This window comes from Pleurodeles waltl, chromosome 2_1, assembly GCF_031143425.1.
Source record: "Pleurodeles waltl isolate 20211129_DDA chromosome 2_1, aPleWal1.hap1.20221129, whole genome shotgun sequence".
NCBI lineage: Eukaryota > Metazoa > Chordata > Amphibia > Caudata > Salamandridae > Pleurodeles > Pleurodeles waltl.
The window spans coordinates 511883146-512780006 of record NC_090438.1 but is presented as its reverse complement, the minus strand read 5'-3'; the positions used below and the strand labels follow the sequence as shown (position 1 = coordinate 512780006).

At 46.6% G+C, this 896861-nt stretch overlaps 1 protein-coding gene across 1 annotated transcript; it reads left to right on the top strand.

Moving 5' to 3' along the window:
• Positions 1 to 151230: 151230 nt before the first annotated feature.
• On the top strand, positions 151231 to 827627 carry LOC138259921 (uncharacterized). Its single transcript, XM_069207908.1, has 9 exons — positions 151231 to 151330; positions 334915 to 335140; positions 427241 to 428296; positions 489467 to 489530; positions 613377 to 613549; positions 731506 to 731682; positions 799525 to 799613; positions 821103 to 821279; positions 827439 to 827627. The coding sequence occupies exons 2-9, from the start codon at positions 334984 to 334986 to the stop codon at positions 827625 to 827627; spliced, it is 2082 nt and encodes a 693-aa protein (XP_069064009.1). The 5' UTR covers positions 151231 to 151330; positions 334915 to 334983.
• The last annotated feature ends 69234 nt before the right edge of the window (positions 827628 to 896861 follow it).

Sequence of the window (896861 nt, the reverse complement as noted above, 5' to 3'; positions counted from 1 at the left end):
AGAAAAGCTGCAAGACCAATTCCCTTCTTAATGGTGGAGGGTAACAAACTCATTATTCATTGAGACTTTGCAGAAAACTGTGGCCCTCTCTAAGCAATTTTTAGCTCTCTGAGCCAGACTGAAACACTCCTGCTTCAAATATGGTCTTGTCAAACCATTGACAATGCAGAGCTTGAAAATTGATGCCTTCAAATCTATATCTCCACTGAATTTGATTGCATACAGGGACCAATGTGATCCTGTTAAATTCCTTTAACGCTTTAGAAAGCCTTAACAACATCACTATCCCCATCATTCCTTGTGTCTTTTCGCAATAACATGTTACTTTTGCCTGTGGTGTCTTGCATCTCTGTTCCTCAGTGTTCTATTTCTTTTCTGTCCATGTTAGGAGCTTTCAGTGTTGTATTTGTTTTACTCGTCTGTTTGCATGGAATACTAGTTTCTCCAATTTCATATAATGTTTCTATATACTTTTTTCCTTTCTAATGTATCTTGTTCCTAGCTAACCAGTATTGTGTAAAAATGGGCAAATGAATGTAAATATTTTACAACATCCTAGTAAGAGGCAGACATTTTAGCTTATTTGTATATGATTGATTGATATAGTTTTTCCACAATAGCGTCTGTTGACAATAACAATATAGCTAATAAGACTAAAGAATAGATTGCCACTTCTGTTCCATCAGCATCAATAGAACTAAAAAAAAAAAGTGTTGGCATTCTTTTCTTGTAAATTACAATTCAGCTTTCCTAACCATGTCAATGATTAAAATGGAAGATTTGACTGTGCTCAAATTCTATATGCTATATCTGCTTTTTACCTAGTCAATATTTATGATTCTATACATGGAGGTCTTATGTTTTTAAAGAGAATGTTCCTAAGAAGTTAAGATTCACAAAGTTCATCTTATTCTTGATCACAAATTATTTGAAGTTACATTTCGTCCTATAGGATCTCTGCTTTATTTACAGTCTTTTTTGCAAACAAAAGTTTGTTGATCATTGGAGACATACCTATCCAACAACTGAAGAATTCACTTTTTTCCAAGGCTGCCAGTGTCATAATTCTAGAATTCATAAAATGCTTATTTCTAGAAATATTGGCATATGATTTCTGGTCCCAGGATTGAACCATTTGATGCCTTAATTCCTACTTTGGAGAACTTCTTTACTCTTTTTACGAAATAGAGAATGAATATGAACATTGTATTAAAGTATGATAATTCTAATAAACTCCTGTTAACTAGCTCTAATTATTTCAGTAACATTACAACTGAGGGAGCGCTACTTAAAAAAATAATTGGGGTGCCTTTAGGCTTCTGTAAGTGGGGCACTGTACTCATTATGACACACAATATATTTTTTTTATTCCAGAGTTTCAACTTTCAAAAATTTATATCCTCAAACGACCAAACAAAAATATAAACTCCAAAAACTCACAAATGGATACAATTCCTTTCTTAGTAAAACAGCTGATATTCATATTCTAATGTAAAAGCTAATTATCATTTAGTACCAATTAATCTGATGGTATTTTTGCTCCTTATTTACGAATTAAAAACAAATAAAGAATGAGTAAATCTGCTGGTATATTAGTATTGTCTGTTACTAAAGGTGCTTGCTAGTGATATAGCCAAAGAATAAAGGTCATTCTGTTCTACACGGTCTGAAAATCCTCTAAATATTCAAGAAGCTTTCTTGATAATATTTTGCTAGAATGCAATTTACCTCAGTGGAGGATTTTTTGAACCTCCTACAAGCCTAGGGAAGTTTACTGCAGCCGTTAATATGTTGACCTTGAAGGAGTCTCCTGGTGGTATCCTGGCTGAATTTCATAAATCATTCCAAACACAAATTTCATGTTTCACTTTTGTTGTTCTGTGGCTTAGCAAAAATGTATGTTTCCTTTAGCGAAGTAATATTTGTTTTACCTAAGCCTTAGACAGACCATCTTCATATTTCTAATTATCAGCCTATATCACCTATAAATCAGGATTATAAAATGTGTGCCAAAATACCGTGTAGGATGATGGCTTGGTGCGTGGTGGGTACCTATGATACTTATACCAGGCTGAGGTATCCCTTTTTAGTGTAGTGTAGTCAGTGTCTAGCCAGGCTCTCTCTATAGGTAGCTATGTATGAGCAGCCAAGGCTTATATAGGAGACATACAAAGCTCATGAAATATCACTGGAGTCACACTTAGTACTTACACACATAAAAGAAAACACTCAGTGTTACAAAAATATAGGTACTCTATAATGGTGACACAAATACCAAAAATACCATAGAGGCTATACTCCCTTAGGAGGTACGTAATGCACAAGTTATATGCACTAGTATGCAGAAATAGGCATAACAGTTAGAAAACCGTGTAATTAGTGAAAATCAAAATAAGGGAGAAATAGGCCTAAGGGGAGAACAAACCATATAATAAAAAATGGAATGCGAAAGTCGGTGCCCCACCTAGGTAACTGTAGTGTGTAGAGTGGAGCTTGGACTACTACGAAAGGCCAAAGGTAAGTACCACAACCCACCCCAGCAACCATGAAATCAGGAGTAAATCACAGTACGTTTCCCAGAACACGCACAAAGAAGTAAAGAAGAATATTGCAAAACCCAGAAGAGACTGCAAGACACCAACAGTGGATTCCTGAACAAGATGACCTGTGGAAGAAATGGGGGGGGGGGGGGGGGGGGGGACAAGTCCAAGAAGCACATCAGAGTCTAGTAAGGGCGGGAGCCCCCTACCCACCAGGATGAAGGTGCAAGAAGTGAACCACCGGTGAAGAAGAAGCATCAGCACTGCACCCAAGAAGACAAGGTTGGGTTCCTGGAGGATGCAGGTGATGTCCCACGCCGGATGGAGGATTGCAATCTGGTTTGCATCTTTCTGTTCCGCCAACTAGCCTCGGCACATGCAAAACTCGCGGAAAGTGGAGCTTCCGGGGACCAAAAAGGACCAGGTGGATTCTACCTAGGAGGAGGAGTCAGAGGGGGCCCTCCGCGACACAGAGCTCACAGAACCCCAGGCAGCGCCCACAGGACAGGACAGGCAAGTCACAGCAGAGGCCCACGCAGCACTACCAGAAAGGCTCCCATGCCACCGGAGAACCACTCGGGGAACTGTGCGTCACAGGAAGGAGTGAGCTTTAAGATGCCTGAAGATCTTGTGGAAAGGATGCCAACAAGCCTTGACAGCTGCAAAGTACACGGTGCATGGGGGTACTGTCCTGCGTGGGCAGGCAAAGGCTTACCTCCACCCAAGTTGGACAGCTGGAAGAGAGGACCGCTGGGGCCACTTCAGTCCACCACCCATGATGCAGGATCTACGCAACTCAGCAGGAGAGGGGGTCCATGCAGCCGGTCGTCCTCGCAGCCTTCTTTCTTCTGATGCAGGTTGAAGATGGGCTGTCCTAAGAGGATGCACAACCGGGAAAATGTTGCAGTAGCTGGAAGGAGCCAGAGATACAACGTTGCAGAATACATCTTGCTTCTTTGTTGCAGCTTTTAGTGTCCTGAAGAGTCCAGATACAGTTCCTTTGATCAGAAGTCGCAGTGGAGGGTGCAGAGGATTCCTGCTGGAGTCTTGCAATCCGAATCTGAGGAACCACCCAAAGGAGAGACCCTAAATAGCCCTGAAATGGTGATTAGTCACCTAGCTGAGTGACCACCTATCAGGAGGGTCTCTAATGTCACCAGCTGGCACTGGCCACTCAGATGCTCCCAGAGTTCCCTGCCTACCTAGAATTCAAGATGGCGAAACCCAGGGACCCCCTGGAGGAGCTCTGAGCACCACCCCTGGGGAGGTGATGGACAGGGAAGTGGTCACTCTCCTTTCTTTTGTCCAGTTTTGCACCACAGCAGGGACTTGGGGTCCCTGAACCGGTGTAGATTGGTTTATGCAAGGAGGGCTCCAAATGGGTCCTTCAAAGAATTTCCAGTGGCTTGGGAAGGCTCCCCCTCCCAAGCCTGTAACACCTATTTCCAAAGGGAGAGGGTGTACCATCCCTCTCCCAAAGGAAATCCTTTATTCTGCCTTCCTGGGCTCAAGCTTTTCAAGCAATGGGAGGGCAGAAACCTGCCTGGAAGGTGGCAGCAGCTTGGGCTTCCTGGAAACCCTCAGAAGGTTGAAATGGCAATTCTGGGGGTCCTCTAATGAGCCCCGAGAGTGCATGGAATCATACAACCAATGCTTGCAAAAGCCTTGGGGTATGATTTCAACATGTTTGATACCAAACATGTATGTGTTTGGAGTAAACATTATGTAGCTGGACGTAGGTAGTGACCTATGTCCAGTATGTGCGTAAAAATGGTGTTCCCGCACTCACGAAGTCCAGGAAAATGGAGCTGGAGTTCATGGGGGCACCTCTGCTAGTGCAGGGGTGCCCTCACACACAGGTACTTGGCACCCTGCCCTCTGGGCTGGAAGGCTTGCTATAGGGGAGACTTATAAGTGACCTGGTGTAGTGAAAGGGTGCTTGCACCTTTTCACGCAGGTTGAAATGGCAGTCCTGCAGATCCCTTTGCTTGGGCTCCCTATGGGTGGCAAAGTATATGCTGCAGCCCAGAGGGATCCCCTGGAACCTCAGTGCCCTGGGTACCATATACTAGGGACTTATAATGGGGCACCAGTGTGCCAATTGTGGGTGAAATACAGAATTTTGGGAGGGGGAGCATAATCACTGGGGTCCTGGTTAGCAGGATCCCAGTGAACACAGTCAAACACTGACATCAGGAAGAAAAAGGGGGTAACCATGCTAAGAAAGAGGGTACTTTCCTACATATTGGCAACTACATTAACTCCAGTTCTGCATTCTATTATGCAACCTGACGAAACAGGCGTTATGAAAGGTAGTCTGGTAGTCTGGTCTCTAATCATACAAGTCATTATTTATCATGTTCTTTATTTTATTGACAGTATGAAGTCTTATCTTGTTAGATGGCAGTTTTGATTTAAATAAATGCTGTCTTTCCACTTTGGCCTCCATTTATTTTCACATGTGATTAAGCATTGTATGCTTCTCCATATACAGAAATCTGTTACTGTTTTTCTTTACACTACCTTTAATGTTTATAGAGGGTTAGGCAAGGTTGGTTCCTTTCCCTCTCCAGTTTTTATTAGTTAATGTACAATTGTTAATAACTCAAATAAAAGCATCATGATTAGAGAGAGTGTTAAAAGCTTCAGCATGTGGTTATGATTATTATTATTTATCTGTGAGACTTCTAGCTGCAGATTCCTTGTCTTAGAATTTTCCCCAGGCACTGGACTTGATCCAGAAATTTTCATTCAGTACTCCCCTGAGCGCTGGTAGATGGTGCTGTTCGGCTTAGCGTCGTCCATGCCGGAAGTGATGTGCACAGTGCCTATATACACTCCACTCCAGCGCGCTGATGTCAGTTCTTTTCTTTACGCCCCACCAGCGCCGATCCAGAGAGACCTATACCCATTCATTTTTTGACTGACATTGTGGCAAAGGTTTTTTGAACTTTTCACCTCTTGTTGTGTCAGCGATACCCGTAAAAGCGAACAGGCTTTAAACCGTGTGGTGCCGGTCACAAGCAGCTGTCTGTGACCGGCCCTTATTTGGTTTGCCTATGGTGTTTGTAGCTAGACCATTATTCCAAGACCTGTGAGGACTGCCGCATCATAAATCAGAAGGTGCTGAGGGAATTGTCCCTGAATCTCCTCAACGTCGGACGACTCCAAAATGTTTTCGATCCTGTTTGCCCGGAAGGCCACAGGACTACTTTTGCTGCCATTCCCGATGATGGTAGTCAGGATCCAAGTCGTCGAGTAATTACCATAAGCGTAAGAAGACTAAGAGGTTAAAGCCGATTTTGACTTCCCTGCACCGGGCCAAGTCATCACCCTTGGCATGGGAATGTTTGCACTCCAGGCCTTGCTCTTTGGTGCAGCCTGTGTAAAGGTCCGCTGGACACCCCTCAGATTTTTGAGCCGGAGCGACCCTCGCCCAAATCAAGGACTTAAATGAGGTTGTGCACCTCATATCAGGGCAGCCCAGCCCCTCTGGGAGCACCTTTAGGCCCCACTGGTGCAGAAGTGACCCCTACTGGTTCTCAGCCAGCAGGTACCCCTTCAGCGCCAGGTGACTTCCATGGATCCGGTGCAGGTTCTAGAGCAGAGTCCTCTGCAAGACTGCAGCATTTTTCAGTGCCCACACCAGTGTCATCACTCATGGTGCCACTGATGCCCCGCAATGGCGCAGGCTCCATAGTCATTCCCTACTCTGACACATAGCCGGATGGGTGTCATCTGACTCCGGCGCTTACCAGTACCATGCCTTCCGAGCTGGAACCATGACCTTTTTCCTTTGACAGGCTTGGAGAGGTTTATGATTGGGAGATGTCAGAGGACCCTTATTGCTGCCATCGTACCCTTGATGACACACATAACTAGTACGAGGAACTGGAAGATGTCAATGGTTTGGACACCTTACCTGACAATGGCCTGGTCTCTCCCCCTATCATGGCTATGGAGGGGGGTGCGTGCTTCATTCACAGTGGTGGTGCAGAGGGCAGCTGAGGTCTTGGACCTTCAGTTGCCCACAGTTGCAATCAAGACAGGGGTGAAGCCCTTACAGATGCCCCCCTTGGAACCTGGTCCAAGCCCTGAACAGAGGCTCTTGTGCGAAGGACAATTGCTTGTCACCATCGGGATGCTTCTGGCGACCCCAGTTTCCTCACCCCGCATCCCAGCCCGTAGGTCTTGGTGATCCAAGCCTCCACTTCCATGATCAATCCTAGCAGGTTCACTTCACTCCTCCAGATAGGAAACACAAAAAGGCTGGATACCCTTCGGTAAGAGGATTTTCTCTTTTACCACACTAACACTGCGGTTGGTAAACACTGCGTGCTATAGGGCCAGCACCAACACACTATGTGGGATTTGGATGTGCAAGTGCTGCCTATGGTCTCTTAGAAGGCCGGAGCCATATTCTTCCTAGATAATTCTGATGGGGGAGATGCTGAAAGTTCTCCGTCAGATGTGTACTTGACGCGACTGATTCGCTGGGCAGGACGATATCATTGACATTGTTACTGAGATGCCACACCTGAATGAAAACTGGTTTCTCAGGGGATGTGCAAGCTTCACTTAATGACATGGCCTTTGATGGGTCTCGCGTCTTTGGTGAGAAGGTGGACTCCGTGTTGGAGTGTTTTAAGAATAGCAGCGCTATGGCCAGAGCTTTTCTGTGGGCCCAAGCCAACCCCAGTCAGGGCTACCAAGTGTCTCTTTTCTCAACCGGTCAGCAAGGCCAACAGACCTCCCAGCCTTTTTGTGGCCATAGATGCGATCCCGCACAGACCACATGGGACCACTAGCCCAGCCAGAGGTCAGGTCAGTCTTCCTGCATCCCCTGTCCTGCAGCCTCCAAACTCCTTTAGTTTGCCCTTATTCCAGCACAGATACCCAGATGGGGAGAGGAATCGGCCATCACCTGCCTCGGTGAAAGTCAATAACAAATAGGTTTTGTAAATCGCCCAGGAAGGCTTCTCCATCCCCTCTATGTAACCCCACCAGTCGTGCCATCCACTTATGACCAGCTAGTGGAGAACAATCTTTCCTTGACCAAAGGAGCCATTGAGAGGTCAGAAGTAGATTGTGGTTGCTATTCCCGCTACTTTCTGGTGCCCAAAAAGGAAGGAGATCTTTGTCCTGTCCTAGACCTGCACATTTTCAACTTCTACCTGAAAAATGAGAAGTTCAAGATACTCACCTCAGCTCGGGTTCTGTCTGCCCTCTACCCTGGAGACTGGATGGTAGTGTTGGTCTTGTAGGACACATATTTTCACATCCCCGTCCTGGCTGCAGTTCAAGGTGGGCCAAGAGGACTTTGTTTGCCATACTTCCATTTGACCTCACCAATGCCCCTCTGGTGTTCACAAAAGTGTTGGTGGTTGTTGCAGCACATCTGCGGAGGTCAAGGGTTACAGTCTTCCTTTACCTCGAAGATTGGCTGTTGAAGGTGGTCTTGCTCTCTGTAGTCGCTTTCCACCTCAAGACTGCGGCAGACTACTGGGGTTCACTATCGATGTGACAGTCACACCTGACTCCCTCTCAGATGCTCTCTTTCATTGGGGTTGTTCTGGGCCAGTGCAGTTTTAGGCATATTCTACCAAATCCAAAATATTCAGGGATTGATACCAATGTTTCAGCCTCTATCTTCGATTTCTGTGAGGCTGACTCTGAGGCTGTTGGGCCTCATGGCTTCTTGCATCTTTCTTGTGACACATACCTGATGACATATGACAACTCTTCAGTGGGACTTGAAGTTCCATGGGCACAGCATAAAGGGAAACTCTCCGACCTGGTTCAGATCTCAAAGGGAACTATGAAAAACCTGCAGTAGTGGCTGACAAACCGTGATTGAGTCAGTGGCAGACACCTCTCTCTTCCCCAGCCAGAGCTGACTGTAGTGACAAAGGCTTGGGCGACCATCTGGGAGATAAGAAGACTCTGGTCTCCAGACTTGACATCAGCCTGCAGGAGCTCCAGGCAATCAGGTTGGCATTAAATGCCTTTCTTCGTTAGATCAAGGATAGGCTAGTACAGGTGTTCACAGACAGCATCACTGCCACATGGTACTTCAACAAACAGTGCAGGCTGGGGTCGTTGATGGTTTATCAAAAGGTCCTGCACCTCCGGATATGTCTGGAAGATCGGGCATTTCCCTGATGATTCAGCACCTGGTGGGCTCATTAAACATCAGGGCAGACAAACTTAGCCGTCGATGCCTGGTGGATCTCGAATGGAGTTTCATTATGATGATGGTGTAAAGTCTCTCTCAAAAGTGGAGAGAGCCCTAGTTAGATCTGTTCGCCACAACCGAGACTGTGCAGTGTTAACAGTTTTGTGCACTGGTTTCCAAGGTGAGACTCGCTCAGTGACTTTTTTTCTCCTCAAGTGGTCCTCCTGCCTCCGATACTCCTTTCTGCCTATACCACTCCTGCCCAGAAGTCTGATGTAGATCAGGAATGACTGGACTCAAGTCATTCTTGTGGCTCTGAATTAGGCACAGAAAGTCTAGTATTCTAAGCTTGACCATTGGGCCTTGGCTCTGGCTGCCTCTTTAGGAGGATCTTCTGTCGCAGCAGCAGGGCAGGGTCCTGCACTCAAACCTGCGCTCCACCTTCATGATTTGAGATTGAGTAGTGACAGTTGACAGCTTTCGACCTTCCTCCAGAAGTCTATGATGTTATTCTGGCATCTCGGTGTCCCTCCACCAAGACAGTATACCCCGGATGTTGGTACAAGTTTGTGGCATGGTATGCATCCAAGAATACTGATCTCTTTGTGCCCTTATCCTAAGTTTTATTGTTTATTCTAGCTCTGGCCCAGCAGGGCTCTGCTCTGGGCACTGTTAAGGGTTACTTGGCTGCCATTTTAGCGTTCTTGAGGTTGGCGGACCAACCATTTGTGTTAAAGTCACCTGCTGTGTCTCAAAGGTCTCCAGCACATGTTCCCTCCCAGGCAAATCATCGTGCCCCAGTGGGTTCTTGACCTGGTCTTGACTTTTCTTGTGTGAGCCTTCCAAGCCACTACACAGCTACTGACTTGTCCTGCTTATCATCAATAGAGATTTTCTGGATCTATGCTTCCATTCTCAGGAAGGTTGTGACACCTTTTCATGTAGGTCAGAACATCACCTTGCCTACATCCTTTTCTCCGTCTCACCCTTATAAAGAAAAAGAGACCCCATCACCTAGACCCAAGAATAACATTAATATTCTACCTCTCTCAAAAATGTTCGAGGTGGACAATCAATTCTTTGTAGGGTTTCTCAGGGCTAAGAAAGAAAAAGCTGTGCAAAAAAGGACCATCTCACGATGGATAGTTCTCTGCATAAGGATATGCTACACACTGGCCAGAAAGCAATCCTGTAGGGCTGAGTGTTCAGTCTACCAGTCCCTGTTGTGGACATCTATCAGGCACTTTGCCTGTTTGGTCCTGCAGGACTTTTTGGTGTAATCTGTATAGCAGCCCTACGTTTTGGGAGGTACTTATTCTAAAGTAAGAAACCTGCAGTTGGAAGTCTCTGTCAGATGAACAATTTAGGTGCCTTTGGTAACGCCTTATCTGGTAGAGACTCTATCTAGCCAAAGATTTGTTACCGACAGACCCTCCCTGTCTACATGCTCTGTGGATTGATTTCAAAGTCACCCTTCTAAGGACCTTAGAACTACAAACTAGTGTGTCGTTAATTCTTGGAGGCCCTGCACATCTACATGGAAATTCACAAAAAGAAACTGATGTCAGGGTGCTGGGGGTGTGCCTATATAGGCACCATACAGTCACTTCATGCTTAAACGACGCAGGACCAAATGACCCCACCTACCGACGCGCAATGGTACTGCTCAAATATTTCCAGATACAGTCTTGCGACTGAAGAGCATTCTAAAGTAAGGACTTGGATACGGTCTGTACCAGATAAGGCCTTACCGAAGTTAAGTAACTTGTTCATTGGTAATCCACCTGCAACAGTCCCTATTATACTTCACCTTATTAACCACTATTCTCAAATTTCTGGATATACATTAAGCATTAGCAAAAACTGATTTCACACCCCTTAAAAGGTCTTTATAATCCTGATATACATGAATTGATGTATTATTTGGTGCTCATTTAACTTAAAATATGTTGGAATTATTCTTTCCAACTCTATTAAATATGAATTAAATTGTGAAAGAACAATTTTAAAAATCAAGGAAAAGATAAGTACATGGCCATCCTTTCACTGAACTTGGTTGGTTTGAATAGCGTCTATTTAGATGGTTTTCACTCCAAAAATGTTGTTTGCTATCCATGCTTCCATTCTTTTTCCATCTTTTTTTATATTTTCAATTCGTTGGATTGTTTATTGGCATAACAAATCTCCCAGTATTCATTATTATGTGTTTATTATTATGTATTAGTTCTAAAACTTTACAAGCTATTATTATTTGAATAGTTTGTATAAATGCTGGTATTTTCTATGTCCAGTACATTTGTCTAGGTGATATGTCTGTCCCCTTTTAAGCGTACAAGATGAGTTTAATATTGCCTCTTCAGGGTTTCATAAATATGAACTGGTGTGCAGCGCTATTCTCAGCACAGATAATATAGTTCTCATACATTGCTAAAATTCCATATTTAGAGCTATGCCATAATATTCACATGGCTGCCACATAGCCTCCAGTAGTATTTGAAATACATATTTTTCCAATGTTATTAACCTTTCTAAAATTAGAGATTCATGGCATTCTGCATGTAACGTTCTACTTAACATAGAGCAGTGGAGAAATGTAAGGCTATACAGTATGTCAGGTTGGTTACATGTCTTGTTATATCAGGCTATTAAGTTTATATTATATACTTGTTCATGGACTCTTGCTAAATTGTTGAAAGCAATATTTCTTTGTACTCCTAATCTGTGCGTAAATGTATTTAGGTTAATTAAAACCATAATCATTTAACGTGTAATACAACATTTCATAATGTAAAACCTTTATAGAGAGCCTTGCCAGTTAGAATAATTGCATTATGTTAAAAATGTTTTTTTTTTGTTTTAAAAAAAGGCTTTTCGAGTATGATTAACCTAATGTGTGACTTTAGCAATGTGCAGGAGGGAGAACAATCGTCTTTGCATCTGTTATGTAAAGCATCAAAAGTTTGTGTTTAACTAGCAACCTGCTCCCAACAGACAGTTTATTGCAACTACCACAGGCATGGTAATTAAAATGCAATACTACAAATTTGCGGCAAGATAAACAGTACTTGTTGTGTAGCTGGTGGGTCTACTTTCTTAGCACTTCTTGGAGATGTAATAATCGCAATCCAACCATAAAGAGACATTTTATAAGTCCACCAGCTGAATTTTCCTGTGTTGTGACAATATAAAAAGCCCTAGGGTGCTCATCCCCCAACTTTTTGCCTTCCTTCCTACACTTTTCTGACACTGTTTGTGCTGGCTGTAGGACTCTGCACACTTTACCACTGCTAACCAGTGCCAAAGTGCATATGCTTTCTCCCTTAAAACATGGTAACATTGGTTCATCCCTAATTGGCATATTTGATTTACTTATAAGTCCCTAGTAAAGTGCATTACATGTACCTAGGGTCTGTAAATTAAAGGCTACTGGTGTGTCTGCAACACTGATTGTGCCACCCACATAGGTAGCCCCTTAACCATGTCTCAGGCCTGCCATTGCAAGGCATGTGTGTGCGGCGTAAGAAGCTGTCTGTCTACATGCTATATAAAAATGAGATAGTGTGCACAGAGTCCAGGGGATCCCCAGAGGCTTAACAGAGGCTAAAGTATATAATACTAATGCTCTCTTTTTTGGTAGTGTGGTCGAGCAATTAGGCTTATCAGAAGGTAGTGCAAAGCATTTGTTGTACACACACAGACAATAAAAGAAGCACACCCTCCATGACTTAACTCCAGACCAATGTTTTTTAAATTTCAAAAATATATTTTCTTAGTTTATCTTTAGAACCACAAGATTCAAGTTGCAGGTAAGTAATTCAATAGATTCAGATTTCACACATTTATCAAAGTACTTTGTTTGAAATCGATAAGTTATACAGTTCTTGAAATATTGGCAATAATCTGTTTTAAAAATGGACACACTGCAATTTTCAGAAACAGTTCCTTGGGGGGAAGAAAAGTTATATTGTTTTACAGGTAAGTACAACACTTACAGTTCCAGTCTCTGGAGGTTTGGAATTCCACAGGTTGGTGTTCAAGTTAACCCCAAACACCCACCATCAGCAACACAGGCTGGCCGGGTGCAGAGGTCAGAGTGTAGGTAAAATTACCATGGGCTCCTGGGGGCACTCGGATTCAGATCTTCAGACAGTACCCGTGACGTCGGAGGGCAGACATGGGGGGTTTAGCGGAGCAGTGGGGGAGGGGGGTCACAAGTAGGCACCAAATATACACCCTCAGCTGTACTAGGGCAGCCAGTTGCAGGGTGCAAACAAGATGTCTGGTCTCCTATGATTCTCTATGAGGGAACCCCGGGGGTCACGCAGAGGCTGCAGGCGAGGTCTAGGAGGCCGTGTCAGGCACACCACCAGTTGGACCGGGAGGAGGGCCACCTGCTGAACATGGTTGCACTTGGAGTCTGTTTCCTTTGGCGTCGGATATCTTCATCTGGAGCTTTCCCGGTCAGGGGGTCCTCGGGATTCCCTCTGTAGGCGTCTTCGTGGAGGGGTGGAGAGGTCAACCCAGGGTGGGCACTTGCTTGGAATCGCATAGGAATACTCTCTAGCTGGTTGGGCCACCTGGCCCGGGCCGTGGGCCTCATTTGTAGAGTGGTTAAGACTCACGTATTTGGAGTGAGGTTAGATTCCTTTGTTGTTGGTTTCTTCTTGGACAGGGCCACTGTCCACTGGAGTTTTTGGTCCTTTTGGGTGCAGCGCAGTCCTCGAACTTGGCAGAGGTCACTGTTCCCGCTGGATCTGTCGCTGTTCTTTGCAGGTTCTTTGAAGCAGTAGACAGGCCGGTAGGGCTGGTGCCAAATAAGTTGTCATCTTCCTTCTTCTCTGCTGGTGGTTTCAGCTATGCAATCCTTCTCGTCAGGTTGCCAGGAATCTGACAACTTGGGTTCAGGGAGGTCCTTAAATCCTGGATTTAGGTGTGTTTTAGGGGTCAGAGGGCAGTAGCCAACGGCTACTGTCCCTGAGGGTGGCTACACCCTGACTGTACCCACTCCCTCTGGGGAGTGGGTCACAAACCTAATCCTATTGGTCCCTGTCCTCCAAACCAAGATTGAGGATTCTGCAGGGAGGGGGTCACCTCAGCTCCAGACACCTTAGGGCTGGTCCTGGCTGGGGTGGTCATGCCTCCCTGTTTTCCCTAAATTTCCCACCTGACTTGCCAGCAGAAGTGGGGCTTTGTCCAGGGGGTGGCCAGCTGCACTAGCTGGAGTGCCCTGGGGCACTGTAATCCGAAGCTTGAGCCTTTTAGGCTAAACACCAGGTGTTAAAGTTGCTGTAGGGGGGAGGTGTGGAGCACCTCCAAACACGACAGGCTTTGTTTCTGACCACAAAGTGCAGAAAGACTCTCACCCCATGTGGTTGGAAACTTGTCTGAAAGTGGCAGGCTGGCACAGACCAGTGTGTCCCACACTAGCAGCTTCGCTAACATACAAGAGGCATCTCTAAGATGCCCTTTGTGTGCATTTTTTCAATAAATCCCACACTAGCATCATTGTGGGTTTTTTTATGCTGAGAAGTTTGATACCAAACTTCCCAGTATTTAGTGAAGCCATTATGGAGCTGTAAAGTTCGTAATGACAAACTCCCAGACCATATACTTCTTATGTCTAAGAATGGACTTAGGCATTGTAGGGGCATATTGCTCATGCAGCTATGCCCTCACCTGTTCTATAGTGCACCATGCCTTAGGGCTGTAAGGACTGCTAGAGTGTCGACTTACCTATGCCACAGGCAGTAGTTTGTGGTCATGGCACCCTGAAAAGGGTGCCATGTCGACTTAGTCTTTTTCTTCCCAGCAGCACACACAAGCTGCAAGACAGTGTACCTGTGATTGGTGAGAGGTCCCATAGCGTGGCATAATACATGCTGCAGCCCTTAGGGACCTTCCCTATTGCCAATTGTGGAAGCAAAGGTACAGATTTTGGGAAAGAACACTGGTGCTGGGGCCTGGTTAGCAGGATCCCAGCACACTTTCAATCAAAGTTGGCATCAACACTAGGCAAAACGTATTGGGGGGGGGGGGGGGAACCATGCCAACAGTGGCACTTTCCTACATGCCGTTTCACTGACACTTCGACTTGGCATTTAAAAGTACTTGCCAATCCTTAAACTCCCCTTTTTCTACTTTTAAAGCACCCCTAAGATAGGTCCTAGGTAACCCATAGGGCAGGGTGCTCTGTAGGTAAAATACAGGACATGCACATATGCACATAGAGTCTAGGGGATGGCTTCCACACTGGTTTTGGAGGGGGCATTGTGCGCAGTTATCTTCATCCTGGGAAGGATGCGGTGAGTGGATGGCTTCTCCACTGTTTCTGGAGGGGGCATTGTGCCCAGTGAGCTTCATCCTGGGAGGATCGGGTGAGTCGATGACTTCTTCCACTGGTTCTGGAGGGGGCATTGTGACCTGTGATACAGATCTTGGGAAGTGCAAGCTCACAGTCTCTCACCTGGGTGTCAGACCCACTGGATTTGCAGGGGCCAGGCCACACAACAGCCCATGGATGCAGGACTACACACTGTCCGCCGGCGGTGACGGCTTCTCAGTGGTGGCAGTGGTGGTGCTGGTGTCAGTGCTAGCAGTGGTGGGGGAGGCTCAGGCCCTTTCCCTGAAGCCTCGGACAGCTACCCACTCGGGCCGCTGCTGCTGGCAGTGGGGAGGGGAGGCTTCAGCCCTTCCCCTGCAGCCTCGGATAGCTGCCCACTCAGGCTTCTGGCAGTGGTGCTGGTGGCGGTGCTCGCAGTGGTGTGGGGGAGGCTCCAGCCCTTCCCCTGCAGCCTCGGACGGCTGTCCACTTGGGATGCTGCTGCTGGCAGTGGTGCTGGTGGCTGTGCTGGCAATGGTGGGGGGAGACTCCAGCCCATCCCCTGCAGCCTCGGACGGCTGACCTACCATGGTTGGTGGTGGGGGCTCCGACTGAGTCCCAGCACCAGGCCTCTTGTCCTTTTTGCCTGCTGGTGCAGGCCCCTTGCTCTTCCTGCCAGCAGCTTGGGATGGCTCCTTGCTCCTCTTGGCAGCAACTGGGGACTGCTCCTTGCCCTTCCTATTACCAGCTGGGGGTGCCTCCTTGCCCGTCTTTGCAGCAGCTGGGGGTGCCTCCTTTCCCTTCTTTGCAGCAGCTGGGGGTGCCTCCTTGCCCTTCCTTGCAGCACTTGGTGCAGGCACCCTATCATTGTGGCTTCCTGGTGCCCAGGTTCCTCTCCCGCCTGGTGTAGCTGTGGATACTGCTGTGCCCCTGGAATGGGTGGCTTAGTTGCTTGCCTGGGTTCTGACCACCCTGGCCTGGCCTGACATGAGGGATGGGGTGGGGGAGGGCTAGGGAAGAGGTCAAAGGTGGCGAGGAAAAGCTTCTTGGGGACATTGGGGCGGGAAGAGGTAGATGGTCTGGGAGTGGAGGTAGAGGGAGTGGTTGTAGGAGGTGTCTGTCTGCTGTGTTTGGGTGCTGGTGCATGGACTGGATGCTGTTGTGAGGTGGATGGCTGTTTGGTGTCTGAGTGCTTGTGTTTGTGTACTTTGGGAGGAGGGGGCACGGCCAAAGTGGGAGAGGACACAGGGGATGTGTTCATGGATGTGGGGGTTGTGACTGCCAGTGAGGGGCGTGTGCTGATAGGTGTGCTGGTGATGGGGGTAGTGGATGAGGATGTAGTGCATGCAGGTGTGAGTGTAGATGTAACTGGGAGGGAGGTGGACAACGAGGAGGAGGGGCCATAGTGAATGTTGGTATGTCTGCATTTGGATGGTGTTTGTGTGAGTGCCTGTGGGATGAAGTGTGGTGCTTGTGTTTGCCATGTGCACTCTTTGTGTGTTGTCCTGGGTGCATGCTCATCTGACTGTGCTTGGGATAGGTTGGGGTTGAGGGGAATGGGATTGGGTAGAGGAAGTTGGAGTGGGGAGGCTAGAAACGGGGACAATGGCTGCCATCAGAGAGGAGGCCATAGCCTGGATTGATCTCTGTTGGGCCTCCATGCCAGTGTGAATGCCCTCCAGGAATGCATTTGTCTGTTGCAATTGGGCTGCTAGCCCCTGGATGGCATTCACAATGGTTGACTGCCCAACAGAGCTGGATCACAGGAGGTCAATAGCCTCCTCACTCAGGGTGGCAGGGCTAACTGGGACAGCCCTGAGGTGCCTGAGGCGAAAGAGATGCCTATCCTCCTGGGTCAGCGGGCATGGGAAACACGCTGAGGGGCTGCTGGGAGGGCAGTGCTGGTACGGGGGTGGCGCCTGTAGCTGGGGTGGGCACAGAGGTGTCCGCCACCACCAGGGAGCTTCCATCGGAGGAGGAATCCATGTCAGTACTGTCCCCTCCAATCTCCGCCGTGATGCTCTCCTCGCCCTCCATCCCACTGGTACCCTCACCGTCGGTGGATTCAGCCTCCTGAGCCATGTGGGATGCAGCTCCCTCCGTCACCGGTGCCTCAGCTCCTCCGCCAGATGATGCTAATGCAAATAAGGACAGGGTGACAAAACAAAAAGAGGGGGGCTAGACAAAGCATTCACTTGGTCAGTGGTGCAAACAACACAAAACGTTGGCGTACTCGACACACACACACACAGGGAACAGCCCTACGCACTAGGCAATGCACTACCAGTCACAATGCTAGTCACCAGTCCAGGGATAGGAACACCTAATGCCACTTGCAGCATACCTGAGTCCCAAAGACCTGTGCCCAGTAGTGGATGCCTACTAGCTTGGTTCGAGGTATTTTACATCAGAACCCTGCCCAACATGGGACCTATGCTGCAATTTCAGGCCTGGCCTAGAGGCACCCACAGGTGCACATCCCCAACCTGGATACCACCCCACCATGCACAAGTTGTATATTGGGACACTGTACTCACCCCCTTGTGGCTTCTGTGATGCCCCCAACTGCCCATTCAGCTCCGGATAGGCCACCAACAGTATGCGGGCCATCAGGGGGGGGGTCAGGGTTCGACGGGCACCCCTTCCTCATTGGGAGGCCATCCCCTGCTGGTCCTCCGTGCCCAGCATCTCGGGTCCTCCAACCGTTTGCGACAGATGATGCTCCACCTGCCGTAGACCCTCAGGGTCCACACGTCTTTTGCGATGGCACACCGTATACCTTTTTCCTCATAGGCGCTGACCTGCAGGGAAATTGACACAGGGAAAGATATTAGTCCGACCGTCCTGCCTGTTACACTCATGGCCCACCATGGCCCTTCCCATCCCCATTATCACAGACATGGCCCATCATACATGCAGCATGCTGCCCAGGGCCCATTCACCAACCCCCCATCCCCGCCCACATGAGGCCTTCACACACAGCACTCCATGCATACACGCCCTATGCATCATACTCACGGTGTACTCACCTGTTGGTCTGGAGGCCCATACAGCATTCGGTATTGGGGTAAGACCCAATCCATCAGTCTCTCCAACTCCTCTGAGGTGAAGTTTGGGGCCCTTTACCCAGTGACACAAGCCATGGTATGTTCCAGACACAGCTCACAGCAGCACTTGCAGTGTAGGTCCTCTCCTGTTGAAAGTCAGGTAGCAAGTGAATGAACAGATATAAAATGGCAGTGACGTCCACGGCGGTGCATACCGTAACCCCCCCCAATACATCCCCATAGGCCACTGTAACCCATAGGGCCCAATGTTAACCAATGAGGAGGTGCACTGCAGTTTTGGACCGCCTCCCGCAACGACACACAACGTCAGCGGAATTACCTCATTTCCACCTGTCCTTCCAAACAGGACAGGCGGACGCCATTTCGGGGGTGGGAGGGAGCAGGCCATGGCTCCTAACTGGGTCACAGTACACATATGCACCATTTAGACCCCTCCAACAAAATACTGTTACAATCACAACATGCATTAAAGTGTAGTGGTTGGAAATAAGAGATACTAACCAGCTCCTCACCATTTTGCCTCATAGATTGCAACCGCTGCGGATGAATAGGAGATGGAGACATACCGCCATGTACAGACCCCTGGCGGACTTTGCAACAATAGAGGGACCGGCACATTATCCTCACCTATAGACTGGAGAGGGCCACAGTCACAGAGCTGTGTGCCCAATTTGAGGCTGACCAGATATCTGCTATCCGTCACCCCACTGGGATCCCCCCCTCTTGTGCAAGTGCTATCAGTGCTCCATTTCCTGGCAACTGGCTCCTTCCAAGTGACAGTGGGCTTGGCAGCAGAAATGTCTCAGGCAATGTTGTCAACAGTACTGACCAGAGTGTTGTCTGCCCTGATTAAACACATGCGCAGCTACATCGTTTTCCCCCAGGTGGAGGATTTGGCAACAGTGAAAGCTGACTTCTATGCAATGGGACATATTCCCAACATTATTGGGGCAATTGATGGTACACATATAGCATTTGCGTCCCCCTGGCGAAATGAACATGTGTTCAGAAATCAAAAGAGATTTTACCCCATGAATGTGCAGATGGTGTGCCTGGCAGACCAGTACATCTCCCACGTCAATGCGAAATATCCTGGGTCTGTGCATGATGCCTTTATCCTGAGGAATAGCAGAATCCCATATGTGATGGCTCAACTCCAGAGGAGCAGGTTGTGGCTAATAGGTGAGCCCTGGTTCCCACCCAGTGGGTGTTGGTGTATGGGTATGGTCTGGGCCCTAAAGGTTGGTGTGTGGATAACAGTTGTCCCTCGATATTTGCAGGTGACTCTGGTTACCCCAACCTCTCATTTGTTGTGAGGAATGCCAGGACAAGGGCAGAGGAACGTTACAATGAGGCACATGGCCGAACTAGAAGAATAATAGAAAGGACATTCGGCCCCCTGAAGGCCAGGTTTCGTTACATCCATCTAACAGGTGGATTCCTGTACTACTCACTCAAGAAGGTATGCCAGAACATCGTGGCATGCTGTATAATGCACAACCTTGCCTTACGTCGCCAAGTGCCTTTTCTGCAGGAGATGAGGCTGGAGATGGCCGTGTGGCATCAGTGGACAGTGGAGATGAGGAGGCAGAGGATGAGGATGAGTACAACAGAAGTGCAATAATTCGTCAATACTTCCAATGACACACAGGCCAGAAAGTGTAACTTTACATTTAATTGACATTTTTGTATTTGACATTATCACTGGCAGGCTGTTTTTCCCACTGATATGGCCACTCACTGTAGCCTTTGGCATCTTTATTTGCAGATATTTGTGCCTCACTATCGCTCCTGGTGTGTAGACTGCAGCCAACTACAGATCATTCCTATGTTTACATTTCTGTACAGTTGATTTTCAATGTTTAAACCTTGTTGAACTAATACATACTTAATTTATTTGACATACTCCAGACTTGTATTTTTTCAAAGGGTGTTTATTTAAGTGCTAAGAGGTAGAAAGGGATGTGCAGTGGGCTGGGGTGATGATGGAGGAAAGTCCAGGGTATAGTTCCAGTCTAATTGTATCACAGGTGCATTGTCCAAGCGGGCATAGGAAGGTGAGCAATGGCAGTTCAAGGTGGACAGTGTGACGGAGTGGGACACAAGGGTGACAATCAGGAGAATCTTATATCCTGGCTGAGGTCTTGGCAATAGTCTCTGGCTTCTGCCTGGATCACAGGGAACTTTTGCAGGATGGTTCTCCTTCTGCAGGGGGAGGGGTGCTGGTGGCCTGTTGGTCATCTGGTGTTGCCTCCTGTCCACTTGTGGAGGTGGAGGGCTGTTAATCGGTTTGGCTAGTGGCAGAGGCCCGGTGGGGTGCCACTGCCTCCCTCATCGTGTTAGCCATGTCTGCCAGCACCCCTGCAATGGAGACCAGGGTGGTGTTAATGTTCTTCAAGTCCTCCTTGATCCCCAAGTACTGTCCCTCTTGCAGCCGCATGTTCTCCTGCAACTTGTCCAGTACCTGGCCCATCATCTCCTGGGAATGGTGGTATGCTTCCAGGATCGTGGTGAGTGCCTCCTGGAGAGTCAATTCCCTAGGCCTGTCCTCCCCCTGTTGCACAGCAGTTTTCCCTTTTGTCCTGTGCCTCTGTCCCCTGAACCGTGTGCCCACCGCCACTAACCCCAGGTCCCTGGTCGTCCTGTGTTTGTGGGGTGGCCTGGGGTCCCTGTAGTGGTGGACACAATGCTGATCGACGTGTCCTGGGGACAAAGGTATGGGCCCGCTGTGTGGGTGCTCTGGTGGTGTTTCCTGAGGGGGGAGGGTCTGTGGTGGTGTGTGTGTGTGTGCCTGGGTAACTGACTGTCTGGAGATCCCTGATGGGCCAGGTTGGTCATCCTGATGATGAACAGAGCTGCTGTCATCACTGTGGGTCTCTTCTGGGGAGGGGGAACTGGATGTTGCTGGCACCTCTTCTCCGGTGACATTGGCTGGGGGACATGTTGGGATGTAAATGCAGTGTTATTGTTTCAGCGTGTGACACCATGTGCATGGGTGTGTTGCCCTCTATAGTTGTTGTTGCCCTGGCAGATTTGCCTTTGTGCGAGTTGCTATTTGGTGGGCTAGGTGATTCTCTCCAGTGTGCATGCAGTGGTGATAGGTGTCAATGCAGGTCTGTGAGGGGTGTCCATGCATTGGTGTTAAATGCAGGGCTTGGTATTGGGATGAGTGGGTTGTGATGGTGGGGTATGTGGGAGGTGGTGAAGTGATGGGAGTGAGGGTACAGGTGGGGGTTTGTGATGGCATGCAGGTAGGGGGGGTGATAATAATAGAGATTTGCCTTACCAGAGTCCAGTCCTCCTCCTCCTGCCAGGCCCTCAGGACGTATGATTGCCAAGACTTACTCCTCCCATGTTGTTAGTTGTGGGGGTCCCCACCAGTCCTCTGTTCAGCTAGTTGGTGTCTTGCTGCTGTGGAACGTATCCTTCCCCGTAGGTTGTTCCACCTCTTCATGATGTCGTCCCTTGTTATGGGGTGCTGTCCCACGGCGTTAACCCTGTCCACAATTCTCCGCCATAGCTCCATCTTCCTAGCAATGGATGTCTGCTGCACCTGTGCTCTAAATAGCTGTGACTCTACCCGGATGATTTCCTCAACCATGACCCTCAGCTCCTCATCAGAGAATCTGGGGTGTTGTCGTGGTGCCATGGGTGAAGTGTGAGTGGTGAGGATGTGTGGGGTGATGTGTTGGGGTGTGTGATGTAAAGTGTGTGGACGGTGTATAGGTGGTGATGTTATGTGGCTCTGGTTGTGTGGGTACTCTTGCTGTCTCTCTCTGGTATCATTTGTTTCTAGTCGTAAAGGGTTGTGAGTAGTGTGGGTGTGTGTTTTATAGTGATGTGAGTGTGGTGTGTGTATGTGTGTCAGGTGTATGTAGTTTGAATTGTCCAATGTGGTGCTGTTTTGTTAGTGTGTGTGTATTTTGAGCTGGGCGGTATGTACTGCCAATGGTTTACCGCCATTGAATGTCCGACGCGGTGATTTGTGGTTCATAATGCTGTGGGCTTAGTTCTGTTGACGTAATGGTGTGGGTTTGGATACCGCCAGTTTATCACTGATGTTTGTGCTGGCGGACTTGTGGGTGTGGCTGTATAGTGACGGATTGGTGTGTCTGTGTCATAATATGCTTGGAGGTTATCCTCCGTGGCGGCTTTATGTTGGCGGCAGTTGGCATGACAGTAAGCAGGATTTAATGCCAAGGTCATAATGAGGGCCAAAGTATATAGTATGGAAAGTGTAGCCCTCTGTGCAAATGGTATTCTCTTAGCGCGCAAGCTAAGTTCAGCGACCAATGTATACAGCAAGGGAGACAGGGGGCAAGCCTGCCTGGTTCCTCTCTATAGGGATAGGGGGAGTCACTATGTCATTCAGTCATAGTCTGGCCACAGGCCGCGTGTACAGCATCCTGACCAGTTGTAGAAATATAACTCCTACTCCCACCCACCAAAGAACTGCCTGCACAAATCCCCATTCCACTACGTTGAATGCTTTTTTGATATCTAAAAACACCACAACTGCTTTAACACCCTGGTCTAATTGCTGCATTGCACTGAAAAAGGTTAGTAAATTACATGATGAGTTACGTCCTGATAGGAACCCAGTCTGTTCCATGCCCACCACCTGTAGCAGAAGGTGTGCCAACCTATTCACCAGTATTTTGGCAAACAGCTTAGCATCCACATTCATGAGGGACAGCGGGCCTGTATGAGGACCAACAATCTGCCGTTTTTCCCAGACTTCAGTAGAACCACCAGCAAGGCCTCACACATAGAGGGGGGCATACAGCCATCATCTGCCATTTCTCAAACAGTGTTGCCAGGTGCGGCATAAGGATGTTATGGTAGGCTTTATAAAAGTCCAGTGTGAGCCCGTTGGTGTCAGGCGCTTTGCCCACATGCTTATCCGCCACAGCAACCCTGATCTCTTCCGGCTTCAGTGGGGCCTTTAATCATGCTCTGTGATCACCTGTGAGCCATGACATGGCAATGTGGGTGAGATAATCTGTGACTGCAGCTGCATCATGCTGGGAGCGTGACATATGTAAGCCTGTATGATAATCATGAAACTTCGCCGCCACGGATGCGGCATCCCTCCACACCCCGCTATTGTCATCCTGAATTTGTGATAATGCATTATGCTCTCGTCGGGGAGGAGTGATGCCAATGTGGCCCCTAGCCACTCCCCCTCACCATAACTACGGGCCACCGCATATTTCCCCATGTGCATCACCTCATCTTGAGCTACCTTGTGAAATTCTGTCAATCTGTCACGTATCGTGTACAATCAATCAAATTCGGCTCAAAAGAGCCATAAAAGATTCAATCGATTACAAACATCATAATCATGATAAATACTTAATAAATAGAGGTAAGTAACAATATCAGATATAAAAAATAAAAAAAAATGATTACGAAATTGAATAGCAGCATTTATAAAATTTAGGTCCGCCTCTCCTCTCTGCCCAGGTCCTGTAAATAAAAAAGGCAGGATAACTACGTCTGATACCCAAGAGAAGGAGGGCCGGGCTTAAAAACATTCTTCTGGGGTATAAATTACAAAAAAAGATAAAATGAAAAGTGCTTTGATGCGATCTACCATCATAGCCACATGGAGGCAGTTTCTTGAACCAGGTGCCTTGAGTAGGAAATGCCAATAAAAAATGTATGGATTTCAGACAAAACCTAGTAAGTAAAAACCTATGCAGTTCAGAAGTAATCATACTGAGATATAACTTTGGAAATAGTGGCTTTAGTGACAAACGCTTCCGGGCCCCAGGCATGTTACCAGTTAAATCCGAGTTATGATTAAAGTGCAAATACAGGTCCTTAGTTCTCTGTATAGCCCCCACCCCCTGACAAGGAGGTGGGATCCAGGAAATAATCCTTTGCCCAAGGCACGAGAACATGAGATTCACGTATCTGATCCAAGGGATATCCACAGAGCGCGTCAATGAGAGACAATCCCTGATCACAAAGCTGCATAAATGAGCTTCAGGTTTTGTCCATACTTCTAACCAAGGCAGTAAAGGTTGCACTCTTATATAATCGGCTCTGTCCCTTAACAAAACGCAGCTGGAGTGGATTGAGGGACTGCCAACAATCTTCTCATAAACGTAGAATTGTATACAACAATCCTGCTCCACCTGTTTGGTTTCTCGGTCCGCTATTTTTGCTTCTAGTTTACGGAGATGATTGTGCAGTGCTCACAGCACTCCTGCATGCTTGGCTATGGTGACACCACGTATATATAGACTTTAAATGCCTCCCAGACTGTAGAAAACTTTTTCACTGTCCCCACATTTAAAGCTAAATATTTTTATGTCCCGGCCCAGTTCCTCCCTGAACGTGTCATCCAGAATTCGGAGGGAACCTCCAAGAAAAGGCAAGCGGGGTGACATGGAGAGATCAAGCCCCAAAAGAATTGGTGAATGATCTGAATATGTGTGAGGTAAAACCTCACAAACCTAGATCTAGGGGGCTAACTGTCAAGTGCATAACCAGTAGTCTATGTGGGTGTGTATATCATGCACTGTTGAGTAGTAAGTGTATCCCGGGATCATTGGGCATCGATGTGCCAAAACATCGATCAACCCTTCCTGACTTAAAATCTCAGTGAGAGGCCAGGCCACCCTTGATTGACGTCTTGAGGGGCCCGATGATCAATCTTGATCGGGGTTCAACACACAATTTAGATCTCCTCCCCATAACTGTGGGAGATCAGCCCATTGTTGCAGCCGGGTGCTCAGGTTGTAATAGGAACTAGGGTCATCGTAGTTGGGGCATAAACGCCCACTAACAGCAGTGCACACTTCCCTATAATACATTTAGCCACCACATAGCGACCAGCCGGATCCGTACACACTTCCTGCACCCAGTGCCCACCCCCTTCCTGACCCAGATAAGCACCCCCCTCCTATGGGCGTGAAGCCAGCCGTGCATACCAACCCCTGCATCCTCCGCTGCATTGTATCTTTATCGCCTGGAGCTAAATGTGTCTTCTGAAGGACTGCCATATCTACAGCGTGGTGGCACAGATATACAACCACTTTGCGGATCTTTCTGTTATCATTGAGGCCGCGAACATTCCAGGTGAGTAACCGCAGAAGCTTATATCTTGCATGACATTTCGCAAAGGAGAATTGGATGTTAGATGTACAGTGTCGTGCAAACCTTTACAAATCTGCGAGCGCACATTACTAGCATAGCACAGGTCAACTGCCAGTTAGGATTGCATTTCAACTTAACCCAGTTACCCTCCCCACCCATGCTGTAGTGTCCACAACTTGCACAATCCGCACTTAACTCCTCTGACCTCCTACAATATCCTGTATCCACAACATTCAACTTGAACGTGGTGCAAACTCGGAGGCCGATAAAGCCCAGCATCTCACCCTACCCATGACCATTACTATGGCCGTATATGTTCTCCTCCAGTTCTATATGCATTAAGGGTCCCACTAAAAGAATTCAATGTCTTGCACCCGGGGTCCACAACCCCTCTCTACATGCCCCGTTCAAGGGGGCCAACTGAACACTGCACTGTATGTCAATGCGAACCCCCGACCACAGCGCTTGTACACTCACTTCCCAATCCCATATGTTCCAGTTCACATAAGGACAATAGCACACTAGAGTTCCGAGCAATTGCATCTGACAGCACAGGCCCTGTATCACATGAACCCAGCTTGGAGCTGACAGGGCCCGCAGGCACTATGGGTGCCACCAATCACCACTGTGGCGGCGAAGGTCAGGGCCTTCTCGCCCGCGACCCCAGCCTCACTCCACCTCATCCATGTTTTCCGGTGCATCTCCAACTCTAGCCGCCTGTGCATTCTGCCTCTGTCCCTTGACCTCTCTCTTGGCAAAGAATTGCTGCAGTTTTTGTGGGTCAGTGGATATTCTGGCCTTTCCACCTACCATCACTCTTGGATGCGACGGATACATCATGTTATATTTTTTTTGTTTCAGATCTCGGAGCTTCCGCTTGTCCTGCAGAAATTTTCACCTTGTTTCCTGCACTTACTGGGTGAAGGTTGGGAAAAGTGATACTGTGGTACCCTCATGCTGCAGATCCCCCAGATAGTGGGCCCTCCAGAGCGCCACATCTCTATCCCTGTAATTGAGGAGCCTTGCTATGATGGGGCGTGGTGGGGCCCCCGGCGGGTGTGCAGCGTCAGCGAGTTGTGGGCCTGCTCCTCAACATTCTTGTCTGAGAAAGTTTCACGGCCCAGCAGACTGGCCATAGTTTTTCTGCATACCGATCCATATTGTCAATTTGAGTCTACTCTGCTATACCCACAATGCGCACCTTGTTTCTGCGGGGCGTGCCTCCAAGTCCTCTGCCTTGCTTTGCATGTAAGGAGAAGTTTGTTTACTGTCTTCTGGGCAATGTGCTATGCTCATCTTCCACCTCTGACACTCTTCATTCCAACTAGTACATGCGTTCAGTGTGCTCATCAAGCCTGTCCGTCATTCGGTCTGTCCGCTACTTAAGGGCGTCTACTTTCCAGTTAATTTTTTTGAGGCTCTTTTGCATAGGTGTCAAGATTTGCGTCAAGTCTGAGGCCGATTCTCCCCGCTCCTTCCAGCGCCTCTCCTGGTGCAGTCACTCCTTCACTTCGCGCCTTGTGAGCCTTCCTCGACTCGAACTATAGCTTGGCCTTTACTTTGTCTAATTTTCTAATGGCGCAGCCCTAGCCTGGCAATCTCACCGTCTGAGATGGGGGCAGTGTAATGGTGCTACAGTGTCTATTGCCGTCCCTTATCTACAGGGCCTGCACAGCAGGATTGTAGGATTGCCAAGCATAATTGTGAGCCTAAGGTAAATATTAAATTTTCATAACATTCGTTGCATGTCTTACCAGGGTGGAGCCAAAATTAGTTAACAAATATTGTAGTAAACAATTATCTGCCAGCAAGTGGGCCCCGCATGTTGTCACAGTATTATTGCAGGCAAGACTCGCCGCACAATTGATCAACCCATCCATGATGTAGAGTGGAGTGTGTCATTTATATTTTCCTTGCCGTCTAGGTGCGCTCTAATAGCTGACATATAGGCCTCTCACAGTGCCTGCAGCCGACCAAGGATGAAGTAGTAAACCCATTTCCCCCCACCCTCCCTAACAAGCTTTAACCTGCTCTGCTCCTCGTAGGTCTGCTTCAGTATACGTGGTGCTGTGTGGGAAGGGAGTGGACCCCAACTGTTGGAAGTTGGCTCTGTATATACTATTTCAAAGTAAAAAATAGTGTGCACAGAGTCCAAGGGTTCCCCTTAGAGGTAAGATAGTGGCAAAAAGAGATAATTCTAATGCTCTGTTTTGCGATAGTGTGCTCGAGCGGTAGGCTTATCGGCGGGAAACGTGTGGTCTTCAAAAGTTGCTTCTTTGTTTCAAAAAGTTGCAGTTTCTTGAACAGGGCCGCTGTTCTCTGGAGCTTCTTGGTCCTTTAGATGCAGGGTAGTCCTCTGAGGCTTCAGAGGTCGCTGGACCCTGTTGGATACGTCGCTGTTGCAGTTTTCTTCGAAGTAGGGAGACAGGCCGGTGGGGTTGGGGCCAAATCAGTTGTTGTCTTCGTCTTCACTGCAGGGCTTCAGGTCAGCAGTCCTTCTTCTTTAGGTTGCAGGAATCTATCTTCATCGATTCTGGGAGCCCCTAAGTACTCAATTTAGGGGTGTGTTTAGATCTGGGAGGGCAGTAGCCAATGGCTACTGGCCCTGAGCGTGGCTACACCCTCTTTGTGCCTCCTCCCGGTGGGGAGGGGGGCACATCCTAATCCTATTGGGGGAATCCTCCTTCTACAAGATGGAGGATTTCTAAAGGTAAGAGTCACCTCAGCTCAGGACACCTTAGGGGCTGTCCTGACTGGGGAGTGACTCCTCCTTGTTTTCCTCAATATCTCCTCCAGCCTTGCTGCCAAAAGTGGGGGGGGGGGGCAGTGGCCGGAGGGGCGGGCATCTCCACTAGCTGGGATGCCCTGTGGTGCTGTAACAAAAGGGGTGAGCCTTTGAGGCTCACCGCCCCAGGTGTTACAGTTCCTGCAGGGGGAGGTGAGAAGCACCTCCACCCAGTACAGGCTTTGTACCTGGCCACAGAGTGACAGGCACTCTCCCCATGTGGCCAGCAACATGTCTGGTGTGTGGCAGGCTGGCAAAAACTAGTCGGCCAACACTGGAAGTCGGGTATGTTTTCAGGGGGCATCTCTAAGATGCCCTCTGGGTGTATTTCACAATAAAGTGTACACTGGCATCAGTGTGCATTTATTGTGCTGAGAAGTTTGATACCAAACTTCACAGTTTTCAGTGTAGCCAATATGGTGCTGTGGAGTTCGTGTTTGACAGACTCCCAGACCATATACTCTTATGGCTCCCCTGCACTTACAATGTCTAAGGTTTTCCTTAAACACTGTAGGGGCATAGTGCTCATGCACATATGCCCTCACCTGTGGTATAGTGCACCCTGCCTTAGGGCTTTAAGGCCTGCTAGAGGGGTTGCTTATCTATGCCATAGGCAGTGTGAGGTTGGCATGACACTCTGAGGAGATTGCCATGTCGACTAAGTCATTTTCTCCCCACCAGCACACACAAGCTGGCAAGCAGTGTGTATGTGCTGAGTGAGGGGTCCCCAGGGTGGCATAAGACATGATGCAGCCCTTAGAGACCGTCCCTGGTATCAGGGCCTTTGGTACCAGGGGTACCCGTTACAAGGGACTTACCTGGGTGCCAGGGTTGTGCCAATTGTGGAGACAAAGGTACAGTTTAGGGAAAGAACACTGGTGCTGGGGCCTATTTAGCAGGGTCCCAGCACACTTTCAAATCATAACTTGGCATCAGCAAAAGGCAAAAAGTCAGGGGGTAACCATGCCAAGGAGGCATTTCCTTGCACCAACAATCTAGCTCCGCCCCCCAGTATTGTGAATAGGCATAATAATGTGTTGGGATAGGGTTCGCGAGCTGTGTAAACCAGGGGATTACAGTTCAGCCAGTCCTGTTGACATCTGCAGCATCTGCAGTTCCCTGAGTGTCATTTGAACCAAGTTGTCGAAGGTGATCCAGCAACACCCCCCATTCTGTTGATATGGGACATTTCCGTAGTCCTCTGTATTCCTTCCTACATAGGGCCACACCTTCCGCCTCCTCCCAACTGGGCAAGTCCATTTTACATGTTAGATCTGATGGTGGAGTCTGGGACTTCCAGCGGATTGTTATTAGTTGATTGTCTAGTATAAATGCTAGGTCTACAAATCTAGGAGCTACTACAGCCTTCAGATGTCTGGGATAAAGGTCTAATATGCAGTGATCTGCTGAGTCCAATAGGAGGGTACCGTGATTTTGCAAAGTGTTACTGATTCCAGTCAATATTGTCTAAGGGACGGACAGGCCCACAGCATTTGGAGGAGGTCAGCCTCCTCAGCATGGCAACGGGGGCATGTAGATTTTGCGGTTGGGAAAAGAGAGTGTACTCTTTGAGGAGTCAAGTAGGCTCTTTGGAATATTGCCAATTGGATAAATTTGAACCGTGCATTGTGTGGTATACGTGATGCGTGTTCCAACAGGAATTTCCACTCTTTATCGTGTAATGGGCGTGCCAAGTATGTTTCACATTTGTCCTGGAGAGGTGTCAAAGTTACACGAAAACGTGAGCATCACGCTCTATACAGCCATTTAACCAGATGCCTCCCTGACCCCAGAGCCTGTACTAGAGCATGTGTCTGGGGCACTTCGCCAGTCGGAGTACATTGTTGGCATATAAAATGCAGTATATTGGCATGTGTTAGAAATAGGGTATCTGGGGTCTGGATTTGGGCTATAAACTGTGTGGAACGATAGATGGCCCTTCTCAAAGATATCCCCCAGGGTGGAAAAACTGTTCTCCTCCCAATGGCTCAGCTGTGCCATGGAAAGAATTCCAGATGAGGTGGGAAAACCGCTTAAAGGCATATTCAGAGCATATGGCCCACTGTCTTGGTTAGTCTAAGTGCCATGCGCTAATACCATAGCGCATTCTGCAACAGCACAGGCAGTCGCCGTTTGCGAGCAGGGCTTCCGGGCAGGACCAGCATTTGAAAATCACCTTTGTCCAATTGTGCCTGTGTATAGTTTATTTCCTGCAGGTGAATACCAGCCAGCCAGTGTGCCAACCATTGCAGCTGCGCTGCTATGCAGTATGTTTGGAAATCGGGTGTTAGTTCTGTCAATAATGTGTTCAATGTTCTAAAGGTCGATTGTGGTAAGCAAATTAGGAGATTCACAAAGTAGTACAGTAACCTGGGGAGCATCACCATCTTGGCCAGTGCTGAGCGCCCAGCTATTGAGAGGGGCAATGAGGTCCAGAATTTGATCTGTGCTTGTGAGGACATTATCACTTTATTCAAATTACCCTCTAGTAGGTCAGTAGGGGAGCGATATATTTGTATACCCAGATATCTAAATGTCTGTTGAGCCACAGGGATCTCGAGTGTGCCCAAGAGGATTGTATCAGTGGAAAGCAATCCCTCTCGGAATGAAAACAATAGGGATTTTGAATGGTTTACTTTCAAGCCCTAGATTGCACCAAATTGTTTGAGGGTGTGACTCACTCGGCCAAGCTCCTTATTCATGTTGCGTACATATAGAAACATGTCATCAGCATAGAGGGATACTGTATGTATCTGATCCCCGTCGGGTATTCCCCAGTAGCCTTCTTCCGGTCTCAGCTTTTGAGCGACGGATTCCTTTGCCAGTATGAACAGTAATGGGGATAGTGGACAGCCCTGCCACGTTCCCTGAAATGTATGGTATGGTGGAGAGAGATGTTTGCCCGTCTTCCCTCTCGCTGTGTGGTGGGAATATAATACTTTAACCCAACTAATGTACTCCTGCGGTATATTGAATTTCCGGAGTACCATGTGTAGAAAGCTGGCTCTGTATATACTATATCAAAAATGACATATAGTGTGTACAGAGTCCAGGGGTTCCCCAAGAGCCTTGACAGAGGCAATAATAGATAATACTAATGCTCTATTTGTAGTAGTGTGGTCGAGCAGTTAGGCTTATCAGAGAAGTAGTGTTAAGCATTTGTTGTACACACACACGCAATAAGTGAAAACTCACACTCAGTGACTAACTCCAGGCCAATGGTTTTTATATAGAAAAATATTCTTTCCTAATTTATTTCTAGAACCACAAGATTAATTTAGCAGGTAAGTACATTAAATGAAAGGTACTTTGCATAGTAATGCATAGAACTTTAATGGAATCAACAATGTACACAGTTTTCTTTAAAATTGCAAAAAGCTATTTTAAAAGTGGACACTGCAATTTTCAACAGGTAAGTAAAGTACTGTTTTTGAAGTAAGTAGGAAACTTACGGGTTCAGTCTCTGGGGCATAGGTAGCCCACTGTTGGGGGTTCAAGATAACCCCAAACACCAAGCACCAGTAACACAGGGCCTGTTAGGTGCAGAGGTCAAACAGGAGCCAAAATAACATGGGCGCCTATAGAGACGGGTGTACTCCAGTTCTGGTCTGCTTGCATGTAAGTACCCGCGTTGTCGGAGGGCAGACCAGGGTGGTTTAGAGGAGCACTGGAGGGGCCGCAAGTAGGCACCACACACGCACCCACAGCGCCACTGGGGCGGCCGGGAGCAGGGTGCAAACAGGGCGTCGGGTTCACAATGGAACTCAATGAGCGGACCCGGGGGGGGTCACTTAGGCGCTGCAGGCAGGGCACGGGGGAGGCTTCTCAGGCAAGCCACCGACTGGTTAGGGAGCCACCGACTGGTTAGGGATCTGTATTAAAAACAGGTAGGTTTGACCACTGACTTTGTGTTGCACTACTTTGCATAATAGTTGTTCAGTGTTCACCAGTTGCAGATTACATTTTGTTTTCAGTTTAGCTGCCTATTGGCTTTATCGTGGCGTTAGACATTGCAGTTGAGCTGTGTTTTTCCACATGGTAAACTAAGCTTGTTTCTTCGTATTTTTCCTCACCGAACACGAACAGTTCATGATAAGAGAGCACATATTTTTTGTTTTCTTCAGTGCAGGGAACAGGTCGGCCTTGGAAGGAGAGCATTGAAAGGCCGGCCAGTTTTCAACATTTGTTTTCCAACTCTGACCTACAGTAGCCAGCATGTTTGAAAATTTCCATTTGAGAGGAGGGGTTTTCTCCTGGAAGCCCTTTAGTTTTTTAAAGGTATATAAAGGTGGCCCTGCTCAGTAGCGAGGGAATTTCCAAGACCTCGGTCAGGATTGGACGTCAAATGCCTGACACTTGTCCTGTGAGGGTTCAGATCTCTGTCTCGCAGTTGAATGGGGTCATCTTTTTGCTGCCATGAGAAAGATGAAGAGCTTGGCAGGCCCTACGGTGATGAATTTTTACTTTATTCTTTGCTTTGCAATTCTACTATAATATAATCATATATATTTGCTGTGTACATTGCAATTGTGAATCACTTTGATATATTTTCTTTTCATTGCTGTTACTATTTTTAAATGTGTGCTTTCGACCTACTAATCGCCTTCATTTTTCGTGGTGAAGTGATAATAAATGCCTTCTTTGAACTAAGAAGTGCATTCTAGAGATTTTTGTCAGCTCGGTCATTAGTGAAAGCAAAACAGGAGCCCACCAACTAGTTAGCTGCTGGTCACTGCTGCACCGGTGGACGATTTCTTTTGAGTCTGGGGACGGCGGGTGCAGTGCTTCTCCAGGCATTCAACATCTTCATCTTGGGCAGTCATGGTCAGGGGGATCCTCGGGATTCCCTCTGCAGGCGTCATTGTGGGGGGTGTGGTGAGAGGTCAGCCAAGGGTGGACACTTGGTCGGAGTCGCCTGGAGGTCTTCTCTGGCTGGTTGACATGGACCAGGGGCGTCGGGAACAAAGAAATTTGGACTCAAGCTTGTGGAGTGAGGTGAATCCCTTTGAAGATGGTTTCTTTGTCTTCTCGTTGGGCAGGTCTGCTGTCCACAGGACTTTTTTGGTCCTCGGTGATGGAGGCAGTCCCCTGGAGGCTTTTCAGGGGTTGATGGTCCTGCAGGACGCGTTGCTTCTTTTCTTGCAGCTTTTTGAAGCAGGAGACGGACCAGTAGGGCTGGGGCCGAATCACTTGTTTTCTCCTTCTCTTCTCTGCAGGATTTTCAGCTCGGCAGTCCTTCTTTCATGAGGTAGTGAGGAACCTGAAGAGCTGGGTTCAGGGTCACCCCTAAATACTAAATTTAGTGGTGTGTTAGGGTTAGGGGGGCAGTAGCCAATGGCTACAGTCCCTGAGGGTGGCTACACCCTCCTTGTGCCCACTCACTCTGGGGAGGGTGGCACATCCCCATACCTGATCCTCCAAAGCAAGATGGAGGATTTCTCAAGGAGGGGGGGGGGGTTCACTTCATCTCTGGACACCTCAGGGGTGGTCCTAGCTGAGGGGGTGACTTCTCCTTGTTTTTCTCATTATCCCTCTGACTTGCTGCCAAAAGTGGGGGCTCATTCAGGGGGCGGGCATCTCCACTGACTGGAGTGCCCTGGGGCACTCTAACACAAGGCCTGAGCCTTTGAGGCTCTCCTCCAGGTGTTACAGTTCCTGAAGGGGGAGGTGTGAAGCACCTCCACCCAGGGCAGGCTTTGTTTCTGACCACAGAGTGCACAAAGGCACTCACCCCACTCGACTGGAAGTGGCAGGCTGGCAGAGACTGGTCAGTCCTACACTACCAGGCTGGCTGACATACAGGATCTATCTGTAAGATGCCCTCTGTGAGCATTTTTCAATAAATCCCACACTGGCATCAGTGTGGGTTTATTGTGCTGAGACTTTTGGTCCCAAATTTCCCTGTATTCAGTGTAGCCATTATGGTGCTGTGGAGTTAGTAATGATGAATTCCCAGACCATATACTCAGTATGGCTACCCCGCAATTACAATGTCTAAGAATTGACTTAGACACTGTAGGGGCATAGTGCTCATGCAGCTATGCCCCCACCTGTGGTATAGTGAACCCTGCCTTAGGGCTGGAAGGCCTGCTAGAGGGGTGGCTTACCTATACCATAGGCAGTGGTTGGTGGGCATGGCACTCTGAGGGGAGTGCCATATCGACTTTGTCTTTTCTCCCCACTAGCACACTCAAGCTGCAAGGCAGTGTGCATGTACTGAGTGAGGGGTGCCTTGGGGTGGCAAAATACATGTTGCAGCCCTTTAGGGACCTTCCTGGACACAGGGGCCTTGGTACCAGGGGTACCTTTTACAAGGGACTTAACTGTGTTCCAGTGCTGAACCACTTGGGTAAACAAAGGTACAGTTTTGGGAAAGAACACTGGTGCTGGGGGCTGGTTAGCAGGATCCCAGCACACTTCCAATAAAAGCTGGCAACAATACTAGGCAAAACGTGAGGGGGTAACCGTGCCAACAGCGGTATTTTCCTACATCATGTGTAGATATTCACATTCTAAGGAGTGAGTCGAACAGCTGCTGCAAGTCCAAGGAGTACCATCCCACCGTTGGAAAGGCAGGAAGTGCCACTTCCATCACCTGATACAGGTGACTGATATTTAGGGAAGTGCTCCTATGGGGTATAAAGCCACATTGATCAATTTCGATCAGTTGAGGGAGGAGCGACAGTAGCCTCTGAGCAAGCACCTTACTGAGTATTTTGTAATACGTAGTTAATATCAACAGCGGTCTATAGGAGGAAAGCTTGTTTGGTGTACGTCCTGGCTTCAGTAAAGAAGTGACCAGGGCCTGACTTGATGACGCTTGGAGCATCCCGAGTTCAATCGCAGTTTCGTCTATTTTCAGCAGTTTTGGGATGAGCTGTGGGACAAATGTCAAGTAGAATTTGAAGGGCAGTCCTTCCATTTCCGGGGACTTATTGCGAGGCATCTCCCTAATGGCCATCCGTACCTTCTCTACTGTTATAAGTCCCACCAATTGTGTACAGCATTCAACGGGAAGGCGGGGAAGTCTGAGGTCCCAGAGGAAGTCTGCACAGTTCTTGGAATGCCTGAATCACCTTGAGTTGTGTGGCGCATAGCTGACCTGAATACAATATTACCTGTAGGACCGGAGATGGGTGGCTGTATCAAGCGTGCTAGTAAAGTACCAGCTTTTCAATGAGCTCTGCATGTTGTTTTTTGTAACTGATGAGTATGTCAGGTAATAGGTTGGGGTCATCTATGGCCTCCTGCTTCAATCTACCCATCTGATTCTCTGTGTCAGCCAACTCACGAAGTGTTTGGTTTCTGGCCCCCACTGAGGTTTTAGTGGCTACTCCCCTGACAACCACCTTGAATGCCTCCCACTCAACAAGTCCTGTCAAGGCTGTACCGTCATTCATGGAAAAATATTATTCAATGGCCTTGTTTATAGTGTCGAAAAAGGCTGCATCCTCTAATTGAGTTGGCTGCATGCGCCATGTAGGAACTGGTGCGGGGACACGACCCCATTGGAGTGTTACTTTGAGTGGGTTGTGATCTGAGAAGGTTTTACCTAAATATGAAGAGTCAGTGAATCACCCTGCCATTTGGGTTGGACATAAGATTCGATTTAATCGGGTACGCACCATGTGTGGTGGGGAAAAGAAGGAATATCGCTTATCCCCACATACTGTGTTCTTCACACATCCACAAGATCCCAATGAGTGGTCCAAGGCACTTGCGCATGTTTAACTGAATTGATGTGAGATAGCGGTGGATGTCAGCCATCTAGCGTGATATCCAACATTGATTTAAAATCCCCTCCTATGACCCAGGGAATATGTGACCATTCTGCTAATGGTGTGGACAAGTGTTGCAAAAACACATCCTGTTCTCTGTTGGGGCCGTATGTGCTCCCCAGAACAACCTGCGTACCATGTAAGTGACCTATAGCAAGGGCATATCAACCCAGGGTGTCTATTTTAGTATTCATAATCTGAAAGGGGACTCCTGCCCGAATCCAGATGGCAGCACCTCTAGCGAAGCCCGAATAAGAGGTGGCTACTACTTGACCTCTCCACTTAGCCTTAAGCCGGGTAACACGGGTAAGGATAAATGTGTTTCTTGCAGGTAAACAATAGATGCCTTATGGCGATGCAACTGGGCTAGCACCATGTGTCGCTTTTGAGCCAAACCTAATACTCATTCCATGTCATAATGTTCTAATGATGTGGTGTCAATGCCATTATTCTGATGTGCAGACCGCTTTGTCTATGTCCCCGCCCTCTTTACCACCCGAGCATCACTTGGCAGGAAAAGTAACAGTTTGTATACCCCAATTTTTAGGTCCAACATAAAACCTCTATTCGACCAAACTTCAACCTTAATTCCAATTAACTGAAGAATATAACCAGTTTTGCCATGGCAAATGGGCGTGCCCAAACAAGGGTCGTGCCAGAAGGGCTCTGGTTGGTCCATAGCGTGCTGAACGGTGAGTTCATGGCATATTGGAAGCCAGGGCCTTCCCCATGACAGTGTGTAGAGATGTAAGCTGTGCTCAGTCCAGCCGAGGGATGCCAGGGAAGCTAAACACATGCTTGTTCTTGGAGACCTTGTTCATTACCTGTACAGTCAGATGATGATGTCTGCGGTCTGTAGAATAATGGAAGGGAAGAAGGCTATACTGGAGTGTGACTCTGCATCCGATAGGCAGGTAGTAGAGTGACAGGAGGGTGTTCTACTGTGTCTGGCCTCCATGTTCCTCGCTGCCTGTAGTGATAATACCCTACCCTCCTGGGCCACCCGGGGCGAGGGGGCAGTTGTCGATACATCTTTGCTTGCGCTGTCCGGGTCTCCTGCGGATTCAGGTCCGGGTCCCCCCTCTCATGCCTGCCGGCAAGCCGTAGGATATGTTCGCTCAAGCCAGTCCCATGCTGCCTCCAGAGTCTCAAAAAACAGAGCAGTCATTGTGTAGGATTTTCAATTGCGCTGGAAATGTTTCAGTCCCTCTTCACATGGCTGTTTTTTCACAGACTGGTATGATGCACAGCATCTTTGCATTTCCAGGATGTAGTCCGGGAACAATGACACCATTACGTTGTTTACCTTAATGAGTGACGCTTTCTGAGCCATCCGCAGTAAATGGTCACGATCACTATAGTTCAGGATCCGCACCATCATAGGGTGGGGCGGAACCCCTGGAAGTGGTTGACGCGAAGGCACACGGAACAACAAAATAGGCAATAGACCCTGTGGTGCCACTGCAGATCGAAACCACTCCTCAGTGAACTGGGTGGGTTCCTCTCCCTCAGGCATGCCTACTATTCTCACGTTATTACGCTGTGCTCGGCCCTCGGCATCTTCTGCGCGATCATGTAGTTTTTGGATGTGACATTGTAGGTCAGAGATGGTGTCAGTATTCACAGTGTCCTGTGGGGCTAGTTCAGTCAGAGTGTCCTCTGCTGCATGTACCTTATTGGCTAGTTTTTGGTGGTTGACTTTTAGGATGCTGAGGTATGCGGCAATTGTGTTCATGCAATGCTAGATAGCAGCTCGCGACTCATGGATTTCTTGTAGGATCAGGTCCAGTTTATCTGTAGGGCAAGGAGAATTGGTAGGGGGAATGCAGTCCCCAGACCCTGATCTGGTACGCCCCTCTGCCTGTGTCGGGGGCACTCCAGAGTTAAACGGTTGGACGGAGTGCGGGCCGCCTTGTTGCGCTGCATCATTCTGGCACCCTTCAAGCGATGTAATGCCTGGACTGGAGGTGCTGGAGCAGTGCTCTTCTTCACCTGGGAGCACCGCTCCAGGGCAGCGAGCAGTAATAGCCACAACAGTTTCCAGACAGTCAAGATACTACGGAGGAACCAGCCAGGAGACTCCCTCTCACTTATCTCAGTCTGGGGAGGGGGGGTGCATCCAGGCAGCGCAACGCTCCTCTGCCACACAGACCCTGGTCTCATCCGTCAATGCGGTGCTCCTCTACCTCTGTCGCCCGGCCGTGCATCTTCCTCAGCGCTCCACAGCTCCAAAAAGGGAAGGAGGAGCCCTAAGCCTTTGTCCGTGGCTCTGCTCCTCTCAGGGGCCACCCTGGCCACAACCACTAGTCACGCAGGCCATCTCCATCTCGGTTTCCCCTCCAGTGCCAGGCCTGCTCTCGATATCCTGGCATCCGTATGTGCTGTCTCAACTGCCGCGGGAAGGGGGTGTACCCTATGCACCTGGCAGTTGGATCGTGGAGGCCCCCTGAGGCTCTTCCCAGGCGGGTGGTGAGGAGGCAGCAGGCCAGTCCTGGCTAGGCCTCACCGCTCCCATCCTCGGACAGCAAGGGTCTGACAGTCGGAGGCCCTCGACGAGGGCGAGGGGGCCAAGAAGCTTTCACGGGTCCCTGCAGGTCTCCCTTTTCATCTCTGCTGTGTGCCACGGCTAGATTTGCGGGATGATTTGACTCTCGGGTGGACCGCAGGAGCGCTACCGAGTCACGTCCGCCATGGTTAGTGTTCGGTCACGCCCCTCCTTGTAGGCTGAGTAATGGGGTTAGGGAACAAGGTGGCTGGTTAAAGGGCCAGGGTTTCCGGCACTGGGCAGGATGCGGATAGACGCATATGCGTTTGCCTTTGGCACACCAGTGTAGTGCCCAAAGCACGTTGCCATTCTGCTTTTGCCATTTTCAAGATCCTTAGGAAGGAGGTGGAGATCCATGGGTGTGGGGCAAGCACTCAAGAGACTCACGAGGGGAGACACAAAAAGCACCAAGTAAGCAGAAGTATTAGGGGTGATGGGGGGGGGTACAAAAAAAAGGCAAAGAACAAAATAAAGAGAAAAGGAGGAGCCAAAATAATGGAACGGGGCAAAACACGAGAACCAAAGCAGAAAAAAGTCAAAAACTAGCTAGAAAAGTGAGAGGAAAGGGTAGAGCGAGTCTGGAAAGCCTCAGAAGTGCTGAGGGCAGTCCGAAAGGGACTGAGCCTGGTCGGAGGACGAGGCAAGGGCGCAAGAGCAAGGTCAGGCAAGGCCAGGCCTTATAAACAATTAGCAATTTGGATTCTGTGAGCAAAATGCACCAGGCTTTGATCAGAGACAGGTGTAACCCCAAAATGGTTTCTTTTTCTCTGTGTGACCCTCACAAGGTGGCTGTTCAAAGAGGGAGAGATGTTGAGAAGTTGATGGGGATGGTGGCGCTCAGGTGCTGGACGGTGGTCAAGAAACAGTTTCCACCTCAAGATGGAGACTAATTTGAGGAGTAACATGGAAAGGGCTTGTTAGTTATAAAAGTGCCATAACGTGTCTGTCTCTGCCAGTGACCATAAAACAGACGCCACTAAACTACACCTTCCATCTGATCATTTTAGTTGAGTGTTAACCACGTTAATGGATTGTTTACTGTAATGTTTGATCGAAATACCAGGGATGATAAATAATTAACTCACAATCTTCAAACATGATGATTGGCAACTCACTTAACATGACCTAATCACCAAATTTAGGAAATCCTTTATGCTCCTTGAAATCTACTTTATCACGGTTTCGACATGCCATTTTTAGATGATTTGCCATACATGGCTAACCCGTTCAGTGGTGAATATATCTCAACACAAAAATGCCTATAATTCTAGTTTTACTCGCTGACCAAAGCATGTTGTTTGAGTAATTGCTAATCAGGCCCGGCAGGGGTCCGGGTGGGCCAGGCCCACCCAAGCACGACCTTTGGCCCACGCAGTCACGGCAGAAGAGGCCATGGACAAGGCACCTGTTCAATGCTTCCTCAAGCTCAACGTCGGAAAGTTATGTTGTTTTCACTATCTTTAAAACTGCAACTGAGCGGTGTGTTTGGGGTAGAGGTGGGCAAGCCAACAAATGAACAGGGAGAGCCAAGATAAGGGTCTGGCTTAGAGCCCATGCATGAGCCAAGGCCTGAAAATGTTTGTTTTGTAAAACAGACAACACATCAAATATGATAATCTCTTCAGAATAGAACCAAGTTGTATTTCTTTAATACATAGAAGCTTTGACATAATATGTCACAACATTCCTGCCGCCCTCCTCACACTTGTGACAGTGCAATTAGTGCGCAACACAACAAATCAAACACAACAGCTTTTTGTATAATTAGTTTTCTGATTCATGAATTTGAACGTGATTTCATGCACAAATATGAAGAAAAACGAGTTTTGATGATATAAAATATTTGCCCAAGATCACAAATTGGAGTTAAGTAGCTGCAATTTATCCAGGTTTTATTTTTTAATTTTGTACAAATCAGCCACTAAATGGCTGTTTGTCGCTCCTTTTTATATTAATGTTTGTTTTTACCTCTTTGTGCAGTTTTCTGCTGTTTGTATATAGTGCAAATCCATAAGTTAATTGACCTCATGCAGCATGGCAAGGGTGGAGTCCCAATATCCCTGCAATGTGGGGCAGGACCATAGGACATGTTTAAGGTCTGTGTCCGGGGTGGGATATACGCCTAGATAATATTGGTTCAGTCGTGCTGGGGAACGATATGCCCTATGCAGGGCATAAATTGAATGTTCTTGAAACTTGAGTTCTTTGAAACCTGTTGTGGGTGTAAGAGTGCCTGCTTTCTTTCCTTATCGTGTGTGGTCCTCCTGATATCCTTCTCCCATTTGTGTCATAGCGCAATAAGAGGGGGACATCCAAGAGGATTCGTATGGCTTTGTAGAGCCAGGTAACTAAATTGTGGCCTGCACCCATTGTCAATATAGCCTGGAAAACTGGATAGGCATGGAGTTCTGGATCTAGTGGACCGCACAAGGTGCTGCAGGTATTGCTGAGTTGCCTATACATTAGAAACTGACCAGTGGGAAGGCTGTAGTGGGTGGTAAGTTGAAGGAAAGGAACTGACCTTCAGAGTACAGGTCGCCCATTGTGAATATGGAGTTAGAAGTCCATGATGTCTCTGGAGGAGTAAAAGCTCAAGAAGCGCGGGAGCCCGCTGGCGGGGCGAGTTAGGCGCATTTGTAGGTTTGCAATGGAAAAGACAATGAATCCTCTGCATACAGGTATGTGCGACTGTAACCTGGAGGAGCTAAGGAGTGCGGGCAGCACTCCAGGGAGGAGAAGTTTGCGCATGGTCTCAGTTGGGAGGACACCTTGAGTGCCACAAGTCTCTCCTGTGTAACTCCCTGCTGTACAGTGGTAGAGCCACTGTAGCTGTGCAGGTAGGAAGTGTGCTTCACAGGAAGGCACACCCAGTCTGCCTTGACCTACTAGGAGCTGTAACTTCTGTAGGGCCACTCGGTGTCAGTTAAGGCACCATATGAGTGGGGATAATAGGGAGTCAAGTTATGCAAAAAAGGATAGCGGTGACACCACATGAAGGTTGGCAAAGTAGTAGAGTAATCTGGGTAAGACATTCATCTTGGCTAGCGCTATCTTGCCAATCGGTGCAAGTAGAAGAGATTGCCAAAATGTTGATTTGATAATTACAGTTGTTGTTCTCTGTGTCCTCCTGTCCAGTAGCCCATGTTGTTTTATATCAAATGTTGATCAGCTACCTTGTTTATACACACATCCCAGTCGTCTAGCTACTTAATTTAGTTGGTTTGCTATGCATGTGCTGGTGTGGAGGGCTCCTCTAGCGTGTGTGTGTCCCACTGCCTTATTCACCAGCCCCCCCCTTTGAGGCGCTTCTCTCATAATTCAGGGAGTCTTCATGTTTTATGGTTTATCCCCGTTTTCTTCTCCCCCCCCTATAGTTTTGAAACTTTTATTCTTCCAGGTCATGTTCCCTCCTACAGTGTATCCCAACCTCTGGATGTTAGATAGACCACGGTTACTCCTTACACCAAATAGTTCATCTTGGCCTTCTATGTCTGACTTATGTCCACACTGAAAATAATTTATCTTAACATGAAAGGGCTCAATCACCCAGTAAAGTGCAGGAAAGTCTCTGATTTCTGCCACACTCTTGAATTACACCATCTGAAATACAGTAATGTTGTACTCTGTGCATGTGGTATTGCAATAGCTGTCAACAAAGAGTGATCATCCCCTGCGTATCACCACCATGAACTCCAACTTATCCTATTACGTCTCGGCCAGTGTTAAGTGTAAAGAAATACACGCTGAGAACCTTAAGCGTCTCAGTTGGAGCTCAACTGTCAGTGGTAACATCATGGCAGAATGTACACAGTTCATGGCTGAAGATAGGGGTAGGCAACAGGTCCCCGTTCACAGAATGTAAGAGCCTCAGCACTCGACTGCTCAGTAAATTCCAATTAATGACTCAAAGTCCCAGTACCTTCAAGCCAATTGCCATTTCGGCAACAATTCAGGTTTTAAAGAAAGCCTTTAATAAGGCTATGAAGGGCACGCAGAAGAATCCTTGAACAAATGAGCTAAGTGGCGCATTTAAACTGGTGCAGAAAACCTGTAGGCAGGCAATCTTTGCAGAGAAATGAAAACGTCTCCAGCAATTTTGGACAATCCTCGTATATGAGAGCAGAAAGTGTAACTCCCTGAACTTTTGGGCCCTACTGAGCAGGCAAATTAATGGAAACAATGGGCTGGGAAGCATGAATATCACTAGGCCAGAATGGGCATCCTTTCTTACCAGGTACTTGTCAAGAGGGAAGGAGGCCTGTTAATCAGACAGGGGCCTTCAAAGCCCTACCGTAATCTCCACTCCAACCCTGCCTCGCATTCAAGTTTGTTCGCTCTCCCCAGCCAGGGAAATGCCCCTTCCTACAACTTGGCTTGACCATGTAATATTGAAGGCATGGACGGATAGGGCCCCTGGGCCTAATGGCCTGCCCCATGCCTTTTTAAACAGGATGTTTTGTTTTGGGCTGGACATCTCTCCATATTTTTCGATTATTGCCTGAGGAGCCCAACCATACCAGCCTCATGGCATGGGGCTATCATTCACCCCATTCATAAAGGTGACTGCTGATCAGACCAGAGAAATTATAGGTTAATTGTGCTCCCTTATAATGAAGGTATTATGCAGGCCTTCTCCTGGAGGATCTATGGTTGTGGGTGGAGTCTAATAGGCTCATCCCGAGAAATCAAACTGACTTTACAACAAAGTCTGGTACACTAACCAATTTGTTAGCAATATTAATCGTGATGAATAAAGCAACTTATTCACATTCCCTGCTGCACTGCTTTTTTGTGGACATCTAGGTAGCGTTTGACCGTGTACCAAGGGAGGCTTTATGGGCCAAATTAAAGAAGTGAGGAATCATTTTTAAACTCTTGGAGCACATAATCCAGCTGCATACTAACAACATGGATTTTTATCAATTTAAGGGATGGTGTCTATCTATCCAGGAAAATCCCCACATCACGAGGTGTGAAACAGGGGTGCGTGCTAGCCCCCCTACTTTTTAACCTGCTTATCGCTGATCTGCCACAACTTCTTGATTCAGTCAACAGCCACCCCCGTAAGGTGTCATTTGGATCAGTAATTTGCTGTATGCTGATGATGCTGATGTAGCCCTTTTCAGTTGTATGAGAGTTAGGTTACAATGTCTGCTTAACCAGTTACATACCTATACCTTCATTAATAATCTGGAGGTAAGTCTGAAGAAAACTACGGTAGTCATGTTTGGAAGAAAAAAAGTACCAGAGGCATGTTGTTTTACTGCGGCATAAAGGTTAGGGTGGAACAATCGTACAGATACTTGGGGTTGATTATGGATGCCAAGGGCTTTTTTTACAAGGCAATGGAAGAAAGTTGAAGCAGAGGTCCTGACCTGCAGTGTCTCTATTGAAACTATTAAAATCACTATTGGGGCCATGCCTCAAACCCCTATTGGAAGTTATGAGAGCCAAAATGTCCCCTTCGTTGACCTATGGTAATGAAATCCTGTTGGCAAGGATAGCAGTTTATTAAATACAATTATTACAAAGATATACAAATGCGTCCTCTGGCTGCCAAAGTCTTCATCGCTGCCTAGATCAGATAGCTGATTACCTGTTTGGGCCTCCCTGATCAGCATGCAGTCAGTGCCAGTGCCTATCTTAACCGGTCACAAGCTGTGGGGGGCTAGGGCTGACGGTCTAAAGGCATTGCTGTGGGCCAAGAACTCCAGGGGAGAAAGTCCCTGTCTGAAGAAAAACAAGAAACAACAAAGGACTCTCACCTCACTCTGGAAGTGCAAGTTATGACCCCTGTGCACCCGACGCCCACGGCCCATGTCCAGGTGGCCCAACTAGCCAGAGAGGATCCCAGGTGATTCTGAGCAACTGCTCACCCTGGGCTAACCTCTCCATCCCTCCAAAGCAACGCCTGCAGAGAGAACATCGAGGGTCCCCTTGACCGCGACTGTCCCGGCCAAAGATAACCGACTGTAGGAGGCTGCCGTGGTTTGTAATGGGTACCTAAGGTACTTAAACCTTCTACCAGGTCCAGTTATCCCTTGTTAGTGAAATGTAGGCAGTGTTTTAGCAGCTTAGGCTTTCTAGAGGTAGCTGTAGCAGAACAGCTTAGGCTGAACTGGGAGACATGCAAAGCTCCTGAAATACCACTATAGTTGCACAGTACTTATACACAATATAAGACAATACTCAGTGTTACCAAAAATAAAGGTACTTTATTTTAGTGACACAAGGCCAAAAATATCTTAGAGGCAATACTCCTTCTGGAGGTAAGTATTATACACAAAATATACACTAGTAACCAAAATCAGGTAAGTAAACCGTTCTAGAATAGTGCAAACAGTAGAAAATACAATAGATTGCAATGAGCCTAGGGGCAACACAAGCCATATACTAAAATAGTGGAATGCGAATCCCGAATTTCCCCCTAGGCAAGTGTGTAGAGGGGCGCTAGGAGTGTAGGAAAATACCAAAGGTAAGTAAAGTCCCCCACCACAGAGCCCAGGAAAGCAGGAGTAAAGTACAGCAAGTTTCCTCAGGGCACACTACAAGTCGTGATAATAGATTTTGCAAGAACCAAGCAAGACTGCAATCAACAATCAATGGATTCCAGGACCTGAAGACCTGTGGAGAGAGGAGACCAAGTCCAGAAGTCAAAGAAGAGTCCAGGAAGGAGAGGACCCCCTGCCAACCTAGAAGATGGTGCAAAAGTGGATTCTCCGGTAAGAAGAATACAGAAGAGCACCAAAGATGATGGCTGTGGGTTCCTGCTTGGTGCAGGTGATGTCCCACGTCAAGTTGTTGGATGCAGGTTGTTTGCGTTGCTGAATTTGACAAACAAGCTTTGTTTCACGCAAGTTTGCGTCAAAATGGAGCTGCCTGGACCCAGGAAGGATCTGGGGGTCTCAACTTGGACTGAAGAGACAGAGGGGGCTCTCAGCACTTCAGAGAGCCCACAGAAGACCAGGCCGCACCCACGGGAGTCCCAGCACACGGGGACAAAGAAGATGTAAAGTGCAGTCGTTGCAGCACTACAAAGGAAGGTCCCACGCCGCCGGAGGACAACTCAGTGAGTTGTGTGGCGCAGGATGGAGTGCTGGGGACCTGAGCTACACTGTGCACGAAGGATTGTTGGAAGAAGTGCACAGAAGCCCAAGGAACTGGAGAAGATGCAGTGCACAATGGTACTGTTGCAGCACGGGGAGGCAAGCTCTTACCTCCACCAAATTTGGACAGCTGGACCTTAGGACAGTCTGGGTCACGTCAGTCCACCACCTGTGTTGCAGGGAGCACGCTCGTCGTCAGGAGAGTAGTTTGAGTACTGGTTGTCGTCGCAGAAGGGTACCTGCAGAAGCAGGGAAGTGACTCCTTAACTTCACAGGAGATTCCTTCGGTTCTTCTGGTGCAGGATGAAGACGGGCAGTCCTCACAGCATGCACACCTTGGAAACTGTTGCAAATGCTGGTTGGAGCTGAAGTTGCAGGTCACAAGAGTCGTCCTGGATACTTTGTTGCAGTTATATGGGTTCCTGGAGCAGTCTGCTGTTGATCCGATGGTCAGAACCTGAAGCAGAGGATTCAGAGGATTCCTGGAGGAGTCTTGCAAGCTGAATCTGAGGAAGGACCCATAATAGAGACCTTAAATAGCCCTGAGAGGGGGATTGGCTACCCACCCAGGTATGCACCTATCATAAGGGGTCTCTGACGACACCTGCTAGAACTGGCCACTCAGAGGTCTCCAGAGTGTCCCCACACCTTGGAAAACAAGATGGCTAACACCAGGGACACACTGGAGGAGCTCTGGGCACCACCCCTGGAGTGGTGATGGACAGGTGAGTGGTCACTCCCCTTTCCTTTGTCCAGTTTAGCACCTGAGCAGGGACTGGGGTCCCTGAACCTGTGTAGACTGGCTTATGCAAGGATGGCACCATCTGTGTCCTTCAAAGCATTTCCAGAGGCTCTGGGAGGCTACCCCTCCCAAGCCTGTAACACCTATTTCTAAAGGGAAATGCATTGTTCTGCCTTCCTGGGATTGAGCTGCTAAGTCCCCTGGAGGGCAGAAACCTGTCTGTAAGGTGGCAGCAGGTGTAACAGCAGTGCAAGCCTCAGAGAGCTGGTTTGGCAGTACTGGGGGTCCATGGTGGAGCCCCCAGGGTGCATGGGACTGGCCCCCCAATACCATATTTAGACACCTCACAAGGCCATCTTCGGAGTTAACATTGTGAAGCTACATATATGTACATATATGTAGTGCACTCGTGTAATGGTATCCCTGCACTCACTAAGTCCGGGGAATTGGCCCTGGACAACGTGGGGGCACCTTTGCTAGTTCAAGGGTGTCCTCACACATAGTAACTTTGCACCTAGCCTTCAATAAATGAAGGTTAGACATGTAGGTGACCTATAAGTTGCTTAAGTGCAGTGAAAATGGCTGTGAAATAGTGTGGGCAATTTTTTCACTCAGGCTGCAGTGGCAGTCCTGAAGAAAGGTTTGTCTGAGCTCCTTATGGGTGGCAAAAGAAATGCTGCAGCCCATAAGAATCACCTGGAGCCCCAATGCCCTGGGTACCTAGGTACCATATACTAGGGACTTGTAAGGGGGGTCTAGTGTTCCAATTAGAATTGGAATATGGAGTCACTAAACTATAGTGACAAATTTGGTAAGTAGAGAGAGCATAAGTACTGAAGTTCTGGTTAGCAGAAATTCAGTGACACAGTTAAGCATACTGACAACACACACATAGGCCACAAACTATGTGCACTGGGGTTCTGGCTAGCAGGATCCCAGTGAGACAGGCAAAACATACTGACAAACAGGCAGAATTTGGGGGTAACATGCCAAGAAAGATGGTACTTTCCTACACAGACGCCTGAAAATCCACTGCACCTACAGCCTCCAGGCTTAAGAGAAACCGACCACTGATGCAGCATGAGCTAGCAGGTGGCCCTCCTCCCTGTCCAGCCGGTGGTTTCCCCCAAGAAGCCCCCCTGGACCTTGCCTGCAACCTCTGAGTGACCCCCAGCGTCTCCTCGTATACCAGCATTGGAAACCCGACACCCTGTTTGCACCCTGCAGTGTTTGGTGCCTACTTGGGGCCCCTCCAGTGCTCCTCTAAACGCCCCAGGTCTGCCTTTTGAAATCACTGGTATTTAACCGCTAGCAGACCAGGTTCTAAGTGCCCCTGAAATCGCTGGTATTTAACTGCTAGCAGACCAGGTTCCGAGTGCCCCTGTCTCCATAGGAGCCCACGTTAATTTGGCTCCTCTTTGACCTCTGCACCCGACCGGCCTTGTGTTGCTTGTGGTGGGTGTTTGGTGTTACTTGGAACCCCCAATGGTGGACTACCTAAAACCCGGAGACAAGAACTGTAAGTTGTATACTTACCTGCAAAACTATATTGACTTTTTTACCCAGGAACTGTTGAAAATGCACCATATTCACTTTTACAAAAGCTTTTTCCCCATTTTAAGGAAAACTGTATACATTTTCGATTCCATTCAAAGTCTTAAGAATATACATGCAAATTACCTTTAATCTTATGTACTTACCTGCAAACTGAATCTTGTGGTTCTAAAAATAAATTAAGAAAATATATTTTTTATATTTAAAAACAATTGGTCTGGAGTTAAGTCCTTGAGAGTGGGCTTCTTCTATTTTCTGTGTGTGTGTACAACAAATGCTTTGCACTACGCTCTGATAAGACTAACTGCTCAACCACACTACCACAAAAAAGTGAATTAGTATGATCTACTTCAGCCTCTCTTAAGCTTCAGGAAAACCCCTAGACTCTGTGCACACTATATCTCATTTTGATATAGTATATACAGAGCCAGCTTCCTGCTTTGGTGGCAGCGGTGGGATCTACGACTTTGCATTTGCTGGGCTACTTCACCATTACCTGATCACACGACTAAATTCCAAAATTGCCTTTAGAAAAACTGCTTTTTGAGTTTGGCTATTTTTTCTACATTTTTAAAAGTCCTGCTAGGGCCTTGGTTAAGTCCCCATAGCATCTCTTTTTTAAATTTAAACGTTATTTTAAAGTTAGGGTTTCATTAGTAGAAATAGTTTTAATAAACTTTTAGTAACATAATGAGCAGCTCAGAGGAAATAGTGGTGGAACTCAACATCACCCCTTGCTCCATCTATGGATGACAGAGTTAAGGTCCCTCTGTAAGCTGAGAAAAATAAAAACAGGTTCCAACCCTACCAAGGTTAAACTCCAGGAGCTCTTGGTAGAGTACAACAGGGACCACCCTGTTAAGGAGGAAGAACTCCACTCAGACAGGGAAGATGTGAGAGTTGAGGAGGATGACCTCCCCCACTCCTCACCTAACTAGGGAGACAAGGATCCCAAGATCCCTGTCTCCAGGGATAGAACTCACTGGATCGGGATTTTCCACAGTGGGAGTCCAGCTCCTCTGGGAACATTGAGGGCAGCCTCAATGAAGAGGACATCCTTTTAGTGAAGATGGCGAAAAGGTTCCCTTTGGACCAGCAACTCCTAGCTATAGAACTGGAGACTTTGACTATAACAGTGGAGGAATGTGTGCTGAAATTTTCGAATAATTGAATGTGATTCACATTGGACTGTATCGGAGATTTTTTACCAGCGATAGACTCTTTGCTGATTGACGATACGTCTTTTCCATTATTTGCATTACTTCGACATAATACTGCCTGCCATTGAATGGCTAAGCAGCTTATAGGCTAAGATATAACGGTGCTCAAAGGAAGTATGATTCATTTGTTTTTAATATTACTTTGTTTTTGTACAGCACTTCTATTTTGCTTTTTGATATTTAACCCTCTGTGTGCCCAGGACGAGGTGATCTCATCCAAGGCTAGCGCTCCCCCGATGGCCAGGCACACCCCTCCCCTAGGCAGGGATGGAAGGGGAATCGCTTCCCCTTCCACCCTCGCCCCCCGTGAGCACCCTGTGGTGTCTGATGACGTCAGCACGCTTTTGCGCGCTGACCTCATCAGAGGCCTTCCCTCCGGTTCCAGCGCCCGATCGGATGAGAAATGCAAAGCATTTCTTCTCCAATCACGTGGAGGGGATCAGAGAAGCCTGAAAGGAGAGGAAAGGCGTTTCCTCTCCTTTCAGCCTTCTCTGAGCATTTCTGCAGCCCGAATGTGATGCGATTGGGCAGCAGAAATGCCACTAGGCACCAGGGAATTTTTTTTATTTTTATTTACTAGATAAGGAGAGCGGCCCCTTGGGGAAGGGCCGCTCTCCAGGGGGGGCAATTTGTTTTTTGGCTGTTTCTGCCCCCCCCCCTGGGGGCAGATCGGCCTAAAATTATTAGGCCAATCTGCCCCCGGGGGAAGGGGGCAGAAAACCACTAGACACCAGGGATAATTATTATTATTATTTTTTTTAAATGTTTGGGGAGCGACCCCTTGGGCAAGGGTCGCTCCCGGGGAGGCAAATTATTATTAGGCTATTTCTGCCCCCAGGGGGGGCAGAAACCACAAGACACCAGGGCCACTCGGGGGGGGGCAAAATATTTTTAGGCCTTTTCTGCCCCTCCCCCCCGGAGGCAGATCGTCCTAATATAATTAGGCGGATTTGCCCCCAGGGGGGGAAGAAACCTCTAGACACCAGGGATATATATATTTTTATTTACCTTATTTTTTTTATGTAAGGGGGATCGACCCCTTAGACGAAGGTCGCTCCCCTGGGGGGCAAATTGTATTTAGGCCATTTCTGCCCCACTTGGGGGCAGATCAGCCTATTTTTGTAAGGCCAATCTGCCCCCTTTGGGGCAGAAACCTACAGACACCATGGATTGGTGTGTGTGTGTGTGTATGTATATTTGTGTGTTTTGTTCGGAGGGGGAAGCCCCTTGGGCAAGGGTCTCTCCCCATGGGGGCATATTACTGTTGGCCATAACTGCCCCCCTTGGGGGAAGACGGGCCTATTTTGAATGGCCCATCTGCCCCCAAGGGGGGCACAAAGCCCACCAGAGACCAGGGAAGATTTTTTTTTTTCAAAATAAGAGGTTGGGGGTATGGTCATACCCGCACCCCAAATAAATGGGGCCAAAGATGTTCTGCCTACCAGTGGGCAGATTGGGCAGTTACCCCCGATCCACACCCCGGAAGGACAGAAAGTCTACTAGATGCCAGAGAATACATTTTTTTTTAAAGAAAATGGTGGGGTGGTGGCTACCAACCAGTATGGGCCTGGTTATGCCCCCACCCGAACTGAAGGAGCTAACAGTCTTTCAGCTCTACCCCGCACACTAAAACATCTTATCCCATGGCAAGCAAGAGGACATTTGATTATTTTTGTTTTTTGTTTTACATTTGGGCCATGAGAGCTTGGTAACTCTCAAAATCGTCCCACTTGGAATGGTGAGGGCTGCACTTTTTTTTTTACTTTGGGACGCTGCCATGTAGAAAAATCCACATGACCTAGACACATCTGAAAACTAAACATCTAGTTGATTCCAGGGTGGTGTGCTTCACATGCACCCCGCACCATTTCCTTACCCACAATGCCCTGCAACTTTTCTGGAAAGCACACATTTTTCCCACATTTTTGTGATGGAACCTTCCGGAATCTGCAGTAATCCACAAAATTCCTACCACCCAGCATTGTCTCATCTCTGTTGATCAAATTTCTGCTGCACTTGTCAGCCTAAAAATGTTTTTTTTCAAACTGCCCTTTTGGACCCACTTTGGTTCCCCCTCAATTTCAATGTGTTTTTGGCTCTTCCCTGTCACAAACACTTGGCCCACCTACACAAGTGAGGTATCATTTTTACCGGGAGACTGAGGGGAACGTTGGGTGGTAGGAAATTTGTCCTGGTGCAGTGATACCACACAGAAATGTGTGGAAAAATGTGATTTTTTTAGCTAGATTTGTGGCTTTCTGAGGATTCTGGGTAAGAAAATATTGGGGGATCCACGCAAGTCACACCTCCCTTGACTCCCTCGGGTGTCTAGTTTTCAGAAATGTCTGGGTTTGGTAGGTTTCCCTAGATGGCTGTTGAGCCCAGGACCAAAAACTCAGGTGCGCTTGTTCCCATTTTGGAAATACAAAGGTTTTCTTGATACCTATTTTTGACTCTTTATATTTCAACAAATGAATTGCTGTATACCCGGTATAGAATGAAAACCCACTGTAAGGTGCAGCTCATTTATTGGCTCTGGGTACGTAGGATTCTTGATGAACCCACAAGCCCTATATATCCCTGCAACCAGAAGAGTCCAGCAGACGTAACAGTATATTGCTTTCAAAAACTGACATCGCAGGAAAAAGTTAGAGTAAAAGGTAGAGAAAAATGGCTGTTTTTTTTTCACCTCAATTTCAATAATTTTTTATTTCAGTTGTTATTTTCTGTAGGAAACCCTTGTATGATCTAAACAAATTACCCATTGCTGAATTCAGAATTTTGTCTACTTTTCCGAAATGTTTAGGTTTCTGGCATCCAGCATTGGTTTCACACCCACTTCTGTCACTGACTGGAAGGAGGCTGAAAGCACACAAAATAGTAAAAATGGGATATGTCCCAGTAAAATGCCAAAATTGTGTTGAAAAATTGGGTTTTCTGATTCAAGTCTGCCTGTTCCTGAAAGCTGGGAAGCTGGTGATTTTAGCACCGCAAACCCTTTGTTGATGCCATTTTCAGGGGAAAAAACACAAGCCTTTTTTTTTTTTCAGCCCTTTTTTCAAATTTTTAAAAACAAAAACAAAATTTTCACCGTATTTTGGCTAATTTCTTGGTCTCTTTCAGGGGAACCCACAAAGTCTGGGTACCTCTAGAATCCCTAGGATGTTAGAAAACAAGGACGCAAATTTGGCGTGGGTAGCTTATGTGGACAAAAAGTTATGAGGGCCTAAACAAGAACTATTCCAAATAGGCAAAAAAAAGGCCTGGAACAGGAGGGGGAAAAGGCCTGGCAGCGAAGGGTTTAACAATTTTTTGTTTGTATATTTTATTTGGTGATTGTAGGGTTTTGTTAGTTGTCACACAGTTGTGAGAGTGTGACCTGTAGACACTAAGCATAATCTAATTTAATTGATTTACTTTGAATAAATAAATATATTCTCCCAGTGAATAATTTATGTTTTCACTGAGTTATTTGGTTCTGTATCTGTCCCTACTGGATTCTTGTATTTTGCCTCTGTTACTGTCCCTGGTCCAGTGGGGTTAAAGGGTTTCCCCTCTTTGTTTATTGTTTATAGAAAGGGAGAGACCAGAAATGGCCTTAGCACTCAGTGGTGGTAGCAACATAAATAGGGCCGGAGAGAATACTAACATCCTAAAAGTCCCTAAAGGGATTGTCTCAAAATATGAAGAAGGTGATGATATCACCAAGTCGTTCACAGCTTTTGAGAGGGCTTGTGCAACCATAAAGTTAAACAGATCTCACTGGGGAGCTCTCCTTTGGGAACTGTTCACTGGTAAATATATAGATAGACTCCTCACACTCTCTGGGAAAGATGCAGAATCCTATGACCACATGAAGGCTACCCTGATTGAGGGCTTCGGATTCTCATCTGAGGAGTATAGAATGAGGTTGGGGTGGGGGGCTCAAAAAACCTTGAGCCAGTCCTGGGTTGATTTTGTTGACTACTCTGTGAAACACTGAATGGTTGGATAACTGGCAGTGGAGTGCATGAGTATAATGGGCTTTATAATTTGTTTAAGAAGGAACACCTGTTAAGTAACTGCTTCAATGACAAGTTGCATCAACATCTGATAGACCTAGGTCCAATTTCTCCCCAAGAATTGGGAAAGAAGGCAGACCTCTGGTTTAAGACTAAGGTGACCAAGACTTCCACAGGGGTGACCAAAAGGAAAGGGTCACAAAGCCTCCCCAGGGGGAGGGTGGTGAGGTACCTAAGGACAAAAACAAAGAGTCTTCTTAAGGGCCCCAAAAACCTGCTCAGGAGGGTGGGCCCGAGCCTCTTCACAGTCTACAAATGTGTACAAGGGTAAAACTTTGATCCCAAGATGGCCTGGTGTCACAACTGTAAGCAGCATGGACACCAAACTGGAGACATGGCCTTTCCCAAGAAAAGTCACACAACTTCTACTCCAGTTAGCACTGGAATAGCCAGTCTATGAGTGGGATCAACAGTGTGCCCAGAGCAAATCAGGGTCCACACTGAAGCTACTTTAGTCTCCGAGGGTGGGGTGGATATAGCCACACTAGCCACCTGGCCGCTTAGCATGCAAAAATACAGGCAGTAGCTCTTGATAAATGGAACAAAGGTGGAAGCCCTGAGGGATACAGGTGCCAGTGTCCCCATGGTAACAGAAAAACTGGTTTCCCCAGAACAGTGTTTGGTTGGAAAAACATAGACCTTCACCAGTGCTGACAATGAAACAAATGTCCATCCCATGGCAATGGTGACTTCAGAATGGGGAGGTGTTGCTGGCCTGAAACAGTTAGTGGTCTCTTCTGCAATCCCAGTAGAATGTTTGCTAGGGAATTATCTGGAGTTCTCAGCATGGGCTGAGGTAGCACTCAAAACCCATACAGGCATGCTGGGTATCCCTGAACTGGTGTGTGTAAAAGCAAGAGCGCAGAGCACAGGGTGAAAAAGAAGTGTTGAAGCCTGGAATAATGGCCCAACCTTCCAAGAGAAAATGTAAGAGGACTCGGGACCAGCCTCTGAACAGCAAAAGAAACAGGACCTCGCTTCCCAGGAAGATGTCCCTGAGGGAACGGAGTTCATATACCTGGGACCTTATCAGGTGGAACTCTTGGGCTCTGGGGGGCCCACAAGGAAACAGCTGTGCCAGGGACAAAAGACGTGTCCCAATCTTGAAGGAGAAAAGGGAAAGGAAGATGTCAGTGGCTCCCACAAGGTCTATTGTGAGGGGGGACTCCTTTACACTGAGGCAGAAGATCCCAAACCTGGTGCCAATGGGGGATTGGTAGTGCCTCAGGAGTTTAGAGAGCTGATCCTCACATTGGCCCATGTCATCCCCCTAGCTGGGCATTTAGGACAAGCCAAAATGTGGAGTAGACTTGTGAACCTTTTTTACTGGCCCAATATGTCCCAGAAAGCAAAGGAGGTTTGCAGCTCCTGTATCACCTGTCAAGCCAGTGGCAAGACGGGTAGCCACCCAAAGGCCCCTCTCATTCCCCTTCCAGTGGTGGGGGTGCCCTTTCAAAGGGTTGGTGTGGACATTGTGGGTCCACTTGAGCCACCCACAGACTCAGGGAACTAATACATACTGGTAGTAGTGGATCATGCTACCAGATACCCTCAAGCAATTCCCCTTAGGTCAACTACTGCCCCTGTAGCAGCCAAAACCCTAATTTTTACCTGAGTGGGTTTCCCTAAGGAAGTGGTTTCTGACAGAGGTACACATTTCATGTCAGCTTACCTAAAACACATGGAATTATTGTAGGGTGACTTACAAATATACCACACTATACCATGCACTGACCAATGGAGTTCTTGAGAGATTCAACAAGACATTGAAGGGTATGATCATGGGGCTCCCTGAAAAACCCAAAAAGAGATGGGATGTCCTCCTGCCATGCCTGCTTTTCGCCTACAGAGAGGTGCCTCAGAAGGGAGTAGGGGGGTTTCCCCTTTGAACTTCTGTTTAGCCATCCTGTAAGGGGACCATTGGCACTTGTTAAAAAAAAAAGGCTGGGAGAGACCTCTCCATGAGCCTAAACAAGATGTGGTGGACTATGAACTTGGCCTCCGCTCTAGGATGGCTGAGTAAATGGAAAATGCATCCAAAAACCTTGAGGCCAGCCAATAACTCCAGAAGTTGTGGTATGTCCAAAAGGCTGCAATGGTTGAGTTCCTGCCAGGACAAAAAGTCTGGGTTCCGGATCCTGTGGCTCCCAGCGCACTACAGGACAGATGGAGTGGCCCTTACCCAGTCCTAGAAAAGAAGAGCCAGGTCACTTACTTAACCGCCTGAAACTCTATAATGATAGGGCAGTTATAACCATGCTGATGCTTACTGATGAGGATCAGGAAGCAGAAAGTGAACCCTCTCCCTGACCTCCTCTCAACTGACCAAAAGGATGGGTCAGTAGATGGAGTTGTCTATCCAGACACCCTCTCTGCCCAACTGCAAGCTGACTGCAGGCACGCTCTACAGCAGTCTGCTGAGTTCTTCTCTTTGACCCCTGGTCAGACACACCTGTGTACCCATAATGTGGACACAGGACCCAGTTTACCTGTCAAAAACAAAATATATAGACTCTTTGACTTGGTCAAAGAGAGCATCAAAGTGGAAGTCCAACAGATGTTGGAGTTAGGGGTAATATAGCACTCTGACAGACCCTGGGCTAGCCCAGTGGTCTTTGTCCCCAAACCTCATACCAAAGATGGCAAGAGAGAGATGAGGTTCTGTGTGAACTAGAGAATGCTCAACTCTATCATGAGGTCAGATGCACTCCCCATGCCCAGAGCTGATGAATTGATTGACAACCTGGGTGCCACCAAATTTCTAAGTACATTTGACTTAACTGCAGGGTACTTGCAAATTAAGATGACACCTGGAGCCAAAGAAAAGACAGCATTCTCTACACCTGATCAGTGGGACGGAGGGCGAGGGGAGCACCACTGCAGGGACTGGAGGGGACAATACAGACTCTGAAACCTCCTCCGATGGGAGCTCCCTCGTGGTGGTGGACACCTCTGTGACCACCCCAGCTACAGGTACAGCCGCCACACCCTGTACCAGCACGGCCCTTCCAGTAGCCCTCAGTGAGTTGCCCATGCCCGCTCACCCAGGAGGGTGGGTATCTCCTTCGCCCCAGGTACCTCAGGCCGTGCCCCAGTGAGCTCTGCTGCCCTGAGTGAGGAGGCTATTGACTTGCTGAGATCCATCTCTGTAGGGCAAACAACCATTGTGAATGCCATCCAGGGGCTGGCAGCCCAGCTGCAGCAATCTAATGCATTCCTCGAGGGCATTCACAGTGGATTGGCCCAACAGAGATCGATTCAGGCTCTGGCCTCCTCTCTGATGGCAGCCATTGTCCTTGTTTTAACCGTTCCCCCCCTCTCCAACTTCCACTTCTCAGTCCCATTCTCCTCAACCCCAACCCATCCCAAGCACACAGGCAGACGAGCATGCACACAAGACAACACACAAGGGTGTCACAGGCAAACACAAGCACCACACTTCATCCCACAGGCACTCAATCAAACACCATTCAGTTGCAGACATAATATCCATTATCTCTGCTGTCTCCTCCTCCTCCTCCGCCCCTCACCCAGTTGCGTCTACACTCACAGCTGCATGCACTACATCAATATCCACTACCAGCATCATCACCACAACAAGCAGAACACACACCTCACTGACAGACACCTCCACCACATCCATGCACACGTCCCCTGTGTCTCTCCCACTGTCTGTCCCCCCTTCCTAAAGTACACAAGCACTCAGACACCCAACAGCCATCCACCTCACAACAGCATACAGCCCATGCACCTGCACCCAAATCCAGCAAACCCCTCCAACAACCACTCCCTCATCCTCCAATCCCATTACTCCTCCCTCTTCCTGCCCCATTGCCCCTAAAAAGCTTTTCCTTTCCCAGATTGACCTCTTCCCTACCCTCCTGCATGTACAGCCAGGGTAGAAAGGACCCAGCCCAGCACCTCAGCCAAACAGTCCACGGGCCCAGTGGTAGCACCACTTACTCGTGGTGGTAGGGATTCCAGGCCAACAATGCTGAAGGGGAAGGAGCCTGCACCGGCTGCTAAGAGGGGGAAGGAGCCTGCACCAGCTGCTATAAAGGGGATGGAGCCTGCACCAGCTGGAAAGAAGGGAAAGGAGCCTGCATCAGCTGCTAAGAAGGGGAAGGAGCCTGCACCAGCTGGAAAGAAGGGGAAGGAGCCTGTACCAGCTGCAAAGAAATGGAAGGAGCCTGCACCAGCAGGCAGAGGGGGGAAGAGCTCATCCACCAGTGCCAGGAAGGTGTAAGGGGTCCCCATCCCATGAGCAGGAGGAGAGGAGGCAATCTACGCCAGCAGAAGCTGCCAGCCAAACACCGCCACTACCAGCAGCTGTCAGAGGGCCCCCTCCTCCAGCAGTGGTTGTGCAGCCATCAGGGGGTTTCAGGGGCTGAGCAGGAGCCTCCCACAACCGCTACCACAATGCAGCCATCACAGGGTGCAGGGGCTGAGCAGGAGCCTCCCCAACCACCACCACGGTGCAGCCATCAGAGGGTGCAGGAGCCTCCCACATCCACCATCACAGTGCAGCCATCACTGCTGGTGGACGCCATGTAGTCCGTCCTCAAAGGGCTGCTGTGCGCCTGCCCCCACCAGAATCAGTGAGAATGTCACCCACTCCAGAGACTGTGGCCTTGCACTCCCCAGGACAGAGCAATGGGCATGTTGCCCCCTCCAGAACCAGTGGGAAAGTCACCCACTCAAAAGAATGTGGCCTGGCACTCCCCAGGACAGAGCAGTGGGGCATGGAGCCCCTTCCAGAACCAGTGGGCTTGTTCCCGCATCCGGCTGAGGTGCCTGCCTATTTGACATTTGATGCCCCTGCAGTGTTCTTTCCGAATTGGTACAGGATTCGAGTGGGGCCTTGGATTGTGGCCATGTGGGCCCATTGAACTATGAACTGGACTGTGTACCTTTTTTTTTTATACAAGTGTACAGATCTGTTTCATGGCCAAATCGGATAGTTTATTTTATTGTTGGACTGATTACAATCATTTTTGTAAATTCGTGTTGCCTTTGCATTATTCTGCAGATTTCCGTGGTCAAATTGTTATTGTAATGCATCTGGTTGTGTGTATGGCGTGTCTGTGTTGTGCGTGTGTGTCACTCTCGTTTTCCTCCCATCCTCACTTGTGTGGTAGGCAGCTGTACTCACCGTTGTCGTCTTTGCCTGCGTTGGTGTTCCAGGTGGAGCATAACGTAGAAGATCATCGGAAAGACTTGCAGCTCTGGTTCCATAACAGCGTGGTTCTTCCCTGTGTCTCCAGAGGTGAGTCCTTTTACTTCTATGATGTGTTTCCGCCAGGCTTTTGATGGCGTTGGTACCGCCCCGGAAAAGGTGGCGGTTTGCAGGGTCCTAATATGGTGGGCGGTACTTTGTTTTCCACCTTGGTGACTGTTGTTTCCGCCCTGGTGGTCGGTGTGGTACATTGGCTGTCAATCGGAGATATCCCTGCCACTGTCATAATTTGGCAGTACTTACCGCAAGCCTGTTGACTGTATTACCGCCACTTTATCACGACCGCCAGGGTCGTAATAAGGGCCTATATCTCATTTTGATATAGTGTATACAGAACCAGCTTACTACACGATGGATAACTTGCTTCAATATCTTTTGCACCGGTTTTAGTGCCACATTCTCTCTCACCACTAAATCAAAGAAGTGAGCTTCCTCAAAATGTCTTGAAAGGCCTGTGCTGTGCACTTTTGGTTATCTGCAGTAATCATCTAAAGGCATTGATGCCTTTATTGTATTAATGTTGTCCTCCCCTGCTCCAGAACTCTGACCCTTTACGCTAAAAGGACATGACATCGGAACCATTGCTCCAGCTCACTGTTCAGCTTACCTTGTAAGCTTATCGGGGGGCAGTTTCCACCTCAGGTTTACCCCCAGTAGGCCTAGCCTAGCTCTCCTTGCCTTCAGGATGGCTAACTAATTGCTAGTTTGTTGTTTCATTCTTCACACTGGCATATTGTCAGTCTTTTACTTTTGTAGAAATGTTGATTCTTGGAAAGTTTTTGTGTGTCTGCAAAACATATCACTAGCTCTTCTGTGATGTAATTTTTATGCAATGCTGGTATTTAGACAGGCCTTTTGTGTTTCCATTATGTGCCATTAACTTTGGCGCCATCTAATTTTGATGTTGACAACCTTAACAGACAGTTTGCTGCTATATCCTCTACTCTAGCATTTGTGAAATATTGTCTCTCACCAATAGTTTAGGTATGTTTTTTTGTAAATTGTTTTAGATGGCCTCCGTGCTAGGCAAATTCGATTGATTGCACTTTTGATCTTTCGCATTGATGTTTTCATTACTTTTATTAAGCCTTCCCTTGCACTAGCACTTTGGTCTTTTAAAGCGACATGACATTGACTCCACTGTATTAGCTTATTGTATTGTTTTATTCTGCGCTAGTTCTTTTGATACCTCATTCTTTCTTTTGAAAATTGTAATAGTTTTTAATAACTGCATACAATAAAGATGATTATTATCATTATTGAATAAGAATATAGGGGGTCATTACGACCCTGGCGGTTGGCGATAATGTGAGGTAAGTACTGCCAACAGGCTGGCGGTACTAACTGCCACATTATGGCATTGGCGGGTTGGCTGAAGCCAACCCAGCAATGTACCACTCCGACCACCACAGCGGTAACAGCCGCCGGCCTGGAGATATTCATCTCCAGCCCGGTGGCCGCCATTGTTCCACCTGCTGGATTATGACCCCGCCCACCGCCATGGTTTTCGTGGCCTTCGTAATACCACGAAAACCATGGCGGTAGGCCATATTAGTGACAGGGAACTCCTTCCCAGTCACTGATAGGGGTCTCCTCCCCCACGCCCCCCACCTCTCCAGTTACTCCCCCACTCCCCTCTACATCCACACCTCTCCCTACACACACACACACGCATGCACACTCATTCACACATACATACATGCATGCATACATCCAATCACACACACGTCCGCACACACTTCCAAACATACACGCACACATTCACATTTCACAACATACACACACTCACACTTCCATACATGCACACATGCATTCAACACACACCCGCATTCACGCACACACATACATTCACACACACACACAACACCCCCCTCCCCTGTCGGAGACCTGACTTACCTGGATCCCTGGGTCCTCCATCAGGAGACGGGACGCTGCTACCGCCAGCAGAACACGGCAGGCCGTATTTGTCATAATACGGCAGGCAGCAGTCTACTGGCGTAGCGCTGCTGGTGGTAGCAGCACCACCTTACCGCCATCCGCTGACCTGGCCACAGCTGGATTTCCGCCATTCTTTTGGCGGAAATCCAGGTATGGTCATAATATGGCAGACTGCTGGTAGCCGCGGCAACGGTCTTTTGGTGGCCGTTGCCACGGCCTTTTTTACTGCTAGAGTTAAAATGAGGGCCATAGTGTTTCTACAGGAAAAAAAGATATGACACAAAGAAGCACTTTCTATGCGAAATGGCTGGGGGTAGATAGGTGATTACCTGATTCAAGGTTGGAGACTCAGGATTGTTTGCAATCAACACATATGCTAAGAACATTGACAGCCCTGTCTTCTGGTCCAAGATGGCTGCCAAACTTGCTCTTCTCCCCATGAAGCCCTATATCATTTTGAGAGTGAACTTTAATTCACCAGTGGGTACTATCTCAGATAGTAATTCAGCCTTTAAATACAGAACTCCTAAAGCTCATTAGGCAATGTGCTCACTTTGTACTTCGTATGTCCTAGTAGATGCATGGAGGCTGCATAATTCCACTAGAATTACTTGACCTTCTGCCCCTCCCAAAACACACAATATTTTCTGGAGAATTAATTATATATTAGTCAACATTACACTATTACAAGAAGCATTCACCAATTCTATCAAGCCTATCACCTTTTCTGACCATGTAGGGATCTCTGTTTCTCTTAGGATCTTGCCTCTCAAACCAAAATCTGATCATGGTGCATGAACACTGAGATTCTGGAGAATGAAACATATGTACAGGAATTAGGCAAAGAGATAGTATTGTTCCTTGAAGACAAAAAATCCTCTGTTTCCTCTCCAGTTACTCTTTGGGACACTTAGAACTGGTTTTTTTCGGGGGCCGGTAATAAGCCGTTAGAAAAATAAATTAAACGTTCCCTGGAGAAATTAGCTGCTAATATCAAGTCCCAACAAATTCTATTCAGAGGTTCAAAAGACTCTTCTGTTATGGCAGCACTAAAACAAAAACTGGAATATGATAGAATTTTGAGTAAACATGCAAACTTGTGGGTCCAGGCACAGAAAAGTTAAAAATTAGTTTACCTAAACAAAGCTGGGAAAATACTAGCCGCTTATTTAAAAATTAACAGGCACTCCACATTGATTTCTAATATTAAAGACTGCTTGGGCTCCATCAAAACAAAAGCAAGTGATATCAAGTTTTCAGAATTTCTTAACTGATCTATACTTCCCCTCAGTCTCCTCTCCCAAAGACACCTGTTTAAAATGTCTGTGTTTTTGCAGATAAAATCCCTTCCTGCTGAGGATAGCATAAGACTGAATTCAGCTAATAGAGCATAGCAAGGTCTGTAAGGTGATTAAGCTAATTGCATCCAGAAAGGTCCTAGGTACATATGGGCACCCATAGTGGTCTACACAACATTTGAGTCCCCAGTTATGGTCCCCTTGGAGAATGTGTTAAACAACTTTGTGTCCTCCTGGTGGTGGGGGGAGGTGGGTTAGGGACCTTTGATCCAACCAACGTTAGACTGATTTTCTTAATAAACATGGAAACCGAAAGGGGCCATGAAAGCACACCATTATCTATAGCAGTCTTAATAAAACTGTGCTCCAATCTCCAAAGAACACTCATTCAGATCAATATTTTATTCAAACCACCACAGTACTGCCACATTCACCCCAGTTATCCAAACTGCTCCTATCCAGATCATGGGAAAATGATGTCTTACAGTGGAAATCAGCACCCACTCCACTATAAGAGGCACCTCTGTAATCAAATTTAGTGACCTATGCCCTTATTCAACACAAATTACACAATGAAGAAAGTTCCCCTTTATCATAAACAAAATAATTCAGCGACCAAAGGGCTTGGCTACCTGTATATAGTATAGGTCAGGACATAAAGCATTAAAAGGCAAATTGAAAAAAGCAAGTCAACGTTAAGAAATGATTCCAGTTAAAATAAATGAGCTACTCTAATGTCAATCTACTTAAGTAGAGGCTCAGTTTTCAGTTTCAATACTGGACGGCATAAACTGGATTCCTACTCTTTAGGGCCCCAAACAGAATACACAAAGCAGTCAAAAGCTCCATGTCAAACTATTCTAGTCCACAGGATAACCTTGCTGCAAACTCACTTTGTTAATGGACATGAAAACATGAAAGACTTCATTGAAAAGACGTCTTACAAGTGATCAAGTTTTACGGCCTCTTGACTTTTACTAATAAAAATAGCAAAGTGGGAGCAGCAAGGAAGGCAGGAATTGTGAATGGTCATCCAGATACAAAGCAGTTTGTGGTCAGTTGTACTTAGTGAATTGGTTAACAATGCAAGATCAGAAAAACTTACTGTTGGAAATGGCCTTTTTTTGCCCTTCTCCTCTTATTTTTTTAATCCTTTTTTTGTTGGCTGTTGGACTCTGGGCACTTTACCACTGCCTGCTAATCAGTGCTAAAGTGCATGTGCTCTCTCCCCTACAACTTGGTACAATTGGCTTATACCTGTTTGGCTTGTTTCATTTACTTGTAAGACCCTTGCAAAGTGGTATGCCATATACCCAGGGCATGTGAATAAAATGCTACTAGTGAGACTATAGCACAGATTGCCCCACCCACAGAAGTAGCCTTTGAAACTTGTCTTAGGCCTACCACTGCCGGGCCTGTGTGCACAGTTTACTGGCACACTGACTTAGCAAGTCAAACTACTTGCCTAGCCCTAACTCCATTTTTACTAAACCTAAGTCACCCCTAAGGTAGGCCCTAGATAGCCCTATGAGCAGTTTGCTGTGTATGTGAAAGGTAGGACATATATTCTTATGTGTTACATGTCGTAATAGTGACAAACAGTCTACTTAGTTTTTCACTACTTTGAATGTTGCTCCTCTCATAGGTTTACATTGGAAATCTCCTTACACATATCTAAGTGGTAATTTCTGATCTGTAAGGGGTAGTGTGGGCATGTTTGGAACGGAAGTGAGAAATCCAACTTAATGGTGTAGTTGGATTTTACATTTTACATTACTATTTTAGAAATGCCTCTTTTACAAAGTGGGCATTTATCTGTTCTTATAACTCCAGTGCTTTGCAGCCTGACTCCAGTCCCCATCTGTGGCAGAGTGACAGGCTGAGTCCTGCCCTCACACAATGGACTGATTACTCCCTTCTGATGTCTGGAGAAGGCCTGGGTTAGATGGGTGTTGTGCTTCACTTGAAGTTCTTTTGAAGTTACCCCCTTGACAAAGGCATTTTTGGAGTATAGGTACAGGGGCTCTGACCGCATGGTTTAGAGAACACGTTGGAACTGGGACTCAACCTCTGTCAGAGGGACTGCTGGACTGCACAGAGGACTCATCTGGACTGCTCTTCTGCTGTTGCTCTGCCACCTGCTGCTGCTGGGTGGCATAAAGGGCTCACTAGGATTGATGTTTCTGCTTTTTCCCCCGCTGCCAGCTGCTCCCTGACTCTGGACTACCTAGGCACTGCTGGACTGTAGAATGAGCTGCCATTTGTTATTTTAAAGTATTTGCCAACTGCATCCCAGTGCCCGAAGCATTCTCCCAGGAGACCAGCACGTGGTGAGGTGAGCATTGGTTGCTGCCCTGGCCCTGAATTTATAGTGCATGGTGAGTGTTCCTATTTTTGCTTTACTGGGGCAATTGTGGCACAGTTGGAGCACTTCAATTTCGCCCAGGACCTGCAGCCCAGCGCTTAGCATTTTCCCTGGTCTTTCCTGTATGTGGAGGGGGAGTACGCCCCATACCCAGCGCTTTGTGTGTTGCACCAGTGTGTGGTGTGCGCACAGATTAATTGCACCAACACCTGGGAAGTATCCCGAAACGTCTAGTGAACGATGTTATGAGGTCCCCCCCGGTCCAGCGTAGCACGTTGTCATACGGTTCTTTGATTGGATTCCCTCAGGAGCAGAAGAAAGATCCTCAGTCCCATTCCATGCTACTCGCAATTAATGAAGTTCTCCATTTGGAGCTCCGTTGAGGAGGAAAGGGGAATGGGACAAAGAGAGACTGCCTCAGAGGTCTGCTTCTTCTTCAGTTCAGTCAGTCAAACTCTTCCTTCTCTTTTCTAGGAAGCAATACCTGAAAGATTACAAGCACAATTACTAGGGACACTCTTCTATATACAATCTACAGCATTGGACTATTAATTAATCATATTTACTTCTGAGCCCTTGACCTGAATCTTCTAAGGAATTTGCTTCTCTCTTTTATTTGATAGGTGTTAATTTTATATACACTTATATCAAGGTTGTTCTTGGAATTGAAGTTAAGTTAATCAGATTTTTTCTTTATGAATAATTCTGTCTCTTTTCGAGTATGTTTCAATTAGTTTTGCTTTACTTCCTTTTGATTGAATTATTGCTGTGTGTATATATATATATATATATATATATATATATATAATTACATAAGGCCTTATGACTTGTGATGATGCAATTTAATTGATTCTTTTCTCAGAAATCCTTTTTTAGTCGCTATATCCTTAGGTCTCAAACGCTAGTGTTGTATTAAATACCTCTGAATGAACTCCAGAACTCTGTCGACTTCAACTGTCTCAGAAACATAGTTTGTAGATTATTATAAGAATTCGCATTACTGAAATCATGCCAGAACTTTTCTATATCGAGGTTAATACAGTTATAGTCATTGGTGATTGTAATATTTGTTTTCTGTGGTAAACTTGGATGTTCTTATATTTTCCGCATTACAGAGACCTTGCTGAATCTCTCTCTATATTTTCACGAATGAACTGTGAACCTTTAACCTGTATACTGTAATATTAATGGCTTACTTGATAAATTCTTCTGTTTCTGTGATACAGAACCGCACTGGAAACTCTACCTCATGAAATGCGCTCTCCTCAGACACTGTGTGAGACTGTCCGTATCCCTGTCAAAACACAGTGGAAGTGCGTGGCGCCTGAGCCGCGCAAGCGTATTTTCAACTCGATCTCAACTCAATCTCAACTCAATCAAAACACTAGACCTCCAAACTAGTAGTTGGATTACCTGGACACCATCTTGGATTTTTCTCTCAATTCTTCCCTTGTAATGTCTGCAAAACAACTCTTACAACTCTATGTCCTTATTTGCCAATAAGGACATAGTCTTTTCCACTGTGTATTTTCTTGACCAGTAGGCTTTTCACTTTACTATCAAACCCCACAGGAGTCAGGGGATAGCAACTTTGAGGATTCTTGACAGTACTCCCCCTCAAAGAGCGGCCATACAGTTTGGGTGTGTCTGGATGCATCTTGTGAAAATGGTTGATTAATCTTAAGGCATGCACATTGTTATGAGGTTCCAAAGATCTTTCTTCCCGGCCATATCCTCTCCAGTCAATTAAATAGTACAATTTGCCCTTTCTTATTTTGGAATCCAAGATCTGATGTACCTCATACTCGTCTGTAGAGTTAATCTGAATTGGAGTTGGAGGAATATTTACTCTTAAACCTGGAGGCCTGTTCTTTAACAACAAAACATGAAAAACTGGATGTATTTTCAACTGTGAACGTAACTGCAATTTAACTACCATTGGATTGATAATTTTGTCCACTTTGAAATGAACCAATGAACCAAGACTGGAACTTGCGATTTCCTTTGAGGTGTAAATGACGTGTGGATACCCAGATCTTATAATAAATATGTACACTGTTCCAAAGGAAAAGAAATAAAGAGGGCGAGGAGGAAAGACTGGAAAGCTGATATTGTAAGGGTTGTAGGAGTGCCCTCAAGCTTCACTAGGGGGACGCGGCCTGGGGACATTATTCCCTGATTACTCCTACCAGTTTTTAACCTTGGCCTGACCCGCATTATATACATAAAATTGAGTTATCAGGTGCTCATAGCCAATTTTACTTTTCTCTCTCCTTTTCTCCTCTGTCAGCATTTTCTGCGGAGTTGAGCTGATCTGTAGAACCACCTTCCGGTTGAAGAGCCACTACCTCTGTGTGGTGGCCTGTCAGATATTGCAGTGCCAGTCTGGCGAGGAGTCAGCCCAATGATGATGCCTAGCATCTTATAGTGATGCTTGAGGGCACTCCTACAACCCTTACAATATCAGCTTTCCAGTCTTTCCTCCTCGCCCTCTTTATTTCTTTTCCTTTGGAACAGTGTACATATTTATTATAGGTTTACGTATAGGGAGAAAGTACACTGGACCAGCTTAATCTCCCAGTCCTCCTTGTTAAACTAGGATACCCAGATCTTGTCACCTTTTGTAAAAATAGGACACTCTCTTCTGATTTTTTTATCTGCCTGGTTTTATATGACATTTTTGCTTTTATTTTTGTTTTTTTCTTGGCTTTCCCTAAGGTAGTCTGAAATCTTTTTACTAAATCCTATACTGCTGGAACTGTGTTATCCTCTTTACCCAAAATTACGTTAGGATGTTTACCTTGATTTAGGTAAAAGGGAGTAAACCAGGTGGTGGAGGGCATAGCATTATTATAAGCAAATTCAGCTGCCCAGACCAACTCTGGCCATTCCTCCTCTTGATCAAATAAATAGAGTCGCAAATATTGTTCTAACTCTTGGTTTACTCTCTCTGTTTTCCTAACTGTTTCTGAGGGATAACTTGTAGAAGAACATGTCTCGATTCCTAGTCGCTTAGCAAAGGCTCTCCAAAAGTGGGAAATGAATTGGAATTCGCGATCAGAAACTAGAATTTTTGGAATTCCATGAGCCCGTACAGGATGTTGTGTAAATAACTGAGCAACTTGTGGGGCTCGGAGAATCTTATTTACTATGAGATCCATGGTAACTGTATGACAAGGTTGAGGAGCAGTGGGTAAAGGTCATAAAAGACCCTGGGGAGCTGACCTGCTGGATTTTCCTTTTTGACACTTTTCGCAAGTTGACACATATTGTCTTAATCTGAGTTTTCATTTTAGGCCACCAGAAACTTCTCTGTATCAATTCTTGACTCGTAGGCACCCCTTTGTGACCAGCCAATTGATCGTGACAAGCCTTAAGGACCTGTTCTTGCATTTCTAAAGTTGGTAAGTACAATGCATCTTTATAATAAGGCAATCCTTCCTTGATCAATCTTTCTGGTGCTTCGTTGGACCACTTCAATATTTCTTCTTCTGTTAAGGCTTCTCGGATCCCCTTAGCTAAATCTGCATAATGAATTGTTAACACAAACGTCTCCTTTGTAATAATCAAACTCTTTTCTGGAATTTCTTTAGAAGGATTGACATCTATCCTGGACAGTGCATCCGCCTTGCCATTGGCCGCTCCTGGTCGAAAGGTGATGACAAAATCAAAGTCTGCAAAATAAAGGGACCAACGCAATTGCCTTTCTGTTAAGGTGCGGGCTGATTTTAGAAATTGTAAGTTCAGCTGGTCAGTATAAACAGTTATCTTATGCCGTGCTCCCAATAGGTAGTGTTTCCATTCGCGAAAAGTCTCTTTGACTGCCAAAAGTTCCTTAATTGCAATGGAATAATTTATTTCAGGCGAAGTCAATTGTCGAGAAAAGTCTACTGGATGCAGTTGTCCTGTATTTTTATGACGCTGAGAAGGAATACCCCCAAAGCCATTAATATTACAGTAACCTGTATAATGTAATATTAATGGCTTACTTGATTAAAGCCGCACTGGAAATGCTGCCTCATGAATTGCGCTCTCCTCAGACACTGTCTGAGACTGTCCGTGTCCCTGTCAAAACACAGTTGAAGTGCACGGCGCCTGAACCGCGTAAGCGTATTCTCAACTTGATCTCAATGAATAAAAATAAGACCTGCAAACTAGTAGTTGGATTACCTGCCGGCCATCTTGGATTTCTCTCACAGTTCTTCCCTTGTGATATCTGCAAAACAACTCTAAGAACAATCTGCCGGTAAGGACATCGACTTTTCCCCTGTGGATATTTCTTGACCTTTTCAGTTTTCTATCATACCCCACAGGAGTCAGAGCATAGCAGTTTTGAGGGTTCTTGACACGTGGTGACTAGCTGTTTGTCACCATGCAGGGTTGAGAGAGATCCCCAGAGGCCTCTGGTGTTTGCACAGAGCTTTGTTCCTCGCTGACCAGATTGATTACTTAACAGAACTCTTTATTTCTTTTTGGAGCTCAGCCTCTCCAAGCCTGGGAAAATCGAGGACCATTGTCCAGGAAACTGTCCCCAGCAGTTTTCTGCAAGCCATGTAGTAGGTGCAGTGATGATCCTGCACCCTCCATATCTTCTCTTTTCTTGACATCTTTAATCGCCAGTGTCCCTTGGCTTTACCATATATCCTTGAAGAAGAGTGCAGGGATACTGTGCCCAGTGGAACTATGATCACTCACGTGTTACCCCAAAGCCACTTCACTGTACTGGTGCCCATACGAGTTTTCATGTGCTTTAGGGCCTCCCACCCTGTCACATGATATATATTCTTGAAATACGTCATTGGAGTTAAGTGTTTGGGGAGACACCTAGTAAGCTGTGAGTTTATTGCTGCATTTAATGCCTTGACATGATAGTGCCTATTGTCTTTGGATGTTCACAGTGTCAGGACAAGTAACATTTTGGTAATGGCTTAATATGCACAATGCTTATTATGTAATGACATCCTTGGACTATGGGGGGGGGGTGTGTGTGTGTGTGTATATATATATATATATATATGCACATACATACACACACATGTATTCTTGTGTGGGGTCTCTTTTGTGGTGTATTTTATTGTGTCACTGGTGTGAGTGTGTTCCACAAATGCTTTACACATGCCCTCTGGGGATAACCCTGACTGCTCTGTGCCTAGTTAGCAGAGGGTGAGCACAGATTATCTTTGGTGTGTATCTTACTTGCCGTTGCTAGAGTGGTGGTTTCTGCCTGGCTGAGTTGCATACCCTAGCCAACCAGAAACCCCATTTCTAATACTCACCAAGAAGCAAGGTCTACACAAGTCTAAAGTGAACCAAAATAATGTTATGGTTGCAGTTTTAGAAAAACACTTGTGGCACAATAATACTCCTCTACCTTGAAATTGTTAAGGTATTAAAATGAAGGGTGCAATGCAACCACCAAAGGCAGACACTCTAAACTGCGGCTTTTATTCTTAAAAAACAAAATAAAACCATGTTCAAATTTAAGAGATGGCATCATTGAACTACTCTCTAAGCCAGTGGTTTCCTATCTGTGGCCAGGAGACCCCGGGGGGTCCGTAAAGCCTCCTCAGAAGGTCCACGACTACTTGAAAATTAAATAGATTAATAAAGTGTATATAAAGATGCTAAATGTACAATTTTGGAACATTCTGTAAATGTGAGGAATCTTGAATTGGTGGCTACAAATTAAAGTAGTATCCTCAGATTAATTCATGAGAGCAGCAAAGATGCATCAAAAAGAATAGTATGGATGAAAAGTGGCCTCAATTAGAATTTAGAAAAGATACAACCTTTCTATTAACATGAAGGTCTTGTTTTTTTAATTTATGTTTGAGAATTAAATTAATGTGTAATAATTTTGGCATTTGTTTGATGAATGCTTTTTCTGTATTTGTGTATTGTTTTGCGGGTCAAATCATTAAATGTTTAGGCCGGGGTTGCCGGCTTCCAGTAATGACTCAGTTGGGGGTCCCTAGGGTTCCAGTAATGATTCAGTGGGGGTTCGGTCCCCAGAAGTCAAAAGGTTGGAAACCACTCGTCTAAGCAGTTCACATATTTTCTTTTAAATGTTTTTATTGGGTTTTATATTAAAGCAAACAGTGTCAGGGAGACCAGATCGGGGTCTGCGCACGTTCCCAACATGTCCACCACCAGACAGCTCCAAAGCTCCGATAGAAATATTACAGAGCCTGAGAGAGTCCAAGTGGGGGGAAAAGGGGATTAGGTAGGGAACAGCTGGAAAGGAGACCTGTGGGAAGCAAAAGGTTAAACAACGCAATATCAAGATATAATCACATTGACTTTCAATAGACTATGGTTCTAAGTGTTCTCATACTGTAACCATGGATAACCTAAGAAGTGACTATAACTAGATCCCAAGGAATCTAGGTACCTGGAAAAAATCAAGAATGGGTTAATACAATGTTTCATCTGAGCTTTTCATGAAATATCACTTACTGTCTAGAAATACAAGAACCTTCTAGAATAATGTTTCAGAACAAACATTGCATTTTTACATGAGGACAAAAGGTTATCTGAAACATTCCCTGGAAAACAATAGGAATTGTACTAGGGACTTAATATGCACAAAGAATGTCACATTTTGAATTAAGCATCTTCTCAGGAAATCCAAAAGCTCAGGATAAATGTGTGCACCTCAACAAACACAACACACCAAAGTTTTATTTGCCATGAAATGAATGTGCACACTGTTGCAGATCTAAACGTCAAGTTTTATATGCTGGAAATGAATCGCGCACACTACCGATTCGAACAAGATTATGTAAATGCCATGAAATGATTGTGTAAACTGTTGCCGATCTGAACATCAAGTTTTAAATGTGGGAAATGAATTGCGCACACTGCGGATTCAAGCAAGAATATGCAAATGCCATGAAATTATCGCGCAAGCTGTTGCCGATCTGAACATCAAGTTTTAAATGCGAGAAATAAATTGGCGCACACTGCAGATTCAAACAAGAATATGCAAATGTCATGAAATGATTGCACAAGCTGTTGCCGATCTGAATGCCAAGGTTTACATGAGAGCAAATGAATTGCGCACTCTGAAAGTTTCACCAGTAGGCCCAAAACTCAAGAGTCTTTGAGAACGGGGTCGGGGGCCCAACCCGACCTCCGCCTTACCACCCTGCTCAAGGATCACCAATATAATGCGGGGCAGGCCTGGAACATCAAGGTAGGCCTCCGGAACAGGAGCTTAGGGAGTTGCTGCTGCTCTGCACAGGGACTTCTGAATAGTGAGCATGTGGAGCTGGGCTGACACCCTTATATAGAGTCCGGCCCAGCCCACAAACCACACCCAGTCATGCTGCAGTGAAATGAGGAGCAGTGCCAAGGAGCATGGATGAAACCCATTTGCCAAATGTCCTGCTTATTGTTGTAAAACAATAGAAATAGGCACTCAAAGTACACGTATGATCCCCCCAACAGAAGTGGAGTCTTAAACTAGGGGGTGAAGGGGAACAGTTGAGGAACAGTGGCAGGTGGGTCAGTGTGATGGAGAAGCATCAGAGTACATTCAGGTGAGTGGCAGCCACGGAGGTAGAGGTGCTGTAGGGAGTTGGGGCACCAGGACCCCGCATGAACATCAGCAGAGGGCAACAGGGGAGACCCTGGGTGTATAGGCAAGGGGAGAGGATCAGGAAAGGCGTTGATGTAAAGCAGGGTAGGATTCTCTAAATAAAGGAGCTTGGGTTGGTGGTGGGGAGTCCAATAAAGCCAGTGTAGTTCATGGGGGAAGGTCATCCTTACCCACTAGCTGTGAGAATTGGGTGAGAAGAGTATCCCATTGGGGAGAGATAGGACACCTGTGAAGGTGGTGGATCTCCTTGGACCCTAGGTCCTCCTCCGCCCTCCCCCACTTTCACATTGCTCCATGCCACACCCTCACTAGAGGCACAGATGTGACCCTCCATTTGGGGGGTAAGTGCTCTCCTGAGAAGTGGAATCAATACCTGCAAAGCGCATTCATACTTTGTTTCCTATGCTTAAAGATACTTAAAGCATATGCTTTGCATGTGTGAATGCTGGGGAATGCCATGACCTCTCGTAATGTCATGTATTGACTTCTGTTACCCTTGAAGGGGCAGACAGTGTCGTAGGTCAGCATCTGACGAGCGGCAACGGGGCAGCAGAGATGTGTAGTGGGGTAATAGTGATTGAGGTGTGAAGGGGTCAGATTGGCCCGGTGATGGATGAGGAATTGTATGTTCTTAAAGTAGGTGTTCCTAGACTCTCCAATTCTGCATCATGGAAAGCCCCCCGATGTCATTCTCCCACTTACCTCTGTGTGGTTAGGGGTGCTTCGTTGAGCTCCTAAGTGGCCTTATACATCCAAGTAATCAGATGACGGCCCTCCCCCATTGTAAGTACAGCTTGGAGAATGGGGTGGGTGGTGGTATCTGCATCATGTGTCTCAAAGGGTCTGACAGGTTGTGAGCAGTTGCTCAAAGGGGAGGAATTGTCCTGGTGGGATGCCATAGTCTGTGATAAGTTGATCAAATGGAAGGAGTTGCCCATTGGTGAATAGCTCTGGGATTGTGGTGAGTGACTGCTCACGTCAGCACTGCAGCTCCCAGATCGAGAAGAAGCCAGGAAATCGGGGGAGGCCTACCAAAGGGACTGTTGGAATGTACGCAGGGGTTTGACATGTGAGACGGACTCAGGCCAGGCATCTGCGAGCCACTGACACCTGTAAAGACCATAGGGATGGGGGCGTAACTTTGGGAAGCAAAAATCCCTGGATTGTGGCTGGGGACAGAGGCGCATGGTCCTTGACATGTTAGTCTCAAATTGCGACCCGCTATCCAACGCCCCACCCACAGTAACTGCACCACCAGGAAGTAAGCTTTGAAGGAGGCGGCACTCAAGCCGCCCCGGACAACCAATAGCTGCTGTTTTTTTCATTTTTTTTTTCAGAGGGATTTGGGGGGGGGTGTTTTCCCAAATGAGATCACAAAGCAACATATCTAGTTCGCCTAAAGAACATTTGCGGTGGGATTATGGGAAGGATTGAAAAATAATAAAGAAGTCAGGGAAGGATTACCATCGTAGCTACTGCTATCTTACCGACAGGGGCCAGAGGTAGTCCTACAGTAAAGCACCTGGGATTTGATGGCAGTTAAGGCAGTTTAGAGGTTGCCCTCATACAGATCAATGTGGTTGGGATAGTGGCGGATTACAAGACAACAGACTGTAGCCTTACGCCAACCGAGGGGTATCTCAGAGACTAATCTCTGTAGTGTCAAGCCAGGACTGAGTGAATAGACTGACAATTTTGCCCAGTTAACCCAAAGCCCTGCTGCTCGTGCAAAGTCAGTCAGCGTAGCATGAAGTGGGGAGAGATCAGCTTTCCACGTCCTGTAAATACAAAAGTAAATCGTCCGTGTAGAGGAACACTGCATGTGTCTTATCGGCTAGGGGGATGTCCCAGATCTGACCCTCCCTTCGCAGTCTAACAGCAAGGGGTTCTATGGCCATCACAGAAAGTGGGGAGGACAATGGGCATCCTTGCCTGGTTCCTCATCCCACTGGAAAGGAGGGTGGAATAAGACAGCCTAAATGAATCTGGAAGGTGGGACTGGTATATAGTAAGCACTTGCCTATTCTCATTCAAGGAAGGACCTGAAAGAGGTAATCCCATGTTGACAAATCAAACTCCTCCTCAAGATCTAATATCAGGCAGGCTGCATGCGGGAAACACGTCTGCGTCTGGTTCTGAATATGAAATAGGCACCTGATGTTTGGAGAGGTACTGCGCCCTAGAACAAAGCCGTTTTGATCTGGATGAATGAGCTTCGGAGGAACCCGGGCATACCTACTGGGGGGATCTTCCCTAAGATCTTATCATCCACTCTGAGAATAGTGACAGGTCTATATGATGCTAGAGTGGTGGGGTCCATATTCGCTCGAGAATCTGGACCAAGAGGGATTCCTGGAGTGACTGTGGTAGTTCTCAGTACACAGTGCGCCATTAAACATCTCAGCCAGGCAAGGTGCCAGGCTGCCACAAAAGGTATCAGAATATTCTTTTGATAGCCCCTCCAGGCCTGAGGTTTTGCTTCTAAAAAGATCCCGAATTACCAGTTTGATGTCAGATGCAGAGATCACCGCATCCAAGGAGTCTTTGACAGTATTGGGGATACGTGGGAGGATGAGGCCTAATAGAAAGGAATCCACCTCATCTGCAGATGTTTGGGGTGTTTCGTATGCAGTTAAATAATATCTGAGAATTGATTGAAGGATGTAGCCTTTGTGTATGGAGGGTAGTACCTGAGGATGTGACAGCCTCCAAGGTAGGACTCGTGTGTGTCATTTGTTATATCAGCCAAGCAAGAAGGTGACCTAATTTGTTACCCTCTCTATGCATTTTGGTAGCATATATGGCAAAGTTGAAGCACCACAAGTGTACCAGGAAAGCTGTATATTGTGTTTTAACCTTCTGGAGTGCTGGGCGTTGTGTGGCATTGTGGTTGGCATCTTTCTACTTTAAATGCATCCATTCAGTTGTCCTAGTGGAGCCAGTGTTGTGATTTTCCACAAAATATCGCTGAATGTGGGTCTCCTGTTTTTTGTGGAAGACTGGATCTTCAGCGACCATGAAGATGTTGGGGAAGATGGGGGATTCCATCGTAAGTCTATGACATGCACATTTGTGATCAGAGATGATATGACCAAGATAATTGGTGTGGTGAACCGAAGTAAGCAAGGGATAGGAGCAGAGATTACTGTCTAGGCATACGTATAGGTGGTGGGGTGCTGAATAGAACGTGATAGTTGTCTAGCTGGCTCTCAAGTAGCACCAATCTCCCCTTATTGTCTAACTGTGTTGAGTACCAGAAAAGGAGCTCCCAGTCTGATCCAGACCATTGCCTCCCTCGCATACGTGGAGTAGGTAGTAGTGTTGTCACGACTCACGTGCTGCTTGCGCCTGGAATTTGCAGATCTGGTGGCGTGAATCTTCAATGTTCGGCTTTGGCCCAAAAAGGGGCGACTCTTTCTGGTAGCCACGGTGCTGTAGGCAATGGAGACACCAAGAACAGACCGTGCCCTTCAGAAAGTAGCGCCAGAGGGAAAAACCCCTTCCAAAGGGGAAAAACCTCCAAACAGGAAAAGTCCTGGAGAAAAACAAGAACAAACAAACAGGAATCCAAAAGGAGCAAAATTCAGAAAACACAGAATGCTGAGTCCAAAACCAAAAGGCAAGGAAATCAGGAGCGAAGACACCAACTGAGCAGAAAGTGTTGCAGCGCAAGGAAAGAGGAAAAACACAGCCCTTATATACCAACAAACAGGAAGTGACCCACAGGAAGTAAAAGGACACCATCTTAGATAGGGAAACAATATATAGAACAGAATAGTAGAGGAACCATAGAGAATAGGGAACAAGGAATGCTGGGAAAGCACAGGAATCTGGGAAGGAGGAAAAGACATAAAGAAAGGCACACAACAGACTGCAAACAGAAGAAAGGACAAGGAAACGAAGAAAAACAGGTAAGAGGGATCAGAGACCCCTGGGACAGTGAAAGGCAGAAGGAAGAACGAGGCCCCAAGCAAATCTGGGGCCTCGAAACGCGCAGGAGAGGCTGGGGGCGCGCCGCGTCTTAATAACGCGGTGCGCGGCCCGAGCCGAACGCCCGGCCGAAGTCGAGCTCTCGGCTCACGCCGCACCGCGCGGCGCGACAGTAGGTCCCCCTCCCGAAGGCCCAGGTTTAAGAGGGAATAAACAGTGAAAGCGTTGAGTCAGGAGAGGAGCGTGAACGGAAGAGGCATCTTCCCATGAACATTCACTGAGAGGATAACCCTTCCAATGAATCAGATACTGAAGTCGTTTATGAAAAAGACGAGAGTCACAGATTTCCTGCACTTCATATTCAGGAGCATCATTCACAAGGACAGGAGGTGGACAAGGAAACTGACGTGAGTAAGGATCAGGCACATAAGGTTTAAGCTGAGAAACATGAAAAACCGGATGGATCTTCCATGTATGGGGTAAGTGAAGACGGACAGTGACAGGATTGACCAACTGGAGAATACGGAAAGGCCCATAGTAACGAGGTGTGAACTTGTTTTGAGAGAGACGTGAGGGCAAGAATTTGGAGGAGAGCCAGACTTTATCTTGCAGATGATAATTTGGATTGGTTGTACGTCTCTTGTCTGCAGCCTTCTTCATATACCTCTTGGTATGTAACAAATTAGATCGAATTAGTTTATGGAGTTGGAGAAGGCGTTTGGAGAAATAGTTAATAGCAGGTAGAGGAGAGTTGGATTGTGGAGAAGTAGGGAAAGAGGTAGGATGAAAACCATAGGAACAGAAAAAGGGAGTGACCTTGGAGGCACTATGGACTGAGTTATTGTAGGAAAATTCAGCTAAAGAGAGGTAAGTGCTCCAGTTACTTTGGGTAGAATTGCAAAAGCATCGAAGATATTGCTCTAGTCCTTGGTTCAGACGCTCAGTCTGTCCGTTGGTCTGAGGATGGAACCCTGAAGACAGGGCTCTATTCATATTCAGTGTTTTACAAAAATGCTTCCAAAATCGGGAGATGTACTGAGGTCCTCTATCAGAGATTATGGTATGTGGAAGTCCATGGAGACGGAAGACATGATCTATGAATATTTGACCTAGTTCTTGGGAAGTAGGCAGCTTTTTTAGGCCAGTGAAATGAGCCATCTTTGTGAAAGAATCCACTGTGACCATGATAACCCGGTTTCCTGCTGATGGTGGGAGCGAACACATAAAATCAGTAGAGATAGTATGCCATGGGGCCGATGGAACAGGCAAAGGTTGTAGTAATCCTGCCGGTCTGGTGTGAGGTATTTTGACTTGGGCACATATGGGACAGGCCTGAACGTATCTTTCCACATCCAGTTTCCAGGTAGGCCACCAAAAAAATCGTGAAAGTAATTCTTGTGTGGCCTTGATGCCTCTGTGACCAGCTACAGGGGAATCATGGCACATTTGTAATGCTTTCTTTTGCACCTTGTTTGTAGGGAGGAATATCAGGTCTTGGTAATAAAAATATCCTTGTCTTTTGTACAATAATGGTCTTAGTTCTTCTATGTCATGGTCCGATAGGTTGGCGTATTCTTGTTGTACTTCTTCCAGGAAAGACTGAGCCACTCCAATGATCTTACTGGGTTCTAGAAGATACTGGGATGAGGAAGGAGAACACTCTGGATATCGGCGAGACAGAGCATCAGCCAGAATGTTTTGAGATCCTGGAATATATGTAATATAAAAATCGTACTGACTGAAGAAAAAGGCCCAGCGGGCCTGACGACTATTCTGGCATACAAAATTTCTTAAACATTGTAAATTACGGTGGTCTGTCCTCACCTCAAATGGTTCCTTGGAACCCATCAGAAACTGCCTCCACTCAAGGCAGGCTGTTTTCAGAGCCAATAATTCCCTTTCAAGTACGGAATAATGTTGTTCAGCTGTGGAAAGGATATGAGACAAATAGAAAACAGGATGTTCAAGGCCATCATCCTCTTGTCGTTGGAGTAAGACAGCTCCGATGGCTCTCTCAGAAGCATCAGTTACTACTATAAATTGCTTGGTGGTATCTGGATGTCTTAAGATGGGGGCTTGGGTGAAGGCTCTCTTTAAGCTTTGAAAGGCTGCTTCAGCAGCCTCAGTCCAGACAAACCCCTTCTTTAAATTGTCCTTCTTTAAGGTGTGAGTTATGTGGCTAGTCTGACTGGCAAAGTCTAGAATGAATTGTCGATAGAAGTTTGCTAAACCTAGGAAACATTGTGTTTCTTTTATGGTAGAAGGAGAAGGCCACTCTAGGATAGCTTGTACCTTTTCTTGATCCATAGCTATGCCGGTGGGACTTAAATGATAGCCCAGATATTTGACTTCCGTTATGTCGAACTCACATTTCTCTGGTTTGCAAAATAGTTGATGATCACGAAGTCTTTGAAGAACTTGTTTCACATGGGAAGTATGGAGTTCAGGATTTCTAGAATAAATAAGAATGTCATCTAGGTAGATCACGACTGTCTGATTAAGTAGGTCTGAAAACACTGAGTCCATAAATCTCTGGAAGATTGCCGGGGCGTTAGTAAGACCAAACGGCATAACCCTATATTCAAAATGGCCAAATGGGGTCCTGAATGCTGTCTTCCAATCCAGGACGGCTAAACATTTGTTTGAAGCGACTCACAAAGGCGGAATAGTCTGACAATACAGGGTCGTCGGAGGACACCATCGGGGTTGCCCAGGCCAAGGCTGGGCCGGATAAGGCACTGATAAGGTAACCCACCTTGGTCCTGTCGTGGGAGAATTGAGTAGGTCGGAAGGCGAAATACACCGTTAAAGCATCCAAGAACTCGCGAAGCTTGGTTGGTTCACCAGAGAAACAAGGGGTAGAAGCGGAGATTGTCGGAACATCACTGGTGCGGAGGGCCAAAGCCTGTCGTAACGCAGCATTTTCATTACGTAGTTGTTGCAACTCCTGGGCTTGTTGCTGAATCGTGGTTAACAGAGATTGCTCCGGATCTGCAGCAGCCGCCACTGTATTATCCATGGTGTTTGAGGACGTCGGAATGGTTAGGCGCTGCAATCTTCCACGACTCACGTGCTGCTTGCGCCTGGAATTTGCAGATCTGGTGGCGTGAATCTTCAATGTTCGGCTTTGGCCCAAAAAGGGGCGACTCTTTCTGGTAGCCACGGTGCTGTAGGCAATGGAGACACCAAGAACAGACCGTGCCCTTCAGAAAGTAGCGCCAGAGGGAAAAACCCCTTCCAAAGGGGAAAAACCTCCAAACAGGAAAAGTCCTGGAGAAAAACAAGAACAAACAAACAGGAATCCAAAAGGAGCAAAATTCAGAAAACACAGAATGCTGAGTCCAAAACCAAAAGGCAAGGAAATCAGGAGCGAAGACACCAACTGAGCAGAAAGTGTTGCAGCGCAAGGAAAGAGGAAAAACACAGCCCTTATATACCAACAAACAGGAAGTGACCCACAGGAAGTAAAAGGACACCATCTTAGATAGGGAAACAATATATAGAACAGAATAGTAGAGGAACCATAGAGAATAGGGAACAAGGAATGCTGGGAAAGCACAGGAATCTGGGAAGGAGGAAAAGACATAAAGAAAGGCACACAACAGACTGCAAACAGAAGAAAGGACAAGGAAACGAAGAAAAACAGGTAAGAGGGATCAGAGACCCCTGGGACAGTGAAAGGCAGAAGGAAGAACGAGGCCCCAAGCAAATCTGGGGCCTCGAAACGCGCAGGAGAGGCTGGGGGCGCGCCGCGTCTTAATAACGCGGTGCGCGGCCCGAGCCGAACGCCCGGCCGAAGTCGAGCTCTCGGCTCACGCCGCACCGCGCGGCGCGACAAGTGTATGTCGTACCCCTCCCCTTTTTCACAATCGCTCTAGTTCCCAGTGGTGGTGCGGGTCTCTTGGAGGAATATTATTTGTGCTTGCTGATGCTTGATATGAGTGAGTAGAATACCTCTTCCTTCCTGTATGCATGCCTCGCACATCTAGTAGGAGGAATCTGGTGTTGTAGGAAGGAGCCATAGTGAGTATGAGGTTGGAAGTTTGGCTCCCATGGAGAAGATCTCCCCGGGGCCACCTTGGCATGCTGGTGCCATGTTACCATAGCAGTGATCCGCAGGGAGTGTCTGCCTACCCAGGTGGTGTGTGTGAGGGAGGGACGGGGAATGTGGCAACAGAAAAAAACAATAACCTACAGGGCCTACTGGTAATGGCAGTACACCCAAACAGTTCATAATTTGCAACTAGTAACTGGATTTGGAGGCATGAGTGCCCTTTTTGACTGTGTCTGGGATGTACCAGGCCCGGCAATAGTAACATGCGGTGTAAGAGAGTGGGATCTAATTATTGCAAAGCATGGAGTTGGGTGCAAGAGTAGTGGGCTGTGTTGTGGCACAGGAGGAGCATAGAGAAGTGATAGGGACAGGCAACCTTAGTGACCATGTTCAAGCATGAAGGAGCAAGATTAAATCATAGTGCCCACTGTTTGTGGAGTCACCAGTGGCAGGGTCTGAAAGCCCTAGCTGGATTCAACAGATGGACCAGATTACTAATCCTAGGTGAAGATGTGCGACCTTTCTTATTGTCTGTGATATCAACATCTGTCCCAGGGGATGCCGCTACCCGGCGGGCTCGTCGACAATCCTCAGTGATTTGTTCCAGGGCAGGGGACTTGGGTGGAGTTCCCTGGTGGGGGGTAGGAAAGGGGGCAGGAGGGGATTTAAAGAGAGTGGTGGGGAGTGGTTTGGCACAGGAGGAGCACAGGGGACAAGCAACCTTACCGACCATGTCCAAGCATGAAGACACAAGAATGAATTATAGTGCTCACTGTTTGTGAAGTCACAAGTGGTGGGGTCTGAGAATCGTTGAATCGTCAGATGGATCAGATTCCTCATCTGAGCTGAAGATGTGTGTACCTCTCTTATCATCTCTGATCCAACATCTCCCGAGGGATGCCACTGCCTGGGGGCTCGTCGTCAATCGTCAGTGACTAGTTCCAGTGTGAGGGACTTTGTCGGAGCTCCCTGTGGGGGTGGGGGAGGGGTAAAGCAGGCCTCCCAACCCCCTGTCTCCCGCTATTCAGTCCCAAGCAGAGTGCCCGTTCTTGTGGAGGCCTTTGACAGTCGTTTCTTGCCCTGGATACCAGAGTGCGTGGCTCTCAGTGGTCGTAGGATGCACCCACCACAGCCTCAGTCCTCCCTCCCCCCCGCCAACCCCTCCTGCTTCCCTAGGCTCCGATCTAAATGACGACGTAGTCTGCGTAGGGAGTGTCCCCCAGCAGTAATTGTTTGTGTCCTGACTCCTGTTGTGGGCCCTGGCCCAGTTGATCACGGGGCGTGCGCTGCAGGGCTGCCGCTGCATCAGGAGCTTAAATGCTCTGTCCATTTGTGGCCTTAGGAGGGCCCTGTTGCCTTGGTCGGTTGCTGTGGCTCTATTTTCACCGCTATTCTCCGAGCAACGATTTGGGCCATGAGGAGGAGTGTAGTGAGCCGCAGCCTTGCTCAATGAGGAGCCGACCCTCGGCTTCCATTTTGTGCCACGGCTTAGCCTTCCACTGGGCTTCCTATTTGGGGCCTCCACCTTCCAGGCATTGGCAAGTCCTGGGCCTCGGATATCGCCCCAGGTAGAACAGCTGCTGAGCACCGATGGTGAGGGATGGCAGGCAGCTTGGACCTTCCTTAGTCAGGCCCAGGGGTCGGATGATGGTAGGGCCGATGACCGGAGCTGTAGAGATGAGGGTCTGCCATCTTGGCCAGATAATCCACACACCTCTTAGCAGTTCACACATTTTCCAACTTTAGTTCACTGTCCAACATGGATTGCCTTTATAATCTGGAAAAAAACTAGCCTTTCTGATGGATACTTCTAACCGCAGATTCCTTACCTTGTGAATATTTCCTAGGCGTCAGACTGTATCAGGAACTTTGAAACAGTACTCCTGCTTGCTGGTAGATGGTGTAGTACGACTCTGCTCTGACATCTTGCCACTCTGGAAGTGACGAGTTGAGCCACATAGAACCTCAACTAGTATGCGCTGTCTGTTTGTTTCTTTCTGCGCCTTTATAAGCAAATTCTTGGTCTTTACGCTACAAATCGGATCAAATTGTATCATTGTTCAGTAGAAAATGTCACCTTTGACAGGGTTTGATCCATTTAGGGACTGTTACTAACAGATATCTGCAGCAGACCTCGCCAGAAATGTTTCTGGAGTTGATGTATGACTGCAGAGCTTTGGATGACTGACTGTGCCAAGATGAACCTAAAAGCGATACAGGACAGTGAGGCCAAACTTTACGTTGTTAAACACAAGAAGGCTCCACTCCGTGACTGGTCGAAGTCAAACGTATTGTCTCATTCCTGCTCCTGAAGCTGTTTCCTTGCAGATTATTGCAGCAGTTAGTCTTTGGGTAGGTCCAATAAAAAGCATAATAAGTTGAAATTGGAACCCTCCCTATTCCTCTATTCTTGGATTCCTAAGAGGATGCATGTGTGTAAACATGCCTCCTGGTCTAACTCTTGATCTTCAGCGGAGCCGCTTCCAAGTCTGGTCTCGGCGCACCCTACATTTTTGAGTCTAGCAGTGATGTTGAAGCAAGTCAAGGATTTCAGGGAGGCCATACTGTGCATTTTTGGCACTTTACTGGTTCTCTCTGCATGCTTTTGGACCCCGAAGATCTGTAGAGGCCTCCAGTTGGAACTCTGCTAACCGGTCCGCCCCCAGCACCATCTGTGCCCTTTAAACCATATTGGGTCCAGCACTGACTCTGATGGAGACTTCAGTCCCAACGCTGCAGGAGGATGCACAATCCATCATGCTTCCTGAACCCGAGCAGAATCTACTGAAACCTTGACCTAGACAACACCCAGCTAGGACCGACACTCAGCCAATAGGCCGTCCTTCCGATTCTGATACCTTGCTTACTGGGGGTAGGACCCATACTTTACCCAGAAATCTTTTTTCTACTGAATCCGATAATAAAAGTTACAATGACGAGGGTAACTAAGTTAGCTAATATGATCAGGAAAACTGGTATGAAAAACTTCAAGATGCCAGTAGTTTGGATACTGCACCAGATGCAGTGCATGCGGCTCTTCCTTGCCCTGCCATGGAGGAAAGCACCTCCTTCACAGTTGTTAGGCGGTGAGTGTGCAGAAATTCTAGAAATAAAGCTCTCCACTAGGGAAGTCAAAGCTTATGTGCTAACTGATGTACTGCAAATATGCCAGGCTTCTTTAGAGCCCCTGTTACCATTTAAGGAAGCCCCTTCAGATACTCTTTTGGGCATGAGGTCCAAACCACCTAGCAGTTGTCACTCAACACCAGAGAGCTTTGTGGTACAGGAGTCCAAGAAACAAGGTTAACCTCGGCTCTTTTCCTTCCACTTCAGTTGATCGGGAATTAAAAAGGAAAGAGACTTTAAAACATTTTTTTTGTCCTCTTTGAGCAGTACCCCTGAGCTTGGTGATTTGCAAGTGGCACATGTTTTGCTGGCTGCCTCAGGAGATCTTAGAGGCAACCCTTCCACTGTCTATTCAAGATGGTTGTGATGCTGCAAAGTTTCATACGTGCCGTCTTGGGCACCACAAACTACTTGGATGGAACGATGGACACTAGTGTGCCTCTTCTGTGCCACACTAGGATGAGATCCAGGGGCTTCACCAGGGCTGTCTGGGCATCCTTAATGGACACACTATTTGAGGACTCTTGCCTTTTCGGGTGAGTCATGGAGACAGAGCTACAACATGTTCCTTGGGCCTTTCTGGCCCCACAAGACAATTCCTCTAGCAATTTTATCCAATACTTGGCTATAGTCAGTGCTTTCCATTTCTCTAACACCATACTCCTGTCACCAGCCACTAACAGCGTGCCAAAGTGAGACTTGACTCTTTCACAGATGCTCCCCTTCAGCAGAGCTATCCCAGACAGGTAGTTTTGTGTCTTCCTCCAGAGTGGAGACACCAGGACATTCAGACTATGTTCATGATGTTTCAGCCTCTATCCTGGATCTCCGTGAGATGTTGAGGCTTCAAGGGCTCTAGGCCTCCCACAACCTGCCTCCCTGGCATGCCGGTTGACATATTCGTGATCTGCAGTTGGATCTGAATTCCCAGTGGGCAAAGCACCAGGGGAACCTGCTGGATTACATCCAGGTTTTGAAGGACTGAACAAGGTCTGTAGTTGGCTGTGGTCAGGGATGCATCACTACAGGGCTGGTAAGGCCATCGGTGAAGCACCTTTCCACATTGGGCAGGCTTTCACTCTTCTGACTTTCTTTGCCTTGCCCTCAAAAGAGGAAATACTACATTACCCAGTTTTGGATCTTTCATAGATGCACATGCTTGAATCATTCCCAGTCATCAAAGTGGGAGTCCCACGATACCATAGTAAAGCAGTATGGAAGAACTATAATAGGCTGTAATGGCAGTAGGCCATCAGTTCAATAGCCTATCAATGTACGTTTAAAAAAAAGGACCAAACTTGAAGAATGACCAATCAGGTGCTAGCACCCTCTAGAGAAGCTGATTCCCTCAGACTCTCTATTGTACGTTGTGTGAAGGGAGTCTCCCTGAGATCTACTCAGTTTTTTTCCTATGAGAACTAAGTATCTCTGCATCTGCAATGTCTGATTCATCCAAGAAAAGGTTCTCTTTCATTTCTGCAAGTCTTGTGGGAAGGAAAGGCTGAATGCAGATAACCTACCTAGAGACTGTATGTATTGTACCCATAACATCAGTTGAAGGACTGGAAGATATGTCTAACCTTCTTCTCAAAAATGCTGAGACACAGAAGGAAGATTGCTTCTGTCGTTACAGAAGTCCAGTTCTTCAGGTGAGACAGTGATGATACTGCAGAACCCCATAAAAGGTCAAGATCCTCTGACCAAGGGGTTTCTGAGGAGAGCATAAAGGTTTTGAAAACCCACCACAGGGACACTCACAATAAGGAAATAATTCTTACAGTCTCTAAAGGGTCAATGTCTTCATAAACATCCACTCCATCCCTGAAGAAAAAGGACTTGTCTCCGTTCTCCTTCTGAACCATCAAGATCAAGATCCTCACTTAAAACTCTGTTGTTGACGATGCCACAGTCAACGCTAATGTCAACGATGGCTACCACAGCGACCATCACCGTCGTTAACGAGGTCATCATTGTCACCAACATAGTCAGCTTCCATTAATGCTCCCATCCCATCCACTAAGACTGGATTTAACATCCCCACCATCTAAAAAGAAGGTAATGTTGACAAACCAATCTTCAACTAAAGATCAGTCTGTCGCGTAGGCTCTCATTATTCTAATGAGACTACTGGATTTGAGCGGCAGAATCACCTGCGGTGTGGGAGACTGAGTCTTAACCCACTACAGGTGACACCTGTAGCCCTAATCAGGGTTTTGCTCTGGCTAACTAGCAGTGTCTTATCGCTACTCAAAAGCAGGGATGATTGGGCAGCCGAGCGCATGACATAATTGACTCCTCAAGGAAATCACTCAGGTCTCATCCGTTTTCTCTCAGTTACATTAGTCTCACAAACGCAATGACAAACAGAGGCAGCATATATTTCAATAGGGATTTATTGAAGCGACTGCATCTTAGATAAGAAAGCATGTACTGCAATAACCAGGACGATACCGCATGACAGAATTAGAGTTGTGACAAGGAGAGTGAAGCATAGAAATAATGCTATCATATTGTCACTAGAGTCAATAGACTAATTCCTACCTAGGCTATAATAGAGCACAGCATGTTAAGCTCTAGTTCTGCCCTTCAGGTTCACCTGGGAAGACTTCATCCCCCATACCTGAGCAAAGGCCTGAAGTCTGCATAAGCATCTGTAGCGAAGCGTTCAGTAATCAGCATACAGTCGTGGTCCTCTGGCTGGAATCTCCCTCTCAAGTGAGAGGAATTGTTTATATAATATAACAGCTGATGTTCTGAGAAACTGTCCCTACGTAAGGATGTGTGTTTTTCTCTGAACACCAGAGACAAAACTTGTACCATGTTCACCGGCAATCTATCTTACTGCAGCTTTGAAAGAAGCACAGAGTGAAAAAGAATGCCTTGTTTGAAAACGTAGTGCTGGCCTAAGCAAATACAGCGAGATAGAAAGAAATAAAACAAGACCGCAAAAGTGGCTATTGTTAAAATAATAAATGAAGCTGAATAAAATATATCTAGGTTAAAGTGCACAGCGACAGGCCTAGTATAGCTATACCTAAAATGGCTACACAAGTCAATGGCGTCTACATTATCGACAGTTCCACCATCTACGACACCACTGTCAATGACAGCACTGTCGTCGACAACATGGTCGATGAGTCAAATATTGCCTCAACTCCTGAATTTACTATTGCCTCCCCAACATTGTCATCTACTGATCCTACAAATACTATTAGGACCACCAAGGTCGCAAAGACTGCTTTACATCTTGGGGAAACTTCCCCAAACAAAGTTACATTCTTGCTCTCAAGCCACCTCTTAGATTAGGAAGAGTCTGAAGACGAGGGACGTTTTGGGGATGCACATAGTCCCTCTCAACTTCTTGTTAAATATCAAGATGATGACGACGATGATTGAGAGGACCAGCACTGTGATTCCTACTACATCCCACATTATGAACATTATCCCCAAACCCAGACATGATGTTGTGTAGATGCCTGTCTCTCTAGTCCAAGACTTGCAGGCCATGCTGCAAGAATACAGAAGAAGGATCCCATGCTCTAACCAGGATCAGCAGCAGCTGTTGCAACTTCAACCTATCTCTCCGACCACACCGAAGAACATTCCTCCTCTGCCAACACCTGGCTTACACCAGCCTCACCTATTGCGGCACCTCATAGGGAGGATGATACCACCTCGGAGGAAGAGAGGGAATAGGGCGAAATCATTGCGCCACAGCACCCTAACAATGAGTGGGATGACTATTTAGCCCCTACTCCATCTTCTTTATCTCCTCATCCCTCAGGCTCTCCCCCTGAGAAACATTGTGTGTTTCCACAACTTAATGGACAGGGCTGCAATACGTTTTCTTCTGCCAAGTTCCTTGACTCAGTCAGACTGCTTTCTTCATGATTTTAAGGAGCAGTCCAGAAAATCAGTAAGAGCCATCCCTTTCGTGGACTACATCTGGAGAAAGGGGCTTAAAATTATTAAGAATCCAGCTACAGTTCCTCCACTTCCACCTTGTCTGGATAAAAAGTATAATGCCACAGAAGATTGCCCGGCTTGTTTAATTGTCCATTCCAAGCCTGATTGTGTTGTCTCCCATGCTGCTCAAAGACGCTCCAAGAACCCTTCCATTCCGATATCTGCCCCACCAGATAAGGAAGGCAGAAGTCTCGACAATATAGGGAAGAAGTTCTCCCTTATGTCTGCCATGACTGTCCGTGCAAACAGTACCCTAGCAATCCTAGGATGATATAACCGGATGTCCGCAGCTTACTCAACCTCATGCCGGAGGACAAAAGATCAAAGGCAAGGAAGATACTGCAGGAGAGCAAGCATACTTTTCTACGATTGCACCATAAACATCCCTTCCACAGGTTTCCACCAGTTAGCCAGAGCAGAGATTCTATGTAATCAAGGATGATATAAAATCTTGGACATGGCCTAAGATAGCTAAACCTTGTATAAGAAACACATTGACAACGCCTTATTGAAAATTAAAACGGACACTGATACTGCCAGGTCTCTCAGCACTTTACAGTTTAAGAAGTTGCCCTTTCGAGGTGCCAGAGGGAGACGTTTCTCTTCTTACAGAGGTGGCTACCGGCGATCCCAACAATGTCCATCCTAATCCCAATACAAGCCCTACTACCATCAAATTCTTTGATCATAGGCAATTTATTTACAGTCGTCTTTTTCTTCATTCTCACATACAAACGCACCTTCAAATGTGAGCTCATCGTTTTTGCTGCACAAAAAACTCTCTTGTTTGATTAAATCAACAGAATGTTTGCTCTACGTATAATAAGAATCTAGCCCCCATATATATATATATATATATATATATATATATATATATATATATATATATATATATATATATATGATCCGTGACTTACCTCTTAGTTTACTAATAGCATTTCCATGAAGGCAGGAGTGTAAAGTGTGATGTGGTAGCATACTGTCATATACAGACCGTAAATTTCCAAGAAATGTCCAAAAATCTTCCCCCTAACATGCAGCTCTACTGATCAAACTATATAGAGTATTAACAATAATCTATGAAAATTGGGTTTCAGAAAACATTTATCTTTTGCACATCACTAAGCAAAGAGTTCTGATTTGTTTTCGTCCTTTTAAATTATTCTTTTCTTCACACATAAGTACAAAAAACAGGGCTTTCACAACTACTGAAATATATTTTCAAATGTGTGCACAGTTGACTTACTGTGAAATTAAAGACTGTATGGTGTCAGGATTTCCTAACAAACATTTAAAAACTCTTTTTACAGCAGGTCTGAGAAGTTCACCTTACAGAAAGCTGCAGTGAGAAGGGAAATTAATTTCAAGACGAACTGACTTTTGACCTTTTATTTCTACACAGAGCATGTGACAACATAAGGTTTAAAGGGGTCTTTATTACTCCTTTACTTTCTGACTCATTGTCAACTCGCCAGAATGGACAAGAAAGTCCTAAAAATAGCTCGACCTGGTAAAAAATGACTTGCCATAGCGAGGGGTCGAGTACATTTTTTGAAGCCTGCCTTGGATTTGCAGAATGCCTACTTCCACATATCCATTCATTCGAAACTTTGCAAATGCCTCCGCTTTACGGTATCCAGTACCCATTATCAGTTCAGAGTTCTTCCTTTTGGACTAAAACCAGACCCTCAAATTTTCACGAAATGTCTCGCCCTAGGGGCAGCCGCACTTCGCAAACAAGGTTATCAAGTGTTTCCCTACCTAGACGAACGGACACTGAAAGCCTCATCACTGCAACAAGCATCCCAAGCCACCAGGGCTTATCTCTGACTTTTCTGTAGACTGGACCTCACTATAAACTACCAAAACTCTTCTACCACACCAACTCAAAGGATAATCTTTCTGGGTGCCATCCTCGACACAATTGAGAACAAAGCTTCCCTTTCAGAAGACATACAACAAAAACTATCCAGTCTCCCTCTCAAAATCTCCAAATAAATTCAATTTCTGTAAGACTCAAGTTGCTCCTGGGGATGAGCTCCTCTGCTATAAACCTGGTACCTATAGCGCAACTATGGATGAGACCACTACAAGACGAGTTACAGAAGCAATGGATGCAGTCTCATAGCTCCTTTGAGGATTTGTTCACTGTTACCCAAAGAATGGTTAAAGCACTAAAATGGTGGCCCTGTATAGACCATATATCTCAGGGTCTGACATTCCTGACTCCAGTTCCAGACTTCATCACCACAAACAATGCTTCCTTGGAGGGCTGGGACGGTCATTTGCTGGACCTGCAGATCCAAGGAAAATGGTCCAAACATCATATACTGATGAGCATAAACCTCCTGGAATTAAAAGCAATATTCTTCCCTCTACAATCTTTTCTACCACAAATAACAGGCTCCTCCTTGCTGGTCTGCACAGACAACACAACCAACATGTATTACATCAACAAACGGGGAGGAACCTGATCTCTATCCCTTTTTCCAAAAGAGTAAGCTCTTTGGAATTAGCTCACTAATCATCAAAATCTTCAGTCGAGTACTGCTGGGTGTAAACAATACTTTGGCAGAGACACTCAGCAGAACAGAGGACAGTTGCCGTGAGTGGGAAATGGATCAGCTGGAAGTGGACAAGGTCTTCTCACGCTGGGGCAAACCAGCATTAGATTTCTTTGTGACATACAAGAATGCGAAATGCCAGTTCTACGCCAGTCGATAACTCCTCACAGGGTCATGGGGGAATGCCCTTTCAATGTGATGGTCCGGAATCTATGCATACGCTTTTCCCCTCCATCCCATTGCTTCCCAGGATTCTCAGAAAGATGAAAGCCAAGCACTATAACCTCATCTTTATAACTCTCAAATGTCCCAGACAACATTGGTTTACCAAGCTGATTCTGCTGTCCGTGACCCATCCCATCCATCTTCCGAGGAAAGGAACCCTCATATGAGGAACCAGGGCCACATCTCACACCTGGAGCTAGCTTCTCTCCAGTTACATGCATAGCTCCTGAGTTCTATGAGTTACGAAACTTAGCCATTGATCAAGAATGCAGAAATATAGTGTCTAGAGCCGGAGCTGAGAGTACGAATAAGACTTACAGGCTAAAGTAGAATTTGTTCTGTTCTTGGTGCCGGTAAAAAAAAACCTGCACCCGTTTGAGGTCTTTCCTGAACAGATCATAACTTATCGTCTTTCATTGGCCAAGTCTGGCCCTGTTCATGCATCATTTGAAGTTCACCTTGCCGCAATCTCAAGATACCGGTGTTCCGCACAGACTGTATCACTCTGCTCCAGAAGACTCATCAAGCAGTTTATGAAAGTTATTCAGAACTTTTCCTCAGACGCAAGCAACTCCACCAGAATGGCATCTCAATGTGATCCTCTCGCATACGATGAAATCACCTTTTGAAGCAATTCATAAGGCTGAGCTGAAGTTCCTTACATGGAAGATCGTAATTTTACCCGCTCTCATATCCACCAGAAAAGTCAGCGAGTTACAGGCTTTTACATTTGAAGAGCCTTTCCTTCACTTCACCGACGAATTTGTCATTCTGAGAACAAATCCGAGGCTCATGCCAAAGGTTCCTTCCCAGTTTCACCTTAAGGAAAATATCATACTTTGAACTTTTTTTTTTTTTCCTAGTCCTTCTACACCGGCTGAAGAACTCTCCACACTTTAGACATCAAACGGTGTCTCAAGTTCTACCTCCACCGTACTAAACAGATTCGCAAAAAGGATCAACTGCTAATCTCCTATAATCAAGAGCATTGATGGACTGCAGTGACAAAAGCCACAAAAGCATGACGGTTCTCAGCAGCAATTCAGTTTTGCTACTCTAAAGCTGAAAAAGCAAAAAAGAACAGATGATGGAGGGAATGCTGAACAATGCAAACATTCACCCCGTCATAGAGATCTGAGTTTAAGCCATTGTTTTTTTTGCCCACCACGCCACCCCAGTTTGGACCCAGCCATATGCAAATCAGTCTTGACCCTGTTCTACATCTGAACATTCCAGCCCGTACTGCCAGGCCAGGTCCTCCCTGGACCAGAAAAAAGCATCCACAAAGCCGGATACCTCTTGCCGAGGGTCCTTTGAGTCAGATTTCCTGATGCAAGGAAGCTCTGAATGGGAGAACGCTTATTTCCTGCCCCAGATAGGTTGAGCCTTGGTCTAATAGAGCGAGGTGGTTTGTCCTGGTCCCTTTGAGGTCTGGAAGTCTTTAATCATCTTAAGTTCGAGGTTTTCAGGGGTGATAGGAGGAGTCTAGTTAGACACAGCCAAGGGTCCCAGGACCTCGGGAACAACACTTAGGGGTCAAGACATGATCCAGCTGGGGACTTCAGGAAAAGGTGTCTTGCAGTTTTTTGGTAGCCCTGTATCCACACAGGTAGTCAGCCACCTGACCCTTGAAGTCCGTGTTTCAGCCCTAGGTACAAGAGGGAGAAGGTCTTGCCCTTCAGTGGTCCTCTCACATCCCAGACAGAAGATTCAGTCCTCTTCTGCATTCTGTAGGTCCTGAAAGTGTTCTGAAGATGGTGCCTGGGGATGCCACGTTTATGCCTGGCACTAGCTAGTGGCTAAATGTGGCTTGTGCAGAACTCCTGTTCCCAACAAAAGATATAGTCAGGGTAATGAGTAGTCCCCCACCTCTGTGGTCACTTCAGAACCATTCTTGGGACAGCTATCCCTGTACTGGATTTGGTGCCATTCCGACTGGTATGATAAACGCTGGAGCATTTCCAGGAGTCTCATTACATTTGCTTGTGATAGGGAGCCCCCTTTGAAGTAAATTAAGTTCCTAGGCACACAAAAATTGGTCTTCCTGGCGGTGGAAGTTGAAACCCTGCTTCACCCAAAGCCATTTTCTGTTCTTATCAGGGCTAATCATCCACTGGGCTACTGCTGTGAAGCTAATGTAGATTAGCTTCCAAAAGAATTGGGCATGGAAAATGTAACTAGCATAATAAAAGTTACGTTTCCTTAATACATTTAAAAATAAATCTGACTTCTCTATTTTTAAACTTTTAAGAATATTAATAAATAGTGGTTCAATCATATTTCTGTCTTGCCCCGATACAGAGATATCGGAAATAATACTTAACCCTGCTCCTTACTAATTTCTATGGGCCAGCCAGATCCTTCTTACTGTGAAAATAGCTTTTGAGTGCTATTTACTATGAGGACATGCTAAATTTGCATTTCTACATGTCCCTATTTGTGCCTGAAAGACTTACATAGGGGTGACATTAATATTTAAAAGGAAGTTTTTCTCCTGTCAAAAAGGGTTACCTTGACAGATCGCATTGCAAATTTTACACTGCAGAGGGTAGGCCTGACATCATGTTTACCCTGCATTGTAGTGGATGGCACATTAAGTGCTGCAGTCTGCAAGTGACATTTACCTTCTGGGCCACTAGTACCATTTCTACACCATAGAGTAGGGATTTATAGGAAGTTAAGTGACAATTCGCTATAAACCAATTCAACCATGTTTGAAGTGGAAACTCAGGCACTTTACAACTGGTTAGCAGGGGTAAAGTGCACAGAGTTCTAAAACCAGCAAGGCATGCATAGGACAAAATCTGGGGTGAGGATATCGCACAAAAGATGGTGAGTTCCTATGTCTTCTCCCAATCTTGTTGCACACAAAGATGCTATTTTGTCTCCTGCCTGCCCGGTGGCGTAGACTGCATCTGCTTCTGACCACCTGAGACCGATCAGTGAGTAGTGCAGCCCTGCTGACCAGATGATTTGTTTTGACGAACCAGACCCTGATTCTTAAGTAACTGGTTATCACCATTTTCTTAAAGGGCAGGTCTAGTGCAACAGCTCCACCCATGTTTGGGTGTGCAGGACAGGAACCCTGGTCCTGCACATACTCACTGCTCTGCAGCCCCTCACCAGCAGCCTGAGTTAGCTCGACATAAGAAGGCTGTAGGCTGCTGAACATTGCCATTCTCTCAGTCAATGTCACTGTGCTTAGTGGGTCTCTTTACACCCCACGGCCCCATCAGCTCAGTAATTGCTTTCATGGTACAGGCATACTTGTTCTCTCTATGGCGGCAGAGCCGAAGCGCCACATGGACATCTTGGTTCCTACAAGTCTGCTGTAAAAAAACTCACCCATCCCACACTACCACCCAAAGACCCTTAGGACTGGGGAAGTACTAACACCCCAAAGGTAAGTCGTTAGGATTCCTCAGGCTCGGGTTGCAGAGTAGAAATCTCAGGTTAGTATCCATAGGCTAACGTGGGGAAGTTGAGGTTGGAGTTTTAGCATTTTAGGAGCCTTCCCAGAGGACCCCGAGGAAACCTGTTGGGACAAAGGAGGTTGGATAGTGCCCACACCTGTGGATACCCAGGACAGTGGAGTACCTACAACAGGGAGCCCAGGTGCATAGGTGTGAAGTCGTGTCAGAACCTCCTGCTGGAGATTTTGGGACCTCTGTTGTCCAGCTGCTGTCATGACCCATGAACCAGGTAGGTGGAACCCAGGCGTGGAGTCAGGCGGAACACGACCCAAGGAAAGAGGGGACAGTATCCAATCCACCCAGTGGTGCCCAGGCAGCGCAAAAGTGCAATGCCCACCCTTCTCGGTGATTGTTCCTGAAGGATGGTGGACAACGGAGTGCAGCTGTGGAGTCCAGGCGATGCAGGAGGATCCCAGGTGTCATCCACGAGTTTTCCCATACTGTTTGTCGGATTGCAGAGGTGGTTAGTGGTCAGTAGGATCTCTAAAAAGCCTTGGCAAAGGCAAGAAATGTTGTGTGGAGTATGTAGGGGTTTTGGGAACCCGCAAGGTCCAGATGACCCAACCTTGGCTGGTAGGTCAGGGCCAGCCCTCAGCTGTCAGGAGAGCCAGCAGGAATTGTTGGAGCCCTCCAGCAGGACCTTCTGGCCGCAGGCACAGAGAGTCACAGGGAGGCCTCAGACACAGTAGAGAGGGATGCCCATGTCGCAGGAGATGCAGAGAGGATGTCATTCTTGCACCTGGAGAGTGCTGGACGCCAGGGCTTCTTGGAGCTCAGAGGTCTTAATACTGAAGAGCCAACAAACCTTGGCAAAGACAAGCAGAGCCAACAAGCCTTGGCAATGACAAGCAGACACGGGCCACAGGGGGGTTCCAGCCAAGCAGCTCCAGCGAGGTACCACAAACTTCCCAGTTCCAAGGAAGATAGGTCAGACCTCTGGAGAGCCACAGAACCACCAACTGTGTTGCAGAGCCTTGGAGAGTCCATGGGTCAGCAGGATCCACAAGCTGGTTGTTGTCTGTGAGGTGCCTGCAGATGCAGGAGAGTGACTCCTTCACTCGAAGGGAGATTTCTTTCTTGCCTTCCTGAGTGCAAGCAGAGTCCCCAGTGACTCTTGAGGATGCATGACCACAGGGTTGCAGAAGTCTTTGCAGAAAGGGGAAACAAAGTTGCAGCAGGAGCCCTCCTACTGGTTACAAGTTTGCTCTTGATTCCTGAGGTACAGCAGAGATTCTGGTGTCCAGGTTGCTGAAGTGTCTTGCAGAGGAGACTTGCAGTTGGTTCCTGAAGTATTTCAGACAAATCTAAGGACCCACCCTTGGGGGAGCCCTTAAGTAACCCTCAATGGGTTTTGGACACTATCTGGTGTGACCCACCTGGACTAACCAGCCAGATGCTCCCAGAGGCCTCTGCACATCTGTTTTTCAAGATGGCAGGGTCAAGTGTCCACCTGGCAGAGCTCTGTGCACCCCCCTAGGGGAGGAGCTGGACAGGGGAGTGACTACCCCCCTGTCCAGCTCCTCCCCTAGGGGGGTGCACAGAGCTCTGGGGCCCCTAGGGGAGGAGCTGGACAGGGGGGTAGTCACTCCCCTGTCCTTTGTGTGGTTTCGTCTCAGGGCAAGCACCTGGGCTCCTGCACTGGTGCAAACTGGTTTATGCAACAAGGGCACAAGATCTGCCCTTCAAAACAGTCTGGTGGCGCTGAGAGGCACCCCCAGCCTAGAGAACGCTTTTCTAAGGAATAGGTGGTCACACCTCTGTCTTACCGGCAATCCTTTGTTCTGCCTTCCCTGGCTCAAGTTAAACAGGAGGGCAGAACAGTGTCTTGGGTCGGCAGCAGCACAGGCTGGCATGCAGAACCCGCGAGGCTGTACAGGCAGATTTGGGGGATTCCCTAGGGAACACCCAGAGTGCATGGTATCATGCAACTAACATTGGAATCGGTGTAGTTGCATGATTCTAACATGTTTAATACCAAACATGCCTAGGTTCAGTGAAGCCCCTATACAATTGGACTACTTGGGTTGACCAGTGTCCACTACATACTTTAAAATGGCTTCCCCATGCTTAAAAAGCCCAGGAAATGAAGTCTGGGGTTTGTAGGGGCACCTCACAATTGGAACCATGCCTCCTGCCCTTCAGCTAGAGGGCCTACCTTAGGGGGTGACTTACAGGGTCAGAGTGCAGTGACCATGAAATAATGCAATCCTTCTATCTGAGATGAAAGGTGCAGGCACCATTTCACACAGGCAGCAGTGCAGGCCTGCAGTCACAGTTTGCATGGGCCCCCATGGGTGGCAGAGTACATGCTTAAGCCCATGGTGGACCATGGTGTATCAATGCCCTGGGTACGTAAGTACCATATATTTTACCTTACATCTAAACTTAAGCGCCAGAGCACTGGGGTACAGGTTAGCAGAATCCCAGCGTCCTACAGTCTAAATAGACTAGCACCAGGCAAAAAGTGGGGCTAACTGTGCCAGAAAGAGGATATTTTCCTACAGAAACAATGTGTTTGTGAAACGTTTTTGCAGAAAGGAAGGATTCAGAGACCTTAGTGGCTTCTCTGTCGCTGGTTTCTGGAAAATACCAGAGCTTAGCTAAAACTAATCCGTTACCTCCATATTTCCCTTGCATTTGTTCAATCATGCCAAAACCATGGGCCAACCATTTGATTGAACTGAGTTGACATTTTTCCCTCCTCTTGTAAATGTTTCTTATTAGTTTTCTGGCAGATTTTCATAGCCCTCAGTTGTCACTATTGTGGCACACTGTTCATGTACGGCACTTGCCTCCAAATCTGTCTCTGTGTTCAGTTTTTCAGATGATGGCAAATTAGGTACTGTAAAAGTCTGTGGAGGGGGTAGTTGCCGTAAGAGTATTTTAATCACTCCCTTTCTCCTATACTCACTACTTTCTTCTGCAGTCTCTTGGTTACACACTTTCACCTGTACTGGATCCTATTTGGTTTTATTGGGAATCAGAAGATAGCTTAGCCTTCTAGCTTGCAGGCCTGTGCCCCCGTCAACCCAGTGACTTTTAACCTACTGAGCTTTCTCTGTTTTAGCCCATTTATGTAATCATTTCTTCCAAAATGGCTGTTATGTTTGTAGTTAGGAAGATGTTTTAAATTCACATTGAGTGCTACTCTTTGTAGACGTCATTATCAGCATCAAAGACAAGTGATATACGTAGGTATTCCCACCATGTACTTTCCCACTTACGTGTGACAGTAACATAATCTACTTTTCAGGTAATTGTTTATATAATTGCTATCTCAAGCTTGCCTTTTTATCTATTGTTTGGGAACATACCTGTGTCAGGGGTCCTACAAGATCTGTATAAAATCATCTCACCCAGACAAGGTTATCAAGGGATTCCTACCAGATGCCATTAATGCTATCTGTGCTACATGTCGCCTTGATGCAGACCCAGCCTTCATGTTACCACAGAGTCTGATCTAGAGACCTCATTCCATGGTAACAAGGGTTGGGGGTCTCTTCTCATGGACATGGTACTGGTTTTAACACACCTAGCTCTCTTTAGGATGGAGATTAGGTTCTCCGTGCTAGGGCATTAGGGCCTGTTTCACATCTCATGTTGTTTTAAGATGGTGGGGGTCTTTATATTGATGACTCTAGTTTTTAGGATTCTGTTTCTTGCATTGTTCAGTATCCTAATCATTACAGCCCATGCAATTTACAGTAGATTGAAGTCTTGTTAATAAAAATCTATTGAAAACTTTACTGCATCTCCTTCATTGCCGGTGTGTGAGTGAGACTTGTTGCTCATGTGAGAAAAGGGTAAACTCTGTTTAACCACAACTCCCCTGAGATGTCGCACTCTTGAGTCCGTATGTAAAGGCTGCCACAAATTACCTTTTACTATTTGGGCTTTTGGTGAGGTGCTGCTTGTGAGCTGGGAGGGTTTGGCCGGCAGTTGCGTCTTGGTGTAGGATTAACCTAGTCGCTGTAGACCAGGTCTTTCAATTGGCTATATTGTATTGGAAATATGTCCTTATTGCTAAGCAATGTCTATATGTAGTATTTATAGACCTGCGATCTGCTTTTGATCTGGTTCCAAGAGCTAAACTGTGAGAAGTGCTGGACAGACTGGGAGTTCCAGAGGACCTACTACTCCTGCTAAAACGATTACATGAAAATACTTATGCCCAAGTGAGGTGGGGCGAACAAGGCAAATTAACAGAACAGATTCCAGTCAGAAGGGGAGTCCGCCAAGGTTGTGTGCTAGCCCCTCTATTATTCACCCTATTCATCAACGAAGTAGTGAAGGCTGTGTCCTTATGCCAGAATGACGCTCCCTCCTTGAACACACAAAAAATCCCTATCCTGCTTTTTGCAGACGATTCGCTCCTCATTTCCAAGACACCGATGGGGTTACAAATCCTTGTTGATCGATTCAATTCATTTTGTCGCGATCACGGGTTGGAGGTTAACATTAACAAAACTAAACTAATGGTATTATCCAAAGGGCCTAATAAAATACTTTCCATCCACATCAATGGTGTTTTCTTGAAGGAAGTTAGCTCTATAGACTATTTGGGAGTCAGGTTAACTAGTAAACTATCATGGGAAGAGCAGATCACAAAAAGCGCAGGGTTGTTACAACATAGAGCTTCGTCCATACTGCGCTTTTACCAGGGTTCCTTTGCAGAAGCTGTTTCTCCAGCATTAAAGATCTACATAGCCAAGGCATAAGGTGCAGCCCTGTATGGAGCAGGGGTATGGGGTTTCTCCAACTGTAATAAGATCTCGGTTGGAGAAAACAACTTTGCTAGGTCCTTGATAGCGTGTCCACGCTCCACACCCCTCCTCCCAATATTTTTGGATCTGGGGTTAAGTCGAGCAGCAGATTTAGCTATTTTAAGACCTCGCCTGTACTGGATCAGATTATGGACTACCCCTGAACTAGATATATATAAGATCTCATTACTCGATCGATTTAAATGCCAAAATGCCAATACTCTCCCCTGGATTTGCCATGTGTCCCGTTGGTTCCGCTTGTTGGGCTTGGGTGATTTGGGAAAATCCCCACAAACTAGAGAGACGGCATAAAAATGTTTTAAAGTGAACTTATTGGTCTTATGTTGGGGATAACAACATAACCTGTAAATCTCATGGTCGTTTAACTAACTTTTTTATTGATCTTAAATGGACTCCAAAGTTTGAGGCCTATTTGGACATTATACCGGATCTGCACGGCAAAAGCCTATATGCAAGGTTTAGTTTCGGCTCCTTGCCTCTGATGTCATTGATTCACAGGTGGGGGCCGATTGGTCTCCCTGATATATGCCCTGCTTGTGGCAGTACCTCCGAAACCATCGAACACTTTATGTTCTTCTGTCCAGCTTATGCGAACCCGTGATCAAAATGGATCCGCAACACTTGTAAGGCTATGGGATTTAAGATCTGTTGCTTGGCTCTATGGGTATTAAAAAGTCATAATTCAGTTGATGTAATTCTTTCAGTGAGCAAGTATTTAGTGGCAGCCTGGCGCATACGTTGCCACTTTCAAAAAGCAATTTAAGACTATTATCTCTTCTTAGGAAGCTTTGTGTGTAATTTGAGCTTTTACTGTTTTAATGATTCCAAATTAATTTATTGATATGTAGCTGCTGTATTTTATCAAAAATGATTATTTATTCTTGTATTTTTGCTGGCTGTGTTTTATGTCGCAATTGATCGAATAAAGCTGTTGTTGTTGTTGTAACCTAGTCGCCTACAAACAAAAGTGCTGTCATCCCTAAACCAGCAGTCTTGCCTAGAGCAAGAATCCAACTTTAACACACACTGTTTCTTCTAATATCTTTTAAAACAATCCTTCTCTATTTATCACACTTTATCCCTTTCCTCATCCGCATACTCTTAGAAGTGATATTGTGTCTTGGCAAAGGTCTCGGTCATTTTCGAAGTCGAAGAGCCCAGACTTGGTGCCTGGGCTGCTGTCGCGAGTGTTGAACTTCACATTTCGGTTTGGCCCTTTATGCCCAGAATTCACCATTCTCTCAACCCTGCAGTAAATTGAAGACATCAAGGAGTCCATGCTGCACATTTTTGGTGTTCTTATGGCTCTCTCTGGTGCGTCTTTGGGTCTCACTGAATCGCAGGACCCTCCAGTTGGTTTTCTGCCATCAGGTCCCTTCTTGACGCGGTCTCTTGTGGGACCCATTACCAGCCCCTTGCCATTTCTGGAACAGACTTCCAGTCCTGCTCTGAGATCCTCTCCGGTTTCTGCTACCCTGACGCTGGTACCGGTGCTGACGCCAATAATGAATCCCAACCCCACCTAATGACGAATTATGAAATCACAAAAACACAATTGATCGTCATGCTTCCTGGCTCTCACTCTGTGCCTTATGTACTTCACAGCTATCAGCAGATCCTTTATTTTTGTTTGGTTCTGTGATCCTCTGTTAGATCAAGGTGCACCTCAGAATGTTGTTGATGCTGAGGTTCTGGTGTGCTCCCCCTTCATTATTGTAATGATGCATTAGATCTTGATTTACCAAACACCAGTGGGCTTGATACTTCTCCTGAGACAGAGCTTGACTCACCACCTGGGCAACAAATGGAAGAGAATGACTCATTTGTAGTAGTAATTTGGAAGTCAGGTGAGGCACTAGAAATATCACTACCCTTTATTGAGACCAAAATAAATGTTCTGAGAGAAACTTTGCTTCCTGGGCCATCAGTATTTGAGCCCTTACTTCCTTTTAACTATGCCCTCACAGATACTCTAATGGACATTTTCAAAAGCATGTTCCTGCTGTGTCTTCTGATGCGTATCCGAAGCTCTTCTGCTGCATCAGTCAGCCCTTCGGTGACTTCTTAAAAATGAAAAACCACTGTCCTAGGGAACAACATCACCTACTAAAAAAAACATGATTCAACCCATACCGGAATTGCATAAAACAAATGTTGGTCACAGATCAGCAGGAGGTTTGTCTCTGGTGCATGAATTTGAAACAAGTCTCAAATTTGTGCCACAAGTGCATCCTCATGGATTCAAAGGCAGTTCAGGGCCAGAAGGTGAAGCTGTGCAATGCCATACATAACAAGTCGTCCAGATTCTTGAGCAGGTCCCACTTTTGTCCTAGTCATGGATGCTTCTGGGTTTCGCTCTTGGGACTGTTTTTGCGAGAGTTTTACTTCACAGTCGAAGTCCTCCAGTAAGTGCATATAGAAGTCTAAACACAAACATAAAAAAATGAAGCAGGACTCAATGCCATCCTGCCACTCATTGTCAATGGACCAGGCATAAGGGCATCAAGATATTAGTCAGTCCTCTCTTGGCTCTCTGAGTGGAGAGCTAATCCCCTAGCTTGTCCCTGTGTGCCGAAGTTTCCCAGGCCGTCAGCAAAACCTCCACAAGTGTAAGCCTCCAAAGATGCCATGCTGCAGATTGTCGGCACCTCTTTGTCTCTCTCTGGTGCGCCTTCAGACTCCAATCATCTGCAGGGGCTTCCAGTTGGGCTACTGCAGGCAATGCCTCTCCCAGTTCCAGCTGACCCCTTTGGACCAAATCTGGGTCAGATACTCACACTGGCACCTGGAATCTGCTCCATACAGTCACTTTTTGACACCGGTGCCAACGTCACCGGAAGAGGATCTGATTCTAATTCTGACGTCTGACCCTGAACTGACTTCAGCCTGATCCCAACCAATGTTGTGTTGCAAATTCACTATTATACAGCCTGATTCTGAGATAGATTACTAGCCGCAGATTCCTTATCTTCTCAGAATTTCCCTGGCGTCACACTGGATCTGGAAACTTTTCAGCAGTGCCTCAGCATGCGGTCAGGTGGTACCGTGATGCTCCACTCCGGCACCATTTTGCTCCAAAAATGATGTATGGTGCTCATATAAGCACCACGCCTACACTCTGAAGTCAGTTATTTTGGTTCTTCACTGCTAGCTGTGGATCCAGAGCACCATTTGTGTCTCTGGGATATTTGCCTCAAAGGTTTCTTCAATTGTGTAAGGGATGTCACCCCCCAAAAAAGGTTTTACTCCCTGTTGGAACTGTTACAAACAAGTGTCTTTGACATATCTCCACCAGGTATGCTGTTGGGGTCCAGGGTTGAATCAGTACTCCATGGCTTGCAGTGACTGTGCATCGGTGATCTCAGACCATCAAGGACTGCAAGACAAAGCTTTACTTAGCCAAGCACAAGCAGATCCTTCCCCCTGACTGCTGCAAGTCATAGTCCACACCAAAAGGTTGTTTCCAGTTCCGTCCCCTCAGTTGATGTAGCAGTTTGAGAGACCAGACTTCGATTTAAAAAAAAAAAAAAAAAAAAAGTGAAGTGGGATTGTGCCCCCTCGTGCTGCTTGCATTTGCCTGAACAGGTGCGGGGTCATCACCATGACTGTCTTAATGCGCTCCCAGACTCAGCTGACTTTGGAGCTGATCCCGCAGCTGGTTCCTTCACAGCACAAATTTCTAGGCCAACAGCCACACCACACCAGATCGAAGAGTTCTGTGTAGCCATGCTGTGGTTCTTTGGATCCCTACCAACTCATCTGGCGTGCCTTTGGGCCTCAAAGAGCAGAGAGGCCCTCCATCTTGAGTACCAATATCTGGTTCATCCTCTGCACCAGTAGTACCCTCCATGCCTCTCTTGAGTACTGGCTCCACTTCGACCCTGCTTCCAGCACTGTGTTTTTCACTAACCCTGGGGACTTTAATGCCAAAGGACAAGGTCCCAATAGTTCTTTCGGACACCAAAATTACGCCGCTCTGACCTCAAAGTCTCTCCCAATGCCACCGAGGGGCTGCTTCCGCCACCTGACTTGCTGCCTCCACAAGGAATAAAGCAGATACTACACTCCCTTTTTGGCACATACTCTGACAAGGGCTATGACCCGAGTGATGAGTTCACTCAACTCTACCAGAATAACACTAGCTGCCTGTTAGGATAGTATTCCCACACCTTTTGGGACTCAGTGATACAAGTCCTTTATGGTATGCCAGGGGATCTCCAACCTGTTCTCCCTCAGGCGGCCCAAGACTCTCATGATGCAGCCAAGTTTACGATTCATTGTGGCTTGGACACCACTGATTCCATCTGGCGTGCCATCTGCACCAATGTTGCTATTCTCTGCCATGCGTGGTTGCAATCGACTGGGTTCTCCAGCAATGCCAAGTATTCTCTGATGCCATTTGAAGAGACTGAACTGTTTGAGGACAAGGCTGATTCTGCTCTAGGGCATTTTAAAGAGAACAGGGCTACCAGCCACCCTCTGGGCCTTTGTCCCAAAACATTCCCTTACAGGAGCACAGCTACCCAGTGGGGGGGCAGAATCCACTGATTCCTCCCGATTTGGCAGGCTATATAATCAGACATTTGGCTTCTGCAGATATTTCACAGATATGTCCTACCCCATCTCTCTTATCTGCCCTACCCCATCTCTCTTATCTGCCCCAACTTCCACCTTTCCCCCTGCCCCCCAGTGACTGATGGAGGACCATTTCTCCATTTTTGGACAGGGATTGCAATCTGTTTTGACCAATGGGGTGGTCAAGAGGGCGCCAGTGCCAGAAGTAAGATATGGTTGTTGTTCCTATTACATTCTGGTGCCCAAGTAGGACAGAGGTCTTTGTCCAATGTTAGACCTGTGGCCTTCCACAGAAGGAGAAATCCTGAATGCTTACCCTAGCCTAGGTCTTGTATATCCTGGACCCTTGAGACTGAATGGTCACATTGGACCTGCCGGACGCCTACTTTTTAAATCCCTCCTGCCGGCCCATGGATGCTATCTGCGGTTCGTAGCGAGAAAGGAGCATTTTCAGTTCGCTGTGCCCCCCTTTGGCCTCACTAACGCCCCTCGGGTGTTCACAAACTTGATAGCAGTGGTAGCAGCACAACTTAAGAGGTCAGGGGATTTAGTCTTCCCCTACATTTACATCTTACTGCTGAAGAAGGGGGTCTCCCCAGACAAGACGTCAAACACCTCCAGATGGAGGCAAACCTCCTATCATCTTTGGGGTTCCCTTTTAATGTGCCAAAGTCACACATAACTCCCTCTGACATTCTCTCTTTCACCTGTGATATTCTGGACAGGGCTCAGTTGTGTGCCTTTCCAATGGGAAAAAGAGTCCAGGACATTCAGGCTGTGATCCTCATCTTTTAGCCTGTGTCCTGGATTTCTGAGGCTGCAGGAACTGAAGGGCTCCTGCATTCTGTTAGTCTAGCATGCCAGGAGACATATGCAGACCCTGCAGTGGGATCTGAAGTCCCAGTGGGCCCAATATCAAGGGAACCTCTATGGCCACCTTCAGATTTCGAAAGAGACTGCGAAAGACATGCAGCAGTGGTTGCTGGAATGTGATCGGATCAGCGTCAAACTCCCCTCTCTACCCCACCCAGAACTGACAGTGGTGACTGATAAAATTGTTTCTGAGTTGGGTCAGGCATCTGGGAGGGGTGGAGATCAAGGGCCTTGAAGAGCCAGTGGCTGTCCGCTTGGTGCTGAAAGCCTTCCTTCTGCTTGCAGACACCACCACCAGGTTGTATTACAACAAACAGGGCAAGATGTTGTCTTGGATACTGTGCCAGGAGGAGCTGCACCTCTGTAAATGGCTTGGCCACCTAAGAATTTTCCTGGTAGGAAACACCTAGTGGGCTCTTTAAATGCCAGGGTGGACGAACTGAGCCATGGGCGCCTAGCGGATAACCAGTGACAGACCCAAAGGTAGCCTAGGTCTCTTCCCTTGCCTCAAGTGGAACTCAGACTTCCTGTATGCCTTTCCGCTGATACCACTCCTGCCTCGAACTCTCAAAAAGATCTGGAGGGACCAGGCTCAAGTCATCCTAGTGGCTCTAGATTGGGCACGGAAAGTATGATTTCCGGAGCTCCTAGGCTTGAGCATTCATCCTCCAATCAGACTACCCTTCCTTCAGGAAAGACCTACTGTTGCTGCATCAGGACAGGGTTCTGCACCCAGGCCGTCACAATCTCCGCCTTCATGCTTGAAGATTGAGCTTTAGCAGCTCTACACCTTCCTCCAGAAGTTGTTGATGTAATCTTGGCAACCAGACGTCCCTAGATGAAAACTGTATATGCATGTTGTTGGGACAAATTTGTTGCTTGGTGCGGCACACACCAGATTGACTTCTCACATTATTTGATGTTCTGTTATTTGTTCTGTCTCATGCCCAGCCAGCATTTACTTTGGGCACCGTTAAGGGTTATCTTTCAGCCTTACATTTGCCAGAGGACCCCTGATTGTTAAAGTCACCAGTTGTGTTATTGTTTTTGAAAGGGCTACAACATAATTTTGCCCCCTCTTCCTTTGTTATGCCCCAATGAGACCTTAATATGGTCTTTACTTATCTGATGTGCACTTTATTCAAGCCTCTTTACAACTGTCCCTTACGGTTTCTTACCATTAGAACTTTTTCCTCGCCAACTTCACCTCGGCAGAGTGAGTTAGTGACCTTCAAGCTGGCGTTCTGGGCTCCACTTAACTTCTCTAAGGAGGAAAAGAAGCTCCATTGCTTGGATTCCAAAAGAACTCAAGGTGAGCCAGGAGCATTTTCAGTTTTCAGAACTCCACTATGGGCTTACGAGCGCCATTTGGTTGTTAGCAAAGGTGATAGAGGTGGTTGATGCCCATCTTCCGAGGTTAGGAGTACCTAACCCTCTCGTACCTGGATGACTTGCTCCTGAAGGTGGGCTCAATGAAATTGGTCATGGACCACTTCCATACGAAGGATGAACTCTTGACATTGTTAGGGTTCACCGTAAGAGAGTTTAGGTTCTACTTAATTACTTCATAGAGGCTTGCATTCATTGAGGCAGTTTGTACAAAATGGAGTTCAGAGCTTTTCATCTGCAGCAACAAATCCAAGATATCCAGGCTGTGGTCTTGATATTTCAGGCTCAGCCCTGAATCATAGTGAAAGTCGTTCCCGAGATTCTTGGCCTTTTGCATTTTTCTCATTAATGTGCCGGGTGACACGTGTGTGCTCTGCAATGAAAGTGGTGTTCGCAACACTGACCCAGTACAGGCAAATCTGTCTAGCTTCCTTTTGTTTGTTTTCTCTTTAGTCCAGCAGAGCCTTGCAAATTGCACCATAAAAGGTTATTTGTCAGCCCTTTTGTCCTTTCTAGTTTGCCGAACTAACCACAGTTGTTCAAATCTCCAGTTGTTTTGAGGTTTGTAAAAGGTTAAACCCATGTTTACCAGCAAGCCATTTGTGATGCAACAGTGGGACTTTATCCTGACATTTCTCATGTATATGTCCTTCAAGCCGATTCTTAGCTGTATTTCCTGACCTTCAAGACCATATTTCTCATTGTCATTGTAGGAACCTGTTGCATGAATGTACTTAAAGCACCTTCAGGACAATGGTCCATACACCACCTTTTTCTCATAGTTGGTGCTGAAGACTCGGGAGGCCTTCTTACAAAAAAAGTTGTGACACCCTTTCACTTTGATGCAAAACATTGATCCTATGGGACTCATTTAACAAGCTTTCTTACGTACTATATTCCAGGTAGTTGTCATGAATCAGGCACAAATCTGTATCACAGAAGCAACACCTAAATGTTCCTTTCATGTATAATTAACACTTCAAAGCACTTAAGCTGTCAGTCCATCAACTATTCTTTATTCAACATGAGCCATAAAAGACATTAAAAAGCACATATAATACATATTACAAATAATGCTTTCCCAGCTAAAAAATAAAATTATTAAAATATAATTTCATCAACCAGAATAGAAATTGTCGTAAAACAAGATACAAGATCCATACAACAGTCACTAAAGCGGAAGGCGTTGTCAGTTGAAAGACTTTAAAATCATACTGCAAATTTACACCATGTAGTGCAGAGCAGAGTCAGTGGAGATAACATATCTTTTTCTGATTGTTAATGTCCTTCTATTAACATTTATCACCACACAGCATGTTTCTATGGTAAAAATATTCTGTAGAAACACGAGGCCTTCCCTATAAGATCTCAGTTTGTATTGCCATAAAACAGGTGATAAAAGGAGTGTCTAGGTACTGCATTTAGTGGACAGAACAGTATAAAGTGACAAGTGCTTTGTTTTGCTGCCTGGTCACATAAACATAGCAGTAAATCTTGTGACCATGACCATTGAAGGGGGAAGGCGACTTGAAATGTATCATGCAAAGTCTGAAAAGGGTGAGGTAACAGCAGTAGATAGGGTTCATAAACCAGATATGTTTCTAGGTTGGTTGTAGTGGAAATAGTTACATACCTTGAAACTTACACTGTAGGCTGCGCCTTCTGGACTCTTTAGTTCCAAACAGTGGTTAACAAAACGGAATTTGACGACTTTGCATTTAGGAGTAATCATGAGATGATTGTCAAACAACACTTTTATGTCTATCACTTTGAAGGTATCTTTCAGATAAGCAACTCAGGGGATCCGGGCAACCCCATTCAGAGCGAGCTAGACATTCGGCAATGCACAATCTGATTAAAGCAGCCTTGAGGTTTACCCAGGACTTCATACACAACATGAGTGGTGCAAGACCTAACTGATCCTCCAAGTAGGTAAGGCCTAGGTCTTCATGAATAGCGGCCCCCAGGGAAAGCATAAGTAATCGGCGTAAAAAAATATTTTCTACCTTCTGGAGAATTTTTGCATGTGCCTGCCCCCACTGACTTGCTCCATATAACTGCAGAAATTGATTTGCTTTTATACAAATTATTCTATTCTTTAGTGAGTTCCCAGCCTATGAGAGAACTGGAAAATTGCTTCTGTTAAATTGTTGTGCGCTGGCAGTGAAAAGTGATACGTATTTCAGAGGAACTAAAGAGGATTCCTAAATAGTTAAAAACATTCACCTCCTCAAACGCTGATTTCACCATAAAAAAATATCGTTTTTGAATTCATTCTACGAGGCCCTCATTTCATTATGAAAGACTCCGACTAGTTTAACTTTAGACCCAAATCTTCTGTATTAGAGGAAAAGGAATCCAATCAAATGTGTAAACCATTTGCAGTACGGGCAGTTAACAAGGTGCCTTGAGCAAATAAAATAATTGGGATGGGTTGCCTACCTATTCGGGGCGTGTCCTTTCCTACCTCAGCAAGATGTTTAGAGAGCACATTTATATAGAGGAGAAAATGGAAGGGAACAAGAATACAGCCCAGTCCCACCCCCATGTGGGTTTTATTTGATTGGTGGTTTCCCTCTGTAAGCCGTAGTGAACCATCACCACCAAATCGAAGGCGCTAAGCAGATAGAGGGACCTTTTTTTGCCATTACATATTTCCCTACTAACAAATAAAGGTTTAGGCACTGATCTATTGTCCCATCACCAGGTCTAAAGCCAGATTGCACGTTGGACAAAATCCTGTTCTCTGTGGCCCATAATTCCAAACATGCCAAAAGCACCCTTTCTAAAATCATCATACTTTATGCTATCATGGCAGTCGTAAACCTGTTTGTTAAAAGAGGTGCCTATAGGTCCAAGTTGGATTTAAAGATGTCTGCAGGGACATCATCTTGGCTGGTGCTTTTCCAAGTGCACATTTCTTGATGGCACTAATTACTTCATTAACTTTTGTAACAGGGTGGGGGGTTGGTCATGCATTCTTTTAACGGGAAAGTTTGGGGCTGGTGCAGGGAAACTCGGGGCGCATTCACTGGTTTGTGATTGGAAGATTTTTTTCAAAGTGTGCCACCTATAGAACTACTGGGATCAAAACTACAATTTATGGGGTGTCATAATCTGTAGAAAACAGGAGGTTGACAATTTTTTAAAATGTTGCATTATCTCTCACTCTGGCAGCTTTGGAAAGATCCTCCCAGGCTTTAGCCTGTATCTCATTCTTCTTCCCCTCTACGATGGCTTTGTATGAGCTTCTCGCTGCTCTGACCTCAGCTACAAATCATAGATATATATATATTTTTTTAGAGTTGCCTTTAATTGTTTTTAACAGATGCTAAACCATCTGTCTTTTGTTAGGGGCTCTGTTTGAAGTCTTTATCTGAGATTGAGCTACACAAACTCTTAAACCCTCTAATATTGAATGACTTACTGTAGCTAAGTTCTGTGAGACTATCTGCATATTAAAGATCTCTGTACTCCCTTATCCCATTTGATTTTAATGCCTTGCTTGCTGTCCTGCATAATCGTGCACATTTATTTGCTGACTTAATTATCTAATGCTCATATGTACAATATTTATTCAAAAACTTTCTTCAAGTACAGGTGCTCATGGATAAATGAAAATGCAGATGCCCATTTCTCATGAGAAGGTGATAAATTCAGAAAATGCATCAAAACTGTAAAGATAAAACTCAGCCTGGGTATCCTAGAACTAAACAAAGCGAATCCGATCCCATAGTTATAGAGTCAACCAATTTAGACAGAATAACCTAACCAGTGAAGGTGGGTGGCAATGTTTCGACCTGGAAATGATTTGTCAGGTGACATGGTTGTCTGTCTATAGTGCTGAGATTGACTACAAAGTCAGACTTCACAAATATATATCATGATAGTCAAACAGACCTAGGAACCTCTCTGGACCCAGAAAACATTAATGAACTTAGCAATAGCTTAAATCAGTATACCGAAATCCTATCACACACTCCTGGCACCAGACTTTTCTTGCAAAGTGTGGCACTCGGACCAGTGTTTGTATCATATATCTGATAGAGACTTCTAGCTGCAGATTTTAATACTCCCCAGGCATCAGAATGAATCTGGAATACTTTTTTGTGAGCAGTACCCCTGCTCCTTGTCCATCGTCTGCATAGTGCGCACAATATATGAAGTTGCGGTTCCTATATAGACACCACCCAGGCATGCCGACAAAAGTACTTTTCTTTCCGCACAAGAAATCCCACTGATCCGGAGATGAGCTACCCCTCAGTCTTTTTTGACTGGTATTTTTCAAATGTTTGTCCAGTATTTCTTATATTACTCCTGATGTGTTGAGGATGTCATCACGTAAGACTGGTTTTAAGCGCTGCAGAGCCTGTCACCAGCCGATGTTGATGATGGATCTGCACCTCGTCTGTTTGTGGTGTTTGGAGCGGGGCCTCCAGCCGTGCCAATTCCCACCCAGCCACGGTGCAGCACTTGCTGACCAGCCTCTGCATGGATGTGGTATCCACCAACCTCGTGTATCAGGTGGCCAGTGGTCTGGTCAGTCTGCCACCTCTGCAGCAGACCCTACACCCTCCTAGTCTGCCTCTCTACCACCATGGACACCCAGTTGATGGCAGGATTCGCCATCACCTGCCCTGCTGGCAGTCCATAACTTTAAACAGGTGGGTTTTGCAGATCGTGCGAATGGACTATTCCCTCCCCTTCGAGACTAGCCCTCCTTCCATGACACCATCTCATGACCGGATGGCCGAGGATCATCTGTCGCTTCTCCGTGAGGAAGTCGCTGCTCTCTTGGCCAAGTGAGCCATAGAGAGAGTTCCTGTGCCAGAAGTAGGCAGTGTTTGTTAATCCTGCTACACAAAAAGGACAAACGTCTTCATCCTGTTCTACACCTTTGAGCCCTCAACCTCTTCCTCAAGAAGAAGTTGAAAATGCTTGTGAGAAAGTAGCCTCTTTCTAGCCTTGTTACCCCCACTTTTGGCCTGTTTGTGAGTGTATGTCAGGGTGTTTGTCACTGTTTTCACTGTCTCACTGGGATCCTGATAGCCAGGCCCCAGTGCTCATAGTGAAAACACTATGTTTTCAGTATGTTTGTTATGTGTCACTGGGACCCTGCTGGTCAGGACCCCAGTGCTCATAGGTTTGTGGCCTATATGTATGTGTCACTGGGACCCTGTTACACAGGGCCCCAGTGCTCATAAGGGTGAATGTATGTGTTCCCTGTGTGGTGCCTAACTGTCTCACTGAGGCTCTGCTAACCAGAACCTCAGTGGTTATGCTCTCTCATTACTTTCAAATTGTCACTAACAGGCTAGTGACCAATTTTACCAATTCACATTGGCTTACTGGAACACCCTTATAATTCCCTAGTATATGGTACTAAGGTACCCAGGGTATTGGGGTTCCAGGAGATCCCTATGGGCTGCAGCATTTCTTTTGCCACCCATAGGGAGCTCTGACAATTCTTACACAGGCCTGCCACTGCAGCCTGAGTGAAATAACGTCCACGTTATTTTCACAGCCATTTTCACTGCACTTAAGTAACTTATAAGTCACCTATATGTCTAACCTTTACCTGGTAAAGGTTAGGTGCAAAGTTACTTAGTGTGTGGGCACCCTGGCACTAGCCAAGGTGCCCCCACATTGTTCAGGGCAAATTCCCCGACTTTGTGAGTGCTGGGGACACCATTATATGCGTGCACTACACATAGGTCACTACCTATGTGTAGCTTCACAATGGTAACTCCGAATATGGCCATGTAACATGTCTAAGATCATGGAATTGCCCCCTCTATACCATCCTGGCATAGTTGGCACAATTCCATGCTCCCAGTGGTCTGTAGTACAGACCCTGGTACTGCCAAACTGCCTTTTCTGGGGTTACACTGCAGCTGCTGCTGCTGCCAACCCCACAGACAGGCTTCTGCCCTCCTGGGGTCCAGCCAGGCCTGGCCCAGGATGGCAGAACAAAGGACTTCCTCAGAGAGGGGATGTTACACCCTCTCCCTTTGGAAAATGGTGTGAAGGCAGGGGAGGAGTAGCCTCTCCCAGCCTCTGGAAATGCTTTGTTGGGCACAGAGGTGCCCAATTCTGCATAAGCCAGTCTACACCGGTTCAGGGACCCCTCAGCCTTGCCTGGGCTCGAAACTGGACAAAGGAAAGGGGAGTGACCACTCCCCTGACCTGCACCTCCCCTGGGAGGTGCCCAGAGCTCCTCCAGTGTGCTCCAGACCTCTGCCATCTTGGAAACAGAGGTGCTGCTGGCACACTGGACTGCTCTGAGTGGCCAGTGCCCTCTGCTGACGTCAGAGACTCCTTCTGATAGGCTCCTGCAGGTGTTGCTAGCCTATCCTTTGTCCTAAGTAGCCAAACCCTCTTTTCTGGCTATTTAGGGTCTCTTTCTTTGGGGATTCCTTAGATAACGAATGCATGAGCTCAGCCGAGTTCCTCTGCATCTCCCTCTTCACCTTCTGATAAGGAATCGACCGCTGACCGCGCTGGAAGCCTGCAAACCTGCAACATAGTAGCAAAGATGACTACTGCAACTCTGTAACGCTGATCCTGCCGCCTTCTCGACTGTTTTCCTGCTTGTGCATGCTGTGGGGGTAGTCTGCCTCCTCTCTGCACCAGAAGCTCCGAAGAAATCTCCCGTGGGTCGACGGAATCTTCCCCCTGCAACCGCAGGCACCAAAAAGCTGCATTTCCGGTCCCTTGGGTCTCCTCTCAGCACGACGAGCGAGGTCCCTCGAATCCAGCGACACCGTCAAAGTGACCCCCACAGTCCAGTGACTCTTCAGCCCAAGTTTGGTGGAGGTAAGTCCTTGCCTCACCTCGCTGGGCTGCATTGCTGGGAACCGCGACTTTGCAAGCTACTCCGGCCCCTGTGCACTTCCGGCGGAAATCCTTCGTGCACAGCCAAGCCTGGGTCCACGGCACTCTAACCTGCATTGCACGACTTTCTAAGTTGGTCTCCGGCGACGTGGGACTCCTTTGTGCAACTTCGGCGAGCACCGTTTCACGCATCCTCGTAGTGCCTGTTTCTGGCACTTCTCCGGGTGCTACCTGCTTCAGTGAGGGCTCTTTGTCTTGCTCGACGTCCCCTCTCTCTGCAGGTCCAATTTGCGACCTCCTGGTCCCTCCTGGGCCCCAGCAGCGTCCAAAAACGCCAAACGCACGATTTGCGTGTAGCAAGGCTTGTTGGCGTCCATCCGGCGGGAAAACACTTCTGCACGACTCTCCAAGGCGTGGCGGATCCATCCACCAAAGGGGAAGTCTCTAGCCCTTGTCGTTCCTGCAGTATTCACAGTTCTTCATCCTAGGAAGAGCTTCTTTGCACCAACCGCTGGCATTTCTTGGGCATCTGCCCATCTCCGAGCTGCTTGTGACTTTTGGACTTGGTCCCCTTGTTCCACAGGTACCCTCAGTCAGGAATCCATCGTTGTTGCATTGCTGATTTGTGTTTTCCTTGCATTTTCCCTCTAACACGACTATTTTGTCCTTAGGGGAACTTTAGTGCACTTTGCACTCACTTTTCAGGGTCTTGGGGAGGGTTATTTTTCTAACTCTCACTATTTTCTAATAGTCCCAGCGACCCTCTACAAGGTCACATAGGTTTGGGGTCCATTCGTGGTTCGCATTCCACTTCTGGAGTATATGGTTTGTGTTGCCCCTATCCCTATGTTTCCCCATTGCATCCTATTGTAACTATACATTGTTTGCACTGTTTTCTAAGACTATACTGCATATTTTTGCTATTGTGTACATATATCTTGTGTATATTTCTTATCCTCATACTGAGGGTACTCACTGAGATACTTTTGGCATATTGTCATAAAAATAAAGTACCTTTATTTTTAGTATAACTGTGTATTGTGTTTTCTTATGATATTGTGCATAATCATTTGTGGTACTGTAGTAGCTTCACACGTCTCCTAGTTCAGCCTAAGCTGCTCTGCTAAGCTACCATTATCTATCAGCCTAAGCTGCTAGACACCCTATACACTAATAAGGGATACCTGGGCCTGGTGCAAGGTGTAAGTACCCCTTGGTACTCACTACAAGCCAGTCCAGCCTCCTACATTGGTTGTGCAGTGGTGGGATAAGTGCTTTGAGACTACTTACCACTCTTGACATTGTACTTTTCATAAGAGAAAAATATACAAAACAAGTTCAGTGTGTGTACACAGTGCTAAAAAGTTTTGCATTCACTCTTTTCACTCTTTTCTAAGTGCTGAAAAGTACTTCTAAACTTTCTAAAAAGTTCTAAAAAGTTTTAAAAGTTTTTTTTCTGTCTTTCTAAAAGTTCTGAAAAACTTTTTCTTCACTTTTTCTATCACTTAACTCTTTCTAAAAATGTCTGGCACAGGCCAAAATGTTGATCTGTCCAAACTTGCATATGATCACCTTAGCTGGAAAGGAGCAAGGAGTCTCTGCATAGAAAGAGGTTTGAGTGTAGGGAAGAATCCTGCTTTAGAACTGTTATTGAACATGCTTAAAGAACAAGATAAGGCCATAAGTGCCCAATCTGTTGAAAAAGTAGTAGTAGCTAATGGTTCTCAATCTGATCCAGGGACTCCCCAGGAGAAAGATTCAAGAAAGAAACTTCCTAGCCTGCCCATTACTAGACAGTCTAGCATAGTTGGTACTGAAGTGGAGTCACACCATACAGATGGTGTTGTCTCTCATCATAGCAAGAGTATTCCTTCTCACTACAGTAGAAGTGAAGCTCCTGTTGGCCAAGCTGTTAGGGTGCCCTCTGTAAGGGATAGGTCTCCTTCTGTCCATTCCCATCACACTTCTGTTTCTAGAAATGTCCCTCCCACCCACCCTGATGACAGAATGTTGGAAAGGGAGCTCATTAAGTTGAGAGTGGAGACTTCCAGACTGAAGCTTAAGAAGCAACAGCTGGATTTAGATAGACAATCTCTAGAGATTGAAAAGGAAAGACAGAAGCTGGGTTTAACTACCCATGGTGGCAGCAGCAGTATTCCCCATAGTCATCCTGTAAAAGAGCATGATTCCAGGAATCTGCACAAGATAGTTCCCCCTTATAAGGAGGGGGATGACATTAACAAGTGGTTTGCTGCACTTGAGAGGGCTTGTGTTGTTCAAGATGTCCCTCAAAGGCAGTGGGCTGCTATCCTATGGCTATCATTTAGTGGTAAGGGTAGAGACAGACTCCTTACTGTGAAAGAAAGTGATGCCAACAATTTCACTATTCTTAAGAGTGCACTCCTTGATGGTTATGGCTTAACCACTGAACAATACAGGATAAAGTTCAGAGAGACCAAAAAGGAGTCTTCACAAGATTGGGTTGATTTCATTGACCATTCAGTGAAGTCCTTGGAAGGGTGGTTACATGGCAGTAAAGTGACTGACTATGAAGGCCTGTATAACTTGATCCTGAGAGAGCATATTCTTAATAATTGTGTGTCAGATTTGTTGCACCAGTACTTGGTAGACTCTGATCTGACCTCTCCCCAAGAATTGGGAAAGAAGGCAGACAAATGGGTCAGAACAAGAGTGAACAGAAAAGTTCATACAGGGGGTGACAAGGATGGCAAGAAGAAGGATGGTAAGCCTTCAGAGAAAGATGGTGAAAAATCTCAAGATAAGCATGGGGATAAGGGTAAAACCAAACATTCCACTTCAAATCTTAAACACTCTTCAGGGGGTGGAGATAAAACTAATTCTTCCTCTTCTTCTCAACCTACACAATTTAAAAAGCCTTGGTGCTTTGTGTGTAAAAATAGAGGCCATAGGCCAGGGGATAAGTCCTGTCCAGGTAAACCCCCTGAGCCTACCACCACTAATACATCAAGCTCTAGTGCCCCTAGCAGTAGTGGTACTAGTGGTGGGACTGCTGGCAACAGTCAAGCAAAGGGTGTAGTTGGGTTCACTTATGGGTCCATAGTGGAAACTGATGTAATCAGTCCCAAGACAGTTTCTGTCACACCTAGTGGCATTGGCCTTGCCACACTGGCTGCTTGTCCCCTTACAATGGATAAGTACAGGCAGACAGTTTCAATAAATGGTGTTGAGGCCTTGGCCTACAGGGACACAGGTGCCAGTTTCACTTTGGTGACTGAAAACCTTGTGGCTCCTGAACAACACATCATTGGACAACAGTATAAGATTATTGATGTCCATAACTCCACTAAGTTTCTTCCCTTAGCTATAATTCAGTTTAGTTGGGGTGGAGTTACTGGCCCTAAGCAGGTGGTGGTATCACCTAGCTTACCTGTAGATTGTCTCTTAGGTAATGACCTAGAGGCCTCAGGTTGGGCTGATGTAGAGTTTTATGCCCATGCAGCCATGCTGGGCATCCCTGAGGAATTGTTCCCTCTCATTTCAAGTGAAATGAAAAAGCAAAGGAGAGAAGGCCTGAAAACTCAGGATCCCTCTCCATCAACAGGTAAAAAGGGTATCACAGTATCCCCTAACCACCCTACCATTCAGGATACCATTCCTGTGGTGGGAGAAACCTCTCCTGGGGTGGCACCTGTTCCAAGGGAATCATCAGCTGGCAAAGCTGTACTCCCTGAGGTGGAAGTACCTCTCTGCAGGATAACTAACATTGGTGAGAAAAAGAGCACCATTTTAGTTAACATGGAGCATCCCTCCAACCCTCCCAGAGAAACTTTAGTGCAGAAACCCTGCACTGCCTCACAACACTTAGGACAGCATCCCTGCCCTAGTGTGGAGCTCATAGGACAGCATCCCTGCCCTGCTCCAACTCAAGAGAAACAGCATCCCTGTTCTCTCTTCCAGCCATATGGACAAAGTTTTTGCCCAGCTATGGCTTTTCTGAGACAGCATCCCTGTCTGGCATTTCCATCACTACAAATAGGTTCAGTGGACAATTCCCACTGCTCTAAACTAAAACTTACTGATAGAAACTCTGAAAATACATCTTCACATTGTTGCTTAGCTAAAAAACTTCAAACAGGGTGGTTTACATCCCCACAGGGAAGTAACCATATAGTGGATGATAAAGGGAGTAACCAGTCTATTGCAGAGCTACTCTCTACTTATCACCACTTAGACAATAAAGTCTCAACTGGCCAAGGTTAGCCTTATTGTCCTTCGTTTGGGGGGGGGGGTTATGTGAGAAAGTAGCCTCTTTCTAGCCTTGTTACCCCCACTTTTGGCCTGTTTGTGAGTGTATGTCAGGGTGTTTGTCACTGTTTTCACTGTCTCACTGGGATCCTGATAGCCAGGCCCCAGTGCTCATAGTGAAAACACTATGTTTTCAGTATGTTTGTTATGTGTCACTGGGACCCTGCTGGTCAGGACCCCAGTGCTCATAGGTTTGTGGCCTATATGTATGTGTCACTGGGACCCTGTTACACAGGGCCCCAGTGCTCATAAGGGTGAATGTATGTGTTCCCTGTGTGGTGCCTAACTGTCTCACTGAGGCTCTGCTAACCAGAACCTCAGTGGTTATGCTCTCTCATTACTTTCAAATTGTCACTAACAGGCTAGTGACCAATTTTACCAATTCACATTGGCTTACTGGAACACCCTTATAATTCCCTAGTATATGGTACTAAGGTACCCAGGGTATTGGGGTTCCAGGAGATCCCTATGGGCTGCAGCATTTCTTTTGCCACCCATAGGGAGCTCTGACAATTCTTACACAGGCCTGCCACTGCAGCCTGAGTGAAATAACGTCCACGTTATTTTCACAGCCATTTTCACTGCACTTAAGTAACTTATAAGTCACCTATATGTCTAACCTTTACCTGGTAAAGGTTAGGTGCAAAGTTACTTAGTGTGTGGGCACCCTGGCACTAGCCAAGGTGCCCCCACATTGTTCAGGGCAAATTCCCCGACTTTGTGAGTGCTGGGGACACCATTATATGCGTGCACTACACATAGGTCACTACCTATGTGTAGCTTCACAATGGTAACTCCGAATATGGCCATGTAACATGTCTAAGATCATGGAATTGCCCCCTCTATACCATCCTGGCATAGTTGGCACAATTCCATGCTCCCAGTGGTCTGTAGTACAGACCCTGGTACTGCCAAACTGCCTTTTCTGGGGTTACACTGCAGCTGCTGCTGCTGCCAACCCCACAGACAGGCTTCTGCCCTCCTGGGGTCCAGCCAGGCCTGGCCCAGGATGGCAGAACAAAGGACTTCCTCAGAGAGGGGATGTTACACCCTCTCCCTTTGGAAAATGGTGTGAAGGCAGGGGAGGAGTAGCCTCTCCCAGCCTCTGGAAATGCTTTGTTGGGCACAGAGGTGCCCAATTCTGCATAAGCCAGTCTACACCGGTTCAGGGACCCCTCAGCCTTGCCTGGGCTCGAAACTGGACAAAGGAAAGGGGAGTGACCACTCCCCTGACCTGCACCTCCCCTGGGAGGTGCCCAGAGCTCCTCCAGTGTGCTCCAGACCTCTGCCATCTTGGAAACAGAGGTGCTGCTGGCACACTGGACTGCTCTGAGTGGCCAGTGCCCTCTGCTGACGTCAGAGACTCCTTCTGATAGGCTCCTGCAGGTGTTGCTAGCCTATCCTTTGTCCTAAGTAGCCAAACCCTCTTTTCTGGCTATTTAGGGTCTCTTTCTTTGGGGATTCCTTAGATAACGAATGCATGAGCTCAGCCGAGTTCCTCTGCATCTCCCTCTTCACCTTCTGATAAGGAATCGACCGCTGACCGCGCTGGAAGCCTGCAAACCTGCAACATAGTAGCAAAGATGACTACTGCAACTCTGTAACGCTGATCCTGCCGCCTTCTCGACTGTTTTCCTGCTTGTGCATGCTGTGGGGGTAGTCTGCCTCCTCTCTGCACCAGAAGCTCCGAAGAAATCTCCCGTGGGTCGACGGAATCTTCCCCCTGCAACCGCAGGCACCAAAAAGCTGCATTTCCGGTCCCTTGGGTCTCCTCTCAGCACGACGAGCGAGGTCCCTCGAATCCAGCGACACCGTCAAAGTGACCCCCACAGTCCAGTGACTCTTCAGCCCAAGTTTGGTGGAGGTAAGTCCTTGCCTCACCTCGCTGGGCTGCATTGCTGGGAACCGCGACTTTGCAAGCTACTCCGGCCCCTGTGCACTTCCGGCGGAAATCCTTCGTGCACAGCCAAGCCTGGGTCCACGGCACTCTAACCTGCATTGCACGACTTTCTAAGTTGGTCTCCGGCGACGTGGGACTCCTTTGTGCAACTTCGGCGAGCACCGTTTCACGCATCCTCGTAGTGCCTGTTTCTGGCACTTCTCCGGGTGCTACCTGCTTCAGTGAGGGCTCTTTGTCTTGCTCGACGTCCCCTCTCTCTGCAGGTCCAATTTGCGACCTCCTGGTCCCTCCTGGGCCCCAGCAGCGTCCAAAAACGCCAAACGCACGATTTGCGTGTAGCAAGGCTTGTTGGCGTCCATCCGGCGGGAAAACACTTCTGCACGACTCTCCAAGGCGTGGCGGATCCATCCACCAAAGGGGAAGTCTCTAGCCCTTGTCGTTCCTGCAGTATTCACAGTTCTTCATCCTAGGAAGAGCTTCTTTGCACCAACCGCTGGCATTTCTTGGGCATCTGCCCATCTCCGAGCTGCTTGTGACTTTTGGACTTGGTCCCCTTGTTCCACAGGTACCCTCAGTCAGGAATCCATCGTTGTTGCATTGCTGATTTGTGTTTTCCTTGCATTTTCCCTCTAACACGACTATTTTGTCCTTAGGGGAACTTTAGTGCACTTTGCACTCACTTTTCAGGGTCTTGGGGAGGGTTATTTTTCTAACTCTCACTATTTTCTAATAGTCCCAGCGACCCTCTACAAGGTCACATAGGTTTGGGGTCCATTCGTGGTTCGCATTCCACTTCTGGAGTATATGGTTTGTGTTGCCCCTATCCCTATGTTTCCCCATTGCATCCTATTGTAACTATACATTGTTTGCACTGTTTTCTAAGACTATACTGCATATTTTTGCTATTGTGTACATATATCTTGTGTATATTTCTTATCCTCATACTGAGGGTACTCACTGAGATACTTTTGGCATATTGTCATAAAAATAAAGTACCTTTATTTTTAGTATAACTGTGTATTGTGTTTTCTTATGATATTGTGCATAATCATTTGTGGTACTGTAGTAGCTTCACACGTCTCCTAGTTCAGCCTAAGCTGCTCTGCTAAGCTACCATTATCTATCAGCCTAAGCTGCTAGACACCCTATACACTAATAAGGGATACCTGGGCCTGGTGCAAGGTGTAAGTACCCCTTGGTACTCACTACAAGCCAGTCCAGCCTCCTACAATGCTCACATTAGCTCAGGTCTTGTCTGCCCATGACCCAGGAGACTGGATGGTAGCACTGGACTTGCATGACACTTATTTCCATATTCCTGTCCTGCCTAACCACAGACGTTACCTGTCTCCCACCTCCAGACCACGGCAAACCTCCTGCATTTGCTGGGGTTCACTAAAAATGTGCCAAAGTTGAACCTTACTCCCTCTCGGATGCTCTTTTTCACCTGAGCTATTCAGGACAATGTGTAGTTTCAGGCTTGTCCTTCTAAGCGGAGTCCAGGATACTTGGGCTATGATACTAGTGTTTCTGACTCTGTCCTGGATTTAGTTGAGACCGACTCTGAGGCTGTTGGGACTACTAGCCTCCTGCATCCTGCTGGTGACACATGCCAGATTGCATATGCAGGCTCTGCAGTGGGACCTGAAGTTGCAGTGGGCACAGCATCAGAGGAGTCTCACTGTCATGGTCCAGATCTTGGAGTAAACTGAGAAAGATCTGCAGTGATGGCTCACAAAATGTGATTGTGTCAGAGGCAGGTCCTTCTCCCTTCCCCAACCAGTTCTCACAGCAGTGACAGATGCTTCTCTCCTGGGATAGGGTGGCCATCTGGGATCGGTGGTGACCAGAGGATCTCCAGCAGAACCCAGATCTGCTGGAGTTTCAAGCAATCTAACTGGCATTGAAATCCTTTCTACCTTCCATCAAAGGAAGGATAGTGCAGCTGTTCATGGACCACACCACATCCATGCAGTATTGCAACAAACAGCAGGGTGGAGTCATGGACCCTTTGTCAAGAGACTTTGCTCCTCTGGACATGCCTGGAACAGCAGGGCATTTCCCTGGTGGTTCAACACCTGGCGGGGTCTCTGAATACCATAGCAGACAAACTCAGCCACACATGCCGAGAAGGTCACAAATGGCATCTCCATCCAGGGGTGGTGTGAGGTTTCTTTTAGCAGTGACGAGAGCCTTGGTTAGATCTGGTCTCCTCCGCCAAGAACTCGCATTATCAGCAGTTTTGCATGTTGGAGTTTCCAAGGCAGCTCTCACTCAGACGCATTTTGTCTTGAGTGGAGGTCAGACCTCCTGCTTGTGCCCCCCATACCATTGCTGCTCAGAGTTCTCAAGAAGATAAAGAACGACTGGGCCCAAGTCATTGCTTTGGCCCAGGACTGGGCACAGAGAGTCTGGAATCTTGAGCTACTGAGCATGTCCATTTATCCTTCAATTAGACTGCTGAGAGGATCTTCTGTTGCAGCAGCAGGGAAAAGGTCCTCACCTGTACCTTTCCACTCTGCGCATTCTTGCACGGAGATTGAGTGGCAGCAGTTGACAGCTTTTGACCTTCCTCCCAAATTGTGTAACCTCATCTAAGCAGCCAGGCAGCTCTCCACCAAGACGATATACGCCTATTAGAAGACATTTGTGGAATGGTGTGTAGAAAAACGTATTGATCTCCTTTTTGCCCCTCTCTCTGAGGTTTTACTTTTCATTCTTTCCTTTGCCCTGCGGCGCTCTGCCTTGAGCACTTTTAAGGGCCATTTATCTGCTACTTATGCTTTTTTGAGGTTGCCTGATCAACCATCCTTATTTAACTCTCCTATTGTACATAGGTTCCCGAAGGACTTACTCATATTTTACCTCAATCTCCATTCATTATGCCCTAGTGAGATCTTAATTTGGTTCTGACTTCCTTGATGTGCGCAGCTTTCGAGCCACTCCACAATTGTCCCCGCAAGCTTCTCAAATTGAAAACAGCCTTTCTGTTGTCAATTACATCTGCCTGCAAAGTGAGTGAGCTACAAGCCTTATCTAAGCCGACCTACCTCTCTATATATCCAGACAAAGTGCTGCTTTGCACAAAGACCTTTTTTCGGCCAAAAGTAGGCAGGCCTTTTCATGTAGGTCAATATATCACCTTACCTACTTTTTACACACCGCCACATCCTTCTAAGGAAGAGGAGAGACTCCACCGCCGTGACCCAAAACGAGCATTGGCGTTCTACCTTGATCGTACCCATGAGTTCCGGGTGGACAACCAACTCTTCATGGGGTATGTGGGTGCAAAGAAAGGCCGGGCAGTGCAGAAACAAGCCATCTCTCATTGGATGGTGCTCTGCATCATGATCTGCTATGCATTGGCCAAAAATGAACCTCCTGACATTTTGGAGCCTCTTTTCACCAGAGCTAAAGATGCAGCCACTACATTAGCATTAGCAGTTCTAGTCCTGGACATCTGCTTGGCTGCAACATGGGTACTAATATCTAGACAGTCAGGCCCGTTGGGATGGGCACTTAGCCTGTTGGGTCCTGCAGGACTTTCTCTTTTTAAATTGGCTTTCAGACCCACCTCTGGGGGTGGCCTGCCTGCATATCTATTCAAAGGTAAGGAATCTGCAGCTAGAAGTCTCTGTTAGAGGAACAAGTTACTTTCCTTCAGTAACGCCTTATCTCATAAAGACTACATTTAGCTGCAAAATCCTTACCGACCCACCCATCCTTCCAGCTCTGCAAGCAGATTTCAGGGGACAGAATGACCCCTTTCGGACCCTTGTTTTGACACGCTAGTGGTCAGTGTACTTCATGGCTCCATGCTTCTGGCGTGGATAGTCATGAAAAGAAACTGACTTCGGCACATCTGGGGGGCGCCTATATAGGAAACACATCGTCATTTCTGGCACACAAGACTCTGATGACGGAGGTCGACACCGCCAACCGGCGCGCAGGGATACTGCTCACAAATAATCTTCTGGATACAATCTGATGCCTGGGGAGAATTCAAAGGTAAGGGATCTGCAGCTAGATATGGGCCCTCATTATGTCGATAGACCGCCAGGGCTGCTGTAGGGTCTCACTGCCTCGTGACTGGCGATGCAGACTGCCATATTACGACCGCAGCGGTTTGGCTGCTGCCAAACCGCCACGTCCCCGCCCGTTCCGTCCCGCCACTGAAGATTTCCACGTGCAGCCCGACGGGAGTCTGATAACCGCCAAGGTTATTCCGATTAGGGACACCGCCAGCCACAAAAATGGAGGCAGAAAGGTATCCTGATGACACGAACTTGTATTCCTGTTGACGGGATACCACCCCAAACGCCTCTACATACACACACACACACACACACACACACACACACCCCTCACACACACACACACACACACACACACACACACACACCCCTCACACAAGCACTCACAACATTCACCCCATAGACACGCATATACCCATACCCATACACATCACACACGCACGCATACACTCTCCATCCCCTCACCACCTCCTTTCACATACATACATAACCCCGCCCCCACATTCATCTTTACACAACCACACCACCCACACCTCAGTCCTTACCCCACACACATACCATATGCACATACAAACATACACGCACTCACTCCCCCTCTTACTTATTCACCCATGAATACACCCTCTCCCCATCTACATGCATGACACACGCATCAATACATTTACACACAGACGCATGCACGCATGCACAATCACTCCCCCTGCCCCCACATTCATGACACACACACCTATTCGCACCCCCTGCCCTCCTCTCCTTGCGGACATTTACCTCCTCCTACGAGGTGCTCCTACGTGAGGGGATGGGACCCGGCACTCCCATCGCTGGCACTGCCGGACCAGAAAGAGTCCCCCACACAGAATTACTGGTTGTTATTTTATAGGCAGTCTTCTTCTGGCATGGTGGTGTTGGCAGTGGAACAGCCGAAGTGCCGCCGACCACTTTAGTAAATGCCGCCGTATATCCAGCGTGCTGGCGGTGCGGATACACAGTGGCAGTCATAATACGGCATTCGGAAGATCTCCAGCACTGGTGGTCTTCTGCATCCACGGCTGCGGCAGTCTTGGGAAAAGACCGCCCCAGTCATAATGAGGGCCATAGGCTCTACCGCATAAGGGATTACCGAAGGTAAGTAACGTTCTTTAGAGGAATGTAATTTCCCAAACCAAGTTATAACCATTTTAAGTAATCCATATTCTCGTGCTACTGCATGGATTAGAATTGGTGCTTCCCAATTCCTTCTCTGTACTCTCTACTTGTTCTTTTTAGACAAAATATGTTCCATTTTAGAGTGGCTTTTCCATAGAAATGTAAGTGGCAAAAAATGTTACCTCTTTGTCCTTGTGACAATTTTTCGAAACAAAGCACTTGCCACTTTGTTTTATTTTGTTCACTCTGTTCAGCTCCTAGGAAAGCTTTTATACTGCCAATCCTGCGTAAATTACATACTATCTTCCATAAGGAGGCTTTGATTGGTATCCAAAGACTTTCATCTAAACAAATGTGCGGCACAGTCTTGAGTTTTATCGAAACAGCCATTGTTATTAGGAATCGATATGAACTGGTCAATGTACCCATTTAATAACATAATTTTGACTATTTATGATTTTACTCTGTCGATTGGGATTTTAATGTTTGTAAATTTTTAGATTCCGATTTAGAAGGTTTGCAGGATATACTTGATATGCTCTGATAATCAGCCTTGCAATTTTAGTTGGATGAAGATTTTGTATTTTGTTTTAACTTATAAGGATTGTATTTTATTAGTTATTTATATTTTATGTAATGTATATGTGCTTTTATGGCAAAACGCCAAATAAAGATCTTTTGACTGACTGACTGGTGCTAAAGAGATTGAGAAGGTTCTGATCAATCGTGGCACCCATCAGGGGTGTCTTATGTCCCCTCCATATTATTTACTTTTTTTTTATTGAACCTCTTACGGCTACTTTGAAAGGATGAGACAATCTGTCCTGAATCTGAGAGTTGCTAACTGAAAACTATTTGCTGACAGTATCGTTCTATACTTTTAGCAGCGTATGGTTACAACATTGAAATGGCTTTTAAAAGGATTATTCATTTCACAGAGGTGGACCAGTAAAAGTATCAGTCATGTTATTGAAAAACTCTCAAAGTCCTTTTTTATTACTGTGAGGCCTCCCTCTCTCATAGGCCAGAATTGGTAATTCTTTAAGTGTTTTAAAGCTGTCATTCCTGATCAGAGGGGATTAGCTGCATCAGGTTTAGTGTCATTGGAATTGGAATGATAAATCCTCTTTTCTGGAAAATACAGATTTATCATTACTATTTTAGAAATGCCACTTTTTGAAAGTGGGCATTTCCCTGTTTTCTCTGCCCTGTGAGCCCACAGCCTGCCTCCAGTACATGTCTGGCCTGGGCTAGGTGCCAGCTACACTTGTGCATTCCATTCAGACAACCACAACACAGGATATTGAACTGCATCTGAGGTTGGGAAGGGCTCCCACTTACATTTCAAAGGGTAGTGGCTAGATCCCACACAAAGGGGCTGATTATCTCCCAGGAATAGTCTGGAGCCGAGGCTGGGCTGAAAGGGGGACCTGTGCACTTCAGAGAAACCTTTTGAAGTCATCCCCATATCAAAGGCACCTTTTGGTATAAGTACTGGGTCTCTGAAACGCTAAGTTCAGTACACTCTGGACCTGGAAAAATGTATGCTGGATTAGTGGCTGCTGTGCTGGAGGATCACCACCTTGCTGTGCCTGACAGTTTCAAGGAGCCGCTGCTCTGCTGACTACTGCCCTGCAGACAAAAGAACCATCACTACGTGCAAGGTGACTCTTTGCGAGGTCCCAGGGTCATCAAATACCTCCCTCCCTTCATCTTATTTCACCCCTGCCGAGGGTCAGCCTGTGGAGTAAGCACTGTTTGAACGGAGTATGTTGGGCCGCCTCTCACTGTCACCAAGTACGCGCAGCAGGCCCCTTTAACTCTGTTGACTATCGGAGTCGGGGTGGAATCTCTTCTGAGTTGTTTTCCCTTATTGGAGCGTGTGTGGCCACCATGTGCTGCCATCGAGCCCACACAGCAGGTGCCCGTGGCTCTGCGGCCTGTCGGAACCAGAGATGACTATCCCCTAGTTTGCGCTCCCCGACAAGTGCTGCACAGCTTCCACACCACGCTGTTCACCCAGAGTTAGTCCCGAGCAACTCAAGCACCCGCTTCAGACACCACCAGCATCCCAGCAGGTACAGGAAGTGCAGGCCTAATTATCTACAGAAAGGAGTCCTTGCTAACTTCTGTTGTTCCCTGTGACCCGAGGGGCACCTTTCTCCACCACGCTGTGATTTCTCAAAGCTGGAGTCCCGGCTGCTCTACAGAGAAGTGTCTGGCTGGAGTGACTACTGTACTAGCTCTAAAAGAAGCGTATGCACTTTGCAGGGTTCTTCACATTGTTTTGAGCCTTACATTTTGCTAAAAGCAAGGCTTCAATACCTTTAAAAAGTGACTATCTCAGAACTTTCTGGTTGGAGTTTTTTATCATTTTGGTCTCAGATAAATAATCTCTATTTTCATAAACCTGTGTAGAGTCTTTTTGTGGGGTTTTCATTGTGGTTACTCTGTATGTTGCACAAAACCTTGACACATTGCCTCCTAAATTAAGCCTGACTGCTCTGTGCCAAGCTACAAGAGGGTGAGCACAGGTTAATTTAAATTGTGTATCTGACTTACCTGGACTAGGATTGTGGTCCCTATTTGGACAGGGTGCATACCTTTGCTAACTACAGACCCATTTCTAACACATTGACACTATATTTAAATGGGATAGCCTCTCTGATTAAATTGTTGATTTGTCCACAATTCATCTTTTTTTTTTCTCCTAATTTTCCAATAAAAGTTAACAATTCTTATTTTTTGGAAACCAAACTAATTGTTATGCTTATGTTTTGAAGAGGTAAACGTCTCACACTTCTCTTCAAAGCTTGTAATTAAATGTAGAACATGGGGGATTAGCCCTACTTTATTTGAGATTATATTATCAGGCGTTCTTGTTGGATTATTTAGTTTTCCTTACTAAAGATGTTCTAAATTGTGACAATTTCTTTAAGTTGATGTGATCAAGGAAAGAGATATTGAACTGCCAAAAGTTGCAAAGAAGAGCTAGATATAAGATTTAGCATATACTGGAATGCAGTTTAGAGCTAATCTTTAAGGAATTTAAGGTTCCAAACTGTCATTCCTTTTTGTCACTGCCGTACTTGTTTAGTGGTAAAGCTGCAGAGAACGTCTCTATTCGAAGCTGGAGTTAATTTGGCTTCAATACTATGGATGATATTACATGGAATCATGCTTAAAAATTTAGGATCATATTTGTCTATACCCTTGGTGGGGGGGGGGGTAACTCTCAGCAGTGATGTAGTTATGGCTTATCTGAGGTCTGGCTCAAATAAGCAGCTTTTTGAAAGAATAATTTATCTGTTATAGCTGCTATGGCATATTCAATAATCAAATCACTTTTTAAACTGAACCTTTCAGTAAAAGGGCGTTTGTATACAAGTGTACATCTGAAACTCTGTCCCCAGGTCATTCCCATATTTTTAAGGAAAGATAAAAACCTATGAACTGCATGTTTTACCCTCAGCAATGGCAGATAATCTGTTTAATGGGTCATAAACTACTGCGTACAGCCAATTTTAAAAGAATGGCTTTCTTTTCCAGGTGGAACCTTAACTACACTACTTAGTTACTACACAAAGCATTTCCGAATATTTTTCCAAAATGTTTCATATGCAGTTCAGAGTCATTTAGTAATTGACTACGTCTGTTTTAAGTGTTCTGCATTATTTAAATTTCGGAATTACATTTTTGTATTTATAAGCCCTGGGCTTGGTAAAACTATCATGCCTGATTCTTTTGTTTGGATATGCAGGAAATAAGAAATCTTACAAGTTCTGTTCAATTTATTTTAGTGGCCTTGTTCATTGTTCGATATCTTATACTGCAATGCAGGAAATCGATTCTGGTTTCCTCTTGAGTATTGCTTGGCAAAATTACAAAGGGTTTGAAGGTTTGAGTTTGTGTTTGCGTATAAAAATGTATCAGTTGCTAAATTTCCTAAGATCTGTTTGTTGTTGATGGCTAGTTTCGTTTTACTTTATAGTTCCTGTTGGTTATTTGATGGGTTTACATCAATTGAATAATTTTGATCAATGTTTTGTCTGCTTACTCAAGTTGTCAAGACTTTAGATGAGTTATGTGTTCTTATTCTTGATCAGATTTGTATCTTGTAATAAAGATATTTATGAACCTACCTAATAAAGTTTGAAAAAATGTTGGGCTAATGTTTCCATGAAGGGTGATTGAATCAAAAAAGGATTGGTGGTCCTGCTGTGCCCTAATTGAGAAGTGCGGTTCACATGAATGAAGTAGTACATGAATGAGCAGTTACAAAATGGTTGCCTGATTTTTAAAGGGCAATTTCCTGAGGTCTTCAGTGATTATCTGGGCTGCTGAAAGAATTATATTAATTGAACACTGTTTTGGACTAGGCCCTTTGGGTCATCCCCAAACGTTTTGCCTTCATCCTTCTATACGTGAACCCGTTTTTCTTTTCTTTTAGGGACTCTGGCACTGGTTAGCAGTGGTAAACTATGCAAAGTGCATGTGCTCTCTATCCTTAAAACATAGTAGAATTGGCTTACACTAAATTGACAGATTTCATGTAATTTGTAGGTCCTTAGTAAGGTGCCACATTCAGTGCCCAGGGCCTGTAAATTAAATGCTACTAGTAGGCCTGCAGCACTGGTTGCGCCACCAACTTAAGTAGCACTTTAAACGTGTCTCAGGTCTGCCATTGTAGTCTGTGTTCAGTTTTAAGCTGCCATGTCGAAATGACAAAATAAACCTTTTGCCAGGCTCAAACGTTCCTTCTTAATAAATATGTCACTCCTAGGGTAGGCCCTGGACAGCGAAAAAGGGCAGAGTGCAATGTATTTAAAAAGTGGGACATGTACTTACAAGTTTTGCATGTCCTGGTAGTGAAAAAGTCTTAAATTTGTTTTTCACTGCTGCAAGGCCTGCCTCTCCCAGAGGATTGCATTGAAGCTGCCTTATTACAATGAATACACTTTATTTTCCTAATTGGAACAGGTAACCCCTTCATGTTTGGTGTCTCTGGAATTGTAATGAAAAATCCTAAGTTGCAGTGAAGTCAGATTTTAAATTACAATTTTTAAAAATGCCACTTTTTGGAAGTTGACATTTTCTTGCCTTAGCCATTTGATGTCTGCAGCCTGCCTCTGGGTAAGATGACTGGGTGTAGTTGACATTTGGGCTTTGTGTATTCCTCCTAGACAGTCATGCCCAATAGGAGTTTAAGTGTGACTGAATGGGGCATCACTGGCATAATGGGAAGAGCTGGGCCCAGACCCATTTACACTTGAATAGGCTGTTTTCTGTCTCAACCTAAAGGCATGCATACCCCCTGAAGTCAGTCTGGAGTCAGGGCACCTGCACACTTCAAAGGAACAACTGAGTATATGCACTGGACATCAGACCAACTCTTTGGGACACTTCTGAATTTGTATATAATCCACCAGGATGAAGACTCCTGGGCTGATGAAAAGGACTGCCACTCTGCTGGACTGCCACTCTGCTGGACTGCCACTCTGCTGGACTGCCACTCTGCTGGACTGCCTCTCTGCTGCCTGTTTCCCTCTTGCCTGGGTGTGAAGGACTGGAACTGTATCTCTTCAACCTATAACTCAAATTGACGCCAAGGGCTAGTTGGCTGGCCTCCTGATCTGTAGCCACAGGGGTATAACATGCTTCAAACAACCTTGCATCTACACCTAGACTCTGCCATCTCCAAGTCTACCCTGACAAATGGTAACACCCCTGTCCTGGACCGTTGCACGTGGGCTTAAGGTGCTCTGCCAGCCACAGTGGATTCAGCAGAACAGTCACATATACACTGCACTGGGCAAAGACGTGCAGAAGCGACTCATCACTGCTGCGTAGTTTGTACCTGCATTGCAGCCCATCAGAACTGCTGCTGCGCAATGCGTTCTTGGCACAGGTCCTCGCATCCCACATCGGCAGAAGCCTCAACGGCGATGCCGGACTCCGCCTCGCAGCCCTTCGGACCTAAAGTATTGGCTTGACTGCTTGCCGCATCACCAACACCGAACTCTGCATCACAATGCCCTGCTGATGGGATCGTCGACAATGCAGATCTTCCCATTGAAGCATCATCACAAAACAGAACTGACACATCGCTTCTGCTGCACTACACATGTTCGTGGATCTTCATAAAACTCCACAAGCCAGGATTTAGAGTACTTTGTTCAGTGGGCCTAACTGGCTCCCTGTAACCACCGTGCGCTTCATTGCAGTCAGCCTGAACTTGTATCTTTGTCCTGGTCCGGCACAACCAGATACCCACAGTTGGCACTTTGTGCATTTTGGTGCTATTTTCACTCAAATCTTTAAAATTGCCTATGTCTGGTTCTACTGATTAGATTTTTGTCATTTTTGTCTTGGTTTATTTATTAGAGAAAGTCATATTTGGTGTGGGATCCTTTTGCATAATGTTTTCACTTTATTACTGTTTGAAGTGTTGCACAGATACGTTATACATTGTCTCTAGGTTGAGCCTCGCAGCTCTGTGCCAAGCAACCAGAGGGTTGAGCACAGATTAATTTTGAGTGGTTGTTGCTTGACCAGACCTCCCATCCCAGTCAACCAGTAATCCAATTTCTTACAAATACATGTGAAAGATGAAGCTGAGCTAGTGGCTTCAAAGTTAAGGCGATTACATATAGGGGGTTCATGAGGCAGTTAAAGTAGAATTGGACAGTTTTTGTCAAGCTGGTGTTATCATACCTATAGAACAGTCGGGTTGGCTAGCTTCTGTGGTAGTAGTAGCTAAGAAGGCCTCAGGTGAGCTTGTCTTTAAATTGACAGAGAGCACTTCATTGTTACTAATCATTGATAAGTGCCTGTTAGCAAACATTATTGAATTACTCTCAGAACTGGCACGGAGCTAAGTATTTCTAAATGTTGGTTGTGGCCTCTGTTTACCTTCAGGTTCTTTTACATGGAGAATGCCAAGGGTATACTTTTTTCATCACTCCCATGGATGCATTCAAGTTTATTTTTTATTTTTAAACCCTTATTGTGTTTTAGAAGATTATAGTCCTCCTACAACATTGTAGCAAAGCAGGAGAGACTCATTTTACAGTGTATTCATGGTACATGGTTGCAGCCACATATAATTAAGACAAGAGTTACTGATAATATGACATACTTCACTAACAATTCCCTCTGTTCCCTCCCTCCCGATGTCTCTACAACTAATCTGAGTTGCCAATTAAAAGGGTTACAGTGAGGGCTAGGCCTGTGGAGCTGTATAAGAATATACATATAACAATTACAGTCAACAAAGTTTACACACAATAGCATTTCAGAAGTTAAAGATGGTGTGGGGCTAAGCTTGCACAGCTAGACACCTGTTCAGTTATGTGTGGGGGGGTATCGAAAGGGGTAGGGATGGAGTTAATGCACATCTGCACATCTTACCTCATAAGTAAATGTGATGTGACTAGAGTGAGGATTTACACATTTTGCTTCTCTGTTTTTGTCTGTTTGCCCTTTAAACCGCTCTAATAACATATCCCATTCTAAGGAGAAGGTTTTTGTGTAAGCCTCTATATTCTTCTCTATGCAAAGCTCTGCTCTCTGCTAGCCCCCATTCAGTGTCTTCCTCATGCCAGTGTGCTACTAGTGATGATATATCGGGGAATTCCATTGCCTCGTTATTAATCATTTGCCCAGTAGCAGGGCCAGATCCATGAAGCGTGCTGTTACTTTGGCTTTGAGTTCGAAGCTAAAGGCCCAAAATGCAGGATTCTGGCGTCTGCCAGTAGGAATGCCCAATTTGATTGCTGAGTGACTGTGCAATTTCTGCCCAGTATATGGCCAGTACTGAACAGCGCCATAGCATATGTAGAGCATCTGCCTTGTGACAGCAGGGACATTCTGGTGCGGCACCAAGAACCATTTTGTTGATTCTGTGCTGGGTAAGATATGCTCTGTGTAATGTAGAGAACTGAATAAACTTGAATGTAGAGTTGCAGGACACTTTTGTTTGAGGGGATTCCAGCAGAATGCCCCAATCGTTGTCTGTGAAGTCACAGGATAAATCTGTCTCCCATTTGTTTTGTAAGGTCTCCAGAGGGATCCCCAATTGTGCCATAGCATGCTTTTTGTACGCTGGCTATATCATGGACTGTGTCCCATCGTGTGTAGCGCCTGAAGGAAGTCATATGTATTTGGTTCCCTTACAGTCTGGTGCCCAGCATTTTCTGATATAATGTAAGATGCTTGCATGTAATAAAAATTAAGTTAGGCAATCCATGTTTATGTATGAAGTCAGAGTGTGTCATTAATATCCCGTCCGAGAATAATGCAGAAATTGTTAGTGTTCCTGCTCGATCCCACACACCTAATCGCTATGCCGTCAGTGTCCGTATGGCAATTGGAAGACCACGCAACAGTATATTTGGTGCATTTGGGGGAGGCGTGTGCATGTAGCATAGGGCCATCCATCAGTAAGCCAGCGCCACTTGTAGCAGTAATGAAGTAGTTTGGGGAGCTAATTTTCCCGGACATAGTAGTGTATGTAATTGTCCACAGTTAGTCTGAGCTGTTGTGAAGCCTATATCTTTCAGATTATGGCCTGCAAGCCAGTATGCCAGCCATTGCAGTTGTCCCGCAATGCAGTTTGCTTGAAGTTCCTTGGCACCCATGCCACCCCCCACCACTGGTAACTGGAGTTTCGCCAGGCGCACCTTGCGATAGCCTCCTCATGACACCAGTTAGATCAGCAGTGCATTCATCACATGAAATACCCAAGCCGGCATTACTATAGGCAAATTTACAAAGTGATATAGCAACGTTAGGAAAAGGTCAATTTTTGCTAATGCTGTTTGGCTGGCCACCAAAAGAGATAGAGTGGTCCAGAATCCAATTTGGGGTTTGAGAGAGTTAATCGTACGCATGAGATTGCCCTCCAACAGATCTTGCGCATCTCTGTATGTATGGATCCCCAAGTAATGAAAGTTGTGTGGCACTATGTGGAATGAAGTGGGTCCGAACACAAACAGTGATTTCACCAGGGCGCCTGCAAGAGAGAAAGCACAGGATTTGTCAGCATTGACCTTGCAGGCCAGATAATCGTCCAGATTCAGACAGTACTAGGGGTGTGTCCATAATATGTATATGCAGGTCTCTTAAATACAGAATCATGACATATGTGCAGAGAGAGACAGCATATAGTGTACCATTTATAGAACTTTTCCAGTCCGCCTCCGCGACTGTGCTATGGGTTCAGTTGTCAGCACAGAAAGTAGGGGCGATAGGGGACAGCCCTGTCAGGTTCCCAGAGAGATTTTATAGGGCCCTGAAATCTGAGATCACGTTTTTGCCCTCATCATCAGTTCTAAGTATAGGAGTTTTACCCACTTGATATAGGTTGCTGATATTCCATAGTGGGTCAGTTTGTGAGCATAAATTCCCAGCTTAGTGTATCAAAAGCATGACACATGTCTAATGACAGGCAACCAGCATAGGGATAATGCTCCCAATCTGCATCCATTATGTGAAATTTGCAGTATGTATTCAATGATGTATTACGTTTTGGAATGAAGCCACATTGGTCTGTGTGGAGTAGGCTAGAAAGCAGAGGAAGCAGCCAAGATTTTTCTCAATATTTTATATTCTGTATTTAGTAAAGACAAGGGTCTATGTGAGGGCAACTCGAAGGGTGGTTTGTCAGGGATGTAATTATGGCCTGCTGAGTAGTGGTGGGGAAGGCTGCCTTCCTGTAGGAACCCTATGTATCGTTTTTCTAGGTGTTGGCCCAGTTTATCTGCATATTGGGAATAGAGCTCAATAGGAAGGCCATGTGAGCCAGGTGTTTTATTGTGGGTCATTTCTCTGATGGCTCCTCTGACTTCACCTGCCGTAATAGATGCCCCTAAGGCCTACGGGTCAGCAGCTGTCACCGTAGGCAATTGTATCCTAGTGAGGTAGGAGGACACATCATCTGCGGGCAGAGGTGCAGGGGGTGTAAAGTTCTGTGTATTAATCTCAGAAAATCTGTGTTTAATTATGTGTTGTCACGTTGCACTCTCTTGGGGAGTTTATGGATAGGATAGGGGTGTAGGGTAGTGGGTGGGTCAGATAAGCTGGGCCAACAAGGTTCCCAATGTATCAGCTTCTGTATGAGTTGTATGCAGGTATGTTCTGTAATGTATTATTCTGAGACGTTCTAGTTATTCTGAATGGGCTATTCTTTCTGCTTGTAGTTGCTATGAGTCCACTTCTCGCCTCCACTTGTTCTATCAAGGTCATATTTTGTTCAACTCGCTCTAGTGCTTATAGGGTTTCCTGGCGCGCTTCCATTAGTGTACTTTTAGAGGTGCCCCGTATCACCACCTTAAATGCCTCCCACACCAGTAGCAGTGAAGAGGCTGTCCCAGAATTTTCGTCAAAGTAGTTATATATGGTGTTGGCCAGGGAGTTTTGGAAGACTGCATCCTCCAGAAATGACGGTTGCATCCACCAGGTGGATATAGTCAGAGGAACACAACCCCAGACTAGTGTAATTTCCATGGGGTTATGGTCCAAGAATATTTTGACCTGGCATGTTAGTTGCTAGGCTGGAGATGTGAGGAACAGGCAAGTCTATCCAGGCGGGAGGGTAGTGTAGGAGGGTATGAATAAGATGAGTATTCTCATAGGCCCACATTGCGATTCTGCCAGGGATCTATAAGACAAGAGATCAACCTGCCACGCGCTGTTGGAGGGTTCTCACTTGCCTTATAGAAGCCGCACCAGTCAGAGGGTTGGGTGTGAGCGGTCTAGGGAGATATCTAATATAGTGTTGATGTCCCCACCCACGGACAGTGTGCCCAGTTTGCTAGTACAGTTGCTAATTGGGACCAATATTTATCCTGATCTACGTTAGGTGCATATATGTAGCCGAGTATTAAGGGTGTGCCATGTAGTGTCCCCTTCACAAATACTTATCATCCCTGTGTATCAATAAGAGTGTCTTGGGCTGTAAAAGGGATTCCTACCCGGAGCCAGATCACCGCTCCACGAGTAAAGGCTGAGTGGGATGTGTAAAAGAGTTGCCCTCTCCATTTTATTTACAGTTTCTAGGCCTCTATGGTCGTCAGATGTGTTTTTCTGTGAATAAACAATCTATGCTCACCTCCTGTGCAGTTGAGGCAGTGTTCTGTCACATTTATGGATCATATCCAAGCCTGCTCATTCCAGGTGAGAATGTTATGAGTTTGACTCCGTCCCCATGGTATGTGGAGTAGAAAATATGAGATACGGCCTACCTAGCATAGTGCATGTGCTCGGTCTATTGCTGCCTTGTCATTCGACCAAACTGTATAACAAACTCTATTGTTTTGCTTAACAAAAACTATTACCTTCGCACATGGGGTGGCCATAATTAGCCTGTACAAATAACATTTCAGTCTTCTTTAATAAAACTTTAGTGTGGAAAGGGGGAAGGGGCACCCGAGCCTAGGACCCCCAGATAATTAGTGCACTGAAGTGACAGCAGATGTAGGTAATAATAAAACACTTTTTAGGGGTGACATGTACACAGTGACAGGTTCCACACTCTGCAAAGCATCCCAGCATGAACTTCATTGCTCACAGCTATCTTTACCTGTTGATAACAACTACTTATGTCTCTTCTGCCAACTTAGTCATAAGCCATTAGCCATCTGCGGAGTGATGGAGGAAAACAGGGCAACGCTGCTGATGGAGTCTTAGTCAGACTCACTATTGTGTGATGAGCTGGAGCTGTCAAGCACTACTTTGGATCGAAAACTGGATGCTGATCTGATCTCTTCAAGTTGGCCCGCTAAGGCATGTTTCACCTTGGGCCGTGTGACCCCGCTGTTGATGATGCTTCCTTCTCTGTGCCTTTGGAGGTGGGTGGTGGGGATTCCTCTTACGGTCTGCGCCACAAGTTGCTGAGAAATTCTGTTCCAGCCATTCATGTGTTGCATAAGGGGAGTCAAAAAGTGGGCTCGTTGATTGTGCATTATTTTGAGTTTAGCTGAAAATGAGTGCAGCCAATCATAAACATTGTTTTACATTTTGGAAAGAGGAACGACTGCGCTGTACAGCCACAGAATAATCAGGAAAGAGTGAGAGCTTCGTGTTTTCCAGAAGTATTGGTACCTTATCATGGGCAGCTTTTAGTAGCACACCATGGTCTTTTAAAGTTTAATATTTTGGCCACTATGGGACTCATTAATATAGCTGGTACTTTAATTAAAGCTTGGCAACCGCTGGCGTGTAGATTATAGAGGGGTTACTGCAGGGCGAAGTAGGTCACCAGGCCCCCCCACCCCCGTCCGTAGCGCTAGCTCGTCTGCAACACAGGCCTGCCCGGTAAAGCCTCATCAATTGTGCCGGCCTTCCATAAGGAGGACGGCTCCTGTATGTGTCAGAGGAGCAGGCCACCATGCCTCTGCATTCTGAAAGGGCCCACCCACTCCTACTCACCTCTAGTTGCATGGGCGCCGACTGCACTCCAGCTTGAGACATGGACTGGAATCAGGCCGGGCATTGCCACAGTCAGGTCCTCTGTCTTGTGACTGTTGTGGTCTAGAAGGCTGCTCTAGCGGCATGAGGCTTTGCCGCATGAACAGCGGCAGCGTTCAACCATGTTACTTCACTCAGGGCCTCGCTACCTCAAAGGGACAGAAGCACAACTGCCTCCCTGCTCTCCGCTAGACATGTGTGCAGGATCAGAGCCTGAGCTGAGCAGCGTACTGCTCACAAACAGGCCTGGAGGCCTACAGTGCAAACCTGTGATCTGCCACAGTTGCAGCTACTCATGGGCTGCCGCTGACGTACGCCAGCCACATGGAGACCGCTGCAGAACCCCACTTCCCCTCCAAGTCCAGAGAAGCCTTCCACAGCATGCTGAGGCCAGGAGCTATCACCTACAAATGACCCTGCGCCAGAGCCGGGTTCCTGTGAAGGATCCACACTGGGAACATGCAGTGGCTTAGGGTAAGAATCTAAGCCCCTCTGAGTGGGATCCAGCTCCTTCCTCCCTAAACCTCTGCCAAAGACCAGCGCTGGCCTTGGAGAGGTCAGCCCTGACCTGTGGGGGCTCCCATAGCTGGACTTGCATCTTGCTTGCCTGGAAGGGGCACATGCTTGATCCCACAGACACTGTTTAGCTTGCACGTGGACCCTCAAGTGGATGCAGAGTAGCCCTGTTGGCACTGGAAATGCTTTGAAGGGCACAGATGGTGCCCTCCTTGCATAATCCAGTCTACACAGGTTCACGGACCCCCAGTCCCTTCTCTGGTGCGAAACTGGACAAAGGAAAAGAGTGACCCCTCTCCTGTCCAACACCACCCCAGAGGTGATGCTCAGAGCTCCTCCAGAGGGTCCCTGGGTTTTGCCATCTCGGATTGCAAGTTTGCAGGGAACTCTGGGAGCATCTGGGTGGCCAGTGACAGCAGGTGACGTCAGAGCCCTTTCCTGATAGGTGCTTACCTGTGTAGCTGACCAATCCCCCTTTCAGGACTATTTACGGTCTCTCTCTTGGGTGGTTTTTCAGATTCGGATTGCTAGACTCCAGCAGGAATCCTCTGCATCCTTTATTTCACCTTGGACAGCCTGTCTTCAGCCTGCACCAGAAAAACAAAGGAATCTCCCTTTGAATGAAGGAGTCACTCCCCCACTTTCTTAGTATATGGTTTGTGTTTCCCCTAGACCCATTTCTAACTATTGTAATTTTCACTATTTGCACTGTTTTTTATCTGTTTATATAGCTATTTCTGCATACTAGTGTATATATTTTGTGTATGACTTACCTCCTAAGGGAGTATAGTCTCTATGGTAGTTTTGGCATTTGTGTCACCAAAATAAAGTACCTTTATTTTTGTAACACTGAGTATTTTCTTTCATGTGTGTGAGTATTGTGTGACTACAGTGATAGTGCATGAGCTTTGCATGTCTCCTAGTTAGGCTCATCCACACTACCCCTAGAGAGCCTGGCTTCTAGAAACTGTCTACATTTCACTTATAATGGATAACTGGACCTGGTATGAGGTGTAAGTACCTTAGGTACCCACTACAAACCATGCCAGCTTCCTACAAATGGGGCCTTCCCTGTATGGGAGGGTAAGTGAAGAATGCTTCATTCATTGAAAGAAGCTCAACGCCTCCTGAACATTCAGCCTGCCTCTGGAGGAGTGAGCCCACCCAGAACCCCTGACCGGTAGATCCTACAACCTTCCTGATCCACTTTTTGTGTGTCCTCCCCCCCTCCCCCCCCCCCCCAAATTCCCTTCCCTCCACAACGACTGCCTCCGAGCGAAGCAGGGACTGCCAGACTCGTGAAGCCAAGACAGGCATAATGCAGCACTTCTGAAAATGGAAACTCCACCAACACCACTAAGCTGGATGGCAGACACTTGATAATATGCTATACCCTCCATCACCCCCATTGAGTGTTGGTCGGCTACCATCTACATCACGCCACACTACACACCCATAGCCGGCACAGGCACTTGCAGATGAGCGACCTCATCTATAGCCTGGCCTTTTGCGTCTACCTTACTCACCTCTAGATTCCTGGTCAGAGGCGAGTGATGTCTGGCATTTTAGGCTGCCCCTTACTAGCCAGGAGTGTGGATGCAGACACCTCCAGCTTGACTTTGTATTCTTCCATTGACCCTGCCCATCATGGGCCTTTGTGGTCCGATGAGCCACAGGCATACCTTTGCTGTCAGCCTGCCCCCTAAATCCTGATCCATGGGGAATGACTTCTCCTGGTCGGCCGAAGTTGTCACTCGCTGGCCCCATACACTTCTGGATCAACTGTTTGGGCCCAGTTGGCCTGATTTTATTGTTTTACTTACTGTGCACTTCTCCTCATCTAGGCCACATGTTACCCTGGGGATACTCCCACTTCTGTTTCCTGTTGACACATCCCCCACTCATACCCGCACCTCGTCTTGAGGCCAGATTTTCAGATTTTGGCCCATCCACGACTCGCAGCATTGTTTCACCCTTTCTCCTTGTCCCTTACTTACCTTAGGCTGCTTGGCCATGAGGGATACCGCTCTCCAACCTTTACCTTCCCTCTATGACTGCCACCACAGTCAATGTGCAAGGGCTGAGCTTACCCAATAAAAGAAAATAGGTCTAGTAGTATCTCCTCCAACAGTATGTCAATGTAATCTTCTTACAAGAGACGCACCTCTTTCAACAAGACACCCCACGCATGGCACATCCTAAGTACCCCATCCAACATTGGGCTACTGCAACCTCCAAAACAGCTGGAGTTGCGATCTTCTGCAAAACCTCCTTTTACGCAAAACCCTTGCAGGTGGTATGGGATAGGGAGGGTTGCTTCCTAAAACTAACTACAACGTGGGTCGAGCCTCCTCACACTCCTTAATGCCGGTGCTCCCAGCTAGGTGCAAAACTCCTTTCTCAGGTCCATGCTTACGGAACAACTGTCCTGGGAGGGTAGAGATATAATCCTGGAAGGGGGTCTCAGTCTGGTCTGGGACCTATCACTGGATTGGAGTACACCTACATTCCAGGGAACTGGTACCATGTCAGCCGCCCTTACGCGCAAAATGATGGACCTGAATTTGATCGACTCCTGAAGGGACCACTAACCAGATCCTGGAGATTTCTCATTATTTTCCCATGTCCACCAGTCATACTGACACATCAACTACTTTTTCTTCACACACACTCCCTCCTATGCAATCTAGACTCGAAAATCTACCTTGGAGTACCTCTGCAGCTGATAACGTCTAAAGGTTTCCTGGCAGGGATGCTTAAATGCAGTCAAGATGTTCCTCTTGCCAAAAATATTGTATCTCTTCCAATGTCACCCTATGTCGTTTCCCCCCAGGAAGATATCATGCATCTCCAGCGAGTCATCCACTCCTTTAAATGGGTTTGGGGATCCCTTATTAGTGTAGTTTAGTCAGTGTCTAGAAGCCAGGCTCTCTAGAGGTAGCTGTGAATGAGCAACCAAGGCTTATCTAGGAAACATGCAAAGCTCATGCAATACCACTGTAGTCACACCTAGTACTTACACACTTGAAAGAAAACACTCAGTGTTACAAAAGTAAAGTACTTTATTTTGGTGACACAAATACCAAAAATACCATAGAGGCTATACTCCCTTAGGAGGTAAGTAATACACAAATTATATACACCAGTATGCAGAAATAGGCATATAAACAGAAAACAGTGCAATTTCTGAAAATCACAATAGAGAGAAATAAGCCTAGGGGGAGCACAAACATATACTAAGAAAGTGGAATGCGAAAGTCAATCGCTCACCTAGGTAAGTGTAGTGTGTAGAGGGGAGCTAGGAGTACTATGAAAGCCCAAAGGTAAGTACCACAACCCACCCCAGTGACCAGGAAAACAGGAGTAAATTACAGTAATTTTCCCAGAAAACACACAGAAGAAAAGAAGAACTATGCAAAACCCAGAAGAGACTGCAAGACACCAATAGTGAATTCCTGGACAAGAGGATCTGTGGAAGAAGGGGTCCTAATTCAAGAAGCACAACCGAGTCTAGAAAGGGCAGAAGTCTTTACCCACTAGGATAAAGGTGCAAAAGGTGAACCACCCGTGAAGAAGAAGAGTCAGTACTACACTCAAGAAGACGAAGCTGGGTTCCTGGAGGATGTAGGTGATGTCCCACGCCAGAAGGAGGATTGCAGTCGGGTTTGCGTCTTCGGATTCTGCCAACAAGCCTTGGCACAAGCAAAACTCATGGTTACTGGAAAGTGCAACTGCTGGGGAATAGGAAGGACCAGGTGGACTCTACCCAGGAGGGAGAGTCACACGGAGCCCTCAGCGACACGGAGAGCCCAGAAAAGAAGACCAGGCAGCACCCACAGGACGGAGACACAAAAGTTGTACATAGCCCACACAGCACTACAAAAAAGGCTCACACAATGCCGGAGAACCTCTCAGGGAGCTGTGCGTCGCAGGATGGAGTGCTGGGGGCTGGAGCTTCAGGATGCCCAAAGATCTCATTGGAAAAGATGCCAACAAGCCTTGGCAGCTGCAAAGGACATGGTGCACGGGGATTCTGTCCTGCGTGGGCAGGCAAGGGCTTACCTCCACCCAAGAGAGGACCGTTGGGACCACTTCGGTCCACCACCCTTGATGCTGAATCCAAGCAGCTCGGCAGGAGAGATCCACGCAGCTGGTCATTGATGCAGTTGGTGCCTGCAGAAGCAGGGGAGTGACTCCTTCACCCCAAGGGAGATTTCTTCTTTCTTCTGATGCAGGCTGAAGACTGGTTGTCCTCAGAGGATGAACGACCGGGGAAATGTTGCAGTTGCTGGAAGGAGCCAGAGATAAAATGTTGCAGAAGGCGTCTTGCGTCTTTGTTGCAGCTTGTAGGGTCCTGAAGAATCTAGTTGCAGTTTCTTCGGTCAGAGGTTGAAGTGGAGGGTGCAGAGGATTCCTGCTGAAGTCTTGCAATCCAAATCTGAGGAACCACCCAAAAGAGAGACCCTAAATAGCCCTGAAAAGGGGATTGGTCAGCTAGCTGGGTGATCACATGTATGGAAGGGGCTCTGATGTCACCTGCTGGCACTGGCCACTCAGATGCTCCCAGAGTTCCCTACCAACTTTTAATCCAAGATGGCAAAAGCCAGGGACCCTCTGGAGGAGCACTGAGCACCACCCTTGAGGTGTTGATGGACAGAGGAGTGGTCACTCCCACTTCCTTCGTCCAGTTCTGCGTCAGAGCAGGGACTAGAGGTCCCTGAACCGGTGTAGACTGGCTTATGCAAGGAGGGCACCAAATGTGCCCTTCAAAGCATTTCCAGTGGCTTGGTGAAGCTACCTCTTCCAAGCCTGTAACACCTATGTCCAAAGGGAGAGGGTGTAACACTCCTCTCCCAAAGGAAATAATGTGTTCTGCCCTCCTGGGCTTGTGCTTCCCAAGCAACAGGAGGGCAGAAACCTGTCTGGGAGGTGACAGCAGCCTGGGCTGCCTGGAAACACTCAGAAGGCTGTAATGGCAATACTGGGGGTCCTCTAAGGAGCCCCCAGAGTGCATGGAATCATACAACTAATGCTTGCAAAAGCCTTGGGGTATGAGTCCAATATGTTTGATAGCAAACATGCCTATGTTCAGAGTTATCATTATGCAGCTGGACATATGTAGTGACCTATGTCCAGTACACGCATAATATGGCGTCCCCGCACTCACGAAGTCTGGGAAAATGGTCCTGGAGTTCGTGGGGGCATCTCTTGGGGGGAGGGGTGGGGGGAAGGTCAAGCTTCTGCTAATAACAGCTACTGGTTGATCCTGGTCATCTGTATTACGTTGTGAGAGAACTGCCCCAACCCCTACCTCTGAAGCATCAGTCTGAACTATGAACTTCTTGGAGTAGTTTGGGCTCTCTAAAACAGGTGCAGAGCACATGGCCTGTTTGAATTCTTCAAAAGCTTTTTGACAGCTAGCTGTCCACAATATCTTTTTAGGCATTTTCTTGGAGGTGAGGCATTAAGAAGGGCAACAATGGAGCCATAGTTCTTAATGAAACTCCTGTAACATCTAGTAAGACCTAAGAAGGCTCTGACCTGGGTTGGTGTGGTAGGGGGAGTCCAATCCAAAACAGTTTGGATTTTCCCCTCAGGTGGCTGAATCTGTTTCCCATCTCCAAGGTATCCCAGATAAACCACCTCACCCTGCCCTATCTGGCACTTTGAAGGCTTTATAGTGAGACCTGTATTTTGCAGAGCCTCTAAAAACTTCCAGAGGTGGACCAGGGAATCATCCCAGGGGGAGCAAAAGACATCTAGATATGCTGCCCTGAAGGCTTTCAAATCTTGAAGGATTGTGTTCAGCAGCCTCTGAAAAGTGTCAGGCGCATTCTTCAAACCAGAGGGTATTCCTGTAAATTGGTAGTGCCCTCCAATGGTAGAGAATGCAGTTTGAGGTTTACCATCTTCTGAAAACTTAATCTGCTAATAGCCAGCAGTAAGGTCAAAAGTGCTAAGATACTTGGTAGATGCCAGAGTATCTATGAGTTCATCTGCCCTGGGGCTAGGATGAGCCTTAGTTTTGGTTACTGTATTGAGCCCTCTATAGTCAACACAAAACCTAATCTCTCTTTTCACATTCTGAATGTGGTTTCGGGACCAGCACCACTGGGCTAGCCCAGGGGCTATCTGAGTGTGCAGTGACTCCCAGGTGAAGCATCTTTTGCACTTCTGCTGTGATGCAGTCCCTTACATGACCAGGATGTCTATATATTTTACTTTTGACAGGTGGGCTGTCCCCTGTATCAGTGGTGTGTTCACACCATATGGTTTGACCAGGTGTAAGGGGAAACAGTTCAGAGAACTGTCCCCGGAGATTTCTGCAGTCTTCCTTTTGAGAATCAGAAAGGCAGTCTGCTAAGAATAACCACTCAACTGAGCCACGAGCTGCAGAATTTGATGAGAGGTAAGGGAGAGTGTCACTCTCACCCTTCTGTCCCTCATCAGTGGCCAGGAGGAGGGTTAAGTCATCCCTTTCATAGTAGGGCTTTAGGCGATTCACATGAAGTACCCTGAGGGAACTTCTTGGAGTGCCAAGGTCTACAAAATAAGTGACTTCACCCTTCTTTGCCTCTATGATGTGTGGTCCACTCTACTTTTCTTGGAGTGCTCTGCATGCTACAGGCTCGAGGACCGACACTTTTTGCCATGGTTGGGACAGCCTTCTGGTCACGCCATTGTTTTTGCAATCCTTGGCCTTGAAGGTTTTTACTAGCCTTCTTCATATACTCAGCCATTCTTGATCTGAGGCCAATTATATAATCCACTATATCTTGTTTAGAGCGTTTCAGGGGTTGCTCCCAACCCTCTTGCACAAGAGCCTGTGGACCCCTTAAAGGGAGACCAAAGAGGAGTTCAAATGAGCTGTAGCCCACTCCCTTTTGGGGTACCTCCCTATAGACAAAGAGGGCGACATGGTAACAGGACATCCCATCTCCTCTTTTTCTTAGCAATTCCCATTATCATACCTTTGAGTTGTTTTGTTAAAACGCTCAACAAACCATTCCTTTTGGGATGGTAAGGAATGGTGAATGTGTAGGTTACACCACACTATTTCTACATTGCTTTTAAATATGCAGACGTAAGATTGCTACCTCTGTCTGATACAACCTCTTTTGGGAAACCCACCCTGGAAAAGATTCCCAGGAGGGCTTTGGCCACTGCTGGAGCTGTAGTGGTCCTTAGAGGTATGGCTTCTGGATACCTGGTGGCATGGTCCACCACCACCAGAATGAATCTGTTTTCCGAAGCAGTGGGAGGGTCAAGGGGGCCAACAGTGTCAACCCCTATACTTTGAAAGGGTACCCCAACCATTGGAAGTGGAATTAAAGGGGCCGTTGGAGTCCCACCTGTCTTGCCACTGACTTGACAGGTGACAGAGGAGCGACAAAACTCCTTTGTGTCTACTGACATATGGGGCCAGTGAAAGTGAGGGACCAGTGTGTCCCAGGTTTTGCTTTGCCCCAGGTGACCAGCAAGGGGAATGTCATGTGCTAAGGTCAACAAAAACTCTGTATTGCAAAGGTATGACCAATCTTCTGGTAGCACTAGATTTGGGTTCCCTTGGTTCTGAATACAGGAGGTTATTTTCCCAGTACACCCTGTGGGTGCCACTGACATCCCCTGCTTTCTGTTTGACAGATTGCTGTCTCAAACCCTCAAGTATGGGACAAGTCTGTTGAGGCCCACTTAACTCCTCCCTGGCAGACGCCCCTGCCCCTGAGAGTTCAGCTGTGTCAGCTTGAAGTTCTTCAGGTATAGGATCTGTCCAAGGAGTAGATTCCTCCTTCTCCTCCTGAGAGGGGGAATCATTAGGGGAAGGAGGGATAGGGGATAATTTCTTACCCTTTCTACCCCTGCTTTTTGGAAGCTCTTGGTCCATAGTTTGTCTTCAGGTTTCCCTGTTCTCTTTGCTTCTTGGCCCGAGTGAGCCCTAGTCAAAGCAAAGATATGCCCAGCATGGCTGCATGGACATCCAACTCTACTTCAGCCCGAGCTGAAGCCTCCAAGTCATTCCCTGGTAGACACTCTACAGGTACGTCTGTGGACACTACAACGTTTTTAGGACCATTAACCCCCCCCCCACACACACACCACCAACCCCCCAGCTGAGATCAACAACTGCCATGGAGTGGATCACAGTATTGTTGTGGGCGTCAGTCACTTGGTACTGGTGACCAAGTAGGTGTTGCTCATGGGCCACCAGTTTTTCAGTCACCATGGTGACACTGATACCGGTGTCCCTGTAGGCCTCAACCTGAACGCCATTTATTAGGGGTTGTTGCTTGTACTTATCCATATTAAGGGGACCAGCAACAAGGGTGACTAAAACAGCCCCAGTGGTTTCCCTAACTAAACCAGCCCCCACTACACTTCCCAGGGTTAGCCCTGCTACACCCTTGGATTGGCTATTGGTTATATTAGTCTTACCACCACCACTGCTATTGCTAGGGGTACTAGTTGTAGTAGTAGGGATAGTAGTGGTGGGAGGTTTGGTGTTTTTCTTAGGACAGGAGCTGTCTCCTGCCCTATGTCCTTTGTTTCTACAGATACAGCACCAAGACTTTTTATTCTGATTGTTTTGGGAAGAGGATTTAGACCCACTCCCAGAAGAAGTTTGTGGGTCTGATGAAGAGTCTTTCTTTTCTTTGTCCCCCCCGTTGTCATGTGACTTACCATCATTCTTCTTCTCCTTGTCACCACCTGTATGCGCTTTTCTGCTCACCCTTGTTCTGACCCATTTGTCTGCCTTCTTTCCCAATTCTTGGGGAGAGGTAGGATCTGAGTCTACTAAGTACTGGTGCAACAAGTCAGACTCACAATATATTCAAAATATGCTCTCTCAGTAATAGATTATACAAGCCCTCATAGTCAGACACTTTGCTGCCATGTAACCAGCATTCTAAAGCTTTAACAGTACTGTTCACAAAGTCAACCTAATCTTGTGAGGCCTCTTCTCTAGTCTCTCTGAACATGAGTTACCATTATGTAGCTAGACATAGGTTGTGACCTATGTTTAGCACACGCGTAAAATGGTGTCCCCGCACACATGAAGTCCGGTAAAATCAGCCTGGAGTTCATGGGGACACCTCTGCTAGTGCAGGGGTGCCCTCACACACAGGTACTTGGCACCCTGCCCTCTGAGCTAGAGGGCCTGCTATAGGGGTAACTTATAAGTAACCTGGTGTAGTGAAAAGTGGCCGTGAAAGGATGCTTGCTCCTTTTTACGCAAGCTGCAATGGCAGTCCTGCAGAACTGTTTACCTGGGCTCCCTGTGGGTGGGAAAATATATGCTGCAGCCCATAGGGATCCCCTGGAAACCCAATGCCCTGGGTATCTAGGAAACATGTACTAGGGACTTATAATGGGGCACCAGTGTGCCAATTGTGGGTGAAATACAGACTTTCGGGAGAGAGAGCATAATCTCTGAGGTCCTGGTTAGCAGGATACCAGTGTACACAGGCAAACACACTGACATCAGGCAGAAAAAGGGGGTAACATTGCCAAGAAAGAGGGCACTTTCCTACAATGACTTGCCTTTAATCTCTGTAAAACTTGATAATTCAAAGGTTTAGAAAAAATAACTTGTATCATTTAATGTAGAATTCCGATCATTCTTGCCAACATCCTCAAGTAAACTTGGTCCAAACTTAACGTTTTGAATCTCAGAATGAGATTTGACTTAAACCTATGCTATGTAGTAAATTTAGGAAGCTGGCTCTGTATATACTATATCAAAACGAGATATAGTGTGCATAGAGTCGAAGGGTTCAATAGAGGCTTAACAGAGGCAAAAGTAGATAATACTAATGCTGTCTTTTGCTGCAGTGTGGTTGAGCAGTTAGGCTTATCAGAGGGTAGTGCAAAGCATTTGTTGTATACACACAGGCAATAAAGTGAAGCACACAACCCATGACTAACTCCAGGCCAGTGGTTTTTGTATTGCAAAAATAGGTTTTGTTACTTTATTTCTAGAACCACGGGATTCAAGATGCAGGTAAGTACATTTGTAAGTAAGTATCCACCATATGTATCAATACCACTTTTTCAATTTGGCAAGTTATAAGTTTTTTGAATAAATAGCAATAATCTGTTTTAAAAGTTGACAGTGCAATTTTCAGAAACATTTCTAGGGGGAAAGAAAAGTTAGTACTGTTCTGAGGTAAGTACAAGACTTACAGTTCCAGTCCCTGGGTGTTAGGATGTCCACAGGTTGGGGTTCAAGTTTATCCCAAACACCCACCACCAGCAATATGGGGCCAGATGGGTGCAGAGGTCAGAGTGGAGGACGATTTAACTAAGGCTCCTATGGAGACTGGGTCACTCGGAATCAGGCCTGCTTTCAGGTAAGTGCCCATGTCTTAAGATGGCAGACCTGGGGAGTTTACAAATCCTTCAACTCCAATTGAGTCAGCTGATCTCCTTTCTCCAGAATGTCTCTCAATAGATGCATACCTTTCATCTTAAAACCACCTATTCGTTCATATCTTGTAGGTTTACTACAGGACGCATTATTTTGTCCTTTTTCTCTACTAAGATAATGTTGCTAATCAAGCTCTGTCGTATTCCCTTCGATTTTAAAGTAGCACCTTTTATTCCCAATTCCTTTACTACAACTGTCTACCAAAACCTTCTCCTTTTCACTGAAGTCTAACTTTTGGAATTTGGTGCTGAGGTAACCATTCAACAAATCCTGTCTGTACCCGAAGAATTGTAAAACTTAAAGGGTCCTTTGTTATCTGAACCCTCTTCCAATTAATTTGGGCAAGTCTGTCGCCCAACTTAAATGGAATCGAAATATGGTGTTGACATACACCTGCCTGCAAATCCTCTGAGCTACTGTTCCCCACAACTACCTCTACCTAGACTCCTTTGCTTCTATGGGGAAACTCCTGCTCCGGAGAATGGGCCTAGGCACTGGGCTTCCTGAAAGCAGGGTCTAAATCCACAGGAAAAATATCCCCTGGTGACACCTTAACCAGGGAACTGGCCCCATGTTCGTCCTGCTATTCCAAAAACATGATTACTAAACACAGAAGGCACCAACAGATTTCGACTTATCTATCATAAATATTTCCCCAAAAAGTATACTCTGTGCTACTGGTACGACTTCTTTATTAGCCAAATAAACCAGTTGGGATGTAAGTCTTTAGCAGAACACTTTCTCTACTCAAGTTAGTGCTTAACCTGCATTCCCCAACAGACATATACCACCTTCAGTCCATTATCTTAAATCTTCCACATCTTACCTTTTGTTATTGACAAAGGCTCCCTCAGCCATATCAAATGTTTTTGTTACATGACCTACCACCTCAAGGAGTTTATATTGACAGGTATGTTGACTTTTGTATAAACCTTTTGCGGGAATTCCATCCACCTTTTCCAAATAAAAGCAGAAATATTGGTGTTTAATTCCAGAGTACCCATCACTTTATTGGCAAGAGCTGGTCAAGGGCATTCAGATCGTTCACCCTCCTTATGAATTTGTCTGCTCATCCATGATTCAACATATTTTGCAACATGGCTTGGAGGAGACCATTCAGGAGGTAATGGATGGTTCATTAACAGTGAGTCAAACATATTGTAGGAAGCTGTCCTGGTGTGTGGTGGGTACCTATGCTACTTACGCCTTATACAAGGTCCAGATATCCCCTCTTAGTGAAGTGTAGTCAGTGTCTAGAAGCCAGGCTCAATAGAGGTAGCTGTGGATGATCAGCCAAGGCTTATCTAGGAGACAGTCAAAGCTCATGCAACACCACTGTAGTCACACAGCACTTACACACATGAAAGAAAACATAAAGGTACTTTATTTTTGCAACCAATCACCACAAAATACTAGAAAGGTAACTTGCCTTTAGGGGGTAAGTAATACACTAAATATAGACACTAATAATCGGAAACAGGCATAGAAAAGGTAAGAAAACAGTGCAAATACCAATAACCAATAGTGAGCCTAGGGGGAACACAAACCATATACAGAAAAAATGTGAATAAGGTACCCCACCTAAGTAAATAAACTGTGTGGAAGGGAGCTGGGAGTAATAGAAAAGCACAGAGTTGAGTAATACAGTACCCCCCAGCGACCAGGAATGCAGGAGTAAAACACTGGATTTTCCCTAAACCACCCAAAAGGAGGAAAAGAAGAAAAACAAGACACCCAGAGAAGACTGCATGATACTCAGCTGTGGATTCCTGAAGAAAGAAGACGTATGGAGAGAGGGGACCAAGTCCAAGAGTCACAGTGGAGTACAGGAGGAGTAGGAGCTACTACTCACCCAGCTGTGTATGCAGGAGTTGGTCGACTGTGATGAAGAACAGGTCAGCACTGGAGCCGGAGAAGAGTTCATGATGGATACAGAGGAAGTCCTACGGTGGAAATAAGATTGCAGACTGGTGTCGGTGCAGGAATTCCACCAACAAGCTTTGGCAAAGGCAAACTTGTGGTGTGTGGAAAAGTGGTGCTGCCAGAGATCAGCAGGGCCCAAGAGAACTCAACCCAGGAGGGGGAGTCACAGGGGACACTCAGCATTGCAGAGAGTCCACAGGTGCAGAGGCAGTACCCACAGGAGTCCCACAGGATGGGGACACAGGAGTTGCACAAGAAGCCCAAGCAGCACTACAAAACAGGATCCCACGCCGCACGAGAACCATGCAGGAGGCTATGCTTTGCAGGATGGATTGCTGGGGGCTGGAGCTACACGTCGCCCGAAGATCCCTTGGAGTAGATGCAAACAAGCCTTGGCAGCTGCAAGAGACAAGGTGCACAAGGGTACTAGCCTGCGTGGGAAAGCAAAGGCTTCCCTCTACCAAAGGTTAACAGCTAGCAGAGAGGACCAAAAGGACTACTCCGGACCACCACCCGTGATGCAGGATTCATGCACCACAAGATGAGGGGGCATCCATGCAGCCGGTCGTCGCTTGTTGTAGGTGCCTATGGTTGCAGGGGAGTGACTTCTTCACTCCAGGGGAGATTCTTTCTTCTTCTTGTGCTGGCTGAAGAGTTGCAGGAAATGTTGCAAAGCTGGCAGGAGACGTGGAAACAAAGTTGCAGAATAGTCTTAGTTGTAGCAGCGTTTGTCGGTTCCTGGAGGTTCCAGTTGCCGTTCCAGTGGCCAGAAGTCAAAATGAAGGTTGCAGAAGAGTCCTGCTGGAATCTTACAAGCCGAATCTGAGGAACTACCCAAGAGAGAGACCCTAAATTGCCCTGAAAGGGGGATAGGTTGCCCAACCAGGTAAGCCCAGGAGGGGGCTCGGACGTCACCTGCCTGAACTGGCCACTCAGGTGCTCCCAAAGTTCCCTGCCAACATAGGAAACAAGATCGCAGAACCCAAGGGACCCTCTGGAGGAGCTCTGGGCACCATCACTGGGGTGGTGATGGACAGGGAAGTGGTCACTCTCCTTTCCATTGTCCAGTTTCACGCCAGAGCAGGGACTGGGGGTCCCTCAACCAGTGTGGACTGGTTTATGCAGAGAGGGCGTCAAATGTGCCCTTCAAAGCAAAACCAGTGGCTTGGGATGTTGCCTTCCTTTCCCAAAGGAATTCCTTTGTTCTGCCTTCAAGATCAAGCAACAAGAGGACAGAAACCTGTATGGGGTGGGAGAAGCTGGGCTGCACGGAAAACCCTGCAAGACAGGTGATAGCAATGCTGGGGGTCCCATAAGGAGCTCCCAGAGTGCATGGAATCATACTTCCAATACTTGCAACAGTATTGAGGTATGGTTCTGACATGTTTGATACCAAACATGCCCAGGTTTGGAGTTACCATTATGTAGGTGGACATAGGTAGTGAACTATGTCCAGTACATGCATAAGCTCAAAAAATCCAGGAAAATGGATCTGGAGTTTGTGGCTGCTAGTGCAGGGGTGCCCCCACACACAGGTACCTGCCATCTGGGCTGAGAGGGCCTGCCATAGGGGTGACTGATATAGTGACCTGTAGTGAAAATGGGTGCATGCACCAGTTTCACGCAGATTGCAATGGCAGGCCAGCAGAACCCTTTGCATGGGCTCCCTATGGGTGGCAGAATAACTGCTGCAGCCCATAGGGATCCCCTGGAACCCCAATACCTAGGTACCATATAATAAGGACTTACATGGGGGGACCAGTATGCATATTGTGGGGGAAAAAAAGGTACAATTTAGAGGAGAGAGCAAATCTACTGTGGACCTAGTTAGCAGGAACCCAGTAGACACAGTCATACATACTGAGAACAGGCAGAAAATGGGGGTAACCATGCGAAGAAAGAGGGTACTTTCCTACACAAGTTGTTTCCCAACAGATCTGTCAAAGTATCCATAACTTTTCCCTTGCCATCACCTTAAGCGGGCTTCCTTTTTTCGTCCCTTTTCATCTCTTGATCATCTGAGTCAAAAAATTGGGTGATTTTCCTAGTAGTGACTTAATGTGAGAGCAATTGCTCTGTTGTCTCTTGCTGAAGGACTACGAGTGAGAGCTAAACTCCGAAGTGATGGATGAGTTCTTCTCTAAATTGGGGTGTCCTTCCATGGACCTCTTTGCCACAGCTCAGAACCGGATGTAGACTTAGCTTTTGTGCCATACATTTCCCTCTGAATGCTTCCTTGTCTGACCTTTGAGGATCTGCCACGGACCAAAGGACGTGCGCTGCTGATCCATGGTTGGCCTTTATTTGTGCAGTAGCATTATGTTTTCGGCTGGATCAGATGCTTTGTTTTTGCAGTGAGCCGTTTTCTGAAGAAGGGTGGTTTCCACTTGAAAACTACTCCGTTTCGAGGTCCATAGCATTTTCATGATATGCTAAAAGTTTTTCAACTAACAAGCCCGCACTGCGGCTACGCTACTTGTGCATGATAGGGAGTTGTGCTGTGTAGCAACATGAAAAGTTGCCGTTCAACAGTAAAATCATGGCAGTGCTGTATTTTACTAACAGTGACAGAGAGGGAAGCAAAGAAGCCCTTGTATGTCTTTCATTACAGCACATTTAACGCGGCTACTGGTGTTGAGCATGTCCACCTGAATCACTGGACTCAAGCGGTTTCATGTGATGGGCTTACCAGCTTGTAATGGATAGAAAATGCGTGTCCCACACTGGAAATCGTTCAAGATCTACTTCCACAAAGGACTGAAGTAGCTCCCATTCTCTAACCGCAAGGGGAATGGAAATCCCCTTATGTTGTGGGTGGATAGTGGAAGGGGTTTTGCCACAGGGAAAATGTCTCCCCATAGAGAAAATAATGTTTTTGTACAATTTCTTGCTTTTAGAGTTGTACTCTACATAACGCCTTAAAATGTCACACGACATTCCCTGACATCTACCTGAAAAAATGCTACTTATGTATGACTCTGAGAATGTTTGAGAATTTTCAACCTGTGTACAGGAGTAAATGTACTGCTTTTTCATGTAATCCAAGCTGAAATCGTCGAGATCTATTGTCTAAGATCTAGCTCTGTGCTCTGCTCTTCTGAGCAGATCAGACCACACCTGTGTCTCATTTTTGTAAATACTTCCATTTTCATTTTAGAAACTGTTTTCAGAGACAAAAAATAAAAAAAATATTGTATATAAACATTTCTATAATTAGAGATGAAAGGTTTACCACAAATTAGTCCCTTTTGATATATTCATAGGAATGATGCAAACCTGCTGATTTATGTTCTAGGGATTATATGCAAAGAATGGAAAGAAGACACTGCCCCAGATAAGGAAGGCAGGGTCTCAGCAAAAAGTTATCCTTCCTACTAAAAGAGGAAAAGAACGATGCAAGGTAAGTGTTGTAGGGCAGCTATATTACTAATGTTTCAATGGGCGTTGCTTTGCGGCCTTTTTGTGATTGAAGTACGTGAGCTGTTTTGGTTGGAGGTATTTATTATGCAGTGATAAACATTCTTAATGAGGGAGGTAGTCTTACTTGAGGTCCTCTCCTAATGGGAATACGTGCCAAAAACGTAAAGCTGGCGAGGACCAGAAGATGGTAATTGAATCTAGAGCCAACAGACCCAAGCCAGCCAAATTCCTTGCACTTCTACATGCTTCCTTTACCGAATCTCACATATTCGTACATTACAACTCCTGCTCGTGTATGCACGCATACAGCACATTCCGCACTCTTATGTCTCATCCTTATGGTTATCCACCTCTCCCTTTTAGCACAAAGGTTACCTAACTATACTGGTGGCTTTAAGTGGACCGTGTCTATCCGGGCCTCAGACCCAGTAGAAATTAAAAATAAACATTGAAACGGGTCCTTATCGGTTTCTTTAATCGTGCCCTTGACTTTACAGAAAAATCACTGCTGAATTTCTGAACAATGAATGTAAAACACATTAAGGTATTTTAAGTCAGCAGTTTAGTACCCTGTTTTATTTTACAAGTTTTATTTAATCTTTCACTTTATAAAAGTGTTTATTCCTTGGGAGTTGCGTTTCTGTATTTTTTTGAGCAGCACTTTAGTGTTAAATATCACATTTTGAATTGAGTCGCCTAAAGGTGTTTACAGTGGGCCACGATTGAGAGCTCGAGTTGAAGTTGGCGCCAGTATGAGGTTCTCACAGTGTCTCTAGGTGGGTCAGAAAGATGTCCAGAATAGGTGGTCATCCAGTCAATGGCATCTCTGCAGAGCGCCAAGACCAATGGTCATGTGTGCCAGTTGCAATTGTGATTCTGTGTAAATGTGTGTGAAAGTAGTACACAGCTGTCAAAACGCTAACAAGACAAAAGTCGTGCTTACAGGTGAGTGGGTGCCTTGTGTGTTTAAGGAGATACAAGAAAGTGAATTCAGGAGAACATGGAAGGAAAATGCTGACGTGGAAAGGAATGAAGTGTCGGATATGCAGATGGCGGATTTCAGTGGGATGATAAGAGAAAAAGGGCTTAAGTGTTTAACATAGACTGCAGAGGAAAGTGGTGTGAAAGAAAAAATAAGAGTGATTGAGACACTGAAGACCGTTGCCTCTTTCAGAGGTCTCAGTCATGGTTAACTCTCTCATAAGTTTAGAATTGAAACATTTTCAATATTTACAACAAAATCATTGATACTTATTTATCTGATGAAGCTAACAACCATTTGCAAATCCAATAGCCCTGGCTTGTTTTAGGTGCATGTTAGTTGGTACATTTCTGGATGCAGTAACAAAAAGCAAAGAGAAGCAACAAAATACCAGCCATGCAGCTCACTATGAAAGCATAGATTTTAAGTTTACATGTTTAAGCCACATCCCTTGCAGGGACCCCCCTGTAATGTTCATAATAAAGTTATTCTGACACACGTTGTTAAAGAAAAATATGTAGCTATATTCGTTACACCGCGTTCATGGACAGCTGCATCATCTCGCTTCACCCTCAAATCCCAAAATGTCAAAGAATCCATTCAATGTGTTTTTTATTCTACTAGTATTTTTTTATTTGAGTTCATTCGGTCTAGAGATCTAGGCCATTTTGAGTAACAAAGATAACAATCATACATGATAAAATAGTATTTGTTAAAAAAAGACAAGATAACAATAAAAAAACAGTAATAATCAGGACAGTATAACAATAAGATCAACAAGACTTAGTATTTGATTATAGATAAAAAGTACAATAAATAAGACATGGCTAAAATATTAAGGATAAAAAAAGATAAAAACTAGAATATAAAATTCTGTCTAGCATGCCAATGTGTGCAATTGCTTCCCCGTAAGACCTGGCCCTCGTCAATCCTCATGTAGAGGCAAAAAAAAAAAATATAACAGTTGAGACTCCTTCTGGTGACTAATGTCAGGATGGCTCACATGCCCTTTGAAACAATAAGCCTACGCCGGATGTACCAGGCCTCCGCTAAAAATTTGGTAACTGTAATAGCTACCACGGAGGATGAGTCGTATGTACAGATTCTGGTGGCGTTTGCTCTATCATGTAATGACGTATTTTTGCAGAGGGGAATGATCCACCTCCCTCTGGGACTTTTATACAGAGGGCAGAAAAATAGCATATGCTCTATTGTTTCTTTACAATTATGGCAAAAGAAACATCTATCATTTGGAGCGATGTTAGATGACCAGTGAGCCATAAAACCATTAATAGGCAGTGTACCATATCTTAGTTGGAGATATAAAGCACGGGCGTACGGATGCATGGGAAGGTTCAAGAAGTTCTCAGGCCAGGGCTCGTGCTTGAATTGGAGAAATTCCATAGTTAGTCTGCCCGCCCCTTTTTGGTGCGAGGAGTCTTCGTTAACTTTCTCCCAATATCTTTTTGTGACAAGTTTCTTTGCATTATCGGGGATTTGATCCGGATAGTTCCAGTAGGAAGGAAAACCTATTTTGACCCAGGCAGATTTCATTTCCTTTAGCCATGGGATTTTCTCCAGCGCCTGGGGGGCGGCTATGAGCTCTCTTATAGCCAGCCTATATGGTTCGAGTTCAACAGATTTCCATAAGCGAATCCAATAGGAGAGAGGCCTTAGGGCTGCTGTGGTTTTGATACTGTTTAGACCTAGGTCTAGCCTTAGAGGGGTCATTGGTGAGCCCATACCTAGCCGGGCAATCTGTCTAAGGAAATGGTTTTCTTTGGTTTGCAGAGTATCAAGGTTTTTGTGGGACCCCCAAAGTTCCGCTCCATAGAGGGCCGCTGCTCTGATTTGGACATTGTAAATCTCTGCAAGTATGTTCAAGGGGGGACTCAGAGCCTTTCTCAATCTACGGACAAGGGCCCCACCTCTCTGGCTTATGAGAGCCCCTTTGTCAATGGCTGCCATCCATTTGCCTGTGGTCGATAGTCTGAAACCCAAGTAGTCAAACTCTTCTACTTTCTCCAATGGAATCGAGTTCATTTCTATGCTAACGCGCGAACGTTTCTTGGAGGTACTATATATCATGAGTTTTGTTTTCTTAATGTTTACGTCCAGACCATAGTCACTGCAAAAAACACAAAATTGGTTGATCAGGTTTTGGATTCCCATTGGTGATTTAGATATCAAAATTGTGTCATCTGCATATAGCAGACACGGGATTTTTTTTCCCAACCAATTTAGGTGAGTCATTTATACAGTTCTCTAAGTAGTGGATGCAATTATTGATATATAGCAAAAAAAGAGTGGGTGCCAGAACACATCCCTGTCTAACTCCTTTTTTAATAGCTACGGGGTCAGTCAACTCAGCCCCCTGGCCACATCTGATTTGAGCGAAAGTATTTTTATACAGTTGAGCAATGAGTTTCAGGAGACCAGATGGCACTCCCATGTTTGATAATGTTGACCACAGCAGGTTCCTGGGGATCAAATCAAATGCGGCTCTGAGGTCTATGAAGACCACATAGAGATTACCCCTCCCCAGGTCAACATTCTTCCATTTTATTGACATGAATCTTAGGGCTTGGTCAACTGTACTCACTGCAGGTCTAAATCCTGCTTGTAGGTCAGAAAGAGCTTCGGACTCCATAATCCATTCCTCAAGATGGAGCAAAAGATGCTTAGCATAGATTTTTTGGGAGTTATCAAGGAGACTAATCGGACGATAATTGGCAGGGATGTTCGGATTTCCTTTTTTAAAAATGGGTACTATTTCGGCCCCTTTCCAAGTGGGAGGAGCGGGGGCCCCTGCTGCAATAGCATTGCAGATAAGGTTGAGATATGGTGCCCATATATCTGGTCTTGATTTGTATAGGTCGCCTGGGATCTTGTCTGGGCCAGGGGCCTTTCCCCATTTCAATGAGTCTATTGCTGCTCTTGTTTCGGTTAGAGAGAATGTGATCGGGGTAGTCTCATGGTTTATTGGGGCATCAGGGGCCCACAAAGATGCTTCAGAAGGCCCTTCATATAGTTGCCCAAAGTGCTCTACCCATGATGCTGAGAGAATTGAGGAGCCAGGTGCGGCAGGGGAATTGCTACAGTCATCAGTTATTAGTTTCCAGAACCTAGATGTGTCATTAGATTTAGCAGTCTCCAGAATAATAACCCATCTGGCCTCTTCCCAACTTCTGCGTGCCTTAGAACATTCCTTCTTATAAACTTTTCTGGCTGTTCTTAACAGCCCAACATGGCCATCTTTTATTGCTTCCAGGAGAGACAGTTGTGCTTCTCTGCAACAGTTGTCAAACCAAGGAGCGCAGTGCTTTTTGTTAGAATTAATGAGAAACTTTTTTGTGAAAAGATGCTTTAAAGATTGGAACAAGTCAGTGTGGGCTGCTAAGGCTCTGTCACCCTCCCCGTTCTCGTTTAGGCCGATCATACACTCCATCTGGTTGGCAAGCAGGTTGTAAATAGATGGCAGGTGTTTAGGGGAAGAATTAACAGATTCCCATTTTAGGTTGCGTCTGTTATTAGTTAGAGCCAGCTGGGAGGCATGGCTCTTCGAGTAGGGCACAGTAAACAAAGGAAAAAGTCCTCTGGTCGATAAAATCAACGGGTCATGATCACTCTCAATTTGCTTTTGGACCCTCATATCAAACATGTGGCTCCACAGTCGGATGTCAAGAAGTATATAATCGATACGACTGCTGAGCCCTCTGCGCCTAAAGGTAGCTTGTAAATTTACATCCGAGCGTGAGCGACCGTTACAGGCTCGGAGGCCATGGGCTAGTGTGATGTCGGCCAGTAAGCGCGCACATTTATTCAGCCTTGGTCTTTTGTCGGAGACTAGCTGAGGGATGCCCCAATGGGCATCCTCTTCTTTACATATTCCTTGGACTAGAGGATTAGGTTCAAAAGTGACATTAAAATCCCCTCCAATCAAAACAAAGAAGGAAGGATTGTTTTTAAGAAAACTGTCCAAAATGGACAGGACATCAGAATCGGTGTGGGAGCTCACATTCCTGTTATAGATATTAATTAAAAGTAACAGTCTCTCTTCGGAAATCATTATTAATAGGACTTGCAAGTCAGGGCAACCCGTGTCTATTTCTTCTATCTTGCACCTAAGAGAAGTGTTGATCCACACAAGCAGCCCTCCCGATGGTCTCCCAGAAGAGGACTTGCGTGCTGGAACCCAATAGCTTTTAAAGCCTAGTCTATATTTGGGTTCTAATGCCCACGTTTCTTGGAAGAGGCAGATCAGGTGATCATCAATAAGACTGCCCCATCCTGGACTTTGTAATTTGCTTTCCAACCCTGCTATGTTCCAGCTGAGTACCTTATCGAGATCCTCTGTTTTTATGGACCCTGCTTTATTCTGAGGATATTTCCTACAGGGGGAGGAACTGCTAGGAACCATACTAGTTCCCTCAGGTATATTAGGACCAGTGGCTTTCTCGCTATGTGCCATGTGAACCTCGCTGGATGTGGCCCCAGCTATATATGAATTAGGTAGGTTGGACATGCGGGTGGACACCAGAATGTATGGAACAATTGACAGGGACGGAATACATTCCTCGCTGACTTGGCTCGTGGTGCTTATGGGTGATCCCTGGTTAACAGGATCTACCAAGGTCGAAGGGGCAACAGAGTTAGAGATGCTGAGGGCAGTAGGGTGAATGTCCTCAGCCTCGCCATTGCTCAGAGCCACTTCCGAAAGGTCGTCTCCTAGTCAGTCTGTTTCAGAAAGAGATGACGAAGGGCATCTGGGGCCAAATAGAGGGATAGACTGTGTGTGGATAGCCGGGGAAGCCCCGTATGACGTTGGCGGTTGTCTACCCCAAACTGGCACGGGAGGTGGATAAAACACTTGTAACCTGCAAAGGGAGGCTTTTCCAGTTATAGGATAAGGTCTGTTAGCGTTTATAAAGAGCCGTTGGACAAGGTCTGGAGAATTGAAGTTGATAACTATGCAGTCCCCTGAACCGATCTTTGCTAGGGAACCCACCCACCCTACCCTTCTCACCATCAGTATTGAGGGTGTCATGGAAAAAGCAAACCCTGCGTTCACGTGCAACCAATGAATAACCTTGTTTTTAAGTTCGGTAAAAGATTCAGTGGAATGAGGTTTGAGTTCAGGAACATTCGATATAATGAGTGCATAATGACATGATTCTGGTGGCAAATGGAGCACTTTTGGATCTGACAGACCCCTGAACTTGTCGCTCTTCTGGTATTCTGTATGCAGGTGATCCCAAGTGGGGTTGCCATCTCCCGGATTAGTTACAGGGTTATTCCATGTGGCGGTTCCTTTTAAAAGGGGAACTGGAACCATATGGGGCTTATTCATTAAAATACTAGCTGTTTTGACGGAGCTGGACCATTCTTGGTTTAAAGAGGAAAAAGGGATTTTTGCTGTTTGGCCAGTGGGTCTGTTGGCAGTGATGGGGTCATGGTTGACAAGGGGATGGGATTGAATTTCTACGGATGGAGCAATTTTTGGTGGCTGGCTATTGATAAGGCTTTCCAATTTGTCCTCAATCGATTGGAGGCGGGTTAAAATTGGAAGAAATAGTTTGGAAAGCTTGTCTCTTATGAAATCCCTGGTGTACTCATTTGTATGACACTCATTAGTGTTGTGTAAGGGGATTGATACCGTATCCTTATTAGAAGGTTGGGCCGTGTTAGAGGGGCTCAAAGTCCTAGATCGTTTGTTTTTAAAAGCGGGTTCCCTTCGTTTCCTTTTTCCTTTAGTATTGGAATCTGCTAAGGTGAGGGGGCCTTCGTTTTGGGGACTCTGGGCCAGCGGAATAGGTGCAGCACGGGTGGTAATTACAATTGGGGTTTCGTCCTGATTCTCCTGGGAATTTTTAGAGGGGGAAGGGAAAGGGGTAGTCATTACAGACTGTAATTCTGGACGCGGGGAGGGCTGTGGGGCTGAGCTATCATGAACTAGGCTGTTTGTTGAAGAAAGGGGGGCAGCTAAGCGTCGCTGCACTAACTCTATTTCTTTTTCAAGTTCCCCAACAACCTTTTGCAGAAAACCATCTAAGGTTCTGTTAGAGTGCTGCTTACCTTCCAACCCACCCCCCACGTCGACGGCCCATTATTCTTTAAAACAGGGGCCTTTAGTGGGCCCCCGGCTTATAGGGGTGTGTAGGCCTTTGGGACCCAGCCACTGACACTATGGTGTGATTAATAAGCTTCTCAGACCCTACTGTTAACAAATCCCAAAGACAAGACCACAGTAAGATGCCCAAACGTGTATATATAAAGCCTGGCCCAACCACTTATCGGGCACAGACAGGCGTAGAGCGGGTAATGAATTATTGGCTCCTGCCCTTGGGGGAAGAAGAATGGTGCCGCCTCCTTCCACCCTCCAAGAAACGGAATTCAATAAGCAGTTATATGATGAACTGAGATAAATTCAGCTGAGTACACGGATACACCTGCAAGTATCCGGTTTGGGTTAATAGTTTTCCACGTGCTTGATGGGGCCTGGGGCTCTATGGGAGAACTACCCACGCGCCGAGCAGGGGAACTTGAGATCTCCTTCAGGCAGCCATAGACAAGTTTGCTGTATGGACCACGTCTTTGGCTAGATGTCAGGGGGGTGGCCCTGCCCTGCCTCTTCCTGGCAATGACGGGCAAGGACGGGCTTCGCCCGGGCGCGGCCTGCGCGCATCCCGCGACGGCGGGAGCGCGATTCAGTTTTTAAAGGGCTCCTGCCCCTTGACCTCCTCCCGGCACAAAACAGCGCGTCCCGCGACGGCGGGAGCGCGATTCAGTTTTTAAAGGGCTCCTGCCCCTTGACCTCCTCCCGGCACAAAACAGCGCGTAATTTTCTTGTGATTCTACATGTAGAATTACATGCTGAGAACACCACACTTCTCCCTTCCTTATTTTGAAATACATTGACAGCTAAACATATTCAGCACAATGCTAACTGAGATACTAAACAACATGAGAGTATAAATATTCAAAACAACTTTATCCTGTAACAAAATACTTAAGATATCCTGGTGGTACTTTTCTCCGAAGACTTTTTCATCCATTCCATTGTCACACTTGTCTTTTTTATGTCTAATTATCGATTTCACAATTCCCTTATCTCGTTTATTATTATCATGCACCTTGAACAGGAGTTTTGATTTTCACAATATCCCCTATTTTAATGTCTGCATCACAAACACCTTTTCTCTTGATAAAATCCTGTTTACTTTTCAACATAAGTCTCTCCTCTCTGGTCCTCCAAGTGGTCATATCGGGAGTTGTCAGGTTCTTGCTCTAATCCATCCAGCCTGGGCATAAACTAGTATTGGACATTCTTCCTTCAAACACTTCCAATGGTGTTTTCCCAGTTGTCTCGTGGGGTTACAAACGGTAAGATGTTATCCTTTCTTGCAGCTCCTTTTTTCAATCAGATAGTTTACTCTTGCTAACTGTAAACTCTCTCATGTATTTATTAAATCTCTCAATGGCTTCATTAATTTCCTGATGACAAACAACACACTTTTTGTGTATAATGCCACAAGACTTCAAATAGTTTTCCAACTCTTTGGAACAAAACTATGGTCCATTATTGGACAAAATGTTCTTAGGGAAACTTTCTCTCCTGAAAATGTCCTCCATAAATTTTGTTACACCCAGCGATGAAATATATCTTACACTTTTAACCTCCACCCACCTTGAGTACAGATCCATCATCACAATAAGGTAAAATGTGGACTGCTCACCTTGCAAATAACCCACAATATATATGGAAACTTCTTCCCATACCTTGTTAGGTAGTTTCCTGCAGACCATGGGCACATGACAGGTTTTCAGCACTTTGTCACTAGAAGAGCATTCCATAAATTCTCAGACAGCCCGCTTAACCTCCATATCCATTTCTGCCCACCAAAAACTGGCTCTCAAATTTTCTTTTGTCTGTATAATTCGCAGATGACCCACATGAGCCTGTTTTATTACCTTGTCTCTAAAACTCAATGGCAGAATTATTCTGGTTCCACATAACAACAAGGCTCTGTCAATCCCTAGCTCCTCTTTAATTAGATTCCACACTTTTTCTAGTTTTTGAAATTTTCCATGAGTCACTTCTTCCATGGCCTCCACCAATACCTCATCTTTATATAATTCATTTTTCCATTTCTCCTCTGTTATAGTCCCAAGAGTAATCTCATTCACTTCCTAAATGATTTCACATACATCATCTTCCATGTCTTGTTCCATATTTTGTTTATCTTCAGTTTGATTCACAGTAACTAACCTTGAAAGGTAGTCTGCACTAACATTTAGTATGCCAGGTAGGTATTCCACTCTGAACTTAAATTCATGTAATCCAATTATCCACCATCATATTCTCGCAGAAATACAGTCCAGACCCTTATTTTTAAATATTTCAACTACTGGCCTGTGGTCTGACAATACCACAAAATGTGTTCCCCAAATAACATTCTTACATTTTCTGAGAGCCCAGAAAATGGCCAATGTCTCCCTTTGTATTACTGAATAGTTTTTTTTCTGTGACACTTAATGTTTTGGATGCACATGTAATTAATCTTTTCTGTCTATTTTTTTCTTGTGTCAGCACAGCTTCTGAACCTTTGGAGCTTGCACCAGTAATGATGTACATCTCTCTACCAGGGACAAATGCTTGCACTCCCGGTGCCTCTTAACTCTTCTTTTATGCCATGAAATTCTGCTTCACATAACTCACTCAACAGAAACTCTTTACCCTTTTTCAACAACCCCCTCATATTCACTGATTTCTCTGCCAAATGTCTTATGTACCTTCCATAATACTCAACCATCCCAAGAAATTAGCTTAATTCCTCCTCTGACTGTGGTGTTTATAAATTTCTTATGGTATCAACTAATTCTGACTTGGTATTGAAACCATCTCCTGAAATCAGATGCCTTAAGTATCCAACCTCAGTCATGCCAAACTGGCATTTCTTCTGATTGAGAGTAAGACCAGCCTTTTATATCCTCTTTAATAAATTGCAAACACGGCTTTCATGTTCTGCCCCTGTTTTATCAAAAATCAACACATCATCTTGGTAGCACTTTACTCCCTCCAGGTGTTTTAATACTTTGCTCATTATGCATTGAAACACTGATGCTGCCTACACACGACCAAACAGCATTCTTTTGAATTTAAATGCCCCAAAAAGGTGTTCTAAATGCTGTAAGGTCCAGTGACTTCTCATCTAACTCCACTTGATGGTACGCAGATGCTAAATTCAGTGTGGTGAACAGCTTCGCTCTCCTCAATGTCGAAACTATCTCTTCAATGTTGGGAAGAGGGAACCTTCTCCGCCACTACTTCTCTATTTAATTTTCTGAGGTCCACAGAACCTAATGTCCCCATTGCTCTTTTTTTGCCACCACTATAGGGGCTAACCATTCAGTTGCTTACACTTACTCTGTTTATACCTGATGCTTCTAGTCTTTTAAGTTCTGCACTCACTAAGTCTTGCAAAGCCAAGGGGATTTTTCTAACTTTAGCAACAACAAGAATGACATCTCTCTTCAGTCTAATACTATGTTTTCATTTTTTAAGGCAACCTAGAGATTCATTGACTACTTATGGAAACTTCAACACGAAATCCATCCCACTTTTTTGTATCTCCTGAACTTGCACCTGAGGCTGGGCATTAGGATTAAGTACCACACCTAACAATCTTTGGTGTGGCCAACTTAACAGGTTGTCCCCTTTGTTTGAAACATATAGTTGACCTAACATGCATCTCCCACCTAACTCCAAACAATCCTAGCATTTTGATTGGCCGTACCCATACCCTTCAGGGGTCAAATCCATTGCATGCAATTTCTTTCCCTTCACAAAACTTCTTTCGAAACACTGCTTTGAAATAATAGTCAAATGCGAGCAGGAGTCAAATCACATTAGCACCTTCACCACATCCACCATAACCTCTCACTGGGATGTTCATTCTTCTCCGATTACATTTTAACTTGAAACACAACTTCTTGGGACACTTCTTTGACCTCTTCTATAATATTATTTATTTTTTCCTCTTATTATGGCAACATCTGAAAAAATGCCCTTTTTCCCATATCCATTGTATACAACATCCAAAGCTTGAAATTGCTTGCATTAGCTTTATGACCAGTAGTCCCACATCTGAAACATTCTCCTTTCGTACTTCCTTCTCTTTTTCCTTAACCACTTCCTTGTTCTTCACCTCACAGACCACTTCCTCAATTTTCTCTGTGCTCGTTACTTTTTTTGTCTTTAGTAGAACTTAACTCTGTAACACACTTTAACATATGCTAACCTCTCTTTGCCATCATAATCACTTATTCAAAAGGTGGCTCATCCTTCAACGACAACTCTTCTAACATCTTATCACTACTACATTATAAAACAAATTGATCACAAATCCTTTCATCCAGCAGTGCACCTAATTTACATGAGGCTGTTAATTTTCTTAAACTTGTTATGTACTCCTCAACAGACTCATCCGTTCCTTGTTCCCTCTTTCAAAATAATATCTATGATCTTACTCACTCTGCGTAGATAATGTCTATTCATTTTTAATAAACAGATTTCAAATTCATTTAAATTCCTTTTTTCCTCAAAATTGAAATCTGGTAAATTTTCCAAAACCTCTTGCCCTTCACCCCCCCTCCCCCCAGACAATGCATCAATAAAGCATGTTTCCTCTCTGCACTTATCGTGGGTGCACATACTCATTTTCTTCCTTTGCTCCATGGATTTACAGGTTCACCTGGGCTACTTAAGAAAATGGGGGTGGTGTAACATTTTGCATCTTGACTAAATAAAATTGCCTCCCCCTGCAAAATAACAGTTAAATGTTAATTATGTCCCTTGTCACACCTTTGTTTCAGTGCAGACCAACTAACTTTAATGTTGACTTTTCTTATGTCGTGACCCACTAATCTGTTCACCTTCTAAAACAACAGCAAAGTCGGAGTTCTTGGGATGTGATGACAGGCTCTGGTGTGCCTGTCACCAATCTTTATTACAGGCAAGTGTATTAATAGAAGCAGGTGTGCCTGTCATCGCCACTCTGAGTAACCCAGAGTAAATTCACAGGGTAATCTACTCACAGTACATAGTACCACTCAGCATATGCCACAAGTTTCTTTACTTTTCCTCCAAGCTGCGCTCATCCTCTTGTCTTTGTGAAACACTACACCCAAAATGGCCACTGCAACGCCAGTGTAGCGTAATTTTCAAAGATGATGGGCCTCACTCTTCATGTGATAGGCAAACCCCTGAAGGCAGAGTCTTGAGATGGCAATGCGTTCCAATGACAAACATTGACTATTACAAGTAGCACCAGCAGTTCTCTGACGTCAGCGTCTTCATCTTTTTTTGTTTCTTGATACTTCAATCAGTATCTGACGCCCGATGTCCTCAACTCCTCCCAAATGATTCAGTGGCCCTCGATTGGACTACAGGTACCTTGTGATTCTCATTACTCCGCTCTGCTTCTTCAACCTCCGTAAGTACACTCTCACGCTGATGATTGGCATAATTGACAGAATATCTTTGCCATATTGAGGTGTATCTCTCTGTGAGAAAGTAGCCTCTTTCTAGCCTTGTTACCCCCACATTTGGCCTGTTTGTGAGTGTATGTCAGGGTGTTTTCACTGTCTCACTGGGATCCTGCTAGCCAGGGCCCAGTGCTCATAGTGAAAACCCTATGTTTTCAGTATGTTTGTTATGTGTCACTGGGACCCTGCTAGCCAGGACCCCAGTGCTCATAAGTTTGTGACCTATATGTATGTGTTCCCTGTGTGATGCCTTACTGTCTCGCTGAGGCGCTGCTAACCAGAACCTCAGTGGTTATGCTCTCTCTGTACAAATTGTCACTAACAGGCTAGTGACCAATCTACATTGGCATACTGGAACACCCTTATAATTCTCTAGTATATGGTACTGAGGTACCCAGGGTATTGGGGTTCCAGGAGATCCCTATGGGCTGCAGCATTTCTTTTGCCACCCATAGGGAGCTCTGACAATTCTTACACAGGCCTGCCATTGCAGCCTGGGTGAAATAACGTCCACGTTATTTCACAGCCATTTACCACTGCACTTAAGTAACTTATAAGTCACCTATATGTCTAACCTTTACCTGGTAAAGGTTGGGTGCTAAGTTACTTAGTGTGTGGGCACCCTGGCACTAGCCAAGGTGCCCCCACATTGTTCAGGGCAAATTCCCCGGACTTTGTGAGTGCAGGGACACCATTACACGCGTGCACTATACATATGTCACGACATATGTATAGCGTCACAATGATAACTCCGAACATGGCCATGTAACATGTCTAAGATCATGGAATTGTCACCCCAATGCCTTTCTGGCATTGGGGAGACAATTCCATGATCCCCGAGTCTCTAGTACAGACCCTGGTACTGCCAAACTACCTTTCCCGGGGTTTCACTGCAGCTGCTGCTGCTGCCAACCCCTCAGACAGGTTTCTGCCCTCCTGGGGTCCAGCCAGGCTTGGCCCAGGAAGGCAGAACAAAGGACTTCCTCAGAGAGAGGGTGTTACACCCTCTCCCTTTGGAAAATGGTGTCAGGGCTGGGGAGGAGTAGCCTCCCCCAGCCTCTGGAAATGCTTTCATGGGCATAGATGGTGCCCATTTCTGCATAAGCCAGTCTACACCGGTTCAGGGATCCCCCAGCCCTGCTCTGGCGCGAAACTGGACAAAGGAAAGGGGAGTGACCACTCCCCTGACCTGCACCTCCCCTGGGAGGTGCCCAGAGCTCCTCCAGTGTGCTCCAGACCTCTGCCATCTTGGAAACAGAGTTGCTGCTGGCACACTGAACTGCTCTGAGTGGCCAGTGCCAGCAGGTGATGTCAGAGACTCCTTCTGATAGGCTCCTCCAGGTGTTGCTAGCCTATCCTCTCTCCTAGGTAGCCAAACCTCCTTTTCTGGCTATTTAGGGTCTCTGCTTTGGGGAATTCTTTAGATAACGAATGCAAGAGCTCATCAGAGTTCCTCTGCATCTCTCTCTTCACCTTCTGCCAAGGAATCGACCGCTGACTGCTCTGGAAGCCTGCAAAACTGCAACAAAGTAGCAAAGACGACTACTGCGACCTTGTAACGCTGATCCGGCCGCCTTCTCGACTGTTTTCCTGGTGGTGCATGCTGTGGGGGTAGTCTGCCTCCTCTCTGCACTAGAAGCTCCGAAGAAATCTCCCGTGGGTCGACTGAATCTTCCCCCTGCAACCGCAGGCACCAAAAGACTGCATCACCCGTCCTCTGGGTCCCCTCTCAGCACGACGAGCGTGGTCCCTGGAACTCAGCAACTCTGTCCAAGTGACTCCCACAGTCCAGTGACTCTTCAGTCCAAGTTTGGTGGAGGTAAGTCCTTGCCTCCCCACGCTAGACTGCATTGCTGGGTACCCGCGTGATTTGCAGCTGCTCCGGCTCCTGTGCACTCTTCCAGGATTTCCTTCGTGCACAGCCAAGCCTGTGTCCCCGACACTCTAACCTGCAGTGCACGACCTCCTGAGTTGTCCTCCGGCGTCGTGGGACCTTCCTTTGTGACTTCGGGTGAGCGCCGGTTCACTCTTCTTCGTAGTGCCTGTTCTGGCACTTCTGCAGGTGCTGCTTGCTTCTGAGTGGGCTCCTTGTCTTGCTGGGCGCCCCCTCTGTCTCCTCACGCAATTGGCGACATCCTGGTCCCTCCAGGGCCACAGCAGCATCCAAAATCCCTAACTGCGACCCTTGCAGCTAGCAAGGCTTGTTTGCGGTCTTTCTGCATGGAAACACCTCTGCAAGCTTCTTCACGACGTGGGACATCCATCCACCAAAGGGGAAGTTCCTAGTCCTCTTCGTTCTTGCAGAATCCACAGCTTCTACCATCCGGTGGCAGCTTCTTTGCACCCACAGCTGGCATTTCCTGGGCATTTGCCCACTCCCGACTGGATCGTAACTTTTGGACTTGGTCCCCTTGTTCCAGAGGTACTCTTGTCCGGAAATCCATTGTTGTTGCATTGCTGGTGTTGGTCTTCCTTGCAGAATTCCCCTATCACGACTTCTGTGCTCTTTGGGGAACTTAGGTGCACTTTGCACCCACTTTTAAGGGTCTTGGGGTGGGCTATTTTTCTAACCCTCACTGTTTTCTTACAGTCCCAGCGACCCTCTACAAGGTCACATAGGTTTGGGGTCCATTCGTGGTTCGCATTCCACTTTTGGAGTATATGGTTTGTGTTGCCCCTATACCTATGTGTCCTCATTGCAATCTATTGTGACTGTACATTGCTTGCATTGCTTTCTATTGCTATTACTGCATATTTTAGGTATTGTGTACATATATCTTGTGTATATTTGCTATCCTCATACTGAGGGTACTCACTGAGATACTTTTGGCATATTGTCATAAAAATAAAGTACCTTTATTTTTAGTATATCTGTGTATTGTGTTTTCTTATGATATTGTGCATATGACACCAGTGGTATAGTAGGAGCTTCACACGTCTCCTAGTTCAGCCTAAGCTGCTCTGCTAAGCTACCTTTTCTATCAGCCTAAGCTGCTAGACACCCCTCTACACTAATAAGGGATACCTGGACCTGGTGCAAGGTGTAAGTACCCCTTGGTACCCACTACAAACCAGGCCAGCCTCCTACACTCTCCACATTGCTCGTTGCCAATGTAATGTTCATAATAAAGTTATTCCGGCACACCTTGTTGAAGGGAAATATGTAGGTTTATTCGTTTTACCTCATCCTTGGACGGCCTCATCATCTCGCTTCACCCTCAAATCCCAACCATCATAGAATCTGTTCTTTGTGTTCTTTATTCTACTAATCTGTATGTGATTCTACAGGTAGAATCACATGCAGAGAACACTCACCCAACCCCCCAGGTTTTCCAACCTATTTAAAGCCCTGACTAGACATCTCTCACATTCTAATATAACTTGTGAAAAACAACCCTAAGTTACTCCATAAGAAAATGGTGAACGTTCATCATTCATGTATCTTCACCACTCTTTAGTTGTTCTACACTATACTCATGCCTATCAGTTGACCCGAATCCACCGTCTGCTCCGTACTCCTGAGTCACCATTCGCAATCATCGAAAGAGCTGAAAGAGCTAACACAGCATCGCTTGAAACCACCAAACATCCATCCGTCCATTCATCAATCCGATTTAAATGTAGAACTCGATCTGTGTTAATTTGTGAAGACAGTTTTAGTCAGTGTCTCTTTACTAAGTAAAATGGCAGAGGTAAGGAGCTGTTGATCCCTGTAGTGTGCATATAAGAATTTGATTTAGTGAAACCCTGTTTAAACATTTAGCAATGCATTTTGAGTGTCTTAAAGCTGTTTTTTAAATTTGGCCTAGACCCTCAGTGAGATTGACTGATTCAATTTGACCACAATATATCTTGCAGACGAACTGTAGAAATCATTTTGAAATTACTAGACCATAATAATATATTCACCTATTTGATTAGCAGGAAGTCATTCTCTGAAATGTATAATGGTCTTGCGCTTGAGTAAAAAAATATGCTGTGCCCTCAAAGTTTACTGGGCACAAAGAGGTTTTGAGTAGGGGCACCGAGGGCCTGGCCTACCCAAATTTAGCTGATCATTAAAGCTTTAGAATAGTAGATTGTGAATTACAATATCTTCTTGCAAGTGGAAGGGCAATATCTTATTGCATGCAGACTAGCATTTGTAACCCACATGAATATTTCCTTGTAGAGACAACTCACAGCCGTGTGAATACTGTTAGGTTAGATTAGTGGAGCGTGGGGTGAATGAGGTGGCGCTTCTGCGTAATCCACAAAGCATTTCTGATGGATACAACTACCTGTGGATTCCTCACTCATCAAATTTTCCCCCTGCACCAGCTTCCGACAGAAATTTTCTTCCTAGCTTCTGCACGTCGACGAGGACGTCACAGTTGCCCACGCGATGCCGTCTGACGTCAGATAGGCAAGAAGAGGTCCTCGCCGACGTGCGGGCGTCAGTTCCCTTTATTCCGTGCCTTCAAATGACGGTTATTCTTCGAGGGAGCTACTATTTCTACTCTACGTAGTTACAGTTACTGTTTCTTTCTTCAAAAAGAAAAGATGTCTCAGCGAAAGTCGGGATTTAAGCCCTGCAGGGAGTGCGGAGGCAAGATGTCGGTGACAGACCCACACGTGGACTGTTTGTGGTGTCTCAGCTCCGACCACGACGTGTAGAAATGTGACTCCTGTCAATGTATGAACCCAAAGGCGTTGAAGGCGCGCAAGGCGAAACTCTTTTTGGCGAAATCCAAAAAGGAGAAGCGGCATAGGCGCAAACCATCATCACCTAAGTCCCACCGGCGTCACTGTGACTCACGGCGCCGTCATGAATCTCAGCGCCGGTCGAGTAGGGAGCGGTCACGCTCGAGGTCGCCTTCGGTTCGACGCCGAAAGACATGGGAGGTTAGTCCCACCATCACTCCGCAGACGCCTCCTGCATCACCAGCTTCGCCGACTTCGCCTATGACTACACCATCTGTTTTTGAGGTTCCTCAACGTCAGGAGTTCTCACCTGCTTCTCAGACGCCGGGGCTGGCGCCGTTGTCACCTCAAGCTCAGGCTCCGCAGTATCTGGCTTTCCCGGCTCCAGGTGCTGACAGTTCCGCATTTTTAAATGCGATGTTTGCCATTTTCCAACAAATGGCGCCAGGTGGTGGACCGGCTGGTCCTTCGGGGCCATTGGCCTTTAATATGGGTGCTCCGGCTCCTTTACGTCCGGCACCTTTCATGCCCTCCTCCCTTTGGGAGGTGCTGGTTCTGTGCCGGTACCTTTGGCGTCGACTTCACAGCCTGCGACGCCAAGTAGATCTGCTGTTCCAGCGCCGGGGAGTTCTTCTCCTGTTCATCCTTTGCCTCGGTCGGCGCCGAAGAAGTCCACGGCGCCGATCGATCCGGCGTCAGATAGATCGAAGGATCAACGTCAGGCATCGACGTCGGCTGAAGCCCTGTCAACGCCGAGGATTGAAGCCAGACTTCATTCAAGGAGGCTTGCTCTTCGCATCCTTGAGGAGCAAGAGTACCGGAAGCAGGCCCTGGAGGAAGGGGAGATTGAAGAACCTCTGGGAGATCTCCATGGTTTGGATACGGCAAGTGGTTTAGACACCTCTCCAGAGTGGGACTTAACATCTCCTGGAGAATATACAGAGGAGGCTGCTTCTTTCCACTCTGTAATAAGAAAAGCAGCTGACTTTTTGGACCTTCCCTTGCCAGTGTCTCAGTCTAAACCTAATATATTGACGGAGGTGTTACATCCTGCTTCGACAGTTGCAGAGCCACTTCTACCATTTAATGAGGCTCTGTTGGACCCAATTTTAGAGATCTGGAAAAAGCCGGTGTCATCTTCGGCCGTTAATAGATCAGTGGCACGCAGATATCGTGTGGCTCCTGCGGATCCAGGCTTTTTGTCTAGGCACCCGACTCCAGAGAGCCTGGTTGTGCAGGCTTCATGTTCATCTCGCTCTGCCCCAGGCTCTTTTCCGGGGGTGCCTTCTGACAGGGACTCAAAAAAGATGGACCAGTCTTCCAAGAAAGCGTTTTCATCTTGCAGTATGGCTCTCAAGTCTACTAATGCCACATGCATTTTGGGCAGGTACATCTACGCCCTTATGGAAGAGATGGAGGTGTCTCAGGAGGGGTTAAGCCTGGTTTCGGATGCTCAGGCTGCGGCAACCCAAGTAATCCAGTCGGGGCTGGACCCGACTGATTCTGTGGCCAGAGCTATGGGCACTGCTGTTGCTACAAGGAGACAGGCCTGGCTTTGTTCTTCTGGATTTTCATCTGATGTCCAATCAGCCCTGCTGGATCTTCCCTTTGATGGGGATAAACATTTTGGATCCAAGGCGGACTCTGCCCTTGAAAGATTTAAGGAGAGTAGGGCCACAGCGAAACCGTTAGGCTTGCAAGCCTCCTCTTCTGCTTCTTCTAGACTGTTCAGAAGATTTAGGGGGTTTGGTCGTGGCTCATCCTCCTCCTTTCGGGGCAGATTTCAGCAGCAGGCCACCACTGCCCTCCCCTATAGGTCATACAGGGGTAGGGGTGGGGTCCAAACTAGAGGAGCCTCCCAGCAGCACTCTGCCTCTTCCTCTGGAGGGGTGCAGCATGGGAAGCAGCCTTAGTCGTCCACCAATTCCTTTACATACCACTCCTGTAGGGGGAGGTTAATTAGCTTTCTCCACATGTGGGAGGAAATAACATCGGACTCCTGGGCCACCAGCATTGTGGGGAAAGGCTATGCCCTTCCCTTTCTGGAGTTTCCACCCCCATCCCGCCCCGCCCATCCTACTGTTCAGAAGAGCACCTCCTGTTACTAGAACAGGAGGTTCTAGTCCTTCTTTCAAAGGGTGCAGTGGAGTTGGTTCCAGAGCAGGAGAGGGGTCAGGGTTGTTACTCAAGATACTTCCTTGGTACCTCAGACAGGAAAAGTTCAAGATGCTGACCCTAGCTCAGGTGTTTTTGCCGTTGAACGAAGGAGATTGGATGCTGTCGGTCGACTTGCAGGATGCTTACTTTCATATCCCGATACTCAAGTCGCACAGGAATCATCTCCGGTTTGTGGTGGGATCGCACCATTATCAGTTTGCGGTCCTTCCGTTTGGTCTTACTTCAGCACCTCGAGTCTTCACAAAGGTGATGGCGGTGGTTGCAGCAGAGCTCAGAAGGAAAGGATAGCGGTATTTCCTTACCTAGACGATTGGTTGATCAAAGCCAAGACTCCGGAGCTTGTGCTGCGTCACCTGCAGTCGACAACCCAGTTGTTGTTCGACCTGTGAACCTGAGTTCCTTTTCTCTCCCTTCCCGAGGTAGTGGATGTTATTTTATCGGCCAGGTGACACTCCACTAAATCTATCTACGCTAGCAGGTGGGCTAAATTTGTGAATTGGTGTGGAGAGAAGCAAATTGATCCCTTACGTGCCCATTTATCAGATATCTTGTCTTTTGCGTTGTCCCTGGCACAGAGGGGTTGTGCAGTTGCTACAGTTAAGGGCTATTTGTCGACTCTGTCAGCATTTTTGTGTCTTCCAAACCAGCCTTCTTTATTTAAATCTCCTTTAGTACTGAGGTTTTTAAAAGGCCTCATTAATAAATTTCATCCCACTCCTTTCATTATGCCTCAGTGGGATTTGAACTTAGTCTTAACGTTTCTTATGGGCTCACCGTTTAAGCCGATGCATTCTTGCCCCATAAGGTTATTGGTGTTAAAGACTGTTTTCCTTGTTGCAATTACTTCTGCTAGAAGAGTGAGTGAGCTGCAGGCTCTTTCTGTTAAGCCCCCGTATACATCCTTCTATGTTGATAAGGTGGTGTTGAGGACCAAGGCTGCTTTCTTGCCGGAGGTTGTTTCACCCTTTCATATGGGTCAGACTATTACTCTCTCCTCTTTTTATCCTCCACCTCATCCTTCGAAAGAGGAAGAAAAACTACATTGTTTGGACCCGAGAAGAGCGCTGAGCTTCTTCGTAGACAGAACAAAGGAGTTTAGATTGGAGGATCAACTCTTCATCGGGTACGTGGGAAAGAGGAGAGGAAGAGCAGTCCACAAGAGAACACTCTCCAGGTGGGTCATTCTTTGCATTAAGCTGTGTTATTCTCTGGCAAAGAAAGAACCCCCTGATGGAATAAGAGCTCATTCCACCAGAGCTAAGTCGACCTCTTCGGCTTTGGCTAGGGGTGTTCCTGTGGTTGACATCTGCAAGGCCGCAACTTAGTCATCCCTCCACACTTTTGCAAAACATTATTGCTTAGATTCGGAGATTAGGAGGGATGGCCATTTTGCACGGTCAGTGCTGCAGGATTTCTGGGTTTGAACATTCAGGCACCCTCCACCGAGTGCGGTACTGCTTTGGGACTCTATTTGATGAGTGAGGAATCCACAGGTAGTTGTATCCATCAGAAGAACGAGTTACTTACCTTCGGTAACGCCTTTTCTGGTGGATACACTATCTACCTGTGGATTCCTCACGGTCCCACCCGCCTCCCCGTTGCCTGTCTGGTCTTACCAAGTTATCCTTGGGTGAGCTCCTGTTGGTATTTTATTATTTTCATATGTAAAAAAAAAAGAGAGAGAATTTGTGAAGATGCTATACATAGTCTATATGTATATATATTTTGGCGTATTTCCATGTTTGAGCTGATGTTTTATCTATTTGATTTAATTAAATATTGTTGTATAAGTATTTGTTTCAATTGTGTATATATATATTTCGCTGGTATTTGCCTGTTCGTCTCAGAGGCACGTAAAAAATGTTGGTACTGACGTCGGCACGTCAGCGAGGACCTCTTATTGCCTATATGACGTCAGGCGGCGTCGCGTGGGCAATTGTGACGTCCTCGTCGACGTGCAGAAGCTAGGAAGAAATTTTCCGTCAGAAGCTGGTGCAGGGGGAAAATTCGATGAGTGAGGAATCCACAGGTAGCTAGTGTATCCACCAGAAACGGCGTTACCGAAGGTAAGTAACTCGTTCGTTAGGGACTTCTGGAAGGTGACAACAAGACTCTTGTATGCTAGAAGACTATAATGCATCTCGTACCTGCGGATGGCTATAAGTATACAACACATCTGAAATGTATCTCTCCAACAGGCTGCCCGAAGCATGCAATTTCTATTTCATTCCAGAGACTAACGTTACAAGAAATGTAAAGCTCTGTAATGTTAAAAACCCTAAGGGCCAAGTCGCAAATTGATTGTTCATGAAAAATATCATAAGAATGGCATCGCTATTTGGAGAGAAACCTCAACTTAGGTAGTTTAGTTTGTATTAAATGGCATTATTAGTTTATGGTGTCTTCTGCCTTGCAGTGATGAAGTGAAAGGAAGAGGGCAGCTAGTGGAACAGATGTGAATCAGCGTGAGACAGTCCTTGCAGTGAACTGCTCATGGCAGATATGATGATAGCGGAGGTATTTCTCATCAAAAGATGATTTTCATTGAAAACTAAACTACAGTAGACCTACTTGCATTTAAAAAGACCAGCATCAAACAACTCAAAATAATGCTGTGGTCACACAATGTCACACTTAGGGTAGTAGAAGAATTCCAGAGCCAATCCACCCCTTTCTCCTTAAGGTCACCCTGACCTTCTGTCTGTGTGCAAGTGCGTGGACTGACCTCTTAAAAGGAGAAAGGGGGACGAGGTTAGACACTGGGAGAAACACAACAACCTATTGTGTTCAAGACTGGCTTCTTTCAAGCGTCCTATGGCTTATTAAAGGGTAGAAGTGTAAGCTCTCCCGAGCACATTTAATGAAAGGCTATAGAGCACAACTGTTAAGAAACATCTTGTTTACAATGAACAGATACTTGTAAGACACAATATGCCAGGCCTACGTTTCAGTAAGGACTAGTCCCAAAGCATACCACGCTCCCTGCCTAAAGGACCAAAGAAGCACCAATACTTAGTCAAGTAGACATCTCTATTAAGAATTTCTGGAGAGAAGGAAAACAGGAACGGAACTTCTAAGAAAGAGAAGGTTCACCCAGGGATTGAAATAAGTGGAAAAACAACAAAGGTGAGGGAACCCCAGTAGTTGGTGCAAACTAGGATGTGAGAGAGAACCTTAGCTGTTGGTGCCAGACATTAAGATACAAGCGAACTGGATGTGGATGCTCATTCTTTCATGCTTGTCCTGGAAATGTAACTAGCGTGCAGGTGTAACTACCAGCGCTAATGTGGCTGGCGCAGTTTACGCTGTTCTCTGTGACCCAGAAAGGTATTCTTTATACAACCTGTTGGAGGAAAATCTGTTAATGAAAACAAAGACATAATTTGACAAAGTAATAGGGTTTTAACCGGTTGTAACAGCTGGGGAACACCAGTCCTCTCTTTGGAGAAGAAAAGCTGATATTCTGAGGTGCTGCTAACATGCAGCAGTATTTAAGCCAAAAAAACACAAAGTAAAAGGTTACAAGTTCATCATTTACAAAAGCAGTGTTCAAACAGGATATAATAAATAACATCAGTAGGCGTAGTTTTTTCTCTGAAGCAGAAGCGCATCTGTGTGGACCCAGCCTCGCATGATTAGACGAAATCCCTGGTGTGGTTGTAGCTTCTCGGAATTAAACTGTACCAAAGATATATTCATCTAGTTACACAGCACGTGGCCTGAGGCACCTGGCTCCTGTATGGGGTGTACTTTGCTAAGCTTATCTGCTTTGTCTTGAGGGGTACTTGTGGTTTCTACAGAAGTGAATGACCAAGCTATCTGATCTTTAGGTGTGATCTCTGCAGAAGTGTGCACATTTTGTCAGTATGTCAAAAAGTAGGATGTGCACCCGATGTGTCTTCCTGCATGTGTATTGAAGCAAGTGGTGGAAGAAACTGTGAGGGCTTGTACAGAAGAAGCAGACCAGGTGATTGGTGCGTTTCGGCTCATCTCTTCTAGAAGCTAGAGATTGTGGTAACTTATTTTGTGACATCTGCACCAACCACCACTATGCCAGTTTCCTGAAACTTACAGGAAATGTGACCTATTTTCGTGCAGCAGCTCAGTCAGCTAACCAAAGGTGTTTCTTGAAACTGAAGTGGTAGGGGACCTACATATAACCCGCCAATCTCTGCTGAACCCAGTGTTTTCTATTTCAGCACATGTATTTGTTCCCATGTTGGGCCTGTTACTAATTACATAGGTTTAAAACTATCTCTAACGTGAAATAGTCGCATGGGGTCAGGTGTCTTAGATTTATGAGGGTCTCACCACGATGTGTCCCATTTGTCCATGCATCATTCCCCCCCTCTAGTTGATACTTCAACTACCTCTTCTTCCCTCCCTACTTCTGGGGGATCACCTCGTACTCACTATCCTGTCCCCTGAACTTAGCACTTTTCCTAACCATAAACGCTCCTCCCGTCCTAGCTGTCATCCTAGTGCCGCATGCTATTACTACCACATAAATAAGACGTGTCAAGAGCAACAGTACCACCATAGGCAACAAGCCCTTGAACAACCCCGACATTCAGGGCGGCACCCACTCAAACCAAACCAAAAACAACTCATCAAGGACAACTCCTTAGATGACCATTTTCTTTTGTAGGTCATGCAATTTTGAATGGCCTCAACCAGTGTCTGATTGCACAAACCCCACTTCTTTGCTGTCATTATCAACTTTAATTCTGGTTCTACTTCAAAATCAAGTGTGAGGGAGATCACAGGGGGCTACCGCACCTGGGGCTAGCTAGACAGTCTCTGCTCTCCCCGGCTCAACTTTCCGGTTGCAACCCCTAAAGTCTGCGAACATGCTACTTATAACCACTTGTGTCATTGAATTGTCTGAGTTCCTGTGGGACATTTCCCAAACCGCAGTCTCATAGTATTCTGCAGCCCTTTTCTTCCTGTGATGGTGAAGCAAAATCATTGGACAGTTCATGGGATGGTCAGAAATATCAGAGAAGTCCACTCCTGTAATGACCAGGAAGGGGTGTGTAGAGTTATATAAGTAGAGTCCATTCCAGTTCAGGAGTAGTAGCATGTGGAGCCATGCCGCACCCTGCCATTAGTGGTCCATCAGGCTTGAGGTGCCACTTTGCGTATTGGCACTGTATATGGTGGTATTGCAATTGAGGTTACTGCCAACTTTTATTGTCTCACTTACTCTGAAACAAAGAGAAAATTGCATTAACTTCAGTGCTAATCTAGGATGTGTGGTAGTTCCTGCCAATGTCTATTCTGCATATTTGTTGACACTGTCCTATTATCTTATCAAATCTTAAAGGATTGTCTGACTCAGTACCATTCCATAATGATATTGCTCTACATTTGAACTTGGCTGTAGCATGCCATTTGTCATGGGCTAATGCTGATGCAGAGATCTGGTGTCCCTGCGCTGTCAGGGAGTAGGGGGCTTAGCCTTATAATTAGTGTATTTGGACAGTGGTTTCGTTTACGCCTATGATACCCTTGTCTAATATTAATCTTTCCCACTTTGCCTACTCCTATGGCCTGCTTTCGTCATTCTTGATATCTGATCTCCTATCTTGTTTATCTGTCAGGATCTGTAATACGTCAGGAGTGGTATCAGTTGTTAGCTTGCACAGTAACAGGGCTAACGTATTGGTTGCAGCTGTGCTTTTATTCTACAAAAGAGGTGCAAGTGACAGTGTGCAATGCTGGGGAAACCTCTTTAGGATAATTCAGTTTGTCTACTGTGAAGGCATGAGGAATGAAGGAGCATACATAACAGCTAATGTTGGATGTAGATGTGCCTATACTGTGCATATGCTGGTACCACATATTCTCAAACAAAGCAGCCTGGAGAGGGTGATATTCAGTATCAGTGTTGTGTGTGGAATAGTTGGTATAGGAGAAAAGAAATAGAAATGCACCAGGACGAAAATCATCAGTATTAGTACACTGAGGAGAAAAAAACAAAATGAAATACATAACTTGAAATAGATTTTGTTTCATGGTATAGCGGTAGAGGGAGACTTTACTCCGGTTGCTTCTACTGTTCTCCCCCCTCTTTTTAGTGCGTGGTGTCCAAAGGAATGGATAATACAGCTGGGGCCAGGCAAATATGGCTGAGGTGAATCCATGGTTTGTGCTCTTGTACCTTCATGGCTGTAACTGTTTTGTTCAGCAAAGGGAGTGGTCCTTTCACATTCAGAACAAAGTTCTTTATGTAGACTAGACTTCTCACTGGCATGAGCGTCTGTCCATCTTCCGCTGTAGGTGCATTGGTGTGCTTGTCTGATGAACGTGTGACCTGTTCAAAGAAGAACTTTGCGGAACTAGGAATATTCCTCAAATGAAATAAAGTTATTGGGAGGCAGTAGGACCATTTCCCATGTGGTGTTGCACATAGTTTAACAAACCGATCTTGTTGTATGATCACAAATATGTTGTCCCTTGATGTATGTGGAGGAAGGTATAGTTGATTTAGGGCAATGAGGAAGAGGGACTAGGGCATATCCGCCTTGCCTGTGGACACTTGCCTATAGATAATGTCTGGGGCTGTCTGAAAGCATGAAACCTGGCCCTGGACTCCTACAGCTGCTGCTCATGTTCAGGAGCACTTTCCTGTAATTCACTGAGGTGCAAATGTCCAATTTCTGTATATGGTGTAGGAGGATCTGGGCAAGTTACTGGCTGTTGAATTTCTGTGGCAAGTAGTATAGGGTCATTGTGGGTACTGGTGGAAGGGCAGCGTGATGAATGTAATGCTGAATTCGTATCGGCCCAGTTTGCTAGGCATTTCCCTGGATATGAACCACTTTTGGTGGGGCTAAATCTCCTATTAAGACTTCCAAAAAGTTGCAGTACCTGACGGGACTGCCATCTCGTTTAAGGAGCCCCCTTCTATTCTACCTAGTGATAATGAAATGTACTGCGGGTGTGACATCAGCTGAGTCTGAGTATACTGTCATTCTCTCCCATGTCACTTTACTTGATATACTAAGATGTACACCAAAAAGTCCCTTGAACAAAGAAAACAACACAAAACAGAACACAGACATATAAAGAAAAACACAACTCTGCGTCCATGTTCTGAAACCTAGGAAAAAAAATGGAAGGAAAAACTACTTCTGCACCAGCCAGTTATTTTAACCATCAATAATATTTGTATATAAACATCCCTGCGTCTAGGGGGTATGGAAAAAATTCATACAAAGGTTAAAATTAAGCGAATCCAAAAATGTATTATGTATTAACATTCAATTTGTACTTTCGGTTTGCATTCAGCAGTACTGGGAACAAAAGCTAAACCCACTGTGCACAGCAAATTGCTGTTTGTCCGGTTGTAGGATATTGCAACAACAATGTGTGGCCTAGCCCTCGGACAAGAGCCCAGAGTTTGTGGTGAGCATTAAAAGGGAAGTTAAGCTGAATTTAAGCTTAATTTGAAAGCATCTATATCTTTTAATAATTAATTCTGTTAATATTACAACTGATTTCAGTTGCATGAATTGTGGCTATCACACTTTTCACATTACATTAGTGGGAAATTTTTGTACTGTCGGTCTAACAGAAGCATGAGGTACAGATGTTCCTTCCTGTGTACTTCTTTCTTGCTGTGAGGCTCGAGGGTCTGGTGTGCTGCAGCCATCGCTAGCGTCGGGTACCACTTCCCCTTTTTCTACATGTGTAATGTTACACATTTTCTCCTTCCACAGACTGCTAGCACCACAAAAGCAGCTAAAGCTTGTAACATATTCCAGCTACTCTTTTAGGCATCTCGTAACATGAATGTAGATGCATTATTTAAAACCCCCAAACTTTCCTAATGTTTTTAAAATGGAGAATGTCAGCCTTTCCTCGTCAAGAATTAAGTCAAGGAGAAAATTTGGGTCGTCTGTTTTACTCCATATTTCTCTTGATACCATGGGGGTGTACATTCTTTTATTTGTAACTGAAATACTTGGAAATTAAGGCTTTAAAAAAAAAAAATTAAGATAAACATTTGGATAGTACATAGGACATTTGATGTACCTTAGTCCAATATCATTTCACAATCTCCATGTAACAGCCAATGGCCTATCACAATTAAATTCCCCCTCTTTAACCCTATCCCCAACCCCTCCTCCCAATTGCTCCGTCCCTTATGCTGTGCAGTGCTACTCAATTCAACATTTATCAGCCGTATATCCGGTCTCAAGTCCTGCCTAGCTAACATGACCCATTGGTGTTGAACCCCATTGCAAGCCCTGTTTATGTTCCTCTCCCCCACCTACTTTCTATGGGGATCTGGCCTTGAGATGGTCAGCGGAGAGATCAGCTGCCTAAGTTTCTCAACCAGGATCATCCACATCTGGCCCCCTTTGATGGACAGCCCCGCTTCTGGGCCTTCAAGGTCAATATTTCCACTTCATAATCCACCCATTTCAGGAGTTCCTTACACCAAGCACTTGGGGGCCCTGGGTAGTTTTCCAGTTGCGGGCAAATTCCTGTTTGGCCACAATGATTTATTTACTGGTGATTTTAGTCTTGGTGGTATGTGGGAATTCACTTAAGAGGCAATAGGCGAGGTCTCTAGGAACTTCTTTCCACTAGTATTGAGAGGGAGTCCACTATCTCCTGCCAATAGTGAAGGAGCCATGGACAGCTCCAGAACATATGAATAAACTCAGCCCCCTCTTCCGCACATCAGGGACATTTGACTTCAGTCACCGTGAGCAGCTTATTCAACCTATTTGGGGGGTTGGGGGTAGAGGGTCAGTCCAGTACACCCTCCCATCCCTTATCTGTGAAGGGTTTGCCAACATCTGTTTCCCATTTCTGATGCAGGTGGGTCAAGGGTGGTATCGGGTCATGATATATTTTCCGTTATAGGCAGGTAACTGCTTTGTGAGTGCCTGCTGCTGTTGAAATGTATGTGCAGCTCTGGTGAGAGGGAGGTTCCGCCCCACCCGTCCTGGAGTGCTGCTTTATGGTGGTTACTAGGACCCTGTGTATCAGGAAATATTGCGGGCTAAGCATAAACTCAGTCTGCAGGTCGTTATAGGGGTGCAAGGTCCCATCTCTGAACAAGTCCCCTAGTCTGTGTATGCCTGCTTCCTTAATCTGATGCAGTCCCTGCTTGTGATCCTCTTGAAGGAGAGTTGTTAAATAATCAATTGTTCCTGTTCTTTGCAGGCACCTGTGCGAGCAGTATGCCACTGCCTCCTGTTCGTCTGTTTCCCATAGTTACAGGTTTTTCAACCCCAGAAGGAGCCGAATGAGCTGGGACCCAACTGGTGTTCCGATGCGCCTCTCATTGGGCAGGCACTGCTGACTCTTCATCCACTACGTGAAATATTGCAGTTGCACCGCCATGTGATAGGCTTCGTAATTTGGCACCGCCAGCCCTCCTGACATGGTGGGTCATTGCAAGGTGGAAAGTTCCAACCTCTTGCGCCCCGCTCCCCATAAGAATGATTGGGTCATGGAGTCTATTTCCCTGAAAACGACTCAAGGGATTTTAATAGGCAAGATGGTAAAGTAAAAGAGTAAATGCGGCAAAACAATCATCTTCAGCAGCGCCACTCTCCCCATCCCAATTCCCATCCTAGCCCAGTTCCACTAGTGAAGAAGTGTTGCGGCAGACCGGAAACAGGTTGGGCCTCTGGGTCAACTGGAAGAAAACCAATCTGTCTTTGAATGTTTGTAACAGCTACTGGGCCCCAGCTAAGTCTACCCCACTGTCCTGCAGGAACAGCAGTAGGCCATCCACATAGAGTGCAGTATGCTGATATTCAGCTAATACCGTAGGGCCTCTGTAATTGGCCCCTCAGCGAGCTCGCAGCGTGATGGGCTCCATTTGCAGGGTGAACAGCAACAGAGATAGGAGGCATCCCTGCCGAGTGCCTCGTTCTGTCTCATAACTCTGAGAAATATATTTACCAGTCTTTAACTCCTTGCGGCTGCATAAAGAAGTTGGACCCATTTCAAGAACCAATTACCTAGGCGGAAACTAGTGATTACTTCAGCCAGGAAATTCCATTCCAGACTGTCATTTTTTTTTTCGATATCGACCCAAAAAATTGCAGCTCGCGGCGTTGTGATCAGAGCTTTCTCTAGTATTAACAGCAGTCGCATGTTCTGTGCTGTGTTGCAGCCCGGAATGAAGCCCGATTGATCTTTGTGGATCAGCTGGGGCATATGGTGCAGAAGTCTGGCTGCTAGTATTCTACTGAGAATTTTATAATCTGTGTTGAGGATTGATAGCGGGCGATAGACCTTCATGTCATGGCTTGTTTCCTGGGTTTTAGCAGGGGGACCATTAGCGCTTCTCTGGTCGATGGTAAAAGGACCTGTACTTGCCTGGCCTCATTGTACATTTCTACAAATTTAGGTGCCACCTGTTCTATGAATGCAGCATAAAACTCAATTGGGAGCCCATCTGTTTTTCCACGTGCCATATGTTTTATGGCTGCCCTCATTTCCGGTAGAATAAAATCCCCTCATAATAATTCTGCCTCCACCTGCGATAATCTAGGAATCTTGAGCGGTTCGAGAAAGGCCTTAAAGTCTTCTGGGAGATCTGGGATTTGCTCTTGTACAACCAAGCATAGTAGTCATGGAAGGCTCCATTGATCTCAGCTGGCGTAGTCAGTGATAGCCAATGACTGCATAGATCTCTACAATTGGAGTACCTCTAACATTTGGCGAAGCCAACCAGGCCAATAGTCGCCCTGCCTTGTCCACAGATGCGTGGACTTTTCTCATATAGTTTTGGTAGTCATGACAGCAGAGTCATTCCACTAGCTCCGCCACTTGTTCTTTGGCTTGCAGTAGGGCCTCCATATCTGCTCCTCCCCTGCGTGTGCAAGCTCATGGTGCTTCAGTGCAGCTTCATCAGTTTGAATTACCCAAAGGAGGGTTTGCTGCACTCCCACTGACTCGGCTATACAATTACCCCTTAGGACCATCTTAAAAGCACTCCATTCCATGCTCACTGTTTTCTTCTAAATATTGAGAGATGCATGTACCTATTTGTCCCCTAAATGGGGGATCTGATAGTGCTTCTGGCCTAAGCTTTCAGTTGGGAATGGGAGGAGGGTCTCCACACCTCCCCCGTGCAGATGTAGGAGTACCGGGTTATGATCCGATATGGTTCTAGTAAGATACCCTATGTTGAGTATTTTCTGGTGCAGAGGTAGTGTGCTTTGGAATTTATCTAATTGCACATGCAAATTATAAATGGGGGAATAGTATGGGTAGTCCCTTTCTTGCGGGTATAAGATGCGTGTCAGTCGGATTCCAATTTTCCCCCTAGGTCGTGAATGTTTGAGCAAGCCAGCATATCGGGGACTCATCGAACGGGGGTGGGACCTATTTAGGACTGGGTCACCTACACAGTTGAAATCCCCTTCAATTAGGACTTCTCCCATCATGTATAGTGCTAGTTGATGGGAAAGCTCGCCAAAAAAGCTAGCCTGACTGACATTAGGGGCACAAATATTAATGATTGTTATTTCTTTCCCGTTCAGGTGACCCCCTGACTGCCACAAAACGTCCCCCAGGGTCCTCTCTGTGGTCTGTGCACTGGATCGGGACACCAGGCTTCACCCAAATGAGTACCCCCCTGGCATATGCAGAATAATTTGTATAGTACAGTTGGCCCCTCCATCGCCGCTGTAATGCTAGCCCCTCTTTCTGCAGTAGGTGTGTTTCTTGCAGTAATGCCAGCTGGGCCCCTCTGCAGGACAAGTAGGAAAACACCTTATACCGTTTTAAGGAGTGGATACCCCTCACATTCCAGGAGATTGTTAGAACGTGTGGGAACAGGCATATTGGAATGCAGAACCTATGGCTGAGTCTCGGCCAGGCCAACATTATATGAGCAAGATTAGCCTAGGACCAGGCATATGTGACTCTTGGCCGCATTTCTCCCATCTCAATGTATACTGCACATTTCCCCAAGAACCGAAACATCAACATTATGACCCAACTCGCCTTTCCCAGGACTGATCGGTAAGCCCTCCCTGTCTAAACTGCAAAAACAGACACCATGTGTGCGGTATCTTCCACCTCTCTGGGTGAGGGGTGGTTGGGGACCATGAGCCAGTGCAGCACGCTGCACTAACCGTTGCGGTAGGATTCCGGCCGTCCAGGAGTGGCATAGTATCTATTATGATGGCTTTAGGCATCTGGGCTTGACGTGAAGAGATCAGCCCCTTCTTCCCCATCTCCTCTGCTCTTACGGTTATCAATTGTTGCTCATTCCAAGACCTCCTGCCTGCTGTCCTCAGAGGAGGTCATCTGCTATTCTGGGCGTGACTATGGGGAGTTTCAGCTCGGAATGTGATAGTTCAGAGTGGTCAGACTGGGTCGTTACATTACTCAAGGCAGCTCCATTGTCCTCATCCTGCTCTGTCGGGTTCCCGTACTGGGAGGCAGGGCTGGCTAGACCCCCGTTCCAAAAGCCACAAAATCTTCAAGTGCCAGGCCTGCTTCGCCTCCTCGGCAGAGGGGGGCTTCCTAGCGGTCTCCTCATCTTCGCTTTGTGCACTTCATGTTTGGCGATTGCCAGACCTGGGCCTCCATGGAGTCCTGTGCTGGCTGTGTTTCAATCCAGGACCAAACCTCCTGTGGCTTATTGAAGAACAGGGTGACTCCCTTCGATATTATTTTGAGTCGGGCTAGGAAGCTCAAGCATAGGTCACTCCCATTTATCACAGCTTCCGTTTTGCAGTGAGGGACGTGTTTCTACGATTTTGAACTTCTTTCGAGTAGTCTGGGAACACCATAATCCTGCTATTGCCCATCATTATTTTTCCTTTCTTCCGAGCTTGGGCCAATATGGTGTCCGTGACCTTATAGTGCAGGAGCTGCACTATTACCTCTCTAGCTGGGGCCCCCGGTTTTGGCAGGTGCAGAGTGACTCTGCGCATTCTCTCTAGAGCAAAAAACGCAGAAAGTCCAGTTGGCACTAGTTCCTCTTTGAGCCTGGTTTTGAGGAAAAAAAAACATGTCCCGGCCCTCTGATTTTTCAGGAATTCCCAGTATCACTATATCGTTCTTTCTAGAACAATCCTCTGCATCTTCGGATTTCTGCTCAAGTGCTTTGACTTTGTCTTCCAGCGACGACAGTCGCCACTGCGCCGATGTTAGAGGTAGGGATCTCCGCAAATTCTCTCTCTGCTGTAGCAACCCATGTCTGGCGGGGCACCGTCCACCATCTCCTGCATGTTAGCCCTTGGCAGCAGTTCAGCGCGGCATCTGATACAGTTAGTGCTTCTTTTATGATTCTCACCCAGCTCTCAGAAAGTCCTCTTCATCCAGATCTATTGGGCCTCACTATGATGTTAGGTCCCGGCTGCTCGGCCGTTGCTTCCCCGACTGGGTTGCTGTGGTGTGTGCCCTCTCCCCCAGTAATGTCTGGTTCTGTTGTTGACTCTGTCAGTTGCCCCTAGCTAGTTCTGGGCTCCGTTGACAATTGACTCCTGCCCTAGGCTCAGTGGACACCCAGTGGCATCAGGATCATGGTGTCCACTTCGGTGGTGGCTCTGCTCTGCCACTGGGGCTCCTCCCATTTCACCCACATCCCCGGGAGGGGATGCCACTAGTGCCTCTCAGTGTTGTGGCCCGTCATCTGCACCCTCCTGTACTGTTAGTCACCATGGCCTATGGGGGGGGGGTGAAGAGTGCGGAGAAGGAGGCAGGGGCACACAGGATGGCCTACAGCCCCAATTTTCACCAGTTCCACCTGTAGAGTTCCTGGGGGGGTGGGGGGGGAGGGAGAGGACCATTCGCCACCAGAGTGTGTACTGCCCTATTTTGGCCAGGTAGCACACTCCCCATGTGCACAGCACCACCAAGCCGTGCCCGTGTCTCCCCCTCCCCGCCCTCGCTGCATCTAGGGATCCGCTAGAGTGTCTGTCTGCTCCTTCAGCCTTCACTCTTTTTTCAGTCAACCTTGACTCTCTTCTCTGCTTTATAGCCTTTGACTCCTTTTTCACCTCTTTTTTGCCTTTCTGACTTTCCATCTTTTTCTCTTTTGCCTTTCCGATTTCCTTGCTTTTTCGCATTTCCCGCTCCTTTTCCCCGCACCCCCATTGACCCACCCCGCCTGCCTCCCAGCTGCTCCTCCCTCACTTCTTAATGGCGGCTGCTGCGCAACTGCACAGCGGGCACGCCAGAGGCAAGCCCGTCTGCGCCCGTCCGCACCTGGACCGCGCCCAGCGCCAGAACCCCTGGCCCCAGCAATAGCCACCCTGTCAGAATACGCTACAATGCCGACACCCTCCGCTGACTCAACACCGACCGAGACACCACCTGCTTCCAGGCCTCCCCATAGAGCACGCACGGACCCTTCTCTTGCCACAACTGCAGCTTCACTTGCACCAGAGCACACATACCTCCTAGAACCAAGACCAACCACCTCCGCTGCATACTCCTCAACACCCGCTCAGCACGCAAGCACGCCATCGAACTCTGGGACCTGCTCGACTCCACCCCCCCGGACGTGGCCTTTCTAACCGAAACCTGGTGGACTGACTCCTCAGCACCCGACATCGCCATCCCGGACGGATACAAAGTCTCCCGTCGAGACCGCACCAGCAGAACCGGAGGAGGCATAGCCATCGTCCACAAAGCTACCCTCAAAGTCAAGACCACCATGGACGACTCCTTCTGCGCCGCCGAACTCCTACACTTTCAAGTCCACACCGACGCAAACACCACGCTCAGAAGAACACTCATCTATAGACTTCCAGGACCCAGGGCACCGTTCAGCAACACCATCGCCGACCTGGCCAACACCCACTCACTCGCCTCCACGGACTACATCCTCCTCGGGGACCTGAACTTTAACCTCGAAAACAACAATGACACCAACTCCATCACCCTGACAGAAAACCTTGCCAACCTAGGCTTCACACAGCTCGTCAACACACCCACCCACACAGCTGGGCACACTTGACCCCATCTTCTCCATAAGCAACTATGTCACTTTCAACCACACCACCGAACTATACTGGACCGACCACCACTGCATCCATTTCACCTTCAAGAAACAAACAGAACACCACCTCACCAAACATCCACACCCCCCCCCCCCCCGCCGACGATGGGGCAAAATCACCGAAGATCAACTAACCAACGCCCTAGCCCAGAATCCGCCCGCAAACCCCGCCGACCCTGACACCGCCGCACACAACCTCAAGTTAAGGATCAACGACTGCACCGACCGCCTTGCTCCACTCAGAAAACCCTCCAACAAACGTGCCAACAAATAAGCCATCTGGTTCACTGACGACCTCCAAGCCTCCAAACGCCACTGCCGGAAACTCAAGCAAATATGGCTATTCGAACACACTCCAAACAACCACATGGCACTCAAGGATGCTACACGCAAACACCACCAACTCATCAGGCTAGCAAAAAGATCCTCCTTCAAAACCCACCTAGAAAACAATGCCCACGACTGCAAAGAAAATGTCAACATCGTAAAAGAACTCTCCAGCCCAAGCGCCACCGTCAACGACATCACCCCCTCCCAAGAACTATGCGACGCCCTAGCAACCGCCTTCCACCAGAAAATCACTGACATCCACAACAGCTTCGACTCCCTTCATACCTCGGACACCCCTATGCCGCCCTCCACGAACTCCACCCGCTCCAGCCGACTGACCTCCTGGAACAGCATCAGCGATGATGAAACCCGCAAGACAATGAACTCCATCCTCTCCGGATCACCATCAGACCCTGCCCTCACCACATCTTTAATAAAGCAGACACAGCCATCGCTCCACACCTACGGAGAGTCATCAACATCTCCTTCGAAACTGCAAGATTCCCGGAAAGCTGGAAACAAGCCGAAATCAATGCTCTTCTCAAGAAACCAAAAGCGGATCCCACGGACCTAAAAAAAACTTCGGCCCTGCTCCCTTTCCCGGCAAAAGTCATCGAGGAAAATCGTCAACACTCAGCTCACTCGGTACCTCGAAGACAACAACATCCTCGACCCCTCCCAGTCTGGCTTCAGGCGTAACCACAGCACCGAAACCGCCCTCCTCGCAGCCACAGACGACATCAGGAGCCACCTCAACAACAGAGAAACATCAGCCCTCATCCTCCTAGACCTCTCAGCCGCCTTTGACACTGTTTGTCACCACACCCTGAAAGCCTGCCTCCGCAAAGCAGGAATCCAAGACCAGGCCCTCAAATGGACCTTATCCTTCCTCGCCGGCAGAACCCAACGAGTCCGCCTCCCCCGTACCAATCCAAGGCCTTCAACATCATCTATGGCGTACCCCAGGGCTCAGCCCGATGATGATCAACATCTACATGGCCCCCCTCGCACAAGTGGCCTGTCAGCACAACCTCAACATCATCTCCTACGCCGACGACACCCAACTCATCCTCTCCCTTACCAAGGACCCTCGCACTGCTAAAACCAACCTCCACGAGGGACTGAAAGCCATCGCCGACTGGATGAGAGACACCAGGCTAAAACTGAACACGGATAAAACAGAGGTCCTCATCCTTGGGCCCACCCCCTCCACCTGGGGCAACTCATGGTGGCAGACATCGCTGGGTCCCCCACCGACACCCACCGACAGCGCACGAAACTTCGGCTTCACCCTCGACTCATCCCTCTCCATGTCAAAGCAGGTCAACGCCGTCTCCTCCTCCTGATACAACACCCTCCACATGCTCCGCAGAGTCTACAAATGGATCCCAACAGAAACAAGAAAAAAAGTATCCCAGGCCCTCGTCATCAGCAGACTCGACTACGGCAACGTCCTCTATGCCGGCATCCCATCAAAACACCTACAACGCATCCAGAACGCCTCCGCCCGACTCATCCTCAACATCCCTTGCCACAGCCACATCACCCCCCACCTTAGAGACCTTCCCTGGCTCCCCGTCGAAAAGAGGATCACCTTCAAGCTCCTCACCCACGCACACAAGGCACTCCACAACACCGGACCAACATACCTGAACAGCAGACTCAGCTTCTACACCCCTACCAGGCAACTTCGTTCCGCCAACCTCGCCTCCATCCCCTGCATCCCAGTCGGGTGTCGCTAGGTGGGCCCCTGCCTCTACTGGTTTTGGTCCTTCTGACCATCGTCCCCCCTCCAGGCAGATCGTTACTAGAGAGGGACAGGCAGGAGGGCCTCTCGCTGACAGGCTCTCAGGTGGCACCAGGCCCCAGGGCCTACCGTGTCCAACCTCCCGTCCTTTTGTAGCTGATGGCTTCCGGCAAGCCAGCGGTCCAGCTGTTTTTCTTCTCCCGGCGGGAGAGGGCCCGAGGCACTATCAGCTCTGAAGCACACCCCCGCCTCTCCATCCGTGACTTCTCACGTCTTGCCGGGACTCATCTTGGCAAGCACGGGCACGCGGCCGCCACGCATTCTGATAACAGAGCTCCTCCGCTGATCGTTTTTCGTCAGTGAGTGATGGTTGTGAGGGCTCATAGACACCCGGCTCTCAGGATGTTTCAGGCCTTGCCAGGTCCCAGGGGCCCCAGTGCCTGCCTTCTCGCCCGTCTGTCTCTTCAGACAAGCTCTCCTCTTTGCTGGCCGCCTCCCTCTCCAGCCTCGCCAGCCCAGCTGTTCGGCTTCTTCCAGCGGAAGGAGGGCCAGGAGGAGGGGTTAGGAGGGCACCACTGGCCCGAAGTGCTCCTCGCCCGCACTTCAGGAGTCGCTAGACTCTCCCGGTCACTCGCGCTTCACCGGGCCCAGCCTCATTGTCACTGCTGTGAGATAGTATTTTTACTGAATCCCGTGTCTTTAACTCACTTCCAGAAAAACAACACTCAGTGAAGGAGATGTTATAATTATCAGGCTTGTTCTTGTTTCTAAGGCTACCGTCTAACAACATGCTTAAGACTCTAATGTAGTGGTTATAGAGGCCATAAAAGAGGCAAGAGTATTCTTCTGCCCAGTCACGTGATAGGAGCAGTAATTCAGCCAGCTCATCTCGGGAAACCCACAGATGGAGGCCATTGTTAAATTTCAAATTGCGAGTTAGTAAGTTTATCTAACAGTTCTGTACATTCTGTTGTGGCTTTACTGGCAAGCATCTGTATCAGAAGGGGTTTTGCACTCTCATTCTGGTCTCTTTTATTATGGCAGCCTCTACAACTCCTGGAATAAATTGTACTGATACATATGCCACTCTCACATTTTAGTAGCTAATTCCAAAATGAGACAATTAAGTGCAGAGGTCGTCACTGGGGACAGGAAATAAGGATCATCGTATTTTTTAGGCCAGACAAGACCCTATGTCACATAGGTGGGAATTCCTACTTCTTCTTTGGAACACTGATGAATAATATTGTAGAGAACCTGATAACCATCTGTCAAGTCTCTATAAGCAGCCTGAAATACGTTGTACAAGGTGTTCTCATGCATTAAAAGCTTGAAGTCTCTATTTGCAAGTTCTTTATGTGATAATTGAAAAAACACATTTGCTGGATTCAATTTTGGCACCCTAGTACAGGGTTGCGGTCTCTTTGATGCCACTAAATCATCTCTAGACTTGTCTCCAAACCCTGTGCACATGAAATTGTGAGAGAAGAACAGATTGGTGCAGCAGTTTCTTACCCTTGAAACATTTTGAAACTGGCTGTTAACCACCTGAACAGTATGCATGTTTCAAGAACCACCCCAGTAGACTTAGGTCAAGTTTCTGGACAGCCCTTGGTAGCATCTAAAATCCCCTCAGTCATTGATATAGTAACTGTCATTAGGGCATAACAAAAACCTTCATTCACACTGGACAAAGGATTCAGTAGGATTTCTCTGGGGCTAGTTCTCAGAGCTCATATTTATGGTTGACATAGGGAAATCACATTCCTACTTACCTCTTATGCATCCAGCCCTGCACAGTTTTATTAGTAGGAAGCTAGATAGGCACTCAGTTGAATCAACATTCTGGGGACAAGGTCTTGTGACACTAATTCACCATAAGTGTGTATGCGCAACACAAAATTAAAAAATGCCTGTGGTATATACTCAACACAAAATTAGAAATGCCTGGACGTGAACCCACTTTCATTCACATATACATTCATACACAAGGAACTGGGAAGTGACCCTTAGCTAACAACCCAAGAGTGTCTTACACACACATCAGAGGGTCGTCCTAGAGCCCTATCCCTGGAAATAATTGGAAAAGAGGAATAGTTACCTCCTACCAAGAGGGAAATACACACCCACTGGTAAATAAATAAGCTCTATGTACCATGTGGTGATAGTGAAAATGTTAAAATGTACATCATATCTAAATGTGGAGAAGACATAATCAACAACAAAATTGAACCCCCCTTCCCCCTTTTTAACAATGCCAACAAGTGCAATGAATATGAGAGGAATGACCCAATGGAAAACTCAAGTCAATCGGCTGGGATAGAATACCATGAAACCAAAAAAACACCCTCCTCTGAGAACCAGGAACTCACCCATGACTCAATCTGACAAACTCAAAGAAACAGAATAGAAATCACAACATGTAATTATAGTCAACAAAATCAAAAGAACTAGGGGATAGAGTCAACCTTTTATTATTTCTTCCTTATTATTATGATATATGATAAATTGGTCACTTCCCTCTATACTCCTAGAGGGATAAGTCAATTCTTTTCAGGTGTTTGAGGGCTCCTCGCCATCAGTTGGACAACTGGAACAGGTTTCACAACAAACTCCTTTATTCTAACTGTATGAAAGTCCCACTCAGAATCACCTTTAATAGTTATATATATTCCTGTCTGTAATCTTTGATTCTTTTAGTTTCCAATCCTGAGGTGGTGCAGTTCTAGTTCTATCGTGGGGGTAATAGTTATTATCACTATTTGTTATGGTGCTCATGGCACCACTACACTACTGCAACCCTCTGATATAAATGGCAATATCCTTATTGTCTGTTGTGTTGGCATGAACACTTAGTTTTAGAAATGTTTCTAATCAGTTTTTTGGCTGGCTCTTCTAATCACTCAAAAGATCCACTGTTATCACATCAGTGCAGGTCACCATTAGATTAAAGGTGATGTACTTTCAATACCTAGGTGTACAAGAATTTCTACCATTAAGAGATTATTAGGTGGTACTGGTATTGGTAGTCTGCCAGGATCAGTCCCATTGGAAAAGCCACCAACCTGACTGTTGTACAGGACAATTAATCTGGGGACTTGTTGTGATTGATCATTTGAGGACTCTTGAGACATTTTTCTGAGTCAAGTAATTACATAAATTCTTCTTTCCTAACATCACACAACAACCATCACATAATAAAAACACCTAACTTTATACATCACATAACCTAACAACAAAACAACATAAAAACGATATTAATCTCTGGCCACATTTCTGTTTGTGTTTATCAACTCTAAACTACAAAACTACATACTAGGGCAAAGAAAAAACTTTTGGTCACTTCTCTCTGCAGTCAAAAAGGGGTATACTCCTCAGTGTTTTGTGTTTACAGAAAGATGGCATCCAGACTTATGGTCTGGGTAGTATTTTAACTTGAGTGTTCTGCCCTTACTCAGAGTAAAGTCTCCTGAACACAGGTTTGCACCCATCCCTCTGCCACAGCTTCAGAATGTGCACTGGTTGTCCATTCTAGTATCACCTACTGTATTTTGACCACTTTCAACTATTTAGTCGAGTTCCCTGGATCTTCCGGACTTATCACTGGGGTGCTACACACAATTCATACATAATTTTGCATACAAATATCAATATAGTTAATATTACCATGTCAAATGTAACTTATTAACTAAAAAGAACGAAGTCCGCACCAGTCTCACCTTACATGATGCCAACTACTGAGTCATACCTGTCCTCACTGATGAAGAGACCACAAAGGGTTTTTGTTTGACCTAAGCGGTATTCAAACAGGATATACAAAATAACATCAGTAGGTGTAATTTGTGATTTTCTGCAATATACAACAGTAACAACCTGCAACAATCAGGGCTTAGAATCATACCATGACCAACAATACAGTATGAATGACATTACATTTCAATTGATTGTACCCATGATTTGTAGGTTATCAGCCGTCCAGTACCTCCACTTAGATAATAACAGAAAGAGTAATGTGCCTAAAATCCTCTGAGATAATCCCAATCAGAGCCACATAGACATTTCACTCATGCTTATCACCCAAGATGACTGTGCTACTTTTCGCCTTCAGGTTTTCCTGTTTCCTTGCCAATTAAATACATTTGAGACGGTCCCCAAAAGTTTTGTGGGTGGTTCTGTGGTGGAGTTAAGTCGTTATGGGCGTCTTTTTTGAGTATTGCAATACATCATATCAGCATGCCATTCTGTGACAGTGGGTAACCGGCCATGATCCCATCTTTTGGCTACTCTATTCTTTGGTAATAGGAGGCTCATTGCTACTAATTTCCTAACCACCCTTTTCACACCTTTATCATAGCCTAGGAGTGCCAGGAGGGGTGCAGCCACCAGCTTAGATCTTTAAAAACTTGAAACCAGAACCTTTGTACCTCAGGACAGTGCCGTGCCATGTGTAGAAAGCCCGCCTCCCCCTCCCCGGCTGTAGAACTCAGACCATATTTGTTTAGCTGCTGGTGTGCCTCCCATTAAGAGAGATGAAGCTTGTCGCAGAGCAGCAGTATTGCCACTGTGTATCTGTCAAGGCCATACCTAGGTCACCTTGCCAGTCCAACCTTACCTTTTTTGACACCCGGTCTACGTGCTTCCTGGGTGCAGGCATACAATCTGGATACTAATTTTCTGTGTGCTGTCTCTTCTATAATCCTTGAGAGCACCCACATATCCAGCAGCTCTAGTAGCCCATCCCCCAGAAGGTCATAGATTGCGTGCCTTACTCTACACTATTGGTACCGTAAAAGTGGTATAGGTACCTCCATTTGTTCCGTGATCGATTTCCAAGGCCTCACCAGCCCCTCACCATACAAATCCGCAAGTTTCTCTATGCCCATTTCCTGCAATGCTGAGATTGCTCCCTTATCCCCACTCATGGGAAACCAGGAGCACCACGCAAGTTTGATCTGAGGTGAGTACAGGAAATGGAGAGCCTGTTTAATCATAAGATTATGCCAAGCATGTGTGGTGGTGTTCAGTGAGTCAAACATGCTGTGTCGACGCCTAGGGACCACAAATAGTTGATGGGCAGATGGTGGGGTGCAGACATGTCACGCTCTGTGTAAATAGGGTAAGCCAGTGGGACCATGACTCCATGTGTGAGCAAACATGGAGTGAGCTGCCCTATAGTAGTAATCCAACTCAGTAATGTTAAGTCCTCCCATAGCATATGGGAGTGTCAAAACGTGCCACTGGACTCATGGCCGCTTACCCGCCCACATCAGTCGGATCAAGAGTGACCCTATCGTGGGGAATAAATGCTTAATTAATAGTATGTGGATATTCTGAAAAAGAAGCAAAAACCTCAGCAGTACTACCATTTTAATAATGGCAGTGCGCCCAGCTAATGAAAGCGGTAGTTTGATCCAGTGTTCCACTGCATCGGTTAATTTTTGTATGGCTTTCCAGTGGTTATCTGTTACGACAACCGCAGGGTCCGTGTGAATCTATTCCAAAATAACGGACTGAATCGGACTCCCATTTAGGGGGGGAATCCATCAGCATTGGGACTGTGGCTGGGGTATGGGGTAACACAACTTATTCCAGTTAAAATTTAGACCCGACAAGCCTCCAAAGCTCACAACCCCCCTGCTCCCCCCGTCCCCCCTCACACCCAACCCCAAAAGCACAGGCGTGAGGTTGCGAGCTGTATCTTGGATATATAACAGTGTCATCTGCATAAGGGGAGAAGACCAACTTGTAGTCCGGAAGGGGGACACCTATGTGACCATGGTATTCATGCAGCGCACACGCAAGTGGCTCTGCCACTAGCGCATACAGCAACAGTGAAAGCGGCCTCTGGAGATCATTATTGAGCTGGAGATTCCTCCATTGAATCGCACTCTTGCCACCAGGGCAGCATATGTCTGTACCAATTGCATGAACACCTCTCCAACCCCATGCGGTGCAGCACCCTGAACATGAAGACCCACTACACCATGTTAAATGCCTTCTCGGCATCTAAGAAAATTGTCACTGTCCGTACTGTTGGGTCTATATGCTGTATAGTGTCAAATAGAGTTCTAAGATTCAATGTGAGACTATGACCCGAGACAAATCCCCCCCCTTTTCTGACCCCAACATCTTTGGCAGCAGCAGCGCCAGCCTATTCGCATGGATTGTGGCCTAGATATTTTTGTCAAAGTTCACTAAGAGAGAAGTCTGTAAGAGGAGCATTTTTGCGTGGGCTTACCAGCCTTAAGAAGTGTTATGATTAACACCTCTCTCATGGAGGGTGGCATTTCTTTATCCCCAGCCATTTCCTCATAGTGTCATCTGGTGTGGTATCAGAAGGTCCTGATATGCCTTGTAGAAAGCTACTGTAAGCCCATCACGGCCCAGGGCTTTCCTACCGCCATACTTTTAAGGGCCTGACAGATCGCCCCTGGTTGCAGAAGTGCCATTAAGTGTTGCGTTAGTCAGCCAGGGCAGAGCTATGCGTTCTAGATAATCTGATATGGAGGCTGGGTCAGAAGATAATCTGGAAGTGTACAGTGCAGTGTAGTAATCATGGAATCAATTGGCAATATCAATTGGGTCTCTTAGCAGTCTACCCCCTCATCCTGTATCTCCAGAATAGTATAAAGATCCCTGTTGGGGTCCCTCCAGTGTAGCACCTGGGCGATTCCCCCCTCGCCGGATGTACGGGCCATGGCATACTTCCCCACATGTTGGACCTCAGTATGCGGTCTCTCAAAATTCTATAAATGTTTCCTGTAAAAAGTAAGTAGCTGGCCATCCCCAGTGGGCAGGTGTTCTTCCTCTGAATGCGCTATCTCACCCTCTAAACGTACCAGGCGCCTCCACAAGGACTTTAGTACCACTGCGTGCTTTGCAATGGTCATGGTACGTTTATATTCCTTAAAAGTTTCCCACACAGCACTAAATTTAGTGACTGAGACTATATTTGTGCATAAAAAAAATCTTCTATTACTCGGGCAAGATCCTGATGGAAGGCTTTGTCTAGGATTGAGTATGGTGGAAATTGCGACCTGAACCGTGCAACGCGGCTGCCCCACACCTCTAAAGTGAGAAGCACTGGCGCATGGTCTGAGTACATCCTGGTCTAAGGCATAAGACTCCTGGCCCGAGGCTAGTAATCTATCTGGGTGTGCAAATCATGAACTGTTGAGTAATGAGTAAAGCTACCCTTCGCTGGGAAGTTGTCTCCAGATGTCAGCCAGACCAGCGTCTGCCTCTATAGCGTCGACCTCTGGAGCAACAGCAGAGGGCTTCCTGGGAGAACCACTTAAACGATTGACTGCCGGATCCAACACACTGTTAAAATCTCCCACCATATTTGTGGGAGGCCTCCCCACGTTGCTAGTTTTGCAGACAAACCCTGGGAAAACCGTGGATCATCATAATTAGGTCTGTAAAGTCGCACCAATAAGAACGTGAGAACCCCCTTTGTACAGTGAGCTATGATGTACCTACAATTAGTGTCTTTTCCTAGTTCTCGTTGGTAAATCCCTGAGTTCCTACTGCCCAGACCAATACCCCAAATGCATGTGAAGTAAAATCTGCAGTCAAAAACTGACCTTGAAGCCTACAGGTGGTTAGGACAGTGCTGTCTGTGGCCAGATGTTTCTTGTAAAACTGCAAGATCTTTAATGTGACGTTTTAAACCTTCCTATTATTGTTTAAACCCCTGACATTCCACATCAATAGTAGGACCAGAAGGGTCTACCTCATGTTCAGCCACATGACAAACAATGTGTTATTTGTTGTAATTGGTCCAAATAAACAAGTTTCCATCCATTGTTGCATAACTCTTATAAAAACCACAACACTTCCCAACTGAAATGCTGATACCGTTCCCCAACTCTCCCATCTCTGCATACAGAAGCCCACCCGTTCCCTCCCATCTTTGTTATGAGGCACCCCTTTGTTTAACAGTGCGGTGTGGAACATAGAGGTAGATGTAGCCAGGCCACACCCCACAGTGCCCCAGTCTGGTTACCCTGATGCATATCAGTACACCCCTGCTGTACACTTGGCCGGTGCAAACTCTGACCTGGTAGCCCCGCTCCGCCACCAATAGCTTTATAGAACACAAGAGCGTGTGTGACACCTGATCACGCAATCAGAGTAAATCAGCAATAGGTCTATCTTCGTGATCCCATATAACAGTATACATGTATGCTAATAGTCAATCAGTAGTGGCTTTTTAATTCGACTAAGAATATTTTAGGGGGAGTGCTTCCTGTTTCCACCCCGCCGTCAGCAAACAGACAAGAAAATAGAACCACCTGTAATGAAACTAACATTAGCAAAGGACGTTTGTGATATTTAACAACCAGTTAAATTCCCCACTCCCATCAGGGAGTCGAGACCGGTGAATCATGGCGGCCATGTGTTGCAAGAATTGTGTAAGTAGTTTGTGGTCTGCAAACGTCTTTGGCTTCCTGTCCAACATAAGGTGCAACTTTTTTTTTTTTTATATATATTTTTATTAACATTTTGTTGTTACATAGTTTTATACTTTTTCATTTTACATGCATTTTTTGTTTATAATGCTATATTCTACTTTTTGCTCATTGTTTGCACTTTTTATTATCATTAGTCTTAATGTTCTTTATTCAACAAATTGTGTTCATTTACTTGTTAAGGCGTATTTCCTTTCTTCAATTCGCTGTTCTGCATAATAAACAATCAAACAACAAACTTGAACCCCTTCTTCCTTGTAACTTGGGAGGGTGGCATAAGGGGTTAGGTGCAGGAAGATAAGGGTGGTGGGAGGGGAAGAGGAAGGTGGGGGAGAGGGAGAACACGAGGTATGTGATATACAATTTCTGGTGACAATCATATTGGACTAGTTGGAGGTAGGGAAAGGAGGAAGGGGAGAAACAAGAAAACAAAGGACCCCAAAAGGTCAACTTTACGGCTTTGTGCGAATGGCTTTTGTGATTGTTAGCTTGAAGGTACTATAATGTATCTGTTTTTGGGTGGGGGAAGATGTCAACCGATGGGCGCACTGGCGCACCGTGGGGGCGGCGGGTCACTCACGTTGCTTGCTATTACTGTCAGTGGAGTGGGGGTCAGAGGTCCAACTGTCCTCACACCCTTACTCTTGGTGTGATCTGTGTGTGGTTTGGCTCTGTTTTTGGGTGCCTATCTATGTGCTTGCACCATTTGGTTCCATCCTCGGTGTGGATTGGATTACACTGGTTTCTCCTACTGGGCTTGCCAGCCTCTTATTTATACTCTCCCAGATCGTCATTAAATTCTCCCACCCCGGAGCTATAGGAACCTGGCGAATATTCCTGGCTTCTTCTGCTTTTAGGACCTGTAGTTCAGCTCTAGACCATGTTGATATATCCTTTTTCCAGTCGGACAGCAGAGGGTGATCTGTGGTCTTCCAGCCCCTCGAGATTAGTCTCTTATAAAGGGCCAGGGAAAGGTCCAGAAAGCGCCCCTTCACTTTTCCGCAAAGCGCAGCTGGCCTGAGGCCCAGCAGACACAGCTCAGGGGTGGGTCTCAACTCAAACTCAAACAATTCAGTTAGGGTGGGCAATATTTCCCTCCAGCCTGTCTGGATCGCTGGGCAAGTCCAAACCATGTGGTCAAAATCCGCCCCTCCTCCTCCGCATCTCGGGCAAGTCCCCGAAGCCCCTCCATATATACGGAACAGTCTGTGAGGCGTGAGGTACGTTCTGTGTAAATAATTATACTGAATATATCTTAACCGTGTGTTACGTGATACCTTCCGGGGGTAGGCCAGTATTCTCTTCCACTCTGAGTCAGTTAGTTCCCGCCCAATTGTGCCCTCCCACCGTCCTCTCAGCGACCGTAATGGGTCTAAGGCTGCCTCAACTTGGCCCCGATATATTTTGGTGATCAGATGTGATTCCTCCCCTAATGTCAACAGTGAGTGCAGGACCTCATGTGTGGCAGGTTCCGCATTCACCGTGTCCCAGTGAGTCTTAAGAGTGTGTACTAGCCGCCCGTAAAGCAGGAACTGCCCCCCGGGAACACCCTCTTCCGTTAATTCAGCAAATCCCCTCATCACTCCCTCCTTGAAGAGTCCTCCCACCACTTCTATTCCAGCTGACAACCAGGGGCCAAGTCCTGTGTTTCCCGGCCCCCTCCCCCTAGGTTCTATGGCGAGCACCGTCAGAGGCAGAGCTGGGGAATATGGAGGGCCCACTCCCACCCTTTTCGTGCATCTTTTCCAGCATGCCATTGCCACTTTTATCATTATATTGTTCCCAGGGGGGGGTTATCTTTCTGTTCGTCATGCATGCCGCAATCCACGCCGTGTCAATTGCTCCCTGGGCTGTATATAAATCCAGTTGGCCCCGGACCGCAAGCCAGCCGGGTAGCCACTGTAATTGGGATGCCAGGTAGTATGCCTCAAAGTCGGGGGCTCCCAGGCCACCCGTGTTGGGTGGTCTGCAGATAGTTGTAAGTGTAGTTCGCCTGCGCCCATTGTCCCATATTAGTTCTCTGAGTAATGTGTTCAGATCGCGGAACCATGCTTGGGGTATTAACAGTGGCAAATTGGTGAAGTAATAGAGAAGTCGGGGGAGCATGATCATCTTGGAGAGCGCCACTCTGGCCATCACCGACAGTTTCAGAGAGCGCCAAAATTCTACTGAGGATCTCAGGGATCGGAGCGCACTACCAAGGTTGCCCTTTCTTAAGTCTCCCACGTCGTGATAGATCTGGATCCCCAGGTATCTGAATGTCCGTGGGGCCCATTTCAGGTCTGTTGGGCACGTTGCAGGACATCTATATCCAGGCATCAGGGGGAACACATATGTTTTATTACGGTTAAGTCTTAATCCTGACACCTCTCCAAACTCCTCAAGGGCGTTCAGGGCCCAGGGGAGACCACTCGCCCCATCTCTAAGATAGATCAGGATGTCATCTGCATATAGCGAGATAATGTGATCAGTTTGTCCCCACTGAATCCCTCTGCCCACTCCGTCCCCTCGTATCCAGGCCGCCAGGGGCTCCATCGCCAGGGCGAACAACAATGGAGATAGGGGGCATCCCTGTCTAGTTCCTCGGTGCACTGGGTAAGCACTAGAGATTGTCCTACCTGTCTTGACCCTTGCCAGTGGATGATGAGTATAACAGGTCCACCCATTCGACCCAGCCCTCACCCAGACCCATCTTTAACATTGTCACCCTCAGGTAGTCCCATCTAATTGAGTCAAAGGCCTTTTCAAAGTCCACTGCTAACATGGTCCCGGTTGGCGGCTTCGATTCACTGGGCATATGTATGATAGAGAAAATACGCCTAAGGTTTAGAGAGGTGCTGCGACCAGGTATGAAACCGTTCTGGTCAGGATGTATCAGGGTGGGCATAAGAGGTAATAGCCGGTTGGCCAGGATCTTACTGAGGATCTTAAAGTCGCTATTTAGCATTGATAGTGGGCGAAAGTCTGTTACTGATGCCTCCCTGTTGTTTGTTTTAGGAAGTGGCACTACCAATGCCTCACGCAGTGTGCGTGGGAGTTCTCCGTTCTTTGCCGATTCCGTATACATTTCTATCAGTCTGGGGACTAGTAAGGATTTATACTTTTTATAAAAATCCATAGGAAGACCATCTGTACCTTGTGTCTTCCCAGAGGCCAACTGTGCAATTGCTTCAGTTGTCTCATCCGCGGTCACTGGGCCCCCCAAGCCGACCCTGCCCTCCGGGCTCAATACCGGTAGGGGTATCCGAGTTAGGAAATTGTCAAGGGTCCCCGTCCACAAGTCTGTGGCCTTCCTGTATAGGTGTGTATAGTAATCTCTAAATGCGTCGTTAATGGATTCTGGGCTGAGTCTGCGTGTTCCCCCCCCTGTCTAGTACACTTGCAATAGGGTCACTATCTCTGTTCGGGCGCATCAGCCATGCCAAAAGTCTACCGGATCTCCCCTCCTCTGACTGTATGGATGCCAAGTATCTTTGCATACTATGGCATCTAAGTCGCTCTTCAGCTTGGGAGTGCTCTCTACGTGCACGATCGTACTCTTCATCCACTTGCCCTGCGGAGCCCTGCCTCAGCTCCCCCTCATGTATGACCCTCTCCAGTGTGTTTAATTCTCTCTCAAGCGTACGTTTTATCCCCACCGACTGTCCAAGACAGTGACCCCGCGTCCCCACTTTGAGTGTCTCCCACTCTATGCCTCTGGCGGAAGTGTATCCCTGGTTAGTTTCTATATGTTCTGTTAGGTAGCATCGTAATTCCTCCCTGTATGCCTGATCTTCTAGCGCTGTCGGGAGCATTCTCCATGATGGTATGGGGGGTCTGTCCTGTGATACTCTCAATGTCAGTAATAGAGGGTTGTGATCTGATATTGTGCGGGCAAGGTACTCAGCATGGGTCATACTTCGAGCCAGTCCCGCAGTGCAAACTATCCTGTCGATTCTAGTGTGTACCTGGTGGAGACCCGAATAAAACGAATAATCCCTGGTCGCTGGGTGTTGAAACCGCCAAGCATCTACCAGCCCCCAGGCGTCTAGCCACCCAACTAGTTTTTTTGCTGTTTTGGTTGATATTGCTCCCTGTAGTGGGGGGGTAGATCTATCTAAGTCAATGTCGAGCACTGCGTTAAAGTCTCCTCCTATTAGTACTTTCCCCATGTGTTGACGAGTGAGGTGCCTAGACAGGTCCGTCATGAATGATGTTTGGTCCTGGTTGGGGGCGTATATACAACTCAAGGTCAACTGGAGCCCCTGTAATTTCCCTTTCAATATGACAAACCTTCCCTCTCTGTCTATGTTGGAGGAATCAATCGTGAAGGGGACCCCCGCCCTAATCCAAATCAGGACTCCTCTTGCGTAAGCTGAATATTCTGTGGCAAACCCCTGTCCTCTCCATCTCCGCCTTAGTTTCTCTCCCTCTCCGGGTGCGAGATGGGTTTCCTGTAACATAGCTATCTGCACCCCTCTCCTTTTTAGAAAGGAAATAATTCTATGTCTCTTAGCAGGAGTACCCATCCCCCTAACATTCCGAGTTATGATATTGTAGTCCGCCATCCTATTCTCAAGGCCTGTTGTATGTAGGGTCGGCACGCCCATGGCCCCGATCGATTCCCCCATAAGCTTGTACCTTCCTCATGCTCATACCATTTCGCACATGTAGCCGATATAACTAGTAACTGCAAACCCCAACTCCCCATCCCCAGGGCACCTCCGGAACTGTAGGCTGCCCAATAAGTTCTGCAACACTGCAAATTATTCAAACACATCAATGCAATACTCACCAGTCAGGACTGACAGGCAAGAGTCAGGTCCGGCGGAGTGGCCAGGTCCGGAGGGGCCATTTCACTACTTATCTTGTCTCGCCTTTCAGCGCCGGTGCGGGTTCGATCTATGCAAGTTCGTCAGCGGTCTGCGGGGTCACTCTTGGTGTGTAAGTCGCATCCCCAGAGCCATCGGGCGAGGACACCACCGTATCGTCCGATTCTTCTTCAGAGACTTCCCGGGGCGATGACTCTCCACCCACCTTGGCCGCCGCCTGCAGGGCCTCTCTCTTGCCAGTTTCTCTCTGTGTCCGCGTTGGCGGCATTCGCTGGCGGTCTCTGGGTCTTTTCCCCTTCGGGGCCCGCTGGGTCCCGCCCGCTCCGCGGTTCTCCGGTGCAGGTCGCGTCGGCCGTGTCCCAGATCTTTCGAGCCATTCCCATGCCTCCTCTGGAGTTTGAAAGAACGTGGTTTTCGCCTCCGCAATCACTCGTAGTCTTGCTGGGTAGAGCAGCGAGTACTGTATCCCCTCTTCTCGCAAGGTTCTTTTAACGGCTAAGAAGGAGGCGCGCTTGTTTTGGACCTCCAAGGTGAAGTCAGGGAATAATGTTGCTTGGCCATTGGCTACTTTAAACGGGCCCGTTTCACTGGCTTTCTGTAAGAGGATGTCTCTGTCTCTGTAGTGCAGGAGTTTAGCTATTACTGCTCGAGGTGGCCTGCCAGGAGCGAGTGGTCTAGCTGGCACACGGTGTGCTCGCTCCAGTGAGTAAAAGGGGGTCAGACATCCTGGTGCGACAACTGTGCTTAGCCATTTCTCCAGAAACTCCACTACATTCGTCCCCTCGGCCCCCTCAGGGAGGCCCACCACGCGAATATTGTTCCTCCTATTTCTACCTTCTGCGTCTTCAGCTCGTTGTTCGAGCTTCGCCACTCTGCCAGCCAATGAGGTCACCTCCGCTGATACATCTTCTTGTTTTGGGACGACTTCCGCTAGCGTTGCTTCCACTTCTTTTACTCTGTCGGCCAATTTGTGATGATCGGCTCTCAGGAGGCCCACCTCTATTGCCACCTGATTGATGTCACTCTGTAATGTGGATTTGGTGTCCTCAATGGCTCCCAGTATCTTGTCTAGAGTGTCTTGTACTTTGATTTGCGACTGGCTCTGCATGGTCGGTTCATTGTCCCCCAGTGGTGTATGTGTCAGGAGGTCCATGGCTTTGCTCTTATGTCTGCCCTTGGGGGGCATTGGCCAGGCAGGGAGGGGCGACTCAGTGAGTCTAGCGCACAGTTCAGGCACTTATGCTGTTTGCTGTTAATTTGTCTACTAGCCCAGGGCGCCGTTGTCGCGGTCTCTGGGTCTGATCGCTCCAGGGAGAGCCCCAGGCACTCCGCCAGCTACTCCCAGCGCTATAAGCGGCGGCAAGCGGCCGGGTCAAGGGTCTCCACCAACGTTGCGTAGTCCGGTTCCACCGAGGGTCCGTGCCGGCGCCGCAATCAGGTCCCAACGGCCCCTCATGTTCGCGCGGATTACCGCGTCCGTCCCGCGATAGAGGATCGCCCGATCCCATGCGCTCAGGCCTGGGTCCGCCGGTGGCCCCTCGCGGACCAAACGATCATGCGTGCGCCGTGCTCAGTCCCCCGGTCGCGTCCCATCTACTCCATAGAAGAGAAACCAGTCTTGCGCTAAACCGGGGCTGGTGTGCTTTCGTAGATTTGCGTCGTTGTGCGTAGAAGGGATGGGTGCAGCAGGCCCTCAGATCGGCATTGGTCCGGTCAACCAAGGGGGGCTCCGCTCCTGGGAACAAGGGTACCTGGCCCCCAACTATTGTAGACGATGGAGGATGGCGCAGGGCGATTCCACACTGCCCCGCCCCACAAAGGACAATCAATGCTCGTCCTGGGTCGCCCTGGGCGTAGAGTCCCGTCGTCGGCATCCGGGGGTTCCCGGGCAGCAGGCACTGGCGCTCCGATTGTGCGTTCCCCAGGGGGGCGTACCCAAAGCGGACTCCTCACCGGGCAGCCCCGGGGGGCCCCTCGTCTCTGCGTCTCCTCGTTGTATGCAGTCCCGCAGCCAGGAGGCACCAGGCTCCGCCCCCGAGCAGGAGGCCGACTCTCCACCGGCAGGTGCCCCCACCAGACGCTCCGATCTGCACTCCCCCCTTCAGGGTGGGCCCGCGTCCGAATCCGACGCCGGGCGCAGCACACCGCCCAATCCGGGATCACGGCCGCAATCCGGCGGCGAACTTGTGGGTCCAGGCCCGCGCCGGGGCGCACAAGTCCGTCGGAGGCCGCCCCCGGGGCCGTGGCCGCGCTCAAGCAGCCCCAGCCGTACCGGCCGCTCACCTTCAGTGCTCCGACACGGGGAGCCTCCCAGCCCAGCGCGTCCCGGCTCCGCCCGTCGACAGGGCCGCGGCCTCTCCGCAGTCCCGGGCAGCCCCAGTCACTCGGGAGCCCGCTCCAGGGGGTGAGACGGCACTTCCGCGGTCCCCCCCGTCCGCAGCAGTCGTCCCTCTCCTCTCTGGGCACGAGACCGCCCGTTTCAGCGCATCCAGGCACCAATTTAAAGTCGGCCCCTCCGGAGCCGAACAGTTAAGCGTGCGCCATGCTCGGCTCCGTGGCCACGCCCCCCCACCATAAGGTGCAGCTTAGCCAGGTATAGCATATGGCAATGGTAATCCAGACCCAGTTCCCTTAGTTGCCTTTTTTGCCGGGAGAAAGAGTTTTCGTGCTTCCTGCACCTGCCGTGTAAAGTCAGAGTAAAAGGAGATATCAGAGTCCTCATGATGCAGTGTCTTAAGACTTTTCTTAATGCCTCATCTCTATTTCTGTAGTTTAGTATTTTAGCTATCACTGGCCTAGGCGGTGCCCCCAGAGACAGCCTGGGGCCCAGCGACAGATGCACTCCCTCAACTATGAACATGTCAGAGAAAGTGTCACGTTACAGGAGGGTGATAAGCATATGTCTCCCTTTTTGCAGATTAATTGTGTCTCGGCAGTACTCGAGGATGCTTCTTCAGGACCGAGCCTCCAAGTCCTTGAGCCTGGCCTGGAGACCTGGCCTAGCAGTTTGGGCTGGACTGTTCCCATGGGGAACAGGGTCAAGACTGAATTGCATATGGCTTGGTCCAAACTGGAATGGCATGGGCAGCAAAAAAACGATGGATTTAGGCCCAGATCACTGTACTGGGGGTGAATGTTTGACAATGTTCAGCATTCCGTCCATCACTTGTTGTTTTTGCTTTGTCGCCCTAAGTGGGAAGGGTATGCCCAGACGTGGGTCCCGTGCTTCCCATGCCACTGGATTCAAGCTAGCCTGGCTGATGAGGGGTGAAACCCCGAAACCGGTCCCAGTACGCTTGTTTCCAGTCCAGGGAAGACCTGGCCTAGCAGTTCGGGCTGGACTGTTCCCATGGGGAACAGGGTCAAGACTGATTTGCATATGGCTTGGTCCAAACTGGAATGGCATGGGCAGCAAAAAAACGATGGATTTAGGCCCAGATCACTGTACTGGGGGTGAATGTTTGACAATGTTCAGCATTCCGTCCATCACTTGTTGTTTTTGCTTTGTCGCCCTAAGTGGGAAGGGTATGCCCAGACGTGGGTCCCGTGCTTCCCATGCCACTGGATTCAAGCTAGCCTGGCTGATGAGGGGTGAAACCCCGAAACTGGTCCCAGGACGCTTGTTTCCAGTCCAGGGAAGACCTGGCCTAGCAGTTCGGGCTGGACTGTTCCCATGGGGAACAGGGTCAAGACTGATTTGCATATGGCTTGGTCCAAACTGGAATGGCATGGGCAGCAAAGAAACGATGGATTTAGGCCCAGATCACTGTACTGGGGGTGAATGTTTGACAATGTTCAGCATTTTTGCCTGGCCTGGAGAGCAGCAAGTGTTTTGCCCATCTTGGATTGCGTTCAAGCCATGGAAACACGCTTGTCTTTTATATCCTAGATTCTGCAAGTTTATCAAGTGTCTCGGTCATTCTATGCTTTCCAAATAACAACGCAACTATTTTGCCGTTGATTGTAGCAAGGCTGTGTTGCATCGCTGTAAGTATATGTTTAAGATCTGGCTCCGCTTTAGAGTCAGGCTCTGCTGCGTCTTGTCCAGTTTAAGTAAAAAAATCTATTTTATTAGTTAATCAAAAAACCATAAAACCATTTGATCACAGAATAACATCACTCAGGAAAATCAATCAGAAGCCTGCATGGCAGAATTCCAATTCCGAAAGGAAGCAAAACCTATTTAACAATACCATGGGTGTTATCGCCCTCTAGCCCTCCATCAACCCTCCTGTTTCAACAAGGCTTGTGGTAACCCAGTAGGACTAGCTACGCAGTCGGAACGTGATTTTTCAATAACCTTAGTTATTTTGAAGGAAGTAAACATAATAGACTTCAGGACCTTGGGCCCCCAGGCGCCCCTCTCCCATGGAGCCGGGCCAGAGGCGTTTCTTTAAAGTGGGATTTCAAATATCCCACACACGACTCCATGCTAATGTTTGCATTGTTGGCAGCCCTTGGGCCATTTTCAGTGTTGTTAACCAATCTCCAGAAGCATCTGGAGTCTGCAGATGCCAGTGCCTGTTGCACTAGAGCTTCCTGCTTTGATTTTTCTTTTTTTTCTTTTTTTTTAAAGGACCAGATTTCCCTTTTTAAGTGGCTCCTTTCCTTCTGGAGGGTTTTTAGGAGTGTTTCATCTTCCAGATGTTTCTGCAGTTGTCTCAAAAGCCTGCTCACCACCGATTTCCTCATCCGTACTGCTTGTGGCATGAAAATGATCTTATGGTGCCCCAGATGTGCTCCCTTATTCCTTCCTTTCACAGAACCTGGACTATTAAGATTTTTTTAAAATTAGTCTCATACCGAGATCACGTTTGTAGATTCAGTGGTCATGCTTTACAGGGCTGTGACAGCTTCTTCTGCTTGGGCTTTAATCGAGTGAGAGCTCCATTTCAATCGCTTTAAGTTTGCAGTGCGGAGCTCGCCCTTAAGGAGTATTGTTTCTTCCTGCATTCATACTTTACTCTGTACTATAACTGTTTGAGGGTTATGATCACTTTCTGGGCTGTCTTGGATTCTAAAGTCGCTCACATACTTAAATAATGGCACATTTACCAGGGTACGGTCTAGATATGAGCCCACCTTTCCAGATGCTCTTTTCCAAGCAGGGGTAGTGTCAGTCAGGAGTCCCCCATTCAGGGCAAATAAGCCTGTTAACTCGCAGCTCTTGATGAACCTCTCCCATTTTGTCTTTCTTTCTCTGAGGTGGCAGGCTTTGAGTTGGCATCAGAACTGCTATTTGAACGTGTTCCTCGCTTGGAAAGTGGAATAAATTTAGATTAAAATAACCTGAAACAAGCCAATACGCTAGGCTATATGAGTTTGTGGAGTAAATGTTCTAGCAGTTTATTAGCTTCAGTTTCTTTTTGGATTGACATAAACGTTGATTAAAATCAGGGTGTCACTTATATTTTTTGCCCAACCATCCAGATGAACCAACAGAAACAGCTGGTCTTCCCTCTGAAGTTCTGATATCCTAGCCCTGAGTTTAGTGATGATATAAGTTACTAACCCCCTTTTGCCCTTCCAAACGTATTGGATTTCTCTGCTGGCTTATTAAATTCTTCATATCCAATTAAGGGGAGACCAGGATTGCCCATGATTCCTGCAGCGTGAGAATATCAAAGGAGCCCAAAAATTGGATAACTGCCCGGATCTTCCAGCTTTGCCTACAAACCCCCTATGTTCCAGGAACAAATACTCAGTGATCCTTGTGAGGGAGTCATCTGATGAGCTGCTGTTCAACTTTGTTTGAAGTATTCCGGAAGAGAAAACTGTTGGGAGCTAGGTCTATTTGTCCTTGGGGTCATCTCTTGTCAAAGATCTTCTAGTCGGGATCCTTCTTTGCCCCTCCTCTTTCCATAGCTGTACTTTCAGATCTGATTGAGCTGCCGTCCTTTCACCTACATCTTCTTTTACAGCTTCTCCGGTATTAGACCTCCTGTTTGCCCCTCGTAGTACAGACCAGGGAGTTTCTTTTTCCCTTTTCGGCATACAGTCCTGTAATAGCGGTCACAGGTGTCTGTCTCCTTGATATATGATAACCTCACTCCCCCAGGCTTTTAGGAGGTTTTTCCTTTCCATGATGTGCGTGGGGAGATCCGGAGATGCCAATACCACTACAGTTGGATCCATTTGCTGACTTCACAGTGCTTGTATAAATTTGATAGCAGTAATGTTATCTGAGGACACAAGCGCCAAGGCCGGGAGTGCGTTTATTAATTTAAGGACAGTAGAGCGATTAAGCACATCTTGAGGACCTTTGGATTTAAATTCAGGAATCCAGAGTAACTGAAAGCCTTGAGCTGAGCTAGTCAGATATGGGTTATTTCACAAAACATGACTGTTGCATAGAAGTACATGCTTGACTTAACCTCGTGAAGTAATTCCACGTTGTTGATCTAACCCTCCCAACCGCGGGCTCCCAGATACCGTCCCTGCTTGCCTGTCCGTAAGGCCACTGATCTTCTGGCTTGCATCTGTGGGCCGAATTGGGATATTCACTTGCCAATCCTGGGTGAACCTAGCAGCACCTCCTGACTCTGGCCCTTTAATTGCCAGGACAGTGGGAGAAGCCTTCCAGGGGCCGCCTGCTGTTTGTGATGTTCAAGGGGCCCGCACCATATTTTTTCCCTCATATTCGGATTTGCCTTCCACCTCTATGATTGGTTTAGATAAATTGGCCCAAAAAGGAATGGTTTGCTGTTGGGAGCAACTCCCTAACATGTCAAGCTGGTGCATATCTGGTTGCTGACCACCTATTATGGGCGTTGCCACCCCTTCTGTCCCCCTAATACCACTGTCACTGATTTTCTGGTGGAGCTCCACCGACACCCCCCAAGATTGGGCCTGACATGTAAGGATCTACTCTCCAGGATGTTGATGATAGGAGAAAGTGGAACTGGCAGGGAGGGGACTCCTTTACCAACCAACCCCCTCTAAGACCAAAAGCCTGGACCGGGAGAGTGGGAGCTTATTGCTCAGGACCGGGCAAAATCCTCTTGCCACTTATCTTACTCATAACACCAAAATAGTCTATTATTTTATGGCACTTAATTGGAGCTGAGGGTTGGTCAATGTGTTTACCCTCCTAACCATTCTGGTAACTGTCAGTTATTAAGACTCCCATTTCCTTGATATTTTCCAATTTCTTCCCGAAATTTTGCATTGACGGACTCCAGCTAGGCAAGCTGCTTGTGCTAGCACCCCTGGGTTGTCCAGCAGTCTGTACTGCACTATTAGCTCTCCTTTTCAGCGCTGTTTCGGTTAGTACTGACTCCTCCTTCCTTTTCCTCTTGTTAGAAACTGGAACCTTTCCTCTTGTTTTGCCTGTTCTTATTCTCTGCAGTCGGCGTAACAAGGGTTTTGTCTAGATTTTAAAAAGTCTCTAACTCCAGGGAAAACCCAGAGGACCAAGGAGGACCCTGTGAATGCTCAGGGGGTGGTAAGCACAACCACACTGTTCTTCTTCTGAAGGTCCACAGGGGGGTCTAAAAGACAGCGGCCCGAATGGCAATCTCTTACCACCTCAGTCAACTCACTTGACCCTCAGTTACTCCTTAATTGTCTTTGCCTTTTTGGCAGTTTGATAATAGCTGGTAAAAAGTGCTGATGGCACTATTTAGTACAGGTAACTGAAGGTCTCTAGGAGGGGTTACCTGCAGGTTACAAATGAGAGGTCCAACAAGTGTGCAATTCTGGGCTCTGGGGCTGTACTGTCTGGAACTTTATTATTATTAACTCCTGGCAACCTTGCTCTTGTGCTTCACTGTTTGGAATTCTAGTAAAACTGCAACTAAGGGTTGTACTTGTGCTTGTGCTTCTGACTGTCGCTCATCGTGCTTGTCGTAGGTACAAAGCGAGCATGTCTCGCCAGCCGCCCCACAAGCTGCACCCATGCCTAGCTGGGCCTCTTCAGTGGAGGGCCAGGGCGCACACTCAGAGGCAGATATCTAGGACCGCCATGCTCACAATTACGCAGGCTGGATTGCCCTTACCTTGGACTTCATACCAGTGCTGCTGACGTCACAAATGCTGCCCCTGCCTGTATGTGCTTCTCATCTGTATCCTCCCCCTGCCTGTAGGACCTTGTCCCCCTTGACCTCAAGGAATAACTGACCAGTGGGATGGCAACCAGGACGCCGCATAACTACCCTCCCCCTGGCTGGCTGGCAGGCAGGCTAAGATCTGATGCCCGCTATCTGCTGTCCGAGGGGGGTAATGCGATACCACAGTAATGACGGTACTAGCGGCAACACAAAGCCAGACGACTAGGTAGTGGCCCAGCAACAGCCGGCGGACCTCTGTAGTGTCTCAGCGTTCTCCTCGTAGGATGGCGTGGCGTCGGATTGTCCAGTACCATTGTGTTGCTCTTCATGTGCCTTATGTGACTTGGGCTGTTCAAAGTGGAGTGTAGCCTGGGTTTTGTTGCACTGTACTCACATATTGCAACTGTAAGGACCTGTAAGTGGTGTAGTTGGGGCTAATGTCTTATGTCCTTGTGCATCTGCCAGTGAGGTAGGTCCTTTGCCTCTGTCAGGTGCCAGTGCTTTAATTTTGTGCTCCGTGTGAGTTTATGGCAAAGGATGGGCTGCCATTCTCCTGTGGCTCACAAACACAGATGAATAAGCACTCCAGGAGAATCATGGAAGACAATGGGCACGCTGTAGGCTCATGATGTCCAGAACGTGGGCATGTGATAGAGCGTGTTAGGAGTGCTTATGGCTTCACTTACTCTTCTGTAGGGGGTTGCAGAATGCAGACAAGTGCAGTACGAAGTGGGGTAGCCAGTGATGAAGAGGTATGCCCCCAAAACAGCCCAGTACCTCAGCAGCACAATATCTGGGGCTTGAGCAGTCTGCCTTGGGAGACTTCAGTTCAACCTACCAAGCTGTCAAACACACCCCGGCAGGGTCAGTGCGGGCCTGCGCCACGTGTGGCCCACATTTGTAGCTTGTGGTCTCTGCCGCTGTATCTTGGCGTAGCACTGAGCTGGAGGGTGCACAGAAGAACACCTCATCCGGGCCGGCCCACCAGCAGTCTACAAGTCTTGGCAGGGGTCAGGTGACGAGCACCCTCATGTGCTGGCAGTACTTACAGGCAGGGCCGAGGGCAGCCCCAGCACACCTCAGCCTACGCTGCCCATAGCCCTGCTGCTCAATCTCAGCCATCCAGCTCGGCTAAACTCGCCGGACCCCTCAGTCCTGGGTCCACAAGTGCCCAGAGGGTCCAGAGGCAGCAGCGGGGTGGTACAGGCTCCTAGGGTTGTCAACATTGTGGCGGATTGGTGACGCCCGACAGAGCACTCTCAACCTGTGGCCCAGCAAGCTATGTCCCCTCTGCATATATATTTTTTTCTCTGAAGCAGAAGCGCATGTATGTGGACCCAGCCTCTCATAAGCTGAAACACCCTGTGTGGTTTTAGCTTCTCGGAATTTGAACGGTACCAAAGATATATTTATCTAGCTACACAGTGCGTGGTCAGGCCTTGCTACATACTGAGTGGCCCAACCCATCTGGCTCTAGCATGTGGTGTATTTTGCTAAGCTTTTCTTCTTTGTCTTGAGTGTTCTTGTGGTTTCTGCAGAAGCGAGTGACCAGGCTATCTGACCTTTAGGTGTGATCTCTGCAGAAGCATGCACATTTTATCAGTATGTCTTAAATCAAGATGCTCTCCTGATGTGTCTTCCTGCATGTGTATTAAAGCAAGTGGTGGAGGACTTGTACAGAGGAAGCAGACCCTAAGTTGATTGGTGCATCTCTGCTCATCTCTTCCAAGAGTTGTACAGAGGAAGCAGGCCCTAAGGTGATTGGTGCATCTTGGCTCTTCTCTTCTGGAAGATGGAGATTGTAATGACCTATTTTGTGACATTTGCACCAATCGTCACTATTGTGCTAGTTTCTTGAAACTTACAGGGAATGTGACCTATTTTCATGCAGCAGCTCAGTCTGCTAACCACAAGGTGTTTCTTGAAACTCAAGAGTGCTGTGTAAACTACATGTAACCCGCTGATCTCTGCTTAACCCAGTGTTTTCTATTTCAGTATGTATATTTGTTCTCATGTTGTGCCTGTCACCAATCACATAGGTTTAAAAGTATCTCTAACCTGAAATGCTCCCATAGGGGCCTGGTGTCTTAGACCTCTGAGAGTCTCTGAACAATGCATTCCATTTTTCCCTGCATCGAACTTAGCCTTTTTGCCTGCCCCTCTAACTTTTATTGCTCAGTGTGCTACTGTTTCCATGCCCTTGGTCTTTGATATGTACAGACTCTTTGTTGGGAATGTGACTCTCATGTCTTATTTAACCCAAATAGTATCTTGCTGCCTTGAGCTCTGGCACTCTCGGATGAAGTATAAAGCTGAAAAGAATGCCTTTAGCCTCTGTAGAATCTTCTGGAGTTGAATTATACATTATGACTTATAGATGTTACTAGGAACATGGGCTCTGACTTCAGAATAAAACGAGTGTAATACCTTGATTTATCAGTACTTAGACCAAAAGTGTGTCGACTATTTGCAGTTTTTCCTTACGACCTCTAAATCAGGAAGTTACATATTAGTTTGCATCCATCGAACTTACGGTAGCAGGCAAATCCATGCATTCATCATATAATGAATCAAGCTGGCTCTAGCAAAAAAATAATCTAGGTCCCTTGTGCCCCAAATCAGTTCAAAATCAAGTTTATTTGGGCCTTAGTCCATAAAACGTATTAAATCTACAATGCAGTCAGTCAATAATTACAATTATATTTCTTCTTATAATATAAAGTAAATACCAGTAAATATATATCATGTACAGCTTTTAAACATTTTCCCTCTGCATGTCACATCTAAAAAGTGCATGTCAGATCAATTGTTGTGCTTGCATATGAATACTAATACCAAAATGGTTTTAAAAATTGGTGTCTTGTATGATATAATACCAAAAACAATCAAGCACTGTAAGAAGAATTTAACATTTCTTTCCTAAGCCACAATCACATCTCTCATTAGTTCCTTTTATTGCCCTTATTGCTTTGGAGTATGTAAGAGTATAGACCTACCCTGATTTTTCAAAGTGGTTTATATTGGTTCTGATTTTGGTATAGACAAAATATAAATATTTCTCTGTGCCAAGAATTAATAAGTAACATTATTGAACTCTTCCTAGTTGGTTGTTTCAAATCATCTTTGTTTGGGAGTGAATAGAGTTCGATTTTTGACAAACTTGGAGTATCTGGTTCAATCATATTTGGGTAAAAGTAATAGTGTACAATCTTCATTTGCTTTTATACCCTGGGCCACATTATCACACTGTTTAAAATTTCCTTTAATGCAAAACTTGACAATTTTGTGCTGAGGAGCAGCTTATTTCAAAATTGATAAGCTTGGAATGTTGCTTTGTATCTCAACAGTACCAAATCCACCATTAGTGCTTGCCAATGACTGTTGTGACAAGAAGAACATGAACTCAAGCCTACCAGAGTAGCTTGACTGCTGCAGTTTAAACCCAAAGTCCGACATGTCTAAATAACCCTGTATGCAGTGGGAGAAACTTAATAAGTCACCCATAAATAGGACTTGTAGCTCACAGGGTATGGTGCCTAGTATTTGAAAGTGAGACGTGGAAATTTGATGTTGGTATGTCCCTGCATTGACAAGCTCTGAGAAGCTATTTTCAGTGTAGAAGGGGCTTACTGTCCTACTGAGGAAAGCTGGAGTACAGCTTAATGTATTCATTTTCTAACTCTGGTTTGGGACAAGGTAGAGAAATGGTTCGGCTACTATTTAATACAAGGTCTATTTTAGTGGTGAAGTTGAAATTTTAATAAATATTTTGTAAAAGTAATTTTTAGAAAAATGTTAGCTTTTCCCTGCCTGAAGCCCGTGGTGGCTAATTCGTATTAGCTTGCCTGAAGCTGCCCTTGCCAATGATTGATCTTTATTCAGGTTTGAAAACTGCTCCCAGAGCAGGACAGTGGATAGGTCTCTTAGGTAGGATGGGCTGTGGCAAAATTACATCTGTTAGCCCAGGAAGAACAGCTAGGTGGGTTTATTGCTTTAATTTACCTCAGAAGAGCAAGGATAAAGTACACCCATTCACAATGAAATGTAAGAAGAGAGATGAGGAAGGGAAGACCTTTGTTCTTTAGGTACTCTATGGCCAGTTGGCCAAGAACCTTGTAGGAACCAATTGGTCCCAGAACCATTTTGGTGTAGCTGAGGAGGAGGGGAATGGGCATTTCGCTAAACATACTGTGGCTAGCCCACAAGCTCCCTTTAGGGGTAAAAGGCTTGTGCCATCTTGGGAGTTTCCTTATGCTAGTGCACTCTGGGATAGTTTGCATTATGGTATAGTTGCAGTATGGCAAACAAAATGTGTTATTAAAGTGGGTAGTCTTACCCCAAACCATTTTTCTTCTTTGGTTAGGGAGTGTCCAGAATTAACCCCCAGCCACTGGCTACAGAACTGTACAGGAATGGACCTTACCACCAGCACCTCAGAACGCTTTCTGGATCTGTGGAATAACAGAAGAAAGATTGCACCTGTTTAAGACGTGATTAGACCTGAAGGACTCTCTCCACTTATTCCCAGGATAAAGAAGTTGTTAGACCTTTTATTCTTGGGGCAACCTTCCCCCAAACCTTTTGCCTTCTCCCCTCCTGTGTGGCTGAATTTGTTTTTGTTGGCCTTAGGACTCTGTAACCTTCACCACCGCAACCCAGAGCTAAAGTATTTGTGCTCACTCTCTAAAACATTGTGAAATTGGCTTATGCTTGATTGCCAGATTCCTTAGAAAGATGTATACCATATTGGAAGGGCTGGTAAATTAAGTGCTACCAATGAGCCTGCTGCACCTATTGTGCCATCGACTTAAGTAGCCCTTTAAAACATGTCCATGGCCTGCCATTGAAGCTTGTATGCAGTGTTAAACTGTCACATTGGCTTGACAAATTAATCTCTTGCCAGACAGAAAACTCCCTTTTTTAGTGTATATAAGTCAACCCTAAGGTAGGCCCAACACGGCCCGCGGGATGCATTATATTTAAAGAGTTAGACATGTACTCTTAACTTCTACATGTCCCGCTAGTAAAAAACTCAGACTAGGTTTTCATTATTGTGAGTCCTACCTCTCCCATGGGATAACATTGGGTTCCCTTGGTACATTTAATAAGTGCAACTTTTGTTTGGGAGCATGTATAACTAGCAAATGTGATGTCTAAGGAATTGTAATTTAAAATCATCTATAGTAGGTATGTTGGATTTTAAGTCACGATTCCGACAGTGCCACTTTTAGAAAGTTGCCATTTTTTGTCCTGACCATTTGGTGCCTGCAGCCTGTTTCCTGGGTCACATGGCTAGATGTAGTTGGCTATTTGTGTATTCCTCCTAGACAACCACAAGATGAAGCGACTGGGTGTTGGCAGGATGGGCCATCCAACCAGAATTGTTGAGGCAGAGCAGTGCACCGCCCTCCTTGCACTTCAAAGACCCTCACAAACAAACAACATCACACTAGATTTTTGTGCCCTCAGGCAGACTGAGACAAGGGCAGGAAAGGAGTAGATTTCTGACACATGTATGGGAGAAAAACATTACAAGTTTATTCCACTTCATAGCTGGCATCAGGTATAAAATACTTCAGACCCACTATTTAATTAACTTCTGGGCCTGTAAAAGGGCTCTTAGAGGACTGCCAATGCTGCCTTTGGTTTGCTGTGTACTTCAGATGACGGCCTTGCTGCACCAAGAGTACTGCCCTGCTGCCTAAAGCCTGCACTGCTGCTTGAGACCTACTTTCCTGTTTGAACCCATGATTTTTATAGTGACTCCAAGGGGTAGTTGGCTGGCCTCCTGATCACAGCTCAGGAACAGAAAAGGACCCAACATTTCTGAACGCACACTTGGACCCAGTCAGAGAGTCTGACTGCCCAAGAGGTGTTCGTCCAGGCCTAGACCATTGGAAGTGATTCTAAAAATGCACTGATAGCCCAAATGCAAAACTTGTAACTTCGAAAAAAAAAAAAATGCTTCACTGGTCAGCCTGACTTTGCGGCAGCTCCCTCTACTGTCTTTTCTGCAGCAGTAAATCCTGTTTAGCGACTCATCGCACAAGTAGTATTTGGCCTTGTGGATCTCTGGTTTATTCAGCCTGCAGCTTCGTCCTGCTGAAGATTTCGACTTCCAAAAAAAAAGAATAACTCTGAACATAGAAATCTTCACTGCAACTTAATCCAGCGGCTTCCAGGCGATAACACTTCCTTACTCCAGTATTGGAACTTTCATACATGCACATGCTTGAATCCTTCCCCGTCATGAGTCTCCTCGTTATCTTAATCCAACCGTAATCATGTAAGGGGCCGACAATGATAAAATCCATCACGCTGTAAGACAACCGCAGGTAACATAATAAACGAAATGTATAGTTGACTAATTACAAGTATATGCTGTATAATATGCTGCAGTACTGCATTTCATATACATCAACAAATGTGTAATGATATAAGAACGCACACCATACTATGTCAAAACTAAGCAAATGCAAAAACATGAAGCAACATAATGATAAAAATACAAATAAACAGATTTATGAAAAAAAAAAAGTCTCCTCGTTATCTTAAAAAAAGCAGTGTTTTATTACACATATACATTTGAGACCTTAGGCCTTTAGTTTAGTATCCTATCAGTCATTTTTTTTAAAACGACCAAACTTTAAAGTCAACTGTAGGAAAGTACCATGTATCTTGGCATGCTTACCCCAATTTTCTGGCTGTTTGACTGTGTCTACTGGGTTCCTGCTAACCAGGACCCCAATAATTCTGCTCTCTCCTCTAAATTGTACCCTTTTCTTCACACAATTGGCATACTGGTCCCCCCATGTAAGTCCCTAGTATATGGTACCTAGGTACTAGGGCATCGGGATTCTAGGGGATGTCTATGGGCTGCAGAAGTTATTCTGCCACCCTTAGGGAGCCCATGCAAAGGGTTCTGCAGGCCTGCCGTTGGAACGTGCATGAAACGGATGCATGCACCCTTTTTCACTACATGTCACTACACCAGGTCTCTAGAAGTCACACCTAAGGTAGGCCCTCCCAGCCCAGAGGGCAGGATGCAAGTATCTGCATGTGATGGCACCCCTGCACTATCAGAGGTGCCCCCACAAACTCCAGATCCATTTTCCTGCACTTTGTAAGTGCGGGGATGCCATTTTACGCTTGTACTGGACATAGGTCACTACCTATGTTCAGCTACATAATGGTAACTATGAACCTGGTCATGTTAGGTATGATTCCGACATGTTTGATACCAATTACTGTTGCAAATATTGGAAGTATGATTCCATGCACTCTGGGGGCTCCTTAGAGGACCCGCAGTATTACTACCACCAGTCTTACAGGGTTTTCCGGGCAGCCCCGCTGCTGCCACCCCTCAGACAGGTTTCTGACCTCCTGCTGCTTGATCTGATCAAGCCAGGGAAAGCAGAACAAAGGATTTCCGTTGAGAGAGGGAGGTAACACCCTCTTCCTTTGGAAATAGGTGTGACTGGCTTGGGAGGGGTAGCCTCCACAAGCCAGTGGTTTGCTTTGAAGGTCACATTTGGTGCCTTCAGTGCATAAACCAGTTCACACCGGTTCAGGGACCCCCAGTCATTGCTCTGGTGCGAAACTGGACAATGGAAAGGGGAGTGACCACTCCCCAGTCCATCACCACCCCAGGGGTGGTGCCCAGAGCTCCTTCAGAGGGTCCCTGGGTTCTGCCATCTTGTTTCCAAGGTTAGCAGGGAACTCTGGGAGCATCTGAGTGGCCAGGCAGGTGACGTCAGAGCCCCCTCCTGATAGGTGCTTACCTGGTTAGGTGACGAATCCCCATTTCAGGGCTATTTAGGGTCTCTCTTTTGTGGGTCCTCAGATTCATCTTGCAAGATTCCAGCAGGACTTCTCTGCAACCTCTGCTTTGACCTCTGGCCATTGGAACCGCGACTGGACCCTCCAGGAATCGACAAACGCTGCTACAACAAAGAAGGCTCTTCTGCAACTTTGTTTCCACGTCTCCTGCCAGCTTTGCAACATTTCCCCATCTGTGCATCCTCAGAGGACTGCAAATCTTTAGCCTGCACAAAAAGAAGAAGGAATCTCCCGTGGAGTGAAGGAGTCACTTCCCTGCAACCGCAGGCACCTACAGCAAGTGACGACTGACTGCGTGGATCTCCTTTCATCTTGAGATGCGTGGATCCTGCATCACAAGTGGCGGTCCGGAGTAGTCCTCTTGGTCCCTTCTGCCAGGTGCTTTGGTGGAGGTAAGCCTTTGCCTCTCCATGCAGGATAGTACCCCCGTGCATCCCGTCCCTTGCAGCTGCCAACGCTTATTTGCATTTCCTCCAAGGGATCTTTAGGCGACATGTAGCTCCAGCCCCCAGCACTCCATCCTGCAAAGCACAGCCTGCAGCGTGAGATCCTCTTTTGTAGTGCTACGTGGGCTTCCTCTGTGACTCCTGTGTCCCCATCTTGTGGGGCTTCTGTGGGTGCTGCCTCTGCTCCTGTGGACTCTCTGCAACGGAGAGGGTCCCCTGTGACGCCCTCTCCTTGGTTGAGTCCTCCTGGGCCATGCTGGTCTCCGGCAGCACCTCTTTTCCACTAACCGCGAGTTTGCCTTTGCCAAGGCATGTTGGTGGAATTCCTGCACCAACACTCATATGCAATCTTCCTTCCAGCATGGGGCTTCATCTGCATCCCTCAGGAACTTTTCTCCCGCCCCACCGCTTCAGTGCTGACCTGTTCTTCATCACGATCGACCAACTCCTGCATCCACAGCTGGGTGGGTAGTAGCCTCTACACCTCCTGCACTCCACTGTGACTCTTGGACTTGCTCCCCCTCTCCACAACGCTGTTTTTTTTTTTAGCAGTCTTGTCTGGGTGTGTTCTTTCTCTCCTTTTGTGTGGTTTGGGGAAAATCCAGTGTTCTACACCTGCATTCCTGGTCGCTGGGTGCTGTGTTACTTACCTTTGTGGTTTTCTGATACCCCTTGCTCCCCTCTACACATTTTACTTACCTGAGTTGGGGGTACCTTATTAGCATTCCATATTTTTTAGTATATGGTTTGTGCTCCCCCTAGGGTAACTATTGGTTATTGCTACTTGCACTGTTTTCTAACCTTTTTCTATGCCTTTTTCTGATTACTAGTCTATATATTTAGTGTATTATTTACCGCCTAAGGGTGGGTCACCTTTTCTAGTATTTGGTGGTGATTTGTTCCAAAAATAAAGTACCTTCATTTTTTACAACTGTTTTCTTTCATGTGTGTAAGTGCTGTGTGACTATGGTGGTATTGCATGAGCTTTGCATGTCTCCTAGATAAGCCTTGGCTGCTCATCGACAGCTACCTCTAGAGAGCCTGGCTTCTAGACACTGCCTACTCTTCACTAAGAGGGGATACCTGGACCTGGTATAAGGTATAAGTACCATAGGTACCCACCATACCAGACCAGCTTCCTACATCAACTAATCAGGTCAAACACCCTTTAGAGCCCTCCTGAGAGGAGCTGCTTTCCCTCTGGTTTTCCAGCGCACATTGTGTTAAAGATTCTCCACCTAGCTCTGCTCAGTTTTCTTCCAGTCACAGGTGTTTCAGAAGCATTGTTTCCTCATTTTCACTCTTCTACTTCTTAAAAAGCCATTTTCTTCAACTTGGTGCTTCAACCAGACAATATGTCAGAGACACCAAAAAAAGGGATTTTTTTAGGCCTTGTGGCACATGCAACAAGAAAAGGCTGAAAATAGATGATCCTTACAAGGACTGTATATACGGTCTCTCCCTAGATCACAAGACTAGAGACTGTAAGGTATGTTGCACATTTTCTACACAAACTTTAAAAGACCGTGAGGGAAGACGACTTCTTTGGCTGCAAAAGCTAAAATCCAGAGGCAACCATGTCTCTGAGGAAGAAAGTGAAACCTCCTCCACTCCGTCTTCTAGAACACCAGTGAAGTGTGCTAGAGAGGTTCCTGTCACTCTTACCTCTACAGAACCTTCTAAGGAGGTGTCCAAAAAATCTGCTGAGGACACTGCAAAACATCACAGCCCCTCAAATCGCCACGTAAAAGTGCCATACTACCGACTAAGAATCCAAAGAAGTCATATTTCTCTTCAAAATCTAGACAGAAATAGACTTCAGAGCCCCCAACACTACCACCTAAGGTAAAACAGATCTTCAAACAACCGGCCTCTGCACTGCCGACTGATTTATCGGCGACAGTGTCTCCGTCGGTGAGGATATTGACAACTGTTTCTGCAGTCTTCTCTGACACCTACTGTCACCACCATCACAGTGTCAAAGGCGGCATCCTTTGTGTCAGTGATACACATAGGATCACCGTTGATGGAGTCGCCAACAACAGACATCCTGTCTGCTCTCTTGATGACGATTCCCCCGTCGACAGGGCTCTTGTCGACACCTCCACTGTCTACTACAGGGCAGCAACTGTCTACAGTTGATTTAACGATGACAGACTCCAGCAAGTCGTCAATGACTGAATCACTGATGACGAAGCAAAGACCCACCTCCCTGCCTCTATTCTCGATGACAACAAAGTTGAAAACCCAAATATGGCTAAATTCTGTGAAACTCCCTTCACTAACCCCATCTTTAACGTCACCAAGCAAGGCTTGAACAATCCTGCCATCCCACCTGCTAGATGATAATGAGTCTAAGGATGGCCTTTATGGAGCTGCCCGGAGTCCATTTGAACTCCATGTAAAATATCAGGATTATTCTGAGGAAGATGAATATTATAATCAGCAACACAAGAATGTCATCCTCCTTTTCGTCAGCCCTTACATCGGATCTACAATCAATGTTGGAATGTAGAACAGATTTCCCTGCAGTAGCTACTCCTGCGCAACAGGCTCCAGGCTCTACAGATGCTGTTTCACCTCTCATGCTTCCTCCCCAGCCACAGTGTTTGCCTGGAACTCAATTTTCACACCACTCTCCATTGTTGGTGCCACTACATGACCCAACGTTTTCTGAAGAGGAAAGAGAAGAAAGTAATATTCAGGATGAATGGGATGATTACATCTTGCCCACACCAGCATCCCCATCACCACCTGCAGTTGAGTCACCTACAGAGGACACATGAGGTTTCCACAACCTCTTAAAAAGAGTGGCCACATAATTCGACCTGCCCATGCCTACTACACAACAGGAATGTTCCTTTATGACTTTATAGAGCCCTATCCGAAAACAGTCAGGGCGATACCCATTATTGATTGTGTGGAACCAGGGCTTAAAAATTATGTGCAATCCAGCTACAGAATCTGTGGTATTGCCCAAATTTTATAAGGAATACAAAACCCCGGAAAATGCTCCTGCCTAACAGGTCACCCTAAACCTGATTCAGTCATCTCGCAGGCAGCACAACACTGATCAAGAAACCCTTCCACACCTCTGACAGCACCACCAGATAAAGACGGCAGATGTTTTGATAACATCAGCAAATGGGTTTCGTCAATGTCCACCATTACTGGAAGGGCTGCGTATTCCTGAGCGCTCCTCGACAGATATGATAGAAGAGCTATTGTCCGATTTGTCCCAATATTTGAAAGAGCGTCCTGAAAATATCAGAGGCAAAGCAAAGTAGGTGTTGCTGGAGGTCCAACTTTCTTCCTAGGAAATTGACTGTGCATTAGACTATGCCTCAACCGGATTTAGACAGCTGGCTGGAGCGGCAGTTCTATGCCATTAGGGATGGCTTAAGGCTACCAACTTCAAACCGGAAGTTCAAACAAAAATGCTACACTTTCCATATGATGGAGAGGCTTTGTTTGGGAAGCATTTTGATGAAGCTCTCAAAGCTATCAAGTCAGGCACAGACACTGCTTGGTTGCTAGGCATGTTGCAGTACAGGAAAGTGCCTTTTTATGGTCCTGGAGTAAGAGCTCAACCCTTCTTTCACAGAGGATATCACCGGTATTGATATCCAACATGCTCCTCCAGTACTCAACAGATCCGATCTCAGTACCATCAGAGACAACCACCATCAGTTGGGTTCAGTCGACCACCCCCTAGAGGAAAGTCAGCAAGACAGGTCATTGATACTTCCCGCAGACAATGACTGCAACCAGGAGCTGTCTACCACTCTTTCATCCCCATCCAGAGTACAAGGGAGAATTACCAACCACTTACAACGATGGAGTCAGATAACCACAGACCAGTGGGTCCTAGACATAGTTCAATTCAGACACCTTCTGGAATTTGTACAGCCTGCCTTGCCCCCCCACCAACCACCACCACCTCATCAGTGAATATAACAACATATGCGCTTGCTGAAGTTAAAAGGAAAGACTATTTTGCAAAAAGGAGCGATAGAGTTCCCTCCTCCAAAAATGGAAAATGTTTCTATTCCTGGTTCTCCCTAATCCGAAAGAAGTCACAACAACGGAGACCAATTCTTGACTGGAGAGAGCTTGACAAATATCTCAAGAAACAATTGTTTTGCATGGTCACACTCCATGACATTTCGCAGCTCCTCAACAAGGGAGAATACATAACCTCCCAGATGCCTACCTTCACATATCATATCCATTCTTCCGAGGCACAGGAAATTCGTACGGTTTATGGTAGCTGACAAACATTTCCAATTCTGAGTCTGAAGTCTGCTCATCGCATCTTCACCAGATGCCTAGCACCAGTTGTAGCTTATCTCAGGCAACAGGCACCAAGACTTTGCCTATCTTGGCGACTGGTTGGTGAAAGCCTCTACCAATCTGTTCGCAAAGGTGTCCACCACAGATACTTTGCACCTTTTCAACAAACTAGGGCTCACTCTCAACCAGGACAAATCGGTGCTCCAGCCATCACACAGAATAACCTTCCTGGGAGCCATCCTGGATACCAGTGTCAACATGGCTTACCCCATTCTCGAGAGGCAATGAAAGTTAACAACCCTAGCAAGACCACTACAAAAAAGAAAGTCACTTTCAGTTCATCTTTACAAATCTCTCCTGGGTATGATGTCCTCTTGTAGTCATCTCATGCCGTATTGTTGCCTACTTATGCATTATCTTCAGGAAGCACTGGATATGCAATGGAAACAGCCAAAAATATTGTTAGAGGATATCATTCAAGTAACTCTGCTCATAATCAAGTCATTCGACTAGTGGACAAGCCCTGCAAATATCTCAGTTTGCCTACCGTTCTTACCTCAAACCTTCCCACTAGTCATTGCAATGGATGCATCCCTACATGGATGGAGAGCTTACATCCAGGTCAGCGTCACGTGGCCTCCTTCACTTCGGGGTCCACACACAAATCTTCTTGAGTTAAGGGTAGTATTCCTGGCACTGCAAGCCTTTCTTACCAGGATTCAACATTCTAAGGTGCTTGCCAAACAGACAACCCAACAGTGCACTACATAAACAAGCAAGGAGAAAGTTGATCTCACCTACTTCCAAAGACGCTCAGCTGATATGGAGCTGGTGTATTCGTCATGCAGTGCACTTGAAGGCAGAACATGTGCCAGGGCACCAGAACGCCATAGCAGAAACCCTAAGCAGGATGAGAACCACTTGTATCAAGGGGGGATTTGACCAGAAGGATGTTTGATTTGATGTTTCTCCAGTGGGCCAAACTGAATCTGGATCTCTTTGCAACCCCTCCGAATGCCAGATGCCAGTTCTTCGCAAGTTGGCATCCCCACCACCGCCTTTTCGATTGCATGGTTTGGCATATTTGTTTACACCTTTCCTCCAATTTCTCTCCTTCCAAGGGTGCTTGAAAGCTGAGTCAGATCATACTGATTGCCCCGGTCAGGCTCATCAAACAATTTCTCAAGGGATTGTTAAGAGCTTTTCGCCCTGTCAGAGCCCCTCCTCTGACATGGCAATTCAACATAGTATTAGGGCTATTGCTGAAGCTCCGTTCAAGCCTGTCCAGAGAGCGGATATAAAGTATCTTACGTGGAAGATGGCTCTGCTCCTTGCACTCACGTCTGCACTTACGGTTAGTGAGATTCAAGCATTTACCGTCCAACAACCATTCCTTCATTTCAGAGAAAATAATCATTTTGCGTACTAACCCAAAATTCATCCTTAAAGTCCCCTCGGACTTTCGTCTTAATGAGCCTGTAATTCGTAAATCATTCATTCCAACCCTCAGACTGCAACCGAGAGAGCCCTCCACTCGCTAGATCTCAAAAGATGCATCAAGTTCTGCTTAGACAGAACTAAATCCTTCCATAAAACAAATCAGCTCTTTTTAGCTTATATTGCGCCTAGGAAGGGTTGTCCTGTAACAAAACAAACCATATGTAGATGGATTTTACGTTTGATTGTCATCAAAAGGTGAGCCCGCCCTTGAACTCTACAGTGCATGCACATTCCATGAGAGCTATCTCCACGTTTATGGCTTTCGTCACAGGAGTATTGTTGCCTGATGTATGCTGTGCAGCAACATGGAAAAATGCACATACCTTCACTCAACAATATAGTTTGGATATGGAAGTCCTTTGAGATGCAGCAGTGGGACAGGCTGTCTTCCTGCCATCCGCCTACTCTATTTTATGCACAATGTTTCGCTATAGCCTTTGCATCTGCCTTCATTATATGTTGTGTTAAAAAAAAAAAGAGACAAAGAAAAATGTAAAATATGTATTTCTTACTGCTTACTATTCTGATTCAAGCATGAAAGTTCCAATACTGGAGTAAGAAATAAGTTACTTACCTGTAACTGTAGTTCTCAGTATTGGAATCTCTCATAGATTCAGGTGCGACCCACCCGCTTCCCCAGAGAAGCTCACCTTGATTTCCCTCAGTGTTGTACCTTATGAAAATACTAGTGCTTGGAAAATCTGAGAGAAAACAGCTTCTCTCAGGAGGGTTCTAAGGGGTGGTGTGACCTGATTGGTTGACTCTAAAGTTTGGTCCTTTTTAAAAAATGACTGATATATGATGCTAACCTAAATACCTAAGGCCTGCAATGTATATGTCTATTAAGACCTTGCTTTTTTAAGAGACCGGGGAAGAAGGATTCAAGCATGTGAATCTATGAAAGATTCCAATACTGTAGAAATAGAGTTAGAGGTAAGTAACTTATTTCTTCTTGGACACCGCTGGCTGCCTTGCCCTTCTGAAATTCACCTTCTCAGACAATTTTCTTTAAAAATCTTTTCAAGTCCAAAGGTCAGGGGAGACTGGGCCCAATCAACTTTGTGTATCCGAATCGCACTGTTTTAGGTGCTATTTTATACCTAAATCTTTAAAAGATCATAACTCTGGTTCTTCTGATTGGATGTTGTGTTTTCACTGTATTTCTGTTTATGTGTGCCATAAATACTTTACACACTACCTCCAAGTTACGTCTGACTGCCTCTGTCTGAAGCTACCAGAAGGGTAAGCTCAGGTTAATTTTGGGACTTTTTGTGGTTCACCCTAACAAGGATTGTGGCTGTTTCTTGTAGTGTTCCAACCCCCTCATCTAACAACCCAAAGTCTCACAGAAGTGTATTCCAGGGGACAGTTAGCTGAGCTCTGTGGCTACAGGAACACGATAGGCTGCAAGAGAGCTTGTTTCCTAAAGTTTCCACCTTACCAGCTACAACAGGTCGGGTCCTGGACTCTGCAGGTGACCTCTGGTGAAGAACATTCTTACCCCTAAGTGCTGGCCCTGTGACCCTTGACCTTGTCCCTCTGGACTTATTCAACAATGTCTGAAAAGTTTGGTCTTCCAGACCCCCAGAGAACTGGGGCCAACCACTACTAGTCTGACCAACGTGCAACCTTGGCAGTGGACAATTTCAAGGTGGTCCGGCTTCAAGTTTTTACTTCCCAAAAAAACCTGTTCAGCAGACCCTTGTGTGAAGCCTGTTTGACTCAGGTGCAACCTTCCCAGATACAGCCTACAGTGTTGGCCCACTGGAGGAGCCTGAGCTCCAAAAAAGAGAATCCTAAAGAAGAAACCGTGACTGACAAAAATGTGAAAAGTAGGCGGATGATGAGAGGATTTCGTTGTGTGGAAAATTCAAACTTTTCCTGCTCTAAGCTTTTCTCACCAAAATCAGAGACTACAGTGGGGCCTCCTCCAGTGACTATCCTGATTCAAGAGGACTTCGCCAGATACAGTCTTCAACGTTTCCCTGCTGGAGGATTTCAACTTCCATTTTAGAGACAAAGTCGGAAGGTGAAATCTTTGATTGGAACAAACCTGCTTGGTGTATCCTTCTAGCGCTCCCTCATGGTCAGCCTGAAATAGCGGGAGCTGTGATTGCTGCTTGTTGCTTTACATTTACTTGGCACTTTTTCAGTTAAATATTTTAATATTCATTTAGCCGGTTCTTCTTATTGGATTTTTGTCATTTTGCTGTCATTTTCTCTATTAAATTCGTCTTTAGTTATATAAATTAGGATTTTTTTTGTGCTGTTGTAGGAAACTACCATTTGCCTGGCATGTTACCCCCATTTTTTTCTTGTATGCATGTTTGTTTTGCCTGTGTCACTGGGATCCTGCTAGCCAGGACCCCAGTGCTCATAAAGTGTGCCCTGTATGTGTTCCCTGTGTGGTGCCTAACTGTATCACTGAGGCTCTCCTAACCAGACCCTCAGTGTTTATGCTCTCTCTGCTTTTAAAATTGTCACTGCAGGCTAGTGACTAATTTTACCAATTCTGATTGGCACACTGGAACACCCTTATAATTCCCTAGTATATGGTACCTAGGTACCCAGGGTATTGGGGTTCCAGGAGATCCCTATGGGCTGCAGTATTTCTTTTGCCACCCATAGGGAGCTCAGACAATTCTTACACAGGACTGCCACTGCAGCCTGAGTGAAATAAAATCCACGTTATTTCTCAGCCATTTTACACTGCACTTAAATAACTTATAAATCACCTATATGTCTAACCCTCACTTATTGAAGGTTAGGTGCAAAGTTACTTAGTGTGAGGGCACCCTGGCACTAGCCAAGGTGCCCTCACATTGTTTAGGGCAATTTCCCCGGACTTTGTGAGTGTGGGGACACCATTACATGCGTGCACTACATATAGGTCAATACCTATATGTAGCGTCACAATGATAACTCCGAACATAGCCATGTAACATGTCTAGGATCATGGAATTGCCACCCCAATATCATTCTGGTATTGGGGTGGCAATTCCATGCATCCCCGGGGTTCCAGCATAGAGCCTGGGTACTGCCAAACTAACTCTCTGGGGTTTTCTCTGCAGCTACCGCTGCTGCCTACCCTCAGACAGGTTTCTGCCCCCTGGGGCCTGGGCAGCCGAGTCCCATGAAGACAAAACAAAGGATTTCCTCTGAGAGAGGGTGTTACAGCCTCTCCCTTTGGAAATAGGTGTTAAGGGCCTGAGAGGAGTAGCCTCTCCTGGCCTCTGGAAATGCTTTGAAAGGCACAGATGGTGCCCTCCTTGCATAGGCCAGTCTACACCGGTTTAGGAATCCCCCCAGCCCTGCTCTGGCACGAAACTGGACAAAGGAAAGGGGAGAGACCACTCCCCTGACCAGCACCTCCCAAGGGGAGGTGCCCAGAGCTCCTCCAGTGTGTCCCAGACCTCTGCCATCTTGGATGCAGAGGTGTGAGGGCACAATGGACACCTCTGAGTGGTCAGTGCCAGCAGGTGACGTTAGAGACCCCTCCTGATAGGTGCTTACCTTTCTCTGTAGCCTATCCCCCTCTGAGGGCTATTTAGGGTCTCTCCTGTGGGTTTCTCATCAGATGACGAATGCAAGAGCTCACCAGAGGGACTTGGTCCCCTTTCTTTGCAGGTCCTCATGTCCAGGAATCCGTCTTCAGTGCTTTGCAGTCAGTTGTTGTCTTTGCAGAATCCCCTAACTCGACCGTACTGTCTTTCTGGGGTAGTAGGGTAACTTTACTCCTACTTTTCAGGGTCTTGGGGTGGGGTACCTAGGACACCCTTAGTGTTTTCTTACACTCCCAGCGACCTCTACACACTACACTAGGCCTGGGGTCCATTCGTGGCTCACATTCCTCTTTTGGAGTATATGGTTTGTGTTGCCCCTAGGCCTATTGTCTCCTATTGCATTCTATTGTGCTCTACAGTGTTTGCACTACTTTTCTAACTGTTTACGTACCTGATTTTGGTTTGTGTGTATATTTTGTGTATTTTACTTATCTCCTAGGGAGTATATCCTCTGAGATACTTTTGTCATATTGTCACTAAAATAAAGTACCTTTATTTTTAGTAACTCTGAGTATTGTGTTTCTTATGATATAGTGCTATATGATATAAGTGGTATAGTAGGAGCTTTGCATGTCCCCTAGTTCAGCCTAAGCTGCTCTGCTATAGCTACCTCTATCAGCCTAAGCTGCTAGAACACTACAAAACTACTAATAAGGGATAACTGGACCTGGCACAAGGTGTAAGTACCAGGCCAGCCTCCTACAGCTGTGTTCTTGACTTTTCAGCAGTTTCGTATTTTTAATTGTTTAACATATTATCGCTAAGCTATCCCTGCTTGCTTTGTGCCATAGCGGCCAGGCATCTAACTCAGGTTTAAGTTATTAAAACCTTTGTGTTGGAGCTAAAAGGTTGTTGATTTTATTACTTTTGGCAGCCTACCATCCAGCCTAATTACAAATTCTATTCTAAACATGAAAACCTGTTAGTTTTCTCTGCAGCCTTAATTTTGTAACATCTACTATCACCTGCCATAAATGAGGCAAGGGGCATGTATATCCACCACCATTAGAGAATGAGCAACAGTTTGGGATAACGCGAAGGGCAAATCTGCCAAAAAGAGAGCAAATAGGGTAAAAGCCAGAATGTAACCGTGCCTTACACAATTCCTAATTGGGATTTTGTTTGACAAGGCTCTGTCTGGATCTTTCTCTACCGTAGCCTAGTGTGCCTTATGAAGTCCTTTCAAAATTGAAAGGAGACTGAGGGATATTAATTTGTCTCAACTTATCTGATAACAGTTTGCATTTAATCAAGTCAGATGCGCCATTGAAGTTGCTAAAGGCTTCTTGCTGAAAAAATGACTTATAAAGCGCCTCTGTGGATTTTAAGAGGGCAGAAAAAATCTCTGTCTGGGGTGACCACCTTATTATGTCTCTCAGAGGCTATAGTTTCTGCTACAGGGAAGCATGCCATGATTATGCCTTTACATAAAAAGCTACCAGTGACCATAGTACTGAGTCTGCCCTTTTAGGGCATACCAAACTTCTTAGAACAATCTTTTTTTACCCATTTCTTTAAAATTGAAATTGAAACCATAACAAGCTAAACTTAGGCCTGTAGGGTCCACATTTGAGCGCAAGGCATCACACAGGAAAACAATCCATGCTACAAACACAAAAAACTCTCAGGACCAGGGACAAGTGAAATTGTATAACAGAAGGAGCGAGTCATCTGTGCATCTGTTTGCACCTTTGGTCCATGGGACTGGTAAGTCTTATCCACGAGCCCCAAATTCACTCATATTTCTGTGGAATCCCCCATGCTTTGAACACTAGTTTTCACATCGCTACACCGTTATCCATACCTCTAATCCATTAGTGCAGCGGTGGCGCCTGTCCATGCCAGGCTCTTTCTTAGAGCAGTTATGATGGCAGGAGTGGTGCCTTGATTCTTCTTGACCTAAGTGTGGCTTTAGATATGCTTTCTCATTCCATACTACTCGGAAGACTTGCAGAAAGCAACATAGTCAAGGCTTTTGGCTTTACACTGTTTGCCTATGCCGATGACATGCAAATTGTTTTCTCAGTGTCTACCTCAAAGGAAGGCAACAGCACTAGCAAGCTAAGGTCTTGCTTAGCTGCAGTAGCTCATTGAATGAAAAATAACTGCCTAAAATTAAACGTGACCAAAAAGGAAGTCTTGGTTGTGGGCAATCAGCTATAGCTCTAGGGCCCATCAGGATGGCCAGAGGAATTAGGTTGGGTTCCCAATCTTAAACAGGTAGTTGCAGACCTTGGATTCTGACTTGACAGTAAGCTGACATTGGATTTTCAGACTACTAAAGTGTTTGCAAGTTGTTTTGAGCTTTTTAAATATCTGTGAAAAATACCTTGGCTTGTTCCCATTTTAGCTCAAGGGACTGTTGTTTAAGCTCTCATTATTGTACCTTTTTTCTCCAGCCTGGAAGCACGCAAAGAACCATGCCACACACAGAGCTCTCTAACAAATGTCTTTATTCTCCTCAGCATATGATCACACACTACTCTTTGATTACATCATAACCATTAATAACCACACCTTAACACCTCCCAGCAAGTTATCCTCTAATGGTTCTGTCTAGAACCCTGAGGGTCCTAGCGCACATAGTCTCGCAACTCTACATCTCCGCTCTTGTTAATTAAAGAGTATAGATGACCCTTACATTATATTTCATCACTAAGTCATCGAGGCACGTGCAATAGTCAGCCAGATCGAGTGGTATGAGTTAGTTGAGAGGCACTCTGGCTGTGCACTGATGGCACTGGTTCAGATGCTTGATTTGGACTGTTAGGTGGGATAGTCTAATTTGTAATAGCAGGAGCTGACGACGTTGAGGTAGGTGGCTAAAATGTGATGTGATGAATCCTGTGTGATGGACTGTCCAGGATGATGTGCCTGTCACCATGTGTCTTTTGCACGTCACCACGTCACGTCAGAGGATCAACAACAGAGTGTCTGGTTTCCACTTTTGTTTCCGTTAGGCCAGGACCCATTCCCCTTCATCGAAGACTGTTTCTTAAGCTCATGGAGGCCAGTCGGCGTAAGTTTTTATTTTGTACTTTCAAGAAGTGTGTGCAACACAAACCTTATCAGCCTTCAAAGGTTGGTCCACTGTGTCAGTTCGGTTCTCCCAAATAGCAAGGTGGCAGGGTGTAAGAGGTGTGCCTGGTTTGTAGTGGGTACCTAAGGTACTTACACCTTATACCAGGTCCAGTTTCCCTTTATTAGTGAAATGTAGACAGTGTCTAGAAGCCAGGATCTCTAGGGCTAGTGTGGATGAGCAGCCAAGGCCTAACTAGGAGACATGCAAAGCTCATGCAGTATCACTGTAGTCACACAATACTCATGCACATAAAAGAAAATACTCAGTGTTACAAAAATAAAGGTACTTAATTTTGGTGACACAAATGCCAAAAATACCATAGAGACTATACTATTGTGTATATAATACACAAATAATAGACACTATTATGCAGAAATAGCTGTAAAAACAGTTAGAAAACAGTGTAAATAGTGAGAATCACAATAGTTAGAAATCTGCCTAGTGAACACAAACCATATACTAAGAAAGTGGAATGCAAAAGTTGGTTGCCCACCTAGACAAGGGTGTGTAGAGGGGCGCTGGGAGTATTAGAAAGCACCGAAGGTAAGTAATAGAACCCACCCCAGAGCCCAGGAAGGCAGGAGTAAATCACAGTAACTTTCCTAGAGCACACAAGAACATGAGAAAGAAGATAATGCAAGAACCAAAAGAGACTGCAAGACACCGAAAATGGATTCCTGGACCTGAAGACCTGTCGAAGAAGGGGACCAAGTCCAAGAAGTACTGAAGAGTCCAGGGAGAACAGGAGCACCTGCTAACCCGGATGAAGGTGCAAAAGAGAACCCACTGGTGAGCAACAACAGTCAATATTGCACCCAAGAAGACAGATGCAGGTTCCTGGTTGGTGCAGAAGATGTCCCACACCTGATGGATGACTGTAATATGGTTTGCGTCGCTGGATTCCTCCAACCAGCCTTGGCAAACGCAAAGCATGTGGTTAGCAGAAATTGGCGCTGCCCAGGACCAGGAGGGACCTGGTGGACTCTACCCAGGAGGGTGAGTCAGAGAGGGCCCTCAGCAACTCAGAGAGCCCTCAGAAGGCCAGGCAGTGTGCACAGGAGTCAGACAGCACGGGGACAAAGAAGGTGCAAAAGGAGGCCCATGCAGCACTACACAAAGGGATACCACATCGCCGGAGAACCACTCAGGAAGCTGTACGTCACAGGATAAATTGCTGGGGCCAGGAGCTGCACAGTGTACGAAGAACTTCGTGGAAGGATGCCACCAAGCCTTGGCAACTACAAAACACGCAGTGCTTGGGGGTACTGTCTTGTTTGGGGAGGCAAGCTTTAACCTCCACCAAAGTTGGACTTCAGGACAGTCGAGACCACTTCAGTCCACCACCCATGTTGCTGGATCCAATCACTTCTTCAGGAGAGGGGACCCACACCACCAGTCACTGCAGAGGGGTGCCTGCTGAAGCACGGAATTTACTCCTTCACTTCAAGGGAGATTCCTTCGTTCTTCTGGTGCAGGCTGAGGATGCATGATCGGGAAACAGTTGCAGTTGCTGGCAGGGGCTGAAAATACAATGTTGCAGAAGTCGTTTTTGCTTCTTTGTTGCAGTTTGTAGAGTTCCTGGAGGGTCCAGATGCAGTTTCTGCGGTAAGAAGGTGAAGTAAAGGTTGCAGAGGATTCCTGCTGGAGTCTTGCAATCTGAATCATAAGAACCACACAAAAAAGAGACCCTAAATCGCCCTGAAAGGGGGATTGGTCAGCTACCCAGGTAAGCACCTATCAGGGGAGGGCTCTGACGTCACCTGCTGGCACCAGCCACTCAGATGTTCCCAGAGTGCCCTGCTAACTTGGAATCCAAGATAGCAAAACCTAGGGACACTCTGGAGGAGCTCTGAGCACCACCCTTTGTCCATTTTTGCGCCAGAGCAGGGAACCTTGGGATATGATTCCAACATGGTTGATACCAAACATGGCATATTTGGAGTTACCATTGTGAAGCTGTACATAGGTAGTGACCTATGTCCAGTGCACGTGTAAAATGGCATCCCCACACTCACGAAGTCCAGGAAAATGGTTGTGGACGATGTGAGGGCACCTCTGCTAGTGCAGGGGTGCCCTCACAGACAAGAACTCTGCACCCAGCCTTCAGGGTTGGAAGGCCTGACAGATGGGTGACTTATACGTTACCTGGTGCGGTGTAAATGGCAGTAAAAGGTGAATGCACCATTTCATACAGGCTACAATGGCAGTCCTCAAGAAGCCTTTGCATGGGCTCCCTATGGGTGGCAAAAGAAATGCTGCATCCCATAAGGATCTCCTGGAACCCCAATGCCCTGGGTACTTAGGTACCGTATACTAGGGGCTTATTGGGGGGGGGGGCGGTGGGAGGGGGTCCAGTGTGCCAATTGGAATTGGTAACGGAAGTCACTAACTTGTAGTGACTAATTTGGAAGCAGAGAGAACATAAGCACTGAAGTTCTGGTTAGCAGAACTTGAGTGACAGAGTTAAGCACTACTGACAACACACACATTAGGCCCCAAACTATGAGCACTGGGGTCTTGGCTAGCAGGATCCCAGTGAGACAGGCAAAACACACTGACACATAGGGTTTCCACTATGAGCACTGGGGTCCTGGCTAGCGGATTCCAGTGAGACAGTAAAAACACACTGACACACACTCACAAACAAGCTAAAAGTGGGGGTAACCATGCTAGAAAGAGGCTACTTTCTCACATTGTGAAACTCACCCTTTGCTGCGTTTGGAGTTAGACCTCCCTCAGCAAGTAACTTCTAGTTGTGTAAGAGCCTTGACATGCTCTCTTGCATTTCTCCAAATACCAGTATGTCATCACTATAATTAAAAGCTTGCGTGACAGGTTGAACTATTTTTAGGTATAACATCCTGAAATATGTCTGCAGCTGCTTACACTCTAAAACTCAGCCTTTAGTATTTGATCAAACTAATATGAGCCAAAAAAAGTAGTGATATACCTGCAGTTCTCTTTCAACTCCTATCCCTTGTTCAGGTCAGGGTAGGAGAAGATTTGGCACCGTTCAGTTGCATGATCACATCCACTATGTGTGGACCAGGATGTCTTTCTCTCTTGATTGCTTTGTTCCCCTGGTGCATATCAACACAGATGCCCACTGCACCTCCACTGTTCTTTTTTGGCACCACCACTATGGGCAAAACACATGGCGTAGGACTGGTGGAGCGCTTAGTGATGTCATGCATCATCAGTGTTTCAAGTTCTTTCTCAATGGCTTCTTACTAGTGAAAAACAACTCAGTGGTTCTGCTGGGCAACAGGGCGAACATCCAAATTAATGTGAAGTTGCACTTTCATAGTCTTGAGCCTTCCTAGGCAATGAGACAGCAATGGAACCTGACTTAAAATTTGAGATTGAGTGTGAAGTTTGTAATTGAGAGATAGCAATCCCATGTCAGCAGAATTGGCAAAACTGAGTAGGCATGAACTGGACAAAGTTCCTTGAAGAACATGAATTGGAGCTTGCACTGATAATGCTTTATGTCTAATTGTCGCTATGAATGACTCTTGACTCTGCAGTGGTTTAGAATGACTCTGGACTCTGCAGTGCTTTAGAAGCAGCCCACGTGTATACCTTCATGCTTGACGGGTTGAGGTGTGGCACAGGAGAGAAGCTATTGAACTTTTCAACTGGCATGTTAATCGACACACCACTGTCTATGATGAAGGTTATGGGGGCAACCATTTACTTTTAGTGTAATCTTGGGGCAGTGGCCAAATAAATTCAGTTGTTTTGTTTGATTGTTTGCCTTTGTCTTTTGTTCTTCATTGCAAGCAGCCAAACCTACATCTTCCTCTCGTTCAATGGTCGACATCATCATCGCACATCAATCTTCTTCACCAGCCCTTGATAGTGACGTTGAGGAGCCATTATAGGATGAGCTTGATGACAAACAACTTTGTCTAGTTTCTACTTTTTGTAAATGGTGTGGATGTGGCTAAAATGGTTCTGAAACCTTCTGGCCTCCACCTTCTCTTCTCACTGAGACATACTTGGTGTCTCTTTCCCTTTGGAAACTGTTATAAAGTGTTTTTCTTTCTTACTATCTCTGCACGTCTTTCCTGTAGCTGGACATTTACCTTCACGGGGAAATTGAAACCCAAATCGGAAACGCAACTTTTTCTTTGACAACATCGATTTGCTTACTTCCACCTTGTGCTTACTTTCCATGACCATTTTTCGCTGTTCCAGCTTCCATATCAGCAGCTTGTTGATCTGATTTTCTGTTGACTTGCAGCCATTAATATTTTCACCAGACTGAGCGTCTTTCAACATGCGTCTTCTAAAAGAGTCTGAAAGGCAGCCATCAATGACTGAGGTGTATGGCTTCTTTATCTTTAAATGAACTAAATGTGCAATGTTTGATAAGCAAATCCTGTCTTTCAGCAAACTCATCCATCATTTCACCAGCTTGCTGTCTCGCTTGATTGAAAATGTGCCTTTTATAGTCGACATTTGGCATCTGATTGAACTTAGAACCCAGTGCTTGATTTATCTAATGGTAGTATTTTGCATCAGTATGAGACATTTTCTTCAGCACTTCTTTTATTCCGTTACCTGCAAGGTTTTGTAAATACTTAGCGATTTTCTTGTCATCTACGTTTACTAGGGCATCAATGAAGTCATCGAATATCTCAATCCTTGTGGTACATCTGAAGCCAATATGTTGCTTTTTGTCAGCGTCGACGGTGGTGGTGGTTTCAGAAGCACAGCAGCATCTTACTTTATCGTCTTTTCTGCAGCCATTGAAAAAATGTGCTTTTCTAATGGCCTTCAGTGCCCTGGATGCCCCTTGCCGCTTTGCATGCATCGGCTTCTCAATCGGCTTGGAGCGTCACATCCAATTCAAGATCATATGGCACTTCTTTCGCTCTTGTTGGTACCTGGTTGTCACTGCCTCTAGAGTTTGCTTTGTATACATGATTTCTCTGTGTTGGTTGCAACACATTATTTCTACTGTCAGCCTTAGCAATAGATTCTGCTGGGCTTTTCTAACATGCTCCTTTGCAGGGCTCTCCACTTCTTCGAGGGCTGTATATGGGCTCGAGCAGTGATTTGACTCCACAAACACTAACTTTTAATTGCTTCTTATCAATTTGGGCGCATGTGGCACGCAAAAGCAGTTTGCTGCATTGTGGCAAGCTCTCAAGGAGAGCAGTCACGTTTCATGGGGGCCCCTACTCTTCACCCATTGTAGCGTCCTCCACAGCCCAGAAGCATGCAAAGAACCATGCCCCACTTGGAGCTCTGTAAAATAAATTTTATTCCTCTGCATACAATCACACGCTGCTCTCTGATTACATCATAACCGTTAATAACCACACCTTAACTAACACCTCCTATCAAGTTACGTAATTCCTCTATTTAGTCTGCCTAGAACCACAAGGGTCCTAGCGCACATGGTCTCACAACACTTCAATTATATCTTGCTTTGACTCGGAATGTGTTCTGCTTAGAAGCCTCAAAATCACTGTTGAAGAGACTACAGGCAGTTCCGTATGTAGCTGCTAGATTCCTCTGTCATGTCCCTCAGCATGTTTTATTGACTAACTATTGCTAAGTGGTTAAGTTTAAAACGCTGTGCTTCATGTCCACCGCCATGCCTCTTCCTGACCCTAAATGTCTTAACATTCTTTTGTCTCTGTACATTCATACACGCCCCTTGCACTCTGGTAACTTGGGCCTTGCTGCAACCCCTCAGGTTACTTAGTTCAGACAAGGAGGGCACTACTTTAAGTACCTAGAGCCCAACTTTTGGAATGTGTGCTTCACAGGCTAAGATTGTGTACTTCAGAGTTTTTGGAAGCAGTTAAAGCCATGGCTATTTTAATCTGTATATTTGAACACTTGGAGGCCCTCGTGCAGCCATGTGCTCTATAAATTCAAATAATAATAATAATACATTATTTGAAACCTCCTTTCTCCAGTTGTGTTAACCTGCAGGTATCAATCCAGTCCTTCAGGGATAGGTAGTAAACTCTTTCAGACCCACATCTTTCAAGCTTATTAGCCAATAGTTTTTAGGATACGAGGGATCACTCTTTTTATAAATTGGTTTGATCACTGCCCCCTTCCAACTTTCTGGAAATTAATCATTCAGTGTTTTCAGTCAAAATACCACAGAAGACAGATTCATTGACCACCATTCAATATTAGTTTTAATGATGATCGCATTAAGATTGTAAGGACTTGCTGCTCTTGAAAGGTTTAGAGAATAATTAATTTTTTACAGCAATTACAGAGAACAAAGGCAGCGTCGCTTCATCCTAGATGTAACTTCTTGGAAGCTCCCTGTATATCCATTACCATACACGACTTCCAGAAAGTATAACCAAGCCTCCTTCACTACCATACACATCACGGAAGCTGTTTTTCTCCTTGTCATGTGTTGAACTAAACTGCAATAGCTATTGGTATTTTTGGAGGGGGGTAGCTGCCACCATATCATAACATCATACATTTACTTTTATCAGAGCTTGATTTTCCGACCTCAATATTTTCAAGGCCTAATTATTTTGTATATCATTTATCCGCTTAACTTTCCATGTTAACTTTCTCTATTGGCTTTCTACTTGACAATGAGTATCAAACCGCCCATCATTATTTTGTGCTCTTATTAAACTACCATTGCTTGCACAATCATACTTTCTCAATTTAAATATCAAACACTTGACCACTTCCTTAAATAGCATTTCCTACCAACGAAGTATGTCCTTATCTTTTACCACTTGATTGTTAAACTCCAAATTATTCTAAAAATTTAATAATAATGTATATTATCTCTTTTCAGTACAGGTTGTGAGACACCTAGAGAACTCTATATTTGGGATATCCTTATTTCTCATACAGTTGTCTCCTTCAAATGTAGGATCGCTTCTAATGAGAACTGGTTACTGTCTTCTACCTAGAAAACCTGAACATCAGTGATGAAATCAAAGAACCATGCCCGTATGAAGATGTAATCTATTGGTCAAGCCTGCTAACGATTACAAAAGCTTTGAGTAGCCAGGGATACCAGAATTAAAACAGTCATTTAAACAAATTACAGCCCACAAAGACAGGAAGTTTTGCCAATTCTGTGCTAATTTTGAACTGACATAGTCTGGAAGTATGGTTGAAGGAATATTATTAGCCAGTATTAACTCACTCCTATTTAAATCAACTATTTTATTATTGAGGCGGGGATTAAAGTACCCAATTATACAGATTACAGTATTAGGGAAAAAATGTATTTGATCCAACAGATCATCAGTAATATTCTCCTGTTGCCACTCATTTTAGGATTTGTCTGACAGAATTACATAAACATTTATCACAATAAGCAAATCAGTACTTGCCAAGTTTGAGTTCAATTCTTTTAATTTATGTCAGCCAAAACCTAATCACATTTAGTGGTAACTTCTATTACATTTCTTGCTGTTTTTGTTGGAATTAATCATAACAGGCCCCTTGATGCTTGACCCGAGCTGTTAGCTTTTGCGTAGTCTTGTTATTTGAACAAAGTCTTTAATCATTGGTGCTTCTTCCCTATCTTTGCAGATATCTCATTCTGGCGCAGCATGTCTTTAAAGCTGTCTTTTTTTCTCACACTTCTTCCATGTATATTCCAAGAATCAAAAACCAAGTTTGTGTGAATCTTTTTATCGTAGTTTACATTGCTTAGACTTATTGTAGGAAATGACCATCTTTTGTGTGGTTTACCACAGCTTTTTGCCTTGTCAGTTTTGCTGGCTGTAGAACTCTGTGCGCTATACCCATGCTAACCAATAGTAAAGTGGCTGTGCTCCTTCTTTCAACATGCTGAAATTGTTATACTCCTTATTGATATATTTATCTTATCTGCAAGTCCCTTATATATGGTACAAAGTGGACACAGGACCTTTAAGTTAAAATCCATTAGTGGACTGTAGCACCCATTGTGTCATCCAGTACATTAACAGTACTCCAAGTTTTGCTTATGCCACACATTTCCCTTTTTTTAGTTTTCGTATTCGTTACATTTCAATTCCTTTTGTGTGACACTCAGTGGGAGATTTTATTGTGGGTAAAACTAAGAGGTAATTACTATATAAAAGGCGAAATCAATCATTTTCTGATGGATACAAACTACCCGTGGATTCCTCACCTTATGAATTCCCCCTTGCGCCAGGATCCGATGGAAAATCTTCTTCCCAGCTCTCCACGTTGATGAGGACGTCACAATTGCGCGACTCCGTCTGACGTCACTGTGCCAATAAGAGGTCTTCGCCGGCTTGCTGACGTCAGTTCCCCTTTTTCTGGTTTTCTCCTACCTCTCGCTTCTGTTGGAGGTTTCATCTTGTTGCCCTTTGTAGTTACAATGTCTCCCCCTAGGAAGTCCTGTTTCAAGCCTTGCAGAGAGTGTGGGGGTCGCATGTTGGTCACTGACACTCATGACGATTGTCTTTGGTGCCCTAGCTCTGAGCATGACGTCGTGGAGTGTGCGTCTTGCCAGAGCATGAATCCTAAGGCTTTAAAGGAAAGGGAGGCTAAGCTCTTTTTGGCCAAGGCGAAGAAGCCATAGGAGCCATAGAAGATCCTCTTCCCATGCTTCTTCGAAGAAGGATAAGAAACTGCGCCGTCATGACTCTCAGGCCGTTCGGGTCTGAGCCGATCAAGATCGAGGTCTCCATCTTGGCGCTGTGCGACGTGAGAGGTGAGTCCAACGGTGACTCCTCAACCCCAGAGCCTTGAGGCTTCTCCAGCACCGTCCATCTTTGAGGTTGTGGCACCTCAGGACAGTCCTCAATTTTCACCTGCTGCTCAGGAGTCCGATGTTCAGCAAGCCCAGGTGCAACAGGGAGACCAGCGGTATCCTGCCTTCCCTGCTCCGGGATCTGGCGGCATTTTCGAATGCCCTGTTTTCTATGTTAAACGCCATGGCCTCTGCTGGTGCACCGGCTGGTCCCAAGGGTCCAATGGCATTTTCGTTTGGCGATAAAGCGGACTCAGACCTAGAGCGTTTTAAAGATAGCCGAGCCACGGCGCAGTCTTTAGGATTGCAAGCTCCTCTGCTACCCCTTTTAGGTCCTTTTGTAGGTTCAGGAGGTTTGGAAGTGGGGCAGTTTATCGAGGGAGACCCCAGTCCTCGGTCCAGCAGCCTACCAGCCTCCCATATCGGTCTTTTAGAGGGCGGGGCAGGGTTAGAACAAGAGGGGCCACCCAGCAGCACCCTACGTCATTCTCTTCCTCTGGAGGACAACAGCAAGGGAAGCAGCGCTAGTTTTTTCCTCCTTTATCGGCCATACTTCTCCTGTAGGGGGAATATTACGTCTTTTTCTCCACAAGTGGGAGGTAGTTACATCGGACTCATGGGTTCTAAATATTGTGAGAAAAGGATATGCTTTCCCTTTTCAGTAGTTTCCTCCTCCCATCCCTCCCCGTCCCTCAATTTGTTCAGAAGACCATCTCCTGTTGTTACAGCAGGAAGTTCAGACCCTATTGTCAAAAGGTGCAGTGGAATTGGTTCCAGAGCAGGAAAGGGGTCAGGGTTGTTATTCAACATACTTCCTGATCCCCAAGAAGGACAGTCGTTTGAGACCGATCCTAGACCTGAGGATTTTGAATTGGAGAAATTCAAAATGCTGACTCTAGCGTAGGTGCTTCTGGTGTTGAACAAAGAGGATTGGATGGTGTATGTCAACTTGCAGGATGCGTATTTTCATATCCCTATACTCAAGTCGTACAGGAAGTATCTCCGGTTTGTGGTGGGGTCGCAACACTACCAGTTTGCGGTCCTTCCGTTTGGTCTTACTTCAGCACCTCGAGTCTTCACAAAGGTGATGGCAGTGGTGGCAGCAAGTCTCCGGAGGGAAGGGATATTGGGTATTCCCTTACCTGGACGATTGGTTGATCAAAGCCAAGTCTCTAGAGCTTATGTTGCGTCACTTGAGGATGACAACTCAGTTGTTGTTCAGGCTGGGTTTTTCGATCAATGTACCCAAATCTCACCTGGTTTACCCTCTTAGCGCCTCCTCTTCACAGGGCCAGTACTGGACACAACTTTGAATTGGGCCTATCCTCCCCCCTCAGAGGATCCAGGAAATTCAGGCGTTGATTCCAGTGTTTCAAAATGGAGCGGTTGTTCCAGTCCTCAAGGTCTTACGCCTGCTCGGTCTGTTCGCTTCTTGCATTCTGTTGGTCGCTCAAGCTCGTTGGCACATGGGGGCTCTCCAATGGTGCCTCGGCAGGCAGTGGTTTCAACACAAAGGGGATCTCGAGGAGTCGATAACGATCTCCAGAGACGCTGCAGTGGATTTGCGACGGTGGGCTGTGAACGGCAACCTTTCGCAAGGAAGGCCGTTTTTCACTGCCGCCGCCGTTGGCCACGGTCATGACGGATGCTTCCGCTCCTAGGGTGGGGAGCTCATCTGGGGGACCTGGAGATCAAGGGTTGGTGGTCTCCAGTGGAACAGGCTTTTCATATCAATCTGTTGGAATTACGGGCGATACGCTTATCTCTCAAGCCCTTCCTCCTGTCCCTTTGCGGTCAGTCAGTTCAGGTCCTGACGGACAACACTACTACAATGTGGTATATCAACAAGCAGGGAGCAGTAGGGTCGTATCTTCTCTGCAGAGAAGCTCTGCGTCTCTGGTCCTGGCTTCAATATCATCGGATTTGCTTGATAGCAAATCATCTGTCCGGGATGCTCAACGTGTGTGCGTACTCTGTTGGCTCCTTTCGGCCGATCACAAGTGGCGTCTCCATCCAGATCTGGTCCTGCACATCTTTCAGATGTGGGGTTGTCCGGTGATAGATCTGTTTGCTACTCGGGGAACGCGCACTGCCCGTCATTCTGCAACCTCCAGTATCCGGTGCAAGGAGCTTTGGGGGACGCGTTTCAGATCTCTTGGTGCAACCAGTTGCTTTACGTGTCCCCCCCCCCCCCAATACCCTTGATTCCTCGGGTTCTGAGGAAGATTCGCCATGATCGGGCTCAGGTTATTTTAATTGCCCCGGGTTGGCCTAGAAGGGTGTGGTACATGAACCTTCTCCAACTATCGCTGTGCCCTCCACTCCGTCTACCTCTCAGGGCAGACCTTCTCTCGTAGTTGCAGGGGCAGGTTCTACACCCCCACCTCCAGAGCCTGCACCTTCATGCCTGGAGATTGAACGGGCCAACCTGAGTTCCTTTTCTCTCCCACCAGATGTAGTGGATGTTATTTTATCGGCCAGGCGACACTCCACTAAGGGCAAAATTTGTGGTTTGGTGTGGAGAAAGGCAAATTGACCCTTGGAAGGCCCACCTTTCTGATATTTTATTATTTGCTTTGGACTAAGCAAAGAAGGGTTGTGCATTGGCTATGGTTAAGGGTTATTTAGCTGCGCTGTCTGGCTTTCTTTGCCTCCCGGATCAGCCCTCGTTGTTTAAATCACCTATTGTAGTTAGGTTTCTTAAGGGTTTACTAAATAAGTTTCCTCCCACTCCTTTTCATGTGCCTCATTGGGACCTAAATTTTGTTTTAACCTTTTTAATGGGGTCACCTTTTGAGCCCATGCACTCCTGCCCGTTAAAAGTTTTTAGTGCTTAAGAGAGTTTTTCTTCTTGCCATAACCTCGGCTAGGCGGGTTAGTGAACTTCAAGCTCTTTCTGTTAAACCCCCTTTACCTTTTTTTTCCCAAATAAAGTGGTGTTGAAAACCAGGGTGGCTTTCCTGCCAAAAGTAGTCACTCCTTTTCATATAGGGCAGACCATTACCCTTCCATCTTTCTATCCTCCTCCTCCTCACCCTTAGAAGGAGGAAGAGAGGCTTCACCGCTTGGACCCTAAAAGGGTGCTTAGTTTTTACATTGAAAGGACAAAGGACTTTCGCCTGGAAGATCAGCTGTTCGTGGGGTACGTTGGACAGAGGAAGGGCAGAGCAGTCCATAAAAACTATCTCCAGGTGGGTTATCCTTTGTATCAAGATCTGCTACTCGTTGGCGAAAAAGGTTCCCCTTGAAGGTATCAGAGCCCACTCCACCAGGGCTAAGTCTGCTACTTTGGCCCTGGCAAGGGGGGTTCCGGTGGTCGATATTTGCAAGGCAGCAACTTGGGCGTCGCTCCATACCTTTGCAGAGCATTAATACTTGGACTCTGAGGTTCAGAGGGGCGGCCGTTTTGCTCGAACTGTTTTGCATGATTTCTTGGTGTAATCAGACAGGCACCCACATCCGAGTGCAGTACTGCTTTGGGACTCTATTCATAAGGTGAGGAATCCAAAGGTAGTTTGTATCCATCAGAAGAACAAGTTACTTACCTTTGGTAACGCTTTTTCTTGTGTAAACAGTAGCTACCTGTGGATTCCTCACAGTACCACCTGCCTCCCCGTTGCGTGTCTGATTGCACTAGGATATGTGGCTGTAAAGATGTATGTATATATTGATATTTTTCCTGTATATATAAATGATGGTTTTAATTATGTTGCGTCATGAAGGCTTTATGTATATATGTATTTATTGGAGTTATTGTGGAGTCGGTTCTCACCTGTTCGCCTCAAAGGCACATAAAAAAATGGGTGAAACTGACGTCAGCACTCCAGCGAGGACAACTTATTAGCACTGTGACTTCAGACAGAGTTGCGTGGAGCCGTGCAATTGTGACATCCTCGTCGACGTGGAGAGCTGGGAAGAAGATTTTCCGTCGGATGCTGGCACAAGCGTGAGTTCATAAGGTGAGTGATCCACAAGTAGCTATTGTATCCAACAGAAAAAGCGTTACCAAAGGTAAATAACTTGTTCTTACGGTCTAGAAATAGGCCTAAAACAGTGCCATGCATCTGCTTTGACCTAATTTGTGTAACGTCCCTTCTTTGTTTGAGATAGTGTAAAAATGAGTAGAGTAGAAGGGATCAGTGAGTGAATCCCCTGCTTCTGAGATATTGTGCAATCTTTAAATTTCCAATTTCACAATACCAGGATGTGAACAGTGCAAGAGCTTACTCAATGGGAGCCATATGTTGGCTTTTCCCCAAAAAGCTTGGGAAATGCTCACAACAGAGAGGATATGGGTTGATATGGGTTGAGGATATGGGCTGAGTGTGCGGACTGGGAGTTCCTCTATACAGTGATGGCCCGCCTTAAAATAGGTCCTGATTACATCTCCTGGGTGAAACTCTTGTATACTAAACCCACGGCCAGAGTGCGCACGGGACAGACAATATCCAGAAGCTACATGGTTGAACGGGGAACCAGGCAGGGCTGCCCCTTGTCTCTGCTTCTATTTGCCCTGGCAATGGAACCTTTGCCAGCTGCGGCTAGGGCGGGAGGGGGAGGTCTGAGAATAATGGCAGGAGGCGAGAGACATCGTATTGCCCTTTATGCAGACGACTTTTTAATATTCCTAGAAGACGTCCAGAGAGATCTGCCCCAGGCACAGCGTCTGTTATCTCGGTTTGAGGGATGCTCGGGTCTGAAGGTAAACAGGGACAAAACTGTCCTGTTCCCACTGGGGGGGACCCTGGGCACCCCCACCGGACTTAGGGCTGGTCTGATGAATCCCAAATGGGCTCCCTTATCTGGGAGTAAATATTTATCACGATTTGCAAGATATCCTGGAAGGCAACATTGGTGGCTCCATACGTTCCATAAAGACCTGTATATCCTTTTGGCAGACCTTAACATTATCAGTGGCAGGGAGAATAGCAGTTCTCAAAATGATTGTACTCCCAAGACTCTTATACCACTTCACGGTGTTGCCAATTTGGATTCCCAAAGTAATCTTTAAAGATCTAGAAACAATGATAATATCATTTATAAGGGGAGAAGGAAGGAGGAGAGTAGCTCTGACTAAACTTCAGAGACAATCTTCAGACGGCGTCCTGGCGGTACCAGAGTTCGAATCTTATTACTTGGCAGCTCAACTTCAATGGTTAGCGCAGTGGCGGTCAAGTAGAGCGCAGGCGGGATCAGCTCTGAAGGCATTTACGCCCCCAGAACCCAGATTGTTTGAGGTCTTATTAATAATTCCTGGGGATGGTAAACAAGTCCCCCCTGAATTAAAAATTCTGACTCGGCGCTTGAAGACTTTTTTGTGAAAAAACGGGGTGAAGTTCCCCTACTCTCCAGAACTGCCCCTTTTGTCACTACGAGCCCTTCCGCATCGGGGCTCGTGGAATGACCTTAAATACTGGGTTGAGGCCGGGATCCTTACGGTAGGTGAACTATTTAAGGATTGGGTGTTGATGCCCTTCGAGGCCCTTAGGGTGGAATTTGGACTACCAGGGGGGCACTTTCTGCTGCATGGGGCATTGGCGGCCTGCATCCGTAGACACTGGCAGGAGAGGGTGGGGGTAGCCCACAACTCAGGCTGTTTGCACTTATCTGGCTTCCGCAACTGGCAAACACAAGGCAGTTTCAACTCTCTACGGCCTATTACGGGCAGATAAAACGGTCCCCCTGACCCTACTTAGACAAACATGGGAGAAAGACCTAAACCTAGATATTCCAGAAGAGAAGTGGGAGCGTATCCTAAACAGACTTCCTAAAGCAACACGAAATGCCAGATTCAAACTCATACATTGTTATGTGCTCCACCAAGCATACTTGACACCAGCACGTATTAAAAAATATTTTGGGAAGGTGACCAAGGGTTGCCCTCGATGCAACTTGTCGGGGGCCGAATTCAAGCACATGTTCTGGGACTGTCCCAGCTTGGACCATTACTGGACGGAGGTGCTCCTCACCCTGTCGCGACTTATAGAAAGAGAAATACCACGTTCTATGGGTCACTGCCTCTTGCACTGGTTTCCACACTCTGCTAAGAATAAAGTCTCCGACAGGTTTCAAGACCTGGCCCTCTTATTGGCTAGGCGAGAGATCGCGGCATCTTGGAAAAACCCAAGGGGACCCAGAGCGTCACATTGGAAAAATGAGTTGTCTAAGTAGGCAAGTAGCGAAGGGACTTTTCTTCACTGAGAAGCCAAGCATGGAACCAGATCTTTAGAAGTTGCGGAGGGATGGGAGATTTTACTTGAGACCCTTAAAGCTGAAACCCAGATTGACCACCCCTCCAGGGGGTTCACTATGCACGTCAGGATTCTGGCCTTAAAGTGTCATGCTATGCACAGCACCACAAAGAAACCTTAAGCACACCACAGCTCACTAAGGGAGGGAATGGGGTGGGACACGGAAGGGAAGATATTGCGTAGTATTAAGTTAAAATCTCATTGTGTATGAACATTGACTTGATATTCACATTAGTCACGACTCACCTGTTAATTGTAAATGTGAGAGATAATAAATAATTTTCGATTGTCTGTTTGCAAAAGAAAACTTAAAATCACAATAAAATATGGTTTAAAATAAAAAAAAAAAAGAGGGAGCTACGAGCACGATGAACAGCAGGGTGGGCAAGCATGCTAAATACTGGAGGATGAGGGGCAAACCAGCTGAGGAACGGGGAGATTGCTGTTTTATTATGCTCAGACTAGGTCCTGCCATGCTTTATCTCCTTGCTTCCTAGAAACCAGAAAGTTACATCACAGGCTGCATCCACTCAGCTTACAGAAGCAGGCAAAAGTGTGCAATCAAGATCTAATGCATTAAGCTGCTTCCTGCAGAAGTCTTCTTTCAGGTCCTTTGTGCCTCACAATTGAAAAACATAATAAAATGAGAGTTCACAATTAAAAAGTAAATTCAACTTGGCTCCCACTACGAAATGTCAAAGCACATTATGAATAATTTTGGAGACCCTGGATAGTTATCAGTGCCACCTCATAAGTATCAAACAGTGTTACTTTATGGCGGTTTAGAAAGCCAGTGTGTAGGAAAGTAGCACCTCTCTGGCATAGTTACCCACACGTTTTGCCTGGTGTCAGTGTGTTTAAACTATAGTACACTGGGATCCTGCTGACCAGGACCCCAATGTCAGTGCTCTCCCCCCAAAGTTTAGTTGTAAGTTAACTTTTACACCCCAGAATTTGCATACTGGTTTATCCATGTAAGACCCGAGTATATGGTACGTAGGTACCCAGTGCATTGGTACACCAGGTGTCCCCCATGGGATGCAGCATGTACTATACTACCCCTGGCAGCGTAAGCAAAAATGTGTCTGCAGGCCTTCCATAGCAGCCTGAGTGAAAAGGTGCATGCACCCTTTCACTACAGGTCACTGCACCAGGTCACTGTAAGTCACCCCTATGGTAGGCCCTCCTAGCCCAGAGGGCAGGGTGCAGGTACCTGTGTTGTGACGGCACCCCCTGCACGAGTAGAGGTGGCCCTACAAACTCGAGTACCATTACACTGGACTTTGTAAGTGTGGGAAGCCATTTTACCTGTGTACTGTACACAGGTCACTCCCAGGGTCCAACTACATAATGGTAACTCTGAACCTGGGGATGTTTGGTTTCAAACATGTTGGAATCATACCCCAATATTGTTGCCAGTATTTGTTGTATGATTCCATGCACCCTGGGGTCTCCTTAGAGGACCCCAGCATTGTTCCTACTAGTCTTTTGGGGTTTTCCAGGCAGCCTGCGCTGCTGCCACCCCTCAGACAGGTTTCTGCCCTCCTGCTGCTTGACCAGGTCAGCCAGAGGAAGGCAGAACAAAGGATTTCCTGTGGGAGAGGGAGGTAACACCCTCTCCCTTGGAAATAGGTGTTACATGGCTTGGGGGGGGGGGGGGTAGACTCCCCAAGTCACTGGTATGCTTTGAAGGGCACATTTAGTGCCCTCTTTGCATAAACTGGTTTTTACCAGTCCAAGGACCCCCGGTCCCTGCTAGGGTGTGAAATAGGACAATGGAAAGGGGAGTGACCACTCCCCTCTACATCACTACCCAAGGGGTGGTGCCCAGAGCTTCTCCAGGTGGCCATTTGATTCTGCCATCTTGAATCCAAGGTGGGCAGAGGCCCCTGGGAGCATATGAGTGGCCAGGTCAGACAGGTGACGTCACAGCCACCTCCTTATAGGTGGTCACCCTGCTAGGTGACCAATCCCTCCCCCTGTTCAATTTAGGGTCTCCCTCTTGGGTGGGTCCTCAGATTGGACATGCAAGATTCCACCAGGACTCCGCTGCATCGTTTACTTCATCTTCTGGCCAGCAGGGCTGCAACTGGACCCTCCAGGAACCAACAATCTGCAAATTCAATGACTACTCCGCTTTGCAACATTGTTTCTCAAGCTCCTTCTAGCAACTGCAACATTTCCCTGGCTGTGCATCCTCTGAGGGCGACAAGTCTTCAGCCTGCACAAGAAGTAAGAAGGAATCTCCTTTGGGGTGAAGGAGCCACTGTGTGGATCCTCTCCCCTCCGGAACTGCATGCTTCCTGCATCACAGGTGGTGTCCATGAAAACTGGGACTACAGGCCTGCCATTGCAGCATGTGTGAAATGGTGCACGCACCTTTCATTCCAAATATAAGGTTTGCCTTACATCATGGTCTCTGCACTCTGACCCTGCAAATAACCCCTGAGAAACGCCATTAAGCCCAGGGGCATGGTTCCAAGTGTGAGGGCATCCTTGCATGAGCATAGGTCCCTCTACAAACCCCAGACTCCAATTCCTTGGCTTTGTAAGTGTGGGGAAGCTGTCTTAAGGTTTGTAGTGGACACTGGTCAACATGAGTGGTCCAACTACATAATGGCTTCCCCGAACATAGGCATGTTTGGTATGAAACATGTTGGGATCATGCAACTACACCGATTCCAGTGCTAGTTGCATGATACCATGTACTCTGGGGGTTCCCTAGGGGATCCTCCATGTCTGCCTGTACAGCCTTGCAGGGTCTGCTGTCGACCCCAGATACTGTTCTGCCTTCCTGCTGCTGAACCTAACTCAGGCAGGGGAAGGCAGAACAAAGGATCTCCTATAGACAGAGGTGTGACCGCCTCTCCTTTAGAAATAGGTGTCGCTGGGGGGGCGGGGAGGTGGTCTCTGAGCACAACTAGACTGATTTGAAATGCACATTTAGTGCCCTCCTTGCATAAATCAGTTTGCACCAGTGCAGGAACCCCCGGTTCCCGCTCTGGAGCGCAACCACTCAAAGGACTGGGGAATGACCACCCCCTGTCCAGCTCCTTCCCTAGGGAGGTGCACAGAGCTCTGCCAGATGACCACTTGATTCTGCCATATTGGAAATAAGATGAAGAGAGGCCCCTTGGAGCATCTGACTGGTTAGTCCAGATGGGTGACGTCCCTGACCCCCTCTGATAGTGGTGTAGGTACTCCACTGTTCTGGGTATCCATTGGTGGGGCCACTAGCCAACCTCCCTTGTCTCAACGGATTTCCTCGGGGTTCTCTGGGAAGGGTCCTAGAACACGAAAACTCCAACCACGACTTCCCCATGTTAGCCTAAGGACTCTGACCTGAGATTTCTACTCTGCACATGGGTGCCTGAAGAATCCTATCTACTTAACATTGGGGGTTTACTTTCGCAGTTCTAAGGGTTCTTGGGAGTGTGGTTTGGGAGCAAGTTTCGCTTTAAATTTTTTTAGTATATGGTTTGCCTCCCCTCTCCATAGGGGCCCATGTTATTTTATTCCTTTACTCAACTCTTGCCAAGTATGTTTTTTCATGACCATATCTCCAGTTAGGAGATATACCAAAGTTATTTCTAGAGTGTGTGTTATAATAAATATTGCATATTTTTCTAACACTGGTATGGTTCTTTCCTATGTGTATTTCACTGACTGACCTGTGTGGTTTTTGCAACCGCTTTACACCTTGGATAAACTTTAGCTGCTCTCCACAGCTACTTCTATGAGAGCTCTGGTTATCTAGAGCTGCCTATACTATCACTAGGGGTTGCCTGGACTCAGTACAGGGTGCCTCACCTATAAGTGTACACCATATACTGGGCCAGCGTCCTACACAGTGTTTCTCAGGTTAGTCTTGATGATTTGTGCTTGCAGCTATCACTGTTAAGTCTTGTTTCAGTGAGATTTTAGGATACTTAATTTGAGGCAAAACCATGAGAAATGTTGGCTTGTTACGGAAGGAACTGATTTATCTTTTGCACTTATTTTCTCACTTGTAGCCGGACATTTGCCTCTCTGAGTTCCCCTCAGTCCCATTGTGAACAACCACATAAATCCCTATGTGTAATTCTCAGCAAGACTTAATCACAAACAAGAATCAATTATTGGTTGTCAGAATCCCATTCAGAGTACCACAGGACACGCAGGAGTTACTTGGCTCAGTCATGTGTTTGAGGCTTTTTACCCCTGAAGTTCTGAGGCTCCCTCTAGTATGGATCCAATCAACTGGGTCAAACGCCCTCTTCTGCACGTGACTCTCAGCTAGGTAGCATAGCTCAAGCCGTCAAGGCTCCCTCAGGGGAAGCTCTAATACAGATCACTGAACACGACTCAATGTATGGGCAGCGTGTCAATAAATCAATGTCCAGTCAAATACTTGCTTTTGTATAAATAGAACTATTTATATTCTAACTCTTCACGCAAAGGTAAACACATGTGGGACTGCGCGCTTTAGGAAAATATCAACCTGATGTAGGCAAAGGGTGAATTAAACCCACGGCAGTGGAAGTTGAGTGACCCTGTAGGCCTGACTCCAGTGACACAGGGTAAAAATTAACTGTTAACTTCTTCTGATTTCTACACTGTATGCTGCCACCACCGCACTTGTGCTGTTTAACTCCTGGTGAAGGCAGTAGCCTTCCACCACTTTGAGGGTAGCGCATTGGGAGCTCCTCCAGGCCCAACAAGACTTCAATCCACATCCATGAGACAGGCCTATGTCATGGCACAACCATACAGATGGGTACTCAGGGCAGGGGTACATGTTTTTCACCATGCAGAGGACTTTTCCGTCCTAACACTCAATATGTTAATGCCCACCTTTCAGGAGAGTGTATAAGTATGGTAAAGTATCTCCAAGCCTGCTTTGTAGAGATATAAATTGTTTCCTCTGTTATCCTGAAAGGGTTGTGAAAGTGAGACCCAGAGAAGTTGGTATTGTCCAGGAAACCCATGACGATCAGTGGGGGAATCAGGTCTACAATATTTGTGATGCTATATGGTGGCAATTTTGGAAGTTCGGAAATTGTTCCAAGATGACTGCCCCCTTCTACTGGATTTGTTGTTGCTTTTCTGACAATTTCAGGAGCATTGTCAAAGCCAATAGGGTTGGGCACCACATGTCCATCTAAGGAAAGATGGAGGGAGAGAAAAGTACTGAGGTCTGCTGAGAAAAAGAGAGCGCAATACGGAGGGAGGATGGGTGGGGAAATACAAGGATGACTAAGGATTTGAGTGGAAGGAGTAGGAATTTTACTCATCTGAGCATCTAAAGCCGCCTGTGGCCAGACGAAAAAGAAATGTCATTGTGTTTGCATAGTGTATATTTACATATGAAAAAAGCCAGTGTAATAAAATCTAACTCGTGTAAGCTCTCCTGGTATTCAGGTATGGGTTGGTGGAAAGTGGAGTTTTGTTTTTAGATCAAGGGAGTGATCACACAGCAGGTAAACTGGATGCAACAATGAAATGAATATGTATCTTGCACGTGCGCTGAAGCCGCAGAAGTTTATGGAAACGTGTGTGTGTGTGTGTATATATACTACATTATGAAGAAGCTTCAGAAACAGCTATTTTGAGCAGTCATTTTGTTGATATCTGCTGGGTAGCCTTCTGATCGTTAGTACATATTTTTGAAAGCAATCCTGCCTCACGTTTCAGGCAGTGACAAGTACTTCGCCTGAGCATAATTTTCTTAGTTAAGTAGCACTCCTCAATTCCACCTCGTATGGGTGGAATCTGCTGGATGATCCATCCATCGAAAGAAAAAGTTACTTACCTTCATTATTGATGTTTTTTGGTGGATACGCAATCTTCCTGCAGATGCCTCACCTCACTCCTCCTTGCCCATGAGCTACTGCAGTCATTTATAAGATCCCAAGGTAGACCATCATGTTTTGTGCTTTATTTATCTGATGGATACTTCTATTGCAGGGGTCTCCAACCTTTTCTGTAGCAAGAGCTACTTCTAAACAGTTAAAATACTCATGAGCTACCAAAGGCTCAACATTTCACACATTATTACCATACACCCCCATGCCCAGCAATGAGTGTGTGGTCTTCGGGGACATATGAACATGTGTGCATACAAATGGTATTTGTGTAATTGAGAGCCTGTGAAGTATGTCCTTGTGGCACAAGACATAACTTTCACCATATGTGGTACTGTTACACGTGTAACAGGAACATGAAACTATTTGTTTAAATCAGAGAAATTTAAAGTGCAATCTTTCATCATAATGTGGAACATTTTTGTGCACTTTAAATTTCTCCCATTAAAGAATGCTTGTATTTTTCAGTTATAGATATGGCACACTGTTATACTGGCCTCTGGGAGCAAGAGTCTTGTTGTTAATAAATGGAACACTTTAAAAAAAATAAGAACATTAAAATGAAAAGTTAACTTCATAGGTAACTTTTCATTTACATTTTCACTGGTTTAAAAGCATTGAGAAACATCGTTTGGTTCTCACCTCCAATGTTCAGTTGACAAGGACTTTTATTTAAGAGTTAAATATCTTATTGCTTCAATTCTTCACCTCTGTGCCCTGGGTCATAAATTTGGCTCCAGTACTGGTCCTTATCAGGCCCTGCTATCTGCAGCATGATGAAAATAATTTTAAATAAACATAGCCTTCCCTTAACTTTCAGAAGAAACTTGATCCTGTGCTTATATAAAAAAATTAACTCCAGGCTGTGAGCTACTCTGAAGAGGTCTTGGAGCCTCTGGCAGCTCGCGGCCGACTGGTTGGAAACAAGGCGCGGACCGTTCTTTAGGGCAGAGGGGCCAACCCCCCCCCCACCTTTTGCCCCTCATGAAGAGTGTCTCGTCAGGCTGAGCAAAGGTCAGCCTGACACACTCTTCATGTTCAGGTCAGGCAGCCAGGAGCAGTCATGCGCGATTTGCGCAGACTCCTGGCTGCCTGAGCTGAACTTTGCTGAGCTGAAGTGGGCACAGCTCCTATGGGCGTGACCTCCTCGGCTCAGCAAAGGTGCCTCGAGGCCCTCCCCCGGTTTATGAGCAAAGCGTCACCCATTGACTTCGACCTGGGTGCTGCAGGTTTAAGCCCTGAAGCGCCCAGGGCGAGTGTCAATGAGTGACACCTCGTCACAGAGTGGGGTGGGGTCAGCCAGTGAGGGAAGGCAGCAGTCCCAACCCTCCTGGGACCTCAGAGGCTGAAGGTAAGTGTGTGTGTGATCCTTTTAAATGAATGTTTGGTGCGTGTGTGTATGTTTCAATGTTGATGAGTGTTCCTCATGGAAGTGCGTGTGTGTGTGTTGTGTGTGTGAGAAAGTGTGAGTGTGCTTCCCACCCGCCCCCCTCCCTCCTAAAACTGCTGGCTGCCACTGTTGGAAACACCTGTTCTAACCGCATATCTGTTAACTTTAGATGTATGCTTCCTCACGACCTTCTGTCAGGCCACCAAGGCTCATGCAAGTTCCTTCCATACCAGTGCCAACTTTGTTGGTTAATTCCATCCTGATGTCGTTCTTCGACCACAAACCGATGTCGGCTTGCTGTATGAAATCACAAATTCTGAACCAGTGGGTATGAAACTGGAGTCCAATTCCAGACCTCCGCTTCGATGTCAGTATCAGCAGAGTATTCATGCTGGTTTTTGATTGTGATTTGGACCCAGTTCAGGACACCAGTATGCCTCAGGACACTAATGATAAGACATGAGACAAAGATTGCTGCCCCCTCATTATATTACTCATGCATTGTGTTGAAAAAAATGCCTGTTGATCAAGCACATCTCCTGAGTTTAGTTGCCCTCTTTGGCGAGCACCAGAGGCAAGTGCTTAGTTTGAGGTGGTAGTTTAGAGGTAATCTGAACAACTAAAATTGCAGTTGTCCAATGCTGACACAAAAACAGATGTTATTAGCTGACATTCTTCAATCAGGGTAGATCAGTCTGAGCTGTTAGTGCCATTTAAGATGCTGTTTACAAGGCCCTTTTGGTTACATGGGCACAGGTATGCTCATGCCTTCCGGTCAGTTGACTGCTGGCTAAGCGATATCGACCAGCTCCCGTGATCCAGACATTCTGACCAAGCATGATACATTAGAAGCCCGATTGTTTACCTTCAGTAAGTAAGGTCAATCCAAATTCCTTCCAGACTAATCCTCCAGATAAGGAAACAAAAAAAGCTTAATGCTTTTGGAAAGAGAATGTTTTCTTAGGCTAGTCTACCACTGGAGGTGTAGTTTCTCGTAGGTAGGTACACCCACACTTAATGGGATATGGCCAGTGACATCTCGCTGGCTGTTCTGGAGGACTGTTTGGTCCAAACTGTACAGAATGGTCAGGATGCAGCGAAGTATGTGCTCTTAATGGACATACCCTTCACTAGCTTTAGGATCTCCAGAGGAAAAGCTAGTGCAATACTTGAATAAATGTAAGACAGTCATACCACACCACATTTGCTAGGGCTGTTGACACCAGGTAAAAATGCCTTACCAATACAGAAAGTTCAGGGGCTGTGCTAGAGGGCTGGCTTACAAACAACTCCAGCTCTCCTTGCTGGTACTGCGACAGCCAGCTGAGTCTTTTTGGGACAAGGACACTGGGTACACCATTCAAACCACTGTTCCTCTTCTGCCACAGCAGTTGCCAAGATGCTTTAATTTGTTCTCCAGGTTCATGCTTGGCTGATAGGGGGCAGAATAGAGGGAAGAATGATGCATGCATTACATATTCATTTGAAGCACCTGGCCTCTTTTGGACCTCCCACATCAGAAAGCTTTTCTGAGAAAGGACAGATTCAAAATGCACATTCTAGCTCAGATCATGTCAGTTCTAGATGAAGGCAGCTGGATGGCGTCCTTAGACATGCTGAAAACATATTTCCATATACCCATCTGGGGTTATCTGTGGTTCTTGGTATTTCAGGAACCATTTAATTTACCGTGCTCCCCTTTGGTATTGCCTTGGTCCCTACCTTGTTCCCTAAAGTGATCATAGTTGTTGCTGCTTATCTTAAGAGATTGGAAGTTCCTTTATTCCTGTACCTCAATGACTGACCACTGTGAGTCTGCCGTTAGCAGCCAGTCATAGAGGTTGTATGACAGAACCTTCCATGCATTTACCCGGCATGCCTTTACTACGCAGTCTCTACCATGGCTGCAACGTTACCATGCATTACTTTTTTTTTTTAATATCTTTATTGGTTTATAAGTAACACTTACAATCGAAATCTGACTTGAGTCATCATAATCATAACACCCATCATATAACTGAAATACAACATGGGGAGGAGGGAAGGGCTGCCAGCAACGGCAGGACCGAGTGCCCCTGTTGTAACTAACAATGTTGTGTATAACGTCTACTCATCGAAGTAAGAATTAAAGGAGGAATAGCAACCCCATCATCCCAACATAGCATCTCTGTGGGAGATATTAACGCCCTCTTTAACACATCAATAGTGTGCCCAGAGTGTGTGATAACTGTTGTGGTGTCAGCGTCTTGTGCCGTGAGAATATTGCAATCCTTAGAGCTATATTACTCATTAACATATATGGATAGTATATAGTCCCTTTTAGGCATTTGGTGCCCCGAGTTCTTAAGGGCCCATAGCGCCCGGTGCTCTAACACGTAGCCTAAATACCATGCGCCCTCCCCCGATTTGTAATTGTGACTATGGTAATAATGCTTTATTGTAGTTCCTAATGCTTGCAGAACCAGAGCTATTGGTTCAGGGGGATCGAATGCCTCAACCTTGAATATAAAGGTGTCCCAGATCTCCAGTCCTTTTATCAATACACCCCTGTCAATAAGAGAATGAAGTGTGTGTGCTTCTGCCCTCACCCACCTTAGCAAGTCACCCAGCCAGTGACGTATGTCTGGTACCCTTGGTGCTTTCCATTGCATGGCTATGAGGCGTTTGAATAGCACAAATGCCAGATCAACACATCTGTGGTTTTGTCTATCTTTTTTTTTACCTGGTGCGTATGCCCAACAGGCAGGATTCCGGTGAGGGAAGCAATGTGTGACCGACCAGTTCTCCTGTTAAGGAAGTGATATTGTGCCAGACCCGCTGTACAGTTGGGCACCCATGTCATGTGATAGAAACTAGCTCCCGGTTCCCTACAGCGTGGGCAAACATAGTTAGTTTGAGGGAACATGCGATGAAGCCGGGGAGTGGTAGGTTTGGTGCAAATAATTAAATTGGGAGTAACGGAATCTAGGGTTACATGACACTTCCTTTACCATTCAGATCGCTATAGCCCATGCAGATTGCGCCAGCTGTTCGTTGAGGACCTCGTCCCATCTCACCCTTGCTCCTGCTTGATCTGTTGAGGGTTCCCAGGAGAGAGCTATACAACTGAGACGTAATGTGAGTAGGCTCTATGCCGGATAATATCATATGTAATGTAGGTGAAATCAGGGGTTCCGAGTCTTTGCCTCTCCAGACATTACCTATAAGCTGTTTCAGTACACAATAGGTTAGGATTCACCCTGGCCCTATGCCGTAGCTATCCTCTAGTTCCATGTATGTCATAATAAAACCTTCCTTGAATAAGTCACCTAAAGTGTGTATTTACAGCCATAACCATGGATCTAGGGAATGTTGTACGTGTAGCGTCCTTGTGCCTAGAACATCTAGCAGTGGAATCTTAGGTGAGTAAAGCAGAATTGTGTTCTTTCCACATATATAACGGCTCCAGCACGTACGAGCCACTTCTATCATGTTATTTCCACGCCAGGGAGGGGTTGTATGATCCTCTAATCATGCTAGCACGTTCTCCTTCCCCCCCCCCCCAAACTTTCCTGCACTAGCATTGGGAGAGTTCTGTAGTCATTAGAGTGGCCACTGCAGTTGCGCTGCTGCATAGTACAGCTCATAGTTTGGCATGCCTAAGCCACCCTTTGTGAGCGGGTGGTGTGTTGTTGTGAGTGTGACTCGTCGTCGACCGGTCCCCCATATTAGTTCCAGCAACACACCGTCCAGGGTTATGAAAAAAAGATCGGGGCACTACGAACGGTAATGCTCTAAAGTAATACAGCAGTCTGGGAAGTATGATCAACTTTGCCATAGCCACTCGACCCAAGGGTGATAGTGGTAATGACCCCCAGAAATGTAGGGATCCCTTAATTACACACATCACATGCCCTAAATTGCCCTCCAGTAAATCTACATTAGTGTAATAGACTTGGATTCCAAGGTACTTAAAAGTAGTAGGACACCATGGCAGCTTTTAGACTGGAAGAGCATGCTGCATGCTTTCCTGTGTCAAAGTCAACAGGATCAATCTACGTGCAATCCAGATAAATCCCCAAGCAATCCATTAATTGTAAAAGCTCCACAAGGGACGATGTGTATTTATTTAGAAATATCAATGCATCATCAGCATAAAGAGATATTATATGTTGTTTACCACCTTCAGGTATCCCCCATTGTTGCGCCCTTAGTCGGAGCTGGGCAGCCAATGGTTCAATTGCTAGCACACAACAGCGGCAATAAGGGACACCCCTGTCTAGTGCCACAACAAATGGGGAACAATTCAGAGATGACCTGGCCTGTTTTAACCCAGGCAATAAGATTGGAGTACAATATATCGATCCAACTTAAAATCCTTGACAAAATCCCATGTTCTGTAAAGCCTCCTTGAGGAAAGGCTACCCCAGGCTGTCCCAAGGCCTTCTCAATATCTAGCGGCACCGCATCTCTGTCATGGTCACCTTCAGGAGTGCCCAACATTAACCGCAAAAGCCGTCTGACAATCAAGAAAGTGTTTTGTCCTGGTATGAAACCTGACTGGTCTTCATGTACCCAGGTGAGTTATTAACGAAAGCAACTGGTTTGCAAGGACCTTACCTCATATCTTGCAATCCAGGTTAAGCAATGATAGGGGCCTGTGGGACTGCACATCAAGGGGGAGTCCCAACCTGGTTTGGGCAAAACCACAATCAGTGCTTCACGTTGTGAGTCTGTAAGGTGCCCTCGCCTTTGTGCCTCATCTAGTACCTCCAAGAATGGTGCGGTTAATTGTGTGGTGAACATGGTGTAATATTCCACCTGTAACCCATCCTTACCGTGAATCTTGTTGCAAGCTAGTTGACGCAGGGCCGTTTGGATCGCGTCAATTTCTATAGGTTCATCCAACGCTATGCTCAGTAGTGGAGTGAGGTGTGCAAGGGGGAGCGAGTAAAAAAAAAAAAAAAATAGCTAGTTGTGTGGCCGGGGGGTCCGGTCTCGCCGTATAAAGCGTGCTGTAATAGCATCGAAAGGCATCATTTATAACCAATGGAGTACTGACTGTAGGAGGCTGGCCTGGCTTGTAGTGGGTACCAGAGGTACTTACACCTTGTGCCAGGTCCAGTTATCCCTTATTAGTGTAGAAGAGGTGTTTCTAGCAGCTAAGGCTGATAGAAGGTAGCTGTGGCAAAGCAGCTTTGGCTGAACTAGGAGACATGTAAAGCTCCCACTATACCACTGGTGTCATATGCACAATATCATAAGAAAACACAATACACAGATATACTAAAAATAAAGGTACTTTATTTTTATGACAATATGCCAAAAGTATCTCAGTGAGTACCCTCAGTATGAGGATGAGAAATATACACAAGATATATGTACACAAACCAAAATTATGCAAGTAATAGCAAAAGGAAGTAATGCAAGCAGTGTAAAGTTACACTAGATTGGAATAAGAGCACATAGCTATAGGGGCAACACAAACCATATACTCCAAAAGTGGAATGTGAACCACAAATGGACCCCAAACCTATGTGAGCTTGTAGAGGGTCGCTGGGACTGTAAGAAAACAGTGAGGGTTAGAAAAATAGCCCACCCCAAGACCCTGTAAGGTAGGTGTAAAGTGCACCTACAACCCCCAGAGAGCATAGAAGTCGTGATAGGGGGATTCTGCAAGGAAAACCAACACCAGCAATGCAACAACAGTGGATTTCTGGACCTGAGTACCTGTAAGACAAGGGGACCAAGTCCAAGAGTTGCGACAGTGTCGAGAGTGGGCAGAAGCCCAGGAAATGCCAACTGACGGTGCAAGGAAGCTGCCACCGGATGGAAGAAGCTTGGTGTTTTGCAAGAACGAAGAGGACTAGGAACTTCCCCTTTGGAGGATGGATGTCCCACGTCGTGAAGAAGCTTGCAGAGGTGTTCCCACGCAGAAAGACTGCAAACAAACCTTGCTAGCTGCAAGGGTCGTGGTTAGGGTTTTTGGATTCTGCCCTCACCCAGGAGGGACCAGGATGTCGCCACTTGGATGAGGAGACAGAGGGGGCGCCCAGCAAGCAGGGAGCCCTCACAGAAGCAGGCAGCACCCGCGGAAGTACCTGAACAGGCACTTAGAAGAAAAGTGAACCGGAGTCCACCCGAAGTCACAAAAGGGAGTCCCACGACGCCGGAGGACAACTCAGAAGGTTGTGCACTGCAGGTTAGAGTGTCGGGGACCCAGCTTGGCTGTGCACAAAGGAAATCCTGGAAGAGTGCACAGGAGCCGGAGCAGCTGCAAATCACACGGTACCCAGGAATGCAGTCTAGCGTGGGGAGGCAAGGACTTACCTCCACCAAACTTGGACAGAAGAGTCACTGGACTGTGGGAGTCACTTGGACAGAGGTGCTGAGTTCCAGGGACCACGCTCGTCGTGCTGAGAGGGGACCCAGAGGACCGGTGATGCAGTCTTTTGTTGCATGCGGTTGCAGGGGGAAGATTCCGTCGACCCACGGGAGATTTCTTCAGAGCTCCTGGTGCAAGAAGGAGGCAGGCTACCCCCAGAGCATGCACCACCTGGAAACAGTCGAGAAAGCCGGCAGGATGAAGCAATACAAGGTTGCTAGTAGTCATCTGGCTACTTTGTTGCGGTTTTGCAGGCGTCCTGAGCAGTCAGCGGTCGATCCTTTGGCAGAAGGTGCAGAGGGAGATGCAGAGGAACTCTGGTGAGCTCTTGCATTCGTTATCTGAAGAATTCCCCAAAGCAGAGACCCTAAATAGCCAGAAAAGGAGGTTTGGCTACCTAGGAAGGAGGATTGGCTACTAAGAGAGGTAAGAGCCTATCAGAAGGAGTCTCTGACGTCACCTGCTGGCACTGGCCACTCAGAGCAGTCCAGTGTGCCAGCAACACCTCTGTTTCCAAGATGGCAGAGGTCTGGGGCACACTGGAGGAGCTCTGGGCACCTCCCCTGGGAGGTGCAGGTCAGGGGAGTGGTCACTCCCCTTTCCTTTGTCCAGTTTTGCGCGAGAGCAGGGCTGGGGGATCCCTGAACCGGTGTAGACTGGCTTATGCAGAGATGGGCAGCATCTGTGCCCATCAAAGCATTTCCAGAGGCTACTCCTCCCCAACCTTCACACCTATTTCCAAAGGGAGAGGGTGTTATACCCTCTCTCAGAGGAAATCCTTTGTTCTGCCTTCCTGGGCTAGGGCTGCCTGGACCCCAGGGGGGCAGAAACCTGTCTGAGGGGTTGGCAGCAGCTGCAGTGCAAACGCTGAAAAGGCTGTTTGGCAGTACCCGGGTTCTATGCTAGAGACCCGGGGGATCATGGAATTGTCCCCCCAATGCCAAAATGGCATTGGGGTGACAATTCCATGATCTTAGACATGTTACATGGCCATGTTCGGAGTTACCATTGTGACGCTATACATAGGTAGTGACCTATGTATAGTGCACGTGTTTAATGGTGTCCCCGCACTTACAAAGTCTGGGAAATTTGCCCTGAACAATGTGGGGGCACCTTGGCTAGTGCCAGGGTGCCCTCACACTTACTAACTTTGCACCTAACCTTCACTAAGTGAGGGTTAGACATATAGGTGACTTACAAGTTACTTAAGTGCAGTGGTAAATGGCTGTGAAATAACGTGGATGTTATTTCACTCAGGCTGAAGTGGCAGTCCTGTGTAAGAATTGTCTGAGCTCCCTATGGGTGGCAAAAGAAATGCTGCAGCCCATAGGGATCTCCTGGACCACCAATACCCTGGGTACCTAGGTACCATTTACCAGGGAATTATAAGGGTGTTCCAGTGTGCCAATCAGAATTGGTAAAAATGGTCACTAGCCTGCAGTGACAATTTTAAAGACAGAGAGAGCATAAGCACTGAGGTTCTGATTAGCAGAGCCTCAGTGATACAGTTAGGCACCACACAAGGAACACATTCAGGCTACAAACTATGAGCACTGGGGTCCTGGCTAGCAGGATCCCAGTGAAACAGGCAAAAACAAACTGACACACAAGTAAAAATGGGGGTAACATGCCAGGCAAGATGGTACTTTCCTACACCTAGTTCCCGTACCAGCGTGCACTGTACTCCTCCTGTGGCTGTGGTTAAAAGGCCTCTTATGACCACCTTGTGAGCATCCTACTCGGCTGTGCCTGTTGAGGCTGTATCTCTATTTAATTCAAAGCATTGGGAAAAGCAAGCCTTCACTTCCTGATGGAAAGGACGATCTGCCAACATGTCCGGCTGTAGACACCATGTAGGTACGGTCTGCCACCACGAATGTTGACCCTCAAGGGGCAATTATCTGACAACGTCTTAGCTAAGTAGTCTGCCTCGGTAGTATCATAGGACAGACCAGCCAGGCCTGACAGCAAGTCCATGCACTGGGGAGTAGCAGGAGTATTCTTGATCCTGGGTTTGTAAAAGGTGCCATATGTCATAGAGATCCCTTTTGAACATCCATTGGCACAGCCCACCCTCCATATTCCTACTGGAAGCTCCCACTAATGGCGGTTGAGATCTATCTAAATCTACTTTGGGTACGCAGTTGAAATCGCCCCCCCATATGCACTTGGCCATAGGATCTTGGAAAAGTATGGGCGTGGTCAACCTCAGAAAATCCCCTTGCTTTGAGTTAGGGGCATATAGTCCAGCTATGAATAGGGAATTGCCATCTAGGGACCCTCCAACAGCACATATCTACCGTCCTTGTATACCACAGAACGCTCGACTACATAGGGACCCTCTGGAGCTATCCATATTAACACACCTCTAGTGAATGCTGATGTCGCTGTACCATATGCTTGACCACGCCATTTAGTTTTAATACTACACAGGTCTCTGTGAGGTGTGTTTTTTGCAGGATTGCTATTTGGACTCTGTGTTGCTTTAAGTATGAATGAATCCTACGAAGTCTGACCGGATTGTCCCTTCCACGCACATTCCACAGTACTACTGTGCAGCTGTCAACCTTCATGTGTGTGTGAGTACGAGGTAACGTGTGTGGACTGCTGCCCCATAATCACTGGGTATATCTGCAGCAAAAGACTAATTACCACGCATTACTTTACCACGCAAGTAATTACAAGGACTTGTGTTAGGGGATGCTAGACTTTGGAATAGTATAAATTACTATTCCAACCTTAGTCTACGCAACAGTAGGGAACGTGTTGGACACAAGTGGAACAGCACACCCCCTAAAGCAATTTGTTGTAACGACTCGCATGGTAAAGTAATGCGTGGTAACATTGCAGTTGTAGTAGAGACTGCGTTGTAAAGGCAGGTCACTGTTCAGCCTGCAGGATAAAGGGTATTTCCCGTCATAGACCACCTTCGGAAGACAGCAGGACTTATTATATTGTTTGGTTTTAGCATCAATAATCTGAAGTCCCACCTGACCCCAAGCAGAGTATTCCATTCATTGCCACAATCCTGGGCATGGAGTTCAAGACCTTTTCTCTGTCGCAAGACCAGTTTTTAGACACAAGTGAGGATTGCTATGAGGCTTCTTGGTCTCATGTTGCATCCTTATACTGAATGCTAGGTAGCACATGCAGATCCCTGTGGACCCAGCAACGGGGCTGACTTTCCATTTCCATTCACATCTTGAAGGAGATGGCTCAGGATCCACAGTAGTGTCTGTCAGATGCCAGTCAGATCTGCAGAAGACCACATTCCCTTACTCACCCAGGGTTCGTAATGGGTTCATAATGGTGACAGACATGTATCTGTTGGGTAGGGGTGGTCATCTGGGAGAGGTGGTGCTCAGAGGCCACTTGCCTCCAGCAGAAATCTGGTTCCATATCGCCCTTGTGGCGGTTCAAGTGATCTGTCTGGCACAAAAATACATCACGCCATCCATCAGAGAAGGGCTAGTGCAGGTCTCCATGGACAACACCACTCCATCTGGTGCTTCAACAAGCAGGGTGGAGTGGTACCCTTGATTTTGTGTCAGGAGGCGGAGCACTTCTAAAGAAGGCATTCTCAGCAGAACATATTTCTGGTCCCCAACCACTTGGCTGGCTCACTTAATGCCAGAGTAGACAAACTGAGCAAGCATCGTCTCCCACCACAGGCATGGCCTCTACAAACCAATGTGATGGAGAGTATCCTAGATCAGTGATCTACTCCCTGGCTAGACCTATTTGCGAGTGTCAAATGTGCATTGTCAACATTTCTGTGCATTGCAGTTTCCTCTACGGTACTCGTTGGGAGAATTCCGACTGAAATGAAAGGAGGGACTCCTGTACGCTTTTCCACTGCTACCTCTCAAGAGTATGGTACCCAAAGGCCCTGAGCCTGTGTTTGTCCTCTAATCGGTTTCCACTTTGGGAGGACCTACTGTCTCACGAGAATGGCAGGGTCCTACATCTGATTATCCGCAACCTATGCCTCCATTCATGGTGTTTGAGCCACAGCTAAATGTGGTTGACTTGCCGACCAAGGTGGTTGATGTCATCCTCGCAGCAAGATGCCCTTCCACAAAGTAGTTTTACGCGTGGCTCTGTGCTGTGCTTAAACACTGATCTCTTACAAGTAAATTTTTCAGATGCCCATTTGTTTATTCTTTCATCCGCTTAGCAAGGTCTTTCTCTGGGCACAATGAAAGGTTATTTATGTGCCATTTCAACCTTCCCCTGATTACCTGATTAACTGTCTTTAAGTCTCTGATTGTGATGTGCACTTAAATTTCTCTATAACCATTTATGTTTCTGTGAGATCTGAACGTGGGCTTGAGATTTCACATGTGCATGCCATGTGATCCAATTGACAGCTTTTCTTTTTTTTTTTTCTTTTTTTTTTTAACTATACCAATTTTTCAGATTTTCACCGAAACTGTCGATGACAAACCTACAGTGCCTTTTATGAAACAGTAACAATGACATTGCCCACCCACCCTTTTTTTGCAAAGCATTTGTATACCATAAAGAAAAAAAAAATCACATAATATCTTTCACTTCCAGTGTTAAAACAGCATAGTTGTATATTAAATTCATGTATCAAAGCTGCAGTTGTTAATCTGCCCCAGAGGCCTCCGCTCCCAAAAGTGCCTGTATCATCTCTTGCCACATCCAAGTACCTTCCTCCATTTTGTAGTCCCTTCCTAGTTTTTTTTTTAGATGGGCCTCCTCTGCTAGTGCTCTCTCCAAAACATTGTTTACCCATGTGTAAATACTGGCACCTACCCTGCAAATCACCACACTCATTTTGGCTTACAGTAGTGCCAATTGTAGAAATCTATACCACATTTTTTGGGGGAGTTCAGAAATAATTCCCGGTAGACGTTGCTTAAGGAAGAGATCCAGCTGGATCCCTTTCACACTTTGCAAGCACTCTGTGGCCTCCTGCCAAATGCCTTGGACTCTCCAACAGTTCCATGCCAGGTGTAAGAAAGTTACACCATCGGTTCCAAATTTAGGACACTGCAGTGACGTTCCTGGGTGTATTTTGCTTAACATAGTGGTAGGCATGTATGTATGATGTAAGTAATTGAAATGTATCAATTTGAATCTAGCATTGACCAAAACCTTTCTTACCAGCACTGCAGTAGTCATCCAGTTCCTTTCTGTGAGTTCATCATTGTCATTCTCCGAGGCAAGCCTGGCCTTAAACACATGCTTATGCCTATCCACCTTCAATGTCCGATGCATATGAGTCAGCAGATACCTGCCAGAACCCAACTGTAAAATAGCCTCAAGAGTTTCGGTTAGTGGTGGTTCATCTCCCAGGCTTCCCGAAATGGAACAAAGGTCTCACTGAAGTACATACCCCTCCAGTGAACTTAACCAGTCCCTCTCCACTGAACCACTGACATTTGGCAATACCACAGAAGGGCTGGGGATCCCATCTTTGGAGTTATGCCATTTGGTTTAGCACCCTGGAAGCTATCTTCTCCCATGCTCATCCTAATTATACCCTTCTTCCTTGCATGAGCAGTACCATCAGCGATCTGTTACTGTACGCCCCTTTCAAAAGTCTATTTTCCCATTTTTCGTTTTCGGAGGCCCACTTTGCATCATGCTGAATACTTGCTGCATGATAGTACGCTTCCAGGCCAGGAATACCAAGGCCACCCTCCTGATCGAGTGCCTGTATAGCCAAAGCCACTCTGTTTCTTTTTTCAGCCCACACCAAGGACACCAGCGATATGCGGTCTCCTCACATCTGAAACAAAACCTCCTGCTCGACTCCTCCCAATCCGGGAGCTGCCGACGACATCCAAGCCCTACCGATCAGAAGCTTTTGGTATGGTCTCCCACCACACACATCACAAAGCTACGCAATATAGGCATTGAAGGAGGCGCCTTCAGATGAATCTCCTCTTTCCTCATAAGAAGAATGCAAAAAGTTCACCTTCCCAAGGATATCATCTGTGGAGTACTGCAAGGATCCTCCCTCGGCCCCACTGTCTTCAACACTTATATGGCACCTCTGGCAGCATCGCCAAAACCAAGACACTCAACATCATATCCTATGCTGGCAACAGACAGCTCATCCTCTCCCTCTTCGAAGGCACTTCCAAGACCAACTTCCACAACTGCTTGACAGACATTGCCAACTGGATGAAAGCCAACTGTCTGAAGCTCAACACAGACAAGGCAGAGGTACTGATTTTTGGAAACAAAAGCTCCCCATAGAATGCATCGTGATGACCCGCAGAACTCAGACCTACTCTTAAACCCACTGACCACTCTAGGAATCTTGGCATCATTCTGGACAGCAAGCCAACCATGATGACTCAGGTCAACTCTGTCTCCTCCTCCTGCTTTTTCATCCTCTGCGTGTTTCGTAAGATGTTCAAGGGGCTCCCTCAAAGCTCCAGGTGCATCATGACCCAGGCCCTCCTCCTTAGCCGACTGGACTACAGGGTTCGCAGCTCACCTCCTCCGATGACTACAGACCATACAGAATGCTGCAGCCAGACTCATCCTGGATGAACCCACATCACCACCTACCCCAGGGAACTCCACTGACTCCCTGTACAGAAAATATGCCTGTTCAAGCTCTTGACCCATGCATACAAGGCCCAGTACAACTGCAGATCCACCTACTTGTGCCACGACCTGAACTTCCATCAGCCCACCAGACACTTCCGCTAAGCGTCCCTTTATCTTTCTTCCTGAGTTACATATATTTACAAACATTAATTATGAAAAGATACAGCTATCTGGTCCCTTAAGAGAATATTATAGAAACTGTTAAGTGAATTCTTTGGTCTTTCAGTGTACATCAGTGGTGTATGAGACTGGTCTGGGCAGCATATCTACAGTCCTGTTTTTTGTGGCAAACTGATCCATCCTGGGATGACGTTTTTAAAATAAATCATACATGTCAGCTGCTGAAAGCAAGTATGCAGGGCCTTTTAAGAGAATTTAGGTTTTTGCCAGGAGCCTGACTTCCTCTGCCATTGCCATCATGAAATGTGATGTTCATTAATCACTGTGATCAATATAACTTGAGAAATGACATTGTGAACATGGACACTTTTAGTACTCTTGTGAGCTGATCAGAGTCTTTAAAGAGTACCATTAAATAATCGTTGGCCATTTTTCCAGTGTCCTTATTTAAGCTATCTCCCCGATTTTAAGGCATTTGCTAGGCAACCATGATCTTGATGTTAATAGTTGCAAGGGACATACAGTAAAGGTTTACATTCAGCATCCAGCCCTAGTAGTAACATAGTTTATCATCTAGCTCCTGTACATATCCTCTGTCTTCAGAATTAACACCAAACATTAGCCTAGACTCTGTTACATTATTGTAGTCTGCAAAAAGGCTTGGAAAAAGGTACCTCAACCAAAGTACAACACTGCAAAACTCTAAGAACTAATAAGGAATGTAAGAGCTTATGTTTTAGTGATGTTTTAGATCTGTGTAATGAGAACTATTTATGTTGTGCATTTTACCGCATTCGACCCCTTGATGCTTCATGTCATGTTGGTGTAAACAGAATTCACTAGAAACTTCATATAGTAGATGTTGTCAAGGTAAAACAAGAGCACAAAGTTTTTGAGAACTAAAGCATGTGTTATAACTAGTACTTTAATTGGAGACAACCAGTGAGTCATTCATAACTCAAGAAACTGTTAAAAAGTCTGCTATTCTAAATGCATGTATAGTGTGTTCCTTGAATTACCGACCAACAATACAGTCGTATGAGTAAGCAAGATCGGGTAGTACACTTTGATATAGTTTATGTATATTCAGAATCAGTGGGTTACCACCAGCCAGGTAGTCAGTACACCGGAGATGGATTCAAATAACTATCCTCCTGAACATTCACTCAAGAATAACATTCTCCTTTTCCTGTGCAGGCTTGGCCCAGAATGATATGGTTTTTATGGGGCCACAGATTTATGCTCATAAGAGTGAGCAAAAAAGTACATTACTTTTGCAATTACTACAGGATGGTGTTTCGTAACGTATTGCCTAACCTAAAATTACTGTATACTTTAGCTGTAAGGAATCCTGCACATTTCTGAAAAGCCAAACTGAATATATTGATGGTCCAGCAGCAAAAATGTCTGGAAAACTTTAGGAGAGGAGGAGACCAACCAGAAGTGCATAGGAAACAGACACTGAGCCAGTAATCAGCTAATGCTAGTGAGCCAGTGCAATTGAGGTAGTTTTCCGAGACCATATCTTGAACTAAGAGTAAACATTTTGTGAAGAAATTCACAGTCAAATCAAAGAACTTGTGTTGATTGTCCTTAGACAATCTGTCGTGTCTCAAACGTCTTAGTCTGTCATCCTCTTTAAGGGGACAAAAAAAACCACAGCAGTAAGTGTTATCACAGCAGTAGACCCATAGCAATTAACAATCTGTGGAGGCAAAGAAGTGAAAACAAGACAGTTATCCTCTACTTTCTCAGTGTTAATTTCATGGAACAAGATCTAATAGATGGGGGCTGTAATTGATGTTAGTTAGAATTTGTCAGACTAATACCAAAATGCACTAAAGTTGCTTCTTAGGTACTAAAGCATACCCTATAACTATTATACATCGTAACACAGAGTATAAGGCACAGTTGTTGATAACACGCACTCCAACAGAATTGTGCAGGTTTGTCAAATTCCTTTTTATTTTCCTGCCCCTCTCCTCCAGGGACAGTTTTAAAAAACAGAAGGGTTCAAGTCCTCCTTCAATGACTCAAACTGTTTCTGCCTTTATAGATTTCTTTCTAACTCATACCTATTCATCGAGGCAGTCAAGGATTAGTTTCATTGTTTCTCATAAGTATCAGTCAGAAGAAAGTTTTGTAGTATTTCCTATACTTCAAAGGTTACCTAACAGTCATTGGTTACTCATTCAAAGTAAAATGATGTGAACCATAGTGTATTCTCGCTAAGATTGAAAAGTGCTGTGTCCTAGCTGAACAGGCTCCTATTCTGTTTCTTAATGTGCGCTGATTGCTCAGCTTTTTCTCAAGTGTTGCAAATCCCATCTTCTTGACTCCCTCTTAGGTCAAGAAACATTAGAGCACTTTTAGTCTCTATGTGCGAGATTTCTTCCAAAACTTAGTCCATTTGCATTGGAGTGGTTACTCCCAGGTCTATGTTCCACTGTATAGTCCATTCCCTGTAGGGATATGGACCACCTCAAAAGTTTGGGATTTTCACTTGTCATCTGTTTTAACCATAGGAGGGACTTGTGGTCTGTTTGAACAAGGAAGTGAGTGCCAAATAAGTATGGCCTCAGCTTCTTCAAAGCCCAGACCACAGATGTGAGGTCATTTAAAGGGGTGTAGGAAGCTGTCTCTGTGTATATTATATCAAAACCAGATATAGTGTGCACAGAGTCCAGGGGTTCCCCAGAGGCTTGACAGAGGCAATATTAGATAATACTAATGCTCTATTTGTGGTAGTGTGGTCGAGCAGCTAGGCTTATCAGAGGGTAGTGTTAAGCATTTGTTGTACACACACAAGCAATAGGAGAAACACACACTTAATGACTTAACCAATAGGTTTTTATATAGAAAAAATATATTTTGTTAATTTATTTCTAGAACCACAAGATTCAGTTTGCAGGTAAGTACAAAAAATGAAAGGTACTTTACATAGTAATGCTTAGAACTTTGAATGGAATCCACAATGTATACAGTTTTTATTAAAGAGGGCAAAAAACTATTTCAAACATGGACACTGCAATTTTCAACAGTTCGTGGGGGAGGTAAGTAAAGTACAGATTCTGAGGTAAGTACCAAACTTACAGGTTTAGCCTCCAGGGCATAGGTAGCCCACTGTTAGGGGTTCAAGGTAACCCCAAGCACCCAGCACCAGCAACACAGGGCCAGTTAGGTGCAGAGGTCAAACAGCCAAAATAACATGGGCCCCTATGGGAGACAGGGAGTACTCTGGTTTCGGTCTGTTTTCAGGTAAGTACCCATGTTGTCGGAGGGTACACCAGGGGTGTTTAGAGGAGCATTGGGGGGGAGTGCAAGTAGGCACCAATCCCACACCCTCAGAGGCGCAGGGGCGGCCGGGTGCAGAGTGCAAGCAGGGCATCGGGTTTCCAATGGAACTCTATGAGGGGGGCCTTAGGGGTCACTTAGGCGCTGCAGGCAAGGCACAGGGGGGCTTCTCGGGTAAGCCACCGACTGGATAGGGTGGAGGGCCGCCTGCTGGTCATAGCTGCACCGGTGGTTGGGTTCTCTCAAGTTTGGGGGCTGCGGGTGCAGTCCTTCTCCAGGTGACGGATATCTTTGTCCCTGGCAGTCGCGGTCGGGGGTCCTCGGGATTCCCTCTGCTGGTGTCATCGTGGAGGGGTGGAGAGGTCATCCCGGAGGAGGGGGGACACTCGGTCAGAATCTCCTAGTAATCCTCTCTGGCTAGTTAGGCCACCTGGAGACGGACAGTGGCCGTTGGGTGCAGAGTAGTTTAGGACTCACTCTTCTGGAGTGAGGTGGAAGTCCTTTAGAAGCAGTTTCTTCTTCCTCCTTGTTGGACTGGTCTGCTGTCCACAGGAGTTTCTTGGTCCTCAGTGAGGCAGGCAGTTCCCTGGAGGCATTTCAGGGGTTGCTGGTCCTGCAGAACACATCTCTTTCTTTTGCAGCGTTTTGAAGCAGGAGACGGGCCGGTAGGGCTGGGCCAAGTCAGTTGTTGTGTCCTCTCTGCGGGCTTTTCAGCTCAGCAGTTCTTCTTCCTTGAGGTCATCAGGAATCTGAAGTGCTGGGTTCAGGGGAGGCCCTAAATACTAAATTTAGGGGTGTTTTAGGGTCAGAGAGCAGTAGCCAATAGCTACTGTCCCTGGGGGTGGCCACACTCTCCTTGTGCCCACACCCTCTGTGGAGGGGGCTCATTCCTATCCCTATTGGTTCTAATCCTCCAAAGCAAGATAAAGGATTTCTAAAGGAGGTGGTCACTTCAGCTCTGGGCACCTTAGGGGTGGTCCTGTCTGAGGGGGTTGTTTTTCTCACTATCCCTCCGGATTTGGTCAGGGGTGAGGGGGTGGCATCTTCATTAGCTGGAGTGCCGTGGGCACTGCAACACCAGGCTTCAGCCTTTGAGGCTCACTTCCAGGTGTTAAAGATGCTGCAGGGGAAGGTGTGAAGTACCTCCACCCAGGACAGGCTTTGTTTCTGACCACAGAGTGCGCAAAGGCACTCACCCCATGTGGTCAGAAACTCATCTAGAAGTCGCAGGCTGGCACAGACCAGTCAGCCTTGCGCTAGCAGTTTGGCTAGCATACAGGGGGCATCTCTAAGATTCCCTCTGTGTGCATTTTTCAATAAATCCCCCACTGGCATCAGTGTGGGTTTATAGTGCTGAGAAGTTTTATACCAAACTTCCCATTATTAAGTGTAGCCATTATCGTGCTGTGGTGTTATTATCGTGTATGGCTGCCCTGAACTTACAATGTCTAAGAATTGACTTAGACACTGTAGGGGCAGTGCTCATGCAGCTATGCCCTCACCTGTGGTATAGTGCACCCTTCCGTAGGGCTGTAAGGCCTGCTAGAGGGGTGGCTTACCTATGCCACAGGCAGTCGTTTGTGGGCATGGCACTCTCAGGGGGGTGCCATGTCGACTTAGTCTTTTCTCCCCACTAGCACACACAAGCTGCAAAGCAGTGCGCATGTGGTGAGTGAGGGTTCCCTGAGGGTGACATAATACATGCTGCAGCACTTAGGGACCTTCCCTGGCCACAGGGCCCTTGGTACCAGGGGTACCTTTTACAAGAGACTTAACTGTGTGCCAGGGCTGTGCCAATTGTGGAAACAAAGGTACAGGTTTTGGGAAGGAACACTGGTCCTGGGGCCTGGTTAGCAGGTTCCCAGCACACTTCAAACAAAGCTGGCATCAACACTAGGCAAAAAGTGGGGGGTGACCATGCCAGCTGTGGCATTTTCCTACAATGGGTTCACAATCAACCTGCCAAAGTCACACCTGACTCCCTCTTAGTCGCTCCCTTTCATCAGAGCTGTTCTGGACACAGTGCAGTTTTGTGCTTATCCTTCGAAAAGCGAGTCCAAGATGTTCAGGCTGTGATAACGATCTTTCAGCCTCTGTCTTGGGTTTCGGTGAGACTGACTCTGATGCTGCTGAGCCTCATGGCCTCCTTCATCCTGCTAGTGGCACATGTCAGATGGCATATGCGGGCTCTGCAGTGTGATTTGAAGTTCCAGTTGGCGCAGCATCAGGGGAATCTCTCAGACATGGTCCAGATCTCGGAGGGGACTGCAAAAGACCTGCAGTGGTGGCTGTCGAATCCGCATTGGGTCCACAGCACATCCCTTGCCCTTCTCCAACCAGATCTATCCATAGTGACAGATGCGTTGCTTCTGGGTTGGTGCCGCCACACGGGAGAGGCGGAGATCAGAAGCCTCTGGTCTCCGGTGGAGTCTGGACTCCATATCAGTCTTCTGGAGCTCCGGGCGATCAGGCTTGTGTTGACAGCGTTTCTTTCCTCTCTCAAAGGGAAAGTAGTGCCGGTCTTCACGGACAATACTACCACCATCTGGTACTGCAACAAGCAGGGCGGAGTAGGGTCCTGGACCCTTTGTCAGGAGGCACTACGCCTCTTGACATGTCTGGAACATCAGGGCATTACCCTGGTGGTTCAACATCTGGCGGGTTCTCTCAGCGCCAGAGCGGACAAACTCAGCTGTCCATGCACAGCCGATCATGAATTGTCTCCATCCGAAGGTGGCGAAAGGTCTCTTTCAGCAGTGGGGAGACCCTTGGTTAGATCTGTTTGTCCCCGCAGAGAACGCATAATGTCAGCTGTTTTGCACATTGGAGTTTCCAAGGCGGCTCTCGCTTGGAGACACTTTCCGTCTCGAGTGGAACTCCGGCCTCCTTTCCCGCTATACCACATCTGCCCAGAGTTCTCAAGAAGATCAGGAACGACTGGCCCAAGTCATCCTGGTGGCTCTGGACTGGGAACGGATAGTTCGGTATCCAGAGCTATTGAGCATGACCACTGATCCTCCACTAAGACTGCCTCTTTGGGTGGATCTTAGGTCACAGCAACAGGGGACGGTTCTCCACCCGCACCTGTCCAATCTCTGCCTTCATGTGTGGTGATTGAGCGGGGGCAGTTGACTTTTCATCTTCCACCCGAAGTTTGCAAGGTTATCTTGACAGCTAGGAGTCCCTCCATCAAAACAGTATACGCCTGTCTGAGGTTCTTTTGTTCATTCTTTCTTTGGCCCAGCAGGGCTCTGCTTTGGGCACCCTTAGAGGGTATTTATCTGCCATTTCGTCCTTTCTTAGGCTACCTGGTCAACCTTCACTCTTTAAATCTCCCATTGTCAATAGATTCCTTAAATATCTCACCCATTTATTTCCTCCCACTCCATTTACATACGTCAGTGGGACGTCAGTCTTGTCCTTACTTATTTAATGTGTACTCCCTTTGAGCCGATGCACAATTGCCCTTTACGGCTCCTCACTTTCAAGACTGTCTTTCTTGTTGCCATCACTTCTGCTATCAGAGTGAGTGAGCTTCAGGCCCTTTCTTCCAAGCCTCCGTTCTTGTCTGTGCACCCTGACAAAGTGGTGTTGCGCCCTAAGGCTTCCTTTCTTCCAAAGGTGGTTACGCCTTTTCATGTAGGGCAGTCCATCCCCCTGCCTACTCTGTACACACCTCCACATCCTTCGAATGAGGAGGAGAGACTCCACCGTCTGGACCCAAAAATAGTGTTGGCATGCTATCTTAATCGTACTAAAGATTTCTGGGTGGACGATCAACTTTTTGTCGGGTATGTGGGTGCAAAGAAAGGCAAGGCTGTGCAAAAACGTACCATCTCTCGATGGGTACTTCTTTGCATCAAGATGTGCTGTGCTTTGGCCAAGAAGCAACCCCCTGAGGGCTTGCGCGCTCATTCCACTAGAGCAACTGCTGCTTCTACAGCGTTGGCACGCAAAGTTCCTGTCCTGGATATCTGCCAGGCAGCTACGTGGGCATCCCTGCACACGTTTACTAAACATTAATGCCTGGACAGTCAGGTCCGTCGGGATGGTTACTTTGGTTGTTCGGTCCTGCAGGACATTGTAGTATGCTCTTGGTTCGGAGCCCACCTCCAAGGATGGCATTGCTTGGGTATCTATTCTAAGGTTAGGAATCTGCAACTACAAGTCTCTATCAGATGTACAAGTTACTTACCTTTGGTAACAAAATATCTGGTAGAGACATATTCTAGTTGTAGATTCCTTACCGACCCACCCATCCTCCCCGCTTGTGAACTGATTTCTAGGGACAGGGATTCTCCCCTTCAGGTCCTTAGCTCTGGCGCACCAATCTCAGTGTTCTTAGCGGCTCTGCGCTTTGGCGTGGAAATTCGTTAAAAGAAACTGATGTCACTGCGCTCAGGTGGTGTCTATATACTACTCCAGACGTCATCACGGCGACCACGACGCCCGCGGAGTCGACCGATGTCACCTATTGACGTGAAAGGGTATTGCTCGAAGAAATATCTCTGGATGCTGTCTGACACCTGGGTGAAAATTCTAAGGTAATGAATCTGCAACTAGAATATGTCTCTACCAGATATTTCATTACTGATGGTAAGTAACTTGTACTTTAGTCACAATATTGAGACCCATGTAATCCACACAAAACCTCATCTCCTTTTAACCATTTTCGGATGTGGTTTTGGGACAAGGACTAGTGGGCTAACCCAGGGGCTGTCAGAAGGCTCAAAAACTCCCAGGTCTAACATCTTTTGCACCCCAGATTTGATGCATTCCCTGACATGATCAGGCTGCCTGTAAATTTTACTTTTAAAAGTCAGGCTGTCACCTGTGTCAGTGGTGTGTTCACACTATGTAGTTTGACCAAGGGTCAGGTATAACAATTCAGAGAACTGCACCAGGAGATTTCTGCAATGATCTTTTTGTGACTCAGAGAGGCAGTCTGCAAGCACAACCCTATCTACTGGCATTCTACTGTATTGTGGGAGAAGAGGTCACGGAGAGGGTCACTTTTTTCCTGTCCCTCATCCTGAGCAAGGTCATGTCATACCTGTCAAAGTAGGGTTTCAGGTGGTTCACATGAAGCACCATGTGGGGATTTCTAGGAGTGCCTGGGTCAACCAAGTAGGTGACCTCACTCTTTGTTTCCACAGTAGTGTGTGGTCGACTCCATTTGTCTTGGAGTTCCCTGGGAGCCACAATTTCCAGGACCCACACTTTGTCCTGGCTGGTACATAGTCAGCACAGCTTTCTGGTCATGCTGTTGTTTTTGCAACTTTTGGGTGGCCTGAAGATTTTTGGAAGCTCTCTTCATGTACCCTGCTAGCCTAGATCTGAGGCCTAGTACATAGTCCACAATGTCCTGTTTTGGAGGCTTGAGTGGTTGCTCCCAGCCTTATTTCACAAGAGCAAGGGGACCCCTAACAGGCTGTCCAAACAGAATTTCAAAGAGGCTGTAACCCACTCTCTTCTGAGGAACCTGCCTATAGGCAGAGAGGAGGCAAGGCAAGAGGACATCCCACCTCCTGAGATTCTCAGAGTCCCATTATCATGCTTTTGAGAGTTTTATTAAACCACTCAAGTAGTCCATTTGTTTGTGGATGGTAGGGAGTGGCAAATTTATAAGTTATACCACACTTCTTTCACATGGAGTTAAGGTAACCAGACATGAAATTTGCACCCCCTTGTGATACCTCTTTAGGAAATGCCACCCTGGAGAAATTCCCCAGGAGGGCTTTGGCCACTGCAGGAGCTGCAGTGGCCCTAAGAGGAATGTCCTCTTGATATCTGGTGGCATGGTCTACTGCCACCAGTATACATCTTTTACCAGAGGCTGTTGGAGGATCTAGGGGGGCAACAATATCCACCCAACCCTCTTAAGGGGCACACCAAGCACTGGTAGTGGAAATAAATGGGCCTCTTGGATGCCACCTGTCTTACCACTGGCTTGACAAGTGACACATGAGTGACAAAACTATGTGGGGCCAGTGAAAGTGATGGACCAGCCTGTCTGAAGTCTTGCTTTGCCCTAAGTGGCCTCCAAGGGGAATTTCATGTGCTGGATTTAACAGGAACTCCCTAAACGTCAGGGATAACCAGTCTCCTGGTGGCTCCAGGTTTAGGGTCCCTTGCTTCTGAGTATTGGAGGATTTTATTTCAGTACACCTTATGGGTGCCATTGCTATCCCCTGCCTCTTGTGCTGCATCTTGCTGCCTTAGGCTCTCTAGCGTGGGACAGGCTTTCTTCCATACTGAGTTCCTCCCTAGTGTGCCCTCCTGTACCCAAGAGCTCAGCAGTATCAGCTTTGAGCTCCTCTGGTGTAGGTTCCACCCAAGGAGTAGATTCTTCTCCCTCAGGACTTGAATCATCATAGGGGGCACCTTTATAGACTTTCTGCTCTTTTGTTTGGGTGCCTCCTGGGCCATTGTTCCAGGCTCCATGACTCCTTATTCCCTTTGTTTCTTTGCCTGTGCTCTGGTGAGGGTGGAGATATGCCCAGGAATGCCCAGCATTGCTGTATGGGCCTCAAATTCCACTTCAGCCCAAGCTGAAGTCTCCAAGCCATTACATAGCAGACATTCGGGTAGATGAGAGTACAGTACAACCTTTTTAGGGCCAGTACTCCCTCCCGTTCCCCCACTTGAAATCAATAACTGCCATGGGGTGGCACAAAGTGTTATGAGCATCAGTCACTTGATACATGTGACCAAGAAGGTGTTGCCCGGGAGACCAGTTTTTCAGTCACCATAGTGAAACTGGCACCTGTGTCGCTGCAGGCCTCAACCTAAACACCATTAATTAAGGGCTGCTGCCTGCACTTAACAATATTAGGCAGCTAGGGTGGCAAAGTCAGTGCCCCCATCAGAGACCAACACAGCCTCAGTGGTCTCTCTGACTTGCCCAGATCCCGCTACAGTCCCCAAGGTGAGACCATCTACACTTTTGGACTGACTGTTTTTATCGCGGTTACCACCACTACTGCCATAGCTAGGGGCACTAGGAGCAGAAGGGGTTAGCAATGGTGGGGGGGGGGATTGGTGCCTTTCTTAGGACAGGTGCTGTTCCATGCCCTATGGCCTTTGTTTTTACAAATCTAGCACCAAGGCTTCTTAAAATTTGAGAAAGAGGATGTATTCCACCCCCAAATGGGTTTTGTGGGCCTGATGAAGACTCTTTAGTTTTATCTTTGTCCCTACCCTCATCCTGATCCTTACCTGCTTCCTTCCTTTGTGGTCACCCCCTTTGTGAGTTTTCCTACTCACCCTGGTGCACACCCACTTGTCTGCCTTCTTTCCTAATTCTTGGGGAGAGGTCAGATCAGAATCCACCAAGTACTGATGCAGCTGATCAGATTTACAGTTATTCAAAATGTGCTCTCCCAGAATCAAATTGTACAAGCCCTGGTAGTCACTCACTTTGCTCCCATGTAACCAGCTTTCCAGAGCTTTAACTGAGCAGTCCACAAAATCTACCCAATCTTGGGTTTTCCCGAATTTGATCCTGTATTGTTCAGTGGTCAAACCAAAACCATCTAACAGTGCACTTTTTAGAGCTGTCTAATTATCTCCATCTTCCTTTCTGACAGTGAGGAGTTTGTCTTTGCCTTTGTCAGAGAAGGAGAGCCACAAGATTGCTGCCCACTGCCTTTCGGGGACCTTCTGAACTTCAGAAGCCCTCTCCAAAGCAGTGAACCATTTGTAAATGTCATATCCCACCTTGTAAGGTGGGACTATCTTGCTCAGGTTCCTAGAATCGTAAGAGCCCTCCCTGGTTCTGGTGTCCCTAAAGCAAAGATTGCTGCCGCCATCGGGTGCTATACCCAAATCCTGTCTTGCGCTCCCCCCTGCCAAGGCCTCCCTATCTGTGGCCAGCTGTCGCTCCTGCAGTCTCAGCTTGGCCTCCTCCAACCTCAGTTTCTTAAGATCCCTGTCTATGGAATCTTCCCCTGAGGTGGAGCAGTGGGTCCCCTCAGACATGGGTATGAGGAGACATGGGTATGGACAGAGGAGAACATATCCCTCTTCCTGGGGACCCTCTTATCCCACCGCTGCACCATCAGTGTAGGAAGCTGGCCTGGTGGGTGGTGAGCACCTATGGAGTTATAACTCCAGATATCCCCTATTATTGAAGTATAGGCAGTGTGAAGGAAGCCAGGGGTCTCTAGAGATAGCTGTGGGTGAGCAGCCAAGACTTATCTAGGAGATATGCAGAGGTTATGGAATGCCACTGTAGTCACACAGCTTTTACACACATTAAAGAACCACACAGTGTAAAAAATAAAAATAAAGGTACTTTATTATGGTAACACAAATATTAAAATTCTGTCTAGGCAATACCCCAACTGGAGCTAATTAATCACACTAGTATATACACATTAGCAATTAGGAAATAGTATGGAAAGCAATAGGCATTGATAAAAGCAATAGGAAACAGCGAGGGCCCTAGGGGAGGGGCAAACCATATGCTAAAAAAGTGGAATGTGAAAGGCAGCCCATCACCCAAGGAAGTGGAATTAGTGGAGGGGAGCTGGAGGAACTAGGAACCCCAAGGGTAAGTACCCAGGTGCCGCCCAGGGATCAGGATAGAAGAGATATGTGCCTGGTTTTCCCCAAAACCAACTGGAGGACTTTGGATAAGGATTGTGCAAGATCCAGACAAGATTAGAAGAAACCAAGGTGGATCCTGACAGAAGAGGACCTGCAAAGAAAGGGAACAAAGTCCAGTTCGAGTTGGAGTGTCCGGTTGTGGAAGGAGCCAATACCCACCCTTCTGTGAAGGCAGTGCCAGGTTGATAGCAGATGAAGAAAGTCAGCAGTGCAGCACAGGAACAGAAGAGAAGTGATGCAAGTGACGTCCCACGTCGGCGGTCGTGATGCAGTCAGTCGGTGGTGCTGGACAACCACCAACAAGCCTTGGCAGTCGGAGAAGAAGGTTTTGTATGGCTGAAGGGGACCATCAAGGTCCAGGGGACTCAACCCAAGGACGGGAGTCCGGGCTGACCCTCCGCAGCTGGAAGGGTCAAAAGAAGAGATGGCAGCCCCCACAGGCAACCCACTGGCAGGAGACACAGGAGTCGCAGTGAGGACCACTCAGCAAACCTGAAGGAGTCGCTGGAGCAGCAGGCAGGAGCCTGTGCTTTGCAGGAAAGAGTGCTAGTGGCCGAGGCTACACGGCACCTGAAGATCCCTTGGAGGGGGAACAAACAAGCCTTGGTAGCTGCAAGAGTCATTGTGCACAGGAGTACTGTCCTAGAAGGAGATGCAAGGGCTTACCATCTCCCAACGTGGATAGCTGGTAGAGAAGACCAAGGGGACCACTCCAGACCACCACCTGTGATGCAGGATACATGCAGTTCCGGAGGAGAGAGGATCCACGCAGTGACTCCTTTACTCCAAGAGAGATTCCTTCTTTCGTCTTGTGCAGGCTGAAGGCTCGCCCTCAGAGGATGCACAGCCAGAGAAATGTTGCATTTGCTGGAAGGAGCTAGAGAAACAATGTTGCCAAGTGGAGTCGTTGCTGAAGTTGCAGATTGTTGGTTCCTGGAAGGTCCAGTTGCAGTCCTGGTGGCCAGAAGATGAAGTAAACGATGCAGAGGAGTCCAGGTGGAATCTTGCATGTCGAATCTGAGGACCCACCCAGAGGGAGACCCTAAATAGCACAGTAAGGGGGATTGGTCACCTAGCAGGGTGACCACTTATCAGGAGGGGGCTGTGACGACACCTGCCTGACCTGGCCACTCATATGCAACCAGGGGCCTCTGCCCACCTTGTATTCAAGATGGCATAATCAAGTGGCCACTTGGAGAAGCTCTGGGCACCACCCCTAGAATGGTGATGTAGAGGGGAGTGGTGACTCCCCTTTTCATTGTCCGGTTCTGCACTGGAGCAGGCCCCGGAGATGCCTGGACTGGTGCAAACGATTTATGCAAGGAGGGCACCAAATGTGCCCTTCAAAGCATACCGTTGGTTTGGGGAGGCTACCCCTCCCAAGCCATGTTGCACCTATTTCCAAGGGAAAGGGTGTTACCTCCCTCTCACATGAAATCCTTTGTTCTGCCTTCCTCTGCCTGAGCTGGTCAAACAGCAGGAGGGTAGAAACCTGTCTGAGGGGTGACAGCAACACAGGCTGCTGGGAAAACCCCAAAAGACTGGTAGGAGCAATGCTGGGGGTCCTCTAAAGAGCCCCAAGAGTGCATGGAATCATACAACCAATACTGGCAACAATATTGGGGTATGATTCTGACATGTTTGATACCAAACATGCCCAGGTTTGGAGTTACCATTATGTAGCTGGACACTAGTAGTGACCGGTGTACAGTACATGGATAAAATGGCTTCCCCACACTTACAAAGTTCAGTGTAAAGGATCTGGAGTTTGTAGGGCCACCTCTACTAATGCAGGCGTGCCCTCATAACACAGGTACCTGTTGTAGGAAAGTACCATTTTGCCTGGCATGCTACCCCCATTTTCACTGTATGTATATATGTATGTTTTAGCCCCTGTGTCACTGGGACCCTGCTAGGCAGGACCACAGTGCTCATAGTATGTGCCCTGTATGTGTTCCCTGAGTGGTGCCTAACTGTATCACTGAAGCTCTGCTAACCAGAACCTCAGTGTTTATGTTCTCTCTGCTTTCCAAATTTGTCACTGCAGCCTAGTGACTACATTTATCAATTCTCATTGGCACACTGGTACACCCATATAATTCCCTTGTATATGGTACTTAGGTACCCAGGGTATTGGGGTTCCAGGAGATCCCTATGGGCTGCAGCATTTATTTTGCCACCCATAGAGAGCTCTGACAATTCTTACACAGGCCTGCCACTGCAGCCTGAGTGAAATGTCCATGTTATTTCACAGCCATTTTTCACTGCACATAAGTAACTTATAAGTCACTTATATGTCTAACCTTCACCTGGTGAAGGTTGGGTGCCAAGTTACTTAGTGTGTGGGCACCCTGGCACTAGCCAAGGTGCCCCCACATCATTCAGGGCAAATTCCCCGAACACCATTACAGGTGTGCACTATACATAGGTCACTACCTATGTATAGCGTCACAATGGTAACTCTGAACATGGCCATGTAACATGTCTAAGATCATGGAATTGTCACCCCAATACCATTCTGGTATTGGGGGGGACAATTCCATGATCTCCCGGATCTCTAGCACAGAACCCGGGTACTGCCAAACTGCCTTTCCGGGGTTTCCACTGCAGCTGCTGCCAACCCCTCAGACCGGATTCTGCCCTTCTGGGTTCCAGGCAGCCCTGGCCCAGGAATGCAGAACAAAAGATTTCCTCTGAGAGAGGGTGTTACACCCTCTCCCTTTGGAAATAGGTGTGAAGGGCTGGGAGTAGCCTCCCCCAGCCTCTAGAAATGCTTTGATGGGCACAGATGGTGCCCATCTCTGCATAAGCCAGTCTACACTGGTTCAGGGATCCCCCAGTCCTGCTCTGGCGCGAAACTGGATGAAGGAAAGGGGAGTGAACACTCTCCTGACCAGTACCTCCCAGGGGAGGTGCCCAGAGCTCCTCCAGTGTGTCCCAGACCTCTGCCATCTTGGAAACAGAGGTGTTGCTGGCACACTGAACTGCTCTGATTGGCCAGTGCCAGCAGGTGTCGTCTGAGACTCCCTCTGATAGGCTCTTACCTCTCTTGGTAGCTAATCCTCCTTTCTTGGTAGCCAAACCTCCTTTTCTGGCTATTTAGGGTCTCTCCTCTGGGGAATTCTGCAGATAACGAATGCAAGAGCTCACCAGAGTTCCTCTGCACTTCCCTCTTTGACTTCTGCCAAGGATCGACCGCTGACTGCTCCAGGGCGCCTGCAAAACCGCAACAAAGTAGCAAGATGACTACCAGCAACATTGTAGCGCCTCATCCTGCCGGCTTTCTCGACTGTTTCCTGGTGGTGCATGCTCTGGGGGTCACCTGCCTTCACCCTGCACTGGAAGCCAAGAAGAAATCTCCCTTCCCTTAACGCAGGCACCAAAAGACTGCATCACCGGTCCCCTGGGTCCCCTCTCATCCTGACGAGCGTGGTCCCTGGAACAGAGGAACTCTATCCAAGTGACTCCCACAGTCCAGTGATCCTTCAGTCCAAGTTTGATGGAGGCAGGTCCTTGCCTCCACACGCTAGACTGCAAATCTGTGTACTGCATGATTTGCAGCTGCTCCGGCTCCTGTGCACTCTTCCAGGATTTCCTTCGTGCACAGCCTAGCCTGGGTCCCCAGCACTCCGTCCTGCAGTGCTCAACCCTCTGAGTTGGCCTCTGGCGTTGTGGGACCCTCCTTTGTGACTCTGAGCCAGCTCCGGTTCACAAATCTTCTAAGTGCCTGTTCGGGTACTTCTGCGGGTGCTGCCTGCTTCTGTGGGGGCTCTCTGAGTTGCTAAGCGCCCCCTCTGTCTCCTCCTCCAGGGGGTGACATCCTGGTCCTTCCTGGTCCCCAGCAGCACCCAAAAACCTCTACTGCAACCCTTGCAGCTAGCAAAGCTTGTTTGCGGTATTTCTGCGTGGGAACACTTCTGCAACCTCCACCACGACGTTGGACATCTTCCATACAAAGGAGAAGTTCCTAGTCCTCTTCGTTGTTGCAGAACTCCAAGCTTCTTCCATCCGGAGGCAGCTTCCTTGCACCTTCATCCGGGGTTTCCTGGGCTCCCGCCCCCCCTGGACACTATTGCGACTCTTAGACTTGGTCCCCTTGCCTTGCAGGTCCTCGGGTCCAGGAATCCACCTTCAGTGCCTTGCTGGTGTTTGTTGTTCTTGCAGAATCCCCCTATCACGACTATTGTGTCCTTTTGGGGTAGTAGGTGTACTTTACTCCTACTTTTCAGGGTCTTGGGGTGGGGTATCTTGGACACCCTTATTGTTTTCTTACAGTCGCAGCGACCCTCTACAAGCTCCCATAGGTCTGGGGTCCATTCGTGATTCACATTCCACTTTTGGAGTATGTGGTTTGTGTTGCCCCTAGACCCATGTTCACCTGTTGCATCCTATTGTAATTCTACACTGTTTGCATTACTTTTCTTACTAGTACTTACCTGTTTTGGGTTTGTGTACATATAACTTGAGTATATTACTTACCTTCTTACTGAGTGTACTCACTGGGATACTTGTGGCATATTTCCATAAAAATAAAGTACCTTTATTATTAGTAACTCTGTGTATTGTGTTTTCTTATGATATTGTGCATATGATATAAGTGGTATAGTAGGAGCTTTGCATGTCTCCTAGTTCATCCTAAGCTGCTTTGCCATAGATACCTTCTATCAGCCTAAGCTGCTAGAAACACCTCTATTCTATTAATAAAGGATAACTGGACCTGGCACAGGATGTAAGTACCACAGGGTACCCACTATAAGCCAGGCCAGCCTCCTACACCTGTCCTCTGGGCTAGGAGGGCCTACCATAGGGTGACCCTGGTGCAGTGGCCTGTAGTGAAAGGGTGCATGCACCTTTTCACGCAGGCTGCCATGGCAGGCCTGCAGACACATTTTTGCATGAGCTCCCATGGGTGGCACAATACACACTGCAACCCATGGGGAACCCCTGGTGCCCCAGTGCCCTTGGTACTTAAGTACCATATTCTATGGACTTATATGGGAGCCCTAGTATGCCAATTGTAGGGTGTGCAAAGTCCTAAGCAACCAAATTTAGAGGAACAGAGCACCAAGCTGGTTAGCAGGATCCCAGTGAACACAGTCAAAACACAAACAGCAGGAAATAAGTCCGGGTAACCATGACAAAAAGAGGGTACTTTCCTACAGTTATCTTTAATATTCGCAGCTTTCTGACCCATTTGCCATAATAAGTTTAGTTTAGTTTTGGAGATTTATAGAGCGCATGGCTACCCTATGGCTTCCCAGCGCTGAAGAAAAGTGAGAACAGTTTTTAGTTTTTTCCAGAACAGTCGTTCTGAGGGTTCTTGCTGAAGCTCTAAAGGAAGAGCATTCCAGAGGCGTGCTGCTTTTGCAGAGAAGGAGTTACCTCCTGACAAAGACCTCTTAAATCGCGCTATGTGTGCTGACCGGGAGGTGGACGATTTTAACAGTCTAGTGGGAACATGGAAGAAAATGCTTTGCCTGAGGAAAAGAGGACCTTTATGATGCAGGGCTTTGTGGGTCATGCATAAAGCTTTAAAGTGAATCCGTTGTTTGATAAGTAGCCTGTGAAGCGCAGCTAGAGCTGGCTTGGCAGAGTGGTGTCTTGGTAGGTTAATAAGAAGCCTGGCGGCAGCATTCTGCACAACATGAAGTTTCTTTACAACATATTCTGGTGAACTGAGGAAAAGGGAGTTGCTGTAGTCAAGCCGAGAAAGTATCATAGCTTGAACGAGAATTCTTCTGGCTGAAGGGGGAAGGAAATTAAGAGTCTTCCTGAGGGTTCTCAGGATACCGAAGCAAGAAAAAAAGATCTTTTGAGACTGTTGTTCCGTGGTTAGACGGGGGTCGAGCCAGAAACCAAGGCTCTTTGTGTTCCTTGGGGGGAGGAAGATTCCTGAAGGCCTCTGAGTACATTTCCAAGGGGATTGAGGGGGCACCCTTGCCCACAATCATCACCTCTGATTTCCCATCGTTAAGTTTCAGTTTAGACCCGTACATCCAATTAAAAATATCCACCAGACATAAGGAAAGGTTAGTTAAAGAAGGAGCCTTAGTGTTGGACAGGGATACTATCAATTGAGTATCGTCGGTGTAGGTAACCACTGAGAGGTCATAAGGTTTCACTACTTTGGCCAAAGAGGAGAGATAAACGTTAAAGAGAGTAGGGCTCAGGGACGAACCCTGGGGTACTCCACATGTCGGGGGAAAGGTGTCTGATAGGAAAGAAGAGTCTGAGACTTGGAAGGTTCTTCCTGTGAGAAAAGAGGAGAACGGAGATAGTGCAGTACCCTCTATCCCTATCTTGGAAAGCCTATGACAGAGGATATTATGATCCACAGTGTCGAAGGCAGCGCTGAGGTCCAGTAGGATAATAGCTACATGTCCTCCCTGATCTAGAAGTTGCAGAGTAGACTTGGTAACTGACAAGAGAACTGACTTGGTGCTGTGTTGGGATCTAAATCCCATTTGTGTTGAATCTAGGAGCTCATATTTTTCGAGAAAGCAGGTCAATTGGTTATTAACATGTTTTTTCCAGAATCTTTGCTGAAATGGGAAGAAGGGCAATGGGCCTATAGTTGCTAAGTAAAATAGGATCAAGTTTAGTTTTTTTTAAAAGAGGTTTAATAATAGCATGTTTAAAAGATTGTGGCAGAGATCCTGTAGGTAAAGAGTGATTTAGAATCCTAGTCAATGGCGGAACAATGGTATCCGAAACCAGTGCCAAAAAGGCCGGAGGGGCAGGGTCAAGAGGTGATCCTGATTTAATGTTGATAAGAAGGTTTGTTACCAACGTATCAGTTAGGGGCTGGAAAGCTGCAAATGAGATCCCGGACTGCTGAATGTTAGCGCCCTGATCGTTCTTGGATTCCTGATTGGAGGTAGTAGGAAAAGAAGAGTATGTATTGGTAATTTTTTCCGGAAAATGAACTGCTAACTTATTACTGTGTTCAATTGAGGGCTCTAAAGGTGAGTCACCAGAGGGTACAAGGGTAAGTTCTTTGAAGATCTGGAAAATCTTTTCTTGGGAATTTGCTGATTGCTCTATTTTGGTGCTATAGTAAGATAATTGAGCTAATTTAATGTTGTGATGATAGCTCCTAATAGATTGTGATATAAGTTTCCTTGGAGGAAGCATTGTAGTTTTTCCTCCAAATTCTTTCCAGCTTTTTGCAGTTCTTTTTTTCTTCTAGCAGGAGGGGAGAGAACCAAGGATTAACCTTGTACATAGGTTTCATTGATCTCGTCTTAATAGGCAAAATAGAGTCTACGAAGGTAGAAATCCAATTATTGAAGGACTCTGCATTGATGGGGTGAGAGTCATTATAGTTTAAGGATGAGGAGCAAAGGGTGTTACCCAATTCCTTGGGCACAAGTTTAGGCCATTGACGACCTTTGTTTTTGTAGTGATTTGAACACCCGAAGGAATATTCTAAACAGGTGTAAATGACAGAAGATAGTGGTCTGTCCAGATAAGAGGTAGAGGAGTAGAGAGAGAAATATCAGATAGATTGCTGAAGAGGAGGTCAATAGTATGGCCTTTATGGTGAGTGGGTCCAGTGGTGTACTGAGTGAGATCTAGTGCTGCCAACAAGGCTAAAAGTGATTTGGCAGAGGTGCAGTCTGTATTGCCAATACGAATGTTAAAATCTCCAAGTATAGTTAAATTTTGAGTTTTACAGATAAGATTTGCCACTGAGTCAGGTAAGGCATCTAAAAAGTTTGCATATGGGCCAGCGGGACGGTAGATAAGGATCCCAGAAAAAGTAAATGTGGCAGACAAATTTAGCGAAAAGGACATGCTCTCACATCCAGGAATGTCAAGAGTGGAGGTAACACATTTGATTGTTTTTTTTATAGATAATGGCGATGCCTCCTCCTTTTGCATGAGATCTATCTAGGTGGGCTATCATGTAGTTAGAGGGGAGGGCGTTGAGGATTTCAAAGGAAGAATCTTCCTTAAGCCATGTTTCAGTGAGAAATAGGATGTCAGATTGGTGATCTTCTAGAAGGATGAAAATATGCCTGCAATGTGCAGGCAAAGAGCAACAGTTTAGCAGGAACAATTTGCCTAAGTGATGGGGAGTGCTCTTAAATGGCAAGGTGATTAAAGGGGTCCAGGGGCAACTGTGGCAGAGCTGGATAACTGGGTTTGACGGAGCAGTTAAGGGTGCTAAACAGCCAGAGGTGTTTCTGTGGGCTAGCAGTTGTGAGGAGTAATAAACCAACCTTTTAATGGAGGGAGTGACAGCGTTTCTGGGCTCTCTCGGGCGCAGATGGGCTTGCCATTGGCGCGCCAGCGCGTCCGCTGTGCCGCCAGTGAGCAGGTGGGTTTAAATAAAGCCTCTGATTAGGTGCTTGTTAAACAGCTGGTCAAGCTGCTAGAGTGCTGACAAAAATGGCGGACGAGTTCGGCCCCACGAGGAAAAAACAGTACAAAATAAGCACCTTCTGGACTGTTGTGTCTGAGTGGCCCTTATACACTGCTCTGCATGTTGGTTCAGGAGCGTAAAAATATAGGTACAGAGCCCCACAAAGCCACCTACCAACGTGCAACGGCACTGCTGAAAAATCTCTGGATCTAGTCTGGCACCTGGAGGAATTTTCACAGGATGAAGAATGTGTGGTTAGGTAGAGCATCCGCCAGAAAGAGTATTGGCAAAGGTAAGTAACTTGTTCACCTGTGCAGCACTATCTGTCTGTGCAGCACTATAGATCTATGTAGCACTGTTGTTCTTTGCAAGCTTTTTACTTTTCAAGCCTCTCTGCTTTGCCAGCCTCTCATTCTCTCATTTCAACCCTCTCTATTTATCTATCTTTTCAACCCTCTCTATGTATCTATCTTTTCAACCCCCTATTTGTAATAACATATTACAAAAAGTATTACAAAAATATTAGCAAAGGCAAGAGGCCGACAACCAGATTGACTGACTTGTTATAGGCCTTCTGTTAGCCAAGACCTTTTAATTTTACTAACATTATGTGTATAACATAGTTTTAGGGTTTTCAGCCAGATGCCATCCATTAGTCTGTTTTTTTTTCATTCACATGTTTCTTCCATCCGCTCTAGCATAAATCGCAGGGCCATGGGTCAGCCCACTTCAGCCATTTACTGATTTCAGTGTGTGTTATGGCGTGCTACCATTTAACAAGGAGCACATCCACACACAAAGTAGTTCCTTTTAGTGCCAGGGACTACTACATTAAAGTGTGCTTTTTTGAGACCCAAAAGTACTTTTTACCCTTAGCCAATTTAGTTTTTTTGGAGATTGATGATAGAACTTTAGCTTCCCTAACAAAGTTTTGTAACAACCATAACAGGACAAAATAATTATTACCAAGCCAAGAAGTTGGCGGCGATGCCATAGTTATTGAGTTTGGCAGTGCTTGTTTTAAGTAGATATAAGGCTTGAAACTAAATGTTTTCTGTGCACTGCGATTACATTTAGAAAAATTAACCCAAATTGTTGTGAGGTTACTCTACCTATAACACAGACATGTTATTTGGCCTAGGCCTACGGCTTGTGCCCTTTTCACTCGGATACATGCATTTTTATCCTAATTCTTTTAGCAAAAGCTTTATTTTAGTGTAATGTTTTTATTATTTTATCAGCTTGTCCTTTCACTCAGAATTCTCTTATTCTTTTCTCTGCACAGCATTGTGAGTCTGTGCTTCATTCAAGGCTGAATGTGATAAGTTACAAGTTACTGCCTGCACAAAGCGTTCATTATATCCCCAGCTATCTAATACAGAAATATACATGTTGCCACGTCAGGGCAGTTTTCTCAGAGCACTAGATGTTTTATTATAAAACACCTCACTGCCCCCTACATGAGAGAGGGGTATTCCAACAAGTTGCCATTGTATGCTGCACGTCACCTTAGCAGTTTCTACAGAGACGTGATGCCTTTCTTTCCCTCCAGGTGAGAGGATTCTCAGTAGACCAACAGACCTCTTCTTTACCTCCAATCATAGTAGGGGATGAGTTTCTTCCAGGGCGCCTGATGGGTGGGGGGGGGGGGATACAGGCTTACACTGCCATGCTCTTGAATAGAATCTTAGTAGTGCAGGTAGGGATTCTAGAACCTTTGTTGTGACTTGGTGGGACTTTACTTATGTTTCACTTTACTTGTCACTGTCTTGCTTTCATTATGTTTAATCATCCTTCTAATCGCAATTCATGCCTTTTTAAATAGAATGCATCTGATTCTTTAAAAATGATTGAACCTAGTCCTGCTTCTGCTTGTCTTTGTATGTGCGAGACATATGTAACTGAGAGAAGGGGGTAAAAGATCTGTTCCACCACGATTTCCCTGAGAAATCTAGACATCATGCAAAGGGCTGCCACAAATCACCTTTACTCTTGGGTACTGGTGTGGTGATGCTAGCTGGCCAGAAGGGTTAGGCCGACAGCTGGAGTCTAGCAGTCTTGTTATTATAACAGGAGTCTGTACGACATGGCGCCCAGTGTTGATTAGGCACTAAATTATGGATTTCCCAGCATCTCCGTCTCACTACATGCTAAAGGGACCCTAATTACCTTATACGGAGACTCCGTGGTATTAGGGATATTGTTCTCAGCTAAGATAGTAGCACCTATCTTTCACTGTAGGGTGTTTAAGCTAGAAGCCTTAAAATGATTAAATCGCCCATTGGGGTATCTATCTCTGGACTTTAAAATATTAATGGATGGTTGAACCTCAACGGGTTATAATTGGAACAAACTTGAGGCTCTCATTTTTTACTCTTGGGTCACTTTTCCGGCAGTGGATGGGATCACTCATGCATTTCATCACTACACTCCTGCTTACACATCATCACAATACAGAGCATATGCATATTTAGAAATACCTCTATCTTATCAAGAAGACCAAATTGGCATGATGGTACCTTACCACTGTGAGAGGAGGACTCTTTTTGCATGGTTAGCCCCCATTTTTGTGCATGATGTTGATGTGTTCTAGAAGTTGGTAGTTCCCAGGGCCCCTGCTAAACAGGTTCCCTGGACCAGATCTCTTTCCCTAAAACTGTTGTGATGCTTGGCACAATTGGTTACACTCTTAAATACCCATGTAAGTCCCTAGTAAATGGGTACCTCAGTACCCAGGGCAAGAGAAATTAAGAGTTGGCCCCTGGGGGCAGCAGCACTGATTGTGCCACCCCCAAAGCCCTGCACCCAGATGCACCCAGCATTGCCATTACAGGCTGAGTGTACTGAGGTAACCCTACAAGTACAAGGATAAACTCGACATGGCACACTCTTTGTGTGCCCTGTCTACCATACACTGCATAAGTTATGGGTAAGTTACCCCTCTAGCAGGCCTTTCAGCCCTAAGGCAGGGTGCGCCGTACTATATGTGAGGGCATAGCTGCATGAGCAATATGCCCCCACTGTGTCCTTGCTAAACCTGGGACATAGTGAGTGAACAGGGCAGCCATTTTAATGTATGTACTGGGCACTGGTCCAACACGAGTTCCCCAGCTACATAATGGCCACTCTGTACCCTGGGTTCAACTCAGAATATTAAATCCAAACTGATACCAGTATTGGATTTAGCCCTAAATGTCCTCAGGGGGGGCCACCTTAGAGGTGCCCCCTGCAAAAGCTAACCCTAACTGGCAGAGTTGCTGGCTGGTTCCATCCAGCTGCCTCTCCAGACAGCCAATATACAAACCTGGAGGAGAGACCTGGCTCTCTCGTTTGTAAGACAATGCCCTTCCTAACTCCACCTCCCTCAAGAATGTGCAACACCCTGGCGGTGATCTTCAAAGGGCTACAGCCCCTGAAACTAGAGCCTCCGGGCCTGCTCCTAGCAGCAGAGGGCTTCTCCCCTTGCAAACCCCCACTTTTGGCAGGAGCAAAAGCGGAAAACCAGACAAAGGGTAGGAGGAGTGGCCTCACTGAGCATGAACCACCCCTAAGGGCTTGCATGCGAAGTGGACCCTATGATTCAGATCTATCCATCTTGGAATGGAGAGAAACTGCCAATGAGGTTTAGGGAAGTGACCCTTCCCACAGGAAGTGGTCACTATGGTGGGTGTAGCCACCTTTGCCCCATTGGACACTACCAGGTTCCCTCTAAAATGCCCACTAACGTCAGTATTTGGTGGGCTCCCCTAGACTAAGATTTTAGATTTGAAACGGATTCAAAAAGGATTTCAAAAAGACCAGCACCAGAGAAACCGCCAGGACGAGAAGCGAGGACCTGCTGCACCAGAAGAGGCACCGAGACACCTGTTTGCCGTACCAGAGTCCCGAAAATCACGACAGCGGAGGAGCTGAACACTGGACCCAGTGGCGGCCGGCAGCTTTGGGAGGGGGGGGCGGGCGGGGCACACAAACACACACACACACACAGGCTCATTCTTTCACACACACACAGACATGCACGCACGCTCATCCATTAACAACACTCATTCCATTCAAACATACACCCACGCACCAAACATTCATTTTACGAGATCACACACATTCATTCTTTCACACACACACGCACGCACTCACATCCATTAACAACACTCATAACACACATACACACAGACACACACACTTACCTTTAGCCTCCAGGTCCCAGGAGGGTTGGGACTGCTGCCTTCCCTCACTGGCTGAACTGAGGTCAGCCAATGAGGGAAGGCAGCAGTCCCAGCCTCGTCACAGAGTGGGATGGGGTCAGTGAGACTGCTGACCCCACCCCACTCTGTGACAAAGTGTTCCTGGACTTAAACTTGAAGCGCCCAGGGAGTGTGTCAATGGGTGACGCTTTCCTCGTCACCCATAGGGGTTGTGATCTCCTCAGCCCAGCAAAGTTCAGCTCAGGCAGCCAGGAGTCTGCGCAAATCGCGCATGTCTGCTCCTGGCTGCCTGACCTGAACATGAAGAGTGTCTGTCAGGCTGACCTTTGTTCAGCCTGACAGACACTCTTCATGGGGTGGGGGGGGCGTGGCCCCTCCACCCTAAAGGATGGGCCGCCACTGACTGGACCGACCCCAAGAAACCCAGGGGACCTCAAGCCTTCAAGGATCACCCCAGATCTCCTTCCTGATTGGAGGCACCACTCAAGTAAAGCAAGTAAACTGCAAACGACAGTTGCCAATATCTCCGCGACCGGAAGTCACAGCTGGACCCAACAACACCCAGACGGTACAGAAGTGCTCCCCAACTGTACCAAGTTTGTTGGCACTGCGGCCCCCAGTGGCCGAGATAGAGCAATACCCTGGGTCCTGGTCAGCTGATGTCAGACCAGGAGAAAACCAGCTCCCCCAGAGCTGACAAAGGATCAGGAGGAAGTCCCAGTCGAGGGACTTCAGGAACACCCCAGACCTCTGACCAGAGTGCCCCTGTTGTCCTGCAAGCGACCCCCAAAGAGACTTACCTCCAGCTCCAGTGGACTTCGTTGCTCATAGCATCCAAGACCTCCAAAACGCCCTTCACCTGGCCGCCCTGGGCCTTGCATCGCGGGTTCTGCTGTGTGCCCCGGGTCTCCAACCCCTTGTGACCTCGACAGCCAAAGGTGAACCCCAAGCACCACTTTGAATTTTCAAACTAGCTCCTTTCCCAAGTGGCCCATCCAGGTGGCCCTGTGCCTGTGCCAAGAACCTTTCCAAAGCTGCTCCCACTGGAACCGGGAGATGCCCAAAGCTCTCCAACTGGCACAAGATGCCCACCGACCTCTGCGACCATCCTGCAAAAAAAGAGACTGGTAACTCAACCGTACGATTTTTAATGCATTTTAACAAGTGACTGCCTATTCATTCCAATGGTGCGTAATTACGCACAGAAAGACTAACTTTGCTAAAACTTTCAAAAGTCATAACAAGAAAATAACCTTTTCTAAAGATTTTGGTCTTCAAAATTATATAAAAGTCTGAAGTATTTTTTATAAATTCTGGTCTCAAGTTATTTATTGAGTGTGTGTGGTGCATGATTGGATTTGTGAGTAGAGCAAATACTTAGCACATCTCCTGGATTAGCCTAACTGCTCGACTACCTACCTTAACAATTTGAGCATTAGGTGGTCTGATCTTTACCCCTGAACACTAACCTGTGGGTGTTCGGACCCTCTGCATAGTGTACTTGGTTTTGTACACTACACAGAGGGCCAGCCTCCAACAACCACACGTTGCACAAAATGTTAGACTAGGCCCTTTGAGTAATGAAAGTCCTACATGACCACAGCTGGCCACATTTACACCTCATCCTAATGCCAATACCATGATCGTTGCGGAAGGGCGCCACCTGCATAATGATTTAATACAAGTATACAGATGCTTAATACAATTTGAGATGCAAACATTAAATATGACTCCAGCGCAATCACATATAGTGACACGCAACATTGTATTCGATCATGAGTAAGCTACCCAACAAACATGAAGAATTTGTTTTGGTTAGCACAAAAAATAAGCGCTTTGGAAAGCAGTATTTCCACGTATGGGACCCCAAGACAAAACATAGAATTCTCACAATGTGCTTGCCACTCGGGATGGTTCCCTCAGTGGATAACTGCTCCACACGCGGTTCAATATTTGCTGTAGTCTACACTATCTCATTCCTTTAAAGTCTCACCAGATAAATTAAGTGAGGGGTTGATGTTCTGAACAACTAAATGAACATGTGAATATGTGAATTCGAGAACACTCCTCTGAACCTTCCATGACAGGGAATAGAAACTCCCCAACAGAATTAGTTTAAACAGAAAAAGGTGGCAGCTATATTGGTCCAAAATGCCACGCATCCTGAGAGCCTTAATGAAGAACAGGAAGTGGACACTGACTCTGCTCGACAGCAAGGCAGAGGTCACAATAGTTTGCCGGAATATTCAAGAGCATCTGGATGTGACAGCAACTAATGACGATTTAGAAGTTGAAACTGCAGATACGCGAGTCCACCCCCCAACCCGAGACACAGTTTACAAATTAAAATTGCAACTCAAAGGAGACATTGAGTGTACTGTTCGAGTAATATCCTGGGAACAATTGACATTGTGCTATGATAGCCTATTGACAGAAATGGATTGGCCACCAGAATTTGCCCACAATCTTCCATTAGGGGAAAAAATTATTATGTCTTCTTTCTCACCTTTCGTTCCTAGGGAATAGGGGAGTCTGTGTAGTAGATAGGGCATTGGCACAAGCCCCTGTGCTTTATCACAATCATGTTCCCCATGAGTAACTTGGTCTCAAGAGGGCTGAACTCCGGCAAGGGGCCTGCGACTGGCAAGTGCTCCCCCAGGGCAAGGCGCAGCTGGAGGTATCTAAAAAACTGCGTTTGCGCTAGTTGAAAATCAGCCTGCAGCTCCCCAAATGATTTCAATGCTTCTCCCTTCCACACATCCCCAACCAGTCAAATGCCCAGCAAGTCCCATTCCACAAACCCCTCCAGCACAGCCATCACATTCAACCATTTCCCCCTCCATATGAGAGGTGACAACTGCATTCCATCTGGTATGTCGCAGCACGCCATGCCAGGAAAACCACCTTAGTGATTGCTTCCATGTCCCGAAGGAGGGGTGCGCCATACAGTACAGCGAGAATACGCGGGAAACCTATAATCTCCAACTCTACCTGATAGGCTGGGTCTTCCCACGCCCCTGTGAACCAATCATGAATCACCAGTAACTGGGTTGCCAGATAATATAGATAAGGATCTGAGGCGCCCAGAACCCCGTCATATATTCCTCTCCGGCAGTGTTGTGCCGCAACTCGATGTCTGGCCCCTTTCCAAAGAAACAGCATAGTGGCACTCTCTAGAGCTCTAAACCAGGAGCGCGGGATCGGGAGGGGGAAATTCTGAAATACATAAAAAAGCCTTGGCAAGACCATCATCTTGTACAGGGCCACACGACCCATCACATTTAACGGTACAGCCTGCCACCTCTGCAGATCCGTCTTAATACGCGTCAAGAGCGGGGATAGATTCTTGGCCCAGGTCAACTCAGGCAGAAAGGTCACCCGGATAACTAGATATTTAAAGCTGAGTCTGCGTAAGGGTATGATGTCCTGCCAATCGAAACAATCACGAGAACTAGCCAGGGGTACCAACTCAGACTTGGCAGGGTTAATTTTAAGTCCCGACGCTTGCTCATAACATTGTAAAAGGTTAAGACATCATGGCCCCGATATATACTTGGTTCCTCCATATACAGCAGGACATTGTCAGCATATAGGGCTATTCTGTCTTCCCGGGAGGGCCCCAATCTCCAGCCATGATATATCAGGTCAGTCCTAACCATCTGAGCTAGCGGTTCAATAACCAATGTAAACAGAAGGGGGGACAGGGGACATCCCTGTTGCGTACTCCGACAAATTTAAAAAACCAAGGACAGGGCCCCTTCATAAGCTGAAGGGTTAGTATACAACGCTCCAACCAGGCGGCAAAACCTAAGTCCAGAACCTGCCCGCTCGAGCACCAAGAAGAGAAACCCCAAGTCCACCGAATCAAAGGCCTTTTCAAAATCTGTAAATAAAAGAGCAAGGTCTCTGGGTATTCGCCAGCGTTCTGCCAAAGCCACATGCAGTCGACGGATGCAGTGTCGAGTGCTACGAGTCGCCATAAACCCACACTGGTCGGGGTGTATCAACTGTGGTCGAACCCTCTTAAGATGGGCCACGAGAATCGTGGAGTAGATTTTAATCTCATTATTAATCAACGATATATCAGCCTATAATCTGCACATGTAGCGCTGGGGGCTGGGTTTTAGGAAGCACCACAATGGTCGCGACATCCAGCACTCCCGGGAACAACCCTTTTTGCTCCACCTCCACATACAGTGCCAACATGTATGGCACCAGATCATCCCTGAACGCTTTATAATACTCCAAGGGGAAACCATCTGGACCTGGAGTTTTCCCCGTTCCCAATGCAGATATAGTTTCCCCAATTTCTTCAGCATTAATAGGTTCCTCTAGGATCTGCACCTCTGCCGCTGGCAATCGCGGAAGGGGAACCTCCTCCAGCAGCTGGCAGGCCCAGCCCGGCTCGGTCAACGTTGATACCCAATACAATGTCTGATAGTACCTGGCAAATGCGTTGGCTATTTCTAGGTGACCTGAGGCACAGCCCCTCTCCCCATCATAGATTTCAGGGACAAGCCTAGAGGATCGATGGTGAAACACCAGCCAATAAAGCAACTTTCCAGTCTTGTCTCCCCAGCCATATATCTTTGCAGTAGTAGCCTTCCACAGGTGCTTTGCGGCCTCTAAAGGTTGATCACGGATTTCCTCCCGGACTAATAGGAGCTGCCGTGCTGGCCCTTCGCTGGGTCTCGTTTATTGTTCATTTTCTAAAACCAGTGCCCGTTCCTCCAACCGCTCAATATTTTGAGCTCGCAAACGCTCCTGATTTCGGATCAGGCCCCTGACCACACTTTGCAGTACTGCCTTACTCGCCACCCACAAAGTTCCTGGAGAAGCCACAGACCTCTCGTTCAGTGCGAAGTACTTGCGCTGTGTCTGTTGTAACTCCTCAACGTATGCCCGTCTTGTAGATACCATGCATTCAGTCGCCACATAGGACGAGTCAAAGACTGATCAGGGCGTACGGTAAACCTGAGGGGGGCGTGGTCAGAAATTTCTCTAGCTAGGATTTCAGTATGGGAGAGGTAGGTGCAATTCGTGCTTGGCAGTAGCACCAGGTCACTTCTGGATTGTGACACGTGTGCCACCGATGTATGGGTGAACTGCTGCCGTCTTGGATGCCACACCCACCAAACATCACAAAGCTCTGCAGCCGAAAGCCACCCCATGATTCCCGCTGCCGTTGTAAGCCTATAAGTTGAGGGCGATCCGGACACATCCATGGCAGGGTCCGGGCCGTGTTAAAGTCCCCTCCCATCATAGTAAGTCCTGGGGGCAGGTCTAAGAGTAGTTTGGTTAGATCATTGAGGGTCCCTCGCACCATCCCAGGGGGAGCATAGACACTGACCATATTAACTGTGACACCCTCTAACTTCCTAGTGATGGCCCCGTTGCGTCCCTGTCGGTCCTTCCATACCTGGATTTTTGTTATGGGAAACAAACGTGTATCAATATTGCCACCCCCTGCGACCCGCGCGCAAACCCCGCATGATACTCTGTGAAACCCTTTGCGAGCCAAGCAGGGACAATGATCACCCGAAAGGTGTGTATCCTGCAGTAGGAGCACATCAGGTCGGTATCGGTGCATAAAGGTAAACACTGCAGTGCGTTTAATTTTGTCCAAAAGACCATTAACGTTCCATGAGATAACTTGTGTCGGACTCCTAGGAATAGTTGTTTCTAAAGTGTCTCATAACAGTTATCGGAGTGCGCTGTTTCTTGGTCTGGGATCCCTGCCTTATTTTGTCCCCTTCGCAGCAGAATGAGTGCCTCTACTTTGTCAATTGGATCACTGAATCTCCTGTCCTGTGCACTTGCTAACCAACACAAACATACCACCATAGTAACAGTAACAAATGCCTTAAAACAAGGCCCAAACCTCCCAGCCCACCAACGCCCGCCCCACCCCATACTCCCCCCCCAGAAGCATCTGTCACCCCTATAAATCACCTCACTCTCGCACTTCATGGGGTATACCATTAACTGAGTGAGCAGTGGTGGACCCCTCCATATCTTCGGATTATGAAAGAAGACACAGTAAATGGTAGTTAGTCATGAGTAGTGTTTTCCTCATCTGGTCAGTTTGCACCCTCCCAGATTTATCCATCTGCTTACAGGGTTACAGCGCCGGACTGTGAGACAGGTTTGAGTCATCCGGGGATCCTGATCGTAACCGCGACATTCCCGACAGTTCCGAATTCCCCTCTGCTCCCAAAGACCCATCAGCTGTCCTTGTTTCAGCGGTTCCATGTGTGGGGTCTCCACGGGGAGCTTGAGCAAGAGCCTTGGTGTGTCTTGCCCTGCCTGGAGCGCGTGCGGCGCGCTGACCAGGCGACCACTTCTGCTGGTATCTCAGCTGTGTTCTGTCTCGTTGCGGTCTCTGTCTTTCGCTGTGTGAACCAAGAGGGACTTCCTCCGTTAGCCAAGTCCATGCCTTGGCCAGCTGCTCAAAGAAGTGAGTTTTGTTTCCTTGGACTACACGGAGTTTTGCTGGAAACAGGAGACGATATGATATGTCCATAGCTCTCAGCTTCGGCTTTACCTCAGTGAATGAGCGGCGTGATTGCTGCACGTCCCTCGTGTAATCCGGAAAAAGGAGGACCTTCACCCCATTGTAAAAGAGGACTCCTTTAGAGCGAGATTCCTGTAGCACAGTTTCTCTGTCTTTGAAGTTGAAGAGGTATCACCGGCCTAGGTGGGGAGCACGGTGGGGGCTTCGACTGCAAAGCCATGTGGGCTCGCTCAGTCGCGAACCATGATGTGAGCCGGTCAGCTGGCATCCAGGAGCGGAACCACTCCTCCAAAAAGGTGACCAGAGATGACACCGCAGTAGTCTCTGGAATGCCTACCATACGAAGGTTGTTGCGCCTGGACCTAATCTCAGCATCCTCGGCTCTCCGGTAGAGTTCTGAGGTGCAGGATTTCAGCGCAGCGACCTGTGCCTTGAGATCAGTCACATTGTTTTCCACTGTAGATATCCTCGATTCCACTTCCGCGATTCGAGCTGTACCATTGCGGAGGTCTTGCCGGACCAGGGCTACATCCACCCTAACTTCCCCAATCTTACACTCCACGGCTGCTTGGGATGTTTGGATAGCTTGGAGAATCGTTGCCAGGTCACCGGACATCCCTGGCATATCTCCTCCTCCACCAGTGGCACTGTCCTCCACCCGAGTCCCACTTGTGCCTGTGGTAAATTGATCTATGCGCGTTTGCCCTGCCGCATCGGTTTATCCTTGCCCACGATGGTTGGCCAGCCATGGCACAATGTATGATTCTGCGTTCAGCAAATCTAGCTAGTTCGCCACACCCAAGACCAGGGCCTCCAACACAGATTGGCAGGATAGTTTCCAAGGTCCAGGAGATTATGGTCGCCCATGGGTCATGTCGCCCATCATCCAGTGCCTGCCATGCACAAAAATAGTCCACTTATTCCATTAGTGGTCTCCACCGCGCCTCCCCAATGTCGCTGAACTCCAAAGTCCCAACCCCAAGACCCCTCAGATCAACCCCCCACCGGGTTGCAATCCGGCAGAGGGGAAAGAAAGGGGGGGGGGTGAAATGAAAAAATAAATCTTCAGGGGGGAGGGGGAACGAAGGACCGCCTCCGCAAGCTGTTCCCTGCTCGGGATAAAGGAAGGGGAGGCCTTTGTCCTTGGTACCAACGCGGCCCCCCTATTCACCACCTCGCCCCAGCCCCCTCTGCTCACACGTGTCTTCGGATCCTTCTCCACCAAGGCTCCGGGTGCCAGGGAGCCTCGATCTTCATGTGCATGCTTGAACTTAGCATGTTTTGATATTTTAAGAGTTTCACATCTATATACATGGACACAAATTTGGTGCCATAGACACTACATTGTAGCATTTGTGGGTATCCCACTGAGAAAATTAGTTCTGGGCACAGGGATTCTATGGTGATAATCCAGCACTAATGTACATAGTATAGCTCTCTTGCGTTAGTTATCGTTTAAAGGTATTTTTAGTTAGTTTCCTTGTTTTTAATTTTTGTAGGGGCGACGTTGTCCCTCGATAGTCCTGATGAGGCCCTGATTGAAGAGGCCGAAACGCGTTGACATATATACCGGCGAGATTGTGTCCTCTAATTGGAGTCAGCTTTACAAAAAATCACTTTATACGCACCACAAAATACCTTAAAAATTATATAGGTATTTGACAGTTGCTTGTACGTGAACCATCAATCATCGCAACAGAGTGGATTACAGTCATAACTTTGAAATTGTGACCACCAGTATCGTGTAAAGAAAGGTTGTTGGGCACAACCCTCTACTGACGGTATGGTCAGTTTCAAGACTTTGAGAAGCTAGCTGTTGTCCTCAGTTGAACCAAGAAGAAAATGTGCATTTAATTTCATGTGTGTAATGTCTTGTTTTGTAAATATTAGGTATTTTGTATGATTCACCAATGAGCCATTTTCTGCCTTGCACGTAATTAGTTGAAATACATTTTGGAAAATAATTAATCCATAAAGACAGCATTGAGCACCGTTTTTCAAAAATAGCTATTTAATCTATCCCTACCTTTAGACCACTCCTTTGTTTACATATCGTTATTGAACCCAGGTCAGGTTAGGGTCATTGGGTTTCTCTCTTTTTTGCATAATGTCTCTAGGGGAGCAGCAGGGCCCCCCGACCAGGAAGGTACCGTCGATGAGGGTGGATTTCAGTCATTTCTGGAAGGCGGATGACAGAGGGGTCCGGAGCACTACAAAAGTGCGACCGCCATCTTAACACCTTGGCCACGCCCCGATTTTTAAAGTAGATATTGGACATTTGAACACACGCATTCTCACAGCATTGCAGGGGACATGCTTGGAGCAAAACATTTACACACATGTGATAAAACAAATTTGGTCATCAGAGTAATTGCTGGTGCCTTAGGATCCACCTATGTAGCATTCAATGAAGGTGATACCGTACCTATCGAATACAAATCCACCTGTACTTCACAGCTGAACAACACTTTGCTGCCACAGAAAAGATTCTGACTGCTGTTTAGATGGCTGTCATAAGAGAGACCTCTGGGCCAGGGGAAACTGATTGTCATAACCCCCATACCATCACTCAAGGCTGTTAGAAAATCCAGTGTCCCAAACACTAAAGCACTACATCCGCTCCGGATCCATTGAGCAACGTCTTTAACTGCCACTGACCTTCAATTTGAGTTTGAATACCCAGTACCAACAAATATTTTGCTTCTTGGTCAATATCAACAAATGTATACTGATTGTTCATCACAACTGGGGGTAGACACAAAAAGCTACTCCGTAGCCTGTGCAGTTGTGAGTGGTGTCATAAAGGATGGCAAATTCGTTCCTCAGAACACTTAGACACAGACCCAAGGGGACTGCACTGCACAATTGGCAGAGCTTAAGGCTCTGGTATTGGTACTGGAACATAAAAATCCAGAACAGATAACACTGATAGTGTTTAGTCTTTTAATGAATATCCACATTACTGGCGCCAAAATGGGTTCAGAGATTCAAAAGGAAATGCCATCAAACACAGATTACTGTGGAGGAAAGTAGCAGATCTGAAAGAAATGCTACCCAATACCCAAGTAGTTCATACACTGGGTCATCAACATGAAGGAATATATGCTGTAGGCAATATCTAGGCTGATGAAGCAGCCAAATTAGCAGTAGCCACAGCTTCTGTTGCTGCGATTACTCGTTCCAGTACGAGGTTGGATGACAAAACTCTGGCTGCTGGGAAAGCCTCAGTAGACAGCAAGCCCTTGCCAAAGGCATATCCTGCCAAATATTCCTACCATATAAATGTACAGAACATTGTCTTTATAATGATACCAGAGACGGGTGATCATATGATTCCCTAACCAGAATCAGAGACCAGAGTTGATAAAAGCAGCGCATGAGGGATTTGCTTCTGTCCATACAGGTGTGGTGGCTACTATTTTGTTATTGCAAAAACGTTACTGGTGGCCAGGTTTATATAAATAGACTAAACAGTATGACATCTGTCAACAAATAAGAGTCCACCGTCAAGCACCCACCACAGGCACCCCTCCTAGTTTCCAACAAACCACTATAATGTGTGCATTTGGGCCATTGTGGTCCTTTGACACCTGATGGTGCATACAAATGCATCTTAGTCACTGTTAACTCTTACTCAGGATTCCTATAGGTTTGACACAAAGATCAGCTGATACGCAAACTGTTATTAAAGATTTGCCCATCTTTATTGAGACATATGGAGTTGCAGCATTTCATTTAGACCAAGGCCCTGCTTTTGCTTCAAGGGCATTCAGGGACACCATTGCAACTTTGGAGGTCGAATTGCATTACTCCTCTCCCAGTCATCCCGAGGGTAACAGTATAGTGGAGCGAAAGAACAGAGACTTAAAGCAATCCTTAACGGCGAGAGTATTAGGTATGAGTATTAGTTGCTTAATCACATGTATGGAGTCCAGATAGCACTTAATAATCTGTCCAGAAGGTCCCTGGGAGTGTGCACCCCATATGAGGTTCTGTTCAGAATACCTTTGTGTGTCCCGGATCCTGATTGCTCTGACGGAAATGATCTTTCATTCGTACCAGTAACTTCTTATGTGACAAACGACGTCCACACTTATGAACAGTGTTCTTCAAATTCAACACAAACGGATGGAATAGTTTACTACGAACCACCAAGAGACACATCTGTCAATTCTACCTTTCTGACATCAGCTCCTGTATTTGCAGGAACTACTTCTGGATATTTTGCCAACTTCAATGATTCTCTCACTGATTCTTCTACATCTTCGGCAATACCTGAATAAAGAGCACGTAAGCTGTTCACTTACCTTAAAACTGTCTGGTTTGTCCATGGAACTATCTATGGGTCCTGTTAACTGTGCTTGCCTTTCTTCTCTGAATTGGTGTAGGAAGCTGGCTCTGTGTATACTACTCTCAAAAATGAGATATAGTGTGCACAGAGTCCAGGGGTTCCCCAGAGGCTTAAGAGGTTAAAGTAGATAACACCAATGCTGTTTTGTCGTAGTGTGGTTGAGCAGTTTGGCTTATCAGAGGGTAGTGCAAAGCATTTGTTGTACACACTCAGACGATAGAAAGAGCACACACTCAATGACTTAACTTCAGACCAATGTTTTTTATATAGCAAAAATATATTTTCTTAGTTTATTTCTAGAACCACAAGATTCAAGTTGCAGGTAAGTACTTCACTAGATTTGTATTTCACACGTGTATCAATTGTACTCTGAAATCAATATGTTATACAGTTTTTGAAATATTGGCAATTATCTGTTTTTAAAGTTAACACTGCAATTTTCAGAAACAGTTCCTGTGTAAAAGATATTTTAGTACAGTTTACAGGTACATACTTGACTTACAGTGCCAGTCTCCAGGGGTTAGGATATCCACAGGTTGGGGTTAAAGTTAACCCCAAACTCCTTCCCCTCAGCATCACTGGGCCAGCCGGGTGCAGAGGTCAAAGTTGAGTTAAACTTAACGTGGGATCCTGTGGAGACTGGGGGCACTCGGTTTCAGATCTGCGTCTTCGGAGAGCACACCTGGGAGGTTTAGAGAAGCACTGGGGGGGCACAAGTAGGCACCAAGCATACATCCTTAGCAGCACATGGGCGGAAGGGTGCAAACAGAGCGTCTGGCTCCCTGTGCTTTTCTATGAGGGGACCCCGAAGGTCACTCAGATGCTGCAGGTGATGTACAGGGGGTCGACTTGGACAAACCACGTGCTGGACAGGGAGGAGGGATGCCTGCTGAACATAGCTGCACCAGAGGTCGGGTTCTCCAAGGCCTGGCGGCTGCCGGCGCAATAGTCTTTAAGGTGTTGATATCTTTGTCTGTACCTTTCGTGGTCAGGGGGGTCTTTGGGATTCCCTCTGCAGGCGTTGTGGTGGAAAAGTGAACTCATGGGGGGCACTTATTCACAATCGCCTGGGGACTCTCTCTGGCTGGATGGGCCCCCTGGGCAAGCATTGAGTGCAGGGTGGTCAGGACTCACAGATCCTGGGAGGCTCTGGAGTCACTTGGCTATTGATTCTTTGTGGACAGGGCTGCTGTCCTCAGGAGTTCTCGGTCCTCTGTGATGCATGGCAGTCCTCTGGAGCCTGGCATATGGCACTAGTCCCACTGGATGCATTGCTTTTTTGTGCAGGTACTCTGAAGCAGGAGACTGGCCGGTAGGGCTGGGGCTAAGTCATTTTGTGTCGTCCTTCTCTGTGGGGGTTTCAGCTATGCAGTCCTTCTTCTCCAGGTGAGGTCTCCAGGAATCTGGTGAGCTGAGTTCAGGGAGACCCTTAAATCCTAGATTTAGGAGCGTTTCAGGGGGTCAGAGGGCAGTAGCCAATGACTGCTGTCCTTGAGGGTGGCTGCACTCTTCTTTTGTCCACTCTCTTTGGGGTGGGGGGCACAAACCTAACACTATTGGTCCCTGTCCTTTAACCCAAGATGGAGGATTCCGCAGGGAGGGGGTCATGTCAACTCTGGACACCTTAAGGGTGGCACTAACTGGGGTGGTCACTCCTCTCCTTTTCCCTAATTTTCCTGCTTCCCTAATTTTCCTGCCGGACTTGCGGTCAAAAGTGGGGCTTTGTCCGGGGGGGCGGGCAACTCCACTAGCTGGAGTGCCCTGGGACACTGTAATCCGAGGCTTGAGCCTTTGAGGCACACCATCAGGTGCTGCAGTTCCTGCAGGGGGGAGGGGTGAAGCACCTACATCCAGGACAGGATTTGTTTCTGAACAGAGAGCACCACGGCTCTTACCTCATGTGATTAGAAACTTGTCTGAAAGTGGAAGACTGGCACAGACTGCTCAGACATGCGCCAGCAGTTTGGCTAGCATACAGCTTGATACCAAACTTCCCAGTATTCAGTGAGGCCATTATGGAGCTGTGGAGTTCATAATGACAAACTCCCAGACCATATGCTCAGTATGGCTACACTGCACTTACAATGTCTAAAAATGAACTTAGACATGGTAGGGGCAGATTGCTCTGTGAACTATGCCCTCAACTGTGGTTTAGTGCGCCCTGCCTTAGGGCTGTAAGGCCTGCTAGAGGGGTGACTTATGTATGCCACAGGCAGTGGTTTGTGGGCATGGCACCCTGTGAGGGGTTCCCTGTTGACTTTGTCTTTTCTCCCCACCAGCACACATAAGCTGCAAAGGCAGTGTGCATGTGCTCGGTGAGGGGTCTCCCAGGGTGGCATAATGCATGCTGCAGCCCTCTAGGAACTTCTATGGCCACAAGGCCCTTGATACCATGGGTACCTTTTATAAGGGACTTAACTGAGTTCCAGGACTGTGCCAATTGTGAAAACAAAGTTACAGATTTTGGGAAAGAACACTGGTGCTGGAACCTGGTTAGCAGGATCCCAGCACACTTTCAATCAAAGTTGGCATCAATGTCAGGCAAAAAGGGAGGGGGTAACCATGCCAGTGGCGCTTTCCTATACCCCCCCCCCCAACCAAACGAAAGAGCATGAGAGTAACCTTTCCCTAGAGAGTCTTCATTATCTAAGTAGAAGAACTTGGAAAGCCCGTCTCCATTGGTATGTGCAGTACCAGGTCTTTGTTCCACTGAAAAGTCCTTTCCCTGTAGGGATATGGACCCCCTCAAAAGTTTAGGGTTCTCACCTTTCATTTGCATTCGCCATCTGAGAGGTCTGTGGTCAGTTTGAACAGTAAAGTGAGTACCAAATAAGTATGATCCCAGCTTTTTCAGGGACCAAACCACAGCAAAGGCCTCCCTCTCAATGGCATTCCAATGCGGCTCCCTGGGGAGTAACCACCAGCTAATGAAAGCAATAGGCTAGTCAAGGCCATCATCATTGGTTTGGGACAGGACTGCTCCTATCCTATCCCATGTTCAGAGGCATCTGCCTGCACAGTGAACTGCCTAGAATAATCTGGAGCTTGAGTACTGGTGCTAAACACATTGCCTCCTTCAGGGTGCCAAGGGCCATTTGACAGTCAAGAGTCCAGTTTACCTCTTTGGGCATCTTCTTGGAGGTCAGTTCTGTGAGGGGAGTGGCAATAGATCCTTACCCCATCACAAACCTCCTGTAATACCCAGTCAAGCCAAGGAATGCCCTGACTTGAGTCTGGGTTTTTGGAGCTTCCCAGTCCAGAATTGTCTCAATCTTGGGCTGCAGGGGTTGCACTTGGCTAACTGTGCCCTGCCCTATTTGGCACTTTGATGCTTTAATAGTGATGCCTGCTGATTGTGAGGCCTGCAAAACCTTCACAAGCTGGACCAGTTGATCCTGCCAGGTGGAGCTAAAGACAGTTATATCATCTAGATATGCTGGACTGAAGGAACTTGTTTCACCAACCTTTGGAAGGTGGCAGGGGCATTCTTTAAGCCAATAGGCATGACAGGAAACTGATTATGCCCATCAGGTGTAGAGAATGCTGTCTTTTCTTTTGCTCCAGGCGCCACCCTAATTTGCCAGTACCCTGCAGTTAAGTCAAAGGTACTTAAGAATTTGGCTGCACCTAATTTGTCAATTAATTAATTTGCTCTGGATATAGGGTGTGCATCTGTCTTAGTGACAGAGTTGAGCCCTCTGTAGTCAACACAGAACCTAATTTCTCTCTTGCCATCCTTGGTGTGAGGTCTTGGGAGTAAGTCCACTGAGCTAGCCCAGGGACTGTCAGAGGGCTCAATTACCCCTAAATCTAGCATCTTGTTTATTTACACTATGATGCTCTCTTTGACTTGGTCAGACTTTCTGTATATTTTTGTTTTGACAGGTAACTGCCTCCTGTGTCCATATCAAGGGTACACAAGTGTGTCTGTCCAGGGGTCAAAGAGAAGAGCTTAGCATACTGCTGTAGGACTTGCCTGCAGTCAGTCTGCTGTTGGGCAGCAGAGAGGGTGTCTGAATAGACAATTCCATCTACTGATCCTTCCTGAGGGTCTGTTTAGAGGAGGTCAGTGAGAGGTTCCCTCTCTGCTTCCTGATCCTCATCAGTAACCATCAACATGGATATATCTGCCCTATCATTGTCGAGTTTCAGGAGGTTAACATGGATCACTCTCTTGGGTTTCTTGCTAGTGCACACGTCCACCAAGTAGGTGACCTGACTCTTCTTTTGTAGGATTGGGTAAGGGCCACTCCATCTGTCTTGAAGTGGCCTGGTAACCACAGGCTCCAGAACCCAAACCTTCTTCCCTGTGTGGAACTCTACCAGTGCACCCTTTTGGTCATACCACTGTTTCTGGAGGTGTTGGCTGGCCTCAAGATTTTTGGATGCCTTTTCGATGTATTCAGCCATCCTAGATCGGAGGCCAAGCACATAGTCCACCACATCTTGTTTTAAGCTTATGGAGAGGTCTCTCCCAGCCTTCTTCAACAAGTGCCAGTGGTCCCCTTACAGGATGGCCAAACAGACATTCAAAAGGGAAAAACTCTAATCTCTTCTGCGGCACCTCTCTGTCAGTGAAAAGCAGGCACGGCAGGAGGACATCCCATCTCCTTTTGAGTTTTTCAGGGAGCCCCATGATCAAGCACTTCAGTGTCTGGTTGAATCTCTCAACAAGACCATTAATTTGTGGATGGTATGGTGTTTTGAATTAGTAAGTCAGGGGGCTCCTCGGGATTCCTTCGGCAGGCATCGTCATGGAGGGTGGAGAGGTCAAAGCAGGTTGGGCACTTGCTCACAATCGCCTGGGGACTCTGTAGCTGGTTGGGCCATCTGGACATCGGCCACAGGCGTCAGGTGCAGGGTAGACAGGACTCACGGATCCTGAGAGTCTCTGAAGTCTCTTGGGTGTTGATTCTTTGTGGACAGTGCTGCTGTCCCCTGGATTTTTTCGGTCCTCTGTGATGTAGGGCAGTCCTTTAAAGCTTGGCAGAGATCGCTGGTTCTGCTGGAAGCGTTGCTTTCTTTGTGCATGTTCTGTGAAGCAGGAGACAGGCTGGTAGGGCTGGGGCCAAGTCAGTTTGTGTTGTCCTTTTTCTCTGCAGGGGTTTCAGCTATGCAGTCCTTCTTCTGGTGAGGTTGCCAGTAATCTGGTGAACTGGGTTTAGAGCGGTCCTTAAATCCTGGTGTTAGGGACGCTTCAGGGGTCTGAGGGCACTCATGTTTGTTTCTGGCCACAAAAAGCCCAAAGGCTCGCACCCCATGTGGTCAGAAACTTATCTGAAAGTGGCAGGCTGGCACAGACCGGTCAGTCCTAAACTAGCAGTTTGGCTAACATACAGGGGGCATCTCTAAGATGCCCTCTGGGTGAATTTCTTAATAAATCCCACACTGGCATCAGTGTGAGTTTATTGTGTTGAGAGGTTTGATACCTTACTTCCCAGTATTCAGTGAAGCCATTATGGAGCTTTGGAGTTCGTAATGACAAACTCCAAGACCATATACTCAATATGTCTACATTGCACTTATAATGTCTAAGAATGGACTTAGACACTGTAGGGGCATATTGCTCATGCAACTGTGCTCTCACCTTGCATTAGGGCTGTAAGCCGTCCTAGATGGGTGTCTTACCTAAACCACAGGCAGTGCTTTGTGGGCATGGCATCCTGGGAGGGGTGCCATGTCAACTTTGCCTTTTTTACCCCACCAGTACACACAAACTGCATAGGCAGTGTACATGTGCTTGGTGAGGGGTTCCCTAGGGTGGCATAATACATGCTGCAGCCCTTGGCGACCTTCCCTGGCCTGAGGGCCCTTGGTACAGTGGGTACCCTTTACAAGGGACTTGTGTGTGCCAGTTTTGGACACAAAGGTACAGATTTTGGGAAAGAACACTGGTTCTGGGGCCTGGTTAGCAGGATCCCAGCACACTTTCAATCAAAGTAGACTTCAATATCGGGCAAAAAGTGAGGGCGTAACCATGCCAACAGTGGCACTTTCCTACAGTAGGTTTTGTCATCATTTATTTTCTGCTAATACATGGTCATTATCTTCCTGGATGCTCTGCTTTTGAACTTATGTGAAGACCCATTTGTCTTCACATAAGGTCCAAAGAGACTTATGTCTAGTGAACATTTCAGCTATTCTGATTCCTGGTGGGGTTTTTTGGGATAAAGTATTCTTTGATGTATTTTGGCAGATGGAGGTCCTTAAAATACCACATATGTTTAAAGTGTCAGTGAATCATATAACACCAGGTGTAGTTTCTGATGACTGGGATGTAAAAACAGATGATTCTATGCTTTCTGAGCTTGAATGTATACTCTATTTGAAAGTGAAGATGTTTATTAAACAACTGCTAACTATGGCAATATGTTCTGTTACATTCATTACAGACATAATTCCATACATAAAGTTAGCACCCTGAGAACTGTTAACAATTATACACAATGGGAACATTGTCCAACCCCACCAGTGGTGAGGTCTAAATCATATATGGAAAGGTTTGCTTATTTTACTAGGCAGGATGTAAGGAATGCTGAGTCTTATTATTTGAAAATACCCCCTATGAAACTGCTAAATGGTTTGCTAACAGATACTAGATTGATTTATTCTGATTTCTTTGCTTCCCAGTTGGTGATAGAAGGCTATGAATATTGGTTGAAGTCAATTGACTTTAAAAAGTGTTTGGGGAACTAAAGATTGGCAAACGGAGGGAAGCTTTGTTTAGAGCGGGCCGTATTCCATTGCAGACTATATTCTCAAACACTATACAGCAAACTAGCTGTCAAGGCTTTGGGAGAGTTAAGGAAATTAATGCACCCAGTATTCCCTCACCAGCTAAATTTAATAATTGGCAGAAAATAATAAACGTCACTGAAGAACAGCTCGAAGGGTGGGTCTAGAAAGGAACATTTTACACAACGCTTTCAGGCCCTGATGGGTGGTTATTGTGGCCAACACACACAGTTGGTTGTAATGCATGTTTTATAAACTCCACATGGGGTTTTAGAGCGAGCTGACCTGACCCTCGTTAAATATTCTCACCACACATAGCGTAGGAAAATTATCCCAACAGTGGCTGAAATCTTCCATACTAGCAGGCATAAAGGAACACGTCAGTGTTCTATCAGAAGATGAAGATTTACTGTTTGTCCTTTTGGGCACCAGAAAACCATGAAAAAAAGGTAAATTTTATGCAATTTATAATTAAATTTGGAAACTTTCCCAAATAGAAACTGCAGCCGGGCTAAGCCAAATATATCAAGCAAAAGCTTACATAAAGCATTAGCCATTGTAGATAATGGAATGAACACCTTGTTCAACTGCATGTACACCCTCAGCAACATTATTTCTTCGGAGAGCGGCCTTATACAAAATGGCATGTCATCTTTACAGCATGGACAAAGCCATCTAAGGTCCATTATGCAGTTACGTCGAACGTTACAAGTCCTCAGAAGCAGTCATGTAGCATGGCAATATGTTAGCTCGAAAGACCTGTTTGCTGCATTCAATTTAACGCTACAGCAACAAATAATCGCTAAGAAAGAAGCGACTTATGTCATGCTTAACATTGAAAAGTTAGAAAAATTCCTTGTTACTGTGGCGGAAATACCATCTGCCGTCTGGTTAATTCATGGGGTTATTATTCTGCCTATTTCCACACTTCAATTCACATCGTGCTTGAAGCACATTCCTGTAGGCGTATATGAAAGACTAGGAGATAGTTACATTCATGAGGTGTGGGAGCTGCCCTTCTTGTGCAAATGTTTCAGTGGCATTAAAGAAGTCTTTCTTAGTGGAAGTGAATACGAGACTTCTGTCAGCTATTCAGTGATTTGTAAATAGCTGTCCTTGCACGGAGCATGTAACGCTTCAGTAGCAAATTTAGTTTATCTGAAGGGAGTTCCTGTCCCTTTGATTTGTCCAACGTTTCAGCTGCTCTCGAATGGGAGCTATGTCCTTCTGAATAAAGAGAACTGTGGTGGAATGCGAGCTAGAATTGCCTGTGTCGTTTCGGCCTCCCATATTGTCACCTGTTTCGGTAATGTGCTTTTTCCTCCAACACAACAGATGAAAGTAGCAGAGATATGGCCTCATATTGCTACTTCAAATGTACATTTTGACAAGTTGAACAGACTGAAAGCTCTTTTGTTTCAAAAACACGTGGTGTGTACATCTGCCCGCAAGACCTATGCTCTCCAAGTGGTGAGATCATCTGCAGAGATTCACTCCCTCTTAAATACTAACTTTCCAAGACACTTCAGTGAATTAATTGGGCGAATCTTTAACACCTCAAGGCACCACTGGAATTGTACATTTATTTAAGGCTGTTGTTTCTGGTTTAGTCAGCACGTTTTCCTCTATATATGCAGCATCATTCCTTCAGCCATACACTTAATTTTCTTAGTGTTTTTTGGGATTCCCTTTTACTTTGGCATTAATTGGCAGCATTTTACTTTTACTGTTCTTTCTCTGCAATGGCTGCCCCATCTCAACAAGGAGGACTAGTGGCTCTTCCACCAGCCCACCTGTGTCATGAAGGCATGATGCAGTACTCTGGAGCACCACTCCTGGAAGAGCTGGAGTGAAACTGGTCTCTGTCGTTGAGACTGGTTTTGAATTGTGTGCAGCCCATCCTTCACTGCTTGTGGTGCCCTTTTGAGCATGCACTGGAAGTATGTCTTGCTACGCAGTGAATACCTTACTTAACCCCTTCGCTGCCAGGCCTTTTCCCCCTCAGGTGCCAGGCCTTTTTTTGGCTATTTGGGGCATGGCTCACTTAGGCCCTCATAACTTTTTGTCCACATAACCTACCCACGCCAAATGTGCGTCTTTTTTTTTCAACATCCTAGGGATTCTAGAGGTACCCAGACTTTGTGAGTTCCCCTGAAGGAGACCAAGAAATTAGCCAAAATGCAGTGAAAATTTCGTTTAAAAAAAAAAAAAAAAAAACAATGGGAAAAAGGGCTGCAAAAGAAGGCTTGTGGTTTTTTCCCCCAAAATATCACCAGCTTCCCAGCTTTCAGGAACAGGCAGATTTGAATCAGAAAACACAATTTTTCAACATAATTTTGGCATTTTTCTGGGACAATACCACATTTTTATGATTGTGCTTTCAGCCTCCTTCGGGTGTGAAACCAATGCTGGATCCCAGAATCCTAAACATTTCTGAAAAGTAGACAATTCTGAATTCAGCAATGGGTAATTTGAGTAGATCCTACAAGGGTATCCTACAGAAAATAACAACTGAAATAAAAAATAATGAAATTGAGGTTAAAAAAACAGCCATTTTTCTCTACGTTTTACTCTGTAGCTTTTGCCTGCCATGTCAGATGTTTTAAAGCAATATACTGTTATGTCTGCTGGACTCTTCTGGTTGCGGGGATATATAGGGCCTGTAGGTTCATCAAGAACCCTAGGTACTCAGAACCAATAAATGAGCTGCACCTTGCAGTGGGTTTTCATTCTATACCGGGTATACAGCAATTCATTTGCTGAAATATAAAGAGTGAAATATAGGTATCAATAAAACCTTTGTATTTCCAAAATGGGCACAAGATGAGGTGTTGAAGAGCAGAGGTTATTTGCACATCTCTGAATTTTGGGGTGCCCATACTAGCATGTGAATTACAGGGCATTTCTCAAATAGACGTCTTTTTCAGCACTGTCTTATGTTTGGTAGGAAAAAGTTTAAAGAAAGACAAGGAGCAATAACACTTGTTTTTGCTATTCTATGTTCCCCCAAGTCTCCCGATAAAAATGGTACCTCACTTGTGTGGGTGGGCCTAGCGCCTGCGACAGGAAATGCCCCAAAACACAACATGGACACGTCACATTTTCCCGAAGAAAACAGAGGTCTTTTTTACAAAGTGCCTACCTGTGGATTTTGGCCTCCAGCCAGCACCTAGGAAAACCTAGCAAACCTATGTATTTTTTAAAACTAGACACCTAGGGGAATCCAAGATGGGGTGACTTGTGGGGCTCTCACCAGGTTCTGTTACCCAGAATCCTTTGCAAACCTCAAAACTTGGCCAAAAAAACACTTTTTTCTCACATTTCGGTGACAGAAAATTCTGGAATCTGAGAGGAGCCACTAATTTCCTTCCAGCCAGCATTCCCCCAAGTCTCCCAATAAAAATGGTACCTCACTTGTGTGGGTAGGCCTAGTGCCCGTGACGGGAAATGCCCCAAAACACTATCTGGACACATCAAAATTATCAAATAGAAAACTACCTGTTCTTGCGGGGGGCACCTGTGTTTTTGGTCCTGGGCTCAGCAGCCATCTAGGGAAACCTACCAAACCCATACATTTCTGAAAACTAGACACCCGAGGGAGTCCAAGGAGGTGTGACTTGCGTAGATCCCCCAATGTTTTCTTACCCTGAATCCTCAGCAAACCTCATAATTAGCTAAAAAATAAATCACGTTTTTCCCACATTTCTGTGTGGGATCACTGCACCGTGACAAATTTCCTACCACCCAATGTTCCCCTCAGTCTCCCGGTAAAAATGATACCTCACTTGTGTAGGTGGGCCAAGTGCTTGTGACAGGGAAGAGCCAAAAACATGTTGAAATTGAGGGGGAACCAAAGTGGGTCCAAAGGGGCAGTTTGAAAAAAAAATTTTTAGGCTGACAAGTGCAGCAGAAATTTTATCGGTATAGATAAGACAATGGTGGGTGTTAGGAATTTTGTGGATTCCTGCAGATTCCGGAAGGTTCCATCACAAAAATATGGGAAAAATGTGTGCTTTCCAGCAAAGTTGCAGGTTTTCAGGGCATTGTGGGTAAAGAAATGGTGTGGGGTGCATGTGAAGCACACCACCCTGGAATCAACTAGATGTTTCGTTTTCAGATGTGTTCAGGTCCTGGTGATGTTTCTACGTGGCAGCGTCCTGAAGTAAAAAAAAAAAAAAAAAAAAAGTGCAGCCCTCACCATTCCAAGTGGGTCAATTTTGAGAGTTATCAAGCTCTCATGGCCCAAATGTAAACCAAAAATAATCAAATGTCCTCTTGCTTGCCATGGGATAAGATGTTTTAGTCTGCGGGGGAGAGCTGAAAGACTGTTAGCCCCTTCAGTTCGGGTGGGGGCATAACCAGGTCCATACTGATGGGTAGCCACCACCCCACTATTTTCTTTTTTTTTTTTTATTCCCTGGCATCTAGTAGACTTTCTGTTCCCCCGGGGTGTGGATTGGGGGTAATTTCCCAATCTGTCCACTGGTGGGCAGAAAAACTTTGGCCCCATGGCCTAAAAATCTTTTGCCCCCTTGGGGGAGCGGCCCTTGCCTAAGGGGCCACTCCCCTTATGCGCAAGTATGAATCAAATAAATAATCCCTGGTGTCTATTGGTTGGCAGAATTGGCCTAATAATAATTTGCTAATAATATTAGGCTGATCTTCCCCTGGGGGAGCTGAAGTGGCTTGAAAATCTTTTGCCCCCCCTGGGGAGCGGCACTTGCCCAAGGGACCGCTCCCCTTATGCGCAAGTATGAATAAAATAAATAATCCCTGGTGTCTTTCCTTTCTTGCCTCCCCCACCCCACCTCCCGGTCGGAAGAGAAATGCAAAAGCATTTCTCTTCCTGGATAGCATCTGAGGTGACCTCTGAGCAGGTCAGCGCGTGACGTCATTAGATGTCACTTTGGGTCGGGGGTGAAAGGGGAAGCGATTCCCCTTTCATCCCTGATGGAGGGGTGTGGCTAGGGAGCCCACGGGGGAGCACTAGCGCTTCCCCTGTCGGCCCTGTGCAGGACGAGCTTGTGTCGTCCCAGGCACACGGCAACCGTGTGCCTGGACGAGACCAGCTCGTCCGGGGCATGGGAGGGGTTAAACCCTGATCTGTTGATGCTCTCACTGAAGGCTCATTACCAGACATGCACATTAAGAGTGTGTTTGTTGCAGGAAGCTTCCTGTGAGTTGCCCTTTGTGGACCAAGTGGCTCTTGGTGCTGCAGTACCTGGCACTGTACGGAATGTTGTCACCGCGGCTGGATCTGAGGCTATGGAGAGTGCTCTCTTGCCCCCTTTGTCAATTATAGATGTAAAAATGGCAGTTTTGCTTTAGGCTTTTTAGGGACTTCTACACTTTGAACCGACAAGGGGAAGGGTGTTGTGAGGTTACTCTAGCTATTACACAGGCACATTATTTTAGCCTAGGCCTACAACTTTTGCCCTTCACTCCGATACATTCATTTTTATTCTTTTTATTTTAGCAAAAGCTTTATTTTAGTGGAGATGTTTTTATTATGTTATCAGCTTGTCCTTTCGCACAGAATTCTGTTATTCTTTTCTCTACACAACATTTTCATTCTGTGCTTCATTGAAGGCTGAATGTGGTAAGTTATGAGTTATTGACGGCACAAAGCTTTCATCATGTCTCCAACTCCTATACACAGGAACATATGTGTTGTCGGGGCAGTTTTTCTCTGAACACCAAATGTTTTATTATAAAGCACCTCACTGCCCCCTACACCATAGATGGGAATTCCTACCAGTTGCCATCGTATTCTGCAAGCCGCCTTGGTGGTTTCTGCAGAGACCTGATGCCTTTTCTCCCTCCATGTGGGCGGATTCTCAGTAAACCAACAGACCGCTTCTTTACCTACAGTCACAGGTATGGGGGATGAGTTTCTTCCAGGGGGACTGATGGGAAGATTAGGGCTTACACTGTCATGAACTTGTATAGAATCTTAGTAGTGCAGGTATGTATTCTAGAACCATTGTTGACAGTATGGTGGGAGTTTTCTTATGTTTCACTTTCCTTGTTACTGTCTGGCTTTTATTATGTTTTATCACCCTTATAATCGAAATACAGTGCCTTTGTACATAGCATTCAGTTTATTCAATAAAACGTATTGAACCTAGTCTTGCTTCTGTTTATCTTTGTGAGACATATGTAACTGAGAGAAAGGGGTACGATCTGTTCCACCATGATTTTCCTGAGAAATCTAAATGTCATGCGAAGAGCTGCTACAAATCACCTTTAGTCTTAGGTACTGGTGAGCTGCTGCTAGCTGGCTGGAAGTGTTAGGCTGACAGCTGTTACACGACACAGGATCAGACTCAGTCCCCTGTGCTCGGTTGTGCTGCCGTCCAAATCCAGCAGTCCTGTTACTGTAATGGGAGTCTGTACGACAGGACAGTGGTTTTCCTTGGAGCGTTTCTCATAAGACACCCCTGAAAGAGTGATAATCAGATAGAGACTTGTAGTTGCAGATGCCTTACCTTAGAATTTTCCCCCAGGCGTCAGATTGGATCCAGAGATTTTTCTTCGAGCATTACCCTTGCACGTTGTTAAGTGGCATTGGTCAACTCCGTGGACCTCGTTGGCTTCGTGGTTGCCGTGATGAAGTCGGGGTCGTATATAGATGCCGCCTCAGCTCATTGACTTCAGTTCTTTTCTTTCTGTGCCATACGCTGATCCAGAGATCCCTGGTAGATTTTTGACCGACTTCAACACTTTTGTAGAGTTCTTGATGATGTTTTTGGTGCGTCGAGGATGTCCCATTGCCGGTTTCAAGCCTTGCAAGGCCTGTCACTGCATGATGTCGGTGACCAATCCCCCGGGTCTTTTTGGTGCCTGGAGCGCAACCACGACCCAAAGTCATGCTCGGAGTGCCGGGCTATGCACCTGAAGGCCTTGAAGAAGCACTCCCTCAAGCTCATGGCGGCCGTACACTCGACTCTGCATCGATCCCAGTCTCGCTGAGGAGGGAGGTCTTGAGACCGCTTGCGGAGACACCACCACACGTCGTCCTCAACATGTGGTCGCTCAGGTAAGAAGTCGTCAAAGAAGGGTAGGCATCCTTGGACTTCACCATGCCGTTCAGCTGATGCGATGTGGGAGGAGCATCGAAGCTTGAGGTCTCTGTCCTCGGAGCCTACTTCTTGGTCCGCTACACGCCTCCCCGACTTACCGGGAGCCAGATCGACCCCTGCCCAATTCAAAGAATTCTATGAGGCCATGCGTCCTCTGAAGAGGAGCATTGGCTTTCCACCTCAATCATACTAAAGATTTCCGGGTGGACTTTAAACTCTTTGTTGGATATGTGAGTGCGAAGGAAGGGAATGCAGTGCAAAAGCGTACCCTCTCACAATGGATACTACTTTGCATCAAAATGTGCTACGCTTTGGCAAAGAAGCAACCCCTTGACGGCTTGTGCGCTCATTCCACCAGAGCACTTGCTGCCACCACAGCTTTAGAACGTGGAGTTCCTGTCCTGGATATCTTTCATGCAGCAACGTGGGCATCCCTGCACACATTTACTAAACAGTACTGCCTCGACAGTCAGGTCCACCAGGACAGTTTTTTGGTTGTTCGGTCTTGCAGGACTTTCTAGTATGATCTTGGTTTGCAGCCACCAACGAGGATGGCATTGCTTGAGTATCTATTCTAAGGTAAGGAATCTGCAACTAGAAGTCTCCATCAGATAAACAAGTCACTTACCTTCCGTAACAATTTATCTGGTAAAGGCATATTCAACTTGCAGATTCCTTACCGACCCACCCATCCTCCCCGCTTGCGAACTGATCCCTAAGGACAGGGAATCCCTATTCAGGGCCTTAGCTCTGGCGCACCATTTTCAGTGTTCTTCATGGCTCTGTACTTTGGCGTGGAAAGTTGCGAAAAGAAACTGACGTCACCATTCTTAGGTGGCGTCTACATACAATTCCTGATGTCATCACGACGACCACGCCAACGAAACCCGTGGAGTTGACCGATGCCACATAAGGACGCGCAAGGGTACTGCTCAAAGAAACATATCCGATCCAGTCTGACGTCTGGGGTAAGTTCTAAGGTAAGGAATCTGCAACTAGAATATGTGTCTACTAGATAAATCATTACCAAAGGTAAGTAACTTGTTCTTTAGTGTGAAATGCATTGGGAACTTCATTATGATATAAATAATGGCAAGAAAGGAAGAATATCATGTTATAAAAATTGTGCAAACTCTGTCAAGGTGTACATAATATGAGGAATGCACAAATCTTGAATAAAATCAGGAGAAAAGTAGAAAGGGGAATGACATTTGTTTCAGACGGATTGGAACCAACTGAGTTCCTGAAACACCTATCAAAATCTAGTTGTCAGGGGACGAGTGAAACAGGCAGTCTGGGATAGGTTTCCACAGCTTTGGCTAACTTCAATCAGCTCATATTGCGGTGCAGTTTTGAACTTTGCTGTACTGTTTTAAGAATTTGTACAACTAATTTTTGGTTTAATAATGCTTCATCGAGTTGTGTAGCAGAATACATCATAATACATCATAACATAATATAGAAATGTATGGCAGTGTGTATTTGAGATAATATCAGATATTTAAAATATTAAACCAGAACTCATTACATTCGAATGTAGTAAAATTTGTAGGCAGATAGCATGCCTCATGAAGGAAAGAAAAATAGAACAGTAGCATTTTAATACATTTTTAAAGAAAATGAAAAAGGAAAAGATAGAAAAAGAGAAAGGAGGAAGTGGAAAAAGGAGAAAGTGCCTGTATTGAGAGAGTGAAAACTAAATGCAAAAACTTCTAGTAGTGTTCAACCCCTATATAGAAAAGAGGAAACATCATGGAGACTTATGCATCCACAAGTGCACCAGCAGGTTTTACATGTGTATTAGAAAACAATTAGAAAATGGCAACGAGAACAGATCTGTGTTAATAAGTAGTTCACTGGAGTTTACATTTGCTTTATCTTTAATCTGTGAGGAGCTGTGGGAGACTGATTGGTCCCTCTTCACATTCTGCAGAGAGGCCCAATCGTTTTGCATCATGCCACTGTAACACATGCAGCCTAAATGCCCGCACCTCTTAAGTAACATAACATGATTTATTTTTTAGTACACACTGCGGCATTGATTATATAGATCCCTTCTTGACCCTATATACAAATAAATCCCATCTTGTGATGGTAGTTACTTCATGTTAACCCCAAAATGGATCACTATATATTTTCATTAGTTATTCTCCACTCCTTATGTACCAGGTTACTAGGTAATCATATTACTTTCCTAGTGTGTTAATGAGTACTACATCATCTCACCCCTCTGTCCCCACAAAGCTGCAGTCATGGTACTCATCAATGTATCTTCTCAAGAGTGAAATAAGAAAGGGTGTGCACCTTAGTGATCTGTTATCTATATGGGTTCATAGGGATGCATTGAATGATTTTTTATCTCCCATTATTTTTTTTAATAAGGACCAAGTGATATCATAATTTAGGCCCTCCCTATCTGTGTGTAATCTCTACACACATCTTTGTTTATGCCACAATAAAAATGTTGACATGTAATTACTGGTTTGTTTTAGTTTCAATTACGAGCTATTCCATTTCATCCACATAATGGTTCTTTGTGACATAATGGTTTGTTAGTTTTGTGGGGTCCCGTTTACACCGGATAATGCTTGTGTTCCCGTATTCGTAATTTTACTTTACAATGGGGGTTCTTAATCCTAACGCGATTTGTGTGATTCTTCTCGTAAATTTACAGAAACTGCATTTAACACAGTGTGAATGATCTACAGGACTGGGTAGATTACACAAAGTCTGCTGTACTTCATTGGTGGGCCCTTGCTTGGTCGTGTATGAACCACCATGTCCCGAATGCTTCTAGCTCTTTTGAAAGCATGCATTGGTTGCGGAAAAATTAAACTTCACGAAGTCAAGATCTTCCATTTATCTTTATTAAATTTCTGTACACCTTTTGATGCAGGACTGAAGGTGGATAGACAAATAATTCTCTCCTCCTTAGGTTTTACAGTAGGTTCACGCAACTGGTCCCTATTGTTGCGTTCTCTTTTCCTTGCTCTTTGGATCAAATGTCTTGGGTAATTCTTCTCTGATAGTTTCCCTGACAGTTTTTCAGCATGCTTGTAGCAATTCTTCAGATTTGAGCAATTTTGTCTCAACCGTGGGAACTGGCCTACCAGTAGGTTCTCTCTCAGGGCCCGAGACTGGAAACTCTCAAATCTCAGTAGGTTACTCCTGTCCTTAGGTTTATAATAAAATTGGGTCTCTAAGATCCCGTTCCTGGGCTGTATCAAGATATCAATAAAGGGAAATTCTTGCTCCCCAATAGTTGTGGTAAATCTTAGATATGAATTAAGAACATTTAACCAATCAGAACAAATCATTGCCTCTTCTTTTGTCCTCTTCGATATCAATAGGATATCATCAATATATCTCTTCTAAAGCCTGATTTTCTCAAGGAAGGGATTGGAGTCACGTAGGACAAAATTTTTCTCAAAGCAGTTTACGTATAAGCATGCCAAGCTCAGCGCAAAAATGCTGCCCATAGATGTCTTGTGGACTTGTAAGAAAAAAGCACCTTCAAACCCAAAATGATTCTGGGTCAGTGCGAAATGTGCTTCGTCCAAAATAAACTCTGGAGGTGTGATAGATTCCCATTTGGTATTGTTTAGAATGTCTTCTATTACCTCCAATGTTTCTTCTTGGGGAATGTTGGTATACAATGATTTTACATCAAGGCTCATCAAAAGTTTGTTCTCACTGTCAGATTTCATGTTCTCTAGTTTATTTAAAATGTCTTTAGTGTCCTGTACGTATGTGGGCATCAGCTTCCCTAGTGGTCTAAGGAACCTATCACAGAATTGAGATAGGGGCTCGAGGGTAGAACCAATTCCCTATACTGTTGGTCTTCCAGGTGGGGGATTTGTCTCTTTATCAGTTTTTGGAAGTATGTAGAAATAGGGTGTTTTTTTGTTCTTTTGTCTTAAGAAACCACCTTCCTCTTTGGTTATCCGCCCATTCTCCAATCCTTTTGTAACCAGGAAGTTAATCTCTTCCACAACTTTGGAGGTGGGATCTTTGGACAAACGCATATAATTCCGTGAATCTTTGAGTATTCATAAACATTCTTCCCTGTACATATGTTTGGACATTATTACCATGGCCCCGCCTTTGTCTGCTGGCTTTGACAATGCTGGTGTCTAAGGTCAAAGCGGACAAGGCGTCCATCTCAGTTTTGCTTATATTATGGAACAGTTGGTTATGTTTCTTTGTGAGATTTTCTATTTCTTTATTCACAGCCTTCTCAAAGGCCACAACCTCTGTAGACTTTGGGCGTAGACCTGTATTGATCTGTTCTTTCCTGTTATAGGTAGCTGGCCTGGTGTATGGTGGATACCTAAGGTACTTACACCTTATACAAGTTCCAGGTATCCCCTATTAGTGTAGTGTAGGCAGTGTCTAGAAGCCAGGCTGTCTAGAGCTAGCTGTGGAGCAAAGTTCATGCAATACCGATGTACTCACACAACACTTACACACATGAAAGAAAACACTCAGTGTTACAAAAATAAAGGTACTTTATTGTGATAACACAGCATCAAAAATACTATGGAGGCAATACTCTCTTAGGAGGTAAGTAACACACAAGTTATATACACTAGTAGTCAGAAATAGGCATAAGAATCGTTAGAAAACAGGGCAAAACAGTGTAAAACACAATAGAGAATAGTAACCCTAGGGGGCGCACAAACCATATACAAAGCAACATGGAATGCGAGAGTTGGACTCCCACCTAGGTAAGTGGAGTGTGTAGAGGGGTGCTGGGGGTACCAAGAAAGCACAAAGGTAAGTACCATAACAATCCCCAGTGACCAGGAAAGCAGGAGTAAATCACTAGAATTTCCCCAAAACACCCACTTAGAAGAAAAGTAGAGAATTGCAAAACCCAGAGGAGACTGCAAGAAACCAACTGTGGATTCCTGAAGAGGAAGACCTGTGGAAAGAGGGCACCAAGTCCCGAAGACACAGCAGAGTCCAGTGGGGGCAGGAGCCCCTACCCACCAAGCTGAGGATGCAGGAGTTGGTTGACGGTAAAGATGGAAAGTCAGCACTGCAGCCCAGGAGATGGAGCAGAGTTCCTGGAGGATGCAAGTAGTGTCCCACGCTGGAAGGAAGATTACAGTCGGGTTTGCATGTTGGGGTTCCACCAACAAGCTTTGGCACAGGCAAAGCTTGCGGAAAGTGCTGCTGCCGGGGAACGGCAAGGCCCAGGAAGACTCAACACAAGAGGGCAGAGAGCCCACAGAAGCACAGGCAGCACTCACAGGAGTCCCACAGGAAGGGGACACAGAAGTTGCAAATGGAGCCCACGCAGCAGTACGAAAAGGAGTCCCATGCTGTAGGACAGCCACTCGGGGAGCTGTGCGTTGCAGGAACGAGTGCAGGGGGCTGGGGCTACAGGATGCCTGAAGACCCCTTGGAAGAAGTGGCAACAAGTCTTGGCAGCTGCAAAAAACACAGTGCACAGGGGTATTGTCCTGCGTGGGAAGGCAATGGCTTACTTCCACCCAAGTGGGACAGCTGGTAGCGAGGACCGACAGGACCACTTCCGACCACCATCCGTGATGAAGGATCCACGCACCTCAGCAGGAGCGGGGATCCAGGCCACCTGTTATCGTTTCTGTTGGTGTCTGCAGATGCAGGGGAGTGACTCGATCACCCCAAGGGAGATTCCTTATTCTTTTCTGTGCAGGCTGAAGACTGGCTGTCCTCAGAGGATACACGACTGGGGAAATGTTGCAGAAGCTGGAAGGAGCCGTGGAAACAATGTTGCAGGAGAAGTCTTCATCTGTGTTGCAGATTGTTGCGTCCTGGATAGTCCAGATGTAGTTTCTTCGATCAGAAGTCGAAATGGAGGTTGCATAGGAATCTTGCTGGAATCTTGCAAGCCAAATCTGAGAAACCACCCAAAACAGAGACCCTAAAAAGCACTTAAAGGGGCATTGGTCACCTATCAGGAGGGGGCTCTGACGTCACCTGCCTGACCTGGCCACTCAGATGCTCCCAGAGTTCCCTGGCAACCTTCGATCCAAGATGGCAAGGCTCAGGGACCCTCTGGAGGACCTCTGGGCACCACCCTTGGTGTGGTGATGGACAGGGGAATGGTCACCTCTTTCCAATGTCCACTTTCGTGCCAGAGCAGGGACTGGAGGTCCCTGAACTAGTGTAGACAGGTTTATGCACAAAGTGCACCAAATGTGCACTTTAAAGTATACTAGTGGATTGGGGAGGCTACCCCTCCCAAGTCAAGTAACACCTATTTCCAAAGGGAGAGGGTGTAACATTCCTCTCCCAAAGGAAATCCTTTGTTCTAACTAACTGGGCTTGAGCTGCTCAAGCAACAGGAGGGCAGAAACATGTCTGTGAGGTGGCAGCAGCTTGGGCTGCCTGAAAAACCTCAGAAGGCTGCAGGAGCAATGCTGGGGGTCCTCTTAGGAGCCCCCAGAGTGCATGGAATCATACAACCAATACTTGCAAAAGTTTTGGTGCATGATTCTGACCTGTTTGATTCCAAACAAGCCCAGTTTTGGAGTTACCATAATACAGCTGGACATAGACAGTGACCTGTGTCCAGTACACGCGTAAAATGGTGTCCCCACACTCACAAAGTCCAGGAAAATGGATTTGGAGTTTGTTGGGGCACCTCTGCTAGTGCAGGGGTGCCCTCAAACACAGGTACCTGTACCCTGCCCTCTGGGCTGGGAGGGCCTACCATAGGGGTGACTTAATTATAGTGACTTGGTTTAGGTTCCTGTAGTGAAAACGGGTGAATGCACCCGTTTCACACAGGCTGCAATGGCAGACCTGCAGAACCCTTTCCATGGGCCCCCTGCGGGTGGCAGAATAACTGCTGAAGCCCATAGGGATCCCCTGGAACCTCAATGCCCTGGGTACCTAGGTACCATAAAATAGAGACTTACATGGAGGGACCAGTATGCCATTTGTGGGAAGAAAAAGGTACAATTTAGTGGAGACAGCAAAACTACTGAGGTCCTTGTTAGCAGGAACCCAGTAGGCACAGTCAAGCATACTGACAATAGGCAGGTAATGGGAATAACCATGCCAAGAAAGAGGGTACTTTCCTACAGTGATATTTCCTTTGAAAACTCCTGCTGTTAGTGGGTGTTTAAACAGATGGCAATGCTTTTAAGGCTAAGGGGGTTCAAGCTCAAGTAGGTATACCGGCCAAGCAGAAAGTTTTATGGACTGGGAGATTTCAGATTTTTTCTGAAGTGCAAGAGACAAGAAAATCCCTTTCCCAGTTGGGAAATTAGGAGGGTCCAGTTTAGCTTGTGGATGGGGGGCTTTTGGGGTGTGGTTTAGTTTTGGGGGTGGGAGGTGGTAGGGTAGAGGATGGAGGGCAGTTGGGGGCCAGGGGGAGAGGTAGGGGGGAAGGGGAGGCCAAGGAAGGTAACTGACTGTGTCGCACCTAAAGCAATGATAAATATGATGTATATGTGACACTAATGGGGCTCCGAGTAGACCCCCATCAAGATAGGCAAACAGTGAAATTATGGTGGTACATCAGTAACTTTCTCAGATGGTGGGCTTGACAGTGATTAGTCTCGCTGTTGGTGGACTTAACAATAGAGTGAAGAGAACCTATTTTTTCCTGGTGCATACAATTTAAGCCCAACATAATCTTATTGCAAGAGACTCACTGGATAAAGGAGAGAGAGACCAACAAGCTGCACTCTCTAAGGCACTGGAACTGTTTTTTCTCTTCTGCTAATTTCACCCAAAGGGGGGTAGCAATTTTGGTGTAAAAAACGAACTGCAAGTGAGATGCCAACCCCTGTATTGTAGATGGTGAAGGGCACTTCATAAGGCGACTAGTCATAAAGTTACATTTCCCTCTTAATATGATCCAGTAACTGATAATCCAACACATTTATGGAAGCTGGGGTGGAATTAAATAATTTGCAGGGAGAGGCTTTAATTGGAGGTGACTTTTATGTTGTACCTGATTTGTTGTTAGACTCCTCCAACCCCTATAGGGTGCCAAGGAAGAGACACATGAAATGATTTTTAAAGATATTTCTCTCTGGAGAGGTGGTCATCTGGCGGGTAAATAAGGCAGAAGTTAGGTTCTACACTTATAAAAGGATCAATACAGCTTCTCGGATTGATATTTTATATATATATATATATATATATATATATATATATATATATATATATATATATATATATATATATATATATATATATACTTTCCCTATTGTTGGTAACTTGCATTATGCTAACAGCATGGCGGATCATTGGGCGGTAGTTTTGAAATGTGCCATCCCTGTGCCAAGCAGCTTTAAAAAGTGGATGATGGATAAAACAATTATTTAGAAGAAGGATGTGATAGATCTGAGCCTATTAGATTTATGACCCGTGAGGTATCTGCAGATATAGCAGTGATTTAGGAGGCTTTTAAATGTACCATCAGAGGGATCCTCATATCAGTACAAGCATTCAGAGTAAAGAAAAAGAAGGAAGAACTAGCCAGTCTTCAAGCAGCAGCAGTTTGAACCTATCAGGCTGTAAGGTCACCCACTTCAGTGGATAGGTGAATTATTGTAAAAGGAACGATGAGGATTTTTTTCCTACAAAAGGCATTGGTCCATAATTAGACCTTTCTAAAACAAGTCTATGAAAATATGGGATATAAGCTGTCATATTTTAGCCTGTAGGGCCAAAGAAAGGGAAAACTGTAATTTGATCACCAGAATGAGGAACCTCCAGACTGGGTGTGCACAGAAAAGGGAAATAAAATAAACAAATTATTTTTCGAGTACTGTGCCAATCTGTACTCCGATGATCAGGCTGGAAGTTCAGGGCATGAACAGCAAATTGATGACTTCCTTAAAAGAAAAAAATTGCCCGCATTGATACAAGCGGTTTTCTCAATTGTTTTAAGCCGTGTTTCAGAAAGGGGGGTGGAAGAAATCCGAAGACAGCTTCCCAGTGGTAAAGCCCTAGGCAGGATGGTTTTAGCTGGGAGTTTATACAAAGGTTTTGTATCTGTTTTATAACGGTCCATGACGATTCTTTTTAATCATCTGCTTGCTGGTCGTCAGGTGCCACACTCATTTCAGAGCGGGTGTAGGAAGCTGGCTCAGTATATACTATATCAAAATTAGATATAGTGTGCACAGAGTCGAGGGGTTCCCCAGAGGCTAAAGTAGATAATACTAATGCTCACTTTTGTTGTTGTGTGGTCGAGCAGTTAGGCTTATCAGAGGATAGCGCAAAGCATTTGTTGTACATACACATGCAATAAATGAAGCACACACTCAATGACTAACTCTAGTCCAATTGTTTATATGGAGCAAAACCATATTTTGTTACTTTATTTCTAGAACCACAAGATTCAGGTTGAAGGTAAGTACATTTGCAAGTAAGTAGCAATCATCTATATCAACAGCACTTTGTTTCACTTCGGTAAATTAAACGGTTTTCAAATAAATAGCAGTACTCTGTTCTAAAAGTTGACTGTGCAGTTGTTGGGAGGGGGGAGAAAATTTAGTACAGTTTTGAGGTAAGTATAAGACTTAAAGTTCCAATCTCCGGGGGTTAGGATGTCCACAGTTTGGGGTTCAAGTCAACCTCAAACACCTTTCAACAGCAATACGGGGCCGGCTGGGTGCAGAGGTCAAAGTTGATGCAAGATTTGGACAATGGGGGCACTTGGAATTGGATCTGCCTTAGTTGAGCACCGGGGGTGCCAGAGGTCAGCACCAAACGCTCACCTTCAGCAGCCGGGTGCAGGATGCAAACGCAGCATCGGGCTCCCAGTGCTTTTCAATAGAGGGGACCCGGGGGTCACAAAGATGCTGCAGGCTAGGTCCAGGGGGACGGTTCCGGAAAACCACAGGCTGGAAAAAGAGGAGGGCCGACTGCTGAACGTTGCTGTACCGGTGGTCGGATTCTGAAAGGCCAGAGGGCTGCGGGTGCAGCGGTACCTTTAGGTGTCGGTAATCTTTGTCCGATTCTCCTGTGGTTAGGGGGCTTCTCCTGATTTAGGCAGCAGGTGTCATTGTGTGGGCCAGAAGGGGTCGGCACAGGGTTGACACCAGGTTGGAATTGCTTGGGGACCTGCTCTAGATCGTTGGGTCACCCGCACATTGGCCGTGGGTGTTGGGTGCAGAGGTGACAGGACTCCCGGATCCGGGACAGTGCTGGAGTCCTTTGCTGGAGTTTCTTTCTGGTCAGGGCCGCTGTCCATGGAAGATCTTGGTCCTCGGGGCAGTCAGTCCTCTTGGGGCTTTTAAGAGGTTGCTGGTCCTGCAGGATGTCTTGCCTTTTTGTAGCGGGGGCTTCAGGAGCTAGAGGCAGGCTGGTAGGGCTGGGGCCAAATCAGTTGGTGTCTTCTGTCTTCTTTGTTGGGAGTCAGCTTAGCAATCTTTCTTCTTCTTGCTGTCATCTTGAGGTCGGCAGGAATCAGGTGAGTTATTTTCAGGGATGCTCTTAAATACTAGAGTTAGGGGTGTTACACGGGTCAGAGGGCAGTAGCCAATGGCTACTATCCCTTAGGGTGGCTACACCCTTCCTGTGCCCATCCCTTTGGGGAGGGGGGGCACGCTGCTAACCCTATAAGTCCCTGTGCCCCAATCCAAGTTGGAGGATTCTGCAGGGAGGGAGTCATTTCAGCTCTGGACTCCTTAGGGGTGGTCCCAGCTAAAGTGGTCACTCCTCCTTGTTTTTCCTAATTTTCCCACCTGACTTGCCAACAAAAGGGGGTTTTGTCCGGTGGGCGAGCGTTTCCATTAGCTGGCATGCCCTGGGTCACTGTTAAAGGGGGACTGAGAATTTGAGGCTTACCACCAGCTGTTATAGTTCCTGCAGGGGGGAGCTGTGGAGCAATTCCACCCAGTGCAGGCTTTGTTTCTGACCTTAGAGAGCACAAAGGCTTTCACCCAATTAGGTCAGAAACCTGTTTGGAAGTGGAAGGCTGTCTCAGACCGGTCAGTCCTTCACAAGAAGTTCAGCTATATTGCAAGGGACATCTCTAAGATGCCCTCTTGGTGCATTTTTCAGTATTTCCAAACTGGCATCAGTGTGGGTTTATTGTGCTGAGAAGTTTGATACCAAACTTCACAGACTTCAGTGGAGCCATCATGGAGCTGTGGAGTTCATAATGACAAACTCCCAGCCCATGTACTTTACATAGCCACACTGCACTTACAATGTCTAAGAATGGACTTAGGCACTGTAGGGGCATATTGCTCATGCAGCTTTGCCCTCACCTGTAGTATAGTGCGCCCTGCCTTAGGGCTGTAATGCCTGCTAGAGGGGTGACTTACCTATACCACAGGCAGTGGTTTGTGGGCATGGTACCCTGAGAGGGGTGCCATGTTGACTTTGCCTTTTTCACCCCACCAGCACACACAAGCTGTGAGGCAGTGTGCATGTGCTGAGTGAGGGGTCCCCAGGGTGGTGTAAGACATGCTGCAGCCCTTACAGACCTTCCCTGGCATCAGGGCCCTTTGTACCAGGGGTACCAGTTACAAGGGACCTACCTGAGTTCCAGGGCTATGCCAATTGTGGAAGCAAAGGTACAGTTTAGGGAAAGAACACTGGTGCTGGGGCCTGGTTAGCAGGGTCCCAGCACACTGTCAATCAAAACTTGGCATCAGCAAAGGCAAAAAGTTAGGGGGTAACCATGCCAAGGAGGCATTGCCTTACACTTCTCCTTTACACAGAAGATGTCCCATGGACTGCTGGAGGATGCAGAGTTGTTTCTAGCAAACAAGCCTTGCTAGCTGCAAAGGTCGCGGTTGAAGAAAAAGGGTGCTGCCCCATCCCAGGAAGGACCCGGAGGTCGCCACTTGGAACAGGAGACAGAGGGTGCCCCAGCAACAGAGAGCCCACGCAGAAGAAGGCAGCACCTGCAGAAGTACTTGAACACGGGTTCAAGAAAACTGAGCAGGGCGTAGGCTCATCACTACAAAAGAGGGTCCCACGAAGCCGGTGGTCATCAGGATGGAGTGCTGGGGACCTGGGCTATGCTGTGCACGAAGGATTCCTTGCAAAAGTGCACAGAAGCCCTAGAAGCTGCAGTTCACGCAGTACACAGGATTACTGTCTGGCATGGGGAGGCAAGGACTTACCACCACCAAATTTGGACAGATGGACCACTGGACTGTCGGGGTCACTTGGATCCAGCTCCTGTGTTCCAGGGACCACGCTCATCACGAAGAGAGGGGACCCAGAGGACCGGTGACGCAGAAGTTTGGTGCCTGCGTTAGCAGGGGGAAGATTCAGTCAACCCACAGGAGATTTCTTCTTGGCTTCCAGTGCAGGGTGAAGGCAGGCAGCCCTCAGAGCATGCACCACCAGGAAACAGTCGATAAAGCCGGCAGGATTAGGCGCTACAATGTTGCTGGTCGTCTTTTTGCTACTTTGTTGCAGTTTTGCAGGCATCCTGGAGCAGTCAGTGGTCGATCCTTGGCAGAAGTCGAAGAGGGAGATGCAGAGGAACTCCGGTGATCTCTTGCATTTGTTATCTGAGGAAAAGCCCACAGGAGAGACCCTAAATAGCCCTTAGAGGCGGATTGGCCACCTAGTCAAGTAAGCACCTATCAGGAGGGGTCTCTGAGGTCACCTGCTGGCACTCGCCACTCAGAGGCCTCCATTGTGCCCTCACACCTCTGGATTCAAGATGGCAGAGGTCTGGGACTCACTGGACGAGCTCTGGGCAGTTTTGTGCCAGAGCAGGGCTGGGGTTTCCCTGAATCGGTGTAGACTGGGTTATGCTAGGAGAGCACCATCTGTGCCCTTCAAAGCATTTCCAGAGGCCAGGGGAGGCTACTCCTCTCAGGCCCTTAACACCTATTTCCAAAGGGAGAGGGTGTAACACCATCTCTCAGAGGAAATCCTTTGTTCTGCCTTCCTGGGACTGGGCAGAAGCCTGTCTGTGGGTTGGCAGCAGCGGTAGCTGCAGTGAAAACCCCATAGAGCTGGTTTGGCAGTACCCGGGGTCCATGCTGGAGCCCCGGGGATGAATGGGATTGGCACCCCAAAACCAGATTTGGCATGGGGGTGGACAATCCCATGATCTTAGACATGTTACATGGCCCTATTCGTAGTTACCATTGTGAAGCTACATATAGGTATTGACCTATATGTAGTGCACGCGTGTAATGGTGTTCCCGCACTCACAAAGTCCGGGGAAATTGCCCTGAACTATGTGGGGGCAACTTGGCTAGTGCCAGGGTGACCTCACACTTAATAACTTTGCACCTAACCTTCACCAAGTGAGGGTTAGACATATAGGTGACTTATAAGTTACTTAGTTACAGTGAAAAATGGCTGTGAAATAACATGGATGTTATTTCACTCAGGCTGCAGTGGCAGTCCTGTGTAATATTGGTCTGAGCTCCCTATGGGTGGCAAAAGAAATGCTGCAGCCCATAGGGATCTCCTGGAACCCCAATACCCTGGGTACCTAGGTACCTAGGTACCGTATACTAGGGAATTATAAGAGTGTTCCAGTGTGCCAATCAGAATTGGTAAAAAAGGGTCACTAGCCTGCAGTGACAATTTTAAAGACAGAGAGAGCATAAGCACTGAGGTTCTGATTAGGAGAGCCTCAGTGACACAGTTAGGCACCACACAGGGAACACATTCAGGCCACAAACTATGAGCACTGGGAGCCTGGCTAGCAGGGTACAGTGAGACATATAAACACACTGACAAATAGGGTTTCCACTATGAGCACTGGGGTCCCGGCTAGCAGGATCCCAGTGAGACAGTAAAAACACAGACATATACTCACAAACAGGCCAAAGGTGGGGGTAACAGTGCTAGAAGGAGGCTACCGTTCTATAAGTAGAAACTAGGTCCCCTTATCGTAGGTGTACTGTAACCACTGCCATCGCTTTCATGCACTGGTAAGGCCAAAAGGCAGCACAGTACACTAGAAATGCTCATTGCCTACTATGAACTGCAGGTATTGCCTGTGGACCTGCGAGCTGGAAATGTGTTCTGAATGTGCATCCTGTGGGGGCCAGGGCAAACAGAACCTGAGCCAATGTAAGAATCTTGAATTTCTCCTTCTTTCGAGGGTGGAGATCTAGTATAGGATAGAGGTTTCTGTCCTTTTTCGGCACTAAGAAGTAGCAGGAATAACAACCATGTCCTACTTCTGATGCTGGCACCCTCTCGATGGTTCCTTTAGAGAGTAGAGCCAGCACTTCCTGCTGGATCAAAAAGAGATCGCCCTATGTCAGCCTAGGCAGGGTTCCCAGAAGAGGAAGGACGTAACTCCACTCCTTGATTTGGAGCACCCACTTGTTGGAGGTTATCGCATGCTATTTGGGTAGGTGTTACCTGATTCTGCCGCCAAAGGGATGGGTGGGCTGTGTTGAGTATCCTTTAAGAGATTATATTGTCAAACCAGGGAACACCATGAAAGTCCATTCCTTCTTGTTGTAGATATAAAAAAAACAGTAGTTCGAGGTAAGTATAAGCTAGCAGTTCTTTATTGTTCCTTCCAATAGTTCATGAGGAAAACAGACATCTTAAGTCCAGGAATGCAACAGCTACATGTGTTTCGCAACAAGACTTTTTCAAGGCTGTAAGGTATACATCAAATAGAAAACATATGTTTCCTCAATCAGATATGGCGAACAATCAGCAAAACATCTAGTTTACTCAAGCCCACAGAGCCAAAGAACTGTGTTTGGGATGCTGCAGATGCCAAAATCAGTGGATATACAAGAACCCACATGCATAGAGAAAATCCCGAGTGATACCATAGAAGGCAGATAAAGTTAAAAACATCAGTGACCACAGTTCAAAAATGTGAAATAGAAAAAACAATAAAGAAAGAGTAAAGCCAACTCCAGGAGACATGTCTCTATATATGTCACACAAGGGTATACAATAAAATAAAAGTAGAAGGGTAACCTTACCCTGAGAATAAACATGCATACATAATGTCCAAGTTATATTGTAGGTAAAATGGATGGTTATAGTGCGGAGAAAAAAACCTTAACAATGTGGAGAATATGTCCATAGACATCCGTCCTGCAAAACTAGATAGCCCATACGACCATGATAAGCCTGAAAAGCAAATAAACGAAAGAAAATACAAGAGTAAAAAATTTAAAAGAATAGAACCAAAGAAAAATTTCCAACAAAAATGAGAAAATGGCCATCACGCTTCGTTGGTAAATACACAACGCATAAAGCATAAAATATAGAGAAAATCAGATTCCCTGAAAAAACTATAATAAGAGTTTGAAAAGAGACCAGGGATAAACAAAATAACCTAATTGAGCAACCGCCAAGAACATATTTTGGAATGTCACATATATATATATATATATATATATATATATATGTGGGTTTTTTATTTGTAAATGCATATTTCAGGGGACGCAACTTTTCTATGCTCAATACAGTTCTGCTAGCTCGCGGTAGATTAGTAGAGCTTGTTCAAGGTTTTCCAAACACAAATCCTTTGAGAATACTTTTGGGGGTATTTAGCCATTAGAACCGCTATCCTCACATGGATATCTGTACTACTTTATACTGCTTCCCATATTTTTGAGTGTAGAAGGTTTATTGACGTAGTTTTCCTAAGTGTTCATTTGAGATTATTCTTTCACCATATTTTACCTCTCTCTAACTGGTTGTCTGTGTGGTTCATGGACAATTACAATTCTTTCCTTTATCTCTTCACTTAGTACATCCTTGGATTACGCTTGTGGCTTTATATATATATAAACTGCGCTATCGAGTCCCACAATGTGTGGCTCTATCGGCCCAAGAGGCATGTGGTGTTCACAGACCGCTATGCCAGGCTGGTGGAAGAAAAGATCCTCCACTTGAATGTATCCATCTTCTTTGATTCTTATTGGGGTAGTGGTAGGGAATGCACTTGGGTTAAGTATGGCTTTTGAGGTCTACAACACAAGGTTCATGGGAGAGGGATGTAGGATGTGGAAGGCCAAGTCTCGGGCAGGAGGTGGAAATCCAAAATAGGGCTTAGCCCTGGCCCCATGAGAACATCAGTGAGTAGGTGCTTCTCAGAGCTGACCACTGGTTAAAGCACCTCTGTCAAGATGTTAGTCTTAACCGCAACGTAGAGCAACTGTAGGTCCATGACAGAAGATGCTCCTTCCTCTGTGGTAGGGCCTGGGGTAGAATCAGGCCAGAATCTGGTGAGGTGTCCCGACCACTTGCATCATCCAGCTCCTCATACCCATATTCCTGCTGGCAGGGATCATTCTCCAAGAACACATAGCCCTCTTGATCATCACCCTTCTCTTGGAAGGTGGGTCTTCCCAAGGGTGGCAAGGCCAGGGCTGACCGAGTTGGTCCGGTTGGTACCAATATCAATGTCGAGTGACGTAGAAGCAGAAATGTCTTGGAGTCTGGGAGAACAATAGGGTCCTCCTCAAGCATGTGAGTTCTGTGGTGCTTAGCAAGCTGGGACATGTGTAGGTGCCGGTGTCCTCGTCACTCCGGATCCAAGGTCGATCCAGAGGGTCAGGGTGGCATCTGAGGCAAACCCATCTGTGGTAATTCAGCAGGGGCACCTCTTGGCTCTGTGGGGTCTAAAGATAGTGTGGATGGCAGCATGGAACTCCTTGAGTTGGGCAAGGATGGTTCCAGAAAACTCAGAGAGGCTTGCAGTGGATGCAGCCACCAGCTCTACTGATGGAGAACGGGGCCTAGAAGCACAATGCTGACTAGGAGAGTCCGAAGACCACTTCAACTACTTTTTTTTTTGTGCTTCTCTATCTTACCTAAGTTGTACAATGATGAAGTGGAGTGGAATGACAATCGTCCTCAGAATCGGCTTGGAGAACAGGCCCTAGATCTCTGTCGTGATCAGGTCCGAAGTCGGCACAGAGCTGCCTCTGCTGTGCCACCGAAAGCTTCATCGCCCACTTGTGGAGCTTTGACTTGGAGTCGGCACAGACCTTGATGTCAGCTCAACCTAGCCACCACAGGCAAGCAAATTGTGGGTCAGAGATAGATATCTGTTTGCAACATTTCTCAAATGTTTTAAATCCTTTGGGTTTGTTGGGGGTCATATCCCTGGCACAGTGGGGGCAGAATGCTTAAAAGACAACAAAAGGGTCAAAAAGTGGTTAACAAATGACAGAGGTAGCTCTTCGGCTTAGTGCTGTTGACTCAGAAAGAAAGAAACATATGTCATTGTGCCGGATGGCATCTATATAGGCACTTCATGCATGACTTTTGATAACAGTGACGCAGAGCTGATCGACGACACCTACCATACGCAGAGGTGCTGTTCAAGATTTTCTGAATTTAGTCTGACTCCTGGGGAACATTCTAAGGGGAGGAATCTGCAGTTGGAAATCTCTATCACAAAAATATCTGTCCCACTTTTAAATACCATGCACCTTAACTTGTATGGTATAAAGGGTGACCTTTTTAATAATTAAAAGGGGTGTTTCCCTGTCAAAGTCAAGTTATATTGACATGTCAGACTGCAGATTTAAACTGCAGCAGCTAGGCTCCACCGGTAGGCCTGAAGCCATGTTTTCCCTGCCTCACTAGTCCATGGCTCAATAAGTGCTGCAGTCCTCAGGTGACAATTAACATCCCATGCCATGGGTTGCGTTTTCTACACCTTAAACTATGGCTTTACATGAAAGTTTAAAAAAAACAATCTGGGATTAGCACATGTTTACATGTTTGAGGGGTCAGAGCACATACACTGGTCTCTGGAGAGCAGTGCCACTGTGTGAAGAAGCTAAAAACCAGCAATTAAATTCAGTAAAACATGGGGGTGACCACGGAATAAAAGGGGGCAGGTCCATTTTCGGACAATAAGTAAAGTGAAAATAAAGACACGAGCCTCGATGATACGTTTTAATATACATATTAATTATCTGGCCACTATACAGGGAGTGCAGAATTATTAGGCAAATGAGTATTTTGACCACATCATCCTCTTTATGCATGTTGTCTTACTCCAAGCTGTATAGGCTCGAAATCCTACTACCAATTAAGCATATTAGGTGATGTGCATCTCTGTAATGAGAAGGGGTGTGGTCTAATGACATCAACACCCTATATCAGGTGTGCATAATTATTAGGCAACTTAACAAAAAACAAATATATACCCATTTCAATTATTTATTATTACCAGTGAAACCAATATAACATCTCAACATTCACAAATATACATTTCTGACATTCAAAAACAAAACAAAAACAAATCAGTGACCAATATAGCCACCTTTCTTTGCAAGGACACTCAAAAGCCTGCCATCCATGGATTCTGTCAGTGTTTTGATCTGTTCACCATCAACATTGCGTGCAGCAGCAACCACAGCCTCCCAGACACTGTTCAGAGAGGTGTACTGTTTTCCCTCCTTGTAAATCTCACATTTGATGATGGACCACAGGTTCTCAATGGGGTTCAGATCAGGTGAACAAGGAGGCCATGTCATTAGATTTCCTTCTTTTATACCCTTTCTTGCCAGCCACGCTGTGGAGTACTTGGACGCGTGTGATGGAGCATTGTCCTGCATGAAAATCATGTTTTTCTTGAAGGATGCAGACTTCTTCCTGTACCACTGCTTGAAGAAGGTGTCTTCCAGGAACTGGCAGTAGGACTGGGAGTTGAGCTTGACTCCATCCTCTACCCGAAAAGGCCCCACAAGCTCATCTTTGATGATACCAGCCCAAACCAGTACTCCACCTCCACCTTGCTGGCGTCTGAGTCGGACTGGAGCTCTCTGCCCTTTACCAATCCAGCCACGGGCCCATCCATCTGGCCCATCAAGACTCGCTCTCATTTCATCAGTCCATAAAACCTGAGAAAAATCAGTCTTGAGATATTTCTTGGCCCAGTCTTGACGTTTCAGCTTGTGTGTCTTGTTCAGTGGTGGTCGTCTTTCAGCCTTTCTTACCTTGGCCATGTCTCTGAGTATTGCACACCTTGTGCTTTTGGGCACTCCAGTGATGTTGCAGCTCTGAAATATGGCCAAACTGGTGGCAAGTGGCATCGTGGCAGCTGTACGCTTGACTTTTCTCAGTTCATGGGCAGTTATTTTGCGCCTTGGTTTTTCCACACGCTTCTTGCGACCCTGTTCACTATTTTGAATGAAACGCTTGATTGTTCGATGATCACGCTTCAGAAGCTTTGCAATTTTAAGAGTGCTGCATCCCTCTGCAAGATATCTCACTATTTTTGACTTTTCTGAGCCTGTCAAGTCCTTCTTTTGACCCATTTTGCCAAAGGAAAGGAAGTTGCCTAATAATTATGCACACCTGATATAGGGTGTTGATGTCATTAGACCACACCCCTTCTCATTACAGAGATGCACATCACCTAATATGCTTAATTGGTAGTAGGCTTTCGAGCCTATACAGCTTGGAGTAAGACAACATGCATAAAGAGGATGATGTGGTCAAAATACTCATTTGCCTAATAATTCTGCACTCCCTGTAGTTTTCTCTTCGATGTTGCACTTGTCTAAAACCAAGCAGAATAACTTAGATTTGTCTTTGGTCGTTTTCCCGCCTGGTACTATTAAAATGAGATTGGGCTAACCTTTTACGGACGTTCAGATGTAATGGCCCGCTGAAAAGTCAAGAAGTAAAATTTTGCACCTGTAATCTATGCTGCAGTGACAACTTGAAAAAAACTACGGTGTGGGATGCTGCCCGAGGGATTGCCAGTGGCTTAGATTAGTTCAGTTATTTCATCCTTCATCCTGTTTTTGCAGTGACCATTTAAAGTTTTTTGTTTTTTTTTATTTTTTTACAACGTATTTGTACTTTGTAAAGAGATTTAAGGAAATTCTATGCGCTTCTTCCACTGAGACATAGTGATATATGACTATAAATGAGGCTCTTGTTTTTTTTCTGGATCACTACTTGATATAACAGCCCATTATATATTTTTATGCGAAGCTGCTAAAGTCAATGTTTAGGTGATCTGTTTGAAAGTACAATAGACATTTTATAATTATTTCTTTTTTTACTATCGTAACTAACAAATGCAGTTTCTTCAATTCTATTGTTGCTGTTTATGAGAGCAAATGTGTCTAATGTACAATACATTAATAATACTTCGTGTTATATTCGTGCTCACGCAATCAAAGCAAAGGAGCATCATTGATCGTTCATAGCTGTGTAGCTCTTACTGATAGTTGTTGCGCACCTTTGGGAGCTACGCTTCACTTATTCTGCAGATACTATTCTTTTAAGGCCTCTTCCTAAAAACCCGATCTTGTACTTAGAAGGTACTCTGCTGCATGTATTATTTAAATATGGAAGACCATTTTCTTCTCACTTGGGAGTCCGTTTTCTGTACCTTAGAAACAAGAGACAATTGCAAAAGTAGAGGTGTGACAGAGTAGCTTTATTGTCACTGTGGTTCTTCTAGTTTAAGATTATTTTCAATATCAAACACCTTCATCCACACACTCGTATCTATGCTTGTTTCCAAGTTAGCATCTTGTTTAGAAGGGTTACTGAGGTTAATTCATAGGTGGTGTTTGGAAGTTGCACCAGTGCAGAAGCATCAGGGTACAAATGGGGAATACAATTTAAGAATCTGTTTTTGACTAGATCACAGGGTATCACTTCAAAGATAGCTTCATATTTTTTTCTTTACGTTCCTCTAAAAGGTTTACACAGATCCTGGCAATAACACAGCCGGCTACTCCATCAAATGCAACGATAACACTATTTGGCCAATGTCAGCTGCTGATTTTAAGAAAAAAATCGCCCCTGATAAGAATAAAAGAGTGAAAATCACACCATCTGTCTGTAAGCGGAAGAGAAAAGCGTCAGGTTCAGCTTTACACCAACACAATCAAGAAACTGCAGAAGGAGCTGTGGACAAAGGAAAAAGTATGTACGCTGGTATCTTAAATTATTCGGTGTTTTGATTTCAAGGGGCTATGCTTTCCCATGTTGTTGAAGTTCAGCTTTGTTCAAATATCCCGTGTCTAGCTAAAGTAAATAATTACATTGTTTTTATATAGTACTACATATCCAACTTATGCCACTTCAGAACTCGGTAAATTATAAATGTTACAGTCAACCAGTTTATGGACTGAATTTACTGACCTCTGAAGGCTGAAAAGCTTAGTCTGCATTGGCAGGATTTGATTACCTGCTCAGCTTTCATGCATCCTCTTTTGATCTTGCTTGTAGGAAAATGCCACTTTTGGCATGGTTACACCCCTCCCCCCCCCCCCCCCCCCCCCCCACACACACACACACACACACACACACTTTTTGCCTAGTGTTGATGCGACTTTGATTGAAAGTGTGCTGGGACCCTGCTAACCAGGCCCAAGGACCAGTGATCTTTCCGTAAAACTGTACCTTTGTTCCCAAAATTGGCACAGCCCTGGCACCCAGTTAAGTCCCTTGTAAAAGCTGCCCATTGTTCCAAGAGCCCTGTGGCCAGGGAAGGTCTCTAAGGGCTGTGGCATGTAATATGCCACCTTGGGGACTCCTCACTCAGCACATGCACACTGCCTTGCAGCTTGTGTGTGCTGGTGGAGAGAAAAAAGGCTAAGTCGACATGACACTCCTCTCCTGGTGCCATGCCCACAAACCACTACCTGGGGTATAGGTAAGTCACCCCTCTAGCAGGCCTTACAGGCCTAAAGCACGGTGCACTATACCACTGGTGAGGGCATAGCTGCATGAGCAATATGCCCCTACAGTATCTAAGTCCATTCCTAGACATTGTAAGTGCAGTGTAGCCATATTAAGTATATGGTTCGGGAGTTTGTCATTACGAACTCCACAGCACCATAATGGCTTCACTGAATACTGGCAGCATTGACATCAAACTTCTCAGCATAATAAACCCACACTGATGGCAGTGTGGGATTTATTGAACAATGCACACACAGGGCATCGTAGAAATGCCCCCTGTATGTTGGCCCAACTGCTAGTTTAAGACTGACCAGTCTGTTCCAGCCTACCACTTTCAGATGAGTTTCTGACCACATGGGGTGAATGTTTTTGTGCACTCTGTGGTCAGAAACAAAGCCTGTCCTGGGTGGAAGTGCTTCACACCTCCCCCTGCAGGAACTGTAACACCTGGCGGTGAGCCTCAAAGGCTCAAGCCTCGGATTACAGTGCCCCCAGGGCACTCCAGCTAGTGGAGATGCCCACCCTTTGGACACAGCGCCATTTTTGGTGGCAAGTCCGACTGGAAAATTAGGAAAACAGGGAGTTGACCACCTTAGCCAGGACCACCCGTAAGGTGTCCAGAGCTGAGGTGGCCCCCCTCCCTGCAGAATCCTCCATCTTGGTTTGAAGCACAGGGACCAATAGGGATAGGAATGTGCCCCCCTTCCCAAAGGGAGTGGGTACAAGGAGGGTGTAGCCACCCTGAGGGACAGTAGCCTTTGACTACTGCCCCTGACCCTAACACGCCCCTAAATTTAGAATTTAAGGGCCTCCCTGAACCCAGCTCACCAGATTCCTGACGACCTCATGAAAGAAGGACTGCTGAGCTGAAAACCCTGCAGAGAAGAGGAGACGACAACTGACTCGGCCCAAGCTCTACTGGCCGGTCTCTTGCTTCAAAAAACTGCAAAAGAAGAGCGACGCGTTCTACAGGTCCAGCGACCCATGAAAAGCCTCCATGGGACTGCCTACATCACAGAGGACCAAGAAACTCCAGCGGACCTGTCCAACAAGAAGGATGTAGAAACTGCTTCTAAAGGACTCCCACCTCACTCCAGAAGCGTGAGTCCTAAACCACTCCACAGCCCGTGTCCAGGTGGCCCAACTAGCCAGAGAGGATCCCCAAGCGATTCCGACCGAGTGTTCACCCTGGGCTGACCTCTCCACCCCTCCACGACGATGCCTGCAGAGGGAATACTGAGGACCCACCTGACAGCGACGGCCCGGCACGAAGATATTCGACACGTGGAGAAGCACTGCACCCGCAGCCCCCAGACTCAAGAGAAACTGACTACAGGTGCAGCTACAACCAGCAGGCGGCCCTCCTCCCTATCCAGTCGGTGGCTTGCCCGGGAAGCCCCCCTGTGCCTTGCCTGCAGCGCCTAGGTGACCCCTAGGGTCATCCCATAGAGTTCAATTGGAAACCTGATGCCCTGTTTGCACACTGCACCCGGCCGTCCCTGTGCCGCTGAAGATATGAGATTGGTGCCTACTTGGGACCCGTCCAGTGCTCCTCTAAACCCCCCTGGTCTGCCCTCTGACAACGCAGGTACTTACCTGCAACAAGACCAGAGCCGGAGTACCCCCTGTCTCCATAGGGACCCATGTTATTTTGGCACTTGTGTGACTTCTGCACCTAACTGGCCCCTGTTGCTGGTGCTGGGTGCTTGGTGTTATCTTGAACCCCCCAACAGTGGGTTACCTATGCCCCGGAGACTAAATCTGTAAGATTGTTACTAACCTCAGAAATGGCACTTCACTTTTCAACAGTTCCTGGGGGAGGTAAGTAAACTGTCCACTTTTAAAATAGCTTTTTGCTATTTTTAAGAAAACTGTATACATTGTTGATTCCATTCCAAGTTCTAAGTATTACTATGCAAAGTACCTTTCATTTTATGTACTTACTTGCAAACAGAATCTTGTGGTTCTAGAAGTAAATTAACACATTTTCTGTATAAAATCCTATTGGTCTGGAGTTAATTCATTAAGTGTGTGTTTCTTCTATTGCTTGTGTGTGTACAACAAATGCTTATCACTACCCTCTGATAAGCCTAACTGCTCGACCACACTGCCACAAATAGAGCATTAGTATTATCTAATATTGCATCTGTCAAGCCTCTGGGGAACCCCTGGACTCTGTGCACACTATATCTCATTTTGATATAGTACATACAGACCCAGCTTCCTACATTGCAGGTTGGTGTGCTGCTGGTTCTTGCCGGCGCTGGCCTGGAGGCTCTAGTTGTAATGGGCTACGAGAAAATGCTGGCATGTTTTCTGGCTTGGCACCATTGTTGGATGGAACATGTCCTCCTGTTTCTACTGGGTATTACTTTCCCTTCCTATATGACTGTTTGGCCTGTAAGCCTTAGAGCTGGCAGGACTATTTTTTCTTGCAGTAGCAAGTTGCTGTTGGCCCTGTGATCTTCGAGTGTTGTGGAGTTAGCGGGTTTTGTTTCCTTGCCTTCCTTCCTCCCTCCTGGTTCACTTCCATGAGTTGGTGTGTTCCTCCTTGCGTGGTTCCTTTTTTTAAAGCCAGAGTTAATCAGATCCAATACATATTGCATTTATGAAAAAATAGTAAATGATAAAGAGGAGTGATGGCAAAAGAAAAGGTCCAGGAGAGGAACTGCATTTCTGTTGTGGTTACAGAAATAAATACATTCATAAACAGGTTAACAGGGGAAAACATATCAAAAGAAAGAATGTTAAGGGTCATAAGACCCATAGAAATAAAAACAGTAGCTGCGTTAAGTAAAGGGTTGAATTCATGCAAACAGTTGTGGGTTACCAAAGACATCCACACTTCCCAATTGAATTTTGTAATCCATAAGTAGCAGAAATATGCTGCTGAGAATCCTTGGCAATCAATCAATCAATGCCACGTTGGTGGGCCCTGAAAAAGGTTTTTTTTTTTTTTTTTTTTTTTCAGCACTCCAACGTGGCATTGATTGCTTTTGTGCTCTTAAGCTTTCAAATAGCTGTCTAGAGCCATAAATAGATGCAAGGATTCTCAGCAGCATATTTCTGCTACTTATGGATTACTCACTTGTGTAATGCAGGAATAATATATTGATTGGACTATTTGAAGAAATTATTCTTGTGAAGGGTTTGGCGCTCTTCATTAGTCCTGAGGAAGCCCATAGTTAGAGGGGGTGAAACGTGTTGACCTTCTACACTTGAGAGGTTGCAAGCAAGATTGAATCTATCCTTTAAGGACTTTACATCACAGGCCCTTTCATTTTTCCCTTTGAAAGTAAGGATGTTCTTATTGTTAAATGTTTCATGTTTATTGTTAAGTATTGCATGTATGCGGTGTACTAACTAATTCGTTGGATGTGTACACCTATTCTTTGTGTACATAAAATATTGTTGCAATCAGATTGGTTGTCTTTGTTGTTGGGATTTACAAAGCGGTTTCGACAAAGGAGCAATTAAATTGTGTACTCAATGATTGGTACTTTGCTTCATTGAATGTGACCTATGATCGTATTTGTTCCTATTATATAACCTAATACTTCAGATAATATTGTTTATTACCCAGGTCTATTAGGGTTAATTGGGTAGACCCCTATGGTTTTCAGTAATTAGAATCAAGAGCAGCCTTCTGAGCCCAATGTCGAACTCCAGTCTGTACCCCAACATGACATCCAGTGCAGTGAGCAAGATCTTGTATCCAAGAGCTATCCTTATCGCATTAAGCACCTTCTCCCAGTACTCCCTAGGGGCAGGGCATGCATAGAACATATATAAAGTATCTGTTGCAAATAATCCACATTTAGGGCATTTAGCTTTGTCTGAACTACCATCCATGCCCGAACTCACCATTGGTTTTTCCAGAGTATAGTAAAGCATACATATTGACATAAATGTATGCACTTTTAAGTTCACCAAGTGCACAGTGCCCTCCACTGTCTCAAATACACTATGTATGTCTGAGGGCAGCAGTTCGCAAGAAAGAACTTCACTCCATTTGGCCGCTGGCCAGGGGAGATCGTCTCTCCTTTGTTCGCCTAAACCCTGATACATAATGGTAATCAGAGACTCCCAGCTAGATCTAACAAGTTTTAACATTACAGAGGAGCTTTTCAAATCTACGGAACCAAACCCTAATATCAAACAGTTGCCCCATTGTAACAAGCTCTTGTCTTGCCCATGCCTTACAGATAGAATAATGAAAGACTCCCGGAAACACTAGATTATCCCAGAACAGTGTTTTCTGAAGAATTAGGTTTGGGGAGTACTTGGACGAGATTTCTTGCTGAAAGGTTACTGTATTCCTTACAAACTGGAACCACACCTGCTTGTAATGATTAGGATCAGTGATCCGATATTAATAAAAAAAGAAAAGCCAGTGATCAGGGCCTAAAGCCGTATGATAGCACTATCTGTTCCATCGTTTCTAATGGTAAAGGCAGCCACATTGTCTGCACATGCACAGACTTTCAGTTTGTACCCACTGGAAATCAAAGACTCTATTTCCATATTCTTCTGCATCACCCGCAAAAATGGTTTAATGTATAGGGACAATAAGATGAGAAAGCAGGCAGCCCTGTCAGGTACTCCGCTGTATTTTAAAAGATGTTGTTATAATGTCAGCATATGCTAATTTGGCAGACTAGGATTGGTACAGAGACTGTACTCATTTAGAAAATCGCTCACCTATCCCTTAAGCCCCCATTGCGGCCCACAGACAGTCCTAGGCCACCCAGTCAAACGCTTTCTCGGCATCCAACAAAATCATTGTCAGCTTATTCCCCATTTTCTCCACTACATCAAATGCAGCAATTGCCGTGTTAATAAGGCTAGAGGTATCTCGGCAGGGAACAAAACAATGTTGTTATGCAGAGTCAATATGGTATAATGATGAGGCCAAGTGATTGAGTGTCTTAACAAATATCTTGGCATCAGCATTAATAAGCGGTATGCGTTGATATGAACCCATCGCTTCTGGTGGCTTGCACTTCTTAAGAAAAATCATAATCTTAGTCATATTCCAGGAATCTGGGACTTCGCTGACCTCAATGTACCACACTGAGAAAGGTGGTTAGTAAAATGCTTTTAAAGACTTTATAAAATTCCAATGGAATAGTATCCTCCCCTGCTACCTTCCTGGAGGGGAGCGTGGCAAGGGCATCTTCCACCTCCCCTGCTGTGATAGCTCCCTGCAAGGATGCTACCTGTGTGGCATTCAGTTTTGGTAACCTACTACCCTCAATATAAGCACTTGCGCACGTTGAACCAGAGATTGATGGAATAAGCCCACATAGAATAGTGAGAATTGCATGTCTGTGGATTGAGGAAGAGTGTGAACAGGTCTATCCAAGCCAATAATATGCTCTGTTGTCCCACCAGCCCTTTTTTTTAGACATCTGATGGGTCAGTATACAGCCCACCTGCTCCCTGTAATAGTATTGCACAGCTTTGTTTTTAGAATAACTGGCCACCGCCTGATCCTTAAGGTATTGGTCCAATAAAGTTTGAGTTGTGATGAGCTGGGCATAGAGAGCTCGCTTGTCAGGTTACCCAACCTAATAGCTGATGAATGCTTAATTTCCAAAAGTTGCATTTCCAGAGTAAGCTGATTGTCCCGGTCCTGCCTTGCCTTATTTGACTTGTAGATGTACTGTGCAGTAATACATTGTAGGAAGTTGGCTCTGTATATACTATTTCAAAGTAAGAAATAATGTGCACAGAGTTCAAGGGTTCCCCTTAAAAATAAGATAGTGGCAAAAGTAGATAATTCTAATGCTCTATTTTGTGGTAGTGTGGCCGAGCAGTAGGCTTATCAGAAGGTAGTGTTAAGCATTTGTTGTACACACACAGGCAATAAATGAGGAACACACACTCAAAGACTTACTCCAGGCCAATGGGTTTTTATATTGAAAAATATATTTTCTTAGTTTATTTTAAGAACCACAGGTTCAAGATTTACAGTTAATACTTTAAATGTAAGGTACTTCACTTAGATACTTTAGGAACTTTGAATGAAAACAATATCATGTACAGTCTTTGTAAAAATGGCAAATAGCTATTTTCAAAGTGGACACAGTGAAAAAATCAACAGTTCCTGGGAGAGGTAAGTAGAGGTTAGATTAGGAGGTAAGTAAAACACTTAAAAGTCTCAGTTCTGGGGCATAGGCAGCCCACCGTTGGGGGTTCAAGGCAACCCCAAAGTTACCACACCAGCAGCTCAGGGCCTGTCAGGTGCAGAGGTGAAAGAGGTGCCCAAAACACATAGGCGCCTATGGCGAACAGTGGTGCTCCGGTTCCAGCCTGCAAGCAGGTAAGTACCTGCGTCCTTGGGGGGCAGATCAGGGGGGTTTGTAGAGCATTGGGGGGGGGGGGGGGAAGAAGTAGGCACACAAAACACACCCTCAGCGACACAGGGGCGGCCGGGTGCAGTGTGCAAAGCAGGCGTCTGGTTTTAGATAGGAAACAATACAGAGACCCGGGGGGGTCACTCTAGCGGTGCAGGCAGGCACAGGGGGGACTTCTCGAGACAGCCACCACCTGGGCTAGGCAGAGGGTCGCCTGGGGTTCACTCCTTCGCTGAGATGCAGTTCCTTCAGGTCCTGGGTGCTGCGGGTGCAGTGTTGGTTCCAGGCGTCAGGTCCCTTGTTACAGGTAGTCGCGGTCAGGGGGAGCCTCTGGATTCTCTCTGCAGGCGTCGCTGGAGGGGCAGGGGGGTCGTCTCTGGCTACTCACGGGCTCGCAGTCTCCGGGGAGTCCTCCCTGTAGTGTTGGTTTTCTGCAGGTCGAGCCGGGGGCGTCGGGTGCCGAGTGTAGAGTCTCACGCTTCCGGCGGGAAACATGAAGTCCTTGGAAGTTGCTTCTTTGTTGCAAAGAAGTTGCAGATTTTGAACAGGACTGCTGTTCACTGGAGTTTCTTGGTCCTTTAGTCTAGGGCAGTCCTCTGAGGCTTCAGAGGTCACTGGTCCCTGTCGTATGCGTCGCTGATGCAGGTTTTCGAAGTTGGAGACAGGCCGGTAGGGCTGGGGCTAAAACAGTTGTCGTCTTCCTCCTTCTCTGCGGCATGTAGGTCAGCAGTCCTTCTTGTTTCTTCAGGTTGCAGGAATCTGATTTCCTGGGATCTGGGGAGCCCCTAAATACTGAATTTAGGGGTGTGTTTAAGTCTCGGAGGGCAGTAGCCAATGGCTACTCTCCTTGAGGGTGGCTACACCCTCTTTGTGCCTCCTCCCTGTGGGGATGGGGGCAAATCCCTAATCCTATTGGGGGAATACTCCAAAATCAAGATGGAGGATTTCTAAAGGCAGGGGTCACCTCAGCTCAGGGCACCTTAGGGGCTGTACTGACTGGTGGGTGACTCCTCCTTGTTTTTCTCATTATCTCTCCTGGACTTGCCGCCAAAAGTGGGGGCTGTGTCCAGGGGGCGGGCATCTCCACTAGCTGGAGTGCCCTGGGGCATGGTGACACGAAGCCTGAGCCTTTGAGGCTCACTGCTAGGTGTTACAATTCCTACAGGGGGGAGGTGTTAAGCACCTCTACACAGTACAGGCTTTGTTTCTGTCCTCAGAGAGCACAAAAGCTCACCCCAGGGGGGCAGAAACCCATCTCAGTGGCAGGCTGGCACCAACCAGTCAGTCCTGCGCTGAAGGATTGCGTAAATTACAGGGGGTATCTTCTAAGATGCCCTCTGTGTGCATTTTAGTGGGGGTTTATTATTCTGAGAAGTTTGATACCAAACTTCCCAGTATTCAGTGTAGCCATTATGGAGCTGTGGAGTTCGTTTTTGACAACTCCCAGACCATATACTTAATATTGCCACACTGTACTTACAATGTCTAAGAATAGACTTAGACACTGTAGGGGCATATTGCTCATGCAGCTATGCCCTCACCTGTGGTATAGTGCACCCTGCCTTAGGGCTGTAAGGCCTGCTAGAGGAGTGACTTACCTATGCCATAGGCAGTAGGTTGTGGGCATGGCATCTTGAGGGGGATGCCATGTCGACTTTGCCTTTTTTCTCCCCACCAACACACACAATCTGCAATGGCAGTGTGCATGTGTTAGGTGAGGGGTCCCTTATGGTGGCACAACATATGCTGCAGCCCTTAGGGACCATTTCCTGGTCACAGGGCCACTTATACAAAAAGACTTATCTGTCTGCCAGGGGTGTGCCAATTGTGGAAACAATGGTACATTTTTAGTGAAAGAACACTGGTGCTAGGGCCTGGTTAGCAAGTTCCCAGCACACTTATCAGTCAAGTCAGCATCATTATCAGGCAAAAAGTGGGGGGTAACCGCAACAGGGAGCCATTTTCCTACATAAATCTAATATAGGCCTGTAGGAGGCTGACCTGGCTTATAGTGGATACCAATGGTACTTACACCTTGTGCCAGGTTCAGTTATCCCTTATTAGTAGAGAAGTAGTGTTCTAGCAGCTTAGGCTAGTAGAGGTAGCTATAGCAGAGCAGATTAGGCTGAACTAGGAGGCATGCAAAGCTCCTGCTATACCACGTATATCATATAGGTACTATATCATAAGAAAGACAATACTCAGTTACTAAAGATAAAGGTACTTTATTTTAGTGACAATGTGCCAAAAATATCTCAAAGGATATTCTGCCTTAGGAGGTAAGTAAAATACACAAAATATACACACAAACCAAAATCAGTTAAGTAAAACAGTCAGAAAGTAGTGCAACCACTTTAGAATACAATAGGATGCAATAGGCCTAGGGGCAACACAAACCATATACTAAGAAAGTGGAATGCAAACCACAAATGGACCCACAGGCTAGTGTAGTGTGTAGAGGGTTGCTGGAAGTGTAAGAAAACACTATGGGTGTCCAAGAAACCCCACCCCAAGACCCTGGAAAGTACGAGTAAAATACTACTATTTCCCCCAGAAACACTCTAAAGTCGTGATAGAGGATTTTGCAAAGACCACAACAGACTGCAAAGTACTGAAGACGGATTCCTGAACCTGAGGACCTGTGAAGGAAGGGGACCAAGGCCAAGAGTCGTGAAAGTGTCCGGGGGGGGGGGGGCAGGAGCCCACTAAACCCCAGATGAAGGTGCAAAATGGCTGCCTCTGGATGGAAGAAGCTGAAGATTATGCAACAACGAAAGGTGCTAGGGACTTCTCCTTCGTGCAGAATATGTCCCACAGAGTGTTGGAGGATGCAGAGTTGTTTCCTTGGCACAATACTGCAAACAAGCCTTGCTAGCTGCAAGAGTTGTGGTTGAAGAAAAAGGGTGCTGCCTGGGCCCAGGAAGGACCAGGATGTTGCCTCTTGGGAGAGGAGACAGAGGGGGCCCTCAGCAACGTAGAGAGCCCACGCACAAGAAGGTAGCACCCGCAGAAGTCCTTGAACATGGGTTCAAGAAGTCTGAACACGGTGGTCGTCTCAACACTGCAAAAGAGGGTCCCACGACACCGGAGATCAACTCAGGGAGCTGAGCATTGCAGGACAAAGTGCTGTGGACCTAGGCTTGACTGTGCATGCAGGATTTCATGGAAATGTGCACATAAGCCCTTGTAGCTGCAGTTCACGCGGTGCACAGGATTACTGTCTGGAGAGGAGAGGCAAGGATTTACCTCCTCTAAATTGGGACAGTTGGACCACTAGACAGTCTGGGTCAATTGGGTCCACCATCTGTGTTCCAGGGGCCCAGGATGAGAGGGGTCCCAGAGTACTGGTTACGCTGAAGTTTGGTGCCTGCTGGAGCAGGGGGAAGATTCCGTCGACCCACTGGAGATTTCTTCATGGCTTCCAGTGCAGGATGAAGGCAGGCAGCCCCCAAAGCATGCACCACCGGGAAACAATCTAGAAAGCCGACAGGATTAGGCGCTACAATGTCGCTGGTAGTCTTCTTGCTACTTTGTTGCAGTTTTGCAGGCTTCCTCAAGCAGTCATCGGTCGATCCTTGCCGGACGTCGAAGAGAGAGGTGCAGAGGAACTCTGGTGAATTCTTGCAAGTCGTTATCTGAGGAAAAACCCACTGGAGAGACCCTAAATAACCCTCGAAGGAGGATTGGACACCTAGTCAGGTAAGCACCTATCAGGAGGGGTCTGTGACGTCACCTGCTGGCACTGGCCACTACGAGGTCTCCATTGTGCCCTCGCACCTCTGCATTCAAGATGGCAGAGGTCTGGGACACACTGGATGAGCTCTGGGCACCACCCTTGTGGTGGTGATGGACAGAGGAGTGGTCACTCCCCTTTCCTTTGTCCAGTTTCGCACCAGAGCAGGGACTGGGGGTTCCCTAAACCGGTGTAGACTGGCTTATGCAAGGAGGGCACCAACTGTACCATTCAAAGCATTTCCAGAGGCTGGGAGAGGCTACCCCTCCCAGCCATTAACACCTATTTCCAAAGGGAGATTGTGTTAACACCCTCTCTCAGAGGAAATTATTTGTTCTGCCTTCCTGGGACTGGGCTGCCCAGACCCCAGGAGGGCAGAACCCTGTCTGTGGGGGTGGGAGCAGCAGTAGCTGCAGAGCAAACACCACAGAGCTGGTTTGGCAGTACCCGGGTCCATGGTGGAGCCCCGGGGATGCATGGAATTGTGTCCCCAGTAACAAATTTGGCATGGGGGGGGGACAATTCCATTATCTTAGACATGTTACATGGCCATGTTCGGAGTTACCATTGTGAAGCTACATATAAGTATTGACCTATATGTAGTGCACGTGTGCAATGGTGTCCCCGCACTCACAAAGTCCGGGGAAATATCCCTGAACTATGTGGGGGCACCTTTGCTAGTACAAGGGTGCCCTCACACTTTGTAACTTTGCACCTAACCTTTAGCAAGTGAATGTTAGACATATAGCTGACTTAGAAGTTACTTAAGTGTAGTGAAAATGGCTGTGAAATAATGTGTGCATTATTTCACTCAGGCTGCAGTGGCAGTCCTGTGTAAAGGTTTGTCTGAGCTCCCTATGTGTGGCAAAAGAAATGCTGCAGCCCGTAGGGATCTCCTGGAACCCCAATACCCTGGGAACCTAGGTACCATATACTAGGGAATTATAAGGGTGTTCCAGTGTGCAAATTGAAATTGGTAAAAGTGGCCACTAGCCTATAGGGACAAATTTAAAGGCAGAGAGAACATAAACACTGAGGTTTTGATTAGCAGAGTCTCAGTGACACAGTTAGGCACTACACAGGTATACACATTCAGGCCACAAACTATGAGGACTGGGGTCCTGGGTAGCAGGATCCCAGTGAGACAGGCAAAACACACTGACATATACTCACAAACAAGCCAAAAGTGGGGGTAACGATGCTAGAAAGAGCCTACCTTCTCACAAGGCCTTTGCTGCATCCCAGAATATTAAAGGAGAGCCCAGCTTTACTTAGAGAAACTCATTGATAGAGTTAGACATTATCTGACAAAACTCAGGGCTGATCAAAAAATGTCTTAGAAATTAAAATGGGAGCGATTGTGCCCTGACACTCAAGAAGTTGAGAACAAGAGAGATAGGATTGTGATCAGATGAAACCTTAGGATATATTTAAATTTCTACAGCCTGACACCCCCCCTATTATTATAGATTATATGAATCCTAGAATAGTTTCTATGTGGTGAGGAGTAAAAGGTATGACCAGGCTCTGTGGAGAATAAAGCCCACCAAGCATATGTGAGTCCGTGAATCTGAGCTAGTTCGAGAATTGCTGCAGTTGCTTTCACCATATGCCAAGAAGCAGAGTGATTGGTAGAGTATAAAGCATAATCCATGACACAGTTAAAATCACGCATTAGAATCGTCTCCCAAGGCCAATCCAGCAAATTCATGCAAAACGTGTTATTCATTGCTGCGTCACCAACATTAGGTCCATAAATGGTGCAAATCACAAATTTCACCCTGAACATCACAAACTGGGCCATCACCTATCTACTCCTAGTGTCTAAGGCCTTCCTCAGAACCTTATATTCTAGATTTGTAACTTCCAAAAAAGCTACACCCCTAAGGGACACCGTCTGTGCTGTAGTTATAATCACGGTGTATCCCAAATGTTTGAGTAAATAGTGATCCCTGTAAGCAAGGTGTATCTCGGTTAGCGAAATTATATGTGGGCCATACATTATAATCTCTTCGTGAACTAATCGTCGTTTGCCGAGTTCACCCGAGACACGTTTCAGCATGTTGCCTTCAATCTAACCAGTTAACAATTATTAACTAGCAAAAGGAGCCCATAGAATTCCCCCGTCAAATTACCTAAAAAGCATGTGCACCTCCGACCACTTCTCCCTGTGCCATTACCACTGTTGTTCTGGCTAGTTTCATCCCTTTACACCCTACCCCCGCCAACCCCCCGATTGTGCCATGCGTGCTACCTGCAAACTTTTATAGTGAACCCCAGACTCACCCCTACTGCCTCACCCTGCACCCTCACCGTTTCCGGCAATGGAAATCTTTGTCACCCTCAGGATGTTAACTGGCCTCCCCATGCCCCCTGTAGCCTTTTAACACACAGAGCCACCCAGACAAATACACATGTAGAAAGAAAGCCAAATGTTTACTCTCCCCAGCCTGAATCCATACCCAAACTCGACTATTTCCAAGCAACTCATAACTCAGGGATTAACTGGAGAAAATAACAAGCCCAGACAAAAGAAATTTGATCACTTGAATGCTGCTTTGAAATTACTAAGGGCCAGCATGGCTTCCTGCTCTCAGCCCTCCCAGATTGAATAATCTTGAGTTGAGCCAGCTCCCGTAAGAAAACCTGTGCGTCCAGAGAATCTATCAGTTGACGCAGTCTCCATTGTTTATCCATGGCTGCCCTGCAGAGATCTGATTGAGCAAAGACCAGCAGGCCATCCATGGTGATTGGTGCTGTGTGGTGGGCTTTCATGGCAATTGCTTGCCTCAGGAAGAAGTTCCTGATGAAGACCAGGGTAGGGCAAATGTACTATGGATGAGTTTGGGAAAGTGATTTAGTTCTGTCTTGACTGATAGGCAGCCAGTTCCCCTGTTGGATGTGTGAATCCATATCCGAGTCTGCGAGATGCAGAAATGCTTTCCCAAATAGTTGTACTACATAGTGACAAGGGTCACCCCCCTCTGTACGTTCTGTTATCCCAAACACCTGCAGTGTGTTCCTTCTCTGGCTATTTTCCAAATCTTCCCTCTTAGACTTTATAAGGGCCAGTGCTTGTTGTGCAGCGTAATAGATTGAACCACAGTTGATCCCATCTTCTATGCATTCGCCACTCAGTGTTGTTTTTCCGCCATATCCGTAGACAGAATGCAAGCTTTACTATTGGCCTCGGCAAGAGACTGCTGAATGGCTGGGTTATCAGCTTTAACTTGCAGATAATGTTGCCGAGCCTCTGCCTGCTGGCTTTGTAGCAGCTGCAGGATTGACCGAAGAGTAGGCTCCTGAGAGTCGCTTGTGTCCAGGATATGAGCCCTAAGAGTAGGGAGACAAATGGGTTGATCCACACTTGAGGATCTGTGCTCGCCGTCTGAAGTTAACATGTGATTTGAGTGGTGCCACTTCAGTAGATTGTTCATCCTCCACCTCCATAAGGGTCACCCCAGTATTGACCGAGGGAGAGGGAAGCCTGACAGATTATATATATATATTTTTTTTTTTTATTCTGTCCTCAGAGGTTTGCCCAGTTCTGCAGTGAGGTGCACTTGGCCCTGCTGTTTGGAAGACAGTTTCTTGGCCCTCAAGAGCCAAGGGGTAGTGCCTTTATCCTGCTTAAGTCCCTTAAGGACCCCCTGGTGAGTTCTTAAGGCGGTGGCCCCTGCACTTAAATGCTCTACCACACCTTTGGTGCCTTCTGTACCTTCAGTGCTCCCAGGGAGTGACACCACTTGGCCACCATGAGCTGAGGAGTTATCCTGTAAACACACTGCCACCACCCTTTACCTGCAAGTCCTAAAGTGATGTCCCTCCGACTGGCCCTGGTCTGTTTTCAAGGTCCCCCTCCCAGCATTGCCCCCATTTTCATAAGTGTCCATGGGTACTCACTGGGCTCACAAGACAGTCCTTTAAACACTTGTCGAAAGCATTGTCTGAAACGGACGCAGTGGAGGTTGCTGGTATTTTTTTCTTAAGCCCTTCTATATCGATGCCTGAGAGACACAGCTGGGCCGACAGATCATTTGCTGTCAGATGTGGAGAGTTACTACTTTGTAGCAAAAAGTAACCAGCCATCTCCCCCTGTGCAGCCTCTGCAACATTTTTCACTCTGAGGAAGACGAAGTGAGCCCTCTAACAGAGGCTACCGCCATCAAAGCATTGACCTGGGAAACCTCTCTCCCAGCTACTACAGGCTAATCCGGTCGATCGGTCAGCAGGCTAACAGCAGTGCCTGAAACCCAGTAGCTTTGAGATTGGTTGTCCAATGCCGATATGCAGGATTCAGTCGCACTCAGCTGTTTTACCAGAAGCCGGCTGTTCACTGCTGGTCATGTCTGCATTGTGTCCTCCTCGTAGCCCTCCAGGTTGTGTTGGCGCCATGATGGCTGGCACCCGCAGCTGCCAACGGAGTCCCACAGCAGTAGCAGGACCCCACCAGTTTCAAAGAAGCAGCTGCCACATAGGCTGCTGAGTAAGGTAAAACAAAGCCAAAGAATGCAGATGATAATCCGGGCCATGGTTAGCTTCTCCAGGCAGGCTTCGGAGCGATCAAGGCATGATTACGGGGGCATTAGGAGAAGCTGAGCTTGGTGGGGGAGTCAGTCCGCCATCTTTCGACAAGCCTACTGAGTCACCAAACCAGACCAGGAACCTCCTTACATGGTTCCTGATCAAAAGGCGGATCAAGATGACACAAGGCAGTGCTGAAAATGAGATCTGTTGTAACACACTTAGAGTAACTGAGTTATAAACCCTTCAGACAAACATATTTTACCCTATCTCGCTTAACATTTTAGGCTCACGTTGGGGACATTGACCTTGCTGCCATGCATAGGATGCTATCTATTTGCGACCTTGCTCCAGACAGTGTTGTATTACAATGGGTGGGCTTTAGGTCTGCCTCTTGCCATGTTTGGATGTCTTTCTTGTCTATTTCATTTCCCAGCTCTTTATTGGATAGCATTCTTCTCTGTTCTTGTGCAGTGGTGGAACGAAACTTGAGGGGACCCCTTTGCAAAGTACATGGAGGGGGCCTGCTCTTTTGCTAAGGGGTCCCCCTGGAGCTCTCCCCCCAATCCTCAGGGGTTTGTTATGCCACTCGTCTTAATTGTATCGCCCCTTGAGCATAGCTTTTTACCCTTGCTTTTGAATGGTTAATGTGTAACCTTATGCTGCTGATGACATGGGTCCACTTTTTTTAGTTTCCCTATCCACCTCCTTCATACTACTACTTCATTGTGCACCAAGTGATTGACAGGTAGTTTGGCTATGCCCTGGATAATTTGCTGTATAGAATACATTTTCTATTCTTCCAAGATGCATGCTGTAGGAAAGTACCCTCTTTTTGGCATGGTTACCCCTACGTTTTCCCTGCTGTCAGTGTGTTTGGATTGTGTTCACTGAAATCATGCTAATCAGGACCTCAGTAAATGTGCTCTCTCCCTCTAAATCTGGTTGCTTAGTACTTTGCACACCCTACAATGGGCAGACTGGTGCCCCCATATAAGTCCCTAGTAAATGGTACCTAGGTACCCATGGCTTTGGGGCACCAGGTGTATCATGCCACCCTTGGAAGCCCATGCAAAACGTATCGGCAGGTCTGCCATTGCAGCCTGTGTGAAAAGGTGCCTGCACCCTTTCACTACAGGTCACTGCACCAGGTCACTGTAAGTCCCCCCTATGGCAGGCCCTCCTAGTCCAGAGGGCAGGGTGCAGGTGCATGGGTGTGAGTGCACCCCTGTATGAAGAGAGGTGCCCCTATGAACTCCAGCTCTATTTTTATGGACTTCGTAAGTCCAGGGAAGCCATTTTACCTGTGTACTGGACACAGGTCACTACCCGTGTCCAGCTACATAATGGTAGCAAACATGTCGGAATCATACCCCAATACTGTTGCCATTATTGGTTGTATGATTCCATGCACTCTGGGGGCTCCTTAGAGGACTCCCAGCATTGCTCCCACCAGTCTTCTGAGGGTTTCCATGCAGAGGCGATGGGGGAGGGGGGTGGGTCTGTGGGCTCACCAGTACTTGACTTTTGGGATTCCTAGTTCCTCCAGCTCCCCTCTACAGATTCCACTTCCTTGGGTAGGAGACTGCCTTTTGCATTCCACTTACTTATTATATGGTTTGGTCTCCCCCTAGGGCCTTCACTGTTTTCTATTGTTTTACTGTTTGCTATTGCTTTCTCATGCTAGTCACTGACTTATCATGTGCATATATTAGTTTGTTTACTCTCCTCTTAGTGGAGTATCGCCTATACTGTATTTTAATATTTGTGTTACCATAATAAAGTTCCTTTATTTTTGTAACACTGTGTGGTTCTTTCATGTGTGTAAGTGCTGTGTGATTGTAGTGGTATTGCATAAGCTTTGCATGGCTCCTAGATAAGTCTTTGCTGCTTATCCACAGCTACCTCTAGTAAGCCCTGGCTTCCTAGACACTGTCTACGCCTCACTAATAGGGTACCTGGACCTGGTATAAGGTTATAACACCATAGGTGCTCACCATACACTAGGCCAGCTTCCTACACATGCCACGTCGTGTGGCTCAACATGACTACACAGCCCAGTGGTCATCCTAAAAGTATAGAAAGCAGTGTTTTGACCATTTCCTGAAGATGACCGAATTGTTTACTTGTGCTGAACAGGGGTCTTGATAATTTTCTAGATTGCAGCTTTTTTTGCATCACTGTTTAGCATTTCAAACAATATTAAACAAAATTAATTAATTAAATAATTGGTAAAAGTAGCAACAGTACTATTCCCTTCAGCCTGGTCTTGGGAGTTTGGGTCTCAACTTGACCTGGTTGCACAGCAGAAAGTGATAAAACACGTTTGTAAAAAAAAAAGTAAATAAGAGGACAAGAAATGTGAAGGTACAGGCCGGGCAGCGTAATCAGTAGCTACTAGTACTACAGCCTCTGTCCATTTCTATTTGACATTATTCATTCCCAGCACCATGTGTCACCAACCCACTTGTTGGGAAATAAACTTTCCAGGCTTGCAATGCATAGTGAAAAAAGCAACAATGCTCTCTCTGTAAGCGTTGGACTCAGGAGATTGGCTCACTCTTCTTGGGCAGCTCAGAAATTGGAATAAAACAACTTTAGTCAAAAACATAAATAATATGAGGGCACAGTGTCGGCATTGTAACAGGTGAGAATAGGCTGCTGTGCCGCTCCTCACCATCATCCTTACGTACAAGGTGTGGCTTCTGTGTATGTGACCACTTTCACAAGTCCCCTAATTTGCTTCCCATTGAAATTGTAGACTTTACTATATGGACTTCTTTTTAACATAGGTGACCTTCATCCCTATGACTTTTTGTGGGTTATAGGTTTATTATTTGCATTCTAAGTTGGGAGAATTGTCTACTGGCTGTCCCTGGTAAGGTCACTACACAGTATTATGAGTGGTTTTATTTCCAGATTGAGTGTGTATGAGAAATGCTTGTGTGAATGAGGTATGAGGCACTACTTTTAGGGATCCCCCTTTATCTAAGTAGACCAAGATTTATAAGATGTTCCATAGAGTGTGCGACTCTCCCCTCTTGCACAACTCATTTTTAGAGAGGTATTGTGTGTTTGGTTCTAAATGTGCATCCACCTCAAAGGACCAGAAAGTTTTCTTTATATTAAAATTCCACAAGTTAAGCCAGCTCTCGCAGTTCAACCGGTGTCCTGAGTGGAAGTCCTTTGCCAGTGCCGAAAACCTAAGCAAGTGAGTTGAACTGCCTGTCGATCCTCTGCTTCCTCTGTTCAGCACTGGCAGAGGGAGTGGAGCCTAGCAGCATTACCTGGCTGAAGAATAGTCTGGAACAAATACATAAACTCTCTGGACATTATGGGCTGCACAAGCTGTAAGAATCTACCCCCCAATAATTCCTTGGCTGAGCGAACACTGTAAAATAGTGAACACAGTAAAAATAGATATTTCTGTTAAGGAATTGAATTTCATAACTACATTGTCGCCACTGAGACTGTGGCTTTCTCGTATTCGGTTATAGTTGATAAACTAAACACTTTTTGTGTTGGGTTTAGTTATTATCCTTTTGATTTCACTGAATAGTTCACGAAGCGTGTAACTTTAAAGATAATTGCAGCCTGTAAAGCAAAGGCCCACCAACCTAGGTATTCTCGGCAGTCATGTAAATCTCCTCTCCTCCTTGGAATAAGATGTCCATTACCTACTCCATTTCACTTTTCCAGAATGACAAAAAATAGTTAGCCTCGATAGAATTGGACTTTGACTGTTATTTATTTGGTACAAAGCAAAAACCTGTCTTGAGTTCATCTCTTGATTCTTGGAGGTAGTTCAGTTGGCACAACAAAACATCCTTTGTTAAGGTTGGTGAAGCCATCTTTGTAGAAATGGGAAGGTTTCCTTCATTATGTTGCAGGCATGCACCCCTGCCCTTATTTACCCAAATGTGAGTCTCTGGTATGTTTTTCACCTTTTTGTTGTTTTGAAAGTAAACGACCAACATGACATTCCACAGTGAGTCTGACTACTGTGAGCTCACTGGATTAAAGGAGACTGGCAATGGTGGCAACATGTTAATAAAGGTGTAGCAGGCCTTTTGGTACCTTTTGCCTGTGAATGGATGAGTGAGGCACAGTTCTCACTGGTACCTACTGGTTCTTACATAACCAAGCACTATACAACATTCCATGTGCATGGATAGAGCACATGTTTGTAGGATTGGTATGCAGAGCAGAATGAACCAGGAGTATGTCGACTATGAGCTGGATGGAATTTATCTTCGATTTTCCACTATAGCCTGCCGTATTAGCTTTATGTATTGCTGGCAGGCCTGATGCCTTTGTGATAAGTCAAACTTCAAGCTGTGCAGAGCCAGTGTTTTGCTATGTCTTGCCCTTTTTGTCATTTCCAGTGTTATTCTCAATAGCACAGCGTGTGGGTAGTCTAGAGACCTCCGTCTCCTTAGAAGTGCAAGAGAAGCCTTTTGACAGGGCCTGCCTTTTTAGCAAGCTTGAAATTACTGTTACAAAAAGTTGATAGGTAGAGGCATGAAGGCTTCCTTACTCATTGTGCCTGTGTTTCTCCCATTGGATTCTCCCTTAGTTACCCACACCTGACTTCCATGTCATGAAGACACAGTGTGGCTTATTTGTCTGATAAATGATGCACAAAGTAACAAACTCACCTAGATAGAAACCCTGGGCAACGCCTGTGAAATACAGAAAGTCTGACTGGGAGACAGGAATGAAACTCCAGATCAGTGTTGCAGGACTTACTGCTGGCCAGTGTAGATGACACCTTGAGGTGTGTTGGAGAATCTTCTTCAGATCTTCTTCATTTGAAGAAGTCTCCAACTTTCTTCTGTAAGTGTTGTCGGTCTGCCTTGGAAAGGAGTCTACTTTGGTTGTTTAGAAAGGGATACATGAGGTATGCCTACAGACAGTTAGCCCAGAGGAGAAAGCCAATCCTAGCTGCCTGGTGGAGCAACTGCCCAGAAGAAGCAGACTGGCCCCCAGCAACTGAAGAGGTAGAGCAATGGTGCAAACAAAGCTATGGTGAGCCTTGCTGCCTGATACCTTTTCCTAATGAAACCAGCTAATACTTGAGGTTTCATTGGCTCTTCTCTCTGGCCTGGGATTGTTCAGTGTGGTTATCGGCATGGAATGCATGCAGCCTCAGTCTCATTCTTTTAAGTCCTTTTTTACCATCAATGTGTACCTCATAATGTTGACTCATAGCAGATATAGTTTACCCTGATGTCCTGGTCCATCTATATTTAGCTCCAAATCCACCAGTTGTTGACTCACCTGAACCATCTTATTGGTTCAAGGGTGCTAACTTAGGTGTAGTCTTGGGACCAATCTCTGTTCAGACCAGTGGTTAGACAATGCCCAAAATGCAGATTTATTCCTAGTTTGACGTGATTTATCCAGCCCAGATGTGTAATTCATTCTTGTTAACCATTCCTTGGTTGCTGGAGGCATTATTGTTATCCATTTTTTGCAATCTAAAGTCTGACTAAGAATATTTGATAAAGCTGGGGGGCATGACTTGGCTGCAGCCAAGATGGCCGCAATGTAACGGAGCTACGAGGAGCTCACACAAATAATCCCTGACATCTGCGACAAAATCCGCAATCATCTAACAAGGAAGCGCCCCCCCCAGACTGTTTAAAAACAGTTGATGCCAAGAAAGATGCGAATCTGCAATGGGATTGGCTGGAACTGGTGTATCGGCTGCAAACAGGTTGCGGACGGTGAAGGCTGGAGTGGGGGAGAGACACGAGGAGCCAGAGAAGGTGATTCGGAGGCCGAGATTGGAGGCTGGCCTTCGGCGGCGAATGGAGTGAGGCGCTGGGGAGATCTGGTGCAAGGCTGTTTAAGTTGGAGCCAGCGGTGGCGAGGAAGAGTGGTAGCGGAGACACCGCTGGGCCAGGGGTGGACTTTGGCTGAGAAGGTGGGGCCTGGGAGCGTAACGCTCGGCCCGAAGAACACCCAGAGGCACGGCGACGATGAGGTGCCGACCACTGAGGGGAGCAGGGCGGCCCTGGGTTGGCAGAAAAGAGTGACTGTGGGCCTGCTGGCTGAGAGCGCCTGGCCTGGGCCTTGGGCCGCCCTTGAGGCAAGTGTAGGCCTCACTGTTTGGTGCTGGAGCTGAGGACAACAGCATACCCCAGACAACAGCATACCCCGGCCCGTATGAGATGGAGAAACTGCCACACCAGGACACCCTGCAGGGCAGAGTGAGTGGCGGGCCCTGGCCGAGCATCATGGCTGTGAAGGAAGGAAGAGGTGGAGGCTGTGACTGGATAGAGCTGAGGGGCGGCGGAGGTAGGGCCTAGGAGTGAGGAGCTCGGCCCAGAAGTCGGCCCCGGGGCCAAGGGAGATGTGGCAGGAAGAGGAGACAGCAGGGCAGCCCCCAGGGGACAGAAAAGAGCTATTGAGGGCCTGGCCGCAGAGATGGTCTCGGTCTTCCCCAACCTTGTGAAAAATCTATCCTGGAGCTGGTCAATAAGAAGGAGAAGGCTGCGGTTTGGGCCTGTGTGGGCCTTCCGGGAGGCGAATGGCGGCAGGGCCTGCAAGAGTGAGCTGAAAGTGCAGGCAAGACCTGGTCTGGGCTGGAGACAGTCCAAAGCGAGGTGTTTTGACCCCGAACACAAGAAGAACTGGGCTACAGTGATCTGTCCGGCCCTACGAACCACGCTTTTGGGGTGGGGGGGAGCATACTGTATGATCATAGATGCATCACAGCCTGGCGGTATGAAGTCCCCCAGAGACAATGGTGAAACCTAAGAGCCACGCACACACTCAGTAGAACAGAATGGACAAATATGCAGTGACTAGGCAGTGGTGGAGACCAACAGGGGAGGAGGTAAGTCGGTGGAGATCTGAGACCTCAAAAGCTCACTGGAGCCCAGATCAGACGCTGTTCCATCAACCTTCTGCGAGCAGATTTCCACAAGATGTCCAATAAAGTCAAAACTGCGGAATCACACATTAACCTCCAGCAGTCCACAGCAAAGAAGCTGGAGGACCAGGTCCAGTAGCTAACAAAACAGACGCAGATGGCGGCCAGGCTGGAGGATCACAAAGATAGGGCAAGGAGGAATAAAATCTGTGTGGCGGGGGTCCCGGAGGGGGCAGAGGGCCTCAGCGTGGATCTCTTTCTAGAAGACCTGATAGTCAACCACCTCCGCCTGACGCGACTGTCAAAATGTTTCTCCATTGAATGGGCGCATAGGGTGCCGATACTGCTGCTCAGACCGGGGGCTATGCCCAGAACCATCCTACTGAGGGTGTTCAACCACCGGGACCGAGATGCCATCCTTTAGACTGCCCCTACGCATGGAGATCTAACTTAAAAAAAAAAAAAAAAAAAAAAGCACACTAAGGATCTTTCTAGACTTTATACTACAGCTCCAGTGTCAGAGATGGAGCTTTGTCAAGGTCAAGAAGATCCTAAGAAAGAGGCATTAAATACATGATGCTTTTCCCGGCCAGAGATTACGAGTTGTGGTGGAGGGCAAATCCTGGTTCTTTGCCACACCTTTTGTAGGCTTGGACGTGGGTGGAGGGATGGCACATGGCAGGAAAATGCGCCCCAAAGGGCGTTAAGTCAAACTTGGTCACAGATAAGCAAACCAGAGACGCAGTGGCACAGGCCACCACCGACTACATTGGATCAGAACTCAACTGAGAGTTGAATTCAGCAGATGGACATATGCCAGGGAGGTGGGTTTGTTGCCGGACTCGGGTCAAGCATTTGCTGGACTAGAGGTGGAGAAGGAACATAAATAAGGCAACTGGAACCTAAATGCAGCTCCTGTGGTGTAAGGGAAGCAACGGACCAATGAGAGGATCACTAGGGAACGCTAGGGACGCATAACTAAATAATAGACTATACTAAATGTCAGGCAAACCAGAGGTATGGTTAAACGGACTGGATTGGGGGTTTCCGGAACACACATTTACGACACAAGAAGTGGATTGGCGCTGCCAGCCAGTCCATAATTAGGTAAATTTAGGGAGACAGGCGCTCTGCAAGTTGGGATGGTGGGCAGATTTGAGTCCACTATGCAGGATAGCAGGGGGGCGTTATGGGGAAAATTGTTCTGGGTCAGTTCGTGACTCTTTAAGAAGTTACTTATTCTTGCTCAACTGCACAATATTCAGGGGTGGGAGCAAGGCCGCGATTCAGAGAGATCACGACACACTCTGACACAGTATGGAGCATCGGAGCTAATCAGAGGTGAGAGTCATGACTTGGTACGTCAGTGGCCTTGGGAATAAAATGAAACGCAGTGTAGCATTACAATACATCATAAGACACACTTCTGACTTTGGAGCTATGGCGGAGGATCGTGGACAGGGTCAGTGCCGTGGGACAGCACCCCAGAAGAGGGGACGACATTAGGAAGAGGTGGAACGACCTACAGGGGAAGGTACGTTCCATTGCAGCAAGACACCAACTCGCTGTACACAGGACTGTTGGTGGACCCCCACCTCCTTCCCCACAACTAACAACATGTGAGGAGCAAGTCTTGGCAATCATGCATCCTGAGGGCCTGGCTGGAGTAGCAGGCGGACTGGACTCTGGTAAGTCAACCCTTTAGTACTATCACCCCCCCTCCACCCCACCCCTCTACCACCTGCATGCCATCACATACCCCCACCCTCACCCCCACTCCCATAACTCCACCACCTCCACACACCCCACCATCACATCTCACTCATCCCAATGCCAAACCCTGCATGCTCTACCAATGCATGGACACCACTCACAGCCCTGTACGGACACTCATCACTAAAGCATGCACACCATAGAGAACTAACAATCCCACCATATACTGACATGCACAAGTGAAAGCTGGCACATTCTTTACATCCCCACAGGTATCCCAGCCAATGTCAGCAGCGAAGAGGTGCCAGGACTATCCAGTCCCCCCACAGAAGAGGCCCAAAGTGATGACAGCAACTCTGGTCGCCTGGATCTGTATGACCAACCTGGCCCAGTCAGTTACCCAGGCACAGTCACACACCACCACAGAGCCGCCCTCATCAGGAAACACCACCATAGCACCCACCCAGCATACCCATACCTCTGTCCCCAGGACACGTCAATCAGCAGTGTGTCCACCACTACAGGGACGCCAGGGCATACCTCGCACCCAAGACAATCGGGGACCTGGGGTCAGTGGCAGTGGGCACGCGGTTCAGGGGATAGAGGCATAGGACCACAGGGCCACTGGGAGGACTGCTGTGCGCCAGAGGGAGGACAGGCCCAGGGAACCGACTCTCCAGAAGGCACTCACCGAGATCCTGGGAGCATACCAAAATTCCCAGGATACACTGGGCCAGATCCTGGCCAACGTGCAGGAGAACAGGTGGCTGCAGGAGGGACAGTACCTGGGAATCAGGGAGGACTTGTAGGCCATTAACACCACCCTGGTCTCCATTGCAGGGGTGCTGGCAGACATGGCCAACATCATAAGGGAGGCAGTCTTACAACAGCGGGCCCCTGCCACTAACCAGACATCTGAACTGTCTTCTTCCTTCACTCCCGCTAGTGGACAGGAGGCCCCACCACAGGACCAACAGGCCACCAGCACCCTTCCCCCTGCAGAAGGAGAACCACCCCGCAAATGTTCCCTGCAATCCTGGTAGAAGCTAGAGACTATTGCCAAGACCCCTGCCAGGAAATAAGACTCTCCTGATTGTCACCCTTGTGTCCAACTCTGTCCCCCTGTCCATCTTGAACTGCCATTGCTCCCCTTCCTATGTCCCCTTGGACAATGAACCTGTGCTGCCAGTAGACTAGAAAAATACCCTGGACTTCCCTCCATCATCACCCCAGCCCATTGCACTTGCCCCTCTACTTCTTAGCACTTAAATAAACACCCTTTGAAAAAATACAAGTATGGAGTATGTTAAACTTATTTTAGTATGTATTGGTTTAACCAGGTTCAAACATTGCAATTCACCTGTACAGTAAAGTTCAAAGAGGAAAGACCTGTAGTTGGCTGCAGTGATCACACCAGGAGCGATAGTGGGGCACCAACATCTGCAAAATGAGTTGCCAAAGGTTACAGTGAGTGGGCATAGAAATGGGAAATAACAGCATGCCAGTGACAAAGATTAACCATAAAATGAAAATGAAATATGAAGTTACACTGTCTTACCTGTGTGTCATTGGAAGTATTGTTGAATCAAGGCAGTTCTGTTGTCCTCATCCTCTGCCTCCTCATCCTCGTTGTCCACAGGGTCCACTGCTGCTACATGACCATCTCCTCCTCCTGCAGAAAAGGCACATGGTGTCTGAGGGCCAGGTTGTAATACATGCAGCATGCCACGATTATCTGGCAGACCTTATTTGTTGAGTAGCACAGGGATCCACCTGTTAGATGGAGGCACCGAAACCTGGCCTTCAGGAGCCCAAAGGTAAGTTCGACAATCCTTCTTGTTCGCCCATGTGCCTCAATATAACGTTATTCTGTCCTTGTCCTGGGATTCCTCACAGGGGTCGGTAGCCATGATAGGTTTGGGTAACCAGAGTCACCTGCAATTATTGAGGGACATCATTTAGCCACACACTATCCCATATGGCCCACACCATACCCATACCCCAACATATACTGGGTGGGAACCAGGGCTCACCTATGAGCCACACCCTGTGCCTCTGGAGTTGGGCCATCACATTTGGGATGCTGCTATTCCTCAAGATATAGGCATCATTCACCGACCCAGGATACTTAGCATTGACGTGGGAGATGTACTGGTCTGCCAAGCACACCATCTTGACATTTATTGAGTGAAAACTCTTGATTTCTGAACACCTGTTCATTTTGACGTGGGGCAAATGCAATATGTGTACCATCAATTGCCCCAATGATGTTGGGGATATGTCTCATTGCATAGAAGTCAGCTTTCACTGTGGCCAAATCCTTCACCTGGGGGAAAACAATGTAGCTGCACATGTTTTAATCAGGGCAGACAACACTCTTGTCAGCACTTGAGAAAATTGGCTGTGATATTTCACCTTGCAAGCCCACTGTCACTTGGAAAGAAACATGTTGCCAAGAAATGGAGCACAGATAGGACTTGCACAAAAGTGGGGATCCCAGTGGGGTGACAGCCGATATCAGGTCCGGCTCCAGTTGGGCACACAGCTCTGTGATTGTGGCCCTGTCAAGTCTATAGGTGAAGATAATGTGCATGTCCTCCATTGTTGCCAAGTCCACCAGGGGTCTGTACACAGGGGTATGTCTCCATCTCCTATTCATCTGCAGCAGTAGAAATCTATGGGGCAAAAGAGTGAGGAGCCGGTCACAAACTGTACATCGTAGCCACAACAGTACAATGTTGGAGCGACTGGTGGATGGGATTCTACCCCAGTACGGACAGCTGTATGGGCCTCCAGACCAACAGGTGAGTACACTGTGAGCATGATGCATGGGGCATGAATGCATGGAGTGGTGTGTGTGAAGGCCTTGTGTATGGGGGGTGGGTGGATATTCACTGGGCTGAGTACAGCTTGTGTGCTGGGCCCTGTGTATGCAACTGGCGATGTGAAGGGGTATGGTGGGCCATAAGTGTAACAGGAAGGACGGTCTGACTGATACATTTTCCTGTGTGTATTTCTCTGCAGGTCAGCGCCCATCAAAAGAAGGTTATATGGCGTGCCATCGGCAAGGACGTGCGGACCCTGGGGGTCTACGGCAGGTGGAGCACTCACTGTCTGAAACTGTAGGAGGACCTGAGACGCTGGGCATGGAAGACGGCGAAGGCCCAGCTGGGGATGGCCTCCCAATGAGGAAGGGGTGCCCATTGAACCCTGACCCTCCTGATGGCCCGCATACTGGCGGTGGCCTATCCGGAGCTGGATGGGCGCTTGAGGGCATCATGGCAGCCACAAGGGGGTGAGTACAGTTCACATCATTACAACTTAGGCATGGTAGGGGGAAAACCGGGTGGAGGATGTGTGTCAGTGGTTGCCCCTAGGCCAGGCCTGACTTTGCAGAGTGGGTCCCATGTTGGGCAGGGTTCTGAAGTGATAATCCTGCTACCTAGCTTGTAGGCATCCACAACTGGTCAGGGCTCTGTAGGTCTCAGGTGAGCTGCAGTTGGTGGTATGTGCCCCTCCCCATGCCCTGGTGGCTAGCATTATTACTGGTAGCGCATTGCTTTGTGCGTAGGGCTGTTACCTGTGTGTGACAGTGGTGTGTACGCCAACGGTGGTGTTGGAGCAGCCATTGACCAAGTGTATCCTTCGTCTCTTACCCTCACCACCCCCTCTTTTTTGTTTTGTCACCCTGTCCTATGTACATTAGCATCATCTGGCGGAGGAGCAGAGGCACCGGTGCCGGAGGGAGCTACATCCCACAGGACCCAGGAGGCAGAGTCCACTGACAGTGAGGGCACCAGTGGGATGGAGGGCGAGGGGAGCACTACGCTGGAGACAGGAGGGGACAGTTCAGACACAGATACCTCCTCCGCTGGAAGCTCCCTGGTGGTGGCAGACACTTCTGTGACCGCTACAGGTACAGCCGCCACCCCCATACCAGCACTGCCCTCCCAGCAGCCTCTCAGCGAGTTGCTCATGCCTGCTCACCCAGGAGGGTGGCCATCGCCTTTGCCCCAGGCACCTCAGGCCCTTCCCCAGTTAGTCCTGCTGCCCTTAGTGAGGAGGCTATTGACCTCCTGCGATACATCTGTGTAGGGCAGTCAACCATTGTGAATGCCATCCAGGGGCCGGCAGCCCCAATGCAGCAGACAAATGCATTCCTGGAGGGCATTCACAGGAGCATGGTGGCCCAGCATAGATCAATCCAGGCTCTTGCCTCCTCTCTGATGGCAGCCATTGTCCCTGTTTACACCCTCCCCCCTCCAACTTTCTCTTCCCACACCCATTCCCCTCAACCCCAACCTATTCCAAGCACACAGGCAGATGAGCATGCACACAGGACAACACACAAGAGTGGCGCAGGCAAACCTAAGCACCACACTTCAGGCACTCACACAAACACCATCCAGATGCAGACATACCAACATCCACTGCCTCCACTGTGTCCCCCTCTTCGTCCTTCTCCTCCTCCACCTCCTTCCGAGTTCCGTCTACACTACAAAAGAGGGTCCCACGAAGTTGGAGGTCAACTCAAGAGAGTTGAGCAATGGAGGACAGAGGGCTGGGACATGGGCTTGGCTGTGCACGAAGGATTCCTTGCAAAGGTGCACAGAAGCCCTAGCAGCTGTAGTTCTCGCGGTGCACAGGATTACTCTCTGGAGAGGGGAGGCAAGGACTTACCTCTTCCAAATTTGGACAGTCTGGGTCACTTGGGTCCACCACCTGTGTTCCAGGGGCCACGCTCGTCAGGATGAAAGGGGTCCCAGAGTAACCGCAACGCTGAAGTTTGGTGCCTGCTGGAGCAGGGGGAATATTCCGTCGACCCACAGGAGATTTCTTCGTGGCTTCCAGTGCAGGATGAAGGCAGGCGGCCTTTAAAGCATGCACCACCAGGAAACAATCCTGAAGCCGGCAGGATTAGGCGCTACAATGTCGCTGGTAGTCTTCTTGCTACTTTGTTGCAGTTTATCAGGCGTCCTGGAGCAGTCAGCCGTTGATCCTTGGCAGAAGTCAAAGAGAGAGGTGCAGAGGAACTCTGGTGAATTCTTGCAAGTCGTTATCTGAGGAAAAGCCCTCAGATAGTGTAGTGTAGTGCACGCATGTAATGTTGTCCCCTCACTCACAAAGTCTGAGAAAATTGCCCTGAGCTATGTGGGGGCACCTTTGCCAGTGCAAGGGTGCCCTCACACTTAGTAACTTTGCACCTAACCTTCAGCAAGTGAAGGTTAGACATATAGGTGACTTATAAGTTACTTAAGTGCAGTAAAAATGGGTGTGAAATAACATGTGCGTTATTTCACTCAGGCTACAGTGTCAGTTCTGTGTAAGATTTGTCTGAGCTCCCTATGGGTGGCAAAAGAAATGCTGCAGCCCATAAAGATCTCCTGGAACCCCAATAACCTGGGTACCTAGCTACCATATACTAGGGAATTATAAGGGAGTTCCAGTGTGCCAATTAGAATTGGTGAAAATGGTCACTAGCCTATAGTGACAGTTTTAAAGGCAGAGAGAGCATAAGCACTGAGGTTCTGGTTAGCAGAGCCTCAGTGACACAGCTAGTCACTACATAGGTACACACATTCAGGCTACAAACTATGAGCACTGAGGTCCTGGTTAGCAGGCTCCCAGTGAGACAGGCAAAAACAAACTTACATACATGTAAAAATGGGGGTAACATGCCAGGCAAGATGGTACTTTCCTACAGACAGCTACTATCTAGTCTCCAAAATACCCCTTACAGAGTGCCATCCATGGTGTTTCAAAATATTAATATCAAGTTGAGGAAACTTCTATGGGATGGGGTAGTTCACGCATCTCCCTCATTAAACTCAGGAGAGGTGTGTTTGAAGGAGGACTGGCAGTCCCGGGCACACAAACTACTATTGGGCAGCACAGCTGTGTACAATAAATGACTGGGTGTTCGCGGAAGGGGATGACCCAGCATTCCGTGTAAGCCAGGTATACCCATCACTCCTATACGGAGGAGGGAAACTGGACCAGCTGCTTTTCCAAACTCCGTTGGTGGTGAGGGCCTGGAGGGAGGCTCTTGGGCTGGGAGGGTAAGTTTACAAACATAACCCCCCTTGTGGGACATTAAACTGCTACAAGAGGTCAGTAAAATCCACGGGTTCAGGAAATGGGAGCTGATTGGGATAGGTTACCTGGGGGATGTCTGAAAGGGAAGGGCGCTGCTGGCTTTCGAGGCCCTGGAGAGGGAATACGAGATGGGGCAATCTGAAAGTTAAAGATTCTTACAGCTTGGGCACGCATTGCGCAGGCACATACTGGAAGGGGAACAGCTGCCAGACTAGTCTCCACTGGAGGATAGACTGCTGTCAGAGCCCATGATGAACAAGGCCATCTCGCTGACATACAGGAAAATCATGACCAACTCCCCGGATCCTATAAGGTCATTGTGGGCAGCTTGGGAGGGTGACTTGGGAACAACCAAAGATGAGGATTGGACAGAGGCGATCCAGAGCCCCAGAGAGGTAGCCATAAGGGCCCACTTTCGAGTGATACAACTAAGGGTCCTACATAGAGCATACTATTCAAGATCTCTGCTGCATTGAATGGGACATAGTGACTCCAGTCTGTGTGTGCAGGGCTTTGGGGAGGTGGGTTCCTTTTTTTCATAACCTATGGGAGTGTCCAGTGGTCAGGGGTTGTGGGGAAAGGTGGTACAAATTATGAGCAGGGTAACTGGGCTGCACATACCGCTGGAGGCTGGGTGGCTGATCATGGGCATTACAGGGCACGAGGGAAAGCCCAGGTACACGAAGATCCGGCTGCACCTGGCAGCCGGGGTGGCCAAACGAAATATTGCAAGAGGGTGGGAAGCGAGTGGTTCCCCTGGGGTATCGGACCTGAAGCGGGACTTGGACTGGTGCCAGCAAGCTGAACAAGTGGTCTACCACAGTAGGGGCTGCATGAAGAAGCATGAGAAAATATGGTCTAAGTGGGTTTCCTATAAAGACACAGTGGGATAATCAGGGCTGGAGTGCAGGTGTCCGCCCCCCCCCCCCCCTCAGGGCCAGGGTGGGGTAGTAACGAAGGGTCTGTAGTACTGGACTTATGGGATGGTGAAGGTAAGGTGGAAACATAACGCTGGATAGTTCATTGCATGTAATGTTTTTTTATGTGATCATGACATATCAAACCTGTATGCTGAGCACTGTTTGAAATAAAAAGATGTAAACAAAAAAAATTAGATAAAGCTGCAGTTTCTCTTTTTATATTCATGATCAGTTTCACCCATTATTCCAAATATTATAAGTACTGGGCTTGCCTTAATCACTTTATTTTGAGAAATTGAGTTGGTTGAGTGGAGGTGATGTAATCCCTTCTCAAACAGCAGCTACAATCTTTCTCAGAGTGAACCACAAAAATTTACTAAAATTAGCCATTGCTTAATCCTCTGCTAGCTTGCTACAAAAGCAGCCAGGCCTAACTTGCAGACAATCTGTAAAGTATTTATGCAGCACACAAATAGTAACAAAGTGAAAACGCAACAAATGAAAAATCCCACACCATTTTAGAAACATAGAGTAAATTGTAATAGATAAAGTCCAATCAGGAGTACGGAATATATGCAGTTTTAAAGCTTTTAGGTGATTATAGCACCTAAAAGCTCAGAGTGCCACTCACGGTTATCTGGGTCAGGGAAACCAGTGATACAGGGACCAGGTTTTTCTCACTGAAAGTGTTACCATCTCAAAGTCCTGCACAAAGAGCCTAGTTCGCAGGGGAGAAGGCTATGAGTAGCAGGGAAAGCATTACAGATGGTCATCGTTGTAGCATGAAGAGCAGGCTGGTCGTTGCTGTAGCTCAAAGATCCTGTCAAGCGTCACAGACCTTCATTGCTGGACCTTTTCGTGGCAGTCATTTCAGGATGTTGATTCTGTAGAGGAACGTGCACATCTTGCGTTGCTGGCGATCAATGTAACAGTCGGTTCACTAGAGCTTCGATTTGGTGGTCGGCGCAGGCAACAAGGTCTCAGCGCAAACAGGCCCAGTCACAAAGAGCTCAAAACATAAGGATTTTTCGATGGGATTAGAGGTGTGTGCTCTGATGCCAACCAAGGGCCCGGGACCTGGGGAAATGCCTCATGGGTATCAGGGACACACTCTTGTAGTGACCAGCAGGGTTCAGGCAGGTACAGCTGCACGCCCAGTTGCAGCTGGGCCATTGCAGAGCGGACTCGGGACCTTGTTATGTCTCTGTAGCTCTGATCAGGAGGTCAGTCAGCTGGCTCTTGGAGTCACTTCAGGTAGCCTAAGATAAAGGGACAGCAGGGCAGGCCTCTGGCATCAGTGCAGTCCTTGTGAGTTATCCACAGGTTGAGGAGTATACTGAAGAGTGGGTCTTGGGTTCAGTATTTACACCAGGTGCCAACTTTGAAGTGGGAGAACATTTTGGAGTTCCTCCACCCCTTCTCGTGCTCTCTCTCTTACACACACACACACACACACACACACACACACACACACACACACACACACACACTCTCTCTCTCTCTCTCTCTCTCTCTCTCTCTCTCTCTCTCTCTCTCTCTCTCTCTCTCTCTCTCTCTCTCTCTCTCTCTCTCTTCATTCATTCAGTTGCCCAGGCCACAAGACTTCTGGGGTGAAAAAAGTCTACTATGAAAAAGCCCTTATTGAAGTTCAAGTGTGGTAGGTGGTCGTTCGCCCCACACACCTTGTCTGGATGAACCAAGCACGTCAGATTCCTGATGACCTCACCAGAAGAAGGACTGCTTAGCTCAAACCCCAGCAGAGAAGGAAAGGAGACAAGAACTGACTAGGCCCCAGCCCTACCGACTTGTCTCCTGCTTCAAAGAACCTGCAGGTCTAGCGACTTCTGAAAAACCTCCAGAGTACTGCCTGCATCACAGAGGATCAAAAACTCCCTTAGACAGGCGCCTTGTCCAAAGAAGAACAGAAGAAGACACCTCTTCTGAAGGACTCTCACCTCACTCCAGAAGCGTGAGTCCTAACCACTCTGCACCCGACGCCCACCGCCCGACTCCAGGTGGCCCAACCTACCAAAGAGGACCCCCAGGCAACAGCGACCAAGTGCCCACCCTTGGTTAACATCTCCACCTCTCCATGATGACACTTGCAGAGGGAATCCCGAGGACCCCCCTGACTGCGACTGCCCTGGACGAAGATACCAACACCAAAGGACCCACTGCACCCGCAGCCCCCAGGCCTTGGAGGAATCGACACCCGGTGCAGTGACGACCAACAGGCAGCCCTCTTCCCTGTCCGACCGGTGGTGTGCCCAAGACTCCCCCCGGATCATCGCCTGAGTGACCCCCGGGATCCCTTCATAGAGTTTCATTGGAAACCCGCCACCCTGTTTGCACCTGGCCACCCCAGTGCTGCTGAAGGTTTGGGATTGGTGCCTGCTTGGGGCCCCTCCAGTGCTCCTCTAATTCCCCCTCGTCTGCCCTTCGAGCCGTGGGTACTTAGCTGCTGGTAGACCAAACTCAGTCGGTGCCGCTGAGGGTGTGGGATTGGTGCCTACTTGGGGCCCTTCCAGTGCTTCTTTAATTCCCTCTGGTCTGCCCTTCGAGCCACGGGTACTTACCTGCTGGTAGACCAAACTCAGAGTACCCCCTGTTTCCATAGGAACCCACGTTAAAATTGCTCAACTTTGACCTCTGCACCCGGCCGGCCCCATGTTGCTGGTGGTGGGTTTTTGGGGTTAACTTGAACCCCCAACGGTGGGCTACCTATAACCCGGACACTGGAACTTTAAGTTGTGTACTTACCTCTAAAACTGTATTTATTTTTCCTTCCCCCAGGAACTGTTCTGCACTGTGTCCACTGTTTACTTGACTAAAGTGAAACAAAGTTACATTGATGTCTATTCTAAGTACTGACCTACAACAGTATTTACTTCTGAACTGAGTCTTGTGGTTCTAATAAAAAAGTAACAAATATATTTTTCTCTATAAAATCCTATTGGTCTTGAGTTAAGTCATTGAGTGTGTGTTTCTTCTATTGCTTGTGTGTTTAGAACAAATGCTTAACACTACCCTCTGATAAGCCTAACTGCTCGACCACACTCCCACAAATAGAGAATTAGTATTATCTATTATTGCCTCTGTCAAGCCTCCTTGGAAACCCTTGGACTCTGTGCACACTATATTTCATTTTGATATACTATCTACAAAGTCAGTTTGCTACACCAAGGGGGTCATTCCGACCCCGGCGGTCAAGGACCGCCAGGGCCGGGGATGCGGGAGCACCGCCAACAGGCTGGCGGTGCTCCTCAGGACATTCTGACCACGGCGGTTCAGCCGCGGTCAGAACAGGAAAACCGGCGGTCTCCCGCCGATTTTCCGCTATCCTGCAGAATCCTCCATGGCGGCGCAGCTTGCTGCGCCGCCATGGGGATTCTGACACCCCATACCGCCATCCTGTTCCTGGCGGGTCGCCCGCCAGGAACAGGATGGCGGTATGGGGTGTTGTGGGGCCCCTGTGGGCCCCTGCAGTGCCCATGCCAATGGCATGGGCACTGCAGGGGCCCCCGTAAGAGGGCCCCACTTTGTATTTCAGTGTCTGCTTTGCAGACACTGAAATACGCGACGGGAGCCACTGCACCCGTCGCACATACCCACTCCGCCGGCTCCATTCGGAGCCGGCTTCCTCGTGGGGAGGGGTTTCCCGCTGGGCTGGCGGGCGGCCTTCTGGCGGTCGCTCGCCAGCCCAGCGGGAAAGCCAGAATGGCCTCTGCGGTCTTTCGACCGTGGAGCGGCCATATGGCGGCTCCCTCCAGGTGGGCGGCGACTGCCGCCCGCGGGGGTCAGAATGACCCCCCAACTCTTTGCTAAATTGCTTTAATCAGGATCCTAAGCAAGTTTCATACTCCAACTAAAGTCTTGCTGTCACAGCACTTTTAACCTAACCTTTTTAGAGTATTTTGGAGTGCCATATCTATAAAGGAAGTACATTCCACAAAAGCCTTCCCACATACCTTGGAACATCAGTACAAATTTAGGCTTATCTGGGTAAGAGATTAGCATTCTAGACCTCTTCATTTGGAAGGAGTAGAAATGTAGTTGGAAGTCGGGAAGTCCTAACTCCCATTTTACTATTTTTTCCATAATTTCTTCTAGGACAATCTTGGCCCGCTAGCATTTCAAATAAAACTATTGATCTCACTATGAAGTTTCTCTTGAGCCTTTTCTCTTTAAGGGTATGCAGTCAAATAAGCATGGTTACTATCAGCAGGATTTATATTTTAATTAGGTGAACTCCCCTGTGCATGGTTAAAGGAATGATCTCCTATAATTTGATGGCTTTTCTTAACTCATTACCATCAGTTCTCAGATTCCTCCCTGGAATATTGTTAATTTCCTCTGTAATATTGATTGCTAAATACCTGATTTTATACTGAATTTGATAATCCTTGCTGTCTATGTTCCATATCTTTATTTCTCATTTGTCCTCATTAACCTTGTAGACTGACATTTCTCCAAAACTTTTGGCTCTCGTTTATTCTTTTCCTTGTTCTCTGTACATCACATGTGGAAACCATTAAATCATTTGCATGAATACTACTGAAGCGACAGCACTTAAATAGAACTATATACTTATCTGACCTTTTGATACAGAGCTATGGGTTCATCGTAGAGGTTGAATAGTAATGTGACATGGGGCAACCTTGCTTAGTACCCATAGTAATTTTCAATTTTGACATCAAGTTCCCGTTTGTTAATATCTTCACAGAGGTGACCGTGTATGAAGCCTATATTGCAGTGATGAACTCTCCCTTTTTTCCTAGTCTGCCAAAAACTGTCTATAGTTATGACCAATTTACTCTGTTAAATGCTTTAGCTGTGTTTAGTTTGATCATGGTTAGCGAGGCCTTAGTATATACAGCCAGATCGATTAACCCCACTAATACCTGAATCAGTTTGGGTACCTGTTTACAGAGTATGAGGCCTTTTTGACCTTCATCTATAGATCTCCCAGCAAATTTGCATAGCAAACATACCCATATTCCAACAAAAATCTTATTGTCACTATTCAATAATGATTCACGTCAGTATGACTTGCATTGTCTCAGATCTTTGTTTGATTTTACAATGAGTGCAGTTGTAGCTGCATTCCTGAACTTAAATCTTTTAGACCTTCCATCAGGCTTGGTCTGAATAAAGTTCTTATAACTGATGGATATTCTATCCTGAACCACTTTTTGGACCCCTCCCTGAATTTAATCAGAGCCGAAGCTTTTCTTTTACTCAGTCTTTCTAAGCCCTGTTTTATTTCCTCCTCTGTGATGATGAAGCTTAGCTCTTCCACTTGCTGCTTGGGTAGTTCCTGCAGAAGCGTGTCAGATAACCATTTTTCCACTATTATTGGGTTTGATAAACAGTCTTACTGATACAAGTCTTGATAACTCAAAAACACTTCTTTGATATCCTTAGTCTTGCATGTAATTTGGTCGATCTGTGTATTTATAATTTCCTTCATGCTGTTCCTAGATAACTGAGCTTTAGCTTTCCACACCAGGAATGCACCACTTTCTTTCCTCCTTATTCTGTGTTTCATCTTGCTTGCCTCCCACTGTTTTCGTAAATTGTTTTTAATTTTGATACTATATTCTTATTGGGCTATAGTCAGGTCTTTCCTTAGAGTTTGTGTACTGATATGGTGAGTATGAAATTGCAACTGCCCCTCTCTTATCCTTGCCTCTAACTTTTGCACTTCCATATATTCAGATCCAGCATGACATCAGGAAGCTTTAGTGCTTACTCTCTTTAAGTATGCTTTGTATGCATCCCATACAGCCTCTAAAAGGGGGTGTTCTGCTTTGCTTCAAACTAAGAGGGAACAAGGCTAAAGAATGCAGCACTCTTAGTCTTAGAGTAATGAATTTATTAAGGCACTTCCCAGGGTTCAAAAATTACTATGCAAAAATATTATTGTGAGCACATAATTTGGATGCAGCAAAACACGTGCAGCTACTAAAATAATCACAGCAGGTGAATAACAATCAGAAATAATGCAGTATATCAACAATGTATGCAGTGAAAAAAAAAAATATATATATATATTTATACATGCACACAGTAAAGCTAGATAATTAAGAATTAAAAGTGCATTACCATGGGGATCGAATCAAACAATATCCTTGTCTTTGCCAATGTCAAGCTGTAGAACCCTGGACAGCTGAGACAGGAGAAATTCTCTCCTATGGGATTGTTCTGAGCAATGTGCCCACCCCCACAAATGAGTTCCTTCTGTCTCAGAATCAACTTTACTCACCTTATATACTTTAAACAAACTTAAGAGGAATGTTCTGGTAACCCCCTTCCTTTCGAGTAAGTTGTGAAATTCAAGCGTTGGCTCTACTGGGTCAGTGTGGAAAAACACTCAAAAGGATTTGCCAGATCCCAGGGTGTATTGCGAAGACCGGGCCATACCCTTCTCTGCTAAAAATATTCTCAGCCTTGTACACTCTTATCAGCATTGCATCCCCCAAGTTATGTTCCCTTCCCTGGTGAGAAAAGCAAAAACTGCGTGGAAAAATACCTGTGCCACCGATGTGACAGCATTTGAAGCTAAGCACAGAATGCAGTCAGTGGTCAGGATGGAATCCGTGGTTAAATACAGATAGCATTACACTCCACCCTTTGACCAGTGACTCTCATAACATACTGGTCTAAAGGTAATCCTTTTTGGTTTAAACATTGTAAGTAGATTAGGTTTGCATGGTACACTGCAATATAGCATTATTAAAATATAAATCACTATGAGGATTCCGCCTAAAATATTGCGTAATTGCCCAAAATTGGTTAACCAGTTAAATAACTAGTCCCACCACCCTTTGTCAACATCTTGCTTTACTCCTTTCTCCAATTCATGTAAAGCATGAATATGAGACTGGACAGATTTAGAGTGGTCTGATAGGTTGAAGCAGCACATTTCCTCAAATTATGAGCAGCCATGATCGTGCTTTAACAGTAAATAGTCAATGGAGGCCCTGTTTTACAGTGCAGCTTTTCTAGTACCTCTTATATCTGGCAATAACTTGGCTAAAGGGATGGAGGTATGATTGATGTTCTTAACTATAAAACATGCTACCTTCTTAATAATTTGAGTATTATAAACAGCTAATCCTGCAACTCCTACTATAGAAATGCTTAAACTCACATAGTCTGAGAGAGATAGGAACTGAATTTCAGAGTCACAGTCTTCGCTTAATTGAACCGTTTCCCTTCAATAGCGAGTATGTACAGCGTGAAATGGAAACAACATGAGTCCTAATCATGTAAAAGCACATGGTCCACCAGTTATATTGGCAGGAACATATGTGTAAGGGGTATTTCCACAAGTGAATAACCACCCCACTGGTAGTTTGACATGCTTGATGTAGCTAGCAGCAATCACAATATATTGACAAGACATGCTATTGAAGTACTGGGTTTTTCAGAACCCAGTGGTGCCAGGGAACACACCCTAAGACTTCGAGTCCTTCCTGTTTCAGACTACAGAAACACAGAGTCTTCTTGGTGAAGTCAAAGATCTTGTTTATTGGCTGCAGCCAGTAACAGGTATCCTAGAAGAACAACACTGTGTATATTCTCAGGAGACTGCTCCCCTTGCAAAGGTAACCTTCTCTTTTATACAAAATATTATGCTTTAGGCAAACATTCCTTATTTTACAGTGGACCATTCACATATTTTCACTGCAAAGAAATAGCAGGGTTATGATGACAAGCCCATATTTCAGTTTGTCCAGCCCTCAATCAATTACCCGGCAAGGCTCAGTACTTTCATCAGATATGAGACGGACCCCCAATATAAACAGGCACCTCCTCCTTGTAAAGCAAGTCATAAAGAAGAAACAGGGACAGGTGGTGTAAGATTAGGCATGGTTTGTGAGTGATGAAAGGTTTTATGATGTGTTGTGCCTTGATACTAATCTCATTCGGCCACTGGGAAAGAAACTGGCCGAACAGGTTTGGCTTCAGGCAGTGGAGTCAGCTTGCCCAGGTCACAGAGGAGTCAGCAAAGATGTACGTGTCCTTCAGACTCGTTTTCGGCATTAGTCATTGGCCTATGTGAGGGCAATCACAAAATGGCTGTCGTTTAAATGGAACCCGAGGGTTCAGGACGGAAACTCTGATATTCGGGTGATTTTGTCACCCGAATATGAATACAATGCTTGTGCATACTATTCTAATCATTCTCGGTCTGCTGATACCAAAATCGTTTTGATACGACGATGTTTATAACACGGGTTCAGAATTTTCAGTACCACAGACCCTCCTTTTGCCCTTACATAGGCAATAACCTATACTCACGCTAATCTGAGTCCAGGTCTATATTCATAAAGTCGTTGAGATGTTGCTGTAGCATCATCCTATTACTTAGCTCGTTTTTTGATACAGGTTTCCTTACACACGATGTAGCACAGAGGCCACATATTGCAGGAGCACACTGTACACACAGACAGGACAGGAAAAGAATGGCTAAGATCATCCCAATGACTACCAGAGTCTTCCATCCCCAGGCGGATATCAGCTCCCAGAACCACCCCATCAATGACCAATCTCCTTTATCCACGTGAATAGATTCGGAGATCTTATGCAGTTTGGAAATGGCCTGGTAGACTGTCGGAGCGTTATCTGGGATGAAAACACAGCAACTTGATTGGATCACTTTACATACCCCACCTCGGTCTGCAAGTATGACGTCTAATGCAACCCTGTTCTGAAGAGTCATAAGGCGATCCGACTGGAGCTCAGCAGTCAAATTACCAAGGGCACCGGCGGTTTCAACTACCTTGGATTCAACCACCTTTGTCAATTGCCTTATGTTCCTGCTGTTAACCATAGGACCCCAAAACGGCAGAAAACCCTTTACGAAATCTCCAAATTCTTGTCCTGTAGTGTCTTCTTTACTTATGACACCTCTAACTATCCTTGTCTTATGGTAATTCCCTGCGGCCGTGTAGGTGGGAGGTAACAGGAACGAAACAAAACATGTGCCTGAGAAGTCAGGGGGCAACCATGTATAGGCTCTATTATGGCAGATGAAATAGGTACCCTTAGCTGCTAAGAACGAAGGAGAAGTCTGAGACGCAAAAACATATGTTTCAGTGCAGATACTTTTCCCTAACTGAGCTCTGGGATTCTTGCCATTACCTTGCAGACATAGGTAACCCTGATGGGGTACAATCCAAATCGGGGAGGATCTCTTTGCTCGCTGGTTCCCACTCAGAGTAACTCCATATCCTGTTATGTTCCATCCAATATATGCTAGTGTCTCATCTCTCGGGATAGTCTCATAGGAAATATCTTCCCTAATCATATCTACTATACCCTTAGCTAGAGCACTATTCTTAGGATTATCTTTCACAGAAAGTAGGGGGTTGGCTTCATACGCGTATATGAACACCGTTCTATATGCCCACACAGAACCATTATGGCTGAAAGGCAGGACCAGATAAGGGATACCTTTATCAGTAGTATGAGGCATAAGACCACACACCCAACAGTTAGTTGTGTTCGCTACTAATTGGTGTTGGTGTAGAAGCTGAATGAATGAATTGTTGACAAATTCTAATCTTCTGGCAGACTCGTGTTCAGGCAGGGGGTGAAAAGAATGCGAGGAAACAGTAGCAGGAGGTATGGGCTGTGTAATGGGTGCAAATGTCACTTGAAAAGAGAATAAAACATATCCTATTAAAAACGTCATTACACTAAGCAACATGAAAATACATAATATCAAAAATCGTTTCTTTGTCATTATTATACAGATTCTGGCTTTAAAGTCCATCTGTCTGGCAGGTCTCTCATTCTTGAAAAACTCCATCCTCTCTAATTGCTGCTCGCGGTGGTAGGGTGTTCTATGCTAGGGAATGCTTCTGTCAGTCCAGGGCAACTCCCTTAGACCGACCAGAACTGTCGACCTAACGTCTTCAGCTGCACTCCAAAGACTTGGGCAACCACGACCCTACAGCTGAACCCGGATGGCGGTTCGAAAAGAAAAAAAAAACAAAAATAAGAAAGTTTATCAGATGAGAGAGCCGCACTTTTAAAAAAAAATAGCAAAGGAACGGGAAAAAAATTATTTGTCCTTAGTTCTTGGTCTCAAATTATAACGGCTTTTTCCAGGTACTGTCTGGTTCTGGAACAAGAGTTCAGGCTCTGTAGTGTTCAATCGAATTGACAGTGGCACAGCTTCTTGCAAATTATTGTCACTTTCTCGTTCAGAAATTGTTCCTTTTACACGTGCATCGCTAAATGGCAAAAAACGAGGCACAGTCTCAGTCTGAGTCAGCGATCCCCTCCTGGACCCACCGGTCGTACGGTAGAGGAAAAGGGACCCTCTTGCAGTGTACGCCGTGGATCCAGTTATTTTTCCCTTCCACTCGAACAGCTGATCTTGTTGAGAGAAGGACGAGGTGGGGGCCGGTCCAACGGGGCTGGTCATTCTTTGTCCGCTGGAAGTTCTTGACCAGCACCCATGATCCAGGATCGATAAGATGTCCTGGAGCTTCAGAGACCTGAGGCAGAGTATCCTGAACCTGTTGGTGTAGAACACGCAATTTAGTCGTCAATTCATACAAATAATAGAGCAGTACAGGGTGTTCGATCTCACTGAATTTTGTTGGTCTTGGCACTCCCCATATGTTGGCCGGGCGGCCGAACACAATTTCATAGGGACTAAGTCCCACTCGCGAATGCACAGTCATACTTGTTGATAGGAGTGCTAGAGGCAGAGCGTCAGGCCATTTAAGACCAGAGCTCGCTTGTATCTTTGCCAACTTCAGTTTTAGCGTGCCATTATAGCACTCTACTAGTCCAGCTGATTGGGGGTGATTTGCAGCGTGGAACTTTTGCTGGATACCTAGCCCCTCACATACTTTTTTCATCACTCGACCCACAATTTCACTCCCATTATCACTCCAGACCATTCTCGGCATTCCAAACCTAGGGAAGAATTCTTTGGCAAGGGCTTTAGCTGTGGATAAGGCAGTGTTGTCTTTTAAGGGATATGCTTCTACCCATCTTGAAAAAGCACAAACAACAACGAGTACGTATTTCAGATTGTTGCACCTTTCCATGTGGATGAAATCTAGCTGCAAAACCTCGAACGGATACGTTGGAGGCGCAAAATGACCAGCTGGAGTTGGGGTTCACCTACCAGGATTGTATTTCAGACACACCATGCAATTCTTGACCACATTCTCTGCACATTTAGGAATTCCAGCATTTTGCCATACTGGAGCCAACAACTTACAAATCCCTTTCACACTGATATGGGCCATTCCATGAGCCATTGTCACCACTGCAAGCACATACGCATCGGGTAACAACCATCGCTGATGTTCTGACAAGTCAACCCAACAACCATTTTCATCCAATGTACCCGTACTTTCTTTCCACACATTCAACTCTTTCTCTGAAGCTTCACCTTGAAGAGACTTCACACCCTCTATCGTATCTTCACACATTCCAACGTCACCAACCCATCTTGCGGGGCCTGCAACATACATTCGATTCATCACATCTTTTGCTGTTTCTTTTGCGATTTCGTCAGCAAATGCATTGCCACGACCGACATCATCAGTAACCTTCTTGTGTGCACTGCATTTCACAATCGCAACTTGTAATGGCAAGGTCAGTGACTCAAGAAGCTCATTCACCAACTGACCATGCTGAATTTTAGCTCCAGGCAAAGTCAGGAACCCACGTTCTTTCCACAATCGTCCAAAACTATGGGCCACACCAAACGCATACTGGCTGTCTGTATATATGGTCACTTTCATTCCTTTCGATAACACACACGCTCTCGTAAGTGCAATCAGCTCTGCTGCTTGAGCTGAATTATGTGGCATACGTGCAGCTTCAACAATCGTATGCAAAGTTGTGACAGCATATGCTGCAGTCGTATCACCATTCGGAAGCTTGAAGCATGAACCATCCACCCATAAGGTACCATCACACTTTACAAGAGGAGTATCTTTAAGATCTACTCTCCCTTTCGTTTCTTCTTCTGTCCTAAGAAAACAATCATGTTGTTCAACATCATCTGTCTCTACTGAAATCGGCAATAACGTGGCTGGATTCAACGTATTGCACCTCTTTATGTGCACATGACTCGCTAACAGTGTCAACTCGTAACCTGACAATCGAGCACTAGTTAAATGCTGTGTCTTGGTCCTGTTTAACAACGTGTCCACTGCATGTGGAACCATCACAATCAACATATTATTCATCACTAACCTAGCAGACTGTTGAATAGAAACAGCTGCTGACGCTGTGGCTCTCAAGCAACTCGGCAATGCTTTAGCTACCGGATCCAAAGTTGACGAAAAATATGCGCATGGGCGCTGCTTGTCTCCAAAAGACTGTGTCAGCACTGACAATGCACAACCCTCTTTCTCATGGACATACAGTGTAAAGGGCTTACTGTAGTCGGGGGTACCCAACACAGGAGGCGAACACAATGCATTATGCAATTCGGAAAAACTTTTCTGACAATCTTCAGACCACGGAACGGGGTTCGGTGTATCTTTATAGGTCAATGCTACCAAAGGTTTGTCCAGCAAAGAAAAATTCGGTATCCATTGTCTGCAGTATGATGTAATGCCCAAGAAAGCACGTACTTCTCTCTGTGTCCTTGGCACACTCAATTTTGCAATTGCCTGAATTCTTTCTGAGGTCAGTTTCCTTCCCTCCTTCGATAAGAGATGACCTAATTAGGTCACTTCTTGTCGACAATATTGCAGTTTTGAAAGGGACACTTTGTGATGTAAATCAGATAAATGACGCAACAACAACAAGGTGGCTTCTTTACAAATTTCTTCAGTATCTGTAGCGACTAGCAAATCATCGACGTACTGAATAAGGGTAGCGCCGTCAGGTAAAACAATTGCATCAAGCTGTGTTTTTAAAGCCTGACTATATATTGATGGACTTTCACAGTAGCCTTGTGGAGCGCGTTTGAAGCGGAAACTTCGGCCTCCTAAACTGAAGCCAAAAATATCCCTGCTCTCCTCTGCAATCGGGATGCTGAAGAAAGCATTCTTTAAGTCAATCACCGAGAACCAGGTGGCGGAAGCTGGAATCATAGTCAATAGGGCAGTGATATTAGGAACAACTGGAAACTGTGGCACAACTATTTTATTTACCTCTCTGAGATCAGTCATGAGCCTGTAAACAGGTGGCTTAGAGGGGTCAGTACGTTTCAAAACAGGCAGAACAGGACTATTACAAACGTTGCCTCTTGTCTCTTCAATTACATCTTTTTCAATTAAATCATAAATGATCGCTAGCAACGCCTTTTCACCTTCACTAGAGATCTTGTATTGTTGAATGCGTGGTAATTTAACATTGGCTTTCAATGTCACAACATAAGGCGGTATTTCCAACAGACTACATCATTAGGACCAGTAGCCCAAATGGTATCAGGAAGAAACGACAATTCGGTCGGAAGTTTATCCTTCGACAAATACATTGGAGAGACCATTTTCCTACCCAGTGTAAGTTGTACTCCCGAAGGAGAACAATATAATGTTGCATACAATCTTTTCAACAAATCCAATCCTAAAAAGTTTTCACCACAACCTGTCGTCAGAATAAGGGGTGCTTCCAATTCACAAGGTCCAACAGAAAGGGACATAGGACTAGAAATCGTGTTCCTAACCGGGGCGCCAGAAAAACCTACTGAAACATTCATCTCGCCAGACAAAGGTGCGCCAGGGAGTTTTGAGTGCATAATAGAACTCTTTGTAGCACCAGTATCCAACAGAAAAGGCTCCGACACACCTGATGTAATCACCTTAACATAAGGTCCATTCTGATCTACTGGAACAAAAAAAAACTCCCTCTCTTCGTTTATGGCTGTCCTAGCAATTATTACCTTCCAGATTCTCATCTTCTGCATAGTAGTCGTCAGCATAGTACTGAGCCGTCCTACCAGACGCGTTATGTTGCTGGTCAAAACTATTCATTGAGTTTTGAGATGGAAAGGAACGCGTGTTCTGGGGGAAACTTCCACGTCCTCTACCTCTAGGAGCTTGTTGAACACCTCGACCTCTTGCGCCAGAAGCACCATTCGTACGCTGTAACAAAATAGGACAACTATACTTGAAATGACCCTCTTCTTTACAATATGAACACTGATTGGGACCTACAGGAACACGTGGTTGAGAAAACTCGAACCTTTGCGAGTTTCTCTGGAACTGTTGAGATTGCTGATTGTTACTCTGACCACCACGTGGTGGATACGCCTGTTGTAAAAGAACCTTCGTCTTGAATTCTTTAGTTTTCTTGTCTGCTCTATCCTTCTCATCTTTATCCCTATTGTCGTAGTACTGTGCAGTAGCCAATATTTGTGCTGAAGAGGAAACGGCCCAAGAACTCTCTGAATCCTTCAATTTCTTACACAGCTTGGCAAGCAAATTGTGCACAAACTTGTCGACGAACAACCGTTGACCACCTTCTGTACTCATATCTTGACCACTGTGGTCGATAAACGTTTCCTCAAACCTGGTGAAGAAATCAGACACTGTTTCATCTTTCTTCTGCTTACACGCAGACAATTTATCCCAATTCACACGCATCGCAGGCATTAAAGTCTTCATGTAAGTAATGATCCTAGCAGGCAGTTCTGCTACCAAAGGCTCAGGCTTGGCACCACCAACTTGTCTATCATTTGCAGCACTAATATTAGCCCATGAGTCACCTAACTCTTGTGCATGATCTGTATGGCGAATCAGTCCCCACAAAGGCTGTGGAACAACATTCCCAAATAACATGTCTATGTCGGCTAAATTCATAATGCATGAGTCTGCAGTCTGTGATAATTCCTTATAATACCCTGCAGGGTTTTTACGGGGTTCAGGCAAAGTCTGCTTAAGGGCTAAAACTTCAGCTCGCTTCCACGGAACATGTACCCAAACACGCTGAAAATGAGCTGGGACAGCATCAATTTGATTAGCAGCATCAGCCGCAACGGCGTCCTTCCATACCGGAGGGACTTCTCTCATTGGGTATTGTCGCACCTTTTTTTTAACAGAGGAGTCATGTTGGAACAATGACTGAGAAGGATCCTTATTCCTAAAGGACAACAACGTCGCAACTGCTTTCTCAACATCGGGACCCACAATCATGCCCTTTTCAAACTCAAACCGTACACGGCACAAATCAGGCGGATTTGTTTCCAAATCATTATCCTCCAATTCCTCACAAAGGAAAGCACACATTTTCTCAAAAACGTATCTTTGTTTCGGTGCTTCCCATTGACGGAAGACATCTATAACAGACTCTACATCGTATCTTAAAGGGTAAACAACCCATTTACTCGCCATACGGTCAAACATTTCTCTCTCTCGAGAATTAGGCAGTTGACTACGCGACTGCTTACGCTCCGAATCTGGGGTCACACCAGACGACCCAAAGAGAGGAAATATAAGGCTGGCAACAGTATCTGTCATTCTCTGTCGGACAGAAGGAGAAGTTGATGAAAGAACAGGAGGAAAAACAGAGGGAGGCAAGGCAGACGCAGAGGCAGTATCAGGAAGAACACCAGAAGAGGCAGTCTATATAGTACATAAAGTCGTAGGAGGTACAGATGGAGCAGGTAGCGAAGTCGGCGGCCCTTGAAGCGGCTGCGCCATAGTAGTAGGAGCCAACTGAAGAGGAGCTGGCGGCTGTGGAAGAACCTGAGGCACAATAACCGGAGGTTGCACAGCTAAAGGTTGCGGGGGTGCTGTAGCATTCTGCGCATAAGGGGGTGGCGAACTCAACAAGTGACATTAAAGGATCTTTCTCAAGTTCTTTTGCTGCATCTTGCTGAAGAAGCGGAAAAACTGGATAGCATTTATCGGTCACCATTTTACGTTGCCTGTGCAACTGCTCATTCATCTGTTCTTCTTCATCATCTTTAAACTGCATGGCAGCTTGCATTATCGAGATACCCTCTTCCCTCTTATTTCTCTTTGCTAATTTAATTTCCTTCTGTTTGGCTTCCTTACGCCATAGGCGGAAAGAGTCAAACATCGCCGGCCGTGCTTTCTTCTTAAAAAGTTTAACCTCCAGATTATCCAGAATCTCTGTGTCAAAACTACCATATTGGGGCCATTTTAAAACACCATCTTTCCTGGTGTATCGGATCCATACTTCATTATATGTGAGGGGGCCTATGCCATGTTTCACATATAGTTCATAGGTTGGAGTTCCAATCTGAGGAACCGGACACGAGTCCTCCAATCGGGAATCCCTATTATAACCAAGACAAAACAAATTTCCATGTCTGCTAAGACCAGGCATCCTCGCTCTCCAGTCTAGCTTCAAACTTCAAAGGATTATCGAATACGATAGTCTCGTGAATACACGAATCCCTCGGCTTTGGTACTTGCAAGTTCCAAATCAAAGATCCCAAGGGGATACCAAACTAAGAACCAAACTAAGGACTGGTAGACGCTCCACTTATACTTAACTGAGGTATCGATGACGTCACCAGAAGACTCGTTTATCGTTTCGCTCTACCAAATCATCAAGGGTCCAAAACAGGGCAATAGTCAGGGCCAGCAGTCTTTCGTAGCCGTCGGGAAGCGGGGAACCTCGCAGCAAAGACTTTCGGACTACGTCGACATACAGGGGTCGATGAAGTGGCGGCCTCCCTCCAGAATTTTCACACGAAGCTCCTCACGAACCTCTGGCTTGGACCGGTACCGCTGAAATCGCCCCACGTTGGGCGCCAACTGAAGTACTGGGTTTTTCAGAACCCAGTGGTGCCAGGGAACACACCCTAAGACTTTGAGTCCTTCCTGTTTCAGACTACAGAAACACAGAGTCTTCTTGGTGAAGTCAAAGATCTTGTTTATTGGCTGCAGCCAGTAACAGGTATCCTAGAAGTACAACACAGTGTATATTCTCAGGAGACTGCTCCCCTTGCAAAGCTAACCTTCTCTTTTATACAAAATATTATGCTTTAGGCAAACATTCCTTATTTTACAGATGACCATTCACATATTTTCACTGCAAAGAAATAGCAGGGTTATGATGACAAGCCCATATTTCAGTTTGTCCAGCCCTCAATCAATTACCCGGCAAGGCTCAGTACTTTCATCAGATATGAGACGGACCCCCAATATAAACAGACACCTCCTCCTTGTAAAGCAAGTCATAAAGAAGAAACAGGGACAGGTGGTGTAAGATTAGGCATGGTTTGTGTGTGATGAAAGGTTTTATGATGTGTTGTGCCTTGATACTAATCTCATTCGGCCACTGGGAAAGAAACTGGCCTAACAGGTTTGGCTTCAGGCAGTGGAGTCAGCTTGCCCAGGTCACAGAGGAGTCAGCAAAGATGTACGTGTCCTTCAGACTCGTTTTCGGCATTAGTCATTGGCCTATGTGAGGGCAATCACAAAATGGCTGTCGTTTAAATGGAACCCGAGGGTTCAGGACGGAAACTCTGATATTCGGGTGATTTTGTCACCCGAATATGAATACAATGCTTGTGCATAATATTCTAATCATTCTCGGTCTGCTGATACCAAAATCGTTGGGATACGACGATGTTTATAACACGGGTCCAGAATTTTCAGTACCACACTATTGTCCATATTCTTACAAAGTTTATCATTTCTATGCTGACACAGTACTTGTTGTTCCCATGGGATCTCTTGAGGAGACCTCGTTGTTGTCTCTAGGCCCATTTGAGCACATTTTCCAATTTTGTAAGAATCACAGTGTAAGTTGTAGTAGACATCACCAGTAGTAACATTGTAAGTAATCACATGGGTTAGGTTATCCCATTTCTCCTCCGTTACCTCTTGGCAAAACCTGCAATATATTTGTATGGGAAAAAGTGTGACAACTCGTCACTCCTTTGAACTGCTCCATCTTTGTTATTGGCATTAAAGATTTGCAGCAAAACACTGGGAGAAATTGGTATAGCAACCAAACACGTGAGGATAAGATAAACAGTACTTTACATGTTCATGCTGAAGTCCGATCTGTTGAGCACAACTTGTGCTAGATGAGTCCAAACACTTTTGGTCCAGTGTAGTAAAGGTGTTGATCAGTGTGGTCAGTCAATCATTTCTGAGCTGGGGGCTTTTGGTCCCTCCCGACCTCACACACACTCACCCAAAGGGAGACCACGTAGAACAGCTAGCACAAATACACCTCATAGTATGATCTGTAAAAGAGACAAGTATGGTCATTCTTGCAAATAAAATTTATCCATTGGTATGCATTCCCACTTTTCTTTTCCTGATTTCATGACTAACAGGACAATTTCTTTGCCTTTTGCTATGCTTTCTGCTGGTTCAGGTTGACGATTTGGGGTATTCTACCCACACTTTAGCCCCAGGGTTTTGTCAGTTGAGCTAAAACCTCCCTCCCCACGCACTGTAAGAAGGGCTGAGGCCCTCTTTTTCACTATTCCTCCATACACTGGGATAATCACTAGTAGTTCAATTCTATCACAAGGTTGTATAATTCAAGCCAGTGTCTCCACTGTTCAGGAGAATAATATTTATTTATTCTTGGTAGTCTGCATCAATCACTCCCCCCCGCCCCCCAAGACCTGAATACCTTTAAGTGCCAACCCAGATCAGGGAGAAATCAATCTGAAATGCTCCGGGTGAATTTGTATTCCAACACCTGTTTCAAGAAGGGCCAGGTCTCTTGGTTTCAATATGTGGGTTTTTAAAGCATGTAGATCAAGACCTGCTGATTCTGGTGTGGCTCAGTGAAGAACTAAGGCTCCTGGTTTTATTTCCCAATACGTGATGGTGTTGGTTGCTACTTGGGGTTGTATCTGTAACGCTGGAGTCCACATTTGCATTAAAGGGATATCTGCATTTGTCAGTGGTCTGTTATTCAGAATTTGGAGGGCTTCATTTAAATGCTGTAGGAAGCTGGCTCTGTATATACAAAATGAGATAGTGTGCACAGAGTCCAGGGGTTCCACAGAGGCTAAAGTAGATAATACTAATGCTTTTTTTTGTGGAAGTGTGGTCGAACAGTTAGGCTTGTCAGAGGGTAGTGCAAAGCATTTGTTGTACACGCACACAGACAATAGAAGTAGCACACACTCAATGACAACTCCAGACCAGTGGTTTTTATATAGCAAAAATATATTTTCTTAATTTATTTTTAGAACCACAAGGTTCAAGTTGCAGGTAAGTACTTCAATAGATTTGTATTTTACACATGTATCAATCGTACTTTGTTTGAAATTGATCAGTTATACAGTTTTTGAAATTTTGACAATAATCTGTTTTAAAACTTGACATGGAGTAATTTTCAGAAACAGTTCCTGGGGGGAACAGAAGTTAGATCGTTTTACGGGTAAGTACAATACTTCAAGTTCCAGTCTCCGGGAGTTAGGAAGCCCACAGGTCGGGGTTCAAGTTAACCCCAAACACCCACCACCAGCAACACGGGCTGGCTGAGTGCAGAGGTCAAAGTGTAGGCAATACTAACATGGGCTTCTATGTAGACTGGGGCACTCGGATTCAGATTTGCAGGCAGGTAAGTACCCGCGTCTTCAGTGGGCAGACCAGGGGGGGTTGAGAGGAGCGCTGGGGGGGGGGCACAAGTCGGCACCAAACATACACCCTCAGCGGCACTGGGATGCTGGGTGCAGACAGGATGTCGGGTTTCCAATGATGCTCTATGAGGGGGCCCCGGGGGTCACACAGAGGCTGCAGGCGAGGTCCAGCTGGCCGTCTCAGGCAAACCACAGGCTGGCAGGGAGGGATTCTGCTTGCTGAACGCTGCTGCACTGGAAGTTGGTTATCCAAGGTCCGGGGGCTGCAGGTGCAGTATGTCTTTAGGCATCGGATATCTTTGTCTGGAGCTTTCGCGGTTAGTGGGGTCCTCTGGACTCCCTCTGCAGGCGTCGTCGTGGAGGGGTGAACAGGTCAACCCAGGGTAGGCACTTGCTCGGAATCGCCTGGGGATCCTCTCTAGCTGGTTGGGCTTCCTGGACAGAGGCCGTGGGTGTCGGGTGCAGAGTGGTTAGGACTCAGGCATTCGGAGTGAGGTTGGAGTCCGTAGTTGGTTTCTTCTTGGACAGGGCTTCTGTTCACAGGAGTTCTCAGCCCTTTTGAGTGCAGGGCAGTTCCCTGGAGCTTGGCAGAGTTCACTGGTCCTGCTGGATGCGTTGCTGTTCTTTTGCAGGTTCTTTGAAGCAGGAGATTGTCTTCCTTCTTCTCTGCAGGGGGTTTCAGCTATGCAGTCCTTCTTCTTGTCACGTCACCAGGAATCTGGTGAGCTGGTTTCTGGGAGGCCCTTAAATCCTAGATTTATGGGCGCTTTAGGGGTCAGAGGGCAGTAGCCAATGGCTACTGTCCATGAGGGTGGCTGCACCCTCCTTGTGCCCACTCCGTGTGGGAAGGGGAGCACCTACCTAATCCTATTGGTCCCTGTCCTCCAATCCAATATGGAGGATTCTGCAGGGAGGGGGTCAACTCAGCTCTGGACACCTTAGGGGTGGTCCTGGCTTGGGTGGTCACTCCTCCCTGTTTTCCCTAATTTTCCTGCAAGACTTGCAGCCAAAAGTGGGGCTTTGTCCGGGGGAAGGGCAACTCCACTAGCTGGAGTGCCTTGGGGCATTGTAATCCGAGGCTTGAGCCTTTGAGGCTCATCACCTCAAAGTAGGGGGCAGGTGTGAAGCACCTCCACCCAGGACAGGCTTTGTTTCTGACCACCGAGAGCACAAAGGCTCTCACCCTATGCATTCAGAAACTTTTCTGAAAGTTGCAGGCTGGCACAAATCTGTCAGTTCTATACTAGCAGTTTGGCTAACATACAGGGGGCATCTCTAAGATACCCTCTGTGTGAATTTTTCAGTAAATCCCAAACTGGCATACGTGGCGGTTTATTGTGCTGAGAAGTTTGATATCAAACTTCCAAGTAGTCAGTTTAGCCATTCTGATGGATACAACTACCTGTGGATTTCTTACCTTATGAATTCTCCCAATGTGCCAGCATTCAACGAAAATTTTCTTCCCAGCTCTGCTCGTTGATGAGGGCGTCACTATTGCCCGACTCCCACGTGACTTCATCTGACGTCATTGTGGCAATAAGAGGACCTCGCCGGCATGCTGACGTCAGTTCCCTTTTTTCCGTGCCTTCGAAGCATAACGGTTTTTCTCCTGGCTCTTGGGGAGCTACTGTTTCTCGAAGGTGTTACTTTGTTAAAATGTCTCCACCTCGTAAATCAGGATTCAAGCCTTGTAGAGAGTGCCGGGGTTGTATGTCGGTGATGGACCCGCATAATGACTGCTTGTGGTGTTTGAGTTCCGAGCCCGACGTGGAGGAGTGTGGTTTGTGTAAAAAAATGAACCCGAAGGCGCTCAAGGAGAGAGAAGCCAAGCTGTTTTTGGCCAAGGCTAAAAAGAAAGAGAAGCATAGTTATCGGAGGTCATCTTCAGGGAAGTCCTCGAGGTCGCATAACAGACGGCGTCAACATGATTCCTGGCGTCTACATGATTCCAGGGGCCGTTCGGAGAGAGACCGATCCCGGTCGAGGTCACCAGCTATTAGGCGTCATTCGACGTGGGATGTCAGTCCGATGGTGACTCCTCAGCCTGAGAGCCCTCAGGCTTCTCCGGCGCAGTCTGTTTTTGAGGTGGTCGAGTCTCACCAGAGTCCGGGCTTCTCGCCTGCAGCGCAGTCAGAGGTGCCTGATCCAACACCGACGCCACAGGACTATTAAGTATTACCGGCTCCAGGAGCAGATCCGGCGGCATTCTTGAATGCTATGTGTAATATCTTTAACTCCATGGCCCCTGGCGGAGCACCGGCTGGCCCCTCAGGTCCCTTGGCTTTTGGATTATGCGTTCCGACTTCATACAAGTTGAAGCCATTCATGCCCTTCTGTCCAGCAGAGGGTGCTGGTCCGGCGCCGGTGCCGTTGGCGTCGCCGAGGAGACCTTGGATGCCAGTGGCATCTGTGGATCCGGTGGCGCCGATGACTTCGCCACAAATCCAGTCGATGCCGGGGAAGAGAGCCCGTTTATCCATGGCGCTGATGGATCCTGCGTCAGACGAATCTGGAGTCCGGGGTGTGTCTCCTGGGCCGTGTCAGCCGAGGTCACAGACGTCGGCCAATTCTTTGTCGACGCCAAGGATAGAGGCCAGGCTGCGCTCAAGAAGGGCTCTGAGGCTTTTGGAGGAGCAAGAGTATAGAAGGCAACTCCTGGAGGAAGGAGAGATCGCTGAGCCCCTAGGGGACTTTCAGGGTTTGGACTCCGCAAGTAGTCTCGAAACTTCCCGGAGTGGGATCTAGCCTCTCCTGGGGAATTTACTGAGGAGGCTGCCTCGTTCCATACAGTGATAAGGAAGGTGGCGGACTTTCTGGACTTTCCGCTACCGGCAGCTGAGGTAAAGACGAGCATTCTGACAGAAGTCTTGCATCCTGCTTCGGCTGCTGCGGAACCACTCCTTCCTTTCAATGAGGCTCTAACAGAACCAATCCTGGTAGTATGGAGGAAGCCTGTATCTTCGACTGCTGTAAGCAGATCGGTGGCGAGAAGGTATAGAGTGGCTCCTGGGGACCCATGATTCCTCTCTCGGCATCCGACTCCGGAGAGTCTGGTGGTTCAGGCCTCTTGCTCCTCACATTTGGCTCCTGGTTCCTTCCCTGGGGCTCCATCGGACAGGGAGTCGAAAAGGATGGAGCAGTCTGCCAAGAAGATTTTTTCTTCGTGCAGTATGGCCCTTAAGTGTGCAAATGCCACTTATGTTTTGGGCAGGTATATTCATGCCCTGATGGACGAGGCCAAGGCTGTGCTACCTGATTTGCCTCAGGATATGCGGGGTCTCCTGTCTGATGCGCAAGCTGCAGTGACTCAGGTTATTCAGTCGGGGCTGGATACGTCGGACTCGGTGGCCAGGGCAATGGGCACATCCGTTGTCACCAGGAGACATGCATGGTTGAGGTCTTCTGGGTTTTTCAACAGATGTACAGACGATCCTGTTGGACTTGCCGTTTGATGGGGACAAGTTGTTTGGTTCCAAAGCTGACTCTGCCTTAGAGCGCTTTAAGGAGAGCAGGGCTACTGCCAAGTCCCTAGGCCTGCAGGCTTCTATGACCACCCCGTTCCGGTCTTTTAGAAGATTCAGGGGGTTTGGAAGAGGAACTTCCTTTCGGGGGAGACCCCTACCGGCAGGCCAACAACAGTCTAGCCTTCCCTTTAGGTCCTATAGAGGGCGGGGTAGGGCTAGAACGAGAGGAGCCACCCAGCAACACTCTGCCTCTTCCTCTGGAAGGGTGCAACAGGGAAAGCAGCCTTAGTCCTCCATCCATTGCATCCCATGCTTCGCCTGTAGGGGGAAGGTTGTTTCATTTTCTCCGCATGTGGGAGTTGATCACATCGGACTCCTGGGTCCTCAATATTGTGGGGAAAGGTTATGCCCTTCCTTTTCGGGCATTTCCCCCTCCCATCCCTTCCCGTCCATCCTTTTGCACAGAAGACCATCTCTTGTTGTTGCAACAGGAAGTTCTAGTCCTTTTATCAAAAGGTGCAGTGGAGTTGGTTCCAGAGCAGGAAAGGGGGCCAGGTTGTTATTCAAGATATTTCCTGATCCCCAAGAAGGATGGTCGTTTGAGGCTGGTCCTGGACCTGAGGGTTTTACATTGGTTCCTCAAACAGGAGGAATTCAAAATGCTGATCCTAGCGCAGGTGCTTCTGGCGTTGAACAAAGAAGATTGGATGGTGTCTGTCGACTTACATGATGCTTACTTTCATATCCCTATTCTGAAGTCGCACAGGAAGTACCTCCGGTTTGTGGTAGGGTCGCAACACTACCAGTTTGCGGTCCTTCCTTTTGGTCTTACTTCAGCACCTCGAGTCTTCACGAAGGTGATGGCGGTGGTTGCAGCAAATCTCAGGAGGAAGGAAATATTGGTATTCCCTTACCTGGACGATTGGTTGATCAAAGGCAAGTCTCCGGAGCTCGTGCTGCATCACCTGCAGATGACAACCCAGTTGTTGTTCAATCTGGGGTTTACAGTAAACGTGCCCAAATCTCACCTTGAGCCCTCTCAATGCCTCCTGTTCATAGGGGCAGTACTGGACACAACATTGAATCTGGTCTATCCTCCGCCTCAGCGCATTCAGGACATTCAGGCATTGATTCCAATGTTTCAAAGTGGAGCGGTTGTTCCAGTCCTCAAGGTCCTTCGTCTGCTCGGTCTGTATGCTACTTGCATTCTGTTGGTCACTCATGCACGCTGGCACATGAGGGCTCTTGAGTGGTGCCTCCGCAGGCAGTGGTTTCAGCACAGATGGGAATCTCGGGGAGTCGATAAAGATCTCCAGGGACACTGCAGCGGATCTACGAAGTAGGGCTGCGGACGGCAACCTTTCCCAAGGAAGGCCGTTTTCGCTACCACCACCACCAGTGGTCACGGTTATAACGGATGCCTCCACTCTAGGGTGGGGGAGCTCATCTGGGGGACCTGGAGGTCAAAGGTCATTGGTCTCCAGTGGAACAGATGTTTCATATCAATCTGTTAGAATTGCGGGCGATATGTTTGGCTCTTAAGGCCTTCCTCTCTTCCCTTTGCGGTCAGTTGGTTCAGGTCCTGACAGACAACACTACCGCGATGTGGTACATCAACAAGCAGGGAGGAGTAGGGTCGTACCTTCTTTGCAGAGAGCCTCTGCGGCTCTGGTCCTGGGCACAGGACCGTCAGATTTGCGGAGTAGCAAACCATCTGGCCGGAGTTCTGAACGTACGTGCGGACAGTCTCAGTCGATCACAACTGGTGTCTCCATCCAGACCTGGTCCTTCACATCTTCCGGATATGGGGATTCCCTCAGGTAGACCTCTTTGCCACTCTGGAGAACGCGCACTGCCAGTCGTTCTGCACCCAAAAAGTATCCGGTGCAAGGAGCATTGGGGGGTGTGTTTCAGATGTCCTGGTACAGCCAGTTGCTTTACGCGTTCCCCCCCCATACCCTTGATTCCTCGGGTTCTGAAGAAGATTCGCCAAGACCGGGCCCAAGGCATCTTAATAGCTCTGGATTGGCCAAGAAGGGTGTGGTACTCAGACCTTCTCCAACTCTCACTGTGCCCTCCACTCCGTCTCCCTCACAGGGCAGATCTCCTCGCAGTTGCAGGGGCAGATTCTTCACCCGTCACCTCCAGAGCCTGCACCTTCATGCCTGGAGATTGAACATGGGAATCGGAGTTCCTTTTCTCTCCCGCCAGAAGTGGTGAACGTTATTTTATCGGCCAAGCGACACTCCACCCAATCTATCTATGCTGGCAGATGGGCAAAATGTGTTGCTTGGTGTGGAGAGAAGCAAATTTATCCTTTACGGGCCCATTTGTCGGACATTTTATTATTTGCGTTGTCCTTGGCGCAGGGGGGTTGTGCAGTTGCGACTGTTAAGGGCTATCTGTCGGCACTGTCGGCCTTTCTGTGCCTTCCCTGAACAACCCTCTTTATTTAAGTCCCCTATAGTTATAAGGTTTTTAAAGGGCCTTACCAATAGGATTCCTCCCACTCCGTTTATTATGCCTCAGTGAGATTTGAATTTAGTTCTTACATTCCTGATGGGTTCGCCGTTTGAACCTTTACATTCATGTCCGTTAAGGTTGTTGGTATTAAAGACTGTTTTTCTCATAGCCATCACGTCGGCTAGGCGAGTGAGGGAACTTCAAACGCTTAGCGTCAAACCCCCTTTTACTTCTTTTCATGCGGACAAGGTGGTGCTGAGGACCAGTGCGGCTTTCTTACCAAAGGTTGTTACACCCTTCCATTTGGGACAATCTATAACGCTCTTGTCTTTCTACCCTCCTCCCCATCCATCAAAAGAGGAGGAGACACTGCATCAGCTTGACCTGAGGAGAGCTTTAAGTTTCTACATCGAGAGAACAAGAGAGTTCATGGTGGACGATCAGCTCTTCATTGGCTACGTGGGGAAGAGGAAAGGCAAGGCTGTCCACAAAAGAACACTGTCCAGGTGGGTCATTCTTTGCATAACAGTAGGTTATTCCTTAGCAAAGAAGGTTCCTCTTGTTGGAATTAGAGCCCATTCCACCAGGGCTAAGTCAGCTTCTTCGGCCTTGGCTAGAGGTGTTCCTGTGGATGAAATTTGTAAGGCCGTGACTTGGGCTTCCCTCCATACTTTTGCAAAGCATTATTGCTTGGACTCTGAGCTTAGGAGGGATGGCCATTTTGCACAGTCCGTGCGGCAGGATTTCTTAGTGTGACCATTCAGGCACCCGCCACCGAGTGCGGTACTGCTTTGGGACTCTATTCATTAGGTGAGGAATCAACAGGTAGTTGTATCCATCAGAAGAACAAGTTTACTTACCTTCGGTAACGCCTTTTCTGGTGGATACACTAGCTACTTGTGGATTCCTCACGGTCCCAACCTCCTCCCCATTGCCTGGTTGGTCATACCAAGATTTCCTAGGGTGAATGTATATTTGATTGTATGTGTATATATATATATATATATGTACATATATATGTATATAGATATTTATACTTGTATATTTTGCTGTTTTTATTTGATTAAATATTGCGTATTATAGTTGATTGATGTAGTCATGTCAAGTATGTGATGTCCCAAAGGCACGTAAAAAATGGTGAAAACTGACGTCAGCACGCCGGCGAGGTCCTCTTATTGCCACGATGACGTCAGATGGAGTCGTGTGGGAGTCAGGCAATAGTGACGTCCTCGTCGACGTGCAGAGCTGGAAAGAAAATTTCCGTCGAATGCTGACGCATTGGGAGAATTCATTAGGTGAGGAATTCACAAGTAGCTAGTGTATCTACCAGAAAAGGCGTTACTGAAGGTAAGTAACTTGTTCTTATGGTGCTGTGGAGTTAGTAATGGCAAACTCCCCAACCATATACTTAATATGGCTACACTGCACTTAAAATATCTAGGAATGGACCTAGACACTGTAGGGGTTTATTGCTCATGCAGCTATGCCCTCACCTGTGGTATAGTGCACACTGCCTTAGGGGTATAAGGCCTGCTAGAGGGGTGTCTTTCCTATGCTACCGGCAGTGGTGTGTGGGCATAGCACCATGAGAGGGAAGCCATGTCGACATTGCCTTTTTCTCCCCACCAGCACACACAAGCTGCAAAGGCAATGTACATGTGCTTGGTGAGGGGTTCCCTACGGTGGCATAATACATGCTGCAGACCTTAGAGACCTTCCCTGGCCAAATGGACCTTGGTACCATGGGCACCTTTTACAAGGGACTTAACTGTGTGCCAATTGTGGAAACAAAGGTACAGATTTTGGGAAAGAACACTGGTGCTGGGGCCTAGTTAGCAGGATCCCAGCACACTTTCAATCAAAGTTGGCATCAACACTAAGCAAAAGATGGGAGGGTAACCATGCCAACTATGGCACTTTTCTACAAATGCTTTCTCCAGTTTTTCAAAGTTCAATCTGATAGTTTTCGTAGTTGGGCTTTCAGCAAGCTGTTTGTTCTCTCAGTCCTGTAGCTTGTAGATAATATGGAATATGATAAATCCACCCAATATTGTGTTGTGAGCAATAATCGTGTACCAATTTTCATTTGAAATGTGACGGTTGTCACTCTGGCCTTGAAGTGGAACTCCGTGATACAACATTAACAAGTCAAGAGTTCTAATGGTATTGTACTGAGTAAAACATTTCCAAGAAATGGCAATCAGGTAACCAGAATAAGTGTCCACTACTGTGCAAGCGTACTGACACCTGGGACTAGTCGTTAGTGGCCCATTGTAATCGATTTTCCAAACCTTCCACAGCAACTTCCCTCTCCCCAACTGAACTTTGACTGTTTGCGGGAAAGATCTCTGTTGTGTGTGTTGACAAATAGGGCACTGCATCATCAGGGTTTTTATCAAATATAGGGGAATGGGCGTCCCTCTAATTTCTGCCCACCTGTTAGTGATATACAGCTCTGCATATTGACTACTCTTCCCTTCTCCTGTAATGGATAACAACTTCTTGATGACTGAGTTATATGACACTGCCTTCCAATGTCTTTTTCCCTCCACATACGTGGCTGAACCTTTGGTAAACCATACATGCCTCCTGTCCTCAGGGGACAGGGATTCAAATGGCTCACCCCAGGTAACTCCTTTATCTCTGGTACTTCCTGTACCCTCATCATCTTGCACAGGGGCTTGTGCCACCTTTTCATGCAGGACTGCTGTCGCTGCTGGTCCCACTCAGGCCCTGTCCTGTATGTACCATTTCCAGCAAATTATACTGGCCTCTTGCGCATTTCCTATGTAATGAGTTTTAGGTGAACTCATCACCCACTGCATTATTGGAATCTCAGGTCTCAGAATCACGTTATGACCTAGGGTCATTTGCTCAGAATCTACTAGAGCCCAGTAACAAGCAAGTAACTGTTTCTCAAAGGGAGTATATCGCTCTCCAGCATCTGGTAGCTGTTTGGTCCAGACACTCAGTGGCACCCTTTTTCTTTCCTGTTTGTGCCACATGCTCCAATTTGCGTATTGCCCCTGAATGGTTACATGTAACTCAATGTCTCCTTCCTATACTGGCCATAAATATAAAGCCTGTTGAATCCCCTCCTTTTCCAATTCAAACACACCGTACTCTGCTGCACTCTCCATTCAAACTTGTGCTTCTTTCTTGCCGCTTTGTACAAAGGGGCCAAAATCTGACTCAAGTGAGGGATATGCTGTCTCGAAAAACCAAACAATCCAATGAATCGCTGAATCTCATGCTTAGTACGGGGTGTGGCAAATTCTAAGATCTTTTGTTTTGCCTGCAGCAACACCCCTCTATGTTCCTGATATCGCTGAATTCCTAGAAACTTAACATTTTGAGAGGGTCCTTGTGTCTTATCTGGATTAATCATCCACCCTTTGCTCTGCAAGAGTCCACAACCCGGTTCAACTGAGTCTGCATTAGTTCTTGTGGCTCTCCCTGAATCATCATCATCATATCTGTATAATGGGACAGTTGCACCCCTGGAATGACAGCTACTTCATCCAGGTGTTCTGCCACCATTCGGTGACAGACGGTGGGGTAATGTACATACCCCTGGGGTAGCCTTAACATCCGGAATTGTCTTCAGTTCCAGGAGAAGCTGAATTGTTCCTGACTCTCGGGGGCCAATGGTATAGAAAAGAAAGCATTGGCAATATCAGTGGTTGCATACCAGGTCCCTTTATGTTTTTGTATTGTCTCAAAGTGATGGTGTCAGGGACCACACCATTCAAGGGAGGGGCGTATATTTGTTTAATTTGCGGTAATCAGTAGTCATTCTATAGCGCCCATCTGCTTTACACACAAGCCACAGAGGATTATTCCACTCAACACCTCCCTCCATCAACTCCTCTATAATCTCACTTATTTCCTCATGTCCTCCTGGAATTCGGTATTGTTTCAAACAAACTACCTTAGTTGCTGGAGGCACCTTCACTCGAGGTATCTTACCTTCACTCGAGGTATCTTCAGATGACCCACCTTCATTGCTGCCACTGAAATGTATTGTGTAGATGCAAACTGGTAAAAGCCATCATCCAAGTATAAAGTGATCCGTGTCAGAATGTAATTTCCCAGTGTATACTCTAGGAGGGGCACAATCAAAACAGTGTATTCTCTTTTTGGTGTTCTCCGTATTTTCATTGAACAGTAGTCTGCATGGCGGAGGTCGGATTTCCACCCAACCCTGTGATGGTGTAGTGCTGACCGATAAACTTTTTTGTATTTCCATAAATTAAGAGGCTTCCGCTCCATTGTCAACTAATGTCCGGACCCTTTGAACATTTTGTGCTTCCAGTGAATTTCTAAATCAACATGGGGTCTGTTACTTTTACAAGCCCATCCCTGTACCAGAGCTTGTCCTGTTTCTTAATCTAATTTAATCCTGCCAACATTTGCCCAAGTCAGTTCTGGATATATGCTCTCATCTGCATGGAAATTCCTCTCCTTCCCTGTTCTCGGCAGTTAACCAATCGCTGTCTAAATCTTCCTTCTCTTTCTCTTGTGAAGAAACATTTTTCTCCCTCTGTTTTCCTTCCTCCTGCATCTGTGGCTGGCCCGAAGCACTTGTTTATTATCTTGCTTGTTTACTTTCCTGATGCCCTCCTTTCCATCCAGCCCTGGTTTATGGTACATCGTGCACAAGCTTTTGGCATCTATCCCATCAATCTGCTCCTTGTTGTCACCATCCTTCAGTAATGCGGTAAACATGTCTCTCATAGATACTCTGTGGTTATCTGTGTGACCCTCAGACCTCTAGGCTCTAATTTTTTGGTCCGCCCTCCTAACTTGCGAAGTTCCTCCACTACATCTTTCAATTCCTGCCCTGTCTGATTAATTAGGAGAGTCATTATAACCTGCTTGTTCGCACTGACACAGAGAGCGGTCCATCTAACAGACGGTGAGCATCCCCTAGGAAATTAGCTGTTTCTTCCTTCTTAATTCTCTGCATTGCATCTCTGAAAGTGTACCAGGGCTTATCATTTTGTGGCCAGTCTGATTCTGAGGGATACTTAAGATTACACCCCACGACTGCAAGCTGCAGTAGGGTGATCTGTTAGTTACCCTAAAACCCCCTAAGCTGGTCCTGTATTGTGGGGTCATTGCTAAGAGTACAAAACGTAGGAGCGTCTCCTATATCTTACATTACTGCAGAGACTCCTGCATCAAATAATCGCCCCATCCATGTAGGTAATGTTTCCCTAGATATCTGCTTGAATCTGTCTATAACATCATTAACTTCCTGCTGAGTGTAATATTCAAGAGAGTGCATCTCAATCCCTCTTGGGTTTTGTGGAGTGCCCTGTATTTTCTGTCTAAATATTGGCTGTGCACGAACTACTTTCTGTTTGTCTGGCTCAAGCTGGCCCCCACCTTTTTTAACTGACTCATCACTTGAATCTGAAAAATCAGTTGAGTCCCAGATATTTCCTTCCCGGATTTCTGGATCCCAATTTAAACCCTGCTTTAGCAATAGTTAAATGAACGTTCTTTTGATTTACTCTACCCCTCAGTTTCCGATACCTGTATTGGGCAACTCAGACAGACAGATTGATAAGTATTTGCTTTATCTTTCAATAACTTATTCTGACAAGACAGCACGGCTACATTATTTGTAGCTTCAACTAGCTGCCTCTCTAATTGCTAGTTTTCTTGTTCCAGCTGCATATACCTTTCATGCATTTTTCTATAAGCAGATAACAGGATCCAGCCCCATCTGCCTAAAGTAGATAAATCACATCCCTGTACCAGAGGTACTTTCTGTAAACCGAGTAAACTGTTTTTGGATCAGCATTGCTAAGACATCTGTCCCAGCCTTCACATAATCCTAGTCCAGAAGACTATCCATTGGCAAGAACATTATAGGGTGCGTTTTCCCACCCTGGTATCTCATTTGGAACCTGGGAAACTGCCTTTAACTTTTTGCCAAATATTTTTCACTTTTAAATCTTTCACCTCGTATCCTGCTGACTAAGCCAAATTGTTCTGCTTTGCTTCAAACTGAGAGGGAACAAGGCTAAAGAATGCAGCACTCTTAGTCTGAGTAATGAATTTATTAAGGTACTTCCCAGGGTTCATACATAAGTATGCAAAAATATTAACGTGAGCACTTAATTTAGATGCAGCAAAACACGTGCAGCTCCTAAAATAATCAGAGCAGTTGAATATTAATCAGAAAGAATGCAATATATCAACAATGAACATGTATGCAGTGAAAAAATAAATAAATAACAAAATATATATATGTATGTGTGCACACAGTAAAACTAGATAATTTAGAATTAAAAATGCATCACCATGAGGATCAAATCCAGCATCGTCCTTGTTTTTGCCAACGTCAAACTGTAGAACCCTGGACAGCTAAGACAGGAGAAATTCTCCTCAATGGTATTGTTCTGAGCAATGCGTCCACCCTCAGAAATGAGCTCCTTCTACCACAGAGCCAAAGCTTCCCCACCATATATACTTTAAACAAACTTAAGAAGGAGGATCTGGTAAGCCCCCTCCCTTCGAGTAAGTTGTGAAATTCAAGCGCTGGTTGTACTGTATATTTCAGAAGAGAGCTGTCTCCCAGAAAGAAATCAAGCCTTGAGTAATGCCCAGATTTATTAGAATATGTGTACGCTCTTTGCTTCCCCCATATGTTCTCTCCATGCACTGTACACTCCCAAGGTCTGACACATGTTCAGTATTTAGGTATTTACTTGTTGGGTATTGATTGTGGTCCTGCATGTGGATCTGTCTCGTTTGCTGAATAGCAGGATGTTAAATTACACCACCCCCTAGATAATCGGTCCAAGAGATTCTGTCAGTTTTGGACCTAAGGTGCATTTATATTTGGGCCGGCCATACTAGCATACATAGACATACAACATACATGGACGTAATAATTTTTTGGGTTTTATTTTAGCTATGACAGCTGTGCTGCAGCTGTTCTTAAATATTTAGGGTTTTTCTAATCAGTTACAACCCTCTTTGTAGCGCCAGTTTCAACCTTGCAGACCTCTTGCTTTTCCCAACTTCTCCCATCAAACAATGCCTTACGTTCACTACTGCTTATGTGTTCTCTGCAGTAACATTATTTGTGCACTACACTCTCCTAAATATTCTAGTACCAGTCTTCCTTTCCTCTTTGTTCTCAAGACATCTATGTTCCATGGAAATCTCCCTCCATATATCTGTATAGTTGGCTACACAGATCATAACGTGTAGCTAATATTGGTTCTCGAGTCCTGTTGAGGACTGTATTTTTGCTGCCCAAATGCTCCCCATCTCATGCCCCCTTCCCTAGTGCCATATCGAGTTTCTGCTGGCTTTTTTCCTGGAAAAATAAATTGAAAAGATACAGACAAAAAAAGAAAATAAAGGAACAAGTTAAATCATGATTTCTGAATTAAATAAGTATGTACATAATACGAGTGTGCATGTGTATGTAATCTCTACTTTCCTTTTCCTATCCATCTCTACTTTCTATTTCTGTGATACATTCACATCCTCTATATTCACATTCTAAATTTTTTACATTTTGTTCTGCGATATCACTTTTAACATAGATGAAAACCTCATTTACATGATTGCACCTTGCTTTAGCAGCTCTGCCCTCTTGCCCATCTCCCACTGCCTCTCTTCCGTGGTGCAACATATCTTGGAGCGTATTAGAAATGAAGAGTATCAACCGCTACCAATCTTCTTCTTCATGGCAATCTCCAGTATATGGTCCTTGACTGTAGATCTTTGAAAATTCACTAGGATTATTTTTTGCTTTTGCTTGTTGAGGTAAATGTATCCCTATGTACTCTTCCTATTTCCTTTTCAAGGTCTATCTTAGGGTACCTTATCTAAAATAAAAACAATCTGTCACATTTTAATTAAAGATAATATAGTCACCATCTGATTACAAAGTAACTCTTCACAGAGACAAGTGTCAATGTTTATAGTTCTTTGACTGTAGTAATGGTGCGACTGTATCCCCTATTTTGTACAATCATTGCACAGAGGCAGACTTCTGCAGTGCGAGATTTATTTTTACATTATAAAGTATGCCTTATTTCTGTATTGCTGCCACAATTACCATATTTTCCCACTTTTTCAGGCAACCTCTACCCTCACAGACTTCTTTTTGGCCAGCATGCACCGATCCTTGTCTTCCTTCCAGCTGTTAAACTTGGGTGCTGCACTCACTCCCCTCACTCCCCACCTTCTAGTAATGTTTTTTTCCCAATTTTAGTCAGAGGCTTACTAATAGTTTCACATTTTTTGATGGGCCTCCAGCTCCCAAACACTGAGTAAGAACAACTTTGCTGGCGCTTTTATTTGTGAACCGATTACTTGCCTCAAGTATTCCCACACTTCCTCTTAGAAGTACACTGTCCAGGGGCACGACAATAGTGTATGTTCAAAGGTGTCACTTTGGGTGCTTTGAATGTCTCTTGTGTAGTATGATCTATACAGGATCCGCAGTTGCAAAAGTTGAAATGCTGCTCTTATTGCAATCTCTCTCTCGGAGCTCCCTGAGCTCTCCTACCATTCGTCATCCTCCAATTCACCTATATATCTTTTTTCAGTCACTTCTCAGTTTCTCCAAAGATTTCAGCGAGATGTTGATTTTCTTAGAGATCAGTGAGATATCCTTTTTTAGCAAGATACTCTGTAAGGATCCAGTCTTCTAGAGGGGAAGAGTCTTCCATGGTCGAGCCCATTGCCATATTGGTAGGTAGTGTGCGTCTCACCTGAATATATCCATGACCCTCCTTGTCCTCTAATTGGTTCTCTTTCAGAAGCAGGGTGGAATACTGGAGTGGTGACCTTCTAGATGTCATCCAGTTTAATTTATCCCTATAGGATCCCACCTAAGAAACGCCACCAACGTTCCCACCTCTGCTAGAGCATTGCAGTCCTTTAATGGCATTTCATTCATCAGGATTCCCTTCCATTCCAGGTATTTGATGTTCTCTCTTCGTAATGTCAGAACAGTTTTGGTGTGGTGTAGGAATTCTTCACCAAGTTGACTTCTAAAGGACTGCAGAGTAGCCTCTGGGTCGTGTGGCGTGTCTGTCGAACCTCAGGGCTGGTTCTTCCTGCGGGCAGCATACCCATTTATTGACCGCCACCAGCTGTGCCCAGTAGTATTTCCCTGTACCTGGGAGTATATCTCGCCCCGCCAGTCAATTTGAGGACCGTTTTTCTATACATTGGAGTAACCTGACCTCCGCCTCGAGCTGCTTTAAAAAATCATTGGGAATCCTGAATGGCATGTTTTGAAGGATATAGAGCAGTGGTTCCCAACTTTATCATTACTGGAATCTGGGGACCCCCCCACTGAGTCATTACTGAAAGATGGTGACCTAATCTGTTAATAATATTTAATTTTCTAAGCAGTCGTTGTAGGAAAGTGCCACTGTTGTCATGGTTACCCCCTTCACAACCCCCCATCACATTTTTTGCCTAATGTTGATGCCAACGTTGATTGAAAGTGTGCTGGGACCCTGCTACCCAGGCCCCAGCACAAGTGTTCTTTCCCTAAAACTGTATCTTTGTTTCCAGAATTGGCACAGCCCTGGCACACAGATAAGTCCCTTGTAAGAGGTACCCATGGTACCAAGGGCCCTGTGGCCAGGGAAGGTCTCTAAGGGCTGCTGCATGTATTATGCCTCCCTGGGGGACCCCTCACTCAGCCCATGCACACTGCCTTACAGTTTGTGTGTGCTGGTGGAGAGCAAAACGTCGACATGCCCACAAACCACTGCCTGTGGCATAGGTAAGTCACCCTTCTAGCAGGCCTTACAGCTCTAAGGCAGGGTGCACTGTACCACAGGTGAGGGCATAGCTGCATGAGCAATAGGCCCTTACAGTGTCTAAGTCCATTCTTAGACATTGTAAGTGCAATGTAGCCATATTAAGTATATGGTCTGGGAGTTTGTCATTACGAACTCCACAGCACCATAATGGCTTCACTGAATACTGGGAAGTTTGGTATCAGACTTCTCAGCACAATAAACCCACACTAATGCCAGTGTGGAATTCATTGAAACATGCACACAAAGGGCATCTTAGAGATGCCCCCGGTATGTTAGCCCAACTGCTAGTGTAGGACTGACTGGTCTGTGCTAGCCTGCCACTTTCAAACAAGTTTCTGACCACATGGGGTGAGTGCCTTTGTGCTCTCTGTGGTCAGAAACAAAGCCTGTCCTGGGTGGAGGTGTTTCACACCTCTCCCTGCAGGAACTGTAACACCTTGCAGTGAGTCTCAAAGGCTCAAGCCTCGAATTACAGTGCCCCAGGGCACGCCAGCTAGTGGAGATGCCCGCCCCCTGGACAAAGCCCCACTTCTGGCGGCAAGTCTGGCAGGATAATTAGGGAAAACATGGAGGAGTGACCACCCCAGCCAGGACCACCACTAAGGTGTCCAGAGCTGAGGTGACCCCCTCCCTGCAGAATCCTCTATCTTTGTTTGGAGGACAGGGACCGGTAGGGATAGGAATGTGCCCCCCTCCCCAAAGGGAGTGGGCACAAGGAGGGTGTAGCCACCCTCAGGGACAGTAGCCATTGGCTACTGCCCTCTGACCCCTAACATTCCCCTAAATCTAGGATTTAAGGGCCTCCCTGAACCCAACTCAGAAGATTCCTGGCAACCTACAAAGAGGAGAAGGACTGCTAAGCTGAAAACCCTAGCAGAGAAGAAGGGAGACAACTGCTTTGGCCCCAGGCCTACCGGCCTGTTTCCTGCTTCAGAGAACCTGCAAGAAAAACAGCTATGCATCCAGCGGGCCCAACAACCTCTGACAACTCTAGAGAACTGCCCTGCACCGCAAAGGACCAAGAACTCCTGAGAACAGCGGCTCTGTCCAAAAGAAACTTTCAACCAAGGACTCCCACCTCACTCTGGATGTGAGTCCTGAGCCCTGTGCACCCGACGCCCACAGCCCGTGTCCAGGTTGTTCACCCAGCAATAAAGGGTCCCCAGACGACTGGCAACAAGAGCACTCCCCTCCAAGCCCACACGATGCCGCCTGCAGAGGGAATCCAGAGGACCCCCAGACCGTGAGGTCCGGACAAAGATATCAGACGCCTGAAGGGCCCACTGTACCCGCAGCCCCCAAGCCTTGTAGAACCTTACCCCGGTGCAGCATCGACCATCAGGCGGCCCTCTTACCTGTCCAACCCGTGGTGTGCCAGAGACACCCCCCCCCCCCCCAGGACCTCGTCTGCAGCCTCTAAGTGACCAAGAGGTCACCTCATAGAGTTGCATTGGAAAACCGACACCCGGTTTGCACCTGGCCGCCCTAGTGCCTCTGAGGGTTTGTGTTTGGTGCCTACTTGGGGCTCCTCCAGTCCTCTCTTGAACCCCCCCCCCCATCTGCCCTTCGAGAAACGGGTACTTACCTGCTGGCTGACCTGATTCCAAGTACCCTCCTGTCTCCATAGGAGTCCACGTTAACTGGGCTCCCTTCTGACCTCTGCACCCGACCGTCCCCGTGTTGCTGGTGGTGGGTGTTTGGGGTTAATTTGAACCCTCAACGATGGACTACCTAAAACCTAGAGATAGGAACTTTACAATCTTTTCTCCCCAGGAACTGTTGAAAATTGCAGTGTCCATATTTAAAATAGCTTTTTGCCATTTTAAAGAAAACTCTATACATTGTTGATTCCATTCAAAGTTCTGATTATAACTATGCAAAGTACCTTTCATTTTATGTATTTACTTGCAAACTGAATCTTGTGGTTCTAGAAATAAATTAACAAAACATATTTTTCTATATAAAATCCTATTAGTCTGGAGTTAAGTCATTGAGGCCCTCATTACGACCTTGGCGGGCGGCAATGAGGCCACACTCCCGCCGCGGCCATCAAGAGATCCCCGCTGGGCCGGCCGGCGGAAACCTGGTTTCCGCCTGCTGGCCCAGCAGGAAACTCGGCTGCAACACAGGAGCCGGCTCCAAATGGAGTCGGCGGTGTTGCGGCCATGCGACGGGTACAGTTGCACCCGTCGCGCTTTTCACTGTCTGCATAGCAGACAGTGAAAAGCTGCACGGGCCATGGCAGGGTGCCCCCTGAACGCCCATGCCGGTGGCATGGGCAGTGCAGGGGCTCCCAGGGGCCCCGCGACTCCCCATACCGCCAGCCTTTTCCTGGCAGTTCAAACCGCCAGGAAAAGGCTGGCGGTAGGAGGACTCGTAATCCCCTGGGCAGCGCTGCAAGCAGCACTGCCCTGGGGGATCGAAACCGCCGGGATCAATGTGGCGGGAAACCGGCGGTGCGACCGCGGTGCTTTCGCTGCGGTCGTAATACTTGGGATTTCACCGCCAGCCTGCTGGTGGTGAAATCCGCCACAACAACCCTGGCAGTCTAAGACCGCCAGGGTTGTAATGAGGGCCTGAATGTTTTTCCTCTATTGCTTGTGTGTGTACTCTGATAAGCCTAACTGCTCGACCACACTACCACAAATGGAGCATTAGTATTATCGCTTCTGTCAAGCCTCTGGGGAACCCCTGGACTCTGTGCACACTATGGCCCTCATTACAACCCTTGTGGCCGGTTATAAAGCGGCGGTAATACCGCCAACAGGCCAGCGGTAACAATAATGGAATCATGACCACGGCGGAAACCGCTCAGACAGGCAGCCACTTTAACACACCGAACGCCAGGGTGAAATCAACAAGCACCACGGCGTTAACCGCCAACAGCCAGGCGGAAGACAATGTACCTCCCACTCTATTATGACCGGCCTATTCGCCACCTTTTCCGGGGCATTACCAACGACATCAAAAGCCTGGCGGAAACAGATCTCAGAAGTCAAAGGACTCACCTGTGGAGACTCAACCACCTTCTGCTTCATTATGAACACCAGTGCAGTCGAAGACGACCACGGTGAGTACGACTGCCTAGCACACAAGGGAGGGAGGAGGAAAAAGAGAGTGACACACACACACACGCGCAACACCCCCCTCACTCCAACACCATACACACAACCAGAAGCAGCAACATAACATTTCTGATGGATACAACTACCTGTGGATTCCTCACCTAATGAATACTCCCATGGCGTCAGCATTCGACGGAAATCTTCTTACTAGTCTCTGCACGTCGACGAGGACGTCACTCTAGCCCACGCGACGCCGTCTGACGTCATACAGGCAATAAGAGGTCCTCGACGACGTGCGGACGTCAGTTCCCTTTTTTCCGTGCATTCGAAACGGTTATCTTCGAGGGAGCAACTGTTACTTTTTTGGTTACAGTGTATTTTTGCTGCGTAGTCTTTCGCTGTGGTAATAAGTCTGGATTTAAGCCTTGTCGTGAGTGTGGAGGCAAGATGTCGGTGACGGATCCTCATTCCGATTGCCTTTGGTGTTTGAGCTCCGACCACGACGTCTCGACTTGTGATTCATGCCAGCACATGAATCCAAATGCCCTCAAGGAACGTGAGGCGAAGCTGTTTATGGCTAAATCGAAGGAGAAGCATCACAAGAAGTCTTCTTCTCCAAGACATCGGTGTCATCGAGACTCCCGGCGCCGTAGAGAATCTCGGCGTCATTCGAAGGAGACTCGTTCCAGGTCTTCGGATCGGCGCCGAAGGACATGGGAGATCAGTCCCACGGTTACGCCGCATCCTTCGACGCCGTTGCCCTCTCCGGCGTCTCCGACTTCACCTGGACAGGCGTCGGTGATTGAGGTATTGGAGCCTCAGGTGTTTTCTCCGGCGCAGACGACGAGGCCGGCGTCGGGGTCGCCTCCGAGACAGGCACCTCAGTATCCGGCTTTTCCCACCCCTGGAGCCGATAGTTCCGCATTCTTGAATGCGATGTATGCCATCTTCCAACAGATGGCTCCAGGGGGTGCTCCGGCTGGGCCTTTGGCCTTTTCTTTGGGTGATCCTGCGCCTCTTCGGCCGGCACCCTTTATGCCCTTTCTCTCTTTTGGGAACGTGGGCTCGGCGCCAGTGTCGGCGCCGGTGGCCGCTCCGGTGGCTTCAGAAGGATTGGCCCCGGGGATTTCCATCCCGTCGACGTCGAAGTCGGGATTTCGGCCTGTGACTCCGGTGGGTCCATCTGCTTCAGCTGCTCTTTTGTCGGCGCCAAAGTTACCTGTGGCGCCGGACGCGGCGTCGGTGGCTTCTGAAGATCGGCGCCGATCTTCGACTTCGGCGGAGGCATTGTCGACTCCGCGTATTGAACAGCGACTTCATTCCAGGAGATGTGCTCTCCGTGTATTAGAAGAGCAGGAGTACCAACGAGCCCTGGAGGAAGGAGAGCTAGAGGACTCGGGTGATGGGCTGCGTGGACTGGAGTCGGCCAGTGGGCTGGACACTTCCCCTGAGTGGGATCTTTCGTCCCCGGGGGAGTATACTGAGGAGGCTGCTTCCTTTCATGCAGTGGTACGGAAGGCAGCTAGTTTTTTGGACCTGCCTTTGCCGGTGGTGGAGGCTAAACAAAACCTTTTAACAGAGGTGCTACATCCGGCCTCAGCTGCGGCGGAGCCTCTGTTGCCATTTAATGACGCTCTGCTGGATCCGGTGATAGAGGTGTGGAAGAGGCCGGCATCTTCCCCAGCAGTTCACAGAGCCGTGGCCAGGAGGTATCGGGCGGCTCCGACTGACCCTGGGTTTCTATCTAGGCACCCTACGCCGGAGAGCTTGGTGGTGCAGGCCTCCTGTTCATCCAAGTCAGCGCCTGGTTCTTTCCCGACGGTGCCTGGGGACAGAGATTCAAAGAAGCTAGAGGCGCAGTCGAAGAATTTTTTTTCGTCCTGCAGTCTGGCGTTAAAAGCCACCAATGCAACCTGTATCCTGGGAGGTATATTCATGCTCTGATGGATGACATTTCCTCATCGTTTACAGAGCTTCCCCAGGGTCTTTTGGATCTTGTCTCAAATGCCCAGGCTGCTGCGACCCAGATTATCCAGACGGGACTGGATACCACCGACTCGGTAGCCAGAGCAATGGGCACAACTGTGGTGGCAAGGAGACAGGCCTGGCTCCGTAACTCAGGCTTTTCTGCAGATGTACAGTCCACATTGTTGGATCTCCCGTTTGATGGGGACAAACTGTTTGGAGCCAAGGCTGATTCGGCCTTGGAACGTTTTAAGGAAAGCAGGGCCACGGCTAAGTCGTTAGGTCTCCAAGCTCCTTCTTCCACGGCCTCTTCCAGATTTTTCAGGAGGTTTCGTGGATTTGGGCGTGGCTCTTCCTCCTCTTCCTTTCGGGGAAGATATCAGCAACCTGCCTCTTCCCATCCCTATAGATCTTTCAGGGGGAGAGGTAGGGTCCGCACCAGAGGAGCCTCTCAGCAGCACTCTGCCTCTTCCTCATCCTCTGGCGGGGTGCAGCAGGGGAAGCAGCCTTAGGCTTCCACCATTTCCCACTCACTCCTCTCCTGTAGGGGGAAGATTACAGCATTTTCTCACCAAATGGAAGACTGTTACAACGGACACTTGGGTTCTCAGTATTGTGGGAAAAGGCTACACCCTTCCCTTTCGGGAGTTCCCGCCCCTCATCCCGCCCCGCCCTTCTTATTGTTCAGAAGAACACCTCCTGTTGCTAGAACAGGAGGTACAAGCCCTCCTTTCCAAGGGCGCGGTGGAGTTGGTCCCAGAGCAGGAAAGGGGTCGAGGATGTTACTCAAGGTATTTCCTGATTCCCAAGAAGGATGGTAGTTTGAGACCAATTCTGGACCTGAGGATCTTGAATTGGTTCCTCAAGCAGGAAAAATTCAAGATGCTGACCCTAGCACAGGTGCTTTTGGCATTGAACAAGGAAGACTGGATGGTGTCTGTCGACTTGCAGGATGCTTACTTTCATATCCCGATACTCAAGTCACACAGGAAGTATCTCCGGTTTGTGGTGGGATCGCAACACTATCAGTTTGCGGTCCTTCCGTTTGGTCTTACTTCAGCACCTCGAGTCTTCACGAAGGTGATGTCGGTGGTTGCGGCAGAACTCAGAAGGAAGGGGATAGCAGTATTCCCTTACTTGGACGACTGGTTGATCAAAGCCAAGTCCCCGGAGCTTGTATCGCATCATCTGCAGTCAACAACCCAGTTGTTGTTCGACCTGGGTTTTTCGGTGAACGAGCCCAAATCTCACCTAGAGCCCTCTCAGCGCCTCCTGTTCATAGGGGCAGTACTGGATACAACATTGGGTCGGGCCTTTCCTCCGCCTCAGCGGATTCAAGATATTCAGGATTTGGTTCCAATGTTTCGAAATGGAGCGGTAGTTCCAGTCCTCAAGGTCCTTCGTCTGCTCGGTCTGTTTGCCTCCTGCATTCTGTTGGTCACGCATGCTCGCTGGCACATGAGGGCTCTTCAGTGGTGCCTCCGAAGGCAGTGGTCTCAACACAAAGGGGATCTAGAGAGTACTGTCAAGATCTCCAGAGATGCTGCTGTGGATTTGAAGTGGTGGATTGCAAGCAACAATCTTTCACAAGGAAAGCCGTTCCAGCAGTCGCCACCAGTGGCCACAGTCATAACGGAGGCTTCCACTCTAGGGTGGGGAGCTCATCTGGGGGATCTGGAGATCAAAGGTCTTTGGTCTCCAGAGGAACAGATGTTTCACATCAATCTGTTAGAGTTACGGGCTGTACGTCTGGCTCTCAAGGCCTTCCTCCCTTCCCTTCGTGGTCAGTCGGTACAGGTCCTAACGGACAATACTACCACGATGTGGTACATAAACAAGCAGGGAGGAGTGGGGTCGTACCTTCTCTGCAGAGAAGCTCTTCGACTATGGTCCTGGGCAAAGGACCATCAGATTTGCTTGATAGCAAACCATCTGGCCGGAGTCTTGAACGTGCGTGCGGACAGTCTCAGTCGCCAATTCTCGGCAGACCACGAGTGGCGTCTCCATCCAGATCAAGTCCGTTTAATCTTCCAGAGGTGGGGGTTTCCTCGGGTAGATCTGTTTGCCACTCGAGAGAACGCGCATTGTCCGTTATTCTGCAGCCTCCAGTATCCGATGCAGGGAGCGTTGGGGGACGCGTTTCAAATAACCTGGTGCGGCCAGTTGCTTTACGCGTTTCCTCCCATACCCTTGATTCCTCGAGTATTGAGGAAGATTCGCCAGGACCGGGCTCTAGTCATCCTAATAGCTCCGGATTGGCCAAGGAGGGTATGGTACTCCGACCTTCTCCAACTCTCAATGTGCCCTCCGCTCCGTCTCCCTTTCAGGGCAGACCTCCTCTCGCAGTCGCAGGGGCAGGTTCTACACCCCAACCTCCAGAGTCTGCACCTACATGCCTGGAGATTGAACGGGGCAACCTGAGTTCCTTCTCTCTCCCGCCTGAGGTAGTGGATGTTATATTAGCGGCCAGACGACACTCCACTAAATCTATCTACGCTAATAGATGGTCTAAATTTGTTGCGTGGTGTGGAGAGAGGCAGATTGATCCTTTGCATGCTCATCTATCGGACGTTTTGTCTTTTGCTCTGTCTCTAGCGCAGAAAGGTTGTGCAGTGGCTACCATTAAGGGTTATTTATCGGCCTTGTCAGCCTTCATATGTCTTCCAGACCAACCATCTTTATTTAAATCCCCTATTGTTATCAGATTCCTGAAAGGTCTTCTAAATAAATATCCTCCAAAACCATTCGTTATGCCGCAATGGGATTTGTCCTTGGTCCTGACTTTCCTTATGGGGTCCCCTTTTGAACCTATGCATTCTTGCCCCTTGAGGTATTTGGTTTTAAAAACAGTCTTCCTGATAGCTATAACATCAGCAAGGAGAGTGAGTGAGTTGCAGGCCTTATCAGTAAAGCCCCCTTATACAATTTTTTATGGGGATAAGGTGGTGTTGAGGACCAAGGCTGCTTTCCTCCCGAAGGTTGTTTCACCCTTCCATTTGGCTCAGGCAATTACTTTGTCCACGTTCTATACTCCGCCTCATCCTTCCAAAGAGGAAGAAAGACTGCACCGTCTGGACCCAAAGAGAGCGTTGAGCTTCTTTATTGATAGAACAAAGGATTTCAGGCTGGAGGATCAGCTGTTTATTGGATACGTGGGCAAGAGGAGAGGAAAGGCAGTCCACAAGAGAACACTATCCAGGTGGGTTGTTCTTTGCATTAAAATCTGTTACTCTTTGGCAAAGAAGGATCCTCCTGAGGGCATTAGAGCTCATTCCACCAGAGCTAAGTCGGCCACTTCGGCCTTGGCCAGGGGTGTTCCTGTGGTTGACATCTGCAAGGCCGCAACTTGGTCGTCCCTTCACACTTTTGCAAAACATTACTGTTTGGATTCTGAGGTTAGAAGAGACGGCCATTTTGCACGGTCAGTGCTGCAGGATTTCTTGGTTTGACCATTTAGGCACCCACCGCCGGGCGTGGTACTGCTTTGGGACTCTATTCATTAGGTGAGGAATCCACAGGTAGTTGTATCCATCAGAAGAACGAGTTACTTACCTTCGGTAACGACTTTTCTGGTGGATACATTAGCTACCTGTGGATTCCTCACGGTCCCACCCGCCTCCCCGTTGCCTTTCTGGTCTTACCAAGTAATCCTTGAGTGCGCTCCTCTTGGTCTTTGGGGGTGCAATAGATGTTGTATATAATATATTTATATATATGTATATATGTATATATCTTTGTGTATATACTTGATGTGTGTATATATTTTTAAAAAGAGAGAGTTTTATATATATATATATAAAAGATTTACAGTTATTCATGCAATGTTGTGTATTTTTACAATATAATGGGATGTTGCCTTGCTCTTTCATTGCATTGCCTGGTTGTTCTCATGCACGTAAAAAATGATTGGTACTGACGTCCGCACGTCGTCGAGGACCTCTTATTGCCTGTATGACGTCAGACGGCGTCGCGTGGGCTAGAGTGACGTCCTCGTCGACATGCAGAGACTAGTAAGAAGATTTCCGTCGAATGCTGGCGCCATGGGAGTATTCATTAGGTGAGGAATCCACAGGTAGCTAATGTATGCACCAGAAAAGTCGTTACCGAAGGTAAGTAACTCGTTCGTCTACCCCATACCCCTCAGGAATAATGTAAGGACAAAATTATTTGAAGAAAGTGAATGTAATATGATAAAATACAATGAATAAGTGCATCAAAATCCAAACGTATATACATATTTACAAATGTAGGGCTTCTCCACTGGTTCTGGAGGGGGCATTGTGCCCAGTGAGCATCATCCTGTGGAGGATGGGGTGAGTGGAAGCCTTCTCCACTGTTTCTGGAGGGGGCATTGTGCCCTGTGATGCAGATCTTTGTGAGTGCAAGGTCAGTCTCTCACCTGGGTGTCAGAACCACAGGATTTGCAGGGGCCAGGCCGCACAACAGCCCATGGATACAGGACTATACACTGTCCGCCGGTGGTGACGGCTGCTCAGTGGTGGCAGTGGCAGGGCTGGTGTCGAGGCTGGCAGTGGTTGGGGGAGGCTCCAGTCCTTCCCCTGCAGCCTTGGACGGCTGCCCACTGGGTCTGCTGCTGCTAGCAGTGGTGCTTGTGGCGGTGCTGGCAGTGTTGGGGGGAGGTTCCAGCCCTTCCCCTGCAGCCTCGGATGGCTGCCCACTGGGTCTGCTGCTGGCAGTGGTGCTGGTGGCGGTGCTGGCAGAGGTGGGGGGAGGCTCCAGCCCTTCCCCTGCAGCCTCAGACGGCTGCCCACTGGGGCTGCTGCTGCTGGCCGTGGCGCTGGTTGCCGTGCTGGTAGCGGTGCTGGCAGTGGCAGGGTGAGGCTCCAGCCCTTCCCCTGCAGGCTTGGACGGCTGAACCACCATGGTTGGTGGTGGGGGCTCTGAATGAGTCCCAGCACCAGGCCTCCTGTCCTTCCTGTCTGCTGGTGCAGGCCACTTGCCCTTCCTGTCAGCAGCTGGGGATTTCTCCTTGCCCTTTCTTGTAGCAGATGGGGTGCCTCTTTGTCCTTGCTTAAAGCAGCTTGGGGGTGCCTCCTTGCCCTTTCTTGACGCAGCTGGTGGTGCCTCCTTAGCCTTCCTTGCAGCACCTGGTGCAGGCACCCTCTCAGTGTGGCTGCCTGGTGCCCACTATCCTCTCCTACCTGGAGTAGGTGTCAACACTATTGTGGCCTTGGACTGGGTGGCTGAGGTGCTCGTCTGGGTTCTGACCACCCTGGCCCTGCATGAAGGACGGGGCGGGGAGAGGTAGGGAAGAAATCAATGCTGGATCGGAAAAACTTCTTAGGCACATTGGGGTGGGAAGAGGGTGAAGGTTTGGGAGTGGAGGAAGAGGAAGTGGTTGTAGGAGGTGTCTGCTGATTTTGGGTGCAGGTGCATGGACTGGATGCTGTTGTGAAGTGAATGGCTGTTGGATGTCTGAGTGCTTGAGTTTGTGTACTTTGGGAGGAGGGGGCACATACACAGTGGGAGAGGACACGGGATGTGTGCATGGATGTGGGGGTGGTGACTGCTAGTGAGGGGCATGTAGTGATAGGGGTGATGGTGGGAGTGGATGAGGATGTAGAGGATGCAGGTGTGAGTGTAGACGCAACTGGGAGTGAGGTGGAGGAGTGCAGGGACGCAGTGGATGTTGGCATGACTGCATCTGGATGGTGTTTGTGTGAGTGCCTGTGGGATCGTGTGGTGCTTGTGTTTGCCTGAACCACTCCGGTGTGTTGTCTTTTGTGCATGCTGGTCTGCCTCTGTGCTTGGGATAGGTTGGGGTTGAGGGGAATGGGATTGGGTAGAGGAAGTTGGGGGGGGGGCTAGAAACAGAGATAATGGCTGTCATCAGAGAGGAGGCCTGAGCCTGGATTGATCTCTGTTGGGCCGCCATGCCAGTGTGAATGCCCTCCAGGAATGCATTGGTCTGTTGCATTTGGGCTGCCAGTCCCTGGATGGCATTCACAATGGTTGACTGCCCAACAGAGATGGATCGCAGGAGGTCAATAGCCTCCTCACTCAGGGCAGCAGGGCTAACTGGGGCAGGCCTGAGGTGCCTGGGGTGAAGGAGATGCCCACCCTGCTTTGTGAGTGGGCACGGGAAACTCGGAGAGGGGCTGCTAGGAGGGCGGTGCTGGTACGGGGTGGTGGCTGTAGTTGGGGTGGGCACAGAGGTGTCCACCACCGCCAGGGACCTTCCATCAGAGGAGGTATCACTGTCCGAACTGTCCACTCCAGTCTCCGCTGTGGTGCTCCCCTAGCCCTACGTCCCTCTGGTGCCCTCACCGTCGCTGGGTTCGGCCTCTTCGGCCCTGTGGAATGCATCTCCCTCCATCGCCGGTGCCTCTGCTCCTCCGCAAGATGATGCTAATGCACATAAGAACAGGGTGACAAAACAAAAAGGGGGGGAAGAGACAAAGGATACACTTGGTCAGTGGCGCCAACAACACCATTGTTGGCGTACACGACACACACACACAGGGAACAGTCCTACGCACTAGGCAATGCACTACCAGTTACAATGCTAGTCACAAGCCCATGGATATGGACACCTAACTACAATTGCAGCATACCTGGGACCGACAGACCCATGCCCAGTAGTGGATACCTACTTGCTTGGTTGGAGAAAGTTTACATCAGACCCTGCCCAACATGGGACCTACCCTGTAAAGTCCGGCCTGGCCTAGGGGCACCCACAGGCCCACATCCCCCACCCGGATACCACCCCGCTACGCACAAGTAGTATATTGGGACACTGTACTCACCCCCTTGTGGGTGCTGTGATGCCCCCAAGCGCCCATCCAGCTCCGGATAGGCCACCGCCAGTATGCTGGCCATCAGGAGGGTCATGGTTTGATGGGGACCCCTTCCTCGTTGGGAGGCCATCCCCAGCTGGGCCTCTGCCATCTTCCGTGCCCCCACCTTTTCCAACAGGAGATGCTCTGCCTGCCGTAGACCCCTAGGGTCCGCACATCCTTGGCGATGGCACGCCATATACCCTTTTTCTGATGTGCACCGACCTGCAGGGAAATGGACACAGGGAAAGATATTAGTCCAACCGTCCTGCCTGTTACACTCATGGCCCACCATAGCCCTTCACACATCCCCTTGCGCACAGACATGGCCAAACATACATGGAACTGGCTGCCCAGGGCCCTTCCACCAATGCCCCCCGCCCGCCCGCACACACACGAGGCCTTCACACACAGCACTCCATGCATTCAAGCCCCATGCATCCTGCTCACAGTGTACTCACCTGTTGGTCTGGAGGCCCATACAGCATTTGGTACTGGGGTAGTCTCCAACTCAGCCGGGGTGAAGGCAGGTTCCCTTTCCTCAGTGACACGAGCCATGGTCGATTCCAGACTCAGGTCACAGCAGCACATGCAGTGTAGGTCCTCTCCTGTTGAAGGTCAGGTAGCAAGTGAGTGAACAGATAGAAAATGGCAGTCACGTCCGCGGCGGTGCATACCGTCACTGCCGGCGTACATCAACATTGGCCACTGTAACCCATAATGCCCAATGATAACCAACGAGGAGTTGCACAGCGGTTCTCGACCGCCTCCAGCAGTGGCACACAACGTCAGCGGAATTACCTTATTTCCATATGTCCCTCCATACTGGACAGGTGGACGCCATTTCGGGGGGGGGGGTGTCAGGCCATGGCACCTAACTGCGTCACAGTACACATAAGCATCATTTGGACCTATCCAACAATATACTCCTACAATCACAACATGCAATGGAGTGCAGTGTTTGGAAATATGAGATACTGACCAGCTGCTCACCGTTTTGCCCCATAGATTGCAACCACTGAGGATGAATAGGAGATGGAAACATCCCCCCATGTACAGACCCCTGGTGGACTTGGCAACAATGGAGGACAGGCACATTATCCTCACCTATAGACTGGACAGGACCACAATCACAGAGCTGTGTGTGTATTTAGAGCCTGACCTGATATCTGCTATCCGTCACCCCTCCGGGATCACCCCGCTTGTGCAAGTCGTATCTGTGCTCCATTTCCTGGCTACTGGCTCCTTCCAAGTGACAGTGGGCTTGGCAGCAGGAATGTCACAGCCAATGTTCTCAATAGTGCTGACCAGAGTGTTGTCTGCCCTGATTAAACACATGCGCAGCTATATTGTTTTCCCCCAGGTGGAGGATTTGGCCACAGCGAAAGCTGATTTCTATGCAATGTGACATATCCTCAACATTATTGGGGCAATAGATGGTACACATATTGCATTTGTCCCAACCCTGGAGAAATGAACAGGTGTTCAGAAATCGAAAGAGCTTTTACTCAATGAATGTGCAGATAGTGTGCCTGGCGGACCACTACATCTCCCATGTCAATGCAAAGTATTCTGGGTCTGTGCATGATGCCTTTATCCTGAGGAATAGCAGCATCCCATATGTGATGGCTCAACTCCAGAGGCACCGGGTGTGGCTAATGGGTGAGCCCTGGATGTTGGTGTATGAGTATGGTGTGGACCCTAAGGGTTAGTATGTGTCTAACAGGTGTCCCTCGATACTTGCAGATGACTCTGGTTACCCCAATCTCTCATGGCTACTGACCCCTGTGAGGAATCCCAGGACAAGGGCAGAGGAACGTTACAATGAGGCACATGGGCGAACATGAAGAATTATATAGAGGACATTCGACCTCCTGAAGGCTAGGTTTCGTTGCGTCCATCTCTCTGGTGGTTCCCTGTGCTACTCACCCAAGAAGGTCTGCCAGATCATTGTGGCATGCTGTATGTTGCACAACCTTGCCTTCATCGCCAGGTGCCTTTTCTGCAGGAAGATGAGGCTGTAGATGGGCGTGTGGCAGCAGTGGAACCTGTGGACAGTGAAGATGAGAATGCAGAGGATGAGGATGAGGACAACAGAAGTGTAATAATTCGTCAATACTTCCAATGACACTCAGGTAAGACAGTGTAACTTCACTTTTAATTGCCAGTTTTGTGTTTGACAATGTCACTGGCAGGCTGATTTTCCCACTTTTATGGCCACTCACTGTACCCTTTGGCGTCTCTATTTGCGGATATTTGTGCCCCACTATTGCTCCTGGTGTGTTGACTGCGGCCAACTACAGGTCATTCCAAAGTATACATTACTGTACAGTTGTACTGCAGTGTTTATACCTTGTTAAACAAATTCATAGTTAAATCATTTGACATACTCCATACATATTTTTTTCAAAGGGTGTTAATTTAAGTGCTGATAAGTAGAGGGGGATGTGCAGTGGGCTGGGTTGATGGTGGAGGAAAGTCCAGTCTGTTCATCACAGGTGCATTGTCCAAGGGGGCATAGGAAGGGGAGCAATGGCAGTTCAAGGTGGACAGGGTGAGAGTGGGACACAAGGGTGACATTCAGGAGAGTCTTATTTCCTGGCGGGGGTCTTGGCAATAGTCTCTGGCTTCTGCCTGAATCACAGAGAACGTTTGCGGGGTGGTTCTCCTTCTACAGGGGGAGGGGTGCTGGTGGCCTGTTGGTCCTGTGCCGGGGCATCCTAGTGGCAGCGGAGGTGGAGGGCTGTTCATCGGTTTGGCTAGTGGTAGGGGCCCGGTGGTGTGCCACTGCCTCCCTCATAGTGTTGCCCATGTCTGCCAGTACCCCTGCAATGGTGAACAGGGTCATGTTTATGTCCTTCAAGTCCTCCCTGATCCTTGGGTACTGTCCTTCCTGCAGCCACATGTTTTCCTGCATTTTGTCCAGTATCTGGCCCATCGTCTCCTGGGAATGGTGGTATGCTCCCAGGATCTTGGTGAGTGCCTCCTGGTGAGTTGGTTCCCTGGGCCTGTCCTCCCCCTGTCGCACAGCAGTCCTCCCAGTTTCCATGTTGTCCTGTGCCTCCGTCCCCTGAACCATGTGTCAACTGGCACTGACCCCAGGTCCCTGATCGTCCTGTGTTTGTGGGGTGGCCTGGGGTCCCTGTAGTTGTGGACACACTGCTGATTGAAGTGTCCTGGGGACAGAGGTATGGGCCCGCTGGGTGGGTACTGTGCTGGTGTATCCTGAGGGGGGAGGCTCTGTGGTGGTATGGGACTTTGCCTGGGTAACCGACTGTCCGGAGATCCCTGATAGGCAGGTTGTACATCCATATCCAGGCGTCCAGAGCTGCTGTCATCACTATGGGCCTCTTCTGGGGGGGACTGGATGTTCCTGGCACCTCCTCTCTGGTGACGTTGGCAGTGTCGTTGTTTCTGCGTGTGACATCTTGTGCATGGGTGTGTTGCCCTCTAAGGTCGTTTTTGCCCTGGCAGCTTTGCCTTGTGTGAGTTGTTGTTTGGTGGGCTAGCTGTTTCCCTCTAGTGCGTATGCTGTAGTGATAGGTGTCCATGCAGGTCTGTGATGTGTGTCCATGCATTGGTGTTGCATGCAGGGCTTGGTATTGGGATGTGTGGGTTGTGATGGTGGGGTGTGTGGAGGTGGTGGAGTGATGGGAGTGAGGGTGTGGCTGGAGGTATGTGATGGCATGCAGGTAGGGGGGGTGATAGTAGTAAAGGGTTGACTTACCAGAGTCCAGTCCACCTGCTACTCCTGCCAGGCCCTCAGGATGTATGATTGCCAAGACTTGCTCCTCCCATTTGTTAGTTGTGGGCAAGGAGGTGGGGGTCCACTGCCAGTCCTCTGTACAGCTAGTTGGTGTCTTACTGCCACGGAACGCACCTTCCCCGTAGGTGGTTCCACTTCTTCCTGATGTCATCCCATTTTCTTGGGTGCTGTCCTACTGCGTTGACCCTGTCCAAGATTCTCTGCCATAGCTCCATCTTCCCAGCAATGGATGTCTGCTTCACCTGTGACCTGAATAGCTGTAGCTTTACCCGGATGATTTCCTCCACCATGACCCTTAGCTCCTCCTCTGAGAACCTGGGATGTCGTCGTGGTGCCATTGGTGTAGCGTGAGTGGTGTGGGTGAGGGTGTGTAGGGTGATGTGTTGGGGTGTGTGATGTAAGGTGCGTGGATGGTGTATAGGTATTGTTGGTGTGTGGCTGTGGTCTTGTCTGTGGGCTTATATCTATTGTGGCACTTGTTTGTATTCGTGAAGGGTTGTGGGTAATGTGGGTGTGTGTTTTATAGTGGTGTGGGTGTGCGGATGTGGTGTGTGAATTGGTGTCAGGTGTGTGTAGTTTGAATTGTCCAATGTGATGATGTTTTTATGTGTGTGTGCATTTTGAGCGCAGCGATATGTACCGCCATTGAATGTCCACTGTGGTGATTCGTGGGTCATAATGTTGTGGGCGTAGTTCTGTTGGCGTAACGGTGTGGGTTTTGCTACAGCCAGTTTATAACCTACCTTTGGGCTGGCGGACTTGTTTGCGTGGCTGTATAGTGACGGATTCCTATGTCTATGTCATAATATGGGTAGTGGTGATCCGCCGCTGCAGCGGTATGTTGGCAGCAGTCAGTATGGCGGTAAGCGGTACTTAACGCTAATGTCATAATGAGGGCCTATATCTCATTTTGAAATAGCATATACAGAGCCAGCCTCCTACAGTCGTGGACCCCCTCAGGAGGCTTTGGGGACCCCCAGGGGTCCCTACACCACAGGTTTGTAACCACTGATATAGAGGATCTTGAGTAGGGCGATCAAATTGAACATTTCTAGCTCACCCAGTAGCGATAGCAGGAGTGACCTCCAGTGCTTCAGCTCACTCGTAAATTTATCTAGTAGTTTGTTTACATTATTTCAGAGGACTTTGTTTGCATTTGGAGTGACACACACTCCCAGGTTTTTCAAGCCCCCAGGGTGTCCAGTCAGTGGGTCTTCATAGGGTTGTTGAGGATATTGAAGGGACTTGTCCCACTTAATCTTGTACCTAGGGTATTTACTAAGGACCTGCAGTATTCTATCAATGGTCATCTTTGTTTGTGCCAAATTCATGTATAGCAAGATTCTCTTGTCCACACATCCTCTTATCTTAGTCCACTCATCACAGGATTTTTCAATATGCTTCACATCAAGGGTCCAGGGGGCATCCATGTGTGGTTTCCCTCTACTGATGCCGTTCACCCTCACGAGTTCTAATACAGCAATTTGACCCATTACTTGTATATTGGCTCTACCTGTAGGGCCACTCCAGGGTGTCAAACTCCTTTGTACCATCTAATAACATCACTGTCAGCTCTGACACACTTTGTTAATCACATACATTAATACAGTTTCCTCAGATTGAGTCTGGGTACTCCTGATGAGCATAAAGCCCGACTGATCATTATATAAAGTGGTATCAATTACCCTCCTCAGCCATGTTTCCAATACCTTCACCAGAAAATAAGCAAAGATATATGGGCCTGTATGATGCACAATCATCAGGATGTTTGACTTGTCACTATTGTTGTAAGGCATTGGTTGTATGGCAATAGGACTAAGATGTTGACCTCAAAAACTATTTATAAGATGTAGGCTGAGAGTTTGCTGGCCATGCTTTTATAGAGCTCGACAAGTAAACTCTTTACACCTGGTGCCTCGCCTGATTGTAGAATGCTAATTGCTTCAACGATCACGCCCGCCCTGTTGTCTGCCTCCAAGTTTAGTCTGTCTTTTGCAAAAACCTGGATATATCCGATGTCTTTTAGGAAGTCCCGCGCCTCAGATGGGGATTTCAAATTAGTGTACTTGTACAAGGTTTGATAGTATTCAGCAAATGTTGCTACAAATAGTGTATAGCCTTGGATTTTTTGACACTTGATCTGTTATTTGCATACTGAATTTCTACTTCGCGCCCTTTGTCCCTGCCATGCCAGTAATCCCAAAGCCTAATTTTCCACTTCATACAATAACCTTTGGGAGGCCAAAAAGGTCCGTGCACTGCTTTACACTGGGTAACACTACTCTGCTACTTCATGTGCAGCAGATGACACTGGATTTCTCCCTCCATTGACAAATAGCTTAAAATTTAGAGACATCTGCCACAATTCCCTTTTCTTGTTCCCCTTTCTTTATTTTGACCAATATTATCAACTAGATAGCCTGCCCCCAATGACTTTCTTGTAGACCTTTGAAACAGTGATGTGTGACTGTACTGCAGTAATGTTCTCTTTTAAATAGAGACCCATGCCTGGCCGCATCTTGGTAGTCCAATCCCTATTCTTAAGTTGCCAGGTATCTATCGCCCATCCCTCCCATGTCCTCCCTGCCTTTCCTCTGAGCTATACTAATAGTTGTGAGTGATCGGGATCCCTCGGCTTATATGGGTGTTGTGTATGGAAAAGTCGCCTATTAATGAGCAAATTATTGTGTGCACCTGAGTACTGCCTGTCTAGTGGGTTCTGTGCCCACCGCATCTCAATTAGTCCTATTGCTTTGAGAAATCTGTCTAGCGGGCCATCTCCTCCCCACCTCCAAACTCTCCCTCCCTCCCCCTTCAGAATTTTCCTGTGTCTCTCCCCTTTGTAGCACTAAGTTAAAATCTCCACCCAGTAAGAATACACCCTCTGGCATTTGTAGCAGTAAAGAGCCAAGTGCATTTAGAGCTGTGGAGAGAAGTTTGAGTGGTATGTAAGCAGAACAGAGGTTCAGTGTGAATCTTTTCCAGTGACTTGTCTGTGCTACCTATCTCCCCTGGGCATCTGTCTGTCTGTTGCAGGATAGACGGTGTTGCTTTCTGTTATGATGTTCATTGCGTTGTCTTTTTTAGCTTTGTTAAGAAAGGGTTCTATACTTAGAATGTACCTTTCGATCGCAGCGTTCGCTCTGCGGCAGTTGCAATGTGGCTGGCGTTTGTTTCAAGGAAATAAATCTTCTTTCGCCATTATCAAACCTTCGTTTCTTGTCAATCAACCTACCTCATGTTTGGCGACGAGTCGGGATCACTACATCAGTCACATTGATGATTTTTCCTTGGACAAGACGCGCTCCGTTTCGTGACGGGAAAGAGCGTGTCAGCGGAATTCGGAGCTGGGCAGAGGAAATGTGTGCAAAGTGAAGTGTGGGACCGACGTCAGTGGCGGGTTTGGGGTGAGGTCCTAGATTAATTTATTGGTTGACAATAGTTTATTACTTCACATCGTGTGTGCGCAGAGTGAGGCCCTTTCACGCTCTTATGGCTATTACCTGGCAACGCTACGCTTCAATTCACGCGGAAAACAAGCTTGTGTTGTTTCTTCTGGTTTGACTGTGTTTACTTTCATGTGAGCTTCATATAAGAGGAAAGCACTTAGGAGCGCCGCTCTACCAGCTTAAATTGAAACTGAAAGTGGACTTCGCAACATTTGCAGGTTTATTTACAGGAGCAACAGTACAGTAGTTTTTTTTTTAACAAACATCTTTCTGTGTATTTAAAGTATGTCAATGGCTTCCTCCATTAATTTACCTCCTACTTTATTAGATCATCATGGCCAAAAAAAACATTCAGTGGGAGGAGTGGGTAGATATTTTTTAAAACTACTTATTGGCTTTGGATGGACACAATTTTTCACCCCAAAGGAAAAAAAAATATTAAGTACTATTGGCAAGGAAGCGCACCATATATTTAAGTACTTACCTATAGTTAGTGGTGATGATGGCTAACCACTTCAAGATGAATTTGATGAGGCGAAACTACGGTTGGAAAGGAGGTTTTCTAAGGAAGAGGACATTGTTATGTCACAGTATAAATTTTATACCAGAACCCAGAGGGAGGCAGAATCGCTTGATTACTTTATTTCGAGTCTGCTTGAACTGTCATTGAAGTGTAAGTTTGGTATAATGACGATGAACTGATTCAGGACCAGCTTATCGTGCATTGTCGGAGCAAGAAGACACAGTAGCCGTTATGGTCAGCGAAAAACCCGTCACTCAAGGATGCAATATCAATTGCCAAAATAGTTGAGGAGTCAGAACTGTGTATGAAGGAGATCAGCAAAAAAGACAGTACCTCAGGAGAGGGTGATGTTGCTCTTTTATCCAAAAAAAAAGTGCTGTCTCTAAGAATAGTGGTCCTGTTGGTAAACAAGTTGTCAAAGAAGTTAAACCTGCAAAACTTAAAATGTGCTCGACGTGTGGGTGCTCATCGCATACTAGTGAGGCCAAGTGTAGTTTTGCCTTAAACAAGGACTGCAGGAAGGAAGTGCGGTCGCAAAGGGCATTTTGCACGCATGTGCAAAGATGGGTACAGAGCACGTGTAGCTTTAGCGGAATTGGAAATAGAGGAGAATTGTGTGGAAGATTGCGTTCTTATGGTACAAGTGGATGAGTCTGATTTGTTAAGGGAAGCAAGACTGAAGAGCACATTTTCTGTTATGGGCAAGAACGTAGAACTGATGGTAGATTCAGGTTCGTTGTATACCATTGTCCCAAAGTCAGTGTGTTTAGAGAATTGGCCTGAAGTGTCCTTGTTGCCCAAAGATATTAATCCCAGGGGGTATCAGGGCACAAGAATCAATGTGTTAGGATATTTCGTGTCATCCATCACTTTTAAGTCAAGGAATATTAAAAGGAAAGTGTATGTAGCGGACAGCGGCCCTCCCATATTAGGTTGGGCCCATCAACACTTTCACATTGTAATTGATCCTCATTCAGTAGAAAAAGTGTTGATAGTGGATGATAGTGTGGATGAAATTCTGTGTGAAGCGAAAGATATATTTGAAGAGAAGTTAGGTGAATTGAAAGGCTATGTACATAGGATAAAGTGGTGTGAAGGAGCTGTGCCTGTGAAACCTAAGGTGAGGAGAGTGCCTGTGGTGGTGAGAGCTGAAGTTAAGAAATTGTTGGACGATATGAAAGAAAATCGTATCATTGTACCTGTAGAGGCAGCCTCTAGGATCTCTCCAGTGGTCATAACCAGGAAAAGTGATAGAAAACTTTGTTTCTGTGTGGACTTTTAAATCAATTTGTAGTGACAAATGTGTTTCCTTTGCCTAATATTAATGAACTATTGCTATTGCTTAAGGGAGATAAATACTTTTCAAAGTTGGACCTTAAAAGTGCATATCATCAAATCAAGCTGCATGAAGATTCCAAGGCACTAACAGCCTTCATAACTATGGAAGGAACTTTTCAATACACCAGAATGCCTTTCGGACTGTCTTCAGCTGCAAGTGTTTTTCAAAGAGCAATGTCGCAAGTTTTCAAAGGGGTACAGAATACAATCTTTTTCCAGGATGATATCCTGATTTTGGTCAAACTGTAACTGAACATAATTCAGTTCTCAGAGTTGTGTTGCGCTAACGCAGGGAGGCAGGGTTAAGTTTGAGAAAGGATGAATGGAAATTTCTAGTAGAGGAAATTGAATATTTGGGTCACACAATCTCTGGCGAAGGGGTTAAACCCAAAGAAGATCTGCTGAAGGCAATTAGATCAGTACCTGTTCCCAATGTCAAAGATCAACTACGTTTGTTTATGGGTCACATTGAATATTATAGTAAGTTTGTAAAAAATGTTGTAACGAAAACAGAGAGTCTGAGGAAGTTGTTACGCAAAGGTAGTTTCAAATGGGAGCATGACCAACAAGAAGCATTTGATACAGTGAGACAGGATATTTGCAATGCAAGTATTTTGACGCCTTTTGACACGCATCGCAAGACAATCTTAACCGTAGATGCAAGTGCTTGTGGTGTAGGAGCTGTGTTGTCGCAAGTAGCAGGGAAGAGAGAGGTTACTGTAGCTTTCGCTTTGTGCTCTTTGACTGTGAGTGAACGCAACTATTCTGTGATTGAGCATGAGGCATTAGCTGCTGCTTGGTCTGTGAAGCATTTTAGAACCTTTTTATGGGGCATAACCTTCACTTTGCACTCTGACCACAAACCATTACTTAAGGTTCTGAGTCCAGGTGGAGTGGGTAAGGTTTCTGCCAGATTGGCAAGATTAGCCTCTAGGTTTCAGGAGTTCAAATGTGATTGAGCATATTCCTTGATGGAAGAACTCCCAAGCTGACTGCTTATCTAGATTGTCCTTGAAGTGGGAGGAGGTCGAAGAAGGTAAGGTGGTCTGTGAAGAGGAGGATGGTGCAATAGCATGGTTGTCGGATGTAGAAGAATGTGGCGCTGGAGCTTTCAGTGCAAAGGATTGGGAGGTGTGGATGGAGAAAGATTTGGTTTTGAGTGAAGTGGTACGGGTAGTTTTAGGAGAAAGAAGGAGGGAGAGTACAGTCAGTGTGGCGGTGTGACCTTATGTAACATTGGTTGATGAATTGACTGTGGTGAATAATAAGCTTTTCATGACAAATGTATTCCACCAGAGGGCATTAAAAAGAAACTTTATGCTTGAGCGCATGAAGGTCATCTGGGTCAAACTTTAACAAAAAAAAGTCCGCGAAAACTTTTTGGTGGCCGGGTATGGATGACATGATTTCTCAATGGGTAGAAGACTGTGTGGTCTGCATAGAAAGTGAAGAAAGATTAAGGACCGGTGCCACTAGTGTGTGTAGTCGTATGGAGGACCCAGGCTCTTGGAGGTGTACAGTCTGTTTAGATTTTATTGTCCCTATCCATTGCATAAAAAATAACATACAGAATGCTTTAGTCATGGTTGACATCATTCTAGATGGATTATTGTCAAATTTGTGTGTGATATAAGGACTAGAAGTACTATCAAGTCTCTTAACAAAGTATTTCAGGAAGAAGGTATTCCCCTTATTTTAATAACTGACAATGGTACTCAGCTCACATCACGTAATGAGAGTTTCTTGACAATCAAGGAATTATTCACCATCGCACTGCTTAATATAATCCCCAAGTCAATGGCATGGTAGAGAGGATCAACCAACTGGTCAAAGGTACCATCCTCTTGGCCATTCAAAGTGGGCAGGAAGTAACAAAAATGGTAGATGATATGGTATGGGCCCATCGTACTACAGTTAACAATGCAACAGGTTTTTCTCCGTTTGAATTATTGAGAGGCAGGAAACCAGGATCTAAATTAATCCCTGCATGGATGTTGCGTGGGGATAGCAAAGTTGTTTAAGCTGGAAATGAGAGGAGGAGGAAGAGTGATGTGTTCGAGGGAGATTGGGTGAAGATCAAACGAGGTAATCTGTCAGGGGGCTTTCAAAATTTATAGGTCCATTCAAGGTTAGAAAGATGAGTGGGAGTTAAGTTGTATTGGAGAATGGCAACAAGTGGAATAAGAGGAGAGTGGCGCTATATCAGAAGGGGAGTGTAGGAGGAAGTAAGCAGGTGAATGGTACAGGTGGTTGCAATAGTTTTATATTGATGAGTGAGGAGTTTGGTTGTGCGTTCAAGAGTAATGACTCTGGAAGCTGTGCTGGAAATAGCGATTCTCATCTGTGTGATGAGGTTTCGTTTGACTCTTCTTAAAGTCCAATTAGGGCCTACCAAATTCAAAGAATTCGCAAACCACCTCGTTACTTAGAAGATTATGTCCAATACAAATTAATAGTTTCATTATGTTATCCATGAAAATGTATTGTTGTTTAAATGTTCAGAAGGGAAGGAGATGTGTTATGATGTTCATTGCGTTCTCTTTTAGTTTTGTTAAGAAAGGGTCCTATAGTTAGAATGTACCTTTAGATCGCGGCGTCCGCTCTGCTGCAGTTGCGATGTGACTGGCCTGGCAGAAGGAGCTGTCTTTTGTTTCAAGGAAATAAATCTTCTTTTGCCATTATCAAACCTTTGTTTCTTGTCAATCAACCCACCTCACTTTCTTTATCAGAATCCCTACTCCACTTCAGTATGTCATGTATCCGGAGTGAGCCAGTACTTTATATCCTCCCCTCTCTAGAGCCTTACAGCTATTCACCCTAAGGTGTCTTTTGGAGTATGAGTATATCTGTTTCATGTTTTTTGAAATTTTTAATACCAATACCTTTTTTTATTCTTTGACATACCAAGAGAGAAAATTCAGAATGGCACCCCAAGCCTTTTGCTGATGTTCTGAGTGACCTAGTCGCCACTTTGTGGTCCTCTTTAGCCTCTCTTTGCCTTCTGTTACGTTCTCCTACAGCAGTTAGGGTTCCTGGGTGTAAGTGGCTGTGGCGACCTAACATGCAAAAAACATATCCCTCAATCGCCCCCTCAGATCCCACCTCCCTGCTGCCCTACATTGTAAGCTTCAAACTGCCTACTTTGAGATTTTAATGGACTAATTATCTTCCCAGCCTCATCTATTTTCTTCTCTAAAACAGAGAAAGCCTCTTTGGTCTTTCTGTTTCCTTTCTGAAGTCTTATAACTGCTTTTAATCTCAACCATTAAGTTTGCCAGCGTTGTTGCTATGGCATAATTAGTGGGAGAGCACCCACTTAAAGCTTCAACTGGTGGTACTGCATCAGTGGGCCTGTCGCGTGGCTCACTTGCTGTTTCAGTATCTTTAAGTGATTTCAAAATCACAAATGTATTTTCCAGGGTGACCTGATAACTCAACCCACTCTCATTGTATGCGTTTTCCGCAGTGTATCCCAGGGAATTCCTTGTCCCTACAATCTGGCCTATGGCAACACTGTTCTCATTGCCATTACCTAGTGCTTCATTTAGCACCTTGAGCTGCAGATTCATGCTCTCCACCCAGAGGTTTGTAGGGCTGGGACCGTATTTCCTTCTAGTATGTGGTCATTCCCCCCTGCTGTGAGACTGGTCATTCTTTCACTTTCAGTCACCTGGAAATACGATCTAAGAGATTGTACGATTTTAGCAGGCCTCAGATGTATTCTCCCAGGCTGTAGGTGAATTTCCAAATTCCTTGGGTTTATCCTGTCGCTGCGGTTTTATTTATAGGCTTCTTTCTTTAGCTCCAAACACATATTTTACTGTACTTAAGCCAGCTCTAGCTGATACTCGTTGGGTACTTTATTGCTGTTATAAATTGCTCCTCCTTCTGCCCTTTCTCTTTCCACCGCATGCATTTATTTCATCTCAACATATATTTTCAGGCCATTACTGTCTGGTGCAGAGGTGTATTTAGGGCATAATATTCTGCTTCTCCTACTTTGTGGTGGCCTTTATCCCTGCTCTTTCTTCTAATCCTAAATGCAGGGGCTTGTTTGTGCTGATCTACCGCGTCTGGACATAACCTTCAGCTCTGCAGTCATTGAATGTGTGAAGAGATCAGTTCGACTACTGGTACTGGGCCTGCCTAGTGCACCCTATGAGACAGGTCCACCAGTTTCTCTTATGATCATGGCAGAACTTTTGCGACACGTAGGCCCAGCCATTCAAAAAGTATGGTGTTACTGGAACACTACTCCTTTGATTTTTATGCCAGGAAACCTTGATCACATTGACCCACTCGTGATCCACCCAGGTCCTGATGGGTCATCAAGGTGTGCTGCTTTTAACACATTTTGTGCCTAAGGACCCTAGACAGGTTCAGACAACCTTTGATAGTTGTTTTGTTTGTTTTCCAAGCCTTGCAAATATCTTGAATGTATGTCCAGGAAACATAAAATGTCCATCTTACCAAAAAATCACAACTACTGTTGTTGCCTTCATTGCTACATTTTACTGCAGTTGTCTTTGTTTAGAGTCTTTTGTCATTTTGTTTCACAATGCCATACCATAACGTATTTGTAAAGCACGTCAGCCCTTATAGGTGTATTGGCTCTGAAAAGATGTTTATCGTTACTCAACTCAGTGGTGCTCGTTTTATTGACTTCAGAAGGCTAAAAGGCTCAGTGGACCCTCTGGCCGTGAGGTGAAACAGAACATTGAAGTGAATCCATTAGTCCACTGAGCCACCAGACCCCTGTAGGTATTAATGTGATTTAATTCAGTAGCTGGTATCCTACTTCTGTTGTTTTGCGTGCTACTTGCATAAGAAACTATTTAATTAATAATATACAATAATGGTAAAAATATCTTGAAATATTATGGATAAGCATTTGCTGTGTGGTCATAGTTAACAATTGCCCTAAATTGCATGCTTTCCTCCTGCAGAATTAAAACTGGATGTTGGCTACACAAACGAAGAGGCCACTGTGGGCAAGAAACGCAAACTGAGCAAGGTGACCAAACAGGATTCCAAGGGGTCTAAACCACTCAATGGAATGAAGGCTATAGTCTCTCGCCTGCCTGTTTCTCCTGTGCCCCCCGTCACATCATGCACCAAAGATAATACCTATATGCAGAATATGCTGCCAGCAACCACCACTTCTACTGAGGGCTACAACCTAAAGACTCTTAAGGGTGACGATGAAAATAAATCTTATAAATGCAAGCCTAAGATTGGGAGACCACGTAATCAGAAATTGGCTGATACAAGTGGTCTGAAGTTAATTTGTAAGAAAGTTAAAATTCATAAACTGCATAATACAGATAAGAAGATTGCAAATATGCAGCAGCCCTCCCCGGCAGTGACAAGAACTGTAAGGTTGCAAGATATAGCTATGAAAGGTACAAAATTGCAGAAATCGACTCTGACAATCCCTAAAATGTCCCAAGAAATCTTTAAAAATGGAAGGCCTCAAAGCACCGGTGGTGTTAACGGCAGTAATCAGAATACTGCACCAGCAGTGCCCAAAGGTGCCCGTAAACAGAACCGCGCAACAAACAGCGTCACTGTGCAGAAATTACCTCGTAAAGTGCTTCCACCTTTGTCCAAAACTGTTAACTCACTGAACCCACGGGTGAAAGCAGTTAGTGTGCCGAGCGTTACTCCTGCAGTTGATTTCACCGTTGGCCCAAAGAATGCAAGTGCAAAGGGTGTCAACGTGAGAAAATCTCCGACACCTGCTGCCAAGCCTGTCTACTCCCAGGACATTGTTGTAGCTGTTACCAGGTTGCAGAATTCACCTCCATCATTTCCAGCACCTGTACTCCTAGATAGTTCAAATATACACATCGACAGTCTGACATCCACTCCTACATCGTCTAAGACTGATCTCGTACAACAATCGATTGTAACCCCTAACAATTTTCAAATGTCTTTCTCCACCAAAGCTAACACTGGGAACACCCCAGCTCTACCTCGAATACCACCGCCTGTTGTTTCAGGTACGTCAAAATGGTACATCTACTGGTTTTTTTAATATAAAGGAGTAAATGTCATGTTATTTGTTTAATGTGTGTTTTACCTCATGCGTTATTGAGGAAGAGTCCTAGAGACGCATATGTTAGTAATGATTGGCAGTGATTGGAACTAACTGACTTTCTACAAACTGACTCAAATGTATTTGTTCTGAGCTACATACATACACAGTGGCAGATACCCTGACTATGGAAGCACGCCATTCCATGTGCACAACAACCTGTTTTTCTACTTTAGCTTAATGAGATCAGAGTCAGCCATGTTTATAAAAGGGACTTGACATATATATTTAAGGACATGGCTTAAATATGCAGACCAAATTTCTGTGATCCCCATAATGTCCTACCCCACCGGTATTGGCACCAGGTACAAAACACAACTGACATACACCTAAATCCAACCGTTTTAGCTTTATCAATGGTTGTAACTGTTTGAGGTAAATGAGAAAGAACAACACTTTTAGTGCAAATAATATTGAAAATGTTTAATTTCTGATATTGTGAGAGTAGCACTTAAAATAAATGAGGTCTGTGGAAAGAGTTGTGGCCTTCAGAGTGTCTCAATCTCTGACAGGCACTGTGAGAAACTCACACCGCCTTCTGCTCAACTTCAACATTTTCAGTTGTGGCCAGTTATTAGCACTTAGTGGCTTCTTAGTTCACAGTATGCACTATAATATACTGAACGAATTGGAAAATACAGAAACACATCCTAGAAATTGGTAATACTCTTAAGGAATGCACGATTAAATAAAATGTGAAATATAAACCGAAATTAAATCGCTGACACAGATTACCATAACCTTTTTTTTACATTCATTGTTAAGGAATCGATCGGTCTTTTTGCTAGTGAAGCTAAGGACATAAATATAGGGCCTGACAATGACTTGTCTCAATGTACGTTTTTAATTACTACGGAGCCTGAGATCCCAAGGGACCTGCCCGACTTTAAGCCCTTCAAATACTCCAAAACAGCTGGACACTTTCAGCCAGGGTTAAAAGAGGGTGTGTGTGTGGGGGGGGGTGGGGGGCAGGGGGGGGGGGGTTAAAAGGTTAATTGTGTAATTAAGGACATGGCTTAAACATGAAACCTAAATTCTGTGATTCTCATAGTGTGCCGGTTACTCTCTAAACTTCCTCTTATTGTATCCAGGTATATTACACAGAATCTTACACCTGAAACCAGCCAGGTCTATTGGCTTTGTCAGTGGTTGTTAGCTCTTTAAGATGAATGTACACAACAATGATTTTGTTGTAAATAATATTAAAAATGTTTTAGTTCTAAGCCTGAATTAAACATAGCTGAGGCCTTAGGAAGGGGAAGTGGTCTTTTGTGTGTTTCGAATACTTCTGTTATATTCACTCAGTTAGACATGAATGTCCATTTTAACTCCACATCTCCTCCATTTCTTTTGTTTTAATCTGTTTGTTGTTTTTAAGTTTAAGAAGGAAAAAAAAGGATTTACAGTCAGTCATAGTTGCATTGTGTGGATCGTGCCATAACAAAATGTGATAGACCTGTGTTTATCCTCAGGTCTATCAAAAACGCCGTCCGCAGCCACCACCAACTCATCCGAGCCGCCAAGAGAACTGCCTGTAAAGACTGAATCAACAACAATGCACACAGCCACAAGGAACTCTTCAACGTCGAGAAGGAACTTTCCAACCCCAGCTCCAACGACATCCCGCCATCCCAAGACCTCTGCGACTCCCTAGCCTCCTACTTCCACCGCAAGATTGCAGACATCCACAATAGCTTCAGCACCCAGACCCACCCCCACGGCCCCAGCAACCACCAACACCACAGATTCACCTCCGACCAACCTCCTGCTCTCCTGGACCCCCGTCAACGACACCATTGAAACCATGAACACCATCCCCTCCGGCTCTCCATCTGACCCCTGCCCTCACCACATCCTCAACAAAGCAAGCTCTGTCATCACACCCCAACCACAGAAGATCATCAACAGCTCCTTCGAGTCCACCACCTTCCCGGAGAGCTGGAAACACGCCGAGATCAACGCCCTCCTCAAAAAACCCAAGGTGGACTAAAAGGACCTCAAGAACTTCCGGCCTATCTCCCTGCTCCCCTTCCCGGAAAAAGTAATTGAGAAGCCTGTCAGCAGATAACTAACCCGCTTCCTCGAGGAGAACCACACCCTGGACCCTTCCTGGATTCTGCAGCAACCACAGCACCAAAACCGCCCTCATCTCCGCCACTGACGACATCCGAACCATACTGGAGAGCGGCAAAACTGCTGCCCTCATCCTCCTGGCCCTCTTAACCGCGTTCAACACAGTCGGCCACCACACCCTATGCTCAGGCCTCAGCAATGCTGGAATCCATGACAGAGCCCTGGACTGGGTCACCGTCTTTCTCATCGGCAGAACCCAGAGAGTCCGGCTTCCCCCATTCTGCTCGGAGGCCACCGAAATAATCTGCGGCGTACCCCAGGATTCGTCCCTCAGCCCAACCCTCTTCAACATCTACGTGTCCCTGCTTGCTATCGTCGCCCAATCCTTCAACCTCATCATCTCATATGCCGACGACGTCCAGCTGATCCTCTCCCTCACCAAGGACTCTGCCAAGACCTACCTCCACAAAGGATTGAAGGCCATCGCCAAATGGATGAAGAGCAGCTGCCTCAAACTCAATTCCAACAAGTCAAAAGTCCTCATCTTCGGCTCCACCCTCTCTGCATGGGATGACTCCTGGTGGCCTGCCACTCTGAACCACTCCGACTCCCTCCGACCACGCACGCAACCTAGGATTCATCTTGGACCACTCACTATACATGACCCAGCAAGTCAACGCCATCTCCTCCTCCTGCTTCAACACCCTCTGCATGCTCCGAAGATCTACAAATGGATACCCACCAAAACCAGAAGAACAATCACCCAAGCCCTTGTAAACAGCAAGCTGGACTACGGCAATGCCCTCTACGCAGGAACCATGGCCAAACTCCAGAAGAGGCTGCAACGCATCCAGAACGCCTCCGCACGCCTCATCCTGGACATCCACTGCCACATCACAGACCACCTGAAAAACCTGTACTGGCTCCCAGTACACAAGAGAATCACCTTCAAGCTACTCACCTATGCTCACAAAGCACTGCACAACACCGGACCAGAATACCTCAACACACAACTCTCCTTCTACACCCTGACCTGGCATCTCCGCTCCGCAGACCTCACCCTCGCAACTGTCCCATGTGTCTGCAGAACTACAACCGGCAGTAGATCATTCTCGCACCTCACTTCCAAAACGTGGAACACTCTTCCCACCCACCTGCGCCAGACTAAAGACCTCCTTACCTCCAGGAAACTTCTCAAGACCTTGCTGTTCGAGCAGCAGCAGCACCTCCCCCTCATTTCCCCCCTCCCCTTCTCAGTGCCTTGAGACCCTCACGGGTGAGTAGTTTTTACAAATTCCTAATTGATTGATCCTGCACATTGGTGAGTAGAAGCACTGTATCGTAAATTGCTAGGCACATCTCAACAGTGTAATGCATATACACTACTAGTAATGTCTGCATCAATTCTGTTACATGTGCTAGGCAGTGGGTACCATTGCGTAGTGCGATTACATCAAAACAACAAGTTCAAACAGATGTATCTGAGCGAGAAAAAAGCTTATGGCATCCAAGTACATTAACAATATACAGCATTTGGTGCATATAATAAAAACATTACAAACCGTATATTCCAACTACGAATTGATGGGAACATAACAATGATTAACATGCTGATATACTCTACTTTACTGTCCCACTCTCCATTGTAGCATAGAAGTGGATTCATGTATTTTAAGCGTTACACTGCAGAAAAACCCTAGGGATAATGGAGGGGGTGCCATCGTGTGTCAGACAACACCATAGATGCTTAAAGAAGTATTTAGTGTAATGTCCTCCTCAAACGGTAATGGCGGAGGTCGACCGCACGTTGTGCGATTCTGATATGTCAGGGAGGTCCGTGTAAAGACTTGGCATTTTAGAATCCCACCTACTAGCCATAGCTTGCCTGTGCAACCCCATGGCATCTTTGAGTTGTAGCGCCACACCTTTGGCCTGTGCCCAATAAGTAAATAAACAAATTCAGGCTATCAAATGTGGAGGGTCAAGTGACTTCTACCTGTGCATGATCAGTGGCTTAGCTAGGAGCAGACCCAGATCGATGAAGCAAGATGTGAGTTTATGCCTCTTACTTCTGCTGTGCAGCCCCAGGATGCACAGCTCTCACATATTAGGAATTGTTCTTTCAGTACATTGTGTTACACAACGCACCACCTTGTCCCACTACAACCACAAGTGTGTACAGGCCTATATCATATGTACTATATCTGCATCAACCAGCTCACAGTGCGGACAGGCAATGGTCAAGGTGTTAAAGTACTTGTTAGTGTTGAAGGGGGTGAGGTACGCCCTCTGAACAATATACAAGTTAATTAACCAGAACCGCATATTGCATGGGATACAAGTGGGGCCCTCTAGTATGCGCCACTCTTTGTCGGACAAGGACAAGAAAGATTCAGCTCCTATTTCTCGTGTGAAGATGCGGGTGATGGTGCCATGTGTAGTGAGCTAGCGAGCCAGGGCACTGTCGGCCCGTGCCCATAACTTGGAGGTATTGTATGGTTAGGTGCATAGGTAGTTTGCTGGATATCTCGTCCCAATTCTGCCTAAGTGTGCTAGTAAGGGATGCATGCAGTAAGAATTGCCTGGGGGGGTAGGCCTGTTACCTCTACCAAAGGATAAGAGTGCTCTATCATCAAACAGATCTCCCACTGTCAGCACCCTGCCTCTGTCCAAGAGGCCAGTTCTGCTATAGTAGTGAAGCAACTCCTTTGCGGCCTGCCATGTAGTGCTAGTGTTGAAGCTTAGGGCACGACTGATCTGGTGAGGAACAAGCTATGCCTGAAGCATCGTATGCTACTAATAATAAAATTGGCTGAGGAGGAGGACGGTTACAGGGGTGGAACAGTCGAAGCACACTATCATGGGTCCAGGCGTTCAGCAATGTAGCAGTTTCTGCCAGCTACCATGCAGCAAGCTATCTCGCAACCAATTGGAGTTGGGATGCTAAGTAATAATCCTCGAAATTAGGGATACTTAGACCCTCTCCGTCCACAGACTGCTTCAGTTTATTAAACGCCAGGCAACATCTGGTGTTACCCCACACAGTGTCTGATTCCCTCTCCAGGGATCAAAAAAAGGAGGTGTGGATAAACAGCATGTTGGCAAAGTAATACAAGAGTTGGGGGAGAGCCACCATTTTCATCAGTGCCACCCTACCCGCCACTGATAAGTGCAAAGTTTGCCAGAAGGTCATCTGAGCATGCAGTGACACTACAGCGTGCATTAGATTGTCCTCTAGTAGATGCTACGATGTGCGGTATATCTGTAGGCCTAGATATCTGAATGTGCACGTCTGCCAGACCAGATGGGGTGCTAAGTGAGATATCTCAGGGCTTGGGGAGACCTTGGTGGTCCAGGCCTCCTGTTCTTCTAGATCTGCGCCTGGATCTTTTCCGACGGTGCCGGGGGACAGAGACTCCAAGAAGTTGGACTCACAATCCAAGAAAATATTCTCGTCCTGTAGCATGGCGTTGAAGTCCACCAACGCAACATGTATCTTGGGGAGGTACATCTATGCTCTTATGGACGAAATAACATCATCACATACGGAGCTTCCCCAAGGACTCTTGAATATCGTCTCGGATGCCCAGGCTGCTGCAACCCAGGTTATCCAATCTGGGTTGGATACGACTGACTCAGTGGCTAAGGCGATGGGCACGGCTGTGGTTGCGAGGAGACAGGCTTGGCTTCGCAACTCAGGGTTCTCTTCGGATGTGCAGTCGACCGTGTTGGACCTCCCGTTTGATGGGGACAAACTTTTTGGGGCCAAAGCGGATTCGGCCTTGGAAAGGTTTAAAGAAAGCAGGGCCACAGCCAAGTCATTAGGACTGCAAGCCGCTTCTTCTGCCTCCTCCAGATTTTTTAGGAGATTTCGTGGATTTGGACGTGGCTCTTCCTCCTCTTCCTTTCGGGGGAAATTCCAGCAACCTGCCTCTTCTCTCATCTTTAGATCAATTAGAGGGAGGGGGTAGGGCCCGCACCAGGGGAGCCTCTCAGCAGCACTCTGCCTCTTCCTCGTCCTCTGGAGGGGTGCAGCAGGGGAAGCAGCCTTAGGCTTCCACCAATTCCCACTCACTCCTCTCCTGTAGGTGGAAGGTTACTGCATTTTCTTCACAAGTGGGAGGCTATTACATCAGACACGTGGGTTATCAGCATTGTGGGAAAAGGCTACACCCTTCCCTTTCGGGAGTTTCCGCCCCCCATCCCGCCCGCCTCTTTTTGTTCAAAAGAACACCTCCTGTTGTTAGAACAGGAGGTTCAAATCCTCCTTTTAAAGGGTGCGGTGGAGTTGGTCCCAGAGCAGGAAAGGGGTCGAGGTTGTTACTCGAGGTACTTCCTGATTCCCAAGAAGGATGGTCGATTGAGACCAATCCTGGACCTGAGGATCTTGAATTGGTTTCTCAAACAGGAAAAGTTCAAGATGCTGACCCTAGCTCAGGTGCTTTTGGCGTTGAACAATGGAGATTGGATGGTGTCTGTCGACTTGCAGGATGCTTATTTTCACATCCTGATACTCAAGTCGCACAGGAAGTATCTCCGGTTTGTGGTGGGGTCGCAGCACTATCAGTTTGCGGTCCTCCCGTTCGGTCTTACTTCGGCACCCCGAGTCTTCACGAAGGTGATGTCGGTGGTTGCGGCAGAGCTCAGAAGGAAGGGGATAGCAGTATTCCCTTACTTGGACGACTGGTTGATCAAAGCCAAGTCCCCGGAGCTTGTGTTGCATCATCTGCAGTCAACAACCCAGTTGTTGTTCGACCTGGGCTTTTCGGTGAACGTGCCCAAATCTCACCTAGAGCCCTCTCAATGCCTCCTGTTCACAGGGGCAGTACTGGATACAACATTGGATCGGGCCTTTCCTCCGCCTCAGCGGATTCAAGATATTCAGGATTTGGTTTCAATGTTTCAAAATGGAGCGGTCGTTCCAGTCCTCAAGGTCCTTTGTCTGCTCGGTCTGTTTGCCTCCTGCATACTGTTGGTCACGCATGCTCGCTGGCACATGAGGGCTCTTCAGTGGTGCCTCCGAAGGCAGTGGTCTCAACACAGAGGAGATCTCGAAGGTTCTGTCAAGATCTCCAGAGATGCTGCTGCGGACTTGAAGTGGTGGATTGCGGGCAACAATCTTTCACAAGGAAAGCCGTTCACACAGTCACCACCAGTGACCACGGTCATAACTGACGCTTCCACTCTAGGGTGGGGAGCTCATCTGGGGGATCTGGAGATCAAAGGGCTTTGGTCTCCAGAGGAACAGATTTTTCATATCAATCTGTTGGAGTTGCGGGCGGTACGTCTGGCTCTCAAGGCCTTCCTCCCATCCCTTCGCTGTCAGTCGGTTCAGGTCCTAACGGACAATACTACCGCAATGTGGTATATAAACAATCAGGGAGGAGTAGGGTCGTACCTTCTCTGCAGAGAAGCTCTTCGACTATGGTCCTGGGCAAAGGACCATCGGATTTGCTTGGTAGCAAATCCTCTGGCCGGAGTCTTGAATGTACGTGCGGACAATCTCAGTCGCCATTTCTCGGCGACCACGAGTGGCGTCTCCATCCAGATCAAGTCCGTCTAATCTTCCAGTTGTGGGGGGTTCCTCAGATAGATCTGTTTGCCACCCGGGAGAACACGCACTGTCCGTTATACTGCAGTATCCGGTGCAGGGGGCTTTGGGGGATGCGTTTCAGAGAACCTGGTGCGACCAGTTGCTTTACGCGTTTCCCCCCATACCCTTGATTCCTCGAGTATTGAGGAAAATTCGCCAAGACCGGGCCCAAGTAATCATAATAGCTCCGGATTGGCCAAGGAGGGTGTGGTATTCCGACCTTCTCCAACTCTCAATGTGCCCTCCGCTCCGTCTCCCTCTCAGGGAAGACCTCCTCTCGCAGGGGCAGGTTTTACACCCCAACCTCCAGAGCCTGCACCTTCATGCCTGGAGGTTGAACGGGGCAACCTGAGTTCCTTCGCTCTCCCACCTGATGTAGTGGATGTTATCTTAGCGGCCAGGCGACACTCCACTAAAACTATCTACACTAATAGGTGGTCTAAATTTGTGGTATGGTGTGGAGAGAGACAGATTGATCCCTTACGTGCTCATTTGTCGGATGTTTTATCTTTTGCTTTGTCTCTAGCGCAGAAAGGTTGTGCAGTGGCTACTATTAAAGGTTACTTGTCTGCCTTGTCAGCCTTCATTTGTCTTCCAGACCAACCATCGTTATTTAAATCCCCTATAGTTCTTAGGTTCTTGAAGGGCCTTATGAATAAATACCCTCCAAAACCTTTCGTTATGCCTCAATGGGATTTGTCCTTGGTCCTGACTTTCCTTATGGGGTCCCCTTTTGAGCCTATGCATTCTTGCCCCTTAAGGTTCTTAGTTGCTAAAACAGTTTTCCTGGTGGCCATAACATCTGCAAGGAGAGTGAGTGAGTTGCAGGCTTTATCGGTTAAACCCCCTTATACAACTTTTTATGGGGATAAGGTGGTGTTGAGGACCAAGGCTGCTTTCCTTCCGAAGGTTGTTTCACCCTTCCATTTGGCCCAGACAATTACTTTGTCCACGTTCTATCCTCCGCCTCATCCTTCAAAGGAAGAAGAGAGACTACATTGCTTGGACCCAAAGAGGGCGTTAAGCTTCTACATAGACAGAACGAAGGACTTCAGGCTGGAGGATCAGCTGTTCATCGGATACGTGGGCAAGAGGAGAGGAAAGGCAGTCCACAAGAGAACACTCTCCAGGTGGGTTGTTCTTTGCATTAAAATCTGTTACTCTTTAGCAAAGAAGGATCCTCCTGATGTTATTAGAGCTCATTCCACCAGGGCTAAGTCGGCCACTTCGGCCCTGGGTAGGGGTGTTCCTGTGGTCGACATCTGCAAGGCCGCAACTTGGTCGTCCCTTCACACTTTTACGAAGCATTACTGCTTGGACTCTAAGGTCAGAAGGGACGGCCATTTTGCACGGTCAGTGCTGCAGGATTTCTTGGTTTGACCATACAGGCATCCACCACTGAGTGCGGTACTGCTTTGGGACTCTATTCATTAGGTGAGGAATCCACAGGTAGTTGTATCCATCAGAAGAACGAGTTACTTACCTTCGGTAACGACTTTTCTGGTGGATACATTAGCTACCTGTGGATTCCTCACGGTCCCACCCGCCTCCCTGTTGCCTTTTTGGTCTCACCAAGTAATCCTTGAGTGTGCTCCTCTTGGTCTTTAGGACTGCAATAGATTATGTATATATGGATATTTGTATATATATTTCTTTGTGTATATACATATTTAGTGTATATATGTTTTGATAAAAAAAAAAAAAAAGAAAGAAAGTTATATTAAATCTATAGCCATTTTTCTTGCAAAAATGTGTAGTTTACAATGTTATGAGATGTTGCCTTTATCTTTCATTGCATTGGATTATTGTTCTCAGGCACATAAAAAATGTTGGTACTGACGTCGGCACGTCAGCGAGGACCTCTTATTGCCTGCATGACGTCAGACAGCGTCGCGTGGGCAAATGTGACGTCCTCGTCGACGTGCAGAAGCTAGGAAGAAGATTTCCGTCGAATGCTGGCGCCATGGGAGTATTCATTAGGTGAGGAATCCACAGGTAGCTAATGTATCCGCCAGAAAAGTCGTTACCGAAGGTAAGTAACTCGTTCTTCTCTTCCTCCGAGGGTGGCCACTAGTCCAGCTGACCTCACCACACCAGCTCGCCAAGCACCTGTGCAGTAGACATTGAGGCCTCACAGGGGTTGGCGTACTGCACAAAAGTGAGGAGCTATTTTAATGGGAGGGGTAAAGAGAGAATAGTACAGGGCTGCTAAGCGTTTCCCACATCCATCCATCCATGCATGCAAAGCTAATCCGGCTCAGGGTTTTCATTTGCATTCTGGGACTTATAGTACCTTTTTTAGCCCTTCATCAGAACTACAAGTATGATAGTACAAATAAAAACTGGGCCTGTATGACCTATTCACACATGACCGTGGGGAACTTGATAGCTTTCTGCATGTACGTCCTAGAGACACCCACACATATATATGTGATTATGGTTTCAGGAGCTGCTAGAGATTACAAAAGAGAGTGAAGAGACAGTATATACATTTCAAACTTACAGAAGAAGACTGTTCAATGGCATGTGTGGCTGTAGGTACACATTGTCTGCTCTTCCTGCCATCCAGGACTGGGTCCAGAGTGGTGCAACTTGTTTTTCTTTGAAGAAGTGCTTTGAGTGAGGAGGTCAAGTGACGACCCCTCTTTGTGCTATTGCGCATGGGCATTGACTCTTTTGTTATATTGTTTTCTCTCTGCTGTCTGGTTTCAACGTGTGTGCCTCTTCTCCGTCTTTCAACTTTTTACATCTCTTTTCTGTTCCCAGGTTATTGTATTTGATCAGGGTTCTCTCCGCTCTCTCTACTTTCCTTGGTTTGGGGCTCCAACCGACCGCCTTTTGGGGCGCCAGCGCCCACTTCTGGACTACCTTCCAGGTGGCTCCTGCATTGACAGGAATGTTTCTGTGATGGAATGAACTCCATGCTGCTTCTATCCTCAGTGCCACACTACGTTCCCACACACTGATCAACATCTAGTGTGCAACCTTTCCTTTCTCCAGACCACAGTGAGGCTAACTTCTGTGCCTGCAAGTCTTTTCATTAAAAAAAGATCCTTTGGACCGATGGGCTCATCGATTAGAAATGGCCCAGAAGGCAGCGGTCGACACTCCTGACCTCTTCTGGGAAGAGCTCCCTCTTGAGGAACTGACAGTGCAAGAGGAGGAAGCTCTTTTGATCCAAAACAGCTGAGTCAGATGTGGAATTTGACATTGATAGCGAAGATCTTTCCTCAGCCCACTGGTTAAGTACTGGGACCCCTGCTACCCGACAGAAAGCCTCCAAAACAGCCTCATATAGAGGTCGGCCATGTGCAGTACTGAACTGTTTCGGCCGCCCCGCCTTCCATCTCAGCTTCGAAAACAGAGGTAAAGGCTAAAGCCACAACGTTGGCTTAAACCTCGACCACTTTGAACCATTTTGATGTCAGTTCAAACCTGGGGACCAGTCAGACAGCTGACAGCTTCCACTGTGGTGCTGACCAAGTTTTTCAAGCACAATACTTTGGCACCGAAGCCTTCGGAGTCGAAAACTTTGGAAACCCGAGAGTATAGCCAGTCCTGTACCAGCCCTTCTCCAGTCAAACCAGTTCTGGAAAAAATAGATGCCTGACAGAGTAAACATCAGATCCAAGAAGACACAGGTCAGTTTAAAGTGACATTTTCCTCTCCTGTGCTCCGAAAGAGAAAGCTATCTTTTCAAGAGGCCCTGGACTTTTCTGTCTCTCCAGAGAGGCCAATGAAGGACAAGGTTACTGGCCCACCATGTCGGCCTTCTCCAACACCACCTCCTCCATTATCTTTCTCACCTTCACCCCCCCCTCCTACCCCCCCCCTTCAATCTCCACCTCCGTCACCCATGCAAGGGGATATTACCTCAGGGGTCACCACAATCTTACAATCTTACACTAAGGGTTTAGGGAGTCCTCCTGATGATGCAGAACCATGGGATGCTTACCTTGCTCACCCGGATGACAGTACCTCTTATCAACGGGTAGTTTCTAGAGCTGCACAAAGAGCCCATAGAGGAAGTCTATTTGTTCAACACACTTTCCTCCAAGCATAGGGACACTCAGTGCTTTACCATGCTCTGTTGCGTGCTTAGACATGCGGGTAATAAATTTAAAGAAACTGCTGTCCAGGCTGATCACCCCCACGCACTCACAGGCTATTACAGGAACATATAACCCTCCTCAAGCAAGAGGTCTAAGCCGCCCTTCTTAAACTGGTCATAGAACCTGTTCTGCCACAATATCAAGATTCAGGAGTGTACTCCCTCTCCTTCCTGATTTCCAAAAAAGAAGTGTCTCTCAGACCAGTACTGGATTCAGGGGTGTGGAATTCCTGTAGCTCGAAGCCCAGGGTATATTGTTTAGAGTCAGGAACAACAAGTTTTCATATTTATGTTGTCCTTGGGGCAAGTAGGCCCAACCTCCCGCAGCACAATCCATTTGGCGGCCAATTTACTGTATCACATTATGAATCAGGTAAGGGCATTGTCTTCAGTAAAAGTAACATTTATGTCTATATGCTAATGCTGTTAGAACTTCTATTTATGGTTCGTTAATGGAAAGCATGTAAGCTCAGGCAGCACTGCTGATAGTAGTTCAGTATAAAAATGTGTAGACACGTTTGCAAAGTTGGACAATATGAGACTATGTATAATGCTTCCAGAATGCTCTCTGATTAGATGCAAATATTTGCAGAAGCTTGAAAGCAATATTTAGGATTCTTTCAGTTCAAAATCAGAACATTAATTAAAATGCAATGAGGAAAAAAAACGCTTTGAGAAGCTGCTGTGAAATTTTAAGTACCATTTCTTTGAAGCATCACTTAGTAAAATGTGTTGGTGCATTCCTGTATTTTCTAAAAATATATCCATAACGGAGAAAATCAGTGTTATCAGTTTCAACAAAATTATGGGAAACATGAAAATAAACAAGCATTGTCAAAGTCAGTAGGTACGACATTGGTCGTCAACCTTTTGGTTTTGTCAATGCGTCTCTTGTTTTGAGATGGTTTTTGTAAAACTTTATTGCTGTGGGAGCTGCCTGGCCCTCACTATTATAACAAATATTGGCGAACGCAAAAATATTTTTGGTATCAAAAAGCACACATTGCAACAGTAGTTCCCAGCATCAAACAAAGCTACTTTGTGTGCCAATATGCTCCTTGTGAAAGCACAAAGAGGACTCTCATAGTGAAGCCAGCCAGTTGACTGAGAGAGAAACAGAACTGTAATATAAACAAAAAAGTATTGGTTGAAACCAGATCTAATTATGGGCCCAAGTCTTAAAGGAGTCACACAAGTGCACCCATGGTATATGTCATTACATTAGTGCAGATTTACGACTCACAAATTACCAAGAATTTACAGCAGTAGGCCAGGAAATGGTACTCCTAGAAAATATTTGTGAACTACATTTGAGCTGAAGCAGATATGTATGTCTAGATTTGCTCATACGGAAATCTATTGAGCATTTACAAGTTCAGTTTCCCTCCCATTATCTTTTTTCCCCAAACTGTCAGGAATAAATGTCAAGGCTTTCTCAGTATTGAAAACAGTTAGAGAAAAGCTGTTAAAAACCCCTAAAACATGCAAGTTTGTAGGTTTGCACAGACTCAAAAGGGCATTCCAAAGTTGGAACTATTGCTTACTGCTACCTAAAACCCCAGTATGTTAATCTATGGAAAGGTGGCAAAATACGGGATTTGCTAGTATTCAAACCTTACTATACTATGAGCTCTGGCATAATCAGAGAGAGTTATCTAAGCCCTTATATAATGAGATTGTTGCCATGATTTGTCGCTGCACCAAATGGCACCAAAGGGACAAGTGGATTTTGTTCCAGGACAGGTAGATTTATGAAGGAACCTATCTGATGGACAAGTAAATATTCTATTAAATTCCACACCCCTGTGTATTTCCGACTTCTAAACAAATACATAATCTTAGTAAACTTCCATATGGTCACTCTTCAGGGTGTCATTCCACTTTTGCAGCAAGGCAACTTTATGAAAGCCTTAAATCTAAAGGACGCCTACATTCACATACCAATTCACCCTGCACACTGAAAATACTTCCGATTCGTCATTGCAGGCAAACATTATCAGTTCAAAGTCTGGCCCTTCACTACTGCTCCCAGGGTGTTCACAAAATGTTTAGTAGGACAACTGGCTCATCAAAGCTAGTACACTGCACCAGTGTCAATAACACTCAAATGACACAAACTGGGATTCACTCTCAATAACCTCAAATACCATCTTCAGCCTCCACAAATTCAACCTTACCTAGGGGCAATTCTGAAGACAGAGTTAGTACTAGCGTATTGCAATCCAGCTAGCATGCAAAACTTTCAGACACTTCTCCCTCAGTTTCAGGAAAACCGGTTTTACACAGTAAGAACCATTATACATCTGTTGGTGATGATGGCTTCTTGCATTGCTGTAGTGCCCCCCACCATACTACACATGCCTCCCCTACAGCAGTGTCTGTTTCGTCAATGGTCCCAGTCACAGGCTCATCTGGAAGATTTAGCGTTAGCCTGCCAAACACACCGTTCTTTGCAGTGGTGGAACACCAACAACCTCCTGCAGGGGGGCCTTTTCAAGACCCTGTGCCTCAGATCACATTGACATCATACACATCACAGGCAGGTTGGCTTGCTCTCCTTCAAGATTTGACAATTCAAGGTCGCTTCACATCAGCTTCCTGGAACATCAGATGGTATTCCTAGCACTAAAAATGTGCGTTCCTCACCTGTCCCACAAGGTTGTCCTAGTCCAGACAGACAATATAACAGCCATGTATTACTTTAAAAAACAAGGAGGGGGCATGGTCTTCAGAATTATCACACCTCTCTCAAACCATATGGAACTGGGCTTTCACCACCACATTCCCTTGCTGGTGGAGTATCTTCCTGGTTTTGCTCAGCAGCAGGATGCAGCAACAAGTCCACGAGTGGGAACTCCACCCACAAGTTCTCCATTAATACTTCAAAAAGTGGGGAACTCCTCACATAGGCCTTTTTACCACAACAGAAAACGCAAAATACCCCGATTTTGCCTCCAGGTATCCATACCCACTATCCAAGGGCAACACTCTCTGGATGAGTTGGTCAGGGATATTTACCTACACTTTTACACCTCTCCTCCTCATTCCATTTCTGGTTCGAAGGATAAGGCAAACATCTCTCACCATGATCCTTGTTGCGCCCACATGGGCATTCCAGCCTTGGTTCAACACACTTTCGGATCTCTCAGTAGTTCCATACAAAAAGCTCCCCAAAAGGCCAAACCTTCTCACCCAGAATCAAGGACAAATGAGGCATTCAGACCACAAGTCACTCAACCTTGTAATATGGATCTTGAGGTCAGAGTTTGGCTACTTAGGACTGTCTGCAGAATGTGTGAACATTCTCAAAGAAACACACAGACCTACCACCAGAGCCTGCTATGCTGCAAATGGAAACGTTTTGTTTGCTAGTACCAACCTAAACAAGTTAATCCCATGAAATCCACGATATAAGACATTGTCTGCTACCTGCTCCACTTGCAGAAAGCAAATATCACCTACACTTCCATTTGCCTACATCTTTCAACCATAGCTATATATCTCCAAAACAGACAACATAATTATTTTTTCAGAATTCAGGACATTCTGTAATAATGGCTTTCATGGACGGACTCAAACGCGTCATTCCACCTAAAGTTCCCCCAGTCCCCTCATGCAGCCTTAACATTGTACTCACAAGACTCATGGGTCCACCTTTTGAAGCACTTCATGCATGTCCACTTCAAACTTTTTCATGGAAAGTGGCTTTCCTAGTCACCATCACTTCACTCAGATGTGCTAGTGAGCTCCAGGCCCTACCCTTACAAGAACCTTTCTTCCAGATTCATGGGACAAGGTAGTTCTTAGGACTAATCCTACATTTCACCCTAAGGTGATTTCTCCTAAATGTCTACTGAGCTACCAGTTATCTTCCCACAACCTGACTCAGTTGCAGAAAGAGCCCTTCAAACACTAGATGTCAGAACTATGCTCTATATAGATAGAACTAAAGAGTTTAGGAAGTCCAAACTGCTCTTTGTAGCTTTTTTCCCACCTCAGAAAGGCAACCCAATATCCCAATAAGGCATAGCCAGAAGGATAGTCAAATAGATGGACTTGCTGTGTTAAGGCCAAAAGACCTCTACCTGTTTCTCCCAGAGCTCACCCAATTCGGAAAAAGGGAGCTACTATGGCATTCCTTCGGAACATTCCCACAGCTGACATTTACAAGGCAGCAACATGGTCTACACCACACACCTTCACAAAACACTACTTTGTGGATGTTTTAGTACAGCAACAAGCTAGTGTAGGTTATACAGTTCTACGTACACTTTTCGGGTCAGCTGCAACTCCCACAGGCTAGCCACCACTTCTATTGAGGGACTGCTTTAGAGTCTGTGCAGAGCCTGTGTATCTACACCCACACGTCGTTGAACGGATTATGTTACTTACCCTTTAAGCATCTGTTTGTACAAGTGTAGTGCTGTAGAGTCACATGTGGCCTCTGTCCTTCCCAAAAGCCTGTGGCTGTTGTAATTATGGTGTAGTTGTATATATTTGTACATATGTATTTACACTTTGTATGGACATCTCTTTTTCTACTCACTCCGTTCTCACCCACTGGCGGAAAAATAATCTAACAAAGAAGTTGCTGCACATGTGCAACATCATACAGAGGAGGTGTCACTCAATCTCATGACTCAAAACACTGCTTAGAAGAATGACAGGTTGCACAACTCTGGACTTAATACTAGATGTCAGATGAATCTACAGCACTACATTCAATGAACAGATATTTACAGATTAAGTAACATAATCCTTTTAACACATTTGATTAAAACGATTTTCAGCACTCTCTGATTTACTAAGCAAAGCTGTAAGTGAATCAGGCTAGTCTGATATTTAGGAGCAGGCAAAATAGAAATAAAACCATTTCAAAATGTCCCAGATATTTATGATCACAAGTAGGAGTGGGTAAAATAATTTCAGAAATTGCCTGCAAACTTAATAGTTCACAGTAGGACGCCATTCTACTAGTCACCTTTGTTTTTCTTCTTCCATACAAACATAATAAAATCAGAAAAATGTTGATGCTGCATATCAAATTTTGTTTTCATATACTCATATACTGTGGAATAAGAAAAAAAAATCTCCCACCCATAGGAGACTCAGATTCTTACCCCGAAATATTTGGTTTGTACATAAAGCACAATGATGCCAAGCCAGACTGCCTGAGTGAGTGTGGTGTGAAGCTAAAGCCAGGGTGAATTACATGCCGACGCTTGCAAGCTGGTTTTTCTTCTTTATTTCAAAGTAACAGGGAGATGGTTTAGACTCAAAATAGATAGCTGGTTGGCAGTTGCAGGACAAAATTACAAAGGTGGATATAACTTTGGGTGTTTTGAGATTTGTTTTCCATAGACCATTGCATTGCAAAAACAAGTGTCATTTTAGAAATGTAACCAGTTACATGCAGGTAACTGCTTTGTTCTACTCTCACACGTAATGGTTTAGAATGTCACACATAAGAACACTTAAAACATGAAAATGTCACACAAAAGCAAATGTATGACTGAGCAGCAATGTAAATTACCATCACCAAACCAAGAAGCACACACCTGCACAACCTTGGAATTAACTGTAGTCTGGCCTGCATGGTACAGCAGGATCTCTCCCATCCCCATGCATGGTACAATCCACAGCACTATTCCAATTAACAATCCCTTTCTAACAGTTCCTAAACATAAATAATGAGATATTCTAACTAACGAAGAAGGCAAGACACCTGTAAAGAAAAGAATATGTTTAGTGTTTTTTAGGAGGACATTGCAAATACAATATGCAAAGACTCTGGCCAGTTAAGGCCTATTTACAGAAAGGCTTGTGTTCCTAATACATTGATTAATACAAATGTGTTACAAGCTATGGGTTAAACTGAGTATAGATGAATAGTGAGTATTCATACACTTCTATATTGCTACACTAATGAACCTCACATTAATATATCAGCATCTCGATTAACATGATTAATAATAATATTGGGCATTAAAATGATCCCCCCTCTGATAGCTAGAATTGTCATCGCACACAACAATTTCAACATCCATAGACCATCTAAAAACTGTAGAGTTTTTTTTAATTACCTCAACTCCTTATACGCCTTACATTGCTTAACCTCCAACTTGATCTCCTCTCTCTTCCTCTTAGTACCCTTTCCCACAACAGGACTCCTCTTGGCCCTCATATACCTGAATTCCTTCACTGTAGGAGATAGAAAAATCACACAGCCACCAATAATCAAAATAGGCCTCAATGTAGTGCCTAGATGTCCACTGCCAATATCCCTAAGTCAACTACCCATACCAGAAAACTGCTTCCCAGTGGTTTCCAATTTTTTCAAATCTGCTGATAATCTAATGATATTTTTCATATACCCTCTAATATCCTTACTTTTATCAGATATAAAAGTGTAGCAGTGCTGAATTCTAGTTTTTTGTAGACCCTGTTTCATAACTAGAAGAAATGGGCATGCACATAGCAGTCTTTGACATCCATAATGTTGATATATTCGTATAACAGCTTAAAGAACACATTCAAAGAAAAATCTCCTTTTAAAGCATTCCTGGTCAAAGTTCTGAAGTTAAAACTATGTCTGTCTTCTGCAGGATAAGCAATGGTAGTGGGTTTAGTGGTTGTCTTTATCGAACCAGTGCCTCAGGGGAACTCAAACCTATCAATAGATCGGTCATGATAATGGGCTTCAAAAGGATAAATATTGTTTTCTGTAAAGTCAAACCTTAAAAGGGAATAACTGTAAGCAAAATAATAATTGCTTGTTCTTCTATTTGTGCATGTTTGCAAAATTTCAATTTTCATATGATTAGTTTATGTACAGTTATCTTTGAGTCATCCCTAAATCTACTCCATCTTCTTTTAAAGTGGCATCCCCTACTCTTCTTCAGGACCCTTGTCCCTAGAGAATCATCAGAATTATACAAAGCCCAGATAATAGATTAATTTATTGTAATGATTGCATTAAAATTTCAAGAAATCTTAACTGTGGTAGCCTTATTCATGGTGGTTTTTTGGGGCACTGCTCTTTGACCATCCATATCGTACAAGGTTTCAGGTTCACTTTCTGAAAAGTACATCCACTCAAGGGCTGAGTACCTTCAACTACACCCCCTTGTTCTTTTTGATTTTCTATCTACTGGTTGTTTATCTTTGCTGTCACTCAGTCTGCTTGATCTAGTCTCCTCTGTGACAGTTTGTGGGATTTCCTATAGACATAATCGGTCTCAGTCTCTCAAAGCTCCTTGGCTACTCTTCTCTATCACTGTCACTACTAGTCACATTGCTCCGTCCTTCTCCCCGATCAGAGCTATCATTCAATTCACTTGTGCACTTGGTTTATTTACTGTGGCTACTCCTGATTCATTCACCACAGGCTTAAGACTTGCCTCAGTTTGACCTAGTGTCATCCCTGGGTTTTGAGATACTTGCTGACTTTTAGACACCTAGGTACTGTCCTCACTGTCCTCTGCTCCTTCCAAGTGAGGAAAAGTTTGGCTCTGCCGATCAGTGGTTGTCATCACTTCATCATTGTGTCTCACTCACTGAGTATAGGAGGAATGCACCCAGTTAGGCAGGCCACCACATTTGATGGCTATGTTGGTGCTCATGATCACCTGAGGAGGGCCACTTCAGTGGGGTTCCAGGAATGACTGTCTGACATGCGTCTTCACCAGAACCTATCTCCAGGGCTAAAGTGATGGTGCTGCTCCTGGCTTGGAGGGACAGCTGCAGTTTCAGCCTGGTGAGAGATAGAATGCACCACATCAGCCAGTCCCTTGCAGTAGTCAAGAACAATATTATCTGAAATATTCTTACATTAATTAGCATGCACAGGAGATTGCCTCCTGGCTGTCCCCTGGATGATCTCATGTTCCATGATATACAGTACTCCATAAAATCATGAACACCAAAGGCAAGGAATCCAGCCATTTAGAGAGGTAGATGCACACACTTTGCCAAGGCAAGATTTCAGAGTCCAGTTTATCTGTTCTATGATTCCAGATGCTTCTGGATGATAACTACAATGCAGTTGCTGTTCATTTTGCAAGGCTACACACAATATTCTCAGAAACTCATTGTTGAAATGGGTTACACAATCTGACTCAAGATGAAAAAGGAATCCAAACCTAGGTACTCTTATAGCAGCAGTGAAATTGACTTTTCATAAAAAATACAAAACATGAAACATAAAATTGTAATTATCCCCTAGTAGGGTAAGCTTTCCACCAACAGGAAAAGTTATGCACCACAACCAGGACATAGCAAAGCCCATTACACAGTGGTATCCCAATAAAATCCAGCTCTATCCTATTGAAATGCCCTCTTGATCTCCCTACGTGACTCAATATAAATGATGTTCTCTTCCCTACATTCAGCTGCTGACAGATAACATGATGATGGTAGATTCTTGGTCATAACGTTGGAGTGGTCGTTAAATCAATTCTGCATGAACAATTGCATCTATTCTTATATGTGCAGGACCATGAGTGTCTGACCATTGCTGGAAATAAACTGTCTGGCACTACAGCGGAATCCAGATCTCATCTCCATTCTTCACACAACCCGCTCTGACCCATCTTTTCGATTTCTGGTGCCCGCTCCTTCTTTCTCTTGACTTACTTCCACATATCCGCAACAGTCAACAGCAAGTTGAAGTTAGTCTCATTTTTAGATTCATTTGAATAATCTCCATTAAATGCATAAAACCCATAAGTGCAATATCATGCAACTTCAACAGCATACAGATTTCTGGCAGTGACACAATCCTTTTCGGTCCTATGTGGTGCACCTTTCACAACTGCTGTTTTCAGAAGCATCTACAGTGCTTCCAGCAGTCTTGTGGCATTGACATGGCAGGACATTCAGAGACCTAGAAGTCATGACAAACCCTCTTTGTGACCACCAACTGTTTGTAGTCGTGGACAACACCAAAGCTGTTGTGAATATCTGTGTAAATGTTAACTTTCAATTGGTCTGAGAGACTGCAAGCTCCAGTAAAAGCAACTCATTCAGTATCTTGAGCAAACGTCACCTCATGTAGCCAAGAGGCTTCCACTACACCTTCTAAGTTGCAGACAGCATAACCAGATGTCAAATTTCTCCTATCATCTCTTAAGCATGAGCCATCACAAACAATTCAATATCAGGCTCTGCAAGAGGTTTGTTTATAACATCTGATCTTGGCTTTGTGCACAGTTCAGTCACATTGAGACAGTTTTGGACAACCTTCCCTGTGTCACTTCTCCCGCATCGATTTCAGTTTCCAGCAATGGCAACAATGTAGCTGGGTTTAAAATAGAACAACTCTTTATTCCATTTAATTTAATGCTATGTACCACCATTTGCTCATACTTCTGAAGTGGCTGCCTGTCAGGTGTTATGTCTTAGTCCGAGTGAGGAGCACCTCCACCGAGTGGGAGACCATTACTATAAGAGAGTGCGCCCTTACATCTTACTGCAATACAAAATAGTTTTTACTGTAATGTGCATTCCTAGAGCAGGGACACGACAAAGACTTTCAGCTCTAAAAATACTTTCATGCTCTAGTTAAACCATAGTAGAAGATTAGGGTCATCCTTGTGTGTCAACCTCTGTAGAGGCTTTGCCATTAGGGAAAAGTTGGGTATCCAGTGGCAACAGTAGCCCACCATTCCCAAAAACATCCTGACTTTTCTCTGCCTAGTGGGAGGGCAAAGATTATTTTCTGCGACACCTTCCTTGGACCTTTCTCAGTATGATGTCCCAGACATAATACTTTCTTTTGCCAATACTGCAGTTTTCTCAGCGGCATTGCATGTCCAATCTGATAGAGACTTCCAACTGCAGATTCCTTATCTTTGAATTTCCCAGGCGTCAAACTGGATCTGGAAACATCTGCATGAGCCTTACCACTGTGGCCCTTTGGGTGGCTTCATTCGGTTCCGGGTGTCGTCATCGTTGGTGTTGTACCTCATTTGGGCTCTCTGGCTATCACCTATATAGTTTCCACCCAGGTGCGGACTTCAGATCTTTTCTTTCTGCACCGGTTAGTGCTGATCCAGAGAAGAGCTCCTCTCATTCTCTTTTTGACAGGCTTTTTTCAACATTTTGTTAAATATTTTTGTCAAGAAATGTCATCAAGAAAGGTAGGGTTTAAGCTATGTTTTGCCTGTCACTGCGCAGTTAGTAACAGACTTGCACTTGGTATGCTTTTCATGTCTCAAGCGTGACCACAACTCAGTTGTGTTCAGACTGCTGGGTCATGGCGCCAAAAGCTTTGAGGGAGCGGCCCCTAAAGCTGCTTGTGGCCCTGTGGTCAGCACCAGTTAATGCAACTCTTAGGAGGACTCAATCGAGAAGGTGGTCGTGGGACAGCTCCTGGATCCCCCAGTCCTCTTCCTAACACGTAAGGCCCTCTGGACACTCTGGAAAGAGGCCAAGAAGAAGTTTTGGTGTAAATGGACTTCGAGTTCACCTCATCCTGGCGTGACGAGTGAGGAGCATCAGCATTCCAGGCATGGCTCTGCACCTCTCCTAGTTTTATGGTGCCAGAGCAACCCCAATCAAATTAAAAAAAATGATGAGGCCATGTGCCACGTATTCAGGCGGGCCAACCCCTCTGGAGTGCCTTTGGGCCCCATGGGTCAGAGGAGGCCCTATCAGGTGCCGCGCCGACGGTTCCGGTCTTAAGTCTGATGGGGTCTCATGGATCCGGATGGGCCCAGTAGTGCAAACATGACCTCCTCTGGCACCAATACTGATGCTCCTGGCGCCACCAGCCCCATTCTCATTCCTGATGACTCAGATTGGCGTTGATTGATGCCAATTCTGGTGCTGACAGAGCCCAATGGCTCTTAGTTGTTGCCTGAGTGTTTTTTGGAGCAGCCAGGCATGTGTGAAGAGAAGAAGGGGTCACTAGACCCTTTAGGATACCAGTTACACACTCCTAGTGAAGCTTTGGATTGGTATGAGGAACTAGGACTGGACACATCTCCAGATACTTCCTTGCTCTCTCTCCCACTGTGGTGACTGAGGAAGGGACATCTTACACAGTAATGGTGAAGAGGGCAGCGGAGGTCCTTGACCTCGAGCTTCCCTCAGTGGTGGTCAAGACTAACCCCTTTACAGAAGTGCTTCAGCCTGGACTTCCTCATCCGATGTGTTAGAGTGCTTCAAGGACTTGCGGGCTACAGCCAAGTTCTTTGGCCTCTCATTAACATCTCACCCCCAGTTTGCCTTTCCCCCCTCTCGTGGCCACAGAAGGTAAAAACCACCACACCAGCCCTATGCCAGCCACTGCCCTGTGCCAGCTTCTGAAGCTGTGCAAGGACATGAACGTGATGCATTCCGACCCCATGGGTCTGGTAGCCAGAAGTCACCAACCAGCTGCAGCCTCTAAGCCCTCCTAGTTTGGCTATGCAAGACCCATGGGTACCCAGTTGGAGGGACAATCTAACATCATCTCATCCACTGGCAGTCCATTACATCGGACAAATGGGTCTTGCTGATCATTCACAGGGGCTACTCCCTCCCTTTCCAATCTTTCCCTCTCCCAATATCGCCAACACAGGAACAGCTGGCAGAGGATAATCTGTCTTTGTTCAGAAGGAAGTTACAGTTCTCATGGCCAAGGAAGCTATAGAAAGGGTCCCAATATCAGAAGTAGGCAGTGGCTGTTATTCCTGCTACTGTCTGATTGCCAAGAAGTACAAGGGTCTTAGCCCTATTCTAGACCTCCAAACCATCAGTCTCTTTTTAAAAAAGAAGTTCAAGTTGCTTACTTTGGTTTAGGTTTTGTCTGCCCTAGACCAAGGAGACTGGTTAGTAGTTTTGGACTTGCAGGATGCATATCTTCACATCACCATCTTGCCTACACTTTGAATTCACCATGCTCCCCTTTGACCCTACCATCCCCTGCAGGTGTTCACCGAGGTGATGGTGGTCGCAGCTCATCTAGGCAGGTCAGGAGTTTGTCTTCCGCTACCTCGATGACTGCCTGATGGAGGGCCCATCACAGGCTGTATTCTTCCACCTTCAGACTATGGCGGAACCTCCTGCATTTGCGTGGGTTCACTATAATCATGCCGAAGTCCCATTGGACTACTTCTCAGATGCTCCCCTTTATCGGAGCAGTTCTCGACACAGTGTAGTTTCGGGCTTATCCTCCCGAGTAGCAAGTCTGGGATATTCAGGGTATGAGACTGATGTCTTGGATTTCTGTGAGAATGACTCTGAGGCTGCTGGGCCTCATGGCATCTTGCTGGTGAATCATGCCACATGGTTTATGCAGGCTTTGCAGTGGAACCTAAAGTTCCAGTGTGCAAAGCATCAAGGGAATCCCTCCAAGATGGTCCAGATCTCAGAGGGTACTGCAAAAGACCTACACTGGTGGTGGGTGTACTGCGATTGGGTCAAAGGCAGAATACTTTCCCTTCCCCAACCAGATCTGACCGTAATTAGATGTGTCACTCCTGGGATGGAGCTATCTGGGAAAAGTGGAGATTAGAGGACTCTGGTCTCTAGCGGAATCTGGACTCCACATCAACTTCTGGAGCTCAGTGCGGTCCGGACAGCATTCAAAGCATTTTTTCCCTCTGTCAAGGGGAAGTTAGTGCAGGTGTTTACGGACAACAACACCACCCTGTGGTACTGAACAAGCAGTCATGAACACTCACAAAGTCTTGCGTCTCTGGACATGACTGAAACAGCAGGGCTTAACCCTGATGCTTCAACACCTGGCAGGTTCTGTGAACACCAGGCAAACAAAATCAGCCTCTGATGCCTAGTGGATCACGAGTGGCATCTCCATTCGGGAGTGGCACTTTCAGCAGTGGCAAGAGCCTTGGTTAGATCTGTTCACCTACGAAGAGAACGTGCAAGATAAGCAGTGTTGCCAATTGGAGTTTCCAAGGTGGCTATCGCTTGGAGATCCTTTTAGTCTCTAGAGGAGTTCAGGCCTATTTTACGGCTTCCCACCCATACCACTTCTGCTCAGAGTTCTGAAGATGATCCGGAACGACCAGGCCTTATCCTTTTGGCTCCAGACTCTGCACGGAGAGTCTGGTATCCCAAGCTTCTGAAAATGAGCATCCATCCTTCGATCAGGCTTCCCTTTTGGGAGGATCTTATGTTGCAGCAGCAGGGGAGGGTTCTCACCCAAACTGGTCAACTCTCTGCCTCCTTGTGTGGCAGTTGAGCATCAACAGTTGATAGCTTTTGACCTTCCTCTCAAAGTTTTCATGTTATTTTGACAGCCAGGCGTCCTTCCACTAAAGTGGTATACACTTGCAGATGGCTAAAACTATAAATAAAAGTCTATTGACCCTCTTTCTGTCTCTATTTCTGATATTCTTCTCTTTGGTTTCAATCTTGCTCAGCAGGGCTCTGCTCTGGGTACACTTAAGGGTTCTCTCTATGCTCTGTCCGCCTTCCTGCGGCTACCCGACCAGCCCTCTTCATTTAAGTCCCCTATTGTAAATAGGTTTCTGAAAGGGCTTATACATATGTCTCCCCCTACGCCCTTTATCATGCCTCAGTGGGATCTTAATTTAGTTCTTACATACCTTGTGTGCTTGATTTGATTTGTTGCACGTGTCCCCTTCGGCTGCTTACCATCAAGGCAGCTTTCCTAGTGGCAATAACATCTGCCCGGAGGGTGAGTGAGCTGCAGGCTTCATCATCCAAGCCTCCTTATCTATCAGTGTTCCCAAAAAAAGTGGGCAGTCTTTCACCCTGCTTATCTTTTATGTGTCCTCCACATCCCTCTAAAGAAGAAGCCTGACTCCACAATCTGGACCCAAAAAGAGCATTATTGTTCCACCTTGACTGCATAGAAGCGTTCCGGGTGGACGACCAATTCTCCATGGGCTATGTAGGAGCTAAAAAAAGGTCTGGCGGTACAGAAACGAACCAATTCACAATGGGTCGTTCTCTGTATAAGATCTGCTGTGCCTTAGCTAAAAAGCAGCCTCCTGAGGCCTTAGGGGTCCACTCCATCAGAGGAAAAGCTGTGACCATGGCATTAGCTTGTGTGTAGTTCCAGTTCTGAATATCTGCCAGGCAGCAGCGTGGGTGTCCCTGCACATGTTTGCCAAAGACCACTGTCTGGACAGTCAGGTCCTTAGTGATGGGCATTTCACGCATTTGATCCTGTAGGACTTTCTGTTTTGGATAATGTGTCTGCAGCCTATCACCAGGAGAATATGGCTTAGGTATCTATTCAAAGGTAAGGATTCTGCAGCTAGAAGTCTCTATCAGATGAGCAAGTTACTTTTGGTAATGCATTATATAGTAAAGACCATATGTAGCTGCAGATTCCTTACACCCACCCATGCCTCCTCGCTCTGTGGACAGATGTCTAGGGTTAATGGTAATCCCTTTCAGGGCCCTACTTTGGAGACATGTTAGTCCATTTACATCATGGCTGTGCGCTCCTGGTGTGGAAAATAGTGAAAAGTAACTGGCGTCTGCATGCCTGGGTGGGGCCTAAATAGGTGACTGTGACGTCGCTTCTGGTGCTGCCGCCGCGCGGAAGCAAACAAAGCCACATAACAGCGTGCAGGGGTAAAACACAAAAGTTTCCAGATCCAGTTTGACACCTGGGAAATTAAAAAGGTAAGGCATCTGCAGCTAGATATATTCCCTACTAGATAATGGGTTACAGAAGGTAAGTAACTTGTTCTTTGCAGCCAAAAGATTCAGTAAGGCCTCTTGTGAAATTGACGCCACTAACATGTGGCCAGTGTATTGAACAAGAACTAAGTTGCAGAGTAATTTCAAGGTTTCTAAATTAATTTTCAAGAGCTGGTTTAAAATTGAGGTGATCACTGTATACCCGTGTGGAACTCTGCACCATGCCAAAATTCTATTTTGGAACGGAAACACAAAGTTAAACTGGCTCCCTTCGTGCAGTGGTATGGAAAAGAATGCTTGACACACATCAACCACTGTGAACCCCTCAGCTTCAGAGGGTATCTGAATCAGTATTACTGCAGCATTCAACACCACAGGACAACCTGGGACAGATATTTTATTAATCTTTCTAAGGTCCTTGTTAGACCTGACATCCTTGGCGTGGTGTCCCCTGTCTTTCTGCCTCTGCTTCCTGACTGTGTGCTGGATTCTGTTTTTGACGATTTTGGTACTCTGCTCACTTTACCACTGCTGACCAGTGCTAAAGTGCAAGTGCTTTCTGTGTAAACTGTACAGGTAATTGGCTTTTCTATGACTGAGATATCTGATTTACTAGTAAGTCTCTATTGAAGTGCACTAGAGGTGCCCAGGGCCTGTAAATCAAATGCTACTAGTAGGCCTGAAGCACTGATTGTGCCGCCCGCATGAGTAGCCTTGAAAACATGGCTCAGTCCTGCCACTGCAGTGTCTGTGTGTGCAGTTTTCACAAATGCCAATTTGACTGGCAAGTGTACTCACTTGCCAGGCCCAATTCTTCCCTTTTTGTACACATAATCCCCCCCCTAAGTTAGGCCCTTGATAACCCTATGAGCAGGGTGCAGTGTATATTAAGTGTAGGACATGTACTGGTGTGTTGTACGTGTCCTGGTAGTGAAATACTGCCAAATATGTTTTTCACTGTTGCAAGGCCTCTCTCTATCTCATAGGTTAACAAGGGGACTGCTTTTAAATAGCTCTCAAGTGTAGTTTCCCTTTGGGAGCAGATAGAGATTCGGAGTTTGGGGTCTCTGAACTCAAAATTAAAAAATGCAGGAAAGTGCCACTATTGGCCTGGTTGAACACACATACTTTTTGCCTGATAGCGATGCCAGCTTTGATTGAAAGTGTGCTGGGACCCTGCTAATCAGGCACCATGGCCAGTGTTCTTTTCCAAAATCTGTACCTTTGTTTTCATTATTGGCACACCCATGGTACCCTGTTAAGTCCCTTGTAAAAGGTACCCATGGTAATAAGAGCCCTGTGGCTAGGGAAGGTTCCCAAGAGTTGCAGCGTGTATTATGCCACCCTGGGGGACCCCTCACCAAGCACATGGGTCCTCCAGGGAAGGTCCCTAAGGGCTGCAGCATGTGTTGTGCCACACTAAGGAACCCCTCAACTAACCAATGCATACTTCCTTTGCAGCTTGTGTGTGCTGGTGGGGAGAAAAAGGCAAAGTCAACATGACACCCCTCTCAGGGTGCCATGCCCACAAACCACTGCCTGCGGCACAGGTAAGTCACCCCTTCTAGCAGGCCTTAGAGCTCTAAGGCAGGGTGCACTATACCACAGGTGAGGGCATAGCTACATAAGCAATATGCCCCTGCAGTGCCTAAGTCCATTCTTGGACATTGTAAGTGCAGTCTAGCCATATTGAGTATATGGTGTGGGAGTTTGCCTTTACCAGCTCCACAGCTCCATAATGGCGTCACTGAATACTGGGAAGTTTGTAATCAAACTTCTCAGCACAATAAACCTGCACTGATACCAGTGTGGGATTTATTGATAAATGCACCCAGAGGGCACCTTAGAGATGCCCCCCTGTATGTTGTGTCCCCTCCCCAAAGGGAGCAGACACAAGAAGGGTGTAGCCATCCTCGGGGACAATATCTATTGGCTATTGCCTTCTGATCTCTGTAACACCCTAAATCCAACATTTAAGGGCCTCCCTGAACCTAGCTCAGTAGATTCCTGGCAACCTGACAAGAAAGAAGGACTGCTAAGCTGAACCCTACTCCCCAACCAGAGAAGGAGGAAGACACAAACTGACTTGGCCCCAGCCCTACTGGCCTGTCTCCTGCTTCAAAGAACCTGCAACAAGAAGGTAACGCACCCAGCGGGATCAGAGACCTCTGCCAAGCTCCAGATGACTGCCCTGGACCCCAAAGGACCAAGAACTGAGGACAGCGGCCCTGTCCACAAAGAAACTACACCAAGGGACTCCAGAGCCTCCCAGGATCTGAGAGTCCTGACCACAGTGCACCCAACGCCTTTGGCCGGTGACCAAGTGGCCCAACTAGCTAGAGAGAGTCCCCAGGCGATTGTGAGCAAGTGCCCACCAAGGGTTGACCTCTCCACTCCTCCAACACGACGCCTGCAGAGGGAATCCCGAGGACCCCCTAACCGCAAAAGCTCCGGACAAAGATATTCAATGCCTAAGAGACCACTGCACCCGCAGCCCCAGGCCTTGGAGAACCCGACCTCCAGTGCAGCTATGTTCAGCAGGCAGCCCTCCTCCCTGTCCAGCATGTGGTTTGTCCAAGTCCACCCCTGGACCTCGCCTCCAGCCTCTGAGTGATCCCGGGGTTCCCTCATAGACCAGTTTTGGAAACCTGACACCTTGAACACCAACCTGTGGACTTCCTAATCCCCAGAGAACGGAACTGTAAGTCAAGTACTTACATGTACAACGTTCAAATTGTTCTTCCCGCCCCGAAACTGGTACTGAAAATTGCAGTGTCTCAACTTTTAAAACAGATAATTGCCAGTATTTAAAAAACTGTATAGCTTATTGATTTCAACATAGTACTATTGATATATGTGTGAAATACAAATCTGTTGAAGTACTTACCTGCTGTAGGAAAGTATCCTCTTTTTGTCATGGTTACCCCCATTTTCTGCCTGTTGTCAGTGTGCTTGACTGTGTTAACAGGGATCATGCTGACTGATGCTTTCCTTTGCCTACTTCAAAGGTAGAAAGGGGTATAAGCAGTGGACCCAAAACCCCAGATTTTTAGAACACTTCTGGATCAAGAGGGGAAGTTCTGCCATGGAGAAGAGCTGGAGGAGGAGTTCTGCCCCTTTGCTGTGTGTGCTTTTCTAGGTTGCCCTGCAGTTGCTGCTTCTGCCTTAGAGAGGGCAAAGACTGGGCTTTCTTGTGCATTCTGCTCGTGAAGTTTATCCAACGTCTTGGATTGAGCTTGCTCCGGATAAGAAGTTCCAGGCACAGCAAAGACCTCACCTACCTTCCTCTGGGTTCACTGTGGACCCTAACTCACTAGGTGGTGCGTACTCCAGTTTCTGGGCCCTTGGGAGTGAAAGCTGGTGAAAAATCAAGTGCACCAACTTGATAGCACACCGAAAGTGACACCGCTGTCGGATCCTACAATGCCACCTGCAAGTGAAGCCATGGTCCCTTCTGGAGTGCGATGAACCTGACCGACCCCACCCGCCCGACGCTGCCACAGCCTTGCTGAAGTCCACAACTCTGAGAGTCCCAAAGTGCTGTCACCGACGTCCGTGACACCTGACTCTGCCTTGGTACCTGCAGCCTTGTGGCTAGACTGCGACCCTGTGAGGTCACCCCACCACGTCTTGACCGCTGGACATTGACCCCACTGGAGCCTCAGGAACCGACGCTTTGCACCAATGCTTCCTCTCCACTGCTCCGGAGCAGCAGGGACCAGACACCGCGCACCAACGGCTCCGTTCCTCTACTCTGCAGCACCAGAACCATCAACAGCTCGATCCCTAACTCTGTGCACCGGCTTGTTTCCTCATTTTCAAAAGGTACTGTACATGGGGGTTCGTGACCGGCGCCATTGGCGTTTGATTGTTAGGAATGACTTGGTCGCGATGCCGTGCTAACACCAAATTCAAACATTTGTTTTTCTAAGTGCTATATTGAAGTTTAATTTTGGAAAATTCATAAGTTTGCTTGTGTATGTTGGATGTTTGTCATTTTGGTCTTGTTTTACTGAGATAAGTATTGGCAATTTTTCTAAACTGTTGTTGTGTCCCCCTTTTGTAGTGTTTTCACTGTATTACTGTGTGTGTTGATACAAATACTTTACACATTGCCTTTGAGATAAACCTGCCTGCTTGTGCCAAGCTACCAAGGGTGTGAGCTGGGATTATTCTAGGTGTGTATCTCCATTACCCTGACTAGAGTGAGGGTCCCTGCTTGGACAGAGTGCAAACTGACTGCCAACTAGAGACCCCATTTCTAATAGTCCTGCACAATGCAGTACTTGCGGCTAAGTGTTTGGAGGCCCATCATAGGGAAATTAAACAGACTCCCCAAAATCTCTTTCAGTATCCCTTGCTGTATCATAAGCTCAATTATTGTGGCAATTTAAGACACCGTCTCTGGTGACAGATTATACTGAGGCGTTTGGCAGTAACTGCATTTGGTTTGCTAGTAATTCAAACAGGTTCCACACTATTTTTGAGTCCAATATCTTTGCCTGAGAAATCTCAGACTTCAGGTTTTACAGAATCTTTCAGGGTAGAAATAATCTACAGTCATCACAGGACACAGCCCAACAGCCGTCCCTGTTTGGCTATCTGAAAAAATCTACATGTTCACAGATTTGAAACTCGACACCTCTGGTGTACAGAACATTTTGCAGTTTAACGTGCATAATAATTCTCGGCCCAGTAGGATGAATGGGCTTGAATCACATACCATAAACTAATGGTCTTCCCCAAAGGAACCTATCTTTAGAGGGACCTTCTCAAATACAGCGTTCAGTATCTGGCTGTTTGCAACACCTCCAACTTGGATATGTTTTCTCCCAAGTGATAGATTAAGGACTTCCGCTGTTCTAAAAGTAGACCTTTTAGCACCGGTGTCACTCTAAAAGGACACCTGGTGGCCATTCATCTCACCTTCCACGAATGGACCACTTAGGTCTAGCTCTAAGGCTGAGCCAAGTACCTATTCTTCCTCCCCGTAAACATCGTCATTTTGATTGAACTGATCCATAATCTCCAGACGCATCGAAAACTGAGAACGATAGAAATGTAGAAACTGGCATGATTTTCAGAGGGATTCAAATGAACTCTTATGACCTGGTTCTCAATGAACCTTTAAATTCCCATACTATGCAGGTCCGTTGGGGGTTTGGGAACCTGCTTTATTTGGGCCTGTGACATATTAGAATTTGGATGTTTCTGCATCTGTACACTTTGCATCTGCATTGAATTAGCTTTTTCATTTGACCATCACAAGATATTTGCTTTGGGTGTAACCTACACTCCCTCTTTCATTGGTCAATTTGTTGCAATAATGACATGGATTAGACCGCTTTAATTTAGCCACATCTATCCCGGTACTTGGTCAGTTGATACACCCGACCGTTACCTTGTGTAACTTTATTGTTCACCATCTGCCCTCCGCTTTGAAATCCAACTCGCTGCTTACCAGCACCGTTTCGCCTATAATAGCCTTTCTGAAATCCTTTTAGCGCGAGTTTTGTCTGAGCAATCATACATTTTTCCTTGAGCTTTTACTGGTTCATCTCCAGCTCAGCACTACAATACTTTGCTTACCGAAGTGTCTCGTCTGAAGGTTTACCATACCAACAAATGACATTCTACTGGATATGCAAGGTGCAACCCAAAAAATAATTGTGACACAAAGTTGCTCATATTTCCCCTTCCAGGTTTTGGGGTTTTTAACACTGATAATGCTGTCTGGATACAAAGCATAAGATGCTCATAATAAGCATGCACTGACTCCTTAACTTCCTGTGTAATATGCAACCAGTCAGACTCTTTCTGTGGGACCTTACCCTTCAGGAAACTTATCACTTGGTCGTACTTCTGCATGACCAGAGGAGATGGCACATTTGTCCCAGCTACTCTGCATTTGGCCACTGTATCGACACCTTATATTCAGCCCATAGGTCACTAGGAACCACAATGTCCAAAATACTATTGAAAGCCTCCCACAAAACTTTTCAAATCTTTACAAACTGCTCAACATGGGTGCACCACAAGTCAGGATTCTCTCAGGGGACTGATTTGGAAATTTAGCTAGATTACCTCAACTCCAGTCCATGTGCGCATATCCTCCTATATTTAAGTCCCTCACAGAGAAAGCACTCTCGTCGGTATAATATTTTGATGTCTCTTTCCTTCTCCCCCGAAAGCCCCTTCATTTTCCTCTGTTCCTTATTTAATCCACCTGTCCATATTACTCATTTTTGTATACTGAATGCCAGTTCCCTTACATGTACTTTAAAATCAGCACTCATAATTTTTAAATATATTTTCATTCACATGTGCCCTGAAACGTTTCTGCAGTCTATTGGATATGTCAAAATTGTATTTGTTAGCTAGTTATGGTAATCTTTTTAATGTGACCTTAGAGCATGTCTAGCGATTTCTTTACTTAAGAACTGGAGTTCCTCTCCCTGGTACCCATCTAAATATTTTGCATCCAGATTTTCCTTAATAAATTAATCCAGTTCCACTTTTAACCTAATGACATTTAAGAGTCTCACTTCCTGTGGAGGTTCCTTCCAGTCAAGAATGTGCTCCTAATTCCAGAAACTCAGCAGCACCCTGGGAAATCAGTATTATGAACACTTAAATATATATAACTTTTCTGTAATATTTCTGGCTCTCTACACTTCAGTGACAAATCATCATTTGATACTAGTTGGTCCGGTCCACCTTTCTATACCTGTAGGCTGTGGTGTAAACATGTTACTCCACTGGTTGTATGGGCCTTTAATTACCGACTGGAAGTGTATGAAAGGAGCTAGCATCATCACCAAATTTCAAACATAGTGAAAGCAATGTGGCTCCACAAGGGCGACAGAGAGGATGGTGACCAAATCATGCAGGTTTATTAGTAAATTAGTTGAAGTTACAAGTAATCAAATCAGTAAAACAGTTCCTTCCCTTAGAATTTACCCCATGCGTCAGACTTGATCCGGAGATTTTGCTCAAGCAGGACCCTTGCGCACAGTCAGGTAGTGTCAGTTGACTCCGCGTTCATTGTAGGCATCATGGTCACCGTGATGATGATGTGGTCGTAAATAAGCGCCACCCTGGTGTGCTGACATCAGTTCTTTTCTTTCCACGCCACATGCAGATCCATAGAGAGCACCCCTATTAATTTTTTGACCGAATTTGACAATTTGGTGCTTTGAGAAGATGTTACCTAAGACCGGATTCAAGCCCTGCAAAGCCTGTTACTGAGTGATGTTGTTGGCGGATCCGCATCTGATTTGTTTATGGTGCCTGGAGCGCAAACACGACCCAATATCGGGCTCTGAGTGCCGTGCCATGAACCCGAAGGCTTCGAGGGAGCGGTCCCTTAATCTTATGGCGGCCCGGCACTCGCTCGAAAGGGTCTTGAGACCGCTGGTGGAGTCATCACCGTTCCTCTTTGTACCATTCAAAATTGTCAGGACATTCGGGTCACAAAAAGAAGGCGAAGAAACGTTCTTTGACCTTACCACATCGCTCGGCAAATGCGACGCGGGAAGAGCACCGACGCTCTAGGCTTCCGTCCACTCCGCTCCTCCCCGAGTTTCCAGGAGCCGGAGTCACCCCTGCCCAATGTAAGGAATTTTATGAGGCCATGAACCTCGTTTTTGGGCAGATCCTTGGCCTAGAGCTTCCTACTGTGGCTGTCAGGACTAATCTCCTTACGGAGGTGTTTCAGCCTGGGGCTTCAACTTCAGAGCCTTTCCTCCCATTTAATGAAGCCCTCACTGATGTCCTTCTGGGTACTTGGTCCAGACCCAGCACAGGGACTCCTGTGAATAGGACAATTGCACGCTGCCATTGGCCTGCCCCGAATGACCCTAAATTCCTGTTCCAACACTTCACATCTGAGAGCCTTGTCATCCAGGCATCCTCGTCATCTGGCACACTATCATCTGCTCCCTGGATAGGGAATCCAAGAGACTGGATCAAATTGGAAAGAAGGTGTTTTCTTCCTCCTTTCTAGCATTGCGGTCCATGAAAACTGCATGCCTTTTGGGCCGATAGACCGATTCTCTGTGGGATATGGTTGCGCAAGTATTGCTGTAGGTCCCGGAGGAGACCCGGGCTATCATCTCTCAAGCTGTTGCTGATAGGCGGGATACGGCTAAGTTCACGATATGTTGTGGGCTAGATACAACCAACTCTGAGGGTAGATTGGTTGCGTTGACAGTGGCCTTGAGATGCCACGCCTGGTTGAGGATATCTGGTTTCTTGGAGGTATGTCCTGCAATCCCTTATGGACATGCCCTTTGATGGCACTTGTAGGAAGTTGGCTCTGTATATACTATATCTGTAGGAAAATGGCTCCCTGTTGCAGTTACCCCCCAGTTACCCTGATATTGATGCTGGCTTGACTAAGAAGTGTGCCGGGACCCTGCTAACCAGGCCACAGCACCAGTGTTCATTCACTAAAATTGTACCATTGTTTCTACATTTGGCACACCTCTGGCACACAGATAAGTCCCTTGTAAAAGGTACCAGCGGTACCACGGGCCCTGTGACCAAGGAAGGTCCCTAAGGGATGCAGCATGTGTTGTGCCACCCTAAGGGACCCCTCCTCTAACAAATGCATACTGCCAGTGCAGATTGTATGTGTGGGTGAGGAGAAAAAGACAAAGTCGGCATGGCATCCCCCTCAGGGTGCCATGCTCATGACCCACTGCCTGTGGCATACGTAGGTCACCCCTCTAGCAGGCCTTACAGCCCTAAGGCAGGGTGCACTATACCACAGGTGAGGACATAGCTAGATGAGCAATATCCCCCTACATTGTCTAAGTCTTTTCTTAGACATTGTAAGTACAGTGTGTCCATGTTAAGTATATGGTCTGGGAGTTTGTCAAAACGAACTCCACAGTTCCATAATGGCTACACTGGCACGTTTGGTATCAAACTTCTCAGAATAATAAACCCACACTGATGCCAGTGCTGGATTTATTAAAAAATTCACACAGAGGGCATCTTAGAGATGCCCCCTATATTTGACCGAATCCTTCAGTGCAGGACTGACTGGTCTGTGCCAGCTTGCCACTGAGACAAGTTTCTGACCCCATGGGGTGAGAGCCTTTGTGCTCTCTGGGGCCAGAAACAAAGCCTACACTGGGTGGAGGTGCTTCACCCCTCCCCCTGCAGGAACTGTAAAACCTAGCAGTGAGCCTGAAAGGCTCAGGCTTTGTGTTACAATGCTCCAAGGCACCCCAGCTAGTGGAGATGCCCGCCCCCGGACACAGCCCCCACTTTTGGCAGCAAGTCCAAGGAGGTAATGAGAAAAACAAGGAGGAGTCTCCCTCCAGCCAGCACAGCCCCTAAGGTGTCCTGAGCTGATGTGACCCCTGCCTTAGGAAATCCTCCATCTTGTTTTGAGGGATTCCCTCCAATAGGAGAATTATGTATGTGCCACCGGCTACTGCCCCCCCCAGACCCAAAAACACCCCTAAATTGAGTATGTAGGGGCGACCCTGAACCCAGGATATCAGATTCCTGCAACCTGAAGAAAGGAGGAGGACAGCTGACCTGAAAGCCCCGCAGAGACGACGGAGACAACAACTGACTTGGCTCCAGCCCTACTGGCCTGTCTCCAGACTCAAAGAACCTGCAAAGCGACGCATCCAGCGGGACCAGCAACCTCTGAGGACTCAGAGGACTGACCTGCACCTAAAGGACCAAGAAACTCCGAGGACAGCAGCTCCGTCCAAAACTACAACCAAGAATCCAACTTTAAAGAAGCCTCACTCCGGAAGTGTGAGTCTTTACTCTCTGCACCCGACTCCCCTGGCCCGTGCCCAGAGAAACCAACACTGCAGAGAGGACTCCCAGGCGACGCCAACGACGTGGACACCCTGAGTCGACCTCCCTGCACCCCCACAGCGACACCTGCAGAGAGTATCCAGAGGTTCCACCTTGACCGTGACTGCCCGGTAACAAAGGAACCCAACGCCTGGACAAAGCACTGCACCCGCAGCCCCCAGGACGAGAGGAACCAACCACAGGTGCAGGAGTGCCCAGCAGGCGGCCCTCATCCTGGCCCAGTCGGTGGCTGGCCCAAGAAGCCCCCCAGTGACCTGCCTGCATCGCCAGAGTGACCCCGGGGTCCCTACATTGACTAAAATACAAAACCCGACGCCTTGTTCACTCACTGCACCCGGCCGCCCCTTTGCAGCTGTGGGTGTATTTTGTGTGTCTGTTTGGGACCCCCACCCCAGTGCTCTACAAAACCCCCCAGGTCTGCTCCTGAGGACGCAGGTACTTACCTGCTAGCAGACTGGAACTGGAGCACCCCGGTTCGCCATAGACGCCTATGTTATTTGGGCCCTACTTTGTCCTCTGTACCTGACGTGCTTACCACCCCAAGCAACTGATGAATTTTTCATTGTCCACTTTTAAAATAGCTTATTGCCATTTTTGCCAAAGTTGTGTACATTACTGTTTTAATTCAAAGTTCCATACTTACCTCTGTGAAGTATCTTACAATTTATGTACTTACCAAAATTAGGAATCTTGTGGATCTAAAATAAAGAAAATAATATTTTTCTATATAAAAACCAATTGGCCTGGAGTTAAGTCTTTGAGTGTGTGTTCTCATTTATTGCCTGTGTGTGTACAACAAATGCTTAACACTAACTACCCTTTGATAAGCCTATTGCTCGACCACACTACCACAAAATAGAGCATTATTATTATCTAATTATGCCACTATCAACCTCTAAGGGGAACCCTTGGACTCTGTGCACACTATCTCTCACTTTGAGATAGTAAATACAGAGCCAACTCCCTACAATATAAAAATGAGATATAGGTGGTTATTATGAACATGGCGGGTTGGCCCGCCATGCAGGCGTTGGCGGGTGAAACCGCCAGCCGGCATGGCGGGCCAACACTCCACATAATGAACACGGTGAGGGCTGCCATCGCTCACCACTAGGCTTCCTCCATCAGGCAGCCTGCGGCGGGCGGAAACATCATCCGACAGGGCAGCCGTGCTACCCCTCGGATAATGTTTCCGAATCCTCCAGCCTTTCCCTGGCAGGTTTCCCCGCCAGGGAAAGGCTGGTGGAGGGGGTGCCCCTGCACTGCCCATGCACTTTGCTTGGGCAGTGCAGGGGCCCTGGTGCTGTGCCCCGTTGCGCAGGTCACTGCCCGATTTTCGGCCAATGATCTGCGTGACGGGTGTAGCTGCACCCGCCGCAGAGAGGCATTGGTGGCGGCTGCATGTGGAGATGCTGTCAATGTCCCGGCCAGGCCTTCCTGTGGGCCGGCGGGTGGAAACAATGCTTCTGCCCGCCTGCCCACAGGAAGGTTCATTATTTGGCCGGAGGGGATCCGGGGACGCTGGCAGTCAGTGTTTTGACCGCCAGCATGAACACAGCGGTTGTTACTGCCATGTTCATAATGAGGGCCATAGTGTGCACAGAGTCCAGGGGTTCCCCAGAGGCTTAAAGGTTAACATAGATAATACTAATGCTCTCTTTTGTGGTAGTGTGGTCAAGCAGTTAGGCTTAGCAGATGGTAGTGCAAAGCATTTGTTGTACACACACAGGCAATAGAAGAAGCACACACTCAAGGACTTAACTCCAGACCAATGGTTTTTATGTAGCAAAAATCTATTTTCTTAATTTATTTTTTAGAAACACAAGATTCAATTTGTAGGTAAGTACTTCTATAGAATCGTATTTCACATATGTATCAACAGTACTTTGTTTGAAATCGATAAGTTATACATTACTTCAAATATTGGCAATAATCTGTTTTAAAAAATGGACACTGCAATTTTCAGAAACATTTCCTGGGATGAAGAAAAGGTAGGTCGTTTTACAGGTAAGTACAACACTCACAGTTTCAGTCTCTGGGTTTTAGGAAGTCCACCGGTTGGGTTCAAGTTAACCCCAAACACCCACCACCGGCAACACGGGGCCAGCGGGGTGCAGAGTTCAAAGATGAGAAACTTTAACATGGGCTACTATGGTACTTGTAATTCGATCTGCCTGCAGGTAGGCTTGTGGGGCAGACCAGGGGAATTAAAGGAGCGCTGGATGGGCCACAAGTGAGCACCAAACACACACCCTCAGCGGTGCGGCCGGGTGCAAACAGGACGTCGGGTTTCCAAAGTTGGTCTATGAGGGGACCCTGGGGTTCATTCAGATGCTGGAGGCAAGGCTCAGGGAGGTGTCTCGAGCACACCACTTGTTGGACAGGGAGGAGGGATGCCTGCTGAACGGGGCGGCATTGAATGTCATTTTCTCCAGGGGCTGAGGGGGCAGTAGGTCCTTTAGCGTCGGATATCTTCATCTGGAGCTTTCGGGGTCAGGAGGGTCCTCTGGATTCCCTCTGCAGGCGTCATCGTGGAGAGGTCAACCCAGGGTGGGCACTTGCTCAGTCGCCTGGGGTTCCTCTCTAGCTGGTTGGGCCACTTGGACACGGGCCGTGGACGTCGGATGCAGAGTGGTTAGGACTCACGCATTTGTACTGAGGTGGGAGTCCTTGGTTGTTGGTTTTTCTTAGAGCGGGACGCTGTCCTCTGGGGTTCTTGGTCCTTCACGGTAGGGCAGTCCTCTGGAGCTTGGCAGTGGTCGCTGGTCCCACTGGATGTGTTGCTGTTCTTTTGCAGGTACTTTCAAGCAGGAGACAGGCCGGTAGGGTTGGGGCCAAAGCAGTTGTCGTCTTCCACTTCTGCTGGGGCTTTCAGCTAAACAGTCCTTCTTCATCTTGTAGTTTGCCAGGAATCTGGTGAGCTGGGTTCAGGGAGGTCCTTAAATCCTAGCTTTAGGGATGAGGACAGTAGCCAGTGGCTACTGTCCGTGAGGGTGGCTACACCCTCCTTGTGCCCACTCCCTTTGGGGAGGGGGGCACAAACCTAGTCCTATTGATCTCTGTCCTTCAAACCAAGATGGAGGATTCTGCAGGGATGGGGGGGGGGGAGGGGGGTCACCTCAGCTCTGGACACTTTATGGTTCTGGTTGGGGGTAGTCACTCCTCCATGTTTCTCCTAATTTTCCTGCCGGACTTGTTGCCAGAAGTGGGGCTTTGTCTGTGGGGTGGGCAGTTCCACTAGCTGGAGTGCCATGGGGCACGGTAATACGAGGCTTGAGCCTTTGTTACAGGCCAGGTGCTACAGTTCCTGAAGGGGGAGGTGTGAAGCACCTCCACCCATGACAGGCTTTGTTTCTGACCACAGAGTGCACAAAGGCATAGTCAGAAACTTGTCTGAAAGTGGCAGGCTGGCACAGACCTGTAAGTCCTACACTAGCAGTTTGGCTAACATACAGGGGGCATTTTTAAGATGCCCTCTGTGTGCATTTTTTCAAAAAATCCCACACTGGTATCAGTGTGGGTTTATTGTGCTGAGAAGTTTGATATCAAACTTCACAGTACTCAGTGAAGCCATTATGGAGCTGTGGAGTTCGTAATGACAAACTCCCAGACCATATACTCAATAGGGCTATACTGCACTTACAATGTCTAAGAATGGAGTTAGACACTAAGTGTCTATTTCTAGAACCACAAGTTTCAAATGCAGGTAAGTACTTCAATAGATTCCTATTTCACACATATATCAATAATACTTTGAAATCGATTAGTTATACAGTTTTTGAAATATTGGCAATTATCTGTTTTAAAAGTTGAAAGTGCAATTTGTAGAAACAGTTCCTGGGGGAAGAAAAGTTAGTATGATTTACAGGTAAGTATTTGACTTACAGTTGCAGTCCTTGGGGGTTAGGAAGTCCACAGGTTGGGGTTCAAGTTAATCCGAAACACCCACCCCCAGCATCACGGGCCAGTTGGGTGCAGAGGTCGAAGTTGATGCAAATTTCACATAGGCTCCTATGGAGACTGGGGCACTTGGTTTCAGATCTGCTTGCAGGTAAGTACCCACGTATTTGGAGGGCAGGCCTGGGGGATTTAGAGGAGCACGGGGGGCCACGAGTGGCACCAAACACACACCCTCCGCAGTACAGGGGTGGCAGGTTGCAAATTGAGCGTCTGGCTCCCAATGCTTTTCTATGAGGGGACGCCGGGGTCACTTAGATGCTGCAGGCTCAGTCCAGGCGGTCGGTTCGGGAAAACCTCAGGCTGGACAAGTAGGAGGGCTGCCTGCACCAGTGGTCAGGTTGTCCAAGGCCTGGGGGCTGCAAGTGCAGTGTACCATTAGGTGTCCGATATCTTCGTCTGGAGCTTTCGCGGTCAGAGGGGTCCTCTGGATTCACTCTGCAGGTGTCGGCGTGAGGGGCAGGAGAGGTCAACCCAGGGTGGGCACTTGCTCAGAAGTGCCTGGGTATCCTCTCTAGCCAGTTGGTCCTCCTGGACACAGGCTATGGGCATCTGACGCGGAGTGGTTGGGACTCGCGGATCTGGGGAGGCGCTGGAGTCATTTGGTGTAGCTTCATTTTGGACAGGGCTGCTGTCCTCTGGAGTTCTTGGTCCTTTGGGGTGCAGGGCAGGTCTCTGGAGCTTGGCAGAGGTCACTGGTCCCGCAGGATGGGCAGCTGTTCTTGTGTAGGTTCTTTGAAGCAGGAAACAGGCTGGTAGGGCTGGGACCAAGTCAGTTTTCATCTTCCTTCTTCTCTGCTGGAGTTTCAGCTTAGCAGTCCTTCTTCTCTTGGTAGGTGACCAGGAATCTGGTGAGCTGGGTTCAGGGAGGCCCTTAAATCCTGGATTTAGGGGTATTACAGAGGTCAGAGGGCAGTAGCAAACAGCTACTGTCCCTGAGGGTAGCTACAGCCTTCTTGTGTCCGCTCCCTTTGGGGAGGGGGACACAATCCTAACCCTCTTGGTCCCTGTCCTCTTAAACAAGATGGAGATTCTGCAGGGAGCGGGGTCACCTCAGCTCTGGACACCTTAGGGGTAGTCCTGGCTGGGGTGGTCACTTCTCCCTTTTTTCCCTAATTTATCCACTTGACTTACCCCCAAAAGTGGGGCTATTTACTAGGGGGGTAGGGGGGGGGGAATTCCAATAGTTGGAGTGCCTTGGGGAACTGTAACCCAAGGCTTGAGCCTTTGAGGCTCACCGGCAGGTGTTATAGTTGCTGCAGGCGTGAGGCATGTAGTACCTCCACCCAGGACAGGCTTTGTTTCTGACGACAGAGAGCACAAAGGCTCTCGCCCCATGTGGTCAGAAACCTGTCTGAAATTGGCAAGCTGGCACAGACTGGTCAGTCCTGCACTAGTAGTTTGGCTAACACACAGAGGGCATCTCTAAGATGCTATCTGGTGCATTTCTCAATAAATTCCACACTGGCATCAGTGTGGATTTAATGTGCTGAGAGGTTTGATACCAAACTTCCCAGTATTCAGTGAAGCCATTATGGAGCTGTGGAGTTTGTAATGGCAAACTCCCATACAATTTACTCAATATGGCTACACTGCACTTACAATGTTTAAGAATGGACTTATACACTGTATGGGCATATTGCTCATGCAGCTGTGCCCTCACCTGTGGTATAGTGCACCCTGGCTTAGGGCTGTAAGGCCTGCTAGAGGGGTGACTTATCTATGCCACAGGCAGTGGTTTGAGGTAATGGCACCCTGAGAGGGGTGACATGTCGACTTTATCCTTTCTCTCCCGACTAGCACACACAAGCTGCTAAGGCAGTGTGCATGTGCTTGGTGAGGGGTCCCCCAGGGTGACATAATACATGGTGCTGCCCTTGGGGACCTTCCCTGGACACAGGGCCCTTGGTACCATGAGTACTTTTTACAAGAACTTAATTGTGTGGCATGGGTGTGCCAATTGTGGAAACAAAAGTACATATTTTGGGAAACAACACTGGTGCTGGGGCCTGGTCAGCAGGATCCCAGCACACTTTGAATCAAAGTTTGCATGAATATCAGGCAAAAAGTGAGTGGGGGTAGGTTTGCCAACAGTGGCACTTTCCTACACTCCCTTTCATCAGAGCAGTTTTGGACACAGTGCAATTTCGGGCCTATCCCCCTGAAAAGTCAAGGATATTCAGGCTATGATTCTGATGTTTCAGCCTCTGTCCTGGGTTTCTGTGAGAATGACTCTGAGGCTGCTGGGCCTCATGGTGTCCTGTATCTTGTTAGTCATATATACCACATGGCAAATGCGGGCTCCACAGTGGGACCTGAAGTTCCAGTGGCTACAGCATCAGGGGAATTTCTCCGACATGGTCCAGATCTCGGAAGGAACTGCGAAGGACATGCAGTGGGTGGCTATCGAATCGTGATTGGATCAGAGCCAGATCCAACTAGAGATCTCTGTCGTGACAAATGCGTCGCTTCCGGGATGGAGCGGCCTCATGGTAGAGGCGGAGATCAGCGGTCTCTGGTCTCTGGCGGAATCCAGAGTCCACATCAATCTTTTGGAGCTCTGGGCGATCAGGTTTGCATTGAAAGCATTCTTTCCCACTTTGAAAAGGAAAGTGGTGCAGGTGTTCACAGACAACACTACCGCTGTGTGGTACTGCAGTAAGCAGGGCGGAGTGGGGTTGTAGACCCTCTGTCAGGAGACTGTATGCCTCTGGACGTGGCTGGAACATCAGGGCATCACCTTCGTGGTTAAACATCTTGTGGGCACTCTGAACGACAGAGCAGACAAACTCAGCCGTTGATGCATGCTAGATCACGAATGGTGTCTCCATTCGGAGGTGACACAAGGCCTCTTTCAGGAGTGGGAAGAGCCTTGGTTAGATCTGTTTGCCTCCAAGGGGGGGAACGCAGAATGTCAGCTGTTTTGCGTGTTGAAGTTTCCAAGGTGGCACTCACTTGTGATGCTTTTTGTCTTGAGTGGAACTCAGGCCTCCTTTACGCCTTCCTGCCAATACCACTTCTGTCCAGAGTTCTGAAGAAGATCAAGCACAACTGGGTTCAAGAAATCCTTTTGGCTCTAGATTGGACATGAAGAGTCTGGTATCCAGAGCTACTGAGCATGGCCACGAATCCTCCAATCAGACTGCCCCTTCTGGAGGATTTTCTGTTGTAGCAGCAGGGGACGGTTCTCCACCCAAAGCTGTCCAATCTTCACCTACATGCGTAGAGATTGAGCGACAGTTGACAGCTTTTGACCTTCCGCCCAAAGTCTGCAATTTTACCGCGGCAGCCAGGTGTCCATCCATCAAAACAGTATGTTCCTGTTGGCATAAATTTGTGGCATGGAGTACAAACAAGTCAGTGACCCCCTTTCTGCTCTTCTCTCTGAGGTTCTCTTATTCATAGTTTCTTTGGCCCAGGAGGTCTTTACTTCGGGCACCCCTAAAAGTCATTTGATGGCCACCTTGGCCTTTCTTAGATTGCCAGAGCATCCTTTCTTATTCCAGTCTCCCATTTTTGTTAAGTTCTTGAAGCGCCTTACCCATTTGTCTCCTCCGACCCTCTTTAGTATGCCCAATTGAACTTGAACCCGGTCCTAACTTATCTCATGGGTGCTCCTTTTGAGCTGATGCGCAATTGTCCCTTGCGTCTCTTGACCCTCAAGACTGTATTTCTGATTGCAATTACCTCTGCTCGCAGGGTGCGTGAGCTTCCAGCTCTGTCTTCCAAACAACCATGTTTGTCTGTCCATCCTGACAAAGTGGTGCTTCGTACAAACGCCTCTTTCCTTCCTAAGGTCGTTACTCCTTTTCACATGGACAAATCCATCACCTTACCTACATTATACGCACCCCCACATCCCTGTCATGAAGTGGAGAGACTCCACCGTCTGGATCCAGAAATAGCGTTGGTGTTCTACCTCAATCGTACCAGAGATTTCCAGGTGGACGATTGCAGGAAGCTGGCTCTGTATATACTATATCAAAATCAGATATAGGTGGTCATTATAAACATGGCTGTGTGGCCTGCCAGCCAACACCATGCCTCCGTCAGGCAGCCTGGCAGTGATCGGAATCATTATCCGACAGGGCAGCGGTGCTGGCCCTCGGATTATGATCCTTAATCCTCCAGCATTTTTCTGGCAGGGAAAGGCTGGCGGAGGGGGTGCCCCATCGCGGAGCCGCCGTCAACGTCCCGGCCAGGCATTCCTCTGGGCCGGCAGGTGGAACCAATGTTTCCACCCGCCGGCCCAGAGGAATGTTCCTTATACGGGCGGGGAGCCGGGAACGCTGGTGATCAGTGTTTTGACCGCCAGCATGAACACAGCGGTTTCGACCGCCGTGTTCATTATGAGGGCCATAGTATGCACAGAGTCCAGGGATTCCCCATTGGCTTAACAGAGGCTAATATAGATAATATTAATGCTCTTTTTTGTGGTTGTGTGGTTGAGCAGTTAGGCTTATTAGAGGGTAGTGCAAAGCATTTGATTTACACACACAGGCAACAAATGAAGCACACATTCATTGACTAACTCCAAGCCAATTGTTTTTATATAGCAAAATATGTTTTGTTTCTTTTTCTAGTAACACAACATTCAGTTTGCAGGTAAGTATATTTGCTAGGAAGTAGCAAGCATATGTATCAATACCACTTGGTTTCAATTCAGTAAGGCAAACGGTTTTCAGATACATAGCAATAATCTGTTTTAAAAGTTGACACAGTGCAATTTTCAAATGCAGTTCTAGGGGGAAAGAAAAGTTAGTACAGTTTTGAGGTAAGTATAAGACTTACAGTTCCAGTCTCCGATAGTTTGGATGTCCACAGGTTGGGGTTCAGGTTAACCCCAAACACCCACCACTAGCAAAACTGTATTTAACCACCGACTCCATCTTGATCACTGACTCCATTTTGTGCTTAGCTTAGCTTAGCTTCAGATGCGGTCACTTCGGTGACGCAGGTATTTTCCCACAAAGGTTGTTTTCTACACAGAATATGTTTTAGCTTCTTCTCACTAGCACCAGTTTGCACCGTGCAGGAACACATCATGGGGGATGTGGACGGTAGACATAAGAGAGTCTCAGCCGGGGAATGGTTTCAGTGTTTTCATTGTGGAAAAGTACTGCTCATCTGTCTCTGGAATGCTCATTGGGGCAGGGCCCGTCCCTTTGAGTGTTTTCAACTCAGACCTAGTACAGCCAGCACTTAAATTTAATAACTAAAGGAGGGGGAGGTTGCCAGAACCTTCCTCTTGGGTTTGTTTAAGGTATGTAAGGTGGGGAAGCTAGGCACTGACGCAGAAGGAACTAATTTTGGGTGTGAACGCAGTGCCCATAATTGGAGTGGATGTCTTCTCAATGCTGAACCAAAACAGTATTAATTTGCTTGCAGAAAATGCAAGTAGAACGGCGACATGATTTACCTATTTTAGGCAGATGGGGCTGGGTCCTGTTATCTACTTACAGAAAAATGCATGAGAAATTTGCTCAGTTAGAACAAGAAAATCAGCAATTGGAGAGGCAGCTAGTTGAAGCCAAAAATAACGTAACCATGTTGTCTTGTCAGAATAAGTTACTGCAGGATAAAGTCTGTCGCAGAGAAAGCAGCAGCTCGTATTGCGCAATATGGATACCGTAAACGTATGTTTAGTGTCAGTCAGAAGAAAGTTCATTTATCCATTGCTAAAGCATGGCTAGATTGGAACCCTGATGTTTGAGATGTCAATATTAGGGATTCCACACTTTTTATGATTCCGGTGATGAGTAAGTTAAAAAAAAAAAAAAAGGTGGGGGCCAGCTTGAGCCAGATGAACAGAAAGTGGTTCGTGCACTGTCTATATTTAGACGGAAAATCCAGGGCACACCACAAAACCTAGGGGGTGTTGAGATGCACTCTTTAGAAGATTATTCTCAGTAGGAGATTGTAAGGAAATGCCTCCTTGGCATGCCTCCTTACCCCCTAACCTTTTGCCTTTGCTGATGCTAAGTTATGATTTGAAAGTGTGCTGGGACCCTGCTAACCAGGCCCCAGCACCGTCTTCTTTCCCTAAACTGTACCTTTGTCTCCACAATTGGCACAACCCTGGCACTCAGGTAAGTCCCTTGTAACTGGTATCCCTGGTACCAAGGGCACTGATGCCAGGTAAGGTCTCTAAGGGCTGCAGCATACCTTATGCCACCCTGGGGACCCCTCACTCAGCACATGCACACTGTCTCACAGCTTGTGTGTGCTGGTGGGGAGAAAATGACTAAGTCGACATGGCACTCCCCTCAGAGTGCCATGCCAACCTCACACTACCTGTGACATAGGTAAGCCACCCCTCTAGCAGGCCTTACAGCCCTAAGGCAGGGTGCGTTATACCACAGGTGAGGGCATATGCGCATGAGCACTATGCCCCTACAGTGTCTAAGCAAAACCTTAAGACATTGTAAGTGCAGGGTAGCCATAAGAGTATTTGGTCTGGGAGTTTGTCAAACGTGAACTCTACAGTTCCATAATGGCCTCACTGAAATCTGGGAAGTTTGGTATCAAACTTCTCAGCACAATAAATGCACACTGATACCAGTGTGCAATTTATTGTAACATGCACCCAGTGGGCATCTTAGAGATGCCCCCTGAATACCAATCCGACCTCTAGTGTGGGGCTGACCAGTTTCTGCCAGCCTGCCACAACCAGACGAGTTGCTGGCCACATGGGGAGAGTGCCTTTGTCACTCTGTGGCCAGGAACAAAGCCTGCACTGGGTGGAGGTGCTTCACACCTCCACATGCAGGAACTGTAACACCTGGCGGTGAGCCTCAAAGGCTCGCCCCCTTTTTTACAGCTCCCCAGGACATCCCAGCTAGTGGAGATGCCCGCCCCTCCGGCCACTGCCTCCACTTTTGGCGGCAAGGTTGAGGGAGATAATTCGAAAAACAAGAAGGAGTCACCCACCAGTCAGGATAGCCCCTAAGGTGCCCTGAGCTGAGGTGACCCCTGCCTTTAGAAATCCTCGATCTTAATTTTGGAGGATTCCCCCAAGAGGATTAGGGATGTGCCCGCCTCCCCACAGGGAGGAGGCACAAAGAGTGTGTAGCCCCCCCAGACCTAAACACACCCCTAAATTCAGTATTTAGGGGCGCCCCAGAACCCAGGAAATCATATTCCTGCAACCTGAACTACAAAGGACGACTGCTGACCTACATGATGACGGAAGATGACAACTGCTTTGGCCCCAGCCCTACCTGCCTGTCTCCAGAGTCGAAAACCTTCAACCAGCGACACATCCAACAGGGACCAGCGACCTCTGAAGCCTCAGAGGACTGCTGTGACCCCCGGGACCGAAAAACTCCTGTGAGCAACGGCTCTGCTCAAAAACAGCTACATCTTTGCACCACAGAAGCAACTTTCTAAGAACTCACTCTTCCTGCCGGAAGCGTGAGACTTCACACTGCACCCAACGCCCCCTGCTCGAGATCCAGAGAACCAACACCACAGGGAGGACTCCCCGGCGAATGCGACCCCGTGAGTAGCCTGAGACGACCCCCCTGGACCCCCAGAGCGACGCCTGCAGAGAGAATCCAGAGGCTCCCCCTGACCGCGACTGCCTTTAACAATGGACCCAATGCCTGGACCAAGCACTGCATCTGCAGCCCCCGGGACCAGAAGGAACCGAACTTCAGTGCAGGCGTGACCCCCCCCCATGCCCCCCACCTCCCTCCCCCCCCCCCCCCCCCCCCCCCCCCCCCCCCCCCCCCCCCAGGCGACCCTCTGCCTAGCCCAGGTGGTGGCTGGCCCCCGAGAATCCCCTCCTGTGCCTGCCTGCACAGCTAGAGTGACCCCCCGGGTCCCTCCATTGTTTCCTATGTAAAACCCGACGCCTGCTTTGCACACTGCACCCGGCCGCCTCTGTGCCGCTGAGGGTGTGTTTTGTGTGCCTACTTGTGTCCCACCCCAGTGCTCTACAAAACCCCCCTGATCTGACCCCCCGAGGACACGGGTACTTACCTGCTGGCAGACTGGAACTGAAGCACCCCAGGTTCTCCATAGGTGCCTACAGTGGGCTGCCTATGCCCAGGAACTGAGGCTTGTCTTACTTACCTCACAATCTAACCTTTAATTACTTCACCCAGGAACTGTTGATTTTTGCAGTGTCCACTTTTAAAATAGCTTATTGCCATTTCAACAAATACTGTATATGATATTGCTTTAATTCAAAGTTCCTAACTTACCTGTGTGGAGTACCTTGCATTTTATGTATTTACTTCAAATCTTGAACTTATGGTTCTTAAAATAAACTAAGAAAATATATTTTCCTATATAAAAACCTATTGGCCTGCAGTAAGTCTTTGAGTGTGTGTTCCTCATTTATTTCCTGTGTGTGTGTACAACAAATGCTTAACACTACCCTCTGATAAGCCTAATGCTCGACCACACTACCACAAAATAGAGCATTAGAATTATCTCATTTTGCCACTATCGTACCGCTAATGGGGGAACCCTTGGACTCTATGCACACTATTTCTTACTTTGAAATAGTATATACAGAGCCAACTTCCTACACTCGTCATCCCATAAGTCTCATAAGAAGAGGCGCCGACACAACCCTTGGCGTCGTTCTTCTAGAGGTCAGTCTCAGTCTCCATCCAGACGGCGTTGTAACTCCCCAGCCTCAAAGTCCTCAGGCCTCATCGGCGCCATTGTTCACTAAAGTGCTTGAGTCTCTAGTGGGTCCTCAGCTTTCACCTGGGGCTCAGTAGTCGGTGGCACAAGTTCCTGATCCGGCCCAGGGATCTCATGAAGATCTGAGGTTTCCTGCTTTTCTGATGCCGGGAGCGGATCCAGCAGCATTTTTGAGTGCCATGTTTTTCATCTTTAATACGGCTAAGGCCCCTGCTGGTGCACCAGCTGGTCTCACGGGTCCTTTGGCATTCTTGGACTCTCCGGCTCCATGCAAGTCGGTGCCGTTCGTGCCTTTTTATCAGGCTGAGGATGCCGGTTTGGCGCCAGTGACATCGCATCATAGGCATCTGGCGCCGATGACATCACTGCTTGGACAGACGACGCCTTTGACAGCACCTCATATGCCAACGGCGCCAAAGAAGTCAACTCCGGTGCCAGATGGATCCTGGTCGGGACGGAGTGCATCTCCTTCTTCTCCTGGTCCGCACCCATCGATTTTGAAATTGGTGTTGTCAACGTCGGCAAACTCCATGTCGACGCCTAGATTGGAGGCTAGGTTGAGGTCGCGGAGGAGAGCGTTGAGGCTCTTGGAAGAGCAAGGTACCGGAGACAGTTGATGGAGGAAGGAGAGATTGCTGAGCCCTTGGGAGAATTTCAGGGCCTAGACTCAGCTAGTGGGCGGGACACTTCCCCTGAGTGGGATCTTTAATCTCCGGGGGAGTTTACTGAGGAGGCAGCTTCCTTTCACTCTATTATTAAGAAGGCTACAGAATTTTTGGACCTTCCATTGCCAGCTGCTGAAGTATTACATTCTTCTCCTACTTCAGCAGAGCCCTTGCTCCCATTTAATGATGCTCTTACGGAGCCTATCTTAGAGATCTGGAGAAACCCTGTAACATCACCAGCTGCATCCAGAACTGTTGCGGGAAGATACAGAGTTGCTCTGGGTGATCCGGGATTTTTGTCACAACATCAAACTCCGGAGGGTTTGGTAGTCTAGGCTTCGTGTTCGGCTCACTCTGCTCCAGGCTCCTTTCCTGTTACTCCATCGGACGGGGAGTCCAAGAGGATGGAACAGACGGCTAAGAAGACTATTTTTCCTCCTGCAATATGACTCTGAAGTCGGTTAATGCTACCTGTGTGTTGGGTAGATGTGTGCACGCCTTGATGGACATGGCTAGAGCTGTAGTGCCTAACTTGCTGCAGGAAATGCAGTGACAGTTCCATGAACTCCTGTCGGACACACAAGCTACGGCCAAGCAGATCATCCAGTCTGGTGGATACTACAGACTCAGTGGCCAGAGCAATGGGTACTTCAGTTGCCACTAGGCGACATGCGTGGCTGAGGTCTTCTGGATTTTCATCTGATGTCCAGACAACTTTTTTAGACCTGCCTTTCTATGGAGAAAAGTTGTTTGGAACCAAAGCTGTCTCTGCCTTAGAGCGTTTTAAAGACAGTAGAGCTACAGAGCTACATAACAGTCTTTGGGACTGTAGGCTTCCACATCTACTCCTTTCAGGTCCTTTAGGAGATTTAGGGGGTTTGGCCGTGGAGCCGCTATTGGTGGGAGACTTCATTCCACGTCTCAACAGTCCGCCAACCTTTCTTATAGGTACTTTAGAGGGCAGGGGAGGGTTAGAAACGCGTGGGGCCACCCAGGAGCACCCTTCCTCATCTTCCTCTGGGAGAGCACAAGGGAAGCAGCCTTAGTTTTCCATCCATTTTAAGTCATGCTTCTCCCGTAGGGGGAAGGTTATTTCATTTTCTCCACAAGTGGGAGTTCGTCACATCGGAGTCCTGGGTGCTGAATATTGTGGGAAAAAGGGTATGCCCTTCCCTTTTGGGAGTGTCCCCCTCCCAACCCTCCCTGTTCTTCTTTTTGTTCAGAGGATCATCTTCTGTTACTTCAGCAGGAGGTTCAGGTCCTTTTATCAAAAGGCGCAGTGGAGTTGGTTCCAGAGCAGGAAAGGGGTCAGGGATGCTATTAGAGATATTCCCTGATTCCCAAGAAGGATGGTCGATTGAGATCTATCCTGGTTCTGATGATTTTGAATTGGTTCCTCAAACAGGAAAAGTTGCTGACTATAGCGCAGGTGCTTTTGGCGTTTAACAAAGAGGATTGGATGGTGTCGGTGGACTCGCAGGATGCTTACTTTCCTATTCCCATTATCAAGTCTCATAGGAAGTATCTCTGGTTTTTGGTGGGGTCGCAACACTACCAGTCCTTCCTTTTGGTCTGTCTTCCGCACCTTGAGTCTTTACGAAGGTGATGGCTGTGGTTGCAGCACATCTCAGAAGGAAGGGAATATGGGCATTCCCTTACCTGGACGACTGGCTGATCAAAGCCAAGTCTCCAGAGCTTGTTCTGCATCATCTCCAAATGGCAACCCAGTTGTTGTTCAGTCTGGGATTTACAGTAAATGTGCCCAAGTCTCACCTGAAGGCCACTGGATACAACATTGAATCAGGCCTATCCTCCGCCTCAGCACATTCAGGACATTCAGGCGTTAATACTAATGTTTCAAAAAGGAGCAGTTGTTCCAGTCCTCAAGGTCCTACGTCTGCTTGGTCTGTTTGCTTCTTGCATTCTGTTTGTCCCTCATGCACGTTGGCACATGAGGGCTCTCCAATGGTGCCTCCACAAGCAGTGGTTTCAACACAAAGGGGATCTCAGAGTCGATAACGATCTCCAGAGACACTGCAGTAGATCTGCGATGGTGGACTTTGGATGGCAATCTTTCCCAAGGAAGGCCGTTTGCTCTCTCACCTCCAGTGGCCATGGTCATAACGGATGCGTCCACTCAAGGGGCGGTGCTCATCGGGGGGACCTGGAGATCGAAGGTCGTTGGTCTCCAGTGGAACAGTCTTTTCATATCAATCTGTTGAATTGCAGGTGATACCCCTGGCTCTCAAGGCCTTCTCCCGTCCCTTCACGGTCAGTCAGTTCAAGTCTTGACGGACAACACTACTGCAATGTGGTATATCAGCAAACAGGGATGAGTAGGGTTGTACCTTCTCTGCAGAGAGGCTCTGCTGCTCTGGTCCTGGGCACAGGACCATTGGATTTGCTTAGTAGAAAATCATCTGGCCAGAGTTCTCAACGTACGTGTGGACAATCTCAGTTGGCATTTCTCGGCCGACCACGAGTGGCGTCTCCATCCGGATCTGGTTCTTCACATCTTCAGGGTGTGTGGTCTTCCGCGGATAGACCTATTTGCCACTCGGTACAACACACAATGCCCATCGTTTTGTAGCCTTCAGTATCCGGTGCAAGGAGTGTTGGGGTACGCGTTTCAGATGTCCTTGTACGACTAGTTACTTTACGCGTTCCTCCGCCCCCCCCACATACCCTTGATTCCTCAGGTTCTGAGGAAGATTCACCAAGATCGGGCTCAAGTCATTTTAATAGCTCCGGATTGGCCTTGAAGGGTGTGGTACACGGACCTTCTTCAACTCTCACTGTGCCCTCCGCTTTGTCTCTTTCTCAGGATAGACCTCTCGCAGTCGCAGGTTCTACACCCCCAGCTCCAGAGCCTGCACCTACATTCCTGGAGATTGAACGGGGCAATCTGAGTTATTTTTCTCTCCCGCCAGAAGTGGTGGATGTTATTTTATCAGCCAGGCCACACTCCACCAAACTGCCTGTGCCAACAGATAGGCTAAATTTGTTACTTGGTGTGGAGAGAGGCAAATTGATCCCTTGAAAGCCCTTTTGTCTGATGTTCTATTGTTTGCTTTAACTTTGGCACAGAAGGTTTGTGCAATTGCGACTGACAAGGGCCATTTGTCAGCGCTGTCAGCCTTTCTTTGCCTTGTGGATCAACCTTCCTTGTTTAAATCACCTGTAGTTCTTAGGTTCTTGAAAGACCTAACAAACAAATTTCCTCCCACTCCGTTACTTGTGCCTCAGTAGGATTTAAATCTGGTATTGACTTTCTTAATGGGTTCACTGTTTGAACCTGTGCATTCTTGTTCTTTAAGATTGTTGGTCTTAAAGACAATTTTCCTTGTTGCTATTACATCTGCTAGGCATGTGAGTGAGCTTCAGGCTCTTAGTGTTAGACCTCCCTTTACATCATTCTATGCTGACAAATTGGTGCTGAGAACCAGGGCGGCTTTCGTTCCTAAGGTTGTCACTCCTTTCCATATGGGGCAGTCTATTACTCTTTCATCTTTCTATCCTCCTCCTCATCCTTCAAAATAGGAAGAAAAACTCCATCGTTTAGACCTGAGAAGGGCTGTCAGTTTCTATGTTGATAGAACAAAGGACTTTCGTTTGGATGACCAACTCTTTGTTGGATATGTAGGCAAGATGAAAGGCAGAGCTGTCCATAAAAGAACCATATACAGGTGGGTCATTCTTTGCATTAACATCTGTTATTCATTAGAAGATTCCTCCTAAGGGTATTAGAGCTCATTCTACCAGGACTAAGTCCGCCACTTCCGCTTTGGCTAGAGGTGTTCATGTGGTAGATATTTGTAAAGCAGCAACTTGGGCTTCCCTCCATACTTTTGTGAAGCACTATTGCTTGGATTCGGAAGTCAGGAGGGACAGCCATTTTGCACGTTCTGTGATGCAGGCCTTCTTGGTGTGACTAGTCAGGCACCCACCTCTGAGTGCGCTACTCCTTTGGGACTCTATTCATAAGGTGAGGAATCCACAGGTAGTTGTATCCATCAGAAGTTACTTACCTTCGGTAATGCTTTTTCTGGTGGATACACAAGTTACCTGTGGATTCCTCACAGTCCCACCCGCCTTCCCGTTGCCTATCTGGTCATACCAAAGCTTATTTATTATAACTGTATATATGTTTTGATTAATTTGTATATAAATAAATATTTTGCTTGTTCTGTATCCATATGGGTATATCTATGTATATGTGTGCTATCGTGAGATCAGTTTTCACCTGTTCGCCTCAAAGGCACGTAAAAAAGGGTGAAACTGTCGTCAGCATGCCAGCGAGGACCTCTTATTGCCACGGTGATGTCAGATGGGGTCGTGTGCGGAGACAAGTCATTTTGATGTCTACGTGGAGAGCTAGGAAAACATTTCCGTCTAATGCTGGCGCGTTGGGAGAATTCATAAGGTGAGGAATCCACAGGTAGCTACTGTATCCACCAGAAAAAGCGTTACCGAAGGTAAGTAACTTGTTTGTTTTGCGCGTTGGAGTTTTCAAGGTGGTACTCGCTCAGCGACTCTCTTCCTCTCGAGTGAACCTCCGACCTCTTTACGCCTTCACACCTACACCACTGCTGTCAAGAGTTTTCAAGAATATCAATAACGATGGGCCCAAGTAATGTTGGTGGCTCCGGACTGGGCATGGAGAGTATGGTACCCAGGGCTACTGAGCATGGCCACCGATCCTCCACTCAGACTGCCCCTTCGAGAGGATCTTTTGTTGTAGCAAAAGGGGACTGTTCTCCACCTGATCCTGTCCAATCTCCGCCTTCATACGTGGCGAATGAGCGGAGGCAGTTGACGGCGTTTGACCTTCCACACGAAGTCTGTGATGTAATCTTAGCAGCCAGGCGTCCCTCCTCCAAAACGGTATACGCCTGTCATTGGCATAAATTTGTGGCATGGTGTACCAACAAATCTGTTGATCCCCTCTCTGGCCCTCTTTCTGTTTTGTTCATTCTTTCTTTGGCCCAGCAGGGCTCTGCTTTGGGAACCCTTAAAGCCTATTTATCGGCTATCTCAGCTTCTCTTCGGTTACCTGATCAGCCTTCACTCTTTAAGTCTCCTATTGTTAGTAGGTTCCTTAAGGGTCTCCCATTTATTTCCTCCCACTCAGTTTATCATGCCACAGCGGGACCTCAATCTTGTCCTTACTTAATGTGTGCTCCCTTTGAGCCATTGCACAATTGTCCCGTACGGCTCCTTAATTTCAAAACTGCTTTTCTTGTGGCCATCACTTCTGTTCGCAGAGTGAGTGTGCTTCAGGCTCTCTCTTCTAAGCCCCAATTTTTGTCTGTGCACTCTGACAAAGTGGTAGTATTCCTTCCCAAAGTCGATACACCTTTTCATGTAGGTCAGTCCATCACTTTTCCTACTTTTTACGCACCTCCATAACCTTCTCATGAAGAGGAGAGACTCCACAGCCTGGATCCAAAAAGAGCGTTGGTGTTCTATCTCAATCATACTAAGGATTTCCAGTTGGACAATCAACTCTTTGTTGGATATGTGGGTGTGAAGATATAGAAGGCAGTGCAAATGGGTGCAAATTTCGCGATGGGTCCTTCATTGCATCAAAATTTGCTACACTTTGGCATATGTGCTCATTCCACCAGAGCAACTGCTGCTCCACAGCGTTAGCATGCGGAGTTCCTGTCCTGGATATCTGCCAGGCAGCAATGTGGTCATCCTTGCACACGTTTACTAAACATTACTGCCTGGACAGTCAGGTCCTACTTCGGTTGTTCGGTCCTGCAGGACTTTCTTGGATGATCTTGAGTCGCAGGCCACCTCCGAGGATTGCATTGCTTGGGTATCTATTCTGAGGTAAGGAATCTGCAACTAGACGTCTTTATCAGATGTACAAGTTACTTACCTTCAGTAATGATATAACTAGTAGTTGCAGATTCCTTATCGACCCACCCATCCTACCCGCTTGCAAACTGATTTCTAGGGACAGAGCTTCCCCATTCAGGGCCTTAGCTCTGGCGCACTAATTTTAGTGTTCTTCGCGGCTCTGCGCTTTGGCGTGGAATGTCGTGAAAAAAAACGGACTTAATTGCGTTGAGGCGCCATCTATGTACTACTCCTGACGTCATCATGGAGTCAACTGATGCCGCCTAGCGACGCGCAAGGGTATTGCTGGAAGAAAAATCTGATCCAGTCTGATGCCTGGGGGAAATTCTAAGGTAAGGAATCTGCAACTAGAATATGTCTCTACCAGATATATCCTTACCGAAGGTAAGCAACTTGTACTTTATGCATGCACAGTGTTTCCTCCTTTAGTCTAGGTAGTGCTGGGGACCTTAGCATTTCTCATGCTATTTTGGAAGGTTGCTTCTTTTCCACATAGAATCTGTATGTAGGTGAAATAGAAACAGGAGACTGAGATGCAGACGATGTGAAATACAATTTAATCTAAGTTAAGCCTGACAGCTCTGTGCCAAAATACCATGGGTTGAGCACGGCTAATTAGGGCTTTGCTTGTCTCATAATGACCAGGGGTTGCTGCTTGACCAGGGTTCACACCACAAGCAACCAACACCCCACTTTCGTATACTGTGTTTATGATAGTGGGAAAATTTATGAGAACAAAGATGGGAATGCTTTGCTATTACCAAATATGTCCAGAATGGTGACATTTATCAAGGAAACATGCTGGTTTACTACATGTGAGTTATGAGTAGCTTATCATCAGATACAGCTGCAGAAGCATCAGATACTACTGAAGAAAATAAAATTACTTATGAGGTTTATGATTATTTTCAATTACTACAAATGCCATTTGGACTGGCATTCACCGTGTTATAAGTTCTCATGCATTAAATGTTTGAAAGGGTGACAGATTTAGTTTTTATGTTCAACTTGACATTCTTACAATAGGGAAAGCAAATCAGGAACAGGATGCAAAAGTAAAGGAAGTTATTAACTTGGAAAACAGTAGACTATTAATGGACCATTCTTAATGCAGATTTGCGGAACATTACTTTAGCTTGGACATGTCAAAAGTAAAGAAGGATTAAAACCTGAGTAGGTACTTGAGTAAACTGCATTGGAAGGTCCTATACTCAATAAAAAAGCTGAGGTATTTGTTTTTAGGCCTAGTTGAGTACTAATTATTATTTTGACCAAATTGTGCTACTGTCACTGAGCCCATGGCATAGTTGATGAGAAAAGGAGACAAATTCAAGTGGGACTCTGAACGTGAAAGGCTTTCCAGAGTGTGAAGTCAGTCATTGCCTTGCAGGCTTTAGACCCCAGTGATGAAGTGTAATAACCATGTATGCAAGTGGAAAAAGATTAGCAGCTGTATTATCCCGATAGTGGAACTGGAAGAAGTGTAAAATTTAATCCGTCATCAAATTCACTTTCTCCAGAGGTGGAAAATATTTGGTTATTGAAAAAAAAATCTTGGCTTGTGTATGAGGGTTAGGACATTTTAAGATGTGTGGGATAGGAAATGCATACTGAGAAGTGACCACAAGCCTGTGCCAAAGTAGTTGTAGACCACTATGGGGATATACAAGGCTTCTGTAAAGATTGCAGGTTGTCAATAGAGTTATATGCCTACAATGCACTGTATGTCCCAGGAGCTACAAATGTAATTTCAGATTTGTAGGAAGTTGGCTCTGTATATACTATTTCAAAGTAAGAAATAGTGTGCACAGAGTCCAAGAGTTCCCCTTCGAGGTAAGATAGTGGCAAGATTAGATAATTCTAATGCTCTATTTTGTGGTAGGCTGGTCGAGCAGTAGGCTTATCAGAGGGTAGTGTTAAGCATTTGTTGTACACACACAGGCAATAAATGAGGAACACACACTCAAAGACGTACTCCAGGCCAATAGGTTTTTATATTGAAAAATAGATTTTCTTAGTTTATTTTAAGAACCACAGATTCAAGATTTACATCAAATACTTTAAATGTAAGGTACTTCACTTAGATACTTTAGGAACTTTGAATGAAAACAATATCATGTACAGTCTTTGTAAAAATGGCAATAAGCTATTTTCAAAGTGGTGCAAAAATCAACAGTTCCTGGGGGAGGTAAGTAAAGGTTAGTTTGGGAGGTAAGTAAAACACTTACAAGTCTCAGTCCTGGGGTATAGGCAGCCCACCGTTGGGGGTTCAAGGCAACCCCAAAGATACCACACCAGCAGCTCAGGGCCGGTCAGGTGCAGAGGTCAAAGAGGTGCCCAAAACACATAGGTGCCTATGGAGAACAGGGGTGCTCCGTTTCTAGTCTGCCAGTAGGTAAGTACCTGCGTCCTCGGGAGGCAGACCAGGAGGGTTTTGTAGAGCACTGGGGGGGACACAAGTAGGCACACAAAACACCCTCAGCGGCACAGGGGCAGCCAGGTGCAGTGTGCAAAGCAGCTGTCGGGTTTTCTATAGGTGTCAATGGAGGGACCTGGGGGTCACTCTAGCGGTGCAGGCAGGCACAGGGGTGGCTTCTTGGGACAGCCACCACCTGGGTTAGGCGGAGGGTCGCTAGGGGTCACTCCTGCGTCGAAGTTCGGTTCCTTCAGGTCCTGGGGGCTGCGGGTGCAGTTTTGGTTCCAGGCATCGGGTCCCTTGTTACAGGCAGTCGCGTCAGGGGGAGCCTGTGGATTCTCTCTGCAGGCTTCACTGTGGGGGCTCAGGGATGGTCGTCTCTGGTTACTCACAGGCTTGCAGTCGCCAGGGAGTCCTCCCTGTGGTGTTGGTTTTCTGCAGGTTGAGCCGGGGGCGTCTGGTGCAGAGTGTAGAGTCTCACGCTTCCGGCGGGAAACGTGAAGTCTTTGGAAGTTGCTTCTTTGTTGCAAAGAAGTAGCTGGTTTTGAACAGGGCCGCTGTTCATGGGAGTTTCTTAGTCCTGTAGTCCAGGGCAGTCCTCTGAGGCTTTGGAGGTTGCTGGTCCCTCTCGGATGCGTCGCTGGAGCAGGTTTTCGAAGTTGGAGACAGGCCGGTAGGGCTGGGGCCAAAGCAGTTGTCGTCTTCCTCCTTCCTCTCTGCAGGCTTGTAGGTCAGCAGTCCTTCTTTCTTCAGGTTGCAGGAATCTGATTTCCTGGGATCTGGGGAGCCCCTAAATACTGCACTTAGGGGTGTGTTTAGGTCTGGGAGGGCAGTAGCCAATGGCTACTCTCCTTGAGGGTGGCTACACCCTCTTTGTGCCTCCTCCCTGTGTGGAGGGGGGCACATCCCTAATCCTATTGGGGGAATCCTCCAAACTCAAGATGGAGGCTTTCTCAAGGCAGGCGTCACCTAGGCTCAGGACACCTTAGGGGCTGTCCTGACTGGTGGGTGACTCCTCCTTGTTTTTCTCATTATCTCCTCCAGCCTTGCTGCCAAAAGTGGGGACAATGGCCGGAGGTGCGGGCATCTCCACTAGCTGAGATGCCCTGGGGCGCTGTAACAAAAGGGTTGAGCCTTTGTTACAGTTCCTGCAGGGGGAGGTGAGAAGCACCTCCACCCAGTGCAGGCTTTGTTCCTGGCCACAGAGTGACAAAGGCACTCTCCCCATGTGGCCAGCAACATGTCTGGTGTGTGGCAGGCTGGCAAAAACTGGTCAGCCTACACTAGAAGGCGGGTAAGTATTCAGGGGGCATCTCTAAGATGCCCTCTGGGTGTATGTTACAATATATTGCACACTGGCATCAGTGTGCATTTATTGTGCTGAGAAGTTTGATACCAAACATCCCAGTTTTCAGTGTAGCCATTATGGAACTGTGGAGTCCGTGTTTGACAAACTCCCAGGCCATATATTCTTATGGCTACCCTGCACTTACACTGTCTTAAGGTTTTGCTTAGACACTGTAGGGGCATAGTGCTCATGCGCATATGCCCTCACCTGTGGTATAATGCACCCTGCCTTAGGGTTGTAAGGTCTGCTAGAGGGGTGACTTACCTATGTCACAGGCAGTGTGAGGTTGGTATGGCACTCTGAGGGGAGTGCCATGCCGACTCAGTCATTTTCTCCCCACCAGCACACACAAGCTGTTAGGCAGTATGCATGTGCTGAGTGAGGGGTCCCCAAGGTGGCATAAGACATGCTGCATCCCTTAGAGACCTTTCCTGGCATCAGGGCCCTTGATACCAGGGGTACCAGTTACAAGAGACTTATCTGAGTGCCAGAGTTGTGCCAGTTGTGGAGACAAAGGTACAGTTTAGGGAAAGAAAACTGGTGCTGGGGCCTGGTTAGCAGGGACCCAGCACACTTTCAAATCATAACTTAGCATCAGCAAAGGCAAAAAGTTAGGGGGTAACCATGACAAGGAGGCATTTCCTTACAAGATTGTTTTGTCATGGATGCTTGTGCCATTGGAAGACAAGTATGACGATGGACAGAATGTTTGCTAGGTTATTCTGTATGTCTCTGAAAACGGCAAGTTGTGTTTGTCCTGTTTCTGCTCGAAGTCCAGGAGCTCAGCTGATCCCATGACATGTTTGTCCTGGTCCAAGTCTTCAGGTAAGTCAAAGTTTCAAAAGAATCATAAGCAGGCGAAGGACATTAAAGTACCCCCAATCCTGCCCCCCCCCCAAAATGGAGGGTATCCTGATAACATCCCTAATTTCCAGGGGCCTTTGGCAGTGTCACAACAGATTGAGTCTTTTAAGGGAGCCATGTTATGAATATTTCACACTGAGCCTGTAAACAGACAGACATGATGTCACAATCCTCCGCTGGGTGACGCAGCTGTTTTGACTCAACACCCTATTACGGAGAGCCTGGTAGTTCGGGCTTCCACCTGCAGGATCAACGCAAACTTATTCCGATGACCCCCAACGCACCCTTCTTCCAAATACAGAGTTACGGACAGTTGAAGAATTTGGGAAACAAGTGTTCTCTTCATTCAGTGTCGCCCTTTGGTCAGTAAATGCTAGCTGTTTGATGGATGGATACTTCCTTACATTATGTGGCATGGTTGCAAAGATCATGCCAGCAGGACCACCTTGCCATATGCTGGCCATGTGTGTCATTCGGTCAGGCTTAGACGCAACAAACAGTGTACCTGGGTGGTTTAACACAAGAAGAGGGAGTAACTTCATTGAATCAGAACAAGGAAACGTGATAGACAACAAAGCTATCCAATTGTGAGCAGTGGGCTAACCCAAAACTCACACTAGGATTATGTAAACAATAGGTCTTGCCAACATACAGCTAAAACTGTCAGTAGCTGAGACCTATTAGCAAAAGTGGTTCATGCTTAACTGTTTCACACATTTATGCTTTCACTAATTTTAACAAAAGCCTGACTCATTGACTTTGTCAGTTTTTGTCTCAGCTTATTTCCGCTGCCCTTGTTTCTTCTAATCTACTTGTTTGACTTGCTATAATATGAATTGCTGCCACCTTAATAACGCTGCATTTGTCGTAGATAAGTAGAGGATTTTAAAGTGGTAGGTTGTTTTGGACAGATGTAAAAAGCCTAATGGAATACTGTGTTTCCATTTATGGGGAAAAGGTAGTCATAAATAAAATATTCCTACTTAAAATGAATGAAACATTGCAGCTTGAAAACTTAAGACTAAAATGATTGGTTGTATTTATGTTGTAGGAATTTCCCGTGGGGACTTTAGCTACAATCACTCATCTGTTGTTTTACCCAGTCTTTTGTCACAGTAAGTATGTTTATGTTGCAAATTATATTTGAACAATACATTGTTGTGCCTTCATGTTAATCCATTAATGAACGTGAATTTAAAATCCATCCTTACACTTTTGCTGGATGGCCTAGTGCGATAATCTGCATCTGTTTTCCTGATAGAACTGATTATTGCTGTCTCAGTAGCTACAAAAAATTCAAATTTTGTGTCAGGAAGTGAGGATTATTCTTGATTAAACATTACTCACCCTTACCGCACATTTTTAAAATACAGTAAAATTGCTTAATCTTCAATGTTTTCGGGTTTAAGCCCTGCATGGCCCGCTGTCCATAACAGACCATCATGCAGAGATCATTGGAGCCATGGCACCTCTTTGTGTGCCCTCTGAGCCTAGATAAACCCCAAGTTCAGGTGCAAGAGGGAAGGCAAATTGATGATGGCAACTCTTTGAGGAATGTTCAAATCCCATGGTCCAAACCTTTATCTAGTCTTGGAGCTGCTCTCATTGTAAGACATACAATGAGGACACTTCCTGTCCTTTTCCCTCCATGGAATAGGTCAAATAGCAGTTTTTGTTCTTCATCATGCATTCCTGTGCTCAAACCTCTTCCTAAATTGACCTTCCCGATGGTCACTTCATCTCTGCAGGTGGCAGAGGACTTCAAGGAGTCCATGAAGTGGTGAATGATTCTTAAAGAAGACCCCCCACAGAGCCCATATCACAAGCTTACCCTGGAAAATGATGCTTATATGCACAGTTTTGGACCACATATAAGGAATTTAACTTTCAGTGTTCTGTGGACCAGCAGTGAGCCTCTCCTGCATATCAATCTTCTAGAATTCACAGCAGTGAAGTTGCCAATGAAGGTTGTTGTCCGCCACATTCAGTTGAAGCAGATGCAAGAGTTAACTGACAATGCAACTGTCATGCACTATTTGAACAAGTAATTGGCAGTGGGCTCTGTTCCCCTTTGTCAGAAGACCAGAGAGCTCTGGGATCGGGTTATAGACAAAGGAGTAAGACTGTCAGCAGCTCTTCCAGCAAGGAAAGCAAATCAAACTGCTGACTTCCTCAGAAGACTTCTTTAACAAAAATTACTAGTAGGCGTTGGCTCAGAGGTGATGGCTCAAGTCTTTGCCGTGTGAAACTTTCCTGAGATATATGTTTTTGTGACAAACTCCAATATGAAATGTTCCTTGTATTGCCAGAGGCAGCATCTTTTATCAGAGATTTTCTAGGGAGAGCCCTAGATCTTTACTGGTCTTATTACTTGCATTGTGCCTTTCCATTGATTCTTTTACTCCCAAGATTAAATCAAAATCTCAAAATGTTCCAAGGTCCAGTGATTCTGGTAGTTCCTGATTGTGCCAGGCAGCTGTGGTGCCTAAGCTTCTTAACCCCTTGCCTGCTGTTATGCCATATGTTTACATTATGGAAAGGAGTTACTGGGATCCCTATATGATGTGTATAGAGATTATAGGTCATGTTCAAATCTGTATTGTCCTAATTGAAAGGCAGGTGCCTGAGGGATGTGAGGGAGGCCTGCAAGATCATGGGACGCAAAGCCCAATGACCCACAGCATTGGGTTCTGCTTCACTTAAAGGACCTCTGCATGCTGGTTGTCTCATGCTGAGACAAGGGGGATCTTGTAGAGAAGGCTTCCTGCCCCATCCCCAGTCTTAGCCCCCATAGACCCACCCATCATGGTATGCAAGGTCTGCCAGCTGGGGGAGAGCAAAGAATGGTCTTTCAGTGAAACAGAAACCTATTTCTGGTAGACTGAGTCTCCGCTTCAACCTCCTGCTGTCTACTGCTGACTGCTTTCATCTGATGCATCACAGCTGTTCACATCATGATTAGTCATCAGGCTGAGAGCAGGAAGTGTTCTTTCAGAGTCAGGGTTTCCAGCTGAGGCCCTTAGGCATTTTCTCCCAGACAGTAAGAAAGAAAGCAGCAGCGATGAAGGAGTTTTCAGGCCAGCATTTCTCAAGCCGGGTCTGATTGGCTCTTGCAGGGATAGCAAGGCAGGGACACTAGCTGGTGTAGACTTATAGAGAAAGACTTAGAAAAGTGAAAAAAGTAGTTAAAAAGACTTAGTAAAAAAGAAAAAACAATATTCTTTTTTCATTATAGGATTAGGTCAGGTGCAGCTCATTTACTAATGATTGCTTCTCAATTGAGAAGCACCCATAAGGCCCTGCAAAGGCTTTTTTTTAATAAATAATTTTTGGATCCTTGAGGTGTCCCTAAAAGTGGCAGAGGCATCTCCAACCATTTGTTTTAATGTTGTAGAGGGCTTCAGGGAGCAGGGCAGCCCCCAGCAACATAGTAAAAAATACAGCATATTTATTTATAGCAGTCCGAGCTAGAGTGCAGAGACCATTTATGGCTGGTTCTGTGCTTGCAGTTTGTGACCTGAAAAATGTTTCTTTTAAAAAATGACTCAGACATGCTAATATCTTTTCTAAAAAGGCTTTATTGAAAATAGTGCAGTGGCAGTCCTGAAGAAAGGTCTGTGTGAGCTCCTTATGAGTGGCAAAAGAAATGCTGCAGCCCATAAGGATCTGCTGGAACCCCAATGCCCTGGGTACCTAGGTACCATATAGTAGGGACTTATAAGAGGGGCACAGTGTGCCAATTAGAATTGGAATATGGAGTCACTAAACTATAGTGACAAATGTGGTACACAGAGAAAGCAAAAGCACTGGAGTTCTGGTTATCAGAACTCTAATGACACAGTCAAGCATACTGACAACATATAGGCCACAAACTATGAGCACTGGGGTCCTGACTAGCAGGATCCCAGGGAGACAGTAAAAACACACTGACAAACAGGCAGAAATTGGGGGTAACATGCCAAGAAAGAAGGTACTTTCCTACACATTTTAATCTACTTTTGACCTTCCTGATAAGGATAGCCTTTTAAGCTCATGTATAACTAACAGACATTTTTAACATGGAAAACTAGTTTTGCCCTAGCATTCACTCGAAATATCATATATTGCAGGTGAATTCCATGGCATCTTTAAAGCTTCCACCCCTTTATTCTAGTGTGAAGGAGAGTTGCTACAGACTTGACCGGCATAGGACTTTCAATGACTATCTGGCACTTTTAAGTAATGTGACAGCCTGTTTATCAGGTTTCAGGGTACCCAGCTTTGAAATGTGTTGAGGAAATGTAGAGTTTCCAGATGGTTGTGCGTGACAGATATTGCTATGAATTGGCAAGCAAGAAACATCCTGAAGGTTTTCAGGCCTGTTCCAGTAGGGCACTATTGCCACACTGCCCTGTTAAGGGGTGTTCCTATTCAGACATTATGCAATATAGCAACATGGTCTTCTCTGCATTCTTTCACTAAATACGATGTTCAGAATTTTTAATAAAGCTATGGCCCCTGCTGGTGCACCGGCTGGTCCCATGGGTCCATTAGCGTTCTCCTTGGGTTCACCGTTTCCATACAAGTCGGCTCCGCTTGTGCCTTTCTGTCAGGCTGAGGGTGCTGGTTCGGCACCAATGACGTCGCTTCAAATGATGCCAGCGGCGCCAACTCCGGCACCGGATGGGTCCCGGTTGGGACGGAGGTTATTTCCTTCTCATTTGCCTCGTCCATCTGTCTTGAAGCCAGCGTCGTCGACGTCGGCTAACTCTGTCGACGCCGAGGTTGGAGGCCAGGCTGAGATCGAGGAGGAGAGTATTGAGGCTCTTGGAAGAGCAAGAATACCAGCGACAATTATTCTGAGCCCTTGGGAGAGTTTCAAGGTCTGGATTCAGCTAGTGGACTGGATACCTCCCCTAAGTGGGATCTTTTTCCCCTGGGTGAATTCACGGAGGAGGCAGCTTCCTATCACACTGTCATAAGGAAGGCTGCAGATTGTTTGGAACTTCCATTGCCATCTTCAGAAGTAAAAACAAACATTTTGACGGAGGTATTGCATCCTTCCTCCACATCGGTGGACTCCTTGCTCCCTTTCAATGATGCTCTTACTGAGCCTATTTTGGAGGTTTGGAGAAAGCCTGTTACGTCACCAGCTGTGTCTAGGACTGTAGCAAGGAGGGGTACAGGGTTGCTCCTGGGGATCCAGGATTTTTATTCCAACATCTGACTCCTAAGAGCTTCTTGTTCTGCTCATTCTGCACCTGGTTCGTTTAATGCTACTCCATCGGACAGGGAGTCCAAGAGGAGGGCGCAAGCAGCTAAAAAGACTTTCTCTTCATGCAGTATGGCCCTAAAATCAGTCAATGCTACCTGTGTCCTGGGTAGATATGTTCATGCCCTGATGGACACGGCTAGAGCTGTGGTGCCTAACTTGCCTCAGGATATGCAGGGGCTGTTTGACGAGCTCCTTTTGGACATCCAAGTGGCGGCCGAACAGATCATCCAGTCTGGTCTAGATACAGCAGATTCAATGGCCAAGGCAATGGGTACTTCGTTGGCCACCAGGAGACATGCGTGGCTAAGGTCTTCTGGGTTTTCAACGGGCATTCAGACAACTTTATTGGACCTCCCGTTTGACGGCAAAATGTTGTTTGGGGCCGAGGCGGACTCTCCTTTAGAACGTTTCAAAGACAGCAGGCACACTGCAAGGTCTTTGGGGCTACAGGCTTCTGCATCTAATCCCTTCAGATCCTTTCGGAGATTTAGGAGGTTTGGCCGTGGATCCTCTTATTGTGGAAGAACTCAGTCCAGCATTCAACAGCCTGCCAACCCTTCCTTTAGATCTTTTAGAGGGTGGGGGAGGGTTAGGACACAACGAGCCACCCAACAGCACCCTGCCTCATCCTCTGGGGCAACACAACAAGGAAAGCAGCCCTAGTTTTCAATCCATCTTAAGTCATGCTTCTCCCGTAGGGGGCAGGGTATTTCATTTTCTCCACGAGTGGGAATTAGTCACATCAGACTCTTGGGTATTAAATATTGTGGGGAAAGGTTATGCCCTTCCTTTTCAGGAGTTTCTCCCTACCATCCCTCCCCATCCTTCGTTTTGTTCAGAAGATCATCTCCTGGCACTGCAGCAGGAGGTTCAAGTTCTTTTATCAAAAGGTGCAGTGGAGTTGGTTCCAGAGCAGGAAAGGGGTCAGGGTTGCTATTCTAGATATTTCCTGATTCCCAAGAAGGATGGTCGATTGAGGCCTATCCTGGACCTAAGGATTTTGAATTGGTTCCTTAAACAGGAGAAATTCAAAATGCTGACTTTAGCGCAGATGCTTCTGGCTAGGATTGGATGGTGTCTGTCGACTTGCAGGATGCTTATCTTCAAATCCCCATTCTAAAGTCACACAGGAAGTATCTCCGGTTTGTGGTAGGGTCACAACACTACCAGTTTGCGGTCCTTCCTTTTGGTCTTACTTCTGCACCTCAAGTCTTCACGATGGTGATGTTGGTGTTTGCAGCAAACATCAGAAGGAATTGAATATCTATTCCCTTACCTGGACGATTGGCTGATAAAAGCCAAGTCCCCAGAGCTTGTGCTGCATCACCTGCAAATGACAACACAGTTGTTTTTCAACCTGGGCTTTACGGCCCAAGTCTCACCTGGAACCCTCTCAGCACCTCCTGTTCATAGGGACAGTACTGAATACGACATTGAATCTGGCCTATCCTCCGCCTCAGTGGATTTAGGACATTCAGGTGTTGATTCCAGTGCTTCAAAATGGAGCGGTTGTTCCAGTCCTCAAGGTACTACATCTGTTCGGTCTGTTCACTTCTTGCATTCTGTTGGTCACCCATGCACGTTGGCACAAGATGGCTCTCAAATGGTGCCTCTGAAAGCAATGGTTTCAACACAAAGGGGATCTCAAGGAGTCCATAACGATCTCCAGAGACGCTGCAGTGGATCTATGATGGTGGGCTGTGGGCGGCAACCTTTCCCAAGGAAGGCCTTTTTGTCTACCACCTCTTATGGCCACGGTCATAACGGATGCTTCCACTCTAGGGTGGGGAGCTCATCTTGGGGACCTGGAGATCATAGGTCTTTGGTCTCCAGTGGAACAGATGTTTCACATCAATCTGTTAGAATTCTGGGCAGTACGCCTGGCTCTCAAGGCCTTCCTCATGTCCCTTCACAGTCAGTCAGTTCAAGTCCTGACGGACAACACTACCGTGATGTGGTACATCAACAAGCAGGGAGGAGTAGGGTCGTACCTTCTCTGCAGAGAGGCTCTGTTCCTGAGCACAGGACCATCGCATTTGCATAGTAGTAAACTATCTGGCCGGGGTTCTCAACGTACGTGCGGACAGTCTCAGTCGGCATTTCTCGGCCGATCACGAGTGGCGTCTCCATCCAGACCTGGTTCTTCACATCTTCCAGATGTGGGGTTGTCCACGGATAGATGGTTTGCCACTTGTGAACATGCGCACTGCCCGTTGTTCTGCAGCCTCCAGTATCCGGTGCAAGGAGCATTAGGGTATGCATTTCTGATGTCTTGGCCAGTTACTTTACGCATTTCCCCCATACCCTTGATTCCTTTGGTTCTGAGGAAGATTCGCCAGGACCGGGTCCAAGTTATATTAATAGCTCCGGATTGGCCAAGAACAGTGTGGTACTCAGACCCTCTCCAACTCTCATTGTGCCCTCTGCTCTGTCTCCCTCACAGGGCAGACTTCCTCTCGCAGTTGCGAGGGCAGGTTCTACACCCCCACCTCCAGAGCCTGCACCTACATGCCTGGAGATTGAACATGGCAATCTCAGTTCTTTTTCTCTCCCTCCAGAAGTGCTTGATGCTATTTAATCGGCCAGGCGACACTCCATCAAAATGGTCTATGCCAACAGATGGGCAACATTTGTTACTTGGTGTGGAGAGTGGCAAATTGATCCCTTAAAGGCCATTTATTTGCTGTTTTGCTGTTTGCCTTTTCTTTAGCACAGAAGGGTTGTGAAGTTGCGACTGTAAAAGGTTACTTATCGCCGTTGTCGGACTTTCTGTGGCTTCCTGATCAACCTTCCTTGTTTAAATCTCCTATAGTTGTCAGGTTCTTGAGAGGTCTTACTAACAATTTTCCTCCCACTCTGGTTCTCATGCCTCAGTGGGATTTGAATTTGGTTCTACCTTTTTTGTTGGATTCACTGTGCTTTCTTGTTCATTGAGGCTGTTAGTCTTGAAATCATTCTTCCTTATAGCTATCACATCTGCTAGGCGTGTGAGTGAGCTCCAGGCTCTTAGTGTCAAACCTCCCTTTCCTAGGTGGTGTTGAGAACCAGGGTGGCTTTCCTATCTAAGGTTGTCACTCCCTTCCATATGGGGCAGTCTAGACTTCATCGCCTTGACCCGAGAAGAGCTCTGAGTTTTTATATTGAAAGAACAAAAGAATTTCGTCTGGATGGCCAACTCTTTGTTGGATATGTGAGCAAGAAGAAGGGCAAAGCTGTCCATAAGAGAACTATATCCAGGTGGGTCATTATTTGCATAAAGGTCTGTTACTCACTGGCAAAGAAGGTTCCTCCTGAGGGTGTTAGACCCCATTCCACCAGGACTAAGTCTGCCACTTCGGCCTTGGCCAGAGGTGTACCAGTGGTGGATATTTGCAAGGCAGCAACTTGGGCTTCCCTCTACACTTTCGCACAGCATTAATGCTTGGATTTGGAAGTAAGGAGGGACGGTCATTTTCCACGTTCTGTGTTGCAGGATTTCTTGGTGTGACCGGTCAGGCACCCACCTCCGAGTGCGGTGCTGCTTTGGGACTCTATTCATAAGGTGAGGAATCCACAGGTAGTGGTGTATCCATCAGAAGAACAAGTTACTTACCTTCGGTAATTCTTTTCTTCTAAAAAAGTATACAAAATTGTAAAGTCATTTTTCTCCACGTTTTTCTCTGTAACTTTTTCCTGTGATGTCAGATTTGTAAAAGCAATATACCATAACATCTGCTGGACTCTTCTGGCTGTGGGTATATATAGGGCTTGTAGGTTTATCAAGAACCCTAGGTACCCAGAACCAATAAATGAGCTACACTTTGCGATGGGATTTCATTCTATACCGGGTATACAGCAATTAATTTGGTGAAATATAAAGAGTGAAAAATAGGTATCAAGAAAACCTTTTTATTTCCAAAATGGGCACAAGATAAGGTGTTGAGAAGCAGTGGTTATTTGCACATCTCTGAATTCTGTGGTCCCCATACTAGCATTTGAATTACAGGGCATTTCTTTTGCACACACTCTCTTACATTTGGAAGGAGAAAATGTAGAGAAAGAAAAGGAGCAAGAATACTTGTTCTGCTATTCTGCTTTCCCCCAAGTCTCCCGATAAAAATGGTACCTCACTTGCGTGGGCAGGCTTAACGCCCGCAGGGAGGAAACGCAACATGGGCACATCACATTTTTACATTGGAAGCTGACGTGTTTTTTGGCAAGTGTCTAGCTGTGGATTTTGGCCTCTAGCTCAGCCGGCATCTAGGCAAACTTACCAAACCTGTACATTTCTGAAAACTAGACACCTAGGGGAATCCAAGATGGGATGACTTGTGGGGCTCTCATCAGGTTCTGTAACCCAGAATCCTTTGGAAACCTCACAGTTTGGCCCAGAAAACACTTTTTCCTCACATTTCGGTGACAGAAAGTTCTGGAATCTGAGAGGAGCCACAAATTTCCTTCCACCCAGCTTTCCCCCAAGTCTCCCGATTAAAAATAGATGGTACCTCACTTGTGTGGGTAGGCCTAGTGCCTGTGAAAGGAAAAGCCCAAATCACTATCTGGACACATCAAAATTACCAAATACAAACCTACCTGTTTTTGCAGGGGGATGGTTCTGTGCTCAGCAGCCATACCGGGAAACCTACCAAACCCAGACATTTCTGAATTCTAGACACCTGAGGGAGTCCAGGGAGCAGTGACTTGCGTGGATCCCCCAGTGTTTTCTTACCCTCAATCTTCAGCAAACCTCTAATTTAGCTAAAAAATCAAATTTTTCACACATTTCCTTTGTGGGATCACCGAACCAGGACAAATTTCCTACAACGTTCCCCTCTGTCTCCTGGTAAAGATGATACCTCACTTGTGTAGGTGGGCCCAAGCGCCTGTGACAGGGAAGAGGCAAAAACATGTTGAAATTGTCGGAAACCAAAGCAGGTCCAAAAGGGCAGTTTGAAAAAAAAACATTTTTAGGCTGACAAGTGGGGCATAATTTTTATCGGTATAGATGAGACATTGCTGGCTGGTAGGAATTTTGTGGATTCCTGCAGATTCTGGAAGGTTCCATCACAAAAATGTGGAAAAGTTGGAGATTTGCAGGACATTGTGGGTAAAAAAATGGTGCAGGTGCATGTGAAGCACACCACCTTGGATTCACCCAAATGCTTAGTTTTCAGATGTGCCTAGGTCTTGTGGATTTTTCTACATGGCAGCGTCCCAAAGTCTGTTCCAGGTAGTACGATTTTGAGAGTTAGCCAAGCTCTCATGGCCCAAATATAAAACCAAAACCCAAAATAATCAAATGCCCTCTTGTTTCTGTGGGATAAGATGTTTTAGTGTTCGGGGGGAGAGCTGAAGGACTGTTAACCCCTTCAGTTGTTGTGGAGGTATAACCATTAATTCCCTGGCATCTAGTAAACTTTCTCTCCTGCCCGGGGTATGGGGGTAATTGCTCCATCTGCCCACTGGTGGGTAGAATAACTTTGGCCATTTAGTTGGGGTGGGGGTGGGGGTATGGCCATACCCCCACCCTCTTATTTTGGAAAATAAATTCTTCCCTGGTGGGCTTTCTGTCCCCTTGGGAACGGATGGGCCTTCCAAAAATAGGCCAATCTGGCTAACAGTAATGTGCCCCCGTGGGGAGCAACCCTTGCCCAAGGGGCTGCCCCCCAAACAAAACACACACACACACCATTCCCTGGTGCCTAAGTGGATTCTACCATTCTAATAGAAATAGGCTGATCTGCCCCCTAAGGGGAGCAACCCTTGACTAAGGGGTCGCTCCCCTTGCGTGAAATTGGTGCAAAAGAAATCCCCGGGCCTAGGGGTTTCTGCCCTTCTGGGGGTCAGATCGGCCTAATAAAAAGAGGCTGATCTGCCCCCAAGGGGGCAGAAATGGCCTAAAATAAATTTGCCCCCAGGGGAGTGACCTTTACCTAAGGGGTCGCACCCCTTGCGTGAAATTGACGGAAAAAAATAAAAGTCCCTAGTGTCTATTGGCATAATAAAAATAGGCAGATCTGCCCCCAAGGGGGGCAGAAGGGGCCTAAAGACAGTTTGCTCCCTAGGGGAGCGACCCTTGCCTAAGGGGTTGCTCCCCACATATAAAAAAAATCAAATAAGAAAAAAAAAAAAAAAACCTTGGTGTCTAGGGGTTAAGTCAATTTTTCAGTGTTGAAGTAATCTGTACCTCAGTTGCTATTCTCTAGCATTTAGCCTTAAGCCGATTCTTCACAAATCTTGCCCAAGGTTTAACATAACCTATTTGAGTATATATGGACATCCTTGCAAAAGGAATCCATTCTGGCGATGTATGGAGTCTGAGGTCGTCAGGGTTAAGAAGGTTCCATGTGATCCACTAGCCCTTCTTTCCACCTAAAGAGTTCTGATTTAAAGACTGTGCTATAGCTGGTGCCAGCAGTAGGATTCTCTTTGCGCTACAAAACAAGCCCTTCACTTTTAATTGTATTATATTATTAATTTTATTTGTGTATTTAACTGTTATCTGATCTCATATTCACAGGCTGCTAATGATATGATAGCAAAAGGGTGGAGCGTGGCTGTGGATTATCCCATTATCCAGTATTGTATCTTTCATAGATTCACATGCTTCAATCATTCCCCATCGTCGAAGTGGGAGTCCCACGGTACCTAAGAAAAACAGTAAGCAGGAATCATTATAGGCTGTAATATTAATGATCCTCAAACCTACAGTCTATCTATGTCCTTTTGAAAAAAGAACATAATTTTGACCTATAACCATCAGACGACAGAACCCTCTAGAATACTCCCAGGAGAGGCTCTTTCGCTCAGATTTTCCTCTGCATGTTGTGTGAAGGGAGTCTGCCTGAGTTTTGCTGAGAAAAAGCTATTTTTCCTTCAAAAAATGTGTGATACTTCCTAAAAATGAAATTTTTGTCCTCGTAAAACCTGTGGCAGAAAAAGGCTATATCATGTGTTGCATCTTCCCTGCTAAGACTCTGAGGGACAGAGAAGGCATACTTCTACTATGGCTTCAAGCAAAATCCGAACTTGAGGTGAGGACAGTGACATTGCCCAAGGCCCCAGAAAAGGTCAAGATCATCTGACCAGGGGCGTTCTGAGGAGACCAAAAATCGTGTAAATCCCATCATAAAGACTCTTCTAGGGATAAAAGTCTCACAAGGTCAGCCTCCTCACAACTGTCTTCACCACGTCACAAAAAGAAGAGTCACCATCCTTCTCCTTTCTCTGAGCCGTCCACGTCACGTTAAGTATCACTTCACCTTAAGTGGACGACGACTATATTGTTGACATTGCTATCGACGATGACCACATGTCTCCCGTCAGCACCATCTCGTCAACAAGACCATCGTCATCAGTGACATAGACCACGGCCACCAAAATGCCGATCTCAACGATGGTGTCACAGTGGATTTGACTTCACCACAAATGAAGTGTTGCCGCTGCTGACACCCTCTGGCCTGTCGATGAAGTCTTCAGCCACATCCAGTGTCCCTCTGTCAACAAAGCCATTGTTGATAAAAATATCATCATCAAAGTCAACGAGACCATCATCGGTGGTACCCTCAACAACCACATCTTAGTCTACGCTAAAACAAACGACTTCACAGTACACTGTGATTCCCACCAGTTCAGACTCTCCTGATCTCCGTACTATGATAAAAATCCTTCATCCCAATGAAACATCTCCTGGCAAGGTGTCAACTTTATTACCTAGTCACTTCTTGGATTGGGAAGAATCCGATGATGAAGGGCTATTTGGGGGGGAGGGGGGCACCGTCCATCACAGCTCCACATTAAATATCAAGACGATGACTATGAGCAGCAAGAATATGAAACCATCACAATATCACCAACCACGCAGTTTGGTACCAATACCAGCTCCCCTTATTTGTGATCTTCAGTTCATGCTTCAGGACTTCAGTTCCAGATCAACCATAACAGCCTTCTCAACTAGCTACACGAAGAAACTGTCCTCTTCCCCCAGTAACACACCCCGCCTCTACAATAGCTGCACCACCTAGAAAGGACGACACCCCAGAGTAAAGAGAAGAGGGATAAATTACTGCTTCACAACAACCTAGTGATGAGTTGGATGATTACTTAGACCCTATGCCATCACCACCACTGCCCCACCCCCTCGGATTCGCCACCTGAAGATATCGGGGGTTTCCATAATTTGATGGACAGGGCAGCTACAGGTTTCCATCTGCCATCATCTGTCTCTCATTGTGATCGCTTTCTGCATGATTTTAACGAATTGGCAAGAAAGTCAGTAAGAGCTATCCCCATTATAGATTATATTTGGAATGAAGGCTTGACGATAATGAAGAATCCACTGACAGTCTCTCCAATACCACCTCGACTGGATACAAAATATAAGGCAACTGACTATTTTTCGGCCTAATGGGGCATCCAAAAGCAGATTCAGTTGTCTCTTAAACTGCCCAATGGAGATCTAAAAATCTGTCAATTCCTGTCTCGGCTCCACCAGACAAAAAGGGTAGGCAGTTAGTCAATATAGGGAAAAGGTTTTCCTCAATGTCAGCCATCACCACCCGAGCAGCTAAAACTCTAGCGATCCTAAAACGTTATGACCATCAGATGTGGTCCGTTATGGGTAGCTTCATCGACCTCACCCCTGAGGTTAAACAACCAAAGGCTCAGAAGATACTACAAGAGGATGATCGCACGTCTTTGGAAGTCATTGATTGTGCTTTTTGACATTGCTTCCATGGGATTTCGACAGCTGGCCGGTGCAGCCGTCTTATGTCGCCAGGGTTGGCTGAAAGCTACCTCATTTCGACCTGAGGTTCAGTCAAAAATACTAGATATGGCCTACAATGGTGAAACCCTGTTCAGCAAGCACATAGATGAAGCTCTGTTGGCTATCAAAACTGACATGGATACTGCCTGTTCCCTCGGTACACTACAATATAGAACGCAGCCCTTTCATGGAGCCAGAGGAAGGAGTTTTCATCATTCAGAGGTGTTCACCATAGACAGCATCAACTCCAAACTCAGTCATACCATCTTACCACCAGGCGTATCGGCAGCCAGCTGCAGTGGCCTACTCCAAGCAAGGTGGCAGAAAGGACCCCCTCCCACCCTGCCCCTCCACCCCCTCCCCCCTCAAGGCAGGGAGGCCAACCGTAAGCAATGATTTTCATTGGGTGCCGGCTGCAATACTCTCATTCCCACAGACCAACCATGTGGGCGCAAATACTTCAAATTACCTGCATCATTGGAAACAAATAACATCGGAGAAGTGGGTGTTCGATAGAGTGGCTCCCGGTCATAAGCTGGAGTTTGTGCACAAACCTCTGAACCATCGTCCAATAAAGATACACTCACCATCTCTTCTCTTACTAAAACAGGAAGCATCTCAAGTGCTCTCCAAGGATGCGATAGAAAAGATTCTCACTCATCAGAGAGGTCTAGGTTTTTATTCTCATTTCTTCTTAGTAAGAAAGAAGTCAGGAGAGTGGAGACCCATTCTAGATCTCAGAGCAATCCTTTTGTATGATAACACTCCCAGATATCCTTCATCTTCTCAAATGTGGGGATTACATGACATCGTTGGATCTCCGAGATGCTTACTTTCACTTACCCATTTACCCCAAGCATTGCAAGTACCTTTGAATTGGTAATGGGTACCAGCTACACTAAATCAAAGTTCTCCCTTTCGGGTTGAAGTCAGCTACCAGGATGTTCACAAAGTGTCTTGCGCCAGTCGCTGCCACTCTTCGCAAGCAAGGTTTCCAAATTTTCCCTTACTTAGACAAATGGCTTTTAAAAGCATGAACACTGCAACAGGCCTCCCAAGCTACTTTAGCCTGCCTGACCTTGTTTTACAGTCTGGGTTTAACCGTGAACTTTCAGAAGTCATCTACGATTCCAACACGCAAGATGGTTTTCAATAGGTGCAGAACTCGATACGGTCACAAACAAGGCATATCTTTCGGAAGAAAGACTGCACAAGTTATCCAATCTAGATAAAAGTCTCAAAAAGAAAGTTTGTTCTGTGAGAATGTTTGAGTCGCTCCTATGCATGATCTCTTCAATAAATCTAGTGCCCTTGGCGCCTCTAAAAATGAGGCCACTCCCAAGAGGAACTTCAACAACAATGGACTCAGTCTTTAGAGTCCTTCGAGGATTTTATAAATGTCACACCAAGGATGGTAGAAACCTTACTATTGTGGGATCAAATAGATCACATTTCTCACTGATTAACATTCCTCACTCCTATTCCAGATTTCATCATCACGACAGACACCTCTCTGGAAGGTTGGGGCAGTCATTTACAAGGCATGTACATCCATGGAAAGTGATCCAGCTCTCAGAAACAAATTCACATAAATCAACCAGCATGTATTACGTCAGAAAACAAGGAGGGACACAATCGCTTTCCCTCTTGCAAGAGGCTCAAACCCCCCTGGCATTGGCTCACTCAACACAAAATATCTCTGAGGGTGGAACACGTGTCTGGCATCAACAACGCTCCAGCAGATTCACTCTGCAGGACAGAGGACAGCTGCCACGAAGGGGAGCTTGATGAGCATGAGGTGGGCAAGATCTTGTTCCACTGGGGAACACCACCACTGCATCTTTTTGCTACCAACGAGAACCCCAAATGCCGCTTTTACACCAGTCGACATCCACTTCTGGGATCATAGGGGAATGCCCTTTTCATGCAATGGTCCAGGATCTTTGCATACCCTTTTCCCCCTTTCACGTTGATACCCAAGGTCTTCCAGAAGATAAAGACAGAGCATTACCGGCTCATACTAATAGCTCCCAGGTGGCCCAGACATTATTGGTACAGGGAACTCATTCTCCTGTCACTGACCAAACCCCTGCAACTTCCCAAGACAGACCCCATTAACGAGAAACCAAGGGCACATTTTACATCTGGAACCAACCTCCCTCCAGTTGCACAAATGGATCCTAAGTTTTGTGAACTACGACACATAAACATTGATCAAGAATGTAGAGAAATATTATCCAGAGCATGAGCCGAATATACAAACAAAACCTACAAGCTCAAGTGGCGGAGATTCTGCATATGTTGCCAACAAAACAGCTTGCATCAATTCGAAGCTCTTCTGAACAAATCATGCCTTACATGCTATCTTTTGACAAGTCAGGGCTGTGCCATGCCTCAATTAAGGTACACTTGGCTGCACTTTCTAGATATAGGCTGCAGGAAGCTGGCTCTGTATATACTATATCAAAATGAGTTATAGTGTGCACAGAGTCGAGGGGCTCCCCAGAAGCTTAACAGAGGCTAAAGTAGATAATACTAATGCTCTCTTTTGTGGTAGTATGGTCGAGCAGTTAGGCTTATCAGAGGGTAGTGCAAAGCATTTGTTGTACACACACACAGACAATAGAAGAAGCACACACTCAGTGACTTAACTCCAGACCAATGGTTTTTATATAGCAAAAATAGATTTTCTTAATTTATTTTTAGAACCACAAGATTCAAGTTTGAGGTAAGTACTACACATGTCAACAGTACTTTGTTTGAAATTGATAACCTATACACCTTTTGAAATATTGGCAATAATCTGTTTTAAAACTTGACACTGCAATTTTCAAAAACAGTTTTTAGGCGGGAAGAAAAGATAGATCATTTTACAGGTAAGTACAACACTTACAGTTCCAGTCTCCTGGGGTTAGGAAGTCCACAGGTGGGGTTCAAGTTAACCCCAAGTACTCACCACCAGCAACATGGGGCCAGCCGGGTGAAGAGGTCAAAGTGTAGGCAAAATTAACATGGGCTCCTCTGGAGACTGGGGGCAGTCGCTTTCAGATCTGCAGGCAGGTAAGTACCCGTGTCTTTGGAGGGCAGACCTGGGGAGTTTAGAGAAGCATTGGGGGGCAACAAGTAGGCATTAAACATACACCCTCACCGGCACTGGGGCGGTCGGGTGCAGGATCCAACAAGATGTCGGGTCTCCAATGATTCTCTATGATGGGACTCCGGGGGTCACTCAGAGGGTGCAGGCGAGGTACAGAGGGCTGTCTCGGGCAAACCACAGGCTGCATAGGAAAGAGGGCCGCCTGCTGAACGTTGCTTCACCGGTTGTCTGTTTCTCCAAGCTCTGGGGGCTGCGAGTGCAGTGGGTCCTTAGGCTTCGGATGTCTTGGTCAAGCGCTTTCTTGGTCAGGGGGATCCCCGGGATTCTCTTTGCAGGCGTCGTCGTGAACGGGTAGAGAGGTCAACCCAGGGTGGGCACTTGATCGGAATCGCCTGGGGGATCCTCTCTAGCTGTTTGGACCACCTGAACACTGACTGTGGACGTCTGGTGCAGAGTGGTTAGGACTCACGCATTCGGAGTGAGATTGGAGTTGTTGGTTTCTGTCCCTAAGAGTGGCTACACCCTTCTTCTGTCCATCCCGTTTGGGGAGGGGGACACAATCCTAACCCTACTGGCCCCTACCCTCCAACTCAAGATGGAGGATTCTGCAGGGAGGTGGTCATCTCAGCTCTGGACACCTTGGGGGTGGTCCTAGCTGGGGTGGTCACTCCTCCCTGTTTTCCCTAATTTTCCCACGGACTTGCTTCCAAAAGTGGGGCTTTGTCCGGGGGAGGGCAGCTCCACTAGCTACAGTGCCCTGGGCACTGTAATCTGGGGCTTGAACCTTTGAGGCTCACCGCCAGGTATTACAGTTCCTACGGGGGGAGGTGTGAAGCACCTCCACCCAGGACAGGCTTTGCTTCTGACCACCGAGAGCACAAAGGCTGTCTCCCCATGTGGTCAGAAACTTGTCTGAATGTGGCAGGCTGGCACAGACCAGTCAGTCCTACACTAGAAGTTTGGCTAACATATAGGGGGCATCTCTAAGATGCCCTCTGTGTGCATTTTTCAATAAATCCCACTCTGGCATCAGTGTGGGTTTATTGTGCTGAGAAGTTTGATATTAAACTGGCAAATCTCAGGTCAGATCACCAAAAGCAAACTCTTCTAGAGTAGTATCAATGTAGGCTGCTCTTTCTGCTGGCGTCTCCCTAGACAAGATATGCTGAGCTGCAACATGGAAGACCAGTCATTCCTTTACGCAGCATTATTGTTTGGAATCCGCACAGCACAGTGACTCGGCTGTAGGACAATCGGTGCTTCACCGCCTGTTCTACTAAGATGAGCCTCATTATTAATATAAGTTTCTTTCTTTCTCAATAATGCTTTCTTCATTTGGGTTTCTTATCCAGGTATCCGCTATTGCATGACAAATTTTATATATGTATATGTGTGTATTTATATATATATATATATATATATATATATATATATATATATATAGAGAGAGAGAGAGAGAGAGATTTCTAATCACTTTGCAGTTATTGTCTAACATACTACTTAAACACATTTTTTTATTTGCTTACATTAGTTAATATGATTTGTCATGTTTGACCCACCATCCGCTAAAGGTTTAACACTAGTTTTAAAATATTGCATGCTATTCTGCTTTAAAGCATATGAATCTTTGAAAGATCCAATACTGGATAAGAAAACAAGTTACTTACCTGTAACTGCAGTTATCCAGTATTAGTATCTTTCATAGATTCACATGCGACCAACCCTTCTTCCCTGTGAGGCTCACCTTCCCTCTCTCTTTCTCACTCTGTTTCGCTCTCTCTCGCTCTATAGATATATACATATATATGTACTGGAAAATGAAGGATAACAAGAAAAAAACCTTGCATTGATTCCACATTCCAATTGGAATCTTCACTCATGATGCTTTTTGAAAATCCAGCATAGTCAGCTGGGCAGCCACTGAGTAAACCATCTTGTTCTACCTGTGGAAGGCGGAAGCTGAAACGTTGTAGCAGAAATATATTTGTGTTCTTTGGCGAGATCATCTGTTTGAGTCACTTATTTCTTAGACATATATATATATATATATATATATATATATATATATAAGAGAGAGTTATAGTTATATTTATATAAATGCACTCTTGTGCTTGAAAATCTGACTGGTCATAGGTCATTTGGTTCTTTTTCAAAATGACATAGATAGGCTGTAGGTTTGAATACCATTAACATTACAGCCTATGATGATTCCTGCATACTGCTTGTCTAAGGTACCATGGGACTCCCAATTCGACGGGGAATGATTCAACCATGTGAATCTATGAAAGATACCACTACTAGATAATTGCAGTTACAGATAGGTAACTTGTTTTCTAATTTGACGTTGCCCCAAAGGTAGTAAACATATCAGTTACAGCAGAACAGCCAAATACCAAAACATTAATTTATACACTGCCACACCCTGCTCATATGGTCTTCTGCTAAAGTTTGCATATCTAAAGTGGAAGATGTATATGGGTGATGGCCTTTTTTTAAAGCAAAAAAGCTGACTATGACTGCCCTTCTATTGCCAGTTTGGCCGTTTTCCTGTAACAACTCTTTTTGAGGGACCAGACAAAAATGAACATCCTTGCCTTCGCATCTCCATGATTTGAGTCTAAGGGGGTGGTCCCATGAACTAAGAAACTGCTTGTAACAAGGTATTTCAAGCTGAATAATCACTCTGAATCAGGACACTGTCACTATGTATACCAAAGCCCAGCACACTACCGCTGAACATGGATTCTCTGTCCAAACAGTGCTCGGGAGCCTATCAGACTCCTGGGCATCTGAATTGTCTGTCAGACACTTCATTGGATGGTGTTTCCACAGCAGTACTATCAGAGCCATATTTTCCACCCCATGAAAGATTTTTTTTTTTTTATGTGCAAAAAAGAGCATTAACTTAAGTCTTTAAATGCTTTTCAGGCTTTGCATGCCACCACGGACCACTTTGAACTATAGAACCTGTGAGTCGTATTCGATTCTGAGGTCTTATGTTCCCCAGGTCAGCATAGTACATCTTCCCCCAGATAATCATTTCACTACTCAGTACAAGTATAGATAAGAAGAAATCTTGTAATGGTTTGTGTCAACTATTCTAACATACTTTTTACCCAACGTCTCAAGATGCTTATTGACAGACTTCAAAGACGCCAGGGTTAGGCAGCCTGAGTGTGTCTAAACCTGCAAACATGTGAAAATATCAACAAATCAGCCTAGTAGGTGGTACGTTGGCTCCAAGTTTTCTTGAGACTTAGTGTACAAAATTCTGTTTACCATCTACAAGACCTACTGGTGTAAAGGGCTAAGATGCTTTCAAGAACGCTACAGTACATGCCTAATGCTACACAAATAAGCTGTAGTAAACATCAAACCTCATCATACAACAGTTGGTCTCTGGCTCAGTTCTGTGGATTGCAATTTAGCCATGTGAACCTGAAGGCACTGCTAAACGATGTGTGTTTCAGAAAAGGCCTTAAAATAATCTGTTAAATCAATTTAGTATTTAGACCTTACTCATCTAGAGCACAACGTATCTGAAAGGAGACACAGCTGTATGTGCAACTTAAATAAATAAACTTCACAACAATGATTTAGCCAGCGGCAATTGGATGCTCGTTTCGGTCCATGGAAAACAGTATTTATCCAAAAACAGCCCCTCTGATTCCATGAGCATGGCATGCGGCTCATGATGTCCACTAGATTTGTGGATCTGTCTCACTCTTGCAGCAGATCACTGACTGTTACTCAGCTGTCTTTGACACAGCAAGCAACAAGATGTGTGAGGTAGGAAGGCAACCCATCTTTGTCAAGGTATTTGTTAGTGCCATGTCCACAGTCCTTTGCCCAGGTGTGCACACTCTCAAGTCACAGGCTGACTAAGTAATACAGAGAAGGGGGTTATAATCAGTGTTTCTCCCTTGAGTTGGACTTGAATTGAGAACCAGGCATGCAACACTTGGCTTACAGTGATAGATGTGGGATGGAGAGAGGAGAACACAGGGCAGGGGAACAGGTAAGAAAGGGGGACAGGTAGCTTTATGAGCTACATCCATGCCCGCTTAGCACCTTATAAACTTTGGACTACATTCATATGACACATCTACTGCAGTAGCACTCTCCTTCCATACACAAGTAGCCCTCATTAGCACTTGTTATTCAGAAGGGGATTGAGGTTTCATAGTCGAGGCAATCCAAGGATTTACCAGGGAGGAGGCAGAAGCAAATCTCCCAAACCTGAGGAGCAGTTAGAAATGTCTGTAACCTATGAATGTCACAACAGTCATTATCTGATAGAGAATTCTAGCCGCAGATTCCTTAACTTAAAATATTCCCCAGGCAGCAGACTGGATTCGAAAAATCTTGAGCAGTGCCTCAGCATTGCGATAGGTGCCGTTGATCGGCTCCATGTAGGCGTTGTCCATGCCAGAAATGTGCATGGTACCTGTATACCCACCACCCGGGCGCACTGACATTGGTTCTTTTATTTCAATTCCATCAGCACAGATCTGGAGAGAGCTACTAGCTTGTCTGTGGTGTTTAAACCCTATGGTCCCTGTCACAGACAGATGTTGGTGACAGATCCCACCAGACTGCCTCTGGTGCTGGGTCACGACTCTTATTCTGAAAAAAACAAAAGTTAAGTAACATTGTAGTTAGGTGAAATGGTCAGTAACAGCGTAAAGTTTTAAACTAAAACAAATTTTGTCCACATACTCCTCCTCTCCATCATCATCAGTGTCTTCTGCTGCCACAGGTGCATTGTCTCCCACCTCCTCCTGCAGGAATGGCACATGGCGTCTGACGGCCAAATTGTGCAGCATGCAGCAAGCCACCACTACCTGGCAGACCTTCCCAGGGGCATAAAGTAGGGATTCACCAGATAAATGGAGGCACCGGAACCTGGCTTTCAGTAGCCCAAAAGTCCTTTCAATTACCCTTCTGGTTCGACCAAGTGCTTCATTGTACCGCTTCTCTGCCCCTGTGCCCGGAGTCCTCACTGGTGTCAACAGCCAGGATTGGTTTGGGTAGCCAGAGTCACCTGGAAGTAGTGAGAGACACATTACTCATGTACAGTAGCACAGAGTACGACTTCAGGTGGCATACAGTGACATACATTGGGTGAAAGCTCTAGCTCACCTATGAGCCACACTCTCTCCCTCTCTAGTCATGCCATCACCTGTGGAACACTGCTATTGCTCAATACATAGGCATCATGCACAGATCCAGGAAACTTGGCAATAACGTGGGAGAGGTATTGATCTGCAGGGCACACCATCTGGGCATTTATTGAATGGAAACCAGGACCAGGATAATATGGGTCCCGTCAGTGGCCCCATCACATGTGGTATGTGTCCCATGGTGTAGAATGCAGCCTTCACAGTGGGCAAATCTTCTCTCTGGGAGAATGAGATATAGCTGCTTGTGTATCATCAAGGCAGCCAAAACTCTTCAGCACATTTGAAAACATTGGCTGTGACATTCCTGCAGCCAAGCCCACAGTTACCTGGAAAGAGCCACTGGACAGGAAGTGGAGCACTGACAGTACCTGTACTGCAGGGGGTATTGCTGTAATGGTACGAATAGCAGGAATCAGATCTGGCTCCAATTGTTGACACAGTTCAGTAATTGTGGCCCTGTCCAGATGATAGGTGTAGGAAGTTGGCTCTGTATATACTATTTCAAAGTAAGAAATAGTGTGCACAGAGTCCAAGGGTTCCCCTTAGAGGTAAGATAGTGGCAAAAATAGATCATTCTAATGCTCTATTTTGTGGTAGTGTGGTCGAGCAGTAGGCTTATCAGAGGGTAGTGTTAAGCATTTGTTGTACACACACAGACAATAAATGAGGAACACACACTCAAAGACTTACTCCAGGCCAATAGGTTTTTATATTGAAAAATATATTTTCTTAGTTTATTTTAAGAACCACAGGTTCAAGATTTACAGTTAATACTTTAAATGTACGGTACTTCACTTAGATTCTTTTGGAACTTTGAATGAAAACAATATCATGTACAGTCTTTGTAAAAATCGCAATAAGCTATTTTCAAAGTGGACACAGTGTAAAACTCAACAGTTCCTGGGGGAGTTAGTAAAGGTTAGTTTTGGAGGTAAGTACAACACTTACAAGTCTCAGGTTTGGGGCATAAGCAGCCCACCGTTGGGGGTTCAAGGCAACCTCAAAGTTACCACACCCCCAGCTCAGGGCCGGTCAGGTGCAGAGGTCAAAGAGGTGCCCAAAACACATAAGCGCCTATGGGGAATAGGGGTGCTCCGGTTCAAGTCTGCCAGCAGGTAAGTACCTGCGTCCTCGAAGGGCAGACCAGGGGGGTTTTGTAGAGCACCGGGGGGGACACAAGAACGCACATAAAGTACACCCTCAGTGGCACAGGGGCGGCCAGGTGCAGTGAGCAAAGCAGGCGTCGGGTTTCAGGTAGGAATCAATGGAGGGACCCGGGGGTCACTCTATCGATGCAGGCAGGCACAGGGGGGCTTCTCAGGACAGCCACCACCTGGGCTAGGCAGCGGTCGCCTGGGGGTCACTCCTTCATTGAAGTTCGGTTCCTTCAAGTCCTGGGGGCTGCGGGTGCAGTGTTGGTTCCAGGCATCGGGTCCCTTGTTACAGGCAGTCGCGGTCAGGGGGAGCCTCTGGATTCTCTCTGCAGGTGTCGCTGGGGGATCAGGGAGGTCGTCTCTGGTTACATGCTTTTGTTGCTGTAATTGACCCTGTGCTCCCTTCCCTCCCCATCCTCTCTCCTTTTCTCATGCTGTCCTTGTGTGCATCAGCACCATCTGGCGAAGAAGCAGGGGCACCAGCGAGTAGGGGAGCTGCAGCCCACGGGACCCAGGAGGCAGGTTCCACCCACGCCGAGAGGACCAGTCGGTTGGAGGGCTAGAGGAGCTGCACAGGGGAGACAGGAGCTGACACTACTGACTCAGATTCCTTCTCTGATAGAAGCTCACTGGTGGTGGCGGACCCGTCTGGGACCACCCTAGATATATCATCCTCCGCCACCCCAGTGCAACCCTCCAAGTAGCCCCAACCCAGTTGGCCGTGCCCGCTCACCCAGGAGGGTGGGTGTCTCCTTCGCCCCAGGCACCTCAGGCCCTGCCCCAGTCAGCCGTGCTGCCCTCACTGAGAAGGCTATTGACCTCCTGAGATCCATCTCTGTAGGGCAGTCAACCATAGTGAATGCCATCCATGGGCTGGCATCCCAGAAGCAACAATGCAGTGTCTACCTGGAGTGCATTCACTGTGGCTTGGCTGCCCTACAAAGATCATTTCAGGCTCTGGCCTCCTCTTTGACGGCAGCCAGTGTCCCTGGTTTTTCTGTCCCCCCTCCAACTACCTGTTCTGAGTCCCAAAGTCCTCTCTCCCCACCGATCCCAAGCACACAATCAGACCAGCATGCACCCATGACAACAGGCAGGACTCGCACAGACAAGCACAGGCACCACAGATCACACCACAAGCATACACACAGCCAACAGACAGAAGCACACACAACAGCAGCCACTGCTTCCACTGTCTCCCCCTCCTCCCTCAGTCACATTAGCACTCGCATCTGCAAGCACTACATCTTCAGTCCCAGATCCTGTCACCTGTGCAGCCTTGCCCACAATCCCCACAACAGCAGACAGGCAGTCAAGCCCCCCATTCACCACATGCACAGTCACCACCACCATCCCAACCACATGCAGCACACCCACCTCACATACATACATGCACAACATACATGCACACGACCTGTTTGTCCTCTCCCACCCTGTCTGCCCAACCCTCTCCCAAAACATATAAACGCTCCCACTCAGACACTCAGCAGCAATACATCTCACACACGCACACTGTACATGCACCTGCAACCCAGTCCAGCACACCAACTCCTCCACAACCACTCCCTCTACCTCCACTCCCAAACCTGCTCCCACAGCCTGCCCCATTGTACCAAAGAAACTGTTCCTTGCCCGCCTTGACCTCTTCCCTCTTCCACCCTGTCCTGTTCGGAAAAGAAAGGTCCCACTCCCCCAGCCCAGTACCTCCAGCTCTCAGTCCTCTCATGTACCTCCCCCTGCAGCAATACCTCCCACTAAGGGGCACAAAACTGCCACTCCGACCCCTCGCTCCAAGCCCACTCCTCAGCCCCCTAAACAGGAAATCAAAGGCCCGCCCCCTCCTAAACCCAAGGACCCTCTCCCAAGAGCCCCCCCCCCAACCCTCCACCCCCTAAGGTACCTTCCTTGCATTATGATGTCCCTGCCCAGTGGAATGACTTGGGCTGTCACGAGCCAAACTGGGCCTTGTTTGTTGCCCTGTGGGTTGTTTCTCACATTGGACTGGCCAATGGCCCTTTGTACGTAGTTGTCATATTGTTGTGGGCGGTGTTCCCAGCGGAATATAGTGGTTGGACAAAAGGTATTTGTCCTGGCTTTCTTTACTTCTGGCTTATGTTGCTGTTGGATTTCTCAGCAGATTGTTCTCGGTGTGTGGTATGTGTGTATGGTGTGTGTTGTGAGTGTTGGTGTGTCACTCTCCTTTCCCCCCCATGTGCTAGGCAGCTGTATTCATTGTCTGCTCCTGCACTGCCACAGCGTTGTACAGCATCGGCATGGCTTCCAGTTCCGGTTTCATGGCGGCCATGGACTCCTCTGTGTCCCTGGAGGTGAGTGTCTCCTTTTATATGATTCGTTTCCGCCAGGCTTTTTGTGGCGGTGGTCCCGCCCTGGAAATCCTGGCGGTGTGTTATGTCATAATATGATGGGCAGGGAATGGTGTTCCAGCAGCCTGAAGATGGCAACCACTTTGGTCGGTGGCCAGACCGCACTGGCGGTTCAGGTGGTACATTGGCTGTATATGGGAGGTATCACCGCCATGGTCATAATTTGGTGGTCTTAACCGCCAGCCTAGCTACGGAACTACCGCCATCACCGGCGTGGCGGTCAGCTGACCGCCAATGTCATAATGAGGGCCTAGGTGTCTTCCTATTTAACTTTCCAGGTTTTTTAAGGTCCATTACTTGGCTTCCAGCCACTGTCTTATTATCCAGTTGTTCTCAACCTCCAGATTTTATGTGCCCAGATGGTCACGGTCATACACCCTCAGTCTTGTGGTGGGACTCTATTCTGGTTATGTCTATTGAAATGTCTCCACTTTCTTTGTTACTCTTCTGCCTTGGTCTTCCCCTCAAGTTTGCTGTGGCTGGTTCCCTTCTTTTTCCATGGGGTTATCCCATTATTTGTTTTGCTTATTTCTTACATTTTGTGCTTCAGTTCTGTGCTGCACAGTTTTGTAGGCCCTTTTGAGCAGAGGGTTATTCCGCCTTCTGTTCCCATTCATGGTTGCATTTCTTTGCTCTTCGTGGCTGTTATTGTTGAAGGGCTTTTTCCTCCCCTTCATTTCTTCTTTCAGGGTAATTCCTTGTATTGTGTACACACGCTGACTTTAGGTTATTTATCCAATGTCGTACCATTTCCACTTTAAGGGTTCTGTTCAAAACCCCCTATAGTTCCTTTGTCTGTAGTGTGCATGTGTTATTGCACTTTTTAGGCGGGCCATTTCTTGTCCTTTCATCTCTATTGTTCTGTTGGGTTCTAGAGCTACTTTTCCCTAGTTCTTCTAGGTCGCCCTTGTTGGTTGTCTTGTACACCTTTTTAGGGTTATGTTTCGGTACATCATGACCACCTGTTTTTGCTTGCGTGTTTCTTTACGCAAATGCTCTGCTGTGGTGCTCTTTATTCTGCAGTAATACAGCTGCCCCTTGTACGTTTTATCTAGTCATTCTGATACCCATTTTCGTATCTATGGCTTCTTTCCAGTTTATTCTCTTCAAATTCTCCTTTAGGGCGTTTTACATGTCTCTCTCTTATGATCCATTGGACGTTTTTACCCTTTTTTCTTATGCCGTTGTTTGACAGCCCTGACTGCCTCAGTGTCATGACCACTGCCAGGTTCCCCTCAGGGACATCCATTTCCATTCATGACTTACCATATCCCCTGTTATTATGTCTGTCATCTGTTTGTTCTGGGTAACTTAAGTTATCTTCTCGCCGTGTCTCCTTTGTGCCTGGTTTATCTCCACTTCATTGCCAGGTTGTTATTGCAAGACTGGTGAGATGCATTCACCCCCTCCTCCTGGGTTGGGATTGCTTTGGTATCTAATTGTAAGATAAGGAATCTGCGGCTACTTGTCTCTACCAGATGGACAAGTCACTTTCTTTCGGTTAACGCCTTATCTTGTAGAGACATAGACTAGCCACAGATTCCTTATCAACCCACCCATTCTTCCTGCTTGCAAACTGCGGCCTTTTCAGTCTCACTTGGCGTACTCTCTGATGTATTCTCGTTACTATAAGTATAACGTCATCTCTTTTCCATCCTTGTTGGCATATACACTATTCTGCTGCCAGTTTCTATTGGCTTCGCATTGTTGTGCTGATTCTAGCTGCATAAGAGACTGACATCAGCGCATCGGAGGAGGGAATATATGGACTTCACTGATGTCATGTCCCGGGCAATGTCACTGTGGAGTAGCTCAACTCCCTCTACCACGCAGAGGTACTGGTGAGGAAAAATTCCAGATCCAGTCTAACGCCTGGGGAGAATTCTAAGATAAGCAATCTGCGGCTATTTTGTATCTCTACCAGGTAAGGCATTACCAAAGGTAAGTGAGTTGTCCATCTGATAAAGACAAGTAAGTTAATTGTCCTTTAAGGTTTGTGGAGGTGGGTTTCAGGATTCCCCCCAACTTGTTTCGCATTTCAGCCCCAGGGAATGGGGTCCCTGGGACCTAAGTAGGCTCGGGTAAGGGAGCCAAGTTGCTCCTCTCCTGTTTTTTTTTTTTTTTTTTTAAGTTCGTCCCTCAGGTGATGGGGCTCCTGGGACCTTCACAGGCTGAGGGAGGAGGGCCATTCACCTCCTCCCTTAAGTATGCCCAGCCCAGTGTATAGGGTTCAAGGGCCCTAAATTGGCTGGGGAGTGGAGCCCTAATGATCCCCTCACCTATATATATCAGCCATCGTTTGACTTTAATTTTTTATGTTTTGGGGGGACTCCTGTAGGATCGCAGCAAAAGTTGCCTTTTTTTTTAATACTATTGGCCTCAGTGGGTCCCTCTGAGTGTCCCCATGGGGAATAGGCAGGCAAGGTATCTCTAACCTTCTCCTTATACCATTTGTTTTAAACTTTAGGACACAGCACTAAGTTTCTGAGTTCTGTAATACTGCCAGCAACTTTTTTTCTCATGCTGCCGGCGGCCAGTTACAGATTGCTTCCCGGGGAAGTCCGACTCTCTCTGGAGCTAGATAGCCCAAGTGGAAAAAGCTCCTCAAGGCTAATTAAAACTCTCTATTTGAGTTTGCGCTCCCGTGAGATTTTTGTGAGACTCATGCGAACCCTAACTCCAGATATAAAATTATTTTTCTACCTTTATTTTTTTTAAATTACTGAATGGTTCTACACCAAAGCGCACAATCTACGGGCTGCCAAATTTGTTGTAATTACATTCAGCACTTTTTGTTGTAGCGCTGGTTAAAGTCATCTATGGAAAATGCATGGGGAAATTTGCTTTGGGTCCCCGCTTAACAAATCACCCTGAAACTTTCCAGGAAGGAGCTAAAGTGAATTTTCAGATTTGTGAAGATTCGTCAAATGGCACCTAAGTTACTAGCTAACAAGTGTGTGTATATATAGATCATAGTTACCTTAGGGCACAAGTTATAGTTACTTGAGGTAACTATAAACAGTCAATTTCTGTGTTTTTGTGTTTAAAAAGTTACATTGTTACTGAACATTTCACTTGTTTATAACGTTACTTTAACCTTTGTTATTTCAATGAAGCCACTGGTACTTAGTTAGGATTCTGTTTTCATAGGGAATACATTTTTTGTGTTGCTAATAACTTTAGTGCCATTTGACAAACCTTCTTGACAAAACTTTCCAAAGAAAGTGCTCTTTTTTTGTCTAGTTTGTGCATGGAAAGTTCCGGAGTGACGCTTCAAGCAGGGGCTGAGAAAAAAGGTTGGTCCCAAAATGCAAAATCTCCATGCATTTTTCATAGTTTCTTGTTTTCTTTTTTTGAAGCACTGCCGCAACTGCTGCTGAACATAATTACATCAGATTTGACAGGAAGCTAGATCTTAGTCCATAGATTGTGCTTTGTGTTATTTGGTGTAAATCCATTGAATGGTATTTGAGGTTAAGGTAAAAAAATATTTGCATATCTGGACATTTGGGTTTGAGGGATTCTCGCAAGAGTCCCTCAAACCCAATTTTAAAAAATAGAGCGTTCTGATTGGCCCAGGGTTTTTCCCCCACTTGGGCAACCTCACGCCAGTGCATAGTCGGACACTCACGGGAGCGAGCACTCTGATTGGCTGCCAGCAATATGAGAAAACATTTGTTAGCAGCTATCACAGGGCTCAGGGGCTTAGTCCCCTGTCCTGCCATGCCTTTTTTTTAAATGATAAAAGGGGGCAGGATAGGGATAACTTGTCCCCTCTAGGCCTTGTTGTGGGACCCAGAGGAGCCCACCTCCCTATCCCAATGCAAGGGGAAAACACGTTTTGGGCCCCCCATTTTTCTTAGCTCTCCCCCCCCCCCCCCCCTTTGACAGATCACTCCGAAATTTTCAACACAGCAGCAGAACTGACTGCAGTCAGTTTGCACTCTGTCCAAGCAGGGACCCTCACTCTCTAGTCAGGTCAATGGAGATACACACTGCTCTCCCCCTTGGTAGCTTGACACAGGCTATCAGGCTTATCTCAAAGACAATGTGTAAAATATTTGTACAAAAACAGACAGTAATACAGTGAAAACACTATGAAATGGACACCGCAGCAGTTTAGAAAAATAGCAAATATGTATCTAAATCAAACAAGACCAAAACAACAAAAATCCAACATACATAAGTAAAATTATGAATTTTTAAATTAAAAAGAGTTTTACTCCATAGAAAACGATGCATTCAATGATGTTACACAAAGTACCTGGTTTGTGTAAAAAATACAGCCATACAGGCCAGCGTGCATCGGAAAAGTCAGCAATGCGTCGATGCCTTACTCGCAAGTGAGGCTGTGCGTAGTTTCTTCTCTGGTCGGGTAGGCGATGCGTTGTTTTTCTCTCCCGCAAGAGAGCGATGCGTTGATTTCCGGTTGGGCACCTCGGGTCTGGGTAGGTTCACGTCGATTTTGAGGTCCTGCGTCGATGCATACGAAATCCAGCCGTACGGTGATGAGGAACTGCGCGGCTTGTGGCTTGCGTCGGTTTCAGCAGATGCAAGCGGGTGTTGCATCATTTCTCCAGCCATGATGCACGTGATGCATCGATTTCCTAGCTGCAAATCTGGTGGTACATGGATTTCTCAACCGCAATGCAGGTGGTGCGTCATTTTTACAGCTGCATTGCAGGTCGTGCGTCAAATTTTTCCCCACTCTTGTGCGTGGATTTCCACCTTGGTTGCACCATCTTCACCTTTCAAGGGCCCAGGGACTGGATAGGGCTCCCCTTGCCTGTTTAGGAGCCTCAGCAGATAGTCCAGGTGCTGGCAGAGGAAGTCTTTGATGACCCTGAGACTTCAAAACAGGAGGCAAGCTCAGTCCAAGCCCTCAGAGACAGTTTACAATTAGGAATATACTACAAAGTCCAGTCTTTGTCCCTTGTCAGGCAGAAACAGCAACTGCAGCCCCAACCCAGCAAAGAGTTTCCTCTTAAGTCCAGAAGTAATCTAAAAATCTGGGGTTTTGGGTCCACTACTTTTACCCCTTTCTGACTTTTAATTTGGCAAACTTCAAAGGAAAGTCTCTGTTGTTAACAAGATCATGCCTTGGCTCCAAAGATACACCAGGGGGTTGGAGACTGTATTGTTTGAGGGCAGGCACAGCCCTTTCAGGTGGAAGTGTCAGCTTCTCCCTCCACTCTATCTCAGATGGCCCATCAGGATATGCAGGCTACACCACCAGCTCCCTTTGTGTCACTGTCTACTGGATATTCAAAAACATCCTAACTGTCAGTCTGATCCAGACAGGGAATACACAAGTAGTCGGAGTCACAGAATGGTTTAAGCAAGAAAATGCCCTCTTTCTAAAAGTGGCATTTTCAAACTGACAATTAAAAAACAACTTTACCAAAATATGTATTTTTAAATTGTGAGTTCAGAGCACCCAAATGCACATCTCTACCTGCTCTTAAAGGAAAACTGTACTTAAAAGATATTAAATGTCAGTTCCCATGTTAGCCTATGAGAGAGATAGGCCTTGCAACAGTGAAAAATTAATTTGGCAGTATTTCACTGTCAAAACATGTAAAACAGATCTGTACATGTCCCACCTTTAACATACTCTGCACCCTGCCCATTGGGCTACCTAGGGCCTGCCTTAGGGGTCCCTTACATGTACAAAAATGGTAGATTTGGGCCTGACAAGTGCGTACTCTTGCCAGGTCGAATTGGCAGTTTAAAATGGCACACACAATGCAGTGGCAGGTCTGAGCTATATTTACATGGCTACTCATGTGGGTGGCTCAGTCAGTACTGGGGCCCACTAGAAGCGTTTGATTTACAGGCCCAGGGTATCTCTAGTACACTTTACTAGGGACTTACTAGTAAATCAAATATGCCAATCATGGAGAGCGAATTACACATAGTTCACCCAGAGAGTACTTGTACATTAGCACTGGTCAGCAGTAAAGTGCCCAGAGTACCAAGACCAGTAACAACAAGGTCCAGCACACAAGTCAAAACATGGGAAGCAGAGGCAAAAAAGACGGGGGAGACCACACCAGGGATGCCAGGTCTAACATGTGCCACCCCCCCTTAGCTCCCTTCTGAAACTGGGGAGAACTGCCCAACCTCATGGGAGTTCTCATCACTAAGGCAGAATAATCTGGACAGACTATCAGCATTGGTGTGCTCTGTTGCAGGGCCATGTTCCACCATAAAGTCCATGCTCTTTAGGGAGATAGACCACCTCAGCAGTTTTGGGTTCTCAGCCCTCATCTGCATTTACCATCTGAGAGGCCTGTGGTCTGTCTGAACCCGGAGGTGAGTCTCAAACAAGTAGGGTCTTAGCTTCTTTAGCCCCCTGATCACAGCAAAACCTTCTCGCTCCATCTCCGTTCCTTGGGAAGTAACCTCCTACTTATGAAGGCTATAGGCTAGTCCAGGCCCGCTTCATTTAGCTGTGCAAGTACTGCTCCCACACCATGCTCTGAAGCATCAGACTGCACTACAAATGTCTTGGAGAAGTTGGCTGCCTTCAGGTTATCAGGAGCGGTCTAGCAAGCCTCGTTCCAGATTACCTTTTTGGGGTGTTTCTTAGAGGTCAACTGAGTCAAGGGGGCAACAATAGTGCCATACCCCTTGACAAACCTCCTGTAGTGTCCTGTGAGACCTAGAAAGGCTCTCATCTCTGTCTGGGTCTTGGGAGGTTCCCAAAACAGAAAGGTATCAATCTTTGGTTGTAGAGGTGCTATCTGGCCACACCTCACCTAATGTCCCAGGTAAACCACAGATTCCTGCCCTATTTGGCACTTACTAACCTTAATAGTGAGGCCTGTCTTATACTGAGCCTTCAACACTTCACAGAGGTGCTGCAGGTGTTCCTCCCAGCTGGAGCTGAACACTGCAATGTCATCCAGGTAGGCTGCACTGAAATCCTCAAACCCACCCAAAACCTGGTTGAACCACCTGTAGGAAATTACCCTCTTTTTGGCATGGTTACCCCCGTGTTTTGCCTGCAAACCAGGACCCCATTGACTATGCTCTCTCTCTTTATTTGGTTCCTTAGGACTTAGCACAGCCCACAGTTGGCATACTGGGGCCCCCATATAAGTCCCTAGTATATGGTACTTAGGTACCCAGGGCATTGGAGCACAAGGGTTTCCCCAGGGGCTGCTACATGTATTTTTCCACCAATGAGAGCCCATGCAAAATGTGTCTGCAGGCCTGCCATTGTAGCCTGCATGAAAAGGTGCATGCACCCTTTCACTACAGGTCACTGCAAGTCACCCCTATGGCAAGCCCTCCTAGCCCAGAAGCCAGGGTGCAGATACCTGTGTGTGAGGTCGCCCCTGCATGAGCAGAGGTGCCCCTATGAACTCCAGCTCCATTCCCCTGGACTTCATAAGTGCAGGGAAGCCTTTTTATCCATGTACTGGACACCGGTCACTACCTGTGTCCAGCATCCTAATGGTAACTCAGAACCTGGACATGTTTGGTATCAAACAAACATGTCTAAACCATACAACATGGGGCTCCTTTCCAGGTGTGCTGAGTGGGCCTCACTGTGACTCCTTTGTGTGCTGCCTATGGGTCACATGTGGAGGCTTCCTCTTCCTCTTTTGACTCTCCCAGCTGCTGAGGGCCACCTCAGATGCCCCTCCTTGGGTCTAGTCCCCTGGGCCTTGCTGGTCCTCTTCAGCCTTGCAAAACCTTCTTCTCGACTCCTGCATTTGCCAAGGCTTGTTGGTGGTTTTCCAGCACCACTGACTGCATCACGACTGCCTACGTAGGACAACACTTCTGGAACTCTTCTGTTGCTCCTGTGCTGCACTGATGACATTCTTCATCCACCGTCAATCTATTTCTGCATCAACATAAGGCAGGGTAGTGGCTCCTGCCATAGCCAGACACTCCAACTCGAACTAGACTCAATCCCCTTATTTTGCAGGTCCTCTTCTGTCAGGATCCACCTTTGGCTTCTTCCAGTCCTGTCTGGGTGTCTTGCACAGTCCTTTTCCAAAGCTCTCCTATGGGTTGGGAAAAAACAGGTACTTACCTCTTCTATCCTGGTCGCTGGAGGGAACCCTGGTATGTACCGTGTGGAGTTCCTAGTTCCTCCAGCTTCTCTCTACTGATTATACCTCCTTGGATTGGGGACTGCCTTTCACATTCCACTTACTTAGTACATGGTTTGGTCACCTCCGGGGCCTTCATTATTTGCAATTGTTAATATTATTTGCTATTCCTTTCTATGCCAATCACTGACTTCTAATGTGTACTTAATAGTGTGTTTACTTAACTCCTAGTGGAGTATTGCCCATGCAGTATTTTAGTATTTGTGTTACTGCAATAAAGTACCTTTATTTTTGTAACATTGTATTGTTCTTTCATGTAAGTGTTGTGTGGCTGTAGTGGTATTGCATACGTTTTGAATGTCTCCTAGATAAGTCTTGGCTGCTCATCTACCGCTACCTCTTGAAAGCCCTGGCTTCCTAGACACTGTCTACACCTCACTAATAGTGGGATACCTGTACTTGGTATAAAGTGACAACACCAAAGACGCTCACCAGACCAGCTTCCTACATCAACCTCTGAAAGGTGGCAGGGGCATTTTTTATCCCAAAGGGCATAACCCTGAACAGCTTGTGCCCATCTAGGGTGGAAAATGCTGACCTCTCCTTTGCCCCCGTAGTTAAGGCAATCTGCTAGTACCCAGATGTTAAATCAAACATTCTGAGAAACTTTTCAGCTCCCATCCGATCAATGAGCTCATCAGCTCTGGGGATGGGGTGCGCGTCAGTCTTCGTGTCGGCGTTGAGTCCATGGTAGTCCACACACCACCTGAGTTCTGGGGTGGCAGCAGGTTTTGAAACCATTACCCCTGGGCTGACCCAAGAACTGCTGGAGAACTAAATAGCCCTGAACGCTAACATCTTGGAAACCTAATCTTTGATGCTAGCCCTGACCTTGTCAGTCACCCTGTAAATCTTGTGTTTTACAGGTGTACTGTCCCCAGTGTCCACATCATGTATACACAGATGAGTGATCCCTGGGGTCAAGGAGAACAAGGAGGCAAACTGCCCCAGCAACTGGCGACAGTCCCTCTTTTGCTCTGGGGTCAATGTGGGGGAGTGATTTACACCCTCCACAGACCCATCTTTCTCTTGGACAGACAGGAGGTCAGGAAGAGGGTCACTCTCCTCCACCCCACCTTTTGTTACCATAGCATTGTTAACTCAGACCTCTCAAAGTGAGGTTTGAGGTGGTTCACATGCAGGACCCTTAAAGGGTTCTTAGGAGTCTGCAAGTTCACCGGATAGGTGACGTCACTCCTGTGTTTTACCACCTCAAAAGGGCCAGTCCACTTATCCTGGAGAGCACGAGGCTCCACTGGGTCCATGACCCACACTTTCTGGCCAGGCTGAAACTCGACCAGAGTGGCATTCTGGTCATACCAGCATTTCATGTCTTCCTGGCTTGCTTTCAGGTTCGCCTGAGTGAGTTTCCTGAAGCAGGCTGTCTGGTTTCTAAAGGCCAGCATGTAGCTGAACACATCCTGGGGGGTGCTGGCAGCAGCACCCTGTCCCGTCTCCTGCCAGAGGACCCCCTGACTACAGGTAAGTAGGGTGCTCCGACAGGGGAGGGGGGTGTTGTGTGTTTGTGGGGGTGTGCATGTATGTATGTCTGTTGCAGCAGCGCCACCTTACTGCCATCCGTCGGCATGGCCACAGCCGAATTTCCGCCATCCTTCTGGCAGAAAGCCGGCTGTGGTCAGAATACGGTGGACGGCTGGTAGCCACGGCAACTGTCTTTTGGCGACCGTCGCCGCGGCAGTAGGCGTTTTTTGTCGCCGCGGTCCTAATGAGGGCCATAGTCCCTTATTGAATCACTCCAAGGGGAATCCTCCAGGTCATTGCCTAGCAGACAATCAATATGCATAGTTGGACTCACAGATCCTCTCAAGGAACCTGAGATCCCCCCCCTCAAAAGTAACCTGCGCCACTTTGCACTGGCGCTCAGAGTTGTCTGCTGCAACTGTTGGTGAAGTGCCTGGGGTTCTACCTGTCTTCAGACACCAGGTGACGTCTCACATTAGTCACACTGGCTCCTGTCTCTCTCAGAGCCTCCACTCTCTGTCCATTGACAGTCACCGACTGCCAATGGGTGCATGTGTCCCCTTGGGACATTTGATATACCCCCTCGCGTGACCCACCTTATCACATGCATAGCACTTGCTGGGACCCCCCTCTGCAGGTTTTCCTGTAGAGACCCATGGATTCTTTTCAACTGGGGGCTGGAAATCCTGACCCTAGGAATTAGGCTGGGGCCCTTTAAAAAACATCCCCTTGTTTACCCTCCCCCGCTTCTTCTTCAGATAGGGACCCTGCCCTTCCTTGGTGGAGTCTCCCCATACCTCCTTTCAATCCTGGTTCTCTCCCATCGATCTGCTTTTTGAGCAAGCTTCCTGCGGTCAGTCAGCTTGCAGTCAATTGGGTCCTGGCACAGCTCTTGAAAACAGACTATACAAGTGCTTCCAAACAATCAGATTGTACAGCCCCTCAAAAGTTGTCACCTTAGTGCCTTTTACCCAACCATCCAGTGAACTGCAGAAAGAATCTACGCATTCCAAGCAAGTTTGAGATTCCTTTTTCCTGTATGAACTAAACTCCTCTTTGTACTGCTCAGGAGTAAGACCATATCTGGTGAGTAGGGCATCCTTCATGATAGATTAAGTGAGTCCCTGAGGACCGCCTAAGGTTGTCAGGGTGTCCCTCCCCTCTACCTCAAAGTGCTTCCACAGACCCAACCCCGAGTGTGCTTCAGAGACCATGTTCATGTGGAGAGCTGACTTGTACGCCTAAACCACAGATAGATGTCAACCTCCCTCTTGTAGTACTTTACTAAGTCCTTTGGAATGTGTATACTCCTTTCAGGCTGCACTGCGGTACTGCTGCCACCATCTCTGCTGGACTGGCTCCTTTGGTCTAGCTCCCTCAAACTTAATTCATGAACCTAAAGCATCATTTTCTCTTCTATGTCCACCTTTCTCTCTTCCATCTCCATTTTGAGTTTCTCTAATTCCAACTGGTGCACCCTCTATGCTTGTCTGTCCTGCAACTCCTCAGGGGTCAGACCTCTGGAAGAAAAACTACTGCTTGCCCTGGAGGCCCTCTTCTCAGGCAGAACAGGGTTACCCATCACAACATTATGAATACTCTGCACCTCTTCACCCTCATCCTCCTCTGTGTGCCCTCCAGCCTCCTTGGCTGCCACCCAAGCCCTCAGTGCCTTTTACACCTCCTCCTTCCTGGCTGAGCTTGATTCGGCAGGCAAGATCCTTACAAAATTGCTTAAGTTGAGCCACTGTGTACTGCTCCAGTTTCTCCAACTCAAACACAGCTTTTGTAGCCACTGCTGTTGCATCCCCAGATTGAGACATGCTTGTGAGGTTCAATAAAAATGCAAGAGTTCCAGAAAGGCAGAGAGTTCCCATGAAAAAAAACAAAAAAGGAAGCAGAAAAAATCCCAAAAGAGAAAAACCTAAAACAAGTAGTATTTGATCATGTAATGGGCTTCACTGAAAAACAGTAGAGTACACTTAATCATTGTATGTCAATTACAAGTGCTAGTTCTGTCCTCACCTTCTGATCACCAATGTTAGAAATGGGGCCTTGTGGTTGGCAGTCAGTTTGCACCCTGTCCAAGAAGGAACCCTCACTCTAGTAAGGGTAATGGAGATACACACCTAGGATAATCCCTGCTCACCACCTTGGGAGCTTGGCACAAGCAGGCAGGCTTATCTCAAAGGCAGTGTGTAAAGTATTTGTACCAAAACACACAGTAATACAGTGAAAGCACTACAAAATGGACACCTCACCAGTTTAGAAAAATAGCAATTATTTATCTAAATCAAACAAGCCCAAAATGACACAAATCCAGCATACACAAGTAAAGTTATGATTTTTTTTTTATTATTAAAAAGAGTCTTACTCCATAGAAAACAATGGATGCAGCGATGTCACACAAAGTACCTGGTTTGCACCAAAAATAAAGCCAAACGGGTGAGTGTGTGTCAGAATAGTCAGCGATGCGTTGATTCCTTACTCACAAATGAGGCCGTGTGTAGTTTCTTCTCCGGTCTGGTAGGCGATGCTTAGTTTTTCTCTCTCGCAATAGAGCGATGCGTCGATTTCTGGACGGGCACCTCAGGTCCAGACAGGTTTGCGCCAATTTTGATGCCCAGTGACGATCCATGCAAAATCCAGCTGCATGGTGTGAGGAACTGTGCTGCATGGGGCTTCTGTCCATTTGAGCAGCCGCAAGCGGGTGTTGCATTGTTTCTCCAGCCATGATGCAGGTGATGCGTTGATTTCCCAGCAGCAATGAACGTGGTGCTTCAACTTCTCAGCAGCGATACAGGTGGTGCTTCTCATTTTTTCCCCACATGGCTCCCGTGTGTGGATTTCCACCTTGGTTCCACCAGCTTCACTTTTCAAGGGCCCAAGGACTAAATAGGGCACCACTCGGCAGGGTAGGAGTCTCAGCAGAGAGTCCAGGTGCTGGCAGAGGAAGTCATTGATGGCCCTGACACTTCAAAACAGGAGGCAAGCTCAGTCCAACCCCTCGAAGACAGTTCACAAGCAGGAATATACTACAAAGTCCAGTCTTTGTCCTCTTTACAGGCAGAAACAGCAACTGCAGCCCCAACCCAGCAAAGCACAGTCACAGACAAAGAGGCAGTACACCTCCTCCAGCTCTTCAGCGTTTCTCTTTGGCAGAGCTTCTTCTTGAGTCTAGAAGCAATCTAAAAAGCTGGGGTTTTGGGTCCACTACTTATGCTCCTTTCTGACATTTAAGTTGGCAAACTTCAAAGGAAAGTTTCTGTTAACAAGATCATGCCTTGCCCAGGCCTGGCCCCAGGCACCCACCAGGGGGGTTGGGAGACTGCATTGTGTGAGGGCAGGCTCCTCCTTCCACTGTAGCCCAGATGGCCCATCAGGATATGCAGGGTACACCGCTAGCTCCCTTTGTGTCACTGTCTAGTGGAGATTTAAAAACAGCCCAACTGTCATTCTGACCCAGACAGGGAATACATAAGCAGGCAGAGTCACACAATGGTTTAAGCAAGAAAATGCTCACTTTCTAAAAGTGGTATTTTAAAATTGACAATTTAAAAACCAACTTTAGCAAACAATATTTTTAAATTGTGAGTTCAGAGCCCCCAAACTCCAAATCTCTATCTGCTCCCAAAGGGAAACTTAACTTAAGATATTAAAGGCAGTCCCCATGTTAACCTATGAGAGAGATAGGCCTTGCAACAGTGAAAACCAAATTGGCAGTATTTCACTGTCAGGACAAGTAAAACACATCATTACATGTCCAACCTTTAACATACACTGCACTCTCCCCATGGGGCTACATAGGGCCTACCTTAGGGATGCCTTACATGTACAAAAAAGGAAAGGTTTGGGGCTGGCAAGTGTGTACACTCAGGACGAATTGGCAGTCTAAAACTGCACACACTCAAACACTGCAGTGGCAGGTCCGAGCTATGTTTACAGGGCTACTTATGTGGGTGGCACAATCAGTGGTGCAGGCCCACTAGTAGAATTTGATTTACAGGCCTTGGGCACCTCTAGTCCACTTCTCTAGGGACTTACTAGTAAATCAAAATTGCCAATCATGGAAAAGACAATTACACATGTACTTTACACAGGGAGCACTTGAGCACTGGTCAGCAGTGGTAAAGTGCCCAGAGTACCAAAACCAGCAAAAACAAAGTCAAGCACACAGTCAAAACATGGGAAGCAGAGGCAAAAAAAGACAGGGGAGACCACGCCAAAGATGCCAGGTCTAACACACACATATATATATTTATATATATATATGTTCGATGGCATGTGTAGCTGCAGATACACATGCTGTGCACATCCCGCCATCTGGTGTTGGGCTCGGAGTGTTACAAGTTGTTTTTCTTCGAAGAAGTCTTTTCGAGTCACGAGACCGAGGGACTCCTCCCATTTCAACTCCATTGCGCATGGGCATCGACTCCATCTTAGATTGGTTTTTTTCCGCCATCGGGTTCGACGTGTTCCTTTTCGCTCCGTGTTTCGGGTCGGAAAGTTAGTTAGAATCTCGGAAAAAAACGTCGGTATTGTTTGCGTTCGGTATCGGGTCAGTTAAAACAGATCGACACGAATTTTGAAGAGCTCCGGTGGCCCTTTGGGTTTTTTTTTTCGATTCCCCCCATCGGGGCCTGGTCGGCCCGGCCACGTGTGACTTCAAGGCTGATGGAACGGACCCCATTCCGCTTCTGTCCAAAATGCCATAACAAGTATCCGTATACGGATCAGCATCTGGTCTGTAACTTGTGCTTGTCTCCAGAGCACAAGGAAGATACTTGTGAAGCCTGTCGAGCGTTTCGGTTGAGGAAGACATTAAGAGACCTAAGAGCCAGAAGACTGCAGATGGCGTCGACGCCGACAGGACAAGAGCGTTTCGAGGAGGAAGAGGAAGCTTTCTCTATCCACAAGTCGGACTCGGAAGAGCTCGAAACCGAAGAAATGCCGAAAACCGTGAGTAAGACGTCGAAACATAAGACTCACGAGAAGTCAACAAAAGCCCAGGGGACGCCACCGCTAACAGGCCATGGCTTAACCCAAAAATTAGGTGACCGACCCAAGGCACCGAAAAAGGGCACGCTTGTGTCGAAGTCATCCGACTCCGGTCGAGATACCGCCACACAGCAATCTCGGAGCTGAGACATCGGCTCAGAACAATTTCGGCATCGGGACAGCGGCACCAAACAATTTCGGCACTGAGACACCACCACGCCGAAAATTAAAAAGGTTTCTTCGGAGCCTAAAAAGACGTCCGAAAAAGTTTTGGTTCCGAAACATCCAGCCTCGGAGCCGAAAACAGGTTCCTATACAGAGGAACAAGGACTGTCCTCCCAAATGCAAAAGCATAGATTCGGAGAGGAACTTGAAGCAGTAGAGCCAGACTATACTCAAAGAAGGCTCCACATTCAAGAAGACACAGGGAAGATAACCACTCTTCCCCCTATTAAAATAAAAAGAAAACTTGCCTTTCAAGAAAAGGACAAGCAGCCACAGGCAAAGGTAGCAAGGAAAACAACTCCACCACCGTCAGTGCACACATCACCGGTAGCAACTCCTCCACTGATGCACTCCCCGACTCATACTACAATGAGTTAAGATGATCCCGATGCATGGGACCTGTACGATGCTCCAGTATCGGACAACAGCCCAGACTCGTACCCTACCAGGCCGTCCCCACCTGAGGACAGTACATCTTACACACAGGTGGTCGCAAGGGCAGCTGCTTTCCATAACGTCACCTTGCATTCCGAACCAATTGAGGATGACTTTTTGTTTAACACGCTATCCTCCACTCATAGCCAATACCAAAGCCTACCTATGCTCCCAGGAATGCTAAAGCATTCAAAACAAATCTTTCAGGATCCTGTTAAAGGCCGAGCCATAACTCCAAGGGTGGAGAAAAAGTACAAGCCACCGCCAACAGATCCAGTTTATATTACAACGCAGTTAACACCAGACTCAGTAGTTGTCGGGGCAGCTCGTAAGAGAGCGAACTCTCATACCTCAGGGGACGCACCACCTCCAGACAAGGAGAGTCGCAAATTTGATCCTGCGGGCAAAAGGGTTGCAGCACAAGCAGCAAACCAATGGCGCATTGCCAATTCACAAGCACTTTTGGCAAGATACGATAGAGCTCACTGGGATGAGATGCAACATTTCATAGAACACATACCCAAAGAGTTCCAAAAAAGAGCACAGCAAGTAGTGGAAGAAGGACAAAGTATCTCTAATAATCAGATACGGTCTTCGATGGATGCAGCAGATACGGCTGCAAGGACAGTCAATACTGCAATAACAATAAGAAGGCACACATGGCTGCGCACGTCAGGGTTCAAGCCGGAAATCCAACAAGCCGTGCTAAATATGCCATTTAATGAACAGCAGTTGTTTGGGCCGGAAGTCGACACTGCTATTGATAAACTCAAGAAAGAAAAGCCATGGGCGCACTCTACTCCCCGCAGAGCAGAGGCACATTTCGCAAAACACCTTTTAGGGGAGGGTTTCGAGGGCAACCTACAGAAACCACAACATCACAAACAAGGCCCACTTACCAAAGCCAATATCAGCGGGGAGGTTTTCAGGGGCAATATAGAGGGGGACAATTCCAGAAAAATAGAGGAAAGTTCCAAAGCCCCAAAACTCCTCAAAATAAACAGTGACTTACTAGTCACACATCCCCACCACATAACACCTGTGGGGGGGAGACTAAGCCAATTTTACAAACATTGGGAAGAGATAACAACAGATATTGGGTACTAGCAATTATCCAGCATGGTTATTGCATAGAATTTCTCAAATTCCCTCCAACAGTCCCACCGAAAACACACAGTATGTCAAAACAACATATAGATCTTCTAGGATTAGAAGTTCAAGCATTGCTCCAAAAAGAAGCAATAGAATTAGTACCAAAACAAGAATTAAACACAGGAGTTTACTCACTGTATTTTCTAATACCCAAAAAAGACAAAACTCTAAGACCTATACTAGATCTCAGAATATTAAATACATACATCAAATCAGACCACTTTCACATGGTTACATTACAAGAAGTAATCCCACTGCTCAAACAACAAGACTACATGACAACACTGGATCTAAAGGATGCATATTTCCATATACCAATACATCCTTCACACAGAAAGTACCTAAGGTTTGTATTCCAAGGGATACATTACCAATTCAAAGTGTTGCCATTCGGAATAACAACTGCGCCAAGAGTTTTTACAAAATGTCTGGCAGTAGTAGCTGCACATATCAGAAGGCAGCAAATACATGTGTTCCCGTACCTAGACGATTGGTTAATCAAAACCAACACGCAAATACAGTGTTCACAACATACAAGATATGTCATAGAAACCCTACACAAACTAGGTTTCTCAATCAACTACCCAAAGTCACACCTTCTGCCTTGTCAAACACAGCAATACCTAGGGGCAACAATCAACACAGTAAAAGGGATTGCCACTCCAAGTCCACAAAGAGTTCAAACATTTCACCATGTAATACAAGCCATGTATCCAAAACAAAAGATACAGGTCAAAATGGTAATGAAACTGCTAGGCATGATGTCTTCATGCATAGCCATTGTCCCAAATGCAAGGCTGCACATGCGGCCCTTACAACAGTGCCTAGCATCACAATGGTCACAAGCACAGGGTCAACTTCTAGATCTGGTGTTGATAGACCGCCAAACATACATCTTGCTTCAATGGTGGAACAGTATAAATTTAAACCAAGGGCGGCCTTTTCAAGACCCAGTGCCACAATACGTGATAACGACAGATGCATCCATGACAGGGTGGGGAGCACACCTCAATCAGCACAGCATCCAAGAACAATGGAACTTACAGCAAAGACAGTTTCATATAAATCACTTAGAACTGTTAGCGGTATTCCTAGCGCTGAAAGCATTTCAACCCATAATAACCCACAAATACATTCTTGTCAAAACAGACAACATGACAACAATGTATTACCTAAACAAACAGGGAGGAACACACTCGACACAGTTGTGTCTCCTGACACAAAAAATATGGCATTGGGCGATTCACGACCACATTCGCCTAATAGCACAATTTATTCCAGGGATTCAGAATCAGTTAGCAGACAATCTCTCTCGGGATCACCAACAGATCCACGAATGGGAAATTCACCCCCAAATACTAAACACTTACTTCCAAATTTGGGGAACACCACAAATAGATCTATTTGCAACAAAGGAAAACTCAAAATGCCAAAACTTCGCATCCAGGTACCCACAACATCAGTCTCAGGGCAATGCGCTATGGATGAACTGGTCAGGGATATTTGCGTACGCTTTTCCCCCTCTCCCACTCCTTCCATATCTATTACACAAGTTGAGTAAAAAAAAACTCAAACTTATACTAATAGCACCAACATGGGCAAGACAACCTTGGTACACAACACTACTGGACCTTTCAGTAGTACCTCATGTCAAACTACCAAACAAACCAGATCTGTTAACACAACACAAACACCAGATCAGACATCCAAATCCAGCATCGCTGAATCTAGCAATTTGGCTCCTGAAATCCTAGAATTCGGGCACTTAGACCTCACACAGGAATGTATGGAGGTCATAAGACAAGCTAGGAAGCCTACCACTAGACACTGCTATGCAAATAAGTGGAAAAGATTTGTTTATTACTGCCATAATAATCAAATTCAACCCTTACACGCATCTGCAAAAGATATAGTAGGATACTTACTACATTTGCAAAAGTCAAAACTAGCTTTCTCTTCCATAAAAATACATCTTACTGCAATTTCAGCTTACCTGCAAATTACGCACTCAACTTCATTATTTAGGATACCAGTCATAAAAGCATTTATGGAAGGCCTAAAAAGAATTATACCACCAAGAACACCACCAGTTCCTTCATGGAACCTCAACATTGTCTTAACACGACTCATGGGTCCACCATTTGAGCCCATGCACTCTTGTGAAATGCAATACTTAACGTGGAAAGTTGCATTTTTAATTGCCATCACATCTCTAAGAAGAGTGAGTGAAATTCAAGCATTTACCATTCAAGAACCATTTATTCAAATACACAAAAATAAAGTAGTCCTACGGACAAATCCTACATTTTTACCAAAAGTAATATCACCGTTCCACTTAAATCAAACGGTAGAATTACCAGTGTTCTTCCCACAGCCAGATTCTGTAGCTGAAAGAGCACTACATACATAAGACATCAAAAGAGCACTAATGTACTACATTGACAGAACCAAACTAATTCGAAAGACAAAACAACTATTTATTGCCTTTCAAAAACCTCATACAGGAAATCCAATTTCAAAACAAGGCATTGCTAGATGGATAGTTAAGTGCATTCAAACTTGCTATCTCAAAGCTAAAAGGGAGCTGCCTATTACACCAAAGGCACACTCAACCAGAAAGAAAGGTGCTACCATGGCCTTTCTAGGAAATATTCCAATGAACGAAATATGTAAGGCAGCAACATGGTCTACGCCTCATACATTTACCAAGCACTACTGTGTAGATGTGTTAACTGCACAACAGGCAACAGTAGGTCAAGCTGTACTAAGAACATTATTTCAAACTACTTCAACTCCTACAGGCTGAACCACCGCTTTTGGGGAGATAACTGCTTACTAGTCTATGCACAGACTGTGTATCTGCAGCTACACATGCCATCGAACGGAAAATGTCACTTACCCAGTGTACATCTGTTCGTGGCATTAGTCGCTGCAGATTCACATGCGCCCACCCGCCTCCCCGGGAGCCTGTAGCCGTTTAGAAGTAGATCTTGAACATTTGTACATTTGTAAATATATTACTTTAAAACTCATTGTATACATACGCATTCACTCCATTGCATGGGCACTATTACTAGCATACACAACTCCTACCTCACCCTCTGCGGGGAAAACAATCTAAGATGGAGTCGACGCCCATGCGCAATGGAGTCGAAATGGGAGGAGTCCCTCGGTCTCGTGACTCGAAAAGACTTCTTCGAAGAAAAACAACTTGTAACACTCCGAGCCCAACACCAGATGGCGGGATGTGCACAGCATGTGAATCTGCAGCGACTAATGCCACGAACAGATGTACACTGGGTAAGTGACATTTTATATATATATATATATATATATGTATATATATATATATATATATACACACACACACACACACATACATAGCATCATCTGTCTTTTATTTATTTTCTTGGGACTCCTGTGGGATCACGGCAAAATTTGCCTTTTTTAAATATATATTAGCCTCAGCAGGTCCCTCTGAGATTCCCCATGTGGCCTAGGCTGGCAGGGTATCTCTACCCCTCTCCTTAAGCCATTTGTTTTAAACTTTAGGACAGAGCACTAAACTTCTGAGTCCTGTAATAGCTGCCAGCAACATTTTTCTCATGCTGCTGGCAGCCAATTACAGTTTGCTCCCAGGGGAGTCTCACTCCTGCAGGAGTTAGATAGCTCAAGGGGAAAAAAGCCCCACTGGCCATTTAAGATGCTCTATATTTGATTTGGCGCTCCTGTGAGATTCTTGTGAGACTCATGCGGGCCCTACCACCAGATATAAAAATATTTTTGTACCTTTATTTAAAAAAAAAAAATACTGAACAAATTTACAGCAAAAAGCACAATCTACAGACTGCCAAATTTGGTGTAATTCCATTAAGCAGTTTTTGTGGTAGTGCTGCTTAAAGAAGTCTATGGAGAATGGATGGGGAAATTTGCTTTGGGACCCCCCTTTTTCTCGGCCCGCCTAATGAATACAACAGCCCCCCCCCCCAAACCTTTCCAGGAAGGAGCTAAAGTGAATTTTCAGGAACATAATTACATCATATTTGGCAGGAAGCTAGATCTTAGTCCTTTGATTGTGCTTTTTGTTATTTGGTGTAAATCTGTTGAATAGTTTTTGAGGTTAAGGTTGATATTTGCATATCTGGACAGTTTGGTTCGAAGGACTCTCACAAGAGTCCCTCAAACCCAGTTTTAAAAATAGAGCTTTCTGATTGGCCCAGGTTTTTTTTCCCCCTTGGGCAACTTCACTCCTGTGCAGAATTGCACACTCATGGGAGCGAGCACTTTGATTGGCTGCCAGGAACATGAGAAAAATGTTGCTGGCAGCTATCACAGGGCTGTGGGGCTTAGTCCCATGTCCTGCAATGCCTTTTTTTTAAATAATAAAAGTGGGCAGGGTAGGGAAAACTTGCCCTTCTAGGCCTTGTGATGGGACCCAGAGGGGCCCGCTTCCTAATCCCAGTGCATGGGGAAAATGCATTTTGAGCTTGCTTCCCCTTTTTCCCAGCCCCGCTTGACTGATCACTCCGAAAAGTGCAACACAACAGCAGAACTGACTGAAGTATAGCTTTTAAAAATGTAATGAAGATTCATCATGTGGCACTAAAGTTATTGGAAAAACAATAATTGCTTTTCCTACGGAAACTAGGTCCTAACTATAACTACCTACTGGCGACCACCAGTAGGTAACATATATATCTACAATCGCCAGTACGTAGTTGTAGGAAGTTGGCTCCGTATATACTATATAAAAATAGGATATAATGTGCACAGAGTCCAGGGGTTCCCCAGAGGCTAAGGTAGATACTAATGCTCTCTTTTATGGTTTTGTGGTCGAGCAGGCTTATCAGAGGGTAGTGCAAAGCATTTGTTGTACACACACAGACAATAGAAGAAGCACAAACTCAATGACGTAACTCCAAACCAATGGTTTTTATATAGCAGAAAAATACTTTAACATTTTTAGAACCACAAGATTCAAGTTGCAGGTAAGTACTTCAGTTGATTTGTATTTCCCACATATATCAACAGTACTTTGTTTGAAATTGATAAGTTATACAGTTTTTCAATTACTGGCAATAATCTGTTTTAAAAATGGACACCGTGCAATTTTCAGAAACGTTTCCTGGGGGGGAAAGAATGTCGGATCGATTTGCAGGTAGTACAACACTTAGTTTCAGTCTCCTGGTTTCAGAAAGTCCACCGGTTGGGGTTAAAGTTAACCCCAAACACCCACCACTAACAACGCGGGGCCGGCCGGCTGGCTGCAGAGGTCAGAGATGAGCAACTCTAACATGGGCTTCTATGGAGACGGGGGTACTCGGAATCCGGTCTGCTTGTAGGTAAGTACCCGCGGCTCAGAGGGCAGACCAGGGGGGATTAGAGGAGCACTGGAGGGGCCATAGGTAGGCACCAAACACGCACCCTTAGCGGCACAGGGGCGGCCAGGTGCAGGGTGCGAACAGGACGTCTGGCTTCCAATGCTGGTCTATGAGGGGACCACGGGGGTCACTCAGAGGCTGCAGGCAAGGTCCAGGGGATTGTCTTGGGCAGACCACAGGGTTCACAGGGAGGAGGACCAGCTGCTGAATGTTACTGCACCAGAGGGCAGGTTCTCCAAGGCCTGGGGCTGCTGGTGCAGTGTGTCTTTAGGCATTGAACATCTTCATCCAGAGCTTTGCGGCTGGGGGGTCCTCAGGATTCCCTCTGCAGGCATCGTCGTGGAGAGGTCAACCTAGGGTGGGCACTTGCTCACAATTGCCTGGGGTCCCTCTCTATTTGGGTGTACCACCTGGACATGGGCCTTGGGGGTCGGGTGCAGAGTGGTCAGGAGTCACGCATCCGGAGTGAGGTGAGAGTCCTTAGTTGTTGTTTTTTCTTAGACAGGGCCGCTGTCCTTGGAAGTTCTTGGTCTTTTTTTAGGTGCAGGGCAGTCCTGTGGAGCTTGGCAGAGGTCGCTGGACGCATTGCTGTTCTTTTGCAGGTTCTTTGAAGCAGTAGACAGGCTGGTAGGGCTGGGGTGAAAGCAGTTGTCGTCTTCCTTCTTCTCTGCTGGGAGTTTCAGCTAAGCGTCCTTCTTCTTTCAGGTCGCCAGGAATCTGGTGAGCTGGGTTTAGGGAGGCCCTTAAATCCTAGATTTAGGGGCGTTTTAGGGGTCAGAGGGCAGTAGCCAATGGCTACTGTCCCTGAGGGTGGCTGCACCCTTCTTGTGCCCACACCCTTTGTAGAGGGGCATAAAAACCTAATCCTATTCTTCTCTGTCCTCCAAACCAAGATGGAGGATTCAGCAGGAAGGAGGTCACCTCAGCTATGGACATTTTAGGGGTGGTCCTGGCTTGGGTGATCACTCCACCCTGTTTTCCCTAATTTTCCCACTGGAATTGCTGCCAAAAGTGTGGCTTTGTCCGGGGGGCGGGCAGCTCCACTAGCTGGAGTGCCCTGGGGCACTGTAATCCAAGACTTGAGTCTCTGAGGCTCACTGCCAGGTGTTACAGTTCCTGTTACAGTTCCTGTATGGGGGAGGTGTGAAGCACCTCCATCCAGGATAGGCTTTGTTTCTGACCACAGAGTGCACAAAGGCTCTCACCCCATGTGGTCAGAAACTTGTCTGAAAGTGGCAGGCTGGCACAGACCAGTCAGTCCTACACTAGCAGTTTGGCTAACATACAGGGGGCATCTCTAAGATGCCCTCGGTGTGCATTGTTCAATAAATCCCACACTGGCATCAGTGTAGGTTTATTGTGCTGAGAAGATTGATACCAAACTTCCCAGTATTCAGTGACGCCATTATGGAGCTGTGAAGTTTGTAATGACAAACTCCTAGACCAAATACTTAATATGGCTACACTGCACGTACAATGTCTAAGAATGGACTTAGACACTGTAGGGGCATATTACTCAAGCAGCTTGCCTTCACCTGTGGTGTAATGCACCCTGCCTTAGGGCTGTTAGGCCTGCTAGAAGGGTGACTTACCTATGCCACAGGCAGTGGTTTGTGGGCATGGCATCGTGAGAGGGGTGCCATGTCGACTTTCTTTTTCTCCCTACCAGCACACACAAGCTGCAAGACAGTGCACATGTGCTTGGTGAGGGGTCTCCTAGGGTGGCATAGTCCATGCTGCAGCCCTCAGAGACCTTCCCTGGCCACAGGGCCCTTGTTACCATTGTTAATTTTTACAAGGGACTTAACTGTGAGCCAGGGTTGTGCCAATTGTGGAAACAAAGTTACCGTTTTTGGATCTAGGGACATGAATCATCTGTGGATATGAAAGATCTCATGCTGAGATGTGATTGGCTGCCAGTGCTTCATCCAGGAAGTGCTGGCAGCCTTCTTGGGACTCAGACGAGTCCCTAGAAAAAAGTTTAAAAAAAAAAAAAAAAAGCATAAGGGGGCAGGGTAGGAAACCCTGACTCACTAGACCTCTTGGTAGGGACCCACAGGGAAACCCACAGGGTCAAAACTTTTTTTTTTATTTTTATTATTATTCTTATTATTTTTGCAGTGAAATTGCAGCAAAAATGGAAAAAAAGCCCCAGCTCCTTTGCATCACTCTTGCTCCTGTCTTTTTCCCCCCATTTTTCAGTGCCTTTTCCTTGCTTTCCCTCATTTTCACTGCTTTGTCCTTGTTTTTCTCCTGTTTTTTGTGTGCTTGCTTTGCCCTCATTTTCACTGCTTTCTCCTTGCTTTCCGTCCTTGTTTGCCTTCTCCTTACTTTTCCCTAGTTTTCACTGCTTTCTCCTTGTGTTTCCTCCCTTTTTGTGTGCTTTCTCCTTGCAGTTTGCTTGTTTTCACTGCTTTCCCCTTGCTTTTTGCTTTTTCCCCTGTTTTTTGAGTGCCGTCTCCTTGCTTTTCCCTGGTGGTATGGGGTTGAATGCACGTAGGGGGTTGGCTGTAGGCTCTGTGGGCATTCCCCCACCGTGCATGGCCAAAGGCTGTATGCGACAGGGGACTAGATGCATGCAGGGGGTTGGCCACAGGGCCTGGCCGCAGTCAACTGCGTTTAAAAAAAAACAAAAAAAGAAAAACACAGAAATTCACACAAAAAACAAAGGTTACAGGTATGTTATAGTTAGGAATTAGCATTTTAAAAACCTTTCAAATTCACTGAAAAAGAAAGGTCACAGAGAAGTTATACTTAGAATCAGAATTTACATGCACAAAACCGTAGAAATGTAGCTGTTATAATTTATTTTATGTAGCTATAACTCACTCCCTCATCATCCATTGCTGAATTTCTGTGGCTTTGAGTGCATAAATTCTGATCCTAACTATATCATCCCTCTAATTTAGTGTGTGGGTGTGTGTGTATGTGTTTGTGTGTATATATATATACACACACATATCTATACACATATTCACTTAAAAAGCCAAAGTTTACAGGGACGTTGAAGTTAGGTTCTGAATTTACTCGTAGAAAACCTTAGAAATTAACCAGTAAGTTATTTCAAGTAATTATAACTCGCGCCCCTGCCATGCACAGTTGTTTTATGAATAACAAATGTTAGTGATATTGTCAGTGATGTTATAAAAGATGTAATAATTGCTGTATTATCTGGGATAATAAGCAGTAGGGCATGAGTTATAGTTACTCGAAATAACTCTAACTGGTGAATTTCTAAGCTTTTCTACTAGTAAATTCAGAGCCGAACTATAACGTTCCTCTAACCTTTGTGTTTTTTCAGTGAATTTCTATAGTTTTTTTTAACATAAAGTAGTTTTTATTACTATACGCTAATCCAACCACTGCTGTGCACGGCCTTTGGCCTTGCAAGGCGGGGGTTGGCTGCAGGGCCTGGCCTGTGGCAAGTCCTTGTGGCCAACTCCCCTAACCACCCAACACCATGCACTGCCTTTGGCCGTGAGCTGCGGGAGTTTGCCACAGAACCTGTGTTTGTGGGTGTGAGAATAGGTGTAAGAGGGTGTCTCTGGGTGTGAGTGTGTGTGTCTGGGTGTGAGAGAGTCTATGTGGATGTGAGAGTGTCTGATTGTGTTCCAGTAGAAGAAGATGCATTCACCTTCACAAAAGATTTCAGCTTGTTTTTTAATATGGAAATACTGAGTAAGCACACTTGCTTTGCCTTTGCCAAGCCGAGGAGTTAGGATCATTTGTCCTTTACAGAAGTGGAACTTCAACTGGGGCACCTGCAACATTATATTTGTAAGTGCTTCCTATTGAGGTTTCATTTATGTGAAGTGAGCATCATGGCCAGAACCGAAGCGCACCTGCTCGTTTATCCAGCAAGAGTCCATAGTGTTGCACAAAATACCTCCCCAAGTGGAGCACTCACTTTCTACTGGTTAGGTAGTAAGTGGTACCTCATTGGGTTAATGTGCATTGTTGGGAAGAAGGGCCCCCTCCTCTGACTGATTTTGCCCCTGGGAATACTATTCCCTGGGGCCCTCTATACTTCCCTATTATTCCATGGGGTGGTGCCGTTCCTACTACTCCCCCCACCCCCCGCCCCCCTCACCCCTCTGCCCCCCTCCCCAAAAACAGGTATCAGCCCTTGGGATCCCTATCTCCCGGGTGCCCGTCCTTTAATGCGCCCCCCTTCCTCTCACCATTATCTTTTCTGTGGGGGGGGGGGGGAGATGGAGGTCCTGGGACCCTCTCCTCGGGGCCTAGCCTTCTATAATTTATTTCTTTTTTTTGGGATGGGGTGGCCACACCGTCCCCTTCCCCCAGCCAATGTCTACCCTGGAGACCCCATCCCTTGGGGCTCGACCATCAATCCTGGGTGCTCGACCCAGTATTCACTGTGCGTTGGGGCCCGTGATAGGAGCCTCAAGTCTCTGGCCAGGTTTGCAGGAGGCTGGCCTGGTTTGTAGTGTGTACCTATGGTACTTACACCAGGTCCAGTTATCCCTTATTAGTGAAATGTAGACAGTGTCTAGAAGCCAGGCTCTCTAGAGGTAGCTGTAGCTGATGGTCCAAAGCTTATCTAGGAGACATGCAAAGCTCATGCAATGCCACTGTAGTCGCACAGTGCTCACACACATGGAAGAAAATACTCAGTGTTACAAAAATATTTTGGTGACACAAATGGCAAAAATACGATAGAGACTATATTCCCTTAGGAGGTAAGTACTACACAAAATATATACATTAGTATGCAGAAATGTGCATGAAAACAGTTGGGAAACAGTGCAATTAGTGAAAATCACAATAGTTAGAAATGGGCCTAGAGGGAACACAAACCATGTACTAAGAAAGTGGAATGCGAATGTCGGTTTCCCACCTAGGCAAGTGTAGTGTGTAGAGAGTCACTGGGAGTACTAGAAAACACCAAAGGTACGGACTAGAACCCACCCCACTGCTCAGGAAAGCAGGAGTAAAACACAGTATGTCTCCCATAACACAGAAACAGGAGAAAGGAGAAAGAAGATTATGCAAGAACCAGAAGAGACTGCAAGACAACAACAGTGGACTACTGGACCTGAAGACCTGTGGAAGAAGGAGACCAAGTTCAAGAAGCATAGAAGAGTCCAGGGAGAACAGGAGCCCCTGCTAACCTGGATGGAGGTGCAAATGAAGAACCACCTGTGAAGAACAGTAGTCAGTACTGCACCCAAGAAGACTGATTTGGGTTCCTGGTTGGTGCAGATGATGTCCCACGCCAGATGAAGGATTGCAGTCTGATTTACATTGCTGAGTCCACCAACAAGCCTTGGCACATGCAAAGCTCACGTTAGCGGAAAATGGCTCTGCCCGGGATGAGGAAGGACCAGGTGGACTCTACCCAGGAGGGGGAGTCAGAGGTGGCTCTCAGCAACTCAGAGAGCCCACAGAAGACCAGGTAGCCTGCACAGGAGTTCCACCACACGGGGACAAAGGTGCTAAAGGAGGCCCACACAACACTGCGACAAAGGCTCCCATACCGCCGGAGAACCACTGTGTTGCAGGATAGAGTGCTGGGGGCCGAAGCTGCACATTGCACGAAGAACTTCATGGAAGGATGCCCACAATCCCTGGCAACTGCAAAACACGCAGTACACGGGGGTTCTGTATTGCATGGGGAGGCAATCTCTTACTTCCACTAAAGTTGGACAGTAGGACGTCAGGACCACTTCAGTCCACCACCCGTGATGCAGGATCCTCGCAGCTCGTCAGGAGAGGGGATCTACGCAGCCAGTTATCGTTGCAGTAGGTGCCTGCTGAAGCAGGGGAGTGATTCCTTCACCCTAAGGGAGATTCCTTCACTCTTCTGGTGCAGGCTGTCCTCTGAGGATGCACAACTAGAATACAGTTGCACTTACCGGCAGGAGCTGAAGATACAATGTTGCAGAAGTCGTGTTTGCTTCTTTGTTGTAGTTTGTAGAGTTCCTGGAGGGTCCAGATGCAGCTTCTTCGGTGAGAAGTTGAAGTGGAGGATGGAGAGGATTCCTGCTGGAGTCTTGCTATCCGAATCTGAAGAATCACCCAAAGGAGAGACCCTAAATAGCCCTGAAAGGTGGATAGGTCAGCTAAACAGGTAAGAACATATAAGGGGAGGACTTTGATGTCACCTGCTGGCACTGACCACTTAGATGCTCCCAGAGTTCCCTGCCAACTTGAAATACGAGATGGCAAAACCCAGGGACCCTCTGGGGGAGCTCTGAGCACCACCCCTGGGGTGGTGATGGACAGGGGAGTGTTCACTCCCCTTTCCTTTGTCCAGTTTCGTGACAGAGCAGGAACTTGGCATCCCTGAACCGGTGTAAACTGGATTATGCAAGAAGGGCACCAAATGTGCCTTTCAAAGCATTTCCAGTGGCTTGGGGAGGCTACCCCTCCCAAGCCTGTAACACCTATTGCCAAAGGGAAAGCGTGTAACACCCCTCTCCCAAAGGAAATCCTTTGTTCTGCCTTCCTGGGCTTCAGCTTTTCAAGCCACAGGAGGGCAGAAACCTGCCTGTGAGGTGGCAGCAGCTGGGGCTGCCTGGAAAACCTTAGAAGGGTGTAATGGCAATACTGGGCGTCCTCTAAGGAACCCCCAAAGTGCATGGATTCATACAACCAGTCCTTGCAGAAGCCTTGTGGTATGATTCCAACATGTTTGATACCAAACATGCCTATGTTCGGAGCTACCATAATGTAGCTAGACATAGGTATTGACCTATGTCCAGTACACATTTAAAATTGTGTCCCCTCATTCACAATGTCCAGGAAAATGGTCCTGGAGGTTGTGGGGGCACCTCTGCTAGTGCAGGGGTGCCCTCACACACAGGTACTCTGCACCCTGCCCTCAGGGCTGGAAGGCCTGCTATAGGGGTGAACTATAAGTGACCTGGTGCATTGGCAATGGCAGTGAAAGAGTGCATGCACCTTTTCACGCAGGCTGCAATGGCAGTCCTGTAGAAGCCTTTGCATGGACTCCCTATGGGTGGCAAAATATATGCTGCAGCCCATAGGGATCCCCTGGAAATCCAATGCCCTGGGTACCTAAGTACCATACACTAGGGACTTATAAGGGGGCACCAGTCTGCCAATTGTGGGTGAGTTAACAGTATGCAACAACCATGGTTTAAGGTGGAGAGCATAACTATTGGTATTCTGATTAGCGGAATCACAGTAGACACAGTCAAACACTCTGACAAAAGTGAGGGTAACCAAGTTAGAAAGAGGCTCCTTTCCTACACCCCCAAGCTTCCAGCCAGCTCCCCGCCTCCTGCGGGAGCCGTCATTGCCGTCACAGAGAAGCCTTTCTGTGAGAGCAGTTGTATCCTTTGTTTCCCTGCCTTCTGACCCTTCCTTGTTAATGTGTTGACAGCCAATCAGAGCTCTGCATTTCCCTGCATCAGTTTGTCATTATTTGTGAACCATTCTCACCTCTAGATAACTATATATTTTTTCCCCTTTAATATCTCAAAAACTACTAAACTGATTTACACAAAATAACAACAAGCACTCTTTCTGGTTCAAAAGCTGCCTTTCTGCTAAACTTGGCGTAATTTTGTCCAGCAGTTTTGGCTGTAGTCGTGTCTAAAATCCCTGTGGGAATCATAATGGGAATCACATTTTTTTTTCCCTGCCCCTTTTCTCGGGTCCCATGTGACAGATCACCCCAAAACTCCCATGTACAACAAGAATTTCTAGAACACTTTTTTTTGGAAACATTTGTGAAGATTCATCAAATGGCACCACAGATATAGGATATGGTCCTAACTAGAACTATGTGCTGGCAACCACAAGTAGGTTTTTTATATATATATATATATATATATATATACTCAAACGGCCCAAGAGGGGTGGTGCAAAAAAACGTCACGGGCAAGCCGTTAAATAAAAAAAAAAGATTTGCACACTCAGGGCTCAAGAAAATCCTTTAATCACAATGCGTTTCAACTGACAAAGCAGCCTTGGGCACGTGATAATTACTGCCAATCAGAATCAACTAAATAACGCTGATTCATCAACTTAGAAATAAGACAAACAAATCATCTTAAATACACTACCCCAATTCTTAAACACTAACTTTTTTTTTTTTACAAAATAATATATCATTAGATACTAAATATAAATATAAAGGATTAATCTTCATTTCATCAAATTATACAAAAAAGATTTCTACAAAAAAATCACATATGAAATCACCTAAAGAATCGGGAAAAAACATTTCTAGGACTGAATATCCATATGTCATTTTTCTGTATATGAACAGAATGTGCAATATGTCAAAATATAGTCCCACTTCCACCATAATAACAAATACAATAAATTATCGTAGATTTTGCCTAATGGTGTTAATCACAACTATTGAAATGCACTCCATTCAAATAATATTCCTAGATAAAATAACCCAGTCCTAGTAACATTAGTCTCATTAAATTATACCAAAAAATGCAGTAAAACTCGACCACAAATCATAAAACAATAGAAGAACAAACCATGAGAGAAAATAAATTTATAATATTAATAAAAGCAACAAAAAAAATGAATAAAGAAAATCTCAAAATAGTAATATATGCAAAAGATAATTCATTTTCTTATCTGTATATCCAACACCAAAGACCATCACCAGGTGATAACGTGCAACATAGACAAGGTGCAGATAGAATGGGTTCAGAAATTTTCTATCCGACCCTCAACCACCTAAAATAATGTTTAAATATTCATTATAATTTTGCAAATCAATGATCTCCTAAGCACAAAACCAGTAATCTTAATTCAGGACAATAAAAATCCAACACTTCAGACTACTACATCCAACTTAGTGTATACCAATCCTCCAGCATCCCATTAGTTGCCATATAGATGGGTATTCAATTCTTCGCCTGTGTTCAGTCCTTTAGGTATCTTAGTTTCTAAATCTAAGATGTATTTAGACTCTTTTTTCCTCAATGTTAATTCTCTATTGCCACCTCTGTAATGCGATGGCACATGTTCAATGCCAAAATAAGATAACATATTGCAATCTGAATTGTTTTTCTTCAAAATGCCTGGCTACCGGATAATGCTCATCTTTTGATGTAATAGCTCACATATGTTCCAAAACCTGTTTCTTAACACTATGGGCCTGATTACAACTTTGGCGGAGGGTGTTAATCCGACCCAAATGTGACGGATATACCACCCACCGTATTACGAGTCCATTATATCCTATGGAATTTGTAATACAGTGGGAAGGATATCCGTCACATTTGGGACGGATTAAAACCCTCCGCCAAAGTTGTAATCAGGCCCTATGTTTGGTACTTCCCACATACCATCTAGAGCATGGGCATTCAAGTATATAAATAGTAAAGGGAGTACTACATGTGAGAAATTGGTTGAGTTGCCTAACTTTTCCAGGTTTGCAAAGAGCATATTCCTTCCGCTGACACTGTTACGGCATGCCTTACATTGTCCACAGGGAAAGAAACCTTGTAAATTGTGTTGTCTTAATTGAGGGATAGTTGTGATATCATTAGATCTTAAAATATCATGTAAACGCCGTCCTCTTCGATAAGTAATCTGAGGTCTTTTCTGTATTGAGTTCCCAATAGTAGGATCGCTCTTAAAAATATTCCAATTCTTAGAAATGATATTATTAATCTGTCTTGTGTCTTCATTATATGTCACGATAAGTCTAGTTCCATCAATATTATCTCCCTCTTGTTTAATAGTGTTATCAAAAAGGGTATCAACTCTTTTTATCCCCTTAATTCTTTCAGTTGCTTTTTTGATCGCCCACTCAGGATAACCCCGCTGTTTAAATCTCCCAATCATCTCACTCTGTTCCCTTTCAAAGGCTACATCAGTGCTACTGATGCTCTTAGCCCTTAGCAATTCTCCATAAGGGATGCTCCACTTCAAGCTCTCTGGATGTCCACTCAAGGCATGTAATAAACTGTTGCCTGCTGTAGTTTTACGGAAGAGTTCTGTGCTGATTTTATCGCAACTAATCTTAATCAAAGTGTCCAGAAATTCTATCGATGACCTGCTGATATTGTAAGTCAACCCTATATTCAAATCATTGCTATTTAATTTACGAATAAACTCTACAGCCTCTTCTTCAGTTCCTTTCCAAATAATAAACAAGTCATCAATATATCTCAGCCACAAAATAGCCTGATTCATTTCTGGATACCGTTCTTCATCTTTAAAAATAGTCTCTTCCCACCAACCTAAAAATAGGCAGGCAAAACTTGGAGCAAAGCAAGTTCCCATAGCAGTTCCGAGAATCTGTTTGTATAGTAGTCCATTAAACTGAAAAATGTTGTTGGTCAAACAGTATCTAATCATGTCTATGATCATATCAGTGTGTGCCAGGTACTTTAATGATCTAGTGCGCAAGAAATGTCTACACACCTGTATGCCCTTATCATGATCTATAATAGTGTATAGGGAATCAATATCCAGAGTCAGTAATATCAAGTCATCTTCCCACACAATACCTTCCAGTTTCCCCAGAAAATCTTTGGTATCTGATAGAGACTTCTAGTTGCAGATTCCTTACATTAGAATTTTCCCCCAGGCGTCAGACTGGATCCGGAGATTTTTCTTCGAGCAATACCCTTGCACGTCGGTCGACTCCGCAGGTGTCTTAGGCATCGTGGTCGCCGTGATGATGTTGGGAGTAGTACATAGACGTCGCCCTCGCGCAGTGATGTCAGTTCTTTTCTTTCCGCGCCACGAGCTGATCCGGAGAGAGCTACTCTAGGCTATTTTTTGGTCGAATTCAATGTTTGTCAAGCTTTTTTGGTGCAACCTTGGTGTGTCGAGGATGTCCCCGAAGGCCAGGTTCAAGCCTTGTGAGGACTGCCATCGGATGATGTTGGTGACGGATCCTCATTGCATTTGCCTGTGGTGCCTCGAGCGCGACCTCGACCCGAAGTAGTGCTCCAAGTGTCGGGCAATGCACCCGAAGGCTTTTAGGGAACGGTCCCTAAAGCTAATGGCAGCCTGGCACTCGACTCCGCGTAGGTCCCGGTCTCGCTCGAGAGGAAGGTCTCGAGATCGGTGACGGAGTCATCACTACTCGTCTTCTTCGAAGTCCTTGGTTCAAGGTAAGAAGAAGAAGAAGTCGGAGAAGTCCCATCGCTCTCCGACTTCACCCCGTCGCTGGGCCGACGCGACGCAGGACGAGCGTCCACGCACTAGGCCTCCATCCTCGGAGCCTTCGTCTGGGTCGACTCCGCGCTTCCCCGAGTTTTCCCGGAGCCGGAGCGACCCCGCCCAACTTAGAGTTTTACGAGGCCGTGCGCCTCATCTCTGGGTGTGCCGACCCCAAACGGTGCCTTCGGGCCCGAGGTGTTTGGCTGAGGGGCCTTCGGGTTCCGTGCTGGCAGCTTCGGCCCCGGCCACCGAAGTCACCTCCGGATCTGTGCGCGGATCCGCACCGCCGCCAGTCGCACCATTGTGACCTTCCCCGGAACCGGGTTGATTATCGACTCTCCAGACGTCGGTAGTGCCCACTATCGACGTCGACCCAATTTTCATACCTGACGACTCTGAGTCGGAGTGGCGTCAGCCGATGCCGCCATCAGCTTCGGTGGGCCCTATTCGCCTGAGGTCGGATTCAGACCCATTTTCCTATGGGTATGAATACAGGGAGGAGTTGGAGGGGTCCCTGGACCATTATGACTACCAGGAAGACCCTACTATGGACTGGGCACAGGACTTGGGCAAAGCCAGTGGTCTGGATTCTTCTCCTGACATGCTGTTTCCTCCTACCGTGGCTACAGCGGAGGGAGCTACGTATAGTATGGTGGTTAGTAGGGCAGCTGAGGTTCTTGGCCTTGAGCTACCTACTGTTGAAGTCAGGTCTAATCTCCTGACGGAGGTGCTTCAGCCTGGGCCTTCTACGTCAGAACCCCTTCTCCCATTTAATGAGGCCCTCACTTATGTCCTTTTTGGGTACATGGTCCAAACCCAACACAGGGGCTCCTGTGCACAGGACTATCGCTCTCCACCATCGGCCTGTGCCGAACGACCCAAAGTTCCTGTCCCAACATCCTACGCCTGGGAGTCTTGTAATCCAGACTCTTCTTCTGGCGCGTTCCCTTCCGCACCCCTGGATAGGGAATCCAAAAGGCTGGAACAATTTGGTAAGAAGTTGTTTTCTTCCTCCAGCCTCACACTGCGGTCTGTGAACACCGCATGTCTTTTGGGCCGTTATTCCCACTCACTGTGGGATACGGTTGCGCAAGTCCTGCCGCAGATACCGGAGGAGGCCCGTGCTATCGTCTCCCAAGCAGTGAAAAATGGGAGAGGCAAGGCAAAGTTCACTATCCGTTGTGAGCTGGATACGACCGACTCTCTGGGCAGATCGGTTGTGACGACAGTGGCCTTACGGCGCCATGCCTGGTTACGTACTTCTGGCTTCTCAGGGATGTCCAACAGTCACTCATGGACATGCCCTTAGATGGAACCCGTCTCTTCGGAGACAAAGCAGACTCTGCCTTGGAGAGATTCAAGGATTCCCGGGCTTTCCTCCATCACACGCCCCCACATTCTGCTTTTCGTCCCTTTCGTGGCCATGGAAGGGACGCCCTGTCGCGTCCTCAACCCAGCCACTGTGCCATGCACGCTTGACAGCCTGTGCGTGGCCGTGGGACAGGAAACCAGAGGTTCACCTCTGCCCCCGCTGCAGCCTCCAAACCTTCCTAGTCCATCCCCTCACTCCCGCCCAGTTGGTGGCAGGATCTGCCATCACCTGCCCCACTGGGAACATATCACCAAGGACGGGTGGGTTTTGCAGATAACTCGGAAGGGCACCACCACACATGCCACCATCCTTCCATCATCTTCCGGAGGATCATTTGGTGCTTCACCACCAGGAAGTCGCAGCTCTCTTGGCCAAGGGAGCTATAGAAAAGGTCCCTGTGCCAGAAGTAGGTTGTGGTTGTTATTCCCGCTACTTTCTGATACCAAAGAAGGACAAAGGCTTGCGTCCTATCCTAGATCTTCAGGACCTGAACTACTTCCTCAAGAAGGAGAAGTTCAGAATGCTCACCCTGGCTCAGGTTCTGCCTGCCTTGGACCCAGGAGACTGGATGGTAGCGTTGGACTTGCAGGACGCTTATTTCCACATCCTCATCCTGCCTGCCCACAGACGTTACCTACGATTCGAGGTAGGTCACGAGCACTTTCAGTTTACCGTGCTCCCTTTCGGCCTTACCAGTGCCCCTCAGGTGTTCATGAAAGTGGCAGTGGTTTGCAGCTCGTCTGTGCAGGTTAGGGGTCTCAGTCTTCCCCTACCTAGACGACTGGCTGTTGAAGGCGCCTTCACCCCTGTCAGTTGTCTCCCACCTTCAGAATATGGCGAACCTCCCGCACCAGCTGGGGTTCACTATAAACATGCCGAAGTCACACCTGACTCCCTCTCAGATGCTCCCTTTCATCTGAGCTGTTCTGGAAACAGTGCTGTTTCTGGCTTATCCTCCCAAAAAGCAAGTCCAACACATTCAGGCTATGATTCCGATCTTTCAGCCTTGGTCTTGGGTTTCGGTGAGACAGACTCTGAGGCTGCTGGACCTCATGGCCTCCTGCATCCTGCTAGTAACACATGCCAGGTGGCATATGCAGGCTCTGCAGTGGGACTTGATGTTCCAGTGGGCGCAGCATTAGAGAAATCTCTCTGACATGGTCCATATCTCGGAGGGGACTGCGAAAGACCTGCAGTGGTGGTTTTCAAATCCCATTTGGGCCAATGGCAGATCCCTCTCCCTTCCCCACCCAGATCTCTCTATAGGGACAGATGCATTGCTTCTGGGGTGGGGCGACCACATGGGAGAGGCGGAGATCAGAGACCTTTGGTCTCCAGCAGAGTCGGGACTCCACATAAACATGCTGGAGCTCCAGGCAATCAGGCTTGCGTTGAAAGCATTCCTTTCCTCTCTCAAAGGGAAAGTGTTGCAGGTGTTCACGGACAACACTACCGCCATGTGGTATTCCAACAAACAAGGCGGGGTAGGGTCCTAGACCATTTCTCATCGCTATCACCTCTGCTCGCAGGGTGAGTGAGCTTCAGGCCCTTTCTTCAAAGCATCAATACTTGTCTGTGGACCCTGACAAAGTGGTGTTACTCACTAGAGCTTCCTTCGTTCCTAAGGTGGTTACACCATTTCATGTAGGCCAGTCCATCACTTTGCCTATCTTCTGTGCACCCCGCACCCTTCCCATGAGGAGGAGAGGCTCCACCGCCTGGACCCAAAAAGAGCATTGGCGTTCTACCTCAATCGTACCAAAGATTTCCAGGTGGACGATCAACTCTTTGTTGGCTATGTGGGTGCGAAGAAAGGGAAGGCGGTGCAAAAGCGTACCATCTCTCAATGGGTGCTTCTTTGCATCAAAATGTGCTACGCTTTGGCAAAAAAGCAGCCTCCTGATGGTTTGCAAGCTCATTCTACCAGAGCAACTGCTGCATCCACTACGTTAGCATGCAGAGTTCCTGTCCTGGATATCTGTCAGGCAGCTACGTGGGCATCCCTGCACACGTTTGCTAAGCATTACTGCCTGGATAGTCAGGTCCGTCGAGACGGCTACTTTGGTTGTTCGGTCATGCAGGACTTTCTAGTATGATCTTAGTTCGCAGCCCACCACCGAGGATGGCAATTATTGGGTATCTATTCTAAGGTAAGGAATCTCCAACTAGAAGTCTCTATCAGATGTATAAGTTACTTACCTTCGGTAACGAAATATCTGGTAGAGACGTATTCTAGTTGCAGATTCCTTACCGCCCACCCATCCTTCCCGCTTGCGAACTGATTTCTAGGGACTGGGATTCCCCCTCTCAGGTCCTTAGCTCTGCCGCACCAATCTCAGTGTTCTTAGCGGCGCTGCGCTATGCCGAGGAAAGTCGTTCAAAGAAACTGACGTCACTGTGTACTACTCCCGACGTCATCACGGCGACCATGACGCCTACGACACCTGCGGAGGTGACCGACGCCACCTACCGACACGCAAGGGTATTGCTTGCAAAAAAATCTCCGGATCCAGTCTGACGCCTGGGGGAAAATTCTAAGGTAAGGAATCTGCAACTAGAATATGTCTCTACCAGATATTTCGTTACCAAAGGTAAGTAACTTGTACCTTACGAACATATGAAGGTAGACTAATTACAAACTCTTTTAGAAACAAATCAACATACTTGGACACATTCTCCAATGCACTATCACATGACGATACTATAGGTCTCCATGGGGGATTAGTCCTGTCTTTATGGATCTTGGGAAGGATATAGAAGACCAGTAGTTTAGGGAAATCTTTTTTAAGAAAACAATATTCTTCCCATATTAATAAACCTTTGTCTTTCCATTCCTTGAGCAATTGCCAAAACCCTAAAATACTGTTGGTATATATCTCTTTAGTAATAATCCTGTAGAATTGTGCATTATTAAGTTGAAGCATAACTTCATCAATGTATTTCTGTCTTTCCATGAGCACTATATTGCTGCCTTTATTGGCCAGGCATACAATAGTCTCACTATCGCTAGCCAATGTTTTAATCATAGTTCTCTGAGTCAAATTTTGATTGTATCTGTATGTTTTATGAGAAAACTGAACAAGATCTCTAACCACCATATCATAGAAGGTATTGATATTACCATGGTTCATGTTAGGGAAAAAAGTAGATTTAGGTTTAAAACCAGACGGCGTAGACAGGTCGTATGTAATATTCAACCCGCAGGCCCATGAGAAACCGACCACCAGTGCAGCAGTGACCAGCAGGCGGCCCTCACCCTTGCCCAGTTGGTGGCTGGCCCGAGAAGCCCCCCTGTCCTGCCTGCAACATCTGAGTGACCCCCGGTTCTCTCCATTGAATCTTATTACAAACCTGACGCCCTGTTTGCCCACTGCACCCGACCACCTGTGTGCCGCTGAGGGTGTGTGTTGGAGGGCGCGGGTATTTACCTTCCAGCAGACTGGAACCGGAGCACCCTCTGTCTCCATAGCCGCCCATGTTATATTGGCTCCTCTTTGACCTCTGCACCTGACCGGCCCTGTATTGCTGGTGCTGGGTGTTTGGGGTTGATTTGACCCCCCACTGTGGGCTACTTTTGCCCCAGAGACTTAACTTGTAAGCGCTTTACTTACCGTATTAATCAAACTGTACTTACCTCCCTCAGTAACTGTTGAATTTTGCACTTTGTCCACTTTTAAAATAGCTTATTGCCATTTTATGAAAAACTGTGTACATTACTGTTTTGGTTCAAAGTTCTAACTATATCTATGCAAAGTACCTTGCATTTAATATCTGCAGATTTGAATCTTGTGGTTCTAAAATAAATTAATATAGTATTTTGTCTATATAAAAACCTATTGGCCTGGAGTTAAGTCATTGAGTGTGTGTTCTCATTTATTGCTTGAGTGTGTACAACAAATGCTTAACACTACCCTCTGATAAGCCTAACTGCTCGACCACACTACCACAAGTAGAGCATTAGTATTATCTATTATTGCCTCTGTCAAGCCTCATGGGGAACCTCTGGACTCTGTGCACACTATATCTCATTTTGATATAGTATATACAGAGCCAGCTTCTTACAGATGCCTTATTTGAATTCTGTCGGGTGCAAACTAACACTGAGGATGTAGAAAACTGAGAACTACTAAATCCCTTAAGAGTACTCCATGCCATTGTGAATGCCTGATCCTCTAGCCTACTGGCTAGGTAACTTCTCCCTTCACCCCTTCTACCTCCATCCCCTGCCCAATAACCCCATCACCAGTGTGACATTGCTACAGAGTCAGCCTCAGTTAGACTTGGACTTTGATGCGTCTGCTGTCCCCAGACTTGATTACAGTTCCTCACGTTTATTAGGATTAACAACCCACACATTGATCAGATACTACACAGATAAATAGAAGTTTGTTTTGAGGGAGGGACTGGAATGGTTCTACACACCACAGCATGGTTGGGATGCAAGGGTAATGATTGCTCTTTATTATATGTACTTGATGCATCAAATGTATTATCTGCTTGCTTTAATGTACACTAGCATGTTCAGTTGTATAGCACCAAAGGTATGTTTTACCAAAATGCCAATAAAGAGGGTTTTAAAAAACTGGATTTTATCATAATTCTGTACATAGCCCCCACCTTTAACTCCCCGGGGCCGCTCAGCAACCATTTACCATTTTGTTTTAAAAAATGCCCATGCATAATATTGGAGGTCAGGAAGTGCCAGCGCACCTTTCTCCTTTTTTTTTCCTCAGCTTTTTCCATGCAAGATGTGCCCCTCTTTGAGTCGCAGATAAAGCTGTTTATCCTGCCCTGTACTTTGCCCAACCATTCTTTCCTGAACAGCAGTGGCAGTGAATTAAATATGAAAGTGAATTTAGACAGAATACACATCTTAATCAGGTTGACTCTCCCTAAAATAGTAAGTGGTAAGGGTTCCCAGCTCCTCATTAACTTTCAAAAGTCCCTCATAACCTTTGCAAAGTTCATTTCTGTGATTTTAATATCCTGAGTGATAGTAACACCCAGTTACCTCATTTTGCTTTTTACTAGGGCACCCCCCCCCCCTAGCCGGGCGAACGGCATCGCGACGCAGCGGCCTGGGCAGAGGCCCCGTGCAGGTGCGCAAGCAGCGTGCATGAGGAGATGGCTGAGCCTGGGGGGCAGAGGACCGTAACTGCCCCGATAGGCAGCGCAACCTACTCTGGGAGCGGTGATCGGGCCAGCGGTTAAAGCAAGAGGAATGACCCGGGTGCGCCGGCTAGGGCGATCCTGGCAAACCTGCCCCGCGGGGGGTCACCCAGGAGACCAGGCTGGTCCAGACATGACTTAGCCCTGAATGGGCAGTAGAAAGGCGACCAACACGGCTGCGACAGGGCGGATCTTTCAGGCGGGACCCCCTGGCCCATGGATGGACAGCATATCGGGCGGCACATCACCACGGCCTAAGGACATGAGGTGCTCACTGGGTGGAGTACACCAACTGTTGTGTTATGGCCGGGGCTGATCCAGGCCCTTGGTGGGCGCAGACTGTGCTGTGGGACTCGTGGTTCCCGTCCGGCTCGCGTCTGAGGCAACGAGTTCGACGGGAGCCAGGCTGCCTACAGGAGTGAGCAGAGGAGTGGCAGACCCGGGGACCGGGAGCAGCACATAACAGGGAGCAGAAGATAACAACCGGCGGATGCATAACAGAGGCCCACAATAGCGGGAAGTCAGAGGAGGGGACCGCGCCCCCACAGACGGGGCCTGGTCCGCAGCGGCACCAGGGTTGTGCGTCGTTGCAGATACAGGTCCTGACGACACAGCGACTACCACGTGAGCGGCGACTGGCGCATATGCAGGTGAGCGCGCTGGCGGTCCCCGCTCCTGGCAGAAGCATGTAGGAAGACGGTTCCCCCGGTGAGAGCATCCCTGGAGCAATGGCCTCCTGGATCACCCTTTAGCCTATCCACTGTAGTATCAAGCACCCCACACACGTTGAGACCTGGGCCTGTGGCCACGGACGGACCGCCCGTTCCCCCCTCCGGGCGCCCGCTTGGACCCAGAAGCAAACCGACCACTGGTGTCTGCCCGCCCACGCCTCACCATGAACTGCCCTGGAAGCTCATAAGAACAAGACCTATTACAGCATTAAAAAACCCGCACCCAACATGGTCAAGCCCAAGCCCACCAGGCCACACTCCATGGCGGACACTGAGGAACCAGGCCCTGCGGGCCCTGTGGGGAAACAAGCCGCGACACTGGACAAATGAACCTGACACTGCAAACTCACTCAGCGCAGTTCGATAAATTATTGCACGCAGTATTAGAAACAAAAACTACTCTGGAGGGGAAGATAGATGCTGTGGCGATTGAAGTAAATCTCCTCAGGGCAGACCACTGGAAATTGGCTGACAGAGTAGGTGACAACGAGCGGACGCTCGCAGCGGTCCAACCAGGAATACAAGACCTGCGCGAATGGAGACAGAGATCAATCTATTCCAGAAAAGAACAGAGGACGTGGAGGGTCGCTCCAGAAGAAATAACATCAGATTCATGGGCTTCCCGGAATGCATAGAAACTCCCACAGCTGAACAGTTCTTAGAAAAAAAAGACTTCTAGACAACATTATGGCAAACACGGCCTCACCGATGTTTGCGATGGAGCGCGCACATAGGTTACCAGGAGGCCCGCCGCGTCCGGGAGCCCCTCCCACTGATACCACAACTGCTGAACTTCAGAGACAGAGACACGATCCTACAAAGGTTCAGGACCCAAAGTCCAATGAAGATGGACAACAAATCGATCATTGCGTACCCGGACTACCCAGTGGAAGTACAACGCAAAAGAACATCCTTCACGAGAGTAAAGCAACTTCTACGGGACAATAATCTATACTACTCACTACTATTCCCTGCACATCTCTGCGTAGTCGATGGGGACAAGACCCACATCTTTCCGTCCCCTGAAGATACCTGGACATGGCTACATGCCAAGGGCATGGCCCAGCTCAAGCAAGATGACATTAACCTGGACACTTGGATCACACCACTTCCCCGCAGATATAAAGACCCTAAGTCCAAAACACACCCCTCAAAAGCACAAGTAACAGAAAGCCAGGTGCGGACACTGCGGGAAGCTAATCTGCTTAAATCACCACCGCATCAGACTTATCGTGACCCGGAGACGGTGGACACCAGCCCATCGGCGGACCGATCCAGCGGCTCTTCGTCTCCCTCGGCACTGGGCCCGGAGCTCATGCCACGCACAGCGGATGATCTTTAATCCATTATACTACGGAGTGAAGTGACAGACATAGCAAAGAGAAATAATTGGTGCAATGGGGGAGCCGCCGATCCCCTCTGGTCCCGGGGGCATATCTCCTGTGCGCTTAACGGATCTCGAGGAGGCTTGAAGGACAAGTCGTCGGGGGCACGCCAAAGGGTGAGAAACACTTGATCGGGCCCACCCAGAGAAGCCGCACTGCATGGTCTGCACACACCCCTTGGGGGCTCCAGAACTACCTTGTTAAAACAGTTACCGTATGGAGCACCGGTTGTGCCCCACGGACACCAGATGTATCGCAGCTACGTTATCCCTCTTTCTCTATTCTTCCTATCACACTATGTGAAGACACTATGGGCCTGATTCTAACTTTGGAGGACGGTGTTAAACCGTCCCAAAAGTGGCGGATATACCACCTACCGTATTACGAGTTCCATAGGATATAATGGACTCGTAATACGGTAGGTGGTATATCCGCCACTTTTGGGACGGTTTAACACCGTCCTCCAAAGTTAGAATCAGGCCCTATGTTGCGTGTCACTAGGGGAGGACAAACGCTGGAGATTGGAAAACACTAGGCACTCAATGGCCACCCGGGCTGGGCACAGGGATCCACACCTCAATCGAAATATACTAACATGCCTAACTACAACAAAATGACCTGGAATGTGTGAGGCATGGCCAGTACTGCTAAGCGCAACAAAATATATACATACCTAAAAAGGCACAAAGTCCACATCACCATACTTCAAGAAACTCACCTAAACACAGAAGAGCTGCGCAGTCTAACGAATAAATGGCGAGGCCCCGTCCACGGCACCACTTGCACCACATTCGCTAGCGGGGTGCTAATATGGATGGCCCCAGAGGTACCCTACAAGAGAGACCAGCACAAAATAGACCCGGAGGGCCAATACGTGCAACTAGTGGGCTCACTGGATGGCAAACCATTGGCTGTAACCGGCATATACGCCCCTAACGTAAAGCAGGGGGAATTCCTCTTATCTCCTACTACCCGACTGTTCCAAGAGCCTTCCCAGGCATCTATATGGGAGGAGACTGGAACTGCGTACCTGACATATTGGCTGACAGATCACACCTCCCCATCCCCCCTAAATGAGACCCCGTGCAGGAAATCTTACCCAGGTGTTTCGGGCATGGATATCGGAGCTAGGACTATCCAACATATGGTGTACACTAAATCACCTGAACAGGGAATACTCCTTTTACTCCCCGGTACACCATCTCCACACACACATTGACTTGTTTCTTTGCTCGGAGGCGCTGGTCAGCAACTTCACTGGAACCTCATACCTCGCTAAGATGCTATCGGATCACTGCCCTCTGATGGGCTCCATTTGCTGGGGCAAAACTAGAACACGCATTCCCGCCTGGCGTCTACAACCCAGTTTATTGCTTGACCCCCCCATTCCATAGCGAATTAGCAGAGTACCTCTCGACATACTTCAGGCTCAATCACGGGACAGCAACCTCTCACGCGGTAGAGTGGGATACCCACAAGGTTGTCGTTAGAGGATTATTTATGGCAGCGGCGGGTGGGAAGAGGCGCTCCCTACTGGAAGACTTGAAGAGGGCAGAGTCCGAGCTCCGACAGGCAGAGATGAGCGCAGAGTTAGGCGGGGTGTCTCCAGGCGACCTCCGCACACTTCAGAAACAAGTCGACATGACCGATAGACACCTAGGCAACTATGACTACCGCCACCACATAACTAAAGCACACGCAGAGGGAGATCGATCTGGCAGACTGTTGGCCTGGCTGGTACGAGGAGAACAACAAAACAGGCCAATAGGGGCAATAGCATCTGATACGGGAGCAATGATTAACACCCAATCAGGGATAAACTCAGCTTTTCAACATTACTACAGCAAACTATAAACAGTGCAACCCCCTCTGCCCACACAACATCTAGCTGAATTCTTCGGAGCACATCCCTTTGCTCGACTTTCGGAGACACAAAGGGAGACGTTAGACATGCATATCGATGCAGCAGAAGTTCAATTTCCTCTGCAACAATTGGCGGGGGTAAGGCTCCGGGCAGTGACGGCCTCCCATCTGAGGACTACCAAGCGTGCTCAGGACAACTAATCCAGCCCTAAGTCGAAATGGTACATGAAGCACTAGAGAGAGGCAGGCTCTCAAAGACACAGGAATGGGGTATCCCAAGTGGGGAGGGATTCCAGATTATTTCGTTGTAGGCTGACAACGTGCTGATATACCTACGTAACCACAACACATCACTGCCAGACATGCTTCAACTGCTAGATCAATTTGGGGATATCTGAGGCCTACGCGTCAATCGGTCTAAATCTTGCCTATTCCCACTGGCGCCGACAGCGGCTCAGCACCCCCACATGCACACTACCATGGGCATACACAACATTTAAGTACTTAGGTATACAAATATATCACGAAATCTCTGACTTGAGGGAGGTCAACTTGGGACAAGCACTCCGCTCTATTAGAGGATCCCAGCCCTTCTGGGGCTTGCTCCCGCTTTCACCAATAGGAAGAGTGGCAATAGCCAAAATAATAATACTGCCACGTATGCTCTACCACTTCACGGCTTTACCAATACAAATACCCTGCGATTTTGCGATTTTGTTGTGACACTGAATAGTCTCACAACGGAGTTAATTTGGGGCGGAGGCCGTCGACACGCAGCTTTAGCTGCAACGCAACTCTCTTTTGAAATAGGAGGGCTGGGAACACCACACTATGAGCTGTACTACGCAGCAGCGCAGGTAGAGTGGACATGGCGCTGGCTACAAGACCCACCGAACCCTGAAGCCCAATCAGGACAGGCTGCCTCAGACACACAAACATTCTGCACTGGCTGCTTGACGGCAGCAGTCAGACTGTCCAGAACAATATTCTATTGCTAATAGCACACTGGAGTTGGGGCCGCTATATATTAGGGAAGAGCTGTACTCACCCAAGATAGCTCTTTTATTGGTCCCCTGGATCCTGAGAGTGTCTAAGCAGCACAATATACAACAATGGCCCGAGAGAGGCGTCCAAGTAATCGGGGACATATGTTAGGACGGCGCAATGATGCCCTTCACGGACCTAATTGCGAGGTTCGATGTGGATAAAAGATGGTTCTTGACACACTGTGCCCTACACTAGCTCATGCGCCGCACATGGAGATGCGGAGACAGAGAACCCCCAGCCTCACCAATACTACATGAGTTGCTCTCTGGTTTGGGAGAGCAACACAGCATTTTACAGCTATTCACACTACTCCTAAATAAACCGAAGACTGCACAACCGGGAGCAAAGGCAAGGTGGGACAGCACCCTACCGACCCTAATAGATCAACAAGACTGGAACAAGGCACTGGACCTGGTACGGACCGTGTCTCGTAACCCCAGGTTCCGCTTCACCCAGTTCATCTATTTACACCAAACCTATCTCTCCCCCCACTGTCTGCAGCGCATTTTCCCACAGTCGCCTCAGGAATGCCCGCGATGCGGAGAGCCAGGACCAACCTTCTTTCACGTGACCTGGGAATGCCCCCCTCCCCCCTGCGCCTGGCAGGAGGTAACCACCTTGACGGAGGAATTGGTTGGTCGCCCGCTTCTCTCCACGCCTGCGTCATGTCTCCTGGACATCCGTCCCCGCCTAAAAAAGAACCAACACAGAAATGTATAGAGCTGGCTTTGATCCTATTTAAGCGACTGATAGCAATGCGATGGAAGGCCCAAGCTGCGCCGGACAATCGACAATGGTTGAAGGACCTGCTGCACTGGGCCCGGGCGGAGACAAACATATTACACTCAATTCAAGACAGAGGATCACAGGTCAAAGGGATAGACACATGAGACGCCCTGGTTGCATCCTTAGACGCCAAGGATGATCTCCGCCCGCCTTGATAAAGAAACCATGCCTGACCACTGGAACATCACTACACATAAACTTATGACTTAATCAGACCCTGAGGTTTGTGGAAATATGCCAAACCCAACCCCCACACTCACATATCAATTCCTTTACCCAAGTATTATAGACAAAATGAGCAGGCCCCACTAAGCACCATATCGTAATTGGAGAGGACTACACGGAGGTAGACCGGGCTCGGAGGGGAGGTCACTAGGGATGGGGAGCCTGCAGCATGTTGACAAAAGGAACCACTACCCCCCCTCCTGTACAGCCAGGAGAGCACTGTACTGACATATCGGCTCCCAACGTACCACACTGCAGCAGGCAAATCCCCATGCCCCTCACCAATAATTAGGATGCCGCGGACGAGTATTCCTCTCCCCCCTCCTCACCCTCTCACCCCTCCCCCTTCTCCCTTGCCGGACCACACACACCAGCACACCTCCATAGGACTATATCTGACCAAAGAAGACCACTTGTGCCGAATCCTCCTGTCTAGTCGACCCTCACAGTATATCGCATAGCTCTATCACCCCTTCACTCTATTTCCCCCCCCACATTCCTTGTATTTTTTCTCACTTTTGATTTGTATATTGCAAAAACTGATGTAACTAATGTTGCTTGTGTTAAAGTATACATCTCAATGTTCTACCACACTAATAAAAAGATTTAAAAAAGAAAAAGAAAAACTAGGGTACCCTCCCTTGGCATATTCCAGACCATGACTTCCATCTTATCATTGTTGACAAATATCCTGCCACATTTCCAAATTCTACTGTTAACTTCTCCAGTGCCAACAAAGGCCCCATTAGATTGGACTTATTTACCATTAGGTCATCAACATGAAGAGCATTTTTTCTTTGCTAACCGTTACACCTAAAGTGTACTATATTCCTCTCCTTTCTGATTTTGCATGCAGAAGGCTATATACACATATCAAAAAGCAGTGGTGACAATGGACACCCCTGCCTCGTTCCTCTCGCTGTTTTAAAAGGGGCAGTTAGAGAGCCAATTCACTAGAACTGTAACACAGGGGTTCTGATATATCCTTTGTAATACCCAACAGAATTTGTCCCCAGCGTTGAAAATCTCAAACATGATATGTAAATATCTCCATTTGATTCTGTCAAACGCCTTTGTGGCATCTAACGTAACTACTGCCGAAGGTACCTTACATGTCATAGCTAAGTCTAATAAGCTGATCAGCCCATGCGTCAGCTCATGCATGTACCTTCCCTTAAGAAACCCACCACTACCTTCCCGTAAGAGCCCACCAATCACACTGCTCAATCTTTCAGACAGAATCTTTGTGAAGATCTTATGATTTCAATTTAGGAGCGATATTGGCCTATAAGTGTCACTGCTTGTAAGAAGTTGGCTCTGCATATACTATTTCAAAGTAAGAAATAGTGTGCACAGAGTCCAAGGGTTCCCCTTAGAATTAAGATAGTGGCAAAATTAGATAGTTCTAATGCTCTATTTTGTGGTAGTGTGGTCGATCAGTAGTCTTATCAGAGGGTAGGGTTAAGCATTTGCTGTACAAACACACAGGCAATAAATGAGGAACACACACTCAAAGACTTACTCCCGGCCAGTAGGCTTTTATATAGAAAAATATATTTTCTTAATTTATTTTTAGAACCACAAGTTCAAGATTTGAAGTAAATACATCAAATGCAAGGTACTCCACTCAGGTAAGTTAGGAACTTTGAATTAGAGCAATAACATATACAGTTTTTGTTAAAATGGCAAAAAATCAACAGCTCCTGGGGGAGGCAAGTATTGGTTATATTGTGAGGTAAGTAAGACACTTACAAGTCTCAGTTCCTGGGCGTAAGCTGCCCACCGTTGGGGTTCAGGGCAACCCCAAAATTACCACACCAGCAGCTCAGGGCCGGTCAGGTGTAGAGGTCAAAGTAGTGCCCAAAACACATAGGCGCCTATGGAGAACAGGTGTGCTCCGGTTCCGGTCTGCCAGCAGGTAAGTACCTGCGTCCTCGGTGGCCAGACTGAAGATGGAGGACTTCTCAAGGCAGGGGTCACCTCAGCTCAGGACACCTTAGGGGCTGTCCTGACTGGTGGGTGACTCCTCATTGTTTTTCTCATGATCTCCTCCAGCCTTGCCGCCAAAAGCTGGGGCAGTGGCCAGAGGGACGGCATCTCCACTAGCTGGGATGCCCTGGGGCACTGTAACAAAAGGGGTGAGCCTTTGAAGCTCACCGCCGGATGTTACAGTTCCTGCGGGGGGAGGTGAGAACCACCTCCACCCAGTACAGGCTTTGTTCCTGGCCACAGAGTGACAAAGGCACTCTCCCCAGGTGGCCAGCAACATGTCTGGTGTGTGGCAGCTGGCAGAAACTGGTCAGCCTACACTAGAAGTCGGGTAGGTATTCAGGGGGCATCTCTAAGGTGCCCTCTGGGTGTATGTTACAATAAATTGCACACTGGCATCAGTGTGCATTTATTGTGCTGAGAAGTTTGATACCAAACGTCCCAGTTTTCAGTGTAGCCATTATGGAACTGTGGAGTCCGTGTTTGACAAACTCCCAGGCCATATATTCTTATGGCTACCCTGCACTTACACTGTCTTAAGGTTTTGCTTAGACACTGTAGGGGCATAGTGCTCATGCGCATATGCCCTCACCTGTGGGATAATGCACCCTGCCTTAGGGTTGTAAGGCCTGCTAGAGGGGTGACTTACCTAAAACACAGGCAGTATGAAGTTGGCATGGCACTCTGAGGGGAGTGCCATGTCGACTTAATCATTTTCTCCCCACCAGCACACACTGCTGTAAGGCAGTGTGCATGTCCTGAGTGAGGGATCCCCAGGGTGGCATAAGACATGCTGCAGCCCTTAGAGACCTTCCCTGGAATTAGGGCCCTTGGTACCAGGGCTACCAGTTACAAGGGACTTACCTGAGTGCTAGGGTTGTGCCAATTGTGGAGACAAAGGTACAGTTTAGGGAAAGAACACTGGTGCTGGGGCCTGGTTAGCAGGGTCCCAGCACACTTTCAAATCATAACTTAGCATCAGCAAAGGCAAAAAATTAGGAGGTAACCATGTCAAGGAGGCATTTCCTTACAAGTTCGTTTTTGACAAGCTCCCAGACCATATACTTAATATGGCCACACTGTACTTACAATGTCTAAGAATAGACTTAGACACTGTAGGGGCATATTGCTCATACATCTATGCCCTCACCTGTGGTATAGTGCACCCTGCCTTAGGGCTGTAAGGCCTGCTAGAGGGGTGACTTACCTATGTCACAGGCAGTATTTTGTGGGCATGGCATCCTGAGGGGGATGCCATGTTGACTTTGCCTTTTTCTCCCCACCAACACACACAGTCTACAATGGCAGTGTGCATGGGATAGGTGAGCGGTCCCTTAGGATGGCACAGCATATGCTGCAGCCCTTAGGGACCTTCCCTGGTCACAGGGCCCTTGGTACCACTGGTACCTTTTCCAAGGGACTTATATGTGTGCCAGGGGTGTGCCAATTGTGGAAACGATGGTACATTTTTATGTGAAAGAACAATGGTGTTGGGGCCTGGTTAGCAGGGCTCCAGCACACTTCTCTGTCAAGTCAGCATCAATATCAGGCAGAAAGTGGGGGTGGGGTAACTGCAACAGGGAGCCATTTTCTTCACAGCTTCTTGGACACTTCCCTGACTTTAATGTTAGCGTACCAATGGCTTCATTCCAGGATGGGGGAAGCATGTTACCGGACTCCAAAATTTAACCAAAATGTTTAGTCACAACAGGTATTATGCTCTCACCCAGGACTTTATAAACTTCCAGAGGTAAATCAGGTCCTGGTGCTTTACCCACTTTGCTATACATTATAGCATGTTCCACTTTGAGCCTCCCAATGTATTTGTTAAGTGAGATGTTCTCCTCATATCTCAGGGCACCCAGTTCTAAATCCTTAACCCACCTACTCACCATCTTTTCTGTAACCTCCAATGCCTCAGAATATAATTTCTATAAAAAAAAAACTCTGGATGGTATCTTTGATTTCTCTGCCTTTCCTACTATTGGCCCCTGCTTTCTTGTAGTGTAACTCACTTACTGTATTTCTGGGTAAATTCAGCTTTGTTTTCCATGCAATTAACTTCCCACAGTTTTCACCACACTCTAAATGAGGTACTCTGTTCACCTTGCATCTCTTCCTGACCCTTCCCTCGATTAACTGCTGTCAGCTTATCCTTTGCTGCCTGAAGTAGCACCCTCAGATGATCTATCTCCTTGGAGTCAAAGCCCTGCCGAGATAAGTTCTCCTCTTCCTCCCACACCTGTGATTCCATCCTATCAGTTTCCTCCTTATAGATCCTTCTTTTAAAGGCAGCCTGCCTGATATGTCTGTCCCTTAAGAAAAGCTTTAAAAGAATCCCACACCATCCCCAGAGAGGTCAAATTTAAATTAATACGGCAAAACTCTGTGTCTGATGGAAGTGCCATTATCACCTTCTCATCCAGTATTAACGTCCTGTCTAGATTCCTCCAACTCTCCTCAACTTTCGCAGCTTTAATGTCCAAGCTTAAGGCACAAAGTCCTGAAGAGAGTCCGTTAACCTCCAATCAGCCAGAAAATAATGAATCCTTGACTGGTGCCTGTATTTTTATTAATACTTTTGAAGGTGTATCTTCGCAACAATCCCATCCTTTCTCTCCACACAACGTGCAGCCCCAACTGATTCATCATGGATTTTACATGTGGTCACATTTTCTCATTTGCTGTTGACCTACTGCCTGGTGATTTATCCAAATTGTAATTCAAAACAACATTGAAATCCCCCATCAAAACAATAGGGTTAAAAAACTGCAACAGATGTTGAAACATATATATTAGTGGTCCTATGTCATCAATGTTTGGCCTGTACAATCCTGCTAGGGTGTATGCACAATCATATTTTTAAGTACAATAGCAACCCCTTTAGTTCCCACAATTTGACTAGTGCATGCAACTTGTTGTACCCATCTTAGAGGTTTGAATACATCCATACTTTCTGTCAGGCGCATTTCATGTAGGACAAATACTTTCGCTTGGGAGTCCCTTAAATACTGCAATAGCTTCCCCTGCCTGCTTTTCACCCGTAACCCATTGATATTTCAAGGCAGAATTATTAATGTTTGTAACCTTCCCATTCGTCCTATATCTCTCCTCTTGAGTAAAAACCCCTGAGGCTCAAATAGCTGTTCTAGATCCCAGCATTCCTCACACCCATAAGATCTCGTCAGTCCCTGAGAACATTATTTTTTTTTCTCATATTTCTCATATGGCCCCCACCCTGTGCCCATATACCCTTTAGCCATATCCAACCTACACCTACCCAGTAGAAGAACCCTCCTAGCCTTCCTCATGGCGTACCCCCACTGAGTGCTATCACCACTTCTTCACTGTAGCAACCAAAAAGTTCTGGGAACATTTAACAAAGAAAAACCCGCTGCCAGAACATTAAATCTTAACCAAATCACCAGCAAAGGAATATGAGAGAGGACAGTTAGCTTTGCTCTTAATTACCACTCTCCTGTTCCTTGATTGCCATCCACCCCTTTGCAATCTCTAAAATTGTACATTTTATTATTGTGAATGAAGCTGAGCTGTGACCCCCCAAGCCCACCCCCCTCCCACCCCCTCAGCCTTTTTAACAAATCGATTCTCTTCCCCCAACTCCCATTGTCTGAGAGTTATATTGCAATAATCAATTGTACCGCCAGAGCTTTCAGGTCTTACACCTCCATCCCCTCAGGGATCTTTAAAATTCTCACATTATTTCTCCTTGTTTTTTGTCAGAGATTCTAGTTTCACTAAGCTCCCCTCTTCACAAACTTTCAGTTGTCTGATTCCCTCCTTGTTTGCTTCCACAGCTCTACTGTTTGTTCTAGAATGGTTGTCCTACTAAGAAGATCGTCCAACTTCTTTCCTAGGTTTTTACACAGCCCTCTTGCCTGGATTTCCCTCCAGTGCTGCTACCTCCAACTTCACCAGCATTTGCATTTTCCAGGGACTCCAACACCTGGTATCTATTGGGGCTGATCGCTATCTGATTTTCTCCTAAATCCATCCTGACCTCTGCAGACCTTTGTGCCTTCTGTGATACTTCCAGGGAGGTCTTTCTCACTTCCTCACTTAATATTAGCATCTTAGGTAGGACCTTAAAATATGTCCGTAGTGAGATGGTAATCCTGAGTCTCTCATTTAGCACATTCGACTGTCGTCCTTTCCAACCCTAGGGCCACTATGTACACTTATAACTGAGTAACCTTAATCCTCATCACTCTCTCCAGGGTTTACTACTCACAGACCTTATTTCCAGGGCCCAAAACAGACTGTTTAACATAAGCCTTTCAATGGGCTTTGAGCTCCTCTTTAGTCTCTTTTATTGTGCTTCTCAGTTCGAATACGGGCTCCTGCTCCACTTACTCAGCCCCACTGCCTCTTCCTGCTTCCTCCTCTTGCATCTCTCCTCCTCCCCAGCAGTTCTACAACTGCTTCACCAGAGTCTCCGCGTCCAGGTTCAGTGGGGCTCCCTGCACAACACGCTTCCTCTAGCCGCGTTCCTTATGCAGCCGCCGCTGCTGCTCCTTGTGCTCGCTCTCCCTCCCCTTCACCGAAAGGGAATTCTTGCAGCTGCGTTTCTTCTGCTTCGGAGGCCAAGCGTGGCTCATGACCAACGCTCTGAATTGCGGATGCTCTGTCCCCCCCACCCCACCTACCACACACCCACCACACACCCACCCCCCTCCCCCACTGCGTCTGTTACACCCAAATGCCTCCTTCATAAAACGGGAGGTGAACATAGGTAGGAACACTTATCAGAGGGACTTTAGGTGACCGAGGCCCTTCTGTATCTGCGCATTAATTCCCTGGCTACTGTGCTACGTTATCCCCACACTCTCCTCCCGGACATTCACACTTCCCCCCGTTGCATGCAACTCACAAGGGTGCTCTCTGGCAGCCCGCTCCTAGCCGGCCAGCATATTCTCCTCTTAGAGACAACTAAAAATTCAGCTCTTAATAAATCATGTTGCCCTAGGCCAGCCCTAATGAGGCATTTTGTAATAGTTTTATATTCACCAAGAAAAACAAAGGTTCCAGGTAGTTAGCAATTTTTTGTTTCTTCTCTATTTACAAACCAAACATAAACTCCACAAACATTAGAAAGTCTGCAGCTATACTTACGTTCATAATTTACGCACCACCTTCAAAAACTACTGTAACCCACACACTTCTGTACAGTGTTGTCAATTCGCTAGCCACACTGTTAACTGTAGTACACCACTCTTGAGTGTTACACAAAATAGGGGCACCACCCGATATTATCCATCTATTAATACGCATGCACGAAGGCACATATGCGCAAGTAAGATGGGGCAATCAAGGTGAATTGACTAACAAATTTTCCATTAAAAGAGGTGTCCGTCAGGGATGTGTGCTTGCACCACTTCTGTTTTCTTTATTCATCAACGAGGTGGTCCAAGAACTAATGACATTCCAGAACGATGCTCCCACACTAATCAATCAGAAAATCCCAATTCTCCTTTTTGCGGATGACTCTCTATTGATTTCAAAAACCCCTATGGGGTTGCAAATTCTTGTGGACAGATTTAAATCATTCTGCTGGAATTTTGGTTTAGAGCTGAACTTGAAGAAAAGGAAATTGATGGTGCTTCGCTCTGGCCCTCGTAAGAAATGTACTATTAGGTTAGATGGAGCTATTTTGGACCAGGTTAGCTCCATTGACTACTTGGGTGTGAGACTTACAGATTCACTCCTTTGGGAGGAACAAGTTGGCAAGAGTGCTGGGCTTTTGCAACATCGGGCAGCATCCATATTGCGCCTCTATAGGAATACGATCGCTAAAGTTGTGTCTCCAGCAGTAAAGATTTATGTGGCTAAGGCACAGGGTGCTGCTGTTTACGGCGCAGAGATTTGGGGTATGGCAGATAGTAGTAGGATAACCAAAACTGAGAATAGCTTTGCACGGGCTTTATGTGCTTGCCCTATTAGTACCCCATTAACCCCCCTATTTTTAGACCTAGGGTTTAAACGAATAGCTGATTTAATTATCTTACGGCCTCTAGTATATTGGGTGAGGCTTTGGGTAGTTCCCGAACTGGCCATATATAAGTTTTCTCTATTAGAATTGTTAAAAAGCCCGAATTCTACGTCAATCCCATGGATCAAATACGAATCCGGCTGGTTTTGCACGCTGGGATTGAGGAGCTTTTGGGAGAATCCCCAGCAACTCGTGAAGTCCCATGTAAAAGCACTGAAAGGAGCTTACTGGTCCCACATACGCAATAATTACATTTCTCAAAAATCGAATGGTCATTTAACTAATTTGTTTATTGACTTTAAATGGTACCCAGAGTTCGAACTATATTTAGATATAATACCTGACTTACTAGGCAAAAGCTTGTATGCCAGATTTCGATTCGGAACATTACCTTTGAAGGCCTTGACGAGCAGATGGGGACCTAAGTTAAGCTCTGATATTTGTCCTGTATGTGGCACTTCTTCCGAAACAGTAGAACATTTTATGTTTTTCTGTCCCGCTTACTCAACCCCAAGGTTTAAATGGATTCACAAAATCTGTCGGGAATTGAACTTAAGGAAATGTTTTTTTAGCTTTGAGGATTTTAAAAAGCCATAATTCAAATGTGACAATTTATGCAGTAAGTAAGTTTTTAGTAATGGCATGGCGCATACGTATTTTTTATTCACAATGATTTGAAATTGTTACTAGTCGGGCAAACATGGATTTTACTTCTTTTAAATTTTTCTATGATATTATGATGTTTACTTATATTTATATCGTACTGTATTGTATTGCTTTAATGGTCTGTTGGCCGAATAAAGCTTATGTGTGAAACAAACACCACTCTTCCATACAGTGTTCTCACAAATTGTCATTTGAGATGTTAAAAGTGTTGGTATGAATGCTATGATTTCACATGGTATTAGTGAAGTAATATGAAATCGTACAAACAGTGCATTGAAAAGCCACGAGTTATAGTTATTTCAGTGTGGCTAACGAGTTGACAACACTATTTACAGAGGTGTGAGTTGTAGTAATCTGAAGGTGGTGCATAAATTATGAATTTGATGTACAACTATAACTGCAGAATTTCTAATGTTTGTGTAGTTTGCTTGGTTTGTATGGAAAGAATAGATAAAGTTCTCCTAACACTAACTAAGCTTTATCCTTTGTTTTTTCCAATGAAATTCAATTTAATACAAAAAATGTTTAAAGTCGTAGACTGAAGTGTCACTGAGCGGTGTGTCTTAGAGTATAGTGGAGTAAAATCGGAGAGTGTGGTGTCGTACAGTGGAGTAGTGGAGTGCCGTAGAGGAATACCATAAAGTAGAATGGTGTAGAGTGGAATAGCGTAGGGCGTAGACTGAAGTGGCGTACAGTGGAGTAGCATCAAGTGGAGTGGCATAGTTGAGTGGAGTGGAATACAGTTGTGTGCCATGTATTGTCGTATCGTGGAGTGTGTTGGAATGGGGTATGTTGGAGTGGGGAGTGTTGGAGTGGACTGGGGTTTGGTGGAGTGGGGTGTTGTGGGGTGTAGTGGGGTGTAGTGGCATGCATTAGAGTGAAGTATCAAGGCGTGCGTTAGAGTGAAGGGGTGTGGTGTACTTGTGTGTACGTTAAACAGACTTTGCAGTAAAATGTATGAAAGGATGTAAATTAATTTTTGGAGGTACGTAGATTGAGGTGCTAAGGGTTCTTTTGGTGAAATGGTTCAATAGTGTTAAAATCATAAGGCACAAAAGTCTAGTGATATATTGTTCTGCGGTACACCTCAGTTCATGCTGATGACAAAGCAGTATATAATTGGCTAATGACTGCCTTTACAAAGGTAAAAGGCAGCCATGTTTAAACAACACTTGTGTGTGGCTTTTAAGTAGACATATAGGCCCACATTACAACCCTGGCGGTCGGTGATAAAGCGGCGGTAGTAGCGCCAACAAGCTGGCGGTAACAATTTTTTTTTAATTATGACCACGGCGGAAACCGCTCACACAGCCACTTAAACACACCCACCGCCACGGCGGTAGCAACAAGCACCACGGCAGTAACCGCCAACAGCCAGCAGAAGACAATGTACTGCCCACACTATTACAACAGGCCTATCCGCCACCTTTTCCCGGGCGGTACCAACGACATCAAAAGCATAGTGGAAACAGTGCATAGAAGGGAAACGACTCACCCCTGGAGACTTCAGGCCACCATGGAGCCCGAGTTGCAAGTGTTTCCCATGCTCATCTATCTCCTTCACCATGAATACCAATGCCGGTGAAGACTACCACGGTGAGTACTGCTGCCTAGCACACATGTTAGGGGGGAGGAAAAAGAGGGTAACACACACACGCAACAACCCCACCCCCAACACCATATACACAAACAGATGCAGTAACATTACATATCCACCCCGTACCCCTCAGGAATAATGCAAGGAAAAACATAATTGATTAAAGTGAGTGTAATAAGATAAAATACTAGAAATACGTCCTTCAGAATCAAAACAGTATATACATATATACAAATGGAGGGACACTGCCTAGTCCACAATGTCCGTGGGCCACAGGGCCACATCACATAGGCCAAGGCCCCACTTGACTCCTGCAACAACAAGGAGAGAACACTGCAAGGGCATCAGGTCGAAAATACACAGGCACCTCAGAGGGACTGGAAAGGGGCAACCTTAGCTGGAAGATGGAACACCACCACTGGTCCTGTAGGAGGCTACATGCCCCTGGGGAGTGCAAAGCCACAGTCTCTCAAGTGGGTGGTCTGCCTACTGCTTGGTCCTGGGGAGTGCAAAGCCACAGTCTCTCAAGTGGGTGGTCTCCCCACTGCTTGGTCCTGGGGAGTGCAAGGCCACAGTCTCTCTAGTGGGTGGTTTGCCCACTGCTTGGTCCTGGGGAGTGCAAAGCCACAGTCTCTCTAGTGGGTGGTTTGCCCACTGCTTGGTCCTGGAGAGTGTGAGGCCACAGTCTCTCAGGTGGATGGCTTCTCCACTGGTTCTGAAGGGGGCTTTGTGCCCTGTGTGCTTCATTCTGACAAGGAGGGGGTGAGTGGATGCCTTTTTCCACTGATTCTGGAGGGGGCTTTGTGCCCAGTGTGCTTCATCCTGGCAAGGAGGGGGTGAGTGGATGCCTTCTTCCACTGGTTCTGGAGGGGGCTTTGTGCCCTGTAATGTAGCACATGAGGAGTGCAAGGTCACAGTCTCTCACCTGGGTGTCACACCCACAGGATTTACATGGGCCAGGACGCACTACAGCCCATGGAGGCAGGACTACACACTGCCCTCCGGCAGTGACGGCTGCTCAGTGGTGGCAGTGGCGGGGCTGGTGTCAGGAATGCCAGTGGTGGGGGAGGCTCCTGCCCGTACCCTGCAGCCTCGGACGGCTGCCCACTGGGGCTGCTGGCGGTGCTGGTATTGGTGGGGAGAGGCTCTTGTCCGTCCCCTGCAGCCTCGGACAGCTGCCCACTGGGGCTGCTGGCGGTGCTGGCAGTGGTAGGGGGAGGCTCCTGCCTGTTCCCTGCTGCCTCGGACGGCTGCCCACTGGGGCTGCTGACGGAGCTGGCAGTGGTGGGGGGAGGCTCCAGCCCATCCCGTGCAGCCTCGGACGGCTGCCCACTCAGGCTGCTGGCACTGCTGCAGGCAGTGATGCTGGTGGCGGGAATGCCCGTGGTGGGGGGGAGGCTCCAGCCCATCCCCTGCAGCCTCAGACGGCTGCCCACTCGGGCTGCTGCTGCTGGCACTGCTGCAGGTAGTGATGCTGGTAGCGATGCTGGTGTCGGGAATGCCCGTGGTGGGGGGAGTCTCCAGCCCTTCCTCTGCAGCCTCGGACGGCTGAACTGCCATGGATCCCACCAGTTTATCACTGACCTTTGGGCTGGCGGACTTGTGTGTGTGTCTGTGTAGTGACGGATTGCTATGTGTGGGTCATAATATGGGTAGCGGTAAACCGCCAATTGGGCGGTATGTTGGCGGCAGTCGGCATGGCGGTAAGCAGGACTTACTGCCAATGTCATAATGAGGGCCATAGTGTACTATTGTATTATAAGTGCATAGGAAGGTATGAAGCATTTTATTTGTCTGTAAAGGTAAGTAAAACTAGTTTTATTACTTTATATTTTTCAAAAAAAAAGGTTTACTGGGCACCGTGCTAGTACCTAGAAAGCACCACAGTAGTTACAGCAAGAATAAAAATAATATGTAAAAAATAAACTGTAGTATACTATATTTGTCAAATATGTTGTAGTACTGTGTTTTTTTTTTTTTAATTTAATTTAATTTTATTGTAAAATTGTTTCAAGTACCGCAGCTTTCTAGGTAGTACAGCAGTGGACTGTGACCTGTTTAAAAAAAAAAAAAAAAAATGAAGGCCCTCATTTCCAGTTTGGCAGACGGAAAAACACGCCCGCCAAACTCCAGACAGGGTGGCTACTGTCTAATTGGTGACCTTCCCGCTGAAGTCAGTACGAGTTTCCCGATATGTCGGCAGGCATAAACCTGAGATTCGGCCGCCGGCGTAGCAGGAAAAAAGGCAACAGCATTGTCTCAGGCTCATAATCAAGCCGGCGGCAATGCTGTAGCAAGCAGGTTGCACCAGCACCCTCGCGATGTTCACCGTCTGCAAAGCAGACAGTGAACATTGTGACTGTGCTGGTAGGGGGAGGGGCCTGCACTGCCCATGCCAAATGCATGGGCAGTGCAGGGGCCACCCTCTGGCCCCCTGCACCCGTTTTCCACCAGCCTTTTCATGGCGGTGTTACCTCCATGAAAAGTCTGGCGGGGAACAAGGTTGTAATCCACTGCCTGGAGGATTAGGATCTCTGCCACCACCAGACAGCTAGGAACCAATATTCTGGCAGAGCTGGTGGTTCCTTGGCAGTCAGACCACTGAGGTTGTTATGTGGCAGTCACTGCCACATTCGTAATGAGGCCCTAAATATGTAAAAAAAAAATATATATACATATATACTGCATTGCACTATATTTGTGAAATATAGGGTAGAAGAGTATATTTTTTATTATTTTACAATTAAAAAAAATAGTGAGTACCATAGTACTTTGTAGGTATTACGTCTGTACTCCATAAAGATTTTTTTTAAATATACAAAATAATAAAACTACTTCAGCCTATCTTTACACACTTACCTAAAGTGCCTCAGACCTTCCTATGCATTTATCATATAAATGTATGATATATTTCACTGTAAAATCCACAGCACAGACTAAGTATAGGATAAACAATATGGCTGCCTTTTACTTTTTTTTTTAAAGGCAGTCATTAGCCAATCATATTGTATTTTCTTATCAGCAAGTGCTTCAAATTTACCAGTGTATACCATGGGCCAATATATTACTAAATTCAGCTGTTTTATAACTTGAAAGCTATTTAACGAAATATATCTACAGCCAAAAGAAATCATCTACATACTATAACCTACATTAGTGTCAATTTTCAATAACAATTGTTCAGGCATCTACTGGTACGGTGTGTTTTGGGACCCCTCTTTTTTCCCTTTCACTCCCTTAACAAATCACATGAGAGCTTTGCATCACCCACCAATGTAGAAAAAGGAGGTAGTCTGCAAAGTTTTGTGGAGATATGTCAAATGTTGGCAAAATTACTGGAAAGCAAAAATCAGAGGACTTCCCATCTCTGGGGATCCTAACTATAAGTACAGAGTGGCCACACACGTACACACCTACCTACACATACCCTTACCTACACACACTCACACATACCCTTACCTACACACACACACACCTCTACCTACACACACACACATACACACACTCCCGTCTGCTGTATATTATTAGGATATTGCAAGTCCCCAATGAGTTCCAAAATTATATAGAGGAAGGAGGCTGAAGGCAGAGATTCTTTATAGTTTATGGAACTCCGAGGTGGGGGATTCTTTATTCCATATAATAAATGGTCACACCTTCACTTTCCCGCAAAGCACTTAAAAAAGTAGTGTGTAGCTCTTTCGGATGAAAAAACGAGAACGTTTGCAAACATGAAGAATAAAAATAAAATTTGTACTGCAGAATTAAACACAAACCAAACATCTGTTAGTTATTTGTTGAAAACATATATTAGAACCAGATCAGTAGAAGTCCTCTTTTATAAACACTGCATGTCTAGCCGTTACACCCATGCTGTATAGGATTTGGTTGCGCAGATGTTGTACATGGCTCCGGAGAAGGCAATGGCCATACTTTACCAAGTTGTTGCTGATGGGAGAGATGCAGCTAAGTAAACGATCAGATGTGGACTGGATACAACTGACTCGCTAGGCAGAGTGGTTTCACAGGTTGTGGCCTTAAAGTTATACGTCTGGCTGAGAAGAATTGGCCTTTCCAGGATGTCTAAGCATCGCTTATGGAGAAACCCTTGATTGCTCTTGTCTCTGCGGAGACAGGGTGGACTCAGTGCTGGAGCTTTTCAAGAATAGCAGAGCTACAGCCAGGTCCTTGGGCCTTGTCATGTCTCCTTGCCACTTCCTGTCTGCATTTTGCTCCTTTTGTGGCCATTGAAGTGACTTCCAGATACATCTTCACTCACCCAGTCACAACTGTGCAAGTTCCCAGCCTCTTTGTGGCAGAGGACGCTGAACCCATAGACCCCTTGAGTCAGTCAGCCAAAGGTCAGGGCAGTCTCTCCATCCCAACCCCTTGTGGCCACAGCCTCCAAACTCCTTTACTTTGCCCTCTTACCATCATGGACACCCAGTGAAAGGCAGAAAATGCCATCACCAGTCCCAGTCGATGTCTATAACATCAGACTGATGGGTTTCTCAGATTGTCCGAAGGGGCTACACCTTCTTCTTCGTGACCACCCCTCCACCCATGCTACCCACTTGTGACAGGCTGACAAATGACCATCTCATTTTACTCCTCCAAGAAGTTACATCTCTCTTGGCCAAGGGAGCCAAAGAGAGATGCAGATGCCAGAAGTAGATACTGGTTGCTATTCTAGCTATTTTGTGGTGGCCAAGAAGGATGGAGGCCTGTGTCCTATTCTAGAACTGCACCCACTCAATTTCTTCTAGAAAAAGGAGAAGTTCAGAATGCTCATGCTCACTCAAGTTCTATCTGCTTTGGACCTGGGAGACTTAATGGTAGCGTTGGACTTGCAGGATGCATACTTCTACATTGCCATCATTCCTGTCCACAAGCATTACCAGCGGGTAACAGTGGGCCAAGAGTATTCTGAGTCCTCCGTGCTCACTTTTGCCCTTAAAAGCACCCCATGGCTGTTCACCAAGGTGATGGTGGTGGTTGCAGATCATCCGCAGAGATCAGGGGTGCCAGTCTTCCCCTATCTTGACAACTGACTCTTGAAGGCAGGTTCACCCTAGACTGTCGTCTCCCACCTCCAGACTATGGCGGACCTCCTGCACTCACTAGGGTTATCAATTAACACATTGAAGTCACACCTGACTCCCTTTCAGATGCTCCCTTTAATCAGAGCTGTCGAGTGCAGGATATTCAGGCTGTGATACTGACACTGCAGCCTCTATCCTGGATTTCAGTGATTCTGACTGAGGCTGCTGGGCCCCATGGCCCCCTGCATCCTACTTATGACACATGCCCGCTGGCATATGCAGGCTCTGCAGTGGAACCTGAAATTCAGTTGGCTGCTGAATCAGGGGAGTCTGTCTGACATGGTCCAAATCTCAGAGAGAACTGCAAAAGACATGCATTAGGAGCTTAAGGAAACACAATTAGGCCAGCGGAAGCCCCTTTCCCTTCCCCCACAAGATCTGACATTGATAAGAGATGCATCACTACTGGGATGGGTAGGCCATCTGGGAGAGGTGGAGATCACAAGACTCTGCTCTTGGGCAGAATCTGGAATCCATATCAACCTGTTGGAACTCCGGACGATCCGACTGCCTTTGAAATCCTATCTACCCTCCATCAAAGGAAGGCTATTGCAAGTGTTCATGGACAACACCACCTCCATGTTATACTGCAGAAAACAGGTTGGGGTGGGTTTATGGACCCTCTGTCATGAGGCCATTCACCTGGACATGCCTGGAGCATTGGGAATATCCTTGGTGGTTCAACACTTGGTGGGCTCTCTGAATGCCTTGGTTGACAAACTCAGACACCAATGCCTCACGGATCATGATTGTCATCTCCATCCAGAGGTTGTGCACGGTCTCTTTCAGCAGTGGGGAGAGCCTTAGTTAGATCTGTTCTGCCCACTAGAGTTTTCGGGGTGGTTCTCACTTGAGTGGAGCTCAGGCCTCATGTCCGTCTTTCCACCCATATCACACCTGCCCAAATTTCTTAAGAAGATCAGGAACAACCGGGCCCAAGTCAACCTCGTGGTTCTTGACTGGGCTTTCCGAGTTTCATATCCTGAGGCTTTGAGCATGCCTAACGGTCCTCCGAACAGGCAGAATCTTCCGTCAGTGCAATAGGGGAGGGTTCTCCACCCCAAAATGTCAACGCTTTGCCTTCATGTAAAGAGATTGAGCAGCAATAGTTGAGAGCTTTTGATCTTGCACCCAACTTCTGCAATGTGATCTTGGCAGACAGGCGTCCCTCTACTAAGACAGTATACGCCTGCCACTGGGGCAAGTTTGTGGCATGGGGAATAGAGAAACAGGCATGACCCTCTTTCTGCTCTTCTCTTTCAAGTCCTTCTCTTAATTCTTTTTCTTGTCAAGGAGGGCTCTGCTTTGGGCACTAGGAAGGGCTATCTTGCTGCTGTATCAGCCTTTCTGCCGTTGCCAGATCAACCTTCCCATTCCAAACCCCCTGTTCTGAATAGGATTTTGAAAGGTCTGGCACATGTTTCCATCTTTACCCTTCATCTTGCCTCAGGGGGCATTAATGTAGTTCTCTCTGTTCTGATGTGCGCTCCCTTTGAGCCATTGCACAACTATCCTCTCAGGCTCCTTACCATCAAGACGGCCTTCCTGGTGGCACTAATATCTGCCCGGAATGTCAGCGAGCTTTAGGCTTTGTCATCTAAACCTACATACCTGAACATCTACCCACACAAGCTGGTTCTGCACACAAGAGCTTCCTTTTTGCTAAATGTGGTCACTCCTTTTCATGTAGGCCAATCATCACCCTGCCTACGTTTTACGCTCCAGTGCATCCCTCTAAGGAAGAGGAGCGACTTCACCGCCTAGACCCAAAAGCGTTGTCCGTTCTACCTTGACTGCACAAAGAAGTTCTGTGTGGATGACCAACTCTTCATGGGGTTTGTTGGAGCGAAAAAGGGAAAGGCCATACAGAAAAAGGCCAACTCCTGATGGATCATGCTCTGCATTAATATCTGCTACGTATTGGCCAAGAAATAACCCCCTGAGATTTTCAGTGCTCATTCCATCAGTCAAGGGTGCGACTATGGTGTTGGCACGCAAAGTTCCGGTCCTGGATATCTGCTTGGCAGCAACGTGGGCCCCTCTGCACACTTTCACCAAACACTACTGTCTGGACAGTCAGATCTTTTAGGGTGGGCATTATGCCCATTCTGTCCTGCAGGACTTCTTAGTGTAAATCGGATCCGCAGACTCACCTCAGAGGAGGTATTGCTTGAGTATCTAATCTAAGATAAGGAATCTGCAGCTAAAAATCTATTAGGTGAACAAGTTACTTACCTCTGGTAACGCTGTCAAAAAGTGACCCTTTGTTTGGTCACCCCTCACATTTTGCCTCAGTGCTGATGTGTATGACTGTTAGTGCACTGGAATCGTGCTAACCGGGCCTGGTGCTCGTGCTGTCTCCCAAAACAGATTTGTCAACTTGGTAATTACCTGCTTTGCAAGGGCTTTAACCACTTACAAGCCCATAGTAAATGGTACCCTGGGTACCCAGGGCATAGGTGGTAAAAGGGTCCCGAGGGCTGCAGCACGAGTTTGTGTGGGTTGCCTAAGGTGGCATAAATTGCTGATGGGAGGCCTTCCATTGCCGTCTGCCAGAGCAGTGCTAACTGCTTCAGCTTCATGGTGAGCACATCCCCATGCACTGCCTTCCATGTATGTCAGACACCCCTAAGGAAAGCCTCTGCAACACAGGAGACAGGGTGCAGTATATTTAAGATGCAGACATGGAAGTATGAGCTTATATGTCTCTATATTGTCTTTAAAGTACACTATAAGTGATAGCTGATCCGTAAAATAACATTGGGACTTAAGCCCGTGCAGACCCGGGTTGCTAGCTCCTTTTTGGTACCGCCTAGCTATGTTGAGTTTGGTGTCAAACAACGTGCTTTCTCTCCCCCAACACGAATCTGGTTTCAAGGGTTGGCTGGAATGTAGCCAGGTGGTACCCCAGAGATTACCCACCTGTTTGCCCAACTTCTTTGTGCTCTGGACATTCAGCCTCCACTTTTTCCCCACGTCTGCTGCCATTTCAAATGTTACTTTTCTGTTCAATACAAAACCAGCCTACAACACAGCCACTTGCCATCCCATTTAAATATTCCACTTTTTTGCCCCCCCCTTTTATAGTCCCCGTAAATAACCTTGGATTCTTACCCATACTATCTCCAAAGTGAATCAGTCTCCAGTTGTTGCTTTCCAGGTTAAAACTCCTGAGGCACTCACAACAGCAGCGGTCAGTTCTGTACAGCGTTTTTAATTTCCTTTTTATCTGCCTTTTACAAGATAGTTTCTTCATAGGGCCTATATGTCTTTAGGTCTGGATTGAGGGAGCATGAGTTCCAAATATGCGTACTGCAGTTCGTTGCAGTGTGCAGCATGAAAGAGCCATTCCAGTACTTTCAGCTTTTAACCTCATCCCCAAAGTAGTGCTATGAGCCGCTTATCTGGTTTAGAGATTTATGTTTCCTACCAATGCCAGTAGTGTGTGGTGTTGATTTCCAATAGCTTGACATCATGGGGCTTTGCCAAGCCAGATGTAGGAACCCGGCTTCAGGGTCTCTGCATCTGGTGGAGTGCGCAACAGATCTGAGGCCCAGTTTTCGAAGGGCTTTGGGCATGTGGTATAGTCTATGCAGAAAATCGTAATGTATCACTATAAGCTTATAGTATAGGGAAAGTTCCCCGTCTAGGTGCAACAGTATTCCCATTGGGCATTAGTGAAGGGCATCTGCATTTCTTTCTTCCATTTATGCTTTGTGATGGTAACGCACGCAGGAGCCGCCTCCTGCACTATTTTTTATATGCGAGCCACCAACATTTTTGGGAGCTGGCATTGCTACGACATTTTCAAATGTGCTTAGTACCTGCAGGGGGCAGATTAATCTTTGAGCATGCCACTTTAAGTCTTTGTTGTAGGAAAATATTGTCCAGTGGCATGTGACCTTCTTGTTCAAATGCAGTGGCTGACTGTATGAATGACTCTTCTAGATACAAGTCTCCCTCTCAGTTAAAGTGTGCTGAGTTTTGCTGCTTGTTTGTTACTTGACCATAATTTATCAGCCTACTTAGATTGAAGGTATGGGAGAAAAATCTTGCCCCAAAATTTAGACACCCCAAAATGCACTTCATTCTGTTTTCCCACAGTTCACTGGAGCAGAGACTATGTTGAACCTCAATTTCAAAAGGCATGTGCTCTCCGTGTCAACGCCTCTCCCCCCCCACCAAAACATCAATTAGAGTAAAACAGTTCAATAAGTAATGGGACTCACTTAATAATTGAATTCTAGATCAATAAAAAGTTAAAGGTTTTTGATTAAAAAAAATAATAAAATAAGCACTACAGAGTCTATGCTATGAAAGCTCTTAGATGCAAAATTATACAGAAAATGCCAAGTCCGAAGGTTATTCTAAGTCTTAGATGAGCAACAAAATTAGAAAGAAAACGGGCAGTATTCCCAGTAGAACAGGAGTCCTCAAAATCTGTGGCTCTTTCTCAAAATCAAGGGGTTCTTTTACACAAGTCTTGCATACCAAATTAAGAAAAAAAAAAGTATTATTTCTTTAGCAAATTTGAGCGCAAGAAAAATATTATTACCTCAATAGATATGTGACACCCCAGTTTTAGGAAATAAAATCACAACACCCTCTATGTCAGGCTTCTCTAACCAGTAGCTCTCCAGCTACGTGTAAATAGCTCTTCTGTGTGCAACTTGGCCTGCTAAATGAGAAGCTTTTGCTTGGTTGAATTTAACATATGTTTCCTGTAGGAAGTTGGCTTTGTATATACTATTTCAAAGTCAGAAATAGTGTGCACAGAGTACAAGGGTTCCCCTTAGAGGTAAGATAGTGGCAAAATTAGATAATTCTAATGCTCTATTTTGTGGTAGTGTGGTCCAGCAGTAGGCTTATCAGAGGGTAGTGTTAAGCATTTGTTGTGCACACATAGGCAATAAATGAGGAAAACACACTCAAAGACTTACTCCAGGCCAATAGGTTTTTATATTGAAAAATATATTTTCTTAGTTTATTTTAAGAACCACAGGTTCAAGATTTATATCAAACATTTTAAATGTAGGGTACTTCACTTAGATACTTTAGGAACTTTGAATAAAAACAGTATCATGTACAGTCTTTGTAAAAATGGAAATAAACTATTTTAAAAGTGGACACAATGCAAAAATCAACAGTTCCTGGGGGAGGTAAGTAAACGTTAGATTAGGAGGTAAGTAAAACACTTACAAGTCTCAGTCCTGGGGTGTAGGCAGCCCACCGTTAAGGGTTCAGGGCAACCCCAAAGTTACCACACCAGCAGCTCAGGGCTGGTCAGGTGCAGAGGTCAAAGATGTGCCCAAAACACATAGGCGCCTATGGAGGACAGGGGTTCTCTGGTTCCAGCCTGCCAGCAGGTAAGTACCTGCTTCTCCGGGGGACGAACAGGGGGGTTTGGTAGAGCACTGGGGGGGACACAAGTAGGCACACAAAACACACCCTCAGCGGCACAGGGGAGGCCGGGTGCAGTGTGCAAAGCAGGTGTCGGGTTTCAGGTAGGAAATAATGGAGGGACCCGGGGGTCACTCTAGCAGTGCAGGCAGGCACGGGGAGGCTTCTCGGGCCAGCCACCACCTGGGCTAGGCTGAGGGTTACCTGGGGGTCACTCCTGCGTTGAAGTTCGGTTATTTCAAGTCCTGGGGGCTGCGGGTACAGTGTTGGTTCCAGGCGTCGGGTCACGTGTTACAGGCAGTCACGGTCAGGGGGAGCCTCTGGATTCTCTCTGCAGGCGTCGCTGTGGCGGCTCAAGGAGGTCGTCTCTGGTTACTCACGGGTTCACAGTTGCCGGGGAGTCCTCCCTTAGGTGTTTGTTCTCTGGATCTCGAGCCGGGGGCGTCGGGTGCAGAGTGGGAAGAGTCACGCTTCCTGCAGGAAATGTGAAGTCTTTGGAAGTTGCTTCTTTCTTGCAAAGAATTAGCTGGTTTTGAACAGGGCCGCTGCTCACTGGAGTTTCTTGGTCCTTTAGTCCAGGGCAGTCCTCTGAGGCTTCAGAGGTCGCTGGTCCCTGTCGGATGCATCGCTGGAACAGGTTTTCAAAGTTGGAGACAGGCTGGTAGGGCTAGGGCCAAAGCAGTTGTCGTCTTCCTCCTTCTCTGCAGGCTTGTAGGTCAGCAGTCCTTCTTGTTTCTTCAGGTTGCAGAAATCTAGTTTCCTAGGTTCTGGGGAGCCCCTGAATACTGAATTTAGGGGTGTGTTTAGGTCTTGGAGGGAGGGGGGCACATCCCTAATCCTATTGGGGGAATCCTCCAAACTCAAGATGGAGGATTTCTCAAGGCAGGGGTCACCTCAGCTCAGGACACCTTAGGGGCTGTCCTAACTGGTGGGTGACTCCTTGTTTTTCTCATTATCTCCTCCAGCCTTGCCGCCAAAAGTGGGGGCAGGGGCCGGAGGAGCGGGTATCTCCACTAGCTGGGTTGCCCTGGGGCGCTGTAATAAAAGGGGTGAGCCTTTGAGGCTCACCACCAGGTGTTACAGTTCCTGCAGGGGGAGGTGAGAAGCACCTCCACCCAGTACAGGCTTTGTTCCTGGCCACAGAGTGACAAAAGCACTCTCCCCATGTGGCCAGCAACATGCCTGGTGTGTGGCAGGCTGGCAGAGACTGGTCAACCTACACTAGAAGTCAGGTAGGTATTCAGGGGACATCTCTAAGATGCCCTCTGGGTGTATGTTACAATAAATTGCACACTGGCATCAGTGTGCATTTATTGTGCTGAGAAGTTTGATACCAAACTTCACAGTTTTCAGTGTAGCCATTATGGAACTGTGGAGTTCGTGTTTGACAAACTCCCAGACCATATACTCTTATGGCTACCCTGCACTTACAATGTCTAAGGTTTTGCTTAGACACTGTAGGCGCATAGTGCTCATGCACATATGCCCTCACCTGTGGTATAGTGCACCCTGCCTTAGGGCTGTAAGGCCTGCTTGAGGGGTGACTTAACTATGCCACAGGCAGTGTGAGGTTGGCATGGCACTCTGAGGGGAGTGCCATGTTGACTTCGTCATTTTCTCCCCACCAGCACATACAAGCTGTGAGGCAGTGTGCATGTGCTGAGTGAGGGCCCCCCAGGGTGGCATAAGACATGCTGCAGCCCTTAGAGACCTTCCCAGGCATCAGGGCCCTTCGTACCAGGGGTACTAGTTACAAGGGACTTACCTGAGTGCCAGGGTTGTGCCAATTGTGGAGACAAAGGTACAGTTTAGGGAAAGAACACTGGTGCTGGGGCCTGGTTAGCAGAGTCCCAGCACACTTTCAAATCATAACTTAGCATCAGCAAAGGCAAACAGTTAGGGGGTAACCATGCCAAGGAGGCATTTCCTTAAAGATATGCTATATATTTGCAAGGAAGTAGCCTCCTGAGGGCTTGCAGGCTCATTCTACCAGTGGCAAAGCTGCTACCACTGCGCTAGCTCGAGGCGTACAAGTCTGGGAGATCCATCAGGTGGCAGCTTGGGCATCTTTGCACAAGTTTGCAAAACATTACTGCCTGGACAGTCAGGTATGAAGGGACTGGTACTTTGCTCGTTCAGTCCTGCAGGACTTCCTAGTGTAAGGAGTTGTATCCGCAGCCCACCGCCAGGAGGTTATGGCTTGGGTATCTATTCAGAGGTAAGGAATCTGCAGTTAGAATTATCTATCAGATGAACAAGTTACTTACTTTCGGTAAAGCATTATCTCTATCTAGCTGCAGATTGCTTACACCCACCCTTGCCTCCTCGTTCTGTGGATATGACTAATAGGCTTAGGGGTTATCCCTTCTCTAGCCCTAGTTTTGAACAGACAAATGTTGGTTCTATCCATGACTCTGTGTTTCTGGCGTGGACGTTTTTGTGGATAAAAAAACTGGCGTACGCGCACCGAGGTGGTGTCCGTATAGACAACTGTGACGTCATAGATGGCTCCAACTACGCTGATGAAGCAACGCAGAGCCGGACGGCAAACACGAAACTAAACGACGCCACCCGACAGCGCGTGCAGGGTATTGCTCAGCAAGAAGATTCCGGATCCGAAGCTGACGCCCGGTAATTCAAATGTAAGGAATCTGCAGCTAGATAGTCTCTACCAGATAAAACGTTACTGAAGATAAGTAACTTGTTCATTAATTAATGCACAAAAAAGATGCCTTGAAAAACGATTCAACATTCCTCCCTCTGATTATTTTATCATCACTTAAACAACTTTATTAGTCAGAAACTCATTCACTCAGTCTGCACCACTACCACGGTCTGGTTATTTCAGGAATTCCCTTGTACCATCTTTAAGTGATTGTAGATCTGATCCTTGATAGTCACCATCTTACAGGTTTTGGACCATTTTCTCTTTAATGATCGCTTTAGTCTTTTATTTTCACGTTTTAGTTAGACACCCAGAAAATGTTAACAAAATAATTTCACAAATTATATTTTTATTGGGTTAATATTAAGCCCAGACCCCCCCCATTAAGTAGATTTACTTGTACTAAAACCTTTCCTGTCCCACTAATCCAATACCGTACAGCTTCTTATAAGCCATGCTCTTCAAAAGATTGAAGTTCGGGAGAAATATTTGTCAGATTCTAGGTATGAGGGATAATAGGACTGTTATGGGTAATAAATATACAGCACCTCTTAATGTTCACTACTTTTGAGACACTGCCTTCGTTCGCGAAAAGGATATCTGATGGTAAGCGGTTCTGCATAAGCATATCTTTAGTAGTGGCTAGTTCAGAACTAGAGTTAGTGCATCCATTGTACTCAAAACAAGTCCATTCGCTAAGGTAGATAAACGTCTAATTGTCACATCATTCATTGCTCCAGCTATATGAGGAATAATAGCACCTAATATATCTAAGATTGCTAGTCCAAATCCTAATTTCACTTTCTTCAAACCAATGGCATCATCCATTTCTTTCATATGGTAGACTTTAGGAAACACTAAAGCAAGATAATCAAATAATCACCACTTATAATATAACTTCTTTCACATACCCTTCTCTCACAAACTCAACCTTAGTATCTTTAAGAGGTTCTCGATGCACCATACACATTTCACCTCTAATGTCCTTCTCCATTCTCAATCTAGAATGTAGATTTGACAATCTAAATTCTTCCTCTTCTTTAATTTGTTCTCTTACAACTTTGGCATTTGTTCTCTTGTAACGTCTGCATCTTTCCAATCTTTGCAATTCATTGGATTCTTTAATAAATACATTCTTTAATAAATTATACATTCTTTAATACATTCATGTTCTTCCTCACTCAAACCACTCACAACTCCTGCCTAATAGTTTTAAGTTCATGCTTAGTTTCTGCAATAATTTTTATGAATGACCACACTTAATACCATTGCTAGAATCTTCATTATCCAGAATGTGCACATCGACAGCAATACATTGCAATCTGACAAGTAGACAAAAATGAATTATTGTTAAATATCCTAACATAATGAACATAACAAGCTATCCGATATTGGAAGCTGTGTGTATGTGACAACCCGAGGACAAGGAAGCATTGTGCAAATAAAGCAGCTCCTAGCCATCATGATGTCTGAGTACTCTTGTATCATTATAATGTAAATCTTATCTTGAAATCTACAAACTAAACTTTCCCTATGATTAAATGAGTTAGGTTCAATTCAATATGCACCATAATTAATATAACACGTGTGGAGACATGTCTTCCCTTATATATTAAAAACATTGGAATGCCAACTAGGACTAGTAGTGTTATCAATAAAACAAGCCAATAATATTACAGCATTTGCTGTACTCCATTTTTTGGTGAAACAAAAAAATTGATTGTGAGGCCCAAAAATGTTAAAAATTCAAAAGTTTACTTTTTTTTAAAAAGAATGATGGGTTTCTTCTTTTCTTATTTCTTTCAGAATAAACAAAACGTCTGAAATCCTAATTGGTTACAGTCCATACTCTTACGCAGTTCTCTCCATTTATAACTTGAAGGCTTTATCCTCGCAGTCTTAGGAACTTTTATAGGTGGTTCTTCTTCCACTGATTAATGTATAAACCTACTTTTAAAAGTGTATTGGCAATAATTTATTAGACTGTACATCTCTGACTGATTCTTCTTCTGACACTGTAGCTAGATATATTCATGCAGGTGATTCATAATTTCTATTTGATATTCTCACCAGTCTTTTTGTAAAAGGTGATTCCCGCTCACTATTTTCAGTCTAGTTCAATTACTTCTGAACTTTCATTGATTGGCTCTAGCCTCTTTTAACTCTGGCTGATGGTGTTTTCTTTTGCAGGTTCTTTTCAGTGACTTTCCTTCTGTTTTTATTGTTTCAGCTGCTTCTTCACTGACGGATGGACTTGAAGCTTAATCAATCTTGACTGCATGATTTACTATGAACTGCTTACTTCCTCTAAGGGTTCTTGTGACTAGAATTTTCAACTGCAATCTTTTGTTGTTTGGATCAGAGACTAATACTTCTTGCTGCCGCTCATGACTTTGACTTTCACATTATGACAGTTTTTCACTCTGATCCCTGCTTTGGAACTGGATTGTATCACCACTGGTACAAGTACCATGTTATTCACCAGAACTCTCCCATTTACTGATCTAGAGTTTTATGACTTAACTTTCTTTATCAGTTTCAAATTTTTCCCAAAGAGTTTCATCACTCTCCTTTGTCCATGCTGTGAACTTGAGCTTCGGTTGGTGACTCAGCGGTTGGTTTCACCACTTCTTCATCCGCTGCCTTTATGTGAGCAGCATGGATTGACTACAGAATTCCTACACACTTTTTCATGTTACTTATCAAGATCACCTGATAGTACATGCTAGTGCTTCTCCAATCAGCTCTTTCTGAAGTGCTTTCAAACCACTAGCCAGCCTCCTGGGCTCAAACAGTGGCAGCCTTTGTCTTTTCTTGTTTCTGCTGCCACTTTCACCTGATGAGAGACGTATTTTTCGATATTAGGAAGTTCTTTCTGGTAATCTAGCATGATGGCATAAGTTATAGAATCCACCAAAGCTGAAAGAATGTAGGCCAATCTCATTGCTCTGCCCATGACCACCTCATGAGGTGATGGACCAGTCTTTTTTGTCAGGGTACATACAATAATAATCAAAAATAGAGGAAGTGTGTCAGGCTACTTTAAACTAGTCTTTGAAAGTCTGAACACAATAACTGCAATGAAAGCTCTGATTGATTTGGAAAGCATTACAAATTATCTGCAAAACATCAAATTAGACCTATGATTTGTTTCAATGGAAGTTGGTAGGCCAAATCTGGGTATTAATTCCCTCAAGAAAAGGTTAACCAACTGTAAGGCTATCTGAGCTCTGTGTAGGGGTTGCCTCCACTTATTTAGAAAACTAGCGAACAGTGACCAAGGTCTTTTTTTTTTTTTTATAACCTTTATTTTTGATTTTCAAACAACTTGCTGCATTCAATGAGATGTCCAATATGATACAGATGATCTTATGAGGGTAAGGATATATCAATTGTATAGTCATACAGAGTTATATTTCTCAAGTACATCCCTTGTACAGCACTAAGTATTATGCTCAGTCTATGGTCTTTCCCACCCCTCCTAACTTTTCCCAGGAACCCCTGCGAGGTCCACCCCCCCAGCCTCATCAATAACTGAATAATCATTACTCTCTGATCATCCGAGTTCAGGGTCAGGAAGGCTGAGCATATGTCCCCCCCACGCCCTGAGATGTTCCTCCAATTTCCCACGCCATCTGTACCTCTTCATATGGACCTCTTCCACTAGTGCCCATTCCTCGACATCCCCTTGCCAGAGATCTATCGATGGAGCCCTCTGACCCATCCACGTGATAGCCGCGCAGCACCGGGCCAGTGCCGAGGCCAGCTGGAGGAACCTATAAGCCACTCTACTGTTTTTGGATTTCTTGAAAAGGGCTAGTAGACACTGCAACGGGGTGCAGCTCACGGGTATGTGTTTAGTTCTGTTTAATTCTGTCACTGCCTGTGCCCAGAATGTCTAAACTGTCTGACAGTACCATGCTAAATGCATAAAGTCCGCTCCTTCAATATTACAGCGTGGACATCTATTGTGTCTAGTAGGTTTTATGCGCTGCAGCTTTTTGGGTGTTAAATATGTTCTGTGGAGAAAGTTATAATGCACTAATTTGAAACAGGCATTGCTTGACACTGTATGTGTGAGGCTCCAAATGCTGTCCCAGTCACTGTCACCCAGTACGTTAGGTAAATGTGTGTCCCATGCGGTGCATGCTCGGCTCGGCGGCCCTGACATGTCTTTTATCATTGCTCTGTACAATAGTGTTATAAGGGGACATCGTGACCTAAAGTTCAGAAGGATGTCCAGTGTGAGTGGTTTGTGGTGTGTTTGGTTATGTGGCCAGTTCCCATTAGCCTCTTCTGCACTTCCAGCATAATGGAGGAAATTACCCAGGCCCAGTGCAAAGGCCTCACACACTTGTTCATATGTGATGAAGTACTTGCCTGGTTATAAGTCTCCCATCAGTTCACAACCACCCTCCCTCCATGCTTGAAAGGATATATTGTCCATCATGTGACAAATTGGCTTCAGTATCTATATTGGCAGTTCCCTATGAAACGGGGCCCTCTTTAGTACTATCTCAAAGTCCGGCCATATTTGGCCATGTGTCAAACCACATAAGCTCTATCCCTGGGATAGGATTGCCAAAAGTTGTTCCATGTCAACTGAACCAACCAGGAGTCGCCCCTCCCAGGTGTCCCCATCCACAAACCAACTGGCCGCATGCTGTAGGTGAGAGGCCCAATAATACAGAAGTAGATTTGGTGCCTCTAGGCCTCCTTCATCATATTGTCTGGTCAGTGTAGTTAATGTTATTCTACTACAACAGCCCACCCAAAGTAAAGAGATGAGCTGTGATTTTAGTTGTTTAAGAAAACGTTTAACGATGGGTCAGAGCATATTTTGTAATGTGTATAAACACCTGGGCAACATCACCTTCTGAGATATTGCCAGCCTACCCATCAATGTAGGAGGCTGTCCTGGTTTGTAGTGGGTACCTATGGTACTTAAACATATACCAGTTCCAGTTATCCCTTATTAGTGAAATGTAGGCAGTCTCTAGAAGCCAGGCTCTCTAGGGGCAGTGTGGATGAGCAGCCAAGGCTAATCTAGGTGACATGCAAAGCTCATGCAATACCCCTGTAGTCTCACAGTACTCGCACACATGAAAGAAAACACTCCGTGTTACAAAATTAAATGTACTTTATTTTGGTGATACAAATGCCAAAAATACCACAAAGACTATACTCCCTTAGGAGGAAAGTACTACACAAATTATATACAGTAGTATGCAGAAACAGGTGTAAAAACAGTTAGAAAATAGTGAAAATCACAATAGTCCGAAATGGGCCTAGGGGAAACAAAAAACATATACAAAGATGTGAATGTCGGTTTCCCACCTAGGCAAGTGCAGTGTGTGCATGGGCACTGGGAGTATTAGAAAACACCAAAGGTAAGTAATAGAAATCATCCTAGAGCCCACAAAAGCAGGAACTTTCCTAGAACACACAAGAACACGAGAAAGAAGATTATGCAAGAACCAGAAGAGACTGCAAGACGCCAACAGTGGGTTCCTGGACATGAAGAACTGTGGAAGAAGGGGTCCAAGTCCAAGAAGCACAGAAGGGTCCAGGGAGAACAGGAGCTCCTGCTATCCCGGATAAAGGTGCAAAAGAAGAACCAGCGCTGAAGAACAACAGTCAGTACTGCACCCAAGAAGACTGATGCGGGTTCCTGATTGGTGCAGATGATGTCCCACGCCGAATGGAAGATTGCAGTCTGGTTTGCGTCGTTTGATTCCGACAACAAGCCTTGGCACATGCAAAGCTTGCGGTTAGCGGAAAATGGCGCTGCCCTGGAGCAGGTGGACTCTACCCAGGAGAGGGAGTCAGAGGGGGCTCTCACCAACTCAGAACCCACAGAAGACCAGGCAGCGCACACAGGAGTCCCACAGTACAGGCAGAAAGAAGGTGTGTAAGGAAATGCCTTCCTTGGTTACCCCCTAACTTTTGGCCTTTGCTGATGCTAAGTTTTGATTAAAAGTGAACTGGGACCCTGCTAACCAGGCCCCAGCACCAGTGTACTTTCCCTAAAATGTACCTTTGCTTCCACTAATGGCACAGCCCTGGCACACAGATAAGTCCCTTGTAACTGGTACCCCTGGTACCAAGGGCCCTGATGACAGGGAAGGTCTCTAAGGGCTGCATCATGTCTTATGCCACCCTTGGGACCCCTCACTCAGCACATGCATCCTGCCTCACAGCTTGTGTGTGCTGGTGGGGAGAAAAATACTAAGTCGACAACATGGCACTCCCCTCAGAGTGCCATGCCAACCTCTCACTGCCTGTGGCATAGGTAAGTCACCCCTCTAGCAGGCCTTACAGCCTTAAGGCAGGGTGCACTATACCACAGGTGAGGGCATATGTGCATGAGCACTATGCCCCTACAGTGTCTAAGCAAAACCTTAGACATTGTAAGTGCAGGGTAGCCATAATGAGTATATGGTCTAGGAGTTTGTCAAACACGAACTGTACAGTTCCATAATGGCTACACTGAAATCTGGGAAATGTGGTATCAATCAAACTTCTCAGCACAATAAATGCACACTGATGCCAGTATGCAAGTTATTATAACATACACTCAGAGGGCATCTTAGAGATGCCACCTGACTACCTATCCGACTTCTAGTGTTGGCTGACTAGTTTCTGCCAGCCTGCCACATACCAGACATGTTGCTGGCCACATGGGGAGAGTGCCTTTGTCACTCTGTGGCCAGAAACAAAGCCTGTACTGGGTGGAGGTGCTTCTCATATCCCCTGCAGGAACTGTAACACTGGGCGGTGAGCCTCAAAGGCCCACCCCTTTTGTTACAGCGCCCCGGGGCATCCCAGCTAGTGGAGATGCCCGCCCCTCCGGACACTGCCCCTACTTTTGGCGGCAAGGCTGGAGGCGATAATGAGGAAAACAAGTAGGAGTCACCCACCAGTCAGGACAGCCCCTAAGGTGTCCTGAGCTGAGGTGACCCCTGCCTTGAGAAATCCTCCATCTTGAGTTTGGAGGATTCCTTCCATAGGATTAGGGATGTGCCCACCTCCCCTCAGGGATGAGGCACACAGAGGGTGTAGCTGCCCTCAAGGACAGTATTCATAGGCTACTGCCCTCCCAGACCGAAACTCACCCCTAAATTCAGTATTTTGGGGCACCCCAGAACCTAGGAAACTAGATTCCTTCCACCTGAAGAAACAAGAAGGGCTGCTGATCGACAAACCTGCAGAGAAGGAGGAAGACCGAAACTGCCTTGGCCCCAGCCCTACCGACCTGTCTCCAACTTCGAAAACCTGCAACGCATCTGACAGGGACCAGTGACCTCTGAAGCCTCAGAGGACTGCCCTGGACTAAAGGACCAAGAAACTCCAGTGAGCAGCGGCCCTGCTCAAAACCAGCTAATTCTTTGCAACAAAGAAGCAACTTCAAAGACTGCATGTTTCCCACCGGAAGCGTGAGACTTCACACTCTGCACCCAACGCCCCCGGCTCGAGATCCAGAGAACAAACACCACAGGGAGGACTCCCCGGCGACTGCGAGCCAGTGAGTAGCTAGAGACGACCCCTCTGAACCCCCACAGCGATGCCTGCAAAGAGAATCCAGAGGCTTCCCCTGACCGTGACTGCCTGTAACAAGGGACCCAACACCTGGAACCAGCACTGCACCCGCAGCCCCCAGGACCTGAAGGAACTGAACCTCAGCGCAGGAATGACCCCTCTGTGACTCTCTGCCTAGCCTAGGTTGTGGCTGTCCCAGGAAGCCCCCCTGTGCCTGCCTGCACCACTAGAGTGACCCCCGGGTCCCTCCATTGAAACCAATACAAAACCTGATGCCTGCTTTGCACACTGCACCCGACCTCCCCTGTGCCGCTGAGGGTGTGTTTTGTGTGCCTACTTGTGTTCCCCCCGGTGCTCTATAAAACCCCCCCTGGTCTGCCCCAGAGGACACAGGTACTTACCTGCTGGCAGACTGGAACCGGAGCACCCCTGTTCTCCATAGGCGCCTATGTGTTTTCGGCACCTCTTTGACCTCTGCACCTGACTGGCCCTGAGCTGCTGGTGTAGGTAACTTTGGGGTTGCCTTGAACCCCCAACGGTGGGCTGCCTATGCCCCAGGGCTGAGACTTGTAAGTGTTTTACTTACCTCACAAACTAACCTTTACTTACCTCCCCCAGGAGCTGTTGATTTTTGCACTGTGTCCACTTTGAAAATAGCTTATTGCCATTTTTACAAAGACTGTATATGATATTGCTTTTCTTCAAAGTTCCTAAAGTATCTAAGGGAAGTACCTTGCATTTAAAGTGTTTACTTCAAATCTTGAACCTGTGGTTCTTAAAATAAACTAAGAAAATATATTTTTCAATATAAAAACCTATTGGCCTGGAGTAAGTCTTTGAGTGTGTGCTCCTCATTTATTGCCTGTGTGTGTACAACAAATGCTTAACAATACCCTCTGATACGCCTACTGCTCGACCACACTACCACAAAATAGAGCATTAGAATTATCTAATTTTGCCACTATCTTACCTCTAAGGGGAACCCTTGGACTCTGTGCACACTATCTCTTACTTTGAGATAGTATATACAGAGCCAACTTCCTACAGACGGTGACTCCTCAGTCTGAGAGCCCTCAGGCTTCTCCAGTGCCGTCGGTGTTTGAGGTGGTCGAGCCTCCCCAGAGTCCTGGCTTCTTGCCTGCAGTGCAGTCAGAGGTGCATGATCCAGCGCAGACGCCGCAGGAGTATCCAGCATTCCCATCTGCAGGAGCGGATCCGGCTGCATTCTTGAATGCTGTGTTTAGTATCTTTAACTCCATGGCCCCTGGCGGTGCACTGGCTGGTCCCTCAGGTCTCTTGGCTTTTGGATTGGGCGTTCCGGTTTCATACAAGTCAACGCCATTCATGCCCTTCTGTCCAGCAGATGGTGCTGGTCCAGCGCCGTTGCCGTTGGTGTCGCCGAGGAGACCTTCGACGTCGGTAGCTTCTGTGGATCCGGTGGCGCTGATGACTTTGCCACGATTCCAGTCAACGCCGGGGAAGAGAGCCCGTTTATCCATGACGTTGGATGAATCCGGAGGCCAGGGTGTGTCTCCTGGGCCGCGTCAGCCGAGGGCGTCGGCTAATTCGTTGTTGACGCCGAGGATAGTGGCCAGGCTGCACTCGAGAAGAAGGGGTCTGAGGCTTTTGGAGGAGCAAGAATATAGAAGGCAGCTTCTGGAGGAAGGAGAGATCGCTGAGCCCCTGACAGACTTTCAGGCTTTGGACTCCGCAAGTGGTCTTGATACTTCCCCTGAGTGGGACTTAGCCTCTCCTGGGGAATTTACTGAGGAGGCTGCCTCTTTCCATACAGTGATAAGGAAGGCGGCGGACTTTCTGGACCTTCTGCTACCGGCAGCTGAGGTAAAGACGAACATTCTGATGGAAGTCTTGCATTCTGCTTCAGCTGCTGCGGAACCACTACTTCTGTTCACTGAGGCTCTGACAGAACCAATCCTGGAAGTATGGAGGAAGCCTCTATCTTCGACTGCTGTAAGCAGTTCGGTGGCGAGAAGATATAGAGTGGCTCCTGGGGACACAGGATTCCTCTCTCGGCATCCGATTCCGGAAAGTCTGGTGGTTCAGGCCTCGTGCTCCTCACGTTCGGCTCCTGGTTCCTTCCCTGGGGCTCCATCGGACAGGGAGTCTAAAAGGATGGAGCAATCTGCCAAGAAGATTTTTTCTTCGTGCACTATGGCCCTTAAGTCTTCAAATGCCACTTTTGTTTTGGCAGGAATATTCATCCCCTGAATGTCGCGGCCAAGGCTGTGCTACCTGATTTGCCTCAGGATATGCGGGGTCTCCTGTCTGATGCACAAGCGTCAGCGACTCAGGTTAGTCAGTCTGGGCTGGATATGTCGGACTCGTGGCCAGGGCAATGGGCACATCTGTAGTCACCTGGAGACATGCAAGGTTGAGGTCTTCTGGATTTTCAACAGATGTACAGACGACCCTGTTGGACTTGCCGTTTGATGGGGACAAGTTGTTTCGTTCCAAAGCTGACTCTGCCTTAGAGCGCTTTAAGGAGAGCAGGGCTATTGCCAAGTCCCTAGGCTTGCAGGCTTCTACGACCACCCCGTTCAGGTCTTTTAGAAGATTCAGGGGGTTTGGAAGAGGAACTTCCTTTCGGGGGAGACCGCTACCGACAGGCCAACAACCGTCTAGCCTTCCCTATAGGTCCTATAGAGGGCGGGGTAGGGTTAGAACGAGAGGAGCCACCCAGCAGCACCCTGCCTCTTCCTCCAGGGGGGTGTAACAGGGAAAGCAGCTTTAGTCCTCCATCCATTGCATCCCATGCTTCTCCTGTAGGGGGAAGGTTGTTTCATTTTCTTCACATGTGGGAGTTTATCACATCGGACTCCAGGGTCCTCAATATTGTGGGGAAAGGTTATGCCCTTCCTTTTCTGGAGTTTCCCCCTCCCATCCATCCTTTTGCACAGAAGACCATCTCCTGTTTTGGCAGCAGGAAGTTCTAGTCCTTTTATCGTAAGGTGCAGTGGAGTTGGTTCCAGAGCAGTAAAGGCGTCAGGGTTGTTATTTGATATTTCCTGATCCTCAAGAAGGATGATCGTTTGAGGCTGGTCCTGGACCTGAGGGTTTTGAATTGGTTCCTCAAACAGGAGAAATTCAAAATGCTGACTCTAGCGCAGGTGCTTCTGGCGTTGAACAAAGAAGATTGGATGGTGTCTGTCGACTTACAGGATGCTTACTTTCATATCCCTATTCTGAAGTCGCACAGGAAGTTCCCCGGTTTGTGGTAGGGTCGCAACACTACCAGTTTGCAGTTCTTTCTTTTGGTCTTACTTCAGCACCTAGAGTCTTCACGAAGGTGATGGCGGTGGTTGCAGCAGATCTCTGGAGGAAGGGAATATCGGTATTCCCTTACCTGGACGATTGGTTGATCAAAGTAAAGTCCCCAGAGCTCATGCTGCATCACCTGCAAATGACAACCCAGTTGTTTTTCAATCTGGGGTTTTCGGTAAACGTGCCCAAATCTCACCTAGAGCCCTCTCAAAGCCTCCTGATCATAGGGGCAGTACTGGACACAACATTGAATCGAGCCTATCCTCTGCCTCAGCAGATTCAGGACATTCATGCGTTGATTCAAATGTTTCAAAGTGGAGCTGTTGTTCCAGTCCTCAAGGTCCTTCGTCTGCTCGGTCTGTTCGCTTCTTGTATTATGTTGGTCACTCATGCACGCTGGCACATGAGGGCTCTTCAGTGGTGCCTCCGCAGGCAGTGGTTTCAGCACAGACGGGATCTTGAGGAGTCAATAAAGATCTCCAGCGACACTGCAGCGGATCTATGATGGTGGACTGTGGACGGCAACAGTTCCCAAGGAAGGCCGTTTATGCTACCACCACTAGTGGCCGCGGTTATAACGGATGCCTCAACTCTAGGGTGGGGAGCTCATCTGGGGGACCTGGAGGTCAAGGGTCATTGGTCTCCAGTGGAACAGATGTTTCATATCAGTCTGTTAGAATTGCGGGCGATACGTTTGGCTCTCAAGGCCTTCCTCCCTTCCCTTTGCGGTCAGTCCGTTCAGGACCTAACGGACAACACTACTGCGATGTGGTACATCAACAAGCAGTGAGGAGTAGGGTCGTACCTTCTTTGCAGAGAGGCTCTGCGTCTCTGGTCCTGGGCTCATGACCATCAGATTTGTGTAATAGCAAACCATCTGGCCGGAGTTCTGAACGTACGTGCGGACAGTCTCAGTCGACACTTCTCGGTCGATGACGAGTGGCATCTCCATCCAGACCTGGTCCTTCACATCTTCCAGATGTGTGGATTCCCTCAGGTAGACCTCTTTGCCACTCGGGAGAACGCACACTGCCAATCATTCTGCAGCTTCCAGTATCCGGTGCAAGGGGCGTTGGGGGACGCGTTTCAGATGTCCTGGTACGGCCAGTTGCTTTACGCGTTTCCCCCCAGACCCTTGATTCCTCGGGTTCTGAGGAAGATTAGCCAAGACTGGGCCCAAGTCATCTTAATAGCTCCGGATTGGCCAAGAATGGTGTGGTACTCAGACCTTCTCCAACTCTCACTGAGCCCTCCGCTCAGTCTCCTTCACAGGGCAGATATCCTCTCGCAGTTGCAGGGGCAGGTTCTACACCCCCACCTCCAGAGCCTGCACTTTCATGCCTGGAGATTAAACGTGGCAATCTGAGTTCCTTTTCTCTCCCGCCAGCAGTGGTGGATGTTATTTTATCGGCCAGGCGACACTCCACCAAATCTTTCTGTGCTGGCAGATGGGCAAAATTTGATGCTTGGTTTGGAGAGAAGCAAATTGATCTTCTACGGGCCCGTTTGTCGGACATTTTATTATTTGCGTTGTCCTTGGCGCAGAGGGGTTGTGCAGTTGCGACTGTTAAGGGCTATCTGTCGGCACTGTCGGCCTTTCTGTGCCTTCACGATCAACCCTCTTTATTTAAGTCCCCTATAGTCACAAGGTTCTTAAAGGGTCTTATTAATAGGTTTCCTCCCACCCCGTTTATTATGCCTCAGTGGGATTTGAATTTAGTTCTGACATTCCTGATGGGTTCGCCGTTTGAACCTTTACATTCATGTCCGTTAAGGTTGTTGGTATTAGACTGTTTTTCTCATAGCCATCACGTCGGCTAGGCGAGTGAGTGAACTTCAAACGCTTAGCGTTAAACCGTCTTTCACTTCTTTTCATGCGGACAAGGTGGTGCTGAGGACCAGGGTGGCTTTCTTACCAACGGTTGTTACACCCTTCCATTCGGGAAAATCTATAACGCTCTTGTCTTTCTACCCTCCTCCCCATTCATCAAAAGAGGAGGAGAGACTGCATCGGCTTGACCCGAGGAGAGCTTTAAGTTTCTACATTGAGAGAACAAGAGAGTTCTGGGTGGACGATCAGCTCTTCATTGGCTACGTTGGGAAGAGGAAAGGCAAGACTGTCCACAAAAGAACACTGTCCAGGTGGGTCATTCTTTGCATAAACGTATGTTATTCCTTAGCACAGAAGGTTCCTCCTGTTGGAATAAGAGCCCATTCCACCAGGGCTAAGTCGGCCTCTTCGGCCTTGGCTAGAGGTGTTCCTGTGGTTGAGATTTGTAAGGCCATGACTTAGGCTTCCCTCCATACGTTTGCAAAGCATTATTGCTTGGACTCGGAGGTTAGGAAGGATGGCCATTTTGCACGGTCCATGCTGCAGGATTTCTTGGTGTGACCATTCAGGCACCCGCCACAGAGTGCGGTACTGCTTTGGGACTCAATTCATTAGGTGAGGAATCCACAGGTAGTTGTATCCATCAGAAGAACAAGTTACTTACCTTTGGTAACGCCTTTTCTGGTGGATACACTAGCTACCTGTGGATTCCTCACGGTCCCACCCCCTCCCCGTTGCCTGATTGGTCATACCAAGATTTCCTAGGGTTAATGTATATTTGATTGTATATGTGTATATATAGATATTTATATTTGTATATTTTGCTGTTTTTATTTGATTAAATATTACATATTATATTTGATGTCATGTCAAGTATGTGATGTCAGGGGATAACCTGTTCGCCTCAGGCACTTAAAAAAATGGTGAAAACTGACGTCGGCGAGGTCCTCTTATTGCCACAATGACGTCAGACGGAGTCGCATGGGAGTAGAACAATAGTGACGTCCTCGTCAACATGCAGAGCTGGGAAGAAAATTTCCATTGAATGCTGGCGCATTGGGAGAATTCTATAGGTGAGGAATCCACAGGTCGCTAGTGTATTCACCAGAAAAGGCGTTACCGAAGGTAAGTAACTTGTTCGTTTTGCCCAGCAAGGTCTGCAGTGGGCACTGTTACAGCTTTGTTGTCGGCCCTTACAGCCTTTCTGTGTTTGCCAGGCCAACTGTCTGTGTTTAAATCACCTATTGTGATGAGATTTATTAAAGGTTTGGTTCACCTTTCCTCCCAAACTATTTATGATACCTATATGAGACCTAATCTTGGTCCTTTGAGCTGATGCATAGGTGTTCGCTATGTCTCTTGACTTTAAAGAAAGTCTTCGTCATCACAATTGTGTCATCTCATCATGTAACTGAACTTCAGTCACTTTTGGTGCATTCACCTTACACAACCTTTTTCCCTGCAGACAAGTTGATGCTGGGGACTCGAGTGGAATGCTTGACAAAAGTCAGGTTGCGTTTCATGTTGGGCATTCCATCACTCTAGTAAACTCAAAATGAGATCCAAGGGACATTTAGAGACAGAATTCAGTTCCAACTAGTAAATCATTCACACATTGAAACCAAGACCACCAGCAACTATAAGATATTTCACTTTTGTTTTTGTTGAAGAACAGCACTGAGTGTTCAGGTTGTTATTGTATTATTATAGTGCTACAACCCAAGATGAAGCATTGAAGCGATTTTTGGATATTAGCATGCTACTCCGTAACCCATAAGGATTAGTAGTGAATTAGCATAGGGAAATATGAGTTAATTTGAGTGGTGGACTTGCCAGTCTGTTATTTGCATTGAATAGGATAATGGAGGGATAGAAGAGCGAAGAGTCTAGAAAGTGTAATTTGGGAGATCATAGTAGTAAGATGAGGCTTGGGATGAGTAAAAGTAGAGATGGAAGAGGGATGCATGAAGGAAGAAATTAGAAAGGGTTGTTTGGGTGATCACAGTAGTAAAATGAGGTTTGGAGTGATTCAAGGAGGGGGAGACGAGGTAAGACCCTAGAAAGGGTTATTTTGGAATGAGGTTTGGAATGAGTCATTGAGTGGAGGTAGAGGATATATTGAGAGAGGTATAGGGGAAGACATAGAGGATCGCATTGGAGAGAGTCAAAGGGTTTTCTTCCTCTTCTACAGTAAGAGTAAAGTAATAAATATATAGATACAGAAGTACGTAGAGACGGTATGCATGTATAAGGAAAATAATATATCGAGATTTAAATCTGGATTTTATTAACTCAGACTTTCAAGTGTTGCTGTACTTTAAACTGATTTATTTGTGTATTTTCATAACTTTGTTTTTATATTTTCCTCAGTATTTCAATAGTGAAGCACTTGCAGATAAGTTATGATAATATTTAGATATTGTGATAGATAATACAGAGATCCATAAACATATACTCAAACCACTTAATTGAAAAATATGCAGTGACTTATGTACATCTTAAGCATAGAATGTGTATGTCTCTCTCGAGATAGATATAGATTTATATATATATATATATATATATAAAAAACTAACCATAACTTATATATTCATTTGTTGAGCAGACCTAAAAAATATCTTTATTTTTAACAACATAATGATTCTACATATTTGTAGAAAGAAATACACATACAGAGACATACGTATTGAATTAGAAATGTTTATATACATGGAGATTGCTGTACATTGGTGTTTGAGTATGGTGGTTATATAGGAAAGAGCAAGCTCTTGATTAGTCTTCTGAAGATTAGATAGTTGTCCGTGGATCTTAATTAGGGGAAGTAAATTCCATAGTTTGGCTGCTTGAACAGAGAAAGATGTACTACCTTTCTTGTATGGTGGTATTTTCAGGCAAGGTGCCAATCTGCAGCAGCGGTTCCTTTATTGAATATATGTGGTGATTTTATTCCTGATTAAAAGAGGTCCTATTTCATGTATTGCTTAGTGAGTGATGAGAAATCAGCTTGAAGGTGGATATTCTGGCAGCTGGTAACCAGTAGCAGAGATGTTGGCGTGTGACTCTACATGTAGAAGTAGTCTGGCAGCAGATTTCTGAATCCACTGTAGTTTTTTCATAGTTAACGAAGAATCATGGTAAATACCATAGGCGTAATCCAGTTTTGACAGTACAAGAGAGATCGTAGCATGCACTTTGTGTGGAAACCCCAGGTGGGAGAAGATGCACCACAGAGTTTCCATAGAAATGAAGCTTGACCTTGCTAATTTGTGCACATGGGCATTCATTGATAACTTGGAGTCTAGGTAATTCCAAGGTTTCTTACTTCCTTAGATACATTAGGAGGTTGTCCCGAAACATCAGGCCCGGCACAGAGTGGGTCATAATTTTTCCAGTTGCCATATGTGAGTATTTCAGTATCCGATAGAGACTTCTATTTACAAATTCCTTACCTTAGAATTTCCCCCTAACATCAGTCTGGATCTGGACATTTTTCTCGAGAAGTACCACTATGGTGGTGTCAGTCAGCTACGTCTCTGTCATTGGCGTCATGCACACCGGACATGATGTAATAGGTCCTATATAGGCGTCATCCGGCGCTGATATCTTTTGCTTTCTTTCCACACCATCCTGTGCTGATCTGAAGAGAGCTACCCCTAAGTCACTATTTGACTGGTCTTTTTCTACTTTTTCTCAACATTTTGAATGTCCACACTCCTGGTGTGTCGAGGATGTCTTCACGTTAGACTGGGTTCAAGTTCTGCGGATTCTGTAATCGGGTGATGTCATGACAGATCCGCACCTTGTGTGCTTGTGGTGTGTGGTGCGCAATCAGGATCTGAAGTCGTGCTCCGAGTGCCGGGCCATGAATCTGAAAGCTTTGAGGGAGTGGTCCCTAAAGCTACTTGCAGCCCGTTGCTTGGCTCTGCATTGCTCTTGATTGAGAGAAAGGTCCTGAGAACATTTGCCGGGCCCCCGTCATCTTCATCCCCATCCAAGTCCTCAGGACGGTTTGGGTAAGGGGAGGCACAAAAAGAAGTCTTTGACTTCACCATGTCCATCAGCTGACGAGACAAAGGAAAGGGAACATTGTCGCACTATTCCTCCATCCTCAGAGCCTTCGTCTGGGTTGGCTCCTTGCTTCCTTGACTATCTGGGAGCCATAGCGATCCCTGCCCAACTTAGAGAATTCTATGAGGCCACGCGCCTCATCTTTGGCCAGTGTGACTCTGCTGGAGCACCTTCAGGCCTGGCAGAGTCAGCAGGGGCCCCCCTTGGGTTGCACTCCGGAGGCTTTGGCCTCTGCTCCAGGGGGCACCATACTACCTCGACCTTCCCTGATGCAAATTCTGACATCAACGCCACCCATGTCACCTGGTGACGTTGACCCCATCCTTGTTGCTGACTCTGACAATGAGCATGGATCGGTTTTGCGCGACGCCAACTTCGTAAGGGGTCTAGCCTCCATGTCGGATCCTGGTCCTTATTCTTATGGGTTGGGGGTACAGTGAGGGACGCAATGGGTTGCGGCAAACCTTCAGCTCCAAGACCTTATGGACTGGCTGGGTTCCTGGTCCAAACCCAGCCCCGGGGCTCCTGTGACCAACACGGTTGCGTAAGTACTGCTGCAGGTCCCGGAGGAGGCCTGGAACATTCTCTTCCAACCTGTTCCTGACAGGAGAGATGCAGCAAAGTTCACAATAAGATGTGGGCTGAACACAACTGACTCACTGGGCAGAGCTTTTGCATCAGCAGTGGTTGAGGACGTCTGGCTTTTCGCCGTATTATGGACATGCACTTTGATGACATCCGCTTCTTTGGAGAGAAAGCAGACTCTGCACTCGAGCGCTTCAAAGATTCTCCTGCTAGAGCCAGGTCCGTGGGCCTTGCAGCTGCCCCTAACCCCCTTCAGTCTGCTTTTAGCCCCTTTCGTGGCTATGGAAGGGACACCCCACCATGTCCATTCCCCTCCAGCCACAATGCTGCACATGCTGTCCAGCCTCTGCGTAGCTGGGGACATAGAATCCACCGTCCTTGTGGATCAGGGCGCCATCGTTCTGGCAAGCATAACCCTCTCTACCTCATTGACTAGCTGTTGAAGGCATGCTCGCCCTAGACTGTCATCTCCTACTTTCAAACTAGCGGACCTACTGCATTTTCTGGAGTTCACTATAAATGTACCAAAGTTAGTCCCTCTCAGACACTCCCTTTCATCTGAGCTGTTCTGGACACAGTGCAGTTGCGGGCTCAGCCTCCCAGGATGTTCAGGCTGTAATATTGATGTTTCCGCCTCTATCCTGGATTTTGGGGAGAATTACTTTGAGGCACCTGCGCCTCGTGGATTCCTGCATCCTGGTGTTAAATAATGGCAAATGCGGGCTCTGCAGTGGGACCTGAAACTCTCCGACATAGTCCAGATCTCAGAGGGAGCCGCACAACATCTGCAGTGATGGCTAACAGACCTCGATATGGTCAGGGGCAGATCTCTCTTACTTCCCCTACCAGATCTGACTATAGTGATAGATGTGTCACTCCTGGGATGGGGTAGCCACATGAGAGAGGCGGAGATCAAAGGCATCTCTTCTCTGGCGGAGAACCTTTTGGAGCTCTCAGACTGGCATTGAAAGCATTTCTACACTCTCTTAAAGGGAAAGTAGAGTAGGTGTTCACGGACAGCACCACCGGCGTGTGGTACTACGACAAGCTGGGCATGGTGGGGTACTGGGTCCTCTGCACCTCTGGACATGGCTGGAACATCAGGTGGTTCAAAACCTTGTGGGCTCTCCGAATGCCAGAGCAGAAAAACTCAGCTGACAACGCCTGGTCAATCATGAATGGTATCTCAATCTAGAGGTGGTGCAAGGTCTCTTTGTGGCGAGAGCATAGATCTGTTGACCTCCACAGAGAAATTGAAATGTCAACAGTTTTGCGCATGGGAGTTTCCAAAAGTGGGCTTAGGCCTCCTATATGCCTTTCTGCCCATACAACTTCTGCCTAGAGTTCTCAAGAAGATCAAGAACGACTAGGCTCCGCACTGGGCACAAAGAGTCTGGTATACCAAGCTGTTGCGCATGGCCATGAATCCTATCAGACTGCCCTTCGGGAGGATCTTCTGTCGCAAAAACAGGGGAGGGTTCTCCACCTGAACCTGCCTTGTGTCCGCCTTCTTGCGTGGAGATTGAGAGGCAGCAATTGACAGCATTTTACCTTCCACCCGAAGTCGATAACGTTATCTTGGCAGCCAGGTGTCCCTCCACCTAAACTGTATATGCCTGTTGTTGAAACAAATTTGTAGCATGGTTCATAGACAAGTCTGTTGACCCCCATTCTGCCCTCTCTCCGAGGTCATCTTGTTCATACTTTCTTTGGCCCAGGAGGGCTTTGCTTCTGTCATGCCAAGGGTTATTTGTCTACTATCTCCACATTTCTGAGAATAGCTGACCATTTCTCTTTAAGTCTCGTATTCTCAGTAGGTTCCTTAAAATCTGTTTCCTCCTTTCCCATTCATCATGCCTCAATAGGATTTGAATTTGGTTCTGACATTCCTAATGTGTGCTCCTTTTGAGCCTCTCCACAATTGTCTTCTCTGGCTTCTGACATTAGAAACAGCCTTCCTTGTGTCCATGACCTCTGCCCGCAGGGTGAGTGAGGTGCAGGCATTATAATCTAAGCCGCCATGCCTTTCCATCTGTCTTGACAAAGTGGTGCTTCGCACTAGGGCTTCCTTTTTGCCAAAAGTGGTTGCGCCCTTTTATGTAGGCCTAGCCATCACCTTACCTTTTTTTTTTATGAACCCCCACATCCTTGTTAGGAAGAGGAGACACTCCACCACCTGGACCCAAAAAGAGCATTGGTGTTCTACCTTGATGGTACCAAAGAGTTTGGGGTGGATGATCAGATCTTTATTGGTTTTGTGATTGCAGAGAAAGGTCGATCAGTGCAGAAGAGAACCCTTTCCAGATGTGTCATTTGCTGCATTCGAATATGCTACCCATTAGCTAAAAACCAACCCCAGCAGGTTTGCATGATCATTCTACCAGAGTGACACCTGCAAATACTTAGCGTGCAGAGTTCCAGTCCTGGCCATCTGTCAGGCAGAAATGTGGTCATCCTTGCACACATTCACCAAACACTACTGACTGGACAGTCAGGTCCGAAGGGACAGGTATTTTACCTGTCCGGTCCTGCAGGACTTCCTAGTATGATCTTGGGTGGCAGACCCGCCTCCGGGGCTGGTATTGCAACGATAAGTCTCTTTGAACAAGTTACTTACCTCTGGTAACACCTTACCTGGTAGACATATTATAGTTGCAGATTTATCACTGGCCTATCCATCCTTCCTGCTTTGTGAGCTTATTTCCAGGGACAGGGAGTTCCCTTTTGGGGCTCTAGTTTTGACGCATCAGTGGCCATTGTTCTTCTGGGCTCCAAACTTGTGGCGTGGAAAGTCGTGAAAAGAAACTGACGTCAGTGCACCAAGGCAGTGTCACGTCCAACGCACACAACGCCCACAACGGAGGCACGTAGGCGTACTGCCCGAGAAAAATCTCCTGATCCAGACTGAAGCCTGGGGGAAATTCTAAGGTAAGGATTCTTCAACTAGAATGCCTCTACAGATAAGGTGTTAGGAAAGCTAAGTAATTTGTTCTTTGGAAGCATTCAATTTGAGATAGCATCATGTCATCCACTGATCAAGGTCTCGGAGGCAACTGAAGATTTTTTAGTTTCCAGTATCTTCGGGGTGTTTCAGTTTAAGGAGTATTTGTGTGACATCCACATAGTTATAGCATGTGAGCTGAAATTCATTGATCATTTTTGGAAATAACTTCATGTAGATGTTGAAAAGCATGTGTGAGATGATAGTGCCTTAAGAGATCTCTGCTTTTCTGAAGTATGGTTTGGATGAGAAAGGGGAGTATAAATGAAATGTATTCTTTTTTTAAAGTAGGATGTGATCCAGTCGAGACCAGACCCCTCTGCCAGCTTCGTAGAGTCTTTGGATTAGGGTGTCATTGTCAACTATGTCAAAGACAGCAGAGAGGTCAAAGAGAAGTGGGGCATAGACCCCTTCCAGGTCTACTGTGTTTTTAAGGTCAACCCAGATGGCAATGAGGGCAGAGTCTGTATCTCTTCCTGTGCAGAACCCTGTTCGGTAGTCTGAAAGTATGGAGTTATTTTTAATGAATTGTGACATCTGGGCGAATGCAGCTCTTTCTATCAGTTTGCCCAGGAAAGGCCCATTTTTTATCGATTTGTTGTTGTTGAGGTAATGTGGGTCCCATTTTTTAAAAATTATTATTATTATTTTTTAATAATGAGATTATGTATTCCTTTTTTAGGTCTTAAGAAAATATGATATTAGTTAAAGAATTATTGATAATTCTACTTACTGGTGTGGCTGACGAGGTAGTTAAAAGAATGTTTTTAAACATTTGTGGTGGACAAGGATCAGAAGGGTAGCCTGCTTGCTTTTACCAGATCAATAAATTCACTTGGTGATATTTGTTTGTAGAAATGCAGAGGCCGGGTTAGACTACTCTTGGAGGGGATTTTTTGGAATTGGGTTGTTGGTGGTGGTTTTCTTTTGTGTTTGCTTTGGTTATGTAATGATTTGCTGGTTTGTCAGTGAATTCTTGAAGAACGAGATAAGTTCCTTCTTTGCATTTAGGTTTACAAAATTTGTTGAGAATTAAAAAAAAAAAAAATCTTTAGTTGCACATTTAGCATTTTAAATTCTGTCTGAATAGTATCCTTTTTTAGCCTTGATTGTTGACTTGTATATTCTGTTAAGTTTATGTGGGTGAAGGTTGTCTTGCTTGCTGTTTGTTTTGAGCCAGGTGTGTTGCAGCTTTTGTAATTTGTTGTTTTATCTTTTAGTTCTGTGTTTCTCCAAGGTGTTTGTTTTCTTTTGTTGTTCTTAGTGGTAGTTTGATAGGTGGATTCATGTAAGGTGGTCTTAGATGTGTTGCTTTGTAGTGTTTTATGTGGAAAGCTAGCAAATGGTGGCCTGACCGTGTGACTGGAGTAATGCTTTGAAAGGTAAATAGTTCTGGATTTGCTAAAATGAGATCTAGGATATGTCCAGCAATGTATGTGGGTTTGTGGACGATCTGATGTAAGTTCAGTGTGTCTAGACCAGTGTTGAGGTTTTGGATTGGGGCAAATTGAGTTAATCAAACCAAATGTTTAGGTCACCAAGAATGCATTGTTTGGCGTGTAGTGTTGTAAGGTTTGGAACTGTCTAGAAATGTGTCTGGGAATGTTGCACTGCTAGGTGGGGATCTGTAAAGGAGAAGGAAGTTACAGGAGGATGTTGGTGTAGGGTTTCATCAGGTGATGAGGGTCTCACAACCTTGTATGGAAACGTCATCGGCTTTGGTGAGATTTATTGCTTGCCTGAATATAACAGCTAGTCTGCCTCCTCTTTTACCTATGCAATTTTTTTGTAATAGTTTGATAGCCTGGTGGAATGGCTTCATGTAGTGCTGGGGCCACATCATTTCCCAACCATGATTCAGTTATGACGAGTCAGGTTGTGTGTCAGTGAGATGTGGTGCTTGTCTTTAGAGCGTGATCAAGCAGTTATTAGTAGGCAGTTTAGATGTTGTGTTTTGGTGGTGGTGTGACTATGTTTTGTAGAAGAGTGAGCATTATTTTTTGAGGATGTAGCAGGTGTGTTATTAGTGCTGGTATTAGTTGTGTGAGGCTAGCACTAGTGTTTTTCTATATCACATTCCTCCTCCAGCAGATTTAGAAGCCATTTTGATGGGCCTGCACGTGTAGTTGGTGGTGATGGTGGTTGAAAGGGAATTGATGAGAGTTGTTGTTTTTAGAGGGTAGCCCTGTTGTATAATAGACCTGGAGATGCAAAACGGTGAAGGTGGCTTGTTGTTTATTTTGTTTACGTCTGTTTAGTGTGGAAGGAATATTGGTTAGGAGTAGTGGTGGAGCATGTTGGTCATTTAAGGCTTTAAATTGTGCTATTGTTGAGAGGCGGGTGAATGAGAGTTTTGTTGGTGTATTTGTTAGGTGTTGGTGAAGAGAAACATTTTGGGAGTACAGCTGGTTTAGGATGTATATTATTTGTGTAGTCAGGAGGGTAGGAGTAGGTGTATGTTTCTAATTTGTTATGGGTATTATGAAGTTGTGAGAGATTTTGATTTTCTGGTGTATGCTATGTTTTGTTTTTATGGGGTTCTGAGAGGAGATATTGATGTAGTGTTTTTTCTGAGAAGGAGGTGTATGTAAAGTACTGTTAGTGAGTGGAAGTTCAATGGTAAAGGGGTGGTGATATGTTTTGGAAAAGAGGTATATGGTGTGTGAGAGGGGAGTGTGTGAGACTTATGAGTGTTTGTTCGATTTTGATAGCTGGAAGAGATGATATATGTGGTGGATTGGAATGTAAAGATTGTTTGGCTGTGTGTTGGTAAGAAGAGGAGGAGGGTGTTGGTGGATGATATAATGGAGGGCTGAGTGTAGGATTTGGTGGTGATAGAAAGGGGCCTGTTTGGAGCAAGTAGAGGGCAGAGCTGGTGTTTTATAAAAACAGACTGTATGTCTGGCTGGATTAAAGTTATGTATAATGTGGTTTTCTGTTGTTAGTGATGTGTGGATTTGTTAGTGGTATAGGTCAAATTGGTGATTTATCGGAGAGTGAAGGTGCCATTGTGTGGTAATTGGGGTAGAAGGGTGTATAGGTGTAGTTTGTGGGGTTTTGTAGTGGATGTTGAGACATTGAAATGTGGATATGGTTTGTTTGTAGTAAATGAGTAGTGTGCATTGCCGAGCCATGTGAGTTGTCTTAATGATGAGATCCCATGAACTTCTATACCTTAATGTGTTGGCTCTCCCATGACTGTTTGGCTCTATCTGTATCATAATTTTACACCCCTTTCAGTCTTCATTTATTACCGCTTGTGCCTTCTGAGATAGCCTCAACCCACGGCATAACCTCTGTTGGTTGGGTCTTTTAGAATCCTTGAGGATTTACACTATACATTCCGTAGTCTTATCCATTATGTGACAATGATCCTTATATCTTATCCCTCCCACCTCTCTTGCATTCTAGCCATGACCTTTGCCATCTTATATTATAATACAGTATATGCAACACATGGGGCAATGTGTTTTTTGACATTTTTTGAGTATAATACAGTACATATTATACATTGAATCACATTGAACTATATGGTTTGCTTCCCATTTATCATGCACCAATTGAAACTTGTAAACAGGGCCATCTTTTAAGGTAAGCGTCTTGCTTCTGACCCTGGCTATACCACTGTCATTTGGGTAATGCAGACACACATCTGCCCTGGAGGAGAGAGACCAAGAGTGAGACACTAAGACTCCTTCATCTGGACCTCAAAAGAGAGCATTAAGCTTTTATATTGATCGTACCAAGAACCATTGAGTGGAAGTTCAGCTGTTTGTGAGTTCCTCGGAGCAAAGACAGGAAAAACTGTACAGAAGAAGACCCTGTTGAGGGGGGTAGTCCGAGAAGCAGCCTTCAGAAGGTCTAAAAGCTCATTTCACCAGAACTAAGTGTACTACCTCTGTACTACCTCTGCCTGGACACAGAATGCCTGTCCATGACATCTCATAGGTGCGGTGTGAGCACCACGTTTTCAAAGCACTACTTATTTTACGGTGGGCAAGGGGATTTTTCCCACTCTGTCCTGCAGGACATGTTGGTCTCAGTCCACTCAACAGACCCGCCAACTGAGAAGGCACTGCTTTGGCTTCTGTATATTATGGAGACATCCAGCCACAGATTCCTTACTTTAGAATCTTCCCCAGGAGCCTGGATCCAGAAACTTATTTCCCACAGCACGCCTGTGCGTCGGAAGAGCAAATCGACATCGTCCACCAGATGATGTGTCAGCAGAGTCCATTGCATGTGCAATGCCAATGGTTAGTCAGCCCGTTTTCAGCCTAGGTTAACGTTTTCGTCATTGGAACAGTGTGCTTTTTCCTGACCATCTCTTCAGGGTTCAAACCCTGTGGGTCCTGTGGAAGACAAATGTAGGCTACAGACCCTCACTCGATTTGTATATGGTGCATTGGCGAGCACCATGACGCCAAAGTGTGCGACTCCTGTCGTCACATTTGACCTAAAGTTCTCCTGGAGCTTCTTATAAAGCTTCTGGTGGCGCAGATGTCGGAGCCGCCCGGACTTCCCATCAACCAAGGTCTCCTTCTCATATTAACATCCGTTCACAGGCCCATTCAAGGAGTTTTTCTCTTGGACATCATTCCCCATCGACTTCGGGAGGTAAGTCTCAATGCAACCTGTTGAAGTCACTGAAGGTGGCACCTTCACCGTGTACGGCCTTCCACCATTCCTCAGTTGAGTCTAGGTCAGAGTCTACCCCGCATCTCCCTCCCTTTTCACGGGTAAATTTAAACCAGGTGTGTGAGTATTACGTGTCCCTTCATGCTGTCTTTGGTAAGTCACCTTCCTCTGGAGCGCCTATGGTCCCAAGAGGTGCAAAATGCCTTGACTGTTTCCACGTTGGCCGGTTCTCCCTCGACTTAAGTTACGCCTTCAGCTTCAGTTCACAAAGCCGTTTTGGTGCCAGTGCACAGCTGGCGGTGCTGATCGAAGTCAAATATCTCTCTCCTTCTGAAGTCGAGGAATTGCCTTCTTGACGCTGGTCGACGTCTGGTATGGCATCAGTCATGCTGGTTATCCCTGATCTTCCTCCACATTCTGGAGAGTCCCCTCAGGCTTATCCTTCTGAGGGACATGGTGGAGAGGAGGTAGAGGAGTTTGAAATTCATCAACCTCATAGGAAAGATAGCTGGCTAGCTGACCTAGCTGCAGCTAATGGCTATGATTCTCCCCCAGCCTCAAGCCTACTCCCCCGAAAGTACCCCCACCCACTCCCCAACCCCCACGGGGTCCTACTGCTCTCCCTCCTTCAGTGGAATTAACTGTGGATCCTCTAATTGATGCCCTTCATCAAGGCCAAACATGGGTGGAACCATTGCTTCCTTACAGCAAACCCGTACATGACATTTTGTTGTGAGCTTGGGCTACGCCTGGTACAGGGGCCCCTGTTGATCAGGCTATGTCTCACTGGCACCGACCTGCCCCTGGTGGTCGGGCTTGTCTCCTAAGACATTGTATTAAATGAAGTTTAGTAGTACAGGCCGCTTTGGCCTTCCATGATATTGAGCCTCGTCCGCATGTCCCATCTGATAGGGATTCTGGGAGTCTAGACGTCTGTGGCAGGCATATTTCTTCTTCCACAAGTTCTGTTCTAGGCTCTGTAAATACATCTTGAGTTTATGAACGTTTCTCTCATTCTTTATGGGACTCTTCGGTCAACATCTTTCCTAGGCTTCCGAAAGATTTCAGAAACTCTTACCCCTATAATGTAAGATGGCCAGCAAGCAGCTAAACTAATCATTGACTGTGATATGTATACTATTGACTCTGTGGGCCGAGATATGGGTTCCTCATTCGTGCTATGTCGCTGTGCCTGGTTACGTACCTCTACATTTTCACATAGAGACAGATCCCAAGTTTGATATCAGCATACTGGAAGCAACATTTGCTCATGCTTCATATCTGAGAATGCAGAAAAAGACAAGACACTGATGTCAGCGAGCAGGGATGCTACTTATACTTGGGGTGTGGGAGCACTGCTGTGGAGACAGGTTTTCCAGGTCTAGTCTGGCACCTGGATAGTCTTCTATGGTGAGGAGTAGAGTTATATAAATACAGAATCTATCAGAAGCAGCAATAGCGAAGGTAGATAACATGTTCATTGTGCTTGGTAAAATTATAAATTGGGTTCACTGAAGCTCATTTTCTAATCTGTAGGGCTTTTTTATGTTGTTGCATTTTGCAGAGAGTGAGAATGATGCAGGCACACAAAGCACAGCTGATAGTTCGAGCATTTTTTCTGTAAGCAATATGACAGAGCTCTGGAAGACTGATGATAAGCTTGTATTTGTCAATCCTTGTGGCTGTTAGTTCATGAAAAACTTACTTTTCATTTACTTACTCCATTCCATTGCATCCATACATAATACCATCCACACCTATGCACTAATCTATCCACCCATCCACACCTCTGCATTTATATATTCAGCCATAGTCCTATCAACTCTTCTACTCACATATATCCATTTGTTTTCCTTTCAATTAATACATTCTCCCACCTCCCACACAGATTTACCCATGCCTGTGCATCAATTCTGTCCCTCATACATCCATAATCATCCCTCTTAAATAGTAATCTGCCACCCTGCACTTAATAATTCATTGATCATCTTGCAGTAAAGCAATCATCCATCCACTCATACTTGCTTTTGGCTAAATACACAACCACATCCATCCATGTCTTGTATCCACCCTGTAGGAAGCTGGCCTGGTGTGTGTTGGGTACCCAAAATACTTACACCTTATACCAGGTCCAGGTATCCCCTCTTAGTGAAGTGTAGGTAGTGTCTAGAAACCAGGCTCTGTAGAGGTAGCAGTGGATGAGCAGCCAAGGCTTATCTAGGAGACATGCAAAGCTCATGCAATACCACTGTAGTCACACAGCACTTACACACATGAAAGAAAACACTAAGTTGTGCAAAAATGAAGGTACTTTATTTTTGGAGCACAAAACCGCGAAATACTGGAAGGGCAACCCTCCAATAGGAGGTAAGTAATACACTAAATATATACACTAGTAAACAGTAATATGCATAGAAAAATTAGAAAACCGTGCAAATAGCAATAACCAATAGTGACCCTTGGGGGAGCACAAACCATATACTAAAAAAATGGAATGCAAACACAGGATCCCCACTCAGGCAAATTGAATGTGTAGAGGGGAGCTGGGAATACTAGAAAACCACAGAGGTAATTAACACAGTATCCCCAGCGACCAGGAAAGCAGGAGTAAATCACTGGAATTTCCCCAAACCACCCAAAAGGAGGAAAAGAAGAAAAAGACACCCAGAGAAGACTGCAAGAAAACCAGTGATGGATTCCTGAAGGAAGAAGACCTGTGGAGAGAGGGGACCAAGTCCAAGCGTCACAGTGGAGTCCAGGAGGAATAAGAGCTACTACCCTCCCAGCTGTATTTGCAGGAGTTGGTCAACGGTGATGAAGAACAGGTCAGCACTGCAACCCTGGAGCCAGAGAAGAGTTCCTGATGGATGCAGACAGTGTCCCAAGCAGTAGTGAAGATTTCATAGGGGTGTCGGTGCAGGAATTCCACCAACAAGCCTTGGCAAAGGCAAATTCACGATTAGTGGAAAAGTGGTGGTGCCGGGGACCAGCAAGGCCTAGGAGGACTCAACCCGGGAGGGGGAGTCACAGGGGACCTTCACTGTCGCAGAGAGTCCACAGGAGCAGAGGCAGCACCCGGAGGAGTCCTACAGGACGAGAGCACAGGAGTCGCAGAAAGAGCTCACACAGCACTACAAAAGAGGATCCCACGCCGCCAGAGAACCACGCAGGCGGCTGTGCTTTGCAGGAAGAAGTGCTGAGGGATGGAGCTGCACATCGCCTGAAGATCCCTTGGATGAGATGCCAACAAGCCTTGGCAGCTGCAAAAGCCGTGGTGCACGGAGGTACTATCCTGCATGGGAAGGCAAAGCCTTGTCTACAACAAAGTTGGACAGCTGGCAGAGAGGACCAAGAGGACTACTCCAGACTCCTGCCCGTGATGCAGGATCCACACAGCTCAAGATGAGGGGCGATAGACACAACCTGTCGTCACTTGCTGTAGCTGTCTGCGGTTGCAGGGGAGTGACTCCGTCACACAAAGGGAGATTCCGTCTTCCTCTTGTGCAGGCTGAAGCATTGCTGTCTTTTGAGGATGCATGGCCAGAGAAATGTTGCAAAGCTGGAAGCAAAGTTGAAGAAGAGTCTTCTTCATTGATTGCAGCGTTGTCAGTTCCTGGAGGGTGAAGTCGCAGTTCCAGTGGCCACACATCGAAGTGGAGGTTGCAGAGGATTCCCGCTGGAGTCTGGCAATCTGAATCTGAGGACCTACCCAAGAGCGAGACCCTAGATAGCTCTGAAAGGTGGATTGGTCACCTAACCAGGTAACCACCTATCAGGAGGGGGCTCTGACGTCACCTGCCTGGCCTGGCCACTCAGATGTTCCCAGGATTCCCTGCCAACCTTGGAAACAAGATGGCAGATCCCAGGGACCCTCTGGAGGAGCTCTGGGCACCACCCATGGGATGTTGATGGGCAGGGGAGTAGTCACTCCCCTTTACATTGTCCAATTTTGCGTTAGAGCAGGGACTGGGGGTCCCTGAATCAGTGTGGACTAGTTTATGCACTGAAGGCACCAAATGTGACCTTCAAAGCAAACCAGTGGCTTGGGGAGGCTACCCCTCCCAAGCCAGTCACACCTATTTCCAAAGGGAGAGGGTGAAACCTTCTCCTCCTCCCAAAGGAAACCCTTTGTTCTGCCTTGCTGGGCTTGATCAGATCAAGCAGCAGGAGCACAGAGACCTGTCTGAGGGGTGGCAGCAGCTTGGGCTGCCCAGAAAACCCTGTTAGACTGGTGGTAGCAATGCTGGGGGTCCTCTAAGGAGCCCCCAGAGTGTATGGAATCATACTTCCAATACTTGCAACTGCATCAGGGTACGATTCCGACATGTTTGATACCAAACATGCCCAGGTTTGGAGTTACCATTATGTAGCTGGACATAGGTAGTGACCTATGTCCAGTACACATGTAAAATGGCATCCCTGCTCGCACAAAGTCCAGGAAAATGGATCTTAGGTTTTTGGGGCACCTCCACTAGTGCAGCGGTGCCCACACACACAGGTACCTGCCACTGCCCTCTGGGCTGAGAGGGCCTACCATAGTGGTGGCTTACAGTGACCTGGTGCAGTGACCTGTAGTGAAAACGGGTGCATGCACCCTTTTCATGCAGGCTGCAATGGCAGGCCTGCAGAACCCTTTGCCTGGGCTCCCTATGGGTGGCAGAATAGCTGCTGCAGCCCATAAGGATCCCCTGGAACCCCAGTGCGTGGGACTTACATGGGAGTACCAGTATGTCAATTGTGGGAAGAAAAGTTACATTTTACAGGAGAGAGCCAAACTACTGGGGTCCTGGTTAGCAGGATCCCAGTAGACCCAGTCAAACACGCTGACAACAGGCAGCAAAAGGAGGTAACCATGCCAGAAAAGAGGGTTCTTTCCTACGCACCCACAACCATCTGTTCATCTATAAATTACGTCCACCTGTATTTATGTTGTGCGGGTGCATATCTGTCTGTGTGTTTTCTCTGCATGTGGGTTTGGCTGTTGCCTGTATGTATATAGATGGTTGTGTGTTTTCTGTTAGTGCATCTAAACAAATCAGAAAACATAAGCCATTACAACAGTGAATGCATACTTCTGAATCTACATCTGAATGCACATTCGTCTGTTGGATTTTCCAATGTTTGCTACATATTCAGCAGAGTGGTGATATTTGGCTGACAGTGTGCATATTTGCAACATAAATCAGATATTAAGCATATTCCATTGTGACATGTTTGATCAGATTTTCAGTGTTTTCCATTATTGTTTTGATTTAAGTAATCCAGTCTCTATGAAAACTTCTGGGGTGAACAGGGAGGTGCCCTATGACCAGACATTTACACCCTTGTCAGAGAGCAGCATTCAAGACAACATGAGCCTTGAGCAACTGTTGGAGAAACAGTGGAGTGAAGGCCATGAGTTCCTACTGGAGCATAGTACATTTAGTGATGGTGAGTATTAAATAAATTTCTGAATGTGTTATAATAGAAGCCACCTTAAGATTAAAAATTTAATGATACACCTCCAGTGCACCTCAAGATTATTTGAGTTGTGAAATATGCTGTGACCAATTTATTGAAGCATCACGTATGTATTAGCTTATATGACATGTTAATATTCGTTACAGCAGTATGGTTTTCATACTTCCAGTCCAGTACTAACCCTTCTTCCTTGTAGGCAGTTTGTCATAGAAAGTATACAATAAGATGCAAGTGTTAAGTTTGCTCCAGTTATGTATAAATACGTTGTTGCACTGAGTTCTGTCAATGTAGTACCCCTGCATTTTCTTTTCTTTTCTGGTCATCCGTTTTTTTGGACCTTAATGTGGGTGGGTCTCACTACCAGTCTCTCACCCACAGACTATGTGTGTTTACCAGCAGTGTCCACCTTTTAAGATAAGGTTGCTGCAACGCAGCAAGGGTGTGGGGCACTTGGCTGGGTACATGTGAACACGTGCACTCTCCTGTGTGGTCTGTGCATGGGAAACTATTGTCGTGCACAACCCAGCAACAGCCCACAGATAGCCTGACGCAATGGGGACTCCTCAGGGTTAGGTATTCACTGGGGATAGGCCTCATGGCCTATCCCCAGTTAGTTTTCACTGTTAGGGAAAGTCAGTGTTTTTTACTGTTTTAACTATAGTGACACTCCATTATAAACGTAGGGAGGGGACTGCCTTAGAATGTAGTTTCACTTCCCCTTGGCCTGCAGAGACCATTGATGTCTTGAATTGCAGTGTAACCTGTGCAAGAAAAGCAGACTTCCAAAATGATAACTGTACATCTTATGGGTGATTGAGTTTCCATATTTCCCTGGCTCAGCTCAGGAGCAGAGCCCAGGCCTTGCTACCCTACTGTGCCCAGTAATTACATTTTCTCCAGTAGTAGAAACAAAGGCCTCCCCCACACAAAAGAAGCAATTAGCAGTACTTCTCCCAGCTTCTGATGCAGAAAGGGGTGGAGTGAAATGATCTGTATCAATCACCTAGTTGTCACACTGCACCAGTGATGGGCCTGGCCAAGTCCACTGAAAAAGGAGAGTGCCCAGACACCTGGAGCCAACCCACCAGGGGTCCTCTCTTTGAAATTCTAATTGGCTAGTCCTTGGTAGTGAGGTCAGCGAGGGGTGGAGCTGAGACCACAGGAGCTGTGACCAGTGGTTCTCAGGTGATGCCATATTGGATTGTCCCAATATGCTGTGTAGGAGGGTTGGGACAGGGGTGGAGAGGCGATGTGGCACTCCAGGATGGGATGAGGTGCATGTTTTCTGGAATCTTCCTCTCCCCTTAATAAACTCTTGCAAAAGAGGAAGACTGTCCTCTTGCCTGCATCTTATTTACCTACTTTTCTGAGCGTTCTGGCACTGCCAGGGAGAACTGGAAGGAGGAGTCCCCCTAACTCCTACTCGGGACCCAGGACTCAGTCCAGTTGACCGTAGGACTAGTGGGCCTCCCAAAGGGCCAGTCAGGCTAGTCCCCTTACTGCCTCTGAGGACGAGTTGGCTGAACCCCTAGACATTTCTGCGCCCACTAACAAAACACCAAAGGAGAACTGGCACAGGGAGCCTGGAGGGCCAGCTTTTGGAGAAGTGCACCCCTTTGGATATGAGGAGGGTGGTTGCAACTGCCCCAGGTGGATAGATCTCACCACCAGGAGTAAAATGAGTCCAGGATTGTCCACATCGGCAAAAGAGGGCATGATTCATGACATTCTAAAGTTTGATGGCCTTTGATCTAATTTTTCTCCCCGTGGGGCTTTGCTGTCATACTGCTTGTTTCCCCCATGGTGGCAAGGGATCCGAGGGTTGGATCAAAGAAGCTGATTGTGACCTTTAGGGATAGGGCTTGTGTGGGGTCCCCACCCATCCTTCTCTCTTGCCAGGGGACCCCCCATCTCCTGGGTGGATTCCTGCCAAAGAGGAAGCACCGTTGCACTTCAGAAAGATTCCAGCTATTAGGGGGAAGCGCTTTCATGCTCCCTTGCAGGAGGGGCCCGGACCCCATCCCTGGGCCCCAGATTTTCAAGGAAGACTGGAGGAGTACAGCCACTGGAGCAGGCAGACACAAGTGAAGACAGCCGGCTCCTAAAGCAACACGCAATCGTGTTGCCGGTACGGGGAGCCAGCGAGGGCAGCTGGGGGTGGGCTCCCACAATAGCCCTCCAACACAGGCAATCCATGGGGTGCACAGGTGGGACAGGGCACCTCAATATAAACTAAATAAAGAAAAAATGTGTTGTGGGAGAGCCGCTGCTACAATATTCACTGCTTTTCACCGACAGGCCTCATAATGCTTTGTGTGGGCCTTTTATTTCACTTACTTTTTCACCCATATCTCTGCTTTTCGTGGTCCCAGGATGATGGGATGGCGACCAACTTAATCAGCACAACACATCCTTACTGCCAAGGGCACTTTCTAGGTCTTCATCCTAAGTTTTAGGGGCCCAAAATCGTCACTGTTCCTGCCTTTCAATCCATTTCCAAGCTCTTCGTCGCTAAAGCTTTTTCTCTACAGCCAGAAGTGTTTTGCCCTGTAGGGGCCATGTGTATGGTAACACCTCAGAAGGACTTGGAAGGCTTACAAATGCATAAATGCACTGTCCTTGTGGTTACGCCCTCTAAGGGTTAATTGTATGGTTGCAGTGCAATGCTTTTTCATTATGATGCCCTCTAGAGGTTGTTTTGATATCTACAGTTAATGCCAAATACACAAAAGAATACACAAACACAGAGTGTTTTTTCCCAAATGCCAATTACTACTAGTTTGAGTTCAATAGGGCCCTCTTGGATCTCTTTATCCATAGCCACATACTTGCTATGATGGGTGAAGTTTGTACAGTATCTTTCCCTGGACAGTCCCTTTTGTAATGTCCCTCATTGTGACATGTCTAGCAACCAATAACTTTGGGCTTTGAGCAACTGCCACTCTGAGGCCACAGAAAAAAAGCCAACTGCTGCACGACCATTAAGTATGTCTCGGGTCAGAGGTTCAGTACTCAGTTGGCTATAACATTAGCCGTCAGTGAACTGTGTATTATGATTGATGAAGGTGATAAAGGGGTCCTGATAGTTTTTCACCTCTCTTCCACCTTTGATTCCATGGATATAATGCTGCTTTGACAAAGGCTTGAGTCGATTGGAATGGGAGGCATAGTTCTAGACTGGATTACATCAGTTCTTGGGTGAAGCTTGTACAGTATCTTTCCCTGGACAGTCCCCTTTGTAATGTTCCTCCTTGTGACATGTCTAGCAACCAATAACTTTGGGCTTTGAGCAACTGCCACTCTGAGGCCACAGACAAAAAGCCAGAAAAAAAGCCAACTGCTGCATGACCATTAAGTATGTCGTGGGTCAGAGTTTCAGTACTCAGTTGGCTATAACATTAGCCGTCAGTGAAGTGTGTATTATGATTGAGAAAGGTGATAAAGGGGTCTTGCCTCACCTCTCTGCCACCTTTGATTCCATGGATATAATGCTGCTTTGACAGAGGCTTGAGTCGATTGGCATGGGAGGCATAGTTCTAGACTGGATTACATCAGTTCTTTCTAATGGGACAGCTGTTAATTTGGAAAGTTTTCATTTTCAAGCTAAAGCCTTTTAATGCAGTGTGCGTCAAGGAGCCAGAATTTCCCCCACTCTTGTTCAGCCTATATCCAAGTTAACTTATTCGTATTCTGTATACTTAATAAGTTTAGTCATACTTTTATGCTTGTGACGTACACCTTCTCTGTTGACTTGCTAGTGTTTGATCTGCCATTGGTCCTCAGTGTCACGCAGGAGTGGATGAAATCTAAAGTTTTGATGCTTAATCAGTCTCCATCCCTGGGTCTTTGCACATATACAGTTTTAACTGCACATACTCTTGGCTTTAGTTTGACACTAAATTGCCACTCTAGCCTATTATTTCAATTGTAACAAAGCAGTGCCGTTTTCATATTAAACAGCTTTGAAAGGGGGCTTGGCAAAGCAGGATGCCATGAGGACATCAATCACATTACTTCCGGGCTAGTGTTCTAAACACACTTAAAGTATCTGTATACATTGCTACCATCACATGACATGTTGTGGTGCGAGCGGGATCACCCGTTGCAGGAAACTGCATGGCCTGATGTGGTCAAACGAGACACATTTCTTTTGTGTGAGCCTTGGCTGCTGGAGCATTACGTGCTGTGTCCCATTCATAGGCTGAGACCCTCGGAGGTGAAGTGCAACGGGAGTGCTTTACACTGCCTCATATGGTACAGCTAAACTTGCTTCAAAGTGTGTGACTGGGGAGTCTGGGGTGACTAAAATTATTGTGCACATGATGACGTGCCTCATTCCAGGAAGGTACACAAACAAAGTTCCTTATGTGACCAGAGGATCTAGACTGACTCAAGTCATCAAGCGCTAGACGTTGTGCCTCATGCTAGAAATGTGCGAGATTTATGTTCTTTATGGGAGCATCCAGGAGTGTCTGATGCAGTTCAAGTCATCACGCACCAGATTAGTGCCTTCCCCGAGGAGGTACCATATTGGAAATTGTCTTTGGGGTGACTGTATGCTTGGGACCATTTCAGGCCATCGGGCACTTAATGTTGTCCTCATTTTTGTGTAGGTTTTTAACTGGGAGCGTGTTGGAAATGGGGTCTGTGGTTGGTAGTCAGTTTGCACTCTGTCCAAGCAGGAACCCTCTCTCCAGTCCGGGCAATGGAGATACATACTTTAGATAACCCCTGCTTACCCCTTTGGTAGCTTGGCACAAGCAGTCAAGCTTATCTCAAACAGAATGTGTAAAGTATTTGGACCAAGACACACAGTAATACCATGAAAACACCAAAAAACGAACACCACACCAGTTTAGAAGAATAGCCAATATTTATGCAAATCAAACAAGACCAAATTGACAAAAATCCAACATATGCAAGTAAAGTTATGAATTTTTAAGTAAAAGGAGTCTTAATCTGTAGAAAACTGTAGAAAAGTTTTTACACAAAGTACCTGGTTTGCATAAAAAATAAAGGCGCACGGGCAAGCGTGCTTCGGAAAAATCAGCAAAGCATTGAGTCCTTAATCGCAAGTGAGGCAGTGCGTCATTTCTTCTCCAGTTGGGTAGGTGATGCGTCATTGTTCTCTCCTGCAAGAGAGCGATGCGCCCAGGATCACGTTGATTTGGGCGCCCATTGATGATGCGTGTGAAATCCAGCCTCACAGTGATGAAAAACCGCACTGCATGGGGTTTGCATCATTTTCAGCAGCCACAAGCAGGTGTTGTGCTGTTTCTCCAGCTGCGATGCAGGTGATGCGTCGATTTCAGCTGCGAGGCAGGTGGCGTGTTGTTTTTACAGCCATGTTGCAGGTGGTGCTTCAAAATGTTCCCTTCAATGCATCCTGTGCGTGCATTTCAGCCTTTTTCTACCAGCTTCACCATTCAAGGACTCAGAGACTGGATAGGGCACCACTTGGCAGGACAGGAGTCTCGGCAGAGAGTCCAGGTGCTGGCAGAGGAAGTCTTTGATGGCCCTGATACTTCAAAACAGGAGGCAACTCAGTCCAAGCCCTTGGAGATTCCTCACAAGCAGGAATATGCCACAAGGTCCAGTCTTTGTCTTCTTTTAGGCAGAAGGAGCAACTGCAGGCCAACCCAGCGAAGCACTGTCACAGGCAAAGAGGCAGTACTCCTCCTCCTTCAGCTCTTCTCCATGGCAGAGGTTCTTCTTGGTTCCAGAAGTAATCTGAAAATCTGGGGTTTTGGGTCCCCTTCTTATACCCCTTTCTGCCTTTGAAGTAGGCAAACTTCAAAGGAAAGTATTTGTTGTTCACAAAATCCTGCCTTGCCCAGGCTTGGCTTCAGACTCACATCAGGGGTTGGCGACTTCATTATGTGAGGGCAGGCACAGCCCATTCATGTGTAAGTGACCTCTCCTCCCTCCAGTCTAGCCCAGATGGCCAATCAGGATATGCAGGCTATACCCCAACTCCCTTTGTGTCACTGTCTAGAGGGGAGTCACAAACAGCCCAACTGTCAGTCTGACCCAGACAGGGAATACACAAGCAAGCAGAGTCAGAGAATGGTTTAAGCACGAAAATGCCCACTTTCCAAAAGTGACATTTTCAAACAGACAATTTAAAAACCAACTTTATTAAAAGATGTATTTTTAAATTGTGAGTCTAGGGACCCCAAACTCCCTATCTCTATCTGCTCCCAAAGGGAAATCACACTTAAAAGATATTTAAGGGCAGTCCCCATGTTAACCCATGAGAGAGATAGGCCTTGAAACATTGAAAACGCAAATTTGACAGTATTTTTCTGTTAGAACACGTAAAACATATCAGTACACTGCCCACCTTTAACATATTCTGCACCCTGCCCATGGACTTAACTTAGGGGTGCCTTACATGTATAAAAAAGGGAAGGTTTGGGATTAGAAGTTTAAAACTGCACACACAAACACTGCAGTGGTCCGAGCCATGTTTACAGGGCTACTTATGTGGGTGGCACAACCACTGCTGCAGGCCCATTAATAGCATTTGATTTACAGGCCCTGGACAACTCTAGTGCATTTTACGAGGGACTTAGTAGTAAATCAAATATGCCAAAGATGGATAAGCCAATTACACATAAACTTTACAACGGAGCACTTGCACTTTAGCACTGGTCAGCAGTGGTAAAGTGCCCAGAGTACCAAACACAGCAAAAACGGAATCCAGCACACAGTCAAACCATGGGCAGCAGATGCATAAAAAGGCACTGGAGACCACGCCAAGGATGGCAAGTCTAACAGAGCATAACCATCTGGTGCAACTCAAGTCTTCTTGCACCAGACACGGCGCCTCCTTGTAAAGGGGCTGCGAAACTAGTAACTGTGTGCAACTGGAATTGTCGAGGGCAACTCAAGTCAACGCCCTGACGGTGCACCTTTGTTCTGGAGGTACTTGAAAAGGTAATTGTTTTTGTAATGTTGATTGTCTGGCGTAGCTGGGGGGCGCGGTGGCTAACTGGCAGCCCCAGTAACACTCCCCCAGTGTGTTGCAGACCTCTGAGTAAAACTCCTACTGGGAGCCAAACAGTCTCCTGCTGGATTGGCTGTTGTTTAGTGTGACTATGGCCGCAAGCAGCCTAGTATCCAGGGGGTACTATAGTTTGTGGTTGGGGGTTGCCAAAGCTAATTGGTGGGTGGAGGGCGGTTTGGGACCTAGGGTGCATGCAAACACAGTGGCATCCACTAGCCGGATATGAGGGCACCGTATTCAGGTGCTAGGAGTGCATAGTAGCCAAGCCGACTGATACCCTTGGCTGCGCCCACCGGTGCAGAGTGGATGTGCGAGTGCGAGTGTGAGTGCAGGTGAATGCAAGGGCAGCACCGTGGTGCTGGTGGTCACATTCTTCCGCCAGGGATTCCTGAGGTTGACATTACGATTTACTAATGCTCCCTAGGCCGCAGTGCTATGTGAAAGTGTTACAACCCTTGTATGTACTTATTGCGTTGGGAACCAGAGTGCACCCTGAATTTATGCGTTACATCAAAGTTGGTAAACTCTAGGGTGTGTTTTGTGCTGACAACGTTTGACACCGCATGAGCGTGCAGGTAGCATAACCGTCTGATGCAACTCACTTGTACATATTGTTGTTGGTGTTACACACAGTTGGGCCAAAGATTGTGAACTCTAATTTCCATGATACTCATGCTGTGTTGCCAATATGTATGTTGAATAAAAAGTTTATATATCCACATAGTGTGTGAAGTCACATTTGTGCCTCTCAGCGTGGTTGTGGTGGGAAAGTGCTGTGCTCTTGTTTACAGTTTGCCTCTGTGATAAGCCTAACTGCTCTGTTCCAAGCTACCCAAAGGTGAGTGCAGGTTATACAGAAAGTGTATTCACCCACCCTTGATGGTAGAGGCGCAATTCTGCCTGGCTGGGGACTTGCCGCAGTCAACCAGAACATGCCGCCTGATGGCCTCAGAGAAGGCACTTAGAGACTCACAGGTTTTCAGGCAAAGGGCAACAGCAGGGTCCAGAGCCACAGGACAGGTTGCAGGAAAGGCCTCTTGTAGTTTGTTGTATCCCTGTAGCTTGAACAGGAGGTCAGTTGTATGACCCTTGAAGTCTACGTCTTTGTCTAGGTGCAGGAGGGCACTGGTCCAGGTCACAAATAGCAGATCCAGTCCATTTCTGGTCTTCCTTATGTCCACAAGTGCTCTGATGAGGGTGACTGAAGGTGCCATAGTTATACCTAGCACAAACTAGTGGGTGGGAATGACTCCTTGCAAGCTTTAAACAACTGTGTAATCCTAGTGTCCTCCCACATCTAAAATTTCGTTTCAGGCAGCTGTATCCTCAGTAAATCCAGGGACAGGTGTCTGGCAGGACAAAAGCAGGGGGGTCCAGCTACAAGTTAGTGGATACACAAGAATTGTCTAGGCATCCTGTTTTTATCCTCTGTAGTGCTCCCAAACTGTTATGCATAAAACCCAGAGGCAGAACTCTGTGGAGACAAAAGCAGCGTTTTCCAGAAACCATGGGTACATCAGAATTGTCTTAGCATCCGATTTTTACCCTTTGAAGTGCACTCCAAGTGGTGCATGCAAAACCCAGAAGACATGTCAAACAGGAGTTCATAGTCTAGCAGTATTTGACGATGTGTAGTCTGAGATTCAGGGGAGTTACCACGGTTCATTCGGGCCGACCATGTTAATCACAACTGACCTATTGTGTAGCTCCTGGGATGAATTTCAGACCTACTCAAATGCTAATCACTGGCTGGAGGAAGTGGCACAGGCTTGTGAGAACAGGTGAGGCTTAGTTATTCAGCAATTCTAAAGGCCTCTTTAGAACCAGAAAACGTTTTATTTCTTAGAATCATTTGAAATACCCTGGTGTCAGTGATTTTTTGTTTTTTTTTTAAAAAGCATATTATGCGGCATGTTTTGTGATGGTGCTACTTAATTGTTTTGAAATTTTTACAAATGTTACCACTGTCTGGGCAGAGATTTCACCTTATTATTACCAGTTTAAAGCCCAAATACAGGAATAAGCAACTGTCCGGTGGACAGTCAACCTTTGCAAAGGGATTTTTACTGCATGGTGATTGTTGCTGCATTTATAGTAACCTTTTATATGTTTGATTTAGAAACAGTATTTTTAGTTAAACTATATATTATACAGCAGATGACGGATTAGGTGACAATGGTGGCAGATACATAATAATGTGGAAAACGCAGCAGCCACAGAATCACATTATTCCAGTGTCCCTGCTCACGCTGTACTGTACGACTGAATATTACATACATGCAGAATTTAAACACCTCACCGTACAATAGCACTTGTCAAGACTGGCTATGCTCAGTCTTATGTGAAGTGTAGTCACCTTCATGAATTCCAAAAAACAGCAGATTACATCTCTAAACATGTAAGAAAACAAAGAACTGAAAGAAAAACATGGCCGGCGAAGGTTAAGAAAATGGTACACATGACATTCAAACGTGTTGTGTGTCAAGGAGTGGGGTTACTCACACACTCAACTCCACCTCTGCCTGTGCGGTTTTTGCATAAGAGTGAGTTGCACAGGTTTCAAGGATCTTGCTTTCGTCTGAAAAGAGACATGCTAAATATAAGTAAGGAATGAACATAGTTCATTCAAGGATTTGAAATGCTTTTCGGATATGATCTCCTCGTTTTAAATAAGAACATGTTCATTAAATATTTTGTAAGACAGAAAAAAACCACCTTGAATTTGGTGTAAAAAGGCCACTGGATCTACAAATAAATCTACATTCCTAACTTATCTGTAAGTGAAAGGTCAGCAAAATGATTTAATGACATTTTGTTATCTTTATCCGCGCCCCTGCCCCCTCCGCAGTTGCGGTCACAATTACAGTTCCTATGCTTTTTGTGCACTGAAAAAGGTGTGAACTTTACGTCCGGAACTGCATTGTTGCTTTGTCTAAGCTTCAGGCGTTGTTCAATTGTCTATGGGCACACTCAATATTAATCTCTTACCTGGCAGTGGACGTCTACAGTGGAGCTTGAATAATTTTCACAGAGGGAGCTGGCCATTGGAGTTACCGTAGCTCACACAAATAATAAGAACGTTGAAAGTACCCGTGTCCTGAATTATTAAAAAAAGCAAATGAACAAACCCTTTACCTTCTATAACGTGCAGACATCGCCCTCACAACGTTTTTAAAAAGTAGTCTCCAGTGGTGCACTTATGCCTAAACAAAAGGGAGAGAGGTGGTTAAAATGGGGCTCAATATGGTCTGGCAATTTTGGTAGCAGATGTATCCTTGTGTGCACCACTCAATATATTAGTGGCCCCAAACTTATTTTTAAACCTTACTTAAAAGACTGATTCACAAAGGTAAACTTAAACTTTTGTGTACATTTATGATGTTTTGCTACTCACAAAGGTATTTTAGTAGTAGAATCTTTAAGACTGGGACGTCTGCACACATTGAGAGATAGGACTGTTCTAAAGATACTACTAGTAAAATACCTTTGTGAATAGCAAACAATCGTAAACATACACATAAGTGTAAGTTTACTTTTGTGAATCAGGCCCGGTATATCCAAGTTGTTAAAATACAGTATGACTGATTTGTGTGTCCGTCCATCAGTGGTAATTCCGTAGTGATGACAGTATGAAACTGCTAGATACTCCTTGATAACGAATATCACAATACAATGCCCATGCTTTCCTGGAAGACAATGTAAACATAGATTTACATACTGAGATATTTAATTATGACTTGTGACAAGCAGCTGTTCAGTCCTAGTAATCTTTGATTCTTTCAAATGCATTTTTCTGCTTAATGTTTGCAGATTGCCTCCCACCCCTAATTCGGTCGCTACTGGAAGTTTGCAGGAGTATGGCAGGCTGCACTTTGATAGGCCTCTTTGTTATGGAGAAACTGGACTTCTAGGAGGCAGTAAGGACAGGGCTGAGGAGGCCCTGAGGGGTAACATTTTGTGTCCCCCTCGTCCCCTCAACCTTGTCCCCTGTTTCCCCACTTTAACATCTGGGGGGATATATCCCCCTGTGTCCCCCACACTTCCTAAGCCCATGCACTGTACCTCTTTTTTCAATGTTCTGCACTAAGCGCAGCTGCCTAGGACGATGGTATTGAGAGGCCGAGGCAACACCAACTGCTAACATCTTCACTGGTGCAATCCCCCCCCTTTCTGGGTACGCACCAGAAACAGTAGTACAGATCCGTAAAGGCTAGGAATGGATAACCCCATTCAAAATAACGGTGGGACAGCCCAACATTGACAAATACGTTATTGTTACTTCAGTCAGGCACAGGGCAGAATGTAGCCCCTAGCCCTGAACCAGCACCCTCCACCCCCTCGCTATTCTCCGCTTAGTACCTGCTCCTTAGTGCTTGACTTGTAGTGTGAAATGATGAAGGGTGACACCTTTTATGGTGAAATCCGTTGTCATTTAATCAAGTTAATAGTCAAGTAAAACACCCCAGCCAACACAAGCCTTCTCTCTCTGGTTCTCCACTTCCAACTGTCAGATCCCCTGGTTACCATCACTAGGGTCTCTTAGTGACAGTTGCCAGGTTCCGTAACTTTGTTCTACATACAGGTTCTTCATAACATGCCACATAGTGCTTGTTGCCCTGCTGCATTCAGGCCCCTGTAGCCTCCCTGCTGTTTTCCCAATTTTTCTGCTGCCCGCCTACCATTGCACCCTTCCCACCCCAGGACCTACTTAATGGCATTGCTGCATGTCCCCACTAAGTAGATCCTGAACCAGCTCCCACCTCTTAGTGCTTGCCCCTTAGTGCTTTCCTTGTAGTGTTTGCCCTCACTTTTAGTGCTTGCTGCCCCGTTGCATTCAGTACCCGCTGCCTTCTCGCTTTTTTCTACTGCCCGCCCTCCTCCTCCCCCCCCACAGCCCTCCCACTCCAGGACGTACTTAATGGCGGTCGATGCACGACCCCACTGAGCAGGTCCTGAATCAGTTCCCCCCTCACTGTGGTCCTATTAGTGCTTGCCTTGTAGTGTTTTCCCCTGCTTTTAGTGCTTGCCACCCTGCTGCATTCAGGTCCCCACTGCCTCCCTGACATTTTCCCACTTTTTTCTGCCACCCACCCAACCTTCTCCCACTGCGCCCCTCCCACCCCAGGACCTACTTAATGGCAGTTGCTGCGCAACCTGTGTAACCCCCTGAGCAGGTCCTGAACCCGCTCCCCCCTCGCTGTGCTCTTCTCAGTGCTTACTTTGTAGTGCTTGGCCCTCCTTTTAGTGCTTGCTGCCCCACTGCATTCATGCCCCTGCCGTTTTCCTGTTTTTTTCTGCCGCCCGCCCGCCCTCCTCTCATGGCGCTGCTCCAACCCCAGGACCTCCTTAATGTTGATCGCTGCTTGACCCCACTGAGCAGATCCTGAACCAAGCCCCTCGTTGTGTCCCTCTTAGTGCTTGCCCCTTAGTACTTGCCTTGTACTACTTTCCCATGCTTTTAGTGCTTGCTGCTCTGCTGCGTTCAGGCCCCCACACCCTCCCTCCTACTTTTTTCTGCTGCGTGTCCGCCCTCTTCCCACTGTGCCACTCCCACCTCAGGACCTACTTAATGGTGCGCAGAGCGGGCGCACCAAAGGCAAGCCTGTCTAGGCTTGTCTACTCCTGGACCATGCCCAGCACCAGGAACCCTGGCTCTACCACCATTCACCGCTGTTAGGCCACCAAACTCCAGGCCTTGGCCTCCAGGAACCGTGAAAATAACTGCTCCATCTCCTCTCCCCAGATCACCGGCTGACCCTTCACCTGCCTCCAATGCTACCTCACCAGCAGCACCAAGACCAACACCACTTCCGCACTGCCGCCCTCGAAACCCGAGAGAGAATTTCAATGCCTGCTGCTCAACACAAGATCTCTGTAAACATGCCACAGAAATATGGAACACCATATCCACTCTCAGACTAGACCTGATGTTCATTACTGAGACCTGGCTCACACCTGCCTCTGCCCCCGACATCACTTGTGCCACCCTGCAAGGCCACCAACTTATCAACAAAGAACGCCACAACAAGCTAGAAGGCGGCATCGCCATCATGCACCATCTCTTGTGCACCACCTTAGAGGTAGAGGCATCCCACCTAATGAAAACTAAACTTTCTAATCCAAACCAGCGCCAAAACCATCAGGGGAACTCTTGCGTACAGACTTCCAGGACCACGCCCCACCTTCTGCCAGGCGATTGCTGACCTCTAGCCATCGACTCAACAGAGTACATATTATTAGGAGATCTGAACTTCCACCTAGGTGACCCTAGAGCCCACAACACCTCCAGCCTCCTGGGCAACCTGAGCAACAATGGACTCGAGCAACTAGTCACCAGCCCCACACACACTGACGGCCACACCTTGGACCCCATCTTTACAGCCAGCAAGAAAATCGAGTTCTCGCACTAGACGGAGTTCACATGGAGCGACCACGATCTGGTACACTTCAACATAACCAGCGGACCTGAGTCATCCACCACACCCCCACCTTTCCCTCTCCGCAAATAGGGAAAAGCCACAGAGGCTCAATGGACCACTGGACTCAAGTCCAGCAAACCCATCCTCTCTGACAGCCTCGAACAAGATGCCAGAAATCTATCTAAATGGATCCTCAACAGAGGCAACAAAGTCGCCCCCACAGAGAGCTCTGCCTCCAGAAGATCCAGCAGACCCACTAGGTGGTTCACCCCGAGCTACTCACTTCCAAAAGAGAATGCAAAAGGACTGAAAGACAGTGGCGTAGTGGCAGAGATCTCGCAAGACCGTACCATCTTCAAAGATGCCCTGAACAAATATCACCACCGCATCAGAGAAGCAAAAAAGGTTGCCGTACTTAGCCACATTGAGGAGATCACTGATGACCCTAAGGAACTCTTCCAGATCACCAAAGAGTTCTCCCGCCCAGCAGCCACCAAACAACCTATCAAACTGTAGAAAAGTGCCTCTTTTGGCATGGTTATCCCCCACTTTTTGCCTGGTATTGGTGCTAAATTGACTGTGTGTGTGCTGGGATCCTGCTAACCAGGCCCCAGTACCAGTGTCCTTCCCTAAACTGTGCCATTGTTTCCACAATTGGCACACCCCGGGCACACAGTTAAGTTCCTTGAAAAAGGTACCAATGGCACCAAGGACTCTGTGACCAGGGTGAGTCCCTAAGGGCTGCAGCATGTATTATGCCACCCTATGGGACCCTTCACCAAACACATACACACTGCCACTGCAGCGTGTGTGTTGGTGGGAAGAAAAAGGTAAAGTCGACATAGTATCCCTCTCACAGTGCCATTCCCACAAACCACTGCCTGTAGCTTAGGTAAGTCACCCCTCTAGCAGGCTTTACAGCCCTAAGGCAGGGTGCACTGTACCACAGGTGAGGGCATAGCTGCATGAGCAATATGCCCCTACAGTGTCTAAGGCCATTCTTAGACATTGTTTGTGCAGTGTGACAATATTGAGTCCATGGGCTGGGAGTTTTTCATTACGAACTCCATAGCTCCATGATGGCTTCACCGGAGACTGGGAAGTTTGGTATCAAACTTCTCAGCACAGTAAACCCACACTGTTGCCAGTGTTGGGTGTATTGTAAAATGCACACAGAGGGCATCTTAGAGATGCCCCCTGTATTTATCCCAACCCTTTAGTTCAGGGCTAACCAGTCTATGCCAGCCTGCCACTAACAGACAAGTTTCTGACCCCATGGGGTGAGAGCCTTTGTGCTCTCTGGGGTCAGCAACAAAGCCTACTCTGGGTGGAGGTGCTACACACTTCCCCCTGCAGGAACTGTCTCACTTAGCGGTGAGCCTCAAAGACTCAGGTCTTCTGTTACACTGCCCCAGGGCACTCTAGCTAGTGAAGATGCCCGTCCCCTGGCACAGCCCCCACTTTTGGCTGCAGGTCTGGCAGTAAAATTATGTAAAACAAGGAGGAGTGACCACTCCAGCTAGGACCACCCATAAGGTGTCTAGAGCTGAAGTGACCCCCTCCTTTCAAAATCCTACATCTTGGTTTGGATGAAAAGGACCGATAGGGATAGGAAAGTCCCACCCCCCCACCCCCCACCCCCACAAGGGGAGTGGGCACAGGAAGTGTGTAGCCACCGTCAGGGACAGTAGCCATTGGCTACTGCACTTTGACCCCTGTAACACCCCTAAATCTAGTATTTAGGACACTCCTGAACTTTACTCACCAGGTCATTGCCAAAGTCAAGAAAGAAGATGGACTGCAAAGCTGCCCCCCCCAGCAGTGAGGACTCCAGATGACAACTGTCTTTGCCCAGACCTACCAGCCTGTCTGCAGCTTCAAGACTAATGCCCCAAAAAGGTGACACATCCTGCAGACCTGTGACTTCTACAAAGCCCCAGAGGACTGCCTGCCTAGCAGAGGACCAAGAACACTCGAGGACAGCAGCCTGTCCAGAAGAAACCTTCAAGACGGACCCCTAAACCGCCCTAAATCTGTGAGCTTTGTCCACTCTGCACCCGACACCTACGGCCAAGTCTAGGTGGCCCACTGGTCCAGAGAAGGTCCCCAGGCGATTGCGACATCAAGTCCACCTTTGGTTGACCCTTCCCGGCCAACACAAAGACACCTGCAGCCTAAATCCAGAGAACCCCCCTGACCCCGATCGGATCCAATGAAGATTCCGGACACCCAAGGAGACCCCTACCTTGGAGAAATTCGACTGATGGTCCATGCGCCTCTCCTGCTTGTCCAGCCTTTGATTTCCCGGAACTGACCTCCTGGACCCAGCCTGCAGCATCTTTTGTGACCACTGGGTACCCCCATTGAAGAGCATTGGGCTTCCAGCTCTGTGCTTGCACCCTGCACCTGGCCGCCCTTGTGTCTCTGAAGGTTTTTGCCATGGGCCTGTGCACCCCCCCCCCCCCATTCCTGACCTAAACGCACCAGGCTCTTGTCCTGGAACCGCAGGTACTTACCTGCACTCTGCTTTCTACTGAGCACCTCCAGTCCTCATAGGATTCCATTGAAAACCTGCCTCCAACTTTGACCTCTGCATCTAGCCAGACCTGTGTTGCTGGTGGTGCATCCTTGGGGTCAGCTTAAACTTTGACCTGTGGACATCCTAACCCCCAAAGACTGGAATCGTAAGTTGTGTACTTAACTGTTCACTTTGCTAACACTCCCCCCCCACCCCACCCCCCGCAGGACTCTGTTCACTCCTATGAGAAATTGCACTAATCTTCAACTTTTGAAAGTGAACAGTGTTACTTGTAAACTGCTTTACCTGCATAAACCAAGCAAAGTACATTTGATACATATGCTTGATACCTAGTTACAACTGTACTTACCTGCAGCAAAGATCTTCTTGTCCTAGTAGTAAAATAACAAAATATAGTCATTGAGTGGGTGCCTCATTTCTTGCCTGTGTGTACAAGAAATGCTTTGCACTACCCTCTGATAAGCCTAACTGCTTGACCACACTACCACAAAAGAGAGCATTATTATTATCTACCTTAGCCTCTGGGAAACCCATGGACTCTATTCACACCCTACCTCACTTTGTTATAGTATATACAGAGCCATCTTCCTACATTGGTGGATCAGCGGTGGGGTCTTACTTTGCATTTGCGGACTACTCAGCCAATATCTGATCACACAACTAAGTTCCAAAATTGCCTTTACATTAAACTGACTTTTGAATTGACAATTTTTCAAAATTTGTAAAGGTCCTGCTAGGGCCTTGGTTAAGTGCCCTTTAGCATTCCTTTTTTAGATTTCAAATTTGCCATAATTGAGGGTAAGTAGCTAAAAGTAGTTTTTGGTTCCTAAAAGACATTCCCGACCTTAGTAATAAAATGAGCAGCTCAGAAGACATGGTTGTGGAGCTGATCCTCACCCCTTACCTCCATCTTGGGATGAGAGAGTTAAGGTCTCTATGCAGACTGAAACAGATTAAAACTGGTTCTAACCCTACCTTGACTAAGCTCCAGGAGCTCTTAGCAGAGTATGCAAAGGAATACCCTTCTGAGATGGAAGCCATCCCCTCAGAGGGGGCAGAAGGTAGGGATCAGGAGGATGACCTCCACCCTCCTAACCTAACTAGGGAGGACAGAGTCCAAAATCCCCTGGCTTCAAGGATACTACTCGCTGGATTTGGGTCCAGTTCCTCTGGAAACACTGAGGGCAGCCTCTGTGAAGAGGCCCTCCTTTTAGCACGGATGGCCAAAAGATTAGCCTTGGAGAGACCTCTCCAGGCTATAGAAAGGGAGGGATCAGAAATGGGCCTTGCACCTATTAATGGTGGCAGCAACTTAGCTCTTAGGGACAGAGAGCACTCTGACATCCCTAAAATCCGTAAAGGGATTGTCCCCAAGTATGAGGAAGGTGATGACATCACAAAGTGGTTCACAGCCTTTGAGAGCGCCCATGTAACCAGAAAATTGAAAAATAAAAGTCTCACTGGGGAGCTCTCCTTTGGGAACTGTTTACTGGTAAGTCTAGGGATAGGCTCCTCACAATCGCTGATGCAGATGCTGAATCATATCACCACATGAAGGCTACCCTGATTGAGAGCTTTAGATTCACCATTGAGGAGTATAGAATTAAGTTTGGGGGGCTCCCAAAACTCAAGCCAATCCTGGGTTGATTTTGTCGACTACTCAGTGAAAACACTAGATGGTTAGATAACTGGAAGTGGAGTGCATGACTATGATGGGCCTTATAATTTATGAAAGAACATCTTTTAAGTAACTACTTAAATGACAAGTTGCATCAATATCTGGTAGACCTAGGTTCAATTTCTCCCCAAGAATTGGGAAAGAAGGCAGACCATTGGGTCAGAACTAAGATGACCAAGACTTACACAAGGTGTGACCAAAAGAAAGGGGTTACAAAGCCTTCCCAAGGGAAGGGTGGTGAGACAACTAAGAATAAAAGTAAAGGCCCCCAAAAACCTGAGCAGGAGGCCTGAGCCTTTTCACAATCTTTACATGTGCACAAGGGTAAAAACTTTGATCCTTAAAAGGCCTTCTTGTTTCACTTGTAAACAGCATGGACACCAAACTGGAGACTTAGCCTGTCCCATGAAGAATCTCCCTAGTACTGCACCAGCTAGCATTTGTATAACCAGTCTCCAGGTGGGATCAACAGTGTGCCCAAAGCAAATTAGGGTCCACACTGAACTACTTTAGTTTGAGGGTGGGGTAGATGTTGCCACTCTTGCTGTATGGCCTCCTAATATTAACAAATACAGACCGCATCCTTTGATTAATGAGACTAAGGTAGAAGCCTTGAGGGATATGGGGGCCAGTGTCACCATGGTGACAGGAAAAACGGTTTCCTCAGGACAGTATCTGGCTTGAGAAACTTATCCAGTCACCAGTGCTGACAATGTAACTAAGGTCCATCCCATGGCTATGGTGACCTTAGAATGGGGAGGAGTTACTGGCCCGAAATAGGTAGTGGTCCCTTCTGCAATCCCAGTTGAATATCTGCTAGGGAACGACCTGGAGATCTCAGCTTGGGCTAAGGTAGAACTCAAAACCCATGCAGCCATGTTGGGAATCCCTCAGATGGTGTGTGCGAAGACTAGAGGACAGTGCCGAGCACAGGCTGGAAAAGAATTGTTGGAGCCTGTAATAATGGCCCAACCTTCCAAGAGAAAAGGCAGAAAGACTGGGGGAACTGCTTTTGTACAGCAAAAAGCACAAGACACCTCTTCTCAGGATAATGTCTTGCCATCCACTGAGGGAGCTGCACCCGTTTTCACAGGTCACTACGCCAGGTCTCTATAAGTCACCCCTATGGTATACCCTCTCAGTCCAGAGGGCTGCGTGCAGATACCTTTGTGTGAGGGCACCCCTGCACTAGCAGAGGTGCCTCCACAAACTCCAGGTCCATTTTTCTGGACTTTGTGAGTGCGGGGATGCCATTTTATGTGTGTACTGGACATAATGGTAACTCCGAACCTTGGCATGTTTGGTATTAAACATGTTGGAATTGTACACCAATACTGTTGCAAGTATTGAAAGTATGATTCCATGCACTCTGGGGGCTCCTTAGAGGACCCCCAGCATTGCTACCACCAGTCTTAAAGGGTTTTCCGGGCAGCCCAGCTACTGCCACCACTCAGAGGGGTTTCTGTCCTCCTGATGCTTGATCTGATCAAGCCGAGGAAGGCAGAACAAAGGATTTCCTTTGGGAGAAGGAGGTAACGCTCTCTCCTTTTGGAAATAGGTGTGACTGGCTTGGGATGGGTAGCCTCCCCAAGCCACTGGTTTGCTTTGAAGGGCACATTTGGTGCCCTCTATGCAGAAAACAGTCCACACCAGTTCATGGATCCACAGTCCCTGCTCTGACGTGAAACTGGACAATGGAAAGAGGAGTGACCACTCCCCTGTCCATCACTATCCCGGGGGTGGAGCCCAGAGGTTCTCCAGAGGGTCCATGGGTTCTGCCATCTTGATTCTAGGGTTGGCAAGGAACTCTGGGAGCATCTGAATGGCCAGGCCAGGCAGGTGACGTTAGAGCCCCCTCCTGATAGGTGCTTACCTGGTGAGGTGACCAATCCCCCTTTCAGGGGTATTTAGGGTCTACCTCTTGGGTGGGTTCTCAGATTCGGCTTGCAAGATTCCAGCAGGACTACTCTGCAACCTTTACTTTGACTTCTGGCCTCCGGAACTGCGACTGGTTCCAGGACCCGACAAGCTGCTTCCAAGAAGTAAGGACTGTTCAGCAAAATAAAAATTGTTTCCAGTGTTCCTACCAGCTTTGCAACAATTTCCTTGCTGTGCATCCTCAGAAAACTGCAACTCTTCAGCCTGCACAAGAAGAAGGAGGAATCTCCCTTGTAGTGAAGGAGTCCCTTCCCTGCAACCGTAGGCACCTACAGCAAGCGACAACAGGCTGCGTAGATCCCCTCTCTTGCTGAGATGCATGGATCCTGCATCACAGGTGGTGGTCCATAGTAGTCCTCTTGGTCCTCTCTGCCAGCTGTCCAACTTTGGTGGAGGTAAGCCTTTGCCTTCCCACGCAGGACAGTACCCAGTGCACCAGGTCTCTTGCAGCTGCCACGGCTTGTTTGCATCTCTTCAAAAGGAACTTCAGGGGACGTGCAGCTCCAGCCCCCAGCACTCCATCCTGCAAAGCACGGACTCCTGCCTGGTTCTCCTGCGGCATGGGATCTGTTTCTGTGGTCCTGTATGGGCTCCCTATGCGACTCCTGTGTCCCCATCCTGTGGGAGTCTTGTGGGTGCTGCCCCTGTTTCTGTGGGTCCTCTGTGTTGCTGAGGGTCCCCTGTGACTCCCCCCTCCTGGGTAGAGTCCTCCTGGGCCTTGCTGGTCCCTGGCAGCACCTCTTTTCCACAAACCCCAAGTTTGCCTTTGCCAACGCTTGTTGCTGGAAATCCTGCACCGACACCCATCTGCAGTCTTCCTTCCCGTGTGGGACATATTCTGCATCCATCTGGAACTCTTCTCCGACTCCTGGGCTGCAGTGCTGCCCTGTTGTAGGAAAGTGCCATCTTGCCTGGCATGTTACCCCCATTTTTACTGTATGTATGTTTGTTTTCTCCAGTGTCACTGGGATCCTGCTAGTTAGGACCCCAGTGCTCATAAAGTATGCCCTGTATTTGTTCCCTGTGTGGTGCCTAACTGTATCACTGAGGCTCTGCTAATCAGAACCTCAGTTTTTATGCTCTCTCTGGTTTTAAAATTGTCACTACAGGCTAGTGACTAATTTTACCAATTCTGATTGGCACACTGGAACACCCTTATAATTCCCTAGTATATGGTACCTAGGTACCCAGGGTATTGGGGTTCCAGGGGATCCCTATGGGCTGCAGCATTTCTTTTGCCACCCATAGGGAGCTCAGACAATTCTTACACAGGACTGCCACTTCAGCCTGAGTGAAATAACATCTACGTTATTTCACAGGCATTTTACACTGCACTTAAGTAACTTATAAGTCACCTATATGTCTAACCCTCACTTAGTGAAGGCTAGGCGCAAAGGTACTTAGTGTGAGGGCACCCTGACACTAGCCAAGGTGCCCCCACATTGTTCAGGGCTATTTCCCTGGACTTTGTGAGTGCGGGGACACCATTACACGTGTGCACTACATATAGGTCAATACCTATATGTAGCGTCACAATGGTAACTCCGAACATGGCCATGTAACATGTCTAGGATCATGGAATTGTCACCCCAATACCCTTCTGGTATTGGGGGGACAATTCCATGCATCCCGGGGCTCCAGCATAGAGCCCAGGTACTGCCAAACTAACTTCCTGGGGTTTTCTCTGCAGCTACCGCTGCTGCCAACCCTCAGACAGGTTTCTGCCCCCCTGGGGCCTGGGCAGCGCAGTCCCAGCATAGCAGAACAAAGGATTTCCTCTGAGAGAGGGTGTTACACCCTCTCCCTTTGGAAATAGCTGTGAAGGGCCTGAGAGGAGTAGCCTCTCCTGGCCTCTGGAAATGCTTTAAAGGGCACAGATGGTGCACTCCTTGCATAAACCAGTCTACACCAGTTCAGGGATCCCCCCCAGCCCTGCTCTGGCACCAAACTGGACAAAGGAAAGGGGAGTGACCACTCCGCTGACCAGCACCTCCCCAGGGGAGGTGCCCAGAGCTCCTCCAGTGTGTCCCAGACCTCTGCCATCTTGGATGCAGAGGTGTGAGGGCACAATGGACATCTCTGAGTGGCCAGTGCCAGCAGGTGACGTCAGAGACCCCTCCTGATAGGTGCTTACCTTTCTCTGTATCTAATCCTCCTCTGAGGGCTATTTAGGGTCTCTCCTGGGTTTTTCTTCAGATAACGAATGCAAGAGCTCACCAGAGTTCCTCTGCACTTCCCTCCTCGACTTCTGCCAAGGATCGACCGCTGACTGCTCCAGGACGCCTGCAAAACCGCAACAAAGTAGCAAGAAGACTACCAGCAACATTGTAGCGCCTCATCCTGCCGGCTTTCTCGACTGTTTCCTGGTGGTGCATGCTCTGAGGGCTGTCTGCCTTCGCCCTGCACTGGAAGCCAAGAAGAAATCTCCTGTGGGTCGACAAAATCTTCCCCCTGCCAACGCAGGCACCAAACTTCTGCATCACCGGTCCTCTGGGGCCCCTCATCTTGACGAGCGTGGTCCCTGGAACACAGGAGCTGGATCCAAGTGTCCCCGACAGTCCAGTGGCCCTTCTGTCCAAATTTGGTGGAGGTAAGTCCTTGCCTCCCCACGCCAGACAGTAATCCTGTGTACTGCGTGAACTGCAGCTGCTCGGGCTTCTGTGCACTTTTGCAAGACTTCCTTCGTGCACAGCCTAGCCCAGGTCCCCAGCACCCTGTCCTGCAATGCCCAACTCGCTGAGTTGGACTCCGACTTCGTGGGACCCTCTTTTGTTGTTCTGAGTCGACCGTTGTGCTCAGATCTTCTGATTGCCTGTTCAGGTGCTTCTGTGGGTGCTGACTGCTTCGACGTGGGCTCTCTGTGTTGCTGAGTGCCCCCTCTGTCTCCTCCAAGGGGCGACCTCCTGGTCCTTCCTGGGCCCTGGCAGCATCCAAAATCCTCAACCGTGACTCTTTCAGCTAGCAAGGCTTGTTTGCGGTCTTTCTGCGTGGAAACAACTCTGCATCCTCCAGCACGCCGTGGGACATCTTCTGACCAAAGGAGAAGTTCCTGGCACCTTCCGTTGTTGCAGAATCTTAGGCTTCTTCCCCCCCGGAGGCAGCCTTTTTGCACCTTCATCCGGGGTTTAGTGGGCTCCTGACCCCCCCCCCCCCCGGGACACTTGCGTGACTGTTGGACTTGGTCCTCTTCCTTTGCTGGCCCTCAGGTCCAGGAATCCTTCTTCAGTGCTTTGCAGTCAGTTGTTGTCTTTGCAGAATGCCCTATCTCGACTTTACTGTCTTTCTGGGGTAGTAAGGTAACTTTGCTCCTACTTTTCAGGGTCTTGGGTTGGGGTATCTTGGACACCCTTAGTGTTTTCTTACACTCCCAGCGACCCTCTACACACTACACTAGGCCTGGGGTCCATTCGTGGTTCGCATTCCACTTTTTGAGTATATGGTTTGTGTTGCCCCTAGGCCTATTGTCTCCTATTGCATTCTATTGTGATCTACAGTGTTGGCACTACTTTTCTAACTGTTTACTTACCTGATTTTGGTTTGTGTATATATTTTGTGTATATTACTTACCTCCTAAGGGAGTATATCCTCTGAGATCTTTTTGGCATATTGTCACTAAAATAAGGTACCTTTATTTTTAGTAACTCTGAGTATTGTGTTTTCTTATGATACAGTGCTAAGTGATATAAGTGGTATAGTAGGAGCTTTGCATGTCTCCTAGTTCAGCCTAAGCTGCTCTGCTATGGCTACCTCTATCAGCCTAAGCTGCTATAACACTTCTAATCTACTAATAAGGGATAATTGGACCTGGCACAAGGTGTAAGTACCACAAGGTACCCACTATAAGCCAGGCCAGCCTCCTACACCTGTTCTTCAGAACCGTCGACCAACTCCTGCATCGACCGCTTCGTGGGTAGTATCTCCTACTCCTCCTGTAATCCACTGTGACTCTTGGACTTGGTCCCCTCTCCGCACAGGTCTTCTTCCTTCAGGAATCCATCACTGGTTTTCTTGCAGTCTTCTCTGGGTGTCTTCTTTTTCTTCTTTTCCTCCTTTTGGGTGGTTTGGGGAAAATCCAGTGTTTTACTCCTGAATTGCTGGTCGCTGGGGGAAGGGGGGTACGATGTTAATTACCTTATTGGTTCTCTAGTACTCCCAGCTCCCCTCTACACATTTTACTTACCTAGGTGGGGGTACCTTGTTCACATTCCATGTTTTTTTAATATATGATTTGTGCTCCCCCTAGGGTCACTATTGGTTACTGTTTGCACTGTTTTCTAACCTTTTCTGTGGCTTAATTCTGATTGCTAGTGTTTATATTTAGTGCATTACTTTCCCCCTAACGGTGGGTCACCTGTCTAGTATTTTGTAGTGATTTGTGCCAAAAATGAAGTACCTTTATTTTTGTACAGCTTAGTGTTTTCTTTCATGTGTGTAAGTGCTGTGTGACTACAGTGGTATTGCATGAGCTTTGCATGTCTCCTAGATAAGCCTTGGCTGCTCATCCACAGCTACCTTTACAGATCCTGGCTTCTAGACACTGCCTACACTCCACTAAGAGGGGATGCCTGGACCTGGTATAAGGTGTAAGTACCATAGGTGCCCACCACACACCAGGCCAGCTTCCTACATTGGTGGTGCAGCAGTGGGATACGCACTTGCAATTGCCTTACCACTCTGTCACTTGGTACTTTCCATAGGAAAGACCACTTACTAGCTAGGGACATACACATTCACCTAGCATCAGAACATAGGCCCTCATTACAACCCTGGCGGTCAGTGTTAAAGCGGCGGTAATACCGCAAACAGGCCGGCGGAAAAAAAAATGGGATTACGACCGTGGTGGAAACCGCCAATATAGACAGCCACTTTAACACTCCGACCGCCACGGCGGTAGAAACAAACACCGCGGCGGTAACCACCAACAGACAGGTGGAAGACAAAGTACAGCCCACCGTATTTCAAGATGCCTATCCGCCACTTTTTCCGGGGCGGAATCAGCGCTATCAAAAGCAAGGCGGAAACAGTACACAGAAGGGAAACCACTCACCTCTTGACACCCAACGAGGAACCAGGACGCCATGGAGCCCAAACTTCAGGTGCTACCTATGTTGGTTTACCTCCTCTTCTACCAGGAGTATGAACGGCAGCTGCAGCGACTACGGTGAGTACTGCACCTACAACACAGGGGAGGGGGGGAGGAAAGAGAGTGACACACCCACGCAACACCCCCACCCTCATACCCACACCCCAACAACATACACACAAATACATGCATCAACATTACATATACAGGGAGTGCAGAATTATTAGGCAAATGAGTATTTTGACCACATCATCCTCTTTATGCATGTTGTCTTACTCCAAGCTGTATAGGCTCGAAAGCCTACTACCAATTAAGCATATTAGGTGATGTGCATCTCTGTAATGAGAAGGGGTGTGGTCTAATGACATCAACACCCTATATCAGGTGTGCATAATTATTAGGCAACTTCCTTTCCTTTGGCAAAATGGGTCAAAAGAAGGACTTGACAGGCTCAGAAAAGTCAAAAATAGTGAGATATCTTGCAGAGGGATGCAGCACTCTTAAAATTGCAAAGCTTCTGAAGCGTGATCATCGAACAATCAAGCGTTTCATTCAAAATAGTCAACAGGGTCGCAAGAAGCGTGTGGAAAAACCAAGGCGCAAAATAACTGCCCATGAACTGAGAAAAGTCAAGCGTGCAGCTGCCACGATGCCACTTGCCACCAGTTTGGCCATATTTCAGAGCTGCAACATCACTGGAGTGCCCAAAAGCACAAGGTGTGCAATACTCAGAGACATGGCCAAGGTAAGAAAGGCTGAAAGACGACCACCACTGAACAAGACACACAAGCTGAAACGTCAAGACTGGGCCAATAAATATCTCAAGACTGATTTTTCTAAGGTTTTATGGACTGATGAAATGAGAGTGAGTCTTGATGGGCCAGATGGATGGGCCCGTGGCTGGATTGGTAAAGGGCAGAGAGCTCCAGTCCGACTCAGACGCCAGCAAGGTGGAGGTGGAGTACTGCTTTGGGCTGGTATCATCAAAGATGAGCTTGTGGGGCCTTTTCGGGTTGAGGATGGAGTCAAGCTCAACTCCCAGTCCTACTGCCAGTTCCTGGAAGACACCTTCTTCAAGCAGTGGTACAGGAAGAAGTCTGCATCCTTCAAGAAAAACATGATTTTCATGCAGGACAATGCTCCATCACACGCGTCCAAGTACTCCACAGCGTGGCTGGCAAGAAAGGGTATAAAAGAAGGAAATCTAATGACATGGCCTCCTTGTTCACCTGATCTGAACCCCATTGAGAACCTGTGGTCCATCATCAAATGTGAGATTTACAAGGAGGGAAAACAGTACACCTCTCTGAACAGTGTCTGGGAGGCTGTGGTTGCTGCTGCACGCAATGTTGATGGTGAACAGATCAAAAAACTGACAGCATCCATGGATGGCAGGCTTTTGAGTGTCCTTGCAAAGAAAGGTGGCTATATTGGTCACTGATTTGTTTTTGTTTTGTTTTTGAATGTCAGAAATGTATATTTGTGAATGTTGAGATGTTATATTGGTTTCACTGGTAATAATAAATAATTGAAATGGGTATATATTTTTTTTTTGTTAAGTTGCCTAATAATTATGCACAGTAATAGTCACCTGCACACACAGATATCCCCCTAACATAGCTAAAACTAAAAACAAACTAAAAACTACTTCAAAAAATATTCAGCTTTGATATTAATGAGTTTTTTGGGTTCATTGAGAACATGGTTGTTGTTCAATAATAAAATTAATCCTCAAAAATACAACTTGCCTAATAATTCTGCACTCCCTGTACACACCCCCACCCCCCGGAAGAATGCAAGGACAAAAGGAAATTATTGTAACGATTGTAATCATTCAAAATCCATTAGTCAAAAGTCAAAATTCAGTACATACAAATATGTACACCAACTACACAAGTCCGGATAGTGTACCAAACATTGTCCGTGGACCACTGGGCCCAAAATGCATGGGCGAAGCCCACACATGATACCTGACTCGAAACGGAGAGAACACTGCTGGGGCATCGGATCAAAAATACACAGGCACCTTAGGGGGGGTGCACCTCAGCCTGATGAACGCACGACGCTACTGCTGTACAAGGGGCCTCCATGCACATTTCTGTATCCTGGGGAGTGCAAAGCCACAGTCTCAAGTCTCTCCAGTGGGTGGTTTGCCCACTGCTTTATCCTAGGGAGTGAAATGCCACAGTCTCTCAAGTGGATAACAGTCTCCACTGGTTCTGGAGGGGGCCTGGTGCCCAGAGTGCTTCATCCTGCCAAGGACTGAGGTAGTGGATGTGATACTCCACTGGTTCTGGAGGGGGCATGGTGCCTAGAGTGCTCCACGTGCAGTGTGGCCGGTACAATTCCCTCACCTGGGTGTGCTTGCCACGAGATTGGCGAGGTTCAGGTAGCATGATACGCCATGGAGGCAGCGACATACCCCACACTGCTGCGGCTTCGCATTCCACCTGCAGGTGCAAACAGTGATGGAAGTCATGCCTCATGGAAGCTGCCCAGGGTCCAGGAACTGACCTCCAGCCTCAGACGACTGACCACTGGGGATGGTATCCATGTCAGCGGTGGTGCCAGTGTCCGAGGACGCTGCGGGGCCGGTGGCACTGCTTGTGGCGGTGTCTGTGGTGGTGGTGCTGGTGGCGGTGCTGGTGGCGGTGCTAGTGGCGGTGCATGGGTCAGCACCTGCTGAGCGACAAAGCAGGACGTCTCCTGCTGCCTCGGATGGCTGCCTACTGGGGAAGAGGCTGGGGACTGTCGCTGAGGCAGTAGACGTGCCGGGGCGGTGCAGGTGGCGGGGCAGCTAGCGGTGTTGGTTGTGGACAGAAGGTGTGACACTGGTCCCTCAGTCGGTGCCACCATGCCCTCTCCTGATCTGCCCTTCTGCTTTTGGCCCTTCCTCACCTTTGATGGTGCCGCAGTTGTCTTGCCACTATCCCCTTTTGTTTTTGCTGAGCCTTTGGTGGCTGGTAGTATCTGCTTCTCCCTCCGGGATGTGGGCACCTTTTTCAGCTTGGCGTGAGGAGGAATGTCCTTGCCCTCTCTACGTAGCACACTGGCAGCCCTGATAGGTGGCGCACTCGATGACCTTGCAGTTGCTGGCACCACTGTGCCTGGGGATGTGGTGGCTGAGGTGCTGGGCTGGGACCTGGAAAGCCTGGACCTAGGTGAAGGACGGGGGGGGGGGGTGTAGGGAAGAGGTCAATGTTAGCCAGGAAGGTTTTTTTAGAGACACTGTGACGGTAAGATGGAGGGTGTTTGGGAGTGGAGGTAGAGGTAGTGGTTGTAGGAGGTGTACGTCGGCTGAATCTGGGTGAAGGTGCATGGGCCGGAGGCTGTTATGAGGTGGATGCAGTTGGGTGGGTGTGTGCCTGCGTTTGTGTACTTTGGGAGGAGGGCCCACTGACACACTGGGAGAGGACATTGGGGATGTGTGAATGGTAGTGGGGTGGTGAGTGCACGTGAGCGGTGTGTGGAGATGGGGGTGCTGGTGATGGAGGTAGTGGCTGAGGATGTAGTGCATGCAAGTGTGAGTGGAGACCAGACAGGGAGGAGGAGGACGTGGAGGAGGGGGACACAGTGGAGGCAGTGGATGTTGCTGTGTCTGCATGGGGATGGTGCTTGTGTGAGTGCCTGTGGGATGTGTGGTGCTTACTTTTGCCATTTCCACTCGTGTGTTGATGTGTGCGCATGCTGGTCTGATGATGTGCTTAGGATAGGCTGAGGTACAGGGGATTGGGTCTGGGTGGAGGAAGTTGGAGGGGGGAGGCTGGACACAGGGACAATGGCTGCCATCAGTGCTGAGGCCAGAGGCTGAAATGCTCTCTGTTGGGCTGCCTTCCCAGAATGAATGCCCTCCAGGTATGCATTTTCTTGTTGCAAATGCCTCTCTACACCCTGGATGGCATTCACAATGGTAGATTGCCCAACAGTGAGGGATCTCAGGAGGTCAATAGCCTCCTCACTGAGGGCAGCAGGGCTGACTGGAGCAGGGCCTGAGGTGCCTGGGGCGAAGGAGATGCCCACCTTCCTGGGTGAGTGGGCATGGGACACACGCTGAGGGGCTGCTGGGAGGGCGGTGCTGGTAGGGGAGGTGGCGGTTGTACCTGTTGATGCGGTGGGCACAGAGGAGCCCGCCACTGCAAGGGAGGTCCCATCAGAGGAGGAGTCGCTGTCACTGCTGTCTGCTTCTGTCCCTGCCGTGAAGCTCCCCTCGCCCTCTGTCACACTGGTGGCTTCAGACTCCATTGCTTCACCCTCCAGGGCCAAGTGGGTTGCAGCTCCCTCCTGCTCTGGTGCCAATACTCCTCCGCCTGATGATGCTATTGCACATAAGAACAGGGAGACCACAAAAAGGGGAGGGGAGACAGAAGAAAGACATGTTTAGTGCATGCAACACCACTACCGTTGGCAGACACAACACACATGGAGCAGCCCTCTGCACTTCACCATGCACTGACAGTTCCTAAAAAATTCAGCTGACAATGGGATACGAGGCCTAAGACCAGTTGCTGCACACCTGGAAGTCACAGGAGCCTGACTAGGTGTAGATGGCTCTTACCACTGGTGGGGTTGGGGTGCCACATAGCCTGCCTCACAAGGGACCTTGCCTACCAAGTTCGCCCTGGCCTAGGGGAACCCACTGCCCACCTCCCCCATCCAGACACCTCGTAATGCACGCAGAGTCAGCTGAATGAGAGTGTACTCACCCCTTTGTGGCTGCTGTGATACCCTCAAGCGCCCATCAGGGGGGTCATGATGCGACGGGCATCCCTCCCACGTTGGGAGGCCATCCTCAGCTGGGTCTCCGCCGTTTTCTTGCTCCAGCGGCGCAGGCCCTCCCATCTTTTACAGCAGTGGGTGCTCGGTCTGTGGTAGTCCCCCAGGGTCCGGACATCCTTGGCGATGGCACGCCAAATACCCTTCTTCTGTTGGGCGCTGCCCTAGAGGAATGGTACAGGGGGAAAGGAAATTACTTACCCGTCCGGACTGTCATACTCATTTCCCACCAGTTCCCACCCATGCCCTGACGCACATACACTCCCCATCCGCACAGAAGGCCTCAGCCCCCGCCCCAATGTATCTTCCATCCACACCACTCAAAACAGGCATTGCCTATGCAGCATGCTCACAGTGTACTCACCTGTTTGTCTGGAGGACCATACAGTTGCGTGTGCTGGGGGAGGACCCCATACACTAGTTTCTCCAACTCCTCCGAAGTGAAGGCAGGGGCCATTTCCCCAGACATTGTAGCCAATGTCGCTTCCAGACACAGGTCACAGCAGCACTTGCAGTGTAGGTCCTCTCCTGTTGAAGGTCAGATATTAAGTGAGGGAACAGACAGAAAATGGTGGTCACGTCCGCGCTGGTGTGCACCATCACCGCCGGCGTACATCGTCATTGGCTCCTGGGACCCATAGGGCCCAATGTTAACCAATGCAGAATTGCGCTGCGGTCTTCGACCGGCCACCGCGACGGTGTACAATGCCAGCACAGTTACCTCATATCCCCTTGTCCCACCTTACAGGTCAGGCAGCCGCCATTGCAGGAGGCCACGTGGGATGAATGTTAACTGCGTTACACCTATCTGGGCCAGGAATATAGACAGATACCGGCAAATTGCGGATTAATAACGTTTCTGCAAATAAATTGTGATACCTCAGTATTGGATGACTCATTGCTCACTGTTCTCCTCCACAGGGTACGTCTGCTGGGGCAGGTGATGAGATGGCGGCATCCTCCGTTGTACAGACCCCTGGTGGACCTGTCGACCATGGAAGAGAGACACATCCTAGTCACATACAGACTTGATCGTGCAACAATCCAGGAACTGTGTGCCCAGTTGGAGCCAGACCTGATTTCATCTATCCACCATGCCACAGAAATTCCCCCCTCTAGTGCAGGTCCTGTCTGTGCTCCATTTCCTGGCCAGTGGGTCTTTTCAAACAACAGTGGCCATGGCATCAGGGATGTCCCAGCCAATGTTCTCTAACGTGTTGTCCAGAGTCTTGTCTGCCCTGCTGAAACACATGCACAGCTACATCGTTTTCCCTCAGGTGGAGGATTTGCCCACAGTGAAAGGTGACTTCTATACCCTGGGACATATCCCCAACCTCATTGGTGCCATTGATGAGACACATGTGGCATTTGTATCCCCTGCAGGAATGAACAGGTATATAGAAACCGGAATGTGCAGATTGTGTGTTTGGCAGACCAGTACATCTCCCATGTCAATGCCAAGTATCCTGGCTCTGTGCATGACGCTTACATTTACAGAAATAGCAGCATCCCTTATGTGATGGGGCAACTCCAGAGGCACCATGTGTGGCTAATAGGTGAGGGCAAGGTCCCAATACAGTTGACATAGGTGTCTGTGTATGGGGTTGTCCCTAAGGGTTAGTGTGTGTCTAACAGATATCCATCGACATTTGCAGGTGACACTGGTTACCCCAACTTGTCATGGCTACTGACCCCAGTGAGGAATCCCAGGGCAAGGGCAGAGGAACGCTACAATGAGGCACATGGGCGAACTAGGAGGGTCATCGAACACACCTTCGTCCTCCTGAAGGCCAGATTCCGATGCCTCCATCTATCAGGTGGCTCCCTATACTACTCACTGAAGAAGGTGTGCCAGATAATCGTAGCCTGCTGTATGCTGCACAACCTGGCCGTGCGACGGCAGGTGCCTTTTCTGCAGGGCCAGATGGTGGTCTTGTGGCAGCTGTGGAGCCTGTGGACAGTGAAGAAGAGGAGGCAGAAGAAGAGGATATCGACAACCGAGACAACATCATCATGCAATACTTCCATGGAGACACAGGTAAGAAGATGTAACTGCTTCCCACATCTCATACTGTTGTTTGAGCTAGCATAAGTCTGTCATTTTCACTCAGTGTTTGGACCCTGACTTTCCATTTCACAGATCTTGGTCCCACTTTGTGCCCTCTGCTCTGTTAAATCCTGGTTTACAGCTGTGTTACATTGGTATGTGAACAAGTAAATTGACATTGCTATATTCCATAGTTATTGCAATTACACATTTGTGAAAGCACAGACTGACTCCAGATTGTTTTGTGATTGATGTGTTTTCATTCCTGTGCAAATAAGTGGAGGGGTTTGTAACATGTGCTGGGGTGATAGTGGAGGAATGTCCATGGGAGAGTCCAGTCTATTTGTTTCACAGGTGCATTGTCCAAAGGGCATAGGAAGTGGAGCAATGGCAGTTTAAGAATGGACAAGGTGAAATAGTGGGACAGAAGGGTGACATTTAGGGGGGTCTCATTTCCTGGCAGGGGTCTTGGCAATGTTCTCTGTCTTGTTCCTGGATCTCAGGGACCGTTTGCGGGGTGGTTCTCCATCTGCAGGGAGTGGGGTGTTGGTGTCCTCCTGTTCCTGTGGCGGTGCATCCTGTCCACTAGCGCTGGCGAAGGGCTGTTCATCGTCCAGGCTAGTGTCATGGGCCCCTTGTGCCCCTGTGTCCCTCCTGGTGTTGAGGTCGTCTGCCAGCACCCCTGCAATGATGACCAGGGTGGTGTTAATGGACTTCAAGTCCTCCCTGATCCCAAGGTAGTGTTCCTTCTGCAGCTTGGCCAGTACTGTTGCCATGGTCTCCTATGAATGATGGTAAGCTCCCATGATGTTGGAGAGTGCCTCGTTGAGTGTCGGTTCCCAGGGCCTGTCCCCCCAGTCGCACAGCAGTCCTCCCAGCTTCCCTGTTATCCTGTACCTCTGTCCCCTGAACCGTGTGCCCACTGTCACTGCCCCCAGGTCCCTGATCGTCCTGTGTTAGTGGGGTTGCTTGGGTTCCCTGTAGTGGTGGACACACTGCTGATTGACGTGTCCTGGGGACAGAGGGATGGGTGCTGTGCTAGTGTTTCCTGAGGGGGTAGGCTCTGTGGTGGCTTGTGACAGTGGCAGGGGAACCGACTGTCCCGAGGTCCCAGATGGGTCGGGCTGGTCAGTGCTGTCATCACTGTGGGCCTCTTCTGTGGGGGGACTGGATATGTCTACCACCTCCTGTCTGGTGACGTTGGGTAGGGGTCCTGTTGGGGTGTATATGCATAGTTATTGTATTTGTGTGTGCCATCATGTGCAATGGGTGAGTGACCCTCTACTCCAGTGCTTGCATTATTGGCTTGGTCCTTGTGTGATTGGTGATTTGGGGGCATGAGTGAGTCTCTGTACTGGACATGCTTGGGTGATGGGTGTCCATGTATTGGTGTAACATGCAGGGCTTGGTTTTGGGATGTGTGGGTTGTGTTGGTGGGATATCTGTGGGTTGTTGGGGTGATGGGTGTGAGGGTAAGGGCGGTAGTATGTGATGGCATGCGGGTGGGGGGGATAAGGTAGTAAAGATTTGCCTTACCAGAGTCCAGTCCTCCTGCTACTCCTGCGAGGCCCTCCGGATGCATGATCACCAAGACTTGCTCCTCCCATGTTGTTAGTTGTGGGGGAGGAGGTGGAGGTCCACCGCCAGTCCTCTGTACAGCAATGTGGTGTCTGGATACTACGGAACGCACCTTCCCCCGTAGGTCGTTCCACCTCTTCCTGATGTCATCCTGTGTTCTTGGATGCTGTCCCACTGCGTTTACCCGGTCGACAATTCTTCGCCATAGCTCCATCTTCCTTGCAATGGATGTCTGCTGCACCTGTGATCCGAATAGCTGTGGCTCTACCCAGATGATTTCCTCCACCATGACCCTGAGCTCCTCCTCAGAGAACCTGGGGTGTCTTTGAGGTGCCATGATGTGGTGTAGGTGATGTGTGAGGTGGTGTCTGTTGTGATGTGTGAGGGGATGTGTTGGTGTGTGTTGTTTGAGGTGCGTGAATGTTGTGTACGTGATGGTGTTGTGTGTCTGTGGATGCTGGTGGTGTTTTTGGTAGGGTCTCTCTCTGGCTTGCTTTCAAATTTCTGGTAGTAAGGGTTTGTGGGTAATGTGGGTGTGTGTTTTATATTGGATTGGGTGTGTGGGAGTGGTGTGTGTATGTGTATCAGGTGTGTGTATTTTGAATTGTCCAATGTGGTTGTGTTTTGTAAATGTGTGTGTATTTTGAGCGTGGCGGTGTGTACTGCCAATGGTTTACTGCGGTTGAAAGACTGCTGCGTTAATTCGTGGGTCGTCATAGTGTGGGCATATTCTTGTTGGCGTGACAGTGTCGGTTTTGTTATCACCAGTTTATCACTGACCTTTGGTGTGGCGGACTTGTGTGGGGCTCTGTATTGTGTCGGATTCCGAGCTGTGGGTCGTAATACCTGTAGCAGAATTCCGCGGCCGCAGCGGTATATTGGCGGTCTTCTGCACGGCGGTAAGCAGGATTTAGAGAAGGGTCTAGGCATAGCCCTTGCTCCAAACACCACTCTAACATGTCTTCAGTACCTAGCACTTCTGTATCGGAGGGGACAACCTCCTCAACTCCAGAAGATGACTCCTTAGATAGGAAACTGGGGCTGGAGGAGGCCAGGCTGAGGCAGCAGCAGCAACAGGTAGCCCTAGACAGGGAGGTCTTGACAGTGGAGAGAGAGAGAGAGAATGGTATGGTTTGGGGTTAGTGCCCCATGGTGGCAGCAGCTTTGGTTTGTGGGCTGCTATCCTTTGGCTCTCCTTCTCTGACAAGGGTAAGGATAGGCTTCTTATTGTCAGAGGAGGATGCTGATAATTACACAGTTTGAAAGTCTGCTCTGTTAAATGGATTTGGTCTTACCACTGAACAGTACAGATTTAATTTCAGGGAGATCAGGAAAGAGTCCTCCCAAGATTGGGTTGATTTTGTGGACTGCTCTGTAAAAACTTTGGAAGGCTGGTTACATGGTAGCAAAGTCAGTGACTATGAGGGCTTGTACAATATGATTGTCTGAACTGAACAACTGCATGTCTGATTTGTTGCACCAGTACTAGGTAGACTCAGATCTGACCTCTCCCCAAGAATTGAGAAAGAAGACAGACAAGTTGGTCAGAACACGGGTGAGCAGAAAGGCTCACACTGGGGGTTGGCAAAGACAAGAAAAATGAATCAGGTAAGTCTCAGGACAAGGGTGGGGACAAAACTAAAACTGAAGAGTCTTCATCAGGCCCACAAAATTCTTCTGGGGGTGGAGCCAAATCCTCTTCCCCTTCCCATAACAAAAAGCCTTGGTGCTATGTCTAGAAACAAGGGTCATAGGCCAGGAGACAGCCCTAGCCGTAAGAAAAGCACCAAACCACCCACCACTACAACCCCCACTTCTACCAATAGTGCCCCTAGTAACAACAGTAGTGGTGGGTCAGGCAGTAATACCCATTCCAAGGGTGTAGCTGGGCTCACTTTAGGAAGTGTGGTGGGGACTGGCCTAGTTTGGTAAACTACAGAGGCTGCTTTAGTCTCAGATAGGAGCATTGATTTTGCCACCCTTGCTGCCTGTCCTCAATTTGGGTAGGTACAGACACCTGCTCTTGTTAAATGGTGTTCAGGCAGAACCCTACAGGGACACAGGTGCGATTGTCACTATATTGACTGAAAAACTGGTGTCCCCTGAGTGACACCTACTCGGTCATCAGTACCAAGTGATTGACGCCTCTAACAACACTGTATGCCACCCCATGGCATTGTTGATTTCAGGCGGTGGGGTTACTGGGCCAAAGAAAGTTGTAGTGTCCACAGACTTACCTGTGGAGTGGCTCTTGGGGAATGACATGGAGACTTCACCGTGGGCTGAAGTGGAGTTGGAGGCCCATGCAGCAATTCTGGGTATCCCAAGGCATATTTTTGCTTTGACCAGGGCTCAGGCCAAGAAGCAAAAAGAGAAAGGAATCTTGGAGCCTGAAACAATGGCCCAAGAGGCTCCCTAAACCCAAGTATAGGAAAGGTAAAAGGTTGCTCCCTACCCTCCAGTGAGGGTTCCCCCTTTGAGGAGGAGAAATCTATTCCCTTGGTAGAACCTACACCGGAAGACTTGGATGCTGATACCGCTGAACTTGAAGGTGCAGCGGGGGGCCTGCCAGGGAGGAGTTCAGCATGGCACAGCACACCTATCCCACACTGGAAGGGTTAAGACAGCAAGCTGTCCTTCAAGAAGCAAGGGATTTCAGTGGTACCCACAAGGTGTATTGGAAGGACAACCTCCTATACTCAGAAGCAAGGGAACCCACACCTAATGCTACCAAGAGGTTGGTAGTACCTCTGTAGTATAGATAGTTTTTGTTGACACTTGCACATGACATAGCCCTGGCAGGTCACCTGGGGCAAATCAAGGCTTGGGACAGACTTGTCCCACACTTTCACTGGCCGCAAAAGTCTGAAGATAGAAAGGAGTTTTGTTGCTCCTTTATCACCTGTCAAGCCAGTGGCAAAAATGGTGGCACCCCAAAGGCCAGCTTAATTCCACTACCTGTGGTTGGGGTTCCCTTTGAAAGGGTTGGGGTGGATATTGTTGGCCCCCTAGACCTACATTCAAACTGGTGGTGGTAGACGACCATGCCACCAGGTATCCAGAGGCTATACCTCTAAGGACCACCACAGCTCCTGCAGTGGCAAAGGCCCTCCTGGGAATCTTCTCCAGGGTGGGCTTTCTAAAAGAGGTGGTATCAGACTTCCTGTCTGCATATCTTAAAGCCATGCAGAAGGAATGTGGTGCTACTTAGACTTTCACCACCCCTTACCACTCCCAAACCAATGGTTTGGTTAGAGATTTAATAAAGCTCTCAAAGACATGATTAAGGGACTCTCTGAAAAACTCAGGAGGAGATGGGATGTCCTATTGCCATGCCTCCTGTTTACCTACAGGGAGGTTCCTCAGAAGGGAGTGGGCTACAGCCCCTTTGACCTTCTGTTTGGTCACCCTGTTAGAGGTACACTTGCCCTTGTAAGGTAAAGATGGGGGCAACCTCCCAAGCCCCCTAAACAAAGACATTGTGGTCTCAGGTCCAGGATGGCTGAGTACATAAAAAAGGCCACTAAGAATCTTCAGGCCAGCCAAGAACTGCAAAAGCAGTGGCGTGACCAGAAGGCTGTCCTAACTGTATACCAGCCAGGACAGAAAGTGTGGGTCCTGGAGCATGTAGCTCCCAGGACACTGCAAGACAAATGGAGTGGTCCCCACACGATAGTGGATAAAAAGAGTTTGGTCACCTATTTGGTAGACCTTGGCACTCCCAGAAGCCCCCTCGGGTTGCTTCACGTGAACCGCCTTAAGTTCTACTATGACACCTGGTCAGACAGCACTGTGTGAACACACCATTGACACAGGGGACAGGTTACCTGTTAAAAGTAAAATTTACAGGTAACCCGATCATGTTAGAGATTGCATAAAAGCTGAAGTGCAAAAGATGCTTGACCTAGGAGTGATTGAGCACTCTGACAGCCCCTGGGCAAGGCCATTGGTGCTGGTACTAAAACCTCACTCACAAAATTGAAAAAAGGATATGAGGTTGGTTCTGTGTAGATTACAGAGGGCTCATCACAGTCACAAAGACTGATGCTCACCATATACCTAGGGCAGATGAGCTGATAGATACTCTGGCATCTCTGGATACTCTGGCATCTGCCAAGTATCTAATCACCTTTTGACATAACTTCAGGATATTGGCAGATCAAATTGTCACAGGATGCAAAACCAAAAACTGCATTCTCAATTTACTGTTATGCCCTTTGGTTTGAAGAATGCACCTGGCACTTTTCAGAGGCTGATGAATACTGTCCTCCAAGGTTTGGAATAATATAGTGTAGCTTGATGACATAGCTGTCTTTAGCTCCACTTGGGATGACCACCTGGCCTACCTGTGGAATGTTTTGGAGGCCCTGCAAAAGGCAGGCCTCGCTATAAAGGCCTCTAACTGCCAGTTAGGGCAGGGAGAAGGTTATATTTGTGGGCCACCTAGTAGGTGGAGGCCAGGTGTGTAGGAAAGTGCCCTCTTTCTTGGCATGGTTACCCCCATTTTCTGCCTTTTGTCAGTATGTTTGACTGTGTGTGTACTGGGTTCTTGCTAACCAGGACCCCAGTAGTTTTGATCTCCCCACTAAATTGTACCTTTTGCTTCCCTCAACTGGCATACTGGTCCCCCCGTGTAAGTCCCTAGAATATGGTAACTAGGTACCCAGGGCATTGGGGTCCCAGGGGATCCCTATTGGTTGCCGTAGTTATTCTGCCACCCATAGGGAGCCCATGCAAAGGGATCTGCAGGCCTTCCATTGCAGCCTGCGTGAAACAGGTGCATGCAACAGTTTTCACTAAAGGTCACTACACCAGGTCTCTATAAGTCACCCCTATGGTAGAGCCTCTTAGCCCAGAGGGCAGGGTTCAGGTACCTGTGTGTGAGGGCACCCCTGCACTCGCAGAGGTGCCCCCACAAACTCCAGATCCATTTTTCTGGACTTTGTGAGAGCAGGGATGCCATTTTACATGTCTACTGGACATAGGTCACTACCTATGCCCAGCTACATAATGGTAACTCCAAATCTGGGCATGTTTGGTATCAAACATGTCGGAATCGTACCCAAATACTGTTACAAGTATTGGAAGTTTGATTCCATGCTCTCTGGGGGCTCCTTAGAGGACCCCCAGCATTGCTACCATCAGTCTTACCGGAGTTTCCGGGCAGCCCAGCTGCTGCCACCCCTCAGACAGGTTTCTGTCCTCCTGCTGCTTGATCTGATCAAGCCCAGGAAGGCAGAACAAAGGAATTCCTTTGGGAGAGGGAGGTAACACTCTCTCCCTTTGGAAATAGGTGTGACTGGCTTGGGAGGGGTAGCCTCCCCACATCACTGGTTTGCTTTGGAGGGCACATTTAGTGCCCTCTGTGCTTAAACCAGTCCACACAGGTTCAGAGACCGCCAGTCCCTGCTCTAGCGCGAATCTGGACGATGGAAAGGGGAGTGACCACTCCGCTGTCCATCACCACCCAATGAGTAGTGCCCAGGGCTCCTCCACAGGGTCCCTGGGTTCTGCCATCTGGATTCTAAGGTTGGCAGGGAACTCTGTGAGCATCTGAGTAGCCAGGCCAGACAGGTGACGTCAGAGCCCCCCTCCTGATAGGTGCTTACCTGGTTAGGTGACCAATCCCCCTTTCAAGGCTATTTAGGGTCTCTCTCTTCCATGGCTTCTCAGATTATGCTTACCAGATTCCAGCAAGCCTCCTCTGCAAACTTCGACTTCTGGCCTCTGGAACTGCGACTGGAACCTCCAGGAGCCGATAAGCTGCATCCAAGAAGAAAGGACTCTTCAGCAACATTGTTTCCAGGGTTCCTGCCAGCTTTGCAACAATTCTTTCGCCATGCATCCTCAGAAGACTGCAGCTCTTCAGCCTGCACAAGAAGGAGGAGGAATCTTCCTCAGAGTGAATGAGTCACGTCCCTGTAACCACAGACACCTACAATAAGTGACCGGCGGCAGATCCTTCTCCCACCTCGCCGCCAAAACCTGGAACTCCCTTCCCACCAACCTACGCAAGACCCAGGACCTCCTGACCTTCAGAAAGCACCTCAAAACATGGCTTTTCGAGCAGTAACCACCCCCCCCCCCACTTGAGACCCTACCGGGTGAGTAGTGCGCTTAAGAAACTTATTTGATTGATTGATGACCGGCTGCGTGTATCCCCTGTCCTGCTGAGCTGCGTGAATCCTGCATCACGGGTGGTGGGCCGAGTAGTCCTCTTGGTCCTCTCTGCCAGCTGTCCAACGCAGGACAGCACCCCTGTGCACTGAGTCTCTTACAGCTGCCAAGGCTTGTTTGCATCTCCTCCAAGGGATCTTCAGGCGCCGTGCAGCTCCAGCCCCCAGCACTCCATCCTGCAAAGCACAGCCTCCTGCGTGGTTACCCTACGGCGTGGGATCCATTTCAGTAGTGCTGCATAGGCTCCATCTATAACTCCTGTGTCCCCATCTAGTGGGACTCCTGTGGGTGCTGCCTCTGCCCCTCCGGTCTCTCCGTGACACTGGTGGTCCCCTGTGACTCCCCAGCTCCTCTTTTCCACTAACTGTGAGTTTGCCTTTGCCAAGGCTTGTTGGTAGAAATCCTGCACCAACACCTGTCTGCAGTCTTCCTTCCAGCGTGGGACATATTCTACATCCATCTGGAACTCTTCTCTGGCTCCTGGGCTGCAGTGCTGACCTGTTCTTTAGAACCGTTGACCAACTCCTGCATCCAGAGCTCGGTGGTTAGTATCTCCTACTCATCCTGTAATCCACTGTTACTCTTTGGTTTGGTCTCCTCTCTCCACAGGTCTTCTTCCTTCAGGAATCCACCGCTGGTTTTCTTGCAGGCTTCTCTGGGTGTGTTCTTTTTCTTCTTTTCCTCCTTTTGGGTGGTTTGGTGAAAATCCAGTGTTTTACTTTTGCATTCCTAGTCGCTGGGGCGGGGGGGAGGGTGTTACTGTGTTACTTACCTTTTGTGGTTCTCTAGTACTCCCAGCTTCCTTCTACACATTTTACTTACGAGGATTGGGGTACCTTGTTCGCATTCAATTTTTTGGTATGTGGTTTGTGCTCCCCCTAGGGTCACTATTGGTTATTATTATTTGCACTGTTTTCTAACCTTTCCCTATGCCTAATTCTGATTGGTAGTGTATATATTTAGTGTATTACTTCCCTCCTAAGGGTAGGTCGCATGTCTGGTATTTTGTGGTGAGTTGTGCCAAAAATAAAGTACATTTTCTTTCATGTGTGTAAGTGTTGTGTGACAACAGTGGTATTGCATGAGCTTTGCATGTCTCCTTGATAAGCCTTGGCAGAGTCCAGGGGTTCTCCAGAGGATTAAAAGAGGCTAAAGTAGACTGCCCTCATTGCTGCAAAGGACAACAGGTCACTCCTCGTCCACGGAGAAAAGGTGGCCTTGATCCTCCTGTAACTCTGTTCAGCGTTTGACAACTTCTTTCACTACACTCTCACCTCCAGTGTCCACCACATCAGAATCCGAAGCAATACACTCAAATGGATCCACTCCTTCATCCATCACAGGCCACACCCAGAGGGTCCACCTCCTACCATTCAGCTCATAACCTAAGAGCAACATTTGCAGCATCCCCCAGGGTTCCTCCCACAGCCCCACTTATTTCAACATCTCCTGTGACACCATTGGCTAAGATTGTTCATTCATATGGACTTAACATCATTTCATACGCTGACAACACCCAACTCATACTCTCCCTCTCTGAAGATCACGCCACCCCTAGAGACAACTTCAGCAATGGCATGACACACTTCGCCGATTGGATGAAATCCAACTGCTTGAAATTGTACACAGACAAGGCAGAGGTGATCATTCTCAGAAACAACCCCTCCCCTTGGGATGGCTCCTGGTGGCCTTCAGCGCTCGCACAGCCCCCAACCTGGACTGACCAGGCCTGCAGTCTCAGCATCATCAGGGACAGCAAACTTACCCTCAAACAGCAGATAAATACAGTGGCTTCCTCCAGCTTCCACCACCTCTGCATGCTACGGAAAGTCATTAGATGGCTCCCCATTGAAACCAGAAAGGCAGTCACCCAAGTCATCATCACCAGCAGCCTAGACTATCGAAATGCCCTCTACATCGGACTCCCCACCTGGCCCATACACTGCCTTCAGACCATTGAGAACACAGCAGCAAGACCTGCCCTGAGCCTCCCCAGATGGACCCACATCACCCTCAACCTCACGTGTCTCCACTGCCTGCAGGTGCACAAGAGGTGCAAATTCAAGGTTCTCACTATTGCATATAAAGCACTCTAATTTTACCCAATGTAGTCAACCCCAGACTCTCCTTCCACCAGCCCTCCAGAGAACTCCGTTTAACAACTTGCACCCTCACGCATGTCCCGAGAATCCATCGACAGACACAGCAGAGGGCACTTCTATCTCGCTGCCAAAATCTGGAACAACCTTTCCTTCCACCCGTGCATCTCACACACCCTCCTCGACTTCAGGAAAAGTCTCAAGACATGGCTCTTTGAGGACTAGCTACTGATGCACAGCGACAACCCTCAATGGCTGGATACCCAGAAGGGTGATAAGCCACACTTTATAAATCTAATGATGTATTGATTGATTGACTGTCAGGAAGCCCTCACACTGGTCATCTAACACACACCAGAAACTTCTCTTGAAGCTAAGTTGGGTGCGGTGTCCATTGATCTGGGCCTAATCAGTGCATATATACATAAAGTCACCTTCAGAGTAACAGTCACCATCAGACGTGCAAGCATTGTCCACACAGATTACGGTGTCTGGAATGCAAAAGGCAGTCGATAAACTCTGAGAACCAAGATCCTGGAAATGAAGACCAAAGGTGCGGTGTAACAGCCTTCGACTATTTGGCCTACCAGAACTGGAGAAAAGCGTGTTTAATGGATCACGGCTCACCTGAAATCGAAAGGGATTATCTAAATTCTTGTAGATTGAGAGGGTCCATAGGATGCCGGTGGTGTTGCCAATGTCAGGGTAGCCACATAGAACAGTAATTTTTAGACAACTAAATTATTGAGACAGACACTGTCCAGCAGGAGGCTCGCAGGCGGAGGGACATTCGGCTGCGGGGAGCACTAGTCATGTTGTTCCCATATTTTAATATTGCAGTTACAACAGCAAAGGCTTTTTGAAGCAGTTAAAGGCAGGTGTAGAGACCTCAGTCTAAAGTACATGATGCTTTTCCCCACAAGACTGAAAGAACTCCATGGAAACCTTTCTCCTGTTTTTCATGTCACCTGAGCAAGCTTGGGAATGGCTCGAACAGCTGGCTGCAAAGCCCAAAAGGAGTCATGACCCTTACAAATGCAAATGCACAGCAATATGTTGGAGCAGGTAAAGATAGAACAATTCTGCAGCTGAGCCACAAACAAAAGGAATTGGATAGTGATGAATCACATGAAAAGGTCGCAGGGGAGTAACCCGTGCCTATACAAAGATCTGGAAGCTATGCTAGTCAGCTGTAACAAAGGCACTCCCTTCTCATCCCATTACCCCCACCTCTGACTGGCACAAGCATCCATCCTGAAGGAGGACCACCGAGACATCATTAGACATAGCACTGGATGAGTAGAAGCAGGAATAGGTATTTCAATGTTAGATGTTTTGATAATGTTATTGTTGTTTTTGACAAACTTGGTCCAATGCAGGTTCTTGGGCAGCATGTGGCAGTTGGGCCTCAGTTATTGGGGTCGACCTGGTCACACTTGCATGGGCTTTTTGATAGCAGCTGAGAGACTTGTAGGACTGCATTTTGCTTTTTTTTTTTAAGTTCATGGGTCAAAATAGTGAATATATGTGACACATAAAAACTGTGATATGCAGGATGGGCAGATCAATAACATAACATTATTATATACACAGTGGTGGGCACTCACACTTTGGTCTCTGGGGATGTCTGTGGTTCAAATAACTATATTAAAAGCGCTGGGGTGGGAGCATTCTTAAAGAAGTGGGGAGTGTACATTACATGTAACATTTACTCTTTACAGAAGTCGACAAACTACAATGTAAATGGAGAGGAGATTTTACCCTGCCAGCTACAACACCAATGCTAGGGGAGTGGGCATCTGGGTGACCCCAAAACACCTTTCCACAAGGGTACAGTAATTCCAGGCAGTGGGCGGCGATACATGATTGTGTCTGGCAAGTTCAGTGGAAAGTACCAAGTCAGCCCAGTCTGCATCTTTTTCAGCAGTGGCGTATAGATCTCTCGTGGTACTTTTCTTTTTAAAAAGTGAGGCCTTTTTGCTTTCTCTATTCCTGGTTGTGTTGTAGTAATGGGTCCTGAACCTTGTGTTGACTTTTTTGATGGCATCGCTGTTGAAGTCCATGTTTAGCTGCCTGATGAATGTTGAATTTAGACTGTTTTTGATTGCCCAATTGCCTCTTTGGAGGATCAATGTGCTGCAGGTCCCTTCTTCTTACCCTCTTTACACAGTTTTCTTTCTGCAGAAGTTGGTTTTGCACTTAGTAGTGCACCTTTTGCTCAACTTTGTGTCTTTTTAGGTTGAGCATAGCAGCGTGCAAGCGCTGCTCTTCTCAACATGTTGTAATCTATTCTTTGGGCTTTAACCACAACCATATCACGCCTTTCACTTTCATTGGTTCCTGGGCCTGCCTTTCAAAAACCCATTGATGTCATTGTTAAATGTTTTACGTTTGTCCCGCCTTGAGGTTGGTTTGTAACCACCTTAGAGACTGAGCCAGTTACAAGGATTATTGCCTGATCAGTCCTGTAACTCAATGTAGCTCTCTGTTTTTCTCTTTTGCCGCGCCGCTTCTTGCTGTGGCATTATGTTGTTTCTTACTTGTTTTCGGGCATCTTGCGGTTTCTTTGTGATGTCTGTGGGATCTTTTTTTATTTATTTAGTTTTTTTTGTGCAGATTTATGTAGCATGAACTCGACGCAAAAGTATTGGAGTGTTTTATTGTTTTTATTTATTTTTTTCTTTATAGCACAAACTCAATTCAAAGGTTTTACAGCGCTTTACTTGAGCACCAGTTAAATTCATTATTGGTAGCAAAGTCAGATTAAGTGATTTGCCCAGAATCACAGGATGCTGAGCCGACGTAGAGACTCGATCCATGTTCCAACGTCAGTAGCTCTGGCCTTTACGCCACATCCTTTCCTCTACTGTTCTTTGATTTGTGTTGGGGCAGTCTGGGAATAACTTGTTTTTTTTTAAATATAGCTCTTGGTAATACAGGTTCTGCTATTTCATAGTGCTGCAAAGCTGGTGCCATTCTTAACAAAATAGCTACAATTCATTTCCCACGACCTTGCAGAGATGAAGAGGTGAAAAAGCTATGTCAGGATTGTAACTGTGGCATTCTCGTTCTGTCAAAACCAAGACCTCCACAGTGGGTGCATTAACCAACTGGTTTGAGTAGAGCTTAACAGTAGGAGATAGCACGTGCCCTTGATAACCACCAGAGGGCCACAAATCAGGTACATATGTTAGTTTTAGGCAAGAAATGGCAAAAGGTGTTGTTTCCAAAAGGGTAGAAAGGGAGTTGTGGCATCTGGCATACATCCACTACACTCCAAACCAAAACACATAGGTAAAAGACGTTGTCATTTACAATGCCAGTAGCTCAAACTTGCACATATGCAAAACCTATTGTGTTGCAAATGCTTGTGTTATTTTGGTCAGCCTTGCCATCATTTTTCCTCCACATCCTTCTAAAGAGGAGGAAATATTCCAAAGGGTTAATAGAACCCAGAAAAGCAAACTGTTTATGGGATTTTCATGACAGAAAAAGGGCAGAGCAGTTGCCAAGCATGCACTTTCATGTAGGTGAGTCCCAGCGAAGGATTCTGTGAAAGCATTAGGCCCGCTCTTCAGGGTATATCTTGTAGATGAGGTTTCTTGTGCTGCTACCTTGTCTCTTCAGTTTTCAGAAACAGGCATAGGAAAGGTTAGAAAACAGTGCAACTAATAATATCCAATAGTGGCCCTAGGAGGAGCAAAAACCATATACTAAAATAATGGAATGTGAACAAGGTACCCTCACCTAGGTAAGTAAAATGTGTGGAGGGGAGCTGGGAGTACTAGAAAACCATGGAGGTAAGTAGCACAGTACCCCCCAGTGAGCAGGAATAAAACACTGGATTTTCCTCAAACCGCCCAAAAGGAGGAAAAGAAGAACAAGAAGACACCCAGACAAACCTGCAAGAAAACCAGCGGTGGAGTCCTGAAGAAAGAATACCTGTGAAGAGAGGGGACCAAGTCCGAGTCACATTGGAGTCCAGGAGGAGTAGGAGCTACTACCCACCCAACTTTCAACAGTATTGGGGTATGACTCCGACATGTTTGATACCAAACATGCCAAGTTTCAGAGTTACCATTATGTAGCTGGGCATTGGTAGTGACCTTTGTCCAGTACACGCATAAAATGGCATCCACGCACTCACAAAGTGCAGGAAAATGGATCTGAAGTTTGTGGGTTCACGTCTGCTAGTGCAGGGGTGCCCTCACACACCGGTACCTGCACCCTGCCCTGTGGGCTGAGAGGGCCTACTGTAGGGGTGACTTATGTGACCTTGTGTAGTGACCTGTAATGAAAACGGGTGAATGCACCCGTTTCACACAGGGTGCAATGGCAGGCCTGCAGAACCCTTTTGCACGGGCTCCCTATGGGTGGCGGAATAACTGCTGCAGCCCATAGGGATCCCCTGGAGCCCCAATGCTCTGAGTACCTAGGTACCATGTATTAGGGACTTAAATGGGGGGAACCAGTATGCCAATTGTGGGAAGAAAAAAGGTACAGTTTAGAGGAGAGAGCAAAACTACTGGGGTCCTGGTTAGCAGGAACCCAGTAGACATGGTGAAACATACTGACAACAGGCAGAAAATAGGGGTCACCATGGCAAGAAAGAGGTTAATTTCCTACATGGGGTCTCTAGTTCGCAGTGGTCTGCACCCTATCCAAGTAGGGGCCCTTGCTCAGGGACTCTACTCAGGGCAAGGGAGTCACACAGCTAAGATAACCCCTGCGCGCACCCCCTTGGTAGCTTGGCTCAAGCCATCAAGCTTATCTCGGAGGCAATGTGTAAAGTATTTGTATGCACACAGAGTAACACAGTGAAAACATCACAAAGGTACTCCACACCAGTTTAGAAAAATAGCCAATATTTATCTGAACAAAACGAGACCAAAAGACAAAAATCCAACATGCTCAAGCAAATATGAATTTTCAAAGATTAAACTTCAGTATAGCACTTGGAAACACAATAGCTTCAACTGGGGCTATCACAACGTCTTGACAGTCATTCTCAACAGTCCAACGCTACTCGCAAGGGAGTGCAGGCTGCTCACGGAGTTGCACGGTCCCCAGGTACAGTTTGTGTGACTGTCTAGAGTGAATTCACAAACATCCCAACTGTCATCCTGACCCAGAAGTTTATTCCAGCAGACAGGCAGAGGCACAGAATGGTTAAGCAAGAAAATGCCCACTTTCTAAAAATGGCATTTTCAAACTTAAAATCTAAAAAGCAACTTCACCAAACAATGTATTTTTGAATTGCGAGTTCAGAGACCCCCAATCTCCACATCTCCATCTCCTCTAAATGGGAAACTGCACTTAAAAGATATTTCAAGGCGATTCCAATGTTACCCTATGGGAGAGACAGGCCTTACTATAGTGAAAACCGAATTTAGCAGTAATTCACTATCCGGACATGTAAAACACACCAGTACATGTCCTACCTTTTAAATATACTGCAATCTGCCCATGGGGCTGCCTTAGGCCTACCTTAGGGTGGGGGGACTTACATGTAGTAAAAGAGAAGGTTTGGGCCTGGCAAGTGGGTGCACTTGACAGGTCGAACTGGCAGTTTAAAATTGCACACAAACATTGCAGTGGCACAGACATGTGTACAAGGCTACTCGTGGGTGGCACAATCAGTGCTGCAGGCCCACTAGTAGTATTTGATGTGCAGACCCTGGGCACACCTACTGTCGTTTACTAGGGACTTACTAGTAAATCAGATATGCCAATCATGGATAAACCAATTACCAATATAATTTAGACAGAGAGCACTTGCACTGGTCAGCAGTGATAAAGTGCCCAGGGTCTTACAGCCAACACAAACAGCTCAGAAAAAATAGGAGGAAGGACTCAAAAGGTTTGGGGATGACCCTGCAAAAAGGGTCTGGTCCAACTAAAGGTTTGGCGCCAGGTTGTTGTGACTCTTTTGTGGAAAAATTCCTGCTTCAACACAGGATACCCACCCAGGTGATTTGAGAACTCTGCAAATACACATAACATATCTGTGCTGTGTGGGCTGATGGCTCCATATGTGGGCACTGCAGAGTAGTAACAGGGAGAATTAATTGTGTATTGGGTGGCATAATAGAATGCCTCAGCTCCCCAGCCTTAAAACTAAAATAAGGGACTCGTTGGTACGAGCGATGGGAGGTTTTATATCTTCCGGATATATGGAGGAAACAAAACCTCAACGGTAGTGAGTACTCCTATTATGCACTGATGCACAACACGTACTCAAGGCTGAATTTTATCTTGACTGACAAAACAAATGCACAACAGGTCTCATATAGGACATAATTGGGCAGAGTGCTGACAGATCAGTCCCTGCTGACATTTAGATAATCTTACCAGCAGATCAGGATGACTATACCCCTCTGACGATTTCCAGCAACAGCTCTACGAGACACAATATTCTACCATTCACTGCAGAACTGCAGGTACAATTTTTCGACCACAATGAAGGTGCTGCTAACAGTAGAGACATGGAATAGAATGCGTTGAAAGCAGTTGTTCTCTCGGGGTGTAGCAACGATGACACTAACATTTCATATGAAGCAGCTGAATGCAGATAGCCACCAGAGATAAGATTTGACTTACTGGCAAGAACAGCAGCCCCACAATGACCATGTGTTGCCTCAAGTGCAACTCTTGCAATCAGGCATTATGGTAACATTTGTGGAAAATAGACCTTTCTTAGTCCGCAGTGCAGACCAGACTTATATAGGAACAGTGACAACACTGGCAAAATGCTGGCCTCGCTACTCAAACGAGAGACCCCCCTCCATCCCCAGTTGGTGTCACGCCAGTAGCAACTGCAGCAGGTCACTTAGTGAATACAGAGGATGACAGAGGGTTTTGTTAGAGTATTACAAAACTCTGTATGTAAGGCATGCGAATGAGTTAGGGGTAGACATGTACTCCAGACTGTTGGAATGGGGCATTAAAATAACGCTGGACCACAGAGAATGTTTTAGAGGCCAATATCACTACAGAAGGTGCTTTTTCACAAAGTAGGACTAGGTTTATATAGGGGTGCCAGCATACATATTATAGGAGGTGCATCAGGAAACATTACAGTTTGTCATTACGGTACACAACTTTAAGTCTTCTTTTGAAGCCAGGCAAATAGTCCCATGGATAGAAGGTCTTACAGATCCCTGTCACTGCTCAGCACTGACAGTAGACTTCTAGGCAACATTTTAGCCATGAGATTGTCAAAGATAATTGCAGATTTAGAGCACACAGACCATAATGGTGTTATTCTGCCCTGGAGATATTAGACGAACCCACGGGTAGATATAATTCTTGTGTCATTAGACAGAGAAAGCATTTGACACTATAGAATGGCAATACCTCTTCGCCGAACCGAAAGCAATGATCTTTGGACTGCAGTATCTTAAGTTGGAATCATTACTGTACACAAAATCTCTGGTCAGGACTAATGATATAATATCTGTTGAATGGGAACTGGCATGTGGCTCACAGCAAGCTGTCCCCTTTTGCCTTTATTACTTGCGTTAGCCATGGAGCCATTGGCCAACCAACTGAGGCATGTAGGGTCATTGTACATAGATGACAAGCTGGTGTATTTGTCTGAACTTGCAAGTGCCTTGCCGATGCTTATGGCTGAAATAATCAGTTTTGGGAAACAGTCTGGGTTATGCGTGAACTAGCAGAAATCGACTCTGTTCCTGCGTGTACCGCTGAGGGGGCATCCCTGTGGAGTAACTCCTTCATCTTGAGATTTCATGGGTTAGAGACACATTTTGATGTCTGAGAATAATGGTCACATGCACAAAACAGATGGTTGGAACTTAAGACTGGCAGGTTACTGCTAAACCTACAAAGAACGTAGCTTTCTGGGTTACACTACCCTAATCAGTGGTGAGCAGTACAAGCCTAACTAAAATGCTGGTGCTACCAAGATGTTTGTATATCTTCCATTATAGTATGTATTTGATCCCACATGACACACTTGTGACATTGAAGTCCCTGCTGACAACTTTGGTCCAGGGAAAGAAAAGATGGAGTACAAATTGACATACTTCAGTGTCCATACGAGCAGGGGGCCTAAGCGTAGCAGGCCTGGGGGCTTGGTACCAACCGGCCTATTTGCATTTTATTGTGGAATGGTATGGCACTTGACAGACAGCTACTGCAGGGACTGATGCCACTGGGTGAATTAACTAGATACATCTACAATACCAATGGTGTGCTGTCCAGGAAACCACATATAGTGCAGCTGGGACTCCATGGGGTAAATACCTCCCATTCACGCATGATCTGCCATTGTTGGAGATCCCAGCATTCAAGAAAATGGATCATGAATTCAGTAAAATTAGATGGACAGGAGGAGAATGCTTGCGGGCTGGCAATCAGTATAGACATGCGTTGCTTCTACAATGAAAAGAAGCTAAGGTGCCATTCCAGTTAGACACAGGTCAGTTTTTGCATTATGCTGTCAGAAAGTCTACAAATGATACATTGGGGGAACACCGGAATGCCGCCCATCTCGCACATGCTTGACATATGCTGGCGCGCCTGGTCCTTAATAAGTAAACTTACAAGGGGACACGCATAGGTCAATGAACCTTTTGATTCGCATGGAGTATCCTAGCTAGGATGTGACCAATGTTTCTCAGTCAATTCACAAAATTCAATAACCATTAGTCTAGTCATTAATCAGCAATTAATATTCATCACACCATGACCTTTCAGCCATGAATAACTACAACTCTGTATACGTTTTAGTAATTTTATTTCCCGATTAGTTACAATACTAAGTCATGAGATTAATTCAACTTTATTCAATTCAAGCAATTTCCACATTTATTCATGAGTAGACGCCAAAAGCATAATGTAGGAAGTTGGCTCTGTATATACTATTTCAAAGTAAGAAATAGTGTGCACAGAGTCTAAGGGTTCCCCTTGGAGGTAAGATAGTGGCAAAATTAGATAATTCTGATGCTCTATTTTGTGGTAGTGTGGTCGAGCAGTAGGCTTATCAGAGGGTAGTGTTAAGCATTTGTTGTACACACACAGGCAATAAATGAGGAACACACACTCAAAGACTTACTCCAGGCCAATAGGTTTTTATATAGAAAAACATATTTTCTTAGTTTATTTTAAGAACCACAGGTTCAAGATTTGAAGTAAACTCATAAAATGCAAGGTACTTCACACAGGTAAGTTAGGAACTTTGAATAAAAGCAATATCATATACAGTCTTTGTTAAAATGGCAATAAGCTATTTTAAAAGTGGACACTGCAAAAATCAACAGTTCCTGGGGGAGGTAAGTAAAGGTTAGTTTGTGAGGTAAGTAAGACACTTACAAGTCTCAGTTCCTGGGCATAGACAGCTCACCATTGGGGGGTTCAAGGCAACCCAAAAGTTACCAAACCAGCAGCTCTGCGCCGGTCGGGTGCAGAGGTCAAAGAGGTGCCCAAAACACATAGGCACCTATGGAGAACAGGGGTGCTCTGGTTCCAGTCTGCCAGCAGGTAAGTACCCATGTCCTCGGGGGGCAGACCAGGAGGGGGTTTTGTAGAGCACTGGGGGGGGGACACAAGTAGGCACACAAAACACACCCACAGCGGTGGCCGGGTGCAGTGTGCAAAGCAGGCGTCGGGTTTCAGATAGAAAACAATTGAGGGACCTGGGGGTCACTCTAGCGGTGCAGGTAGGGACAGGGGTGGAGCTTCTCGGGACAGCCACCACCTGGATAAGCAGAGGGTCGCCTGGGGGTCACTCCTGCCCTGAGGTTTGGTTCCTTCAGCTCCTGGGGGCTGCGGGTGCAGTGCTGTTTCCAGGCGTCGGGTCCCTTGTTACAGGCAGTCGCGGTCAGGGGGAGCCTCTGATTCTCTTTGCAGGGGGCTCAGGGGGGTCGTCTCGGGCTACTCACGGGCTCACAGTTGCCAGGGAGTCCACCCTGTGGTGTTTGTTCTCTGGATCTCGAGCTGGGGGCGTCGGGTGCAGAGTGTGAAGTCTCACGTTTCCGGCGGGAAACGTGAGTTCTTTAAAGGTTGCTTCTTTGTTGCAAAGAAGTTGCTGGTGGTGAGCAGGGCCGCTGCTCATGGGAGTTTCTTGGTCCTTTAGTCCAGGGCAGTCCGCTGAGGCCTCAGAGGTCGCTGGTCCCTGTCGGATGCATCACTGGTTGCAGGTTTTCAAAGTTGGAGACAGTCCGGTAGGGCTGGAGCCAAGCAATTGTCGTCTTCCGTCTTCTCTGCAGGCTTGTAGGTCAGCAGTCCTTCTGGGTTCTTCAGGTTTCAGGAATCTGATTTTCTGGGTTCTGGGGTGCCCCTAAATACTAGATTTAGGGGTGTGTTTAGGTATTGGAGGGCAGTAGCCAATGGCTACTGTACTGGAGGATGGCTACACCCTCTTTGTGCCTCCTCCCTGAGGAGAGGGGTGCACATCCCTAATCCTATTGGGGGAATCCTCCAAACTCAAGATGGAGGATTTCTAAAGGCAGGGATCACCTCAGCTCAGGACACCTTAGGGGCTGTCCTGACTGTTGGGTGACTCCTCCTTGTTTTTCTCATTATCTCCTCCAGCCTTACTGCCAAAAGTGGGGGCAGTGGCCGGAGGGGCGGGCATCTCCACTAGCTGGGATGCCCTGGGACGCTGTAACAAAAGGGGTAAGTCTTTGAGGCTCACCACCATGTGTTATTTCCTGCAGGGGGAGGTGGGAAGCACCTCCACCCAGTCAGGCTTTGTTTCTGGCCACAGAGTGACAAAGGCACTCTCCCCATGTGTCCAGCAACATGTCTGGTGTGTGGCAGGCTGGCAGAAACTGGTCTGCCTACACTGGAAGTCAGGTTGGTATTCAGAGGGCATCTCTAAGAAGCCCTCTGGGTCTATGTTACAATAAATTGCACACTGGCATCAGTGTGCATTTATTGTGCTGAGAAGTTTGATACCAAACTTCCCAGATTTCAGTGTAGCCATTATGGAGTTCGTGTTTGACAAACTCCCAGACCATATACACTTATGGCTACCCTGCACTTACAATGTCTAATGTTCTGCTTAGACACTGTAGGGGCATAGTGCTCATGCACATATGTTCTCACCTGTGGTATAGTGCACCCTGCCTTAGGGCTGTAAGGCCTGCTAGAGCGGTGACTTACCTATGCCACAGGCAGTGTGAGGTTGGCATGGCACTCTGAGGGGAGTGCCATGTCGACTTAGTAATTTTCTCCCCACCAGCACACACAAGCTTGTGAGGCCGTGTGCAGGTACTGAGTGAGGGGTCCCCAGGGTGGCATAAGACATGCTGCAGCCCTTACAGACCTTCCTTGGCATCAGGGCCCTTTGTACCAGGGGTACCAGTTACAAGGGACTTATCTGAGTGCCAGGGCTGTGCCAATTGTGGAGACAAAGGTACAGTTTAGGGAAAGAACACTGGTGCTGGGGCCTGGTATGCAGGGTCCCAGCACACTTTCAATCAAAACTTAGCAAAGGCAAAAGGTTAGGGGTAACCATGCCTAGGAGGCACTTCCTTACACATAACCTAATCAAAACTTGCATCAGAATACATTCTAAAGCAATAGCATAAGTCAACATATGAGTCAAAGGCAGATAAGTCAACATATGTTGTAGAGTTCAGCAAATCAGTCCGTCAAGCATTTGTCTTTGTGATTTGTCGCCCGTCATAGAGTAGGAATCCTCACCTAACCCAGATTAGCATCAGCATGTGGGACTTCAATTTAGAACAGGAATTTAGAAAACATCTAGCTAAGAAAAACTATTTAGACAGCGCAGTTGGTACCTAGAAAGAAAAGGCACAAAAAGATAATTCATTCACATTGTCGTATCTACCTATCCTCTGTATGGATCAGCAACAAAGTACATTTTTGTCTTCAGGTCATCAGTCAATCAGCATCACATCAGGCTCTCAAAGAGTATGAGCCCAATGACAGGATCTCAAATCACATCTTAGGCCTCGCAGTATCTCCCCTAACATCTGAACTCTTTTCCCCTGTCACGTTGTTAGATCAATGTCACCCAGACTATCCCCCAATTCTTAATTGGTCACTTAGGGCCAGATGTATCAAAGGGTTTTACCCATTTTGTGTCTATGGTAAAATGTGTTCATACATATGGCTCTTAATCATTTGATTTTTCCCTAACCAATACATTTTGTAAATCAAGTCTATGAATTCTAATATTTCACAGTTCGCACGTCGTTGATTGGTTCACTTTATGATATCCTAATCATCCGGCTCGTCAGGTATCGAAAATGTTGCATCTTCTTCTCCAATCATTCTCTTCATTGTTCGAGTCCTGGGAAGGTACACCCTTAGATACATGTTAATCGTTACATTTCTAGTTCCATCATCTCCAGTCCGTCGGTTCACACAGAGGTTTCAACTAAGCACATTTTATTAAACAATGAGCAGTTCACGATTAGTTCAGCTTGTCAGCATTTTCTATTAACGTTAAGAAATACAGCTTCTGCATGAGGCCTGGCAAACTAGGCCAAGACTCTCGCTATGTTGAGGCCTACAATTAACGCAAAACATAGGTTATGTCGCTCAATATGGAACATTACTACATTAATCTAATACATTTTCAATATTTCAGATATGTTTATTACTCTTTTAATATAGTTTGTGAATTCTGGTGGTCGCTGTCAGAGGTCACAATTTCAAACGTGCACATTAATTTTCTACGTTAATCTTTTTCTACCAGTTTCATTATTCAGAATACATAAACATTCATTAATAATTTAAAAATAAAACATTTGCGTTAACACATACTTCTACACACTGATAATGGCAGGCGTCTTAAGGCTATATCTGTCTACCCTTGAAGATAATTTAAAATCAAACATCATTGCGAGACAAAAATGTGAAGTATATTGCGGTAACTGCTTTACAGATAGAGATTGGAGGGGAGGCACTGGTGTTTATGCAAGCAACTACAATTAATGCTCGATTGAGCCTTAATCGGTTTAACTTTATACACAGGAAGTATGTTCTCCCCCCCGGTTTTGCACCATAAAATTGAACCAGGGAAACTTGCAGAATGCCCTAAATGCGGAGACACAGATGCCACTTAATTACATTTGACTTGGGATTGTTTGTAAGTGGTCGAACTCTGGAAGCAAGTGGAACACCAGTTCCAAATAGACTCATAGATTATACTGCAGCTGTCATCACAGGTATGTGTACTGTGAGTAGGGCAAGTCATACAAAAATAATGTGAAAGGCAAGCGTATATTTTTCACTCTGTTGCTGGCAGGAAGGTGTGTTGCAATAGCTTGGCTGATCTCCAGGGCCCCAAAATGACCTTCTGACTCAAAGTTGTGGGGGAAATGATGGCTGGTCGAAGAAATGAAAATGGTGACGTGTGATGTTAAACTAGCTGAGAGCGTTGAGACATGATACGCAGTTTCTAAAAACTTGACATTGCTGCTGGATGAGAGGCTGCCATGATAGTCACAACTATAGATAATATGCAGTTTTACTATTGTCATATATCAAATGTCTGTACACAGCAGTGTTGATGCCATGGATGATTGATGCATTGAATTATACCTAAGAATGCCATTTTTGACTTGTTTGCTGATTGTTTTTAGCAGTTTAGTCTAAGGTTTTCAGGGGGCTTTTATAGCCATTATCTGAAGGTTCACGGTCAACACTGTGAGGCTGAGCACTTCTGTAGCAGCTGCATTTCAACCATGTAAATTCACTGAAATTTTTAATAGCGCAGATGTCAGCGGAGTAAACAAAGAGAACCATTTCTTCTTGAATGTAGGCAACCAGACTGGTGGCTGACTGGTGTTCACACTGAATTGTACATAGTGGTAGGCAGAGATTGTGCATTGCACTTTTGACTGTTGGGTACATGCTGAAGAGCACACTGGATGAAGTAAATGTAAACCGGAAAGTGAACCTTTGTTCCATGCTCACTAACTTATAACTGATTTGAACGCTTCCATAGACTTAGCATTGGGCATAGATTTCAGTATTAAAAGGAGCTATATCACTTAGAATTAGAGAAACTGTTCTGGTCAGATCTTTGGCTAGGAAGTGGCTACAGAGTTTGGATTTCCCACTATATCCTCTGTTGGACTTTGCCTTCTCCACAGGGTCACTCCAAAACCTTTGGGCTTCACGTCTTATGTTTTCCGAATTTGGATTTATTGGCATTAGGACTCTGCACTTTACCACTTTTAACAAGTGTTAAAGTGCTTGTGCTCTATCCTTTCAACCTGTTAAAATTGGCTTAGACCCGGTTAATTTGCTTATAAGTCCCTAGTAAAATGGTACTATATGTACCCAGGGCCTGTATATTAAATGCTCCCAGTGGCCCAGCAGCACTTACTATGCCACCCATTTAAGTAGCCATTTAAAACATGTCTCACGCCTACCATTGCAGTCTGTGTGCAGCTTTAAATTGCCAATTTGACCTGGCAAATTAAACCTCATAAGGCAGGATGCATTGTATTTAGAAGGTAGGACGTGTGTTCACATTTTACAAGTCCTGGTTGTAAAAAAATAGCAAAAAACTCCCAAATTTGTTTCACTACTGTGAGGCCTACCTCTCCTATAGGATAACATTGAGTTATGTTATTTCATTTAATAAGTACTAACCTTTGATTGAGAGCAGGTAGAAATGCCATTTTTTTTCCTCAAAGGAATTGTAATATAAGAACTCTTCAGTACACTCCTGGACCTGCAGAGGGCCTTACATTTCAAAGCACTGCCTCTAAGAAATTGTGGTACTGGTTGAGGGGGTAAAAGTACACAAGCAGCAACCATGGTTCACTTTTAGGGTAAAGTCACAAGCAAATCCTGAATTAACCAGTGCTCAACCCTGTAGCAGCTTGGCACAGAGCAACCAGGCTTGACTTAGAGGCAAAGTGTAAAGTATTTATGCAGCACTTTGAAACAACACACAAGAAAAATCTTGCATCAGTTTAGCAAAATAGCGTAATTTATAATAAATAATTTGAGACTAAAACAAGAAAAGTCCAATCCGAACCAGAGACATCCACATTTTAAAGATTAAAGTGAAAATAGTGCCAAAGAGTACAAAACACCAACTGTAGTTAACTGGTGGAGACGGACTGGGACAGTCTCAAATTCAGGGCAATCACAATAAAGTGCAGACCAGCTTCAGGGACTCATGCCTGCTGAACGAAAGTACCTTAAATACTGATTGCGGAGTGATGCGGAGTCCCTCATCGAAGATGTGTTGCACAGCAGCGATTATTAGGAGCTGCAAAGCTACAATGTGTGGGTGGTCCTGCATTGTTGTTGAGAGTGCCGTCAGTGAGAGGCTTGCAGTTTGAAGTCCTGCATTGAAATAAACTGCTTACGGGCTGGCTCTGAAGAGGCTGTGAGGCTTGCGGTGCAGAGCCCTATGTCGTCTTCGAGGATGTCGTTGATGAAGGGCTAGCGATGCGAAGGCCTGCATCAGGGATGCAACACAGCCATAGTTCCTGGAGGGCTGTGGGTGGCAATGCAAGGTCCTGCACCTGGGACAGGTCATGCAGCAGCCCTGATGTGGAGTTCAGAAAGGTTATGTGTCGCACAACAGCTCTACTGCATCAGTTCTGCTGGTACCACTATTAGGCTGGCGGAGTACATTAAGATCTGCTTCCAAGGGCCCAGGACTGGAGTGTAACCACTTGGGAGGGTAGGACTGTTAGACCTGGCAGCTCTTGGCATGGTTTCCCTGTACTTTTTGGGTCTGACCTCCTGTGTTTGGACCATGTGTTGCAATACCTTTTGGCTGGTTTTTATACTGTGGGCACTTTACCACTGCTAACCAGTGCTAAAGTGCAAGTGCTCTCTGTCTAAATTGTGTTGGTAGTTCGTTATCCCTGATTGTCATTTTTGATTTACTAGTAGGTCCCTAGTAAAGTGCACTTGTGATGCCCAGGGCCTGTAAATCAGATACTACTAGTGGGCCTGCAGCACTGATTGTGTCCCCCACATGAGTAGCCCTGCAAACATGTCAGACCTGCCACTGCAGTGTCTGTGGGTGCAATCTTGCACTGCCAGTTCGACCTGGGCAGGCACAAACCTTCACTTTTACTACATGTAAGGCACCGCTCAGTTAGGCCCTAGGTAGCCCCATGGGCAGGGTGCAGTGTATTCATAAGGTAGGCCATGTATTGGTGTGTTTTACATATCCTAATAGTGAAATACTGCCAAATTCAGGTTTCAATATTGCAAGGCCTATCTCTCTTATAGGTTAACATGGGGAGTGCCTTTAAATATCTTTTAAGTGCAGTTTCCCATTGGGATCAGGTACAGATGTGGAGTTTGGGGTCTCTGATCTCACAATTTAAAAAAACACCTTTTGGTAAAGTTGATTTTTCGATTGTCAGTTTGAAAATGACACTTTTACAAAGTGGAAATTTTCTTGCTTAACCATTCTGTGCCTCAGCCTGCTTGTGGAATCCACGTCTGGGTCCGATAGACATTTGGGCTGTTTGTGAGTTCTCCTTAGACAGTGACACAAACGGAGCTGGGGAGTGTCCTGCATGTCCTGATGAGTCTCCTGGTCTAGAGAGGGAAGGGAGGAGCTGCCACCTACATCTAAAAGGGCTGTGCCTGCCCTTCGACAATGTACTCTCAAACCCCTTGGTGTGTGTCTGAGGCCAGGCCTGGGCAAGGCAGGATCTTGTAAACACCAGAGAGTTTCCTTTGAAGTATGCCTACTTCAAAGGCAGAAATGGGTATAGGCAGTGGACCCAAAACCCCAGACTTTTAGATTACTTCTGATCAAGAGGAACCTCTGCAAAGAAGAGCTTGATGCTTGAGGAGGACCTGCTACTCTGTCTGTTTCTTTGGTGTGCTGGCCTGCTGCTTCTGCCTAAGAGGAAAAGGACTGGACTCTGCTTTCTGCAGTCCTGCTTGTGAAGTGTCTCCAAGGGCTTGCACTGAGCTTGCCTCCTGTTAAGTCTCAGGGACAGCAAATATTTTACCTGCCAGTCTCTGGGTCTACTTGCTGTGGATCATTGCTAGCCAGGTGGTGCCTACTCCAGTCCCTGGGCCCCTGGGAGTGAAAGCTGGTTGAAGAACAAGAAAAACAAGTGCACTGACTCCAGAGGACGCCCAGACCGACATTGCTGCTTGACCCTGCCACAATGCCTGCAACCGAAGCCATGGTCCACGCTGGAGTGTGACGACCCCGCACAACATGGCAGGCCTGTTGCCGCTGCACCCCTGTGACGTCCCGTGACTTTGGGAGTCCTGAGTGCTGTGTCACCGATGTCCAAAGGCACCTGACTCCTCATCGGGGCTGCAGGTGACCCCATGAGGTCACCCACTGCATATTGGCTCGCTGGACATCGACCCTGCCGGAGTGTAAGGATCCAACACTTCACACCGACACCGCATTCACCTCCCCTGCTCTGCAGTAAGGAACTGACGCCGCACTGGATCCAGCGACGCATCTCCTCCCTGACTCCGTGCACCGCCTTGTTTCTTTATCAAAGCTACTGTACCTGGGGGTCCGTGTGATTCCATGACCGGCGCCATTGGCATCAGATTGTTGAGAACAACTCCGTCACAATGCTGTGATAGCACCAAATTGAAGCATCGGTGTTTCTAAGTGCTATATTGAAGTTTAATCTTTAGAAATTCATAACTTTGCTTGTGTATGTTGGATCTTTGTCATTGTGGTCTTTTTTTACTCTGATAAATATTGGCTATTTCTCTAAATATGTGTTGAGTGATTTTGTGGTGTTTTCACTGTGTTACTCTGTGTGTTTGTACAAATACTTTACACATTGCCTCTGAGATTAGCCCGACTGCTTGAGCCAAACTACCAAGGGGTAGAGCAGGGGTTACCAGAGCTGTGTATCTCCCTTACCTTGACAAGAGTGAGGATCCCTGCTTGGACAGCGTACACACTGACTGCCAACCAGATACCCTATTTCTGACAAGGACTCGCAGCTGGAAGAGTCCAGGTGCTTGGGTGAAGATGGAGAAAGCCTGTTCTGTCCCTGAGGCTTCTGATCAGGTCAGCCAATTAGGCCTTGGAGCCACTCTGGTGGTCCGTGGTTCAAGATGCAAGTCTGGTTTTTCTCACTCAGGCAGGACGGCAGCACAGCAGGGCAGCAGAGTGGCAGTCTTTCTTACAGCAGAGCAGTGCAGCAGTTCTTGTGAAACTTCCTCAGGTTCAGGAGTTTACTAAAGGGTTGGGGGTCTGAGGTCCAGTATACATACCTGGTGCTCACTTTGAAGTAGGAGAAGCTTCTAGAAGATTCCATGCCCCCTAGGGGGGATGGAAATTCCTGCATCCCTGCCTTCACCCCAAAGTGGGTGGATGGAGGTTCCTGCCTCCCTGCCTTCACCCCAGAGTGTCTGGGGGCGCAACAGACTAGGGCAAAACCTCTTTGAGAGTGCTCAAATGGGACCTTTGTTGTGTAGGTGATACATCCTCCCCTCAGTGGTCTATCTTAACACCTAGCTTCTTTGTCTCATTGTCTTGGAGCAATACGCAAAGATCAACTGACAACTACACATAGTCATGTGACCCAGGATACAGGCAGCAGACACCAAAGGGTTGGAACAAGAAAATGCCAAATTTATAAAAGAGGCATTTTTAGAATTGTGGCTAAACATCTGACTTGACTAATAAAGAGAGCTTTGAATTACAATTCTATTGACACAAAACTTGATCTGTCTACCTGCTCCAAACTGAAATGTACAACTTATTAAATGTAATAAGGTAACCCAATGTTATCTTATTGGAGAGGGTAGGTCTTGCAGTAGTGAAAAACTAATTTAGATTTGTATTCACTACCAGGACACGCAAATTGTGAAAATACATGTCCAATTTTTTTAATACACTGCACCCTGCTCTGTGGGCTACTTAGTATGTCTCGGGTGTCAGGCTATAGGAATTTAACATCCCTGTATACGTCACCCCTAGGGAATGTCCTGTTTGGGGTCAAGGGCAACATGTTTTCATATTTATTTTATCCTTGAGACAAGTAGGCCCATCCCCCTGCAGCACAAACCCTTTGGCTGCCATTTTAGAGTACCACATCATGGATCCTGGATGGGCATTGTCTACAGTAAAGGAAACATTTGTGTACGCATGTGAATGCTATTCAAACTTGTATTTATGGTTCATTAATGCATTTCATTAATGGAAAAATCAGCGTAACCAGTTTAAACAATATTATAGTAAACATGAAAATAAACAAGCATTGACACAGCCAGGAGGTTCAACCTTGGTCGTCAGCCTTTTGGTTTTGTCAATGAATGTTTTATTTTTACAGGGTTTTTGTAAAACATTATTGTTGCGAGAGCTGCTGGGACCTCACTATTATAACAAACACTAGCAAAAAGCAAAAATGTTAATGGTCTCAAAAAACACACATTGCCACCATATCTCCTGGCATTGAACAAAACTAGTTTGTGTGCCAATATGCTCCTTGTATAACAGCACAAAGCTGTCACTCGTATGGAAGCCAGCCAACAGACAGATAGACCGAGACAGAATCTTCATGAAAACAAAAGGTTGGTGTCTGCCTAATTAGGGACCCAATTCTTAACCTTTTAGGTGCGGGCGTCGGCCACTGGCCGACGCCCACACACCCTCCCTGGTGCGGGTCACGACCAGTGGCCGACACCAGGAAGGGTATTAATAAATCCTCGGGTGCGTCGCACCCGAGGATTTTTTATTTTTTTTTAAACTTCCCCCGGGAGACACGGAAGCTTCCGTGTCTCCCCCCGCCCCCCACCCGCCCCTCTGTGACGTTTCAAAGGTGTTTTCCCCATCAAAGCAGGAAGCAGCCTTGCGGCCGCTTCCTGCTTTGATGGGGAAAACGGCCTTTCCCACGTTCGGGAAGGCCTCGTAAGAAAGGGGAGAGTCTCCCCTTTCTTACGAGGCCTTCCTGAAAGTGTTTCCTGGCCCCCGATCGCAGCACAGCTGCACGCACGCACGCACAGCAGCGGCTCCCAAGGAAACCATACAACAACTAAAAAAAAATAGATGTATATATAGATCTATATATATCTATGTAGATAGATATATCTAGGTACATGGATATATCTATAGATATATCTATGTAGATAGATAGATATATATATAGAGGTAGATCTATATCAATCAAAGAGATTTATAAAGCGCGCTACTCACCCGTGAGGGTCTCAAGGCGCTGGGGGGGGGATGGGGGGAGGGAAAGGGGCTGGGAGGTTCACTGTTCGAAAAGCCAGGTTTTGAGGCCCTTCCTGAAAAGAAGTAGGTTTTGGGTCTTGCGAAGGTGGGTTGTGAGGGCGTTCCAGGTTTTGGGTGCAAGGTAGGAGAAGGATCTGCCCCCGGTGGTGGTGTGTTTGATGCGGGGGACAGAGGCGAGAGAGAGGTCAGCTGAGCGGACGTTTCGTGTGGGGGTGTGGAAGGTGACTCTCGTTGAGGTAGGCAGGGCCTGTGTTGTGGAGTGATTTGTGTGCGAGGATGAGGATCTTGAAGGTGATCCTTTTGTCAATGGGGAGCCAGTGGAGGGATTTGAGGTGTGGAGAGATGTGTTCGTGTCGGCGGAGGTCGAGGATGAGTCGTGCTGCTGAGTTCTGAATGCGTGTAGTTTGCGCTTGAGTTTTAGAGTGGTGCCGGCGTAGAGGGCGTTTCCGTAATCAAGCCTGCTGCTGATGAGTGCGTGAGTGACAGTTTTTCTGGTCTCTGTGGGGATCCATTTGAATGTTTTTCAGTATACGGAGTGTGTTGAAGCATGAGGAGGTAAGAGCGTTGATTTGTTGGGTCATCGAGAGGGAGGAGTCTAGGATGATGCTGAGGTTGCGTGCGTGGTTGGCGGGGTGGGTGCAGGGCCTAGCGTGGTGGGCCACCATGAGGGGTCCCAGGTGTTTTTGTGTGGGCCAAAGAGGATTATTTCGGTTTTGCTTGAGTTGAGTTTCAGGTGGTTGGCTGTCATATATATATCACTTTTGTCAATATGTGTTTGGTTTCCCTGGGGGGAAAAGGGTCCGACTTGTCTAGTGGCAGTTTTAGTGCCATAAAGAAGCGCAGAAGGTTTATATGCCTACTGCAAAGAGCAAATCTGTATTTTATGTAAATAGCTGAGTACATTAGTAAAGTCTATGGAGAGATGAACGGCACTTTTGCTGGGTGGTAATGAGGGAATCCGAAGAGGAGGGAGTGGGAGCACCAATAATGATTGTTGGACTGGGCGCAGGAGGTGCTAAAGACTGTGACGAATGGTATGTGACAAGGTGTTTTTTGAGTGTCTTGAAAGTACGTGCTGATTAAGGGAAGAAGCGCAGGTAAGGTGGCCTCTACTGTTGCACGTATCTCACACACACCATCGATTTTGTGACTGTCTACGTAGGCTAGTGTTTTAGAGCAACAGTTTAGCCAATAGCAGAGATGGCATCTTGATGGATGACTGCTGCCTGCACTCGGGTTATAGAGGACCGCTCTGACATAGGATCAGAGTCTGAGACATCAGATACCGAGACAGCATCTGAGGGATAGGACAATGGCGCAGACTCTGGGAGTGATTTTTCAGTCAGAGGAGTCCCATTCGATAACTCCTCTTCCAGTACATTATGAGGGAGGTGATGAGGACAGTCCTGCTGTCCCTTCGCAAGCTGTTCGTGCAACTGGGTAATAGTGGGTTAGGCCAACCCAGAGAGCAGGTGAATGCGGCGGCAAGCAGAGAGAGAGTGCTCTCTTGGGAGCTCCCCAATTTAGTTCAGCCCCAAATTCCACCACCCAAATCATATTGTGGAGACATCAAAATTGTCTATGGCAAAACAAACTGGTTTTGTAAGGCAGGCACCTGTGTTTTTGGCCCTGGATTCGGCGGCCATATAGAGAAACACACTAAACCCAAACATTTCTGGAAACTAGACATTCGGGGGAGTCCACAGAGGTGTGACTTGTGTGGATTCCCCAAAGTTTTCTTACCCAGAATACCCTGCAAACCTGAAATGTTGAAAAAAAACTCAATTTTTCTCGCATTTCTGTCACACAAACTACAGGAATATGCTGGGATCCACAACATTCCTATCACCCAGTGACTCCTCACCTGTCCTGATAAAAACACTACCCCACTTGAGTGCCTACACCTAGTGCCTGTGTCAGGAATGGATCACCCCAGGGTCCACAGCTGCCTCACGTAAGGACCAACATTGACCGTTGTGTGATCTATTCCTGTCGCAGGCACCAGGCCTAACCACACAAGTGAGGTATCATATTTATCGGGAGACTTGGGGGAACGCTGGGTGGAAGGAAATTTGTGGCTCCTCTCAGATTCCAGAACTTTCTGTCACCGAAATGTGAGATAAACGTGTTATTTTACCCACATTTTGAGGTTTACAAAGGATTCTGGGTAACAGAACCTGGTCCGAGCCCCGCAAGTCACCTCTCCTTGGATTCCCCTAGGTCTCTAGGTTTCAGAAATGCACAGGTTTGCTAGGTTTCCCCAGGTGCCGGCTGAGCTAGAGGCCAAAATCCACAGGTAGGCACTGTTTTCTATGAAAAAATGTGATGTGTCCACGTTGTGTTTTGGGGCATTTCCTGTCGCGGGCACTAGGCCTACCCACACAAGTGAGGTATCATTTTTATCGGGAGACTTGGGGGAACGCTGGGTGGAAGGAAATTTGTGGCTCCTCTCAGATTCCAGAACTTTCTGTCACCGAAATGTGAGGAAAACTTGTTTTTTTAGCCAAATTTTGAGGTTTGCAAAGGATTCTGGGTAACAGAACCTGGTCTGAGCCTCGCAAGTCACCCCTCCTTGGATTCCCCTAGGTCTCTAATTTTCAGAAATGCACAGGTTTGGTAGGTTTCCCTAGGTGCCGGCTGAGCTAGAGGCCAAAATCTACAGGTAGGCACTTCGCAAAAAACACCTCTGTTTTCTTCAAAAAATTTGGATGTGTCCACGTTGCGCTTTGGGGCGTTTCCTGTCGCAGGCGCTAGGCCTACCCACACAAGTGAGGTATCATTTTTATCGGGAGACTTGGAGGAACGCTGGGTGGAAGGAAATTTGTGGCTCCTCTCAGATTCCAGAACTTTCTGCCATAGAAATGTGAGGAACATGTGTTTTTTAAGCCAAATTTTGAGGTTTGCAAAGGATTCTGGGTAACAGAACCTGGTCCGAGCCCCGCAAGTCACCCCTCCTTGGATTCCCCTAGGTCTCTAGTTTTCAGAAATGCACAGGTTTGGTAGGTTTCCCTAGGTGCCGGCTGAGCTAGAGGCCAAAATCTACAGGTAGGCACTTCGCAAAAAACACCTCGGTTTTCTTCCAAAAATTTGGATGTGTCCACGTTGCGCTTTGGGGCGTTTCCTGTCGCAGGCGCTAGGCCTACCCACACAAGTGAGGTATCATTTTTATCGGGAGACTTGGGGGAACGCTGGGTGGAAGGAAATTTGAGGCTCCTCTCAGATTCCAGAACTTTCTGTCACCGAAATGTTAGGAAAACTTGTTTTTTTAGCCACTTTTTGAGGTTTGCAAAGGATTCTGGGTAACATAACCTGGTCAGAGCCCCACGAGTCACCCCATCTTGGATTTCCCTAGGTCTCTAGTTTTCAGAAATGCACAGGTTTGGTAGGTTTCCCTATGTGCCGGCTGAGCTAGAGGCCAAAATCTACAGGTAGGCACTTTGGAAAAAACAACTGTGTTTTCTATAAAAAAAATAGGATGTGTCCATGTTGTGTTTTGGGGCATTTCCTGTCGCGGGAGCTAGGCCTACCCACACAAGTGAGGTATCATTTTTATCGGGAGACTTGGGGGAACGCTGGGTGGAAGGAAATTTGTGGCTCCTCTCAGATTCCAGAACTTTCTGCCATAGAAATGTGAGGAACATGTGTTTTTTAAGCCAAATTTTGAGGTTTGCAAAGGATTCTGGGTAACAGAACCTGGTCCGAGCCCCGCAAGTCACCCCTCCTTGGATTCCCCTAGGTCTCTAGTTTTCAGAAATGCACAGGTTTGGTAGGTTTCCCTAGGTGCCGGCTGAGCTAGAGGCCAAAATCTACAGGTAGGCACTTCGCAAAAAACACCTCTGTTTTCTTCCAAAAATGTGGATGTGTCCACGTTGCGCTTTGGGGCGTTTCCTGTCGCAGGCGCTAGGCCTACCCACACAAGTGAGGTATCATTTTTATCGGGAGACTTGGGGGAACGCTGGGTGGAAGGAAATTTGAGGCTCCCCTCAGATTCCAGAACTTTCTGTCACCGAAATGTTAGGAAAACTTGTTTTTTTAGCCACTTTTTGAGGTTTGCAAAGGATTCTGGGTAACATAACCTGGTCAGAGCCCCACGAGTCACCCCATCTTGGATTCCCCTAGGTCTCTAGTTTTCAGAAATGCACAGGTTTGGTAGGTTTCCCTATGTGCCGGCTGAGCTAGAGGCCAAAATCTACAGGTAGGCACTTTGGAAAAAACAGCTGTGTTTTCTATAAAAAAAAATAGGATGTGTCCATGTTGTGTTTTGGGGCATTTCCTGTCGCGGGCACTAGGCCTACCCACACAAGTGAGGTATCATTTTTATCGGGAGACTTGGGGGAACATAGAATAGCAAAACAAGTGTTATTGCCCCTTATCTTTCTCTACATTTTTTCCTTCCAAATATAAGAGAGTGTGTAAAAAAAGATGTCTATTTGAGAAATGCCCTGCAATTCACATGCTAGTATGGGCACCTCGGAATTCAGCGATGTGCAAATAACCACTGCTCCTCAAAACCTTATCTTGATCCCATTTTGGAAATGCAAAGGTTTTCTTGATACCTCTTTTTCACTCTTCATATTTCAGCAAATGAATTGCTGTATACCCAGTATAGAATGAAAACCAACTGCAGGGTGCAGCTCATTTATTTTCTCTGGGTACCTAGTGTTCTTGATGAACCTACAAGCCCTTTATATCCCCGCAACCAGAAGAGTCCAGCAGACAAAACGGTATATTGCTTTCAGAAATCTGACATCGCAGGAAAAAGTTACAGAGTAAAACATAAAGAAAAATGGCTGTTGTTTTCAGCTCAATTTCAATATTTTTTTATTTCAGCTGTTATTTTCTGTAGGAAAACCTTGTAGGATCTACACAAATGACCCCTTGCTGAATTCAGAATTTTGTCTAGTTTTCAGAAATGTTTAGCATTCCGGGATCCAGCATTGGTTTCACACCCATTCCTGTCACTAACTGGAAGGAGACTGAAAGCACCAAATATAGTAAAAATGGGGTATGTCCCAGTAAAATGCCAAATTTGTGTTGAAAAATGTGGTTTTCTGATTCAAGTCTGCCCGTTCCTGAAAAGTGGGAAGATAGTGATTTCAGCACCAGAAACACAAGCCTTCTTCGGCAGCCCTTTTTTCCCATTTTTTTGGAAAAAACAAAATTTTCACTTTATTTTGGCTATTTTCTTGGTCTCCTCCAGGGGAAACCACAAACTCTGGGTACCATTAGAATCCCTAGGATGTTGGAAAAAAGGACGCAAATTTGGCGTGGTTAGCTTATGTGGACAAAAGGTTATGAAGCCCTAAGCGCGAACTACCCCAAATAGCCAAAAAAGGGCTCAGCACTGGGGGGGGAAAAGGCCCAGCAGCTAAGGGGTTAAAAGAAGTCATAAAAGTGCACCCATGGGCTGGGAAATGGAAATTTCTATTTAAAAAAACAAACAAAAAAAAACCCATATATATACATATATATGTGGGAACTGTGTTTTAGCTCAAGCAAGTATGTATGTGTAGATTTGCTCATGCAAAAATATGTTGTGTATGTACAAGTTCACTTTCTCTTTAATTACTTATTTCCCAACTGTGGGAAAAGAGAAGAGCTGGCAAAAACCCCTGGAACATGGAAGTTTGTAGGTTTGCACAGACTCAAAAGGGCTTTCTACCCCTGAAACTATTGCTTACTGCTCCCTACAGTATGTACATCTGAGGAAAGGTCGCAAAATAGGGGATTTGCTAGTATTAAAACCCTACTATGGTATGAGCCCTGGCATAACCGGAGAGGCTAATATCAGAGTCCTTATATAAAGAGATTGGTGCCATAATTTGTTGCCGCACTACATGGCACCAAAGAGACAAGTAGATTTTGTTACAGGACAAGTAGATTTATGAAGTAACCTGTCCCATGAACAAGTAGATATTTTAATAAATTCCACACCCCTGCATATATCTATAAAAAAGGATGGCTTAGGCTTGGCAAAAGGTTTATTTTGTCTGGTCAAAATGGCAATTTAAAACTGCACATACAGGCTGCAGTGCCAGAACTGAGACATATTTTGCAGGGCTACTTAAGTGGGTGGCACAATAAATGCTGGAATTAAATATTCCAGACCTGGGGAAAAACAAGGATAGGTCTATTTGCAACAAGAAGGAACAAGAAATGCCACTCATATGCAAGCCGACATCCATGGGCATTTGATAGGGTGGTACTAAATGTTTGACTTCGCATTTCTGCTGAGTCCCCTCCTGCCCAAAGTGATAGCCAGAATCAAATGAGAACTCTACAATTTAAGTCTCATAGCACCCTATAAGACAGGACAGTACTAGTTTTCAGACCTGCTACATCTAGCACAGGAACAACCCATTCATCTGGAGTTGATAACGGATCATCTTTCCCAATGCTAAGATCAGATACTTCAGCCCAACCCACATTCCATCAAGTTAGTATGACAAGAATGCAAGGACTTCTTGGCACATACCAGGGCTATATCCACACACCTGCTAAATAGAAAATATTTGTGGAGTGTCACTAATGGACTCCATCCCATATTCAAGCACACCAGATACTCCCATATCTTCTAGATAGTCAGACTGGGACTTAAGCATACCTCTGACAGAGTGCACCTGTCAGCTATCTCATGTTTGAAATGAATACTTAGTGAGCCATCTATATAGTCACACAAATTAGTCAACGAGTTTTCGAAAGGATTATTGAGAGTATTGGCACATTCTAGGACACCACCAGTGGGCTGAAAGCTTAATACGATGCTTTCACAATTGATAATTGTACCATTTGAGCCTAATCACAAGGCCACCTTAACACTCTTAACTTGAAAAACTGCATTCCTCTTAGCCACATTATCGGCAAGAAGAGTTGGTGTGATCCAGGCCCCTACTGTCATAGAGACCTACCTGCAATTTTCAGAAGACAAGGTTATGCTAAGCACTAACCCCAAATTCATACCTAACGGTTCCAGCTACGTTTCACATCAGTGAACGAGTAATCCTCAAGACATTCTTTCCAAATTCAACAAGTCCAAAGGAAGGAACTTTCCACTCAAGGTGGATCATATTGTATCCAGACAGAACTAAACAAACAAGATAATCCAACCAGCTTCTAATGTCTTTGTCTGCACTATGTGAAGATTTCCCGCTAACAAAACTGAATTTCAAGATAGGTGACAGTAGCCTTTTGCCACAGTAAGGAAAGGAGAATACCTTTAACTCAGACCCTCAAAGTTTGTTTTATGAAAATCATGGCTATTTCATCAGCACTTTAATTGGAGTGCCACTAATAGACATTTGCTGAGATGCAACATGTAGGAGTAGACACACCTTCATGAGACAATTCTTCCTGGAAACAGTTGTACACTTTACTTGTGTGCTTTCCTCTAAAACATGGTCAAATTGGTTCATACCCAAATGGCATATATAATTTACTTGTGTTTAATTTACATGTAAGTCCCTTGTAGAGTGGCATACCGTAAAACGAGGGCTGTACATTAAATGCTACCAGTGGGCCCTACAGCACTTATTGTGACACCCACCTAAGTAGCACTCCAGAATTGCCCAGGTCTCCAATTTCAGCCTGAATGCAGGGTTACACTTTCATGTCGACTTGGCATATAAACCCTCTTGCCAAACATTATATTCCCCTTTTATTATCTAAAGTCACCCCAAAGGTAGGCCTTAAGTAGCCCATAGGGCAGGATGATGTGTAATTAAATGTTTGGACATGTTCTTCTAAGTTTTACATGTCCTGGTAGTGAAAATCACCCACATTCTTTTTTTCCACTACTGTGAAGCCTACCCCTCCCATAGGAAACATTGGGGATTCCTTATTGCATTTAATAAGCTATAGTTCCTAAATGAGAGGAGTTAGATATGTCATGTTTGGTACATATGGAATCGTAATGAAAAACCCTCTTTAATGGCAAAGTTAGATTTCTCATTGCAATTTTGAAAACCCCATTTTTAGAAAGTGGGCATTTTCCTGCCTTTAGCCACTTGTACCTGAAGCCTGTCCTGGGTCAATTGACTAGGTGTAGCTGACAGTTGGACGTTGTGAATTCCTCCCACAGAGTCACACAAAAATGTGATTAGGTGTGCCTGAATTGGGCGATTAACTGGCATGATGGAGGATGGGGCTTAGCACAGCTCCACTTGCACCTGAATAGGCTATACCCGGTCTCCTCATAATGGGCCTAACATCCCTGTATTATCACTGCAGCTAGCTTGGAGCCAGGGCCGGGGAGTCACAACTTCAAAGAGCCTTTCCAGAAACTTCTTCCACCTTCTAGGAGCAGGGCACCAGGGTATATAAATAGGACTCTCAGACCCAAAATTCAGTTCTCCACAAGACTGGCGGAAGAGACTGTCAGGAGGACTGCCTGATGCTGTGCACTCTGTCAGAATGCTGCTATACCTAAAAGAACTGCTTTGATGCCTGGAGCTTTCCTTGAACTCTGAGGCCAGCCCTGCTTTTGAGCCCTGCATCTACAACTGCGCACTGGACTACCAGAAGTGGCTCCAAGGGCTAGTTTGCTGGCCTCTTGTTTAGTGCCACAGGCGAATAACATGCTTCCATCATCTTGAACCCACACCTGGATCCTGCCTGAGTGAGTTTGGAACCCCCAAGAGGCATCTGTCCACTTCTGGACCTTTGTTTGTGGTGCTAAATGTGCAGAGATGGGCATTTTCCAAAACTGAGGACTTTGACCAAATTTAGCCAAAAAGTCCATTGAGAACCAGGAGGAGAACAGGACCAACCTGCTTGGCGAGCCACCCAAGGTGCATTGTTGGTCTGATTGACTTTGTGGCTTCTCCCGCTATGTTCTTCTCTGCAGCAGCAAATCTGTTTCAGCGGTCCTTCCCCAAATAGGTATCTGACCTTCTGGTTTGTCCTGCTGGAGATTTTCAACTTCCATTTAGATGACTAAATCCGAAGGTATAAATCTTCTCCGTGGCTATGCTCCACGGCCATCCGAAGGGGACGCTCCCTCATCAGACACTTACGCAGCCTTGCCGTGCTGAATTTCTATCTTCTCAGACATTTTCTCTTCAAACTTTTCTTAGTCAGAAGGTAAGCGCTGACCAGGCCCAGTCGACTTCTTCTATCAGAACAGCACTCCATTGCAGCTGTCCTTAACTTCTGAATTTGAACCAGTCTTGCATGGCCAGATGTCCATGGTTGGCACTTTTATCTTTTTTAATAACCACATTTTATTACATTTAACATTTTGCTGCAGCATCTACCGATGTTCAAGAAACAACATTGTTTTTCGCATCAAACCATATTTAGCAGAATTCACATTAATAATTAGCAACATCATCAAATAGGCAATCCATGATACGCCCACCACCTACCCCACCCCTCAGGTTTTTGGGCCATCCCTGCGCTTCATTAATGGGTTTCTCCTGGGTCGTACACTACTCCCCTCTACCACTATGCCAGAGAGGGGAGTTCCGGCCGCCTCCACATGCTGACAATGTCTCACTTGGCCACTTTTATAAAAGCCCTTTCATCTCTCGGTCTCTCGGCCTCCTCCAAAAGACCAAATAGGAATCTCCCAGTCTCTCCTGCTCTAAAAGGATGCCAGAGCATGGCACGACAAACCAGGTAGAAAGTCTTGGACATGTAGCCTGGACTACGTGGCCGATCTGTGGAATTGCTTGTGGCTCCGATGTGTTGCATGCAGGTAGTTGGTTTGCATCATCTAAATCTGAGGAAATCACTTGTTCTCTTGGGGCCAGGCATGCTTCCCTCGAGTCGTCATCCAATTCTCCCACTCAGGCCTCCCATCTGTCCCTCAGATGGAGAAAGTGATTGGGTGCATTAATTATCAAGGAGTGGTAGATTATGGAGATGACTCCCTTGCCCTGAAATCTAGTATAGACTTCTGGAAGACCCTTCCGCTGGCAGTTATAGGTAGAATAGCACTGTTTAAAATGATTGCTCTGCCCCACCTCTTGTATTTGTTTGGAGCACTCCCACTATGGATACCTCGGGCGACCTTTAGAGAGATAGACAGATAGAACTGAGCACATTACAGTGGCCAGTGGAGGAAGGGGAATTGCCAGCACCAGACTTCGAAGGGTACTATCTAGCGGCCCAGCTCCAGTGGTCTGTTCAGTGGCTGGAGAGCAGGTGAAGGCTAGAGAGAGATGCCGGCTCATTTGTACCTGGGATGAATGAACTACAACAAACCCGGTTGAGGGTTAGGCGCATCCCCACATCAGATACTGCGGAGTTCAGGGTGATTGGCAAATCGTGGCCAAAATGATTAAGGAGGGTGCATACCAGGGCTCCTTACTCCTCAGACCTTCTATTTACCATGCTGAGGAGATTGGAGGGACCTAACGGATTGAGAGGAGGCGTGGGGCTTTAACACTGGGTGAAGTTTTTCAGGATGGGGAGTTACTCTGCTATGAGGACTTTAGAGGAGAATTTGATGTGCCACAAGGGCATTTCTTTTTATATAGGGCAGTTAAGAGCGATGAAAAAACAAAATTTGGGAAACTGCACTGTTGGGCCTCTGGCCCTGAGTAGCTGTCAGTATATAGCCCTTTTCTCAGGCAGCGTCCAAGTAGTCTCTTGTCTGTACAGGGCCCTCGGAGAGGACTGTCGCCGCCCGCTTGAAAAGCTGAAAAATAGTTGGGAGGAAGATTTGGGGAGTTCTGGTAAACCATATTAGATAGGATGCCACAGGTGTCTTGAAATGTCCGCTTCAAGCAGAATAATTGTTATGTATTACAGAGAGCTTATTTAACCCCAGAGCATATTCAGAGATATTTCCAGATTGCAGACGCGCGTTGTCCCAGATGTGGGGAGAATGGGGCAGGGCTATTGCATGTGCTGTGGATCTGTTCCCAGCTCCGACAATACTGGAGGGGGATTACAGAGCTTCTGGCCACCATACTAGATAAGGTGATATCCTGTGAACCAGGGCACTGTATACTGAGCTGGTGACCGCGAAGACTAAGGTCACCAGTAGAAACCAAGATTTGGCATTCTTATTGGCAAAGCGTGAAATAACTAGGACCGAAAATGTGGCAGGGGGACCCTGATTGCTTAAGTGGCGACATGAGTTGGCAAAGTGGGCAGCTGTAGAGGGTGAAGTACTGCTTTGAGAGGGATGAGGGCATTGGAGGTGGCACATGCCTGGGAGGCTTTCGTGGCTGACCTTGGGGCAACCACTGCAGAGGAGGACGCACTGACCTGAAGAATCAGCTTGGAGAAGCGTTGGGTTGACGATGGGCTGAGTCCCCTTGGCTCAGGGATGCATGTTGATACTGATTGGGCAGTGGAAATCCGAACATAATGTGGCAGTTGGAGACATACCTGGGAGACCAGTGGTATTAAGGTCCATTGTATTGTATTGCTATTTATGTAGCGCTTACTACCCCTGAGGAGGCGTCAAAGCGATTTTTGGCGAGTAGCGGTCTGCTCCGGAACCCAAAAGGAATTAGTGGTGGATTAGTATAGGGAAATATGAGTACAGTTTTAGTATTATTATGAATTAATTTGAGCCGCGGATATATGAGTTTGTTAGTTGGATTGACTGGAGTGATGGAGGGGTGGAGGAGGGAAGAATCCAGAAGTGTTAATTGAGAGTTTATAGTAATAGGATTTAGGCTTGGGATGAGCAAAGGGGGGGGTTGGAGGAGGGAAGAGTCTTTGGAAAGTGTTAGGGATATCATAGTAGCAGGAGGGGTTTTGGATGAGTGAAAGGTGAGATAAATTAGAGAGAATTTAGTAGGGTTGTTTTGGAGATCATGGTAGTGAACTGAGGTTTGGATGAGTTAGATGTGGAAGAGGAGGGAATAGCTTAGGCAGGGTTATTTAGGAGATGAAAGTAGTAGAATGGATTTGGGATGAATCAGAGTGGGAATGAAGGATAGATTGATAGAGACATGACATGGTAATGGGTAGACAAAGTAAAGCTTACAAGAGAGTAAAAATATACTATTTTTATTTATAATTTCATATATATATGTATATGTATATATATATATATATATATATATATATATATATATATAGACACATTTTGTTATCATGTTTTATTTAATTTATTCTTTAGTATTATTAATATATATTAATATATTTGTTTTAAATTTTTTATTCGATTTATTTATAATTTGAATTTTATTTATTGATTTGATTTTTATTTTTTCTCTAGTACAGTGGGGCTAGAGTAATAAATAGATCTGTAAGTACATAGTAAGGGAATATATGTCCAAGGAATATAATAATGGGTATAATATGAGAAGAAAAGTAGTATTGTATAAACACAGACGTTCAAGATTTGTAATATTTGAAGTTAAATAATAAGTGTACTTATCTAACATTTATTTATCTTTACTATACTGATATAAAATGAGAGCAGGGATTTATAAGTATCTAATATAACAACTTATCTACGAGCTATGCAATGACCTATGAACTTGTTAAGCATAGAATAACATACACACATATATATATATATATACACATATACACACATATATGTACATACATATACATATTTAAACCGGGAGTAGATATACATGAGTTAAACAGGTTTAAAGAGTATGTGTTTAGTTTATTGTTATGACATAGTAGAGATACATATTTTCTAAAGAAATATATATATCTGGAATATACACATAATCAGTTAAAACATATTTATTAACACAGGCATATGCAGTCCATAGCTGGTTGAATATGGTGGTTATGAAGGAAAGAGCCAACGCTTGAGTAGTCTTCTGAATGCAAGATAGTTAACTTTGGATCTTATAGAAGGCGGTAATGAATTCCATAGTTTGGCTGCTTGAACGGAGAAGGATGTACCACCTATAGTCTTTTTCTTGTATGGTTGTGTTCTAAGGCCGGGTGCCTATCTTGAGCGGAGGTTTCTTTGTTGAATGCATTTGGTTATTTGGTTTCTAATAAAAAGCGGTCCTGTTCTGTGTATAGCTTTGTGGGTGATACAGAGCAGCTTGAAGGTGCATCTTCTGCAAACGGGTAACCAGTGTAGTGCTCTCAAGGCAGGGGAGATGTGGGCTTGTGGCTTTACATGTAATAGTAGCCTGGCTGCGGAGTTCTTAAGACGTTGTAGTTTTTTCATAATAGATAGAGATGATCCATGGTAGAGGTCATCAGCATAATCCAGTTTGGATTGTATAAGCAAGATAATAGCCTGCACCTTGTGTGGAAATTCGAGGTGGGGGAAGATGCGTCATAGAGTCTTCAAGGTGATGAAGCTTGTTCGTGCTAATTTGTCCACTTGGGCATTCATTGTTAACTTGGAGTCCATGGTGATTCCAAGGTTTTTAGCTTCCTTGAATAATTGAGGAGGTAGTCCGAGATCGTCAGGCCCGGCGCACAGTGGGTCATAATGTTTCCATTCACCACATCTGAGTATTTGTTTTGGAGGCATTTAGTTTGAGATGGCTCCAAGTTATCCACTGATCAACGGCTCTGAGGCAACTGAAGATTTCTGAGTTTTCAATGTTTTTGGGGCATTCTAATTTAAGTAGTACTTGTGTGTCATCTGCACAGTTGTAGCATGTGAGATAACAATCATTGATCAGTTCTGGTAATGATATCATGTAGATGTTGAAAATCAAAGGTGAGATGATTGATCCTTGGGGACCCCTGCTTTTGTGACGGAGGGTTTGGACGTGAAGGGGGAGAATAGATTATATTAGTTATTTTTTTAAGGTAGGATATAATCCAGTTGAGAGCAGTCCCTTTTATGCCGGCTACGTGGAGTCTTTGAGTTAGGGTGTCATGGTCAACCGTATCAAAGGCAGACGAGAGGTCCAAGAGTAGTAGTGCAGCAACTCCATTGCGGTTGATTGAGGTTTTAAGATCATCCCAGATTGCTATGAGTACCGATTCAGTGCTTCTTCCTTGGTGGAATCCGGTTTGTTAATTTGAAAGTATAGAATTGTCTTCAATGAATTGTGACATCTGGGAGAATGCTGCTCTTTCTATCAGTTTGCCAAGGAAAGGTCCATTTGTGATTGGTCTATAGTTGTAGGGGTCTTGCGGGTCTAGGTATGTTTTCCTTAATAACGGTCGTATGTATGCTTTTTTCAGGTCTACAGGAAACGTTCCTGTAGTTAGTCGTTGACGATTCTTCTTACAGGTGTGGCAGCAGAAGTAGAAAAAAGAATGTTCTTGAAGATGTGTGGTGGGCAAGGGTTAGAAGGGCAACCGGGAAGGTCTGCTTGCTTTGGCCAAATCCATAAATTCACCTTGTGATATTTGTTTGAAGGACTGTAGAGGTTGGGTTGGTTTATTCTTAGAGGAGATTTTAGGAAAGGGGTTGGTGCTGATGGTTTTCTTCTGTTTTAAATAGGAGTCCAATGTGTCTGCCTTAGTTTTGTGATGAGTTGCCAGTTTGTTTGTGAAATCTTGAGTAGTGGGATGACTTCCTTCCATGCATGTAGGTTTTCGGAATTCATTGAGAATTTTATAAAATTCTTTGGTTGCAGATTTAGCATTTTCAATTCTGTCTGAGTAGTACCTTTTGTTTCGCTTTTTTTATTGAGAATTTGTATATTCTGTTAAGTTTGTGTAGCTGCAGTTTGTCTTGGCTGTTGTTTGTTTTGAGCCAGGTCCGCTGCAACTTTCTGATTTATTGCTTTATCTTTTTAAGTTCTGTGTTTCTCCAAGGTGTTGGTTTTCTTTTGTCCTGTTTAGTTTTTCTGAGTGGTATTAGGATATTAAACACTACCTATAGCCACTCATAAAGTTTTGGAACAGAATTAATTGTATCTAGATCTGTGTTGGCTGTTAGTTGTGTTTCTAAGTCATCAAAATTGAGTTTGCTCCAAGGTCGATAGGTGCATGTATGTAAGTAGTTGTGAGGTGTGTTGATTTGTGGTGTTTTATGTTGGAAAGTTATCAAATGGTGTTCTGACCATGTGATTGGCTTGATGCTATGAACGGTAACTAGTTCAGGCTTAGCAAAAATGACATCTAGGATGTGTCCAGCGATGTGTGTGGGATTATGTACAATCAGATGTAGGTTCAATGCGACTGGGCCAGTGGTGATAGCTTTTGGATGGGGCATATTAGGTTTGCCAAACCAAATGTTTAGGTCCCCAAGAATGCATAGGTTTGAGTATAATGTAATAAGGTTTGAGACTGTATCTAGAAAAGCATCTGGGAATGTTGAGTTGTTAGGTGGAGGTCTGTAAAGGAGGAGAAAGTTACAGGAGGAAGTTGGAGTAGGGTGGCATCTGGTGAGGAGAGCTTCACAACCTTGTATGGAAATGTCTGTTTTACTGAGATTTATTGCCTGTTTGAATACAATAGCCAGTCCACCTCCTCTCTTGCCTATACGGTTTTGAGTGATAGTTTGATAGTCCGGAGGAAGGGCTTTATGCAACACTGGGGCCATGTCATCTCCCAACCATGATTCTGTAATAAATAGTAAGTCAGGTGTGTGTCTGTGAGCAGGTCTTAGATGTGGTGTTTGTTTTTTTAGAGTGACTGAGCATTTATGAGCTGGCAGTTTAGAAAAAGTGTGTTAATGGTGGTGTTGTTTTGTTTAGGAGAAGGGTGAGCAGTATATTTTGAGCTTGTAGCAGGTGAGTTGTTAGTTGTGATAACTGTGTGAGGGTCACAATAGTCTTGTTTTCAATATAGTGCTCCTCTTCCAGCAGGTTTAGGAGGCATTTTGTTGGGTCTGTGTGTGTGGGTGGTGGACTTGGTGGCTGAGAGAGACATGAAGAGTGTACTGTTTTTTGTAGGGTAGCCGTATTATGTACTAGACAAGGGGATGCAAAGTTGTTACGGTTGGCATGTTTATTTTGTTTGCGTCTGTTTAGTGTGGCAGGAGAATGGGTTAGGGGTGGTGGAGGAGCATGTGGATCATGATGTAAGGCTCTAAATTGTCCAATGGATGAGAGGCGGGTGAATGAATGTTGCTGTGTTGGGGTGCTTGTGGTAGATGTTTGTGAAGAGTGAGAATGTAGGAGTAAAGATTGGACGGGATTTGTATTCTTTGTGTAGTCATGAGGGTGGGTGTGACGATAAGTATAAAGAAAGTTTGTGTTGATTTGATGTGCTGATTTGTGTGGTCTATATTGAGGGATTTGAATGTGAGTGCTGGTGAGTGGAATTAGAGTATTACAGGGGGTTTTGATGTGTTTTGAAGATGAATGTATGAGGTAAGAGGGAATGTATGTGTGTCAGGGGAGTTTGTGTTGTGATGACTGGAAGAGGTAATATGTGTGGTGAGTGTGAGGATTGTATGGTTGTGTGTAATTGGTGAAAAGAGGGGAAGGGTGCATGTAGATGGTGTGTTGGAAGGCTGGGTTTAGGAATTGTCATGATGAAAGGTGGTCTGGGTGGAGCAAATAGAGGATAGTGTTGTTGGCTTGTATGAACAGGGAGTGTGTATCTGGAAGGCTGAAAGTAATGTATAAGGTGGTTTTTTGTTGTCTGGGTGATGGCAGGTTGTGTTAGTGGGAGTGGACAGAGTAGTGTTTTCTGTGAGAATGAAGGTGTTCTACTGTTGTAGTTGTGGTGGATTTGTGTATAGGTGTTGTATATGGGGTATTGTGTTGTATGGTGGGACATTGCAATCTGCATGAGGTTGGTAGTGACGCAGGAGTTGGATGTCATTGCAGATAATGTGTTTGCATGTTGATGGGTGTGTAGGGAGTAAGTTCCTTTCTGATAAATGGGTAATTGGGCAGCATTTCTGGCCCTAGTCCCTACCAGACCCGAACAGGCCCAAACAGGCAGCTGCCCCAGGCCCAAACATACAGCTGCCCTTGTCCTCTCCACCATTAGCCTCGACGCCTGGGCTGATACGCCCTGAGCTCCAGGCGTAAATAGCCCTACTGGCCAATAGAAACCTAGTCCTAACCCTAACCAATCAGATTTGTAACCCTAATTCAAACAGTCATTGGGAGACCCAGCCCCAATCACCAATCATACCCCTAATCCTTACAACCAATCACAACCCCAACCCTAGAACTAGGAATCAGTCAGAATCTCAGCCCTACTACCAATCACAAGCCCAACCCTAGAACCAGGAACCAATCAGAATATCAGCCCTACTGCCAATCACAAGCCCAACCCGAAAAAACAGGAATCAATCAGAATCTCAGACCTACTACCAATCACAAGCCCAATCCTAGAACCAGGAACCAATCAGAATCTCAGCCCTGCTACCAATCACAAGCCCAACCCTAGAACCAGGAACCAATGTGAATCTCAGCCCTACTACCAATCACAAGCCCAACTCTAATCCCTAAACCAATAGAAAGACCAACCCGAACAACCTATCACAACACAATATGCAACAACCAATAGAAACTTATATAAGGGCCAAGTTAACTGAAGCCCAGTCCGTGTGGGAAGGGAGGAGGGAGCTGCTGCTCTGTTCAGAATCTCCTTGGATGCAGACAGGCTGAATCCATAGTTCCAAGCTAGCAGAGTCTACTTTCCAGGTAAGGGAGAGATTGTATAAAAACACTGAAATACTGCTTGTCGTGCACTTCTGAAAACGGGATACAGACAGTTTCTAAACACAATCTAAATCACAGAAAAAGATTAAGCAGTCTCCTAAACACACTCTAGAAGATGTATGTAGCCTTTTTATTTAGAAAAGAGGGGGGGGTGTTATGCAATCTTGTGCCACAAACTAGGAGGGAAATTTCAAACAGTCACAGCTAAAAAACAGCACTTTCAAAGGCCAAGCTGCCTGAAACACAGAGAGTCTACAGTAAACAAGCGCGGGGAGCAGTAAAAAAACACTTTTAAACAAATAATAAGATTTCCCAGTAAAGTCTGGGGCTTCTTACCTAGGTCTCCTAGGAATCCTTGATCACTGGGCTGTAGATGCAATCAAAGGAGGGTGGCGGTGGTATTGTTAATTGAGATTGAAGGTTACCAATGGACTCCAGGAGTAACAAATGCAACACTGTAACTGGATGTAACAGAATTGAATGACATGTTTCTTGTAAAGTTACTCTTATCAATGCAATGTGAAGATAATTGAATGATTCCAGATAGGTCTTCTGTTTTGGTTAAAATTAATAAAATGTTTTAAAAAGAAAATGGAGATGACTCCCTTGCCTAACTGTCCCATCAGCAGCTTCACATCAAGAGGGTTAAATTTGGTAGCCACTGAGAGGTAGACAAGCAAAGCATGACGTAATTGAAGGTACTGTAAGACTTTTGTGTGGGTGAGGCAGTATGGGCCTGCAGCTCTTGTAAGGACATCAATGCCCTCCTCGGTGGACATCCCCCACATAAGTAATTCCTATTGTTTCCTCAAGGGGCGAACCCCTGGAGTTCAGATACCTGCTTGAGCCAGGTCCCCTTCCAAGTGGCGTCATGCTGCAATACACAGCGCAGGACTGCTCTCCAGCTAAGTAGCAAATGAAAAATCAATGAAAAAATGTGTTGCCCCATATACCATGGATCTATGAGGAAGATAAACAACCACAAACTATGTAATATTCAGCACCTGTACTTAACAGCTGTTACAAACGGGTAACAAACGACAGACTGATCTGATGGTGTGTGTAACAACCTTCACGGTCATGACTAACTTGGTGAAGAGTTCCATTAGAAAAAAATTGGAACATTGTTGTGGCTCTACATCAATTCAAGGAACTGCCTCTATTTGCTTTAAAAAGCAGTCGAAATATTTGGGATTGCTTGGTCAGATCCAACACTTCCCTGAGAAACCAAGTCCACACACCCTCTGTTCAATGTTTAATTTATCCCCAGTGAGCGGCCTCCATAAGTGTGGGAACTGTTTTATCTGTGAACGCACAATGAAGGGTATGAGTTTACGTATAGGAACATAAAAATCAGGCATACGTAATTCACAAATTGTAATACAAGCAACGTTGTGTATTGTATAGTCTGTCTATGCGAAAAAGCATATAAGAAAAACAAGGCAAGAAGTAAGAAAAAACATTGTCCAACACAATTCACGAATCCATTGTAAAACCTTGAATGTGCCAGTGGTACAACACTATATAGATGAGAATCACTCATTGACAGATAATAAATGGACAGTGTTGAGGCACGTGAAAGCTACCGATGCGGAATCCGTACTGCTGCAGCTGGAGGTACAAATGATTTTACATATGTGAACTACAGAGCATGGCCTGCATGAGTTGACAGAGATTGGCAATTTCTTTGCTCCTAGTGCCACATATATGTCCAGACAGGGGATACTCAAAGCATACTTATTAGCAAAGGATTGTAAATCTTTTTTGCCTATGCGAAGGAGACATATTATCTTTACATAAAATACAGAATGGTGGTGGGGTATCGGAGGAATGGTTAGTCAATTGTGAACCAGTTTTAGTAACTGAATACTGTAAGCGATTTGCCATCAAGAATTAAAAGTGAAATGAATTCTTTGAAATGTTGAATGTACATCTATGGCACACACCTTGCAGAATGATCAAATTCGGTAATCCGAGATGTCTGATATGAGAAGGGCACAATATGAATGTGGACTACACTACAAAACTCATAATGCATTGGTGTGTATCGTGGAATAGACAAGATGCTCTTTTAGCTGTGCCTGCATAATTAAAAGTAACCATGTTAGTGTTTTAGTCACCTTAAGATGGTTACACATTTTGGAAGACAAGAACCCCTCATGGCCTGGAAGTGCGGAGAACTTTACGTTCCAGGTTTTCTTCGCTTTTTATAGTTACCTTAATCCTTTTTTATATATTCATTTCCAGTTTCATTATATGACTACAAAACCTGTAACGGGCCTCTCTTAGGACCCTTTTTAATGTCACCATTTGCATTCCACATATATAGAATAACAGAATTCTAAAAGTTAAGTTGGTACACGCGTGAAACTACATTTCCCATATTCTAAACACAGCCATTCTTCCAGTCCGAGTAATCTGAAATTATGGCACTTTTGGTTTTCTGAACAATTGTGTTAACTGGACACAGGTTTGAGGAGTGTGAAGATCGAAGTTTTTCCTGATTGCAATAATTAATACTATGTGTACTGCCACCACCATTCCCACTATAAGGCCTAGGGTATTACCCAGGTTCCCCTTCGCATCCCTGGTGTCATTTCCAACCGCTGGCCACTTAAACTAAGGCAGCTCGGCCATCATCGAACAGGAACCGACAGGCAGTGATACTCAAACCGAAGGGGAGTGGCAATGAGGTATGTCTTACTTATTTAACCCAGAATAAAATATGGTACAGTTTTAGCACCGCTCTGGAGAGTTGGAACTAATTTCTGTGCACGTCCTCGTTTGTTTCAGTAACTGGATGGATAATACCGTTTTTAGGGTCGAGCCTGCGTTGCTCGCGCATGCGTTTTGCAGGGAGACTCTTTTGTATTTATAAAAGGGCTCGGAGCCCTGTCAACTTCACATCAGTGTTTTTTATTGGTTGGTGGACTTCCCTAATAAAATATGCTTGCTTTTATTAGTCGAAGGCACGCATATGGCATGCCTTTTCTGGTGGCTAGCCCTCCTCCAGCGCAGCGACCAAGTACAGAAAACATGCGAGGCTCGCTGTTTTCCATCGGGCTCGTGGACTTTTTTTTCTCTAATTTACGGGCCCGATCTCGCTTGGCAGAAGTCGAGCGCTTTACGTACTTGATTTCACTTTTTCGGGTTATGTACACAAATGCACTTTTGCCCAATAGGTGAAAAGTCGGGTTAGAAGTTTACAACGCGATCAGCTCTAACATGAGCAAACGCGAGACCTGATGCATTAGCAGTAGTCGGGATTTCAGAAAACGTCTGAATAAACGTGTTTGCTTTTATAGCTTATGCTGTGAACACCGTTTGCTCTTTTCACTTTAATATTTGGTGATTAGATGAGAGGCAACTCGGATCACAATGAGTCTAAATGAATTGTGCAGGAGCACGATGTTTAGGCGAACGGGCAAGCCGGGACCCGAGATCTCCCATTGGCTCACATCTCCTGCTGAATTTATAAGCTCGCTCCACAAAGCTTCTTAGAGTTACTGAAACACAAGCATGCTTCCTGTGTTTGATGTCCCTGCTGGGGAGCCCAAAAATGCAGTACCCATGTTTGTACTGACCTCTGTTCCCCACCCAAAGCCCCAAACCAGGACGATTCTCTAAGAATAACACCACCATCTATTTGTATCTTATGCAGATTTTTTCGAAGCAAAAAAGTAACCACAAAGCGCTTACATTTTACGTACCAGGGATGGTCGTACACAGTGAGGACGACCCCCCCCCCCCCCCCACACACACACCCACCCCAAGTGAAGTTCAGAGCATACATTTATCACAGTAACAGAATGTTTCTCAGTACAAATCTAAAGATAAGACTAATTTAGACGTGTGACATACCCTGGACTGCGAAATATGATAGTAAACTACTGTAGCGCTTAGAGGCTATCATAGAAGCATGTGCGTTAGACAAAACACCCATGCTCAAACGACTAGAATTTCTTTTTTCTTCAGAATTTTCGTGGAAGGTAATGAAAGGCTTTACTGCTTGTAGATGCCTTTTTTACATTAAATAGCTCACCTACACCCCATGCGCACCACAGTGGTGCAGTTGTACCACTGAACTGAGTAACAACAAGCAGTTGGTATGCAGTGTCAAGATGTCCCAATGGGTGAGCATGCTGTAGAGCATATGCTACTCCTCAAACAAACATCCCTCACAGGATCAGCACAACATGTCAATCAGATCAGATCACCAACCTCACATGCACAACACTGCACCAAAGTAAGTTTGCAGGTAATTCTATAAATGCAACAAAAAACAGCTACCTGGACAGTTAATATCCTGTTATGCACGAGGCCTCCCAGGATTCTAAGCAGACGAACTATGAGGGTCATGTGACTGGCTCCATCACTGTGATTTACTCAGCAGAGATGACACTGTAACACCTCAGACAAACACATGCATCTGGGCAGCAGGTAGCCATGATCCACTCGCCCACTAGCCAAAACACAGGAAAAACCCAGTATCTAAGACAGCAGCTCTCTGTACTATACTGGCATGGTCCCTCCACACGGAGGCGTACAAATGAACCTCTCCGGCACTTGCATACATCTGTGAAGAAAAGCGCTATGGGGCCAAGTTATGTGTGGAAATGTGCACTATTAATACATAACATTTCCCACTGATAAATATATTTTTTTAACATTAGATCTCCAACACCTTATGTGCACAGTGCAGCACCATTACATACAGCTGACGTCTCATCCTTCACCCCACCACCCGCCACAGAGCCAGCATTCTGGTTAATGAGACCAGCAGTCTTAGGTATAGCACTCATTACAATGCTGGCAAAGAGATGCCTCCAAAGACGGCAATATACAAGCAGTTATCAATCTACCTTTGTGGAACAAGCTAAACAACAATGTCCTACCCTGGGGTCACTCATCCAGGCACGGACAAATGTCAAGGGACTCCCCACTAACGCTTAGAATCATACAATGGGACCCCTGTAGAAGCAATAGGGATCTTCTGCAAACACTTTGCAGAAAGGACCCATCGTTACACAGGCCAGGCACAATGACTCTTGCCCATCACTACTCTGGTCAGAGAGAAATCCCAAACCAGTGGGGGCAAGCACTTTGGGCTTGCAATAGAGGCCATGCAAACAGCAGGAATGTGCTATGCAAGAGTAATTTGTTTTGAGCTAACTATAAAACAATCCAGCTATTTAGGTAGAGAGTAAAGTCCAAAGCTTTGACAAGTATATGTAGCATCTCTGGTTTGGGGTGGTGGCCAAGCAGGTAAAAGCCCATGGTGTGGATCAACTGTCCTTGAAGATGAATTTAATCGAGGAAATCAATATGGCCGAAGGTATTACCAGAGACTGAAGCCGGACCCTAAGTCATTAAATTCAGTTCGGGCTCATCACTTATCGTAATGCTGGACTTTTCATGTAAAAGTTTGTTGTGATCACAGTTAGAGGTGAGTCTGTGCTTTCAAATTGATCCGACATGAGCTTCAGAGACTGAAAATCAAAGATTTTAAAGCAAGGTTTCTGTTGACAGGCGGAGTTAAAAGTGGATTGATGCTTTTAAACCACTGTGGCCAATAAAGCCAAATAGACTCCTGAAAAGTACTTGTCCTGACAGATGGTAGTAAAAATACACCACCAGCATCCTCAATGGCCAGATACACTTCTTCCACCATTCAAAAGAGTGGAAACAGAAATAAAGCAATGTCAGACTTCATTTCTGCTCCTTCGGTGTCGCTGTCTTATGGCCTGAAGATGTTACTTTTTCATATAACATGCACTCACCAATTGCTTGGTCTCTTACTCTTTGCTGAATGTCGAGAGGGAGCCGAGACACCTCACCATGAAGCAGGCTTTGGTCCTCCCTGGTATTGTTTGCCTGCAGAGAGCTCTCACACTGCTACACTGACTGGTACATCCAAGAGATCTTAGCAGAACCGGAGTGGAGCCCAGTGGGACAATCAGTTTTGCGCCCCCCCCCCCCCCCCCCCTCAATGACGTTCTCCTCAGATTCCATCATAACCCCTGGCCCAAAGTGGCCCTCATCTCTCCTTCACCCTTCTCTCACATACATTTCACTTTTTTTAAAGCACTGATAAAGACTGGCTTTACCAACAAGAATGTATATCTGTCCAAACAAATTATTTTAGCAACATTAGCATTAGAGCTTCAAAGGCAGGGGGAAAAACATAACTTCTAACCTGTTCTATGCACTCTGCATGCAGCTCTCTGATGACAGTTGCTAACAGTTACTGCTATAACAAGACAATCTCTGTGACAAAAGCAGTCATCTATTCAGCTATCCACATAAAATACAGATCTGTTCTTTGCCACCAGAGTATGTTTTTGCTAGTTACAGAGCCCCCCCCTTAGATGAACACTCCCTCCCCAGGGCAGCACCCGGTGCGGCTGCACCAGTCACACTGCCCTAAAGCTGTCTCCGGGTCTCAGTGAAGCACTACATGGATAGGTCATCACAGGTGACTTTGGCACAAATTGGCCGGATTTCTGCTCTCAGTTATCCTTGAAAAGAGACCACATCTCATTTCACATCAGTGGAAGGCGAGAGTCCAACAGACAGTGGCGCCCTTCACCCTAGCCTCAGGTACTGTTAGTAATCTGTCAAAACATGAGAGGAAATAAACTCTCCAACATATGGACGCCTGTTAAGGCTGAGCCCGATTTCTCGCCTCGCCATCGAAACTGGGGCGTGGACATAACTCGCCAATGGAGACAGGGTAGCAGGAGTGGTAAGGGGCATAACAAACACTGTGATGCTCGCTGCCCACACATGGTGCTTGAGCCTGGTCTCGGCCTAAACTCCACACCAGGCATCTATGTGTTGTCAAAAATGGGGTCAGAGGAGGGATACAAACTACAAAAAGCAAATCAAAGCCTTTTGAACTTTCCCTTTCTGCCTTCAAAGCCCTGCAGACCATGGGTAACAAGAACAGTGCCAAACCACCAAGGGGTAGCAGCTTCTCTTCCCCACTGTAACGCAAAAACATAATGAACCCAATTATATATAGTACTCCAGGGAACGGGGGCTTCAAGGTACTGTAGCTGTTTATTGAAAGGGATGACACATGTGTAAGTCTCTAGTGCTGGAAGAGTATCTCAGCGTGATAATGCACGTGCTGCATGGATGTGAATCTACGCTTGAGTTCGAGTTTCTGTGAAGTCCGCTCAAATTTCATCTTCCCGAAATTGATGCTTGGAACGCAGTTGAGGTGGGAAAGAGTAAATCCTGGAATTTCAAGTGAAATGACGCTACAACAGTGTTGCACTGAGTGCTATATTAAACAAGCTAATGTTATTTAATTTTAAAAAAAAAAACAGACTGGCAGGGTTGTTAGGGCCTGTTTCCCCCTCACTCTATCCAGTCTGTTGTTGTGTTAGTTAGAACAATTGTCTGTACAGCACTTTCTCAGCTGTGTCTCAGGATTAAATGAAAAATGCTACATCACAGATAAGTGGTGGCTCTTTACTAGACAAAGATGAGTGTTTAAGTCGGCCCTGCCAGGATTCCTAGGTCCATGTGTGATGTGCTGCTCTAGTCCAGGTTTTTTATTGGGATTCCGGGGCTTGTGTTCTTGTTTATCCCATTATAAAACATGACTTCAGTCCCAGAATTCAAAGGGAAAAACCTGGCCTGGAGCAACACATCATGCATGGACCTGGGAATCTTGACAGCTTTGTTAAGATTCTTAACCTGTGATACTAATGTTAATCTGAACATGCAGCAGGTGTATTAACCCTACGAGCTTTCTTACCAGTTCCTTTTCTACTCTAGGATTGGAATTAGGTTTAATAATAATAATAACGACCACTTATATTGCACACAACACAAACAGTACTGTTTCTAGGCTCTGAGCAATGGGTGGCATCATTATACAACTAAGGTATGCTTATTTTGTTGACCACGTAAGGATGGTGGTTGAACGCACTTCTTGAAGGCATTCAGACCTCTAACCTGTGGATTTCTGTGCAGGCACTTGGCCCACTGCACTGTAAGCACTTGCTGAAACTCCATTGATAGCTTATCATTTTTTTATATCATAACTTTCATAGGAAAAAGGGTCTTACTTTAAAAAAGTGAAGATTACCAGTAATTCAAATGCCAATATGCAGACTGGAGGCATCTTTTTAGGTTGAGCATAGTGGCGCACAAGTGCTTCTTTTCCAACCGCTGGTATGTATGTGGGCTTTTAACCACTATCACTCGTTCATGGGCTTACCTTTCAAAAATCTGTTGATAACATTGGTAAATGCTCTACGTTTGTCCCTACTTTGGGCGGTTTTGTTACAGACTTGAAGACCAACCCTGCAACATGGATAATTGCACTTTTGCCAATATGTTTGACTACAAGCAAACTTCTTTTTCCTTCTGTGTCTCTCCTTTACGCTCACGGCGGTCGTGGCACTTTGAATCGCTTACTTATGTCAACTGTTTTACTTTACGTTTTCAATTTATGTGGCAAGAAAAGTCCAGTTAGGAATTTGCAACGCTAATAGCTCTAACTCGATGAAACACGAGACCCATTGCATTGCAAATGCTTGTTTAAGTGTTGAAGTGCCCCCCTGGACATGCCGCACAAGCCTTCTGAATTTTTCATTTGGCAAATTAAGGTGTGTGGCATTTTGGTAATATGAAGGGGTGGAAAATCACTCTTCTGAAGCCCATAATTACAGGTACGCTTTAGAAAGGCGCCTGTTTAAGCTTGCCCCCCGGTAAGTAAATAGTCCAGAAACTGCAGTAAACTAAAACAATTAAGGTCCCTCTTCTTTTCTCCCATGAAACAATATTGAAATACTGACATTTGAGTCATACAGTAACACAGTAATATACATGTACATATAATGTTTTATTCTTCTCCAGAGACTGACCTTTGTGGAAGAACACCCTACACCCCCCCCACCCCCTTACGAAAAACATCACACTTGGAAATCCAGAAGATGAAATCAACTGTCTCTATATTCCTATAGTACGTTTTGTTCAGGAGCTCCGCCCATCTGTATATTTTGAGGCATGACGTACGTTTCTCATTTATTTTCCTACTTAGTGTCCTCCATTAGAATACGTAGAGCCCTAAGGAAGATCTTCACTATTCAAACACCAGGCCCACACACAAGGTCGAAATGCGTTGGCGTAATACAGTGGGTTCGGAGGGCAGATACACCTACACCTACATAAGGTCGATAACAGCCACTTACAATAAACTAAGAGGATTTTTATCTCTAAGGAAATTGCACAAGGGTGTAATATTGTGCCCCTACCACACATATGCTGTATAGTATGCTTGAGACCGTACACTACGGGGATAATGATGTAGTCCCAGTGACGTAAAAAGATTTATGTTAGAGACTTATTTATGTTATATGTGTATATTTATGTCGGAAAGTTATTAATGTTGATAAATAGATTATGAATATTGTATGAAGATGTTACTGTGCGTATTGGAAAGTCATATCTTTTTTTTTTTTTTTATGTTGGTCAATGTAATATTTGTCATGCTATTCTGTATATTAAAGCAAATAATAGTTATAGACAGAAAACTATGTTTTTGATTCATGGAGTTGGTTGTAGAATTAATATCCACCTACATATCTAAGTGTAAATGCATGTGAATGAAAGGTAGCAGGTATGGTGGTGTGAGGACAAAAAACTGCTTTAAAATAATCATGAATTAAAGTTAAGTACAACTGCAGAATAATTCTATAATTTGTGGTTCTTTAGTTTCGTGCAGAGCCATGGTATAAGGAGCAACATCATTTTTCATTGATTATTTATGGATCCTGCCCCTTATTTCTTCAACAGGATCACTCCCCATCAAGTTAGACACTCCAACTAAGTAGCGTCACCCGGGTAGAGGAGAGAATATCGGAGAGTACCTGAGTGTTATAGAGCAGGCAAAGAAGACCATCACGGCCCATGATGAGCAATTGAAGGCAATACGTAGGATCCTCCAAGCCACCGCCACCGTAAACCACTCATTTATCGGGACCAGGTGCGCAACAATATATCTGTTCGTGTCAGTCATACAGAAGACTCCGTTGAAAGAGGACTTTCTCGCAAACCCAAAAACCACTCTGTATCTGCCCCCCCACCCCTCAAGAGGGCCATCATCTTTGAGATCAGTGTTATGTAGGACACATAATCTTGAAGACAGCAATACATCCCCTCGTACTCAGCGGCAGGTGGCTTCATTTGCTCAAGTCTCTAACACCAGTACGAGGGGTCAAAGATTGAGGGACCGGGCAAGGTCTGGGAGGCAAGAGATGTTTATCCCAAGAGGGCACCAGAGCTGTTTGGCAGCATATCCAGTAACTGGCACAAAGAGTGATTTACCTATGTTAATCTGCAAACTGGAGTCTTCCTCATATAGACGGAGGATCTCAAAACATCTAGGGCCAAGCATCGGGGGTCGCCAAGCAAAAGCAGGACATCATCCACATAAATATCAACGCAGTCTTCAACACGCTCTCCCACCACCCTGAATCAGAGCCCTGCACCTAATCAGGCGTGCCAGAGGCTGCATGGCAAGGTGTAGGAGTCTGGCCTGGTGTGTGGTGGGTACCTATGGTACTTATACCTTGTACCTTATACCAGGTCCAGGTATCCCTTATTAGTTTAGTGTAGTCAGTGTCTAGAAGCCAGGCTCTCTAGAGGTAGCTGTGGATGAGCAGCCAAGGCTTATCTAGGAGATATGCAAAGCTCATGCAGTACCACTGTAGTCACACACTACTTACACACATGACAAAAAACAGTGTTACAAAAATAAAGGTACTTTATTTTGGTGACACAAATACCAAAAATACCATGGGGGCTATACTCCCTCAGGAGGTAAGTTATACACAAATTATATGCACTAGTATGCAGAAATAGACATAAAAACAGTTAGAAAACAGTGCAATTAGTGAAAATCACAATAGAGAGAAATAGCCCTAGGGGTAGCACATACCAAATAGTAAAAAAAAAAAAAATGGAATGCGAAAGTCGGGCCTCCACCTAGGTAAGTGGTGTGTGCAGAGGGGAGCTGGGAGTACTCGGAAAGCCCAAAGGTAAGTACCAGAACCCACCCCAGCGACCAGGAAAGCAGGAGTAATTCTCTGTAAATTCCCCAGAACACCCACTTAGAAGAAAAGAAGAAAAATGCAAAACCCAGAAGAGACTGGAAGACCACAACAGTGGATTCTTGGACAAGTGGACCTGTGGAAGAAGGGGACTTAGTCCAAGAAGCACAGCAGAGTCCAGGAAGGGCAGGAGCCCCTACCCACCAGACTGAAGGTTCAAGAGGTGAGTCAACAGTGAGGAAGGAGATTCAGCACTGCACCCATGAAGACTAAGTCGAGTTCCTGGAGGATGCAGGTGATGTCCCACGCCAGAAGGAGGATTGCAGTCGGGTTTGCGTCTTCAGATTGCGCCAAGCCTTGGCACATACAAAACTCGTGGTTAGCGGAAATTGGAGTTGCCGGGGATCAGGAATGACCAGGTGGACTCTACCCGGGAGGGGGAATCAGAGGGGGCCCTCAGCAACACAGAGAGCTCACCGAAGACCGGGCAGCACCCACAGCAGTCCCACAGGGCGGGGACACGAAAGTTGCAGAAGAGCCCCACTCAGCACTACGAAAAATGCACCCACGCCGCCAGAGAACCACTCAGAGGGCTGTGTGTCGCAGGATGGAGAGATGGGGGCTGGAGCTTCAGCATGCCTATAGATCTTATGGAAAACTTGTCAACAAGCCTTGGCAGCTGCAAAGGATGCAGTGCACGGGGGTACTGTCCTGCATAGGCAGGCAAGGGCTTACCTACACCCAAGTTGGACAGCTGGAAGAGAAGGCTGTCGGGACCACTTCAGTCCACCACCTGTGATGCAGGATCCACGCAGCTCAGAAGGAGAGGGTATCCACGCAGCCGGTCGATGTCGCAGTTGGTGCAATCCGAATCTGCGGCTACCTCTCCCAAGCCTGTAACACCTATTTCCATAGGGAGAGGGTGTAACACCCGTCTCCCAAAGGAAATCCTTTGTTCTGTCTTCCTGGGCTTGAGCTTCTCAAGCAACAGGAGGGTAGAAATCTGTCTGGGAGGTGGCAGCAGCATGGGCTCCCTGGAAACTCTCAGAAGGCTGTAGTGGCAATAATGGGTGTCTTCTAAGGAGCCCCCAGAGTGCTTGGAATCATACAACCAATGCTTGCAAACGTATTGGGGTATGATTCCAACATGTTTGATACCAAACATGCCTATGTTTGGAGTTACCAATATGTAGCTGGACATAGGCATTGACCTTTAAAATGGCATCCCCACACTATTGAAGTCTGGGAAAATGGGCCTGGAGTTCATAGGGGCACTGCTGCTAGTGCAGGCGTGCCCTCACACAGAGGTACTTTGCACCCTGCCCTCTGGGCTAGAAGGCCTGCCATGGGGTGTCTTAAAAGTGACCTGGTGCAGTGAAAAGTGGCAGTGAAAGGGTGCTTGCATGGGCTCCCTATGGGTGGCAAAAGATATGCTGCAGCCCAATGCCCTGTGTACCTACCTAGGTACCATATACTCAGGACTTATAATGGGTCACCAATTGCCAATTGTGGATGAAATACAGAGTTTTGGGAGCGAGAGCATAATCGCTGGGGTCCTGGTTAGCAGGATCCCAGTAAACAGTCAAGCACGCTGAAATCAGGCAAAAAGGAGGGTAACCATGCCAAGAAAGAGGGTAGTTTCCTACACAGGGGCACACAGGAGAGAGGATAGAGGTCAACCCTGATGAGTGCTTCTGCAGATCGGAAATGGTCAGGAGAGGGATCCCGTTGACATGGACCTGGCCGGTAGGGTTATTATACAGGAGTCCCACCAATCTACAGAAGTAGAAGGCAGAGCCAGCTCATTGGAGTACAGCCTCCAAAAACAACCATGAAATCTTGTCGAACACCTTCTGAAAATCAATAGGAAGGAGAGCCAAGGGACCGTACAAGTGGTTCGAATGGGAGAGGGCCAGCTGCATCCTCCGAATGCAATGTCAGGGTCACCTGCCTGGCATAAAGCCACACTGGTCTGGATGTATTATGTAGGACAGAATCCAACCCAGCCTAGTCACCAAGACTTTTGCAAAGTCGTTGATGTCTACATTAATGATGGAGATTGGCTGGAAGGAAGAGCAGTGGTCCATGGGCTGGTCCTCTTTTGGTATAACCAGAATCGTGGCATTTTCTAGATTCAGGGAAAAGAGTCACAACTCGATGCCTCTGTGTAGAGGGCCAGCAGATGGGGGTATCAGGTGGGCACAAAAACGCTTAAAGAATTTGATGAGCAAGCCGTAAGTGCCAGATGTCTTGCCCAACTTGAGGTCATATATAGCCAAGCCTACCTCTTCTGCTGTGATAAGTTGATCAACTTCCCAGGCTAGTGAGTCAGGAATAGAGGGCAATGGAATATCTTGGATTAGTGGGGATAAAACCTCATGTGGGGGGGAAGGTGAGGGGCAAAAAGCACTGCATAGAGGCTTTGATAATAGGTTGCAGAAACCTGCGAAATCTCACAAAGGATCTCGGCTGAGTCTTGGATTGCCGGTTCTATCCTGTTGGAGACATCATTAGTCACCAGCCAGTAGGGTAGTTTGCTGCTTGAATTTGTCACTGTACTCATACACCCCCTGGGTCAATGCTCTCCAGCACTGTTTCGCTTCTTCTAGAAGACTTGCCGCAGTTTGGATCTCACCTGTGTCTATCAACGCACCATGTCTCCCAGGTCCCGACCGCATGCCTGTTGCTCCAAACTAAGGATCTGGACCTCCAGTTATGCCACTTTTACCATCTGGCACTGCTCCTTCCTCTGCACAGATCCTGTAAGCAGACCCCTCAGGGTAGGTTTGCTCGCTGCCCATAAGGTAGCAGAATGCCTGGAGTTCCTCCTCCACAGTCAGTACATTCTTTGTCCCTCAGGTGCCAGGCATTAAAGTGCTATAGTGGACAGAGGGAGCCCAGCTGAGTCCCCCATTCTAGGAGGAGGGATGCATGTTCCATAATGTCTTGTGACAAAATCTGGACAGATTGCAGTGGCAGGAGATCACTCACAGGGAGCCAGAGCAGGTCAATTTGGGACTTTGTTTTGTGCACAACAGATGTGTGTAGGATTGCTGTGAATGATTCCACACACACACCACGCATCGCAGAGACCCACAGAATCTGCCTAGGAAGTCTAGTGAGTGAAGTGTGCCACCGGCCCGGGCTGTGTGGTCAGGGACCAAGGTAAAGTCCCCGCAAATCAAGGTTGTCCCATGGGAGGGCCACCGCTAGAGACTGGATTGTGTGTAGGAGGGGATGCTAAGAGCTGCTGGGGGGCACAGCACTTTTATCCTTTAGGCTCTGTTTAGAATCTTACACTTCAAAAATTCATAGCTCTGGTTCTACTTATTGGATTTTTGTTGGTTTTGGTGTTAAGTAATTTATTAAAATGTACTCTATTTTGGTTTGGGATTGTTCTTGTATTGGTTTCACTTTATTGCTGTTTGTTTACATATTGCTTCTAAGTTAAGCCTTGCTGCTTTTTGTTTCAAGCTACCCAAGGTTAAGCACAGGTTAATTTAGTAACTTTATGTATTTCACTCCACAAGGGAGTGTGGCTGTTGCTTGACCATGGCTCACACCCCAATCGCCAACAACCCAGCTTACTATTCTGATTCTGAAGCATGTGAATCTATGAAAAACCCAATCATGGAGAAGAAACACTCATGGTTGAATCATTCCCCATCATCAAAGTGGGATTCCCTCTGTAACTATGTAATAGCTGTAAAACACACTGGCAGTTGTAAAGGCCATAGGCAGTGTCCACTTTGCTATCACATCAACTTCATTTTAAAAAGGGCTAAACTTTGGGTAATGAGGTGAGAGTGCTCTCAGACTTCCCTATCTCAGAGGACATCACACATCAGATTTTTGTAGCACAAGATTGGAAATAAGAAACCATAGAAGCAGTGTCTGAGGTGAATGTCTATTTAGGGAGGAGGGCGGGATGCATGTGAATCTATGAAAAATGCCAAAGTTGGAGAATCACAGTTAAAGGTAAGTATTTTTTTTTAATAGTCAGGCACAAAATATAGGTATAATACACCATACTACGCAAGAAAAATGCTTGTATGTGGAAAGTGGTCACATGGTGCAAGTGAGGAAGCAAATTGTAGAGAGCCCAATAAAGGTGATCAAATCAAAAAGTGCGATAGCCAAAATCGCGTGAAGGTTTATGAACTTGTCCATTGGAGAATTATTTTTTGGTTTATACAGACTAATGGTTCTAATTCTCTATGGCAGCTGTGTTTTTAGAAGACTCTATGTGCCACAAAATGTCGACAGCGTTTCAACCCTAAATGATTTATGGGCTCATCAGGATGCAAAGGTAAAGTAAGCACAGATTTTAAGTTGAGTAACCAGCAGCAAAGAAGCGGGCCTTACAAATGCAAGAATACACTTCTGGAATATTTGTGTACAAGAAAGGGAGGATTGTCATATTGTACGATTACTAAAGCTAAGTTGAAAATGAACCTCTGATGGCTGCACTATAACAATGTCATTGTCTTGCCACAATAGAGGTCCTTTTTCGCTGCTCAGGGATATGTGCCCTCATACATTGACAACTGGCTTCTGATGTCTAACGTAACACAGCAAGTAGCAGATCTCCTCCAAATAATGGTCACCTTTCTTCCATCACTGGGGTTTTGCATCAAGTAACACCTTATTCCTGTGCAGAGGAGTCCCTTCATAGTGGGCCATCCTGGTCACTGTGCAGTTCAAGGCTTTTCCTCATCCCTCAGCGCATCAAGGAAATTCAGGCTATGAACCTGATGTTTCAGGCTCATTCCTATGTTCTGGCACAGATGGTTCTGAGGCTTCTTGGACTCTTGGGATCGTGCATCCTGCTAGTCTCAGATGCTAATTTGCACATGCAAGCCTTGCAGTGGAATTCCTGTCTACAGTGGCACAACACTGGGGGATCACCTTTCAAGTGGTGTCTATATCTCAAAGTGGACAGCCCAGAACCGATAGGCCGTTCTACCTAGAGTGACGTCTACATACCTCTGGGCTGGGGTGGCCATCTGCTAGAAGTGGAAAACACTTCTTTTGGACTTCAGCACAGAGGAAGCACCACATCAGTCTCTGGAGCTTCACACCTTTGGGTGTCTCTGAAGCCGTTTCTTTCATCTATTAAAGTGAAGTAGGTTCAGGTCTTAATGAGCCACAGGACTTCCATATGGTACTGCAACAAGAGGGTGGTGTGCGGTTGTGGAGATGTGTTGAGGCATGGCACCTTTGGAAATGGCTGAATCTTCAGGGAAGTTCCTTGATAGCTCATTCAATGCAATCGGAGAAGCTATATGCAAGGTGGGATTCAGTTTCCCAATGGCAATAAGAAATCCAACTAGACAACCCACTAGTTTAGGCAATAAGAACTCTCTAAATCCACCCAGGAAAGGATCTTCCTTTAAGTAAAAGAACTCTTACCCACTGGTAATTACACGGCATGCTTCATCATAGAGTTCTTCCCGATAAGAATCTTTCAGGGCGTGCTTCTTACCTCAACCCTCAAACGAGCCCTGCTGTAATGGGTGTGTATAACCAATCATATGATGGTCTTGTTTAATGCCAGGGTGGACAAGCTCACCAGACAGCAGTTGGTGGACTATAAATGGCATCTTAATCCAGAGTTGCACAGGGCATGTTGTGTTATGTTATGTTGATTTGTTTAGTACACTTACCACCCGAGATGGAATCCAGACGCCTGGGCAAGTGTGTAGGTGTGTGGTCCCCACATGTTCACCCAGAGGAGCATGCCTTGGTTGGACTTTTGTTTGCTTCCATCAAGAATGTGTAGTGCCATAATTACTGTGCACGAGAGTTTCCGTGAATAGGTTCAGTTGGAGATGCATTCCATTTGCTAATCCGATATCTCTAGATAAGGCCAGGATAGTGTGGTACCCCAGTCTGTTGAGCCTGATCATTTGCCTTCTTTTTTGGAAAGACTCCTGTCTGTACAACAGCGCAGGGTTCTGCACATGAATCTCTGCAACCTACAAGCATGGAGATTAAGTATCACCAACTGAGTAGTTTGCATGCATACTCAAGTAGGGACTATCTTCGTGGCCAGGTGCACCTGACCAAATCTGTTTATTCTGGCTTCCTGGCAGAGTTTCTGGCCTCCTGAGGAGAACATCAAGTTGACCCCCTGAAAGCTAAATTGCCGGACGTTTTGATGTGTCATTTCTGACCCACTAAGGCTTTGCAGTGGGCACTCCTAAAGGTTATTTGTCTGCCCTATCAGCTTTCTATGTTTGCCTGACCAACCTTCAATATGAATGTTTACTATTGTGATGCATTTTCTTAAAGGTCTAGCATACATGTTCTCCCATGGTCCTTGTGTCGTACCTCTATGGGACCTTAAAATGGTCCTTATGGTTCAAATGTTTGTCCCTTTTGACACTATGTATACACTATGTATAGTTTCCCTCTGAGACTGCGGATTATCAAAACTGTGTTTCTCATCATAGCTACTTCTGGTCACTACATCAGTGACTGCAGTTGCTGTTAGTACAATGCCCATTCAACACCACCTTCTCTGAAAAATCAGTGCTGCAGATTTGTACCTTGTTTCTGCCAAAAATTGGCACATTTCATATGAATCAGTCCATTAGCATCCCCACCCAAGGAAAACTCTCAACTTTCCATTTGAGCACACATAGAGTATTGACTGTGTGGCAGCTTTTTGTGGCTTTGCTGGTGCTAAAAAGGGGAAGTGTAGGAGGCTGGCCTGGTTTGTAGTGGGTACCTTGGGTACTTACACCTTATACCAAGTCCAGTTATCCCTTATTAGTGAAATGTCGTAGTGTTCTAGCAGCTTAGGCTGATAGGGGTAGCTATAGCAGAGCAGCTTAGGCTGAACTAGGTGACATGCAAAGCTCCTGCAATACCACTTACAGTTAAACCGTACTTATACACAAGTAAAGATAATACTCAGTGTTACCAAAAATACAGGTGTTTATTTGGGTGACGCAGTACTAAAAATATCTTAGAGACACTACTCCTTCTGGAGGTAAGTGTTATACACAATATATACACTAGACACCAAAATTAGACAAGTAAATTGTCATAGAACAATGCAAGCAATAGGAGAAAATAGGTCTAGGTGCAACACAAACCATATACTAAGAAAGTAGAATGCGAATCACGAATTCCCCCCTAGACAAGTGTAGTGTGTGCAGAATCGCTGGGAGAGTAAGAATACAGTAAAGGTAAGTAAATTACCCCACCCCAGAGCCCAGAAAAGCAGGAGTAAAGTACTGCAGGTTTCCTTAGGACACACCACACATCGTTATTGGGATTTTGCAGCAGCCAGCCAAATCTGCAAAAAACAACTGCTGGATTCCTGGACCTGAAGACCTGCAAAAGAAGGGGACCAAGTCCAGAAGTCGAAAGAAGTTCCAGGAAGGACAGGAGCCCCTGCCAACCCAGAAGAGGGTGCAGAATAAGAGTCCCCAATTGGACGAAGACTGCAGAAATGCACCCCAGGAAGATATCAGTGGGTGACTGCGTGATGCAAAGGATGTCCCACGACGTGAAGATTGTTGCAGATGTGATTTTGTGTTGGAAGTCGCGAACAAGCCTTGGCGACGACAAAAGTGCGTTTTGTGTCAAAATAGCGCAGGATGGACCCAGGAGGGACCTGGGGGGCTCAACTCTGTGTGAGGAGGCTCTCAGCACTTTAGAACACCCTCAGGATGCCAGCCAGCACCCCCCGGAGGTCGCAGGGCATGGGGACAAAGGAGGTGCAAAACACGGTTGATGCTGACAAAGGAAGGTCCCACACCGCCGGAGAACAACTCATCAGTTGAGCTTTGCAGGATGGAGTGCTGGGGACCTGGGCCAGGCTGTGCACGAAGGAATTTTGCAAATAGTGCACAGAGGCCTCAGGAGGTGAAGAAGATGCAGTACACAGGGGTACCGTTGCTCTCTGGGAAGGCAAGGTCTTACTTCCTCTAAATTGCATCAGCAGGACCTCAGGACAGTCTATGTCGATGATATCCAACGTCTGAATCCTTAGGAGCACGTTTGTCGCTGTGAGAGGAGTCCAAGGGTACCGGTCGTCGTCTTGGAAGGTGCCTGCTGGAGCTGGGGAGTGACTTCGTCACCCCACGGGAGATTTCTTTGGTCCTTCTGGTGCAGGATGAAGACAGTGAGTCTTCAGAGCGTGCACACCTTGGAAACTAGGAGCGGAGGTTGCTGAAGAAAAGTATCTCTTGTGGATACTTTGTTGCAGTTACAGTGTTTCTTGGAGCAGGCTATGGTTGATCCGAGGTCAGAGAAGGCTGAAGTTGTTGCAGAGGATTCCTGAAGGAAACTTGCAAGCAGAATCTGAAGAGAACCCACAGGAGAGACCCTAAATAGCCCTGAGAGGGGGATTGGCTACCTTATCAGTTCTTGACCTATTAGGAGGGGTCTCTGACGTCACCTGCTGGCACTGGCCACTCAGAGGCCTCCAGTGTGCCCCCACACCTTACAAAGCAAGATGGCTGCAGTCTGGGACACACTGGAGGAGCTCTGGGCACCACCCCTAGGGTGGTGATGGACAGGGGAGTGGTCAGTCCCCTTTCCTTTGTCCAGTTTCGCACCAGAGCAGGGGACAAGGGGTCCTTGAACCGGTGTAGACTAACTTGTGCAAGGAGGGCACCATCTGTGCCCTTCAAAGCATTCCAGAGGCTGGGGGAGGTTACCCCTCCCCAGCCTGTAACACCTATTTCCAAAGGGAGAGGGTGTAACACCCTGCTCTCAGGGGAAATGCTTTGTTCTGCCTTCCTGGGACTGGGCAGCCCAGACCCCAGGAGGGCAGAACCCTGTCTGTGAGGTGGCAGCAGCTGCAATGCAAGCCTCAGAGAGGTGGTTTGGCAGTACTTGGGGTCCATGCTGGAGCCCCCAGGATGCATGGAATTGGCTCCCCAATACCAGATTTTGAATGGGGAGGACAATTCCTTGATCTTAGACATGTTACATGTGTCTATTCGGAGTTACCATTGTGAAGCAACATATAGGTATTGCCCTGAACTCACAAAGTCCGGGGAAATGGCCCTGAACTATGTGAGGGCACCTTTGCTAGTGCAAGGGTGCCCTCACACTTAGTAACTTTGCATCTAACCTTCAGCAAGTTAAGGTTATACATATAGGTGACTTATAAGTTACTTAAGTGCAGTGAAAACGGCTGTGAAATAACGTGTGCGTTATTTCACGCAGGCAGCAATTGCAGGCCTGTGCAAGGGTTTGTCTGAGCTCCCCATGGGTGGCAAAAGAAATGCTGCAGCCCATATGGATCTCCTGTAACCCCAATACCCTGGGTACCTAGGTACCATATACTAGAGACCTATAAGGGGGGTCCAGTGTGCCAATTGAAATTGGTAAATGAAGTCACAAGCCTACAGTGAAAATTTTAAAAGCAGAGAGAGCATAAGCACTGAGGTTCTGATTAGCAGAGCCTCAGTGACACAGTTAAGCACTACACAGACACACAAATTAGGCCATAAACTATGAGTACTGGGGTCCTGACCCGCAGGATCCCAGTGAGAAAGGCAAAAACATACTGACATACAGGTAAAAATGGGGGTAACATGCCAAGGAAGATGGTACTTTCCTACAGGAAGGCAGTGCTGAAATTAATACTGTTCAGATAGATTTTCTGGTGCATAACATACTAGGCCCTGGCTAGGAAGGGCCCCCTGAGGGCCTGCAGGCTCATTTCACCAGAAATGCTGCTTTGACAGCTTTTGCAAGTGATGTTATGGTACTGGACATCTGCTAGGCTGCTACATGTGTATTTGTACACACTTTCACCAGTTAGTACTGCCTCTACAGTGAAGTCCACAGGGCAGACCATTTTTCCTGCTGGGTCCTGCAGGACGCCCTGGTGTAATTTCATTCCTCACACCCTGTGCGTTCTGGGAGATACTGCTTTGACACAATCAAAGGTGAGGAATCTGTGGCTAAACAAATGCATCTGAAAATATTTTACTCACCTTAGGTAACACTCTTTCTTGTGGATACTCTAATGGCAGGTCCCTCACCTCCTCCACTCACCTCCCCCACCCAGCCCACTTCCCACCCCCCAACCTTGGTTTGTGGCATTGACTCTTGGTATTTTAGAAAATTTCCCATGTTACACTGTTGAAGATCTGTCATGATTGGAAAAGTTTCACATAAACTGGCATCTCCCAAGAGTGTCACATATACAGATACTGGCCTTTTTAGGTCACTGTGGAGTACCACGGCTCAGCTTCCCAGCGCACAGTAGCCATTGCTGTAAAAAAACAAATCCAGATCTGGTATTGTTTTATACAGATGTTCAAGAGGTGAAGAATAAGCAGTTAGATAAGTTAGCAGGAGCATCACCAAATTAAAAAACATATTTATTCAGGGGTCTTTGGTTTTTCCATTAGCAATGTTTTCCGATAAATCTGCTGGATTTGAAAGTCCTAGGTTTAGCTCCCTAGTAAGAGTCAAATTAGGACAGGTGCTCAGCTTACTTTATGCTCATCTGACTTTACTTGCCAAGCTTACTTTATGCTCTTGGGTTCTTATTGTGGGCTTTCACTTAGCAGAACAACTTAATGTAAGAGTCTTCACTCTGCAGGTTCCTCACGGAAGGCTGTGATTGGAAGTTACTCCAGCCATTGCCCATTCATTTTTACCGTATGAGTTCAACCAAACATACATCGCTTGCCCCTTTTATGCATAAATAATGTCAGAACGTTTGATCTCTACAGTTTGCACTGACGAGGTCCTTGGAGGATGTTTTTCAGATCCCAGGGATTAAGACCTTAACCACACGTTTCCCCAAAGCCCAGTTATCTCTCTGGTCCTACCAGATCCTAAAATAATTTTAAAAAGGATGGTTTAAAGGTTATTGTTAATTCATCAGATTGAATTGGAGGGTATGTTATTCAGAGCATTAGGCACTGTCTGTACGCGCTCCGATTTCTTGCTCATCTCAAAGCAGGAGGAACTGGTTCTAAGTCCAGTTAGATGTGTTGTTTTTCCCCTTACTGTGGTGCGGTAGGGCCATGTCCAAGGCATGGTGAACGATTATATCTCATCCTTGTCACTTTTTCTGTGTTTAAAAAATGAGCCTCCTTCATATAAGACTTGTGAGAATTCTAAAAGCATTGAACTCTGTCTTTCCGCCAGCCCCTTTTGTGATGCCACAAAGGGATCCTAATTTGATTCTCAAATGTTTAATTCTGTCACTGTTTGAGCCAATGGTCAGTTACTCTCTTAGGTTGTTGATTTTTAAATTGACCTTTCTTAAATACCACTGTGTTCAGTAGTAAAGTTGACATGCCTAACGGTGCTGTCCGTGAAGACTCCTTACTTATTTTTCTTCCCAGGCAAATTGGTCTTGTGACTTCATCCTGCCTGCCTATTTAAGGTGGTGTCTTCTTTCAATATTTTTAATGGCCTCACATTATCTTTGTTAATTGCACCTCCTTCCTCCTGTTCTTTCCTGCATCCTTCTTAAGAAAAGTAGAACCCCTCTGTAGATTAGACCCCAAAGAGACACCAGGTTTTTACATAGCTTGGGCAAATGATAAGCAGGGTGCTGGTCAACTGTTCATGGAATTTGCATTGTAGAAGGAAGGTAATGCTATTGAAAAGCATGCTGTTTCCTTTTGGATTTTTCTATGTATTAAGGGTAATATCACTTGTTAAAATAAGACATGTAGGAGTCTGGCCTGGCTTATAGTGGGTACCTGATGGTACTTACACCTTGTGCCAGGTCCAGTTATCCCTTATTATTAGTAGATTAGTAGTGTTCTAGCAGCTTAGGCTGATAGAGGTAGCTATAGCAGAGCAGCTTAGGCTGAACTAGGAGACATGCAATGCTCCTACTATACCACTTACATCATATAGCACTATATCATAAGAAACACAATACTCAGAGTTACTAAAAGTAAAGGTACTTTATTTTAGTGACAATATGCTAAAAGTATCTGAGGATATACTCCCTCAGGAGGTAAGTAAAACACACAAAATATACACACAAACAAAAATCAGATAAGTAAACAGAAAAGTAGTGCAAACACTGTTGATTACAATAGGATGCAATAGGCCTAGGGGCAACACAAACCATATACTAAGAAAGTGGAATGCGAACCACGAATGGACCCCAGGCCTAGTGTTGTGTATAAAGGGTCGCTGGGAGTGTAAGAAAACACTAAGGGTGTCCAAGGTACCCCACCCCAAGACCCTGAACAAGTAAGAGTAAAGTCACCCTACTTCCCCAGAAACACACTAAGGTCGTGATAGGAGATTCTGCAAAGGCAACAACTGACTGCAAAGCACTGCAAAGACAGATTCCTGGACCTGAGGACCAGTAAAGGAAGGGGACCAAGTCCAAGAGTCACGCAAGTGTCGGGAGGACTTGGGGGGCCAGGAGCCTGCTAAACCCCGGATGAAGGTGCAAAAAGGCTGCCTCCGGGTGGAAGAAGCTAAAGATTCTGCAACAACGGAAGATGCCAGGAGCTTCTCCCTTGCACAGAAGATGTCCCACGTCGTGCTGGAGGATGCAGAGTTATTTCCAGGCAGAAAGACCGCAAACAAGCCTTGCTAGCTGCAAGAGTCGCGGTTGAAGATAATGGGTACTGCCTGGGCCCAGGAAGGACCAGGGGGTCGCCCCTTGGAGGAGTAGACAGAGGGGGCGCTCAGCAGCACAGAGAGCCTACACAGAAGCAGGCAGCCCCCGCAGAAGCACTTGAACAGGCGTTCAAGAAATCTGAGCACGGTGGTTGTCTCAACACTACAAAAGAGGATCCCACAAAGCCGGAGGTCAATTCAGCGAGTTGAGCAGTGCAGGACAGAGTGCTGGGGACCTGGGCTATGCTGTGCATGTAGGATTCCTTGCAAAAGTGCACAGAAGCCCTAGCAGCTGCAGTTCACGCAGTGCACAGGATTACTGTCTGGCGTGGAGAGGCAAGGACTTACCTCCACCAAATATGGACAGAAGGACCTCTGGACCTAGCTCCTGTGTTCCAGGGACCACGCTCGTCAAGATGAGAGGGGACCCAGAGGATCTGTGATGCAGAACTTTGGTGCCTGCGTTAGCAGGGGTAAGATTCCGTCAACCCACTGGAGACTTCTTCTTGGCTTCCAGTGCAGGGTGAAGGCAGATAGCCCTCAGAGCATGCACCACCAGGAAACAGTCGAGAAAACCGGCAGGATTAGGCGCTACAATTTTGTTGGTAGTTGTCTTGCTACTTTGTTGCGGTTTTGCAGGTGTCCTGGAGCAGTCAGCGGTTGATCCTTAATAGAAGTTGAAGAGAGAGATGCAGAGGAACTCTGGTGAGCTCTTGCATTCGTTATCTAAAGAGAAACCCACAGGAGAGACCGTAAATAGCCCTCAGAGGAGGATTTGCCACCTAACCAGGTAAGCACCTATCAGGAGGGGTCTCTACGTACCCTGCTGGCACTGGCCACTCAGAGGCTTCCATTGTGCCCTCACACCTCTGCTTTTAAGATTGCAGAGGTCTGGGACACACTGGAGGAGCTCTGGGTACCACCACAGAGGTGGTGATGGACAGGGGAATGGTCACTCCCCTTTCCTTTGTCCAGTTTCGTGCCATAGCAGGGGCTGGGGGATCCCTGAACCGGTGTAGACTGGCTTATGCAAGGAGGGCACCATCTATGCTCTTCAAAGCATTTCCAGAGGCTGGGGGTGGCTACTCCTCCCCAGCCCTTAACACCTATTTCCAAAGGGAGAGGGTGTAACACCCTCTCTCAGAGGAAATCCTTTGTTCTGCCTTCCTGGGACTGGGCTGCCCAAACCCCAGGAGGGCAGAAGCCTGTCTGTGGGTTGGCAGCAGCGGTAGCTGCAGTGAAAACCCAAGAGAGCTAGTTTTGGCAGTACCCGGGGTCCATGCTGGAGCCCAGGGGATGCATGGGATTGGCTCCCCAATACCAGATTTGGCATGGGGGGACAATTCCATGATCTTAGACATGTTACATGGCCATATTCGGAGTTACCATTGTGAAGCTACATATAGGTATCAGCAACTCGGAGAGCCCACAGAAGACCAGGCAGCATGCACAGGAGTCCCACAGCATGGGGACAAAGAAGGTGCAAAAGGAGGCCCATGCAGCACTACGACAAAGAGTCCCACACTGCCGAAGAACCACACAGGAAGCTGTGCATCGCAGGGTAGAGTGCTATGGGCCGGAACTGCACGGTGCATGAGGAACTTCGTGGCAGGATGCCAACAAGCCTTGGCAACTGCAAAACATGCGGTGCACAAGCGTACTGTCTCGCATGGGAAGGCAAGCTCTTACCTCCACTAAAGTTGGACAGTAGGACGTAAGGACCATTGGGACCACTTCAGTCCACCTCCCTTGATGCTTGATCCATGCACTTCATAAGAAGGGGGGACCCACACCACCAGTCATAGTGCAGAGAAGTGCCTGCTGAAGCAGGGGTGTGACTCCTTCACTCCAAGGGAGATTTGTTTTTCTTGTGCAGGATGAAGACCGGCTGTCCTCTGAGGATCCACAACTGGGAAACAGTTGCAGTTGCTGACAGGAGCTGAAGATAAAATGTTGCGGAAGTCATGTTTGCTTCTTTGTTGCAGTTTGTAGAGTTCCTGGAGGGTCCGGATGCAGTTTGTTTGGTGAGAAGTTAAGTAAGGGATGCAGAGGATTCCTGCTGGAGTCCTGCAATCTGAATCTGAAGAACCAACCAAGAGAGAGGCCCTAAATAGCCCTGAAAGGAGGATTGGTCAGCTACACAGGTAAGCACCTATCAGGGGAGGGCGCTGACATCACCTGCTGGCACTGGCCACTCAGATGCTCCCAGAGTTCCCTGCCAACTTGGAATTCAAGATGGCAAAACCCAGGGACCCTCTGGAGGAGCTTGGAGCACAACCCCTGGGGTGGTGGTGGACAGGGGAATGGTCACTCCCCTTTCCTTTGTCTAGTTTCGTGCCAGGGCAGGGACTGGGGGTCCCTGAACCGGTACAGACTCGATTATGCAAGGAGGGCACCAGCTCCCAAGGCTGTAACACCTATTTCCAAAGGGAGAGGGTGTAACACCCCTCTCCCAAAGAAAATCATTTGTTCTGCCTTCCTGGGCTTGAGCTGCTCAAGCAACAGGAGAGCTGAAACCTGTCTGAGAGGAGGCAGAAGCTGGGCCTGCCTGGAAAACATCAGAAGGCTGGAATGGCAATACTTGGGGTCCTCTAAGGAGCCCCCCCAGAGTTCATGGAATCATACAACCAATGCTTGCAAAAGCATTGGGGTATGATTCCAACATGTTTGATACCAAACATTCCTATGTTTGGGGTTACCATTATGTAGCTGGATATAGGTAGTGACCTATGTCCAGTACACCCGTAAAATGGCCTCCCGCACTCATGAAGTGTGGGAAAAGGGTCCTGGAGGGTGTGGGGCACCTCTGCTAGTGCAGGAGTGCCCTCACACACAGGTACTCTGCACCCTGCCCGCAGGGCTGGAGGGCCTGCTATAGGGGTGACTTATAGGTGATCTGGTGCAGTGTTAATGGCAGTGAAAAGGTGCATGCACCTTTTCACACAGGCTGCAATGGCAGTCCTGTAGAAGCCATTGCATGGGCTCCCTATGGGTGGCAAAAGAAATGCTGCAACCTATAGGGATCCCCTGGAACCCCAGTGCTCTGTGTACCTAGGTACCATATACTAGGGACTTGTAAGGGGGGACCAGTATGCCAATTTTGGGTGAAATACTGGGTTACCAGTATGCAGTGACAACATTTAGCGGAGAGAGAGCATAATCACTGGGGTCCTGGTTAGCAGGATCCCAGTGAACACAGGCAAGCACACTGATGATAGGCAGAAAATGGGGGTAACCATGGCAAAAAAGGGTACTTTCCTACTGGCTCCAATATATTTATCTCTAACACAATTTGTCAGTGTTCTTAATGGTTCTGTGCTCCTGTTGTGGAAATTCACGAAAAGAAACTGACATCAGCGCGCCTGGGTGACACCTATATGGGCTCCATGGACATCACTTCTGGCACAGACGATGCCCGCAAAGCGAAACGACACCACTTAATGGCGTGCAAAAGTACTGCTCACAAACAAATCTACCAGATTTAGTCCGACGCCTGGGATAATTCTAAGTTCAGGAATCTGCAACTAGATATCGTCTATACCAGAAAAGGTGTTACCGAAGTTAACATTTGTTACTTTAACCTTTATTTTCACCGAAAAAACATATACATATATATATATATATATATATATATATATATATATATATATATATATATGTCTGTTAGATGGCGTGAGTAGCTGCAGATACATCTGCTTTGCATACGTCTGCCATCTAGTGTTGGGCTTGGAGTGTTACAAGTTATTTTTCTTCGAAGAAGCTTTTTCGAGTCATAATATCGAGTGACTCCTCTCGGTGATAGTGCGCATATGCATTGAGTCCTTTGTTAGATTGTTTTCTTTCCACGATCGGGTTCGGACTTGTTTCGCCTTGCTCCAGTAGATCTCGGTTTGGTACCATCTGAACTTCTCTCTTCTTTCTATAAACATCGGTATAGCTTTTGATTGCATTTTCTCACTTATATTCGGTCCGTTTGTAATCCTAGTGGTCAATTAAACACCCTTTTGGGTGACCGCGCCCTTCTTGGGCCCACTTCGACTCGTAGTTGTCGAACAATGTTAGGCTGATGGAACGGACTCCGTTTCATTTTTGCCCTCGGTGTCACAGCAAGTTCCCATACACCGATCAACTCTTTGTGTGCAACATCTGTCTGTCTCCAGATCACAGAGAAGGAAGCTGTGAAGCATGTTGATCCTTCTGCTCGAAGAAAACTCTTAGGGATCGAAGAGCACGTCGGTTGGAGATGGCGTCTAAGTCGTCGGAACAAACGCCTGACATTTTTTGAGAACATGCTCAAGCTGCAGTTTCAATTGCGGACTCTGATTCAGAACGAGATTCGGATGGGGACAACCAATCTCTTCCAGCAGTGCAGTACGTGAATACATCAGCCCATTTCCATCACCCCAAGACAACCAAAAAGGCTTCAGCACTGGTATTGGGTCCACCACTGCTTGCCGGCCATGGTCCTGCCCAAAAAGCGGATGATTGTCCCTCTGGTTCCGCACTGAAAATGAAGACCAAAGTACATTTGGTGCAGACCAAACAGCGTGCCACACCATTTTGGGATCGAGTCAGAAAGCAGAGACTTCCACCTCAGAGCTGAAAAAACTGCCATTCAACTTCGGAGCAGACATTCTCTGCCCAACTAAAACATTCGGTCTCTATACTTTCGGAGCTGAAACCTGTGGGTGGAAAATATGCTCCAACTATAGAGGAGTCGCAGAAATAAGGTCATATTAGAAGTAATTGACGCTAAACAGTGCAAAATCCAGATACACAAAGACACTGGAAGGATTATTGCTCCTCCTCCTACAACATTGAGAAAGTTAACTTAACAAGAGACTGTAGAAGCTGAACCTCCACCTGCTAAAATATTTAAGCATAAGGAGAAACCAAAGGCACTACAACAGCCTTCACCACCCCATTCTCCTTTACTTACTGCTTCTCCACAACTAGATACTCCACCACCTTCACCTACACAATTTTCTCCACAATCCCCTTTCTCTACACATGGGAATGATTAAGTTGATACTCATTACAACGAAGATCCATGGGATTTATATGATTAAGATCCCATACCTTCCAATGATCCTGATTCATACCTGGCTAGGCCCTCTCCAGCTGAAGACACCACTGCCTACAATCAGGTCATAGCTAGGGCAGCTGCATATCACAACGTGCAGTTGCGTACAGATCCCATTGAGGATGCTTTTCTTATTCTAAACATTAACATCCACTCACAAGTAGTATCAATGTCTACTCATGCTCCCAGGCATGCTTAAACATGCAGATGGCATTATTAAGGAGCCAGTGAAGGCTATAGTTAACACACCAAGGGTAGACAAAAAGTACAAACCTGCACCTTCAAATCCACTTTTCATTACACAACAGTTGCCACCTGACTCTATAGTTGTCAGTGCAACAAGAAAAAGGGCAAATAGCCAATCCGCAGGAAATGCTCCTCCCCCATATAAGGAGAGTCGTACGTTTGATGCAGCAGGGAAAAGAGTAGCTAATCACTGGAGGATTGCAAATTCTCAAGCTCTGTTAGCCAGATACGATAGAGCTCATTGTGATGAAATGGAGGCGGTCTTACAGTACCTTCCACCAGAAAAGGCCACAGCAGATAGGTAGTGAGGGCCAGGCTATCTCTAATAACCAAATTAAATCTGCCTTAGATGCAGCAGACACAGTAGCAAGGGGTATAAACACCAGTGGGATTATTGAAGGCACGCATAGTTAAGAACTTCAGGGTTCAAACCTGAAATACAACAGGCAGTACTCAATATGCCTTTTGATAAGCAACACTTATTTGGCCCAGAAGCAGATACCACTGTAGAGAAACTAAAGAAAGACTTTGATACAGCTAAGGCTATGGATGCCCTGTACACTACCCCTACTCTGGGAACTTTTCATAGGCCCCAGTTCAGAGTTGGTTTTAAACCATCAACCTCAGTGCCGTCCACCTCTCAACAGAAACAAGGACAATCATTTTACACCAGAAGTTCTTTCAGAGGCTCTTACAAAGGAAATAACGTTGAAGGTAGAGTTAAAACCACCACAAGAGGTTCCTCCACCTCAACCAAACAGTGACTTTCTGCACATCCCCACATAGCACACATCTCCTGTGGGAGGAAGATTGGGAAGTTTCTACCAACAATGGCACAAGATTACAACAGATCATTAGGTGCTGTCAATTATCCAGAATGGTTAGTGCCTAGAACTCATTTCTACTCCAGGAAACATTCTCCCTCGCTAGCACAGGCTTTCTGTGGAACACCTACATTTATTAAAACAAGAAGTACAATCACTTCTACTCAAGGGTGCCCTAGAGATGGTACTTATAACCCAACAAGGGGCGGAAGTATATTCCCTGTACTTACTTATACCAAACAAAAAGGAGGTACTCTTAGACCAATCCTGGATCTCAGACCCCTCAATCAGTACATCCTGTCAGAGCATTTCCATAAGGCCACTCTTGAAAATGTCATTCCCCTGCTACAAAAACAAGACTACATGACAACATTAGATCTAAAAGATGCTTACTTCCGCATTCCCATACATCCACCACATTGCAAAATTCTAAGATTTGTGACAGCAGGCAAGCACTACCAGTTCAAAGTACTGCCCTTTGGAGTAAGAACAGCACCAGGGGTACTCAGCAAATGCATTGCAGTGGTTGCAGCATACCTCAGAAGGCAACATATACAGGTCTTTCCTTATCCGGACAACTGGCTCATAAAAGCCAGCACCATTTAAACCTGTCAACAGCACACACAATGGATACCCTACACAATCTAGAGTTCGCAATCAATTACCAGAAATCGCATCTGCAACCAACGCAAATACAACCGTATTGGGAGCAATTCTGAACACTCAGTCGGCATTAGCATACCCAAACCCACTGAGAATTCAAGCTTTCCGCAATCTCATCTTAACTACAATGCAATCACACTTGCACAGTAACGTTTATCAAGAAACTTTTGGGAATTATGGCATCGTGCATACCAGTAGTACCCAATGTACGTCTAAACATGAGACCCCTGCAGCAGTCTCTCGCAACAATGGTCTCAGGCACAGGGTCATCTTCACAATCTAGTGTTGTTGGACCGCCAAACTTATAACTCTCTGCAATGGTGGAATCACACCAATTTATCAAAAGGGCGGCCATTTCAGGACCCTGTGCCACAGACCATAATCACAACCGATGCATCAATGATAGTTTGGGGGCCCATCTCAACAACCTTATCATAAAGGGGGATGGGACTCAATTCAACAAACTTATCACATAAACCATTTGTAATTGCTAGCAGTGTTCCTAGCACTCAAAACTTTCCAACCACAGACCACACACAAAACAGTGTTGATAAGGACAGACAACATGACCACAATGTATTACCTGCAAAAACGGGGGGGCACTCATCTCAATTGTCCCTTCTAGCACAGACAATTTGGAACTGGGCAATTCACAATCACATTCAACTACTAGCAGAGTATATCTCAGGGATACACAACCAACTAGCGGACCTCTTAAGAAGGACACAGCAACAAATACACGAATGGGAGATTCGCCCACAAGTGATTCAACAATACTTCCACATGTCGGGAACCCCAGATGTAGACCACTTTGCAACAAATACAAATGCAAAATGCCCACACTTCGCATCCGAGTACCCACACCCTCAATCCAAGGGCAGTGCTCTATGGATCAACTGGTCAGGGATATTTGCTTATGCTTTTCCCCCTCTCCCACTAATTCCATTTCTCGTCAACCAGATCTGTCACACCTCCCTTACTATGATACTCATAGCTCCCACATGGGCACGTCAACTCTGGTACACAACTCTGTTGGATCTGTCACATCGCAATCTTCCAAACAGACTGGACCTATTGGCTCAAAACATGGGTCAAATCAGGCATCCCAATCCCAGTATGCTCAACTTGGTGGTTTGGCTCCTGAGGTCATAGAGTTTGGATATCTACAACTTCCAACAAAATGTATGGACATTCTAAAAGAAGCACGCAAACCTACAACCAGACAGTGCTATGCAACTAAATGGAAACATTTTGTGTATTACTGTTGAGTCAAAAACATTGATCCACTTAAAGCACCAGTACAGGATGTTATAAGGAAATGCCTCCTTGGCATGGTTACCCCCTGCCTTTTTGCCTTTTGTTGATGCCAGTTATGATTGAAAGTGTGCTGGGACCCTGCTAACGAGGATCCAGCACCAGTGTTCTTTCCCTAAACTGTACCTTTGTTCCCACAATTGATACAGCCCTGGCCCCCAGATAAGTTCCTTGTAAATGGTACCCCTGGTATCAAGGGTCCTGATGCCAGGGAATGTCTCTAAGGGCTGCAGCATGTCTTATGCCACCCTGGGGACCCCTCACTCAGCACATGCACACTGCCTCACAGCTTGTGTGTGCTGGTAGGGAGAAAATGACTAAGTCGACATGGCACTCCCCTCAGGGTGCCATGCCCACCTCACACTGCCTGTAGCATAGGTAAGTCACCTCTTTAGAAGGTCTTACAGCCCTAAGGCAGGGTGCACTATACCACAGGTGAGGGCATATGTGCATGAGCACTATGCCCCTACAGTGTCTAAGCAAAACCTTAGACATTGTAAGTGCAGTGTAGCCATAAAGAGTATATGGTCTGGGAGTTTCTCAAACACAAACTCCACAGTTCCATAATGGCTACACTGAAATCTGGGAAGTTTGGTATCAAACTTCTCAGCACAATAAATACACACTGATGCCAGTGTGGAATTTATTGTAAAATGCACCCAGAGGGCATCCTAGAGATGCCCCCTGAATACCAGTCCGACTCCTACTGCTAAGCTGACCAGTTTCTGCCAGCCTGCCACAACCAGACGAGTTTCTGGCCACATGGGGAGAGCGTCTTTGTCACTCTGTGGCCAGGAACAAAGCCTGTACTGGGTGGAGGTGCTTCTCGCCTCCCCCTGCAGGAACTGTAACACCTAGCGGTGAGCCTCAAAGGCTCATGCCTTTTGTTACAGCACCCCCAGGGCATCCCAGCTAGTGGAGATGCCCGCCCCTCCGGCCACTGCCTCCACTTTTGGCGGCAAGGCTGGAGGAGATAATGAGAAAAACAAGGAGGAGTCACCCACCAGTCAGGACAGCCCCTAAGGTGTAGCCATTGGCTACTGCCCTCCTGACCTAAACACACCCCTAAATGTAGTATTTAGGGGCGACCCAGGAAATCAGATTCCTGCAACCTACACAAAGAAGGACTGCTGACCTGAAAGCCCTGCAGAGACGACGGAGACAACAACTGACTTGGCCCCACCCCTACCGGCCTGTCTCCAGACTCAAAGAACCTGCACAGCGACACATCCGACAGAGACCAGCGACCTTTGAGGACTCAGAGGACTGCCCTGAACTGAAGGACCAAGAAACTCCTGAGAACAGCGCCACTGTTCACGAACAGCAACATTTTTGCAACTTTGAAACAACTTCTAAAGAACTCACTCTTCCCGCTGGAAGCATGATACTTCACCCTCTGCACCTGAGGTCCCTGGCTCGAGCTCAGAGAACCAACACTGCAGAGAGGACTCCCAGGCGACTGCGACCTTGTGAGTAACCTGAGACGACCCCCCTGCACTCCCACAGCAACGCCTGCAGAGAGAATCCAGGGGGCCCCCCTGACCGCGACTGCCTGGAACATAGAACCTGACGCCTGGACCCAGCACTGCATCTGCAGCCCCCAGGCCCGAAAGGAACCAACCTCCAGTGCAGGAGTGACCATCAGGCGGCCCTCTACCTAGCCCAGTTGGTGGCTGGCCCGAGAAGACCCCTGTGCCCTGCCTGCATCGCCTAAGTGACCCCCGGGTCCTTCCCTTGCCCTGAATAGCAAACCCAACGTCAACTTTGCACACTGCACCCGTCCGCCCCTGTGCCACTGAGGGTGTGTTTTGTGTGCCTGTTTTTGTCCCCCCAGTGCTCTACAAAACCCCCCTGGTCTGCCCTCCGAAGGCGCAGGTGCTTACCTATTGGCAGACTGGATCCGGAGCACCCCTGTTCTCCATAGGCGCCTATGTGTTTTGGGCCCTCCTTTCACCTCTGCACCTGACCGGCCCTGTGTTGCTGGTGCAGTGACTTTGGGGTTGCCTTGAACCCCCCAACGGTGTGTAAACTGAACTTGTAAGTGCTTTACTTACCTCAGAAACTTAACGGTACTTACCTCCCCCAGGAGTTTTGATTTTTGCACTGTCTCCACTTTTTAAATAGCTTATTACCGTTTTAAGCTATACTGAAATAAACTAAGAAAATATATTTTTCAATACAAAAACCTATTGTCCTGGAATTGTCTTTGAGTGTGTGTTCCTCATTTATTGCCTGTGTGTACAACAAATGCTTAACACTACCCTCTGATAAGCCTACTGCTTGACCACACTACCACAAAATAGAGCATTAGAATTATCTCTTTTTGCCACTATCTTACCTCTAAGGGGAACCCTTGGACTCTGTGCATGCTATTTCTTACTTTGAAATAGTACATACAGAGCCAACTTCCTACACCAAGTTATAAATACATTTTTGGTGCTGCCTTTATAGCTATTGTGGCTCTCTTGGTTCCTTTCCACATGCCTCGATGGGGCATGGAATGATTGTCAGGAACTGATACAAATGCACTGGTTGGGCCATATAACCTATGATGACATATACACCATGGGGAGCATCCTCTGCAACCTGCCAGATTGGCTCTGCTAAGAGAGTGGATTCAAATACCTACCTTAAAGAACTTCAAGACACTGCAAAGTGAAACCATAAACAAATTATCTACATGTAACTTCAGCTTCTTCTGGGTGCATGATATCACTCCCTGTTTTAACACTGTAATTTTAAGATGTTTTGGTCTCTAGTGCAGCTCCTATAGCTCACAACTAAAAAAAAAGTCTTTGGATACATTTATTCTTAAATGCATTAATAAAAAATGGTTTTCTGTGATTGTTCCATTTTCAACCACTGATGACTGAATTGATACTGATTTTGACCTTGATGTTGGCCAAGGAATACACATGGTTGCCCCATAAATGCCATTAACTGCTATCAGTGTGATCCGATAGAGCCGTCTAGTTGCAGATTCCTTGCCTTAGAATTTTTTCCCAGGCATCAGACTGGATCAGGAGATTTTTCTTCGAGCAGTACCCTTACGCGTCGGTAGGTGGCGTCGTAGGCGTTGTGGTCGCCATGATGACTTTGGGAGTAGTGTATAGACGATGCCTGCACGCAGTGACGTCCGTTCTTTTCTTTCCTTGCCACGCGCTGATCCGGAGAAGAGCTACCCTGGCTATTTTTTAGCCAAATTTGATTGTTTTGTCAAGCTTTTTTCTGTGTGACTTTGGTGCATCAAAGATGTCCCCGAAGACAAGGTTCAAGCCATGCGAGGACTGTCATCGGACGATGTCGGATGCTCATCGGTATGTCTGTGGTGTCTCGAGTGCGACCACGACCCGAAGTCGTGCTCTGAGTGCCGGCCCATGCACCCGAAGGCTTTGAGGGAGATGTTCCTAAAGCTAATGGCAGCCCGGCACTTGATTCCGATTAGGTCCCGGTCTCGTTCGAGAGGAAGGTCTTGAGATCGGTCGCAGAGTCATCACCACTCTTCTTCTTCTAAATCCTCGGGTCAAGGTAAGAAGTCATCGTCGAAGAAGTCCCATCGCTCTCCGACTTCGCTCCATCGCTCGGTGACGCAATGCAGGAAGAGCATCCACGCACTAGGCCTCCATCCTCGCAGCCTGCGTCTGGGTCGGCTCCGCGCTTCGCAGAGTTTCCCGGAGCAACCCCCACCCAGCCTAGAGTTTTATGAGGCCATGCACCTCATATTTGGGCGGTCCGACCCGATACAGCACCTGCGGGCCTAATGGGTTCGGCTGAGGGGCCTTCGGGTTCCGCGGCGGCGGCTTTGGCCACTGAGGTCACCTCCGGATCTGTGCGTGATCCGCACTGGCACCGGTTGCACCCTTGAGACCTTCCCGGCGCCGGGTCGAATATCGACGCTCCCGACTTTGGTGGTGCCCACTATCGACGTCGACCCGATTCTTATCCCCGATGACTCCGATTTGGAGCAGCGTCGGCCAACGCCGCCTTCAGCTTCGATGGGGCTTATTCACCCCAGGTCGGATTCAGACCCTTTTTCTTATGGGTACGAGTATGGGGAAGAATTGGCGGGGTCCCTGGACCTTTATGAATACCTGGATGACCCTGCTATGGACTAGGCTTAGTAATTAAACTCATCCTGATGCTGGCATGCTGTCTCCTCCTACTGTGGCTACGGCAGAGGGAGCAACTTATGGTATGGTGGTCATTAGTAGTGCACAAAAGTGATGGCGTGGTTGCAGTTCATCTGTGCAGGTTAGGGTTTTGTCTTCCCCTACCTCGACGACTGGCTGTTGAAGGCAGACTCGCCCCAGAAAGTTGTCTCCCACCTTCAGACTACGGTGAACCTCCTGCATACACTGGGGTTCACTATAATTGTGCCGAAGTCACACCTGATCCCCTCTCAGTCGCTTCCTTTTATCGGAGCAGTTCTGGACACAGTGCAGTTTTGGGCTTATCCTCCCGAAAAACGAGTCCAAGATATTCAGGCTATGATTCCGATCTTTCGGCCTCGATCTTGGGTTTCGGTGAGACTGGCTCTGAGGCTGCTGGGCCTCATGGCCTCCTGCATCCTGCTAGTAACACATGCCAGATGGCATATGTGGGCTCTGCAGTGGGGCCTGAAGTTCCAGTGGGCACAGCATCAGGGGAATCTCTTCGACCTGGTCCAGATCTCGGAGGGGACTGCGAAAGACCTGCAGTGGTGGCTTTCGAATCCACATTGGGTCCACGGCAGATCCCTCTCCCTTCCCCAACCAGATCTCTCTATAGTGACAGATGCGTCACTTCTGGGTTGGGGTGGCCACATGGGAGAGGCAGAGATCAGAGGACTCTGGTCTCCAGCAGAGTCGGAGCTCCGAGCGATCAGGTTTGTGTTGAAGACATTCCTTCCCTCTCCCAAAGGGAAAGTGGTGCAGGTGTTAAAGGACAATACTACTGCCATGTGGTATTACAACAATCAGGGTGGAGTAGGGTCCTGGACCCTTTGTCAGGAGGCAGTATTCCTCTGGACATGGCTGGAACATCAGGGCATTACCCTGGTGGTTCAACATCTGGCAGGTTCCCTCAACACTAGAGAGGACGAACTCCGCCGTCGATGCACAGTCGATCACGAATGGCGTCTCCATCCGGAGGTGGCACAAGGTCTCTTTCAGCAGTGGGAAGAGCCTTTTTTTAGATCTGTTCACCTCCTCAGAGAACGCGCAATGTCAGCTGTTTTGCGCGTTGGAGTTTCCAAGGCGGCACTCGCTCGGAGACTCTCTTCATCTCGAGTGGAACTCCGGGCGTCTTTCCGCCTATACCTCTTCTGCCCAGAGTTCTTAAGAAAATCAGGAACAACTGGGCCGAAGTCATCTTGGTGGCTCCGGACTGGGCACGGAGAGTATGGTATCCAGATCTATTGAGCATGTCCATCGATCCTCCACTCAGACTGCCTCTTCGGGCGGATCTTCTGTCGCAGCAACAGGGGACGGTTCTTCACCCGAACCTGTCCAACCTCCGCCTTCATGCATGGAGATTGAGTGGCAACAGTTGACGGCTTTTGCCCTTCCACCCGAAGTCAGCAATGTTATCTTGGCAGCCAGGCGTCCATCAACTAAAACTGTATACTCTTGTTGTCGGAATAAATTTGTGGCATGGTGTACCAGCAAATCTGTTGATCCCCTTTCTGCCCCTCAATCCGAGGTTCTGTTCATTCTCTCTTTAGCCCAGCAGGGCTCTGCTTTGGGCACCCTTAAAGGGTATTTATCTGCCATTTCAGCCTTTCTTAGGCTACCTGATCAGCCCTCACTCTTTAAATCTCCTATTGTGAGTAGATTCCTCAAAGGGCTCACCTATTTATTTCCCCCCACTCCATTTATCATGCCTCTGTGGGACCTTAATCTTGTACTTACTTTTTTGATGTGTACTCCCTTTGAGCCAATGCATAATTGTCCCTTGCGGCTCCTCACCTTCAAAACTGTCTTTCTTATCGCTATCACCTCTGCTCGCAGGGTGAGTGAGCTATAGGCTCTTTCCTCAAAGCCTCCATACTTGTCTGTGCACCTTGACAAAGTTGTGTTGCACACTAGGGCTTCCTTCCTTCCTAAGGTGGTTACACCCTTTCATGTAGGCCAGTCCATCGCTTTGCCTACTTTCTACGCACCCCCACATCCTTCCCATGAGGAGAAGAGACTCCACCGTCTGGACCCAAAAAGATGGTTGGCATTCTACCTCAATCGTACTAAAGATTTCCAGGTGGACGATTAACTCTTCGTTGGGTATGTGGGTGAGAAAAAAGTGAAGGAGGTACAAAAACGTACCATCTCTCGATGGGTGCTTCTTTGCATCAGAATGCGCTACGCTTTGGCCAAGAATCAACCTCCTGAAGGCTTGCTTTCTCTTTCCACCAGAGCAACTGGTGCTTACACTGCGTTAGCACGCGGAGTTCCTGTCCTGGATATCTGCCAGGCTACTACATGGGCGTCCCGGCACACGTTTGTTAAGCACTACTGCCTGGACAGTCAGGTACGTCGAGACGGCTATTTTGGTCGGTCGGTCCTACAGGACTTTCTAGTATGATCTTGGTTCGCAGCCCACCATCTATTCTAAGGTAAGGAACCTGCAACTAGAAGTCTTTATCAGATGTACAAGTTACTTACCTTCGGTAACAAAATATCTGGTAGAGACATATTCTAGTTGTAGATTCCTTACCGACCACCCATCCGCCCCGCTTGCGAACTGACAGGGATTCCCCCTTTCAGGTCCTTAGCTCTGGCGCACCACAGTGTTCTTAGCAGCACTGTGCCTTGGCGTTGCAAGTTGTTTAAAGAAACTGACGTCACTGCGCGAGGGTGGCATCTGTATACTACTCCCGAAGTCATCACGGCGACTACGATGCCAACAACGCCTGCGGAGTCGACCAACGCCACCTACCGACGCGCAAGGGTATTGCTTGAAGAAAAATTTCCAGATCCAGTCTGATGCCTGGGAGAAAATTCTAAGGTAAGGAATCTGCAACTAGAATATGTCTCTACCAGATATTTTGTTACCGAAGGTAAGTAACTTGTACTTTAGATACATAATAGGGCAAAATTGCTGACACATTTTGTGTGTGTGTGCTTTAAAAAGGCAAACAAAGCTTTTTTTTCTTTTAGTTTTTTTACTAACATCTCTACTTTTTATTATGTTTATTACCTTATCTGTCAGTCATGGACATCCTTCGGTCCCTGAACCAACTTCAAATTGAAAATGAACAATTAAATGAGAAGATTCGATACCTGGCGGCAGAAAAGGAGCGTCTTCAAATTATGCAGTACCAGCTTTCTTTTCCATTCCCAGGTAGAGCTGTCAGTCTTTCCACATCACCACTTTCAGCACAAGGAGGTATGATCTCCCTCATTCAATGAATACTCAAGTGTTGTTCCTAAAGAAAACCCAAATTGAATCTCATTTCCTCTGTTTGTGTATAGCCATATAAGTGCGGTAAAGAAGACAGCCTACATTTATCAAGGATGGTATTATTCAGATGTCACAAAAGTTCAGACATGACATAAAGCTCCTGATTGGCCACAACATTTAAGATTGCAGCTGCCAAATACAACTTTGAGGAAATGTTTATTATAATTAACTGTGTATTATGTCTTAAACTGTACTCTTGTATAGAACTATTTGAATTTTTTCTGCGTACTTCCTCAGGCGGCTCTACTAACCTTTTTTAGTTTGATTCTGAATGACAAGCCTGCAAGTTCCTCAGTCTAATTCCATCTTGGAAAGAAATGGTCATGTCACTTCCTTCTACTAACGCATCATGGACAGGTGATCCAGTTATCTCTGGAAAATAGAACTTGTGGCTATTTAGCTCACTTTCGAGTAATTCTAATTTTGTGTGCTTGTCCTCTCTAGTAAAACCAATGTTTTGGGTTCTCAGTACCACTAATTCTGGTGGATACTTCACACTTCTCATACTGTCCTCACACTAAAAATATTCAAAGGCGTAAACTTGGTTCCAGAGATTTATTTTGTGACAGTTCTGCTGCATGCTGTAGGTGGCATTGTGTGCGTCCGTGGTGACTCCATACTGCCCTGAATGTAGTGAAGCGGAGATGTATATTATTTGCGTTCCCTGCATGGTGACTTAATTTCCTTTCCTTACCGGCCCTTCAACAGGGATCGATAGCTCCACTCCCAACTTTGCCAGCCTTACGACTATTTGCAAATATTGACAGCAGTGGGCTGGGGAATGACGTCATACCAAAAACAGATTCAAGCTGTCATGAGACTGCAGGAAGCAGATACTGGTCTCAAATTCTACATGAAGTGTTGTTTTGCTTAGGTTGTGGCCACAATTCTAAGTAGTGCAGGAAATTTGCTCTTGTTTACCCAAAGGTGATTCCGGAGCTGGAGGCGAAGCTCTACGTCTCTGAACATAGAAAGAGATTGTTCTCGAAACACGGGTCTAACTCTAAGTGTTAGACCTTGTTGTTTTGCTGGTCTTTAGGATGCTCCTGTGGAAGGTCACATTTCAAGTCAAAGTATTATCGTATGTCTATGTCAAAGTCAAGGCATAAGAACATGAAGGTAAGTAAGACTCAACCCCTACCTCACCATTTGAAATATAGCTAGAAGATATGTGGGCGTCAAGATGGAGATTGCGCTCCTCAGGTGTTTACTCTGTAGGAAGTTGGCTCTGTATATACTATCTCAAAGTGAGAGATAGTGAGCACAAAGTCCAAGGGTTCCCCTTAGAGGTAAGATAGTGGCAAAATTAGATAATTCTAATGCTATATTTTGTGGTAGTGTGGTCAAGCAGTAGGCTTAACAGAGGGTAGTGTTAAGCATTTGTTGTACACACACAGGCAATAAATGAGGGACACACGCTCAAAGACTTAACTCCAGGTTTTTATATAGAAAAATATATTTTCTTAATTTATTTTAGAACCACAAGATTCAAGATTTGAAGTAAATACATAAAATGCAAGGTACTCCACACAGGTAAGTAAGGAACTTTGAATTAGAGCAGTAACATACACAGTATAGGTTAAAATGACAATAAGCTATTTTAAAAGTGAACACAGTGCAAAAAATCAACAGTTCCTGGGGGAGGTAAGTAAGGTTAAGTTTCTGAGGTAAGTAAAGCACTTACAAGTTCAGTTTCCTGGGCATAGGCAACCCACCGTTGGGGGTTCAGGGCAACCCCAAAGTCATCGCAACAGCAACACAGGGCCGATCAGGAAGTTTGGCAAACACGAACTCTACAGTTCCATAATGGCTACACTGAAATCTGGGAAGTTTGGTATAGAACTTCTCAGCACAATAAATGCACACTGATGCCATTGTGGGATTTATTGTAAAATACACCCAGAGGGCATCTTAGAGATGCCCCCTGAATACCAGTCCGACGCCTAGTGCTAGGTTGACCAGTTTCTGCCAGCCTGCCACAACCAGATGAGTTTCTGGCCACATGGGGGTGAGTGCCTTTGTCACTCTGTGGCCAGGAACAAAGCCTGTACTGGGTGGAGGTGCTTCTCACCTCCCCCTGCAAGAACTGTAACATCTGTATGTGAGCCCCAAAGGCTCATGCCTTTTGTTACAGCACCCCAGGGCATCCCAGCTAAGTGGAGATGCCCGCCCCTCTAGCCACTGCCCACACTTTTGGCGCCAAGGCAGGAGAGGATAATGAGAAAACAAGGAGGAGTCACCCACCAGCCAGGACAGCCCCTAAGGTACCCTGAGCTGAGGTGACCCCTGCCTTCAGAGATCCTCCATCTTGAGATTGGAGGATTCCCCCAATAGGAATAGGGATGTGCCCCCTCCCCTCAGGGAGGAGGCACAAAGAGGGTGTACCCACCCTCCAGGACAGTAGCCATTGGCTACTGCCCCACAGACCTAACACACACCTCAATTTAGTATTTACGGGCGACCCTGAACCCAGGAAATCAGATTCTTGGAACCTACAACAAGAAGAAGGACTGCTGACCTGAAAGCCCTGCAGTGGCGACAACTGACTAGGCCCCAGCCCTACCGGCCTGTCTCCAGACTCAAAGAACCTGCACAGCAATGCATCCGACACGGACCAGCGACCTCTGAGAACTCAGAGGACTGCCCTGAACCTGAAGGACCGAGAAACTCCAGAGAACAGCAGCACTGTTCAAAAACAGCAACAAATTTGTAGCAACTTTGAAAGAACCCTCCCTTTTTGCCGGAAGTGTGAGACTTCTCGCTCTGCACCTGATGCCTTCAGCTCGAGCTCCAGAGAACAAGCACTGCAGAGAGGACTCCCAGGTGACTGCAACGACGTGAGTAACCGGAGTCGACCCCCTCAACCCCCACAGCGACACCTGCAGAGAGGATTCAGCGGCTCCCCCTGAGCACGACTGCCTGGTAACAAGGAACCTGACGCCTGGACCAAGCACCGCATCCGCAGCCCCCAGGACCGAGAGGAACCAACCTCTAGTGCAGGAGTGACCAAAGGCTCATGCCTTTTGTTACAGCACCCCAGGGCATCCCAGCTAAGTGGAGATGCCCACCCCTCTAGCCACTGCCCGCACTTTTGGCGCCAAGGCAGGAGAGGATAATGAGAAAACAAGGAGGAGTCACCCACCAGTCAGGGCAGCCCCTAAGGTACCCTAAGCTGAGGTGACCCCTGCCTTCAGAGATCCTCCATCTTGAGATTGGAGGATTCCCCCAATAGGAATAGGGATGTGCCCCCTCCCCTCAGGGAGGAGGCACAAAGAGGGTGTACCCACCCTCCAGGACAGTAGCCATTGGCTACTGCCCCACAGACTTAACACACACCTCAATTTAGTATTTAGGGGCGACCCTGAACCCAGGAAATCAGATTCTTGGAACCTACAACAAGAAGAAGGACTGCTGACCTGAAAGCCCGCAGTTGCGACAACTGACTTGGCCCCAGCCCTACCGGCCTGTCTCCAGTCTCTAAGAACCTGCACAGCAATGCATCCGACACGGACCAGCGACCTCTGAGAACTCAGAGGACTGCCCTGAACCTGAAGGACCGAGAAACTCCAGAGAACAGCAGCACTGTTCAAAAACAGCAACAAATTTGTAGCAACTTTGAAAGAACCCTCCCTTTTTGCCGGAATTGTGAGACTTCTCGCTCTGCACCTGATGCCTTCAGCTCGAGCTCCAAAGAACAAGCACTGCAGAGAGGACTCCCAGGTGACTGCAACGACGTGAGTAACCTGAGTCGACCGCCCTTAACCCCCACAGCGACACCTGCAGAGAGGATTCAGCGGCTCCCCCTGAGCACGACTGCCTGGTAACAAGGAACCCAACGCCTGGACCAAGCACCGCATCCGCAGCCCCCAGGACCGAGAGGAACCAACCTCTAGTGCAGGAGTGACCAGCAGGTGGCCATCCTCCTAGCCCAGTCAGTGGTTGGCCCGAGAAGCCGCCCCGTGCCCTGCTTGCATTGCCTAAGTGACTCTCTGGTCCCTCCATTGCTTCCTATAGCAAACCCGACGCCTACTTTGCACACTGCACCCGGCCGCCTCTGTGCCGCTGAGGGTGTGGTTTGTGGGCCTGTTTGTGTGTGTCCCCAGTGCTCTACAAAACCCCCCTGGTCTGCTTCCCGAGGACCTACTTACCTATTGGCAGACTGGAACCGGAGCACCCCTGTTCTCTATAGGCGCCTATGTGTTTTGGGCCCTCCTTTGACCTCTGCACCTGACCGGCCCTGTGTTGCTGGTGTAGTGACTTTGGGGTTGCCTTGAACCCCCAACGGTGGGCTGCCTATGCCCAGGAGACTGACTGTGTAAGTGCTTTACTTACCTGAGAAACTTAACCTTACTTACCTCCCCCAGGAACTGTTGATTTTTGCAGTGTCCACTTTTAAAATAGCTTATTGCCATTTTAACCTAAACTGTATGTACTACTGTTTTAAATCAAAGTTCCCTTCTTACCTGTGTGAAGTACCTTGCATTTTATGTACTTACCTCAAATCTTGAATCTTGTGGTACTAAAACAAATTAAGAAAATATATTTTTTTGTATAAAAAGTATTGGCCTGGAGTTAAGTCTTTGAGTGTGTGTTCCTCGTTTAAGGCCTATGTGTGTACAACAAATGCTTAAAACTACCCTCTGATAAGCCTACTGCTCGACCACACTACCACAAAATAGAGCATTAGTATTATCTAATTTTGCCACTATCAACCACTAAGGGGAACCCTTGGAGTCTGTGCACACTATCTCTCCCTTTGAGATAGTATATACAGAGCCAACGTCCTACACCGACTAAGTCCAGGTCTTGCCCTTTGGTCGGTCAACCTTGGCTAGGCAACACAAACTGGTAACTCTAACTTTCTAATCAAATATCCTACACCAGAAATCCCGATTGTTCAGGCATTGACAAAGAGTCAACCCAAATTCCTTTCCAACCAATCAAAACAAATTGATGCCCTTAGAATACAAATGGTTTCTTTAGCTAGTTTGGCACAGAGAAATCTGTTAATGAGATTTTCTTTTGGGAAGTTACCTCCGCCCCCCCCCCCCCCCATCCCCCAAAATACATGATGGCCTGGATGGTGTAAAATATGTGGTCCGAGCTCGCCTGGATACTACTGATTTCTTAGGTAGAGCTATTGTCATCAGAGTTGTTCTTTGACGTTACGCCTGGATGAGATCAACCGTTTTTTCAGGGGACATGAAAGCATCCTGAATGGACATGCCCTTTGTTAGCTCCAGACTATGCGATGAGAAGGCTGATTCGGTGCTGGAACACCTTAGACAGTAGTATCATAGCTAGGTCCTTGGACTGTAATAGTCAGCTAAGCAGTTTCCATGCCAATACAGGAAGTTAATGTGCTGCTCCAAGCAGACAATGCCAGCCTTCCCAATCTGTACTGTAGCAACAGACCCAACCCTTTTGAGGTGGAGGTTGTGGCAATAGCCGAAACTGTTTGCACCAAAAGGGACATCAGTCTTTTGACTCTCAGTAGCTGGCCTTGATTCAACTGGCCTTCATTTGCCCTCATGCACCCCTGCACCCATGCCTAGTCAGTAAGCAAAATACCGTTTTTCATTCCTGACTGAAGAACCATCACATCAGGTCTTCTAAATTGTTTCAAGGGGCTATGTACTACTGTTTATTTCTTCCCCTTCACGTCTGCCTCCTATGCCAGAACAACTTTCAGAGAAGCACTCCACAATTCCAATGGAGAAACTCATTCTTAATTTATTCAAAGGTGCCCTTCAGCAAGTGCCAGATTCCGAGAGGGGTGGTAAGGTGCTATTTGCACCACTATGAAGAAGGACAGAGGCCTCAGACCCATCTTGGATATTTACCCTTGTAACACCTTTTTGAGGAAAGGCTGCTCCAAAATGCTCAATGTTGCAGGACTTCCAGAACTTGTATTTCCATAAGCCCATACTGCAGTATGACATTATCAGTTGTTCAATGTGGGTCAGGAACACTTTGTATTTACTATGGTCCATTTCTCCTACACCTCAGCTCCTCTTTTGTTCACAAAAGTGATGGCAGGGGTCGCTGCCCATCTTCAGAGGTCCGGGACACATGCATTCCCGTATCCCAAAGAATGGCTTTGAAAAGCAGGTTTGCCACAATCAGTCGTGGACCGCCTCCACATGATGGCTGAATTCCTGACAGTCTTCGGTTTAGCAGTCAACAAGGCAAAGTCCCACCTTTGCCCCATATAGAGTATTCCCTTCATTAGAGCTATTCTGATTACAGTGGCGTTCCAATGCCTTTGCACCCCTGCTAAGAGTCTGGGACATTCAGGATATGATCCCAATGTTTTGGATTAAACGTGGTTCTCTATGAGGATTTGCTCTGATGCTTCTCGGACTTCTGGTCTCATGCATTGCCCTAGTTTTGAACTACATAGGGCCTAGCGCTAGCCGTGCAGTGGAACCTCTGATTTCACTAAACCCAGCATCAGTGCCTTCTCTCAGACTCTACCCAGATATCACAAGAGAGAGCTCAGGATTTCCTGTGTGGCAGACAAATGCCACCCTGACCTGATGCATGCCATATTTCCTTCCCCACCTAAATGTCATGGTTATGATAAACTCATCACTGCTACAGTTGCAGAGGGGTCACCTGAGAGAGGTGTAGTTCAGAGGCCTATGGTCTCAACTGGCGAGCCAGATTCACATCATCCTTTTGGAGTGAACTGTGATCCATCTTACCCTAAGTGTTTGTGCTATCTATCAAGGGGAGAATGGTGTAGGTCCTCAAGAACAGAACAGCCTCCATTTGATATTGCTGCAAGCTAGGAAGAGTGCAGGACTAGGTCATGTGCATGAGAGGCCCTATGTCTGTGGAAGTAGCTGGACCAACAGTACATCTGTTCTGCCAAAGCAGATAAAAATGAGCGGACTTAGGCTGGCACCTCATGACTGTGATTTCCACCTGAGGTGGCAAAAAACATTTTTGGCAAGTGTAGTTCATCCTCGCTGGATCTGTTTGCCACTGTTGAACGCCCAGTTTTGCCTGTTGGTGTTTCCTCTAAGGCTTTGAGTCAGATGCATGTTCTGGCTGGAATGGGATGAAGGACTGTTGTACGCATTTCCTTTGCAACCTCTCCTGCCATGCGTCATGAGGGAGGTCATTACAGACTGGGCGCAAGTTGTCATAATTGCCCCAGACTTGGCCAGGAAGATTTGGTACCTAGAGTGCCTGATCATTTGTTCTCCGATCAGTCTTCCACTTCTGGAGGACCTCTGGTCTCAGCAATGGGCAGGGTCCTGCATCCAAACCTTTACAATCTACACCTCCACGCTTGAAGATTGAGTGGCATTGTAAGTATGTGAATTATTAATTGGTGCAAATGGCAGTCCACCACGAGTAATGAAGTCACTAACCTGTTAGGTTCAGACGAAGGTTTTAGTAATTTAAATCAGAGCTCATCATTTGGTAGTTGTGGCAGAGAGCAGACAGGCTTTTTTCTAGGACTTTATTTATTGATTTTCATACCTTACAAGAGTTTAATCTTGACTTCACAGCCCTTCAAAAGGAGAGTGTACAGGCCTGTATGAAAGTTCCACTGTTGACATGGTTACCCCCCACATTTTGCCTAGTGTTGGTGCCAACTTTGAAAGTGTGCTGGGAGCCTACTAACCAGGCCCCAGCACCAGTGTTCGTTCTCAAAAACTGTACCTCTGTTTCCACGATTGGCACAACCCAGGCACACAGTTAAGTCCCTTGTAAAAGGTACCCTTGGTACCAAGGGTCCTGTGGTCATGGAAGGTCTCTAAGGGCTGCAGCATGTATTATGCCACCCTAGGGGACCCCTCACCAAGCACATACCCACTGCCTTGCAGCTTGTGTGTGCTAGTGAGGACAAAAAGACAAAGCCGACATGGCACCCCTGTCAGGGTGCCATATCCTCAATACCCTGCCTGTGGCATAGGTAAGTTACCCATCTAGCAGGCCTTACAGCCCTAGTCGGGGTGCACTTTACCACAGGGGAGGGCATAGCTGCATGAGCAATATGCCCCTACAGTGTCTAAGTCAATTCTTAGACATTGTAAGTGCAGTGTAGCCGTATTGAGTAAATGGTCTGGGAGTTCGTCATTACGAACTCCACAGCTCCATAATGGCGTCACTCAATACTGGGAAGTTTGGTATAGAGTGGGATTTATTGAAAAATGCACACAGAGGGCATCTTAGAGATTCTCCCTGTATGTTAGCCAAACTGCTGGTGTAGGACTGACCGGTCTGTGCCAGCCACCCACTTTCAAACAAGTTTCTGACCACATGGGGTGAGTGCCTTTGTGCACTCTGTGGTCAAAAACAAAGCCTGTCCTGAGTGGAGGTGCTTCACACCTCATCCCTACAGGAACTGTAACACCTGGCAGTGAGCCTCAAAGGCTCAAACCTCTGATTACAGTGCCCCAGGGCACTCCAGCTATAGTGGAGCTCCCCCCTCCTACAAAGCCCCACTTTTTGCAGCAAGTCCAGCTGGAAAATTAAGGAAAAGAGGGAGGAGTGACCACCCCAGCCAGTATAAAACCCTAAGGTGTCCAGAGCTGAGGTGATCCCCTCCCTGCAGAATCCTCAATCTTGGTTTGGGGGAAAGGGACCAATAAGTTTAAGGTTGTGCCCCCCTTCCCAAAGGGAGTGGGTACAAGGAGGGAGTAGCCACCCTCAGGGACAGTAGCCTTTGGCTACTGCCCTCTGACCCCTTAAACGCCCCTAAATCTAGGATTTAAGGGACTCCCTGAACCCAGCTCACAAGATTCCTGGCGACCTAACAAGAAGTACAAAGACTGCTAATCTGAAATCCCAGCAGAGAAGAAGGAAGACAACTGATTTGGCCCCAGGTCTACCGGCCTGTCTCCTGCTTCAAAGAAACTGCAAAAGCCCAGTGACGCATCCAGCGGTACCAGCGACCTCTGCCAAGCCCCAGAGGACGGCCCGGTACCAAAAAGGACCAGGAACTCCTGTTGAGAAGAAGAAACCAACAACCCAAGACTCCCACCTCACTCCGAATGTGTGAGTCCTAACCACTCTGCACCTGACTCCCACGACCTGTGTCTTGGTGGTCCATCCAGGTAGAGAAGATCCCCAGGTGATTCCAGCAAGTGCCCACCCTGGGTTGAAATCTCTACCCCGCCATGACGACGCCTACAGAGGGAATCCCGAGGACCCTCCCTAACTGTGAAAGCTCCAGACAAAGAGATCCGATGCCAAAGGATCCTCTGCACCTGCAGCCCCCAGGCATTGGAGAGACCAGCACTCGGTGCAGACATGTTCAGCAGGCAGCCCTCCTCCCTGTCTAACTGGTGGTGTGCCCGAGACACACCCTGGACCTCGCCTGCAGCCTCTGAGTGACCTCATGGGTCCCATCAAAGACCAGCATTGGAAACCCAACATCCTGTTTGCACCCTGCACCCGCAGCCCCTGTGCCACTGAGTGTGTGTGTGCTTGGTGCCTACTTGTGGCCCCTTCAGTGCTCCTCTAATCCCATGGTCTGCCCTCCGAGCCGTGGGTACTTACCTGCAGACAGGCTGAGTTCTGACTGCCCCCTGTCTCCATAGGAGCCCCCGTTAAATTTGCTCATCTTTGACCTCTGCACCTGGCCGGCCCGTGTTGCTGGTGGTGGGTGTTTGGGGTTAACTTGAACCCTAACCGGTGGACTAAAAACCCAGAGACTGAAACTGTTAGTGTTGTACTTACCTGTAAATCGAATTAACTTTTCTTCAGCCCAGGATCTGTTCCTGAAAATTGCAGTGTGTCCATTTTTAAAACAGATAATATTTCAAGAACTGTATTACTTCCCGATTTCAAGTACTGTTAATACCTGTGTGAAATACGAATCTTTTAAGGTACTTACCAGCTACTTGAATCTTGTGGTTCTAAAAATAAATTAAGAGAATATATTTTTTGTTTATGAAACCATTTGTCTGGAGTTCAGCTTCTTCTATTGTCTCTGTGTGCACAACAAATGCTTTGTACTACCCTCTGATAAGACCAGCTCCTCAACCACACTACCACAAAAGAGAGCGTTAGTATTATTTACTTTAGCCTCTCTTAAGCCTCTGGGGAACCCCAGGAATCTGTACACACGATATCTCATTTTGATATAGTATATTTAGAGCCAGCTTCCCACAAGTGCATTAAAGACCATTATTAACATACAAAAGTATGGATTAAGACAAGGGTAGCGTCACATGTCGTACTAGTAATTAGGAAAGCAAAGTCATTTGCTGCAGTCCTACAGGTCATTTGTATGCATGATATAAGCAACAGTAAATTTGAAGATCATACCGAGTGGATCCATGAGTGTTTTACTCCTTGAGATGTATCGTCTATAGGGAGAATGTAATTCCTCAGTGGCTGCCAAATATCCTTTGGCCTTGACAAAGTTGGTTGAAGAGATGTGTATTGCAGTAAATGAGGCTCTTCAGCCACAGGTGTGTTGTGGGTGGGTGCCTGGTACCCCAAAGTAGTGCTGTTTCCCATTTATCCAAGACCAGAGCTATGGCAGTAAATTGCCTCACACCTTTTAGGGGTATCCCCCACATAGCCCAGTTGTGGATCTGGTTGGAACGCAGTACCCAGCATCTGCAAAAGAAAGGCAGACACATGAGTCCAGAAGAGGGTGATGCCTCTGCATGTCCAGGTGAGAGAAGACAGACTCAGAAAAAATGTGTAAAGCATTTAGAAGAATTAAATCAATTTTAAAAAGTCAAACAAAATAAAAAGTCCCACTCTATGCTTTAAAAATAGAGTAAAGTTTAATAAGCAAAACAACAAACATCCACTAAATGGAACCACAAAAAATAAGTTTTACAGATTTAAGAGAAAAAGCTGCAAGGAAATGTTACTTGCCAATTAGCAATCACTTTCTGCCATTGTCTGGGACCAAGGGTCGGTTTCAAGACAACCGCAGACTGAGGGCAGGTCGGATATGCCAAGCAGGTTCGTCCAGTTCAGATTTTACCTTAGGACTTTGTCTCTAAAATGGAACATCTTCAGCGGGGCAAGGCTGTAGACTGTTTCCAAGGAAGTCCTCTCAAAGCCAGATAGTTGTTTTGACCAGGTCGCACTGAAGTTTTTGATTTTGCCAGGAAAAGCTCCTAGCAGAAAAAGGTCAGATTTCACACCCAGAGAGGTCCACTTGCTGGATACTTTTTGAGCCTTCCTCCGTTCACGATTTTTTCATTTGGACTGTTAGTGAGGTTCTGCTGAACAGGTTTTTCAACCAGTAAAAAAATTCAGAGTTGACCAACTTGATTTTCCTGCTCAGTGAAGTCGCTTCTCGGGTGAATCGGCTTAGATGGTTGACGTCTGTCCTTCAGACGACCGGGTGATCAGAAAGTCCCAACTTTTCAGAGATTGTTGGCGAAGTCCTGTGAGACGCACTTAGTCATGTTGGCACTTCAGATAAAAGGCATTTTGCATCTTGTTGTGTCCCTGTTGCCACACATGCGATCAGACTGTTGACCTTTGGAGTACACTTTTTTGTCCTGGGTAGAAGTGGGAGCAGGGCCAACCCTTCAGGCCTCCTCATAGGACTTAAACAGTAGGTGTAGCCCTTTTCTTATTCTTTCACAGGTCCAGAAATTATGTCGAGGTGTCAGCTCTGTATGTTACGCCAGGGGGTGGGTTGACTCCTAAATACTCAGTAACCAATGTAGGAAAAAGTTCTCGGTGGCAACCATACCCACATTTTCTTTACTGCAAACTATCCTATAATGCACTCATTAAAGGGAATCCAAGATGGCATAGGCCTTCTACCCTTGGAATGAGCTTGTGTGCCAGGCAGGCATGGTTTTATGCAAATTAAGAGATCCCTCCCCATAGGCAATACCAAACTAGTTCTGGGATTGGCACCCCCTCCCACTCTGCTGGTGCCCAGTAGGCTACAATGGGCCTAAGGAGCAAAGGATTCCCCTTACTTAGGTTTCACTTTAATCTAAAATGTGAATGGTCAGGCTTCACCCCTGTCTCTTTGAAGGTAATGAAGTTCCTGGAACTGCCCCAACTTCTCTTGCTGGGCTGATATTTATCACACATTCTATCCCCAGTCTATCCTGTCACCAGGCATAAGCCATTGTCTCTGCTGTGGGAGCTATTTTCACACCACATTAAGATTTTCGCACCACCTTTCACACATTAAGATTAAGCACTGACTGACTGACAGACAGCTGCTGTAAGGGTAATGCAAATTAGACCTCAAGAACTTCAGGCAGGGAGAAGGTAATTTTCTAAAAGATAGTTTTCCTAAATCTGTACTAGATTGGACTGGATTTTGAATAAATATGAAAAGTAGTGGTTGAATCATTTGTGTAGCTGGTCTCACACCCAAAATAGCCGTATTAATATAGTTAATCTACCCTCTAGTTTTCTGATAGGATAGCCCAAGCCATCCACAGTGAAAAGTGCTTTTGAGAACTTGTCACTGCAAGGACATGGTAACATATTTGTACAGGTCCGAAGTTAAATACCATGCATCCTACCTTATAGGCTACAAGACCTAGTTAGGGATGACTTATTAATATTTAAAAGGGAGCTTTTCACCTGTCAAAAGGGTATAAACTGCAGCAGTTAGGCTGCAAAGCTAGGTCTGAAGCCATGTTGCCTGTGTCACACTAGTGGATGGCACAATATGTTCTTAAATTTAAAAATAGGTAAAGTAGAGGCAAATTACATGTTGCTAAAAATGGACCTTCAGTACTGGGTTGGTACGACTAAGGTAATTTGCACATAGTTCTTAATTTTAATAGCAAAGAACAGCTTTTAGTTTGTTGATGAAGAAACAAACGTGGGGAATTATTTGTTAAAAAAGTTTCCAAAGGTCTTTAATGACAATATGGGTAAGTTGAAAGGATTTAAGCACAAAATCGTTTTGATGGATGATGCAATGCCATACCTAACATTCACAGATTTTATGGTCAGCGATAAAGCTTCTGAAGTAGAAATTAGTTGTTTCTGAAGTTATAGAACCTATTGAAGCATCTGATTGGGTATCTCCTTTGATCGTCACAAGACAAAGTAATGGTAAGATCAGACTATGCACGGATGTATGTCATCTCAACAATAATCTACTAGTGGACCAATTTCCATTACCAAAAATTAATGAAATAGTAACGTGTTAGAGGTGCCCAGTGGTTTTCCACTGTGGAGTTGTCTTCCACGTACCACCAAATTTCTTCAGATAATTAATCTAGGAAATTCACATCATTTGTTACACCCTTAGGATGTTTTCAGTTTAAGCACATGTCATTTGGCTTGGCCTCAGCGGCTGCTGTTTTTCAAAGGACTGATGTTCCAACTTTTCGGTAAGGATACTGGTGTGAAATTCTTTCAGGATGACATTTTGATTTTCCAATGTACCGATGTACCATATAAGAACATGATAATAGGCTACTGAAGGTTTTAAGCACATTGGAGTCCACAGGGTTGACAGTGGAATTTTCTTAATTTAAATTTGCTGCAAATAACGTAACCTCTTTGGGACACATAATCTGTGTAGATGGCGTAAGACCAAAACTTTCCTTGGTTAGTGCAGTAGCGGAATACTGTGCAAACAATTTACCACATAAGATAACTCCTTAAGAGCAAGAGTAAATTTAGTTGGTCCTTACACTGGGGGAATGATTTCCAAAACTATTAAAACAAATATTGCTAATGCTACAGCTTTGAAATGTTTTGACCCACTGCAGATTGCATTATTATAATGGCTGCCAACAGCAAAAGACTGGGGGCTGTTTTAACTCCGATAAATGCAACAAAGAAAACGTAAATGCTTATGCATCCAGATCCTTGTCACCTGCAGAGGAAAAATATCCTTTTATTGAATGTGAAACTTTTGCATGTGCATGGGCCATAAACCATTTTAGGACTTTTATTTGGGAGAGAAACGGAGCATGGGAAACCATATACCATCCGTTGTGATCACAAGCCCTTAGTGAAGATCTTGACAACTGAGAGGGCCATGAATGCCTCTGCCAGACTAGCCCGATTGTTTTTCCATTTCTCATCTTCACATTCCTCCAATACTGCAGACATTCTAGACAAAAATATTTGCAACTACATTATCTATGCCAGGAACATACATTATTTTGAACTGATAATCTTGCATACACATGGAGGCTGAGTGTACTGGGACAAACCTAAAAAGGCAAACTAGACATGGCACACTCCCTGTATGCATTGTCCACCCTACACTGCATATGATATGGGTAAGTCACCCCTCTGGTAGGCCTTACAGCCCTAAGGCAGGATGCACTATCCTGTATATTATGGTATAATATCATGAGCAATATGCCTCCACTGTGTCCTTACCAAACATGGGACATAGTGAGTGAATAGAACAGCCATTTCAAGTAAGTATACTGGACACTGGTAAAATGCAAGTTCACCAGTTACATGATGGCACAGTTGAGGGACTTCAGTGACACCCCGGACCTCCTGCCAGAGTGCCCATGACGTCCTACAAGACCCCAAGAAGAAGACTTAATTCCAGCTCCAAAGGGTCCCTTTGCGCACAGCATCCAAGACCTCCAAAACGCCTTGCACCTGGCTGCCCTGAGCCTTGCATTGTGGTATCTGCAGTGTGCTCCAGGTCCTAAACCCCTTGTGACCTTAACAGCCCAAGGGGACCCCAAGGCAGTACCTTCAAATCTGCAATCCAGCTCCGTTTTTTAAGTGGCCCCTGCAGGTGGCCCTGTGCCAAGAGACTTTCCAATGCTGCTCCTGCCGGAACCGGGAGCTGTCCGGGGCTCTCCACCTGGCGTAAGGTGGCCACAGATTGCTGCGACCATCCTGCAAAAAAAGAGACTGTTGTAGCTTGGTCTTAAAACTTATATAAAAGTCTGAAATATTTTTTATAAATTCTGGTCTTGAGTTATTCATTGAGTGTGTGTGGTGCATGATTGGATTTGTGAGTACAGCAAATAGTTAGCACATCTCCTGGATTAGCCTAACTGCTCGAACAGCTACCTTACAAATTGGAGCATTAGATGGTCTAATTTTTACCTCTGGTAACCAAAGTGTGGTTGCCCTGACCCCCTGCATAGTGTGCCTAGATTTGCACACTACATAGAGGGCCAGCCTCCTACAACCAGTTGCCCTTCCAAAAAGTATATCTACATAGGGTTCTAGGACAAATTTGTTGCTTATTACAGGGCTTGAAACACTTCTTTCGTTAACCCAGCAAGCTTGCTGAAAGGTTATTTGCTGGCCCTTGCGGCCTTTGTTTGTGCCTGACCAGATGTTGTCGCTAGTTGTCATACATTTATAAAGGGATTAACATGTATGTATCCCCTTAACCATTCGTTATGTCATAGTGGGACCTGAACTTTATCCTAGGGTTCCTCGTGCAAACCCTTCGCACCAATGCACAGCTGTTCTTTATATCTCTTGACTCTTCTGTTCATCTTCCACATTGTGAGTTTACTGCGCTTTCTTTGATGTTACCACCCTACACCATCTTCTTTCCAGACACGTTGTTTATAAGGAGCAGTGCAGTCTTCCTGCCGAAGGATGAGACTCCTTCCATGTTCCATTCTCTGCCAGTTTATTGTGCTCCACCTTAGCCCTCAACAGGAAGAACAGCGACTCAGTCAACTTGATCCTAAGAAGGCTCAGAACTTTTACACCAACCACACAGTTGTCCATCACATTGATGATCAGCATTTTGTGGGTTTCTCTGATACCAAAAAAAGGGAAGACCATGCCAAAGAGACCATGTCAAGGTGGATAGTCTGCAGTATCAAAATCTGCTATGTACTGCTCAAGAAACCACCCTGTTAAGGCCTGCAAGCCTGCAGGCCAACTCTGCTAGGGCCAAGGTAGCCACAATGGCATTAGTGGGAGGTTTATCCATTTTTGACATATGCATAGTCGCCAGTGTGAGCATCTGGGCACAAGGTCAAAAAGCACTACTGCCTTGACGATCAGAACCAGCAGGTTGGTCACTTTGCTTGCTCAGCACTGCAGGACATTTGGGTCTGAGTTCACTCTCTAGGCCTTCCACATTCAGGAGGTACTGCTTAGTGTGTGAAATCTGCAGTTAGAAGTATGCATCAGAAAAACAAGCTACTTCCCTTCGAAAATGCACTTTCTGTGTACTCTGTCTTAACCGTAAAAAAAGTCCACACTGTCCTCCCTCTTCGTTGTTCAGTGAAGTGGCCTCTTTAGCATATGCATATGAAAAGGCCGACACACTGGCCCAACATATGATGACTGAAGGCACCAAAGGAGAATGTTAATGAAACTGACGTCAATGCGTTGGGGTGGCACTTAAATGTGGCGCCACTCTGTCCCTTATGGGTGACACAGAGTCATCAGAGAGCTGTATGACCCCACCCACCGGCACACAGAAGCATTGCTTCAAAACATCTCTGGCTCCTGACTGGCACATGAGGATATTCTTAAGATGAGGAATCTGTGGTTAGAGTATTTACCAGAAAGAACAATACCAAAGGTAGGTAACTTGTTTTTATTTCCAAACATTCTTTAAAAATGATATTCTCCGGCTGTGGATTTGGTATAATCCAGAAATGATGGTAACCAATGGATATGAGGTTATGGCAATTGTTTGGTTTTTATTGGTGCCTTAAAGGACAAATAACGTAAATCCCAGATTGAAATATGAAAGTAGGAAAAATGGGGTGTTGATCAGACTACGAGTCCCGAAAGTGGATTGAAGTTACGTTCAGTAATTTATCCTGCTAAGAGTAAGGATTTTGTCTATCTCCATTCTTGAAATGTACCCCACCTGCTACATTGCAATTATACTTGCCGTCGTTACCATTACCATAACCATTAGCATTATAAAAATGAGGTTAGTAGAATATATTTGTGTGATACTTCTAATTGGTGCAGCGTGCCCGGTAGTTCAAACGTCCGCTCAGGATTGTGAGAATGATACAATGTGTTCAGTCATAATATAAATGTCAATGCAATATAGATTTAGACCTATTTCAATCAGTTTTGCGTGCTCTACATATATGTAGAAAATTTATATCACAAGTTGATACAACTGTAACATATGCAGCCATCCTTATGCAGAATATCTACTGATCCTAGTGATACGTTTTTTTGCTATCTTTGAGAGGTATTAGCCTCCTTACATGTTATATTGTTATCTGATCGATACTTTTAGATGCAGAGTTCTCACTTTTGAATATTTCGCATTGTCAGACTGGATCTGGAAAATTGTACCTCTGCGTGCCGGTAGATGGCATTGGTCAGCTTGTCATTGTAAGCGTCAGAATTGGCATGCACGGTGCCTATATAAGGCATCTTCTCAGTTCACTGACATAAGTTCTTTTATTTCCACTCCATCAGTGCAGATCCGAAGGGAACTTCTTCAGTCCTGTTTTTTATTACTTTTTGTTGAAATTCTTTTTGAACTAAGCTTCCAGCGTGCAGCACTGTGGGGTTTAAACCATCTGTATCCCGTCACAGGGAGAGGTCTTTGCCGGACCGTCATTTGGCTTGCTTGTGGTGCCTGGACTTGGGCAATGACTCCAAGACTGCCTGGACTATTGAGCAGTGAACCCTTTGGCCCTGAACCACCTGGTCACCCAACACCAGATGACTCCACACTGCTCGGACCCGCTCTGTGTTGTTCCCACCGGTTGTCATTGTGCTGAAAATCCTCATTGGATAAGTCCCACAAGAAAAAGTAATCAAAGAAGAAGTTCTGGATATGTCCTTCGATGCCTGTGTGATGATAAGCCTGATTCAGAGCTTAAGCACTTTATGGACAGCAGGGCCCCAGCCTGGTTGTTGGGACTCTTCCCTGCCAGCCCCATTCTGCCTGTTGCTCCTTACCTGGCTACTAGCTGTGCCCATTTCTGCCCAGCCACCATGGCCAGCAAGGTCCTCAGTCATTTTGTGGCATCTGATGTGGCTCCTACAAGACTTGTTAGGCTCCATGCCAGATATCTGCCACTCCTAGGCAGCTGCAATCTCCAAACCCCTTTAATATGCACTCTCAGCATCATGGGCAACCAGTTGGTGGCAGGATCTAGCAGCCCCTGCCCCAGTGGCATTCTCTAACCCCGGACAACTGGGTGCTCAAAATTGTTCAGCAGGGTTATGCTCTTCCATTCCTAGAAACATCGTCACCAATGCCACCATCCCCAGATCAGCAGACGGAGGACCACCTCACCCTGTTGCGTCAGGACGCATAGATTCTGCTGGACAAAGGATCTGGTTAGAGGATACGACCAACATCAGAAGTACACTGAGGTTGTTATTCCCACTACTTTCTGGTGCTGAAGGAGAACAGGGGCCTACACCCTCTCAAATACTTCCCAAAAAAGGAGAAATTAAAAATGCTCACTTTGGCTCAGGTCCTATCTACCTTGGAGACTGGATGGTAGCTCTGGACTTTGAAGGACACATAATTCCATATGCCCAGCTCAGAGGCATTATCTGCAGCTCATGGTGGTCCACAAACACTTTCAGTAGGCTGTGCTCCCTTTGGCCTTACCAGCCCCCCTTGGGTGCTCATGAAGGTGGTGCCAGTGGTTGCAACTCAACTACAGAGGTCAAGGGGTTTAGTCTTCCTCTTCCTCTGCAGAACTTCTGCATTCTCTATGTTTCAGTATAAATTTGCAAAGTCACACCGGACTCCCTCTCAGATGCTCCTGTTCATTTGAGATATTCTGGACACAGTGCAGTTCCGCATCTACCCTTCATAGTGGTGAGTACAAGATATTCAGGCTGATTCCAGTGTTTCTGCCTTTATCCTGGACTTCGGTGAGACTGGCTCTGAGGCTGCTGGGTCTCATTGCCTTTTGCATCCTTTTGGTAAAGCATGTCCATTGGCATATGCAAAGTTTGCAGTAAGACCTGAAAGCATAGTAAGCACACCATCAGGGGAATCACTCCAACCTTGCCAATATTGGACGAAACTGCAAAATGATCTGCAGTGTATTTGTTTGATGCATACATATTTCGGTATTTTGTGCATTGTTTTGAGGTTAAAATCATAGGTTTTGCTTTTGCCAACGTCTCCAGAATCCAGTAGCTGTTCATTGAGGGTCTGGAGGAGTCAGTGGGATAAGAACTTCTGTCAGAAAGTGGATTTTTGGTTGGTGTAGGTGGGAGTCCACCACAAGCGATAATGTCACTATCTTGTTATTAAAGGTTTCAGTAATTAAACCTGAGCTCAACACCTAGTAGCTATGACGCATATTGTCTTAACTTAAGAAAATGTGTGAAGCATTTAGAAGTGACAAAAAAGTTCTGAAGGTAAAAAAAAAAAATTGGCCATAAAAATCTCACGCCGGTGTATAAAAATATAAAATAATTTAAGTAACACAAGAAAACCAAAATTACAAATATCAAGTAAGGAGAATTGGTGATGTGAATTTTTAGATCTGTAAATAAAAATATAGCCAAAAATTATGTACCAGTGCGGGTCATCTGGTCACTGTAGACTGGGTGCAATTTAAGGCTGACATCAAAGGTTTGGGTTGAATCCAACAACCAGGTTTAAGGCTGTTTGAGGTTTTACCTTCCAACTTAAAGCCTGATTTTTGTCTTGGCGGATGCATCCAGACCATTGAAAATTTACTTTGCGTCCGTCAGGACTGTTCGACTGCGTGCTTTATATGTTGGCAGCATGACAGACGAAACTGTCAAACTTCTGCTATCTCCATCATGTACTGACTCCTCCGTCAGAGGGGTAATAGCCAAACAATGTCTGACAGAGACATTACAGCCACACCTCCGCCCACCCAATTAGGGTTTTGCTTACCGATGGCGTAACCATGGCAATTCAACTTCTACACTTGATCTGGTGGGTTCAGACCTATAAAATGATTAAGAGACTTTACCTACCTTTCAAACTCGACTTTTCACCCTGAATTAGATCTTGCAAGGCTTTGCTTTCCTGCTGTTTGATTTGGATGATGTGCCACCACATCACCGACATAATAGGTACGTTTGTGTTGTGTTTTGTTTGAATTTAACTTATCTATTGGTCTGTTTAATTTTCATAATCCTGCTATATCAAATGTGGTTATCTCATAATATTTGTAATTTTTTATGCATATGTAATTTTGTCCTGTACCCTTTAAACGCAACATCATTTTCAACAACCTTACATAATGTTTTCTCATACACACATTATCATCAAGTGTAAATATGGTGTAGGCCTCTGTCATTATAATGGAAGCGCACACCAAATACCCAGTGGAAATTTTAGCTTTCAATGACTGCAAAAACACAAATGTAAATAAAACTATATAAAACATTTGAATGATAGTTATATACATATGTCATAGTGACCCTATAATGCAGTTTTAAATCCATATTACATTTGTAAAGTGTTCACAAATGCAATCATCACATCTCATGGGTCACTTTGCAAGTTTTCCCACTTATCAGACCGGTTGGGTATAAGGGTCATGCTCAAACAATTTTTGCCTTCACCCCTCCTGTTATCTGAACCCATTATTCTTGGCCTTTAGGACTCTGTGCATTTTACCAATGCTAACCATTGCTAATGCAATTGTGCTCACTCCTTTAAACATGGCAGCATTGGCTCACATACAGTTTGTACATTTAAATGTACTCATAGTTTCCTAGTAAAGTGGTACTATATGTACCAAGGGCCTGTAAATTAAATGCTACTTGTAGTCTTTTGACACACATTTTGCCATCCACTTAAGTAGCCCTTAAATACATGTCTCAGGCCAGCAATTCCATTCAGTGTGGAGTTTTAAATGGTAAATTCTACTTGCCAAAATAAAACTTCTGTCAAGCCTAAACCTTACATTTTTACATTTTAATACTTGTGTCACCCCTAAGTAGGTCCTAAACAGCCCATAGCGGCCTCCTGTTTATAGCTACAGGCTCCAGCAGCCTATAACCCACACCTGGATCCTGCCTGAGTGAGTCCTGACCCCCCAGAGTGGTCTCCCATCAGTCCTGGACCCTTGGAAGTGGTGCTAAACCAGCCTAACGATAAAACTGGTACTGGAGACTGGGGCCTACCTTCTTTCTGATCTACCCAAGGTACATCTCCAGTCGACCTGACCTTGCATTAGCGATCACTAAACTTTACCTTCTCAGTAACTTTTTACTTCGAAGTCCAAAGGTAAGCAGAGACTGGACACAATCCACTCTGTAGCAGACCCATGCTCCATCGCAGTTGGGCTAACAATTTTTCTTTGAACCGGTCTCTCGCAACAAGATCCAGTGTATGTCCCTTTGTTTTTATTAACCCTTTTTGACCACATTTTTCAGTTTAAACTTTAAACATTTATAACTCCAGTTCTAAAGATAAGATTTAATTTGTTTTGTTGTCACTGTTCTTGTTAGAATGTATTCTATATAGGTGTGATTTTTCTTGTATTTGGTTTTGACTTTTACTGTTTGAGTGCTGCATAAACACACAACACAGTGCCTCTAGGTTAAGCCAGACTGACTTTCTGCCAAGCTACAGGGGGTTAAGCATAGGTTAATTTAGTAACATTTGTGGATCACTCTGACAAGAAATGTGGTAATTGCTTGAGTTGGGTTGCAGTCCCCCTCAGCCAATAATCCAATTCTTACAAAACGTTTTAACATAATATTGTAACATTTGATATGTTATTTAAAATCAACGTCCTAGGAGATTTCATTGTAAGTCAAAAGGTAAAAAATCCATATGTAGAAACTGTTACTGTAATAAAAACAAATACATCTGTACATTGTATATGTTAAACAGAAACCAAAACATTTTATCAAAATGAGATGTTTATGTCAAAGTGGGATACGTCTCTCAACATTGTCTTTTAAACCAAGCAAAAATATGAAAACAGTAAAAAACAAAATGTAGGTATGGAGTGCCATAGAGAGGGAAGCCTTTGCTGTGGTTTGGGCCCTGAAGAAGCTAAGGCCATACCCTTTTGGCTCTCACTTCATAGTTCAGACTGACCACAGGCCTCTCAAATGGCTACAGCAGAAAAAGGATGAAAAACCTAAACTGCTTAGGTGGTCCATTCCCCTACAGGGAATGGACTTTCAAGTTGAATACCCACTTGGGACTGGCCGTTCCAGGTTTTTCCACTTAGATGATAGACTCACTAGGGCAAGGATTGTCTCAGACAGAGGCCTCTTTTTGACATGGTTAGCCCCCTCTTTTTTCCTGATGTATAAGGTAGCCTAGAAATTGATAGAGCTCAGGGCCTCCGCTAACCAGGTTCCCTAGGCCAGAGCTCTTTCCCTAAAATGTTGTGATGCCGTGGCACAATTGGAGACACATTTGGCTGTTCCCATGAGCCCCAAGTAAATGATACTTAGGTGCCCAGGACAGAAGGTACTAAGGGTAGGCCCCTGAGGGCAGCAGCACTAACTGTGCCACCGTCTAGGACCCTGTATCCAGGTACACCCAGCACTGCCATTTCAGTCTGAGTTCCCTGATGCAAACCTAAAGTGAAAACCCGACATGGCACACTGCCTGTGTGCCCTGTCCACTCCACACTGCATGCATTATAGGTAAGTGTACCTCTGGCAGGCCTTTCAGCCCTAAGGCAGGGTGCACTATAATGTATGTGAGGACATAGCTGCATGAACAATATGCCCCTACTGTGTCCTTGCCAAACCTGTTACATAATAAATGAACAGAGCAGCAATTTTAATACTTGTACTGGAGTTTCCCAGCTACACGATGGCCCCACTGAACCCTGGGTTGTTTGGTATCAAACAACTCAGAAAGATAAATCCAACCTTATTACAAAATGTACCCAGGGGTCTCAGAGGTGCCCACTGAAGAAGCTAACTACCCTGGCATGGTTGCTGGCCGGTCACAACCAGCCTACCACCACCAGACAAAATTTTGGAACCCTGGGGTGAAATATCCTGCTCTCTGGGTCCCAGAACAAAGCCCTTCCTGGGCGGAGGTGCAAACACCCCCTCCCTCAGGAATGTGCATTGCCCGGCTAGCGAGCTTCAAAGGGCTTACTGCGCTTGAAACTCGACCCCCAAGCCTGTTGCTATCAGCAGATAGCCGACCCCATTGCAAACCCCTACTTTAGGCAGGAGACCATACAAAAGGACAGGAGGAGTGGTCAGCCCCAGCTTGCACCACTACTGAGGTGCTGGATGTGAGGTGACCCTTCCATTTTATTTTCCTCTATCTTGCATGGAAGGAAAATAGCCAATCAGGTGTAGGGAAATGATCTGTGCCCATAGGAAGTGGTCACTTAATGGGTGTAACCACCCTAAGGTAGATGACCCATTGGTCGCTACCAGGTACTCCCCTAAACACCCACTAAATACAGTATTTAGAGGGCATCCCTAGAACAAGAAATCAGATTCCAAGGATGAAAGAAGACCACCAACAAGGAAGACGCAAGGCTTGAGAACTGAAGTCCTGCTGCACAAAGAAAAGGCGCCAAACCCTACCGGCTGCACCCAGGACTCGACAATTGCAGCTGAGGGGTTGCTTGGGCACTAGATGGACTCTACAGCTTCCCAGAGGACCTCCACTCTTCGAAAATTGCTAAAGATCTCCCTCCAGAGTGAAGGCATCACTCTACTGCAATCCAAGACCAACGACTTATTGAAGGCCACTTCACTACTGGCTGCTGACCAAGGAACTGGCTGCCGCAGCCAGACCAAACTCCACCCAATATACCATGAGGACAAATCCTGCCAGTGTGCCAAGTTTGGTGGCACTGTGCCCTCCAGTGGCCAAACCGTGCAATAGACCTAGGTACTGGTCACCTCATGTTGGTCACAAAGGAGGACAGTCCACTAAGGACTGAAAAAAGAACCTGGAGGAAGCCCCAGTCGAGAGAGTTCTGAAACCACCAGGACCTCCCACTAGAGTGCCCCTGCTGACAGCAAGCGACCCTCAGAGATCTACCTCCTGCTTCAAAGGGCACCTTTGAGCACAGCTCCTGGTTTACCGATTCGCTCTGTACCTGGCCGCCCTGTGCCCGGCAGAGAAGATCGAATAATGCCTTAAGGGTCTCTACTTCTTGCGACCTCGACACTCCAAGGGGACCCCCCAGACTTACCATTAAGTCTAACTATGCAGTACTTTTCCAAGTGGTCCCCTGCAGAGGCCTTGCACCAGCTCAAATGATTTTCTGCAGCTGCTCCCGCCAATACCTGGAACAGTCCAAACTTCTCCATCTGGTCCATAGTGCCCCCTAACGACCTCAACATACCTGCGAAAGGAGACGTTGGTAAACACTTTGCCTGATTTTATGTGCATTTTAAAAGTATTTTATCGGTTGATTCCTATGATGCGTAATGACGCACAGAACTGAGATTTTCTAAACTTCAAAAATTCATAACTTAAAAAGTACTTACCAGATTTGATGATCTTGGTCTTAAACATTTTATACAAATCTGAAATATTTTTGTAAGTTGGTCTTGAGTTATTCTTTTGAGTGTGTGATCCTGTTTATTGATACTGTGAGTACAACAAATGCTTTGTACTTCTCCAAGATTAGCCTAACTGCTCAACCAAGCTACCATAAAACTTTGAGCATTAGGTGGTCTAGTAGATTAACAAATGTTTGCCCGGACCCTCTGCACAGTGTGCCTATTTTTGCACACTACATAGAGGGTCAGCCTCCTACAATCACATTACCATTTGTTGTGATCTTAATATTATAGTATCAAAATTATGTACACATAATTTGAAAGTGAATCACTCCACCTATCATACCATATCATACACATTCTTCATACATCATAATGATGTAGCATTCCTGATACAGAAAGGCTTTGATGTTGTTAAAGAAAGTAGACTGTTCCAGAATATAAAAAAAGCTTGTTTTATCTATCGGTTGTGGTTTAAATGTAATTAAGAGTACTACATAACATATAAAATATGTACAGCAGTTAATTTTAAATTGTGAGGGTTAATAATTACTTTTGCACATGGATGGAAATGTAGTTACTAAATTTAAAGTGTATACATAGAAGGCAGTGAAGGATATGGGTTACTTCCTGATAGGAGTATGTTATGGTGTCATTGATCTTAGACTTTGTGCAGCTGTTGTTTCCAAGTCTATGAATATCTGACACACCAAGCAACTATACAGTAGGCCTCCCTTCCTAAATGAACCATTGCAGAAGTGTTGGACTTGGACCTCTCAGAATGCTTGACCCTAAACTATTTGCCTTCACCCCTCCAGTTTTCAGAACCTATTTAGGGTAGCTTTTATGAGTGCTAAAGTGTGTGTCCACTTTCATTGAAACCTGCTTAAATTGCCTTACACCCATTTGTTTCGTTTGTGTTACTTGTACATCCCTAGGAAAGTCAAACTACACTACCCAGAACCTGTAAATTATATACTACTAGTGGGCCTGCAGCACTTATAGTGACACCCTCTTAAATAGTATTTTTAAACCTATCTCAAGATGGCTATTCCAGCGAGTGTGGAATACTTTAATGGAAAATCATCTTTCCAAATGTAACATTGGTTCAAGCCTAATCCTTCCTTTTTAATACATGTCACATCTAAGGTAGACTGTAAACAGCCCACAAGGCATGGAACAGTGTAATTGCAAATGTTGAGTGATGGCGTTGAAAAACTCCTAAAAGTGTTATTCACTACTAAGGACTACTTCGCCCATTGGATAACATTGGGTCACAGTGACGAGATGGGCCATTTGTTGTGTGGGCCTGCATAAGAAATGGGTCCATATTTGCCCTTCACTGGGAACCTAACTGCCCATTGTCACCTTTGAGTCTTTCAGGGTAGCGAAGCAGAGCAGTCCATGGCCCACTCAAGGAAGGTGGTGTGGACTAGTAATCACCAATTGCTGGCACCAGTAAAAACACTCAATAAATGATTGTCTACTCTACTTTTTTCTTTAGAGTAATGAAAAGTACATTTATTACACAAACACTAGTTGATACTTTGCAGTGATTTACAAATATACACAAGGCTGGTGGAAATACCTTTTTCAGCATTACATTTGACCCCTAAATGGGCATGACCCCAAAAATCAAAGTATCCCCTCCCCTCCATATACAGGACAGCACATAACCATATAGGAGTGTCAGAAGTGCTTAATGTGTTTTAAAAATAAAAGTGCCAGGGCCCTCATAAGGAGGCCACTGTTGCTTGCACCACCCATTGCCCCTGTCATCCCTACCAATGCTTAGCCTGACTCTCCTACAATTGTGACAATTTAGACTATTCCAGTTTACAATTAAGTGCTGGTGCCGAGCACCAGAAACCACCAACACAGATTGAGTACTTGGTGTCCGTTTACATCAGTGACTTAAGTAACCATAATCCCTCTACACTTATTAGTAGTATAAATCATTGCGTTCATGTGACCAAATCATTAATAAGGTATTGCAACTTTTCAGAAATATGCATTACTATCAGTATTAATGAAACTTTTAAATAAAACATGATGAATAACCCTTTAAACTGTGTAAAACATTGTGGATAATGTTTGTAAATAAAGCATTCTTCAACCATGGTGAAAACACCTTGGAATAAAACATTGTTCAAAGATCAGTCACGTGTCTGTTTCTTTTCATGACAACCTTCAGGCCATATAACCTGAAGCAAAAGTCTCACCTCCTAGTAAGTGCAGCATTGCCAGCTGTAGAGCTAAAGCTCCAGTCTAGAGAGTGTTTGAAAATTGGAAAAAGTCCCAGATCGGCCACATTTTCTTTGACCCTTCAAAATAGGGTCATTACTTTTATATAAATTCCCTTGGGGGAGATGCTGTATTCCTGCAGCCCTCCCCCTCCCCACCTCTCACTCTCTTGACCTTGTTGGTAGAGCCTCTGCCATCCTGGGGCCAACCATGTTGCTTTAAACAATGGGCTAAGCAGAGCCGCAAAGGGAGTTATGGGGGGCTCCCTTCTGGGAAGCATGCATATTAGTCAGGTGGTTCAGCTGCATTAATTTTTTGTTGCCCCTAGGCCTTGCACCACACAGCTTTCCTTTTTTTGGTTTTCTGAGGGTACCTGGTCCCACCCAGACTTTTTACATGCCGTTATATGTTGGAGGCAGCCCGAGAGCCCACACCTTAGTACCACAGCTGGCTCCCTGCAGGGGCAGCATCTTTTCCACTGCCCACAGAACCCAGAAACTCTTCTACTCTGCCTGCTTCAGTGGGCAGGGAGTTCTTTGGGGGTGGCTGCATGTCTCCTCCCTCCCCACTGCCCTGGAAACAGGCACTGGGAGCAGGGTGGGCACACCACTGCTGGGGGGCGTGCAGAGGCCCTCTTCGCCCCCCACCCCTCAAACACTCCATTACTGCTGTCAGGGGCTGGATTTGGGATTCTGGGCTCCCTCCTTTTTCACTACTTTTCCACTGGTGTTGGGGCCCCAGGCCCCTGTACATGAAATCCAGTCCAGTAGTTGGGATCCCTGGGCCTCCAGTACTCTGGGAAGGGGGGCCCACACATACCAGAGATAAAAAGTGGAGATGGTCCTTGCATCAACCACTGGGACCTAGCCCATCCCAGTGGTTTCCTCTGTATTGGCATTGGAGCTCTATGTGCTTTGTGTCCTTGTCAGGGTTCGAAGGTCAAATCCTTGTCCCTTTGATAACATGGGGCCCCATAGGCTGTTCTGCTTGATCTCTGGCTTGTTTTGCTCCACGTGACGAGTCCTAGCCACCTAGGACCTTTTCCTTAGGCCTCCTGGCTTCTAAGGTGACACACTTTGCAGGGAGCTTGTAATCTTTTTTGTAAGGTTTATTTAGAAAATTTAGAAATTCAAAGATTTCACCTTATTACCCCACTTACCATAGTAGCATATTTATTGGCTGAACAACATATTAAAAAGGTATAAGCAATAAGACATGACAGGACAATTATTCTTTACTTTATACTCCTATATTGTTCAGTGCAAAGTATACCGATTCCATCATAAAATCTTAAAATATTTGTCCTAAACGATATACTAAGAAATAGTACATACACATTGATTTTTGAACATGCTAGGTTGTTTTGTTTTTTTTGGCTGAAAAAGGATAATACTGTGACTATGGCATTTTTTTTTTTTGGCATGTTGTTCTGGCAAGTCATAAAACTAGGTATACTGGGACACAACCTCATCTGTAAGGAGTTTAATTTACTCAGAGGTGAAATTTGGGGCCCTGGCTCCAGTACTGTCCACTTACAGTTCTTATCTCCGGGGTTTAGGAAGTCCAACATTTAGGGTTCAAGTTGATCCCAAACACCCACCACCAGCAACGCAGGGCCAGTTGGGTGCAGAGGTCAAACAGGAACCAAATTAACATGGGCTTCTATGGAGATGGGGGTACTCTGAATCTGGTCAGCCAACAGGTAAGTACACAGGACTCGGAGGGCAGACCAGGGGGGCTCGAGAGAGCACTGGAGGGGCCCCAAGTAGGCACCAAACACGCACTCTAAGCGTCACTAGGGCGGCCGGGTGCAGGGTGCAAACAGGATATCGGGTTTTCAATGCAACTCTATGAGGGGACCCCGGGGGTCACTTTGAGGCTGCAGATGAGGTCCAGGGGGCTTTCTCAGTCAAACCACCGGCTGGACAGGGAGGAAAGCCACCTGCTGGTCAATCCTGCACTGGGGGTCAGTTTCTCCAAGGCCTTGGGGCTGTGGGTGCAGTGTGTCCTTTAGGTGTCCGATATCTTTGTCCGGAGCTCGCGGTCAAGGTGCATTGAAGGTGTGATTTGGACTGCTGATTGGACAGTTTTACCTCTTTCAAGGTTGATGGAGGTCCTCCCGTCTAATATATAAATCAGGTAGGAAACCTCTGACAGCTTGGCGGACAGATTAATACCTCTGTCATGGAGGACAGACGGCATGACTGCCAAGATATAAATCGGGCCCTTAGTTTTGAATATAGAAGTCAGTATTTCAGCAGGACAAGGCAGCAGGCTATATCCAAGAATGGCTCCATGACATTAGCTAGGCATCGGACAAGGTCCGGTGAAGTTCTTAGCTTAGGCAGAAAAAGCTCAGAACAGGAAAATTCAAAATTCACACTTAGGGAAGTCTTTGCTGTCTGGATACGTTTGGTGCCTTCACCCAGTCAAGTTTTTTTTTTTACATTTGGACTTAGTCACTTTTTACAGCTGCAGGCCCTCCGGCTAAACAAGGCTGCAGCCTGTAGCCTAAGAAAGGGCTCCATGTGGCCGAATACCTGGTCCATAAGTCCTACTGAAATGGATTTGCTGCTATGGTAATGCTCTGGGTGGGAGAAATCTGAATCTTGAGCCCAGCGGCAGCGCACCTTCATTGGATCAACTTGGTAAGTTTGTCCTGGTTCTCTTGATGTCTTTGGAGGAGTACACTTTGACACAGTCAATAGTCCCAGGACCTCTGAAACAGAATTTGGGGGGGTCAAGTCTCACTCCAGTAGAAACTATCAGCAGGGCCATGGCAGGTCCAGTTGATACTGGTCAGCTGGGTTCTTCAGATAAAGGCATTTGCAACTGCCTTTTGTCCTGTAGCTTAACAGGTGGTCAGCCGCTTGACCCATGGAGTCCCCTTCTTTGTCCTGGGTTGAAGCGGGAGCAAGTCCAGCCCCTCAGGTCTCACACAGCAGGTGCATTCTGTATGTTCTTTCAGTGTTATGAAGAAGGTGCCCAGGGGTGTTGTTTTTACACTTGACACCGCCTTGTGGGTGGACGAGGCCCCTGGCCCTTCCCTAACCAATAGGGAAAAGGTTCCTAGGGGTTACCCTAACCCAGAATTGCAGCAGTTACTATGTGCCCTCCTGAAAACAACCCCACAGAGCCCCGTTACTCATAAAAAATTGAAAATGGATGACCACTTTTCCCTTTGTGCAGAGCCTGTGTGCCCACCCAAAGGTGTGGTTGGGGTAATGAGCAGTCCTCTCCTTCCTGGCTACTTCAGACTAGTTCTGATGGCAGCTTCCTTCCCACTGGAATAGGAGCATGACAGACTGAGGAAACATATCAAGGGCCTGTTATAGGTGTCATCTGCCTGTGACCGAGGAGTCCGTTTTGAAGTTAATCAAGTTGCTAGGCATTGCCCAAATAGTCATCCTGCCAGAGAATCAGAAACATCTCCCCACACCCAAGCATTTGTTTCAGCGCTGTGAGCCATTTTTGCACCTCATTCAGTGCTTGAGCCCTCAGAGGCCTGTAGCTGTAGGCTTATGCAAATTAGCTTCACAGGGCTCTAGGCAGGGAAGAAGATAACTTTTTAAAGTATATTTTTCTTACTATTTATTAAAAATCTGAATTAGGCTTTTAATATATATTAGAGACCAAGAATGACATTTCTGGGTGTTTCCTAGCCTGCAATAGTATTACTGAATGTAAGTGTGCTTCCAAGTGGTTCTTTATGGATTAGCCAGCCTTGCTACAGTGAAAATATATTTTAGGCGCTAGCCATTCTACTGTCTGGAATCCCCAAGGTGCTGCCTGCGTTATCTGTCAGCAACCCCCAGGGATTAGGGTTAAATCATATCTCTGTTCTTGGTTAAACCTTCATGTTTTTAGGTAAACATAATGTGCTGTGTTACACAATTGGTTTTATCAATGCTTGTTTTACCAATGCTTGTTTGCTAATGTGAGCAGGTGTAGACATGTGCTTCTAATTGGGTGTGGTGTAGACATGTGCTTCTAATTGGGTGTGGTGACTCATCCACGTGTGGAAACTCAACTGTTTTCCTGATTGGCTATAAATAGCAGAGTGAAGCATGCCTACCTGCTTGGCTTTGTTTTGCTTCCTGATCTCAGCATCTGATTTTGCAGTCCAGCCCCTGCTGTCATCCTCGTATTCAGGTCTATTGAGGCAATTGTTTTCTTCGTTGCTGTACCAGCTGACACCAGGCATTGCTCGAGCACTCTGGAAAAGACTGCAGCTAAGTGACTAGTATTCTCCAGGGAGTTTGTTCTTTGAGCGCCGCACTTTCCTAGAACAGCTGGTGTATTTCAGACCTCGTATTTTGCCAGAGTGCTTATCTTGAAGAGACCAATGCATTTCTGAACATTGTACATTATTATTGTAGTTACTTGCCTAAATGTGCTTCAGGAAATCTGCTTGAGCTCAAGTACTACAAAAAGTGACAGTGCAATTTAAAAAAAGCATTTACGTGACTTTTCTTTTTCTAATAGCATAACTCTTGTATTTAAATTGTGTCATTCATGCCTGTGTTTCAGGTTTGAGGAATTTGCTTTTGAATGGTTTTTCACACACACAGTGAAACTAAACCAAACTGTACCACCCTAACTGTTTAAACCCAGAGTGGACATTTGTATTTCTTGGATTGTTTTTGTTCCTTTTAGTTTAACCCTATGCATGCAGGAAAGCTATCTGTGATATAATGAATGCCCTTGTTTGTCTTTCTTGTGCATGATACGTGCAACCACAGTTCTAATAGTAGTGTGCAACAGTGAATCTCAGTGAAGCCAGCCCTAGTGTAGCAGTACCTATTGTTATGGTACTCAGTTTGGGTTTTTGGTAATGCAGTGTTAGTAATTGTGCCAACAGTTATTATTTTCCAAGAAAAGTGCTGGAGCATCCCGGTATTCTTCTACAGCTCCCATGCCCATATCAGAAAGAGAGATTCCGTTTCAAGGAAGTTGAGTGCACCAACTCAACTATCACTCTGTCAACACCGACCTGCCCCACCGAAGATACAGAGTGTCTGGCTGGACTGGCAAGACGTGGCAGTGTCTTGTCTTTTTCTCTTCCACGCCCCCTTTCCTTTTGGGACACCTGCCGGGGTTTCTGTGTCCACCAGGAAGTGCTGAGAGGTGTTCCAGGAGGTTGGGGGCATCGCCCCTGCAGATATCCTGCTTTTCAGGTGAGTGGCGCCGTCTCGACATCTACAACATGTTTAATATTAACTTTCCTCATGTCCTACTTTTACATAATTGCACCCTGCCTTATGGATTATTGTGAGAAATTGGGCTGTGGGATGTGATGCCTTGTGAAGCAGCAACCACAATTCTTGTCAATGTAAGGCACAAGCAAACCCCAAATTAACCTGTGCTCACCCTCTCTTAGCTTCCCACAGAGCAGTTAGACCTAACTTGAAGGCAGTGTGTAATATATTTGTGCAACACTTCAAACATTAAAACAGTGAGAACACCACACACAAAGGATCTTACACCAGGTTAGAAAAATAGAACTTAATAATTGAAACAAGTTAAAAATGACAAAAATCAAATAAGTAGAACCTGAGTTATGAATTTTGTAAAGAATAAACCTTAAAATAGCATGTTAAAGCCCAAAGCACCAACCAGGGATATCTGATTCTGTCAGATCGGGACGCAGTCAAAGGTTCAGGCCAACCACGATTGACTGCTAGCTGGCTAATGGGTCTCAGTTAGGCCCGCTGAACCAAATACCTTAAATCCTTGGTGCAGAAAATTTTTCTCGGTTCTGAACACGGCAGTAGAGGGGATGCGTCAATGTTTTCCACCCAGCAGTGGTGATGTGTCGTTTCTGAGATGTGGTGAGGGTGCAGGCGAGTTCCAGATGCTTCAACATTGAGGATATCTTGGGCAGTTGAGGGGATCAATCAGTTCCGATGAGCGCGGTGGCTCCAATGCAGAGTTTTAACATCGCCGTCGAGGCTGCCGTTGACGAGGATGCGAGGACCTTGCGCTGAGAAAAGGACTGCAGTGCCGGTTCAGAAGACGATGCGCTGATTTCAAGATGTGCCGTACAGTGGCGATGCAGTTCTGGTTGCACCAGTTCCAACCAACAGAGTAGTGGTGATTTGTCTATTTTCTCCATGCCACTGCGACAGTGCCTCTATTCTGCACTTGCTTCAGATAATGTGTTGGTTCCTCTGGAGCAGCACCTTAGGTCCACTTCTAGTGTCCAGGACTGGGGCATCCCCACTTGGCATGCCAGACTCACAGATGGCAGAGTCCAGATGCAGCAGTGAGGTGGTTGGGAGTCTTTTATGTCCCTGAGACTTTAGATCAGGAGGGTAGCCAACTAGCCGTTGGAGTCACCCTGGGTTATGGGTTGTAGAGATTCATGTCCAGTCCTTCTCACTCCCAGGCAGGAGGGCGGCAGACATGGGTCAGTACAGCAAAGCTGGAGTCCAACAGTTTAGAAGGCCTTAGCAGCACACCAGCAGCGCAGCAGTCCTTCCTGGCAGAGTATCCACAGGTCCATAACGGTACTGAATTGGTGGTGTCAGAGATCCAGTACTTATACACAACGGGGCCTTTGAAGTGGGGTGAGATTTCAAAGACATGCTTTTGAGATACAAAGTCCCTGCCCTTCATGCCTTTACTCCATGCTCACTACTGGGGGTTATGCAGCCCTTTGTATATACACAGGATACGGCCTAGTCAGGTGTGGTGAGACTGTGCCCAGCTTATTCCTCCCATCCTGCCCTGGATGGCCCATCAGGTCACAACTAAGCTCCCATTGTGTGTCGAGGTCTAGGAGGAATGCACAAAGCCCAGCTGTCACCCCACCCCAGACATGTGATCACAGATAGGTAGCAGGCACCAAATGGCTAAAGTAAGAAAAGGCCAACTTTCTAAAAGTGGCATTTTCAGTATTGCAATTGTAAAATCTGACTTCAACATATGTTAGGATTTTAAAGTGTGATTCCAGGGACACCAAACGTGGGGTATTTACACTTCCCATTTAGAGGTTAAGCTTGAAATGTAATAAGGTAACTCCAATGGTATCCTATGGGAGAGATAGGCCTTGCAGTAGTAAAAAACACGTTTTTCACTACTGAGAAATATAAAACTTAAAAGTACATGTCCAACCTTTTAGATACACTGCACCCTGCCCTTGGGGCTGTCTAGGAGCTACTTTAGAGGTGACACATGTATTACAAAAGAAGATTTGGGTCAGGCAGAAGGTTGGCTTTGCCAGGCCGACATGGCAGTTTAAAACTGTACACACAGGCTGTTTAGTGGCAGGCCTGGTACATGTTTAAAAGGGCTACTTAACTGGGTGGCACAATCAGTGTTGCCGACACACAAGTAGCATTTAATTTACAGGCCTTGGGCACATGTAATGCAGTCTACTAGGGACTTAAAAGTAAATTAAATATGCCAGTTGGAGATAAGCCATTGTTCCCACATTTTAGGGGAAGAGCAAAGTATGTTAGCAATGGTAAAGTGTGCAGAATCCGAAGGCCAGCAAAATCAAAGTCAGGAAAAACAGGAGATCTGAAGGCGAAAAGCTGGGGGAAACCTGTAGGAGGCTCGCCTGGTTTGTAGTGGGTACCTAAGGTACTTAAACCTTATACCAGGTCCAGTTATCCCTTTTTAGTGAAATGTAGACAGTGTCTACAAGCCAGGCTCTCTAAGGGTAGTGTGGATGAGCAGCCCAGGACTAACTAGGAGACATGCAAAACTCGTGTAGTACGACTGAGGTCACACAGTACTCACACACATGAAAGCAAATACTCAGTGTTAAAAAATAAAGGTACTTTATTTTGGTGACACATATGACAAAAATACCATAGAGACTATACTCCCTTAGGAGGTAAGTAATACACAAATTGCATACACTAGTATGCAGAAATAGCGGTAAAAACAGATAGAAAACAGTGCAATTAGTGAAAACCACAGTAGTTTGAAATGGGCCTAGGGGGAACACAAACCATATACTAAGAAAGTGAAATGCGAAAGTTGGTTTCCCACCTAGGCAAGTGTAGCATGTAGAGGGACACTGGGAGTATTAGAAAACACCAAAGGTAAGTAATAGAACCCACCCCAGAGCCCAGGAGAGCAGTAGTAAATCACAGCATCTTTTCTAGAACACCCAAGAACATGAGAAAGAAGATATTGCAAGAACCAGAAGAGACTGCAAGACACCAATGATGGATTCCTGGACCTGAAGACCTGTGGGAGAAGGGGACCAAGTCTAAGAAGCACTGAAGAGTCCAGGAAGAACAGGAGCACCTGCTAACCCAGTTAAAGGTGCAAAAGAAGAACCACAGGTGAAGAACAACAGTCAGTACTGCACCCAAGAAGGTGGATGCGGGTTCCAAGTTGGTGCAGATGATGTCCCATGCCGGATGGATGACTGCAGTCTGGTTTGCGTTGTTTAATTCCTCCAACATGCCTTGGCACACTTAAAGCTTGCGGTTAGCGGAAAATAGCACTGCCCAGGATCAGGAGGGACCTGGCGGACTCTACCCAGGAGTGGGAGTGAAAGGGGGCTCTCAGCAACTCCGAGAGCCCTCCGAAGACCAGGCAATGTGCACAGGAGTCCAATAGCACAGGGACAAAGAAGGTGCAAAAGGAGGCCCACGCAGCACTACAGCAAAGGGTCCCACGCCACAGGAGAACCGTGCAGGAAGGAGTGCTGGGGGCCGGAGCTGCACGGTACCCGAAGAACTTTGTGAAAGATTGCCAGCCAGCCTTGGCAACTGCAAAACACGCGGTGCATGGGGATACTGTCTTGCGCGGGGGCAAGCTCTTACCTCCACCAAAGTTGGACTGTAGGACGTCAGGACCATCGAGACCACTATAGTTCACCACCCGTGATGCTGGATCCAGGCACTTTGTCAGGAGAGAGGACCCACGCCACCGGTCGTCGCTGCAAAGGGGTGCCTGCTACAGCAGGGGAGTGACTTCTTCACTCAACAGAAGATTCCTTCATTCTTGGTGCAGGCCGAAGACAGGCTGTCCTCTGAGGATGCACGACCGGGAAACAGTTGCAGTTGCTGGCAGGAGCTGAAGATAAAATGATGCGGAAGTCGTCTTTGCTTCTTTGTTGCAGTTTGTAGAGTTCCTGCAGTTTCTTTAGTAAGAAGTAAAGGATGCAGAGTATTCTTGCTTGAGTGTTTGTAGGAGGTTGACCCAGTTTGTAGCAGGTACTTACACCTTATACCAGGTCCAGTGATCCATTATTAGTGAAATGTAGTCAGTGTCTAGAAGCCAGGCTGTCCAGAGGTAGCTGTAAGCAGAGCAGCCAAGGCTGAATTAGGAGACATGCAAAGCTCTTGCAGTACCACTGTAGTCACACAGTACTTACACACAAGAAAGACAATACTCAGTGTTAACAAAAACAAAGTTACTTTATTTTAGTGGTACAAGGCCAAAATTATCTTAGAAGCTATACTCCCTTAGCAGGTAAGTATTACACACAAAATATACACTAGTAACCAAAATCAGGTAAGTAAACAGTCCGAAAATAGTGCAAATAATGAAAATCACAATAGGTTGCAATGGGCCCAGGGGAAACACAAACCACATACTAAAATAGTGGAATGCGAATGTGGGTTTCCCACCTAGGCAAGAGTAGTGTGTAGAGGGGCTGTGGGAGTGTAAGAAAACACCAAAGGTAAGTAAAGTACCCCACCCCAGAGCCCAGGAAAGCAGGAGTAAAGTACAGCAGGTTTCCTCAGAACACACTAGAAGTCGTGATAAAGAATTATGCAAAAACCAAGCAAGACTGCAAGACACCAGCGATGAATTCCTGGACCTGAAGACCTGCGGAAAGAGGAGACCAAGTCCAAGAACGGCTGAAGAGTCTAGTAGTAACAGGAGCCCCTGCTAACCCAGATGAAGGTGCAAAAGTGGATTCTCCGGTCAGAAGAAAAAGTCAGAGATGCACCAAAGTTCCTGCTTGGTGCAAGAGATGTCACACGTCGAGTAGATGTATGCAGGCTGTTTTTCGTCATTGGATTCCGCCAACAAGCCTTGACTCACGCAAAAATGCATTTGGCGGGAAATGTCGCTACCTGGGCCCAGGAGGGACCTGGGGGTCTCAACTTGGACTGTGGAGACATGGGGGGCTCAGCACTTCAGAGAGCCCTCAGAAGACCAGGCAGCACCCACAGGAGTCCCAGGACACTGGGACAAAGGAGTTGCAAATCGCAGTCATCGTAGCACTACACAAAGGGATTCCACACCGCAGGAGAACAACTCAGGGAGCTGAGCGTTGCAGGATAGAGTGCTGCAGACCTGGGCTGTGCTGTGCATGAAGGATTCCGTGGAGAAGCGCACACCTTCATCAAATTTGGACAGTTGGACCTTTGGACAGTGTGGGTCACTTCGGTCCACATCCTGCGTTCCAGGGTTCACGCTCGTCGTCAGGAGAGGGAACCCAGAGTACTGGTCTTCGCTGCAGTGAGGTGCCTGCTGAAGCAGGGAAGTGACTCGTCAATCCATGAGAGATTCCCTTGATTCTTCTGGTGCAGGATGAAGACTTGGAGTCCTCAGAGCATACACCACCTGGAAACTGTTGCAGTTGCTGGCTGGAGCTGAAGTTACAGAGTTGCAGTAGCCTTCTTGGATACTTTGTTGCAGTTGTAGAGTTCTTAGAGCAGTTCTGCGGTTGATCCGATGGTAGAATGGGAAGCAGAGGTTGCAGATGATTCCTACTGGAGTCTTGCAAAAACGAATCTTAGGAAACACCCACAGGAGAGACCCTAAATAGCCCTGAGAGGGGGCTTGGTCACCTAACCAGGTAAGCACCTATCAGGAGGGGTCTCTGACGTCACCTGCTGGCACTGATGTCTCAGATGCTTCCAGAGTTCTCTGACTATCCTGAAAATAAGATGGCAGAACCCAGGGACCTCTGGAGGAGCTCTGGGCGCCACCCCTGGTGTGGTGATGGAGAGGGGAGTGGTCTCTCCCCTTTCCTTTGTCCAGTTTCGCGCCAGAGCAGGGACTCTGGGTCCCTGAACCGGTGTAGACTTGATTATGCAAGGAGGGCACCATCTGTGCCTTTCAAAGCATTTCCAGAGGCTCTGGGAGGATATCCCTCACATGCCTGTAACACTTATTTCCAAAGGGAGAGGGTGTAACACCAAGCTCCTAAAGGAAATGCATTGTTTTGCCTTCCTGAGTTTGAGCTTCGCAAGCCCCAGGAGGGCAGAAGCCTGTCTGTGAGGTGGCAGCGGTGGAAACCTCAGAGAGCTGATTTGGCAGTACTGGGGATCCAAGGTGGAGCCCCCAAGGTGCATGGAATTGGCCCCCAATACCAGAATTGGATTGGGGGTACAATTTCCAGTTCCTAGACACCTCACATGGCCATATTCTGGGTTACCATTGTGAAGCTAAATATCTGTATTGACCTATGTGTAGTGCACACTTGTAATGTCATCCCACACTCACAAAGTCCAGGAAAATGGGCCTGGACGACATGGGGCCACCTCTGTCAGTACAGGGGTGCCCTCACACACAGGTACTATTAACCTGTTCTTCAGGGTCTGAACGTTAGATATATAGGTGACTTATAAGTGATCTGGTGCAGTGAAAATGGCTATGAAAACTCAGGCTGCAATGGCAGTCCTGAAGAAGTGTTTGTCAGAGCTCCTTATAGGTGGCAAAATAAATGCTGCAGCCCATAAGGATCTCCTGGAACCCCCAATGCCCTGGGTACCTAGGTACCATATACTAGAGACTTATAAGGGGGGTTCAGTATGCCAGTTTGGATTGGAATACTGGATTACCAGTATGTAAGTACAAATTTGGAATCAGAGAGAGCAGAAGCACTGGAGTTCTGGTTAGCAGGACTCCAGTGACACAGTCAAGCACACTGACAAAACAGTAAAACATACTGACATGTAGGCCACAAAATATGAGCACCGGGGTCCTGACTAGCAGGATCCCAGTGAGACAGTAAAAACACCCTGACAAACACTGACAAAATGGGGTAACCATGCTAGGAGAAAGCCACCTTCCTACAGTCTTGCAATTCAAATCTGTAGAACCACCAAAGAGAGAGACCCTAAATAGCCCTGAAAGGTGGATTGGTCAGCGACACAGGTAAGCACCTATCGGGGGAGGGCACTGACGTCAACTGCTGGCACTGGCCACTCAGATGCTCCCACAGTCCCTGCCAACTTGGAATCCAAGATGGCAAAACCCAGGGACCCTCCGGAGGAGCTCTGGGCACCACCCTTGGGATGGCGATGGACAGGGGAGTGTTCACTCCCCTTTCCTTTGTCCAGTTTTGCACTAGAGCAGGGACTGGGGGTCACTGAACCGGTGTAGACTGGATTATGCAAGAAGGGCATCATCTGTGCCCTTCAAAGCATTTCCAGAGGCTTGGGGAGGCTACCCCTCCCAAGCCTGTAACACCTATTTACAAAGGGAGAGGGTGTAACACCCCTCTCCCAAAGGAAATCCTTTGTTCTGCCTTCCTGATCTTGAGCTGCTCAAGCAACAGGAGGGCAGAAACCTGCCTGAGAGGTGGCAGCAGCTGGGGCTGCCTGGAAAATCTCAGAAGACAGTAATGGCAATACTGGTGGTCCTCTAAGGAGCCCCCAGAGTGCATGGAATCATACAACCAATGCTTGCAAAAGCTTTGGGGTATGATTCCAACATGTTTGATACCAAAACGCTTATGTTCGGAGTTACCATTGTGTAGCTGGACATAGTTAGTGATCTATGTCCAGTACGTGCATTAATGGCGTCCCCACACTCACGAAGTCCAGGAAAATGGTCCTTGTGGTCGTGGGGGCAGGTCTGCTAGTGCAGGGATGCCCTCACACACAGGTACTCTGCACCCTGCCCTCAGGGCTGAAGGCCCTGCTATAGGGGTGACATATAAGTGACTTGAGGCAGTGTAAATGGCAGTGAAAGGGTGCATGCACCTTTTTACACAGGCTGCAATGGCAGTCCTGTAAAAGCCTTTGCATGGGCTCCCTATGGGTGGAAAAAGATATGCTGCAGTCCATAGGTATCCCTTGGGTCTCCAATGCCCTGGGTACCATATACTAGGGACCTATAAGGGGGCACCAGTATGCCAATTGTGGGTGAAATACTAGATTACCAGTACCCTACAACCATAATTTAAGGCAGAGAGCATAACTACTGGGGTCCTGATTAGCAGGATCCCAGTAGACAGTCAAACACACTGACAAACGGGCCAAAAGTGGGGGGGGTAACCATGCTAGAAACAGGCCACTTTCCTACAAAAACACTCCAAGGATTTCAGGTCTAACAGTTAGAAGAACTACTTACCGGTAATTAATATTTAAAAGGAAGGTTTAAACTTGACAAAAGCTTTTTTTTTTTTTTTTTTTTTTTTTTATTTTTTTTTTACAAATTCGGTTGCAGTTTTAAACTGCAGCTTACGGGCTGTGTTATTAGGCCTAGAGTCATGTTTGCACTGTCACTGTAGTGGATGGCACAGTAGGTGGTGCAGTCCACTAGAGGTATTTAACTTAAAAACCCTGGGTACATTCTGTATCATTTACTAGGGACTTTTATATAGGTTAAATATACCCTTTAGAAGTATAATAAATGTCAACATGTTTTAGAGGTCACAGCACATGCACTGTAGCCTGGTTAGCAGAGTCCTAGTGAACAGAGAGAAAAACACAACAGCAGCATTGGTGCTCTTAAAATGGTGGTTCTTCATGGGGGTATATATATATATGTGTTCCATTCCTGTGAGAAAAATCTAGGACTTAGCTGAGGATCTTTGCTCAACTAAGGAGGGGATTCAGTTTGAGGAATAAATCTAACACAGATCTTCAGTTATGGATGTGCCAAGGAATGTAAGGACTAAAGATGTTAATTTTCCAGTGTGGAGATGGAGAGCGTTGTTTTGAGCATTACAGAGGGTATCTGATAGAGACTTCTAGTTGCAGATTCCTTACCTTAGAATTTCCCCCAGGCGTCAGACTGGATCCGGAGATTTTTCTTCGAGCAATACCCTTGTGTGTACGTAGGTGGCGTTGGTCGACTCTGCAGGTGGCGTTGGTGTCCTAGTCGCCGTGCTGACATCTGAAGTAGTATATAGACTCTGCCTTCGTGCAGTGACGTCAGTTCTTTTCTTTACGCGCTACGCTCTGATCCAGAGAAGAGCTACCCTGGTCTCTTTGACCGACTTTGACCATTTTGTCGAGTTTTTGTGAGAAATATGGTGCGTTGAGGATGTCCCCGAAGACCGGTTTCAAGCCGTGCGAGGAGTGTCATCGTACGATGTCAGTGACAGATCCTCATCAGGTTTGTCTTTGGTGACTTGAGCACGACCACGACCAGGAGTCGTGCTCCGAGTGCCGGTCCATGCACCCGAAGGCTTTGAGGGAGCGATCCCTAAATCTCATGGCAGCCCGGCACTCGACTCCACGTAGGTCCCAGTCTTGATCAAGAGGAATGTCTCGAGACCGGTCGCGGAGCCATCACCATTCTTCTTCTTCCAAATCCTCGGGTCAAGGTAAGAAGTAGTAGTCGAAGAGATCCCATTGCTCTCTGACTTCGCCCCGTCGATCGGCTGACACAACGCGGGAGGAGCGTGCACGCACAAGGCCTCCGTTCTTGGAGTGTGCTTCTGGGCTGGCTCTGCTCTTCCCAGAGTTTCCCGGAGCCGGAGCGAACCCCCCCCCCCCGCCCAGCTTAAGGAGTTTTATGAGGCCATGTGCCTCATCTTTGGGCGGTCCGACCTTGATACGGCGCCTTCGGGCACAAGGGGTTCGGATGAGGGGCCTTCGGGTTCCGCTCTGGTGGCTTCGGCTCCGGCCACCGAGTTCACCTCCGGATCCACACTGGCGACGGTCACACCCTTGAGACCTTCCCCGGTCGATTGTCGACGCTCCCGACATTGGTAGGGCCCACTATCGACGTCGATCCAATTCTTATACCCGACGACTCGGAGTCAGAGCGGCGTCGGCCAATGCCACCTTTGACCTTGATGGGGCCTATTCGCCCCAGGTCAGTTTCGGACCCTTTTTCTTATGGGTACGAATATGAGGAGGAACTGGAGGGGTCCCTGAACCGTTATGAATACCAGGATGACCCTTCTATGGACTGGGCTCAGGAATTGGGCGACCCCAGTGGTCTGGATACTTCTCCTGACGCTGGCATGCTGTCTCCTCCTACTGTGGCAACGGTGGAGGGAGCGACTTATAGTATGGTGGTCAGTAGGGCAGGAAGTCCTTGGTCGTGAGTTTCCCACTGTTGAGGTCAGGTCTAATCTCCTGACAGAGGTGCTTCAGACTGGGGCTCCTACTTCCGATCCTCTTTTGACGTTTAATGAAGCCCTCGCTGCTGTCCTTATGGGTACCTGGTCCAAACCCAACACGGGCTCCTGTGAATAGGACTATTGCACGTGGACATCGGCCCGCTCCGAACGACCCTAAATTCCTATCCCAACACCCCACGCCTGGGAGTCTTGTTATCCAGGCTTCCTCTTCTTCAGGCGCGTTCCCTTCCGCACCCCCGGACAGGGAATGCAAAAGGTTGGAACAGTTTGGCAAGAAGTTATTTTTTACCACCAGTCTTGCGCTGTGGTCTGTGAACACTGCATGCCTTTTGCGGTGTTGGAGTTTCCAAGGCGGCACTCGCTCGGAGACGCTTTTCAGCCCTAGTGGAACTCCTGTCTCCTTTACGCTTATCCACCTATACTTCTTCTGCCCAGAGTTCTCAAGAAATTCAGGAACGACCGGGCCCAAGTCATCTTGGTGGCTCCGGACTGGGCACAGAGAGTATGGTATCCAGAGCTATTGAGCATGTCCATCGATCCTTTACTCATACTGCCTCGTCGGGTGGATCTTCTGTTGCAGCAACAGGGGACGGTTCTTCACCCTCCAACCTCCGCCTTCATATGTGGAGATTGAGTGGCAACAGTTGACGGAATTTTCACTTCCACCCGCAGTCTTCAATGTTATCTTGGCAGCCAGGCATCCATCAACCAAAACTGTATGCGCCTGTCGTTGGAAAACATTTGTGGCATGGTGTACAAACAAATCTGTTGATCCCCTTTCTGCTCCTCTATCCAAGGTTCTTTTGTTAATTCTTTCTTTGGCCTAGCAGTGCTCTGCTTTGGGCACTCTTAACGGGTATTGGTCTGCCATTTCGGCCTTTCTTACATAAAAAAAGAGATTTGATAAACTATGAATTTGCATACTGAAGATTAAGTGTTTGGAAGCTATCCCATGGAATGTTATCTAAGTAAGCACGTGCAACTACATTTATTGGCTGTAAACATGAGTTAAAAAAAATATTTTCTATTTTAAAAACCATTGACATTAAAGAGAATAGTACTATACAGGATACAATGTGAGTTATTGTAAGGCATCAACATGCTACAAACTGCATTTTCATTTGTAAATGTTTCTGTATGGAGTTGTGATGGGACAGATTGTTCCATGTACACAAGGAAACACCAACTCGACCCCATGTCTCAGTTAGGTTTTTGCTATCAGATATGTTGACTAATACCTTAATAAGACCTGAATTTTATTGCTGCCACCCTGAGCTAGTGCCTTTTGTCCTGTCGAAGGAAACAGTGTCTGTTGGTACCCATTTCCTGGGCTGGTAAAACAGCAGGTTTAGCCACTCCCCCACTGTCCCTGGGCAGTGTACATGGAGATTGCACTTTTTAGGTTGAGCATAGGCAGCGCATGTGCTGTCTTTTTTGACATGTTGTATCTATTCTGTGGGCTTTTGGCTAGCCCATCGATTTCCATTTGTTATTTTCTGTGCGGTTCTGAAATGCAGGCTTTTTGTTAGTGCACTGTTTGTATTTGTCCCTACTTTATGTGCTTGGTTCTGGAACTAGCCCTATTTCATGTACTCTTCACTCCTGTCGATTTGTTAGTTGCGGCGCACTATTTTTTTATTTTTCCTCTAACTTGTGTTTTAGAATGTGGTGTTTCTGTGCTTGGCCAGCAAAACACAGAAATACGCTCTGCTGGTAGCACTAGGAACTAGATGAGCGGGGGAAAATTGTCTACATTTAAATGCTTTTGTAGCCCACGCAGCTTTTGTTACATCAGCATGTGTGGTTTTATTTGCAAAAAAGAGAGTTCAACCATGGCTTTTGATGCATCAGCACAAGCAGCTTCATTCATGAAGAAAGTTCAACCATTGCCGTACTTGGATCGGCATTTGTAATTTTCCCAGCTTTTGTTGCATCAGCATGGGTGGCTTCATTCACAAAGAGAGTTCAACCATTTGTAATTTTGTTTCGTTCCTACTTGGTTTTGATTGCCGTTGTTTAAGTTTGTGTTACGGTCGGCATGTTTTTTCTGTTGTTTTTTTTTAAGGGGAGAGCCGACGCCGGGACTCAAACCCAGTTCCCCAGTACCAAAGTCAGCAGCTCTGTATATTACACCACATCATCTCTGACCCCTAATTTGAAAAGCAAACTTGTTTTAATGAAAGGTGACATTACTGAAGCTTGTTTATTTTGCTCCCTCCGTGTCCCAACGTATCAGACATAATCATTATCATAATATTAATAATGATAATAAACTAAGTCAATTCTAATGTAGACGGAAGAAAGAGACGTATGTCCGCATTGCCTTTAGTGTCATAATAACGTTGTTTTGAAGATGACCTTGTTTCGGGTTTCTTTTCCTAGGCTGGGCTTACTGTTGGTTGGTTTGTACAAATTCTGGTGGTGGTCTGCAGCTCTCACCATCGTTATTTGTTTTTGTACCACTGTCGTTGCAATAGGAGTAACAGAGATCCAGCTGGAATCAGGCAGGCCCGTTTGTGGACCGTGGCACATCACTTATGATTGATAACATCATGAGTGGTCCAACCTGTGTTCTACCTGCTTAGATGTTCACTGTGTTTGTGCAGAGGGCGAGGATGCTGGTTTGTTTTGTATTTCTCTGGAGTTGTTTGGGTATATTGTATGTCTATTCTCCTGTTGCCCAATTCCTCAGACAGTATGGGTGTTAATGCCAGGCACCTCTTGTTATTATTAGGCACGTGTTATTTTAGCTCTCAGATGGGTAGTATCCAGGCACTGTTACAGGCAACCTGTAAGATTGCTCACTTGGTTTGTGCCTGCTACAGAACTCTTACAGTGCAGTACTGTGACATTAGTAGAAACTCATTTTTGTTGTTAACTTTATTTTACTCAGCGCTTCATACAGCTCTTTTACAGTTTCTAAGAATTATAAATAACTGCTAGTGACATTTCTTGTGCGTAGCATGTTGAGAACGCTGAATGGGTTCTTGACCTTGTTGCTTGAAGTTCTGCTCATCAAGCAATGCATTACTCACTTTTGGGACCCTGAAGGAATAGAAGCCACCCCTGACCCTCCTGCCCTTGAACGCTCCCACTCACCACTGGAAGATGGTGGGATTCTACCTGTTGGGAGATCAGCGCTGCTGCCTGCTCGGTAATGCACCCTGCACATCTCACCACAGTTGGATTCGTCCTGCACTTGATGAACGAACCACTCACTAATGAGTAAAACATACAGATAAGTTGCTGCAGTCTTTCACAAGCACAGGGTTCATAAACGTCCGCAAAGTTTGCCAGCACCGCCGTTCAGTTACAAACTTTCTAAAGTGCCTCAAGACTTAGGAGTGGATCTTGTGCGCTGCACTATTGCATTGCTCAGGCATGCTTGTGTTTTAATGCATGTCCTTTGATTGTTTGTGAGTTATGGAGCTGTTGAAATCAGAGCAATGATTCCTAGTGGAAAAAAATGTACACTGTTAATGTTAATTTGTATTATAGCAGGGATTTGTGGCCTTCATACGGTACCTCCACTTCTCCCCTAATAATTTGTTGGTATCCAGCCACTTTCCTGCCCCTTCACTCTGGTTCTAGTCATTGTTGGTTTCTCCATTCTCACAGAAGCTAATGTTTCTTCCTCCACCACAACCACTTTCTCAATTGCTGATGAGCATATAGTATCATCCAAGTGCTTGCTACTACTTCCTGTCGAGAGATCACTGTATCTCTTGTGTAAGTCTGAATTGCCAGTCCGTCTTCATTGATTTTTCTAAGAGGCCACTGCAGAACCCGCTGTTGCACGCACACTGCACTTTACTCATCTTTTTGCTGTTTAAACCAGTGCCACGTTTAGTGTCATTAACCCTTTTAGTGCGGGCGTCGGCCACTGGCCGATGCCCGCACTGCCTCCCTGGTGCTGGTCACGACCAGTGGCCGACACCGGGGAGGGGTTTGAAAATCCTCTGGTGCGTCGCACCGAGGATTTTCTTTTTTTTTAAATTGTTTTTTTTTTAAGGGCGGCCGCTTCCTGCTCCGATGGGGAAAACGGCCCCAAACTGCCTTCCCCACGTTTGGGAAGGCCTAGTATGAAAGGTGAGGCTCTCCCCTTTCATACGAGGCCTTCCTGAACGCGTTTCCTGGCCCTCGATCGCAGCACAGCTGCGATCAGGGGCCAGGAATTTCACTTGGGGGGGGGGGTCGGCCCCCCCCTAGGAAAACGGGCTGCAATCAGCCCCCAGGAAAACCAGACCCACATATAAAATTGATCTATATATATCGAGTGTATGTATGTATGTGTATATATATATATATATATATATATATATATATATATATATATATATATTTGCTACCAGTTGTCTTGCAGTTGTAGCTTGCGTCTTCAAAGCAGTGCACATACTTCAACTGACGCATTTCAACTGTAGCTTTTAGACAGCAATAAAGAAGTCAAGTAAGTCTTGTGATTATGTTTCTGCTACAAAAGGATCAGACTCTTGTCTAGTGCCAGTTTTAGTGCCATAAAGAAGTGCAGAAGGTTTATATGACTACTGCAAAGAGCAAATCTGTATTTTAAGTAAATAGCTGAGTACATTAGTAAAGTCAGCCAAAAGCTGCGCTATAATACAAATGAAATGTATGTGCGGGGTGGGGAGTGGCTATGGAGAGATGAAGACCACGTTTGCTGGTTGGTAATGAGGGAATCCGAGGAGTAGGCCATGGGAATGAGAGCACCAATAATGATTGTTTGACTGGGTGCAGGAGGTGCTAAAGACTGTGATGCATGGTATGTGACAAGGTGTTTGAGTGTCTTGGAAGAACGTGCTGATTGAGGGAAGAAGTGCGGGTAAGGTGGCCTTTACTGTTGCATGTATCACACACACACACACACACACACCAGCAATTTTGGGACTGTCTATGTAGGCTAGTGTTTTAGAGCAACAGTTTAGCCAATAGCAGAGATGGCATCTTGATGGATGACTGCTGCTGACGTCACTCTGGTTATTGAGGACAGCTCTGACATAGGATCAGAGACTGAGACAGCAGATACTGAGACTGCATCTGAGGGATAGGATAATGGCGCAGACTCTGGGAGTGATTTTTCAGTTGGAGGAGTCCCATTGGATAACTCCTTCCAGTAAATTGTGAGGGAGGTGATGAGGGCAGTCATGTTGTCCCTTAGCATGCATAGTCTATGCAACAGGGCAATAGTGGGTTAGCCCAACCCAGAAAGCAGGTGAGTGCGGGGGCAAGCACAGAGAGGGTGCTTTCTTGGGAGCTCCCCAATTTAGTTCAGCCCCGAATTCCACTGCCCAAATTGTATTGTGGAGACATCAAAATTATCTATCACAAAATAAACTGGTTTTGTAAGGCAGGTACCTGTGTTTTTGGTCCTCGGTTCGGCGGCTATATAGGGAAACATACTATACCCAAACATTTTTGGAAACTAGACATCCGGGGGAGTACGCAGGGGTGTGACCTGTGTGGATTCCCCAACGTTTTCTTACCCAGAGTACCCTGCAAAGCTGAAATGTTGAATACAAACTCTATTTTTCTTGCATTTCTGTCACATACTACAGGAATGTGCTGCGATCCACAAAATTCCTACCACCCAGTGATTCCTCACCTGTCCTGATAAAAACACTACCCCCACTTGAGTGCCTATTCCTAGTGCCTGCGTAAGGAATGGATCACCCCAGGGTCAACAGTTGCCTCATGTAAGTGCCAACATTGACCGCTGTGTGACCTATTCCTGTCGCGGGCACTAGGCCCACCCACACAAGTGAGGTACCATTTTTATCGGGAGACTTGGGGGAACGCTGGGTGGAAGGACATTTGTGGCTCCTCACAGATTCCAGAACTTTCTGTCACCGGAATGTGAGGAAAAAGTGTTTTTTTGGCCACATTTTGAGGTTTGCAAAGGATTCTGGGTAACAGAACCTGATCAAAGCCGCACAAGTCACCCCATCTTGGATTCCCCTAGGTGTATAGTTTTCAAAACTGTGCAGGTTTGCTAGGTTTCCCTAGGTGCCAGCTGAGCTAGAGGCCAAAATACACAGCTAGGGACTTTGCAAAAAACAGCTATTTTTTCTTTGTGAAAATGTGATATGTCCACGTTGTGTTTTGGGGCATTTCCTGTCGTGGGCACTGGGCCTAGTCCCACAAGTGAGGTATCATTTTTATCGGGAGACTTGGAGGAACGCTGGGTGGAAGGAAATTTGTGGCTCCTGTAAAATTCCAGAACTTTCTGTCACCGAAATGTGAGGAAAAAAATTTTTTTTGGCCACATTTTGAGGTTTGCAAAAGATTCTGGGTAACAGAACCTGATCAGAGCCCCACAAGTCAGCCCATCTTGGATTCCCCTAGGTGTCTAGTTTTCAAAAATGTGCAGGTTTGGTAGGTTTCCCTAAGTGCCTGCTGAGCTAGAGGCCAAAATCCACAGCTAGGCACTTTGCAAAAAGCACAGCAGATTTCAATGTAAAAATGTGATGTGTCCATATTGCCTTTCCTGTTGCGAGCATTAGGCCTATCCATGCAAGTGAGGTTCCATTTTTATCGGGAGACTTGGGGGAACACAGAATAGCACAACAAGTGTTATTGCCCCTTGTCTTTCTCTACATTTTTTCCTTCCAAATGTAAGACAGTGTGTAAAAAAGACATCTATTTGAGAAATGGCCTGTAATTCACATGCTAGTATGGGCACCCCGGAATTCAGAGATGGGCAAATAACCACTGCTGCTCAATACCTTATCTTATGCCCATTTTGGAAATACAAAGGTTTTCTTGATACCTATTTTTCACTCTTTATATTTCAGCAAATAATTGCTGTATATCCGGAATAGAATGAAAACCCATTGCAAGGTTAAGCTCATTTATTGGCTCTGGGTACCTAGGGATATTGATGAACCTACAAGCCCTATATGACCCTGCAACCAGAAGAGTCCAGCACACGTAACGGTATATTGCTTTAAGAAATCTGACATTGCAGGAAAAAGTTATAGAGTAAAACGCTGAGAAAAATGGCTGTTTTTTTTTCAACTCAATTTCAATATTTTTTTTCAGCTGTTATTTTCTGTAGGAAAACCTTATAGGATCTACACAAATGACCCCTTGCTGAATTCAGAATTGTGTCTACGTTTCAGAAACACTTAGCTCTCCGGGATCCAGTGTTGATTTCACACCCATTCCTGTCACTAACTGGAAGGAGGATGAAAGCACTAAAAATAGTAAAAATTAAGTTTGTCCCAGTAAAATGCCAAAATTGTGTTGAAAAATGTGGTTTTCTGATTCAACTCTGCCTGTTCCTGAAAGCTGGAAAGATGGTGATTTTAGCACCGCAAACCCTTTGTTGATGCCATTTTCAGGGTAAAAACCACAAGCCTTCTTCGGCAGCCCTTTTTTTCCCATTGTTTTGAAAAAAATAAAATTTTAGGTCTATTTATTTTGGCTAATTTCTTGGTCTCCTCCAGGGGAACCCAAAAACTCTGGGTACCTTTAGAATTCCTAGGATGTTGGAAAAAAGGACGCAAATTTGGAGTGGATAGCTTATGTGCACAAAAAGTTATGAAGGTCTAAGCGCAAACTACCCCAAATAGCCAAAAAAGGGCTCAGCACTGCGGGGGGAAAGGCACAGCAGCTAAGAAGTTAAGGTAATGTTTATTTTATATCTCTGTTATGATAGTCCAGCTTCTAGGTGTTCACTCATCTAAAAACTACATTGCCAGTTGGCAAACTTCTGAAGTATCTTAGACAGAACGATTAAGTCCTTGGATACCAAAACTTTTAGGAGTGTTATGAATTCTGCTACTTTGTCTTTGCTTCATCTGATGCTTGGAATTTTGAAGCTTCTCAGTTTGTATAAGTTTCAAATCGGCATTAATTGTATTCAAGCACACATGGCATGTGTTGGACCTGGCCCTTTTTGCAGGGACAGTCCCAAACATTTCGCCTCCTTTCTCCTACTTTTTTTGACCTGTTTTTGTTGGCTTTAGGACTCTGGACACTTTACCACTGCTAACCAGTGCTAAGGTGCATATGCACACTGTCTAAATTGCATTGGTGATCGGTTGATCCATGATTTTGTTTTTACTGGTAAGTCCCTAGTATAGTGCACTATGTGTGCCCAGCGCCTGTGAATCAAATGCTACTAGTGGGCCTGCATTACTGATTGTGCCATCGACATGAGTAGCCCTGTAAACATCTCAGACCTGCCACTGCAGTGTCTGTGTGTGCAGTTTTAAACTGCCAATTCGACCTGGCAAATGTACCCACTTGCCGGGCCCAAACCTTTCCTTTTACTACAAATAAGTCACCCCTAAGGTAGGCCCTGGGTAGCCTCATGGACAGGGTGCAGTGTATTTAAAAGGTAGGACACATACTGGTGTGTTTTACATGTTCTAATAATGAAATACTGCTACATTTGTTTTTCACTATTGAAAGGCATATCTCTCCCATTGGTTAACATAGGGATTGACTTTAAATATCTTTTAGGTGCAGTTTCCAATTGGGAGCAGACATAGAGGTGGAGTTTGGGGTCTTTGAACTCCCAATTTAAAAAATATATAGTTTAGAAAAGTTGGATTTTAGATTGTTTGAAACTGCCACTTTTAGAAAGTGGGCATTTTCTTGCTTACCCATTGTGTACCTCTGCTCGGCTGCTGAAGACATGTCTGTGTCAGACTGACGGTTGGGATGTTTTTGAATTCCTTCTAGACAGTGACACAAAGGGAGGTGAGGTGTGTCCTGCATATCCTGATGAGTCTTCCTGGGCTCGAGTGGGAGGGAGGAACTGACACTTGAAAGGGCTGTGCCTGTCCTCTCACAATGCAGCCCCTAACCCCCTGGTGTGTGTCTGGGACAGAGCAAGGAAGAGGCAGAGTCTTGTGCACTACAAAGACTTTCCTTTGAAGTTTGCCTACTTCAAAGGAAGAAATTAGTATAAGTATTGGACTGCAGACCCCACAGCTTTAGATTACTTCAGAACCAAGAAGAACCTCTGCCAAGGAGAAGAGCGCGATGGTTGAGGAGGACCTGCCACTCCGCCTGTTGCTTTGCTGTGCTAGCCTGCTGATGCTTCTGCCTGAAGAGGGAAAGGACTGGGCTTTGCTTTCTGAAATCCTGCTTGTGACGTTTCTCCAAGGGCTTTGACTGAGCTTGCCCCCAGTTGTGAAGTCTCAGGGACATTAAAAATGTGATCTGCCATTGCCTGCGCCCTTCTGCTGAGAGTCCTGACTTGCTAATTGGTGCCAAATCCAGTCCCTAGGCCCTCAGAAGTGGAAGCTGTTAACCTGTGAGGGAGAATCCGCGCACGACTGTGTGTGCATCAGAAAAATCAACGCAGCGCCTGTCCCATGGCTGAAAATTGAAGGCAGCGCCTGCCTTGCAGCTGGAGAATGGATGCAGAGCCTGCTTTCAATGCGGACCCCTTCGCACAGCGTGTCAGAATTCTCCATGCATCGACTTTAGGAGTCAAATTCTTCCACATCACTGCACCGACCTGAGGCTGCTTGTCTGGAAATCGACGCGTCCCTTCCCTGAGAGGAAAGAATCAATGCACGATGATCTCACTTGTGAGTAAGGAATCAACACTTTGCTTGCTTTTCTGATACACGCTAGCCAGTGCAGCTTTATTTTTGACTCATACCAGGTACTTTGTGCTAAAACAACACAAGCATTGATTTCTATGTCTTACTTAAAAAATTAATATCTTTGCTTGTGTATGTTGGATTTTTGTCATTTCAGTCTTGTTTTATTTAGATAAACATTGGCTATTTTTCTAAACTCGTTCTTCTTAATGTTTTCACTGTGTTACCGTGTGTGTTGGTACAAATACTTTACACATTGCCTCTGAGATAAGCCTGACTGCTTGTGCCAAGCTACCACGGGAGTGAGCAGGGCTTATCTGAGCTGTGTATCTCCTTTACCCTGATTAGAGTGAGGGTCCCTACTTGGACATGGTGTCAACTGACTGCCAACTAGAAACATATTTCTAACATTGGTGATCAGCTGTGAGAATATGGCTTGTATTTGACATACAGTGATTGGTGTACACTGTTTCAGTGCAGACCGTTATGTACTAGCATAATGTTTTTCTCTTTCTGTTTTTTTGGTTTTTTTTTTGTTTTGCAACTCTCGAGTTTGGGCCACAACCATGTCTCAGTTTGGTGAGCACATAAAGAATGGAAGTGTTGTGGCGGGGGGCCAGCCTGAAAAGTGGAAGAGCTCCTTTCAGAGCATGCAGCAGTGTTTCCTCTCCTGGTCTGTCTCCAGAGGAGCTGGAGACTAGGTGGAGAGTCTGGAAGCTTGGCTTGGAGCAGCTAAAGCTCAGGTTAAAGCAAGCAAGAGAAAAAGATTTTGAGGAAATGAAACTAGCCCTGGAGGAGGAGAAAGCTCTTTTATCTTCGGAGCACAGTCTGATGGAGCTGGAGAGCCATGAGGGCTGAGTCCAGTTCAGATGGTGGCAGCAAAAGTGTTACATCCAGTACTGAGGGCAAAGTACACATGCCCAGAGATTTGGTGCCCAAATTGAAGAAGGGGGATGACATACACCGGGATGTTCTGGTTTATGAGTTAGCTCCAGTGGTGCACAGAGTCCCTGAGGTGGATTGGGGAACTGGCACGGGGAGTCATATTCCTAGTGGTGGGGGGACACACTACTGGCTCTAGGCGAGAGGGAGATGGTTTCCCCCCGGTAGAAGTCCTGGTAGTGAAGTATGGAGTCACCCCAGAAGAGTGTGGGTTGTGTGTCCGGGACAGTCAGATACTGTCTCACCAGTCTCAGGGGGGTAATGTGGGGTACTTTTTCAAGGTACTGGATGGTGAGGTAGAGGGTAGTTTGGTGAGGGGCTGTGTAATGTGACTGCTGGTGAGCATATGTTCAGTCCTTGTTTTTCAGAGCTACGCCAACACCAGGAGGCCAATGGAAGGGGGGGGGGGCAGTCCCCAGTGGAGAACCTGGAGGGTCAGGGGTCAGCTCTGAGGTCAGAGCTCCCCGGTAATGAACCTGGCGATGCAGTTCTGTTCTGGGGGGCTTCATGCTCTTCCAGATGGGTCGGGGACCAGCACCAGATAGTCTCTTTTGCAACACTTGAAGAGGGTGTTGCCCTTGGGGGGCTGGGGTAGGAATACTCCCCAGAAAGTCCTGGCTTGCCAGGCACAAGTCCAACCTCAGGATACGGACCCTAGGCTGGAGGGCCAGGTTCAAGGTGTCCCCCCTGACCTGGAGGGATGGGCGACTGATAACAGTGTCCCTACCATGTTATCTTCCGGTGGTACTCTCCTTGGGGGGAGAAGGTGGGGTGCAGAACTATGTAAAGGGGGGCAGGGGAGGGAGACACTCACCTCTGACCCCAGTTCAATTCAAGGGCACAGCCCCTGGGATGGGAGACTGGATACAGGGTAGTGGCCCTGCACTGGTAGGAGAATTGTGCGGGCCAGCTGGCACCAGCACCTTGACAGTTCTGGAATCTGGGGGTACTGCTCCCAAAAGCAGGGAACAGAGCCCCGAGGAGGAGGGTAGGGGGAGGAAGGACTAGCCTCTGTCCAGTCTAAGGGTACAGACCCTGGGCTGGAGTAGCAGTCTCAGGATACCACCCCTGAACTGGTGGGAGGGAGAGTGGACAATGGGTGCCGTCACCTGGGGCTACCGCCTCCCACTCTGAGAAACCACAGAAGCTAGGTAGCCCTGGAATGGCCGAGGCCTGGTTTTCATCACTGACAGCTGTCAGTCGCCACTGTGGGTTGCTGTCCTTGTGGACAGGGTTGCCCTTGGGATGGGGACTGGAGTCACACCCTGAGGGTGGAATTGGCCACACCACTAGATTGGCCATGGTGGTACTGCCTGTCCACCGGGATACGTCTTTAAGCAAAGTAAGATTAGGTGCTGCACAGATGAGGCCCACAGGTGAGGAGAAGGATTCCCCATGGATTAGCTTAGTGGGCCCTGAAATTATGGGCAAAGGGATCCAAATGGGTTCAGGAAGGCTTAGAACTGGAACGTGCCCCTGCTGTTGCTGGCCAGGGTCCATGTTCTTTTCGCCCCTGTCAGGGAGGTCCATCAAGGTATTGATTGGTCTCCCCTGGCTTTAGGCTGGTGGGGGGTTGTGTTGGACCTGGCCCCTTTTGCAGGGACATCCCCAAACGTTTTGCCTCCTTCCTCATACTTTTTCTGATCTGATTTTGCTGGCTTTAGGATTCTGGGAACTTCACCTCTGCCAACCAGTGCTAAAGTGCATATGCTCTCTGTCTAAATTGTATTGGTGATTGATTTATCCATGATTGGCATATTTGATTTACTGGTACCTAGTAAAGTACACTATGTGTGCCTAGGGCCTGTAAATCGAATGCTACTAGTGGGCCTGTAGCACTGATTGTGCCACCCACATATGTAGCTCTGTAAACATGTCTCTGACCTTCCACTGCAGAGTGTGTGTGTGTGTGTGTGTGTGTGGTTTTAAACTGCGATTTCGACCTGGCAACTGTATCCATTTGCAAGGCCCAAACCCTCCCTTTTACTGCATATGTCACCGCTAAGGTAGGCCCTAGGTAGACCCATGGGCAGGGTGCAGTGTATTTAAAAGGTAGGACTTGTACTGGTGTGTTTTTCATGTCCTAATAGTGAAATACTGCTAAATATGTTTTTCACTATTGAAAGGCCTATCTCTTCCATAGGTTAACATGGGGATTGCCTTTAAATATCTTTTAAGTGCAGTTTCCCATTCGGGGCAGATGGAGATGTGGAGTTTGGGGTCTCTTTACTTTACTTTATTGTGTCAGCCTAACCAGCCATAACAATTAAACAATTTACAGCGTTGCATCAAAGTGCATCAAAGTGCATAAAAGGCCACACATTAGTAAAGAGGCTATTTTGTCAATAGCCCTGTACAAGTTCACTAACAACCAGTTTGTCCGTTTGAGCCATCACACAGCACTAAAAACTTCTAAAATAATTATGTGCAAATCTTGCAAGATATATAACATATGAATTTAGAAGTGCTAAAAATCATAAATAAATTCTTTATCAACCAAGTAATTCGATTACTTTATCACAGAGTGCTCTGATCAGCTCATTACAAGTTTAATAAATCTTTAGTTGTACTAAAGATTTCAAAAAATAGTTGTATATAAGTAATGTCTAAGGAATACTGACTTTGAGTGCATGACATAATTATCCTGAGGCTGATCAGGAGGGGCCCAAGTAAAGAAAACTTTAGCAGCCTAGAGTGCCTTCCCAGTCAGTTCTATTTCTACCATGCTTGCAATATTTACTTAGTGGATTGGGGGATCAAGTGACACCATTAGGACCAAGAACAAGTTAATACTATTTTAAAGTAACACTTCCTACACCACTTGACCCTAAAAGATGTCCAAATTGAAAGACACTATTATACTAGTTGTATTTTGACGTGACCGTTATTATATTACCACTAAAGGCTATTGATACATGAGTGATCTTACTTTCCATGCCTCTAAAATATATGCTGAGACAGCCATAACAATGTCTTTATCGTCAGAACGCATACACAAAGCTTCGGCCTCCTTACATTTTCTGACCCCATGTTTTTTTAAAGAGTGGCCGTAAATTCTGCTTGTGGAGGCAAGTTGTGAAGTGGCATAACAGGAGGAAGTAAACTAGTGTCTCATGACCACCTAGGGTGCAAGGACAGCAGTCAGACCTCCCCGTAGGGTTTGGGGTCTCTGAACTCACAATTTAAAAAAACATATTTTGGTAAAGTTTGTTTTAGGTTGTCTGTGTCAAAATGGCACTTTTCAAAACGGGACATTTTCTTGCTTAACCATTCTGTGCCTCTGGTTGGCTGGCAAATACATGTCTGGGTCAAACTGACTTTGGGCTTTTTGTGAATTAACTCAAGACAGTGACACAAAGGGAGCTGAAGTGTGTCCTGCATATCCTGATGAGTTTTCATGGACTAGAGTGGGAGGGAGGAACTGACACCTGCACTTGAAAGGGCTGTGCCTGTCCTCTCACATTACAGTCTCCAACCCCCTGGTGTTTGTCTGGGGCAGAGCAAGGAAGAGGCAGGGTCTTGTGCACTACAAAGACTTTCCTTTGAAGTGTGCCTACTTCAAAAGCAGAAATGAGTATAAATGTTGGACTGCTGCCCCCACTTCTTTAAATTACTTCTGGATCAACAGAAACCTCTGGCAAGGAGAAGAGCTTGAGGAGGACCTGTCACTCTGCCTGTTGCTTTTCTGTGCTGGCCTGCAGCTGGTTTTACCTGAAGAAGGAAAAGACCTGGGCCTTGCTTTCTAAAATCCTGCTTGTGACGTTTCTCCAAGGGCTTGGACTGAGTTTGCGCTCTGTACTGAAGTCTCAGGGACATCAACGACTTCATCTGCCAGTGCCTGGGCCCTTCTGCTGAGAGTCATGACTTGCTAAGTGGTGCCAAATCCAGTCCCTGGGCCCTCGGGTGGAAGCTGGTAACCTGTGGAGGAAAATCCATGCACCACTATGTGCTTGGCAGAAAAATCAACGCCGTGCCTGTCCCATGGCTGAAAATGTTACGCAGCATCTGCCTCGTACCTGGAGAGTCGACGCAGTGCCTGTTCTCAGCGCGGACCCTTTTCACAGCGCATCAGAATTTTCCACTTATTGCCCCTGGGTGTGAAAATCTTCCAGATCACCGCACAGACCCGAGGCTGCTTGTCCGGAAATCAGCCCATCCCTTTCCTGCAAGGAAAGAATCGATGCACGGCCTCACTTGTGAGTAAGGATTCAACACATTGCTTGCTTTTCCGATGCACGCTCGCCAGTGCAGCTTTACTTTTGATGCATACCAGGTAGTTTGTGCTAAAACGACACAGCCGTTGATTTCTATGGCTTAAGACTCTTCTTACTTTAAAAATTCATATCTTTGCTTGTGTATGTTGGATTGTTGTAATTTCAGTCTTGTTTTATTCAGATAAATATTGCCTATGTTTCTAAACTGGCGTGGAGTCCTTTACGTTTTTACTGTGTTACTGTGTGTGTGTGTACACATACTTTACACATTGCCTCTGAGATAAGCCTGCTTGCTTGTGCCAAGCTACCAATGGAGTGAGCAGGGGTTATCTGAGCTGTGTATCTCCCTTGACCTGACTTGAGTGAGGGTCCTTACTTGGACAGGGTGTAAACTGACTGACAAACAGAGATCCCATTTCTAACAGCATGGAATTATCTGATCAACGACATGACATGTTATCATTCTTTTTTAAATTATGATTTGTATTTTTGACAGTGTCTTTTTTTATTGGTATATATTTTTATTTGCATATTGTGGCATATGTACCTACAAAATAGAGCAACCAACAAACCACTGTAGTAATTTGCAATTTCCCCTGTGTAGAGGGGCATATAGATGATGGACCGTGGCACCACTTATTAGAATGGATCTTGAACTCGGTTAGAATAAATCCTACTCATTAATCTTCACTATATGTTGACATAAGTTATTGGAGGGCAGTCGGACTTTCATTTTTTGGTTTACAGAGATAGAAACTAGACCACCTAATGTTTTAATTTTTATGGTAGTTTGGTTGAGCATTTAGGCTTATCTTGGAGAGATTAGTGCAAAGCATTTGTTGTACTCACAGTATCAGTAAAGCAAGATACACAGTCAAAAGAATAACTCAAGACTAATTTACAAAAGTTCATCAGATTTTTATAAAATTAAAACCAATCTCCCCAAAATTGGGTAAGTAAGTTATGATTTTTCAAAGTTTAGACAATGTCTCAGTTCTGTGCATAATTACGCACCATAGGAATCAATGGCGAAATACTTTAAAAATGCATATAAAATCAGGCAATATATTTACCAATTTCTCCTTTTGCAGGTATGTTGAGGTCGTCGATGGGCTCGGTAGACCTGCTGTAGAAGTTCGGGTGGCTCCTGGTTTCGGCTGGAGCAGCTGCAGAAAGTCGTTGGAGCTGGTGCAATGCCACTGCGGGAGACCACTTGGAAACGCATTACCCAGGGTGACTTCAAGGTGAGTCCAGTGGGGAGTGTTGAGGTCACAAGGGATGGGGGACCCTTAAGGCACAGCTGTTTTTTCAATGCAGGGCACAGTGCGGCTGGGTGCAGAGCGAATCAGCGTTCCAGGAGCTCTGCGCAAAGGTGCACTTGGAAGCAGGATGTAGCTCATGTGGAGGGTCGCTTGCAGGTCAGCAGGGGCACTGTGGTGGGAGGTCCTGGTGTTTTCTGAAGTCTCTGACTGGGGCTTCCTCCTGGTCCTTTTTCAGTCCAGGGTGGACTGTCCTTTGGGGCGTCTGACGTGGAGTGACTAGTACCAAGGTCTGTTGCACGGTCTGGCAACTGGAGGTCGCAGTACCACCAAACTTGGCACACTTGCAGGGGTTGTCCTCCGAGTTCGTCGGGTGGAGTTTGGTTTGGCTGCAGCATCCAGTTCCCTGGACCACAGCCGGTCAGTGAAGTGGTCTTCTGATCTTTGGTGCAGGAGAGTAATGCCTTCACCATGGAGGGAGATCTTCAGCAATTTTCAGAATGTGGAATTCCTCTGGGAGTTTGTAGACTCCGTCCAATGTCCAAGCAACCCCTCGGTGATTCTTGAGTCCTGGGTGCAGCAGGCAGAGTTTGACACCACCTTGTTGCTGCAGCAGGACTTCAGTTCTCAAGCATTGGTTCTTTGTTGATGGGCTTTTTGTGCCCTTCAAATCTGATTCTGTGGTCTAGGGATGCCCACTGAATACTGGGGTGTTTAGGGGAGTACCTAGTTTTGACCAATGGATTACCTATCGTAGGGTGGCTACACCCCCTAACTGACCACTTCGTGTGGGCAGAGGTCACCTCCCTACACCTGATTGGCTATTATCCTTCCACACAAGCTTGAGGAAAATAAAATGGAGGAGTCACCTCGCATGCAACACCTTAGGGGTGGTGCTAGCTGGGGCTGACCACTCCTCCTGTCCTTTGTGTGTTTTCCTACCATTGCTCCCGCCAAAAGTGGGGGTTGCAGTGGGGGTGGCCATCTGTTGCTATCAGCAGCGTTGGCGGTCGAGTTTCAAGGGCAGTAAGCCATTTGATGCTCGCTAGCAAGGCAGTGCACATTCCTGAGGGGAGGTGTGGATAGCTCCTCTGACCAGGAAGGGCTTTGTTCTGGAACCCAGAGAGCAGGATCTCTCATCCCCAGGGTTCCAGAATCTTGTCTGGTGGTGGCTGGCTGGTTGTGACCAGCCAGCAACCATGGTAGGGTACTGAGCTTTGTACCTCTAAGGTGACCCCTGGGTACATTTTGTAATAAATCTAATACGGGTTCCAGTTTGGATTTATCATTCTGAGTTGTTTAATACCAAACAACCCAGTGTTCAGAGTAGCCATGGTGTAGCTGTTAAACTCGAACTGACCGGTGTCCAGCACATGCATTTAAAATGGCTGCTCTGTTCACCTACTGTGTCCCGAGTTTGGCAAGGACACTGTATGGGCATATTGTTCATTCATCTATGCCCACACATACAAGATAGTGCATCCTGTCTTAGGGCTAGAAGGCCTGCCAGAAGAATGACTTACCTATATTGCATGCAGTGTGTAGTGGACAGGGCACACAGGCTGTGTCCCATGTCGAGTTTGCATTTTAGGATTGTGCCAGAACACTCAGCCAGAACACTCAGTGCTGGGTACTTCTGGATGCATGGCCCCAGAGGTTGACGCAACTTGTGCTGCTGTCCTCAAGGACCTACCCTTAGTACCCCATGCCCTGGGTACCTTAGTACCATTTACTAGGGACTTGTAATGGCAGCTAAAGGTGTTGCCAATTGTGCCAGTGCATTACAACAGTTTTGGGAAAGAGATCTGGCCCAGGGAACTTGGTTGGCAAGGGCCCTGAGCACTAACAACTTTGAGACCACATCAAATACCAGGTAAAGATTAGGGGCTAACCATGACAAAAGAAGCCTTTACTCACAGTTTAGTAGCACAAATTACTTCTTTCAGTAGTTTATTTCCTTCCGGTATGCCTTATCCGGAAACACTGCTGTCTTCCACTTGGCAGCAAACGTTTCTCTCTGATACAAGACCAAACCCCAGAAAAGTCTTAGTACATCAGAAAAACAGTTTTTCACAATATTACTAATGATGCTGCTGTTGGTTCCCATATGAGACATTAGATTGCTAATACCAGTGGTATCTCCTCCACCTTATAGCCAGAAGCTCTTCACCTCCTGGCAGAAATGGAATGTACAATATTTTCATCAGTCGCACTACAGCTAATGTGGTGTGTGACTGTCAACCAACCTTAGAAGAAATTCCCCTTGTGCGTTAACCTGCCTGTTAAACAATATTTGTTGCTCCTTGCCCCATGCTGTTGTCATAATCTTTTAATTGCAAAACAATAAATACGTGTTTCTGAAAAAACTATGAACAGATTTATGGTGGTATTTGAGGGTAATAGTTTTAATTAGCAGATACACTCTTTAACCCCTTGGCAGCCAAGGACGTAACGGTTACGTCCTTGGCTGCGGCACTGAGGTGCCAAAGAAGTAACCAAGCCCACTAAACACCAGGAATTTGTTTTTTTCCGGGTAATTGACATGAGAGGAGTGGCCCCTTGGGCAGGGTCCGCTCCCCAGGGGACCAAATTATTTCTAGGCTGGCAGAAACCCTTTAGACACCAGGGATAATTTATTTTTGTTTTATTTTTTTTATATGTGGGGAGCGAACCCTTAGGTAAGGGTCGCTCCCTGGGGGCAAAATTACTTTTAGGCCATTAGATCGGCCTATTTTTATTAGGCCGATCTGCCTCAAAGGGGGGCAGAAACCACTAGGTACCAGGGATTTATTTTTGCGTCAATTTCACGCAAGGGGAGCAACCCCTTAGGCAAGGGTCGTTGTCCTGTGAGGCAAATATATTTGAGGCCATTTCTGCTCCCCTTGGGGGCAGATCGGCCTATTTCTATTAGGCCGATCTGCCCCCAGTGGTGGCAGAAACGACTTAGGCACCAGGGATTTGTGTGTGTGTGTTTTGTTTGGGGGGGCAGCCCCTTGGGTAAGGGTCGCTCCCCATGGGGGCACATTACTGTTGGCCATATGTGCCCCCCTTTGGGGGCAGATCGGCCTATTTTTGGAAGGCCCATCTGCCCCCAAAGGGGCAGAAAGCCCACCAGAGACAAAGGAAGATTGTTTTTCCAAATAAGAGGATGGGGCTATGGCCATAACCCAACCCCAAATAAATGGTGTAGGAGGCTGGCCTGGTTTGTAGTGGGTACCAAGGGGTACTTACACTCTGTACCAGGTCCAGTTATCCCTTATTAGTGTAGAAGAGGTGTTTCTAGCAGCTTAGGCTGATAGAAGGTAGCTATAGCAGAGCAGCTTAGGCTGAACTAGGAGACATGCAAAGCGCCTACTATACCACTGGTGTCATATGCACAATATCATAAGAAAACACAATACACAGATATACTAAAAATAAAGGTACTTTATTTTTATGACAATATGCCAAAAGTATCTCAGTGAGTACCCTCAGTATGAGGATGCCAAATATACACAAGATATATGTACACAATACCAAAAATATGCAGTAATAGCAAAAGGAAGTAATGCAAGCAATGTAGAGTTACAGTAGATTGCACTAGGAGCACATAGGTATGGGGGCAACACAAACCATATACTCCAGAAGTGGAATGCGAACCACGAATGGACCCAAACCTATGTGAGCTTATAGAGGGTCGCTGGGACTGAAAGAAAACAGTGAGGGTTAGAAAAATAGCCCACCCTAAGACCCTGAAAAGTAGGTGTAAAGTGCACCTATATTCCCCAGAGAGCACAGAAGTCGTGATAGGGGAATTCTGCAAGGAAGACCAACACCAGCAAAGCAACCAAAGTGGATTTCCGGACGAGAGTACCTGTGGAACAAGGGGACCAAGTCCACGAGTCGCGACAAAGTTGAGAGTGGGCAGATGCCCAGGAAATGCCAGCTGAGGGTGCAAAGAAGCTGCCACCGGATGGTAGAAGCTGTGGATTCTGCAAGAACGAAGAGGGCTAGAAACTTACCCTTTGGAGGATGGATGTCCCACGTCGTGAAGAAGCTTGCAGAGGTGTTCCCACGCAGAAAGACCGCAAACAAGCCTTCCTAGCTGCAAGGGTCGCGGTTAGGGTTTTTGGATGCTGCTGTGGCCCAGGAGGGACCAGGATGTCGCCACTTGGATGAGGAAACAGAGGGGGTGCCCAGCAAGTCAGGGAGCCCTCACAGAAGCAGGCAGCACCCGCAGAAGTACCGGAACAGGCACATGGAAGAGGAGTGAACCGGAGCTCACCCGAAGACACAAAAGGGAGTCCCACAACGCCGGAGGACAACTCAGAAGGTTGTGCACTGCAGGTTAGAGTGTCGGGGACCCAGGCTTGGCTGTGCACGAAGGAAATCCTGGAAGAGTGCACAGAAGCCGGAGCAGCTGCAAATCACGAGGTACCCAGCAATGCAGTCTAGCGTGGGGAGGCAAGGACTTACCTCCACCAAACTTGGACTGAAGAGTCACTGGACTGTGGGAGTCACTTGGACAGAGTTGCTGAGTTCCAGTGACCACGCTCGTCGTGCTGAGAGGGGACCCAGAGGACCGCTGATGCAGTCTTTTGTTGCCTGCGGTTGCAGGGGGAGGATTCCGTCGTCCCACGGGAGATTTCTTCAGAGCTCCTGGTGCAGAGAGGAGGCAGGCTACCCCCAGAGCATGCACCACCAGGAAACAGTTGAGAAGGTGGCAGGATCAGCGATACAAGGTTGCAGTAGTCGTCTTTGCTACTTTGTTGCGGTTTTGCAGGCGTCCTGAGCAGTCAGCGGTCGATCCTTTTGCAGAAGGTGAAGAGAGAGATGCAGAGGAACTCTGATGAGCACTTGCATTTGTTATCTAAAGAATTCCCCAAAGCAGAGACCCTAAATAGCCAGAAAAGGAGGTTTGGCTACCTAGGAAGGAGGATAGGCTAGTAACACAGGTAAGAGCCTATCAGAAGGAGTCTCTGACGTCACCTGCTGGCACTGGCCACTCAGAGCAGTCCAGTGTGCCAGCAGCACCTCCGTTTCCAAGATGGCAGAGGTCTGGAGCACACTGGAGGAGCTCTGGGCACCTCCCTGGGAGGTACAGGTCAGGGGAGTGGTCACTCCCCTTTCCTTTGTCCAGTTTCACGCCAGAGCAGGGCGGGGGATCCCTGAACCGGTGTAGACTGGCTTATGCAGAGATGGGCACCATCTGTGCCCATCAAAGCATTTCCAGAGGCTGGGGGAGGCTACTCCTCCCAGCCCTGACACCTTTTTCCAAAGGGAGAGGGTGTAACACCCTCTCTCTGAGGAAGTACTTTGTTCTGCCTTCCTGGGCCAGGCCTGGCTGGACCCCAGGAGGGCAGAAACCTGTCTGAGGGGTTGGCAGCAGCAGCAGCTGCAGTGAAACCCTGGGAAAGGCAGTTTGGCAGTACCCGGGTCTGTGCTAGAGACTCGTGGGATCATGGAATTGTCTCCCCAATGCCAGAATGGCATTAGGGTGACAATTCCATGATCTTAGACATGTTACATGGCCATGTTCGGAGTTACCATTGTGACGCTATACATAGGTAGTAACCTATGTATAGTGCACGCGTGAAATGGTGTCCCCGCACTCACAAAGTCCGGGGAATTTGCCCTGAACGATGTGGCGGCACCTTGGCTAGTGCCAGGGTGCCCACACACTAAGTAACTTTGCACCCAACCTTCACCAGGTGAAGGTTAGACATATAGGTGACTTATAAGTTACTTAAGTGCAGTGGTAAATGGCTGTGAAATAACGTGGACGTTATTTCACTCAGGCTGCAGTGGCAGGCCTGTGTAAGAATTGTCAGAGCTCCCTATGGGTGGCAAAAGAAATGCTGCAGCCAATAGGGATCTCCTGGAACCCCAATACCCTGGGTACCTCAGTACCATATACTAGGGAATTATAAGGGTGTTCCAGTCTGCCAATGTGAATTGGTGAAATTGGTCACTAGCCTGTTAGTGACAATTTAGAAAGCAGAGAGAGCATAACCACTGAGGTTCTGGTTAGCAGAGCCTCAGTGAGACAGTTAGTCATCACACAGGGCACACTTATGAGCACTGGGGCCCTGGCTGGCAGGGTCCCAGTGACACATACACTAAAACAACATATATACAGTGAAATATGGGGGTAACATGCCAGGCTAGATGGTACTTTCCTACAAATGGGGCCAAAGTTGTTCTGCCCACTAGTTGGCAGATGGGACAATTACCCCCGATCCACACCCTGGGGGCAGAAAGTCTACTAGATGCCAGGGAATTAAAAAAAGATAAAAAAAATAGTGGGGTGGTGGCTACCAACCAGAATGAGTCTGGTTCTGCCCCCACCCCAACTGAAGGGGGTAACAGTCTTTCACCTCTCCCCAGCACACTAAAGCATCTTATCCCATGGCAAGCAAGAGGACATTTGATTATTTTGGGTTTTGGTTTTACATTTGGGCCACGATAGCTTGTCTAACTCTCAAAATCGTCCCACTTGGAATGGTGAGGGATGCACTTTCTGGACTTTGGGACGCTGCCATGGAGAAAAATCCACAAGACCTAGACACATCTGAAAACTAAACATCTGGGTGAGTCCAGGGTGGTGTGCTTCACATGCACCCCGCACTATTTTCTTACCCACAATGCCCTGCAATCCTCCAACTTTGCTGGAAATCACACATTTTTCCAACAGTTTTGTGAAGGAACCTTCCTGAATCTGCAGGACTCCACAAAATTCCTACCACCCAACATTGTCTCAACTATACCGATAAAAATTCTGCTGCACTTGTCAGCCTAAAAATGTTTCTTTTCAAACTGCCCTTTTGAACCCGCTTTGGTTCCCTCTCACTTTTGACATGTTTTCGGCTCTTCCCTGTCACATGCACTTGGCCCACCTACACCAGTGTAGTATTATTTTTACAGGAAGACTGAGGGGAACGTTGGGTGGTAGGAAATTTGTCCCGGTGCGGTGATCCCACACAGAAATGTGGGGAAAATGTGATATTTGTTTAGCTAAATTTGAAGTTTGCTGAGGATTCTGGGTAAGAAAACATTAGGGGGTCCACGCAAGTCACACCTCCCTGGACTCCCTCGGATGTCTAGTTTTCAGACATTTCTAGGTTTCGTAGGTTTCCCTAGATGGCTGCTGAGCCCAGGACCAAAATCGCAGGTGCCCCGGAAAAACAGGTAGTTTTGTATTTGATAATTTTGAGGTGTCCAGATAGTGTTTTGGGGCATTTCCTTTCGCGGGCACTAGGCTTACCCAAATAAGTGAGGTACCATTTTTATCGGGAGACTTGGGGAAACGCTGTGAGGGAGGAAATGTGTTTCTCCTCTCAGATTCCAGAACTTTCTGTTGCCGAAATGTGAGGAAAAGGTGGTTTTTTTTTGGCCAAATTTTGAGGTTTGCAAAGGATTCTAGGTAACAGAACCCGGCGAGAGACCCACAAGTCACCCCATCCTGGATTTCCCTAGGTGTCTAGTTTTAAAAAATGCCCAGGTTTGGTAGGTTTCCCTAGCTGCTGGCTGAGCTAGAGGCCAAAAGCTACAGCTAGGCACTTTGCAAAAAACACGTCAGATTTCAATGTAAAACTGTGATGTGTCCATGTTGTGTTTCCTGTCACGAGCATTAGGCCTACCCACGCAAGTGAAGTACCATTTTTATCGGGAGACTTGGGGGAATACAGAATAGCAGAACAAGTACTATTGCCCCTTGTCTTTCTGTACATTTTTTCCTTCCAAATGTAAGAAAGTGTTTAAAAAAGACGTCTATTTAAGAAATGCCCTGTAATTCACATGCACCCCGGAATTCAGAGATGTGCAAAAACCACTGCTTGTCAACACCTTGTCTTGTGCCCATTTTGGAAATACAAAGGTTTTCTTGATACCTATTTTTCACCCTTTATGTTTCAGCAAATGAATTTGCTGTATACCTGATATAGAATGAAAACCCATTCTTGCAATGCACCTTGCGTGCAGCTCATTTATTGGCTCTGGGTACCTAGGGTTCTTGATTAAGCTACAAGCCCTATATATCCCCGCAACGAAAAGAGTCCAGCAGATATAACAATATATTGCTTTAAAAAAATCTGACATCGCAGGAAAAAGTTAGAGTAAAACGTGGAGAGACATGGCTTTTTTTTAGCTCAATTTCAATATTTGTCATTTCAGCAGTTATTTTCTGTAGGAAACCCTTGTAGGATCTACACAAATTACCCCTTGCTGAATTCAGAATTTTGTCTACTTTTCAGAAATGTTTAGCTTTCTATGATACAGCATTGGTTTCACACCCATTTCTGTCACTAACTGGAAGGAGACTGAAAGCACAAAAAATAGTAAAAATGGGGTATGTCCCAGTAAAATGGCAAAATTGTGTTGAGAAATTTGGTTTTCTGATTCAGAATGGTGATTTTAGTGCCACAAACCCTTTGTTGGTGCAATTTTCAGGGACAAAATCACCAGCCGCCTCTGCAGCCCTTTCTTCCCATAGTTTTGAAAAAAACTAATTTTTCGTAGTATTTTGGCTAAGTTCTTGGTCTCCTTCAGGGGAACCCACAAAGTCTGGGTACCGCTAGAATCCCTAGGATGTTGGGGAAAAAAAAAGGACGCAAATTTGGCGTGGGTAGCTTATGTGGACAAAAATGGACCCCTCACTGAGTCATTACTGAAAGCTGGGGACCTAATCTGTTAATATTTAGTTTTCTAAGCAGTCGCAGACCCCCTGAGGAGGCTTCGCTGACCCCCAGGGGTCCCGGGACCACAGGTTGGGAACCACTGCTCTACGGCGTAGTGTAAAGACATTGGCAAAACCAGTAGCTCTGGCTAAGCACCTCTAACGTTCCAAAGGCGAGACCTATTGGTTATGGCAGTGCTTGTTAGTTTTTTGCCTGCCCAAATTGCCACTAGGGTTTAATCTTAGTGGGCGACATGGACCTGTGCCTTTGGCCCTCATTCTAAGTGCTAATGATAATATTTCCACTTAGATATTCCTCTCACCTTGCCAAACCTTTATATAATCAATATCATAAATGTTCACGTTATATGGAAGAGTCCAAGCAAATAATGGTGCAGCATGGTTCAAAGCAATCCAGATGTTTCATGATGGTGGAAAATATGAGATCATGAAAAACTAAACATTACTTTAAGAAATAAACACAACTGTACATTTGAGAGCCGGCAAGTAGAGTAGTCTGCGTTTTCCAATGTTTCTGTAGTTTAATAATATCAATCAATATTGAAAATATTGAAAAGTGCAACATTTCTTTATCTGTTTGTCATCAGTACATATAAATGACTGCGATATTTTGCTAGTGTCCCATTTGTGTACTGAGGGATAACGCAAGTCTGGACACGCAGTAAAAAATTCTGAGTGATGGTGCAAGTGTGGACAAAATGCATTTAGGATTAAGTATTGCAATTCTGAATTTGCGGTAGAGATTACTCAGTGAAGGAACAAAGCTGGACATTGGCACACATTGGGAGATTATGCAAATCTTGGCAGGTATTCAAGATTGCTTAGGGAGATGCCCATCTGAACATTTTTACTGATTTAATAAGTGATGGTGATAATGCTGAGTGATTGGGCATTTGTAAACATGCATTCATCCGTCTGCGCACTAACCTAGGCAGTCTCCATTTCATTCGTCTGTCCTTGAAATCATTCGCACATTTACTCACTCGCCCAGGCATCAAAGCTAGAAACTCACAAGCTCGCCGAACATTGAAGAATGACTTTCATGTTAGCCTTCTCAGTGCTTGTCTTTTTGTACTGGCCAAGCTTGCGGATTGGTAATGCAAATTAATCTGTGAACTGAAATGACTTGCGTTATTAAACTGACGAACCTCTCTTATCAAGTGCACTGTAGAAAACTTTTTACCTGTATGATTAATAAAAATTAGATACTAGTAATGTTTGTTCAAACAACGTTTTATTATGCCACATAATTTGATGTACATATATTTCACCAATTGTTTGTTTTTATTTATTGCAGCACTTGATATAGATTCGCAGACAATCAAAAAACATCACCAATCAGCTGTGCTTTTTGTACCACATGGTTGTCTTGTCGCTTCAAAAGAGGTAAGGTTGTTTTGGCTTTCTTGTTTTGTTCAATGCACTCACAAGAAAAGATTGTTTATAAGGGGGTGGTGGGGACGACGTAATAGCATGATATTTGCTGTGAAGCTATAGAATGTTGGAATACCTTGAGTGTTCGCAGGTTTTCTCAATGTATAACTTAATTTACAAACTCAATAGGTTACCAGAAAACTTTGGTCTTCTACTGTGCTTTGACTCCAAGGAAAGTGATGCTCTCTTCAGCCTTTCACCATCCACCACTGAACATACAAGATATAATATGTTGGGCAGTAGTGGAATTTTTGGAAGGGAATGGGAAAGGAGAAAAGACAAAAACACTGGATGCAACCACACTACCTTGTCGCTCTACTGGGTTCTGATGTCTACAATTATTTTACTAATTTGTCTGGGAGCAGAACTGAAGTATGTATGTTCTTCTTAATCCAGCTTCTGTCAGGTGCATGGCACTTGATGTCCTTTGTGCGGCAGGATGTTCTGGCAGCTCTCAGATTTGCCTTTGCCCGGGTGCAGAGAAAGAACTGACTCTGGTGTTTGTTTCTGGGTTGTGAGATAGATGCACTTGTTGGCAAGTTCGTGTAAACCAAGGAACATTTCTTCCTAAAGTCTGTTCCCCCCACTCTTGCAAAATGGGAAGTTTATTTTCTTCTTTAATCTTCCTTAATCCTCTTTTCGCTGTCCTACATTTTGAGTTAATTCTTTCATGGCCACTTTTCTTCTTCTTTAGTCACTTCTGGTTTCTCCATCTTCATTTCCTATAAGGGGCCTTTAGTTGCCACTCATTGCGTCTCAGTAACTCCATTATCTGTGGTCAACAATAGTCTTCTGAAGGTCCTGTTTTTCTTCAATCCTGTTCCAAGTCCAGATATCCACTTCTCTTCCAGTGTCTTTCAATTTCTAGAAATTTGAGCAAGTCATGAACAATGATAGCTTTTGTTCTTTAACTGCTAAAGCCAATTTTTCAGAAAACATTTCAGAGTTGGTATTCCATTGCAACTTGATTTTTAGAATGTTTTTTTCTGTATCCAACTGCTATTTTGCAAGCTCACAAGAAGTAGTAGTTCTCCCAGAATGAGTCATAAATCATCCAAAAGTAAAGGTCATGTCTCTGGTACCATTGCCTAGCAAGCACAATGTGGAACACAAGAGAAGGTATAACAAATTATCTAAACCAGTGGTTCCCAACCTTTTGACTTCTGTGGACCCCCTTTATCCTTACTGGAACCCGGGGACCCCCACTGAATCCTTATTGGAATTCAGGGACCCCCCAAATGAGTCATTACTGAAAGCTGGGGACCTAATCTGTTAAAATAGAATAATTTTCTAAGCAGTCGCAGACCCTCTGAGCATGCTTCGCGAACCCCAATGGGTCCCACAAGTCGGGAACCACTGATATAAACATTGCCACCGCATCTCCAAATAATTTGAGAGTTCAAGGATTTATGGAACTGGAATTTGCTTGTCAGTGCCATTGTGTAGTGCTTTCTTCATAGGTGCGAAGCCTTTCACCTGGCAGCTTCGAAATTCAGTGATCACCACCAGCCTTGTCTTCCTTTGAAGGATCTCTCCATAAGGGGGTTTACAATATTGCATCCCCCACACCCACCGAGCCTCGAACACTAAGCCACACATTTGAACAAAAAATAATTGTGATTATTCATCAGTAATAGTAGAAAATCTTTATTTGGTTATAAATAAAACCATAAAACAACACGGTACAATTCATTATATGCAAAATGAATCACATTTCACAAAATCTGCACCGATAAAAACCGGAAATAAAAATAAATAAAAACAATTCATAAATGTCCGGATTCAGGTTCCACATACATTTACAATCATTTATTTGCCAAGCGAGCACTGTTCCTTCTGGTAGACACTACCTGACAGCTGTCACACAAAATATAGCAGTATTTTAACAACAGAGGTGTAAAGTGCATTCATCACGGTGCAGTTATTTGCCAACCACTTTGCACAACCTTTCAGCAGCTGCAATAAACCTGTTTACTGTCTGGCAAACCATTTCAATTGTAGATGGAGCAAAGCTAGTCTACACGTTCTAACGTAAAGCTTTCTGAGCAGGGGGGATTAGAGTATTTCTCCTTTGGCCCCTATATAAGTTGCAGGAAAAATCAAAGAAATTCATCTGAGATTGGATAGATGTTGAGTCTCAAAGACAGGCCCAAGGTCTTTATCGCAATATGCCTGTGGCGGGTATGAGACTAGCAAATGGGCCATCTTAAGGCGAAATCTAGCCAAATAGTATCTGTTTACTAGGTATACTATAGAGATAAGGTTCCATGTGGTTAGTTGTTACTAAAAGAGCATAGGCCTCTACCATCTTTTTTCCAAGCTCTGCTTCGGCTCTTTTACTTGCCATAAGGGCCAGTAATTTGCGATTAACGAGAGCTTTAACTTGCATATCTATTTTCTGGGGGGTTATTAAAAAAACTATTTCTGTCCAATTGAAGTTGCAGTTGGGCCTTTGCATATTGCATGTTACACACTTTGTCTAGGTTCATGCAGTCTCTAATGACCAATTGATTGAGCATTGTTTCAGGTCGATTACAGATCGATATCCATAACAGCGTCGGGCTGTCTTACTAGTAACCGCCAGATAATTTAGATAATTTAATATATATATATATATATATATTGATTATCCCCTCCACAGCTGTACTACCCAGCTTCTTTGCAAACTTAAATACTGATGCCCTGGTCTGCGCAAATTGCGTACACCTCACTTTTATCTTTGGTTTCCAAGTGCTCTTATTATCAAAGGGAATCCCTAAGTATGTATACGTCAGGACAGTCTGCAGTTTAGGGCTGCTTATATAGAATGGGCTCACCTTACTCTTTGATCGTCCACAAAATATTGTAAAGGTTTTAGATTTATAAGTAGAGTGCCCCAAACTGTACATAAACTCCACACGTTTGTCCAGCAGTCTCTGGAGGCTTACCCCTGTTCTGGACATCAGAACTGTCATCTGTGTAAATACGGACAGAGAGACTCCCAATTCCTGCCATTGAGGGATCAGTTTCAACCTCTAACAAGAAAATTGCTCCAAGTCATATATATAGACTAAACAAAAAGGGGGCAAGTATGCACCCTTTTCTGATGGATACAACTACCTGTGGATTCCTCACCTGATGAATACTCCCATGGCGCCAGCATTTGACGGAAATCTTCTTACTAGTCTCTGCACGTCGACGAGGACGTCACTCTAGCCCACGCGACGCCGTCTGACGTCATACAGGCAATAAGAAGTCCTCGCCGACGTGCCGATGACAGTTCCCTTTTTTCCGTGCATTCGAAACGGTTATCTTCGAGGGAGTTACTGTTACCTTCGTGGTTACAGTGTATTGTCTGCTGCGTAGTCTTCTCTGCGGTAACAATGTCTCAGAGGAAGTCGGGTTTCAAGCCCTGTCGAGAGTGTGGGGGCAAGATGTCAGTTACAGATCCTCACTCCGACTGTCTATGGTGTTTGAGCTCCGACCACGACGTCTCGACTTGCGATTCATGTCAACACATGAATCCGAAGGCCCTCAAAGAGCGCGAGGCCAAGTTATTCATGGCAAAGTCAAAGAAGAAGGAGAAACATCATAAGAAGTCTTCTTCGCCAAGGTCTCACCGGCGTCATCGAGACTCCCGGCGCCGTAGAGACTCACGACATCACTCCAGCAAGGAGTCTCGTTCGAGGTCACCTTCGGCTCGGCGTCGGAGGACTTGGGAGGTCAGCCCCACGGTCACGCTGCATCCATCGACGCCGTTGCCCTCTCCGGCGTCACCGACTTCACCTGGTCAGGCGTCAGTGATTGAGGTGGTGCAGCCTCTTGTGTTTTCTCCGGCGTCGCAGACGTCGAGGCCGGCGTCGGGGTCGCCCTCGATCCAGGCACCCCAGTATCCGGCTTTTCCCACTCCTGGAGCCGATAGTACCGCGTTTCTTAATGCGATGTATACCATCTTTCAGCAGATGGCTCCAGGAGCTGCTCCGGCTGGTCCTTCGGGGCCCTTGGCCTTTTCGTTGGGTGATCCTGCGCCTCTTCGGCCGGCACCCTTTATGCCCTTTCTCCCTTTTGGGAATGTGGGCTCGGCGCCGGTGCCGGCGTCGGTGGCCGCTCCGGTGGCTTCGGATGTTTCGGCCCCGGAGGTTGCCCCTCCGTCGAAGTCAGGATTTTGCCCTGTGACTCCGGTTGGTCCATCGGCTCCAAGACCTCGTCCTCCGGCTCCTGCCTCGGCGCCGAAGCTGCCTGTGGCGCCGGACGCGGCGTCAGATGCTTCTGGAGATCGGCGCCGTTCTTCGACGTCGGCGGAGGCCATGTCGACTCCGCGTATCGAGGAGAGACTTCATTCGAGGAGGCGTGCTCTCCGTCTTTTAGAAGAGCAAGAGTACCAGCGAGTCCTAGAGGAGGGAGAGATTGAGGACTCTGGAGACGGACTGCATGGTCTGGATACAGCCAGTGGGCTGGACACTTCCCCTGAGTGGGACCTTTCATCTCCAGGGGAATATACGGAGGAGGCTGCTTCCTTTCATGCTGTGGTGAGGAAGGCAGCGAGCTTTTTGGACCTGCCTTTGCCGGTGGCAGAGGCAAAGCAGAATTTGCTGACAGAGGTATTGCATCCGGCCTCTGCTGCAGCTGAGCCTCTCTTGCCATTTAATGAGGCTTTGCTGGATCCGGTGTTGGAGGTGTGGAAGAAGCCGGTGTCTTCCTCGGCCGTTCATAGGGCTGTGGCCAGGAGGTATCGAGCTGCACCATCTGACCCTGGCTTTCTCTCTAGACACCCTACGCCGGAGAGCTTGGTGGTGCAAGCCTCCTGTTCCTCAAATTCAGCGCCTGGTTCCTTCCCGACGGTGCCTGGAGACAGAGACTCCAAAAAACTGGATGCGCAGTCCAAGAAAATATTTTCGTCATGCAGTTTGGCGTTGAAGGCCACCAACGCCACGTGCATTCTGGGGAGGTACATCCATGCGCTGATGGATGATATTTCGTCTTCATTCACGGAGCTTCCCCAGGGTCTTTTGGATGTGGTCTCGGACGCCCAGGCTGCCGCGACCCAGATTATCCAGTCTGGGCTGGACACGACCGACTCGGTGGCCAGGGCGATGGGCACGACTGTGGTGGCAAGAAGACAGGCCTGGCTCCGAAACTCAGGGTTCTCTGCGGATGTGCAGTCGACCCTACTGGACCTCCCGTTTGATGGGGACAGACTGTTTGGAGCCAAGGCAGATTCAGCCTTGGAACGATTTAAGGAGAGCAGAGCCACAGCCAAATCGTTAGGACTGCAAGCTCCTTCTTCCTCTGCCTCTTCTAGAATTTTCAGGAGGTTTCGGGGATTTGGGCGTGGCTCTTATTCCTCTTCCTTTCGGGGGAGGTTCCAGCAACCCGCCTCTTCCCTCCCCTATAGGTCATTTAGAGGGAGGGGGAGGGGTGGGGTCCGTACCAGAGGAGCCTCTCAACAGCACTCTGCCTCTTCCTCGTCCTCTGGAGGGGTGCAGCAGGGGAAGCAGCCTTAGGCTTCCACCGTTTCCCACTCACTCCTCTCCTGTAGGGGGAAGATTACAGCGTTTTCTCCACAAGTGGAAGTCTATCACAACGGACACTTGGGTTCTCGGCATTGTGGGAAAAGGCTACGCCCTTCCCTTTCGGGAGTTCCCGCCCCTCATCCCGCCCCGCCCATCTTATTGTTCAGAAGAACACCTCATGTTGCTAGAACAGGAGGTTCAAGTCCTCCTTTCAAAGGGCGCGGTAGAGTTGGTCCCAGAGCAGGAAAAGGGTCGAGGTTGTTACTCAAGATACTTCCTGATTCCCAAAAAGGATGGTCAGTTGAGACCAATCCTGGATCTGAGGATCTTGAATTGGTTCCTCAAACAGGAAAAGTTCAAGATGCTGACCCTAGCACAGGTGCTTTTGGCGTTGAACAAGGAAGATTGGATGGTGTCTGTCGACTTGCAGGATGCTTACTTTCATATCCCGATACTCAAGTCGCACAGGAAGTATCTCCGGTTTGTGGTAGGGTCGCAGCACTATCAGTTTGCGGTCCTCCCGTTTGGTCTTACTTCAGCACCTCGAGTCTTCACAAAGGTGATGTCAGTGGTTGCGGCGGAGCTCAGAAGGAAGGGGATAGCAGTATTCCCTTACTTGGACGACTGGTTGATCAAAGCCAAGTCCCCGGAGCTTGTGTCGCATCATCTGCAGTCAACAACCCAGTTGTTGTTCGACCTGGGCTTTTCGGTGAACGTGCCCAAATCTCACCTGGAGCCCTCTCAGCGCCTCCTGTTCATAGGGGCAGTACTGGATACAACATTGAGTCGAGCCTTTCCTCCGCCTCAGCGGATTCAAGATATTCAGGAATTGGTTCCAATGTTTCGAAATGGAGCGGTAGTTCCAGTCCTCAAGGTCCTTCGTCTGCTCGGTCTGTTCGCCTCCTGCATTCTGTTGGTCACCCATGCTCGCTGGCACATGAGGGCTCTTCAGTGGTGCCTCCGAAGGCAGTGGTCTCAACACAAGGGAGATTTAGAAGGTACTGTCAAGATCTCCAGAGATGCTGCTGTGGAATTGAAGTGGTGGATTGCGGGCAACAATCTTTCACAGGGGAAGCCGTTCGCGCAGTCGCCACCAGTGGCCACGGTAATAACGGATGCCTCCACCCTAGGATGGGGAGCTCATCTGGGGGATCTGGAGATCAAAGGGCTTTGGTCTCCAGAGGAACAGGTGTTTCATATCAATCTGTTGGAGTTACGGGCTGTACGTTTGGCTCTCAAGGCCTTCCTCCCATCCCTTCGTGGTCAGTCGGTACAGGTCCTGACGGACAATACTACCACGATGTGGTACATAAACAAACAGGGAGGAGTAGGGTCGTACCTTCTCTGCAGAGAAGCTCTTCGGCTATGGTCCTGGGCAAAGGACCATCAGATTTGCTTGGTGGCAAATCATCTGGCCGGGGTCTTGAATGTACGTGCGGACAGTCTCAGTCGCCAATTCTCGGCAGACCACGAGTGGCGTCTCCATCCAGATCAAGTCTGTTTAATCTTCCAGATGTGGGGGTTTCCTCGGATAGATCTGTTTGCCACTCGGGAGAACGCGCATTGCCCGTTATTCTGCAGCCTCCAGTATCCGATGCAGGGAGCGTTGGGGGACGCGTTTCAGATAACCTGGTGCGACCAGTTGCTTTACGCGTTTCCCCCCATACCCTTGATTCCTCGAGTGTTGAGGAAAATTCGCCAAGACCGGGCCCAAGTCATCTTAATAGCTCCGGATTGGCCAAGGAGGGTATGGTACTCCGACCTTTTCCAACTCTCACTGTGCCCTCCGCTCCGTCTCCCTCTCAGGGCAGACCTCCTCTCGCAGTCGCAGGGGCAGGTTTTACACCCCAACCTCCAGAGTCTGCACCTACATGCTTGGAGATTGAACGGGGCAACCTGAGTTCCTTCTCTCTCCCGCCTGATGTAGTGGATGTTATCTTAGCGGCCAGGCGACACTCCACTAAATCTATCTACGCTAATAGGTGGTCTAAATTTGTTATGTGGTGTGGAGAGAGACAGATTGATCCCTTACATGCTCATCTGTCACATGTTTTGTCTTTTGCACTGTCTCTAGCGCAGAAAGGTTGTGCAGTAGCTACCATTAAGGGTTATTTGTCGGCCTTGTCAGCCTTCATTTGTCTTCCAGACCAACCATCGTTATTTAAATCCCCTATTGTTCTCAGATTCTTGAAAGGTCTTCTGAATCAATATCCTCCAAAACCATTCGTTATGCCTCAATGGGATTTGTCCTTGGTCCTGACTTTCCTTATGGGGTCCCCTTTTGAGCCTATGCATTCTTGCCCCTTAAGGTATTTGGTTATTAAAACAGTATTCCTGGTAGCTATAACATCTGCAAGGAGAGTGAGTGAGTTGCAGGCCTTATCGGTTAAACCCCCTTATATAACGTTTTATGGGGATAAGGTGGTGTTGAGGACCAAGGCTGCTTTCCTTCCGAAGGTTGTTTCACCCTTCCATTTGGCTCAGACAATCACTTTGTCCACGTTTTATCCTCCGCCTCATCCTTCAAAGGAGGAAGAAAGACTACATCGCCTGGACCCAAAAAGGGCGTTGAGCTTCTATATCGACAGAATGAAGGATATCAGGCTGGAGGATCAGCTGTTTGTCGGATACGTGGGCAAGAGGAGAGGAAAGGCAGTCCACAAGAGAACACTCTCCAGGTGGGTTGTTCTTTGCATTAAAATCTGTTACTCTTTGGCAAAGAAGGATCCGCCTGAGGGCATTAGAGCTCACTCCACCAGAGCTAAGTCGGCCTCTTCGGCCTTGGCCAGGGGTGTTCCTGTGGTTGACATCTGCAAGGCCGCAACTTGGTCGTCCCTTCACACTTTTGTGAAACATTACTGTTTGGACTCTGAGGTCAGAAGGGACGGTCATTTTGCACGGTCAGTGCTGCAGGATTTCTTGGTTTGACCATTTAGGCACCCACCGCCGGGCGTGGTACTGCTTTGGGACTCTATTCATCAGGTGAGGAATCCACAGGTAGTTGTATCCATCAGAAGAACGAGTTACTTACCTTCGGTAACGACTTTTCTGGTGGATACATTAGCTACCTGTGGATTCCTCACGGTCCCACCCGCCTCCCCGTTGCCTTTTTGGTCTCTCCAAGCAATCCTTGAGTGTGCTCCTTTTGGTATTCAAAGTTGCAATACATTTTGCATGTATGATATTTGTATATATGTGTATATTTATATATAAATCTATATATATATTGGGTATATACATGATTTGTATGTATAAATATATTTATTTGTTTAAAAAAAAAAAAAAAAAAAAAGGTTATATTAAATCTACAGCTATTTTATTGCAATGTTGTGTGATTTACAATATTAAGAGATGTTGCTTTGCTCTTTCATTGCATTGGGTTATTATTATTATTCTCATGCACGTAAAAAATGTTGGTACTGTCATCGGCACGTCGGCGAGGACTTCTTATTGCCTGTATGACGTCAGACGGCGTCGCGTGGGCTAGAGTGACGTCCTCGTCGACGTGCAGAGACTAGTAAGAAGATTTCCGTCAAATGCTGGCGCCATGGGAGTATTCATCAGGTGAGGAATCCACAGGTAGCTAATGTATCCACCAGAAAAGTCGTTACCGAAGGTAAGTAACTCGTTCGTTTAACCCCTTCCCTATTTTGATGGGGTGCGTTGTAGGAAAGTACCATCCTTCTTGGCATGTTACCCCCAATTTTACTTGCACGTCAGTATGTTTTTGCCTGTCTCACTGGGATCCTGCTAGCCTGGACCCCAGTGCTCATAGTTTCTGGCCTAAATGCATATGCCTGTGTAGTGCCTAACTGTGCCACTGAGGCTCTGCTAATCAGAACCTCAGTGCTCATGCTCTCTCTGCCTTTCAATTTGTCACTATAGGCTAATGACTACATTTACCAATTCTAATTGGCACACTGGACACCCCTTATAAGTCCCTAGTATATGGTACATAGGTACCCAGGACATTGGGTTTCCAGGAGATCCATATGGGCTGCAGCATTTCTTTTGCCACCCATATGGAGCTCAGACAAACCCTTACACAGGACTGCCATTGCAGCCTGCGTGAAATAACACACACGTTATTTCACAGCCATTTTCACTGCACATAAGTAAATTATAAGTCACCTATATGTCTAACCTTCACTTGCTGAAGGTTAGGTGCAAAGTTACTAAGTGTGAGGGCACCCTTGCACTAGCAAAACTGCCCCCATTTAGTTCAGGGCCATTTCCCCTGACTTTGTGAGTGTGGGGACACCATTACATTCGTGCACTAGATATAGGTCAATACCTATATATAGCTTCACAATGGTAACTCCAAATATGGCCATATAACATGTCTAAGATCATGGAATTGTCCCCCCATTCCAAACCTGGTATTGGGGAGCCAATTCCATGCATCCTGGGGGCTCCACTATGGACCCCCAGTACTGCCAAACCAGCTCTCTGAGGCTTACACTGCAGCTACAGCTGCTGTCACCTCACAGACATGGGTCTGCCCTCCTGGGGTCTGGGCAGCCCAGTCCCAGGAAGGCAGAACAAAGCATTTCCTCTGAGAGCAGGGTGTTCCACCCTCTCCCTTTGAAAATAGGTGTTACAGGCCGGGGAGGGGTAGCCTCCCCCAGCCTCTGGAAATGCTTTGAAGGGCACAGATGGTGCCCTCCTTGCATAAGGCAGTCTACATCGGTTTAGGGAACCCCAGTCCCTGCTGTGGGTGGGCCCAGAGCTGCTCCAGTGTCTCTCAGACCTCTGCCATCCTGTTTTCAGAGGTGTGGGGACACTCTGGAGGTCTCTGAGTGGCCCGTGCCAACAGGTGAGGTCAGAGACCCCTCCTGATAAGTGCATACCTGGGTAGGTAGCCAATCCTCCTCTGAGAGCTATTTAGGGTCTCTCCTGTGGGCTTCTCTTCAGATTACGACTTGCAAGAAACCACTAGGACTCCTCTGCACTTCTCTCTTAGACTTCTGCCAAGGGTCGACCGCTGACTGCTCCAGGAGGCCTGAAAAACTGCAACAAAGTAGCCAGAAGACTACCGTTGACATTGTAGCACCTAATCCTGCCGGCCTTCTCGACTGTTTCCTGGTGGTGCATGCTCTGGGGGCTGCCTGCCTTCACCCTGCACTGGAAGCCATGAAGAAATCTCCTGTGGGTTGACAAAGTCTTCCCCCTGCTTCAGCAGGCACCTAACTACAGCTTCACCGGTACTCTGGGTCCCCTCTCATCCTGACGAGCGTGGTCCCTGGAACACAGGTGGTGGACCCAAGTGACCCTGACTGTCCAGAGGTCCAACTGTCCAAATTTGGAGGAGGTAAGTCCTTGCCTCCCCTCCCCAGACAGTAATCCTGTGCACCGTGTGATCTGCAGCTAAAAGGACTTCTGTGCACATTTCCAAGAAATCCTGCATGCACAGCTGAGCCTCGGTCCCCATCACTCCGTCCTGCGATGCTCAGCTCCCTGAGTTCACTGCCGGTGTCATGGGACCTCTGTTTTCAGTGTTGAGGTGTCCGCTGTGTTCAGTCTTCTTGAACCTGTGTTCAAGGACTCCTGTGGGTGCTTCCCTCCTTCCAGTTGGCTCTCTATGTTGCTTAGGGCCCCCTCTGCCTCCCCTCCTGAGTGGTGACATCCTGGTCCTTCCTGTGCCCAGGCTGCACCCCTTTTCTTCAACCACGACTCTTGCAGGTATCAAGGCTTGTTGGCGATATTTTGCTGAGGAAACCACCCTGCATCCACCAGCATGCCGTGGGACACCGTCTGCACAAAGCAGAACTTCCTACCTCATTTCGTTGGTGCAAAACCAGCATCTTCTTCCAACCGGAGGCAGTCATTTTGCACCTTCATCCGGGGTTTAGTGGGCTCCTGCCCCCCCCTGGACACTTTAGCGACTCCTGGACTTGGTCCCCTTCCTTTACAGGTCTTCAGGTCCAGGAATCCGTCTTCAGTGCTTTGCAGTCTGGTGTGGGCCTTGCAAAATCATTTATCATGACTTTAGTGTGTTTTGGGGGAAATAGTAGTACTTTACTCCTGCTTTCCTGGGTCCTGGGGTGGGGTCTCCTTTACACCCTTGGTGTTTTCTTACACTCCCGGCGACCCTCTAGGCCTATTACATTCTATTGTGTTTTACAGTGTTTGCACTACTTTCTGACTGTTTTACTTAACTGATTTGGTCATTTGTGTATATTTTGTGTATGTTACTTACCACCTAAGGGAGTATAATCTTCTGAGATATTTTTGGCACAATGTCACTAAAATAAAGTACCTTTATTTTTAGTAACTATGAGTATTGTTTTTCTTATGATATAGTACCTATATGATATAGTGGTATTGCAGGAGCTTTGTATGTCTCCTAGTTCAGCTTGGCTGCTGTGCTATAGCTACCTCTATCAGCCTAAGCTGCTAGAACACTACTACACTCTACTAATAAGGGATAACTTTACCTGGTATAAGGTGTAAGTACCATTGGTACCCACTACAACCAGGCCATCCTCCTACATGCGTACATTCTCCATTAGTCCCATATCTAATGAATCCGACGACGTCCTCATGTAATTTCAATAGTAAATGTAGTGTCTTTGAATCTGTGCCCATTGACAACAATTTCATGCATAATTTACCCCGGTCAGAATTGTGGAATGCAGAGCTGAGGTCCATGAAGACAAGTTAAAGACACCCACACTTGATGTAAAAATATGTACTAATCATAAGGTGGACATTCAGGCACTGATCTGTGGTTCCCAGCCCATGTCTAAACCCTTACTGTGCTGTTTTTAATATGCCCTTCTCAGTTGCCCAGCTCTCCAGATGGTCCAACAGGATTCTGCACATCACTTTTACCGTTTAATTGATAGGTAATATCGGGCAATAGCACCAGGGATTCCCCTATCCCCTTTTTTACAAATCAGGATATGATGACTGCACTCGACCAGGACTTGGGTGGGCCACAGGCAATTGCGCTACACAGCACGTTTGCTAGGTGTAAGGAAATGCCTCCTTGGCATGGTTACCCCCTGACTTTTTGCCTTTGCTGATGCCAAGTTATGATTTGAAAGTGTGCTGAGGCCTGCTAACCAGGCCCCAGCACCAGTGTTCTTTCACTAAACTGTACCTTTGTCTCCACATTTGGCACAACCCTGGCACCCAGGTAAGTGCCTTGTAACTGGTACCCCTGGTACCAAGGGCCCTGATGCCAGGAAAGGTCTCTAAGGGCTGCAGCATGTCTTATGCCACCCTAGGGACCCCTCACTCAGCACAGACACACTGCTTGCCAGCTTGTGTGTGCTGGTGGAGAGAAAATCACTAAGTCGACATGGCACTCCCCTCAGGGTGCCATGCCAACCTCACACTGCCTGTGGCCCCCTGAAAACATACCTGACTTCCAGTGTGGGCTGACTAGTTTTGCCAGCCTGCCACACACCAGACGTTGCTGGCCACATGGGGGGAGTGCCTTTGTCACTCTGTGGCCAGGAACAAAGCCTGTACTGGGTGGAGGTGCTTCTCACCTCCCCCTGCAGGAACTGTAACACCTGGCGGTGAGCCTCGAAGGCTCACCCCCTTTGTTACAGCACCACAGGGCATCCCAGCTAGTGGAGATGCCCGCCCCTCCGGCCACTGCCCCCACTTTTGGCGGCAAGGCTGGAGGAGATAATGAGAAAAACAAGGAGGAGTCACTCCCCAGTCAGGACAGCCCCTAAGGTGTCCTGAGCTGAGGTGACTCTGACTTTTAGAAATCCTCCATCTTGCAGATGGAGGATTCCCCCAATAGGATTAGGGATGTGCCCCCCTCCCCACAGGGAGGAGGCACAAAGAGGGTGTAGCCACCCTCAGGGCTAGTAGCCTCCCAGACCTAAACATACCCCTAAATTGAGTATTTAGGGGCCCCCAGAACCGAGGAAGATAGATTCCTGCAACCTGACGACGAAGATGGACTGCTGACCTGAAGCCCTGCAGAGAAGACGGAGACAACAACTGCTTTGGCCCCAGCCCTACCAGCCTGTCTCCCCACTTCAAGAAAAACTGCAACAGAGACGCATCCCCAAGGGTCCAGCGACCTCTGAAGCCTCAGAGGACTACCCTGCATCTAAAAGGACCAAGAAGCTCCTGAGAACAGCGGCCCTGTTCAACAGACCTGCAACTTTGCAACAAAGAAGCAACTTTTAAAGACCACACGTTTCCCACTGGAAGCGTGAGACTTTCCACTCTGCACCCGACGCCCCCGGCTCGACCTGCGGAAAACCAACACTACAGGGAGGACTCCCCGGCGACTGCGAGCCCGTGAGTAGCCAGAGTTGACCTCCCTGAGCCCCCACAGCGACGCCTGCAGAAGAAATCCAGAGGCTCCCCCTGACCGCGACTGCCTGCTTCAAGGAACCCGACGCCTGGAAACCACACTGCACCTGCAGCCCCCAGGACCTGAAGGAACCGAACTCCAGTGTAGGAGCGACCCACAGGCGACCCTCTGCCTAGCCCAGGTGGTGGCTACCCCGAGGAGCCCCCCCTGTGCCTGCCTGCATCGCTGAAGAGACCCCCGGGTCTCCCAATTGAATCCTATTGAAAACCTGACGCCTGTTTGCACTCTGCACCTGGCCGCCCCAGTGCCGCTGAGGGTGTACTTTCTGTGCCTGCTTGTGTCCCCCCAGCCCCGTCCCCAGTGCCGTACAAAACCCCCCTGGTCTGCCCTCTGAAGTCGCAGGTACTTACCTGCTGGCAGACTGGAACCGGGGCACCCCTATTTCCATTGAAGCCTATGTGTTTTGGGCACCACTTTGACCTCTGCACCTGACCGGCCCTGAGCTGCTGGTGTGGTAACTTTGGGGTTGCCTTGAACCCCCAACAGTGGGCTACCTTGGACCCAACTTTGGACCCTGTAAGTGTTTTACTTACCTGTGAACTTAAAAATTACTTACCACCCCCAGGAACTGTTGATTTTTGCAGTGTCCACTTTTAAAATAGCTTATTGCCATTTTAGCCAAAACTGTACATGCTATTGTGATAATTCAAAGTTCCTAAGATACCTGAGTGAAATACCTTTCATTTAAAGTATTGTTTGTAAATCTTGAACCTGTGGTTCTTAAAATAAACTAAGAAAAGATATTCTTCTATATAAAAACCTATTGGCCTGTAATTGTCTTTGAGTGTGTGTTCCTCATTTATTGCCTGTGTGTACAACAAATACTTAACACTACCCTTTGATAAGCATACTGCTCGCCCACACTACCACAAAATAGAGCATTAGAATTATCTCTTTTTGCCACTATCTTACCTCTAAGGTGAACCCTTGGACTCTGTGCACACTATTTCTTACTTTGAAATAGTATATACAGAGCCAACTTCCTACACTAGGATACCAAGATTATTCTTAAAGAGATCGATTGGTACCCCATCCAGGTCTGGGGCTTTGTTGCTTGAGCATTGTTTCAATGCCAAGATGACTTCCTTTAATTAGATTGCCAGATGATATTCTTCCCCTGTTGGGGGACTATGAACTGCTATTATAGTAGATCTCATTTCCCACATATTTGGGTTTGAAGGCCCTCTTTAAGTGTGCCACCTATGTAGAAGACTGTATAGACACATCAGTTCTAGCATTGTGCCCATTTACAAGGTAAGCCGAAATCACTACTTTCCAAAACAAAGATACATCTTTAGTGACACTTGCCTTCTCTAAGTGTTTCCATGCCTCCTTTCTTATTTCCTTTCTTGCCCTGCTCATGGCATTGTAGTGGTGTCTGCAGTGTTTTATTTCCTCGTGTTCTCTAGGTCTCTTTTTCAAGGTTCCTATCTGAGAGCTTAGTTCGAACAATTTCTTTATCCTCACTTCGGTATGCAGCAGTACAGCTATTAGCAGATCCAAACCACTTTTGCATATTTCAATATATGCATCCAGTATGTCTATTGGATTAGCATCATGTTCAGAGCATATCATGAAATGATCCATACATTTTAAGACATAAGCTCTCACCATTTCACCTGTATCAGTGTTTGCCCACTTACTGCAAACACTCCTATTCTTAGTGTACTCAATTGGATGGTTATTGTAGTTATGTAGAGTTGGCAGCTGGCCCAGGGTCAGGTTTAAAGCTAAGAGGTTGTGATCACTCAGGGTACAGTGGCGGATAGCAAAATCTGATACTTTCTCCCTCCACTCTTTTGATAAAGCAATAAAATTAATTAAACTCCCACCGCCCTTTCCAGTAAACGTCACTTAAGTTGCGACTGCCTCCTCAGCCAGATCTACTGCAAGGCCAAGGTTCTGCCTCACCATCATTCTATTCAATGCATCACCAGAAGGATTATGTTGAAAATGTATCCCATAGGCCACATACTGCATTAGTAGAAATGGGGCAGAGGTGGCAATTGAAGTCCCAGCTTCATATTAAAACATAGTCCTGCTTTATCCACCCCCCCCTTATCCCGCCTAGTATTTTAAGCGTGGAATCCAATGAATCCACTATTGCTGGGTTTCTGCAATTAAAATTGCTGTGATAAAAGTTGATCACAATTATAAGTGATTGTGCTGCAAAGAATAGACAGATTTACCTGGAAATAAGGTGATTCTGAAAAGGTTTTAGTTATTAGTTATCTTACAAGACAGTGTAACATTGAATAAAGTTAAAAGACCACCGCTGTTAAAACTGTATACAGAAGATATGGCTGGTGACGTTAGAGTAAAAGCTGTTGATATGCTGATTTATGCAAGACCACACCTCCTGTAGACAGACAACTTGGTGTTCATTAATCAAATAGACCAAGTTAACATCAGTCATTTTATTTGCGATTCCAGCTATATTCCAGAAAATAATTTTCATGTCCTGCACAGTTGGGGAAGTAAACATACCATAAATTGAGGAGATATCTAATAGTTTTTGCTGAGCGAAGTGTTGCAGTACATTGCATGCCGAATTACTAGGGAATCCAAGTATCATGTTGTTGGATTTGGGGTTAGTGGATTGCTTCCTGATAGCAGTATCCATCAATATATCAGTGGTACTGGGCAGATTGGTACTGTGCCTAGATCCATTGCTTATGCTTAGGTCCTTATGGTTCCATTTGGCCCATGCATCGCTGAGGTGTAGAGATTTTAATGCCACTGCCCGTGGTCAATTTTATTCATGCATTGAGAATTGTCCTGGCAATCAACCTCTGTAATAATTGAAAAACGGTTGTATGTTGAAAGAGCAGATGATAGGGCGGGTGACTTAGACGCTGAAGAACTCATTAGAACGACATTAAGCAGACCAACAAAATATGGCCTATAAAAGTAGCTCAAGGGTACCGCCTGTATGTTATATTTAGTACAAGCCGCTCTAGACATACAGTGCAGTACAAAGCCAGTCAGTTTTGCATCTTGAATGTTTATTACTATACAACCTCCTTCTTCCCTCTGGGGGCTGTTTCCTATTTATTAGACTTTCCATACCATGATGAAACCATTATATATGGCATTACAACTAGCAGTCACCAACATTGAACACAGCCAGTGAGTGATCACATTTTTTACTTGGGACTCATCCTCAAGTTTATCTGGCTGAAGCACTGGTACATTTTTTTTTTTAGTGTAATAACAAGGGGGTGGCTTCTGGAGGCAGCTGTAAGATAGTAGTAAATGTAGTTACAAAGGAATCATTGGCTTTCCTACTCATTATACTGTCAGAGGATAAAGGTATCACTTCTGGTTGCTGAGATGAAACATGATGGTCAAAAGAGTGATGGCTTTTCAGTTGCGACCTTGCTTGCTTCTTCCTTGAGAGCCTGTAGGCATTTCAAAACGTTACTTGGTTTTGAATGCATATTGTAGATTTCCTGGGCACATTTTCCTAGTGTGCTCTGCTGATTTGAGGGGGTAGTTGCGCCAAGATCCCTGTAAGTGTCAGTTCTATGGCCTTAGATCTTTTCTTACCCATTGTGTAGCACAGGAAGCAGGGTCTTTGGCAGTGATGGCACCACGCACTTTTACGATGAGGGGCCAAGAGGGGTGGCCCAGCCTCAGTCAGACACAGACAAGCACAGATGGGCCCGCCCTCGACCCAGGCACAGCCCTCACACGTTCCGCTCCCTGGGAGGTGAAGAAGCACCTCATAGCGCTGCAGCGGCGGGAAGAACAACAGGCAGCCCTTCCTCCTCGTGGCGGCTCAGGGTACTAGAACAGAGGCCCTGCAGCAGTCTGGCACCGTGGGAGGTGAAGAAGCGCTTTATAGCGCTGTGCCAGCGGCAAGAATGGGCAGCACCTCCTCCTCTTGGCAGCTTAAGATTCCCATCAGTAATAGTTATGTGTTTAAAGTATAACTTTTGATGTAATACAAAACATTTGCTTTGGCAAACGGTGTGATGAGAATAACAGTATTACTGATGGTAATAACTGTTAGTGTTTTTTGTTATACAACCGATCTTCAAGACTAACCCTTGACTGTTAAGATGTGTACTGGCATAAAATAAAATACCAAAAATATGATACTTTTCTTCAGTGAGCTGATAATAGTGGATTACTGAAGGATGAGGGAGACAAAAGTTGCCCACTAGTTCCCAAGGCTCATTACAACTGACCTGGTTTCCAGCATCTGCAAGATGGCCAAGTGTGGGTTTTCCCAAATATCAGTCACCTGTCTATGTTGGATTTACAGATGTGGCTCAGAAGAACCAATCTTCATCATGGATCCTGTTAGAATCCTGCGTGGCTGGGTAGTTCTCAACACAGGTGTCAAATGCCTGTGACTTGATCCTGGAATTACAAGAAAACAAGTGAATGTGGTGGCCAGAAGTTGACATTGTTTTTGTTGTGTTCAAGAGAATTCAGAGTTGCCAGAGTCTGCTGAGCTTTACAGCTCAAATTGTAGGGAAAGCATGTTTGATCTATGCAGCATCACAACAGCATACGTTAACGATCAGGGGGCATACTTTCTTAAGCATTTGCAGTTCTGATAGCAGTGATTTCGGGATGGTCAGAGCTCAGTGTAAAGTCACAAATAATAGTTCAGATCAAAAGAGTGAACACTGAAGAAGTAGACTTTCTTAGCACAGCGTGCTTCCCATCCCAGGTTTTTAGAATATCACATCAAGTTTTGGATTGCATTGTTTGGTAGGATCAATACTTTGGCAATTACCTGGTGACTTGGCATCTTTACCTTCCTTCACCCTTGTTTTCAAAGCATTAACAAAGAGGAATCATTTCTCCTGCTGAGACTACTAGCCAAAGATCTAGGTTTTATACTAGGGCCCACTGGATCCCACCTTGATTCTCTTATTTTGTCACAGATGTAGCAGGCACAGCATTATCTGCTATGTTGGTGTTAGTCACACTTTAATTTAGCCCACAGCATATGGTACATAAAACGGCAAGTAGGTGAGCCCTCTCCAGCCATTGTCTTGTGGGTAGAGTTAGTTCAATTTTGTATCAATTCAGTATTTGGCTTGTTAGGTAGCCGGGTTGACAGCATTTTATCTGCTTACTGTCCGATTCTTCCCCCTAAGGGACAGCTACTAATATTAATCCTTTAACATTTGCCTAAAACGCCCTCTTAGTGAACGTCTGGCTGCTGCTCCTAGAGTGTCCAATGCCTGCTGTCCTTGGCCTCCTGAGTGTTTTACTGCTGCTAACAGTAATCCTGACCACTGCTGTGGCCCACCCTTCTTGTGAATGCTACACTGCTGCTCACAGTGATACCCGTTCCTGCTGTATCCTATCCTGCTTGTTATCATGGTCCACAGTGGTCTTTGCTTATTCTCTGCCCTTCCTATGATTCAAGGCCTCTAATGATCATTACCTCAAGGGATAGATTGCATTGTGCCCTAGTGGCAGGATATGATGCAAAGATGGGCTGATACTCTACCCAGTGGCTGACGGATAACTTTGCGCCCAAATGCAACAGACAGCCACCCCAACAAAAGCCTGTGATGCAGTGAACACACCGAATCCACAAGAGAACAGGTAAGAGGCTTTATTAAGCGAACAACTCAAACGCGGTGCTCTCTCTCCCGAGGTCAGCAAGCAACTGCCCAGGGAGAGAACACCGTGAACCACATTCCATCATAACATTCACATCCTGATGCAGGCTTGTCTCAAGACCTACATCACGGAGGATCCTCGAGACACATTACAACACCTGTCTTATCCAAATATGATCGTTTCCTCTCTTCATATTGTTACACTTTTGGGCGTTTTCTGTCCCTTGCGGTAGGCCGACGTGCACATGTGGGGTACAGTTTTATTTAGAGAAATGTCGGATGGCAGAATGGTAAGAAATGTATTTTCCATTGAATTTCTCCATATTTTTGGCTTCCAATTGTAAGTGCACAACAATACGACTACGCATGAAGCATTGTTCTTTTGTGTAAAACTGCAAACAAGAAAAAATGATTTCCAATTGCTTAAATTGCGAAATCAAGTCCTGGCTATTTCATTTCTCTGTATTGTATTGGGTAAATCACTTAATTGTGCCTCTTTTACTTCAGTGAAACTTTGGAAGCTCTAAATGTAATAGGTGTACTTTTTAAAATATAATCACTCATATATGTTTTGATTGACTATCATTTTTATCCCTGTACTTATATTGACCGTTTAGATCATGCATATCACACAATAAAACGTTTACATTGAAGGAAGGACTCGGTAAATGGTTTTTTTAAACGATTTTTAATTGAACATACTTCACGATAAACTGTGCCACACACTGATGCCATAGCAGTGCCACAATTATTTCCATTCCTATATAAAAAGACCATATGTTATCTAAAGAATACCAATCCCATATTTGACAAATTAATGAATGTATTAATAATGAACCACATGTGATGCCAAAAGCCCTATAAATCAACTACAATACAAAACTAACATAACCTTTGGGCTAGAGAGTTAACTACAAATGCATAGGTCCAAGTCTATTTTTTAGTCAGCAGGATTCTATAGGAGAGTGGTCATTATTTTATACACTGTTAGTATAGCTGGGGAATAGGAGGCAGACATAACACAACCTGGTAATATCCAGGTAAGTGGAAACCTAAATAAGCACAGCAAACCTCATTGTTCATTGTCTTGGATGGGGATTATCTTCACACACAGCCCACCTGTTGAGTTCCTTCTGCCACTTACATATGTCAGGACCTCCCCGTAGCTTTTCCAAGTAATGGAGAGCTGACGTCTAGCCAGTATGAGCACCAGATTTATATAATACTCAAAGAATTGGAAACTATGGACCTCGGTGAGAAATGACCCAAAAAACACATCACATGGGTATTTAAAGTATTCCAGTCTGTAGAGCAAATGAATAGATTATTGAGTATTTTCTGGCAACAATTAGTATAAAGTGCAGCTCCAGACCAAATAGTAAAAATCGACCCCTCCTCACTGCACCTAGGACCCCCAGCATGTGCATCTGGAAGTATATGATTGATCATCATCGGAATAATGTAGATCCTGTGCCAATATTAAAATTGGATTAGCTTAAATGTGGAGTTTCTCGATACAATAGGGGATTTTTTCAATATATTATTCCAATCACCGTCAATCAAATGTGTACCTTAATCCTCGGACCATTTATCATGCAGCACAGTTCACCCTTTGAATGTGCTATAAGTGATCCATATAGAAGGGTTACTTCCCTGGCCTTGCTGTCTTAAGTGTAGATCTTTCAGAATTGGAGTTACGAATTTTTAAACTGAAAAATAGTACCTAAAATATCAAAGCTCCAACCATGGGTATCTAGTTGCACAAGATCGGGGCAGAGTCAAAAGTTAAGGCCAACCACAATGGAGCACGGTTTGATACACAAGGTGGATTGGGCATGGACTCAGCTTACCTTCAGACTTAAAAGAAATATTGAAGACAAGTTCCTGAAAGGGTAATGTTCAGCGGAGAAAGGCAGCCGGTGGTGTCTGAGGAGAAGTTGTTGTTCTGGGAGCAACTAGATGAAGTTGTGGTGAAGATTTCTATGTTTGGACTTTGTCGCTCTTTTGGAAGGTGAAAATCTCCAGCAGGATGAAGCTTCAAACTGTAGCTGACAAGGAATCAATAGAGCTTGATTCCCTTCCTGAAAGATCCTGTAGAACAGGATTTGCTGCTATGAAGAACAATGTAGCAGGAACTGCCAACAAGTCAAGCAGACTGGCGCTGCACCTTGGGCGGAACGGTGAGCAGGTAGGTCCCAATCTCCTGTCAACATACAGGCCACCTTTTGGTGGAAAACATTCTTAATCTCTTGTTTCAGGTTACATTTAGCACCACTCGTAAGGGTCCAGGACTGGTTGGGCAACACTTGAAGGGCAAGACTCACTTCAGGCAAGGTCCAGATGCAGGGTTCAAGGTTGTTGGAGGTTGCCCCTGTAGCTCACACAGGACACCAGCCAACTATCCCTTGGAGTCAATCTGGTAGTCCTGGGATTAAGCAGCAGTGAAGCCCTCTGGGGGTACGAAGCAGTCTTCAAAGCACTATGGCAGTCCTCTAGTAGCAGCAGGGCAGTCCTCTGAAATACAGGGCAGTCCTTGGGGGTTCCCCACAGGTCAAAGAGTGAACTGAATAGTGGTCTGAGGGTCCAGTATTTATGCCTGGTGCCAGCCTTTAAAGTGGGAGAAACCTCTAGGCTATCCCCCATCTGGTTCTGGAAACTGTCTTCCTTCCCCTGCCTATGCTACAATTAGCCTAGGGTGACATTAAGCAGGTGTCAAGTTCCTTTGTGAGTGTGCTGGAGCCCTTTGAAATCTTAGTGGGACAGGTAATAGCCCTACCACACCCATCCTGACAAGGTGACCCACCCTGCCAACACCTCACCCCCTTTTGTCTCACTGTCTGAGAGGCATCTACAGAGGCAGTTGCCAGCTATTCATAGTTATGTGACCCATGACACAGGCCGCAGGCACCAAATGGTTGGGGCAAGAACATGCCAACTTCTCAAAAGTGTCATTTTCAGAATTGTGACTTAAAATCTGACTTCACCATTAAGGAATATTTTAAATTACTATTCTTGTGATACCAAACATGCTATTTCTACCTGTTCAGATTCAAAAGTTAGCATTTATTAATGAGGTAACCCATTTTATTATAAGGGAGAGATAGGCCTCACAATAGTGAAAAACAAATTTGGGACTTTTTCACCACTAGGTCATATACAACTTTGAAGTATATGCCTTTTGGGCTATTTAGGGCCTATCATAGGGGTTATGTATGTGTATTAAAAGGGCGGAGTACACCTGGCTATAGGGTGATTTTGCAGGTCACGTTAGCAGTTTAAAACTGCACATAGGCTGCAGTGGCAGTTTTCAGACATTTTAAAAGGCTAATTTTAAGTGAGTGGCACAAGAAGTTCAGCCCCTGCAGTAGCATTTAATTTACAGGCCCTTGTTACTTGCGGTGTGGCACTTTACTAGGGACTTCTAAGTAAAATAAATGTGCCAGTTGGGTGAAAGCCAATGTTACCATTTTTTAAGGAGTGAGCACAACTACTTTAGCACTGGTTAGCAGTGGTAGAGTACACAGAATCCTAAAGCCAACAAAACAGTAGGTGATAAGGTAAAGTGTTGGGGGAAGACCACACCAAAGGTTGTTGGCTCTAATAACTAATAATTCCTGAACCTTAAAACCCTCTTACTACCCACTTAGCACTACCATTCCCTGCAGCCTAAAAACCCTTCCTACCATATAATGCTGCCTTTTCCTGAACCCTAAAAATGCATTACTTCACCTAAACTCTACCCTTCCCCGAACCCTAAAAACACCTTATTTCCCCTAAAAACTTTAACAACTCTTTACTACCCCTTAGCAATAGCCACCCCTTGAAACTTGAAAAGCCCTTGACACTACCCTGAAGCCCAAAGCCCCTTACTACCCCTTAACACTACCCATGCTTAATCCCTAAAAAAAACCTTAAGCCCCTATACAGTGAGTTGAAAATGTAAAGTGTTATAAGTTAGCATGATGTAATTGTAGGTTTATTGCAAAAAATGCTTTGTGGTGTGTGGTTTTGGATTTGTTGTAAGAGTGCAATACTGGTACAATTATTTACACGATTTGATTATTGTTTGTACCTCCGCAAACACTCAGAGTTTGAGATGAGGTTTGGTATACTTTTAGATTTCGATTGTTTTCTAAATATATATTTTTATGAATAAGTAATGTATTGTCTTCATCAGTGCATTTGTTTTGTATCTTTTCCCAGAAACCTGAGGAAAAAGTAGACAACATTTTGCAAGAAAGTGACCACTGACTGTTTTGAAACTTAACCCGTTGTGCTGTGGAGACTGAAGAACTGTTGTTAATTGCTCTCCTCAATGCTTTGAAACTAATGAGCTCATTCTACTTTTGACTGTTGTAAAGCATATCAACATATAGGTAATTTACTCGGTCTCTACATGATCTCGAGTTGTGTTCCTTCACTTGCCATCCTAGTTTATTGTATTCCTGTTTGTTGCCAAGTGAAAACATACGATAACAGGTGGATCGTATTTCGCCTTTCTGAATGAGTCAAGGACTATCCCGAATGAAGAACCGATGTTTTTTTCTGTTTTTTTTTATTTATTGTATTATTTATTGTTATTATATACACCTCTTTCTTTCTTGGGGCTAAACACTGGAGGTGACTTTTGTGAAACAGTTCTTCTGTTATCTTTCTTACTCACCTTTTACAAAACGTTTTTGTATTTAAATCAGTCCAAGTGTTTGGTTAACATATTACATTTTCACCATGTGAGGTTGATTACCATGGAAGTTTGCACTTAAAAGCAGCTGTTTCAAGTTACTGTGCTTGTTGTTTTGTTATTAAAAACTTATTTTTCTAATAAATATGAGCATCGAGGTTCCTTCCCTCTTCTTTGGTTGTGTGTTACTTATTTCGTGGCCATGGTACAATTGGTAAGTGGGTGCCCCTGCTCACACTGATGTGTCAATTCACATGCATATATTCTTCCTGCTAATTCCATGCATTATGTGCAGCCATGCCAAGCGTCACTTATCTGCATTTACAATTGCGTAAATGAGTTAGTTACTGCGCTTAAATGTTTTGTAACAGTTTAGAGCTCCACAGATCGCTTGCGGTAAATGTGCTTGCATGTAAATTATTTTGAAGCACGGAAAAGAGACGGACTCAAACAATGTAGCTTTTAGTTGCTGCTGCCATATCTAGGATGAGCAGGTTCGAGAACAGGTCAACTGTTGGAGTAATTCTGCGTCATAGCCATGACCTGCTATTGTGTGGTTGGTACGCTGCAGTACCTTCATGCTCTGCTGCGTGATTCGGCAAAACAGGCCTGGTTGTCTGACGCAGTTGGCAGTGCATCCTGACCACTAAACTCGTGGTAGTCATCTGAGTTGCTGAGTGCTCACAGATGCCAACTCATCACTCTCATTGGACAACGTTTAAGTGTTCAGTGTAGTCTGTTGCTTTTGGAACCTGGACTGACACCTTTCCTCAGCAGGCACGTCAACACCACACCTGTGAGCAGGAAGTAGAAGTCGAAGGAGACTTATACGCGGAACACAAGTCACTGTGGCGCCAGGGATATCTATGCTGGGGGTATCGCTTTGCGTTACTCCACTGGACCCAGCTGTGTACGTTACTATTCACCCACTTTACTAAACCCTTGATTGCACTGCATACTGCTGGTTCATCTATCTCTGTGACCTAAACTCACTGCCCACTAGAACTATGCCAGCAGCCAAAATGGGGTGGATAATACTGCTGAGGGGCAGTGCTAGTAATGCAGGAAAGACAGAGGACAGCTTTGTTTCTACACTAGACTTTTCACTGTATTGCACCTTATGACTGCTCCCACTGCGGCACCATTAGTTCAGTTAGGCAGTAGGCCATCGAGAATAAGGATTACTGGGCCTGAGCCAAGTTTTCTTTGCACACAACAGCCACATGGATACCAAGCGCCACAACTTTGTGTAATAGTTGAAGTAGTATTGCCCCCACCACGCCTTATAACCTTCAAATATTTAGACTGTTTTTGTGGAACAGTTTTAAAGTTTACCTTTGTGTGAATCGTAAACAATGTGTAGTATGCATTTTCACATATGTTTTTACATCTATATACTGCAGGGACGTTCCTCCGAGATGGAGGTGGAGTGTTGCCTCACTGGCTAAGGGCCAGCAGCAGAAAAATAAATTGATATTTGAAAACCGTTTTATTTTTCTGCTGCTGGCAAAGCCAGCAGGTGCAGGGAGGGGCGGGGCTGGGCCACAAGAGGTGGGAGGGTGGATTAGGAATTGTGTGCACTAAGTGCGCATGTGTGTTTGGACGGCCTAAGAGGCCCATCCAAACATATCTGCTGTTCGGTTTCTCTTGCCCGGCTCCGGACTGGAGAAATTGCACAGGCCCCAGGGTTGTGTCTGAGTGGGAGTCACTGCCGCTCAGCCCAATCTTGACCCTGCTTACATGCTCTGTTTAACATATAAGTAGCGCCAGGATTACTGGGGAGCCTCTTCTGGAGTCCCAGCAAATGCTGGGACACCAGAACATGAAAGGAGGACGAGCGAGGCGGCAGGAGAGGACGGCGGCAGCAACAAACAGTATGTTTTAAAAACAATTTATTTAATTTGCCCCGTCCCCTCTGCCCCTCCCCTTGATATGTGCAGCAGTCACTGCTGATACTGATATAGTATAATTGCTCTTCAAATTAATTTCTAGTTATTTATTGAACTGTGTTTATTAATGTGTTATAGTTATGCCACATAAATGTGTAAAACACCATCTTGAAGAACATGGATGCCATTTGTTTCTCCCCCGTGCTCCACTCCTCCCTCACACATCTGCTGGGGTCATAGTTTATTTTCATTGTTGTATTGTTTTGTTCATGATAATCTTGCAGCAGCACAATGGAACATTTGTTACCACATCTTCTTTTCTACACCGGACCTGTTCACTTGAAGAAAGTCTTATTGTCATTGTTTTGTGTTTTCTCAAACATTTCCAGATGACATTAACTTAGGAGGTGTTGAATAAGCATTAAGGGAATGGGTTTGTGGTTAGATACTAAGGCAATGTGAGTTTTTCTATGTGCTCTGATATGCTGAAGAAATTACACATTTGCTCACACCCTGATGAAACTGCAGACATTTTGATTTAATATGCAAGAATTGTGTATATAGACCCTTTGCTTTTGGGGGTGAGCCAGAAGATGTTCCTGTTCTACATTGGATGCTCCCCACTTTCATTCTGATTTTGCTGCTAATTGGGACTTAGAATATTTGCTGACTTAGGCATACTCTGTATACAACTTTGCACTTGAAAGCCGTAATGGCAATGACTCTGTACAACCTATTTTAGAATTTTTGTACTAATACCCTTTAACATTTCATTAATCTATTAATCAGTTATTGAGTGAATCCTTTAATTTAATGAATTGTTGTACTCTGCTTATTTCATTTTTGGGAGGTGCCTTAATGTTTGGACTCATTGCCTCATGGAATTGATTTTTAACACCATCTCCAGGCCAGTAAGGTTGGGAGGTTTGATTCGGGTATATTTTCGTGGTGTGTAAATTGAGGGGTACCATTTTGCTCCCACAAATTTTGGTATCAGAGGATTGTTGCATGTTAAAGAGCACCTCCTTATGATAAGTTCGTTGAGAAAAGGATTTTGTAATTGGTTTCCTCATACTCTGGGAGATCACACTGTGATTGGTCAGTAAGCTGGAGAGCAATGCCTGGATTGGTAAGACATCACCACCAAGCTGCCCTGTTGTTAGCTGATGGCTGACATAGCTATGCTGTGATTCGTTGAGCTTTGACACAGCTGCGCTGAGATTGGTTGTTGGTTAGTTTGTTTTATGTGGGTTTTTTTTAGATTCTTTTGAGCAAAAACGAGTGCTGTGTTGATAAAATGTAAAGTTTCTGTTGTACCCTCCACTGAGGGTCAGAAAGTATCTGCTGAGGAAACACATGCATACAAAAAGGTGACTGACATTGGGCTTTATACATGTACCTCGATTTCTGAATAGCAGGAATACACCACTTTTGATTAAAATTTTTGTTTCCTTTAGGAGGGTCCTTTTAACAATCGAAAATCAGATTTTCTAAAACAAACTATGAATGACAGAAAGCTGTTACCAAAACCTTCACTTTGAGATACTAAACAAATAAGATCGAATGGCTACAGAAAAAGAGGGAAAGAAAATGACAAATCAAGTGAAGTGCTCACTTAGACAATGGCTACAAAATAAATAGGATGGTCAGAAAAATTTGCTAGAGGAAGGATACAATGGAACAAGTCAAAGGGACCCATAACAAGAAGAAATCCAGTGAGGGGAAAAACCAAATCATGACTCAGATGAGGATTTGTTTTTTTAATGATCTTTTACAGTTTAGATCTCCTCCATATACTGAGAGGGTACAGGGACTTGGAAGTGATAATGATCGTAGTGGAGTCCCAGATGTGGGTGCAGGTGGAGATAGTACAGTGATTCAAACAGAGTTAACAGCTACATCTGTGGTTTTGGGTACAATAGCAAGTGCCTCACCTGAGACAACAATATCTGATGGAGACTTCTAGTTGCAGATTCTTAGAATTTCCCCCAGGCATCAGACTGGATCCAGAGATTTTTCTTCGAGCAGTACTTTTGCGTGCCGTCAGATTGCGTGGGTCGACTCTGCGTCAGTCGTTGGTGTCATGGTCGCTGTGATGACGAAGCCATCGTATATAGGCACCACCCCGGCACGCTGATGTTCTTTTCTTTCTGAGCCAGCCTACACGCAGATACAGAGAGAGCCACCCTCAGCTGTTTTTTGACGGACTTTGACTGTTTTGTCGACATTTTTGACCACTGTTGGTGCGTCGAGGATGTCACGGAAGACCAGGTTCAAACCATGTGAGTCCTGTCACCGAATGATGTCGGTTACGGATCCGCACCTCGCGTGCTTGTGGTGTCTGGAGTGCAACCACAACCTGAAGTTGTGCTTCGAGTGCAGGGCCATGAACCTGAAGGCTTTGAGAGAGCAGTCCCTAAAAGTCATGGTGGCCTGGCATTCGACTCCGCATCACTCCTGGTCTCAATCGAGGGGAAGGTCACAAGACCACTCGCAGAGTCACCACCACTCTTCTTTGCCCGACTCAAAGTCCTCGGGATACTCAGCTCACAAGAAGTCCTCGAAGAAGACCAAAGGTTTTTTCTACTTCACCCCGTCGCTCGGACCACGCGACACGGGAAGATTGTTGACGCTTTAGGCCTCCATCTGCAGAGCCTTCTTCTGGTCGGCTCTGCGCCTCTTTGAGTTTCCAGTAGCTGGAGTCACCCCTGCCCAGGTAAGAGAATTTTATGAGGCCATGCTCCTCATTTTTGGGCCGACAGACTCCCTTCCCCCACCCTGTGGTGCCCCTTTGGGCCCTGTGGTGTCGGAAGGGGATCCCTCAGGTTCCGTGCTGGCTGCTTTGGCCCCAGCTCCTGAGGTCCCCTCCGGATCCGTGCTGACGCTGGTCCTGCCAATGTGACCTTCCCCTGTGTGGGCAAAGAAGTTGACGCTCCTGACATTGGTTGGGCCCACAATCGATGTCAACCCAATACTTATCCCTGACGACGCGGAGCGGGAACAGCATCGCTCAACGCTGGATCTGTCTTTGATTGTGTCTACTCACCCCAGGTTGTATACTGAACACTTTTCTTATGGGTAGGGTATGGGCAGAGGTTGGAGGGGGTCACTAGACCCTCTAGAATACCAGCTAGAGTATCTTGAAATGGACTGGGCAAAGGAGTTGGGCAAGGCTAGTGGTCTGGATACCTTCACAGTCGCTGGCATGCTTTCTCCTCTTACCGTGGATACAGAGAACGGAGCGTCATATTCTGTGGTGGTCAGAAGGGTATCCGAGATCCTGAGCCCCAAACTCCCTTTTGTGGCAGTCAGGACTACCTCCTGAATTGAGGTGCTTCAGCCTGGGGTTTCCACTTCAGAACTCCTGTTATCCTTTAATGAAGCCCTCATGGATGTCCTACTGGGTACTTTGTCCAGACCCAGCACAGGGGCTCCTGTGAATAGGACAATCACTGGCCGCCATCAGCCTGTGCCAAACAACCCCAAATTCCTGTCCCAACACCCTACGCCTGAGAGCCTTGTCATCCAGGCTTCCTCTTCTGGCGCATTCCTATCAGCAGCCCGGATTGGTAATCAGAGAGACTGGAACGGTTTGGGAAGATTTTTTCTTCCTCCCAGTCTGGCATTGCGGTCTGTGAACAACGCATGCTTTTGGCCTGCTACACACATGCATTGTGGAATGTGGTCATGCAGGTGCTGCCACAGATCCTGAAGGACGCCTGGGCCATCCTTTCCCAAGCATTTGCTGATGGGAGGGATGCGGCCAAGTTCACAATACCTTGTGGGCTGGACACGACTGACTCACTGGGCAGATCGGTTGTGTCGACTGTGGCCTTATGGTGCCATGCCTGGTTGAGGACGTCTGGCTTCTTGGGGGATGTCAAACAATCTCTCATGGACATGCCCTTCGATGACACCCGTATCTTTGGAAACAGAGCGGGAGTTGTCCCGGGCTATTGCTCGGTCTCTTGGCCTTGCAGCCACCCCTCAGCCAACAGTCCGCTTTTTGTCCCCTTCGTGGCTACGGAAGGGGTTCCCTACTGCGTCCTTTCCCTGCCAGTCACCAAACCGCATATGCTGCACTGCCCCTGCGTGGTCGTGGATGCGGAATTTCATTGGCTCACCGGTCAGGGGGCCAGAGGTCTGCCCAGTCCACCCCACCCCTGCTGCAGCCTTAAGACCCTCCTAGTCGGTCACACCATCCCGGACCAGTTGGAGGCAGGATCCGCCATCACCTGCCCCACTGGAAATCCATCACAACAGACAGGAGTAGTGGCTACTCCTCCCCTTGGAGACTACACCTCTGACCATACCACCGTCTTAGGAGGATCATTTGGCACTTCGCATCGAGGAAGTCGCAGTTCTCTTGGACAAGGAGGGCATAGAGAGGGTCCCTGCACCAGAAGTAGGTTTTGGTTGTTATTCCTGCTACTTTCTAGTGCTCAAGAAGGACAAGAGCCTTTGTCCTATCCTAGACCTCCAGGCCCTCAATATCTCTTCCTCAGGAAGGAGAAGTTCAAAATGCTCACACTGGCCCAGCTTCTGTCTGCCTTGGACCCTAGAGACTGGATGGTAGCATTGGACTTGCAGGACGTCTACTTCCATGTGCCCGTCCTGCATGCCCACAGGCATTATTTGTGATCTGTGGTAGGTTATGAGCACTTTACATTTTCTGTGCTCCCTTTCGGCTTGTCAGCGCCCCTTGGATGTTTATGAAAGTAATGATGGTTGCAGCTTATATGCGTAGGTTAGGGGTTCCTGTCTTCCCTACCTCAATGACTGGCTGTTGAAGAAAGCATGCCCCAGACTGTTGTCTCCCACTTTCAGACCACAAGGAACCTCCTGCACTTGCTGGGGTTCACTATAAATGTGCCGAAGTCACAGTGACTGCCTCTCAGACGCTCCCTTTCATCTGAGTTGTTCTGGACACAGTGCAGTTTCAGGCCTTTCCTCCTGAAAAGTGAGTCCAGGATATTTAGGCTATGTACCGATGTTTCAGTCTCTATCCTGGATTTCAGTGAGAATGCATCCTGCTGGTTACACATGCCAGATGGCATATGCGGGCTCTGCAGTGGGACCTGAAGGGTACTGCGCAAGATCTGCAGTAGTGGCTTTCGAATCGAGATTGAGTTAGTGGCAGATCCCTCTCCCTTCCCCAACCAGATCCCACAGTAGCTACAGTAGTGTCACTCCTGGGATGGGGCAGCCACATTAGAGAGGCAGAGATCAGAGGACTTTGGTCTCCAGCGGAGTCCAGGCTCAACTTCAATCTTTTGGAGCTCAGGCGATCAGACTCGAATAGAAAGCATTCCTTCCTTCTCTCAAAGGCAGAGCCTTGGTTAGATCTGTTGGCCTTCGCAGAGAACGTGCAATGTCACATGTTTTGCGCGCTGAAGTTTCCAAGGTGGCCCTTGCTCAGCTACGCTTTTTATCTTGAGTGGAACTCAGGCCTCCTTTATGCCTTCTTGCCAATACCACTTCTGACTGACTGGGCCCAAGTAATCCTTGTAGCCCTAGACTGGGCATGAAGAGTATGGTATCCAGAGCTTCTGAGCATGGCCACAGACCCTCTGATCAGGCTGCCCGTTCAGGAGGATCTTCTGTTGCAGCAGCAGGCGGCGGTTCTCCACCCAAACCTTTCCAGTCTCTACCTTCTTATGCGGAGATTGAGCAGCGGCAGTTGACCACTTTCAACCTTCCGCCCGAAGTCTGCAATGTTATCCTGGCAGACAGGCGTCCCTCCATCAAAACGATATATGCCTTTAGATGGAACAAATTTATAGCATGGTGTACAGACAAGCCTGTTGACTCCCTTTCGGCACCTCTGTCTGAGGTTCTACTGTTTATCCTCTCTCTTGCCCAACAGGGCTCTGCATTGGGCACCCTTAAAGGTTTTCTATCTGCCATCTCAGCCTTTCTCAGACGGTCAGATCAACCTTCCTCGTTCAAGTCTCCCATTTTTGGGAGGTTCCTGAAGGGGCTCACCCATTTGTTCTGACCTACCCTGTTCATAATGCCCCAGTGGGATTTGAACCTGGTCCTTACCTATCTTATGTGTGCCCCTTTTGAGCCACTTCATAATTGTCTTTTGCGGCTCTCACACTAAAGTCTGCTTCTCCTCATTGCCATTAGCTCTGCTCGCAGAGTGAGCGAGCTTCAAGCTCTTTTGTCGAAGCCAATTTTATCTGTCCATCCTGACAAAGTGGTGCTTCGTACCAGGACCTCCTTCCTACCTAAGGTGGTCACGCCCTCATATGGACCAATCCATCACTTAGCCTACTTTTTATGCACCTCTACATCCTTCTAATGAAAAGGAGAGACTCTGCTGTCTGGATCAAAAAAGTGTTGGCGTTCTACCTCAATCGTACCAAAGATTTCCGGGTGGACAATTAACTCTTTGTAGGATATGTGGGTGTGAAGAAAGGACTGCCACTGCAAAAGCAGACCATCTTGCGATGGGTGTAGTGCTCTGCATCAAGATGTGCTATGCCTTGGCAAAGAACCAACCACTTGAGGGTTTGCGTGCTCACTCCACTAAAGCAACTGCTACCACCACCGCATTAGCACTTGGAGTTTCTGTCCTGGACATCTGCCAGGCACCAAAGTGGGCATCTCTGCACATGTTCACAAAGCAGGGACGGCTAATTTGGCTGTTGGGTCCTGGAGGACTTTCTAGTATGATCTTGGTTCGCAGCCCACCGCCAAGGAAGGTACTGCTTGGGTATCTATTGTAAGGTGAGGTATCTGTAACTAGAAGTCTCTATCAGATGAACAAGTTACTTACCATTGGTAATGAATTATCTGATAGAGAAATATTATAGTTGCAGATTCCTTACCGACCTGCCCATCCTTCCCGCACTGCAAACTGATTTCTAAGGACAGGGATTCCCTTTTCAGGGTCCTAGTTCTAGTGCACCATTCTCAGTGTTCTTCAAGGCTCTGCGCTACTGGCGTGGAAAGTCGTGAAAAAAAACTGACGTCAGGGTGACGCCCATGGCCTGGCGACAGTGACGCAGTTGCATGGAACCTGAGGCGCTGTGTAGGAAAGTACCCTCTTTTTGGCATGTTACCCCCAATTTCTGCCTGATGTCCGTGTGTTTGACTGTGTTACTCGAGTCCTGCTAACCAGGACCCCAGTACTAATGCTCTCTCTCCTCTCAAAATTGTCACTACATACTGGTAACACAGTATTTCATCCCAAATTGGCATACTGGTCACCCCTTATAAGTCCCTAGTATATGGTACTTAGTTACTCAGGGCATTAGGGTTCCAGGGAATCCCTATGGGCTGCAGCATTATTTTTGCCACCCATAGGGAACCAATACAAAGGCTTCTATAGGACTGCCATTGCAGCCTGTGTGAAATGGTGCATGCACCATTTCACAGCCATTTACACTGCACCAGGTCACCTATATGTCACGCCTTCCAACCCTGAAGGCTGGGTGCAAAGTACTTGTGTGTGAGGGCACCCCTGCACTAGTAGAGGTGCCCCCACGTCATCCAGGACCATTTTCCCAGACTTCGTGAGTGCGGGGACGCCATTTTACACATGCACTAGACATAGGTTAATGCCTATGTCCAGCTTCACAATGGTAACTCCGACTATGGCCATGTAAGGTGTCTAACATCTGGGACTTGTGCACCAGTACTGGTTCTAGTATTGGTTTTACAACTCCATGCACTCTGAGGGCTCCACAGTGGACGCCCAGGAGTGCCATACCAGCCTTCTGAGGTTTTCCAGGCAGCCCCAGCTGCAGCCACCTCAGACAGGTTTCTGCCCCCCTCTTGCATGAGCAGGTCAAGCCCAGGAAGGCAGAGCAAAGCATTTCCTTTGGGAAAGGGGTGCTACACACTCTCCCTTTGGAAATAGGTGTTACAGGCATGGGAGGGGTAGCTTCCCAGAGCCTCTGGAAATGCTTTGAAGGGCACATATGGTGCCCTTCTTGCATAATCTAGTCTACACTGGTTCAGGGACCCCAGTCCCTGCTCTGGCACAGAACTGGACAAAGGAAAGGGGAGTGACCACTCCTCTGTCCATCACCACCCCAGGGGTGGTGCCCAGAACTCCTCCAGAGTGTCCCTTGGTTTTGCCATCTTAGATTCCAAGGTGGTAGGGCATACTGGGAGCATCTGAGTGGTCAATGCCAGCAGGTGACGTCAGAGCCCTCCCCTAATAGGTGCTTACCTGTGTAGCTAACCAATCCCCCTTTCAGGGCCATTTAGGGTCTCTCCTCTGGGTGTTTCCTCAGATTCAGATTGCAGACTCAAGCAGAAATCCTCTACATCCTTTAATTCACTTTCTATCGACGAAACTGCATCTGGACCCTCCAGGAACTCTACAAACTGCAACAAAGAAGCAAAGACAACTTCTGAAACATTGTATCTTCAGCTCCTTCCAGCAACTGCAACTGTTTCCAGGTTGTGCATCCTCCGAGGACTGCCCGTCTTCAGTCTGCACCAGAACAATGAAGGAATCTACCTTGAAGTGAAGGAGTCACTTCCCTGCTTCAGCAGGCACTCCTCTACAGTGACGACCGGTGGCGTGCATCCCTCTCCTGATGAAGTGCGTGGATCCAGCAACACGGGTGGTTGATTGAAGTGGTCCTGACAGTCCTAAGGTCCAGCTGTCCAACTTTGGTGGAGGTAAGAGCTTGCCTCCCCACGCAAGACAGTACCCCTGTGCACTGCGTGATTTGCAGTTGCCAAGGCATGTGTCTATAACAGGTTCTATTGTACAGAGTGGCAACCATCAAAAACTATAGTGTTTTCACCCTTGAAAATTATTGTATCTTCATGTGTATTCGAGTAGCTCCTTTAGTAGTTTTCTCTACATGTGTGCAACCTTCCACAAAGTTCTTTGTGCAAAGCACAACTCTGGCCCCCAGCACTCCTTCCTGCGACGCACAGCTTCCTGAGTGGTTCTCTGGTGGCGTGGGATCCGTTTGTCTTGTGCTGTGTGGGCCCCCATTTACATAGTCTTTGTCTCCATGCTGTTGGACTCCTGTGCATGCTGCCTGGACTTCTGAGACCCCTCTGAGTTGCTGAGCGCCCCCTCTGTCTCACCCTCCTGGGTAGAGGCCACCTGGTCCCTCCTGGTCCCGGGCAGCGCATTTTTCCGCTGACTGAGCTTTGCGTGTGCCAAGGCTTGTTGGCAGAATCCAGCGACGCAAACCAGACTGCAATCTTCCATTTGGAGTAGGACATCATCTGCACCAACCAGGAACCTGCATCCATCTTTTTGGGTGCAGTACTGACTGTTCTTCTTCACCAGTGGTTGTTCTTTTGCACCTTCATCCAGGTTAGCAGGAGCTCCTGTTCTCCCTGCACTCTTCAGTACTTCTTGGACTTGGTCTTCTTCTTCCTCAGGTCTTCAGGACCATGAATCCATTGTTTGTGTCTTGCACTCTCTTCTGGTTCTTGCATTATCTTCTATCACGACTTCTTGTGTGTTCTAGGAAACGTACTGTGATTTACTCCTGTTTTCCTGGGCTCTGGGGTGGGTTCTATTACTTAACTTTGGTGTTTTCTAATACTCCCAGCGCCCCTCTACACACTACACTTGCTTAGGTGGGAAACCGACTTTCGCATTCCACTATTTTAGTATATGGTTTGTGTTCCCCCTAGGCCCATTGCAACCGATTGTGATTTTTACTATTTGCACTAAATGTTTTTACAACTATTTCTGCATTCTAGTGTATATTCTATGTATATTACTTACCTACCTCCTAAGGGAGTATAGTATATAAGGTATTTTTGGCATTGTCACTAAAAATAAAGTACCCTTATTTTTGTAACACTGAGTATTTTCTTTCATTTGTGTAAGTAGTGTGTGGCTACAGTGGTATTGCATGAGCTTTGCATGTCTGCTAGATAAGCCTTGGCTGCTCAGCTATAGCTATCCCTAGACAGCCTGGCTTCTAGACACTGACTATATTTCACTAATAAGGCATAACTGGGCCTTTTATAAGGTGTAAGTACCTTTCGTATCCACTACAAACAAGGCCAGCCGCCTACACGCGAGTGAAAAGCCCGTGACCATCGCAGCAGGGTCACCAATCTGCTGTGAAGAGTGAGGGCTGCAGGTGGGGCAGGGCGCCTGTAGGAAGCTGGCTCTGTATATACTATATCAAAATGAGATATAGTGTTCACAGAGTCCAGGTGTTCCCCAGAGGCTTAACAGCGGCTAAAGTAGATAATACTAATACTCTCTTTTGTGGTAGTGTGGTCGAGCAGTTCGGCTTATCGGAGGGTAGTGCAAATCATTTCTTGTAGAAAAATATCTTTTGTTTTATTTCTAGAGTCAGCAAGATACAAGTTGCAGGTAAATACTTCAATGGATTTGTATTTCACACCTGTATCAATAATACTTTGTTTCAATTTGTTATGTTATACAGTTTTTGAATAAATGACAATACTCTGTTTTAAAAGTTGACAGTGCAATTTTCAGGAACAGATCCTGAGGGGGAAGAAAAGTTAGTACAATTTACAGGTAAGTAATTGACTTACAGTTCCAGACTCCGGGGGTTAGGAAGTCCACAAGTTGGGGTTCAAGTTAACACCAAACACCCAACACCAGCAACAGGGGCCGGCTAGTTGCAGAGGTCAAAGTTGAGGCAAAGTTAACAATGGCTCCTATGGAGACTGGGAGCACTTTGTTTCAGATCTGCTGGCAGGTAAGTACCTGCGACTTTGGAGAGCAGACCTGGGGGGGGGGGGTTTAGAGGAGCACCAGGGGGGTAGTGGAGGGGCACAAGTAGGCACCAAACACACACCCACAGCGGCACAATGACAGCCACGTGCAGGGTGCAACAGATCGTCAGACTCCCAATGATTTTCTTTGAGAGGACCCCAGGGATCACTTCGATGCTGCAGGTTGGGTCCAGGGGGTCAGTTTCGGAAAAAACACAGGCTAGACAAGTAGGAGGGTTGCCTGCTGAACGTTGCTTCATGAGTGGTCAGGTTCTCCAAGCCAGGGGGCAGTGGGTGCAGTGTACCTTTAGGCGTCGGATATCTTCGTTCAGAGCTTTCGCTGTCAAGGGGGTCCTCTGAATTCACACTGCAGACGTCGTTGTGAGGGGCAGGAGAGGTCAACCCAGGGTGGGCACTTGCTTGGAATCGGCCTGGGGATCCTCTCTAGCAGGTTAGGCCACCTGGACACGGGCTGTGGGCGTCGGGTGCAGAGTAGTCAGGACTCACGAATCCGAGGAGGTTCTGGAGTCCTTTGGTGTAGTTTTATTTTGGACAGGGCCCCTGTCTTAGGGAGTTCTTGGTGCTTTGTGATGCAGGGCAGTTCTCTGGAGCTTGGCAGAGGTCCCTGGTCCTGCAGGATGCGTCGCTGTTCTTGTGCAGGTTCTTTGAAGCAGGAGGCAGGCCTGTAGGGCTGGGGCCAAGTCAGTTTTCGTCTTCCTGCTTCTCTGCTGGGGTTTTGCAGCTTAGCAGTCCTTCTATCTTGTCAGATCGCCAAGAATCTGACGACTTACGTTCAGGGGAGCCCTTCAGTCCTGGTTTTAGGGACGTTACAGGGGTCAGAGGGCAGTAGCCAATGGCTACTGTCCCTGAAGGTGGTTACACTCTTCCTGTGTCCACTCCTTGTGGGGAGGGGGACACAAACCTAACCCTATAAGTGTCCTCCAAACCAACATGGAGGATTCTACGGGGAGGGTGTCACATCAGCTCTGGACACCTTGGGAGTGGTCCTAGCGGGGGTGGTCACTTCTCCCTGTTTTCCCTAATTTTTCTGCCGGAGTGGCCATCAAAAGTGGGGCTTCGTCTGGGGGGTGGGCAACTCCACTAGCTGGGGTGCCCTGGGGCACTTCAACCAGAGACTTGAGCCTTTGAGTCTCACTGCCAGGTGTTACAGTTTCTGCAGGGGTGAGCTGTGAAGCACCACCATCCAGGCCAGACTTTGTTTCCGGCCACAGAGAGCACAAAGGCTCTCCCCCCTTGTGGTCAGAAACTCGTCTGGAAGTGGCAGGCTGCCACAGACCGGTTAGTCCTTCACTAAGAGTTTAACAATATAGAGGGGACATCTCAAAGATGCCCTCTGAGTGCATTTATCAATAAATTCCACACTGGCATCAGTGTGGTTTTATTGTGCTGAGAAGTTTGATATCAAACTTCCCAGTATCCAGTGAAGCCATTATGGAGCTGTGGAGTTCGTAATGACAAACTCCCAGATCATATACTCAATATGGCTACACTGCACTTACAATGTCTGAAGAATGGACACTGTAGGGGCATTTTGTTCATGCAGCTATGCCCTCACCTGTAGTATAGTGCACCCTGCCTTAGGGCTGTAAGGGCTGCTAGAGGGGTGACTTACCTCTGCCACAGGGATTTGTGGGGATGGCACCCTTAGAGGGGTGTCATGTTGACTTTGCCTTTTTCTCACCACCGGCACAAACAAGCTGCAAAGGCAGTATGCAGGTGCTTGGCGAGGCCCCCCCCCCCCCAGTGGCATAATACATGCTGCAGCCCTTGGGAACTTTTCCTTGCCACAGGGCCCTTGGTACCATGGGTACCTCTTACAAGGACTTAACTGTGTGCTATGGGTGTGCCAGTTGTGGAAACAAAGGTACAGATTTTGGGAAAGAACACTGGTGCTGGGGCTTGATTAGCAGGATCTCAGCACACTTCCAATCAAAGGTGGCATCAATAACAAGCAATAAGTGGGGTTAACTATGCCAACGGGCACTTTCCTGCAGCGCCCGATCCGGGGACCTGCATGTGCCATGACCTGAGAATGGCGTAGTTGACGCCTGAGGCCAACAATGTCCCTCTCCCCGTGCAATTAGATCCAGCGACCGCCGGAGCACCAGTGAGGGGTGGAAGATGGACAGAGCGAACGGAGGTGAGAGGGGCCGAAGATTGTGCTGGTCGACAGTGACCCGGCCACTTCCCCATTGTCTGGCTGAGCTTCCTGGAGCAGGCCGCAACATTGCGGGTGAGAGAAGGAGGAGAGATGAGCGAGTGGGGTGATTGTGTCTGCCCCCCGCTCCTGGAAAAATGAGCCAAACCCCTGGAAGAGGCAGGCGATCGCTCCTCCCCAAGAAAGGTCCTACAGACTGTTGCACTGGGACCTTAAGAAGGTAGCATAAAAAGTCACAGCCACAGAGACAGATATTGCCCGTTTGCAGTCTACATCCAAGAGACTTGAGGATCAGGTACAATGTCTCACTACAGAACATGACAGAATTATGTCACGATTGGAAGACTAGGAGGGGAGGGCACAGCAAAACAATATTAGAGTGGTGGGGGTGCCAGATGGGGCAGCAGGCCCGAGTGTTGAGCTTTTTCTGGAGTCCCTAATCACATTCGCCCTAAGAGATTATCTACATTCTTTGCTGTTGAATGTGCACATAGGGCACCGGTCCCACCTCTAAGACCGGGGACCCCTCGGAGGACAAACATCGCAAGAATATTCAACTATCGAGGTAGAGATGCTATCCTATAAGCTGCTAGATCCCGTAGGGACACCCAGTACAAAAATGCCATTGTCCGTTTCTTCCTGGACTTCACGCTGATGGTTGACCCGATGTGGTCCACCGCAGAGAATGTTAAGTCTGGACGCTGAAGATATCCTGGCTCTGACTGGGGGTCGGCCGGAAGATGCACCTCCCCTGGTCTTTGGCCTGAGACGACGCTTTGGCTGCCGCTATCTGCTGGTACTAATTGTGGCCCCCAACGCACTTGAAGTGGGTTCTGGCTGCATGTTCAGAACCCGGTCACAACAGGCATGTGGTATAGATCATAGATATGTTTATTGGGGGATTGAACTAACCGTTTTACAGCTAACGATGATGGTCGGGCTTGGTGACGCAAGCCCACCTACACAAAACTTTGAGTTCTTAAGGGGAACAGGTGCTCTGGGGGTTGGTGGGGTGGGCAGTTCAAAGCCTGCTTTGTGGGGTTGCAATGTTGGGGGAAGTTTCTAGTGGGGGAATGCTAAATAACAGTTTGTTATACAGTGTTTACATGCTATTGCACAGCTATATTATGGTTACCTGTGACAGTACCTGGGGCAGGGAGACATGCGAGGGACCACAGGAATGGGGGACAGATGCAGCAACCCACCAGACATAGAAAAGTTCCCTATTGGCAGTCATGACGGCACGCACCCTTAAGGTCCTGACATGGAATGTAAATGAACTGGGCAGCCGCATTAAACGTACCATAGTCCTTCAGTACCTGCACAGGCATGGCACAGATCTCATCCTGTTACAGGAAACCCATCTAAAAGGGAATTACCACATGGCGCTAGACAAGTTCGGCTATCAACTGGGGGCACATGCGGGTTACACAGCAGGCTCATCCAGAACACCGCCGCCAGACTGGTCTTCGACCTTCCTCAACACTGCCACATCTTGCAACACCGGCGTACACTCCACTGGCTTCCCATAGAAAAATTGATCACCTTCAAGATCCTCACCCATGCACACAAAACCGTCCACAACACCAGACCAGCTTACCTGAACCAGCGACAACCTACACGTACCCCACAGGGCCCTACACTCAGCCCAGCTCTCTCTCTCTCGCAGAAGTACCCCACATCAGGAAAAACAGAACAGGTGGGCGCTTCTTTTCCTACCTCGCAGCAACCGCCTGGAACGCCCTTCCTCCCCACATCAGACAAACCACCTCCCTCCTCAGCTTCACGAAGGAACTGAAGACATGGCTTTTTCAATAACCACCTCACTGGTATACGCTACTCTTCCCCCCCGCACCTTGAGACCCTAACAGGTGAGTAGTTGCGCTTTACAAGCACTGATTGATTGACTCTAGGGGAGTAGGCATTCTTCTTAAAAAATCAATACCATTCATTTTGACTCACCTGGTGGGACACGTTAGGACGTGTGGCAGTCTCTGCGAACTGTAAGGGCCACACGCTCAACATAGGTTCAGTTTATGCCCCGCTGAGACTGCAGGGATCTACTTTGGCAAATCTGGAGCTCTGCTTGTGGGTCCCCTGAAGGGACTCCTGATCTTGGGAGGTGATATTTTCCTTGTGGTTGACCCAGGGCTAGACAGAATCTCATGCATGAGGGCATCGGACACTTAAATGACTATGCAGTCCTTTTTGGATTCCTTTGGCCTGGTGGACCTGTGGAGGGAACATAACCCTGGGAAGAGGCAATTTACTTATTTCTCCTTGCCACATGGTAGCTGGTCGAGACTGGACTACCTACTCACCACATGGGCGCATATTGGGAGGTTTATGGAGGTCACACATTAACCAAGAGGGATCTCGGAACACTCCCTGGTAGGAATCACGACGCCGGGGCCCACGCAGTCCCATTCCCTGCTGCCTAGACTAGACCCTTGGCACCTGATGGATAAGTCCTTCAATGATAAAATTAGGGAGAGTGCTACTCAATACTTTGAGGAAAATCTGGGGTCTGTGGACTCTGCATGTATCTTGTGGGAGGCATTTAAAACTGTAATCAGGGGACATGCTTAGGAATTGATGGGGGTAAGAAAAGGAATGTAACTTGCAGATTGCGGAACTAGAACAAGAAATTGCGGTCCTTGAGGCCCATTACCACACAGAGGGGGTGGTGGAAGGTGGCCTTCAGCACCAACTGTGACTAAAGAGTCAAGAGCTTCGTACACTAGCTGAACAACATGCACAGGCCTATGCACTGGAGTCACGGGCTGACTGTACCATGTGGGCGATAAAGCCAATAAACTATTGACCTGGTTGGGCAAGAGAGACTGTGAAAGGTCATGGGTCAGGGAGATTTGGAACAAGGAGGGTACCCCTGCAGTTCTAACGATGCTATTGCGGAAGTCTTTGCTACATACTATGAGGAAGTCTATGCCTCAGTGACCCGGATGACCGAGGAGGACTATAGGGACCTCCTGCATGGCATACTACTGCCTGAGCTTTCAGAACAAGAAAGAGGAGCGTTAGATGTTGAATTAACTGAAGAAGAAGTTGTCTCTGCGTTGCGTGTGCTGCAACCGAGCAACTTTAGCAACACAGAAAGAATAATGGACAGGGTGCTGAACAATGCAAACACTCACCCCTAGTCACAGATCTGGGTTTAATCATTCGTTCTTTTGCTCACCATGCCACCCCAGTTTGGACCCAGCCATACGCAAATCAGTCTTGACCCTGTTCCTCATGGGAACAGTCCAGCCTGAACTGCCAAGCCAGGTCCTCCCTGGACCGGAAACCACCATCCTGGGACCAGTTTCAGGGTGTCACCCTTCATCAGCCAAGCTAGCTTCAATCCAGTGGCACAGTGAGCAAGGGACCCACGTCTGGGCATACCATTCCCACTTAGGGCAACTTTAGCAACACAAAAGGATGATGGACAGAGTGCTGAACAATGCAAACACTCACCCCCAGTCACAGATCTGGGTTTAATCCATCGTTCTTTTGCTCACCATGCCACCCCAGTTTGGACCCAGCAATATGCAAATCAGTTTGACCCTGTTCCTCATGGGAACAGTCCAGCCCGAACTGCCAAGCCAGGTCCTCCCTGGACCGGAAACAAGCATCCTGGGACCGGTTTCAGGGTACCACCCTTCATCAACCGGGCAAAGCAGTAGGACCAAATGGACTCTCCATGTTCCGGGAGGCACGGGGGGCAGAGATTAGGGCAGTTGCTGGCAGATCGGAGGACTGCAACCCTTGTTGCGATTCCCAAAAAAAGGTAGTCCCCCAGAGCAATGTGTCTCTTATAGTCCCATCCCCCTTCTTAATACAGAGGTCAAGGTGTTGGCGAAGGTCTTGGCAGCCAGATTGCGTGCAATTATTGTAAAGTTGATCCATCCGGACCAATCCGGCTTCATGCCATCACAATGCACGCGCCTGAATCTGCAGAGACTATACGGGGTCCTACATATGACACAAAGCCAGACCTATGGGCAGGCGGCACTCCTGTCTCTGGATGCCAAGATGGCTTTTGATAGCGTGGAGTGGCCATACATCTTTGTCACTCTTGAGGGGGTTGGTGTGGCGCCACAGTTCCTGGATTGGATCAGACTGTTATACCGGGATCCGGTGGCCCCGGTGCGGGTTAATGCCACGCTCTCACGGCTCTTTGCCCTGCACAAAGGCACCAGACAGGGTGCCCGCTCTCACCTATCCTGTTCGCGCTGGCGCTTGACGCCTTAGCAGCGTGTATCTGGCAGGATCCCTTGATTCGGGCTATAGATTCTGGCACAACATGGGAGGAGCGTATTTCCTTGTATGCAGATGATATTTTGCTATATGTCACCAACCCCCAGCGGTCCATTGTTAGGGTAATGCAGGTTCTCTTCATATTTGGGGAGCACTCTGGCTGTCAGATTAACTGGGACAAATTGTTCCCCTTGGTGGGGGCCCCTCCCATCTTACCCTCAGACTGCACGGTACCGATCTGCCACGATGGCTTTAAATATTTGGGGATATGTTTTACTAGGAGCCAGGAGTGTTTCCTCCAGAAGAATCTTCAGCCTCAACTCAATTAATTCCATAGAGATGTGGCTCACTGGAGGATGCTACCACTCTCCTTGATGGGCAGAGCCATCCTCTACATAATGATGTCACTGCCACAGCTCCTGTATGTCTTTCAGAATACTCCCTATAAGAGGCCGGCCGAGGTGTTTGAATAACTGGATCGGGAAATTAGACTGCTGCTGTGGGACAGTGGTTGCTCCTGCGTAGCATTGCAGAAGTTGAAACTGGGGGTATATGAGGGTGGGCTGTAATCCTGGACTCCCTGCGCTACTCCTGGCGACACAATTGGTCACCGTCAATGGTTGGGCTTTTTCTGATCAGGGCGACCCAGCATTTTGTGTAGACAGAGACGATGGGTAGGGAGGAATATGACCGCTTGAGCTTGTGATTGCTGCCGATGCACAGCGCAACAGTGGTAAAAGTGCGGCATGACTCCACTCTCTATCTGGAGTGGGGATCTACTCTCACGGCCTGAACCTCATTGTGGTGTAGCAACATATTGGGGGGGCCTTAGAACCTTGGGTGGGTTTCGCAAATGGTCTCTACTGGGAACACCTGGGGGTCAAGCGCTGGTGAAGTTCGAAGTCCTTCAGCTAGAGTATGCTCTGGCAGACACAGAACGATATAGGTACCTGCAGCTGTGACACGCACTGTGCCGACGTGTCCCAGACAACGAGCAATTGACTAATTCAGCCTCTCTAGAGGACAGCTACTGGCGGAAACCTAGGTAGAGAAGGCCATATCTTTGATGTATAAGAAATTATTGTACAATTCCCCAGACCTGATGATACCCCTACGAACCAAATGGGAGGCAGACCTGGAAGCACTAGACGACAAGGACTGGGCGGAGATGAGGCATAGTCCTAGGGTTGTGGCGATTAGGGCCCGGTTCAGGTTGATCCAGCTGCGGATTCTACTAAGGGCATAATATTCCAGGGTTGTGTTTTGCAAGATGAGCAAGGCGCAAACCCTGCAATGTTTGAGTCTGCTGGCAGGAAAGCCCCTTCTATCACATTATATGGGTATGCCCCGTGATACAGGCTTACTGGCAGGGGTTCTCCGGGTGACGGCTCGGACTCTTGGGAAGGCGGTCCCATTGGATCCCAAGTTGTTTCTACTCAATATAGTAGGGGGGGAATCCTGGCCAAAGTACCAGGGATTGTGGTTGGCCATAGCGGCAGCGGTGGCTAAGTGCAATATAGCGTGAGGGTGGGGTGCTGAATCTCCGCCCAGTGTACAGGAATGGCAAACCGATCAGGACTGCGGAAAGAGTAATCTACCAGAGCAGGTGTTGCTTGAAAAAGTGGGAGAAAATCTGGGGAAGGTGGGAAGCCTACAGGAATAGGGGATGATTCTCTGGGTGGGATTCCATAGGTGGGTTGAGGGAAAGTGGACCAGGTGTATCTAACTGCCTTACTTGGGTGATTCCCGATTGAAAAACTACACCTTGGATAATTGGCACATATTGCATTGTCTCTAAGTGATTGTTACCTGCTGTGCTGTTTATTGTGATATGCTACATTGTGCAGTGGCTGTTTTTGTTGCTTAATAAAAAGATTTCCAAAAAAGGGTACTGCTCAAAGAAAAATCTCTAGATCCAGTCTGACGTATGGGGGAAATTCTTAGGTAAGGAATCTGCAACTAGTATATGTCTCTACCAATATATATATATATATATATATATATATTTTTTTTTTACCAAAGTTAAGTAACTTGTTTGACAGAATTACAAAGCACTAACAGATACTCCAGCTGTTTATCAAACTCAAATTCATCCACCTGTCCATGCAGTCGTGGTCAAGGAGCTTCCTAAGGAGTGAGTTATTAATTTCAGACTTTTAAAAATTGAATGTGGAGAAATGTTATGGTGGGCAGCTGATTTAAACATATTGACCTACAATGTTGATAAAATGTGGTAGTTGATTAGGGAAGCATCCAAATTTGCTAATGAAGCACACAATAAATTGGAAGAATTTGCTGATTAATGTTAGGTTGGCATAAACAAAATGATTTTACTCATGATGAAATAAAGGAATTGGGTTTATTGACCTTGCAAACAAAAACTGAGAATAGGGCGACTCGAGGAAATATAAAGAAAGATGGAAGAAAGGGACAGCAAATAAAAAGAAAGCTACAGGGGTAGGAAAGAATGTGAGGGCATATGTTAGTGGTTTAGAATCAGGCCAGTTTTAGAGTTTTCATTGAGAGAGGTGTGAGGGCTGATCTTTATGCCTTTACTACAAATTTTCCAAAATTGAGAGTCTGAAACGTGGTACAAGGAAGTTTATAGGTTGACTACGATTTCACAAATGTTGTGGACTGGTTTGAATTTGTTGTTTGCAATTGTAGTTCCTAGTGACTTGTGGTTTGAATGTAAAGTTGCTTTTTCTTGATCTTCTGAAAAAAACAGCAAGGGGTGCACCAAATGATGCTCCTCCTGAGGAGATAGCTAACAAATAGAGACCAGTGATTGAACATATGAAAAAAAGGCTCATGAGACTGATATTAATTGGAAAGGGTTTTGGTAACATCACAAGAGCCGAAAGAGTCAGTGTTTACTTATTATGAGAGGCTTATGCAGGTTTTCAAGAAGCATAGCTGAGTCGATTAACCAGAGAAAGATGGTGTGGAGTGGCTTAATTTGTGCCTTCATTATGGACTTGCATCTAGAGCTTTGTAATCGTTTCAGGAAAGTGAAATATGCTGAAAGACAGAGTATAGATGAGATTTTAAAGCTGGCCATATATAGTAGTGATTGGTTTGATGTAAAGTAGAAGAGAATCAAGGAGAAAATGTTGGTTGCTGAGACCAAGCAATTTGAAGGAGTGCCTGAAATCAGTTGATGGGTTCAGAGTTGGGAGATGTGCCATCTGGGAATGAGAGAGTGAATGGGATTTCTCAAATGCATGGTGTAAGAATGGGAAATTGGTCAATTAAGACGCAAGGTTGTAGAAGAAGAATGAGGAACATTTGTGAAATTAATGCAAATGTTGAAATGCTGAAGAACCCTGCTTGTAATTTCTGTGGTAGAAAGGGGCACTGCAAGTTAGAATATAGACAAAATCCAGATAGAATTCAGAGTCAATTTGTTAAACAGATGCAGACACACTGCTAATGGCCCCGGCCCAACCGACTTCTGGGCTGGGATCATTGGCATGATCAGAAACAGTTTTGCATAACTGTGCCTAAATTCTGTGTTGCAGCAAACTATCAAAAACTAAAAAACTTACAGGAAAGGGTTTCAAAAGAATCCATTGATTCTGAGTAATGATTCTTCTCAGTTTTCTTTAGGGAATAATTTAGAATAACTGTGCCTGAGAATGAAGGAAGATTGTCTACTTGGAACAGTCCTAGAAGTAGACCAAAGTGGCCCATACATTGAAGGTGAAGTCAGTGGCCACAATGTTTAGTTTTTGGTTGATATGGGAGGTTTCATGTTCTACAGTTTGTTCTGTTGAAGTCCCAAGCCACCACCTCCTCTTGGGAACAGTAATTCCAGCTGTAGGGATTAGTAATAGACAAATTGTTAATCCGGTTACAGCAGATGTCCCAGTTAAATTAGGGCAAATGGAAAATAAACATCAGTTCACTTTGTGATTCAAGTCCTGTCAGTTTGTTGGGCACAGACCTGTAATGCAAAATGGATTGTGTGATTAACTGCACACTGGATGGGGTTGCAATTGAAACCCAAGATGAAGATTCAGTGTTTAAAACTAAGTCACAAGATTCAAGAGCTCAGTTATTCCCATCTTTGACAAAGGATTTCCTACCTCAAGATTTAAGAAATGCTGTCAGGGAAGAGGTGTGGGGTTTCTCCCTTAAAGATATAGGATTACTGAAAAGTGCACAGTGTATGAAGATTGATGTTAAACCTAACACTGTTTTCTCTATAACTAAACAGTATAGACCTTTAAAAGAAACAGAAGAAGGAACAAAACCTGTCATTGAGAAAATGATTGATCAGGGAGTTCTTGGGGAAGTACTTGGTAGCCCTTGCAGCTCTCCTGTGATGGGAATAAAGACATCGAATGCAAATCTAGATCAGTGCAGGACCTAGGAAAAATGAATAAAGTTGTCATTCCATGTTATCCAGTGGTACCAAATCCAGCACCAATTCTGTTCCAAATTCCATCAGATGCAGAATGGTATACAGTAATTGACTTATGGCAATCGTTCTTCTCTTTACCGCTCTAAAAAGTGAGCCAATACCTCTATGCATTTCAATTTCAAAATAAAGTTCTAGATTAGTGTAGGACCCCAGGAGGGGATACTGAAATTTCTTAAACATTTAGTCAAATCCTAAAGAAAGATCTAGAAAATTGGAGGCTGCCCTGTAGCTCGGTCTTGGTGCAGTATGTTGATGACCTAGCGGTTGCATTTAAGACACAAGAAGACTGTAAATTTGACACAATTACCTTACTGGATCATTTAGCTGACAGCGGTCATTAGGTGTCCCCAGCAAAGATTCAGTACTCTGAAAAGGAATTAATTTATCTCGGTCATCACATTGGAAAAGGAGCAAGGAAAGTTTCAAAAGAATGTGTTTCTGCAGTTCTGAAAATTAATCCTCCTAGAGGGTGAGCTATTACATTGGTGCCATGGGCTGCCAACCTAGTTTTACTAACTAGATGGGGTACTGATACCATACCCACGCATCTCGATTGGCTGTATAAGCTTTGAAACGTACTCTGTATGTAGAAGCTGATGGCAGTGACAGAACAGAAACGTCCACAATTTGATAAAACATAGGGATCATGCTTAAATCATCTTTCTCAAGAATTCTTGAAACTTACCTGCCCCGCCGTCTTGAGAATTCTTCACCTCACGTCCGTCTCACCTTAGGCTTAATTCATTTTGATACCAAATGGATATGTGGGCTGGAGAGACATAAGATAGGGCATCTCTTTCCTAATATTTTAACTAATTACTTAACAGTACATGTATTTATTCCTTCATCTATATTCCTTCAGTCTTTCCAATCTTCTTCCTTTTCTCAACTCACTGGCCAATAATTCTAGGTGAGATGTTTGTATTGTTTTAAAATTCAATAAAAAGATTTACACCTAAAATTAATTCTCCTGCCATCTGGAGGGAGGTGAGGATGTTCCTGGGAATTGTTGGCTACTGTTGTCAGTGTATACCAATCTTGTCCTCAATACAAAACCTTTAATAAGGTTGACCCACCATGACATAAAGGACTCAGCACCATTTAACAGAGATTGTTCATATGCGTTCCGGGTATTGAGAGAAATTTTATGTAATGTGCCCGCCCTTGGAATGCCCGATTACACTTTGACTTTCTTTTCTGTGATAAAAAGGTAGGTGTGGATTATCAATTAAAAATCAAAAACATGGCTCTACCATGAGATCAGTAGCTTACCTCTCAGCTGTATTGGATCCAGTAGCTGTGAGTCTTTCTGGTTGTTTGAAACCAGTTGCAGCTGATAGCATTGCCACTGAATAAAGTAAGGGCATAGTGATGGATCATACTTTAAATATATATGTCCTACACAAAAGGCATTATTCATGAAGATAAGCTTACACTTTTCTGTAAGTTTACTCTTTTTTCAGTATTGACAAACTATGATTTAATAGTAAGTTTGCAACCGTGGAGACTCCGCAGTCTGGGTGGAGAACTCTGCACATAGAAAAAAAGGCATTTACCTTTGTGAATTAGCCCCTCCGTTGAGATCCTGCTGACGCTTACATGAACACAGCATATGACAAACAGTCTACTGACTAGATACGTGTAAGTCATACTGGCAGCTGAAAATATCTCTATTGAGAGGTGTAAGACACTGAATCCAGCAACATTGCTTCCAATTTCAAACAAAAGTTGTGATGACCAGAATAATTATGATGAAAAATTAGTACTACTGCTTAGCAGTTGCCGACTTATGTTTTAAACAATGACTAGATATCAAAGAAGCTCTTTTTGAAATGGTTGATCCTACTTTGTTTATTGATGGTTCTTGTTTGAGAGACCAATATGGAGAATTGAAGGCTCTCTATGCGGTATGGTCCATTTCTGAAATTCTTGAAGTACTAGATCTAACTGAAGTAACCTTGGCACAAATGGCCTAATTGTTTGCATTGAGAAGAGCTTGTTGCTTGTCAGAAAATTTGAATGTGACTATTTATACACTGTAAAAAATTGGGTTTTTTGATTGAGTGGGTTGAAAATCCTTCCTGAACATCCACAATCCTTGTCAAGGTGATAGCCAAAAGTCACTAAATTAACCTGAGCTTAACACAGGTAGCTTGGCACAAAAGCAGTCAGGCGAAACTTAGAAGTACTGTGTATAAAGTATGTATGCAGCACACAAACAGTAATAAAGTGAAAACATAGGACAAGCGATATCCCACACCAATTTCGGAAAAAAGAGTAAAATTAAATAAATAAAATGGGAACAAAACAGCAAAAATGTAATCAGTAGAACAGGAAAAATGCAATTTTGAAGGTTTAAGTAAAAATAGTGCCAACAAGCAGTAAAAGCTAACTGTCAATATCTCATCATTCTAGACTAGAACAGAGTCACAAGTTCAGGCCGACTGCAGTGGAATGCAGACAGGAGAAAGGACCAGATTAGTCCCGCCGAAAAAGCTATCTTCCCATAGTCCGCCGAGCAGAGTTCTAAACTTCTGGATTTCACAGGAGCTCAGTTGATGCCAGCCAAGGGTCCATGCCCTTGGAGAGCACCTCCTGGGTATCTGAAAATCACTCCAACAGGGCTCATTCTGGCCCAGGCAGGCCCGGTTGGAACCTGTCAACCAGGACGTTTCAGGAAAGCCTCTGAAGCTTGTTTTGTCCCTGTAGCTCAGAACAGGAGGTCAGCCAGCTGCCACTTGGAGTCACTCAGGTAGCCTGGGATGGATGTAGCAGGCCCAGTCTTCCTTTACAGATAGGGGGAGGCCTCAAGCAGAAGGGCAATGCGCTTTTGAACAAGGCGGTCCTTTGGGGGCTTCTCGAGCTGTAGATGGCGGTCCAACCAAGATGCCGGCCCAAAGAGAGGGGGCCGACCGGACATAGACAGCTTTCATATTTCCCCAAAGGTGGAGAAGAGGAGACTGCTACTTGGCACATAGGGTAACGGAAACAGTAATCATGGTAACTGCAGTGGACTTTATGGGGATAAAAGCTCACACAGGGTTCAGTTGCCACCCCACATATCCAGGAGAAGGTTGGAGATACCCAGATGCAGTTGGCCTCTGCTGCTGCATCGAGAGACGGCCCGGCCCAGGTAATAAGACGAGAGAAGTTCAGCTGACAGCGGAGGTAAAACATGAGAGATACATGACTTGATAACCATGTTCTGTGAGCAGTGAGTTTTCTGCCTGAGATAGATGTGTCTCCTGAAGACAAACTATTTGTGGCTTAAGTGTATTAATTTTCTCCTGTGCCAATTTGCATTTGTGTAGTGATTTGACTCCGTTGATATTCCAGGATAGAGTATGCAGCTGCTGACCAGGACAGTAGACATTGTATCTCCAAATCCACAAGCTACCCCTCCACCGTACAGACTGAGGCACACATGCTCCATTATTTGACTCACCAGACACATACAAGCATCATTGTTCCACCACTAGCCAGATTTATCAAAGTCATATTTCCTGCGGCTTCAACCCATGTGCTCTGTGCATAGGATGCCTGGTCCTAATCCTCAAACCCCCTGCACCCCTGACCTCCTCACCCCACACCACTGGTTCCCATAAGGGTGAGCCCCCCCAAGCTATGCCCTAAGGGAAAAATAGCCATTACCCCCACCATTATGGCTTGCCATTCATTGAGACCTGAAACAGACCTTAGCCAACATAAGACAATACCTCCTTTCCCCCAACCAGAAACCTGGACTAGTAAAGCCCAGCCCACTTAACAAGTGGGAATCATCATCATTCAACCATACAAGAACAGACAGATAACACCATTCTCAGCCACTGACTGCCATTTCGTTAACAACTCCGGAACTTTTTCACCTTCAAAGCAATAAAAAGTCTGACACTCCATACAGATTTTCAGAGTTGCGAGCTCCATAAGAGAGACGAATGCCCCAGGCTTCTGAAGAGCCAGGATATGGTTCCGGAGCTACCAGCGTCTCAAGACAGTTTGGTTGCAGAAATCACAGCGGCAGGTTCCAGTCTGCCTAGACGAGCAGGCTGGGAGGGTTGGAGAGGTTGAACCAGTTGTGCCAAATGAGCAGGCCGGACCCTGGCTTCTGCCTGGGAAGCCTCCCATCTGCCTTGTATACTAAGTTTGGGCCCTGCTGAACTGGAAGGGTATCGGTCGGAGCGTTAGACCTGCTAAAGAGGGGTAAGAAGGCAGGGACCGATCCAACTGAGCTCAATGGAGGTCCCCACACAAGGGTTACCATTGTCCTTGGTTTGATCCGTTCCTGTCACTGGCACTAGGCCGGTCCACACAACTGGTAAAGCATTTTTATTGGCAGCAGTGGGGGCAATGCTGGGTGATAGTTTTGTGGATTCCTGTGGATTCTGGAAGTTTCTATCACAGAAATGTGAGGAAAATGTGTTTTTTTAGTCAACATTTGAGGTTTGCAAAGGATTCTTGGTTAAACAACTTGGTGAGAGTGTGACATCCATAAACAGACAATCCAATTTTGATGCATGTCATGATGGAAAAAAGAAGATCTAAATAAATACAGTCCAATATACATGGATGCCGTTATAGAAAGTAGCTTTATTCTTTTTAGAAGCTCTTATCCATCCACCTCACCGCTTCCCTTGAGCAACGATAACTATTCTTCCACAGCTTTGACAGTACCCAACAACATCATCATAGTCAGTGTTCCATCATCACACTGCTGCTCATATCCCACACACCTCCTTTCTGTAACAAAACGCACAAAATATTAACACATAAAAAGAAGTCTAAAATGTGATTACATAAGGTTATGAGAGATTAAAACAATCTAGTAAGCATATAGTGCAATTACATGTCAATACATTGAGTATTTTAACAAATACATGCCTAGTTATACAAATGTATCAAAGAATCAAGACTTTTGACAGTCTTTTAAATAACCGGGTTTTTTCCACAATCCTATAAGATTTCCTTTTTTTCCACACTATTTCCATTCTTTGTCACGTCACCACCTACGTCTTTACTTACAGAAGCATCCAACTTTCCTTTGTACAATACAACTCTGTTTAAATTCTATATATTCGATGGTCCTAGGTTTTGACAACATTGTTAAATTTCTTAATTACTATAATGGGCTTGGTGAACTTTGAACCACCTTCACTACTCTATCCTAGCTGTTCAATCATTTCCAAATCATCCACTGTAATCTCTTTCTTTACTGCCTTCCTTTTATCAAAACCTTTTTTTCTGTTTTGTATTTTTCTTGCTTCTTTTTCCCCGCCAATCTTGCTTAATCTCACTCTTTCCTAACTGAAATTCATAGGAATTAACCTCCGAAGGTTCCACCAATGTATTGGGATGCCTTCCATGAAACACTTCAAAGGGAGTCTTCCCCGTCGTACTATATGTGAACCTGTACATTTCATTTTTTTTTTCCCTTTCCTTTTTTCAACCTAATGAATTTGTTTTAGCTAACGTGATGGTGTTTTTGAGAACTTTTATTCAACCTTTCAACCATACCATTCAGTTCATGTGTTTTATTCCTCTTTTTCCAAGAACCTCTTCCATTTCTTTGGATACCAGTTAAACACTGTTATCTGGGACCAATGTTTTGATATCCTTTGTAGGAAAATGCCACTGTTGGCTTGGTTAACCCCCCCCCTCTTTTTTACCTAGTGTTCATGCCAACTTTGATTGAAAGTGCGCTGGGACCCTGCTAACCAGGCCCCAGCACTAGTGTTCTCTCCCTAAAACTCTACCTTTGTTCCCACAATTGCCACAGCCCTGGCACACAGTTAAGTCCCTTGTAAAAAGTATTCATGATACCAAGGGCCCTGTGGCCACGGAAGGTCTCTAAGGGCTGCAGCAGGTATTATGCCTCCCTGGGGACCCCTCACTCAGCACGTGCACACTACCTTGCAGCTTGTGTGTGCTGGTGGGGAGAAAAAGGCTAAGTCCACATGGCACCCCTCTCAAGGTGCCATGCCCACAAACCACTGCCTGTGGCAAAGGTAAGTCACCCCTCTGGCAGGCCTTACAGCCCTAAGGCAGGGTGCACTATAGCACAGGTGAGAGCATAGCTTCATGAGCAATATGCCCCTACAGTGTCTACGTCCATTCTTAGACATTGTAAGTGCAGTGTAGCCATATTAAGTATATGGTCTGGGAGTTTGTCATTACAAGCTCCTGTGAGAAAGAAGCCTCTTTCTGACATGGTTACCCCCCACTTTTGGCCTGTTTGTGAGTGTCTGTCAGTGTGTTTTTACTGTGTCACTGGCATCCTGCTAGCCAGAACCCCAGTGCTCATAGTGAAAACCCTATATGTCAGTGTGTTTTGCCTGTCTCACTGGGATCCTGCTAGCCAGGACCCCAGTGCTCATAGTTTTTGGTCTAATGTATGTGTTGTCAGTAGTGCTTAACTGTGTCACCGAGGCTCTGCTAATCAGAACCTCAGTGCTTATGCTCTCTCTGCTTTTACATTTGTCACTATAGGCAATTTACTTCATTTACCAATTTCAATTGGCACACTGCCCCCCCCCCCCTTATAAGTCCCTAGTACATGGTACCTAGGTACCCAGGGCATTGGGGTTCCATGATATCCTTATGGGCTGCAGCATTTCTTATGCCACCCATAAGGAGCTCAGACAAACCCTTTCACATGACTGCCACTGCAGCCTGTGTGAAATAGTGCACACACTATTTCACAGCCATTTTCACTGCACTTAAGTAATGTATAAGCCACCTATATGTATAAACTTCATTTACTGAGGGTTAGGTGCAAAGTTACTAAGTGTGAGGGCACCCTTGCACTAGTATAGGTGCCCCCACATAGTTCAAGCTCAATTCCCGCAACTTTGTGGGTACGGGGACGCCATTACACGCGTGCACAACATATAGGTCAAATGTAGCTTCACAATGGTAACCCTGAATATAGATCATGAAATTGTCCCCCCATTCCAAATCTGGTATTGGGGAGCCAATTCCATGCATCGTGGGGGCTCCACCATGGACCACCAGTCCTGCCAAACCAGCTCTCTGAGGCTTGCAATGCAGCTACATCTGCTGCGACCTCACAGACAGGGTTCTGCCCTCCTGGGTTCTGAGCAGCTCAGTCCAAGGAAGGCAGAACAAAGCATTTCCTTTGGGAGCAGGGTGTTACACCCTCCCCCATTGGAAATGGGTGTTACAGGCTGGGGAGGGGTAGCCTTCCCCAGCCTCTGGAAATGCTTTGAAGGGCACAGATGTTGCCCTCCTTGCATAAGCCAGTCTACACCAGTTCAGGGACCCCCAGTCCCTGCTCTGGCACGAAACTGGACAAAGGAAAGGGGAGTGACCACTCCCCTGTCCATCCTCACCCCAGGGGTGATGCCCAGCGCTCCTCCAGTGTGTCCCAGACCTCGTCCATCTTGTTTTCCAAGGTGTGGGGACACTCTAGAGACCAGTGCCAGCAGGTGATGTCAGAAACCCCTCCTGATAGGTCCATACCGGATAAGGTAGCCAATCCCCCTCTGAGGTCTGTTTAGGGTCTCTCCTGTGGGTTTGTCTTCAGATTCTACTTGCAAGTTTCCAGCAGGAATCCTCTGCAACTACTACTTCATTCTCTGACCTCAGACCGACCACAGACTGCTTCTGGAACCGCTGTAACAGCAACAAAGTATCCAGAAGGGCTACTTTTCCTCTGTAACTTCAGTCCAGCCAGCAACTGCAACAGTTTCCACGGTGTGCATGCTCTGGGGACTCCCTGTCTTTACCCTGCACCAGAAGGACTGAAGAAATCTCCTGTGGAGTGACGGAGTCACTTCCCTGCTCTTGCAGGCACCTTCTCAGTTGACAACTGGTTCTCTTGGACTCCTCTCCTGGCAACGAGTGTGCTCCTTGGAACACAGGTGGTGGACCCCTTTGACACAGACTGTCCTAAGGTCCTACTGTTCAAATTTGGAGGAGGTGAGAGCTTGCCTTCCCCAAGTACGACAGTACCCCTTTGCACTGTGTCTTCTTCACCTCCTGAGGCTTCTGTGCACTATTTGCTAAATTCCTTCGTGCACAGTCTGGCCCAGGTCCCCAGCACTCTATCCTGCAACACTCAACTCGCTGAGTTGACCTCCGGTGGCGTGGGACCTTCCTTTGTAATGTTGAACCACCGCATTTTGCGCCGCCTTTGTCCCCATGTCCTGGGACTTCCGTGGATGCGGTCTGGTTGACTGAGGGGTCTCTGAAGTGCTGAGAGCCCCCTCTTCCTCCTCACGCAGAGTTGAGGCCCCCGGGTCCCTCCTGGGTCCAGACAGCACCACTTTGATGCAAAACGTGACTTTGCCGGAACCAGGGCTTGTTGGACTAATCCAGTGCCAAAACTCACCTGCATCCAACATGTCTTTGTGGGACATCCATTGCCTCATGCAGGAACCCTCTGACATCTTCCTTGGGTGCATTTCTGCAGTCTTCATCCAACCGGGGACTCTTCTTTTGCGCCCTCTTCTAGGTTGGCTGGGGCTCCTGTCCTTCCTGGAACTTCTTCCCACTTCTGGACTTGGTCTCCTTCCTTTGCAGGTCTTCAGGTCCCGGAATTTACCATTTGTTGTTTGCAGTCTTGCTTGGTTCTTGCAATAACTCTAATCACGACTTATAGTGTGTCCTAAGGAAACTTGCAGTACTTTACTCCTGGGCTCTGGGGTAGGGTATTTTAGTTACCTTTGCTGTATTCTTACTCTCCCAACGATTCTCTACCCACTACACACGTCTAGGGGAAATTTGTGATTCGCATTCCACTTTCTTAGTATATGGTTTGTGTTGCCCCTAGACCTATTTTCTCCCATTCCATTCTATAGCATTTCCTATTGTTTGCACTGTCCTGTGACTAATTACTTACTTTATTTTGGTGCCTAGTGTATATATTGTGTATAATAATTACCTCCAGAAGGAGAATTGCCTCTAAGATATTTTTGGCCTTGTGTCACCCAAATAAACTACCTTTTTGTTTGTTAACACTGAGTATTTTCTTTACTTGTGTATAAGTACTGTGTAACTATAAGTGGTATTGCAGGAGCTTTGCGTGTCTCCTAGTTCACCCTATGCTGCTCTGGTATAGCTACCACTATCAGCCTAAGCTGCTAGAACAATACTACATTTCACTAATAAGGGATAACTGGACCTGGTATGGGGTGTAAGTACCAAAGGTACCCACTACAAACCAGGCCAGCCTCCTACAACTCCACAGCACCATAATGGCTTCACTGAATACTGGGAAGTTTGGTATCCAACTTCTCAGCACAATAAACCTACACTGATGCACACAGACTGCACCATAGAGAACAGTGTATGACCAGCCTGCCACTTTCAGACGAGTTTCTGACCACATGGGGTGAGAGCCTTTCCGCACTCTGTGGTCAGAAACAAAGCCTGTCCTGGGTGGAGGTGCTTCACACCTCCCCCTGCAGGAACTGTAACACCTGGCAGTGAGCCTCAAATGGTCAAGCCTCCGATTACAGTGCCCCCAGGGCACTCCAGCTGGTGGAGATGCCTGCCCCTTGAACTAAGCCCCACTTTTGACAGCAAGTCCAGAGGGAAAATTAGGAAAAACAAGGAGTCACCCCCTCAGCCAGGACCACCCCAAAGGTGTCCAGAGCTGAAGTGATCCCCTCCTTGAGAAATCCTCCATCCTGCTTTGGAGCATTAGGACCAATAGGGCTAGGAATGTGGCTCCCTCCCCAAAGGGGGTGGGCACAAGGAGGGTGTAGCCACCCTCAGGGACTGTAGCCATTGGCTACTGTCCCCTTACCTTAACACACTCCTAAATTTTGAATTTAAGGGCCCTCCTGAACCCAGCTCACCAGATTCTTGACGACCTCACAAGAAGGAGGACTGCTGAGCTGAAATCCCTGCAGAGAAGAGGAGACAACAACTGACTCTGCCCCAGTCCTACCGGCCCGTCACCTGCTTCAAAAAGCTGCAAAAGAAGAGTGACGCGTTCTACAGGTCCAGTGACCCCTGAAAAGCCTCCAGGGGACTGCCTGCATTACACAGGACCAAGAAACTCATGTGGACAGAAGTGTGAGTCCTAAACCACTCTGCTCCCGACACCCACAGCCCGTGTCCAGGTGGCCCAACTACCCAGAGACGATCCTTAGACCATTCTGACCAAGTGTCCATCCTGGGCTCACGTCTAACCCCACCTCCACGACAACGCCTGCAGAGGGAATCCCGAGGACCCCCTGACCACGACTGCCCTGGACAAAGATATCCAACGCTTGGAGAAGCACTGCACCCACAGCCCCTAGACTCGAGAGAACTCGACCACCAGTGCAGTTACGACCAGCAGGTGGCCCTCCACCCTATCTAATATGTGGCTTGCCCTAGAAGCCCCCTGTGCCTTGCCTGCAGCTCCTAAGTGCACACTGGGGTCCCCTCATAGTTTCATTGGAAACCTGATGCCCTGTTGACACTCTGCACCCGGCCGCCCCTGTGCCGCTGAGGGTGTGGGACTGGTGCTTACTTGGGGATCCTCCAGTGCACCTCTAAACCCTCCTGGTCTGCCCTCCGACAACGTGGGTCCTTACCTGCAAGCAGACCAGAACCAAAGTACCCCCTGTCTCTATAGAGGCCCACGTTATTTTGGCTCTTGTTTGACCTCTGCGCTTAACCGGCCCTGTGTTGCTGGTACTGGGTGCTTAGGGTTATTTTGAACCCCCAACGGTGGGCTGCCTATGCCCTGGAGACTAAACCTGTATGTTTGTTATTTACCTCAGAATCAGTACTTTACTTGCCTCCCCCAGGAACTGTTGAAAATTGCAGTGTCTACTTTTAAAATAGCATTTTGCCATTTTTAAGACAATTGTATGTATTGTCGATTTGATTCAGAGTCCTGAACTTAGCTATACAAAGTACCTTACATTTTATGTACTTACCTGCAAACTGAATCTTGTGGTTGTAGAAATAAATTAACAAAAGATATTTTTCTGTATAAAAATCTATTGGTCTGGTGTTAAGTCATTGAGTGTGTTTTTTCTTCTATTGCTTGTGTGTGTGTTTACAACAGATGCTTAACACTACCCTCTGATAAGACTAACTGCTCGACCACACTGCCACAAATAGAGTATTAGTATTATCTATCATTGCCTCTGTCAGCCTCTGGGGAACCCTGGACTCTGTGCACACTATCTCTCATTTTGATATAGTATATACAGAGCCAGCTTCCTACATCCTTCCCTTGCCATGAGATTGCTTTAAAAAATTGTTATATGTCTAGTTTCTATTGCACTTGTCAGACACATTTTTGGCCACCTTCAAAAAGTATGTCACTACAATTACCTACATTAGTTGTCTCTCCCCCATGAATCAGACCCAAGATGTCTAAAGCCATGTCCTTCCACAGACCTGTTGGATATTCTAACTTCCGTGAGTTGTGTCCTAGTTTCCCTTGACTTATCACTTAATGCACATGCACATAAAAGACATTTTGGAACAAGCCTTTCAATTTGAATGGGTCCATTCCTGGCCACCAATAGGATGCCTGAAACCTTTTAGTTTTTAGACATACCTTTATGAGTTTCATGAACCACGGTTATTAATTCTTCTCTGAGACTGCACGGGGGCAGAAGCCAAATTACCCTAAACAGAAGAGTTTTGCATGTGCTCAGTTCATCCTTTGCAACCATCAGACCCTTTTTTTCTGGTGTTACACTTTTCTAGCTGTTGCGTCAAGAATTTTTCAATTCTATTAAGGACACGGAGGCGAGGATTATGCTTCTCTTTATATGCTTTTAATTTTTAGTAGCCAATTAGAAAACAAAACAAAACATCACATCCTGTGACATAGTATCACATGACCACCATAGAGCTTAGCCCTATATAAACCCCTTATGGATACACCTCCTCCTCTTTCTTTGCAAGAGTCCTATAACAGTAAAAGGCTCAAGAACAATCCCCAACAGGAGTAAGAAACTGCAAACCACACAGGACCAACGCTCCAGTAAAAGTCCAATCAACGACGGGACCAACCAAACAACTCCAAGGCAGAGATCTCCGATGACCGGAAAACATAAATTTCAGAAGAATCTGGAGTCACTTGTCTTCATTACCTAAAAGCAAACAAATAAATTGAGCCATAAACACTGGACTATACCCATTGACCTGACAAATCATTTCAAAATGGACGGGTAAAAAAAATAAAACAGCATGAAAATAAGACATATCAATAACATGCGTGACATAATTATATCCGTGTCCTTAATAGAATTGAAAAATTCTTGACGCTACAGCTAGAATTTGTTTTTATTCTATGTCAGGACCGGAGGCTCCGATTATGCTAGTTTAAAGCTGATCTAGAATAATTGTTGCGATGTCTAAAATAGGCTTGTAGTAGAGAGCTTGAAAAGTAGACTCAGAAGACCAGTCAGCCACTCTCAAAATGTTCTCTAGGCGAGATCCTAAAGAAAACACCTTAGAAGCTGTGGCGCCTCTCGCAGAGTGGGCCCTAAACCGAGCAATATCAATGCCCACCTCACTCATAAGCCACCGCATCCATCTAGCCAGAGTGGCCGAAGATACTGGGGGGGAAAGGCTTTAACAAAGAAATTAATAATTGACCACCCATATCAGGGCGAAATTTGGCTGTACTTACCTCATAAGCCTTTAAACATTGCCCAACACACAACTTAGAATTATCCAAGAAACTAGGATAAAAACAGAACTAGTATTACATTTGGTACGGCGGGAAATATTGAAGGAGACTCCCTCAGTAGAAAAGACTCTGACTGACAGGTCTAAAGCCCTTACATCAGAAACCTTTTTGCATGACACCAAACACAACATAGTAAGTTTAGCAGATAGATGCTTCCTAGACAGGTACTTGTTGGCAGGCCAAGATTCTAAAAAACCCTATACAATGTTAACATCCCAAAGGATAGAATAACGTGTTTGAAGAGGATTAGAAATTGCGATTGTACTAGAGGATTGGGAAGACCCAGCGGGTCTAGTAATAGGTTCCAACGATGCAGAAGAATAACTGGAGAAGAGCAGGCCATCTCCAGAACTACAGGGACCAAGCTTGAGCTCTCCAGCGGGGAGTTACAAGCACCAGTTCTGCTCTCTGATGATGAACCGGAGTCAGAACTCTGGATATCATCACAAATGGAGGAAAATCGTATCCCAGAAACTGGGACCATGTCTGCTGAAATGCATCAGTTGCCTGAGCCTCAAGATCCAGGCACCAACTGAAAAAATGATCGAACTGCCAGTTGAGGAGAGACGCAAAGAGGTCCATTGCAAACAAGCCCCACAGACGTTGGAGAGGATGAAATATTCTCGGGTTAAGTCTCCAATCGCTGAAGTCTCGAAGGTAACTAGACTGCCAATCGGACACTGTATTGCTCTGACCCGGAAGATACTTTGCTATTACCAAAATCCGATGCTGAAAGCAAAAGTGCCAAAAATTCTTGGCAATCTCCTCTAGAAGGTTTGACCTTGTCCCCACCAGCCTGTTGACATAACAGACTGCTGACCTGTTGTCCATTCGGAGAAGTATGCAACAATTTGACTTCTCCGGAGAGAGGCTGCCAATCGCAAAGGAACCCGCTACGAGTTCCAAGCAATTGATATGAAGATCCAACTCCTCCCTTGACCAACAATCCCCCGTGACTGTCGAGCCGCAGCAAGCTCCCCTGCCCCAGCGGCTGGCATCGGATTCAATCACGATCTCCGGAGACAAGCTAAAGATTGCTCTGCCATTCCAAGCATCCATATGATTGAGCTTCCAACGGATCTCGCCCTGGCCTCGAATGAGAGGGGAACTAGGGCAGAATAGCTGAGGCCTTTCTGAAGATGGGATATCTTCAGACGCTGAAGGGCCTGGTAATGAAGAGGACCCAGAAATATAGCTTGAATGGACGAGGAAAGGAGGCCCACCATCCGAGCTAGACACCTCAAAGATACCATCTGTTTGGACAACAATCTCCTCAATTCCTTCTTTATGTTGCTGACTTTGGAAGGAGGAATGATCAATTGAGCTGGGACCGAGTCTACATGAAAACCCAGAAACTCCAACCTCTGGGAGGGAACCAAGATGGACTTCTGACTGTTAAGGACGAAGCCCAAATCCTTAAGGAGGGAGATCGCCCACTCCAAATGGGTCATCAGAAGAAGAAGGCACTGAGAGGAGATGATAAGGTCGTCAAGATATATGATCAGACAAACCACTTTGGCCTGAAGGTATTCCGCTACTGGGCACATCACCTTCGTGAAAGCCCAAGGTGCCGACGACCGGCCGAAAGGAAGCACCTTGTATTCGTAACAACAGCCTTGCCATAGGAACTGCAGAAATCTCCAATGAGGAGGAAAAATAGGAATGGTCAAGTAAGCATCCTTTAAGTCTATGCAGACCATCCAGTCTTTTTCTCTTATGATGTCCCTTATTAAGTGAATGCCCTCCATCTTGAAGTGGCGATAAACAATCCAGCCATTGAAATCTTTTAGATTTAGAACCAGATGGAAACCGCCGCCCTTCTATTCTACCAGTAAAATCGGACTGAAAAAATAGTGAGAATGAGGAGAGGAGGCCACTATGGGTCCTTTGGATAGAAGCGCTGTGACTTCCAGAGAGATGAACTCCTGATCTTGAAGGGAAAAAAAACATTTCCGGGGTAAATACCCCCTGAACAGGAGAATTGTAAAATTCCAGTTTGAAACCCTGAATAGACTCTAGAACCCAGGGGTCCTGCGTGATCTTTTGCCAATTGTGAACAGACAAGGCTGTCCTGCCCCTCAGAATTAGTTCTGAAAACAAAATGAGTCTCACCTGTAGTACGGGGCTCCTGATAGGTGATGTAGGATCCCTTAGATCTTCCTCTCCTGAATCGATTGCGACCGCCACAGGACCTGGTGGGGTAGAAGGTGGAGGAGGAATCCTGATATCCCCCCCCCCCCCCCAGGATGTTGGTAGGAACCTCGCGGGGTGCCTTGATAATAATTACGGCCGAAGGCTCGCCCTCTGTAGCATCTGGCCCTGGAAAAAAGTGGGCGAAGAACCTTCTTTATGGAGCTTCGGGCCTTGTCACGGTTGGCATAAGTGGACGCAAACTTAGAAAGTTCCTTGAGAAAAGGAGATCCAAAGAGCAGACCCTGCACCAAATGATCTGATTCAGACGGGGCCAGATCAGTCAGTTTGGGATTCATCTTGATTAAAATGGAACGCCACCACTGGATATGGCGCAGTTTGCGTTTACCAGAAAACAAAAGGCCCTCTGGGCCCAACCAACCAGAACTTCAGGATTAACAGGAGTACCTGATGCCTTAGCCTGAAAACCCAGCTCCAAAATCTTGGTGAGGGGGCCTGAGACATCCAGGAGTTTGTCCTGACAACCTCGCCAGGCACAATCAATGCCCTTTTTTGGGTCTTTAGAGAATTCCTTAAGATAGGTTGCAAGGGTGGGGTCTATCTCCGGAGTCTCAGCAACTTTTGAGGTAAAATCAGGCCTGGGACATTCAGATCTTAGCCGAGACCGGACATCTTTATCAAAACAATGGCGAATGTGTGCCTGAACATACTCGACTACTTCCGAAGGCAGAGTCCAGGCTGAAGATCTAGGATGAACTATATCCTCTGATTCAAAAGTAAATACTTTCAAAGGCTGAGAAGACGCTAGAGTATGCCGGGATTTGGCCTTACGCTTCTCAGGAGGAGAATCAGAGTCCCTATTCGGGCTGTTAGAGGAAGACGAAGAATCTGAATCCTGCTTACTCTCATCCCTTAGATGAAGCTATTGTGAGGATGAGTAACCATGCTCTTTATTCAAGGTTTGAATGAGTTGTTCAAAATCAGCTTGGTGAGGATTTGCAACAGAACTTGAGTCGTTAGGATCTACGGCAGATCTTCCTGTATGCTAGACTGTGGGATCCAGCCCTGCTGCTCAGAAAAACCCAATAAGTGATGTTAAATCAGCTGAATAACTTGGGCTAAGGCCATGTTGACAGTGTGCCGAACACCAGCATCAGGGGCATAGACAAGGTCTTGCTCAAACGACCCAACAGAGTCATCATAAAAGGTACCTTCCCCCGATTCTCCTTCACAGCCTGCCATGGTGCTAAATGTCAGGTCACCAAAGGTGAGAGTTTTAAAATGGGCAGAGGAACTGCCAATAGGAACTTCAAATGAAGTGGGGAGGCAAGCTGATAACTTTAAAGCAGGCTAATATGCTCAGGGAAGCCCCAAACCGATAGTAAAAAGTGGAGGGAGGCCTGCTTACATAGAGGAAAATTCCACTAATAAAGTAGCATTCACAAAGGCAAAGCTTAATAATTATTATTATTGCAGTCCAAAAGCGACAGACAATCGGGCCTTTGACGGTGAGCAGAGGTGAAAACCTGGAAGAGACAGAACATATGTCTCTCTCGTGTTCCTAGCCCCAGGGGAATGAGCCGACAGAGTCAGACTCATGCACGCGCGTGATGCAGGCACACCAAAAATAGAAAGAGGACAGCACGTCAAGCAAGACATGCTGTCCTCACTCTCCTCCTCCCACTCCACAGACAATAAAAGGCGAGGGTCATTGAAACCCTTGCGGGGAGGTAAACTCTTCCAAACAGGACGCGCGCATGGTACGCGCAATAAGATCGGAAGTGTCCGATCACAAAGTCGGAACAGGGGTGTGTCGCAGGTGAGCGGTAATTGAAATACACAAAAGCGCTCAAACACAATGCGCTTCCCATAGCACTTAAAAACACATAAATAGTAGAATTGACACTTAACCGGCTGCAAAGCAGCAAAGAAAGAGGAGGAGTTATATTCCTAAGGGGTTTATATAGGGCTAGGCTCTATGGTGATCATGTGAGAACTGTGTCACAGGATGTGATGTTTTGGTTTGTTTTCTAATTGGATGCAAAAAATTAAAAGCATAGAAAGAGAAGCATAATCGTAACCTCCGGTCCTGACATAGAATTACTGTGCATGTCAGTGCAGTTTAAGGTTAGCCTTGCTGTCTTTTTATGATGTCATGAAGACTTCCGGAACTGGTTTGCAGAGGAAACAGTGCTGCTGCAGCAGGCAAACTTTCATAAGTGTTCAGTCGTCATAGAAAAAAGCACTAAGTCATAGGCACAGCCTCAAGAAGACACACGTTCAAGCCAACAGAGTGATTGAAGCGCACATGAATTCGAGCTTGTGCTGCCAAGCTTGCTGATGAGCCACACGGGAACACAGCGAGTGTATGGATCAGCCAACAAGTAAGGCATACGCCCACCAGTGTGTGTCACAGTTACAGCCGTTGTTTCTTGAAGTGCTCACGAGTGTTTCACGTTTGCGGCCATTGATCCTTTAAGTGATTACATGCGAGGAAATCTGCTGAACCTAATAGAACAACATCACTTTTTTAAATAAAATTTAACACAGCCTTGTTATGTCAGAATATCCACTGAAAACATCAAACACACAAATCCAATCAGTCAGAGGCATTAAAGTTGCAGTCATGATCTTTTACAAAGGCCTGCTCTGAAGTAGAAGTGTGCAGACGTTTTAGGGAAGATATCCCACTTGTTTGAGATATCCCATAAACTTGTTTGGTCTCACCATCCCGAGCGAAAATGTTACATTTCCTCTGTAGCTACGCTGTAGATCAGAGCTAGACAGATGCAAATGAAAATTTCTTCCAGATGCGTTGAGATCTTTTGTATCCTGGCAGTTGTAGGAGGCTGGCCTGGTTTGTAGTGGTTACCAGTGGTACTTGCACTTTTTCCATGTCCAGTTATCCCTTATTAGTAGAGTGAAGTAGTGTTCTATCAGCTTAGGCTGATAGAGGTAGCTATAGCAGAACAGCCAAGGCTGAACTATGAGACATGCAAAGCTCTTGCAATACCACTTATATTATATAGGTACTATATCATAAGAAAGACAATACTCATAGTTGCTAAAAATAAAGGTACTTTATTTTAGTGACAATGTGCCAAAAATATCTCAGAGGATATACTCCCTTAGGAGGTAAGTAATATACACAAAATATACACAACTAACCAAATCATGTAAGTAAAACAGTCAGAGAGTAGTGCAAACACTGTAAAACACAATACAATGCAATAGGCCTAGGGGCAACACAAACCATATACTAAGTAAGTGGAGTGCGAACCACAAATGCACCCCTACGCAGGTGTAGTGTGTAGAGGGTCACTGGGAGTGTAAGAAAACACCAAGGGTGTAAAGGAGACCCCACCCCAGGACTCAGGAAAGCAGGAGTAAAGTACTACTATTTCCCCCAAAACACACTAAAGCCATGATAAAGGATTTTGCAAGGACCACAACAGACTGCAAAGCACTGAAAACTGATTCCTGGACCTGAAGACCTGTAAAGGAATGGGACCTAGTCCAAGAGTCGCTAAAGTGTCCGGGGGGGGGCAGGAGCCCACTAAACCCCAGATGAAGGTGCAAAATGGCTGCCTCCGGTTGGAAGAAGATGCTGGTTTTGCACCAACAAAAGGAGGTAGGAGGTTCTGCTTTTTACAGAAGATTTCCCATGGCGTGCTGGAGGATGTGGAGTTGTTTCCTTGGCAAAATACCGCAAACAAGCCTTGCTACCTGCAAGAGTCACAGTTGAAGAAAAAGGGTGCTGTCCGGGCCCAGGAAGGACCAGGATGTTGCCACTCAGGAAGGGAGACAGAGAGGGCCCTCAGCAACGTACAGATCCCACTGAAAGGAGGGAAGCACCCGCAGGAGTCCTTGAACACAGGTTCAAGAAGACTGAACACGGCAGTCGTCTCAACACTGCAAAGAGAGGTCCCACGACACCAGAGGTCAACTCAGGGAGCTGAGCATCACAGGGCTGAGTGCTGGGGACCTAGGCTCGGCTGTGCATGCAGGATTTCTTGGAAATGTGCACAGAAGCCCTTGTGGCTGCAGATCACACGGTGCACAGGATTACTGTCTGGGAAGGGGAGGCAAGGACTTACCTCCTCCAAATTCGGACAGTTGGACCCCTGGACAGTCTGGTTCACTTGGGTCCACCACCTGTGTTCCAGGGGCCATGCTCGTCAGGATGGGAGGGGACCGAGAGTACCGGTGAAGCTGTAGTTTGGTGCGTGCTGAAGCAGGGGCAAGACTCTGTGAACCCACGGGAGATTTCTTCATGGCTTCCAATGCAGGGTGAAGGCAGCCAGTCCCCAGAGCATTCACCACCAGGAAACAGTCGAGAAAGCCAGCAGGATTAGGCACTACAATGTCACTGGTAGTCTTCTGGCTACTTTGTTGCAGTTTTGCAGGCGTTCTGAAGCAGTCAGCAGTCGATCCTTGGCAGAAGTCGAAGAGAGAAGTGCAGAGGAGTCCTGCTGGATTCTTGCAAGTCGTAATCTGAAGAGAAGCCCACAGGAGAGACCCTAAATAGCCCTCAGAGGAGGATTGGCTACTAAGCCAGATAAGCTCCTATCAGGAGGGGTCCCTGACGTCACCTGCTGGCACTGGCCACTCAGAGGCCTCCAGAGTGTCCCCACACCTCTGACAACAAGATGGCAGAGGTCTGAGACACATTGGGGGAGCTCTGGGCACCACCCCTGGGGTGGTGATGGACAGGAGAGTGGTCACTCCCCTTTCCTTTGTCCAGTTTCGCGCCAGAGCAGAGACTGGGGTTCCCTAAACCGGTGTAGACTGGCTTATGCAAAGAGGGCACCATCTGTGCCCTTCAAAGCATTTCCAGAGGCTGGGGGAGGCTACCCCTCCCCAGCCTGTAACAACTATTTCCAAAGGGAGGAGAGTGTAACACCCTGCTCTCAGAGGACATGCTTTGTTCTGATTTCCTGGGACTGGGCTGCCTAGACCCCAGGAGGGCAGAACCCTGTCTGTGAGGTGGCAGCAGCTATAGCTGCAGTGCAAGCCTCAGAGAGCTGGTTTGGCAGTACCTGGGGTCCATAGTGGAGCCCCAGGATGCATGGAATTGGCTTCCCAATACCATATTTGGAATGGGGAGACAATTCCATGATCTTAGACATGTTACATGGCCATATTCGGGGTTACCACTGTGAAGCTACATATAGGTATTGACCTATATGTAGTGCACGCGTGTAATGGTGTCCCCTCACTCACAAAGTCCGGGGAAATGGCCCTGGACCATGTGGGGGCAACTTTGCTAGTGCAAGGGTGCCCTCACACTTAGGAACTTTTCACCTAACCTTCAGCAAGTGAAGGTTAGACATATAGGTGACTTATAAGTAACTTAAGTGCAGTGAAAATGGCTGTGAAATAACATGTGCGTTATTTAATGCAGGCTGCGGTGGTAGTCCTGTGTAAGGGTTTGTCTGAGCTCCTTATGGGTGGCAAAAGAAATTCTGCAGCCCATATAGATCTCCTGGAACCCCAATGCCGGGGGTACCTAGGTACCATATACTAGGGACTTATAAGGGGGGGTCCAGTATGCCAATTGGAATTGGTAAATGTAGTCACTAGCCTATAGTGACAAATTTAAAGACAGAGAGAGCATGAGCACTGAGGGTCTGATTAGCAGAGCCTCAGTGACAGTTAGGCACTACACAGGTGTACACATTTAGGCCACAAACTATGAGCACTGGGGTCCTGGCTAGCAGGATCCCAGTGAGACCGGTAAAACCAGACTGACATACATGTAAAATTGGGGGTAACATGCCAAGAAAGATGGTACTTTCCTACAGCGGTTACGTCAGTGTAACATCTATAAATAAACAAATGGTCCAATATAGATGGATGTTCTTATAGAAAGTAGCTTTATTCTTTAAAGAAAACCTCATCCATCCACCTGACCTCTTCCCTTGAGTAATTTTCGCTATTCTTCCGCAGCTTTGACAGAACTCAATTATGTCATCTTGATGACATAGTGTTCCATCATCACACTGCTGCTCATATACCACAGAGAGACACCCACATCATCCCATCCTGAATACCCCTAGGTGTCTGGCTTTTAAAAAGTTAACACGTTTGGTAGGTTTCCCCGGGTGCCAGGGAGCTAGGGCTCAAATAACACAGCTAGCCACTTTGCAAAAAACTGCCAGTTTTGCATGGAAACATTTGATATATCTATGTTATGTTTTAGCCTATTTCCTGTTGTAGCCACTAGGCCTACCTACACAAATGAGGTGCCATTTCTATCAGAAGACTTAGAAAAATGCTGGGTGGAAGGAAGTTTGTGTCTGCCTGCAGATTCGAGAACTTTCCATCACAGAAATGTGAGTAAAATGTGTTTTTAGTCAATGTTTGAATTGTGCAAGAAATTAGAGTGAAACACCCAAATACTTACAAATATCAGAAATTATAACTAGATTCACTTGCACAAAATATGAAATCGATATCAACAAAACAGCCATCATATAAACCTTTTGCCGCTAGGCCTCTTTCCAACATCCTGGAGATTCTAGAAGTACCCGGGGTTTGTGGATTTCCCAGAAGGGAGCTGAGAAATTAGGCAAAATGTGGCTAGATTTTGTTTTTTGGGGGGAAAATGGGAAAAAGTGCTGCAGAAGAAAGTGTTTCTTCCTACAAATGGCATAAACAAAATGTTTGCGGTGCTTAAATCACCATCTTCCCCGCTTTCAGGCACAGGCAGACTGGAATCCGAAAACCAAATTTTTCAGCACAATTTTGGCTTTTTACTAGGACATACCCCATTTTTCCTATTTTGTGTGCTTTCAACCTCCTTCCAGTTAGTGACAGGAGTGGGTGTAAAACTATTGGTGGATCCTGGAAAGTTACACATTTTTGCAAAATATACAAGATTTTGAATTCACCAAGGGGTCGTTTCTGTAGCTCCTTCAAGGTTTCTCTATATAAAGTAACACTTGAAATAAAAAAAATATTGAAATTGAGTTGAAAAAACAGCCATTTGTGTCTACGTTTTCATCTGTACGTTTTTTTAAGTGTGGCAGATTTTCAAACGCAATATAGTGTTACGTCGGCTGGACCCTTCTGGTTTCAGGCATATATAGGACTTGTAGGTTCTTCAAGACCCAAGCTTTCCAGAGCCAATAGCTAAGCTGCACCGTGCAATGGTTTTTCATCGTGAGCCGGATATACAGCACTTCATTTGGTAAAATATCAAGAATGAAAAATAGGTATCAAGGAAACCTATGTTATTCCAAAATGGGCACAAGATATGGAGTTTAGAAGCAGTGGTTATTTGCACATCGCTGAATTTGGAACTACCCATATTAGCATGTAAATTGGAGAGCATTACTCAAAAATGACCTTCTTCTTACACACTGTCTTGCATCACAAATGCAGAGAAAGACAATTGGTAACAACACTTGTTATGCTTTTCTGTGTTACCCCAAGTCTCCTGATACAAATGTTACCTCAGTTGTGTGGGTAGTCCTAGTGCCCACCACAGGAAACTGCCCAAAACGCAACATGGGCACATCACATTTTTCCACTGAAAATTGATTTGTTTTTTGCAATGTGCCTTGCTGTGGATTGTGGGCTCTAGCACTAAGGGAAACCTAGCAATTCTGTACATTTTTTTAAACTAAACACGCAGGGTAATCCAGGATGCAGTGAATTGTGTGGCTCTCACTAGGTTCTGTTACCCAGAATCCCTTGCAGATGTCAACATTTGTCTAAAAACATATTTTCCTCGTATTTCTGTGATGGAAAGTTCTGGAATCTGTGGAAAGCCACAAACTTCCTTCTACCCAGCATTCCCCAAGTCTCCCGATTAAAAATGGTACCTCACTAATGCGGATAGGCCAAATGGCTGTGACCGGAAGCAGCCCAAAACGCAACTTGAACACATGACATTTTTACACTGAAAACTGACTTGTTTTTTGCAATACGCCTAATGGGGCTTTTGGGTCCAAGCTTAGCTGGCACCTAGGGAAACCTACAAAACCTGTACATGTTTTAAAACTAGACATCTAGGGGAGCCCTGGATGGGGTGACTTGTGTGGCTCTCACCACATGTTTCAATCAACAAATTATCATTTTAAAGAGCAACACTAACACCCCTAGGGGCATCTGGGCACTGAGGTTGCTGCTTCTGCATTGGCAAGCCAGGTCTTGAGTTGTTTTCTGAAGTCTGCCATGGAGGGTGCTATTTGATGGTAGAGGGGGAGGTTATTCCAGGCTTTGGTGGTGATGTAGGAGCATACCCGGCCCTCACTGCAGGTGCGAAGGATGCTGGGGACTTCGGTGAGTTAGGAGGAGGAGCACAGGTGTCTCACGAGAAGATGGAAGCTCAGCTTGTGGTTGATGTTGGACGGTCCCAGTTTGTGGAGGACTTTGTAGGCATGTGTGAGCATCTTGAACTGGCATCTTTCCTGAACAGGAAGCCAGTGAAGTTTCCTGAGGTGTGGGTGGTGTGGGTATGCTTGGGGGTCCAGGATGAGTCTGGCTGCCGTGTTCTGTATTGTCTAGAGTCTTCTAGGGAACTAAGAAGGGATGCTAGTGTAGAGTGTGCTTCCGTAGTCGAGGCGGCGAGTGATTAGGGCCTATGTGGCTGCCTTTCTGGTGTTTACTGGCATCCATTTGGAGATCTTGCAGAGCATGCGAAGGGTGTGGAAACAGGAGGAGATGACTGAATTGACTTGTTGCTTCATGATCAGTTGGCTGTCCAAGATTATACTGAGGTTGCGAGCGTGGTCCATCTGTGTGGGAATGGGTCTGAGTTCATCCAGCCACCAGCTGTGTTCCCAGACAGAGGTGTTCTTTCCAAAGACCAGTACCTCAGTTTTGTCGGAGTTGAGTTTGAAGCAGCTGTTTCTCATCCAATGGTGTTGCGAAAGTTGGCTTTGGTATTGGAAGAGCTGGGTGTTATCGGCATAGGAAATGATGTTGAGTCCGTGGGCTCTGACGATGTCCGTGAGGGGGGGGTCATGTAGATGTTGAACAGGGTGGGGCTGAGCGATGATCCTTGGGGCACTCCGCAAATGATGTTTTGAGAGAGAATGAGAACGGAGGTAGGCGGATGCTCTGGGTGCGTCTTGAGAGGAATAAGGTGATCCACTTGAGAGTGTGTTATTGAATTCCTATGTTGTGGAGTTTGTCGATAAGGGTGTGGTGGGTGACGTTGAATGCTGCAGACAGGTTGAGGAGAATCAAAGCCTCTGTTTCTCCTTGGTCGAGGAGGCTTCAGATGTCTGTTGCGCCAATAAGTGCGGTCTCGGTGCTATGGTTGTCCCAGAAGCCAGATTGTGATGCGTCGAGTAGGTGGTTCTGTTCTAGGCAGTCGGTGGTCTGTTGGTTGATGGCCTTCTTGAGTACTTTGGCTGCGTAAGCAAGCTGGTAGTTCTTGAGGTCACTGGGGTCAGCTGAGCGATTATTTAGGAGGGGTCTGATGTCTGCGTGCTTCCATCCATTTGGGAAGGATGCTGTGGCAATGGAAATGTTGAGGAGGTTGGTTAGTTCAAAGCTTATTAAGTTGGATCCAGGGTTGAACAGATGGTGGGGGCAGGGGGCAGTGGGTGTCCCGGGATGGATGGGGGAAATGATGGTAGCAGTAGTCTGGACGTCGAGTGAGGGCCAGGTGATTATGGCTGGGCTTTGCTGGTTTGATGAAGTTGTCAGGTCTGATCTAAGTGGTTTGAGGGTAAAGGTTGTTGTAGATATTGGCAATTTTTCTTTGAATGTAGGTAGTCGGATAGTAAGTCACAGAGTTGTTGAGAGGGGTGTATTGTGTTTTTTGTGGCAGTCGGGTTGTAGAATTCCTTGATGATCTTGAAGAGTTCCTTGGTGTGGTCGGTTGCGCCATCGATGCGGTCAGTGATGGCTGTTCTTTTTGCCTCCTTGGTGTTCTGTTGGAGAGCTCCTTGGAGATGGGCCATCATTTCTCGAGTAGAAGACAGTTATGCTTGGCGGTTGTGAGCTCCGGGTGTACCAGCTGGCTTGTTTTGATGTTCTGTTGGATTTTGCCGGTTTCAGTGAGGCGACTTTGTTGACACATTTGCTGATCCAGGCGAAGAAGTTGTGGACAGTCTGGGCAAGGTTGGCTGACATTTCAGGTGGTGTGGTGCTGAGAGCCTATGTCCATTGGCTCTCAGTTTCTTTTCCCAAGCTGTGGTGGGTGGCATTTCAGTGCTTGGTGATGGTGTGCTGGGTCTTGGTGATGGTCAAGTGGATTATTGTGTGGTCAGTCTAGGAGAGTTGTTTTGTGGGTGAATTTGATTCTGTCACTGGAGTAAAAGATGGTGTCGGGTTCTGTGGGTGAATTTGGAAACTAACTGGGTGAGTCCGATGTCGTTGATGTTTTCCAGTAGGGATGTGGGGTTGGCGTCCTTGGGGTCTTTGATGTGGTAGTTGAGGTTGCCTAGCAGCATGTACTGGAGGGAGTTGATGACGGGGGTGGGCGATAATGTTTCTGTTGGCATCTCCGAAAGCTGGTCAGGGTCCTGAAAGCGAGGGTTCCCCTTATGGTTGTCTTGTGATCGATGTGTAGTAAGAAGTTAAGGTGCTGTATAACAGGTGTTGGGTTGTCATTCTGGCAGAGCATTGGATGGTTTCCTTGAAGATTCTGGCAGTTCCTCCTCAATGATTGTTGGGGCAGTCCTGCTGTATCATCTTGTATCTGTCGGTGGTGGTTTTGATGTCTAGGTTGGAGGTGGGGTTGAGCCAAGTTTTGGTGATGAAGGCAACGTCTGGGGTGAGGATGCTGATGGTGCCCCAGATATCCGTGGTATGTTTGCTGAGGGAGCAGACATTGAGCAGGATGCAGTGTAATGGCTCTGGGTTGGTAGTGGTCTTCTTGGAAGTAGTGGTGTTGGGTCCTGTGTGGGTAGGTGGTCCTGTGAGGCAGAAGAAGTGGCAGTGGCAGGAGGCAAAGGATCTTTAGGCCGAGGGCGGGGAGGCTGTGCAGCAGCAGGAGTCTTGGCGTCCAGTGTTGAGGTCCAGGAGCTCATCTTTAGCGTAGCGGCAGATGGTGGGAGGACAAGGGGTCCTGGCACTGGGCGCAGTTGTACAGCGACCGCCATTAAATAGGTCCTGGGGTTGGAGGGGGGTTGGGAGGGGAGCAGAGAAGGAAAAATGGTGGGATGCAGGGGAGCCCGAGCAGGGGCAGAAAGAGCAGGAAGAGCACAGGGGAGTTGGCGGGGCCTGAAACAACAAGCCAGGAAGGGGGGGGAGGGAGGAAACCTGGAGGCAGAGGCAGCAGTAGGCACTATACTGCAATCTCTATAGAGTGCTTAGCAGAAAGTGCAAGGGGAGGTGGAGTGGCCTGCTCAGTGGGGTCATGCAGCGACCACTGTTAATTAGGCCCCTGAGTGGGCGGGGCACGGGGCGGGAGGGGGAGCAGAGCAGGAAAAATGGCAGGACGGGGGCATGAATAGGGCAGAAAGAGCAGGCAGGGCACAGGGGAGGCAGTGGGGGCCTGAAACAGCAAGCTAGGAAGGGGGCAAAAACCAGGAGACAGAAGGCAGCAAAACTAGAAGGTAGAACTGACAGCAGGCACTATACTGCATGTGCTATAGAGTGCTTAGTAAGTGCCAGGGTCTAATCTCCTGATGGAAGTGCTTCAACCAGGGGCTTCCACGTCTGAGCCTCTTCTTCCTTTCAATGAAGCCCTCACCGAAGTCCTTTTGGCTACTTGGTCCAGACCCAACACAGGGGCTCCTGTGAACAGGACAATCGCACGCCGCCATCGGCCCGCCCAGAACTACCCTAAATTCCAATCCCAAAACCCCACGCCTGAGAGCCTTGTTATCCAGGCACCCTCATCCTCTGGCGCATTCCCTTCTGTACCTCCAGATAGGGAATCAAAAAGGCTGGATCAATTTGGGAAAAGATGTTTTCTTCTTCCAGTCTTGCGCTGCGGTCAGTGAACACCGCATGCCTTTTGGGCTGCTATACTCACTCTCTGTGGGATAGGGTCACGCAAGTTCTGCCACAGAGACCGCAGGAGGCCCATGCTATCGTCGCCCAAGCTGTCATTGATGGGAGAAACGCGGAACAGTTCACTATTCGATGTGGGCTGGATATGACCGAGTCTGGGTAGATCATTTGCGACTATGGTGGCCTTGAGGCACCACGCCTGGTTACCTACATCTGATTTTTCAGGGGATGTCCAACAGACTCTTACGGGTGTGCCCTTTGTCGGCTACTGTCTCTATGGAGACAAGGCAACCTCGGTGCTGGAGAGGTTCAATGAATCCCGGGCTATGGCGCGGTCCCTCAGCCTTTCCACTTCCCCTCCTCTACAACAGACCGCCTTTTGACCCTTTCATGGCCACAGAAGGGGCTCCCTGTCACGTCCCTTTCCAAGCTGCTGCCAGGAAGGGCAAGGGGCCTGAACCAGCTGGCAGAAAGGACAAGGGGCCTGGTGCTGGGACTCAGTCAGAGCCCATACCACCAACCATGGTGGTGCAGCTGTCTGAGGCTGCCGGGGAATGGGCTGGAACCTCCCCTCACCACCAGCTCCACCAGTAGGACCAGCACCATCAGCAGCAGCACCAGTGGGCAGCCATCCGAGGCTGCAGGGGATGGGCTGGAGCCTCCCCCCACCAATACCAACAGCAGCACCAGCACCACCAGCAGCAGCACCAGTGGGCAGCCGTTCAAGGCTGCAGGGGGTGGGCCGGAGCCTCCCCCCACCACTACCAGCAGCAGCACCACCACTGCCACCACTGAGCAACCGTCACCGCCGGCAGACAGTGTGTAGTCCTGTATCCATGGGCTGTTGTGTGAGCTGCCCCAGAAAATCCTGTGGGATTGACACCCAGCTGAGAGGCTGTGACCTTGCACTCCCCAAGAATGGCATAACAGGGCATGATGCCCCCTCCAGAACCAGTGGAGATGCCATCCACACACCCCATCCTCCCCAGGATGACGATCACAGGGCACAATGCCAGAACCAGTGGAGCTGCCATCCACTCACCCCATCCTCCCCAGGATGAAGATCACAGGGCACAATGCCCCCTCCAGAACCAGTAGAGATACCATCCACTCACCCCATCCTCCCCAGGATGAAGATCACAGGCCACTATTCCCCCTCCGGGACCAGTGTGTAAGCCACCCACCAAACCCATCCTCCCCAGGATCAAGTGCACTGCTCATTTTGCCTCCAGAGCATGTGAGCAAGTCACCCAATTCAGAGACTGTGGCCTTGCACTCCCCAGGACATGTTGCCCCGTCCAGAACATGTGGGCAATTCACTCACTTGAGAGACTGTGGCCTTGCACTCCCCAAGACCAAACACAGGGCACGTTGCCCCTCCAGAACCAGTGGATTTGTTCCATCTTCCAGCTGAGGTGCCCCCGACGTTCCCCGTCCCCCTGAGGTGCCTGCCTGTTTTCGAACTGATGCCCCTGCAGTGTTCTCTCTGTGTTGTTGCAGGAGACAAGTGGGGCCTTAGACTTTGTATTGTGGCCCTGTTGCCCTGTGACCCACAAACATTGAGGACTGGGCAGTGTCCCTTCATTTGTAAATATGTATATAGTTTCGGATTTGGATGCACGTATTTCTACTATATTTATCTTACTACACTCACTTTGATTTACTGCTCTTGTCCTTGCATTATTCCTGAGGGGTAAATATGTTATGTTACTGCATCTGCTTGTGTTTATGGGGGGGTGGGGGTGTTGCGTGTGTGTGTCACTCTCGTTTTCCTCCCTCCCTCCCCTGTGTGCTAGGAGGCAGTACTCACTGTGGTCGTCTTTGCCGGGGTGGATGTTCGTGGTGGAGCAGGACTTAGAAGAGCAATGGGAAGATATGCAGCTCAGACTCCATGGCGGCGTGGTTCTTTCCAGAGTCTCCACAGGTGAGTTGTTTCCCTTCTGTGCAGTGTTTCTGCCAGGCTTTTGATGTCTTTGGTACCCCCCCAGAAAAGGTGACGGATTGATGTGTCATAATACAGTGGGCAAAACATTGACTTCCACCTGGCTGTAGGCGGCTACTGCCGTGGTGCCTGTTGATTACGCCATGGCGGTCGGTGTGCTAAAGTGGCTGTCTGTCTGAGCTGTTTCCACCCTGGTCATAATTTGGCGGTATTACTGCCACTTTATCACCGACTGCCAGGGTTGTAATGAGGGCCTAAAGCTTGTGCTCACATAAATCCAGCATCCAAGACCACCTTCTGACCCTCTCCACATCTTTATGTATGTCCTTTTAGACCCTGTTTTGGCAGCTTCATCTGAGCTGGTCTATATGTCACAGACCACCCCCTGAGCACTCCAAATTCTTGATGCGACACCCTACAACAGAAAACCTAATAGTGCAGGCAACCTTAATGTATACTCAATCCTAATACATTTTATTTCATTCTGCCAGATAGGGAGTCAAAGAAAATTGATTTCATGGTCAAAAAAGGACCTTTCTTTTAGCAGTTTGGCAATGGACTTCTTGAATGCCTCCGGTCTCCCACTGAGAAATGGCGCAGAAGATTCTTCCTGCTCTCTAAAAAAAGACGTGTGTTGCATTTTTTTAAACTGTTCCAGATGTTCAGGATGTGACCAAACAGATGTTGCACTCTGCTCTGGACTCAATGTGTTTGATTACCCCTTCTGTGGGATTCACTGTGACTTTTCACAGACATGCCTAGATTTGCTCCTCTGGCTTTTTGGGAGACGTCCAAACTGCACTTAATTGAAGCCCTTTCTTGGCCCCCTCCTTTTCACTGAAAAGACCCATTCTGCTTTGAAGGATTTCAAGCCGAGACATTCTATGGCACGCTACCTGTGCCTTGTTTTCTTCATACACCAGTTTCACCAACATTATTACTGGAAGTTCTAGAGCTCCTCGGGGGAGGGAGGTCTTCCTTTCTGTCTGTCACAAACTTTATAACCCTTTCAACATCCCAGGCAAAACATTTGATGTTTCAAGAGAAGATGCAGTGCGAAAGGTCAGGAGTACCAGCAGCAGACATCCTCCTCCTCCTCAAGCCTAATAAAACTTCTTTAATTTGCCCTTTAATATCACTGGTGTTGCATCACTTCAGACTGGTAGGTCCTACAGATTGTTCAGTTTGGGTAGGCCCTGCTGATTCAAATCCCTTCTCCCAGCAATCCTCCTTTTTACCTAGTGGTTTCCACAGATCAATCCTGGATACTGTCAGGAGAGGAGGTGATTTGTTCACTAAAGGAGCAAGAGAGCTCATGCCCAAACGAGAATTTGAGCAAGACTGCTTGTCCCTCTACTTCCCTTTCCCAAGAAAGTTCTGGCCAACCACCTAATCCTGAAGCTTAGCGACCATAAAGTAAGGGAACTTCAAAATGCTACATCTTACTCAGTTTTTCTTGGATCAAGAGGGATGGATGGTGTCCTAAGACTTGCAGGATGTGGGTCTTTACAAATTCCATGTTAGTGGTCGATGCCCATCGTTGTAGGTTGGGGATACATGCACTGCAAAACCTCACTGATTGGCTGCTGAAGGCGACCTTGCCACAGCAGATGATGGACTACCTGCAGAAAACAGTGCTACTGCTCTTCCACCTTGGGTTCTCAATCAGTGGGTTGAGGTCACAACTCCAACCCATGCAAAGAATGCCCTTCACCGGGCTATTCTGGAAAAAGTAGCTTTGAAAATGTTCCCACCTCTAATGCAAGTCCAGGACATTCAGAAGAACGCTCTTCAAGTGATATCCGTTTTGTGGTTTTTGGTCAGTTTAGACTTAGTTGTTGACCTATAGGGGCTCTTCACTGAAACTTACATCTTAGTGGGCAAAGCACTGGAGGCATCACCAAGGTAGCTTCTCAGCATCTGAGGTGGTGGATGTATGACAGAAATCTGACTTGCAGCAAAGCAGTCTGCTCTCCTTCAGTTGCCATGATTGTGACTAATGCACCGTCCTTAGAACAAGGGAGTTCTGAGTTCTGAAGCCTCCGTTGGAACAGCACTTTCACACAAACCTAGTCAAGCTGCATGCAATTCATCTAGCTTTGAAATTGTCTCTACTTTTTGCTGAGACCTCTTCAGTCCAATAACACTCTGCCAAGTGCTACTGGATCTAACAGCGCAGCTTGGGTTTATGCATTCTTTTTAAAGGCTCTGAGTCTGTTGTCAGGGCTGCAAGTGGCAGGATTTCACTTTTAGCAAGCCACCTTGTGGGTTCCCTCATCATAAGGGTGTTTTTAAGCTAGAGATGACATTATGTGATTTATTCCGAATGGTTCCTTCATCTGGCGGTGTCTCAAGGGATCATCACTCAGTTGAGTGGAGCTCTTCACCAACTCAGAAAATGCTCAGTGTCCCATATTTTGTGCCCTTCAATTTCCTTTTCAAGGAGCTCTGGAAGACTTTTTCTGCTTTCCTTGGGACTTTAATCTCCTTTATGCGTTCCCATCATTCCCCCAGTGGATTCTACTCCCATATTGGGCTCTGAGAGTCTTGTACAAGGAACTAATGGCTGTAAGCTTCTTCCCCTCTAGTTGTCAGCCATTTTGGAAAGGCCCAGTGTCCCAACAAGACAAAAGTGTTGCACTGAAATTTCTGCAACCTGCACCTGTGTGTAGGCGATATGGAGTGTGCAATAGAGTAATCATTCCTGATACAGGAACAGAGGGAAGGTGCTTGTTACAGGAGAACCCTGGATCAGGGATTCCTCCTCTAGGCCAGAAATAATAGGGTTATTTCTGGCCTAGAGGAGGAATCCTATACACAGTTGTGCCCTATTATTGGTACCTAGAAGCATTGACCTCCACTCAATTCCTGTTATGTGAACCTGCTCTTGAGGGCCACAATTGTAATTTGGATGGTAATTCTAAGCATGCTGGAGCAGAGCTGAGTACCTCGCTTGAAACAGTCTTGCTGCATCATCCCATAAGCACAGCCAATTCTTACAATCTGTTTGGCCTACTAGACATCCTGACCATTCCCCAGGTCATCCTTAAGTCCTGATGAGACCCTAATTTCCTAGACAGGGTTGAAACATCGTCAAAGATATTCAAAGGCAGACCTGTAACTGTACAAACATTTCAGAAAAGTCTTCAGGTATTGTTGGGAATAAATATATTTAAATTGGCTATTCTTTGATTCATACCAATATACATTTTTGTTTCACTGCTAGTCACCTTTGCTTACCTCTTTCGGTTTTGGTCTTTCTCACTTGGGGTTCTGTCCAACTACTCACAAAAAAGTGACGATTTATTGTTTTTTAAATAAATTACATTTGGATTTGATTATACATACTGGTGAATTATTTAAGATACTTACATACAGATTTCTTCATAACAGAAACATCCTGTCTGGTTTGAAGCTTATGGTTTTGGATTAATTCAACAAATTTATATATATATAAATGAGTTCCATGTGAACAATTGTGACAAGCTTGTGTTTTCACTCAAGGCTTGCAACCTGACATGCAGTCTGCGATGGCAGGCTGTGTGGAATGTGTGTGTGGGTCAATTACTGTATGGTGGCATAGGTTATGCTGCAGTCCATAGGGACCCTCTTTAGTAGCCATGCCCTAGGTACCAGTGGTACCATTTACTTGAGACTTACAGAGATGCTAAAAGCCTGTGCCAATTGTGGAAGAGTTAGAAATATTTTGTTTTAAGGAAAGAGCACTTGCACTGAGGCCTGTTTAGCAGGCTTCAGTGCACTGTCAGAGTACAAAATCAGCATCTAGTAGTTATAAAAGAGGGCAAAAAGTGGGGGGCATCAGCAAAGAAGCGCAGTTTCCGTTACTTCCTGTCCGCCTTCAGAAGAAGGCTGGTGCAGGTGCTCATGAACAACGACACTGCAATGTGATATTGCAACAAGCAGGGTGGGTGGTAGTCTTAGGACATTTGTCAGGAGGCTCTGCGCCTCTGGAAGTGGCTGGACCAACAACGAATTTCTCTGGTGATAAACCACCTGACGGGATCTCTATACTCCAGGGTGGACAAACTCAGCCACTGACATGTTGCGGATCATAAATGGTAGTTGCACCTAGAGGTAGCACAGAGTGTCTTCCAGCCAAGAGGATAGCTCTGGCTTAATCTTATTGCCACCCCCATGAAAGCGCAATGTCAGCACTTTTTCACTTTTGAGTTTTTAGGGCAGCCATCACTCAGAGAATCTGTCCATCTAGAGTGGAGCTCTAAATTCCTAAATGCCTTTCTGCCACTGAGTTCCGAAGATGGTCTGGAACGACGAGGCCCAAGTCATCATAGTGGCAGCACATTGGACCAAGAGACTGAGGTTACCCAAAGTCCGGGGCGTGAGCATCTGTCCTCCAATCAAGCTGCCGCTTCAGGAGGATCTTCAGTCGCAGCAGCAGCTTCTGTTGCGTCGCTTGTACTTTTGACTTGTTGCTGCTGGTGATGTTCCAGGGTGTGGGGAAGGGCACAACAACTGTTTTGCTCAACTTTAAAATCCATTTGGCACAGGGACTAATCAGTTTTAAGTCAGGGGAGTTATTAACTTACTTTTAAACACTAGATCTTTTTCACGTCACGGGCCATTTTGACAACACCATTTTGGTCAGTGGTCTAGTTCCTCCTTATAAGGAGACTACTTTAGGAAGAGAACTATGCAACCGCACAGCAGGCATGCACAGAAAAACCCATCTGCGCAGATCCGTGCACAAACCACACACAGTGCCATCCATGTTGTAAGTGATGTTGTAGTGGGCGGTAGGTTCCTGGAGGGAGGAACAGAGTCTGCTATTCCAAGGACAAGCTCTTACAGATTGGTAAGCAACTTAACACCATACCGATGCGATCTTTGGTTAAGCACTATGCCAAAATAAATATGTTCCTAGGTACCAACAACTGGGATATTTTGTTTCCAACTGAAACCTGGACTACTCGGGATTCTTCCATAAACCTGGGGTAAGCTCGTCCACCAGGATACAAAATTACACACACGCGAGAAGCAATAAGAAAGGGGGAGGAGTGGAAATAATTGGAATTTTGCTGCCCTGACCTTAGGTGATTTATTGCGCCCTGAACTAATGGGCTTTACTTTAAAAGCCAAGAACAATTGTGTTTTTTCAGGCATTCTCTGTTATCAGCCGCCAGGCCCACCCACAGGCTTCAGGCTTTCATTGAAACCATTTCTAACTTTGTACTTACATTCAAAAAATTATACTGGGAGATGTAGGCAGATGGTGATTTATCACTCCCTTTCAGTGAATTGCAGGAGTCTGGTGAGATCCTGGGACTGGGACAATTAGCACTGACACACCCTGGATCTTATTTTCGCCCCAGAGGATTTGACTGTGGTGGATAATATTGTCCCCATGTGTTAAACTGACCACAAATTAGTGGCCTTCCATATTATTATTATGAATCCATAGTTCCACAACGCAAAACTGACTGTGGTGAGACAGGGACGTTCCTGGCATAAATTAACTGTATCCAAGGCAGGAAAAAGATTTGACCTAGAGAATATTTTTGACTACAAGAAAATAGTAGATGACAACTACGCAGTTATGACGACTAGTATTGAAAAGAGGCTAGATAGAAAAAATCCCTTAACAAATCTGAAAACCAAGAGCAGACCTTCTGCCTAGTGGTATAACACCACACTAAAAGCAATAAAACAATGCTGCAAGAAGCTACAACGACAATGGCGAAAATCCTTCTCAGAGGAGGATAAAATGTGCTTAAACACTGCCACTTATAACTAAGGAAGAGGTTGGTATGGCAAATGCCAATCATTATGCAAATGCAATTCTTCAAGCCCCCAGCAGTGCTAAAAAGATCTTTGAGATTGTGCATGAAAACAATCATAAGATATATCCCTGGAAAGTGCATTTGTTCTGCATTGGCTGATTTAATTTGTGTGCCTAAATTCTCCAAGCAAAGACTGGGCGGTTGGGCTTTTATGATCAGAGCAGCCCTAAGCTTTCAGTTAACTTAAGGGCCTCCACTGACTTCCATCAATTTAGAAAGGGCCTAAAAACTTGGCTTTACCCACTCTTCTCTTGGGTGTCTTTTTTGCTGATGCCCCTCCTTGTGTTATAACATGAAAGCAGTTAATCTTTGACTTTAGTCAATTCCCTTAGCGCCAGGATTCCTATTAGGTGGCTATGTGTTTTATAAATGTTTTAAATGAATAAATAAATAAAATAGCACAGCAGAGTATTGCACACAGGCATGCACAATTTGCATCTCCATGCTTGGAGATTGAGTGGCGACAGTTGACCTCCTTCAGAATTACCCCCAGGAATCACTTATGTCATTGCCAGACTGTATGCCTGATCATTCGGACAGATTTGTGGCTGGTGAGGCATCGGGAAAACTGACCCATTGCAAGCAAATGTGCCCAAGGTTTTGTTGCTTGTTCTGTCCCTGGTGTAGCAAGGACTTTCTTTGGGCACTGTTAAAGGCTACTTATCAGCTCTTTCTGAAATGTTGTTGTAGGATCAGCTTTCTTTATTTAAAGCACCTGTTGATCAGAGTTTTGAAAGGTTTGCAACATTTGCTTCTGCCAGAACACTTTATAATGCCACAATGGAACTTACTCCTCACTTTTTAGGGCCGAGCGCGCAAAGCGCTCAGTCCCTGTTGTAATCATTCTATGGGCTTGTAACCACGCACATGTCACGCCCATCAGTTTGGTTGGTTCATGGGCTTACCTTTTAAAATTCACTTGATTTCATTAGTGAAAAGCATGCATGCGTCATGCCTTTTCCAGCCTTCATCGAGCGCACCGGCTAACTACTGAAAACATACGAGGCCCCATGTTTTTCCAAATGGTTTCTGGACTACTTTTTCTCTTTATTTCTTAAGCAGCGCAATCTCGCTTGGTAGTAGTCGAGCACATCGACCCTGTTGCATGGATAATTGCACTTTTACCGGTTACATGGATAATTGCACTTTGGCTAGTAACATGGATAATTGCACTTTTGCTGATACTTTCACTGCAAGCAAACTTCTGTTTTCTTTTGTGTGTCTGCCTCGCGCTCATGGCGGGCGTCGGGTCGCTTATGTAAAACTGTTTTACTTTTCATTTTCAGTTTATGTGGCAGGAAAAGTCTGATTAGCGCTAACTCAAGCAAACGCGAATCCCATTACATTGCAAATGCTTGTTTGATGTGCACCTTTTTTGAGCCACTGTAGAGTTGTCCATTGGGACTTCTGACATAGAAAACTGTCTTTCTCATCACCATAACATTGGCTAGACATGTGAGTGCACTTCAGGCACCTGCTGTCAACCCAACTTATACAACATTGTTTTCAGATAAATTGGTGTTGAGGGTCCAAGCTTCCATTCCACCGAAAGTGGTCACTTAATTTCTTGTCAGGCAAGCTATCATCCCTCTGGCATTCTTTGCTCTACCTCATCCCTCTAAAGAGGAAGAGAGATTCCATCATTTGGACCCCAAGAGGCCACTGAGCTTTAAATACTGATCGCACCAAAGAACATTGGTTGGAGTCACCCTTGTGTAGGGCTTTTCAGAGCAGTGAAGGGCAACGCAGTGCAAAAAATACAATCTCTGTGTGGATTGTCTTCCGTATAAAATCAACTGTGAACTGGCTAAGAAGCAGTCTTACAAGGCTTACGGGCTCATTCCACCATGAACAAAGTAGCTACCACTATGTTGGCTTGTGGACTGCCGGTCCAGGACATCATTCTAGCAGTTGTTCGGGCGTCCGTACAGGTCAACAAAGCACTACTGCCTCAATGGTCAGGTCCGTCAAAAGAGTATTTAGCTTGCTTGGTATTGCAGATTTTTTTTTTTGAGCCAGTTCACAAAGGCACCACCTTGGAAGATACTGCTATGGTATCTAGTCACAAGGTGAGGGATCTTCAGTAATAGTTTTTCTGGTGGAGACTCTATCTAACCAAAGATTCCTCACCGACCTTCCCGCCTCCCCATTCTAGGAACAGGACTCTTTTTCAATCTGAAAAGGTTCCAATATAGACATCAGCAAGCTGGTCATTTCAAGATTTGCTTCCAAAGGCCCAGAGCCTAAGAAAGCAAATTATATCAGCCCACATGGCGCTTATATGCTCTCTGCTTGTCAATTCCGCAGCAGAATGACTTTGGCACAGAGCAACACAAAGCCACCTATCTGCAAACAGGATTACTGCTTTAAAGCTTCCGAATCTGTTGTGACACCTGGGGAATATTCACAAGATGAGGAATTTGTGGCTAGATACAGTTTCCACCATAAAGATTGTTACTAAAGGTAAGTAACTTTTTATTTTGAGGGCTGCTGATGTGCCTGTTATTTAATTTCATTTCCATACACTTGCTATATTTTAGGTTAGTGAATAATAAATATTTGTAACCACACCATTGTTGTATACATTGGTTTCTCTTAGTCCCAAGCATGACAAAGGAGGCACCTAACCAAATCACCGTCCTTGGGTCTGTGGCAGATCTGGGACAGTCCGAAGACTCATCCAACTTTAATACTTCCTCCAAACCCCAAAAAATCAAGTCTTTGGAAATGCATGACGTCTTCCACAATTTCATATTTAGTATTTTAATTTTTAAAAATGGGGTTTTGTTTAATTGAATTATAAATAGTAAAGTTAACACACAAGGTGTATGACGTATACTCCATCCTTCTTGAGTTTTATCTGAGGGTAAGACACTGACATGTCCAGCGATACGAACACGACAGTATCCTTCAAAATCACCAACTTTCTGTAATAATATGGGTGGGGGTGGACCCAACTATTGTTGCAAAGGTTGCACAGTTTGACTCACACCGTGTTTAGAGTGATCGGGCTTGCAGATCAAAACGGAAGCAGTGCAGGGAAGACTTCGCAGAACAATGCAAGTTTAAATAGTTTTAATCCGCATAACACTAGAAGACTGTGGTAACACTGCTGCCAGCTCTCTTCAAAGGAGACAAGTGTCCCCCAAGAGACTGTTAGCAGTCTGAGCACAACTCTAAAATCTCTGCATGGAGATCCGAAGTTAATAAACAGGGTCAACAGACCGTACCCACTAGTGGCTTTAACTGAAGATGATCAGACATAGAACTAAATAAAATCCCAACTAGGGAACTACCTCACATGTATCCAAGCACTTAAATGCACACTTACCATATAACCTGGGGCAATGAAGGGTTCCAGGTAGGACCTCCTGTGCGATTTACCACAGAGAGCCAGTTGGCGATCTCTCCAGCGAGTTTCAGGTAAAAAGACCTCCATTAACAGGAACAATTGTCAACCACCGTTAGTAGTGTCACAGCGTGGGCATGAAGGCCGCAATGGCCTTTGGGCGGGTCCTAACACCCCTGCAGAGTCTAGGGGTCTGTTGGTAAGAAACGAGCCAGAATTATCCAGAGCAATTGTCTGGAGACCTGTGCACCAGAAATAATACCCGAACTGTAGGCTGTCACATAAGGTAGGCTATGGACTTTGGACCGTCTAGCCAACGCCCCTATACACTAATGTGCTGTTCTGTTGCCAGTCATAGTGTAATACCTGTACTGTGAAGCGATCCAATAGTGTCTAAAGTGCCAAGCACTATTCAAATGTTAAATTGACCCAATGTAAATAGGAGTTGGCGTGTTGAGTTTCTTTTCTGTGCTAGAAAGACAGCGTGTTGAAAATGGGAAAGTCTACCACTTTAATGCCGAGCACTCGGGTAGAGTGAAAGTGTCCTACTTTCCTATCAAAACTCTACACGTTTGACACATGGTAGGCCTTTTATCCGTCTTTTCTCAGCCTGGCTGCAGGCGCTGCCATTGTTCATAAAGGAAGAGGTTGCTGTTAGACTGGAAACTCCAGTTTAGTCTCAGGGCAGAAAGGTGGAAGCAGTCCAACGTGCAATGAATGGTGGAGCACAAGGAAATGTGATATTTCTGTAACCTTCCACTCCTTCGCTTACAAAGTAACGACGCTGCACGTCTTACTCCAACACCGCAATGGCGAAGTCTCCACTCCTTAACTTTGAGTGGAATCTGCTGAAGGCCTGTGAAAATCTGGGAAAAGGTCTCATCCAACAGTGTCTACTGCATGAAGCCCCGCCTACAGGTGCTTCTTTTGCAGTTTTATCAGACGCATGTCATGCTCTGGCCAAAGATATCCTGCAGCACGCGGACAAGAAAATCAAAGAGGAGGGACGAGTCACACAGAAGACAATTGTATCACTTGCTTGCCGAAAACTGGCTGAAATCATAAAAGGCCAGTGTCCGCGAGGCGAAGGAGAATTTAGCAGGACCTGGGACGCCGTTGAGTCTATTCTTTCCGAGCCATCCCTCACCACTAAGCTCTCAGAAATCATCAACTCCAGGGAACTGGTGGCATGTGTGTGTGACAGGCATGAGGTGGGTCTCAGCACTGTGCTTTTAGCTGCATGCCATTGGTTGGTGACTGACATGAAAACTCTCTTTCTTTGTGAGGAAGTGTGGAGCAATTTGTTCTGCAAAGAAGGATTTGTGCAACACGCACTGTACTCACAAATGCGCATTTTACTAAACACAGTAATTTTTCAGATCACCCTCGAAGCAGAGATAAGAGTACCTTCCTATCCGGATTCCAGAGAACAAACAAGCAGACATCAGGGAAAAGAGAGAGCCTTTGTTCATTCCCAGCAGCGCAGAAACTGTGATGTGAAAGCATTGCGTGAAGGTTTAAGAGAAGATTGTGTGGACCACGCTTTGGAGGCCCCTGGAGTCCATTCTTTGAGAGCTCACAATGAACCGCAACTATGTAAGCACCACAGGCTAAGAGGGATTACAAATGATCTTTACAGGGCTCGGTCCATGGTAACAGAATTGGAAAATGAGAACTTGCTCATAGACATGTTGATTCATGATAGGGCAAGTCATTTCAGCTATGTCATTGAGTTACGGAATGACCCAACAACTTCAGAATGTCGAGCTGCCATTAAGAAGCTGTGGCTTATTCTGACACAGCCTGTGGAGGAATTGTGTGATGCGAAAGTGTGCTACCTTTTGACAATTGGGAGACATCCGATTCATGAACTTGGATTGTGGCTAATTGACAAGGATAGAGATGTGGGTTTCCTCCGTGATGTCAGTGTGTTGAGAATCGGATACCCGATATGGCCAAAAGACAAATCTGTAATAAAGAGGTGGTTCCTTTATCCTGAAGACCAACACAGGGAAGAAATAGGAGACCAGGGAAATAAGTGTGTGCAAATCTGGAGAGTTGGGTCTCTGTTACTGGAGAAGAGACTTGTTGGTAGATCTAGAGAGGTCATAATGGATTTGGAGAGTCTGAAAACTGAAAGCGACATTATGACCACTAAGGTCGTAGAAACCCAAGCTACTAGCTGTTTTCATTTTTTGAAGAAAAACAGAAAAATGTAACCCTACCCCACTCCCAGTCCTAGTTTTTAGAAACGTGTGGAACTAGGCTGCATTGGGTGGTTGAGAAGATGACCACCTTTCAGGTATAGTATCTCCCAGCTATTTCCATGTCCTCAAAATAATGTCCTGTATGTTTTGCCCATCGGACGTCTCATAGCTTAGTCACACAACATTCCCCACGACCTTTCACATGCCCAGTTTCAGATAAAACCTTTCTCAGTTTCATAAACATTTACATCTATGTTTTACCGTCTGTTTAGTCACAACCTACCTTTAACATATTGCTGATTATTTTTGTACTTTTTACAGTTCTTTCCATTTTCTGAACACCAAACCTTCTAACTTGACCTTTTCAACCCTTGGCTCTTCATTTTCTTTCTCTTAACTGTGTTACATTTTTCTAATTGCTGTTTCGGCCATTGAGCTGACTTGGTTTTCAGTGTTTTTCTTTGATAAAAACATTTGACCGAATTGCTCATATGATATATTAGGTTAGGTTCGATACGGGATACAGGCGCAGCAAACGTCTGGCTTGCTGATTGTTTCACAAATACAATAAGCTTTCGTTTTCTAGGGTCAGTAGGCAGCTATGGATCTGCAGGGCAGAATGTGGGTATGGACTCCTAATACAGGCCTTGAGATATCAGAGCACAGTAATTCATAGCTTTTACTTAGCCATCGTTAATAGGGGCTCACATTCTAGGTCTGTGCTACGAATCGAGTCTTTAGTCAAAGGTCTACTAGAAGTACTTTTTAGTTTTTAAGGGAGTAGTTTTGGGTAAATGCAATATAAAGTGCAGCTATCTTAAGAACAATTCTACATATCCTCTTTTTGTGCATCTTTAGTTTTTGATTAAATTGACGTTTTTACAAAGTATGTTTTGTTTCGCTTGCTCAGCGCTTTTGTTGTGAAATGTCGCTTTAATACACCTTGCACAGTTTTGGTCATAAGGATTTTAGCACGTCTTTACATTAGTTTGTGCGTGAAAAGCTCATTTGAACCGAAAGCTTTTATAAAAATTTCAGAAGATGCTACATTTCCCTTTCGTGAACATACCTTTTTTGTAAAAGAAAAAATGACTATTTCTCGGGCCATTGCGATAATTTAAATTCCTTGTACACCTGAAAGGAGTTTGTGGACATGCCAATACTATATTTTTGTCTGCCAAGCATCTCTTTAGACACAATATAATCTGCGTTGTTCATGCTAAATATTGCAAGCAACATAGAACAAAGGGGGCTAGAGGTGGCTCCTCTGTGAAATAGCTCTGCCACTGGAATTTAAGGGCTAGATGTATCAAAGATTTTTGCATTCGCAAACAAAATTCCACCATTTGCGAATGCAAAAATACCTTTCAGAATGTATGAAAGGCATTCGCAGTGCAATTTCAATGAATCGCTACTTTATTTAGGGAATCGCAAATTACGATTCCCTAAATAGGTAATCACAAATAGGGAATACCTATTTGTGATTACCAGTGCACATGTATCATGCATTTCCTAAATGCAAATTTGGCATTTAGGAAATGCAATTACCACGAATTGAAGTTTGGTGATGAGCATGTGCAGTTTTAAAAAATGCATTACAAATGCATTTTTAAAAATGACATGTGGCGCACACATGCCCCTAGGGCATGTGTGCACTTTACATGTCCACAATTTTTTTTTTGGGGTGCATCTAAAGGGGCCTTAGGCCCCCAGCACCCTGGGATTTGCATTACCTAATTTACGAATTCCTAACAGGAATTCGGAAATTCGGAAATGCAAAACCATTCGCACCTAAAAGGATGAATGGAATCCCATTCCCTAATTGTGATTCGCTAATAGTGATTGCAATTTTTAAGAAATCGCTATTACTGAATCACAATTTTCATACATCCCATTTTGTATTTCTTAAATAGCGATTTCTTAAAATTCGCTATTTAAGAAATGCAAACCGGGAGCTTGATACATCTAGCCCTAAATCTCTTATATGCTAATTCATTTTCTTGTATTAGTAGAAGCAAATTGTGTTTGTACAGTTCACATTTTAAATTGGGCACTTCTTGAGATAGCTAAGTGATACATTTCATTGCATCGCTGTCTTCATTTTCAATGAAAACTTACCTTAGAGACGAAACATGTCAAGATTATGCAGAAGTGAAGACACTACATTAAATTCCGTGAAAAACTAATAACTCCTTTCTTAATATTTAATGGGTGACATCAATCAATGATGATTTAATCCTGATCTAAAACAAATACATTTGACTTTTTTAATCACACATTCACACTTGTAGGTGATCACAATACATTGGTGCTAACTTCTGTTATGTCCTGTTTTTACCTCTAACAAAAACATACTCTGTTTTCTTCTGAAAATGTGATCTTAAAGTCTTCCTTTTGTAATTGTTTGAGAATAAACACATCAAGGCTATTACATGCATCATTGCTCAACATTGTTGCCCAATCTGGCAGCTGTTGTCAAAGTAAATAGTTGTAAATAAAAATTCACCAAATGGGATTTTGTTTTTTTTTACTTAAACAAGAGGTCCACCTCTAACCGCCCCCCCACCAAACTCCCCTGGTTTACATAAGCCCAACGCCTTTTGTCTTCTTGTCTTTTGCATCCTACCAGACAGCACATCTGTCTAGTTTACTAAAGACATTTTGTGGACTTCTAGAAAGTTGACCTAGGATGCATTCCACATGTTGATTACTGTGCCTTTGTTGTTTGTAACTCACATTTTGTGGCTTTCTATTTGCTGGGTTTATTTGCTTTAGGCTCTCCAGGTTCAGGGCGTCCCTCTCGTTGCCTAAGCCGTGTTTACTGTACTCTTCCACAAACACCCTTTTTGTAAACTGTCCTTTAAATTTAGCTTTGATCTTGTCACATTTGCTGTGCGTTCAAAGACCGAGGTCTAATGTCAGGTGCTGTCTTCCAATGGCACTTGTTTACCTTTCGTTCACTGACTTCAAAGTCAGAGGATTTACATGACAATTTTCCTGGATACTGGGGGTAGGAAAGAGGTTTCTTTCTAGCACATGAAAACATTTAAATGAATTGTATAAATATTTCAGAATATGTATTAGAATTAGGAACACAAATGAACCACATTTTTGTTATATCTGAAGTGCGTTGGAAACAAATACATTAATATGATCAAAATAAGTCATTACACTAGGTCAGTGGTTCCCAAACGTTTTTGACCTGCTGCTTCCTTTACCTATTGGCCGTTGGCCATGGTTACCCATTATGCTACTATTTTTTTGGCAGATGGGGCAATGTAAGCCAGCCTTGTGAGTACTTCCATTATTATCCCTTAAAATAATTGAGATGAAGCAGGTGAAAGTATTATTCACACAAGACAAGGGCTTTGAATCAGCCCTCTTCATCTATTAGTCTATTCAAGTGTTGTTGCCAGTTAGTTCCTGCCTGCCACAGCATATAACAAAAGGTAATGGTTCAACCCACTTCATCCATTAGGTACCTTGCAATGTGAGTGGCCACATTTTGGCTACTCACATGTACATAGGTGACTGACCAAAGAAGTGCACTTTAGTGCCACAACTGGTGTTTCTTGGCTGCAGGGCCAAGCATATATATTTAGAGTTTATATTTCAGCATGTTGCATATGTTTGCGTGCTTCCACCCACTCAGGCTCCCCAACAGACCCTTGCCCCCACCACATTTTCAACCAGGCCAGCCAAATCATCGCTCCCCAGCTCTGTGCCGTCATCAACAGTTCCTTCAACACCGCAACCTTCCCAGACGTTTGGAAGCACGCCAAAGTCAACGCTCTTCTCAAAAAACCCAAAGCAGACCCGGAAGACCTCACAAACTAACGTCCTATTTCTCTTCTCCCCCTCCCCTCAAAGGTCGCAGAGAAGATAGTAAACGCTCAACTGTCTCGCTTCTAAGAAGAAAACAACATACTCGACGCATCCCAGTCTGGATTAGGCAAGAACCACAGCACTGAGACCGCCCTCATCGCCTGCACAGATGACATCAGGACCAAAGTGGACAAGGGTGAGAACGTCGCCCTCATCCTCCTAGACCTCTCTGCAGCTTTCGACAATATACGCCACCAAACCCTCCGCGCACCACTTTTTGACGCCGGAATTCGCCACAAGGCCCTGGACTGACTCACCTCCTTCCTCACGAAAGAACCCAAAGAGTTTGCCTCCCTCCGTTCTGGTCTACAGCCACCAAGATCATCTGTGGGGTCCCCCAAGGATCCTCCCTCAGCACCACCCTCTTCAACATCTACATGGCTCCTCTTGCCAACATCCTCCACCCCCACGGCATCACCATCATCTCATACGCAGACGACACCCAGCTCATCATCTCCCTCACCAGGAACCCAGCCACCGCCAAGATTAACCTGCACGCCGGACTCCTCAACATCACCAAATGGATGACAGCAAGCCACCTCAAATTAAACTCAAACAAAACAGAGATCATCATCTTCGGCCCCAACAAGAAAGCATGGAATGACTCCTGGTGGCCCACCACCCTCGGACCACCCCCAACACCCCCCACCCATGCACAGAACCTTGGCATCGCTCTAGACTCATATCTCTCCATGACCCAGCAAATCAACGCCATATCATCCTCCTGCTTCAACACCCTTTGCATGCTAGGCAAGACTTTTAAATGGATTCCTTTAGAAACAAGAACAACAGTCACCCACGCCCTCATTAGCAGCAAATAAGAACTACAGCAACGCCCTCTATGCAGGGACCACAGCCAAGCTTCAAAGAAAACTCCAGCAAATCCAGAACGCAGCCGCACGTCTCATCCTCAACCTTCCTCGCCATGAACACATATCCACCCACCTCAGATCCCTACACTGGCTGCCCATCAACAAAAGGATCATTTTCAAAGTCCTCGTTCCTTCTCACAAAGCCCTCGACGACAGTGGACTGGCCTACCTCAACGAACAAGTAAACTTCCACATACCAACTCGACAGCTCTGTTCCACCGACCTCGCCCTCCCTACAGTCCCCCGCATCCAATGCACCACCTCAGTGGCAGATCCTTCTCCCACCTCGCCGCCAAGACCTGGCACTCCCTCCCCACCAACCTACGCAAGACCCAGGACCTCCTAACCTTCAGAAAGCACCTTAAAACATGGCTTTTTGAGCAATAACCGGCAACACCCCCCGCCCCCTCCCAGCGCCTTGAGACCCTACCGGGTGAGTAGTGCGCTTAAGAAATTATTTGATTGATTGATTGATTGATTAATAAAAAAAAACTCAGGTGTGCCAATGACAGACATATTGTCTTTTTGAAAAAATACTTGAGTTTGCAGTGTTCATAAAAGAACAAAGATATAATTCTTGTCACATCTGCACACAAATATACACACAAATGCACTGTTAAGCAGCACTTTAAAAAGGCATGCAGAACACAGATTTCTACTGAAACCATTAAAATTTCACAGAAAAAAGAGTTTTGTAACATATGTACAGAAACAAGTTTAAAACTTCTTCATACTCCTCTGAAAAATGTAATCTAGAAGGGAAATATACCTGAGTCTTTGTATTGCTGATTTCTTTCTTTATTTGAAGTGTAAGGTTGCAAACACTACAGAACTTTTGTCCGAGGTAGAAAAAGTGTTAGTGGGGGAAACATTTAGGTTTCAGTGGTGAGCGTTAGAAGCTAGCAACAAGTTTTGTTTTTGGGGTGGGGGGCAGAATTTGTGCACTGTGTCAAATTAGCAAGCTCTAGACAAATCTAAAGGATGGCTCGGCGGTTTGAGCGGCCAAAGCAGAAAGCTACAATTACTCACCTGCTGCTCCCACAATTCTTTGGACTGCAACATTGTTATACTATTAAAACCACATTTATATCCCTAGGAAAATTCAAACAAGAATAGATGTAATCAAACTCTCAAGCTAGATCCCATGTTGCTTGCTTAAAGCAGGGAAGAAATATATACAGCAACACCACCATCAAACACTGTGTTGCTTTTAGTGTAGACATTTGCCAGTGCCTGAACCGGGTAGTACATATCAAATCATCTCTGGTGTAATATCCTCAAGAATGAGAGGGTCGGTAGACTATCACTTCTCTGAATAATCTGCCAGTTGCTTTGGAGGAGGGAGATTTGACGTTACTGGACAACTTAATTTCCACTAATTCTGAACCTCACCTGCTTCATGCTCAAACCTCATTTGTTTTCATCTAGGCGGTTTACAACTCCTCTAGTGGGCTTGATCTTTTTCCAAAATAATACTTAAGGTGGGCATCTCACCGAGCCCAATTCTTCACCAAAGACCTATCCTCTGCCGCTAAGGAATGAGGTGTCGGGTGTGAGGGATGCAGTACAGCTCACAAGCAGCAGGACGCCCTACTTGCCTATAATTACATACCTTTAAGAGTTTCTAATAAAAAACAAACGGTAAGTCAGATTTTTTCCCACAGGTTGTTCCTTAAAACCCAGTCCTACCCAGCTGCCTGCCTGAACACTCACAATTCTGTACGTTGGCCTGGCACCCCTGTTCTGACTGTTGTAGCAGCTCCTCCCTGCATTGGACATATTGGTTCAGTCTAATTGGTGGCAGACAGGGCTCATGGGAACACAAACACACAGGGATGACTCCACCAGGAGTGTACTAGATATAAACAACGAAACAGTGGTTCCCAAACTGTGACCTTTGTGCGCATCGGTTTGCAGCACACCTGACAAGTTTTGCTGGCGCACCAGGGTGCTGCAGCACAAAGTTTGGGAACCATTGAACTAGGTGATGAATCTTCCACACAATGCACTGTATATGTTTATTAGTAAGACTGTATGGCTGTGCAATTTTGATGGTCATTTCAACTAAACATTTGTTGCCTGTAATGGCAGTGTGCTGCCATACCATTCATACTCCACTGTACCCCACAACATTCTACTCTGCACCACTCTGCACCACTACACTCTACTCTGCCAAACTCCACGCCACTGCACTCTATGCCATTTCGCGCTACGCCTCTCTCCTTTACCCTGTACCACTCTACTCTATGCCAATGGACACTTTGCCACTCGACTCTACACTACTACACTCTACACCACTCCTGTCCAGGCCATACCAGTCTACACTGCACAACTCCTCTGTGCCAATGTACTGTATGCCAATACACTCTATGCCAATACCCTTTACTCTGTAACACTCAACTCTATGCCCCTGCACTCTATGCCAATTTACTGTATGCCCCTCTAATCTGCTCTGCACCACTGCACTCTGTGCCACAGCACTCTACACCACTTTACTCTACGCCATTAAATTCTTCAGCACGCTATGCCACTGCATCTGCCCTGCACCACTCCACTCTATGCCACTTGACTCTACTCAGAAACAATCTACTCTAGGCCACCCCACTCCATGCCACTCCGTTATGCATCACTCTGTACTCTGTGCCACTCTCTCTAAACCACTGCAGTCTATGCCAATGCACTCTTCACAACTGCACTCTGTGCCACTGCATTCTACTCCGCATCAATGTACTCTGTGCCACTGCTTTATATGCCACTGTACTCCACTCTACAACCGGTGCACTCCACTCTACTTCACTGACACTCTAAAACACTGCACTCTACGCCACTGTACTCTACGTCACTGTACTCTGCACTACTCCACTCAGCACTACTCTACTCTGATACTGCACTCTATGCCACTGTACTCTATAGCACTATACTCTACACCACTCTACCCCATTACACTCTATGCCACTCAACTCTGCATGCTCTGCCACTGCACTTCATGCCACTCAACTCCACTGTGGGCCACTGCTCTTTGTATCACTCAATTCTACAGTACTCCATTCTGCAACACTCTGTCACTCTACTCTGTGGCACTCCACTCTGTGCCACTCTATTCTGCGCCAGTCCACTCTACTATGCACCTCTCTAATCTGCGCCTCCTCATTCTACAACTATGCATTGCATGCCGCTGAATTCCATGGCACTGCACTCAGTGCCACTAGAGACCCACTATACTCTGCAACACACTACGCCAGTACACTCTACACCAATCCCCTCTCCTCTGTGCAACTCTATGCGACTCCACACTATGCCACTACAATACACAACACTTGCTGCCACTCCACTCTACAATACTGTAATACACTTAATCATTCCACTCTACGACACTGCATGTGACTTTCCTCTATGCCACTAACTTTTAGCCATGCTGAATAGCAGCCATGCTGGTGTACAACATGGCTAAAACACATTGGCAAAGCCAATAACTCTTGCATAGGCGAGACCTATTGGCTTTGCCAGTGCTTGTTTTCAGAGCACTTATCTCATAGAGTGACTGATCTTTTCGAGACAATTGTCACTATTAAAATAAATAGATGCAGAGATGGGTATTCAGCGAATGGTAAAATAATAAATTTGAAAGAACTTATGAAGCGGTCACAAATAGATGGAGCTCAAAACTAAGTTATTGTGACAATGTATGTTTAGGGCAGTTAAAGAAGTCATATGCTCTTCTAACATCTTGCTCCATACACAAGGGGCTGGTGCCAATGACAGCACTTGGTCCGGAGCATTAGATATGTTCTGCAATGAATTCAGAAATATCAGTCTTGTAAGTATCGTGTAGGACGATAGCAGCTGAGAGGTAACGGCGGTTGGGGAAACCTCAGTCGGATGTGGGCGGCAGTGAATGGATGCTCTGAAACATGGCTGCATCCATATGGGCGAGTCTGAAGAAGGAATCAGTCATTAAACTAATATCTGACTTTCCAGGGACTTGGTCAGAGAATGTTGTCCTTTAAACACATCTTCTATAAATAACAATAACAAGCATTTGCAATGCAATGGGTCTTGCGTTTACTCGAGTTAAAGCTATTAGCGTTGTAAACACCTAACCTGACTTTTCTTGCCACATAAACTGAAAAGTAAAACAGTTTCACATAAGTGAGCCAAGGTCCACCATGGGCGCAAAGCAAACACACAAAAGGAAACAGAAGTCCGCTTGCAGTGAAACTTATCAGCAAATGTGCAATTATCCATGTAACTGCAAAAGTGCAATTATCCATGTAACCGGCAGACGTGCAAATATCCATGTAACAGGGTCGATGTCATGGGAACACATTTTTAGTGTTCTACCGAAAAAAAAGGCAAAGAGTGAAACAAAGCAGAATCTACTAAAATATCAAGGGGGCTAGTCTACCTAAAACTGATAGCATGCCTGTGTACATGGACAAAGAGTAGGGAAATACTCAATAAAAATCCTGAAATGTTGGACATGTTACAGGGCACAAAATATTTTATGAAAATGAAAGCTTGTCTTTTCCTGGGCACAGAATGGTTTAACATAAGAATGGATGCAGGAAAATGAAGCACTTGGTGTCCCTACCACTTGAGAATGCTACAGGCATGTCTATGCCTGGGCCTGGGTGGGACTAATGGACAGGGCAGGCCCATGCATTGTTAAAACCAATAGGACCACCGTGGGACAGAGTGGAAGAGTCCTGGTTTTCCAAAATATGTACTGGTGGGCCCACTGGCACCCCCCCCCCCCCTGGCACAATGTAACCACTGGGTTAAGGAGAGGGCACTGTATGGCCATAAAGATAGGGTGGTGGGTAGTTATAAAAGTA

What these genes read in the sequence shown, in the direction of transcription:
- LOC138259921 (XM_069207908.1), top strand. Translation starts at nt 334,984, where the DNA reads ATGTCAGCTGCTGATTTTAAGAAAAAAATCGCCCCTGATAAGAATAAA. An exon ending in ACCACCGCCTGTTGTTTCAG is followed by an intron (nt 428,297 to 489,466) that starts GTACGTCAAAAT and finishes TTTATGTTGTAG; the next exon opens with GAATTTCCCGTGGGGACTTT. An exon ending in ACCACTTTCAGCACAAGGAG is followed by an intron (nt 731,683 to 799,524) that starts GTATGATCTCCC and finishes TATTTATTGCAG; the next exon opens with CACTTGATATAGATTCGCAG.